General features: G+C 42.0%; 1 protein-coding gene across 11 annotated transcripts; it reads left to right on the plus strand.

Moving 5' to 3' along the window:
• The first annotated feature begins 186,278 nt into the window (after positions 1-186,278).
• Positions 186,279-817,562, plus strand: RGS6 (regulator of G protein signaling 6). 11 transcript variants are annotated; one of them, XM_063793003.1, is made up of 20 exons: positions 186,279-186,811; positions 218,697-218,800; positions 605,294-605,393; positions 708,846-708,896; positions 712,584-712,690; positions 713,945-713,996; positions 720,090-720,154; positions 724,339-724,415; positions 727,198-727,279; positions 728,950-729,024; positions 731,082-731,180; positions 732,590-732,651; positions 749,431-749,541; positions 764,407-764,532; positions 772,626-772,812; positions 790,459-790,548; positions 794,304-794,357; positions 807,552-807,618; positions 816,635-816,803; positions 816,933-817,562. In XM_063793003.1, exons 2-20 carry the CDS (start codon positions 218,717-218,719, stop codon positions 817,243-817,245), a joined length of 1,971 nt encoding a protein of 656 aa, XP_063649073.1. In that variant the 5' UTR covers positions 186,279-186,811; positions 218,697-218,716; the 3' UTR covers positions 817,246-817,562. The 11 variants fall into 11 exon arrangements, with proteins under 11 accessions (XP_063649073.1, XP_016781800.1, XP_024204541.1 ...); XM_063793004.1 differs by lacking the exon at positions 186,279-186,811 and adding an exon at positions 187,086-187,172; XM_016926311.4 differs by lacking the exons at positions 807,552-807,618; positions 816,933-817,562 and having other exon boundaries at positions 794,308-794,357; positions 816,635-816,724.
• Positions 817,563-862,282: the final 44,720 nt, after the last annotated feature.

The raw sequence follows: 862,282 nt of genomic DNA on the forward strand, positions 1-862,282 counted from the left end.
TGTTATTCTCTGAGACCAGCACATTTTTGGGCTGCATCTCCCAGCTCTCAATGTCAGATGTTGTGTGCCCAGGGAATACAAATGCCTGTTAATATTAGGCTGTGCAAAATATAATTAGAAAAGTTAATCTACTGAAAAAAAAATCAGTGCATTCCAAAGTCAAACCGAACCAATTTTTTTTTAATCTACCACGTCACTGTTCCTCTCCGGCGGCGCAGCTAATTGAGTGCTGACAGTAGAGTTTCTTCCTTTTATTTGGTTCAACAGTTCTACAGATTCCAGAGTTCTTGGACTAGCATAAGAATGGATGCCACAAAATATTCCAATTAACAAGCTAAAAAGGTCTGTTTAGACCATGATTCCTACATGGTTCGGAGGGCTTATACGTTATTTCTGTAGGGCTTGGCACATGGGTTGGGAGCCCCTGGGAGAAGGTGCTGTTGGGCCTGCATTGATGGAAGATCTTCATCCATGAGCTGACTGGGAAGGCCAGTTGCTTGCGCTCCAGATCTGGTGCCAGTGATAAGCTGGGTTAGGTTACTAACTCTTTAGGTGGGGATAAGAACGATAGTCCAAGGGCAAAGAAAACAGGCCCAGCAAACTTACACTGTTTGCCTCTAGTTAAATGTAAAATGATGATCTGAACCCAGATTTCAGTCTCACAGTACAATGTTTCAGTAACTATGAGGTGCTGTTTTCCCACAATAAACAAAGTGGATATTAAAGTGCAAGATGGCACACATGGGTCAGAAACCCAGTGAAGACTGGCCGGGTGTGAGGGCTCACACCTGTAATCCTAACATTTTGGGAGGCCAAGTCAGGAGGATTAGCTGAGCCCAAGAGTTCAAGACTAGCCTGGGCAACATAGCGAGACCTCATCTCTGCAAAAAATAAAATTAGCTGAGCATGGTGGCACATGCCTGTAGTCCCAGCTGCCTGAGGTGGGAGGATAGATTGAGCCCAGGAGGTCGAGGCTGCGGCGAGCTGGGATTGCCCTACTGCACTCCAGCATAGGCGACAGAGACCCTGTCTCAAAAAAAAAAAAAAAAGACTTGGGTAATGTTAAATATGACCTGTGTCCTGTGTGATTTTAAAAGAATAAAGATGCCACAGTAATGCTGGATACTTTTTCTATGTATGAATTTTGTCACTAATGACCCTTCCATAGGCATCATCTTTTGAGAAAAAGACATTTGACTTCAACTGGGGCTTAAATCCCATCCATTACTTATCATCTGCGTTCTTAGGAAAACTACCTAATCTCCGAGCATGGTTTCCTCATCTGGTAAAGTAGTTAACAGCCTCATGTTTTAAGAATTAAACAGAACCAGACGTGTAAAGGCAATGACTGGCAAATCGTACACACTCAATAAACATCAAGTGGCTTCCTTTGTCCTACATCTCTGATACGTTCATGCTTTTATGTTGTTTTTCTAGAACAGAGTCCTGATGTATTAACAGCAGAGGTTTTCAAATCCTTAGCAGTGAGTCTATACCCCTACTCCCCTACTCCCCAACAAGCACCAGGTCATGTCATTCCTTAAGTAGAATTGCTTAAGCGACGGAAGAGTCAGAATGAGCTCGTCCACTTTGCTTAATATTGGTCTGTGCTTTTAACCCTTTGCTATAAACAGAACAGCGACTCAAACTTGAGCTTGCCTCCGAATCACCTGGAGAGTTTGTCAAAACACAGGTCACGTGGCTGCACCCTCAGGATCAGTGATTGTGCAGGTATTAAGTAGAAAATATTTAAATTTTCTACAAGTTCCCAGGTTATGCTTTAGAAGAATAGGGTTAACAGGAGAATAGCCATAGGCACCAGCATTAAAAGAAATAGAAACTAAGGTATGAGGTATACCATGTCCAGGTAACTGAGTATTATGTTGACAAGTTAACCGTCCACAGACTACCTTGCAGAGGGAAACAGGCTTAAATTGTAACTCAAAAATTCAGTTAGATAAAAGAACTTTATTTTCCTTTTTTACTAAAATGGTGATTCAGAGCCCCCTGTGCATGAAACTTGACTATTTTAAATTCATGTGTTACCTAGATGGAGCTAGAATTTCTTTACCACCATTAATTATATGAGACTAGGTACCAGGTTAGCAAGGGTGTGACCTTGGCGCTCTCAGAGTGGATGACAACTTGGGACAGCAGAGCTGCTGAGGAAAGCAGGGCCTGGGATGGCAGGTGCAGAGCCCCAGAGCCATGCCCGCAGTGTTGTAGCCACAGGGGATGTGGGGTGAGGTGGGGTTGGCGGGGGACAGAGATGGGGAGACTTGGTTCCAGGCTGAGAATGTTAAATTCAAGTCACTGACTTTCACCACCAGCCCAGTCTATTCACTCAGTCTCCAAGATCCTATAAAACCTCAAAGTTACAAGAAAAGCACGTTTCACAACTGCCCTCATCCCTGTCCCACATGGTTCAGAAATCTTTACTTCAGGGCCCATGCTGCACAGTAGCCTGTTTTCTCTGCTGTTGTCCAAAGACAAGACAGAAGGAAGGAGTTGCGGCTCCTCTGTATCCTTTACAAAAACTGTGGCTCAAACACTCCAAGACACGGCCGTCTTTTCTGAGAAGATAATTATCACCTTGGGGTTTTCATTCCTAGTACCTGGCCCCTTCTATTGCTCCTCTCTGTGGATCCCCCTCCTCTCCTGGGCCTGCCAGCATTGTGCTCCCTTGCACCTTGTCAGATTATGCCCTTCCGGTCCTCCACCCTTTCAAATCAGACATCTCCTTCTGTCTTCCCTCTGTGTGTCTGAGTCATCACACCTGAGACCCAAGAGAGCATTCCACCTTCCCTTCTCTCATTACACCTCTCATTATACCCTTTTAGTCCCACTTGCCTTCAGTCCTGTGAACAGGCATCTCCCAAAGTTCCTTCCATTACTTACTCTAAATTAGCGCATCTTATTATGCCTCTTAATCAGCTCCTCTGCCAGGCACAGCCCCACCTTTAAACACATGCAGCTCATTTTATCCTTCCATTTGTATCTCTCATGACCCATTTTCAACCTGAATGATCTCCTAGACAAAATACCCTAAGCTCTGGGTACCTTACTCCCTATCTTTATGTAAGTGTATTCCTTCAAAGATCTCATCATGTGTTCTGTTGATGCATCTATGATTCATTTTTCTTACCCAAAGTGCCAAGTCCTTTTAAGTGGCTCGAACTCCCTATACATTAGATCTGGTAGTGCACCCCTGAATCTCTAATAAGCTCACCCAGTCATATCTCCTGTGCAAGACTGTAATTCAGCGTTTAAGAAAAGCATCACAAAATGGCTATCTGCCAATAAAATCCAACTCTTTTGCAAAAGTATAAACTGCTTGGGAGGGGATGGTTTCTCCAGTTTGCCACTGATGCTCCCACTCCATATTGCCTTAAGTGCTCCCAGCTCACTGCACACATCTAGGTAACTTGCCTGGTAAGAAGGCATTTGAGTTGACGTCCTCTGAATCCCACCACCAAAACCAAGGAAGCCATTTCCTTCCCCAAACAACACCCTCATCATAGGCCCACCCACCCTCACCTACCCTGCGTTCCTGGGAGTGAAATACATTTAAGAAGGGAGTTTTATGCCAATTCAAAGAGCAAACAATAAATTACTAATAAAGTTGCCGGGAGGTGGTCCTTTAGTCACTTGTCTTAGTGAAAAGGTAGGATGGATTTGTAAGTGACCTAGTAATTTTTTTAACGAGCTTAAGGGTATTTGAAACAGTTACTTCTCATAAGAAGCTTAAACATTGCTCTGTAATCTTAAGACAATAAATATGCTTAGCAAACTCTTTTTTTTTTTTTTTTTTTTTTTAGTTAGTACAAAGATAAACTCATCCCAATGTAGGTACATTTCAAATTAATGAGTCTATGCCTATTAAAACATGTGCCATAAATGCTGCCTAGCTTAATATAAACAATGCTAGCTGGAGTGGGAGTGAGGACTTCCTTGACAGGCACTGCCAACAAGCAATTCACTTAAAGAAAAACAAGACCTGGTGCATGTTGGAGAGCAGGGGTGTGGACTCACTGCTCACTAAGGATTTGAAAAACCGTGGTGTGAAAGACAAACTGGCGGCCGGGCATGGTGGCTCACACCTGTAATTCCAGCACTTTCGGAAACCGAGGCGGGCAGATCACAAGGTCAGGAGTTCAAGACCAGCCTGGCCAAGATGGTGAAACCCCATCTCTACTAAAAAATACCAAAAAAATTAGCTGGGCATAGTCGTGGGCACCCATAATCCGAGCTACTCAGGAGGCTGAGGCAGAGAATTGCTTGAACACGGGAGACGGAGGTTGCAGTGAGCTGAGATGGTGCCGCTGCACTCCAGCCTAGGCGACAGAGTGAGACTCCATCTCAGAAAAAAAAAAAAGAAGACAAACTGGCCTTGATCTTTGTGGCCCAAGACGCAAAATAGGGACCAGTGAATGCAAGTTATAGGAAACAGATTTTGTCTCCAAGGTAGTTGATCAATGGTGATTGGGTGGTGTCCTGAGCTTGAAGTAAAAACCAGCTTTAAGAATCACTTCGCAAAGAACCTATCTCTTCACCTTTTTTTAGTGGACACTTGCTGTCTTTAAATAAACTTAGAATCACGAATCACAGAATCAAGACAGAAAGGATCTTTAAAGTTTATTTATTCCATCTCCCAGCCCAGGTTCCAAGCTCTGCTTCACTGTCCCGCCACATGTTCAGCCACCTGTCTTTGGTTACACCAGTGATGGGGAACTCTCTACTTCCTGAGGCTGCACACTTGATCTTTCAACTTCTCTTTTAAATCCTTCCTTTTATTCAGGAGAAATCCATTTTCCTTTAGTGTTTGTATTTGAGACAGGGTCTCTCTGTGGCCCAGGCTGGAGTACAATGGTTTGATCATGGTTCACTGTGACCTTGAACTCCTGGGCTCAAGCCATCCTCCTGCCCTGGCCTCCCAAAGTGCTGAGATTACAGGTGTAAGCCACCACGCCCGACCTCCCTTTAATTTTTACAACTACTTCCAGTCCTATCACTTCAATTATACAAACAAATATGTTTCTCTTCCCAGATTATAACCACTAATTTTTTAGAAAATGTCAGGTCTTCCCAATGTTATGTCTTCCCCAGGATAAAAATTCTCTATTTCCTCTACTTTTCCTCATTTATCATGGCTTCCAGCCCCTTTTCCACCATAATATAATCATATCTAACATGTATTAAGGAGATGGTCACTTTGTGTGCATTATCCCTTTGAGTCCTCACAATAGCCCTGTGAGATGGGTGCTATTAATGTCCCCATTTTACAGAACAATCAACAGAGTCCTAGAGAGGTTAAATAATTTGTTTGCAGTAAAATAGCTGGTGAATGGCAGAGCTGGGATTCAAACACAGCCCTCTGATTCTAGAACCAATATTTAATCTGTATTTTCTCAGTCTTACTGGTCTCAAGCTATGAGTCCCCTGCATGGCCTGGTTGTGTGGAGCTTTGCCTAAGAGATCTAGATAGCAGCATCATTGGCACAGGGTTGTAAATGGGGTAGGGGTTAGGGAACAGGAAAGACAACAAAAGTGTACCTTAAGGCCAGAGGACTCAGAGGAAACAACCTCTCCTGGGAGGCTCTTAGAGGAGAGGGGCCTTTAAAATGCTTCAACATTCTCTCTTGGCCAGGAGTGGTGGCTCATGCCTGTAATCCCAGCACTTTGGGAGGCCAAGGCAGGCAGATCACTTGAGGTCAGGGGTTCGAGTCCAGCCTGGCCAACATGGTGAAACTCCATCTCTACTAAAAATATATAAATTAGCTGGGCTTGGTGGCGGACACCTGCAATCCCAGCTACTTGGGAGGCTGAAGCAGAAAACCCGGGAGCAGAGGTTGCGGTGCCAAGATAGCGCCACTGCACTCCAGCCTGGGCGACAGAAGAGACTCCATCTCAAAAAAAAAAAAAAAGAGTGCTTCAACATTCTCTCTCATTTAATATAGAGGTTCCCTCTATGAATTTCAATTCAAGGAGATAGCTTCCTGTCGAATTCCAGGCAAATCTGAAGTTAAAAGAGGCTTTGAGAAACTCAAACAGTTGTTCTCAGACTTAAGAATAAGTCTGAGTTATTGTTTTAAGCATCAGTATCACCTAGAGAAGTTGTTAAATTCCTATTTCTGGACTCCTGGCTCAGAGATTCAGTATTAATAGATCCAAGCTGGAACCATAGAGCCTTCATTTTAATAAGTGACCCTAGTATGCATGACTTGGGTGGGCAGTGAACTACTCTTCAAGGAAACTCTGTCCTAAGCTTTCCAAAGCCCTTGGCCAGCTCTTCTGAGCCAGGGAGCAGCATGTTAAGTTATGGTAGGTGAGGGTGTTGTCGGGCTTCAGATTTGTGGATGCTTTGCCACTCCTCAATAGGTGAGGAATGTCTGGCCAGAATGGCGCTTTCATGAGAGAAGGACAGAGGGACCTTTGGAGCAGTCATTTACTCAGTGGCTGATAGTTCTTAGCCTCATCCCACGCTACACCTGTGTTTGCCTTTTTTTAAACTAAGAAGCATTTGCTTAGTGGAAGCCAATTAAAATCTTTGTTTCAAAACCAACTTCTAAATATTGTATATAACACTCTTCCCTCCTTAGGACAAACTGCAACAATGATAATTTTACACTCAGGTCTAATCAGATCTCATTATTGATGTTGCTGTAATACCCTCTGCTCCTGGTTCTGTGTCATTATCCTTGAGCAGGTAGGAGGCATGGATTTCAAAGTTGGTCCCTGTTTTCAGCAATTTAAAGACAAAGAAGAGATTTCCAGTTTATACCTTGAAGCCCATCTGTCAAAAAACTGTGCCCAAGGTCCTTGCAGTCCGCTTGCTAAAGCAACAGATTAAGAGGAACAAAACAAGCCCAGATCCCAAGTGTAAACCCCAGCAAAAGCCCAGACGCCTCCTGACTGCCTGCCAAGGGTCCACAGAGAGGCATGTGGGAGTCAGTGCTCCTGGTCATGACCTCTTCCTTTAGCCAGTGTTCTGGTTATCTATAGCCACTTAAACTACTTCATAATTAGTTGCTTAAAACAAGCATGTTCTTATCTACTGTTTCACAAGTTGGGAATTTGGAGGGCTCAGCTGGGTGATTCTTCCGCTCCATATGGCATTCACTGGGGTCACTCAGAGTTATTCAGCTGGCAGCTGAGGTGGCTGGGAGAGCCCAAGGTGGCTTCACTCACAATCTTGACACCTCAGTGGGGACAGTGGGAGAGAAGGCTGGGCTCAGCTGGGCCCCTTTCCCTCTCCATGTAGTCTCAAAGCCCGCATGTGCTCTCTCTGGCAGGGTTGTTGGACTTTCAACATGGTGCTCAGGGCTCCAAGAGCCCAAAGTAGAAGTTGCCAGTCTTGCAGTGGTGTGATCTCAGCTCACCACAACCTCCGCCTCCCAGGCTCAAGCAGTTCTCCTGCCTCAGTCTCCCGAGTAGCAGGGATTACAGGCACATGCCACTATCACCTAGCTAATTTTTGTATTTTTAGTAGAGATGGGGTTTCAATATGTTGGCCAGGCTGGTCTTGAACTCCTGACCTCAAATGATCCACCTACCTCGGCCTCCCAAAGTGCTGGGATTACAGACGTGAGTCACCATGCCCAGTTAGAAGTTGCCAGCCTCCTTAAAAGCTCGGTCCAGAAATGTCAGGGTGTTGCTTCCTCATACTTTGTCAAGGACAGAGTCAAAGAAAGGGGAAATAGGCCCCCTACCTCAGGAAGGGGCTTGCAAAGAGTTCATACCACCTCTCATCTGCCACAGTCAGCCTCTCTCCTCTGTCTCCACTACAATCAACCCCATTCTCCTTTCAGACTGCTCACTCCTCTATCAGGATAACAATACCAGAATTTCCATCTAGAGTTATAAAAAACCCAGTCGAATACTAATCTCACCTGAGGGAGATTACCCCATTCCTCAGGTAATCTTGGGAACGGGGCAGGCCTTTGGAGCATCTGTGCTGGACAGTGAGGCCCTCCTGTTCCCCACTCCTCTCACTGTCCTGGTTTTCTCATTGGCTTTATCTAAGTACCATGGTTTGCCATCAGAAGAGACTGGCAGAGGAAGAGGACATCAACCTTCACCCCAGCCCCTCTTTCCACTAAGACCAAGAATCTCAGTCCAGAAACCCCATGGCAAAGGCTGACAATTGTCGCATGTTCCAAGAGGGTCTGATGCTGTGTGACCTCCAGGCTCACCTGGCTCAGTCAAGCTAAGGACCAAGAAAGAGAAGCTCTCTATGCCAGCGCTTCATTCCTAAGAATGCAAGGTTTGCTATATATTTGGGGCAGCCCTTACCACCTCCAGAAGACCATGTAAGGTCTAGCAGAAGGACAAGAGTACAAAAGGCAGTCAGGAGGCAGCTAGTGTGAGGCAGTATGAGGAAGCCCCAGCCAGCGCAGCGTGAGTCTGGGAGTCAGCTACGTTCTCGAGCTTCCTCCTCTGTAGCACCAGTGACAGCCAATTTATTACTTCTGTTGCCAGGGAAGTGATGTGCCAGGATTCACGTTTGCAAGGCCATGACACTCTCTGCCTGGTCACCTAAAGGTACTGGGAGGCAGACTGGCTGCCCTGCCTTCTGCACCCTGAGACTGGGTGTGAGCTCAGCCTTGGGAGACCTGTCAGCTTCAACCCTTCAACATCTCCCTCCTGTGCTCAGCTGCATGCCCTGCCGGCTGAGCCCAAATCCTCAACTTGACAGAGAACTGGCCATAGGGTACAGCAGGAAGTGGAATCAAGAAAAGCCCTCAGCTGGAGGGAAAAGACACAACCACAATCCATGAGCCGCAGTGAACGTCTCTCGCATCACTGTGATGCTCTAAGAAAGATGCTGTTCAGAGGGGGAAGTGACATCCCCCTCCCCTCATACTTGAATCTTCTCTACTTTCCAGCCCTGTCTAGCCAGTCTCTGCTTCCACAGCTTCTGTGCTGTCAGAGGCTGAGCCTCTCTTAATGGGGGTGACATTAACCACTGCCCCAGGTTAGGGACAGCCTCCTCTGGTCCAGCTGTGGGCCTCCCACCCCTCCCCTCCGATTGGCTGTTCTGCAGTGCGGTGGTGGGAAGGGGTCCACATGGGGTGATCAGATAGGGGCCAAGCATAGTTCTTTCCTCAAAGGCAGGGAGAGCATAATTGTCAACTCTTCTTTGAGGCAATAGGAAATACTTGCAATCATTCCAGGTAGGCAGCAAAGTACACAAAAGCATTGAGTTTTCAGTATTGTGACCACCTGAATATTCGTATCCTGCCCATATTGCACTCTGCAGTAAGGCAGCTAGCTCCAAGAGTTGCAAGGTTCTGTTACACTAAACCAAAATCTGCCTCCATCTAATTTCCACCAGATAGTAACAAAAGGTACACTTTCTGAAGCACTTCCCATGCTTCTGGCACTTTCCTGAGCACTTCGCGGCTGTCATCCTGTCCTTGAGTGGCTCTGGGAGCTCAATTGTCCCATTATCCCTTGGTTGAGGAAGCTGCAGCTCAGAAGGGCTAAGGAGATTGCTCACCCACTTGGCTGGATTTGAACACAGGTCTGTTGGATTCCAATGCCCTGGGCCAATGCAGCTCCCAGCCTATAGGGTCTGGTTCCCTTCCCCTTTCCTGAGGCTGCCCTTCCCTGTTTGGAGGTGGCTGCCTTATCCTGTCCCTCTCCCAGCCTCTTCTCCTGGACCAAGCATCTTGGGCTTCCCACTGCTGCTCCCTGCCTTGGTCTCAGTCTCCCACCCTCCTGGGCTCCTTTCAAAGACAGGCAGAAATGAGCACGGCATTCTGGCACTGGTACTGGCCCTCCAACTCTGGATCCAATATCCTTAGGATCCATGCAGCCTATGATTACCCCATTTTTTTGTCGTCCTGTCTCACATGAGCTCAGAGGCGATCCCAACACCTAAGGTGTTTTCACCTGTGGTGTTTTGGGGTTATTTCTTCTCCATTCAAAATGGAAAGGGAAGAAGACATGTATCTCAGTTAAATCTCATCTTACAGATCTGACCGACTGTTTCAGTCTGTTGAGTAGTTTGAACAATGCTGATGCTGTCATTTATCACAAAGTGTGCTGTTGGACCTAAATGTGAGTCATACGCCTCTGAGAGGACCCTGATAACAACACTGACTGGCTGAGGTCAGGCTCTGTGGCCACCACCATCCAGGATGCATCATTTTATTTATTTTGAGACAGGGTCTCACTGTCACCCAGGCTGGAGTGCAGTGGTGCTAATCTTGGCTCACTGCAGCCTTGACCTCCTGGGCTGCAGTGGATCCTCCCACCTCAGCCTCCTGAGTAGCTGGGAGGTGCTAACCACCACAACTGGCTAATGTAGAGATGGGGTTTTGCCATGTTGCCCAGGCTGGTCTCGAACTCTTGAGCTCAAGCAATCCACCCACCTCGACCTTCCAAAATGTTGGGATTATGGGCATGACCTGGCCTCAATGCATCATTTTAAACAAGCCTCCTTGGCCAGGTGTGGTAGTTCATGCCTGTAATCCCAACACTTCGGGAGGCTTGAGGAGGGTGGATTGCTTGAAGCCAGGAGTTCAAGACCAGCCTGGACAACAAAGTGAGACCCCAGTCTCTATGGGATGGGGTGAGGTGGGGGGTTGGGGGGAAGAAACAACAACTAGCAAGGTGTAGTGGCTCACACCGATAGTCCCATAGTCCCAGCTACTTGGGAGGCTGAAGGGGGAGGATCCCTTAAGCCCAGGAGGTCAAAGCTGCAGTGAGCTGTGATTGCAGCACTGTGCTAGCCTGGGCAACACAGAGAGACCCCATCTCTTGAAAACAAAACAGAACAGGCCTCCTTGAGAAGTGTCATTCCACCTGTTATGAATCCAGGCTTAATCCAAAGCCCCTAATCTCACTTCTTCCAGGTTCCCTCCTGGCCCCGCTGCCCCTCCCTGATCCGTCAGCCCCAGGCATCCTGTAGTATCCGAGTGAGATAAAGGCAGACTTTGGCTCCTCTGATAAACTTCAGCAGTGTGGATCTCTCCGCCCCACGTCATGAGTGATCAACGTTCTTCTGTGGAGACTCCTGGCGTCCAGTTGAAAGTCGTGCGGCTGAGACCTCCGCGGTGCCACAGAGAAAATAGGTGTGGGGGCTGCACGGGGCCTTGAAAACTAACCGGATATCCCCGTGGAGAACGCTGGTGGGAGACTGGGCGTTCCTCAAAGTCCCGAGTGGCACAGCTGTTAGTGCTCATCTCCAGAAACCCACAGCACCTGCCCCCACGAAATCTGTGGAGAACACGAGCAGGAGGTGCAAATAATTCTGACTCCTCGGCGGAAGAACAGGAATAAGAAAGCCTGGCCTGGCCGTGGGTTGCTGGGTGAAAAGCAGCATTGCATTCGAAATGTTAGTTCATTGCAATAAATGGGTTCAGCTCCTCTTTGGAAATATTACTATAGCACAAAGTACTTTATGAAAGCCTTTTTAAAAATCAGATATTATCAGATAGTTGGTTAAAGAGCTGATTAGCTTATCAAAATGTCTGCCTATAGACGAGGCACTTGGGGCGCTCAGCACAGAGACCCCCATACCTTTTCCTGTGTGCCCACAGAGTAAGCGTTCTGAGGGCCGAGGGGAAGAGGCGACATGCAAGTTCCCACGGAGAGGAAGAATTGTTAATGGCAAAAGAATCCCAATGGAAGGTAAATTCCCTCTGATATTACACTGTGAGTCTCTGAGAAGCAACACCAGGCTTTAATAGACAAACGCGGTATTTCCTCCTGATTATTTAATTGGCACGGGAGAGCCACGCAGGTTACGAATTTGTAAGAAAACCCCAGCGGGCCCTGTTTCTGACCCCTTGGGAGGCATTCATTTAAGAAAACTTGTATTTTCTGTGTGCCCCAACTTGCACGGGGGGCGCCAACAAGCTCTGGGAACAGATGGGATTTCAGAAGCCGGGCCTCAGCGCCAACCGCGGGCTGCTGGCTCCCTCTGCTGTCCGAGTCCTCACTTGCGTTCAAGTGAAAGAGCGCGTTTCCCGGCTGATTCTGTGCCAGGAGAAATCGTGAAGGCAAGAAGACTGGGCTCAGAGCCAGGGGCCCTCCCGGGATTTGATAGCTCCTATTTCGATTTGAGCAGGACCTGCAGCCTTGTCAGTGTCTGAGCTCATGGGTAAGGTTGGGAGTAACCATTCATTGGCCAAGTGGTACCCCCCACCCCTGGGGAGGAGGAGAACAATTTCTTTCAAGGACTTTTCTGGGTACCCGGCGTGGGGAGTAAAGAGGGAGTCTCTGGAAGCAAAAAGGATCCTGAGAGGCCTGGGCAAATGACACTGGCTTTGCTTGAACCTGGAAGGCCAGACGGAGGAAAAAGAACTTCTGTTGCTGGGCGCGGTGCCTCATGCCTGTAATCCCAGCACTTTGGAGGCCGAGGCGGGTGAATCACTTGAGGTCAGCAGTTCAAGACCAGCCTGGCCAACATGGCGAAACTCTCTCTCTACTAAAATACAAAAATTAGCCTGGCGTGGTGGTGGGCGCCTGTAATCCTAGCTACCCGGGAGGTTGAGGCAGGAGAATTGTTTGAACCCAGAAGGTGGAGGTTGCAGTGAGCCGAGATTGCGCCACTGCACTCTAGCCTGGATGACAAAGTGAGACTCCGTCTCAAAAAAAAAAAAAAAAAAAAAAAAAAAAAAAATATATATATATATATATATATATATATATATGTATTCTGTTGATGGTTCGCATTGTTTTCTGCCCAGAATCCCCACTGTCCTCTCCTCAGGCTGATGGCAAAACTTCTCCCACCCAGATGACCTCCCTCCACCAACACCTGAGAGGCCCTCAGGCGATCTGATGCGAGGCCAGGCCGCTGGGGCCTCCGGCAGGAACAGTCCGCAGAAGGAGGAAGGCAGATTGCAGAAGCGGCAGTGCTGTCCGGTAGGGAAGGCCCCGACGTCCGCCCTTCCCCAGACCGTGGGCTCCCCTCGCTTCCAGGGGTGGAGGAGAAAAGAGCTGGAGAAACGTGCCACGACTCAAACAAATTTACTTCCGTGGTGGATTCTGATTTTATTGAACAAAATGAGGTGAGAAATGTCACATTTCTTTCTTCCTGCTTCAAGTCAAATCTAATCTGGCGAGGCTGGAATACAATTCTTTTCATGACAGAGGCTCTCTCCTTCCCTCTCGGGGTCCTATCAAGGTCCCGGGGTGCGGGCAGGAGAGGCCTCTGGTTTCTGGTTGCCATTGGCTGGTTTACAGACCCCTCGTCCTCACCCCCCTGGTCCTCAATGCCCTCCTGTTGAGCCAGGGCGCGGAGGTCACTGCACAGGCTGGGCCTGCCTCCCCTGCTGAGTTCAAGCGGTTATTCCCCTGAGGCCCTGCCACATCGCTGGGACTGCTCAGAAGCTGGAGACACCAGTCCCCTTTCTCAGCGTGGGAAGCTCTCACATTCCATTCTAGTCTTCCTGCCTCCTGAGCCCAGCCCTAGGCAGGCTCATCCCAGAGAAATGGGCCCTCACAGTGCCACCCTTAAACCTGGACAAGAGGGGCACCGTGTCCCTCTTATGGGACCTGCATATCCCCAGGGGGCACAATGTGTGAAAGAATGCGTAGCACTTCTGTCACTCAGATGTGGCCCCTAGAGCTGGCACAGGGTCACCTGTAACCCTAAACAGATGCTGTCCTCAGGAACACTGTTCAGGCCTCAGAGAAATTGCCTTCCCCCCCGCCCCCCCCCCCCCGCCCTCCTTTTTTGAGAGAAAGGGTCTCACTCTGTTACCCGGGCTGGAGTGCAGTGGCACAATCACGATTCCCTGCAGCCTCGACTTCCTGGGCTCAATCGATCCTCCTGCCTCAGCCCCACAAGTAGCTGGGACTACAGGCGCGTGCTACCACACCTGGCTAATTTTTGTGTTTTTAGTAGAAATGGGGTTTCATCATGTTGGCCAAGCTGGTATTGAACTCCTGGTCTTAAGAGATCCGACTGCCTTGGCCTCCCAAAGTACTGGGATTACAGGCATGGGCCACAAAGCTTGGCCTGAAATTGCCATTCTTATCTTTCACCCTGTGTCTTCCAAACAAAAGGTGGCTGTGACAGAGCGGCTTGAAACTTTAGAGGCTCCCAGAGCGGCTTGAAAGTTTAGAGGCTCTTCTGCTCAGAAACGTGGAAAGGATTTAAGTATTAGAAGTGCCTAGGGCGGAGGGAAGACAGATTAATTCACTTGTCAAATACTTTCTTCCAGCATCAAAGCACAACAAAGCGTTGCTTCTCAATAGTGCTGAGTCCTTTCTCTTGCTTGTCTTTGTGTTCTAATTCATGGTTTCAGTTCTTTGATATTCACAACAGGTACGCATGGTGGCTGAAGGGCGCTTTGTGATATTAAACAATACGTATTCCTCTTAAATGTGTGTATGTAAAGGCTAGAGGTAACATGTTTGAAGCGAAATGTCGATTCTTTATATTGTTAACTCTATAGAAAATGACCAGTAGAATTTAAATAGTGCTATTTTTATAAAAATGTTTAAGATTTAATCTAAATTCAAAATATCAAATAAAAATTTCAGCTTTTAAAAAAGCTTGATTTACTTTGTTATTTAAATTTTGTCTTTTATTTTCATTAAAAAATCTTTTGAATTTTTTTTATTTTAAATAATAGAGGCAGGGTCTCACCATGTTGTCTAGGCTGGTCTTGAACTCCTGGACTCAAGTGATCCTCCCACCTTGGCCTCCCAAAGTGCTGGGAGTACAGATATGAGCCACCTTGCCAGGTCTGTCTTTTAATTTAAAATGTGTGGCTGGGCACAGTGACTCACACCTATAATCCCAGCACTTTGGGAGGCCCAAGTGGGTGGATCATTTGAGATCAGGAGTTCGAGACCAGCCTGGCCAACATGGTGAAACCTCATCTCTACTAAAAATACAAAAATTAGCTGGGTGTGGTGGCGCATGCCTGTAATCTCAGCTCCTTTGAAGACTGAGTTGGGAGAATCGCTTTAACCTGGGAGGTGGAGGTTGCAGTGAGCCAAGATCACGCCGCTGTACTCCAGCCTGGGTGAGAGAGCAAGACTCCATCTAAAAAAATAAAATAAAATAAAATGTGTGACTACTTGAGAGAAAAAATTTTTTGAAAACATAATTTTAATATTTAAATTTTTACGTTTATGGCAATTCATGTTTTTGATTAGTACGTTTTAAAATTATATTCATTCAGAATACAGTTGCATTGAATTTTTTTAGGTCCTGGATAATATGTGAATAAGTCAAAATAATAAAAATAGAAAATACGGCAGTGGAGCTCTGAAAATAAAAAAGATTGAAAAAAGAAAGAAAATCTTCAGAGAAATGGACTGCATGCTTTTTTTTTTTTTTTTTTTTTTTTTTGAGGCGGAGTCTCGCTTAGTCGCCCAGGCTGGAGTGCAGTGGCACGACCTCAGCTCACTGCAACCTCCACTTCCCGGGATCAAGCGATTCTCCTGCCTTAGCCTCCCGAGTAGCTGGGATTACAGGTGCCCGCCACCACGCCCAGCTATTTTTTTTTTTTTTTTTTGTATTTTTAGTAGAGACTGGGTTTCACCATGTTAGCCAGGATGATCTTGAACTCCTTACCTTGTGATCCACTCACCTCAGCCTCCCAAAGTGCTGGGATTACAGGCGTGAACCACTGCGCCCAGCTGACTGCATACATTTTTAACAAGTGGAAACACTAATAAAAGTGAGCAGGCTTGCATATCAAAAAAGCACTCACACCATTACTAAACTGACAAAGGAAGACTTGATAAACAGCCAAGGTCAAAGGTTTCAACAAAGACAAGGAAATAGGTGTGAAGGCCTGAAATAATATTATGTGTTCAATGTTTAGCTAAGTAAGTGATGTTTTTGATGATAACCACAGATTATTTACAGAATATTTACAGAAAAGAAGGAATAATCTTAAAACTTACTAGAAATAATTTTGAAATCTGATGCCAAAATGGCTGAAACAGGCTGAAAATTAAAGAAATAGTCCCTTTCCAGAATGGAGAATTCAGAACAACATTGTTAGTTATGAGTAATAAAGTGAGAAAAGAAATCATGCATATAATAGATCCAAATCAACTAGATCATTCTAGAGATAAAAGACACATTGAATCACTAACATGTATTATGTATACATCACTGAACTACCAGAAGAAAACAAGGGCATTGAAAATAGTGAAGGTATTTAATTGGCTTTACAAATATTGTAAAAAATATTTTTAAGTGAAGAACTAAAAAACATCTCAACTTTGGGTGTTGATTTAAAGCAGAGGTGTTTATATAGAGGGCTAAATAGTAAGCATTTTGGTCTTCACAAGCTGTACTGAGCCTTCAGTCTTTCTGGCTATTTCAGGCATAAAGAAGAGGTCCCAGGATAATACCAGGGTCAGCCTATTCCAGACAGAAAACTTCAGGAAATGCTGAAAAGATCACAGTATCCTTAGCCCAGGATGCTGGCGGGGTTCCTGTTCACAACGGTGCCATTCTAAGGGACTTCGGTCAACTTAGAGACCGAATCTAAATTTCTCAACATCCTGTTTACTGCCTGCCACTAAAAGAACAAATTAGACATGCCTGTGGCACATGACATTTTATAATCTCTTATTGGTGTTGCATATTTTCTTTGTGAATATTTTAATGTTTTTATTATTTAATTGAATTTCCATATCTTTTAAAAGATCCAGGCTATCTGACCAACCAAGTCGATGCTTTACATTGCAAATTTAGTATAGAATAATTTTTGGTTCTTTAATTTTTTTTTAGGTTTCTTTCTGTGGTCCAACCTACCACCCTCATATTTCCAGAAGAAGGAACATGAAAAGAAAAAGGAAAAAAGCCCTTACAATATCATACGAGTTTCTCTACCAGCACATCATGCTGGTGTCCTAAAGAAGCCAGACAGCAGAGTTAACGGGTACAAGTTTAAACGTTGTCATCGTATTTTATTCTGTGTTCAAAACCACTTTCGTGATTTCCCTAATAACACATGCAAAGTCTCCTTTGAAGTTATGGAAGAGGGGCGGTGTGTGTGTTTTCTATTTTTCTTTTTTCTAAATGTACCGATAGGCTGGCCTGGGCTGGGATTGGATAGAGAAGTTGAGAGAAAAGGCAGAAACCACCCGTCTCTTGAAGTTTGCCTGCTGGTCTCCTAGCAACTGGTTTCTTGTTTGAGGCATATTTGAGCCATATAGGGAAGACTCAGAATGCTGTAAAGGGGCACAGAATTGCTCTCCCACTGGATAATGAAGTTGTTTTTAATTACAATAATATAAACACTACATTTAAGCGCAGTGAAGGAAAGCAGGAAGTTTGCAGAATGAGCTTTTCTGAGTTACAGTATCTGCTGTTGTGACAAGAGGAGCAGGCGTGTGCCAGGGGCCACCATTGACTTCTGGCTTGCAGGAGCCTGAGTCGCTCATTCAGCTTTGTCCGTGCCCACAGGGGCCAGGCGGGCTGCAGTCACAAGGGAGTTAAACAGGCGAGACACTGGAGAGCAGAGCTGGGCCTCGAGGGAGGCCGCTGTGTGAACTTGTAGGAGGCATTTGCTCCTGGAGGTGCAAAAGCCCACGATGTGCTTGCATGGCTCTGAGAACAAGACCACAGGCATTTAGCACCTGGGTCCCTCACCTGCCTTGCCCCAGGCCCCTCTGGAGAGGACATGTCCCACCTAGAGTGGCATCTGCAGCTGAATGCTGCCATGTGAAACAGAGCCCGGTTACTGGACCACTTGGTAAAGAAACAACAGAAATCTAGATTTTTTGGGGTGGAGAGATGAACTGAAATCTCCCATTAAAAAAATATTTCAGGCCGGGGGCGGCAGCTCACACCTGTAATCCCAGCACTTCAGGAGGCCAAGGTGGGTGGATCGCCTGAGCTCAGGAGTTCGAGACCAGCCGAGCAACGTGGTGAAACCTCGTCTCTACCAAAAGCACAAAAAACTAGCTGGGTGTGGTGGTGCACACCTGTCATCCCAGCTAATTGGGAGGCTGAGGTGGGATGACTGCTTGAGCTTGGGAGGCAGAGGTTGCAGTGAGCTGAGATCATGCTACTGCACTCCAGCCTTGGTGACAAAGTGAGACCCTATCTCAAAAAAAAAAAAAAAAAAAAAATATATATATATATATTTCACTCAAACCTCATTCATTTGAGACACAAGGGCCAAAATTTGAACCACGAGTCTTTGCTTAAATCTTTTTTGTTGTTTGTTTTTTTGAGACAGGGTCTTGCTCCATCATCCAGGCTAGATAACAGTGGTGCAATCAAGGCTTGCTTCAGCTTCAACCTCCCAGGCTCAAGCCTCCCTAGCTGGGATCATAGGTATGCACCACCATGCCTGGCTAGCTAAAAAAAAAATTTCTTTTTGTAGGGATATTGTCTCCTTATGTTGCCCAGGCTGGTCTCCAACTCCTGGGCTCAAGTGATCCTCTTGCTTTGGCCTCCCAAAGTGTTGGGATTGCAGGTGTGAGCCACCGTGCCTGGCCAGCTCTTTACTTAAATCTTTTCCTAAACGGTCTGGGTAAAAACAAAAAACTTTTCCTATTCCAGTTCTAAAGCCATGAATCCCACCCCTTTCAGGCAGGTGGGTACACTTGGCATGTTCAGGGTGACAGAGGCTTTCCAGTTCTGCAGTGCAGGCAGTGAACCCTGTCCCACCAGACACAGGGGGATCCAGCTCTTGAATGCCTGTCCCCCACTGGAACACAGATTCTTAGTAGAGAACTGGGTGAGGGGAGTGGCAAAAACTGGATGATCAGGGTATGCCATCAATATTTATATAAATGAAGAATCCAGTGAGGGAAAATATAGCAAAGTGAGGGAATACAGCGTGTGTATATATTTTGGGGGTGTGCAGTGGTTTAGCCATGGGCGTAGCCAAACCTGTGAATCCAGATGCTTTTGGATAGGTCATGGAAGGCTAACTCATCCATTGAGAAAAAGTTTAAAAAGCAGATACATTACAAAGGTCATATTTTTAATGGCACCAGAGAGTTACAGAAGCTATAATACAAGGATAAATGGACTAAATTTTCAGGAAGGGATAGAACTGTCCAGAGATAAGTGGACAATGCCTACCTGTTATTTCCCCCTAGGGCATTCTCTGATTCTGGGCTGGGCTAAGGATCAGAGCTTGACTCCAGCAGAGACCACCTGCTTGGGTGGGTATGGGGTATACAGTAAAATCAGCAAAAGTCTGAGTGGTCCTGTTGGGTTGGGCTTCCCAAAGCAGGGATTTTCAGAGCCTCAAATACATGTCTAGGTTCCCCCATGAAACATTTTCTGAATTCTGAGGCTGTCTGGGGGATTAAAGAGTCAGGTAGCATGTTTTTTTTTTTTTTTTTTTTTTGAGACAAAGTCTCGCTCTGTCTCCCGGGCTGGAGTGCAGTGGCGCAATCTCAGCTCACTGCAACCTCTGCCTCCTGGGCTCAAGTGATTCTCCTTCCTCAGCCTCCTGAATAGCTGGGATTACAGGCACACACCACCATGCCTGTCTAATTTTTGTATTTTCAGTAGAGATGGGGGTTTCACCATGATGGCCAGGCTAGTCTCGAACTCTTGACCTCAGGTGATCCACCCACCTCGGCCTCCCAAAGGGCTGGGATTACAGGCATGAGCCATGGTGCCTGGTCATAAAGAGTCACATAGCAAGTTTTATTATTTTATTTTATTTTGTTTTGTTTTGAGACAGAGTCTTGCTCTGTTGCCCAGGCTAGAGTGCAGTGGCACAATCTCGGCTTACTGCAGCCTCCATCTCCCGGGTTCAAGTGATTCTCCTGCCTTAGCCTCCCGAGTAGCTGGGATTACAGGCACCCGCCACCATGCCCGGCTAATTTTTTGTATTTCTTAGTAGAGACGGGGTTTCACCATGTTGGCCAGGCTGGTCTTGAACTCCTGACCTCAAGTGACCCACCTGCCTCGGCCTCCCAAAGTACTGGGATTACAGGTGTGAGCCACTGCACCTGGCCTTGAGTCACCACACCCAGACTGCACGTTTTAAAATATAGAGTGAAATATCTTATGGTCTGGAGGTGTTTAAGAAATGAAAATGACCAGGCGGAGTTGAAATGAAAACAAAAAGGCAACAGATGAAAACTATAGGATGCTTGGTATGTTGACACAGATTCTACCAGCCCTTTTACCTAGGAGCTAATTTTGGGAGCTGCTACAGTGTAAGAATCCAGGCTTGCCCCTAAGCCAGCTGCTGGAAGACAGAGAGATTATAATATTTAGGAGAGACTAGGGTGATACCATTGAAGGCTAGATAGGCCTCAAACAGATAGTCATGCTCTGTCTCAAGAAATGTGCCAAAATTTGAATCTGTGGGAGGCTAAAAACCTAAGCTTTAAAACCCCTGAGCTGGGTGCCGTGGCTCACACCTGTAATCCCAGCACTTTGGGAGGCTGAGGGCAAGGCGGGCGGATCACCAGAGATTGGGAGTTTGAGACCAGCCTGACCAACATGGAGAAACCCCGTCTCTACTAAAAATACAAAATTAGCTGGGCGTGGTGGCGCATGCCTGTAATCCCAGCTGCTCAGGAGGCTGAGGCAGGAGAATCACTTGAACCCAGGAGGTAGAAGTTGTGGTGAGCCAAGATCGTGCCATTGCACTCCAGCCTGGGCAACAAGAGCAAAACTCTGTCTCTAAATAAATAAATAATAAAATAAAATAAAACCCCTGAAAGGCAGAACAGAATCTTTTGTAGTCTTTTAGGGCTAAGGACACAAGCACTTGCCAGGTTCTCAATTCATAACCCAGGAAGATCACATCCTAGGAACAGGGGTAAATGAGGTAGGCTGAGTCTTACCAAAACTCTTACTAAATTGTATCAAAGCCCCAGTTTAGCTTTGTCTCTCATCAGACGTGCCTAACAGAGGAAAGGAGGAAGGTAGTACTATCTGGAGCCTTTAGGTCTTTAAACAAAATGGCTGGCATAAAATAAGAAATTTCTAAACATGTAAAGAACCAGATCATGTCATAGATAACTAAGTTAAAAAAACTAGGCAATAGAAATACTCACAGATGGGAGAGAGATTGCAGTTAACAGATAAGAGCTTCTAAATAACTATGATTAATATATTCAAGAAAATAGAAAAAAGATGCACAAAATAGATGACAGAATAGATAATTTCACCAGATATTTGGAATGAACTCTATAAAAATAATAATCGAATGGATATTCTTTTTTTCCCAATTCATTTTTTTTTCGTTGGGTAGTCTCTCGAGTCAGAGTAGACGCAGAGACTCCCCAAATGGACCTTCTAAAAGTATAATATCTAAAAATAAGCATTCAGTAAATTTGTTTAATGACAGATTGTGCATGTAGTTTACTAAGTAACTAGAAGGCAGGTTGTTAGAAAATATTCAAAACAAATGTAGAGAAAAAATGGAAAAGTAAACAATAACAGCATAAGAGACGTGGGATAACTAGAGTCTCAGAGAGAGCAGGAAGGGGGAATGGATAGAAGCAATATTTAAAGAGATTATAACTGAAAGACATTAACCCACAGATTCAAAAGGCTTAGTGATCCCCAAATAAGAAAATACAAACTCGTGGAGTAGAGCCCTTCTATGCTGTTTTTAGATCTAGACTTGGAGGAATAGAAATATATTTATTTAGGGGTATCAACCACCTTTAGTTAGAAATTCTTGATAAATGTCAAGAGACTCTATTCTCACCTTTTTCCGAAGGCACTTTGTACAGTGAAACCTTCCTATTTTGCCTTGCCTTTCCCTTTATATGGAATGATTCCTTGCATCTCCCTGTTGAATCTCTTTTTATCCTTCAAGACCTATTGGCATGGGATGCTTATTTCTGCTGCTTCTGTTTGGGTAGAGGGGAGGCCACTCCTACTATATTCACTAATTAGAAATAGTATTGCAGAAACACTTCTGATCTTTCTCTCTTCCTCTTGGCTTCATCCCCTTATGGAAAAAGGCATGATTTCTTTCACTGGAGAGCTGGAGAAGTCTAACACCCCCTCCCACATTCATGCATCTCTATCAGGTGGGGCCAACATGCTCACACGTCTCCCATACATGGTCTCTCCTTCTCTCCTGTTCTTGGGCTCTATCTGTGCAAGGCAGTCCACACTCCTGCCTGCCACTGGCTGGGTAACAGTCTGCCCTGCACAGCCAGTTTCCTCTTGGCCTTCATATGTGTGTAGTTCCTTAGGTCTAGATGATGAGAGAAATGTGAGAAAGACTTCTCTTTTTTTGCCCCTTGGCCCAAGCCTTATCTTTGAATCCAGGTTCACATGCATACACTATTTTAATCTTCATTGTATTTCTTTCTTAGTTTCTTCCAAGGCAATAAGAGTGAGGTTTATGATCACTCTTAAAACCCCCATAACCGAGGTGGGCAGATCACTTGAGGTCAGAAGTTCAAGATCAGCCTGGCCAACATGGTGAAACCCCATCTCTACTAAAAATACAAAAATTTGCCAGGTGTGGTGGCACACACCTGTAGTCCTAGCTACTTGGGAGGCTGAGGCAGGAGAATCACTTGAACCCGGGAAGCAAAGGTTGCAGTGAGCTGAGATCAAGCCACTGCACTCCAGCTTGGCAGACAGAGTGAGACTCCATCTCAAAACAAACAAACAACAACAACAAAAACAACAAAACCCAATCAGACACATTTCAAAAGTTGTATCTTCTAAGGATAATGTGCTTCTCTCTTTGTGGAGCCCTTTATGATAGCACCATATTGTGGGGTAATTATTTCATAATCTAGACATCTCACCCACTGGGCTCAGGCTCCTTGAGAGCAGGGACCATGTCTTATTTTTGTTGCCTCACATCACCCAACATAGCACCCAGCACATCCTAGGTATTCAAGATTTGTTTAAGCAAGGAATTCTAGAATTGTATCACTATGTGAGAATCACTAATGTTTGCAAATTATTCTGTACTCTGTAACTGTTTTCAATATCAGGTTCATCTTTGTTAATTCAGAATAACCAGGAGTGGGCTGTTTAAAAAGTTTAACTGTTTTAAACAAGACAAGCAGTACAACTGTCTTCTCTAAATACCAATATTTTAAAATATTTTTACCTTTTTCAATGTAAAATTTCAAACATACAGAAGTATATAATTTTATGATGTGTGTATCTCTGCTCTTTGAAATAGAATATCTTGAGCATAATACAATCTTTCAAAGGACCATGACTCAGGACTGGAATTCGGTTTCTATAGAACAGAAAACCCCCACATGGCTATTGAGATATAAGTTGCCTTGCACCTGCGTTAAGTGATTGTTGTGATTTTCAAATTCAGGATTTTCTCTGTTCTCCCTTTCTTTTATCTGATACTCATCACATCTGCCAGGGGCTTACCTCCAACAACCAGTTAGCTACTTCTAGTTTTGCATTGGCTAGCAAATCAGGTAGCTAGGACTGGCATAACTATGTGTTAAAAAGGAGTAAAAAAGATTCCGAGTGAGAAACTCAGAATGGCTGAGCTTTGGAGTGTAGATCTCCCACAGCCACACTGATTGTCTACTCTGCTGGGTGAGATCCGTGTCTGTCACCCCCACACCGAGATCCCTCACAGGTGCTGGGGGCTGGGGGCTGGGGGACGTGCACAAGAGAAAGGGAAAATCCTGGCTCTGAAGGAGGTGCAATTTTGTAAAGAGGTAACAAGCTTGGGGGGCGGGGAGGAGAGACGGTGAAAAGACAGCTGTTAAAACTACTTAGGGGAGACAAATCTGATTTGTTGTGCCGTATTTATAGATGAGCTCACACTTTGAAGCAACTCTGAGTTAATTTACTTTAAACCTCTTAAATACAGTATGACAGTATAGTTTAGCACCCTGAACTGAGCAGTCAGCCTTCCTAGATTGAGGCTTTCATGTGTAAGGCTGGCTTCAAAATGAAACTAGAGTCCTCTGGGGAATCTAACACAAAAGGAATTTGGTTTATTTTTCAAAGCAACACAGTTTTTAATGGCGCTTACTGGGGAAATGAATTATTACCTTGGAAATCACTTAGATTGTTGTGGCCGATATTACGTATATACAGATGTTGACTCCACTCCCAAATGGGATCTTTATAGGCAGTTTCTGTCAACAGTGTTATACACAAAGCAGGAAAAGTAAGGGAATAATGTGTGAATCTTTATTTCTCTTTTGTATTTACATTGTAAAAGGTTTTGTTTTATATAAAATTGATGTAGTTTCCTTTAAACTTTTCTTTGTAATTTACACTTGGTAAGTGTAGCTAGGTGTGGTTTTACTGAATTGAGAGAAGTTATTCTGTTTGTCCTATGAAGGGTCACTTGCAAGTCTCTCTTAGCAAATATAAAGAAAGTTGGTCTCATTGGTCTAGAATTGAGAATAACAAGATTCTAGAGTGTTTTGGGGGGCCTAGAAAATGCTGCCTTTTCTCATGGTATGAAATGAATTGATGTACTAGTCGCTGTGATTTCCTCCCTCCCTCCTTCCCTCCCTCCTTCCTTCCCTCCCTCCTTCCTTCCCTCCTTCCTTCCTTCCCTCCCTCCCTCATTCCTTCCCTCCCTCCCTCCTTCCTTCCCTCCCTCCCTTCTTTCCTTCCTTTTCTTCCTTTTATTGTGATATAATTCACATACTATAAAATTCACCCATTTAAAAAGTATATGATTCACTGGATTGTACTATACTTACAGATATGTGCAGCCATCATCACCAGAGTAAGCTCTAAAATATTTTCATCACTTCAAAACAAACCAAGATCCCAAATCCTTTCCCTATTATCTCCTTATCCCCCTACCCCTAAGCAACCACTAATCTATTTCCTCTATAGATTTGCCTATTCTGGATAGTTCATGTAAATGGAATTTTATAATATGTAATCATGCGCAACTTAGATGGATGGTTCTGGTTGAGGGTCTCCCATGAAGTTGCGGTCAAGATGTTTTCTGGGGGGTACAGTTATCTGACGACTTACTTGGAGCTGGAGGGTTTACTTCCAAGATGGCTCACTCACATGACTTTTGGAAAAAGACCTCAGTTCCCCACCATGTGGACTGCTCTATAAGGCTACTTGAGTGTCCTCACCATATGGCAGGACATATTGTCCTGCCATAACTCTGCCCAAAGCAAGTGAATAAGAGGAAATGAATACATTTTATGACCTAGTTCAGAAGTCAGACATCATCACTTTCACCAGCATATTCTATTTCTTAGACGTAAGTCACTACACCCATACTCAAGGGGAGAGGAATAGCCTCTACTCCTTGGAGGGAGGAGGACCAAAGAATATGTGGACCTTTTTAAAAACCACTACAGCAAGCTTGCTGGACTAAAGATCAATTTTAAAGTGCCACTTCTTTATATCAGCAATGATTAACTAGAAAACAGAACAATAATAACACACTATTCACCATAGCATCAAAAAAAATGAATCTAAGAATTAACCAAGAATACCAAGTCTTCTATAAAAGATATAAAAAAGATCTGATCAGTGGAGAGAGATTCCATGTTCTAGGATGGGACAGCATCATATTATGAACATGTCATTATCTCCTCACTCCAACTATCAAAACATTTAATGGTCTGACAACGAAGATCCAATTTGAACTTTTTGAGGATTTTGTGTTAAGCTTTACGTTAAAATTTATATGAAAAAAACTCAAAGTCTAAAAATAGCTAAGAAAATTTTAATTAGTATAAAGAGGGGCACTTGTCCTGTCAAATATAAAGTACGTCACAGGGCTATAATCAAAACAAAAAAAAGTGTGATAATGGTATGAGAACAGTCAAATGGGCTGAAGGAACAGAAGAAAAAGTTCAGAAAGAAAGACCCAAATATATAATTGAGAAATTACTATAAGATAACTGGGATGCCACAAATTAACGAGGACTCATTAGTTTGTCTGATAAATGGTGCTGAGAAAAATGACCCCTACATGGTGAAAAACACAATTAGTTGCTTACCTAACATGACATAAAAATATGGATTCAAAATGGATAAAAGAGCTAAATAGGCCAAGCGTGGTGGCTCATGCCTGTAATCCCAGCACTTTGGGGAAATGAAGGGGGCGGATCACCTGAGGTCAGGAGTTTGAGACCAGCCTGGCCAACATGGTGAAACCATGTCTCTACTAAAAATACAAAAACTAGCTGGGTGTGGTGGCGGGTGCCTGTAATCCCAGCTATTCAGGAGGCTGAGGCAGGAGAATCACTTGAATCCAGGTGGCGGAGGTTGCAGTAAGCCGAGATTGCGCCATTGCACTCCAGCATGGGCAACAAGAGCAAAACTCCATCTCAAAATAAAAAGCACTAAATATAAAATATAAAGAACTAAATATTAAAAATAAATAAAAAGAACTAAATATTAAAAAGTTTAATATGAACTAAATATGAAAGGTTAAACTATGTAGGTAATAGGGAAAATATAGATAATATTGTTTTGAACTAAGCATAAACCTTAAAACAAAAATTATATTTGTTTAAATCATAATTATTTATTTTTAACAAAATAAAGCATGAACACCTTTTGATAGAATGAAAGAAGGTGTTTGCAATGTTGAAAACTGAAAAGGAGATTGAAATCTAGAACAATGGTTCTCAAACTTCAATAGGCATTTGAGGATTTTGTTATCATCCTGATCTGATTCAATGGGCCTGGAAGGGAGCCATGGATTCTACATTTCTAACAAGCTCCCAGCTGAGTAGCAAGAATTTAGAATATATAACAAACTTCCCAAATCATTAGGAAATGACAGAAACTCCAATAGAAAAATGGAGAAAGGTCATGAGCTCATGAGTTATAGACAGGAAAACTCAAAAGGCCACCAAACATATGAAAGGACGCTCAAGCTCATTGATTATCAGATACAGAAAAATTAAAACACAAGATATTATTTTACAGATATCAGAGTGTCAAAGATTAAAAAGCTTGATAATTTCAATTATTGGCATAGATTTTGGGAATACAGAAAACATTCATGAACTGCTTGTGGGAGAGTGGACTAGAATAGCCATTTTGCAGAGCAGTCCAGCACTGTTTGGCAAAAGTAAATATATTCATATCATATGTACAGCCATTCTAGACCTGGTTATATTTTCCAAAAAATTTCTCACCTGAATTCATAGGAGACATAATTATTTATAAAGATGTTTACTAGAGTATAATTTATGGTGCAAGGGTTTAGAGGCTCTCTGGAGGTCCAAAGCTGAGAAAAAATGGATAGATGTCTGCCTTAGAATATGTCCCATGCTTTTGAATCAAAAGACTTAATGTTGTTAAGATAACAATACTCATCTAATTGACCTACAAATTCAACACAATCTCTATCAAAATCCCTTTTAATTACCTTCTCTGTAGAAATTGACAAGCTAATCCTAAAATTCATATGGTGATGCAAAGGGCCGAAAATAGCCAGTTGTGTTGGACATGGGACTTTTGGCATAGTGGAATGAGGAGCTTGTAAATCTAACAGCTAATATCTTAATGATGAAACACTGAATTTTTTTTCCTAAAATGACGAAGAAAACAAGGATTTTTTCACTTCTGTTCAACATTGTCCTGAAGGTTGTATTCAGGGTAATTAGGCATGCAAAAGATGTAAATGGCATCCATACTGGAAATGAAGAAATAAACCATCTCTATTGGCAGATGACATGATCTTATATATAGAAAATCTTCAATAATCCACTTAAAAATTACTGTAACTAATAAGCAAGTTCTGCAAGGTTTCAGGATATAAGGTCAACATAAAAATAAATTGTATTTTTATGCACTTGCATTTGCCATTCCCCAAACAAAATTAAGAATACAATGCCATTTATCATAGCATCAAAAAGAATGAAATACTTCATTCTTTTGTGAGAAATAAATTTCACAAAAGGAGTATAAAACTTATACTCTATAAACCACCAACCATTGTGGAAAGAAATTAAAAGACCCAAATAAATGGAAAGACATTCCATGTTCATGGATGAGCAGATTTAATATTATTAAAATGCCCATACTCTTTAAATTGATCTACAGATTCAATGCAACCCCTATTAAAATCCCAGCTAGTTATTTTGCAGAAATTGACAAATTGATTCTAAGATTTGTATAAAAAATCAAGAGACCCAAAATACCCAAACAATCTTGAAAAAGAAGAATGAAGTTGGAAAGTCCCTGATTTTAAAACTTACTACAAAGCTATAGTAATCAGGACAATGAAGTACTGATCAAGATAGACATAGATGGCAAGAGAATATAATTGAGAGATAAACTGTCAACTTTATAGTCAATTTTGTTTTGACAAGAGTGCCAAGAAGTCAGCAGCCTTTTCAATAAAGATTAAACTGGATATTCACATGTCCAAGAAGTCAGTAGCCTTTTCAATAAAGACTAAACTAGATATTCACATGTAAAATAATAAATTAGGACCCCTGCCTCATACCATATACAAAACTCCAAATGGAATAAAGATCTGAATGGAAGAGCTAAAACTGTAAAATTCATAGAAGAAAACATAGGCATAAATCCTTGTGTCCTTGGATTAGGCAATCATTTTTCAGATATGACACCCAAAACATAAGTAACAAAAGAAAAAACAAATATATTGAACCTCAGCAAAATTCAACTTTTTTTTTTTTTTTGAGACAGTGTTTCACTCCCTCACCCAGGCTGAAATGCAGTGGTGTGATCTTGGCTCACTGCAACCTCTGCCTCCCAGGTTCAAGAGGTTCTCCTCTCTTGGCCTCCCAAGTAGCTGGAATTACAGGTGTGTGCCACCGTGCCCGGCTAATTTTTGTATTTTTAGTTATTGAAATAACTATTTTATTTTTGTATTTTGTATTTTTAGTACAGATTGGGTTTCACCATATTGGCCAGGTTGGTCTCAAACTCCTGACCTCAAATGATCTGCCCGCCTCAGCCTCCCAAAGTGTTGGGATTACAGGCATGAGCCACCACACCTAGCCTTCCCTATTCTTATTAGTAGGTAAGTCCTTTATTCTTCTGTATGAGGATTCAACATTATTCTTGGGCAGGCCCCATGCAGTTTTATATATACTGATAACTTCATAGAAGAGTCTGGCTTCTCATCTTAACTTCTTCCCCTGACTTTAGGAAGCTCAGCCAGCTACACTTCTCTCTTGCTGACCCCAGTCCTGGAAGAAAACAAGTTATTTTTAGCTTCCCTCCCTTTCTGAATGCAGTTTGGAAGTTGCCCCTTTTCTTAAACCTCCTCCCGCCTGGAACTGGTTTCTCTCTTGGCTGCTTCTCGCCAAGCCTAGACTCTCATAAGTTTTCTTTCTCTTGAGCGCTGTATCTGAGGCCAGATCCACCTTTGGATTAATTCCAAGTACCTTCTGCTTAATAATTAGCCCTTACCATCTCTGACAGACAAGGGGAAGAATCTCACATTGGTCCAACCCTGTCCCCAGATGTCTGGCTAGAGTCACATCTCCTGCCCCAGCCCAGAAGGGCTACCTTGTGCTTTCCAACACTGTTTGTTGCCCACAAATACATTTCTTACCCATTAATAATTTGCAGACTCTCTCTCACCTCTCTTACTGTTTATATGGATTTGTTCTTACCTGCAACTAGACATACATTTCTAACACCCCAGAACCAGGGAGTTACTTATCACAGCAGGCTGAAAACCCCAGATCTGTTCTTGGAGCCACCGCACCCGGCCTCTGAGTTTGCTTTGACCTTTTGGGGATGATTTACCTGGGTGACAGGAGGGAGTAGGTTGATATCAATCATTTAGATGCAAAAAACCAAACAAACCAGCACAAAACCACTGCTAACCTGAGGCACTGGAGAACTCTAATGAAAATCTCTTTAAAGAGAATTATGAAAGGCAGTGATTATCTTGCTAAGTAAAATCCCTATTTACATTGTCTTCCACAGTAGAAAAAGTTTTCTCTGAATAGGCCAACATCCTTTACATTTCATTTGGATGAAAAAACATCAGAATATATAAGATAAATGAGTAAAAATGGCTCTTCTAATTAATTTGTTCATTTGACACTGAGAATAATAGCTTCCAATACAAGTAATACTATGCGATGTCTTGAGCCTATGGAGTTAGACATTCGGTTATATGATTATCAGTGTTTATTTGCATTCCCCTTTGTGTGTTCAAATCTTAATTTTATAGATTATGTTACATTTAGAGATTTATATCATATTATTTTTAATGCAAATGTAAAGAAGCACAGTGTAATTAAGCCATGAGGGATTCTTTATGGACTGACAACAATGGATCCTGTGCTCCAGGATCACAAAGTCCTCAAGACAAATGGTGGGGCTGAGCAAGCTAAGCCCTGTTAAAGACAAGAGCTCTCAGCAGGGGGGTGGTGGCTTATGCCTGTAATCCCAGCATTTTGGGAGGCTGAGGCAGGCAGATCACTTGAGGTCAGGAGTTTGAGACCAGCCTGGCCAACATGGTGAAATGCTGTCTCTACTAAAAATACAAAAAAATTAGCCGGGCATGGTGGTGCATGCCTGTAATTCCAGCTACTCGGGAGGCTGAGGCAGGAGAATCGCTTGAACCCAGTGCTACTGTGGGGTCCTTGCTCCCAGAGCTCCCAAGATGATGGCGGGCCACTTCCAAAATGGTGGTTGGCCACTTCCAAGATGGTGGCAAGCCTTGTGTTCTCTGACCTGGGGTTCTTGGCCTCACGGATTCCAAGGAATGGAATCTTGGGCCATGCGGTGAGTGTTATAGCTCTATTAGAAGCCGTGGGTCACGGAAGAGAACCATGGAACCCGGTAACTAGTGTTCAGCTCGATTAGGATGAACCTGGGCAGTTAGCCATGCAGGAACAATGGCAAGCCTTTAGCCCTATCGGGAGCGGCAATGGGCGCCTCGCTGGATCAGGAGCACAGTGGACACCCTGCCAGATCTGGAGGGATGGAAGTCAGAGGCGGGTCTGCGGCGGCGGCAAACAGCAGTGGTGGATGGCAAGCGAAAGCTCAGCTTGAGCCATAACAAACACGGACCAGAAGAGAGTGCAGTTGCAAGATTTAATAGAGTGAAAACAGAGCTCCCATACAAAGGGAGGGGACCCAAAGAGGGTAGCCGTTGCTGGCTCGAATGCCTGGGTTTATATCCCAATCATTGTCCCTCCTGCTGTGCTCTCAGGCAATAGATGATTGGCTATTTCTTTACCTCCTGTTTTTGCCTAATTAGCTTTTTAGTGAGCTCTCTTTACTACCTGATTGGTAGGGTGTGAGCTAAGTTGCAAGCCCCGTGTTTAAAGGTGGATGCAGTCACCTTCCCAGCTAGGCTTAGGGATTCTTAGTCGGCCTAGAAAATCTAGCTAGTCCTGTCTCTCACTGGGAGGTGGAGGTTGCAGTGAGTCAAGATTGCACCACTGCAGTCTAGCCTGGGTGACAGAGTAAGGCTCCATCTCAAAAGAAAAGGACAAGAGCTCTCTTTCTACCCAAGGAAAATTTGGGGGCCATGTAGTAGCCTTGCAGCCAAATCAAACAACTTTGGATTTCTTCCTGTTCATGTCCTAAGCCTCCTAATTATTTCTCATCCCGGGAAGGAAAGGGAAATTAGATGTTCTTCTCAGGAGGAAGCTGGAGTGTGATCTTCAGCCCAAGTTAGCTGTGAGAGGGGATTCTGCGGTGATTAGAAGAAGATAGGGAAGGGCAAGGCAGCCAGGCCAACAGCCCACCCTCAGCCTGGAGGCCACCTCAGGCCTGCGGCTCAGGGAGCTGATGACCGAAGAGAAGAGGTCGAGCACTGGGTTCCTGCAAGATCGAGACGTGGCTTGGAAACAGCAGCATCTCCGGTGGAGGACAGAAAGACAGCACATGTGGGGCCAGCTTTGAACCCAGCAGCCAGGACCCCAGAGAGCACAATAAAGATGAGCTTTATTGGGTGCCTCAGAGATGGATGCAGGAAGTGAGGAGGCAGAGCAGATGCGGCTCCCTGGAGGAGGGGCTGGAGATTTGCGAGCCTGCCGGCAGCAGGGAGAAACATCCTAGTCACAATAAAAAGCAGGTGGAGAGGCCCTTGACAAAAGGGCAGTGGAGCTGTATTTTTGGATTTCCAGAAGCTCCTTTGACATGCAAGGGCAGTGGGGTGTGATTTTGATGTTGACTCGTATGTTCATTCCCAGGAACCCCTCTTTGTCCTGTCTTTTCTAAGAACATCGGCATCAGTCAGACATTTGTTCTCAGGGGAGAGATTTTGGAATACAGTACAAACGGCAAAATAAAAACCCCACCTGTTTCTTGGATTTTAAATTTCCAAACAGACTTTTACATTTCCACCTGGGAGGAAAACTGGCTTCAATACCAAAGCCAAAGTCTGCGCCATACACAGCAGGCCTGGAAGGAACCTGGTGCTGTAACTGCCATGACTCCGGCCCTAAGTTTGTTCAGGATTCTGCAGGCAGAGGAGAGCTGGGGGAAATGACAGCCCAGGTGCTGGAGTGTGGCCCTGTGTTCTCCCTCATACCCCACTTCTCTGGGGGCTGAGTCTGGGGAACAGATCCTCTTTAAGTTCAGGGATCCAGGGGGAGAAGAGACATGTACTTCTGGTCCATCTGGTACTCTGTGAGCCTCATAGATGTGATGAGAAGGCAGGCAAAGGTGAGAGGTGGCAGGGTAGGGAGGGCTTAATGCTGGCCAGCCCTGAGTCCCCTTGGCCCACAGAGGCCAGGGCAGGCAGCCAAACCTGCAGGATGTACTTGAGAAGGTACAGATGAGAAAGGAGAAAGGAAGAAACCAGACAGGCAGGCAGTTAGGGTGGGTCCTTGGCTGAGTTATTTCAAACAAAAGAACAGCCTGCAGGCACAGATAAGGGAACTTGCACAGGGGGGCTTGTCTAAGACATGCTCACAGCCGCACAGATAAGAAAGGCTACACAGGTGACTTGCCCAGACATGCCCTCAGTGGAAAATTCCATCCCCTGAGACATGTGCAGTAAGAGGAACAAAGCAATATGGAGTAACTCAAGCTAAGAGTCTGCATGAGCACTAGGAGGATGGGGTGGATCTACCAGAAATGTGTGCCTTATGCAAATAAAATACCCAGCCCTCATCAATTTCTTATAAAGCCTTTGCATTCAACTGTAAAAACAGCAACCCTCTTCCAGGTCTCTTCTTCGCAGCGGAGAAATTTCTTCTTTTGCTTTTTAAACTTTGCTCCAACCTCACTCTTGGTGTCCATGCTCCTTAACTTTCTTGGTCATGAGACAAAGAACTCTGGATACTACCTCAGGCAATGACAGACTGCTACATTGTGGTGCATTGGCAAGACTGTAATATAGACATGAGCCTTGGTGTGGGAGAGAAAGGTGGATTCACAGCTAGCAATAGAAATGGGAATGGTCAGACACCTGAAGTTGCTCTTCTGTGCAGGATTCTGAGTGTGGAGGACAAAAGATGAAAACCCTTTGGGATTGATGGTTTTCCACCTGCTTCTCCTGGAATCCGGAGTTCCAGATGTTTATTTGTTCACCTGTTTGTTAGTTGGCTTGGTTATTATTTCAATCATTCATTTCTATTGATTTCAGCACCTACTATATTTCTAGAGTTTCAATCTTCTATTTGCTACCAAGCTAGCTCTTTCTAGCTTTAAGAGATGCTCCCTTGTCTCATCCTGGTGTGAAAGGAAAATAAATCTTGGGCCCCCCAAATCACTAAGATAAAGGGAAAATTCAAGCTGGGAACCTGCCTCCCATTCTATTCAAAGTCACCCCTCTGCTCACTGAGATAAATGCGTATCTGGTTGCCTTCTTTGGAGAGGCTAATCAGAAACTCAAAAGAATGCAACTGTTTGTCTCTCATCTACCTATGACCTGGAAGCCCCCTTCCTGCTTCGAGTTGTCCCACCTTTCCAGACTGAACCAATGTTCATCTTTCATATCTTGATTGATGTTTCATGTCTCCCTAAAATGTATAAAACTAAACTGTGCTCTGACCACCTTGGGCACACATCGTCAGGACCTCCTGAGGCTGTGTCACAGGCGCGCATCCTCAACCTTGGCAAAATAAACTTTCTAAATTAACTGAGACCTGTCTCGGATATTTGGGGTTCACACTGGAAAGTGGGGATCAGGTCTGAGTGGTCCTACCCATATGCTTCCCTGTTTTTGGATAACCTGGTCATACTCACTTTCAAATGGAAAGGTGAAGATTTGAGAAATTTCAAACCATGGAAGAAGAACCTTTGTGTGGACATTTTGAAGAGAAGGGAGACATATGTTATTTCTCTTTAGAGGTTTCTACAGCTGTGAAGTTACTTATGAAAAGATGTGAAGGCACATCTAATTTTCTGAAGTCAAAGACATTTAAATTCTTACCTTTCAGACAAATGGACATTTAACTCCTTTGTGGATCTCAAGGTCACAAGGGCTCAGAGAAAAGTTCCAACTTCCTTTTAACTACGAGTTCCTTGACTTTTCTTAAGCTTCTTGGTCCTGAGCCTTTTGAGCAAATAAGGCAATGGCTGTGTCCCAAGCATATCTAAGAAATAAAGACTTCACACATGGGGACTCAGGAAGAGCCATAGAAATGTAAGCAAAGTAGCAGTTCCCTGAGGCTGTTGAGAGCTGCTTTCTTCAAGCTCCTTTTATTCTTAGGCTTCTCCAGGGGAAGGATGGGCAATAAGCAGATTTATAGACCATACCTTAGGTGGATAATCAACCTGACATTGTCAGAAAAATCTATTAACATAGCAGTACACACTGCAGACATTTCTACCTCCCACTTGTAGAATACAATACAAGGTTATTTTCTACACATTCCCAAAGAAGAGTATATCATTTTCAATATTTCTTTTCTTTTTTCTTTTTTTTTTTTTTGAGACAGAGTCTCTCTGTGTTGCCCAGGTTGGAGTGCGGTGGCTCTATCTCAGCTCACTGCAAACTCCGCCTCCTGGGTTAAAGTGATTCTTCTGCCTCAGTCTCCTGAGTAGCTGGGATTACTAGCGTGTGCCACTATGCCCAGCTAATATTTATATTTTTAGTAGAGATAGGGTTTCACCATGTTGGCCAGGCTGGTCTCGAACCCCTGACCTCAAATGATCCGCCCTCCTCGGCCTCCCAAAGTGCTGGGATTACAGGTGTGACCCACCGTGCCTGGCCTCATATTTATTTTCTTACTGTAAAGAAAAAGAGAAGTGACTGAGATATTTTGCCTGTGAAGGTGCGTGGATGTCTGGGCTAGTCACTGTAGTGGTTGGAGCAACAGTAATGAAGCCAAGGGTTTAGTCTGTCCTTAAACCTGTTAGCTTCAGTGTCTGGCCACAAATAATCCTCCTAATGTGACTTGCAAATGCCAAGCATTGGTCCTGAGAACTGGTGGAGAAGTACAGATGGCTCAGTGTGTATCTATCACCCCCAGTGGGGAAGTAATACTGAGCACATGCTGATAGCTCATTCTCGGCATGGACAAATGGCTTCCTTTCTGGTTGTGTTGAAAGTCGAAGGTTTTTCTTATTATAAAAAGATGCTCTTTAAATTAATGTTTGCTTTTGCTCTGATGTGAGAAGAGGAAAAAAAAGTGTGAATTGCAAAGACCCTTTCCAGCTGAGATGAAACAAGAAAGATAGGCGACAAGCTGAGAGGGCATCTGTGGTTTCTGTTTGGCCACAGATCCTGGGGTAGCAGAAAGACACCCTCATTCCATTACAGCGGTGATGGCGCAGATTCAGAAAGGAAATGCAGACCTCCAAGGTCATGGACTTTCTCTGAGAAGAAAAAAGAGCTAATGAAGGAAGCCACAAAGAGATGGCAAGGGAACCAAGGCAGGAATGAGTCTGTCGATAGCAATTTCCATTGGCCTTTGTTATGCGCAAGACAAAGAGGCGACATCTAAGCCTGAGTCCTTCAAGGACAATCATAAACCAACAGAGCTTTCCCAAGCTTCTGCAGTAGGTTCACAGATTAACTGGGTCAGTGTCTCATTTGCAACTCAGCTGGTGAATGATTGTGCTGCCCTTCAGACATTGTTTGACAGTTTGTTCTCTGTGCTTTGAGGAATCCATGAAGACAATTGGTAAGTTGAAGAGTGCTAATCAGAGAATAGTTAGTGTCAGCTGAGAGCCGATCTCTTGGGAAGTCAGGCAGAGCCTGAGCCTCAGCCTGAGCAGGTCCATACATTTGATTTTGGTTTGTGTGTTCAGAGGTGAAGAGGCCCAAAGTACTGACTCACACTAGTCAAACTGACAAGACACAAATGCAAAAGCCTCAGTAACAATTCACTAATTTGGAGCAAGAAACATAACAGTCGACATACTATATCAGCTAATTAGCACGTTGGCTCTCTGGAGGGATAGAAAACTGAAAATGCCTATGAAGCAAGGTAGGTAAAGAAATGAATTGAGCAGGTGTGAGGTGAAAGGGAGTTATTGGGAGTGGGCGGAACAGGGGACTTTATTCCCCTTCTAAAGTATGCAGCCAATATAATCTCCACCTAATTCTTGCTACTCAGGGTTTGATGTGGCCAGACCTTCTGATTTTTCAGAAGTTGGAGATTCAGATTTATAGGAGCCATTTCCTGATTTATAAATATTAGCAACTAATTTATAAAAGTTTTAAAAATCATTGTGTAAGACAAACCTGCCAGAACATTTCTCATTTGCAACCATGAATTACAAACAAAAGGCTGCTTTGGGAGCCAATTTCAGGACAAGGTGGGGTAGTTGGTTGACTTCAGTGGTTACTGTCATCAAACCCACAGCCTGATGCATCTGCTTCCAATACTGAAGACACATCAGACAGGAAGGGCAGAAGCCGCCTCTTCAGCAGTCGCATTTGTCTCCAACCTCCTAGCTTTCATTAAAACCACCAATCTCTCTGCTAGCACAGGTTCTTTGTTTACATTGTAGAGTTTGCTAACTAAGCCTCCACCTTTCTTTTTTTTTTTTTTTTTTTTTTTTTGAGACAGAGTCTCGCTCTGTCGCCCAGGTTGGAGTGCAGTGGCACAATCTCTGCTCACTGCAAGCTCCACCTCCCGGGTTCATGCCATTCTCCTGCCTCAGCCTCCCAAGTAGCTGGGACTACAGGCATCCGCCACCACGCCCAGCTAATTTTTTGTATTTTTAGTAGAGACGGGGTTTCACTGTGTTAGCCAGGATGGTCTCGATCTCCTGACCTCGTGATCCACCCGCCTCGGCCTCCTAAAGTGCTGGGATTACAGGCGTGAGCCACTGCACCCGGCCAAGCCTCCACCTTTCTATACATCTGCTGGGACTGCATTCTCACTCCCAAATTAAGTTTTACAAATCCTTTGCTTTTTCCTAAGGATCCTCCTAAAAACCCTGCATTGTGTCCACACAGAAACACAATCTTCTCCATTAAGGACTGATTTTTCTTGTTTAATTTCCCAAAGGTAACAATGACAATATTATAATATATTCAAGAAGTGTTTATTGAGCAGCCACATGGAACTATTTTTAATGTTGGATGTGTTAGAAAACAAGCCAGAACTCAAGGAACTTCTTTTTTTTGTTGTTTTTTTTTTTAGACAAGGTCTGGCTCTATCACCCAGTCTGGAGTGCAGTGGCGTGATCTTGGCTCGCTGCAACCTCTGCCTCCTGGGCTCAAGTGATCCTCCCACCTCAGCCTCCTGAGTAGCTGGGACTACAGGCACATACCACCACACCCAGCTAATTTTTATGTTTTCTTTTGTATAGAAATGGGGTTTCACCATGTTGCCCAGGCTGGTCTCGAACTCATGAGCTCAAGTGATCTGCCTGCCTCAGCCTCCCAAAGTACTGGGATTATAGGCATGAGCCACTGTGCTCGGCTGGAGCTTACTTTGTAATCATTGCTAACATTTATCAAGCTCTTCCAATGTGCCAGGGTCTGTGTGAAACATTTTATGTAATTATTTAATATTCAGGCCAACTCTACAAAGTCAATATTATAATGATCTTTGTTTTATGGTTAAGAAAACTGTGGTTATTCAAGATGAAGTGACCCCACCTCTGCTCTCCCAAGAGGCACCATGGTTCCCTGTCTGTCAACCTCAGTATCTAACTAGGTAGTGATGACACAGCTCCTTCCCACAGTGCTGCCGTAGGAGCAGCCTTACTGGATGGTAAGCGACTTTTTTCTGATGGAAATTCCACATATGTGTTGAAGATCTTTCAAATTTATAAGTTATTAATAATTATTGAGACGCCATTTAGTGAGTGCTTACTTTGTGCTAGCTTCCATGCTAAGTACTTTATATACTCTATCTAATGAGATCAAAGCTATCCTCAAAGCTATCATGTGAAAGAGATATTACTACCCCTTTTTAGAAGAAACTGGAGCTCAGAGAAGTCAAACTTGTCCAAGGTTACCCAAAGGGTCATTGCACATCCCTGCGGGGGAGGGACCTTGCGGTTCATGGAGTTAGGCAGTACATGGTCTATTCAGTCGGTCACACAGTTAAAACATGGTGGCTGTGAGAACTGCCCCAGGGCAAAATCAATGAGATTGGAATACAACTGAAGGGACTGATGGAGGGGAAGAAAACTGCCAAGGAAAGATTTCAGAGAAACCCCCTAAGAAGTGGGAGATGCCATCAGCATGTGGGAATAACCTCTCTGACATCATAATTTTGCCCATGGTCAACACTACCGGCTGGAAGGGCTGCCTCAGCTAATAACCAGCCACAAATACAAACCGCTGGTTGCTTCACCTGCGAGGTCATTAGAGTCTTCCTGAACTGTTTGAATTGTTCACCTTCTTTGATCTGACTGACTTGAGAATAGAATGGACTTTCCTGATTGGTATTTTGACATCGTGTGAACAAGGTGAAATAAATAATTGGTTTTCAGATTCAGAAAGTCTAGGTCAAGATAGGGCTCTTTTCTTGAACAAGATGGGGAAAGAAGAGTCAGAAAGTTATGCACATGAGGCTTTCCCTGTTTATGGTTTGTCCTATTGTCCTAGCTGGGTTTGGGGAAGGAAGCATTTTCTTAAGGTTTAAAAATAAACAAGTAAGTAGGATGTTATCAAAAGCCATAAACTAAAAGATTCCCTGGAGAACAGCCAAACAGGATTCTTATCAAGGTGGGGCAGCCTTCCTGAGCAACTTGTCAAATCAGCAGCCTGTCAGAACGGATGGCAAATGGAACAGGCAGCCTGGGAATTCTGAAATGTCAGATCTGGAAGGTGCCTTAGGGACCAGCTAGGCCACTGCCTTTGTTTTATAAATGAAGAGAAAACTTAAGGACCATAGCGATAGAGTGACTTAATCCCAGGTCACACAGCTCATGATAAAAATTAGGGTGATGGTTTCCGGAAGCTTCTGCTCTAAGCCAGAACAACATTTCTGCTATCCTTCAGGGTTATTTGGTACTAATTGGGGTTTTAAAATAAATAGTTGATTTATTAATGTTACAAATTCAGAAGCTTAGTTTTTCTCTAAACTTTTATGTTCTATATATGTCTTATATTTTTATCAAATAATCCTATTTAACCCAGTTAATACAATTCTTTTAAATCTTTTAAACATTATTTATAAAGGTAATATATCCCTTTTTATTTTAAAAGCTTTTAAAATGTCTAAACAAAGTAGCAGTTTTCCCAAGTATTTAAACACTGCTAACAAATCTAATAAATCTAACAGGATTATCAGTGACTGTCAATCTCAAATGTTTCAGTAAAGTTGTAAAATTCTCTCTCTCTCTCTCTTTCTTTTTTCCCAAGACAGGGTCTCACTCTGTTACCCAGGCTGGAGTGCTGTGGCGTGATTACAACTCACTACAGCCTCTACCTTATTGCCTTATAAGCTTCTGAGGCAACACCCTGTTGTCCCCAGACAACTGGTCCACAGGTCACATACAGCCAAACATGATGTCATCGTTCTTCCATGGAAAATCTTTTTAAAACAATGAGATTTCTGATATATATATATATATATATTTTTTTTCCTTTTTTGAGAAAGGGTCTTGCTCTGACACCCAGGCTGGAGTACAGTGACATGATCATAGCTCACTGCAGCCTCAAACTCCTGGGCTCAAGAGATCTCCTCGCCTCAGCATCCCAAACAGCTAGAACTACAGGTGTGTGCTTCCGTGCCTGGCTAATTTTAAAATATTTTTGTAGAGACAGGGTCTCACTGTGTTTCCCAGGCTGATCTCAAACTTCTGGGCTGAAGTGATCCTCTTGCCTCTGCCTCCCTAAGCACTGGGATTACAGGTGTGAACTACTGCGCCCAGCCTGATATCTGATGTATCTAAACACTTCATATGAATATGAAGTTTGGAAGGCATATTTGGATGGCCCAAAATAAAATTTATGGCTGGGCATGGTGGCTCATGCCTGTAATCCCAGCACTTCGGGAGGCCGGGGGCAGGGGCGGATCACCTGAAGTCGGGAGTTTGTGACCAGCCTGGCCAACATGGTGAAACCTGGTGAAACCCTGTCTCTACTAAAAATACAAAAATACAAAAGTTAGCTAGGTGTGGTGGCAGGCGCCTGTAACCCTAGCTACTCAGGAGGCTGAGGCAGGAGAGTCACTTGAACTCAGGAGGTGGAGGTTGCAGTGAAGATAGAGATCACGCCATTGCACTCCAGCCTGGGCATCAGAGCGAGACTCTGTCTCAAAAAAATAATAATAATGATACAAATTAAAAATTAAAAAATAAAAGTTATGTGATGTGCCTCCATATGACTCTGGAAGTTCAATTTTACTTTTGAGGTCCTTAAAGAGCTTTGCAATCACCCTTCAGAGAAGCAGAAACTCAAATATAACAGGAAGCCCAAGTGGCTTCTGGCCAGGAGTAACCTACCATACATGTACTAGGAAGCTGTGAACAAAGAAAATAAGCAATGGGGCCTGGTGCGGTGGCTCATGCCTGTAATGCCAGCACTCTGGGAGGCTGAGGCGGGCAGATCACCTGAGGTCAGGAGTTCGAGACTAGCCTGGCCAACATGGTGAAACCCCCTCTTTACTAAAAATACAAAAATCAGCTGGGCGTGGTGGCAGGCGCCTGTAGTCCCAGCTACTTGGGAGGCTGAGGTAGGAGAATCGCTTGAACCTGGGAGGTGGAGGTTGCAGTGAGCTGAGATAGCACCATTGTACACACCCTGGGTGACCAGAGCGAAACTCTGTCTCAAAACAAAACAAAATACAAAACAAAACAAAAAAGCAAGAAAATAAACAATGGTTTCAAATATGAATCCAAAATCAAAACTGACTTTGAATTGCAGGTGTTGATTTGTAACTGAGCTGCTTCTCTCATGAGTGTACCCCTGGGTGTGAGGCAGCTGGGGCTGAATGATTGAACCAGGCTTACTGAGTCTCCTGTCCAATATGGGGTTAGCCTGAATTTACTTTATATATATATGATGTGTGTATATATGTGTATATATATATGGTTATATCTTTCTAATTAAAAGAGATTAAACAGAAGATCCTTTAGGTACTTTTTCATGCAAATATTTAGCTGAACATGACAAAATTTCTGAGGGTGTATAGTAGATCTTACAAACTTTTACTGCTCTGGTAAAATCCAACCTGTAGAACCTGTAGACAGGGTTATTTTAATCCATCAGTATGGGCCTGTAAAGTGTTTTTTTTTTTTTAAAAGAAGAACCAACATTTAGGAGTGGATGGAAGACATAAATATATGGATTCTTGGTCATAGAAATATTTGACTACAGAAGCCAATGTTCCCACATAGTAACAATGATATAGGAGCTAGAAAGAAATTATTTGGGCAGGTAGTGAGGGTAAAAGAGCCCTCAGCAGAATTTCCCTTTTTAACAAAAAAGAAGCCCCCCAAATAATTTCCTTTCTGATAAAGAGCAGCCTGAAAGATGGAGCTGCAGACATAGATAAGCTGGAAGCTTGCGTGGGTGAATGTTGGCAGCTGTGCCAATAGAAAAGGGCCACCTGGGGGCGAGGTATGTTCAACATGGAGGCTCCATCTTCCCTCTTCTTTGTCACCACGTGTACAGTAAAGAAACAGGCAACATGGCATTGGCCAGGCAGAGAGCCCATCTGCATAATAAAACATTAGGGTGTGGAGTGGCCAGATTTGCATGTCCTATGCAAATGGCACACCTAGCCCTAACCAGTTTTTTGTGCCCTATGCAAATGGCACAGCTGGTCCAACCAATCTTTCATGCCCTATGTAAATCAGACACCACCTCCTCGAGCTCATCTATAAAACCCCTTGCATTCCACTGCGGAAGCAGCAACCCACTTCCCCAGGACCTCTTTCTGCTGCAGAGAGTTCTTCTCTTTCTTTCACCTATTAAACCTCTGCTCTTAACCTCACTCCTTGTATGTCCACGTCCTTGATTTCCTCAGCATGAGGCAGCAGACCTTGGGTATCACCCCAGACAAATGACATCACTTCAACAAGGCTGGTGCTGGGTGGCAGCTGCCCCACTGGACACACTCTCCAGTCCTTCCTAGTCCTTATTATTCTCTATTTTCTACCTGACATTGTAAATTGCTGCTTATCATCACACTCACCTTGTTATTTTTCTTATAGAAGCATTAAGAGAAAGTAGCATAATCCTATCAAAAATGCAAAAAGACCAAAGGGGCTGTGTATTTCAAGAAGTAAGAGAGAGCATATTTCTACGTGAAAATAAAGGCCATTCCTACGTTTTTAACACGCAGAGCTTTCTTAAACCCAGCCAGCTTCGTGCACTGACTTGGCCTCTGGGGTTCCTGTTGGCATGTGAATATGCCGTCCCTGGGTAAACTATGCTTGGGGTTAAAACCTTTCCATTGGCTTCCTGACAATAATGATTGTCAGCATGCTATAGCCTATGGCAATACTCGTGGCATAGAAGGTGAGTGAACTTTGCAAACTTCGGCAGCCACCCTTTTTAGTTTCTATTTCTTAAACTCCCTAAGGACTAGAGTCAGCCTTCCTTTGTCACGAAACTTTCAAGCCAGTTGCACTAACTCCACTTCACACAAACATAATTGTCTTCTCTGCTAGCTTTTCCTTTTCCAATCTTCCTTGAAATAATTGGGTTATTGCACTAGAAGTGTGCCTGGTGAAGAGAGACTTAAAAGCTAATAGAGATATGTAATACAGAAGACTCAGCATTCCCCTAGGAAATTACTGTGGAATATACTTGAAAGGGAAGATATTAAAACTAAGATAATGTTGAATGAGATTGAAAAGGAAACACTGTGATTGGGGAAGGGGAAAAGAAAGTAACTGGAGGGATTTCTTGATTTTAAAATTCATTCTATTAGAGTGATATTGTCAGTTTAGAGAAGGCCTTATTCTTAGCTTTTAATTAGAAGGTCAGAAGAAATGAATAGCTCAAACTTCAGTATGTGCAGAAATAGCATTATGGATCACTCATTGTAAAAGGACAAGAAAATTAAATGTTTTATTGCAGTGATGGAAATAGCGTTGAAAAATAGCACATTTTTCAGACAATGAATCTGGTCTACCTAAATTCAGAGGTTTGAGAAGAATGAAAACATTACGTGCTAGAGAGTCACTGTGATATTCTTTGCTTTTACAGGACTGCTCTCTGGAGTGGGAACCTTATATAACCAATGCAATGAATAAAAAAAAAATTGACTTCTCAGGTGTAGCCCAAAGCAATGTATTGGTGGCCCCAATCCCAGCTCCGGGCTCAACTCTGCTCTGGGGAGCTACTTTCCTGACTCTTGGATAAAATCTAGGGCAGGCCTCAAATTTTTTGGTTACTCTCAGATAAGAAAAAAAATCTGGTGATATCAAGTCACAAAATCAGTTGCATCTTAGCAGTTAGGATTAAGTAGTCAAATCTCCAACTGTGTTTAGGTAAAGGTTCTCTTCTTCCTTAGCTCAGACCTGTTCCAAGAAAAATGGTCTGTGATAATTAATTTTATGTATCAACTTGACTGGGCTAAGGGATGCCCAGCTATCTGGTAAAACATTATTTCTCAGTGTACCTGTGAGGATGTTACTGGAAGAGATTAGCATTTGAATCAGTAAACTGAGTAAAGAACACTGCCCTCACCAAGGCCAGTAGGCATCATCCAATCTTTTGAGGGCCTACATAGAACAAACAAGTAAGGGAATTTTACTCTTTTTGGAGGAGGGAAGGGAAGGGAAGGGGAGGGGAGGGGAACTTTGCTCTTTCTTTTTGAGCTGGGACATCCATCATACCCTGCTCTTGGACATTGGTGTTCTTGGGACTTTGGACTGGGACCTATACCCTTGGCTTTGCTGGTTCTCAGGCCTTTGGGCTTTGGAACTACACTGCTGGCTTTCTTGGGCCTCCAGCTTGCAGCCTGCAGATTGTGGGACTTCTTGTCCCCCATAATCACGTGAGCCAAACCCTTATAATCTATATCTGTATCTAGTGTGTGTCTATATATGTTTATAGGACATATATACCCTACACATAGGGTATATATGATATATATTAGATACATAAAGATATATAAAATTATTATAAGGTATTGGCTCATGGGATTATAAAGGCTGAGAAGTTTCATTACATATATATTTTACATATATATATATACACACACACAGTCATGTCTCACATTATGATATATTGGTCAGTGACAGTGTGTGGTACAGTGGTGGGTCCAAAAGACTATAATATGGTATTTTTACTGTACGTTTTCTATGTATAGATATACAAATACTTGCCATTGTGTTCCAGTTGCCCACAGTATTTAGTACAGTAACAGGCTGTACAGGTTTGTAGCCTAGGAGCAATAGGCTGTACTATATAGCCTGGGTGTACAGTAGGCTATACCATCTAGGTTTGTGTAAGTATAGTCTATGATGTTCGCACAATGATTAAATTGCCTGATGCATTTCTCAGAACCAACCTCATCATTAAGTGACACATGGCTGTGTGTGTGTATCTGTCTGCCTGTCTATCTATCTATCTATCTATCTATCTATCTATCTATCTATCTCTCTACCTACCTACCTACCTACCTACCTATCTACTACTGGTTCTCTTTCTCTGGAGAACTCTAACATATTACAGGAGCTAACTGAATTCTTCAAGATTCCTCAACTTAGCACTTACACTAATGCTCCCTATCCACCTTCCTCAGTGTGATAACCAAGTTTCTGACCATTTCAGGAAAAGCAGGGAAGAGAGGGGAGAGTGAAGATGTCAAGAGAGGTCTTACCTAACAAGTATGTACATGTCTAACATCAGAGCCAGGATTAGGACATAAAACTTAAGGGGCCCCCAAAACTGTAAACAAAATACATAACATTTTAATGCAAAATTTTAAAGAACTAAAATTAATGCAAAAATCCACGATGAGCAATATGTCAAAATTTTAAACAAAGACAGAATAAGTTGAAATTAATTTAAAAATTATTTTGCATTATCGCTTAGTCAAGAGAAATTTTCAAGCACAGCAATTCTCTCAATTAAAAACGAGGTAAGTGAAGAAGTTGATTTTGAAAATATTGATAAGTTTGTGTTCATTAAGGCCAGTAAATTAAAATGATAACTCTATTTGGGATATAAACAAAATATTTAAATTTAAAGTAATGTGGTTTCAATAACTTTGTAATTTTTTCATATTTTTCAACAGTGTTAATGTTCTGGAAAAAACATTAAAAACATACATTAAACATATATTACAAGCATACTTCATTTTATTGCCCTTTGCTTTATTGTGCTTTAAAGATACCATATTTTTTTTTACAAATGGAAGATTTGTGGCAACCCCGCATCAAGCAAGTCTGTTGGTGCCATTTTTCCAATAGCGTGTGGTCACTTCATGTCTTTGGGTCACATTTCGGTAATTCTTGCAATATTTCAAACTTTCAGATGATTATTATATCTGTTATGATGATCTGTGATAAGTGATCCTTGATGTTACTATTGCAATTGTTTTGGGGCTCCATGAACTGTACCCACAGAAGACCAGTGAACTTCATAAATGTGTGTGTTCTGATTGTCCCACTGACTGTTCCCCGAGATAACAACAATATTGAAATTAGGCCAGTTAATAACTCTACAGTGTCTTTTAAGAGCTCCAGAGAAAGGCAGAGTCACACATCTTTCACTCCAAATAATAAGCTAGGAGTTATTAAACTTAGTGAGAAAGGCAGGTTGAAAGCAGAGATAAGTGGAAAGCCAGGCCTCTTGCATCAGTTAGCCAAGTGGTAATCCATAGGAAAAGTTCTTGAAGGAAATTAAAAGTGCTACTCCAGCGAACACAATAAAACATCCTTACAGCTCATATGGAGGAAGTTTTAGTGGTCCAGATAGAAGATCAAATCAGCCACAACATTCCCTTAAGCCGAAGTCTCATCCAGAGTAAAGCTCTAACTCTCCTCAGTTCTATGAAACCTGAAAGAGGTGAGGAAGCTGCAGAAGAAAAGTTTGAAGCTATCAGGAGTTGGCTATGAGATTTAAGGAAAGAAGCTATCTCTATAACGTAAAAGTGCAAGGTGAAGCTGCAAATGCTGATGTTGAAGCTGCAGCAAGTTATCCAGAAGATCTAGCTGAGACCATTGATGAAGATGGCCAAGCCTAAACAACAGATTTTCAGTGTAGATGAAACAGCCTTCTATTGGAAGAAGATGCCATCCAGGACTTTCATAGCTAGAGAGGGAAGTCAATAGTGGCTTCAAATCTTCAAGGGACAGGCTGACCCTTTTTAGGGGCTAATGCAGCTGGTGACTTAAAGTTGAAGCCAATGCTCACTTACCATTCCAAAAATTCTAGGGCCCTTAAAAATTATACTAAATCTCCTCCGCCTGTGCTCTAAAAATGGAACAACAAAGCCTGGATCTGTTTACAGCAGGGCTTACTGAATATTTTAAGCCCACAATTGAAACCTACTGCACAGAAGAAAAGATTACTTTCAAAATATTACTGCTCATTGACAGCACACCTGGTCACCCAAGAGCTCTGATGAAGATGTACAAGAAGTACAAGGCATGTTGTTTTCATGCCTGCTAACACAATATCCATTCTACAGCCTATGAGTCAAAGAGTAATTTTGATTTCCAAGTCTTATTCAAGAAATACATTTTATAAGGTTAATAGCTGCCAGAGATAGTGATTCCTCTGATGGATCTGGACAAAATAAATTGAAACCCTGCTGGAAAGGATTCACCATTCTAGAAGCCATTAAGAACATTCATGATTCATAGGAGGAGGTCAAAATATCAACATTAGCAGGAGTTGGAAAGAAGTTGATTCCAACCCACATGGGTGACTTTGAGAGGCTGAAGACTTCAGTGGAGGGAGTCACTGCAAGTGTGGTGAAAATAGTAAGTGAATTAGAATTTGAAGTTGGGCCTGATGATAATGATAGTGAATTGCTGCAATCCCTCTGTCAAACTTGAATGGATAAGGAGTTGCTTCTCATGGATGAGCAAAGAAAGTGGTTTCTTGAGATGGAATCTACTCCTGGTGAAGATGCTGAGAACATTATTGAAATGACAACAAAAGATTTAGAATATTACATAAAATTAACTGATAAAGCAGCGGTAGGCTTTGAGAGAAATGACCTTAATTTTGAAAGAAGTTCTTCTGTGAGTAAAATTCTATGAAACCGTATCATATGCTACAGGGAAATCTTCTGTGAAAGGAAAAGTCAATGAATGTGGCAAATTTCACTGTCTTATTTTAAGAAATTGCCATAGCCACCCCACCCTTCGGCAACCACTACACAAATCAGTCAGCAGCCATCAGTGTTGAGGCAAGACCCTCCAACAGCAAAAATATTATGACCCACTGAAGGCTCAGATGATTTATAACATTTTTTTTAGCGTAAAGTATTTTTAAAATTAAAGTATATACATTGCTTTTTAGACATGAAGTTATTGCACACTTAGTAGACTAGTATAGTATACTAGTCTATTAAGATACTAGTATAGTATATACTTAGAACATACTGAGGCTAGTATATTACATATATACATGAATAGACTAGCATATTACAGCATACTAGTCTATTAAGTATAAACATAAACATAACTTTTACATGCACTGGGAAACCAAAAACTGTAGGTGACTTGCTTTATTGCAATATTTGCTCTATTGATGTGGCTGAAACTGAACCTGCAATCGTTTAGAGGTGTGCCTGTGTATAGGACATACATTTTTTTCTTTTGCCTCAGGTTCCATTATGGATTGGTGCAGCACTATTATTGATCCTACCTTTATTTAACATTTTGATATTTTATTCATCATGGATGTTTTTACCTTAATTTTAATTTTTAAAATATTGTGTCAAAATATTATTTATCTTGATTATTGACTTTTTTCGTATCCTCTTAAATTTTGTGCTCACCTGAACTGCTTCATCCCCTTGCTCTAATCCCAGCCATGGCTGGCACTGTGTTTGAAGATGGACGAGGTAGATGTCTAAAGTTGGCTTTCACCTGGGTAGTTCCTTTCCTGAAGGGGCATATATCCTCTTTCTACGCACTCATGATTCCTCCCTCAGCCTTTGGATAGCACATAGAACAATTCTGTCCCTCCATGCAGTCCTCAGGCACGATGTAAGCCATGCCTAAATGACTCTTATGCACTGACAACCTTCCCAGAAAGCAGGGGACTTGGTCCCATTGTTGGTAGAAGTGCAAGTGCAGGTTCATCCCAGCCATAGCTCTCCCTTGCTGCCTCCAGCTTCCTGCTTGTTAGATTTTTCAGGTCTATGCCACTGTACACCCCAGGGATTCATATCAAGCTTCTGGAGTGGTCTCTCACTGATCTTGAAGTGAAGGAAATGTAGCCCCACCTTATACCCATGGGGGAAATTCTCTCCTTTGATCTTTTATCTCTAACATCTGTCTTGGTTTCTCCAGATTCTTAGAGACTGCATGGTGGTTGGTCAGCTAAGACTTGCAAAACTTAAAAACAAGTTTTATTGCAATATAATTTGCATACAATACAACTCATCCTTTTAAAGTGTGCAGTTCAGTGATTTTTAGGATATTCTTAGCATTGTACAACCATCCCCAAATCAATTTTAGAAGATTTTTAATCAACGGAAAAAGAGATTCCATACCCATTTGCAGAAACGCCTTATTCCCCTCACTAGCACGCCCAGCCCTAGACAAGCACTAGTCTACTTTCTGTCTGTGGATTTTTCTATTCTGCATCTTCCATGTAAGTGGAATCATACAATATGAAGACTTTTATGACTGGCTTCTTATACATGACTTCTCAAGCTTCATTCATGTAGCACGAGTCAGTACCTCACTTTTTTATTGCCAAATAATATTCCATTGTATGGAGAAATTTCTATTCATATTCTTTGCCCATATTTTATGAGGTTATGTCTCTACTTACAATTGTATTTTTTTTGAGGTTTTATTTATTATTATTATTTATTATTTTTTTTTGAGATGGAGTTTCACTCTTATTGCCCAGGCTGGAGTGCAATGGTGCGATCTCCATTCACTGCAACCTCTGCCTCCTGGGTTCAAGTGATTCTCCTGGCTCAGCCTCCCAAGTAGCTGGGATTACAGGCATGTGCCACCACCCCTGGCTAATTTTTTGTATTTTTAGTAGAGATGGGGTTTCTCCATGTTGGTTAGGCTGGTCTTGAACTTCCGACCTCAGGTGATCTGTCTTCCTCGGCCTCCCAAAGTGTTGGGATTACAGGCGTGAGCCACTGCGCCTGGCCTATTACTATTTTTTTTATTTTAATAGGTTTTATTGGGGGAACAGGTGGTGTTTGATTACATGGATAAGTTCTTTAGGGGTCATTTCTGAGATTTTGGTGCACCCATCATGTGAGCAGTGTACACTGTACCCAATGTATAGTCTTTTATCCCTCACTCCCCTCCCACCCTTCCCCCGAGTCCATCAGTTCATTGTATCATTCTTACGTTTTTGTATCCTCATAGCTTAGCTCCCACTTATAAGTGAGAACATACAATGTTTGGTTTTCCATTCCTGACTTACCTCACATAGAATAATGGTCTCCAACTCCATCCAGGTTGCTGCGAATGCCATTGTTTCATTCTTTTTTTTATGGCTGAGTAGTGGTCATATATATATATATATATGTATATAAAATACACACATACATATTATATATTATATATATATATAATATATATAAAACATTTTCTTTCTCCACTCATTGAGTGATGGGCATTTAGGCTGGTTCTGTATTTTTGCAATTGTGAATTGTGCTGCTGTAAACATGTGTGTGCAAGTGTCTTTTTCATATAATGACTTCTTTTCCTCTGGTTAGATACCCAGTGGTGGGACTGCTGGATCAAATAGTAGATCTACTTTTAATTCTTTACAAAATCTCCATACTGTTTTCCATAGTGGTTGAACAAGTTTACATTCCCACCAACAGTGTAAAAGTGTTTCCTTTTCACCACTTCCACGCCAACATCTATTAGTTTTTTATTTTAAAATTATGGCCATTCTTGCAGGAGTAGGGTGGTATCACATTGCGGTTTTGATTTGCATTTCCCTGATCATTAGTGATGTTGAGCATTTTTAAAATAGGTTTGTTGGCCATTTGTGTATCTTCTTTTCAGAACTGTCTATTCATGTCCTTAGCCAACTTTTTGATGGGATTATTTGTTTTTTTCTTGCTGATTTGTTTGAGTTCTTTGTAGATTCTGGATATTGGTCCTTTGTCACAGGCATAGTTCGCAAAGATTTTCTCCCCCTCTGTGGGTTGTCTGTTTACTGATTATTTCTTTTGTGGTGCAGAAGCTCTCTAGTTTAATTAAGTCCCATCTATTTATCTTTGATTTTGTTGCATTTGCTTTTGGGTTCTTGGTCATGAATTCTTTGCCTAAGCCAAAGTCTAGAAAGGTTTTTCTGATGTTATCTTCTAGAATTTTTATTTTTTCAGGTCTTAGATTTAAGTCTTTGATCCATCTTGGTTGATTTTTGTATAAGGTAAGAGATGATGATCCAGTATTATTATTCTACATGTGGCTTGGCAGTTATCCTAGCACCATTTGTTGAATAGGTGGCCTTTCCCCACTTTATGTTTTTGCTTGCCTTGTCAAAGATCAGTTGGCTGTAAGTATTTGGCTTCATTTCTGGGTTCTCTATTCTGTTCCATTGGCCTATGTGCCTGTTTTTATACCAGTATCATGCTGTTTTGGTGACTATAGCCGTATAGTATAGTTTGAAGTTGGGTAATGTGATGCCTCTGGATTTGTTCTCTTTGCTTAGTCTTGCTTTGGCTATGTGGGCTCTTTTTCAGTCCATATGAATTTTAGGATTTTTTTTTCTAGTTCTGTGAAGAATGATGATGTTATTTTGATGGGAGTTGCATTGAATTTGTAGATTGTGTTTGGCAGTATGGTTATTTTCACAATATTGATTCTATCCATCCATGAGCATGGGATGTGTTTCCATTTGTTTGTGTCATCTATGATTTCTTTCAGCAGTGTTTTACAGTTCTTCTTGTAGAGGGCTTTCACCTACTTGGTTAGCCATATCCCTAGGTTTTGTTTGTTAGTTTTACAGCTATTGTAAAAGAGGTTGAGTTCTTGGTTTGCTTCTCAGCTTGGTCACTGTTGGTGTATAGCAGTGTTACTGATTTGTGTACATGGATTTTGTATCCTGAAACTTTGTTCCATTTGGAGCTAATTTTTGTATATGGTAAGAAGTAGGAGTCTTAATTCATTATTTTGCATGTGGATATCCAGTTGTCCCAGTATCATTTATTGAAGACTATTCTTTACTCATTAAATTGTCTTGGTACTTTTGTTTAAAATTAATTGACTGTAAATGTAATGGTTCATTTCTCAATTCTGTTCTGCTGATATATATATATATGTCTATTTTATGTCAGTAGCTTACTATCTTGATTACTGTAGTTTTATAGTGAGTTAAACAATATGGAACTGTCCAATTTGGTTCTTCTTTTTCAAGATAGTTTGGCTGTGTTGGGTCCCTTGTATTTCTATAGAAATTTTAGGATCTGCTTATCAATTTCTGTAAAGAAGCCAGCTGGGATTTTGATAGGAATTATCCATGAACATTGGATATCTTTCCATTTATTTAGATATTCTTTTAATTTCTTTTCATAATGTTTTGTAGTTTTTAGAATATAGGTTTTGTACTACTTCTGTAGAAGTTATTCCTAAGTGTTCTTTTTTGATGCTATTATAAATAGAATTGTATTCTTAATTTATTTTTGAAATGTTCAATGAAAGTGTTTAGAAATATAATTGGTTTTTGTATATTGATCTTGTATTGCAATTTTACTGAATTCATTTATTCTAATATTTTTAGTGTATCTTTTAGGGTTTTTTTTGTATACAAGATCATGCTATCTGCAAATAGAGTTTTACCTCTTCCTTTCCAATCTGGATGCCTTTTATTTCTTTTTCTTGTTTAATTGTCATGGATAAGACCTCCACTACAATGTTGAATATAAATATCAAGACAAGACATCAAGAAAATACAGTCTTTTACCCTTAAGTAAGATGTTAGCAGTTGGGTTTTCACAGATGCCATTTTTCAGGTTAAAGAAGTTTCTTTCTAATCCTAATTTGTTGAATGTGTTTATCATAAAAGGATTTGAATTTATTCAGATTTTAGTTTTGCATTTATTGAGATCATCATGTGGATTTTATTCTTATTCTATTAATATGCTATATTAATTGATTTTTGGATATTAAACTAACCTTGCTTTCCTGGGATAAATATCACTTGGTTATGGTGTATAATTTCTTATATGTGTTGCTGGATTGGTTTGATAGTATTTTATTGAGGATGTTTGTATCCATATTTATGAGTTATTGGTTTTTGGGGTTTTTTTTTTTTCCTTCTGATATGTTTGTCTCATTTTGATGTCTGGCTAGTACTGGCCTTATAGCACGAATTGGGAAGTAGTTTTTCCCCCTCTGTATTTTGGAAGAGTTTGGGAAATCTGGTATTACTTCTTTAAATGTTTAGTAAAAGTCAGTAGTAAAGACATCTGGGCCTGGGCTTTTCTTCACAGCTTTTTTTGTTATTATTCAAGTACAATGTCTTTACTCACTATATGTCTATTTAGATTTTCTATTTATTATTGAGTCAGTTTTGGTAGTTTGTGTCTTTCTAAATATTTTTCCATTTTATCTGTAGTATCTAATTTGTTGGCATATAGTTGTTCATAGTGTTCTTTTATTATTTATTTATTTAGAGACAGAGTTTTGCTCTTGTTGCCCAGGCTGGAGTGCAATGGTATGATCTTGGCTCACTGCAACCTCCACCTCCTGGATTCAAGCAATTCTCCTGCGTCAGCCTCCCAAGTAGCTGGGATTACAGGCATGCGCCACCATGCCTAGCTAATTTTTTGTATTTTTAGTAGAGATGGGTTTCTCCATATTGGTCAGGCTGGTCTCAAACTCCTGGTCAGGTGGTCTACCTGCCTCGGCCTCCCAAAGTGCTGGGATTACAGGTGTAAGCCACTATACCCAGCCTCATAGTGTTCTTTAATAATTATTTTTATTTCTGTAGGATTGGTATTAAAGTTCTCTCTTCATTCCTAGTTTTAGTAATTTGAGTCTTCTCTCTCTTTTTCTCTGCCAGTCAAGTTGAAAGTTTGAAACTTTAAAATCTTTTCAGGTAACTGACTTTTGTGTTCATTGATTTTCTCTATTGTTTTTCTACTCTCTATTTCATTTATTTCTGCTCTAATCTTTATTATATCCTTCTATTTGTTTTGCATTTAAGTTGCTTTTCTTTTTCCATCATCTTAAGGTAGATTATTGATTTTCAATTAAATATTTTTTCATTTTTAGAATGGTTTTACATTTTCATATGTTATCACATCATTTAAAAATCAATCACCTTTATTTAATTTTTTAAAAATTTGTTATTGATGCATAATATTTATACATATTTATGGAGTACATGTGATATTTTATTACATGCATAGACTGTGTAATGATCAAGTCAGAGTATCTGGGGTGCTCAAAACCTTGCACTTTTTTTTTTTTTTGCAAAATACCTCTTAATCTCATATTGAAAATGCAGCTTGTATGTGGGTGCAGGATGGCTATAAGAAAGGCATACCTATAGGCTGTAATATGAATTTTTAAAAAGCGAAGTCATTATATGACAACTTAAAGCAAAAGGAAGGTGAAAGATCTAATGCTGGGGAATTTAATGTCTACAAAAAATGGTTTGATAACTTTAGAAAGAGGTATGGCTTTAAAACAGTGTCAATATAACAGGAGAAGCAGCTTCCACTGACCAAGGTGCAGTGGATGAGTTACCAGATGCCATTAAGAAAATCATTGAGGAGAAAGTATATCTGCTTGAGCAGATTTTTAAATGTAGATGAAAGTGCCCTACTCTGGCTAAAAATGCTGTGAAGGACATTTATTAGTAAGGAAGATAAGTGAACATCAGGATTTAAGGCAGGAAGGAATAGGCTACTCAACTGTTTTGTGCAAATGCAGTTGGGTTTATGATGAGATTGCCTTTATATATAAAGCTGCCAACCCCCAAGGCTTGAAGGGAAAAGATAAACACCAGTTGGCAGGCTTTGGTTGTGCAAGAAGGACTGGGCAATTAGAACCCTTTTCCTAGATTGGCTCCATCGATTATTTGTTACTGAAGTCAGAAGGCACCTTGACAGAAAGGGACTTCCTTTTTCCCAAACACAATATCTCTAATTCAGCCTCCAGATCAAGGGGTCATAAGGACCCTTAAGGCAGATTAAACATGGTACTCTATAGAAAAGATTGTCAGTGCTATGAAATAAACCCCTATAGAGAGAACATCATACATGTTTGGAAGGATTACACCCTTGAGGATGCCATTATTGTTGTAGAAAAAGCTGTGAAAGGCATCAAGCTCAAAACAATAAATGCCTGTGGAGAAAATTGTGTCCAGATGTTATTTATGACTTCACAGGATTTATGACAGAGTCAATCAAGGAAATCATGAAAGAGATTGTGGATATATCAAAAAAAGGTGGGGTGGGTGAAGGATTTCAAGAGATAGATCTTGGGGAAATTCAGGAGCTATTTGATATTGCACCAGGAGATGACTTGACAGAGATGAGTGCTTCCAAACCAGGGCCAGATGAAGAGGAAGACATAGAAGAAGCAATGCCAGAAAACAAGCTGGGCTGGGTGTGGTTGCTCACACCTGTAATCGCAGCACTTTGGGAGGCTAAGGTGGACAAATCACCTGGGGTCAGGAGTTGAAGACCAGCCCACCCAACATGGTGAAACCCCATCTCTACTAAAAATACAAAAAATTAGCTGGGCATGGTGGCAGGTGCCTGTAGTCCCAGCTACTTGGGAGGCTGAGGCAGGAGAATCGCTTGAACCCAGGAGGTGGAGGTTGCAGAGAGCCGAGATCACGCCATTGCACTCCAGCCTGGGCCACAGAGTGAGAAATCGTCTCAAAAAAAAAAGAAAGAAAACAAAACAAGTTGATTTTACACAATCTGGTGGCAGGATTCTGATTATTCAGGACTGCTTTTGACTTCTTTTACAACACGGACTCTTCCATGAGACAGGCACCAAAACTAAAGCAAATGGTGGAAGGAAGACTGGTGTAGTATAGAAATGTTTTTAGAGAAATGAAAATGCAAAAAGACAGAAATTATGATGTATTTCCATAAAGTTATAGAGCGTGTGCCTGCTTCTCCTGCCTCCCCATCTACCTCCTCCACCTCTTCCACCTCTGCCACCCCGAGATAGCAAGACTAACCTCTCCTCCTCTTCCTCCTCCTCAGCCTACTCAACGTGAAGACGACGAGGATGAAGATCTTTAGGACACTCCATTTATACTTAATGAATGGTAAATACAGTTTCTCTTCCTTATGGTTTTCTTAATAATTTCTTTCCTCTAGCTTACTTTATTGTAAGAATACAGTGTATAACACATAGAACCTACAAAGTATGTGTTAATTGGCTGTTTATGTTATAGGTAAAGCTTCTGATCGACAGTAGGCTACTAGTAGTTAAGTTTTCAGGGAGTCAAGAGTTATACGTGGAATTTTGACTGCACGGGGGGCGGCGGAAGCCAGAGCCCCCAACCCCTGTGTTGTTCAAGGGCCCACTGTATTTGCCATATCTCCTTAGACCCCTCTTGACTGTGACAGTTTCTCAGACTTTCCTTGTTTTTTTCTTTTCTTTTTTTTTTTTTTTGAGATGTAGTCTCACTCTGTAGCCCAGGCTGGGGTGCAGTGGTGTGATCTCGGCTCACTGCAAGTTCTGCCTCCCAGGTTCACACCATTCTCCTGCCTCAGCCTCCCAAGTAGCTGAGACTACAGGTGCCTGCCACCACGCCTGGTTAATTTTTTGTATTTTTAGTAGAGACAGGGTTTCACCATGTTAGCCAGGATGGTCTCGATCTCCTGACCTCATAATCTACCCACCGGCCTTCCAAAGTGCTGGAATTACAGGTGTGAGCCACCACGCCTGGCCGAATTTCCTTGTTTTTAATGACCTCAGCAGTTTTGAGGAATACTGATCAGGTATATTGTAAGACGTCCCTCTGTTGAAACTTGCCTGATGTTTTTCTCAGTATTACAATGGTGCTGTAGGTTTTTAGGAGAAAATTCACAGAGGTAAAGTGTCATTTTTATCATATCACATTACGGATACACACTATCAACATGATTTGTGACTATAGATGTTGACCTTGATCATCTGGCTGAGGTAGGGTTTGTCAGATTTCTCCACTGTAGAGTTACTCTATTTTTTTCTTTAACCCTCTTTCCATACTGTACGTTTTGGGAGGAAGTCATGTGCAGTTCACACTTAAGTAGTATGGAGTGATGCCCCCTCCTTTAGGGTGGAGTATCTACATAATTTATTTGTAATTTTTCTGGCGGGATATGTGATTTATTAATTTATTAAATATTTTTATCAGTAGGACTCATGTATATTTCCTTTATTCTTTCTTCCTTTTAAATGCATTTATAGCTATGAAATTCTCTTTAAGCACTGCTTAGCTGCATTCCATAAGTACAAAACTAGTTGTTTTTTTGTTTTGTTTTGTTTTGAGATGGAGTCTCATTCTGTCGCCCAGACTGGAGTGCAGTGGTGCGATCTCGGCTCACTGCAACTTCCGCCTCCCGGGTTCAAGCAATTCTCCTGCCTCAGCCTCCCGAGTAGCTGGGATTACAGGCACGTGCCACCACGCCTGGCTAATTTTTGTAGTTTTAGTACAGACAGGATTTCACAATGTTGGTCAGGCTGGTCTCAAACTCCTGACCTCATGATCTGCCTACCTCAGCCTCCCAAAGTGCTGGGATTACAGGCATGAGCCACCACACCCAGTGCAAAACTAGTTTTTAACCAACTCCTGAGCAGGTCCTTTGAAATGAGTACTTGCTTGTCATGTGCTGGGGCTGATCCACAACTTAGACTGAGTGCCATTGTAACATCCTGGTACCTTTATAAGAAGATTCTTTGGCACTTTACCAATCCCACTTTAACGAGATCTGCAATAGATGTGCATTTATCTGACTTTTTTTTTGAGACCGAGTCTCGCTGGGTTAACCAGGCTGGAGTGCAGTGGCACGATCTTAGCTCAGTGCAACCTCTGCCTCCTGGGCTCAAGTGATCCTCCCACCTCAGCCTCCTGAGTGGCTAGGACTACAGTCACACATCACTATGCCTGGCTAATTTTCATACAGGCACGAGCCACCATGCTCCGTTTATTTGACATTCCTATGATATTAAACAAAGTCTCAGGGCAAGAAGTATCAGGTGGTTGTGACATAGCCAGAAGTTAGATTTCAGATGTTCATGATGGTTACTTTTAGTTTAATTTAGGCATATCCTGTGCCACTTGTATAGCCACAATGTAAGTTAAGCAGAGTAAACATGCATTCCTTCTAGATTATCTGGTTAACTTGGACAAGCATGTGTTACATGTGTGAGGAAGTGTGGAGAGAGGAGACAGGAAATGGAGGGATGGAGATTGTAAATATTTGCAATAGACAAGGCCTGGCTCATGATCAAGAGAGGAGCCCAGGCAGCAGCCCAAAGGCAAAACTCTCAGGAAGGCACATGACGTCAGGAGTATGACAGCTTGAAAATTCTTCTTGGTGCAAACCCCACAAAAGTAGGGGTTTGAAGTAGGATGTGTCCTGGCCTACTTCATTGTTTCTTGGCTTTCAAGTAAACTAAAGTTGGGCTTTGGCTCTTGGAGGACTGACTGGCCAGCACTGACTCCTAGGGGAAGCTGCTATCCACTGTGCCTTTGAGCCTCCCCAGGGGTGTGATACCAGCCATGGCTGCTCTGCCAACTTGCTATGCGACCTTGGGCAAGCTCCTTGACCTATCTGAGCCTCAGCTTCCTTATCTGGAAAACGAGACTGGACGAGACTGAGTAAATGATCTCTAGAGTCTCTTCCAGCTCTAATCCCCTATGTCAGATTTCCTGGCTGGTTTGAGCCCACTTTCCATTATAAAATGACCCCAAGAGAAACCTAGAGTGCTGTTTCTGTATAGCTGCAATATAAGCTAAGCAGAGTAAACAGATGCATTTACAGTTTTCGGTTTGGTATTTTTCCTCTTTCCTTTCCTTCTCTCCCTACCCTTGCCCATGCTATTCTTCCCTGTATTTTTTCAGAGACCAAAACCTCCCTTAATCTTTAAACTGGGATGACATTGAAAAAGACATGAGGCTTCCCATAAATACTTTAATGAAGTAGAATGACTGTTTTAGTTAGTGAAGGAAACCTCTGCAAACCAGCATGAGAAACAGTTCCTGAGGGTGTGCCTCAATTATGTTTTCATCCAGGGCATTTTCAGTGAACAAAACATAGTTCAATGAAAGAGAAGCAAAGAAAATTTATTTGTACCCATTTGCATTCTCTTCATAGGGTGATGAATAATTCTGGGAACCATGGTAAAAATTACAACAAAGAATTCTGTTGTGACTCAGTTGGCAAACATCACACTTTAGTTCTTTTCCATATGCAAAAGATCAGGGAAGTGGCCAAATACTGTTAGATTGCAAGAGTTTTGTTTGCTAAAAGCTCACTGAATTTTTCATCGATGTTCTACCTGCCCCTCCTGAAAACCACTGCAATGTCTTTTCTGCTGCATATCAGAAAATGCATTAGGGGCGTTTTCTGAACAGGGGGAGAAATAGTGTCAGAGATAGTAAAGTAGTGCAAAAGTAACCAACCTAATAGGTTTGGCAGAGGCCTAGTGTCTGCCACGTCTCAAGAATGGGAGTCTAGGCCAGGCACCGTGGCTCATGCCTGTAATCCCAGCACTTTGGGAGGCAAAGGTGGGCAGATCATTCAAGGTCGGGAGTTCAAGACCAGACTGACCAACATGGTGAAATCCCGTCTCTGCTAAAAATACAAAAAAAAATTAGCCAGGCATAGTGGCGCGTGCCCGTAGCCTCCCAGCTACTTGGGAGGCTAAGGCAGGAGAATCACTTGAACTCGGGATGCGGATGTTGCATTGAGCCAAGATCATGCCACTGCACTCCAGCCTAGGTGACAAGAGTGAGACTCCATCTCAAAAAGGGCAGTCTAGAGTGATAAGAGTACAGGATTTGGAGCCAAAGGCCAGAGGTCTCAATCTGATCCCACCTTCAGAACCTTAGCCCTTCCAACTACAGATCTACCATAGAACAACAAATGAGACTTACTTTACATGATTGTTGTGAATGTCAAAAAAAGAATTGTAAACATGCTTTGAAAACAGTAACTCATTTTGTCCACTGTCATGAAGAGGTCATGCTTCTTGGAAACAGAAATGCATTTCCAACCAACAGGATTGTTGTGAGGGAGGCTGTATCTGGGGATGGTGAGGGCTTCCGTGATTTGTTCCCCATTCTTTCCACAGGTGTCTCTTCCTGTAGCAACGTACTTGTAACCACTGAGGTGAGGCCCCAGGGGAATTGCCACAGGGGGATTTGCCCCAGGGGAATTGCTACAGGTGTGGGAACCAGCCTTGGGGACCCAGACTGGGGAGTTATTTGAGGACCTTGTGATGCACAAGTGAAGGGCTGACACACCACAGGGGCTCAGAAAATGACCACAGCCTGCCTCCAAGGACCATGTCATCCCTCCTTCCTTGCCAGAACGTGTGTTGGTCTTAGATGGATGGTTAAGCCCTTCCCTCTCTGAAGGTTCAAATAAACATCCTAAAGAACTACAGAGTCAGATTCGGAGGTCTAGGAATCACTTTTTTTAGTTAACTCATTTCCTTCTACTGTTTAAGGGTGAACATGGTCTTGTTCTTTAGGCGTCCAGAGTCCTCACTCCTCCCAGCTTTACTCCCTTCCTTCGATTTTCCATCCCCCACCCCATCCCACAGCCTTCCCTCCCTGGGAGTCTTATGCCCCTCTTAGAGATCTTCATTCCTTCTTATGGAATAAAGAAATCCTAACCTCATGTTCCTGTTATGTTGCAAACTCTGGCTCCTTGGGTTTCCATACGATGGTAATGGAGGGTTTCCTTTGCTGACTGTAAGTGGCGTGTGGTGGGTGGGGGTAGCAGAGGGGTAAATTGGCTATGGAAGGAAAAGGAAATGTGGCATGTGAAGTGGTTTCTGATTCAGTTCAGGTTAGGTGCTCTACCAGCCAAAATTGGGGTGAGTTTCCTCCTAAATTAACCTACAAGGAAACATACCTATGTGTCTCTGGGCAAAACAGATGTATGGAAAATTCTGTGTATGTATGGGGGTGGGGGCAGGTGGAGAGAGAGAGATAAAGAAGAGAAAGAGAAGAGGAGGAGGAGTAAAAGGAAGGAGAAAGGGAACAGAAGGGAAGGGAATGGGGAAAGGGATCTTAATCCCATTCCATTTTTAAGTGGAATAATTTTAAATTGTAATTTAATGCCAGGTGCCATGGCTCACACCTGTAATCCCAGCAATTTGGGAGGCCGAGGCGGGTGGATCACGAGGTCAGGAGATCGAGACCATCCTGGCCAACATGGTGAAACACCGTCTCTACTAAAATATAAGAAATTAGCCCAGTGTGGTGGCATGCACCTGTAGTCCCAGCTACTCAGGAGGCTGAGGCAGGAGAATCACTTGAACCCAGGAGGTGGAGGTTGTGGTTGCAGTGAGCCGAGATTGTGTCACTGCACTCTAGCCTGGCAACAGAGCGAGACTCCGTCTAAAAAAAAAAAAAAAAAAAATCTAATTTAAAAAATTTCAACTGAGAGCATAGATAGATGGTTGAAAGTCATTTGAAGTGTAAACTATAATATCCATATGACAATAAGAGCCATTCAGAACAAACTCAAGTACATAATAATTACAGCCATTTGGGTGTGGTCTTGAGGCTCCATAATGAATTTCCATAATGAATAGCAAAGATAGTACTATCAAATCTATAACAAGTGGATCACATATCTGATTGAATGTTTCTTTAACTCGACCAAAAGGAGTTGGCAAATCAGCACATTTTCATCCACACGTCATTTAAAAATAAAGCAAAACAAGCACAATCAAATGTCAAATTCATTAATGGCCTTTTAGTCCAATCAGAAGGTAAAGATGCAGTTGACTTTGGTCTCTCACTCAGAGTTAAGGCATGTCTTTTGAACTTGTAAAAATGCATCAGTTGAGCTTGACTGTCTCTTCCAATTAGACACATTCAGTCAGATCCATAGCATAGGGATCAACCAAGTTTTCACCTATTAAGTCTTTCTTAAAGTCTGAAAGAAGCTTCAAGCAATTTTTATTTGCTTTCCATTGTATTATTTCTAGCCCAGACAGCTTTCTTGTTATCCATAAGACTTTCTGAGACTCTTTCAAAATTTGTATAATTGATTTTGAAACATCACGGCAATAATGATTGTTCGATGATCAGTTTTATGCAAGAGACATAAATGTTTAGGCTCATTTGTGCTTCCATAACAGTAAAGCCCAGGTTTTAAATAAGCATCTAGGTACATCCTATACTTTTTAAATTGCTCATAGATTTTTACACTGATTCACCTGTTATGGTTTCGAAGACTCACCTTATTTATTTATTTATTTATTTTGAGATGGAGTCTCACTTTGTTACCCAGGCTGGAGTGTAGTGGCGTGATCTCAGCTCACTGCAACCTCTGCCTCCCGGGTTCAAGTGATTCTCCTGCCTTAGCCTCCTGAGTAGCTGGGATTACAGGTGCATGCCACCACGCCTGGCTAATTTTTGTATTTTTAGTAGAGACAGGGTTTCACCATATTGGCCAGGCTGGTCTCAAACTACTGACCTTGTGATCCATCCACCTGGGCCTCCCAAAGTGCTGGGATTACAGGAGTGAGCCACTGCGCCCGGCCAACTCACCTTAGGTACCTAAGAGGTAGTGAGCATGCATTCAGTTAGCATGAGCCGACGCTCATGTACACTTGCACACTGAGCTCAGGAGAGGCAGCAGGCGCCAAAGCCATGCCGTGGCCATATAGCTTAGTCACACCCCAATTTATTTAGCTCATTTCGCCTCAAAGGGTCTGAGTCTTGATTTTCTCAGTAAGCATCAGTGTTCTCAGCTAGTCAGTGGTAAAAATAGCATCTAACCTGTGTAAAGAACTGTGGTTTGAATACCGGCCTTTTTAGAGAAAGTTGAAAGCTTGTGCTAGCCCATATCTGTATGTGATCTCAGCTAGGAGAAGGCGCTCATTAAAATTTTCAGGCAAAGAATCAAATGGTTGTTTGTTTTTGTGGAGAAAACTTAAGACCTTGTGGCAAAAGTAAAGGCATAAATGAGTGAATGATTTCATTGTTGACCTTGATGATAAAAAGTGACTCACTAAGTTGCTTTTCACAACAACATTCTTTTCAAGACTGAAAGCTCTCAACACAAAGGCAAAAATAAATATTTTGAAATTGCATTTGATTTGATCTCAAGTAAAAAGAAGTTTGAGAGTCAGATAAAGACAGTTGATTATGGAGACCATGAGTCACTTAAAATTTTTTATCTACATCCAAAATTACATCATTGCTGGGAAAATAAGGAATAATGTTGCCAGTCATCTTTTATCATGGAAAAAGCCACTTTACCTATGTTCTCTGAGATGGTAAAAGAGCCCAAAGAGGCTCCTTCAAATCAGCATGTGACATGAGCAACTTGACCCCTTCACAAAGACACATTTGTTGAGTTTGCATCGACTGAATTTCAGTAGCCTGAAAACATTGTGTTACATTACCTTTTACATATAATTCTGGCATCTCCCCTGGGTAGTTACTGTGATATTTGTTAGACTGTTAAAACAAGAAGTTGTAGCCGTTATGTTAGTATAATCTGTGTTTATAAATATTATAACAGAAGAGAAATTGCTTCTATGGTGAATGTCTTCTAATACGTCCTCTTCATGCCCCAGCTGGCTTCAGAACCCAGAAGTCCCAGCTCTCTGTCCTGCTGAAGCAGCCCACACTTTTCACTGCTCCGTTTTCTCTGTCACTTTTCCTGTGTTTTTCAGACTTGGACAAGCAGGTCACACAGCGATCACCTCCTCCTTGCAGTAGAGTGAAAAGAGCTCTTCTTGACCCAGGAGTTCTTTGCAAAGTGCTCTCTAAAGTCATTTTTGGCCCATTGGCCCTATTCCAAGTTATATGGTAGGTACATGATAAAAGTTCCCGTTGAATGCTCTTCATTGCTATGTTTTATGGGCTTTTCCATTCTGGGTACTTGGGCTCTCAATCCAGTTTTTGAAAAGTCTTCTTTCACTGTGGCACTCTCTTTGCCTTTGCTGGTTTTGGGTGTCTGGTATTTTTGGTCTGTGACACTTTTCTTCCTGGGTTTTCAGTAGGTGGTCATTTAAATAATTTCTAGGCTTTCTGTGCTTTTCCCTCTCTTTTTCTCCTCTTTTTCTTTTTAAAAATATCTTATCTTGTAACTCTTCCTTTACATATTTTTTGAACTAGTATCAAATTTCCCTTTTCTAAAATTGAATACCTAGGCAATGGATATCCTTGGTTTTTCCCTCTCCCTGTGGAGAGTGGAGTCAGGGTAGGGATGGGGTTGAACTGTGGTTCAGTTTGTATGTTTGTCTCCTCCACAGCTCATGTTGAAACTTAATCCCCAATGTGGCAGTATTGAGAGGCAGGGCCTTTAAGGCAATTTAAATACTGAGAGCTGATTGGATCATGAGGGCTATGCCCTTATGAATGGAATGGATTAATGGGTTCATAGATTAATGGGTTATCATGGGAGTGGGACAGGTCGCTTTAAAAGAAGAAGAGCGTTCAGAGCTTGCACACTCAGCCCCCTCATTGTGTGATCCCTGTGTTGCCTCAGGACTCTGCAGAGAGTCCCCACCAGCAAGAAGGCCCTCACCAGATGCAGCCCCTCAGTCTTGGACTTCTCGTCTTTTTTTTTTTTTTTTTTAATCTTTTTTTTTTTTTTTTGAGACAGAGTCTTGCTCTGTGACTCCCAGGCTGGAGTGCAGTGGCATGATCTTGGCTCACTGCAACCTCTGCCTCCTAGGTTGGGTTCAAGAGAGTCTCCTACCTCAGCCTCCCGAGTAGCTGGGATTACAGGCATGCACCACCACACCCAGCAAATTTTTGTATTTTTAGTAGAGATGGGGTTTTACCATGTTGGCCAGGCTGGTCTCAAACTCCTGACCTCAGGTGATCTGCCCGCCTCGGCCTCCCACAGTGCTGGGATTACAGGCGTGGGCCACTGTGCCTGGCCAGACTTTTCAGTCTTTTTTTTTTTTTGAGACAGAGTCTCACTCTTGTCACCCAGGCTGGAGTGCAGTAGTGTGATCTCAGCTCACTGCAACCTCTGCCTCCTGGGTTCAAGCTATTCTCCTGCCTCAACCTCCCAAGTAGCTGGGATTACAGGTACCTGCCACCACACCTGGCTAATTCTCAATCTTAATGATGGTAAGACATATATTCCTTTTCTTTATAAATTATCAAGTTTTAGATATTCTGTTATAAGCAACAGAAAATGGATTAAGACAAATAGAACTAACATTTATTTTATAGACAATATATACTTTATATATGATTTTATTTTGTCTCACAAATGCTTATGCCTGAGATTATAATAATAGTCAGCACTTATTAAGCATTTACCACCTAACTAACGATCAGGTTTTTTGCTAAGTGACTTGTATGCACTATCTCATTTGAGTCTTATGACAATTATAGCAAGGAGACTATATTATTTTCCCCCATTTAAAATGTAAGAAAGCTGAAGTTCAGACAGGCCAAGTGACTTGCCCAAAGTCTCATAGCTAGTAAGCAGCTGAAGTGAACTTCACACCCAGTCCAAAGCTTTGGCAGCTGTGTACGTGATCACACTGTTAAAGAGTGTCCATCAATGGATGAATGGATAAAGAAAAGCAGTAGATAGTATTTTATGGAATACTATTCAACCATAAAAAGAATGAAGTCCTGTTATTTGCAGAAACTTGATGAAACTGGGGATCATTATGTTGAGTGAAATAAGCCCAACACAGACAAATACTGCATGTTCTGACTTACATGTGAGAGCTTAAAAAGTTGATCTTATGGAGGTAGGGAGTAGAATGATGGTTACCAGAGGCAAGGGGTGTATGGATGAAAGAGGGGGATAAAGATAGGTTGGTTAATGGGTACAAACATATAGTTAGATAGAAGGAATGAGTTCTAATATTTCATAGCAGAGTAGGGTGGTTATAGTTAAAAACTAAGTATTGTGTATTTCATAACAGCTAGTAGAGAGACTTGAAATGCTTCCAACTCATAGAAATGATAAATGCTGCAGGTGATGGGTATCTTAAATACCATGACTTGATCATTACACATTATTGTTACATGTGTCACACATTATTACACATTAATGTTACATTCCTTACATTCCATGCATGTAACCAACTATCACCTGTACCCCATCAATATGTACAGATACTATGTATCAGTTAAAAAAAGAAGTAAATTCCTATCTGTCCAAGATGGCCAAATAGGAACAGCTCCAGTCTGCAGCTCCCAGCATGATGCATGCAGAAGACAGGTGATTTCTGCATTTCCAACTGAGGTACCTGGTTCATCTCACTGGGACTGGTTGGACAGTGGGTGCAGCCCATGGAGGGTGAGCCGAAGCAGGGTGGGGCATTGCCTCACCTAAGAAACACAAGCAGTCAGGGGATTTCCCTTTCCTAGCCAACAGAAGACGTGACACATGGTAGCTGGAAAATTGGGACACTCCCACCCTAATACTGCACTTTTCCAACAGTCTTAGCAAACAGCACACCAGGAGATTATATCCTGCACATGGCTTGGTGGGTCCCATGCCCATGGAGCCTTGCTCACTGCTAGCACAGCAGTCCAACATCGAACTGCAAGGTGGCAGCCTGGGCTGAGGGAGGGGCATCTGCCATTGCTGAAGCTTGAGTAAGTAAACAAAGTGGCTGGGAAGCTCAAACTGGGTGGAGCCCACTACAGCTCAAGGAGGCCTGCCTGCCTCTGTAGACTCCATCTCTAGGGGCAGGGCGTAGCTGAACAAAAGGCAGCAGAAACTTCTGCAGACTTAAATGTCCCTGACAGCTCTGAAGAGAGCAGTGGTTCTCCCAGCATGGAGTTTGAGCTCTGAGAACGGACAGACTGCCTCCTCAAGTGGGTCTCTGACTCCGGTGTAGCCTAACTGGGAGACACCTGCCAGTAGGGGCTGACTGACACCTCGTACAGCCAAGTGCCCCTCTGAGATGAAGCTTCCAGAGGAAGCATCAGGCAGCCTCCGCTGGTGATACCCAGGCAAACAGGGTCTGGAGTGAACCTCCAGCAAACTCCAACAGACCTGCAGCTGAGGGTCCTGACTGTTAGAAGGAAAACTAACAAACAGAAAGGAATAGCATCAACAAAAAGGACATCAACACCAAAACCCCATCTGTAGGTCACCATCATCAAAGACCAAAGGTAGATAAAACCACAAAGATGGGGAGAAACCAGAGCAGAAAAGCTGAAAATTCTAAAAATCAGAGCACCTCTTCTTCTCCAAAGGATCGCAGCTCCTCGCCAGCAATGGAACAAAGCTGGACGGAGAATGACTTTGACGAGTTGACAGAAGTAGGCTTCAGAAGGTCGGCAATAACAAACTTCTCCGAGCTAAAGGAGGAGTTCGAACCCATCACAAGGAAGCTAAAAACCTTGAAAAAAGATTAGATGAATGGCTAACTAGAATAAACAGCATAGAGAAGACCTTAAATGACCTGATGGAGCTGAAAACCATGGTGCGAGAACTATGTGATGCATGCACAAGCTTCAGTAGCCAATTCGATCAAGTGGAAGAAAGGGTATCAGTGATTGAAGATCAAATGAATGAAATGAAGTGAGAAGAGAAGTTTAGAGAAAAAAGAGTAAAGAGAAACGAACAAAGCCTCCAAGAAATATGGGACTATGTGAAGAGACCAAATCTATGTTTGATTGGTGTACCTGAAAGTGATGGGGAGAATGGAACCAAGTTGGAAAACACTTCAGGATATTATCCTGGAGAACTTCCCCAACCTACAAGGCAGGCCAACATTCAAATTCAGGAAATACAGAGAATGCCACAAAGATACTCCTCGAGAAGAGCAACCCCAAGACACATAATTGCCAGATTCACCAAGGTTGAAATGAAGGAAAAAACGTTAAGGGAAGCCAGAGAGATAGGTCGGGTTACCCACAAAGGGAAGCCCATCAGACTAACAGCAGAAACTCTTGGCAGAAACTCTACAAGCCAGGAGAGAGTAGGGGCCTATATTCAACATTCTTAAAGAAAGGGATTTCAAACCAGAATTGCATATCCAGCCAAACTAAGCTTCATAAGTGAAGGAGAAATAAAATCCTTTATAGACAAGCAAATGCTGAGAGATTTTGTCACCACCAGGCTTGCCTTACAAGAGCCCCTGAAGGAAGCACTAAACAGAGAAATGAACAACCAGTACCAGCCACTGCAAAAACATGCCAAATTGTAAAGACCATTGATGCTAGGAAGAAACTGCATCAACTAACGAGCAAAATAACCAGCTAACATCATAATGACAGGATCAAATTCACACATGTAAATGGGCTAAATGCTCCAATTAAAAGACACAGACTGGCAAATCGGATAAAGAGTCAAGACCTATCAGTGTGCTGTATTCAGGAGACCCATCTCATGTGCAGAGACACATATAGGCTCAAAATAAAGGGATGGAGGAAGATCTACCAAGCAAATGGAAAGCAAAAAAAAAAAAAAAAAAAAAAAAAAAAAAAAGCAGGGGTTGCAATCCTAGTCTCTGATAAAACAGACTTTAAACCAACAAAGATCAAAAGAGACGAAAGAGACAAAGAAGGCCATTACATAATGGTAAAGGGATCAATTCAACAAGAAGAGCTAACTATCTTAAATATATATGTACCCAATACAGGAGCATCCAGATTCATAAGGCAAGTCCTTAGAGACCTACAAAGAGACTTAGAGTCCCACACAATAATAATGGGAGACTTTAACACCCTGCTGTCAATATTAGACACATCAATGAGACAGAAGGTTAACAAGGATATTCAGGACTTGAACTCAGCTCTGCAGCAAGAAGACCTAACAGACATCTAGAGAACTCCACACCCCAAATCAACAGAATATACATTCTTCTCAGCACCACATTGCACTTATTCCAAAATTGACCACATGGTTGGAAGTAAAGCACTCCTCAGCAAATGTAAAAGAACATAAATCACAACAAACTGTCTCTCAGACAGTGCGATCATATTAGAACTCAGGTTTAAGAAACTCACTCAGAACTGCACAACTACATGGAAACTGAACAACCTGCTCCTGAATGACTACTGGGTAAATAACGAAATGAATGCAGAAATAAAGATGTTCTTTGAAACCAATGAGAACAAAGACACAACATATCAGAATCTCTGGGACACATTTAAAGCAGTGTGTAGAGGGAAATTTATAGCACTAAATGCCCACAAGAGAAAGCAGGAAAGATCTAAAATTGACACCCTAACATCACAATTCAAAGAACTAGAGAAGCAAGAGCAAACACATTCAAAAGCTAGCAGAAGGCAAGAAATAACTAAGATCAGAGCAGAACTGAAGGAGATAGAGACACAAAAAACCCTTCAAAAAATCAATGAATCCAGGAGCTGGTTTTTTGAAACGATCAGCAAAATTGATAGACCACTAGCAAGACTAATAAAGAAGAAAAGAGAGAAGGATCAAATAGACACAATAAGAAATGATTAAGGGGATATTACCACCGATCCCACAGAAATACAAACTACCAGCAGAGAATACTATAAACACCTCTATGCAATTAAACTAGAAAGTCTAGAAGAAATAGATAAATTCCTTGACACATACATCCTCCCAAGACTAAACCAGGAAGAAGTTGAATCCCTGAATAGACCAATAACAGGCTCTGAAATTGAGGCAGTAAATACTAGCCTACCAAACAAAAAAAGTCCAGGACCAGATGGATTCACAGCCAAATTCTACCAGAGGTACAAAGAGGAGCTGGTACCATTCCTTCTGAAACTATTCCAATCAACAGAAAAAGAGGGAATCCTCCCTAACTCATTTTATGAGGCCAGCATCATCCTGAAACCAAAGCCTGGCAGAGACACAACAACAAAAAAAGAGAATTTTAGAGCAATATCCCTGATGAACATCGATGCAAAAATCCTCAATAAAATACTGGCAAACTGAATCCAGCAGCACATCAAAAAGCTTATCCACCTCGATCAAGTGGGCTTCATCCCTGGGATGCAAGGCTGGTTCAACATACGCAAATCAGTAAATGTAATCCATCACAGAAACAAAACCAAAGACAAAAACCACATGATTATCTCAATAGATGCAGAAAAGGCCTTTGACAAAATTCTACAGCCCTTCATGCTAAAAACTCTCAATAAACTAGGTATTGATGGGACATATCTCAAAATAGCAAGAGCTATTTATGACAAACCCACAGCCAATACCATACTGAATGGGCAAAAACTGGAAGCATTCCCTTTGAAAACTGGCACAAGACAGGGATGCCCTCTCTCACCACTCCTATTCAACATAGTGTTGGAAGTTCTGGCCAGGGCAATCAGGCAGGAGAAATAAATATAGGGTATTCAACAAGGAAAAGAGGAACTCAAATTGTCCCTGTTTGCAGATGACATGATTGTATATTTAGAAAACTCCATCGTCTCAGCCCCAAATCTCCTTAAGCTGATAAGCAACTTCAGCAAAGTCTCAGGATACAAAATCAATGTGCAAAAATCACAGGCATTCCTATACACCAACAACAGACAAAGAGAGAGCCAAACCATGAGTGAACTCCCATTCACAATTGCTTCAAAGAGAATAAAATACCTAGGAATCCAACTTACAAGGGATGTGAAGGACCTCTTCAAGGAGAACTACAAACCACTGCTCAATGAAATAAAAGAGGACACAAACGAATGGAAGAATATTCCATGTTCATGGATAGGAAGAATCAGTATCATGAAAATGGCCATACTGCCCAAGGTAATTTATAGATTCAATGCCATCCCCATCAAGCTACCAATGACTTTCTTCACAGAATTGGAAAAAACTTCTTTAAAGTTCATATGGAGCCAAAAAAGAGCCCACATTGCCAAGACAATCCTAAGCCAAAAGAACAAAGCTGGAGGCATCACGCTACCTGACTTCAAACTATACTGCAAGGCTACAGTAACCAAAACAGCATGGTACTCGTACCAAAACAGACATACAGACCAATGGAACAGAACAGAGCCCTCAGAAATAACACCACACATCTACAACCATCTGATCTTTGACAAACCTGACAAAAACAAGAAATGGGGAAAGGATTCCCTATTTAATAAATGGTGCTGGGAAAACTGGCTAGCTATATGTAGAAAGCTGAAAATGCATCCCTTTCTTACACCTTATACAAAAATTAATTCAAGACAGATTAAAGACTTAAATGTTACACTAAAACCATAAAAACCCTAGAAGAAAACCTAGGCAATACCATTCAGGACATAGGCTTGGGCAAGGACTTCATGTCTAAAACACCAAAAGCAATGGCAACAAAATCCAAATTGAGTAATGGGATCTAATTAAACTAAAGAGCTTCTGCACAGTAAAAGAAACTACCATCAGAGTGAACAGGCAACATACAGAATGGGAGAAAATTTCTGCAATCCACCCATCTGACAAAGGGGTAATATCCAGAATCTGCAAAGAACTTAAACAAATTTATGAGAAAAAATCAAACAACCCCATCAACAAGTGGCGAAGGATATGAACAAACACTTCTCAAAAGAAGACATTTATACAGGCAACAGACACATGAAAAAATGCTCATCATCACTGGTCATCAGAGAAATGCAAATCAAAACCACAATGAGATACCATCTCACACCAGTTAGAATGGTGATCATTAAAAAGTCAGGAAACAACAGGTGCTGGAGAAGATGTGGAGAAATAGGAAAGCTTTTACACTGTTTGTGGGAGTGTAAACTAGTTCAACCATTGTGGAAGACAGTGTGGCAATTCCTCAAGGATCTAGAACTAGAAATACCATTTGACCCAGCCATCCCATTACTGGGTATATACCCAAAGGATTATAAATCATGCTAGTATAAAGACACAGGCACAGGTATGTTTATTGTGGCACCATTCACAATAGCAAAGACTTGGAACCACCCCAAATGTCCATCAGTGATAGACTAGATTAAGCAAATGTGGCACACGTACACCATGGAATACTATGCAGCCATAAAAAAGGATGAGTTCACGTCCTTTGTAGGGACATGGATGAAGCTAGAAACCATCATTCTGAGCAAACTCTCACAAGGACAGTAAAACAAACACCGCATGTTCTCACTCACAGGTGGGAACTGAACAATGAGAACACTTGGACACACGGCAGGGAACATCACACACCTGGGCCTGTCATGGGGTGGGGGGATGGGGGAGGGATAGCATTAAGAGAAATACCTAATGTAAATGACGAGTTAATGGGTGCAGCACAGCAACATGGCACTTGTATACATATGTAACAAACCTGCATTTGTGCACATGTACCCTAGAACTTAAAGTATTAAAAAAAAAAAGAAGCAAATTAAAAAGAAAACAAAACAAAAAAAAACCTTGTCGTAGCCGGGGTTCACAACCAGATTGGCCTGGCTGTGATGTCTGGGCTCCTTCCACTATAGCATCTCTGCCTCGCTCATTATCACATGCTATTACATTCAACCCTGGGGTGTGTAATTGAATAGTCTTGTGACTAGTGGCCCATGATGGAAAGGTAATATCCCTACATTCCCTCTAAAGATGTTTAAGCCATGATATGGCTGAACAACTGTAGTCAAAAATGGGTATTAAAAAATCCCATTTTTTAATAATAATCAAATGATTATAATAATCAAATGATCTAATGTATATTGAAGTTTGAATAATTTGCAACATGTTAAATGATATTGAGAGGTTATTTCCATACCCGATGCAAAAGAATCATCAGCCCTGTTTGAGCCTGTTGATGACATTCCCTGTGGGTCATATTGCCCACATTTTTGAAATAGACAAGTGTGAACTTGTAAAGGTCTTAAATTCATTCATTTATTCCCTCATTCATTAATCCATTTGTTCAATCCATTTTATATTTATTAAGTTCCAACAATGTGCCAGCTACTATTGTAGGTTATGTGACTATAAAGACAGATGAAGCTGCTGTTTTCTCCGATTGTAGTCTGAGGTTTAAGCAGGGGCTCGTGAACTGGTCTCATGTATGTTTTTAAAAGATCACTCTGGCTGCTAGGAGGAGAATGGGGCAAGAGAGGAGGGAAGTGGACTAGTTGGGAGTATTTTATTGTATTCTAGGCAAGGAATGATGGTAGCTTGGATCATCAAGGGTGAGAGAGGTGAAAGGGATATGAGGAGGTTGGGTTCAGGATACATTTTGAAGGAAAAGCCATTTGGCTTTTGCCAATAGACTGGTTGTGGGCAGTGAGAGAGAGCTGAAGATGATTCCCAGTTTTTTGACCCAAGCAGCTGGATGAATGCAAACACCATTGTCCGTGTAGTGGAGCTGCGTGGGAACAACAGGCGTGGGAAGGAATGCAGATCAGTGTTCTGTTTTGGGGGCTTTATGTTTGAGATGTCCATCAGGCATATTCCTGTGGCCTTGTCCAGGTATGGAGGCTGGGGGGTTCTGGAGCTCAGAAAAGTTCAGGCACTCCGTGCAATCGACTACCCCACCCCAGGTCACTCACAGGTAGATCAACTGGGACCAGAGCTAAGGTTTCTGGCCTCTTTCAGCCAGCAGTGGGTTGACCGTACATCACATGGACCTGGAGGAGACACACATGGTTTCTCTAGTGTGTGCTCCCGAGAGGCACCCAATCCCCTAGTGTCCCTCCTACAGAGGAAACCCTCCAGGCAGAGGACATGGCTCCTAGGGCTCCAAGAGGCAGCCCCAGTGGCCAACTAGAAGAGGTTTTGATCTGCAGACAACCTATTAGGTTACTTAACTTCCCCACCCCCACTGCCTACGCCTGTGGTTGATAATAATAGTAAATACTTTACTTAGAACAGCCAGGCACTGTTCTAAGCACTTTAATGTATTATCTTGTTAATCTTCAGTCCCTCCCACATGGAATGCGCTGTTACTATCCCCATTTGACACTGAGGCACAGAGTGGGTATAGAACACGTGGCCGCAAGGCTGGCCTGGCCTCTGACCCGCTGGTGCCGATGGGCTTCCCTTCCTCATTCCTGCTCCTGCTGCTCCTCCGAAGCCCCTTTCCCTTCCTTGCTAAGCCTGGCACAGTGACGGGGTTTCTGCTTAGCCCTCAGGGCCTGCTTATTCTCCTCTGACACCTGTAGAGCTGAGGGAGCACCAGCCTGGCTCTCTGCTTTGGGGTCTTCAGTCAAGTGCTGTTTAGAAAAGGTGAGGCCCCCTTCTAGCTTGACCTCTGAAGCACCCTGGCAATCCCCAGAGAATTTACTGAACAAAGCCTGACAAAGGAAGGTCCAAATCATGGGAAGAGAAAGCCTCATGGTTCTTAGTACTGGGTACAGCAAGTCCCCTGGATTAGGGCAAAAGCTGCCCAACAAATCTACTTGTTTTTGCTGTGTTTGATCAAATCTTCTTTTGGGGCATTTAGTGAGGTTTAAACATTTTCTCTATATCCTTGTACACTTTTTGTTAAGCTCATTGCCAGTATCTTTATCTTTTTTTATTTTTTATTTTTTTGAGATGGAGTCTTGCTCTGTCACTGAGGCTGGAGTGTAGTGGCACCATGTCAGCTCATTGCAACCTCCATCTCCCAGGTTCAAGTGATTCTCTTGCCTCAGCCTCCTGAGTAGCTAGGATTATAGGCACATGCCACCATGCCTGGCTAATTTTTGTATTTTTAGTAGAGACGGGGTTTTGCCATGTTGGCCAGGCTGGTCTTGAACTCCTGACCTCAGGTGATCCACTCGCCTAAGCCTCCCAAAGTGCTGGGATTACAGGCATGAGCTACTGTGCCTAGCTAGTATTTTATCTTTTATGTTGCCACTTAAATATAAAAAAATTCTACAGTACCTGCTAACTGGTGGTTGTTTATGTATATGAAAACGATAGGTTTTGTATACTTACTTTGCATCCAACCAGGGTATTGAACTCTTTTTTGTAAACAGTGGATTTTCAGGGATGAAATAGATCTATCGTGTTGAGAAGAATTCATATACTCCTACTTTACTATGTGTTTTTATGAAGATTGGCTTATCAGTTTTGTCAAATGCTGTTTCAGCATCTATGAACATGATTATATGATTTTCTCTTTAGAGCTATTAAGATAAATTATGTTAATAGCTTTTCTAATATTGAATAGTCTGAGCATTCCAGGAATAAATTCCACTCTGTCATGATGTATTCATTTTATTTTTTATTTTTAAATTTTATTTATTTTTTGAGACAGAGTTTCGCTCTGTCACCCAGGCTGGAGTGCAGTGGCACAACCTCGGCTCACTGCAACCTCTGCTTCCTGGGTTCAAGTGATTCTCCTGCCTCAGCTGCCCAAGTAGCTAGGACTTCAGGTGCATGCCACAATGCCTGGCTAATTTTTGTATTTTTAGTATAGACGGGGTTTCACCATGTTGGCCAGGCTGGTCTCGAACTCCTCAAGTGACCTCAAGTGATCCACCTGCCTTGGCCTCCCAGAGTGCTGGGATTACAGGTGTGAGCCACCGTGCCCAGCCATGTCTTAGTTTTAAATGAGTTGTTGGGTTTAGAATTGATGCCCTTATATGAGACTGATTTATAGTTGGTTTGTTTTGTATACACTTAGACAGAATTTTTTTTCATTATTATGTTGGCTTTATAGAAAGAATTTGAAAAATTACCTCATTTTTTCATGCTCTGAAACAGTTTGCATTATTAGAATTCTGTTCTTTGAGAGTCTGATAGAGTTCCTCTACTTTTTGATGCTACTTTTAGGGGAGTCAATTCTCAGAATTTTCTCTTTTTCCTATGGAATAGACCTGTCTTGATTTTTCTCTTTCTTCTGAGTTAGTTTTATTGTTATATTTTTCCTAGAAAACTGTTCATTTCATTCATATTAATAAGTGTAGTTCTCTTAATTGCCTCTGTATCCATGGCTACTATCCTATAATTGGTTATTCTGTGTATACGTACTTTTGTCCTTTCTTTCCTCATTGGCTAGTTAGTGGTTTGTTGCATGTTGCATTCCCCAGGGGAGAGGACTCCGAGGGGGAGCTGAGTGTACAAATATTTATCAGGGAATGCCGCTGGAATAAACACCCGTGAAAGGGAGGGGAAGGAAGCAGGAGAGAACAGAAGGAGAAGTCTTGCTGTGATGCAGTTCCAATAAACCTCTGGTGACGTCCTGGGCAGCTCTGGAACTAGAATAGCCCATCACTGTTGTTTTCCATTAGGCTGGGATGTCCAGGCTTCTGTTCCTGCTTTGAACAGCTAGTGGAGACATCACTCCAGAAAGGGGTGCAACTTTGAATGAGGGTCTATCTGCAGCACAGCATAGGGGAGCGAAAATCAACTTCCCGCCACCCTTCTTGGTGCCTTGGCTGGGCTATGAATTAAACGAACATAAAACAGATCAACAGGAGGAAATTGTATTTAATTATGTGCACATGCTGGGGAGTCCTATAAAATATGAGACTAGAAGAAGGGTCCAATGATTGAAGCTTAGACAATATCTTGAACTACAGGATGGAGGGGGAAGCTTATACAGCATATTAGTCCATCTTGCACTGCTATAAATAAATACCTGAGACTAGGTATTTATAGAGAAAAGAAGTTTGATTTTATTGCTTTTATTTGTATTTATTTCTTCTGTTTTCTTTTGAGTCAGATGCCTAATTCATATGTTCCTTTTTCTTTCATGTTTATTTTTATAAATATTTTTAAGGTTATTTATTTTCCTCTGAATATGACTTTAGCTGTATTCCATAGGTTCTGACACATCTTGGTTATTTTTTTTCTAGAAAGTCTGCAGTTTTTGTTTGTGTTTTTTCAGACCTTAAACCTCTTAATTTGTTTAAGAGTTTTTTAAAATCTGCAGATGAAAGGAACTTTTTGTTTTCTGATTGTTACTAATTTCTAATTTTATTGCCTTTGACTAGAAAATGTTATATGTACTGTTTCTAGTGTAAACCAAAAATAAAATTCTAAGCCCCCTGATATGGTTTGATCTGTGTCCCCACTCTGTAACAACCCAATCCAGGCAGGACCAGAAATGGCCCAGATCCTTCAGGAATTAAGGTTTTGGTCACCCTACTGCGGGTACCAGTTTTCTATATTAGACTGTTCTCGCATTGCTATAAATACCTGAGACTGGGTAATTTATAAAGAAAAGAGTATTAATTGGCTGATGGTTCTGCAGGCTTTACAGGAAGTGTGGCACCAGCATCTGCTCAGCTTCTGAGGAGGCTTCAGGGAGCTTTTACTCATGGTAGGAACTGAAGCAGGAGCAGGCACTTCACATGGCAAAAGCAGGAGCAAGGGGTAGGGGAAGGTGCCACAGGCTTTTAAACGACCAGCTCTCATGAGAACTCCCTCGCTCATCACCAAGGGGATGGGCTAAGCCATTCATGAGGAATATGCTCCCATCATCCAAACTCTTCCACCAGGAGGTGGGAATTACATCTCAACATGAGATTTGGTGGGAGCACAGATCCAAACACCCAACCAACTGAATGGACCCCACCCTCTTGGATAAGGGGATCCCAAAGAAACTTCACAAATTAGTTCAGACCATGATGGGAAAGAGGTTGGCTCTGCCTCGTTATACTCTCCTCCCTTCTGGAGTTTCGGCACAACTGATTAGCACTGACATTAGAGATCATAAGACTGACAAAACAGACTCTTTGTAGCAATGAGATACCAAACTCCAACCTGACTCTGGTATAGCATCACATGACAGATAACAGGCCCTAAAGGAAATCAAAATATTTTACCCCAAAATATATTTCTTTGACATATTTTGGAATGGCCCTAAAAAGCCATCTCTTGTGGGAGAAATTTGCATTCTGTAGAGTGTCTGTCTCTTTCCCTTACTAGATCTTTTCCAGAGTCTGACACTTTTTAAAGTCTGAAAAGAGACATTTACCATCTATTCTCTCTGAAGCTTGCTATGTGGAGCCTTCGTTTACATAAAAAGAACCTTGGCTGCCACAACTCAAGCATTTCCTTCTGCTGACTTCAACTCTTTAGGCAAATCTTAACTCTTTCAACCAACTGCCAATCAGAAAAATCTTTGACTCCACTTACTTATAACCTGTACGTCCCGGTGCTTCGAGATATCCCACCTTTCCTGGCTGAATGAATGTACAACTTTACATATATTGATTTTATTGATTTATGTCTTTTCCTGTAACTTCGGTCTCCCTCAAATATATAAAACTAAGCTGTAACCTGACCACCTTGGGCTCATGTTCTCAGAACCTCTTGAGGCTTGGTTCAGAATAAACCTCTTCAGGCCGGGCGAGGTGCCACCTGTAATCCCAGCACTTTGGGAGGCAGAGGTGGGTGGATCCCTTGAGCTCAGGAGTTCAAGACAAGCCTGGCTCACATGGCGAAACCCCGTCTCTACAAAAAAATACAGAAATTAGCTGGGCTTGGTGGCATGCTCCTGTAATCCCAGCTACTCGGGAGACTGAGGTGGGAGGACCACTTGAGCCTGGGAGGTTGAGGCTGTAGTGAGCCATGATCATGCCACTGAACTTCAGCCTGGGTGACAGAATGAGGCCCTATCTCAAGAAAAAAAAAAAAAAAGAATAAATCGCTTCAAATATTTTATAGAATTTGGTTTTTTTGGGTTAACACTAGTATTTGTAATTTTTGAGGTTTCCTTTGTGGACTTAATATATGATCAATTTTTGTGAAAGTACCATAGGTGCTTGGAGAGACATATTTTTAATTTTTAGGATACACAGTTTGATGTATATTAATTCAAATGTACCTTATCAATTATTTAAGTATTCTATATCTTATTTATTCTTTGCTCCACTTAATGCTTTTTGGCTCTTATTCTAGCTTATTTTGTATTTAAGATGATGGCCTCTGCTTTTTTTGTTTGTTTGCATCTGCTTTGTATATCTTAGCACAAACTTCCATTTCCAACCTTGCTACATATATTTTTTCAGGTGTGTATTCTGATTGTTGCAAAGAGGTAGATTTTGTTTAGTGATCCAATCTGAACATCTTTTTATTTTAATAAGTAAATTAAGCCATTTATATTACTGATGTGACAGATACGTTGGGTTTAGTTCTGACATTCTAATTTATGCGATATTTTCTGTATTTAGAAAAGTCTTTTTGCCGTATTTTGTTTCTTTGCATTAGTTCTCTGTCTAGTACTTCTGACGTTCAGAAAGGTATCTATTTTTGTTTTGTTCATAAAAAATAATTCATAATTATAATTTTATTTAATACCCTTAGTCCTTTATTTATTTCAAAAATACCTACTAATTCCTTAACATGAGAAGTGATAACATTAGCATGCTTCCTTTTACTTCCCCTCCCCTTCTTCTTCTTTTTTTTTGTTTTGTTTTTTTGTTTGTTTGTTTTTTCTTTTTTTTTTTGCTCTGTTGCCCATGCTGGAGTATAGTGGCATGACCATGGCTCTCTGCAGCCTCTACCTCCCAGCTCAAGCAATCCTTCCACCTCAGCATCCCAAGTAGCAGTAGCTAGAACCATAAGCATGCACTACCATGCCCGGTTAATTTTTAAATTTTTTTGTAGAGCCAGGGTCTTGCTATGTCACCCAAGCTTTGGCGTCCCAAAGTGTTGGGAATACAGGCATGAGCCACCGCTTCTTTATCCCTTGATTTTTGTCAAGGTTCTCTTTCTTAACATTTCTTTTGAACTGTTACATATGCTTATATGTCTACCACTTGTTACATTTTAAATAATATCTTTGAGTCCCTTTTTTACAGATGAAGCCATCTGTGAACCTAATTGTCCCCCTAACTGCTTTCCCTCCTTCTCATTCTTCATTGTATAATTTTTACATTGTCAGGAATAATTACATTTAATATTCCATCCAGTAGCATTTTCTCTGACATGAGGTGTTTCATTTCAATACACAAATTTAAGACTCAGAAGTGATCCTCTGAATTTTACCTTTAAATGTTCTTCCATTTCATTCTCTTGACTTCCTCTCCTCTCCTCTCCTCTCCTCTCCTTTCTTTTTTTGACGGAGTGTTTTTTTTGCTCTTGTTGCCCAGACTGGAGTGCAATGGTGTGATCTCAGCTCACTGCAACCTCCGCCTCCCGGGTTCAAGCGATTCTCCTGCCTCAGCCTCCTGAGTAGCTGGGATTACAGGCATGCACCACCACGCCCAGCTAATTTTGTATTTTTAGTAGAGATGGGGTTTCTCCATGTTGGTCAGGCTGGTCTCGAACTCCTGACCTCAGGTGATCCACCTGCCTCGGCCTCCCAAAGTGCTAGGATTACAGGCATGAGCGACCATTCCCACCCTCTTTCTTCTTTCTTAATTTTTTTATTTTTATTTATCTCATCCTAACTCTCGTTTCTTCTTCCAATTAAAAGTATTTTGAATTTCTTCCATATGTTCTCTATGTCTATCATTGTTTTCTCTAATCCTTTTTAGTTATGCCTTTGTTTCCATTTTATCTTATTCTCTTTTAATTTTTATCTTTAGTGTCCTTATTATGATTTTTTAAACTTTTATTTAGGTTCAGGGGTCCATGTGCAGGTTTGTTATGTAGGTAAGCTCATGTCACGGGGGTTTGTTGTACAGTTTATTTCATCATGCAGGTACTAAGCCTAGTACCCAAGAGTTATTTTTGCTGATCCTCTCCCTCCTCTCACCCTCTACCCTTAAGTAGTCCCCAGTGTCTGTTGTTTCTCTTTCTGTGTCCATATGTTCTCATCATTTAGCTCCCACTTATACATGAGAACATGTGGTATTTGGTTTTCTGCTCCTGCATTAGTTTACTAAGGATAATGGCCTCCAGCTCCATCCATGTTCCTGCAAAGGACATAAACTCATTCTTTTTTATGGCTACATAGTATTCTGTGGTGTATATGTACCACATTTTCTTTATCCAGTCTAACATTGATGGGCATTTAGGTTGATTCCATGTCTTTGCTATTCTGAATACTGCTGCAATGAACATTGCATGCATGTGTCTTTATGGTAGAACGATTTATATTCCTTTGGGTATATATCCATTAACAGGATTGCTGAGTCAAATGGTAGTTCTGTTTTTAACTCTTTGAGGAATCACCACACTGCTTTCCACAATGGTTGAACTAATTTACACTCTCACCAGTAGTGCATAAGCATTCCCTTTTCTCCGCAGCTTCGCCAGCATCTGCTACATTTTGGCTTTTCACTAATAGCCATTCTGACTGGTTTAAGATGGTATCTCATTGTGGTTTTGATTTACATTTCTCTAATGATCAGTAATAATGAGCTTTTTTTTCATATGCTTGTTGGTTGTATGTATGTCTTCTTTTGAAAAGTGTCTCTTCAAGTTCTTTGCCTACTTTTTAATTGTTCTTTTTTTCTTGTAAATTTGTTTAAGTTTCTTTTAGATGCTGGATATTATTAGGCCTTTGTCAGATGCTTAGTTTGCAAATATTTTCTCCCATTCTCTAGGTTGTCTGTTTACTCTGTTGATAGTTTCTTTTGCAGTGCAGAAGATCTTAAGTTTAATTAGATGCCATTTGTCAATTTTTGCTTTTGTTGTAAAGACACTTTTGGCATCTTACTCATGAAATATTTTCCCATATCTATATCCAGAATGGTATTGCCTAGATTTTCTTCTAGGGTTTTTATAGTTTGGGGCTTTACATTTAAGTCTTTAATCCATCTTGACTTGATTTTTGTATGTGATATAAGGAAGGGGCCCAGTTTTAATCTTCTGCATATGGCTGGTCAGTTATCTCAGCACTATTTATTGAACAGGGAGTCCTTTCCCCTATTATGTTTTTCTAAAATGCCTATGTTCCCTGTGCTCCTTTCAAGTTTTGCTTTTTTCCCGCTGATATTTTCCCAGATTTCACTAGCTCAAATTTTATCTGCTCCTGAAGTCTCTTCATCTCTATTTCTTACATTTGTTCTTTTTCTTTTCTTTTTTTTTTTTTTTGAGACAGGGTCTTACTCTGTCACCCAGGTTGGAGTGCAGTGGTGTGATCTTGGTTCACTGCAGCCTCCCCATCCTGGGCTCAAGCAATTCTCCCACCTCAGCCTCCTGAGTAGCTGGGATTACAGGTGTGTACCATCACTCCCGGCTAATTTTTAATTTTTCATTTTTTGTAGAGATGGGGTTTTGCTATGTTTCTGAGGCTGGTACCGAACTTCTGGGCTCAAGTGATTCTCCTACCTCAGCCTTCTGTCCTTTTCCTTTGTAGAAGCAATTACTTCATTAGTTATTTTAATCCTTAACAAAATATTTTTCATGATTTCCATCTATTTCATGGTAACATTTTCCAATAGTGATTTTATCTTTTGGCAAGTTTTACTGCTCTTTTTCATCTATTTTTTTTCTTATGGTATCTTTGTATCAGTATTCTGTTAGTTTCTTTCTTTATTTTTATTTTATTTTATTGTTTTTGAGACAGAGTCTGGCTGTGTCGCCCAAGCTGGAGTGCAATGGTGCAATCTCGGCTCATTGCAACCTCTGCCTCCCAGGTTCAAGCGATTCTCCTGCCTCAGCCTCTCGAGTAGCTGGGACTACAGGTGCATGCCACCACGCTGGCTAATTTTTCGTATTTTTTAGTAGAGACGGGGTTTCACCATGTTGCTGGTCTCAAACTCCTGACTTCAGGTGATCTCCCCACCTCGGCCTCCCAAAGTGCTGGGATTACAGGCTTGAGCCACTGCACCTGGCTAGTTTCGTTATTATTACTTACTTTGAATGATACGCATTTTTGTGGAAGCTGTTTGCAGGAGATTCTTCTGGGGCAGAGGAGCAGGAACTTTTCAGGCTTTATAAACCAAAGGCTCTTTACTATCTGCAAATATGGCTCATCTGGGTGATTCTTTGTGTCATCCATTTCCACTGTTTCTCTGACCAAACCAGACCTGGGAGGTCATCACTAGCCTTGCTTATCCCAGTTTCTGTACAAAAATTAGCAATTATTATTGTAAAATTACAATTATTATTGTAAAATCACAATTACTATTGTAAATAAGAGATAGAGTTTTGCACTTTGGGTGAGCCCCTCCCTTGCAAGAAGAGTATTTTATGGTACTTAGATCTGACACCATTGAACTCTCTTGCAAATCTCTGTATTTCTTGTCTTTACTTTCTGCCTGTTGTTAACTGCTTTGTGGCACCTTTTAGCATATATACATACATTTTTTTAGCTTTTTTTTTTTTTTTTTTTGAGATGGGATCTCACTCTGTTGCACAGGTTGGAGTGCAGTGGCGTGATCTTGGCTCACTGCAACCTCTGCCTCCCAGGTTCGGGCAAGTCTCCTGCCTTAGCCTCCCAAGTAGCTGGGATTACAGGCGCTCGCCACCACACCTGGCTAATTTTTGTATTTTTAGTAGAGACGGGGTTTCACCATGTTGGCCAGGTTGGTCTCGAACTTCTGACCTCAGGTGACCCGCCCACCTTAGCCTCCCAAAATGCTGGGATTACAGGTGTGAGCCACCACACCTGGCCCTTTTAGCATATTTTGAAGTCTGCGAACTGTATTTATCTCCTAGTATAGCTGAAATTGAGTTTGTGGGTTTTTTTTTAATTCTTTTTATTGCTTCTGTATAATTTCCAGGAGAAGGAAAAAGATGCTGATTTGCATAACTGTGTTTATGTCAGACATTCTGAAGAATGACCTTCTTAAAATAAAAACCAGATCATGTCATTCCCAGCTTAAAATCCTTTGGTGACTTCATACTTAATATAGAATAAAATCTAAATTTCTTCCCAGTACTAATAAGTCTCGTGTGATGGTCTGTGTTTATTTCTGTTTATCTCTCCAACCATACCTTAAATCTGTCTCATGTACAACATGCTCCAGCCACACTGGCTTTCTTGGGGCCTTTAGAATATGCCTGGTTCCTGCCCACTTTAGGGTCTTTGTCCATTAAACACTACTTTTGTCCTGCCTGCTCTGGTCCCAGAATTCTTTACATTATTAGGTCCATCTCATTCTATAGGACGGATCTTAAATAACACATTTTCTGAGGTGCCTTCCCTGTCTACTCTCTCCTGGCCCTTGCTTGCTTCTTTCACAGCACTTAAAATCTATTTATCTTTCTCTTTCCCTTCTTCCCTCCTTCTCTCCCCCTTTCCTATATTTCTTTTCTTTCCTTATTACTCCCTCCCTTCCTCCCTCCCTTCCTCCCTCCCTCCTTCCCTTCTTTCTTCCTTCCCTCCTTCCTTCCCTCCCTCCTTCCCTTCTTCCTTCCTTCCTCCCTCCTTCTTTTCTTTTCTTTCTTTCTTTTTATGTTTTAGAAGTACAGTGCAGGAACAGTGATTATCTTGTTCTTCCTTGAACTTCAATACCTAACACAATGCCTGTTCATAATAGGTACTAAGAGATGTGTGTTAAAGCAATGAGTACATTATTGAATGAATAAATGAAGATCGTTTTCACACATGGGAGTCATATTTTAACAGGGAACTTGATAGGGTCTGTTGTTTACAGTGGAGAACAAATATAGGTTGGAAAAGGATCTGGAGACCCTTTCTTGGAAGGGTTGGCTATAGGAACAAGAAATATTTTGCTTTGGAAAAGGAAAAGTTTGGGGATGGATAGTAATAGCCTTCAAATATAGGAAGATTAATCTTGCAGAAAAGCATTTTCACCACGAGAATCATCTAAGGAGCTTGTTAAAAATATGGAATCCCAGCTGGGCACCATGGCTCATGACTGTAATCCCAGCACTTTGGGAGGCCAAGGTGAGTGGATCACCTGAGGTGGGGAGTTTGAGACCAGGTTGGCCAACATGGTGAAACCCTGTCTCTACTAAAATACAAAAAAAATTAGGCATGGTGGTGGGCGCCTCTAATCCCAGCTACTTGGCTACTTGAGAGGCTGAGGCAGGCGGATTGCTTGAACCCTGGAGGCAGAGGTTGCAGTGAGCCGAGATTGTGCCACTGCACTCCAGCTTGGGTGACAGAGTGAGACTCCATCTCAAAAAAACAAAAAAAAAAAAAAAAAAAAAAAAAAGAAGAAGAAAAAGGAAAAGAAAAAGGAATCCCAGGGCTTTCCTTGTATTTGATTTGCTGGGTATGATGTAGGACTAGAGAGTATTTTGTTTGTTCTGTTTTTTTAACAAGCACCCAGGTATTTTTTAAGAAAATGGTGGGAAATGCCATTTTATAAGAGGTATAGTTGTCACTGTGGGAAAAACTAGGACTCATGGGCTCAAATTATAGGGAGGCAGACTTGGACTCAACAGAAGGAGATTGTTTCAAACTAGAAGGGTCTCCAAGTGGATGAGGCTGTCTCCCTGCTTGGATTCCAGGAGAGCCCTTCAACCTTCCAGGGGCTAATCCTATAGTAAGTGAATGAGATTCATACGTAAATGACTGAAATCTTGGGTTCAAGGAAGTGCAAAGTCTTTCAAATGCTTGGGGATAGCAGTTATTGCGAGAGTGGGAAAAGGTAGCAAACAACGAGTAAACAAAACACAAAAACCACACACACATAAAAATAAGGGAACGCTGGGGAAAAGGGAAACAAAGTAGTGGGTGTAATTAAACCCTCATAACTTTACTGTGAAGCATGTTTAAAAAAAATTAAACCCTCGATGGTCTTGAAGAGCAGAGGAAATCACATTTTTAATATACTTAGAACCATGGGATAAACAACAAGATTGATGAAGTGAACTGCAGTCTCAGTTATTAACTCGATTAACTTAAAGTGCAAGGGCCTTAGCGATTAGCATGCAGAATCATCCTGCGTTTGCAAGTAAAAAATTATGAGGAAATGGACTGTGAAGCGGAGGTCTCAGGGCTGCAGGAGATGAACTGGCCAGAGCAGATTCATCGGTAGTCAGTAATGCCCCCAGCAGCTTTGAAGGGGGAGGGAAGCTTGTGGCCACTTCTGACCTCCAGGTGGCAAGTCAGATGCAAAAGGTCTGATTTGTTTCTGGATCTTGTTGCAGGCTGCTATAGCATTGGAGGCTGATTCTAGAAACTCACTCTAGACAGGCCTGAGGGGTGGTCAGAAAGTTAGGAGTGATCATTATTATTGTTTCTGAATATTTATTAAGTCCCTTATATATTATTTAATTCTCATAAAAATCCTGAAAGAAGGATTTAATCATCCCCATTGTCTATTGAAGAAACTGAGGCTCTGAGAGATTGTATAACTTGCCACCCAAAACATAGTTATTCCCTTAAGAAATGCTCACTGAGTATTTCCTAGTGGCTAACAAGTGAAAGATCTTAGATTTGAATCTTTACCTAACTCTAAACTGCATACCCTTTCTTTTAAACAAAGGATTAACTTTAATATTAACTAATATGCCATTATAAACCTGTAAGAAAATTTCCAATAATTCAAAAGAAATTGGCAAATGGCATGCATAGGCAGTTCACACAAAAAAATTTATATAATGAATGGGGTGTAAAATTTTAAAGACATCGCAGTAAAAGGAATGCAAGAAACAAGCAATGGCATATTTGTTGAGGGATATGTAAGCTAGTGTATCCTCTTTGAAGCTAAGCTTGGCAATATCTATGAGAATTTTAAATGCCCATTCTATTTGGCCCAGAAAATCTACTCACTTATGTATATATACATATATATATATGGAAATAAGGAAAGGTATATCTCTGGAGGCACTCATTTTAGTGTTGTTTGTAAGAGCAAAGGACTAGAAGCAACCCAAATGATCTTCAATTGGGGAATTATTTTAAATAAGTCATGGTAAAACATAAAATGAAAAAAAATTACAAAGCCCACATTTAATTACTGGATGAGCCCACCTCTCAAAAATGATGGGGAGAGTCAGTGATAGTCATGGCACCTTATAGAGAGATGTAAAACTTTGTATTTCTTGATCATTTGCAAATATACTATTTATCTAGAGCCTTTCAGCAACTCTGAGAAGCAGACAGAGCAGGTATTATTCCATCCTATACATAGACAAGGAGTTGTCCACTATAATGGTGAGAAATGACAGAGGCCTAGAATGCAGCTTTGGGGACTCTGCCCAGTGCTCTTCACGACACCAGCATTGGGAAAATAGGCATCTGTGGAGGGAGTGTCACCTTCCTCTGGAGAAGGGATAAGATCAAGGAATCATTGTTTAAGTTGATAGGGAGAGGGCCCCTTGGGATAGAGTGGCTTGCTCAGCTAGCAGAATAGTTTCTCTAGCTCCTGGTGGGCCTCCTCTTTCCTCCCACCTTGGGGAGCAGACAGCTCTGGGCAAAAGACACTGAACACTCTCACCACTGTTCCTGGATGACCAAAATAAAGGTAATTCTTATAGCAGATACCTCCACTGTGGTACTTGTCCCTTTGGATACTCACAGAGGCTCAAACCTGACTTTTCTATCTGAAGACCAAATAGAGAGCAGGCGAGTAAAACCGAATCAACCTTGAAGTGAGGAAGTCATGGAGATCGTCCTGCGGTTTCAGGCCTCAAAGCAAAAGAATCTCATCCTGTTTTCTTCTGTGGTAGGGTTTCAAGTCCTAGTGGCCTATTGGACTCATCTGGAAGAAGTGATATTTTAGAGCTGGTTCATATTAACTCATGAAAACCATTCTGAAATTTTCAGAAATTTTGTGAACCAATGGTTGAACCCACCATTATTAAAAAAGTATATACACGTATAATTAAATTATTTTAAAAACAAGTAATAAATACTCAAAACTCATTACTTCCTGATTATTTTATGCTTATCTATGCTCTTGAGATTATGTACTTATATCTACTGTATGTGTGTGGTGGAAACACTATCTAATGGTATACAACTGCTCATCTCTTCCCAATTCCTGTGCTCAGTGATGTCACATCGTTAACTTAAAATCGACCATGGTGGGGGTATTTACACCATGGAAATGGGCAAATTCTACAACGAAAGCCTGATTTATCATCTTCTTGATTGTCTGGGCTTAAGAAAGTTATGAAAAAATATAAATAATGCAGATTAAACTAAAAGTATGCCTTGCCTGTAACCATTACCTTGTGAATAGCACAAAAAGTTGAGAAAATATTCCTCTATTATTCAAAATCATTATTTGCTTCAGCAAAGAGTTACTCTTGTTATTGACAAGTAAAAAATTCTGACATAGTTTTACATGTTTCACTTTCATTTTTCTCACTAACACAAATGAAAATATCAACCAACAGTTACGTCCGAACTACACTCACTTATCATTTGCAGACATACTTTATGGGTATAAGAGTTTAGTAAAAATCAGTGATGGCATTCTGTGAGAATCTTTTGGCTAAACGGCATCCATAATAAAGAGTATTATATATTTTACTTTTTTTCTTTTGAGATGGAGTCTTGCTCTGTCGCACAGGCTGGGGTGCAGTGGTGCGATTTCAGCTCACTGCAACCTCCGCCTCCGGGTTCAAGCAATTCTTCTGCCTCAGCCTCCCAAGTAGCTGGGACTACAGGTTTGCACCACCATGCCTGGCTAATTTTTTTTTTTTTTGTATTTTTAGTAGATACGGGGTTTCACCATGTTGGCAAGGATAGTCTTGATCTCTTGACCTCGTGATCTGCCCGCCTTGGCCTCCCAAAATGCTGGGATTACAGGTGTGAGCCACTGCGCCTGGCCTATTTTACTTTTATATGCAAATTGTGTGCAACACATCTTTTATATCACTAGAATTTATAATAAACATATATGTATGAACATACAGATTTTTTTCTTTTGGAAAGCTAGCTATTAAACATTGCCACCACACCACTACTACCTGGGAACTTTACAAATCATTCATATCTGGATCCAACCCCCAAATTTCCTGATGTAACAATTACATCAGCCTCATGATTTTAATGTGTAGCCAAGGCTGAGAACTAGTGCTCCAGGGATTTTTCAAAACTGAATTCTAGAAATTCTAGGTTAGATTATTGGACTAAGATTGGCTTCACAGGAGATACTGATCTCCTTCCTAGGCACAGGTGGCTATGGGGAAGCTTTATCCTCTGACATGCAGCCAGGCCATTTTTGAATAGGGACGTGCATGCACCCTGCCTTCAAACAGATTCCAGCTTTCGGAGGCAAGGAGAGAAGGCTGACATAAATGAAATGTGGTAGATAACATAGAGCTTAACAAAACTCAGCTCCAGATTATGGGAAAAGGAGGAAAGTGTGAGGATAGGTTTGTCACAGGCACCAAGTTGGCAATAGTAGACCATCAAAGATCTCATTGAAGGAGGCCAGAACTAGACCAGTGCCAAACTTAACATGATTGTACTTCTAACAATTAATAAGACACATTGCACTACCTACATACTGAGTCATTTTTTTATTTTCCTGAAAAAATTACACACACACACACAACCCCATTCATGGATGCTAGAGGCAGAAATATCGATCTTTTAGAGGGAATCTCTGCCTAACTAGGTAGTTTAATCTTTCTCATAAAGAGTCTCTTATTTTTTTCCCCCTGTGTTTTTCAATTATTCTTCTTGTACACTGTATTTCTTCCTATCAATTCCTTTCTCTGATCTTAATGGCCTCTTACTCATTGAAAAAAGAGTGACTGCTATTTCTTCCCAAGTCTCCTCAGAGCCAGCTGAATGCCAAAAGTCTGGCCAATTATCCCAGATTGAGGGTCTCAGAAAGGTAGAAAACCAGAGAGAGAGGCTGCAAGGAGATATAAAGGAAAGAGAGTGGTCAAAGAGTCAGTATATGCCATGCTCTTCTAATCAAACTGGGATGTAATTCAAAGAGATCTGCCGATAGATTAAAGCCTATGAGGGATAGTTGAGAGGGTGGTAAAAATATTCCTATTCCCTCCTTCACAAATCTTATCTGCCTTGAAGTCCATCACAGGATACTGCAGGGAGACCAGTGGAAAATGCAAAGCAGCCTGGATTGTTCTATAATCATTCTCTACTTTCTATAATATATTTAGGTTGATTTCAGTTCTAGACACACTTTGGGTATTTTGAGGGGTGAGGATTAGAGCAAGAAATTGGAAAGATCTAAAACCAGAAACCCTGTAGTCCCAGCACTTTGTGAGGCTGAGGCAGGTGGATCACCTGAGGTCAGGAGTTCGAGACCAGCCTGGCCAACATGGTGAAATCCCATCTCTACTAAAAATACAAAAATTGCCAGGCACGGCGTCATGCACCTGTAGTCCCAGCTACTCAGGAGGCTGAGGCAGGACAATCGCTTGAACTGGGGAGGCAGAGGTTGCAGTGAGCTGAGATCGTACCACTGCACTCCAGCCTGGGCAACAGAATGAGACTTTGTCTCAAAAATAAATAAACAACCACCCCCCCCCAGAAACCTGTGATAGAGGCTACTACTTATTCCCCTATTCATTAATTCTCTTCTTCCTTAATGCAGCCAACATTTCTTAACTGGGCAAATCATTAGCTGGAATAAAGCTTGCTCCGCAGTTTGTTGAGACTTTTTGATGAAATTCTGACTGATAAGAAATAAGTGGGAACATTATGTGAGATTTCTAGGAAGTGTTTTTAAATGGAAGGATGCCTTCTTGATCCCTTCCTCCTCCTTGCTGGCTGAAATACAGACATAACTAGAAAGTTGAAAATGATTTTGGACCACTGAGAATGGTGAAGAGCAAGTGGAAGGAGCCAGAGTTCCAGTTCTAGGTAAGATGGAGTAGACGCACTGTACTTTGTCTCTCCCACTGAATGCTACTTTAAAACTTTCACAGAATACTTGAAACTGATATTTGAGGACTCTGAAAAGTGAATGATAGCAGGCAGGTCAGGGAAGATGAGAAGAAATTCAAAGTATCACATAATCAGTGATGACTTTACCCCCCTCTTTTACCTATCTTATCCCCCAGGCTAGACTACTCGAGGCAGCCCAAACCATAAGTGGGCAGCCAGACGTGAAAACAAGCTTTAGGAGAAGCACTCTAGTATTGGCTTGAAGAGTGAGAATGGGGATTCCTAAAGTATTGAAACTCACCCCCCATTTCTCTTCGTTTCCTCTATTCTGTTGCATCCTGACCCCAGGACAATCCTGCAATGGTAATAGCAGTAATAGGGTAGCAGAGACATGCAAACACCTAAAACTCTGAGAAAGGGGAACTTTCCTCTCAGATTGTGGGGGTGTGGTCCCAAAAGTGTAAGGTAGACCTCTGTTTTGCTTTTTCTCTCCATCTTTCCACAACTTGATCTTTGTCATAGGCTAAGTTGTGGGAAATATTCAGCAGAGTGGAATAAAAAGCCCCAGCTTTCTGGCCAGAAGACCATAAAGGGGAACCCCAGGGAAGCAGAAAGTATCAGAGATATCATGAGAGCTCCTGCTTGGGAAAGAAACCCCATAAAGCTCCTGGGTTCACCCTCAAGTTGTATGTATGTGGACCTGTCCCTAAACAGCATACCACAGACTTGAGAAGTGAACCAGTGGATAGGCCACCACCCAAGTCTCAGACTGGTCACTGGGTGGCACACATGTCAGACAGATATGAACAGTGCAGGAAAGGATTTGCAAATAGAACTGTCACTGGAATTACATCTCACAGAAAGATAGTCAGAACTTGAGGCTTAAAGCCAAAGAGGTCTATTGCCCGGCAAAACAAAAATATAAATTTTTTCCATGGGATTTACACAAGACTTGGGGTCTGATAACATAATAAGCAAAATGTCCACAATGCAATAAAAAATTATTTGGCATACTAACAATCAGGCAATACAAAAATTAGCTAGGCATGTTGGCTCATGCCTGTGGTCCCAGCTACTCGGGAGGCTGAGGTGGGAGGATCACTGGAGCCCAGGAGGTCGAAGCGGCAGTGAACTACGATCACGCCACTTCACTCAGCCTGGGGGACAGAGCAAGACCCTGTCTCAAAACAAACAAACAAACAAACAAAACCAATCAGACAAATCTCAATTTCTATCACAAAAGACAATCAACACACTAATTCAAAAATGACACAGATGTTGAAATTATCTGTCAAGAGCTTCAAAGTAGCTATTAATTCCTGGATCATATTATATGCTCCAGGAACTAAGGGAAAACATTCTTGTAACGAATGGAAAGATAGAATGTCTCAGCAAATAAATAAAAAATATATATTTTTTAAATGGACATTTTAGAACTAAAAAATATAATAACTGAAATAAAAAATTCACTGGGTGGATTTAACAGTAGACTCAAGATGACAAAGGTAAGAATCAATGAACTTGCAGATAGAGAAATAGAAGTTATTCAACATAAACTATACAGAGAAAAAAATTAACAGAGCCTCACAGCCCTGTGGGACAACAACAAAAGGTCTACCATTTGTGGTGTCAGAGTTCTAGAATATAAGAATGCAGAAAAAAAATTTGAAAATATGGTGTCTGAAAACTTCTTAAATTTGTCCACAGACATAAACTTCAGATTCAAAAAGCTCAGTTAACCTCAGACAAAATTAACCAAAGAAACCTATGTCCGAATACGTCATAATCGAACTGCTGAGAACTGAAGACAAGGGAGAAAAATCTTAAAGGCATCAAGAAAAACAGCACATTACTTATAGTGGGAAATAACTCAAATGGCCATGAATTTTTCATTAGAGAGCATGGGCACAAGGAAGAAGGGGAACAACATTGTTAAAGTGCTGAAAGAAAATAAGTGTCAACCCAAAATTGCATTTTTGGGATAAAATCAAACTTGTTTATGTGGTAGCCTCATTTTTCTACTTTTCTGGGATTGATTTTTCTAATATTTTGTTTATTTTTTTTCAATCTTTGTTCATGAGACAGATTCCCTTATAATTTTATTTTCTTGTATTTTCCCTGTCTGGTATTGATATTAAGATTATATTAGCCTTATATTCCACATAGGGGAGTGTTCTCTTTTTTTCTATACTTGACTATAGCTTGCGAAAGATTGTTTTTCTTTTCTTTTCTTTCTTTTTTTTTTTTTTTTTGCGATGGAGTCTCGCTCTGTCACCAAGGCTGGAATGCAGTGGCACGATCTCAGCTCACTGCAACCTCCGCTTCCTGGGTTCAAGCAATTCTCCTGCCTCAGCCTCCCTAGTAGCTGGGATTACAGGTGTGCACCACCATGCCTGACTAATTTTTGTATTTTTAGTAGAGATGGGGTTTCACCATGTTGGCCAGGCTGGTCTGGAACTCCTGACCTCAGATCATCTGCCCGCCTTGGCCTCCCAAAGTGTTGGGATTACAGGTGTGAGTCAACATGCCTAGCCAGTTTTTCAATTTGTATTTAAATTTATTTGGTAGAATAAATAAATATTAAAAGCTAGGAAGCCATATGGAGCTCAAGTTTTCTTTGTGGGATTTAAAAGATGGATTAAATTTCCTTAACAGTTTTAGGACATTCATATTTTTTATTTCTTCCTGAGGCAGTTTTGGTGTTATATTTTTCTAAGTAGTTACTCATCTAAATTTTCAAATGTAGTGGTACAAAGTTGTTTATAATATCCTGTTTATCTTTTAAATGACTGCATCATCTAGATTAATATTTCCCTTTTTATTCCTAATATTGTTTATTTTGCATTCTATTTCTTTTCCTAGGAATCTTTCTAGAGATTTTTCAACTTTATGAGCCTTCAAGAAATCAACTTCTGGTTTTAATTCTATACATAATTTCATCAATTTCTGGTTTATCTGTATTTTCTTTGTTCTATTGCCTTTGAAATTATTTCAATAATGTTATTATTTGGGAATCTGGCTCTATAAATAGTAGGTGACATGGAGACAGCTAAAAAATAACTCAGTTGTAGACATGCTGTGTTTGAGATTCTTAAGACTACCTAAGTACAAATGGAGATACTTTTTGAGCCTTTTCTATATGACAAGGATAATTGCAAATACTTTACATGTACTAACAGACTTAATGCTTGTGACAGCCCTGTGAGAAGTGTACCATCATTGCTGTCTTTTATAGATAAGAAACTGAGGCTCAGAGAGGTTCACTTACTTGCAGAGCTAATAGAGAAGAGAGGCAGAGTGTGAGCCTAGGTGATACAGCTCAGGAGCCCCACTCTGAAGCACCACAGCTAAATGATGACACAGTGGCTTCAAGTAAACTGCTGGATTCTGAATCTGAAATGCATATCTGATCACCATGCTTTATTACTCAAATCTTTGCAATCTTGTCATGGTTCCTAGGTTAAAAGCCAAAATTCTTTACCAGTTTTATAAAACCCTGCAAAATTTAGCTCCTGTTCACCTCCTCAGCCTCATTTTGAATTATCTTCTCTCTTGGTCTATCTCATTTGTACTGTTCATCTCTAAGATTTTCAAATATAATATGGGTTCTCCTTCTCCCTAAGCTTGAAACCCTCTTCTTTCTCTTTGCTTGGTCATCTTTTAAGTCTCAAATATTACCTCCTCCAGGAAGCCTTCTCTGATGCTCCTGCCTGGGTTAGGTGCCCCACCCCTACATGGTCATGACAATCTCTAACACTTACCACACTTGGGACTGCTGTTGTAGGTGTGTCTTCTCATCTAGCTCTAAACTTACTAAGGCCAGGGAGGTTGACAGTCATTCACAGCTGTGTTCCCATTGCCTAACAAAGGGCTTGGCACATAACAGCCCTATGATAAATATATTTAAACTGTTTATTGGCCAGGTGCCAAGGCTCATGTCTGTAATCCCCGCTCTTTGGAAGGTCAAGGCGAGAGGACAGCTTGAGCGTGGGAGTTTGAGACCAGCCTGGGCAACAGGGAGAGACCCCATCTCTAAAATACCCCCAAAACTTAGCTGGGTTTGGTGGTGTGTACCTGTAGTCCCAGCTACTCGGGAGGCTGAGGTGGGAGGGTTGCTTGAACCTAAGAAGGCTGAGGCTGCAGTGAGCTATGATAGTGCTATTACACTCTAGCCTGGACAACACAGCAAGGCCCTGTCTCTACAAAATAATAACAACAATAATAATAACAATAATTAGCCAGGCAGGGTGGCATACACCTGTGGTCCCAGCTACTCGGGAGGCTAAGATGGGAGGATCACTTGAGCCTGGGAGGTTGAGGCTGCAGTAAGCTGTGTTCATACCACTGCTTTCCAGTCTGGGCATCAGAGTGAGACCCTGTCTCAAAAAAAAAAAAAAAAGAAAAATTAAACTGGTTGCTTAAGTCCCAGAAGTAAAATTGGCATCTTTGAGCTATATCCCTCTCTCTGGGCCCATGGCCTCTGAGAATTTGGGGTGTCTTAGAAACACTTCAGATACTTTATAGAACTCATATCCAGGACTTAATTCACTGTCTGAAAATTAGGTTAGCATTCTCCTGGGACCAACCGGCAGGAGATGAGATTTCCAGAACTTTTTGCTTTATAAAACTAGAGAGGCATTTCTTCTGGTATTTTGACCTTGTAGATTCCAGTCCCATCTGGAAACTAAAAATGCAAAGTCATGTATATTTATGAGGAAAAAAAAGTAGCCAAAGCTGTTAAATTATCCTTTTTTCAGATGCTAAATAAATTTGCTCTAACCAATGGGAAGAGGACACATGGACTATTATTTAAACAAAGATTGATTTAAAGTATGAAGTAGATGCCAGCAAATTCCCTACGCCCCAAAGTACTTCCTTGGTGCTGCCTAAAATTCCACCTATAACATTTATTTTGGATAAAAACAGTTGCGTCTTTCAAAATGCAAATCTCACCAGAATTGAAGGGGACAGTGCTAAAAGAGATAACATGATGAGCTGCTTTCAGTGGTCATTTGTGTGTGTGTGTGCATGGTTTAAAATTTTCTGTGAATTCATAAATCATATCTTTCAAACTGACAGATCAGTTAAGAATGGGTTCCATGAAGAAGAAAAGAGAGAAAAAGAGAAGAAGTCACTGCCAGGATGATTCATGTTGGGAATAGGATGCCAAACCCCAGGTAAGCGGGAAACACCATGGAATGCCAGGGAGGGAGGAAGAGGGGTCTCCTGTAGGCAGGAAGGAAAGCTTAATAAAGAAATTGCATCCTGTTTACAATACTTCCAGGGACAGGTTTGTCTTTTCTTTCCATGTAGCTATGCTTGATGACCTGCACCTCTGTCCTACCTTAACCTATCCTATTAATTTGAAATAAGGGATTTTTTTTAAAAAGACAGCTTTATTGAAATAGAATGTGCATATAGCAAACTGCAGATATTTAAAGTATACAAGTAAACAAGTTAGATACCTGTGAGATGATCAACACCATTAAGATAATGAACATATCTGTCACATGCAAAAGTTCCTTTGGCCTCTGTGTCAATCCTTTCTTCTGCCCCTTCTCATCCTCTCCCCCTCGGCAACTACTAATTTGGTTTCTGTCACTATAGATTAATTTGCATTTTCTTAAATTTTATATGAACAAAATCACACTATATATATTTTTTCACTTGGCAATATTGTTTTGTATTATTATATTAACATGAATTTATAGTTCATTACTTTTTTATTGTTGAGTAGTATTCCATGGTATGAATATGGCATCATTTGTTTATTCATTCATCTGTTAATGGACATTTGGATTGTTTCCAGTTTTTGGCTACTACAAATAAAGCTGCTATGCACATTCATGTATAAATCTCTGTGTGGACATATGCTTTTAGTTCTCTTGGGTAAAAACCAACAACTAGAATGGTTGGGTCATATGGTTGGTGTATTTTAACTTTCTGAGAAATCATTTTTAGAAGTGATTGTACCATTTTACATTCCCAGGAGTGTATGAGAGTTCCAGTTTCTCTACATCTTTGCCAATGCTTGGTAAGTCCACACTTTTAAACTTTAGCCATTCTAATAAGTATATAGTGGTACCTCCTTGTTGTTTTAACTTGCATTTCCCTAATTACTGATGATGTTGAGCATCTTTTCCGTGTGCTTCTTTGCCTTTGTATACCTTCTTTGGTAAAATGCCTATTCAAATCCTTTGCCCATTTAAAAAAATTGGATAATTGGATTGTTTTCTTATTTTTGAGTTGTGAGAGTTCTTAATTTTTTCTTGATATGTCCTTTATCAAATATATGCTTTGCAAATATTTTTTCCTCAGTCTTTCAGTCGTCTTTTTATTCTCTTAACAGTGTCTTTCAAAGAGCAGAAGTTTTAAACTTTGAAGTACAATTTATCGATGTTTTCTTTTTATTGAATATGATTTTAATATAATGGTTAAGAAATCTTGTCTAACTCAAATTTTTGAAGATTTTCTGCTATGTTTACCTCTAAAAATTTTACAGTTTTAAGTTTTGTGTGCAGGTGTCTGGTCCATTTTGAGTTAATTTTTGCATATGGTGTGAGGATTGGATCTAAGTTTAATATTTTTGCTTATGGAGATCCAATTGTTCCAGCACCATTTTTTGAAAAGACTATGTTTTTTCCACTGAATTGTCTTTGCAACTATCCGAACATAGTTGTCCACATATGTGTTGGCCTATATCTGGACCCTCTATTTTGTGCCATTAGTCTATTTGTTTATCTTTATGCCAATACCATATTGTCTTGATTACTGTAGCTTTATAATAAGTCTTGGAATTAGATAGTGTAAGCCTTCCAACTGTGTCTTTTTCAAGTTGTTTTGGCTATTCTAGGTCCTTTGCATTTCCATATGAAGTTTAAAATCAGCTTGTGAATTTCTACAAGAAAAAAAAAAAAACCCTGCTGGAATTTGGATAGGAATTGCACTGAATCTATAGAACAATTTGGTGAGACCTGACATCTTAAAAATGTTTAGTCTTTCAACTCATAAACAAGTTTTTCAGATTTATTCCTAGATATTCCATATGTTTGGCACTATTATAAATGATCTTCTTTTAAAATGTAAAATTTTTGGTTTATTGTTAGTAAATAGAAATAATTTAATTTTTATTTTTCGAGACAGTCTTACTGGGTCACCCAGGCTGGAGTGCAAAGGTGCAATCGTGGCTGGAGTGTACAGGCACTTCAGGGATCCTCCCACCTCAATCTCCCGAGTAGCTGGGACCACAGGCACCTGCCATCATGCCTGGCTAATTTTTATACTTTTGGCAGAGGCAAGGTTTCACCATGTTGCCCAGGCTGGTCTTGAACTCCTGGGCTCAAGCAATCTGCCCACGTCAGTCTCCCAAAGTGCTGGGATTACAGGCTTGAGCCACTGCACCTGGCCTGATAACAATGATTAAATATCGATCTTATAGACTGAAATCTTGCTAAATGTATTTACTAATATTGGTAGATTTTTAACAGATTCCAGCAGATTGCCTACATTGAGAATCATACCAAGTGTTGTTTATAAATAAAGACAAGTTTATTTCTTTCCAATCTGGATGTCTTTTATTTCTTATTCTTCCCTTTTTGCACTGACTAGACCTTCAAATACAAGATTAATAGAAGTGATGAAAGCAGACATCCTTGTCTTATTCCAGATCTTAGGGAAAAGCATGCAGTCTTTCACCACTAAGTATGATGTAAGCTGTAGGTTTTTCTAGGTGACCTTTTTATCTAGTTGAGAAAGTTCCCTTCCTTTCCCAGTTTGTTGAGGATTTTTATTAGAAATGGATCTTGGATTTTGTCAGTGCATTTTCTGCATCTATTAAAATGATCACATGATTTTTACTTTTTAGCAAACTTTTAAAAATGTTTGTTAATAGGGTGAATTACATTAGTTGATTTTTCACTGTTTAATCAACCTTTCATTCCTAGGATAAATCCTATTTGGTCTTGATGTATTATACTTTTCATATATTGTTGGATTGTAGATTGGTCTGAATTTTTCTTTCTTTATAATATGTCTGGTTTTAGTATCAGGGTAATGATGACCTCATATAATGAGTTGAAACGTATTTCTTCTTCACTTTTCTGAAAGACTGTGTAGAATGGGTATTATTTTTTCCTGAAATATTTAGAACTCATCAATGTATCTATTTGGGGCTGAAGTTTCTTTGTGGGAAGGTTTTTAGCTACAAAATCAAGGTCTCTGATCTATTCAGTTAATCTACTTCTTCCTAAGTGAGGTTTGGTATTGGTCCATTTAATCTAAATTGTCACTTTTTTTTATTATACTTTAAGTTTTAGGGTACATGTGCACAACGTGCAGCTTAGTTACATATGTATACAATGTGCCGTGTTGGTGTGCTGCACCCATTAACTCGTTATTTAACATTAGGTGTATCTCCTAATGCTATCCCTCCCCTCTCCCCCACCCCACAACAGGCCCCGGTGTGTGATGTTCGCCTTCCTGTGTCCATGTGTTCTCATTGTTCAATTCCCACCTATGAGTGAGAACACGCGGTGTTTGGTTTTTTGTCCTTGTGATAGTTTGCTATTATATAGTTGTTCATAATATTTCCTTATTACTTGTTTAACATCTGTAGATTGTATAAGGAACTAGCCACTTTCATTCTTATTGCTAATTAACATCCTTTTCTTTCAGACTGAAGAACTCCCTTTAGCATTTCTTATAAGACAGGTCTGGTGCTGATGAAATTGCTTAGTTTTTGTTGGTTTAGGAAAGTCTTTATTTCTCCTTCGTGTTTGAAGGGTGTTTTTACTGGATATACTATTCTAGAATAACATTTTTTTTCCTCTTCAGATTTTTTTCCTTCAGTTGTTTCAGTCAGAAATGACTTTCTTAAAGTCCTTTTATGACTTTCGATGCGTCAGGCCATTCTCTCCTGGCCTATAAGGTGTCCAACTGAAAAGTCTGCTGCCGGATGTATTGCAGCTCCATTGTATGTTACTTGTTTATTTTCTCTTGCTGCTTTTAGGATCCTGTCTTTATCTTTAACCTTTGGGAGTTTGATTATTAAATGCCTTGAGGTAGTCTTCTTTGGGTTAAATCTACTTGGTGTTCTATAATCTTACCGTACTTGGATATTGATATTTTTCTCTAGGATTGGGAAGTTCTGTCATTATCCCTTTGGATAAACTTTCTACCCCTATCTCTTTTTCTGCCTCTTCTTTAAGGCCAGTAACTCTTAGATTTGTCCCCCGCCTTTTAAAAAATTTTGTTTATTTATTTATTTATATTTGTTTTTTGAGACGGAGTCTCGCTCTTGTCGCCTAGGCTGGAGTGCAGTGGCGCGATCTCGGCTCACTGCAACATCTGCCTCCCGGGTTCAAGTGATTCTCCTGCCTCAGCCTCCCAAGTAGATGGGATTACAGGCGTCTACCACCAAACCCGGCTAATTTTTGTATTTTTAGTAGAGACGGGGTTTCACCATGTTGGCCAGGTTGGTCTCGAACTCCTGACCTCAACTGATCCACCCACCTCAGACTCCCAAAGTGTTGGGATTATGGGCGTGAGCCACTGTGCCCGGCCAGATTTGCCCTTTTGAGGCTATTTTCTAGATCCCGCTTTTTATTATTTTTTCTTTTGTCTCCTCTGACTAGTCTTTTCAAGTAGCCTGTCTTTAAGCTCACTAGTTCTTTCTTCTGCTTGATCAATTCTGCTATTAAAGGACTGTGATGCATTCTTCAGTATGTTGTTTGCATATTTTTTAGCTCCAGAATTTCTGCTTACTTCTTTTGAATTATTTCAATATCTTTGTTAAATTTGTCCATTAGGATTTTGAATTCCTTCTCTGTATTACCTTGAATTTCATTGAGCTTCCTCAAAACAGCTATTTTAAATTCTCTGTGAGAGGTCACATACTTCTGTCTCTCCAGGATTGGTCACTGGTACCTTGTTTAGCTCATTTGGTGAAGTCATGTTTTACTGCATGGTCTTGATGCTTGTGAATGTTTTTCAGTATCTGGGCACTGAAGAGTTAGATATTTATTGTAGTATTCCCAGTATGAGTTTACTTGTTCTTGTCCTTCTTGGGAGGGCTTTCCAGTATTCAAAGGGACTTGGGTATTGTGATTTAAGACTGTGGTCACTGCAGCCATATCTGCCTTAGGGGCCACTCCAAGCCCAGTCATGCTGTGGCTCTTGCAGACTTGTGGAAGTACTACCTTGATGGTCTTGGGTAAGACCTGGGAGAATTACCTGGATTACCAGGCAGAAACTCTTGTTCTCTTCCCTTACTTTCCCTCAAACAAAAAGAGCCTCTCTCTTTGTTCTGAGCTGCCTGGAGCTGGGGGACAAGGGACACAAGCACCCCTGTGGTCACCACTACTAGGACTGTGCTGGGTCAGACACAAGGCCAGCATAGCCCTGGGTTTCTCCCAAGGCCCGCAGTAACTACTGCCTGGCTGCCTCAAGGCCCAAGGGTTCTTTAGTCAGTTTGTGGTGAATGCTGCCAGTCTTGAGTCTCTCCTTTCAGGGCAGTGGGCTCCCCTGTGGCCCAGGGTGGGTCTAGAAATACTATCCAGGAACCAAGGCCTGGAACAGGGGACTCTAGAAGCCTACCTGGTATTCTACCCCACTGTGGCCGAGCTGGTACCCAAGCTGTAGAACAAAGTACCCTTTACTCTTCCCTCTCTTTTCCTCGAGCAGGAGGATGCAGCTAGAAGTGTGCTGCATCACACCTGAAGTCAGCATGGCTCTGAGTGTCACCCGTGACCTGTGGTGAGTACTGCCTGGCTACCACTGCTGGTTATTCAGGGCCCAAGGGCTCTTTAGTCAGCAGGTAATGAATCCTGCTAGGACTGGGCCCTTTCCTTCAAGGCAGTGTGTTCTCTTCTGGCCCAGGGTGTGTCTAAAAATGTTGTCTGGGAGATATGGTCTGAAATGCAGGCCCTACGACTCTACTTGGTGCCCTATTCTACTGTGGCTGAGCTGTTACCCAAGTTGCAAGACAAAGTCCTTTTTATGGCCCCTTCTCCTCAAGCATGAGGAAGGAGTTTCTCCCAGTGCTGCGAGCTGAGTTGCCTGGGTTTGGGGGAAGGAGTGGCACAAGCATGCCCTTGACTTCCCCAGCTGTTGTCTCACCAGCTGGAGTTGGGGGTTAGGTGAATCAAGACTGTCTTTCCTGCCTACTTCAGTGCCTCTTTCTTTGATATACTAAAGCCAGGTACTGTGACTACTGACCTAATTTTATGAAGGTGTTTTTTGTGTGGATAGTGGTTCAATTTGGTGTTCCTATTTCGGGGATGATTGCTGGAGGCTTCTGTTCGGCCATCTTGCTCCACCTCCTCTTCTCATTCCTGATATTGTCAATTTTTACTTTTTTTTTTTTTCCTGATCAGTCTGGCTAGATGTCTATAAATTTTATTGATCTTTGCATAAAACAAGTTTTAGTTTTCCGGATTTTCTCTATTGTTTTTCTATCTTTTCACTGATTTTTGCTTTGTTATTATTTCATTTCTTCTGTTTATTTTGGGTTAATTTCCTCCTCTTTTTCTAGCTTCTTAAGGCAAAAATTGAGGTAATTGGTATAATACTTTTTTCATTTTCAAATTTAAGCATTTAAAGCTGTAAATCTCCCCCTATGTAATGCTTTTGTAGCATCCTCCAAATTTTTATATGTTGTCTTTTAATTTTTGTTCGGTTTAAAATACTTTCTAATTTTCCATTTGATTTCTTCTCTGACTCATGGATTATTTAGAAGTGTGTTACTTAATTTTCAGATAATGAGAAATTTTCCATAGATCTTGCTAATTGAATTCTACTGTGGTCAGAGATCATATATTTTACATGATTTGAATCCTTTTATTTTATGGCCTAGAATATGGTCTATCATGGTAACTTTTTCTGTGCATTTGAAAAAAAAGGTAAATTCTGCTGATGTTGGGTGGAGTGTCAATTAGGTCAAGGTGGTTATTTGTGGTGTTCAAGTATTTTCTAATTTTACTGATTTTATCTCCATTTGTTCTATTAGTTACTGAGAGAGGCTATTAAAATCTCTGATTATAGTTATGGATTTGCCTATCCTTGCAGTTCTATCAGTTTTCTTTTATTTTTTTCTTTTCTTTTTCTTTTTTTTTTTTTTTAGACAATGTCTCACTCTTTTGCTTAGGCTGGAGTGCAGTGACATGATCATGGCTCACTGCTGCCTCGATCTGGGTTCAAGTTATCCTCTCACCTCAGCCTCTCAAGTAGCTGGTACTACAGGCATGTGCCACCATACCAATAGTATTTAAAAATAATTTTTTAAGATTTAAATTTTGTACAGACAGGGTCTTACTATGTTGCCCACGCTGGCCTCAAACTCCTGGGCTCAAGCGATCCTCCTGCCTCAGCCTCTCAAAGTGTTGGGATTACAGATGTGAACCATTTGCCCAGCCTATCAGCTTTTATTACGTGTATTTTAAAGCTCTGTTATTAAATGCATAAACCTTTATTATTGTTATGTCCTCTTGATGAATTGATCCCTTCATCATTATGAAATGACCTATTTTACCACTGGTAATATACTTTGCTGTGAATATTATTGATACTAATCTAGTCACTCCAGTTTCTTTCTCTTCTTTTTTGAAGATGGAGTTTCGCTCTTGTCGCCCAGTCTGGAGTGCAATGGCGTAATCTCAGCTCACTGCAACCTCCACCTCCCAGGCTCAAGTGATTCTCCTGCCTTAGCCTCTCTAGTAGCTGGGATTAGGGGCATGCGCCACCACACCCAGCTGATTTTTGTATTATTAGTAGAGACAGGGTTTCACCGTGTTGGCCAGGCTGGTCTCAAACTCCTGACCTCAGGTGATCCACCTGCCTTGGCCTCCCAAAGTGCTGGGATTACAGGCATGAGCCACTGAACCCGGCCTCCAGCTTTTTTTTGATGAGTATAGCATGATATATCTTTTCCCATTCTTTTAACCTGTTTGTGTCTTTAAAATGAATATGTGTTTCTTACAGGTAGCAAATAGCCATATCTCACTTTTTTCATTAATCTGACAATCTCTGCCTTTGACTTCAAATTACATGTGTATTAGGATGCTTCAAGTTGTTTTACAGCTTATTTTTAAAATGTATTATTTTTTTCTGTTTCATTTGGTAGTTTCTATTATTATATCTTTTAAGTTCCCTAATCTTTTCTTCTGAAATATCGAATCTGCCATTAATTCCATCCAATTTTTAGTCATCTCAGACACTGTAGTTTTTATGTATCCAAGTTTAACTTGGGTCATTCTTATTTCTTTCATCTGTCTACCTAAGCTTTTGAACATGTATGAAATACAGTTATAATGACTATTTTTAATGGCCTTGTTGGCTAATTATAATATGAATCTTTTCTTGGTTGGTTTTGATTGATTGATTATTCTTCTCATTATGGGGGTCATATTTTCCTACTTCTTTGGATGCCTGGTAATTTTTGAATGAATGCCAGACACTGTGAATTTTACATTGTTTATTAGGTATAGGACATTTGCGTCTTCCTAGCAATATTATTGAGCTTAGTTTTGGGATACAACTAGGTAATTTGAAGCAGTTTGATCCATTCAAACTCTTTTGAGATTCTTTAGGTAGGACCTGGTCCCAAGACCCTTCTGAGTCATCTATCCAGTGCCCTGTCAATTCTGAGGTTTCCACTTTTCCAAGAATTCTTTCATTTGGTTCTTTCCCTGGCCTTGGGTAGTTTCCTTACATAAATGTGACTGATGATCAGTACATTCCTGAATTCTCAAGGCAGATCCTCTGCTGACCTCCACATTCTCTCATGCAGCTTTTAACTTTCTGGTCCTATGTCCTAACAGTTCTAACTGCCTTGGTCTCCCTCAGACTCTCAGGTCAGTCTCTTTAAATCAGGAGTCCGCTGACCTCTGCTTAGGTCCCCGCTTCCTGCATCACGCCTTGGAAGCTCTTTCAGAACCATAAGCTGAGGGCAGCTGTGGGCTCAGTCTCACTGGGATTACTGTGCTTCATTTTCTGATGTACAGTGCCTTGAATATGATTATTTCATATAATGTCTACTTTTTTATTGATTTAGGCTGGAGAGTTAAGCCAGTCCCTGTTACTTTATCTTGTATGAAAGCAGAGTCTAAGGAATTCTTTTTTAAACTGTAAAGTTAGGTAATCATGCTTACATTCTCTCTGAATTCCTAGAGAACAGACTGGTTGCAGTCAAATTTGATCAAAAGGAGGCTCCTCAAGACTTCAACTCCTTCATTATCAAACCTTGAATTTCTGAATGAGAGGAACATTTAGAGCCACAAACAGAATTCTCCACAAGGGCAGGAAAATGGTCTGTTCAAAGGGCAGTTTTGAGACTAGATTTCAGTGTTATTCTCCAGATTAAGAAGAGGGGTGACTCTTTTTTCCCCATGGAAATCCCTTCAATGATAATAATCACTATGAGAGTTTTTGAAATGTATATCCCAGTTTCTTTTTTCCATAAGATCCCAAAGCTCTTAACAAATATAGTAATCAATATGCAAACTAGGATCATAATCAAAGAGTCTTGTGTTCCAGACTAATTTCTCACCACCGCTTCTGGGCTTGCTCAGTTGCTCTGGCAGGCTAGTATCTGCCTTGTATGTGTTTTTCTTTTTTTCACCATTCCCTGTGGTTCTCTTTCTCTTTCATTATTTCTAGCTCTCTTTGAACTTCTCTTTCTCACTATATTGGAACATAAGACACGTGCATTTCACTCCTAGAATTATTACTATTCCATGAAACACTGGCTGAGTCACTTTAGCCTTTGGCTTTTAATAAAATAATAATAAGGCTGGGCACAGTGGCTCATACCTATAATCCCAGCACTTTGGGAGACCGAGGCAGGAGGATTGCTTAAGCCCAGGAACTCAAAACCAGCCCGGGTAACATGGCGAAACCCCATCTCTATAAAAAATAAAAAAAAAAAATTAGCTGGGTGTGGTGGTGCACACCTGTAGTCCCAGCTACTTGGGAGCCTGATGCTAGAGGATTGATTGAGCCCAGGAGGTTGAGGCTGCTGTGAGTTGAGATCACACCACTGCTCAACAGAATGAGATCTATCTCAAAATAATAATAATAATAATAATAATAAAGGGTTAAACTAGTTGCCACCCTTCTGCCTATCTTCTGGGAATTATGGTACTAGAAAACGAAGTAGCATGTACGAGAAGCTTTCTCAAGTTTAATAGATTTCACCTGCTTCATTCTTCCGTGTAGGCTCTCTCTTATCAAGTGCCTACAGTGGCTCAAGACTGAGCAAGGTGCCATACTGGAGACAGTTTTTGGGGTGTGCAGGGTGAAGAAAGAGCTTCCAAGGGAAAGAAGCCCCTAGGTAGTTTATAATCTTATAATTCTCTTAAGTACAGGTCACGCTTTGGACTCTTCGAAGAATGGCTGGGTCCACTGTAATTGGATAGTATTTACTACAAAGAAGGTGCTTTTATGTGTGTGTATGTTCAATTAACCTGGCATCTTTTGATTTAAACTGTAAGAATGTTTTAATATTTTTTGCCCAGTCCCATTGGTAGTCATTTTCACAGAGACAGTGACTCAGTCTGCCTCAAATGGGCCCAGGATAAACAGGTTTTGCTTAACCTTTCCATGAGCAACTTTTCACGTGTTAAAGTGTGCTAGAGTCAGATTACATGGGCTTGTGAGTCCTTTCAACATGGATAGGAAAGGAACCTCTAAGCCTCTGTTTCTTTACCTGAAACATGAGAATAGTCTTCCCCCTGCATAGAGTTAGCATGGAATTAAATGAGATGCTGCATATAAAACATTTAGTATAATTCCTGGCATGTAGTAAGCGCTCACTTATTGTCGGTTACTCTCATTATTCATCGTTCAGTAACTTACTTACTCAGTCCCTATTATGTGCAGGGTCTTTGACTTGGGTCTGAGATATTCTAATGAAAAAGCTGTCTCCTGGCCGGGCACGGTGGCTCATGCCTATAATCCCAGCACTTTGGCAGGCCGAGGTGGGCGGATTACCGGAGGTCAGGAGTTTGAGACCAGCCTGGCCAACATGGTGAAACCCCATCTCTACTAAAAACACAAAAATTAGCTGGGTGGGATGGCGGGTGCCTATAATCCTAGCTATTCAGGAGACTGAGGCAGGAGAATCGCTTGAGCCCAGGAGGCGGAGGTAGCAGTGAGAGAGGATTGCGCCACTGAACTCCAGCCTGGGCGACAGAGCAAGACTCTGTCTCAAAAAAAAAAAAAAAAAAAAAAAAAAAAAAAAAAAGAAAAAAGGAAAAGAAAAAGAAAAAACTATCTCCCTGCACTACAGTCTAAAGGAAGGGTTGGCAAACTTTTTCCATTAAGAGCCAGATGGTAAATATTTCAGACTTTGTGGGCCATATGGTCTCTCTTGCAACTGCTCAACTCTGATGTTATAGCTCAAAAGCAGTCACATACAAGACATTAACAAATGGGTATGGCTTTGTTCCAATAGTTTACAAACCCCTGTTCTAGAGGGAAGACAGATATTCAAAGAAACCATTGCAATACAGTGTGGTAAGTGGTACGATAGAGGAAGTGGGGAATGATCTAGCCTGTCACCACTCATTGTGCAGTCTTTAGACAAGCTGCATTGGCATCACCAGGGAGCCTGTGAGGAATGCAGATCCTCACACCTCATCCCAGAACTGTGGAATCAGAGTCTGCATTTAACAGACTGAATTTTTTGCCCAGTCCCATTGGTAGCCATTTTCCATATGATGCAAAAACGCTTGATAAATATAGTAATCAATACGCACACTAGGATCACAATCAAAGGGCTTAACAAAAGAAGCTCTGACAGAGGGCTACGTTATACAAGCAAGAATATCTCATTTGAAAGCTGAAGGACAAGCAGAAGATTTTGGGGCAATGTGTGGGCCAGGGGACATCTTTTAGGCAGAAAGTACAGCAAGTACAGAGATGTGGAGGTGAGGAAGAACACAGTTGAAGAACTCAAGAAATTAGAGAACCTTGCTGGCAGTAAGTTGGTAACACTACTCTAGGCTAGAAGAAATTTAAGCAACATAACAGTCAAATGCAGTGACCTGATTTTGTTTAGGTCCTGTTTTGAAGAAACCAATTATAAAAAGACATTTTTGAAACAATTGTTTTTTGTTTTTTTTTTTTGAGACAGAGTCTTGTTCTGTCACCCAGGCTGGAGTGCAATGGCACGATCTCGGCTCACTGCAACCTCTGGCTCCCAGGTTAAAGTGATTTTCCTGCCTCGGCCTCCCAAGTAGCTGGAACTACTAGCTTCCGCCACCATACCCGGCTAATTTTTGTATTTTTAGTAGAGACGGGGTTTCACCATGTTGGCCAGGCTGGTCTCGAACGCCTGACCTCAAATGATCCACCTGCCTCGGCCTCCCAAAGTGCTGGAATTACAGGCGTGAGCCACCATGCTCAGCTGAAAATTTGAATATAAAGTGAGTATTAATACCACTGATTGTGATAAAGGTTTTGTGTTTATACATAAAAAGTCTATTAGAGAGATATATGGAAGGACTTTGGGGTGAAATGGCATGATGACAGGGATTTTAAGAAATATTCACAAAAAAAGAAGGCTGACCAAAAGGAAGACATGAAGCAACTGGAGCAAAAAGTGAATAACTGTTGAATCCAAGGGTGGGTGTATTGAGTTTTTTTATATTATTCTCTCTTCTTTTGTGTACTTTTGAAAACTTTCTTAATAAAAAAGTTAAGGAAGAATGTTGGACTGCATCAAGTCTCTTGTCTCTGCTTTTATGTGAAATTCAGCTCATGATTAATCCATCCCAAGAGCTGTGTACAAAGCAATATTTTCCATCTTTGAAGACAATTTAGAAGTCCTTGACAGGAGGTCACTCTGAGCCCAGTGGATCTACGTGCATTTCCTTTTATTGGAAAGAGCAGAAGAGCAGTGGCTTCAAGGAAGTTTTACTCCATTTCTTTTTTCTTTTTGTTTTTGTTTTTTTTTTGAGACCGAGTCTTGCTCTGTCACCAGGCTGGAGTGCAGTGGTGCTATCTCGACTCACTGTAACCTCTGCCTCCCGGGTTCAACCAATTTTCCTGCCTCAGCCTCCCGAGTAGCTGGGACTACAAGCATGCGCCACCACGCCCAGCTAATTTTTTTCGTATTTTTAGTAGAGATGGGGTATCACCATGTAGACCAGGATGGTCTGAATCTCTTGACCTCATGATCCACCAGCCTCGGCTTCCCAAAGTGCTAGGATTACAGGCGTGAGCCATTTCTTAAAGCAGATGTGTCTGAGCTGGGGGATGAGGGTCTCTCATCCCAGCCCAGACCCTCATCCAGGGCCCCCGCTTCCCCTGTAGTAAAGGCGCAGCTAGGTCTGCAGCTTGCTGAACAGTGTACTGCAATGGACACGAGAAGAATGCGCACCTTTGTGCTCCTGGTTTGGAATCAAGTATATGCAGTAGTGGCCTTCGATGGTGAGGATTACAGATTTTTTTCGTGAGGAACATATATTATATCTCTGAAAGAATCAGTAATAAGGAAATTAGGACAATGAGGAGCAGATCATTTTGGACCCACTATTTACCAGCTCTGTAGCCTTGAGAAAGTTAAGAGGTCTCTTGAGGTCTCATTTCATCATCTGTAAAATTATTCAACCTACTCGATTGGGTTGCTGTGACAATTTAATGAGATAACATGTATAGTCTTGATCTCATTGCAAGCTATAAGAAGTGATACACAAATGTCAGTTGCATTTTTCCTGAGCTGGACTTCCTAGTATTCTCTCCTATTTCATAGGTGGCTTTTTAAGCTTATCTTACCTCTGAGCTTCACATTTGTTTGGTGCTGAATTAGAATTTCCGTGTGGTGGTCCCTGAATTTTACTGCTCCCCCAGCACCCTGTCTTTGTCTCTCATGCTGAAAGTAGCCTTTTAACATTTGCCTTTTAACCTGGGTCTTCCTTCTTTTTGCCTGGAATGGTTGTTTTTTTGTTTGTTTGTTTTTGAGATGGAGTCCCACTGCAACCTCTGCCTCCCGGGTTCAAGTGATTTTCCCTCCTCAGACTCCCGAGTAGTTGGGATTACAGACGCCCACCACCAGGCCCAGCTAATTTTTGAATTTTTAGTAGAGATAGGATTTCACCATGTTGACCAGGCTGATCTTGAACTCCTGATCTCAAGTGATCTGCCCGCCTTGGTCTCCCAAAGTGCTGAGACTACAGGCGTGAGCCACTACACCCAGCCTTCTGCCTGGGATGTGGATGTGATTCCCAGAAGTGCAGCTGCCATCTTGCCACCATGAGGTAACCTAAGGGTGTCAGAGCAGAAGGATAAAAGGAGCCTACGTCCTTCATGGCAGTGTGGGACTATACTAGAGCTTGACTACTCACCAAATCTCACCTTGAAAGAACACACACTTTAAAATTTAAAACTCCAATTGTCTCTAAAATAAGAAAGAAAGAAAATAGGTTCAGGTGAGGAAGTATGGCAGAATGTTGATAATGATGAATCTGGGGAATGGACATACTGGTTCACTATACTTTTTAATTCTGTGTGTGTGTGTGTTTGAAATTTTTCATGACAAAAATTTAAAAGAAAATTGAACTTCACCAAATTTCTTATCTTGATTATTATGTGAAGCTCCAGGTTCTAATCAAGCTCTTCCAAGGACAGAGGACAATGATTTCCTGTTGGCCAACTTTTCATTGGCTGCATCCCAATACCCCAGGCTTGCCTCAATATTCCTGCTGTGCTGCTGCCCCCTGCTGGCCTCTGCCATTTTGTGTGCCTGAGGATAAGCTTCCCCTCATGTCAGAGGGCTGTGAGCTCCCTCCACTGAAGAAGGTTTTTAAAGATTAGACTCTTGATTTTCGATGATGTTTAATAAATGAATATCCCTTCTATTCCCAAATTCTTAATGCCTGATTTTTAAAAAGCATGATGGGCATGTGGGGAGATACAAGAGACACAGAAGCTTCTGCCTTTGCGGTTCATTTTGTAAGAGTGAGGATTCATAAAATGTACCACCCCCCATTCTGTCTCAACTGATGCCCCATCCCTTCTTCCATTTTCATCCTTCTAATTTCTTCATTCTCTGTTTGATGGACATGTTATGGGAAATATGTTTCAGAAGTACCATCTTTTTTGTTTTTATTTAATCTTAGATTTCCTGAGTGTGATGCTGGGGAAATATTTGTAAACAAAATAACTACTTCAGATGGACCCGAAGAGAGAAAGGACTGGTACAGGTTGCTGAAGACAACCTTGACTGTGTTTTTAAGGTGTGCCCATGTCTGCTAACCCCAGGGAACTATTGAACACAACATATTTGACAGGTTTGCTGATTTCCAGAACAGCCAATAGTAGTGTAACTGAGCAGAGAAACAATGCTGTTAGAAGTGGCACGGTGAGAGTGAGATCGGCCCTTCGGTTTGCGTGGGAGCTGGGTGAAGCCTGTGACTGCTGGCTTTCCCCCGCTTCCCTGACAACCTGCATGACTCAGCAGAGGCAGCCATAATCCTGCTAGGTACACAACTCTATTGACCTTGCAACATCACCCCCATCCCCCACAGCAGCCACAGCAAGACCTGCCCAAGGAGAGTCTGAGCTCAGACATGCTTAGCCCTGCCCCGACCTGATGGGCCTTTCCTATCCACCCTGGTAGCTGAAGACAAAGGGCATATACTCTTGGGAGTTTTAAGGCCCCGCCCACTGCCATTTTCTCTCAATACTACCACAGCTGATGCTCTCTGGAAAGCGCTACCTCCTGGCAGTAGGCCAACTAGCACAAAAATAGAACATTAAACCACCAAAGCTGACAACCTCATAGAGTCCATTTCACCCCCTGCCACCTCCATGGGAACAGGTACTGGTATCCACACTGAGATACTCATAGATGTTTCACATCACAGGACTATGTGCAGACAATCCCCAGTACCAGCCCAGAGCCGGGTAGACTTGCTAGGTGGCTAGACCCAGAAGAGAGATAACAATCACTGCAGCTTGGCTCACAGGAAGCCACATCCATAGGAAAAGAGGAAGAGTACTACATCAAGGCAACACCCCACGGGACAAAAGAATCTGAACAACAGCCCTCAGCCCCAAACCTTCCCTCTGACAGAGCCTACCCAAATGAGAAGGAACCAGAAAACCAACTCTGGTAACATGACAAAAAAAGGCTCTTTAACACCCCCCAAAAATCACTCTTGCTCACCAGCAGTGGATCCAAACCAAGAAGAAGAAATCCCTGATTTACCTGAAAAACAATTCAGGATTATCAAGCTAATCAGGGACGCACCAGAGAAAGGCAAAGCCAACGCAAGGAAATACCAAAAACGACGCAAGAAGTGAAGGGAGAAATATTCAAGGAAATAGATAGCATAAAGAAAAACAACCAAAACTTCAGGAAATATTGGACACACCTATAGAAATGCAAAATGCTCTGGAAAGTCTCAGCAATAGAATTGAATAAGTAGAAAAAGAAATTCAGAGCTCGAAGACAAGGTCTTGGAATTAACCCAATCCAACAAAGACAAATAAAAACAATAAGAAAATATGAACAAAGCCTCCAAGAAGTCTGGGATTATGTTAAGGGAACAAACCTAAGAATAATCGGTGTTCCAGAGGAAGAAGAGAAATCTAAAAGTTTTGAAAACATATTTGGGGGAGAAATCGAGGAAAACTTCCCTGGCCTTGCTAGAGACCTAGACATGCAAATAAAAGAAGCACAAAGAACACCTGGGAAATTCATCACAAAACGATCATCATCTAGACATATTGTCATCAGGTTATCTAAAGTTAAGACAAAGAAAATAATTTTAAGAGCTGTGAGACAAAAACACTCAGGTAACCTATAAAGGAAACCTATCAGATTAACAGCAGATTTCCCAGCAGAAACCCTACAAAGCTAGAAGGGATTGGGGCCCTATCTTCAGCCTCCTCAAACAAAACAATTATCAGCCAAGAATTTTGTATCCAGCAAAACTAAGCATCATATATGAAGGAAAGATACAGTCTTTTTCAGACAAACAAATGCTGAGAGAATTCGCCACTACCAAGCCACCACTATAAGAACTGCTAAAAGGAGCTCTAAATCTTCAAACAAATCCTGGAAACACATACAAACAGAAACTCTTTAAAGCGTAAATCACGCAGAACCTATAAAACAAAAATGCAAGTTAAAAAGCAAAAACAAAAAAAACCAAGGTACGCAAGCAACAAATAGCACAATGAATGCAATGGTACCTCACATCTCAATACTAACATTGAATGTAAATGGCCTAAATGTTCCACTTGAAAGATACAGAACTGCAGAATGGATAAGAACTCACCAACTAACTCTCTGCTGCCTACGGGAGACTCACCTAACACATACGGACTCACATAAACTTAAAGTAAAGGGGTGGAAAAAGGTATTTCACTCAAATGGACACCAAAAGCGAGCAGGGGTAGCCATTCTTGTATCAGACAAAACAAACTCTAAAGCAACAGCAGTTAAAAGAGACAAAGAGGGACATTATATAATGGTAAATGGCCTTATCCAACAGGAAAATATCACAATCCTAAACATATGTGCACCTAACACTGGAGCTCCCAAATTTATAAAACAATTACTAATAGACCTAAGAAATGAGATAGACAGCAACACAATAATAGTGGGGGACTTCAATACTCCACTGACAGCAGTAGACAGGTTATTGAAACAGAAAGTCAACAAAGAAACAATGGTTTTAAACTATACCTTGGAACAAATAGACTTAACAGATATAAACAGAACATTTCATCCAACAACCACAGAATACACATTCTATTCAACAGTGCATGGAACTTTTTCCAAGATAGACCATATGATAGGCCATAAAATGAGTCTCAATAGATTTAAGAAAATTGAAATTATATCAAGTACTCTCTCAGACCACAGTGGAATAAAACTGGAAACCAACTCCAAAAGGAACCTTCAAAGTCATGCAAATACATGGAAGTTAAATAACCTGTTCCTGAATGAGCATTAGGTCAAAACCAAAATCCAGATGGAAATTAAAAAATCATTCAAACTGAATGACAATAATGATACAACCTATCAAAACCTCCAGGTTACAGCAAAGGTGGTGCTAAGAGGAAAAGTTCGTAGCCCTAAATGCCTACATCAAAAAGATTGAAAGAGCACAAACTCATATTCTAAGCTCACACCTCAAGGAACTAGAGAAACAAGAGCAAACCAAACCCAAACCCAGCAGACGAAAGGAAATAACCAAGAGCAGAGCAGAACTAAATGAAATTGAAACAAAAAAAAATACAAAACATAAAACAAACATGAAGCTCTTTGAAAAGTTTAATAAAATTGATAGACCATTGCAAGATTAACCAAGAAAAGAAGAGAGAAAATCCAAATAACTTCATTAAGAAATGAAACAGGAGATATTACAACTGACACCACTGAAATACAAAAGATAATTCAAGGCTACTGTGAACACCTTTATGCAGATAAACTAGAAAACCTTGAAGAGATAGATAAATTCCTGGAAAAATACAACCCTCCTAGCTTAAATCAGGAAGAATTAGATACCCTGGACAGACTGATAACAAGCAGCAAGATTGAAATGGTAATTTAAAAATTACCAACAACAAAAGAAGTCCAGGACCAAATGGATTCAGAGCAGAATTCTACCAGACATTCAAAGAAGAATTGATACCAATTCTTTAGACACTATTGTACAAGATCAAGAAAGAGGGAACCCTTTCTAATTCATTCTATGAAACCAGCATCACCCTATACCAAAACCAGGAAAAGATATAATCAAAAAAGAAAACTATGGACCGATATCCTTGATGGACAGAGACGCTAAAATTCTTAACAAAATACTAGCTAACCAAATCCAACAGCATATCAAAAAGATAATCCACCATGATCAAGTGGTTTTAATACCAGGGATGCAGGGATGGTGGTTTAACATACACAAGTCAATAAATGTGATAGACCACATAAACATAATTAAAAACCAGAATCACACGATCATCTCAGTAGATGCAGAAAAAGCATTTGACAAAATCCAGCATCCCTTTATGATTAAAACTTTCAGCAAAATCAGCATACAAGGGACATACCTAAATGTAATAAAAGCCATCTATGACAAACCCACAGCCAACATCATATTGAATGGGAAAAAGTTGAAAGCATTCCCTCTGAGAACTGGAACAAGACAAGGATACCCACTCTCACTACTCCTTTTCAACATAGTACTGGAGGTCCTAGCCAGAGCAATCAGGCAAGAGAAAGAAATAAAGGGCATCAAAATCGACAAAGAGGAAGTCAAACTGTCACTGTTTGCTGACGATATGATCCTTTACCTCGAAAATCCTAAAGACTCCTCCAGAAAGCTCCTAGAACTGATAAAAGAATTCAGCAAAGCTTTGGGATATAAGATTAATGTACACAAATCAGTAGCTCTTCTATACACCTACAGCGACCAAGCAGTGAATCAAATCAAGAACTCAACCCCTTCTACAATAGCTTCAAAAAAAAAAAATAAATAAATAAAATACTTAAGAATATACCCAACAAAGGAGGCGAAAGACCTCTACAAGGAAAACTATAAAACACTGCTGAATGAAATCATAGATGACCCATTCCATGCTCATGGATGAGTAGAATCAATATTGTGAAAATGACTATACTGACAAAAGCAATCTACATGTTCAATGAAATCCCCATCAAAATACCACCATCATTCATCACAGAAGTAGAAAAAACAATCCTAAATTTCATATGGAACTAAAAAAGAGCCCGCATAGCCAAAGCAAGACTAAGCAAAAGGAACAGATCTGGAGGCATCACACTAACTGATTTCAAACTATACTATAAGGTCATAGTCACCAAAACAGCATGGTACTGGTATAAAAATAGGCACATAGACCAATGGAACAGAATAGGGAACCTAGAAATAAACCCAAATACTTACAGCCAACTGACCTTCAACAAAGCAAACAAAAACATAAAAGTGGGGAAAGGACACCCTTTTCAGCAAATGGTGCTGGGATAATTGGCTAGCCACATGTAGAAGAATGAAACTGGATCCTCATCTCTCACCTTATACAAAAATCAACTCAAGATGGACTAAGCACTTAAATATAAGACCTGAAGCTATAAAAATGCTAGAAGATAACGTTGGAAAAACCCTTCTAGACATTGGCTTAGGCAAGGATTTTACGGTCAAGAACCCAAAAGCAAATGCAATAAAAACAAAGATAAATAGTTGGGACTTAATTAAACTAAAGAGCTTTTGCACAGCAAAAGGAACAGTTGTCAAACAGACAACAAGCATAGTAGGAGAAAATCTTCACAATCTATACATCTGACAAATGACTAATATCCAGAATCTACAACAAATTCAAACAAATCAGTAAGAAAAAATAATCCCATCAAAAAGTGGGCTAAGGACATGAATAGACAATTCTCAAAAGAAGATACACAAATGACCAACAAACATGAAAAAATGCTCAACATAACTAATGATCAGGGAAATGCAAATCAAAACCACAATGTGATACCACCTTACTTCTGCAAAATTGGCCATAATCAAAAAATAAAAAATAGTAGATGATGGCATGGATGCGGTGATCAGGGAACACTTTTACACTGGTGGTGGGAATGTAAACTAGTACAGCCTATAGAAAACAGTGTGGAGATTCCTTAAAGAACTAAAAGTAGAACTGCCATTTGATCCAGCAATCCCACTACTGGGTATCTACCCAGAGGAAAAGAAGTTATTATATGAAAAAGATACTTGCACACACATGTTTATAGCAACACAATTCACAATTGCAAAATCGTGGGACCAACTGAAATGCCCATTACTCAATGAGTGGATAAAGAAACTGTGGTATATATATATACGATGGAATACTACTCAGCCATAAAAAGGAATGAATTAATGGCATTTGCAGCGACCTGGATGAGATTGGAGACTATTTTTCTAAGTGAAGTAACTCAGGAATGGAAAACCAAACATCTTATATTCTCACTGATATGTGGGAGCTAAGCTATGAGGACGCAAAGGCATAAGAATGATATGATGGACTTTGGGGACTTGGGGGGAAGAGTGGAAGTGGGGGAAGGGGTAAAAGACTACAAATCAGATATACTGCTTGGGTGATGGGTGCACCAAAATATCACAAATCACCACTAAAGAACTTACTCGTGTAACCAAATGCCATCTGTACCCCAATAACCTATGGAAAAATAAAAAACTTAAAAAAATTCCTTATCGGGAAGATTGGTAGTCTGACCAGAAGACCCTCTCCAACATGCCAAGATTCCAGAATAAAAAGTGTCTTCCGTGCTCAGAGAGATTTTTAGGGCTGTGGAAATACTCTGTATGACTGTAGTGGTAGATACATCTCATACATTTGTCCAAACCCATAGAATGTATGACACCAAGAGTGAACCCTCATGTAAACACTACGGACTCTGGGTGATAATGATGTACCAGTGTAGGTTCATCAGTTGTAACAAATGTACCACTCTAGTGAAAAGTGTTGATAATGGGAGAGCCTATGCATGTGTAGGGGCAGGGGATATATGAAAAATCTCTGTATGTTCCTCTCAATCTTCCCATGAAACTAACTACTCTAAAAAAAAAAAAAAGCTGTATTTTGTTTTCAAGTGTCTTCTCTTCCTGGAAGCTTTCAGGAAGAATTACAGGTCATAGCTCTGTGTTGACTAGGTCTTACCTGAGTTGAGGACAAATGTGGGAGCCTTCAGCCTAGCAGATGAGATAGGACTGTCCAATGGTTGGGGCTAAAGGCTGGGTTACTATGGGTTTGCAGACACCTGGAGTTAGTATAGGATTCCAACAGTCTTTTCCCTGACCCACTTCTGTGAGCCTGGAGCGCCTCTCACATTTCCTGTCCACTGCAGCGATGGGGCTGGCCTTGGTCAGGTTGAGATCAAACTTCCCAGGCTCAAGCCGTCCTCCCACCTCAGCCTCCCAAAGTGCTGGAATTAAAGGCACAAGCCACTGCGCCTGGCCAGGAATACTATCTTAAAGCTCTTATTCAGCTGGGGTATCAGGGGACTACTAATATGCACTGTAGGGGTATTAGCTGTTATACTATTTTAAGTTGTTTTTATTTTTGGTCATATATCTTAAAATTTATACCCAGACTGGATTCATGGCAAAAGATGGGACACGTGAAGATTCCCACGTTGAAATACAACAAACTATGAAAAACATCAGAAAGAACATTCTCTAAATTCTCTTCAAGATGAGTTCATGAGATCTAAAAGTTGCAGTTACATAATAAAACTTCTTATATAGCACTTCAAAATATCTCTATGTCAACAACAACAAAAATATCTCTGATACTTCAAGAAGCTAGTGGCTGTTATGTGCAATTGCATCTCTAGTTTATTGGGTATAAAGACCACTAATACCTGTAATGTGTTCTTTGCTGGGAAGAACTGGGAGAGAGCAGCCTGAAACCCTTTTCTAATTTCATCATTTAGAAACAAACATGAACATTTCAAAAATAAACCACTCAGTTTTTTTTTTAATGGCAAAGGCAAGCATTCCAACATTAGGTCATGGAAGCAATTTTAGTCTATTTTTGCTACTGTAAAATGCAGTCAAAATTATTCTATATTAAGTGTGTCCAATCTCAAAGCACACCCACAAAACAAGATGTTAATGTTAAATGGATTGGTCAAGAAATCATGCCTTTCCTTACATAATTAAGTTAAATTAAGGAGCATGTGTTGCTTATTAAGTGGAACAAAATATTTATATTTTAAAATAATTATTAAAGATGGCATTAAAAAGTGAAATGTATTATAATCTGAAATAATACTAACCTAAAAATATTTTTAATGCAAAACTCTTTCTTTATCATGTACCACATATAAATGACATTTGATTTTTTTACATCCCCAAAGAGTGTCACGAGCTTATGTATTCCCTCCCTGTAAAAGAAGTTCAAGAGTCGTATTTAGACCTTTCAGTATGACATACCAGCCTCTCTGAGACTTAGTCCAAATTCTTTCCATTCACCAATGCACACTACCATCTGGCTAGCCCAAACTGTTGGAAGTTCCTCTAAGCATGTCCTTTACAAGTCTGGGTTTTTGCATATGCTCCTTTATGCCTGGAATGTTCTTCCATCATCTTCACTATTTTTGAACTGGAGCATTTCTTTAACGCTTGACATCAACTTCTCTCTAAGGATCTCCCTTTCTGAAAGTCAGGGAGAGCTAGATGTTACTTTCTGTGTTCCCAAACCATTCTTTTCACAATTCATTTAATTACCAGAAAGTTTTGTAACTAGTTGATTAGTTCTCTATCTCTCCTGCTAGACTACAAATTCTCTACAAATTCTCTATCTCTCCTGCTAGACTACAAATTCTCTACAAAAAATTGCCATCTTAAATGACTAAAACAAAATAAAAATGTTGATGCTTAAAAGGTGCCTTCTCAGATCTCCACAGCTTTCCTGCAGAACCTAGTCCCTAAGGGAATCTGGATAGATAGGCTGGCTTGGCTTAGAACTACCCACATGTTTCCCCTGAGCTCAGCTGCACCTACCTGATGGATAACACTCAAGTTGGTCCTCTTATCCCCACAAAAAGTAGGATTCCCTCATTACCTTTGCCAAGGGCCCGGTTGCTGGAGTTAATGAGATAAAGGCAGAAAAAAACAAAAGAGCCAGGAAATTGCCGTAAGACATTATTTCAGTGCCTCACAAGGAAAGGGACTCTTGGAGAAATGAATCCGCAGTCATGAGTACAAGAGGTGGCAATTAATTTAGCTTCAGAGAACTCCTGAGAAAAGCCGAGGGAAAGGAGCAGTTCATTCTCTGTTTCTGGGATGGGTATCAAAAGGAGTGAAAGCCTCCTTGTTTCTAAGAACTCAAGGCTGGGTGGGTCTTCTGGGCATCCTCTGTTTATATCTGAGGTGTGTCAGAGAATCTCTGATTGTGTATTCTGAAGAGGTGCTCCAAACTTTTTGGAATCCTATTTGAGCAAAACTTGAGGTCTGAGAAAGTAAAAAGATGGGTCTTCAGTGTGTACCTTCTCCTTTCTGATTGAAAGGGCAATAGCACATCCTACCAACTTTACCCTAACACTTCTCTAAAGAAAAAGATGCAGGTTCAAATTGGGTGCCCTACATGCCTTCCAAGAGAGTTTGATCATTTAATTCAGCTCCAGATGATTGGACTGAAAGCGATTTGAGCAAATGCAATTTGGTCAAACATAAGTTGGCCAGTGAGATAATTTTGGTCAAAAATGGATTTCAGTCATGGATTTTTCATTTGTTAAATCATTTTGGCTGATCACAAGGGAGGTTTTGCAATCATTAATGCATGTGTTTGGCACTTTTTGTCTCCCCTCTTTACTTTTTTCAGTGCAGTAAGTATTTTCTCTTATTCTTTTGATGTTTTAAATTTGGAATTAAATTTCAAACAATTCCAGCTCTACACTGTGTATGGTAATGAAAAATTGGAAACACCCAAAATGTTTGGCAAAAGAGAAATAGCTGAAATAACCCCATGTCCAACACTTGGTGGATTGCTGAAATAAATTACAGTATATTTCAAAGAAAATCCTCAGATATCCCCTCAAATTACCTATTTATCAAGACCTAGACCTAAGGGTTACAGACGTGTAATCTTTTTTTTTTTTTTTTTTTAAATGGAGTCTTGCTTTGTCACCCAGGCTGGAGTGAGAGGCGTGATCTCGCCTCACTGCAACCTCTGCCTCCCGGGTTCAAGTGATCCTCCTGTCTCAGCCTCCCGAGTAGCTGGAACTACAGGTCCCCACCACCATGCCCAGCTAATTTTTGTACTTTTAGTGGAGATGGGGTTTCACTATGTTGGCCAGGCTGTTCTCGAACTCCTGATCTCAAGCGATCCACCCACATTAGCCTCCCAAAGTGCTGGGATTATAGGCATGAGCCACCCACGCCCAGCCATTCTTATAGAAAAGACATATATGCACAGATAGAAAAATCTAGAAGATAAATAGCTTAATGATTGTTTCTGATGGGTAGGCCTATGGGAGTACTTTATATTAGGCTGTGCAAAAGTAATTGTGATTTTGCCTTTAAAGTAATGGCAAAAACAGACCAAGCATGCTGGCTCACACCTGTAATCCCAGCACTTTGGGAGGCCAAGGCAGCTGGATCACCTGAGGTCAGGAATTCCAGATCAGCCTGGCCAACATGGTGAAACCTCCTCTCTACTAAAAATACAAAAATTAGCCAGGCATGGTGGCATGTGCCTGTAGTCCCAGCTATTCGGGAGGCTGAGGCAGGAGAATCACTTGAACCTGAGAGGCAGAGGATGCAGTGAGCCAAGATGGTGCCACTGCACTCCAGCCTGGGCAACAGAGTGAGACTCCGTCTCAAAATAAAATAAAATAAAGTAATGGCAAAAACCACAATTACTTTTGCATGAACCTATAGTTACATTTGTTTATTTTTTTCCTTTTAACAAATACTGATTGCTTTTTTAATAGGAAAAATAATTTGGGAAACTTCTTTAATTAAACCATAAAAGAGAATGATCTGGGATTTTCGTGCTCTGTGGATGCGGTAGAGACTCCCAGTTGCCTACGTTACTATCATGTTATTTGAGGCAGCAATGCGCTCAGCCAGAGGACTGCCTTTCCCAGCCTCCCCGGTAGCTGGATGGGCTTTGGGACTGGGTTCTGACCTTAGCAGAGGGGTTATGTGGTCCTTCCAGAACATCTCCTTAAAAGGGGTGGAGTGGGCTTTTCCCAGCTTCAAGTCCTGGTGCCTGGAACTTAGATGTGATGGCTAGCAATTCCACAGAGTAGGTCAGGGATCATTGGCTAGAAATGAACTAAACAGTAAAGGAACAACCAGCAAAACTTCCTCAGGCAGACATGAAAACATTAGGAAAAACAGACAAAAGTTCATAGAGGCTGCAAAATCACCCCAAAGGGCACCAGACTTAATAATACCTTTAAAAAGTTAGTGGCCAGCTACAGTGGCTCACACCTGTAATCCTAGCACTTTAGGGGCTGGAGGTGGGAGGATCACTTGAGGCCAGAAGTTTGAGGTCAGCCTCGGCAACATAGCAAGACCATGTCTTATAAAAACATTTTAAAAGTTAGCCGGGTGTGGTGGTGTTCACATATAGTCCTTGCTACTGGGGAGGCTGAGGTGAGAGGATTGTTTGAGACCAGGACTTCGAGGCTGCGGTGAACCGTGATCATGCCACTGCACTCCAGCCTGGGTGACAGAGCGAGACTCTGTCTCTTAAAAAAAATGTGGAGATATTTATGCAACGAGATGAAGATAGGTGCCAAGTAGGAGTTGTTTTCAACATTGTTTGGAACTGATAATTCACTTTACTGCTGAAAACAAAACCACTAGTTTCCCCACATCATAAATAAAGAGAATGGCCAGCTGTTGGCATAGCAACATTCCAAAATCACTTGCTGAGAGGCAACACTTTCAGCAGGTCCCACACTAGCACCAACACCAAATCCCAGTACCCCTTGCAGCCCCTCCTAGTCTCCCATCCCATCTCACATCCAATAGAGGACTGTGAGGGGGCAAAATGGTTTTTTAAGTAGGAGAACAGTATGAAAAGCAGCTGTGTCTCACCTTGCTCTCCTCGTGGGGATGGAGAGTAACTCCAAGACAAGTGGAAGGAGCTGGGCCTGGAGAGAATCATCTGTACAACATGGGAATGTCTTCGAGAGGGGTAGGCTGGCATTTCAACTGCTGGTTGGGGCTAGAGAAAGAACCCTTGGAGAGATGATTAAGAGAGATGACCAGATAAGGAGGAGGCAAAAACCATCCCTTCACACATCTTATTCCTAGAGGTACAGAAAATAGATTTCACGTATGCTGGCCAATTCCAGGATTATGGGCCTTTTTGGGTTGATGAGGTAGGGGATGTGGGCTCACTGGGGGCCATCACCAAGGAGCAAGGAGCCAAGGCCTCCCAGGGAGGGCAGCTTAGACTACCCATAGTGGGGCCATCCTGAAGATGTGATCGCTCCTCTTAAGGGACTCCACATACCTCAGAATCAGTTTGAAAGTGAGTCTCACATCCATGAGGCCTGTTGAGACCATCATCCATCCATATCCAGATGAGAGAAAACAGAAAAGTAGTTACAACCAACCAAGGAAAGGGTCAAATGTCCGCCGGCTTGTATGGAGCCAGTGCTATCTTCCTGCTCTCTCCTCCCACCCCAACATCAGCAGGAATTTCATAGCAAGTAAGGAGGGGTGTGTCAGGGAGAGTTGACTGTGTCCCGTAATGCTCCAATCTAGTCTGGGCTTGGCAAGGGTGAGCAGGATGGGGAGCTGTGCCTTGAATTTGAAATTGAGAGGTGCCTATAAACAGGAACTGAACTTTATGGCCTAAAATGAGATGATTTTGATAACTGAAAGTGATTGAAGAGCTATGGGCTTAAACTGACATGTCTTTAAGGAATTTCACTCTTCTAGTGGGAAAAAGTATTAGACAGAGCCCAGCAGAAAGCAGGGACTGGAAAAGCAGAACCATATCATATTTACACTCCTATATGGGATTCCTCTTCATTAAACCAATTATATTTCTTTTCAAAAAATTGTCCAGTTGACCATACTGTTTTACATCAATGGTATGCTCTTTGTGAAGGCTTGATAGGACGTGTAATGAGGTGGTCACACAGTACAGATATGAAAGAAAGTTCTAGAAAGCCAGTTTATGGTACGTTTTTGTGTTAAATACCTTTAGTGAACCACTCGATTTCTCTCAATCTCACCTGTCCTTGGGACCTACGACCACTTGGGCTGCTCCAGTGGACATTTTCTCAAGGACTCCAGTCAACTTCAGAAGAGCACAATTCCATAACCCCTTGGCCTCTCGTCCTACTGCACATCTTCCACCCCCTCCCTGGGGCATTCCTAACGATGGGGAGCCACAACTCTACTGTGAGATATTCTAGGGTGCCCAGCACAGCCCCAAAGTGTGGAAGTTCATGCCCTGTGAGTGAATCTGTGACCAATAAGAGATGTCCCCTTTCTTCCAGATGTCCAGGGACAGACTGCCTTGGGATGCCATATACAGCACCCCTCTGAAGTTAAGCCTTTGAGATTAAGCAGTCAGCTGTGCTTGACACCAAGCATCCCTCCTTTTCTGCCTCACCTCTCTTTTTGCTCACTCTTACTTCCCTGGGATTGTACTCCTTAATATGGAATAACACCTAAGTCTTTGCCTCGAGCTCTGCTTCTGAGGAAGTCATGCTGGGCTGGGACAGGTATAAAAACCTGCCTTGCATTTTCAAAGTATTGCATTTTAGGTTCTATGCCAGATTCGCCTTTAAAATTGGCTTAACCTTGTGAGTGTTAGCACTGAAGATGCTAGCAGCTAGAGATGAGCAAGTAGGTTTCTTATCTGCATTATACCAACACGTGATCACTTGTCTGCCAGAAGAAAGTGAAATTAGAAAGGCTCTCAGCCCCCAGCTCCAATGTGACTACCATGACTGTGATTCCAGGGGACCTTTCCCAGGTGGAGGGAGACCATCCCTTGCCTTGCAAATGGAATTATGTTGAAATGACAGTAATTGGGGGAAACAAAATTACTCTCTGGACACTGTTGCTACAGTCACTGCTGAGACTCACACTGAACTTAACAAGCTTCCCCAACAAAGGAAAATGACTTATCCTTCAATGGGCTAAATTGAAAGTAAAATATCCATTTTGAAAGACAGAAAACCCATTATAGCTATAGAATTTCTGCCAACTAAATTAGGCAACCTTTTTTGCTGAACCCTAAAACTTGATGGCATATCAAAACTTGACACAATATAGTTGCCATGGTTTGAATATTTGTCCCCTCAAAACTTGTGTTGAAATTGAATTGCCGTTGTGACATTATTGAGAAGTGTGACCTTCAAGATGCAATTAGGCCATGAGGATCCACCCTCATGAGTGGGATTGGTGTTGTTATAAAAGGGTGAGTCTGATCACCTTTTACTCTCTTGCCCTCTCTCTTTCTGCCCTGTGATGACATAGCAAGAAATCGCTTGCTGGATGCCAGCACCTTGATATTGGACTTCTCATCCTCCAGAACTGTGAGCCAATACATTTCTATTCATTACAAATTACCCAGTCACAGGTATTCTGTTATAGCAGCACAAAATGGACTAAGACAGTAGTTTCCCAAAGGGCTAAACTGTCTAACTCCAGGCCAAGGTCTTTTGGGCATCACCCAATCAATTTCTTTTGTAATCACACAGTGACAAATCCTGTATGACAAGAAATCAAAACCATCTCTACTGAGCTTTTTCTTTCTTTTTTCTTTTTTTCATTCAATGATTAGCTCCTTTGCAACTTGGCTAAAGAAAACTGAGAATAGCCAGAATAACAATTACATGAGTCTGATTCACCTAGAAAGCAGGAGGAAAATAGAAAGGAAGAGTCTTCAGCCTTAGTTAGGCTAATTTACATTACTACCTCCTTATGAGATACCCACTGCTGTTGAGGGTGGGAAGGTGAAGAGGTGTGTGTTTTGGGGTATAGGGGGGTGTGATTTTGCATATGGCCCCTGGATACTATTTAAGGAGTTGTTGCTACAGAGGTCTGGGGAGTCTGAGAATTCATCCAGAGCTAAGAGGGTTTTAGTGGGCTTGTGCCTGCTCTGTAAGTGAGGAATGAGGCGTTTCCACAGTGATACTGGCTTGGTATCACGGGAAGCACACCAAGGCTAGGAAAAGTTCCTGGGGAAATGATTTTCCAAAGATCTGTGGTGCTCAACTACTGTCACTGTTTGATTCTGGTAGTCACCCTGGAGGCCCTGGCTCAGAACATCTGGAGGGAGGGCATTTGCAGCCAGGGATGACAACCAGGTGCATAGGGGCAGCTGCCAGGGTCTTTTCCCTCCCAGTGTGGGCCCAGGATTCCAGAACTGTCCACTGTGATCACCCAGCTGAGGACTCACTTGAAAAGTGAGCCTTATTAGGAGGCCTTGGGCCTCCCATCCCAGTCATTCTAAAAGGTGTGCAGAGGCTTGGAACTTTCTGGGGCTGGCAGAGATTGTGTACAAGTTCCCCTGGGAGGAGGAGAAAATTACATTAGTGAGGTAGGAGCATTGCAGAAATGAAATCCTCTGATTGACAGTTCAGCCAAAGCTTTCCCCAGCCCAGGGGTTCCAGCTGACTTGTGGCACAGAATGGAACAGCACAGGTAGAGCTTCTGGCGCTGAGACCCTGTTCCCATAGACTGAGCTTGTTTGGGTCTGTTCTAGGCTCTACCTGCTATTTGGGGGGTGAGGACTATTTGGTGAGTTCAGGGTAGTTTGGATGGTTGGACAAAGCAATCAAAACCGTCAAAAAATGACTAAGGAAAAGGAATAGAGGGGAAATCCCAAACCAGGGCATTTTCTCCGGAATCTTCTACTCACAAAAAATAGAGGCTAACAGAGACTATAGACATGTGCTTGATAGAAGCCAAACTGCCTCCCGAGGTTACACAAACCTCCCTATCGTTATTCCCCAAATGATTTCCATATTCTTTCCTCTTATCTCTGAGGACCTTCTCTCCTCAGAACGTACACTGTGTATTCCCAAGGTTTGGTCTTTAGCTCTTTGATCTGATTTTTTTCCCTCTTTTGAAAGCTACTTCCCAAAAAGCTGACTCCCTAAATATTACCTTGTGGATTCCCCTAAACCAGCCTCTACTCCTGACTGTAGTTTTTTCCATATGGATGCTCATGTTACCTAGGTGTCACCTGCAAGCCCAGTGCCTTGAGGTCCTCCCTGACCCCTTTGTCTCCACCCACCACATTGGCATGACCATCAGGTTCAGACTATCCCTCTTTCCTTTCCCTTTTTTTGCTGTTCCCATGTCTATTACCCTGACCAAGATCTTTGTCATCTCACACCTGAGTTATTGTGTCAAGGAATCTAGCCAACAGCATTCTTTTCCTCTCCAGCTCATTCTGTGCCCCCTACTGTCGAATGAATTTTCCTTGAGCATCTGTACTGTGTCCTGTCACCCACTTACATCTAAACCTCCAACATCGATTTCCTGGAGCACTGAATTTGAGCTCAATGTGTATGGGGGTGGAGGGGGTGGTGGAGGGGATGGTGGAGATGAGAGGCAAGGTGAGGAAGGAGCCAGGTAGGCTTCCCTGCTCCTTGACAACTTTGCAGGGAGCATGCTGTGGGCAGCCACCCAGCAGGACTCTGGCCCTGGTTTAGACAGAAGTTGATTCAATTCTAACTACAAGTGAACACAATACCACCCCAACTCCTCAGCCACCAACTCATGTTCGTCTCACTAAGAGAAGCTGAAAAATGAGCAGTTTTCTACACTTCCATCCACAGGATCAGATAAAAGAACTGATTCGGTGACTCAGGGCTTCCTTCTGCTGCTGACACTCCTACCCTCTTGCCTATGGTACACAGTTTCCAGGACTAGGTTTGCCTGATCTATGTGGCATGGCGGGACTCTGATCAGGATGGAAAGGGGGAGGGATTCCTTTTCTTCTCAGCTTAATGCAGTGCTGTCTTTTCTGCCCTTGGAACTTAACCCTGATTGAGAGGTGCTCACAAGCTGCTATGGATACTTGGGTCTCTTGTCATCCCTTTCGTGTGGAAACTCCTTAAAGAGAATGTTAAATCTAATACTTCAACTGCATAGAACTCTAAGAATGGAAGAGGGGGTATGTGTAAATAAAGACAGTCTATTCCAAAACCCAATATCAGTAAGTTTTTTTTGTGAATAATTATACTTCTTTTTATTATTATACTTTAAGTTCTAGGGTACATGTGCACAACATGCAGGTTTGTTACATATGTATACATGTGCCATGTTGGTGTGCTGCACCCATTAACTCGTCATTTACATTGGGTATATTTCCTAATGCTATCTCTCTCCCATTCCCCACCCCACGACAGGCCCCAGTGTGTGATGTTCCCCATCCTGTGTCCAAGTGTTCTCATTGTTCAATTCCCACCTATGAGTGAGAACATGCGGTGTTTGGTTTTTTGTCCTTCCAAGAGTTTGCTCAGAATGATGGTTTCCAACTTCATCCATGACCCTACAAAGGACATGAACTCAACCTTTTTTATGGCTGCATAGTATTCCATGGTGAATATGTGCCTCATTTTCTTAATCTAGTCTATCATTGATGGACATTTGGGTTGGTTCCAAGTCTTTGCTATTGTGAATAGTGCTGCAATAAACATACGTGTGCATGTGTCGTTATAGTAGCATGATTTATAATCCTTTGGGTATATATCCAGTAATGGGATGGCTGGGTCAAATGGTATTTCTAGTTCTAGATCCTTGAGGAATCGCCACACTGTCTTCCACAATGGTTGAACTAGTTTACAGTCCCACAAACAGTGTAAAAGCGTTCCTATTTCTCCACATCCTCTCCAGCACCTGTTGTTTCCTGACCTTTTAATGATCACCATTCTAACTGGTGTGAGATGGTATCTCATTGTGGTTTTGATTTGCATTTCTCTGATGACCAGTGATGACGAGCATTTTTTCATGTGTTTTTTGGCTGCATAAATGTCTTCTTTTGAGGAGTGTCTGTTCATATCCTTTGCCCACTTTTTAATGGGGTTGTTTGATTTTTTCTTGTAAATTTGTTTAAGTTCTTTGTAGATTCTGGATATTAGCCCTTTGTCAGATGGGTAGATTGCAAAAATTTTCTCCCATTCTGTATATTGCCTGTTCACTCTGATGGTAGTTTCTTTTGCTGTGCAGAAACTCTTTAGTTTAATTAGATCCCATTTCTCAATTTGGCTTTTGTTGCCATTGCTTTTGGTGTTTTAGTCATGAAGTCCTTGCCCATGCCTATGTCCTGAATGGTATTGCCTAGGTTTTCTTCTAGGGTTTTTATGGTTTTAGGCCTGACAATTAAGTCTTTAATCCATCTTGAATTAATTTTTGTTTAAGGTGTAAGGAAGGGATCCAGTTTCAGCTTTCTACATATGGCTAGCCAGTTTTCCGAGCACCATTTATTAAATAGGGAATCCTTTCCCCATTTCTTGTTTTTGTCAGGTTTGTCAAAGATCAGATTGTTGTAGATGTGTGGTATTATTTCTGAGGGCTCTGTTCTGTTCCATTGGTCTATATCTCTGTTTTGGTAACAGGACCATGCTGTTTTGGTTACTGTAGCCTTGTAGTATAGTTTGAAGTCAGGTAGTGTGATGCCTCCAGCTTTATTCTTTTTGCTTAGGAGTGTCTTGGCAATGTGGGCTCTTTTTTGGTTCCATATGAACTTTAAAGTAGTTTTTTCCAATTCTGTGAAGAAAGTCATTGGTAGCTTGATGGGGATGGCATTGAATCTATAAATTACCTTGGGGAGTATGGCCATTTTCACGATATTGATTCTTCCTATCCATGAGCATGGAATGTTCTTCCATTTGTTTGTGTCCTCTTTTATTTCATTGAGCAGCGGTTTGTAGTTCTCCTTGAAGAGGTCCTTCACATCCCTTGTAAGTTGGATTCCTAGCTATTTTATTCTCTTTGAAGCAATTGTGAATGGGAGTTCACTCATGATTTGGCTCTCTGTTTGTTTGTTGGTGGTGTATAGGAATGCTTGTGATTTTTGCACATTGATTTTGTATCCTGAGACTTTGCTGAAGTTGCTTATCAGCTTAAGGAGATTTGGGGCTGAGACAATGGGGTTTTCTAAATGTACAATCATGTCATCTGCAAACAGGGACAATTTGACTTCCTCTTTTCCTAAATGAATACCCTTTATTTCTTTCTCCTGCCTGATTGCCCTGGCTAGAACTTCCAACACTATGTTGAATAAGAGTGGTGAGAGAGGGCATCCCTGTCTTGTGCCAGTTTTCAAAGGGAATGCTTCCAGTTTTTGCCCATTCAGTATGATATTGGCTGTGGGTTTGTCATAAATAGCTCTTATTATTTTGAGATACATCCCATCAATACCTAATTTATTGAAAGTTTTTAGCATGAAGGGCTGTTGAATTTTGTTGAAGGCCTTTTCTGCATCTATTGAGATAATCATGTGGTTTTTGTCTTTGGTTCTGTTTCTGTGATGGATTACGTTTACTGATTTGCGTATGTTGAACCAACCTTGCATCCCAGGGATGAAGCCCACTTGATTGTGGTGGATAAGCTTTTTGGTGTGCTGCTGGATTCAGTTTGCCAGTATTTTTTTGAGGATTTTTGCATCGATGTTCATCAGGGATATTGGTCTAAAATTCTCTTTTTTTGTTGTCTCTCTACCAGGCTTTGGTATTAGGATGATGCTGGCCTCATAAAATGAATTAGGGAGGATTCCCTCTTTTTCTATTGATTGCAATAGTTTCAGAAGGAATGGTACCAGCTCCTCTTTGTACCTCTGGTAGAATTTGGCTGTGAATCCGTCTGGTCCTGGACTTTTTTTGGTTGGTAGGCTCTTAATTATTGCCTCAATTTCAGAGCCTGTTATTGGTCTATTCAGGGATTCAATTTCTTCCTTGTTTAATCTTGGGAGGGTGTTTGTGTATGGGAATTTATCCATTTCTTCTAGATTTTCTAGTTTAATTGCATAGAGGTGTTTATAGTATTCTCTGCTGGTAGTTTGTATTTCTGTGGGATTGGTGATGATATCCCCTTTATCATTTTTTATTGTGTCTATTTGATTCTTCTCTCTTTTCTTCTTTATTAGTCTTGCTAGCGGTCTATCAATTTTGCTGATCGTTTCAAAAAACCAGCTCCTGGATTCATTGATTTTTTGAAGGGTTTTTTGTGTCTCTATCTCCTTCAGTTCTGCTCTGATCTTAGTTATTTCTTGCCTTCTGCTAGCTTTTGAATGTGTTTGCTCTTGCTTCTCTAGTTCTTTGAATTGTGATGTTAGGGTGTCAATTTTAGATCTTTCCTGCTTTCTCTTGTGGGCATTTAGTGGTATAAATTTCCCTCTACACACTGCTTTAAATGTTTCCCAGAGATTCTTGTATGTTGTGTCTTTGTTCTCATTGGTTTCAAAGAACATCTTTATTTCTGCCTTCATTTCATTATGTACCCAGTAGTCATTCAGGAGCATGTTGTTCAGTTTCCATGTAGTTGAGCAGTTTTGAGTGAGTTTGTTAATCCTGAGTTCTAGTTTGATTGCACTGTGGTCTGAGAGACAGTTTCTTATAATTTCTGTTCTTTTTCATTTGCTGAGGAGAGCTTTACTTCCAACTATGTGGTCAATTTTGGAATAAGTGTGATGTGGTGCTAGTAAGAATGTATATTCTGTTGATTTGGGGTGGAGAGTTCTGTAGATGTCTATTAGGTCCACTTGGTGTACAGCTGAGTTCAATTCCTGGATATCCTTGTTAACTTTCTGTCTCGTTGATCTGTCTAATGTTGACAGTGGGGTGTTAAAGTCTCCCATTATTATTGTGTGGGAGTCTAAGTCTCTTTGTAGGTGTCTAAGGACTTGCTTTGTGAATCCGGATGCTCCTGTATTGGGTGCATATATATTTAGGATAGTTAGCTCTTCTTGTTGAATTGATCCCTTTACCATTATGTAATGGCCTTCTTTGTCTCTTTTGATCTTTGTTGGTTTAAAATCTGTTTTATCAGAGACTAGGATTGCAACCCCTGCTTTTTTTTTTTTTGCTTTCCATTTGCTTGGTAGATCTTCCTCCCTCCCTTTATTTTGAGCCTATGTGTGTCTCTGCACATGAGATGGGTCTCCTGAATATAGCACACTGATGGGTCTTGACTCTTTATCCGATTTGCCAGTCTGTGTCTTTTAATTGGAGCATTTAGCCCATTTACATTTAAGGTTAATATTGTTATGTGTGAATTTGATCCTGTCATTATGATGTTAGCTGGTTATTTTGCTCGTTAGTTGATGCAGTTTCTTCCTAGCCTCAGTGGTCTTTACAATTTGGCATGTTTTTGCAGTGGCTGGTACCAATTGTTCATTTTCATTTTTAGTGTTTCCTTCAGGAGCTCTTGTAAGGCAAGCCTGGTGGTGACAAAATCTCTCAGCATTTGCTTGTCTGTAAAGGATTTTATTTCTCTTTCACTTATGAAGCCTAGTTTGGCTAGATATGAAATTCTGGGTTGAAAATTCTTTTCTTTAAGAACGTTGTATATTGGCCCCCGCTCTCTTCCGCCTTGTAGAGTTTCTGCCAAGAGGTCCACTGTTAGTCTGATGGGCTTCCCTTTGTGGGTAACCTGACCTTTGTCTCTGGCTGCCCTTAATATTTTTTCCTTCATTTCAACTTTGATGAATCTGACAATTATGTGTCTTGGAGTTGCTCTTCTGGAGGAGTATCTCTGTGGCGTTCTGTGTAGTTCCTGAATTTGAATGTTGGCCTGCCTTGCTAGATTGGGGAAGTTCTCCTGGATAATATCCTGAAGAGTGTTTTCCAACTTGTTTCCATTCTCCCCGTCACTTTCAGGTACACCAATCAGACGAAGATTTGGTCTTTTCACATAGTCCCATATTTCTTGGAGGCTTTGTTTATTTCTTTTAACTCTTTTTTTCTCTAAACTTCTCTTCTCACTTCATTTCATTCATTTGATCTTCAGTCACAGATACCCTTTCTTCCAGTTGATTGAATCAACTACTGAAGCTTGTGCATGCATCATGTAGTTCTCTTGCCATGGTTTTCAGCTCCATCAGGTTATTTAAGGTCTTCTCTACACTGTTTATTCTAGTTAGCCATTCGTCTAATCTTTTTTCAAGGTTTTTAGCTTCTTTGTCATGGGTTTGAACATCCTCCTTTAGCTCGGAGAAGTTTGTTATTACCGATTGTCTCAAGCCTTCTTCTCTCAGCTCATCAAAGTCATTCTCCATCCAGCTTTGTTCCATTGCTGGCAAGAAGCTGCATTCCTTTGGAGGAGAAGAGCACTCTGATTTTTAGAATTTTCAGCTTTTCTGCTCTGGTTTCTCCCCATCTTTGTGGTTTTATCTACCTTTGGCATTTGATGATGGTGACATACAAATGGGGTTTTGGTGTGGATGTCCTTTCTGTTTGTTAGTTTTCCTTCTAACAGTCAGGACCCTCAGCTGCAGGTCTGTTGGAGTTTGCTGGAGGTCCACTCCAGACCCTGTTTGCCTGGGTTTCACCAGCAGAGGCTGCAGAACCGCAAATATTGCAGAACAGCAAATATTGCTGCCTGATAGTTCCTCTGGAAGCTTCTCAGAGGGGCACCTGGCTGTATGAGGTGTCAGTCGGCCCCTACTGGGAGATGCCTCCCAGTTAGGCTACTCAGGGGCCAGGGACCCACTTGAGGAGGCAATCTGTCTGTTCTCAGATCTCAAACTCCGTGCTGGGAGAATGCCTACTCTCTTCAAAGCTGTCAGACAGGGACGTTTAAGTCTGCAGAAGTTTCTGCTGCCTTTTATTCAGCTATGCCCTGCCACCAGAGGCGGAGTCTACAGAGGCAGGCAGGCCTCCTTTAGCTGCGGTGGGCTCCACCCAGTTCAAGCTTCCTGGCCACTTTGTTTACCCACTCAAGCCTCAGCAATGGCAGGCGCCCCTCCCCTAGCCTCACTGCTGCTGCCTTGCAGTTCAATCTCAGACTGCTGTGCTAGTGGTGAGCAAGGCTCCATGGGTGTGGGACCCTCGAAGCCAGGCACGGGATATAATCTCCTGCTGTGCTGTTTGCTAAGACTGTTGGAAAAGCGCAGTATTAGGGTGGGAGTGACCCAATTTTCCAGGTGCCGTCTGTCACAGCTTCCCTTGGCTAGGAAAGGGAATTCCCAGACCCCTTGCACTTCCCGGGTGAGGCAATGCCTTGCCCTGCTTTGGCTTATGGTCTGCAGGCTGCACCCACTGTCCTGCACCCACTGTCCAACAAGCCCCAGTGAGATGAACTTGGTACCTCAGTTGGAAATGCAGAAATCACCTGTCTCTGCATCACTCATGCTGGGAGCTGTAGACTGGAGCTGTTCCTATTTGGCCATCTTGGAACCTCTACCAGTATCAGTAAGTTTTTACAAAAATCCAGCAGTTTGTTTCATCCTTGCCATAGCTCCCTTTCTTTAGGGGTGCTGATGTACAATTAGAGTCCCACCAAACTTTTGCTTTTGTGTGTGGTTTTATGTCATTGAGTCAGACACACTGGGCAGATATGTTCATGTTTCTTGATATCTGTATCGTTCACTTCATAGTGTATTTTTTTTTCTTCCCCCCACAGCACCCTTACCTGGGTTCTCAACCATGCAATATGCTGATCCCGATGTTTACAAAAAGGGAAGAAAAACCCCAAGATTCGAAATTCTAAGCTGTAAGAACTCACCAGGAAAAAAACTCAATATGGATTTATAGAAAAAATTATTTTCATTTGTCCTCTTTGAAAGCATAAAATGAAAGTTCTTGAAGGTATAACAGTTAATTCTGAAATTTGCTGTATTTAGAAATGAAAGAAGATTTGGCTGGACATAATAGTAGCAATATAGAGAAATGGTTAAGAGCTTTAAAGACAGAACTGGCTCTACTGTGTGGCTTAAGAGAATTGACTTAACCTCTCTGAACAACTATAATATAAGCAGGATGACTCCTTATAGTGTTGTGAATATTAAATGACAGGTGCTGATATGGTTTGGCTGTGTCCCCACCCAAATCTCATCTTGAATTGTAGCTCCCGTAATTCCCATGTGTTGTGGGAGGGACCTGGTGGGAGGTAATTGACTCATGCGGGCAGGCCTTTCCCATGCTTTTCTCGTGGTAGTGAATAAGTCTCACAAGATCTGATGGTTTAATAAGGGGAAACCCATTTCACTTGGTTCTCATTCTCTCTTGTCTGCTGCCATGTAAAATGCGCCTTTCGCCTTCCACTATGATTGTGAGATCTCCCCAGCCATGTGGAACTGTGAGTATATTAAAGTTCTTTTTCTTTATAAATTACCCAGTCTTGGCTATGTCTTTATCAGCAGTGTGAGAACCGACTAATACAGTGAATTGGTACTGGTAGAGTGGGGTGCTGCTGTAAAGATACCCAAAAATGTGGAAGCGACTTTGGAACTGGGTAACAGGCAGAGGTAGGAACAGTTTGGAGGACTCAGAAGAAGACAGGAAAATGGGGGAAAGTTTGGAACTTCCTAGCAACTTGTTGAATGGCTTTGGCCAAAATACTGATAGTGATGTGGAAATAAAGTCCAGGCTGAGGTGGTCTCAGATGGAGATGAGGAACTTATTGGGAATTGGAGCAAAGGTGGCTCTTGTTATGTTTTAGCAAAGAGACTGGTGGCATTTTGCCTCTCCCCTAGAGATTTGTGGAACTTTGAACTTGAGAGAGATGATTTAGAGTATCTGGCAGCAGAAATTTCTAAGCAGCACAGCATTCAAGAGGTGACTTGGGTGCTGTTAAAGGCATTCAGTTTTATAAGGGAAGCAGAGCATAAAAGTTTGGGAAATTTGCAGCCCGACAATGCTGTAGAAAAGAAAATCCCATTTCTGAGAGAAATTCAAGCCAGCTGCAGAAATTCACATTAGTAATGAGGAGCTGAAAATTAATCCCCAAGACAATGGGGAAAATGTCTCCAGGGAATGTCAGAAGTCTTCACTGTAGCCCCTCCTATCACAGGCTCAGAGGCCTAGGAAGACAGAGTGGTTTTGTGGGCCAGGCCTAGGATCCCTCTGCTGTTGTGAAGTCTAGGAACTTGGTGCCCCTTGCCTCAGCCACTCCAACTATGGCTAAAAGGGGCCAACATAGAGCTGAGGCTGTGGCTTCAGGGGGTGTAAGCCCCAAGCCTTGGCTGCTTCCATGTGATATTGAGGCTGTGAGTGCACAGAAGTCAAGAATTGAGGTTTGGGAACCTCTGTCTTGATTTCAGAGGATGTATGGAAATGTCTGGATGTCCAGGAACAAGTTTGCTGCAAGGGCAGGGCCCTCATGGACAACCTCTGCTAGGGCTGTGTGGAAGGGAAATGTGGGGTTGGAGCCCCCACACAAAGTCCCCACTGGGGTATTGCCTGGTGGAGCTGTGAGAAAAGGTCCACTGTCCTCCAGACCCCAGAATGGTAGATCCACCAACAGCTTGCACCATGCACCTGGAAAAGCCATAGACACTCAATGCCAGCCTGTGACAGCAGCCGGGAGGGAGGGTGTACCCTGCAAAGCCACAGGGGTGGAGCAGCCCAAGACTATGGGAGCCCACCTCTTACATCAGTGTGACCTGTATGTGAGACATGGAGTCAAAAGAGATCATTCTGGAGCTTTAAGATTTGACTGCCCCACTGGATTTCAGACTTGCATGGGACCTTCAGCCCCTTCATTTTGGCCAATTTATTCCATTTGGAATGGGTGTATTTACCCAGTGCCTGTACCCCCATTGTATCTAGGAAGTAACTAACTTGCATTTGATTTTACAGGCTCATAGGCAGAAGGGACTTGCCTTGCCTTAGATCAGACTTTGGACTGTGGACTTTTGAGTTAATGCTGAAATGAATTCAGACTTTGGGGGACTGTTGGAAAAGCATGATTGGTTGTGAAATGTGAGAACATGAGATTTGGGAGGCGCTGGGGTGAAATGATATGGTTTGGCTGTGTCCCCACCCAAATCTCATCTTGAATTGTAGCTCCCATAATTACCACATGTTGTGGGAGGGACCTGGTGGGAGATAATTGAATCATGGGGGCAGTTTCCCCCATACTGTTCTCATGGTAGTGAATAAGTCCCAAGATGTCTGATGGCTTTATAAGGGGAAACCCCATTCCCTCAGTTCTCATTCTGTCTTGTCTGCCACCATGTGAGACGTGCCTTTCACCTTCCACCATGATTGTGAGGCCTCCCTAGCCATGTGGAATTGTGAGTCCATTAAAACTCTTTTTCTTTATAAATTACCCAGTCTCAGGTATGTCTTTATCAGCAGTGTGAGAATGGACTAATACAGCTGCTTAGTGTGGAGCCTGACACAATGTAGGAGACAAAAATCATAAATTCCCCAAACTAAAGGGGTATCTGACAATTGGACAGTATGTCTTTCTTTCTCTCTGTCTGTTTGTCTTTGTTCTCTTCCTCCCTCCTCCCTTCCTTCCTTTATTTTTATTGGAAGCCTATGCTCTGAAAGTTTTCTGTTATGTGTATATAAAATATGCATAACATAAAACTTACCATTTTTAACCATTAAAGTGTGCAATTCAGTAGCATTAAGTACATCTACATTGTTCCACAACCATCTCCAGCATATATCCCCAGAACTTTTACACCATCGCAGACCGAAATTCTGTACTCCTTAACTCTGTTAATTTCTCCTCTCAGCTTCTGGTAACCACTCTTCTATTTTCTGTCTCTATGAATTCACCTATTCTAGCTAACTTATATGTGTGGAATCATGTAATATCTGTCCTTTTGTGTCTGGCTTATTTCACTTAGCACAATGTCCTAAAGTTTTATCCGTGCTGTACTGTATGTCAGAATTTCATTTCTTTTTATGGCTGAATAATATTCCATTGTATGCGTATATGTGTATATCACATTTGGTTTATCCATTCATGTGTTGATGTGGGCATTTAGGTTCCTTCCACCTTTTGGCAATCATGAATAGTGCTGCTATGAACATTGGTATATGCATACCTGTTTGAGCCCCTGCTTTCTGCAAAGCACTTTTAAAATATGTGGTTCGTTAAGAAAAATTATGCAGAACTTGGAACTAGGCAAAAGACATTACTGGATGACCTTACAATGAAGTGCTAGGTGCTGTTGAATGGAACAGGTCTATCCTAATGGGAATGATCTGATTTTCTAGGGATGCTTACCTTTGTCTGAGTTGCGTTCATGACTGATAGCATTACAATGATTCTTGCCCAATAGCAATGAAAATGATTTCTGCCCAGGAGAAAAGAAAGCTAATCCAAGGTTATAATTAATTCCTTTCAGGATATTTAATACGTTTAAAAGAGTGAAAGAAAGAGAAAATCTGTTTAATGTTAATTAGGATGATTTTTGCATCTTTGTTTATATCTTGCTCTGCTTTCCAAAAAACTATATCATGTAGATGTGCTTATCCCTTCACCTACCAGATGTTTCCCCTAAATTGCCTTTCATTAGGCCAGAGCTGGTTCTGGGTCAAACAGCCAAGAAACCCTTGTTTGGGTGTTAATGACATATCCCAAAACTTCCTCCTGTGCCAGGCTTTTACCTGAGCCTTGACTTCCTAGAGAGACTGATTTCGAGTCAGTGTTTCCTTTTTCAGGGGCATTTACATTTTAAGCTTCTTAACTGTGGCCTAAGTAAACTCTGATAAAGGAATTTCAGGTTTTTTAAATCAATGTGATAACTCAGAAAATATTTATTAAGTATCTGTAATGTAGTTTTTGGTTTTTCTAAATGCTATCTTCATCCAGTTTGGGGGCCTGGCTAAAGGCCGACTAGTTCCCCTTTTTGAATAGCTGATTCAGTTCACACTGCCAGCATCTCTCAGACTCTGGACCTCTGTGCACCCACTGTAATTGCCCCAGAGCCACGTATGGGACAGTTAGGGGCAGCCCCTATGTCCTGGAGTCCACAAAATTATTCAAATTAACTAAACCACAGAAAGTCCATGAAAGCTAGCTAACCCCACCCTGATTGCTATACTAAGCTGCCTCTACAGCTCCAGCTCCAAATTACCTGTCCTTAGACAACCCTCAGTGTGGCCCTGCCTTTGTCAGAGGCATCTGAACCAGAGCGACTCCATCTTGAGTAGGGGCTGTGTACTATAAGGCTGAGACCTACTGGGCTGCATTCCCAAGAGGTTAGGCATTCTAAGTCGCAGGATGAGAGAGGAGGTTGGCACAACATACAGGTCACAAAGACCTTGCTCATAAAACATGTTGCAGTAAAGAAGCTGGCCAAAACCCACTGAAACAAAGATGGCAACAAAAGTGACCTCTAGTCGTCCTCACTGCTCATCACATGCTAATTATAATGTATTAGCATGCTAAAAGATACTCCCACCAGTGCCATGACAGTTTACAGATGCCTTGGCAATGTCAGGAAGTTACCCTATGTGGTCTAAAATGGGGAAGTATCCTAGGTTTTGAGAATTGCCCCCATCCTCCTTTCCTGGAAAACTCATGAATAATCCACCCCCTGTTTAGCATATCATCAAGAAATAACTATAAGTATCCTTAGTCCAGCAGCCCGAGCTGGTGCTCTGCCTATGGAGTAGCCATTGTTTATTCTTTTTCTTTCTTAATAACTTGCTTTCACTTTACTCTGTGGATTTGCCTCAAATTCTTTCTTGGGTGAGATCCGAGAACCCTCTCTTAGCATCTGGATTGGGACCCCTTTCCAGTAACAGCTTTCCTAGGAGTTCTGCCTTCATCTCTCCCAGTGTCGTTGTGTTGTTTCCCTATCCAAAGAGCTTTAGATCTTGTACAACACCACCTCCTGCGAGCCAGGGACTCCGCTGTGTCATGATAGAATGTGGGCAAAGGAGAGATGGTCTCTGCCCTTGAGGAGCTGACAGTCCAGCCAGAGAAATACAAATCCTTACACGAAGAGGTAAAGAAGAAAGCACAAAGTGTCTTAAGCCTCAAGAGCTTGTCAGTGGAGTGCTGAGGAGGAAGTGAGGTTATTTGGAGTTGGGGGGTATAGAGGTTTTTCTAGCTCCCAACAAAGTTTTTTGGTTAACAACCTTGATTGCTTGATTGGAATCTTCATTTCTTATGAAGAATCCTTCTCTCTCTTTAAAAGTTCAGACCTATTTTCCCTACTTCAGTTCATTTTAGAACTTTATATGTTTATTATTTTAATTTGGCGGTGGGCTGGGCGTGGAAAAGGGAGAATAGCATGAGTAAGAGGGAGAAGAGTCAAGGGTGGATTTTATAACTTGTACCTCTTTTTGCCTCGGGAAAGTGATCCTGTCTTCTAAGCCAAGACACACTTTGTTCTTCTTAGCCAGGAAAATGAGGTCTATTCCTTTTTAGTGGTAAATCTGTCAACTCTTCACCAATCCTGTTTTCCACCTTTGCATGCCCATTTGTCGTGACTAAGAGAATTGATGTCTGGATCCACAGACTTTCTTGAAATCCTAATAGAACTCATTCCCTGGGGCCAGAACTAGGCACTAGGATGCAGTAAGAGTGGGCCCTGGAGCATACAATTTAAGGAGACCCTTTCGTTCCCTGTGGTATAAGGGCAGGCACCTAAGCACCTCCTTAAATTTTTTGCCTCCTGAAATTTTGTGCCCTGAATGCCTCATTTGCCTCATGCTAGTCCTGACCTCCACCATCCCCATTTTGTGGAAACTGACAGCACTGCAAATGTAGCAGCTTTCTGTCCAATACTATCGCCATCCCTTAGTATGTCCCTCAGCTGGGCTGAGAAGGCCTTCACCCACGCTTCCTTTACCCTCTTGAACCCTGTGCATTCTTCCAACCCACCTACAGAAAGAGACAAGGGTATTTAAATTATAAACAAATTTTCATTTAATCAACACTAAAGAAAACAAACAAAACCCAAACATTTCTACTCCGTCGACACTAAAGAAAACAAACAACACTGAAGAAAACAAACAGAAACCAAACATTTCTACTCCATCGACATAGCCAAGTTAAAAACATTTTTTCCTTTCACAATTTGCCAAGCTAACTCAGGGTATAAAGACATGTGACATTAATTTCTAGCATGCCTGAGCTGGGCAGTATTACAGCCCTCTCTGGATTTGAAAAATTAAAAGTATTCTTCACTTCAACTCTTGGGAGAGCCAATTCTCAAAGGGCAGCTTGCTTTGTTTGTGGAGCTCAAGTGGTGGAGAGAGGTCAGAGCATGAAGGGAATGTCTCCTTGGTTCTCCTAGGATGTGATGAGGGCTCACTTGGGAGCTCAGGAATCACATCAAAGAGCCCCAAGAGGATCTGAGGAATAAAGATTGAGGCTGTTGGAGAGTCTAAAACATAAACAAGGGCTGCAAAATTAATAATACAGCGTTCAGTGCATTCTTTGGAACACAGGAAAGTTGGAAGGCTGTTCTTGTGGATATTAGCAATTCTTTCCAATGCTGTCTACTTTTAGAGAAGACCCTGTCCTTTGGCCTTCTCTTTCACCCATATAGTGTCTCTCTCTGTTTAATACTAGTGGAAAGCTGTTTAATACTAGTGGGATAAAATTCTTTCTTTCCTTCCTTCCTTCCTTCTTTCCTTCTTTCTTCTTTCCCTCCCTCCCACTCTCCTTCTCTTTTTTCTCTTTCTTTTTCTCCCTCCCTTCCCTCTCCTTCCCTTCCCCTCCATTCCCTTCCCTTTCCTTCTCTCCCTTGCTTCCCTTCCTTTTATTTTATTCAGAAATGCATGTAATCCCAAATCTGAATAAGGGAAATTGATCATATCATCCCTTGCTTGTCATTAGAAAACAATTAGTTCTCAGAACTTAAATTTTTGGACTGAAGTGATTAAGGTTGAGGCCTGTTGATATGATGACAGTGAATTAAGCCTAAATATTGCCTTTTTGGAACACTCCAGGTAAAGTAGCTTCATCCTTATCACACTTATCACTGTCTGAAACTCTTACTGTTTAAAAGTTGATTGTCTGTCTCTCCCATTAAAAGGTAAGCTCATTGAGAGTAGCGTCTTTGTTTTATTCCTGGCAGGATCTTCAATTAACGTCACTGTGCACATTGCACAGTAGGCAATCAATTAACATTGACTGACTGAATGAATGAATATATGAGTGAGTTGTGTTCTAATCATGAATAATCCAAGTAAGCAGTAATACAGTGTTTGAGTTTTTTCGTTTAGTAGTCTTCTGTCTAAGGTGTATTTGGATACATACACCAGGCAGAAGTTAGGCACTGAGGTTAAGGCAGTGGACAAGACCAACATAGCTCCCACCTTTGTAGCAGTTAGAGCCTAGTAGAAAATGAAAGCAATCAGCATGTAATTTTGGTGAACTGCATGTTTGCAAGGTATATCTTTAATTTGGTTGGTTTGTTTTGGAGGAAAATAATTTAGGTATAACTTGAAGGCTGCTAGGTATATCTTGACAAAGTTTTGAAAGAAATCCAGGGCTTATGGAAGGGCATATCAGTTAGAGATTGCTCTTCCTGCATATATTAATACCACCTTTTGCCAGAACATAGTCTCGGGGACACCTCAATGCAAGAGATGCTGAGAACTGTTGGCTCACACCTGTAATCCCAGCACTTTGGGAGGCCGAGGCGGGTGGATCACGAGGTCAGGAGTTTGAGACCAGCCTGGCCAACATGGTGAAACCCCATCTCTACTAAAAATACAAAAATTAGTCAGGCATGGTGGTGGGCACCTGTAATCCTAGCTACTTGGGAGGCTGAGGTGTTGAGGGAAGTCAGGGACCCCAAACGGAGGGACCGGCTGGAGCTGCAGCAGAGAAACGTAAATTGTGAAGATTTCATGGACGTTTATCAGTTCCCAAATAATACTTTTATAATTTCTTATGCCTGTCTTTACTTTAATTTCTTAATCCTGTTATCTTCGTAAGCTGAGGATGTATGTCACCTCAGGACCACTGTGATAATTGTGTTAACTGTACAAATTGATTGTAAAACATGTGTATTTGAACAATATGAAATCAGCGCACGTTGAAAAAGAACAGAATAACAGCGATTTTTAGGGAACAAGGGAAGACAACCATAAGGTCACACTGCCTGCAGGGTCAGGCAAAAAGAGCCATATTTTTCTTCTTGCAGAGAGCCTATAAGTGGATGTGCAAGTAGGAGAGATATCCCTAAATTCTTTTCCTAGCAAGGAATATTAATATTAATACCCTGGGAAAGGAATGCATTCCTGGGGGGAGTTCTATAAATGGCTGCTCTGGGAATGTCTGTTTTATGCAGTTGAGATAAGGACTGAGATACGCTCTGTTCTCCTGCAGTACCCTCAGGCTTACTAGGGTGGGGAAAAACTCCGCCCTGGTAAATTTGTGGTCAGACCAGTTCTCTGCTCTCGAACCCTGTTTTCTGTTGTTTAAGATGTTTGTCAAGACAATATGTGCACTGCTGAACATAGACCCTTATCAGTGGTTCTGTTTTTGCCCTTTGCCTTGTGATCTTTGTTGGACCCTTATCAGTAGTTCTGCTTTTGCCCTTTGTCCTGTTCCCACAGAAGCATGTGATCTTTGTTAGACCCTTACTAGTAGTTCTGCTTTTTGCCCTTTGAAGCATGTGATCTTTGTACCTACTCACTGTTCTTACACCCCCTCCCCTTTTGAAACCCTTAATAAAAACTTGCTGGTCTGAGACTCAAGCGGGCATCACGGTCCTACCGATATGTGATGTCACCCCCGGTGGCCCAGCTGTAAAATTCCTCTCTTTATACTGTCTCTCTTTATTTCTCAGCTGGCCAACACTTATGGAAAATAGAAAGAACCTACGTTGAAATATTGGGAGTCGGTTCCCCCAATACTGAGGCAGGAGAATCACTTGAAACCAGAAGGTGAAGGTTGCAGTGAGCTGAGATCGCGCCACTGCACTCCAGCCTGGGCAAAAGAGTGAAACTCCATCTCAAAAATAAAACAAAACAAACAAACAAAATACAAAAATTAGCCAGGCGTGGTCGTGGGCACCTGTAATCCCAGCTACTCGGGAGGCCAAGGCCGGAGAATTGCTTGAACCCAGGAGGTGGAGATTGAAGTGAGCCGAAACCCTGTCATTGCATGCCAGCCTGGGCAACACAGCAAAAACTCTGTCTCAAAAAAAAAAAAAAAAGAAGAAGAAGAAAAAGAGAAGGGGGACTTTATCTGCCTTGCTCCCTCCTGCTTCCTATTGATTGAAGCTCATCCCACAGGAAACAAACCTCTTTCCCCTTTCAGGTTGTGTCAGCTGGCCTGCTTGGGTTGGTCACATCCCATGCTCTGAGACTGGGTGTTTTATCTATGTCCATCAGTGGAAGAAGGGTGGCTTGGCATAGGTAGGATTTCATTCAAGAGAAAAAAAAATAGGTGGTCAAGGGAATTTGAGAAAGTACACAGCCTTCTGTCCTCATTACAGGCACATACAGACTATGATGGGAACAAGTAGGTTCAAGAGGACCTACATTGGTCTAAAGAGTCAGCTGAGCTGACTCAATATGTCTTCTCCATTTGGGTTGCTGAGGAGCTAAAAAATATATCCTTAGTGTTATTCTTAAGCATTATCACACCATTGAAAACTACAATAAAACACTGAAATGTATTGGATCCCTGAAAAGAGCATGAAGTCAGGAGTTTTTGATGTAGGGTGTCTCTTGACTATAGCATTATTGTCATCTAACACAAGCTGAGGATTGGGCATGGTTCATTGGAGATACCAAAGATGCATGATATTGTCATGGCCTTCCATTGAGAAAGAAAAATCTAAACAAATGAATAATGACACAGTGTGAGTAAGGGCCAAATGATTGATGGAGAATTCAGAGGCGGGCAGGATCTCTGTGGTCCAGGGGAGAGGAGAACATGTCATGGAGGTAGGAAGATTTGATCTGGGCCTTGAAATAAAGGTGGACTTTGGTGTGTTTGACGTAGGAGGAAGGGCGTTCTGGGTTGGGGGCAAGGCACAGACAGAGATATGATTGCGGGGAAGTACATGGTGACCAACAGCAACCGAGGAAGAAACAGTGAATATCTGCCTTTGTCTGGAGAAGAAAAGAGTGAGAAATGTAGCTATAAGGATCTTAAATTGTGAATATTCTTAAATACTGAGAAATGGAGTCTGGATTTTTTCCCTAAAGGCAATGGAGAGTCAGTGAAGGGGGATTTTAGGACTCACAGAATGGGAAACTGGAGGGTGGAGAAGGGGAGTTGGAAAAAGTCCTGTTATGGAAACTCTCCCTTAATAAGGACACTTAACTGAGTGGATCACACCAACTGCTTCGTCAGAGAGGGGATAATTGAGTTGGGGGAGAGCTTGGGGCACGCACTTTGCAGGGCGTAAGGTACAGAAAGGAAAAGCAAGAGGCTGGTGATAACTTTTCTATGTTGTTGTTTTGCCAAGTGATATGGTTTGGATCTGTGTCCCCACAAAATCTTAGGTTGTATTATAATCCTCAGTGTTGGAGGTGGGGCCTGGTGGGAGGTGATTGGATCTTGGGGGCAGGCTTCTCACGAATGGTTTAGCACCATCCCCTTGGTGCTATTCTCATGATGGTGAGTGAGTTCTCACAAGATCTAGTTGTTTAAAAGTGTGTAGCACCTCCCCTCTCTCTCTCTTTCTCGCTCCTTCTCCTGCCATATATTAGTTGGATGCCATTAAAAGTAATGGCAAAAACTGTGATTACTTGTGCACTAACCTAAGACGGTCTGCTCCTACTTTGCCTTCTGCCATGATTGGAAGCTCTCTGAGGCCTCCCCAGAAGTGGATGCCACCATTCTTTCTGTATAGCCTGCAGAACCGTGAGTCAGTTAAAACTCTTTTCTTTACAAATTGCTCAGTCTCTGGTATTTCTTTACAGCGATGTGTGAACAGACTAACACACCAAGTTTCTGCCTTGAGCAGATCAAAGATTTGGTCAGCCTGACTCATTTTGTGTCATTTTAATGCTACGTGGAAGGTAAAATCAGTGCAGGAGAGGTCCACCTGAAGAATGACAGCCGGTAGGATTAGTCTGATTTTATGGCTCTTAGATAATTTGCTGTGTGTGTGCGTGTGCATAAGACAGAGAGAGAGAGAGAGAGAGAGAGAGAGAGAAATCTTGTCTAGAGGCTGAGCTAGCATCTGCCTGTACTTCAGCTCTCCTAACCCCTCATTCTATGGCACCTGTCTTCCTGTTAGGCCAATTGTCAGATGCTTTTGATGAGCATAGACCTTTGTTCCAACCCACTCTTCCAAAGGTTATTTTTCCAGTTTATTCCATTTCTAACCATTTACCTGCTGCTAATCCTCAGCACAGTTAATTCTAGGGCTGCCTGCAGATTCTGCCATGGATGTTTTATAACTGTTACAATTTATTTTTCAAAATCATTTGGGATGTTTCCTCTGTAGTAACTTACCCTTCTTGAAAGTCTTTAGCTGCTACCCACACATCGCATGAGTCACAACAGAATTTGATTCAGAGCTACTGAAACCTTTAAGAATAAAACTATTATTAGTGAAAAGGATTTAGCTCAGGAGCAACTAAGAAGGACTCCATTCAGCTTGGGATTAAAAACAGCAGAATGCAGTACTTTTTAAATAAACATTTTCTTTTTACATCTCAAATTGACACTTTTTGAGGAAACATTTTAGTACTCAGTGGGACTTCTGGGAAAATGAAATGTGAGAAAACAGATTCGAGAGTGAAGGGGTGATTTAGTTCAGTTCTCTGTGATGTCTGGGGGACAGGGGTATTTCTCTAGATCTGTAAAGATAAGGGGTGATTTAGTTCAGTTCTCTGTGATGTCTGGGGGACAGGGGTATTTCTCTAGATCTGTAAAGATAAGGGGTGATTTAGTTCAGTTCTCTGTGATGTCTGGGGGACAGGGGTATTTCTCTAGATCTGTAAAGAAAAGGCTCCACAGTTATTAAGACTGTTTGCCAGAACCTGCCAACAGTTTCCCAGTCTTACTTTTTTAAAGCTTGCTTAATGCAGTTCATAGAATATTGTAGTTTGTAAAATTCTCACCCAGATCTCCTGTAGGTCAATGAATTGGTCCTTGTTCTAGTTAGCATTGATATAACACAATTACCCCAGGGCCAGGAATTTGGAAAGGGCTCAACTGGGTGGTTCTCACTGGGTGCCTCTCCCTTAGTTGCCGTCAGGTGTCTGCGGGAGCTACGGTCATCTGAAGGTCCCCCTGGACTGCAGAAACATGGTGGCTCATCCCATGGCTGGCAGTTGATGCTGGCTGTTGGCGAGGAGCTCAGCTGGGACTATGGACAAGGACACCTACACTTGGCCTCTCCAGCAGGGTGGTCTTAGCCACGGTGGTCCAGCAGGTGGTATCCTGATTTCTTACATGGCAACTGGCTTCTCTGAGAACAAACATCCTAACAAAACTAAATGGAAGCTAAAAGCTTCAGAAGTCACATGGATGGTGTTGGTTGAAGCAATCACAGGCCCACCCACCCTCAAGGGGAGGAGGGAGAGACCCCACATTTGATGGGAGAAGCATCAGGTGATTTGCAGCTATTAAAACAACAAAACCCAAACCGCTACAGTCCTATACAGTCAGCCTTAAGATCTCTCTGAGCACTCTCTAGGGATTCTTACAAAGTGCATGTTTAACTCTGTTAGTATCTGGATATCCACTTAGCAGACTGTCTTCTCTGGCTTCTTCCCAGCACCTCCTTGTATTTTTCCCCCTTTTCTTTCTATCTGCTTGGACAAATCACCTTAGGTGTCTCTTCCCCATTTTTAAGCACTTCCTAGCAGATTTAGCTCTAATCAGTTAACAGAGTCCTAATTTGCATGTAGAATGTCTGTCATGAAATGTTATTTTTATATTTCTTACAAAGTAGAGATTTTAATATAATAGCTCATTCTCTGAAATAGCTTTCACATGACTTCATTGCACATGAATCTCATTATAATACATACCATTTCAGTGAAGAGTCTCTGTGTTTTTCACCTTAATGGCACCTAATTGCCCTTCTCTTTCAAACAATACAATGAAATTCCTTCCCAACAAAACACTACAGGCAGTTTTTTGGAAGCAACTGTCATGGGTTGGGTCCACTTTAGAAGAGGAAATCTACTGGGAGGTGGCTCACTGCCTGAGAAATTGTATTTTGTCTAACATTTTCAAGCAATTAGCCACCAGTAGGTAGGCCTCCTAAAAACAGATCCTTCCTTGTTTTAAAAATTGGATAATTGCCCATAATCTTCAGCAAGATGGATACAGCCTTCCTACAAACACCTTAGGTTTCCCTTTCCAGGCTTCACAGGTCAGCCTCAACAGGATGCTCATATGAGCTGCTTAATAATGAATGAACTGAGACTGGCAGAATGGATGGCACCACCTCCTAATACTTGAGTAAGGATGCAAGAGTTGTTTTGTCTCCTATGAGGCAGTTGTGCAGATCAAGAGCACAGGTCACAGTATAACCTTGGTGAGCATTTCACACCGAGCTCTTCCAAGGATGTGGGCTTTGATTTACAAACTACTTAAACTGTTATCCTGAGCAAAAAGAAATGGTAAATGTAGAAGGAATAGCATGCCACTGAGACTACAATGGGGTTATTTAATAAATGATGAATCGTTTCTTAAAATTAAATACAGTTTATATAGTATAATGGATTATTAGGTAATTACAAGTGTAATGTAGTTTCTATAAAGTACAATGGCATTTTACGGCTTTTCATGGTGACTTTATGTTAATGTTTTACATGTAGTTTTGCCTTACAGGAATAGTAACGAGATAATACTCATGTGCTCTATATGTAGATGAAGAGATGGCCCAAGCCAGCTTCATGGGATGGCAGCGATCTGCCTAAGGGCGTTTATCTGTTTTAGTCTCTGTAATTTACTTTTAAAATGTTCACACTTTACAATATAGACATTGTAAAATCTTTATTAGTTGGTTTTTATCTGTACTTTAGAGGCAGTTAGTTAATATTTATGTACTCTAATCAGGAATTATACACTAAAGGGATGGCTAGGTAGCATTTGAAAGTTCTAAACAAGGTCTGTACTCCAGAGGCAAGTACGACTAGAGGGACTTCAGGATTCCCCATCTCTGACTTGCATTAGAGGATTTGATCAAGAATTTTGTCACTGATGAAATGAGGGTCTTTAAATGTGTGGATTTGCTTAAAATATTGTTTGAGTATTCTCACCTTTACATAAACAGGATATAAGGATTCTGCAGGGCCATTACCTTCTCTCTAGGATTTTGATCTCAAACTTACCCTGTGCTCAGATGCTGACTGGAGGACTTTTGTGACCTTGCTTTGGCTTGGTAGCTGAATCCTGACTCTAGAATATTACCACATTTGCTTTGTTATCAAAAGACCACCATGCTAAATAGTAGAAAGGAGAGTTTTATTGGTGATATCAGTTTGCAATCTGGGAGGAGATATTATCTGGCATGGGCTGAAGGTACCCTCTTTTCAAGGAGGGAAGGGACAGGTTGGGTTTCATGCCTCACAGAGTTTGTATTACACAGTAGGATTTTGGGGAAGAGCTGTACGTATTTACAAGGAGAGCCAAGCACATGTGCATTGGATAAATACATATTTACCATACATCACATGTTCATTTTGGGGTGGGGTTTTAGCATTAAAATCAGGGGGAATTTGGCCCTTTAAGTCAAAAAGTGAACCATAGGACGCAAAGACAATTTGCGCACAGTTGGCTGAAATTGGCATAAGGCACACAGTTGTTTATCAGAAAAGAAGGTTTGTAAGGCTGGTCCTCTGTCCAGTCAGAGTTGTGGTCTGAGTAGCAAATCAGACTTAGGAGGGGTCTGAAAGCTCCTTTTGCTAGAGAGTTTAATAAAAGTGTGTTTTTTCTTACTGCCATAGGAATTTAGAAATTTTTCATGTGAGCCAGGTCCTGGACTTTTGACCCATAGGTAATTTTGTTTCTTTAATTTTAGGGTTCATCTTAGTTGATATAGAGGCATCTGTTTTGTCCCTCCGATTGTCAGAGGCGTTCAAACCAGAGCGACTCCATTTTGAGTGAGGGCTAGGAAAATGAGGCTGAGACTTGCTGGGCTGCCTTCTCAGAAAGTCAGGCACTCCTCGCCTCTCGATGTTTACGATTAAAGGAACAAATTAATAATGGTTACTAAACTGACCCAGACTTGGGAGCATCCAGATATCCCAATATCTGGAGAACAAAGACATTCCTAATTTTGCTTTAAAGATAGTAATATCAATTCTTGCAAAGTATAGTAATTAAGAAAAGTAATTCTTTATCACAAACCCTTGTAGCAGAGCACATCTCCCCATATATACAAGGATTGCACCGAGGGTAGATGCGTGCCTCCTCTTACTTTCGGGAACACCCTACTCTGTCTATGGAGCAGCTGTCCTTTCACCACTTTACTTTCTTAATAAACTTGCCTTTGCTTTGCACTAAGGACTCGCCCTGAATTCTTTCTTGTGTGAGAGCCAAGAACTTTCTCTTGGGGTTTGCTTTGGGTCCCCTTTCCTGTGACAAGATCACAGTTTTGAGTGAACTTTTCAGGAAAGATACTATCCCAGTACCTAAAAGGACAGAAAACTAGGACTTCATTGAGTTTACAGAATAAAATATATGACTCTTTTTGTGTCTGTATTGTTAAAGTAACTTCTCAGTAGATTAATTGCAAGCATATATCAAAGGTATTTTCCTTTTTCTATTTTTTTTTGAGATAGAATTTCACTCTTGTTGCCCAGGCTGGAGTGCAATGGTGTGATCTCAGCTGGGATTACAGGCACGAGCCACCACACGCAGCTAATTTTGTATTTTTAGTAGAGACAGGGTTTCTCCATGTTGGTCAGGCTGGTCTTGAACTCCCGACCTCAGGTGATCTGCCTGCCTAGGCCTCCCAAAGTGCTGGGATTACAGGTGTGAGCCACTGCACCTAGCCCAAAGGTATTTTTCAAATTTGCTGCCAGGGAGGAGGCTTATGGGCAAACTAACTTAGATATTTCTTAATACAGATTTTTTAGGGGAATAAAAGGTAGTTAGATAATCACTATTAGACTGTTTTTTGTTTGTTTTGAGATGGAGTCTCACTCTGTCACCCAAGCAGGAGTGTAGTGGCATGATCTCGGTTCACTAAAACCTCTGATCCCTGAGTTCAAGCGATTCTCCTGCCTCAGCCTCCTGAGTAGCTGGGATTACAGGCGCCCACCACCACACCCAGCTAATTTTTTTTTATTTTTAGTAGAGACGGGGTTTCACCATGTTGGCCAGACTGGTCTCAAACTCCTGACCTCAAGTGATCTGCCCGCCTCAGACTCCCAAAGTGCTGGGATTACAGGCATGAGCCACCACACCCAGCCTCGACTGTATATTTTTTAAGAGAATGTCTAGGTAAAGATCATTAGATATCCTGGGAGACTGGTCAAAGGTTGTTAAGCAATTCCCAGTGTTGACGATCAGCTGCTTGATGTGTTAATCAGGATCCTGGTAGGGAGCAGATGGCTCACTCTTAATGGGCAATGAGAAGACAGTTGAATAAAGGGACTGCTTGTTATGCTGTGTGCAGAGTATGGGGATACTAACCAGGGATAGTGCAGTCCTTAGGGCTAGCAACAGTGGGAGCCATTAGTATTCCTTGGCCTGAAGGGCAAGAGAAGGGAGCTGGTGCTAGAACCCAAAGAACAGGGCTCCATGGCAGGCACTCTCTGCCAGGAGCTGAGTCTTGCAGTAGAGGGCTCTCACCAACCCATGGCATTTCTGCTCAGAGAGAGCCAGGAGATGCATACCCAACCTCACTGTCCTCCTACTCTTTGATTTCCAGTCTCCTGCTGGTGCTTCTAATCTGGCCAAACCCAACATAAGCTGGAAGGCCAGGGAGCCCACGGGTGCAGTCCATGCAGGCCAGCTTCCAGGTCCCGGTGGGGTGGAGAAGGGTGGGGAGTGGAGATGGAGGGGCAAATAGAAGATCCAGCACTGTAAATTTTCTAGAAAGTGTTACAGGAAAGGGGTCCAGATGCAGACCCCAAGAGAGGGTTCTTGGATCTCAAGCAAGAAATAATTCAGGTCAACTCCAGAGAGTAAAGTGAAAGCAAGTTTTTCAGGAAAGTAAAGGAATAAAAGAATGTCTACTCCATAGACAGAGCAGCCCTGAGGGCTGCTGGTTGCCCATTTTTATGGTTATTTCTTGATTATATGCTAAATAAGGGGTGGATTATTCATGCCACCCCCTTTTAAGACCATAAAGGTTAACTTCCTGATGTTGCCATGGCATTTGTAATCTGTCATGGCGCTGGTGGGAGTGTAGCAGTGAGGACGACCCGAGGCCACTCGTCACCATCTTGGTTTTGGTGGGTTTCGGCCAGCTTCTTTACCACAGGCTGTTTTATCAGCAAGGTCTTTATGACTTGTATCTTGTGCCAACCTCCTGTCTCATCCGGTGACTTAGAATGCCTTAGCTGTCTGGGAATGCAGCCCAGTAGGTCTCAGCCTCATTTTACCCAGCCCCTATTCAAGATGGAGTTGCTCTGACAAATGCCTCTGACAAAAGGACTCTTGAACTCACTGAAGTCTACCAGAAAGTAGCTTATGCAATTCTTCAGGAATGGTAATACTGAGAGGTTACTCTCCAAAGGAGCGGCTAATCAAATCAGACCACAAAATTCCACTGATTAGGGATAACTTTCTTTTCTCAGTATGTGTAGCAGAAATTGGTCTGACCTTGCTATTTTATGAGTTACCATTGGGTAGGAGGCTTATTGCTTCATCTACCTGTAAGTAGTGGCAGCTATCAGAAAGAGGCTATCTTCTTGATTCCTCATACCTGTGTAGGGTTAGATTGGCTTAGGTAAGCTTGCTACCACCTCTCTACTCAGCACCTGTTCTTCTCCCCTGTTGCACTTACTGCCATTCATAATTGCATATTTATTAGTTTGTAGGTTGGCTTATTGTCTCCCTGTCACTCTACCTAGGGGGTATAATCCACGAAGTCCAAGAGATGTGTCTCTACACTGCCTACCATAGTGCTAGGCACATAGTAGGTGGTAGATAATTGTTTATTGAATCAATGAATAAATACTCTGGCTATCTGCCAGCAAGGCAGCATTAGTGAAGTGGAGAGAGTATGGGTTCCAGAATAAGGAAAAATTAGATTTAAATCTTGGCTCTAGCAAAGACATGTGGCCTTAGCAAATTGCTTAATCTCTCCAAGCTTTGATTTCCTCCTCTGTAGTATGGGGATTATATTTACTTCCCTACTTATTAAAGTTTAAATCAGATATGCTGCCAAGTGTTGTGCAGGGCTAGGAACATGAAGACAGTTGGGAGATAGAGTGACACCTGCTGCTGGTCTCATGGTCTCATCACCCATTGTTAGATTTATTTTTTATTTTATTTTATTTATTTATTTTGAGATGGAGTCTTGCTCTGTCACCCAGGCTGGAGTGCAGTGGCACGACCTCAGCTCACCACAACCTCCACCTCCTGGGTTCAAGTGATTTTCCTGCCTTAGCCTCCTGAGTAGCTGGGATTACAGGCTTCCACCACCACGCCCAGCTAATTTTTATATTTTTAGTAGCGATGGGGTTTCACCATCTTGGCCAAGATGGTCTCGATCTCTTGTCCTCACGATCCACCTGCCTCGGCCTCCCAAAGTGCTGGGATTACAGGCGTGAGCCACCGCGCCCGGCCCCATGGATTTTGTAAAAGAATGTTTACAGCAAGGGAGGACTCCTTTCAAATGTTCAATGCTCACTTAAACATTTTTTTTTCTTGAAGGAACACCCAGGGGCTTAGAGTACAATATAAAGGCTTTATCCTTTGAGGGTTTATTTTTTATTTTAATTTTCACTGGACAAGCCTGTTTTTCTTTTTTATTTCCTTTTTTTGTTTGTTTTGGGTACAAAGTGATTTTTGCTATATGTATACATTGTGAAAATGATAAAATCAAGCTAATTAACATGTCAGTCACCTTACATACTTTTATTGTGGTGAGAACATTTAAGATCTACTCTCAGCAATTTTCAAGCATACAATATATTGTTATTAACTACAGTCACCATGCTTTACAGTAAATCTGCAGAACTTACTCATTCAGTCTAACTGAAATTTAATGCCGTTTCACTAACCTCTCCCTATCCCTGACTTCTCCTCCAACCCTCCTCTCACCCCAACCACCATCTTACTCTTTTTGAGGGTTTACTGAAATTACTTTTAATTGTTTGTTGGTCCTGGTGTTTAGTGAAATCTGGTAGAAATATATACAGCCTAGTTGAAGCCTTTAGCATCTGTAGGACAGGAAGTCCAATAGAATTATCATGTGGCTATGTACAATAGAGATGTTCCTAAAATATGTAGGTACACTTTTTTAAAAAATTATTTTGCTTTAAGTTCTGGGATACATGTGCAGAACGTGCAGGTTTGTTACATAGGTATACATGTGCTATGGTGGTTTGCTGCACCCATCAACCCATCATCCAGGTTTTAAGCCCCGCATGCATTAGGTATTTGGCCTAATGCTCTCCCTCCTTTTCCTCCCACCCCCCGACAGGCCCCGGTGTGTGATGTTCCCCTCCCTGTGTCCCTGGGTTCTCATTGTTCAACTCCCACTTAGTGAGAACATGCGGTGTTTGGTTTTCTGTTCCTGTGTTAGTTTGCTGAGGATGATGGTTTCCAGCTTCATCCATGTCCCTGCAAGGGACATGAACTCAATTCTTTTTTGTGGCTGCATAGTATCCCATGGTGTATATGTGCCACATTTTCTTTATTGTAGGTACACTTTTATAAGTTAGAATATATTTAAAATGCATTCAAAGCATTAATTCTGTGATGAACTCTCTCCTAAAGCTAAGAATAACTCCAATATTGTTTTTTAAATCCAGTTTTCTAAGTGATGCTGGTGTGGGAAAAACCAATAGGCTGGTGATATCCTATAGGCTGGCTTTCCAAATAGTAATCAATAAAGTGCATCTTCCCCTTCCCCTGATTTTTTTAAAGTGATCTTTAAAAATATTTAAAAACCACACAGGTTGACTATAGAAAAAATAAGAAATACAGGTAAGCAAAATCAACACCAAAATATAAAACCCACCCATAATTCCACTGTTCAAGAACTAGCTTGTATTTGCCACTTGCTGTGTAGCCTTTGCCACGAAAATTCTTCATTAGAGCTACTTTCTCTTCCCTGTATTATTAGCAGGGTTCCACCAATTTCAGCAAATATTTTTGTAAACTGAATCTCTTTTGCAAATTTCCCCCACTTTCCTACTTCAGCAAAACATTGTTGAGGACATGTGGTTGTCTCCCCAGTATTGACTTTACCTCTACCACAATGAGTAACAAGTATGTTGTTTAGGTACGGTACACTCAACCCCTCAGTTTTAGGGATAGGTCCTGTGTGGCATAAACAAATCCAGGTAATTTCATTTTGCCTTGCTGAAGTGATTGGTTCAACTAACCCAGGCCTAAACCAATCAATATGTGCTATTCCTTTAGCCACAAGAATTGATTCACAGGTGATCTAATCAGCTGGTAACTTGAGACTTACTAAGAATTCTGGAATACAAGATTTTCTCTTCTGGATGTAGAATGTAGAATCTGGAACTTCTATAGTTCTTTAGCCCCGCTATTACCAAACTCCAGTCTTTAACTCTCATTGGTCACCTTACAGTTTTGCCCATTCTTCTAATCAGCCTATCTAGTGAGATTTTAAGTTTAACAGTTGTATTTATGTCCAAAAATCTGTGACTGATTCTTTTCCTGTTCTTGTTTTACAACCATCTGTTCTTGTTTTAAGGATGCAGTCTCCTCTCTTTTATCTCAGAGGACATTAACTCAACTAAAATTACTTTTCTGGTTGTCCTGTTAACTATTTCTTCAGGCATATGACTCCTCTGTAGCAGAGTTTATGACCTTTCTTTTGAGGACATCTTTACGGTTGACATTCCTTGCTAGATTGTTTGCTGCCTCTGCTTACACATTCCATTTGGGAAAAGGAGAGAAGCGTCTTTGAAGTTTGTCCCTACTCTGCTTTAAAAGAGAGTCAGATATGGGCAGAATGTACAGTTCAGTAGGGTACCTCACTGGCTGCTCTTCTAGGCTTCAGGGTTTCCTAGTTTTCTGGCTACCTCAGGCTCCTGGCTGCTACCACTTCTGAATGTGGAGCACATTTTGTATAATTACTGCTTTTTTTATCACTTATATTTGGCCATGAGCTACTTGCACATGTCTTGAGATGCCATTTTCCTGTTCTATCTGACCTACTGGCTTTTGGTCTCCCAGATTCCTCTCATTTTCAGGTCCATGAAATCAATTCATCTTGTTTTTGTATGTGGCCATATATTCATTTAAAAATATTCTTCTGTAATTTTACTACTTCAGAGCAGGGAATGACTGTCATTCCCTGTGTACTTATTCTGTTATCTTGAAACTAAAACTATGACTACTCTTGGTGTATTTGTCTATGTTAGAAAACTGAAAGTTTAATGAGGGCAAGGACTATATCTTACGAATCTTTGGTTCCTTCACTTCCTCCATAACATGGATAGCACACAGAACTGTGCCTTATTAGATGCTGTGTTAGGCTGTTTTTTTGTTGCTATAAAGGAATACCTGAGACTGGGTAATTTAAAAAGAAAAGAGGTTTAGTTTGTTCATGGTTCTACAGGCTATACAGGAAGTATGGTGCTGGCATCTGCTTCTGGTGAGGGCCTCAGGAAGCTTACAATCATGGCAGAAGGCAAAGGGTGAGCAGACCTGTCATATGGTGTGAGCAGGAGCAAGCAAGAGAGGAAAGGAGAGATCCTAGACTCTTAACAACCAGATCATGTGTGAACTAACTGAGCAAGAACTCACTTATCACCAAGGGGATAGTGCTAAGCCATTCATGAGGGATCCGCCCCCATGATCCAATCACCTTCCACCAGGCTCCACCTCCAACAATGGGAATCACATTTCAACATGAGACTTGGAGAGGATGGACATCCAAATCATATCAAATGCATAATATATCTTTCTCAAAGTGAGTAAAACTGAAGAAAGTTATTTGAGCCGGTTCTATGGTCCATAGGTTTCTAAACTGATGAGTTTCCCAAATAAATTCAGGGATTAACTATCTATATCAAGAATATGAACTTTAGAGTCAGACTTCCTTGAATTCAAGTCTTGGTTCTACCACAAACCAGTTGTGTGAATATTGGCAATTACTTGGTTTCTCTTAGCTTCAGTTTTCATTTCTATAACATAAGCATTTTATACAATGCTGGTACATGGCAGGTATATAATAAATGTCTAACACAATTATTCATGTTGTTATTTTCCAATGTGTCTTATAGTTAATTTGATCAATAAATCCTTGCCCACATGTCAGTGGACATGGCTACCTATTGGTCTTTCTTCTTCCCAATTAATATATTGACTAACTAATTAACTAAGCTTTTTTAGAGACAATATACTCAGTTCAGATGCCAAACGAATGGCTCCCCATTGACATCCCAGGCCAGTCATAAGGTGAGAGTTATTTGACTCCTTCAAAGCTGTTTCCTTTGGTCAATCCCTGTTCCCACTCCCATCTCCCTGTTTTTGGGTTGGTCTTGGCCACAGAGACTGTTTATTTCTTATATGATAGCCATGTCTCCTTGCTAATAGAAATCTAATTTTGTATACTTGTTGGTCATTGGGTGCTTTAGAGGATTACATCTTGGTTAATTCCAATTTCCATGCCAATGATTGGTTTAGAAACAGGTGTATGATAAAATTCTGGCCAATAAAATGTGAAGAAAACCTTTTGCAGGACTTCTGAAAAATAGAACTTCTTTTATCAGGCAAATAAGGATGGAATATTCTGTCTTCTAGCCTTTGTAAAGATGTGATGCTTGAGATTGCAGCCATCTTTCTACAATAATGTGTCAAGCCTGAGATTAAGAGTCAACATTCTGAGGAGAAAAAACCTGGAGAAAGAACCTGGTTTTTGATGACTTTGTTGATCAGCTGAAAACCAACCTGCTTCAGAACTCTTGATCTATGGCAGATTAAATCCCTTTATTGTTTAAGTCATTTACAGTTGAGTTTTCTGTTACTTGCATTTAAAAAAATATAAGCAATTCAGCTATGAGACATGATAATCTGGGAAAACATGAGTTGCCCCACTCACTTTGTACACAAAAAAATTAACAAAGATTATTTTGGTAACTCACTATTTCCATAGTCACTTGAATGATGTCAAATCTTATTAGGCTTAAAGAAAAAGCAAAACCTTTTTTGAGCCTCGGATACCATGGGTAGCAAGCCTTGTAAAGCCTTTGGTACCTCAAAGGGGCCTTTGAGTGTCTCTTGGGACATTTTATATTTCATCAGTACAGGTTTAAAAAGTCTGAATGCTCACATATAATAGTTTTCTTTTAAAGTCTGTTTCTCAGAGAGGTGTCTGTTTGGAAACGTAAGATTCATAGAGAAAAAATTTCCTTTCTTAGAGACAGTCAAGAGGAAAACTCCGAGAACTACAACTTTTGGCAAAATGGATATAGTCAGAGAAATAGAAAGAAGAATAGAAGTTGCTTCTGGGCCATGTTATAACAAAATAAATAAAAACATAAACTTATTTGAAAGATTGTGTGGTATTTATTTAAAGGCATATCGATCCTTCACCGAGACTAAATGAGGAAGAGATGAATTGAAATCTTAATGAAACATAAAATTGGGCATTGGCAACATTGCCTGCAACCGTCATAGAGGAACAAATAATGGAGCCAGTCTGTTTACATTATTGGAATGAGCACAGGGCAGGTGATGTGTCCGGTTTCTAAACCTGGAATCAAATCTTTACTCTTTAGTTTTTGTTGGATGGTTTCCTGACTCATTGGATAAATCAGGTACATATCCAAGCCCCTTTGTTTCTATCTGCGGAAGAAATAATGACATTGGCTTAGGTATGGCAGGGTTAAGCCCAACACTCCAGGAACCTGGGATTTAGGAAGAGTTGGTCCTGTCTGTGGGGAGTAACGGCAGTGCTCCCTTTAAAACTGCAGAGGAGATTGCCTTTTGAAGGAAGCATGTGTAATTCTTATCCTCCTTTCTATGTGGCAGCCATCTGTCTAGTTACATGACCTCTTTTCCTAACCGGTTGAGGTCCTTGAGAACAAGGCTCTTCCCTTATGAATCTCATCTCCCTCTTCCTGGCACAGTACTCTGCACATGGTAAGTGTTTGATAAAAACTACTTGGCTAACTATTGAGGTCAGCCTGTTCTTCAATCCACATTTTGAAAGGTTGGGTTCCTTATTGGTGAGGCTCTGGATAAAGGTCATGGGAATTAACAGATTGTACTGCTAGTGTCTCATATCCAGTTTGCTGGGTTCAGAAAGAAGGTGGGTTTCCCACTTGAATGAGGGTGGTTCTTGAGAGAGAGGTCCTGGGGCTAGTCAGACAGTCATACCTTGAGGTAACGAGCCTGAATGGGACTGAGTGGGACGAAGAGACAGAGTAGAGGGTGGGAGGCCTGGAGCTGGAGGAACAAATTCGAGGAGGAATAGAGTTCACATGCATGCTTCTCTTGGGAGCTTTATTACCATTAGCATGATGGTATGACTTCTAAATATAGTGAGACTGTCATTGCCAATGCATATATCATACACTAAATCTTAAAATAAAGCTTTCATTTGTCCTTAGAAAAATTAGGTAAGAAAAGTAAATAGAAATTCTACTGTTGTCTCCAAGTAGCTTCTTTTGGACATCCCACTTTGGAGACTACCTGTCTACACATGAATAAATGAGATAAACACAGTCTCTGCCCTCTTGGGGGTTATAATCCACTGGGGAATATGAACAACAAAACAGGACATTTCAATAATATCATATCTATATGTAAATATAGAACCCCATGCTTATTAAAACAAGTGAATACTAACTGATAGCAACATTTTTGTATAATTAAATACACAAGAAGAATAATTATCAGCCATCGTAGTGGACAATTGTGGCTTCTGCTATCCAGCGTCTATTTCCTCTTTTTCTGGGAAGGACATCCTGATTTTTTTCTCAGGAAAACAACTCCCCTTCCCCACTGTGCTTTGAATAAATGGAGTTTGGTTTTCCCTTTACCTCCTCCCTCCCCCAAAATCTAAGGGTGGGAAGAAGATACAGATCTCAGCAAAACTGTATTTTCACCCCTGACACAGGGATTGATTTAGAAGTGGTCATGAGACCCAAGTTACTCCAATTAGAGGTAGCCCTGGCTTTTTTCTTCCCCCTAGAATAATCAGGAAAGAGGAGTTCTCTTTTCTACAGACTTGGAATAAAATAGGAAAAAGTGGAACTTCAGAAAGATACCTTCCCCACAAGGGGAGAGCCTGTGGAAAAAGAACTAATACAGAGGAAATATAACACTTAAGAAGCAAAGACAGATTGAGTTTAAATGATGTTGTTTGGGCCTCTGAGTTCCATGGAGACAAGCTCTACTGCTATACTTTCCATTTCCATGGGCCAAGAGATTCTTGATAATTTTTGCATAAGTCAGAGTTGGGTTTTCTCTCACTTTGCAACCAAAATTTGGTGCCTCATTTACTACTTTGCAGTTATTTTTGATGACTGCTAAGCTTACCTTGGTCTTGTCTAATGTTTGCATGGAACTCAACCTTCTAATAACCCGAATATTTCTTGAATTTATACTTTTCCTGATATTTGGCTTTTCCTGATATTTGGCTTTTACCCCTGGGCTTTTAACAACGATAGTGCATACTGGACTCCATTATCTTTTTTTTTTTCTACTGTGATTTAACTTTCCTAGCATAGTGTTTCCTCAGGCAACTTTGAAATCACATGAAATGCTCATAGAAAGTGCCGATTCCTGGGCCACATACCACAGGGTCTGACAGTCTGCATTTTAATAACACTCTTAGCTGGTTCTGTTATGCACGAAAATTTGAAAATCAGAGTCCTAGCACTAGATCCTCATCTGGGATTGCTTTCTGCTGTTCCTCAAGAGACCTGAAGTCACTCTCTGCCCTTGATCAGTTTCTTTTTCCATCCATGGATAGCAGATGAATGAGAAACAATAAAGAGTGCTACATGGACTTCTCATTGGTCACGTGACCCTTAGCTTTCCCATTCATTCACTTAGCTGGAAAAAATTTCCCAGATGAACGACCTTAAACCTCAGCTCTTTGCCCTTTGAAAATCTGAACTTAAATTTTCCAAGTAAGTGCATTGCATGTAGTTTTGTCTTTTTTTGCAGCTATAGTTTTTGAAAGGGACATAGAATTACTAAAAGCCCAAATCAGAAACTGAAAATGTATACTTAAACAGAACATTGCAAGATATTTAAACATTTTCCTTCTTCTCTCTGTTTCTTTTCCCTTTTTTTTGAGACGGAGTCTCACTCTGTCACTCAGGCTGGAGTGCAGTGGCGCAATCTGGGCTCACTGCAACCTCCACCTCCTGGGTTCAAGCAATTCTGTGCCTCAGCCTCCTGAGTAGCTGGGATTATAGGCACATGCCACGCTGACTGGATAATTTTTGTATTTTTAGTAGAGACAGGGTTTCACCATGTTGCCCAGGCTGGTCTCGAACTCCTGAGCTCAGGGAGTCTGCCTGCCTTGGCCTCCCAAAGTGCTAGGATACAGGCATGAGCTACTGTGTCCGGCCTCTGTTTCTATGAAAGGCAGGAGAGGCTTGAAGCTGCCTACCCCTTTCTGTAAGATGAGCCCATTTATCTTGTAGGCTTGTGTGGCAGCACCACATCTGGGTCTTTAAACAAAGATATCAAAGGATTTCCTCAAATTTGACAGGCTTGTTGATAATTGTGATACACGAGGCCGAAGGAAAAGTTATGGGATAGGCACAGAAGCCAACTTTGAGCTATAAGACTTTCCCATGACCTGTGCCCCCAAAATAGTAGCTCCCTGCTGGCAACCATCTGAAGTCTTGATCTGACCCTGCCCCAAAACATTTGGCATGTGGAAGCTGGCCCAGCTGTCACAGAGCAAGGAGATAAATACATTTCTCAGTGTTTATAGATCTCTGCGTATCCTCGCAGTAATTGCTGTTTTAAAACACCCGATAAAATTCAAGAATGTGCCAATAATAACTCTCTCAACACAGGCTGGGCTGGATTTCCAAAGCACCAGCTGCTGAATGCTGTCCCTCTAGAAAAGGTGGGCAGGGTGCTGTCTGCACAGTTGGGGGCTCTGTTCACCTCCTGGCTCCAGATCCACCTTGCCCCAAACCAAAGGACTGGTCTGATCTACTTTAGGTCAGGGGAACGGGGAAGACTGGGTGAGGAAGTGTCACAGCTCACCCTCTCTGTTAGCTTTCCTTAACCAACCTCCCTTTGCCTAGGAGGGCCCATTGCTGGTCTCACTCTGCCCTTCCTCTTCCTCAGACAGATTCTTAAAGCTTCACACAAAAACCTTTGAGTCTCTTCTCTTGACACCATTCATTCTCCCCTTGCCCTTCCTTCCCTAAATCTCCTCCATGATACAGGAGAGTGCCCAAGACTTCATCTGGACTGAAATGTTAAAATATATGTCATTTAACTTAATGAGGAAGGGTATATACAAGGTCTTCCATTTGAGTCAAGAAATTGAGAAGCAATATGGAGTTAATTTAGGCACTCGTGTCTCCAAAGATCAGGCAGAGGTCAGATCAGTTTATGCTGAAAAGCGTAATACTAATGTATTCCCCACATTTCAGGGAGATTCAGGGAAAAACTCTCCCAATTTATTATATACAGGTATTTCCCACCAAAATGACTAAGGCAAGAACAGTAAGGGATGGGAAACAAGGACATTCACGGGGCCTAGACTGAGGTAGAGAAAATGCTGTACTTAGATGTGGAAATATTTTCCTTTCTCTTGGGAAGGACCTCTGTAAGAAAAGGGAGGCTTGGGTTCACACCAAACCAGGAGATTAATTCTATTTTCTTCAACAAATATTGAACATCCCATATGTGCCAGACATGGTATTGGATGTGGAAGATACAATGATGATGAAGCAGATGTGGTTCCTGCCCTCATGAGGCTACGGTCCAGAGGGGTAATTCTATTAATCAGTTAATCATTAAATAAATCTGCAATTGCAGCAGAGATAAGTGCTGCAAAGGAGAGGCTTTTGGGCTAGGAGAGCCAATATGGGAGAGAATTTGACTTTGTCTGCAGGGTCAGGATTGCTTTCCTGAAAAAGTGATTACTGGATTGAGATCTGAATGATGAGTAAGAATTAGGTAGATAAAAGAGGGGAAGACAGAACATGAGCTGAGGCCCTGTGGGGCTGGGGCATAGAAGGAAGAAGGCACTGGTGTAAGGACCATGGGTTGGAGTAGGAAGAACCAAGGGGAGAGGGGCAAGGCTGTAGAAAGGGGAGAGGCAGGGCTGGAGAGGGTCTCGGGCACAGGTCAGGGAGGTCCTTGCATTTAGACCATGTTAAGGATTTTAGTCTTTATCATAAAAGAAATGGGGAGCCATTGATCAGTGGTGGTGGGGGGATATGTTCAGATTTATGTGGGGAGATTGTTCTTAGTTACAGTATGAGGGCCGGGGTGGGAAAGGCAGATTCAAGGTGGGAAGAGCAGGCAGGAGGGTTTTGCAGTGGCCCATGCAAGAAATGATGGCAGCTTGGGACAAGTTGGTGGCAGTGATGGGAGGAGATTTAAGAGGTGAAATCAACAGGGATTGATGTTTGTGTTCGCCTTATCACCTGGAAGCTTCCTCTAGTGTATATCTGACAGGAGCCTAAAGGTAGCATGCCCATTGGTGCACAAGAGAGCAGATCAAAGCTAAATTACGTTTATCTGAACAAATAGCACTGGTACTGGATCCCAAGGAACATTTTCCATCTCTTCTGAATCTTCAGGATGAGCAGGCACTGAAAATGAAGCACAAGGGAAGGAAGCAGGCACCCAGGTTATTTTTAGCAAACTATAGGAAATAGCCGACATTCTAATTTGAATCCTTCTCATTAAAACCCAGAGCCGATCCTCACACAGTTCTTGCTTCTAATGTCTGCAAACTTCTCTTTTTCCAGATAATTGACAATAGGCTTCCATGGAAGTCTTCTGTGCATTTCTGCAAAAATTTAGGAAACATTAGGTTTGACACCATCATCATGTTTGCCAAGGCAGCAAAAATCCCAGCCGGCAAAGCTTCTAGTATGATGAAGCGGAACAGCAAGGACAGCATGGAATGACTGATCATTTCAGAATGCCGTCTAGCGAGAGTTTCCAATGTGGGAGTTTTCCATTGTTTTGAAGCAGGAGAAATAGGGACCGGCTGCTTTGGAAGAAACATGCTGTGGTGATGTCGGTAGGATTTCCTCTTCTTTCTTTTCTATCTGACTTTCTGCTCTCGAGTGGTTCTTTGAAGATAAAATTATTTTGTAATACTTTCATTTAATAACAACAAAACTTTTTTATATTCAGTAAGTTGAAATTGTATAGAACAGTCAGTGTCTGATTTATTACTATTACTGATGTTCAGGGCACAATGAGGCCACAGGAGGGGTAGTGTCAATTCTATTGGAGAATCAGGCAAAGCTTCCTAGGGATGTACCCTTGGAGCTGAGTCTTGACTTATACGCAAGGATTAGTTGGGTAAATGGGCAGCATAGGAGGGAATGCCCTTCTAGGGAGAATAAACATGTTAGAGGAACCCCGGCCTACCAGGCCTCTGGCTTAATAAAACATGACCTGAATGATTCCATCTTGAAGTGAGTAGCGAGGCACTCATAAGGCACTTATAAGGTTAATATTTATGGTCTGAAAATAACCACATTCTAAGCTGACCATCAATTATAATTACAGAATATTTATGGCCATACAGAACATCTCCCACCAAGTCTGCAGAATGTCCAGATGTCCTAAGAATACAGCTCACTTTACTTGTGTTAATGAGTGTTAATGAGTTAATTACTGTTAATGAGTGGGCTTAGGTTGAAGGATTAATGGTCATCTATAACACCAATAGCCTCTACCTTTAAAGAGCACATCTGCATGTTCCAAGTCTAAATCTAGCCCCTTACAGTTTCTAGTAAGTAGAGGCACTAAGAAAGGATGGCGTGTTCCTCCTTCTGTTTTCTGAGGACGCCGTACTCTGTAATAGAGTAGTTTCCAATAAACTCAATTCTTTTACTGTGCTCTGTGACTTGCCTTGAATTCTTTTCTGCATGAGATCCAAGAACCTGCTCTTGGGGTCTGTATCGGGACCTCTCTTTGGGCAACAGAGTTATGAAAGTATTTGCTATGTTCAGAAAACTGGATGCAATTTAGTAGAGGTGTAATATACAGTTTGCTCTATGCGTGTATGTGTGAGAGACAGACAGAGACAGAAACACATACACCTGCACAGAGAGACAGAGAGAGAGAGAGAGAGAGAGAGAAATAAGGACAGAGGGTGTGGGGAGAGAAAAAGAGGGAGAGAGAGAGAGAGAGAGAGAGAAATAAGGACAGAAGGTGTGGGGAGAGAAAAAGAGGGAGAGACAGAGAGGGAGAGAGAGAGAGAAATAAGGACATAGAGAGAGAGAGAGGGAAAGAGAGAGACAGAGGAGAGAAAGGAGAGAGAGAGGGGGAAAGAGAGAGAGAGATTAAGATTGGACTCCAGTCTCTATTCAAGAAGGAGCTATTGAAGACTTTTAAGCAAAGGAGTGCTGTGTTCAGAGCTGCACTCTGAAAGCTCACTCAGGCACTGGGGAGAGGATAATTGGGTTGGGAGGGGATCCTGAACTACAGGCAAGGGAGACCGGTTAAAACACTTTTATAATGGTGAAGAAAACCAGAATATGTCACCCCAAAATAAGCCTCTTTGACATAAGTATATTTGAGCTAAAGGCAATTGAAAAACAGCAAGCAGACCAGGTGCGGTGGCTCATGCCTGTAATGCTACCACTTTGGGAGGCTGAGGTGGGCAGATTGCCTGAGCTCAGGAGTTTGAGACCAGCCTGGGCAACATGATGAAACACTATCTCTACTAAAATACAAAAATAATTAGCCAGTTATGGTGGCGTGCGCCTGGAATCCCAGCTACTTGGGAGGCTGAGGCAGGACAATTGCTTGAACCCAGGAGGCAGAGTTTGCAGTGAGCCGAGATTGTGCCACTGCACTCCAGCCTAGGCAACAGAGCGAGACTCTGTCTTAAAACAAAAACAAAAACAAAACAAAACAAAACAAAAAAACAGCAAGCAGAGAAGAGCTCTCTCTGTGCTTCCCCTTTGCTGCCCAAAGACAGAATATAAATTCTCCTTTACTGGAGACAGCTCCAGGAAAGAAATCTACAAACGAGCCTTGCTCTGTTAGTTAATTTTCATCTGTTTACCTTCCCATAGTTTCCTACCTTTGAAAGCCTAAGACTGCTTCTCTTTGTCCTGTCATTTCTCTACAGATTTATTGTTTTTTGTTTAAGGTACTACATAAGCCAGTGTTCTAAGTCACTGCTTTGAGTCACCTTTCATTGAAGTTTCTCTGGCATTGCTGTGCATTACACACATTAATAAACTTGCTTATTTTTTCCCTTTCTAATCTGTTTTTTGTTTCAGGGGTCTGCCCCTACTACGAACTTATGAGGGTTGAGGAGAAGTTACGTTTTTCCCCCAGCAAGTGTTCAAATGAGAAATGGTGAGGACAGCAGCATTGGGTAAAGAGAGAGGGGCAGATTTGAGAAGTATCAAGAAGGAGGTGACTTCGAGGGTGGTGAGGAATGAGAGAGTGTGGGATGTTTAGGAAGATGCCCAAATTTCCAGCTTGGGTGATGGGGTAATGGTGCTATTCTCAGAGTGGAAACTCAAGAGGAAGGATGCAATTTGGGAAAACATGAGATCCCTTTGGAACTAAATTCCTTGAGGTCTGCGTGGACAGTGACAGGGTGTGGATCAATGACACCTGAGTTTTTTTCCCAGCTCTGTTGGTATGATTTTATTTGACTTCCCTCTCTGAGTCTTGTCCTTTTTTCCATAAGGTATATTATTGCCTTTCTTGGCTTGATTTCTGATCTCATAGAGATCTGTGAAAGTGCTTTGTAAATGTCCTCACAAATGTAAATATTTATGTTTACAGGGAAGTGAAGGTGTAAAAAGCAAAGTCAACAGTACATTTAACTTATTAATAGGCAGAGTATGTGCCTTATTTGCATTGTGACAGAGCATCAGGTGGAGATCTCGCTGCAAAATGGCCAATATCACTGCCTGTCTTCTGACCACAGTGGCTTAATTCCTACAGGACTAAAGGGTAACAGTTTGCTACTCAACACCTCGATTCAAGAACCATCACACTTCTTTATTTTTTCTAAACCTTATTAAATTACTTCTTCATTCCCATTTGCCAGGATGGGCAAGACATCCATTTTTAGTCAAAATTGGGATTCCCACTGGGTCACACAAGTATTCTGTTTTTCATAGGGAAAATGAGCAGGGTTTGAAATACGGAGAAATATGTCAGAAATATTACACAGGCACCTCATCCTTGCGTGAACAGGGTAGACTAATTATCCTACCGTAGGCTTAGGCAGATCCTAACACCAGTGAATTCAGATGCAGGTCTTTGAGATTAATTGCCCATAGAACTGAGGGAAAGGTGAGCCTGGGGTACTGATTAATCTGTGCTAGTGTTTAACATCCACTCAGCAGCATTACCATCCAGACCAAAGACTCTACTTGTCAACTGAAGAATCATGAGGTTCATAAATTTGGAGTGAAGAGCTTTATTTCTTATAAAGAATTGCAGCCTGCTGGCTGGCCATCCCACAGCCTGGGAAGCATGGCCTCTGGTGGAAACCGAAAGCAGGCACTGGAGGAAGAGAAGGGTGAGACAGGAATTAATGCTGAACAGGTTGGCTAAGCATATATATTCAACAGATTTTAGGAGGAGCTATGAATATTCATGAAGGGGGCATGCATGTGTAGAAGGCAACCATGCATGTTGCTTACATCCCATATTCACTTTGGGGCGGAGACTTAACATCTAAATGCATTAAAATTAGGTTCTATCCATCAAAAGATGAAATGCAAGACACAAAGCATCCCGTAAGCAGCCTCTGTAAACCTGCCAGAACCAGTCCATGACCAGTGGTCTCTTATATTAGTCTCTTATTAGAAAGAAATGCTGGTAGGTGTTATGTCAAAGTGGCAATGAGAGAAGGAAGTCTGGCAAGACTTTCAAAAGGGCTGGTTTTTGCTGAACTCTGAGGAAAGAGTCTAATCGTGATTAGCAAGGGTGAAGTATATAATGGGGCATATCCAATGTCCTGTCCTGTCCTGGCTAGGAACTCAATTTTTAAGGTTTGTCAGGGGTCCTTTTGACCAAGAGGGGGCCTGTTCAATTGGTTGGGCTTAAGATTTTATTTTTATTTCTCACACTAAAGGATCTATTTTTGGTGACCATCGTGTTCACAATTTGCTGTAGAATCTTATTACTTACAAATGAAGAGTGTTATAGTGTCACTAGGGTGGGGAGACCCAAGATGGAAGGAAAACTCCAAAACTGAAGAAGGAGGAAGGGAGCTGGGGAGGATGGCTGATGGCTGAGTATATATGATGGAGCTCAGGTCTACTGAAAAGTATTGCTGAAACAACTACAACGGGGAAATTTCCCAAATGACCCAGATAGACCACCTGGTACCAGTTGACCAACACTCTCACCCCTTTCTCAGCCTTGTGGTCCCACCACTCCAATTGGACAGAGGACCAGTCTTCTAAACATTCTTCCTGATAAATAGCTGCAGATCCCAAGTCACTTTGGGTCAGCTTATAGAGACTGCACACAAACTGTCTTTGGTTCTACAGTTCACTTTTTTTTTTTTTTTTTTTTGAGACTGGAGTCTTGCTCTGTCGCCCAGGCTGGAGTGCAGAGGCATGATCTCGGCTCACTGCAAGCTCTGGCTCCCGGGTTCATGCCATTCTCCTGTCTCAGCCTCCTGGGTAGCTGGGACTACAGGTGCCCACCACCACACCCGGCTAATTTTTTGTATGTTTTTTAGTAGAGATGGGGTTTCACTGTGTTAGCCAGGATGGTTTCGATCCCCTGACCTCATGATCCACCTGTCTCGGCCTCCCAAAGTGCTGGGATTACAGGCGTGAGCCACCGCGCCCGGCCTACAGTTCACTTTTTTACATAAAGAGCCAGATTTCACTTCATTTTGATGCTAAAACCCCACCCTGAAGTGAACATTGAATGTATGTTACATATACATTTACCCACTACATATGCACCTGACTTCCCTCATGAACATCCATAGATATCCCCTAAACTTGCTCAATATGTGTAAGGCTGGCCCTGCAAGGCATATGTACTAGCTTCTCCCTCCCTTCTGCAGAGTCTGTACTTTCCATCTTCTCTGGAAGCTGCACTCCCCAGTCTGCGGATTGTTTCTCCTTCTGAAAATAAAGTTTTCTCCTTTCCTTCCTCTGTGGCTCTCACGGTCTTAGGTTAACAGAGGAAAGTGGGCTGGGGATTTGGCTGAGGGAACTGGCTCTCATGTCCAGTAGTCATTCGCCTCCCACATCCTCCTGCCTGGCAGAGCCAGCTCCATGAGAGAGGCTGGAAAGGCCATATACTTGCTTGAATAGAGGATGGACATGCAACCCACTCTGTTCTGGCCAATGAGACTTATGAAGGAAGTGAGCTGAGGAACTTGGAACAACTTTTTATTGCTGGAAAAAGGAGACACATGCAAGAAGAAACTCCACACCTCTCTTTCTGCTCTTTGGTCATCCGAGGATCACAGATTTGGAGTCTAATTGGATACAGAGCCTAGAAGTACTTTCCTCCCTGCTTCTTGTTAAGCAAGACAAATAAATATCCTTATTGTTTAAAAGGCTTTTAGTCATGTATTCTGCAATTTGCAGCCAAAAGCTTCCTAATTGGTAATTAAAGTGGATTATCTAATTTACCTGCTAGAACTTAACTGTTAGAACTCATGGTCATCAAAATCCAGTGGAACTGTTAGGAAGCTTTCTGCTGCAAGGAATTCAAGATCCTGACTCCAGCTGGCCCAGTACAGGGAAGTTTATTACGTGATCACAGGAAGCACAGTGTTAGGGCAGGCTTTGGGCATTACATGTGCTGTGCGCCCTGGCTTTGCTTCTCTGAGACTCTCCTGGTCCTCTCTCCCTGGAGGTGGGTTTTGTCCTTGGGCCAGCTGACTGCTAAGTTCTAGGCATCACACCCTAACAAGACCATGTCCAGTGGAAGAAGAGGCATTTTCTATTCCTGTATTTCTTTAGAGAAGTGAGGAAAACTTTTTTGGCCATGGTTCATTTCTTGTTTGCTCCTGAAAACTCAATCTCTGGCAGTGGAAATGAGGTTGCTTTGGTTGTCCTGGGTTACATTTGGAGTAGAATAAATTTGGGGAACCTACACCAATGACCAACTCCAAGTTTCACTTTTCTTATCTTTCCTTTTCCTAGAGATTTTTCATGGACCCTGGTGAGCTTGTTTTCTACCCAGAATCTCTTTAAGAACTAACGGATCTTAATTCTTTCTCATCTCCAGCTTGGCTTTAAGTCTTAACTCATTCGGGTCCCTCCTTGCTGATGAGTATTTCATTTACCAGTAATTCACGATTTACTAGTCGGTTTCCTGTAAAAGAATCAGGCCCCTTTTATTTTGGGTACGGAGTTTCACTCTTGTTGCCCAGGCTGGCAACATTCCTCCCCCGACCCCCAATGTACAAGTAGTGTTTTTTAAAAAAACACTGTGGTACCAACTTCTTTACGGGACCAAAATATAGACATGCACACTATTGTTTTTGTACCTAAAAATGCTTTACTTCTATTTGTTCTTCTGCTTGAGCTTATTTTTGTGCTCACAAAGAAAACAGGCACCACTCCCTTAAGAGTAGATATCTGTAGATTTTTAAATTGATACAGAGTGACATAAGAAATGAATGTGATGAACAGATGTGATGTTCATCTGGAGAAGACTTCAAGATTCAACTCAGGGTGGTGGCTCACACTTGTAATCCCAGCACTTTGGGAGGCCGAGGCAGACAGATCACTTGAGGTCAGGAGTTTGAGACAAGCCTGGCCAGCATGGTGAAACCCCGTGTCTAGTAAACATACAAAAAAAAAAAAATTAGCCGGGCATGGTGGCGTGTGCCTGTAGTCCCAGCTACTCAGGAGGCTGAGGCAGGAGAATCGCTTGAACCGGGAGGCAGAGGTTGCAGTGAGGCGAGATCGTGCCGCTGCACTCCAACCTGGGCGACAGAGTCAGACTCCTTGTCAAAAAAAAAAAAAAAGAAAAAGAAAGTTCAACTTGGAAGACAGTAAGTAGAGAACAGAAAGTTGTCTGTCAGGTAAACCTTTCCCCATTTGATGGGAGCCCCACCCTTTCCATTATCCCCCGCAGCTCCTTCACCTGTCTTCCTGTGTAGCAGACGAATTTTGTGCCTTGTTTCTGCTGCTTGTAGTCAGAGAGATGCCTGTGAGTTCCCTGGGTGGATTTCGAGGCTGCAATAGCAATTCTGGCCATTGTTGTATGACTACCCAGCATCCCATTCCTCCCTCCCTCCATCCCAGCAGGACCCAGTAGGGCCTAGTGTCCACTCCACTTTGTACAGCCTATGTCAGTTATGGGAGACTCTCCTCCCACCCCTAGCTTCAGGATCGGATTGTTTAAGTCAATCAGCATGTTCATTTGTGCTGAAGTGATTGGTTCAGTGTTGGTTTGTGTTATGGGCTGAATTTTGGGTCTCCCATGCTCCCTGCAAATTCATAAATTGAAGCTTCAACCCCTAGTACCTCAGAATGTGACTGTGTTTGGAGAGAGGGCCTTTAAAGAGGGAATTAAGTTAGAATGACGTTGTTAGGATGGGCCTTAATCCACTTTGACTGGTGTCCTTATAAGCAGAGGAAATGTGGACACAGAGAAACACCAGGGATGCTCACACGCAGAGGACAGACCACGGGAGGGCACAGCAAGAATGTGGCCGTCTGTAAGCCAAGGAGAGAGGCCTCAAGAGAAACCAACCTGCCCTTGATCTTGGACCTCCACCCTCCAGAACTGTAAGAAAGAAGTGTTATTTAAACCACACAGTCTGTTGTATTTTCTCATGGCAGCCCTAGCAGACTAGCCCAGCATGTGACCAAAATGGTCTAATCAGGATTCTTTTAGCTGCTGTAGCAGACATGTCCCCTCTGCTTTTGTGGTTTGTAGATGTGGAGCTGGGTGCTGCTTATGCCTTGGAAGGCAAAATAGATTGAAAACAAAACAAAAAAGTAGATGGAAAGAGCTGAATCAAACTGGGCCTGGACCTGGCTGGACCTTCCAGCTACTCAGGCCACGAAATCTCTTTAATGTTGATTAAGTTTTCATTAGCAGCAATCTAAAGGCCCCCACTGATGAAATGGCTTATGCTTTGTGTTTACAGGCTGAGGAAGAAGATGCCCTCAAGAAATTTTGGTAAACAGGTCTCTGTGCTTTATAAATCCAGGTTCTTCAAGGGAAATACTTTTTTTTGACCAAGAAAGGGAGGGAAATGAATCCTCTGTGCTTTGAGGATTGAAAAGAAAATTAGCCTGATTTCAAGCATGAATTTGCAGTGTGGATCTGCAGGCCTGGGAGACTATAATGCTTTAGGAATTCTCCAGACGCCGAGCCCGACCCCATTCAGAGATGGCACCACTGAGGCATGAGGTCTCTGAGAGGATCAGGCAATTAGGGCAAGCACCCCCGGGGTAAACTTGGCAGGGTGGCCCATGAAGGTACCTGCTGGCTTAATGAGGAGCTGGTCCGTGTCAGGGTCATCATTGTAGGGCAAAGGGTAAAGGACCAGTGGGGTTTGTTAAAATGCAGATTCCCAGAACACATGCCAAAGTCACTGCATCAGGATCCCTGGATGCATGGCCTGGGATATGCATTTCAAGAAGCTGCCCAGCTGATTCCTAGGTGAGGACCATATGACAGCCTTAGAGTGTACACAGGGTTAAATTAAGGAAATAGAATTCCCTAGCCAGGCAAGAGAATGGCTGAAAATAGGTGGTAAGCAAGCCAGGGTCAGGGATCCATGAGATTCAGAAACAGGATGCCACAGGTCATCACTTTGGGACTGCACTCATGGGTCAGGCTGCTTTAAGATCCTGGGTGATGGATTTTAAAATAGTCTATAGAGTTAATTACCACATGCTTCTGGTATTAGGACCACCTTTAGTATTGGCAATGATCTTAGATACTTCTTTTAATTCACTGGACTGTCCTGCCCGCTGTGATAGTATGGAGATGTGGGGTGACGGTATATGGGTCACCATATCAGAGCTCCCTAGACCTATGTTGGGATCGCATGGTACACATGACAGACCTCATCACAGAGGCTGCCTGGTGGAGGTCACACACCCTTTTCTGCTGCTGCTGCTGCTGCTGCTGCTGTTAAAAGTATACATAAAGCAGTTGGGTAGGGAAAAGATTTTTACCACAACAATTTACAAATAAAGCCTAAGTAATCAGAGCACGAATTAATCAGACTTCTCTGATGTCAAGCAACAGGAGGTTTGGGGAGATGGGAAGCACCTGGTTTGTCTACCCGTGACCTTGGGAGCTCTCAGGGTTGGTAGAAGTCACAGCTCAGGCTGCAGCCCTGCGTGTGGCCCACCTGCTCCCTCTGTCATCATGTCAGTCTTGACTGCTTTTTAGCTGAAAAAAACAACACAAGTCAAACAATAGCAAAAACTTTGAAAAGTCTCATTAGGAAGAACGCAGGGCTGGAACTGGGAGATGTGAGTTCTGTTCCAGGGGTCATCTTTCGGTAGTGTGTCCCTGATCATTTAATGATTCTCCCTGGGCCTATTTTCTTATCTGTAAAATAAGTAGCGGAGACTAACTGCAAATGTTACCAGCTAGGACTTCTTAGCGGTGGGGTTTTCCTGTCAATTGAAGCTTCTCGGCCGGGCGCGGTGGCTCACGCCTGAATCCCACCACTTTGGGAGGCCGAGACGGGCGCATCACGAGGTCAGGAGATCGGGACCATCCTGGCTAACACGGCGAAACCCCGTCTCTACTGAAAATACACACACACAAAAAAAATTAGCCGGGCGTAGTGGCGGGCGCCTGTAGTCCCACCTACTCGGGAGTCTGAGGCAGGAGAATGGCGTGAACCCGGGGGGCGGAGCTTTGCAGTGAGCCGAGATCGTGCCACTGCACTCCAGCCTGGGTGACAGAGCAAGACTCCAGTCTCAAAAAAAAAAAAAAAAAAAAAAAAAAGCTTCTCAAGTATAAGGCCAACTTGGAGAAACTCTTGAGCTGTATGTTTTTAAAATGGTGGTTCTTAGATTTTTCAGCTTGAGTTTATCTCATTTAAAAAACACTTCTCATAGTTAACCATCATAGTGAAATTAAAGGCTGCATTCACCATTTACAGGCTTGGTTTCACTTGCTACATTAAATCAGTTGCTAAAGCCTGATTCTGTGAAAAGATTATCCAGTGGATTCCTTCTCTTAATTTTGTTTAGTTTTAGAGACCCCTCAAAGAGAATGAAAGTGCGTAGTTTATTGGGATTGGAATTTTACTGCTGAAATTTACTTCATTAATTGAGAGGAAAGAGATGCAAACAGAGATGTAGTTTACAGCAAAATAACTTTGTGTTTCCATTTGAGTTGATACAGTAGTTTAACAAAGCTCTCCTACTTTCTCAGCATAAATATTTATATGTGTATATTTTCTTAAATCTTGATCTTTTTCCATTACGTGAAATAGTCTTCATCCCTGGTATGCAAGTCTGTTAAACAATCTATCGTCCTGAAGTTTAACCCCCTAACAATTTCCTTTGGGATTAGTTTTCAATCTTCATTTTAGTCAATTGTTCTATTTTTTACAGATAATATTATTTTACTGCCTTCTAAGATATACATTAAAAAGAAAAGCAAATATATATGGTAAGCAGGGTGTTGAGTTACAGTGATAAAGTTTTGTTTGAAACACACCTGATAGTACAAACTCTTCTTTATGGTTACAGAAAATTTTTCCTTTTTTTTTTTCCAAGAAAGTGATGCTCCCAACAAAACCATATATGATCTACCCCAGGGCTTGGGTAAACAGAAAAGAGAAAAGAGCTTACTTCCTTTGTGCTCATGTGCCCACAGGGGCTCCGGAAACTCCAAATAAGGAGTCAATTTTGTCATCCACAGCTCCCAACTTCCCCACGGCTTCTGGTAAGGACTCAGCCTCAGAGGTGGAGAAGAGCAGAGGCTGGTTCTCCCTTTGGCTTGTGCATAGTTTTCCACAGTAAGTGCCGGTGGGGGTGAGGGCAGGTCCCCCTACTCTTATTCTTTACAACAGCCTTCCTCTAACTCTAGGGTGTCTGGGGATGACCTTAGTTACCCATAAAGCTAGTTAGAGCACTGATATTTAGCTCCCAGTGACAGCATTTCTGACTTAGCAGATCTCCTCTGGGGATGAGAAAGCTGTATTTTAACCTGTATGTCAACAAGATATAGGGTGTGTGTGTGTGTGTGATGTGTATGTTAAGTCTAATGGACAGATAAATAGGAAGTTAATATTTGAAATTTCCTAGCCAGGAATGCCTATTCCAGAAGTAGTCTGAAAGTCCATAGACACTCCTCTCTAAAGCCTGCACATGTGTGTGCTGGGGGTGGGAGAAGGTTAATATATGCAGCTTCAACTATATCTCTAATCAACACCAGAGGATTTGTTAGTTAGCATAACGCACATTAGAAATAATTTTTTAAGCTGGGCGTGGTGGCTCACACCTGTAAGCCTGGCACTTTGGGAGGCCGAGGAGGGTGGATAACTTGAGGTCAGGAGTTTGAGACCAGCCTGGCCAACATGGTGAAACTCCATCTCTACTAAACATATAAAAATTAGCCAGGTATGGTTGCATGTGCCTGTAATCCCAGATACTCAGGAGTCTGAGGCAGGAGAATCATTTGAACCCAGGAGGTGGAGGTCGCAGTGATCAGAGATCACGCCACTGCATTCCAGCCTGGGTAACAGAGCAAGGCTCTGTCTCAAAAAAAAAAAAAAAAAAAGATAAAGAATTTTTTATTGTTGATATGAGTGGTGTTCAAGATATGTAGCTAGGTTAGAAATATTACACAGGCAGCTCACCCTTGCATGAACAGGGTAAACTAATCATCCTACCCTAGATTTAGGCAAATTCTAACACCTGTGAATTCAGACGCAGGTCTTTGAGATTAATTACCCATAGGACTGAGGAAAAGGTGAGCCTGGGGTACTGATTAATCTGCGCTAGTGGTTATCACACCCAAGGCAGCTCAGCAGCTTTATCATCCAGACCAAAGAATCTACTAAAGGCTCTACTTTTGGCCACCTTTGTCTTCACAATTTGCTATAGAATAATCATATCACATATAAAGGAGGAGAGTTGTGTTGTCCCCATTGTGAGGGGAGTCAAGATGGAAGGAAAACCCCACTGAACAAGTCAGCAAGGGAGCTGGTGAAGAGAGCTGATGGTTGAGTGTATATGATGGAGTCGAGGTCTACTGAAGAGAAAGAGGTAGGAAATAAAGACTGTCTGAAAAAAGAGGTCAGAATGCAGAGAAATAGAAATTAAAAAAACATTTAGAGTTAATTGAAAAGAACTTAAAACATTTCTGTGAATTCCTTCTTGCATGCGCACGTGCGCGCACACACATACACACAAAGATCAACTTGGGGCAGTTACCCTAAGAATAATAAGTATGTCTGGTTGGGGTATTTTAAATAGTAACTGCCTGCTCATGTGTATATTAAATCTAATGGAAATACTTTTGTCTTACTAGAATGCAGGTTAAATACATCAGTTTCTGGGCAATGATTTTTTAGATATGACCCCAAAAGCACAGGCAACGAAAGCAAAAATAGACAAATGGGATTGCCTCAAAGTAAAAAGCTTCTGCATAGCAAAGGAAACAATTAACAGAGTAAAGAGGCAACCTATGGAATGGGAGAAAATATTTACAATATTTGGCAAATTATCTGTTAAGGGGGTAATATCCACAATATATGTGAAACTCAATAGCAAGAAAATAACTTGATTTAAAAAAAGGGCAAAGGACCTGAGTAGGACATTTCTCAAAAGAAGACATAAAAATAGCCAACTGGTATATGAAAAAATGCTCAACATCACTAATCATCAGAGAAATGCAAACCAAAACCACAATGAGATATCATCTCATGCCTATTAGAATGGCTATCATTGAAAAGACAAAAAATAAGTGTTAGCAAGGATGTGAAGAAAGGGAATTCTTGCACTCTGTTGGTAGTAATATAAATTAGTAAAGCCATTATGAAAAAAGGGGGTTCCCCCAAAGATTAAAAAAAAGGGTTCCCCCAAAGATTAAAAATAGAACTACCATATTACTCAGCATTCCCACTACTGGATATATAACCAAAGGAAATGGAATTTGTATTTTGAAGAGATAGCTATGCTCCCATGTTTATTGCAACATCATACACAATAGCCAAGATATGGAATCAACCTACATGTCTACCGATGGATGAATAAAGAAATATACAATGGAATATTATCCAGCCCTAACAAAGGAGATCCTGTCATTTGTAACACAACGTGGACAATGTGGATGACCCTGGCAGACATTATATTAAATGAAATAAGGCAGACACAGAAAAATACCGCATGATCTCACTTATATGTGGGATCTGAAAAAGTCAAACTCAGAGAAGCAGAGAGAAGAATGGTGGTTGCCAGAGGGTGGGGAGATGGGAGAAATGGGAAGACATTGGTTAAAGGATACAAAGTTTCAGTTATGCAGATACAACGGTTTTTTAAAGCATCACTTCCTGATGCCCCAGCGGAATGCCTCATAAGACGGACTACAAAAGCGATTTTTGATAGGATGGAAGGGCCCATGGGCTTGTATCAGGATATCTGTGTCTGTGTCCATGTGTGTAGTTTAACACATAGTATATGGTTGGCAGATTCTCCCAAGCTTTTTCACCCTGTTTTGCTCTCTGTAGACACTGTCACTGCCACAGGAATTTCTCTTAGTTCTGTGGCTTTAAATCCCACCTATTTTGTATTCCTAGTCCCCATCTCTCCCAAAGCACTGAAATGAATATGCAACCTCCAACAGGTATGTCAGACCTAACAGGGTTCCAGACCAAGTGCTGTTCTCCAGCAAACATGCTCCATCTTGTTGTTCTTGACTTTGGTCAATGGCAGTATCATTTTCCCAAGTTTTTAAGGTTGGAATCATCTTTGACTCCTCTCTTCCTCTCACAATCCTCTTCTAATTCATCAACAAGTTTTATCAGCTAAATGTTATTCTGAACTCAACAGGTTCTCATTACTTTCTCCTCTATCAGTGTAACCCAAGACAAAACACCATCATCCCTCACCATACTGGATTACCTCAACAGCCACAATCCTTACTGTCTCTCCCCTGTGGCATATTCTAAACACAGCAGCTAGAATGGGAATAATGCATATGATTGTGTTAGTCTCTTGCTTAAAGACCCCGAACAGCTTTCCCTCACACCTAAAATAACACCCAAAGTCTTCATCATGGCCTATGTTAACATCTTACATAACCATAGTACATTTGTCAAAAACTAAGACATTGATACAGGTACAATACAGTTAACTAAACTATAGATTTCATTTAGATATTACTAGTTTTTCTACTAATGCCATTTTTCTGTTCCAGATTCAATCCAGGATAGTACATTGCATTTAGTTATCATATCTCCTTAGTCTCCTTCAGTCTGTGTTAGTTTCTTAGTCTTTTAAAAAATTATTATGTTCTTGACAGTTTTGAACAGTACTGGCCAGGTATTTCGTAGACTGTACCATGCTCTTTTTGTTTGTTTGCCACAGAAGTAAATGTGATGGGAAGACAAAAAACAAAAACAAAACAAAACAAAACAAAAAAAGGAAACTAGATGCTATAGTTCTCAAAACTCCATTTCAGAAAACTCATTGAAAATCTTGCTAGAGTTGAGCTTTTTGGGGTTCCTATGTGAATAAGTTCCTGATCCCAGAATCAGGACATGGCGGGACTAAGGAGAACAGGAGAGCAAGGACTAAAAGCTCAGAAGCCTTTTTCCAAAAGCCCCCAGCATATTTTTCCTTCATTTTTTATTGGTCATAATTTCATATCACGGCCACAGAAATGGAACGGCCATGATTAGCTTAGTCTAATGAAGATCCACTCTAGTGGAGGTGGGATTAGGTGTTCTCTGAGTCATGGCTTCTAGAAGGAGGATAAACCAGCAAAGAAGGTGTGAGTAGAGAATTGTCCAGGATGGGGATGGGAAAGGGAATGGGTGTGGTAGACAACAAACAGTGGCTATTACAGAGTCTATATATTCTGTGCATAGGCAAAGTATGAATGGAGCATGGCCTTCTAGGGGTAGGGCGTGTCAGAAGTATGATAGTTATCAAAAGAAGCCTGGCATGGATTAAAAAATTGTGATAGAGCTGGCATGGTGGTGTACACCTGTAATCCCAGCTACTTGGGTGGCTGAGGTGAGAGGATTGATTGAGCCCAGGAGTTTGAGTCCAGCCTGGGAAACATAGCAAGACCTCATATCTATTTTTTTTAAAGTTGTGATATATCTGTACAGGAAGCACTACTCAGCAATAAAAATGTATGAACTGCTGATACGTGCAACATCATGAGTGAATCTAAAAAGACATCATGTCAAGTAAAAGAAGCCTGACACAAAAGACTGCATACTCTAGGATTCAATTTCCATGACGATCTAGAAAAAGCAAAACCATAGCAACAGAAAACAGATCAGTAGTCACCAGGGGCCAGGGAGGAGGGAGGTGATTGGATCCAAAGGGGAATGAGGGAACTTTTGTGGGGGGGTGGGGCATTAAAATGTTCTACGGATTAAAGAGAAAACTACTCCTGGGTCTTGGGAGATGGTGCAAGATGGGACAAAGGACATTGCAGGAAACCTTCATGATCTATGCAGGGAATAGTTCTGTTGTCTTGAGATACAGGGTAATCTGCCGAGGCTTTTGTTTGGGGAAATGGCAGAAATTTCTTCCTATTATTTATTTATTATTCATTCATCCATTCATTTATGTTTTGAGACAGTGCCTTGCTATGTTGCCCAGGCTGGAGTGCAGTGGTGCAATCATGGCTCACTGGAGCCTTAGCCTCCTGGGCTCAAGTGATTCTCCCACCTCAGCCTCCCCAGTAGCTGGGACTACAGGCTTGTGCCACTATGCCCAGCTAATTTTTTAAATTTTTGTAGCGATGGGGTATTGCTATGTTGCCCAGGCTGGTATTTTTGTAATTAATTTTTTTTCCATGTTTAAGGTGTACAGCATGATGCTGTAATATGCATATGTAAAGTATCATTACTACAGTCAAGCAAATTAACATTTTCGTCACTTACCTAGTTACCTTTTTGGTGTGCTTGGTTACAGCACCTAAAATCTACTCTCTTAGCAAATTTCCAGTGCACAAGACAATATTATTAGCTATAGCCCTCATGCTGTACATTAGATTCCTAGACATACTCATCCTACATAACTGCTATTTTGTCCCCTTTGACCTACATCTTCCCATTTCCATGCCCCCCACCTGCCCTTGGTAACCCTGTTATGCTGTCTGTTTCTATGTATTTGACTTTTTAAAGATTCCACATATAAGTGAGATCATGCAATATTTTCCTTTCTATGTGTAGCTTATTTTACTTAGAATAATGTCTTTCAGTTTCATTCATGTAGTAGCAAATGACAGAATCTCCTTTTTTAAGGCTGAATAATATTCCATGTATATGGAATGTACATATCTATATATCTAAATCTACATAATAACAGTTTCTTTATCCATTCATCCACTGATGGGCACTTAAGTTGTTTCCATAACCAGAATATTGTTAACAATGCTTCAATAAACATGGCACTGCAGATATCTCTTCAGCATCACAGATTTTATTTGTTTTCAGTAGATACCCAGTAGTGGGATTGCTGGGTCGTGTGGCAGTTCTATTTTTAATTTTTAAGGGAACCTTCACACGTTTTCCATAATGGCTCTACCAGTTTACATTCCTACCAACAGTGTACCCTTTTTTCCACCTCCTTGCCAACACTTGTTATGTTTTGTCTTTTTTTATGATAGCTATTCTAATAGGCAGGAGGTGACATTCATTGTGGCTTTGGTTTGCATTTCTCTGATGATTTAATGATGTTCAACATTCTTTTCATATATGGGTTGGCCATTTTTATGTCTTTTAAAAAGATGTCTATTCAAGTTCTTTGCTCATTTTCTAATCAGATTGTTTTCTTGCTATTGAATTGAGTTCCTAATGTATTTTGAATATTAACCCCTTATTAGACATAAGGTTTGCAGATATTTCCTCCCATTCTGTAGGTTGCCTCTTCACCCTGCTGATTGTTTCCTTTGCTTTACAGAAGCCTTTTAGTTTGATGTAGTTCCACTTGTTTATTTTTGCCTTTGTTGCCTGAGCCTTTGGTATAGCATCCAACAAACTTATTGCTCAGGCCAATGTCAAGGAGCTTTCCCCCTCTGTTTTCTTCTATGAGTTTTACAGTTTCTGGTCTATGTTTAGGTCTTTAATCCATTTTGAGTTGACTTTTGTCTATAGTGTAAGATAAGGGTCCAATTTCATTCTTTTCCCTGTGGATATCCAGTTTTCCCAGTACCATTTATTTAAGAGATTCTCCTTTTCCCAATGCATTTTCTTGGTGCCTTTGTCAAAAATTAGATGACTTCATATTATACTATATTATATTATATTATATTATTAGGTTTATTTCCGGGCTTCCTCTTCTGTTCCATTGGTCTTTTTGTCTGTTTTTGTGCCAGTACCACACTGTCTTGATTACTATAGCTTACAAAATCACATAAAAATCAATTGCATTTCATTATACCAATGATGATCTATCAAAAATAAATTAATAAAACAATCCCATTTATGATAGCACCAAAAAGAATAAAATGCTTACAAATAAATTTAACCAAGGTGGTAAAAGATCTGTACATAGAAAACTATAAAGCATTGATAAAAATAAATTGAAGAAGACACAAATAAATGGAAAGATATCTCACGTTCATGATTTAGAAACATTAATACTGTCAAAATGTATATGCTACCCAAAGTGATATACAGATTCAGCACGACCACTATCAAAATTCCAATGGTATTTTTCACAGAAATAGAAAAACACAATTTAAAAACTCATACGGAAGCACAAAGATTCTAAATAGCCAAAGCAATCTTGAAGAAGAAAAGCAAAGTTGGAGGCATACTGATTTCAAATTATCTTACAAATTTCATTTCTATGTTCTTTAGAATATCAATGAAGAGGCTGGGCACAGTGGCCCATGCCTGTAATCACAGCACTTTGGGAGACTGAGGTGGGCAGAACACCTGAGGTCAGGGGTTTTAGACCAGCCTGGCCAACATGGCAAAACCCTGGCTCTACTAAAAATACAAAAATTAGCTAGATGTGGTGGTGCATGCCTGTAATCCCAGCTGCTTGGGAGGCTGAGGCAGGAGAATCGCTTGAACCCAGGAGGCAGAGGTTGCAGTGAGCCAAGATAGCGCCATTGCACTCCAGGCTGGGTGACAGAGTGAGACTCTGTCTCAGAAAAAAAAAAAAAGAAAAAAAGAGTATCAATGAAGAGTTGGAAAATACAGGACTTGTAAGAGGGTTGACAATACCATGTGAGTTGAACTCTGGTTCTTAAATACCAGCAAAAGGACTTAAATTAATTAGAATATAGTTCTCCTTAATAAAAAGGCTTTCTCTTGTTTTACAGGGTGTTATGCATTCAATTTTAGTGTCCTCAGCTTTTTGGGTTACCTGTGGTCATATATGACTAGGACTTTTGATAGGGTTTCAATGGACACATATTGACTCTATAAAGGATCCTTCTTATTGAAGTATATTCTCTGCCTATTTACCATGGTCCTAACCAAACATGCCTGTCACTGATTCTAATCAACTGTGGAAATCCCAGCATCTAGCAGGAAGGGGACAGAGTGGGATATTTTTGGTCAAGGAGACCGGTCCTCTTTTCAAGTCATATTACATGTGTACCTGCCTATTCTGTGATAATTCTGACTACAAGCTTTGGGAAGGCAGTGGATGAGAGTGTGTAGGAGATGCCTAGGTAAAGAAGCTCAGTCCAAACAATTGGCATGAACAGCAGCCCATGGTTATTTGGGGCCTGGTGTAGGTTTTTAAAAACTTGTTATTGTTGATGTAGATTTTATCCCATTTGTATTGGCTGTACATATACACATCCCTGCATTCTGATTATTAAGCATGGGACTTTGTAAATATGCATTGCACTCTGACATAACATTATTTCCAAGTCTGAAAACTTAACTATTCCAGCACTGTGATATAAACACATTCATTCTCAGACACACGGTTTTCAAAACTGTAGATCAAGTGCTAACACTGGAAACAGAAAAAATCCACTTCACCTTGCGAAGAGAAAAAAAAATCCACTTCACACTGTAATCAATTTGCTTGCCATACTGTCTCCTTGAGATGGGGATTATGCAATTAGTGGTAACAGAAATGCTGGGCATTCTATGAAGGAAGGACCCCACAGGCTGTGATTCGCAAATTCTTGTTCAAAAGTAGATGCCCCGGTTCCATCATTAGAAATCGTGACTTATCAGGTCTGAGATGAAGTTCAAGAATCCTTTTTTTTAAAACCTCAGAAATGATTACCATCTATTTAAGAAACAGATCCAATTTTGTTTATTTTTAATTTTTTAGAGACAGGATCTTACTATGTTGCCCAGGCTGGATTCAAACTCCTGGACTCAAGCAATCCTCCTGCCTCAGCTTTCTGAGTTAGCGGGGATCGTAGGTGTGTGCCACTGCACCTGGTTGTTCAAGACTCTATTGCTAAGTTTTAATAAGTACCCCAGGTGTTACTAATTCTGTGCCCTTTGAGCCATTCTCTGAAAGAACCAATTTCTAACATGTCTAATCAGGCATTTATTTTCTTTCAGGACTTAACATGAAGCAAAAGTGACCTGGAATCTTTTCTCCTTTTATTGCAAAAATGCAAAGAGTCTTTAGCTCTCAGAAAAAGACTACACTTAAGAGTGAAAATAAGAAAATGTGGGAGTTTGAGGAAAAGTATCATCAGCTGTCAAATGTCATGAATGCGCAGTCTTGGTCAATGGGCCACATGACCCAAAACTCATTATCCTCCCCAAAGCCACCACTATCAATACATGCACCAAATACATTGACACAATAGTTTTCTACCTTGGCCTGTCAATGAAGTTATTGAAACTAAATTGCCAACTCATTTCCATTCTTCTGTTCAATTTATCACCCGTTTTGAGAGCTACACCACAATCAATTCTATTACACACTTTCCTGCAACTCCTCACTTGATAATGAAGTAATCAAAAGAATCAGGGTTTTACCTATAAATATTATTTCACTTGATACTTTAGATGAATTTCAGGATCCTTGCATGCAGTGTGCCCTTAATAAGTAATTGCTGAATGAATGAACAAAGTATTGGGCTGAATCACATTATTGTATATATTCACAAAGTAATAGATCAAATCATATTTTTAGTACAGGCAGTCATGAATTGATTCTTAAAATACACCCATGGTGATCATTTTATAAAAGGGAAGACAATTTTTTTAATTTGGTAAGAACACTTATACTTTAATGTATGTTTTTTAACCTTTCATTTTGAACTAATGTTATAATAAATTACAAAAGCTACAAAAATAATTCAAAGAGCTCCCTTACCATCTTCTGAGGGTAAGTTGCAGATGTGATGCCCCTTTACCACTTCATATTTCAGTTTCTCCTTCCTAAAAACAAGAACACTCTACTACCTACCTTGAGTACAACATCAGGAAAATAACAATGATCCATTTTAATCCATTGAATCCACAGAATCCACTGATTGTGCCACAAAAGTCATTTATAGGTTTTGGATCCCATTCAAGATCACATGCTGCATTTAATTGTCTCATCTCTTTAGCATCCTTCAATCTGAAACCATCTTTACTATCATAGTCTTGACATTTTTAAAGAATACAGGCCAGTTACTTGATTTTTCTTTCAATTTGCATTTGTCTGATGTTGTATCCTAACTTACATATTTATGCATAAGAAGTGACACTACATTCTCAGCATATCATATCAGGATGCTGCACAAGGCTGATTTGTCCCATCACTGGTTTTCATTTATGTAAAATTTTACCAGTCGATTAAGATGATATCTCCCAAGTATTACAGCTGCATGTTAATAAGTATGCTGTACTTATTAATAATTAATGATGTATTAATGAACATTTTTAGAGATATGCTTTGAGACTATGTAAATATCCTGTTCCTCATCAAACTTTTACCCACCAATTTTAGCATTTATTGATGATTCTGGCCTGAATCAATTATTAAGATGGTGGTTGCCAAATGGTGGTTTTCTAATTCTATCTTTTCTTCTTCACTTATTAGTCACATTCTACTATAGAGTTCCCTTCTCTGTTTCTATCAGCATGGACTCATGGACTCTTATTTTACTCAAAGGGTTAAATTTGTCATTAACTATTTTACTCCTTAAATTGTTCAAGATTTGGCCAACAGGAACCCCTTCGAGCTGACTTCTGTATTCTTTTGGCATGTCTCCATAATTCTTTAAGTATTTTCTCATTTCCTTGCACAACAAATTATTCTAGTTTCATCCACTATACCAAGGAACCGTGGTTCCTTTCAGTGGAGGATGGTATTAAGAAACCAAGGTCTGAGTGTTAGGTGTGTTCATTGCTACTGGGGTGCCATTGCTTTTAGGCCTTCTCAGTCGACAAACCTAGGAAATATATCACCATATACACACACATATACATTTATATTTTTCTGTCTATCTATCTATAATCTCTTTGGATCCAAAATCATTTTACACCTTCATCTCCAACTTCAAGCCACATAACTAGATCTCTTGCCTTTCTGTATTGGTAATTCCCTTCTCCAGCAGTGAGATGACTGGCTCCAATTTTCTTAATGTATTTACTTCTTTGCTCAATTCCCTAGCACATAAACCAATCTCTTGGCCATGTCAGCAAAAAATGTGTCCTGTCTCTATTACATACATATATATATAAAATACCCCCCACATATATACACATACATATGAAATCAGATATTTTATGTATAAGAAACCATACTACATAGATATAGCAGGAATCCCATATAATACACAAAATGTATCAATATGAAAATACATATCTAATTCCTATAAATATCTGATTTCACATTTTTTTTAAAAAGAGAAGTACACGGTAAGGCTTCCTTCTGATGAGCCTGGAGCCTGCTGTTCATACTTCCACAGTATTATTCCTTCATGCTGTACTTGGCCCTCAAGGAGCTGCTAGCCTCAGAAATGCAGAGTTCCCACTGGGTGTGGTGGCTCAAGTCTGTAATCCCAGCACTTTGGGTGGCCAAGGCGGGTGGATCATCTGAGGTCAGGAATTTGAGACCAGCTTGGCCAACATGGTGAAACCCCATCTCTACTGAAAACACACAAAAAATTAGCTGGCAGGCACCTGTAATCCCAGCTACTTGGGAGGCTGAGGCAGGAGAATCGCTTGAACCTGGGAGGCGGAGGTTGCAGTGAGCCAAGATTGCGCCACCACACTCCAGCCTGGGCAACAAGAAGGAAACTACATCTCAAAAAAAAAAAAAAAAAAAAAAAAAAAAAAAAAAAAAAGCAGAGCTCCTCAAAGCGGAAGTTTCCCTAGTCACTACCTTTCGCTCCATGCACAGCCTATTCTTTAACTGTGACAAACAGCCACAGCCAGCTCCACAACCGGCTTGAGCCAAGTATTGAGGCTGAGGAAGGAAAGATTTTATATTTCAGCTTCAATAAACAACCGGGACATCCGTTACAATTCTATTTTCCTCACTAGGCTGGGTATGGTTTCTCTTGGGTGCAGGTTTCCCCCCACCCCCCGCCTTTCTGTAGCTCCTCTTGTGTACTAAGCCTAACATAACACACATGTCTGCTTGTGTGTTATCCCATTCGACGCGAAGGCTTCAGGGCAGAGACTGCTTCCTTTATTATCCATTTCTAATGTTAGAAGAGGGTCTAACACAGAGCAGGTGCTATTTGTCTATTGAAGGAAAGAATGAATACATCCATTAATCAATGTAGAATGGCGGGAAAAGACACAATTTGGGAAGGAGACTTTACTCTTTAACTTCTGGACCCATGTGAATGAGGAGTCCAGGTCATCCATCGTTAAAGGCATTTGGGTATTTTATTTCAAGTATTTTTCCCCTTTTCTGGTGACATACTACAATTCAGGACTAAATCTCAAATTTATTCTTGATATTGCTAGCATTGATATTGCACACAAATCCCACGGTTACCGTCCAGCACTAATGATCTTGTCCTATTTCCACCTGCAGCTTCTTGCATCTAAGTACACATCGCATTTCAAAACTCCCACGTTAAAGAAAGGCATCAGTTCAAGTTACTTTCTCATTTTCTGTCTTCGACTTTTTTCTGCTTCCCCCAAGAATATCTGAGAGTTACTTTTCTCGAAAGTTCTTTTGTAGTGTTCCAGATAGGAATCATCCTGTAATATTCCAAATGCAGCGTGTGGTGTGCATGTTGAATACATAAAAATGACGAGGTTAGGAACAATATCGCTGACGATCGCGGTGTCCCGTTTTAATTTAGAGGGCGCCAGCAACACGTCAGTGAGGGAGATTCAGAAGCCGCCGGGCACCTCACCCCGGGCCGGGAATCCCTAAGAGAACCTTGATGCCGCTGAAGTTTCCGGACCGGGCCAGTCTGGAATTGACGAAAGCAGCCTCCGCCCGGTCGAGCCAGTCTCTCGGTTTTCTCGGCGGCTTCTTGAGGATGAGGAATTTCTAGGTTTTCTCCTCCTCGGGCAAATCACGGTCTGCGCCTTCCGCGGGTCTGGGAACAGGTGAGCCGTGCGGCGGCGCCCTCGGGACGCGCTCAGGTGCCGGTCCCCGCCCGCCGGCCCCTCCCTGCAGCACGCGGTCCGGGCCCAGGTGCCGGGGCCCAGGTGGCGGCGCCCAGGTGCGCGGGGCACGGGGCTGCAGCTCCGCTCGGCATCCGACAGCGGGCGCCGCTGCAGCAGCTCGCGGGCCGCGGAGCTGAACGGCTTCGCGACTTGGGGCAGCTCCTCGCGCTCGGCCCTGCTCGGCGGCGAGAACTCCGCCTGGGCGCCGCGTTCCTACAGCCGCCGGAGCCGCCAGGCGCCGAGGGAACGGACAGACCTCCGCGCACCCTTGCCGACCGGGGCGGGCAGAGGCGGGCAAGCGGCGAACGCCTGGGAGCGCGGAGAGCCAGGCCAGCCCGGAGCGCGCCGGGGACACCCTGTGCGCCCCGCGTCCTGGCACCATGCGACCCGCCGCGCGTCCTCGCGGGCCCAGGGCTTCATTCTCCGCTCGCTGAGCCCCTGCGCTCGCCACCACGGAAACTCGGAAAGAGGAGGCGAGGCTGTGGGGAGCGGCGCGGAGACCGACTAGACTTCCCCTCCGCCCCCAAGAGGCTGCCGGTCCCCGGTTCCCTGGGCTTCTCCAGCTTTATCATGAACCTGGCGCAAGGTTGGCTTTAGGAGAAATTCTGGAGCCAGAGGGAGAGTCAAGGCAATTCTTTGGTTGCTAAGGTAATTGTAGTTGTGATAGAAAATGGGCAAGAAACAAATGGGGGAAAAACATGGTTTAAAACAGTATCCTCCCTCCCCACCCCATTAATATGTGTTGATTTCATCTCCTGGGTGTGGGTGCTTGTCCATTTCAGATGCGTGACAGGTGCCCGTGTGTGTGTGTCTGCAGTTTGGGACTGTGGAAGCACGAGCTTACATAAGTGGTTAGGCAAGCTGGCGTGTGGACTTGTGTGGGATGGGTGCAGGTCTGCATATAAATCATGTTCCTGGGTTTCTGGGTGTGAAGCGCACACCGACGGGGACGAGAGCGCAGAGGATGGCGCTTTTAGATACTTCCAGTCTTCCGATGTTGTGATCGCAGGTAGGGCAGCTTTGCCTCTAATCAGGCGTTCATTAACTTTTTCCCTGAACAAGCTCGCCCATTTGTGGTTTGGAAGAAAAGAAAGCGAGTCTCCGCGGTGAGGTGTGGAGGGCAGGGGCGGGTGGGGAGGTTTGTTGTTTGGGAACTGCGCTAGCAAAGGAAGCGGTGGCTATTCGCTTGGAGAGGATGACAAATGAACTGGTTGCGTGAGGAGTGAAGAGACCGTGTTTACAGTCACCAGCAGGCTGCGTAAAGAAGTGGCCCAGTGAGACAGGGAAAGTGACCCAGAAAATTTAATTTTGTTCAGAATGAAAGCTGCTGTATTTCATTTTTGTTTCTTAATTTGACGGAATAGGAACGTTATTTTCCTTCTCTCTCGTTGAGACCAGTGGCATTTCTATGTTACAAACTGAAGATATTTGGGGTCTCGTCGGCTTGGAATTATCAATGCTTGGGAGGTGAGTTCTGATCAATACCTTTAACAACCCCAAAGAAAAACGCAAAAATAATCGAGTTTAGGTAAAACTTCCACTAGACTTTCTTTCCAGGGAAGGTGAGAGATGGAAGAACTGGGCTTGTAAGTATCAAAATGGAGTTAGAGAATGAGCTACAAGTTTGTGTGTGTATGGTCTGTCAAAAAGTGTTAAGACTGAAAGGAAACTGTTAGGTTTAGTTAAATGTGTTGACAACACGGCTCTTACATATCAATTTTCATAGGCAAATAGGTAATTACATAGAGTGGGAACTGGGACTATGGTGGGAAACTTTCTGTAAGATGTATATTCTTTATTCTTAATTTATTACTTGTTCAATGGGTGGGACTACTCTGTGAAGGAAAGTAGAGGGCTGAGGGACATTTGGTGAGACTCTTGAGAGAGAAACCTTTGCAAGCCAAATCTCGCATGCTATAGATGATAGATTCTAAGTTCTTTGATACTGTACCACTCTTAAGCTAAATTGTCCTATAAATATGATCTCATGCACCATAAACTATATATATGTAGAGAGAGTCTATTCCCAATAACTCATCCTTTCCTGAAAGAGTCTGCAAGTTCTATAAATGTCAGCTGTTGGGAGTTATTGTGATGAAGGAGAGAGGCCACCAGTGTTTCCTTTTATATATTTATTCTGGCAGATCTTAACTTTACTTCTGATTTTCTTTAAGGAATTTCAGTTAACATTCACTGAATTTATATTGCTGAGAGTTTCAGTAAAACAAGACTAGATTTTCTTTGCAGCGATAAATTCATCTTATCAAGTGAAACATTATGACAATGCTTTTGTGGCAGAAATGTTTATTTAAATGAGTCCATTTTAATTATTTATTTATTTTTGACTTGCAGAATAAGATCTGCAACATAGATGTTTTTGAAGTAAGTAGACGTTTCTTGAGAAAGAAAAATAAATTTAGGTTACTGTGGACAATTTGCCAGTAATTTTGGATGTCTCTTTGTCTACAGGGACATAATTTTATGTGAAAGTAGAATCATTCCATTTCTTATGTCTCTCATCTTCTCCCATGCATTTTATCCCCTGAACTCCTAAGACTTTGCCAGGAATTGCTGAACATTCTGTTTTGTGCCAGGGGTTAAATATCAGGCGGATGGAATAAGGAGCTGTGTGTCACATAAACATTTTTCAAAAGGATGCTCTCAGAGATCTCAATACTGGGATTAATTTTTCCTTTAGCTTCGCAGTTAGCTTGTCTTAATTCGTGTTGCTCTGAACCTAGGAATGCATTTAACCTCTTCATTTTCAGTTTCCAGCTGGAAGGAATATATTTACCAAATTTCATCTTCTTTGTAACATATGGCATGATATAAATAATTACTATACACACACTATCCTGCTGTAAGGAAAGAAATAGAATTACAAAATAAACTTTCGTGTTGAGTGATATGGATATAATATTTCAAAAAACAATTTTAACTTTTCCCCTGATTCCAAAAGTAATATTTAGCTATTGAAACAGTTCAGGAAAATACAAAGAAAAAAATAAAGGTTATCCATAATCTGCTAGGGAGAGGGAGCCACTATTAACATATCTTTAACTGTATATTCTTCCAAATATTATTCTAGTCAATTATTTCTACCCAGTCCCCCTCCCCCACACATTTTTATAAATATAAAATATAGCTTGGAAATATAACTTGGAAATGTGTTAAAGGCTTGGGAAATTACTGCTTGTTTACAGAATGATTTTGATCAGATATTAGTTTTTACTGGTGGTCCTTATTTTCAAAGAGAGTAGTTTCTTTCTTTTTCTGCTCTTTGAAAACAAGTGTTTGCACTTTGGGCTGGTAATGCTTGCGGCTTCCTTTTGGATTTAGGGATTAAAGCGTCAGAAAAGAAGTAGAAAGGTCATTGGCCATTGTGGGTGGGAGACCTGAGTTCTGGTTGCAGTTACTCCAACTTCTCCTGTGGCCTCTGGGCCTCTGTTTCCCTAAAGGGCAAAAGGTACTTTTAGATTTAACTAATTAAGCTAATGACGTATTTATTGCTTTGACATGAGAATGATCTTTGAAGAGGGCTTATTCAAACACAGAAACACCTGGGGGTCATCCTGGGCGTCTCTGGTCTCTGATTGATTCTGTCTGAGATGGGGCCCGAGAAGGTACATATCTAACAAGTCCCTGGATGATGCTGACTCTGCTGGTTTGGTGACAGTGAAAACTAGAGGGTTAAGTGTACTAGGGTTCTCTTAGAGGGATAGAACTAATAGGATATATATATATATATATGTACATATATATCATATATACATATATGCTATATATATGCTATACATGATATATATACATATGATATATGTACATATATCATATATCTATAAAGGGGAGTTTATTAAGTATTAACTTACATGGTCCCAAGGTCCCACAATAGGCTGGCTGTAAGCTGAGGAGCAAGGAGAGCCAGTCCAAGTCTCAAAACTAAAGAAACTGGAGTCAGATGTTTGAGGGCAGGAAGCATCCAGCATGGGAGAAAGATGTAGGCTGGGAGGCTAGGCTCGTCTCTCCTTTTCATGTTTTTCTGCCTCCTTTATATTCGCTGGAAGCTGATTAGGTCATGCCCACCAGGTTAAGGGTGGATCTGCCTTCCACAGCCCACTGACACAAATGTTTAATCTCTTTTGGGCAACACCCACACAGACACACCCAGGATCAATACTCTGTATCCCTCAACGCAATCAAGGTGACACTCAGTATTAACCATCAAAAGCCCACCCCTTGTCAACTTGAACCCATACACATCTCCTGAGATCATACATCATCTTCAAATAAAGACAATAATGAGGTCAAAATTGTGCATAACATAATACAACTATCCTTCGTACAACCAGAAATGCACCAATCCCCAATGCAAATACTATTACATAAAGTTAACAATACTTACATGCTGTTGTGAAGTCAATAAATCTTATGTCACATGATAAAGGAAAAGGAAATGAAGATATTTTCTTAGTATGAGTGTATATATACACAAACATGTTTTTAACAAAAGAAGGAGGAAATACTCTTGACAATTACAGTCTGTTTCTGCAGCTGGTCACATGGTCATAGCTGGTATCGATGACTACCTCCTTCTACCCATTCAGTATTCCTTTTGCCTACAGCAAGCACCTCAGCAGGTTCTTTTCCCTGGTGGAATGACCCAAACCTTTATTCCTGAAGGGTCTGGACCATTTGTAGTCCCGCCTGGATTGGGCTGTTGTAGTTTCCTGTTGACCTTAATCACAGGGCATGGTAATACTGAGAGATGCCCTAATGGATTTCCTGTGTTCCATATGTAGTCTTTCTTACCTCTGCTGTGGAGTAGTAGACTGATTTCCTCTTGATAGTCCGGGTCAATCATGCCAGCCAACACAGTAATTTTCTTCTTAGCCTGTTGACTGAAAGGTAGGAGGATCCCAAACTGTCCAGGTGGAAATCTTAACTTCCAGTTTAATGGAATCATTGTGTTTCCTGGTGGCAGCGTTCCTCCCTCTGGAACTAAGATCTCTAGGCCAGCAGAAGGTAATGTCTTGGGAACAGGAAGTAAAAATGTTGCTAGTGGATCAGTAGGGGTGATGGTGAGTGGTGCCACTTCTGCCCCTTGATTCCTGGACCTGTGAATCCTGGCTATAGGAGAAACAGTACCATGTATTGGATGCTGATTCAGAGCATACATGGCCCTCTGGAGAACTCTGCCCCAGCCCTGCAAAGTATTGTCACCTAGTTGGCATTGTAATTGTGACTTTGAAAGGCCATTCCACCATTCTATCAATATAACTGCTTCAGGATGATGGGGAGCATGGTAAGACCAGTGAATTCCATGAGCATGAACCCACTGCCACACTTCTTTGGCCATAAAGTGAGTGCCTTGGTCAGAGACAATGCTGCATGGAATACCACGATGGTGGATAAGGCATTCCGTGAGTCCACAGATGGTAGTCTTGGCAGAAGCATTGTGTGCAGGATAGGCAAACCCATATCCGGAGTAAATGTCTGTTCCAGTGAGGACAAACCTCTGCCCTTTCCATGATGGAAGAAGTCCAATATAATCAACCTGCCACCAGGTAGCTGGCTGATCACCCTGAGGGATAGTGCCATATGGAGGGGTCAGTGTTGGTCTCTGCTGCTGGCAATTTGGGCACTCAGCAGTGATCATAGCCAGGTCAGCCTTGGTGAGTGGAAGTCCGTGTTGCTGAGCCCATGCATAACCTCCATCCCTGCCACCATGGCCACTTTGTTCATGGGCCCATTGGGTGGTGACGGGTGGCTGGGGAAAGAGGCTGAGTGGTGTCCACAGAACAGGTCATCCTATTCACCTGATTATTAAACTCCTCCTCTGCTGAGGTCACCCGTTGGTGAGCACTTACATGGGATACAGATAGCTTCACAGTTTTTGACCACTCAGAAAGGTCCATCCACATAACTTTTTCCCAAATTTCTTTGTCACCAATTTTTCAATCATGCTTCTTCCAAGTCCCTGACCATCCAGCCAAGCCATTGGCTACAGCCCATGAATTGATATATAATCGCATATTGGGCCATTTCTCCTTCCATGCAAAGTGCACAGCTAGGTGCACTGCTTGAAGTTCTGCCCACTGGGAAGATTTCCCTTCACCTCTGTCCTTCAGGGATGTCCTAGAAAGGGGCTGTAGTGCTGAAGCTGTCCACTTTTGGGTGGTGCCTGCATATCGTGCAGAACCATCTGTGAATAGGCCCTAGTCTTCTCCTCTGTCAAATGATCATAGGGAACTCCCCATTAGGCCATGGGTGCAGGCTGGGGGAGAGAAGGCAGGGTGGCAGGAGTGGAGACCATGGGCACTTGAGCCACTTCCTCATGCAACTTACTTGTGCCTTCAGGACTTGCCTGAGCCAGATCACGTATATACCACTTCCATTTGATGATGGGATGCTGCTGTGCACAACCCACTTTATGGCTAGGTGGGTCAGAAAGCACCCAGTTCATGATAGAAAGTTCAGGTTGCATGGTGACTTGATGACCCACAATCAAACGTTCAGTTTCCACCAAAGCCCAGTAATAGACCAAGAGCTGTCTCTCAAAAGGAGAGTAGTTATCTGCAGAAGATGGCAGGGCCTTGCTGCAAAGTCCTAGAGGACTCCACTGTGATTCACCTATGGGGGCCTGCCAAAGGCTCCAGACAGCATCGCTATCTGCCACTGACAACTCAAGCACCATTGGATCTGCTGGATCATATGTCCCAAGTGGCAGAGCAGCTTGCATAGCAGCCTAGACTTGTTGCAGAACCTTCTCCTGTTCTGGACCCCACTCAAAACTGGCAGCCTCTCGGGTCACTCAGTAAATGGGCCGGAGTAACACACCCAAATGAGGAATGTGTTGCCTCCAAAATCCAAATAGTCCCACTAAGTGTTGTGCCTCTTTCTTGGTTGTAGGAGGGGCCAAATGCAGCAACTTATCCTTCACCTTAGAAGGAATATCTCAACAGGCCCCACACCACTGGACCCCTAGAAATTTTACTGGGGTAGAAGGTCCCTGAATTTTAGTTGGATTTCTTATCCTCTGGCTCGCAAATGTCTCACCAATAAGTCCAGTGTGTTTGCTACCTCTTGTTCTCTGGATCCAATCAGCATAACGCCAATGTAATGGACCAGAGTGATATCTTGTGGAAGCAAAAAGCGATCAAGGTCTCTCTGAATAAGATTATGACACAAAGCCATAGAGTTGATATACCCCTGAGGTAGGACAGTAAAGGTATATTGCTAGCCTTGCCAGCTGAAGGCAAATTGCTTCTAGTGGGCCTTATGGACAGGAATGGAGAAAAAGGCATTTGCCAAGTCAATGGCTGCATACCAAGTACCAGGAGATGTGTTAATTTGCTCAAGCAATGAAACCACATCTGGTACAGCAGCTGCAATTGGCGTCACCACTTGGTTAAGCTTATGATAATCCACTATCATTCTCCAAGACGCATCTGTCTTCTGCACAGGCCAAATGGGAGAGTTAAATGGGAATGTGGTGGGAATCACCATCCCTGCGTCTTTCAAGTCCCTGTTGGTGGCACTGATCTCCTCAGTCCCTCCAGGCACATGATACTGTTTTTGATTTGCTATTTTTCTAGGCAGAGGCATCTCTAATGGCTTCCATTTGGGCTTTTCCCCCATAATAGCCGTCACCCTACTAGTCAGCCAATGTGGGGGTTCTGCCAGCTGCTAAGTATGCCTGTGCCAATTATGCATTCTGGCACTGGGGAAATGACCACAGGATAAGTCCAGGGACCCACTGGACACACTATAAGCTGGACCTGAGCTAAAACTCCATTAATTATCTGACTTCCATAAGCCCCTAGCTTAAATGGAGGACCACAATGATGTTTTGGGTCCCCTGGAATCAATGTCAGCTCAGAGTCAGTGTCTAGTAGTCCCCGAAATGTCTGATCATTTTCCTTTCCCGAGTGCAGTTACCCTGGTAAAAGACCAGAGGTCTCCTTGGGGAAGGATGAGAGAAAGATCTACTGCATAAATTTTCAGTAAGGTAGTGGGGTCCTTCCTTAAGGGGACCCAGGCTCCCCTTTGTCCAAAGGGTTCTGGGTCTGTAAACTGGCTCAAGTCTGGAAATTGATTGAGGAGCTGTGATTCTCTGTTTTTATAATTCAAATTAGTCTTTTGTCCATTCAACCTAGAAGTTTTCTGTTTGTGTAATTGAAGTAGGAATGCAGTAGGCTTCCTATCAATTTCACTTTTAGGAACACCATGATTAATTAGCCAATGCCAGAGCTCTACATGAGTCAGACTATTCTGATTGCCACTTTGCCTCTGCTGTCCATTATGGTAGTTATGCTCACCTTGCCTTTGATGGTTGAGTGCTGCCACTTGGCCCCTGCCACCTCTGGATCCAATTATTCCCATTTTGTAGTTGAGTGACTGTGGTTCCCACCATTAGATCTGACATGCAGAGAATGGCAATTACAGGGCTCTTCAAAGATGCAGGTGCTGCCCTCCGAAGTCTATTTTGCAAGGCATTGGTCAAGGGTATATCTTCTGGACCCTCCCAACTGGGATGAGTAGGTCTAAAGGGACTAATCCACTCCACCACCCCAATCTCCCTAAGCCTTTGGATTCCTTCCTCTACATTAAGCCAAGGGAGATCAGGCATTTCCAGCTCACTCACAGTGGGCTGCCTTTAAGAGCTTGTGTCTATTTTTCCACAATTTCGGCTCTTTCTCTAGGAGATAAGACTCTCACTTAGTGCAATCTTAGCAGATTTGAGGCTCAGTATCTGCTTAGGAAGCTGGGAGACAGAATCCCTGAGTTCATTATTTTCTTTCTTCACTTTGTCCATTGAACTTAGGAGCAGCCAACCAGCTTCGCTGTGTTCCTTGGTTCTCCACATATGGTCAAATGTACTATGTACAGAGTCGCTAAACTCCTTGCCTCTCACGAGCGGTGAATTAGGAGTGTCAAAGGTATTTATTTTGCATAACTCTCTAAACAGTTTCTGCCAAGGACTATCAGTGTTTTCTATACTATTAGAAGTAGAGTCCTTAGCATTTTTGGGTCTAATCATATTAAGCAGCCAACTCCAGAAACCCCAAAACCAACAAAAGAACTCCATTTTTAATATTCTGTTCGTCTAGAACCACTCCTGGTACCAAAATCTGTATTAGGGTTCTCTTAGAGGGATATAACTAATAAGATATATATGTCTTAGGGAGTTTATTAAGTATTCACTTACACAATCACAAGGTCCCACAATAGGCTATCTGTAAGCTGAGGAGCAAGGACAGCCAGTCCAAGTCCCAAAACTGAAGAACTTGGAGTCAGATGTTTGAGGGCAGGAAGTATCTAGCGTGGGAGAAAGATGTAGGCTGGGAGGCTAGGCTCGTCTCTCCTTTTCATGTTTTTCTGCCTCCTTTATATTCGCTGGAAGCTGATTAGATTGTGCCCACCAGATTAAGGGTGGATCTGCCTTCCCCAGCCCACTGACTCACATATTTAATCTCTTTTGGGCAACACCCACACAGACACACCCAGGATCAATACTCCGTATCCCTCAGTGCAATCAAGTTGACACTCAGTATTAACCATCACAGTAAGCTCCTTACAGGCCAAAATGCCTGTTTGACTTTTCACAGGCTTTCACAGTAAGCTCCTTACAGGCCAAAATGCCTGTTTGACTTTTCTTTGCATCCATCCATCCAGTGCCCCAAAATATACCTGCCAATAGGTGTTCAGTAAGCATTGGTTGAATCAATATTAGTTTTCTCTTATGGAGGAATATCTTTCTGGAGTAGTCAAGACAAAAGAATAATCATCCAGAATTTGGAAACATTAAGCCTGTAATAAGAGTTGTAATCATTCATGGACCACACTACTTCAAACTGCAAAGAAAGCAAAAATGCTTATAAGTAGGCAATTAAATTGAACATTAAACCTAATGAGTTACATTAAATAATAACTAGGAATACCTGCTTGAGATGTTACAAACCACAAGGCCTACCAAATATTTCACCGTTACTTTTCTCAGGTCTGGAAGAGGCCATTTGTTTTCTACCACATACACATATTTCAAAAAATGGAAGTTTCACTATTAATTACCCTAATTACCAAGGCAGCAGATAAAGCAAGCAATCTCCCTGCTCCCCTCTCCTCATCCCCCATCCCTCCCACCAAGAAAAAAGGCTCATTAGAACTCTACCACCATTCTATAAGATAGGTCCCAATTTTATGAATGAAGAAATGTAAAACTTTAGAGAAAGAAATTAACCTGCATAAATCCACAAAGTGAAGTAGCAGCGTCAGAAGTAAGATCCAGGCCTCCTGATACCAAAGGGTGTTGTTCTTTACCACTTCCCTCTGGTGACATTGAATGTGTATATTTGATAGCTGGGAGATTCTAGCTGGCTGAAATACCCCAGTTAGAACTTTTGATTATCCTTATGTGGCTACCTTTTATATAGAAAATATATCTTTTCCTTCTACTTAGGTGTTAGTAACATAGGGTGGTACCAAGAACCACCATTTTTATGTGTGGTAACTTCAAAAAAAGTATAAATATTTGGATATGAACAAAATAGATCCTCATTCATTAATAGCTCAGGCTATGCAAATGAATTGTCTTAGAGGCTAACTGTCTTGGCATTTCACAGTATTTGGTTAAACTATCAAAGAGAAAGCCACCTTTAAATCTGTCCATGGTGGAGTTCACTCATTCACTAGTATCTGCTTGACCCAAGAACCTATTTTCTTGCACACATGGAAGCCTGCATTCTACAAAGCCAACTGAGGTGAGGTCCCCTGCATGAATGAGAGCTGGTGGTGGCACTCCCTTGGAAATACCCCAGGCACCTGTGTTGCTCTCATGAAGACCCGGCTAGTCTGGAGCTCAGACAGAGAACTGCTATTATTTGTTCTTAAAGGAGCACAACAGGCATTTTAAAATCCTGTTAATTGTGTTTCTGAACCTTAGTTTTCTCGTCTGTGAAAGAATAATTTAAAAAATACCCTTTGAGTATGTGTGACCATGAGAATAGAGGACCCTGTATGAAGTATGGGGCATAGAAAGCACAGACACGTAAGGAGATGGGACTGTCACAGCACAGTTCCTGTTTTCTAATAATTTTTAGAGTGAGTCTGTTGAGAAATAAGTATTTCAGGATAATGGTTCCTCTTTATTTTCTGTTCCTGAGGCATTGCTGTGTTAGTCAAGCATTTGATGGACTCCCAAGTCTCTGAGAATCCTGTTCCATAGTTCTCACATTGGGATTTGAGGAGGCTTGTAGAAAGCAAGTGGCCCACACATCTAAGTGGGAGAAGGCAGCGTGGGCAAGATCTCTGTGGTAGCCAAAGATGCCTCTGTTTCCTGGAGGCGAAAGGCCATTAATCACCAGCAGGAAAAGAAGTGAAAAAGGAGACTGCTGCTGCATTGATAGGGCTTATGCCAGACACACAGAGCAAGCCCATGTTTTTTCTCTGCATCCTTGGGATTTCTTACAGTGCTTGGCACATAGTAGGAGTTTGGTAAATGTTTGCTGAGTTATTGAGTTGCAGAGTGACAGCTGTGGGTCGAGGAGGAAGGATGGGCTAGTATTGGTAGGAATTCATGGACTAGCGTGAGTGCATGGATTGGTATGAGTGTGGATGCAAGGTGCACGTGGTTATAGCCTTCATTCTTACTGCTTGCTTGATTTTGCCTGGCAAGATCCACTTCATATCCATGATATAGTGAGACTGTCATCCTAGTTTCACATTATTGTTTGTCTATTCCATTGGGCTTTGGTCGGTTGGGCTTTTTTGTTTTGTTTTATAATTTATGTTTGTAATTTTATCTCCACCTCTAGCACAAGACCAATACACATAGTAAATGCTTGATAAAAATTGGTTGCCTAAACAAAAACTTGCTCAGCCTACAAAACTATGGGTCCGTCATATGGTTGTGGGCTGATCTTACAAAACAACAATCAGCATTTGTTAAGCTTGTTGCAAATCAAAGTCCTTTAAGAGATGTTAGGTGGTATTATGCCCATTTTATAGATAAGGAAACCGAGTGGAAACGAGGTTCAGTCACTTGCCCTAAGTCAGATAGTCATTGAGGAACCAAGATTTAAACTCAGATCTTTTCTGACCCCAAAGTCCTTGTGCTGTTTTATATAGCACAAGGTGGGGAATAAACAGAGACCCTACCCTTGAGATCATTTCAGTTGTATTGGAGAGATGGTAGGAATAAATAGAAAATTAGCAATAAAAGATGTTAAATGATAGTTTAGGAAAAAATGCAGGGGATTTTGTAAGTCAGATTTGGTAGCAAATAGATGATGAAGACAGTAAGTACATTATAGTTTAGTTCAGAGACAGAGCATTTTATCATCAGATCTGGAAGAGACGGGCTTCGGGAAATAGGAATAAATTTTAAAGGTGCAAAAAGGGATAATGGCAAAGTTTTCAGATGAAAGGTATTAATAATACAGTCACGTGTCACTTAATGACCAGGATACATTTGGAGAAATGTATCATTAGGTGATTTTGTTGTTGTGTGAACACCCTAGAGTGTACTTACACAACCTAGATGGTATAGCCTACTGTACACCTAGGCCGTATGGTATAGTGCTCCTAGGCTACAAACTGTGTAGCATGTTACTGTACTGAATACTGTAGGCAATTGTAGCGCAGTGGTGTTTTGTACTTAAATATATCTAAACATGGAAAAGATACAGTAACGATATGGTGTTATAATCTCATGCGACCCCCTTCATGTATGTGGTCCATCACTGACTTGTGGTGCATGACTGTAATTGGTTATTAAAACAATTGTTTGATTTCAGAGTAAGGGCTAATATAAACTCCTCATAGTTAAAGCCATCTCAGACCACCCTAGCTAAAATAATAACTCCTGCCCCTTCTCATTGCTCTTCATTGTCTTACTTGCCCTATTTTTGATCACAGCTTTATCACCATGACATTGCATTATATGTACTTATATATTGTCTGTCTCCCTCTGCTAGAATATACATTCCATAAAAGCAGGGACTCTTTTATTTCCTGTTGTAGATTCAGCATCTGTCACAGATTCTGATTCATACTAATTGTTTAAGAAGTATTTGTGAAATGAAGGAAGGAAGAAAATGCATTTTAAATATGAGTTGCAAACTCAAACACTCAATAGACCAGTTAGGTAAAGGAAATGAGGGAAGCAAGTGAGGTTTCTTCCACAATAGTAACAAGTTGTAATTTTTACAAATCAAAAGCATGTTTTGTTTGTACATTACACAGATAGAAAGTTTTTACTCCCAGAAATACATTTATATCTATTTTTCTTGAAATATGGGGTCATCTGACTCATTGTCAAGAAAGACCTGGATACCAAATAAGATTTCCTTTTCTCTAAAAGCAGAACAGCCATCCACGTGTGATGATGAATGGCACCTGACCTTGGACCTCAGGGTTGGGGTTGCCTTAGGGACAGGTGGAGAATGTGTTTAAGCGAGAAGTATGTGCTGCTCAGAAAGCCCTGTTGTTGCCAAATTTTAATTCATTTAAAAATTATTAACCAATTTCAATTAGAAAAATATTATGTATATCTACACTGCCCAATCCAAGAGAAACACCTTTTGAGCTGGCTGTATTTTATGGTGTGACCTCTCTAGAAAAAAAAGATTACTTTAAATAACATATGCAATATATTTTCTCCTTAAACTTCTATGGAAGTGCTACAGTGTTTAGATTCCAAATCAAGCAGGAAGATGCCATTATATTATTTTGCTGACCATACATCCTAATACAAAGACTGATTCAGCAGCTGGTCAAAATAGAAAGGATGCATTCACAAAGAATAAATATATTGATCACATTTTAGATTTTTTTTTTTTTTTTTTTTTTTTTAGGTGAAGGCACTTTCATTTTCAGGATAGCAGGTAGTTTAGGGCTTGGCTGTTGGTTTCTGCCGATAGCCAGGGGTATGTGACAGGAGACAAAGTAGCCGAACTCTCTTGATCTGCATTCTTCCCAGTTGCAGAATAGGGCTGAGAAATTGTGATTGCTTTGAGGTGGTTACTGAAAGAGAGTGTGTACCTGGAAACAATCTCTGGTTTAGTCAACTATTAATGGGGTTGCAGGGGCGAGATGTTCCGTACCCCAGGTCACAGCTGGCCTGGGGTCTCTGCTGCTCCTCCCCACTCCTTGTCCCGCTGGTCCGTGTCAGACAGTGCATCTATCTTCCTACCAAGGACTCATTTCCAGATAATGATTAATTGGATATGGCTTCTGTGTTCAAGAAACTTAAAATTCTGAAGAAGGAAAACAAATGGAGAGACGGAATGTGGTAAGCAAGGCCTATATATGGAAAGTTAGGGAGAGATGACTTCCTGCTGAGAGATTTTACTGAAGAGGCTAAATAGATGAATTGGACCTTGGAGGACCTAGAGGTCTGGGGCCTGCAGAAATGGGGCCAGGGGACAGAGATGGCAAGAATGTACTTGGGGCATTTCAATGTAAACAAAAGTATACAGGTGATCAAATGCAAGGAATGTGCAAAGAATATTTAATACCCACCATACAGAGTGAGGTCCTTAAAAACCTTTCTGGCAGGAGGAGTCCGTGTTGATGAACTTAAAACTTTAGTGAAAACAAGGATAGGGGAAACCTAGGTTTAAGCAAAACTGTTCAATAAGTATTTGTCATATTTACTGAAAGTAAAATGAGGAAACAAAAGTAGATTATGAGTGACATTTTACTCACCTTATGTTGGTAAGAGCAGTGTGCCACAGTGAATTTCCAGTTACTTCTTGCTGTTTTTCAGGCTGTCAGCCCCCCTTACAGTGAAATGCTTACAGGTAGTTTTGCTTTATTACAGTTAGTGTACAATTCTCATGCACAAGGGCACTCCTCCATGCCAGGCTCACTATACAAATGTTCAATGCCTTTCAGTCAGAGAGGCTGACTGCTGACTCCTGGGTCTCCCTGTGGCTAAAGGGTAAAGTGGATAGATACATCTTGGGATAAACTTTATTTAACTTAGTTGGCATGACTGATCAGGAAGTCCTCAGATACCTCACCCCTATGCCTAGGGTATTTAGTGTCATGCCAAAGCATATGCTGCCAATTCCAGGTTTTCATTTTTTGGTTTCCTTTAAGCTTTCAAAAGCTTCCCTGCAAAAATCACTTCCGCTGCCTGCCATCTGCCTTAAAACCCCCTCCCCCACTTAAAAAAATCTGTTTCTAATCCCAAGAGTCTTTTTTGTTGTTGTTTTCGAGACAGGGTCTCACTCTGTTGCCCAGGCTGGATTGCAGTGGCGTGGTCTTGGCTCACTGCAGCCTTGACCTCCCAGACTCAAGTGATCCTCCCACCTCAGCCTCCCAAGTAGCTGGGACTACAGGCGTGTGCCACCACTCTGAGCTAATTTTGTATTTATTGTAGAGACAGGGTTTCATCATATTGCCTAGACTGGTGCGAGATTCTTATATTTTCTAATTATTCTTAAAATGACCAATTGCCTATCAAAAATGTATTTGGAAATAGGTATAAGTTGAACTTTGCTTATTGGGAATTCTTGGTTGGGGGAGTTTTCTGTAGTTGAGATTACCATGTTGTTGGGTATATGAAGATGAACAGTGACGGATAAAACTAGAAGTGCAAGTTGAGGCCAGTGTGCGAAGGAACTTGAATGCCATATAATAGTGATGATAGTGATGGGGATTTAGTCTTCTCTCTGATGCAGACTAAACAAAAAAATACCAACACCCCAACTGAACTGAAGCAAAATCCAAGTATCTCAAGCAGAAATAAATTTATCTGACCACATAATCTGAGAATTCAGGCTTAGCTGGATCCAGGGACTTAGATGACGTGGTCAGCACTCTTACTCAACACCTTGTCTTCTTGACTTCCTCCTTCTATGGCACGAGAGAAAAAGAAGATGGTCACTAATATTTCTACCCTCACATCTTTTCAACAGTCACCTCACAGGGGAGGAATCTTCTTTCTTCCAGCGTCCTTATCGCAGTCTCAGGGAAGGACTTTGGTCCTGATTAGTCACATGTCTACGATGATTCGATCTGTGTGTCTGATAATGAGGCATACTCTGGCCAGGACAGTCCACAGTGGTAACAGACACAACCTCTGGCTCCTTCATCATCCCTGCAATTATAACCCTGCCATGATGTCATTTTTTGCATCACTGTATGTGAGAGGGCTGCAATGCCACCTTGAGAACCCAATATGCTGCATCCTTCCTCCAGATCTGCATTTATTTGCACTATTCTTTTTCAAACATACAGTTCTACTGAAGTATAACATATTTACAGAAAAGTATTCAAATCATTGTTCAATAAATTTTCAAACAATAAACACATCCATGTTATCTTTCCGAGATCAAGAAAGAGAATATTACCATTCTTCCAGAAACCACCTCATGGGCCCTCCCAGTAAGTACATATTTCTTTTTTCCTATTGGTAACTACTAAGCTGATTTCCTTTCTCTCTCTGTCTCTCTCTCTCTCTCTCTCTTTTTTTTTTTTTTAAAAGAGATGAGGTCTCACTGTGTTGCCCAGGATGGCCAGGAACTCCTAGGCTCAAGCAGTCCTCCCACTTCAGCCTCTCAAGTAGCTACCACTAACCTGATTTCTAACACTGTAACTTTCTCTTTTTTGAAATAAATGAAATAAATATGAAATCATACATATATGCCTGTACACTTTCTTTCTAGATCCTTATGCACAACATTGTTTGCGAAATTCATCTATGTTGCAATGTGTAGCACTAGACTATTTTTATTACTATATAGTATTCTACTTTGTGATATTCCACAAACTATTCATCTACTGTTGAGGGACATTTGGGATATTTCCAGGTTAGACATATTATGAATAGTGCTGCTATGAATATTTTTGTATGTGTTTTGTGACACACATATGAATGTGTTTCTGTTTGATATACACACCTAAGGCTGGATTGCTGGGTCATGAGGTGTGCATATGTTCAGCTTTATTCGATCCTTACAAAGAGTTTTCTTAAGTGGCTGCACCAATTTATATTCCTATCATCAGTTCATGAGTGTTTCAGTTTCTTTATATCATTGGCAAGACTTGAGATTGTTAAATGTTTGAATTTTAGCCATTCTGGTGGGTGCGTAGTGATGTCTTATTATGGCTTCAATTTGCATTTTTCTGGTGACTGATGATGATGTGCCTTTTTAATTTTTTTTTGCCACTTTTATTTGTCTTTTGCAGTGCCTATTCAAGCTTATTGCCTATTTTTAAATTAGATTTTTAATCTTTTTCTTATTGAGTTGTAGAAATCTTTTAAAAACAAATTTTTAATACAAATACTTTTGCCTGTCATATGTATTTAAAATATCTTTTCCCAGCTCTAGTGGTTTGCCTTTTACTCTCTTTTGATGAATTGGAGATCTCGCTTTGAATATAATCTAATTTATCAGTCTCTTTCTTTATGGTTATTGTTTCCTGTGCCTACTTAAGAAATTGTTGCCTACCCTAAGGCTATGAAGCTACTCTGTTTTAATTTATAGAAGCTCTATTTTTTTTTTTTTTTTTTTTTTTTTTTTGCCTTTTAGCCTTTTATCTTTAGGTTGTAAAAATCTACCTGTGGTTGATTGTTGTTTGTGATGTGAGAAAGGCATCCATATTTGTTTTGTTTTACTTATGGATATCCAATAAACCCAGCACCACTTATTGAAAAATCTCTTCATTTCTACTACTCTGAAATGTCACCTTTGTTATCAGTCACATTTGTGGTCTGTCTCTGTGTTTTCTAGTCCATTCCATTTTTCTATTTCTCTAATATTGATAACGCACTGTCTTAATTACGTGAGCTTTATAGGAGGTCTTGATATTCAGTAGTGTGCACCCTCTAGTTTGTTCTTATTTAAGAATAACTTCTAAAGAACAAAGCTGGAGGCATCACTCTACTTGACTTCAAACTATACTACAAAGTGACAATCACCAGAACAGCATGGTATTCGTACAAAAAACAGACACATAGACCAATGGAACAGAATAGAGATCTCAGAAATAAGACTGCACATCTACAACCATCTCATCTTCCACAAACATGACAAAAACAAGCAATGGGGAAAGGATTTAATAAATGGTGCTGGGAGACATGGCTAGCTATATGCAGCAAACTGAAACTGGACCTCTTCCTTACACCTTATCCAAAGATTAACTCAAGATGGATTAAAGATGTAAAGTAAAACCAAAAACTATAAAAACCCTAGAGGAAAATCTAGGCAATACCATTCAGGACACAGGCACAGGCAAAGATTTCATGACAAAAACATCAAAAGCAATTGCAACAAAAGCAAAAATTGAGAAATGGGATATAATTAAGGAGCTTCTGCACAGCAAAAGAAACTATCATCAGAGTGAACAGGCAGCCTACAGAATGGGAGAGAATTTTTGCAACCTATCTATCTGACAAAGATCTAATATCCAGAGTCTACAAGGAACTTAAATTTATGAGCAAAAAACAACCCAATTAAAAAGTGGGCAAAGGACGTGAACAGACACTTCTCAAAAGAAGACATTTATGTGGCCAACGAACATGAAAAAAAAAGATTAACATCACTGATCATTAGAGAAATGCAAATCAAAACCACAGCGAGATACCATCTCACACCAGTCAGAATGGTGATTATTAAAAATTCAAGAAACAACATGCTGGCGAGGCTGAGGAGAGATAGAAATGCTTTTACGTTGTTGGTGGGAGTGTAAATTGGATCAACCATTGTGGAAGACAGTGTGGTGATTCCTCAAAGACCTAGAGGCAGAAATACCATTTGACCCAGCAATCCCATTACAGGGTATCAACCTAAAGGAATATAAATCATTCTGTGATAAAGATACATGCATGTGTATGTTCATTGCAGCACTTTTCATGATAGCAAATACATGGAATCAACCCAAATACCCATCAATAATAGACTGGATAAAGAAAATATGGTAATATACACCATAGACTTCTATGTGGCCATAAAAAGGAACGAGATCATGTCCTTTGCAGGGTCGTGGATGGAGCTGAAATCCATTATCCCCAGCAAACTAACGCAGGAGCAGAAAACCAAACACTGCATGTTCTCACTCATAAGTGGGAACCAAACAGTGAGAACCTGTAGAGAGAGGGAGGGGAAAAACACCTGAGGCCTGTTGGGGATGGGGGGATGGGGAGAGGGACAGCATCAGGAAAAATAGATACTACATGCTGGGCTTAATACTTAGGCGATGGGTTGATAGGTGCAGCAAACCATCATGGCACACGTTTACCTATGTAACAAACCTGCACGTCCTCCACATGTACCCCAGAACTTAACATAATATATAATTAAAAAGAATAGCTTCATTATTTCTAACCATTTGCATTACTGTATAAATATTAAAGTCATCTTCTGATGGCATTTTGATTGGGATTGCATTAAATCTCTAGCCTAAATTGGGAGTAAATTAATGTTTTTACAGTATTGGCTATTTTAATCCATTAATATGGAATATCCCTTCCTTTATTTAGATCTGTCTCTCACATCTGTCAGCATTTTTGTATCCCTCTATATTGTAAAATTATTGCACATCTTTTAAATATATATTCCTAGTATTTGAAATTATTCGATGCTATTATAAATAATACCTTTTAAAATATATCATTTTCTGATTGTTGCTGATATACAAAAAATACAATTGAGTTTTATATATTGACCTTGTATTCAATGACTTTGCTAAATTCACTGAATCCTAATAGTTCTGTGTATTAGGTTGGTGCAAAAGTAATTGCATTCATAAATTATTATGAATTTCCATGTACATAGTTAAATTACTTGTAAAAGAGTTATTACTTTTTCCTTTCTAATTATCACGACTTGTATTTGTTTTTCTTGCCTGTTGTATAGGCTAAGACCTCAAATATAATGGTGAATAGAAGTGGTGATAGTGAGCATTCTTGTCTAATTTCCAATCTCAGTGGGAAAGTTTTCCATGTTTTACTATTAAATATTATTAAATATTTCTGTAAGTGTTTTACAAATACCGTTTATCAGATCAAGCAAGCCCCCTTACATTTAAGATTGGCTAAGAGTATTTTCATGAAGAGGTGTTGAATTTGATTAAATGCCTTAAAGCCATAATTGCACAGAATAGCGGGCTCACCTCTGTACTTCCTTTTTCTCTTGGATCATGATCCCATGTGTCCTCATTGCCTTGGGAGCTCTTCTTTTTATACCATATCTACCTTTCTAGATTTTCTTGAGGGTTGGACTGTTACAAGTTAGATCATCATTGTAGGAATTGGTACTGTAAATTCAAATTGTACTATTTTTGTCTGCCATCTACATGGTATGAGTAAAACTGTAAAACCCCCGAGAACCTATTCAATTGTTATTTCTTTGATCTATATTGGTTTTGGCTGGTAAGCTTTATGAAAAGATTTTCTTTTGTTAAATTTTGCTATCTTAAGAGGAAAAGTCTACCATTGCTGCTACAAATGGAGGCATTGTGGAGTCATTGAAAGGGTGCACCTTATATTACATTTAAATGCCATGTTTTACATGTAAACATACTGATTTTACCTGTTCTTTTTTAAAAAAGAAAGAAAACAATGAAATCCCAAGGAATAAAACTGACATTCTTTAAAAAAGAAAAAGCCAATAGGAGTGCTTTTCTTCTTAGGTCCCCTGGGAACATGTCATCCTCTTCATCTCTTAGTCATCCACTTCTTGTGTATAAAAATTGGCAATGCTTCTCTGTCACTCCCACTTCTTCTCTAGCAGTGATACAATCTTTCATGCGAAATAAGAGAATCATAAAATGTTATTTCTGCAGTCCCAATAGTCAGGAGTATTAGAAACTATAATCTTGGAACCCATACTTAACAAAATATAAGCCCTCTCATGTGAGAAGAGAGGGAAGACCCAAGCTCTAAATGCTGACTCATTGCTAACCAGCAGGGTGGCATTAGAACGCAACTTGACCTTCCCAGGTCTTAGTGCCATCCTCTGAAAACCAAAGGCTTGGACTTGTTCAAGGGACAGAAAAAATTATAATGTAAAGGGCTAAATAGTAAATATTTTGAGTTCTGTGGGCCATACAGTCCCTGTTACAACAACTCAATTCTGCTGTTGTGGCAAAGAAGTGATCATAGACAATAAGTAAACAAATGGGCATTTATTTATAAAAGTGTATTTATGGACACAAACTCAAATTTCATACAATTTTCATGTGTCATAAAATACTGTTCTTTCAACTTTTTCTTCAAGCATCTAAAAATGTAAAAACAATTCTTAGCAAAGAGATCATATAAAAACAGGCAACAGGCTTAGATTTGTCCCATGGGCCCAAGTTTACCAACCTTTGAGTCAGTTAAATTGTCAAGGGCTGTTCCAGAGCTCTGTGTTAGGCATTCATATGCTAGCCTTTTAAAAAATATTTTTTTGTCCTATGAACATTATTCAAAAGGGTCTATTTTTTTCTTTTAGACCAATTATGAATAAGAAAAATACAATATGTTGTTTTTACCTTTATTCCTTCATCAGTGCTTGTTCTTTCTTTTTAGAGATCCAAGTTTCTGACCTGTATAATTTTCCTCTGCCTGAAGAACTTCTTTTTGCATTTCTTGCATAGCAGGTTTGCTGGTGATAAATTTCCTCAGTTTTTGCTTGTCTGTGAAAGTCTTTATTTTTTCTCCACTTTTGAAGGATAATTGCACTAGATGTAGAATTCTAAGTGGGCGTTTTTTTTTTTTTTTTTTTTTTTCCTTCAACATTTTAAGTATTTCACTCCACACTCTTGCTTGCATGGCTTCTGTAATTCTTATCCTCGTTCTTCTATAGGTGAGGATCTGGCTTCTTTTAAGATTTCCTCTTTGTCTTTGGTTTTCTGCAGTTTGAATATGATATACCTAGATGTAGTTTTTCTTTTTTTGGGTGTTTGTCCTGATTGGTGTTTTCTGACTTTTCTGGATCTGTGATTTATTGTATGTCATTAATTTTGGAAAGTTCTCCGTCATTATTCCTTCTAATATTTCTTCTCCTTTCTTTCTTCTCTTCTTGGAATTCTGATTACATTTATGTTACAGCTTTTTATATTGTTCTATAGTTCCTGAATATTCTGCTCTGGTTTTTTTCCTCCCTTAATTCTCTCTCTCTTTTTAGTTTGGAAATTCATGATTGACTTTCAAGCTCATGGAGTCTTTTAAAAAATTTCTTAAATTTTTAATTTTTATGGGTACATATGTGTATACTTATGGGGTACATGAGATATCTTGATACAGGTATGCAATGCATAATAACCACATCATGGAAAATGGGGTGTCCTTCCCCTCAAGCATTTCTCCTTTGTGTTACAATCCAATTACACTCTTTTAGTTATTTTAAAATGTACAATTAAGTTGTTGTTATTGACATTAGTCACCCTCTTGTGCTATCAAATGGTAGGTCTTACTCTTCTTGGCCATTTGAGTCTGCTGATGAGCCCATGGAAAGCCTTCTTCATTTGTTACAGTGTTTTTGATTTTTAGCATTTCCTTTTCAAAGGAGTTTTAAAAAAATGTTTCCTTCTCTGTGGTTTCATTACCATTTACTTTCTCCATTAGAATCCTTAACATTTTTCATCATAGTTATTTTAAATTTCCTATCTGTTAATGACACAGATAATTCCAACATCCGTGACATATCTGAGTCTGATTCTGATGATTGCTTGTCTCTTCAGAATGTGTTTTTCTTGCCTTTCAGCATGCGTTGTAATTTTTTGTTGAAAGCCAGACATGATGTGTTGGGTCATAGGAACTGAGGTAGGTAGGCACTTAGTGTGAGGTTTTACTTAATCTGGCTAGGAGTTGGGTTGTGTTTAGTGTTTGCTGAGCTGTAGGTGCTAGAGGCTTCAAATCCCCCCAAGGGTCCTTGTTTTTGTCTCCTCTCTTGACTTTGTTTCCCAAACTACTCTTCCTCAGGGACGCTGTGTCTTGGAAGTCTTTTATCTGTAATCCACTGTTACATCTGAGCCCGGTTGGTGTGGTGGTAGGGCATATGTGAGCAGTAATGTTCTATTAACCATCTAATTAAGAGCAAGGATGGAATAACTTCCCTTTGGTAAATGGTAACGTTACAGGAAAGGGGTCCCAATCCAGACCCCAAGAGAGGGTTCTTGGATCTCACGCAAGAAATAATTCGGGGCAAGTCCGTAGAGTAAACTGAAAGCAAGTTTATTAAGAAAGTAGAGGAATTAAAGAATGGCTACTCCATAGATAGAGCAGCCCTGAGGGCTTCTGGTTGCCCATTTTTATGGCTATTTCTTGATTATATGCTAAACAAGGGGTGGATTATTCTTGACTCCCCTTTTTAGGCCATATAGGGTAACTTCCTGACGTTGCCATGGCATTTATAAACTGTCATGGCGCTGGTGGGAGTGTAGCAGTGAGGACAACCAGAGGTCACTCATCACCATCTTGGTTCTGGTGGGTTTCAGCTGGCTTCTTTAGTACACCCTGCTTATCAGCAAGGTCTTTATGACCTGTATCTTATGCCGACCTCCAGTCTCATTCTGTGACTTAGAATGCTTAACTTTCTGGGAATGCAGCGCAGTAGGTCTCAGCCTCATTTTACCCAGCCCCTATTCAAGATGGAGTTGCTCTGGTTCAAATTCCTCTGACAGAAAAACTTTCCCCCATAAGAAAAAGGAAGATGGAGAACATGGTGGCTTCAGTGAGGGTGTCTGAAGACGAGGGACTTGCCTTCTGCTGGCTTCCATTTCTTCCATGAATTTTGAAGTGAGCTCATCAGCTAAGACTATGTGTTAAATATGAGCTGGGAAAAGATAGGACATAGCCATCTCAGAAAGGGAGAAACAAGCTTGGTAGGAAAACATTTTGGGTTTGGCAGGCAGTGTTGACTATTCATTTAATGTTTGTGGCCATGAATTTAATGCAGCTAGTCAGCCTGGTTGTGTGACTTCCTCTCCACCCCAAAGTGTTCATCTGTTTGGATGGGAGCTTGGGGTTGGTGGATAGTTGGGTTCCATCATTGTTGGAATTTGGTAAGGATAGTGTGACACAGAAAGGGGGTGTATTAGTGTTCCCTAGAGGGACAGAACTAATTGTGTGTGTGTGTGTGTGTGTGTGTGTGTATATATATATATTCTATTTTTATATATACAATAGTATATATAACTGTGTGTGTGTATATATATATGTAGGAGTTTATTAAGTATTAACTTACATGATCACAAGGTCCCACAAGAGGCTGTCTACAAGCTTGAGGAACAAGGAGAGCCAGTCCGAGTCTCAAAACTGAAGAACTTGGAGTCCCATGTTTGAGGGCAGGAAGCATCCAGCAAAGGAGAAAGATGTAGGCTGGGAGGCTAGGTCAGTCTCACCTTTTCATGTTTCTCTGACTGCTTTATATTTGCTGGCAGCTGATTAGATTGTGCCCACCAGATTAAGGGTGGGTCTGCCTTCCCCAGCCCACGGACTTAAATGTTAATCTCCTTTGGCAACACCCTCACAGACACACCCAGGATCAATACTTTGCATCCTTCAATCTAATCAAGTTGACACTCAGATTAACCATCACAAGGGGAGATGCAGGAGTAGAGGGTATGTGCAAGGGAGTGATTAAGAGTGAGTATAATGATGGAGCCAGTGTGAATAGTGAAGGTGAAGCGAAGGGTAGGAATGGATAGTAAAAGTGCTGTGTGTTCAATGGATTGAATGTCTAAATAAGTTTGAAGATTGTTTGCAGTGAATGCAGAGTAAGTAAGTGAGCTGAACAGAGGAAGGGTGGACAGAGTGGAGGATGCTTGTAGTGGGATTTGAGGTGATGAAAAAGTTTAGGATGCGGCCATGTGAGATAGTGACTCAGAAGGAAAAAGGTTCAGGTGAGGAAATAAGGAACTGAGAAACTGGCTTTTCTGGTAGGTCTTTGACTCTGATGTTAAAGTCACTAAAGTGGTGAAGGTGTTAGGGAAGCAGAAGAAACCCTCTGAGAGGAGGAAGCTGGAGTCTTCAGGGAATGAGAAGCCATAAGCAGGAGAGAGGTGGAAAACAGCAGTGAGGATGAGCAGAAAGTGGCAGAGCCAGATGGCCTGAGTGCCACAGAGCAGGGATTTGTGTTGGAGGGAGGGAGGGAAATCATTTGAAGCAGCAGTGGAGAGCCAGGAGGCTGCCTGCCCTACTCCCTGGTCTTCAGATATATGACATGAGGACAGAGGGCTGCAGGAGAGGAGAAGGCAAGTTTCCATTAAGGTCAAAGAAGGTTAAAGTTCAGAGAGGAGATGGAAGGACATAGTGGGCATACTATTTACAGAAATGTTCAAAGGGTGGGATGAGTCTGTGGGGAGTCGGAGGGGTTGGGGTTTCCAGAGCAGTGTGGAGTTCAGAGCCCTGGTGAGAGAGGATGACTGGGTAGACCTGGTTTTCCAGCAGAGATTGCAGTAACAGGACTCCCAGGGCCAGCATGCCCTGTTACGTGGCTATCTTTCCACTTCTCCCTCCTAGCTTAATTTTTAGAAACTTTAACAGATGGAATGCAAAATTTTTATTTTTATTTTTACTTCAGAGATCAGTCCTCACCCTGTCGCCCTGGCTGGAGTGCAGTGGTGTGATCATAGCTCACTGTAGCCTCCAACTCCTGGGCTCAAGTGATCCTCCCACATCAGCCTCCCAAGTAGTTGAGACTACAGGCAACGCACCACCATGCCTGGCTAATTTTTGTATTTTTTTGTAGAGATTGGGTCTTGCTATGTTGCCCAGGCTGGTCTTGAACTCCCAGGTTTAAGCAATCCTCATGCATGCATGTATATATGTATATATATATATATGCAGCTTTGATAATTTAATTAGTTTAGCCTGTCAGGCAGCTGTGATAGTGTAGAGAATATTGTATTTATTTGTAAGTCTTAAGGTAGGATCGGAATGGAGAAGTCAACTTCACTGAAAACTAGCAAGTAGAATGAAGGAAACACAGATTAGTTGAGGACCTACTATGTTCCAGGCTTTGTGCCAAACATCTACTTTATGTAGGTGATTTCACAAGATGGACATGTTGGAAAAACTGTGGGCATTGGAATCAGTCCTGGGTTTGAATTTCAGTTGCTTGGCTGACAAACTGTGTTACTTTGGGCAAGTTACCTGTGCTCTTCAGTCTTACTTTTCTCATCCATAGAGTGGGAATAATAACATCCACCTGTTGTGGTTGCTGTGATGAGCTGTGCAAGAAATTCTAATCAGCAGGCCAGGCTGAGAACCACTGCTGCAGAGTGATTAGCATTTGTTCCATTTTATAGGTGAAGAAACTAAGGCCCAGGGGGGCTAAATATGTTGCTTACGGCCACACAGCGCTTAAATGATATAGCCAGGATTGAAAGCCAGTTTTTTTTGACCCCAGAACCTTGTTGTATCCATTTCATTGAGTTTTTGCCTTAATACATGGGAAGCTAAAGGAGCCCCCCATTAGCATGTCTGCCCAAACATCAGGCAGCATGGGATGGGAGGAAGGGATCAAGTGAAGGGAAGGCAGGCTCCATGGAATCTAGGTCAGCGGTTTCCAAACCTGGCTGTACTTACAAATCATCTGGAAAATGGTTAATCTGTAAATCTCCAGGGACCACCCTAGGCCTATTGGATCAGAACTTCTGGAGCATGGGAACCAGGAGTATGTATATTTAGAATATCTCCCAGGTTATTCTGAGACTGCTAGCCTAGTTCCGGTCCTTGGGCAAGTTTTTGGGAACCACTGAATTCTAATCGATGTCCTAAAATGATCAAGTGATTATATCCCAGTAAAATACTGGGTGCCTTCCAGTGCCACCAAAATTGGCCTTTAGGGGTTGAGTGCTATCGCCGTACTTGAAGATCTTGGTGCATTACCTGAAACGGACACTCTGTCTTTGAGCATTTGAACTTCGAATATATAGGAAATGTCAAGTTGGCATACTCTGCTATAACAGAAAGAGTGATTTGTTATTTAGAGCTGTTGTTCTTCCTTCTTTCCCCTTGGGATTCCTGCCCACTCAGTCAGATTAGAGCTATATAAACAAGCTCGTACTACTGAGCTAGCACACATCTTGTAAATTTTTTTTCCTGAAGTGCTTAACATTGCTGATGTCAGAAAAAAAAATCCATTGGGTTTTAATGGGCTAAGGCAAACAATGAGAATTTGATATAATATGGAGGAGAGGAAATAACTTCAACAGAAATTCTTATTTGGCAGCATAAATATTCAAACTGTATTACAGTCAGGGTTTGATTGCTTCTCCTACATGGCATTTCCCTGAATAGGGTTTTGAGGGCTGGGCACTAAGAGTGGCAGGCATGATGTTTAAAGCATTTAGTTGCAAGCCATGGTAATTTCAGTGACATTGTAGGGTAATTGTAGTCGGTTCTCCTCTTAGCTCTGTGTCAGGATCACCTGAGGAGGTTGTTGGACCACTGAAGGCTTCATCTCTGATGCACGAGTCAGAACATCTGAGGGTGGGGGTTGGGGTGGGATTCTCCATTGAATCTGATGCCAGTGGCCTGGGAATTTCACTTGGCCAAACACTGGCTTAGAACAAGGTCACTGGTCAGTTTCGATATTCATTCTGTGCTGGGGCATTTCCATGACTTAGTGTCTTCCCTCTTCAAAAGCAACCCTGTGTGATGGAGGGGTTTCATCTTCCAGGCAAGGAGCTGAAAATGTAGGGTGGGAGAGCCCATTGTCAAAGGCCACATAGTAGCCTTAATGAGGCTAGAGCTGAGATGTGATTCCCAGTGTGACTTCAAAGCCCTTCCTTTTCCTATACCATCGAGGCCCTTCCTTCCTGCTCTGCTCAACATTGTTAGCTGCCGAACCCTAGGCTTTGCTTGTTTCCAGAGGGGCTGGCATTATAAAGTAAACAGCAGGCATTTATTGTAACTGCAAGTTACAGATGCAGTGTCAGTTTGGAGTAGACTTGCAGGCACAATCCTGACTTTCAAAGATTCACGAATCTGTTTGTGTCACAGGTGCTCAACTGTCCTATTATGCATAGAGCATCCCCTTCACTATATTTTCTTCCCTCACCACATATTCCTTCTTACCTAAACTGCTTATGAATTCCAGAAGTGGATTGCTGAGTCCAGGCTGGCTCATATCGATAAACCTTGGGGAAAATCTTTATGTGTGATGCTATACATGGGTCTTTGTTGATCAAGAGTCTTCTTTATTGGCCACTTTTAATGGCTTGTTATCCAGATGAATCTTCTGGAAGGAGGACACTGCATCCTGGTGGAATTTTATCAGCTCCATCATTCATTCAAACATATTTAAGTACCTTCTATGTGCCAGGTTCTGCTCTAGGTGCCAGGGAGAGAGGGGTGAACCCCAACGATAAAGTCCCTGCCTGTGAAGAACTGACTTTCTAGAGAGGAAGTCCCTGATAGACAAGTAAACAAAGTCCCGCAAATTCAGATAGTTGCGAATCCCTGTTATCTCACTCTCCACACTTGGCTGTCTCCCACTTAATCTTTCTGGGATCAGATTATCTTTGTGGCTTTTTTCTCTTGACTGTCTAGCACAGAGCTGAGCCGCTTCTGGGGCTTCAGATTTCTATGCCTGTGTGTGTGCATAGCCTTGGCTGGAATGGCAAACTTTGCCTCTCCCAGGCTTCTGCTCATCTGTCACCTCCTCCTACTCTGTGCCATCATAATTGAGCAACCACATATTACAGTGTCCTTTCTGTGAACACGTCTGTTATTCCTACCGGTCTCTGAACATTTTAAGGAGAGGATCTGTGTCTGACTTATCTGTATATCCCCAGGGCCTAGCATGGAACCTTACAAAAGTAGATGCTCAGTATATTTGTTCAAAGAATAAATGATGAGTTCCAAAGAACCTAAGGGTGGGTGGTGTGGTATAGGAATTCCGTCATAGGGAGGGATGCTGAGTCAGATAGGGGATGTTCCACCGCAGTGGTTTTGTGATTTATTCTTTGAGACATTGAGCGCTGTCATGAATAGAGGAGACGGGCTGGGATATAGGCAGTATTGACAGAGACAGGTGGCATGGAACATTCTGGTGAGAAACTTTGAAGGAAAGTTAGAAATGTGAGGTTCTGAGGGTCTAGCTCAGAGCTGGAAGGAACTCTAAGGATGCTGGATTTTATAGCCAATGCCCAACTGAGGTCCAGGGAAGCTGTGTGTCCTGGTTCTGATAGCTAGTTAGTTGCAAAGGAGCTAGGGGTGGGGTGATACCAGGACTCCTAGTTCAGAGGGCTTTCCACTATGCTGGGGCTATGGTGTGTGACAGATAACAGATTAAAGGCACAGAGAGGAGAAGGAACTTGCCTAAGATCACACAGCTAGGAAGTGGTGGAGCCTGGATTCGGACATGGATCTGTCTAATGAGAGGCATCTTGTAACCATCAAGCTGTATTGTCTCTTCTTGGAGACTGTGAAATGCAAGGTCCTAGCCCATTTTCAGTTTTCCTCTTGGGTTAGCTGTGAGTCCATATAGGAAAATAATATTAACATGCTTTCTTTCTTTTGGTATACAGTTACATGTTTTCAGAAAAATGTTCACATTCTTCAAATGTTAATATTGAAGCCCCTGGGTTGTTTACTGTGTGTATATATATGTATATATAAGTACAATGAAGAACATTCTGTTTTTCTCTACCACTAAATTTAAACCCATTTCTATTGTACTCCATTTAAAAGAAGTATTTTACATCATACTATAATGAATGAAAACCTAGTCCTTTAATTTCACAAGCCCCAGCTTTAATAGTCAATGAATTTAACTAGAAAAGCTTTACCTATGTAGGTTTCACATCCAGTTCTCTCTAACATCTGTTGACATATGGACTAGAAAGTATATTATTATTTTAGAAATGATTCTTTCTAGACACAGGAAAGCTAAATAGCTTGTCTGAGTTTCAAAACGAGTTAATAGAGGAACCAAAAATAGAAACATTTCTACTGAATACGAGGCTTACTAAAATTCTTCACACAGAGACTATCTGCATTCACTTAGTAGTTTCCAGTCTAGACTCTGGAACATCAGCCTGTTTTAACACACACAAATGCTCCTGTTGGTGGGAGGGGGTGGCTGGGCAGAGGGAGGCCGGGCAGAGGGAGGCCTGACACGTTTGTTTCTAGGTCATTTCTAACCTTGCTATTATAATACAGTTTTCTAGATAGAAGAGAATGTGCTCATTAAAGTAAGTGTTCATTTTAAAATAAAGCGACAGAAACTTAAAACGTCTCTATTACATAGATACATGAGTATATATAAATGAACTCAATTTTTGTTTTCATGCTCTGTTGTATTCTGTATTAAGGCAAAGGAGTAGGCAACTAAGTAGTTGTTTAAAAATAAAACTGTGTGTTGTTCATTTAATTTTAAAAGCCATTGGTTAGAATGGTAATCAGTGTTTCCATGTAGTACTATATTCATAGAAATCCTGATATTACAGTGTATAGAGATAATATTATAGAATGATGCTCTTTACCTCTTTATGTAATCTAATTTTAAAAAACATTGTAATTTATAAATAGCGAAGAAAGCAGGTAGTGTTATTCGAATGGGATATTTTCAGCAATTAAATTCTTAGCATAAATTACAAATTCCTCTCTCTCCCATTTTCCACCCAAATTTGTTTTTATGGAATGACCTTTGGTAGCAACTTGTTTTATAATAAAATGTTTCCTGAATTTGTATTTTGAATTGAAATGGCCTTTTCTGTCACGTATGGTATTTGTAAGAGTTTCTTTGATGAAAAGCCTCTGAATTTTGTGCAAATAACCCAGGCAGCCTCTTAGATGAGGGATAACATTTGTATAGGACTTTTATGGCTTTATACTCTTCTCTCATACTCAGCTTATTTGACCCTTACCTGCGGGGAACTTGGTGGAATTCACATTTTACTGCTGAGGACAATGTAGAGGAAGGTGCCTTGGCATGACTCAGAGCATATAGCAGGTGTTCGGTATGTTTGTTTTAAAGGGAAATTAACAAAAGAAACCCAAAAGATTCTTGTACTTGCTCAAGGTCACACAATAAATATAGTGTCATACCAAGGATTGAACTTCCTTCTTCACTCAAAACTTCCATATACTTGTTCTTATCTCACTGTTATCTTTTCAGGCTTTTCAAAAAGGCCGCATTAAATATATTTATTTTTCTTAATTGAGGTGAAATTCACATAACATAAAATTAGCCATCTTAAAGTGTATAATTCAGTGGGATTTCATGCTTTCACGGTGTTCTACAGCCATCACCTCTATCAAGGCCCCTGAAGGAGACCCTGTATCCATTAAGCAGTCACCCATTCCATCCTCCCTGCAGCTACTGGCAGCTACCAATCTGTTTCTTGTCTCTATGGATTTACCTATTCTGGATATTTCATAAAAATAGACTCCAGCAATATGTGACGTTTTGTGTCTGGCTTTTTACACTTAGCGTGTTTTCACTTAGCATGTTTTCAAGGTTCATCCACGTTGTAGTGTGTGTCAGTACTTTATTTCTTTTTATTGGTCAATGATATCCCATTGTATGGATATACACGTTTTATTTATCCATTCATGCACTGATAGACATTTGGGTTGCTTCCACCTTTTAACTATTGTGAATAGTGCTGCTATGAACATTTGTGTACAAGTATTTGATATTTGTTTTCAGTTAGTTTGTGTATGTACTTAGAAGTGGAATTGCTAGATCATATGGTAACTCTGTGTTCAACTTTTTTGAGGAAACACTAAGCTGTTTTCAACAGTGACTGTGTCATTTTACATTCCTACCAGCAATGTTTGAGGATTTTGATTTCCCTGTATCCTTGCCAAGACTTACTTGAGGTTTTTTTTTTTTTTTAATTATAATAATCTTAATGGGTATGAAGTGGTATCTCCTTGTGGTCTGGATTTTGATTTTCCTAATAAAATATTCATATTTTAATGCATAGAATTAATCAGAAAATGAGCTTTGGCAAGGTGAACTCAACAGCAAAATGATTGGCTTCAACTGTCTTCAGGAGATTATTTAAGACTGCCGTGGCTGGGTGCGGTGGCGCACGCCTGTAATCCCAGCAGTTTGGGAGGCTGAGGCTGGTGCATCACCTGACGTCAGGAGTTTGTGACCAGCCTGACCAACATAGAGAAACCCTGTCTCTACTAAAAATACAAAAATAGCTGGGTGTGGTGGCACATGCCTGTAATGCCAGCTACTCGGGAGGCTGAGGCAGGAGAATCACTTAAACCCGGGAGGCGGAGGTTTCAGAGAGCTGAGATCGCGTCATTGCACTCTAGCCTGGGCAATAAGAGCGAAACTCTGTCTCAAAAAAAACAAAAACAAAAACAAAAAAAACACTGCTGTATATTCACTCCTGGGGTGTGCGATTCTGAGCTGAAATTCAATAACATGTTGTTTGGGGATTAGAAGAATATTTGTGGATAGTAAGTAAGACTACAATCATCCCCTAACTTTAAAAAATGTATCATGTAATATCATGTTTTGTGTTCATGGCGTCTGCCAAAAGTTACTTAATTCTTTGCATTTCAAAGCCCTCTTTATATAATTCCTTCGTGACTTAATGGTTTATTCATTTATTTTTGCAGTGTGAGTGAAGACACTCAGGATGGCTCAAGGATCCGGGGATCAAAGAGCAGTGGGGGTTGCTGACCCAGAGGAGAGTTCTCCAAACATGATCGTCTACTGCAAAGTAAGGTGCCTGGTCAAGTGCCGTGCATGCTGTCCGTGTGGACTGTTGTATTCTGTGTAGGGCTGATAAAAAGACAAATGTTTTCTGCCTAAACTGCCTTACTGATAAATGCATATTTTCTTCTCACATCCTCTGGTTCTCTAGTTCTAAAATTCAAGGAAGTTCATACTTGAGCACTTGGTATTTAACACTTGAAAAATATTATGCCATTTAGTTTTCTTTAAACCCAAAGGTTGCCTAAGCAATGCAGATGGGAAGACACATTCTCCTTCAGTGGAAAGGCCTTAGTGTAAGATGTATGAACTGAAAGTTCTTCAGACTCGTAGTATGTACAAAATCTGGGCTGAATGCTGTGGGAGATACAGAGGTATATTTGTATGAGATGCTTACAGTTGGTAGGAGACATAAGATGTACACAAATAACTGTTATAGAGTCTAAATGTTAATTTCCAAAATAGATGTGTAAGTAGAGTGTTACATAATTTCAGAGGAGGAGGCCAGTTCTCCCAGCCTCAGAGGTGAGAATGGGCTTGTGGAAGAGTGGTCTTTGAACTCAGTTTTAAAATATGTGCAGGATTGCTTTATGTGGAAAGCAGAGAGGAAGAACATACCAGGCGATGAGATGTTTCAGCAAGGGCACAGAGCTAAGGAAAGTAACAGCAACCGGCACTGGTTAGCTTGGACATAGGATGCATTACAAGGAGTAAATGGAGATAGGATTTTGGGAAGAGAGGCTGGCTGGAGCCAGATGTTAGTGTTGAATTAGACAATTTAATCAAGAAAAACTTCTGTGCCAAGAGTTGCAAGATTGAGATCTCTTTGGGATTATGACTGTTGCCCCATTGTGCTGAATGGATTGTTATCAAGATAGAGCGAAGGCTCTAGGAGAGAGATTTCTGTGTCTGTGTGAAAGGTAAGGAGGGAAGGGAGAGCCACTAATCCAGCCTGTGAAATCACCTTCAGAATTAAGAGAAACTGATAAGAGGAATTAAAGTGTGGGTTAAAAATGACTTGGAAACTGAAGGAATATAGGCGGCAAGTAGAGGGTCAAAGATGACTGGGTTTTTGACGTTGGGTAAATGAAAATCATTGGTGCTATTAATTCAAATTGGGATATTTGGAAAAAGAATACATTTTAAAGAAAGAAAATGGCACATAAGTTTATTTTAGTACATGCTGAATTTGACATAATTGCTTCTTATTGTACACCTTTTTGATGTTTGCATGTTTGTGAAAATTTAAACTAACTCTCTTGTATGTTAATAAGGAAATAAGTTAATGTTCATTTCACTAACTACTTGAGTTTCTACTCAGTTCTGTGCATTCTGAGAGGCTCTGTGTATTACTTATATGGGCAATGTGGAACTAGATATTCCTGGATGATCAATATGGTGAATTTTTCTCTTTTCCTTGTGAAAATAGAGTTCTCAAATTATTCTTGCTTTGAGTGTAAGATTCTGTAATTCTTTGCTTTGCAAGAGAATGTCTAGATAACCCATCTCTAAGAATGATGCTTATTAAATTGCGGTAAAGAAAAAAATAGGTTAATGGGACTCAGCAATTAGTGAAACATACAGAATAATAGACATTGAGTCATTGTTACATTCTTAACCCACCCCCAAACTGGGAGACCCCGTGCCAGGCTGGTAGGAATGGGCTTTGGAGTGAGACTTAGGTTAAAATTCCAACTTTACCACTCTTTAGCAGTGTGACTGTAAGTTAGTTCTTTAACTTCCATGAGCCACAATTTTTTCATCTGTAAAAAGAAAAAAAAATGTGGGAGGAAGGTAATTGTGAAGATCACTTTAGATAAATCAAATGAGGCATGTTATATCCTACTTAGACCACAATGTGGTCCGTAATGAATATCTCTTTTTCTTTTCATGTTTAGGTCTTGTAGAGTCAGTGACACTTGGAGAGAAAATAAATGATAAAATCTCTAAATGTTGGTGCTGTTAATAAGTTGTCTAGAGCAAATTTATACAGTGAGTTTTTTTTAAGACACAGGAAAACAAAAATATTTTTATATTCTTCAGAGGATTGCAAATTCATGGATTATTAAAGAATAAGAAATGCAAAGGTCATGTAACCCAACCACCTTTCTACTAGAATGTTTGTATTATGTTTACATGAAAAAAAAAACTTCCTGCAGGGTTATGAGAACTTGGTTTTTACTTTTTGGTGGCAGTAAGGGGCTCTTTTCTGGTTTAATTTAGTAACTAACATGTCAATTGCTGTAGTTCTTTAGAGAAATGACAACTAGTAATGAAACTATATTTTACTTTCGTGTGACAAACTTGTGTAAAGAGTATATATATATATATGTTCATGTTTATTTGCTATATTAATTACCATAAAAGGGACATTGAATTGGTTCAGTCTGTTAGAAAGAAGACACACTTATTGCACAGTGTGAGCTCAGGCCCTGACACCATTTTAAACCTAGTTAACCTGACTGACTTAAACCATGGTTGTACTTGAACTATGGGATTTTCGTATAGTTTTCTACTCCTGATGCTGTAGGCTGCCTTTTGGCTACAACCAAGAACTTACTTGCTGTAGGACATTATCCTCAAGGTATCATCAGTAAGGGTTGGATTGTGAAGCCAATGACAATTCAAAGCATTTTCTTTGGAAGTCCTTTTGTGTAATCAATTATTCAAAGTCATAGCCATAAACCCAAACCTTTCCTTAGATACCCACGACTACAATTTACATTTAAAAAATTGTGCTTTCATTTTTGTTTTCTTTCTCTTGTTTGTTGTTGTTGTTTTTTTTCTCTTGTTGTCAGACACTTTCAGTGTGAAATTTTTGCTTGGACTGCATTGTGTTGATTCAGATGCTGACATTTAAAAAGCCAAATCTAGAGAAATGAAGCTTTTGGGTAAACTTTTGAGTAATAAGTGGATGATTATGTCCATAATGTTGTTGTGACTTTTAAATGACATTTAGGATGGTACCCTCCTGACATATGAGTAATGATGGGTGGGTTTTTAAAGCCCACACTTTTCAGAACACTCTTCATTTCCTTTTCATGTTTTCATGTCATTAACTGTGAGAAGTTGTACTTTCCCAAGGCATGACTTATTTATTGACTTGAACAGACTTTCTAATTTAGTTTTTCATCCCTCATATTCATAGTTTGGATTGGAGGTGTGTATGAAAAATGTATTGGTCACATTAAAGATCTATTTAAAAGAAAACCTTAATTATTCATGAAGACACCCAGACCTGTTAACCTTTTTTATATTCCTATATCCTTAGGATCCTGAGTTACTGAATTGCCCAGTGTAATGATGATATTTGAACCTAGCTATACATCACATCATTTAGGGTGCTTTATAAAAATGTTAATCCTCAAAGGACCCCCTCCACAAGGTATTTCTATTTAATAGGTCTGAGCTGGGTCCTAGGAATCTGAGTTTCAAGATGTTCTCAGGAAAATCTGATGCCCAACTAAGTTTGAAAAGCACTTACTTAGTCTTTTACAATATCCAGACATAGTATGTGTTGCAAAGTAATGAGAGAGTTGGTGTTTTGAATTAGATTTTTGATTTCATAATTATTTGTAGATCTCTCAAAACGTAGAAGAACCAAGCTCTTGTCATAGGGATTTTAGTAGCTTTTCCTTAGATATTTTCTAGTCTTATTTTATAGATGAAAGAACTAAAAGTATAGAGAGGGTGAGTAACTTGATTAAGGCTCCTCAGCACTTTCCCATGGAAGCCATAATGGTGTCCAGGGAGCCTGGCCACTCCAATCAGTTGCCTTTCTAGCACCCTATGCGACTACCATGTTATCAACCACAGACTACTGTTACCACATTGTTGGAGCTGAGTAGCCACGGGGCACATTAAATTAATGAAAATAATATGTGGCAGATCTTTGACTTTGATGTTTCTTCTGGGAGAGTTGACTTGGATTAATGTCTCACTTTTTTATTGATTTTTTAAAAATACTTTAAGTTCTAGGGTACATGTGCACAACGTGCAGGTTTGTTACATATGTATACATGTGCCGTGTTGGTGTGCTGCACCCATTAACTCTCATTTACATTAGGCATGTCTCCTAATGCTTTCCCTCCCCACTCCTGCCACCCCACGACAGGCCCCAGTGTGTGATGTTCCCCTTCCTGTGTCCAAGTGTTCTCATTGTTCAATTCCCACCTGTGAGTGAGAAGATGCAGTGTTTGGTTTTTTGTTCTTGCAATAGTTTGCTGAGAATGATGGTTTCCAGCTTCATCCATGTCCCTACAAAGGACATGAACTCATCCTTTTTTATGGCTGCGTAATATTCCATGGTGTATATGTGCCACATTTTCTTAATCCAGTATATCATTGATGGAATGTCTCACATTTTTAATGCTAAAGTTTCATTCTACTCATTGGTGCTTTTGCTTCTTCGGTAAAGATTTTCTAAAATGTTTACCTCTTTTATAGGTAAGATTGCTTTTGAGTAAGAGTAGGTTGCTTTCTGATTTTGTTTGGATCTTTGGTGTTAACAATGCCTCTTGACAAAGTTCTCCTAACTAGACTGGTAATTTGATTTGTTTGGGTCAGGAGGCATGGAAGACATCACACTCCGGATGTCTTCTACATCCAGAAGGATGGAGGCATGGCAGATGTCACACTCTGGATGTCTTCTACATCCGAAAGCTGGAGGCTCTGCCTGTCTGGTCCCAGCTTTGTGTGGAGAACTTCATTTTCCTGATTCTACTTCTTGTTTTGTTTTCTACCGTCTTCATTCTTTTCCTCCTTCCTTTTCAATTGTGAGATACTTCTAACACAAAAAGAATATATTCAGTGTCCATGTAAAGTAGAAAGAAGAATTAAAAAATGAATTATATGCACTCACCATTAGCTTAATAAATAAAATATAATACTTTGGCCTCATTTCCCCTTCTGTAAAGGGAGGAAATTGGTCTAAAAATGTACAAATACCTTTCTGCAATGATTTCAAAGTTCCATTCTATAACTTTTTGATCTTTCGTAAATTAGTACACTTCCCTGATATCAAAACAATGTTATGAGACTATACGCACGTTTAAAGGTCTTTTGAGCTTTTGAAGAAATATTTTAGATAGTTCTAGGTAATCTAAATTGGATTGAGATAAAGCCCAGTTAAGTCAGGCATTAGAAGAAAAAGCTTTAATTGTAATTATTTAATATTCAACAGTGGAATTTAGATGACATCTTGGTGGCAACCTGTTTCTTTGGCTTGCTAATAACATTTAAGACATTTATAAAATTATCATTTTGTAGTATTAATTATATGCTATATAGATAACAAGTGGTGTTTAAGTAGCAACACTGTACATTGCCAGTAGTATATAGTGTCATAGATGAAATAGGAGTTTTAGAGGAAGACAAAAAAGGCCAATGTTCTTGTATATCAACAGGTTAGTTGCCTAGCCTCGTCACTGATGGCTTCCTTCACCTATTCATTTCTAGTTATTGACTCCTTTTCTGCTGGAATTTGAGTCTAGCCTTTATGTTGCTCTGATACCCCAAGGTCACTCTTCCTAATGATTTAGGGCCCTTGAAGTCCTGGGCAGTAGTTGGTTTAGGCATACATCCAGAAAGTAAATGTCACACTATTTTAGTTACATTGGCTGTGGTATGCAGCAAGAAGGGAAAGATCTAGCCTGGAAGAATCCGATGCTATGGAGGAAGCTAGGGATAGAGTGTGGTTTGGAATTCATAGAGGGCAGTGGTAGAAGCCAGCACAATTGAGAGTCTGGGGACCTGCAGGTCCTGGTGACTAAGGCATGATGAGGATTAGAAACTGTCGAATCAGGAAATACGTATTGAGTGTCATTTGTGTGCCAGACACTATTAGATGCTAGGAATGCAAGATGAGAACTGAGCCCTGAATGAGCCCACAGGCCAGCTGGGGATAGATGGGGAACTAGACAATTACAGTGTTGGTAGAAGCAACTGAGGGGTATGAGAGGAGGTAGAGGGGTCATGTAGTCCATCCCAGGAGAGGGGATGATGATGTAGAAGACATCCAGAGGATTTGGCACCTGCTTCGATTCTTGAAAGATGACTAGGAATTAACCAGATGGAGGAGGAGAGAGAAGGTGTAGGAGGCAGGACTAGCACCTGTAAAAGAGCAGATTTGTGATGTCGTATACCGAGTTCAGGAGACTTTAAGTGGTTGATATGAAGCTAGGTTTCTGTGATGAAAGGTTGAGGAATAAAGCTAGATAGATGGATTAGGGCCAGATCACAAAAGACCTTATGTACCATGCCAAGGAGTTTAGACATTGTAAAAGTATCTTCCCTTTGGGCCTCCACACCCATGTTCAACTCCTTTGCATGCTGCTGTCTGCCCCAGAGGCTGAGCTGTGAGGACTACATTTACAGGGCTCCTGTGACCTCTGGGTTTCAGTTGGGTTTGGTTAGTAAAAGTCTGGAAAGAGATGGGAGGGAAGGAGAAGAGCAATGTCAGAGAATTTCTTCTCCTGGGTCTCACTCTGCAAAACCTTGCACTGGCCATATCCGTCTACTGAAGTTTGCTGATTCTCTCAAGGCAGACTACTTTCCTCTTCTGGGTCTGGACATCCTTTTTGTCTACTCATCCTTTTGGGCCTTTGCCGACTACTTTCCTCTTCTGGGTCCGGACATCCTTTTCATCTACTCATCCTTTTGGGCCTTGGGGTGGTTCCAGTTTGTATTTGTTATCTCTTGCTGTGTAACGAATTATTTCAAAACTCAATGGCTTGAAAACATTTATTATGTCACAATTTCTGTGGGTTAGTAATCCAAGTGCAGATTCCGTGAGTTCTCCAGCACAGTGTCTTTTTAAAAGGCTGTGATCAAGATGTTGACTCGGATTATGGTTTCGTCTGAAGTCTCAGCTGGGGAAAAGTCTACTCCCAAACTTACTTGTGTGACTGTTGGCTGGATTCAGTTCCTTAGGGGCTGTTGGAATGGTGGACTCAGTTCTTCATTGGCTGTTTGCCAGAGGCCATTCTTAGTTATTTATGACACGTGTCTCTCCATATTGCAGCGCATAATATGGATTTTTTTTTTTTTTTTTTTTTTTTATCAGAGTGACAACAGGCAGAGAAGGAAGATGGGTGGTAGTAGTCTTAGTGTTTTATAACCTAATTTTGGACATTTTTTTCTTTATTATACTTTAAGTTCTAGGGTACATGTGCACAACGTGCAGGTTTGTTACATAGGTATACATGTGCCATGTTGTTTTGCTGTACCCATCAACTTGTCATTTACATTAGGTATTTCTCCTAATGCTATCCCTCCCCCAGCCCAATTTTGGACATATTATCCCATCCCTTTTGATAGTAAGAAGTCACTAGGTCCACCCCTCACTCAAGGTGAGGGATTTACACAAAGATGTGAATACCAAGATCCAGAATTCAGAAAATCTTTGTGGGCCATTTTGGAAGCCATCTACCACACAGCTCTACTTCTACTAGCCAGGGGTTTCTGAGTGTTTTTTTTTTTTTTTTATAATTTCCCTGTACCCTAGAACTCCTTTAAACTTGGTCCTTTTGGAAATACATTTTCCTTAAATTGTCCTATGTATATCATCTGTTTACCAATAAGACCCTAACAAATGCAGGTATTATCCCACAAGCAAAGGGAAGCGATTGAGACTCTGCGTTTCTTGATAAGGGAATTCTTCATGAAAGGGTTTGAAGCAGGGGAGTCATTTGTTCAAAGTGGAGGATGGGATCTGAAATGGGGAAGTCAATGTGGAGAAGATTCAGTGTGGAGGTCAATGGGTGATCGATGTGGAAGGGTTCGGTGTGGAGGGAGAGTGTTGGAGAAGTGGTAGGATTGGAGGTAGGAGGACAGTTTAGAGATTGAACAGGAATCCAGGTGAGGAAAAATGATGCCCAAATCAGTGGCAGTGGTAATACAGATGGGAGGATGTGTTTGAGAGATGTTTAGGAGGTTCAGGCAACAGAATTTGGGGGCTGAGAAGACATAGGGAGAATTTGAGAATAATGAGGAGGAATGAGGAGTCTTTTCCCTAGGCTATATCTGTGATTCTCAGAAAGTCTCCTGGGATAAACTTTTGAAGCAAATAGCTGTAGAACTGGATTGCCTGCCCCACTCTTCCCTGTATGTAGATAAATTGAGAGAACCCAAGACAGAGTCTGTAAATGGACCAGGATATCTGGGTATTTGTTCTGGCTGCCCCACTCCACTAGCTCACTTATGGCCATGCATAAGTTGTTCCTACTTTTTGTTAAGTCTAGTTCTTTAATTTGTGAAGTAAGGGGTTAGCTATGCTGGGTGATCTCTAAAGCATTTTTTTAGATCTAACATTCTAGGTCTTTTGTAATCTAAAATAGAGAAACCCACATTTTATTATTTTACTACTTCATAGCCTCCTTTACTTTATTTTTAATTTTCTTTAAAAAGTGAACCGAGCCAAAACTTTAAAAACAGGTAAGTCAGAATGTTTAAAACAAATGGCTTTTGGTCTTCAGCACTTAGGGCTTGTTTTTTTTCACTCTTTTTTTTTTTTTTTAACATTAAATAAAATTCCTGGCCACATGCAGTGGCTCATGCCTGTAATCCCAGCACTTTGGAAGGCCAAGGCAGGCAGATCACCTGAGATCAGGAGTCCGAGATCAGCTTGGCCAACATGGCAAAACCCTGTCTCTACTAAAAATACAAAAATTGGCCAGGCATGGTGGCACACGCCTGTAATCCCAGCTACTTGGGAGGCTGAGGCAGGAGAATCACTTGAGCCTGGGAGGCAGAAGCTACAGTGAGCAGAGATGGTGCCACCGCACTCCAGCCTGGGTGACAGAGTGAGACTCTGTCTCAAGGACTAACTTCAGAAAGTGTTCAGGGTAACTAATTTAATTGTTCAGTCTACATTTTAAGATTCCTTTCATTAAATTTTTTGAAGCTTTTTTTATTGCCTTAGGAAAAAACTATTCTGTTTTCCTTTTCCCCCAGGATTAGACTTGCTGGAAGAAAAGCTCCCCCATCACATTATCTTGGTTGGCAGGAGACAGGCATGCAGGCAAGTCCCAGACCAGTGGTATCAGTGTCCACAGATGAAAGGGATGGTATTTTTAGTGTGGGGAATAGCTCAGTGTGGTTTCATATGATGCATTTTGATGAGTATAACTTTCTAATTTGAAAAGCCTTTGGTGTGTTTAAGTCTTCATTTAATCTTTCCAATTTCTCCCCCTCATTTCATTTCAAGGAGTCTAAGATTTTTCATTTTGGCAGGCAGTTGATCACTCTTGTTATTGACACTCCTTTGCAGTATTCTTACACTGTGGAGAACCTGAATGGCTGTAAATTCCCTATTGGCAGGATTTTGAAGAAAAAAAAATAAAAGCGAATAGATACCTGTGAAAGAAAAAATAAATACATTTTAAAATAATTGGAGGATAGAAGGATTACTTTTAAAAGTTCTGTTAGTTTGCCAGTACAGATCAAAACAGAAAATGGACACATTTTTTTGATCAGCATTCTCTATTCTAAAAACTTATTTCAATAAGGGAAAGAATATGCAAAGACATATAAATAGATATAGACATACACCCACTCCAAAAGAACAGTGATATCTTTCTGGTAAATAATATCCAAAGTTTGGAAAGAAATCAAATATCCATTGAAAGGAAACTAATTTTAGGGGGATAGGATTCACATTTGGAATGATCTCATAGTTAGTTTACTGGATTTCTGTTCTGGTCAACCTAATAATTGTCTTGAAAGTGAGATGGCTACTGACATTCTAGGATATGGTTAGGGAGAATATTCTTTATTTTTAAAACCCTACAAGATTTTTTCATTTTTTAAAATAAAATGTCTTATTTGTTAAATATGATGGTTATGTAGGTTTACTCAAAAGTGATTTTTTCCATTGCTCTTTATTATTTTCTGCATCTCTGTGCTTACAGCTGAAATAATTTTTAGTATTTTCTTTAGTGCAGGTCTGCTGAAGATAAATTCTCTCAGTTCTTGTTTGTCTAAAATATCTTTGGGCCAGGCACGTTGGCTTACGCCTGTAATCCCAGCACTTGGGAGGCCGAGGCAGGAAGATCACTTGGCCCAAGAGTTTGAGGCCAGTCTGGGTAACATAGGGAGACAACATCTCTACAAAAAGAAAGAAAGAAAATAAAAAAAAATTAGCTGTGCATGTTAGTACATGCCTGTAGTCCCAGCTACTCAGGAGGTGGAGGTGGGGGAATCACTTGAGCCTGGGAAGTCAAGGCTGCAGTGGGCCATGATTGTGCCACCACACTCTAGCCTGGGCAACAGAGTGAGGCATGGTTTCAAAGACAAAAAGAAAGTCTTTGTTTCATCTTCATTTTGTGAAGGGTGTTTTTTCTAGATTTAGAATTCTAGATTGTCGGTTATTTTATTTATCATAACTGTCATTGTCTCTTGGCTTTCATTGTTTCTGTTGGGCAGTTGGCTTAAGTTTGATTATTCCTCCTTCGAATGTAATCTGTTTTTTCCTTTGGCTGCTTTTAAGATTTATTTCACTTTGGTTTTAGCAGTTTTATTATAAGGTGTGATTTTCTTTTTAATTTATTCTCCTTAGAGCTTATGAGACTTCTTTTTATTTGATTGGTGCTTGGGGATTCTTTTTTTTTTTTTTGATGGAGTCTTGCTCTGTCACCCAGGCTGGAGTGCAATGGTGCAACCTTGGCTCACTGCAGCTGCCACCTCCTGGAATCAAGTGATTCTCCTGGCCCAACCTCCCGAGTAGCTGGGACTAGAGGTGCATGCCACCACGCCCAAATAATTTTTGTATTTTTAGTACAGTCGGGGTTTCACCATGTTGACCAGGATGGTCTCGATCTCTTGACCTCGTGATCCTCCCACCTCAGCCTCCCAAAGTGCTGGGATTATAGGCATGAGCCACCATGCCCGGCTGTGCTTGGGAATTCTTAACCATTAACTTTTCAAATATTGTTTATGCCTAGTTTTCTCATTTCTCTCTTCTTGGGATTGTGTTCATATGTTAGGACCTTTTTCCTCTAGATTTCATGTGTTTCTTATGCTCTTTTCTGTATTTTTTATTCCTTTGTCATTTTGTGCTTCAACATGGATATTTTCTACCGACTTATCCTCCAGTTCACTAATTCTCTCTTCAATATATTAGATAATCTGTGGTTAAAGTCATCCCATTGAATTTGTAACCTTAGTTATTGATTTTTTAAGTTCTAAAATTTTCATTTAATTTTCTTTTTATAGTTTCTACTTTTCTTCTAAACTTCTCTATTTTGTCATTTAATTCCTAAACATATTAATCATAATTGTTTCAAAGTCCATATCTGATACTTTAAAGTCTTTATCACTTGCTGGACTGTTTCTACTAACCTTTTCTTTCTTTTTTTTTTTTGTTGTTTTTATTTATTTATTTATTTTATTTTTTATTTTTTTTAATTATTATACTTTAAGTTTTAGGGTACATGTGCACATTGTGCAGGTTAGTTACATATGTATACATGTGCCATGCTGGTGTGCTGCACCCACTAACTCATCATCTAGCATTAGGTATATCTCCCAATGCTATCCCTCCCCCCTCCCCCCACCCCACAACAGTCCCCAGAGTGTGATGTTCCCCTTCCTGTGTCCATGTGATCTCATTGTTCAATTCCCACCTATGAGTGAGAATATGCGGTGTTTGGTGTTTTGTTCTTGCAATAGTTTACTGAGAATGATGATTTCCAATTTCATCCATGTCCCTACAAAGGGCGTGAACTCATCCTTTTTTATGGCTGCATAGTAGTCCATGGTGTATATGTGCCACATTTTCTTAATCCGGTCTATCATTGTTGGACATTTGAGTTGGTTCCAAGTCTTTGCTCTTCTGAATAATGCCGCAATAAACATACATGTGCATGTGTCTTTATAGCAGCATGATTTATAGTCCTTTGAGTATATACCCAGTAATGGGATGGCTGGGTCAAATGGTATTTCTAGTTCTAGATCCCTGAGGAATCGCCACACTGACTTCCACAATGGTTGAACTAGTTTACAGTCCCACCAACAGTGTAAAAGTGTTCCTATTTCTCCACATCCTCTCCAGCACCTGTTGTTTCCTGACTTTTTAATGATTGCCATTCTAACTGGTGTGAGATGGTATCTCATTGTGGTTTTGATTTGCATTTCTCTGATGGCCAGTGATGATGAGCATTTTTTCATGTGTTTTTTGGCTGCATAAATGTCTTCTTTTGAGAAGTGTCTGTTCATGTCCTTCGCCCACTTTTTGATGGGGTTGTTTGTTTTTTTCTTGTAAATTTGAGTTCATTGTAGATTCTGGATATTAGCCCTTTGTCAGATGAGTAGGTTGCGAAAATTTTCTCCCATTTTGTAGGTTGCCTGTTCACTCTGATGGTAGTTTCTTTTGCTGTGCAGAAGCTCTTTAGTTTAATTAGATCCCATTTGTCAATTTTGTCTTTTGATGCCATTGCTTTTGGTGTTTTAGACATGAAGTTCTTGCCCATGCCTATGTCCTGAATGGTAATGCCTAGGTTTTCTTCTAGGGTTTTTATGGTTTTAGGTCTAACGTTTAAGTCTTTAATCCATCTTGAATTGATTTTTGTATAAGGTGTAAGGAAGGGATCCAGTTTCAGCTTTCTACATATGGCTAGCCAGTTTTCCCAGCACCATTTATTAAATAGGGAATCCTTTCTCCATTGCTTGTTTTTGTCAGGTTTGTCAAAGATCAGATAGTTGTAGATATGTGGCGTTATTTCTGAGGGCTCTGTTCTGTTCCATTGATCTATATCTCTGTTTTGGTACCAGTACCATGCTGTTTTGGTTACTGTAGCCTTGTAGTATAGTTTGAAGTCAGGTAGTGTGATGCCTCCAGCTTTGTTCTTTTGGCTTTGGATTGACTTGGCAATGCGGGCTCTTTTTTGGTTCCATATGAACTTTAAAGTAGTTTTTTCCAATTCTGTGAAGAAAGGCATTGGTAGCTTGATGGGGATGGCATTGAATCTGTAAATTACCTTGGGCAGTATGGCCATTTTCACAATATTGATTCTTCCTACCCATGAGCATGGAATGTTCTTCCATTTGTTTTTATCCTCTTTTATTTTGTTGACCAGTGGTTTGTAGTTCTCCTTGAAGAGGTCCTTCACATCCCTTGTAAGTTGGATTCCTAGGTCTTTAATTCTCTTTGAAGCAATTGTGAATGGGAGTTCACTCATGATTTGGTTCTCTGTTTGTCTGTTGTTGGTGTATAAGAATGCTTGTGATTTTTGCATATTGATTTTGTATCCTGAGACTTTGCTGAAGTTGCTTATCAGCTTAAGGAGATTTTGGGATAAGACAATGGGGTTTTCTAGATATACAATCATGTCATCTGCAAACAGGGACAATTTGACTTCCTCTTTTCCTAATTGAATACCCTTTATTTCCTTCTCCTGCCTAATTGCCCTGGCCAGAACTTCCAACACTATGTTGAATAGGAGTGGTGAGAGAGGGCATCCCTGTCTTGTGCCAGTTTTCAAAGGGAATGCTTCCAGTTTTTGCCCATTCAGTATGATATTGGCTGTGGGTTTGTCATAGATAGCTCTTATTATTTTGAAATACGTCCCATCAATACCTAATTTATTGAGAGTTTTTAGCATGAAGGGTTGTTGAATTTTGTCAAAGGCCTTTTCTGCATCTTTTGAGATAATCATGTGGTTTTTGTCTTTGGTTCTGTTTATATGCTGGATTACATTTATTGATTTGCGTATATTGAACCAGCCTTGCATCCCAGGGATGAAGCCCACTTGATCATGGTGGATAAGCTTTTTGATGTGCTGCTGGATTCGGTTTGCCAGTATTTTATTGAGGATTTTTGCATCAGTGTTCATCAAGGATATTGGTCTAATATTCTCTTTTTATGTTGTGTCTCTGCCCGGCTTTGGTATCAGGATGATGCTGGCCTCATAAAATGAGTTAGGGAGGATTCCTTCTTTTTCTATTGATTGGAATAGTTTCAGAAGGAATGGTACCAGCTCCTCCTTGTACCTCTGGTAGAATTTGGCTGTGAATCCATCTGTTCCTGGACTCTTTTTGGTTGGTAAGCTATTGATTATTGCCACAATTTCAGATCCTGTTATTGGTCTATTCAGAGATTCAACTTCTTCCTGGTTTAGTCTTGGGAGAGTGTATGTGTCGAGGAATGTATCCATTTCTTCTAGATTTTCTAGTTTATTTGCGTAGAGGTGTTTGTAGTATTCTCTGATGGTAGTTTGTATTTCTGTGGGATCGGTGATGATATCCCCTTTATCATTTTTTATTGTGTCTATTTGATTCTTCTCTCTTTTTTTCTTTATTAGTCTTGCTAGCGGTCTATCAATTTTGTTGATCCTTTCAAAAAACCAGCTCCTGGATTCATTAATTTTTTGAAGGGTTTTTTGTGTCTCTATTTCCTTCATTTCTGCTCTGATTTTAGTTATTTCTTGCCTTCTGCTAGCTTTTGAATGTGTTTGCTCTTGCTTTTCTAGTTCTTTTAATTGTGATGTTAGGGTGTCAATTTTGGATCTTTCCTGCTTTCTCTTGTGGGCATTTAGTGGTATAAATTTTCCTCTACACATTGCTTTGAATGCGTCCCAGAGATTCTGGTATGTTGTGTCTTTGTTCTCATTGGTTTGAAAGAACATCTTTATTTCTGCCTTCATTTCATTATGTACCCAGTAGTCATTCAGGAGCAGGTTGTTCAGTTTCCATGTAGTTGAGTGGATTTGAGTGAGATTCTTAATCCTGAGTTCTAGTTTGATTGCACTGTGATCTGAGAGATAGTTTGTTATAATTTCTGTTTTTTTACATTTGCTGAAGAGAGCTTTACTTCCAAGTATGTGGTCAATTTTGGAATAGGTGTGATGTGCTGAAAAAAATGTATATTCCGTTGATTTGGGTTAGAGAGTTCTGTAGATGTCTATTAGGTCTGCTTGGTGCAGAGCTGAGTTCAATTCCTGGGTATCCTTGTGGACTTTCTATCTCGTTGATCTGTCTAATGTTGACAGTGGGGTGTTAAAGTCTCCCATTATTAATGTGTGGGAGTCTAAGCCTCTTTGTAGGTCACTCAGGACTTGCTTTATGAATCTGGGTGCTCCTGTATTGGGTGCATATATATTTAGGATAGTTAGCTCTTCTTGTTGAATTGATCCCTTTACCATTATGTAATGGCCTTCTTTGTCTCTTTTGATCTTTGTTGGTTTAAAGTCTGTTTTATCTGAGACTAAGATTGCAACCCCTGCCTTTTTTTGTTTTCCATTTGCTTGGTAGATCTTCCTCCATCCTTTTATTTTGAGCCTATGTGTGTCTCTGCACATGAGATGGATTTCCTGAATACAGCACACTGATGGATCTTGACTCTTTATCCAATTTGGCAGTCTGTGTCTTTTAATTGGAGCATTTAGTCCATTTACATTTAAAGTTAATATTGTTATGTGTGAATTTGATCCTGTCATTATGATGTTAGCTGGTGATTTTGCTTGTTAGTTGATGCAGTTTCTTCCTAATCTCGATGATCTTTACATTTTGGCATGATTTTGCAGCGGCTGGTACCAGTTGTTCTTTTCCATGTTTAGCACTTCCTTCAGGAGCTCTTTTAGGGCAGGCCTGGTGGTGACAAAATCTCTCAGCATTTGCTTGTCTGCAAAGTATTTTATTTCTCCTTCACTTATGAAGCTTAGTTTGGCTGGATATGAAATTCTGGGTTGAAAATTCTTTTCTTTAAGAATGTTGAATATTGGCCCCCACTCTCTTCTGGCTTGTAGGGTTTCTGCCGAGAGATCCGCTGTTAGTCTGATGGGCTTCCCTTTGAGGGTAACCCGACCTTTCTCTCTGGCTGCCCTTAACATTTTTTCCTTCATTTCAACTTTGGTGAATCTGACAATTATGTGTCTTGGAGTTGCTCTTCTCGAGGAGTATCTTTGTGGCATTCTCTGTATTTCCTGAATCTGAACGTTGGCCTGCCTTGCTAGATTGGGGAAGTTCTCCTGGATAATATCCTGCAGAGTATTTTCCAACTTGGTTCCATTCTCCCCATCACTTTCAGGTACACCAATCAGACGTAGATTTGGTCTTTTCACATAGTCCCATATTTCTTGGAGGCTTTGCTCATTTCTTTTTATTCTTTTTTCTCTAAATTTCCCTTCTTGCTTCATTTCATTCATTTCATCTTCCATTGCTGATACCCTTTCTTCCAGTTGATGGCATCGGCTCCTGAGGCTTCTGCATTCTTCACATAGTTCTCGAGCCTTGGTTTTCAGCTCCATCAGCTCCTTTAAGCACGTCTCTGTATTGGTTATTCTAGTTATACATTCTTCTAAATTTTTTTCAAAGTTTTCAACTTCTTTGCCTTTGGTTTGAATGTCCTCCTGTATCTCAGAGTAATTTGATCGTCTGAAGCCTTCTTCTCTCAACTCGTCAAAGTCATTCTCTGTCCAGCTTTGTTCCGTTGCTGGTGAGGAACGGCTTCCCTTTGGAGGAGGAGAGGCGCTCTGCTTTTTAGAGTTTCCAGTTTTTCTGTTCTGTTTTTTCCCCATCTTTGTGGTTTTATCTACTTTTGGTCTTTGATGATGGTGATGTACAGATGGGTTTTTGGTGTGGGTGTCCTTTCTGTTTGTTAGTTTTCCTTCTAACAGACAGGACCCTCAGCTGCAGGTCTGTTGGAGTACCCGGCCGTGTGAGGTGTCAGTGTGCCCCTGCTGGGGGGTGCCTCCCTGTTAGGCTGCTCGGGGGTGCCTCCCAGTTAGGCTGCTCGGGGGTCAGGGGTCAGGGACCCACTTGAGGAGGCAGTCTGCCCGTTCTCAGATCTCCAGCTGCGTGCTGGGAGAACCACTGCTCTCTTCAAAGCTGTCAGACAGGGACATTTAAGTCTGCAGAGGTTACTGCTGTCTTTTTCTTTGTCTGTGCCCTGCCCCCATAGGTGGAGCCTACAGAGGCAGGCAGGCCTCCTTGAGCTGTGGTGGGCTCCACCCAGTTCGAGCTTCCCGGCTGCTTTGTTTACCTAAGCAAGCCTGGGCAATGGCGGGCACCCCTCCCCCAGCCTCGCTGCCGCCTTGCAGTTTGATCTCAGACTGCTGTGCTAGCCATCAGCGAGACTCCGTGGGCGTAGGACCCTCCGAGCCAGGTGCGGGATATAATCTCGTGGTGCGCCGTTTTTTAAGCCCGTCAGAAAAGCGCAGTATTCGGGTGGGAGTGACCCGATTTTCCAGGTGCCCTCCGTCACCCCTTTCTTTGACTAGGAAAGGGAACTCCCTGACCCCTTGCGCTTCCCGAGTGAGGCAATGCCTCGCCCTGCTTCGGCTGACGCACGGTGTGCGCACCCACTGACCTGCGCCCAGTGTCTGGCACTCCCTAGTGAGATGAACCTGGTACCTCAGATGGAAATGCAGAAATCACCCGTCTTCTGCGTCGCTCCGGCTGGGAGCTGTAGACTGGAGCTGTTCCTATTTGGCCATCTTGGCTCCTCCCTCCTTCTGTTTATTAAGTTCTGGGCATTATACAAATAATATAGAAGACGTCATTTACGGCTCTAGGACAATGTTATGTTACTTCTGAGAGAACTTAACTATTTTTTTCTTTTATGTCAGTCAAAATAGGAATGGATTACCTTAATCAAGTCAGACACAAAGATTACTTGTAGCTGGACTTCAGTTCTTCTTAGGGCTAGATATATTTCTAGATCTCCTTTACTCTCTATAGGGAGCCCTTCTTGTTCCAACCAAAACCCTGGGTGCCCCTCCTCCTTGGAGGACTCTGAGCTCTAATTTTTGTCCTTTAAACTCTTTGACACTGCCAAAAGCTCTGTTCAGCTTCTTGATCATGCCTTTTGTTTAAGAAATTGACAGTGCTCTTGAGAAGAACAAGCAGCTCCAATTGCTGGGCTCATCTTCTTAGTTTTCTTCTTTCAGGTCATGGCCTCACAAACTCTTACTGTCTTGGTTGCTTTTCAATGCCCTCAAACATGTTTAAGAAAATGTTTTTCAGCATTTCCAGTTGCTCTCATCAGTAGGGTGTTTCTGAAACATCTAGTTAGCCATTGCCAGAAGTAGAACCCCAGAACATTGGCCTTGAGAGAAGGTGGATCCATCTTTTATAGCCTTGGTTTGCTCTTAAAATGTTTTAGAAAAGACATATCCTGAGTGTCTTAGTGGTCTAGCGTGATGGTGGTAGAGGTGAAGAAAAGTGAAACTTCCAGTATATTTAAAAAGTGGAATTAACCCGTTATTAGTTTTAGATGGAGATGAGAGAGGAGGATTCAGGGCTAATGGCCAGGATCTGGACTGGGCATCTGGATGTCCAGTCACTAGGATAAGTGGTTGGGTTAGTGACACTGGAGCCTCAAGTCACCACAGTAACAGAATGACATTCACCACAGCCTAGTTATGTAAAACTCTGGACAGAGGGAATAAATCCAGGCAAATACCTCTACATATGAAATGGACCTGAAAAGAAGCTTTACCTGGAGGAAACCTTACCTGACTCCAGAGACCTTTTTGGTTTAGAAAACAGGAAGTAGCTTGTATCTGTCAGTATGACACTTTTGAACATTTCTGTATTAGTTTGCTAAGGTGCTGTAACAAAGTCCCACAAACTATGGCTTAAGACAACAGGAATATATTCTGTCACAGTTCAGGAGGATAGAAATCTGAAATCAAGGACTGGGCAGGGCTACGCTCCATTTGAAGGCTTAGGGAAGTCCCCTTTCTTGCCTCTTCCTGGCTTTCTGTGGCTGCTGGAGATCCTTGGTGTTCCTTGGCCTGCAGCAGCATCACCCTGGTCTTCGCCTTTGTCCTACCTCACCTTCCTCATGTGCCTACCTCTGTGTTTCACATGGCCTTATAAGGACACTAGTTGTGGGATTTAGGCCTACATCCCCATACCCCCAATTGATTGTGACCTCATCTTAATGAATTACATCTCAAAGACCCTAATTTCCAAATGAACTTACATACGCAAGTCCCAGGGCTTAGGACTACAAAATATCTTTTTGACAGACACAACTCAATCCACAACAATTTCTAGTTTATCACCACGTGAAGCTTAGTGCTCTTTGCAAAGATCAAATGAACAAGTAGTGTACTTATTGAGCTGTTGCTTCTGACAAAGCACTGTGTGGGGAGTAAAAAGTAGCATGGCACACAGTCTCTGTCCTAGACAACTTTACTGTCCAACTGGGGAGACCAAGAGTGATGCAGAACTCAGGAGGAAAATAAGCTTTGGTTGGCCACCTACCATTTACCAGATACTGCAGTGGGGGCTGTACATATATTGAGCCATTTAATCATCAGAATAGCTTGCTAGGTAAGTGGTATTCACCCTATATTACAGATAAGGGAACTGAGGGTCAGAAGGAGTAAATAACTAGTATTAAGTGGTGCTATCAGAATTTGAATCTAGATTTGTTGTATTCTAAAGCCTGTGGTTTTGGGGAAGAAACTGAATTATGTTAAAAAACAACAACAACAACAACTTAAAGCTGTTAGAAATTAACCATAAGAGAGTTAGTGTGAGAGCTGGGTGTGGTGGCTTGCATCTGTAGTCCTAGCTACTGAGGAGGCTGAGATGGGAGGATCCCTTGAGCCCAGGAGTTTGAGACCAGCCCGTGCAATATAGTGAGACCCTGTCTCAAAAAAAAAAAAAAAAAAAGTTGGTGTGGACAAGGAAGGCTTATTGAGGAAGAAGAAATTTGAAGAGAAATCATCTGAACTGTATTTTTAAGAAAGGGTAGGAGTTGGCTGGTGGAAAAGAGCCAAAAACTGATTCCAGGTGATGGGAGCTACGTGAACCAAGGCAAGGGGATAGAATATATCAGATGTATTTAGGAGAAAATATATTTTATAATACTATATATAAGATACGTGCTTTATATAATTATAGCCTCATTCTTCATATGAAGACCTTGAAGCAAGAAAACAAACATTTTTAGCTCTGTGTCTCACATGGTAAGGTATTGGTAAAGCTGAGCCTTCTGCCAATGAATTTTTTTTCCATTCCTCTTCAGAAATAATCACTTTCCATTTAAAAAGTAATAATTCAATTTAGAAAGAATCAAAATATAAAGTAGAGAAAAAATCTCACATATTCCTATCATGCAAATATGACTAAAGTTAACATTTTGGTCTCTTCCTCCCAGTCCTTGAATTTGTATCAGTAGTATACATAACACATTAACCTAGAGAGTAATCATAGTGTATGTGCTATTTTGTGCTTTTCTACCATAACCTAAGCACTAATCTGTGCCATAATATGTCATCATTATCATAGTTTTATTTATTTATTTTTATTATTTTTAATTTTGAGATGGAGTCTCGTTCTGTCACCAGGCTGGAGTGCAGTGGTGTGATCTCGGCTCACTGCAACCGCTGCCTCCTAAGTTCAAGTGATTCTCCTGCCTCAGCCTCCCGAGTAGCTGGGACTACAGGCATGCGCCACCATGCCCAGCTAATTTTTGTATTTTTTTTTTTTTTTTTTTGAGACGGAGTCTCGCTCTGTCGCCCAGGCTGGAGTGCAGTGGCGCGATCTCGGCTCACTGCAAGCTCCGCCTCCCGGGTTCACGCCATTCTCCTGCCTCAGCCTCCCGAGTAGCTGGGACTACAGGCGCCCGCTACCACGCCCGGCTAATTTTTTGTATTTTTAGTAGAGACGGGGTCTCACTATGTTGGCCAGAATGGTCTCGATCTCTTGACCTCATGATCCGCCCACCTTGGCCTTCCAAAGTGCGGGGATTACAGCTGTGAGCCACCGCACCTGGCTATCATAGTTTTAAAGGTTGAATAGTATTCTAAGTAGATAATGTACCATGATTTACTTATTTAGGGTTTGTTATTAATAGCAAATTAAAAAATTCCTAGGTCAAAATGCATGACCTGTGTTACAACTCCTATTATATATATGGTTTTCTGGAAGGTCAATATTGATTTTGGCATATATAGACTGGGCTTCTCTGGGTTGTTGTAAAAGTTCTATGTCATTGAACTACAGAAAGAGGGTGAGGGGATTTCTAACAATTAGGGCCAGTGTTTTCTTCACCTCTAAACCGCATCCCCATCCTAGTGTCTGCTTGGCTTTGCAACACCATCCTTATCCTGAGAGCTTTGTTGATGCCTGGGGATATTCAGAAATTTTCGACTTGGAACCCTTCCAAGACATTTGCTATTTTATTCTCTATTTGTTTTTCTTAAGCAACTAACTAAATAAGAATAACATTTCAACCTCTTTCTACTCCCCACAGCATTTTTTCCTGCCTGCACCACCTCTGCCTACAGTTTAACCATGGGGTTGCTTCTTATATTTTAAAGCTAAATACAAAAGCACAGTTCTGAGAAGCAGCCAAGTTCTGCAGCCAAGTTTGAAGAATAAAACTTTAAAACAGCTCTTCTGTCACACACTTGAGAGGGGAGGCAGGCTTTGCTATAAATAAGTCACATTCCATTTCTATCTCATCCTTTGCAGTCCTCTTGGGTAATGCTTTTTGTATATGACTACAGTGTTCTCGAACTGCCCACTCACCCCTTTCAACCTTCCATTTTGTGCCTCACTTTATTTAAATGTTCAGTAGTTTTGGAGTTTAGGGACCCTGCATGAAAGGAGTAGACCTTTCCTTTCATTCTTCAGGCTTAGATGTAATGAGGTTCAGTGGCTAACTTATTAGAAACTATACTTTCTCTTTGTCTGTAACGTTTTCAGCAGCTGCCTGGATTAGTTTCCTATTGCTGCCATAACAAATTGCCACAAATGTAATGGCTTAAAACAAGGCCAGGCACAGTGGTGCATGCCTGTAATTCCAGCACTTTGGGAGGCTGAGATGGGCAGATTGCTTGAGCTCAGGAGTTCAAGACCAGCCTGGCCAACATGATGAGACCCCATCTCTATTAAAAAAAAAAAAAATACAAAAGTTGTCTGGGTGTGGTGGCGTGCACCTGTAATCTCAACTACTCAGGAGGCTGAAGTGGGAGGATCACCTGAGCCTGGGGAGCTCAAGGCTGCAGTGAGCCATGATCGTGCCACCGCATTGCAACCTGGGTGACAGAGTGAGACCCTGTCTCAAAAAACAAAAAACCAAGAAACCCCACAAATGCATTTTCTTATAATTCTAGAAATCAGGAGTGAAAAATGATTTGGCAGAGCTGCATGCCCTCAGGGGCTCTAGGAGAATTCATTTCCTCCCCTTTTCCAGCTTCTAGAGGCTGCCTACATTCCCTAAGTCATAGCCTCACATCAGTCCCACCTCTACTCTTGGCATCATATCTCCTTCTCCAACTCTGACCCTCCTTTCTCTCTCTTATAGGACCCCCGGTGATTACATGGAGCCCACACACATAATCCAGGGGTACCTCCCCATCTCAGAGTCCTTAACTTAGTCCCACCTGCAGAGTCTCTTTTGCCAAGTCAAATAACATATTTATAGGTTTGTGGGATTAGGGTGTGGACATCTTTGGAGGGCCACTTATTCTACTTATCACACTGTCTTAGAAAAGGAAAGGAAAATAATTTTGGAATTTTTGTCTTTTTCATAGCTAGGGAGGAGGTACGCTGAAGTTTTGTTTTTCCTTCCTGTATTTGTGATGGTTGATATGTGGCAATCTAAACTAAGTCTGGGATGTCTGTTTGTATTGGCTGAAGTTCATTGGAGGGCAGAAAAGAGGAGAGTTTCAGAGACTGGCAGTGAGGATGGGAGGGTGGCTTAAAGACCTTCACAACTTGCTCACTGGGTGCTCCTGTTAGGCCCCACAAACAAGCCCATGCCATCGAGGAGAAGTGACCAAGCAGATACATTCAAAATGAATAAAAGGAAGACCTCATTTACTGTAGTCCCATCCAGTGTGGCTTCCTTATAGGACTATTTGTCTCTAATTATTTTATTTATTTTTTATTTTTTCAGAGAGAGTCTCACTCTGTTCCCCAGGCTGGAGTGTAATGGTGTGATCTTGGCTCACTCAGCCTTGACCTCTGGGGCTTGATCCTCCCGTCTCAGCCTCCCCATAGCTGGGACTACAGGCATGCACCACCACACCTGGCTAATTTTTAAACTTTTTTGTAGAGACAGGGTCTCACTGTGCTGCCCAGGCTGGGCTTGAACTCCTGGGCTCAAGTATATCCTCCCTCTTCAGCCTCCCAACATGCTGAGATTACAGGTGTGAGCCACCACGCTTGAACTATATTTTAAAAAAATATTAATTATGATACTAAACAATACAGTGAATAAATAACCTTCTCATGACTGTCCATCTGGCATAGTAGAAGACTTTATGTGCTTTTTTCAAACAATGAGAGAAAGTGCTGGCATATCGCACTTCCCTTAGCTTGAGAGACATGTGCCAATCTGCTTGTTGACTCTGCCAAGGCCTCTCTTTCCGTCATTTTCCATGTTCTGGTCAGGAGTTGTGACATATAGTGGCTGACAAAAGGCACACAAGTGATAGTGTTGGTGGCCAATCTGCCAGGGAAGAGTCTGACCCTGGGCGCTAATGTGACTCAAGGTAGATGAGCCCTTCGAGGAGCTAGTCAAGGAAACAGATGATAAAGTCTAACTATCATTGAGCGAGCAGGGAGTGAGCATTTTCTTTCTGAAGGGAGTTATTACTGTCATTAACTTCATTGCGTTGCTGGGAAGGAGGGGTCAGTAGTTGAAACAAAAGTCTCCTATGGCTGATGACATGTTACAACTTTAGGACAGTTGTCAGCAAGCAACTTGCTGTTGGGCCTAATCTGTCCCCATGCCTTTGATCCCTTGAGCCTCAGGATGGTTTCTACATTTTGCAATGGTTGAAAAACTTTAAAAGAGAAGCCATATTTTGTGACATGTGAACATTATGTGAAATTCAAATTTCAGTATCTGTATATCAAGTTTTATTGAAACACAGCCACATCATTTGTTTATGAATTATCTATGGCTTTTTTTTTGAGCTACCACGGAGGAGTTGAGTGGTTGTGACAGAGACTGTCCGTATGACCGGTGAAGCCTAAAATATTTACTAACTGGCTTTTTACAGAGAAGTTTGCAGCTTCTGTTTTAGGAGATTTGAAAGAGACTGAAAAAGCATCGGCAAATGTCCTTGTTGGGACAATATTTCCATAGGAACCAAGACCCAGTGATTCCATGTGGTGCTGATTTATTTCCAGGAACCCATGGAGGGTCTAACTGGGGAGGGGGTATACAAGATAAATTAGAAACCAGTGCACATTCCTGTACTACAAAAAATATACAAGACCTGCCATTCACCCCTCAAATAATATGTTTCCTTTCCTGAGGGGTCACATAATTTATGCCAGTACATTATTGATGAGATTTTTGTTTGTTTTTTTTAAATAAAAAACAGGCATATTGAGCTGCTGGAAGTGTTGAGCTGGCTGTTCTGAAATATCCCACTAGGATATTCCACTTGCTGGCTGGCTACCTCCATCTCAGATGCAATGTCCAAATGGCTGTCAATTTCTGCAGGACCCACTTTGTGCCAGGCATTGGGCCAGTGCTTTGGGCACGTGAATTGCTCACACTGAGAGCACTGCTGTAAAATCATTGTTATTCCCATGCCGCATATGAAGAAAGGAGCTTACACTGGGTAAACCCGTGCCTGGGCCTCCCCTGTAAGTGGGAATCCCGAGTTGCAGGTCAGGCTGTCTCTTCTTCACAGACCATGCTCTTTCACAAGACCTGGAAGGAACAAGACAACCACCTGGGGAGCTGCTTACTTCTGATCTTTTCTCTGGGATGCCAGGGCTATCACGACCTCATAGGCAAGATACTCTAATCACTGAGTTATGGTGTTCAGTGATAATATCGACTTCCATTTTTATAATTTCTTCTAGCACTCTGCATCCTGCATGTTATATTTGTAAAAGGCCTGTGAAAAACATAAGGCAGACATATCTATTTCTGCTTTGTAAATGAGGAAACTGAAGCTCAGGGGTAAAGAGGCCTTTCTAGGCTCAATCAGCTTTTAGTGGCAGAGCCAGACCTCCTGACCTGGGGTCTGGTGCCTGTACACTACTTCCCATGGGCCAGGTCTTTGGGAATAGAGCTGCGTCACTCACACTTACCTTAGCAGAGGCTGTGATAGACTCTAAGCCATATGGTTTTTAGTTTATCCTCAGTGAACCTCAGGTCATCAACTGACCTCCAGAGACCAATTTCACGTTGTAGATGGTTTTTTTTGTTGGCATTACTTTACAACTGTGACTCTGCTGAATGCACTGTACCTTTCTCTTCCCTATTACCACATCCATTGCTTGAGTTTCAGTCCTGTCTTAGTCCATTTTGTGTTGCTATAAAGGAGTACCAGACACTGGGTATAAAGAAAAGAGGATTTATAAAGAAAAGAGGGTTATTTAGCTCACAGTTCTGCAGGTGTACAAGAAGCATGGCACCGGCATCAACATGTCAGAGAAGGTCAAAGGAGAAGTGAGTACGTGTGAAGAGACACCATACCCAAAGGGCATCCTGGCTTTACATAATGATAAACCAACCTAATCCCATCTCACCAGAGTGAGAACAGCAGCCCAGCACTAAGTCATTCAGGAGGGATCTACGCCTATAACTCAAACACCTTCCCCTAGGCCCCACCTTCTGACACCACCACAGTGGGGAGCAAATTTCAACATGAGATTTGATGGGGACAAAAAATCCCATTATCCAAACCATAGCAAGCCCCAAACCAAACCAAAAGCAGATCCCCGTTCATGGTTCCCCTTTCCACATGGTTCCAAATGAGGAAGGGCAAAATTCATGTGTTCTGCTCAGAAAAAGGTTGAAAAGTTATTGGGAAACACATCTTCCAAGGTTTGTGTCCTTTGGGACATGGGAATATGTTATTAACCAGGACAGCTGCTCACAGCTGCACAGGGATGTATTGAAACAGCTCATTTTAAGCAAATTTTAAGTAGTGGAGAGGATCATTCCTGGGCATATTTCACAAGCATTCTGTCTTGGTTTTACCCCAATCTCTGCATATTCCTTCTTAGTCTTCATTCCTGGGGCAGCTTCTTCTGCCCACCCCGTGAAACTTTGGCCCATTCTTTTCTGTATGCTGTCCAGGGGCCATCTCCTCCTCTCTGCATGCTGCGTTGAGGATCCCCAAATTGCTATCCTCTCTCCAAACTCCAAATGCCTATATCCAGCTACCAACAAGGCATCTCTGTTTGAATCTTCCTCACTTACCACAAACATAACAGGTAGAACATAGCTTATTTCTTGCCCTGCCAAAACTGTTCTCCTTCTGAGCTTCAGTGCTTGGTGTAGCATCCTCCACAGAGTTGGCATCGGAGGCAGAACCTGAACCTGATTCTCTTTGACAGGCCTCATCACTCACCACTCTACGCAATATGAAAATGACATGCCATGTGAATCCAATGCCATGTAAAAAAAGATAACATTTTCTGTTTGTCTCCCTAGGATATTGTAAATGCTTGGCACCAAGTAGGTGATAAATAAATGTGAAGGACAAACCTGTTGATTAAGCGTTCCTGAGACATATCCTTTATCTTTCTCAGATGAGATTCTCTGCCACATAGCTTATCCCTGTATTGGGTGGATTGTGTAACTCTGAGGTTCAAACATTGGGTATTGCCCCTAAACCTTGCACAGTTATTTATCTCAGAACTGTTGAGTTTGGCGGCTGTCCACATCATGTAACAATTCTGCTGTTACCTTCCTTTCCTTGTTTTCTTCCTTCCCTCTCTCCTCATCTTCCACATTCCTATCTGTGAGAGAGGATGAGAAAAAAACAGACAAGAAGACAAACCCATATTTCTCTCACCAATGAAAAATACCTTTCCGTTCTGTTTTTACCATTAAATGTGGTATTTGCCCTCTGTGTCTCAATTAAAACAGGTTATTTCCTTCTTAGTTTCTTCTTTTATATTTTTTTCTTGTTTCAGAAATGGTTCATGTTAATTGTAAAAGAAAAATTCTGAAATTATAGATAAGCCCAAAGAAATAAATAAAACATGTAACAACCCCCTGCTCAGAGAGTTGTGGTTAACTTTTGAAGTACGGACTTCCATACTTTTTTTCTAGGTACATATTTTAACAGAAATAGAGACTTACTGTACTTGCTGTTGGGAAGCTTCTTTTCACATAATAGATTGAGAATATTTTCTTGTGACAGTCAATATTCCTCTAGACCAGCAATTGGATCACTTTGTTTAAAGGGCCACATAGTAACTATTTTAAGCTTTGTGGGACTTACTGTCTCTTTCAGCTAATCAACTCTGCTGTTATAAGTGCAGAAGCATTCACAGAAAGTGTGTAAATGAATGGACATGTCTGTATTCTAATAAAACTTTATGAAAACAGGCAGTGAGCCAGATTTGGCCCATGGGTGGGGCTGTAGTTTGCCTATGCTTGTCTAGAATATCTTTTTTTTTTTTTTTTTTGAGACAGAGTGAGACAGAGTCTTACTCTGTCACCCAGGCTGGAGTGCAGTGGCGTGATCTAGGCTCACTGCAACCTCCACCTCCTGGGTTCAAGTGATTCTCCTGCCTTAGCCTCCTGAATAGCTGGGACTATAGGCCTGCGCCGCCATGCTTGGCTAATTTTTTTGTAGTTTTAGTATAGACAGAGTTTTGCCATGTTGGCCAGGCTGGTCTCGAACTCCTGACCTCAAATGATCCTCCCACCTCGGCCTCCCAAAGTGTTGGGATTACAGGCGTGAGCCACCACACTCCACTAGAATATCATTTTTAATGCCTAAATAGTGTTCTATCTTATTGATATATCATTATTTACTTAACCAGTCAGAGTTATAGCTAACGTTGTTTGAGGCCTTACTCTGTGCTTGCAACATTGCTGCGTTTGTTCTATTTGCATTCTGACTTACACCTGCCCACAGCCCTGTGTAGTGTAGGTATTATTCTTTCTATTTAACAGATGAGGGAACTCGGATAAAGAACAGGTAGGTAATTTGCCTAAAGTTAGATGGTTAGTAAATAGAAAACTCAAAATTTAAATTTGTTTGATTTTTAGAAGCCATGCTCTTAACTACTCATTATGTTTTTATGCACATTAGTAATTATTTGCTTGGATAAATTCCTAGAATTAGAATAACACATGCATTTTAAGGTTTTGATATTTGTTGTCAGGTTGATATATTTGGCCAACTTATATTTCTTGAGTGGTATATAGCAGGGCTGTGTTTCTACACCCTTGTCTATAACAAGGACTCTTTTGACGCTTTGCTACTTTAATAGGTAAAACAAGCTTCATCTTTTTTTTATCTTATGAATACTCTCTATATTTCTTCTAAGGTGAGTGTCTGATGCATGTTCTTTCTCCATTGTTCAATAAGAGCATTTGTCTTCTCTATTAATTTGTTGGAGCCTTTTATGTAAGGGACTTCTGTGGTTTTTAAGTTGATGCTACATGACGTGTTATGAACATGGCCTTTTACTTTAAGGAGATGTTGTCTTTACAATTGAAGATAATTAAACGGAAAAGTATTTAGTTTTAATGCAGCATTAATTAGACTCCTGGAATTGAAAAAATTCCCAGAAACTGTAAGGTAAGGGAGGACTTACTCCTGTTGGGGAACTTGGCCCTTTCGTTTCCATCTCTTAAGTACTAGAATTTGTGTTCTTTAATTGGAACCATTGCTTTGCTGTGGCCATGGCAACACATCTTAGCTGCCATGAACAGCACACACTTTGACAAAATATTTTTTTAGAGAGTGGCTTTTAGATGGAATTCATTTTCCAATGTATTCATGGAGTCTAGATGAATTAATGGATGGTAGACCCATACTTTTATAATAATAGTAATAATAATGAAATGAATAGTGACTATCTATTGATCCCTTACTGTATTCTAGCCACAATGCTTTATTTTATATTATTTCATCTGATCTTCATGATAATCTTATGTCGTAGATATTGTTGTTATCCTTACGTTATACATAAAGAAATTAACACAGAAGAGTTAAGTGGCTTGCTCTGGCTTATACAGATGGTAAGTAGTGGAGTTTGACCTTGACCTTAACCTTGATTTTCTACTGCCTGAGTCTTACAGGTTTATTATAGCCTTTAGGGTATATACTGAATTCAACAGTGGTAGCATGGATGGCAAATCTTGATGTCATCTAGAGTCTAAGATGACACTAGCATCAATGGGCCACAGGGAATCTGACCCAGACTTTCATAACTTGTATTATTATGAAGATTAGAGTTCTGAAGCTTACTGGATTAGAAGAGCACGAGGGGGTAGCTGCCCCAGTATATTCTAATTTCTCTTGAGGACCACCAAATTGGCAGAGTGTCTCTGATAGGGAAAAGGAAGAGTTGGAAGGCATCTTAGCCTCTAGGACAGAAGAACCATTTTTATTGGCCACCAAAGTTACCTCTACTTGCCTACAAATTTATATCCAAACTCCTTATCCTGCCAATTCAGGGTTCTACAAACTGATGCCAAACTATAGTTTAGTCTTCTATCACATGACTGCATTATACATACCCAATTATCTGGGCAAACAGACCTGATCCAAACACAGTTTGTACTTTCCTTTCCTTTCCTTTGTTTAGCCTGTTCCGTCTACTTGGGGTGTCTTTGATTTCTCCAGCCTCAGTCTCCCGCTGTTAGAATTCTGAGCCTCCCTCAATACCAAGGTTAAGTAGTACCTAACGAAGAATTTTTTATTTTTACAGACAAAAGCAGTTTCTCTCCTCCTCTTTGATTCTTATGGTTATTTATATTACTCTCAAGTCAATCATAACCTTCTTATTTGTAGGATAGTTTCTCCCTGTAAGACTTGCAGGATTCCTCGAATACAGTGCTTTTCCAAAGGTAAATGATGACATACCTTAATCTTGTTGTTAGGGGTTCTGACTCTGAGAGACATGAAACCACTGTTTAGAGTCTTGTTATGTATGAATTGTGTCCCCCTCCACCCAGTCCATATGTTGACATCCTATCCGCCTGTGTCTTTGAACGTACTTTGAAATATGATTGTTGCAGATGTAATTAGTAAAGATGAGGTCATACAAAAGTAGGGTGGACTCCTAATCCAGTTTGGCCGTCACACTGGAAATTTGGGCGTGCACCCACGGAGAACATTGTGGAAAGATTGGAGTGATGCTGTCAGAAGCCAAGGAACTACCAGAAGCTAGAAGAGAGGCCTGAACAGACCCTTCCCCAGAGCCTTCAGAGGAAGCACGGCCCTGCCAACACCTAGGTCCCAGACTTCCAGCCTCCGGAACTGTGGGACGATACATTTCTTTTGTTGAAGCCACTCAGTTTGTGGTACTTTGTTGCTGTGGCCCCAAGAAAGTACCACAAGCCCGAGGTTTTCACCGTCCTTACAGCCAGCAAGACGGGATGTTTCAGATGACCCTGTCCTATGTGGAACTGGGGGCTGAGGTGGGGTGGCCTGATAACAGAGTCACCAAAGAGCTGCCTCTCTTATCTGTACTCCTGAGTTCTCACAGCCTTCTGGGCATCTTCAGCACCAGCAACTCAGCATGTCAAAACTGAACATCTTTCCTCTCCAAACCCCTTTTCCCTCATAAGCCCATCTAAATTATGGTTACCGTGTCCCTCTCAGTCCCTCTGGAATTCTTCCCTTTTCTCATCCCCAATTTAAAAAAAAATCTGGAATTCTGTGTTCTTCTGGAAAATAAGGAAGATCTGGCAACACCAGGCCTTTGTTACTGCATGGCTATAATTGGCCAGATGGATGGGCTGCCCCTGAACATAGAGAATGTGTCCTGGGTCCTGTTTGACATCACATGCCAGACCCTGTGGGCATTGGAGCCTGGCCCCTGGCAGGGTGGAAGTGATTGCCTCTGCCTCACAGGGACATAAGTGGAAAGCTTCAGATCATTCTCTGAGTCAAGCTGCCCGGTTTATGTCCTGCTGTGTCGCTTACTGGCTGGGGGCAGCCACGGGAAGTTTCCTTAATCTCCCTGTGCTTCCGTTTCCCAGTCTGTAAATGGAGATAATAATGGTGCTCACCTCATAGGGGTGTTGAGAGAATTAAATGATTTAATGCACATCAGGAGATTGGAACCTGACACATAGCAGGTGCACCTGAAATGTTCCCTTATATTCTTATGTAGTCAAGAAAATCTTGTCACCCTTTATCTAAACTGCTTTATTATTTTTCATGACGCACGGCATATTTACTTCTTGGTTTTACTTTGCTACTCTCCATCCCCCACCAGCTTGACACACATTAAGAAAATGTGGCCATAGTTTATACACATAGATTCAGGGCTGGCCTACCAGGGAGTTTGGACAAAGCTCCCGGGATCTCACTTGGTGGAGCCCCTGGGCCTCTCCTGGCTGCCGAGTCCCCTGTGCTTTCTGCCTTCTGTGTTGTTTCGGTTCCAGTGACCAAGGGCACAGCTTGGTGACTGGCCTCCCGAGGCCTTCTGAGTCACCGGGGGATCCCTCTAATTAGGTACACTGTTGAGCATGCAGGTGTATATCCTGCAGGCAAGAAGGGCTGCTGAAATAGTAGCTTAACATGAAATCCAGGCAGCAAGTCGGGTGTTCGTTAGAAGTGTGTGTTTTTTTGTGATTTGGGACACTGACAAAGCCCAGACAAACCTCCCCACACCAATTGTTTCCCCCAGCTGTATTCCCCTTATTGGGCCACTCCTAAGCAGTGCTGATGACTTATTTAGCTAATATTTGTTGACTGAATTTTTATTAATCAATAGAGATTTGTTAAGTAAATGGAGCATTATTCAGACATGTGGCATCAGATCCATTACTAGATGTAAGTGATAAATAAAGTGGTAGGTAAGACACAGTCCTGCCTGTAAGAGATGTGCAATCTAGTCATTGAGAGAGACCCTATGAGCAACAGTGGGTGGAGCTGGGGGATTACCGGTGTTGTTTATGGGATCCCAGAGAGGAAGGACCCTGACTCAGCCTGAGGTTGGGACTGGGGGCAACTGGGGGATCATCAGACTTGTCATTATTGATCTAATGTCCCAGTAAAATTGGGCGTTTTCAGGACAGGGACTGTGACTGTCTTTTTATTGCTCTATGTCTTGTCCTAGCCCAGTGGTTGACATATAACAGACGGTCAATAAACATTTGATGAGTAAGGGAATTAAGTGACATCTAAGCTGAGAACTGAAGGATGAGGAGTCTGCCAGGAGGAAAGTGTGGGAGGTAGGGGAGGAAGGGGGTGGCGGGAGGAAGTAAAATGATGACGAAGGATGGTACAGGGAGGGAGGAGCATGTGCTCCTTGAGGGTGACAAGGACTGCAGTTCTGGGAACTGTTAGCTTGTATGGTGGGTGGCATGGAGCCATTTCAAGGTGGGGGCTTGGGCAGAGCTGAATGGTGAGAATAACATAGAGTTCTTAGTTTTTACATGATGAGGTTTGATATGCATGATCCAAGGTGCAGGAAATGGATTGGAGAGGACAGGGTGGAAGAGGAGAGGCCATTCGATGGCTACTGCAGCAATCTTGATGAGAGATGGTGGTGGCAGGACAAATTACTGACACCTGAGATGGAGAGGTGACTAGATTCAGAAGCAACTAGGGATGTAGAATTGTCAGAACCTGGCAATTAGGTGTCTGTGGGGAAGGAAGGAGAGATGTCTGAATGATGCTCAGGCCTCCAGGGGATGTGGGCACCACTTACTTGTGATAGATGAGAAGAGGAGCTGTGAGAAGGTTAAATTCACACTTGGGCATGGTGAGTTTGAGATGCCTGTGGGAAGTCCAGAGCGCAGTTGTATACAGCAGGCTTCACCTCCAGAGAGTGATCAGATTTGAGATATAGGTTTGAACACTCATTGGCATAGAGGGTCAGGGCTTCATAGCCTAGAAGGACATAGATAAAATTAAGAAGGCCTATGAACTTCAGAAATTATATTAAAATCATAATGCATGTGCACGGTTCTGAAGAGCTAGCTTTGTATCAACTTTTCAAAATGTCTGTGTCCTCAAATAGGTTAACCCTTGGTGCATATGGTTAATGAAGCCAGAAGGAGAGATGAGATTTTTCAGGCAGCAAGAAGGGAAGAGAGCCAGGGTTTGTGCTGCAGAAAATGTCAACATTTCGGGGGTGGGAGGCACTGTGCTGAGTCAGAGGCCTGGGGGTCAGAGTTCTGGGAATGAGATAAAGACTTACAGGTAGCAACAGCTTTACTGTTCATAAAGCACTTTTACATACAATGCCATTTTATCTCTCAGGAACTCAACTAGATCTTTATAATTTGGCTCTGTATCAGTTAGAGTTCAGTACAAGACACGAAAACTTGGCTATAAATTTTAAAGAAGGGATTTCCTAGAGGGAATAGGTGCTTACTATGGACCCAGAAAATCTGAGATAGGTCTCAGTTAATGTAGAAAGTGTATTTTGCCAAGGTTGAGGATGTGCACCCATGACACAGCCTCAGGAGGGCCTGACGACGTGCTCAAGCTGCTTGGAATGCAGCTTGGTTTTATACAGTTTAGGGAGACATGAGACATCAATCAATATATGTAAGAAGTACATTGGTTCGGTGTGGAAAGGTGGGACGACTGGAAGCAAAGGCAGGAAGACTCAAAGTGGAGAGGGGGCTTCCAGGTCATAGATAGGTGAGAGACAAACAGTTGCATTATTTTGAGTTTCTGATTAGCCTTTCCAAAAGAGGCAATCAGATATGCATCTATCTGAGTGAGCAGAGGGATGACTTTGACTAGAATGGGAGGCAGGCTTGCCCTAAGCAGTTCCCAGCTTGACTTTTCCCTTTCACTTAGTGACTTTGGGGGCCCAAGATATTTTCCTTTCACATTACAAAATCTCTGGAAGGGCAGCCCCGGGGAAAGATTCCCAGAACAATATAGAACTAAGGTCAGAGTACATCCCTGTAGCTGCCACCCTGGCATCGAAAAGCTGGGACTGGAAAGCCACCATGGCTGCAGCTCTTTCTCGGCCTTCATGGAGCTGAAGGAAGGATGCTGGACACTACTGTATTAAGAAATCTGTTTTCGTGACCTGCCTTGATAGCAGTGAACAGTCAAATAGAAGCCAAAGCATGGCCCTCATCTCACTTCCACCTTCTAGAACTCCTTGCTTGAGTACATTTAATTAGTGGAATCCAGTTCAGTCCTGAATCTCTAGATGCAGAGAAGTCTGGAAGATATCTTTATACCACCTCTCTTCCTAAAAGGAGCGTGAAACGGAGCTAGAGAAGGGGTCTTATTTTGTAAGGGTCAAGTTAAGAACTGTTTCAGTCTTAGTGAGCCATGTGGTCTCTCTGCAGCTTTGCCATTGAAGTGTGGAAGCAGCCAGAGACCATACAGAAATGAGTGAGCATATTGTGTTCCAATAAAACTTTATTTATAAAATCAGGCCTGGCACAGTGTTTCACGTCTGTAATCCCAGCACTTTGGGAGGCTGAGGCAGGAGTGAGCTTGATTGTGCCACAGTTCTCCAGCCTAAGCAACAGAGTGTGAGACCCTATCTCTAAAAAATAATAATGATAAAGTTAGTTAATTAAATTAAAATGAGTGATGGGGCCTAAAGGCCACAGTTTATTGACCTCTGAGGTAAGCAAATCAATTCACAATAGTTATCGTAGGTTCTTTTTTACAGATGAGGGAATTAAAACCGGAGAGAGTCAGTCGAAGTGAAAACAAGTCCTGGTTATTTAGGTTTCAAAGTTCATGTTCTCCAGGAAATCCTGATGCTCAGCCTCTCCTCTTACAAGGCTTGTGATCTAAAAGAGGAGATAAAATATGTACTTTGTTGGTGCAGACCATGGTAAATGCTCCCAGGATGGTGCAGAATGCTTTTGCATACAAGGCATTTTTGACAGGAGAAATCAGAAGTATCATGGTGAAAGTAGTTTTAGCTAGATGTTGAAGAAAGGTATAACTCTAACAGGTGGAGATGGAGAAGGGAGGAGTCAAAAGAGCTGATAGGGTTTGCTCTGTGTTCCTGCTCAAATCTCATGTCAAATCATAACCCCAATGTTGGAGGTGGGGCCTGGTGGGAGGTGGTTGGATGGTAGGGGTGGATCCTTCATGAATGGTTTAGCACTATCCCCTTGGTGCTATCCCCGCAATAGAGTTCTCATGAGATCTGGTTGTTTAAAAGTGTGTAGCACTTCCCCTCTCTCTTTCTCGTGCTCTGGACATGTGAATTGCCTAGCTCCCCCTTCGCCTTCCGCCATGATTGTAAGCTTCCTGAGGCCTCCCCAGAAGCTGAGCAGATGCTAGCATCATGCTTCCTGTACAGCCTGCAGTGCATGAGCCAATTAAACCTCTTTTTTTTTTTTTTTATAAATTACCCAGTATGGAGGTGAGGGGCGCCTCTGCCCGGCCGCCCCTACTGGGAAGTGAGGAGCCCCTCTGCCCGGCCAGCCGCCCGGTCCGGGAAGGAGGTGGGGGGGTCAGCCCCCCGCCCGGCCAGCCGCCCCATCCGGGAGGGAGGTGGGGGGGTCAGCCCCCCGCCTGGCCAGCCGCCCTGTCCGGGAGGGAGGTGGGGGGGTCGGCCCCCCGCCCGGCCAGCCGCCCCATCCGGGAGGTGAGGGGCGCCTCTGCCTGGCCGCCCCTACTGGGAAGTGAGGAGCCCCTCTGCCTGGCCAGCCGCCCCGTCTGGGAGGGAGGTGGGGGGGTCAGCCCCCCGCCCGGCCAGCCGCCCGGTCCGGGAGATGAGGGGCGCCTCTGCCCGGCCGCCCCTACTGGGAAGTGAGGAGCCCCTCTGCCCGGCCACCGCCCCGTCTGGGAGGTGTACCTGGCAGCTCATTGGGAATGGGCCATGATGACAATGGCGGTTTTGTGGAATAGAAGCGGGGGAAAGGCGGGGAAGGGATTGAGAGATCGGATGGTTGCCATGTCTGTGTAGAGGGAGGTAGACAGGGGAGACTTTTCATTTTGTTCTGTACTAGGAAAAATTCTTCTGCCTTGGGATCCTGTTGATCGGTGACCTTACCCCCAACTCTGTGCTCTCTGAAACATGTGCTGTGTCCACTCAGGGTTAAATGGATTAAGGGTGGTGCAAGATGTGCTTTGTTAAACAGATGCTTGAAGGCAGCATGCTCGTTAAGAGTCATCACCACTCCCTAATCTCAAGTACCCAGGGACACAAACACTACGGAAGGCCGCAGGGTCCTCTGCATAGGAAAACCAGAGACCTTTGTTCACTTGTTTATCTGCTGACCCTCCCTCCACTATTGTCCTATGACCCTGCCAAATCCCCCTCTGTGAGAAACACCCAAGAATGATCAATAAAAATAAATAAATTAAAAAAAAAATTACCCAGTATGAGGTATTTCTTTATAGCAGTATGAGAACTAATAGAGAATTTTTGATGGAGTCAAAAACTGCAAGGGAAGTTTAGGAAAACAGCTAGAAATGGAAACTCATCTGAACATTGTGACCTTCTATGGTGTTAGTGGAGATAAGACTGGATCAGGGAGAACCTTAGATAGTAGGATTAGGAATCTGAACTTGGAAAAGGGGAAGCACTGATAGTCTTCGATCAGGGTTGTGATACACACATTACTTCAGGAAGAATTATCTGGTTTTGTTCTAAGTCAGAATTATCTGGTTTTGTGTAAGTCAGAAGATACAGCCAGCAAGAATTCGCTCAGGCGGTTATTGTAATATCTTTACATGAGGATGCAAAGGAAGAAGTGGACATGAGTCTTGGGCCATTCATGGGACAGGGCAACTTGTAAATGTAGGTGGAATAGAAGGATGGCTTTGATGGGAAGAGAATGAAATGAATAACAATACTTGGGAAATTTGAGGAATGGGAGCTTGTTTTGTGGGTAAAATAATGGGCCCTATCTTGAATATGAGGTGCTGAGGGGCAGAAACGGAAATATGGAGTAGGCGATTGGAAATGTTGACTTCATCTTCAAGATGGGGTTGGTTGGGAGTCATCCCATACAGGTGGATAGAGAGCCAAGTAAGAGCTCAGCTCTCTGAGGGAATGTGTACAGTGGAGGATGCCGGAAGGAGAACCCAGGAGACAAAGGTATTCCAGAACTGGGAGAGGGACAAGAGATAGGAAAATGTAGTAGGCAGGGTAGTGAGAGTGGCAGGATGGATGTTGTACCAGAGGAGTCAAGTTAGGGAGCTATTTCCAGAAAAAGAAACAGCCAGGAATGTTGCACGCCACAGAAAGGTCAAGAAATACTCGAAAAACCACTGGATTTGGTGACGACATCTCAAGGTCATGGGCGACCCTGAGAGAGCTGTTTAGTGTGTGTTCTTCTCTTGAGGAGTTTCATATTGAAAGAAAAGAGGAGAGAAAATGGGAGATTGAAATTTGTGGCTTGTTTTAAAGTTGATTAATTCTTCAGTGCCAGAAGACCACAGAGAACTTGGTCTGAGAATATATCCTGATTTCTCCCCGAGACTTTTCTTAAGAAAAAGCAAGTTGAAAGAGGAACACCCTTAGTTTCGTTCTCTCTTGATTTCAGGATTCGGTTTTTGGTCAGTTGTTTGTGTCTGACTCCACTTTTGGCCCTGTCTTGGGGCCGCTCCTGGCAACCTGGGAGGTCACGCACAAGTGTGTGCAGTTGTTAAGCAACTGCTCGCAGTCGCGGTGGCCCTGCTAAATTGGGAACATGTATTCGTCCCAGTCTGAGTCTTCATTCAGTGGGAAACAATGAGTCCCTGACTTTGAAATCTCAGAGGTTACACATTTGTGGAATATGAAATCAGTGTGTTGATGATTTTTCCTACCTCATAGAATTCTTTAAAAATAACATTGGAGAATTACTATGCAATTCTGTGAAAATTTAGTTCTCTCTAGGGCCTTTTCTAGAAAAAACGTTATGCCCAAATCCCAAAAGGAACTGAGTATTTTATATCAATGCTTTCTAAGATAAATAAAAACAGAGCACACACACACATACACACACACACACACACAACACAGCAACAACAGCAAAAGTCAGCAAAACAACTCACCAAACTAACTCTAGAGTTTCAGATGGAAATGATTTTGTCAGTCCAAATTAAAGACATATTCTCTTATTGTCTTTTACACCTTGGTTTGTGGCTTCCATAATACAATCATCTGAGTCTTGTGTGGTTTGTGAAATGGATGCTAGAAGAGATAACTTGAATGAGTACTTTTCCCCTGGTGGAATTCTCTTCCTCACCTATATTTAAACAGTTGTTTTGCACCTAAAGGGCCCTAAGTTACGTTTCTCTGGAGATATTTAGAGATAAGAAGTGTTGTAAGTACTCTTTCACATTTGTACAGAACTTTAGTCTTTGAAGTGTTTAGACATCCATTAATCTTTTTTTTTTTTTTTTTTTTTTTTTTTGGAGACAGGGTCTCGCTCTGCTGCCCAGACTGGAATTCAGTAGTGCAATCTCAGCTCACTGCAACCTTTATCTCCTGGGCTCAAGTGATCCTCCCTCCTCAGCCTCCCAAGTAGCTGGCACTACAGGCCTGCACCACCACGCCTGGCTAATTTTTGTATTTTTTGTAGAGACAGGGTTTTGCCATGTCACCCAGGCTGGTTTCAAACAATCTACCCACCCTTGCCTCCAAAAGTGCTGGGATTACAGACGTGAGCCACTGTGCCCAGCATCCTTAATCTCATTCTACCTCACTTTCTGCCTATTGAGAGATAGGCACCCCAGGTATGAAGTCCAAATGCTGATAAAGAAATTGGGATTCAGAGTGACTTATTAACTAGCCCCAGATTACACAGCTTATTAGAGGCAGATTCAGGGCTAAAGGTCAGATTTTCCAGCTGCAGATTTATTCTGCTTTGAGTGGCATTTTAGACATTAGTGTTTTCTTTAATCCTTAAGCATTTCAGTGTCTAAGGTTTGTATAACATCAGGTTGGTTTCTGGTAGTACGTTGATTGTGGAGAGGGCCCAGAAGCAGAAACCACAGTCTTTACATGATAGTTACTCTTATCTGAGGTTTGGCCTTTATTGAATGGAAGTCTCTTGTTAAAGAAGGGTATGCATTGAGGCAAGAGTCTTGCCAACTTTTCAAAAAAAAAATGGGAACCCCTGGGCTCCTTGGGGATGGCTAATGACAATGATTATGGAGGAGGTTGCAAATGTGAAGTACTTTATAAATCCTGGAGGTGTGGCAGTAGACTGTGTGTTTCTGGGGAGACAGATTTTTGCATACATTATCCTCTGGACACTGCTGCCTTTGGTGCATGCTTGTTTTTATAAAAAAGCTTGTTTTGTTCCTCCTGTAGAAATGACCCCGTCATCTAGAGTCATGGTGGTTTTCTGTATGTGTGAGCTTATGCTTCAGTTACACCGAACACTCGTACTACTGCAAAATCGAATTCAGTGACATTGCCAATATCTTCGCTCTCAGTAGTCTTAAATATTCTTAGCCCTGGGAACTGGCCCAAGAAACTGCTTATTCTTTTCCCTGTATCACTTAGCATATAAATCCTGAATTACTGCTGACCGAAGATACATAAAGTACAAATCAATAAGTATTTTGTTTCTATATTTTGGGGAATGAGACAATGAGTGAAAGAGAACCCCTCAATGAGGGCTTTAAAATATTGTCATTGTTCTATGGATTAGTAGAGCTGCGGCTACTATTTTACTTACCCACTGGCCACCATGTACTCACACTGCAGTGAAAGGATTCCTGAAAACATCTTTATTAAGATATTCACATACAATACAATCCACCTGTGCAAAATTTACCATTCAACGTTTTTGGTATGTTATTACTTTGTAAAAATCATGGCCCTATGTACAACATACAACTTGCCGCTTTAATCATTCTTAATGTACGGTTCAGTGGCACTAATTATGCTCACAGTTGTGTGCAACTGTCACTGCTACCTATTTCCAAAACTTTTTCATCATCCCAAACAGAAACTCTGTACTTATTAATCAACACCTCCCTGTGAAAGAATTTTTAAACATACCTTGATTATTAGCTTTGGATGTATGTAAAACCTTTAAGGAAGATTTTGTTTAGTCTGTTTTTTTTCAGGGAAAGTTTATTTTTTAAGGGGCAGTTCCATACAGTAGATGACACAGGTTAGGTTCCTCCAGAAAGCAGCCTCTTAGAGTAGCATGTGGGACGTTGCCAGAGTCTCTCTCAGGAGCAACACTTCTAGGGGATGGGGGAAGGGATGGAGGCAGGACTGGGTAAAAGGAGAACGTGTACTGTGTTGTCATTGGAAGGCCTCACCCTACCCAGTGGAACTCTGGAACTGGCATTTCCCAAGTTGGGGCAACAGGGATGGATCTTTGTACCATATCATTCAGTCATAGGGTTCAGCCCCCAGGAAGGCGCATGAGCTTGGACAAATTCTCTCCAGCCAAGGGTCAGAGAAGGTTGACAGCTGAGAGCTAAGAGCCAGCAGCTAGGGGGTGAAATGCTCAGTCCATACTTTGCCAAACTTTGCTCTCCACTGGAATCACCTTTGCATCCTCAAAAATAACTACGCTTGATTTAATTGGTATGGGGTAAGAGACAAGTGGAATGCTTCCAAAGCTCCCCAGGAGGTTTGAATGGGCAACACAGACTGGGAATGGCTGCTTTCAGTCTTGAAGGGGAGTCAGCATAGTATACATCATCATGGGAAATGCCTGGACTTTGGATTGAAAAAAAGTTGAACTTGGCTCAACCATTTACTAACGTTGTAGTTCTTATTTATGTTCTGTTAAGATTTTGCTACTAGGCTTTAAAAAATATGAATGGGTGGTGCACCTGGGTGGCTGAGAGGGCACTTACAAATTAAAACAAAAACAGTGAACACCTCCAGAATTTGATAGAACACAAGAATGCATAATTCACAAAGAAGAAATTCAAATGCTTTTTAACATTTGAAAATATAGTCTTAATAGCAACTGAAAGAATGAAAGTTAAAACTATATTTTGCTTATTATATTAGCAAAGATGACAAATAATTGCCATTGCTCAGTAATGGTGAAGGTAGTGGCAGAAGACACTCTCAAGCTCGGCACAGTGGTTCATGCCTGTAATCCCAACATTTTGGGAGGCCAAGGTGGGTGGATTTCTTGAGCTCAGGAGTTCAAGACCAGCCTGGGCAACACGGTAAAACCCTGTCTCTACAAAAATTAGCCAGGCGTGGTGGCATACACCTGTGGTCCCAGCTACTCAGGTGGCTGAGGTGAGAGAATCACTTGACCCCCAGGAGGTGGAGCTTGCAGTGAGCTGAGATCATGCCACTGCACTCCAGCCTGGGTGACAGAGCAAGACCCTGTCTCAAAGTAAATAAATAAATAAATAAAACAAAGATAAAAGAAGGCATTCTGATCCTCTTGGTATGTCCATTGGTGTAACACGAATGGTGGACCATTTGGCCTCCATTCATGTGTCTACCAATGCAATGTAGATAAAAATTCATAAAAAGCGAATGCCTTTTGACATAACAAATCTAATTCTAGAAGTTTATCCTGAGGAAATAACAGAAGAGTATGTAAAAATGTGTGCATAAGTTGTAATTGCCTGGGTCTTGCTGGCAATTAGGAGAAGCACAAATGGTCATTAATAAAATATTGGTTAAATAAGTTCTGGTACATACCTATGTACTTCTAATGAGAGAAGCCATTAATAGTGTGAGCCTATTTTTGCATTAAAACATTTGCATTGAAAAATGACTTTGAGAAAAATATCAGATGTTAATGGTAAACAGTGTTTTCCCCCCTGAGTATAAGAATTATGGGTGAATTTTATTGTCTAACTCATATCTCTTTATAATATTTATACTTAGAAAGTATTACATGTTATTTAATTATGTGTTAATTTTATATTCATAAAGAGCATAGAGCTATTTCCAAAAATTACATATTTCCAAGATTACACACCTGCATATCTCTATCTATCTATCATCTATCTATCTATCTATCTATCTATCTATCTATCTATCTGTCTATATCTCTCTCCCTATTCATTCAGCAACCTAAAATGGAACAGCCTATAATCCAATTAGTAGTTATCCCTGGAATTTGAGGTCACGGGTGGTTTTTATTTTCTTTCTTGTGCTTATTTATACTTTACAGATTTTTATAATGAGATCATATCTCTCTTATAATGAGAAATGTTTTAAAAAAGCTTTTAATATCTCAGTGCACTTGCCTGACCTATTTTCTATCCATTCTTGCATCTATTTCATTTGAAGGGTCCTTTGGATAGCATTTCTTTCTCCATGTCTTTCTTCCTGCTGTCCTATTTAAATAATCACAATTCTGTGTTGAAATTTTTGTATGCTTTACCTAATTAGGACAAATATTCTGACTCTTGCATTTGTTATCAAGATGTACATTTTTACTTTATTCATTATTGTTTTTTTTTTCTTAAGCAAAGTTTGGCCTTTAGATGATGCATTTCCAAGCCTAGCATCCATCATCTACCATTATGCTTTTGACTCATCTATTAAATAGTAATGTGTCCTCCAAAAATATTGATGTTAAATTAAATCACTCTATATTTGTCCTTGGAAAAAGCTTTGAGGCTATAAAATTTACCAAGCAGGTAGGACATGCAAAAAGAGAAATGCATGCAAATGCTTCCTATAGGCAGGAGCTCTTCAATGTGTCTGACAAATCTCATCTATCCTTTAGGTCCTAAATTAAACATCACTTCTCTGTGATGCCCACCTTGACTTTCCCAGGGTAAGCTGGTGCTGACTTCTCCTTATGTTTATTATGCCTCTTATTAAATCTTATTTTAAGTAGTTATTGATGTCTACCAATGCGTTAGACCACCAGATAGGAAATATGGTTGCCATCCACCAACACTCTTCCAACAGTCCCTACCTCCTCATATTCAAGCCCCTGACAAATAGATGATGAGAGACGCGATCATATGTCACTTCCAAGATTAGGTTTTGAAAGACAGAAGTTTCCGTGTTGGGCTGTTTCTCTTGGCCCACTGACCTATGGAAAGCTAGCTGTTGTGACGATAGGCAATGTATGCAGAGAGGCTCATGTGGCAAGAGCTAATAAAAAATGGAAGCTGGCCACACACATGTGAGTGAGCTTTGAAGCAGATCCTCCCCCTTGTCAAGCCTTCAGGTATTACAGGCCTGGCCATCAGCTTGATTGCAAACTCATAAGCAACTCTGAGTCAAAACCGTCTGTCTAAATGGCTCCCAATTCCTGACCTTCAGAAAATACGTGAAACAATAAATTCTTGTTGTTTTCAGTTTTGAGTTTTAGGATAGTTTATTATGCATCAGTAGATAACTAATCCACATTGGTACTAGAGGTGCAGTGCTTATGTAACAAGAAACTAAAATGTGATAGGCCTTTGAACGAGGCAGTGGGCTGTGGAAAAGCTGTAAGGATTAAGGACCATGTTAGTAAAAGTGTAAAGTGCCTTGAACACACTGTCCATAGAAGTTTGGACTTTGAGGAGGCTGCCATTGAAGGCTTCAAGGAAAATGGGAGAAATCCTATTGGAAACTGGAAAACAGAGAATCTTTGTTACGTAGTGGCAAAAAAAAAAAAAAAAAAAAAGAAAGAAAGAAAAATTAACAACACTGTCACCTGCAGTAATGTAGAAAGTAGAAAATGTACCTGATAAACTGGTGATATAGTTAAGGAGATTTCTAACCAGAGTGCTGAAAGTGCTTTCTGATTTTTTTTTTTTTCCTGTTGCTTAGAGTAAAACTGCAAGAAGAGAGGAGAAACTGAAGGTAAAACTATTAAATAAAAAAGAGCCAGGACTTGCTGGTTTTAAAGATTCCCAGCCTTCCCACATGGTACATGATGCTAAAATTAAGAAATGGCATCTGAGCAAAGACCAAATTCAGGGCACTTTTAGGAAAACAAGTTCCAAACATTAAGCCAAGGATGTGACTATAAAATCTTTTCTTAACATCTCAGTAAACAAAGATAGTGTCTCAGAATACTGTTTAGTCAGAAAAACCTAAAGATACTAAGACAAGCTTGTCCAACCCTTGGCCCGCCGGCTGCATGCAACCCAGGATGGCTTTGAACGTGGCCCAACACAAATTTGTAAACTTTCTCAAAACATTATGCATGGACCTTTATTTTTATTTTTATTTTTTAGCTCATCAGCTATTGTTAGTGTATTTTATGTGCGGACCAAGACAATTCTTCTTCCTATGTGTCTCAGGGAAGCCAAAAGATTAGACACCCTTGGACGAAGGGCTTGCCTTACAGATCCTCTCTATCAACCAGTAGTGCTCCCTGGAAGCTCACAGACATTGTACCTCAGTCCAAGCTCTCAAGAAGGACCTGTTTCAAAGAGATTTGTGGGTGTGGCTTTTGTGTAGTGGAATTAAGCCTAAAGGGATTCCCAGAAGACCCATGGAGTTGAAAGGGGGTTATGCTTGAAGAAAACACCATCAGCTGGAAAGAAAAGAGACATAAAGAGTACAAAATGCAGAGAGGCCTTTGGACCACCAAGTATCAACAAATAAAAAGCAGACTGAGAAAACTAACTCCACAAGCACATGTTACCTTTCATGAAAATGAAAGGATGCCTGAGAGGGCAGACTCAAGATTTCGAAGGGTGAGACTAAAGCCATAGAGAAATATTCCTAGGCCTTAATTAGAGACCAAATCAAGGAGCTTCCATCATTTGCTTGCCTGGATTTCAGAACTACTATCCTTGCATACTTCCCATTTTCCCCTTTGTGAGTTGGAGTGTCTATGGCAGTTATCCTCTCCTTATCCTGCCCTTGCATGTTGGGTGCATGGGGCCAGATAACTTGTTTCTTTATTTGCACATGCCTCTATATCAAGAAGAACCACATTCAGGAGTTGTATGTCAGAGACTACACCCAAGAAGGCTGATTTAGATGATGAGGGTCTGGACTTGGAACTGATGGTCTGTTGGGATGAGACTTTTGGGGACAGTAGGAGGGGTGGGAGTCCTTGGGAGCCAAAGGGTGTCCTGTGTTAGGCAGCCTCCAAGATGGCTCCCTTTGATCTCCGACTCCTGGACTCACAGAGTTGTTAATCCCCTCCCCATCCCACATTGTACTAGGGTTGGCCTGTGTGACCAATCGCAAATGGCACAAGTGATGGTATGTCGCTCTCAATATTAGTTTATTAAAGACTGAAGCTTCCATTTTGGTCCTGCTCTAATCCCATGCTCTCCTGGATCCCTCACGGTGGGGAAAGCCAGCTGCCATAAGTTGAGGACATTCAGGCAGTCTGGTGGAGGCCCACATGGTGAAGCAGTTCCAGCCAATAGCCATGTGACCCTCTAGTTCCAATCAAGGCTTCAGATGATGCAGACCAGATTGACAGTTTGACTGTAACCTCTTGAGATACTATGTAGAAAAAAACTGCTGTAGGCCTTAGACTTCTGTACTTACAAAGGCTTCTTCCAAAATTGGCTTGGCTGGCATCCAGGAATTTGGATTTAGGGGAGGCCTGACACCATTTCCTAATGGATAAGAGTGGTTCACTGTGCCTAAACTGTAAACAATATTATTTATGCTGAGCACCTGCTTTCCATATGGGAGTCTTGGATTTTTATATGTGCTAGGCAGAGGGTGTGTAATGAGCAACCCTCAGTAAAAACCTTGGGCCAGGAGTGCTGGCTTACACCTGTAATCCCAGTGACTCAGGAGGCTGAGGCAGGAGGATAGCTTGAGGCCGGGAGTTCAAGAACAACCTGGGCAACAGAGCAAGATGCCATTTCTGAAAACAGAAAATTAGCCACGCTTGGTAGTGTGCACCTGTAGTCCTAGATACTCGGGAAGCTGAAGTGGGAAGATTGAGCCCAGGAAGTCAAGGCTGCAGTGAGCCATTAACTGTGCCACTGAACTCCCGCTTGGGTGACAGAGTGAGACCCCCCCCCAACCCCAAACTCTAAAAAAAACAGACAGACAAAAACATTGAGCACTAAGTCTGTGATAAGCTTCCCTGGTAGACAGCATTTTCCACTTGTCACAATACGATGCTGGAGGAATTAAGCCCATGCTGTGTGATTCCACAGCGAGAGAACTCTTGGAAACTTGCATTTGGTTCCTTGTCTGGCAAAGAGAAAAGGTGCTGATTTTGCTTTATATTCTTTTGCTATAATAAATCCTAGCTATGAATAATATTATATGAGCCCTGTGAATCCTCTTAGCCATCACTGAACCTGGGGGTGGTCTTGAGGACCTCCAACCCAGAGCTCCTGAGCTAGGAGCACCTAGATCTTCCTAGGCCCTCAGAAACCATAGGATAATAAATATTTGTTATGTTGAGGCACTGAGTTTTGGAGTAGTTTGCTTCACAGCAATAGGTAACTAATTCTGGAAGCCAGTCATTTCTCTCTTCCCAGCATTTAGTTTAGTGTCTTGGAACATAGGTGTTAAAGAAATATTTGTTGAGTGACTTGACACTATTTCTGCCTTTGAAGAATTTCATAGTCCATTTGGTTCCTTTGCTGGAGGAATCTAAATCCTGGCTTGGTATTATGAAGCAGGCTTACTCTCTTTTTCCTGTGGCCTAGAAGAATCAATCGCAGTGGCAGCAGCCTGCCTTAACGTTGTCAGGTTCTGCCATCTTCCCTGTTGAATGAGATCCATGGGTATAAGAATTAGTGTATGACCATGCCTCTTCTCTTTTACTCACTTCTTAGGTCCTTTGATATTTATTTTCTCTCCCTTCTATGTCATGGCAGTGGTAGCTATTCTTACTATTGAAATAAAAACTTCTTCCTGCTGAAAAATTAATTACCAAATGTTTCAGGGCCTTATAAGATATTAATATTTCCATATCGAGTCTTGCCTCTTACTCTATCATATGATTGCCTTGAGGAAAGTTCAGACAAATTAACTTTCCATTTTACATTGCACCCCACTTTCCCAGTTTCTGCAAACTGTCTTGAAATAGACTTTATAGAAAGATAGGAACCATTTCCACTAAAATCAGTTTAATGTAGGGAAAAAACTCAAAGTATACACTGAAAGTAGACTTCTTTGAGTCATTTACAGTTAAAAATTATTTTAATCCCAAGGTGTATTTGAGTGTGTGCACAGGTATACACATAGACCGCCCCCCACCCCATACTCATTCCTGTGGCACACTTCTTGGTAGTTGTTGGCACTGTTAAATAAAAATTACAGGAGGCCATCATTTTGGACTAAGCTGCTGCACTTGGCCCCAACAAACCACATTGAAAATCAAAATGGAGTCACTCATGCTAAAGTTCCATGTCACCTTCCAATAAATCAGGGGAAGAAGATAACAATCTAATTTTCCAAACAGGGCAGTTTCAGTCTTCAATCAGCCTGATGATGAAGTTCTCTCTGCTTTAATCCTTACAACAAAAAGTCACCTGAAGGAATGTGATGTTAACTAGATATTTTTTCTCTATTGTTCTGTTTTCCTGTTCCTGGATTACAAAGAAAGTAACTATGCAATGACCAATTGCTTTTGTTCTGTGTTTCTGCTTTCTCTAGCCCTTTTCTGCTTACAAAGCCAACCATCTCTGCCCACTCATTGCATCAGTTATTAATGGCAAAACTGCAATACTTTTGCACCAAAATATTTAATGGAATGAAGTGTTGTTCTATTCTAAAATTGCAAATAAAGCTACTTGAGCTCCTGAAAGTAAATTTGTTGTAATTTTGTCCTTTGACAGATCCTTTTCCTCCTCTTTGAGTCTCCTTCCGGTTCAGCAGATGACCTTGGTTATGAGTTTCATGAGAATCCCAGGGTGATCTAATAGAAGCTCTCTCATTTATCTTCTTTCCATCTAATTTTTTACAATTTTTATTGTTTTTTCTTGTGTCAGAGAATCATCTACCTTTGTTTCAAAGGGTTCTAGTCCTGCTTTCAATCCCATATACTTGGGCCTGATGGATCTTTCGAAAGTGAAATTCTGGCCCCATGATGGCATCATTTGAAAGCCTCCGATGACTGTTTCCCGAGGAGGGTGAACTTTCTCTCCTTACCTGCTCTTGCCTTCCTGCCTCCATTTTGCTCATGGCATTCCCTTGAATTAGGTTCTATGAGTGGAATGCAGCTTTGAAGGCAATTCCAGAGATCCAACAAAAACCCAGGAGATTGGAAGGAATTCATATTTGTCAAAAAACATGTAGCTTGAAAATATAAAAAAAAAACCAATAATGCAAATAAAACCCAATAGAGTATAACAACTATTTACATAGCATTTATATTGTATTAGGTATTATAACTGATCTACAGATGATTTAAAGTATAGAGGAGGGTGGCATAGGTTATATGAAAGTACTACACCACTTTATATTAATATAAGAGACTTGAGCATCTGCAGATTTTGGTATCCTCTGGGGGGGTACTGGAGGCAATCTTCCTGGGATACCGAGGGGTGACTGTAACTTATTTTCAGTACTTTGGTAATAGTGTATTTAACGGTCTATTGTTTCTCAGGGTTTGTGGATGATAGTCCATTAGGATCTGAAAATAAGATATTAGAAGTTCTATTTACTTTTTTTTGTTTTTCTGAAATTTTAAGTGTATATGAAGTTAAGGGAATACATGTAATTTTGAAATAATTAAATATTAATGTTTGGAAATCTGTTCAAATTTTTGGGTGGCTGGGAACACAACCAAAAAGATATGAAAACCAATAACAATTATATATCAGTAGGCATTTTATAAATAGTCTTTGATATTATTTTGGATGTAAGTGATTTGATTGACACTTCTCATTTAATTGCTTATTAGGTGGGTTTCTGTTTTGTAGAGAACATTTAAAAAAAATTTAGACAAGCAAAAGTTAATAAAATCACCTGTGATATGACCACTCAGAGGTAAGTATAATGAATGTTTTATTGTATCTTCTTTGCAGCTAGTTTTCTATACACATAGACATGATTTTCTTCTAAAAAAGGAAAGATCATGATGTATTTATAATTTGTAAAACTTTTATACCTTACTCTTTGAACTTTAAAGAATGTCATGAACATTTCCTTAGATACTAAACTCTTTCCCCATATATTTTAATGGCCTTATTATATGAACATATAAAAATAATTTATTTTGATACCTTAATTCATGTGCTGTTGGATTTTTAGGCTCTTGCAGCATTTTCCCCACTTCTCTTCTTGCTGTTATAAACAGTTCTGAAAACCAGATGCTGTTAGCCACGCCTTACATATCTGTGATGTTTCCTGACAAGACTCCTAAAAGTAGCACCTTCCTTTCATAGGTGAGGTTTTACCTCTACCTTTGTTGTCTGTCTCTAAGGCAAAGGCAATTTTGTGTAATGGTGAAGAACTCAGGATAGAATCTGAACTGTGCCTCAACCAGTTACTACTGTGTGACTCTGGGCTAGTTGTGAACCTCTCTATTCCTCATTTCCCCTCATCTGTAAACTGGGGGAAACACTAATACCAACATTGCTGGGTGGTTGTGAGCAAACAATAAACAAATAATAGATAGTGTAAGCAAACAATAAATTTTAGCAATTGTTTATAAGGTATTTCTCTTGTCAAGTAAGCCAAGTTAATCATCTAATGGCTCCTATAAAATAAAGCATAGGGCCAGGTGCAGTGGCTCATGCTTGTAATCCCAGCACTTTGGGAGGCTGACGTGGGCGGATCACCTGAGGTCAGGAGTTTGAGACCAGCCTGACCAACATGGTGAAACCCCATCTCTACTAAAAATACAAAAATTAGCCGGGTGTGGTGGTACATGCCTGTAATGCCAACTACTCGGGAGGTTGAGGCAGGAGAATCTCTTGAACCTGGGAGGTGGGGGTTGCAGTGAGCCAAGATCACGCCACTGCGCTCCAGCCTAGGTGATAGAACAAGACTCCGTCTCCAAAAAACAACAACAACAACAACAACAACAACAACCACCATAAAATAAAGCATAGTTATAGTATTCAGTAAGGTGAATGACACATTAATGACTCCATTTGATCAGTTCTTACATCCAGGAACCATGAACACAGCTATCTCAACATATGGTAGTTTATAGGGATAGTCTGTAATCTTGCAAATTTAAAAGGTAAATAGGAGTCCTTCAGTAGGCAGATTCATATATTGACCAATGAAGGAAGAATTAGTCTTGTTAGAAGAAACTTGCCATTTTGTTTGTGAACAATGTAGTTAATTTATCACAGGCTCAGTGAGGGCAAGGATGGAGCTATTTCACTTTACTATTTGTGTACAGATCCAGCTCTTGGGCCGTGGTAGGCACTCAGTGAATATTTGTGAAATACATAAATATTCATGAGCAAATATATCTATACTTTGTTGAATGTATTGCAATGTATGTTGTAAACATAATGAAGGCTTTGTGTGATGAACTGACAATTGACAATGAAATTATTGTCTGCAAAGTGGGCTGGGGCCTTTCAGGCTTTTCTCCTGATTATAGATTCAGAAATAATGCACGAGGCTGTTGCTCAAAGTGAATCCCTTACTCCGTGCTGGTCGTGTTCTTTAATTCATGTGCTGTTCCCTTGTGTGTGCTCAGTCCTTATTGCAGCTGCTGGGTCTGAGCTCACTGTGAAAATCGTGTTTCCTTTCTGCCGACCCATAGGGCTCAGTGTTTGATTAATAAGTTTCCCATCTTTCTGAGAAAAATACCTAGGTAAATCCCCCTTGGACAGCACAAGGATCTGCAGTAATTTACAACCACCGTGTGAGCCTTGTGTTGAATGACATGCTCTTTGTAAGGATATAGTGTAATTTATAATGCTGGCCCCAACGTCCACTCCTAGGGCGTTCTCAGTGCAGTGCCTTGACTCTGATATTGGATAATGTTGACAGTTAAGAGAGGAATGACTTTAGTTGCTGCTGCTGAATTAAAAAAGTCAGACACACAGTGTAAATGGATTTTGCTGTCTTCAAAGTAGTGACCTTGGGATAGATAGAACTCTTTGATGCTTCCATTGATGTTGCTATTGCCCCAAACATTTCCGGAATCCTTTAAAAATTACCTTTAAAGCATGTGGCACATTCTTGTGAATATTTTTGAGTCTAACAAATACTCATTCTTTGTATGAGGCTTTGATTTTTGGAAAGAGTGAAGAGTCACTGGCATCAAGTGCAACAACTGAGGTGGGTGATGAGGGCAGAGAGTGCTGGTTTTGTTTAGGGCAACATATGGTTTTAGAGGCCTTTTAATAATGTCATGAGACTTGTGCATTTGTTCTAAACATGATTTCCTTTTAAAATAATGTTTGAAATGATGAAATAGTTCAAGCCTACAGAACACAACATTACATGCCAGATAGGCACGTTCCCAGCATGGATGTTAAACAGATGTTAACGTGCTGTGTTTGTTTGCGTGTGTTCTTTCATCTTGCTCTCCTTCCCTGTTTTTTCTTTGAAAGACAATGTTTTAGATATTCCTAAACACCCTCCGCTTCCCTCCATACCCGTCTGCCTTCTCCCCTTTTTCCACCAATATTCATACTTCTGCCAGTGTCGCCATGCTTCATTCCCAGGTGTGCTTGTACCTTTTGAGGAAATGTTTAGAAATTTAAAGGAATTATCTTGTATGTGTCCTTCTGACATTGTCTTTGAGGTTTATCCATGTTGATTTGTTTTAACTGCTGTTTTAGTCCATTTGTGTTGCTATAAAGGAATACCCGAGACTGGGTAATTAATAAAGAAAAGAAGTTCATTTGATTCCTGGTTCTTCAGGCTGTACAGGAAGCATGGTGCCAGCATCTGCTGCTGCTGAGGGCTCCCAGCTGCTTCCACTCATGGCGGAAGGTGAGGGGAAACCAGTGTGAGCAGATCACATTTCAGGAGGTGAGGAGAGAAAGAGAGAGAAAGGGAGGTGCCAGGCTCCTTTCAACAACCAGCTCTTGAGGGAACTAGTGGAGTGAATTAACTCATTACTGCAAGGGCAGCACCAAGCCATTCATGAGGAATCCGCCATTATGGCCCAAACACCTCCCATCAGTTCCAACCTCCAACATTGGGGATCAAATTTCAACATGAGATTTGGAGAGGACAAGCAAACCAAAGTATAGCAACTGCTCCGTAGGATTCCAGTATATACGAATAAATCAAGAGTCTTCATCTGTTCACCTGAGAGAAAGTTCAGATGCTTTCACCTTTTTTGTTATTACAAATAGTGATACAGTAGTAACTGTGTGCATATCTATTTAGAAATATGTACTAGAGGTTGTCTAGAGCCAGTACTCAGAGGAAAAATGGCTAGGTTCTAGAACGTGCACATTTTTAACCTAGTGGACATTACCAAATTGCTCTCCAAAGCAGTTGTAATTATGCTTCCATTGGTGGTTTCCCCATATCCTCTTAGTTATCAGATTTTTAATTTTTGCTAATCTGATTGGCACAGAATTGTATCTCATTGTTTTAAATAGCATTTCTCTGCATTCTAGTGTGATTGAGTGTCTCTTCGGTACTCAGTGGCCGTCTGAGTTTCGTCTTTTGTGAATTGCCCATTTATATTCCTTGCTAGTCCTTCTATTGCCATTGGCCTTTTTATTAATGATTTATAAGAATCATTTATAATCTAGTATTAATTCTTTGTCAGTTTAATGGGCCCCAAATATCTTTACTAGTCTGTGGCTTATGTTTTGACTTTTTATGATGTCTCTAATTAAACAGCCGTGCTAAATTTTAATGTAATCATATTTATCCATTTCTCCTTTGTGGTTTGTACTTTTTTATGTGTTTTTAAAAAGAAATACTGCTCTATCCCAATGTCATAAGAATAATTTCCTATACATTCTTTTAAAGTTTTCAAATGTAGTGTTTCACAGACACTTAGGATTGATTTTTGTGTATATGTAACATTGGAATCCACTTTTATCTTTTTCCATATGGATGTCCAGTTGTCTCAGTTGCATGTATCAAATCTTTTCCCACTGTCATACACCACATTCCCAAACACGTGTGACTGTGTGTGGCTTCTGTTCTTTATTTTTATTTTTATTTTTTGAAACGGAGTCTCGCACTGTTCCCCAGGCTGGAGTGCAGTGGCTTGATCTCAGCTCACTGCAAGTGCTGCCTCCCGGGTTCACGCCATTCTCCTGCCTCAGCCTCCAGAGTAGCTGGGACTACAGGTGCCTGCCACCACGCCCGGCTAATTTTTTGTATTTTTAGTAGAGATGGGGTTTCACCGTGTTAGCCAGGATTGTCTCAATCTCCTGACCTCGTGATCCGCCCTCCTCGGCCTCCCAAAATGCTGGAATTACAGGCGTGAGCCACCGCGTCCGTCTGTTCTTTGTTAATGGTGTGTTTGCTTACTCCGGCTCTACCCTATTTTAATTACCTTGGTCTTATAGGTTTGGGTAGTTTAAGTTTTACTTCAGTTTTCTTTTTTGGAATTTTTTTGGCTATTCTAAGCTCATTATACTTTAAACTGTATTTCAGGAATGTGGAAGCCCTATTGGGATTTTGTTGGAATTACTCAGATGGTTTACAGATAAATCGTAAGAATTTGCTCTCTTATCCTGGGTCTTCTCATCTACAACTATGGTATAGCTATGTTTATTTAGTTCTCTTTTTAGGTCTTTCAGTAGAATTTTGTAATTTTTGCCATACTTTTCTTACATATCTTTGTTACATGTCTTTGTAAGTATCTCATTTCTTTCTTTCATTTGTTCCTTTTTTCGAGATAAGATCTCCCAGGCTGGAGTGCAGTGGTACAATCATAGCTAACTGCAGCCTCAACCCTCCTGGGCTGAAGTGACCCTTGTGTCGCAGCTTCTTTCTAAGTAGCTGTGACTACAGGTGCTCACCACCACATCCAGCTGATTAAAATTTTTTTTATCCCACATTTTTTGTTGCTGTCAATGATATCTTTTTATTGTATCTTTTCCTATTGTTGCTGGTGTATAGGAATGTTATTTTTGTATATCTTGCTGAACTCATTAATTTTCATGGTTTAGATACTCATACATTATGCAGACAGATAAAATCTTTTAATAATAATGACAGGTCTTTTCCTTTTCATGTTATGTGACATTCACTTATTTTTCTTGTCTTGATGTACTGACTTGGACTTTCATGATATCACCTGTTTTTGTTAATAAAGTTTTATTGAAACACAACCACATCCATGTTGTCTGTGGTACCATTGTATTATAACATCAGAGTTGAATAGTTGCAACAGAGACTACCTAGTTTGCAAAGCCTAAATACCTGCCTTCAGGCTGTTTACAGAAAGTTTGCCTATCTTCACAAAACAGGGTTGAACAGAGGCAGTGATAGTAACCTTTCTTGTCTCATCCCTGGCTTTAAAAGGAGAGCTTGTGCCACCAAGAATAAGTGCTGCTTCTGGGTTGGTTGATGTGTGCCTTTTATTGGGTTAAGAAAATGTCTTTTTTTTTCTTCAACTTTTATTTTAAGTTCCAGGGTACATGTGCAGGACGTGCAGGTTTGTTATATAGGTAAATGTGTGCCATGGTGGTTTGCTGCACACATCATCCTATCGCCTAGGTGTTATGCCCAGCATCCATTAGCTATTCTTCCTGATGCTACCCCACACCTCACAGGCCCCAGTATGTGTTGCTTCCTCCCATGTGTCCATGTATTCTCATTGTTCAGCTCCCACTTATAAGTGAGAAAATACAGTGTTTGGTTTTCTGTTCTTGTGTTAGTCTGCTGAGGATGACGGCTTCCAGCTCCATCCATGTCCCTGCAAAGGACATGATCTCATTCCTTTTTATGGCAGCATAATATTCCATGGTGTATATGTACCACACAAGAAAATGTCTTTCTTAGATTTGTAAGAAGTCTTTTCTTGTTTGTTTTGTTTTGTTATTTAAAAAAATCATGATTGAATGTTGAATTTTATCAAATGTAGTTTTGGCATCTGATTATTTTTTCTCTCATTTTAAACATATGCAATTATATTCTTTTGAATTTTTCTATTATTTCTAGTCCTTGGGGCTAGAATCCTCCCCTTTGATGTGCTTTTATAACTTGTGAGCTCAGTGGGTCTCATTTTTTCTGTAGGAATTGTCTGCAGCATGGATTGTGGGAATTTTGCTCTGGCATTTTCCCTGCCCATTCATTAGTCCAGGACCGATTTTTATGTGAATTTCTCAGATTGGGCATTTCCGGACCATATAGGAAGCCTAAATTTGTACCACCAAAATGTCCCAGAGGCGGTGGTCTGGAGTTTAAACTTTGCAAGGGAAGGCTTTTATTCTCCTCCCTTGGAGACAGACAGAAACATACGAGTCTCTTTGTGGTTGCAGCTCTTTGAGGGGCCTCACTCAGGGCAGCAGCCTTCTACCTCGGGCAGAGCCCACAGACTTTGCCTGTTTCTCCTCTGTGCTAGTTGAAATCTAAATGCCTACTCCCCCTGGACCAATACTTGTTTCTCTCCTTCTCCCTCACCATGATCCTGTCACTCTCTAAGGGGAGTGAATTTATGCTTGCTTCTGGTTTTAGTTGTTGCTTTGTTTCTGGCACCTGGTAATTTCTTCTTTCTTATTGCAGGTTCAGCTATGAATTTAAAAAAATATATAATATTTCCAGGTGCTTGTAGGAGGTGAGTGTGAATGTGTGTCTTCTTACCCTCTTGCTGAAATGAGAGGCTGCCCTCTAAATGAAATTTCAATATTGAAAAGATAAAACCCCAATAAAACAAAAAGCAACCCCCCAAGTCAGCTCCCTAACCATGAGCCAGGCAGCACGTGAAGTCCTTTGATATTAGCTCATGCCATTCTTATAGAAACTCTGTAACTCTTTTTAAGTGGAGAAGTTAAGAAACTGGCCCAATCCCATGTCAGGGCAGAGCCAGGCCAAAAACCCCTCTGTTTTATTGGCTGTTACCTCATTTTGCATGTCTGAACAGTAATAACAGTGGGTATCAAGTGTACCCTTCCTAAAGGTAATTACTACAAAGGTCAACACTATTTTTCATCTAACACTCCTAATATATTTTTACACATTAGTCTCACCTGGTAATTCTAAGATAGAATAATGATCATGCTTATCTGTGAGAATTAGCAATTTTTTTCATGGATTTAAGTTCAAGAAAAATCAGAAATTAGCAGTTCAGGAGTTTTCAACATTTGTAAAAAGGCAGATGGGTGCACCATTAGCACTTCCTTCTGAGTGAGGTAGATCTCCAGGGAATTAATAGGAACCCATTGTTTTCCATGTTGGCAAGATATTAGAGAAATATGTCTTACTCTCAGGTTTACTAAGACATGTTTTAAAGATATATTGTCATGCATGTGGCTTATGGAAGGCTATAGGGATGTGGATTTTTATATTCTCTCTAGATTTATTTGCCCATACTCTGAAATCAAGGCAGACGGTAAAGGTGGAGTCAGTGGTCATTCTGTTTTTTTGATTAGGGGTTTATAGATGGCTGACATTTTAATCTCAGTTAATGACTGAGGATGGACTCCAGGGTACTTCACCACAGCTCACCCTTGTTCGTGATCTAATTTAGCAGCATCTTGATTTGAATTGAAAGACAGCCCTGGGAATATTAGCTCGGCCCTTGTGAGAGCATTCTGGAATGCTGCATATTACCTGATGCTACCTGAGATGTAGGTGGTTGGGCAGTGACAGCCTCTCTGAGCCCTGACCTGTCGGGGAGAGGTTGAGAAGTGGCAAAACTTTGATTCTACCAGCTGCAAAGACCGATGTCACCATGAAGTTATATTAATGACTTTGACAAGAATTTTCTCAGTGTACAGTAGGCATATTTGCTGAACGAGCTGATTTGTAATCCCAGTATATCTGGAGTAGTCAATTATGAATTTTCTAATTAGCTTGATGTTTGGTCTCCCAGCTAAGTGAGCTCTTGTGAACTCTGCCAGAATCTGGATTTCCAAATGATCTGACAGGAGGAAAGGAAAGGATTGGGCCAAAGTGGCTGTTGCAAGTCAGTTTCTTATAAGTCAAAAATTTAATCAGACCAAGTGCCTTTCTTTTCTGTGTTCAGAAAATACCCATTCTTTGTTTCTCACAACTGTTAACCTGTCCTAGGATGAACTGGTTCTGCCTCCCTTTGCTGTTTCCTGCATTAGTACTTGGAAAATCCTGTGGCTGCATGGTCTGAGGTGTGACCTTCATGGTGGGCACGCCTTGTCTCTCTTCTCTGCCCGAAAGGAGGCCACTGTTTTCTTGTCTCTGTAACTGCTCTGTGAATTCTTCTTCTTCTTCCTGATGACTAAGTGTGACTATTCTCCAAGGTCTTTATCTTTTTGCAAGTTTTCTGAGATCTTCACCAATAAGCACGAATACTTACTGAATATGTTTTGTGTGCCAGGCACTTTTTAAAGCACTTTAATAACAATAACTAATGTTTATTAAGCATCTACTGTGTGCCGGGCACTGCTTTTGGTACAAAAGATGTGAAATAAACCACACAAAGACCATCCCTCTTGGAACCTATGTTTTATTGAGATCCAGCCAGGTGATAGAACACATCAGTAAACAAACATAGACTTCAGCAGGTGGTGACATGTGCTCTGAAGGAGAAATGGAGTCCGAGTAGAGAGTGACTATGCATGATGAACTAGTCAAGGAAAGTCTGTCTGATAAGGGGGTATTTGAGAAGAGCACTTCTCCAAGGAAGTGAAGGAGCAAGCCCAGTTTGCTTCCAATTTCTTCCTCCTTGTGTCTTGCCAACTGGGACCAAGCATGCCTGGCGTGGAACAAACTCTTTCTGTTCTCTGCTGATGGAGCCACTTTCTCCCAGAGCCCAGGCTCTAGGTCTGAACCCTGATCCTTCTCTTCACTTTTCTTTTCTAATGGCCAGACATCTTTGTCCTTCCTTTGAAATAGAAGTGACAGCAAAATCTTCTTTCCCACAGCCGTTGTGGATAGGAAGCCTCTGCCTGGCTGAGCACTTTGCTACTTTATTTCTGAATTCCTGTGCCAGCCTCCTCAATGATCTTAGCTGCTAGTCTTGCTCTTCTCACCCGTCTGTGGCCACCAAAGCACTGGAACACGTAAGCCATTGTTTGAGTGCTTACTCCATACCACACACTGGATCCTCACAAGAACTTGCTGATGCTATTACAATATGTTTTTTTTTCTTTTTTCCTTTTTCTAACTTTTTTTTTTTTTTTTTTTTAGATGGTGTTTCACTCTTGTCACCTGGGCTGGAGTGCAATGGCACGATCTCAGCTCACTGCAAGCTCTGCCTCCTAGGTTCAAGCAATTCTCCTGCCTCAGCCTCCCGAGTAGCTGGAATTACAGGCGCCTGCCACCACACCTGGCTTAATTTTTTTGTATTTTTATAGAGACGGGGTTTCACCATGTTGGCCAGGCTGGTCTCGAACTCCTGACCTCAGGTGAGCCACCCTCCTCGGCCTCCCATAGTGCTGGGGTTACAGGTGTGGGCCACTGCGCCTGGCCTTTTTTTTTTAAAGTTTTATTTAGGTTCAGGGGTACATGTGAAGGTTTGCTATGTAGGTAAGCTTATGTCATGGGGAGTTGTTGTACAGATTATTTCATCAGCCAGGTGTATTAAGCCTAGTACCCAGTAATTATTTTTTCTGCTCCTCTCCTTCTGCCACCCCCACCCTCAAGTAGATCCCAGTGTCTGCTGTTTCTTTTTGTTCATAAGTTCTTATCATTTAGCTCCCACTTATAAGAGAGAACATGCGGTATTTGGTTTTCTGTTCCTGTGTTAGTTTGCTAAGGAAAATAGCCTCCAGCTCCATCCATGTTCCCACAAAAGACATGATCTTGTTATTTTTTATGGCTGCATAGTATTTCATGATATATACGTACCACATTTTCTTTACCCAGTCTGTCATTAATGGGCATTTAGATTGACTCCATGTCTTTGCTATTGTGAAGAGTGCTGCAGTGAACATTCATGTGCATGTGTGTTTGTGGTAGAATGATTTCTATTCCTCTGGGTGTATACCCAGCAGTGGGATTGCTGGGTCGAATGATAGTTCTGCTTTTAGCTCTCTGAGGAATTGCCATACTGCTTTCCACAATGGTTGAACTAATTTGTTTTTCTTTTACAAAGTTTTTTTTCAAGACTAGTCAAGTACACTAGTGAGAAGGGAGAAAAAAGTAGAACAAGGAGTTTGATCTATAACTGACTGAACAATCAATGGAGATACCTCTTACCTTTGGACCAGTTGCTATTACAATTATTATTCCCATTTTGCAGAGAAGGAAACAGACTTTCCTATGGTCACTTGCTAATACAGGAGGTGGCTAAGCCAGGATTTGAACTCAGGTCCAATGGAATCCACAGGCTCCTCCTAGCCACCAGACCAAGCTTCACATACCCTGCTGTGGAGCACCATGGAGACCCTGGTTTGCTCTTTCACTCTTTGGCTCAGGATTCTTTCATGCTTCCTATTATCTGTGGGATAAAAGTCCAAATGTTCTGGAATAATATTTGAGATCTTTCATGCCTGGACCATACTTCACCTGTCTTCTGGTTTTGTATCTGAGCTCCCTCCTGTAACAACCTTTGCTGAACATACTCAAATGTATCATGGAGGTAAACACAGCGATGCCTACGTTTATACAGTGAGTGCTTTTTCTTTCCCTTTACCTGAACTCACTCTTTCTTCATGCCCCAGCTCAGACTCCACCTCCTCTCTTACCTTCATCTGTGTTCATCTTTACTTCCAAACTCTCCTGTCAGTTAGAAGGCGTGTCCTGCCTGTTTCATGTCATTCCTAACATCAGAGGACATAGCTCTTATAGATCTTATTACCAACTTGCCATTTCCATGAATTTCCTTAGCCCTTGATCCTAAACTATTGAGAAAGCTTACATATCCAAAATGAGTCTAACTTTTCTAAGCAATGGTCTTGGGAGATGTACATATTTCACTAGGGCTTCCTGGAGCTGGAAATATATTTGGTGGAGCTCCTTTTTCTAAATTGCCTTCCGGCTACCCAAGAAAGTCAATTTCCTTCTTTAATAGCTGTGACTCGTTTTTGGACTGATGATGGCACTATTCCAGTTCAGTCACCTATCTGAGTCATCAGTAGGGACTCCATTTAAAATTTGACTCTTTCCCTAAATTGAATCAATTCTCAAGGGATTAAAACTAGATATTCACTAGAACATTCCCCAGGAAAATTTAGAAATCAGAGTTCTGAAAATGTTTGCTCAAAATGTCAAGGGGTGAAACTGAGAGAAGGCAACTGGAACGTTTCTCTTAATCCACTGTCCCTCACTTACCTGCTTGGCAGAAAGAAGGCGGGGGAAGGAAAGCATTAGAATAAAAAGAGAAATGTTCAGAGGCAGTTTGAGTCATGAGCAAACAGCTAAAACTTCCAAAACAGAAACTGAATGACATCCTCTTCCTAATTCAAGCCTTCCTCAGGGGAAAATTGAACAGAACATTTCACTTGATAAATGGAATGAGACCTGGTCCTGGAGTATTTGGAAAGATGAATGACAGGCAGGAGGAATACAGTGGAAGGGAATGCCATTTATTTACAAATGCCTCTCCTCAGGTAAGGGAGGGGATTTCACAGAGAGAGGGAGGTGGAACCGCAGAGGGCTTGGTCCAAGTTAGAACATGAACTTACTCCTTGCTCTCATTTCTGGGGGAGAAAGCCATGTATACCTCCAGCACTCAGAAGTGCTCTCGACAATGAGCTCATTGAGATTTGCTACTCAATTAGATTCTGCTTTGTACATGTAGCACTTAGCACTGTGTCTAGCACATAAGGAGGACTCAGTAAATATTTGTTGAATGAATGAAAAATAATTGCTGCCTGGGAGAAGTTGAGAGGCTTTGTAATTCTGCCCTGTCATTTCTGGTAGTGACCACCAGGTGGTGCCTTCTTAAGAACAGGAGGAAATAAAATCACTCCAGTGAACACAGAAGGCTTGGGGTTGACTCAGAACCTTGCCCCTGTGCACACCGTCTAACAGTACATCACAATTTCTTGTTCCTAACGTTGAATGTGCACACAGGATTCAGATACGTGGCTGGCACTGACTTTCTTTACTTGAGTCAAGGTCAAGTAAGGTTTTCATCGTTGGCTGAGCTCTGGGATTTAAAACCAGTTCTATCCCAGGCCAAGTGGGTTTCTGTTGTTCCTGCTTATCCCCTGTCCTCCAGGAGAACACATGCTGCCCTTGCTTCCATATTTTCTCAGAAATTCATCCCCAGCATCACTAATGGATTCATATCCAGCTCTTGCACTCACGGGTTGAAAAACTTGGTACCCCTGTGTATTTTAAGCAGCTACCTGATGAGTACCTATGTTGAAATAGGTTTCTGTGGTCAAAATTCTCAGAAAAGTCCCACAAGATGGGCATAAATGAAGAAACTAGCTCAGCAGGCTTAGGTGGCTCTCCCAAAGTAACACAGATAAGTGAGTTGGCAGAGAGGATTCCAGCCCAGGACAGTCTGCCCTTAGGTTGTGCTGTGATCTCTATTCTGTTTTATGTGGAGTGAGTTTAATGTATCTGCATTAACGAGATCCAGGGACAAAAATATAACAAAATTCAAGGAATGTGAAGCAATGTCCTATAGAAGGAGGACAGTTCACTATCAGTGTGAGCCAACACACTCAGCTCTTGGCAGTTTTCAGACAGTTGCAAAGAAATACTTAGCCTGAGGCTTCTTCGTGCCCATAAACCTAATTAAGGGTACTAGAGATTCTGATTGGCAAGAGCTAGGGACGGAGAGGCTGAGTGAGACTATACGTGTCCCTATGTTTCTGTATATAAAGACAGAAAGAGGGAGTTTGAGAGAGCGAATGAGTTAAATCCTAAGTAGACCTGGAAAACTATCATTTTGCCAGGACTGGACTTAAGCAAAACAGCAGAGCAAAGTTCAGAGTTAAGCCAGAACTTTGCCTTGAACCTCAGGCCCATTGAGCCCTCTGCTCCAACAGGGCCAAATCAGCATCCAATACTCCCCTTCAAGTTGTATCTGTCCCGTGTCTCGGTGTTTCTGGTTTCTGTTATTTGGTAGGTCACAGTTAATTATACAGGGTTAACAAAAATAGATGAACATAATGTACTTGCCGAATAGTGTTTCTTTGGGAGAAAATGACTTAACTCACCTAAAATATCTCCAGGCATAAAAGATATTAATGTTGGGAATATCAGGAGTGATTAACCTCTGAGAGAGGTTGCAGGGAAGCAAAATTGGACAGGAAGGATAGGAGGAATGGAGATAGGGGATTTCGGGTGGGGAGAGCCTCTGAGAGTCTTTTATTTCAGACCTTACTCTGTGCCTTTCCACAGGGCCAAGTCTGATCATCCTCTTTTGATGGTCTGAATATCTTTGAGCCCTTCAGAAACTTTCAAATTAGTAATATACATGATTAATATTTTTGACACTTACATGTTAGGAACTAGACATTATTTCAGTAATCCTCAGAGGAGCCTTGAGTGGTAGATGCTATCATTCTTCCCCCTTTCTTTTAAATAATGAAATAGAGGTTTAGGAAGACCCAAAGCTAGTTGATGTCAGAGCCAAGATCCAAAGCCCATGTGTGGTTATAAAGCCATGTTCTTACCACTATATTATGCTGTAAGAATAAAGGGACAAACCTCAAAATAAAAGGTCTCACTATCAGCAACACAGCAAAAAACAATTATTCATTCAATAATGAGCAGGATGAATAAAAACAGACAAACCTCATCACATGAAGTTGAACTTCAGAGAATAGTCGAATAAAAAGTTCCCTCAAACTTAGGAGAAACCTAAGGCTATGAAACTGATTGTTTCATAGCCTTCGTAATAAGTAGCCATCAGGGGCCGGGCATGGTGGCTCACACCTGTAATCCCAGCACTTTGGGAGGCCAAGGCAGGTGAATCACCTGAGGTTAGGAGTTCGAGACTAGCCTGGCTAACATGGTGAAACCCTGTCTCTGTTAAAAATATGAAAATTAGCCGGGCATGGTGGCACATGTCTGTAATCCCAGCTACTGAGGAGGCTGAGGCAGAAGAATCGCTTGAACCCAGGAGGCAGAGGTTGCAGTGAGCTGAGATTGTGCCACTGCCCTCTAGCCTGGGTGACAGACAGAGACTCCGTCTCAAAAAGAAAAAAAAAAGTAGCCATCAGAACCCATTTAAAATGTGTTCATTTGGTCAACAACAACTTGTCTTAGTGAAAGTTGGTTTTAAAACTGGCAGAACTGACCAGTGTCAAATCCTTACTTCAGCCCATCAGGGATGGAGTTTCCAGTAAACATCTCTCTGAGTGCCAGCCAATCAAAGAATCAATTACAGCCTCAGCTGAGCACCCACGTGCTGTCAACCCACGTGTGCCTCTGAACATCTCACAACCACAGAGCTCCATGCTTTCAAAGCCCTCTAAGCCATCAGCCATCTGTCCTGCTCACAGACACTGTTTGGCCAGCATAGCTCTCTTCTGTGATGAGCAATGTATTCAGCCTTGGAGTTCTGTGTCAGATACTAAGTGGTGATCTCATTGTTATTTGAAAAAACAAGCACACATCAGTATGTAGTGTATGGCTACAGAGACAATAGCACAGGTAAGAGGTTGGGTAGGGCAGGTGCTAGGGGGGGCTACTTTGGATGGGAAGCTCAGGAGAGCCTCTTTGTGGGTGCAAGGTTTATGAAGAGACCTATATGATTTGAGAAGAGTCCAGACATTCACAGATGTAGGCCTGGGGCTTCCAAAAAGAAGGAAAGGTCTTAAGGTAGGAGAGGATGCCTGCGTGTCTGGGGAAAGAGTAGAAGAGGAGGCTGGAGAGGAAATGGGCGGAGGCTGATCCTTCAGGGCCTTGTGGGTCATGGCATGGTCAGGATTTGGGATTTTGCTTCAAGTCCAATGGGGAGGCAGGAAACCACCCAGGGAAGGACTATGTCCTCTGCTTTAAGAGAGAGAGAGAGAGAGTGTGTGTGCATGTGTGTATAATATACACTTGCACATATGTGCACATTGAAAGAAAGGGGATGGGGGCTTAGGGTCAGGAGTGCCTCTTAGAGTCTCTTACTTTATACCTTACTGTATATCTATAAATGCACATACATGCATATATACACACAAGTTTTGCAGTTAGGTTCAAAGATCCTGTAGATCTAGAAGAATGTCTATGACATTGACAATGTGAGTCAGTACACCCTCCACTGTGTGCTACCAAATCTGCCCACCCTCTTCCACTGGGAGTCCCATAAATGAAGTGGTTTTACTACCCCTGTTGTAGCCCAGTGACAGATGATCAGTGATGTCAAAAGCGTGATTCTGAAGAGGTTGGTCACTTTGTTGCAAAGCTGCTGTATCATTTCAGGTACATAGTCTGGGAGGTACAGAGTCTAGGGTCAGAGTAGAGTCTCAAGCCATTGTGCATGCCTGCCCAAGACAGAGTGGAGTTGGTCTACTCCTGAATATATTAACCATTTTTTCCCTTAGTCATTACATGTAAAGCTTCATGTCTGCATTTGTCAGTTATGATTTATCCGGATCACCTTTCTTATAGAAAGCGGTAGATGCCAACCAGAAGACTGGAATAGGCTTCCTTTTATCTCTTTTGCACAGTTGTGTCTTCGGTGAGATGACTTGACTCTCTGATGTTGAGAGTGTTTTTGTTAATTTTTGAAGCATGATCTCAGTTGGTTTAGGATATGAATGCCATACACACTCATTGTTTTCGTTTGGGGACTGCCGCTGTGCTGGGTGACTGCGTGTTTGTGCTGCTGGCCCTTGCTGACACTGATATTGGATTTACAAAGCCAACCTTGCAGTTTTGTGTGGGCATGTAAGCTGCCTTTAATTTGTGGTTGCTTTGCCCTTCTGAAAACACGAACTTCTATCTGGTTGGAAGTCATTTTCTTTTTCATCAATCTCAACTACTGAACCCATTTCTTCAGGCACATCTCCAGACTGCCTTGGATATTTCGAGGATATGTTTTGTGTGTTCACATTTGAACTGCAGCTTGGTTTGCAGACACCCTCTCCTCAGATTGGCAGCTGTTTGTGGAATTCCTGAGTACCAATTACATCCAGTAGCAGGAAATAAAAGACAAACAAGGAACTAGTAGAGCTCAAGGTATTCTTTCATCCTTCCTCCTTCTTAGCTAATACATCTTACAGTTAGCTCTGAAAGGAGAATTTATTTAAACATACTAAACACTGTGCATAGTGACTCTTACATCTTTTCTGGTAATAGCATGCTAATGCTATACTTCAAAGTGCAGTGAATAAGCCCTGTAGAGAAATATCCTCATGATATGGTTTCAAAGGACAGGCATCCTTCTGGAACATATTGTTATCTTAGGTTTTTGTTTTAAATGTCAGCACATGGAGACTTTATTCTAAGGCTGCGTCTGTGCTCCGCTAGTGAGTATGGAAGGCTTAGGTGATTCATGGTGGGAAGTTGCAGTAACTAGAGAAGACTTGGTGCTGTTTGGCTTTAGTGAAATTTTTAGAAGCTGTAGTTGAAAAACCAACACAGATTGGCCCTCTGTTTGTTGCTTTTGGTTGTCTAGGGACTGCAAAGTAAAAAATGACATTTTCTTGATGTCTTTCTGACAGTTTCTCATCTGTAGGTCAAGTCGTAATTGAAATATGACATAAATATTTGGAGTCATATAAGCAGAATCTCCATAACACATTAGGTGATTTCTAGAGTAATGCTCACTTTTATTGTTTGGGTTCCATTGATGAGTTAGGCAGGGTTATATTTTAAGAATTTTCTTACATCAGGAAGAGTCAACAGAGGATGGATAACATATTTTGAACGTGGACATTGCTTGTAAGTTGCAGGACACTTGTAAACACTATTGAGTGTCACCTATAGCAGGAACCAGTTTTTCTTTATCCCTCGTTCTGTGACAGCTACCTGGGTTCTATGTTGGAGCCCCGTAGTATAGTTTCAAATGCAATAGCCACTGCATAATCCTTGTCACCCAAAGACTGCAGATCTTGACAGAACTTGTACAACAGTGGCCTTGCTGAGTAGTGATGTACATTTCTTTTGTCATTTGGCCACATAAGAAAACTGCAGCCATCACTGTATTTTGATGCATCAGACTCTGTGTCCTCTGAGTGTGATTCAGCTGTTGGATTTCTTGGTTATGAAAGTATCTAGAGTACCTCATGTTCAGTGATGTGAACTGCTATGAAAGTTCCCTCCGTGTATTCTGCTGGATTTCTTAAGTTATATCTTCACAGAGAGGGCTTGCCTCTTATACAGTCTGCATCCAGCACCCATAAGTACTTTCCTTTGCTGCAGGAGCAGGAACTGAACCCAACTGTGGATGGAGTGGGAGTGTGTGTTCTGATTCCTGCTAATTAGCGGTAGGATGTGATAAATATGTTCCAAAGCAATGCGTGGTAGAAGTGTTCCCCTACCTGCATGTGACAAGAAGCATTTTCCTCCCTTCATTTGGATAGAGGAAGGGCTTTGGATAAGGAAAAAAAAATAAAGAAGATCTTGGACCTTAAGCTGGAGACAGGAAGGTCAAGTGCTTTATTTTTTCTGTGATGAGAACCAGCTCATTTGAGAACTGAAGGTGAATACTGACTGTCATATTTAATAAGTAGTGATGGAATTTGCATTTCTTCCTTGAGGTCAGTAGTCTGCTTTCATAGATAGAACAGGAGTTTAAATTCTGAGCAAAATATGCAATCTTTTCTCTTTCTTTGATTCTTATCCTGTCAATTATCTCGTCATTCTACAGAGGACTAAAAGGTAAAGAGTTCTAAGATCTTCGCATTGTCTGGGAAGAAGTGGAAATGTTAATATTAGTCTTTAATAAGTTATTAATGACACATATTGTAATTGTTAGGATAACTCCTAAAAGGATGGTAAAGAGCATATAACTTCCATATTAATGGTTAAAGATGTGCCAAACAATAGCAACAAAGGAGGAGGAAAATTTGAACATTGGGATAAAAGCACTGCACACAGTGTAAACACAAATATTTCAGCAATTACATTACATATAAATGGACTAAATGATGCAATTAAAAGATAAAGACATGGATGAAAAAACTTTTCAGGAGACATATTTAAAAGATAAGGAAATAAAAGTTTGAAAAAATAAAAGGATAGAAAAATATTATGCAAATACTAAAGGAAAGCAGCTGTAGGTTGGCTGGTATCAGTGTTGATCATATCATGGACATGGCTGATTATGGTATGAGTTTGTGCCTTATGTTGTAAGTATTCACAATCAGAGTTTCTTATAGTTAGAAAAAATTAGAGGATCAAATTATAAATTACTAGAAAGATTTCATAATTGTTACTGATTTCTTTTTCTGTTAGATAAAGGTGTAGGCTTTTTACTGCACCTGGAGAGGCCTTTCAGCCATGATGTGAATTATGTACCATTATGTAAGATAAGTGGAGCGTAAATGCTTTGTTCAAACAATTATAATTTAATTGGAAACTTCTTGTGTTAACAATATCATTATCTTAAAGGTGAAAGGGGTGGGAAGAATGTGGTAGAAATCAAGTTCCCTGGGGAATAGGCTTTACAGCCAAAAGTAAAGTCATTTTTTCCTGACCAGTGACTTAGCTTAAAACAGGTCAATGATATTCTTTAAATAAAGCAATATTTAATTGGATTCATTTGCAGCTGATATGGATTCTGGGGCTTGATAGCACTTACATATTAAGCTGGAAATCTAGAAATAAGAACTTTAGCAACAATTTTTTTTAGGATTTGAGATTAGTTATTAATAACACAGGATGCAAGACTCTTAGGTTGTAGTTGTGGGTAAGCATAAATATATACTGAATAGATTCAGACATTGGCCAAGTAGACTCAGTTTTTTTCAGGAGATCATGTTCATTCAAAGGGATAATTTCTTCTTTCTAAAAAACTTCTATTTTGAAAATATTAAATGATAGAATTCCCCCTGCAATTTTTTATTGTGCTTTTTAAGGAATGGTATTTTACCCATTAGTGATAATCCATGAATGCATGCTATGAATGGATACTTAGGAAACATTTCCTGCATGTCCATGGAAAGATAATTATTTTTAATATTTGTATGGACTGTTAGGCTTTTTTCTGTGAATAAGATGTTTTTAATGTAGAGGTGTACTTATAGAGTATACGATTTTTATTGTATTCTTTTAAATGGACTATTTAATATAATTGACATATTTCCCATGGAGTAAAAACACAATTTAGATGCTTGTGGTAACATAACTCCTCAAATCTTAGTGACTTAAGACAACAAAGGTTTATTACATGGATAATGTAGATCAACAGGAAACTGCTCATTGGAATTGAAGACTCCATGCTGACACTGATGGGAGGCTCCATCCATGCACAGGCACTCACAGTCACCAAAGCAGCATAGGAAAATATGGTAATACTTGCACTGGCTGTTAAAGCCTTTCTAGAAGAGAAATAACACTTGCTTATATTTCATTGACCAAAGCAAGTCATGTGGCCATGCTAACTTCAAAGAAGGTGGGCAAGCGCAATCCTGTATGTCCAGGACTGGACTATTGGGGAACAGCCTAATTGACTACTCCAGATTGCTACTGACAACACTTTTTTAAATGATTGGGATAATACTCCAATAAATGCCTATGCCATAGTTTACAGAGTTAGCCCATTTTAATGTTTGCAGTGCCAATAGTTTATTAATAATGCTGAAATGGACATTTTGGTATAGTCACCATTCCTCCACACTGCTCCTTTTCTGGGGTACTTAAACTAATCCTAGATTAAGTCTCCTGTTGTATAGTTTAATGGACTGCTGTATGTCTACTTTGTAGCACTTATTTTCTACCAACACGCTATAAATTTCATATAGAGACCACACCTTTTTTTCAGTGCTGTGTCTGCTAACCGTTACATAATAGATATTAAATAAACATTAATGAAGGAATGAATTAATTGGGGAAGTGGGAAGGGTAAATTGGTAAAACTACTATTAAGGCTTTTTCTATATGTTTCCAAATTGCTTTCCAAAAGAATTATAGCAAATTCACATGTGAGTCAGCAGTGGTTTATCAGTTTACCACCCATTGCCACCACTGGTTATTTTCCTTTGCTAAATGGAAAGTCAAAATAAATAATATCTCGATATTTTTAGCACTGTAATTGGCATATCTTTGATTATCAATAAGACTAGGTATTTTTCATACATTTGGTTTTTGTTATTGTGATAAAAACATAACAAAAGTTACCGTAGTAACCATTTTTTAAGTGTACAGTAAAATATAACTATGTGTACATTGTTGTGCCACAGATCTCTGGAAACCTCATTTTGCAAACCTGAAACTCTTTAACCATTGAACAGTAACTTGTCTTCACCCTCCTCCAACACTTGGCACCCACCATTCTACTTTTTATTTCTAAAATTTCGACTACTTAAGTATACCTCATATAACTAGACTTATGCAGTATTTTTTTTTTGTGACTGGTTAATGTTACTTAGCATAATGTTCTCAAGGTTCATCTATATTGTAGCTTATTGCCAGATTTCCTTCTTTTTAAGGCTGAATAATATTTTATTGCAGATATATATGTATATCAAAATTTAAAATCTGTTAATCCATTGACATTTAGGTTACTTCTACGAACTTGACTATTGTGAATAATGCTGTAATGTACATGGTGTGCACTTATCTCTTCATGATTCTATTTTTGATTCTTTTGAATATACAGATGCTTGACTTACAGTTACGTCCTGATAAAACCCATCATCAGTTGAAACTATCATAAGGTGAAAATGCATTCAATACAACTAACCAATTAAGCACAATAGCTTAGCCTAGCCTACCTTAAACATGCTAAGAACACTTACATTAGTCTATGGTTGGGCAAAATCTTCCAATACAAAGTCAATTTTATAGCAAAGTGTTAAAATTGTCATATAATTTGTTAAATACTGTACCAATAGTAAAAAACAAAATGGTTGCATTGGTGGGTTTTTGATGTTGTTTATCATGACAAGGTCTCTCACTCTGCCACCCAGGCTGGAATGCAGTGGTGTGATCACAGCTTGCTGCAGCCTCAATCCCCTGGGCTCAGGTAATCCTCCTACCTCAACCTCCCGAGTAGCTGGGACTACAGGCATGAGCCACCATGTCTGGCTATTTTTTTTTTATTATTTGTAGAGATGGGGTCTCACTATGTTGCCCCAGCTGGTCTGGAACTCCTGGGCTCAAGTGGTCCTCTTGCCTTAGTCTCTCAAAGTGCTGGGATTACAGGCATGAGTCAATGTGCTCGGCTGATGCTTTGGTTATTTACCCTCATGATCATGTGGCTGACTGGAAATGGTGGCTCTTTGCCACTGCCCCAAATCATAAGCAAGTATGTTACTGTATATTGCTAGCCTGGGAAAAGATCAAAATTTAAAGCATGGTTTCTGCTGAATACATATCACATTCACACCATCGTAAAGTTGAAAATAGTAAGTCAAACTGTTGTAAGTTGAGGACTGTCTGTATATCTAAGGGCAGGATTGCTGGATAATATGGCAATTCTACTTTTACTTTTTTTCAGAACTGCTGTCCTGTTTTCCACAGCAGCTGCATGGTTTTATATTCTCCCCAGCAGTGTACAAGGGTTCCAGTTTCTTCACATCTTCACCAACACTTGGTATTTTCTGTTTTGTTTTTTGTTTTTGTTTGGTTTTGATAGTGGCCAACCTAACAGGCATAAAGTGATTATGGTTTTTGATTAGCGTTTTCTTGATGTTTAGTCATGTTGAATATATTTCCATGATGCTTGTTAGCCATTTATAGTATATCTTCTTTACATAGATGTCTCTATTCTTCAAGTCCTTTGCCCAATTTTAAGATTGGTTTATTTGTTTTGTTGTGTGAAGAGAGATAATTTTACTCCAATTTGGATGCCATTTATTTATTGCCTAATTGCTTGGGTTAGGACTTCTAGTACTATGTTGACGAGAAGTGGCAGGAGTGGGCCTCTGTCTTGTTTCTGAACTTAAAGGAAAAGCTTTCAGTTTTTCACCATTAAGTTTGATGTTAGCTGTGGGATTTTCATATATGGTCTCTGTTATCTTGAGGTAATTTCTTTCTATTAATGAAATTTTTTGTGTGTTTTTGTCATGAAAGGGTATTGAATTCTTTTCAATGCTTTTTTTTTTTGGCACCAATTCAATCATGTGGTTTTTAGCCCTTATTAATGTGGTATATCACATTGATTGATTTTTGTATGTTGAGCCATCCTGTCATTCCAGGAATATATCCCACTTGGTCATGATGTATAATTACTTTAATGTGCTATTGAATTTGGTTTGCTAGTATTTTGTTACAAATGTTTGCATCAGTATTTATCAGGGATCCTTGTGGTTTTCTTGTAGTATCTTTGTCTGCTTTTGGTATCAGAGTAATGCTGGCCTCAAAAAAATGAGTTTGAAAATTTTCCATCTTTTTCAATTTTTTTGGAAGAGTTTGAGAAGAAGTGGTGCCAATTCTTCTTTAAATGTTTGATATAATTCTCCAGTGAAACCATCTGGTCCGGGGCTTTTCTATATTGGGAGGTTTTTGATTACTTACTTAGTTTCCTTTCTAGTTACCATATTCCCCTATTATCTGAGAGTTCACTTTCTGCAGTTTCAGGTACTGGCAGTCAACTGCAATCTGAAAATATTAAATGGAAAATTCCGGAAATAAACAATAAGCTTTAAATTGCATGTCATTCTGAGTAGCATGATAAAATCTCCCACTGTCCCATTTCATCCCACCCAGAACTTAAATCATCCCTTTGTCCAGCATTCCTATGTATACACTACTCCCCCATTACTGTATAGGAAAATACATGGCATATAGAGGGCTCAGTACTATTCAGGGTTTCAGGCATTCACTGGGGGCCTTGGAATGTATTCCCCATGTATAAGGGGGAACTGCTATATTGCTATGTTCAGATTGTTTATTACTTTATGATTCAGTCTTGGTAGATGGTATGTTTGTAGGAATTTATTCCTTTTAGATTATCCAATTTACTGGCATATGCTTATTCATAGCAATATATTATAATCCTTTTTATTTGGACATCAGGTATAATATCTCCTCTTTCATTTTGATTTTTGTTATTTGAATCCTCTCTATATTTAGTCTAAGGATTTATGAATACTATTGGTCTTTAAAAAAACTCAATTTTTGTTGTTTTTTTTCTATTATTTTTCTATTCTCTAATTTGTTTATTTTTACTCTAGTCTTTATTATTTCCCTCTTTCTCGCAACTTTGGGTTTAGTTTGTTTTTCTAGTTCCTTGAGGTGTAAAGTTAGGTTGTTAATTTCTTTCTTCCTTGTTAACGTAGGTATTTACTGCTATAAAATTCCTTCCTAGTATTGCTTTTGCTGCATCCTATATGTTTTGCAATGTGAATCTCAATTGATAGAGGTTTATTTAGCCAAAGTTTGAGGACATGCCCAAGAAAAACATGGGTCACAGTAGCATTTGTGCCCTGTGCTTTTCCAAAGAGCATTTTGGGAACTTCAGTATTTAAAGGGGAAATAGCAAAAATGAGGCTCTGATTAGTGCTCAGCACATCTACATTTTATTTATTTGTTTTAACTTCTTAAAATTTTACTTTTTAAATAAACATACGGTAAAATTGACGTTGTATGTGAGTACAGTTCTATGAATTTTGACACATGTATACATTTATGTAACCACTGCCATAATGAGAATACAAAACAGTTCCGTCACCCCAGAGAACTCCCTCATGTCATCCTTTTGTAGTCAATATCCCTAGTCCCACCCGTAACACTAACCTTTAGCAAGCACTACCCTGTTACCTATCACCAAAGTTTTGTCTTTTCCACAAGGTCACATAAATGAAATCCTACCGTATATAATCTTCTGAGACTGGCGTCTTTCACTCTGCATAATGCCTCGAAGACTCATCCAAGTTGTTGCATGTAAACGTAGTCTTATTATTATTATTATTATTATTATTATTATTATGGCTGAGCAGAATTCCACTGTGTGAACATAACCTGTTTTGTTTTGTTTTGTTTTTCACCCATTGTAGAGCATTTGGCTGTTTCCAGTTTTTCATAATTAAGAATTAAGCTTCTATAATCATTCTTATACAGGTTTTGGGGAACAGATATGTTTTCATATTGTAATGCTTAGGTAATTCCTAGAAGTAAGGTTGCTGAGTCAACCGGTAGATGTGCCTGTAACTTTATGAGAAACTGCCACACTGTTTGCCAGAGTATTTTCAAATTTCAGCCATTCTAATATGTGTATAGGGTATTTTATCATGATTTTAATCTACATTTTTCAAATGGCCAATGATGCTGAACATCTTTTCATGTGCTTATTTGCCGACCCTACGTCCCCTTTGGTGAAGTGTCTGTTCAGGTCTTTTGCTCATTTTAAAAATTGGACTGCTTGTTCTCTCAATATTGAGTTTTAAGAGTCCTTAATATATTCTGAGTGCAAGTATTTTGCTGGATATGTGATCTGTAAATATTTTCTCCCAGTCTGTAGTTTGCCTTTTTATTCTTTTAACACTGTCTTTCTAAAAACAAGGTTTTAATTATGATGGTGTGATTTATTTTTTCTGTTATAGATCATGATTTACCCCTTTAGTTATAAAAATTTTATAATTTTATATTTTACATTTAAATGTGTAACTTAGTTTGAGTTAATTTTGGTATAAGGTATTGAGAGGTGTAGCCAGCTGGGCTTCTGGGTCAGGTGGGGACTTGGAGAACTTTCCTGTGTCTAGCTGAAGGATTGTAAATACACCAATCAGCACTCTGTAAAAACACACCAATCAGCGCTTTGTGTCTAGCTAAAAGATTGTAAATGCACCAATCAGCACTCTGTAAAAACGTACCAATCAGTGCTTTATGTCTAGCTAAAGGATTGTAAATGCACCAATCAGCACTCTGTAAAATGGACCAATCAGCAGGACATAGATGGGGCCAAATAAGGGAATAAAAGCTGGCCACCCAAGCCAGCAGCAGCAACCTGCTCGGGTCCCTTCCATCCACACTGTGGAAGCTTTGTTCTTTCACTCTTCACAATAAATCTTGCTGCTGCTCACTCTTTGGGTCCGCACCACCTTTAAGAGCTGTAACACTCACTGCGAAGGTCTGCGGCTTCATTCTTGAAATCAGCGAGGCCGTGAACTCACCAGAAGGAAGAAACTCTGGATACATCTGAAGGAACAAACTCCGGACACACCATCTTTAAGAACTGTAACACTCACCACGAAGGTCCCAATTCTTGAAGTCAGTGAGACCAAGAACCTACCAGAAGGAACCAACTCCAGACACAGTATGAGATTTAGGTCAAGGTTCATTTTCTTGCATTTAGATGTTTGAATGCTTCAAACACCGTTTATTCAGAAGACTGTCCTTTCTCTGATGAATTGCCTCTGCAAATTTATCAAAAACTCAGTTGGTAAAACTGTAGTTGCCCATGGGTATATGCAGCAGAGCAGAACTTTCTGAAGTAATGGAAATGGGAATACACGTTACAGGGTGTGTTATGTGGGCATATGCATTTGTCAAAACATCAATTTACACACTTTAAGTCAGTGAATTTTACTGTATGTGAGTTATACTTCAATTAAAATATCAGTTGGCCATATTTCTGTAGGTTTATTTCTGGAAGTCTATTCTATGCTGTTGATCTACATGTTTATCTTTTTGCCAATACCATGCTATCTTTATTTTTTATTATTTTATTTTATTTTATTTTTGAGATTGAGGCTCGCTCTGTTGCCCAGGCTGGAGTGCAATGGTGCAATCTCAGTCACTGCAACCTCTGCCTCCCAGGTTCAAGCTATTCTCCTGCTTCAGCCTCCCAAGTAGCTGGGACTCCAGGCACATGCCACCATGCCTGGCTAATTTTTGTATTTTTAATAGAGACGAGGTTTCACCATGTTGGCCAGTCTTGTCTTGAACTCCTGGCCTCAATCGATCCGCCTGCCTCAGCCTCCCAAAGTGCTGGGATTACAGGTCTGAGCCACTCCCGGCCAACCATGCTATCTTGATCTCAATTACTATAGCTTTATAGAAACCTTGATGAAGTGGAAAAGTGTGATTCCTCCAACTCTGTTCTTTTTCAAAATTGTTTTGGCTATTCTTGTTTCTTTGCCTTTCCATATACCTTTAGAATCACCTTAGTTCTACCTACAAAAATCTTGTTGGGATTTTGATTAGGTTTGTGCTAAATTTATAGATTAATTAGGGGAAGATTCACATCTTCACAATGCTATCTTCCAATTTTGAACATAGTATGTTTTTTTCATTTATTTAGGTCCTCTTTATTTCATTAGCATTTTATAGTTTTCAGCATACCCTCTAATTGTTTACATAAATATTTATTAGATTTATATGTAAGTATTTCAGTTTTTTGGAATTGTTTTAAATATCATTTTTGGAGTTATTTTAAACAGCATTTAAAAAATATTTGGTTTCCAGCTCCTTATTGCTAACACATAAAAATATGATCCATTTTTTTACATGTACTCTGCAACTTTGCTAAATACATTCATTAGTTGTAGGAGGTGTGTATGTATGCGTATTTCTTGGGATTTTTCATGTAAACAATAATTTCATTTGTGAACAGGGACAGTTTTATTTCTTCTTTTCCAATCAGGATATCTTTATTTCTTTTCCTTGCCTGATTGCTCTGGCTTGGAATTCCAGTATGGTGTGAAATAGGAATGGAGATAGAAGTTTGCCTTGTTTTCATTCACAGGAGGAAAGCATTCAGTCTTCATCATTAGATGTGATCCTTGTTGGTTTTCCAATGATATGTCCTTTATTAGGTTGACAAAAGTCTCTTTTTGTAGCAAATCTACATTTTACATGTGAAAAGAGGGAGTAGATGAAAAAAGCAAATTACGTATTCATCTCATACTCAGTGAATCTACATTTTACTAAATAAGTTGAAGTAAACATAAAAAGAGGAAGCAGAGGAAAAGTCAATTATGCATTAATCTCGGGGTAGGTGAAGAGATAATTTCTGGTCTTGTCCTTGTCCTGTACCCGCAAAGATAAGCTGGTAGTTGACATTGTGAGGGTGGGAGTCAACAGAACTCAGTTTTAGGGCTAGTTTATAGGAGGGATATAGATCCTGAACGATTTAGGGCCTCACGTTTATACTTATTGTATCTTCCCTATGAATTGGCCCTTTTATTGTTGTATAATGTCCTTTTTTGTTTCTTCTGACAGTTTTGACTTAAAATCTATTTGTCTAATATTGGTATAGCTACCTCTGTTCTCTTTTGGTTACTATGTGCATGGAATATCTTTTTCCATTCTTTCATTTCAGCTTATGTGTGCCATTATATCTAAAGGGAATCTCTTGTATACATCAGATAGTGAGGTCTTGTTTTTTAATTCCTTCAGCCATTCTGTCTTTTGATTGAGGCATTTAATCCATTTACATTGAAGCAATTACTGATTGGGAGAGACTTTCTGTTGTCATTTTGTTAACTGTATTCTGTATATGTTGTATCTATCTATTCCTCTTTTCCTTTTTCCTTTTTATTTGCTGCCTTCTTTTGTGTTTCATTGATTTTTTTTTTTTTTGGGTGACCTGCTTTAATTCCTTTCTCATTTTCTTTTGTATGTCTTCTATAGGTATTTTCTTTGCGGTTGCTATGGAGATTACAAAAAACATCTTATAGTTGTAACAATCTATTTTAAACTGTTAACTACCTAACTTTGATCACATAAAATTCCTTTACATCCCCCGTCCTACTTTGTTACCAATCTTTCAAATTATACCTTTTTATATTGCATCTCCAATCAAGCTTTCAAACTATATCCTTTTATATTGCATATCCATTTATAGAGTTTTATAATTGTAGTTATTTTTTAAGCTTTTATCTTTTAAATTCTATACCAGAATTTAAAATGACATACAACCTACCAGTACAGTATTACAGAATTCTGTATTTGTCTATATATTGACCTTTACCAGGGAGCTTACATTTTCATATGCTTTCATATTGATATCTAGGATCCTTTCATTTGAAGGACTTCCATTAGCATTTCCTGTAAGGCAGGTCTAGTGGGGATGAACTCTCCCAGCCTTTGTTTATTTCTCCTTCATTTTTGAGTGACAGCTTTTTTGGCCATGGTATTTTGTGTTGGCTTTTTTTTTTCTTTTAGCATGTTGAGTATATTATCTCACTTCCTTCTGGCGTATAAAATTTCTGCTGAGAAATCTGCTAATAATCCTATGGAAGATTTCATGTACATGATGACTTACTTTTCTCTTGCTGTTTTTCAAGATTCTCTCTTTGTTTTTGATTTTGACAGTTTGATTATAATGTGCCTCAGTTTAGGCTCTTCAGGTTCATCCTAGTTGGAGTTTATTGACTTTCTTGAATTTAGATGTTCTTTTTCCCCCTAGATTTGGGAAGTTTTCAGTCATTATTTTCTCCTTTCTCTCACTGTTCTTTCTCAGGGACTCTCATAATGTGTATATTGATCTGCTCAATGGTGTTTCTTTGTTTCTTTTTTGGCTTTGACTAGAAAATTTCAAATGACCTATCTTCAAATTCATTGATTCTGTTTTGCTCTTGATCAAGTGTGCTGTTAAACTCCTCTGGTAAATCTTCCAATTCAGTTGTTGTATTCTTCAGCTCAAGAATTTGTTAGGTTCTTTTTAAAAATAGTTTCTATTTATATTCTCATTTTATTCATTCTTCATTTTTTGGATGGTTTATTTTTGATTGCTGGTTGTCTGTACACCCAGTTAGCTCTTTAAACTTCTTTAAGATGGTTATTTTGAATCCTTTGTCAGGTAATTTATAGATATCTGTTTTTCTGATCTGCTTTTGGAGATTTATTTTATTCCTTTGATTGAGCCATGTTCCCCTGATTCTTCATATGCATTGATTTTTGCTGGGATTTGGGCATTTGAAAAACAACTACAACGACCAGCTCTTCCAGTCTTAATGGACTGGCTTTGTGTAGGGGAAGACCTTTACCAGTCAGCCTGGCTAGGGATTCTGAGGGTCTCTGCGACCTTCTCTGGAGATGTGTCTTGTCTGGGCTTGCATGTAATTTCCCAATTAGAGAAGTTTGCTAATTTCTTTTTCAACAGTTTGTGTTCTCTTGCTCTCTCTGTGACACTCCACAGTACTATAGGTTCTCCGGTACAGCAAGAAAACATCAAGTTCTTTTGTTCTCTGCAGCCCTAGATGTCCAAAGTATACCAGTTTCCCATTAGAGTCTGTGTTAAGCAAAACAGAAACTAGTCTCTTAGGCAGCCCCCTGAAAAACTGGAACACTGGATATGCATTCACTCCTCTTTTCCTCCCAAAGGAGAAGCTCTGAGTAGGTTGTTTTCTCCCAATTCATTGAGCTGTGCCAGCCTGGGGAAAGGCTAAGGATAGCAAAATAAAATGACTTTTCCTACCTGTTTTAATTCTGCTGTTCTTCACTTTGTATTTGCCTAGGGGCACTGTGGTTTCGTAACTGGTTTCTGGAGGTCTTATAAAGGCATTTTGTACAATATATTGTTGGTAAGTCTGTGGGGGGTGGGCAGGGAATGAGATCTGGGGCATCCTATTTTGTAATCTTACTTATATCACCTCCCAGGAAGATCAAATTTCATACTTATCAGTGTATGAGAGTAGAAATGTCATTGTATTGGGGGGTCAGTAGATAAGATTCCATATCTGTTTCTATCACTAATGATAGAACTACTGCTAAATTATAAAAATGTAAAATGGTGCTAGAATAGAGATTAGAGTAACATATTTTTGAAACTTTAAAATCTGAGGGAATTTATTGCTTAACTTCTGCCTACTTTCAGGGTATTAATACTAGAGAAATTTCCTCTAATACTTTCCTTTTTCTTTTTCTTTTTTTTTTTTTTTTTGAGATAGAGTCTTATTCTGTTGCCCAGGATAGAGGGCAGTGGTGCAGTCTCAGTTTACCACAACCTCTGCCTCCCAGGTTCAAGCAATTCTCCTGCCTCAGCCTCCCGAGTAGTTGGGATTACAGGTACATGCCACCATGCCTGGCTAATTTTTTGTATTTTTAGTAGAGATGGGGTTTCACCATGTTGGCCAGGCTGGTCTCAAACTCCTGATCTCAGATGATCCTCCTGCTTCGGCCTCACAAAGTGCTGGGATTATGGGCATGAGCCACTGCACCCAGCCTCTAATACTTTTCTAATTATGAACCTGATGAATGCTTAGTAGGATATATATGTAAATCATCTGCAATTCATTCAACATGAGTAATTACTGTTAACATTTTATCGTATTTTCTTTACATTTTGTATGTATCTGTATAATGTATTCAAAATTATGTATATTTAAATGTTCTCTATACACAGATCTGTTTGCTCTCTGATCACCAGGCTTTATATAATAAACTTTTTTTTCATGTTAAACATTCACTGGTTTTTCAATATCTGCATATTTTCCTAATAATATATTGCTGTAATATACCTCATTTGACCATGTAACCATATCTCATATTTCTATTTTGGGAGGTTATTATAAATATGGGGCCATGAAAATGTTTGTAGAAATATTCTATATGCTTTTAAAATATCCTGTTTTCTTCAAGTAGATTGCTGGAGATGGAATTTCTAGGTCAAAGAAGAATGTGGACATAAATGATTTTAGAACTTTTTCTGCCTTTGCCAGTTACCTTTGAAAAAGTGTGAGAGTGTTACATTGCTTTTGTTTCTCATGAATACTATCTTTTAAAAATTTTAGCTAACTTGATAGGTAATTTTATTTGTATTTCTTTGAACATTAATTCTGCTTCTGTGGCTTGTTTATTCTTATCCCCTTTGCCCTTTTCTTTATTGTGATATTGGAAATGTCCCTTTCAATTAGTTTTTACTCTTTATTTATTAAGGGTGTTAATACTTTTTTTAGATTTGTGGTAAATATTTTCCCCTGATTTGTAGTCTGCATAGCTTTTAATTGTCTTATGTTATTGTGGGTTGAAACTTTTATTTAGTCAAATTTGTACAACTTTCTTTAGTAACTTTTTTCCTTTGCTGTTGTGCCTGCAGTCACACACCATCCAGATATTAATCACCTAGATTTTAAATTTTCTATATATATACAAATTTCTGACTATACTATATTCCTTCTCTATAAATAACCTCTTTTAACATTTTTTTGATGGGCAAATTTGCTGGCAATGAATTCCCTCAGTTTTTGTTTGTATGAAAGTCTTTATTTTTTCTTCACTTTTGAAGGATAACTTTGCTGAATATAGAAATCTATGTTGGTGGACTCCCCCCATTTAACACATTAAATATTTTTCTCCATTCTCTTCTTGCATGGTTTCTAACAAAATGTCTGCTGCAACTTTCATCCTCTATAGATAAGATGTTTCCCTCCTTTTGGCTTCTTTCAAAATTTCTTATTTGACTTTGGCTTTCAGCAGTATAAATATGATAGCCCAGGTGTAGGTATTTTTGACATTTATTCTGCTTAGTGGTGGTCCCTAAGCTTCCTAGATTGGTATTTTGGTGTCTGTCATTTATTTTGGAAAGTTCTTGGTCATTATTCCTTCAACATTTCTTTTGCTTCATTCTTTCTTCCCCTTCTGTTCAGTTACACACATGTCGCACCTTTGCAATTATTCCACAGTTCTTGGAAGGTCGCTGCTGCTGTCACTGCTGCTGCTCCTTCCTACTCCTCCTCTTCCTTGTTCCGCTTCTCCTCCTCCTCCTCTCTTTTTCTTCTCTGCCCACCTCCCACTCTGTTTTCTTCTCTCTCTTTGCATTTTTATCTGGGAGGTGTCTATTGAGCTATCTTCAAGTTCTCTGATTCTTTCTTCAGCCATGACTAGTCTCCTCATGAGCCCATCAAAAACATTCTTCACTTCTGTTTGTCTGATTTCTAGCAATTCCTTTAGATTCTCTCTTACAGTTTCCATTTCCCTGTTGACATTACCTGTCTGTTCTTGCATATTGTCTACTTATCCCATCAGTGTTCTTAACATACTGTGATAGTTAATTTTAGGTGTCAACTTGACTTTAGAAGGGATACCCAGATAGCTAGAAAAGCATTATTTTTGGGTATGTCTATGAGGGTGTTTCTGGAAGAAATTGGCATTTGAATCAGCGTACTGAATAAGAAAGATCTGCCCTGCCCCAATATTGACAGGCACCATTCAGTCAGCTGAGGTCCCAGATACAACAAAAAGGGAGAGGAGAAATGAATTCATATTCTCTTTCTCTCTCCTTCTCTCTCTTCCTTCCTCCCTCTCCCTCTCCTTTTCCCTCTCTCCCTCCCTTCTAGAGCTGAGACATTCATCTGCTTCTGATCTTGAACATCAGAACTCCAGGTTCTTGGCTGGGTGCGGTGGCTCATGCCTGTAATCCTAGCACTTTGGGAGGCCGAGGCAGGCGGATCACTTGAGGTCAGGAGTTTGAAACCAGCCTGGCCAACATGGTGAGACTCTGTGTCTACTAAAAATACAAAAAAATAAGCTGAGTGTGGTGGTGGGCGCCTGTAATCCCAGCTACTTGGGAGGCTGAGGCAGGAGAATCGCTTGAACTTGGGAGGTGGAGGTTGTAGTGAGCCGAGATCATGCCACTGCACTCCAGCCTGGGCAACATAGTAAGACTCCATCGCAAAAAACAAAAAAACCAAACTAACAAAAAAACCCAAAAAACTCCAGGTTCTACAGCCTAGGGATTCTGGGTCTTGTATCTGCAGTCCCGCAGTTTCTTAGGCCTTCAGCCTTGGACTGAGAGTTACATTGTTGGCTCTTCTGATTCTCAGGCTTTTGAGCTTGGACTGAGCCATGCTACCAGCTTCCCTGGTTCTCCAGCTTGCAGATGGCGTACTATGGGACTTCCCAGCCTCCATAATCAGATTTAATTCCCCTGATGAATCCCCTCTTGTCCATCTATTTATCCTATTGGTTCTGTTTCTCAGGAGAACCCTAATATACATATTAATCATAGTTATTTTAAATTTCCTATCCGATAAGTCCAGTATTTATCTGGTTCTGATTATTACTTTGCCTCTTCAAACTGTTTTTTCTTGCCTTTTAGCATGCCTTGTAATTTTCATTGAAAGCTGAAAATAATGGATTGGGTAATAGACCTTTAGTATAAGGTTTTATGTTAATCTAGACTAGATTAATCACAGACTACAGTTGGCCTGTGTTTAGTATTTGCTGTAGCTGTAGGTGCCAGAGGCTTCAAATTCCTCTGGCGTCATTGTTTTAGTCTCCCCTGTTGTCTTTGGGATTCCCTAAGAACTCCTCAGATCGAGTTTGCATCTTGCAGCTCTTTTAGACGTAATCTAATGTAATCTGTTATTTTACTGGTGAGGTATGGTGCTAAGGTGTAGGGAAGGGGAAACATTCTGTAATCTTAGGACTACATACCAGTTTCTTAGTGGGCTTGCATTCATGGCCTATGACCTTCACAAGTGTTTCTTAACTTTTATTTTCTTAAAGAAAAAAAAAAAGCTCCCATAATGAGATAGGAAGGCTAGAGGGGGCCAGAGTAGGAGGAATGTCCTTCCCTCAGGTGGATAAGGCTCTGGTAAAGTCTTTTTGGATTCCACTCTGGAGAGTAGGCCTTTATTTTTGAAACTCCTCTGGGCATATTTCACAATAGTTACCATTAGGGATGGAATATTTGTGTCCCCCCCCGCCCCCGCACCCCGCCAAGTTTATATGTGGAAGTCCTGACACCCAATATGAGTGTGTGTGGTAGGCTGCGTGTGGAGGTATTGGGAAATTCAGGTTCCCAAAAGTTTGGTCGTAGCGAAGTCCTCAGAGGTCTTCTTGAGTCTTTCCTTTTCTTCACCAAAGGCTCACTGACGTCATCCATCCTCCTGATGGAGGTCAAAGCATTAAAGTCATTTTTCTCCCTAGGAGTGTCTCCCCCATTGCCAAATTGCCAGGCTAGTATTAGGGAGAAATGTCCTCCCTGAATTTCATTGTTGTGGGTTTTTTTTTTTTTTAAACCTTATTATGGCTTTAATGTTGAAATTTCTGTTTTGGACTTTTTAGCATGACACATACACACACCTCTCATTTTATTTTCATTGCTTTTTAAACTCCCATGTCCAATGTCTATTTTAATCTTATGTTTGGCAGCCTGAAACATTTTATTTCTAAAATTAATTCTCTAATTATACAACATCTACATGGCTTGTAATGACATCAGTAGAGCAGAATCTAGAATCCAACTCAAGGTTTTCGTTTTGTTCTTTAAGAGTGAGTAACTTATTTTGATCAATGTAGTAAGAGGAGATTGAAAGGTACCAGTGTGTGTGAAAGTGGATAGTTGCTTCCTCTCCCCATCTCCTCTTCTTCCTCCCCCTCCTTTCCTCTTCCTCCTCCCCCAACCCTTCTTCCTTCTACTCTTCCTCCTCCTCTGCTTATTCCTTCATCTTATCTCATCTTTCACTAAAAAGAGTTATACTAGCATTAGAAGTATTCCTTAATGGCTATACTTTTCAGATATTATAACTTCAGAATTTTCTAGCCAATAACAGGATTCTAGGGCAAATGTCATGTAGGATATGGCTCTTCGAGTACCAACATGGCAAGAAATTGATTTCCTCTATTGAAGACACATTGATTTTCAGCTGTACTGAAAAACTCACGGCCTTCCAGTATCGACAAATAGTAAAAATTGACTTCACATAATAACACCTTTATTTACCTAGCCTTGTGACCCTCTGATTTTGTTAGATGATCCTATGGTGAAAGAATGCACCAGGACCAATGCTTGGACAAATAGTAAGTCTCCATTTTCTTTATAGTAGATGCTTCTACATAAAATTCCGGTTTGGGCAGTAACTTGCATAGACAGCTGTTCTTGTGACACGACATAATGCACACTGAGCACGGTGACAGCTCCAGACGATGGTCTACTCTGGAGTTTCCAACTGGACTGATAATCTACTGGATACTCTCATCTGGAATTGTCTCCTAGCTGAGTGGTTAAGCTATAGAAGCCCATGATTAAACAATGTTGTTTCTGGAAAGAATAATAGAAATGGTTATTATTAGTGAGTACTTACTGTCTGCCAGGCCCTGCACTAAGGGCTTTTTATGTGTTAGTTTTGTTTAATCCCCACAATATATCTAAGAAGTATTATCCCCCTTTTCCTGTGAGGACACTGAAGGTCCAACAGCTAATAAGTGAAGCTGGCGATATGTCCTGTTTTAGCTACTAACATCTATCAGCTTCATCATACAGACATACTTTGTCAGATTGGTTAGCCAGGCAAGTGACCACTGAGAGAATGGGGCACAGGAGAAGTAAGTGATGACTGAGAACACAGGCTGGACAAAGATCACTTTCTTATATGAGTCTGCAGTTCTTGAAATAATACCTATCAGATATGGCATTAACAGTGATTGGTAGCCTTATCCAAATGCGATATTTGACTTTTGCCTTCATATCATGGTTTGAATTTACAAACTTCATTTCTTTTTCTTTTTTTTTGAGATGGAATCTCGCTCTTGTCACCCAGGCTGGACTGCAATGGCGTGCTCAGTTCACTGCAACCTCTGCCTCCCGAGTTCAAGTGATTCTCATGCCTCAGCCTCCAGAGTAGCTGGGATTACAGGCATGTGCCACTATGCCCAGCTAATTTTTTATTTATTTATTTATTTTTTAGTAGAGACAGAGTTTCACCATGTTGGCCAGGCTGGTCTTGAACTCCTGACAAACTTCAGATGGGGGCATTGCCTTAAGTGTATGATGCCCACCATTGAGGTAGACTACCACATGGTACCTGTATGAGCATCTTATGTTTCACCAAACCAGAAATTTCCCAGGCAAAGTGAACGGAACAAGAGAGACTGTGGATTCAGACGTTTCCTATGCAGTTATACTTCTGAATGGGTAGTCACAGTGTGTTCAAGGGTAAATGATAGCTAAATTATCACCCATCTTTAAATGTTTTCACTTTAACGGGGTTACCAAATCGCTCTTTAAACTTGAATTTCTATCAAGCTTCAGAACCACAAATGTTTTCTTAGAATTTTTCCAAGATTATCTGAATCAGTGAGTCCTTTAACTCACTTCTCCAGGTATCAAAAGTCTTTTAAGTCTTTTTTCTGCCAAAGGTGAATCTATGCTAACGCCTTCTAGTACTGATTCTCCTTTCCATTTTCCCATGCACCCTACTGCTTTCTGTCTCCCTTTGCAATTCAACAGAAAGAGAAATCATGAGGCAGTATGAAATGAAGGACTTTTCTGGGCTGATTTTCATTTTGAATCAGAATGGAAATTTATGGTCATAGTGCTTTCCATGAGGTATTTAGAAGTTTCCAGTCAATCATTGCTCTTATCAGGGGTTCTTAAAGGCTTTGGGAGATACTAGGTTAGCTTTCTTACAATATAGGCTGCCCTTTGTTACAGGGACACTTTCTTTTTGCAGATTTTTTTTTTCTTAACAGAGAAAATGGAGATATGAAATTATTTCCTTAATCTCTACAATAATAAATCAAATCATAATTATTTCTATTCTATTTTTTAAACTTTTAAATTTCACTAACAGTACATAGCCATTGCAGTAATTTTTTTAAAAAATAGAGAGGAGCTTAAAAATAACAAAAACCTCTATAATCCCATCACCCAGAGATGAGTTTTGGCCCCATTCATCTCACAAGTTCTGTGCAACTATTGCATTTCATGTTGCCTATTCATATTAAGAGAATAGCATTACTTTTATTATGATGATGATTCGTAAACAATTTCCCAGAGTTAATTCCCAGACATTTAAAAATTTTGGCCATAATTGAAAGTCAGGATTTTATCTTCTCAGTTGGAAAGTAGAAGAGAAAAGTATAACAGTGAAAAAAATTTTTCTTAGGTGTGTATTTGTGTTGGATTGTTCTAATTTCAAAACAGAGAAAGTTTTGAACTCCTGCTTTCATGGTTCATTCTTAGAAATAAATAGAATTGTTTTCCCAAGAAAACCTTGGAAAACTTTCTAGTAATAGCAGGAGGAATATGGGAGTAGGAAATGGCAAGTTGAAGGATTTTAATTTGGAAACTGCCACCTTTTGGAAAACAGAAGAGCTGGTTATGGGATTGGCCCCTGGCTTTACTTGTCCTTAACATGGGCTTTGATAAGGGGGAAACAAAGTGAGGGCTTCGAGCCACAAGTCAAGGTCTTGGGAAAGCTTAGCAAAATGGTGCAAGTCTCTCGTGATATCTACCTTTATGCTTACTGCTTTCTATTGGCAAAAATCTCTCATCTTTTGCAGATGCACTGAGATCCCATCAGTAGACAGAGAAAGAACGTGGGTGAGTCAGAAGCAATCAGCCAGAAGCACACAAATGGGTGTGGACATGTCACTGCCAACAGCTCACACACAGTGGCTGGCTACTGCATTCACCCTTAGGATCTCCTAATGAGCACAGTTAACAGTAGTTGGAGCTTTGTCTCTGACATCCTCTTGCAGTCATCTGCCTTATTTGCTGATTGATTTCTGTTCTTGAAACTCTGAACAGGAAGGCTTCTGTTGACTCATCCCTGCTTTTCAGACTGGAAAGCACTTGTAATTTTATCTGCCACGTATAGTCTCTAAAAATTTATTTTGAAGATATGCTGTATCAAAAGCAATTTAAGAAAGTAGGAAGGTAGGAAATATAACAACCAAAACCAAACAAAACAGTGACACTAAATATATACATATATATAGCTGTACACTAGACTTATCCTAAACTGACCAGCTGGATGATTTTGATGCAGTAAAGACAAATTAAGAAAACTTGTCTTTACTGTCAACAAGACAGTAAACTTGTCTCTATGTCAACAAGAAAAAAGGCAATTAGAAATTCTTGGAAAAACAGAAATTTGCAAATGAAGTCCCAATTTAATATGAGGTAAACTGAAATGTGACAGAATTCTGCATAATTGATGGTATATAAGAAAAAAGAAAAAAGAATACATTGGAACTTGACGCTTACAGCTAGTATGGTGACAACGGACTATATCTCCTTTAACTGATTTAGTTTCACCATCTGGAACTGCACTGAATAAAAATATTTACCTAATTGTAATACTGAATATATTTTATTAGTTTTCATTTCTCATAATTAACCTGTATGCAAAGCATGGAAGATAAATTATATTTACTGAACAAAATGGAAATATTCTAAAACTTGATGTTGTAAATTAATGCTTATTATAGGTGATAAAATGTAAGGGGGGGATTGAGGTGGAATGGAGTACAAGAGCATATGTTTTCTTCTGTTTCATAGTGGATGGTTGAAATGGTACTCTTTAGTCTTGATACATAGAGAAGTAGAGATTTAGGAATATGATTACATGATTAAGGTAACAAATGAAAGATTATATATCTGAAGAGGACGGAGGGGAAAGGAGATGCTGTGTCTCAAAATTGTGTTCTCCTCTAGCAGGGAATCAATATACGGTTGACCCTTGAACAACACGGGTTTGAATTCAGGAGTCCTCTTATATCCCAGTCTTTTTTAAACCAAACATGAATTGAAAATACATTATTCCCAGGATGCAAAGCCTGTGTATAGGGAGGGCTGACTTTGCGCATATGCAGATTCTGCAGGTGGACTGCAGGACTTGAGTATGCCTGGATTTTGGTATATGCAACAGGTCCTGGAACCAATCCCCCAAGTGAGTATACTGAGGGGCGACTGTGGATTGTTTCACATTTGTAGAGGCATATGGGAGTTAGGCAGCCTTGTGCTTTTCATACTATGTTCTTGTTTAATTTCTGGGGTTTTTTGTTTGTATTTTTGTTATCCATGTACATCTTTTGAAACTGAAAAAATGGTGATCAGATGATTTACAAGAAACTTTGATTAACAATTATACTAGCACAACTTTGTTAAATTTCCCTAGGAGAAGACACAGCCTCAAATGCAGTGGAAAAAAAAAGCAAAATCTGCCTGCTTCCACATTGTTTTCAAGGAGAGCACTTGAACAAAATGGTACCATTTGGACAATAAATAGATGGGTACCAATTCTAGACAAACACAAGCAAAAAGAAAACAGGGCTGGCAGTATTCGCATGGGGGCAATTTCAAGACAGAAAGCATTAAGTGGACAAAAGGTGATATTTTGTAATGGTAAGGGTTAGAATCCACCAAGAATTTATACAGCCATGGTTCTTTGCGTATGGAAAATTAGCGCCGAAATTGGTAAAGGAAAAACTGTTAGGAGATAAAAGAATTAAAGAATAAGGCAAAAAATATTAGTACTTAGAAAATTATAATAGCCAATGGTATAATTTAAGGTATGAAAATAAAACAAAAGTCTGCACCTGCAAAGGAAACTTGAAAGGCAGGGCTGTTGGGGATGAGGTGTGTGTGGCAGTGAAAGGGTTACAGATAGTTTATCCTAATCGTAGGTTTTAATCACTTTCTTGTAGAAGGAAGGAAAAGTTTTATTTCTGTGACACCATCTCATTGTAAAATCCAGTAAAATTGAAAACTTTGAGATAAATGTATTATCAGGAGTTACAGCCATAACTTTTAGTATGTGAGCTATAAATTCTGTTCTTATCACTAAGTCACTGAGAACTAAGGCTGCTGATTTTCCCAACATAGTAAAACAGAGCGACCTGACCAAAAAATGAAAAACATTTTTATGGACTTTTATTCTCCTTCCTGCAACCCTAATCTCCTTCCTGCCTCTATAGATTCTAGTCTATCTAAGAAATTCTAGGTGGATGGTTTGCTTTCTCTGAGGGAAGCTAAGATTGAGGCCAAAAGGAGATCTGCTAGGTACCTGTGCAAACGTCAGGTGGGACAGTGAATAGAAAGTAGGCATGCAGGGGACCGAGAAAGATAGGCTCTGGGCATCACAAACAGCTTTTCCAGCTCTAGAGACTTGAAAAATGTCTTTGGAGTTACATCTAAGTCAGAAGAGTACATCTTGTTTATCCCCCCAGAAAGCCTCCTGGTATATACCTTTTAGTCAAATAGCATTGTGATCTTGTCACAATATATGGACAACAGATATTTTCAGTTCATTTGATACTTAACATAGAACATATTAATGTGCCATTTTATCAGAAACCTGTAAAGGAGTTTAATAATGGATAACTAGAATGAACATAAGTGGTAGCAGGTCCTTACTCTCATCCCCCCTCCCACTTTTCATAATGTACTGATTTGAAATGTTCGTGAAATCAATACAGACAAATTAACTCAGTGAGCAGCTTCTCCCCAATCTCTTGCTGCAGTGATGAGAAGCTTCGTTCTGGATCTACTTGTTTCCAGATGGTAGACAAGGCTTATTCTGACACATGGACTGAAAACAGGGCAGACCAGCAGTCGGAATCTTCCCTGCTTAGTGTCTTAATCTATAGTAAGACCTCAAAGAATTAGATTCCCTAGCATGAGGAATTTTTCTTACTGGATTTTTTAATGCCACTATATGGCAGTGATTAAATAGCAAGTTCAAGTGATTAAATCTGGTCCATCACTATACTTTTCCTTTACAATTGCTATCAGGTTTTGTAAGTAAGGAAGTGGAGGCATTTTTGTAAGTGTGTTAACTCTCAAAGCCCACAAAAGTATGTTTTTAAACTTAGGGATCAAGTTGTGTGGATCCGATTTCAGACCCCCAGAGATTCTTCCAATGTGTCTAATGTCCAGGACAGTGCACATGTTCAGAGTTTCATTGTATTTTTCTTTCTTTCTTTCTTTCTTTCTTTCTTTCTTTCTTTCTTTCTTTCTTTCTTTCTTTCTTTCTGTCTCTCTCTCTCTCTTTCCTTATTTCTTTCTTTCCCCCTCCCTCCCTCCCTTCCCTCCCTCCCTCCCTCCCTCCCTCCCTTCCTTCCTTCCTTCCTTCCTTCCCTCCCTCCCTCCCTCCCTCCCTCCCTTCGTTCCTTCCTTCCTTCCTTTCTTTTTTAGTTGGAGTCTCGCTCTGTCACCAGGCTGGAGTGCAGTGGCATGATCTTGGCTCACTGCAACCTCCACCTCCCGGGTTCGAGTGATTCTCCTGCCTCAACCTCCCGAGTAGCTGGGGCTACAGCTGCCCACCACCACGCCTGGCTAATTTTTGTATTTTTACTAGAGACGGAGTTCACCATATTGGCCAGGCTGGTCTCGATCTCTTGACCTTGTGATCTGCCCGCCTCTGCCTCCCGAAGTGCTGGGATTACAGGCATGAGCCACCGCACCCTGCCAGCAGCATGTTTTCTTTGAAGTGTTGTTCAGGGGTCTCTTGCATCAGAATGTCGTGAACTGCTTGTTGGGAATGCAGTATCCTGATCCTACCCTCCAGATTCTGATTCAGTAAGCCTGGACTGAGCCTTGGAAATCTGCATTTTATTTAGCATAATGTCCTGGGGGCTTGGGGGCTCCCCAAAGTTTGAAAACCACCGCTAAGGGCTATTATGTTTCTGCAGGCAAACCTATTTTTCTGTTTTCATTTTATGTCATACAAAGTAGGAGTTTAAGAATTTATTTTTGGTGAAACTAGAACACTGTCTTCAAATTAATAAGAGCCTTGTTGTGTAGGAGAAATATTCTCTTCAAAATCCCTCCACGAAATTGATCTCAAAAAGACTGGCTGAGTCAAATGCTAAACAGATCTGTCCTGTATCTGGCTGCCACCTGTCAAAATTGCTGACCTTACACTTATGTATTCAAATGCTTCCTGGAAGTCAAAACATATTTTCAAAAGTTTCTAGTGGAAAAGAACTAAGCCTGTCGCTTGGTTTTAAAAGGTGGAAATTGAGATAAGACAGAATGGTTGAGATTAATTTCACATCACAAGAATAGGGGTGAGAAGAGAATAGCGATTTCCATAACTTCTATCATTTATCTTTTAGGTTGAGGATACTGTGAAATAATCCTTCCCTTTCCAACCAACATGAAGATGACTGATACACCCATCATACTGAAGGATTCCTACTGTGTCAGAGATTACATTATATTAAGTCCTTACAGAAATATAAAGAGTATAACCTTCAAAAAACTGGGAATTGTTAAATTATACATTGGATTTTGGGGGCTATTGTTTGGGAGGTTTTGTTTTGTTTTGTTTTTCCTTCTTTCATAACAGTTCACTCAATTAACTATACCAGAGGCATCTTTGGCTGCAAAGGTGGAGGAATCACTGTGCTCAAAGATGACAGTTCTACACCTTGGCCTGACAGTTTTGAGATTCTTGCTTCTAAAATAAGATGGAACCTGAAAGATGGGATGATTCTAGCATACTAAGTATTTGACTTTAATTGGAATCATTGAACGTCCCTTGAATTTTTTTTCTCATTGGTATTGGATTCTGTTGTCTTTACTGATGGAAATTTCTTTTCCTTCCATTCTTGGTTCATGACAAACCACCAACTGTCCACGCATGATCTCCTTTCATTTTACTTGTATTTGAAATGAAAACCTGTGAGCGCAAGGCCTAATCTAAGAATCAGAACATTATTCTTTTATACCCCTATCTCTGTAATTCTCCTTTATCTTACTCCTTCACCTCCCCATCCCTCTGCCACCAGAGGTAACCACCATTCTGAACATTGTTTATCATTCTCTTGCTTCACCCCTACATATCTACATGTAGCCTTAAGCAATACATTGTTTCATTTTGCCTGGCTTTGAACTTTATGAAGAGGTATCATCCCTGGCTTATATGATCTCTTGAGACTTGCTTTTTTACTCAGCCTTATATTCCTAAGATTCATCCATGCTGTCATTGCTGTGTAGTATTTTTATTTGTGCTTATACTGCAGTTTTTCTATAAATGTTAGTATAGGTTATACTATGATTTATCAATACTCATGTCATTGGGCATTCAGGGTGTTTCCTGTTTTTGTATCTATGAGCAGAGCTGTTAGTAAGCATTTGTGTCTCCTGGCATGCATGTGCCGAGGTTTCCCTTGTGTATATGCTTAGAGGAAGTACAGCAACCACTGCTGTGTTGTGGTGTATGAAATCATTCAACTTTACAAAAGAATGGGAAAGCGCTTCCAGGGTCGCTATATCCATTTACACTTCCACCAGAGGTGCAGAAAAGATCCTATCAGTTCACCTCTTCACCAACTCTTTGTATTTTCAGACATCAATTTTTTTTTTTTGCCAATTTTGTGTTTATAAATCTACTGATATACTTCTTAAGTATTTTATCTATCACTTAGGAAAAAAGGTAGGAAATAGAATGTGGTTGCCTTCACATAGAGAGGCTAGAAAACAAAGTATCATGCCTGCTTAGTTTGATGGCACCCAAATTTTTCTCCCAGTTATCTCACTACTAGTAGTTGACATTCTTTTCTCACCCTCGCTAGAAATATGAAAACCTTGCCTCTGCACAGTGGAATCCCTTGGAACATTTAAAAAATGCTAATGTCTGGACCCCACCTCCAGAGACTCTGATTTCTTTGGAGCCCAGCATTGAACATAGGGATTTTTTTTTTTTTTTTAAATAAAAGCTTCCCAGGTGATTCTAATGTGCAGTCAAGGTTGAGAATCACTGCTTTAAAATACAGAAATCTTGACAAGCAAGCATAAGCTCAGGGTAGCCTGATATTGTTAATTGTTCTTTTTCTCATTTCTAAAGTACAAAGTTTGCATAATTTTGGAGAATCCTCTTGCCTCTAATTTCTAGCTCAGCAGCCTTTGAGAGTTTTTTGGTTTTTGTTTTGGTGTTTGTTGTTGGTAGAAGTAAATAGTAGAAATTCATTAAAAGTTAGTATGGGCTAGAAATTGTGCTTGACATTTATTTTTTTCTTATAACTGTGGATCTCAAATTTTAATGTGCATAAGAAACACCTGGGAAGCATTTTGTTTTGTTTTACAATGTGGATTTTGATTCAGTAAGTCTCGGCGTGAGCCCCCGGGAATCTGTGTTCTAACAAAGTGATTATGATGTAGGTGGTTCTAGAATCACCTTTGGATAAAAACTGCCTCATAATAATCCTACAGTATAAGCAGTATTCTCATTTACAGATGGGGGGATGTGAAGCCCAGAGAAGTTAAGAAGCCTGCGCCGTGTCACAGAGCTCCCTAGGGGACTAGCCTTTGCTCTGTAATCTCTCAGCCCTGCTCATAGTATGCCTCCAACAAGGCTCCCAGAATTTAGGAAAGTCTGCTTTGGAACATGTGTTATCTTCTCTATACTTACATTCTTTCTTAATCTGCCATGACTTTCTCTCCTCATCAAAAAACAGCCTTTAATCTCCTACCCAAATCCACCTCATACCTGTGAGTCTTCAGGTGTGTTACATGCTGAACATAGTCCCGTGAGAGAACTTATTAAAAATTGAGCTTGCAAAAAATCAAATGTGTTATATTTTTGTTCTTATTTCACCCTAAAACAATGACTTTAGTTGACAATCACTTTTATGCAACCTTAGTAATTATTTCTAAACTCATGTACAAGTGGATGGAAGTATTTCTGTGCACATTTAGAAAACTTATATTCATTGCGTGTTTCCCTCCCCTGCCACCCCATAGAGTGAGGACTTTACTATGAAATCTGGGCCTTTGGCCTATGTATTTTTAATCATGTTCATATTGTACTGTGTCTGCAACCATCTGTAATACAGCTGTATATGTTTACGTGAAACACAATATGCTTTTAAGTTTAATTCCATTTGTGAGCAGATGGTAGCTTGTCAAGGAAACATTTGATCATGTTTATGTCTGTATTTGGCCACAAAAACCTCATAATTACTCTCATTAATTACGTATCCTTTTCATGTTACCTGTAATAAATGCTAAGGTATCATATGTGTTGGCCTTGTGGGATATATTTTTGTATGTAAAGACAGTCCTCTTAAGAATGTTTGCGGCCTGGAGCAGTGGCTCCCACTTGTAATCCAAGCACTTTGGGAGGCCGAGGCAGGCGGATCACTTGAGGTCAGGAGTTCGAGACCAGCCTAGGCAACATGGTGAAACCCCATATCTACTAAAAATACAAAAATTAGCTGGGTGTGGTGGCAGGTGCCTGTAATCCCAGTTTCTTGGGAGGCTGAGGGAGGTGAATTGCTTGAACCTGGGAGGCAGAGGTTTCACTGAGCTAAGATTGTGCCATTGCACTCTAGCCTGAGTGACAGAGCGAGACTCTATCTAAAAAAAAAAAAAAAAAAAAGAATGTTTGCTTCTGTAAGCACATTTATGTCTACCTATTATGATGTCAAGGGTGTATTCCAGTTTGTATCTGTAGCTGCTACAAGAAGGGTGTCATGGGATCTGTGGTTACACTCTTACTCTTCCCTTCTGGGTATTTCTGAGTGTATTGGCTCCAGGAGAGCCACTGGTTCTGCTGGCTACATGCAAAGTGTATCTATCCGTCTGTTAATGTGTTTCCCATGATGATACTCGCTGCTGAGATACTTCCTAGGAAGTTTTGCTTTCCTATCACCTCCTTTAAGTGCTTTCCTTTAAGTGTTCTCATTTTAACTCATTATTAAACTAGTGGACTTGATTGCAGTGAATTTTTCTTAAATAACTTAATTGTAGGGCCTTTCGCAGGTCATTTTGTGCTCCTACTTACTGCTCAGAGGTGGTACAAAGTCAGCAGCTCAAGAGACAGACCTGCCACCCATGATCTCTCCTCCAAGTTCTCAGGATGTTCAGAAAGTTAAAATTTCACTCTGTCGAGTTTCCATCTGGCTTGGCAATCAATGCCGGATTAGCTCCAAATACGCTTTCCAAGTCTCTTGAAGGATGTGCTAGCCTCTGTTTTGAATTCTACTTCAGGATCACACCATCTCTGCATGCAATAATGACATATCTGAGTGACTGCCACTAAACCCACATGGTGGAAGTGTTTGCTTATCCTGCTATGTGATGCTGGCTGTCATATTGTCAGTTTATGAGGTGTTTTTTTTTTTTTTTTTTTTTGCTTGTCTTCTTCCATGTAAGTATTTCCAGAGCAGAGGCATTGGCTTGCAGAAGGTGTGCCTGCAATCAGTCCAGCTTCCCCAGATGTGCTGAGGCTTCAACAAGGGTTTTTAAAACTTGTGCTAGAATACTCATCTTCCAAAAAATCTTTAAGTTGATGCAATATAATAGCTGCCAATTGAGCATACATTTTGAGGTAGTTTTCTTTAATGGGAGTATATGCTCATCCACACACTCTTTCCAGTGTTAAATATTTTAAGACAGCTGGTTAGAGTTGAGGGTGCCTTTTTTTGGTCATAAAATGACGACAGAACTCTAAAATCACATGGTTATTTATCAACATTAAAAACATTCTTTTATATCCATTAATTAATTTATTCTTTATAACAGCTTCTGTGGAATAGGTATATAAAGGGTTTTTTTGTTTGTTTGTTTGTTTTTTTGTCTACTGTTATTTAAGAGTATCATAAAACCTGAGAAAGAAAAACATAATTAGTGGTCATCTAGTCTAATGCTCTCATTTTGCAGATAAATAAATTGAAGTTCAGAGAGATTAAGTCACTCACTTATGGACCTATAGCTAGTGAATGGCCCTGAAAGTGTTTCCCAGTCATGGCTGGAGGCACAACTTTGTCTGAGACCTGACTGATACTTTTGACTATGTGATGTTGTGTCAATTATCTAACACTTCTGGACCTCAGTTTCTTTACCCGTATTATGGATTATTGTGAATATTATATTAGACTACATCCAAGAATGCTATTAACCCAGTGCCTACCATCAAATAAGTAGTTAATTTATATCAGCCACTTCACAGCTGCACTTATTTTTATTCTTATTTTTTTTGAGACAGAGTCTCGCTCTGTTGCCCATGATGGAGTACAGTGGTGTGATCTTGGCTCACTGCAACCTCTACCTCCTCGGCTCAACCGATTCTTGTGCCTCAGCCTCCCAAGTAGCCGGGACTACAGGTGCCACCATGCCTGGCTAATTTTTGTATTTTTAGTAGAGACGGGGTTTTGCCATGTTAGCTAGGCTGGTCTTGAACTCCTGATCTCAAGTGATCCACCTGCCTCAGCCTCCCACAGTGCTGGGATTACAGGCGTGAGCCACCGTGCCTTCCTGCTGTGCTTATTTTCAATACTCTTTTCTCAGGGATCTTGGTAACCAGAGCAGAATGGCAGTTTTTCAGCTTTTACAATGCCTTTGTTTAGAAGTCTTGTATGTGTATATCTGCTCCATCACTTAAAAGTTCTCCTAATGCAATTTGGAAGGGTTTAATATGGAAGAAGAGCAGGGACTTTGGGATGGAGTCTAATGATAACTTGTCACATGTTCTTTTAGAAGCTGAATTAGGTAGTTTTTGCCTTACTGGTGTGCTCTCATTTAACTGTGAGGTATCCTGGCACTTCAAACAGGTACCATATGGTAACTGTTTTGTGTTTTAAGCCTGGTACTGTTTAGAACACATGCTTCAGACAGTGGTCTGTGTTTCGCTGCCACCCAGTTAAGGCATGTGTTACCTCTTGTTATGGATGGAATGCCTGTGAGCCCTAGGTTCCTATGTTGAAGCCCTAACCCCCAGTGTGATGGTATTTGGAGATGAGGCATTTGGGAGGTGGGTAAGGTTAGATTAGATCATGATGGTGGGACCCTCTTGATGGGATTCATGGCCTTATAATAAGAGGCCATGTGAACACAGAGAAAAGGTCATGTAAGGACTCGGCAGAAAGGTGGCCATCTGCAAGCCAGGAAGGGAGGCCTCCCTAGAAGCCAGACACTGCCTGATCTTGATCTTGGACTTTCCAGGCTTGAGAACTGTGTTGTTTAAGCCCCTCAGTCTGTGATATTTTGTTATGGTAGCTGGGCTTGAACAGACTGAGAGACCTCTGCTGGAGTGTGCGTTGTTCAATGATTTACTTCCTTGTTTGCCTACATTATACACTTTCACTATGTCTCCACGATGGAAGAGGCATGACTGTTCAGATGCATCGGGGTTCGTCTCTACCTACCAAGGTCCTGTGCCATGAGGGGATGTCGGGCCAGGGACTCAAACAGGAGCAGTCATCCAACTCCTTTCTATTAGGTCTTTGGTGATTTAAAATCTCATATGAATCAAGAGCTGGTAGACTGCTAATGTTCACAGGTTTTTATAGAACATTAAAGCTCTGTAATAGTTATTTTGTATGTTATATAAATAATTTCCCTGCAAGTATTTATTCATTTACTCTTCGTTTACATAATTGCTTATAATCTTTTTTTAATATATTCCTGTCCCCTGCGCCACCCCTCCCACCTTTTTTTTTTTTTTTTTTTTTTGCTGTGGTTCATATGCTTTTATGTAACCTGAGCTATAAAAGACTAGAATACTGCAGATATTCTATCTGCCATATCTGTCATTTTCTTATGATGGGTACTTAGTCTATCATATACAAATTTCTGTATAGTTACCAATGTCTTTTTAGCTATTTATTAATCTTATCTTGTTTCTTTGGCTTCTGAATCACTTTGCTGAAGTTGAAATCATCTGAGGTCAGAGCCAGTTTTTATTTAAATAGACTGAATGCAGCTAAACCTGGATTATAGCCAAGAAAGATCTTACACCAAGTGCCTACAAAATTAGAAGCATTGCCAAGGACGCATCAGCAGAGTGTTTTGCTTACTGAAGTCTTATTCTGAAATAAATTTGAGGCCCTGGCGATGGGAGCTTTTGGTTGTTATTGGTAGACCTCCTAAAAAATGTAATGTAGTTTAATTTTACTTTTAATTTTTTTAGCATGAACTTTCTCCTTCATTTCTTCTTTCCAGAGATTTTTGGGTCTATCCATTGGTTGCCATCTATGTGTTCAAACATGTGACTAGGTAGAAGAGAGGTAAACAGGAGTATATTCACCTGTTATCATGGAGAAGTTATTATTCAAGACCTGTAAGGGGAATGTGGCAGTCCTAAAGGCTGCAAATATTCTGGCAGCATTGTAGGATTGCACTTTCCCTCCTCCTCTGAAGGTGGATGGGAGCCATGTGTCTTGCTGTGGCTAATGAAATGTGAGCAAAGTGTTGCAAGCTTTAAGAGCCAGTGCATGATTCATCACGTTCCCATCCCATTGCCACAGTGTTTGTGAAAGCGAGTGTTGAGATGGACCCTTTGTTTTCTGGGTCCTTAATTGACTGTGATAAGATAAATTATTGACAACCTGTACTAGACATATATCTTCAGCAGTATCCTTTGGTTGGGATTTTGTTGGGATAAGGGTCCGTGATTTGGCATACTCAGTGTAACCTAACCTATTCTGATTCTTATAGGGAATCAGAGAAGTGTCCTTACACTCAGGGAGCTTGTGATTTAATATAGTTGAGAAGATGTGTTTGCATAATGAAGAAGGAACCAGCTGCTTAACTGTACTCTTTATTTAGCCACATTACTGAACAAGAGACAAGCTGATTATAGCATAATATTGAGATTTTGAGTATATTCCTGAGACCCTGGTTTCAACTGGAAAAGTGACTTTTTTTTCCTTGAGACTTTCAGATCACAATTGATCAAAACACCTATGCAAGGAATTAAACTTGCTACAAATAAGCCACTAGATGCATGATACCTTTAAAAAAGACCAATTATGAGTTATCTCTTATTGTTCTTTTTATATTAAAAATCTGCATGGGAAATGGAATGAGAATATTTATAACAGTACAGATTTGCTATGATGGTGTCTATTAATCAAAGTTGTTCTTTATTTTTTAGTATGTGGGGACGACACATACTCGTGGCTAATATTGGTGAAATTGCTAATTCATTCATTCCTTATTTGGTGATTCATTCCACAAACATTTATTGGGCATTTGGTATAAACCAGGCATAGCTCTCAATGCTGCTGGTACAGCAAGAAACAAGACAGAGCCTCTGACTTTGTGTCTTACATTTTAGTGAGAGAATTGGGTAATAAGCAAACAAAGAAAGGTACAGTGTGGTATCAATGATGAGAGTTATAAAGACAAAGCAGAGAAATGAGACAGACAGTGCAAGGTGTGTGATCTCACATAGAGTGGTCAGGAAAGGCTGCTTTCAGAAGGTGACATTTGAACAAGAAATTGAAGAAAGCAGGGAGAAAAGCCATGTGACTGCCCTGAGGAAGAATCCTTCAAGTGGCATAAATAGCCATTTCAAAGACCCTGAGGCAGGGATGTAGTAGGATGTTTGAAGAACAGCAAAGAGACCAGTGTGGCTGGAAGAAGGGTGAGCAAGTGGGGAGAGATGGGTGGGAGATGAAGCCAGAGATGTGGTCAAGAGCCACAGAACCAGGGCCTGCCCTGCATCTGATGAGAAGCCATTGGGATTTTGAATGTGAGAGAACCGTGACCTGCTTTATGTTGGAAACTGATGTAGTCTGTGGAGGGCAAGAGAACAAACAGACCAGCAAGGAGACTTTTGCATGAGTCCAAATGGGAGATGATGGAGTTTGGACACAGTTGGCAAGTGTGGTGGTTGTGAGATGTGTTGGGTTCAAGATATCTTTTGAAAATATTGCTATTAGGACTGTGTGATTTGTTGTGGACTTTGGCCTGAGCATCTGATTGACTGATGATGCTATTTTCTCAGACGAGGAGAATGTTCAAGATGTTGTTACCTATTTAAGAGAAGGTGGCCATTGCATATTGCATATGTGAGCCTGGACTTCAGGGGAAAGTTTAGGACTGGAGATAGGCGGTTGGTCATTCAATGGATAGGTGGATTTGAATCCATGAGATTGGATGAGATTCTTTTTTTGTTTTTGTTTTTGAGACATAGTCTTGCTCTGTCATCCAGGCTAGAGTACAGTAGCACGATCTCAACTCACTGCACCCTCTGCCACCCAGGTTCAAGCATTTGTGCCTCAGCCTCCGAGTAGCTGAGATTTACAGATGTGCACCACCACGCCCAGGTAATTTCTGTATTTTTAGCAGAGACAGGGTTTTGGCATGTTGGCCAGGCTGGTCCCGAACTTCTGGCCTCAAGTGATCTGCCCGCCTTGGCCTCCAAAGTGCTGAGATTACAAGCATGCACCACCACGCCTGGCCTGGATGAAATACTTAAGGAAAAGAGGGTACCGAGAGGAGAAAAGATGTTGAAGAACTGAATCTGGGGTGCTCCCAACAGTTAGAGGTTGAAGAGCTGAAGAGGAACCAGTAAAGGGGACCGAAAAGGAGCAGCCATTGAGGAGAGAGGACAGCCAGACAAGTGAAGTGATCCACAGCTACATGAAGACAGTGCCAAGGAGGAAGGAGAAATGAGAAATAAAAATACTACTGAAAGGTTGAGGGCCTGGGCTGAGACTGGAACACAGGATATAGCAGCATGGAGATCATGGTAACATTGACAATATCATGTCATTAGTTGGGTGGGGGCACAAGCTTGATTGAAGCTGGTTCAAGTGAGAATAAGAGATGAGGAAATAAAGATAGAATATACATTTCTTGAGAGATTTTTGCTGTGGGGTGAGAGGTAAGGGAGGATAGCTATTTAGGATGTGAAGTCAGAAAAATTTAATTTTTTAAAGATGGGAGTTATATTACACTTGAAAGCTGATCATTATTTAGTAGAGATAAAGAAATTGACAGAAGCATCTCCTTAAGTAGGCAAGAGGGGATGGGACCTAATGTAAGTGATGGGTTGGCTGCTGCATTAGCTGGAGTTAAGGCATTGCATGTTCTAGATTTGTACGGAGACATATAGGTGAATGCACACACTTATGGGAAGATGCTGTTATTATCTTCTGCTTGCCTTTGTTTTCTAAGAAATAGAATCAAGATCATCAGATGGGTGTGAGGAAGGGGTCATTTCTAGGAGTAGGAGTGTAAGTTGGCCAAGAAAGTGTAATAAAATTGCTGAGCAGAACTGAAAGCACGTTGAGATTACTATCATATCTTTAAAGCAGAATCAGCCAGTGTAGTTCTTTGTTTTTCTCTAGATTGTGTCATTTGCTGTGGTGTAGGGAGAGAATCTAAGGATTCTCTCGTAGGTAATCATGGTCATAGTTTTGCAATCTGAATAATGTGGAAGTGGAGATGGGCAGCCGTGCAGTAGGGCACTTGCAAGGGAGCAATTTTTGGGGGTGCCAAAGGCCAGGCTGGAAGAGGTGAAGGAGGAGGGAGTGATTTTTGGGTGGTGCCCTAGACCAGGCTGAAGGAGGTGAAGGAGGAGGGTGAAGACATAAAGTGGGGAACGGACCATGGAGAGGTGGTCAAGTCAATGGATCCAGAGGGCACTGATGCCAAATTGTTGAGAGGCATGAGAGGGAATGAGCTGGAAATTCCTTTGAAATAAAAAGTTGGCAGCTTTCCTCAAGCTTAATCTCAAAAGAGACATTTAAAAATTACTTACTTTTGCTGCATGGTTGGGGAAAAATGTATTTTTCAAGCATGACTTCAACTCATTTTGTACCAGGGTATTCACACTGATATTCTTGGGTAAGTCATTAAAATTAGTCAACTATTTCTGTGTCTTCACCCATAAAAGGAGACGTGTGAGAAGTGAATACTTAGTGATTGTTAGATTCCACTGAATCTCACTGCTTTGTTGCAGTTTAACGAGCAGGCTAGGATTGCAGCGCTGTCATTTTAGTTGGGCCACCAAGCCTTGAATGAGGAGATAAAACTGGAAGATAAAGTCTTAGTAGGTAGAACAAAAGAAGGTTTTGAGAGATCGTTGGATAGATGTCATCTATTTGGTTGCTAAATAATAACACACAAAGAAATCTCTCTACTGTTTATCATGTGTACTTATCTTGAGAAGCATCAGTGATTAAAAAAACAACTTTGAAAACATAAAAATGGTGAAGTGTGGCAATGGTATCATGTGGCAACGGTAAAATGTGTTTACCCATGTAAATATAATGTCACAAATGAATCTTGTCATTATATTTTGTAGTATCTTGGAGGTTACTGGCCAGAACTGTTATAATAGTCAGATTCATTTCATATTTATTTAAAATCCACGGTGTTTTCACATACATTGTGTTTTTAGGGGAAATTTTACCAGTGATTAACATATATTGTCTAGAAGCAGAGCCATCTGAATTGAAACTCAAATATAATTGCCACTTTTATTAAATATACAACTGGCAGACTTTGAAAATGTTATCTCAGCATCTAGCATTGGCTTCATTTTGGTTTCTCATTTTCCTATTTTATTTTGTTCAATTTAGCGGGGGACAGTGGGGAACAGGGTTACAAATTGCATTTTTTCCTGCATTATTGGTTTTTGTCAAGTGGTTTACAGGCCAAAGTTTGTGGATCTGCCAGAGGCTTTATCCCAAAACTATAGGCAACAGCTATTTCTTGAAATAATTTTAGATAGATTTCTACATTAATTTATGTTTTGGGGTGTATGATGCACAATCCCTTAAGTCTTAATATGACTGTTGGTTTAATATGGCAGAATTAGGATCAGGTTCACTCATTGTTTATTATAATTTACCCATGCTTGACTACCCAATAAAATGTCTTCCCTTTACAATGATCTTTTTCTATTGCCATATTCTTCTTGTCCTTAAAACAACAATAACAGATCCTCAAAAGTCATTGGGGTTAATAAAAGATGTTTCTTTATTTTCAAATCTTTAACAAAGCTTCTCCTTAACCCAGAGGGTTTTCAGAGGAGTAAAGAGTGGAAGTCATTTGTACGTGAATTGGCTTTTGAAAGTGGCCCTCATTATTAAGCCATGTCTCTGCCTGTTGATTGATGTTAACTATCTGCTTATGGTCTGAGATCAGTGTGTACTGCAAATGTTTGGGAAGATATCTTCTTTCTGTGGAGGTGAAACTTAAATATCTTCTATAAAATATGCTTAGATTTCAGAAGTACCAATTGTAGCAGTGCCTGATGTGACCACTTTATTACTGCCTTAGAAGTACTTTTGTGGTTTGACTGTGGGGAGGGAACGGGTCACTGGAGATTTTGCTATCTCTCCAGGTTTCATGCTTTGGGAATCAAAGGTAGGTAACAGTTTGGAAAAACTCTGTAGGGGCTAAAGCTTTTTCTAAAGGTTTTTACGTCTATATATAGCTCTGTATGTTACTGCTTCAAGCCCAGCAACTAGCAATTTTAGTTTCACTGAAATTGTGTTTTCTTTAAATACACAAGATAATAGAATTGTAACTGGAATTTACATGTTATATATAAAGATATATTTTATTTAATCTTGTCAGAAGGGTTTTTTTTTTTTTTTTTTTTTTTGGTGCTTTTAAGCTAATGTGGCATCTTTCTCTTTTCAAAGAGTGGCATCTCCAAGGAATAGCTCTGCCTGGAAGGTGTTTGTGGCTGTCCACTTAAAAGCTGAAATTAGGTCAGTGTTATTTTGTCTTGAGATAACAAAAATAAGACCCCAAGGGAGTAATGACTTGGGATTTCATTTAAGTACTTAATTTACAGGAAAAAAAACAGTTTCCGATACTGAATAATTATTACACTACTGAATAATTATATATTTTTTCTTCTCCTGGTGTTCTTATACTTTAGAGGCAATTTTTTTTTTTTTTTGGTAAAGATCACAAAAGGTCTGATTAGTCAAAGAATGAAAGAAATGCACTGTGGCTCCAAAGTCCCTTATCCAAAACCTCTGGGACAGATGTATTTTGGAATTTAAGATTTTTTTTGCTGAGAATGATGGTTTCCAGCTTCATCCATGTCCCTGCAAAGGACATGAACTCATTCTTTTTTATGGCTGCATAGTTTTCCATGGTGTATATGTGCCACATTTTCTTTATCCAGTCTATCATTCATGGGCATTTGGGTTGGTTCCAAGTCTTTGCTATTGTAAATAGTGCTGCAATAAACATACGTGTGCATGTGTCTTTATAGCAGCATGATTTATAATCCTTTGGGTACATAGCCAGTAATGCGTCATTTCCAGCAAACTAACACAGGAACAGAAAACCAAACACTGCATGTTCTCATTCATAAGTGGGAGTCGAGCAATGAGAACACGTGGATGCAGGGAGGGGAACATCACACACCAAGGCCTGTCGGGGAGGTGGAGGGCAAGGGGAGAGAGAGCATTAGGAAATATACCTAATGCATGCGGGGCTTAAAACCTAGATAATGGGTTGATAGGTGCAGCAAAACACCCTGGCACATGTATACCTATGTAACAAACCTGCACGTTCTGCACATGTATCCCAGAACTTAAAGTAAAATTTAAAAAAAGATTTTTTGGAGTTTAGAAAAATAATACATTTGGATTTAGCAGGGTTTAGTGCAGCACTTTTTAATCACACACACTAATATTTCTGTAGTGAAACTGAATATTCACACTGAGATAAAGACTATGAATAACTTCACATCAGTTCAGGTAAGGTTTTGCCTCCTATTAAGTCTTGATAACAAACTTTAAAAACTTAAAAAAACAAAATTAAAAAAAGTTTATTTTCAAAACTTTTGAAGTTTGCGCGTACAGCTAGATTGTAGGTCTGGCCTTGCTTTTCTTTAGATTATATTTCCCTTATTAGTCTTTTAAACACATTAAATCTATGTTTACCAACGCTGTAATATTTTGCCACCGTGAGGATGGTCTAGAGGCCAGCACCATCCACATCCCTTGGGAGCTGGCTAGACATGCAGAATCACAGGTGCTACCACAAAGCTGCTGAATCACAATCTGCATTTTGATAGAATCCCCAGGTGATTCATGCGTGCGTTAAAGATCAAGAAGCATTGCTGTAGTATTATATTGGCTTTAATTTAGATTCCAAGTCTTAAAGGGAGATGCTGATGGGGGGATACTTTAGTTGTTTAAATCCTGGGAAAGTGAGCCCAGATTACACTAATGTCATTTATTTAATTATGTATGTATGTATTTTTTTTTTTTTGAGACAAGCTCTGACGGTATCACCCAGGCTGGAGTGCAGTGGTACAATCTTGGCTCACTGCAACCTCTGCCTTATGGGTTCAAGCCATCCTCCCACCTCAGCCTCCAGAGTAGCTGGGACTACAGGCATGCACCACCACATCTAGCTAATTTTTGTATTTTTTTTTGCAGAGATGGGGTTTTGCCATGTTGGCCAGGCTGGTCTTGAACTCGTGAGCTCAGGCCATCTGTCCACCTCAGCCTCCCAAAGTGCTGAGATTACAGGCGTGAGCCACTGCATCTGGCCAAATATCAGTTCTTTTTAATTTTTTATTCAATATTTCCTCCGTCTCTCCCTCCCACTCTTCCTTTTTTTTTTTTTTTTTTTTTTTTTTGAGACAGAGTCTCACTTTGTTGTCCAGGCTGGAGTGCAGTGGCGCAATCTTGGCTCGCTGCAACCTCTGCCTCCCAGGTTCAAGCAATTCTCCGCCTCAGCCTCCTGAGTAGCTGGGATTACAGGCGCCTGCCACCACACCCGGCTAATTTTTGCATTTTTACTAGAGATGGGATTTCACCATCTTGGCTAGGCTGGTCTTGAACTCCCCACCTGTTGATATATGTGCCTTGGCCTCCCAAAGTGCTGGGATTACAGGTGAGGGCCACTGCGCCCAGCCAGTCACATATGATTTGGTTGTTTAATAGTGGTGTTTATCTACATTTATTCACACATTTGCCACATTTGTTGCTTACTACGTATTTTTGCATTTTAGACCTTCTACTTGGAATCACCTTCTTCAACTTGGATTCTTTAGACCTTCCTTAACTGAGAGTCTCTTCATGGCAAACTGTCTTGGATTTTGTCTAAAAATGTCTTTATTTTGCCCTTATTCTAAACTGTTACTAAACTATACATTTTGTTTTTTGTTGGTGTGTCTGATTTGCTGGCTGTCATTCATTGTGCTTTATTTCTCTCTCTCTCTCTCTGTCTCTCTGTGTGTGTGTGTGTAAGGGAGAGAATTTGCTAATTAGTTGATTAATTTTCCACTGTGAGCTGTTCATTTTTCTTACAGCTTTGTTATGAGGATTCTTCCAGGTCTGAGTTACAGAAGGATTCTCCTAGAAAGTATTTAAGGTTGCTTCTGCTATGTGCCTGGGTTATTACCAACTGTGACTCTTCACATTAAATTTTTGGCTTCGGGGTTTTGGGACTCTAAGAGCTGTATGAACTTGCACTGCAAACTCATATGAGTTTTCACTTATTATAGTAAATTCTCAGGTTTGATTTTTTTCTTCTTCCATCCATGGCCAAGATTTGAGACAGGCAAGTTTCCTTGCACTCCAGGAATGTAGCTTGACTTACTGTTCCTGGTGTTGGTGGTGCTGCTGCTGGAGATGAGATCCTTTTAGCCATCCTATCTTTGGCAGGCCCTGGGCTTTGTTTCACCCTGAGCTCTGAACCCTGAATCCTGTGGGCAGGGCTTCTGCTAGCCCATGTGGCTCCACTCTAAATTGATGCAGGCACTCAGCTTGTTAAAGGGAGCACTGGCTGGATTTCAGCAAGCTTCCTGTTCGTTATGGTTCTGTCTGGTAGGCCTTAAACCTAGGCTCAAGTACTCTGGAGTTAAACAAGTGGCCCAAGGCAAAAGCCAGCTTCAGTGCTTAACTTACTTAGCAGGGATTGTATGTATGTATGCATGTGTATGAATATATGTTATGTATACATATGTATGTTTTGTGCGTGTGTATTTCACCGTTGAGTGTTAATTACTCCCTTGTTACAACTCACTGATGCATTTAAATAAAACATTTAAAATATTTTATTCATCTCCTCTCATGGTTTTCAGCAAAAATGTAGGTCAGGGTAAATTACCAGATATACTGAACCAGCTGGATGTAGTAGCCTTTGATTTTTTTTAGTTTTACCACCTATGTATGTATCAATAAACAATGTATTCTTTAGTGCTTCCTTATTTTTAAACATTATGTGAATTGAATAACTTATGTAATCTTTTGCAATTTGGTTTTCCTCAACATTTCTATATGGAGTATGGTTCATTCATATTTACTTTATACCAATATATGAATTTCTTTAGCTATTCAACACAATTTAACTGTTCAGATTCCACTGTTGATGGACTTTTGGATTCTTTCCAAGTTTTGCTATTGGAGTTTTCCAGTTTTGCTGCTGAGAACACTCTCGTACATGTCTTCTGGTGCATTGTCCAGGATTTTCTCTAGAATATATTCCTGGGGGTAGAATTGATGATTCATTGGGTAAGCATGTGTTGTACCTTACTAGGTAATTACAAATGGCTTTCCAAAGTAGTTGTAACAAATTATGCTTCCACTAGCGGTACACAAGAGTTTCTGTGGCTCCATGTCCTTACCAATTCTTAGTATTGTCAGGTTTCTTAATTCTTGCCTATTAGGTGGGTGGACTTAATACTTCTTAGTTTAGTTGTTATAACTTGTTTCTTAAAATTAACATATCTATGTGCATATTCGTAGTCATACATGTTTGGTCATTTAGGTACTTATGCAATACTCTAGTAGACTCAGAATAGAAATTAGCCATGGCAACATATATATTACATTCTTCATATTGCTACATTTGAAAATAATCATAATTATTTGCAGAAATATGAACAGAATATATAGAATTAAATGTTTTCACAAAGTCTTGTATTATCTTTCATGTTTCATAGAAATCTCTGTGTTATAGGCCACATCAACTGCTTTTGCATTGTTCTGACTTACAGGAATTGCAGATTTATTGTTCTCAGTGCCGTATTTAAGTTCCTTCTCTGTAACAATCAGGTGTAATACTTGTAAATTTTTTATAACCTTAGTACAAATTTAAAAAGCAGAAATTTCTTTTGCAGCTTCCTGTGTTTCAGGCCCAGTGCTAAGCACATGGCAAGCATTGTCCCATTTAATTCTCTCCACCACGCTTCGGGCAGGTGCTGTTGTTAAGCCCCTTTCATGGAGGAGTGAACTAAAGCATGGAGAGGTTAAGGGTCTCGATCAAGGTCCCACAATCTTATTCTCAATGGACCTTCTCCTTCTCTAATCTAAAACCCTCATTTTATTTTGGGAAGTGGATGTAGGTCTGGGAAGCTTGTTTGTGTGTGTGTAGTTTTTTTTTTTTTTTTTTTTTGAGATGGAGTCTCGCTGTGTCGCCAGGCTGGAGTGCAGTGGCGCGATCTCGGCTCACTGCAACCTCTGCCTCTTGGGTTCAAGCAATTCTCCTGCCTCAGCCTTCTGAGTGCTGGGACTACAGGTGCGTGCCACCATGCCCGGCTAATTTTTTGTATTTTTAGTACAGACGGGGTATCACCGTGTTAGCCAGGATGGTGTCGATCTCCTGACCTCAGGTGATCCACCTGCCCTGGCCTCCCAAAGTGCTGGGATTACAGGTGTGAGCCACTGCGCTTGGCTGTTTGTGTTTTATATTAGGAGGCAGAGAGCACTTAGGGGAAGCAGAAGCTCTGGTCTGAGGAGGCAGTGGTTTACTTATTAGTTCACAGGCCTTTTAGGTAATCACTGGTCCTCCACTTAATTAGCAACTTAATATATGTCTTATAGATTAAGTTAATTTTAAATCAATGCTAATTTTTATGTCAAAATATATTAAGCAGCATCACATTAAAGTCAAAGGTAGTCTTGTAATTATTAGAGCAATATGGTATCGTGCTGTCATTCTCCAATGTGGCTGCACATTGGACAACCTGAGGAGCTTTAAAAAATACTGCTGTCTGGGGATCACTCCCATAAGCTCTGATTTATCTCGTCTGGGGCACCAGGAGTTTTAAAATTTCTCCAGGTGATCTAATGTGTAGCCAAGCTTGAAGATTACTCGATAGTCGTTGATTATGTGCGTGCCACATTCAGATTGGTGGGGTTCAAATCCTCCTTCTGCCACTCACTAGATGTGTGGCCTTAGGCAAGTTTTGTTAATGTTTCTTTATGTCTTCATCTGTAAAATGGGGATGAATGATAAAAATACTGTCTGCATCTCAGAGCATTATTATGAGGATTAAAGGGGTACAGTAAGTCCTTATTTAACGTTGTCTATAGGTTATTGGAAACTGCAACTTTAAGTGAAACGATGTATAACAAAACCGGTATTACCATAGGTTAATTGACATAAATGAGAGTTAAGTTCCTGCAGCATATTTTTGGTCCTAAAAGTATCATCAGACTTCTACATAAAGACCAAAACATTTCTAATGTTAAACACTGAGAGAAATGTAGGTTATACATGCATTTAAGAAAGATTAATTCAATCATTTACCCAATTATTTGACTCCAGAATAGTGGGTGGTCCGAGCCTGTCCTGGCAGCTCAGGGTGCAAGGTGGGACCAGCCAAGGACAGGACACCATCCCATCACAGGGCACACTCACGCTCATCCACACTCACACTGAGACCACTTAGACATGCCAGTTCACCTAATGGGCACAGCTTTGGGAAGTGGAGGATGTGAAGAAAATCCATGCAGATGTGGTGAGAACATGCAACCTCCACACAGACAATGGCCTTGGCTGGAATAAATTTTTTTTTCTCACCAATTTTATAATGAAACAATGTTACTGTAGGACCTGCTGTATAATATATACATATTAATAAAATGCTTGGAATAGTGACTGGCACAAAATAATCCTTTACTGTGAGCTATTTTAAGTAGACTAAGAAAAAATTATTACTATTATTGGATATTCTCTCAAAAGTATCTTGGGGGCTAAGATTTTAAATTAAATCAAATTTTGCAGAGTACTAAGCCCACTTTGGTGTTTTCTTGGCTTTGTTTAATTTTTTTTTCCCATGGTTTTATTTAAAAGTTATTTCTAATCACCCTGTCAACTTAGCAGATATCTGTTGGAATCATTTAAGGTGTTTGTTTCCAAAAGACTGCAGAAATTAAATCAAGATATTTGCAGAGGAATGACTGACAGCTTTCAGGTAGACTGGAGAAAGTGCTTCCTACCATAACGGACAGAAAAAATGGTAGTACAAGAGTCAGCATTTCTTATTTGTTTTTCTATGAGGCAGGGTCTCACTCTGCCGCTCAGACTGGAATGCAGTGGTGTGATCATAGCGCACTGCAGCCTCAAACTTCTAGACTCAAGGGATCTCCTGCCTCAGCTTCCTGAGTAGCTGGGACTGTAGGTGCTTGCCACCATACCTAGCTGATTTTTTGTAGGGGTGGGTAGAGACAGGGTCTAGCTCTGTTGCTCAGGCTGGTCTTGAACTCCTGGCCTCAAGCAATTCTCTTGCCTTGACCTCCCAAAATGTTGGGATTACAGATATGAGCCACCATGCCTGGCCAATTGAGCATTTCTTTAAACTGGAAACTAGCACCTTTATAATAATTTCACACATACCATTATTGTTGAAAATAGTCAGATTTTCAGAGGAAATCTCTATTAACCTAAGTTGTATAACCTTTTGAGGTTGTACCAGTGTAGAGCCTGTTTTTCCGAGCATCTACATGCTCAATGCTATTGTTTCAGTTATCCAGCATCACCCCACTTGTTTCTATCCTATCTCATATGCAAGAGGGTGTAAATGTTTTTGTGCATTGCTTTTACATTTTTATTTATCTCTCAAGTAGACAAGTAAGACAGTCATCAACAGAGGTTGCATTTGGAGATCATATTCTGTTTTTTCTTTAAACTATTTGATCATTTCAGAGAAACTTTATTCTCAGTTCTGGTTTGTCTTCAGCTGTCAATATCCCTGACTCCAGGCCCTTTATTTAGCTTCCATTCTTACTGATGTGGAAACATACTTTTAAATGAACTGTCTTTTAAAGGAAATATTTTAGTAAAGTGAAGGATCTTTTTGTAATGCAAATAATGTTTTGTTCAGGATTTTCTTGAGAAATCTGCCATGTTCTCTAAGCCTTTGCCTCCATACTGGATGTGGCTTTGCCTTTTTTGTTGTGTTGAAGGGCATGCACAGATATAGTTTCTGATTATTTTTCTCAGTCTGATTTCTCCAATTAGGCATATCATCATTAGAAAACTCGCCCCTTTTCCCATGGTGTTTAAAAGTAAACCAGGACTTGTGACACTATGCTACTCGGCATTTATGAAATGTAATTTAATTACTTTGTTTCCATTGTGAAGACTCGGTTTCCTTATTTCCTATATTCATTTATTTATTCATTATTGGTATACCCAACAAGATAAGTAAATATGATACAGCCTTGCATTTGACAATTTTATGGCGTGTATGTATTTATCATGCCTGAACTATGACTAGACTTAAGATGAAGATGGTACCTAAATCAAGCTCTTTTACATTTTGTCTTTCCCATAATCTAGTCTGTCTTTTCTTTCCCACAAAATAGAATGGGATACTTTTTATTATAAATATATGACATGTTCACTATAAAAGAGAGGCAGTAAAGGACCAGAGAAAATGACCTGTGATGCCACCACCTAGAAGTAATCACTCTTGTTAACATCTTGTTATTTACTTGTACAGTTTTTTTCTGTGTTCATAGGCTGACATTTTTCCTTGCAGATGTTCTCTCTCTATATTCATACAAAGCTGCAGTTGTTCAAGTCCCACCCCAGCCTCTGGAGGTCCAGGATGAATGCCTCCCTCTTTCTGTCCTGGTACCTTACGTGACCTCCGGACGGCGGTGTCAGTGTTGGAAATGGCAGGCTGCTGCGAATATGCTAAAACCTCATCAGTTGTCTCTATTCGTCTGACCAAAGTCCGTGGGAAGAGCAAGATGCTGGTGATACCCTGGAGCTCTTCTGACACGAGGCTCTGGCTAGCCTTGATGCATTCCTCAAATTCTTCCTTCCAATTCTGAAACCTTTTGTTTTCCAGACAATGAAACCCTCCCAAACTCCTACCTAGACATTGTCTCTAAGCAGTCCTGGGAGACCACATGTGACTTGACTTTTAACTATCTTTACAGCGTTTACATTTTGCTCCTTCTTTTTGTCATGCCATTACTAGAGGGAGGATGGGCCATCCAGAGCAGCGTGTGCCCTCCACAGGCACCTTAGCCTGTTCTTCACTCCGCCATGATTGAAAGAGGAGAAAATATTCTGTAGCTGTTCCTTTTCTGTTCTTGGCTTTTTCACTCTTACTGACCTTACAAGTTTTATTTTTCCATTTCTGAATCTCAATTATTTTCATTTCTCCTATTCAGTATAGTTTTTAATAGATAACATTGCATTACATGGATGTCCCTTATTTAATCAACTGTTTGGTATTTCTTTTCTGTTTTTCAAAATCTAATGAACACTCTAGTGAATATCCTTTTGTTTGGGATTTATCTCTAGAAGGAAGATTACTGGCTAAAAATATATGTACATTTAACATTCATATACATATCTATACACACTTTTTTTTGAGACAGCGTTTCACTCTGTCACCCAGACTGAAATGCAGTGGCGTGATCATTGTTCACTGCAGCCTCTACCTCCTGGGCTCAAGCAATCCTCCCACCTAAACCTCCTGAGTAGCTGGGACTATAGACACGTGCCATCATGCCAGCTGAGTTTAAAATCTCGTTTTGTAGAGACATGGTCTTACTATGTTGCCCAGGCTGGTTTCAAACTCCTTGGGCTCAAGTAATCCTCCCACCTCAGCCCAAGTATTGGGATTATAGGTGTGAACCACTGGGCCTGGCCTATGTATACATAATTAGGCTATACTGTCTATAAAATTTGGCTATCTATAGTCAAATTATTTTATATGCATATATCCAAATATACCTATAAATAGCCAAATTATACATATACAGCCAAATTATATATATATCTAAATGTTATATATATATAGCCAAATTATATAAAGCTGTATATATAGTCACATTATCCTACAGGAAATAATGTAAATGTACCAATTTACATTCCTGTAACAGGGCATTAGAATTCCCTTTTCCCAGAGCCTTGCCAACACTGGTTATTTATAACCCTTTCAAACTTTGTATGAAAGTTGTATGTATTTTAAGATAAATGAAAACTTATATTGATTTGTAATTATTTATTGGTATAATTGAACACCTTTCCATATCTTTATTGTACTAATGTGTATGAATTCCATCTTAATAGTTTTGCTAACTTGTCCATTGAGGGGTTTCCTACTATTTGTAATGGCTCTCTATATAAAAAGGATGTTAATTTTTGCCTATTTTACAGTAATAGTACAAATATTCTCTCATGTTTTCTATTAGTCTTTTAACCTTTGTTTAGTTTTTTTTCCTTCCTTCATAAATGCTAAATTTTATGTCATCATATCTTTCAGTCCTTTTCTATATTATTTCTGGCTTTGATGGCATGCATTGAAAGCCCTTTTCCACCCCAGAGTTATCAACTTGTTGGAAAATGATGTTGAAATGTCACTTTTAATATTTACTAAACACTCTTGCCTAATTTGTTCTATTTTGAAGCCCTTTAATTCTGTTTCTTTAATCTGCCTGTCTTTTTTTTGTGCCTGTTCCTTACTGTCTTGACTACTGCAGGCAACATACTTACATCTAAAGAACAAGCACACCTATTCTGCCCTTTTGCTAAACAAATTTTCAGCCTCTTTTTCAATGATTATTTTTTCAAATCAATGTTAAACATCACGTAAAGTTTCAAGAAAACCCCTAGGGGTATTAGTATTTAGAGTGCATTAAATTTTTAGCTAATTCATGGGAGAATTTGAGGTATTATATCTTCTAATTTAAGTTAGAGTACAGGAATTGTCTGTCTTTATCCCTCTAAGTACATTCAAATTCTCAAGAATAGTACCAAAATTCTCAGATCCCCCTCTACCAGTATTTTTCTCCCACTGATGGCTCTTCAACCCTAAAATGTCTTAGTGGTATGGTTTGGATCTCTGTCCCCACCAAATCTCATGTCCGATTGTGGTCCCCACTGTTGGCAGTAGGGCCTGGTGGGAGGTGATTAGATCATGGGGAGATTTCTTATGAATGGCTTAGCACCCTCCGCTTTGTGCTGTTCTCATGAGAGTGAGTTCTCATGGGATCTGGTTGTTAAAAAGTGTGTGGCACCTCCCCAAACCCCTTGCTCTTGCACCGGCCATGTAAAGTGAGGATGCTTCCCCTTTGTCTTTTGCCATAATTCTAAGTTTCCTGAGGCCTCTCCAGAAGCAGAAGCCACCATACTTCCTGTACAGCCTGCAGAACCATGAGTCAATTAAATCTTCCTTTACCAATTACCCAGTCTCAGGTATTTCTTTTCTTTTTTTCTTTTCTTTCTTTCTTTTTTTTTAAGAGACGGAGTCTTGCTCTGTCGTCCAGGCTAGAGTGCAGTGGCGCTATCTCAGCTCACTGCAACCTCTGCCTCCCAGGTTCAAGTGATTCTCCTGCCTCAGCTTCCCAAGTAGCTGGGATTACAGGCACCCATCACCACGCCTAGCTAATTTTTGTATTTTTTTTTTAGTAGAGACGGGGTTTCACTATATGTTAGTGAGGCTGGTCTTGAATTCCTGACCTCAGGTGATCCACCTGCCTTGGCCTCCCAAAGTGCTGGGATTACAGGCGTGAGCCACTGCGCCCAGCCAGGTATTTCTTTATAGCAGTGTGAGAATAGCCTAATACACCTAGCCTGATGTTACACTTAGGATCCTCTTCATTATTCTTCTGAATCCAAGCCTCCAACTTTATCTACCCATCACAGTTTTAGCTTATATTTTGATTTTATTTCTTACATCTTCCCTTATATTTATTATTTTAATATTTTGTTTCTCTTTTCTCCTTCTATACTTGTACTAGATTTATCAGAATCTGTAAATCTCTTTTAACCCTATTAATTTGTTAACTTAGTTAAATATATCTATTTTGCCAATGCTCATCTTCCTATTTTTAACAGTCATATATCAAACTGTATTTCTCAACTGATGTACCAAAATTAAAGGACACCTAGATGCCCTCCCTCAGCTAAAGTGTTTACTACTGCATCCAAACCCATGAATTCTCCCTAACTGAGAGAGGATATTTAGAGGGCCTTTGTGCCTTTTTTTCCCCCCTATTTCTTCCTTGAAAATTCTGGAGCTTTTTGAAATAATTTAGAATTTCACTTTTAAGATATTATTAAATTTTTTTCTACAGCATGCCTCTGTTTAAAGAATCAAAGCTTTTTAAACATATCACTAGTCACATATATTATCTATGTAGACTTAGCTATATTATCATATATTTATTTTTATAAAGATATTGCTCAGCACTATTCTTTTACAGTTTTATTTATCTTAACTGACAAATGAAAATTGTATATATTTATGTATACAACATGATGCTTTGATATATGTAGGCATTGTGCACTGGCTAAGGCAAGCTAATTAACACATGCCTCACCTCACAGACTTATCATTTTTTTGTGAGAACACCTAGTGAGAACACCTAGAATTCACCCACCCAGCAACTTTCAAATACATTGTTATTAACTATAGTCACCATGGTGTATAACGGATCTTTTAACTCATTCTTCATACCTCACTGAAATTTTTTGTCCTTTGCCCAACATCTCCTCTGTCCCCTTACCTCCTCTAGACTCTGGTAACCACTGTTTGAACTCTGTTCCTATGAGTTCAACTTTTTTTATTCTACATGAGTGAGATCATGTGATATTTATCTTTCTATGCCTGGTTCCTTTTTCACTTAACATTAATGTCCTCCAGGTTGACCATGTTGTCATAAATGACAGATATCCTTCTTTTTTAAGGCTGAGTAGTATTCTGTTGTATACACATACCACATTTCCTTTACCCATTTGTTTGTTTTTGAACACTTAGGTGGATTCCATACTTTGATTATTGTGACTAATGCTACAATGAACACGGGAGTGCAGGCAACTCTTCAGCACACTGATTTCAATTCCTTTGGGTATATACTCAGGGATTGGATTGCTGTATCATATGGTGGTTCTGTTTCTCATTTTTTGAAGGACCTTCAGACCATTTCCATAATAGCTGTACTAATGTGCATTTACACCAGCAGTGTACAAAGATTCCCTTTTCTCTATATCCTAGCCACACATTATCTTTCGTCTTTTTGATAACAGCCATTCAAACAGGTGTGAAGTGATATCTCATTGTGGTCTTAATTTGCATTTTCCTGATTAGTGTTGTTATTTTTTTTTCATATACCTGTTGGCCATTCATATGTCTTCTTTTGAGAAATGTCTATTGAGGTCCTTTGCCCATTTTAAAAATTGTTATTTACTTTCTTGCTATTAAGTTGTTTGCATTCCTTATACATTTTGGGTATTAATCCCTATCAGATTATGATTTGCAAATATATTCTCCCATTCTATAGATTGTCTACTTTGTTGTTTCCTTTGCTGTGCAGAAGCTTTTTAGTTTGATGTAATCCCACTTATCTATTTTTTGCTTTTGTTGCCTGTGCTTTTAGAACCTGATCAAAAAATTATTGCCCAGACCAGTGTCTTGGAGCTTTTCCCCTGTGTTTTCTTCTAGTAATTTTACAGTTTCGAATCTTAGGTTTAAGTCTTTAATCCACTTTGAGTTAGTTCTTGTATATGGTATGAGATGAGGGTCCAATTCATTTTTCTGTATGTGGATATCCAGTTTTCCCAACACCATTTATTTAAGAGACAGTCTTTTCCCCATGTGTGTTCTTGGCACCTTTGTAAAAAAATCTATTGACCATTGACTATGTGGATTTATTTCTGGGCTTTCTACCTTGTTCCATTGGCCTAAGTGTCTGTTTTTATGGCAGTACCATGCATTTTGATTACTGTAGCTTTGTAGTAGTTTTTGAAATCAGGTAGTGTGATGTCTCCACCTTTGTTCTTTTTGCTCAAGATTGCTTGGCTCTTTGGGGTCTTTTATGGTTCCATATGAATTTTAGGATTGCTTTTTCTATTTCTGTGAAAATATCATTGGAATTTTGATACAGACTTTGAATCTGTAGATTGCTTTAGGTAGTATGGACATTTTACCAATGTTAATTATTCCAATCCATGAGTACAGGATATCTTTCCATACATGTGTGTCTTCAAGTTCATTCATCACTGTCATATAGTTTTCAGTGTACAGATTTTTCAATTCCTGGTTAAATTTACCCCTAAGTACTTTATTTATTTATTTTTTTGCTATTGCGAATGGGATTGTTTTATTAATTTCTTTTACAGATAGTTTGTTGTATGTGGAAATGCTGCATCAGCACCAATTCTTACATATTTTATCTTCTTGAGATCTTTTCTGTTTACTTTTTATTTGATTGAGATGCTTTCTTAGATACCAGTATTGGTATACTTTCTTGAGTTTGTTTCTAAATTATCTTTTCCTCCTCAAATATGTATTTCTGCTGTGTGGTCTTGGATTGCAGTTCTCTTTATTCAGATGTGTGTGAACACTGTTCTATTGTTATCTGTGGTCAAGCATTGCAGACGAGAAGTCTGATGGTAGACTAATTATTTTCCCTTTTTAACTTGCTTCTCTTGTCTGAATGGAAGGCTGTAGAATTTTTCTCTTTGTCTTTGAAGAAATTTCTCTAGAATATGTCCAGATGTCTTTTTTATTTAGCCTGACTAGAATGTCTGAGCCTTTTTATGCTAAAAATGCAAGTCTATCTTCAACTCAGCAAAAACTTCAAACTGAAAACCGAAGTTTTAAAACCAGTGAAGCTTTCTTCCACTTTTAAATATTATTACCACACCTACTTCTTCTTCTCGTTATTTTTTACTTTTTTTCCCTAAAAAACGTAGAAAGTACAGAAAATAATGCGGAAAGTTCTCATTTAGCCCAAGCAGAGAGTTAAAAAGATAATCTTTTGTCATATTTGTTTTAGATCTTTTTTTAACAGTATGGTTATATTTTAAAATGCCTAGAAGACTGGAGTTAAAGTCATTCAGTTATTTCTTAATAGTACTTAGAGAGTTGCTCATGAATTGGAGGATAATGAAATATGAGACATGCCAGAGCAGGAGAAGGAAATTCTAGGGGCTATTTGGGGTCTTTTGTGGTTCCATATGAATTTTAGGATTTAAAAAAAAATTTCTGTGAAGCATGTCATTGGTATTGTGATAAAGATTAATTGCATCTTTAGATCCCTTTGGGTAGTATGGACATTTTGACAATATTCTTCTAATTTGTGAATATGGGATATCTTTTCATTTCTTGTATCTTCAATTAATTTCATCCATGTTTTATAGTTTTCATTGTAGAGTTCTTTTACCTCTTTGGTTATATTCATTCTTAGGTATTTTTTATTTGTAGCTATTGAAAAAAGATTGCTTTCTTGATTTCTTTTTCAGGTAATTCATTACTGGTGTATAGAAACACCTCTGAGTTTTGTATGTTGATTTTGTATCCTGCAACTTTACTGAATTTGTTTATTAAACTATTAGATGATAGTTTAATGATAAATGTTTAAGGTGGCGGATATACTAATTACCCTAATTTGATAATTACACAATTTATAGAAGTATTGAATCATCATGTTGTACCCCATACATATATATAGTTAGTTATTATGTGTCAATTATAAATAAATAATTATATACTACATTGGTTTTCAAAATTAAAGTAATAATTAAAATTCGCAAATGATGGAAAAAAAAAACCGGAAGTTCTTGGGGGAAATAAGCATATTTCACAGTGTCATGGAAATTGAGTCCTGAATGTCAATATTGTTTCATAAATACTTGTAACATACAATGCAATAGGGATACTACATCAGGATGCTTTTGGCTCCAAGTTACAAAAAACCCCAACTCAAATTGGCTTAAAGAGGGAAGGCATTTGCTCATCTCACACAAAAGGCTACTCAGCTTTGCCTCAGTCCAAGCCATCATGTAATCACATGGTGGGTACAGAAATTTGAGGTGTACTTACACCTGTGTACATGCCTCTAGATGTACCAGTGTCCTCAAGAATAAGAAATGCCATTTGCCTTTTGTGTTTCTTATTTAGAAGTGAGAAAATCTTTTCCAGAGTCTCCCTAGAAAACTTGCCTATAAGGTCTCAGCCACAATTCACTCATACGCTCATTCTTGTACCAACTGGTGGAAAGAAAGAATAGAATTCACGGGAATTCTATTGAATCTGACACAGATTGATCTGACATAGATCAACGGTTCCCAACCAGGTGGAGTTTTACCTCCAGAAGACATTTAGCCAAGTCTGGAAACATCTTTGTGCTCGCTGGGGTCCCCTACTACTGGTATCTAGTGGGTAGAGGCCACAGACACTGCTAAGCCTTCTACAGTGCATGGGATGTTTCCCACAATACAGAATGATCTGATTCAAATGTTAATAGTGTCAAGGTTGAGAAGCCTTAACATAGACCAGTTAGGATCTCACCCTTCAGGGCCAAGAAAAGGGCTGTTTTTCACTGAAGCACAGGGCTAAGGAGGGGCTATGTGGATGTTGTGTAGCCCACTGGGAATGCCCACTGCCATGACGTCCCTCGGATGGAGCTGGTCTTCTGAGCTGCTCAGAAAGGGAAGCTCGGATTTGTGGGTTTTAGGCTACTAAAAATTAACCAACCACATTGAATTTCATGTTTTTCTAATTCATTCCTAGTCTTCTTGCCTGTTAAACTTTCTGCTAAAGATAGTTCTAATGAATTTGAGAAGGTATTTATAAAAGAATATCTGTGAGGCTGTGTGTTGCTTGACTGGCAGCCAAAAGAAATGTTGCTTGGGGAAAATGGCACGAATTAAACATTGATTGCCCATCAGTCTTGTACTTGGGGTCTGGGGTAGTCTGGAATACAGGTAGGGAGATCATTCAAGCTTCACAGAGAGGTTCACTAGTACTTATAAATCCAAGCATTGGGAGTTGAGAATTGCCAGAAATAGTCATGTAATGATATTTCGTGTTGTATAGGTGTTTGCATTTCTTCCTTTCTAAAAACACAGTGGTTTTGGAAATAATAATATCCTAGAACAGTGGTCCTCAGCTTTTTTTGGCACTAAGGACAAGTTTTGTGGAAGACAATTTTTCCCTGGATCTTGAGGGGAGGGGAGGATGGTTTCAGGATGAAACTGTTCCCCTCGGATCATCAGGCATTAGATTCTCATAAGGAGTGGGCAACCTAGATCCCTTGCATGTGCAGTTCACAATATTGTTTGCGTTTCTATGAGAATCCAATGCCCCCACTGATCTGACAGGAGGTGAGGCTCAGGTGGTAACGCTCACTCACCCACCGCCCACCTCCTGCTATGCAGCCCAGTTCCTAACAGGCCACAGACTGGTAGCAGTATATGACCTGGAGGTTTGGGACACCTGTCCTAGAACATCCTGGATTAAGCAATTAAGGATCTCTGCAAATCCTAGCTCCATTGCTCAACTTTGAAGAGTTGTTGGACTGTTTTCAGCTTTGGGTACCTCATTTGTAAAATAAAGAAATTGAATTACAGGCACTTACAGGTCCTGCAATTCCCCTTAACTCAGATAAAAAATAGATCCCTTTCTCCCTTCAGGAGAACTCATGATTTTGGTAGCAGCTAGAGTTAGCATTTGCTCATGCTTTTATTGTGTTTAGCAATCAATGGGAAGTGCATCAGGTGAAATCTCTCAGGCCTGCATATGTCTGGTCAAAGCTCATTCATTGATTTTTTTTTTCCTGCTGAAACTTGCACATATATAAAAAACGAAGAAACTAAATTTAATTTTCACCAGCTCAGTGTATAGTATTGTGGCTGCTCATGTTCCTGAAGAGCGAGTTGTTCTCAAATAATAAACTAAGCTGTATAATCTTTAAAATATTTGACCAGGTGGGAAGCCTTTCTGTGAGGACAATGTGTTTGTGCGTTTGGTGCTTAAGCTTCAATCCCCTGGCCACACCTTGGATTTATTTGTAGGGGAAATCTGCTACGTAAGAAGACAACCACTTTGGGCAACATTATCTTCATCATCAGCATGCACGTGTGGTAATGACCTGTTATGAGCCTGACTTGGAATAACTTTCTTCCTCACAGAATGGTGGATACTCCATATGTGTAGAATTACTGAGAGTAATTATCTTTGCAACAGTAAGGCGTGAGGGTAAGAAATCAATAAAGCAGAAGGGAAAGATATTAACATTTATTGACCACTTTCTGCATGACAGCAGAAGGCGGTCAATAAATGGCATACTTTATTTTAATCGTATTAGGTGATTATTGCAGTATTATCTTAATTTATGTGTGAAGAAATTGTGGTCCAGCGAGGTTAAGTCACTTGCTCAGTGTCCCTCAGTATTAAGTGATAAAGCAGAGGTATCAACCTAGGATACCCTACAAGGTTTGGCTTCCATCTGGAAGCACTGAGTACCTGGGCCCAGATATGAGACAGGGTCCCAGCCCAGAGACTTGTTGGTTTATCATTCCTTCAGCAAACACAGCTTACTTCCAAGAGTGTAGAAATTGGGGCTGTGCTTCATAGCAAGATAATAAGCATCAGAAGGGCTGGGTGTGGTGGCTTATGCCTGTAATCCCAGCACTTTGGGAGGCCAAGGCGGTTGGATCACTTGAGGTCAGGAGTTCAAGACCAGCCTGGCCAACATGGCGAAACCTCATCTCTACTAAAAATACAAAAATTAGCTGGGTGTGGTGGTGCACACTTTTAATCCCAGCTACTTAGGAGGCTGAGGCAGGAGAATTGCTTGAACCCAGGAGGCGGAGGCTGCAGTGAGCCCAGATTGCCCCACTGTACTCCAGCCAGGGAGACAGAGTGAGACACCATCTCAAAAAAAAAAAAAAAAAAAAAAGCCATCAGAGGAGCTACAGTGATGCTGGTGAGGGAGACATTTCCTGACTCATAGCAGGTTACCTTTGTTTCCTCGTTATAATAAATGAGAAAAAGTTGCCTTCCCTGGACTTCCTCCTATTCATCTTTTTTTTTCCTCTCCTCTTCTTGCTTAGGATGCCAAGGCTGTGATATTTATTTCTGCTCTCTTCCCTTTGAGATATGCTGAAGTCATTTAAAAAAATGTCAGGAATAAAATGCACTAAATGATGACTGTCTTAGAAAAGACTCCAGTTAAGCTGTGTGCATCCAGAAATGCAACTGTGCTGACCAGTTTCTGCCTCCCTTGCCCTACTGATAACGTGATGGGAGATGAAGTCGTTTTTCAAAAGTGTTCTGGGTCCAGAGACGTTTGTTCGACACCTGTGCCCTCCATTGGTCTAAAGGCATTAGAGTTTTTCTCCCACAATATTTGTCTTTGTTATTTTGAATTTATGACACCCTGGTTGTTGGTGTTTTTCTTTGCATTCATACCTGACTCTTGACCTCCAAAAGAACCAGTACATACGTTTTACTTTAAGCTGGGCATTTTTGTAATACTATGCAACCTTGAAAATAATCGCAGTGATATTTTGCTTTTTTATAAGGCCTTCTATCCTTGTTTGCTCTTGCATCTCTCTTTCCCCTTTATGACAGTATAGCAGAACATATTTCATTCTTCCCTGAGCCCTCTGCAGAGCAATTTTGTAACTGATTTGAGCCATGTTTTTGATGGAGTATCTGCTCTCTGGACCTTTCCATCTCCTGGTTGCAACTGTGAACCACCCTGCCTCCAATAATCTACATCCAAAATGCTGAGCAGGAGATTTATGGAATTTGTTTGAAGATAGTCCCTGAACTCTCTGAAGCTAACTAGTTCCTTTGCAAGTAAGTGGCTGGAAACCTAAAGATCTTGTGAACTGGGTTCTAGAAGCATGGGATAACAAATGTAAGATTTCAGACTGGAAGTTAAAAGCGAGTTTTCCTCTTGATTCAGTTTCTAACCAGTCAGCTAAATGGTCTCTGAATAGTTGTAGCTAATGAGCACCATCCCCCAAACAGTCAATTGTCTTGACTATTAAATACTTAAATCCATGTATTTTCGCTGAAGTGTTTATTACTATGTGTTCTTAGGACCATAATTATAAAATGTTAAGTTAGGAAGACACAGAATATTTTTCTCTGAGTATTTTTGCCTCTTTCATCAGATAAGATGAAATTCATTTTTATTTTATTTTACATTATTATGATTATTATTTTGAGATGGAGTCTCACTCTGTTGCCCAGGCTGGAGTGCAGTGCCACGATCTTAGCTCACTGCAACTTCTGCCTCCTGGGTTCAAGTGATTCTCTTGCCTCAGCCTCCCAAGTAGCTAGGACTACAGGTGCACGCTACCATGCCCGGCTAATTTTTGTATTTTTAGTAGAGACAGGGTTTTGCCATATTGGCCAGGCTGGTTTTGAACTCCTTACCTCAAGTGATCTGCCCGCCTTGGCCTCCCAAAGTGCTGGAATTACAGGTATGAGCCACTGCACCTGGCCGAAATGCATATATATATATATATTTTTAATGGAATGCAATGGAATATTGTGAAGTAGTAAAACATGAATAAACTATAGATACATACAACATGGGTCAATCTTACTAATGACTGTGAGTGAAAAAGGAAGCTCTAGAGAAATACGCATATTATAGCTTGGTTATAAAGTTTGGAAACTTGCAAACTTCAACAATATACTTTTTTTTTTTTTTAAGGAAGAAAACAGACAAAATTCAGAATAGTGGTTATAGTTGGGGTGAGGTGAGCCCATGAGTAAATACTGGTAATGTTGTAATTTTTGGACTAAGTCATGGATTCGCAATTCTTCATTATATTATTAAAACTAAGTTTTAAAAGACTCACAAATGGGCCAGTGATGATAGTTTTTCCAGAATTGATAGCCATCAATTCTGATCATCCAGGATCCTTGGAAATAAATTGCATGGATGAGCTCATTCATCACAAATCTGGGGTCTTTAAAGTTTCTGCTGTTCCCAGTTCTTTGGATTCATAGCTGTGATCCTTAGAGGGCAACAGATCTCTCCCTTCTCATGGCAGAAATAAAGGTCAGATGAGAATGGGAGAGCCATCGGATAGAGACCAATGTGGAGGAGTTTGCGCTTTGGGCTGAGCAAAGAGAAGACCAGAATCTTTTGGTACCATCTCCTTCTGCATTTGAGATGAAACTTAGTCTTTTAAAATACATGCAGCCCCAGTCCTCTGTGTTGCCAGTCACCTGAGCTACCTTTGGGGGTAGGGTTTTGATTAAATGGCACGCTTTGCTCATGAGTAACCTTCGGGGCACATTTTGTTCGTAAGAAATAAATGCATCACTCATTTGAATCAGAGCTGCAAGTGCCATCTGTGATGCACTCCTCCTTCCCATTATCACACAAATGTGTTTCTGTGTGACTGGTTCCTGGATTTTGCAGGCTCTCTTGCCTTGCGCCAATTGCTGGCTGAGAGGTCTCAGCTCAGCGTTCACCACGTATCACTATATTTCTATTAATACTTCTGCTCTTCTTGGCAAAACAGAAGTGGGGCTTCATTTGAAATGATGGGCTGGGGAGAGGGGAAGGGAACCATCTCACTCATAGTTATTGACATCAAGCTACCATCATCTCTTGTTCAGATAACTATGAGATTTTTCTGCTCCCTTTATGCCCCCGCCCCACCCCTTCCCAGCCCCTTTCTGTCCTCTGCCAGAGTGATCTTGTGAAGGCTTCAATCAGACCAGATCATTCTCCTGCTTAAAAATCCCCCCGTCGTTTCCCATTGCTCTTAGAACAACATCCACGCTTTTTATCCTGCAGTAGGGGGCTCTCCATGCTCTAGCCCCTGCCTATGTTCCCCTCCTCATCATGCCTTTCTGCCCTTTGTTCACTATATTCTAGTCACCCTGGCCTTCTTTCTGCTCCTCAGTCACTCCAAGCTCATTCCCTCTGCAAGACCTTGGCATATGCCATTTCCCCTGTCAAGAACGTTCCTGCTCTAGGTCTTCGCAAAGCTTACATGTTCTCATTGTTCACCGAACAGTCTTCCCTGGCCACCCAATCTAAAGTAGTCCAGCCCCACCTCGAAGGACACTGTCTCATTGCACCTTTTATTATCTTCACTGCATTTACCATTCTCTGAAATTATTCTATTCACTTGTGTGTTTATGGCTGTCCTGATTAGAATTAATTTTCATAAAGAGAACAAGAATCTTGACTGGTTCACCCTTCAATTCCTTGTGCCCACAACAGTGACTGGCACATGGAAAGCATTCAGGGAATAAAAGCACAATGGAAAATTAAAACATACTCACTGCATGCCTGCCACCTATAGAACCAAATTAAATCACTGCCAATACGCATGGGGAAAACCTTCCCATTTTTCTGGAATAATATTACAAAGGATGGAAAATAAGTGCACATCACCTGGATGGCATTTAATAAACGCTGTGACCCAGTAGTGTACATTTCAGTGAATATTGCCAAAGGAAGTAGGCCAACATCAGGTAATCTGAGTTAACTTTCCTGTACATTGTGTATTCGTTTCCTGATGATCAAAACTGGATTAATTAGTCTACAATGTATCTTTCCTGTTAGATACGAAGATTATCTGCTCTATCCAATTTGTGTTTTCTTAGCTGAGAAATCACTGTTGAATTTTAAAAGCGGCTTGCCTGGTCCTCATTTCCTGGTCTTCTGATGGAAATGGATTATGGAAAAAAAAATATTTACTAGAGTCAGATAATTAGAACATTTTATGTATTTTGCATATGCTAATGTGTTTGAGTTCCTTTGAGGGAGAGCTGCATGGCATAAAGCAGAATGAAAAGGATGATTCAAATTTCTTCACCCAGCCTCCTTCCCTGGCCAGATTTAGCACTTCCTATATACCACCACCTCACAGCTTAGCTTGGCTGGGAGCTCCTCAGGTTTCCAAAGGACAGTCCTTCCTTCTCCCTCCCCCAATTGCCATCCCTACACCAGGGTGCCAACTCCCAAGTGGGCTGACAGGAAGGGAGATTGGAAACAGCTTTATAGTAGATTTGATGCTATTATAAGACACGTTGTAAGACATCAGGTAAATATAGCACATCAGATTTTATTAATCATAAAAATTCTTTAAAAGCCTTCAGCAGAGCCGAGATCATGCCACTGCACTCCAGCCCAGGTGACACAGCAAGACTCCATCTCAAAAAAAAAAAAAAAAAAAAGCCTTCAACAGTGGCTAAACACAAAACCAGAATCCCTTTAGATTTCTTAAAATGCCTTTGTAGTTCTTTTGTAATATGGGTCCTTGTTGGACAAAGTTAGTAATTTGTTTTTTATATCCTTTACATTAGGGGTTTTTAACCCCCAGGCCATGGACCAGTACCGGTCCCTGGCCTGTTAGGAGCCGAGTGGCACAGCCGGAGGTGGGCAGCAGTTGAGCGAGCGTTACTGCCTGAGCTCCGTCCACCTCCTGTCAGATCAGCAGCAGCATTGGATTCTCACAGGAGCGTGAACCCTATTGTGAACTGCACATGCGAGGGATCTAGGTTACCTGCTCCTTATGAGAATCTAATGCCTGATGGTCTGTCCCTGTCTCCCATCACCCCCAGAAATAAAGTTTCTATGATTACAATAAATGTAACACACTTGAATTATTCATCCCAAAATGGTCTCCCCCGACTCCCCACTATCCATGGACAAATCGTATTCCATAAAACCAGTCCCTGGTGCCAAAAAGGTTGGGGACTGCTTCTTTTAATGATCATGTTCACATACGGACAGTGAAAAGGTGGGTCTTCTTAGAGGTTAAAGGGAAAGTAGGACACTTGCCACAAAGCTCCCTTTTTGGAGAGTGCCCAGCCAGGGAGTGTTACTAGGGCCCACCTTGGCCTTGCTGATGTCTTCGGTGGTGTCCTTGAAGTCAACATGGGATTGGCGTAGGCTCCTGTTGCGGCACTCGGTGAAGGTCCTCCCTCCTGCCCAGTAGCTCTCATTTCCAGGGCCCTTATTTTCTTTTGGCCATCTGGGCATGAAGTCTTGCTCCTGGTGGGCTATCTCTGTTGCCCTATCACCTTCAGTGATTTCCACTAAATAAACCCCTCTTTTAAGCATTTAGGGGAAGAGGGAGTAGCATGAACGTTTATTGTGCAGTGGGGTGAGAAAGTCAGTACCAGTTTCAACACGCCCTCCAGCTGCCTTCCTCCAGGGAGGGGACTTCATACTGGCTGTCTCTCCACAGATCTGCAGTGCCCTTGCCATAGCTCCAACTCCTGGCCTGCTCCCACTCCCCGCTGCCTGCTGGCACATAGAGCCCTTGGGCCATTCTCTGTGTGGTATTGGCCCCTGCCTTTGCTTGTGCTCTCTGCTGTAAGCAGCTAGGCTTAGACTTCCCTAAGAGGAGTCCCGGACACCACTGAGGATGCATTTTCCCTTCCTCACGTGAAGAGAGCATTAGGTGCCCTTAGCTTTGGAGGGAGTGGAGCTTTGAAGCCTGGAGACAGGGGACCGGGACCAAATTACCCAGGCTCCCTAGATTCTGCTGAACTCATCTTTCAGTAAAGAGGCCAGAAGAGCTGAGCTCCACTTCTCTCTGGCTCCATGTTCCTGTGACTTCTGACTCATCTGAGGTTGACTTTGAGAAGGCAATCCCTTTTAAATATGTTGGAATCCATGTAGTATGACCCCATCCACTGTGGACTCTTACTCCATTTTACTTTAAAGAGAATGTAAATGGTCTGGCTGCACATCACTATGAAAGTGGCCTAAGTAAGCAGAATGGAGAAGCTGCCAGGAGAGCAGAGGTGGAGAGTGGAAGGGGCCAAGCCGGTTCTAAGTCATTTTCTGCAGGCTCCTGTCCTCAGATGTACTCACTTCATGGGAACCAAATCACATTTGACTGCTCTCCAGCTCTTAAAACAGGATAACTTGAGCCATCTGATATTTGAGAAGAATACAGCAACCCAGAAGATGTATTAATACTCTATTCTCTAATTTTCCAGAATAAGTCAGATCATTGACAAATGACATACTTGGACTGTATTACCTTCCTACAGAAAGACTTTCACTAGGTTTAGTAATTACCTATAGCTTCAGCCTTTTGTTTTGTTTTGTTTTGTTTTGTTTTTTGAGACAGAGTTTCTCTCTCTCTGCTGCCCAGGCTGGAGTGCGAAGGTGCGATCTCGGCTCACTGTAACCTCCGCCTCCTGAATTCAATCAATTCTCCTGCCTCAGCCTCCCAGGTAGCCGGGATTTACAGGTGCACACCACCACACCCAGCTAAGTTTTGTATTTTTAGTAGGTGTGGGGTTTCACCATGTTGGCCAGGCTGGTCTCAAACTCCTGACCTCAAGTGATCCACCCACTTCGGCCTCCCAAAGTGAGCTTATGTCTTTCTGAAGGATGGCTATGGGAAAAGTCCACTTGAAGGATGTTTTTGTCATTTATTTACTTACTGATTAAGATGGGGAAGTCTTGCTATGTTGCCCAGGCTGGTCTCTCGCTCTGTCATCCAGGCTGGAGTGCAGTGGCACAATCTCAGCTCACTGCAACCTCCGCCTCCCAGGTTCAAGTGATGCTCATGCCTCAGCCTCCCAAGTAGCTGGAATTACAGGCACCTGCCACCACGCCCAGCTAATTTTTGTATTTTTAGTAGAAATGGGGTTTCACCAGGTTGGCCAGGCTGGTCTCGAACTCCTGACCTCTGGTGATCCACCTGCCTCAGCCCCCCAAATTGCTGGGATTACAGGCGTGAACCATTGCACCTGGCCTCAGCTCCCTTTAGTTTTTAAAGATAGACTTCCTATCTTATAACAGTTTTAGATTTACAGAGCAGTTGCAAAGATAGTTCAAGGAGTTCCTGTATTCTCTGCATCCGGTTTCCCCTATTATTAGCACCTTAAAATAGAATAGTACATTGGTTACAATGAGCAAACCGATGTTGATAAAGTATGTCAACTAAAGTCCATACGTTTTTCATTTTTCCTAGTTTTCTTTTTCTATTCCAAGATCCCATGCCATATTACTTATAGTTGTTGGGTCTCTGGATCCTCCACAGCAATTTCTTAGACTTGCCTTGTTTCCATTATGAAACACTTCAGACATACCAAAAGTGTGTGTGTGTATGTGTATAAAGAATACCAATATAACCAGCATTCAGCCCTGGAAGCAGAACATGACCAACATGATTGAAGCCTCATGTATATCCCTCTTGATCTCTTTCTCCTTCCCTCTTCAAGGACAACCAATATCTTAAATTTGGTGCTTTTGTCCCAGGCAAGTTTCGAAACGACTATATGTAGTGTTGCTTTGCATATTTTATTTTATCGAGACAGGATCTCACTCTGTCACCCAGGCTGGAATGCAGTGGTGTGATCATGGCTCACTGCAGCCTCTACCTCCCCGGGCTCAAGTGATCCTCCTACCTCAGCCTCTTGAGTAGCTGGGACTAAAGGTGCATGCCACCACTCCCACCTAATTTTGAAAAAAATGTTCTACATATGAGGTTTCACATGTCGACCAGGGTGGTCTTGAACTCCTGGGTTCAAGTGGTCCTCCCTCCTTGGCCTCCTAAAGTGCTGGCACTACAGCAGTGAGCCACTGCCCCCAGCCTGCTTTGCACATTTTAAAACAATATAAGTATTATAAGCATTGCTCTACAGTTTGCTTTTTTCCCCCCACATAACATGTTTTAATCTGCATTGCTCTAATGTATCTAGTTTCTAAGTCAGACTCTATTGTATGAATCCCCTCTCTTGTTGATGGATATCTAGGTGTTTTCCTTTCTGTTGCTGTCATGGTCATTGCAAACAGTGCTGAACAGACACCTTTACAAGTCACCTTACGCACGTGAGCAAGCATTCTACTTGGGGAGAGGAATTTTGGGGTTTCAAATTTTATCCTTAACAAAGCAGTTTATTCATTCATTCAATAAATATTGATTGACTATGTAAAAACTGAGCCAGGTTCTAGAGGTAAACAGAACAGAAATAATCCTTCATTTATCATGAGTTTACAATCTAATTGGGAAAATGAACATTAAAGAAGTAATTAAAGATATGTATGTACTATACAGCTGTATCATAAAAATAAAGAACAATGTATTGTGTGCCATGAAAAAAAATATAAGGCTTATTAAGGGATGTTTCTTAATGTTTCTTGTATCATAAATTACCTAAAGAATTTCCGGACAGGAAAATGCTACTCTCCTACTGAATTTATGTGCTTTCTTTATCGAACAATGGAAGCAATGTAAAGCAAAGTGTTTCTTTTTTGCCTTAGCTACTAGGAGTAGCTCTCATGTAGATGCTGTGCCCAGCTGCAGTGCCTGGAACAGCCCAGCTACATTTAGTATGTTTATATTTTGGCTTTTTAAATAAATGGTTTTCATATTGTTCTATGTCTTGTTTTGCATGCTGAATCATTTTGAATGTAAATGAGGTATAGGTCTTGGAGAGAGGACAAGATATCATTGATAAGTGGTTGGTAACCCCCACTTTTCTTTTCAGAGACAAATGACCTTGCTTTTACTTGGTCTTGATGTGTTTATATAGGGATCTTACTGTATTTGCATGCTTGCTTAATTTCAATATAAATTTATGAAATTTATTATCCATCAAGAGTCAATTTGTCCTCTAAATATTTCACTTAGATGATGATTTTTTTAATCACCACCAACACTTACACAAACAGAACTCCTTAGCAATTCCATTTGGCTGTACTGCTATCTTTAGGAACATTTATCTTGCTTTAACTCCTCTCTTTTTTACAGACATTTAGTTTTCTGTGACATTGTTTACTTTCATTATACCTTAATTATGGGATTCTGATAACCATGGAGGAGTAGGAGAGACAATAAATGGGGTTTTGTGGGTGATTAAATGCTAAAGCAAAGCTGAGATCTTTGATAAGCACAACAGTTGTTTCTGCCAGTATATTCCAAAGGCAAGACTATTCTTGCAATTACACAACAAGCAAGGGGGGAGAAACACCTCCCACAAATCACTCTGATATTTTTCTTAACCACTGTGCTTTTGAAAGCCTAATGCTCTTTCATCTGATGTTTTTTTGACTGTCAGCCTGAGTAGTTGGCTCTTCCTTGGTACAAGGCTATTTAAATGACAGGTCCTTTCTCAGTGTGAATGTGTCAGCTATCTAAATGAGTGGTTGAAAATGTACCTCCGCATCAGCCATGTGGACCATGGCATGGTCTGAAGAAAATTATGTTTGAGCAGCTATGATTGAGCTCGATTTTGCAAAAGCTTACTGAGTTTTAACAAATAATTTAGCCCTGTCAAGCAGAAGTGCATTTGGCTGCAGGTAATAGAAAACTGAATCATTGGTGGTTTTAACAAGTAGGTTTTCTTTTTCTCACATGACACAGATTGGCAATACTGTCAGAGACCCAGTTTCTTTTGTGCTTTCCACTCTATTTTTTGTAGTCTTTCAGCCTTTATCGTTGGGCTTATTGTCTCAGGGTTGCAAAATGACTGGTCTGACTGCAGATTTTCTAGGAGGGAAGTGCAAAGTGGTGGTGCTGGCCACAGCTTTCCTTCTTTGTCAGGACAGCAAAAGTTTCATCGGAACTCCCCAGTGGACTTGCTCTCTTAATTCAAAATGGCTGTAACAGTGTCACGTTGGCTGCACCTGTTTCAAAGAAAGTTCAGAAAATTGGGTATTTCACAGACACATTAAGATTTCAAACAAAGACGAGAGCATTCACAAGGAACAGAGAGGGAACGTATGTGGATGGGGCAAGTAACTGCCAGTCATCAGCCTGTTATGTACTGTACACATACATAGAGTTTTGCTGTGCAGCAGCAAATATAAAAATGAATGTCATCACCATGAAAGTGGAAAACCGTATTTCAATGTCATGCAAATGCCATAATTGAAATGAAAAGATAGGAAATGCTGGTGCATTGTCTACATTAATGTATTTGGTTGTTGACTTTATTGCATAAAAAGTATCAGTGGGGACGAGATAGTTTTGCTTTGTTTCAGAAGATTTTGCTTTTGTTTTTCCCAGCTTAAAAGGGAACCTTAAAAATAATGACGAGGGCCGGGCGCAGTGGCTCACGCCTGTAATCCCAGCACTTTTGGAGGCCAAGGCAGGTGGATCACTTGAGATTAGGAGTTCAAGACCAGCCTGGCCAACATGGTGAAACCCCATCTCTACTAAAAAATACAAAAAAAATTAGCTGAGTGCGGTGGCACGCACCTGTAATCCTAGCTACTTGGGCGGCTGAGGGAGGGAGAATTGCTTGAACCTGGGAGGTGGAGGTTGCAGTGAGCTGAGATTGCACCACTGCACTCTGCACTCCAGCCTGGGTTACAGAGTGAGACTCTGTCTTAAAAAAAAAGAAAAAAGAAAAACACACAGATGTATGAAATAGAGCTTATTAATTCTATATATATTCACAGAAAATGCATACTTTTATGCCTTGATTATCTTTAGGTGATCATGGGGAACAGGAGCCCAAAGATAATTAACAACTGTGCTAAAACAACAAAACCTCAATTGGGCTACAAATGTCAATATCATGTACACAGGTGGAAAAAACTCTTCTTTGATTTCAGATTTTCCTTTTATTTCCTTGGCATCCCTGTTCTGGTTATGTCTTGCTGTGTACTCAAGACATAGGTTTTGTGGGTTGACTGAGCTCAGCCGGGTGGTTCTCACTGGGGTCTCTTATGCCCTGGCTCTTAAATGGCAGCTGGGGCTCCTACACATGGCATCTCCGTGTGGCTTAGGCTTGTCACAGTCTGGTGGCTGGGTTCTGAGGCTGAAGTTTCCAAGAGACCAGGGGGGATGCTGCAAAGCTTTTAACCTGAGCTTGCAAGTCATGAAGCATCCACTTTCCGTTGGTTGTGCTGGACAGCCCAGATGAAGGGGCAAGTTCCCAAGGACATGGATACCTAGAGGCATGGTTCATTAGGGACCAACTTTGGAGACAAACAACCACAGTCTCCTTCCTTCTCTTCCCTTGGGGATTGAAAGGGTTATCAAAAGCTGGCCAGAAAGAGAAGCAAAGGGTGAGGATACTGCTGCTGCAGCACATCTGTAGTAGGGAATGAACCCAGAATGTGAAGAGTTGCCATTCTAGTACCCTTGAGTGTCCTTTTCATGCCATTGGAAACTTGACAATAGTAATTGGGAGTGAGTTGAAATCTTCAGCTTTCTACCTTTGTATTGTCCTTTCAGAGCAAAAAGAAGTAAACATTAACTTAAAAAATGCTTTTGATATTAATAGTTACAAACAAAAAACAAAACATGCAACAATTCCAAGCTCAAATCAAAACCAACACTGAGCTTTGAGGTGCAATTTCTATTCTATGTGTGTGGCCATCTCCTCTTGTGTTAGTGGCTGAGCAGAGAATGCTCCATTCCAAAATAAATAGAATTAATTTTCTTAACAGCATCTTTCTTTGTGCCAAGAACACAGGGATACAGGAAGCACATCTGAATGTACCATTGGCAGGTTAAATCATTCTCTTTACTTTGGTCTTTGGTGGGTTTTTATGTTTGTTGCTTTTCATCTGAATGAATGGCAATAGAGCAAGTTTTAAAAATCCTTAGGGATCTCCAGAGATTCCTGTCTTGCTAAGAAACAGGAAGGCCGCAATTAGCAGAGACCAAGAATGAAGAGGTGGAGAAGGGGGCGGGTGTCTTTGTTGCTGTAAACTACTAGTTTTCACCATTCTGCGCCTTGGTCTGTGTTGCTGCTGCTACCTGGAACACCCTTCCTCCCCCTCCTCTGCCCGGAAGACTCCCACTTAGCCCAGATGCAGCCCAGCTGCTGGCTTCTGCATGCAGCCCACCTCTTCTTGCTGGACAGGGTGGCTTCTTGTCCCCCACACCCACAATTCCTGTGCCTATCACTTTGTCTCTGTATTCCTTCCTCAGATTGTAGCTCCTTAGTGGCAGGGACCAGCTCTTAGCCTGATATCATCAGCCAAGCAACGTGTAGGATGCAGAGGTTTGGCAAAACTTTAAAAGCGGGAATGTATAGTCAACTATGTCGATGTCTGGGTCATTTTTCCAATGTCTGGTAGCAATTGTGTGAGGTGGCTTATACCTCTCCTGGACCCACACATAGCAAATTCTAAAAATAACAAACTGGACCATATAAGCTTTTCCAAAAGCCCGGGGTGGGGGAGATGTTATAATATCCTGACATAGCTGTGCTGTTGTTCATTTCACCTCTGTCACCTAGAGCAACCCCCTCCATGTTTTCCAAAACCGCCCCCATCCTCGGGGTCTGGTTTGGGACCCCTGTTCTCCTGGAGGTCCTGTTTGAACCCTCTGGACCCTTCTCCCAGAGCCCTCTGGTACCTTGATGTCACAGCATTTCCTGTCATTTCATTTGCCTGGCCTCTTGGCTAAGATAATAGGCTCCTGTCCTTGCTTTTTCTCTGTCCCCTGAAAGGGGTGAAGTCGTGTGGACATGTGGCAGGTGCCACTATTGTTTATCTGCTGAACACTAGCACTCCTCGTGCCTTCATGCCATCAGGCAGGGGGCCTTTGTTCTTTTGATGGTGTGGACAGGGGCAGAGTTTAGTGGCATTGTTCTTTTTTAGCTTAATGAGCACGAACTGTCAGAGCTTGGACCAAATTTTTCTTGCAGATATATTTTGATTGACAGGCACAGGATTTTTGGAGATAATTGAAAGAGTTGCCAACATTTATCAGGAGACTGTACATAAAAATACAGAGTTCCAGTTTCCCTCAAAAATTTGGAAGTTTTGGCAAAATTGAGTCCCAATTACCAAAAATTGCTTCTAACCAAGCAGTAACTATTCCCTTCACACAGAATGAGCCTCCCTTCCCTCATTCCCTGTAAAATGATACTGCATGTTCTCCTCTTTCATTTGTGTCACCTGCCTCATTGGTGGATAAGTTGTTCTAGAAAATGTCTGTCATATGTGCTGCTGTACTGCTAAGTGCGTAGAGCCCTAGTACCCACAGGGCACACACAAACAAACCTGGTATACAAAGAACTTCTGTGCGGATTTCTTTCTTATTGTGCACGTTTTAAGAGGCATCAGTCTCTGTCCATGCATCCTTAGAATTGTATGGCTTTTTCATGATTTGATTTATTCAACAAGGATCGAATAGTCTGTTTGTATTGAGTATTTACTATATATTAGTTACTGTTTTAAGTATAAACTCATTGATCTCACAACTCTGAGATGGGTGCTTTTACTATCTCCATCTTACAGATGAGCAGCAGTTTTTTTGTTGTTTTTTGAGATGGAGTCTCTCTCTGTCACCCAGGCTGGAGTGCAGTGGTGCGATCTCGGCTCCCTGCAAGCTCTGCCTCCTGGGTTCATGCCATTTCCTGCCTCAGCCTCCCGAGTAGCTGGGACTACAGGTACCCGCCTCCATGCCCAGCTAATTTTTTATATTTTTAGTAGAGACGGGGTTTCACCGTGTTAGCCAGGATGGTCTTGATCTCCTGACCTGGTGATCTGCCTGCCTCGGCCTCCCAAAGTACTGAGATGACAGGCATGAGCCACTGCACCCTGCCTAGAAGCAGCTTTAATACCAGGTCACACAGCCAGGAAGTAGACTAGCTAATGTTTCACCTCAGGCACAGGTGGAGGGAGTCACACATCTTTAAGATTTGTTCCCAGGACAATATCATTTTCTTTAAATGTCTGTTTTGGGAGCACTTCAATGAGCTCTCAGATAGAAACACCCATTTCCAGGGAGCATTCTTACCCTAGAAAAAGCTTGGGACAGTTGTATTCAGACAGCTCTGCTGTTGACCATGTAAGGAACTCTCTGCCACTCTTCCTCGTAGCTTTGGCGGGGATTATTTGTCTTTAGACTTGTTCCTTTTTGTGAAAGTGACAGTAGTGATAGTCATTAGTAGTTAGTAGTCATAGTTACTTTTGTTGAGCACTTACAGTGCCAAATGTAGTAAGCACTTTCAAACTGTATTACTCTCCCCGTTTCTACTTGGGAAACTGAGTATTACTGTGTGAGTGATGGGGACTTCTTGAAAGATCCTAAACGTGGGAATGTCGTAATCAGGTTGCTGTTTCATGGATTTGGTTCCGAAAGCCAAGCAGAGAGTGGGTCACCAGCACAGTAGTAAGAGTCAGGAAAATTGGTTGAGACTGTTGTGTACAGGGGAGAGTTGCTTGGGGCTTGAACTAAAGGGATGGTGAAGAGAGGGGTAGGTTTGAGAGAGACTTAGAAGATAGTAATGGCAAGGCCTGGTAAAAGACGGGAGTGATTTCCAGTTTTACAGTTTGGACGGCAGCATGGATAAGAAAGAATATAAGGGGCTGGGTGCGGTGGCTCAGGCCTGTAATCCCAGCACATTGGGAGGCTTAGGTGGCCAGATCACTTGAGGTTAGGAGTTCAAGACCAGCCTGGCCAACATGGTGAAACCTCGTCTCTCCTAAATTAGCTAGGCGTGGTGGTGCACACCTGTAATCCCAGCTACTTGGGAGGCTGAGGCAGGAGAATCGCTTGAACCTGGGAGGCAGAGGTTACAGTGAGCCAAGATTGCACGACTGCACTCCAGCCTGGGCAATAGAGCAAGACTCTCAAAACCAAAAAAAGGTAGAAAGAAAGACTGTAAGAAGGCTAAGAAGGCATCGTGTGGACAGGGGAGTGAAGTGTCACAAACTGTCAGTTTGATGTACTCTGTGACTTTCAGTTGAAGATGTCACAAGATTACGACAAGGAGCTCCCAGTGTCTTCACGTAGTTTTCCCAGCTTACTCAGTAAATATTTGTTCCCTAAATGAATTCATGATTTCCATAGTTACTCAGTAAATATTTGTTTTCTAAATGAATCTATCTGTAAGCAACTCAAGTAATATCCCCTCCTACCATTTATCTTAATGTTTGAATTTCATCTCCAACCACTTAAATCATAGTCTCTGGGAGATGGGAGCTAGGCATTGACATTTAAAAATGTATGTTCGGCCAGGCACAGTGACTCATGCCTGTAATCCCAATACTTTGGGATGCCAAGGCAGGTGGATTGTTTGAGTTCAGGAGTTTAAGACCAGCCTGGGCAACATGACAAAACCCTGTCTCTACCAAAAATACAAACATTAGCTGGGCTTAGTGGCATGCATCTGTAATCCCAGCTACTTGGGAGGCTGAGGTGGGAGGGAGGATCATCTGAGCCCAGGAGGTTGAGGCTGCAGTGAGCCATGATTATGCTACTGCACTCTAACTTGGGCAGCAGAGTGAGACCCTGTCTCAAAAACAAACAAACAAAAACCTTTGTGTCCACAGATATTCTAATTTATGGCCAGGTCTGACAGCCACTGCTTCAGTTTTAATGAAACAACAGATGAAACAGGTCTACTGAGATGTTCTTTTACTCATCCATCAATTTCATTTTTGAGTGTCTACCACTGTTTTGAGCTCCATGAAACTCAAAAGTAAGCATTGATGTGTTCACCTCTGTGTTCCTAGTACCAGAACTGTGCCTGGCACAGAATAGGTGCTCAATAGATAGTTGTAGAATAAATGAATGTTTTATGATTCTGAGCACTTAGAGAATACTGTGCTCTAGTAACATACAACCATCAGTGTCTGTAGCTGTGGCAGGAGGCTTTCTGCTTCTGAGGCCTCTCTGTCTGGACTGTTGTGCTATTATCCTCTCATGTTTCTTCAAGGCAGAGGGGTTGCTGCCTGGGAAAGGTGTACACTTTGGAGAGTGAAGTCAGACTTTGCTAAGTGAACACTTGGATACGTGTTGTGCATCTCTATTCCCAAGTACCTTCTCTGCTATGGACTGAATTGTGTATCTCCAAAACTTGCATGTTGAATCTCTACCCCCAGTGTGATGTTATTTGGAAATGGGGCCTTTGGAAGATAATCAGGCTTAGATGGGTCCACAAGGCTAAGGCCCTCATAGGGGAATTACTGCTTTTAAAAGACTAGGACATTCTCTGATCCTTTGGAAGTATATTTCCTTTCCATCCTCTTCTCTATTACCTGCCTTCCACCTGCATCATTGGAGTTGGCTTCTTGGTGTTGACAAACCTTACAATACTCAGGTTGAAGACAAGAGCAGCCGAGAAGGAGCTTTTGTAGGGAGTGGTTGTCAGTGTCTGGTGCTTTAATATTTCCTTCCATTGGGATTTGGAAAAGGCAGTCCCACACAGAAAATTGTTCCAGCCGAGGAACAGCAAGTCTGTCTGTCAATCTCTGGGTGTATTGAAGACATCTCTCTGAGTATATTCCAAATGTACTCATCAGTGACGTACTGCTTCTCCAGAAGGTCCCCTTAGGAAGTTGAAAAAGATTCTAATTCCTAACACAGTAGCTCCTGCTATTTTCCTATGTATGTTTTTTTTCTCGCTTTTATCTTCTGCTTTACCAAAATACATTTACATAAACAATATTAGTATGTGTACAGAAAATATGAATAAAGAAATAAAGATTAAAAACCTTAGAAGAAATGAAAATAAAAACTTAAGAATTGGAAAAGAATTCTAAAATCTCAAGGTTGACCAAGCTGGAGGGTTTTTTTGTGCATATTTATTGCAGTTCTACCTTGTGCCAGGTTTTGGATACTTTCTTTTAATCACAGAACTTTACAAGATACGTATTATCTCAATTTTATGGATTAGAACATTTAGGCTCTGAAACTCAAGGGCATGTAGCTGCTACATGGTAGAGTCAAGATTTTAATTTAGCATGCCTAACTGTAAAGCACCTTTCCTTGGTCTAAAGGCCAGTGACAGTTCCTAATGAAAGTTTTCACACGTACACAATGAAACAAGAAAATGAAGACAGTGTAGAAGATTTTTGATAAAGCAAAATACAATTAACTTTAAGAAACCTATTCATTATTTTAAAATACCTATATTGGCTAAAGTTTGGCAATCTAACGTCAGACCCCTAATCATTATATATATTTTTTTTCTTAAAAGTCTACTCGTTCGTGAAATCACAAGTTCACACTCAGGGTTCGTGATTTAACGGTGGAACAAAACAGAATATTTAAAGTTGGGAATGTTCCAGAAAAGCTAGATTTACAAGATTGTCTTAAGGCCCCAAAGAGGAAACAAAGATTTGGCTTGCTGATCAGAGTTAAACATTGTGTACAAAATACCTTAGGAGGAATTTGAGACCTCCATTATTTCAGACTTAGGAAATAGCCCTTTCTTATCTCTCATATAATGGTACCTGTCTCTCAGGAAGCTAGGCCTCCCTTGCAGTGGTAATAGCTGGCCTGTGGAGCCCCTTCACATTGCATTACGGCAATTCCAGTGCCTCCCTTTCCCGTTAGGAATCTAAGCTTGTACTACCTTTTAAAATATCTTCAAGAGTCAATATGTGGATATCTGAGTGTCAAATCTGGCATGCACTGTATTTAAGTATCACTTAGGAAGAAAAGCAAAACCCTCAGCCCTTTGAAATGATTTTTAAATTAACGTTTTGGTGGAAAAGTCCCATTTTATCTGTGCAACTTAATACCCTTTGTGCAATTTTAGCCAACTTCTTGAAAACACAGGAGGAAAACAACAACTTTCATTATCTTTTTTGCTCTGAATAGCAGCAATCATCAAACCAACATCCACCACCTTCTTGTTCTCCTGAACTTACGTATTTTTGTATATGCAACAACTTAGGGAAAAACATAATGGCAGGAAAGAAAACCTTTTCCCCTAAGTAAGAAAAATCACAGAAAATCATTAGTGTGCTAATTAAGGAACGAAAATCAAATTGTGAAAGGTTTCTTACCCAGATTGAAATGAATAGGCCTGGGCTTGTTTCCACAGTGGAGACAGGGCTCCCGGAAGTATGCTGGAAGCATGCAAGGCCACTTGCCGCCTAGACTCAGAAATGACGCATCGTCACTTCCACCATGTTCCATTGATCAAAGAAAGCCATTCAGGCCAGCCCAGATTCAAAGGGTGGAGGAAACAGAGGTTGCCTATAAGAGAAGGATTTTGACCATTTTTACAATTTACCAAAGGAGTGACTTGGTCGAGGATATTAACTAATTTAAAGGAGTTAATGTAGGTGAAGCTCTTAGAATGCCTAGTGCATGACAATTGTTGTTTTGCTATTTATTATTATTATTATTGTATTCTCTCTAGGCGTTTCCCCCAGGAGCTTATTGAACGTCCTTTAATCTTTTGTTTTGTTTTTAAAAATGATGTGGGAGGAACAACGGTGACTTTTCAGGCCGTGGAAATGCTACATATGGGATGGTATCGTAGAGGTGTTTCTTTGGCTCCCATGGGCGCCCCCGGTTTTGCTCTCTCCCCCTCTAGGTGGCGCTGTCGGGGATCCCCAGCTGTCCCACGTTGTCTTGCTTTTCCTTTCCTCTCTGTCAAAACGAATTCTCATTCTTGATTCTTACCACTGCAGTGTTTACCAACTTTGAGTGATACATTTCCCTTTTAAAGAAAAGCAGTCTTGTGAATTTAGTTGTTGATTTATATTTTTATTATGTTACTTAAATATGTACAAACATAAAGCTATGTATAAACTAATTATGCTTGCTCATAACTTTTATGCATTTATAAAATAAAGGAAATGAAACTTGAACAGAACATATTTAAAAATTAAAACTTCAGAATTTCAAAATAGCAGCATTAACCTAACATGACAGATGATATTATTTTTACTAAAACTACATCCAGACGCAAAGCCACCGTGGCCTTTGATGCCTCAGTTCCCCCACACCTTCTCTGTTTGGACTCCTGCAAGCTCTTCGAATACAGTGTGCTGTGAAATTATTATCAAGTTGATTATAAACACAAATATGAGAACTGAAGTTACCTGACAGTGCTTGGTTATAAGATGGCTGTTTAACTTAGTGCTCTCAAATTTTAATGTGCAGGTAACTCACCAGGGATCTTGTTAAATTGCTCACTTTGGTACAGAGGGGCAGGGGTAGGGTACAGAATTCTGTGTTTTAAATAAGCTCTCAGGTTATGCCTGTTGGCTGATCTGGGAATGACACTTTGAGTACAAGGATCTGACTATGGTTCCATCATTTGTTTAGATTATTAAACACACAAATATTTAAGAATCAGTCGAAAACATGTTTCTGGATAGGTCCTTGGTCTCTAGTCTAGTCACCGCACTAAAACATACAAGCAGTTAGGTTGTTAGAGCATTATACTAGCCCTATGGGAATCAGATCCAGACACCAAACATGAAGTTGCATGTATTGAGTATCAGGCATCAGCCAGTAATATAGGGAGGGAATGATGATTGTACGAAGACCTCCCTGGACATTCCAGATGCAACTCACAGATGATGACTCCTCGACCAGTGGGACAGGTCTGATGTGGTTTTGCCTCTAATAAATCAAATCTTTCCATTTTTACCCAAGTAAAATTTTATTTATACTTTCCTTATGATCACCACTCACATTTTGCCTGGTCTTACAGTTTAAAATGTGGTACAGCTTTCTTTTTCCACGTTAATATTCTGAGGGCAAGGATCATGTTCTATTCCTTTTTGTACTTTTCATACAGCAGGCATACAGACATTTGTGGAATTGAATGTATTAGCTAGATAAATCTTGAGAGTGCCCTCTGCTATTTGCATAACCAAGTTTTTTTCTGAAAATTCCAGGAATTTTGCTCTTTCTGTTATATTTCAGACTCGTTATTTTATTTACTACTGCTGCTTTTTTTTCTTCCTAGGAAGATTCCTAAGATTTAAATGACTAAAGCTTAGTCTCTGATATTTGAACATAAACCACATTTTTATTGCTCTTGGCTGTCAGGTGCGCTTTGCTTTTAATTTTTATCTGAGAATAAATGTTGAGAAGATTAGAAACACTTATTTAGTTGATAATCTGTGTGACCAGAATTTATCCTTTCTAAATAGTTCCATAGCAGTCTTCGAGAGAGAAGTTCTGGTAGAAGAGGAGGTAGAGTAAGTTGTTCTTTAAAAAGGAAATGCAAGTTTGTAGAGAGATACCCAGGTGTGGGCTTTATGCATGAAATATTTTTCCTATGAGAAAAAGGAAAACAGTGCCTGACCTTATCAATAAACCATTGTAAGATGTCTTCAGCGTAGGTCCCAAGGACATTCCAGCTGTTCTTTTGGACTGAGAAACTCTCAGGTAGTGGTTGGGAGAAAAAGATCCAGAGATCGCAGTGGGATATTTAACAAACATATGAATCAGCTGTATAGCACATCAGAGAACAGAGAGACCAGACATAAATGCATAGTAAGGCAATATTCTCATGATATTGATAAGAACTTTTTTCTAAGTTCTGTTGATCTGTCTTTCTACCCATTCAATCATTAATTTAACATTTTATTGAGAAATTAAACACAGACTCAAACTACACAAAATAAGCATAGTTTAATGCAAAGATTCCCAAAATATGGTCTCCAGATCAGCATTGCCTTAGAAGTTGTGAAAAAAGCAAATGTTTGCACTCCAGTGGAGATTTACTAAATCAGAAACTATCGAGGTGGGGTGTTTATTTTAACAGGCCCTTCTGAAGCTTCCCATGCATGCTTAAGTTTGAGAACCAGTGGCTTAGCATGAACTAGTATGAGGTGGACACTTTGAAACCACCACCTAGCTGAAGAAATAGATCTGCCAGTCACTTCAGAAGCCCCTCCATGTGTCCCTTCCCAGCCATAATTCCTTTCTCCTTCCAAATTACCCACTCTCTTGAGTTTTCCAGTAATTACTCCCTTGCCTTTTTATAGTTGTGTCACTGAATTGCATATCCCTAGCCGCAATCATTTAGTCTTTTCCATGGATATTAACTTATCTTTCAGTCTATGCATTCCCTCGTTGTCCCCTCCTTTTCCATACAATGTATCTGATGAAGAACTTGGACTGTTAGACCTGTTGGAGGTTCCCAGAGTGGATTTTGCTGGTTGTGTACTCATGGTGCAGTGTAACATGTTCCTCTGAACTTCCTGAGTATCAGCAGCTGGATATAGGGGTTTCATCAAATCTTAGTCCTGTCCTTTTGCTAAGACTATAGGTGGGACTGCGTTTTTTGTTTTTTGTTTTTTTGTTTTTTTCCATCAGGAGGCGCAGGAAGTCTAGTTCTCACTGTATTTTGATGTTAACAGCCATAGATACTCAATACTTAGATCGATTGAGAGAAGCATAATGGTGACAGTCTGTCATTTCATTTTCATTTATTAGCTGGAAAGTCTTAGATGGAATAAATTTAGATCACTATATGGCTACCTTGTGGTAGATTTCACACTTGAAAAGCCGGTTGAATGCTCAGTTTTCCTTTTATTTACCTAATTTTCAAGATACTGAATTGCTTCCCTGTCATGTTCAGAAGGGGACCAATTAAAGAAAAAAACAAAAAAACAAACATGAGCTACTAGGTTTAAACGTAGTGGAAGAGTAATCAAACCGTAGCAAATCATCCCTGTTGAAGCTCAAATTGTCCCATTTTTGGCCAGTGGGAGCCTCTTCAACTTGGCTCTTGATTCCTTTTGATATAACTCTAGCACTATTTGATTCCTTCCTTTTTTATTACAGGCTCATCTTGTGTATTTCCTGCCCCAGACCAAGAGTCAGCCATTTCTCTGAGAATGCACCCTGCTCCCCCAGTTCTTTTTGATAGGAAAAAAATGTCAAAACCACAAACCAGATTCTCATAACTACTGACTTGATTCTTTTTTACTGAGTCTTTTCAATGGGCAAAACTGGGAAATATCCACTTCTATATCTATATAGCTTTTTCTATACCTATACATAGATGTTATATGTATTTAAATATATTTAAAGTTAAAATACCTCATGAGTTTATACTGATATTTCCAATTCAGGACTACAGGGTTTTAACTTCTTCTGTATGGCATCTATATCTTCTTTTTCCTGCCCAAACAATCTTGATTCTCAAGGACATAGAGTATGCTAGATTAGAATATGTCATAATTACTCATTTGCATGCTTCCACATTACACACACAATATTAATACTACCACCACCAATTATGATTACTAAAAAGAATTAAAACATTTTTGTGCATATGCTATTCTCATTTTTCTCTATTATTTTATAGTTATACCTAATCTGTTTTTATCAGGTAATAGTTATTAATGCTATACTCTCTTCCATTTAACCCCCGTTTAATGTTCTTAGTTTCATATATTTGATGGTCATCACCATTTTCACGTCAATGACATGACACTTGGTTGTCCAAAGCTCATTCTGTAGTAGTCGCCTTAGGAAGAAGTTATGGGAACAGAATACCTTGTGTTCTTACATGTTGAAAGAATGTTTTCTCTACTTAATGTTCATTTTTGCTTGGATATAAAATCCTTGGCTTATATTTTCTTTCATTGAGTACCCTAGATACATTAGATCATATCCTTCTGGCATAAAACCCTGTCAAATTCTAGTGATAATCCAGTTTTTATTTTTTCTTACAAGTCACATTCTCTTTTTGCAAGAAGCCCATAGAGATTTTTTTTCTTTAAAGTCTTGTCATTTTACTAGCATATGTCTTGATGCTGATAGTTATGGGTTGTTATTCTCACATAAGTAGTTTCTTTTTTTGTATCTTAGGAAAGTTTTTCTTGATTTATAGTTTTTAAAATTTGTTATGTTTTCTTGTTTTACTGTTTCTGCCTTCTTTAGAGACTCCTGTTGTCCTTATGTTGCATCTTACTTGTCTGTCTTCAAAATTTATCAATTCTTGAAGGCTTCTTATCTTTCTTAAGTTCTTCTGATTTTTTTAAAAAAATTTAATTTCCCCCTTCTACTTTTGAAGTTATTTGGTTTTATTATTCACTCTTAAGTTTCTTCTAGTTAAGCCTTTTTAAGAACATTTCTAATTCTTTTCTAAGCTCTGTCACCTTATTTCTGAACTTTTTCTAGTTCCAATTTATATTGTTCCTTCATGTCTAGCGTGTTTTCTTAGTGTCTTTTGGCAAATCTGGAAATTGTATGTTAGAATTGTGATCTGATTTTGGAGCCAGTTTTCTTGGTGTGCTTTCATTATCTGTGGAGATGTTGTTTTATTCGTTTTCCTCTTTTATCCTTAAGCAATAATGTGTGGAATTTTCTCTCCATGCTTTTCTGTTGCTCATTTTCCTCACGTTTTAGAAACAGACTTTGTTCAGATGGATTTTTCTAACTTCATAGAGCTCTGTCTTCTATTGTTTTTATGTAATGTTTTTTTAAAAACTTGCTTTGTAAATTTTTATGTTGTTTTTTCCTTTTCCACTGTTACCTGAATCTTCTCTTTTTTTTCTTTCTGTTTTGCTCAATTTTATTTTTTTCCCAGCAGTTTCTCTCCAGTGTGGTACCTTGTTTTGAGAGCAGGTGCTGGCTAATTGTGTAACTATTTGTGATTTATCCTTACCTATTTGTATCTTGATGTTTGTGAGGATACCTTGTCTCCCAGTTTTGTTGTAAATGTCCATTAATTTTTGAACATTCTGTTTGATTTCATTGCTCTGTCTTTTGACATGTAGGGATTCTAGGAGTTCCAAAAACTATGTCACTGCTACCACTGCCATCTCCTCGGGAATTCCTCAGTTTTTCAAATGATGATTTTTGAAATTTTAGAGTCTATAACTTGAGAGATATAGCATTTTTGGAGCTGGGACAAAAAAGTTTTTAACCTAATTACGGGAAGTAATGAAAAGAATTGGCTTCTAAAATGCAATGCAGAGATGCATAAATGTATTCTCTTTATCTTGCCCAATTACAGAGCAAAATAGATGACAATACAGAAATAAACATGGTCTGGAGTAGAAGTAGGTTAATCCGCATGCTTTAGACTGACTTACAGTATATACACTTTATTTCTTCATTCAGTGAATAAATTTATATAGTGCGTTACAATGGACAGATACTGTATTAGGTGCTTAAAAAATATGTTGACCCTTGCCTGTCTGGCCTACCTTGAAATGCTGTGTATAACAAAATTACACACAGAAGACCTCAGATGTGGCAAAGTGAAGTGAGAGGGAAGTGACTTTCCCAATACCACACAGTACTTTGAGAATTAGACCACAAGCCTGGATATCTGTAACTCCCAATCCAAGATTTCTTCCACCCCAATATTCAATCTCATTACTAAGTGTCAAGAAAGTAGATTTGTTACCACCAAAAAAAGAAAACTTTCTGACATTGAGTGTGTGCTGTTTTTTGAAGAATGTTGTGAATTCTCTGTTCTTAAAAAGTCAGTAGTGCAGCTTTCAGTGTAGAGTTCTTTTGTTCAGGCTTACACAACTATCACCATTCACCAGATAACTTGCTGTATTCCAGACATCATTGGCTCCTTTGTATACATATTCTTATTTAACCCTCACCACCTGGCAAAGCATTGTCCTCATCTCTAGTTTACACAGGAAGAGACTTATTTTAACTCAGAGTATGTTGTCCAAAATTACCCTGCTAATAGACTGGTGGTTCTGTGGAAACAGACACTTTCTTCTTTTATATGTAAAGTGTTCTGGGTAACAAGTAATAGACTCTCTTCTCATCACTGTGGGCACCATGGTCTGGGTGCCTCATTGGCCTCTCTAGCCCCTCCCAACACATACCCAGAAGAGAGGAGAGGAGAGAAGCATCCTAAATGCTTGACTCTCTCGGCAGAAAGTCTACTGTGTCTAATGGTCTTGTAGGAGGGAGGCAGCGACATCTCTCTCCCTGCCTTCTTCCTTTCCATTCCCCTCTCTACTAAATTAGCTCCCTGAGCATCAGAGTGTAAATCCAGTTTCTCTTTCTTACTTGTGCCAACATGGACATTCTTATGCCACTTTGTGTGTAAAATTTTTACATGAAGTCTATAACCTGTTGCTTTGGTATGTAAGGCTGTAGAATGAGCAATAACGAAAACCAGAAATGTTTGGGGGAAAGAAGTTTTTGTCTGATTTTCTATATTCATTGACCCAGACAAGTGTCACAAGGACCATGAGAGTCTGGGGAGCCTGGGACATTGCCCATGCTCTGCTAATGAAGAAACTGAACCACGCTTACATCTTTGTCTAGTCACACCTAGCAGCCTCTGACCTTGCTCTCCTTGCCTCACTCTGATCCCTCTAGAATCCATTGCACATACCAACCAACTCAGGCCCTAAAACTCTTCTTTTGTGAGGTTACTTTCCAGTCTTTAACCTATTGGCTTTTTCTCATTGTTCCTCAAATCAAATCTGAACTCCACTGTCTGCAAGACTCTCCCGTTCTTTTCCTGACCACCTTGGCTGACAGCTCTTGGAGAAGAGGGCTTAGATTGATAATAATCTGTGATCCTTTCCTTCCACCTTGCCTAGCTCTGCCAGTTCATGGAGTAACATTTTCTTTTCCACAGTTACTGTAAAAAGAAATCGATTCTTTTTAGCTAAAGTAAATGACATCCAACTCTCCTTACATGGAAAAAAGGCACTAAAGTGCTGACAGATACCATCTCAGGAATGGATGGATATTCTTGCTGTTTCTCTTCCAGGACAATCAGAAACAAATTTAACTGGTGAATGGCCATTCCATGTGGAAGGGAAGTGGTAACATAGGGCACTAGATTAACCTAGTGCACTTCTCAGTAGGATTCATGGTATTTCTATGTAATTTCCACTTACAAATTACACATCTAATAGAATCTTAAATGGGAAGACAAGGATGAGTCATATGCCCAATCCACATTTATGTCTTCAAAATACGCTTTGAACAACAAAGCCACATATACATGTTAAAAGACCTAGTAAACTTCTAGAACACTAGAAAATCCTGATTGCCAGGATCTGTTAGTCACTCCACTCCAGACAGGGTTTTGACAAAATGCCTTTTCCCAACAGAGGTTACCATCTTCACAAGAAGACCACATTTGTATATATGTGGCCAGCAGCATTCGCCAGGGTACGTACCTCAAGGAAGCTTCAAATGGCCATTCAGTGCCCACTCAAAAGGGATCCTCAGAGGAGCATTCAGACCATTTGCTTAAATCATTGTGTGCTCATTAAGGTGGGCAGATCTGCAGTCTCAACTAGAGATCTGGTAGTTAATCTGGGTCCAGGATGTTTCTTAACTAAACATGTTAAAGGAGCCGGATAGGTTGCTCTCTACTGCCAATTTATCGGTTTTACTTTTCTCCTTGGCTACAGTGCTATTTGGCTCTTTGGTTTAATCCCCTTGAGAAGCCAGAATCCATTGGCATGCAGAGCTCTGGGTCTTAGAGCAGTATGGCTCTAAAATGTACGAGGTTTATTCTGATGGTCCCTGTCACATTAGCAGATGGTGGCATTTACCATGTTGATGGGAGAGGAGTCGTGCTCTCAGCCACAGATGGCCCGGGAGGCTGTCCCAGCAGCAGCACCTCACCCTCTCCAACACATGCCATGTAGTTAGTTGTTCCCTCTCTTTGTTCCTATACCACTTACGTTTGCATTTCTTTCATGCAGTTCGTTGGTGGTGGTTATAGTCATCTGTTTTGATGTGTGCTCCCCATACTAGGCTGCTAAGGTTTTAGGGGCAGGTACCTGGCTTCTCCTCCAGGGATTAAGAGATGCAACGCTATGCTCAAGGTCACAAAGGTGCTGAGTGGCAGCAGGGTAGGATTCTAAGCCTCATTCATCAGTCTCCAAAGTTCAGGCTTTTAATTAGAAGGCCTGTCGTATCATAGAAATCACAATGGTCCTCTTAGGGCAAAATAATGGGTGTGAAATCATGGATGGTCCTAACGATAATTACAATAAGAATCGTTTATTTGTTTCTTAGAAACTGAACTAATCATTTTACAGGCATCATTTCAGTTAGTCCTCCTAATAGTCCTATGCATGAGGAATGTCATCACCATTTTCAGATGAGAAAATTGAGTGTCATAGAGGCTAAATGACTTGCCAACCAGGTCACACAGCTAGTAAGTAGCTCCAAGTCTAACCCAGATTGATGTGATTCCAAAACCCTGGTCTTGGGCATCTGACTGAGACCCCCCAACGTATGGGTGCCTTGCTTTATCTAGGCTCAGATCCTGGAGGTCATTTGTTGTTACCTTGAATATAAGAAACACACAGGGGGACAAGCAGACTCTGAAAATATAAAGTTCATTCCCCTGAATCAAATGCAGAAAACAGTTCTCTTATGGGTTGTCCCACTTTTCATTTGAACTTAGTGGGGACCACGGGAGGGGCTGTTGAAAATGACCAGCTCTTTCCTCTGCCAGGCTTCCTACACTTACACACACACACACGCATGCACGCATGCATGCACACACATGCACACACACACACACACCCCCACTTCATGCTTAGACAGTGATAAAGTGAGTAGCTGGGGCAAGCCCCCCAACATGTGGATGACTATGGTGGTGGTGATGGTAGGAATGGTGCCTTATATTAGTGTACCTTGTACGTTTACACATATTTATTTGATCTACCTCAAGGTAGGTGACCAAGTATTATCAGTCCCTTTTTCCTCATGTAGGAAGAAACTGAGTGTCAGAGTAATTGAGATGGAGCAGATTCAGACTCAGGACTCCTGTTTCCTGATGGAGTGCACTTTCTGCTAAAGTAATAGCTTTCAAACTGTGGTGGGTTGAGGAGCCCCAGAAGCCATCATAATAAGTGAGGGCCAGGGGACTCAAAGACCTACATCCTGCTTCAACTGGAGCATCTCTGCTTTTATCTGACTGGTATACAGGGTTCTGCATGTGGTTTTATTTTATAGAAGGGTCTGATGTTCTAACAGTTTGCTACTGCTATGTAACAAACCACTACCAAAAGTTAGTTAATTATTATTGCCCATGCCTGTGTGGCTTGGCAGGGCTCTGCCAGACTGCTCTGCTGCAGGTGGTGGCTGTGGGGCAGCTGGGATGGCTCTGTTCCTCAGGCCTGTCACTCTCCTTGGACGGGGGATAGATGGTGCATGTCCTGCACATCTTTCAGGCTTAGACTTGGAACTGGTATACTGTCACTTCCAAAGCAAGTCGCATGGCTGTGCCCAAAGTCAAGGGGTAGGGAAGAACATTGCTCATAATGAGGCTATGGCAAGGGAATGGACGCAGAGAGGGGTGAAGAATTGTGGACAATAATGCAATCTACAAGTCCATGAAAAAATTGTATTATCACTGCTCTGTTTAAATTAGGCTATTAAAGTCCTTCAAGACTTATTTATCCATAAAATCAAGAGGAAGTGGCTGTTGTATTGTAAAAGATAAAGGACTTCTACCCAGAGATAATCAGGTCTGAGGACTGTTGCTTCTGAATGGCTGCCAGTTTGGATTGTGGTCAGTGTTCTCATCTTTTCACAGCTTTACTCAGGTAGGGTGGATGTATAAGTGTGTGTGTCAGACACAGAGAGAGGTGCAAAATAGAAGCACGCCTCTATCAGCCTTGTCAGCTTCGATCCTTGTTTAGTCTGTGCTTTATCTTCTCCCGTCTGTCAATGATGTCCCCCACCATTTACTGCAGGCTGGTCTATAGATCCAGTCTCTCCCCCTGCCACTCTCTCTTTGTTTGTTGCCCTGGTGTCACTGCACCTCTGAGCTCTAAGTCTTTACCTTCTGAAAGCCATTCCTAGGACAATCATTAAAACCTATGGTAGTTTATAATTTCTGACCCTAGGCTGGCTAATTTGCCTTCATAAACTGTCAGATTCTGCTAAGGTCATTGAATGCTGTCATCTTTGTAATGTGGTTCAAGCAAAATGGATAAGAGACCAAACAAGGAGAAATCTCCCTAGAACACAGTATGCCAGCATTGCTCTATCTCAACAATTAAAAAATGGTGTGGGAGTTACCCAGTAGAATATTTAGTGAGGTGTATTCTATGTGGAGTTCATAAATACAAATGCAAAATATTTAATGCACAGAATCAGAGTTGCAAAATAAGATTTAATTCTAGAGGATTAGGGAGACAGAACTGACTTAAGGCTGTTTTTCCCAGTAAGCTTAATTACTTGGATGACAATCATTAAACATTGCAAGTCACGTATCCTAAGTGATCGAAGGGCTTTTCACCAAATGTCTGAGTGAGAAAGTGATTATCTTATAGAACAAACAAGTATGATAAAGGGAAACAATCAAACAAGTAATTATGATAAAGAAAAACAAGAAAAACAGCACATCCAGCCTGTTTTGTGGGAAGAATCACAGAGGCACTATGTAAGTACGGCTACTTTATCTAACAGATCGTTTACTGACTATCTGGAGTCAAAGTCAAGTTTATCTACATGCTGAAATCTATTTCCTTCTAATAAGATTTCATCCATTTGGATCTCAGTTATGTGGCAATCTTGACATGGAACATGTCTCAGAATATGGAAGGGCATGAGAAGGCACCAAATCTTCAACCCTAGTGCTCACTCAGGGTTTGATTAGAGAAGCAGAATCACAGGATTATTTTACAGGATTTCTTCTCTGGATTTGACTTACGCAGCTGTGGGCTCTAATTAAGCAGACAATGGAAAGTTGCTGTCTCTCTCTCTGATGCTGGGACCTGAGGCCAGCAGGGTAGGCAGTTGGGAAGGGAAAATGGACATGAAGCTGGGGAAGCAAAGACAAATTAGAACCCCTGGGGATAAGCTGGAATCCATCAAGATGGACTGAAACCCACATTGGTCTCTTGCTGCCTTTCAAGGAACTTCCATGATGGAGGCGACTTCCAGGAGAAGCCGACTGCCCTTCTCCATGGAACTCAGCCTGCATCTGCCCAGGAGTCAGAGGAGGTGAGGGAGGAGATCTGGGAAGGGCTGGACAGGCCCATCTGCTTCCTGCCCCCTCAGCCTGCTGGTGAGCCAGCAGATAACCCACAAAAGCCTCAACAGCCCCTGGCCCCCCATCAACTTTCAAAGGCACCAATGCAAAAGACTATAGCTACTGCTTCAGTTCCTTCTTCCAAATGTCATATGAAATGCCTCTTAGGGGTCTATACTAACCCAGAACTGTGCAGGAGAGAGAAATCTGGGAAACACAGTTCCAGCTTAGCTAGGTTGACTTGCTGTAAGTCAACCACACCTAGTCTCACTAAGCCCATTTGTCATGTGTGGCCCACTCAGACTGAAATAATCTCTGTTGGCTCCCTGTTTTATAAGGGCCAGCCTTTACCAGTTTGTCCAGCTAGAGCACTAAGTTCTTAGATGTAAACATCAGTTCTGTATTCCCTGTTAAGGATCTGCTTCCTTAATAGGAATCATTAAAGTCCTGAATTTGTAATGACACATTCAAAAGCATTATTTGAGACTAAGCAGTAATAGTGTATGGCAAGCTGGACTTACAGTCCTGTGTGATGTAGAGATACCTAAACATAAATGGACATGGATATTGTACACACATATGTGATGCAAATAATATACAAATACTGACATAGGATGATCTAGAGTTGATACCAGACAGTCCTCATCAGTGCACTGATGAAATCCTAGAAGAAAAGAGGTTTAGCCAGCAAGTTAACCCATGCTGATGAACATCTACCATATGGCAGGTAGCTTCTAGAGGTACAGGGGATACAATAGTTAATGGTACAGTGTCAGCCGTGAGGCTCTTACATTGTTTTCCATGTTTTCTCAACCATGACATCATTGGCATTTTCTGTTGGGTAATTCTCTGTTGTATGCATCTGTCCTGGGCATTTTAGGATGTTTAACAGTGTTCCTGGCCTTTGCCTACTAGATGCTGGTATTCCTCCCTCTCTTCATCCCCATCCCCGCTGCAGTTGAGATCATAAAAAATGTCATTAATCATTGCCAAGTGTCACATGGGGGCAAAATCATCCTCAGTTGAGAACCTGTGTTTCAGAAGAGACAGAAAAATACCACTGAGATACTTTCAGGTGCTAATAGGTGCTCTTAAGAATATAAAGTAGGCTGGGTGCAGTGGCTCATGCCTGTAATCCTAGCACTTTGGGAGGCCGAGGCAGGCAGATCACTTGAGGTTAGGAGTTCGAAACCAGCCTGGCCATCATGGTGAAACCCTGTCTCTACTAAAAATACAAAAATTAGCCAGGCTTCATGGTGGGCACCTGTCATCCCACCTACTTGGGAGGCTGAGGCAGGAGAATCACTTGAACCTGGGAGGCGGAGGTTGCAGTGAGCTGAGATCATGCCACTACACTCCAGCCTGGGTGATAAAGCGAGACTCCATCTCAAAAAAAAAAAAAAAAAAAAAAAAAGAGAGTTTAAAGGAGAGTGATATGGTTACATGACTACCAAGGTGGTTGAGGAAGCCCTTGCCGAGGAAGGGCCTTTGATTTGACATGCAGGCAGCCCTTCAGAGATCTGGGGACAAAATGCATCAAGCAAAATGAAGAGCCAGTGCCCAGGCCCTGGAGGGGAACAAACGTGGCATGTTGAAATAGCAAAAAGGCTGGGAGACTTGCAGCATGGGTGATATGGTTTGGGTATTTGTCCCCTCCAAATCTCATATTGAAATGTGATTCCCAACGTTGGAGGTGGGGGCTGGTGGGAGGTGTTTGGATCATGAGAGGAGATCCCTCATGAATGTCTTGGTGTCCTCCCTGAGGTCATGAGTTCACACAGCATCTGGTTGTTTAAAAGACCTGGGATCTCCCGTTCTCTCTCTTGCTCCAGCTCTCCCCATGTGATGCATTGGCTCCCCCCAACCCTTCACCTTTCACCATAATTGTAGCTTCCTGAGGCCTCAACAGAAGCAGATATTGGCACCATGCTTTGTGTACAGCCTGCAGAACTGTGAGCCAATTAAACCTCTTTTCTTTATAGATGACCCGGTCTCAGGAATTCCTTTATAGCAATGCAAAAGGACTAACACAGCAGGTGAGGAAGGGAAGAGAGGAGGGCATGGGGTAGGGAAGGACAGCCATGGCATGGGGTAGGGAAGGACAGCCACAACATGGGGGACCTTGTGCATGGGTCATGGTGCACGATCTACATTTAACTCTGGCTACTCAGGGCAGTCATGGGAGAGATGTGATCGGGGAGTGATGCAATCTGATTTATGCCTTAAAAGGACCATGCTGGCTACTGTGTGGTGGATGCACAAACAGCTCTTCCCCTTCTGCCTCCTTTGCCTTGTGACCCACAGGGACCCATGATACCCACCTGCAGCTGGCTGTTTCCATCTATTCGGAGTTGTCAACTAATAACAGACAATCTCCTCTGCCCTGTGACCCACAGGGACCCATGATACTCACCTGCAGCTAGCTCTTTCCATCTATCCAAAATTATCAACTAATAGTAGTCTCTGTGCCTACAAATGATTAAAATTGGGCTTGAAAGTATGGCACCATTATCATCAGCATTTCTTGAGCGCTGGCCACTTGTTTCTGGTGCTCGTGTGTGTACATGAACATCCTTGCTGTGAGTGCTGGGCCCCACCCTCACTGCCATTTAAAAAAAAAACAAAAAACAGGTGTCTGCAGCCTCTGGTGAACATCAACTTCTCCGTAAGGCTATAATGGGAGACACCTTCATAGATTTTGAGTTCGGCTAAAATGCCCTCCTGTCCAGTTACTACCTATAATGCTCTTTTCCCTTGGATCAGAAAGCCTTTTCTCTGTGGATTATTTCCCTCCATCTATACCCCACATTACTACCCCATGCCTTCATAAGGTTTTACTCTTTACTGGCGTTATGTCCATTTATATTTGAATTACACAAGCACGACCACTCATGCTCTTTACTCATAGAAGGGCACCGTGCCCTTCCTGGAAAAATGATTTACTTTCATATTGGATACCATTTGAATATACCCAGCTGTCTGCGTGGAAATAGAGAAGTAGACGGAATGAAGCCTCCTGCTACAGCCTAGGAGCAGAACAATAAACCCAGGTTTCCAAAATATCTTTCTGAGGTCATTACAGGGTCATAGCCCTGGACAGCACTATTCCTAAGTCATCCTGAGGCATTCTTTGTGTGACAGGCCCAATGGCATGGCAATGGATTTCATAATGAAAATAATGAAACATTGAGATAAAAAGTTAATTTCTTCCTGGAAGAGTCTATTTAATAATGCAGGAAAATGTTAAACTTTTTAGTTATACTTAATTATAAAATGCTAGAAAAATAGGAGTGGTTTTGGTGTTGAAAGAGTTATTTATCTGAGAGAACTATGAATTATCCTGAATGCTTCTCTAAAGTTTCCTTTTTCCCAAAATTTTATTATTTGGCATAATTTCAGTGGAATCTTCCAAAAGACATTAGTCCATTCTTTTGCTTCAGTGCATGTTTTTTTGGATAGATATTATCTATTTTTGTGTAATGTTGTAAGGTTTCCAGGATACGTAAAAGTTGGAGGATATATGGTTGGTGCAAAATAATTCCGTAGAGTAATGAGATTGAATTGGGGGAGGTGGTTTAAGGAATACAAATTCAGTTTGCCTAAATAGATGTAAAAAGGAAGGGAAGGAGTAACATCTGAAGCTAAGGAAGGAAACTTTTGGGCTGGAGCATGACTAGATAGGAGTCGGGTAGAGCTTTTTAACACAGTTGAAGATAGCTGTGGACGTAGATCATGGGCAAAACTGGTAATGTGAGGATTTAGGAAGCATGTTTTTAAGCTACTGTTGAGTTTCATAGGAAACCATACCCCACTGGTCATAAGAGACATTCACCAATAGTTTTCCATGGGCCTTTTGTGCTAGTGGTAGTTTTGTTGGGGGCAGGATTTACAAAAATGACCATGCATTTGAAAGGTCAATGATGAAGGTAAGTTTGAGAATGAATTTTCCATGAATGTCCTGCAAGTTTTATTCTTTCTGTGAACAGCTTGAATTTTCATTTGGTTTGAAGATTAGGAAAATAACAGTCATATATACGCACAGATCAAATTCAAGTACTGATTTTAGCCATCTATGAGCAAAGGCCATTCTTGGTGTTAGACATGAAACAAACGAGAGAGAAAGAAGGAAAGAGAGAGAGAAAGATGTGATGGACTGCCTTGGTTCTTATAATTTAGAAGTGAGACTATAAGTATATGCACAAGGAGCTCTGATGTGAAACATGGATATCATATATGTCCTAATGGAAATGCACAAATATCCTAATGGGCTTAGGAAGGTTTCTAGAAGGATAGGGATTCCAATCTGGTTTAAAAGAAAAGCCTGAAACCTTGGCAAATGAAGTCAGCAAGGATATTCCGGTAGCAGAATGAGCCTGGGCAAAGGTGAGGAGTGGAGTGTTGCCTATTTTGTTTTGTGAGGACAATAGATTCCTGTAACTGGAGCTGCGGAGGAAGTAGATGTATTGGAGATTGTCCTTGAAAGTACCCAGACTGACTCAGACAGCAATTGTGAAGTTCTTGCTGATAGATTTGTACTGTATTTTCCATGCAATGCAAGATCCATTAGAGGGATTTGAGTAGGAGATTGTCATGGAATATTTAGAGGATATAATTCAGATTTAAACCATGGAATACTTTCCTTGATACTATTAAGGAATGATAGATTCTTTGAGCTAAAAGGAGCACTAGAGATTATCTATTGAGGTAGTTTCCAAATATTGTTTTAGCACAGTGGAAACCTTCTTTCAAATGACATCTTACACAAATGCCTCAGCTACAAAACAGATAGAAGAGCAGTTCTTGTGGAATCATGATGGGAAGAGTCTTGATTTGCTGCTTTCTGTTTCTTCATTCCTGTAGCAATCCCTGAGGTACCTCTGTAGAAAGCACAAAATCATGGAACAACCTGCCGTTTTAAAGATGAGTAACTCAAAAGAAATGAAAACATATGATTATGAAACCACACATACCATAACATCACCAGCAGCCTTATTCATAATAACTGAAAAGCAGGATACCACCCAAATGTTTAACAGGAGAACAGATAAACTGCGTTGTGTTCATACAGTGGAATAGTTCTCAGATGTGCAAAGAACAACTTACTGATTCATGCAATGGCATACATGAATCTCAGAAATATTAAGTAAAAGAAGCATGACCCTTGGATTTCATTTATATGATACACAAGAACATGTAAAACGAATCTAGGGGGAAAGAAATTAGGAAGTGATGGCCTGGGTGGCGGGGAGGAGAATTGATTCAAAAGGAGCACAAGAGAACTTTCTGGGATGTTGGAAATCTTCTCTATCTTATTTTGCGGGATGGTTACATTTGTGTATTCCGTTGTCAAAACTCATCACGTGGAACACCTAAGGTGTGTATTTTATTGTATGTGAATTGTATCTTAATGAATAAAAGTTGAGTTTGAAGATTCTTGGAGGGAGATTTGCTCAGTTCCCATAGCTAGGCATGAGAAAGACTAGCAGCTAGAACTTAGGTTTACAGGATTCCTGGTCCAGCTCTTTTAACCGCATCTCTCTCCCTCAGAGTCATCCTCCTCTTCACCAACACAGCATCAAGGCTGGCTTTTCCCTCCCTGGACATCCCCTTCCCTGCTCAAACCCCACCGTGGCTGTGAAGTATTAACTTGACAACACTGTGCTCTTTGACTCAGCTTTTAAACTTTCCTCCAGTGAAACCAGAACTGGCAAACACAGCTACACTTTTCTCGTACCATGCTTTACCTGTATTGCCAACCTGCTGATAAATGGCTCCATTCCATAGCCTTGAGGGTCTTGAATAGCTTAAACATTTTATAGTTCCATGGGAATGAGACAGGGGAGAAGACACCAGTGGCTTCCGTTGTAGGCCTGTCTACACTGAAGGAATGCCAACTGCCCACACACACTTGTTGTTAGATGGCCTGGAGGCTCATCTGCACAGACGTGCAGTTTAACTCCATTAGGGATCACAGAGTACCACACACTGTGCTGTGCTCTTTGGTGTATATATGAAAAGCATCGCTAAGAGAATGGGAGAGGTGGTGAGAGTTTATTGCTGCCTTCTTTCTCATGGAAGCATTGGACAGCAGGGCAGCCCTAGTGAATTGTTGACTGCTCCATAAGAATATCTTGCTCATTTAACCTCTTCTGTACTAGGTCTTCTGCCTGGAGAGTCCTGGGCTACTCTGCCCATCCCCAGTATCCCATGTATTCATGTCAGATTCTTGCAGTCTCCTGAGGACCTTTCAAGGACTGGAACTGCATCTTCACCATCTTTGTGTTCCCAGTGTCTGCAACGGTGCCTTATTCTAGAAAAGAACATCTTAACTGGGAGCTATTTTGCCAGGACCATCATCAAAAATGTCTGAAGATGTTTTTGGTTGTCAAAACTGGGGACAGGGTGCTACTGGCATCTGGTGGATAGGGGCCAGGGTTATTGCTTATCTTCCTACAGTGTACAAGACAGTTCCCCATAACAAAAAATTACCCCACCCAAAATGTCAGTAGTGCCAAGATCGAGAAGCCCTTCTCTAGATTATACTTTATTGTGTAGAAGATAATAGATCAACCACATCCTCAAGGCTGGGACCAATGCTTTGCATTATGATGGGTGTCTTGGTTTCTTTTATTTCCACTCTTGATTCTCTAAGCATCATATTCAAACTCTGAGATGAGGTGTATCTGACTGAGTCAGGTAGCCACTGAGCAAACTGGAATAGGCCTTTCTGCAGAGTTTGAACCCAAGTCAATGTTGCCTCGACTCAAGCTCAGATACCTCATCTGATCATCAGTAGCCATAGTAATAGTAGCCCTTAGCACAGACCACTGATATCTACTGCTTAGAAGGGGTTTGTGGGGGTAGAAAATGAGGTTATATTAAGTTGACTTGCCCAAAGTCACACAGCCAGTATGTTTTAGAGCCAGATTCAAACCCAGGTTGTCTGAAGGCTCCAAAAGTCATCATTTATCACTGTATATTTTCTTCTTAGCTTTCTTGCATTTCCTTTAATGTTCCCATCTCTCCCTAGTGCAACTGATTTCCCTCACCAGGAGGTTCTCTAGGAATTTTGGTCCAGGGCTTAGATTCTTAAATAAGAGCAGGGACATCACCATGTTTGTTATACGCTGTCATTTCACCTCCTCTGTTCTGAATCAGAATGAGGCCAGCACTCTGGGTTCTAATTTATCGTTTTTTTTTTTTTTTCATTCTATATACTCCCTAAGAATCTTTTTTATGCTTAAGGTATAAGTTTAAATGTGGAAAAAAAAAACTAGATTGAAATGAAAAGCCAGACATTTCCTAGTTATATCACTAATTAACTGTTACTAGTGATAAGCTGCTTATAAATCTTTCATCATTAAGATAAGATTACCTTCTAGATCTTAACATTTATGATCACAGGGATAAGTTTTTTGTTTTGTTTTGTTTGAGACAGAGTCTCACTCTACCACCCAGGCTGGAGTGCAGTGTCACGATCTCAGCTCACTTCAACCTCTGCTTCCTGGGTTTGAGCGATTCTCATGCCTCAGCCTCCCAGGTAGCTGGGATTATAGGTATGCGCCACCACACCTGGCTAATTTTGTATTTTTTAGTAGAGACACGGTTTTGCCATGCTGGCCAGGCTGGTCTCGAATTCCTCCTGCATCACCTCCCAAAGTGCTGGGATTACAGGTGTGAGTCACAGTGTCCAGCCAGGGTAGTTCCTTTTTATTGTAACATATCCATTTTTTCTTCATTTATACCTCCAGTATCCAACAAGTTAGGATGCAGGAATTAAGAAAGAATCGTCCTAAAGTAGGAAAGGCAAGATTTGATGAAGTTGGTAGAAATCAAGAAGCACAGTTTTGTAAGCTTTGCTTGGGTGTGGATTGGGAAGCTATTTCTTATTTCTCCAAGAGTGTTTAGCTTCTCAGACAATTTCTGCCTCAGTTTCCCCATATTTTAATGGGGGGACCAAACACAGAGCATGGTCATGCATGACATGTGACCGTAATGAAAGTGTGACTAGCACATTGGAAACCTGGTGTGGCAGAAATCACACTTAGAATCAGGTCAATTAGGAGTCACCTTAGTTTTCTTATTGAAAATTATGTATAATGCTGAAAAATTAATAAGAGAGTTCCTTAAAATAACAGACTGAATTTCGAAGTTTAGGTGATAATTATTTTCCGAAGTCTGACCTGCCCAAAACCTTATATAAGCACGTTATGGAAAGCAAGAGTGGTATATCTTTACTAATAAATAAGTATTTCTCCAAACTTTGAAAAACATTCTGAAGCTTCAGGTTAAAAATATGTAAATGGAAATGCCCTCCACTCGACTGTATCACAGCTGTTCCCTGTCCCTCATTTGCTGAAGGACTGAGTACACCCCAAACTGGTCAGAGCATGATGACTTTCAGTAATGACCTAAATGACCTTAAAATATCAGTAAGTGACAGAGTATTCAAAGTCGCAGTCTATAACATTCGCTTAGAATTTCCCCTTAAGCTGCTGGCTGAAGCACTAATTAAGATCTGAAATGGAAGGTAGGTGACAGATGCTTTGTGTCCTGCAGCAGAGGCACAGAATGCGGTTCTTTCACTTACTGTTTAATAATAATAATAACAGCCATTTAATCTGTTTGCTGATACAGTCTCCTTTGCTTTATTATGTTGTTTATTTTGTGTGAGCTTTCGATATTAGTTATAAAAATGTCACTGTGTCTGCAGCTGCATTTTTCATTTTAGAAACTCCCAGAGATCTCATCAATTTAACCTGCCTTGTACAGTTCGCAGGAAACCACTACAGGCAAAGATAGGCTTAATCAAGGTTTTTTCTTAATAATGAACACAATACACAGGAAAGCAGGGCAACGAATGAGCCTTTGATTCTAGGTAAAGACTTATTATATGAAAATCTATATTTAAATTAGGGGCTTTTTGCTAGGATTCTTAATTGCACAAGACAAATCACTGTAGGATGTCTCTAAACAGCAAGTGTGTCTTAGGCATTTGAAATATAATTTAATCTTTTAACAGTTTACCCTAGATTTTAAGCCATTCATTGCTGGCGAACACAATCTAGATTCTTTAAAACAAAAATAGAAAAGCATTTGCAGTAACTGGCCATTATTATAGCTATAGAAATCAAAGGTATTTCTTGTGTAAATTTTGAATTATATATTGTTTATCTCTCCTTAATAACTTTCACTATAGAAAGAGCTCTCTTTCTTGCTCAATTTACATAAAAGTATCTGGAACAGTTCAGTGACAACAGTGTTGGAAATTAAGGACTGACTTGAGACTGAAGCTCCCTCCATAACTCCCATGCCCTTCTCCAATACTAAGTAGTATAAAGGCCAAAAGTCAGATAAACAACATAAGAGAAGGTGGCAGTGCTAGAGATGGGGATGAGGCTGTTTCATATAATGGAAGGACACCAGTTGACATTTTCCAAAGATTTTCAATTATAATCTTTTGCAAAGGTTCTCTTTTACTAGTTAACAAATATAAAAGATGCCAACTCCCACCAGACTCCAGATGCTTGTAATAGAATTAGAAGGCCCTCCAACCTTTCTTTCCAGGGGTCCTGAGGGGGAAGTCTTTGTTGGCACCCCAAGCCTGAGTCACTCCTATCACCTCAGGAAAGCATGTGTTGTGTGGCTTCAAGGATAGGCATCCTAGGAGATTTTACCACCTATCCAGGTGCCCTGGCTGGGTGAAAACTGTGCATCTTATGCTTCCTCGGTAGTGCTGTGAGAGTGCTCCACTGCCAGTTTGAGGTATCAGGTTTGGGTTTTGAGGATTGCAAGACTGCTGTGCTGTGCGTGTACTGGTGAGTTGGCTCCCTGCCTTTCCCAGCACCCCCATGCCTCCTTCTTCACATCCCCTTTCAAGTAGAACAGGGAACTGATAACCCAACCAGGCCCCTTATGCCCATCAGATAGCATGCTAATCACTGAGACAACAAGCTTTGCAGTAGAGAAAAGATTTTATTCACCAGGCAGCCAAGCAAGGAGACAGGAGAATAGATCTCAAATCTGCCTCCTCAAAGATGAGGTTTAGGAATATTTATGGAATAAAGAAGCAGTGTGGTCTATTGTGGGGGGAAAGGTGATTGGAGGTAGGGGAAAGGTGATTGGAGGTAAGGAAAAGGGAGGTAATTGGTGATCTGCACAGACATAGTCAAAATTCATGGCTCTTCATAGGATGTATGTTCATGAAATGGCATTGTTAGCACGATCTGAGGGTGGAGTTTTTGTCCTCTGATGTCAAAAGTCAACCATCAGACATTCATACAGGCCTAGTTGATGGGTTGGTGGTCTCAGCCAGTTTGAACTGGGTAAGAACTGACCTCAAGTTCCTATAAAACAATGTAAGCAACTGTTACCATGATGACCTATACATTAGAGATGTTACCTATGAGGAAGCTAGTGAGAGTTTAGATACTTTTAGGTATATAAGTTTTAAGATCAACTAGAAGTAAGCAACTAAAAGCAAGTGAGGCAGGTTAAGTTTGTCAGGCCTAATCAGGTTAGCCCTCGCTTTCAGAGTCATCTGCCCAAGTACAGTAAACAGATCCAGCTACTACTTAGATACTTTGAGAAGTTTAGGGTTGGGCTCTTTCTTCTTAGCTTTCCCCTTCATAGAGGAAAGTCCTCATTTACTTCACATGCTAACTTGTTTGCTGTTAGTAGAAATCTGCGGGAAGTTTGCCAGAGAAGGGTAGCCTTTGGGGATTGGCCAAGCAGCTAGCAGGGACCTCTGCTGTGAGTGGCCCATGCTGTCTGGGCAGCTCTGTTAGGTAAAGGAGAAAGCCATTTGGCTTGTGTAGACTGCAGCTCTGCAGGAACCTCTCCCCACCATCTCTAGCCACCACCTCCAGAGTACAGTAAATTGTAGACTTAGATTTGCTGTTTTCAGCATAGATGTCTTACACTTTCTAGAGGGTTCCCTCTGCTCACATAGAGCCGTTGGTTAAGTGGTGGTGCTCATTTTCCATGCCCTGCTGGCTAGTCCTTGGACATTGTGAGCATTTTTGTCTCCAATGCCACTGAATTCCTTAAGGCCTTTTGGGTGGGTGCTAAATATTTAGGCAACTCTTACTAAGAAAATAGAAAACACTTGAGTTCTCTGTTTTGCATGTGGCTATCTTTACATCAGGGCCTTGGAAGTGGTCAACTGTATGTAGCCAATTTAATGAGGCTGTTTTAACTGGGAGGACATTGTCACCTGGCTGGGCTTATACAGCTGAGTCAATAAGGAAAACGCAGCTTTTGTTGGCTTGCTTACCTTTTAAATCAGTAAGTAATGCACAAAATGGGTCCCTTACCACCACGACTTCCTTTAAACCTCATCCCCAACTCCACATCCCATCATCATCTCTCATCTCATCTCTCAGCTTTAGCTGATCCCATGGTGGGGAACTGGGGAGGCATGAGGTTGGGGGTATATGTGTGTATCATATATTACTTGGGAGAAAAAAAATTGTTTTAGGTTTTATTACAAAGCACCCAAGTTAAAAGAGCAGTGTTAAAATTGTCTTATCAAAATATCCCGTACCATTGCATTTTCCTGTTTAAAGAGACTGCCATAAACTCTAGGGGCTACCCAAGTGAGGAGACGAGATTATGATTAACAATCAAAGTGATGGGGAAAGTTATAAAAATAGGAAAAAAATATTTAGATATAAAGTCACTGACCTATGAAACCACCTTGCAAATGGTAGGCAAAAGAAGTAGTATTACTGAAAAAGTATGAATTGTTACCTTTACTCTGAAATTAGTATGTAAAGGAGCACTTTGTTTACTGCACTAAATCTTTGTCTCCAATTTTTAAATTATGAGATTTATATTGCCTAAGTATAGACTGAATACATTTTAATATTTAATTGTTTTTTTCTCAAACTATGGTTTGAAAAACAAGATAATTCTTAAGCTGGGTTTCATTACTTTGAAAACTAACAGTGTTTTCTAAGAGAACACATTACTGATTTAAAAATGTAAAGTAATAAAAATAGTATTCACATAAAGTTTCAGTAGGGTTTTAGCACAGAACACAATTAACCAGGGCTTAAAAAAAACCATTTAATTTTGAGGCAATTGTAGTTATTTCTCGCAGTTGCAAGAAATAACACAGAGTTCTAGTGTTAGCATTTACCCTGTTCCCTCAATGGTACTATCTTGTAAAGCTATAGTACAATATCCCAACCAGAATATTGACATTTTATAGTCAAGATACAGGACAGTTCCATTAACACAAAGATCCTCTGTTACCCCTTTATAACTACAACCCCTCATTCCCATCCCTGACCCCTGGCAACTCCTAATTTGTTCTCTGTTTCTATAACTTCTCACTTAAAGAATGCCACATAAATGGGATCATATAATATGTAACCTTTGAGATTTTTTTCCCTCAGCATAATTGCCCAAGATTCATCCAAGTTGTTGCATGTATCAAGGGCTTGTTCCTTTTTATTACTGAGTAGCGTTCTGTGGTATGGATGGACCACAGTTTAAACATTTGAATGACATCTGTGCTGTTTCCAAATTTTTGCTTATTATAAAAAAGCAAGCAGGACTTTTAAAAAACACACTTATAGAAATGCTTATGGCTGTGTCTTATTACAGAATATTTATAAGGAGAGTAAGATTAAAGAGTTAGAGTCACTTAGGATTAAAACAAATGTTATAAACTATGACAGTCCAGCTCAAAGTAGTTTGATTTCATAAATATATTCTCTTTATGGTATTTCATAAATGCCATAAATCAAAGTAGCTTGATTTCATAAATGTATTCTCTTTTGATTAAATAATCAAACTTAAGTAAATTATTGGCCAGTGTCCACAATAGAATTTGTAAATAGTTACATTGTGTTCATGTTTGCATTTCTGTTCTCAACCTGAATGACTGCTCAATATAGTACACTATATTCACTTTTATTAAGCACTGCTCTCACATCTCATTGTGTTTGTTGAACCTGGAAATGTGATAGCATTTGACTGTGTTGATTTTTTTTTTTTTTAGCTGCCAAGACGAATTGTTAGATGTTTTTAAAACATTATATACCCTTATGCCCTTGGTGTCTCTGATGAAGCAGATTCATTAAATAAACACTCGCTTATGAATAGCAGAGCCAGCACAGTCATAGAGGATGAAGTTTATAGGTTATTGATGGATGGTAGGAAATCAGTTGAAAGATGCCCGGAAACATGTGGTTATGTTGGTAGGAAGTAGAAAACGCCTGCCTGGAGTCCTTCAGATCCCACAACGTATGCGTGTGCATCTTCTCAGGCTCCGTATTAGCCCTGGTACGCACAGAGACACACAACGACCAGCCTATTAGTTGCCTGGCAGATGCCGTCAGTACTGGTCATTTTGTGAATGCTTTTAATATGATTCACAGAATGTCTGTAGTCAGTCATGTTTTAGCACTGACAGTAAAATGTCACCTCTTCAGCAGTTTTTTTAAAAAAGGTGTAAAGCCTCTTAAAAATTTTTGCTTTAAACTCCTATCGATCGTTTAGAAATCTTATTAGCTTGCTTTGGGCTTTCTTTTAGAGTTGGAGAAATTAAAATTTAGAGACCAGGTTGGGCTGAGAAAACTGCATGGAGAAGGGGAACTTGAGTTGAATCTTACTTACACCAGACAGTAGGGACACTAAAGAAGACAATACTGCTGGAAGATAAAAGTTGACAGCTTTATGAAAGAAGGAAACAAGTGAATGAGATAATTCTGCTGAGAGCTCCCAGAAAGCAAGAATTCTTTTTCATCTGTGCCCTCAGTCCCTAGTTGGAGTACAGCCCAAAGTAAGGTTCAATAAATATTTGTTTAATGAATAAACAAATGGATGAACAAACTGAAATAAGTGTTGATATTTGTTATGAAATATGCCTTTCTCAGACTGTTCCACACACCTCACCCTGGCTGTGCCAAGTTTCTATGGCTGCACAACAAACTACTCCAACACTTAGTAGCTTATAACAGCAGATGGAGGTTCACTGGCTTCCACTGGACAGTTCTCCTTGACATCTGTTCTGCAGTCAGAAGGCAACTGGGACTGAGGTTTCCGGTGGCTCCGCTTGACTACAGGGATGTTGGGCTGTCTGCTTCTCAGGGCCTCTGCTCTTTGTGTGGCTTTTCCAGCAGAGCCGCTGAACTTCTAACATAGTGTGGCTCAGGGCTTCCAAAAAGCACAAAGGGAGAAGCTTCCAGGCCTCCCAAAGGCTAAGACCTGGAACTGTCACTGTGTTGCTCCCTCTTTTAGTTAAGCAGACAAGGGGGCCAGACCAGATTCAAAGGGAGGGAAAAGAAACCCCACCTCATGATGAGGCACCACTGTTTTCCCATCGATAACTGGTATCAACCCAGCATCCTACAGCTCAATTCAGTTCTGACACTCACCATCCCGACTTAGTACAGACCCTACAGGTTAAGGGCTCAGTCCCCTTAGACTGCCCCCACTTCGGATGCCAGCTGAAAGTGGAATATGCCCAAGTTACCCACACTTCTTCCTGGCTGACTACAAATTTGGGGGTTGGGAGAACCCCCAGGTTTGGCAATTCACTAGAATGACTCACAGAACTAAGGAAAGTGCTATACTTACAATTACAGTTTATTATAAATGATACAATTGAACAACCAGCTGATAATTTATGTAGGGTGAGGGCCAGAAGGGTCTTGAGTGCAGGAACTTCTGTCCCCATGAATGGGACATATCACTGTCCTGGTACATCATATTTTCACCAACCAGAAAGTTCCTGAACCCCATTGTTCAAGAGTGAACAATGCAGGCTTCATTGCACAGGCATGATTGAGGAAATAATTGGCCATTGATGGTTAACTCAATCTCCAGTCCCTGTCATTTCCCCAGAGGTCAGGGACAAGGTTGAAAGTTCCTCTAATTATGTATCCATGTGGCTGGCACCTTCCTGGAAACTATCTAAGGGCACACCTTGAGTCACCTTGATAGCATAAAGATACAGCTCAAAGGGGTTCATTATGAACAACAAAAGATGTTCCTGTCACTCAGGAAATTCAAATGGTTTTTGAAGCTCTGTGCCTCGGGAACTAGGGACAAAGACAAAATAGATTTTGCTATTCTGTCACAGGGTTGATGACAAAGAATGTGTGGCCATCTTTAATCTATGACACTGGTCCTCTGCAGACTCAAGCAAAATAGATGAAATTTTACAAAGGACTGTTTTCCTATCATTTGCTTAGAAAATTACCCTACATGTTTATCCCACTTTCCCCTAGAGCAGGTTTCTGGAAAGCTAATGCTATGTCTTACGTATACATAAACGGATGAATGAGACAGTTTGTTGCATTGGTATGTGTGTTGGGGGGACAGGAGGGTGATGGGAGAGCCTCCTGGAATAGCGTTAGAGTTGGACACTGTTTCCCCTTGTGACTCCTTTTGCAGCTACTGCCTTGATCCCCTCTTGTGCCTGCTAGGCTCTGCCCTGGGGAAAGCTCAACTCTTCTGTTTCCCTACACTTGACCGACTGTCTCCATCGTTGCCTTGCCCATCTTGTGTTGTGTCCACCCAAACCTGACTCAGATCTGCTAGTTTTCATCTTTCACTCACGGACTATTCTCTTGAGCCAGATTCCTAGTCCCCTAACTCAATCATCTTATTCTGGCTTCTCCAGTGTTCTTTCAACCCAATCTTGCTAAAAAGCTATTTTAATGCCCGACTGTGGATTTTTGGCATCGTTATCTCGGCAGGCCTAGCTTGGAGGTTCCTCTGGGATTTCCTGCTGGAGTCTTCTTTTTAGGATTTCCCAGTCTACTTGGGATACTTAAGGAAAATTATCACCTTGTCTTAGGAAGAATCTTATTATCTCAAATCAAATATTTAAAATTGCAATGCTCCCTTATCTGGAATTTTATTTTGTAAGGGACATTTTCTGATAAGCTGCCAATGACAACCTATGATATGAAATTCTGTATGTCCCTTTGGGTTCAACAGTAACCTTTATGGGATAGTTTTGTCTCCCTGTCTCACCTCAGGTAACAGAAATTCTCAAGTGCAAAGAAACTTTTGTATCCTTCCCACATCCAGAGCTAGCTTGGAGTTTGGCCTTAGGCAACAACCAACTAACTGTGCCTTGAAGATAACTCTCTGGGGAGTTAATTAGGATAGACTGAATAATTCAAGGGGCAGTTTTGTTGAATTAAATTGGGAAGAGATTTTCGAGTGTTAAAGGTTGAAGCATTCCCTTCCTATTATTTCAGCTCTTACCTCTACTTTCTCAATATACGTTAAAGAAAAGCAAATCTGTTCAATAGATTTGAGATCATCTATTAATTTAGAATGCTTACTAGAAGCCCACCATGGGGCTAGGCTCCATGAAGTTTGAATTGTGGTTATACTGTCGGTTGTTTTTTAAAAATGTACAGCAAAATCCTAGGCGATCTTCATGAACTACTCCAGAGGCCACCATCCTAGAAATCTAAACTCAGCTCTCCTTTAAGATTAGTCATTTTCTTATCCAAACACCACAGAGCTTTTTACATAGCTTTATTACAGTGCTTCAGATATTGTCTTGTAATTATTTGTTTCTCAACCTGTCTTACCTATTGGACCTGATCAATTTAGAGGTGGGAGGCTGCTGGCTTCATTTCCTTATCCAATCATTTAAATTAAGCATCTGACAGGTACCAGGCACTATATTTGGTTCTAGTGTTCCAAAGGAAGTAGACAATCCTCATTTTGTATGTATTCTTCTTCTTCTTCTTTTTTTTTTTTTTTTAGATGGAGTCTCACTCTGTTGCCCAGGCTGGAGCGCAGTGACATGATCTCGGCTCACTGCAACCTCCACCTCCTGGGTTCAGGTGATTCTCCTTGAACTCGGCCTCCCACGTAGCTGGGACTACAGGCATACGCCACCATGCCCGGCTAGCTTTTCTATTTTTAGTAGAGACAGGGTTTCACCATGTTGGCCAGGCCAGTCTCAAACTCCTGACCTCAAGTGATCCACCCACCTTGGCCTCCCAAAGTGCTGGGATTACAGACATGAGCCACCACGCCTGGCCCCATTTTATGTACATGCTGTATGTTTGTTGCATGTGTCAATCATTTTGAAGTTGCATTTCCACTTCACACACTCTTTTTTTTTAAACGGATAATTAGGAAATTCAGCCATTTTGAAGTTACTTGACTCTGGTTATGGTTGTTTTCTAAGCTCTGTTAACACACCTGGTCAAAAGTTTGGAAGTCAGACATGTTTTGTTTGTCGTTTTTTTTTTTTTTTTCTCTGTCAGACATGGCCTGCACCATAAGCTTCTGAAAAACTCTTTGAGGCCAGAGACTTGGCTTCATTGATCTTAGTATCTTTGGCAATGTTTTGTTCATAGGGAAGATTCAGCAAAAGGACATTTGGCATCAGACTAAAGGAAATGTGTTCCATTTGATGTTTAAATCGCGGTGGTTTATTTTCAAAGCCATAGTTTTGTAGTGTTTCTTTACAACGTGATTGAATTTAAATGCACTGGGATGACTTCCTCCAAGAAGAAGGAACCTGGGGGGCCGAGAAGATGTGGCAAAAGCAGAAACATGTCCATCTCTCATTGGGTAGGGACGTCATTCATTTATTTGTTCCCGTATCATTTTGCAGATTCCTTTTCAACCTGTACACTGGCTGTCTTTCTCTCATCCCCAAGTTTCAAGATCTCTGGTGGTATTTCTTTTCCATATCCTTTACCTACCTTGCCTTGCTCCTCCACATTCCCAATTCCTTCAATTTTTTTTTTCTTTCTAATCTGCTGTTTTATGGATGTCAAGATATACTCTAGTTACTCAGCTCTTACCTTAGAATTGAGACTTCAGAGTTTCCCACTAAGTTCCCTTTGCGATACACAGGAAAGGGAACATTAAGAGGAGCACACTGAGACTTTAAGCAGGAAAATCAGTAAACGCTGACCATGCTGAACAAGTAAGTCTACTATTACTTACTGGTTTTCTCCTTCAGAGCATAAACCGGGCTTCCCTTTCCCCAGACTTGGCTACTGTCCCCTGGCTTGCAGTAACCCCTGGCTCCTCAAAACTCTATGCCTTATACATATGCCTTTCCAAGTACTCTTGCCATTTGGAGGATGGGAAGATACTATGTCAGAGAATCCCAGGATCTGATTGGATGGATATAATTGTGACTGCCTCTTCCTCCACTGTCAGGTAAGTCTCTGAATGTGCCTGGCTGCTCTGCTTTCTCTGAGTGCCTTCTGCCATGAGCCAAGCTTTTCTGTCACCATAAGCAATCCACTCATCTCTTCAAGCAGGGACACGCATCTACGTGATTGGTGGCCAGATCAAATTTCTGCCTTCTAGAAGGCATCTTTCATATCCAGTCTTTCACCCTTACCAGTAATGTTATGGTCTAGACTTCATTGACATGGTTCCTCCATGGAAGATCATAATAGTGTTTCCCAACCCAGACATAGCATCTTTCTCAACACAGAACTCTAGGCAACTGCTTTCATTGATTGGAGTTGTCATTCAAATTCAAAATGAAGCCTACTTGGCATCCCTAGCAGCTAGTCTTCTCTTGCCTAGATCATTCCTCTTCATTTATTTCTAGCCACTTGCATCAACCCCCTCGAGTTTAACCATTGTCAGTTTTGATTGGAAAACCTATTTATTGAACATCTCTGGTGATTTTTCTGCTGTACCCAGTTACCTCTGAATGTGTTGCCCGTCTCTGGAAGAAGAGGTATTCCTATATATACACCCCACATTCACTGAGGGCTTCTCTGTGGTTAGTTCATAACTCTCTTTCATATGTGGTAGCCAGTGCTCCATTCATTAGGAATGATGTTGACCATTCTTTCTTCTAAAGTCTGCACATATTCCTTCTGGAGTTGTCTGTCATGATAGTGTCACACTTCAACAATGTTGAGGCTCCTGGTAAATTCTACAGAAACATTTCCATTTTCCTTTGTTTTATGTGCAGAAATATAGTTATTAATTAGGTCCTTGGGCACAAAAATGGAGGCAGGCATGTGCCATTTAACATGTGTGTTAGGGTTCTCCAGAGAAACAGAGCTAATAGGAGAGAGAAAGAGAGATAGACAGATAAGAGGAGACTTATTATGGGAATTGGCTCATGTGATGATGAAAGCTGAGAAACTCCATAATCTGCAGTCTGCAAGCTGGAGAACCAGAAGAGCTGGTGGTTTAACTCAGTCTGAAGGCCTGAGAACCAGGGGAGTTGATGGTGTAACTAACTCCCAAGAACCAGGAGCTCCAATATCCCAGGGGAGGAGGAGGTGGATGTCCTTGCTCAAGAAGAGAGAGAGTGAATTCCCCCTTTCCCCATCTTTTTGTCATATTCACCTTTTCATTGTATTCAGGCAGGCCCTCAACAGATTGGGTGGTGTCCGCCCACATTGGTGAGGGCAGATGTACTTGACTCAGTCTACCAATTCAAATGCCAGTTTCTTCTGAATACACCCTGAAAGACTCATCCAGAAATAAAGTTTTAATAGACGTTTGGGTATCCCTTAACCCAGTTCAACTGACACATAAAATTAACCATCACAATATGCTTCACATATGTTTTTAAAATAGCTTACTTTTTTTGTCTATAAGTCTTGTACATGGGTAGTGGTTGAGTTAGTATCTTATCCCTTGAGTTTGCCAACCCCTTGGATAGGGTCAGTGTCTTGGGTTCTCTGAATGGCATTTAACACATGGTCACAAAAACCTTGGTCTGAATAACTTTATAATGATAAAGTTCAAGGTACTTTGGTGTCTTGAGGAACTCCCTGGACTGTGAGGCAGAGACTCGCTTGGCTCTAGTCCTGGTGCTGGATCTAACTGGCTGCCATTGTGGGGCTCCCCTAAAGACAAAGGAACTCAGTTTCCTCATCTGTGAAATGTGAGGATGGAATTCATCACCATGTCCCCTCCCAGCTCTAAACTTCTCTGAGTCTTGTTTTTCCCTGCTCTGTATCCTCCACTTTCTGGCATGTTTTTTATATTTACTATTATAAATGTGTCCCTATTTTATAAGTTGTTACAGCACGAGAGAGAGGTAAGGAATAGTTAACAAAATTGTATTCTGAGTAGCCTAATATTCTTTTTTTTTCCCTGCTAAACTTCTTTTTCCTCACCTTCTCCTAACATTTTTGTGGGGGTAGGTGGACTGGTGGGTGACTGTAGTGACATTGATATTCAGAGAGGAGTGAAAAATGCAAAATTGCAAGGTTAACAACAGATGGTTATATGGTGCCATTTTAGGAGTGTTATTAAAAGAACAAATCTATTTTCCTGAATAGTAGGATGTCTTAAGTGTTTAGGCTTAAATCTACTGTTGAAATAGAAAAAGAGGAGGAAGAGGAGGAGGAGAGGAGGAGGGGAAGGAGGAGGAGGGGGAGGAAAAGTCAAGGAAACACTTAGAACATTTTTGCATGATCTCAATTTTCTTCTTGTTCCAAGGTTTTTAATTTGGACAGTGGTATGTACTTCAGATTGAATGCAAGGAAATTTGTTGCACCATTTGCCTGACGGTTATCATTTTCCTTGACGAAAAGTTTTTCTGAATCTTGCTTTGCTGGAGCTACCTCTTCCCTTGCCCTGAATAACCTCACTTGCTTAAGTCATCGATGCAGTGGACTGACACCACCTTTCTCTTAAGGAATTACCCTGTTCTCTGGGTAGGTCAAATTTACACTCCCACTATCACCCAAAGAAGAGACACTCTCTATATTGATAACTAGAAAGAAGGAACTGAGACTGTGGTCCAAGGACATCTTATCTTTAGCATAGAGCGAATATGTGGTTTATGGTAGGTGTTCAACAAACTTAAAAAAAAAAAACTTGTACTAGTCTGCTCTCATGCTGCTGAATAAAGACATATCGAAGACTGGGTAATTTATAAAGGAAAGAGGTTTAATGGATTCACAGTTCCACATGGCTGGGGAGGCCTCACAGTCATGACAGAAGGCAAAAGTCACGTCTTATATGGCAGCAGGCAAGAGAGAATGAGAGCCAAGTAAAAGGAGAAACCCCTTATAAAACCGTAAGATTTCACGAGACTTACTCATTTCCATGAGAACAGTATTGGGGAAATCACTCCCCATGACTCAGTTACCTCCCACCAGGTCCCTCCCACAAGACGTGGGAATTATGAGAGCTATAATTCAAGATGAGATTTGGGTAGGGACACAGCCAAACCATATCAAAACTTAATAAAAAATAATTGAAATGTCAGGAAATAGAGAAATTTATTGAGCTTTTTTAGGGAAGTGGTCTTTGAACCTGTTTTGCTCTGCCCACTGGAGTATGCTGTCCATCAAATTATTAGTTCAGTGAATTATGGTACAAACACTCAGTTACATTAATATGACTATTTTCTTGTATGCTAATTTGAGAACCTACTCCCTGGAGATATGTTATCCCATGTAATTTCCAAGTGAAATGGAGAGAGGATGCCTTCTGTTACTTCTCATGTTTTTCATTCCAATCTTCCTCAGTGCCCCTCTCTATAATCCCAATCCTATACATTTTTAAACAAAGGAAAGCCACTCAGATCACAGTAGCTCATGGACATTGGTGAGAAACATGAGGAAATGTAGAGGATCCCCAAATTCTCACACATAAACTAAGGTGCAGCCACTGGGTGTCAAGCAAGGTTTCCTCACTGGTTTAATGACTCCAGTTTTCCACATTGACATTTGTGCTGGGAGCCTTACATGTATGATTTTGTAAAACCCTTTCTGCAGCCCTTCATGGTAGGTAACAGAATATTTAACCCTATTGTAAGAGACAGGAGAAACCAAACTGCTTTTTCTATTCTCACGCGCCATTCTACACAATTCTCCAGCAGAATCCCACTGGATGTCCTATAGTTTGGTCCGGTTCTAACACTGTCTACCTGGAGATAGCCTCAGATCTCACAGGTAAAGGGCTCAGCCCCACAAGACTGCCCTTCACTTAAAATGCCAATCGCAAGTCCCAGATTGTGGTCTGTACTTCTGAGCAACTGGCCATAAATTGGGGGTTCCCACAGGCCCTTTGTCATGTTTGATTAATTTGCTAGAGTGGCTCACAGAACTCAGGGAAATGCTTTACTTGCTACTGCCCATTTATCACAAAGGATTTTTTAAAGATACAAGTGGACAGCCAGATGAAGAGATAGATGCATAGAACATGGTTTGGAAGCATCCTGAGTGCAGGAGCTTCTGTCCCCATGGAATTGGGGAACACTACCCTTTGGGCACATGGATGACATGCATGTGTTTTTGTTCACAAACTGAGAAGCTCTCTGAACCCAGTCCTTTTGGGTTTTTATGGAGGCTTCATCACATAGGCACAATTGTTTAAATCATTTACATAAATACGATTGATCAACTCTTCCCTCTCAGATGTTGAAGGTGGGACTGAAAGTCCCAGCCCTCTAATCATATGGTTGGTTCCCCTGGCAACCAACCCCCATCCTGAGGCTATCCAGGAGCCCCCAGCCACAAGTCACCCTAATACTATACAAAAGGACGCTTATTTTGGAGATTCCAAGGGTTTTAGGAGTTGTGTGCCAGGGATGAAGACCAAATATATCTTATTATAAATCACAATATCACACCTATTATAAAGCACTACATATAAAGTTTACACTCCAAGAATAAAAGATACAAATATGGAATCTTCAAATGCCAAGGGCCTACTGGATACTGTGAATGACAATATAAGCTACATCACCTGTTATTGAAAACCAGAATGCAAGTGTAAACTTGACCAGGGAACCTGCGGAGATGGAGAAGTTTGACACCTCTCCAGCAGCATCATAGAAATGAACATCATGAGCGCATTGAGGGGAAGGGTTAATGTCTTCATCATTCTTCCTCTGGTAGAATTATATTTGCATCCTTCGTGGTGGAAACTTGATACTTCACTGTAGTGCACCTGTACCTGTTTTTTTTTTTTTTTTTTTTACTTTCTTGGAGGGAGAGTTCTTCTATCTCAGAAGATAGAAGAAATAGCTGGAAACTCTATATTCCTGTGCCCTAGCACAGGAGACCAGGGGTCTCCAACTGGTCTGTGGCCTTTTAGGAACTGGACCACACAGCAGGAGGTGAGCAGTGGGCGAGTAAGCAAAGCTTCATCTGTATTTACAGTGACTCCCCATCACTCATATTTCCACCTGAGTTCTGCCTCCTATCAGATCAGCAGCAGCATTAGATTCTCATTGGAGCACAAGCCCTGTTGTGAACTGCATATGTGAGGAATCTAGGTTGTGTGCTCCTTATGAGAATCTAATGCCTGATGATCTGTCACTGTCTCCCATCACCCCCAGATGGGACTGTCTACAGATGAGACTGTCTAGTTGCAGAAAAACAAGCTCATGGCTACCACCGATTTGATACTATGGTGAGTATGTAATGATAATAAAGCGTACAATAAATGTAATGTATTTGAATCAGCCCAAAGTCACCCCCACCGACCCACCCAGTCCATGGAAAAATTGTCTTCCATGAAACCAGTCCCTGCTGCCAAAAAAGTTGGGGACTGTTGCCCTAGCAGGTAGAGCAAGGGTACTTCACTTAGGCTTGACCAATCGAATGCCTTCATTCTGGATTTTGGATCTGGGAGAAGTCTTGCAGAGACGAAGCAACATTTGAGAAGGGTTTTAAGGCTAGTTTGAGTTTAGTGTGCTGGTGCTGGCTGCCATGCATTGAGCAGATAGTTCCTGTGGTAAGACCTGCTGCCCAAACCACCCTTGGTTTCTGCCTAGTTTTCTAACACTTCTGTCAATTCTCCATTCTTGAATAGTCTTCTAATATAGGCCTTTTCTGCTTTAGGTAGCCAGACGGAACTGTTCCTTGCAACCAGTGACTGTCTAATTCAGTCACTTAATGTTTTGTAGCTTTGTTCAGTTACTGGGCACAACCCACTTTCTGCTCAGGCGGCTTGGAGACAGCCATGGGCCATATGAATCGCTATTATTTTAACTTTCATAGTAAGAACTTGCTCCATGTGGGAAAGCATAATTATTTTGGTTTCTGAGTTTAATAAGCAGAAAGCAAAGAAGAAAAAAAATACTGTTTGCACTGAGCATTAAAATATAAGGAAGTAAAGTTGTTCATAGATAGAGTTTCAGCTAAGCACCAAAGGATTATTTATATTTTTTGCCATTTATATTTTCTGCCTAGTTCTGCCTAGGAACCAGGGAAATCCATGGCAAGGGGAAAATAAAGCATCAAAGAGGATGAAAATGTTGAATAAAGTATTAGAACCCAGAACACTTAAATCTTTAACATCCATAGTGAGAGTCCTTCACATTACTCAGGCAGGCTTTTTTTTTTTTTTCCACCTCTTGGTATTCTGTGCCTACACTTGCATGTTTAAATAACGATTTAAAAATCACATGAGAAATGATCAGGCTTTCTTTTTCCCACTTGACTCTCAGTTATTTCAATTCTTTGAGACTTGTTAAAGAAACCGTTTAGTGTTGTAAATGCCACCAAGTCATTCCCTACCTAGTAGAGATTAGAAATCCTCTCACCAATTCCAAGTTAAAAAGGTCCTGACATATTTTGATGGAATTGGCCCATGTTCTCATTTACCAGTGACCAGCTCATCTCCATGCTATGATGCTCCCCAGGAATTGTGCATGGTTTTTGTAGAAGGTGGCGAGAAGTTTCATGGGCACCAGCATCCACAACCCACTTCTTGAAAAACAAAATCAGATTTATATTTAGCTGACCACCTGGCAAGATCTCCTGTAGGAAGAGAAGGAACTATACCCCTATTACTATTTCAGCTTTTATTCACAAAGTCTTTATATTTGAAAAATGCTTTATAATCATTTTAATTAGTGGTTTCTCACCAAAGCCCTGGATGTGGTATTATTGGCACCATTTTCTGAGAAGACTGTGTGCCATTGAGATGGAATTGACACAAGATGTTAATGGGTTAGAAGCTGGTACTAGAATCAGAATGATAGGCCATAGGACTCAGCGAGCCATGCTATTTACAGTCATCTTAGAGGGCTAGGTAGGGTGGAGGGAAGGAGTTGATGACTGATTATTATAAGTGTAAAGGGCAGCAGTGACCCAAAACACCATTGCAAATGTTAACAGAGGCCTGTTACAGAGTTAAAGCTGGGTTTTCCAAAACAACACATCTGAGTAAAAGCGCCCTCGGTACATTAGCCAGTATGGAGCCAGCACCTGAGATCACACTGTGTTTGCCCCTTTCTGCAATGGCTATTGGTGCTGATTTCTTGTCTTGGCCTAAGAGTTTTCAGCTGGGCTTCTGAGCAAGCTGCATCTTGAATCTGAGGATGCGGGCAAGCCAGGCACAGAACTGTGAGGGTCCTTGCAATAGGCGGCTGGTGTTCCTGTCATTCATAAGCTTGGACTTGGTCCCCACTGTGTTTGATTTGGGAGAGGTTCTTTGACCATACAACTCTTACCGTGTAAATGTGCTACAATCCTTGTCAAGACATAGCAAACTATATTTGAACATTGTTTTACCATTTACTGTTGTGTGCATGTGGGCCATATTTTCCTAGTCAGATGGTGAGTTCTGTGAGGGCAAAGGCTGAGTCATTCTCTATTTACATTTTAAGTAGGCATTCAGAGACTTGGTTATATTCCGAGTCTGTATTATTGATCATAGCCCTCACCTGGAGTTTCTGGGGCCATTCACTGACCCAGAATCTGGTGACATTGACACAGGGAGGGAATAACATCCAGCTACAGATGGTTAACACAGGTCTTTAGTGCCCCAATCCCCATTTTGCTGACTCATCTATGCCTCAAGAACTCCAATCTTCATGCAGATTCTATTACCCTTGAGTACTCAGTTCTGTCTCTTCTGCATACCTCCGTGGAGCCTTGGATCCTGTCAGACTCTTCCTGTTGCTGAAGTTCTCAGTCCTCTCTCTCAGCCGAGTGTAATAGTGCCCCAGTGGGCACTGTAGGGACAGAACTGAGTTTCTACTTTTCTTTTAGGAGTTGATTCTCTCCGGGTAATATCTGGAGCTCTCTAAAGTTTCAGAGAGAAATACGTTCCTTATAAACCTTGTGGTTGTCATGCTGGTGACTCCTTGAGCCTGTCCTGTGCTGGACCATGAGGAAGGACACAAGGCCATCCAGACTCCTGGACTCACAGTGATTTCTTGTCCTCCCCAAAGATGCCTTTGCCTGGTGCACTCTTTAATAGCCCATCACTTCTTGCTGGCTGTGTCCCCAGCTGAGTTCCTCCAGGATATGGCATCAACTCTGAACACATCTCTGTATATTCCCTCTTAGGACCATAAGATTCATGTTAAACTTAGTGCCAGAAATAACCCTGGGTAGCCATGTTCCTTATGGTTCCTTAGATTACATTCCTAGATTACACATTTTACATTAAAAAAAAAAAAAAACCCAAAGCACCTAGAACCGTGCTGGATTCTTGATAAATGCTTGTATCCATTAAATACATATTGAAGTAACTTCTACTCCAGTGACCCCTCTCTTGATGCTTACTGTTTACCTCCTTACTTTGGGGAGCTACCCAGCCAGGACCTTCTGAGAGAGAAAAGTGGTATATTTAGTAGTCACCAGATAGTTACTGTTAACGGTGCTGAGTTTTAAAAAAAACCTGTTAATTGTACTAGCTTAAGACTAAAGTATATGTTCCTCTCCTCGTAGAGTGATGATGATGGTTTTATAAATACTGGCTGGATAGCACTGTAATTAATGGGCACACCAGCTTCTATTTTGGTAACAGTGTATTCTTATACCACATTTAAGAGGTTTCTCTTTCCTGTGGTCATAAAGCGATTAAAAAAAAAGAGAGAGGAGAGAGATGACATCCTTTTTAATAAGGCATCCCAAGCAGTCTAAGTACCTATGAATTATAAATGAAAACTTTTCAGTGATTAAAATAAATATACCAATGCAGTCCCCTTCTCTGCGTCATTGCTTCGCCAGGCCTGCATGAAAATCACTCAGAGGAAGTCCCAAGGGGCCCTGAGATCATTTGCATCTGTTCCATGTGTTTCTCTGATTTATATCAGAGTGCATCAAGGGCAGTGGCCTTCCAGCTGGTTTGGGAAGAGGGATTCTTTTATCCAGAGGAGGCATCAGCTGATGGTCAGTTAGGGCCCTGGAGTGCAGCTCCATGTAAACAACTAGCCTTTGTAGTAATGGCCATATAATATAACCTAGTCCATGTTTTGTTCCCTCAAGAACCAATTTACAACATTTAATGTTCAAGGATGGTTCCATTCCTTTCTTTGTTTACACAGGTGAGGCTTTATTTAGTAGGGGGAAGTGAAGGGCAGATGGTTTAAGGGGTTCTTAATGCTGCAGGAGAGGCCCATAAACTGAAGTATCCAAGAAAATCCATTCTAAATAAGAGGCAAACAGAGTCTCAGATGGATATAAATTAGTATTATTCTTAGGAATCCTTCCTTCCCATTTCTCAGACTTATAGCAAAGCTCTTACTGATATCAGTGGCCATTGTGCAAGTGGGTAGCAGGGAAATCACCCTCAATGACCAAATGGAAGTACATGAGGAAAAAGATGGAGAATCCTCGATAAAGAAGACAACTGGCTGGGCTCCATGGCTCACATCTATAATCCCAGCACTTTGGGAGGCTGAGGCGGGTGGATCACTTGATGTTAGGTGTTTGAGACCAGCCTGACCAACATGACAAAACCCCATCTCTACTAAAAATAAAATACGTAAATTATTCAGGCGTGGTGGTGGGCGTCTGTAATCCCAGCTGCTCGGGAGGCTGATGCAGGAGAATCGCTTGAACCCAGGAGGCAGAGGTTGCAGTGAGCCAAGATTGCACCACTGCACTCCAGCCTGGGCAACAGAGTGAGACTCCATCTCAAAAAAAAAAAAAAACAAAAAACTGTCTTTTTCTAGCCCTATTTCTTTCACCCTACACTCCATTTACCTTTTATTTGTTGTTAATTAAATAACATTAATTTTTGTTGTAGGATTATGCGTAAGAAACTATTGGCCTTTTGCTGTTTGTGCTGGAAATTAAAAGTTGTAGGGATTGTGGGCCATTGTTCTAAAATGGATCATTTTGCCAAACATGATTAATGGCTTTTGGGGTGCAGTTTATGTCAAGGCAAAATTAGTGGACACTTCAGCAAACTGGAATGTGGTTCTGAGCTAAGGGGATATTCACTTAGCCATTCCTAGACCTTTCTTCTATCAGAACATGTCTTTAAGGTTGAATATCCAACATTTTCAAACATTTTAGTCTTAAATTCTACCTTTAGAGTATTATTGATGGTCTGATTAGATAATGAAATAAATTTTCTCTCAGCAATGTGTGTAATAAAACATAATGCAGGAAAGATAGCATTTAATAAAATATTTGTTTAATGTTAATAATATTTATTACCATCAGATTACAATCAAGTTAACATCAAATTAGTAAGAGATATGTCAGTCACAGGACTTGCAGGGATGCGAGAAAAAGACCACCAGAGAAACTGAAGAAACAACTGGAATCATCTTTGAAGAATTTCAAACTCATCATTGAGACATTGGCGAGACTGGGAAAATTATTTCTGAATCTTGAAAGAATGATGCCCCAAGACCAGATCATTTAACCATTATGTGTCTGGAGAGCCATCATGCTTCCTGGTATATTTACTGTGGAAAACCCTGACTCTCAAAAATTAAAGGAAAATTACAACTGTAATAAATTGGCCTGAATTGCATGGATTCATAAGACCACTCTCTTTCCATTTCTTCCTACTTAATGTTGTTTTCACATAGTGATCACTTAACAAAGTTTGGGCATCATAACTGGCAAAAAAGCTAAAATTCTTAGTCCCTAAAGGAAAAGTTTGCAAACTTATAATTTAATGTTTTAAAACCCCTTTCCCCCGATGAACGTTACCCTGTCCCTAGGAGAAGGTTCTCTTTCGTGAGTTCATAGATCAACAGTGGAAAGATGATTGTATTTTTGAGCCTTGAGGTTCAACTTTTTCTCTTCTAAGTCTTTTATTCTGCAAGAGCCCTTTTGAATGATTTAAAATGGCATTCTCCATTTATTCGTATTTATCAAAAATCTATTTGGAGCAAGGTATTACATTTAAAGACAGAGAAGAAATGGTTCATCCACTCAGCTAATATTTATTGTGTGTACACTATGTAGCTACAAGCTGGGAACAGAGTGGAGAGCAAAAGAAGACACCATTCCTGCTCTTCTACAGTTGAGTCTGGTAGAGGAGACATTCATGATTCATTTTTTTTTTTTTTTTGAAGCGGTATAACCGCCCAGTGGGTTCACATTGCCTGCTGCCTTCACAGAGCCAATGTATCGAGACAGGGGAATTGCAGTGAAGAAAGAGTAATTCACACAGAGCCAGCTGTGCAGGAATGAGAGTTTTATTATTACTGAAATCAGTCTCCTGAAGCATTCAGGGATCAGAGTTTTTAAAGATAATTTGGCAGGTAGGGGCTCAGGAAGCGAGGAGTGATGATTGGTCAGGTTGGAGATGGAATCATAGAGGGGTCGAAGTGAGTTTTTCTTGCTGTCTATGTTCCTGGGTGGAATGGCAGAATTGGTTGAGCCACATTACTGGTCTGGGTGGTGTCAGCTGATCCATGGAGTGCAGAGTCTGCAAAATATCTCAAGAACTGATGTTAGGTTTTACAATAGTGATGTTATCCCCAGGAGCAATTTGGGGAGGTTCAGACTCTTGGAGCCAGAGGCTGCATGACCCCTAAACTGTAATTTCTAATCTTGTAGCTAATTTGTTAGTACTGCAAAGGCAGACTGGTCCCTAGGCAAGAAGGGGGTCTACGTGGGAAAGGGCTGTTAGCAATTTTGCTTCAGAGTCAAACCATGGACAGAATTCCTTCCCAAAGTTAGTTCAGCCTACGCCCAGGAATGAACAAGGGCAGCTTAAAGGATAGAAACAAGATGGAGTGGGTTAGGTCTGATTTCTTTCACCATCATAATTTCCTCAGTTAAAATTTTGTAAAGGTGGTTTCAGTGGAGCCTCACTCTGTTGCCCAGGTTGGAGCGTACTGGTTCCATCTCAGCTTACTGCAACCTCTACCTCCTGGGTTCAAGCGATTCTTGTGTCTCAGCCTCCCAAGTAGGTAGGATTACAGGCATCTGCCACCACACTGGGCTAATTTTTTTGTGGATTTTTAGTAGAGATGGGGTTTCACCATGTTGGCCAGGCTGATCTCAAACTTCTGACCTCAAGTGATCCACCTGCCTTGGCCTCCCAAAATGCTGGGATTACAGGTGTGAACCACCACGCCCAGCCATGAATCTTTAGATTACTCAAGTAAATGTAAAATTATAAGTGTGGTAAATGACAGGAGATGTATAGTAGAGGAATCTCATCTGTCTAGGGATAAAGGGCTCCCCTGTAGAAGTGATATTTAAGGGAAGATTAAAGGATTAAGAACAATTAATTTGGGAAGGGATGGTGTCTTAGTCTGTTCTCTGTTACCTGAGACTGAGTAATTTATTTTAAAAACTCAGAAATTTATTTTTTACGGTTCCAGAGGCTAAGAAGTCCAAAGTTAATGGGCTGTCACTTGGCAAGAACCTTGTTGCTCTATCATCTCATGGTGGAAGGCAGGAAAGCAAGAGAGCACACGTGCCACAGAGAGTGAGCAACAGAGGGCCAAACTCACTTTTATAACAAGCCCAGTCTTGTGATACAAACCTACTCTCACAATAATGACATCAATCCATTCATGAGGGCTCTGCCCTCATGACCTAACCACCTCTAAGTTCTACCTCTCAACACTCTTGCATTGGGGGTTAAGTTTCCAACTCATGAACTTCAGAGGACACATTCAAATCATAGCATTCTGCCTCTGGTATTCAAAATTCACATTCTTCTCACACGTAAAATATATTTATTTCATACCAATTGCTCTAAAAATCTTAACTCATTCCAACATCAGCTTAAAAGTCCAAAGTCCATAGTCTCATCTAAATCAGATATGTGTGAGACTCACGGCATGATTCACCCTGAGGCAAATTCCCCTCCAGCTGTGAGCCTGTGAAATTAAACAATTTATCTATTTTTGATACAATGGTGAGACAGGCATAGGATAGCCATTCTTATTCCAAAATGGAGAAATAGGCAAGAAAAAAAGAGTAACTAGTCCCAAGTAAGTTCAAAACCCAACAGGAAAAACAACATAAAGTCGTAAATCTGAAGAATAATCTCCACACCCTTAATATTGTCTCCCAAACATGCTTTTTTCATTCTTTACATGGCCAGGCTGAAAATTTTCAAAACTTTTACTTTCTTCTTCCCTTTTAGTTACAAATTTGTCTTTAAATAATTTCCTTCTTATTTTACTGTAAGTGGCTGAAAGAAGCCATACAGCACCTTCAACTTTGCTACTTAGGCATATGCTACTTAGCCTAGTTCATCACTCTTAAGTTCTGCCTTCCATAAAGTCCTAGGACATAGACACAATTCCACCAAGTTTGTAACTGTATCACAAGGATGGCCTTTACTCCAGTTTCCAATACATTGTTCCTCAGATCCATCTGAGACTTCATCAGGATGGCCATTACTGTCCATGTTTCTACCAACATACTGATCATGACATCTTAAGTAACCTCTAGGAAATCCCAGTTTCTCTGCAGTTCTTTTCTTCCTCTGAGTTCTCCCAGAATCACCCTTAATGCCCCATTCATGACAATCTATGCTTCTTAAAATCCTGTCCTCCAAATTCTTCCAGCCTCTACCTATTACTAAATTCCAAAGCTTCTTCCGTGTTTTCAGTTATTTGTTATTGTAATAAACCCTCTTCTCGATACCAATTTTTTGTCTTAGTTTATTTTGTGCTGTTTATAACAGAATACCAGAGACTGGGTAATTTATAAAGAAAAGAAATATATTTCTTACAGTTCTGGAGGCTGTAAGTCCAAGATCTAGGAGCCAGCATCTGGCAAGAACCTTCTTGCTGCATGATCCTGTGGCAGAAGGCAGAAGGGCAAGAGAACATGTGCACAAGAGAGAACAAAAGAGGGCCGAACTCACTTTTAAAACAAACCACTCTTGCAATAACGACATTAATCTATTCATGAGCCCTCATGACCTAATTGCCTGTTAAAGGTCCCACTTCCCAACACTGTTGCATGGGGATTAGGTTTCCAGCACATAAACTTTGGAGAACACATTCAAATCATAGCACATGGGGTACAGAATTATATTGCAGATACAGACAGCAGCTCATGCTAATGCTGTGTGGTAAGAGAAAGCACAGGGCTATTGAAAGAATGAACAAGGATAAGGGCACTGGCACCCAGAGAGCAAGGAAGAGCACAGGTGGGATGAATCCAGAGTGGGAGGTGGAGACGACCACCAGGCTATGCAGGACCTTATAACCACTTTAAAAATTTGAGAAGTCTGGGTGCGGTGGCTCATGCCTGTAATCCCAGCACTTTGGGAGGCCAAGGTGGGCAGATCACGAAGTCAGGAGATTGAGACCATCCTGGCTAACATGGTGAAACCGCATCTCTACTAAAAATACAAAAAATTAGCTGGGCATGGTGGCAGGCGTCTGTAGTCCCAGCTATTCAGGAGACTAAGGCAGGAGAATGGCATGAACCTGGGAGGCAGAGCTTGCAGTGAGCCGAGATTGCACCACTGTACTCCAGCCTGGGTGACAGAGCAAGACTCCATCTAAAAAAAAAAAAAAAAAAATTTGAGAGATAGGAGGGTCACTTGAGGCCAGGAGTTCAAGACCAGCCTGGGCAACATAGCAAGAACCCATCTCTACAAAAAAATAGAAAAAAATTATTTGGGTATGGTGATGCACACCTGTAGTCTCAGCTACTCAGGAGGCTGAGGGTGGGAAGATCACTTGTGTCCATGAGTTCGAGGCTGCAGTAAGCTGGTATTGTGCCACTGCACTCCAGCCTGGGCAACAGAGTGAGACCCTGTCTTTTAAAAAATGAGCGTTTTATTCAAAGAACAATGGAAAATCATTGATGGGTTTTAAGCAGTAAACATGAAGGGAACACATTTGTGGTTTGCAAAGATTGCTTTAGTGCCATTGGAGAGGAGTGGTAGTAAGATCATCCAGGTTGCTATTGCTCCCAGGTGAAAGATGCAATAATTCAGGTGGACCTCATGAAGAAAGAGATATGCATGAGTTCTAGAGATGTGGAAGAGGCAGAATCAATAGAACTTGGTATTGATTGAATATGGTGTGGGGGCAGGGTTATTAGCATGGCCCCTAGATTTCTAGCCTGCTGAGTAGGATGAATGGTCACACCATTCACTGAGATAGAAAGCTGAGATGAAACAAGATTTAGGAGGAAAGTTGACTTTTACTTTGGACAGGTTGAATTCAAAGTATAGTATGGTGTCATAAAGTAAGCTGTTGTTACATAGCCTAAAAATGAGTGGATTTTTAAAAGGACAAGATGGGCAGAAGTAGAGCATTCCAGTTATCTAACATTGCATAATAAACTCCCAGCAGTTATGGCTTAAAACAACATTTACTATGCTCATTAATCTGAATTTTGGCAAGGCTTGGTGGATAGCTTATCTCTGCACCACTTGGTGTCAGCTGGGGGAGCCCGAGGCTGGGGTTGGAATCATAAGACAGCTTGCTCACTCAAATGTGTGGCAGTTGATGCTGGCTGTTGGCCAAACTTGAGCAGGGGTTGTGGCTGGAGCACCTACTCGTGTCCTTTACATGTGACTGCTTAGCTTCTTCAGAGCTTGGTCTGCTGGGTTTCAAGGTGAGTGTCACAAGAATAAAGTGAGAGCCAGACAGAGACTATCACCTTTCATGACCTAGCCTCAGAAGTCATCCAGCATCACTTCCATGGCATTCTGTTCATTAGACATGGCCCAGCCATATTCAGGGTAAGAGGAATTAGAGTTCACTCTTCAATGGGGGGAGTGTTGAAGAATTTGAGAACATGTTTTAAAACCACCACATGGCGGAGCAGAGAAGAAATCAATTATCATTCCAGCTGGAAGGAACAGGTTGAAACAGGAAGGTAGAAATTATATTCAATAGAAGTGGAGTGGTTGCTGTTGGCTGGCCTGGAGCATGTATGAAGGGTTATGAACAGTGCGAAATATAGGTTAAAGGAACGTTTGGGACCAAATTATGGTGGAGCCCAAATTTCCTGAAACCCATTATTTTGAATCTGGAAACAAATTGTCAGAGAGGAATACAAATCAGATTTATTAAATAAAGATAAAAAGTAGAAGCAAACAGTGACTGGCGTGGGATAGGAATAATTCTACTTGCTGATAAAATAATTCATGCCAATTTTGGGGTGTCTAGTCTACAGATTTGGAGTCATATATCTCCAAATTTAAATTGTAGACATATTCAAATGTCTTTAGTTGGGCTTTGTACCTTATGCCAGTCAAAAACATGAGTCAAAAAAATCATGCCTGTATGGTTCCCTTCGGAGGTATCTCTCCTTTATCCTTTAGCAGATTAAGATAAGAATCTTGGTCTTTTTGATCCTGGCTGTGGCTTCAAATTTTTCCCATCTTACTATTGGGCTACCCCAAAAGGACTGCATCAGACAAGACTGGTGAGTTGAATAGTGTTCCTCCCAAATTCACGTCTACCTGGAACCTCAGAATGTTACTTTATATGGAAATAGGAACTTTGTAGATGTAATTAGTTAAGGTTCTTGAGATGAAATCATCCTGGATTTAGGGTGGGCCCTGAATCCAATTATTGTTGTCATTAAGAAATTGAGAAGGCACAGAGACAAAGCAAAGAAGCCCATGGGGAGATGCAGAAGCTGACCTTGGAGTTATGCATCTAGAACCAAGGAATGCCAGGAGCACCAGAAGCTGGAAGAGGCAAGAAAGGATTCTTCCCTAGAGCCTTCAGAGGGAGCGTGACCCTGTCAGCACCTTGATTCCAGACTTCTGGCCTCTAAAACTCTGAGAGAATAAATTTCTGTTTTAAGCCACGTAGTTTGTGGCAACTTCTTATGGCAGTCCTAGGAAATTATACACGAAGTTAGAGCCAGGCATGATGTATTAGTCCATTCTCACACTGCTATAAAAAATTACCGGAGACTGGGTAATTTGTAAAGAAAAGAGGATCCCCAGGCTCTTATGGAAAGCATGCCTGGGGAGACTTCAGGAAACTTACAATCATGGCAGAAGGTTAAGGGGAAGTAGGCACGTCTTACATAGCCCAAGCAGAAGGAAGAGAAAGAGCTGCAAGGTGCTACACACTTCTAAACAACCAGATCTCGTAAGAACTCACTCACTGCCACGAGAACAGCAAGGGGGAAATCCACCCCTACCACCCAGTCACCTCCCACCAGGCCCTCCTCCACATTGATCCAATCACCTCCTACCAGGCCCCTCTTTCAACCTTGGGGATTACAATTTGACATGAGATTTGGGTAGGGACGCAAATCCAATCCATGTCACGTGGAAAATATGGGTGTTGGTTTGCCAGATGCCAAACAGAAACAACATTTGATCTGTTGATAATTGTGTATCCTCTTTATCAGGTCTATCTTAAGGAAATCAGAGAGTAGAGCATATTTTGTTCATGGAATGGTGAGACACATATTAGCCTGAGACAGGAGCTAAGGAGAGTGAGTGGTGGGCTCCACCAAAGTGCCTTCATACAACTACACTGGTAGGTGATCAGAACAAAGGGACACGTAGAACGAAGACCCGGGTGTGTAACCCAAATGCCTAACAAAGTCCATTCAATGTATGAGGTGTTGCTGCTGTGTGCTGAAGGAGGAAACCTGGGTCTTAGTCTCTGTTATGGTAAATAGAGAAGAAATCAAGCCTTCCTACGACAATGGGGGATTTTTAATGAAGTAAAGGAGACAGAAGAAATGTCCCAAAGGAGAATGAAGTATGTCAAAAACAGATTGCGCATGTAATTACTTTCTCAGGCCTTCCTGACATTATCAGCAGGACTTGTGTTTTGATGAAAAAACTTAATTAAAACTTAATTTTTTTAAGTGGAAAATATTCAGCATGGTTACAGGAAGATTGAAATCAGGGCACTGTGTAATTTTAATTGCCTTCAAGAGATGCACTTCACGTGAAGACTAGCATGGGGGAAAAAAGCTAGAGGCACAAAGTCTGAGGGGAGTGGCCACGCTGAATCTCTAGCTGTGTGCTTGGGCGCCATTTTCCCCACTCTTACAGTTGACGGGATGGCATCTCAGGTTTCACGTGTAGGGGAGGAGAGTGGGTCTGTTCTGGAGTGTGCCGGTCAGGCCATACTTGGCATACACATTGTAGGAAGTGTCTTGATTTTTATTCTCCTAAAAAGGGTAAAAAGAGATTGAGGAGATTACATATCCCATGAGGCAGCAGTTTTTAAATGCCACTCTCTGGATCAGTTCTATCAGAACCATCTGGTTCTGATTCATTTAATCTGTTTTAGGACCTGTGCACAGTGTTTCTGTTTTAACAATAAACCTGTCCTACTCATTCTTGGAGTCAGGTGTGGGAACTACAGGTTTTTAATGGAAGAAACATGAACTTGAAAATGAGTAAATGTGGGCTACGTCCTTTACTTCCCAAGGAGATTTGGGTTGACTGCTTAGTTTCCTCCATCAAATGGGGATAATATGCTTATTTGATGGGGTTTTGTGAAAATAAAAGATAACACAGGTAAAGTGACTGACACACACAGTTAAGTGGTCTAAAAATGATAAAACTGTAGAAGAAGAGTGGGATCAGGCTGCTTGCTAAATTGGGAAGAGATAAAGTAGTGTTCTTCAGATATTTCAAGGGCAGCTGCATGAGAGAGAGAGAGAGAGAGAGAGAGTGTGTGTGTGTGTGTGTGTGTGTGTGCATGCAGCCTTTAGAGGTCAGACTCAAGTCCAGCAGGTAGAAGTTATAGGGAGATAAATTTCAATGCAACAGAAAGTGGAACTGTCTAGTGAATGGTCCAGGGATGTCATCAGTTTGCTCCAGAGGGTAGTACGTTCCAAATCACTGGAGCAATTAAAGCAGCTGCCATATTTTGAAGATGTACAGGGCTGTGGGGCAGCAACTGAATGAGACCACTTGGTTCAGCTCTGTAATAGAGTTTCTGGCTTCCTGTGGGGCTGTGGCTGACATACAGTTGTTTTGTAAACTGACAACACTTGAAGAAGGTTTTAGCAGAAAATGTTTACCAGTAAGATATGTCAGGTCAAGTACACTGTTTTAGGTATTCTTTACTGGGGACATTATTGTGACCTTCATCCCAGGCCTTTCAGAAAAGGGATGGGGCATATTTAGAAGTTATTAATGACTGAGAAGCTCCTCTGGCACTTCAGGGGAGGGAACTAGAGCTATAAAATGTCCTGTGATTGTTCTAGGACTTTCTCCTTAGTTTAGCTAACATCTGGGTCCTTGTCCCACGGCTATGAAATATTAGGCTCACAGACACTTTGAAGGGTGAGAAAAATGGAATTTATTGGGTAAAAAGGAAAAAAAGGGAAACAGGGATGCTCTGCAAAGCCAGATTCCTGCTAGTGTGCTTCCTGCCTCACAGACTGAATCCCAGGTACCACCCAGGAAGAGGAGGGGCCAGGCTCCTCCCCACTGCAAATGGCATGAACTTCCCAAGACCCCTCCCCCAGTGTGCAGGCCACTTGGAGGTTCTCTGGTGACCCCTTTATATTTGGCTGTCTCATTATGAATGGGACAGGAGTGGGAAATTATCCCACTTCAAATGTCAGTTGCTCACTGTTGGGAAACCCTATACCTCACTGAAGCCCAGATGATCTCCCTGAACCAGCCTTTGAGGGTCCTTTTTGGAGCCCTTTGGAAACCTGGTATTGGATGGGTTGGGTTACAGGGCTGCTCAGCCTGACAGCCTCGCATTATCTGGTGACCACAGAGTTTAAAGCAGAACATTGGGAAGAAGGTAGACTGGGCCATTTGCACAAAGCAGAGTGTGAAGAGTGATGGGAGATGAAGGCTGTTTGCCTGCTTTTCACTGGGGACCAGATTTGGATGGATGCTGGTCCAATATGAGTGACAAAGTTAACTTATCAGTGAGATCCCTCATTCTTCTCATCAATGAGATAGCTGGGTATTGGGGGAACCTGCCCCTAGTATTTCAATGTAGGTTCTTTCTATTTTCCATAATATCAGCTGGCTGAGAAATAAAGAGAAAGAGTACAAAGAGAGGAATTTTACAGCTGGGCTGCCGGGGGTGACATCACATATGGGTAGGACCTTGATGCCTGCCTGAGCCTTGAAACCAGCAAGTTTTTATTAAGGATTTCAAAAGGGGAGGGGGTGTACGAACAGGGAGTAGGTACAAAGACCACATGCTTCAAAGGGCAAAAGGTAGAACAAAGATCACATGCTTCTGAGGAAACAGAACAAAGGGCAAAAGGCAGAACTCCTGATAAGGGTCTGTGTTCAGTGGTGCACGTATTATCTTGATAAACATCTTAAACAACAGAAAACAGAGTTCGAGAGCAGAGAACTGGTCTGACTAAAAATTTACCAGGGTGGAGTTTCCCAATCCTAGTAAGCCTGAAGTTACTGCAGGAGACCAGGGCGTATCTCAGTCCTTATCTCAACCGCGTAGGACAGACATTCCCAGAGCGGCCATTTATAGACCTCGCCCCAGGAATGCATTCGTTTCCCAGCGTATTAATATTAATATTCCTTGCTAGGAAAATAATTTAGTGATATCTCTCCTACTTGCACAACCGTTTATAGGCTCTCGGCAAGAAGAAAAATATGTCTCTTTTTGCCTGACCCCGCAGGCAGTCAGACCTTATGGTTGTCTTCCCTTGTTCCCTAAAAGTCACTATTATTCTGTTCTTTTTCAAGGTACACTGATTTCATATTGTTCAAACACACATGTTTTACAATCAATTTGTGCAGTTAACACAATTATCACAGTGATCTTGAGGTGATGTAGCTCCTCAGCTTACGAAGATAATGAGATTAAGAGATTAAAGACAGGCATGAATTATAAAAGTATTAATTTGGGAACTGATACAAGTCCATATTAAAATGAAATCTTCACAATTTATGTTCCTCTGCTGCGTCTCCAGCCAGTCCCTCTGTTTGGGAGTAGGGGGGTCCCTGACTTCCAACAGCTGGGGACCACTTAATCAGGGTAAGGGCAGTAGTTTGTGTTCACAGTTTGATCTCCCTGCATGGTGCTAACCAGGCTGCATGGGGATCTAATGCCTGACTTTGGCCACGGCATCAGGCTCCAGCCAACTGACGTGAAAGCAAGTTTCCAAATCGTCTCTTTCTAAATAGATAAATGATACTCAGTGTTCCCTTAGCCTTCCTTATTTTTTGCAAATGCCTGTCCCCAATGGTTCTGTTGTTTGCTCTGATTGCCGTTTTCCCCAGTAAGTGGGAAAACCGCACATCTTTTCCCCATCAGTATTCCCTAATGAGGCTGGTTCCCTCAAGGGGACTTTGATGAGTTACAACAGCATGACCATGTTCCCAAGCAGCATGCTAAGAAAAACAATCCCCAGTGGTGCCCTGCAGGCACCATTTAGGAGTGGGCGGTAATGAATCCCTGAGAGAATTCGGTCCTCCGTAAGAAGGTGATCCAGAGTGAAGTAAACAATTTCACCGTTAGGTGGTTCACCCTGCAGGCCTCATTGCTGGCTTTCTGGAAAGCCAGTAAATAAGAAAGAAAAAATGTATCATTCCCTCCAGAGTGCAGGGGCCCCTGTCACCCACACAGGACTCCTGCCTGTCACTTTGAGTCACAGCTGGGCTTTCTAGAACCAGGATTCTTGTCTCTGGTTAGCTCAGGTCTCGCAGCCATGCCAAATCCAAACTGTGACATTGTCTGAACAGTAGGGCATCCTGTTCCCTGGTTTGGCTGAGCTCTGCGGAGCAGAACAGTGGCCGAGGTTAACATCAGATAATTTCCTCCACCATTCCTGAGTACCCTGAGGGCTTGTTACCTGGAATCAAAGACTTGTCAGAACTCAAGATGACCTTAAAGGCCAGCTTATTCAACCTCCCACCCAGGATATGACTTCCAGAACTAACCACCCACATTGCAGATTAGTAATATCATACATGGTTACTCAATGCAATTGTGTCATTTCAGGAGAAATGACCTGTTACCAAAGTGTCGTGAAACCCACATTAATGAGCTGGGCTGTAGTGGAGGTTTACTTTGATTTCTGACCTTAATTATTAGTGGTTTGGATTCCTTACGTTTATGGTGGATTTTCTGATTACCAATTATGATTCACTGTAAGCCATTTTTAAAAACATGACATGAAGCTCTGACCCACTTTTAACAACACAGTAGCAAATGCCAAACAATTGGCAATTTCACCTTCTAATATCAGCTGTTTGAATCATCACATCTACTGTGGTGGCTGGGGACCACTTTATCTTCATTCTCTGGCTTCAGTATTCTTTTCTGGTATTGTCATTACTGACTTAGGTGCATACCTGTACTAGGCTGGGACCTCAGCTCTATGCCAGTGAGAAAATGAGGTTCAGCTGGGAAAACGGCCTGGAGCAGTTGTTCTCCGGCTTGTCTGCAGATTAGAATCACCTGTAGACTTTTAAAAAATACACTTGGGTTCCACTCTTGGAAATTCTAATGGATCTGGGGTGCAGCCTGGGCATCTGGAATTTTACAGTCTACCTGAGTAATTCCAATGAGCAGGTGGGTGGCCTTGCAAACCGGGGTCTGAAGGGGCTGGTCAGCAAGGAGTATGGGCAAAATAGTGGTGGCTGGCTGGGCGCAGTGGCTTACGCCTGTGATCCCAGCACTTTGGGAGGCTGAGGCAGGAGGATCATGAGGTCAAGAGTTCGAGAACAGCCTGGCCAACATGGTGAAACCTTGTCTCTACTAAAGATACAAAAAATTAGCTGGGCGTGGTGGCACGGGCCTGTAATCCCAGCTACTTGGGAAGCTGAGGCAGGAGAATCACTTGAACCCAGGAGGCAGAGGTCGCAGTGAGCCAAGATCCCACTTGGCTGCCACTGCACTCCAGCCTGGGTGACAGGGTGAGACTCCATCTCAAAAAAAAAAAAAAAAAATAGTGGTGGCCAAGGGGTGTTTATAAAACAGAGTTGTGATACATGTTCATACGTTCACCTTTGAGGTCTGATTTGGTGGTAGCAGGAGTTTCAGGGGAAATGTTTACTGATCAGGTTGATGAGTGTCCAGGGACAAGATGTGGCTGCTAAGAGTTAGATTGATGGCAAAGATTGGGCAGATTGATAGTTCTCTAGCAAATAAGATGAGATCTGCTATTTCAGCAGGAAACAATCAAGTAAGGAAGTTGAACAAAAAGCTAGTGGTATGGGCCATGTCCACAAGCTGCGGTTAAAGGCAAAGGCTGCAGCCTGATTGGCGTGCCCACACTGGGCTGGGCACTGTCAGGGACAGCCAGGCTGACTCCAGAGCCTGCCTTCTGGTTGGCTTCTCCCGGCTTAAGTCTGGCCCTGCAGGAAAACCGACAGGAGTTTTCATGCCAACCAAGACTGAGACAATCAGAGACTGGCAGGTTTGGAACCAGGAGGTCTGGATGGGGAGGCTGGCTCTGAATCTGTTGTCATTATCAGGTGAGTCATTAGGACCACCTGGAAAAGTGAAGCTGTTCTTCACCTTCTCTTCTTGTGAAAGTGATTCAGTCTCCCAAACCCAGGTTGATCATACCCTTTAGGTCTAATATAGGAAGTGTTGAATTAGGTGATGTCTCTAAAGAACTCTCTGGGTTCCTTAGAGAAAAATAACATTTGAACATTGTGCCTCAGCAGGAAAGAAGATGCAATTTAAGTCCTGCACCAAGGCATTCAGGGCTCACCTCAAAGTGGATTCCTAGGAACAAGAAGCAAATGATTCCGTGGAGAGGGTTAGATGTCTGGCCAATGGAAACGGGGATGTAGTTCAGGTTTTCTAGCCCCAGAAGTTCAGAACCTTTGGGTTCCTCGGCGGACATGTCTGTTACTCACTTGAAACTAGGGAAAGTCTCTTGTGTAGGAAACCTGTTGCATATCCCTTGACTACCAGTAGCAGCAGAGGTGCTATGTGTGGCTGAAGAATTTTCCTCCTTGTTCTGAGAGATGATTTCCCAGGTTTCCTTCTCCACAATTCTGTGGGCGTGTACCGCTGTGATAAGATGTTTGTTCTCTGGCTTATAAATTACAAGATATTTTCAGGACCACTTGGGAGAAATTGGAACATTTTCCTGGAGGCAGTGGGGGAGCTGCTGGAGGTTTTCGGACAGGCAGGCCACATGCTGAGAGAGGTATTTTGGGAAAATGCACTTGGCAGTCATGTGTGGGTGAGGATAATAATATTAATACTTAACCACTGGCTTGTTGGGAAGAGTAAAGGGAACAATGTAAGTGAGTGTAAAGATGCAGGACCACCATTCCTTTGTTCATTCTTTTTTTTTTTTTTCTTTTTTTATACTTTACATTCTGGGATACATGTGCAGAACGTGCAGGTTTGTTACATAGGTATACATGTGCCATGGTGGTTTGCTGCACCCATCAACCTGCCATCTACATTAGGTATTTCTCCTAATGCTATCCCTCCCTTAGCCCTGCACTTTGTCCATTCTTTTAGTTTCTCTGAGACCTAAAGGATACCATCTTCTCCTGACCAGTGTATCAGTTTGCGAGAGTTGCCATAAAAAAATTGCACAGACTGGGTGGCTTCCACAACAGAAATATATTTTCTCATAGTTCTGTAGCTGGGAAGCCTGAGAATGAAAGGCATCGGTAGGGCTGGTCCCTCCTCAGGGCCGCGAGGGCAGGGTCTGTTCCAGGCCTTCCTCCTTGGCTTGTAGATGGTCACCCTCTTCCCTGTCTTTTCATGTCATCATCTCTGTTTGTGTCCAAATTTCTTCTTCTCGTGAGGACACCAGTCATATTGGATTAGGGCCCACCCTAATGACTGCATTTTAACTTAATTACCTCTGAAAAGATCCTGTCTCCAAAGATGGTCATATGTGAGATACTGGGGTTAGGACTTCCACATATAATTTTTTGAGGGGATACAATTCAGTTCATAACAGCCAGTCTTTTTGAAGACTTTCTCTTTTGGGGGCTTTACACTTAGGTAATTACAGGATATTTTAAGGGGTATTTCAAGACCCAGCAACCCCCTCCTCCACCCACCATCTCCCCCAAATTATGTTCGTCACCTCCTGGTACCTGTTATATCATCACTAGAATTGCTTGGTTGAATCAAGTAATGTTTCAAGATAATTTCCGTAAACATGCACTCTTTTTATGTAAGAGGGGTAATAATAGAGCCAGTGAAATACTGGATGAATTCATTTACCAAACTACGTAAAAGTACTGATATATGACAACTACTTAGGGAACCTAAGATTTGGGACATAGAGCAGCCTATTTAGAATATCCGGTATAACATTGCAGGGAATAGCAAGGGCTCTAGAGCTTTCCGCCTGGGTTGAAATCTCAGCTCCACCCCTTTCTTTCTGTGTGGCATTGGCAAGTTACTTAACCCACCTGTGATTCTTCCTTCATCTGAACAAGCAGCATAACAATAGCATTTACCTCATGATTCTTTAGAAGGTGAATGAGCTAATACCTAATATAGTGCTTAGAGTAGTGTCTTGTCTGTGGTTGGCTTTCAATAAATGTTAGCTGCTATTGTTGTTGTTAAACTATTTAACAAACTACGTAGCACATTCCTATCTGCTTTCTTCTTTGCCCTTATAACAGCCCTGTGGAGTAGAAGGAGTTAGTTACATTTTACAGATGAAGAGACTGAGGCTCTCAGACATTATGCGAACCATCTCAGGGCATATGGCAGTGTTATTCAGAACATCTATCGGTAAATAACAAGAATTCCAAAAATATAGGATTTTCCCCAAGAAGGAGGGCCAGAGTGTGGGCTACTGTGGGATGGCCTCTGGGCAGAGTGTGAGGGTAGGCGCTCCAAAGAGTAAGGCATCTGGAGAAGAGAAACAATGAAAGAGGCAAACGCTGGATGAGAAGGACCTCAAAGCAGAACTTTGCCTCTCAGCCTCTCAGTCAGTTGTGATCTGACTGACATCCAGATTGTGATCTTGTTCAGGTGGCTGAACTTTGAACCCTTCTTGGCCATTTGATGCTAAAGGCAGTCTTTGAATGTGATGTTTTCCTAGATCGTACTGGTGGAATTTAGTTGCCTCAGATTTCCCAGTCATGTGCCAGCACTGCCAAGTGATCTCCATGTGTGGGTTTTATGATGTGTTTCCAGTGCTCCACATATGGCCTGTGATTTTTTTTTCCTATGGCTCCTAATGAAACACTCAGAACACTGCACTGAATAGAAGTTTCTCCCTATTCTCCAGAGTGGGGATCCTTATTGCATCGTTAAGCATGGACACCGAAAATAAATGGGGAGAAATCTCTATTCTCTTAGTGATGAGGCACTCTTGGAGGAAGATATTATTAACATGACTACGTCTTGCCAATTTGAAACTTTGCAAATGTCTGTAAGGTTGACCAGTCTTGATAATTGCAAGATTTTAAGTTCAACTTAAGGTACTTTACAAAATTATTTTTATCATATTAAATTACAGTTCTTTACACTTGTGTCTTTTACCGATTAGATTGTGAGCTACTTTATGGGTGAGCACCAGTATCTACTTACCTTTGTACTAAATGGCTCAATATTGCCTGGAAAATAGTAGGTGCCCAATAAATAGTAAATGTTGTTTGATCAAATCATAAATGTAGATATAAGCTAAACCTCTTCCCTGGACAACTGGAAATGCCCATGTTATGTCTTAAAACGCATTGAATTCAGGTGGGAGAATAAAAATGATTTTAACAAATCCAGTGTGTTTTTTGAAGGCAGAACTACAATTACTTCTTTTTTCCCTCATAATCAAATCAACCTGTGAAATTGGAAGCCAATAAATATGTTAAAAAGTCATCAAATGTCATAGGAGAGGACTACTATTTGATTCACACGTGATCCTTGTTATTTAATTGCGTGTGGCAAGAATGAATGGAAGTGATATTAAGTGGAGAAAAACTCAGTCCCATTGGTGAGTTATTTACCTTGACCACTGTGATGGGCTGAATTGTGTTCCCCTAAAATTCCTATGTTGAAGTCCTAACCCCCAGTATCTCAGAATGTGACTGTATTTGGAGATACAGTCTTTCAAAAGGTGATTAAGTTAAAGTGAAAATGAGGCCTTTGGGATGGGTCCTAATCCAATATGGTTGTTGTCTTTACAAGAAGAAAACATTTGGCCACATGGAGAAATACAAGGGATGCACATGCATGGGGGAAAGAACATGTGAAGACATTTACAAGCCATAAAAAGAGCCCTTTCAGAGACTAACCGTGCTGACACCTTGACTTTGAACTTCCAGCGCTCCAGGACTGTGAGAAAATAAATTTCTGTTGCTTAAGTCACACAGTCTGTGGTATTTTATTATGATAGCCCTACCAAACTAATACAACCACCTACTTTTTAGAATTTGTAGAATCCAAGCACTTAAGATTACAAAAATGCATGTTCATTGTGGCACTATTCACAATAGTGAAGACTTGGAACCAATCCAAATGCACATCAATGATAGACTGGATAAAGAAAATGTGGCACATATACACCATGGAATGCTATGCAGCCATAAAAGAGGATGAGTTCGTGTCCTTTGCAGGGACTTGGATGAAGCTGGAAACCATCATTCTCAGCAAACTAACACGAGAACAGAAAACCAAACACCGCATGTTCTCACTCATAAGTTGAACAATGAGAACACATGAGCACAAGGAGGGGAACATCACATACCAGGGCCTGTTGGGGGCTGGGGGGCTACAGGAGGGATAGCATTAGAAGAAATACCTAATGTAGATGACGGGTTGATGGGTGCACCAAACCACCATGGCATGTGTATACCTATGTAAGAAACCTGCATGTTCTGCACATGTATCCCAGAACTTTAAAGTATAATAATAAAAAAAAAGCAATAAAGAGGAGGTGATGGTAATAGGTACAGACTTCTGCTTGCGTTGAGGAAATATTCTAAGTTTCACAATGGGATATGGAAGAATCTGTGCGAATCTCCTTCTGACCTCTCGTGGTACCATTTCCTCATTACTCAGTGATGACCCCAGGGCCAGTCTTGTATGAGGCGGGGTGGAATTTTCCACACAGGTGCCATGAGCTAGGGGGCTCAAAACAGACACTGTGGTGAGGTTATTATTGAAATATTCTGTTTCTATGAAGTTTCTGAACGTAATTCTGGGCCCTCTTTCTACAACCTTAGCAAGTTGCTGAACTACAGGAGTGCGGAGTAACAATGCCTTTCATGTCAATTCTGTTTACAGCCAGGCTTGCTTGCATTAAACTGAACACATCCATCAACTAGAGTGCTGGATAACAGATGAGAAAAAGCTAAGTTTGAGTTGTCTTTTATATTGTATAATGGTGCTTCTATTTTCTTTGCTTTCTTCTTGTTCTTAAGTTCTGTGGGAAACCCACGGGAAGAGGGAGTCTATCCACGGTATTTGACTTCAGATCATTTCATCTCTTCTGTTCTTCCTCTCATCTAGTCCTCTGTGTTTTTGTAATATACACAAGGGCAAGATTAATGGTAGAACAGAATTCTGCTACGAAATTTAAGTGATGTGAATTCTTTCTCAAAATTCCAAGAATGAAAACTTTGACTATGACATAGCCAATAATTTGCACTTGTTTGCATTTGACATTGCTCATTTACATTAACTAGCGTAAAATACCTAATTAGTACAGCAGAAAAAAAACTATATGAGGAAAAAAAGAAATGATTGCTCTTTTACTCACTGGAGGGAAAGGTTGGATTTATTTCAACTCTGTGTTTAGAAAAATACCTTTGCTGGGCTTCTTGGAGTGTGAGAAGAGTGGACCCTGACCCACCTCTATTCCCTGCTGGGCCATCTGGAAGGATTTTCACAACAAAGATAAGGCTAAACCACTCTGCAAAATGAAACCAGAGGAATTTCATGAGTTCTGGGGAGTAGAAAGAAGTAGGGTGAGCTCTGACAAGGATGATGGGGTTGGGCATGTGATGTCTGGAGTTGGGGCTAAGGAGGCCAGTCCAGGAGATGGTCCCTGAGGTAGGACGGGAGTGGGGCCAGGCAACTGTAAGACAGTGATGTCTCATGTTATTGAGCTTTGCTATTTCGTTACCTCTATCTGCCACACTTTCTAAAACCTTTGCATAACTACTGGGTATCTACCGAGAGGAAAAGAAGTCATTATAGGAAAAAGATACTTGCATATGCATATTTATGGCAGCACAATTCGCAATTGCAAAAATATGGAACCAGTCCAAATGCCCATCAATCAATGAGTGGATAAAGACACTGTGAGATACACATATATATATATAGACACACACACACATATATATACATATATGCATATACATATGTGTGTATATATATATGATGGAACACCACACAGCCATAAAAAGGAATGAATAATGGCATTTGCAGCAACCTAGATGGAACTGGAGACCATTATTCTAAGTGAAGTAACTCAGGAATGGAAACCCAAACATCATATGTTCTCACTCATAAGTGGGAGCTAAGCTATGAGGATGCAAAGGCATAAGAATAATACAATGGACTTCGGGGATTTGGGAGAAAGAATGGGAGGTGGGTGAGGAATAAAAGACTACAAATTGGGTTCAGTGTATACTGCTCAGGTGATGGATGCACCACGGTCTCACAAATCACCACTAAAATACTTACGTAACCAAATACCACCTGTTTCCCAAAAACCTATGGAAAAAAAAAATAATAAAAATAAAATAAAATCTTTATAAGACTACTGCACCTGTTAGAGCCTCCTTTCTGGGAAATTAAAACTCTAATTGTTTCCACATTAGCTTATGAGGTGGTTGGTAAAAGAGAATGACTACAGGAAATGCAATGCCAGTGAGGTTGATAATTCAGTGGGACCAACAAGTCACAGTCAACCAGTGATGGAGAAGGTAAACCTACTAGGAATCCACAGAAATTTTGAGGCAGGTACTGGACTCTCAAGAGTGTGTGAGATTGGTGAGGCTTTGGCCTGAGCCATTGAAAATAAATGCATAAATAGCAACACTTAGCAGACCGGAAAACATGGGGGAAAACCCAGACAAGAGACACTTGGGATTTGTCAGTAAAAAATGGAGTTGTGAGGCTGGGTGCAGTGGCTCACGCCTGTAATCCCAGTACTTTGGGAGGCTGAGGTGGGCGGATCACGAGGTCAGGCGTTCGAGACCAGCCTGGCCAACGTGGTGAAACCCCATCTCCACTAAAAATACAAAAATTAGCCAGGCGTGGTGGCACTCACCTGTAATCGCAACTACTCAGGAGGCCGAGGTAGGAGAATCACTTGAATCTGGGAGGCAATGGTTGCAGTGAGCCAAGATTGCACCACTGCACTCCAGCCTGGGCAACAGAGTGAGACTCCATCTCAAAAAAAAAAATGCAGTTGTGGAAGCTTTGAAATCCCTGCTGTGAGGTTATGGAAGGAGAATGTTTCTGTTCAAGTATGAATCTTTTTTGGGAGGGGTGGCAAGAGGAAGGTATGCAAAGGGAGTGGTGAATAAAATGAAAAGGTTCAACTTTTTGGTGGTTAGTCACCTAAGAAGGTTTTGTGGGGGAAATGATGTGTTTTAGCCAGTAAGGGGATTGTTTAACCTGCCCTCTACCAGTCTGCCGTGCCTCACCCACTTGTCTACAGCTGTCCTGTTAGTTGTAGCATTTTGTTTTCTTTTATGCAAAGGGATTTTCTTATGACAGTCAAGGAGAACCCAGGAGAGGGAAGGCATCTCTGCCTTCCAGGGACAAAGTTTCAGAACTGTACTGCTCTACAGTGGTAAAAAGACAACAAAGTCTTTGATTTGCAGGTTGCTTGCTTCACTCGCCCTGTGAAGTGGAGCTCAGTTGGAATATTTCATCCGGCCATTCTTTAGATGTTCACGGCAGCCCTGCCTGGCCAGCCGTGAGGTCGGGCAGAGAAAGGAAGCAAGGACGAGTGAGGAGGGAGAGAAAGGGACCTGGAGTTTGTTGTTGGAGATCTTCTCTGTGTCAAACATCTTAAGGGAATCACCTCATGGAATCTTTGGCACAACCCATTGATATGGGGATTATTTTCCATTTTACAATGAGGAAATGAAACCTTAGAATAACATCAAGAAGCTCAGTTAGACAACTATGAAGTGGCAGGGTACAGTTATGTGACTCAAAACCAGTGTTATTTTCAGAAGTGGGAAATGTCATGACTTTGCCCTCCCCTCCTCTCCCCTCCCCTTCTCTCTCTTCCTTTTTGTTGGCTATCTTGAGCTGAAAGGTGATAACGCTTAACTAGTGGAGGTACATTTTGAATAAACAACAACTGACTTAAATTTATAATCATAATTTTATTCTGGAGTTTTAACAAATGGTAAAACATTTAGAGTTATTTTTCAGCAGACTTGACAAAGGTGATGCCTGACTGTGCCTGCCGTCATTTTTTTCTATTTATAAAATCAGGGTAAATTTGCAAACTTCTAAAGCAGACATGGCTTCAGCAACCAGTCAGGGTGGAGGTGAGACCAGGAAGGTTGGAGCTCATGAAAGGTCCTCCTCTTCTGTCTAAGGGACACTTACTTCAGTGGTAGCTCAGCTGATACTTTGGGAATTCCAAGAAGGAGCCAGGAACCCTGCTAGGAATAGAGAAGCAAAGAATCCAGGGCTCTCACTTTGAATTGCTCACCACGTCTAGAACATGAGTCAGGCACGGACACAGAAAAGTCAGCATAATGCGTATGTGCAGTGATTATGAGATGCCCATGCAGCGTCTTTACACCAGCCAGGGATGCAAGGAAGAATCTCCAGAGAACATCTACCCAACAGGTGGATTTGCTTGTGGGGAACAGAATCTGTCAAGGAGAAACAAAGCAGTGCAGTAGTTGCATCATCATGAGGAAGGATGATGTGCAGAGTTAGTTTCCTAAGTGGCATCGCCTATAATGAGCAGTGTGTTCTCCTACCACCTTAGCTGCAAGCAGTTATGCTGTATAGCCAACATCTTTCTCCTTGCTCACAATTCAAAAGCGCATTGCTGGGATTCCTTGGGGGCTTTGCGTTTATTTGTTGTGGTCTAGTGGTTTATTCTGGCAAAATACACTGCATAGATTTTTACAGTTTGCTTTGTGCTTGGACATCTTTCCACCCAAGCAAAATGTTTACAAATGCCAGCTCGTCGTTTTCTGAAAATATTGCTGAAAAGAACAAATGTGTTGTGATGTGCCATGTGTTTGAATAGACCAGGCAACCAAACACTAAGATTGCCTCTTCCTGTCAATGTTTTTGCTCGGAATCATTCTTTATTGTGCCTGTTTCTCCAGAACTCTGTAATCCAAAATGGTCCTGTTCTCTGTGGACATGTGTTTATTCTGCAAGTTAAAACCCTTTCAAGCAATTCTTGCTGTGTTAAATATAATAATGCACTGATAAAATTCTGTCATACGTTCTAGAAAATACCTTTTTATAAAGTACTCATATTACTGAATTTACCAAAACAGCATAGGTAACAGATTCTAAGATATCTTAGAGTTAATTGATAATATGTATCTGAATATTCTAAAATTTATCTTTCCTATGCAAATCCCTTCAAACCATCCCTTCTAGTCCCATTTTTGAGACACACACACACACACACACACACACACACAGACTGACTTTGTTATTCCTTACTGGTTTTTACTGATGGTCATAGAAGTCTTTCTTCTCTGCTACTTCCATTATCTTCCTGCCTTCAAAATCTCCACTTTAGTTGCAGTTTTGTTTTACTGTATTTCTTATTTTTAAAAATATATAGGTAAGTAGAAATTGAAGAGCTCCCATTTTTTTGTTAGATTCGTGAATTCCTTTATGTAATTATGTTTCCAAAATTAATCCTGAATACAGACTAGTAAATTTATATGACAAAGAAAATTTCTATGACAAAGCAAAATTAATGCTGAATACAGACTAGAACATTTATATGACAAAGAAAATAGGGAACTATGTTGTTTCACATATTCAGGAGCTTCTGAATTCAGGAATTTTCTAGATGGAGAAGATCTCATTATATGGTGACACCAGCTAGCCAGGTGTACTACTGAGGTCTGTCTGTGTTAGACTTTAGAAATAGACCAAGGATGGAGGGAGGTTTGAGAAATCTAAGTAAGGAAGCATAGGAGACCTTCTTGTTTGAGGTCAAAGAATAATTGGAAGGAGTGGTTCCATCTCACAATTTGAAAATGCTCTAAGGAACAAAACGTACTTTTTTATAGACCTGTTGATCTCAGAAGATATAACACAGCTGGTGGAGGGTAATGATCAATCTCCAGACTACCACCATTCTATTTTCTTCTTTGTCAAACGTACTCACTGTATTGTGAGTGTTTTCACTGCCTAATTTTTCATGGCAATTTTTGAGGACTGGTAGCTGAACTAATTTAATTCTCATTCTCTCACTTGTTCACCAAATCATTTCATGTGTGTTTTTGCCAGGTACTGTTTTAAATATTGGGCACTGTTTTCGGTTCAGTAATTCAACCTATTTTAATCCCTTACTAGCTCAGTTGTAAATTTCAAATAAGTCATTTTTTTTCATACCAGTTCCCTGCTTTCGAGTCTCTGATGAGGCTACACTCAAGTATTGCCCAGGATTAGGTCCTACCTGAAAGCTCAACTGGGGAAGGATCCACATTTGAGCTTGTTTATGCAGTTGTTGGTAGGATTCAGTTCCCTTAGGACTGTTGGACTGGGGGGCCTCAGCCACTAGCTGACTGTGGGCCAGAGATCACCCTTGGTTCCTTGACAGATGGGCCTGCCCATTAGGGCAAATTGCAGCATCTAAGTCAGTAAGGGAGAGATTCTACTGGCAAGACAGAAGTCACAATTATATATAATGGAATCACTGAAGTGACATCTCATTATCTTTGTCATATTCCATTGGTTAGAAGCAAGTTACAGCACCCACCCACATACATTCAGGAGGGTGTGTATTACACAAGCACATAAACACCAAGAGATGGGATCTTTGGAGACCATCATGGACTCTTTACTCCATTCCATCTGAATATTTAATATTAATGTAGTCTGTATTTCTACATAACAGTTCTCTGAAAGGAAACTTTGCTGTGTGCCAGATAATACTTTTTGATCTTCTTATTTTACCTTTCCTTACCCCACCCATGATTATTACTATCAAAGCTTTAGGGCATAACATAGTGCTAAAATAGAACACTTACTCCAAAAATTTAATTAACAAGCAACATGAAATAAAAGGCCATTTGCATATTGTAGGCAAATAAAAACATTATCACCAGGAGAAGTGAGTCAGAATATATAAAATATAATAGCTAATATTAAATAGCTGGGGGTGAGAGTTGGAATAATGAGCAGCCTCTGTACAGAGTGCATGTCAATCAATTACTCTGGCCCTATTGGAGCACCTGCCTAGAAGTCCTTGCTGTGCCTGGTTAACCCATCAGTTGCTGAATAGTGGGGAGGTCTCTGGTGGGGATTCTGGGAAGAGGGGCTGAGCAGTAATTGCGGAGAACCCTAGGGGATCTCAGCAGTTACTGTTTACTAAGACATTTTTATTACCTAATACTCTATGGCTAAATAGTTAAAAGAATTAAAAATTCTCGAATGCTTTCAAGGTTGGAGCCAGTTCATGGGGTCAGGAGAGCTGTCTCCAGGCCTGCATTCTACTCCCCTTCTTTTTCCATCCCTGCCCCATCCTTTTCATGCAGCACCTGGTGCACACTCAGGTGACCCAGCCTACATGTCGAGGATCCACGTAAACACCCCTCAAACAGATGGTCCCCCGCAGGCCTCGGAATGTGGCAAGGTCTACCATTAGGAATGTAGGCTCAGGAAAGGCTCCTTCAGGCCCTGAGAGTGGACGTGGAATCCTGATGGTGGGGAATCCCAGGGTCCTGTGACCCAGAGCATGGTCTAGAACTGTGCTGGGCAGCACAGCAGCCACACGTTGGCTCCAGAGCACTGGTCGAGATGTTCCGTAAATGTAAAGTACACAACCAATTTCGAAGACTTAATACAAAAAATAAAGGGCATAAGGTATCTCATCAATAATTTTTATGTTGATTATGTGCTGACATGGTAGTGTTTTGGATATACTATTGGGTTAAATAAAATATATAATTAAATTAGTTCTAACTGTTTTTTTCTAATATAGCTACTAACAACTTTAAAGTTCTATGTGTAGCTTGCATTTGTGGCTCCTATAACATTTCTGTGGAACAGCGCTGCTCTAGAAGGGGGAAGTATGGCTCTGCTAGGACACATCTCCTGCTACCTTGGACCCCTTGCCCTGTGAGGAGGAGGAGCTAAAGCAGAGCCCTCTAAAGCATGGAGTCCCAGGCAGGAGCCTTTCTCGCCCCAAGGTGGTTTTGCTTTAAGGTGATGTTTATAGTCTATTTGGTCTCACTCTGTCATGGCTAAATGACTCCAAATCTCTCTCCTTTGCCTACTTCTGGGTTTTGCCCAAGGCAAGAAGATGGTCTTCCTCACCTTCCACCTGCCCACCCCCACTGCCACTGCCACCACCACCACCGCTTTTGAATCAATATAACTAGGCACAGAAAGTAAAATTGTTCTGTATTGACATGTATCTTTCAAGAAGCTGTTATTCTTTGGGTGAAACAGAATCTAATCACTAAGCAATTTTTCTACAGGGAGAGGGAGACTTTTCACTCCCCTTCCCCTTGGTTTGTAGAGTACATTCATCTTTGATAATTGATTATTCGGGTGGAGTAATGATGTAGGCTCAGGAATACGTTTTTTGATTCAAAGGGTATAAAAAGTGCTATATGTGTTAGGGGTTAATGTAAGCTCTGTGGAATTACAATACGGATGTCTTCTAAGAAGAAAATTCACTAATCGAATCTCTAGAGAAGGAGACTTTTAGAGAGTCCCTTATGACTCGCTTAAGAAATTCTTGTGGATAGTATGTGTTGCTGTATGATGGCTTTAAGAATTTATGGTGAATGCTTCAGACCATGGCTTTAGTGTTTCAACAGAAACAGTGGCTTACTTAGGGTGGTGGTGCCTCTTGCTCTTGAATAAATCTGATCTGAGCTTACAAGTAGGAAGGAGTAATGATTTAGATGTCTGAAATCTCTTTAGTTTATTGTTTCTTTTCTTATCGTGGCAGAGAGTGACTGTTAAAACTTTTTCCTCCTGGGCACGTAGCTGGCCTACATTTCCCAGCATCCCTTACAGATGGCTGTGGCCATGTGACTGAGACTGGCCAATGGGATGCTAGTGGAGGTGATATATTCTTGTCCAATCATCTACTCTTTCTCCTTTTCTTCTGCCTATGAGATGCAGAGTATAGGGGCACATGGGCACCACCTGAGAACTCTTTAGGAATGCAGAATCTTTAACCTTCTCCTAGGTGTAGGGAATCAGAATCTGCATTTTACCAAGATCCCCAGGTGATACCGATGCTCATTAACATTTGAGAAATATTGCCCTTTGAGATGACAGAGCCAGTGGGTGGAAAGATCTTGGGTCACTGCCTTGTGGCTTAGAGGAGAGCCACCCAGGAGTGTGGCTTCTTGAAGCAGCCTGTTTAGATTGGTACATAAACAGGAAGTCCAATTTTATCATGATGAGGTCACTGAGATTTTGGAGTTGTTTGTTATAGCAGTTAGTCTTCCCTGGATAATATACTCACAAAGTATTTAAACAATGCCATGTACCTACAATGTATCCCCTTCTTACCAATAAATTCTGCCAACCAAAATGATCATATTGTACCTACAATGTCCAAAATGTTTAATACAGACTGAGGTAGACCTTATAAATGGTATTAGTGAAGCCTAGTGGACAATTTTAAGAAATCACCAACATTACAAAACATTGTCACCCTATATATGCTCTGTAAATGTTCCTAGCTCCCTCACTTTTTTGTCTTTTTCTTCTTCAATGGCCTCCTTCACTTTTCGGTAGCAGCAAGATTAAGAGGTGAAAACTGCCATTACTCCAGTGAATGGGTGAGGTCACTGATTTGCACAATCCCTATGAGAGCCCAATTAAAAGAAGATACAGAGATAAGCATGTACGTTTTCATCTCTCTTAACTCCATTATCTTATTGTCATTTGGCTGTGATTTATTTAGGTCAACATTGATTTCTATAGCTTATTTAGATAGCTAGAATGATAAAAATATCTTTTTGTTATCACAAGGAGTACAATTATTTACATATTTACCTATTCATCCATTCATTCTTAGTATACAGAACAGTCCAATCAGGAACAATCTGTAGTACCTATGATAGGTACAGAAAAGCCCTTAAAGATTAGCCTCTAAGGTGTTAACAGGAGAGATTTACTGATTTATATTTTTCCCTATGGATCTGGAGATACAGGGTATTAACAAGATGGATGAGTTATTGGGGGTGCATTTGTATGTCTCAGGGTGCATGCTGTCTCTGATAATTGCTGTCTGTGTTGGATTGGGCAGAGCCAGTATCTTAAAACCTTCACTAGAATTTCCTATATTGAGACATTTAAAGTTAAGAAATCTAGGTAATTTTTGCTTATCGGTTTAAATTGTGCATAGGACTAAATTATTAAATAACCAGCATGTCTAAGCCTTACCCTTTTCTTTAATTACACACATATCCATGCATGCACACACATACATGCACACATGCTGAGGAGGAAAAAAAGCTGAAGGGATTTTGTCCGTGCATGCATGCGTACATATGCACAGACACACACAAGAGGCACATGTACACATGTATGGACCTGTGCATGAACACACAAATCCCATCAACTTCTTTTTTTCAGCCAGTCATTATAGAGAGGAATGACAGCTTTTATTTGCTGCAAAAATTCAAGTGGAAGAACGTCATATACAAGAACTACCAGCCTAGTGGTAGAGAAAAGAGGATTCTTTGAAGCTCTTTTTAGTCAGTCTGTAGTAGCAATAGTCCAGTGTTTCCCAACTTGAGGGTGCCCTCAAGGCGTTGAAAACATTAGGTACCACTGTGATCGAGGTTTTACCAAAGTTTAACTTTCCTTCACTTCTCACCTAAAATATCTTGAGGGTGATCTGTGCTCAGATTTGTTTTAAGGGTGGGGGGAATATTCACCTTCTGAAGTAAAAGAAGGAACCATTTGTCCTCTGTCTGGTTTCTGTCATGAAACTTCATAACCCAAGAGCACATCTTGACTTCAGCTTTGTTATCTTTAGTGGTAGAGGAGAAGAAACAGTAATCTGCAAAGTGTGAGTTCAATTACCCTGACCTTTCATATTGAAATCCGAATTCTTAATAAGTGTTTTATGTGCATTTTATCATTTAACCCTTACAACAACCCTATGAGATAGGTAGTGTTATTATACCACTTTGCTGAGGAGGCAGCTGAGACACAGAAATTAAGTAACTTGCCCAGCATTTCTTGGGATTCTAACCTAGGCCATCTGGCTCCAGAAGCTGAGCTCTTAACCACACTGTTCTCCTGCAGGGTCGATGAGCTTGCCATGCCTCTTGGTCATTCCCTAAGGTGTGGCATTTTGTGATTCGGGATCTGGCTAACTCATTTAAATATGGAAGTTTCACAAAGATTCAGGCTGCTCAGGGATACAAAATGGCTCATTGGCAGGGTGGGGCTTCCAAGGAAATCGATTTCATTCCTTTCCGAATGGGCTGCGCTAGTTTGCAAAAATCAAGAACTGTGATGATTTAAGATGCATCTGAACTCTTTTAGATTTCCATAGAACCTCACTCAGCAGTCCTTTTGAGATTATGTCATAGTTCTTTTGTGTAATCTAGTAATGCCTTTTAGAGGAGGAAGCCGGTGTATTTTACAAATGTTATCTTATCCTTACAACACCCTTGAAGCTCAGTAAGTGATATTAGTTACTGTTTGGGGGATTACAAAAATTAGGTTGTGGTTTTTAATGTTTATTTGTATAGCAATGAGAAGTGGTACACACACACCCATACTTATATGCATATTTGTAAACATGTGTTATGTATATTATTATATACACGTATGCATCCTCCCCCCAGCATTGATGTGTGTAATTCAGGTGGTATTTGGTTGACTCCCTCCTAATATTTTGCAACTGCCACTAATTGTGATGGTTATTGCACTTTAAAATGTTAAACTTTTAGAATATGTGAGAAGTGAGCAATTTGGCATTGGATCTAGCACTGTGTCCTCAAGTCCCTTTCATGTGCTCAGTGGATTTTTATTGAGTGCCAATTGTGTGCCAGGCAGTGGCATTACAACAGTGACCGAAACAAAGTCACTCCACTTGAGGACCTGAATGTCTAGTCAAGGAGCTAGAGAGAAAACAAATATATCCTCTGTCAGGTGGGGGTAAGCGCTTCTGATGACAAATAATGTCGGCTGAGCTATGGTGACATTTCAGCAGAGGACTGCACGAGCTCTCCCAGGCTTTTCTTGCTCTAAAGCAGTAGTTCTGAACCAGGGGTGAGTTTGCAGTAACTGGAGATATTTTTCTGCCCTACCTGGGGCAGGGCTGCTGCCAGGATTTCCCATTCAGAGTGATTTGAGAGGATCTCAGTCCACCTGTAAAGAGGAAAATACCCTCTTAGATTTGTAGGGCCACAGCCTCTTATGCTGTGCCTGGAACATACTGGCAGACACCTTTCCTGCTGGGGATTTTGCAAAATCTGGGGACGTTTTTGGTGGTCATGCTTCGGGGAAGGGTGCTGCTAGCATCTAGTGTGTGAGGCTGGGAGTGCTGCTAACATCCTGCAGTGTACAGGGCAGCTGCCCACAACAGAATGCTCTGGCTCAGAATGTCAGTAGTGCCAAAGTGGATAAACCTCTAGAACCACACTCCCCAGGGGTTCAGTAGACTTTCCCGAGTGGGCATGGAAAGGTAAACTGAACTCCCTTTCTGCACGACCCCTTTTTCTGGCCCATGAGAGCCTATGCTGTGGCCAGTCGCGGTGACAGAATGGTTTTCTGCAGGGCATCCATGCTCACGGCAGGATCAGATGCCATCTTCATGCTTTGACTTGCCAAGGACATTCACCAATAAAATGCGCGTTCAGGGAGACAGCTGTCATGACACAACACGTTTTTCCCATGACACACATTTCTTCGTCCCTCTCCAATAACCTCGACTCTTGAATGGGTGAGGGACATTTCCTCAAGAGCTGTTTATCTGGGCTTTGGGGCTGTCTTGTGAATTCTATTTAAAAATACTCAAAGTCCCTGAGATCTTTGGATCTAAATAACATACTGGAACCTTCCCGTCCCCTCCTCTCCTTGGGGCTATGGTACCAACAGAAGATGAAAGCTTTATTTCATTTTCAAAAGTATTTTATATTTCTTTATTTTGTACCCTCTTGATAATTGATCCTCAGCTGCCAGGATTTCCCATTCAGAGTGATTCGAGAGGATGCCCAGGCCACCTGTAAAGAGGACAATACACTCTTAGATGTGTAGGGCCATAGCCTCTTATGCTGTGCCTGGAACACACTGGCAGACCCCTTTCCTGCTCAGAGTATGTGGTAAGGGGGCAAGAAGCAGTATGGTGGCTTCTCCCTGGAGAAGCAGCTTCAGCCCATTGTGCTCCTGCACTCCTGTGCATTAAGGGTGAGAACACATTGGATTCTTTTTTTGAGATGGGGTTTTGCTCTTGTTGCCCAGGCTCAAGTGCAAGGCACGATCTCAGCTCACTGCAACCTCTGCCTCCCAGGTTCAAGCAGTTCTCCTGCCTCAGCCTCCTGAGTAACTGGGATTACAGGCATAGGCCACCATGCCCAGTAAATTTTGTATTTTTAGTAGAGATGGGGTTTCTCCATGTTGGTCAGGCTGGTCTCGAACTCCTGACCTCAGGTGATCTGCCCGCCTTGGCCACCCAAAGTGCTGGGATTACAGTTATGAGCCACTGCGCCCGGTGACCACATGGGATTTTAAGACATCTGATGCTGAACCAAATGCAGCTCTTGGGAGGTGGCTCTGAGCCTCCCAGCCACAAGGTAGGGGAGCTCAAGGATGTTTTAGGAGTAAGCTTGCAAGAAGGTATCAGAAAAAATTGTTTTTCTTTGAATCTCCCCAGAATACATCATGTAATTCACCTCTTGAGGGGTCCTAGAAAGACCACTTGCCATCCCAGTATCTAGCCAGTCCTGGAGTGGACCCAGTCAGAGTGCATGAACTGTGATACAAGGCCTATGTCTTGGTTTTTTTTCACCTCCTGCAAGCCAGGAGCCTCCCAACTACCCACAGATTGGAAGGGACTTGGTGCAGGGATATGGCTTCGGGTGACAACCCACCTATCAGAGCTATTCAACCACTGAACAGCATGGTTGTCAGTCTGAGGTCGCAGTGATATCAGGAGGTGGCAGTTTTGGCAGCTGACAGCCCTCACAGATGCCCTTGTGCAGAATGAACCTATCAAGCATTTTCCCTACTGGCTATGAAATGGAAAGGGAGGCAAGACATTCAATTGCTGCACAGGAAGGAAAGCAGTCAGGGTGGTTGCCTGAGCGTCCAGGTCCCAGACAGGTCTGTTCTCCATGGAATACATTAAGGGATCGATTTACCTGTCTTGGAGCTGCTTCACATTGCAGTAGAGGGACTGTGCCGAGTGTCATGCAATGGCCAGTTATCTTGCAGAACTTCTTTGTTTCCGCAATTATTAAAAGTTTTCCTGGCAGTTTTTTTGTTTTGACCAAGAGTCTTTCCTCCAAAAATCATTCTCTCCATCCTCTCAGAACCCTGGATAGTTCTCTCCTGTTTGTCGTTTGCATACCATGTACCTGGAACTCTTACGTTCTGGTTAAGTATTCTAGCATAAGAGAGAGGAAGCAAAATAAGTCAGCAGAGGATACTTTCAGCATACTGTGACTTTTAGAATTTTCAGTTAGTGATACTAACGTTTCATAGCCTGTACCAATAATCAACTTTTCTTTCCCCTGAAGACAAAGTAGCATGGTTGTGACCTATCTATACTGACTTGTTTTCTTCATGCATGCATTCAACAAATCTTAATTGAGTGCATGTTATGTTCTAGGCGTGGGGCTGGGCTGACCCTCTGGGAAATGACAAGATGAAATGAGACACATTCCTCCTTTCAAGAAAGTTTGTGTGGAATGTAGAAGATCATTCATTGGTTTAGGAGATTGTAAACTATCCTGGAACACAGTGGTTTAGGATGAAACAAAGCAGTGCACAAATGAACGCTCTAGTCAGTGAGGCTCCATTAGAGGTTCCTCAAGGGTGGGGACTGCGTTGAGTGTCAGGAGACTCCTAGGGTCAGCACAGTGCCCAGCGGCTGGTACGTGCTTTCTAAGTATCAGCTGAAATGCTAGAGCAGCACGGCCTAGTGGGGAGGGAGAGAGAAAGGGAGGAAGAGAGGGGAAGGGATTGAGGAAACTGACCTAGATTATGGGCAGTGCTGGTCCCCCACTCTCAGCCCATGTGGCTTGGGAGAATGAGCCTGTCTCTTGATGCTGTGAACTATCACCAAGAGATCCCCTACCTTGCTCCCCAAGTTCACCACCAGGCTTCTCTCCATCTCAGAGCTTATTGGAAGGACATGGAATCCTCTGGAGGGAGTTCTCCATTGAAAACAAAGACAATAAATTCCAAGTGGCAAATCTCATAGGTGGCCCTGAGTCCCTGTGGAGATTTTTCCAGTCCACCCCTTAGTTGAAGTAAGGCAAAATTTGTTTTGGGGTTTTATAACAGTGATATAAGTGCATTGCTTTGAAGCAGTTTTTGAGGGAGAGGGGAAAAGCCTGAGTTTTGGAGAACTACATTTGTGGAACCCAAGAAAGTGATACATCTTCCCTCCTCCCACCCCTCATTGGGGGAGATGACATGGGGCATACTTCCCTATGTGCTTTAGGGGGTCTCTACAGAAAGGGGGAAATGGGATTTTGCTCCTTGAGTTTGCTGAGGGTAGGACCTGCAGACTTGCTGTGGTGCCTTCAGAGCAAGAGGGAAAGAACACAGAAATAGATACCACCAAAAGGGATGAGGATTTCAGATGGCACACAGAGCCTGCTGAGGGCATAGCCATGCACCGCTGTGCTGTGCCTTTTCCTCTGACATCCCTTTGCCCACATATAGGAGACAATCCCCTTACAAAGAGCCAAGAGCAAGCCTGAAGCCTTCTGGGAGTCCAGTCGGCTTGGAAGTGAGGGAGGAAGCTGGGAAAGAGTGAGCTTAGGTCCGTGAACAGTGATGAGTTCATGAAAATATTTGAATCTACCTGAATAGAAAGATTATTTTAAACTAGGGAAGATTTATTTTAAACTGGAAGAGGCTGAAAATATAAAGTCCACTAATCTTGTCTGTCTCCATGAACTTTTACACATACGCACATGTGCACACACACGCTCGCCCATGTAATGTTCACTTAGGTCAAGATACAGACCAACCCACCACCCCAGAAGGAGCTCTTGTGCCCCTTTCCAATCTCTCCCCAAGATAACCATTATTCTGACTTCCATCAATTAATCAATTTTGCCTATTCTTTAACTTAACATAAATGAAATGATATGTGTACTTTTTTGTGTCTGACTTTATTCTCCTCAATATAACATTTATGAAGTTTATCCAAGATTTTGCATGTATCATTTTTTTAATGCTGTGTATAATTCCACAGCATGAATAAACCACAATTTGTTTATCCATTCACCTGTTGATGGAAATTTGAGTTATTTCTAATTTTTGTTTTTTTCAAATGAAACTGCCGTGAACATCTTGTGCATATCTTTTGGTGGACATAGGCACCCATGTCTCTCAGATGGATAAGATTCGAATTATAGGTTCCATAGGCCACATATAGGTAGGCCTATTTGTATCTTTATATTTGATTTGTTCTATTCTTCTGCCCATGACAAAGGTAGTAAACAGGGTGTCTTTGAGCAGGGAGGCTGAAAATGCTCTCTTGTGAGCAGGGTAAGTAGATGGCTTGTGCTGGTGCAGAAAGGCAGGATGCTGGAGAAATCCCAGGGGAAGCATGGCACCAATCCAACCAGAGACTAGGGAAGACTCATTAAGGATAACTTTTTACTACATGTAGGTCCAGGGAAAGCTGACATGGGAATAATGATTAAAAGGACTCAAGTAAAGGGGCAGAGAGGTAGATTTAAGTAATGGAAAGATTTTTGGTCTGCTTTCTAGTTTTGTCCTCTAGCACAATACAAAATAATTGGCTGTGGGTATATTACAGGATCCCTTAGATCTTATTGTCTCATTTATAAAATATAAAGGCTGTACAGGGTAGTTCCTAAATGGCCTTTGAGCTTTCATCTTCTCATAATTGCATCAATAATGGCTTAGTTGTAAATGACCAATTCTAGTAATAGGAGAAAATCGCATGGAAATTACTGAGAAAAGCCCAGTTTACTTCATGCTGTTATCTTAACATCCACAACTACATGTCGAGAGAATACGAAAATGTGTTCTTAGGCTTTTCCTTGTTCAACCAGTCTAGCCATGTGCCATTGGTCCTTCAAGGGCAGTGGCTGAGCCTCTTTTCTTCCTCCCCCACTTTTTGCTCCCTACCAGACAACCTTCTCCCATAGGTGCTAGTCTGTTTCCTCCCTGACTCGCATTCCTGCAGCCAATGCACCTGCTGGTCTGCTGGCTGTTCTTTCTCACTCACTGAAAACCAGATCTCAGGATGGACATAGGTTGGTGGACCATTTTCTTCCAGTCATTCATTCATTCACTTACAGATTAACTCCAGTTACAGTCACTGTAGCTAGCATCACATACACTAAGCTATCTCTGATACTCTTCCAGACATTGCCTAAGGCTGTGGCCACCCAGCCCCTGCCCTACTGGGTGGAGCCCACACTTGTGATATCTCAGAGTGCTTCATCCAACCAAAGAACCCAGCCTTCTGCAGGAGGGACACCCCTTTCCCCCTCAGACAGTCCTGATTCTGGCATATTACCAGAGGCCAGTCTTTCCTGATCTCCTCCTATCCTGAGACGTTCTAGGCCTCCTTGAGTTCCAGTTCGCTCTTTCAAGAGCTGCACCAAAACATCTTTACAACTTGTGTTTATTATTTGCTGAAGTTTAGCTATCTTAATAAAGAATTATACTTGTGATGAAGGCAGGGCCAGGTCAGTTTGTCTTTCTATTCTTGGTTCTTAGCTTGTTATCTGGTATATACAAAATGTTTCATGAAAATTCTTCGTATTGAAGAAAGAGAAGGGTTTTGCCAAAAGCCCTACTCAAGGCTGGGAGGTACTGACGCATTACTGACACCTAGGGATAGGCTACCTAAATTGCAGGGTCATGGACTGTGACAAAACAGAGTGTTAGTAGTGAACATCTCAGGTAATACCACATAACTTTTTAAAGGGGAAAGGTCTTCCTAATTTCTATAAATAGTTCAAACTTTCAGACTTAGAATAGTCCTGCACTTGTGGCAGTGCCCTCATAGATCCAGAAAGAACTGATGTTATCTGATCTTGGGGAAAGTCCCCGCCTTGGGTTTGTAAATATCCGTACTGACGGTTTCTAGACATTTATGCACGACGTTTTGTCATGTGGGATCCAGCACATATTTCTGACCTGGCGAAAACTAAGAATATCTCAATCATAAAAATAACCAGAAAATCATAAAACAGAAATCTGGCCCAAGATTTTCTCTGGAAAAGTAAGAAGCTGCTTTGAAAGGTGAAAATAGACCAGTGAGCCCCCGCATTGGAACAGATTATTCCAAAAATTGTGAGCAAAGGTCTTTTTCTGTATTGTGCAAGTTAATCTCCTTTGCCCCTTTTTGTGGCTGAAATGCATGCCTAATCTGCATATGAGTGCCAGCCCCAGGTGGGATGGGGCATGCTGGGATTCCTAAAATTCAGCTGGCTTGCTTGAAGAGGGCTATCAGGCTAGATTTCATGTCTCAACAATTTCTAGCCGGTCTCCCTGAGCTGGCAAGCACCGCTCAGTTTATAATAGTGCCTGGCACATGGTAGGTCCAGTGTTTATTAAACTAACAGATATTCCCAACAGGTGTGGGCAGCAGTGCTGCTAATTAGCAGTAACATAGCCGCATGGCAGGGACAGGAAAGGGGAGCCTTCTGTGTGTCCCTACTATATACAATGTATGACTCCAATCTCAAAAGAAGCAGAGAATACTCAGCCAAATATTTGCATTGATTCCTGCCAACAACATTTTTTTGTGACTTGTATGTTCCCTTCCCCACCCCCCACCCCCTGTACTGTTAACTTCATATTTGAAGGGGGTTATACTTTTAGGTTATTTGTGAATTGAGTCAGCTCATGTAACAGTGATTCTCAAAGTGTGGTCCCCAAACCAGTGGGATGGGCATCACCTGGGAACTTGTTAGAAATGCAGATTATTGGGTTCCACCCCAGACCTACTGAATCAAAAATCCTGGAGGTGGATCCAGCAATCAGTGTTATAATGAGCCTACCAGATGATTCTAATGCACATTGAAGTTTGAAAACCACCATTGTTTAAGGATCACAACAAATCCAACAGCACTGTCAGAAGAACAACTCCTTATTCTAATGGGTCAGGTGCTTTCTGTGTTGGCTGTCCTGCAGAGCATCTCTAGTGATAGTTGTATTTTTCAGGATTAGAGGTGCAAAACTAATGGGAGTTTAAGAAGGAAGTTTGAGCCTTTACTGCTGGGAAAATCACAAGCCAAGTTTATTTCTCTTCCTTTATTTGTATGGTAGCTAAAACTGCCAAGGACTACTGTGATCTGTTGAAACATCAGTGTATCACATCTCTTCTTACATCTGAGCTGGCATTTTGGGTGTAGTGCTTCAGTAGCAGATGTATTCCCAAGCAAATGAAATCTTAGCCACCAGAAATCTTGAGTTGGACTAGACAAAGGCACCTCTCCAGATAGCAGCTGTTGTTGGAATTGAATATAAGAGATGCTTAATCAATGTTTGTGTAATTGAATAGAATGGGAAATGAATGGCTCACTCCAAACTTTATACAAGGCAGATGAAGGCAACTTCGATCTTAACCTTTATGATACATAGCTTTTTGTACTACCCTTGAGAAAATCTCAGTCTCGGGTTATCATAGACTCAATTGGCTATCATGGGAAATTCTGTCTCAGTGATGCTCCACATCTATTTAATTGAGGTTTATTATCAGTTTCAAAAATGGAAAATTCACCTGACATATTTTAAATAGCCAAGATAGCCAGAGTGTATGTTGTGGTTTCAATATGTCCCCAAGAGTTCTTGTGTTAGGAGCTTGGTTGCCTTTGCAGTAGTGTTGAGACGTGGGGCCCTTGGGAGGTGATTGAATCGATGCTGTTATCATGGGAATGAGTTTGCTATCTTGGGAGTGGGGTCCTGATATAAATGATACATTTGGCTGCCATTTTCTCTTGTTTCATGTGCTTGCTTCCACCTTCCCCCTTCCACCATGGGACAATCCTGTCCAGATGCCTGTGCCATGCTCTTGGACTTCCCAGCCTCCAGAACTGTGAGAAATAAATTTCTTTATAAATTACTGAGCATTCTATTATAGCAGCACAGACTAAGACTGTGTAAGAAAGCTCCTATATTATAACTCTCTCCTTCTATTTGTATTCAGGTTTTCTCTTAATTCTGGAAAGTTTGGGCAGCAGCTGGGAATGGGAATTTATTATAAGACATCCCTTCAGTGTCTCTACAGAATTGCTTTAATAAAAGTACTTTGCTTTATTTGTCCCCATTTAATTATAATTCACATCAGAGAAAGCTATTGTTAAAATTTTTTGTTTAGTTCAGTGTGGGGAATGGGATTTTCCATCCCTTGACCTTCATGACTCAGTAAGGAGCAGATAAAATAATTTTCTTTGCTGGGTGATTATTATGCCTCAGGGACAAGTCATATTTAAGACCTGATAGTTTGATTCAAGCTCTCATAATTGCTATGCAGACAGTGTTCAAAGCCAAAGTCTTCCTGATCATAAGGTGCTGAGAGGACATTCATTTTTTGCCATCATTCAGAGCTCTGCAAGAGAGCAAATTGCTTGTTACTTAAATGTGTTACCTTTGAAGAATAAAAATCTGAATTGACACTGCTGGTATTTGAGCCTTCAGGTGTAGGGACTTGGAGCACCTATGTATACCATGGAATGTGGCTTAACAGGACTAAACTGATTCCTTCTGCATAATGTGCTGTATACTGATTTGCACTGGATGGAGTAAAACCTCTTCAACCATATTTGAAAGATTGATATTTACTCTAAAAAGCCTATACCTTGATGATATGGTAAAATAATCAGGTTCTCTATAATCTTGAATACTAGTAAGCTGTTTCTTTGCCTTCCTAATAACATGAGGGTTTTTAGTTTTTGTTTTTAACCAGCATTTGAGTACCTACTATGTGCCTAATAGAGTCAGAGTGACTCACATTAAAATTAACTGGAGTTACCAAAAATTTGTCCTTCTTACACAAATATGCAATGACAACAGAATGATTATCAGTAATAAATGTATGTGCACTTGCAGATTACTAAGTGACTGATTTACCACAAAAAAGGAAAGGAACATTACTTAGATTTGTTGCTGTCCACTCCTTGTTTTTCATTATGGTTCAGTTTGGATTTTCACCACAATTCAGACATGAAAACTATTCTTTCCATAATGAAATCAGGCGTGAGGTTTTTTTTCATTCTTTTCTTTAGAAAATGTATAGCTTAGGCCAGGCGCAGTGGCTCACGCCTGTAATCCCAGCACTTTGGGAGGCCGAGGTGGGCGGATCACGCGGTCAAGAGATCGAGACTATCCTGGCTAACACGGTGAAACCCCATCTCTACTAAAAATACAAACACATTAGCCGGGCCTGGTGGCACACGCCTGTAGTCCCAGCTACTCGGGAGGCTGAGGCAGGAGAATTGCTTGAACCCGGAAGGCGGAGGTTGCTGTGAGTCGAGATCGTGCCAAGAGAGACTCCATCTCAAAAAAAAAAAAAAAAGCAAGCAAGAAAGTAAGAAAGTATAGCTTATATTTTCTATTAACTCCAACCAAACAAAATTTAAAATGCTAGGTTGCACTCCGTAGTGCAACCCAATAGCACCATGGCTTTTTAATTCCCTGAGAGAGAGATGGTGGACAGGGTGTTCTGGGAAACTGCTGACAGTAACATCTGTCCATACCAAAAGTCAAGTGAAAACTTGGTTCACATGAGAGCAAATGAAAATATGATGTTTTAAAGAAGCTGGGAAAAAGTCAGAGAAGTGCTCCCACTATTTTAGATGAGCTCAGCAGCAAGTTTCTAATAGGTAAGAGGGAAAATCCATTGTGGGGAAATGTGCCAATGACTGTTTTTGGTTAAAGGTTTGAATGGGCACGATTTAGCAGAACTTTACAAACTGTGTCTTGAAGCGCTTTGGAAAAACATTTAGTGTTGTTGTCGTTGATGGTTTTTTTTAATACTCTCTGTTGTTCAGGTTATATGTGACTGAAAGAAAGAATGATGTAGTTTCAGTTACTTCCATGACCCACCCCGGGCTAGCACCTCCTTCAGCCACATGGTAAGGTCCCAGAAACATTTGATAGAGACCACATGAAAGTAGATGCTTACGCAGATGTGACTTTTGAAATACATTCTTCCTGGCTTTCAGCTGTGCTATTAATTGCAGGTTTAAAAGCCCTTTTTTGTTTGATCTGATAAGGTAGGCTTACTTTATGTCACCTTAAAATGAGGTTAAGCCAAGAATTGCAAGATATAAAGTATTCAATGACTACTCTCCGTTTCTGCTGGGAAAAAGACCATCTGCTTAGGTAATTGCATTGTAATACTCAAACCTGGCTGAATTGCTTCTGTCCCTGCAAACGTCTCTTCTGTCTTTTACATTCACAGTCATATATCTCTCCTGCATGTAGATCCAAGACCCAGTGTAGCCTTTTGTATAATTTGTAGGATTAATAGACTCTGGGTCTGGCCTAGTACTTATATTGTAGGTCTATAAATTATCATAATAACATAGGTATAATTGCAGGTAGAGTTTTATGTCTGGGTCTGCAGTGGTTTGATCATTCACTCACTGAGAACAATTATTAATCTTCAACTCCAAGGTAGGACACACAGTTCCAATTGGTACATAAATAGTACATACATTTACAATACAGCAGGGGGACATTGTCTTTGAAAGAACGTGAATAATACGTTAAACCTGGAAGCTGGGAGGGGGACATACAGTAAGTGGGAAAAGAGATATTGCAGAAAGTTTAAAAACAGAGAAGAAGAAAATAAAATAAATACCAAAGCAAGCACGCTGATATCTTAAATTAGGTGCAAGGAATTCTTTTTCCTTCTGTGCCTCAGAGCTGCCTCTATGTGGCCATATGTGCCTTGAGGAGGAAGGAGTATAGTAAGCTTTGGGAATGATGATGCTTCATCTTGCAGGATGTAGTTGCTTGTGTTGGCTCAACTCAGGGTAAATATTCTAGATGATTGATGTATGAAATCCTAATAGTATGCCATTTAGGAGATTGTTTACCATCAGTCTCCACATTCAAACTTTTTCTTGTGGGTTTGAATGTTCTGTAGTTTCTGTAATATTGAATTCAAAGGTTTGCTTTTGATTGGACTTTGCTAATTAAAAGCAAATTTATTGTCCCTACACCTTGCCTCTACTTAGCCCAATCTCACACACCCTGTGAGGCTTTTTTCCAGATGTTATTTCTCCTTCTTGAAGCTTCTTACAGGCAGAAACTGGACCTCATTCATCTTTTTGTCTTTTACAGTGCTCTTGCAAATATTTATTGAATAAATAAATGACATAATTTATACAGTCTGTGAGGCTTACAAATACCTTCTTTAAGCTATTAGTAAAACAAATGTACTGGCAGAAAGTGATTTCTTGTTCATATAACAGAAGTATTTTACTTTCAAACACACACACACACACACACACACACACACACACACACACACACACACAGAAAGAGGGAGAGAAAAAGAGAGAAGCCCAATGCAACAAACCACTTAAGGGAAACCATGAAAATGGTATCTTTGTTGAGAGTTAATGAGTTTATAGTTAATTTATGCTTTCCTTGGAATACATATTATACTCATTATGTACAAGTAAATTATGACTGTTTTTACACCTATCACAGATATTCCAGATCTTAAAATGCTCTGTTTGAAATAAAAGGCAGAAGGGGGGACTTGGGCATATTCCCTTATAGTTATTCTTGTGTCTCTTATGGAATAGATGCAAAAAAGTCTAATTTGCCTTTCTGTCACTTGGCAAAGTTTATTATTTGCTTAAGCACAAGAAGATAAATGTTTTATCCTACTGGCAAAAAGTATTGTTTGCACAAATGTAAAATTCTGTTAAATGTATTTATATGTATTGTCTTAGTCAGGATTCTCTAGAGGGACAGGACTAATAGGATAGATAGATGTACATATGAAAGGGAGTTTATTAAGGAGTATTGACTCACATGATCACAAGGTCAAGTCCCACAGTAGGCCATCTGCAAGCTGAGGAGCAAGGAAGCCAGTCCGAGTCCCAAAACCTCAAAAGTAGGGAAGCCAACAGTGTGCCCGAAGGCCCAAGAGCCCCTGGCAAACCACTGGTGTAAATCCAAGAGTCCAAAAGCCGAAGAACTTGGAGTCTGGTGTTCAAGGGCAGGAAGCATCCAGCGTGGGAGAAAAATAAAGACCAGAAGACTCAGCAAGTCTAGTCCTTCCATGTTCTTCTGCTTGCTTTATTCTGGCTGTGCTGGCAGTTGATTAGATGGTGCCCACCCAGATTGAGAGTGGGTCTGCCTCTCCCAGTCCACTGACTCAAATGTTAATCTCCTTTGGCAAGAACCTCAGAGACACCCCCAGTAACAATACTTTGCATTCTTCAATCTAATCAAGGTGACACTCAGTATTAACCATCACATGTATGTTTCTATTTGAGTGTTTCTGTAAATGACATGCTTTAGTTTTTGACAAGTCAAATCCTACCAAAATACCCTCATAGAAAACTCTTGATGAGAGTAATGGTTATATCCAAGTCCTCTCAATAACAAATTTATTTCAATCAATATTTAATATCACAAAATAACAGTATGACAAATGAAGGATAGAATGTGGTTAACTAGTGTAGAGTGCGAATTATTTGGACTGGATTGTGAAGTAGATGTAACTGATACTCATGGATGAACTTGCAGTAATTATAGATAATAAAAAATTACCAGCCAAGTGCTGTGGCTCATGCCTGTAATCCCAACACTTTGGGAGGCTGAGGTGAGCGGATTACTGAGCCCAGGAGTTCCAAACCAGCCTGGGCAACATGGGGAGACCCCATCTCTACAAAAAATGTAAAAAGCCAGGTGTGGTGGTGTGCACTTTTATGTAATCCCAGCTACTCAGGAGGCTGAAGTTGGAGGATTGCTTGAGCTTGAGTCAAGGCCGCAGTGAGCTCAGGCCACTGTACTTCAGCCTGGGTGACAAAGACCCTGTCTCAAAAAAAATTATAAGTCGTACATAATTTTTTCACACATCAACCACTTTCCTAACAAGTCATTGATCCTCAAAATAATCCTGTGAGTATTATTCTCTTCTTTGTAAATGGAGGAACTGAGTATCTAATAGGTGATTGCCACATCTAGGCAGCTGGCGTGGAGGGTGTTGAAGATTTGAGTCCAGTGCCTTTGACCCCAAAGCCTATGGCTGGAGATGCCTGCCAAGGCAAAACTGCCCTTACCAAAGCAGATTTTATCAGCTGATCCCATTTGTCTCTCACTAAACCGAGTCCATGAATCCTTCTCAATGTAGACAAAATCTGTCTGCTATCCTGACCTATGTTATTTCTAAGTGTATTTTGCTGGGCATTAACGCAGATGGAATACGGCCGAGTTTGCGTAAGTTCTGTATAGTACATCACCAAGCACCTTAACGGGAGCCTGCAAATTGCCCTTGAAGGAGGTAACTTTTAGCATCTGAGGCTTTGATGTGTTTATCTTCTCCAGGAATTTTGTTTTGCCTCCTTTGGGAGGGGAGACGTCTTCTGCTAAGCATCTACTTCCTTTATTTCCTACTGCACAAGAACTTCGGTCTAATTGGCCAACTTTGAGTGTGCTGAGGTGACCTATTTCTGTCTGGGATAATAAAAACATTCCAGATGACTGACGCCTTTTACTGGGGACAATTTGACCTGATTCTAACCCTCCTGCTCTGCCTGCCAAGGAAGATGATTACTACAGGCCTTAGTACCGACCTCTATTTACTTCATCTACATTTTTTTTTCATTTTCTTGCAAAAATAGCAGGCTTGTCCAAGTGCCTAGCTACTGTGGCAATAAGTGCTATTTAAATAGATGCCGATGCCGAATACATGTGTCCCAGCTTAAATGAGTCAGTGGGAGCAGTTGTGGGATCTGATTGCATAAATGCATGGGAATAATGTCTGTCTCTGGGGCAACAGAACTTCTTTTGAGCCCTTGAGAGGACCAGTTCAGTTGCAGAAAGGCTGATGGAATGATCACACACCTTCAGGTGAAAGGGTCAGTTTCTCCCTGAATGGAAAGTGTCAAAAAATGGCCATTTAGACTTTCTGCTTTGTAACTAGAGCAAATGCCTCAAGAAAGAGACAATGAACAGGAAAGCCCTCAAAAGCTTTAAAGGGCTTAGAAAATGTAAAGCCATTATTGTTGGTTATTCAAATATCCCTCTGATTCAAATAGATGCATTGATTTTTTTAAAAAATCTACAGTTGACATCAAGAAACTTGAGCCTCAGTAAATGAGCACTGCCTTATAGAATATTGCTGAATATGTCTTGAATAAGTTGAGAAAGCACTCGGCTGTGTGTAACTACTCATGTAAAATGCTATTGGCACAAAGATGACATTTTTTTCAAAGATGCCTCTATCATGTGGCTACAAGTAGATTGTGCTGATTCTATTCCCCTACAAAGCTCAGGGTCACAGGTGGTCTATTAGTAGTTGTTGGTTGTTAGCTCTGCCATAAGAAGATGGCATGGTTCCTTAGGCTAGATGCCTTCAGAGTTGGTGGTGGACTTGAGTGTCTACTTATGCGCAGAGATTTTCGGTCTTTTATTTCCATTTTGACAGTAGGCAGAGAAGCAGGGGACAGGCTTGAAATTTCAGTCAAATATCAATCCAGCATGAAGGAGGACACCCTGATTTTAAACACCCACTAATATTTCCTTGGAAAAAAGCCTAACACATCTCCGGCTCCAGCTCTTCTCTCCTCCCCTCCCTTCCCTCAGCCCCCAATTCTCTTTTCTTTTCCTGTCTTCAGAATATGTGAAATGGGGGAAATAATAAAACAGTCAATCTTCATTATTCACAGTTTCCATATTTGTGAATTCACTACTTGCTAAAATGTCTTCGTAACAGCAAAATCAATGCTCACTGTGCTTTTGTGGTTATTTGCAGACGTGTGGAACAGTGAAAAATTGGAGTTGTTCCCCATGCATGTTTCTAGTTGAAGTTAAACCAGGTGACAGCCCTTTTTGTTTCAGCCCTCATACTGTAAACAACTGTCCTTTTTGTGGTCAGCTTAGTGCCACATTTTAAAACATTTTTCTGCTTTTTTTTTTTTTTTTTTTGGTGATTTTACTATTTGAAATGGCCCAAGGATAGTGCCAGCCTACTGTCCAGTGTTCCTAAGTGCAAGAAGGCTGTGATGTGCCTTGGGAAGAAATATGAGTGTTAGATAAGCTTCATCCAGGCCTGAGTTGTAGTGCTGTTGCTGTGAGTCCAATGTTAGTGAATCAACAATATATACTCAATAAACAGTCTTTAAGTAGAAACACATGTTAAACAAAGTTATGTATTTATCAGTTGATGAAAATGTGACCAGAGGCTCACAGACACCTAGCCCTGTATCTCTCCCCAGAGCAATGCTTCAGTATTTGCTCAGAACCACCACAAGTAATGAGAACAGGCTAACCTACCCCTTGGAGTTGACGTGAGGATCTCATGAGCTAATGCCCCTAAAATGCATGGTGCCTTACAGTGTGCCCCATAGGTGCTAACTACAGCAGTTGTCATCATCATTATCATCAATTAAAATACGGGAGAAGAAAAAATTACCAATAATCCCACTATTGTACCTCAACAACTCTCTTCATTTGGGGTATTCCCTTTAGTCATTGTTTCGTTGCATTCACATTTTTGTATGACTGCATTAAAATGCGTACAATTTTGAATATGTCTTTGCTACCATTCTGTCATGTGCATCAGCCTGTGTTGCGACACAGCCTCCATTTCTGTGATCTTCTTGATGGAAAGCGGTAAAAACTTTGTTCCTGGGCTCATGTAAGAGCAGCTCTCTTCAAGCATAGGGATGACTTCATTGCTTACGACACCAATATGCCTTAAAATTCTGTGGTTAATTGTAAAAAAGAACTCTCTCTGAACAATAGAGAGAAAACTCTCACAGAGCAGAGAAATTTATTATGTGATCTTCTTCTCTCCAGAGGAAAATGGTGTGTTTTAAGTCAGAAGGTTTGGGTCATTATTCAATAGAACGAGGTGCTCGAGGGATTACAAAAGAAGAGTAACTCTAATCTTTGTGAGACTGATGGCCTAATACAGGTGTTAGCAAACATTTTCTGTACAGGCTCAGATAGTAAATGTGTTAGACCTTGTGGGCCATATGATCTCCATTGCAGCCACTCAACTCTGCCATTGTAGCCAAAACTATGGATAATATTAATGGATAATATTAAACAATTGAGTGTGGCTGTGTTCCTATAAAACCTTATTTACAAATAAGGCACAATTCCAAACAAAATAGATCTGAACACCAAAGTGGGCAGTTCATTTATTGCTTTATTCTTCCACAAAACTTCTAGTATGTTAGGCCTTGTCCTGGTTGGCAGTAACATCAGCAAGAGTAGCAAAACATTTTTCTGAAGTTTATAGTCTGAAGGGGGAGAGAGCGATCTTAATAAAATAATTGTATAAATGAATATATAATTGCATGTGTTGATAAATACTGCAAAGGAAGAAAACAGTGGGAAATAGGACTGTGTCAGATACTCAGGCACGAAGTTTAGGGAAGGGGCTGCACTTTGAGGTGGCCGCCAGACACTCATTGAAATAAGAGGGCCTTGATCATTATGCAGTAAGTGATTTTTATTAACAAGAACTTAGTCATTACATACCTAGCTGTAAGTAAATGCTAGCTCTGAAGAATAGATTTTCGGTGGTCAGTTTGGCATTCAACCAGGACCAAAAGAGAATCCCCTCATTTGCTGACTTGGGGCTGGATTTATGAGTGTCGTCACTCCCTTTGTATTCTCTTTTTTGTCTTATTGGTCTTTCTAGGCAGAAATGAATACCACATGGTTGAGACACGCATAAGATTCAGGTCCATCAGGTCTTGAGCATCTTTCTGGTAACTTAAACATAAGCCAGGATCCATATATCTAACGGCTACATGGGATATAGGGTCTCATTCATAAAAATGCATACCCATACTTCTTAATATGCCCTTGCCTGTTCCTCTTTAGTTCTCTCACCCCCTGCAAATATTCTTCCTTTTTAAACCCTCAGTTTCTTCACCAAACTTTCCCAGACAACCTATCCCCAAGGACTTTCTTTATCCCTCTTTCCCAGCCAACCTGTGTACCCCTTTTCTTCTGGAGGTGCACTGAGGACTTTTCCCTCCTGCCTGATCGTCTGGGCCTCTCTGGGCTACCCGGGCCTTGCAGCTTCATGGTTCCTCCCTGAGCCTCTCTCCCTAGGGAGGGAAGCACAAGGAACTCACTGGAGTGGGCAGTTCTATTCACACCCTGGTAAATGAAATCCTCTGCCTCATTACACTCTGCAGACAATTTCAGCATCCAGTCATGCTTATTTCTTGAAGGAAAAGGACTGTTTTTTCATCATTTGGGTCTATGACTCCACTGGGGATTAAGGAAAGAGACAACATTGTGGAATGTGTGTGTGTGTGTTGTTGGAGACAGCTTTTGCTTGGGCTGGTATCGTCTACTCCAGGATTTTCTGAAGTGACAGTGGGACAGGAAGAGGCCCATTGGTGGCTACTTAGCAACACCAAGCCCTTCACGGGCAGTGGAAAGTCACTGGGGTAATGCTCCAGACCCTCACCCTCAACAGGCTACACTTGGACAGAGACAGGGCACCCTTATGGGGCTTTCAGGGATGAGATGTGTTCATCCACAAATAAGGGAGAAGCACAGAGACTTCTACAAGTATGTAGAGGAGAATCTAGGAGATACAATGCAAGGGCTGAGAATTTGGGATATACACTTATTACTGTTGGTGTGGTCCTAGCCTTACAACAGGCTGTGCAGCCCACCAAAGCATGGATTACAGTGTTAACATGCAGAAATTCCTGATTGTACCTCTTTTCCAGCTGTTCAATCCTACATGAGTCCTTTCAAAACCCCTGTAACTTCTTACGATTAGAGATGTAGGCTGTCCCATCTAGTAAATTTGTCAAACCACTACTGGGTATCAGGTAGAAATAGAGTTCCCTCTCATCACTAGCAATATGTTTCTTTTCTCAATGGTTTGCTCTCCTTTGCTCATTTTCCATGGAAGGTCTTCATTACTCCTGTATTTTAAAAGCTATCTTGTCAATATTATTCCAAGCGAATTTCTCAGTATATTTTAAAAGGGAAAACTAATAATGTGATCCTCTTGCTTAAAACCCTTTACAGCTTCCCAAGAGTGTTAGAATTAATGGGGCTGGTACTAGCATGCAAAATTTAAGGGAATGTCAAAAAAGTCAGTAGTCAAGATAAATAATGTTTAATGCACTATTTTAAAAATGTTCTTGGCAAACTTTCGTCCACATCTGCGTTTGTAAATGAGATTTCAACTCACACTGTGCATGTGACTGAGAGGCCACTGCAGCACGGCCAGGCCTCAGTGCACTCTCTGGCCTCAACGTAACTCCCTTGACCTTCCATGTTGTATTAGTCCTTTCTCATGCTGCTAATAAAGACATACCCCAGATTGGGTAATTTATAAAGGAAAAAGGTTTAATGGACTCACAGTTCCACATGGCTGGGGAGGCCTCACAATCACGGCAGAAGATGAAGGAAGAGCAAAGGGACATCTTACATGGCAGCAGGCATGTGCAGGGGAACTGCTCTTTATAAAACCATCAGATCTCATGATCTGTGACTTAGTCACTATCACGAGAACAGCATGGGCAAGACCCGCCTCCATGATTAAATTACTTCCCACTGGTTGCCTCCCATAGCACATGGGAATTATGGGAACTACAGTTCAAAATGAGATTTGGGTGGGGACACAAGCCAAACTGTATCATGTAACCAAATATGTTAAGCTCCATCCATGCTGACTTTGGTGGTCATGTCCATCCCGGGCCTTTATATGGGTTGTCCCCTTTCTTCACATCTCTGCTGAGCTGGCCCCTGCTCATCCTTCAGAACTCGATCAAGTGCTCCTTCCCTCTTGTTGGCCACCCTGAGCCCCAAGGTGGGATCAGGCTCCTCTGCTAGGTGTCCTCAGGGTGGTGCGTGGGGGTCGTTAGTGTTTGTCCTTAGAATACCTGGCAAGCAGACATGCACGTGGGTCATTTTGTTTATTAACACCAAACTCCTCCAGTTGATTATAAGCTCCATGAGGGCAGGACTGAATTTGTCATTCTTATCGCACAGTGGCTTACATGTCAGTCATCACTGAACAGTTAATGGTCATTTGATCTGATATGCTTCTGGTATAATTTCATGATATCAGATCTGGAGACATGAAGTCATTGTTTTCCTGGTGGGGAGTGTGACACCACCATCTTGTTCACCATTTGCAGAGTTCTTTCCTGTCTTCTGGCAAGTAGATTAGGTTATATCATTATCTCTGTTTATAGCTGTCTCAAATAAATCCTTTAGAAGAGGGAGAAAGATGGTACAAAGAAAAAAGAAGCCAAGGAGGTAAGTGACTCTCAGAGATGCTAATGACTTTCCCAGGAAGGCTGTCACACAGCAAGAACTCAGATATGGGTTTTACAACTCAGAAACTCATCCTGTCCTAGGCCCCAACCTCACTCTCTCAGGAGAAGGTCGTGGAGGAGATTCCCCTCTCACTTTCCAGAAAAAGGACAAAGGGAATTAGGAATCTTTTCTTAACATTAACGCCTTGCCAATTTCTAGACCTCCCCTCCTGCTCCTCCCTTAAGACATCCTATTTGCACGTCTCTGCTCTTAGAGGCTATTGGGTTTAAGCGCCACAATAAATAAAAGGCAATAAAATAAATAAAGGCAATAAAAGATATCTCCTGATAGGATATAATTTTCTTTCTTTCGTTCACTGTCTCAGAGTTATTTTATCCTTTTCACCACGAGGGACTCAATTGGAACTGGCTCTCTTATTAGCCTTCGGGTTCAACTGGCTTCCATGGAGCCATTGTCTCCTCATAGACCTGTTCACTTGACAGACCTTCACAGAAGTTTCATCAGTATAAGGACCCAAAACACCATCTAAATGGCTTCATCCAGCCATGGCAGATGCCCTTTGCTGCTGGGTTGGTTTTTTTTCTTTCTTTCTTTCTTTTTTTTTGAGATGGAGTCTCACTCTGTCACTCAGGCTGGAGTGCAGTGGCACAATCTCAGCTCACTGCAACCTCCGCCTCCTGAGTTTCAAGTGATTCTCCTGCCTCAGCCTCCCAAGTAGCTGGGACTACAGACATGCACCACCACACCTGGCTAATTTTTGTGTTTTTAGTAGAGATGGGGTTTCGCCATGTTGGCCAGGCTGGTCTCGAACTCCTGACCTCAGGTGATCCACCTGCCTTGGCCTCCCAAAGTTCTGGGATTTCAGGTATGAGCCACTGTGCCTGGCCCTGCTGGTTTTACTTCTGCCTGAAACCCACTGGGGTAAAAGGACAGGCCTTGGAAATGTTGCATTAGTAGCAACTGCTCCCTCTAATGGGAGGACACATCCCTTCCCCATAGTCAGTGCAGGAGTCACAGAAGCTTGAGCACTACCTCAGGAATCAGCTTCCATTCATTCATTCAACCCATATTTACTGAGCCCCAGTATGTGCCGGGTACTTCTGGACCCTTGGGATATGAGGTGAACAGCTCACAGATCCCTGCCCTCCTGGAGTTTACATTCTTATGAGAGAAACGGTCAATGAATGAGTAGTCAAATAAGTTTTACTTCCAGTAATATGTGGTATGGAGAAAAAGAAATGAAGGAGAACAGAGAGAAAGTTTGGTGATGGTGGAAGGTGGCAGACAGGGTAGCCAAGGAAAGCCTTGCAAACGAGGTGACATTTGAGCAGAGACATGACATGAAGTTCTGGGAGAAAAGTTTATCAGGCAAGGTATATGGCTGGTAGAAAGCTCTGAGTCCAAGGCAAAGTGACTATCCACAATCAGCCAGAGGTCACCATGACTGGGAAGCATGGCAGGAAGTGGGACCAGGGATGCATGCAAAGGCCAAAACAGGAGGGAGTTCATGCTGCTCATATCTGTTCTGGAAGGACACTGGAGAAATGTGTGTGAAGAGGAACATGAACTGACTTATGCTTTAAAGGGACCATTCTGACCGTCATGTGCAATGAATGGAGTTGAGGGGCTAGTCAGGAGTAGGGCAGAGAGATCAGGTGAGAGGCTCCTAGAATAATCCAAGTAAAAGATGGAGGTGACTGGATTGGGGTGTTGGCAGTGGAGGTGGTGAGGAACCGTTGGTCAGATCCTCATGTATTTTGAAGGCGGAGCTCATTCACCATTGTTGCTGTACCAGTTGTGGGCTAGGAAAGAAAGCAGTGTGGGTCAAGCATCACTCATTCATTCATTGACAAATACTTGTTGAATACCTATTATGAACCTGCCCTTGTTCTGGGTGATGGCTATACCGGTAAACAGAATAGTCAAAGCTTCCTGCCCTTGTGGAACTTACACTTTATTTTATTATTTTATTTTTATTTATTTTGTTGAAACGAGGCCTTGCTCTGTTGCCCAGGCTGGAGTGCACTAATGCAATCATAGCTCACTGCAGTCTCAAGCTCCTGGGCTCAAGTGATCCTCTGGCCCCAGCCTCCCACGTAGCTGGAACTACAGGTGGTGCCACCACACCTGGCTAGTTTTTGTAGAGACAGGGTCTCACTACGTTGCCCAGGCTGATCTTGAACTCCTGGCCTCAAATGATCCTCCTACCTTGGCCTTCCAAAGTGCTGGGATTACAGGCGTGAGCTACTGTGCCCGGCCTGGTTTACATTTTAGAAAAAGAAACAGAAAATAAAGGTAAAAAAACAATAAGTGAATTATAATACATGTTCAGAAGATATTTGTTATGGTAAAAAGAAAAAAATAGAGCAGAAGAGGGACCCTGGGGCAGGGGAGCAGCTGCAATTTTAACTAGGGCAACCAAGGTGGGTGTTCTTAAAAGGTTGCCAGGTTTTGGGCCCTAAGTAGTTAGATGGAAGCTAATACTACTATTTAATGAGAGGTCTATAAAGAATACATAAATAGGCTGGGTGCAGTGGCTCACACCTGTAAATCCCAGCGCTTTGGGAGGCCGAGGCAGGCGGATCGCTTGAGGTCAGGAGTTCAAGACCAGCCTGGCCAACACAGCGAAACCCCGTCTCTGCTAAAAATACAAAAATTAGCTAGGTGTGGTGGCACACACCTGTAATCACAGTTACTCAGGAGGCTAAGGTAGGAAAATCGCTTGAGCCCAGAAGACAGAGGTTGCAGTGAGCCGAGATCGCACCACTGCACTCCGGCCTGGGCGACAGAGTGAAACTCTGTCTCAAAAAAAAAAAGAATAAAGAAATAAAAGTGGGAAGAGGAGCAGGCTGGAGGTTAGGGTGGGGTAAACAAGCTGTTGTCATACTTGAGTCCTTGAGTATTGAATTTGAGCTGTCTCTTAGTGACAATACCAAGTAGATAGTTGGATATTCAAATCTGGGGCTTAGGCAGAGGTCAGGGCTATGTATATACATTTCAAAGTATCAGAGTCTAGAAGGTCTTTAAAGCCATAAGACCAGATGAGGTCTACAAGGATGAGAGTGGAGAGAGAAAAAAGAGGGCCCAGGGCCAGGGGCTACTGGGTCCTCAGAGTAGAGAGAAGAAAAGAGGAATTAGCAAAGGAGATGCAGAAGGAATAGCCAGGAAAGTGGGAGAAAAATGAGGCGCTTGAACGAAGAGTTGAAGAGGTAGAAAGCAAGTCACAGCACTCAAAGCAGCAGGTGAGATGGTGAGTGGGTTGGGGAAGTGACTAGGAGAACTTTTTATAAGCGACCTCCTGAGCAGCAAGCGATCAAGTTACCCTGTTGTTAGCTATTTGACGGTGGTGTGTAGAGTCACAGAAAGGTGGCCTCTCCCTGTGTGCCCACGGAAACACCAGGGCTGAGCCCTTTGTGTTTGCCAGTGTTCATGTGTTCACTTAAGAATTAATATTATTCTCCAAGGCAAGGCAGTGGGTACAGATCGCAGAAGAGTCAATACCACACACAAGATTTTGAACTTAAATTTATAGGCAATGGGGATTTAGGTAAAGTTTTTCAGCAGGAGAGTGACATATGTAACCTGTTCCATGTAAATAGTTTGGGGAGCAGAAGGGAGGATGAGTTGGAGGAAGGAGAGGTGATAGGGAGGCCATTTTAGTAGTGGAGCCATGAAATGGGGGAGGCGGGGACTGAACCAAAGGAGATGCAGCGAGAATTCGAAAGCAGAGATGCGAGAGACACGGAGAAGGTGGACAGACAGCCTCTGGTACATGATTGTGGGAGGGTACAATGAGAGGAACATTGAAGACCACTCTTGGGGTTCTTCTTGTGTGACTGGGGGATAGAGCCCACTGTGGGTTTTTGCTGGGAGATGGAGAGGAGAGGCTGTCAGATTAACCAGTTTATGGATTAATTATTAAGAAACAGCAGGGACCTGGGATTACCCCTCCTCACTGATTAGTTAGCTGGTAATTAGGCAGTGGCTGAGAATGCTATCTGCCTGTCCCCCATCGGGTGGGAGGAGCAGAGCTGAGCCTCCCCACAGTTGCTGTGCTGCATGGAGTGGGGACCTAGAATAACTGCTATCACGTGACATGCCCCCTGTTCCTCCTGGAAACCCAACTCTGAAGGGGTCTTCTTGACATCCGATTTTCTCCTTCCAGAGCTCTTCTGAAGTTCTTGCCTAATGAAGAAAAAGCAAGAAAAGGGAAAATATGTGTACCACAGAATTTTCCTTCTCTCTGGTGGTGTTTTGCAAAAATGCCATGGCAACTTTCCTCTTCAAATACTTGGGATTTGTTTCTCTTGCATCTGTCAAGTGCACATCAAAGTTGAATTTTCCACTTTGGAATTACGATTTGTATTCTGCTTCTCCCATCTGGGCTTCTGTTCTCCTGAAAACTGCCTATTCTACTATGAAATGAGCATTCCCCAAGGCTGATGTAGCCGCTTCATGCTAAGTGTTGATGGGAAACCTGAAGCTGAGTTGGGCAAATGTTTTTGAAATCTGTAAATTCCCCAGAGACTTAAATTGCTTGAATTATTGAGGAACATTTTGACCTCTTGTCGGACCAATGAGAATGAAAGAAAAGATTGGTTAAATAGAAGAAATGTTCAGAATCCCCCTCAGCCCTCCAAATTCCAAATATTTTCTTTTTTCTTTCTTTTTGTTTCTTTTGAGACAGAGTCTTGCTCTGTTGCCCAGGCTGGAGTGCAGTGGCGCAATCTTGGCTCACTTCTACCTCTGTCTCCTGGGTTCAAGCCATTCTCCTGCCTCAGTCTCCTGAGTAGCTGGGATTACAGGTGCACGCCACCATGCCTGGCTGATTTTTGTATTTTTAATAGAGATGGGGTTTTACTATGTTAGCCAGGCTGGTCTCAAACTCCTGACATAAAGTGATCTGCCTGCCTTGGCCTCCCAAAGTGCTGGGATTACAGGCATGAGCCACTGCACCCGGCCAAATGTTTTCTAGTTAAGTTCAAATACCCATGCCAGAGTGCCTAGCTCACACTTCATTATAAATGTCTGCCTCAAACAGAAGTCCTGGGTCCATGTTTCCACTGTCCTGCGAGGGATACACAAGAACACTTGGCAAACGAAGAAGGGAAGGCCTGGGGCTACAGTGGGTAGGGAGTACCAGAGACCCAGGGGACAATATATGGGTTAAATGAGGACTTTATTTAATAGTATTTTTAAAAATTAAAATTGTGACAAAATTTAGGAATCAGTAATTATTTAAAAATCCAAATATTCTGCTTCTCTTGAAAAATCAGAAGACATGGCATCTCGGGGCCCAAATTTCTATTTGGCAGTTTTCAGCTGGAGGTCAGCTGGTGTCCCCCTAAACTCAAGGCATGTGGTCCCCAGTGGGTCACGCCCACCAGAATCCTCTGCTGTCTTGATAGCTCTGAGGTCCTTCAGGAATCACTGGGGAATGATGTTCTCCTAGAAGACTTTCTGGATCCTCCAGGTCCAGGTTAGATGCTAACCAATGCTCTTAAAGTAGCTATAGCAACTTTTATTAATATAGATAATATTTTATATTTTTCATATTATATAATTTTTGTTATTATATTTTAATTGCTTCCTGACTTATCTCAGTCCTCTTCAGTGTAATTTAGTCTCCATAAGACTAAGTACTTGTTGTGTTTGTTATTAATCTCCAACATCTTGGCTGGGCGCAGCGGCTCACACCTGGAATCCCAGCATTTTGAGAGGCTGAGGTGGGTGGATCCCTTGAGCTCAGGAATTTGAGACCAGCCTGGTCAACATGGCGAAACCCCATCTCTACAGAAAATAAGCTGGGTGCGATGCTGTGCACGTGTAGTCCCAGCTACTCAGGAGGCTGAAGTGGGAGGCTCACTTGAGCCTCAGAAGTCCAAGCTTCAGTGAGCCAAAATTATGCCACTGCACTCCAGCCTGGCGACAGAGCAAAACCTTCTCTAAAAATAAAAAATTAACAAATCTCCAACATCTTGCATAAGGCCCAGGCCATAAGCAGACATTCAAATAAATTAATTTACTAAATAAGGACAATAGACTAAATAATCCCTGGGGTCCATTTTAGTTGTACTATTCTATCACTCTGATGTTTCTCTTTAAAGAAGCAGATTCATGGGTTTTCTATTAGAGTAAGACACTGTATTTGTCTCTACACATACCTGAGTAAGAATGCTTTGGGTTAGATCCCTCTTTTTTGGTTCATAGAACTAGAGAAGAGAACAGATGGAAAGGACCTTGAAGTTCAGCTTCCTAATTTGCAGGTGGAGAAACAGGCTCAGAGAAGATAAGTGGACTTCCTTCGAGTCATATAGTTGTAACCCAGGTTAGGACATGTGCCTCCAGGGCAGAGTCCACCTGCCTTGGTCTCTAGTCTGAAGGAACAAATGACCAGTGTGGTAGATAAGAACAAAGTATATTCAAAGCCTATAAAAGAAAAGAGACAGAGAGAGGAAAGTGGTGCTAGCTGACAAATGTCACCTTAGTGGCAAAAACAGTAAATACCGTAGAGGTTTATAGGACAGAAATTACTTCAGAAACGTAACAAGGTTTAAGCAATCCAGTGTTTATTAGCAATGGTTCTCTGACTGGGGTGTCCAAATGCATTCTAAGGGGACTTTGAGTTCCCTTTGAAAACAGCGAATGTACAATTTCAGGGATTTTCATCATTTCTGTGAGGGAGTATGACACTTTCCTGGCCATTGAAGGGGAGAAGGGAATTGATTTGTAAATGATGTGTATACACAAAGTGAAGGCCCAGTAATGGAATGGTGATGGTTTGCAGTAGTTTGGGGCTGTGGCAATTAGTGACATTTTGTTTTTACATTATAAACAATGATGTAATTGGAGTGAAATGCCATTATCCACTGCGTCATTTTAATGCAGTCAATTGTTACTGGCTTCGTATTTAGTTTTTACACTTATGTTGGTGTCAGAATTATAGAAGAGTTGTAAGCAAAAGCACTTTGCATCTAGTTGTGTTAGTTTTGTGTACATTGAAGCAACATTGCAATGAAAGTAATCTAAAACAATGCCAACAGTCCAGGAGATTTTATCTTTCTTTTAGAAAGAGTCTATGCATTATTCAAGCTTGTTGTGAACGCTGACTTCCTATAGCACTTGCATTTAAGTTATGAGAAGTTATTGGCATGAGAGATAATTTAAGTGGCATGAGCTCATCTGCTGTCACTGCATGAATTACTTGGGAGGAACTTGGTGTGGGAGATGTGATATGCTCTCCCCTCAGTAGGTGGCTGTTCCCACAGGCAATTCTAGATTCTAAGATAATTCTGACTATTGTTTTATTGACTTTAGAACCAGATCCTTTGTAAGATGTTATGATGTACAGGGTCTAAGTGGTGGAAGGATGTGTCTTTCCTTTAATGTGATATAAGCCAGAGTTCAGCAAACTATGGCCCATGGACCAAACCCAGCCCACAGTCTGTTTTTGTTAATAAAATTGTATTGGAATTTAGGCACACTCATTTATATACAGACGGTCTGTGGCTGCTTTCACACTACAATGCCTTAGTCCAATCATTTCGATAGAGATCTTATGGCTTGCAGAGTCCAAAGTCTTTATTATCTGACAGTGCCCTAGGACCCAGGGTCTAAATATAACCATTTCTGCACTGTGCTTTCAGCTTCTGTGTATTTTATTTGTTTCTCTAAAGTAACCTAATTAATCTGTCCTATTGGGATAATTAGGGAATTCTAGATGGTTGTTGCTTTGTGGAAGATTCCGTGATTTCTCTAATAAGGGAATCTACTCTATTCTGAACATAGATTCCTACTTTCTTAAAACAGGATGCTAGAGGCTAGCAAGATGCTGTTTGATTCAGGAGCCCCACCTGCCAGAGCTGGCCTCAGGCTGCACTGTGAATGAGCCACTTGTGTTTCCACCCATCCACCCTGCTTTTCGGAACGCGCTTCCTTCATCATGTCTTTGCGTCACTGCCTTTTCACTCCATCCTGCCTCTCAGTAACATCAGTGAAGGCTCTGATATCTCACTTTTACCTCCATTTAAATTCACTTCATTTGTCCACTTCTTGCTTCTTCCAAGGGTGTTTGCACTTGAAGCTTTTTGTCCCCACTGTGTATAGGAAGCTTTGCCTTCCCTGAAAGGTTTGACCAACTCAGAGGAGTGGAGGGAGAAGGGATGAGGGGGCAGCACAGGACGGGGAGTGGTAGGGACAGGGCTGTCCCTGGAAACACACAGTCCTCCTCAGTGACTGCACGGCTCATTGCACCTCATCCCTGGGTTGCTGTACAGATCAGAGTCTACCTCACCTCAAAAGCCCCACAGTATTTGTTAAATGTCTGGGGGATTCCAGATACTTAACAAATAATCTTTCAATGTGGTCGACTTATTTAGGGAACAAACACAAAAAGACTAACACAAAAGGCATGGGAGTCAAATGCTCTTTGGGATACTTGACTGGAGAGGGCTTTCTACTTACACGTGCCTAGGGAAATAGTCAAAGGGTGAGGGGGGTTGGTATGATTTAGAGACAGTTCCTAGAAGGAGATATTTACTCCTGAATGTGCTCTGCTTAAAAAAAAAAAGAAGAAGAAGAAGAAAAGAAAAGAAATTGTGTTGGGAGTAACCACAGCCTTCTTAGCCAGCCTGAGTTGGCATTGCTCACCCTCTGAGGATTAGGTCAGCCACAGTGAGCTTTCTCAAGGAAGTGGTGCCTTGGGGAGCCCGCGATGGAAAGCAGTAGCAGATGGCTGCCGTGGGATGTATATGGTCCTGCTTTTTTAATATGTGGAGAAAAGAGTCCTGCACTCTCTTTATGTTCACATATATCAGGATTATTATATGTTAATAGCTTAATATGGCAACTAATGATTTGCCTCCTGTTTCTTATGTGTTCTGTCAGCTAACATTTATTGGGCACCTACTATATGTCAATAGAATCTGCACAGTGGCAGGTAAAGTTTTCCCTGTCTTTAAAGAGCTCAAGTCTGATAAGAATGACAACTCATGAATAATTGCAATCTAGGCTGGAGAAACTGGGGAATTCTCCCTTAGAATTATATCCCCCTCGTTGACTTCACACTAAATTCGACTTTTTAAATTCAACAGTGATTATCTAAAGCCTGAGCTGTTCAGATTGTTAAATAACAGTACTCTAAGTTAATCTACAAGAATCTTAATTAAAGAAGTGAATTTGGGTATGTTCAAATTATAACTCAGCTGAAAAACAGTTTCTCTACTATGCATTCCCCTCACCAATCCCACTTCCCAAATAAACTGACTGAGGTGGGATAAAAGGGTCCAGACTAGAGGATGGCAAACTCCAGCCCCAAGGTCAAATTACACCTGCCACCTATTTCTATAAATAGTTCTCCTGGAACACAGAAATGCCCACTCATTTACATAATGTCTATCATCTGTGGCTGCTTTCAAGCTACAAGGCAGAGGTGAGCAGCTGGGACAGAGGTTGTGTGTGGCCAGCAAAGCCTAAAATATTTACTTTTTGTATCACAGGAAAAAAAAAATTGCCAACCCTTGGTCTAGAGTAAACTGAACACCCATAAAAAGTAAAAACAACATTATTCACCACCTCTGACTGGCAAAATGACTTAAGAACCAGCACACTGGTACATTTTAATAGCAGTTAAATCTAGACACATTTGGATTTAAATTGAAATCCAATATCCTCCTCTTCATGATGAAGTATTAACATGGTTAGCTAGCTAAGAAATATTTGACCCTCACATACTTAAAATATCTCTTGTTTTGGTGTTTGTGTACACAAATTAGGGAATACAAATTATGTTCATGAAGTAAGTCATCTTCACCAACGGAAAGAAATATTCTCCAAATCGCTGAGACCATGCATCAACCCCACTGCACAGTTAGAAGAAGGGCCACATTAATTACCCGAGGATACAAAATCTCTTAGGAAGAGGAGTGGCCACAGAGAACAAGAGCATATATAGTGCATTTCAGAGAAGTTTCTCCTGCCCTCCAGATTCCCCTGTGGACCTACTCTGAGTCCATTCTGCAAGGGGGCATTTCTGCATTTGAGCAGCTCCCGTTCTTACCCATTACACATCCCTGTGTATAGGGGGCTTCAGGAAGAACTTACACAACCAATCGATGGCCTCAGTTTAATATAACATTTGAAAATATCTCGCTCTCCTGATTCTGTAGCCAAACTCAGAATCATCAAGGCCACTTCCTCTCCCAGGAGAGTAAGCAAACTTACTGCCCAGATGTCCCCCAAAGTGTCTTTGCCTTCAACTTTGCTGCAGGCTGGAAAGGCTGTTTCTCTACAAGGACTGGAGATGCAAACCCTTGGAGGGGAGGGTCCTGGGGAGGGCAGGCACGTGTTAAAAAGGGCAGTAGATGAAAGCAAATGTGGCTGCAATTGTCCACTTCTGCTTGAACAGCAAGTCTGTCCCATGCTATAACAGGGATTCTGTAGGATGGATCCTGTTTTTTGTTTTGTTTTGTTTTGTTTTTTGAGGCGGAGTCTTGCTCTGTCGCCCAGGCTGGAGTGCAGTGGCGCCATCTCTGCTCACTGCAAGCTCCGCAGGAGAATGGTTCACGCCATTCTCCTGCCTCAGCCTCCTGAGTAGCTGAGACTACAGGCGCCCGCCACCACACCTGGCTAATTTTTTGTATTTTTTAGTGGAGACAGGGTTTCACCGTGTTAGCCAGGATGGTCTCGATCTCCTGACCTCATGATCTGCCTGCCTTGGCCTCCCAAAGTGCTGGGATTATAGGCGTGAGCCACTGCACCCTGCCCCGATCCTGTTTTTTAGAGAAAGTAGATTGTTAATCCGTCACTTTATGTATTGTCTCTAAGATAACATCTATCATGTATATAGGCACAAATGCATACTGGAGTGAATTCATAAATTAATAGATGAATTAAGACCTCAGACTCTGGAGACAAGCAAAATTGAGTTTAAATCCCATCTTTGCCAGTTAATAGCTGTTAGTTATCTATCGCTGTATAACAAATTGTCCCAAATTTAGTGGCTTAAGTTATTATCTCACAGCACTGTGGGTAAAGGATCTGGGTTTGGCTTTGCTGGGTACCAAGGCTGCAGTCATCTCAAAGCTTGGCCAGGTGGGGAAGGACCTGCTTTCAAGCTCACGCATGTGGCTGTTGGCTGGCCTCAAATCCGTCATGGCTGTTGGCTGACCTCAAATCCATCATGGCTGTTGGCTAGAGACATCAGTTCCTTGCCACCTGGGCCTCTCCAAAGGGCTGCTCACAACATGTTGGCTGGCTTCCCCCAGAGAGGGGAATCTGAGAGAAAGATCCAAGATGGAAGCTACAGTGTTTTTGTTTTCACTGGGAATGTGGGCAAGGCTTTGAAAAAGATTTTTGTGTGAGTGATAAAATATATACAACATTATTTGCTATTGTAACCTTTCTTTTTTTTTTTTTTTTTTTTTTGAGACAGAGTCATGCTCTGTCACCCAGGCTGGAGTGCAGTGGTACTTCCTTGGCTCACTGCAACCTCCACCTCTCGAGTTCAAGAGATTCTTCTGCCTCAGCCTCCCAAGTAGGTGGGACTATAAGTGTGCACCACCACACCTGGCTAATTTTTTGTATTTTTAGTAGACGGGGTTTTGCCATGTTGGCCAGGCTGGTCTCAAACTCCTGACCTCCAGTGATCTGCCCACCTCGGCCACCCAAAGTGCTGGGGTTACAGGCATGAGCCACCACACCTGGCCTATTGTAACCACTTTTTGGTGTGCAATTCGGTGGCATTAAGTATATTCACTATGTTTTACAACCATCACCACTATTTATTTCTAAAACTTTTCATCACCCCAAACAGAAACTTGAAGCTACAATGTTTTTGTAACCTAATCTCAGAAGCAACATACCACCATTCTGTTATATTCTGTTTCTTGGAAGCAAGTCACCAAACATAGCCCACAATTCCAGGGGAGGGGATCTTGAAGGACAAGAAGACCAGGAGGAAGACATCCTAGAAGGCAGTCCCAGAAGCTGCCTGCCATACAGGCTATGTGACCTTAGGCAGGTAGTAACCTGCCTCAGTTTCAACCTTTGTAAAACAAGGATGATATCTTAGTCTGTTCAGGCTGCTGTAACAAAATACCATAAACTGGGTGGCTTATGGACAACAGGATTTTATGTCTCACAGTTCTAGAGGCTGGAAAGTTCAAAGGCAAGGCAGAGTCTGTCTGGTGAGGGCCTGCATCCTAACAGGTGGCACCTTCTTGCTGTGTCTTCACATGATGAAAGGGGCAAGGGGTCTCTCTCAGGCTTCTTTTTAAGGGCACTTATTTCATTCATGAGGGCTCTGTTCCCATGAGCTAATCACTTCCCAAAAGCCCTACCTCCTAATACCATCACCTTGGGGTTAGGATTTCAACATATGAATTTCGGAGGGACAGAAACATTCAGACCTAGCAGATGATTTTGCCTGCCTCATAGTGCTGTACTTATATCCAGGGGGAGCACCCCCAAGTTTCTACTCTTCAATATAAGATTAAATGGATGGCCCCAAGCCATGATGTTTGGCCACCATGGACTCCAGGCAGGGTTTTCCTGCACGGCTTCTCAGATCTTCATGGTGCTTCAGCAGAGATCACATCTTTAGATCTCTGACAGCATGAGCAGATAGAGGGCAGAGCAGAGGCAGAACTGTGGCAATACAAAATATGATTCCTACATCTTCTTCCCAGTACAATCTTTATGGGGAGCAGAGCTTCCTGTAAGGAAGGAGAAGCCTCCCCTGGACAGTGTTGAGCTCCCATGTCCTCATCGTATCTCCTCTGGGAATGGATCCACCCCTCCCTCAGTTGCTCACATTCACCACCAAGGTACTATCCTTGTACCCATTATGGTTTATTCTCTTTCTTCCATGCACATTCCCAGTATCACTTTAATGTGTCCGCCCTCTTTCCTGGTGAGCTGTCCTGTGCAGTGAATAAGAAACAGTTACTTCCCCTGGAGGGCTTGCATATGATTATGCAATGTGCAAGCAGGCTGCTTTTAAAACTATTATTTAAAATTTTTCAAAATGGTAGTATCTCTTTCCATCCTTGTCCCCTCTCACAGGTCAAACCTAAACAATTTAGGGTCTCATTCCAAACACCAGCTCATGGATGTGTTCTGAGCCATCATATATTCCAGCCATATCTTTATACTTCTGTGGTCCTGTGGAATAGTACCAATCCAGATCCTTAATTAGCTGAAAATTAATTCAGATGATTGCATATTTAAGCCAAAGAAATAAATTCATATTGTGTGCAAAGTTTTCTGGTGATGAGTATTTTGGAAGGACTGTTAAACACATTTGAAATAAAAATAGTTTACTGGCTAATGCTCAGAAAAAAACAAAAATTATTACTGATCAGTGTTTTCTAAAGTGTGTTCTGCAGACCGAAATGCTGTTTATTTGCCCACTGACCAAAATTACACTGATAATCTGTACTAATCTCATCAGGGTTGATGAGAATATGGTAAAACAGTCATGGACTGTTTTCTGCTGGGAGTATAAATTGGACATGCCTCTAGGCAAGCAATTTTGTACTATTTATCAGAATTTAAAATGTATATGCCCTTTGGCCCAGCAACTCTACTTCTAGAAGTTAATCTTAAATCATTCTTGCACATATATACAAGGGGCTTTATTGCAGTACTGTTTATAGTAAGAAAACGTTGGAAACAACTTAAATGTATGTCTATAATAGACCAGGTAAATCAATTATAATGTGCCTCTACTCTTGAATATTGTACAACAGTTAAAATAATGAGCAGGCTTGGTACAGTGGCTTATGCCTGTAATCCCAGAACTTCGGGAGGCCAAGATGGGAGGATCTTTTGAGGCCAGGAGTTCAAGACCAGCCTGGTCAACACAGTGAGACCCCCATCTCTAAAAAAATAAACAGCCCACCTGTATGTATTCACATGGAAAGATGGACATAGTATTTTGTTACCTGGAAGAAGCAAGTCCTAGAGCAATATTTTAATATAATTACTTCTGTAGGAAAAGATATATACATATGGTATTATATATATAATTTCTATGTATATGCACAATACTGTGTGTGTGTGTGTGTCACACACAGCATGTTTTCATGCTGCTAATACCTGAGACTGGGCAATTTACAAAAGAAAGAGGTTTAATTGAACTTACAGTTCCACATCACTGGGGAGGCCTCACAGTCATGGCGGGAGGAAAGGAGGAGCAAGTCACTTCTTACATGGATGGCAGCAGGCAGAAAAAGAGAGTTTGTCCAGGGAAACACCCATTTTTAAAACCATTAGGTCTCATGAGACTCATTCACTATCATGAGAACAATGCAGGAAAGACCCATCCCATAATTCAATCATCTCCCACCGGGTTCCTCCCATGACACTTGGGAATTGTAGGAGTTACAATTCAAGATGAGATTTGAGTGGGGACACAGCCAAACCATATCATATATGTATATATATAATACATGTACAACCACATAGATTTGTTTGGAAGGATACACACCAAACTGTTAATAGTGGTTATTCTTCCTCTTGAGAAAGAAATAGAATTTTCTAGAGGGTAGGAGGGTTGCTTCCTGCTTTGCTGTGTATCCTTGCATATTGTTTGAATTTTTTATAATTAGTATACATTGCTTCTGTAATTTATGAAACAATTTAAACATTATCTCTTAAACTCATAGAAATAACATATTTATTTTTAAGCAAATTAAGAAAAAGAACCATGTAATCTCTCTGCCCAAATATAATTACTATTAATCTTCCATACCTTTTTCTATAGATGTATTGTTTGTTTTTAAAAAATGTAATTTTTCCATTTAGACCATTTTGTAATCTGCTGCTTTTATTTCACAATATGGGATAAATGTGATTATTCCCTGCATATTTATGTGCCAGTAGATATTCAGTTATATTTCTAATGACTTCAATGTTATGGTTTTTAGGTATATGAGGTTACTGGAAACTAGGCATTTGAAATGGGCAAGGTAAATTCCTAGTGCAATATCCTGTTACCTGGCTTCTTGCTTTCATCTTGTTCATCCGTACATCTAGATTGTCCACCCTTTATGCCTAATCTCTGTCATTGTCTTGAATAAAATTTTCCATGGCTGCCCATTGCCCTCAAGATAAATTTCTAGTTTCCTTAGATAGATTGCAAGGCCCCTCACTTTCCAGTTCATGTTTCCTCTGGCACATCTTTGGCCAACACCTTTATCTTCAACTCCCATCAACAGCTCACCTCACCCAGGCTTATTCTCACTCTGCCTTCCGGTTTCAGCTCCAATGACTCCATTTCTGATTCAGTTACTTCTCTGTTTCTCAGAGCATCTTCCACTTCTTCCATCTCTTGTTTTTGCCACCCAATAGGCATTCTCCCTTTTCCTGACAAAACAGTTCATTGTGTGTGAGAGACTTCGGGCAAGGTTATTAAGCTGTCCACGCTTCAGGCTTATCATGATTCATCATCTATTAATAGGACAATAATAGTACTGACCTCCTGAGATTGTTAATTGGAGGAAGTGAATGAATATCTCTCAGTGGATTAGAAGTGCCTGGGGGCATAATAAGGGCTCTATGTGTTTGAGGCTGCAGTTGCTATAATTGGAATCATCTCTCTTTTACTCAGTCCACCTAGTTTGGTTGAAATTGGTTCTACCCTCTGCTCTAGGGGTTGCTAAGGTAATCAGTAAATCTCATCCTTCTAGATCCTGTGATGGGTTCAGAAGAGAACACAAAACCCGATTTGAGCCAGTGAGAGTCACTATGAAGACTTTACTTTCTGAGGGAGAGAAACTCTTTATCTCTAGGCATGTGCATAATGCATGCTAGGCTTACTGCTATTGGAGCTGAGACATTGCAGATGGAAGCCCATCAGAGCGTGGAACCAACACAGAGGGAAACACAGCTGAGCAAAGAGAGAGAAGTCCTGTCCTGGTGATACTGGGATGAGCCTTTCATGAAGCGATGCCTGACCAGCTCTTCCTCCAATTCCTCAGTCGTTTGAGCCAAAATACTTTCTTGTTGCTTAAACCACTAAGGGTTAGGTTTTCTGTCACTTACAACCCAGAGTTTCAAGAGATATATACCATGTCTTAACAACATCATACCTTAGTATAATGGTCTTTCTGTTGATCTCTCTGTTGCATGAGACCTTAAGGTCTGTGAGGACAGGCCTGGGTCCTATTTCCCTTTGTACCTCCAGCTTCCAACATAGTGCTTGACTATATTAGATGCAAGTATTTGTTGAATGAAAAAATGTCTCAGAGGCTACCTTGACTATTTCAGCATAACTTGTTCAATGCTACTGGTTTATCCAGGCCTAAAAGTCTGCTAATCATATCAGCAAAGCATAATAGGATGGGAAAAGAATTAATATTATTGAATGCCTGTCAGTAACTAGGTAATGTATATGATACTTTACATCATGTCATTTAATCAGAAAGCATAATTGCTTTCTCCCTTCCTGCTATCCCATGATAGGTCTATTACTATACTTCCAAGTCAGTAAAATAAGAATAATGAAATAAGAATATCAATGAAATAAGAACAAAAGTCAGATGTGGTAGCACACACCTGTAATCCCAGAACTTTGGGAGGCTAAGGCAGGTGGATTGCTTGAGCTCAGGAGTTCAAGATCAGCCTGGACAAAGGTGAAACCCCATTTCTACAAAAATTAGCTGGGTATGGTGGCACACGACTGTGGTCCCAGATACTTGGGAAGCTGAGGTGGGAGGATTGCTTGAGCCTAGAAGGTTAAGGCTGCAGTGAGCTATGATTGTGCCACTGCACTCCAGCCTGGGTGACAGAGTGAGACCCTATCTCAAAATATATAATATATGTGTACATTTAGTATCTAACAAGAAAAATGAAAGGCAGATAAAAAGTATACATAGTCTATCCTTTAAAAGGCAATAATCATTTGAATCTTTTGAGTTCAAAATGCTGTGTTTTATAAATTTATAAATGTGTCTATAAATTTTTCTATTTCTTCTACTTCTTCTTAGCATTGAAGTGAGCAATTTTATTAAAATCTGCCATTTTGGTAGTAAAACATTTAAATTCAAAGTCACCTTAAGTGAGTGATGTGCTTGTTACCAGCCACTTAATTAGCTGGGGGAAGTGACACAGTTGTCTACATGCAGGACAATTCCAAGGTCACTGGTGGAAACCCTCTCACCTCCCCATGCTGCCAGCTTATTGTCCCATACATGGTAACATTCAGATTTGGGACTAGATGGCCAGGAGAAAAGCACTGAGTAGCCTCACTCCAGAAGGATTTTTTGTGCTTGGCTCCCTGACTTCTCCTTTCGTTCAGGGAGCATGCAGTGGTGAGAACACCTAAATCATGATCCTTGTCCTCCATCTATAAATAATTCGTATTGTTTTAGGTTAGTTTCTCAGAGCATAACAATGAAGACTGTAGTATGGCCCGGCTCTTTCTTATGAAAGCACTCTCGATAAAACAATCTACATAAGTAGACTGACCAGTTAAATATGGTTATTAATCATTCAGTTTTATCTGCGTAATGGTCTTATCAAAACTAATTATTGCCATATTAGGTAGATATTTAGAGAGCACCCTTTTATGGACCAAACTCTTTGCAGAATACAGATACTCAGGAAGAGGATCTCTTGTCTTGAAGGAGCTGAAAATTGAGTTGAGTTATCCCAGAATCACTTTTTTCCTTTAGAGTTGGAATTTTGACAGATGGAGAAAATTATCTAATAAAGTGTTCAAAAACTTGGTTGGCCCGTGTGGGTTGAGGATTAATCTGTTAGAGCCACAGGCAGATTGAGCACACTATTCTTAGCTCAGAAGAAGCAAGTTATTCAGAGAAGGATGAGAGATGGCACATTCCCTCTAGTTCCTTTTTGCTGCTAGAGAGGTGAGCTTCCAGGGGCTCCTAGTTCAGGTTGCTTGTATTTTTTTCACCTATATTTGGTCTCCACAAGCCTTCCTTTCATCGTCAGATTTGTCCAAAATTTAACACCTGTGTGTGTCCAATCAAGGAAGGACATGATATCACATTATGAGTGTATTTAGGTGAGAAGTCTTTGAGGAAAATAATGTTTGTCATTTGAAAGAAAGAAGAGTGTTTTATTTTTGAGTCACTTCAGGTCTTTGTCCTGAAGAACAGATTCACTCTTGTTTAAACTCTGTCTCAGTGAGAATGTTTGCGGGGATGGGGGTAGCACTTCCCATTGCATCTGATCATCTAGAAAACGAGAGACTACACCTTAACAGTGCAAATCCTTTTAGAATTGATCTACCTGGTCTTCTGCTTTTTCCTTTCTCCACTCTGCTTTGTCTTTAATTCCCAGAAATGCCATCTTAAAACTCTTCTAAAACTGCTGGCTACTCTTTCCCCTGTTTTTTTCTACCAGTTTTTTTGTTTTTGTTTTTGTTTTTAAACCATCATATAAAGAGACAGCTTCCAAATGGCACTCTGTAATTGAGCAATAAACAACAAACTTTTGTCTGTATGTATCCATACTACCAGTCAAAATACTTAATAACAAAATATCAATAAAAATGGCCAATGTGACATTTTTCATCTTCTGTCAAAATCAGAACCCTTTGTTTTACCATTTGCTTTTAAATCTGGGGGGTACATAAATTACTGAGAAAATACTAAGCATATACGTCAAAGAAATTCAGACAAATATATGTGAACAGAGCAGGTCACTGACACTAATCTTGGCCAAAACCTAGAGTTATTCAGAAAAGATGTCCAGGGACAAATCTTGGAGGTTTTGAAGAATCAGAAAGATAAGAGGAAAATCTGGATACAGAGATATCACAGAAGCCAAGGAAAGTGTTTTAAAAAGGAAGACGAGGTCAACAGTGTCAGGTGCAGCTAAAATATTAAGTATAAAGAGGACTGAAAAATATATCTTGAATTTAGAGACTTGAAGGTTATTAGTGACCTTAACAAACATTGTTTTTGGGGAGTTATGCAGCTAGAAGTCAAACTGGTAGGTTGAGGAAGGAGTGGAAGCTAAGGCAGTTGAGCTGTGGGTACGGACACTTCCTTCAGATTAGCTGTAAAGACAGTAATAGAACAGTGGCTGTAGGAGGATAGGGGACTGAGGACTAGGAAATAATTTATTTTAGATGGGAGATATTTGAATAGGTTCAAAGCTTATTGGAAGGATTCAGCTGAAGACAGAAGTCCAGTAACAAGAGAGAAAATAGAATAGATGATGTTAAGTTCCCAAGATCCACAATGACCCCCAAACGTAAGAATCATCTTAGAATAGACTTGGGATACGAAGTTCAACTGCAAAAGACCCTATTTTTAGACAGCCTCCGAATTTAGGAAACCATGTCCAGCCCAGAGGAAAAAAGAAGAGGGCTGAGTTACTATTTTCTCCATGTTTGATTCTAAGGAATGTAGCATTATTTGGATATTACATCAAACCTTGGAAAATAAGGGAAGGGGCAGGCCGTGAAGATATGTGCAATTAAAATTAGAAACTAGACATGGCCAGTAAATTGATTACAAGTTAATCTAGCTTTGCCATAACCTGAGAGAGGTGATGTAGTCAGGAAGTTAGGTTTTATCTCAGGTCGGCTTTCTAAATATTGAAAGCCGTCACCAAAGAAACTAGCATAGAACCAGTACGTTACCTGGGGGAGAGCACCTAGAGCCACAGATGTTGGTGTGCCTGAGAAAGTCCAGAATTTTAAAAATAAAATTAGAATAGCTGTGACCGGCAGTACCCTCCAGACTCCTCAATTGCACACAGCTCCCTTTGTGTCCGTTTTGAGGACTCAGCACCAAGACTTCTAAGACGTGAAGCACTGGGCAATGCTTTGGGGACATGACAATGCTAATTATGCTAAATACTCATGATATGTTGTCTAATATTGATATTGATAACCTAAGCAAAGACTTACTTTAGCTAAGCTGACCTTGCTGAATTGCCTGTGTTAGCTGCCAACAATGTCAACAGAGAGGAGAGTAATGGTCAAACTGGAGGCAGATAGTGTTATGATTTATGAGGGGCCATGAAGGCAGTGTTTTTGTCCATGGGAGCTGTGATTAGATGCTATGGGTAGCTGAATACAGTTGAGATTTTTCAAAAATTGGCAGGCATGTTACTTTGGAAGTTCTCCAGTGACACATCAGAGATTTAATTCTTACAGTTTTGTATTCTTGCTTTCTGTGACATCTCTCCCCTTTGTGCTTAATCAATGTTTGTTTCCCAGTATGTGTTTGTCACTATTATTAATTTTGGAAGGTACAAGGAAATCCCCAAATCAGTAAATGCCCTCTAGGAGTGATTCTCTAGTCTTGTAGTTGGACACAAACCCACAACATAACCCCCTTTGTAGGCTCATGCAAGAGGAAAGGAATTCAGCTTAGTGAGGGAGTAGGCCCAGTTCCAAGGATGCCACTGGGTATCCTGTACATCCAGAGAGGAACAGGGCAACTTCCTGACTCTTTTACGTCACTTTCTGAAAGGAAAGGGAACGTTTCAAAGTAGGACCATGCACAGATACCTGACCACCTATCCCTTTTTAAAGTCCCACCTGTCACGTCTCTACACCAGTTGTATTGCATTACCTGGGTAAAGGAGTCAAGTGGGAAGGGGTGGAGGGTAGTCCCAAGCTAATGAGACCAGCATTCCCCTGGGTTATTTTATAGTTTATCTTATTAATCCTAGAAGCTTGACTATGAGGCCTGTGTTAAGGAGGTTTCTCCTTGGGGAAAGATAATCTTACCAACATCTTTGGGCTGTTTTCCTAATTCTTAACACTACTCCTGTATATTTCTCACTGGGAGCTATGAAATAGACAGGTTTGCCTCTCGAGACTTTCTATGAAAGCTTTTTTGATGTTACTCCTGGGAGCTTCTCAGTGGGCCAGGAAAGAGGCCCCAAAGCCACACTGTATACTAGGCTAAGTCACCACATGACGTATGTAAGATTCACAGAGGATCCTCTTGTTCACCTATGACGAGGCCAGACACAGGCCCTCCAAACTCCCTTTCTCTGTCTCATAAATGATTAGCTGAACGTTTACCCCCTGTGATCAATCTGGACAAAATACTTACTAATTTGATTTGACCGCTGTAGTGAAGCTTGTCTCCTCCTCCACAGCCTGTAAACTTTGACTCATTCCTGAAGCTAAGCAAGTGTTGGAACTGGGAACAACCCCTCCTTAATGGCCCTTCCTGAGACTCTCCATTGGCTGCAAACAAATCTTTCTTGTTCAGCTGTCACATCATCCCACGTGTGCATCCCCCACGCATCCCCCATCCTCCTTCTAGCCATGTTTATTCCTCTTCATTAAAAAAGAAGCCCTTTCAGCCTGACCATCTGGATGTTTATAGATCTTATGGTCAGAGTCTTTTCCCTATTGCAAAAATGATCCTCTCCATTTGGCGTATTCTTTAAAAGTAAAGTCTGTCCTTACCTAAGTCTAGGTTTGTTTTTATTTGACACTACTCTCTATATTTTGGTATTTAATACTGTGTACATTGAACACGATCTTTTCTTGATGACCTAGCTTCATCTTTAAGACTATTATCACATTGTGCTGCAGAGGTAGTTGTCAGTGAGGCCAATTCTGGGTGGGATATTGGCTGACCTGGCACTAATGCTGGAGCCAACTTATTTCTGGGATAGAGCAGCTACTTTTGTTTTATGCATTTTTGAGTTACATTAAACTCATTTGGATAGAGTATAATGGTGACCTTTCACTTGGCCAGAAGAAAAAAAACTACACTGTTTATTTTCTTCTTCTTATTATTTTTTTCCACTGGGGTCTCACTCTGTCACCCAGGCTGGAGAGCAGTGGGTGCAACCTCGGCTCACTGCAGCCTCTGCTTCCTGGGCTCAAGCGATCCTCCCACCTCAGCCTCTTGAGTAGCTGGGACCACAGGCACGTGCCACCATGCCCAGCTGATTTTTTGTATTTTTGATGGAGATGGAGTTTCACCATACTGACACTGTTTTAAAAATAATCCTAGAATTCGTAACTTTCTAGCGTGTGTATGTATAAATTACAATCTGTTATGTTTAGAAATTAACAAGAATCAAATAATGAAGCTAATTTTCCAAAACGTGATTGAGCTACAATGCAGGCATCTGACCATCTTATTTTTAGCCCCCAAGGCACGCAAATGTTAGAAGAAAAAGAATCTTTAAAATTGCAATTGATAGTAAAATTGCTTAATTATATGTATAATATGTGGAAGAATATGTATATACAGCCATTTATCAAAAAAGAGGTCAGGAAAGTTGGGTGCAGTGTCACACACCTGTGGTCTCAGCTACTTGGGAGGCTGAGGTAGGAGAATTGCTTGAGCTCAGGAGTTTGAGTCCAGCCTGAGCAACATAGTGAGACACTGTCTCTTAAAAAAACATGGGGAGTAGGGTAAGGAAAGAACCAGGTAAGGATAGAAGAAAACCATCCAGCCATGAGGACTTACCGAGCAATATGATATAGAAATTATTCTCATTTCTTAATATAAATAAGAAAAATGAGATTTGAAGATTTGCAATTTGCATAAATTTACCTGACTTGTAAGTGCCAGAACCAGAGTTAGAACTCTGTTAATCTATTTTCTGGTCTATGACTGTCATCAGGACACTGTGAAGCCTTTCCTTTAGTGAGTTCCAGGTAACACAGACCAGAAAACAGTCCTAATTGTATTCGTTGTTGTTCATGTCACTGTCAGACTCTACAACTTGTTGCTTCCATCACTAATTTCAATACCAGGGGCTGCTATCCACTCTTCTCTTCCTCCTTTTCTAGGAAGCCTTACTGTTCAAATGTGTAAAAACTCATTCTTGACTCCCAACCAAACAGCCAGAGACATGACCTTCATGCAGACCATCATCTCTTTGAGGCTGTGTCTGTTTCTGAGTGCTTGGAGGCTGCTGCTTTGCTGACGGGGTAGAGATAGAAAGAAAGGGACTGTTTCTCTGTTTCTCCCTGTTAGAAATGCTTGTTGCCCAGTGCCATAAAGAAATAGCACTTGAACATAAATTTAATTTCCTCAGCAAGGCCATTTTTTTTACTTTCTGCAGAAAGGGTACACTCACCAGCAGTTTTGCCATGAAAGTACACCAAACAAAAGAGGCAGGGTCATTTATAACCTGATGAGTCCACCCTACTGCTGTGTCCGGTTTCCATTGGCTGGAACGGGACCTCACATTCTGTATTTGTCCTGACTGGCTAGCACCTTAGAACTTTTTAAAAGAGGCAAAGGCAGAGGAGAACAAAGGAAGGAGGAAGTAACTTGCGGAATGCCGAGAAAGGTAAAAACACCTTCAAATAAGGAAGAGGAACAGGCTATGACCTAATGCTTGCTTGGACCAGTGTAAGCATGCCAGGGCAAATATTTAGGCTAAATTGTGGGAGCTAAGAACATAAAGTACATTGATTTCTTTATTATGGCTAGCAGATATTTAAGAATGTTAGCACAGGTCTTTGAATAATTTTTGCTTCTAAGAGAAGTTACTATTTATTCCTAATTAGATGGGGAGGAAAGTCTTTGAAGAGGAACCCCTACTTTATTTTCTATACTCCCTCACCTTCCTAGGTCGTCTGAAGGTTTCCTGAGGTTCTGGAAAACAGAAAGTATCCTAAATACTTAAATAATATTATATGCTACCAATTAATTGTCCACTCTATCATCTAAAGATCTCACGACAAACAGTATATGGAAGTATATGTTTCACCTTATTCTGTAGGTCCAAATTCTCTTTCGAGAATTATGTGGACTTCAGAGCTAGTTTGTTTCATGGAGGTAGCTAGTTTGTTTCATTGACATGCTGCATGCCTCACTTGGTAAGGCTCAGGCCTCGTCCAGAGCAGGGTATAGCCTTTGGTCTAGCCAACCTTGCTGGATGTTGTAAAGTATTTTAGCTATTGGATTATGCTTTCTATAAATGTAAAGATGTCACGGGACCTCAGGTGTATTCATGCAGGCTTTGCCATTTATCCTAGCTCCAATTAGTTACCGCAGGTACAGCAAAACAAATGTAAGGCATCGCACCAACACGAGGAATTATCAATCTTGTTACTAAGAGGACAGAGGAATCCCTACCATGTAGGGTAAATTTCTTTCTAGGCCCTTTAAATGTGAAATGTAATAAGGCAATTTAAAGATCATTTCACTAACATGTAAAGGAAAATACAAACATGTGCACATCAAATTGCAGGTCTTACAATTTTGGTTCTAAGGAAACAATAATTAACATAAGCTCAAAATGACACTTCCTGCCTGGGAACAGTTCTGGCGAAATAATGAACCTGTAGAAATAAAATTGAAGAGCTAATCAGCCTTGAACGGCGCTGAGGTATGTGTTTCTCTCTCTCTGGTTGCTGTTCAACTCTTGCTTGTCTCTCTGCTTTCCCCTATGCCTTTGATGAGACACGTAATTTTTATGTTGGGCGACAAGGTCACAGTTCTCTCAGATAATTACATAGATGAGAATATATTTGGTTTTGGAGGAAAAAAATCTACTTTACAAATGTATATATAGAAATAACTTTGACCTTTTGGTAAAGATAACCAAGTTCTTCCTCAGCAACAGAAAAACAGGCACATTCGGAGGTGTGTGTTTCATTTTATAGTGGTAGCTCCTCCTAATAAAAACATTTGTAAGGAAAAGGACAAAGTTGTTGGTTCAGGGGGCTAGCGGTAGACCCCTTCTCCTAACAGCTCAAAGATAAGGTAAATCAAAGTGCCCCCCAAGAGTTAAATGAGAGAAAACCCACATGCAGTGGATAGCATTAGCCATCTGTGGTGGGAAAGGAACAGATTGTCAATGAATGCATGGTTAAAGAGTTTGAGAACACCCAAAACTTTAATCAAGGTGATATGGGAGCAATCTCATGAAGGTAGAATGGGAGGATGGTTGCATTTAGCCATTACAACCTCATCAGTTGCATTCCCACAGGAAGACTGCCTGGATATTAAGATGATGTCATCACAGAGCTGGGATTCTCACAGTGTGGTAAGAAGACCTCTAGATGAGAATCTCCTGTAAAAATGCACATCCTAGGGCTTTACTGCATAGACACCAAAAATATTTGGAGTGGGCTCAAAGAATCTGCATTTTGTTTATCTATATTCAACTGAATTTTCTTTTTTATAGTTTTTTTCTAATTTAAAAAAAAGTAACACAATATGGGCTCATTGTAACCAGGAATGCAAATATGAGGAAAGGAAAAGTAAATCTTGGTTGAGCCTTCTTTTTCTCTTACCCTGAGGTAGCAATACTAGTAGCAATTGTTACTAGCAACAATACTGGTGAGCATGAGCATCCTTCCATGCCATTTTTCACACTTACAAACATATATACATTTTTAAGAGGTTTTATTTTTTGCTTCTCTTGTTTGTTTTTATATACTAGGTCATATTATAAAATTTGGAGATTTACTTTTCTCAAGTCATAATGCCAAACACTCCAGGTATTTTAAAAATGTATGTACATCTGTATATGTATTCACACACATTTACACATATACATACAAACACCCACATACATATGTGTGTCAGGTTGCTTGAAAATGCAGCTTAAAACCCATTTAGGGCTAAATACTGGCACAGTAGTCCAGTATCGTAAGGAAAAGTTGAAAAAAACTTTGAAGAATGACATTCTTTTAAATTCTATAGTTTTCTATGGAATGCATTATTAAGATATTCAAGTGTGTCCCACAGGTGAACATTCAGGTTGTTTTCTATTGTTGCTGCATGTGTTTTATTTCATTGCCATTACAAATGCCTTTATTTTGGGGATGATAGATGAGCAGAAATGGGATTTCCGAGTCAAAGGCTATGTTCATTTTAAATTCTATTAGTATTATAATATGACTTTCCTAAAAGCTTGAGGTAAATAACAGTTGATTATCATGATTCCACTTAGTTATGTCCTATAAAATCACCTTGAGCACTGAAGTAGCAGACACTGACTCACTGTGTTAATGTATTAATATGTTGTATCAATATATTAATATTGAATTAATATGTTGTATCAGTATATTAATTATTAACTCTGGAGGAAATACAGGGTTAGGTTTCTGCAAGCTCCTTGTCACACATTTTTCAACCCATCAATACATAACCTTGTTTTACATGTGTTTCTGTTTAAATACATCTTATTTATTTATTTATTTATTTATTTATTTGAGATGGAGTCTCTGTCTGTCACCAGGCTGTAGTGCAGTGGCACGATCTTAGCTCACTGCAACCTCTACCTCCTGGATTCAAGTGATTCTCCTGTCTCAGCCTCCCAAGTAGCTGGGACTACAGGTGCACACCACCATGCCCAGCTAATTTTTGTATTTTTAGTAGAGATGGGGTTTCACGATGTTGTCCAGGATGATCTTGATCTCTTGACCTCATGATCCACCCACCTTGGCCTTCCAAAGTGCTGGGATTACAAGCGTGAGCCACTACTCCCGGTCAGCCTATTTATTACATATTATTGATAACCTAGCATTGAACTCATGGCCAGCAATATGTCCCATGCCTGAACAATGCTTATCTAACACATGGACTTTGTCTATCAGGCACTTTACAGACTAAAGTGCCTTTACTAAAGTCTGTAAAGTGCATTATGGAGAAAGTCCATGTGTTAGATAAGGATTCAGCCCTGTGCAGAAAATGTGGCATTAAACTGACCACCAAAAGGATACTAATTTACATTATGAGGGTGAAACAAGAAAGGAGAATGTCATCTTGTTCTGCCTGGACTGGGAACATGCATGCTGGGTGACCACACTGCACGTGACCATGAATGACCACAAATGATCTCCAAAGTGCCACAAATATTGGCTTTGGGGTTACAAATACATTTGAGAGTGTAGGCAAATTTGTGAATACAGAATCCACAAATAATAAGGATTGACTGTATATTCCCACCAGCAAAGTGTTTGTCATGTTGATTATTCTTCATCTTCACTGTTTCATTTTTTTAAATATTTGTGAAATTTTAGGGGAAAACTATTTCCTCATTGCCAACTGACTAGTGAAGTTGAGCCTATTTTCTTAATTTATTACACATTTAAATGCAATCTTTGATAACTTACCTGTTCTTATATTTTGCCCTTTTTCCAACCAAGTGACTTAATTTTTTTCTCATCAATTCTTAGAAACTGTATATTAGGGATATCAATACTTTGTTATATGTTATGTAAATGCTTTTTTATTCTATTGCTTGTCTTATTTTTGTTTTGGGTATCTTTGCTATATGTTTTAATACTCAAATATATCGACCTTCCTCTTGTGATTTAAGGTCTCCTGTCTTATTGTATCTCCAAGACTACATAGAATTTCACATTTTTATTCCAATATTTTTGTTGTTACATATTTTGCATTAAAATCTTGACTCCATCCAGAATGTTTTTGTTTCTAGTGTTAGGCAGGGGTCTATGTTCATTTTTTTTCTTCCAGACGAACATTCCTCAGTTGTTCCAAATAGGAAGAGAGGAAATCAACCTCTCCGTGTTTGCAGATAGTACGATTCTCTGCCTAGAAAACCCCATTGTCTCTGCCCAAAAGCTCCCTGATGTGATACACAACTTCAGCAAAGTTTCAGGACACAAAATCAGTGAACAAAAATCAGTAGCATTCCTATATTAACAACATTCAAGCTAAGAGCAAAATCAAGAATGCAATCCCATTCATAATCGCTACAAAAAGAATAAAATATCTAGGAATACAGCTAACCAAGGAGGTGAAAGACCTTTACAATGGGAATTACAGAACACTGCTAAAAGAAATCAGAGATGACAACAAATTGAAAAACATTCCACATGAATTTTTTTTTTTTTTCCCATCTGAATTGTTCCTGGATCTACATTATCCATGCCTGGTTTCCAGGCGCTCTCAGAGATTCTGTAAACTACTTATATCCTTTATTGATCCTTTTCTACTTAGCCTGGATAAAGTAGATTATGATTTTGCAACTAGGAGTAGTAATTGGTGCTGGAAATATTTGTACCTAATGGACTGTCAAGTAAATGGGAACCTGAGGTTAGCTATTTAACATAGTTGAGTTTGAAGGCATGTGGAGCAAAACATTTCCTTAAATATTGGCTATGGTTAATTGGAGTGAAGTGCCTACTGAAGGCAACATTTTGGGAAACTCAAGTGGCTGCTTCCATATAGTATTTTAAGAAATGTGGCTGTACTGGCTACATGGAATTGTGCTAAAAATCTTAAGGAAAGAAAAATAAAACAGGCTCAAGGTTTTAAATTATTGCCTCAGTGTAGTCTCAGAAAACAAGAGAAGTTTTGACTGGCCTAAAAGAATATCGTCTTTTATAGCAACAAGGTTGATGAAGTTGAACATCAAACGTATGCTCTGGTTCTGTGACTTATTGAATTACAGGCTGCATTGAAAGATTGGCTATGTTTCTTAAGTGAAATTTAGGACATTGGGAAGAAAAGAATGGGACCCTGAGAATTAGAGTAGAGACATTTGGGAGGATTCAGATGACTCACACTCCCAACCTCCCTAAATCCTCCTTATCAGCATCAGCAGCCCTTATCCTCTGAAGGACACAAACCTGTCTGAAGACCTTAGAAAGACCTTGCCTAGCTTCTAAGAGGATGCCAGTTCCTCATCACTCACTCCTATCTTATTACCTCTGCTTATCTGTTTGAAGTCAGATCCCAGTGTGTCCCAGAGATTTAATCATAAAGTCATACCTTGGGAGAAATATATTTCTTTTACTACTGCCACTGCTATTGCAATTTTTTACATACCAAAAAATCGCAAGATTTTGCAATTTATGTCTACAAAATTTGCATAAACTTATCCATTGCTCATCCTAATTTTCTCCCTAACTAAAAGGGACATCTGTTTTTACAATTACTCTACTAGAATACTACATTTCCCAAGCTTCCTAATATCTAGGGGTGGCCGTGGGACCTAGTCAATGAGACATAAGTTTAATTGTACTGATTATTCCTAAAAAAAGTTTTGGTATCCTAAGAACTGCTCTTCCTTCTTCTGCATTCCTCCTTACTGCGTGGGCTTGGTCACAATTTCTGGAACTATAGAGGTCATCTTGCACTCATGAGGGAAAGGCCAGAAGAATTGCTAGGACTTCCAATCTGACATTTTTAAGCCCCCGAACAAGTGACGACAATCACTTTTACTTTTTTTTTTGTAATTAATGGAAGGGAAACAAACCTAATTGATACATTCAGCCAAACACAATCATCAGCAGTGATGATGCAAAAATGTAGCAAAGACATAGAAAGCACCTATTTTCCCCTTGAAAAAGTGAACATTCTTGAGTTTCACTGATTTTGCTAATTTAGATCCCATACTAACACTTTATTCAATTAGTTTGGCCAGAGAGTCCCTGTGTGCTAGTTGGCTTAGGCCAGTAGGGCCCTCCCTGGGAGCTGGGGTCAATCCCATTAACCCCACTTGTTTGCAGCTCCATGGGAAGAAGTGCTAAGAAGAAAAAAGGAGATGTTTGGATGTGAAATAGGTGAGTAACATGTCCACTTCATCCCTATTGTGAATATGTCATGAAAATTTACTACTCTTATTCCACTTTCATGGTCACTGAACAATCTGCTGGTTGGATTTGACTTCTCATGTAATTTATAAGAGGGATATGAACTAATCAACTAATACTAGCATTGTGATCTGATTGCCGATTTAGTTAATACATTTACATAGACGATTTTATGAATCAGCATCTCTGTCTGAGCTTAGTTAATGTAAGTACTCCACCCCCACCTCCAAGAGATCTGCTCTGCCTTTGATGACAAGCCAGGTCTTGAGTCTGTAAGGATGTTCAGGGCCAGATCCCAGAACAGGGAATTCTCCAGGTAAATGGCATCCTGCCCAATCACCACCTGGGGAACTGCCTTTGCTGTACTTTTTAGCTTCTCCTTGAACCCTTGAAACTGTTGTAGATGTCATGAGTGTTATTTTTCTTCATGTAAGATTTCGGCAGTAGCATGTGCCCTGTCTCCAGGAGTACCAAAGATACCATGCAGGGTGGGACAGAGCCAGTTCCCATCTTCCTGGAGTCAACATGATTCTAGAACCTTCACCACTATAGATTGTCATCACTTCGATTCCATTTAAGAGTGCTGGCGCAGATGTAACTAGAATGATACCAATTGCAGAAATGCAGGGTGAGCTTGCAAAACAAAAAGTCATTGATTCTGTAACCCATAGGCTACCAAGTGTCATGCAAAACATCTGGGGTATAGTTAACTTGCCAATATTTATTGAGTACAATAAAATGTACATCTGACTAATAGAGATGTTATTAGTAATACTCAATAGGATAAAGAGAGTTCTGGATGGGAAGATAGAAGCTACACTGCTAAGTGCTAATTTTCTTCACTATGGATGCGTCCATGAGCAAATCACTTCAATTGAATGGCCTTCAAGTTTTTCACCTCCAAAACTGAATACTGTACTCACAATAGTTAAATATTTCCTGGGCAGTTTTATTTATCTCATTAATTTACTTTAAAAGGCCTTTCTTCGTATCACAAACTCCAACTTGATTGTGGTTTCTGAGCAAATTATAACAAATTTTGTGTTTGTGGAATCCAAATTAATGAGATTTAACTGCATGCTAATTAAAACGCCTTAGAATTCTGCAAAGACTTTCCCTTCAAGAGTTCAAATTTGTTGATGAAATTTTCTCGTTAGACTTCACAATGAGTGTGGAAAACAAATGATCAGTCTATCAGCCCTAAAAAAAGAAAAACTTTAAGATATTCTTCCCAGGTTTTAATAATAAAACCTGGCAGCAATGGAACAACCTCACAAACCCGGCCTTAAGGTTATCTTGCAGGTTAACTCCCTCTCTTAAAGAGATTCTTGTAATGATTTAAAACCAAATGGTGATGTAGCATTGAGGTTCAATTAGTGGATTCCTTAGCTGGGTCTTGATCACAACTCTGATTGTCACCTCTAATAGGGCGTATTAAAATTTCCATTCATTATAGTCATTAGTCCCTGCCAGTGATAAGGTTGTGAACAAATCTGTTGGTGTTCAACTTCTAATTTGTGTGATAATTTGTGTTTATGCTTAGAACACTTATTGGTTGTGGATGGAGGGGGTGTGACCCATTTAGAAACTATTCATGTAGATAAATCTGGAAAGTTTGCCTGGAATGGCTAAGGCATGGTGATGCCACCTAGTCTAGTAATAGACAAGGGCCACTTAGAAGGTCAGATGAGTCTTATTCCAGAGTCAGGAAGAGAAGTGGTTTACCCAGAGATGCAATGGGGTTGCTTCAAATGATCCAGAAGGGGGTTTTTGCATGGAAAGAAAGGTTCCATTAGGTCAGTGTTACTCTACAAATGGGGAGAAAAGCACCTGCATCAGAATCATCTGAGAAGCTTATTATAAAGGTAAACTCTTGGGCTACACTCCAGACCTCTGGGGCTAGGGCCCAGGAATCTGTGTGGTTAGTAAGCACCCCAGATTATGCCTAGGCATGCTGAAATTGAGAACCACTGCAGGAGACACCTGAGAGCAGAGACACAGAAACAAATTAGGTATAGCAAAGACATCAAAACAATTTGTTTTGAAATGTTGAGAAACCATTCAACTTGCATTTATCATTGGGATTTTTGCCCTCAACAGCTGAAATACAATATTTAAGAGGAAGAAAGTTTCAAATTTGCAACAAGCCATAAGAAATGGGGCTTGGCAAAGTGTCTTACTCCTGTAATCCCAACACGTTGGGAGGCCAAGGTGGGCAGATTGCTTGAGCTCAGGAGTTCAAAACCAGCCTGGGCAACATGGTGAAACCCCATCTCTACAAAAAAGTGCAAAAATTAGCCAGGTGTGGTGGCATGCACACAGTCTCAGCTACTCAAGAGGTTGAGGTGGGAGGATGGCTTGAGCCCTGGAGGGAGAGGTTCTTGTGGGCAAGATGGTGCTGTTGCACTCCAGCCTGGGTGACACAGCCAGACCCTATCTCAAAAAGAAGAAGAAGAAGAAAAAGAAATGGTTTGGGTGTGGGTTGTTTTTTTTTTTTTTTTTTGTACTTTAGAGGCTTTCAGGTTTTTTCTTGCTCTGTGTGGTCTTATTTAGTTATTTCTGTTTGAGTTTGGTACATAAAATAATTTTAGTACTTCTTATTATATATACAAGAACCATGGATATGCTCAACTTTATGTCTCCTATGCCTGAAAAGTTGTGCACCAATAACTCGTAAGTTTTTTTAGGACACTGTACACTTTGTGAATCTGATGAAAGGCATGGAACTTGATTCCCACAAATGCATGTGCATCAGTATGTAAAGCATTACATTTAATCTCTGGGGACTTAGAGATCTGTGCTCTCTCTGGACTCTACATCAAGAGCCTCTGACCTGAGCCTAAACCCCCCAGCCTGCTGCTTCACAAAGTCAAGTAGCTCCACCTATGACTCAGCCATAGCAAGAAGGGAAAGGCCATGGTTTGTGTGGGAAAAATGGATGAAAGCAAAACTGAGGAATTCAGCAGTCCTCGAGGCCTCGACTCACACATTTAAATCTGTTGGAATTGCCACAAAAATATTTGTTTTCCTACAAGAATATTAGAGATTTACCCATCTTGAGTGGCAAGCCTAGATGCCCCATTCACTCATCAAGGCCTGGTGCCATATTTAGCAAAAGAGCCATAACTGAAAATTATGATGAATTTAATAGGATTATGTCTTACTAATGACATTAGGCTCCTGGGTTGGGCTTAGCCTTTATATTTATGTTTTATCACTGCAAATGAAGATGATATTCTCTGGCATATGGGTTTTGCAACCTCAGGGTTAGTCTTGTGATATGTGAAGTGGCCCTTGGCTTGTTTTGGGCCCATTATAAATTAGATTTTTAAAAAAACATTCACTGTGTTTATTTTTCATTTTATTTTTGAGACAGGGCCTCATGCTGTCACCCAGGCAAGAGTGCAGTGATGCAATCACAGCTCTCTGCAGACTCAACTTCCCTGGGCTCAGGTGATCCTCCTACCTCAGTCTCCTGGGTAACTGGGGCTACAGGCATGCATCACCATGCCTGGCTAATTTTTTTGGTATTACTTTTGTAGAAATGGGTTTTCATCATGTTGCCCAGGCTGGTCTTGAACTCCTGGGCTCAAGTGATCTGCCTGCCTCAGACTCCTAAAGTGTCAGGATTACAGGCATGAGCCACCACGCCCAGCCAAAAACCATTCGCTTTAGGAAAAAGAAAAACCAAACTTACTATAATGCCACCACCAAAGACACCTAACGTTAATAATATAGCATATATTCCTCTAGCAAAAATTCTATGCTTTTTGCAAAAATAGGATCATACTATACTTAGTGTAATCAAATCTGACTCCTTCACTTATATCTTAAATATCTATTTCAATAAGTTCCATCTATCATGTTCACTGGCTGCTAATATTCTCCAATATTTATGTATACTTTAAGGGTCAACTAATAGATGCTTCAGCTCATTCCATAAATGAGATTTTTCTAACATCTTTCTATGCTTGTAGCCATTAACATTTGGGATTTTTGCTGCTGTTATGGTTAATTTTGGAGTCTCTGAAGAAACAGGTGCTTTGTAGCATCCAGTTTTCTTGCTTAAAAGGAAATTCCTCAGAGTTTAAGGGTGTTTAGATGTAATTTTCACTTTTCACTTTGTTCTGGAAAACTAAGAATAAATAAAAATCCAAATCTATAGCCCATGTCCACCCCCTCCTTTGAAAGTAATCAACCTCAGTCTCTGAAATTTCAAAGGAAAAAACTGAAAATACCACTGAAATCATTTTTAATTAGACATTTAGCAGTTCCTAAAGCAAGTTAAAATTTGGCCTTCAAAAGCAGTATTTTTAAAGAAGGGAGCATTTTAATTGGTATGTTCTGGCTTAGCATATTTTCTCAGACATTAAAATTTTAAAATCTAGATGTCATATCAAAGTATATGAGATGAAAAATATGATTTCTTCTATCTAACTAGCTAAACTGTGGCACGTAACTGGACGTGTCTATATGGATGGATCTCTGGGAGAAAAGAAAAACTTTTCTATTAGCTATGACTTGATATATCTGGGGGGCCCAGAGCTGCCAATTTTATATCATGCATATGCTGTGTAGTATCTCCTACTCAAAGTGTGGTCCACGGACCAGTGGCATCAATATCAACTGGGAACTTGTCAGATAAATACAACCATGAATCCCAGCCCACATATCCTGAATCGGAATCTTCATTTTAACAAGATCCCCGGGTGATTCTTTTACACTTTATTGATTGATTGCTTGATTGATTGAGACAGAGTCATGCTGTGTCACCCAGGCTGGAGTGCAGTGGCGCAATCTTGGCTCACTGCAACCTCCACCTCCTGGGTTCAAGCGATTCTCCTGCCTCAGCCTCCAGGCGCATTCCACCATGCCTGGCTAATTTTTTGTATTTTTAGTAGAGATGGCTTTTTGCCATGTTATCCAGGCTGGTCTTGAACTCCTGGCATCAAGTAATCCGCCCACCTTGACCTCCCAAAGTGGAGGGATTACAGGCGTGAGCCACTGTACCCATGCATGCTGTTGAGGACACCAAACAAATCAAACCAACCAGATATATACACAACATTCATCTACTTCTCTCCACTAGATATACAACATTTCTTTCAAAGAACTTGATTCTTGCAGGTGTTTGTAAAGTGATTTAAAATATGAAGATGTTGTATGTGCATTAATATACGAATGTGTGTGTTCAATCAAATTGACATAAAGAGTTACATATAGTGAAACTTCTCACTTTATTTTGATAATGGGGGTTTGGTGAGCACCTTCATTCCTTCTTTTCATTTTAATATTGCATACTGTGCAGTTTTTAAAATTTGTTTTAGACACAAGATCTCACCGTGTTGCCCAGGCTGGACTTGAACTACTGGGCTCCAGCAATCCTCTCCCCTCAACCTCCTGAGTAGCTGGGACTCCAGGCAAGCACCACTGCACGGGGCTTGGAACATTTTCCTAATCTGGAGACATCTAAATTAAGACTACAATATTAAAATGATGAAAAAATTGAATAAAGATGTTCACCAAAACCCCTAGTGTTTTGGGCAATAATGATTTTAAGGCTTTGAGGCCCCTTCCCAATGCCAGTCATTCTACAAATTGTTCATAAGCACAGGCAAAATCGTAAGTTGTAATTTGGCCTTCAAATACAGTACTTTTAAAGAAGGGAGCATTTTAGTTGGTATGTTCTTGTTTAGCATATTTTATTAGATGTTAAAGTTTTAGAATCTAGATGTCATATTAAAGTATATGAGATAAAGAATATGATTTCTTCTGTTTAACTAGCTAAACTGTGGCATATAACTGGATGTGTCTGTATAGAGGGACCTCTAGGAGAAAAGCAAAACTTCTATTAGCTGTGGCTTGGTATGTTTGGGGGTCCCAGAGCAAGCCAGGTACTTGACTGGGGAGGGGGGAAGAGCAATTTGTGTGCCAGTAATTACAATTATAAACACATGAATGTCCTGGGATTGGAGAACCTGTTCTGTATGAGGGTACCAGGAGATCTTAACAGTGGAAGAACATTTAAACTGAATCTTGATGAATAAGTAGGATTCCCTAAGGGGAACCAGGAGGAACCAGCACCTCAGGTAACTAGAAGAATGAATATGAAAATACAAAAGTAGGCCAGGCACGGTGGCTGACACCTGTAATCCCAGCACTTTGGGAGGCCGAGGTGGGTAGATAACTTGAGGCCAGGAGTTCGAGATCAGCCTAGCCAACATGGTGAAACCCCGTATCCACTAAAAATACAAAAAAATTAGCCCTGCATTGTGGCGGGCACCTGTAGTCCTAGCTACTTGGGAGGCTGAGGCAGGAGAATTCCTTGAACCCAGGAGGTGGAGGTTGCAGTGAGCCGAGATTGCACCACTGCACTCCAGCCTGAGCAACAGAGCGAGACTCTGTCTCAAAAAAAAATAATAAAATAAAAATAAAAATACAGAAGTAGGTTACCATGTTAACAAATACGTTCATCATCTTGTTAGTAGGGACCCATTGGAGGGTTTTAATCAAGGAATGCCATTAGATTTGTATTTGAGAAAGATGATTCTGGTGGTTCAGTAGAAATAGAGCAAGGTGAGGTCAGAGGCAGGGAAATCAACTAGGAAGCCGCTGCACCATCTGAGTGATAGAAGATGAACTTGAATCGAACATTGAATGTAGCAATAGTAGTGTGGGACTAAGTTCAGAGACATGCTGGAAGTGGAGCAGGCAGGTTAGGGACTGAGCAAAGAGGTAGCGTGGGGAGACTAGAAAGACAAGAAACACTTTGAAGATTCTAGTTCGGAGCTGGGCACGGTGGCTCACGCCTGTAATCCCAGCACTTTGGGAGGCCAAGGCAGGCAGATCACCTGAGGTCAGGAGTTCAAGACCAGCCTGGCCAGCTGACCAAGATGGTAAAACTCCGTCTCTACTAAAAATATAAAAAATTAGCCAGGCGAGGCGGCAGGTGCCTGTAATCCCAGCTACTCGGGAGGCTGAGGCAGGAGAATCGCTTGAACCTGGGAAGCGGAGGTTGCAGTGAGCTGAGATTGTGCCACTGCACTCTAGCCTGGGCAACAAGAGTGCCTTGTTTCTGTCTTCCCTTCCTTGTGAAATCATTGTAGATACATTTGGGAAAACAACACAAAGAGATTCCACTGTCCCCCAATAGTAACGTCTTGCAAATCTATAGTAAAATAAACCCTTCTAAAAATTGTATGATTTATGAGCAATTTTAAATTAAAATATCAGTATACTCTCATGCTGATTTCTAACTAGTCATTTCTCTGACCTCCCACCCCTCCCCTCACCCCTTGGCCCCTACCACCCTCCCACACACATACCTCATGGCTCTCCAGACCAGGCCCTGTCCCCATGCTCCCCTGATCAAGCAGATCTTGAACCTTGTGGGGAAAATCACGTCTCTGGTGGTCACTGGATGCCTGGTGTCCATCCTGACCCTCTAAAGCTAGGGCTTCCCATTGTGGGCTGGTACCCCCTACATGAACCCTCCATGTCCTCTTGTAGGGACCCCAGCTTCATCAGTGCTCTTTACTATGTTGTTAAATATATGGCAGGTTGGGGTTTGATTCTGGCCACAGCTCTCCCCAGATAACTGACAGAGTCATTTAGGGCCTTTGTCCCACATTTCTGGGAAATTTGTTTCTATAATAGTTAGGACTTTGGTATGCTAGTGACAGATGCACAGATCAAATTAACTTAAGAAACATAAATGTACTGGCTTACTGAGTTGGAAAGTCCAGGGATAAAGCTCCCTTCGGAGATTCTGGGACTCAAATAATATGATCAAGATTCTCTCTCCCTTGCACTTTTGCTGATTTGTTGACCTCATGCTCTTCATGGTGTGGTTTATATGGCCATTGGCAGATCTGGAGATACATCCTTATATCTCAGAGTGACACATGAGGAATAAGACTCGCTTCTCCACCATCAGTGCAAAACCCTACTGGAGAAGGGCTCTGGCCTCATTTACATCCTGTGCCAATCCTGTGGGCCAATCACTTGTGCAGGGGGATGTAGTGTATTTTGGATGAATCAACCAATGACTCAGCCTGAGCTCCTTATCATCTGATAGACTTGGAATTGGGGTATCAAATTGTCTGGCTTAGTAGAACCAGATGGAAAGGGAAGAAAGAGTTTTTCAAAGGAAGAGATATTGACGGGATGGGCTAGGCAGAACAACTAATGTCCATTTTAGTTATTCCTGGATCTAGCATCTTCTCCTGTGGTGAGGAGAGAGGAATGTCACATGGCACCTATGGTTGTCTCTTGGGAGTTATGGTCAGTGTTGACAGAAGAAGGCAAGGATGGCTGTAAGCACCAAGATGTTTATATGTATGAGGTTGGAATTTAAAGGTGTTCAGAACTAATAGCCTTAATTGTCTTTGTGAAATTGAAAACAAAAGCACTTGTGAAAAGACAGGAGGGCAGGGTGGGGAGCTTAAAAAGCTAGTTGAGGGTTTGAAGGATGAGAGAGAGATCACAAGGACAGTGTAGAGGACTGCTAAGAGATATTGAGGATCCAACTAAGATAGGAAACTGTAGCACTCAGGATTCTCCAGAGACACAGTAGGATGGATATATATGCGTATGTACACACACACAGAAATTTATTTCAAGGAATTGGCTTATGCAACTGTGGGGGTTGCACATCTGAAATCTCTAGGACAGGACTGCAGGCTGGAAACTCTCAGGCAGGAGCTGATGCTGCAGTCTCGAGGCAGGATTTCTTCTTCCTCAGGGAAACCTCAATTTTGCTTTTAAGGCCTTCCAGGTGAAGAGATGAGGCCCACCTGCATGATCAAGGGTTATCTCCTTCACTGACAGTCAGCTGATTGTAGCTGCTAACCACATCAATCAAATACTTCCACAGCAACACCTAAATTAGTGTTTGGTGGGATAACTGGGTACCGTAGCCTTGCCAAGTTAACACATACATTGGAGTGTCACAGAGGCCTAAACTCTATGAGCCAGTCTGCATGACACTAGATGATCTATTTTTCCTCTTCAGTTCCACAGAGATAAATACCTAGCAAATAGAAGCCAAGAGAGTGAATTGTTAAACTGATTGATGATTGGAGGAATCTTCAGGCTGGGGTCACTGGAGTCTCAAGGGGAGATCTTGACGTTGCTGTCGAGAGAATGGTGGACAAAGTCCCTCAGGGTTGTGGCTGGACTGAGAGGTTAGTTCCCCAAGCGTAAAGTGACAAGAGCATCAACCCCACCAGTTAAAATGAATAATGCATGAATAATACTTATGTTGGACACTGAACTAAGTATCACATTAATTTTAAATTATTATCATTGTTATGATTTCATTTAATTGTCAAGGAACTGACACCACATAAAGTCAGAGTGAATTTAGTGGGAGTAAGAGGGTGAGCTAAGTGTGGTATATTGGAGTTTATTTATTTACTCAGCCACCAGTTATTTAATAAGCATTGATTATGAGCCAGGAACTGTTTTAGGTGCTAGAGATACAGTGGTAAACAGAACAGACAAAGTCTCTGCCCTCATGGGGCTTAATTCTGTTGGTGGGAGGAGGTATCTGCTAATAAGCAGACAACTTCAGCAAGGAACACTAGCCCCAGGTCCAGTGGTAAGCGTGTTATGAAGAATAGTAAAGCCAAGTTAGGCAACAGAGAGTGATGGGGCCAGACAGGGCTGGGGTAGGATGCTAGACTTATAAGAGAAACCCTTTCTGATAAAGTGACATTTAAACAGGACCCCGAAGGCATGAAGGGAGAGCTTGGGCTATGAATATATAGGGAAGAGCGTGTTCGAGAGAAAGAACATGGTGTGTGCAAAGGTGCTCAGAGGCTGGAGGGTGCTTCTCCCTGTAAGTGAGGAGGAGAGGGGTGGGGGGTGAACTGGGATAGGTTGCAACAAGGGGCCATGTTGGGTGTGGTGGGTCATTATAAGTTCTCTGGAGTTCACGCTGAGTGAGGTGGCAAGACAATGGAGAGTTTTGAACACAGAAGTGACAAGATTCTTCTCTTAGGGCCGTTTTGGAGGCTGTATGAGGCTGTATGAAGGGATACTGGGAGGACAAGGGTAGAAGAAGGACCAGTGGGAAACTGTTACAGTAATCCAGGCAAGAAGAATTTGTGGTCTGAAAGCCATGCTAGGTATTAGCATGACCAGGACTATGCCACGGGTATACATTGCTGAAGCAGCCTGCCAGCGAAGACCAAGATGGCCCAGGACCCTAGAGCAGCATGTCTGGAGGGGTCTGCTGTGTTGACATGGAACTTCTTCAAGATGGAGACAGGATGGGTAGGCGTGGGGAGAATAACTCTGACCCAGATTCTGAAGTCCTCCAGGAGAGGGAAGATGGTGGAGGAAAGCAACAACGGGGTAGAAAGAGGAGCATTAGCTGCATGCAGGCAGGTGCTTGAGGCTCCTGCCTCTGGGTCTTTGCATGCACTTCTTTCTTTTCTGAAACGTTCTCTTCCTAATATCCACGTAACTCAGTCTCTTCCTTCCCACCTCAGGTCTTTATTTAAATAGATTGGAAGACTGCTGTCAGGACATAGTTTATGTAAGAATGAAGAGAACACTCTCTTGCCTCCATCCTTATGTCACCTGGCATGGGGTGGCATGAGCAGCCACTGCCTGGAAGGTCTACTTGGAAGTGGTGTCCTCAAGGGAGAGGTGGGTCTGGCTTGAGGCTGGGAGGTGAGGGGACTCTCCTGTGAAAGGGGTAAGAATGCTGGGGACCTTATTGACCATGGGCTAGGGGTTTCAGCAGGCACCGTGGGGAGTGTCTTAAGGGAAGTCAGGAAAGGAGGGTAGAATCAATGGGGATGAAGTAATGAGAGGACCAGAGGGAACGGGTGCTGGGATGGGAGCTGAGGATGCCAGAACATGGGATTGACTGCCCTGGGAGGGCCTGGCAAGCCTGAGGCTGGCGTGCGTGCAGCCTGTACGCTTCCTGGGGCACCAAGCAGAGCATGGGTGGCCACAGGAGACGTAAGGGAGCGTTGTCTGAGGGGATGTGAGGAATGACCAGGTGCTACCCACCTACAGAGCTCTCAGGATGCTTAACTCCTGAATAAGCTGTAGCCTGGAATGGCTTGTAGACCTGAATGTAAACCAGGTGTAACTGGCAGAGAGGGAGCAGGCCCCGGAAGGTCCTTGTTCATCCTAGTCAGATCCTTCATCCTGTCCCACTTCAGGGCCCAAAGTGCTCTGATTCTAATGCCAGCCTCTTTGGCCTTGCATTTGTAGAGAAGCGAGTTCCCTATCATTGGAGGTATCTAAGCAATGAAGTGGACAGCCACTTAGAAGGAGTGTGCAGGATGGAGGCTTGGGTATTTCTTAGGGGCTGGACTTGAAGACCTTTATTTTCCACTTGGCCTGGAGCGTCTGTGAGTCCTTGTCAAATACTGCCTGGTACTTACCTCCATCGGGACACAGTGCAGGCATGGCTCAAGTGGGTAAATTGTTTATGGAATGCAAACCTCGTGGGACTTATAGATGGCTTATCAATGTGGAAACTGTATTAAAAATAAGTGGAGATCAGCACCTTCCACAGCCTCTGCATATGAAATGTCACTTACATTTAAACCCGCATCAAAGGTTCTGGGTTGATTCTTTGTATACTTGTTAGTAGTCCAATGCTTAGGACACCATTTTCGGGTAGCTGTTATTTAGTGTGTGTTTGGCAGGGCTGGTTCTATACAAACGTTCACAGTGAGCAGAGGGACAGCATGATGTCTCCTGCCATGGTTTCACAATTAGCTAGAAGAGAGAGGGTTGCAGGCTCACTGGGCCGGACCGGACACTAGAGGCTGTATTCAGTAGGTGGGGCAGTGGCATGGACCTCTCTGCCCATGATGTGGACATCCTGGCAGATGGGCTCTTTCGAGAGCAAGCCATGGCTTCAAGACCCTGGCTGTTTGTGGTGATAGGGTGAAGGACCGAATAGTTAGAGTTCTTTCTGAGTGTCTGTGGTGCAGGGAGATTCTAATCACATCATTTGGGGGTGGCGGCTGTGCTTAGGGCTGGTTAAGGGAACGAACAGGCATAGTTGTGCTATGCTTGTGAGTATGCTCACTTCCTGGAGATGGGGAAAGTCAAATTCTTAGAGTGTTGTGTGGCTTATATATTTTATTAAGCACCTGTGTTCTATGTCCGATAAGCACTTTGCATACACTGCCTTTAATTTTCCGAATCATTCCGTTTTGCTCGTTGAGGAAGGCAAGCAGTTAAGACAGGCTCATCTCTTGACATGACCCCACATAGTGACTGTACCTCAGAGGGGTAACCATTTTCTGAGAGCTAGGTCCCAACTGTGTTGGGGTCAAAATTCTGATTTGCATAACCAGAGGTGAATGAAGACCTAGGAAACTGACACATACTATCTTGACTCATAAGAGACTGATGTATAAAAACAGAAATGATGCCAGCTGCTTATTTTGTGACAAGAAAAAAAAAAAATCCTGTGAACCAGATACATATGTTCTCTCATCAGTGCATTCAATATGAAGGCAAATTTATATGAGAACATAAATTAAGATCAGAAGGTTGCTTATCAGCATGAAACAGTGTAGGCTGAGTGAGGATAGGACACCTTACTGACAGGGTTACAGAGCTGTGATCGTCTTGGCTCCAGTGCCACCCTGCCTGCTGTAGGGCTAGATGCTAAGGTTGCCTCACAGTGACAGGGACACCACCATCAGTGCCAGCCGCTCTCAGTCTCTGCTTGCAGTGCCTCTAACACTGATCATCATCAGCCCATTGGGCTGATTCATCCTTTCTTTAGACATTTTCCTATTGGACCCTCAGTAAGGTGTCATCTTCCTTTGAGAGCAAGTTTTCTCTTTGTGGTATCTTTGCATCTCACCGCTTTATTTCGTTATTTTTGTTTTGTGGCTATAAGCTCTACAGAGAAGTTGTATTGTTCCACTTCCAAATTTGTGGGAAAGGGGAAGAAAAGAGGAGAGGCACCATATTGTCAGCCTGATTTCCCACCTCAGAGAAGATATTCTTGTCCTCGTTTTACAATTGAGTCAACTAGATGGCATGGCTTTTTTTCCTAGCTCCCATTGCCATCTGACGTGGTATTTATTTAGTTGTTTGTTTATTGTCTATTTCTCCTGTTAGAATGTAAACTTGGGGACAGCAGGTCTCTGCCATATTCCTGGCACCTGGAACGGTAAGTGGCCTGAGGTAGGTGTGGGCAGGTAGGAGTATGCGTGGATTGAAGAAGGATGAGGCAGGTCCTCAATCCCAGTCTCTCCCACACCCCACCTTCAGTTTGGTGAGGTGACAGAAGGGAAGAAAATATGAGAAGATCTGAGCCAAAATGAAAATCAGACAAAAACTCAGGGCATGTTCTGGGGGTCCTTGTGTCCCTACATCGTCTTAAAGAACCAGCCTGGGACAGTGAGGACTGGAGCTGGTGACACACAAGGACCCAAGAATATGGAAGGCCTTTCTCTGGCATAACTGAAATAAACTTTAATGAACAATTTGTCCTGTTTTAAATATTTTTATAGATAATATCTGGAGCTGGACAAATCATGTATAATCTACTTCCTTTATCATTCTTATTTCAATTATATCCATCTACAGTGTCTCAGCCAAAGGGAACACCATTTACCTGGTAGCAGCCACCTGAATTTTAGGCATTGATATCTAAGAGAAAATAAGTTGCTCAATGGTTGCTCCTTTGTAACGCCAAACCTAGGACTTGACTATATGGTTCTGATACAGTCCAACAACGTGCTAGTTGATAACAGCTTGTAGATGGATATATATGTATTCTGCATATTTTGTTTGGTGAATAACCCACAACATTCTAACTCAAGTGTCCAGTACTGCTTATCAAATAAGGCTTTAACATAGAAATACATAAATTCTAGAAATTGTCTTGCATTTATTGTATTAGAAAGTGAAATTGGTTTCTTTAAATCTTTTTAAGGGCTATCAACATAATATCTTGTTCCAAATCAAATGGAGCTACTTACTACTAAAGACTTTTGTACTTTCTTCAATAATTAAAGCAAGCAAGATTTGTAGACAATGCAATTTTCATGATGCATTGAAAAATGTATTCTTACAGCAGCTGTGTTTATCACACACTTTCATTTTCTTAATATCTTAAAATTGCTTGGCAAAATGAAAGGGAAGGAGGGTGGTCAGGGATGTTTCCAACATTCTATTAGGATCATTTTCACACAAACAGAAAATCTGAAGTAATTGTTCAGTGGGTCCCCTGCACCCATCACGTACATTTTACAATTAATGTTTTCCTCTGTTTGCTTCATCACTGGCTATCCATGTATTCATCCCGCTCTTCATCTTATTTTTGGTGTATTTTAAATTAAATTGCAGAAATCAGTACACTTCAGACTAAACAGTTCAGCATGCATATTATTAACTCGAGTTCAATATTTAATATATATTTCAGGTAAAATGTGCGCACAGCAACATAAGCACATTTTAAGCTTTCCATTCATTGAGTTTTGACAAATGCATACACCTGTGTAATGCCAATCCCAAGCCGAGGTACAGACATTCTTTTTTTTTCTCCAATTTAAAAGTTTAATTAAAAAGTAAACTTTAATGTCGAAAATGCAAACTTGGGGAAGGCAGAAAGATCACACACAAGGCTGTCACTTCACACTTGGAAGGTTGCACAGCGGCCGGGCAGAGGCGCTCCTCACATCCCAGACATGCAGGGGGCCGGCAGAGGCGCTCCTCACTTCCCAGACTGGGCGGCGGCCGGGCAGAGGCGCTCCTCACATCCCAGACGGCGGAGGGGCCGGGCAGAGGCCCTCATCACTTCCCACACGGTGAGGGGGCCGGGCAGAGGCGATCCTCACTTCCCAGACAGGGCTGCGGCCAGAGAGAGGCACTCCTCACATCCCAGATGGCAGGGGGCGCCGAGCAGAGGTGCTCCTAACTTCCCACACACGGTGGCAGCTGCGCAGAGGCGCTTCTCACCTCCCAGATGGGAGGCGGCCGGGCAAAGGTGCTCCTGCTTCCTAGACGGGGCGGCGGCATTCTTACCACCCAGAATGGTGATGCTAGTGCCTCTTTCCAGTCGATTTCCACCCTACCTGCACGCAGAGGGAACCCATGTTCTGATTTTTTTCTCAGCATGGATTACTTTAGTCTTTCCTAGAACTGTATACAGTTCTAGAATCATATAGTATGTACTATTTGGGATAAGTACATGCAATACATACTACTTTGCATGAGACTTTTTCACACAGCACATTTTTGAAATTCATCTATTTTTGTTTGCATATGTCAGTAATCTGTACCCATTTTAGTGCTGAATCATATTCCTTTGTGTGAATATACCACAATTTTTTAATCTATTTACTTATCGATGGTCACCTGGGCTGTTTCCAGTTTGCAGCTATTATGAAGAAAATTGCTGCACATGTTCTTATGCAAGTCTTTTTGTAGGCATAAGCTTTCTGATTACTTTTGAAACTCCTGGAATATGTAGTCTTAGCACAGAGTCTACACACAGTAGGTACTCAATGAATGTATATATTGTCCTGGCACAAAACCCACATGACATGTTGGGTTTTACAGTACACCAGACGTTTTCTTCCTCATCTGTTCTCAGATGAGCTTCGTAACTACCTGCTGAAGAGGCAGAGGCAATCCACACAATGGAAGCTGAGACATTACATAATCGCTAATTGTTGGAGCTAAACTAGAACCCTGGTTTCCTAACTCCTAGTCCTGTACTCTCTGACTGCTTGCTATTGAGACGGGAGAGTTCCCTTGACCCCTTTGCAGGACTTGTGAAAGGGGTGTGGCCCACTTATTTGACTGCCACCATGCTCAAACCCCCTGCCTGAGAGGGAGCATGCAGGTGAGCAGGTACAGGAGCTGGGGGAATGTGGCAGGAATGAACCCCGTACTGGTACTGGTCAACAGCAGCATCCAGGGTTGTCTGCGACCTCTGGAGCCCTCGAGGGCGTGTATTACAATGCTCTTAGCAGTTACTGTCTGCAGATAGCTAAGTGTTAACCAGCTCAGTGGCGAGTCAGGGTGACAGGCCTTTACACCCTGCCCTCTGGGTACCTGGCTTCCTGTCTGGTGTCCAGGAAGGATCAGGTCACATAGGCTTGAAGGATGGTTCAAAATATGGAGATTTTGTTAAGCAGTGGGAGTGGCTCTCAGTGGAAAGGGAGCTGGAAAGGGGATGGTGCGGGAAGAAGGTGCTCTATCTCTGAAGCTTGGCCGTCTCTGAGGAGACTCTTCTCCAAAGTTGTTCTGTTTGAAGTTAAGCCGCATCTGTTTATAGTTTCGGACACTCAGTTGCTTCTCCTTTTGACGTTCAGCTGCTTGTCTCTCTGCCAGCTAAGGTCTGAGGTTTATGTGGGCACAGGAGAGGGGGAGCGGGTGGGCCAAAAAAGTAACATTTGGGTGGGAAAACAGGGATAACTCTTCTCATTTAGGGCTGTGGTTTCCAGGCTTGAGGGTGGGGCCTTTGCCAGGAAACTGCCCTCTTCTACCCAGTACTTCCCTGTCTCCTGTCTGTATCGCTATGTCAGGGCCAAACCGAAGGCATGTGTACTTTACATCCTCCCTTCCTCCCCAAGCATTGCTCTGTGCCACAGTTACGGTCTTTGAGAGTTTTGGGTCTGTACTTTGGCTCTATTTAAGCTCCTGGTCATCAGAACTTATGTATATTTTCCCCTTTTATATCATCTTGTTTTCTCAGTGTGTATATATTGGGGTGAGGGGAGGGGCAGCAGGGAGGGCCTGTAGAGGGAGTTATTGAAAAGTGACCTAAGCCAATCTGGTACTTTTGATTGGCAATCAGAGAAGTCAGCCATGAGGTTCCTGAGTCTCTCTTTCTCTGTCACTCCCAGCTGCTCTGGGATCATGAAAACCAGCCTCCAACCTGATTCTGCAACACATGAAAACTTTTATTAACAAGGAGATTCATACACCATGCCTAAAACATTCATACAACCTGTTCTGTAAACTCAAGTTGTCCCCCATCTGTGGTTTAGGCAGCCCGGTTGCTACCAGTGGAAGGTGTCCGAGTTACTGGCAGCAAGTCCATATGGATCTGCAGCAACTTCAATTCTTGCCTCCTCAGAAGAAAGAATTCAATGGAGGGGCATAAAGCAGAAAAAGAGACTGAAGTAAGTTTCAGAGCAGGAGTGAAAGTTTATTTAAAAAGGCTTTAGAACAGTAAAGAAAGGAAAAATCACTGGAAGAGACCCAAGTGAGCACCTGAAGGTCAAGAGCCCCGTTTAACGGTGATGCTAGGACTTCCTAGGATTCCCATGATTCCTCCCTTAGGGTGAGCTGCCTGCATGCACAGTGCCCTCCTTACCTTTGGGAATTGTGCACACACAGTGTGTTGAGGAAGTTGTATGCATGCCCATGCCCATCTGTGGCTTTCTTCCCTTTTCTGGTGGTGTGCCCCTGGAAGTCATACTTTGCCATTTTGTCTCTTAATGCACCTGCCCAGGAAGTTGCTTCTCCCTGGAGCCTGCGTTCGATTAACACTTTAATGTTAACAGATGTGCATCATCAGGAGATTGTCTCTCCCTGGTGCCCTTGGACTGGCTGCTGAATTATCATTTTTAGAGAGGCAGTGTGATAATTGTCAGACCATCACCTGACATTCCTAGTGGGTGGGGGAGAAGAGCCTTCTCCTGCCCCGCTCATGCCTGTCTAACTACCTGTAACACAGTGAGCACCTCTCTTGACACCAGTGATCTGATAGCAGGATCAGGAGGCTGCTTCTTGAGGACAGAGTCTTTCTGGAAGCAGTGGGACAGTGGTGTGAATGAAGTTCTGGGCCTCAGCCCTCCTCTGAAAGTGTTTGCTAGGCTGGCTAAGCCCAGCACCCTTTTCATGGAAATTTTGAGGTTTCTAGCCAACCCTCAAATCTCTCATAGCCTTCATTTGACCATTGAAAATAATTTCTAATATCCCTTTATGCTAATTAATGAACTATCTGTTGCAGATTCAGATGGGAGAGTTAGAAGCTTTTATGAGGCCACCTCTGGGAATATAAACACCATTTGGGATCTTTCAAATGCTCACTAACACCACTGTCTTGGTACTTCCTGCTTAGGGTGCTTCATATATTAACTAGTAACTGTTGAGGGTGTCCTAACATGAATCTACACACACACACACTTAAAGCTCACTATGGATGGCGGAGTGTTTCAACATAAAACCCAGGTCACACTGGGGAGGTACTGGAGTCCATGTGTCCTTCCCCTAACCCCCACCCTCTAACGGTGGCATTTCCACCAGACTCTTGAGTTTTCAGTTTGAGGGAATCCTTTGAATAAATATGATTTTCTGCCTCCACACTTAATGTGGTTAGAGCTCCAGCCTTGATCCTAATCTGCCTGATCTCCCATCCTCATTGATAGTAAACCAGTGAGTAGGCAAGTCAACTGTGAGTTAATCGGGGTGGGGGGGGATTTTTAAATGCAAGTCTGATGTTTAAATGTAGCTCTGATTATGCCTCTTGGCTATCAGAAGTGAGTTTCATTTGGATGGAGAGCCATTTTACTGAGGGCACACAGCACAGAAGCTGAGCCGCAGTGTAAAGCTTTCAAGTGACTCTTGGAGCTATTAAAGTGCCACTCATTTGGTAACTGTTGCTGTTAATTAAGTTTATAGCCCCATTATTAATTCTTGGCTCTACTATTATTAATTATGCTTCTATAAATTTATAGTAGGCAGTACCTCAGGGAATTTTTCAACTTGTATATTAAAATTAGAGATAAATAAACACTTAAGCTTCCTTCTCAATATAAGAAGAGTTTGGGGTTTTTATTTCCGGTACTAGGTAAATTTGAAAGGTATGTCATGGTCATTTTCTCTCCTTACTGAAACATTTTCTACATGGTTTGCAGCAGAAATTTCTGTAACATATTTAACAATGCGGTTTAGTATTTAAATATTTAACCCATTCACTGATAACTTGTAGTTAACTCCTACAATTAAACTTATGCCTTTGGCCAGGCGCGGTGGCTCACCCCTGTAATCCCAGCACTTTGGGAGGCCGAGGCAGGTGGATCACGAGGTCAAGAGATTGAGACCATCTTGGCCAACATGGTGAAACCGTGTCTCTACCAAAGATACAAAAAGTAGCTGGGCATGGTGGCATGCACCTGTAATCCCAGATACTCGGGAGACTGAGGCAGGAGAATTGCTTGAACCAGGGAGTCAGAGGCTGCAGTGAGCTGAGATCATGCCACTGCATTCCAGCCTGGTGACAGAGCGAGACTCTGTCTCAAAAAAAAAAAAAACAAAAAACTTATGCCTTTTATGAGAGCAAGCAGACAGAGAAGGAAAAGAAAAAAAGCCTGGCATTTTGTGTATAAAAAATCAGAACTCAAATAATGTTGGTCAAATATAGATGCAAACAAGTCCATGTGCATATTAACAACCCCTTTCACCATGTGCTTTATTTTTGAAAATACTTTAAATCCTTTTCTGTCTTCTGATCCAACTCTCCAGACAATAGTTACTAAATGGGTTCATAGGTAATTATGATGCATTTTGGTTCTTTTACCTACAGCTTGGTCTTTCTTACTCTTTTTTTAATTCCTTTTCTTCTCTCTCTCTCTCATTCTAAGAAGAAACAAAAATTGCCCATAATTCTCCAGGTTATAGAAAACATCTATTGGCATTTTGATGTAGTTCCTTTCAGATGCTTTTCCAAGCATATATCAAATAATTTAGATCACACAATGTTATGGTTTGATTTTACCCCTTAACATTTGATGTAGCAATTCTTTATTATTGGACATTTAAGTTGTTTATAATTTTTGTCCTTGCAAATAATAGATATATGATATGTTGGATAGCTCTTTAAATAAATATTTGAGAGTACCTCTAATTATCTATTTTAATGCCTAGAAATATAAATTTTTTGCCTAAAGGCATGAACATTGTTCAAGTTCTTGATACATACTGAAAAATTGCTTTCCAGGAAATGACGCCAATTTCCAGTCCACTAGAAACATTCCACAGTGTCTGTCTTACTGCGGCCATGCCATTTAATATAGCTAATACAATTATAATAATATTAACTTGCTAACTTTATAATTTTTGAATTCGGAAACTTGAATGAGATATGCTGGAACATCAAATAGTGACCTATTTTATCTCAACGTTTCATTTTGCTTTTTGGAGCCAAAAGAGTTCTTTCTCTCTCAAATTGGATTCAGTAGTTGAGGGGCTACACATTAACTGACAGTAGCCATATTAACAAGAGAAAAGACAACATTTATTTACCCATGCATGGGAGAGCTGCTCAGTAATGAGTAACCCACCGACTAGCCAGAGATAAGGGTTTATATGCCAACTTAACAAAGGTGAAGGGGGCAATTAGGGATTCAGGGGGAAGGCATGAAGGTGCTCTTGGGCTTTTCAGTGATAATAGGAATAGGAAATATGTCTTCATGGCAGCTGAATTAGGAGGAAACTGCCTTTGAGGGGAGTTAATGGCAGCTGTATTTTGGGGAGGCTCTGCTATAGTCAGATAAGGGAAGTTCAGATAAGATTTCTTTCTGCATCTCCTGCAGCTCAAATGTTTTCACCTTAAAATAACCTTTATAAAGACTCTGAGGGTCCAAGTGCATCCCCATACTTTCTATTTATTTTAACATCACAAATAAATGTGCTCAATAACAGATAAATTTTTCGTCATGAAATGTATTGAATATTAGTAATAATGGTGTTTTCTGCCGTTTTTGACAGGTAAATTACCAGTAAGGGATGACACAGGAGGAAAAAAGGAGAAAATAAAGAACTGTCACAAGGATAATTTTTATTACAGATATGAATATATTTGTTTGGAACTAACAACTATTTTTAGAAGACAAATTAGGCAGAAGTGGTCACTACTGTATGGACAAGGGTGAATAGTAGTTGTGATTTTCAAAAATTTTTTAAACATATCTCTTGATACAGTATTTTTCCAACTTCATTTCTTTTCTTTTTTTTTTTTTTTTTTTTTGAGATGGAGTCTTGCTCTGTCATCCAGGCTGGAGTGCAGTGGTGCAATCTCGGCTCACTGTAACCTCTGCCTCCCGGGTTCAAGCAATTCTCCTGCCTCAGCCTCCTGAGTAGCTGGGATTACAGGCACGCGCCACCACACCTGGCTTTTTGTATGTGTGTTTTTAATAGAGACAGGTTTTCACCATGTGGGTCAGGCTGGTCTCAAACTTCTGACCTGAAGATCCACCTGCCTCGGCCTCCCAAAGTGCTGGGATTATAGGCGTGAGCCACTGCACCCGGCCTTCCAACTTCATTTCTTTCAAGTCACAGTCATGGAACATGTTTAAAACTTCTGAGTTACACTATTTGGGATAAACAGTCATAAATATCAGAAATTGAAAATTAGATTAATTCCTCCTTATTTTGATATTCATCTAGGAAATAGTTTTTCTACAGATATTATTCTGGCAAATCTCAGTTTCTTGAATCTCAGTTCCTTGAATCTTGACTTTTGTCGCCACCCTTGATTTGAACATCCCTTGGCAGCTTTGTGGATAATACAGTGTGAGAGACATAATTGAAAAGCATGACAAGTGAGAAAATGGGTTACATACCTCAAAACAAAGGCTCATTATACATGACAATGCAGTTCATTTGGGTCTCTCCATTGCATATTTGCTACAGATATTTATTGCCTTCCAACTCTTCCCACAGCCTTTTGCTAGTCTTAAAGGCATAAATCACTTGGTGAAAGGATATTTCTATTTCAGCCAGATAAACTCTTTCCTTTTTGTTTAGATTTAATATGAAGGCAAAATGCACTGCTCTCAGTGAACAGCCTTGTTTCCTTTCGTTTAATGGGGAAGGGAACACTGAAACATTTCCTACATTCTCTAGGAAAAGCACCTTTTTTTTTTTTCTTGTCTTTATATCCCTGTATCTGTTGTCACTGATTCAGCTATTCAGTCTGGGACAAAGTGACTTTTAAGTTCTAGAGCTATGAGGAAGCTATAAAGGGAATACAGTTCACTCTGTAGAGAAATAACAGCCTGGGAGATCATGGACCAGGAATGTTACTCTCCAAAGGTTTGCTAGAGCTTTGCTTTGAATTCTATTCATCAATATTTTTGTTGGCCTGGATCAGTGACTCTAATTATCTATAGAAGATAGAAACAGCAGTTATATTTAGCAAGCTGGAAAAGTCCCTGCAGTCTACCCTCAGAACAGCTAAACATACGAGTCAACCTGAGATTCTGAATGCTCTGTTCACTCCCTGAGAGATAATGATGACTGAAGAGTGATAGCGCAGGGAACAGAGTAAAGCTAGAATGGGAGGCAAGGAAAGTTATCAGTCAGACCTCTGGGAGAAGTCCCAGCCCCAGCCCCATGCTTTTGTTTTTTATTTGTCTAACTTTTTTTTTTTTTTTTTTTTTTTGGAGATTTTCCATTTCAGGCTTTTGTTGCTTTTCTCAAATGTCAACCCTACCTACCTCTCTCTGAACGAACAGCCCACACTTTCTACTTCATCAAGAAAATTGCTACCACATGGATGATATCATAGCCCATTACTGTATGATGCTATCTATACCTTAGCCTGGGCTTCCACCATTTCTTTGTCTCCCAAGGAGAAGGGACGTGACTGCACCGGATCTTAGTGTCATCTTTTCTGCCTCCCAGTGGAGACTGTGAAGTTATTCCAAGGACAGTTGTTCCCCCTACCATAGCTGCTAGCTCCTTCCCTCATGCCAGGAGCCACTTAGTCACAGGGTAACTGAAGAGAAAAAAGAAAGAGACCTATTGCTGAGCCTAGAGCAAGCTCCCCCATACCTGCACCCCACATGTGTACCAAAAGCTTGCTTTCTCTCCCATTCCCAGGTCTTTGATGGGGACCAAGCTAAGACCATGTATGCCATTGGCCCCAGGCAATAAGAGGTTCATTGTCTGCAAAAGTCTTAAAACAATATTAAAATCAACTAAAAATTGGTCTTTTTTTTTTTTTTGAGACAAGAGTCTCACTCTATTGCCTAGGCTGGAGTGCAATGGCACGATCTCAGCTCACAGCAGCCTGCACCTCCTGGGTTCGAGTGATTCTCCTGCCTCAGCCTTCCGAGTAGCTGGGATTACAGGCACCCACCACCACACCCCACTAATTTTTGTATTTTTACTAGAGATGGGGTATCACCATGTTGGCCAGGCTAGTCTTGTTTTTATTATCACCATGTTCCAGCAATTCTAAACGATGTCAGCGTTGGGGAGGAAAAACATCTCTTCTTTCTACCTGTCTTAAGTTCATTGGCTGGGGCCCCTATAACAAAAGACAGAGTAACAAGAGAAAAGCACACACGTTTGTTGAATGCCAGTTTTATGTGGCATGGGAATCTTCACAGGGAAATGACTTTGCCGAGACCAGCTCGGTGGGGGAGACCCTAACCCAGCGGTACTAGAGGAATTAAAGATGTACACACAGAAATATAGAGGTGTGAAGTGGGAAATCAGGGGTCTCACAGCCTTCAGAGCTGAGAGCCCCAAAGAGAGATTTACCCATGTATTTATTTACAGCAATCCAGTCATTAGCATTATTTCTATAGATGTTAAATTAACTAAAAGTATCCCTTAAGGGAAAGGAAGGGATGGGCCAAATTAATTGAGCAGGAACACGCCCTTAAGACACAGATTGCTCATGCTTTTGTTTGTGGCTTAAGAATGTCTTTAAGCAGTTTTCCTCCCTGGGCAGGCCAGGTATTCCTTGCCCTCATTCCTGTAAACCCACAACCTTCCAGCTTGGGCGTTATCCTTCCAGCTTGGGCGTTATGGTCATTATGGACATGTTACATTGCTGCAGAGATTTTATTTATGGCCAGTTTTGGGGCCAGTTTATGGCCAGAGTTTGGGGGGGCTTGCTCCCAACAGACTTGAAGAAGCAGTTAAACTGGGAGTTTTTATGCTAGCTTGAGTGAAGAGTGGAGAGTCATGGAGAAATGTGTTAGGACAGAAAAAGTATGAGCCAAGGATAGTCAACTGGGAGAAACAACAAGGTCTGTATGTTCACATTCCTCTTGACATCCCTGTGTCTTTGGAGAGAAAGATGTTATTTTCCTCCAGGCATAGGGAGGGTACCTTTCACATGATCTGCTTCAGGGAAGGATCAGACAATCTTTGCTATACATGCTGTTTTCCAAATTCCTTCAACCTAAAATATTCAGTATTCCAAGTCACCATATTTTGGGGTAGTATGTCTTGAACCTTATCATCAGTGATGTAATATTCCTCCCCAGAAAATCCTTTTGTTGGTAAGTTACAAACAATTGCTATAATGATTGTTGACCCACTGGCTTCCTACAGGCAACCCAGCTATACTCAGCTGAGTGTCAGTTCATAAGGGTTGGAATCATTTGAGTTTGCTGCCTGCACAGTTTGTGTCTCTAAGCCCTGTGATACTACCTAGTCCTACATTTAAAAAGTAGGTTCAAAATAAACAATGGTAATACAACAATTCTAAGGGTAAAGTGACAGAGCTTGCCTTATTGCACTTTTGTGTGCAGATCTTTCTCTAACCTTGTGGCATTTATTCCTTTGAAAGTGTTTCTTTTATGCTCTCCTTCTCCCTTAAAATAAATACTTAAATGTAATTAAAAATTATTAATCCATTACTTTGTTTCCTTTTTTGTACTGTAATAATTTTCTAACTGACTTGAATGTACATACAAAATTTAATAAAAGACTATGTTTTATGTTTGCCATTATTTTTTGGCATTTATTACTATTATTTTAAGAATGTTATTGAAGGCTTGGCACAGTGGCTCATGCCTGTAATCCCAGCACTTTGGGAGGCCGAGGTGGGCAGACCACCCGAGGTCAGGAGTTCAAGGTCGGCCTGGCCAACCTGGCAAAACCCCATCTCTACTAAAAATACAAAACTTAGCTGGGCATGGTGGCACCTGTAGTCCCAGCTACTTGGGAGGCTGAGACAAGAGAATCGCCTGAACCTGAGAGGTGGACCTTGCAGTGAGCTGAGATCATGCCACTGCACTCCAGCCTAGGTGACGGAGCAAGACTCCATCTCAAAAAAAAAAAAATTATTGAAGACAATTTTGTTGTGTAGAGGAGGAGGGTCTTAAATGATCCTCTCTGGCTGTCAGATATGCTGGGGACTCCCTGTGTTCCTGCACACCTGCCCAGGCTCTCTCCTCTCCTTCCTCCCTCATTCCTGCACCTAGAATGTTTTCAAAAGTTATTCTAAAAGCCTAAAATAACTTCCTTGAAGACTTGCTGTGATAATTCCAGCTCTTTCTTTCTTCTCTGAATTCTTCTAACACATTGTAGTTTTCCATACAATGTAGCAAGTGATGGTATGCCAGCTTAGACTTTTTCTAATACTTTTTTTCCCAAGATAGAATGTAAGCTCCCTGAAAGTTGGGGTTAGCCTTATATTTCTTCTTTTGTGTCTCCCCAAACACAACTTTTGGAAGTATCCCATTAAAATGTATACTCTGTAGAAACCAGCTCAAATCCTTCAAAAACAGCTCTTCTACTCCTGCAAACTTCATTATCCTCTCATAACTTTATGTGATCATTTAAAATCAGGTTTTTCTAAAACTTCAGTCTGAGTGACCAAATGCAATTGCTTATCTTCAAGAAAATAGTGCTTGCTTTAGGCATTCACTCCAGAGGCACACAAGGAGAGATAGGTGAAATCAACATGAGCAGTTAATTTCTGGTTTCGCCCGTAAAATACTGATTTCTGTGGTTTGAATGTGTCCCTCGAAGTTCATGTGTTGAAAATGTAATTCCAATGCAATAGCATTGGGAGGTGGGATCTTCAAAGAGTAATTCGGTCAAGAGGGCTCTGTCCTCATAAATGGATTAATACCATTATCTTGTGAGTGGGTTAGTTATCGAGAGAGTGGGTTGCTAATGAAAAGGATGAGTTTGTTCCATTTTCCTGTTGCTCTCTTGTGGACTGTCTTATTCTTCTGCCTTTCACTGTGGGATAACACAACATAAAGACCCTCACCAGATGCCAGCCCCTCAACCTTGGACTTCCCAGCCTCTAGAACTATGAGAAATAAATCTCTGTTCTTAATTATCCAGTCTGTGGTATTCTGTTATAGCAACACAAAACAGACTAAGACAGTGACTCTACAACCCTAAAGAGGTAGTCACTGAAGAACTATTAAGCATTCTCTCAGTTGTGTCAGTGAAAGCCATCTCTATTTGTGTTCCCTATCTTAAGCCAACAGTTCTCAAAATATGATCCAGGGACTCCCAGGAGTCCTAGAGACCTTTCCAGGGGTTCTGTAAGGTCAAATTATTTTTATAACATGACCCAGACATTATTTGCCTTTTTCTCTCTCCTAAGTGTATCAAGGCATTTTCCAGATACTATATGACATGTACTATCATTATAGATTTAGCGTGGAAGCAGATATGAGAAGCCAGCTGTGGTCCATTAAGCCAGAGGGTAAAGAGATTTGCCAAGAATGTAAAAAGAATGTCTTCTCATGGAGTTTTTTGTTTGGGAAAATAGAGTAATAATTCATAAAAATTTCCTATTTATGTTAACATATGAGTTTATTGCTAATTTTAAATCAATTCATAAACACATATTTTTTAATTTTTCAGTTTTAATTTTGTATACAGCAAATAACACTCTATGTAACCCACATATACAAAAGGTCCTTGAGGCCCTCAATAAGAGTGTAAAGACCAAAAAGTTTGAGAACTTCTATCTTAGGCCAAAGCAGAGATTTTTAGAAACATATTCTTTTAATTCTTTCTTTGGTTACTTACCTCCAAATCAAAGCAATGTGCTGCAACTGAATCCAGTGGAAAAATTAATTAGCTCTATGTTAATTCTTTGGCTTTGCTATGAAAAGCCTGATCTTTGGGCCATTGACATCTGTTAGAAATTTAAACTCTTGAGCCCTGACCCAGACCTACTGAATCAGATTCTGCATTTTAGTAAGATCACTAGGTAATTTTAACCTACAGGTTGAGAGTTATGAGCACTGCTCCACTTTGCCTTTCTGAATCTGGCTGGGATCTTTTTCCAACTTTATTGACCATGTTAATTAACTCCCTCTTCCTTTGATTCTCTCCTAATAAGGCTTGCAGCTATAACTGCAGTTTATCCTGATAAAACTTATTTCTGTAGGGGGAAAAAAATAATCTCCTTCACTCTTCAAGAATTTTTAGCTGGGACTCCCTGTAACAAAAGGTAGATTAACAAGGAAAAGCAAACAAAAGCTTAATAACATGTATACTTCCTGTACACATGGGAGATAATGCAGAAAAATGAGTAAACCTCTAGAGTAGATCTAAAAAAGTTGTCTTAGTCTTCAGGCTTAAATACCATCCTTTGCTAAGACAAAAGAAAGTTATAGGGAAAGGTCTGGTTAAGAAGAGGTGGCCAGGAAAAGCATCGTAAACAAAACCAAGGTTTGTTATGCAGATTTAAGTAATGCCTTCTGCATTGATAAGAGTCTCTAGTGATTTAGACATTTTCCTCTTCCTGGTGCAGAGAGGGAGACATTCCTACCAATAGGGATGTCCTGTATAGATGTAAATTTATGTTACAAAAGGGTAACTTTTCAGTGCTTCTTCTGTATGTGCAGTTTCTCAAAATAACCAGTTCAAAATAATCCCATGCCAAAGAGGCCTATTTGGATGGGCATATTCTGGTTTCCTACAATCATATGTTGGGATGACATGTCCTGAATTCCATCACTTCCTAATGAAATCTGATAAAGGACTGACTTGTCTGACATTTATTTTCATCCTACAATGTGAATGCAATGAAGGATCAATTTGCAATTGTATTTTTTATGGCCTTTTGGATTTATGCAGTAGAGAGGTGCTAAAGCTGATGCGTTGATTCAAGTGAGGAGTGAGAGGGGTGAGAAACTGTGAAAAAAAAAGTACTATAAAGACACATGCACACGTATGTTTATTGCAGCATTATTCACAATAGCAAAGACTTGGAACCAACCCAAATGTCCAACAATGATAGACTGGATTAAGAAAATGTGGCACATATACACCATGGAATACTATACAGCCATAAAAAATGATGAGTTCATGTCCTTTGTAGGGACATGGATGAAATTGGAAAACGTCATTCTCAGTAAACTATCGCAAGAACAAAAAACCAAACACCGCATATTCTCACTCATAGGTGGGAATTGAACAGTGAGATCACATGGACACAGGAAGGGGAATATCACACTCCGGGGACTGTTGTGGGGTGGGGGGAGGGGGGAGGGATAGCACTGGGAGATATACCTAATGCTAGATGACGAGTTAGTGGGTGCAGTGCACCAGCATGGCACATGTATACATATGTAACTAACCTGCACAATGTGCACATGTACCCTAAAACTTAAACTATAATAATAAAAAAAAAAGTACCTGTGTTTTCTTCTGTTTAATGATTGTTGCACTCTCCTACAAATTCTCTTTAAGGAAATTTTCCTAGAAGCCTTCTTCCTTGAATTTGTAAGAAAGTGGCTTTTCAGTGGGTTGACCTCTTGGCTTTTACATGTAAATACACCGAAAAAAAAAAAAAACCCCAAGGGATGTAAAAACATTGAGAAGTTTCTTCAAAAAAGAAAAAAGAAGTCCATTTAGTCTGGTATAACTATGAAGTAAAATAAATCATAGTATCTGAGAAAGAAGGGGAAAATATTCAGTTGTCAAAATTAGCCTGTCTCATTTATTTGGCCTTGGAGAATAATAGTCATTGATATAGACCAGTGGGTTTCAATCTTGAATAAACAGAGGATCACCTATAAACTCAAGAAAAAGCCCATGTCTGAGATTGAATTGGAATTTGGTAGGTACTTATCTTTAAAATTTTGACAAGGTGATTATGAAACACAATGAGAATTAAGAATGTATGGTATGGTCAAATACGTGAGCAGATGGAACACAAAGTCCCTAGTCTTTAAGTGTGTGGATTCAATCATTTATTCATTTTTCTTTATCCAGGGTTAGATCCTGTAGGGGCAAAGATAATTTTCCCCTCCCCCTCTGAAGGTTCAAGTCTGCTGAAATGAACTGATGAGAGAGATTAACAGGGCAAAGGCATACAAGTTTATTAATGTGCATAAGCATGGAAGCCATACAAAAAAATGAGGCTCACAGAAAGGCCAGATAGCTGAAGCTTAAAAAGCACTCTCTTTGTAGAGGAGCCAGAGATGGTGGATGCATGAAATTGAGGGTTAGTAGTAAATGCTTTTTAAGAGAGCTTAATGGACCCAAAGAGGAAACAATAGTTTATAAATGATTCTCTTTGGAAGTTGAATTTATGGGAGGGTAAGGGGCAGAACTGCAAAGCAAACGAAGGTTGTCTTTTTATGCAGATAAAGTTTCTTGGGTAATTTCCTGAAGCGGTCCTCAGAAGGGTAGATGAAAAGTTTGTCTGGGTATGGTCAGAATTTTGCTTTCTTCTCTTCTCCAGTAGTTAATCTTTCTTGTTAATTTAATGAAATTCCTAGGGAGGGGGTTTAAGACTATTACAATTCTTTCAGAAAAAGTTTTCTTAATCAGATAGGGAAATTCCAGAGAGAGGTCCTCCCTGCACTTAGAAGCAAGGAAAACAGAAAGTTAGCAAGTCCTTGGTTCAGAGGCAATTTCTGAGGTATTCCAATTTCTTTCAATTCAAAAGTGGTCAGCATGCCAAAGCACTTTACTTTGGAGTATCACTTTTCTGAGCCACAACAGGCCTGTCCAGAGATTTGAATTAAGCAAATTAACACAGGAACAGAACAACAAATGCCACATCTTCTTATGAGTGAGAGCTAAATGTTGAAAATATGTGGACATAAAGATGGGAACAATCGACACCAGGGACTACTAGAGGGGAGGATGGAAAGGGGAGCAAGTGTTGAAAAACTACCCAATGGGTACTACGCTCACTACCTGGGCAATAGGATTATTCATTCCCCCAAACCTTAGCTTCACACAATATACCCATGTAACAGATCTGCACGTGAACCCCTTGAACCTAAAATAAAAGTTGAAAAGAAAAGAAAAATGAATAAATCCTGTTTAACACAAGAATTTCATGGCCTTATACATTTTCTAATGACTATTAGCCAAGTGGGAAGCTTGTTGAAGGTGTAGAGAAGTAAGTTCAATTCCTCATTTATTCCCTAGATGAGCTATGCCATTGGAGTGAAGACTCTGAACTAAATTAAAAAGAATGTGTTAGACTAGTTTTTGTACCATAGATAAGATGGATGCACTTGTGCTTTTTAGGTACAGGAATTCAGACCTATGGAAGATCCCTGGAGGGTTAAGGAATGCAAATCTGCATTATCTGTAAGCCAAACATGTAATATGATTCACTCATGCGTATGCCCGCCATTCTTTGTCAAATGTATGTGTGGGCTTGATTGACAGAAAAGTTTTCAAAAAATCATTTAGAAGCACCACTGAACAATGATTCCTTTTATCAGTTAGTTTAGAAATTATTAATGACCATCAACTATGTATCAATTACATGTACCCTGGGATACAGTAGTGAATCTGACAGCCCTAAATCAGGGAGACATACAGATAAACAGATGATTACCATCTAGTGAATTTAGTGCTGATCCCATTATATCTATCTGCAGTATAAATTTAGGTGTCTGTAATCCTAGAAATACTGCTTTAAAGCCAGCATGTCTGTTCCCATCTCCCTGTTAGCCTGTACAAATCTGCTCAAGTGTTAATTAGTAATCCCAGGAGAGAAGTGCTGTCATTCACAATTTTCTCAAAATTACTTCTAGAAATAGTAAACAGTGGCTCGTAACTGATGAATATGATGGTTTTAGCCAAAACATATTCTCACTCTATGTCTACTCAAAGTAGGGCAATAGTCATGATGGGGGGAGGGGTGATAGTAAAAATGCATTAACATGAAAATGTTGAAAACAATGATGCAGTCCAATTATCTCTTTATAGAGGAGGACTCTATAAAATGTTAAGAGAGATACAATGACATGTTCTAGATTCATGGTCTATTAACTCTTGATCCTAGGTTTCTCAAAGGGCTGAACTGACTCACATATACTGGGGACTCCCTCTGCTCCTCACACCTGCCCAGGAGGGTTACTTCTCAAGGTCTTGTGCCAGCCATTAGTGTTGTCCACTCAAACTGCTCAGGAAGCGTGATAAGCACGGTCAGTTGTGTCAGCATTTGCACAAAGTCAGTGACTTACAGTGCTTCCTTGTGGAGGAGTTCTCTATCCAATGGTGCCAGGCTTGGCCATGTGACTTTCTTTGGTCAATAAAATGTGAGCAGATGTGATATGACTATCCACATCCGTGCTTAGGCTGTAAGAGCCATCATGTGACTCAGCCATGCTCTTCTCTCTGACATGAGAATGGCATATTACCATAGGAAATAGTCCTTCAGCCTGTGGAGATAGGGCAAAACAGAGCCACAGCCCACCTGCCACTGGCATGTTATGTGAATAGGAAATGAAGCTTTCTTTGTAGTGTACACCCCTGTGATTGGAAGGTTATTTGTTACTGCTGCATAACTTAGTGAAAGACAACTTATATAGTAGGCCAGAGACCTGCCAACTTTTTCTTAAAGACCAGATAGTAAATATTTTAGGCTTGTGGGCCATTTACAGTCTGTGTCATAGCTACTCAATTCTATGGCAAAAGCAGCTATTGACAATATATAAACAAATAGGTATGGCTATGTGCCAATAAAACTTTATTTACAAACACAGGTCTTTGGCTTGTGGGCTGTAGTTTGCCCACCCCTGCCATAGGATTTTGCTTCCTCACCTCCTTGAAGTTGGATGTGGCCAGTGAAGTTGGGTGTGGCACTTGCTTTGCCTAGTGGAATGCAAGCTATTTAAAGAAGTGGTGTAAGTGGTGGCTACTCTGTCAGTCTGAGTCTTGAGAGATACCATTAGAGAGCTGAGCATCGGCCAACCTATGCTGGACATTCAGCATAACTAAGAAATAAACCTTATTGTTTAAAACCACTAAGATGTATGGGGTGTTTGTTACTGCAGCATATATAACTGCGCCTATCTGTACTGATACAGGTCTGTCTGGCATTACGTTTCAGGGCACCACCTCTGCTCACTGCCATCCCAGGGCACCTCACGTGGCATTCTTTGTTATTGACTTCTTTATAATGTTTGCGTTGTAGACCACGATGACAGAATTTACTTAACGATGATGTTTTGATTATCATGCAAGTGTGGGGGAGGATTGTTCTATTGAAACAGCGTGACTGCAAATATTTTACCAATAGATCAGTGAAATTCACGTGCCCTTGAACATTTTCAAAGGTATGAAATCACCTGAAATAATTTTTTAGTTCATTTGTTAGTGGCTAAAATCTGTTAATAGTTTGATTCACAAGCCTGGCCTTTGAAAAAGTAAAAATTGGGTAATGCTGCACAAGCCATGTTCTCCCTGGTGTGTAAGGGTTAATTATTGGACTCTTGCTTGATGATGACAGTGCAGGTTCATTGAAGTCATCACTTTATATCACCAGCCTGTCTGCAGCACTGTTGGGGCCACGCCTCTTGTGCGATGGTTGGCTCAGACCTGCAGCTTCCTTTGCCTTATCCCCTTTCACATTGAAGCCTCATCTGCTGCTTGACAGTGCATGCCTGAGAGTTGCTTTTCCACAGTCCCTGTTCTTCTCCTAGGTCTGGTTAATTGCTTCTCTGTTGAACAGAGAACATGTTGAACAGCAGCCTTAAATTATTGTCCAATTTTAGCCTACTGGGAACCCCTCTGCAGCTACTGTGATCACCACTGATATTTCTAGAAAGTTCCTATTCACAGGGGACTCTTTTCTCCCTTCTTTATGCTCAAGGGAGAATAAATCACAGAAGCAGCAATCCCTCCATGTGTCAAACTATCAATCCTACATGGAGCTACAAAACAAAAGGCAGTATCCCTTTGTTGCCAGAGAACATCCAGTCCCTGTACAAGTCTGTGTCTCAGGGGCTCAGGCTCATTAGCACCATAGCAGTGGCTCATGCTTTCCATACATTTTTCTCTACCAACACCTACAGTTAGTCTCAGAGTTGTTCTTTATCACGATAGGTTACAGAGCAGTGTTTTAACCATATTACCTTGACTGAGGTATGGTGAGGCCAGATGTGGATCAAGAGAAAGAAACAGGGATGGATTTTATGGTTTTGAGGCTCACAGTTCCCTGGGGAGACACAGCAGGCTGCGCTGGGCCACTCAGCGGAAGCACAGAGTGAGGCATGAGGCAGAGGGAGATGGGGGATGGTAGGGAAGCAGCTTTATTGTTGTCTCCAGGGAAAGGAAAGGGAAAGGCAGGGTATGCAGGTTTAGGATTGGCTAATTTGAAAATGTTCTTGGGGCTCTGGGGCATAGAGGCTGTCCCCGGTTGTCTCATACCTGGCCCCAGGGTGATGAGGTAGGTCCACGGTGGCCTAGGGTGCAAGAGCCACTTAAGGGAAGTGGTGGGAGTTTAAACTTGGTTGACTCCTCAAGAAGGGGAACTGACTGGCCTCTAGCTAGGGCCTCAAAACAGGGTGAAGACAGTATAGAATAAAAAATATATTACAACTAGGACAGATACCAACATACTGGGGGTTTGTACCTACCACAGTTATTCCTTACATTTATGTTTCATTTTGTCTAGTAATAGTGAAATGAATGGAGTTCTAGACTGAAGTCTCTGTTTAGGCAGACTCTGAATTTGTTTTCTCATTGGTTCCCAGAGATGGACTGAGATACCTCAGTCCTGTGGATACCTCAGGCAGGCTTAAAATGTGGCACAAATTCTCTTTAACTATTCAGTTGATACTTTTTCGTGAGGGCTTCAAAGAGGCTGATTTTCTATTGCTAAAAATTGCATACCTCTCTATGTTCAAAGAAAATACCATTTACTTTATATATGAAAGAGCATTTGCTTATTTGGAAAACTTTTATTTGCATTTCACATTTTTTATCACTTCTTACTGAATAGAAGTTTCTCACATTCTCTAGGGATTGAACTAAGTGATAACTTAGAAAGAAAGTATTGTTCAAATACCCATTTTTTGGCTTTTATGTTAGTAAAATGTTTCCCCTTTTTCTAGCTTTTCTTTGTGATTTCAGAAACGTGCAACTTCTTTGAACGCATATTAAATGTTTTTAAATTTAAATAATGAACCACTTGCTTTTGTTACAGCCCAGTGGCTCTTCTTGCCTGCTGCACAGACAGAGCCAATGCACTGAGACAGTAGTGTTGCAGCGAGAAAGATTTAATTATTGCTAGGCAGTCAAGTGACAGAATGAGAGGCATTTCTCAAATCCACTGCCCCAAGAGCTCAGAGGCTAGGGTTTTTAAGGATAATATGGCATGCAGGGGGCTAGGGAATAGGTGCTGCTGATTGGTTAAAGATGAAATCATTGAGGTCTTCATGCACTGAGTCAGTTTCTGGGTAGGAGTCACAGGACCAGTTGAGTCAGTTCCCTGGTGTGAGTCATGGGTCCAGGTAGAGTCAGTCAGTAGCCAGAATGCAAAAGTCTGAAAAATATCTCAAAGACCAATCTTAGGTTTTACAATAGTGATGTTATCTATAGGAGCAATTTGGGGGCATTACCAATCATGTGACCTCTGGCTAGATGACTCCTGAGCAGTAAGAAATTATAGAAAAGCAAGCTAGGGGACAATGGTTGGTTATCATTTAGTTACTCCTACATTTTAGCAGAATTCAGGCCCCTCCCATAATTCTAACCTTGTAGCTTTTCATTAGTTTTACAAGGGTGGTTTTCAGTCCCTAAACAAGGAGGGGGTTAGTTTTGGGAAAGGGCTATTATCATCTTTGCTTTAAAATTAAACTGTAAACTAAATTCCTCCCATAGTTAGGTTGGCCTATATCCAGAAGAGTTAGCTTGGGAGGTTAGAAGCAGAATGGAGTGAGCTATTTTGCTGACTAGCTTTCTCTCATTGTCATAATTTTTGGAAAGGTGGTCTCACTCCTAGTAAACAGTAGTATGCTATGCTTTACTCAGTTGTATAATTTCATTTGAATTCAACAAATAACTACAGACAGCTGTCAACTTAGTGATGTTGAGATTGGGACTAGGCCTGCAGTAATCCTCTGAAATATATATGTGCACCCCAAAAACATGCCATTGAGATGGGTAGACACCTGCAAGAGGAGTGCTTTTAAAACGTTTTTACATGAAGATGCTTTCTACTTCAGTGAGACTTCTGCCAGTGGTGTTAGAAGTTGCTGTGAAAACCAAGATAAGGGGCCACTGTGTTTTTGATTTGTTCTAGGGATTTAATATCCCTCATAGTTAATCACTCAGGCAATTACTGGGTTAACAATATGTCCTGAAGAAGAGTAGTTTTTGAGCCATGTTCTTTGAATCACTAAGATTCTTCAAAACTGCTTTAGAGTTTCCCATGAACATTTGGATCACATTAAAGCAGGCTCATTATTTCCATCTTCATGTCCATGTAAATGAGGTTGAGTTCTTCACTTGGTTTTCAGCTTTAGTGTTGTTAGTATATAGAAATGCACCTGATTTTTTATGTTAATTTTGTATCCTGAAGCTTCATTGCAGTCGTTTATCAGGTCTAGGAGTCTTTTGCAGGAATCTTTTGGGTTTCTCTAAGTATAAGAGCATGTCACTGGGGACCCCAAAAGTGAGGAACGTGGGAGAGAAGTGAGGGTTAAAAAATTCTCTATTGGGTACAATGTTCACTATTTATGTGATGTGTTCACTAGAAGCCCAAACCTTACCATTATGCAATATACCCATGTAACAAACCTGTACACATACTTTCTGAATCTAATATAAAATAACAAAGAAAAAAATAACAAAAAGTAGGTTCGTTAGTAAGACAATAGCTGAGGAGCCCTGAGGATTGGTCACCTTCTAGCAGAGAGAGGAAGGGCCAAGCTGATTTACAACAATCCTGATCAAAGAAGGGTGACCTGTCCAGGGCAAGTCCACAAGCCTCCCTCTCTGTGTCATGAGGCCACAGAGCACTGGAGTTCCATGAAGTCAATGGAAAAGAAGAGTTCTACTGCTTAAACAAGTTTAAAAACCACTGTTCTAGCATTGTTTATAAGAAAAGAAACTAAGAATAAAAACAATACTGAATTCAAACAGCTAATTCCTTAAGACCTGGGAACATTGTGTGTTCTTATGCAGTTATAATTTAATCCAAATACATTGGAACCACACCATAATTCAATTCTAGGTCAAGAGCAGAGTTTTGTATATAGCAGATTCATTTTGGAGCACTCTCTGGGGATTTGGTTACAGAAAAATCCAGAGGATTTATCTGGGCTGTCTTACTCATAAAACTGCACAATGGCCTAGATTTTAGAGATGACATTACAGTGAGGTCTCCTCCAGGACATGCTATGGTATACACCACTATACACCACTTAATCTTTAGAGGGCTCATTTGAATCACATTATTTATGTAGTGTGTCCACATGTTAGATTTGGCCAGATTCTCAAACTGGGGTGTCAGTTCCACGTCTAGCCCATTAATTTGTTGCCATTGTGAAGACAGTAGACTTGAATGCCTTCAGAAGGAGCATGCTGTACTGCACAAGTGCGAGGGGCCTCATTCCTAAAGTGATCACACTGTGTTTTAGGGAATTGTGCCCCTTTACAATGCTGTGACGTTGGGTGACACTCTCTAGCTTCTATAGTACCCAAGTCTGGGTTGCGTCTGAATTTGAAATCTCTACTATGAGACTGTATTGTTTGTTTTTAAAGTCGATGGAGCACTTGACTTGGAGCCAGAAGAGAAAGCTTGGGTCTTCACGCTTCTTGATTAATTATCAAGCCAGTTAATTTTCTAGAGCCTCTGTTTATTCATTTGTCAAATGGGACAAATAATGTCTGTTTCACAGGGCTTGTTGGGAAGATTATTTATACTCTGTTTTGTTATAGAGGTTTAAAGTGGACCTGTGGGTTTGTAGGAAATACAGCAAGGGAACATAAATTAAAAGTAGATGAGGGATAAAAGCGGGGAAAGGGTCTAAAATGGGGTTAACAAGTTGTACCTTTTGTGCAGATCTATATGCTTGCTAGGAATGAGCCACAAATTTGCTTCTGTGCCCTCTAGCAGCCAAGGAGAAAATGGAAACCTTATTTTCTTTAATCATGGTGTCTACGAGATTGGGAACACAGTAGGGAGTCATGAAAAATATTCCTTTTCCTAGTAACTTAACAGAGAGAGACCACCCTCAGGGGTCTGCAAAAGAGGACATTGCATGGTACAGCCTATAGTGTCTGCTACACAGAGAGGTTGCAAACTGGCAGTCCACCAGTGTCACCATTTGTTGGGATTTTTGTTTTGCTTTGTTTAGGCTTGATGTCTAAAAAGTTTGATCCAACATTTAAAAGAATCAGATTTTGCAAAAATAACATTTTTAAGTTTTCTTTCAAAATCAGATGATCAGTTAATATTGTAACTATATATCAAAATTAATTGGCACTGTGTAGCAGCTTTTTTTAAATGTAGCAATGATTTCAGGTTTGCCACAGTCTCCACCATTCCCTACTGCCTTACTTACTACATTTTATTTCCTACTTGGCATTTAGGCATCTGATTTAGTGACTCCTATTCTACAACATCCTTGTAGTAGGCTCAGCAGTACGTTTCATAAGGCTGAGAATCCCTGAGAGGATTGATTGATATGGGAAAATGCTGGTACTCTGTACAATATTGTTCTACAATAAAAATGTAGAATTAGAATATTGAAGTTACTGTTAGAACTTTGAAATCATGACTGAGGGTTTAAAAATGCTTAATGAGGGCCGGGCGTGGTGGCTCACGCCTGTAATCCCAGCACTTTGGGAGGCCGAGGCGGGTGGATCACGAGGTCAGGAGATCGACACCATCCTGGCTAACATGGTGAAACCTCGTCTCTACTAAAAATACAAAAAAAAAATTAGCCGGGCGCGGTGGCAGGCACCTGTAGTCCCAGCTACTCACGAGGCTGAGGCTGGAGAATGGCGTGAACCCGGGAGGCGGAGCTTGCAGTGAGCCGAGATCACGCCACTGCACTCCAGCCTGGGTGACAGAGTGAGACTCCGTCTCAAAAAAAAAAAAAAAAAAAGCTTAATGAACGAGAGTCTCAAATAGCTAATTAAAACAACCTCAACTTCCAAACTAATCTCCTAGCAAGTAGTTTACCCAGAGTATCCATTCCAATTGCTCTTTAATCAAATAAAAATTTCAGAATATTTTATTTAAATATTCACATAGCTATATATTTTCATCAGAAAAGAGTATCACAGGAAAGACATGTTTTAAGTATGCTTTTAACTGTATAAAGTTTGATTGTTAGGCTGTATGATCTGGTGACAGTAGTCGTTACTGTTAGAGGTGAATCCTTGTAAAGTTGTTATTTTTGTCAAGGTCCACTTTGGCTTCTAGACTTGTTGAGTTTGGTAAGATGTTTTGAGCGCTGAGTTGCTAATTTTCCAGAAATGTAATTTGCAATGAAGATGTTGGATGGGGCTTTCCCAATTATCAGAAGGAATTCTCCAAAGTTGAAAATGAGTGATAATTATCTAATATTCTAAAACATGCTGCTAGACATGGATATAGAGTGTTTAATAAAAGATGTCAAAGTTGTGTTGTGGCCACCAGCCACCATCACAGCTCTAGCCAACATTAGAGATGACTGGTGATCTAGGAGGAGATTGTGGAGGGTTATCTCAGTGAAGAGCCTCATAAAGAGTATTTGGGAATTTTCCCTCCCATTGCCATGGAGAGAAGAGATGAGTGCTCTTACCCTTTCCCCAAGCCAAGAGAGAAGAGCTCTGATCTAGAGATAGGGGTTATGGCAACCATGGGAGATTGGCATCTCACTTCCCACTTGGATGCCTGCGGAGCTCCCTCCAGGCCCATCAGAATGGAGCACAGCGATGATTTTAGGGATCTGTGAGCATATATACAGATGCTTCCAACATACAGTATTTGATAGATGCAAAGTTGCTAGAGCAGCCTGTGAAAGTGAGGCAAAGAAAAAGATGTTCAGTGGTTGACAAGCTCAACTTCCACCATTTGGCAGAGAAAGATGTGTACATTTTCGTGGGGCCAAGCAACATCAGGAAAGGTAGAGAGTTTGAGCAATTGTTGCTGGTTCCTTGTCCAGAGGTGGCCTTTTGGGTTGAGGCAACCCAGACTGTGAGAACCCTGACATGTACGTTGAAGTAGAAGATGTGTGTTTTGGGGGAGGGGCTCACAAAAGGCTGGTCAAATGGTTCTTCCACCATGCTAGGGAACTTGGAATAGAGGGTCCATGTGGGCCTCTGAAGAACCTACAAATTCACCCTGTGAAGGTCCCAGGATGTGACTGCCTGCCTTGCACAGCTGACTTTGGTAGCCAAGAGAATTGAAAACAGCACGACCTGATGTAAGAAGATGTTCCGTTTCCTCACCACTGATGTCACTTCCCTGTGTTAACCTGAGAAGAGCTACGGCACAGAGTGATGGAGGAGAGAATGAAAGCAGAGGAGGAGGGTAAAAGGAAAGGCTACAGTCCCTTCCCCACTACAGGTCATACAAAAGGAGGAGGGAAAAGCTTTGAATTGGATATGAGATTGAAGTTTTGATATGAAATTACTAGACTTTTAGTAAGTGAGTGAGTCTTAGTTTCCATAAATAAGGCTATTATAAGTGAAAGTGATGGAAAAATGATGGGGTCTTCCTGAGCTGTCCAGCTGCAGGGAATGGAGATCCACTGGAACATGTCGAAGATAATAATAATGAGAAAAAAAAAGATTCTTAAATCCCCACCATTCAATGAACCAGTTACCAAACCCACACGATACAGAGACATTGAGATTCCAATATGAATCTCTCCACAGAAGGAGGCACCTTCTCTTGCCATCTTCTGTGTATTATAACCATTTTTGGGGAGGTTTGGTGCTTCTTGTTCAAAATTGAAGTCTTGTAGCCAAAAGTCAAAATCATATTCTTCTAAAATTCACTTGAAAAATATTTCCTTTTACAGTTGAATTAAAGCAAATTACTTGGTTAATTAATGTCAAAGGTGACTCTGTTCTAGAGATAATTTCTGAGTCATGATACCTAATACTTAAAAATTATGTTTTGATTTTTATCTTTAGTCATGGTGATTTCAAATGAGGTTATTAAATCACTGTAACTCATGATTTATATAAAATATGAAGACATTAACCTACAACATCTTGGATTGCTCTTTTTTTAAATTGTATTAGTCACTAGTACCTTCTAACAGTTCCAGTTTTTGGAAGGCAGCCTCTAGTTTCCTATTCAGCCTCATCATAGCTGTTCCTTTTGGAGAGTGGTGGAGAATACAGGATTGAAGGTGACCCTCACAGCATGACAAATTGTCAAGCTGGCTCCCTCAGAAACCTTATAGGGAGTGTATTAGTCAGCTTTGGCTGTCGTAAGCAAGTACCACAGACTGGGTGGCTTAAACAGCAGAAGTTTATTTTCTCACAGTTCTGGAGGCTGGAAAGTCCAAGATCAAGGTGGAGGCCTCTCTTCCTGGTTTGCAGAATCCCACCTTCTCACTGTGTCCTCACGTGGCCTCTTTTCTGTGCACTTAAGGGAGGGAGAGAGACAGCTGTCTGGCATCTCTTCCTCTTCTTCTAAAGACACCAATGCTACCTATTAGGGCCCATCTCTTATGACCATAGTTAACTTCCCTAAAGGGCCTATCTCTACATATACTCACATTGGGGATTAAGGTTTCAACATATAAATTTGGGGGCCTGGGGAGAACACAGTTCAGTCCATAACAGAGAGGAAGAAAGAGATTCTTAAAAAGTGTTCTCTTCTGCAAGTTGACATTTCTGAAAAATATGTTTATTCTCCAAATTTAAGAGACTTTTAGAACCAATTACCTGTGAAATTTTCTTTTCCAAATGACCGAAACTCAACTCAAACTAGCTGAAGCAAAAGTGGATATTTTTTGGCTCACATAGCAGATGGCCAAGGGTCAGATATGTCAGCCACAGCTGGATCCAGGGTCCATGTCGTCAGGTCTTTGTCCTCCCCTTGAGCTCTGTGTCCCCCCATGTTGGCCCCTCCTCAGGAGGGTCCTTTTCCTGTGGTGGCATTGATTACCTGGGGCAGCTCCAGGCTGATCTGGCCCTTAGAATTTGCAGCTTTAAATGGAGAGAAACTGTCTCCCAAGAGTCAACTCTGACTGCCCCCGCCTGGGTTAGGGATACATATTAGCAGCCTGGACCCAGGGCCTATCTGGGTGGTTATGGGCTGGCATTCCCAACAGCTGGGAGAGGACCAAATGAAAGATTCCAGGCAGATCAAACTGTAAGGCATGTCCACAGTCTTCCCCTTCTAAGTTTCTGAGCTAAAACAACTTATTTGTCCTTTGTGACTTGTATAATTGTATAATTGATAGTCCAGAGAAGGTCCAAATTAGTTCATCTTTATATGTGTAAGAGATTATATCTAAAGGTCATCAGAACCTTTTTGAAAGTCAACTGATGTCATGTTGGCCTTTGCTGGTGTTTCTCTGCAGACTCTCCGGACGACCCAGCCTTGTCACCACCTGGAGATTTGGCTCCAGCCTGGCTAACCACAGGCTGTTGACATGATGGCTGTGGTCTCTCTGCACTCCTCCTCCAACCTCCCCCTTCTCTATCCTCTTATGCATACCTATTGTTGTGGTCTAAATGTATGTGTCCCCCCAAATTCATATGTTGAAGTCGTAGCCCCCAAAGTACTAGTATTAGAAAGTGGGTCTTTTGGGAGCTGATTAGGTCATGGAGGCAGGGCCCTCATGATTGGGATTAGTGCCCTTATCAAAGAGGCTTGAGAGAGGTCTCTCACCCCTTTCACCATGTGAGGACACAGAAGACACCATCTATCTGTGAACCAAGAAGTGAGCCCTCACCAGACACCAAATCTGCCAGCATCTTGATCTTGGACTTCCCAGTCTCCAGAACTGTGAGAAACGAATGTCTGTTGTTTATCAGCCACCCAGTTGGTGGTATTTTGTTATAGCAGCCCAAATGGACTAATACACCTAATGTCACCCATCTCATGTGAATGTAGGTGCTCATCTCTTGCCTGAAATTCTTGGGGTCAAGTGTGTTCTGGAACTCAGTTTCTAATTTCAGAAAGGCCATATTGTATACACACTGTTTACTGACACCCTTAGCAGAGTCTGGGACAGCACCCAGAAATCCATCTCATTAACATTTCTGCAGAGAAACACGTGAACATTCATACTACGTAGGATAAAGAAAATCAATAGTAGCCTTATATCAGTTCAGGTCAGGTTTTGTCACCAAACACATTAGGAGAAAGGTTTGTTCTCAGGGCTTTTCGTAATTTCAGAATTGTAAACAAGGTATCCCGAATTTATATTTTCTTGTATGCATTAAGTGCTACCTTTGTTGGACTCTCAGCAGCTAGGACTGGTCTCCATAAAATTTAAAACTTAAGAAACATTTTAACTTAAAGCACTTTAAGCAGCACTTTCCAAAGTTTAAAGTATGTAAGTAAATCTACGTGAGTAGATAACTATAAAGAACAAACTTTCAGCCAATATCTTCACTTTGAGTGGTTACTGGGGGGCAAAGAATTAGAAAGCCACTATATATAAAATTAAACATTTTTATTTGTTCATTTCTTTAAAGTACAACTTACTATCCGGGAGAGGAAAGTACTCTCACCAAAGAAGATTTTTACAGAGAGAAATCAGGTCAACTTGAAACTTGTTTGCAACTCTCTATTTGTAACAACCTTTGTGGGGTTTTCATAAAAGGATTTTCCAAGTCTTTTGTCTTCAAGAACGTAAATTAGAGGACACTCTTACCAGGAGTACATGCAGTTTAAGTACCCAAAAATAAGTTTGTTTACCACTTAGAATCATGGAGTTCAAGAGAATTTTCAAGTTTGCAATCCTGGGTCTCTCCCAGGGACATTGAGAGGGCAGAATCGATTCTAGTTTTGCTAATGCGCCTGCCAACTGGTGTCACCATTTCCCATCACGATATCTCAGTTATCCCATCTGTCAGCTCTAAGAGTCTTTGATGTATTTCATCATACCATGCTTTCAGGAACCTCTCGGTACCACGTTCTGGTGCTTGGCAGCTGTCGAGGATGAATTTGATGTACCTCTCCCTGATGCCTGCCAGGAGGGAGTTGGAGGAGGGGCTTAAAGGATTTTCTAGTAAATCCAAATGATCACATATGAGCTGTTATCAATGTGGGAGAATGGAATTAGGGGATAGTCTTCTCATTAGAATTGTGAAAATTCAGGATGGTGGAAATACTCAGTATGAAGATTTTCAGGTTGGCTAAGTGTATGTGAAATGTCCTAATTTGAAAAACACTTTGGATTTGATTGAATTAGTGGTGTTCAATTAGTGGGGTGTGGTGGGCATGGTGACACAGTGCTGGGCATCCTTGCATACATGAGGGATCAGAAAACCAGCAATCCAGGCAACTCTGTGGCCAATGCGGCATTTTGGGTCCAAGCCCCTTGACCCTGTGTCTCTCTCCTTGCTTCATGGGAAATCCTGCCACCTGGCTCAGACACAGGCCTGGGGGTTAAATGGAGCATGTGCTGCCAGGTACTGGTCAGTGCCCTCAAGGGTGGAGAAGACCTCTTGGGAACCACAGACAGGCTGTAGGGTTGTCGTGTTTGTCTGTTTTTAAGTGACAGGCTGCTTGATCTCATCCCATTAGTAGTGATGTTGCTAGAGGTAGAGCTTGCAACCACCCCCTTCCCATTAACTCTACCATCACCACCTGCCGCTAACTACTGACAGCTACCCAGTGGCCAGAAGGCACATAATATTCACAGAGAGCCAAAGTGGCTTGCCTGTGTCATTACAGTAGCTCTCCTTGTTAAGAGTCTCTTAACCATTTCCTTCCTTCCCACACCCCACTCTTCACACATACATGTACATCCCTACCTGAGCTAGAGCCCTGCTTCCATCCACTTTCCTGGCCTTCCCCAAGCTGCCTGTGCAAAGCCTCCCTTTTCTGCTCCCTCAGCCTCCGGTTTCTTCCTTTTTCTATACCTTTCCCCAACAATTTCAGCCTTTATTAACCTTTTCCTTCTCTAACTATCAGTCCTATTGCTTTTTTTTTGGGGGGGGGGGGCGGGAGGCAGGTGGGAAGTGTACAGCTCCTCATACTTGCTGTTCTGTTTATGTATGCTCTATAGCAAACTGTCCCCAAATCTAATGGCTTAACACAGTAAACTGTTTCCCTATCATCACTCATGCTTTTGTGGATCGGGAATTCCAGCCGGACTCAGCTGGGAAATCCTTTTGCTCTTCGCTGTATTGAAGGGGGTCGCTGGATACTTTCACTGGGCAGATGGGTGAACTGGAGGTGATTAAGATGGCTTCACATGCCTGGCGCCTTGGTGGGATGGCTGGAAGGCATGTTCAGCTGGGTGTGTCCACTGGGGCTTCCACATATGGTGGTCTCAAAGTAGTCAGACCTCTTTCAGGTAGCTGGCTTCCACAAGAGTGAGCATTTCAAGAGAAAGGAAGTGTAAGTGGCTAAGCCTCCTAAGCCTGGGCCCAGGATCCTCTCTGCTGTATTCAGTGGTTGCACAGTTATGCCGTCCTCCTAGTTTTTACCTAGCCCCCACCTCTCTCTGCGTGTTACAACAAAGTCTGCCGCCACTATTAATCTTCCACACGTGCCTCCTCCATTCTCAAATGTTCTTGAAGATTATATTGCTTTCTCCAAACCTAAACTGTCTCATAAGTTTTTGGCGCTTAAGACAAGTTTCAAGAAATAAGAATTGAAAAGTGTTGGAGGAAAGAAAGTTTCCATCTCTAACCACTTTCTCAGAAGGTCATCAGGGTTTTTGCAGCAATGTGGGGATACCTCTTCTGATCTCATAGCTTAGGGCTCTGAACTAAACTGATGGCCTTTTCTAGATTTCTTCCTAGGGGTGTCAGGTTGGAAGTGCTGAGGGCCTGCTCTTTCTCCCCAGGGCTCAGCTATGTCAAGGTTAAGACCAGGAGTGGTTCCCACAGCCAGGCTGGGTGAGGGCGAGTTTATCCTGCGGTGCAGCACCTCAGACCAGGGTCTAGCCAATGGTGGCCTGCAGGCTGACCCCAGTCCACCACCTGTGAGCAGCCACCACCACCTGTGTTTATACCACCCATGAGCTAAGCACGATTGTCATATTTTGTTTGTTTGTTTGTTTGTGAGGCAGAGTCTCGCTCTGTTGCCCAGGCTGGAATGCAGTGGTGCAATCTCAGCTCACTGCAACCTCTGCCTCACTAGTTCAAATGATTTCTGGCTAACTTTTGTATTTTTAGTAGAGATGGGGTTTCACCATGTTGGCCAGGCTGGTCTCAAACTCCTGACCTCAAGTGATCCGCCTGCCTCAGTCTCCCAAAGTGCTACGATTATAGGCATGAGCCACTGCACCCAGCCAATTTTTATATGTTTAGATGATTGGGAAATAGATTTTAAAAAGAATAATATTTCATGATACATAAAAATTATAATGACATGCAAATTTCAGTGTCCATAAATAAAGTTTCTTTGGAACACAGTCATGCTCATTCGTGTACATGGTAGCTGTGGCTGCTTTCACACTGTGAGAGCTGGGTTGAGTAGTTGTGACAGCAATTATTAGATGACCTGCAAAACCAAAAATACTTGCTATCTTGCTCTTTACAGACAAGTAACTTTTTTGCTGTTCTTGCCAAAGACCAAATGCATTTTTCAAAGCTGGATTCCAGGCTCAGAGTTACAGCAAAGAGAACAGAAAGTATAGCTCATGATTGGGTGCTGACAGGACAAGGGGGAGAGACGAAAACCATTAGGAGCATTAGCAACAAATATATTTTTTTGCCATTCCAACTCCATGGAGCAAATGGCTTCCTAAAAGCCAGCAGAGAAACTAATTACCTGAACTGGGAGAAGAATGAAAGACTCATTGTTAGAATATTCCTCACAGCTGAATCTCTTCTTTCAGCCTACTGTATTTTAGTGATTCCTAATAAAAGAAAAAAATGTATTTTTGTCCTCACAGCCAATTAATTTCTGCCCCAAAGCGTAGAATATGATTATTTCTGTCATTATTTTAGTTTCCAGAGTCATTGATGAGACAAGGAATGACACATACCTCTTAACACACTCGCACACTCACTCACACACTCGTGTGGGTACATGCATTTCCCTAGAAGATGTACTGGAAGGATCTGACTTTACTTTCAGGTGCCTTCATGTCCTCGCAATTATCCTACAAATGGTTTTTAAGATATTTCTATTGTATTTGTTGAAATTTTCCTGACATTTTGACTTGTCTAGACGATTATTCTTGCATCCAGCACGTTGTAGGAAACACTCATTTGAAATACCCCACTGTGCTTCCGGGGGAGCTCATCTTTCTGGAGCATGGCGGGTCCCTCATGAGGCCCTCTTTCGTTAACCGAAGAACAAGCTGCAGTCTGAATGTGAGTTGTTAAAGGTATGGTATTGGGAGTTTTCTGTTCTCCTGTTTTCCCGTTCTGTAATGTTTTCTTTCTTTCTTTCTTTCATTTCATTTCATTTCATTTCATTTCATTTCACTTCATAGCAACTTTTGAATGAAAACCTCCCCACAGGGTTTGACAGGCAATGAAACTTCCTCCCTTGGGAGGTGTCTCAGCCTGAGGGAAATGGAACAGCACCCCACAGAGGATTTTCCTCACTTCCTCCCTCTCTCCTTTACAAATCAACGTTAAAGAGCCTGCATGGATGTGGTTAGCACCATCTCTGCCGCATGTGACTTTTCAGTCATTTTCACCCGAAATAGGATTTCATTCACCAGTTACTATAAGCTACTCGTGCCTTCTAATGGACTTTGCAGCAGTGATTCATCCACCCTGTGCTGGGAGAGAGAAAGAGACTTTAGGTGAGAAAGAATGGTTGGGAGAGGGGAGACAGGTAGGCAGAACAGCTGTGGTGCCATCCCGCCCCATAAGACAATAATAATATTCAGTGTTAGGCACTTTATACCAAGAAATATTCCACCTGACACATTATCCTGGTTGAATCTTATGACAAATCTGCAAATAGACATTACCAAATACAGAGGGGGAGTTTTAGGTTCAGAGAGGTTAAGTGACTTGCCCAGTAACACACTGCTGGCAATTCGACCTGATCTCTCTCTTTCTTCCACCTTTTCCATTTCAGTCAGTGGCAGTGCCATCTTTCCACCTGCTCCTGTCAAATGTGTTGGTGTGATTTGATTTCTTTTCTGTTTCTCTTGTATCTTTTAATCCAGCAATAAATCCCTGCTGGCTTTACTTGTAAGATATACCCAGAATCTATTACCTCCGCCACCCCCCCCCCCACCTTGCTCCAAGCCTCCATCATCTCTCTCCTGGAGCGCTGTGATACCCTTCTTCTTGGTCATCCTGCCCCTGCCCTGACTTCCCTAAAGTTGATGCCCAACACATAGGCAGATAAACCAGATCAGACTTGTGACTGTTGTCCCATTCTTTGGGCAATCCCATTGCATTCCAGATAAAAGCGGAAGTCCTTACAGTACTGCAGTTTGCCTCCTAGCCCACGTTATCTCTGGCCTTCCTTTCTCACTTTCTCCCTCCATTCCAGCCACGTTGGCTTCCTGCTGTCTCTTGAATAGTCAGGGCTTTTGCCCATGCTACTCCCTCTGCTTGAAGCACTCTTATCCCAGGAGACTGCATGATTGAGACCCTTACCTCCTTCATGTCTTTACTGAAATGTTTTTACAGTGAAACCTACCTTACAATTTTTTTTTTTTTTTTTTTTTGAGACAGAGTCTCTCTCTGGAGTGCAGTGGCACAGTCTCGGCTCACTGCAACCTCTGCCTCCCGGGCTCAAGGGATTCTCCTGCCTCAGCCTCCCAAATAGCTGGGACTACAGGCACCCACCACCATGCCTGATTCATTTTTGCATTTTTAGTAGAGTTGGGGTTTCACCATGCTAGCCAGGCTGGTCTTGAACTCCTGACCTCTAGTGATCTGCCCACCTTGGCCTTCCCAAAGTGCTGGGATTACAGGTGTGAGCCACTGCACCCAGCCTTTGTATAGCTTTAATGCATCAAATATGGGCTTAGTTCCTCATGTAAACTATTCTCCCAGGAAATTAGAGGATAAAAAGATAAAAATAGCATATATGTCCTGCCCTCAGGAAGTTTACGTTTTGAAGGGGGGATACAACAAAAAGCTAGAATTTGTAGCAGCATACGACACATGCCAATAAAACTTGCAACTCAAGCCCTGTGCACAGAGAACCATTTGGCAGAAATTCTAGAGAGGCTTCCTGGAGGAGGTGCTAGTAGAGGAGACCTTGACAAATGGGGATGGATCTAGATCAAATTCCCCTATGCCACGTGCTCCTCTTTGCATTCAGAATGCTCTTGATTGCAAGATTTCAGCCATGTACAACTCTTCTGGCACTCAGCCATGGACTAAAATGAGGTTCATGCCCACAGTATTGGTCTGCAGAAAAGCATGAGACTGGATGACAGTCAGAACAAATGGAATCCTCTAGGGTAGGGAGAAGAGAAAGAAAGAGGAAATAAAACAGTATAATCCCAGGAACTGCCAATAGGAAAGTATGGGAGAAAGGACAACTGGCAAAGACTCTGACGTGGTGTCCAGCCTTTCAGATGTCACCTGAGGACGTTGCTACAATTAACATGCAGCCAGACACACACAGTGACTACACATTTTGGTGTGGTTGGCGGCATTAGTTGAGTCTTAAACAAAAGCAATTTCAGTTGCAAATCTTGTGCCAGGCTTTCAGAGAAAGAGAATAAATTATGCTGCTGTGACAAGCTGTTCCACTGTGGCAACAATAGTTTGGACTTCCAGTGCTGCCTGTCAACCAGGACTGAAAATACATCTTCATTTGTTGCCGGGCAGCTGGGAAGATGAGTCATTAAAGAATTTTATAATACATCAAAGGCCATGATTTTCTACCTTTCACGCAGTTACACCTTTTCCCAAGTCCTCATTCTGCCACAAAAAACTTTTGAATGCACCGAAAGTTAAGTAGAATTCCTTTTAAAATGTTCTGTTCTGTGCACATATCTCTAGGGGAAGTGCAGAAGACATGGGGCATTCCCTTTTGTCATGCATTTCAGCTCCATAAAGATTTATTGACCACCTACTATATACCAAGCATTATGTTAGTCAGTGGGGTTAAAAAGATGAGCAAATTGTGGTCTTGAAACCCATGGCTTTTGTTCAGATTATTACAGTGCAAGAGAAGCAGCATCAGCCATGTGTCTGGGAGGCCAGAGGAAGGAGAGAGTGAGGAAATATTGTACCTCATTAATATTGTTCCTCTTGTTTCACCACTGTATTAATCTGTTCTCATGCTGCCAATAAAGACATACCCAAGACTGGGTAATTTATAAAGGAAAGAGGTTTAATGGACTCTCAGTTCCACATGGCTGGGGAGGCCTCACAATCATGGCAGAAGTTGAGAGAAAAGCAAAGGGACGTCTTACATGGTGGCAGGCAAGAGAGCTTGTGCAGGGGAATTCCCATTTATAAAACCATCAGCTCTCATGAGACTTATTCGCTACCATGAGAACAGTATGGGGAAAACCACCCCCATGATTAACTTACCTCCCACTGAGTCCCTCCATGACACATGGGAATTATGGGAGCTACAATTCAAGATGAGATTGGGTGGGCACACAGCCAAACCATATCAACCACTGTAGACATGACCAAGTTCAGACTTGGTCAGTAGTCAAATGAGCCTGTGAGAGAATGGTGCCACATCTTTCCTGTAAGAGCACAGCATTTTAACCTGCGATGGATTTGTGAGCAGTCATTCCAACTCTGTATTAGTTTTCTACAGTTGCTGTAACAAATTACCACAAGCTTAATGGCTTAAAACCATGTAAATATATTATCCCACAGTTCTGAAGTCAGAAATCTGAAATAGATAGGCTAAAAGCAAGGGGTGACAGGATGCATTCCTTTCTGGAGGCTCTAGGGGAGAATCTGTTTCCTTGCCTTTTCCAGCTTCTAGAGGCCGCTGGCATTCCTTGGCTCTTTGCCCCTTCCTTTCTTCAAAGCCAGCAGCAGTAGTTGAGTCCTCCTTAACACAGCATCACTTTTTTTTTTTTTTTTTTGCCTTCTTCTTCCACTTTTAAGGACTCTGTGATGGCACTGGGGCCACCGGGATAATCGAGGATAATCTTCCTATTTTAAGAACAGCCAATTGACAACCTTAATTCTAAGCAATCTTAATTCCCTTTTGCCATGTAGCTGAACATATCCAAGTTCTGGGGATTAGGATGTGGATGTATTGGGGTGGGGAAATTATTCTTCCTACCACCAACCCTCATCCGTCTCTAAAGGCACTGATTTTTTTGATAAATCAGATAAGTACCAGAGATATGTACTCTGGGCTCAGGACTGAAGAGGGTTAGCTGGCCTTTGCCAACAGTGACTTCATATCACCATACTCAATGCAATTGAGGTGACTTAATCAAGGGGGAAAGATGGACAGCATGTTATATGGAAATAGCACTTGCCTGGTAATCAGGAGACTTGGATTTTAGCTTCTCTCCTTCAAACAGACTACTGAGTGTCAGTAGGCAAGTTGTTGAACTGCTCTGGGCCTCTGTAAAAAATCAAGGTCGTGGTTAGATGTTCTCAAATCCTCTTTCATCCTCTAGCCTTCCATGGCTCTCAATTTCTACAGGGAATGTACTGGAAATGGAGAGAGGCTAGCCTGTGGAAAATGCAGTGCCATTATTTCAGCATCAAAATCCTGAAATAAGATACAGAATGTTGTGTAATATACAACTCGGTGTCTGTGCCCTTTTATTTCTCTCTTGGGCCCAGCCCCATCATCCTGTCCTTGATCATTGTAATGCAGTGTTCACTACCAGTCTTTTCTCCCCCTGCATTGGAAATTATGCCAAAAGAGTAATGAATGAATTAGGTAAATGAATTAGATGAATTAGAGATAAAATTATGGCTCTACAGTTGAAATATCAGCTTTAAGAGAATCGACTTGGAGACCAGGTGCAATGGCTCACGCCTGTAATCCCAACACTTAGGGAGGCCAAGGCGGGTTGATCACCTGATGTCAGGAATTTGAGACCAGCCTGGCCAACATGGCAAAACCCCATCTCTACTAAAAATACAAAAAATTAGCAGGGCGTGGTGGCAGGTGCCTGTAATCCCAGCTACTTGGGAAGCTGAGGCGGGAGAATCTCTTGAACCTGGGAAGCTGAGGTTGCAGTGAGTGGAGGTTGCAGTGAGCTGAGGTCGCGCCATTGCACTCCAGCCTCGGCAACAAGGGAAAAACTCCATCTCAAAAAAAAAAAAAAAAGAAAGAAAGAAAATTGACTTGGAGATGTACGGGTTCACATATAATTGAAAGTGAGCATTCCACAGTGACTTGAGAAAGTTGATTCCGGCTTTCAAAGCTTGCATTATGGGTAAGAAACTTGAGCCTAAAAAGAACTTATATGTATGTGGGTCATTAGACAATCTCCTCCCTCACCACCTTTTTTTTTCTTTAATCAAAGAATTATACATATGCAAGTAACTGAATCACCTCTTCTTTCATTTTTTTCCCTCTTTAATCACAGCTGTGTGGAAAGTTTCCAGCTAGGCATTAAATTGGGTCAACAGCTAACACAGCATAAGTGTGGACAGCAGGGGCAATCGGTGGTATATACACAGGAAATAAACGACACTGTGCTGCTGGCATTGATAAGCTGTTGAATAGTGCAAGGGCCCTATTAAGATTTAAAGTAATAAAAGATGGGAGGAAATATGGTTACCAGCAGCTGATAAACATTCTTGCCTTATGAAGGCATTAGTTTCACTTAATGGCTTCTAGTGCCTGGAGTATAAGCTCTTGTAATTTTTCTCCCCCAGAGCAGACTGAAAGAATACCTAGGAATTGTCATCTTTGTAGTTGCTCAAGAAAGATCTTTGGGTGGCTGTGAGCAGATCTGAAAATAGTAGGTATGGCAGGTACATGGAGCTGCATCCGTTTGCAAAAGCTATCAATAAAGAAAGGTATAGAAAGGATGCCCTTGACCCCGGTATGTGCAGATAGAAGTGGAATTTCCTCCGGAATGTGCATGCAAATGTGCCTAGCTGCAAAAGAAGAGGCATTCCCTGCTCAGGTGTGTAGAGTGATTTAGAACCATTTGTTTCTGCTCAATGGTTCTCAAATGAGCAGTATTTCCTCACCAGGAAACAGTGCTAATTCCAGGCTAGGACGGTCCACAGAGATGGTGGCTGTGCCCAGATCATTCTTGGAAATCTGAGGAAGGGAGTCATTTCTTCTCATGCCACACCCAGTAAGGGGTACGTTAGATAGTCTATTTCCTCCAGGCAGATCTACAGTGACCAGGACCACGTACTAGGATAGGAGAGGTTCTGGCACTATTCATCATTGGCTCCAGAAATAGCTTTCCCCTCTGAGCTCAAAGGTAGGCTCATCCTCTGCTAGAGTCTATTAGGTCTGGTGGGATTGGAACTCAGGTGCATACCCCTGGGCTCTCCAACCACTAGTCCTGCATCCAGGGCTTGGAGTCCTGCTTTGTGCCATCAGGTCATCAGTGACATGACTAGGGCAGCTCAACCCGCACCTCTGGCATCACTGCCTTCCTCCCATGGCCCCCTAGCATGAACCCAAAGACCACAGGGCCGGTTCCCTCCTTCAGGCCCAAGGCTGGGCCTCCAAATAATGGCCTCCCAAAGATGCCCACGTTCACATGCCCAGAACCTGTGCATATGTTACCTTATGTGGCAAAAGAGACTTTGAAAATGTGAGTGAATTACAATATGGAGATTGGCCTGGGTTATCTGGGTGGACTCAAAGTAATCAATAAGAGGGTGACAGGAGGGTCAGAGTCAGAGAAGAAGTTGTAACGATAGAGGCAGGGAGCCATGAACCAAACAGTGTAGACAGCCTCTAGAGACTAGACCAAGCAAGGAAGCGGATTCTCTCCCAGGGACTTCAGAAGGACCTCACCCCTGCCAACTCATCTGAGGACTTCTGACCTCCAAAAGTATAAAATAATACATTTGTGCTGCTTTAAGTCACTGAGTTTGTGATAATTTGTTATAACAGCAGACAGAAACTAATACAGTTTATCTTATTCCTTTACTCATGATCAACTACTTTGGGGTTAACGAACAACAGTATATTTACTTCCTTCAATGAAACACTTACCTCCACCCACCAGAGTGAAAGTTTGTCACCCTGGTTCCAACAAATGCCACAAACCACTGTATGATCATCTTTGGGTAGGTCAGCTTGTCTGCTATGGTGTTTTTCTTTTATATTGCAGTTTACAAAGTGCTCATTTGTCTTGTATGATAGTTATATATGGAAGGTAGCATTACTATTTCACTTTTCTGATTTTCTAAAAAATATCTTTAATGAACACATATTAATTTTGTGATTAAATGACACAATAATTAGAAATGTTAAAAGGAGATGGCAGTTTTAGTCACTTAATAACCATAATACTAACAAATTCAGGCCACATGCTATCTCAGTGGATAGTCCCCAGAACCAAGTTAGGCTAGTTCATGAGACATTTCAGATAGCTGAAGGGACTAAGTATACACTGGAAGATTGGGTACGAAGATCAAAAGACAACTCTACAACAAAGCTTCATGGGCCATTGGTTTCACAGTAGGGGGAACTGAAATCCAGGCTACAGATTCAAAAGCTTACAACCTGGCAATTTATGTAGCATAGGGAATCAATGTCTATAGTCTTAATTACATAGAGGCTAAAGCCTCAATTATTCTATTTCTGTAGGCAGGATTCCTACATAATCTATAGCATCTATTGGCATAGAACATTCTTAGTGGCCATTCTGGGTACAAGCATCCCATTTCTCTTTCTGTCCTTCCACACACTACCAGTGTCTCTCGCTTATTTCCTCCCAACTCTAATGTTCATATGTGGGTTATTTGAGCTTCTAAGTTAATTCCTTGCCTATATGTAAGGAACATATTGGAAAATTATAACCAAAGTGTAGTATATATTGCAGAGTCTCTACTTCCCATGAGCAGCTTTGGAGGGTACCTCACAGGAGAGGGTTAGCTGGCATCTTTCCATTAGGAAGCCAGCATCAGCACAAGGGGAAACTTTCTCTCCAAGGTCTAGACCTCTCTATCCCATGAGACTTTGGGGACTGGGACTGGGTAGCAGGGCAGAATTGGGGGAAGGAGGCACTTAAGAGCTTTTTAATTTCAATATTCTAACCATTAGTGAGGGTGTGCTGCTGGGTACATGTCTGCCCATAAATAAACATGGACTGTTCATTGAAACTTGCATTTTTATGTAGAAAAGCTCATGCTACCATATCACTTTTTGCACAAAAGTTGACACATTATGAATGCTTTAAAAAAAAAATTATACCTTACTCCCGTACACTGAACATATCTTTCCTCATCTAAAACTATCCAAGCAGCCAACTTTTTTAAATTAATGGAAGGAGAGGGTCTACAGCATGTATTCTCAATGGGGGCAATGTAGCCCCCTAAGGGAGCCAAAATTGGTTCTGGGTTGGGAGTGGTGAAAAAAGTCTTTAAAAAAATAAATTGCAGAATATACATGCAGCACATAGATTGATATATATATCTGTGATATTAAAATTTCATATGGAGGTAGTTGGGAAAAAATGTCTAAAAAACCTCCTTAGGGTGATATTTGATATGGTTTTGCTGTGTCCCCACCCAAATCTCATCTTGAATTGTAGCTCCCATAATTCCCATGTGTGGTGGGAGGGACCTGGTGGGAGATAATTGAATCATGGGGGTGGTTTCCCCCATACTGTTCTCGTGGTAGTGAATAAGTCTCATGAGATCTGATGGTTTTATAAGGGATTTCTGCTTTCACTTCTCATTTTCCTTCTTGCCTATTGCCATGTAAGATATTCCTTGCTCTTCCACCATGATTGTCAGGCCTCCCCAGCCATGTAGAACTGTGAGTCAATTAAAACTCTTTTTTCTTTAATAAATTACCCAGTCTCAGGTATGTCTTTATTAGCAACATGAGAAGAGACTAATACAATATTGAAAAAAAAAAGTTGAGAAACACTGATCTATAGTAAAATTTAAATATCCAACTTCTACTATTTTTTTGGCTGTCCATTCCCAGTAGAATACAAGTTCCATGAAGGCAGGGATATTTGTCTTTTTTGTGCACTGATTTCTCCTAAGTGCCTAGAATGGTGCCTGGGATGTAGGAGGTATTCAGTCCATACATATTGAATTGAATGCATGAATGAACAACTTCCCTCAGTGTCCCAGAGTCCACTTTCTCTCAACACTGCAAGTGGTGGCAAGCTGGAAGGTTTGTGAGAAGTGCTGGAGCTGGGCTCTTCCAGGTGCATTCACAATAGTTTAAAATAGCAGGTGCATCAGAGGAGGCCTCTTTGTTCCTGGTACTATGCTCATTGATGTTTACTATGAGCCCCTTGCAGACTCAAGCATCCATTGTTTGCCTTTTAAATATCTCTACTAGCCGGGTGCGGTGGCTCACGCCTGTAATCCCAGCACTTTGGGAGGCCGAAGCGGGCGGATCATGGGGTCAGGAGATCGAGACCATCCTGGCCAACATGGTGAAACTCCCTGTCTACTAAAAATACAAAAAATGAGCTGGGAGTGGTGGCACGTGCCTGTAATCCCATCTCCTCAGGAGGCTGAGGCAGAAGAATTGCTTGAACTAGGGCATCAGAAGTTGCAGTGAGCCGAGATAGCACCATTGCATTCCAGCCTGGTGACAGAGAGTGACTCCATCTAAAAAATAAAAAAAAAAAATTTTAAACTTAAAAATCTCTACTCTCCAGGCCAGGTGCAGTGAGTGGCTCCTGCCTATAATCCTAGCACTTTGGGAGGCCGAGGCAGGCAGATTGCTTGAGTTCAGGTGTTTGAGACCAGCCTGGTCGACATGGTGAAACCCCGTCTCTACCAAAAATACAAAAATTAGCTAGACTTGGTGGTATGCGCCTGTAGTCCCAGCTATTTGGGAGGCTGAGGCAGGAGAATCTCTTGAACCCAGAAAGTGGAAGTTGCAGTGAGCCAAGATCGTGCCACTGCACTCCAGCCTGGACGACAACGAGACTATGTCTCAAAATAATAAAATAAAATAAAATAAAAATCCTCTACTGTCTACTTCCCCCACCCCTAATATCCTAGCTATGTGGCCCAAGTACTTATTTAGCCCAGTCCATGAAAGTAAAGGACAGTGGACAGTGTCCTTTGATAGGAGGGTGGGGCAGAATGGGAAAAGAAAATGGTAGGGTCTGGAGGTACAAGTGGGAGCCAGAGAGAGGGGCTTTACAGATTATTCGGGTGTTTGAAAGTTAGTTGGTGTTACCTTTAACATACAAACATGTATTATGAATCTCTGAGCATCCTTCAATGATTCCTGAATTTTCAAAACAGTTGTGTCCAAATGACACACCTTGTCCAGAAACAATTTGGTTTTGATAGAAAAAGAGGCAAAATAAAAACACTGATTTACAGGCTCGTGGTGACGGGTTTGGGGAGGCAGATGAGAAGAGAACCTAGAAAGGATGTCAAGAGCAGACTTAGCTGACCTCACTTTGCCTTGGGCTTGCTTTCCTACAGACATTGACAGTGAGAGTTGTTTTTGCTCACCACACTGGGAATATGTATTGCTTAGGAGACACATGGCAGTTAAGGCAAACAGCACATGCCAACAATATATTGCATGATTTGATGCCTGTTTTCAAGGAACTTCACTAGGAAGTGGGTGTGTGGGTTTATATAGCCACGTACATACATATACATTTATATATGTTTTATATACTTAGAAATAAATACGGAATTTGTTACAGGAACGTGGCCTTACACAATCATGGGAGCTGGTCTGCCATCTTCATTAAGCCATTCTCTGGTACAGATGCTGGAGTTTGAAGTCTGTAGGATAGGAAATCAGATGTTGTCTCAGTTGGCACCTGCTGCATAATACGGTACCATAGACTAGGTGGCTTAAACAACACACATTTATTCTCTCATACTTCCAGAGGCTGGAAGTCCAAAATTAGTGTCTTGCAGGGTTCGGTTTCTGGTGATTCCCCACTTCCTGGCTGTGGGCAGTGCCCTCTTGTTGTGTGCTCACGTGACCTCTTCTTTGTGCACATGTGGAGAGAACAGGCTCTCCAGTGTCTTCACTTATAAGGACACTCATCCTATCCAATTGAGACCCTACCTTATCATCGCTTAACCTTAATTACTTCTGTAAAGGGCGCTATCTCCAAGGACAGTTATATTGGGATTGGGGCTTTAACATAAGAATTTTGCAGGGACATGAATTGCAGTCCATGACAGATGTAAACTTTGAGAAACAGGAAAAAGCTGGAACCTACAAGCAGAAGTGGGAACCTGTGAGGTTGGACTGAAACTCAGATCAGTTCTTGCTGCCTCTGACCTTGATGTGTGTATCCTGGAGGATATGCTGGCATCTCTCATCATGGAGCTAATTGTAGGACAGGCCCAGAAATGGAAGAAGCTGGAAGAGAGTCTAGCGGAAGGTGGGGCAGCGTGGGCCCAGCTGCTGTTGCCTGCCAAAGAGGTGAGCAGCAGATAAGTGACGAGGTATGTGAGCTCACACACCCAATCCACTGTTGCACTTCTGCCGTCCAGATCCTCCATAAGAAGGTCTCTTTGGCCTACTCTGCTCAGAAATATATAAGGCAGGAGATTCTGAGAAATCTAGTTGAGTCCAGCCACGTTGACATGCTACAAAGCCACCACAGACTCTAAGGAGAAATTATGTCCAGGGTTGGGAGAAGAGAGCCATTAGCTGTACTTGGATGAACAGTTTGTGGCCTAGAAACTGATCTAGAAAGGGATCTCTGTTGATGAAAAAGGACAGTGGTGTAAATAAAGGAAGAGTGATTTGGTGATGGGGTGTTGGTTCAGAGTTAAAGACATGAGAATGACAAAGAAAGGGCAAGGGTGGCAATTGAGATAGATGCCTTTATTAAGTATAGGGTATAGAAGTGTAGAATAGAGAAGACAAAGAAAAGCAAAAGAACTGAATAGCTGGAATGTATTAATGCAGGGCATCAGGCATGTGGAGCCAGCTAAAAAGTGAGAGATCAAACAAGATTCTTAGAGCAAGAGAACATCAGTAGGAACTAGCCACATTTATTTCACGGACTCAACGATACTGAGTTTCTACTACTACACGGTACTGTGTTTGATGCACATAAAAATTATTAACATGTATTCCTGCTTATCATTATTGGAGGCAGGGGTTGTGAAGTCAGCGTGGTCCCCACCACCACGCCCCCACCCCAGGCCAAACTCTAAAGGTATTTACCTGGGTTTTCTTTTGAAAAAGGAAGAGGTCTTTTTTTTTTTTTTTTTTTTTTTTTTATGGGAGCTGAGGGCAGTGGATAAATTTGGAACCAGACAGTTGAAGTATTACCATAAGCATCAGAAAAAGTGAATAGGTTTTTAAAATAATAGGGAATAGAGATAGAAAGCAATCAACAAGGCTTGTTTTAGAATTAAAACTCTACAAAGTAAAAGATGTAGCCTGAATGACCCTTGAAATCACATGTATAATTTATAGCACCTGATTCCCTCCAAGTCATGGTACAGAAAATGTATGTCTCAGCTGTGCCATGCTGGCCAATCTGGTCTAGCCTCAGGCTTGTCACATATGAAGTGGTGATGACATATTTATATCACAGAACAATTGTGAAAAACAACGGCTAATGTAGTTACTCAACAAATGTAGTGTGCACTAACCTTATGCTAGGCACTATTCCCCGCACTAGGGACACAGAAATGAAGAGAGAAACAATGTCCTCATTCTCATGGAACTTGCAATGTAGTCAGAAGAGACATTTTATTATTTAATCTCTCACTGTCTAATATCATAGAAATCATACATTCACATTCATCCAGAGAGGTAGTTATTATTACCTTTTTCACATGCTGAAACAGAGGTTACTTGTCTGAGACCTCTTGCTATCAAGTGTTAAAGGTGAGACTGAGTCCAGGTCTTATATGACTCCATATGCGCAGCACTCTTCAAACAGCCAAATGCCTCGTCCCACAGAAAATAGAAGCCCACAGTCCTCATATACTATAAAACTTAAATAGAATACATTATCTCATGTGGACAGATGGTTATGACTTTATAAACTAGGAAATCCTATGTAGGCAGATGTTTAGTTGATGAAAAGAAGTGTAAACATGACCCTAATGAATACATGTTCTGCAAGTTATTGGTTGCTATTAATACAGAGATAGTTATGCTGTATTAACGGACAAAAAAGGCATATGTAGCAAGCTAAAAAGTGAGAAGTGAAACAAGATTCTTTTTTTTTTTTTTTTTTGGAGACATAGTCTCGCTCTGTCATCCAGGCTGGAGTGCAATGGTGCAATCTCAGCTCACTGTAGCCTCCGCCTCCCAGGTTCCAGTGATTCTCCTGCCTCAGCCTCCTGAGTAGCTGGGATTACAGGTACCTGCCACCATGCCCAGCTAATTTTTGTATTTTTAGTAGAGCTGGGGTTTCTCCATGTTGGCCAGGCTGGTCTTGAACTGCTGACCTCAGGTGATCCGCCTACCTCGGCCTCCCAAAGTGCTGGGATTACAGGAATGAGCCACCATGCCTGGCCTGAAACAATTTTCTTAAGGCAAGAGAAACCACTGGGAACTAGCCACATGTATTTCATGACTTCAAATGATACTGAGTTTCTACTACTAGAGGAATACATGCAATAGAGGAAATAAAAGGGGGTGATGGGATCGAGTGATGGAGGAGAAGATCTCTTTAGACTGGTTGGTGAGGGAAGGCCTCTGTGAGGAGACTATTGAGATATACCTGAGGAATGGGAAGGAGGCAGATCTCTGAAAATCTGGAGGAAGCCCTTTCTAGGAGAAGGAACACACAAGCAAAGGCCCTAAGGCAAGAATGAGCTTGGTGTCCTTGGGGAACAAAATGAAGATCAGAGTGGCTGGAGGTTGCTGAGCAAATGGGACCTGGTTAATTCATGCATCTGGAAAGGTAGAAAGGAGCTAGATCCTGCAAGTCCTTGTAGGCCACAGTAAGGAATCTGAATTTTGTTAATATATAAGACACAAGGTATTGGAAGACACAAAGTCATCGGAAGATTTTAAGCGAGAGTGACAGGCCATTGGTATTTTTTAAAAAATCACTGTGGCTGCTATAAAACTATCACTTATGGAGCAACTGTAGGCTTTTTGCTCTTTTTAAAGATTATTGTGCATTGGATCATTCATGGATGCCAGACTTGAAATGAACAAGATGGGGAATAATGGGGAACTTCTGGAATATCAGTAAAAATAAAGAAGCTGCTAGGATCCTGGCTACAGTGTGAACCCTTGAGTTGTGGCAGCCGTGAGAGATGGATGTGATGGCTGTGTGGTCCTGTGAGTCACTTTTCTCTATCAAATATACTTGACCTTCATGTGACCCTTTCCATCTCTTTGTGACCAAGTACCAAGTGATAAGCGTTAATTAATTTTTGGGTCACTGTGACAGATCATCAGTGTGCTACACTTTTCAGGTAACAGGTTTCCTTGAACCATTTGAAATGCCCAAATTATAAGAAATCTCTTAATATCTGACTCTAACAGAGTTGCAGTTTCCAAGTCTATAGCATCCCACTAACAGAGGGGTTGGAAGACAAGATGGAGCCACAAAGGTAGCAGTGGCAACCCGTCCACCCCTGCTTATGCTACTCCTGGTTTAAGACATGAGCCCAATTTCTCTTTAGCTGGTAGGATGACAGAAAAAGTTTTAACAGCTTTTTGAGGCATAATTGATATTAAAAAGGACACATATTTCATGTGTACATTTTGATGAGTTTGGACATATGCAATTACCTGTGAAACTATCATCACAATCCAGGGAATAAACATGCCTGTCACCTCCAGAAGTTTCCTTGTGCCCCCTTGTTATTTTTGTTTGTTTGTGTGGTAGAACACTTAACATGATATCCACCTTCTTAACAATTTTTTTAAGCTCACAATACAGTATTGTTAATTATAGGGACTGTGTTGTACAACAGATCTGTAGAACTCATTCACCTTTCATAACTGAAACCTTCTACTTGTTCAGTAATAACTCCCTATCTCTCCCTACCCCCAGCCCCTGGCAACCACGATTCTACTCTCTGCTTCTATGGTTTTGACTATTTTACAATCCTCATATAAGTGTGACCATGAAGTATTTGTCCTGCTGTGAGTGGCTTATTTCACTTAGCATAGTGTCCTCCAAGCTTATCTATATTGTCATGTATTTCAGAATTTCCTTTTTTAAGGCTGAATAATATTCCACTGTGTGTATAGACTATATTTTCTTTATTTTTTCATCCATCAATGAGACACTTAGGTTGTTTCTATATCTTGACTATTGTGAAGAATGCTGCAATGAACTTGGGAGTGCAAATATCTCTTCAAGATCCTGATTTCAGTTATTTTGGCTATATACCCAGAAGTGGGATCACTGGATCATATGATAGTGCTATTTTTAATGTTTTTAGGAATCTCTGATATGGTTTGGCTATGTCCCCACCCAAACCTCATCTTGAATTGTAGCTCCCCTAATTCCCACAAGTAGTGGGAGGGACCCAGTGGGAGATAATTGATTCATGGGGATGGTTTCCCCATACTGTTCTCATGGTAGTGAATAAATATCATGAGATCTGATAGTTTTATAAGAGGTTTTCCCTTTCCCTTGGCTCTCACTCTCTCTTGTCTGCCACCATGTAAGACATGCCTTTTGCCTTCCACCATGATTGTGAGGCACCCCACCCCCAGCCATGTGGAACTGTGTGTCCATTAAACTTCTTTTTCTTTATAAATTACCCAGTCTCAGGTGTGTCTTTATCAGCAGCATGAGAATGGACTAATACAGTAAATTGGCACTGCGAGGGTCGGGAGCTATTGTAAAGATACCTGAAAATGTAAAAGCAACTTTGAAACCAAGTAACAGGGAGAGGCTGGAAGAGTTTGGAGGGCTCAGAAGAAGACAGGAAAATGTGGGAAAGTTTGGAACTTCCTAGAGACTTGTTGAATGGCTTTGACCAAAATGCTGATAGTGATATGAAAAATGAAGTCCAGATTGAGGTGTTCTCAGATGGAGATGAGGAACTTGTTAGGAACTGGAGTAAAGGTGACTCTTACTATGTTTTAGCAAAGACACTGGTGGCATTTTGTCCCTGCCCTAGAGATTTGTGGAACTTTGAACTTGAGGGAGATGATTTAGGGTATCTGGCAGAAGAAATTGCTAAGCAGCAAACCATTCAAGATGTGAGTTTGGTGCTGTTAAAAGCATTCAGTTTTGAAAGGGAAACAGAGCATAAAAGTTCGGAAAATTTGCAGCCTGATGACGCAGTAGAAAAACCCATTTTCTGAGGAGAAATTCAAGCCGGCTGCAGAGATTTGCAAAAGTAACAAGGAACCAAATGTTAATCACCAAGGCAATGGGGAAAATGTCTCCAGGGCATGTCAGATAACTTTGCTGCAGCCCCTCCCATTACAGGCCCAGAGGCCTAGGAGGAAAAAATGGCCCCCCCACCTGCTATGTGCAGCTTAGGGACTTGGTGCCCGGCATCCTAGCCATTTTAGCCATGGCTAAAAGGGGCCAAGGTATAGCTGGGGCCATGGCTTCAGAAGGTGCAAGCCCCAAGACTTGGCAGCTTCCACGTGGGCACACAGAAGTTAAGAATTGAGTTTTGGGAACTTCTGCCTAGATTTCAGAGGATATATGGAAACTCCTGGATGTCCAGGCAGAAGCTTTCTGTAGGGGTGGGACCCTCATGGAGAACCCTCTGCTAGGGCAGTGCAGAAGGAAAATGTGGGATTGAAGCCCCCACACAGAGTCCCCACAGGGGCACTGCCTAGGGAAGTTGTCAGAAGAGGGCCACCATCTTCCAGACCCCAGAATGGTAGATCCACTAACAGCTTGTATCGTGTGCCTGGAAAAGCCACAAACACTCAAACCCAGCCCTGAAAGAAGCTGGGAGGGAGGCTGTACCCTGCAAAGCCACAAGGGTGGGGCTGCCCATAGGAACCCACCTCTTGCATCAGCGTGACCTGAATGTGAGACACAGAGTCAAAGGAGATCATTTTCAAGCTTTAAGATTTCACTGCCCTGCTGGATTTTGGACTTGGATGGGGCCTTTAGCCCCCTCATTTTGGCCAATTTCTCCCATTTGGGATGGGTATATCTATCCAGCGCCTGTACCCCCATTGTATCTAGGAAGTAACTAACTTGCTTTTGATTTTACAGGCTCATAGGCAGAAGGGACTTACCTTGTCTCAGATGAGACTTTGGACTGTCGACTTTTGAGTTAATCCTGAAATGAGTTAAGACTTTGGGGGACTATTGTGAAGGCATGATTGGCTTTGAAATGTAAGGACATGAGATTTGGGAGGGGCCGGGGGCAGAATGATATGGTTTGGCTGTGTCCCCACCCAAATCTCATCTTGAATTGTAGCTCCTGTAGTTCCCACATGTTGTGGGAAGGACCTGGTGGGAGATAATTGAATCATGGGGGCAGTTCCTCCATACTATTCTCATGGTAGTGAATAAGTCTCATGGGATCTAATGGTTTTATATGGGTTTTCTCTTTCACTTGGTTCTCATTCTCTTGTCTGCCACCATGTAAGATGTGCTTTTTGCCTTCCACCATCATCACGTGGAACTGTGAGTCCATTAAACCTCTTTTTCCTTATAAATTACCCAGTCTTGTGTATGTCTTTATCAGCAGCATGAAAATGGACTAATCCAATCTCCATACTGCTTTCCATAGCAGCTACAACATTTTACATTTTACATTTCCACTAACAGTGTACAAGGGTTCCAGTTTCTTTACATCCTTGCCAGCACTTGTCTTTTTGATAATAGTCATCCTAACAGGTGTGAGGTGATATCTCATTGTATTTTTGATGTGCATTTCTCTCATGATTGGCAATGTTGACCAACTTTTCATATACCTGTTGGCCATTTTTATGTCATTTTTGAGAAATGCCTGTTCAAGTCATTTGCCCATGTTTAAATTTGTTTATTTTCTTGCCATTGAGTTGTAGGAGTTCCTTATATCTCTTAGATATTAAACCCTTGTCAGATATGTGGTTTGTGAATATTTTATCCCATTTCATAGGCTGCCTTTTCACTCTGTTGATTGTTTCCTTTGCTGCACAGAGCTTTTTAATTTGATGTAGTCCCACTTGCCTATTTTTGCTTTTGTTGCCTATGTTTTTGGTGTCACATCCAAGAAATCATTGCAGAGACCAATATCATAAAGTTTTGCCCCATGTTTTATTCTAGGAATTTTATAGTTTCAGGTCTTACATTTAAGTCTTTAACTTACTTTGAGTTGATTTTTATATGGTATAAAGTAAGCATTCAATTTCATTCTTTTGCATATAAGTATTCATTTTTTGCAGCATAATTTATCAAGGGACTAACCTTTCTCCATTGTATATTCTTGGCACCCTTGTTGAAGATCAATTGACTGTATATGCATGAATTTATTGCTCCACTGTCTCTTCTGTTCCATTGATCTATATGTCTGTCTTTACGCCAGTAACATACTATTTTGATTACTCTAGGTTCGTTATATATTTTGAAATCAGGAAGTGTGATGCATCCATTTTTGTTCTTCTTTCTCAAGATTGCTTTGGCTTTTTGGGGTCTTTTGTGGTTCCATGAGAATTTTAGTATTTTTTTTTCTATTTCCGTAAAAAATGCCCTTGGGATTTTGATGGGGAAAGCATTGAGCCTGTAGATCACTTTGGGTAGTATAGATATTTTAGCAATATTGTCTTCTAGTCCACAAACACAGGGTATCTTTCCATTTTTTATGTTTTCTTTAATTTATTTCATTGATGTTTCCTCAGTTTCAGTGAATAATCTTAAACCTTCTTGGTTAAGTTTATCCTAGGTATTTTATTCTTTTTGCTGCTTTTGGAAATAGGACCCCTCCCCTCCCCTCCCCTCCCCTTCCCTCCCTTCTTTCACTCTGTTGCCCAGGCTGGAGTGCAGTGGCACAATCTCGGCTCACTGCAATCTCCACCTCTCAGGTTCAAGCAATTCTTCTGCCTCAGCCTCCCAAGTAGCTGGGATTATAGGCATGTGCCACCACACTTGCCTAATTTTTGTGTTTTTAGTAGAGATGGGGTTTCACCATGTTGGCCAGGCTGGTCTCAAACTCCTGACCTCAGGTGATCCACCCACCTTGGCCTCCCAAAGTGCTGGCCTCCCAGGTGCGAACTACCACACCTGGCCAGGATTGTTTTCTTAATTTCCTTTTCAGATAGTTCAGTCTTAGTACAGGGAAATGCAACTAATTTTTGTATGTTGATTTTGTTTCCTGATATTTCACTGAATTTATTTATTAGTTCTAACAGTTTTTGTGTTGAGTCTTTAGGGTTTACTGCATGTAATATCATGTCATCTGCAAACAGAGCTATTTTTACTTCTTTCTTTCCTGTTTGGATTTCTTTTTCTTGCCTAATTGCTCGGATTAGGACTTTCAGTAGTATGTTGAAAGTAAGTGGTGACAGTGGGCATCATTATCTTATTGTTGATCTTAGAAGAAAAGCTTCTATTTTTTGTTAGTATAATGTTAACTGCGGGATTGTCATATGTGACCTTTTTTATTTTTATTTATTTTTTTGAGACAGAGTCTCACTCTGTCACCCAGGCTGGAGTGCAGTGGCGTGATCTAGACTTACTGCAGCCTCCGCCTCCCCAGTTCAAGTGATTCTCCTGCCTCAGCCTCCCAAGTAGCTGGGACTACAGGCATGTGCCACCATGCCTGGCTAATTTTTTGTATTTTTAGTAGAGACGGAGTTTCACCATGTTGGCCAGGCTGGTCTCAAACTCCCGACCTCAGGTGATCTGCCCGCCTTGGCCTCCCAAAGTGTTGGGATTACAGGCATGAGCCACCACGCCCAGCCAACTTTTTTATATTGAGGTAAATTCCTTCTATACCTAGTTTGTTGAGAGTTTTATCTTGGAAGGTCAGATGCTTTCTCTGCATCTATTGAGATGATTGTGTGATTTTTGTCCTTCATTCTGTTAATGTGTATTACATCAATTGATTTGCATATGTCAAACTATCATCAGATCCCAGAAATAAATCCCACTTGGTCATGGTGTATGGTACTTTTAATGTGCTATGGAATTCTGTATTCTAGATAGGTGAGACTTTTTACATCTATGTTCATCAGGGATATTGGCCTATAGTTTTCTTTTCTTGTAGTGTCTTTGTTTGACTTTGGTGTCAAGGTAATACCGGCCTTATAAAATGAGTTTGGAAGTGCTTTCTCTCCTTCAGTTATTTTTTCAAGACTTTGGGAAGGATTGGTGTTTTAAAAAAATATTTGGTAGAATTTGCCAGTGAATCCATAATGGAAATATTGTATATAGGTAATTTAGTAAGTCAAGAATTGTCTCTCAAAAGGTACTAGAAAACTCAGTTCTTACTTTTAAGACTCTTCTAATTATCCTGGTGGAATGGCTTCTGGGATATCACCATAATACTGAAATTTACTCCATAATACTACTGAATGGAAGGGATCCAGTGCTGGAAACTTTACATTTGACCAGGTGCAGCCCTCAATACTAGGACAGTTTGGCTAGGGGGCTACCCCCACAGGTAGCAGGGAAGAAGGCTGCATTGGTTTGACTGGGATGGAAGAAGAATAAGCTAAGTAGTCTGTCAGAGTTTGCCAGGTTAAAGAGGAAAGATGATAGCACAGGCTGGAGGGAGGTCAAAGTCACATTCTGGGGAAACTAGATGTATGTTGACCAGTAGGGGCAAGCCTAGTATGGAATGGTGGGCGACAGTGAACATTGCGGGCCAATGAGATTTAGAGAATGAATTGAGGAGTGAGGCTTAGGGGAAAGAAGGCCGGGCACATTAGAAGGCTCAGAGGTCTAAGAAGCATGAGGAAGATTGTCCCCCAGAGAGCTGTCCCCTTGAAGGGGGTGCGTCGGCATGATCTTGTCATGAATTTCTCACCCTGTCAGAAACATCTTATGTAGATTTTTTAAAGGGCAACAGTTTTCCTGCTCACTCTGAGTACCTGAACCTTGATTCTAAGACTTAGGTAAGGTTCACTTGGCCTGGATGTTTATAAATGCCAGTACCAAGGGGAGTCCTTGAAATGGCATAGAAGATGGCAAAGGGCTCTGCAGAGCCACGAAACCCAAATTTAGAAATGAGAATTACAAACAATGCATATACAACATGTCTACAATAAACTAGAAAGGATGATATAGTTTCTGATAACAGTCTTTAAACTTTCCCTACCTACGAAATGGTATTAACCCTTAATCAGCAGCTCAGGAAATAGTCCAGGGTAGATCCTCATCTTTGTATTTCCTTTACTGTCTGGTTACTTTCTGAAAAGTGGTAGCTGAGGCCGTATCTCCTAACCTGCATGCTCTCCCTCTCTATTTTCTTTGTCTCCCATGTTCTTCCTACGAAGTTAGCATTCATTCATTCATTCTTATTTTCTCTCTCTCTCTCTCTCTCTCTCTCCCTCTCTCCCTCTCCCTCTCTCCCTCTCTCCCTCTCTCTCCCCCTCCCCGTTTTCCTGTGGTATTGAAAGCTTATTGTCAGGATGAGCCCCTTATTGCTTGGAACCCAATCTGTGTCAATGAATTGCCCATTTCACAGAATCACGAAAGCCACGCTGCTTCCTGAGCAACACAGCTAAGTGGCATTCCCCACCCCTGCTCTTAGCAAAAGTTCCTCAGGACATTATTGTTGAATTACTCAATGCCTATTATCATAGAACCTCATGTTCACGCTGGGAGGTAGTTACTACTACCTTTTCCAAATGCTGAAACACAGGTTACCTGCCCGATACCTCTCTGCTATCAAATGTCAAAGGTGAAATTCAGCCCAGGTCTTCTGACTCTACATCCAGCATTCTTTATAGAGCTAAATCTCTCTTCCCACAGAAGATAGAAGCCCACAGTTCTCACATACTTACAAAACTTAAATAGAGTACATTATCTCATGTGGACAGGTGGTTATGACTTTATAAACTAAGAAAATCTATTTAGGCAGATGTTTAGTCAATGACAAGAAGTGTAAACATGACCCTAATTAATGGATTTGCTGAAAGTTATTGGTCACTCCTTGTCAGAACTGTTGTTTTCCCTGTCACTTCTCAGATTGGATTAGAAAAAATTAAGCATGAAGAAAATTGGCATTTAAAATGTGTTTATTCTTCACTATCAAGACAGATAGAACTTTCCATTCAAAAGAGAATGAAAAGTTCATTTTGGCATGGTGAATCATAAATAAGAAAAACAGAATAGAGAAATCCTAGGACGATCAATCTCTCATAAAATAAAGAAATCGAGATTTTGTCGCAAAGAATTCTGCAGCACATAAAGGCGCTTAGGACTGGACTGATCTCCGAGTTCAAGCGTTACACCCAGTATGCTGCATAAACCCTATTCAGTGTTTGGGCTCATTCTCAAGAGGTTGACATCCTTCCCATTTTCATATCACCTCCCTGGTCCACCTTTTGCTAGGTCACAGGTTTTTCAGGCACTTTGCATTCTGCCCTCCCTACTCTCAAAAGACTTCCCGGCATGTTTTCGATAGCTTCACACCTAGCAGGTGGCAGTTTTTCTTCTGACCTTCTGCCAGCCCTCTTCCTTCCTCAGCTTCCTTCCGCTCCACAGCTTCCATTTAAGGTATTTTGGAAATCCCTCCAAATGGGTCCTTGGTGAGTAAACCCCTTTATTGAGTCTCGGACTTTAAGAAGTTCTTGGTTTCATGGGACCCCCTTCTTCTAGTGGACACCTTTGGGAATTGATTTCAAGAATCATCTGTTGCTGATAAGTCAGTGTGGCTTCTGTTGCTGCAGAAGCAAGGAAGAAACTGGGCATATAGTGGAAGAAAATGCGCTTAATTAGAAACTGGTCCTCATTAGGGATTCTTAAAGGAAGTGCTCAATTTGCACCTATGTTAGCAGAGCCTCACACGGATTAATTAAAAGCTGCTACTCTCACCAGCGACACCTTTCATGACTGGGTTGAATTGTTTGTAGCTGTCAACTCTGTGCCAAGGGGAACAAGGTTTGAATCTGAGTTCTTTGAAATGCAGGTTCTTTCACTCACTATGCAGAATCTAGGGATCCAGACTCTCAAGAGGCAAAGCTCTGGAAGAACAGGTGGAGTGAGTATCCCTCTGGCTTCTGCTCCCGCCAGATGATCACCATGCCTCTCAACTCTACACTCTTTTCCCTGCCTGTGCTCCAGCTCACACTCTCCACATCCCTGGGGCCAGGCTATACCTAGATCCTTCTGCTTGATCTCTCAGGCTCCAATTTTTCAACTCGTCATTCCCTAGGCTATTAACTTCAAGCCCTTAGATGGCATTCAAGCTCCTTGGTGACCTCTCTGCGTCCGTCTCCATCCCCATCTGCTTCCGTGAGCTTCATAGGCAAGCCACTCTCCATAGTTATATGTCCCTCAAATACCCTGCATCCCCGTGCCATCATTTCAACCAGACTGTCCTTTTTCTTTTCCCACCTAAGGAAATTCTATTAGTTCTTCATGGCTGGGTTCAAATCCACCTCCTTCACTCTCCAGGAAGACTACATTATTCTTTTCCTAACACTCCTGAAGTGCTTGTCCTCTACAGCATTGCTGCACATATTTTGTTCTGTTCTTTATTACACTAGTCCATATGGCTTTACTCCCTGCTGAATTTAAACTCTTCAAGGGCTTGATCTCTGTCTTATTCATCTCTGTAACCTCACAGTACCTAATCAAGTTCTTTGAACAAAGCCAGTGTTGAAAAGTGTTTGTTGAATTGAGAACAGCAAGCCAGACTTTCTGATGGGCTAGAAAGATATACCTAGAAAGATAGAGCAGAGTAGCATTTCTAAAGATGGAAAGGACAAGCCTGGCTAAAATCATGCTCAAAGAAAGGTTTTCTTTTAGGGTCCTCATCACATCACAATAGCAAATTTTTAAAAAAAGAAAGGGCCGAGCATGTCAGTATAGTTACCGAGCGTACTTGTGTACTGGGCAAAGTACTGAGCGCAATAGAAAGTTACTAAAAGAAAGAACAGATGCTTTTTCTCCTTTAGAGCTGATCCCTTTTCACAAGTAAGGCCTCAAAATGCATCCCATTATTAACCCTGAAATAGTGGGACACAAATGTCCAGATAGATATGTGCATGCCAATACGTGTTTAAAAATCTGGCGTCACATAGCACACTCCAGAGGAAGCCAAGCCTAAGAGACATGAACACAGTAACTCACCGGTAGGGAGCCGTGTGATCCAGACTGTCCTAAGCAGAAGAGGCCCCGGGTGGAGAATTCTCACACTGACAGCCGCAGAGCCTGCCTTCCCCAGTGTACTGGTTTTCCCAGGGCATCAAACATTTTATTTAATAAGCTACATGTTTGAGTCACAAGCGTAGACTTGACACCCCTGTATGGTCAGCTCCAGCTGTCGTTTGTTCTCCTCCCCTCTCTTCTGGCACAGTGGCTGGAACCTGTATCTGGTGTATCACAACGCTCCATTTCCCTGATCACACACAGCCAGAAGTGACAGTCGCTTCTCTCACTGCCAAGGACAGAGGAGACTCTGGCTGGACAGGAGAAATTCAGGTCGAACCAAGGCAAGTGAACGATGGAATTAAAAACGGCTGAGAAATCCCATAGACTTAGAATTACTCATATCTGCAGACTAGAGGGAAATGAGTTGGTCCTGATGACAAAACAACCCTTTCTTTTCTCTTGTCTGTTAAACTTCTATTTTCCCGTCAGACTGTTTTAACAGTGCCCTCTACTGGATATTTTCAAAACTACAGGGTTCTGCAGGCCTGACCTGCTCTTGTTCTCCTTGAGTAATTCTTTCTGCAAGATGAACTGAACCCAAAGTTTTCTTCACATAAGCAAGATGTTACTGATGTATAGTTTCTTAAGAGCATAAAAAGTGGACCAGCGCATCCCCTGGAAGGAGGGCCTCTTGCCCTCTTGAGAGATTTCTTTGTAAAGGTACATGAGGAATTGAAATCTCACCACCTCCTGAACTGGCCCAGAGCTGTCCTGGCATGGATGACACAGGGACCTTGACATGGGCTGATGGATTAAGAACAATGTTACATTTTCTGAACGCATCACTTTTCCAACAGCTCTTGATCTCACATGTGAGGCTCTTTCTCATCCCTGAAGGCTACTGACTTTTCCCTGGATATATTTGTATTGTGATTATTCTGCATATCTAAGAATTTCATCCCTTTCTAACCACTCCTCTGCCAAAACAGAAACCAAAAAAAGCCAAAACATCACTCTGTGCTAGTTAGTTTCTTTGACCCCTCTTAAAGAAACTCTAAACAAAAAATCTGCGTCCAGTTATATCCAAGGGGGTGTTCTTACTGGGTATTCCCGTCAGAACCTCCCATCTGTCTATTTTGGTTCATTCTTCGCCATTATCATGTAACAAGTTCAAGATAATTGTGTTTCATCTCCAATTATTATTCATAGTCCCTCTGCATGTTGAAGATTGCTGAGACAGCACAGAAAAATAGTAAAGCAACAGATGAGGTCTGTTTGCAAAAAAATGTAGAACAATTCGAGGTGCAGGATGTTCTTCAAATTGTGATGGGGTGAGGTTTTGAAAAGTTCTTTGGATGGGCTAGTGTTTGTTTTCTCTCTCCCTCTCCCTCTCTTCCCCCCTCCCCTTCCCCTTTCCCACTTCCTCTCTCCTCCTTCCTTCCTCCCCATCCATTTCTCTTAAATAGAAACAAAATTCCATGTATTCTTAGAATCCATAGGATCCATATATTCTTAGAATCCATAGGATCCAGCATTGCATTTTATTTAAAAGCAAATGCCGACCAAGTAGTCAGTAGCACCCTTTCAGCTCCAATAGTTGGTGGTATATTCTGTACTCAGCAGTAGACTCATTTCATTATTTTGGAGTATGGACCTGAAGAAAATGAATATCAGACATGGGCTAAGCCAAGGCCAGTTAATAAATATTTTAGGCTTTGCAAACCGTATAGTCTCTGTAGCAACTATTCAACTCTGCTCTTATAGCACCAAAGTAGCCACAAATAATAGTAAACAAATGGGCATGGCTCTGTTCTAGTAAACTTACTTGTGAAAACGGGACAGGCTGAATTTGGCCCACAGACCCTCGTTTGCCAATCCCTGGGCTAAGCTATTGCAGGGGTACTGCTGATGGATATGCAGGCTGTGTCCTGTGTGACAGTGCCTAGCCAAGGGGGCAAGTGGGACCTGAAATACAACCCATGCTCTGCTTCTCCACGCCTTCCACCACAAGAGGTCCTTTTTGTAATTCAGACAGAGGTACCATTTGTTCACAGGCTGTCTCCAACCACAATAAGCACCTTTCCTAATGGATTAGGGTACTTAACATGGTTTGCATAAGTGGGAGGAAGAGGGACCTGATTTTCCTGTATTAGGATAAGGGTTACCTTTGATCCCAATGGCTGTTATTGAAATGAGTAGAGCCACATGGTTCAAACATGGCTGCCTTAGCCCACATCTACAGACTGGGAGTAGGTGGTGGGAGCAATTCCAACAGAGATGTAGACTGGGAAAGTGCCCCAGGTAAGAGGAACCCCAAAGAAGGTGAGTTTATTGGTTAGGGGGCTTGTTGGATATTATTACCAAAGCCATAGTCCCTTTATGAAGTTTGTTCTGTCCAAAAATGTGATTTAGGCCACTGTATGAGTCCATTCTCACATTGCTGTAAAGAAATACCTAATGCTGGGTAATTTATAAAGAAACAAGGTTTAATTGGGCTCATGTTGCTGGAGGCTGTGCAGGAAGCATGGTGGCATCTGCTTGGCTTCTGGGGAGGCCTTGGGAAAACTTAGAATTGTGGCCGAAGGTGAAAGGAGGAGCAGCACTTCACATGGCCAGGGCAGGAGGGAGAGAGAGAGGGGAGATATCACACACTGTTAAAGAACCGGATCTCGTGAAAACTCTATCATGAGAACAGCACCAAAGGGGTGGTGCTAAACCACTCACGAAGGATCCACCCCTATGATCCAATCACCTCTTACCAGGCCCTATCTCCAACATGGGGGATTACAACTAAACATGAGATTTGGGTGGGGACACATATCCAAACCATAGCAGCCACCACTCTCCATCTTAGAATGGTAGAATAATAAAATTAGGAGGAAACTTGGTACGCTTTTTCATGCATTTTAACATCAGAACCCTTTGTTCAAATAAAATCTTATCTAGAACTCCAGTATACGCAACTGTGAAAAAGGGAGAGTGCTCTGGTGCAGCTGGAGAGGAAAGACAAGGAGTGCCCTCAGTAACCCCCTCCCCAGATCCGGCTGGCCCAGGGAGAGCTGCTGAGACTCCCCCAGGACCCAGTTTGGAGCCACTGATCTCATCACTGCATAGGAGGGAGAGAGATAGGGGAGATATGAAACAACAGAGGCAAAAAGAAATAAAATAATCTTAGGTGACAACATTTTTTACCAGGTTTTGTTGGTATAAAACACCCTTTCCTTTTCAGTTCTCCTACTTGAAAGTCTTTGGTTGCTTATATATATTTAGGATGTTTTTATATAGGGTAATATAGAATTGTAAGGCTTAGTATAATATTAATATTTGACATTCTATTGGATTTAAGCAGCCAGTGGGAAGAGAGTAAATAAAAATAACTACACAAAGGAAACTGCTATTAGCGTTTGTTACCATGTGAATGAAATAGCACATCAGCTGTGCATTTAAAGATCTGGATAGAAGTTTGTTTCAGTTATTTGTTTGTATTGAGGTACATTTACATACAGTGAAATACATAGCTTTTAAGTACACAGTTTGATCTGTGTTGACTATACTTATGTAACCCACAGCTCTACCAAAATCGACATTTCCATCATGCCGGAAAGTTCTCTTATTCCCCTTCACAATAAATCTTTCCCACCCAGAAGCAATCACAGATGTGATGTCTATCACCACACTTGGTTCTATTCCAGGACTTTGTATAAATGGAATCATACCATATGTACTCTTTTGTGTCTACTTTGTTTCACTTAGCATAATATTTTTGAGATTTATCCGTGTTGCAGCATATGACCATACCTTGTTCCTTTTTATGCCTGAGTAGTGTTCCATTGTGTGAATGAATATGCCAGTTTATCCATTCTCCTGTTGATGGACACTTGGAATGTCTAAAAGCTGCCATGAAAAGCCTTGTTCAAGGCTTTTTGTGGACATATATTCTCATTTCTCTAGGATAAATGCCTAGGAGTAGAATTGCTGAGTGATAAGAGTGATGCATATCTTTTAAGAAAAAAACTATCAGAGTTTTCACAATTATCTATTTTACACATCCATGCAATATATGAGCATTCTGATTGTTCCACATCCTTGCCAGCACTTAATATTATCAGCCTTTAAAATTTTAGCTATTCTATTTGGTGTGTTTCTCACGTAGTTTTAATTTGCATTTCTCTGTAATAATGCTGATTGCCTTTTCTGAGTACTTATTGGCTATTCACCTATCTTTTGTCAAATGCTATTCAGATGTTTGCCCTTTAAAAAATTGTGTTGTCTTTTTATTGTTAAATTGTAGGAGTTCTTTGTAAGATACAGGTCTGGGAAATATTTTCTCCCAATCTGTAGTTTGCTTATTTTATTGAGATTGTCTTTTGATAATCAGTTTTAAATTTTGAAGTTAAATTTATGGATATTTTTCTCTTATGGTTATTGCATTCTGTGTTTGAAGAAATCTTGCCTTCCTCAAAGTCACAAAGATTTATCTTATATTTTCTTCTAGAATATTTATACTTTTAAGTTATACATTTATGTCTATGATTCATCTTGAGTTAATTTTTATATGCAATATGTGGTAAGATTCAAAGTTCTTTTCTTTTTCCACATGGCTATCTAGTCATTCCAGCTCAATTTCTTGAAAAGATGTTTCTTTTTCAATTGAATTGCTTTGGTATCTTTGTTGAAATTGATTTGACCATATATATGTAGGGCTACTTTTGGGCTTTCAGTTTTATTTCATTGTTCTGTTTCTATTTTATTTCACTAAAACCACACTCTTTATTTGTATGTTTATAGTTAATCATGAAATTAGATAGAGTAAGTCCTTCAACTTTGTTCTTCTATTTCAAGAATGTTTGGGCTATTCTAGGTCCTTTGCATTTCTATATAAATTTTAGAATCAGCTTATCGATTTCTACAAAACGTCTTCAGAAATTTTAATTGAGATCTATTAAGTCATTAGATAAACTTGAAAAGAACCAACATCTTAAGAATATTGAGTTTTCTAATCCTTAAACATGGTATATATTATTTATTTAGATCTTCTTTAATTTCTCTCAACAGTATTTTGAGGTTTTCAGTATATGTCTCACATACCTTTCATTAAAATTATTCCTAAGTACTTTCTGTTTTGGGAAGCTATTTTAAATAGTATTTTAACATGTTACATTGATGAATTCTTTATGTAGAAGGTTTTTTTTTTTTTTTGAAGATTATAGAATTTTATTTATCTACCAGGTTTGCTAATTTGTTTTGGTTTATTTATATCTTTGATTAATTATAGCCTTGTAAAATATTACTTAATATTACATACTGGTCATTTCCTGTTCTGTCTTGCAGATGATTTTATAGCTGACATCAGTCAAGAACTACATTATGGTGGGATAAAATTTTAATTTACTAGAGTATTATAGTGAGGGAAGTTTTTTCTTTCTTATGGAGAGTTTTTATTATGAATGCTTTTTAAAATGCTTTTTCTCCATCTATTTAGATGGCCATTTGGTTTTTCTCCTTTTAATCTATTAATATGTTGGATTATATTGACTGATTTCAGGATGTTAAACAGCCTTTCATTCCAGGGTTAAACTTCACTTGGCCGTGATATATTATTATTATTATGTATGTATGGATACATTTGAGTTTTTAATGTTTTGCTAATGATTTTTGTGTTTGTGTTTATGAGAGATATTGTCATTGATGTTCTTTTTTTTTTTTTCCTCCGAGACAGAGTCTCGCTCTGTCACCCAGGCTGGAGTGCAATGGTGCCATCTCAGCTCACTGCAAGCTACACCTCCCGGGTTCACCCCATTCTCCTGCCTCAGCCTCCCGAGTAGCTGGGACTACAGGCACCCACCATGACATCCGGCTAATTTTTTTGTATTTTTAGTAGAGACGGGGTTTCACCGTGTTAGCCAGGATGGTCTCGATCTCCTGACCTCGTGGTCCACCCGCCTCGGCCTCCCAAAGTGCTGGGATTACAGGCGTGAGCCACTGTGCCCGGCCCTAATGTTTTTATAACTTGCTTGTTTCAGTGTCTGGGCAACACTTGCCTTTTAAATAATTGGAAATGTTCTCTCCTCTGTTTCTCAGAGAATTTGTGGAGGATTTTACTATTTTCTTTCTCAAACATTTAGTAGAATTTGCCAGGGAACCTCTCCAGGTTGGGAGAGTTCTTTGTGGGAAGTTTGTATTTATGAGTGAAATTTCTTTAATTGACACAGGGCTATTCAATTTTTCTATTTCTTCTGGGTAATTTTGTTCTTTTCAGTCTTTGAAGGAATTTGTTCATTTCCTGTAAGTTGTTAAATTTATTGGCATAAATTTTTTCATACAATTTCCATATTACCTTTTATTGTGTCTTTGTAGGTTTTTATGGTAGCATCTTTATAGAGATATAACTCACATATAACACAGTTTACCATTTGATGTATACAATCCAGTGTTTTTAAAGAGATTTAGCTATACAGCTAATTTTAGAACATTTTTATCACCCTAACAAGAAATCGTGGTGCCATACCAGTCCTTCCCACCCTATTTACCCAGCCTTAGGCTACCACTCCTCTCTTTTCAGTCTTTGTAGATTTGCCTATTCCAGACTTTTTATATAAATGAGATAATATAATATGTGGTCTTTTGAGACTGGCTTCTTTCACTTAGAATAATGTTTTTAAGGTTCACTATGCTGCTATTAACATTCATGTACAAATGTTTGTGTGAACACACATTTTTATTTCTCTTGGGAATATACCTAGGGGAAGAATTTCTGGATCGTAACGTAACTCTATATTTAAGCTTCTGAGGAACTGATGGACTGTTTCAAAATAACTGCACCATTTTAGACTTTCACCAGCAGTGCAGGAGGATTTCAATTTCTCTGCATCCTTGCTAACACTTGGTATCATCTATCTTTTTTATTACAGCCATCCTAGTGGGTGTGAAGTAGAAACTCATTTTGCTTTGGATTTGCATTTCCCTGATGGCTAATGATGTTGAGCATCTTCTCATGTGCTTGATGGCCATGTGTATGTATCTTTCTTGGGGAAATATCCATTCAGCCTTGTTATCCTTTAATGACTGTAGAATCTATAGCAATATCCCTTCTCACTTTACTGATATCAGTAATCTTCATTTCTCTCATTTTTTTCTTAATGAGTCTAAATAGGAGTTTATAAATTTTATTAGCTCTTTAAAGTGCCAACTTTTGGTTTTATCATTTTTCTCTTTTGTTTGTTAATTTTATATTTCATTTCTCCTTTTTACTACTTCATTCTTTTACTTACCCTGAGTTTAATTTGCTCCTCAGATTATTTAGATCAAGGATCTAAATTTCTACCTTAAGAAACTAGCTTTTTCTAGCATATGATCTATCCTAGTCAACATACCATGTGAACTTGAAAAGATCGATGTATTGATAGTAGCTTTTACTTTTTCTCTATCTTTTTTTTTTCTGATACTATTGATTGCTTAGAAGAACTGCTTTAACGTAGATTTCCAAACTCTATACCCATAAAACTGGAATAGGTTACACTATACCCAATTTATAGATAAAAAAATGAAACTTGAGGCTCAGAAAGGTGAAATAGATTGCTGGTCTGAAACTTACCTAGAGATGAAAGTTAGGTAGACTCCACTGCTTAGGTTGGAAGAATATGCAGACAGGAAACCAGTGGGAAGGGGACAGTACAATGTACCTGCAGACCTGATTATTCCAGTATAGCAAAAGCATTCTGTCTCAGCCTGTCACACTTTGATAAGATATATTTGGGGGAATATCATGAGTTTTTGGCTTATTTGTTAAACACCTGGATTTTTATGGTCTAACTTTAGTTGTCGACTAAGCAAAGTATTTGTTGACTAATGTGACTGAGTTGTGAAACGTCTCGAAATGGCATTTCAATTGTCAGTGAAGGGGGTGGCATAGACAGATGATTGCTTCATATCCACTCAACTGAGTCTGGCATCTCCTTGAATGCAGGCATGCGGAATGTCCATGTGCCTGGCATCTTGGCGGTGGTCAGTAAATGTTTGTCAAATGGAGCTGAAGTGTATACTGTTTCTTTGACTTCTTCTGTGAGTCAAGCACCAGATTCATCTGAGTGAAAAAATGCAATGTGGATGAGACTGTGATGTGTCCTGTACACTGAAAGAGATCTTGATCGTTACTAAATGGGTATTAAATGAGGCAGTGTGGCCATGACAGAAATATGCAAGAATAAAAGAAGTGTTGTAGTTCGCAGAACTTTAGAGGGGGAAAATATGATTTATTTATCACTTGTGGAATCTCTTGATTTGATACACTGGTGGAACATAGCATTATAGTCAAAGCAGCAGTGATAGCTTGGCTTGTGTGAAAAGAAGGTAGGATTTGTAATACCATCTGATATTCTTCTCCGAGTTTCAGATTCAGAAAGAACAGTATCAACATGTACCGAGCAGGGGAAACAATATAGGAAAGATATAAAAGAAATAAAATATGCAATCCTTGACCAATGTAAATAAATGGGAACTTTTGATTTATTTGTCATGTACTCAGATTGATGGGTTTCATAGTGAAGTAAATGTGTGTGCATCCCTGGTTCAGGAGAGAGTGTTTTGTGTATCATTCTAGACTACTCCAGACTGACATTTCAAATCAACGTATCATCAGTGAAGTATGTATTTATCGTTAGCTCTTGAAGGATTTTTTTTTTTAGTTGATAGAGTCATGTCTTAGTTTCTCAATGTGGAGAAGCTAAAACTGTGATCCTGTTTCTCATTTTCTCTCTCACCACATAGGAAACTATCCTGGTCAGAAGCTACCCCTTGGTTGTATCAGTTTGCTAGGGCTGTCACAACGAAGTACCACAAACTGAGTCACTTAAACAGAAATTTGCAATCTCAGTTCTGGAGGCCAAAAGTTCAAGACTGGGATATTGGCAGTGTTGGCTCCTACCAAGAGCTGCCAAGAAGAATCTGTGCCACACCTCTTCCTTAGCATATGTTGTTGGCTGACAAGCTTTGGCATTCCTTGGCTTGTAGAAGCATCTCTCCCACCTCTGCCCTCATCTTCATGTGGTGTTCTCCCTGTTGTATGTCTCCAAGTCCACTCACACTGGATTAGGGACCCACACTACTCCAGGACAACCTTAATTAATTACATTTGCAGAAGCCCTACTTCAAATAAGGTCACATTTTGAAGCACTGGGGGTGGGGACTTCAATATATGAATTTTGGGGGACATGATAACATGCTGCTTATAGGTGGAAAATAATTTCTACATATTTATTAATAAGGAACCTCTAAGATGAACAGATTTAGAAATGTAGTTTATCTTCAGTTTGTTCTAAGCATCTGTGTGACCTGGAATAAATTACTTCATTATCCCAACCTCAGCTTTTTCATCTGCAAAGTGGAAGAAGTGATACTTGCTCTCCTATGTTATAGAGTCGTCGTCAATTATAACAATAGCTGCTGCCATTTATTGAGTGGTAATAATAGCAGGCACTATCACAAGAGTGGACACATTTTACAGGCTAGGAAACAGTGGCACAGAGAAGTAAAGTAATTTGCCCATAGCCAATTAAGTGGCAGAGCCAAGATTCGAACCCAAGAAGAATGGCTACAGTGCCAACTCTTTCAACCAGGGAAACAGGAGAGCATCACTATATAAATTCTGTGTAAAGTGCAAGACACAATGCAAAAGTTCGTTGTCACTAAAAGGAGAACTCAGGGCAAAGTCTTGTCCTTCCCACTTCTAATTCTTTTTTTCCTACCCCAATGTTTATCAAACTTTTCCCCCTTTTAGAATACTTATTGGAAACCCATACAAAACTCATATCTCCTCTGATGTTTTTGAAATTTCAGAACCTGCATCATTATTGAAGTAAATCCAAGCAATCATAATTTGAAAATTTAGCTTTCCAAACGGCCTCAGAGGCCCCCAACACACACATACACATACACACACACACACACACACACACACACACACACACATGCACACATAACACACAGTGTGTTAACTCAGTCCTTTCTGCCTTCAGTTTCTGTGGTACAGCCATGATATGGCTTGGCTGTCCCCAGCCAGATCTCATCTTGAATTGTAGCTCCAATAATTCCCACATGTGGTGGGAGGGACCCAGTGGGAGGTAATTGAATCATGGGAGTGGATTTTTCCCATGCTGTTCTCGTGATAGTGAATAAGTCTCACAAGATCCGATGGTTTTAGAAAGGGCTGTTCCCCTGTACGTGCTCTCTTCCCTGCCGCCATGTAAGACATGCCCTTGCTCCTCCTTTGCCTTCTGCCATGATTGTGAGGCCTCCCCAGCTATGTGGAACAGTGAGTCCATTAAACCTCTTTTTATGTCTTTATTAGTGGCATGAGAACAGACTAATACAAGCCATAAAAGGCCAAGATCATCATTCCTTTACCTACATTCTTTTTTTTGTTATTTGCCCTTGCTTTTCATCATGCACCACATCATTTATGTAACTAAAAATACCAACTTCCAGGCCAGGTGTGGTGGCTCACGCTTGTAATCCCAGCACTTTGGGAGGCGGATGCGGGTGGATCACCTGAGGTCAGGAGTTCAAGACCAGCCTGGCCAACATGGTGAAACCCCATCTCTACTAAAAATACAGAAATTAGCCAGGAGTGATGGCATGTGCCTATAATCCCAGCTACTCAGGAGGCTGAGGCAGGAGAATTGCTTGAACCCAGGAGGTGGAGGTTGCAGTGAGCCGAGATTGTGCCATTGCACTCCAGTCTGGGCAAGAGTGAGACTCTGTCTCAAAGCAAAACAAAAACAAACAAACAAATGAAAAACCAGCTTCCCTTATATTCCCCCATGAGTTTCTGACTCCACTAGCTAATTCAATAAAGGCATTTTTAAGAAATATAAATCATGTTTATTCATGGTTATATGCACATGATACAAAACATTTCACAGCAAAAATGGACTCTTTTTTACCCCATCCTCAATCAACTAATTTCCTTCCCTATAAAAATCTATTATTTGTTTTGTGTTGTGTGTTTCAGCCAGAGATACTCTATGCATGATGCAAACATATTAGCATCCATATGCTACTTTCATCTAAAAAGTAGCATACTCTCCACAGTATTCTAAACCTCTTCTTTCACCTATTAAGATATCATTTCTCTATTGTAAGACTTAAAATTTAATGTAGTGCCTTTGAGCCCAAAAGTCTTGAGTTTCCCTACTTCTACCAGATATTCCCCCCAACCTTCCCAAAGAGAAAGGCTCCCTACTTACACGGTTCCTCTATCATCTGGGCCTGCTGGGCCCTACCCATTCCTCAACCTAACAGGTTTCACCTCCCGGCCAGCCCATGACATTAGTCACATCCTCCTGTAGGAACCTGAGGACACCTCTCCCCCTTGTTACTACATAGCCGGCCTCCCACAGCCCTTGTGGTTTGCTCTGCTGTGGACTGTAGCCCCTGTATGGTGAACAGTGTCCTCCTCCCCCAGGCTGCAAGTGTATGTGACTAGTAAACCACGATCTGTCTCTTTTAAGTGGTGTGGGGTGTTGTTTGTCTGACCTTCTCATATTATTTAGGGCAGAGGATCCACCTTTACCAACTGGGTGAATAGGAGGTGATTAGAACTAGTCCATATTACCGCATAGAGCAATCCTTTGCTTTTCCTAATAAGTGCACAGAACTCTATAGTATGAATAGGAACCAATTTACTTATCTTGTTCCCTGTTGGTAGACACTGGGTTTTTACTCTTTGGTTCCATAGCAATGCTCTAGTGAATTTTCTATTCCACATTTTGCATCTGAAGTCATCTTGCATCTGAAGGAGTAAATTATTACAAGTAAAGTATGGGTCAAATGCTATGCATATTAAATTTTAATAAACATTGGCCAGGCGCAGTGGCTCACACCTGTAATTCCAGCACTTTGAGAGGCCGAGGCGGGAGTGGATCACCTGAGGTCAGGAGTTTGAGACCAGCCTGACCAATATGGTAAAACCCCATCTCTATTAAAAATACAAAAATCAGCTGGGCGTGGTGGCATGTGTCTGTGGTCCCAGCTACTCGGGAGGTTGAGACAGGAGAACTGCTTGAACCCAGGAGGTAGAGGTTGCCATGAGTTGAGATCGTGAAACTGCACTCCAGGCTGGGCACAGAGCGAGATTCTGTCTCAAAAAAATAAAATAAAATAAAATAATTGATAAACATTGCCAATTGCTTTTTCATAGAATGTGTACCAATTTAGACCCCCACAGGCAGCTGGACAGTCTATTTCCCCACATCCTCATCAACCCAGGACATTACCAAACTTTCTGATCTTGGCCAAGAGGAGAGGTGAAAAATGTCAAGTCCTTGTGGTTTCAGTTTACAGTTTTACAAGAAGTGAGGGCAAGTGTCTTTTCATATGCTTACAAGTCATTTGTATTTCTGGCCTTTCTCTTATTGACTCAAGGAAGCTTTTCCTTTATTGAATAAATTACCACTTTTTCTATGATATGAAGTTGAAATATCATTTATCATTTGTCTTTGTTTATAGTAGGTTTTGCTGCCTAGATTTGTATTTTATGTTATCACATTTACCTTCTTTTGTGGATTCTAGTGTTGGGGTTACATATAGATGCATCTTCTCCAGTCTGTGTAGGAGAACCTCATTTTATTGTGCATTCTTTGTTGTGATTCACAGATATCACATTTTTTACAAATTGAAGGTTTATGGCAACTCTCCATTGAGCAAGTCTATCAGTGCCATTTTCCCAAAAGCATGTGTTTACTCCATATCTGTGTGTCATATTTTGGTAATTCTCAAAATATTTCAAACTTTTTCATTATCATTTTTTCTTTTATGGTGATCTGTGATCAGTGTTGTTTATGTTGCTATTATAATTGCTTTGGGGCACCATGAACCACACCTATATAAGATGGAGAACTTAATAAATGTTGTATGTGTACTGACTGTTCCACCAACTGGCCATTGCACATCTCTCTCCCTCTCTTCAGGCTTCTTTATTCCCTGAGACACAGCAATATTGAAATTAGACCAATTCATAACCCTACAATGGCTTCTAAGTGTTCAAGTGAAAGGAGGAGTCGTACATCTCTCACTTTAAGTTAAAAACTAGAAATGACTAAGCTTGGTGAGGAAAGCATGTCAAAAGCTGAGACAGGCCAAAAGCTAGACCTCTTGGGCAAAATAATTAGCCAAGTTGTGAATGCAAAGGAAAAGTTATTGAAGAAAATTAAAAGTGCTACTCCAGTGAAAACAGGAATGATAAGAAAGCAAAACAGCCTTATCGCTGATATGGAGAAAATTTTAAAAAGTCAATGCCTGGCTTCAAAAGACAGGCTGACTCTCTTGTTAGGGGATAGTGCAGCTGGTGAAGCCAATGCTCATTTACCATTCCAAAAATCATACAGCCTCTAAGAATGATGCTAAATCTACTCTGCCTGTGCCCTAAAAATGGAACAACGAAGCCCAGATCTGTTTATGGAAGGATTTATTGAATATTTTAAGACCACTGTTGAGACCTACTGCTCAAAAACAAAGATTCCTCTCAAAATATTGATGCTCACTGACAATGCACCTCATCACACAAGAGCCTTATGAAGATGTACAAGAATGTGTAATACAAGGCATGTTGTTTTCATGCCTGCTAACACAATATCCATTCTATAGCCCTGGAGCAAAGAGTAATTTTGATTTCCAAGTCTTATTATTTAAGAAATATACTTTGTGAGGCTATAGCTCCCATAGATAGGGATTCCTCTTGGATCTGAGCAAAGTAAATTGAAACACTCCTGGAAAGGATTAACAGTTCCAGATGCCATTAAGAACAGTTTTGATTTCTGGGAGGAGGCCAAAATTTCAACATTAACTGTAGTTTAGAAGCAATTGATTCCAACCTTCATGGATGACTTTGGAGGGGTTCAAGACTTCAGTGGAGGAAGTCACTGCAAATGAGGTGGAAATAGCAAAAGAACTAGAATTAGAAGCAGAGCCTGAAGATGTGACTGAACTGCTGTGATCTCATGATAAAATTTAAACAAATGAAAAGTTGTTCCTTATGGATGAGTAAAGAAAGTGGTTTCTTGAGATGGAATATGCTCCTGGTGAAAATGCTATGAACATTGTTGAAATGACAACAAAGTATTTAGAATATTACATAAAGTTAGTTGATAAGGCAGCAGCAGGGTTTGAGAGATTGATTCCAATTTTGAAAGAATTTTTGTGTGCATGTGGAGGTAAAATGCTACCAAACAGCATTGCAAGCTACAGAGACTTAGTTCATGAAAGGAAGAATCAGTTAATGTAGCAAACATCATTGTGGTCTTATTTTAAGAAATTGTCACAGCCACCCCAACCTTCAGCAACCATTATCCTCATCAGTCAGCAGCCATCAACATCAAGGCAAAACCTCCCACCAGCAAAAAGATTACAACTTGCTGAAGGCTCAGATGATCCTTAGCATTTTTAGCCATAAAGTATTTTAAAATAAGGTATATACATTGTTTTTTAGACATAATGCTATTGCACACTCAATCAACTACGGTATAAACATAACTTTTATATGTGCTGGGAAACCAAAAAATTCATGTGACTTGCTTTATTTTGATATTTGCTTTATTGTGGTGGTCTGAAACTGAATGCACAGTATTTCTGAGGTATGCCTATAGTTGCATTAAAAAAAATTCTCCTGATGTTATTGTCAAGATTTTAATGGCTTCACTTTTACATTTAAATATTTGATTCATCTGGAATCTATGCTGATATAAGGTATGAGATAAAGATCTATAATTTGTTTTTACAGTTGATTATTCGACAATAATTCTTTTTTCCATTAACATACAATGTCATATTTATCAAATACTGAGAGACTGTTTCTGATCTGTGTTCTGTTCCATGGATCTGTCTCTTCATGCACAAAAATGAGAATGTTTTAATTATTATATATTTAAAATGTTTTAATATTGATTATTATGTATATTTGTCTTTTCCTTATTCTTGTTTATTTTGTTTTCCAAATGAACTTTAAAATCATCTTGCCTATGACTCCATGAAAAAATTATATTGCTGTTTTTGGATTCTTGAAAATTCATATACTAAAGTAAGAAGAATTGAATCTTTAAAATGACAAATTTTCCAATCAAAGACTGTGACATGCATGTTATTTCTTTAAAGGTCTTCATGCCCTGATAGTGTTTTAGAGTTTAGTTTATATAGCTCTTCCACATGTCTCATTACATTTATTCCTAGGTATTTAAATAGTAGTCTTTTCTTCCTTTGAGACTTTCTGACTAGTGGTAATTTACAAATATTAAGGCTGCTGATTTCTAGATATGAGCTTCCCCCAGCCATCTAATTAAATGTTTTATTATTCTAATTTTCCAGGTGTACAGTGATATCATCTTTAAATATGATGATTTTGCTTCCCTTGCTTCAATTTTTGTAGTCCTTACGTCTTTCTCTTGTTTATTTTGGGTTGGCCTTCAGAACGATGCTGAGTAAAGGATAAAGGATGTCTTCATCTTATTCTTGATTTTAACAAAAATGCTTCTGTAGTTTCCCTACCGCAAATATTGAGTATCCTTGATGTTCCAGGCACCAGAATGTAGCAAATACAACTGTCCTTCAGGACTCAACTCAAATCCACCTTCTTCCAAAGCCCCCTGTGATCATCTCAAACAGAAATTGTCTTTGCCTCCTCCAAACTTCATATTTTCCTTCCCTTTACTGTCCTACTTTTTATCTTGCTTTAGAATTATCTGTATACTTGTCTTAAATAGTCCACTAAAAATCGGTATGCTCAGAGAAGGCAGGATCTTTGACAAATCATCTAGTCATCCTCAGAACTCTGCCTTGCCCACAGCAAATGCTCAACACAGTCCTGCTTAATTAATTATAAATTAGTTAGTATGAAAATTTGTTCAAATATATTTGAGCAAATACTAAGTAAGCATCTGCTCAGATAAAAATGCAGGATTCTCATACAGAGCACTTGGCCATGAGTAATAAATGTAAGTCCGGCTCTCAAAATATACATGTATTCCTATTTGGCACTAGCCAAAAGGGGGTGCAATATTTACCTTTAAATTATTATAGAGAGAATGAGATAGAAAGGAAAAAGCCAGTTGGAGCCAGAAAGCTTGGAGTCTTTGAACCTCCCTCAGTTCTCTAAATCTAGATGAAATGATATGAATCATCAAGTCATTTCATGCCTTTTACACTTCACTTTAGGATCTTTTTCTCTAAAAAGCCTCTCTCAACAGGGATAATAGGGTGAGTGGCCTTAGTATCAGTGTTTGGTTTCTTTGCGATGTGTAATTGGTTTTAGCTAGTGTGGAATGTCCTCTTGATTTTAAATTCCTATTTTTAGCTCCTCTGTATATTGTGTTATGTGTTCACTGTTGCTCCCCACACCCCTCCTTGCAAGTCTATACAGAAGCATTTCATGTGGAACCGGAGCTGTCCTAGGGAAGCCTGTCATCAAGGCTGCCCTTTGCTCTGCACCTCCCCAGCATCCTCAGAGGTCAGAGCGAGGCTGGTGTACAGGGCAGTGGATGTGAGAGCTTGAATTTCTTGCCACCTTGTTACAAGCCAAAGTAGGAAGAAAGTGTATCCAGACCAGGAAACATGATTTGTAATCGTGGTTGCAAATCTAGCACCCTAAACCTAGCACACCATTTGGCACATACTCGGCTCTTAAATGTCCATTTAATGCATGAATGACTAAGCAGATAAGTGAGTGAGTGGATACATATGTGTCTTATTGGGAGACGGCTCATGAACTGACATTCACTATGGGCTTTTCTAAGTTTTTCAGTGGGATCAATGTTGGTAGTTTGTATATTTGCACTTGGTTTAGAAAACTTTCCTTAACCTAATCCTCAGGCGATACTGTGAACTTTGGGTTGCTTACTTGATAAATATAGTTTTATTATTAATTCATGCATTTGAAATAACACATGCATTGAAATCAGCAGCAAATCCTTTTAAGCTCTGTGCTCTTTTAAATAGGTTCTTTCTCTCATGCTCAGGAAAAAATTCAGTGGAGATGATGGCAACAGACTGGTCCCTCAAATCTCTGGCCATAGCCCAAGGAGGAGAGAACCCACAACTGCAGGCCATATGTATTGCCCTGTATGATCAGTATTAAACTCAAAGTATGTCTTTGTAACTAGAGACATATTCTGGGTAGTGTGGCTGTTAGTTTGTCCCAATCTTTATTTTAAGGCACTATCCATATCTCTTTCTCTTTTCCTTTGCCCCTAACATTGATATCAACTGAGTTTTCAGGGTGCCAGCTGCCCATGTCCGCTCTTTGAGAGAGCAGCCTCTCCCCTCCTTCTGCCTCTCAATCCTTTCCTCTCCGCCAGCTCTTCTCGGCATGTTGGTCATTCATTATTGATGACCCTCCAGCACCTTCTCCACCCCGGTGTTCCCATAGCCCTGTGCACTGCTGAGCAGAGCCAGGTGCAGGATCTAGTCGGGGTCCAGGACTGCTGCTCCAAGGCCGCCAAGACTCTTTCCCTTCCTGGCTGTCAGAGAGGATGCCTGGCACTAGAGATACAGCAGCAGCGGCGTCAGCCGCTGGTCTTGAGGAGGGTTTGTTTCTCTCCTCTGTCTTCTAGGAAGCAAAAGGTTAAACTGTTCATTTTAAGAGCCTCCCTGGGTATAAAATACTGAGCTTTGTCTTTCTGGAGTGAGCCGATTCCTAGGCCCCTTGACCTTTGCTCCAACATGTCTGCTGCCCATCCCTTAAAGTGTTTTTCTTTGCTTTCTATTTAGTCAGAAGGAATGAGGCTAGTGTCTGCCGTTAGCTTAATTATTGGGGAAAAGCGTTGGAAGAAAAGAAACTGATTCTCTCCATTTTTCTAATTGTTACTTAACCAAGTCTTGACAAGATACAATTTGGTGGCTAATTTGCATGGAGTGCCCTTTCTGAAGGCAGAGGCTCTGCTTGTGGATTCTGCAGTGAAGGCTGGAGTCACACCTTGGAAATGACTGTCCACCTTCACTTTTGCACACATCACTTACACACATGGAGCTCCTTCCACCACCAGCCTCCCCTTAGCCTTCATAAGGCACAGGCTGCTGCTTTAAGGAACATTAACAATCCAGACCCTTCCAGGGACCCATGTGACTCCAGCTTCTCCCACAATAGTCAGAAATCATAATTGAGAGTTCAGAATTCATAGGTACCAGGATAATATTGGAGAAAGATAATCAGGCACCTACTTCCCAGTTCCCTGAAATTAAAACAGGTATTCATCTTGTCAGAATAAGAAAACAGGGTCCTGCTGTGTTCCAGCCACCTGGCAACCTTGTTCTTAGAATACAGAAAGGGAGGGAAGCAATGTGTGCGATCACTCTAGCTGAAGAATGTAGAGAGAAGCGAAGACCATTTTTTTAGTCCTAATTGCCTACAAGGGACAATGCACCTAAAGTTTTTCAAGCCTTGCTCAGAATCATCTCACAAAAGGAAAGGCCCTTTGCTTCACAAAATATTTTAATGAAAGCAAAACAGTGACTAAGAGCCTCATGTACTGCTGGTTCTGCCTGTTTCAAATCTTGAAAGGCCTTTAATAACCTCCATTATGTGACTATGTGATTTTTATCACACAATCTCAGATTCTTACATTTTTTAAATAACTCACCAGCAAGAACCAATGTCAGAACTAAATGCTAATAAGATTTGGCCTGGGAGAGTAACATAGTAAGATTGTTAATGTTTAATGCACTCTCATCAAAGTGGGATAATCCTACGGCTGAAGGTTAAGTGAGCCTTTTGTAAAAAAAAAAAATAATAGGGAAGAAAACATTATTGTAGCTTTTCCATTTTACTCAGTCAAATGAATTCAACATAAACTTGTTATAGCCAAGCCCAGGCTAGACATTTCCTGGTGATCTGGTAATTTCCCTTGTATTGTTCATGTGGTTTGTCTCTTTCCTCTTCCTCTTTGTTTCTAATGATGATGATGAACAGCATCTCTGCAATAGGCCACATTCTCAAAGTGCTCCATTCATTGTCACTTGAAAAGAACACTGTTGGGTTTTATTGCCATCATTGATATACAAGGATAATTTACATACAAAATTGTGGTTTGGTTTTAGAGCCATGGCAACCAGAGTATCACTTCTGATGGGAAAAGGAAGAATGGCCTTCAGTGATGGAGTAGGCAATTGCAAAGAGTTCTGCTCCCAGTTCTCTTGCTAAATCAAAAGATTGCAAGGGTCAAGATCGATTTCTTCATTTTCTTTAGGCAGCAATCTGAAGAGGCCCCAGCAGAAAACTCCAGCCTTAGGATTTCTGGTAATCGAAAAAAGAAGCAACTGTTCTTGGGTAACATGTGGTGCCCATAAAAGGGCATCAGCTCTTGGGGGCAGCCTGAGGTTACCAGGTTCACCTTTGCTCATTCTGCGCAAGGATTGCTCCCCTCAGAGTTTCTGCAGGGGAATGTGTACTCTGGTGTTCGGTATTAAAGCTTCTACATGAATTTATAGAGTTGCTTACATTGGCTGAGAAATTGTTTTTTTTTTTTTTTTTTTTTTTTTTTTGGTACTCAGCCCTAATTGTCCCTGGCAAATATTGTTCTGTAACTTTGAGATGAATGTACCCATCAAAAACTCCAGAATAAATTCTCATGCAGTTCTATTATTGCTCATCATTTTGCCAAGGAACGTTAGTAAAGAGAGCTATGAAGTGGCTAAATAAGTTGTGTTTTTTGTTTGTGTGTTTGTTTTTCCTTTTCATCGTTTCATGTCTTAGTAGGAGAAGAATCCAAGATGAAAAGGACAGGCTCTGGTTTTAGCTTTGCCACTAATTTCGTGTGTTTCCTTATGCAAGTGTCCAGATCTTCTTGAGAATTAATTTCTTTATTTGTCAAAGGGAGCTAATAATACCTGCCCTGGCCAACCTGTAACATAGTTATGCGTAGGAGTAAAATCACAGATGTGAAAGTTTGCAAAATTCTAAGACCCTTACGTAGCTCATGCGTCGACAGGAGTAATGAATTATACACCTACCGCAAAAGGTGATTGTGAGGATCCAGTGTCAAAGGGCTTAGAAGAGAGTGTGACACATAAGTAGCATTTGGGGATGGTAGCTGGAAGACCAAGCAGCAAGGGTGTTACCATCAAATCCCTTCCATAACCCCTCTCCCATATAAAGCAAAGGGGTCTAAATAGCCCCAGTGCTCACTTCAATGCTCCTCATATTCTTTGGCTTTGGAGACTTTGCTTTTTTGGAGCCCCTCATTCCTACTTTCCAGACATTTGCAGAATTCAGCTGTGCTTTCTAAGAGATTCTCTGGCATTAACACAGAATGACCTTGCAGTAGGAATGACCTTGGAGCTGCAGCGACTTGAGTTTAAATTCTAGCTCTGCCCCTTACTAGCTGGGTGTGATTGATTCCAGGTAACTGTCAGTACCTTGTGTCTCAACATCTTCAGTTGGGGATAGCGTCCTACCATCTCCCTCATAGAGGAGTTAACGAGTTGAAATGACACAGATGCTACAGTCAGGAGATGCTACATAATTTTCTGGGCCCAGTGCAAAATGAAAATTCAGGGCCCCTTGTTCAAGCATATTAAGCACTTCAAGATGGCAACAGCAGAGCATGAAACCAAGGTCTAGGCCTTCTGAGCTCAGGGTCTTGTGCAACTGCATAGGTCACATGCCCTTGAAGCCCACCCTGGCCACTGGTCCCATAGTGGCAGCTTGCCACTTAGTAGGCACTCAGTAGAGACCGCTTGCTTTTCTTTCTTCCTCTTTCTCTCTTCTTCTCTTGATAGCCTTAAATCCCTGGGAGGGGGGGGCTTGCATTTACTCTTACACTTCCTGCCACAGTTTCTCTCCTTATGATCGTTCCTTCTGCTGGTTAAATTGCCGCTTCTCTTTTGCCCCTGAAATCAGGGAGCCAAGTGATTAAGAGAAGCTAGCTTATCTACACAAGCCTCCCATCTCTATGTCTGTATTTCCCAAGTTCTTTCAAAGATAACCCAATAAAATAAAGAACTAACAGCATCATGATACATACAAAGGGGCTATGGTGTATGTGTGGCAGACTGGGGAGTAAGGATGGAGAAGGTATTTTGAGGCAAAGAAGAAAGAACAAAGGAAAACGAAGGTATTAGAAGATAAAAGCTTGCACTTCACAGAAGATATTATTTTGCTACCATGTATCTAAGCACAATTGAGGCAGATTAGTTGTAAAATCACCTCATTTACTTTTCCCAGCTTTTTTCAGCCACTTTCACTAAATAAACCAACCAAACCTTTTCTGTGCCCTTATGTCCCTTGTCTCTGAACTTCATCAACTAAATATTTGTTATGCATTATTTTATTCAGCATTCACAGTATCTGTGGGTTTGGGTATGCTACTTCTTTCTTCATTTTATAGAGAAGGAGATGATAGAGTAACCATCCATAGTTACTGTGTTCATTGGAAATGTTTTGTCTCCAAGTAGCAGAAAGCCCAACTTACAGTGTCTGTGTTCGGGGTTGGAAGTTGGGGAGAGGTTCCTCCTAACGAGATGCTTGGAGGCAGACCACCGCCTCAGGGGCTAGACAGCTCACTGACATCATGGCTCCTATCTGCTGCTCTCTTGGCTTTTCCCTCATAATCACAAGATGGCTGCTGTGGGTCCAGGCATCACAACATGGTCAAGAGAAGAAGAAATAAGGGAAGAAACAGTATCCAGCCTATTGTTTTCTTTTCTTGGGAAAGTTACACTTTCTCAGGCATCCACTGGCTTACAGACTTCTACTTATGTCTCATTGGCCAGAACTGTGGGAGTTTCTAGCTATAGAAATGGCGGAGAAGGTGAGTGTTTAGCTTTTCCCGCCTTTTTCCTGGTTGGGGGAGACAGCTCTAGAGTGAAGCACACAACAGTATATACTTTATAGTGACAGAGATAGCAAGGGGCAAAGACAGAACCTGAACCCAGGTCCTCTAATCTTGAGTTTAGAGATTTTGCCATTCTGCCACATTGCTCTTCTTTTAAAAATACTTTCAGCAGCATCCAGCTTGTCCACTTCCTGCTGAGACAAGCCAACAGGTATAACTCCAAGTTATGGAAATTTAAAACAGGAAATATGTTTATACTATGCCTTCCCTTAAGGTTCCTGAGAGAGAACTTTCTACAAGTTATGTAAAACAGAGATAATGTGGCTTATAGAAAATTTATTCCTCACATGATAAATTCTGTGCATGTGAAGTTTTGTAGAACTCACTGTAGCGCATTTAGAAACACACGACCAGAAATTGTGTGAAACATTGCTTTGGGATGGATGGTGCCCGTCTGACCTTAAGCTATCCTTCCCCCACTCTGCTGCTCTTCAAACCACAGCCAGTTTATTTTTTGGTAGAAACTATTTACGTATGAAGATCGTATTTGGATGCCTTTAGTAATTTATTAAACTCACTTTCCTAACGCAAGATCAGAGTTTAAAACATATGTAAATATCAGCCTGAGAGATTAGAAACAAAAGCCAAGAAGGAATTTCTCCACTGCAATTACCACATGCGGTTACCACGGCAGGGAAGCTGTGCTGGATAATTCAGTCCAAGGTAGAGAAATAACAGAGTCTGGAAATGTAAATATGTTTCTGTTAGAGATACTTGAAATAACGTTTACGCTGGCTTCTTCCTTTTTAGCTATGGGATATTGTGCAAGACTTTTTTGTTGTGTTTTCTTTAAATGCTCCGGGCAGTAAATTGGAAGTATATAGCACCTGCTACATGTTTAGTCAGTAGTCGAAACATTGAATAAATCATGAAATCTGTAGGTGAACTGAATAATAGCTGCCCTGGAGAGAACTATAATTCACTGTTGACAAAATAAATCCCCCTGCATTTTTCTGGGGAATCTTTTATTTTTAGCAAGAGTGTTTGATACTCCTAAGTTAATTAGTAGTTTTAACAGAGTGGAATGTTATTGAACCTACCAGTGTTGTTTAAGAGCTAATGTTTATGTGCCAGGCGCCAGATTAGGTAATTTTATAAGCATAGATCATTACATTCTCGCCCAGCCCTGTAGGGTTCCTAGCTCTGCTTTTCCAGATGAAGAGCCAAGACCCTTAGAGGTTGTAACTAGTCCAGAGCCACATGGGCTAGGAAGAAAGGAAGACCTTTCACCACTTATTTACACAAGTAAGTTCTTCCCAGGCAGTGTGGCAGACTCAGCAGATTGGCCCACTTAACTCTTGTTCCACCCCCACTCTATCTTGTCTACCTCTACCACAGAGGCCAGAAACCACAAATCCCCAGCCTCCTGTGGCTTGGCTTGGGGTAGCCCAAATACACAGTTCTGTCCAACCATGCATAGGCAGAATTCCCTGGGGAACATTTCTCTCTCCCCAAGTAAGTAAAGCTTCTTTGCCCTTTACCCTTTGTTGTTCCTTTTCTTCCTTCATGGAAAGAAGAGTCACTTTCAAGACATGCAGCAGCCACCTTCTAACAATCAGAAGGAAATACATGGTTAAGGTTGTTGAAACAAGAAGTAAAAGAAGTCAAGTTGCTTGACGATATTCTCTTTTGTCTTTTTATTTTTTTATTTTTTAAATTATACTTTAAGTTCTAGGGTACATGTGCACAATGTGCAGGTTTGTTACATATGTATACATGTGCCATGTTGGTTTGCTGCACCCATTAATTCATCATTTACATTAGGTATTTCTCCTAATGCTATCCCTCCCCCATGCACCCACCCCACAACAGGCCCCTGTGTGTGATGTTCCCCACCCTGTGTCCAAGTGTTCTCATCGTTCATTTCCCACCTATGAGTGAGAACATGCGGTGTTTGGTTTTCTGTCCTTGTGATAGTTTGCTGAGAATGATGGTTTCCAGCTTCATCCATGTCCCTACAAAGGGCATGAACTCATCCTTTTTTATGGCTGCGTAGTATTCCATGGTGTATATGTGCCACATTTTCTTAATCCAGTCTATCATTGATGGACATTTGGGTTGGTTCCATGAGCTTGATGATATTCTCAAATAGATTTCCTAGCCCTAGGCTGCCTGCCATTACATTCCTTATTACACAAGAATAATCATCTCTTATTGTATTCCAATCATTGATTGGCATTATTTTTTTTCTGCATAGCAAAATACATGGCCAAATCAGTAAACCTGAACTTCTCAAAGTGGCCATCTGGTAGCTACTAGCTTATAAACTGTTCCCTAGGTATAGAGAATTGAAAGCAGGTGAAGTGTGTGTGTGTGTGTGTGTGTGTGTATTTCACATATCACTCAGGTCAATGTTCCTTTGAAAATGGAGAATGCAACTCTATTAAAATAATAGTGTAAATTTGGTAACTTATCACTTATAGCAATTACAACAAAAGATGCAAAAGTCAGGCAGAACTGGGTTCTAATGCTGGCTGTAGCACTGGTTGGTTATGTGACCTTGAGCTCGTTAGTTAGCCTTGCATACATTTCCTCATGTACGATTGAGGATAAGAGTAGTTTTATCTCATAGAGATTTGAGGGGCATTTGGCACAGGATCAGGCACAAAGTAAGCACTCAGTGGTATTGCTGCCAATAATAATAATAATAATAATAATAATAGAATTATTTAAGACTTGCAGATTGAGGGAATTTGATGAAATATATAACAACTGAGGTTAAAGTGTTCTAATTTTCTGTCTAGATTCATCTTTTATGGTCCCTTTTTAATCTCACACCAGTGTCCTTCCAGAATTAAAAGGTCAATGATTTTACTTCCTAGAGAAGCTTCCTTAGGGGCTAATGAATGGTGAAAATGTACACGTTTGCCTCGACTCTCTATTTCCATTGTCGAAGGCCTTCGCAAATTTACCTAGTGATTCTAGCCAAGTGCTTCCTGACATTCTTAGGGGCTTGAAGGTCAATACTTGATTTGGATTTTTTGTTGTTTTTTTTTTTCCCCTCCAGCCTCCTGTGTTGTGTTGATTTGTAAAATGGCCATTGTAAATGTTAAAATGGAAAGAAAACCGAGTCTGTTATAAGCTTTGATGTAGTAAAAACAGCATGGAGCATCTTAAATTTTAAGATGTCATCAGAAAAGAAGCTCTTCCCAGTTTCCTCTTGAAAATCATTGTATTAGTCAGGGTTCTCTAGAGGGACAGAACTAATAGGACAGATATATATAGAAAGGGGAGGTTATTAAGTAGTATTAACTTACACGATTACAAGGTCCCACAATAGGCTGTCTGCAAGCTGAGGGGCAAGGAAGCCAGTCCAAGTCCCAAACAATTTTATTTGACAAAAGACAAAAACAAAAGTTATTTACAATAGTTTTTGCTCAAATAATTCAGTGGGGGCAACTGTACTTTTCCTCCAGGTTTATCTTATAACCAAACCCAAGCAGAGGCTGCCCCACCCCAACACCCCATTTTACACAGCTGGGAATGCCAACCAGAATTCAGCAGCATGGCTCCCTCACCCCTCACCACCCTCTATTGCTCAGTGTACAGTGGGGAGGGAAAGATCCCACCTCAGCCCAAGAACTTGGAGCTGAAGAACTTGGAATCTGATATTCAAGGGCAGGAAGCATCCAGCACAGTAGAAAGATGTAAGGTGGGAGGCTCAGCCAGTCTAGCCTTTTCACATTTTTCTCCCTGGTTTACATGCTGGCCATGCTGGCAGCTGATTTGATGGTGCCCACCCAGATTAAGGATGGGTCTGCCTTTCCTAGCTCACTGACTCGAACGTTAATCTCCTTTGGCCACACCCTCACAGACACACCCAAGATCAATAATTTGCACCCTCCAATCCAATCAAGTTGACACTCAGTATTAGCCCTCACAATCACAAAACAGAAAAATGAGTGAAAAGCATAAATTTTGCTTTCAAAAAGCTGGGAGATTCTATATCCATGAACCACAATATATGACGTAAGGCTGGCCAAATGCAGTGGAACGAAAGCTCAGGAAGGGCTAAGAGACAATCACTATGATCAGGTTATAGATTTTGACAAAGCAAGCAAAAAACACATCTGCAAAACTGGTACTTCAGAGCAGGCATACCCTAAAGGATGACGCCAATAATCCTTTGTTGGGAAAATGGCAAGGGTATTGCAAGACTGGAAGTAGAAAACCTCCCTGGACCCTACCTGGTACCATGTAGTAGCAAATGAAACTGAAAGGGAAATGCACAGTCATCCTGTGTGTATAGGAAGCAGTCCATTGTTGTGGCACTACGGCAGCCTGTTGGCCGAGAAGAAGCAGTGGCTAAAATAACTCATAAGCACACAACCCTTTGTAATAAGACTTAACAGTAAATCAGGTAAATTTTTACCAACTCACAACATCCTGACTCCTATCCCACAAAAATGTCCTCTAAATATCTGAATCAAGAAGTTTCCACATTCAGAGGAAAGTAACAATAAAAAGGAACCAGCACAGGATATTGTAATATGCCATACATGACACTACAAAGATATTATAATATAAAAGGAGAAAAAACTGGAAAATAGATGGTAAATGCAGAACACTCACTATAGGTGATTCCAACAGACAAATCAAAAGATAACATTACCATGATCTTGACGACTTAAAGAAACCACCAAAGAGCTCAAAACAGAAATAAAGAGGTCAGGGGTAATATGGTGACGTGAGAAGAGAAGAAACATACACTGATGTAGCTCTCCAGAGAACTGAAGGGGGAAAATATTTTTTTTTTTTTTGAGATGGAGTCTCGCTCTGTTGCCCAGGCTGGAGTGCAGTGATGTGATCTCGGCTCACTGCAACCTCCGCCTCCCGGGTTCACGCCATTCTCCTGCCTCAGCCTCCCAAGTAGCTGGGACTACAGGGGCACCCGCCACCATGCCCAGCTAATTTTTTTGTATTTTTTAGTAGAGATGGGGTTTTACTATGGTCTCAATCTCCTGACCTCGTGATCCGCCTGCCTCAGCCTCCCAAAGTTCTGGGATTACAGGCGTGAGCCACCGCACCCGGCCTGAAGGGGGAAAATCATCACAGATATGAAGATGATTTTGAAGCAGCCAAAGTAAAATAGACACTGCCGAACATAGAATAGAGGATATGAAGGGCAGGATTATCAAAGCAAACAAAACGGAAACAACAGCTTAAAAGTATTAGAAAGAAAATAGTATATTTGGGTGACGAGGAAGATCCCACAGATGCATCACAAGATATCCCTGAAGAAGAGAATTAAACAAATGAAACATAAACAAAGATATAATTCTACGTAACTTTCAATAAATAAAAGATTTGAATTTATAGATTGAAGGAGTCTACTATGTTACAGAAAATTTGCTAAAGAACAATCAATACTACTCTGTATTATAGATGTATTGATAGATCTTGGAGATAAGAATGATTTGGTCACACCAGCAGGAATATCAAGTAACCTATACAAGACCACAGTTTAAAAAAAACCTCAGGCTAACTTACTAAGCCTTCCTTACAGCAACATTCCAAGATTGCAGAGAGTAATGCCCATGAAGCCCTCAGTGAAAGAAAAAGTATGTGGCCTAAGAGTTTTATGCACAGCCAAACTGTCATTCAAACGTAAAAACAATAAATAAAACGTGTCCAACATTTAAGAACCCAGAGAAGATGATTCCCATGAGTTATTCTTTAAAAAACTATTGGCTGGGCGTGGTGGCTAACACCTGTAATCCCAACACTTTGGGAGACCGAGGCAGGGGGATCACGAGGTCGGGAGATCGAGACCATCCTGGCTAACATGGTGAAACCATATCTCTACTAAAAAAGTAAAAAATTAGCTGGGCGTGGTGGCGGGCACCTGTAGTCCCAGCTACTTGGGAGGCTAAGGCAGGAGAATGGCATGAACCCGAGAGGCAGAGCTTGCAGTGAGCAGAGATCACACCACTACACTCCAGCCTGGGCAATAGAGCAAGACTCTGTCTCAAAAAAATAAATAAAATTAAAAAACAAAAAATAAAAAACTATTAAAGACTTTAAGAGATGAATGAAGAAACCATGACAAAAGGATTTTCAGTGAACACTGAGTCTGTTTTGCTTTTAGACTGGGTCTAAATAAGTGCAGAAACTTTTGTTATAGAAAAAAAAACTATAAGCTCTGAATGTTCATAAATATTTTAACTAATATAAGGATAAAGAAGGTGGAAGGTGGTATGTAGATTCATTCATCATCTCATTTAAACAAGATAACTCAAGTATATTTAAATATACTTAGCATACTTACTAAAGTATATTAGTAAATTAATATTATATTTACTGAAGTATATTAGTAAATTAATATATTTACTAAATATACAAAGTATATTTAAATATACAAAAATAAGTATAGGAATGAACATATATGTTAGTTTGAAATATATATGTAATATATAAGGTACATGTTTAATATGTAAACATATATATTAAACCAATGTTTAGTGCCTATTAACCAAATTCAAGTGATAGAAGGAAGAGAAAATAAAGAACAATTTGTATTGCTTTTAGTGGAAAGTAAAATGTCAGTGTTTCAAGAAACAGAGAAGTTAAATAGCTAAATAAGGGTTAGTTACAAAGGCGATCACTGGAAAAATTAACCATAATACAAACCTGCCCAAATAGCACAAGGAATACTCACAAAAAGAAAATATAGACCAAAGAGTAGAAGATTTTTTTTAAAAAGCAGTAGAAACAGAAATCAAAATACTATAAAGTAAGACCAAACCTGTTTCTCATATCAACAAATAAAAGTGGGCTAAACTCACATATTAAAAAAAAAGATTCTGAAATCGAGTAATAAAGTAAAACTTAACCATATGCTATACCCCATATATACCTAAAGCAAAGTGTCTCGCAAACTTGAAAATAGAAGGATGAGCAAAGGAATATTATCAAATGCCAACAAAAAGGAAAGTAGAGGCCAATAATCTTAGAATAAAACAAGGTTGAATTTAGAAAAAAAAGCATTAAACAAGAAAAATAAAGACAATTGTGTGATAAGATGTATCATTCACACGGAAGATCTGTCATAAGTGTTTCTGTATCAATGTAGCCTGAAAAGTTAAGCAAAAACTACCAAAAAGATAAGGAAAAATAGAAAGACTTTAATTACAGGAGGCTTAACAGACAAAATAGACCCAAAAGATGACATAGATGGCCTAAATAACATAAGTAGTAAAGTTACATATATCAATCTATCCCTGAAAACTAAAAATATGTCATCCTTTTAGATGTCCATAAAACGTTTCCCAGAACTGACTATACTTTAGACCACACAGAAAACCTACATAAACTCCCCAAATCAGAAATCACACTGATATTGTCCTCTAATCACTCTGAGTCTAAAAGGAATCAATGTGAATGTATAGAATATTTAAAATTAATGATAATGATTATAACCACATTACATATCCTATGGGCTAAACTAAAGCATTTGCTCAAAAGAAAATTCGTATACGTAAGTACTTAAATTAATGAACAAAAAATAAAGGAAATCAGTGCATATGTCTTCTCCTCACGAAATTAAGTATAAGAAAAATAAAGTTAACCTCAGGAAAATATAAGGTAGCTATGATAATAAAAGCAGAAAATAGGAAAAAAGAATAAATCTTTAAGTTAGCTCTTTATGAAAAATCAATAAATCATTAGTAAACAAACCAAAATGGTTGCCAATAAATTATTTTCTAGGAAAATATAAAATTACCAGGCATGACCCAGATGGAGAGAAAACAACAATCTAAGGAAATGAATTAGTATAGAAGAAATACAGAATGTGGAGAAAAAGCAAACCTCTTGAAAGAAAACACCAGTCCCGGAATGTTTCACAGATTACTTCTACCAAACCTATAAGGAAAAAATAGGTCCAATATTATTTAAACCAAGTGAAAGCATCCAGGTTATTTTTCTGAAGCTAGCATGCATCATGCATATTCTGATAAATAGAGCACACAAAAAAGCAAACTAAGGACCAATATTGCTTATGAATATCAGTGTAAATAATCCTAATTAAAATATTAGAAAACAAATCTAAGAGCTCACAAAGACAAGAATTTACTATGTTCAAATGGGATTTAGTCTTAAAAAAGTAAGACTACTTCAAAATTCACAACTGTATTAATTTAATTCATAAAATATTGTCAAAATTAAGAATCACTTTATCATCTCCATAAATACTTGAACAGGTGTTTGATAAAATTCTCTAATCTTGATGAAAAACTCATAATAAAATGCTATTTTATTATACAGACAGAGACATACACACATACATATACCAATACATACTTAGTAACATGGTCCCAAAGCTACTGATACAACTGCTGAAGAAAGTGTCATTAATGTCGGCTACAAGGAAAGATACCTTAATCAATAGCATTAATTAACATTATTGCTCCAGAGAGCCTAGCTTGCCTAAGTAAACAAAAGAAAAAAATAAGCAGAGTAATTTTAACCAGGAGTTAAAATTATCATATATGCAGATGATATGATTATGTACTGTAAAACGCAAAGAATCACATGGAAAAAATAGTATAAACAATAAGGAAATACACTTAGGTGATTGAGTACAAAAATACTACTCCTGTTAACCTTTCCACAAACAGAAACTGGTTAGAAAATATAACTGAAGAGATCCCATTTACAATAAGAATAAATTTAACAAGAAATGTGCCCAAATTACACAAATAAAAATTTTAAATGCTACTCAGAAACATGAAAAATGACTTAAACAAATGGAAAGGCATACTCTGTTTAACATAAAGATGTCTTATCTAAATTAAGTTATACATGTAATGCAATGCAATAAAAAAAAAACAATAGAATCTACAGGGGTAGATTCTAAACTTCAAGAACAAATAAGCCCAACCCAAAAGTTTCTGACAAAGAAAATTAAGAAAGGGGGATTAGCCCTATCAAATATTAAAATGTACTGTAGTCCAGGTACCTGAGGTCAGGAGTTCGAGACCTGCCTGGCCAATAAGGTGAAACCCTGTCCCTACTAAATATACAAATATTAGCTGGGCGTGGTAGTGAGCACCTGTAATCCCAGCTACTTGGGAGGCTTAGGCAGGAGAATTGCTTGAACCTGGGAGGTGGAGGTTGCAGTGAGCCCAGCGGCGCCACTGCACTCCAGCCTGGGTGACAGAGTGAGACTCCATCTCAAAAAAAAAAAAAAAAAAAAAAAAAATCTTGTAAAACTACAGAAGTTAAAATATATATGTCTCCATATCTTTTTTTATTTTTAATTTTTATGGCCACATAGTAGGTGTATATATTTATGGGGTACTTGAGATATTTTGATACAGACATACAACATGTAATCATCACATTAGGGTAAATAGAGTATCCATCACTTCAAGCACTCATTACCTCTTTGTGTTACAAACATTCCAACTGTACTCTCTCGTTATTCTAAAATGTATTACAAATTGTCACTGACTGCAGTCACCCTGTTGTGCTATCAAATACTAGATCTTATTCATTTATATCTCTATATCCTAACAACCAGGAAGCTCTATGTAAGTGTCTAGAAATAGACCAAACTACATATGACAAATTTTTTATTTACATATCAATAAAAAAATCAGTCTATTCAAAAATGTTATTGAAACAACTGAATACCTCTTTAGAAAAAAATTAACAAGCACAAACACCATAAACAAAATCAGAAAATGATATACTGAGAAAAATCATTTACAAAGGACTATTCTTCTTTTTTTTAAATACTTTAAGTTCTAGGGTACATGTGCACAACATGCAGGTTTGTTACATATGTATACATGTGCCATGTTGGTGTGCTGCACACATTAACTCGCCATTTACATTAGGTATATCTCCTAATGCTATCCCTCCCCCTTCCCCCTACCCCACAACAGGCCCAGTGTGTGATGTTCCCCACCCTGTGTCCAAGTGTTCTCATTGTTCAGTTCCCACCTATGAGTGAGAACATGTGGTGTTTGGTTTTCTGTCCTTGCGATAGTTTGCTGAGAATGATGGTTTCCAGCTTCATCCATGTCCCTACAAAGGACATGAACTCATCCTTTTTTATGGCTGCATAGTATTCCATGGTGTATATGTGCCACATTTTCTTAATCCAGTCTATCATTGATGGACATTTGGGTTGGTTCCAAGTCTTTGCTATTGTGAATAGTGCCGCAATAAACATACGTGTGCATGTGTCTTTATAGCAGCATGATTTATAATCCTTTGGGTATATATCCAGTAATGGGATGGCTGGGTCAAATGGTATTTCTAGTTCTAGATCCTTGAGGAATTACCACACTGTCTTCCACAATAGCTGAACTAGTTTACAGCCCCACAAACAGTGTAAAAGTGTTCCTATTTCTCCACATCCTCTCCAGCACCTGTTGTTTCCTGACTTTTTAATGGTCGCCATTTTAACTGGTGTGAGATGGTATCTCATTGTGGTTTTGATTTGCATTTCTCTGATGGCCAGTGATGAGCATTTTTTCATGTGTGTTGGCTGCATAAATGTCTTCTTTCGAGAAGTATCTGTTCATATCCTTCACCCACTTTTTGATGGGTTGTTTGATTTTTTCTTGTAAATTTGTTTAAGTTCTTTGTAGATTCTGGATATTAGCCCTTTGTCAGATGGGTAGATTGCAAAAATTTTCTCCCGTTCTGTAGGTTGCCTGTTCACTCTGATGGTAGTTTCTTTTGCTGTGCAGAGAAGCTCTTTAGTTTAATTAGATCCCATTTGTCAATTTTGGCTTTTGTTGCCGTTGCTTTTGGTGTTTTAGTCATGAAGTCCTTGCCCATGCCTATGTCCTGAATGGTATTGCCTAGGTTTTCTTCTAGGGTTTTTTTGGTTTTAGGTCTTACATTTAAGTCTTTAATCCATCTTGAATTAATTTTTGTATAAGGTGTAAGGAAGGGATCCAGTTTCAGCTTTCTACATATGGCTAGCCAGTTTTCCCGGCACCATCTATTAAATAGAGAATCCTTTCCCCATTTCTTATTTTTGTCAGTTTTGACAAAGGACTATTCTTCTTAACATGTTAAAAATCTCTTGAATAAAATTAAAAAACAACCCAGTGGAAATAGATAGGGCAAATAATATAAATAGGTACTTCCCAAAAAGAAAGAAACATGATGCAAACCATTGAAAAAATGCACAGTCTCACTCACAATAAATGTATATTAAGACTACTGAGAGATGCTGATTTAAAAAAAAAAAAAAGCCTGCCAGATTTCACATTGACAAGGATCAAAAAGTTTAATCACACATTGTTGGCAACACTGTAGGGAAATAAGGTACCCTCATACATCTTTGGTGGACCCATGAATTGGTACAATGTTGATTAGGAACAAATTGCCAGTATTTATCATGCAACTTGCATGTATCTCCTGACTCAGAAATTTCACTTCTAGAAATTCCTCCTACATTACACTTGTGCAATTGTGTGTACTTGCACTTGTGTGAATGATGTATGTACATGAATATGCTTTGTCATATTGTTTGTGAGAACCAAAGATTACAAACCACCAAATGCTGGCCAATATACATTCATTACCACAAAGGTCTGGTCAATTTAGAGAAAGAAATCCTATGTCCACGAAGGATATAATCTCTAAGAAAACAAAGTGCTGACAGCATCATAGAGTATGTTACCATTATTGTAAAATGGCAATAGTAATAATTATTATATAAATGTATGCTTGTGTATGAATAAAATGCCCTGAAAGTATACTGATAGAGTGTGGATATTTGTCCCTGCGCAAATCACATGATGAAATGTAATTCCCAGTGTTGGAGGTGTTTGGGTCATGGGGGCAGACCCCTTATGTCTTGGTGCTGTCCTTGCAATAGTGAGTGAGTGCTCACAAGATCTGGTTGTTTAAGTGTGTGGTACCACACACCCCTCCTTGCTTCTGCTCCTACCACATGAAATAACTGCTACCCGTTTGCCTTCTGCCGTGACTGTAAGCTTCCTGAGGCCTCCCCAGAAGCAGATGCCAGCACTGTGCTTCCTGTACAGCCTGAAGAACCATGAACCAGTTAAACCTCTTTTCTTATAAATCTCCCAGTCTCAGGTGTTTTTTTCTTTTTTTTGAGATGGAGTCTCGCTCTGTCCCCCAGACTGGAGTGCAGTGACGTGATCTTGGTTCGGCTCACTGCAAGCTCTGCCTCCCGGGCTCACGCCATTGTCCTTCCTCAGCCTGCCGAGTCGCTGGGACTACAGGCGCCCGCCACCATGCCCGGCTAATTTTTTGTATTTTTAATAGAGATGGGGTTTCACTGTGTTAGCCAGGATGGTCTCAATCTCCTGACCTCGTGATCTGCCCGCCTCGGCCTCCCAAAGTGCTGGGATTACAGGTGTGAGCCGTTGCGTCCGGCCAGGTATTTCTTTATAGCAATGAAAGAGTGGCCTAACACGTATACATTAGAAACTGATTACAGTAGATGGCTCTTGGGAGGGGACTTAAATGGCCAGGGTTGGTGATAAAAAGTATTTTTTAATGTATCCCCTTTTTTATCTGTTAATTTTTTTATGTGTATATGTATTACCTATTCAAAAAGTTAATCAATTTTAAATTAACTTAGATCCCAATTCAAACTCCACATCTGCTACCTCCAGCTTTGTGACCTAGAGCAAACTGCAGGCCAGCTGCCTTCTCTGTGGAGCAGGGACTGTCAGAACTCCCTCATCCCAGGGTGTGATCAGAGCTACATGAGATAATCATAGGAAAGTACCTGGAAATTACATGTAATTGCTTAGTAAATGCCCTCCGCTTCTTTCCCCCCAGAATTAAAGTAAGCTGCATCTAACTATTACAACTTAATAAGGTGCATAATTGTGCTTTGCTGTGTTTTTAATTTTCTTGTCATACCTGAATGGTTTAAACATCTGGCTTCCATAAGGCATAATTAAGTAAAAGAGAGAGCAGCGTACATCACCAGTCAGGTGTACTTCTTTCCCTGTTGTAAAAGTGGTGCTTTTTATTCAGAGCCAAGTCTAGATATTCACCAGTCCTTGGCACGACTAGAAAAAGATTTGAAGGACTAAAGCTGCTAGAGCATAATTATATATTGGCTGTGGACTTGAGATGCCTGGGTTCTGTCCCTCCTGACTGTGACTTAGCAGCCATTTGTCACTGGAGATGTTTTATGACTTCTGCAGGCTTCCACAGTATCACTTGTGAAATGGGAATAACTATTTAATACCTCACAGAGGTGCTGTATTAGGTTCTCCAGAGAAACAGAATAGGATTTACGTTATATATAACAATAGGATATAGCCTAGATATATAGATATATATATATAAGGATTTATTGTGGGAATTTGTTCACGTGATTGTAGAGGCTGAGAAGTGCCACATATGCCATCTCCAAGCTAGAGAAGCAGGAAAGCCAGTGGTAAAATTCAGCATGAGTCCACAGGCCCAAGAACCAGCAGCTCTGATGTCCCAGGGCAGGAGAAAAGCTGGATGTCCCAGGTCAAGGGAAGGAGGGAATTTACCCCTCCTCCATCTTTTTGTTCTATCTGAACCCTCAATGGATTGGAAGATGCTTGCCCACACCAGTGAGGGTAATCTTTACTCAGTCTACTGATTCAAATGCTGTTCTCTTTCAGAAACACACTCAGAGTCATACCCAGAAATAATGTTTTACCAGCTATCTGGGCACCCCATAACCCAGTCAAGTTGACACATAAAATTAACCATCACAGACACTGTCTAGAAAGGATAAAGTCCATCTAGAAAAGCACCCAGTACATAATAAGCACTCAACAAATATTTTTGGAAAAGTATCAAACACTCTGTGCAAGGAGCAAGAAATGGTTCCTACTTTCACGGTCTACACAAATTAATAGGGAGATGAAACAATGGCCCAAATCACTAGATCACCAAGCCATTTAGGAGAAGAAACTGAAGTGAAGGGGGTAGGCATGACTCATAAAGAGTAATTTCCTTTCCCTCTCTAAGGCCCCACCAGTGAACTGGTGGCCACATTGACTAACTGGAGACAGGATACCAAGGAGGACAAACATCATTGTGAGGTCCCATTCTACATACCCCAAACCAACAGAGTCCTCTGGAAGGCCTGAGAGCTGTTAGGAACAAGATGAAATGGGTGTGAGATTGAAGAAGTCACAAAATGCAGACATTTTAAGCTATTCTCCCAAAATACGTTAAAAATCTTACTGAGAAAAATGTGAAATATATACAATACTCACTTGCATATACTATTTCTTATTTTATTTTATTTATTTATTTTTTGAGACAGAGTTTCACTGTTGTTGCCCAGGCTAGAGTGCAATGGCACGATCTTGGCTCACTGCAACCTCTGCCACCCTAGTTCAAGCGATTCTCCTGCTTCAGCCTCCCAAGTTGCTGGGATTACAGGTGCCCACCACCACACCTGGCTAATTTTTTTTTTATTTTTTAGTAGAGATGGGGTTTCACCATGTTGGTCAGGCTGGTCTCAAACTCTTGACCTCAGGTGATCCACCCACCTCAGCCTCCCAAAGTGCTGGGATTACAGGCGTGAGCCACTGTGCCCAACCAACACTATTTGTTATTTTAGATGTTGGGAAGTTTTCATGAAAATTCTCTTGTCCATTCTCATTTACATGCACACACATACATATGCACATGCATGAACACATGCTTCACGGCGCTTCTTATTAATCCTTATTGGGTAAAATCTTATTGAGGGACAATAAACCAGATAAAATCTCCAACCACTCCCTCGTGCCAAGTCTCTTGGGCCCCTCACACTCCAGGTGGGCAAGGCAGCATGCCAGTGGACACAGCATCACCTGCTCAGAGGGAGTGGTTGTGGAAAGCACAGAGGCAGGCGGCCTGGTGGCCAAGGTCCACACCACGTCCTCCCAGGTGGACACTGTCCTGAGGAGGCTTAAACTGGCATTGTCTGTCCAGTAAGTCCTTTTCTAAGGAAAGCAGGTATCAACTAATTAGCAACATGCAAGTGTTTTCATTTTAGGAAAAGAGAAGAACTCTGGAATTATGGGGCCTGGTAAAGGTTCATTTAAGTGTCAAGATCAAGTTGGCTAAACCCATAGTGTGGAAGCACTCTTTGCATAGGGTGGGCCAGGTGGAGCAGCTGTGTGACAGATCTTGGAGGCAGTCTAAGGGCAATGAGCACCTGGAGAACAAAGAGGGAGGGGCTGCCCACCTGAGGAGGAAGGGACATGTGCAACTGTCTCCTAGATGGGGCCCTGAGAACTGCCGGGAGACATCACAGGGCAGCCCCTCTCCCCACCTCTGGCTACACAATCTACTGCCCTTCTCTACTCAGTGAATTCTGAGGTCAAAGGCTACTGTGCCAAACTTTCAAGTGGAGTGAAGCCTCCTCCGTGGTGAACTATAAACTTGGATGGCATCATGTCCATTTTTGTGTTCTTCACGGCACCCGACAGCAGGTTCACAGTCAACGCTAGTGAGGGACCGAGATTGTAGAAGCAAATATTTCTCCAGCATCAGGGGTATTGCCTCACTAGGATCTACCATTGGGATCCCAACCCAGGATGATGGTTTGAAACCTTCCAGTCCAGTTCTCCCCCATTTGTCAGTCTTTGTCCTTGACAATTAATGCTGTAAATGCATGTACTAAATGCCCACTGAGTGTGTGTAACACACAAGCCGGTGATATCAGAGTGGCACCAGACAGGGAGCAACACTTCTGCAAAGGAGCAGGTATTCCAAGTCCTTCTCATCTTTTCTGAGCATCTGTCATTTGGGTGGACCTCACTGCACCCTTCAGCTATTAGCAGTGACTGTAAATGGAGAAGAAGTTCTCGAGAACCAGCAGCACCCTGAACACTCATTAACTGAGAAAAATTGGAGACTCAAGGAGGCCCAATACCCTCTTACTGTATACGCACCTTCCTTGTGCCAGGGAGGTCATAGGGAGGTTGAAAAATCAAGGGTTTTGCCATGTGTCTGAGTTTGATTCCTCCAAAAGGGCATTAACTTTTCATATTACCTCTGCAGAGTGGGATTTAAAATCTGTGTTAGTGACAGGATATTTCATTTCAGATCCACAGGGCCCACATTTAAAATTAATATTGCATGCTTGTCAGAATGAATTCCAAACCCTCTCACAGCAGGCCCCTTATGGGACCTAGAGAAGGAGTGGCCAATTCATTATCGTAACACTGGGATGCGGGTTCCATCCCAGCTTTCGACTGACACCTGCAGAGATTTTTTTTTTTCTGAGACATTTTAAGTTTTTGGTGTGCCCCATCTTCCCAGACAAGCTGCAAGTTTCTGTCACTCTGTGCTGTTTCCAAAGCCCAGTGGTCTGCAGGGTACCTTTGAGGGGCCTCCTCTGATCCAGTTAATCAGTTCCTCATTGACAACATAGACAGAGCATCTGGCCCAGGCCAGAGAGGGCTTTCGGCCGAGTCCCTCTGGAGGATCAGTCTGTAGAGGGATGTGACTAAGGCAGCAGATTCCCCCAGGATTCTGTTAGACACAGAGGACACAAGGTCACCTGGCCAAAAGTGGAGGTCAGGAAGACTCAAGATCTGGGTCCACCTGTTTCATTTTCCCTTAGCATCTGCCCTGGCCTGCTGTCGTAAATCATCATCACCGAGCTTAAAACCACCCTGTCGTTCAAAAAAAAAAAAACAAATGAGCTATTTGGAGTTTGAACACTTTCCTTACAGTGCGTAGCAGTTTGTTAGAGAGGTGGGCAGGCATTAGGATTTTGTTTATAACCTTGGAATAAACTAAGCCAACAGACTGTATTCTTGCAGGGTTAATGTCCCCTGCTTTACAGTATGGGAATGCCCAACGAAGTTTTTATTATAGAGGGTGGAATATGGTGCAGTATTCAGTGGAGACAATTGCCCCGGGAGTGCAGCGCAGAAAGCCACAGCTGCATCTCCACTTGGTGTCGGCCGGGAGCTGCCTCACCTGGGGCTCCAGGGTCCCTTTGAGACCGCAGTTCCATAGCCCGTGGGTACTGTGCTTGTGTCATCATCCTCTCTCTCTCTCTCTCCATTGCAGTCATTCACTCTCTCCCCCTCTTTTTCTCTGACTGCCTCCAGGCACTTTCTTTAGCACAGAGCTCCGGTGATACCTCCCACTGGCCTTGGGCACCCTTCTTCAAGGCCACTCACCCTGCATGGAGGAGAGGAAGGGAAGGAGTGGCCAATTCATTATCGTAACAAACACCCGATTTTGTTTTTCTCCGTGGACTATCCAGATGCATGCTTCTTTTACAGTTCATGTCTGCGATACTTTGTCCCTTAGAGAAAAAAAGCTGTATACAAATGTGAAATTATTCCAATTATCTAATCTCTGTTGCATTCCTCAGCCCTGCAAAGAGTTAAATGATGTGTAAAATCACCTGTTAGCCCGCATTAGACAGGGCTGTATTTACACACCCAGAGGTGGCCTGTGAATTATTTAACCGAAGGGACTCTTGGCTCAGCATCTGGCTAGACACTGTTGAGCCCAAGTTCCTTAGGAGGTGCAGCCTGTGGCCCCAGAGCTTCCTCTTGGCTGGGGAAACCATCTGACAGACATGGTGGGCTGCTGCCAGAACCAGGTCTCCTTGAGAACAACTTGAACTAAGCTCCTCCCAGCTCCAGATGGTTCACAAACTAGAGAGGAGTTTTGCAGAGTCCTGAAGGCTTTGCCAAAAAAGAGCGTTGGCAATCTTCCAGGCCAGGCGGTAGGTTTGCCTGCATGCTGTGAATGCCAGGATTATTGTTGGGGTTTTAGAGAGTCCATTTAATAACACCCCCAGTTCCCATCTGAATTTGGAACCAATGAGAGAAAAAGGGAAAGCAGTGAGATGGATGGAGATCAAAACATCACTTTTGTTACCAACTGACCTCTCAGAGAACAGGGGGACAGTGACACTGGATGTCCCAACTAGGAACCCCAGAGTAGAGACACACTTCCACGACCAGTGCTGGAAACCCATCTGCCTCATGCCAGGAGGCAGGATCTTGGGTCCCTGTACCCTGGGGCAGGGAACGGAAAGGAGTCATACCTTCTGCAAGCACCCAGCTCCTCACAGGAAGAAGCCAGGGCCAATTCTTCCACCTCTCCTTGTCTCATCTCACTTTTCAGGTGAGCTTCCTTTCTCTCCTACCAAGGAGAGGGTGGGGGCTGTGGCAAGAGATGGAGGCATCTGGGGAAAAGCCCTCCTCGGGGAAAACAGCATTCCATATATCTCCCAGGGAGATGGGACCTGCATTATATTTGGAGGAAGAAGTCATAGAGATTGCAAGAGCTGGAGAGGATTTTAGAAGCCACTGGAATCCTCTCATTTTACTGAAGGAAACAGAGGCACACGGGTGCAGTGAAACCCTCATGGTTATATAGCTAGTCAGGGGCAGGGCTGAATTTGTGTGGCAGTCTGCAGTTTAAAGCCGGTCCCTCATGGTATGGAGAACACAGCAGTGGGCATTTCACACGCATAATCTCACCACAGGGGGCCAGGCTGCCTCTTGGTCTATGGGACTCCACCCCACTGTGGGTTTCAGGGCAGGTTCCCACTCCTACCTCATCTATCCCTTCTTGGGAATGGGAGATGCTTGGAGGATGCACAGTAATTGAAAATGCTATTCATGGCAAATGATCATTTCCGGGGGAAAATGTGAATATCATGATATCAAGTCAAATAAAGCTGTTAGGTTGAGGCTTTGTCCTTGAGCTTTTTAGACTCTGAACAGGCAGTTGGGAAGGCAGTCAGCTCCTGCCTGAGTCATTGGGCAGGACAGCCAGCCCAGGGAAAGATGAGGGAAGTGGGGGACCTGCATTGGTATCTCACTGGGAGGATGCTGTGGCCTCCCCATTCGATGGAGATCCTTGTCAGGCCTGCTTTTGCAAATGCTCAGAACTCCAGGTAGCTCTCTGGCCCTCTTCTTTCTGTCCTCTCCATGCAGCTCCCACTGCTGTATTTACTCGGTTGGTACTTTCCGCTGTCAGAATCACATTTCTCCCAGCCACTCACTGTGTTGCAGAATCTGTGTATTGTCTTTTCTTCAGCTGGGGTTTTGGGCTTAAGCCCTGAAATGCTTTGTTCTGGGCCCCACTACAGCACCCATACTGTGTGCTAGAGAAAACAGGAAAGGGCCCTCACCATCACACCCATGACCTTGGGGAGGCCAGCACCTTTGTTGTCATACTTCCCAAAACCCTCCATCCCCTCACTGCCAGAGGAGCTAGCACAATCTAGATGCCCACTGGCTGAGGTTTATTTCCAGCACTGCAAGGTAACAGGTACACACATACGCACACCAGATTTCCATTCCCATTAAATCTCTGCATCCCCAGATGACCTACCTGTTGGCAAAAGCTTTTTATCTGTCAGAAGTTCTCAAGTGGAAGTTGTCTCTCTCTCTTTGCTGCACGTGTGTTACCACAAATGCGGATTGTGCCGGCCTTTCTCCATCTCACCCACAACCTCCCCTTAAACCTCCATCTCCAACACCCCCGAGTCTTCAATGCCTCAGGAGAATTCTGAAGCCAGCATATAATTGCTGTCCAGAAAGAGGCCCCGTGGGAACGGAAAGGATTTTGTGTGTGCTCACCCCTACATTTAATGGGGCCATCCTTCCCCATAAGGCTCAGTGCTGCAAAGCCAGGAGCCCACCCCCAAGGCTCATGCCAAACCCCAATTATCTGGAGGGCAACTGGCCCTGGGAGCTGGGCCAAGCACAGCCCCTCCTAGCTGCGGAAAGAGCCTTCCTATATGTCTCGTTTGACGCCTACAAAAACCTGGGGAAGCTGGCAGGGCAGGGGGTGGGGAGGTTAAGCCCATAGGGTGGACAAGCCACAGGGCTCTGCTCCCTCCCTTCCCCCTCATTTCTTCACCCCTCCCCCATGAAACCATCAATCACCTTGATGGCAGGAGGGAGGGGTGCTTGGCTGAATTGACTTGAAAACACTCAGAAACCCAAAGTGCACCCACAGAGGCACTCAGAATTCAGGGAGATGAGGGATGTCCGCCTGAAACACTTTTTTGCAGTAATGTGTTCCGTGATGGAAGTCATCTAATTCATTCATGAGGGGACTGAGACCTCAGAGGAAAGTGGTGTCCCTGAAACTAGCAAGGGTCAGAACTTGCAGAGAAGCCACTAGGAAGGCTTTCCAGATGAGACTCTCCCCCTACTCCCACTAACACTAGAGGGACTCCCCTCCCTCCAGCATCTCCCCACAGGGTCTGGCTGCCTCAGGCTTCCCTTGGCTCTGAGAGATGTCCTTCCACTCAACTGCTACCCACATGCTTCTACCTGCTGCACACACCCTTTCTATCTGCAGCCTCTGATATGGTTTGGCTGTGTCCACACCCAAATCTCATCTTGAATTGTACCTCCTATAATTCCCTTGTGTCGTGAAAGGGACCCAGTGGGAGGTAATTGAATCATGGGGGGGCAGGTCTTTCCTGTACTGTTCTCATGATAGAGAATAAGTCTTAGGAGGTCTGATGGTTTTATAAAGGGGAGTTCTTCTGCACAAGCTCTCTCTTGCCTGCCACCATGTGACTTTGCTCCTCATTCGCCTTCCTCCATGATTGTGAGGCTTCCCCAGCCATATGGAACTGTGAGTCAATTAAACCTCTTTCTTTTGTAAATTATCCAGTCTCAGGTATGTCTTTCTTAGCAGCGTGAGAACAGACTAATACAGCCCCTCCCCTAGGCTTTCCCTCCTTAGAGTTCATGTTGCAGACCACTTTTCCTTCCTTCTCTGCTACTGACTGCCCCCATCCCTGTTTGTCCAGGGTTCTCCTGTTTTCTGGGTTCCCTGATGAGAGTTAGCTCCTTTTAGGGACTAAATCGTCCTAGGGAGGACTAGATTAATAGACTACCAAGTCCCTTTCCAAACTGACTTGCATTTTAAGATGGAAAAGTGACTCCCAGGGACAGGGCATTGGCTCAACAGGTGCTTCTACAGCTTGGCCATGACAGCCTGTCTCTACATAGAAAGGGCCAAGGGCTGCAGTCTTTGCTTGGAGCTGCATTTGTAGAACAAGCACACTGTTTTTAACATGGTTTATGGTTTTGTTTAAATCAGGAGTGTCGAATCTTTTGTATTCCCTGGGCCACAATGGAAGAAGAAGAATTGTCTTGGGCCACACATAAAATATACTAACACTAACGACAGCTGATGAGCTTAATGTTTTAAGAATGTTTACAAACTTGTATTGGGCCACATGTGGCCTGTGGGCCACTGGCTGGACAAGCTCGGTTTAAATTGATAAGATATTCGGGAAGAAGATCTAATCACTCTCCTGCCAACCTCTACCCTGCTGCTAAAATGCTTTCACAGGATCTAGGCCACTGGCTTTGATAATCACCACAGCTTGTGGATGTCCTCCTAAGTCTAGTGCCAGAAGGGAACTCGGTATTCCTCAGTGTGAACTGGAAGCAGATGAAGGAACTCCACCTCTCACTCAGGTCACCATGTTTCTGTTAATGCATCCTGAGATCAAATTCACCTTTTTCTTTTGCTGCCATATTATATTACAATTTTTCAGTTGACTTAATTGCAAAGTATCTTCTATTTGGGCTACTGAGTCACTTATCTCTCAAATTGTGTGTTGTTCTAACTATATATCTATGCCATAAGTATAAGGGTTTACATTTATTCCTTACTTTGTGTCATCTTAAAACAAATGAAAGACCACTCTAATCATGCCACTTCTCACTCCTGATTCTAGAAAACAGTGTCTTTCTTGACCCTCCTAGTTTTAAATCTGGACTATGAATCTGGCATTCATTCTTATCCCCTAACATTAGACAGAGTATTGGCTTTCAGAAAGCTAAGCTTTGAAGTACTATATGTTGTGTGGCTTACTGGAGATCAGACAATATGCAAGAAGTCAAATTAGTCAGTTTGGCTCATGGAAAGCTGTCTAATTTGGAAATAATTAGGTGTCCTCTCCTGAGAGAGAGAGAGAGAGAGAGCGCGCGTAGGGAGAGGCAGTGGGGAAGAGGAAGAGAGAGAGGACAGAAAGGGAAGATGAGAGAAAATAGTTTTCATTACATGTTAAGCAGAAAGAGTTGGAAAAAAATAATTTCTATGATCTGCAAAGTCATTTCAGGAGTACATTAGCTTGCTAGGGCTGCCATAGTTAAGTATCACAAAGTGGGTGGGCTAAGTAACAGACACTTATTAACTACAGTTCTGGAGACCAGAAGTCTAAGATCAAGACAGGGTTGGTTCCTTCTCGGGGCTGCCAGGAAAGGGTCTGTTCCCAGCCTCTCTCCCTGGCCTGTAGATGACTTTGCCCCCTGTGTTTCTTCACAGTATCTTCCCTCTGTGTGTGCCTGTCTGTGTCTAAATTTCCCCTTTTTATAAGGACATCAGTCATTTTGGATTAAGATCCACACTAACAACCTCATTTTAACTCGATTACCTCTGTAAAGGCCCTATTTCCAAATGAGATCACATTCTGAGGTACTGAAAGTTAGGACTTCAATGTCTCGATTTGGAGTGGGGCACAATTCAGTCCATAACAAGGGGATTCCCAAAGAGTTGTCATAGGAATATCACCCATCAGGCAAAGCTCCTGGAAGCAGATGGAGCCACCATTAGGAAAGTTGCCCATGACACTGTGGTGCTTCTGATGTGGCTCAGCTCTGGAACTGACTCCCACCCCCATCACCCATTTCAACCTCTAACCCCCACCACCTAACCAACACCCCCTCCCCTGTAAAAGCCTTTCTTCTTAAGTCAGGGGTAAACTTTCCACATTATTATGGTCCGTGTTTCCAATGCAGTGGTTTCTCAGATCTGCATCGCTCCTCTCTACCTCCTGGTTCCCTGCAACTCCTTAACCCACAAGTAGAGGAAGGAGAAGAGAAGGACCCTATTGTTAAGAGCAGAGGTGCTGGGTTCTCCCTCTAGTTACAACCTTGCCCTCTCTCATTTCTCCTGATGACCGGGTAGGGTAGACAGCAACATCCCCATCCAAACATGAGCAGTGAGGTGACCTGGCCAGTTCGATGAGTGGTAGGCAGCACAGCCACAGGCCATCTCCCTCCTAAATGGGGCTGGGCCCAGGGGTTTTCCTAGGCCCTGCCTGACTATGCTGCAGGCTCTGCCTTAAACTTGCTCATCCTCCTGTTGCAGAAGAGCTACAGGGAGACAAGCTACAAAAACCTTTTAATCTGTATGATTAACAGAAGCAATTGGCAAATGACCCTGCTGCTCTCCCAAGGGGAATAAGGGGTTTATTTTCAGATGCTGGTATTTACCCCACTGAATTTCATTGTGCAGCCTACAGTCCATCAAATGCTTCCCAGAGTCACCCAGGGTTTCTTCTTAGATTAAAATCAGAATTAAATCAGATAGATACATGCTTTATCAAATCTCATTTTCTTGGGGATAAAAAATAAGTTTCTCTTTCAGTCTGTGATTTCAGGAACAGGAAGCAAAGAATTTGGAAGTTTAAAAACACCTTTGCCTGAGCCTGCATAGCTTATTTTTTCTCCAGGCAGATATGGGCCTCCCCTTGACAAGGTGCTACCTGTAGGCAGGAAAGTCCTGCTGCTTGTCCTGCCATGTAATGGAACTTGGGACATAAGGTGGATAAAGATAAGGCTGCTCTGAGAAGATGTATTAGTTTTCACAATGCTGATAAAGACATACCCAAGACTGGGTAATTTATAAAGAAAAAGAGGTTTAACAGACTCACAGTTCCACATGGTTGGGGAGGCCTCACAATCATGGCAGAAGGCGAAAGGCACATCTTACGTGGTGGCAGGCAAGAGAAAATGAGAGCCAAGGGAGTGAGAGCCAAGCAAAAGAGGAAACCCCTTTAAAATAATCAGATCTCATGAGACTTATTCACTACCATGAGAACAGTAGGGGGGAAACCCATGATTCAATTATCTCTCCACTAGGTCCTCCCGTAAGACGTGGGAATTAAGGGAGATATAATTCAAGATAAGATTTGGGTGGGGACACAGCCAAACCATATCAGAAGCACAGAATTAGTGCAGAGTTGGTTAATGAAATAATCATTTTCTACATAGGTAGGGGAGTTAAATGATCATATTTTCCCTTTTAAGAGTATCATATAGGAACTCTTACAAACCTATACAAACTGGGGCTTGTTACGTGAGAAGTGACGTTGGTGATACCTGCTTGGAAAGCATGGGTCTCCAATCCCAGCTGCTGTCCTCTGGGGCTTTGTCAGGGAGCTGCACAAAAGAAGGTCCATCACATGCTTCTGAAGGGAACTGTAGAAGCTTCTGTGGTTATTCATTTGCTACAGATAGAAGAAGAAATTAAAACCAATTGTGAAGGAAAGGGAAATGAACATTATTGAGGAGTGAGTAACTGTGTGGCAGGCACTGCCCTGAGAGATTTTGCCTGCATGCTCACTTAAATTTTAGAAATAGGACTAGCTTTAAAAAAATAAAAAATAAATTTGAGAAATAAACTATTATTCTTTAGAATTGATAAAAAGTAGTTCATGGATATTAGAGATATTTTGGTAAATATCACTGTAAAGCATAAAGAAAAGAATAAAAAGTACCCATTTGCTATGATCAGAATGTTGTGTCCCACCAAAATTCATATGTTGAAACCCAGCCCCCAATGTGATACTGTTAAGGGGTGGGGCCCTTGGAGGTGATTAGGTCATTAGTGTTCTACCTCCATGAATGAGATTAGATTTGAGGAAGCCTGTTTGGCTCTGCTGGCTTATCCGGACACATGGAAAGTGCCGTTTAAGAAAGCAGAACAAGCCCTCACCAGACACCGAATCTGTCAGTGACTTGATCTTGAACTTTCCAGCCTCCTGAACTGTGAGTAATAAATTTCTATTGTTTATAAGTTAGCCAGGCAAAGATATTTTGCTGATAGTAGTCCAAAAGAACTAAAGAACTAAAATGCCATTGTACCTTAGCCCATTCTGTTGAATCCTTTGGTGGCTGGATTGAAGAGCTGGGCAGTGGAGAGACCAGCCAATTTAGAAAGACTAGGGGGTACCTGGTGATGCTTCCTTCTATGTAAAGAGTGGGAAGTGGGGCAATGCAGAGGACATTTTTTGGTGCAGGAACACCATGAGGGGAAGGACTCCAAGTCTTCAGATGAGATGATGGTCTGTGGGCAGTCAGTTACAGAGCAGGAACAGCACTCTGATATCACTTGGAAAGGCACTCCTGAAAGCAGCAGAGCCTGAGCTGGTGTGTTCAGAGGCAGCATTAAAAATCAGCCGGAAAGGCATGAGACATGAAACCAAAAAAGGGATCTTTGCTGCTGGGTCTCAGGCAACACAAGGAAGAGGTTTGTCCTGGGACCCCCTGTGAGGTTCTAGGACCTCAGGTGCTGTTGGGATCAGGCAGGAATTTCCTGAAGTCAGCCTTGTGGTTGCACCTCCTCCTTTGTGGCTCTCCTGGGGACTGTTTTTCTTTTTTAGACTCATTTAAAATCCTCAAGGGGCCCCTCTGCTATAAGAAAGCACCAAGGGAAGGGCCCTGCCTTTCCAGTTTCCCAGCACCTAGCATGCAGTGAGTGCTCAAATATAATTTATATTTGGAATGAGTGATGATTCTCCCTGCTTCCCCTTTGGGACTGACCTTGATGCTCATTTCTACCTGATTTTGCTTATAAATTGTGAGGAGAGTTCTCTACACTACAATTTATCTCAGTATCCCTCCCCAACTGGTGGCTCTCATGTGCTCACTGGAGCAGTCTGGGACATCAAACATGAACAATGACATAGTGAAAGAAGAAAATGCCTGGGGAAGACAATGGCACTATCTGGAGCAGGGAGCCTGCCATCTAAGGAAATGGTAGAAAGAAGGAGGCTCCTTAGGGCAGGTTTCAAGGGGCCAGAGGAAGCCCCAAATGCATAGAATCACAGCCAGGTGCTCAGGAGGGGCAGCAGAAGCAGCCCTCAGGAGGAAGGGTAGTGGTCATTGTGCAAGGCAGTCAAGGGCCCTAGGGTGCAGGCAGGCTGGGAAGATCTCCAGAGAATGAGATGGGCCATCTGGGGGCACCACTTTGACCTGTAGACAAAGTGAAGGGAGAGGGGAGGGTCTGGTGATGACAGCCTCAGATGCAGACTCTTTAAGCCTTCTCAAGGCTTTCCAGTTTTTGCAGCTGCTGAGGAAACTTCATTCTCACCCTTCTTGTTCCATCTGAAAATGCACTTCTCTCCAGAGCTCTGGGAGACTGTGAAAGGCTCTCTCATTGCCCTGAAATACTTTTTTAAGGAATGAGTATGATCTTTTCTATTCTCTACTTCTGTCCCATGCAGAGCAGATGTAGAGGACCAGGGGTGATTCAGAGATGAGAACTGAATCTTCCCTCCAGAAAGTTATGTTCCAGAGGGAAAGAAGCAGAACTTCAGTAAAAGAGAATATGAAATTGGTCCTAAGTAGGGGTATGTGGCTCTTGTGATTGGAGCAGAGGGAGAAAGACTTGATTCAGATTCTTGCATCGCAGCCTTGGAATGGGAAAAGGGAATTAAAAATACAGAACATGGGTATTAGTTCATTCTCACACTACTATAAAGACATACCTGGGAATGTGTAATTTATAAAGAAAAGAGGTTTAATTGACTCGCAGTTCCACAGGCTGTACAGGAAGCATGGCTGGGGAGGCCTCAGGAAACTTACAGTCATAGTGGAAGGCAAAGAGGACGAAGTCATGTCTTACATATCTGCAGAAGGAGGAAAAGAGCACAAAGATGGAAGTGCTACACACTTTTAAACAACCAGATTTCATGAAAACTGACTCACTTTCATGAGAACAGCAAAGGGGAGGTCTGCCTTCATGATTCACTCACCTCCCACCAGGCCCCTCCTCTAACACTGGGGATTACAATTCAACATGAGATTTGGGTGGGGACACAGGGCCAAACCATAGTAACATGTATAATACATATGGATGCAAGTACTGGAATATCAAGTTTCCTGGAGGAAGTAGCTTTTGAGCAGGGCCTAGAAGCATGCCAAGGATTTGGATGTGTTTGTTGTGGGTGGATGAAGTCCATGACCAGCAAGCAGACTCAGGAGAGTTTTGCAGATAAGTGTGTCCAGAAGCAAAACAGGCTGGGAGGAGTGGTGGTGCTGGAAAGGTGGCAGTTGCCGAATGATGGAGGACCTTGAATTCCATAGTAGGGAATTTGGCATTTATTTTGTAGCTGTAGGAAGCCATAGCAGTTTTTCACCAAAGAGATAATTTACATCAATTATTCCAAGCCCTCAGATTCACTCCAGTTGCTAGTTCAGTTGTTTGGTTCAAGGAAGGGTAAGAAAGGAAATGAACCAGAAAGGATGAGTGATCCCAGAGTCCAGGGTGTCCTTGGGGTCAGAGGGAGGACAAGGCCTTATGTTCCCTGCTCTTTTCCAGGAGGAAGAAATTGTAGTGATATTCCAGGACACTGGATGGACTTGTTTTTCTTTGGAAACAAGGTTATTGACCTCTCTGCAGCAGTAAGAGAAAAATGATATATATGTTAGAACTTGAATATTTTTGTAGAAACTTAATATTAAAGGCCTTATGTTCAAATGTGCAGCATTTCACAGTGCTGGTTGAATTATTTGGGCTAGGTTGCCACATGGTATTCCATGTACAATTCTCCTTGGTATGCTGGGTTAAAAAATGTGGCTAGGTAAAATGTGAGATGAGAAATAAAAAAGGATCTTTGTTTTTTCATGCTTGTGATACTTAAATAGGCTACTGTGACCCAATTAAGAAGCTCCCACAGGCCAGGTGTGGTGGCTTATGTCTATAATCCCAGCACTTTGGGAGGCCGAGGCAGGCAAATCACTTGAGTTCAGGAGTTTGAGACCAGCCTGGCCATCATGGCAAAACTCCATATCTCCCAAAAATACAAAACTTAGTCGGGCATGGTGGCACACACATGTAATCCCAGCTACTTGGAAAGCTGAGGCAGGAGAATCGCTTGAACCCAGGGGGTTGCAGTGAGCCAAGATCAGGCCACTGTACTCTAGCCTGGGTGACAAAGTGAGACTGAGACTCTGTCTTAAAAAAAAAAAAAAAAAAAAAAACTACCCAGGCGTGGTGGTGGATGCCTGTAATCCCAGCTACTTGGGATGCTGAGGTGGGAGAATTGCTTGTACATGGGAGGTGAAAGTTGCAGTGAGCCGAGGTCAGGCCACTGCACTCTAGCCTGGGCAACAGAGGCTTTGTCTCAAAAAAAAAAAAAAAAAAGTTCCCAGAAATAACCTCTAAGCCACCCATCTAATTGGTCCCAGAGAGATCAAAAAAATGCAGCATTGAAAATGGCGTGGAGGCAATGACTTAGGGTTTATAGACAGGCATCTTCCCTGTCGTCATCCCTGACATCTTCCCCAAGTGGGCTACCACAGGTCCTAGGTGATGACTGGTTAGGCCATGAAGCTGTTCAGAGGGACAGAGAGCTGCAGAGTTTGGGGAAATCCACCCCCTGCTTCCCCAGAAGGAGAAGATGCATACTAATCTGTTTTGGAGACAATGCAGAATACTGATTAGCCAAATATTTGCTGGTGATGGGGATCACTGTGTGTATTCGTTTTCTATTGCTGCTATAACAAATTACCATACACTTAATGGTTTAGAACAACATAAATCCATTATCTTACAGTTCTGAAGGTCAGGAATCTGAAAAGATCTCACTGGGCTAAAATCAAGTTGCTAGCAGGACTGTGTTTCTTTCTGGAGGCTCTAAGGGATAATCTTTTTTCTTGCCTTTTCCAGCTTCCAGGAGCCGCCTGCATTCCTTGGCTTGTGGCCCCTTCCTCTATCTTCAAAATCAGTAAAGTCCCATCTATCTGACCCCTTTTCCATCATCACATCTGTCTCTAACCAACTATAGCTGGGAAAGGTCTTCTGCTTTCAAGGATTCATGTGATTCACTGAGCATACCTGGATAACCAGGGTCATCTCCCATCTTAAGATCCTTAGCCTTAATCACATCTTCAAAGTCCCTTTTGCCATATGAAGTCACATATTCACAGATTCCAGGGATTAGGACATGGATCTCTTTTGGGGGAACATTTTTCTGCCTTTTATAGTGTGTATTAAACTTTGATGCTTATGGCATGGCCCCGTTTTCTGTATCTTCTTCCACTCAGCTAAAGCCTTAGGTGAGCCGGGGCCACCCTGGCAGCTGCCCTGGCCAGCTGATGTGGTGATCCATGGAGCCAGCTCTGGTTCGTGCCAATAATCTCATTTATCCAGCAGTCTCACTTGGCCTTGAACAATTTACCGTTCCCAAATATCAGCATGTTTTTCTGTAAAGGAGTGATGGTTCCCAACAAGAAGAGGTTGACACACTCAAATTCAGGTAATTTGAGGAGATTAGAATAAAAGGATTTTAGGTCTTCCGCAGTTGCTAGAATATTTCATTGGCCAGTATCTATTGTCTTCATCTGCACTGTTGCTGGCCATCTGCAGTCAGAGATTCCTCAGTCCAGGGCCTGACCACAAGGACTTGCTCCACTTACATTGCAAAGCAAACAACAGATTCTTAAACAAGAAAGATGATGCCTTCTAAAGCTTGGCTATTCCAGCCAAGCTCAGGGGAAAGACGTTTTCCCTAAAGTATCAACAAGCCATTTGATCTCAGACTTAGAAGGTCATTCTTGTCTGCTTTTTTCTCCCGTTAAATGAAAGAAAATGAAATGTTTTCCGTAAAAGTAATTTATGAAGCACTCCATATGGCAATATTAAAACTGCAAAAGTAAGCCTCCAGGGGACAAAACAAATAATGCTGTGTCATCCGTCTGCCCTGGTACTGTCCCTGGGTAATGTCAGGCACAGAACGTTGGGGAACTGGCTCCCCACTCAACTGGTACTTGGATGCCTTTGGAGCTTTTCCTTGAACATTGTTGCTAAGGTTCATGAAATCTTCAGATTTTTGTTATGGAATCCATTCCCAGAGCAAAATGATCTTAAGTGTAAATGCTAAATTTACTGTAAATTGCAGACATCACTACCTCCAAGACCCTTTTAATATATTGAGTCCCACTGAATGCTGGAATCCAAGATAAAGTTCTTTAAGAATATAGCACTCATGTCATTCATGTATTCATTCATTCATTGATGTAGTCATTCAAGAAATATTTACTGAGTACCTATTAGGATTCAGTGGTGAGCAAACCACTCTAACGGGTGATACAAATGCAAATTAGAGCGATCGTTGATATGGAGAAAAGATAGAGGGTTTAATAAGAGCTTATAACAGGATAAGCCCTGGGACACTATGGACAGATTTTAGGTAGGGGAGTTAAATGATCATATTTTCCCTTTTAAGAGTATCATATAGGCTGCAGTGTGGGAAACAGATCAGAGAGGCTTCAGGGCCTGCCCAACCATCCTTTATGAGTGTTGTTTAACGCAAGGTCTCGTGGTAGACAGTGTTACATGGTTAACCCCATTTCCATTCTCCTCTTGCCCTGCTTCCATGTGGTATAGAGGCTGGAAAAGTTAAATACCTTCTTCCCCACCTCCTGTGCAGCTCAGTGTAGTCATGTGACCCTGCTCTGGCCTGAGACTTGAGCAGTGATCTGTTAAGGTCTTCTGGGAAGGAATATGCTTTTCCTGATAAAAGGAATGAGTGCAGCTGTTCCCCCTCCCCCTCCTTCCCACCTTTCACAGAGAAGGGATGACTAGAGCTGGGCAGCCATCAGGCAACCACAAGGGAAAGACCAAGATGTTGGTGTTCATAGAGTAGAGCCTCTGCAGCAATGTCAGCACCACGCACATATGGACTGCTTGTTATGTGGAAAATATCAGCCCCCATCTTTGGAGATTGGATTTTTTGTTGTGGTTACTTTCCATGAAAAGCATTCTAAACAGATACAGTGATTCAAACATAGGCTTAGCCGGAAACAAATTAATAGGCATTTTGATCATTGTCATAGTTAGCAGGTGGAATCCCCAAATTCCCCTTGTGCCATTGAAATTGCAGCCTTTGAATGGGATGATAAAAGAGGGAAGGAAAGAAGAAGGGAGCCATGATGGTTTTCTTCCACAGGCCTATGGTGGCATTCCTCAGTGTTTCACTGCCAACCTCCTTGGAACCCATGCTTAGCTTAGCTTCAGCCTCCAACACAGCCTTAACTGTAAGCCTAGTTCCCTGAGTCACTCTGAAATGTATTAGTCCATGAGGAAGGAGAACAGATTCTGTCTTCTACCTGTTTTCATAACTGTAGAAATGAACACAGTGCATGGCACTTGGTAGGTGCTCAGTGAATGTCCACTAAGCCAGTACGTACACACAAATACATGCAAAAGTTGAAAATCGCAATGCATTGTGTCTTTAAAAATAAAAAAGAGAAATAGCCTGATCTTTTGGAACACATATGGGGCAGAGCCTGCTCAATGAAGCATGCACATTTTGGATTAAGAAATATGATTATCATTTGTCAGCTCTGATTTCTGCCTCTGGGCTGATAAGATGGTGTCCGAGGAGTCATTTGCACTCCTTCACAGACACCAAAACAGAAGGGGTCTTTGCTGAAAGGTAGACTCTGTCGTGACAGTCATTAGTAGCTAGAAACAGGCAACTGATTGCAAAGTCAAGATGAAGTGCTTCAGTAAAAAGAACCTTCATGCTTGAGGCATACTCTTTGCGTCTTTGTTGAAGTTGTGGTAGATTTTTTTAAAAAACAATCACAATATAGTTTGCTATACTTTAAGTTTTTAACATCTCCACTGGGGAAAAATTGAAGGAGCTAAGTAAATTAGCTCATTGGATCATGAATTTATAGAAAAAAATTAATATTGCCCTTTGTCGTTTCTGTTAGGAGTGTCACAGGTCAAAGCAGAGACAAGAGGCATGGAGAAGGAGCAGTGTGAGGGCCTCTCCGGGTCATTTCTCTGTCTGGCTTCTGATGCTATCTGCCCAACACAGTTTCTGAAAACATCAGAAACTCCCCAGTTTTGCCCAACATGCTTCCCCTACCTTGCACCTCTTAGTGCCGAGACATGTTCTGTGAGAATCCGCCTGGTAAGACAGACAACATGGAGAGGAAGATCTCAGAGACCTGGCTTCCTTTCCTGCCCTTCCCTCGCAGACAGAGTTTTACTTTGTGAAGTCTCCAGTTTCAGAATGAGAAACCTCAGTTTAGCAACCAGGCCTATCACTGTAGGGATGAGAAAAGTGAAGTCCAGATAGGTGAAGCAACTTGTCCCAGGTCAACACAGCATGTCAGAGAAGCTGAGGCCAGCCAGTCTCCTGGGTTCTCCACCATGTTCTTCCTACTGCCCCTCTGCGGCTTCCATTTATAAAGAGAGGATTGCTTCTCCTCACTCCTCTCGCACACTCTTGGGGCTATTTCAGTGAATTGTGTCTACCTTTTTATATTTCCCATTTAAAAGAAAACCCACTCTATGGCATAATGGTTTCCAGTGTCCTGCTGTTTGGAAGAATGTTTTACCTGCCTGTCAGTGCTGAGCTTTGAGCTCCTTGAAGAAGGACATTCCCGTGGCTGTGGCCCATCCAGGCAGAACCAGCCTAGCTGGCCAAGTGGTTTCTCTGCATCGTTTGGCTGTCAGATAAGGGCCACCTGCTTATTGATTGGCACAGTGACGCTTAAGTCCAAACATCCTCCCTAATGACACAGAACTTCATATTAAAGGATGTCAGGGAATTGATTTTGCTCTTCTTTAGGAACAAAAGATGTCAGAAGTTAGAAGGAACTGAACAGTCAGGAAAACGTAAGTCTCTATACCTTCCCATCACCCCATCCCCGACCCACAAGCCGTGATCGGCCAGTGGAAGATAAATCTAACCAATCCCATGGGACAAAGGGAGAGAGCCCTGCACAGCAAGACAGCAGCAGTCATTGGGCAGAAATAAATCATGAGATGGTTGAGAATCTGATTATCTGGATCAATTTCTCTGCATCCTCCTCTGCCCTTTTAGGCCTGTGCTAAACTTTCCCTTCGATGCAAATGGTATTAAGTGCCTTGTGTCTGAAAAGGTTGTTGGCAGGCTTTGGTTGAGAACACAAAGATGAATCTTTGTTCTCTTGTCTATAAAATGGGGATATAATAATCTACCTCCTGTGAGAATTCAATAATTTTATAAGATAAAGCTCTTAGAGCAGTGCCTGGCCCAGAGTGGATACTCAACTAATGTTAACTAAGAAAACGAAAATGAAAATCCAGGAATAGTCTCTGCCTGCAAAATGTTTTGAATGCAAGGAGGGAGATGAGACGCTGTGTATATATGCCTCTGTTCTGTATTTTTAATCAACTACTAAGGCCATAGAGAACAAAGAGTTACCCCTTTTTAAGGTAAAATAAATTATACTCATTGTCCAGCAAGGAAGAAATGAATTGAAAATCCTAGAGGCAGAAAAGTGCAGAGTTTGGAGACTACCAGGTGGCACTGAGACTAAAAGCTTTATTTGCCATGTTCAGCTCAAGATTTAATGGGTTGTATAGTGTAAGGGGCTAACTCCAGGCTCTGCTGGAACTCACTCTGGGATCCACAGCAAACAAAGCACTAACCTTGGCATATGGCGCTGCGAGAAGTTTCCTAGGATCAGCCAGGCTCTGGGCCACTCACTGGGTTCATGCCTCTGAACATTACCTTCCAGGAGCTGCCCCCATTGCTGAACCTAATACGCTACTCAGAGAAGTTTTGTAACCAAGGTTTTCTAAAAGTCTGAGAAATAGAAGATGAACTTTAGATTTGATAAACAGGGGCTGTACATTGGAGTCAGGTAGAGGTGAGTAGGAACCCTGGCCTTGCCACTTACTAGCTGTTTGACCTTGGATAAATTGCTTAACCTTTCTAAGCCTCAATTTCAATGTCTTTATTAAATAACTTTTATGACCGGGAAATCAATTAAATAATTTATTTAAAATACTTAGGGCAGTATTGATCATGAAATAGATGTTCTGAAAATACTTATAATGATTTTGATCAGTTCCTGAGAGCCCACTTGTAATTTTCATTGGGTCTGTACTCTTGGGACTTCTCCAGAAACCATGACAAGGAATTTTAGAGAGTATTACCCGATATTGTAGTGGACTGTGCTCAAGAATCAAATACAACAATGTCAAAAATTTGTCTGACACAACAAAGAAATGGACTACCTGAAACAGTATATATAGTCCCTAAGAGTTTTAAAATAGATGGTGGATGGTAATAAATTGAATGTCTGCGTTCTTAGAAAGGGTGATTCAGAGATACCCCAATTCTAAGAGTCACTGACACTGAATGTCAAGTATTTTTTGTGGCTTCAGAAATTTCTGATAAATGCATTTTTTCAGAGCCTTGTTGTATCATAACTTTGCTGTAGAGCAAACCACTTCAAACTTAGTGATCTATAAAAATAAACATTTATGGCCGGGCGCGGTGGCTCACGCCTGTAATCCCAGCACTTTGGGAGGCCGAGGTGGGCAGATCACAAGGTCAGGAGATTGAGACCATCCTGGCTAACATGGTGAAACCCTGTCTCTACTAAAAATACAAAAAAATTATCCAGGCGTGGTGGCAGGCGCCTGTAGTCCCCAGCTACTCGGGAAGCTGAGGCAGGAGAATGGCATGAACCTGGGAGGTGGAGCTTGCAGTGAGCCGAGATCACGCCACTGCACTCCAGCCTGGGCGAAGAGTGAGACTCCGTCTCAAAAAATATATATAAAATAAAAAATAAATAAACTTTTATTGCTTGCTCATGAGTCTGTAGGCCAGCTGAGGTTTGGCTGATCTAGCAATGGGTTCGGTACCATTTGCTCCAGATGTCTCTCATCTTCCTTGAAATAACAACTATCTGAGGCATGTTCTTCTCATGGTAAGAGGGCAAGAGAAGGGAGTAACTACAGCCATGCAGGTACATAGCAAGTCCCTGTTCATATCACACTCAATAGCACCCCAGTAGCCAGGCAAATCATATGGCCAAACCCAAAAGGGAAAAGGTAGACGCTGCTCACTATGGGGCCAAGGCAAGTATTCAGGTGTATATTAATACCATGGGGGAGTCAGGAACTGGGGGGCAATAATTCCTTCTTCCACACCTGTGATGTTGCAGACTATTGCTGGAGTGTAGTCTTCTTTCTGTTAGTTGAGGGGATTGTTTTTTTGATCTAGCTGTAACCCCTGATGAGTGATATACCTCTTAGTAAATTGTGGGCCAACATAAGGAGATAGGACCTCTTTAGTAAATGAGCCTTCTAAGATTCAGTCGTGTGGCGAAATAACTAAACTGAGTGGAGGACAAAGAAGTCACAGAACCAATCCTTCAAATCCAGCCCGCAGCAGCAGAGGTGTAAACAATTACTATCTAATGTCCACTCAGGGGTCTACCTGAATTGAATTGTTGGTTTCCTTCCAATTCTCAATGATTTTCTGGCCATTTTCATAGAAACCATCAATGTAACTGATACTTCTGGTTTCAAATAATATGCTAGATCAAAAGCATAAATTACCTTGAAAATGTGACCATTTTTCTAGCTCTCCTTGGCGATCAATAAATAATACTCAAATTGCTCTAAATTGTTGGATTGAGTTTAGGAGACAAAGGCCAGCAGTAACTGAGATGATTAACATGAATTGGGATAAAACTCCCTCTTCAGTTTTCATCTAACAGAATGCAGGTCTTCAGAGAATGACTGTCTTTTCTAGCATAACACTCATCTACCTCCTGAAGGGCTGGGAGCTTAGAATTCTTTCTCACTCTCAGTACTTCTTAGAGAAACCCAGAAGAGTCCAGTGAGAATGGTTTCCCTGTTTGGCTGATCTTCTGGGAGGCAGAATGGCTCAGGGGTTAGATGCCATTCTGGGATCTATGGCTGGATTCAAACTTGGCTGCACACCTGGGTAGCTGTGTGACCCTGCGAAAGTTACAAAGGTTGCTTAACCTCTGCAGTTGTCCCTGATGTTGATCACAGATCTTCAGTTCCCCTTTCCTCCTGGCACCCAGAGGATTGAGTCCCTGGCTCCTTTGTGGTTGGGTGGTGCTATGTGACCAGTTCTGGCCAAGGATTGTGAGCAAACATGCTCTATGTAACTTCTGGATTACACTATTTAATACCCAGTGAGAAACTCTCCAGAATTCTCTCTTGTCCCCCTGGCACATTGACCAGCAACATGCAAGGTGATGTAACTCCAATGAGTAGGGTTCCCTTGTTGACCTACACTAGACATGTAGCATGACGGAGAAATAACCTTTGTGCTAAGCCACTGACATTTGGGGGGTTATTTGCTGCCATAACTTAATCCACCCTACCCTGATTGATGCACCTCACTAAATCTTTGTTTCTTTATATGAAAAAATGGAGATAATAGTAGAATCTATTTCATCAAGTAATTATGAGGACTAAACAGGATAATGTGTGTATAATACTTAGAATAGTACCTAGCACATAATAAATTTTTAATATATTTTAGCTATTTATGATGATGATGATGATGTTATGCCGTGCTCTAACTTTGCCTCTAACAAGTTATCTATTTCTATCAAACAAGTTATTAGTCATGTGTCTTCAAGAAAATCACTTATCATCAAGTTGCAATCATAGTATGTTAGAATAAATGAGCTGTAAGACTAATTTCTAGCCTTATGATGTGAGCCTCTATTAAGAACTCACTCAGAGACTCCATCCTGGTGTTTCAAAGATATTTCTATTGGTTAGGAAAATAAAACGTGATACTACTAAACATTATTTTCTCCCCTTCAGTTGCTCTCCCTTCCCCAAACAAAAAGATGTATCCTTATTACAGAATTCTTTCTGTATCCTGTTCTGAAGATTTCTGCTCAGGAAATTACTCTGGCTCGTAAATTATTAGCTACAAATTGGTTTTCCGGTTTAGGCACCTACACCCTCATCAGTCCATCCCCATTCTCTGTTCTGTTTTCACCAGTAGGATGTCAGCAGTCCACTATGATCTTTTTTCCTGATAGCATGGTCTTACCAAAAGGAGAAGTTCCTGTCCTTGACCACCTTAGTCCAGGCTAAAATAGCTATCCACACACCACCACCCATGACCACTGAGACCTGTTTTCCAACTTCTTCAGATCAGAGCTTTCCATATCTGGTTTTTCTGTCATGTTACTCTAGATGTATCCTTCTCTAGTCCCAAAGGTAGCCCTGTCTGCAATTCCCAATAGCAGCATGTTAATCTATGTTAACATATTATATTGAACCATAAGAAATTGCCTTTGTGGAAGGGGTGGGGGTTGAATATAGAAATTTCATATGGTTCAACCTATATGTAAACCCAATTTGGAAAAGAAGGAGACTGTGATCACATACCCATTAAATTACATGTTGGATCCCATCAAGAATCCTAATGTATTTCTTCCTCCATACCTTGTTGAACTGGGATCTTGTTCCAGGACATGACTTATGCTCTATGTATAACCTTCAGACCTCCCTATACCCAGCACTTGGTAGATAGCAGATACTGATGCTGTATTTATTGACCAACTAGATGGGAGCTTTTTGTGATATATATTGTTGACATCCATGTTTACACATTTGGGCTGTTTAAAAAGGTACCATTTATAATTACATTATGGGAGAAAATAACACTTCTTTTCTTTAACCTCTTTCAGATTGAAGACATCATTACAAAGATGCAAGATGACAAGACAGGGGGTGTGCCCATCAGAACAGTCAAGAGCTTTCTCTCCAAAATCCCCAGTGTCGTCACAGGTAACACCCTCCTTGCAAGGTGTTGGTAACAGTCAGAACTACCAAAGAGTTATAAGTCTAGATTGCGGCCTGAGGGGTGTCTGAAGATCTGTGAATAGTAAAAATGAAACATTCAGTGTGTTTCTTGACTCAGGTCCCATCCTAGTCTTAGTTTCCAGGAAGAAGCTACTTGTTGCCCATCATTAAGAATGACCTTACCATGACCAGCCCTTCAAGTGCATGTAGATTGAGGCCGCTGGGAATAAATAAACCCATTAATAAAGTGGCCCATCAGCAACTTTGCCTGTGGGATACACACAAGCACAGAAATATTAAAGAAATTAAGTTTAAACAGGTTTTTAAGAAAGTGTTATATTCAAATTCTACAAAATGCTTTTATTTTCAGTTTTTTAACTCAGTGTACTTGACCTCCTGAAAGAGAGGTTTTAAACTATTTTTCTTCATTCCTTTTATTGTGCTTTGTGTGCTCATCTTTTTTTAAAAATATTTTATTGTGAAATATATTAAAACACATGGGTAGTTCAAAAATAATAAAACACAGTACATGTACCTACCATCCTGCCTTATAAAGAACGTTATTATCAATATCTTAGAGCCCCCTTGGGTACCTACTGTATTGCATCCACTTCCCTAAACACTATCTGCTTGTATACTAATCAATTCATTGTTTTTCTTCATAGTTTTACTACCTAGGTATGTATCTTTTGCTATCCAAACAAGTAACCAAATAAATTAAGATAACATTTTAGATGATTCTCTTAATCTGCCTATATGCTTTTCAAAATTCAGGAACCAAAGGACTTAGTTTTCACTATATACCTTTTAGAATGGCTAAAAATAAAAATATTGACGGTACCAAGTGGTGGTGAGCATGTGAAGCAACTGGAACTCGCACATATTGGTGATATGAATGGAAAATTATGCAGCCACTTTGGGAACTAGTTTGGCAGTTTCTTACACAGTTAAACAATGCTTACCATATGAACCAGCAATCCCACTCCTGGGTATTCACCCAAGAGCAATGAAAACTTGTGTTTATACAAAAACTTGTATGTAATGGTTTATAGCAACTTTTTTTTGAAGTATACTGAAGAATATAGCAACTTTATTCATCATCTCCAAAGACTGGAAACAACCCAAATGTCCTTCAGTGAACGGGTAAATGGATAAACAAACTGTAGTCTCTCCACACTCAGCAACAAAAACCAGGGAACTATTGATACTGGTAGCAACTTGGATTAATCTCTAGGTCATTTTTCTGAGTGAAAGAAGCAGTCTCAAAGGTTACATGCTATGTGATTTCAGGTATACAGCATTGTATACATCACAAAACCGTAGTGATAAAGATTAGATCAGTGGTTTCCAGCAACTGGCATTTGCAGGGCGAGTGTGACTGCAAAAGACAACAGGAGGGAGTTTTATGAGATGATGATGATGAACAGATGAACAGTTCTGTATACCGATTGTGGTGATGGTAACATGACTCTAAACATAGGCCAAAATTCATGGAACAGGCCAGGCATGATGGCTCATGCCTGTAATCCCAGCACTTTAGGAGGCTGAGGTAGGGGGATCACCTGAGGTCAGGGGGTTGAGACCACCTTGGCCAACATGGCAAAACCCCATCTTTACTAAACAATACAAAAATTAGCCGGGCGTAGTGGTGCGTGCCTGTAGTCCCAGCTACTTGGGAGACTGAGGCAGGAGAATCACTTGAACCTGGGAGGTAGAAGTTGCAGTGAGCTGAGATCGTGCCACTGCACTCCAGCCTGGGTAACAGAGTGAGACTCTGTCTCAACAACAACAACAACAACAAAATTCATGGAACAGCACACACAAACACGCACACACAGGGTCAATATTACTGTATATTAACTTAAAAAATAAGTAGACCCAGTTGAAGTAAGTATCCCAGCTCATTATTGAGACTGTCACTGTTTGAACTCAGGTACTGTCTTACTCAGCTCAGGCTGCTAGAACAAAGCACCCTACACTGGGTGGCTTATAAAGAACAGAAATTCATGTCTCACAGTTCTGGAGGCTGGAAGTCTGAGATCAGGTACCATCATAGGTTCTGGTAAGAGCCCATTCCAGGTTGTAGACTGCTGACTTCTTCTTGTATCCTTGTTTGGTGGAAAGAAAGCTAGATAGGGGGCCGGGTGCCATGACTCATGCCTATAATCCCAGCACTTTGGGAAGCTGAGGTGGGTGGATCACCTGAGGTCAGGAGTTTGAGAGCAGCCTGGCCAACATGGCAAAACCCTGTCTCTACTAAAAATACAACAACAACAACAAAATAGCTGGGTGTGGTGGCACGTGCTTGTAGTCCCAGCTGCTTGGGAGGCTGAGGCAGGAAAATCACTTGAACTGTGGAGGTTGCAGTGAGCAGAGGTCACGCCACTGCACTCCAGCATGGGCGACAGAGTGAGACTCCATCTCAAAAAAAAAGTAAGCTGAATAGCTCTCTGGCCTCTCTGTAAAGGGTAATAATTCCATTTGTGAGGGGCCCTCCTTCATAAACTCCCCCAAAGGACTCCTAATGCCATCATGTTGGGGATTAGATTTCAACATATGAATTTGGAGGAGACACATTCAGTCCAAAATAGAGCCCAGATAGATTAGGGTAATGAAGGATACTTGTATTGTTAGTGTTCTCTAATTTTAAAATTTACGTAAATGAAATTTTACTATATATATTATTCATGTAAAATATATAGTATAATATAGACTATGTATGTAATTTTACTATATTGTTTTTCACATTCCTGGATTTTGTTCAATGATGTTTAAGATGTTTGTATCTATTTCACGGGCCACACTGATCTGTTGTTTTTCTTACCATTGTTGCTGGTTTGGGTATCAAATTTATGCTAGCCTCATAAATGAGCCATGAAGTATCTCTCTTTTCTTGATATCCTGCTTTTCTTTGGAAAATAATTGTCCCTTTAATCCAGGTTTTAAGTATGTAATTTCAATTATTTTTTATTTTTAAAATTTCCTCTGGTTCTTTTTTTTTTTTTAGACGGAGTCTTGCTCTTGTCACCCAGGCTGGAGTGCAGTGGCATGATCTCAGCTCACTGAAACCCCCACCTCCTGGGTTCAAGCAATTCTCCTGTCTCCGCCTCCTGAGTAGCTGGGATTACAGGCATCCGCCACCACACCTGGCTAATTTTTTGTATTTTTAGTAGAGACAGGGTTTCACCATGTTGCCCAGGCTGGTCTCGAACTCTTGACCTTAGGTGATCCGCCCACCTTGGCCTCCCAAAGTACTCTGGTTCTTTTTACAATATACTTGGTCATTCATTTTTTAAAATTTATTCATTTAGATATTTATTGAGTGTTCACTATTTTCTAAGCATTGTTAAGGACTTGAGATTCAGAAGTAAATGAAACAGATAAAAAGTTCTACCCTCATGGAATTTATATTCTAGTAGAGGAGGAAATAAGTAAGGAAAACTTACAGAATTTTAGATTGTGATAAAGGCCAAGGAGAAAAATAAAATACACAAAAGGATGGGAAGTGTTGGAGTGTTGCAGCTTTGGAATAGGTGCTCAAGAAAGAGCTCCTCAAGAAGATGACATTTGAGTAAAGACGGAAAGGAGATGAGGGATTGAATCATATGGATATTGAGGGAAAGAGCATGCCAGACAGCCAGAGCTCAGTGCCCAAGGCAGGAGAGTTCCTGGAACATTGAATATCTGTGAGGAGGAGCCAGGGCAGCTATAGTAGAGTCAAGAAAATAAGGAGAGTGGGGATGAAGCCACTTGAGAATGGTGAGCTTGATCACTTAGCCTCTTATCACTGCAGGATTTTGCACATGGCCTGACATGCTCTGACTTACCTTTCAATGAGATCACTCTATTATATTCAGAATTCCCTGGGGGATTGAGGGGTTAGTTGCCAGATAGGAGGCTATTATTAAAATGGTGCCTCAGACTAGGTGATATGGTTTCACTCTGTGTCCCTACCCAAATCGCATCTCAAATTATAATCCCCACATGGCAAGGGAGGGACCTGGTGGTAGGTGATTAGCTCATGGGGAAGGTTCTCCCATGCTGTTCTCATAATAGCGAGTGAGTTCTCACAAGATCTGATGGTTTAAAAGTGTGGCACTTCCCCTTGCTCTCTCTCTCTCCTGCCGCCATGTAAGACATGCCTTTTTTCCCCTTTACCTTCTGCCAGGATTGTAAGTTTCCTGAGGCCTCCGCAGCCATGTAATTAACTGTGAGTCAATTAAGCTTCCTTCCTTTCTAAATTACCCAGTCTCAGATCGTTCTTTATAACAGTGTGAAAATGGACTAATACACTAAGCTATCAGCCCTGGAGATGTGTGAAGTAGTCAGATTCGGATTCAAGTCTGAAGGTAGATGATATGGTTTGGCCAAGTCCCCACCCAAATCTAATCTTGAATTATATAATAGTTCCCATAATTCCCACATATCATGGAAGGGACCCGGTGGGAGGTAATTGAATCATGGGGGCAGTTACCTCTATGCTGTTCTCATGATAGTGAGTGAGTTCTAATGAGATCTGATGATTTCATAAGGGGCTTTCCCCTGTCTTTGCTCTGCACTTCTCCTTGCTGCTTCCATGTGAAGACAATGTATTTGCTTCACTTTCTGCCATGATTGTAAGTTTCCTCAGCCATGCTGAACTGTGAGTCAATTAAACATCTGTCCTTTATAAATTACCCAATCTTGGGTATGTCTTTATTAGCAGCATGAGAATGGACTAATACCATAAATTGTTACTAGGTAGTGGGGCACTGCTGTAAAGATACTTGAAAATGTGGAAGCAGCCAGGCGCGGTGGCTCATGCCTGTAATCCCAGCACTTTGGGAGGCCATGGCAGATGGATCATTTGAGGTCGGGAGTTCAAGACCAGCCTGGCCAACATGGTGAAGCCCTGTCTCTACTAAAAGTACAAAAATTAGCTCAGTGGTAGTGGCACGCACCTGTAATCCCAGCTACTTGGGAGGCTGAGGCAGGAGAATCACTTGAGCCCAGGCAGCAGAGGTTGTGGTGAGCTGAGATCACACCACTGCATTCCAGTCTGTGAGACCCTGTCTCAGAAAAAAAAAAAATAGAAAATATGGAAGTGACTTTGGAACATGGGTGACAGGCAGAGGAAGGAACAGTTTGAAGGGCTCAGAAGAAGACAAGAATATGGGGGAAAGTTTGGAACTTCCTAGAGACTTGGAGGGCTTAGAAGACAGGAAGATGTGGGAAAGTTTAGAACTTCCTAGAGACCTGTTGAATGACTTTGACCAAAATACTGATAGTGATATGGACAATAAAGTCCAGGCTGAGGTAGTCTCAGATGGAGATGAGAAACTTGTTAGGAACTGGAGCAAAGATAACCCTCGTTATGCTGTAGCAAAGTCAGGTGGCATTTTGGCCCTGCCCTAGAGATTTGTGAAACTTTGAACTTGAGAGAGATGATTTAGGATATCTGGCAGAAAGACATTTCTAAGTGCAGAGTGTTCAAGAGGTGACATTTGACATCTCTGGACACAAGAGAGCATAAAAGTTTGGAAAATTTGCAGCCTGACGAACCAGTAGAAAAGAAAAACCCATTTTCTGGGGAGAAATTCAAGCTGGCTGCAGAAATTTGCATAAGTAAGCAGGAACCAAATGTTCATTGCCAAGACAGTGGGGAAAATGTCTCCAGGGCATGTCACAGACCTTCAAGGCAGCACCTCCCACCACAGGCCCAGAGGCCTAAGAGGAAAAAATGTTTATTTTTCCTCTTAGGTCCAGGGCCCCACTGCTGTGTGCAGCCTAGGGACTTAGTGCCCTGTGTCCCAGCTGCTCCAGCTATAGTTAAAAGGGGTCAAGGTACAGCTCGGGCCATGGCTTCAGAGGGTGCAAGCCTCCAGCCTTGGCAGCTTCCACATGGTGTTTGTCTTCTGGGTGGTGGGCAGAAGACAAGAACTGAGGTTTGGGAACCTCCATCTTGATTTCAAAGGATGTATAGAAACACCTGGATGTCCAGGCAGAGGTGTGCTGCAGGGGCAGAGCCCTCATGGAGAGCCTCTGCTAGAACAGTGCAGAAGGGAAATGTGGGGTTGGAGCCCCCACACAGAGTCCCCACTGGGGCACTGCCTAGAGGAGCTGTAAGAAGAGGGCCACTGTCCTCCAGACCCCAGAATGGTAGGTCCACCCCCAGCTTGCACTGTGCAACTGGAAAAGCTGCAGACACTAAACACCAGCTGTGCAAGCAGCCAGGAAGGAGGCTGTACCCTGCAAAGCTACAGGGTCAGAGCTGCCCAAGATAGTGGGAGCCCACCTCTTGCATCAGCATAACATGGATGTGAGACATGAAGTAAAAGGAGATTATTTCATAACTTTAAGATTTAATTAGTGACCTGTTGGATTTCAGACTTGCATGGGGCCTGTAGCCCCTTTGTTTTGGTGAATTTCTCCCATTTAGAACAGGTATATTTACCCAATGCCTGTACCCACATTGCATTTAGGAAGTAACTAGCTTGCTTTTGATTTTACACGCTCATAGGTGGAAGGGACTTGCTTTGTCTCAGATGAGATTTTGGACTTGGACTTTTGGGTTAATGCTGGAATGAATTAAGATTTTGGGGGACTGTTGGGAAGGCATCATTGTGTTTTGAAATGTGAGGATATGAGATTTGGGAGGGGCTGGGGTAGAATGATATGGTTTGGACATGTCCCCACCCAAATCTCATCTTGAATTGTAATTCCCATAGTCCCCATGAGTCTTGAGAAGGATGCAGTGGGAGGTAATTGAATCACGGGTTGGTTACCTCCATGCTTTCCTCATGATAGTGAGTGAGTTCTCATGAGATCTGATAGTTTTATAAGGGGCTTTTCCTCTACCTCACTCTTCACATCTCCTTGCTGCTGCCATGTGAAGAAGGATGTGTTTGCTTTCCTTTCCGCCATGATTGTAAGTTTCCTGAGGCCTTTCCAGCCATGCTGTACTGTCTGTCAATTAAACCTCTTTTCTTTATTTCCCAGTTTCATGTATGTCTTTATTAGCAGCGTGAGAACAGACTAATAGAGTAGAACAGATATTATTAGCGGATAGATCAGATATGGAATGTGAGAGGAAAAAAAGGAATTAGCCATGATCCACACTTTTTGGCTTCAGCAACTGGAAAAATGGAGTTGCTATTAATTTCAATGAGGAATACTATGATAGGGGTGCCAGGGGTTGGGGTGGGGGGCAGTTGTTAGCTGAAGGGTAAGAAATCAAAACACAAATTTTAGGTCAAGTTTTAGCGACCTATTAGACATTCAGTTGGAGATGACAAGTAAGTATTCCAGTATGTGGATTTGGATTTTAAGGGAGTGTCTGTGCTGGGTTCATAAGCCATCAGCATGTAGACAGTATTTAGAGCCATAGGAATAATGAGGTCACCAAGGGAGTGAGTGTAGATAGAACACACAGTCCAATTCCTAAAACACAGGGTACTCCAATCTATAGATGTGAGGGAGAGAATAAGAAAACAGCAAAAGAAATAGAACAAGTGGCTGGAGACAAGGAGGAAAAATCAAGAGGATATAATTTCTTGGACACCAATTTTTCTAGAAAGTGTTTTAAGGAAGAGTAGAGTGACCTACTATAGCTGTGCTGAGAAGCTAAGGGCTGAGAATTGATCGTTGCCTTTAGCAACGCTGAATTCATTGCTGACCTTGGTAAGTGCACATTCTGTGAAACATTGGGAGCAAAAATCTTATTGGGTGTGTTCCAACCTGAGATGAGGAGAGTGATTCGAGGTGCGAAGACAGTTAATCTTGGAAGGAGTTTCCCTTGTAAAATGAAGAAATGCAGTCATATCTAGAGGGGTACGTTAGGTCAGAACAGGTAGATTTTTAATTTAATAAAAAGATAATATGTTTGTATTATAGAAATGACTCAGTGGGGGTGGGGGAGATGATGTAGGAGAATGGGAAAACTTCAAGGAGTTATATCAAAGAATAGGTAAGAGAGGATTGAATTTAACATGCATATTGGTGAGTAGTTTCCGCTAGAAACACATACAATTTATTCATAGAAAGAAGAAAGGAGGCGGCCGGGCACAGTGGCTCATGCCTCTAATCCCAGCACTTTGGGAGGCTGAGGTAGGCAGATCACAAGGTCAGGAAATCAAGACCATCCTGGCTAACACGGTGAAACCCCGTCTCTACTAAAAATACAAAAAAATTAGCTTGGTGTGGTGGCAGGCACCTGTAGTCCCAGCTACTCGGGAAGCTGAGGCAGGAGAATGGCATGAACCCAGGAGGCAGAGCTTGCAGTGAGCCAAGATCACGCCACTGCACTCCAGCCTGGGCGACAGAGTGAGACTCTGTCTCAAACAAACAAACAAAACAAAACAAAAAAAGAAGAAAGGAGGCATAATAGATGCACAGAGGTACAAATAAGTGGGCAGATGTGATGGGAGGTGGTGGAAGCTTATAGATCTTCTCATTGTCTCTATGTTCCTAGTAATCTGGAAACGAAAAATGGTAGAGATTTTGCAAGTTCAAGGAGAGATCATAAGTTATAAATTAGTCAACTAGGAAAGTAGAGATTGACTGGACTAGGGAAGTAGAACTTTGATTGTGACTGATATGGTTTGGCTCTGTGTCCCCACTCTGATTTCATCTCAAATTGTAATCCCCATAATCCGCACATGTCGAGGGAGACACCTGGTAAGAGGTGATTGGATCATGGGGGTGGTTTCCTCCATGCTATTCTCATGATAGTGAGCAAGCTCTCACGAGGTCTGATGGTTTTTATAAGTGTTTGACAGTGTTTCTTCTTCACAGACTCTCTTGCCTGCTGCCATTTAAGACATGCCTGCTTCCCTTTTCGCCATGATTGTAAGTTTCCTGAGGTCTCCCTAGCCATACGGAACTGTGATTCAATCAAACCTCTTTTTTTTTTTTCATAAATTACCCAGTCTTGGGTATATCTTTATAGCAGTGTGAGAATGTACTAATACAGTGACCTTCTTAGGATGATTAATATTTTTGAATTTAAAGACAGATAATTTTTTCCCCATCCACATTTAGCTCTGTGGATTTGGGCATGCCTCAGGTAGAAAGTGGACTTAATTGATGTTATAGCAAGTTTGAGGGTATAATAGATCAAGACAGAGGCACAGTAACTAAAATGATTGGCCGTTACATTTAATTGAGTAAGGATGAAAACAAGAACATGAGATGGATGAGGAACCATGAAGAGTAGTAATTACAACAAATTGTAAGTCAAGTGGCAAAGAAATTTTGGAGTTTTCAGAGGCAAGAGTAAGAGAGCTGAAAATATAGTAGATGGTGATTAGATGGTGGCATGTTTGAAATTGAGATTCTGGAAAGATTGTGATTATTGGCAGGGACAATAATATAAGGTATAACCATAGGAACAAGGGATTGAAATGGGATAAAGTGTAAGATTTTTGGAGGAGAGGAGGTTAAGGAACTGAGAGGCCATGATACTGGAAGACTGAGCTGTGTGAATATTGAAATCACTACTGGGGGAGTGTTAGAGAAGGTGGTTGTGAGTTAAAATCTTTATGGAATGAGAAGCAAAGGACCAGGGATCAGCAGATGACTTTCACAATAAGAGGTACAGGTGGTTTAATCAGATGGTATGGGAGTCAAAGCTGAGTGTGTTTTAGAGAAGAGGGAGGGGATGAAGGTGATCTGAAAGCAGCAGTTAGTAGCAGGACAGTCACTTATCTACCTGTAAACCCCATGGTATATAAAGTGTGGGAGGGAAAATAGCCACCACCTAAGAGGGCTGCAGGGAAGCAGGACCACTGGGGAAGAATGAGAAGATGCAAGGAATATTAACTGATTTTATTTATGATTCATCGTGAGTCCAAGAGGGCGAGTGGAAGGGTTTCAGGAGGAGATGGTGAGTTTATGACTTGAGTAATAAATGCCTGCTGTTGCTATGTGCCAGGCTCTAGAGTAGTCACAGATGATATAAAGATGAACAAAGACTTGACCCCTGCTCTTAAAAAGCTATTAATCTAGTGAGAGAAACAGACGCAGGTAGATCAATGATTTATATGAGCTATGTGCCGTAATAGAAGAATGGACAAAATGCCGTTTGAGTCCAGGAGAGAGAATCATGATTTTTATTGGGTATGTCTAGAATATTTCTCTGAGAAGGTATATCAGTTATCTATTTCTGTATAACAAACCCACAAACTATAATTGCTTACAACTACAGTGATTTATTGTTTCTTATGATTATGATTCCATGAACCGGCAATCTGGGCAGTTCTGCTGGTCTCAGCCATGAGGCCATAGTCATCTGATGGCTCATCTGAGGCTGGAGGGTCTACAGTGGCCTCACTCATTTGTTTGGCCTTGGTGCTTACTCTTAAACTCTTAACTGGGGTCTCAGTTCTTCTCCATGTCACCTTGTATCTGCCAATAGGTTAGATTGGGCTTCTTCACAGCCTCTTGGTCTTAGGGTTCCAAGCAGGACAGGATAAAAACTGCAAGACCTCTTAGGGCCTAGGCTCCAGAACTCATACAATGTCAAGTGAGCCACGTCACGTTCTTCAAGGCAAATCACAAGGCAAAGTCTGGATTGAAGAGGATGGAGAAACCAACTCCACCTCCTGGTGTAGGAGTGGCAACATCATGTTGACATTGGGAGACACGATTCATTGGAGGGCATTACCATAACAATCTACCACAGACAATAATTTAGAACCAGACCTTAAATATAAGTGGAAACCCAGGAAAAGTCATTCCACGTAGAGAAAATAGAATTTTCATAGCCTCAAATACATGACAAACATGCCAGGTTTCAGTAAGTATAAGCTTGTTTGTGTGGTTGGAGTTTAAAACACATTTATGTGTGTATGTGTTTGAGAAGAGGAGCATATTGGCAGAACAGCCACAGGAATGAAAAGGATACAAGAATTACACCTAATAATATATTATAAAGGAAAGCTGACTTGTAGACTTTGTTCCAAAGGTGGGGCTACTTTTATCTCAAAGGTAACCCATCTACCCTGCTCAGATGGACTGCCGTCAGAGGTTTTAAATATGAGGGAAATCACATCCATGAAGTGGATGGAAGTTTAAGCAGGAAGAAATGAGGAGTGTGGAGACTAGTTATGGAGTCTAGATGAGGGAATGTATGTGAGAAATAAGGCCATATTAACGACAACCACAGCATCAACTGAAACCATGGCTGTACAGCCATGCATCATTAAATACTTATAAAAACCCCATGAGATAGAAACCATTATTATCTCTACCAAGTAATGGAGGAAACTGCTAATCCAAGAGTAACTTTTCCAAGGTCACACCGCTAGTAAATAGCAGGATCTGTTCCTCTGGGCCACCCGTGTAAGGATGGTAGCAGTAGGGTTCAAAAGATCAGAGGAAACAGTAGAAGGTATGATTGACACAACCTGCTGACTTGAAATAGAGCAGAGGGTAACTCATCCAAAATGGATACACCTTAATATCATGGATTGAATACGTTAATTTAACTTTTTCTCTTCTGAAACCCCACAAAAATTATAGTAAAAGATTTTTTATTTTAAAAGCATGATCTAAAAGTTGGAGGCCTCTATTACAGTGATCTACCATGGGAAATAAACATCCTTAAAAATCTTGAAAAGATAGTCCAGTACAAACGGCAGTCAGTGCCTCACTCTCAAGATGTGCAGATGTGTGAAAGAGTCATGGAGAATAGTCTTCCAACACAGGAGACAATAGCAACAAAACTCAAGAATCTGAAAAACAAATGGATGAGTGGTAACTGACAATAGCCCTGAAACAATCTAACCATCACTTGTCAGTGGACAAAGCTAAAAAACAAAAAAAAAAAACAAACAAAAAAAAACAACTCTATATTTATATGATGGAGTTCTCAATGGGCTCAGAAACTGGTAACATCAGCAGACTTTTCTATCTAGTTAGAATACATTTTGCCAACACTCTCACCTACTTAACTACTGCACAGACCAATCACTAGTTAGTGTCTATTGTTTAGCAATATCAGATCCTGCACTTGGCCAGCACAGCTCAGGCTGGTGTTGAGGTGGTTCCTAAGACCAGTCAAGCCCCAGGACAGAAGACAAATCTCATGCTTACCTCTAGTTGCTGGCACTAGAGTAGAGAATTACATAGAGAAAAAATCCAGGTCACTGAGACCCATGGGTACCAAACTTAAAGTGGAAACGCATTAATACATGGCCACCCTGTTACTGTGGCAAGAGAAGCTGTATCTACATGGGACAGTAATCAGCCCACACTTCAGCCTTTCCACCAGCTCAGCAGCCTCCATCAGACTTTCTAGCCATTTGAGAAATAGCCAGTTTCCCATCACAAACCAGCAGATACCAGCAGATACTCTAACATTGGAGCTTCCATTTCAACAGCAACCGCTGGGGGAATAACTTTTTCTCTTCTGTATTGGGACCCCAGTTCTTTAATAAAAATTGAAAGTAAAGATGAAAGAATAATGGACATTATAAGGCTGGTTAATCAGCAGTGTCTTTATTTCTTGCACTGCTACATAACGTACTGTCCATACCTACATGTGACTTTGCTAAATAAACAGCAAGTGATTTCAATGGAAGAAGGCAAGAAGATAGAGACCAATGGCACGATGAAGACAGTCTGCTGGTGAAAGCTTCTTTCCAAAGATGATATTGATGAGGAACGCATGAGCATGTCCCAGTGCATCCAAGACTCTGTCACTCTCAGAAGCTCTGGGAAGCTGCTTGTCACCACTTTCTCAGCAACACAGTGAAAGTCAGAGAATAATGTTGATAAAAAGTAGTATCTTGCTGCAAGGCCCATCTCTACGCTGTCAAGTTACCACATTGAGTTGAAAATTTTGCCAACATATCCAGATCATCCCAAAGGCAAAAAGAGAAGCAACTGTTAATGACCTACACCAAATAAATCAACAAACACATAGCAATATGCGGATGTGTACCTTTGTAGTGGATCAAATGAGCCTGGACAAGAAACTCTAAATGGAAAGTTTTAGAGCATAAAGAGAACATTCTAGAAAAAGAATGTACTTGCCAAAAAAGTCAAAACTGAGATAAAGGAAAAATTGTAGACCTGGGGAATATGAATTTGGAAAAATAATTTATGGGTACTGAGGATAGAGATAACAGGGGAGGTATGGTTATAAGCAGAGCAGAAAATTGATATGCAGTTTTCCAGAATTCACAGGTGACATAGAAGGGAACCATTGTACCAAGTGATACAAAAAGATCAGAGTTGAAGAGATGTGATTTCATCCACGAGTCCCTTTAAAGCAGGCTTTGTGGTGTGTTTGTTTACAACCTTCCTAAGGTGTCGATGTCTACCAGTTGGAACAGTGACACAAGAGATGGTAGGCATTTCTTGACCTTCCATCTCACAAATTAAATTTGTTTGGTGAATTCCTGAAGGATCCATACAGAGCCTGGACTGAAAGCACCTGTTTCGATCTTATGTGCTGAAAGCAAAACCTTTTCTCATCAAATGTTTCTCTTCTTTGTCTTTCTGGCTTTCATATGTGTGATCTAACTTCATTGGTTACATCTTTATTAATAATAAATAATAAAAATGTTAATAAATTTAAATAAATACATTGAATAAAAATAACCTATATTCATCTAACCTGTTTTGGGTAAAGGAGGTTCCTATACCCAAGGTAAGGACTTGAGGAAGTTATGGGTTTGGGAGAGAAGACACAAGATCAGTCTTGATTATGCTAAGCTTGAGGTTTTTTGAAGGGTTATTCGGGTAGCACTGTTTAGGAGAAGCTTGGAAGTGAGGAGCCAAAGTCCTGGAGAACATTTTATGTAAGAGATATGTATGGATTTGGGAGTCATCAGAGTCTGAGTGACCCGGGACTCCAGGGTCATGACTGGGAACTACAATTTTCACATCTTCTTCTATAAGCCATGTATTAGTCTATCTGCTACCCAGCCTTGAGATAACATGCTCACCCACCCCACATCTTCTATGATTTTGAGTTTGAAATTTGCCCACCAATATGTAAGGGAAATTATCTTCCCTGCTCAGATCAGGACAAACTCATAGGTGAATTCACAGGTATTGCTGGGATGAAGAGGGAGAAGGAATGCCTGTTGGTTCACCTGTGGGTTTGAAATGTTGGGATTGGGAAGGTTGGCCCAGGGAGTAAATGCACTGAGTTAGGGGATAGATATGTTTGGGAGAAGGCCAAACACAGGAGATAACCATTAGAATATAATCTCTCTCTTAGAAAGTGAAAAATTAAGAGCTGTAAGGGGTGAGGTTTAGCAAATAAATATTTCTGAGCAAAAATAGAGAATTGGAGAGAGAAGGAAATACGGAAGAAAGAAGAACCCAACATCAGATCAAAGTCCAAGGCTCATTGGCTTTTTGCAGGGGAAGTCACATACAAACCATCTCATCTTCCAGAAGCTTAAGATTTCTGAGCAAGGTGCCCACAGAAAGGGTAGTTCAGAGCCACCCTACCAGTCCCTTTTCAGGACCACAGACCAACCTCCTCAGACCCTCTTTGAATAGTAAGTAGGTAACAAAGATGATCACTGGAGCCAAGATGGTGAGTCTTCGGAGTTTCCAACCTCAGCGTGCCAGCTCTATCCATGCCCCACCTGCCCTGCAGGTGATAGACATATCCTGGGCAGAATGCCTGCCAGCCCCAGGAAAGCAGCCAGATTGTGCAGCTTTGCCCAGCTGTCATAGACAGTCGTTCCAGGATAATTCTCCATCACCTGAATGTCATGAAGAATTTTCCAGGGACTTTGGAGATTTATTTCTTCCAGACCACCCTCAGAAACACAAATTCCTAGCATGTAAGAGCCATAAGATACATCTAGTCTCACTTATTCTTGCAGTCAGGAAGATTGAGTACCAGAGACATGATGTAATGTCCTCAAAAATCACAGTTAAGGACAGAACCAAGACTGGAATCTGGATTCCTCACTACCATTGCAAACTGTTCCCATGATCTCATGCACAAAATTATAGACTCTTGGATTGCAGCAGTTTCTTAAAGGTGTTTGATGCATTCTCCCTGAACATGAGAATCACTTGTGTAACTTGTTAAAAATAGATTTCCAGGACATCCCCATGGGTCTGGACTCAGGATCCTCTATTTTCAGCAGCTTCTCATATTTATCTCCTACAGCCTGTATGAATTTGGGAATGTGTAAGACCCCTACAGAGTGCTCTCTAGCCTCTGTTTTAACAATCTGCAATGATGGATGTCATCTCTCCTTCCATCTTTGGACAACTTTGACCTTGAGAAACTCTTTTTTTTGTAATAAACCTACCAGCCTCCTCTTGCTTCACTGCATTAGTCCCAATTCTACCTCTGTATCACAAAGAATAGAGGAATGGATTTGATTAAAATTATGCCCACCTAGCTCTTCCTTATGAAATTTTCTTGCACAAATAATTTTCAGAAAATATCCAAGGTATATACATGCATTTTTATTTTACTTAACACATTTTTTTATGAATACATTTCTGTCTTTTCATTATCCACAAATTTATTTTTAATAGCTTTATGTTTACCTAAACATTTAAAAGTATTTTTCTTACAGCTTCTTGGCAATACAGTTTGGAGTCTAGGCTCCAAACAGCCTATGTGACCTGGGTTGGTCACTGCGTGACCTTGAGCTAGTCACCAACCTCTTTGGGCCTTAGTTTTCTCATCTGTTAATTGATAGGTTTGGATTAAATGATATTTGTAGTCCATTCTGACTCTGATCTTCTGAGATTCTTCACAGGATATGTATAAAGGCCTGTCTGAAGTTAATTCTTTTCACTTTTTCTCACGATGTTCTAACTGAATCTACCTCTGAGTTAATTTAGGCCACCAGTTTTGTCTTAAGATGTGTGTCTCAGTCTGTCTTCTGCTGTTGTAACAGAATGCCACAGACTGGGCAAAGAAGAGAGAAATGTATTTCTCACAGTTCTAGGGTCTGGGAAGTCCAAAAGCATGGTGCCAGCATCTAATGAGGGATATCCCATGGCAGTAGGCAGAAAATGGAAGGTGGAAGCATGTGTGTGAACTGGGGATGAGGGGTGCGAACTCAGCCTTTTTATTGGGAACCCACTCCTTGGATAGCTAACCCACTCCTAGGATAACTGCATTAATTCATTCTGTAGTTAATGCTTCTCACTTTTTCTCAAGATGTTCTAACTGAATCTACCTCATGGCACCCTCATGATCTAGTCATTCATTAATGATCCCATCTCTTAATATTGTTACTGTGGTAATTAAATTTCAAGATGAGTTTTGGAGGGGACATCCAAACCATTGCACTGTGGTACTTCCAGATTAGAAAACCAAAGAACAAGAAACAGCCTCTGTTTTAATAACTTGCGATGATGGATGGCATCATCACTCATTCCATCTTTGGACAACTTTGACCTTTAGAAACTTTTTGTATAATGAACTTCCCTGCCTCCCTCTTGCTTCAATTCATTCATCCCAATTCTATCTCTTTCTCACAAATAGAGAAATAGATTTCCCAAATTAGTAATTCCCTGAGAATTGCCCAAAGTTAATCAGTATTCTTAGTCTTTGTTACTCTTCTTCTGCTTCTGTATCACTGGAAGGAAGAACTTTAAAAATGCCTCAAAATAGAGATAATTTGTTGGATGCATGTAGAGGGCTGAATAATGGCCCCCCAAAATATCAGCTTCTAGTTCTTTACATCTGTAAACATTTGTTGGTAAAGGGTCTTTGAAGGTATGGTTACATTAAGTATCTTGATATGGGTAGGTTATTCTAGATCAGGGTGTCTAATCTTTTGACTTCCCTGGGCCACACTGGAAGAAGAATTCTCTTGGGCCACGCATAAAATGCACTAACACTAAAGATAGCTGATGAGCTAGAAAAAAAAATCACACACACACACACAAAAATCTCATAATGTTTTAAGAAAATTGACTAATTTGTGTTAGGCTACATTCAAAGCCATCCTGAGCCACATGTGGCCCATGGGCCATGGGTTGGACAAGCTTGTCCTAGATTATCTGGGTGTGCCCTAAATACAATGACATGTATCCTTACAAATGAGAGTCTGAGGAAAATTTAGTATAGAAAGAAGAGGAGAAGGCCATATGGCCTCAGAGGCAGAGATTAGAGTGATGTGGCCAGAAGCCAAGGATGCCAGCAGCCACCAGAAGATTCCTTAGCACCTCCAGAGCAAGTATGGCCCTGCCAACACCTTGATTATGGCCTGGTGAAACCAACTGTGGACTTCTGGCCTCCAGAACTGTGAGATAATAAATTTCTCTTGTTTTAAGCCACAAAGTTTGTGGTGATTTGTTGCAGCAGCCATAGAAAACTAATACAGTGCCAAAATTACACTAAAAACATTATAGTTTAAAGTAAATGACACAATGATTTTTTTTAGAAAAATTGAGATTCGTTAACTGAAAAAAGAAACAAGCAAAAGTTTAGTTTTCTTCCAGTTTTATTTGAAAAAATATAGATTATAATATTAATTTTGAAAGCAAATTATACTAACATGAACTTATGTAGTAGAATTATTTAATAAGCATTCAGCTTAAATTGCTTAATAAAGTTATAAATTGTATTTGTCCAGGTCTAATGTAGTTTAAAATATCTTTTGGATATCATAACTAATCATATTATTTCCACGTTTGTGATGGAATTAAATCAATTAGTTATAAAATAAAATTTATTCTTAATTAGTATGCCCGAATTTATACATACATAAAATAATTTCTTCAAATATTCACTTCGAAAAGTGGTATATTTATTTCAGTAATGCTTCCATTGCTTTGATTTTTTCAGATTTTTTTCTCCAGTAAGAGCTTTTAGAACTTGTTTAAATATCCTCAACAGAAGCAAAGCCATGAATTCATAACCATGTATACATTTATATAATCAAAATTGATTTGGAGATTCTGCTTTGGAGAATGGTAGACTAGCCTACTCAGACCAACTGTCTTAATGAGAACAATTACAAAATCTGGTAAAAAAAAAAAATTCACTTGATGTCACTGGAGAGTTAACAAGAGAATAAAGAGTTACTGGGCCAAGATTCATGCTAACATAAACATCCATAGATATGATGGTGGCCTTGGGTGCTGTTTTTGCCCTGGGGACATTTGGTAATCCAAGAGAGCACCTGTCAGACGATGCCTTTATTAAGGCCCATGGACGTTATCCCCTATGCCATAGGGGTTGTGGATTTGCTAGTTTAAAGAAAACACATGCAAAGATGAGAGCTTATTTACCTGACTCTGGTATTGACTATTAGGTTTTACCATGGTCAGCAGCTGTGGGCTGTGTCGGGTTTGGGTCAGGGAGATGAACAAGGAGGCTACATCTTAACCGCACAGGGAGGGGACGTTTTAACAAGGCCAAAGGTGATGAGGTACATCAGGGTTAACATGTGTTAGGCCTAAAAATGGATGTCAAGGCAGCAACTATATTAAACAAATTTATGATGGGCAGTGATTACTGTTTACCTCTAAGGGGCAGGGAGTATATTGTGATTGGGACAGTACCTGCAAGAGACTACCAGAGTGTTGAAAAAAAATTTTTTTAACATCAATCATGGTAACATGATTAAAATAATGTAAACTGTTCCCACAGTATTTCTTCTTAGCACTTTTCTGTTTGTATAATATTTCACAATAAAAATAGCTTTCCTTTTCCTTTTTCCTTTTGTTTTACAAAAAGTAATTGGAAGTCAGTTTGGTGAGTAAAGTCTGTAATTAAAGAGGGAAATGCCAATTGTGGTTTAAATAAGGTGTGACTCTGGGTAAATGAAGTCAGTTTTCTTGTTGTCCTTAAAAGCTGTTTCATAAGTTTATTTCCAAAGAGGATTTCCAAAAACATTTGTAGCACAGCCAATACTGATGGAAAGAAGGGTGTGGCTTTTTTAGGGCCACCTCTGAAAATGACAATGCTTAATTAAATATTGATTATGCTGTGGTTGCCTTAACAAATGTAACTTCACTGTAACATGTTTTATTTAAATGTATGAATTTTTCTCCTTATGGGATTCACTTTAGTAACAACCTCTTAAAATCCTGTCAACTTATAACCGTGAAAGCAAAGGCATATCTCTGATGTTCCTGGCCTTTGTGTCATTAAAATCTTACTCTAAATGTCACATTAATTCATCTTTTCAACATTTTTCCTTGTTTGATTTTTTTCTCCTGGAAGAAAAAATGCTAAGTGGAATGGAGGAAGGAAAAGACAGGTAGTTTATTAAAAGTCAAAATATACCATACAAACCCCTAATTGTACTCTAAAATTTCTTTTTAAACGTTTCTATTAAAAAAATTCTGGGCCGGGCATGGTGGCTCATGCCTATAATCCCAACACTTTTGGAGGCCAAGGCGGGCGGATCACCTGAGGTTGGGTGTTCGAGACCAGCCTGACTAACATGGAGAAACCCCGTCTCTACTAAAGATACAAAATTAGCTGGGCATGGTGGCGCATGCCTGTAATCCTAGCTGCTCAGGAGGCTGAAGCAGGAGAATTGCTTGAACCTGGGAGGCTGAAGCAGGAGAATTGCTTGAACCTGGGAGGCAGAGGTTGCAGTGAGCCGAGATCGCACCATTGCACTCCAGCCTGGGCAACAAGAGTGAAACTCCATCTCAAAAGAAATTAATTAAATAAAACATTCTGTTTCCAGTAAGATAAAATTTGAGAAGAGAATGAAATCCAGATGTAGTGTAGCTGACCCGGGATCACTGACTCCTTTTTAGAGAAGGAACTGGGAAACTGCAGTGGACATCATGCTCTGGAGCAACAATGACTATGGATTTCACTGCATCATCGGTCGCAGCACCGAATTCTATACACTAAAATCGCTGGATGAGATGCTGGTGGGAAGACCCTAACAAAATCATGTTTCTGACAGAAAGTCTGTACACATTATGAGCAAGGAGAACATTAGTTTTCAGCTTAGCTCCTTGTGCAGTTGAATTTGCTACTCTGTTCTGAAGACATTGGTGCCAGATAAAAGCTTTAAACACAAAACGTTGTTACTGACATGTTAAAATAATTATGCCATGTATTATATATACAAAAATTTAAAAGCTAAATTGAGAAGTTATTGTTGTATCATTTATATAGGCTTTGTTCTCCTTAAACACGTTGACTTTAATAAGGCATGTTTTGTACAAATAAAGTCTAATTCTACCATCAGTTGCAGCCACAGGAAATTTGAAGTCATTTTTATATAAAATTTGAATTCCAACACTTAATGCAGGTTCTGTGACACCATTTTCTAGATCCAAGAAGGAAATCATTGGCTCAGGATTTTCTACAGCAATCTATCCTGTATGTTCCTCAGATAATATGCCCCTAGAATATTATTTTTTATGAGAATTAATGACAGAAACATTTGAGCTTATCATTGATGACATTTGTTGACTATCAAAATTGTCTAAAACCTCCCACATTTATCCAGGTATAAAAGTAAACTTCTAGGTTGGGCGTAGGGTAGGTTGGGAGTCAAAAGAGGACACTCTATAGAGTCACAGTTCATAGGTTTTCCTAAAGAACACTTTCTAAATCTAAATTTTTCCTCCCACCCAGCCAAATGAGGAGGGCTCCAGGGAAATCACTGGTGATGATTAGGGGTCCTACAAGAAGCAGGGTGTTAACCTTCTCACTGATTGGATTCTTGCTGAGCTGTTGAACCCATAGCTCATCCTTGCTTCTGCTGCCAGAGAGGAAAATATGGAAAAGTTCATGGGCCATTTGCCAGGTCCCTCTTAGAGTTTGTGGATGTATATGAACTGAGACTCTTGAGGCTAAGAGGCTGCATGGGGCAGCCCACACCAAAAGGCAAATAGGGCACATATTGTAGTGTGATGCTTAAGGAGAAATATATGGAGCACTGGCCTCCCCACCCCCAGGATCCCTGTGACTCTTGGAGGGTCAAGGGAGCATCATCATGGAGACAGAAGACAGAGAAAGAGAGGAAAAGAGGAAGCCGAGCCCACCCTTTTCCTTTCTAGGTCCTCTAGACAAAGCTGTGAAGGGAAAAAAAATAGAAGATAAAATGGGATTTAAATTTTAAACTGGACTAAATTGCAAGTGACCAGAAAGCTAAAGGGTCTGCTCAAGATGTCATAAGGGAAAAGTAAAATTATTTCCCATTGGTACCTCATTGAGTTCATATTGTTCAAGAAACTGGATATAATACCTAGTGACAAAGAGACTAGGACTTCTGTTTTGTTCTTGTCATACAGCCAAATATTGTTCTGGTCACACAGCCATAACAATACCCATTGGGGCAGAACACTGAACTGGTAAGAAAGTAAGGGAAATTTTTAGAGGCCTTAAAATAGAAAGTGAGAATTCAGGAAAGTAGACTCATCTTAGATTAGCCTTTTCTCAGAGGACATCTGTCCATCCTGGGTAGTCTAGGGCATGAATTTTAAAAGCCTATGTATATGAGTATCAAGTAAAAAATTGAGTAGGGTGGCAGTCAGTTCAGAGACTCCTGAAGAGCAATACGATTATTAGATGAGTAGGGGGAAAAGGCTTTAGAGAAGGAGATGACGGAAATAATTGTTTTGTCTTTGGCTATTAACAGGTGAAAGACAGGAGAAAAAGTCTCCCTAGAAAATTCCTAATTCCAAATTCTAAGTCTGTTCTTGTTGGTGTGTCTCACTAAACCCCATGTGGCCCAAAAATTCAAGCAAAAATTTAAACTTTCTTTTTTTTTTTCTTTTATTATTATACTTTAAGTTTTAGGGTACATGTGCACATTGTGCAGGTTAGTTACATATGTATACATGTGCCATGCTGGTGCGCTGCACCCACTAACTCATCATCTAGCATTAGGTATATCTCCCAAAGCTATCCCTCCCCCCTCCCCCCACCCCACAACAGTCCCCAGAGTGTGATGTTCCCCTTCCTGTGTCCATGTGATCTCATTGTTCAATTCCCACCTATGAGTGAGAATATGCGGTGTTTGGTTTTTTGCTCTTGCGATAGTTTACTGAGAATGATGATTTCCAATTTCATCCATGTCCCTACAAAGGACATGAACTCATCCTTTTTTATGGCTGCATAGTATTCCATGGTGTATATGTGCCACATTTTCTTAATCCAGTCTATCATTGTTGGACATTTGGGTTGGTTCCAAGTCTTTGCTATTGTGAATAGTGCCGCAGTAAACATACGTGTGCATGTGTCTTTATAGCAGCATGATTTATAGTCCTTTGGGTATATACCCAGTAATGGGATGGCTGGGTCAAATGGTATTTCTAGTTCTACATCCCTGAGGAATCGCCACACCAACTTCCACAATGGTTGAACTAGTTTACAGTCCCACCAACAGTGTAAAAGTGTTCCTATTTCTCCACATCCTCTCCAGCACCTGTTGTTTCCTGACTTTTTAATGATTGCCATTCTAACTGGTGTGAGATGGTATCTCATTGTGGTTTTGATTTGCATTTCTCTGATGGCCAGTGATGATGAGCATTTTTTCATGTGTTTTTTGGCTGCATAAATGTCTTCTTTTGAGAAGTGTCTGTTCATGTCCTTTGCCCACTTTTTGATGGGGTGGTTTGTTTTTTTCTTGTAAATTTGTTTAAGTTCATTGTAGATTCTGGATATTAGCCCTTTGTCAGATGAGTAGGTTGTGAAAATTTTCTCCCATTTTGTAGGTTGCCTGTTCACTCTGATGGTAGTTTCTTTTGCTGTACAGAAGCTCTTTAGTTTAATTAGACCCGATTTGTCAATTTTGGGTTTTGTTGCCATTGCTTTTGGTGTTTTAGACATGAAGTCCTTGCCCATGCCTATGTCCTGAATGGTATTGCCTAGGTTTTCTTCTAGGGTTTTTATGGTTTTAGGTCTAACGTTTTTTTCCCCCACTCAGTAAATATTTAATGATGAAAAAACGCAAGTTTTATAATACAAATATATAAAATTATGAAAACAATTTTTATAACAATCATGTGATAGTCTTTAAAAGACTACAGAAAGTTTAAAATATAATTTTGTAATTATAGATATACTTATAAACAATGAAGTTTTATAAAATTAATCATTTGATATTTTTAAAAAGGCTATCCAAAGGAATTTAAAATCAGAGAATGTTGTTGAAACTGAACACCAACTGTATCTACATTTATTTCTTTTTTTTAAATACTTTAAGTTCTAGGGTACATGTGCACAACATGCAGGTTTGTTACATATGCATACATGTGCCATGTTGGTGTGCTGCACCCATTAACTCGTCATTTATATTAGGTATTTCACCTAATGCTATCCCTCCCCCCTCCCCCCACCCCACGACAGGCCCTGGTGTGGGATGTTCCCCTTCCTGTGTCCAAGTGTTCTCATTGTTCAATTCCCACCTATGAGTGAGAACATGCGGTGTTTGGTTTTTTGTCCCTGCGATAGTTTGCTGAGAATGATGGTTTCCAGCTTCATCCATGTCCCTACAAGGGATGGCACTATTCACAATAGCAAAGAGTTGGAGCCAACCCAAATGTCCATCAATTATAGACTGGATTAAGAAAATGTGGCACATATACACCATGGAATACTATGCAGCCATAAAAACTTTAAACTTTCTCTATTTCAGTACTGCCCCCAGCTACCAGGAAGAAGCAAACACATCTCCTCTCTGGAGAAGCACACATTAAATACAGAACAAAAAAAATTCCAGATAAAAACAAAAGTCACTGGAAACATAAGAAAACAAAACAACATAAGGATAAGTCAGCAAAGAGCACAAATGGCAGAATCCAACACATAAAGATTGCAGACATTTTAATTATATTCAGATTATAGAATAATTATTAGATCATATGAAATTGCCATTTTTATAGGTCAAAGCTGGTAACTATCTGCAGTTCCATATGCTTAACATAATGTTTTTAAAGAAATAAGAGAGTATTGGAAGTATGTTGAAGAAAAGAGGATTAAGGATTCTCAAAAAGGACTAGAAGCTTTGATAAGTAGCCAAATGGAATCTCTGCAAATGAAAAATATAATTGAAATTAGAGACTTAATAGAAACATTAAACAGCAGATATGACACAGCTAAACAAAGAGTTGATAAACTAGAAGATAAAGCAGATAAAAGTACTCAGAATGTATCACGGAAAGGCAGAAACATAAATAATATGAAAGAGAGGTTAAAAGACTTGAAGAAGAGAGTGATAAATTCTAACATCTAATCAAATTTTGAGAAGTAAATAACAGAGAAAATGGGAAGAGCAATTCTTCTCCATTGTCTTTATTATTTCCTTCCAAATATAAAGATCTAATAGTTGACAGTTTTTCAGAGTGGATTAAAAGCATCGGGTTCCAAAAGCCAAAAAAATTCCAAGCAGGATAAAATGAAAACAAATCTATATCTAGCTACATTGATGTCAAATTTCAGAACACTAAACACAAAAAGAATCTTCAAAATGACTACAGAGGGCCAGCCAAGCAGACTTCGCCTGTGTTCCAAGCCTGAGAAACAGCACCATGGGCCACCCCTGGCAGACATGTCCCTAGGCTGGCTGAGCAGCTGTGCACCCATGTCCTGGGCCTGAGAAAGAGCCCCACAGACTGCTCCTGGCAGGCATGCCCCCAGGCCAGCTGAGAAACCATGTGCCCCTAGACAGAGTAACAGCTCTGTGGTCCCAACCCCAGTGAGCCAGACCCCAAGAAAGCTGACCCACTGTGTGCAGACATATGCCTCCAATCTGAGCAACAGCTCAGCAAGCCCACCTCTGGAAAAGTTGCACCACTACCACCACAAACTGTCTAAGCCTAGGCCACTGAGACATTCATAAATGTCGCTAGTATGGATTACAGCTTAAGAAACTACTGGAGACTATACTACTGTGTCTACCCAGAAGCAAAGCCAATGCACTGCAGTGAGCCCACACCCCAACACCCACATAAATGAATAAATCTTTTCCTATTAAACCTACTCCATAAAATTGGAAGAGGTGACTGTTTCATCAGATGTGTAGAAATCAATGTAGGGACACAATAAACATGAAAAAGCAAGGAAACAGACCTCCAAAGGAACACAATAATTCCCTAGTAATAAACCCCAATCATAAGGAAATAAATGAAATGACAGAAAAAGAATTCAAAATAATAATTCTAAACAAATTCAGTGAAATATAAGAAAATATATTCAATGAAATCATGAAAACAATAATTCATTATTTTAATGAGAAATTCAACAGAGATAGATATCATTTAAAATGAACCAAATTCTACGGCTGAAGAACTCAGTGAGTGAAATAAAAAATACAATTGAGAACTTCAACACCAGACTAGACCAAGCAGAAGAATTTGTTCTTACTTGAAGACAGGTATTTTGAAATAATACAGGCAAACAAATAGATGAAATTAAATAAATAATAAAAAGGAATTAAGTCAAAGGATTTATGGGATATCATTAAGTGAACAAATATTTGCATTGTGGACATTCTGGAAGAAGAGAAGGGAAAATGTGCAGAAAACATATTTAATGAAATAATATGTGAAAACTTTCCAAGTCTTGGGAGAAAGATCCAGGAAGCTCAAAGAACCCCAAATAGATATAATCCCCACAGGTCCTCTCTGAGGCACATTTTAGTCAAATTGTCGAAAGTCAAAGACAAACAGCAAAAGAAAAGCTTCAAGTCACATATAAGGTAATCTCCATCAGATTGATAGCAGATTTCTCATCAGAAACTATGTAGGCCAGGAAAGAATAGAATGATAAAGTCAAAGTAGTGAAAGAAAAAAAAAATAAAACTTGCCATTCAATATTATGCCCAGCAAAGCCATTCTTTAGAAATGAAGGAGAAATAAAATTTTTCGCAGACAAGCAAAAATTAAGAAAATTCATCACCACTAGACCAACCTTACAAGAAACGCTTAAAAGAGTCTTACATCTAGAAGTGAAAAGACAATAACCACTGTCATGAAAGCATGCAGAACTATAAAACTTATTGATGGAGCCAATACACAAAGGAGAAAGAAAAAGGAATCAGACCATATCACTACAGAAAAACACCCAACTGCAAAAATAAGAGAGGAAGTAAGGAACAAAGGATATACAAAACAAGTTAAAAAAAATCGATAGGATGATAAAAGTCCTCACCTATCAATAATAACCTTGAATGTAAATAGATTAAAATCTCCATTTAGATATAGACTGACTGAACAGATTAAAAATACAAGATACAATATACAGCCCACAAGAAACTCATCTCACCTATAAAGACACAAATAGACTGAAAGTGAAGTGATGGAAAAAGATACTCCATGCAAACAGAAACCAAAAGCAAGCAGAGCAGCTGTACTTATATCAGACAAAACACACTTCAAGACAAAAGCTACAAAAAGAGACAAGGGCATTATATGATGACGAAGAGATTAATTCAGCAAGAGAATATAACAATTGTAAACATATGCACTTAACACTAGGGCACCTAGATATATAAAGCAAATATTATTAGATCTAAAGGGAGAGATAGACTACAATACAATAATAGTTGGGGACTTTAACACCCCACTCTCAGCCTTCGACAGATCATCTACACAGAAAATCAACAAAGAAACATCAGATTTAAACTGCACTATAGACCAAATAATATGAACCTAACGACATTTACAGAATATTTCACCCAATAGCTGCAGAATATGCATTTTTTTTCATCAGCACGTGGAACATTCTCCAGGCTTGACCATATATTAGGACACAAAACAAATCTCAAAAAGCTTTTCAAAATCAAAATTATGGCCAGGCATGGTGTAATCCCAGCACTTTGGGAAGACAATGCAGGAGGATTGTTTGAGCCCGAGTTTGAGACCAGCCTGGACAACATACTGAGGCTTTGTCTCTACAAAAGATTAAAAAATTAACCGCCCGTGCTGCTGCACACCTGTGGTCCCAGCTACTCAGGTGGCTGAGGTGGGAGGATCTCTTGAGCCCAAGAGGGTTGCAGTAAGGATGCAGTGAGCCATGATCATGCCTCTGCACTCCATCCTGGGCAATAGAGTGAGACTCTATCTCCAAAAAAAAATTGAAATTTTATCAAGTATTTAATCTGACCACAATGGAATAAAACTGGGTATCAGTAACAAGAGGAACATTTGAAACTATACAAATACACAAAAATTAACCTGCTCCTGAGTGACCAATGAGTGAAGGAAAAAATTTAAAGTGAAATTTAAAAATTCCTTGAAACAAATGTAAATAGAAGCACAACATACCAAAACGTACGGGACACAGCAAAAGCTATATTACAGGCAAGTTTATAGCAATAAATTCCTAGGTTGAAAAACTAAAAAGATTTCAAATCATCAACTTGAGATGCATCTCCAGAAACTAGAAAACTGAGAACAAACCAATCCAAAGTTAGTAGGAAAGAAATGATAAAGATCAGAGCAGAAATGAACAATATTGAAACTGAAGGAAAAAATACAAAAGATCAATGAAATAGAAAGTTGGTTTTTGAAAAGATAAACAAAATTTTAAAAACCTTCAGCTACACAATGAAAAAAAGAGAAGACCCAAATAAATCAGAAATGAAAAAGGAAACATCACAACGAATACCACAGAAATAACAAAGGATCGTTAGAGACTATAATGAACAACTCTATGCCAGTAAATTTAAAAACCTAGAGGAAATAAATTCCTGAACACATACAACCTATCAAGATTGAACCAAGAAGAAATAGAAAACCTGAATAGGTCAATAACAAGTAATAAGATTAAATCAGTAATAAAAAGTTTCCCAAAAAAGAAAAGCCCAGAATTGGATGGCTTCACTGCTGAAATCTACCAAACCCTTGAAGAAAATTAATGCTAATTTTTCTTAAACTATTCCAAAAATTTGAAGTAGAGGAAATTTTTCCTAACTCATTCTGTGAGACCAGTGTAACTAACTAGATAAGGATACAACCAAAAAATGAAAAAGGCTATACAAGTTAATATCCTTAATGAACATAGACACAAACATCCTCAACAAAATACAAACCAAATCCAACAACACATCAAAAAGATAATACACCATGATCAAGTAGGATTTATCTCATGAATGCAAGGATGATTCAACATATGCAAATCAATAAATATAATACATCACATCAATAGAATGAAACACAAAAGTTATGTGATTTTCTCCAAAGATGCAGAAAAAGCATTCAATACAATTCAACATCCCATCATGATAAAAACTCTCAATTAAGATGGTATAGAAGGAAAGTACCTTAACATAATAAAGGCCACATATGATATGATAAACCCACAGCTAACATGGTACTGAATGGGGAAATCTTAAAAGCTTTTTCACTAAGAACTGGAAAAAGACAAGGATGCCCACTCTTACCATTCTTATTCAACATAGTAATGGAAGCCCTAGCCAGAGCAATTGGCAAAAAAATAAATAAAGGGCATCCAAATTGGAAAGAAGGAAATCAAATTGTCTCTGTTTGCAGACACATGAACTTATATGTAGAAAAACCTAAAGGCTATATCAAAAAACTCTTAGAACTGATAAGTGAATTCAGTAAAGTTGCAGGTTACAAAATCAACATACAAAGATCAGTAGTGTTTCTGTACTTGAACAATGAACTAATGAAAAAGAAATCAAAAAGGCAATCCTACTTACAATAGCTACATTTAAAAAAAACCTAGGAATAAACTTAACCACAGAAATGAAAGACCTTTGTAAGGAAAACTACAAAACACTGATGAAAGAAGTTGAAGAGGATACAAATGGAAAGACATCTCATGCTCATGGATAAGAAGAATTAACATTGTTAAAATGACCATACTACCCAAAACAAACTATGGATTCAATGCAATCTCTACCAAAATAATAATGATATTCTTCACAGAAATAGAAAGAATCATAAAAATGTACATGGAACCACAAAAGACCATGAATAGCCAAGGCAATCCTCAGCAAAAAGAACATAGTTAGAGGTATCACACTGCTAGACTTCAAAATATACTACAAAGCTGTAGTAACCAAAACAGCATGGTACTGTTATAAGAATAGACACAGAGACCAATAGAGCAGAAGAGAACCCAGAAATTAATCCACATATCTATAGCCAACTGATTTTTGACAAAGATGTGAAGAACACTCACTGAGGCAAAACAAAACAAAACAGTATCTTAAATAAATGGTCCCGAAAAAATCAGATATCCATATACAGAAGAATGAAACTAGACGCTCATCTCTCATCCTATACTAAAGCCAACTCAAAATGGATCAAAGACCTAAATGCAAAATCTGAAAATATAAAACTAGTACAAGAAAACATAGGAGAAATGTTTCAGGACATTGGCCTGGGAAAAGATTTTATGAATAAGACCCCACTGGCACAGACTACAAAAGCAAAAATAAACAAATGGGATTATATCAAACTAAAAAGCTTCTGTACAGTAAAGGAAACAAGAATGAGAAGACAACTTGCAGAATGAGAGAAAATATATTCAAACTTTTCATCTGATAGGAGGTCAATATCCAGAATATGCAAGGAACTCAAATATCTCGACAGCAAAAAAAAAATGAACAATCCAATTTTAAAATGGGCAAATAATCTAAACAGGCATTTCTCAAAAGAAGACATACAAGTGACCAAAAAATACATGAAACAAGTGTTCAACATCATGAATCATCAGGGAAATGCCAATCAAAACCACAATGAGGTATCATTTTACCCCAGTCAGGATGGCTATTATCGTAAAGACAAAAATAACAAATGCTGGCAAGAATGCAGAGAAAAGGGAACTTATGCACTGTTGATGGGGATGTAAACTAGTAGAGCCACTATGGAGAACAGTATGGAGGTTCCTCAAAACACTAAAAATAGAACTACTATAGCATCCAGCAATTCCATTACTGGACATTTATGCAAAGGGAAGGAAATCAGTATATCAAAGGGACATCTACACCCCCATGCTTATTGCAGCACTATTATATAGCCAAGATATGGAATCAACCTAGGGTGTCCAACAATAGATGGATGAACAAAGAAAATGTGGTATTAATATATAGGTATATGTGACGGAATACTATTAGGCTAAGGAAAAGAATAAAATCCTGTCATTTGTGGCAACATGGATGGAACTGGAGGATATTATGCTAAGTGAAATAAGGCAGATACCACATGTTGTCACTCATATGTGGAAGCTAAAAAATATTGATCTCATAGAAGTAGAAAGTAGAGCAGAGGATACTAGAGGTTGAGAAGGGTAGAGAGGGGGAGAGACTTGTTAAAGGATACAAAATTACAGATAGGAGTAAGTTCTAGTGTTCTATAGCACTGTAGAATAACTCTAATTAGCAATAATATATAGTTTCAAATAGCTAGATGGAGAATATTGAATGTTTTCAACACAAAAAAAGATAAATGTTTGAGATGATAGACTATGCTAATTACTCCGATCTGATCACTATGCATTATATGTATCAAAACATCACTATGTACCCCATAAATATGTACAATTTGTACATCAATTTTTTAAATAAAACAACTAGAAATAAAAGACAGATTGCCTATCAAAAATTGACTGGCAGATAGCTTCTATGTAAAAATGGATGCTACAAGGCAGTAGAAGACCATCTTTCATGTGTTCTGATAAAATAACAATTAGAATTCTACCTGTAATGAAACTATCTTTCAACAAGAGCAAAATTATCATGCAAAAGAAGTGAAAGGAATGTATCACTACCCTATCTTTACCAAAGAAATGTCTACAAAATATATTTGAGGAAGAAGAAAAATTATCTCAGGATGAAAGTTTGAGATATCAAAAGGAATGATAAATACTGTGGTAAGTGGGGCTTAATCTAAACAATCATGGACTGTATAAAGAAAAAGCAATAACATCCACTATGAGGAGTTAATAAAAACCCAAATGACTTCTAACTACTGGAAAATAAGAGCATGCAAATTGGGAAAGGATATAAACGTCCTCTATTGTGTGGAAAAATGGTAAAGCTACTTAGTAGTTTTAGACTGGTAAGAACACTCACTGGAGCAAAAAAACAGTGTCTTAAAATAAATGTTGCTGGGAAAACTGGATATCCAGATGCAGAAGAATGGCTTCTTAAAAAGCCATTCTTCTGCATAGCTTTTTAAGTTGAAATTAATTAAAGTCATGTAGAATATTAAAATTTAGTCACCTGTATTAATAAAATTTAAAACTTATGCTCATCAAAAGATCTATTAAAGTAAAAAGAAGCCACAATTGGAAGAAGATATTTGCAGCACACACCAACAAAGCATTAGAATCATGAATATATAAAAGACTTCTAAAAATTGAGAAAACAACAAACAATGCCATAGAAAAATGAGCAAAACCATGAACAAACATTTCATAGAAGAGAAAATATACATGACCAATAAACATACAACAGTTGCTCAATGTCATTAATAATCATGAAAATGCAAATTAATTAAAACTACAGTGAGATATCATTTTAATTCACTAAACTGGAAAAAGTCAAGGACTCTGACCATGCCAGGTATGCACAAGTGTGTGGAACAAAGGGAATGCTAATCTAATGCTGGTGGAAGTGTGCATTCGCAAACCACATTGGAAAACGTTGTGGTGATGCCTATTGAAGTTGAACTCTTACATATTTATGACTTGGCATCTCCACTCCAAGGAATATATTATAGACTAGAGAAACAATTGTGCAAGTGATTGAAGACACTCATCTTAGCAGCATTGTTCATAGCGGCAAAATTCTGGAATAATCCAGGCATGGCATTTGGCTCTAGAATGGAAAGAGAAAGCACATTATAGTCATATGGTAGAATAATACAAATGAATTAGCTATAGGCTTTAACGAGGATACAATTCAAAAACAATATTCATGAGAATAAGCACAGGATATCTCATGATCCCAATTATATAAAGTTTAAAATCAGGCAAAAGTAAGCATTGTATTATTTAGTGATTCATGCATATTTGGTTAAATGGTAAAAATACATACTTGGAAAGGAGGACTAACTTTTGTGGGGAAAGTAGACAACAAGAAATGTTTAGGCATGGAGGTACTCGGTATCAATCTCAAAGTATACTCATAATGTTTCCTTCTTTTTACTGGGTGGTGGGTACCTGTATTATTTTAGAATACATCTTTATACTTTTACATATATGCTTATGTTGCATTTTGCAATTAAAATTTTTTCAAGAGTTTACAGTTATATAAACATATATACTATGTTTACAGCCATGAAAAAATTGTACATATATATATATACACACACTAGTATGTGTGTGGATGGGAGAGGGAGAAAGAAAGATTGATTTTAAAGGAATATAAAATAAAGGTGTATCACGAGGTGGGACTAAATGAACACATTTACTTGCAGAAGATGAATTTGACTTTACTGTGCTTTTTTGGATTGTGCTGACTCATAAATCTAACTGGGCTTTTAGTAGACAGGAGACGATTGAACATTATTCCATCTTATGTATTTTCAAACAGACTATATTATTTTGGATGTTGTGTGTCTCACCCACACTGTCAAGATTCTGTAAACCTGCAACGTGATCCATTTGGCTGCGCTCTAGTTATTATCCAATTATCATCCATTCTGCTTATTAACAGGCATAAACAGACAGTATTTCTGCATGGAGCTGATACCCTCCATTATGGGTCACCGGTCCAGTTCTTAAGTAGGATTGTGAAAGAAAAAAGCGGAGAACTTCATCTTCAGTACTAATTTCTCTCACTTAATTCCTTCTGTTTTACTCTTTCTCAAGAATGGGCATTTATCCTCTACTGGTGAAGAAAGGGCAGGGTTGTAGGAGCCATCTACGGTAAATGCAGGCTTTCAAAGGGTGGGGGAAGGACGGTAGAGATTTTAAACGTAATAATAAAACTGAACAAAATTTGATCTGCTGTATGTTATCACTATGCAATTCTAAACAGTGTTGGCATGAAAATATTCCTCCCCTAGAAATTATTTTGTTGATCTAAGAGTACTGAATTGCTACAGTTACTTTTGCATTGTAATAATATATCTGTAAGCTTCAAATCAGCATATTATATTCTACATGGACGTTAACTCAGAGAACCAAGAGTTGCACAGGGACTGCCAGCACACTCAGTGACACACACACGTTTTGATCGTATAATAAGTGCCTAACAGGGTGGAACTGGGCACAGGGCATGTCTCAGACCTGTATGGTACTTTTAAAAAAATAAAATAAACACTGGGGCATGGTGATGGAAAAGATGAAAAAACAGAATGTAAGTTATTTCAATGTTGTCACTCTGTGTGGCCACTTGGAGTTTATATTTGCATTTTACTGTTGCATTTGAAAATTGTTAAAGTGAAAGTGACAAGTGCAAGACACACTCTTTTTGTTTGGTAAATGTACATTTCAGTCCACACATGAGAATAGTTATTGGATGTTAGAAGTATCTTTTTAAATGAAATGTATGTTTTTTCCTATCTTTTGGTTTTAAAAGTGAAAGAAAAAGAAATTTTAGAAAATTTAACCTTATGTTACTTACTAGTATAATTTAGTGGTTGCCTAAATTGTACTGTTTGCATACGTTTCAGTTTTATTAAAGATCACTTATTGGCTGTTGTCAGTAAAGAGAGGATGTTAAAAATGATGTGTTCTGAGTGTCAAATCCATAGGTGTACTCTGCCCACATAGGTGGGCAGATCCTCTTTTCCGATCAGCTCCCCGAGTGTCAGTAGGAAATCTAAACAGCTAAGGACCAAGCACAGGAGGAGATATAACCAATGGACTTTTAACGGTTTGCACAGTTTACATATTTTTTTATTTTTATTTTTTATTTTTTGAGACAGAGTCTCACTCTGTCACCCAGGCTGGAGTGCAATGGTGCAATCTTGTCTCACTGCAATCTCTGCCTCCCGGATTCAAGTAATTCTCCTGCCTCAGCCTCCTGACTAGCTGGGATTACAGGCTTCCGCCACCACACCCAGCTAATTTTTGTATTTTTTAGTAGAGACGGGGTTTCACCATCTTGGCCAGGCTGGTCTCGAACTCCTGACCTCCTGATCCACCCATCTCAGCCTCCCAAAGTGCTGGGATTACAGGCGTGAGCCATGGTGCCTGGCTGGTTTGCATATTTGTAACGGTGTCTTTAGCACCTGCACATCATCTTTCCTAAACTTGGTCTGCTTGAGAACACACCTTGCTTGCCATGTCGTTTATAGGATAATTTTCCATGAATGGAATTATTTGAATCTCAAAGATTTTGTCAAAAAATATATTCAAAGCTTGGGTATAATAGACATTACACCTGAAATTACATCCTTTGCGGTTATCTCAATGTACTTTAAAATGTTTAGACATTATGCTAAAAATATGTTAAAAGGGGGCATCATTTTTTCAATTTCTCTTAGGGATCACACAAGGAAGAAAAGTTTTTCAAGACTGCTGATGTAAAATAGTGTTATCAGACAGTGTGCACATTTGGAGGGATTGTTGGTAGCCAAGTCTCCTTGGTGTTTCTTGTGAAAGAATTCTTGAGAAAGAAATATCAGGCAATTGGGGTATATTCCTTAAACATATAGTAGGGAATGGGGCTGGTGAATCAGTTCTGAATGCCTGTTTTCTTCTTTAAAATTCCAGCCAATGATATGAAGCCCAGGTATGTGGGGGCCTTTTGATGACAGTGAGGGTGAGACTAAGGAAGCTGACCTGCCCTGCCCAGGGACACAAGGCTGGCTAGCAACAGAGCCAGGACATTAGTCAGTGTGTCTGGCTCTGAAGCCCCCATGGGGGACACTGTCTCCCATCTCCTTTCTCCTGTGTTTAGCCTTGACTTTCACCTTCGATGTCATGCCAGACAAAGAGTTGCTATGGGGCAAGTGGGAAAGGCAAAACTTTTTCTGAACTGCTCTTTAATTTGTCAATATAGCCCAAATCTAGTTTCAATCTGGTACACTTTTAGTCATGAACGAGGGTGGAAGAAAGCTAATATCACATGTTGACCTTTCATTTTGCCACCAAGAAGCTCTCCTTGAATATTCTGAAGGAGAACACGTTCTTGCTGGGGGTTGGATAAACCTTAAAAATTTCAGGCTCCTGAATGAGCATTACCCCTCATCACAGACTTGTCCCTGGGGCTTTCTTAGGCATGGGCAGGATGTGGATTGAAGGAAGAAACCCAGTGTCGTGGGCAGCAAAGGTTGCATGTCTTCCGTGTCTAGTCCTAACACTGACTTGGAGCCCATTCCTCATCATTGTATCTTACTTTCTCCCATCTGAAAATATTTACAAAATCATGTTTGATGTCAAAATAGTAAATATTATTTGGGGGGCCGGGTGTGGTGGCTCACATCTGTAATCCTAGAAATTTGGGAGGCTGAGGCGGGCAGACTGCCAGAGCTCAGGAGTTCGAGACCAGCCTGGACAACACGGTGAAACCCTCTCTCTACTAAAATACAAAAAATTAGCCAGGCATGGTTTTGCATGCTTGTAGTCCCAGTTACTCAGGAGGCTGAGGCAGGGGAATCACTTAAACCCTGAAGGCGGATGTTGCAGTGAGCCAAGATTGTGCCACTGCACTCCAGCCTGAGTGACAGAGTGAGACTCCATCTCAAAATAATAATAATAATATTTGGGGGATTTTCCCAGAGCATTTGGGAAGCATTTGTACACAAATGAGTCTGTGAGCAAAGGGCCAAGGCAAGGGGCAGGAGCTCAGATGCAGGCATGTTGATGGGGCTCAAATCCAGAGCCCCATGATCCCTATCCCATGCTCCACTGCACCATCCTATTATCCTATTTTGCATTTTATTTTTACATTCCTATAAATAAAAAGTGCAATCAAATAACTTGAAATATGGTATTGCTTTTGTGCTTAAAAATAATCTCAGAAATACAGCAAACATGCCATTCACTTGAAATTCTAAAAAAGGGCAAAACTATGTTGACAGAAAACAGATCAATGATTTCCTGGTGTGCTGGGGGTAGCAGTGGGTAGGAAGAGAATTAGCTGTGAAAGGGCACTTGGAAACTTTTTCAGGTGAGAGAACTGCTGTATCCTGATGGTGAGGGTGGTTTACACAGCTGTATACGGTTACCAACACTCATCAAACTGTGTGCTTAAAACACTGACTATGCAATACCTTTATGCTTATGTCTTTTTATAATTTAAATAGGGAGAAAAAATATGTATTTTGTAATATACATATTAATACACATTATAAGATATATATAAATATCAATAAATAATACCTTATTTGGAAATAGGGTTTTTGCAGATGTATATAATTAGGCCCACCCTAAATCCAATGGCTGGTTTCCTTATAAAAAAGGGAGAGGGGGCTGGGCGCGGTGGCTCACGCGCCTAATCCCAGCACTTTGGGAGGCCAAGGTGGGCGGATCACCAGGTCAGGAGATGGAGACCATCCTGGCTAACACAGCAAAACCCCATCTCTACTAAAAATACAAAAAATTAGCCAGGTATGGTGGCGGGCGCCTGTAGTCCCAGCTACTCGGGAGGCTGAGGCAGGAGAATGGCATGAACCCAGGAGGCAGAACTTGCAGTGAGCCGAGATCGCACCACTGGACTCCAGCCTGGGTGACAGAGCAAGACTCTGTCTCAAAAAAAAAAAAAAAAAAAAAAAAAAAAGGAGAGGAATATTTGAGATACACAGACACAGAGGTATATATTGTACATTTTACAAAGAAAAAAATGTACATATATATGTATACCTATATATGTATGACATCCCTTTCTATTCTGTCTTCCACAAATGTGAGTATAAGTCTTCACAGTGGGAAGTAGGAATGATCAGAGATGGAGTATTAGTTTGCCAGCACTGCCGTAACGAGGTCCCACAGACCAGATGGTTTAAACAACAGGAATTTATTATCTCACAGTTCTGGAGGCTCAAAATCCAAGATCATGGTGGGGGCAGGGTTGGTTTCTTCGGAGACTTCTCTCCTTGGCTTGTAGATGGCCGCCTTCTCACTGAGTCTCCACATCCTCTTCCTTCTGTGTGTGTCTGCATCCAAACTTCCTCTTCTTGTGGGGACACCAGTCATACTGGATTCAGGCATGCCCTGATGACCTCATTTTAACTTATTTTCTTCTTTGAGGACCCTATCTCTAAATCCAGTCACATTCTGAGGTACATGGGATTAGGACTCCACATATGAATTTTTGGGGGGACACAATTCCACCCATAACAGATGGAGAATAGTGCTTGAGGTCTTTACTAATTTACTCACCTTGGCTCTATTTGAGGTTTTCTGCCAGGAGCAGGTATTTTATAATTTAAAGTATACATATGGGAAAACACACACACATACACATATATATATACACATATACACATATATATACACATATATGTGTGCATATTTCAAACAAGGCAGAGATCATCTGTGACCCAAATATGTGCTGATGAGATCAACGGACTGTGCTACTTATTGGTCCATAACGTATCACTTGTAACCTATATCTATGACCTTCCATGTCAGTGCAATAACTAATACAGCCATCATACACAGCTGTGCAACAGTTAACATTTTATTCTTCTGTGACTGAACTTCTGTTTCGAGTCCCCCTTTTCTCAGAGTTGCATCTCAGTTGGTGGGGCTGGGGGTGTCTGTGGTCTCAGGCAGGGAAGGCAGGCAGCTCTTCTGGACCTGGCCAGAGTACATGGTCATTTCTCCAGGATGGTCTCCCTTAGACAGTCTCATTCCCTACCTGGCCACTCACATGTGTTATTGCTGCACCCTCTGTCCTGACCCTCAGGCCTCTTAAGTTTGACTCTGAAGCCGCACTCTCTGGGTTTGAATCCCAGCTCTACTCACTATGGGCTCTGTACCTTGGCCACTTCACTTCACTTCTTTGTGCTTTGATTACCTCATCTATAAATTAGAGCTATTCATAATAGTATCTACTTCATGTGGCTGTTGGGAGGATTAAATGAGTTAGTATATGAAAACATTTGAAAGCGTGTCTGCCCCATAGTAAAAGCTGTATACTGTAAGTGATTCCCATTATTATTAGTAGTAGTAGTATTGTTACTGTGATGTCATATGCCTCATTGGTGTTTTATTTTGGGGAGCACATAAAGTACTCCATTTGCCTCTCTTAGCTGCGAGAGAGAAATTCTCCTGGGTTGTCTTGGGCCCATGTGCTGGACCCATATTTCTGCTCCTGCATCATGCTGGGAATACAGATTGTGGAGCTGGGGTGCAGGGAGGTGTATGACTTTGCCAGCTTCCTATATTTCCCTTGAGAAGTGGAGCGGTGCTAATTGTCTCTGTCCCGGATGTTCTATCAACTGTGTGGTCCCATACCAACCCCTCAGGGGTGTCTGCCCAACCCCCACCCCAGCTTTCTTTCCTTCTTTACTTAGCATCTACTCCTCAGGAGACTGCTTTGCCCAGTATGCCCTAAGATAATAAATGACCTTCTGAGAGTCAAATGCTAGGACTCATTCTTGGTCTGTTTGTCCTCACCCGGCTGCTCCCTTGGGGGAAGGCCAGGACACACACTGGGTGAGAAGCGTGGTGGAGGAAAATTATCTGAGTTAATTTATCAAAATACATTATTCCCCAGTGACACTAGGGAAACCTTACAAAGGCCCCGCCAGCATCAAAGAGCAAGGTTCTGTTTCCCATGTTCTGTTACCCGATCCCCAGGGCCTGAAACACAGTCCAGGGAATATTTGGAAACTAATCGTCATGAGTGGTAGCATCCTAAGCAGTACCATTGTTTACCTCCTAAGATCCCCCAATAATTGTGGTTGGCTATTTGTTTTCTAGTCATTTAGACACACACACAAAAATTGTTTTTCAAATGAGAAGGGGAATCCACAACAAAAAACTGTGGCTAGCTTATTTTCGAGTTTGAATGCTTTGTGTAAATTAATAAAGTTGAAGTCTATCCCATGTGTATAAAAATCTTGGAGTTATGTTCATTAATGAGTCTATTGAATTAGTTTTCATAAATTCTTCTGATTCAATTGCATATTCTTAAATTAACAACAAAAGTCCAACTTGTATCATTAAAGACTCAAAACAGATGGTGGGAACAGTAAAGTGTAGGAAAGTGGGAAAAATCCTTAAAAAATAAACGGTTCTTTAAAATAAATGAATACCAAATAAAACAGAAAAGTATAAAGAGCCATAGTTCTTTTTTTTTTTTTTTTTTTTTTTTTTTTAACTGAGACAGAGTCTCGCTCTGTCACCCAGGATGGAGTGCAGTGGTGCGATCTTAGCTCACTGCAACCTCCGCTTCCCGGGTTGAAGCGATTTTCCTGTCTCAGCCTCCTGAGTAGCTGGGATTACAGGTGCATGCCACCACGCCCAGTTAATTTTTGTATTTTTAGTAGAGACGGGGTTTTGCCATGTTGGCCAGGCTGGTCTTGAACTCCTGACCTCAGGTGATCTGCCCACCTCGGCCTCCCAAAGTGCTGGGATTACAGGCATGAGCCACTGCACCCGGCCGGGAGCCATAGTTCTTGGTGGAAAGCAAAGCTTTTCACATCAGCTAGTGTAGTGTCTGAAAAAGTCCTCATTATAGATGGGACAAAAAGATTTAGTGGGAAGAAGAAAGAGAACATTGAGACAGTTATGAAAAATTTTAATTGTAAATTTTAATTCTCATGTGAAATGAAAATTTTGGGATACTTTCACACACACACACACACACACACACACACACACACACAAATGTTATCCTCAGATTAAAATATTTATGTGGGAAATGTTTAGAGGTAAAATGTTTAGAGGGGAAAAAACCACTTACCATGATTGCTGCCAGAAAGGGTAAACCTTAGAATCATAATATTGCAGAATTTAATGATCCTTTGTGAGCTTCTGGTTCAACACTCGTTTTACAAGCAAAGAAATGGAGGCTCAGAGAGATTGGTTAGGTGAGCCCTGCAAGGACTCATGGCTAAATAGTGGTGAAATCAGAAGCTAAAGCCAGGTTTTCTGGCTTTTATTCCAGGACTGAGATGTAGTGACCTGACTCTCGTAAGTTTCTGGCTTCTTCCTTTTGGAGCCACAGATAAGCACCAGTCTAGAACCTTCCACTCAGACTTCATGCTCCAGGGTTGTGACCAGAGCTTACGAGGGTGTTGTCCTGGGCTGGAAGCAGAGACTGTGAAACTCAAATATACTTAGGCAAATGCAAGCATATGAATAAATCACCGAAATCAGGACAAACAGCTTTTCTTAGATAAATTGCCCTTGGAAAGAAAGGTGAAAACTAAGCCATAATGCATGAATGTGTTAATTGTTTTTCTCTTCTACAGACACTAATTTATTCTGAAGGGAATGCTTCATTTCCAAATTCTCCTTCTACTTTAAAGAAATTCAAACTTCAAGAAAAAAAATTCAACACCATATTGTGATTGCTTCAATAGTTAAGAATTTCGGCTGTCACGACTGAAAAAAATCATTAGCAAAAACTGGCCGTGGAAAAGGGAAGTCTGTCTAGTTCATGACAAGCATCCATCATCGTATGTGAGTTAGTAATTTCTCACCTCTCATTTGAGAAAGGCAAGGTACCTGTGTGCCATTGGGGTGGGCTTTCCCCGCAGTGACAGATCCGGATAGATCACCAGCCTGGCTAAGCTCCAAGCCTTAAATTCCTTTACTTCTCACCCCTGGGCCATTTCCGCCACTTTTCCTCCATCTCCTTTATCCATTTAACATCTGTTACATATATATATATACACACACACTTTAAGTTCTAGGGTACACATGCACAACGTGCTGGTTTGTTACATAGGTTTATATGTGCCATGTTGGTTTGCTGCACCCATCAACTCGTCATTTACATTAGTTATTTCTCTTAATACTATCTCTCCCCTAGGCCTCCACCCCCTGACAGGCCCTGGTGTGTGATGTTCCCCTCTCTGTGTCCTTCTGTTCTCATTGTTCAACTCCCACTTATGAGTGAGAACATGCGGTGTTTCGTTTTCTGTCCTTGTGATAGTTTGCTGAGAATGATAGTTTCCAGCTTCATCCATGTCCCTGCAAAGGGAATGAACTCATCCTTTTTTATGGCTGCATAGTATTCCATGGTGTATATGTGCCACATTTTCTTTATCCAGTCTATTATTGACGTTTAACATCTTTTATTTATTTTTATGTTTTACTTTTTGAGACAGGGTCTCTGTCACCCAGACTGGAGTACAGTGGTGCAATCTCAGCTCACTGTAGCCTCTGTCTCCTAGGTTCAAGTGATTCTTGTGCCTCAGCCTCTCCAGAGGAGACTTTGACAAATATATATATATACACATACATACACAAATATATATATATTTGTCACAAGGATTTGACCTTATGCAATTATGTTTGCTGGTTAAGCAGCCTCTGTAAGGCTGTTGTCTTTACATCTGACCATGAGATGTTGGAGCTTGAAGTCCAAGAGGCGGGTGGTCAGCAGAGGAAGATGGATATGAAGTCGGGAGAGCAGGGATGGGCTGGGACCCACAGGCACACACAGAACCCATGAAGACCCACCGGAACTCAGGTCAGTTATCGCTGCCTCTCTGGGTGCTATAGTTGTCCTACAGGATATGCTGGCTCCCATCATCACAGACATACACACGCGCCTGGCCCAAGAGTCACAGAAGCTGAAGGAAAATTCAGGGAAGGTAGAGCAGTTGTGACTTGGCTACTGCCCCACCCAGCAACATGAGCCACAGATAAAACAGGTGTGAGCTACAGAATGGCTGCCGCTTCCCTGCCTCCTCTGAATCTCACATGTAAGCATCTCTTGTGGCCCACTCTAACAAGAAACATTCAGGAAAGGAGATCTGGGGGAGGGGGAGCCTCTCCAAGCTGACACTTTGCAAGCCACCCAGTCTACAATGTGGAGAATGGTTGCAAAGCCTTCCACACTTCTTCCTGCCAATCCTCACCCTGGTCTCCAGGGTCAAGTGTGCACTTTCTGGGGATGCAGCCTCTCCACCCCACACACAAGTTGTACCGGGAAAAACTGAGATTTCCAGCAGGCAGAGATTGAGAAGCAGCAGCTAATAACATTACAAGGCCATTTGGCAGCAGCGCAAACCTTCACCATTACAATTAGAGCAAGTGGAGGTAAAAGAGACTCTCTTAATGGCCAAATCAAATAAAAAGTGACAGGCTTCTGAAGATTATGTTGAACCCTACATGGCATGTTAATGAAACAAAGGGTCAGATACCATTTCATCTGTGGCTTATCTGCTTAGATAGAAGGGATGTTTTTCTGCCTAGTCCTACCTGAGTATTTCCAAGCCACCCCTATGCATGAAGATCTGACACATTTTTGTCCGCACTTTTCTCAGAGTGTTGGGGAACCAGGACTGAGCCAGCAGCGAAATATTCTGTGATGTAAGGTGGAATTTAGAGTAAAGGTATTTTGGTGATCAAGCAGCTCAATGGTCCTTAACCTTGACTGTAACCTTGACTGAATCACATGCAAAGCTTTATAGCCTTTCTGATGTCCAAGCTGCCCAGAGATTTTTAGGGTGCACCCAAGGCGTCACCAGTTAGTAACGCATCCCAGGTGATTCCAAGGTACAACCAGAGTCTAGAACCAGGGATCTAGTCTAATCCTTTTTTCAGATAATGAAGCTAAGTCATAGAGAAGTTAGGTGTGTTGGCCAGTAGTAAATACAAACAGTAGAACCCAAGTCTCCCAACTCTTAAACTTATCACCTTCCACTATATGCCCTGCCATATCTGCTATTGAGAAGAGTGAGAAACACACATTAAAACTGCATACTCTACTGTGTTCCAAGAATGGGATGACTTTGAAATGCATGCTATTTGTAGAATATAGGTAGTGAGACTGATGCCTGGTCATTCGCCTACAGCCTTAACACCTCCTGGAAGTCTGATTCTTTCAGTTTACCTTGCCCATAGTGTGAGACAGAGAAGGAAAATAGACAAGTCTTAGAATGCATTGTTCAGTGGAATGCATTTTGGAATGATCCTACAAATTACAGGAAAGCTTTAATCGTCAATAATTAGGTGTCTTAAAAATGGAGTTGTCTTCTGGCATATGCTGACATTATCAGTCCAAGATAGACTTGAGCCAGGAGCCTCTGTGACAGTATGCTTTAGAAAGAGTGAGAGAGGGAGCATGTGTAAGCTAAGAAAACCTTTGTAAATAAGCAAAGTCTTATTCAACCTACAGTCTGTCCTCAGAGCTATCATTTATCAGGGGAACCCACCCCCGATAATTCAACGTGAGTCCTTTTCTATTTTCCGTAAGGGTAGGCCGGTCTGAGAAATAAAGGGAAAGAGTACAAAGAGATAAAATTTTAAAGCTGGGTATCCGGGGGAGACATCACATGTCGGCAGGTTCTGTGATGCCCCCTAAGCCACAAAACCAGCAGGTTTTTACTAGTGATTTTCAAAAGGGGAGGGAGTGTACAAATAGGGTGTGGGTCACAGAGATCACATGCTTCACAAGGTAATAAAATATGACAAGGCAAATGGAGGCAGGGCCAGATCACAGGCCCGGGGCGAAATTAAAATTGCTAATGAAGTTTCAGGCACGCTTTGTCATTGATAACATCTTATCAACCGTAAAAGACAGACATTCCTAGAGCGGCCATTTTAGAGACCTCCCACTGAGAATGCACTCTCTTTCTCAGGGATGTTCCTTGCTGAGAAAAAGAATTCAGCAATATTTCTCCTATTTGCTCTTGAAAGAAGAGAAAGATGGCTCTGTTCCGCCTGGCTCTCAGGCTGCCAGACCTAATGGTTATCTCCCTTGTTCCTTGAACATTGCTGTTATCCTGTTCTTTTTTCAAGGTTCCCAGATTTCCTATTGTTTAAACAATTTGTGCAGTTAACGCAATCATTACAGGGTCCTGAGGCGACATACATCCTCAGCTTACGAAGATGACAGGATTAAGAGATTAAAGTAAAGACAGGCATAAGAAATCACAAGAATATTGATTGGGGAAGTGATAAGTGTCCATGAAATCTTCACAGTTTATGTTCAGAGATTGCAGTAAAGACAGGCATAAGAAATTATAAAAGTATTGATTTGGGGAACTAATTAGCGTCCATGAAATCTTCACAATTTATGTTCTTCTGCCATGGCTTCAACCAGTCCCTCCGTTTGGGGTCCCTGACTTCCTGCAACAATAATTATTTATTTTAAAAGAAACAAAATCAAATTATTAGACATTTCAATCTGTGGTAGTAACATGATATTCCGGCATCTACTTTCATTATCACCTTTATTAAAATAAATTTAAAGAAAAATGGCAGTATGTTTCTGTGAAGACCACGAGTGCTCATTTTAAAGGACTCAAGAGTTGCAGAAAAGTAAAAAGAAAAGAGTAAAATCATTTTCTAAATCTCACCTTCCAGAAATAACGATGTTGAGCATTAAGTGGACATCATTTCATACTCTTTCAAAGATTATGTAGGCATATATATGTGTGTGTATATACATATATATGGATACATCCTTATGAGAGAGAAGTTGGCTGGCTAGATAGACACACTATAAAAATGGAATCATACTCTAATGCCATTTTTAATTTAAAAAATACATATTCAGATCCACTGTACTTATATACAGAAGTAAATGAAACTAACATGAGAGGAATTCTGACCCTCATATAATTTTTTCTTACTATCCAACATAATGATTTTTTTTTATTATACTTTAAGTTTTAGGGTACATGTGCACAACATGCAGGTTTGTTACATATGTATACATGTGCCATGTTGGTGTGCTGCACCCATTAACTCGTCATTTAACATTAGGTATATCTCCTAATGCTATCCCTCCCCTTCCCCCTACCCCACAACAGGCCCTGGTGTGTGATGTTCCCCGTCCTGTGTCCATGTGTTCTCATTGTTCAATTCCCACCTATGAGTGAGAACATGTGGTGTTTGGTTTTTTTTCCTTGCGACAGTTTGCTGAGAATGATGGTTTCCAGCTTCATCCATGTCCCTACAAAGGACATGAACTCATCGTTTTTTATGGCTGCATAGTATTCCATGGTGTATATGTGCCACATTTTCTTAATCCAGTCTATCATTGTTGGACATTTGGGTTGGTTCCAAGTCTTTGCTATTGTGAATAGTGCCGCAATAAACATACGTGAGCATATGTCTTTATAGCAGCATGATTTATAATCCTTTGGGTATATGGGATGGCTGGGTCAAATGGTATTTCCAGTTCTAGATCCCTGAGGAATCGCCACACCAACTTCCACAATGGTTGAACTAGTTTACAGTCCCACCAACAGTGTAAAAGTGTTCCTATTTCTCCACATCCTCTCCAGCACCTGTTGTTTCCTGACTTTTTAATGATTGCCATTCTAACTGGTGTGAGATGGTATCTCATTGTGGTTTTGATTTGCATTTCTCTGATGGCCAGTGATGATGAGCATTTTTCCCATGTGTTTTTTGGCTGCATAAATGTCTTCTTTTGAGAAGTGTCTGTTCATATCCTTCACCTGCTTTTTGATGGGGTTGTTTGTTTTTTTCTTGTAAATTAGTTGGAGTTCATTGTAGATTCTGGATATTAGCCCTAGCCCTTTGTCAGATGAGTAGGTTGCAAAAATTTTCTCTCATTCTGTAGGTTGCCTGTTCACTCTGATGGTGGTTTCTTTTGCTGTTCAGAAGCTCTTGAGTTTAATTAGATCCCATTTGTCAATTTTGGCTTTTGTTGCCATTGCTTTTGGTGTTTTAGACATGAAGTCCTTGCCCACGCCTATGTCCTGAATGGTATTGCCTAGGTTTTCTTCTAGGGTTTTTATGGTTTTAGGTCTAACATGTAAGTCTTTAATCCATCTTGAATTAATTTTTGTATAAGGTGTAAGGGAGGGATCCAGTTTCAGCTTTCTACATATGGCTAGCCAGTTTTCCCAGCACCATTTATTAAATAGGGAATCCTTTCCCCATTTCTTCTTTTTGTCAGGTTTGTCAAAGATCAGATAGTTGTAGATGTGCGGCATTATTTCTAAGGGCTCTGTTCTTTTCCATTGGTCTATATCTCTGTTTTGGTACCAGTACCATGCTGTTTTGGTTACTGTAGCCTTGTAGTATAGTTTGAAGTCAGGTAGCATGATGCCTCCAGCTTTGTTCTTTTGGCTTAGGATTGACTTGGCAATGCAGGCTCTTTTTTTGGTTCCATATGAACCTTAAAGTAGTTTTTTCCAATTCTGTGAAGAAAGTCATTGGTAGCTTGATGGGGATGGCATTGAATCTATAAATTACCTTGGGCATAAATTACCTTGGCCATTTTCACGATATCGATTCTTCCTAGCCTTGAGCATGGAATGTTCTTCCATTTGTATCCTCTTTTATTTCATTGAGTAGTGGTTTGTAGTTCTCCTTGAAGAGGTCCTTCACATCCCTTGTCAGTTGGATTCCTAGGTATTTTATTCTCTTTGAAGCAATTGTGAATGGGAGTTCACTCGTGATTTGGCTCTCTGTTTGTTATTGGTGTATAAGAGTGCTTGTGATTTTTGCACATTGATTTTGTATCCTGAGACTTTGCTGAAGTTGCTTATCAGCTTAAGGAGATTTTGGGCTGAGATAATGGGGTTTTCTAGATATACAATTATGTCGTCTGCAAACAGGGACAATTTGACTTCCTCTTTTCCTAATTGAATACCCTTTATTTCCTTCTCCTGCCTGATTGCCCTGGCCAGAACTTCCAACACTATGTTGAATAGGAGTGGTGAGAGAGGGCATCCCTGTCTTGTGCCCGTTTCCAAAGGGAATGCTTCCAGTTTTTGTCCATTCAGTATGATATTGGCTGTGGGTTTGTCATAGATAGCTCTTATTATTTTGAGATACGTCCCATCAATACCTAATTTATTGAGAGTTTTTAGTATGAAGCGTTGTTGAATTTTGTCAAAGGCCTTTTCTGCATCTTTTGAGATAATCATGTGGTTTTTGTCTTTGGTTCTGTTTATATGCTGGATTACGTTTACTGATTTTCGTATGTTGAACCAGCCTTGCATCCCAGGGATGAAGCCCACTTGATCATGGTGGATAAGCTTTTTGATGTGCTGCTGGATTCGGTTTGCCAGTATTTTACTGAGAATTTTTGCATCAGTGTTCATCAAGGATATTGGTCTAATATTCTCTTTTTATGTGGTGTCTCTGCCAGGCTTTGGTATCAGGATGATGCTGGCCTCATAAAATGAGTTAGGGAGGATTCCTTCTTTTTCTATTGATTGGAATAGTTTCAGAAGGAATGGTACCAGCTCCTCCTTGTACCTCTGGTAGAATTCGGCTGTGAATCCATCTGGTCCTGGACTTTTTTTGGTTGGTAAGCTATTAATTATTGCCTCAATTTGAGAGCCTGTTATTGGTCTATTCAGAGATTCAACTTCTTCCTGGTTTAGTCTTGGGAGAGTGTATGTGTTGAGGAATTTATCCATTTCTTCTTGATTTTCTAGTTTATTTGCATAGAGGTGTTTATAGTATTCTCTGATGGTAGTTTGTATTTCTGTGGGATCAGTGGTGATATCCCCTTTATCATTTTTTATTACATCTATTTGATTCTTCTCTCTTTTCTTCTTTATTAGTCTTGGTAGCAGTCTATCAATTTTGTTGATCTTTTCAAAAAACCAGCTCCTGGATTCATTGATTTTTTTGAAGAGTTTTTTGTGTCTCTATTTCCTTCAGTTCTGTTCTGATCTTAGTCATTTCTTGCCTTCTGCTAGCTTTTGAATGTGTTCACTCTTGCTTCTCTAGTTCTTTTAATTGTGATGTTAGGGTGTCAGTTTTAGATCTTTCCTGCTTTCTCTTGTGGGCATTTAGTGCTATAAATTTCCCTCTACACACTGCTTTGAATGTGTCCCAGAGATTGTGGTATGTTGTGTCTTTGTTCTTGTTGGTTTCAAAAAACATCTTTATTTCTGCCTTCATTTTGTTATGTACCCAGTAGTCATTCAGGAGCAGGTTGTTCAGTTTCCATGTAGTTGAGCGGTTTTGAGTGAATTTCTTAATCCTGAGTTCTAGTTTGATTGCACTGTGGTGTGAGAGACAGTTTGTTATAATTTCTGTTCTTTTACATTTGCTGAGGAGTGCTTTACTTCCAACTATGTGGTCAATTTTGGAATAGGTGTGGTGTGGTGCTGAAAAGAATGTATATTCTGTTGATTTGGGGTGGAGAGTTCTGTAGATGTCTATTAGGTCCGCTTGGTGCAGACCTGAGTTCAGTTCCTGGATATCCTTGTTAACTTTCTATCTCGTTGATCTGTCTAATGTTGACAGTGGGGTGTTAAAGTCTCCCATTATTATTGTGTGGGAGTCTAAGTCTCTTTGTAGGTCACTAAGGGCTTGCTTTATGAATCTGGGTGCTCCTGTATTGGGTGCATATATATTTAGGATAGTTAGTTCTTCTTGTTGTATTGATCCCCTTTACCATTATGTAATGGCCTTCTTTGTCTCTTTTGATCTTTGTTGATTTAAAGTCTGTTTTATCAGAGACTAGGATTGCAACACCTGCCTTTTTTTGTTTTCCATTTGCTTGGTAGATCTTCCTCCATCCTTTTATTTTGAGCCTATGTGTGTCTCTGCACGTGAGATGGGTTTCCTGAATACAGCACACTGATGGGTCTTGACTCTATCCAATTTGCCAGTCTGTGTCTTTTAATTGGAGCATTTAGCCCATTTACATTTAAGGTTAGTATTGTTATGTGTGAATTTGATCCTGTCCTTATGATGTTAGCTGGTTATTTTGCTCGTTAGTTGATGCAGTTTCTTCCTAGCATCAATGGTCTTTACAATTTGGCATGTTTTTGCAGTGGCTGGTACCAGTTGTTCCTTTCCATGTTTAGTGCTTCCTTCAGGAGCTCTTTTAGGGCAGGCCTGGTGGTGACAAAATCTCTCAGCATTTGCTTGTCTGTAAAGTATTTTATTTCTCCTTCACTTATGAAGCTTAGTTTGAAATGAATGAAATGAAGCATGAAGAGAAGTTTAGAGAAAAAAGAATAAAAAGAAACAAACAAAGCCCCCAAGAAATATGGGACTATGTGAAAAGCCCAAATCTACATCTAATTGGTGTACCTGAAAGTGACGGGGAGAATGGAACCAAGTTGGAAAACTCTCTGCAGGATATTATCCAAGAGAACTTCCCCAATCTAGCAAGGCAGGCCAACATTCAAATTCAGGCAATACAGAGAATGCCACAAAGATACTCCTCGAGAAGAGCAACTCCAAGACACATCATTGTCTGATTCACCGAAGTTGAAATGAAGGAAAAAATGTTAAGGCAGCCAGAGAGAAAGGTCTGGTTACCCACAAAGGGAAGCACATCAGACTAACAGCTGATCTCTTGGCAGAAACTCTCTAAGCCAGAAGAGAGTGGGGGCCAATATTCAACATTCTTAAAGAAAAGAATTTTCAACATACTGATTTTTTACAGATGCCTTATCAAAAGAGATTATAAAAGCTACTGGAATTGTAATACTTTTATTAATTAATGGCTCACTTTTATATAGTATCAGTGAACTTTGAGCAATGAAAGAAGATGATTTTAATGCTTCCTTCATTTCTCTATCACCCACCTCCTGATTTTTATAGATCATTATCATTCATTCATTCAACCAGTGTTTATTTAGAGAATACTTTGTGTAAGGCACCTTCAAGGTGCTGGGCCTAGAGCTATAAGCTATCGATGGAACAGACAAGATGCTCACACATAATGGGACTTGCATTTTAATAGAAAGAAAAAATAAATCACTATTTTGACATTGCGCTGATTCTGTTCACTAACCATAAGCCTCATAATTGTTCAGTATTGTTTCTATATTTGAATTCTTTCTATGCATATACATAAGTAGAAGTCTGGCAGACTAGAGAGATAGCCAGACTCACTTTTATAAAAATGGGATGATACTATAAATTCACTTCCGTCGCTGACAGCCCATCCTCCACCTACCTTCTTATCTCTGATCCTCCCTAGCAGCCCTATCCAGGTTTCCCTGGTTAGAAGGAGAAGCTCGGTCTTTTCCAGATTCACAGGGAAAGGTTCCCAAGCAGGAGGAGTGAGGAGGAGCCAGGCGGCAGGGCCAGGTCAGGCCAAGCCTTTCTCCACTGCTTCTCTGCAGAATTTCCTTGGCTGCTGGTTTTGGAAGTGTGTGACATTAGGTTATGTCCATTTCCTTGGTTGGTGGCTGCTGATAAAAATTTTGACTGGTTTCACTATTTTGATGCTATAAGTCTTCATTTTTTTTTAGGCATTGCTAAGTTAGATAAATCTTATGTTCAGTCTTTTCTATCTTATCTTTACCCCAAGTCTACCTCCTTAAAATACTTTTATGAGCACAAATCCCTGATGTAAAATCAAGCCATAATGTGTTTCCTGGAGTAGGGGCGGACAAATATGTTAACTAAATTCTTTTTGCGTGCTTCATGTTGGATCAATTCTTAAGGAATAATTTTGACTGAGCCTCTTTTAAGCTTTTCCAGGCCTGGCTTGTTTTCCTGAAAAGCTTCAAAGCAGAGAGGAGAATCTTTGTCAATTAGCTGGTTGAGTGGTTCACAAGCCTCACTGTTGTGACACACTCCATCATTTGTGAGGGCATCACAGCCATTTTGTTAATAGAAATACAGAGCCAAAAGTCAAACATGGTTTTATATGTGTGAGATGTTGCCCGAGGGAAAGGGCAAAGAATGAGAAGAGCTGGACTGGGCAACTCTCATGTGACCCCAGGTCCCTTTCAAACTTGAGTTTCTCTAGCAAGTTTGGGATTTCCAAATGTTTCTACTGAGAAAAAAAAAAAAAAGGAAACATGTGCAATTAAATTAGAAAACTACACAGCTCTTACTGAAGAGCTGAAATTTTAAAAAGATGCTTAAAATAAAGCAAGGAAGATAAGGAGAAAGAAACATAAAGCATCCAAACCTGAAAGAATAACATTCAGATAGGCTAACACTCAGAAAAGATTGGAGTCTTGCCAAACATCCTGAGGTCAGCCGCCACCACAGCAAAAAGACCGTTTGATTTTGAGTGACAAGAAAGATGATGTGATCTCAGAGGAAACAGATGGCTCACTAAAGATATTTGAGGATATTTTAATAAAAAGAAGATTTTAAAAGGTGTGAGTAGGATACAGGGAAAGTGAGAAAAGATGGAGCAAGTTGGAACCTGATGGGAGTAATCTGGGGGGAAGGAACCCATAGCAGAAGTGGTGGCTCTCAGTGGTGGAGCCCAGCCAACCCGTGGGATCGGGCAGGAAGGGAGCTGACCCACTGTCTGCTCCACTACCTCCTGGTGCTGCCTCTCCTTGGCTGAACCCAGCCAGAAGGCAAAGAGAGACCCATTGGTCCATTCCGTCCAAGATCTCTCTCAGGGCTCAGAGCAGCGTACAGAAAGGTAGTGTTTCTGGAGGAACAAATAGAAGATATCCAGCAGTAAGGGCAAGGAGGCACAGAAGTACTTCCTGCTTCAGGGGGTTGAGTGGCTATGGTAGTTGATGTTGAGAAGGCAGATGAAGTAAAAGCAACTTCGCATATATCTTTCCTATCAAAGACAATGGTCTAACTGGAAAGAAAACAGTAAACAGGGTTGTGACTAAAAACTGGGCAAATGATCTAAACAGACATTTCTCAAAAGAAAACATACAAATGGCCAAGAGGTATATGAAAAAAATGTTCAACATCACCATCATCAGGGAAATGCAAATAAAAACCACAGTGAGATATTATCTCACCCCAGTTAGAACGGCTATGATCAAAAAGACAAAAAATAACAAATGCTGACAAGGATGCAAAAAAACCCCACTTATACTGTGTTGGTAGGAACGTAAGTTAGTACAGCCACTATGGAGAATAGTATGGCGGTTCCTCCAAAAAACTAAAATAGAACTACCATACAACCCAGCAATCCTACTACTAGGTTTCTGTATTGTTTTGTTTTATATTTTTTGTTTTTTGGGGTTTTTTTTGCTTTTTTTTTTGAGAAGGAGTCTTGCTCTGTTGCCTAGTCTAGAGTGCAATGGCATGATCTTGGCTCACTGCAACCTCCATCTCCTGGGTTCAAGTGATTCTCCTGCCTCAGCCTCCCAAGTAGTGGGGATTGCAGGTGTGTGCCACCACACCCAGCTAATCTTTTTAGTTGAGATGGGGTTTCGCCATGTTAGCCAGGCTAGTCTTGAACCCCTGATCTCAAGTCATCTGCCCACCTTGGCCTCCCAAAGTGCTAGGATTACAGATAAGAGCTACCATGCCCAGCCCCATTACTAGGCATTTATCCAAAGGAAAGGAAACCAGCATATCAGAGGAATACCTGCACCCCATGTTTATCACAGCACTATTCACAATCGCTAAGATATGGAATCAACCTAAGTGTCCATCGACAGATGAATGGATAAAGAAAGTGTGGTATATTTATACAATGGAATACTATTCAGCCATTTAAAAATAAAACTCTGTCATTCATGGCAACATGGATGAGCCTGGAGGACATTACGTTAAGTGAAGTAACCCAGGCACAGAAAGACAAATACCATATGATCTCATTCACATACAGAAGCTGAAAAACAGTTGATCTCATAGAAGTAGAGAGTATAATTGTAGTTCTTAGAAACTGAGAAGGGTAGGAGGGGAGGAGATGGAGAGGTTGGTTCAAGGATACAAAATTATAGCCAGATCAGAGGAATATGTTCTAGTGTTCTATAGCACTGTTGGGTGACTACAGTTAAAAATTTTTGTATATTTTCAAATAGCTAGAATAGAAGATTTTGAATGTTCCCAACGTAAAGAAACGAAAACTCTTTGAGGTGATGGATGTGTTAACTACCGTGATTTATCATTACACATTGTATCTATCAAAATACCACTCTATACCCTATAAAGATGTATAATTATTATGTTCAATTAAAAATAATGTAAGGAATAAACAATATTGAAAGCAAAAGAAAAAATCCCAAAGTGGTCAAGACAATAAGCCAATACTTAACTCCTTTAAGCCCATCTGCAGGCCTAAATGAATCTTACCTGAGAGTGCTGAAAGAAAATTATGTTTAATTTCCAGGAAGGGTCAAAAGAGTACATTATTGAACCTGTAATAAAGTTACTGAAATTAAAAGGAATGTTAAAGATCTCAGGTTTCTTCATTTCAGGAAGCTATTTGATGGAGCCTCTCAAAGTTTGGTTGGTAATGAATATGCTGGAGAAACACCGGCCATACAAGAAGGTTTCCCTGACCTGGGATGGACTGTCATGGACAGTGTTTATTAGTGATGCTCGCATGGCATGAGGAGGAAAGGGCACAGGACCCTTCTTTTTGACCCACTCCTATTCAAGTTTCTATGAAGGTCTTGAATGAAGATAGGAGGTGTAGGTCAAAGTCGTGGTTATGACTGTTTCAAAGTCAGAAAGGAGAATCGGTTCTGTGGATCTTACAAGCTCCTTTAAGATGCCTCAGGCTATGAAGCTGTGGGAGAGCTGGAAATTCTGGATGGATGGGTTAATATTTCCTGAAGCTTGAGGGAAGGTGTTTGCTGAAGTTTGTCCAATGTGCTCTGTATGAAGCCAGAACCCAATGTCCCATCTGCCTTGTTCCAGCGCTGCCTCGGATTCCAGATCCTGAGAACCACCCTTTACCCCAGGGAAACCCCTGATGCCACCTTCTCTGCTGCCAGCCATTATGTGGTGTGAACTGTCCCCAGGATGCAAGTCTCTGCCAGCAGCCCTGCATGCTTCAAGACTCTCTGTGTGGCCCCACAGGGCAAGCACAACAAAGAGGTCAAATGACAGAATTTCAAAAGATTTCAACTGATGAACCAAATTAAAGGACATGTTAGGTATTGGAATTTTCCAATTTACAGAGCTAGTTTGTCCTAGCATTGGCCAGAATGAAGGCTGAAAGAGTGGCAGGGCTGCCACCATGGTTACTGCAGCAGGTGGAATTCGAGTGCCTGAATTGAGGGAAGTGGGGGTCCTCCTGCATCCCGAGATAGCGAGAGCACCTCAGAAGTGCTGGCTTAGGTGGTGGCACCCACTGTAAGAGAACGATGACAAATCTCAGTTTCTCCCTAGGAGAGTGCCCAGCAGGGTGATGAGCCAGGAAGATCTGTCAGGATGAAGAGTAGTGAGAGGAAGGGGGAACCCTGGAGAAGAGAAGAACTTAAAGGGATTCACAAGAAGTTGAGGAGGGCAGAGCTGAATGAGACAAGGTTGCAGGGAAACAGACTTTTTAAGATCCGTGTAAGGGAAAAAAAAAATCCTTGACAATCAGAATTGTTTCAAAACACAGTCAGCAGCTTCTTGAGACTGGGTCGCTGTACTAAGAATGTAAAGGGGGAGCTGGGTGGCACCAGCAAAGTGGCAGGAATGTGTCTCTGCAGGGTCTTTGCTGCCTTCCGAATCCACTCCTTTGTGATCCTGTAATTTGTGAGAGAGCCTGGAGGGTAGCATGGAAAAGAGAGAGGAGAGGACCTCACAGCAGTATTTCCATCTTGCCGCCTAACAATTGCCTAGGCAGTCTCCTCTCAGCAGGGAAGCAAACTGGTCACCAAATAATAATAATTATCCCCCTACATTTCCTTAATTATTTAAACTTCTGAAAGGACATCAAACACAGCAAAGAGTCAATGACTTGCTTTCAGAAGTGATTCAGACTGTAGCTCCACCCCTAACAGTGTCACCTTGAGCAGTCACATATGCCTTAACATCCTTCTTTCTAAAGCAGTTCCATCTACCCAGGTTGATTGTTGAGCGTTTAGACATGATGACATATATAATCTTTATATATGTATATATACAAGTATATGTTTATGGATAAATTTTGACTGCCTCTAACCCATGTGGCCTTGTGTCATCACACATAAGTTCATTGAAGCTCCCAACAACCAGACTTTTGGGGAAGTACAAACCTCCCCATTAGCACTAGGTCTCCTTGCCTGCCCCTCTGCTGGAAGAATCCCTGGCAGGGGCCTTCTTTGGTGATGGGATTGAATTTTCTATTTCCTGAAATGTAATCAGCTTTCAGTTGCAATGGTGGTCACCCTCTTGTGCCTTCTTTTAAAGATTGGAATGCTGTATTGGTTTCTCAGGGCTGCTGTGGTCTTCATAGAAGATGACCCGCGTATTTCCAAGGTTTCCTCCAGGATTGCTGGGGCTGTCTGCGTCCAGATGTTAAGGTTACTGTAGACAATAAATGGGAGAGGGTGATGGAAGGAGGATGTTTAGAGAAAATTATCCAGTCACCTGGAGGAAAGGCTCTTAGCTACAAAAGAGGAAATAAGGGCCAGGCACAGTGGTTCATGCCTGTAATCCCAGCACTTTGGGAGGCTGAGGCAGGCGGATCATGAGGTCAGGAGATCAAGACCATCCTGGCCAACATAGTGAAACCCATCTCTACTAAAAATACAAAAATCAGCCGGGCGCAGTGGCACACGCCTGTAGTCCCAGCTACTTGGGAGGCTGAGGCAGGAGAATTGCTTGAACCCGGGAGGCAGAGGTTGCAGTGAGATGAGATCGTGCCACTGCACTGCAGCCTGGTGACAGAGCGAGACTCCATCTCAAAAAAAAAAAAATAATAAGAAACTGCTATTTAGCAAAACATCAAATAAGCAGTTTGTTGCTTATGTCTGAACACTTCTGTGAAAACTGAGGCAAAGGCAGTCGTGTGTAGGTTCTGGTGACCAGGAACTGGAGCTGCACAGAGGTGTAGAGGCTCCCAAAGCTCGTCAATTGTTTATGAAGGGAGTAAAGGCTGGAAGTCAGGGGGTGGGTGTCAATTTCTGCCACTAGCTACCAGATTTCTCCTAAAGATGGGAAAGCTCCCTTTATAGAGCTGGAGTGCAATTTTGTGTTTTCTTTGTGTTTGGCAATGTCTGTTATTGACTTGCAATAGATATGCAACAGTATAGGTATGTTCATCTTAGTATTTTGGGGACAAAACTCCCAAACCAGCCACCACACAAAGGTATTTACAGGTACCAGTAGGCACCTTTGGACTCAGAGGGAAGTCGGCCTCCTTAAAGCTGTATTCAGTAAGGACAATGAAGGGTAGGCATGGCTGCAGCTTGGGTTGTGCCCACCATGTGGATATCCAGCCATGATCTCAATAGTCAGGTTGGTCCACATTGTCCAGATATCTCCATGTAACATTAACTCAGAGTTTATGAAAATAACCAGTGAGAATAACCAAAGCCACATTGGGTAATGAAAACTGTATGTACAATTTTCTTTAGTTACATTGATGTTGTTACATACTGTTCATAATTAATTACATTGGTTTGTAATGTATCATGTCCTATTGTATTGTAGGTTCTAATACCAAGACCCTAGGTGTTCCTCTCTTAAAAGCTGGTGACCACCTTTAACTCATGTGGTAAAAGAATGATAGTTCTGGGAGGATCTGCATTCTCTCTGTCCATGCAGCATTGCCCCACACTGCCTGTGCTGAGCTGCATGACCCTCATAGCTACATCATAGTCTTTGCTTGTAGGCTTGTCGTTTGGAGAACCGTCTTGGAGTCTTTATTGGTTGATGTCAATGGAAAGCTCTGCTTCCCTCTGGATGTCCTATGGTATTGCTGTTCCTAATGTCTTTCTAATAGTGCTACGTGTCTGTATGTGTGTATAAAGAGATTTATGTAAAGAATTGGCTCATGTGATTACGGAGGCTGAGGAACCCCAAGATCTGAATTTGCCACTAAGTACTCAGATATTTGGTCAAACATGATTGTGAGCGCTGTTGAGTTCTGTATTTTTTAACTGCCATGTAATCCCCTCAAGGTCTGTGTTATTCTAGACAGTAAACCGGGAGAGGCTTCTAAAGCCCCCTCTGTCAGGAAATGTTACTTTAGAATCTGACCTTGTGTGAAACACAGATGACAGGACCGTTCTAGTGCAGTGACATTAAAATCCTCCCCCAGTAATTGAAGTGCAAGGGAAATAGCTCATTGCTATTATGGCTGGATCATCTCATGGCCTCTCAACAGATCAAGAGCACCGTTACTACTGTTGCTTTCTTGACTTGTGTTTTACTTTTATTGTAACATTTGCTGCAGTCTGTGTTAAATAGGGAGGTAGACCCAACTATGAGAAGGAGCCCTATATTGGAAACTGTATAGCCAACTATGAAACCTCCAGGCTTACTTTGCTTTCTCATTACAGGCGGCCTTCCCCTCTGCTCCACTGGAGAGAGCTAGAGTAATTGGCTCTTGCTTTATATGAAGGATATGCTCCCAAAAAAGTTGTATTTAAATCAAGTTTTAACAAATCTACTCATGCTTGTTTATCCACTTATAACACTTACTATTTAAAGGAAATGATAAAGAGTCCTTTTCTGTTGTTACAGCGTAGTTGGCAAAGCTGTATCTTCTGAAGACTGACTTGCACTCAGCAGTTTTAGATCAACTCGAGTCTGTTTATACTAAGATCCACAGACCCCTGGTGGTTCTCAGATGACTTGCAAATTATACTAGTTTTTCCAATTGTGTGTTTTTTGATGATAACTTAAAAATTTTTTATGATAATCTTTTCAATGTTTAGTATAATAATGTACAGATAAACCCTAGATGATCACCTTATAACTGAGTGCTGTCATGAGATTTCAGTGCCTTTGTTCTCAGTCCTGTAGGTAACCAAGACATCATCTAAAATCACATCACTTGACTTTAAATGTTTGCAAGACATATCTGACTGTCATTGGGTTGATAAAATCTGTCTTGTCCTCATTTTGTGCTGTGTGGGACTCTATCATCAGGTACAAAAGCAAAACTCCTTTGCCATGAGCGTTCACAGTTGAATGACTTTTTTATAGACCAAGAGTTTAGTTTCTTAGAGTAGATATTGAATCAATTTGGCATCATGGAAATGGCATAGTACATTAGAGGCACATACTATGTTAAGTGTCACAATCTAATGATAAAGAACAGAAAAGGACATATTAGATAATCGGTGCATTTCTGTTAAAGTCATGGCAAGCTTATTGAACTAGTTTTATAGCAATTTGGCAGGATAAAAATGATGGGAGGATGGAGTCATCATAGGGCGCCTGCCCTGTAGCGTGGACACCTGGGACACCTTGCTGGATGATGTCTTCTTTGGGTTCCATCTTAATACATGACAACTGGGAATAATTCTGTAGCAGAAAGTAGAGTGTAAAATACAAAATGACTCTTATTCTGATGAATGAAAGTTTTTAAGCCATATATGTCGGAGTACACTTGAATTACTTCTGTAAAAACTAGCACATTATATAAAAATCATAATAAAAACAGAGATTCCAGTGAGGAGTCCCTCTTGTTCAGAGTCAAAAGATTCAAGTCAACAAAAATGGAACCTGTAAGTTAGTCTTTTTGCCACTGTTAAAAGAAAAACACTGGACACAATACTTTTAACAGAGTTTATGTGAGCATTAGAGGATTCATGAATCGGGCAGCACCCAGAACCAGAAAAGGTTCAGAGACCTCTACCCAGCAGCATGGGTAGTGAGCTTTAATAGGCAGAACGTGGAAGTAAGACAAAGAAAACATATTTGATTTGTTAGAGTAGAAAGTCCCTAGTTAGAGGTTAGTTGGAGGTTTCTGATGGTAACTTCTCTAGTTTCATTTTACTGTTCACATTGGGCTTTGGTTTGCTTACCTAGGAACTTAAAGTGCTGGGAATGCTTTGGCTTAATGACCTCCCAATTAAAAATTTTTTAACATCACTTTTATTTGTGATCTACAAAGTGGCAACTGCCTATTTTTTTTTAATTTTATTATTATTATACTTTAAGTTTTAGGGTACATGTGCACAATGTGCAGGTTTGTTACATATGTATACATGGCCATGTTGGTGTGCTGTACCCATTAACTCATCATTTAGCATTAGGTATATCTCTCAGTGCTATCCCTCCCCTCTCCCCCAACCCCACAACAGTCCTCGGTGTGTGATGTTCCCCTTCCTGTGTCCATGTGTTCTCATTGTTCAATTCCCACCTGTGAGTGAGAACATGCAGTGTTTGGTTTTTTGTTCTTGCAATAGTTTGCTGAGAATGATGGTTTCCAGCTTCATCCATGTCCCTACAAAGCACATGAACTCATCCTTTTTTATGGCTGCATAGTATTCCATGTTGTATATGTGCCACATTTTCTTAATCCAGTCTATCATTGTTGGACATTTGGGTTGGTTCCAAGTCTTTGCTATTGTGAATAGTGCCGCAATAAACATACATGTGCATGTGTCTTTATAGCAGCATGATTTATAATCCTTTGAGTATATACCCAGTAATGGGATGGCTGGGTCAAATGGTATTTCTAGTTCTACATCCCTGAGGAATCGCCACACCAACTTGAACAATGGTTGAACTAGTTTACAGTCCCACCAACAGTGTAAAAGTGTTCCTATTTCTCCACATCCTCTCCAGCACCTGTGGTTTCCTGACTTTTTAATGATTGCCATTCTAACTGGTGTGGGATGGTATCTCATTGTGGTTTTGATTTGCATTTCTCTGATGGCCAGTGATGATGAGCATTTTTTCATGTGTTCTTTGGCTGCATAAATGTCTTCTTTTGAGGAGTGTCTGTTCATATCCTTTGCCCACTTGTTGATGGGGTTGTTTGTTTTTTTCTTGTAAATTTGTTGGAGTTCATTGTAGAATCTGGATATTAGCCCTTTGTCAGATGAGTAGGTTGCAAAAATTTTCTCCCATTTTGTAGGTTGCCTGTTCACTATGATGGTAGTTTCCTTTGCTGTGCAGAAGCTCTTGAGTTTAATTAGATCCCATTTGTCAATTTTGGCTTTTGTTGCCATTGCTTTTGGTGTTTTAGACATGAAGTCCTTGCCCACGCCTATGTCCTGAATGGTATTGCCTAGGTTTTCTTCTAGGGTTTTTATGGTTTTAGGTCTAACATGTAAGTCTTTAATCCATCTTGAATTAATTTTTGTATAAGGTGTAAAGGAGGGATCCAGTTTCAGCTTTCTACATATGGCTAGCCAGTTTTCCCAACACCATTTATTAAATAGGGAATCCTTTCCCCATTTCTTCTTTTTGTCAGGTTTGTCAAAGATCAGATAGTTGTAGATATGCAGCATTATTTCTGAGGGCTCTGTTCTGTTCCGTTGGTCTATATCTCTGTTTTGGTACCAGTACCATGCTGTTTTGGTTACTGTAGCCTTGTAGTATAGTTTGAAGTCAGGTAGCGTGATGCCTCCAGCTTTGTTCTTTTGGCTTAGGATTGACTTGGTAATGTGGGCTCTTTTTTGGATGAACTTTAAAGTAGTTTTTTCCAATTCTGTGAAGAAAGTCATTGGTAGCTTGATGGGGATGGCATTGAATCTATAAATCACCTTGGGCAGTATGGCCATTTTCACGATATTGATTCTTCCTACCTATGAGCATGGAATGTTCTTGCATTTGTTTGTATCCTCTTTTATTTCATTGAGTAGTGGTTTGTAGTTCTCCTTGAAGAGGTCATTCATATCCCTTGTCAGTTGGATTCCTAGGTATTTTATTCTCTTTGAAGCAATTGTGAATGGGAGTTCACTCATGATTTGGCTCTCTGTTTGTCTGTTATTGGTGTATAAGAATGCTTGTGATTTTTGCACATTGATTTTGTATCCTGAGACTTTGCTGAAGTTGCTTATCAGCTTAAGGAGATTTGGAGCGGAGATGATGGGGTTTTCTAGATATACAATCATGTCATCTGCAAACAGGGACAATTTGACTTTCTCTTTTCCTAATTGAATACCCTTTATTTCCTTCTCCTGCCTGATTGCCCTGGCCAGAACTTCCAACACTATGTTGAATAGGAGTGGTGAGAGAGGGCATCCCTGTCTTGTGCCAGTTTTCAAAGGTAATGCTTCCAGTTTTTGTCCATTCAGTATGATATTGGCTGTGGGTTTGTCATAGATAGCTCTTATTATTTTGAGATACATCCCATCAATACCTAATTTATTGAAAGTTTTTAGCATGAAGCGTTGTTGAATTTTGTCAAAGGCCTTTTCTGCATCTATTGAGATAATCATGTGGTTTTTGTCTTTGGTTCTGTTTATATGCTGGATTACATTTATTGATTTTCGTATGTTGAACCAGCCTTGCATCCCAGTGATGAAGCCCACCTGATCATGGTGGATAAGCTTTTTGATGTGTTGCTGGATTTGGTTTGCCAGTATTTTCTTGAGAATTTTTGCATCAGTGTTCATCAAGGATATTGGTCTAAAATTCTCTTTTTTGGTTGTGTCTCTGCCAGGCTTTGGTATCAGGATGACGCTGGCCTCATAAAATGAGTTAGGGAGGATTCCCTCTTTTTCTATTGACTGGAATAGTTTCAGAAGGAATGGTACCAGCTCCTCCTTGTACCTCTGGTAGAATTCGGCTGTGAATCCATCTGGTCCTGGACTTTTTTTGGTTGGTAAGCTATTAATTATTGCCTCAATTTGAGAGCCTGTTATTGGTCTATTCAGAGATTCAACTTCTTCCTGGTTTAGTCTTGGGAGGGTGCATGTGTCCAGGAATTTATCCATTTCTTCTAGAGTTTCTATTTATTTGCATAGAGGCGGTTATAGTATTCTCTGATGGTAGTTTGTATTTCTGTGGGATCAGTGGTGATATCCCCTTTGTCATTTTTTATTGCGTCTATTTGATTCTTCTCTCTTTTCTTCTTTATTAGTCTTGGTAGCAGTCTATCAATTTTGTTGATCTTTTCAAAAAACCAGCTCCTGGATTCATTGATTTTTTTGAAGGGTTTTTTGTGTCTCTATCTCCTTCAGTTCTCCTCTGATCTTAGTTTTTTCTTGCCTTCTGCTAGCTTTTGAATGTGTTTGCTCTTGCTTCTCTAGTTCTTTTAATTGTGATGTTAGGGTGTCAATTTTAGACCTTTCCTGCTTTCTCTTGTGGGCATTTAGTGCTATAAATTTCCCTCTACACACTGCTTTGAATGTGTCCCAGAGATTCTGATATGTTGTGTCTTTGTTCTCGTTGGTTTCAAAGAACATCTTTATGTCTGCCTTCATTTCGTTATGTACCCAGTAGTCATTCAGGAGCAGGTTGTTCGGTTTCCATGTAGTTGAGCAGTTTTGAGTGAGTTTCTTAATCCTGAGTTCTAGTTTGATTGCACTATGGTCTGAGAGACAGTTTGTTATAATTTCTATTCTTTTACATTTGCTGAGGAGTGCTTTACTTCCAACTATGTGGTCAATTTTGAAATAGGTGTGGTGTGGTGCTGAAAAGAATGTATATTCTGTTGATTTGGGGTGGAGAGTTCTGTAGATGTCTATTAGGTCCACTTGGTGCAGATCTGAGTTCAATTCCTGGATATCCTTGTTAACTTTCTATCTCGTTGATCTGTCTAATGTTGACAGTGGGGTGTTAAAGTCTCCCGTTATTATTGTGTGGGAGTCTAAGTCTCTTTGTAGGTCACTAAGGGCTTGCTTTATGAATCTGGGTGCTCCTGTATTGGGTGCATATATATTTAGGATAGTTAGTTCTTCTTGTTGAATTGATCCCTTTAGCATTATGTAATAGCCTTCTTTGTCTCTTTTGATCTTTGTTGGTTTAAAGTCTGTTTTATCAGAGACTAGGATTGCAACACCTGCCTTTTTTTGTTTTCCATTTGCTTGGTAGATCTTCCTCCATCCCTTTATTTTGAGTCTATGTGTGTCTCTGCACGTGAGATGGGTTTCCTGAATACAGCACACTGCTGGGTCTTGACTCTATCCAGTTTGCCAGTCTGTGTCTTTTAACTGGAGCATTTAGCCTATTTACATTTAAGGTTAATATTGTTATGTGTGAATTTGATCCTGTTATTATGATGTTAGCTGGTTGTTTTGCTCATTGGTTGATGCAGTTTCTTCGTAGCCTTGATGGTCTTTACAATTTGGCATGTTTTTGCAGTGGCTGGTACTGCGGTTGTTCCTTTCCATGTTTAGTGCTTCCTTCAGGAGCTCTTTTAGGGCAGGCCTGGTGGTGACAAAATCTCTCAGCATTTGCTTGTCTGTAAAGTATTTTATTTCTCCTTCATTTATGAAGCTTAGTTTGGCTGGATATGAAATACTGGGTTGAAAATTCTTTTCTTTAAGAATGTTGAATATTGGTCCCTACTCTCTTCTGGCTTGTAGAGTTTCTGCTGAGAGATCAGCTGTTAGTCTGATGGGCTTTCCTTTGTGGCTAACCCGACCTTTCTCTCTGGCTGCTCTTAACATTTTTTCCTTCATTTCAACTTTGGTGAATCTGACAATTATGTGTCTTGGAGTTGCTCTTCTCAAGGAGTATCTTTGTGGCGTTCTCTGTATTTCCTGAATTTGAATGTTGGCCTGCCTTGCTAGATTGTGGAAGTTCTCCTGGATAATATCCTGCAGAGTGTTTTCTAACTTGGTTCCATTCTCCCCGTCACTTTCAGGTACACCAATCAGACGTAGATTTGGGCTTTTCACATACTCCCGTATTTCTTGGAGACTTTGTTTGTTTCTTTTTATTCTTTTTTCTCTAAACTTCTCTTCTCACTTCATTTCATTCATTCCGTCTTTCATTGATGATACCCTTTCTTCCAGTTGATCGCATTGACTACTGAGGCTTGTGCATTCGTCACATAGTTCTTGTGCCGTGATTTTCAGCTCCATCAGGTCCTTTAAGGACTTCTTTGCATTGGTTATTCTAGTTAGTCATTCTTTTAATTTTTTTTCAAGGTTTTTAACTTCTTTGCCATTGGTTCGAACTTCCTCCTTTAGTTCGTAGTTTGATCTTCTGAAGCCTCCTTCTCTCAACTCATCAAAGTCATTCTCCGTCCACCTGTGTTCCGTTGCTGGTGAGGAGCTGCATTCCTTTGTAGGAGGAGAGGTGCTCTGATTTTTAGAGTTTCCATTTTTTCTGCTCTTTTTTTTCCCCATCTTTGTGGTTTTGTCTACCTTTGGTCTTTGATGATGGTGATGTTTTTGGTGTGGATGTCCTTTCTGTTTGTTAGTTTTTCTTCTATCAGTCAGGACCCTCAGCTGCAGTTCTGTTGGAGTTTGCTGGAGGTCCACTCCAGAACCTGTTTACCTGGGTATCAGCAGTGGTGGCTGCAGAACAGCAGATATTGGTGAACCGCAAGTGCTGCTGCCTGATCGTTCCTCTGGAAGTTTTGTCTCAGGGGAGTACCTGGTTGTGTGAGGTGTCAGTCTGCCCCTACTGGGGGGGTGCCTCCCAGTTAGGCTACTCGAGGGGTCAGGGACCCACTTGAGGAGGCAGTCTGCCCATTCTCAGATCTCAAGCTGCGTGCTGAGAGAACCACTGCTTTCTTCAAAGCTGTCAGACAGGGACATTTAAGTCTGCAGAGGTTACTGCTGCCTTTTGTTAGTCTGTACCCTGCCCCCAGAGGTGGAGCCTGCAGAGGCAGGCAGGCCTCCTTGAGCTGTGGTGGGTTCCACCCAGTTTGAGCTTCCTGGCCACTTTGTTTACCTCCTAAAGCCTGGGCAGTGGTGGGTGCCCCTCCTCCAGCCTCACTGCCACCTTGCAGTTTGATCTCAGACTGCTGTGCTAGCAATGAGCGAAGCTCCGTGGGCATAGGACTCTCCAAGCCAGGTGCAGGATATAATCTCCTGGTGTGCTGTTTGTTAAGCCGGTTGGAAAAGGGCAGTATTAGGGTGGAAGTGACCCAATTTTCTGGGTTCCGTCTGTCACCCCTTTCTTTGACTAGGAAGGGAATTTCCTGACCCCTTGCGCTTCCTGGATGAGGCGATGCCTCGCCCTGCTTTGGCTCACTCACGGTGCGCTGCACCCACTGTCCTGCACCCACTGTCCAGCACTACCCAGTGAGATGAACCTGGTACCTCAGTTGGAAATGCACAAATCACCCATCTTTTGCGTTGGTCATGCTGGGAGCTGTAGACTGGAGCTGTTCCTATTCGGCCATCTTGGTTCCACCCCCCCGGCAACTGCCTATTGTTTTACCTGACATGTACAACATTGGCCATTAGTGTTACCAAAGCAACATCCATCACAAGAATTAATGCTTCTTGATTTGAATTTTACTCCTCTCTGTCTCTGTTTATGTGCATTCATTTGATTGTACACTTGTATAAGAACTAAAAGCATAAAAAGTTTATTCCTACATCTGGCACGGCTCACGTCTGTAATCCCAGCACTTCGGGAGGCCAAGGCGGGCAGATCATGAGGTCAGGAGTTCAAGACCAGCCTGACCAACGTGGTGAAACCCCAACTCTACTAAAAATACAGAAATTAGCCGGGTGGGGTGTTGCGTGCCTGTAATCCCAGCTTCTCAGGAGGCTGAGGCAAGAGAATTGCTTGAACCCAGGAGGCGGAGGTTGCAGTGAGCCAAGATCGCACCACTGCACCCCAGCCTGGGTGACAGAATGAGACTCTGTCTCAAAAAAAAAAAAAAAAAAAAAAAGTTTATTCCTAGTTTTACATTTGTAGCATTGAAATTAAAAGAATCTAAATAAATAACAGAGCATTGTGAGAATTTGTTGTTTAACAGAGCTCTATATGCATTACACAATTTCGAGGAACATTGATCTGAATGTTCCTATCCCTCATGGACCTTGAGCCCTGGCAAAAGATAATAAAGATGGGTCTCCTTTTCTCCTTGTCCCCTGCTCTCAGCTCTGAATGAGAAAACTTTTGCAAATATGCCAGTACTTTATATTAAGCCTAAAACTTAGAAAGTATCAGATTTGTAAGTTGACTGTATTAACTTTAATTTCTCAAAGTGTTCTCAGTTAATTAGGTTAACCTAAAACTAAAACTATAAAGTGATTCCTCCCCTACCAAGAAAAAAAAAAATAAGCTGAAGTCCTCTGTTTAGAGTTTCAGGCCTTTGGGCTGGACTCCACAACCCTTCTCAGGAAGTAGCAGTAGACACCTGACCTTAGGCTGTAGTGCTAATATAACCTGTGTCAGTAGCTGCCCATTGCAAACAAGGAAATGATCCCCTGAAGTCAAATTCAAGAAGGAACAAGAACCTGTCTCTTTGAGCTCTCTAAAGAGTGTGGTTAAGAGTATGAGCATTGACAACAGACTGCCTAGGTTCAGATACCACCTCTGATGCCAGTTATGTGATTTTGGGCCAGTTTCTTAATCTCTCAATGTCTCAACAACATGAGTCTAATAATAGCATATATACCCCTATAACCATGGCATGAGGATTAGACAGGTTGATTGGTGTGTATAAAACACTTGGAACAGGGCCTGGCACAGGGTATGCCTTAGTAGATGTTAGCACTGCATCACGACTGCTACTATGATTACCGTCCCTGTCACTGTTGCTGCTGCCACCACAGGCAGGTCAGTGGAACGTCACCCTTCAGGGATTTATCAGCGTCACTCCCTAAGCATGCCACCTGCATGAAGGGCAGACATGGAATTGTGCCGCCAGCATTCTGGTTTCTTCAACGCTCCCTGCCAGCTGAGCTGTGTGAAAAGCACTCAGCTATGAAAAAATGAGAAAGATTGATTGAAATGTTGGTGAGGTCATTGTCAAATATTCTCTGTCAACTGAATGACTGCAAATAGGGAGATGACTGCCTCCCCCCAAGTCAGCCTAGGAGGGTTCAGTCCTTCATTTATTCATTCACACATCACCCCTTCACTGTGCCAGCCAGCCATGACAATTAAGTGCATTTGGGAGGAGGTGGCAGCTGAGCTGGAAAGGGGGTTTGGCATTATGCCGGGAAGGTGTAAAAAGCCAGGCTGAAGATTTGGGCCTTCTTATTTTTCCTCCAGACAATGGGCAGCTGGATTTGGAGACAAGAAACCTTCGTAGACCCTCTGGCACTCTCTATTGACAGATCACTGCTAGGAGGCAGCGTGACTCGGAGAACCGCATGGGCTCCACCACCAGCTCCGGGTTTGACTCCCAGTTCCACACTCATTAGCCAGATGACCTTGGGCTCATTACTTAGCAAGCCTGCACTTCTGTTTCCTCACCTACAAAATATGCATAAAATAGCAGTACATACCTCACGGAGGTGTTCTGGGGCTTAAATGAGTTCATCTGTGCAAACATTTAGACGAAGTGCTTGACATAATCAGAGCTATGTAGGTGCTGTTAATTCTTCTTTGCCCCACTGGTCCCCAGGTCCCATATCTGTAACAAGAAGCAACTGGACCACATAATTTCACATCCTTTTATACCCAAGTTTTTGATCAAGAGAGCTCAGGCTGTACTTTAAGCTTAATGTGACAGTGATTTATAGTATAGCTTGGGGGCGATCTGAACACTTGGGGGCAGAAAAACAAGTTAGGCTCTCCCCATTTCCATCATTCTTCCACCTTTCCTCCATCTGCCTGTCCCCACCTGGACATACATGCCAAAAGCCACGGCCCATTTTACTAGATCTAGGTAGTATGGGAAAAGACCATGAAGCAGACACATCATCTGTACTGCCAGTGTCTCTCTTCAAAATAAACTTTTTTTTTTTTTTTTTTTTGAGCCTGAATCTCACTCTGTTGCCCAGGTTGGAGTACAATGGCATGATCTCAACTCACTGCAACCTCCACCTCCCGGGTTCAAGCAATTCTCCTGCCTCAGCTTCCCAAGTAGCTGGGATAACAGGCACCTGCCACTACAGCCGGCTAATTTTTGTATTTTTAGTAGAGATGGGGTTTCACCATGCTAGCCAGACTGGTCTCGAACTCCTGACCTCAGGCAATCCACTTACCTTGGCCTCCCAAAGTGCTGGGATTACAGGCATGAGCCACCGCGCCCGGCCCGCTTCAAAATAAACTTCTTTACCAGGAAATAGGATTAAGAGGAGGTAGAAGGAAATTAGAGTAGGATCAGAAAGATAGAAAAAGGAGTTTTCTCTGAAACAGTACGACAGCCAGATATAGGCTGAGCAGGCCCAATGATGGATAGAGAGGCACATCCACTGCTGAGCTCCAACCAGGAGAGAGAATGTCTCGAAACTCCTTGCATGGAAGGCGCCTGGAAATGTATTTATTCTCCTGTTGTTTATTCTCAGCTCTCTTCATTCCTTTTTCTTTCTTCTGTCCTTGAATCACAGCAGATAAAAAGACAAATCTGCTGAGAGGATGCATGTCACAAGTGGTCAGATGAATTACAGCCATAGCACCATATAGATAAGAGGCAAGCCTGGCGCCTGGGCAGGTCTGAGAGGGGCCAGGAGGACACACACCATATCAAATTGTGCAATTTAGCAAATGGCTGGTGGCAGACTGAAATGATAGTGAGTTAATCTGTTTTCCATGCACTAAAGGCTTTTGCCAAACTAAGATTTGCTGTGAAGACCCAAAGCTGGAGCCCACCCAGGGAGCGGGCTGCCTTGGATGCGTTTCCCAGCCTTCTACAGTGGATGCCAGTAAAACTAACTAGAGACATGAATGGGCACCAGGATAAACACAAGGGGATATTTTGTTCTTACCATTAGAGAAGGATACTGCTAACTGGCAAGAAGTCCCGTGGTTGTTATCTTTTGATTAGTAGTAGTAAAAATACTATTTAAAGCTAGTAGCATTTTTTGAGAGCTTGCTTTACGCTGGGTACTTTTTCAAGTGTCTTACAAGTATTCGCTCATTTTATCTGCACGGCAGCTGTATGAAGAGAATACTGTCATTATCTTCACTGCATAGGTGAGCAGTGGAGGCACAGAGAAGTTCAGCAACTTGTCCAAGCTCTCATAGCTGGGAAGTGGCAGAGCCAGGCTTTGAACTCAGGCAGTCTGACTCAGAGTCCAAGAGTGCCGGCCTGAATTGTAGGAGAGAGACAGTGCGGGTATACCAGGAACCAAATCCTGTCGGCTGAACATCAGTGTTTAAGTCGAGCCCAGATGCTCTGCACAAAATACAATGTGTCCGTGCACATGTGACTGTTAATCAGCCATTTCCTTGGTTCCTGCTTTGTGCTGGCCACTGAGCTGGACCCTGTGGGATGGATAAATCAATGTCAGTCATGCCCCTGGAGACCTGGCTGTTGCAAAAAGGCTCCTGAAATCATCATAACCCAAAAGAGAAAAGGGCAGGTGCTGAAGAGAAGTGTAGGTAAAGAGCAGCAAAATCATAAAGGAGGGGAGACTCTTTGCCTCTGTGGTATCAGGGAATGCTTCTCAGAGCGGGTGGCTTTTGCCCTGAGACTTGAAGTAGGAATTTAAAAACATAGAAATGCAGTGGAACGGGAAGAAGGACATTCTAGGTGGAGAGAAGTAGAGCAAAATGGTCCAATCTGCCCCCCTAAGGATGTGAGACAGAGAAGTGGATGGGAAGGCCAGGAAGGCTGTCGCCATGTGGGCCGAACACGGGGAGGGAGGTGTTTGTCAGAATCAGAATGGACTCAGAGGGAAGCTGAGCTAAAAGCTTCAATTTACAGATGAAAGAAGAAAGAATTTGGATATGTGACTCACTCAGTGTACCAAGTTCGTGGCAGAAGTAAGTCTCAAACCCCAGGCTTGCCTCCAATTTTCTTTGCACTGCTCTCCTGGCACAAACGTGTGGCTAACAAGGGTCTCACAATGCCAGGAGGGTGTTACGTTTTTATAACCTGTTCTATTTGAGGGTCTCCAAAATTACATATTTGAAGTTAATATTAGCCAGATGCTAACTGTCCGCAGGCAAGCATAAGCACCCACTTTACATTGGGAGAAGCTAGAGATTTGGGAATCAGGATTTGCTGCAGATACTTTGAGGAATCTAGGCCTCTAATCCACAGTCTCCTAAATTCTGGAACTTCTGGCTTAATTACACTTTTTAATAACCAGTCATCATTGCTGCATAATTTGTGAGGTCTGGTATAGTATGATTCCTGTTCCCTTCAGCTAACCCTGCCCCCACCCCCATCCTTTAATAAACCTAAAACTTTTCTTTCCTGTGAATTCATTTTTTTCCCTTTTATCTTTTGGACCTTTGCAATTAACATATTAATTATTTAATTCATATTACCTGAAGATCCAAGAACACTTTTAAACTCATGAAAAACCTTCACTAGTAATTTAGCTGCTACCAAGGTATCCCTGAGCCCTCATTATTTGCCTCTGGAAAATGCCGTAAACGACATCTAACAGGCTTCAGCTCTGTACCTCTACAAATAAGAAATTAAGCAGTATTCAGAACGCCAATGATTATTAATTTAAAAGAAATAAAAAATCAATATCGCATTCCTGTAACCTGGCAGTTTTTCTTAACTGAAGGCAGTTGCCTGCAGAAGCCTTGTGGCTTTCCAGAGCAACAGCGCCGCTTCGTGGTGATAATGTGAACTGCACCCCAGGCGTGATCGAAAATAAGGCAGAAAGGAATGCCGGCCTCGAGCAAGGACACCTGTTCATGCCCAGATCACTTCTGCATTCAGCCAACAGACTGTTTCTCCCAAAAGATGGATGCAGCTAGATTTTTTTTTTTTTTGTACCGATAATCTGTCTGAAAACTTGGAGAGGATCTCTTTTCCCCTGTGAAGTCAGGAAAATGACAGCAAGCAGCATGGACTGGTTCGAATAATTTTCACCAGAAATGTGGGGTGAGGGGAAGGGATGGGACTGGAGTCAGAGCAGTGATCTGGCGGGATGGGGTGATGAGCCATATGGAGATGAGGTGTGGCGCCACGGGCTGGGAGGCAGGGATTATAGAGTGAGGGTGGGGTAGGATCTTCCTGGTCATCAAAACTATGAGAAATGTAATTATTTACATTTTAAACTAAGCCAAAGACTGTATTGAAATGTCTTACACCCAGAACAGAGAAGTGGTATCACCAGAGTTCAGAATTCCCAGCTCTAACGTGATGCCTTTGGGGACTGCCTCCCCACCCCAGGCTGACCTAACACACCCCTTTGAGAAAAGAGGATTTAGTTTCTCCTGACTGTGAATTGAATATGTGGATGTGCCCCTCCAGGAGCTTCTAAAATCACCTCTGCTTTGACCTTGAGGGCCCGTGCTAGAGGGGAGACAGCACCGGCTTAGAAACCCCACGGCTGGGCTCTAGTCCCAGCATCAGTGGAGCACCAAGGGGAGAAAGTGTTCATCACTGATGTATTTTATGATATGTATATTGTTCCTGGGCAGTTGCACCCCTTATCGCCTGCACCCTGTGTACAGCTCCCCATTCCTCCTCCCTTGGAGGCCACTGTGCTATGTAACTTGCCGTGGGCTGCAAGAAAGACTGGGCTCCCGTTTCCTCTTCTGAAAGGCAGGAATCATGCTCCCCGCTGACCTCACAGAATCATTCCATAGATTAAATGGCGATATGGCTTGTCTGTGTTCACACTCAAATCCACATGTTGTGGGAGGGACCTGGTGGGTGGTAACTGAGTCATGCGGGCAGGTCTTTCCCATGCTGTTCTTGTGATACAGAACAAACCTCATGAGATATGATGGTATCATAATGGGGGGAGGTTCCCCTGCACAAGCTCTCCCTTTGCCTGCTGCCATCTATGTAAGACATGACTTGCACCTCCTTGCCTTCTGCCATGATTGTGAGGCCTCCCCAGCCACGTGGAACTGTAAGTCCATTAAACCTCTTTCTTTTGTAAATTGCCCAGTCTTAGGTATGTCTTTATCAGCAGCATGAAAATGGACTAATACAAATGGGATGTAAAAATAAAATTCTTATATACTTAGAACGGCAATATGAGCTTTACATCTGAGTTATGCTATAATATCAATCAACATATATAATAATATAAAGTAGTATATTTATTATAAGTTATAATAACAGAGTGAGATAGCTTAGTAATTTCTTGTTAGTATCTGCAATCTTGGGGAAAACAGATCTAGAGAAATAAGTCCAAACTGGAGCTGCAGAGTCAAGTGGGCGAGAGAAAGAAGTCTCGCTTTTTTTGTTTTCCAGGAAAGCTCAGGTCCAGTTCAGCAGGCCAGCCCAAGAGACTGGGAGAGCCCTATGTACTCAGGAGAGCAGCCTCACCCCTCATCCTTGTCCAAGATTGGGGAGTGGGTGCCCACAGCTTGTGTGTGTCCCCATGAGAGTGGGTGTCATTATGAGGAGCATCAAAGGGCCAAGCACACTGGTGACAGATGTGGGGGAATTTGCCATTCTGAAGGCAGAGGAGGTCAAACACAAGTGGACTCGCTTATTAAGCCCAGAAAGAGAACTGGGAGAGGAGGGCCAAGTGAGGATGGAGGCGGAGATCCGGGGCCCATCTGCAAGTCAAGGAGCACCGAGGATGCTCAGCAGCAGAGCCAGGAGAGGGCATGGAGCGGACTCGCTTGCAGAGCCTGTAGAAAGAACCAACTCTGCCGACACTTTGATTTTTAACTTCTGGCCTTCAGAACTGGGAGAGAATAAATTTCCATTGTTTTAACCCACAAAGGAAGAAAAAGACTATCAAGAGTAGAAGGGCCTGACAGGTGGCCACACGGCAGGCGAGTCAGAGAGTTGAGTCACGTGGGAGGTAGTTTAGAAAAGGATTTGTGAAGAGGGCCATCCCCTAGCAGCGTGTTGAATATAGTGAGGAATATGAGATGGAAAAGAATCTTTTTAGAGAACATGGGTGCCAGACATAGCCACAGATAAAGTCGTGAAATAGACAGAAATTTGTCCCATTTATGGAGACTGTGGTTTTCCACCCATATGTCCCCCCACCCCATGTCATGTTTACCTGGCCCTCAGGCTCACGCTGATGGCCCTGGGCTCCTTTTTTCCCCTCAAAAGCTGATGTCTGGTCTCTAATTATAAGATACAAGATGAGATGGAAATAATTGTTAACAATGTATTCATTCAACAATGGATTGGGTAAAAAAAAATGTGGTACACATACACCATGGAATACTACACAGCCATGAAAAGGATAAAGTCGTGTTCTTCGCAGCAACGGGAATGGAGCTGGAGGCCATTATCCTAAGCATATTAAAGCAGAGGCACAAAACTCAATACTATGTGTTCTCACTTATAAGTGGGAGCTAAGCATTGGGTCCTCATGGACACGAAGATAATAGTAACTGACACTGAAGACTACTAGAGGGGGTAGGGTGGGAGGGGGACGAGGGGTGAAAAACTACCAGCAGGTCCTTTGCTCAGTACTTGAGTGACGGGATCATTTGTCTATCAGACCTCAGCGACATGCAATTTATACATATAACAAACCTGCACATGTACCCCCGAGCCTAAAATAAAAGTCAAAAAATATATATTCATTCCCAAATCATTTACTACATACAAATCGTTAAGTCAGGATCCCTGCTCTGACACTAGGGATTTTAGAAGTGTTGAAAGCTTCATTCTCATCCAGTCATTCATTCAGTGCCTGGCTGGGGTTGTAATAAGCAAAAGCAAACCCATCCCTCTCCACATGTAGCTTCCAGTCTCGTGGTGGCATTTCCTCAGAGGATGAAGCCATCCAGGTAGCATAGCAGGCATGAGGTGGTTCCAGTAAATGGAGGTGGGACAGTCTCCTTGGGCTGCCACCCTGCTTGGGGCTATTCCTGGTAGGGCCTGGAGCTCTGCCTAGAGAAGCCCACATGCCCTCTCCTGGAGTCACAAGGGCGGGCCAAGTATTCTGTCCTATTCCAGTCTTTGCTAGAATGTGTCAAGTGCTGTGGGCTTGAGTCCTTGGCAATTTTTGCATGGGACTTAGTTTGGGGGTAAGTTTTCTGGAAACTTGAAATGTTTCACTTAAAAAGAAAAATGCAGGATTCAAAGAAGTAAAGTGTAACAAATAAATAGAGGCTTTTTTAGTTCCGGGGTCAGCAAACTGAGGGCATTGTAGCTGTTCTGGAATTAATGCGTGTCCGGGCAAGGGTCAGTAATTCTGAGATGCCGTTCTGTTGCTTTCAGGCCTTTTTTGGTGAAAACTCTTAAAGGAGGTGTAATTCTTCCGTTGCTGGGAGTCTTTGTTTCAGAGGGGTTGTAAAAAAATATTCCCAGAGGAGAAATCATATCTGTATTAACTTCCTAATGAAATGAAAAATTATATCATTGCTGATTATTCCTCCTTCGCTGATATGGAAAAAAATACTATTAATACTTTTTAGTGTGATTTTAATCCTTGGCATTCACGGATATTTGCATTAGTATTTTCTGGACATCATCTTGTTTATATGGATTTTATTCATTGTAAAATGCCATCAGATCCAGGAATCTGAGTTCTGGGGGGGGGCAATGCTATGATCTCTGCCCAGAACCAAAACTTTCCCTGTGCAGATGGTCTTTCAATAGAGTGGAATGTGTTTGGGGTTTCTGCATATTTCAGTTTACAAACCCTTCAGTGATGGTTGTCTTCATCCTGAGTTTGGCTCCATGCTTCAGAAGATGCAACAGTGCTGAGAACGGTGCCTGACATGCAGGAAACATTCAGTAAGTGTTTGCTGAATGAATGAATACATTAATTCAACAACAGCTAATGAAAGCACATCCCTTAAAAAGTCTCGGCAATATTGCGAGCATAATACCAAAGGCAGAAGCCATAAAAGAAAGAATTGATGGATTGGAAGGGGAAAATCTTTTTTTTTTTTTTTTTTTTTTTTTTTTTTTGAGACAGAGTCTCACTGTGTCACCCAGGCTAGAGTGTAGTGGTACAATCTTGACTCACTGCAACCTCCACCTCCCGAGTTCAGGCAGTTCTCATGCCTCAGCCTCCCAAGTAGCTGGGACTACAGATACACATTGCCACACCCAGCTAATTTTTGTAATTTTAGTAGAGATGGGGTTTCACCATGTTGCCCAGGCTGGTCTCAAATTCCTGACCTCAAATGACCCACCCACCTCGGCCTCCCAAAGTGCTGGGATTATAGGCGTGAGCCACCGCAGCCGGCCAGAAGGGGAAAATCTTATAACATGAATTTCAGATAAACTGTTACATCCTTAATACTTAACGAATTCCTGTTAATCAGTATACAAATATTAGTACCCAAATAGAATAAATACTGATGGCCAATAAATGTACTAGAAACATTTGAATCTCACTTATAAAAACATAGTTATTTTCCTAAATGGGGTATCATTTTTTCCCAATCAGATTGGCAAAAATAAACAAGAATACAAATCCAGCCTAGCACATGTATGTACTTTCAAAGGGAGGATAATTTGGTTCAACATGTTTTGAAAGCTGGTTGTATGGTATGTTTCGAAACCTTGAAAATGACCCAGAAATTTCCCTTCTAGAGATTTATCTTAAGGAAATTATAGGAGGCATAAAAAGTTTCACCTGCTTATTGCTTTGTGGCTTATCATTGCAAAAAGAAAATGGAAAACTACTTCTTCAGCTAAAGGAAGTGATACGCTATCGTACTAGAATATTAAAAATGAAGAGGGTAGGGAAAAGAGAAAGAGAATCTAAGCGGTAAAATTGTTTGACCTTTATTTTCTTCTTTTTGCTTAGCTATATTTTCTAAAGTTTTTGTTAAAATAAACTCTTTTAACAAAAAAATTCTAAAAACTCATAGCTGCTTAGATGATAATATAATTATAATATTTATGTTAATTTTTGTTGTGAACGTATGTTTATGTTGAACTTACTAAGTGATCTAACCTATATTAGTAAGTTCTTTTCATAAGCCTCTGAGTTAATGTATATTAAGCCCTTACCATAATTCTTAGAGTTAAGCAGAGCAGGTGGCGTTATTCTTCCATGACCGCACTGAGACTCAGAAAGGTTACATGACTTATTCAATATCACATAATTAATAAAGAGTAAGACTGGCCACAAAGTCCAGGATGCCACACCCGTAGCTGAGTGCTTCTTCCTCTATCATAGAAACAAAAATCTGAATGACCATTAGACCGTTGTTGGCCTGCAAAGGTGTAGAGCAAACTATTTTATGGTATTGAGAGCACTTATCTTGGCATTACTCCATCTGATTGTTTGTGTCAAGTAGGAAAGATACATTTATTATTCCCATTTTGTAGATGGAGAAGCTGAGGCTCAGAGAGGTTGAGTGACATTCCCAAGGTTGTACACAGTAAGTGGTAAAGTTAGGATTTAAACACTTTTAGTCCGAATCCCTTGCTCTGTCTACTTCAGTTTGGCGTAATAAATTCTTAACTTCCTTAACAGTTTGTCCCATCATATCCTAAAGTTTTATGATTTGATGAAGTCTCTCTTAAGCTCCTTTTCCACATGGGTGGCATGGGTTAGCAAGATTTTGAGGGCTGATCTTGTGTGACAGATTGTATTTCCAAAGATGTCTGGAATAATATCTTGTGTCCCACATACTGTTGTGGAACTATCACCTCTCCATCCCAAAAGGTGGAACAGAAGCAACACTATGAAACTGCCAAGCCTAAATCATAAACATTCAACGCACTTCTGCCTTGCTCTCTTGGGATGTTTGTGCTTAGAATCCAGCTGCCATGCTGTGAGGAAGCCCAAGCAACTCTGTGGAAAGGACCACATGGAAAGAAACAGAAGTGCCCAGCTCACATCCCTGGCTGAGCTCCTGGCCATCAGCCTAATTTGCCGGCCATGTGAGTCATCTTGAAAGTACCGTAGGTTCAAGGTTTACTTTCTGAGGTTTCAGTTATCCATGGTCAACCGTGGCCCAAAAATAGGTGAATATAGCACAATAAGATATTGTAAGAGAGAGACTATATAACTTTTATTTACATAACTTTTATTACAGTATATTGCTATGATTTTTCTCTTATTAGTTGTTGTTAATCTCTTATGACTAAGTTATAAATAAAACTTTATCATAGGTATGTATGTATAGAAAAAACATAGTATATGTAGGATTCAGTACTATCCGCTGTTGTAGGTATCCACTGGGAGTCTTGGAACATATCCCTTGTGGATAAACAGAGACTACTGTAGATCCTCCTGCTCCTAATTAGCCTACCCTAACTGATGTTGCATTGAGCAAAGTGAGGTGAGCCGACCAACCTCTGCCCAAATTGCAGATTTCTGTGTAAGATAAGTGATTATTCTGTTGGGGGTAGTTTGTTATACTCATTTTCCCTCCTAACCCCAAATTAGGTGGCAGGGATGGAGGAGTCTTGCTTATCATCTCTCTATTTTTGTTAACTCCTCCTCGTTCAGGGTAGACTTTGGCACCTGGATCACAACCTTATTCTCCACCCCAAACCTGCCATTATCCTTGGTGACACCATTATCCATGAAGGGGACCCATTTGATATGTTAGCTTCTCAGTTCCCTGTCTTCTACCCCAAAGTCCTTCAAATTCAAACTATCTTACTCTTTTTGTTTTAAAATTGCTTGGAGTAGTAGAGAGGACTCTAGTGGAATATACAAGCCAAAATAATCAGGAATTTTTACATGAGAGAAAGGAGGAATGTCGTGAAGGGCATCAAAAAGCAAGAAAGATGCTCATTTTCCCTTCCAACCCCAATTTAGGTGGCAGAGGTGGGAGCAGGTGAAAAGAACAAAGGGCACTGGAAAAGACCACCTGGAAGTCAGTGAAGACCAAGCGGTAAAGGGATCCTTAGCTTAGGCAAAGGCTAGATGGGGACTTATCTCACCAATGGAGCCAGAGAACAGATGTTCCAGATGTGTGTGTGGAAGTGGGAAGAGGACTGATTAAGGAAAGAAGAAGTTCAAACAATATAGAGATGAGACAGAGAAATAACAGGATTCCAGAGGCACTTGGATTTTACTCACCAAGGATGAGGGGGAATTAGTTGGTCTCAACATTTCTAACGGCAAAGTTACAGGTCATCTAATACATATTTATGTATTAGTTGGATCAGAGGATGGATGGATGGATGAGTGGGCGGGTGGATGGTAGATGGCAGTGGATGAACAGATGAATGAATGGACGGATGTGAGGATTTCTCTGTGGGAGATTCAGTTCGCCCAGGAGTGTTGGTGTTTCTGAGAGAGCCCTAGCAGCATTTGTTATCTCCTAGGCTCTCTCTGAATGTTCGAAGCAGTGAGTGGCAAAGAGGAGGCTCAGCCCTCTCTGGATTGATCTGTTACTGGGGTGTACAGGCATTCAGTGCAGAGTTCTCTTCATCAATGGTCAAATAACTTCTGTTACCCACTTGTGATGGCTCCTGTAGCCTCTGGTTCGACTCCATGTAACAACTGAAGAGCAGCCTTGCTGCAACAGATAGGAAGCAGGTCTTATCTCTGATTTGAGAATAGAAGGCCCAGTGGGCACAACCTGTAGCACTTTCAATCATGTAGAAATATAGATAGTGATGCTGTTGGTAAAAAGGAATCCACCCTTTCCAAACTTTTTCCTAAGTCAGTGGTTGTCAACTGGATGAGGTCTTGTTCAAGCACAAGTGTCTGGACCCCTCCTCTAGAAGGAGTGATTCTGCAAGGCTGAGCAAGCCTGAGAATGTGCATTTCTCACCTGTAATCCTAGCACTTTGGGAGGCCAAGGCGGGTGGATTGTCTGAGCTCAGGAGTTCAAGACCAGCCTAGGCAACATGGTGAAACCCTGTCTCTACTAAAATACAAACAATTTTCCAGGTGTAGTGGCACACACTTATAGTCCCAGCTACTCAGGAGGCTGAGGCACAAGAATTGCTTGAACCCAGGAGGCAGAGGTTGTAGTGAGCCAAGATCATGCCACTGCACTCGAGCCTGGGTGGTAGAGCAAGACTCTGTCTCAGATAAAAAAAGGAATGTGCATTTCTAATAAATTCCCAAGTGATATTGATACTGCTCTAGGACCACACTTTGGGAATCACTTCCATCCTGTATGGCTAGGTTTAAATGAGGCGTTCTTAACTTCATATGTGGCAGGGTGAGTGGATGTTGAGGGCCCCAGGTATATTCTTGAAAAGCAAAAAGAAGTCAGTGATCAGTTAATTCATTCTAGTCTCCTGCTGAGACTGTTGTCTGGCTTATGAAGGCCAGGATTTTTGCCACCTGAGGCATTTGGAGAAGTCTATGAAGGAGAGTAGAGGAGAGGTTGGGGACAACAGAATGAAGCCAGCCAGAAAAAGAGACTGGGCATAGGGGGAATGGGAATTTGAGGAGAAACATATCATTCATCAGAACTTAAATCTGCATTTTTAGAGAAGATATTACAATGTGCTTACGTGGCCTCCAGATGTGCACAGGTGCCATAGGATAGAAGTAGCCCAGGGAAGCCTTGTCATAGATGGGCTACATAAATAGGAAGGCTTGCAACAGTGTTAAAAGACAGCTGATATGATTAGGCTTTGTGTCCCCACCCAAATCTCATCTTGGCTTATAATCCCTGTAATCCCGTTGTGACAAGGGAGAGACCAGGAGGTAACTGAATCATGGGAGCGGTTTCCTCCATGCTGTTCTCATGATAGTGAGTTCTCATGAGATCTGATGGTTTTACAAAGGGCTCTTCCCCACTTTGCTCAGCACTTCTCCTTCCTGCCGCCTTGTGAAGAAGGTACCTTGCTTCTCTTTCACCTTCTGCCACGATTGTAAGTTTCCTGAGGCCTCCGCAGCCATGCTGAACTGTGAGTCAATTAAACCTTTTTCCTTTATAAATTAACCAGTCTCTGGCAGTTCTTTACAGCAGTATGAAAATGGACTAATACAACACCCTCCTTGCAACCTGGAGAAAATGCAAAGTACATATAGCTCTCAAACTTCAGGAAGGGGATCCATATATGCAGACAGCCATTCTTTAAAATAACCTTTCCATTCTCCCATCCACTTCGCTCACACGTGATAGATAGTCTGTATTATCTCTTCTCTAACATCTCCACCCAAAACTAAACAAAACATTAAAACCCTCCAGTCATTATTTAACTTGCCTCTTTCTTCACCTCACTTCCAGTTTCTCCCCGATTCACATTCAAAAAAGCCCAAGAATGTTATGGCTGATCAAGGACTCTCCTTTGAGGGTGGGAAGAAACTGCAGGGGTCAGGCCAGAGTTCTCTTCTGCAGACAGAGGAGGGGGAAAGACAGGAAATAAGCATGCACAACGTTCACCTTTGTTGGCTGCACAACAGCTTGGGATGTGCACCCAGCCCTAGGTCTCCAGCTGAGATGTCCTCAGTTGTACTCAGCAAAATTGCCACCTTTTCTGAGTTATGAAACCCTTCTCTCCTAGAGCCCCAGTATGTTCCTGGCACCTGCAGGCTTTTGGGTTTTGGTTTTGGGGTTTTTTTCTGTGTGTTGTTGTTGTTGTTGTGTTTCTTCACCAGGGCATGAGTAGACAGATCCTATGCAGGCACTTTCTTTGTGATCTTCAGGATCATTTGTTTTATCTTGCCTCCCAAATGCTGATCACCCATGGGCATGCTTCTTGAGGGTTGCAACCATGGCTTTAAAACCCAGAACAGCTGGTGTCTGTGGTCTACAGGGCCCAGAAAATATTATTTAATCCAGAAAACATTCCTTTGTTCTGCTCTGCTTCATTCAGACCTCTCCTGGGTCTTTTCCTTCCCCTGCTGGCTATCGATTTCCATCCAACTGAAGGGGTGAAGTTCAGAAGCCCAGGAGACAGCCTGAATAATGGGTATGCAAGTGTTGCATCACGCATGCAGCAAACATTTATTAAGCATGTATACTATACAGGGCTGCAAAAGTCCATATGTACTAGGATCTTACAGTACAGTTGGAAACAACAAGGAATCTGGGTATGAGGATTCTTTAGGTGGACCAGATGCCTGCTCTGTGTAGCAGCAGAACTCTTCAATATGGACTGTAACCACCTGCTCCAAAATCACCCTGGGGAATTGTGAAAAAAAATGCAGACTTCAAGGCTCATCCTATACTTGATGAGATAGGGCCCTGAAATCTGCTATCTTAACAAGCACCCAGTTGGTTTGGCTCTTCATTTTTCTTTTTGAGACAGAGTCTCATTCCGTTGTCCAGGCTGGAATGCAGTGGTGCGATCTTGGCTCACTGCAACCTCTGCCTCCTATATTCAAGTGATTCTCATGCCTCAGCCTCCCAAGTAGCTGGGATTACATGCATGCGCCACCACACTTTATTTTGTTTTATTTATTTTATTTTATTTTATTTTATTTTAGTAGACACGGGATTTCACCATGTTTCCCAGGCTGGTCTCATCTCTTGGCCTCAAGTGAAGTGCCCGCCTCAGGGACATATATTGTATGGTACTGTAGAGTGCTTTATACTTATCTTTCTCCTAACCAGATGTTAGCTCTTAGAATCTCATCCTCCTACTTTCCAAGGTCCCTGCACCCATCACCAGGCCCCCAAGGGATATGGACAGGGAGAGCCCTCTGGCCAAATTCTCGCTGGATCTCCCAGTGGCCGTTCAGCTTGGACCGCCTTTTCTCCTCTTATTCCAGTGATAGTCCAGGATATCTTTTTGCCTTTTTTCCCTTAAGACTTCCCTGGTCTTGGTATTTGGGATTTTCTCATTTTGAATCTGGGGGTGAAGAGGGGAATTTAGGGGATATTGGTCACTTGTCTTCTGTGTCCAAATGTGAGTGTCTTGCTTTGGATTAGGAAACCCCTAACTAATGAATGTTGTTAAGGGCTAAGACCACTCCAACAGTAGAAGCTAGAAATCTTAGATACTACCTTGCCCATCTCTGGGTGCAGCCAGGACATTGAATGTGATTCAGGCTCTGCTGATTAGATGTGTCCCTATTAGACATTGACATAGACCCCAGGAGCCAGGGTTATAAGGGACAGGAGTCCTTTGTCCTCTTGCAAGGGTAATTTCCTCCTCAGAACCAGTCCTGGGCTATGTTGATGGGCGTGGCCCAGTTGCCTTGTACCAAGTCAGTTTTCTAGTCCTGACTAGAAATTGTTAGTTCTGGCAGCTACCAATTCTACATGATCCAGAAAAGTGAGGGATATCGTTTAAGGAGGGAGGGAGACAGCCTCTGCCTTGGTGTCTCACCTTCCAGGAGTAAAGACATGTCCCAAGTAATGGGTAGCTCCATGCACAAGAGAAGAGACAGTGGAGAAGATAAGACATGCAAGAGGAAGGATCATGGAAGAGAGACCCAGAACATTTGCTTAACCAGATCTATTTATAAGTTTTAGTCCTTAATCAGAAAGCAATGTATCTTTCTTAGTACAGTAACCTCATAATGCATTCCTGAGGAGCCCAGTTAGTCCTTGCCCCTGTCCATCCCACCTCCTTCAGGCGGTAGAACAGAAGAAGGGTCTTCATCTCACCCCAGCTAAAGCATCTCTGCTTCCAGAAAGTGTGGATGAGTGGGAGCCATAAACCTGGGAAATAAGCCACATGCTACCCTTTTGGTTGTTGTTTATTTTAACAAAATTCTATGACCCCAGGACCATGTTTCTAAGAGTAGCCACTTGAAGCAGAAGGAAATATTTAGTCAAATTCTACAATCACAACCAAATACAGTCTAATGGCAGCCAGCAGACACTGTGGAAAGAGAGGGTCACACGCCATTCTAATGCGGGGAGTAAGGATGATGAAGAATCAGTCATAGGTCCCTGTTGTAGCTCCGTCTGGGGAGTGGAACTCATAGGGTATAAGTGATTATTTCCTATTCATTTCCTTAGCCCTGAACCGTCCAATGACCACACACAACTTGACTGGCAAGAGGTGTTTAGACTGTTGAGACACGGTCAGAAATGATTGATGGTTTCATGTGATGCAAAGAATTTCCCATACTCCACCTGTTTTCTGGATCACCTGTCCCCAGAAATTGCCTGAAAACAAATCACAGGTTGAAACTAGAAATAACTTCCCTCTCCTAGGCGGCTTGGAGACTGGCCACCCTGTTTCTTGGTGTGGTAAGAATGTTCCAGACACAAGGAGGGGAGCAACACACACTGGGGCCTGTCGGGGGGTGGGGTATGGGGAGGGAGAGCATTAGGAAAAATAACTAATGCATGCTGGGCTTAATACCTAGGTGATGGGTTGATAGGTGCAGCAAACCACCGTGGCACACATTTACCTAAGTAACGAACCTGCACATCCTGCACATGTTACCCCAGAACTTAAAATGAAAATAAAAATTAAAAAAAAAAAAGAATAATCCAGAAAGTCAAGAAAAGCCTAACTAAAAAACTCTTTTTAGGCAAGAGAGCATCGTAAGTAGGATGTAGAGGAAGCTCCCCTGCTTAAAACCTGTTAATGGTCTTCTGTAGTTTTCAAGTTCTAGCTCCTCTTGCCTCCACGACTCAACTCCCCAGCCCTCCTTCCGAGTGTACAAGATGACTCACCCTAAGTACTGAGTCCAGAGCCAAACTCTCGGTTTGCATCCCAGCTCTTTGCCACTTACTACAGACCATGTGACCTTGGGCAAGTCACCTAACCTCTCTCTGCCTCACTTTCTTAATCTGAAAAGGGGGGGATGATGACCACCCGTTTCATCAGGTTGCTGTGCATACAAATGGGCGAATATGTGTAAACTGCTGAGAACAGTGCCTAGCAAATAGTAAGCCCTATGTAAATGTTTGCTGATGTTGTGTTCCACGATTCCGTGGCTTTGAAGATGCTGCTCTCTCATCCTGCAATGCCACCTTACCTTACCTAGCAAATTCCAACGTGTCCGTTAACATTCAGCTCAAGGCTGGGCACAGTGACTGACATCTGTCATCCCCAAACTTTGGGAAACTGAGGCAGGAGGATCTCTTGAGCCCAGGAGTTTGAGATCAGCCTGGGCAAGGTAGCAAGCTCTCATCTCCACAAAAAAATTAAAAAATTATCCAGAGGTGGTGGCATGCACCTATAGTCTCAGCTACTCCAAACACTGAGGCAGGAGGATCGCTTGACACCAGGAATTTGAGGCTACGGTGAGCTCTGCTCTCACCTCTGCACTACAGCCTGGGTGACAGAGCGAGACCCTGTCTCTAAAACGTTTTAATTTTTAATATTTTAAAAAAATGTTTTTAATGTATCTCAAGCCCTACCTCCTGCAGCAAAGTGTTCTGGGCACCCAGGTCTGATGTAGGGCCTTGTCCATGCTTCCTGAAAATATATCTTCTGTAGCATTCAATGCACTGGAATGCCTACGTTAGCTGAAAGTTACTGATCACAATTGCGGTGGCCTGGAGGATTGGTGAGCCCAGCTGTAAAGTTTAGAGGCTTGCTATCTTGCCCAGGCTGATCTCAACAAGTAAACATTAGTTTATTCATTTGTCTTCTCCCTGGTTTCAAGCCCCTGGAGTGTAGGGCCACATCTTACTTGGCGTTGTATCCAGCAGTCAACATAGTCCTAGAATATAGAAGGCCCTCATGTTGAATGAATAGTGAAACCCTCCTGAAATACATTAAATTCATATGTTTATTTACTCACTCATTCTCTTCCTTTGTTCAAAAAACATCTCTTGAGCCTCCGTGATGTAAACCAGGTGCTTTTTTACCAGCAGCTTCTCTCTGATGATCTATCTGCAATCTGTGTCAGTCCTCACATTTAACTAGGACAAAAAGAGAACATAGATTCTTAGTAGCTTTGCTCATGACCTGACTTTAACAAGAAAAATTTTAGAGACCAAAAGTCTGACTGATAGCTGAGTGAGTTCTTTCTTTCAAACTCAAAGCCCTGTTTGAGCCTCTAAACTTCACAGCTGGGCTTGCAAATCCTCCAGGCCACCGCATTTGTGATCAGTATCTTTCAGCTAACATAGGCATTCCAGAAAATGTTCTGCCCTAAACGTAATTGGAATCCTTTTTGAATCAGTTGCCACAGTACTTGTGAAGTTTTTTATGCTAACTTCTTAGGTATATTTCCTCAAGATGGATTCAAGATGTGGCCAGTTCTCTTGTGAGAAGAATACATTTCTGTTGTCCTAAGTGTAGAGACCCTCTAGTTCATGTAATAGCCCTGCAAAGCAATCTGCTATTACCAGCCCCAGCATCCGTTTCTCCTTCCTTCCTTAGTAATAAAACCCCACTTTGGCTGAGCACCTTGTTGCCCAGAATTAAACACTGTTTTACCAGCTTCCCTGATGGGTGTGATCAGGTTACTAAGATCTGGCCAAAGATGTGTGTATGAGTTTTCTATGCTGCTGCAAATTACTACAAACTTAGTGGCTTAAAACAACACACATTTATCTTATAGGTCTGGAGGCCAGAAATCTGAAATGGATCTTAGAGACTAAAATCCAGGTATTGGCAACAGAACTGTATTCCTCCTGGAAGTTATTGCTTTTTCTAGCTTCTCGAGGTCACCTGCATTTCTTGTCTCGTGGCCCTTTCCTCTGTCTTCAAAGCCAGCAGCTCTCTGGCATGTTTGTGCTTCTCATTCTCATTCTCTCTCTCTCTCCCCCCTCCTCTGCTGTGTTATCACATCTCCTCTCTCTGATCCTTCTACCTCTCTTTCGTAAGAACCCTTTTGATTAGATAGAACCCACATGGATAATCTCTCTATCTTGAGGTCCTTAATCACATCTGTAAAGTCCCTTTTGCCATGTAAGGTATCATATTCACAGTTCTGGGGATCAGGACATGGACATCGGGGGGACATTATTCTATCGTCATGTATAAGTAGAGTAAGTAAGTAGAGTATGGCATTTTCAGAAATGTGCTCAAAGGGAGGTGTCTCAACTGGGAAGGACCCTCTTTGACCCTTCTGCCTTTCCTTTCTAAAGCTGAGATATGATGGCTGATGCTTTAGCAGCCATTGTGAACCATGAGGTGGCCTTGTGGATGGAAGTCAAGCACTAGGATGGTGGAAGAGAAACATTAAGACATAAATTCCTGATGACGCCATGGAGCCACCTTTTACCAAATACACTTCTATCTTGTTTAAGCTACTGCTATCTTATTTGTTTTTTGTTTTTCTGGAACATACAGCTGGACCTAATCTCAGTCCCTTAAAACTATACATGACTCTCTTCTTAATAAACTGCAAGGCTGGTTCTCTCAGCCTACTACCCTGCCTAAGGAACAGACAGGTAGTAAGCATGGATATGACCATTGCTCAGAAAATGTGTTCCAAAAACAGACAGTATGTTTATCATTTATTGATCAGTTCAGCCTCTGGCTCTGCCTATACACTGAGCCATACAACCTCAATATTAATCTGGGCTGTTAACATTCTTCCAGAGCTTTGATCATGGTCTACATCTTACTCCCCGGAGAATCAGGTGGGCAGAAATGGGCTACTGACCTATCAATTTCTAGTCCTGATTAGCTCAAAATGTGGTCATTTCCTCTTAACATAAATGTATTTAACAACCTGAAATAGCAAATAGCAAGGTAACTTTCCACTGACCTGTCTTACTATTAATATCAGAAGTCAGAGGTGGACCTAAAAAGTAACCAAACAATCAAAACCAGTGTCTGTAAGGAAAACCAGCATCGTTATTAGTGACACCAAGATTCAAGTCATTGATTTAGCAACACTCCTTAGTGTATTCATCAGATGTTTATTGGAAATCTATGGTGTGGCCTCTGCAGTGAGTCAGAGTGCAGAGTTGAAGAGATGAGGGTCCCTCACCTTAAGAACCCTCACTGCATTAATGGAGAGACAGACCAAGAAATGCCTTTGTGGTTTCAAGAAGTGCCTTTGTTCTGTTTCATTTTTTTATTGTCAACAATCATGGCCAGGCATGGTGGCTCATGCCTGTAATCCCAGCACTTTGGGAGGCCAAGGTGGGGGGAATCACCTGAGGTCAGGAGTTCCAGACCAGCTTGGCCATCATGGTGAAACCTCGTCTTTACTAAAAATACAAAAAAAAAAAAAAAAAATTAGCCAGGCATGGTGGCGGGTGCCTGTAATCCCATCTACTCGGGAGGCTGAGACCGGAGAATCGCTTGAACCCAGGAGGCGGGGGTTGCAGTGAGCCGAGATCATGCCACTGCACTCCAGCCTGGACTACAGAGTGAGACTCCATCTCAAAAAAAAAAAAAAAAAAAGGAAAAAAAAATCACAACCTAGATTCTGTAAGCACTTACAGCAGCTATCCTTTGCTGGGGTTTCCTCATTCAGCTCTCTCCTCATTCATTATCTGGGTCCTATTGTATTCCCTTTATTAGTTTTAGCAATGTTTAAAATTATTTGCTGCTTCAAATCTAATCCATTTTGCAGGTAACCAGCACCTGGGGGCAGGGGTAGTGATGAGAAAACAGGGCTAAAAGGAATAAATTCACGATGAGTTTTATATTTACGCCATCCTTTTCCCATTCACAGGGTTTTCCCATTTGGGAACATTCTTAGTGTGTTCTCTGAACAGAAGACCGTTTCTCTTGGTCTGGAGTTGATCGATCTGAGAGGAAGATGGCACATTAGAAAGATGCCTGGCTCTGATGACATTCCACCCCGCAGTCTTCCAGCACACTGGGATCTGGGGCTTGAAGTCACTTGTCTGGCTGTGTGACTGTATCCACTTGGAAGCAGCGTCCCCTACTCCTAAGTTGCACAAGATACTTCAGGGAGTCTGCTGTGATTTAGTGATAGACAAGTCAGAAAACAAGTTTAAACTTGTTATTAATCAGAAGAGAACACAGACATTTTTAGCTGTCTGTCTGACTTGGTCATAGGGCAGAGCCATCAGATGCCATCAGTGGTGGTCGGTGTAGATTTTTTTGTGAATCAAGACAGGAGTAGGAAAAAGGGGGGTAGAAATAACAGACAGGTTCCAGGAGGGCCTGGTGGAGGGTTCAGCTGTTGGAGCTCATTTTTCTTGCTTTTTCCCGAGAGAGGGGAATGGACTGCCATTGTCACAGGTTAAGTCACAGAAGAGTGAAGCTCAGGTGACAGGAGACATTCCAAATTGAGAACAGACATGCCAGGGGTCCCTGTTGCCACCTTCTCACAAGCCAAGGCCTTGGTTCCGAGCCCCTCTTCTCTCTCTGCATTTTCTCCTTGGGTGACCTCATCCAGCCTCGCTGCCTGAAGTGCATTCCTACACACCAGTGACTCTCAAATACTATCTCCAGCCAGCTCTCTCCCCACAAATCCAGATTCAACAGCCGCTCCATGTCCCTACTCAGATGGCTCCTACAGACCTCAGGCGAAACATGGCTAGCACGCAAGCCCAGGTGTCCTCCCCACCCTGTTTTCTCATCTCAGTTGATGTAAGCTCCACTGTGCACCCAACTAGTTAAGCTAGAAACCTGGAGTCACTCGGGACTCCTCTTTTCCTCATGGGCAAGCCCCATCCATCAGAGAGGACCAGGAGCCTTGCCTCCAAACCCATTTGCTTCTCTTGATTTCACCATATCTCCTGTGCCCAACCAGCCTTCCATTTCTCTAACCCAGTGGACACCGTTCCAAACTGGTCTCCTTGCTTCTACTCCTGTCCCTTTACAATCCATTCTGCACTCAGCAGCTAACATCTTTTAAAAACATAAACTGGACCCCTTCCCACTTGAAGCCTTCCAGGACTTTCTATTTCTTTTAAAACCTGACACGGCCCCTGCCTTCCTGGTCTTCTCTCCACTGTGTTCTGTGTGGCCAACCTCCAGGCATACGAGCCTGCCTCTTGCCCTCTGGATGGATCAAGGTTGCTTCCTGCCTTGGAGATTTGGCCTTGGCTGTTCCTCTGATGGGGAGGCTATTCCTCCAAAGAGTCACACGACCATCTCCTTCTTGTCCCTCAGTTCTTTATTCTCAATGAATGAAGTTTATTGCACTCCCCTCCCCAATCTCAGTGGTCCCCAGTGATCCTCTCTCCCACCTCCCATTCTAGCTTCATTATTGCACTGTTTTTCCTTGGTTTCATGCCCTTTGCTTGTTCATTGACTCCTCTATTACAGAGTAAGCTTAGAGAGGGCAGGGACCACATCCGTTTCTGTCTCATTCCCCACTTCAGCACAGAGAATGATATGGGGCACAGTAGGAGCTTGATAAATGCTTTAGTGAATGCATAAAGTAAGAAACCATGAGGTGACCCAAACCTTGGTTTCTTCAGCTACAAAATGGGCACATGGGTGCAAAGGCTCAGGTGTATTGTAAGGGTGAAATGAGAGGTGATGCATGTGAGGCCTTTGTGAGCTCTAGATCTCCTTGTAGATGCAAAGTATCAGTGTAGATTGCAGTAACCAGGACATCAGAAAAAAACCCTGCTCTTTGGAAGCAAAGTGTGCCAAATAACAAAGCTTAGCTCTACAAGGCTATCGCTAAGCCTATGCAATAAATATTTTCTCTTCTCCACATCTGAGCTGGACATTCTCCACTTGTCCCTACAGAGCCACTCTCCACCCTTCTTACCTGCCTCTGTGCCTCATGGGCTGTCACTACAGCTGCCTCAGTAAGCTCCCTTGCCCTCTGGGTACAATGGCTTCAACTGATGGGTGACACCAACAGGAGATCAGAGGGGAGGAGAGGGAGACCACGTAACTTATTCCCTGGCAGACCTTCATCAGAGAGTAGCTGTGTTCTGCTGAAGGCTGTGGCTCCTGAATGTCCACCTTCTCCTAGAAAGACCACATCCTGTGGGTTCCTGTAACTGTTCCTCCTTGCTACCCCATTCGACCTGAGGTTGGAAACTTCCTTAGTTGTTGCTCTAGCCGCAGGCTGCTCCACAATCCCTAACCCACCCAAACCTTTGTCTAAAGCACCTTCCTTACACCCTCCCCAGCTGTGGCGTTTCGGGGCCCTGTTAGCATCCACGTGATGCTGCTTTCTACAAATGTGTCTATTTGTGCTGACAGCACTTGCGCTTTGCTTTCTTCCCTTTCTTATCCTACCTGATATCCCAGCCTTCTGCCCCTCAGCTACAAGACCACTCCATAACCATAGAGGACCAAAATCACCTAGGAGCTTGAGAAGAAAATGTATTTGACATCTTGAAAATAATGCAGTTTGCTCAGGGGATTTATTTCTCCCTCCCCTGGGCTCTGCGCTCAGACCCTCTTTGCTTCTGTCCAACTACTGCAAGCAGGCAGTTAAGATTATTTCTAGCAAATGGACTCAGAGAAGCTGAGCATATGAATGATGTTGAAATTTGACCTACACTTCTTTTTTTTTTTTTTTTTTTTGAGATGGAGTCTCGCTCTGTTGCCCAGGTTGGAGTGCAGTGGCATGATCTCGGCTCACTGCAGTCTGCCTCCCGGGTTCAAGCGATTCTCCTGCCTCAGCCTCCCGTGTAGCTGGGATTACAGGTACATGCCACCACGCCTGGCTAATTTTTGTATTTTTAGTATAGACGGGGTTTCACCATGTTGGCCAGGCTGGTCTCAAACTCCTGACCTCAGGTGATCTGCCTGCCTCGGCCTCCCAAAGTGCTGGGATTATAAACGTGAACCACCGCGCCTGGTGAGCTATGCTTATTACTTAGATTTCTAGCAGATAACATATAGTTATTTCCTAAAACTTTGTTCTTAACCTGAGCTGTTTTTGTCATTTTTCAGGGTTTTAGGGGGTGGGAACATATTACAGGAGCTATTAGGTGCATGAGTGTGAGTTGCGGGCATATGTGAGGGTTGTGTGTCTTGCGTCTATGCACATGTGCAGGTGTGTAAGTGGGTGTGAATATGTGTGAGCATTGCATGCATGCATGAGTTGTATGTGTTGCATCTGTGCGTGTGTGCAGGTGGGTATGAGTTAGTGTGAGTGTTGCCTGCATGCGAGTTGGGTGTCTGTTGCATCTATGCATGTGTGCAGGTATGTATGACTGTGTGAGTGTGTGCAGGTACAGCTTCTGTATTAATAAGAGACGGGCAATCACTGTGCACTGATATTGAGGGGTAGGGATTAGAGGGCACCTTGTCTATTTGGGAGGTGAAGGAGGGCTGGAATGAGAGGCTGAAGGGGTACAGAAGAGGAAGGCAGACCCCTGCAGGCCTCAGGGACCTAGCCTCCCTCCCTTCGGTGTCCCTTCCTCTCCCTGCCGGAACCAGAAAAAGTGTGGAGGTCTGAATTACAGTCTCTAAAATCTCTCCTCAGTCTCACATGACTGGCTTCAGTTTTCTCACCAGTCCTCCAAAGCCAGGCCTTGACCCCTTATCTAAACGTCCAAACAAAAAAAATGGAATTAGGGATCTTAGAAGGAAAGAGTGGGGCAGGAAATGCACCACCAGGGCAGTGCAGCTTGGTCACTGCCAGCTCCCCTCATGGGCAGAGGGCTGGCCTCTTGCAGCTGACCAGGCACTGAGCGCCATCCCAGGGCCCTCGCCAGCCCTCAGCAGGGCCAGGACACACAAGCCTTTGACTTCCTCCTGTCACTGCTGCTGCCATTCCTGTTTTGTGGTCATCACTCCTTCCCTGTCCTCAGACTGCCCAGCACTCAAGGATGTCCTGTGGTGGCATCAGAGCAGAGGGCCCTGAAGAGGAGTGAGTTGGGTGTTTTTTGCCGCGCCCAAAGCAGCTGGCTGTCCCCTGAAAGATGGCAAGTGGGGAATGATGATGGTGCACCATCGTTCTGCACACCAAGCCCTTCTGGATAGGAGGCCCCCAGCAGTGGAGGGATGGGGGCTGCCAACTGGCATTGCCCAGAGGCCCAGCTCCTGGTCACATAGACTGACCTAGCAGTGCACCAGCTACCCGAGGCAGCCTGCAGGAAAGGTTCACTCATAGCGATGCTGGAATGCCATGAGGCCCAGCCATGAGGTTGAGAACTGGAATGGAGGGAAATGTTTGCATCCTGATGCTGGGAAACAGGAGATCAGTCCTCACCAACGCTGAGATGATTTCCCTCTGGTTCTTAAGCTTGGTTCTCTTTCTGCTTGACGCTTGAATCTCTGGTGTCTGGCAGAGAGTCTGGTGTCTGGCATAGTGCTTTGTATATAGGTCATGCCAGAGCATGCTGGTGACTTTGCCCTTCTAGGACTCTTTTCCATTTCATAGGGACTTGCTGTGAAACCCCGTTTGACCTGAATATAAATGTTAGATGTCATGGAGTCCTGTTAGCATGGTGAGCTGCAGGCTGTTCTGCATGAGTCCTCCTTGAGCCTGCATCCAATACCCACTGCTCAATCAGTCTCTTCTCACTGTTTCCCATTGATCCCAAGTGTGTCCTCTGTGAGCCTTTTCTTGACACTGGGTCACCCAGAATTACTCCCCTGTCTGTGTCCCCATAGCACCCCACAAATAGTTCAATCATAGCCCTTGTAACATTCTGGTGCACCAGTTTAAGGACAGAGCCCTGTCTTATTCATCATTGCGGGTGGATGAATAAAAATGTTCAAGTCGTAATAATGGCAATGACAACAATGATAAACTCACCACTTACTGACCATTGGCTGTGTGCCACAGGACATAGGACTGAACATCTTACAGGTGTTATCCTCACGTCCACTCTCTCAGACTGCACATCTATCATATTCTACAGAAACTGAAGGATAGAAGGTCACAGAGCTGGTGGAAGGGGAGCCTGGATTCATACCCAAGGTCACAGAGCTGGTGGGAGGGGAGCCTGGATTCATACCCAAGCCGTGTGCCTCCTGGCCACTCCTATGGGTGAAGGAAAGCAAAAGGCTTAGCTGTAGCTGGGATGGAGAAAGAGGAATCTCAGGCTTCTCGTGATATTTTGCCTCAAGAACTGGAAATTGATCTGGGAGTAGATCCCACACTGAGGGAGAAGCCCCCAGACCAAGAAAGGTTGGGCTCATCTATTTGAATGAAAACAGAGAAGCTTGGAAGACCCAAGGTAGGGCAATTCCTGAACCGTCCAGGGCTAGAAAACCTGTAGCAAAGGCCTGGGAAGATGGGGCAGAAAGCCTAAATTATAACTTAGGAATCTCCACCAGGAGATCAGCTCCAAGACAGCTTCTGGTTTCGGCAGATGGAAGGGATACTTGATGGAAAAGGAGGGAGGGTAAGTGTCAGAGACTGCGCTAAATGTCTTTACCTACATTTCCTCATTTCAAACTCTCACAGAACAGAGTCTGAGGTAGATTCTAGGGCTGGCCCAATTTTGCAGATGGGTAAACTGAGGTTCAGAGCACTATACCCGTGAGATCTTTGCTCAAGAACTTGTATGTCCCAGACCATGCTTGAAACCTGGTTTACTCACACACCCTGCTGTGCAGACCTCCTCTGTTCCAAGGTGGTGGCAGACTTCAGTGTGCTTTGCAGACTTTCAATCTCAGCACATGCTGTGGAAGTGCTAGCAGTGTTGCTGTGCTAACCCTGTGGTTAGGCTGATCACAGTCCTGGTGAGTAACTATGGCCTGCAGCCCTGGCATCTGAAAGATGACCCCTTGCCTCTCCTGCTGTCCTCAAGAAAGCCTTAGCCCCCTAGATTATTTTCAATATAAAATGTTCATAAACTACTTTTCAGATTCAAATTTGCACAAATGAAGTGACCGTTAGACACCACTGGAAGGTAATAAAACCCCCAAGCCTGCCAGCCATCAGGTCCCTCCCAGCCATCCCAGAAATATGCTCAGCTGCCCTCGAAACATCTGTCATGCTCTCTGGTGGGTGCTACTGGGCACCTGACATTAGATCACTTCTCTCCCAAAGCTGCAGCTCTGCTTATTCGATTCTTATTTCTGCCTTTGGATTGAGTGGAAGGCAGTCATCAGTGACAGCCACCCTCGGGGAACAGAAACGATGTCCACAGTGGCAACGATCCTCCGTCTTCCTGCACTGAGGCCTAATCAATGTAGCCCATACCCAGCCTCCATTTAATAAGCTGATTGTTGAGCTAAATCCCGCACACTCTCCCCTTGCCCTGGACGCTTTTGATTGACAAAACTAATCTCTCCTCCACCCCCACGTCTGCTGCTGCCCGCATCCTCTTGCAAATCATGTACTCGGCTGCTGACAATTAGATATAAGACTTGGGATTCGGACGTGGGAGGGTTATGAGGTTATGAATCAATTGTGGGGGCTCAGGTGAGATAACAAACCAGGGGAACCCATTTCAGACACCTCGCCACAGCCCTCAGAGCCTCCTGGTTGATTTATGAGTTGGTAATAACCTCGCTGGGTCTCCTGGCCCCTATTATTTTTCATAATGCACAGGGAAGTTTTAAATATCAGAGAATGGGGAAGTGCACAGTCTGAGTTGGAGGGAGGTGAGGGGGGATGGGGCTTGGGGGAGAACAGTGGCCAAGGGCTTCCCCGCAGCTGATTGTCTCTCCTGCCCTATCTCCCCAGGCCTTCGCTGCAGGTCTTCTAGTCCTGGACGGTTCAGGAATTGCTTTATCTTGGCTGTTTCAAGCTTCTCTGTTTCATTCAAATAGATGAGCCCATCCTTTCTCGGTCTGGGGACTTCTCCCTGAGCGTGGGATCTACTCCCAGATCAGTTTCCAGTTCTTGAGGCAAAATATCAGGAGAAACCTGAGATTCCTCCTTCTCCATCCCAGCTACAGCTAAGTCCTTCGCTTTCCTTCTGTGGGTCACCATGGGGTGCCGTTGTCATATACCCATGGAGGCCAGCAAGCTGATTTGGCCAACCTGGGAGAAGACCCCAGGTTGATGACCCCTGGTTTAGGAGTGCATATGGCAAGATGCTTGAGGGATCACTGGGCCCAAAATCGTATTTGCTGTGTCTGGATGTAATGCCTCCCATCTGTTCAAGACCCACCTGTTCAACCCTGGGGAGAAGACCCCAGGTTGGTGACCCCTGGTTTAGGACCGCATATGGCAGGATGCTTGAGGGATCACTGGGCCCAAAATCGTATTTGCTGTGTCTGGATGTAATGCCTCCCACCTGTTCAAGACCACGTCAGAATGACTCAGAGACCTGCCTGTTAAGAAGGGAAAATTATCCGCTGGACAAAAGCCAGTCAAAAAGCAGGCTCACCCTGCAGTCTGGAAGCCAGTTGAGCAGTGAGGACAGGCCAAAAAGGTGGGAGGGGGCCAGTGAGTGTCTCTCAGCCTGGAGGTAAAGAGCTGAAGACTTTACCTTTCCTTCTGCCTGCTGTCCTCTTCCCAGTGACAGCCAGTTTTTAATAAGGAAAAGGAGGAGGCTTTGAATTGCTACCTAATATTTGTTTAAGTAGTAATTTGTTGAGATTTCTCTGTTTTGTTTGTTTGTTTTTTTTTTTTTTTGAGACATAGTCTCATGCTGTCCCCCAGGCTGGAGTGTAGTGGTGCAGTCGGCTTACTACAACCTCCGCCTCCCAGGTTCAAGCACTTCTCCTGCCTTAGTCATCCAAGTAGCTGGGACTACAGGCACCTGCCACCATGCCCAGCTAATTTTTGTATTTTTAGTAAAGACAGGGTTTCACCATGTTGGCCAGGCTGGTCTCGAACTCCTGACCTCAGGCAATCCACCTGCCTTGGCCTCCCAAAGTGCTGGGATTACAGGCAAAAAGATGTGATTTTTTTTTTTTTTAACAGTATCAGTGGGTGAAAGACCCCGAACCTTTCCTCTAAAGCAGTGTTTGTAAACTGCCTATATGATGTCTGGTACTAGATTGTGATGATGTTTTCAAGGGCCACAAAACAATTGAGGAAAAATTTAAAACATACTGAATATACATGTGTGGGTGTTTATGTATTATGATGTGTATTTGAATACAACTATCAACGAATAAGCATTCATTAGACCCCAACTCTGTACCAGATGTTTGTTTACTCCATGCCAGGGATAGAACTAACAGGGTCCCTGCTCTCTTGGAGCTACAGTTTAGTGGGCGTTATGGGTTGAATTATGTTCTCTCAAAAATGCATATATTGAAGTTCTAAACACTAGAACTCCAAAATGTGACCTTATTTGGAAATAGAGTCATTGCAGATGTAATTAGTTAAGGTGAGATAATTAGGGTGGGCCCTAATCTGGTATGACTGGTAGTCTTATTAAAGGGAAATTTGGGCCAGTCATCGTGGTTCACACCTGTAATCCCAGCACTTTGGGAGGCCGAGGCAGGAGGATCGCTTCAGCCCAGAAGTTAGAGACCGGCCTGAGTAACATAAGGAGACCCTGTCTCTACAAAAAATTTAAAAATTAGCCAGCATGGTGGTACATGCCTGTGGTCCCAGCCACTTGGGAAGATCGGGAGAGGCCTGGGACAGATTCTCCCTCACAGCCCTCAGGAAGAACCAACCCGTTCGACACCTGGATCTTAGCTGTCTGGCCTCCAGAACCATAGACAATAAATTGCTGTTGTCTAAGCCACCCAGTTTGTGATACCTTGTCATGGAAGTCATAGCAAACTAATATAGAAGAGGAAACAGACATCGATCAAATAATTACATTGTGGCTAATTCCAAACTGAGATAAATGCTTCAAGGAGAAAGAACCTTGTTCTCTTGACGTTGAAAGCCAAAGGACCTTGAGCCAGTTTGGAGGGCAATGAAGGCCTTCCCGAGGGAGTTAGGGCTGAAGGATGTGTCAGAGTCAGCTAGAGCTGTGTTCCCCAGCCTTTTTGGCACCAGGGACCAGTTTCATGGAAGACAGTTTTTCCACGGACCAGGGTTTTGGGGGATGGTTTCAGGATGATTCAAGTGCATTACATTTATTGTGCACTTTATTTCTATTATTACATTATAACATATAAGGAAATAATTATACAACTCACCACAATGTAGAATTAGTGGGAGCCCTGAGCTTGTTTTCCTAGACAGTCGCACCTGGGGGTGATGGGAAACAGGAACAGATCATCAGGCATTAGATTCTCATAAGGAGCGTGCAACCTACCTGGCATGCACAGTTCACAATAGGGTTCACGCTCCTGTGAGAATCTAATGCCACTGCTGATCTGACAGGAGGCAGAGCTCAGGCAGTAATGTGAGTGATGGGGAGGGGCTGTAAATACAGATGAAGCTTCACTTGCTCACCCGCCACTCACCTCCTGTTGTGAGGCCTGGTTCCTAACAGGCCAGGGACCATTACCTGTTGGGAGGCTGAGGACCCCTGAGCTAGAGGAAGAGGTGGGAGGAGGAAGGGAAGGCACGACAGGCCCAGGGAGTAGCAGATGCAAAGATCCTGTGGTGCAATGGAGACTGTTGCATTCTGGGAAGGGAAAGGCAGTCCCAAGGCAGGAGAGGTGGGGGAAGAAGAAGAGGGTGTTGGGATGGATGCAACCAGAGCACCCCAAACCAGAAAGATGTTTACTCCATTACCTTCAACTGAATTACAGTGGGGTGAGGGCACCTATTTTGCTTTCTGCCCTCACTTCTGGGAAATGCGCATCCTGGATCACAGAAAAGCTGCTGGGCAGAGGTCCCAGTCTCTCAGTGAGGCCTCACCAGACTAGTAGAGTTGTCCAGCCACAATGCCCTCCTCATTTCCCCTTCTGTCCAACAAGCTGTCTATCGGAAGATCCCAGCCTAAAAGCACCAGAAGACATTTTGAGTTTCTCTAAGGCCTAAAATTTAAAAGCTGATAAGTAACACAAGGATTCCAAGTTACTGCTGTCTCTCCCAGCCACGCAGATGACTGGGTTAGACACTTGGCTGGTATGAGGTCCCTGAAACATGGACTCTGTGAGTAGCCAATGTGTATTAATATTAATGCTTATGATATGTCAGGCACTCTGCATGGGTTCATTACCCCTCACAGTCAAGATGATGGGTCCCATTATTACTGTCCTGTTTTCTTTATTTTTGAGACGGAGTTTCGCTCTTGTTTCCCAGGCCGCAGTGCAGTGGCGCGATCTCAGCTCACTACAACCTCCACCTCGCAGGTTGAAGCAATTCTGCCTGCCTCAGCCTCCCAAGTAGCTGGGATTACAAGTGCCCGCCACCACACCAAGCTAATTTTTGTGTTTTTAGTAGAGTCAGGGTTTCACCATGTTGGCCAGGCTGGTCTCAAAATCATGACCTCAGGTGATCCACCCACCTCGGCCTCCCAGTGTACTGTTCTCTTTTCATGTGAGGAAATAAACGCACAGGGCCAGCAGATGACTTGCTAACAACCAAATCATTTCAGCAAAACCATGAACCAGGCATTGTGAAGAGAGTTTTGTACACCTGGCCTTATTCTTAACTAGACAGCACTTCACCCTAGTTGACGTATGAAGAAATGGAGATCAGGGCAGGTGGTGGGTAAGGGACCTGCCCAGGTTCCCACCGTTTGTAAGTGATGTACCATGAGTTGCTCTCAAGTGTGTCTGACTTTATAAATGCTGTACCTTATCATTTCCTATGCTTGGTAAGCAAGTGAGTGTGAAATTTGCCACGGTTTTCCTTGGAAAAACTCAAGCCCATTGACCAAACAATACTACTTGAAAATGACACTGAACTTTTTCATCACTGTGTTTCTCCACATGTGTTCCCTTCCGTCTTACTGCCAGCTACTCATTGTGCTCACCCTCCAAAGCCCAGTTTAACATTTCCTCTTAGTTAAGCTTTCTCTGCTAGCTGATCATTGCATTTTTTTTCAACTAAGGCATAAAAGAAAAAAAAAAAAAGACGGTAAAGATTGCCCTACTTAGAATATCCTTCCATTCATTTGCAAAATGGAGATAATAATATGCTATTTACAACATAGGGTTAGTATAGCAGGATTATTCCAGAGCCTGGAATATAGAAAGTACTCAGTAAATTATTAGTTCAACAGCTAATAATAGTACCAATTATTATTATCACTAAATTAATGCCTCTGTTTCAGGAAAAAAACTGAATACATACAGAATATCGGTTTTCTAATTGTTTTTTCTTTATACTACTTGGAAAGTTATACAGAGTTAAGAGACACAGAATAGTATAGTGGAAATAATATTTGGCATGAAATTGCCTGGATTCCAACCTTGGCTCTACATCAGTAGTAGCCTGTGGTCTTGAGCCTCTCTGGGCCTAATCTTTAAAATGGATATAATAATTATCATATTGGACACAATTATTGTCAAGATGACATACGATAACAGGGTCAAGTGCCCAGCTCTGGCCTGGTACACCATGGGCACTCAGGAAATGTCACTCCGCCTTCATAAGCATTGGCCTGTGCATGACATCTATGTGATAAGGTGGCCTGAAGCTGTCCTCCCCACCCAGAGGTGCAGCAGAGGCCTGGCAGGAATGTGAAAATCCAATGGATCAAGTCATAACCTTGACTGAAGAGTATGGTGAGTTCACTCATGGCAGGAACCATCTGATCATTCATACGGCTCCAGAAACATTTTACTCAAAAGAAAGTGTCTTTCCCCAACAGTCAAGGTTGATAAGTAGTTTATGAATTGCTTCATTTATCAGTACTATGATGTACTGTATAATCCACCAGGTTTCAAGTTACTGGAAAGTTGCAGGTGATGGGAACCAGTCTTTTTATCAACTTTGCATAATCTGATCTGGGCTCGGATTGATAGAATGCTTTGGGAAGAATCAGGGGAGTGTTTCATACTAGGATCTCCTGCGGTTCTGATGCGTTAATGGGTGGAAGGTATCCCTGTCAAATGCTACAATTTTGGAGGAGCTTAAAACACCTGAAGACAAAGCCCTAAATTTTATGAGTGTCTGCCTGAAACCAGAAACAGAAACCCCTTACAGCTTACTCAATAGAGTTAATTCAGCATGGAAAGGCACCAGGAAAAGATCACTGCGTCCTACTCCCACCAAGTAAACAAGCTAACAAACACAGAGGAGAGGTGCAGGTTGTCACCCTTCGGCCAGGACTCTGGGTGGACAGCCCTGTCAGAGTCTATAAAGGGTCGCTCTGAGGCTCCAGGAGTGGCAGATGGCCAGAGAGTGGCCAATTGGAGGCACACTATTGAGCCTCAGGATTGAGCCTCCCACTGTTTACCCCTCAGGAAAAAGAGAGCTTTGAGTCTCCTGGCCCTTTCCCCAGAGAGCAGGAAATGGCCAGGGCTTGAGGATAGCCAGAGGCCGTCCAAAGTTACCCATACCATCTCCACTTTGGCCTCAGAGGCCAGCTCTTTCTTCTCTCTGTGCTTTTTAAAATAAAAACTTATTTTTCTAGTGTAAAAGTATTATATGAATGTTCTATGAACTTCAAATAATACAGAAATGTAAAGAATAGAAATTTCCCATTATTTGATGCCTCCCGCTCCCCAAAATAACCTAAAGTTAACAATTTAAATATATATCCAGAATTTTTCCTGGCCATATTTATATATATCTATACATATATAATTAATAGAACATAAATATTTTACAGTAACCCTGTTCTCAAGATGCTTTTCCACTATACATGCTTAATAAATATTTATTGCATGAATGAGCCATAATTTATTTATTCAATCCTCTATTAGAGGCCTTTGGTTTGTTCCCAGTCATCTAATAAACATGATTTTAGATATAAAAGACATAATTGAAATACATATAACACATACAGAAACATAACCCATAACTGCATATCATAAATATATCCTTAAATATACTAATAAAACACGCATGCAATGGAGAGGTGTTTTGAGTGCCCTCTGGTGTATTTCCTGGATATCCCTGGAATATATATTGATAAATCAGCCTCAAAAAGAATGCTTTCAGACAGTGTTTTAGGATCTGTGGGAATAAAGGGTGGCCATCCTGCATTTGTTATGTTGTTTCAACATAGCATTTGTTATGTTGTTTTATTAACTTTAAGTCCTTGGCAAAGCAGCTTGACTAAGATAAGATCCAGAAACCAGTCGTGGTAACAAGGCAACAATTAATTTTAGATAGAACAGAAAAGGAATCCGCTTCAAATTCTCTTTAGAACAGGAAGGAAAGGGTGATCGTGGGTTAGCAGGAAGGAAGGAAAGAGGCAAGAAAGGAAAGTGAAAAAAGAATGGAAATGCTTTCTCCTGCTGGTGATTTGGATGTTTGGACTACTCTTGTCAGATGCTACAGCGTAATCACTGTAAATGTTTTAAAGGACGCGATATTATGACAGATTTCCCTTTCTGACTTGTTCCTGGGGCTGCACACACAATGATTTACTCCCTGCCACGGGCTGGAGGCTTGGCCACTCCTGGGTTGGTCCAAGGAAGCCTGGAATACCCAATGCCTGTGAGAGTGAGCACGTCCCCCTGTCTCTAGTTGTTGTTGCTTGTGCTGAAATGGAGTCTACCAAGCATTGCCATGGCATGGAAGGGATGGTGGCGGAGTAGATGCCACTGCAGATCGAGTGCAGTGTCCCAGGCAGCCAGGGGCAGCCGCTCAGCCCTTGCCTGGACCTGAGGACTGTTGCATCAGCCCCCAGATGAGATAGCAGCTGTCATGGTGGCTGAACCAGGGAAAAGAAACTCCACTCTGTGGTCTCCATGGGGCTAGGGAAAAAAGGAAATGGGTTTTTGTGATTTTCCCTTCTTTAGAAACAAAAGTGCTTAAATGTGATTCTCTCGCCCTGTAAATGCAAACCACGGCCTGGTGGACTGGGGAGAACAATTAGGCCAAAGGCTGAGCACAGGAAGCCAAAAGTGGGTGGAAACCCAGACAACGGTGCTGAGCCGGGGGTTGGGGTGGTAGGGGGAGCGGATATGATAGCAAGGAAGGAGTTTCAATGTGAATGAATACTAATTAGTGACATGGATATTAATGATGACAGTAATTAACAAGGGAAAGGAAGGGCTGTCATTGTCCCAGGGTGAGTAATCAATCTTGGCAGGTGATAAATAATGGTTCAGCAAGCTCAGCAGAAAGATAATCCGCAGGCCTGGGGGAGAGCTCAGCTAATGCAGGAAACCTCACAGTTTCTAGGCAACCCACAGAAAAGAACTATTTTTTTTTCTTTTTTGAGACAGCGTCTCACTCTGTGGCCAGGCTGGAGTGTAGTGGCGCGATCTCGGCTCACTGCAACCTCCACCTCCCGTGTTCAAGCAATTCCCCTGCCTGAGCCTCCCGAGTAGCTGGGACTCAGGCACGTGGCACCACGCCTGGCTAATGTTTTGTATTTTAATAGAGACAGGGTTTCACCATGTTGGCCAGGATGGTCTCAAACTCCTGACCTCGTGATCCGCCCTCCTCAGTCTCCCAAAGTGCTGGGATTATAGGCATGAGCCACTGTGCCTGGCCAGAACTATTTTTCTTTTGAGGAAAAAACAGATTAGAGTATCTCTCCCACCCCCAGCTCGGGACTACAGTTCTTATTTGATTTCTGCTTTGTTCTTCATTTCCTGGGACAAATGTTAAACTTGTATAACTTGGAGGAAAGGGACACACAGGCACATGTACACACACACATATTCATTCTCTCTCTCTCTCTCCAAGAATACGAATGAATAGGAGTGTTTTTGATCTAAAGTTTGACTCACAGATGCCGTCCAGGAGTAGCAAGAGTGAGGAGAAGCCTAGAAGTGCTGCCTTTGAGGTTGGCGCGGGGAAACTGCAAAATTGCAAGGCTGTGTCGGCAAAACTGGGGCACACAGGAGGATGAGGATGGCCCTGGGGGTCCCACTGTGCAGGGTTACTTCACCTGCCATGGACCCAGAGAGAAACAAAATGTCTAGGCTTTCTGTCCTGTACCAGTCCCACTTCTGGCCACCAGTCACATATCTAAGAAAACTGATTTCTGGGAAGAGGGCAATCCTCATGAAGCCCCTCTGCTGGATCCCCAGGCCTTCAGCCAGGAATCCAGCCCAGGAGAGTTCTTGGCACATCCCCTCCCTCTCACCAAAGCCTCAGACCCACGGTAGGACTCTGATATCTAAAATGTCTCCCCTTGCAGGCTGTGTTCCATCAAACAATTTGGAGGTGACAAAGCCACACCTTCAATGGTCTGCACTGGTTTAAAGTGAGATCTTTGGGTGGCAAAGGTAGATTGACCAGAAATTCAGAACCTTCCAGAAAACTGAACTCCTCTACTGCCATGTACACAGTGCTGCTCTCAGAACATTGTTTGCGGGTCGCATTTTCAAAGAGAGGCAGACAGAAGGGAACATACTCAGAGGATTGGGAATATATGGTGAGGAACTCCAGGCCACACCCTGCAAGGAAGCAGCTGAGGGACCCAGGCCTGTTGCACTTGGAGGGAGGACGTCGCTGGTATGCCGCAGGGCTGTCTGAATAGCTGAAGGGCTGTCGCACAGAGTGGTTAGGTTGGGGTTTGTTTTTCTATCATCAAATGGCAAAACTGAGGCCAAAGGGAGGGAGTCAGAGAGGGCCAAGTTTCTGTTCAGATAAATCAAGGCTGATTTAACTGGGTCAGGCTGGGTAGGTGGGAGTTTGTGAGTTTCCAGGTACTAGGGATTCTAAACACAGGTTACAGCACCTCTCGTCCAGGGTGTTGTGAATGGGACATGTATTGGCTAGGGTTGGAGTAGACAAGCTTTAAAAGTTTCTTCAGACTCTTAAGATTTATATTCGTTAAGGTAATACTAGATACCAAAACAGCTAAGTCCCAAATTTCAGGGGCTTAACACAACAAAGTTCAGTCCTCAATCAAGTCAGAGCCCCACATGGGCATAATGTCCATGGTTGGAACCATGGCTCCCTCCCTATTGTGGCTCTGCATTCCCCCAGGTCTTTGGAGTCCCCCACATCCAGCCAGTAGATGGGATTGAAAGGGGCAGAGCTAAGGAGAGCCATGTAGGAGGTTATGGTCCAGGTCTGGAAGTGGCATATGCCATTTCTACCCATATTCTATTGGCAGAACTCAGTCCATATCTAAGTGCAGGGGAGTCTGGAAATGTAATCTAGCTATGGCACAGTGAGGAGAGGAAAGAGGTCTTGGTGAATACATAGACGTTTCTGCCACAAATGCAGGGACACGTTCATTCAGGATAGGCCTGTGCCGGAAGAGATGAGAGTTTTGCAAGAACCTATGAGGTCACCTGTGTTGGTCAGCCCTTGTAATTGATGGTAGGGAGCTGATGAGGCCTCCTTCTTCAAGAAATGGTCTGGGGGCCAGGCATGATAAAGCTTCACCTAGCACGTCTCGGGGAAGTCCTCTATAGACACTTCCTAGAAACATGAATATAAGCTCATCCTGCATCATCAGAAGTGAGTGTTTTTTGGACAAGAATGGAATTGTAACTATGGAAGTGTACTGAAGAATGGAAAGAGTTGGTTAGGACAAAAAAAAGTGCCCATATTATCCTGCTCTACAGTGTGGACTGTTTGGAATTAGGATTCTCTTAGGTAAACATGTTTCTTCTGCCACAGTGTTAAACACCCAGGAGGTCTTCAGCTGAAATTGCTTTATCGTTGCAGGTACTGACATTGTGCAGTGGCTTATGAAGAACCTTTCCATTGAGGACCCAGGTACTTGACCTTTGACCCCACCCTTATCTCCCCTGGTATCAGTAAACATCCCATAACCAAGTTCCAAACTAGATTCCCCTGCCCTCCTGAGAACTGGTCTTGTAAATGTGAATTCCAAGACGTGGAATCACTCTATTTACAAATAAAATTAATTTATTTTCTCCACTGAATATTTGTCTTTAAATTTAAATCATGCTTTGAGGAAATGAGCAACTATTTAGAATGCCAAAGAGCCCAATAGAATAATGTGTGAAATGAGTTGAATTCTCGTTAGCTGCAGCAATTAAAGATAAGTTGTAGCACTGTCACTGAACAGCCTTCTAGAGCCAGCTCTTAAAATTAGATTGCCTGATCCACAATTAAGATGTTTAATTATTTGCTAAGACTCCCTCTGTTTTCTGCTTCTGCAAGAAGTGAAGGAATGATTTTTTTTCAACTTTAATTGCTCATTTCAATTAGGAAGACCTTACCAGGAAAACAACAACAAAACCCTGGCCAATAAAACAATTTCCCAGTCTGTCCTCCCACCAGAAAATAGGCAGTAAAATTTATTTTCACAGCGTAATTAGGAAATGGGGGGGTGTTCCAGAAAAATAAAAATTCAAGATAAGTAAAGCTTATTCCCATGTGCTGTCAGTTAATACTTTTCTGAATGTATTACATACTCCTTTGCCTTGATTAACTGAGTATTCTTGATGCCTGAAGGTCACATTTATAAAGATCCACTAATACACTCTGATGTTCTTAATGGACATTGGCGTGATTAGACTTACCTGCCCCAAATTAAATGGCCCTGAACCACAATGCTTTTTGAAGATTTTTTTCAAGTGCCCATTCTGCATCCGTGACCTTCAGCTGTGATTCCCTGCTGGAATCGGTGTGTCAGCTTGGCACTCCTGTATTTTAACCCAACATTTCTAATCTGTTGACTGCAAAACAATACAGTTTCTATGCAGTTTAATTATATACAGTTGTTAGAACTCTGAGTGCCAGAAAAGCAGATCATTCATAGAAGTGGCCCGAGTCTTTTCACCCCCTTGATTAGTGGCTACTCTCACAACTAGTGAAAATTCTTAATTCTAGTCAAGTTCTTGATTCACAGGGAAAAAACTATAAATGCTAACCCTTTGTAAAGGATAGAACCCAAAGCAACTCACTATGTGTTGTCCCTGATGCAGCCTGTACTTCTGAGTGTCCGCTTGGAAAGCCTGGACTGGATCAGCATCTACCTGTTTAGTTACATTTATCTAAAGTCAGTATTTCTTGTGATTATAATGCTAAACTAAGGAACGTGTTTCCTCATGGCCACCTTTTCTCTTCCAAGAGCACTGGTTTCTTTGCCTCCTAAAATAATCGTTGTATTTCTGACATATATTTTATTATTACTATTATGAGAACCCTAAATTGGCGAGCAGTATGTGAGAATGAGCTTCAGGAATCCTCCAGCCCTGGCGTGAGAAGCTTCTGTGAAGGGTCCTGAATGATGAGAGTTATTTCTATGAAAATCTGTTATACTCTGATGCCCTTGGGAAGACATCATGGTATAGGGGCCTGTTTGGGCTTCTGAGAAGTGGCTGAGGAGAAGCTAAGAACAATTTGTCAGCTGGGAATAGTCTAAGGGGGGAGATGAGGCAAACCAAGGCCTTGGGAAACAGTCAGATCCAGCATCTGCCCCTCTCTCCTTTCTTTTTCCCATCAGTCAATTTCCTGTGGTTATTTTTTGGTTTTTGAGGCAAGGTCTCACTCTGTCACCCAGGCTAGAGTGCAGTGGCACGAGCATAGCTCACTGCAGCCTTGACCCCCCTGGCCCAAGCTATCTTCCACCTCAGTCTCCCGAGTAGCTGGGACTACAGGCTCTTAGCACCACACCCAGCTAATTTTTTGTTTTATTTTTTGTAGAGATGGGGATCTCACTGTGTTATCCAGGCTGGTCTTGAACTCCTGACCTCAAACAATTCTTCTGCTTTGGCCTCCCACAATGCTTGGATTACAGGTGTGAGACACTGCACCTGGCCCCATTGGCCAATGTCTAAGCAAAAACATTTTTGCTCAGGGAATGAAGTTAGAGTCTTAGCTCCAAGACTGGTGGCATGAAAGTCACCATCCTACAGGATTTTGTTCTTTCTTCTCTGGGGAAGGAGCAAAAGCTGATGATGAAACTTCTGTTCTAGCTGGACTCATGGTTCTTGAAGCATGTAGACTTTAAAAAGCAAACCGGCCAGACATGGTAGCTCATGCCTGTAATCCCAGCTCTTTGGGAGGCTCAGCTGGGAGGATTGCTTGAGCCCAGGAATTCAAGACCAGCCTGAGCAAGATGGCAAAACCCTACCTCTACCAAAAAAAATAAAAAAAAAAAAATTAGACAGACATGGTGGCATGTGCCTGTGTTTCCAGCTACTTGGGAGGCTGGGGCAGAAGTATCACTTGAGCCCAGGGGTTCAAGTCTGCAATGAGCTGTGATCATGCCACTGCACTCCAGCCTGGGTGACAAGAGTCAGACCTGTCTCTAAAAAAAAAAAAAAAAAATAGCAAATTGGTCATCACTAAGCAAGTAAAATAAAACTCTATTCATTCCAATTCCACAAGTTACATGTATGTTTCTTTCAAAGGAGAATAGGTGGTTCTTAATACGCAAAACATTGTATTGTATTCAACTTCTTGAAAAGTTTGCAAGTAAAGCCAAAACAAACTACTTTAAAAAGTCAGAGCTCGTGAAATTAATAATTGCTAGAGGCTCCCTGAGCACATTAACAATTTCCATGTCCAAAAATTAGTTTTAACCTGTAACAGTACTTTTGGATTTGTGAAAGATTGTGTGTGGTAGAAGCATTGAGGTTTGTTATTTTTTCTTAGCTCTGCTCAGGATAAATCTAAATTCTTAACTTTTTTTTTTTTAATTGAGACAGGGTCTCGCTATGTTGCTCAGGCTGGTCTCAAACTCCTGAGCTCAAGCGATCCGCCTGCCTCTGGATTACAGGCGTGAGCCACCATGCCCGACCTATATTCTCAACTTTCTATGTGCATCTATTTATGGCTGGTGCTAAAGGAACGAAGGAACAGATTGATTGTGGCAAAAATATAAGTATTTCTATCAGGTTAGCCTCTCTCTGTCACTGCCCACTTCAGTGTCCTTCCTCTAATTTTCAAAGGAAGTGAGGTTTTCCTCTCTGTCCATAAGAGAAGGGTGACACCCTTCTCATTCCTGATGGGACTGTCATATTGGGGAACGCACTGGGAGTCCTACGTCTCTATGGGCAGTGAGGCTGCATTCTTACTGCTGGGGATGATGAAACTGGTATGAATCAGAGCTGCCCGCACTTATGGAGTATTTGACCTGTACCAGACAATCACTTCATGTGAAATATCTCACTTAGTTAAATACAGGTTCTTCTATGCCAGAACTTATGCCCTTGACCCTGAAGCCAGACTTTCTTCTGAAGGTCAGGGTGAGGAGGGGTTAAGCCATGTCGGACTCTCAGAGGTGGGATTCAGACAAGTCCCTGACACATAGTTTCCCTTTCCAGCCATTGGCATCTCCCCTCCTCACCCCCACACTGAGCAAGGGCAATTGTATCATCAACACAGACATCTGGGGGTGATGACAGCTGACTTCTGGTCTCCCAGCTTAATTTTCAGCCAAATAACCTGCTTTCTAATTCCTTCTCTCTCTATGCACTGTTCTTACAGTTGAAGCAATACACTTGGGGAGCCTTATCGCTGCCCAGGGCTACATCTTTCCAATCTCAGACCACGTTCTCACCATGAAGGATGATGGCACCTTTTATCGTTTCCAGGTAAGCCTGCTGGCTCCTCCTCCTGAAGAACCTTTTCTTCACAACATCATCTGATCTTAGGTTAGAACTACAAAGAAAACCTAGGGATATCTGAGGGAGTAGCCCTCACTCCTCATCAGCACTGGGAAAGCCAAGAGAACTTTTCTCTGGGCCACTGGGTGACCCACTTAGAGAATAGTAAAAGGCTGTCATTGAGAGCCTACCATGCCCTGGGCACTGCCTTAGTCCCTTGGGCTGCTACAACAAAATACCTAAACTGGTTATCTTATAAACAAACAAACAAAAAATTTACTTCTCATGGTTGTGGAGGCTGGCAAGTCCAAGACCAAGGTGCCAGCAGATTCGGTGTCTGGTGAGGGCCTGCTCTCTGGCTCATAGATGGCACCTTCTAGCTATATCCCCACATGGGAGACAGGACCTGGGGCTTATATCAGACCTCTTTTATAAAGGCACTAATCTCATCTGTGAGGGCTTCAAAGGCCCCACCTCCCAATACCATCACCTTGGGGATTAGGATTTCAACATGTGAATTTGAGGAGGATGCAGACATTCAGACCATGGTAGACACTTTGTACAGATTTCCTCATTTATTCTGAAGAGCACACTTTAGGGGGTAAATAGTACCCATTTTACAGAGGAGAAAACTGAAGTGCTCAAAGAATTAAAGTGTCATTTAGTAAATCCAGGAACAGCCTTCATCTGAACCTAAGTGAGCCTGATAGCACAGACCTTGATCTTTCTACCATCTCATGTTGCCTTCTCGGAGTGAAGTTTCTATTTGCGACCTAATCACCCTCCCCACCCATTTCACACTCCTTCTCCCAGATCCTTCCGTAGAGGGAATGAGGGCAGAGGATATGGGCTTGAATCAAGGTCTAACCAAAGGGTTTGGGAGAAGAGTTCTTCAGACTAGGTTAAAGGGAGGAAAGGAACATGGGCTTAGGTTCCCAGTAAGTTATGCCAGCCTGACTTTTGTACTTAGACTTCTGTTGTCTCAGGATAAGAATATATTGCCCTGTGAACAAAACTTATCATTTTTGCATTTGCTTTGCTTACTTACATTTTGCTTCTCAATGCCTAGGTTAAAATGTTGACTCACCTTAGCTGAATTAGAGAAGAGGAGAGAATTGTGGGGTAGCATCAGCAAGAAGGAGGTGGGGGAGAGCCTGCCATCAGGGAGGCTCCTCCCTGGGTGTGGGAGGGAAGCACAGGCATGGCGCGCCTCTGAGCACTAACACCCATGCTCCTTTGCAGGCTCCGTACTTCTGGCCTTCGAACTGCTGGGAACCTGAAAACACTGACTATGGTGAGAACTGAAGCCACTGGGAACTCTCAACTTCAACACTGTGTGTCACTTCTGGGGGTGCAGAAGACAAATGCTTGGTGTGGGCCATGGTGGTACATGGGGAGGAGGGTCCTTTCTGCTTAGTCCTTTCTCATATTGTTGCTATATAACAAATCTCCTGTTCCACATAACAGAGGAAGGCCCAGCTTACTGAAAGATGTAGTCCTTGGAGGGGAAGCAGGAGAGGGAAGAAAAATCTTATCAAGGGTGGTCAGTATGTTCATCTTGGGGCCATGGAGAACCAGGATCCCACAGCAACACTATGGGATGGTGACTTTTAATTGTTCTTTCCAGGGATAGGGCTTCAGGGAGGGCTGGATCAAGGGGCTACCTCCTCCTGGCCCTTTCTGTTCTCATAGACGTGTCAAAACTTACTAAGAACCTTTTGGTGTTCTTGACAGTTGCAATTTAGAAAAGAGACAGAGACCAGGGAGGAGTATACAGAAGTCACTCTGGACTAGGAAAATAGAGTGGGTGAAGTTGAGAGTTCTGTCTCTCTAGACAGGGACCTACAAGACTTCTGCCAGATATTCTCAGTGGAGATTATTTAATATTCCTATATGCCAATTCTCTGAAGAAGTTTTATTATCGCTATGCTTAAGAGAAAGAACCTGAGGCCCAGAGGGGCCACACCCTCACACTACCACATTGTCTGAATGCTCCCTTGATTATAAGCCTCATGAGGGCAGAGGCTGGTCCAGCTTATGCATTCTCATATCTCCAGGGCATAGCCTATGTCTGAGGCAGAATTAGTGCTCAGTAAATATCCACTGACAGTTCTGGTTCTTTATTGAAGGTGATCAACAGACACTCACTAGAGGGAGCAGAACTTGAACTCAGATCTGAGCGGCTCCAAAACCCATATTTCTTTCACGGTCCCATGTGTGACATGCCTGAAGGTTGTAGCTGCAGCACTGCCCCTTTGCATGCATCCTTGCTGCTGACTCAGCTGCTGTGGCAGTCTGATCTGTGGCTCTCCTTGGGACTGGGACACTCAATGAGACCTGCAGCTTCTTTGCAGAATTGTTTAAGACAAGAAGGCAGATGCAGCTGCGGTGAGTGGGAGGGAGATGTGCAGCTGGGTGGTGATCAGGGGAGCCTGTCTGGGAGACCCCTGGGATAAGATACAACCTTGGAGTCACACGTTTGAGCAAGAGGAAACCAACAACAGGGAGCCAAGCTGAGGCTGGAATACAAGCGAGTTGTACCTACTAAGGCTGGAGTTGTTCCATGGTCAAGTGTGGAGGACGTCAGTCATGCAGAAGGGCAGGCTCTGGGGCTGTCTGCTTGCTATCCACAGGCACCACTGTGGGCCCTCTGACACTGTGCTGCACCCTAACCAATGTGATAAGTGGATCCAGGAAGGCTTCCGACTGCAAGTGAGAGCTGCATTTGACCGCTCATAAAACTAGTGCTTCTGGGGCTGAAAAGACTGCTCATGAAAGCCCAACTCGGAATTTGAATAATTATAGCTCAGTTCCATGCAGCAACGTGTGCCCTTGTGAATGTGAAAACCAGTATTTTTCCAGGCAGTGGAGAGGGTGGGAGGATGGTAAGACCAGATACCTGGGCCCAAGTAAGATTAAAATATTTACTTCCATAAAGCTTAGGGCATCTTATGCTGCATACTAAAGGGCATCATCTCCCTGTTCTACAGGTGTTCTTCATTTTATAATTTTAATTGTGCATCATGAACAGGGAGAGAAATAATAGTTTGTTTCAGGCTCTCATTAAACAAAAATTATTTTAAATTCCTGTGCCTCAATTTATGGCAAATCAGAGGGAGAAATCAAGGTTCAGGATGCACAAGTGTTCACCAGGGACCAGGCATGGTGGTGCATACCTGTAATCCCAGTGACTCGGGAGGCTGAGATGGGAGGATCACTTGAGCCCAGGAGTTCAAAGCTGCAGTGAGCTATGATTGTGCCACTGCCCTCCAGCCTGGGTGATAGAGGAAGACCCTGTCTCTAAAACAAAGAAAAACCAGTACTCCCCAGGGTTTCCAAAGCAGTTTAGTTAGAAAATCAGGATGTATTTATGAAGAGAGAATCCAGCACAATGAGCCCCCAGGATCAACCCGTTCCACTAGCTGGGTGATCTTGGCAAATTACTTAACCTCTCTGTGCCTCAGAGACCTCATATTAAAATTAGAGTAGTAATGGCACTTGTCTCCTAGTGTTTTGTTAGGATTAAATGAAATGCATGTAAGGTTCTCTGAGTTAATACGGGGTGGTTGTTGGTATCACTACTGGGGTGGGGTCGGTATTATTGCCACTGGGATGTTGGTTGATATTATTATGACTGAGGTGACCGTCTCACCAGGAAGCATGTGAAACTGAAGCTAAGAATTCAATATAGTATGATTTGGACTGATGAAGTACCAGAAACTTTCATTCAATCGACAAACGTTTACTGGTCCCTACTCTGTCAAATTCTATGTCGGAGATTTGAATAAGTCACAGCCTTTCCCCCGAAGCATTCCAGGCTGGGAGAGGCAGCATGATGCAGGGAAGAAAGGCATGGTGAGGATCTGGCTTGAGTATTCAAAGGTTTTATGTGATGAATGACTGAGAAGGCTGAATAGCTTGGGAGGGGCAGGTTTATAAAAAGGCCTTGGCAGTCAAGTAGAGACATTTAGAATGGATTCAGCAGTTTGGGGAAGCTATTGTGGGTCCCCAACAATGAACACACTTTCCCAAGTTTTTTCCCTACTTGGGAAAAAATTGGTTCATCTATAAGATGGGGGTAATAACAGAACCCACCTAGTAGGGTTATTATGAGGATTAAGTAAGTGGACTGTGGAAGATTAAGTAAGGGCTGTGACTTAGTCAAATAGTTCCTGATATTCAGTGGGCTCAATGGAAGCAGTAGCTGCTACGATGGTGATTTTTCCAGCACCTAAAATGGTACTTGGCCTATAGGAGACACTCAGTACATTTTTGAATGAGTGACTGAATTAGTAAATGGATCGGTGAATGTCACAGAGGAAACTCTGCACTGGTCCTCGATTCTAATTCCATCTCCATCACTAACTAGCCCTTGGGTCCATCACTTCATTTCTCTGGGCCTTTAGTTTCCCCATCTGTAAATGAGGGGCCTGTACTTGATGGTTGCCAAGGTTACCTCCAGTCTAAAATTCTTTGGTTCTAAAAAGTCATCAGAAAGTATGAGGAAAATAGAGAAATAAGTGAGTTATAGGTTCCCTAGTTTAGGAGATTGAGGTACATAATGATGTTGCTAGTAAAGGCAGAAAGTAAAGAAAGGGGTCAGTTTCTTCAGTACATTGAAATTCGATAAGCTCAATATTTTTTAAGAAATTTAATTGCACATATAGTACATGAATGTGTTCCCTTTATACAATTTTTAAATATGTCCCAGTTTTGTGTGGTGACACATGGTGAACTTGAGATGGCAGTGGATTTATCTGAGTGAGATGTGAGATATAGGTAAGGGTGGAATGCCAGATGTAAGGACAAGGAAATAGAAATTTTTCGGTAAGAAATTAAATATCCAAGAGAAACCAATATCTGAGCTTAAGACAGTTCTTCCAGATGCCCTCTTGTAGGGCTGGCTATTGTCACCAGTAGTCACTAGAGTCGGTTGGAAGTTAGAGCAAGCCCTGGTGAGGGCACTCTGGGATGCAGACAAGCCCCAGGGAGTTCTGTGCCAAGAACAGCCACATCCCACCTTCCTCTTTGTGGTGAAAAGATTCCTTGTGTGACTTTAGGCACAGGGACATTAGTTAGTAGCATGTGACCCTGTGACTCATGGCCATCAGGAGTGGCCCCAGCTCTGCATTCCATGCATGATACCTCACTTCACAACCCCGCTGTCCCATTTTGACCCCGCTGTCCCATTTGGACATTTCTTGGGATGACTCTGCCTGCGTAAAACCCATAGTCAAATCCAGGTTAGCCTTTTCTGAGTTTTACATTTGGCCAATGCAAAATCCTGTCCAGGGCAGCATTGTCAAAGCAGCTGCCACCTCCACTGACCTGCACTGCTCAAAGGTAATCATGACCTGGCCCAGTCGAGCTGGTGACATGTCAAGCTTCCTGCCTGAGGTTGTCCCTAATTCTGCCAGGGGTCCAAGAGACTGAAGGAGGTACTTTGTGATAGATCGGACACCCCTTTATCAGACACAGTGAAGCACTATAGCTGCTTGGTTCATTGGAAAAGTTGGTAAGTAGAAAAGCATTTTTAAAACGACATATGCACACCTTAAGCACCTCATGTAAAGGTAAGATATACAAAGGAACACTCATTTGACAGCCTTGTGAGGTAGGACCAAAGTGTTCTCTTTGATAATGAGCTGAATAATTTTAGTTTCTTAAATCAACCACACTCAAAATAAACTACCCTGTTTTGGTGTCTTTAAAGTGCATCAAGAATGTAAAGACATTTTTGTAGTCTTTTGTATATTGGCCCCTCCTAGATTTTTATTATTTTTCTTACTTTTTTCCTGTTATCTCACCTCTATCAAATTCACCAGCAATTGCCTTAGCTGACTCTCCTTCATTAAATTGTTCCAAACCATTCAATTGAGTTTTCATAGAAGCAACACTCTCTCTCTCTTTTCACATTAATTTCATTGAGACGTGTAATATTTAGTGAACTTGTGTGATTAAAATAACAGATGTGCCTGATATAAGCAGATTTGGGAACAACCACAACTGATTCTTATGAGCACACAATTCGCCGGGTGGAAGCAGAAGTGTGGGCATGCCAGAGGGTAGGCTGCTAGCTTCCAGGCTCCAAAATGTCATAGGTATCAGTAAATTTTTCAGAACAAATGAAGGAAGTTGGTTGATCCAGCAAAGAGTTGACTAGAGATCTCTTAGTAAAGAGATCTTGTTGTCCAACAACAAAATGATCACAGGTTCTCTCTGGCCCTCCCTCTTGATCATTCTGTTGTTCATTTATTTATGCCATTCATCTACTGTTTTCCCTGGATTGTTCCACTTGGCTCTGGAGAAGGAGGAAGACATTGAAGAAGGAAAGGTAGGGAGAAGAAGTGATGATGAAGGCCATGTTTGAGGAAGAAACAGGGAAACCAGGGGCCAAGAACCTTTCCTTAGCCTGAGTTGAGAGACCTAAATTGTCTTCCCTTTCCATAGCCTTTTTACTGCACCTGGCAAGACAGGCTATGGTGCTAGCAACAGGGATGAAAGCTGAGCAGGACATAGCCTCTGCCCTTAAAGAGACTTCAGCCTAGAGCAGGGGACAGTCTAGTAAATACAGGATTTCAGTGCAATGGAATTTAGTTCCATGGTCAAGGACATGTAGATGCTGTCTGAAACACCAACTTGGGTCTTCAAAGATTAGTGAGAGGTTGCCAGATAGAGGGAAGGAGAGAAGAGAGAAAGACTTTCCTCAAAAAGGACACATATGCAAAAGAATGAAGCTGAAAAGAGTTTGGTGGCCTCACAGTGCCTGCATGAGGGAGAAGAAGTTGATGAGATAAGCAGTGAGCAGATCATAAAGAACCATATTTGCCACCCTAACGAGCCCAACCTTACTTCTGAGGCCATTGAGGACTCAAGGCAGAGCTTTTAGGCACTGGAGTAATGTGGTCATGTTTGTGAAATATCACTCTGAGTGTAGGATGTTCAGGGTGAAGCAGAGTGAGGAGGAAGAAGGGGAGTTGTCAGGATTGGAATATGGAGGAGTCCTCATTTGATCATGACTACGAAAGGATTTATAGAGGTCAGGGGTCATGAGGTCCACTTAGGAAACATATTTTTCCCAGGACAGTGCTGGGCACATAGCAAGGGTGGGTGGGCGGGCTGTCTGGATGGATGGATGGATGGATGGATGGATGGATGGATGGATGGATGGATGAATGGGTGGATGGGTAGATGGATGGATGGATGGATGGATGGGTGGGTGGATGGGTGGATGGATGGATGGATGGATGGATGGATGGATGGGTGGGTGGATGGGTGGATGGATGGATGGGTGAATGGGTGAATGGATGGACAGATGGATGGATGGGCTTATAATTCCATTGTGCTGCTGGTTTTGTACATGTTGTCATTTCCTTTCTTCCCTCAGCCATCTATCTCTGTAAGAGGACAATGCAAAATAAAGCAAGGCTGGAACTGGCAGATTATGAAGCAGTAAGTATGATTATTTTCCAGGATAGATATGAGAAGAGAGTAAAATCATATCTGCAGCTCCATCTAAGTTTATTTTTTTTTCTTTTGTCCCCCTTTCGTCCCTTTCAGACAGTGGAAGGGAAGTATCTTCTATTTCTCCTCCTTTGTTCTCAGCTCCTCTGACCATCACAATAAGATGGTATTTTTACATAAATAACTCTTAAAACTCAACAATAAAAAAATAAGCAACTCAACTTAAAAATAGGCAAATGACTTAACAGATATTTTACCAAAGAGGACACAAGGATGATAAATAAACCCATGAAAAGATGTCCAATATTATTAGCCATTTAGGAAATGCAGATTAAATCCATGGTGAGATACCATTACATACCTATTAGAATGGCCAAAATAAAAAATACTGATGATACCAAGTGATGGTGAGGAAGTAGAACAACTGGAACTCTCCGCTTTGCTAGTGGTAATGCAAAATGGTACAGCCACTCTAGAAAATAGCTTGGCAGTTTCTTATAAAGTTAAATATACACTTACCGTATAACCAAGCAATCCCACTTGTATATACATACCCTAGAGAAATCAGAACTCATGTTCACACAAACACCTATAAACTAATGTTCATACAAGCTTAATCTGTGATAACCAAAAGCTGAAAACAACCCAAATGCACTTTAACAGTTGAATGGTTAAACTAACTGTGGTACATCCATACAATAGAATACTACTATGCAGTAAAAAGGAATGAACCACTTGAATGAGTACCAAGAACATTATGTTGGGTGAAAGAAACCAATCTCAGGCCAGCCATTCCATTTATAGGACATTCTTTAAAAGATAAAACTATCATGATGAAAAGCAGATCAATGATTGCTAGCGGTTATGGATGGGGTAGGGAATTTTTGGAAGGTGATGGAACTGTTCTGTATCCTGATCATGGTGGTGGTTGTATGAATCTATACATGTGTTAAAATTTACAGAATTGTACAGAAGGAAAAAAGTCAAATTTACTACATAATAACATTTTAAATTAAAATTTTAAATTGCACCTTTATACCCACTCTCCTGTGCTTAGTAACAGAGGCAGAATCTGAGGGTAAAATTCAATTCAGTAAATAAGACAAGATGTATGTCACATGAGGTATCTACTTCCCAGCTTTCTTACCTTCCTCCTCTATCTTTCTTCATAAGATGAGACTTCTTGCAAAAATTAGAGGCCCCACCACCAAACTTGGGTCCATTCCCATTTGACAGAGCCCAGAAACCAAAGCACTTGAAAACTCATAGATCATTTAATTTTTTTTTTAACTTTTGGTTGCAAAATTTTTCCCCCAAACTGAACTTTACATGGGTCACAGAGAATGGGAGAAACTGGCTAAACTTTCTTATACCTTCTACTTCCCTCTCCCTATATGTCTTCCAAAGGATGTGCTGCTGAGCCATGAATGACTGAAGGGCCAGCAGCTATGGAAGGAGGGGCAACATTAAGGGCGGCAGAGAATCCTTCCCTGGATAGTCCAGCATTAACAGCATCTTCAGACCCACCCACCTCCAAAGCCCTTCCTGCTTTTACTGCCTCAGTCTTTCAAAACAAGTGTGAGGCCCCACTCTGCCAGGCCTTACCTCTCCTAGGTTCATGTTCCCAAGCCTACCAAGCCTACCAAGCCTACCAAGCCAGCTGGGCCATCGCTCCCCTCTCTACAGCCCAAGTGTGAATGCACATGCCATTGGGGAGCAGGACGTGTGCATGGTCCTTCACCTCTTTGATCCCACTGGCATTGTGGACCTGTGAATGGGGTGCAGGGGACCAGAAGAGGAAGAAGCAGTGCAGCAGTTTTTCCAGAGCCCTCGGGACCTGGCTAGAGTTTGCATTATCAGATGATCATATGTTGGAATATTATGATCTCCCCAGATAAACCTTGGCCTGGTTGTTCTGTGGCTCTGGACATCCTGGGAGCCCAGTCATGCCCCTGTCTGCCCCAATGCCCAGCAATCACAGCACCCCTCCTTCAAAAGACTGCTGTTGTACTCTTTGTGCGCCCAGTGCAAGTAGCTTTGACATGATGACATTACCTCCTTAACACAACCTTGAGGAAAGGCCCAGACAGTAGAAGCCTGGGGCCCCTCCCTCCTGTGTGTCTCTTCCCCATATTTTCAATGTTTTAGAAAAAGGTCCCATACAGAAATCAGACAGCATCAACTCCTGCTGTATTTGATTCAATTTCTCTTCTCTTGTCCCTTAATGTTCTGCTCTGGTATTTGTAAAGAATATGGCATTGAGGCCACGTATGGTGGCTCATGCCTGTAATCCCCAAGGCGGGCAGATCATGAGGTCAGGAGATCGAGACCATCCAGGCTAACATGCTTAAACCCGTCTCTACTAAAAATACAAAAAAATAGCCAGGCCTAGTGGCACACGCCTGTAGATCCAGCTACTCAGGAGGCTGAGGCAGGAAAATCCCTTGAACCTGGGAGGCGGAGGTTGTGAGTCAAGATCGTGCCACTGCACTCCAGCCTGGGCAACAGAGCAAGACTCCGTCTCAAAAAAAAAAAAAAAAAAAAAAAAGAATATGGCATTGAGATGTGCTCTCAGGTTGAAGTTCTGCACAAAAATGATTCAAAACCAAAAAAGCATTTTGCTTCCAAAATGCAATAATTTTTTAATGAATTTTCTGATTACATATTCTTTTTACAAAACCAAAAATTCAAACAGCAAAGAAAGGAGAGAATATAACCTGTGACTCCCCCCCACCTAAGTTTTTTCTATGCATACATTTTTTTCTTTACAAAACTATATCAGACTCATAACATAAACATTCTTGTGGCAGCTGCTTCTCTTTCCCCAGTCATTATACTGTAGGTATCTCGGGGTCCTTACCATGTCAGTAACTATAATCTACGTTATTGTGTTTAATGGCTGCCTAGAATTCTATGCTATGACTGTGTCACAGTTGATTGACATTTAGGCATTGCCAGTTTTGCTTCCTATGAGCAGTGGAAGAGTCAAAAAGACAGTTTTTAGAAGTACTTGCACACCAAGCCTGGGTGATAACTGTGAGCTCATGTGTGGTACTCTCCCACTGAAGCTCTTTTATATTAATAATCCATTAATGAGGGTAATCAATTCGTGTTGGCATGAGCTCTATGAAAATACATAGCATGATATGGGCTCCAGCCTTGCATTCATCAGAATTAGGAGGATCATTAGGGCGCCTGTCAAACTCCCCTCCTTGCCGCCCATCCTCATGTTCCATTAGGTAACTCTACAGACTTAGAGAAAATACTTTTCTTTTTCTCTAACGGCAGCCCTCAATGACTTTTCTTTCTGTTTTGGGCTTTTTCTTTCATGAACATCACAAACGTAGACACTCCGTTTGGGGCACTTTTTTTTTTTTTTTTTTTTTTTGAAACAGAGTTTCATTCTTGTTGCCCAGGCTGCAGTGCAGTGGCAGGATCTCGGCTCACTGCAACCTCCCCACCTCCCGGGTTCAAGCGACTCTCCTCCCTCAGTCTCCCAAATAGTTGGGATTACAGGCACCTGCCACCATGCCCAGCTAATTTCTGTAATTTTAGTAGAGATGGGGTTTCACCCTGTTGACCAGGCTGGTCTGGAACTCCTGACCTCAGGTGACCCACCCACCTCGGTCTCCCAAAATGCTGCGATTACAGGTGTGAGTTACCACACTCAGCCTCGGCCACTTTGAATCCTGACATTAGAAAAAGCATGAAAGCCAGGTCCCTTTGGTTCTCCTTTCCTGTGTCCTTCCCAGCTCCCCACTGGAAGAGGAGTCCTGAGAAATCCAGCCTTTGGTTTTGCTCCTGGAGATACCAGCAGGTGGCAAAGACTCGTTAATTCCCCAATAGCCACAGACAATTTTCCCTATTTTCAGCAACCTTTGAAACAAGTGCTGTGTGAGTTGCCTTCTTGTAAAACACATATGAAGATAGCAATCAGGTGAACCATAGAGACTTCAGACTTAATGGGTGTGTAAATGAATATTAATAGTTCAGCTCTGTACAGCAGAGTCTGGTGCAAAGTCAAATTGGATACATGTCCAGGGGATTTAAAGCAGGTCTTGCTATTTTGTTGGAAGTAACCAAAATTGATGGATGCCTTATAATAAGCATAGGTGTCGATGTGCTAATTTACGATGATTAATGCCTTCTTGTTGATTTTCATTTCTCATTAGGAAAACTTAGCAAGACTCCAGAGGGCCTTTGCAAGGAAGTGGGAATTCATCTTTATGCAAGCAGAAGCACAAGTCAAGTAGGTGAACTTGATAGAGACCTTTTCAGAGAGGAAAAGACTCTGGAATTTGGAAATGGTGTGAAGGTGGGATTGTCAAAGTGAAGTTTCCAGATGGCGTTAGTATTTCTATTAGGGCCTGAGAGCAACTGAGTAGAAATTAAGGTCAGGATGGATAAGTTTCGTCTTCATAACCAATGTTACTCTAAAACAATTTCAGAAATGTATGTTTCAGCAGACAAGGGAGATCCTCCCAAAGGTAGAACTCTGGTTATAAGAAGGTGTACCTATTTCCCCAAGAGATTTCCAGTTATTTTCTGTGTTCAAAGGCTGAAATCCCATTTTACCCGTTGGACTGGAGATTTTGTCTTCATGGGAAAACAGGTTGGAGTTTTAGGAAGAACAACAAGTAGCCCCTGTCTTCTTTTCCCTGACAGGGGTGGAGTTTAGAACCAACAGAAAAAGAAGGCACAGAAGTCAGACAGTTGGAGTCCAAAATATCAGATTATTACATTAATTAAAAGCAAGAGTAAGGCTGGGCATGGTGGCTCATGCCTGTAATCCCAGCACTTTGTGAGACCGAGGGGGTGTGGATCACCTGAGGTCAGGAGTTCGAGACCAACCTGACTAACATGGTGAAACCCTGTCTCTACTAAAAATACAAAATTAGCTGGGCATAGTGGTACATGCCTGTAATCCCAGCTACTCAGGAGGCTGAGGCAGGAGAATTGCTTGAACCCGGGAAGTGGAGGTTGCAGTGAGCTGAGATCATGACATTGCACTCCAGCCTGGGCAACAAGAGCAAAACTCCATCTCAAAAAAAAAAAAAACAAGATTATAGGGCATGACATTGGATATGTGGCCCCAGGTGCAAATTATACCTGCCCTTCCTGTACAGACGTGTGTATCTATAGGCCTCCTCTCCCCAGCATCTCCACCCCACCCCACCAGGGCAGAGGTGACTCCTGTAAGTTTTCTGCATGCAGAGAGCAGCTATCCTGAGCACAGGCTGACCCAGATGGGGGCCCAGAGAGGGAGAGTCTGAACTTCCTCAATTTCTTCTTTCAAGTCTACCAATTAGTTAAGTCATTTTTCCTCCACAAAGGACAAGAGATGAAAGGAAGAAAAAAGTTGGAAGGGTTTTTCCCAGGTTTTTTTCTCCTGGATACATAGTGGACATTTCTTCCTCTCTAAGGAAACATGAGGAATGGGTACTCTGTGTTCCCCACCCCACAAACATGGTTGTCAACCAGATCCATTTAATTCTGGGAAACAGAATGATTGGATCTGGATCTCCCCTGTCCTTCCCAGGGATGATGTCTAGGTTAGCCAGGATGGTTAGTTAACAGGAGAAGTGGGACAGGAGCAGGAAAGGGATGCTAAGCTGGGAGAATGGGACTATGTTTCCTCTGGGTACCACCTGCATGTGAGCAGCCACTTAGTCTTCAGAGCAACATTCCTGGGCGGTGTTGCAGCCCATGGCCTGGAGCCGGGTCTCAGGCTGTGTGGGTGTAGACTCATCACAGCTATGGTCACAGTTGGAAGTGACCTGAGGCCATCTGGTCCAGTGGCCTGTACACTGCCATTGCTGTGAACCTCCCCCCACAGTCTCTGCCTTTCTCCTGTCCATGATGCCAGCCACCTCCTGACCACCCAGCAGCCCCCCGGGGATAGGCGGGTACCAGGCACTGGGTGCCCCCGAAGAGGTGCAGGTGGGAGAGTAGGTAGGATGGAGGCTGGGATTCAACTGGACTAAGGCAGAATTATGCCTGTGTACTCAGAAGCCACTGGAAAGCAAAGAGGAACGCTAATTTGTTCTTCCAGAATCAAACAGCATCACAAGTTATAAACAGAGGGGAAATTGTTACTTCATAAATACATGGTATTTCTCGATTAACTTTTTTGATTAACTCTGTGATTACATTATAATTGTGGGCCACCTAAGTACACAGTAATTATCACAAAAATCACAGGGTGATTATGGGTTTATTTCAGTCCAGTAAAGTAAAGCGTTCCCAAGAGAGCCGAGACCTAGGAGTTACACGGCAATTAATCTGAGTTGCTTTTTACTTGAAATAAAATGAAGTAATACATGCTTTTTTAAGAAAAAAAAAGAAAAAGAAAGAAAAAGAAAAAACCTCTTATCTGTGCTGCAGATCAGAACAAGAATCTGTCTTTGTCACCTGCAATTTCCCTCTTGCAATTTGTGCCTCCCCCAGCTGAGGCCAGTGATATTTGCCTCCTGGATCTTGTCTCATTCTAGGGCCATTATTCTGCCTTTAGAAAGCCAGATGGTGTAAGTGACTTATAAAACACATAATTGCAGCATTTTAAAGACATTTATTTCTACTGATTCTAAATCTAAAGCAAACTTTCAAATTTGAACATGGAACACTGGCAAGATGGTGGTTACATTCCATCTTATAATTTGTATATGCAGTATCCTTTTTGATAAGGGGGCATATCAATGGATAATTCAGTTTTTAATAATCCAAATCTTAATACTTCAGATGAACAGCTGCATTCTTATTCTTCCCTTAGGCCACCATGTTCATTACACATGTATGGCAATCTGTAATCTAGCCTAAAACAAGTTCTCTTACCATGTGTGGAATTCCTGAGGTTTTCGGGGGGGGAATTATACACCCCTATTTCACAGCTCTGCAGAGAGCAGGCACCATGCAGGTACCAATGGCCTTGTGTTCACTTAGCCCCTAGAAACAGGAGCAAACGCTGGAGCAGGTGTCAGAAGGGAAAACAGAATACAGAGCTGCTTATTTCCTTCCTCTCTTTACTCTTTCAGGATTGACCGGAAAAAAGACAAGACAGAAAGGAAAATTTTGGATAGTCAAGAACGAGCCTTTTGGGATGTCCACAGGCCTGTGGTGAGAAAGCGCTACTCAATTCTCTAGATTTTTTTTTCTTAATTGTTCATTTTTATCTCTATAAAGAAAAGACCGTCTTTAGCCACCAGGTGTCTCATTCTTAAGAAAATCGCTCAGCTTTGTGGAACTGGTTTCGCCATTCATTTATATAATCTCAGTAAATTTTCTGGAATATATGTAAGTTCCACCTTTTAAAAATTATTCATTCGGCCGGGCACGGCGGCTCACGCCTGTAATCCCAGCGCTTTGGGAGGCCGAGGTGGGTGGATCACGAGGTCAGTCGATCAAGACCATCCTGGCTAACACGGTGAAACCCCGTCGCTACTAAAAATACAAAAAAATTCGCCGGGCGTGGTGGCAGGCACCTGTAGTCCCAGCGACTCGGGAGGCTGAGGCAGGAGAATGGTGTGAACCCGGGAGGCGGAGCTTGCAGTGAGCCGAGAGCGCACCACTGCACTCCAGCCTGGGCAACAGAGCGAGACTCCATCTCTGGGGAAAAAAAAATTATTCATTCCTGAAAATATGGAATTGCAAATGGAGAAGCTATGGGAATTCCACCAAAAGACCTTTGTGTCCCAAAGGTTTACATTCCCCAAATTAACAATTTCCATTTCCACTGCTATTCAACTCTGAATCTTCAACTATTCTCTGTCGAATACAATTAATTCTTGTTATCCATGGCAGTTATGTTCTATAAAGTCTTTGCAAACACTGAATTAGCGCACATTGAAGCATCACTCCCGTGGGAACTACCAAGCTAGGTCCCTGTGAGCCTGTGGCCACAACATTTTTATCAGCTGATCGATACATAACCTTTTAAATGTGTTTCTGTGTAAAGACACCTTATGTAATATATATCATTGATTCATTAACATTAAACTCATGGCCAACAGCACTGTTGCTCATGCCTGCATGTTTATTTCCTCCTAAGGCACATCAGAGAACGGTGAACAGCACTTCAGCACTGTCCTTGGGGCCATTTTAAACAGCAAAATCACCAACAAAAAGTACAAAAATGCAGAAAAGTTGGCACTAAATTAGCCCTAAATAGAAGGGTCTGAAACAAAAAGGCAGGCTGTCACCTTGTTCAATTTCAGTGGGAAACACACATATCAGGCTACTCAAGGTACAACTACTGAGTAAGGAGTTATAAATGAAATTTAGCAAGCAGGCAAATTCACAAATGCAAAATTTGTAAATAATGAGGTTTGACTGTATTTCTGATTTCATGTTATTAAAACAAATCTTGCATTTTCCTCATGAAATGGAACTAAAAAATAAATTATTGGTCTTCTTAAAATTTGATTAAAAGCAAAAAATAAATAAATAGCTACTCATCCTGATATCGTGGAGTCTTTTTCAAACGGTTAAGTATGTAAAAAAAATTTTTAAGGACTGTGTCTGAGGCAATCTTGCCACTTAAATAGCTAATTTGCTCTTAGAAACTGTACAGTATACCCTCTACATATCATCCTTAGATTATGAGGTAAGCTTTTCTAGATCGTATGGGAACTCCACAGAGGAATGCATATTATGGCAAAATGGAAAAAAAAATCATGCATTGTCTGTAATGGAAAAAGATAAAGATTGGTCCTGATGGTGTGACATGGGCTAAATTGGAAGTGTAATTTTCACGTAGTAATTTATATGATGTGTTTTTTTTTTCTCAGCCAGGCTGTGTGAACACAACAGAAATGGATATCCGAAAATGTCGACGTTTGAAGAATCCACAAAAGGTTAAAAAGGTTCGCTAGTTTAGCTGAGTTAAAAATTCCAGATGTGAATAGCCCTTCCAGTTCTAGTACTATTCAAATAGTAATTTGCTACTTGTAATTCTACCACCTTTTGTCATTTGAAACCATAACCATTTCACAAATATTGATTGAGCAGCTGATGCATGCTTGGCGCTGTGCTCGTGCTAGGATACAGTGGCAGGTCCTCATGGAGCCCACAGCCTGGCAGGAGTAAAACAAGCCAACAGGCAACAGGGCCATGAATGCTGTGTTAGGAGAGGTACAGGACAGTTGAGGAGCCCAGGAGGGGCAGCTAAGCCAGACCTGGAGTGGGTGGGGGTGGGGGGCTTCCCAAGGGCTTCCTGAAAGAGGGTCAGGTGTTCTGAAGGGTAAGTTGCAGTTGTCCTGGGGAGGTGGCAGGGAGGGGAGGAAACAAAAGGAGCAAGAAGTGGCAAAGCTCACAGGTGAAAGCAAGCTTTATACTTAGAAGCAAATAAAAGTCTTTTTTATGGGTTTTTTTTTTTTTTTTTTTTTTTTGGATAGAGCTGGATCACCCAAACTCAAACCACCATCTTGTCCAACTGTGAATGACCCAATGGTCACTTGTGTTTCACTTTACTCAAAGGAGTAGTGGTCACAGCATACCCGAGGGTGCCATGCTCAGACTCCCCCACGATTCGTATGTCCCACCCTCTCCACAGCACCAGGGACAATAGTGCAGGACAGCATGACCAGACTCCGTAATATTAATTTCCAAAGAGTGGGCCAGGTACGGTGGCTCACACTTGTAATCCCAACACTTGGGAGGCCGAGGCGGGCGGATCACCTGAGGTCGGGAGTTCAAGACCACCTTGACCAACATGGAGAAACCCCGTCTCTATTAAAAATACAAAATTAGCTGGGCACAGTGGTGCATACCTGTAATCCCAGCTTCTTGGGAGGCTGAGGCAGGAGAATCGCTTGAACCCAGGAGGCAGAGGTTGCAGTGAGCGGAGATCGCGCCATTGTACTCCAGCCTGGGCAACAAGAGCGAGACTCCATCTCAAAAAAAAACTCCAAAGAGTGGAGATGTGTCCCCAAACATTCCTATGTCTTGTGATGACCAATTAGCTTTCTCTCATGTATGCATTAAAAAAAAAAAACATACACGCGCACACACACACACACACACACACACACACTAGACATGGCGTATGTATATAAACTTCTTTAATCTACTTACATATTTTGTTCGTCACTGACTTAACAATATCCACTGTATTATATTTTAAAATGTTAGTCCTAAAATGTCCTCATTTCATCTTCAAGAGCCCCATAATTCTAACATTACAGAATTTCATGGAGTCACATCCACCTTTTCTGAGCCCTTCTGCATTTTGATGATTTTGACTACACATTGCATGCCCTTCAGTGTTTCATTTCTTTCCCATTGCAAAGATTGTGTTTAGTCTTTCCGTAATACGAGGAACAGCTTTAAATGTAGCTATAGCTACAGGCATGTGGAAAAACTTAGGCCAGAAAACTGTTTAACTTGAAAGGGAAACCCTGAAATGTTGCCATCCCAGTTTTGTACCAGATGGGAATCTGCTGACCAACGGAAATGTAGAGGGGATCTTTTGTGCATACTCTTCGGCAGTGACTCTTGAACTTTCTTTATTCAGAATCATTTGGGGCATTTGATAAAAGTGCAGATTTCCAAACCCACCCACAAAGATTCTGATGCAGTAAGTCCAGGGGGCGAGGGGATACTCAGCAACGTGTCTTTTCCAAGCACACCCAGGTGATTCTTTGCAGATGGTCTATGGACCATATTTGGAGAAACACTGAGATACAAGGAGGCTATTTTCAGCCCAATAAAAGATAGGATTTGGGTTATAGTGGTACCCCAAAGATGAGATGACATGCCTTAAGAGGCAGCATTCTCATCATTGAAGAAATAAAAGCAGAGACCAATCTCTTATTGTCATGAGGGGATTCACAAAATTGGATGAGTCATTGGACTAGCTGACCCCTAAGCCACCCTCCAACTCTGTGGGTGGATGATCCTCTGTGCTTGCTTCTTCTCCTAGTCCGTGTATGGCGTGACTGAAGAGTCCCAGGCACAGAGCCCGGTGCATGTACTCAGCCAACCAATCAGGAAAACAACAAAAGAGGACATCCGGAAACAGGTGAATGAATTGACAGCTTGCACTCTCAGGAGGAGACGTGGCCAGTTTAAAAACCCTTTCAAATGTTCAACTCTGAAGATTGAGCAAGCTTTGAGTTCCTGGAAACCACAGTGGAACCCAGCTGTGGGTGATTGAACCTTTAAGTGCTGTGTGTGAACAAGCCACGGAAGCTTGAGAGAAAGAATTCTCTACCCAGTTCCTCCAGCAGTTATTAGAAAAGGGCGTAAATGAGTCATCCCGTGCCTTGGGGTAACTGCTGTAGTGGGGTTTCCCACAGTCCGCTGTGGGAGCTGGAGGAAGGAGGGGTCTCATGTCACACAGTCCTTATAATTGGAATGCACCAGCTCAGGATGGTCTACTTTATTGCTGTGATTTGAAAGGAAAGTTTAAGAATAAAAAAAGCTCTACTCCCAATGCCATTTCAGCATTACTTGGTTGAATGTTATTTTCTTTCATGATGAGCAGCCCAGGTCAACAGACAATGGCTAATTATATTACTTCCTTCTGATATTTACTGGTAACAAAGCAACCTACTGTTTATATTATGCCTTGCTGGTTCCTAGAGGGCAAAACCCAAAGGAGTAAACTTTGAGGTGCTTGCCCTTGAAAAGTTTATTATCTGATGGGTAAGAGGTAATGGATACATGAAAAAAAAAAAGCTATTTGGCGGGGCTCGGGGCTCGGTGGCCCACACCTGTAATCCCAGCACAGGTGGATCATCTGAGGTAGGGAGTTTGAGACCAGGCTGACCAATATGATGAAACCCCATCTCTACTAAAAATAGAAAAAAGTTAGCCGGGCTTGGTGGCGTGTGACTATAATCTCAGCTACTCGGGAGGCTGAGACAGGAGAATCACTTGAACCTGAGAAGTGGAGGTTGCAGTGAGCTGAGATCATGCCGCTGCACTCCAGCCTAGGCAACAGAATGAGACTCTGTCTCAAAAAAAAAAAAGAAAGAAAAAAAATAACACACAGAAAAAAAGCTATTTGATGATTCCAGTCAAGCATGCCAAGGACATGGGTGTGACGTGCGTGTGAAAGGTGGGCAGACGAGGGGTCACTGGGGATTGTTCAAAACAGGTATTTATGGTGCACATTTCACCTGTCCATGCTGTTGCTAAGCTATGTAGAAAATACATTGCCTTTAAATTTTGGAAAGCAAGACTTAAATCACACCACAGTATAGGAGGAGATGAGACAAAGGCTAAATTGTAGAATATGAATCTTGTATGATAGGGATGTCCAGAGGCACAAGTAAGTTGCTGGAGGGCAGAGCTGAGGGAGTTGGAGATGTCTGGCCAGAGGAGGTATTTGGATCTTGGTGGAAATGCAGGATTTGGGTTTGTGGAGCGAGGGGAAAAAAAATAATTTTAGTTTGGTCTTAACATCTGTGTTCTCTATTTTCCCAGATAACATTTTTGAATGCACAGATCGACAGACATTGTTTGAAAATGTCCAAAGTGGCTGAAAGGTATGTTTTCCTTCAATAATATTACTACTTTCTTCTAATTTAACAGGGAAGAAATGTTACAGGGTTATGGTTAACGAATGGGTTCAACGCCAAGAGTTAGACTGTAGTTATTCCTTAGACTGGGGTGCAGAAAAACCCACAGGCTCCATGTGAGTATAACTAAGATAACAGACCTCCCTTGAGTGATGTCAAGAAATGTTCCGTTGCTGAGGCTTTACAGGGGGTGGCCACAGGACCTTGTCAATCAAGGAAGAATGTCCTTTAAAGCTACATAATGCACCTTTGCCTTCAGCCTCTGGATTAATTCAAATGGAAATTGCTCCCCTTTCAGCTATAAAATGCCCAGATTCACTTTATAGGGGAAAAGAAATTATGTGTGTCCTTTGAGGTGCTGGCTGCATAGACAGGAGGGGACTGGATCATCGGGAAGTGTTCCGCCTCCACACGCCATCAACCACTGAACTGCATCGAATCAGCTGTAAAGAAAATATTTGGCCCCTCCAGCCTGGCTTCCACGCGGTGTGTGTGCTTCAGTCTGCACCAGTAGCTAGTTCCACTCCGTTAACTCATGGGAGACTCAATGTTATCAACTAAATGGTCTGTTTTTTTAACTCTTCCATGAAGATGGGAGACCACATGGGGAATCTATATGGAATAAATCTAACCAGGCAGCTCAGTAGTGAACATTTATTCATTCATATGCTACCGTTAAAGCAATGACCAATTGCTTAAGGAATCAAGAGCTTACGTTGGGTCTTGGTATTTATTGGATGTCAGATAAACCGAGTCTTTTAAGCCCAGCTCCTACAGGGGGCTGGCTGTGAGAGCCCTCTATAAGCCTGTAAGCCTTTCTCTGCTGGCCCCTGGGTTGATTCACATCTTTTTTCTAGATAAATTACAACAAATGGAAGGTATAAAAACTCCAACCCCAAACAAAGAGTCTGATTGAATACCCTACCTTCAGGGGCTAAGGACATCCCTGGACTTGGGCTCACGTCTTTATTCCAGGGTTTCTCGATTGTGGCACTAGTGACATTCTGAGCCAGATAATTCCTTGTTGTGTTCTTAATGTCCTATGAATTATAGGATAGTTAGCAGCATTCCTGACCTCTCCCCATTAGAGGCCAGTAGTCCCCCACCACCACAGCTGTGAGAACCAAAAATGTCTCCAGACATTGCCAAATGTCCCCTGGGTGGGGTGAAAGTCACTCCCATTGAGAATGACTGACACTCCTGCTTTTTCTATGCAAATGTGCTGGAAAGTTGCCCTGGCTGGAGCTCAGCTTACACTGAGGTACTGATCACTCTGGAGTCGCTGTTTCAGCTAGCTGTGTAGGCTGCAGAATCACCTCATACCTCCTCTCTCATCATGTGTGGCTTCTGGCCAGAGTACCAGGCTCTGAAAATGCTTTTTAGGTCTCACTGTGGTTCCTTTGCCCCAGAAAGGTGGCTGTGAGTGAAACAGCAGCATGGCCTCAACTCTCTTGGTGTCATCCATGGCCTGTGAGGAACCACGAGCTTCTTTCTCTGTGAACTAGGGACAGAAATGGCTGTCCTAGTATACTTTGAGGGTCGGTGTGCTAGCAATGCTCATGTCTGGCCTTGGAAGGTGGAAGGGCTCTTTAGGGTTTGCAATTTAGAAGAGCGTATATATGGGAGCATCTGTTTCTTTGGATCTATTTGCTCAGGTCCAGTGGTTCTAAGTACCGTAATCCAGGTGAGGGAGGGGGTTAAAAAATGGAAATTCCCAAGCCTCAGCCCTAGGGATTCAGATTCAGTGGTTCCAGGGTTGAGCCAAGAAATCCACATTCTGGATAATTTTCAAGTGGACTGATCTGGTCTTTCAGGATCCGGTGAAGCCATTGCCTGCTACTCAGGCTGACCTGAGAGCTCACATCCAATTTGTTATATCTTTGGGATGCAGAGAAAGAGCCTGAACCTGTCAGCATGAGGTAGGCAGACTCCAGGGCAGGTGTGCAGAGAGTCCAAGGAATGGAGGAAACCAAGGTGGAGGCGGGGAGCCCGGCCCATCCTATTGTTTGTTTGTTTCCTTGCTGTCAGGGAGGGGCCCCACCTGGTACCACCTAATTATGCTTGAGAGGCTGCTCATATTGAAGGATTATTCCAACTGGCTACTCCTCGGTGCCCAGCTAGAAGCTTTCATGAGTCTCTGCCCGGCAGAGGCTGGATTTTATTCCCAGCAGCAATAACTGGCAACTTTTCAATGTGACACGAGGGTTTTTCATTAGAGCCACAAGGAAACCCCCAGATAAGGAGGAGGAGGGAAAGGAGATGCGTGTTAGCTGGAGATAAAGCAGCTGGAAGCCGGGCCTGTCAGTGGCTCTGTGAAGATGGGGCCAGGGAGGAGGTGCTGGCAGCTGGTGAGAAGCTGCCAAAGATGCAGGCTGAGCTCTCTCAGGTGGGCACGCACATCCACATCCACATCCCCATCCTGATCTGGCTTCCCTGGGCCTGCTCCAGGTGATAAGTGGCAATTCCATATCCCCCAGGAAACTGCATCCCCCAGGAAAGGTCTTCATCATTTTTCACCCAGTTCTGTGAGAACTAATAGTGAGGAGAGGCAGGAGGGCTGGGGACAGCGAGGCTGGGCTCTGGGATGTCTACAGTCAGGGTTGGACTAAAGGGTGCATCCAGACCAGCAGGGAGGGACAAAGGGAACTTTGCAAACTAAAGGGGCAGAACAGACAGTTTAGGGGATGGGTCTGAAACCAACCATCGAGGTTTGAAACCTACTCCTGCCATTTCCTGTTTTCTAACTGATGAAGCCAGTGGCTTCTTCTCTCGGTGCCTGTTTTCAACTCTTTAGAGGGGAGATAGTAGTTGTATTTAAATTATAGGATTAATGAGTTCATGCATGGCAAAAGCATGGTCCAGTCCTTGGGACTCAGTCTGCACACTAGGAATGTGAGTAATAATTATTTTCCAGCATGACACTTACTTGTGCTTCGGAAGAGAGCAGAATTCAAGGCCATGAGACAGAATGAACTGGATATATGGTGCTTAAAGGAGCAAACAAAGGGCAGGCCAAGGAGGGAGGCTGCTAATGCAATTCTTTCCTGCACCCTCTGTCTCCCCTCAGTCTCCCACACAGAGATCTCTGCAGGCTGCCCAAGGCTGACCTTGCACTGCATGTCTCCTTCCACTGCCTCACACGCCATCACTAATCTGGGGCTTTGGGGGAGAAAAGACTTGCTCTTCTGCACAGAATTTCTCAGATCATCCCAGTTCCAAATATTCTGTCCATTGTCTTCCTGAGTGCTTAAGTGTCCCCAAAATGCCAGCATCATGGCAACCAAACTGCATTTCCTAGGCTGCCTTTTGCACCTGGAAGCAACACAAAAGGCTTTCTGAGCTGTTACCCAATTTTTGTTGCAGAATGTATTGTCTCTGCACACACACACATGAGTGTCTCAGATAAATGACACTTAACACCCTAAGCTTTTTATTTTAACTTTTTTTTTTTTTTTTTGAGACAGAGTCTTGCTTTGTTGCCCAGGCTGGAGTGCAGTGGTGCAATCTCGGCTCACTGCAAGCTCCGCCTCCCGGGTTCACACCATTCTCCTGCCTCAGCCTCCTCAGTAGCTGGGATTACAGGCACCTGCCACCAAGCCCAGCTAATTTTTTTGTATTTTTTAGTAGAGACATGGTTTCACCATGTTAGTCAGGATGGTCTCGATCTCCTGACGTCGTGATCCGCCCGCCTCGGCCTCCCAAAGTGCTGGGATTACAGGCATAAGCCACCGCTCCCGGCCTATTTTAACTATTTTTTAATGGCAGTGTTTCTTAAATATGGTTCATCCACTTTACTTCCTAACAAAAGGACACTACATTTCAGTTAATTTTGCTAGATGACTCAGAGTCAGTAGTCTTCTATTATGCTTTAAAACTGTCAGTGGTCAGGATCTTATAAGGTGCCCTGCTTCCCCTTCCCTAAATGGCCCCAGATAATAATATTCTTTGAATTCCTGTTTCTGCCTTTTAGTTGTCTGTCTGTCTGCTTTCTCTACTAACCCTCCCCCCCCAACCCAACCCCTGCTTTCCAATCTGTAGCATACCATGTGTATCAGTTAGCTGTCACTGAGTAACAAAACACCCCAAAACTCAGTGGCTTAAAAAATAGGCTTTTACTATTGCTCACATGTCTATGTGCCACCTGGCTCCACTGGTCTCAGCCATGTTTCTCTATGTGGCTGTGGGTTGGCGAGGCAGCTCTGCTGATCTTGGCTGGGCTCTCTCACATGTTTGGCTTCTGCTGGTTTAGGATGGCCTCAGCTGGGACAGTTGAGCACTCCTTAATATGGTCTCTCACCCTCCAGCAGACTAGTTTGACCTTTTCCACATGGGGATAGTGGGATTCCAAGAGAGAGAACAGAAGCATGCAAAACTCTTGCAGATTAGAACTGGCATTCTGTCACTTCTGTTACCTTTTATTGGCTAAAACAAGTCACTACGCTGGACTAGATTCAAGGGCAGAAGAAATAGACTCCTTTTTTGAAACTGAACTACCACACCAGGAAATCAAATAACCAAATTGATTAGCTTTGATCCTAAAGCAAGTGTGAAAAGTCTTTTTTGTGAGGTGTGTTGTTCCCAATAACAATGAACCTTGAGGCATGGTGTTTATTTCATCTGTAGACTATGCAGAGGCTCTTATGCTCACTTACCTCATTTGTGTTCTCTGGATACTTGAAGTTGCCAGATAAACAAGGTCTTACTCTTCTTTGCAAGCGTCCCCAAGGGAGTCCCTTTTTTTATTCATCTAAGCCTTATAGCACTTGACAAACCAACTTTGAGAAGCAACACTCCATGCATTTTAGTCCCAAACTGTCTAGTCTCCATGTTTGGCTGCGATTCCCCAGAGACTTCTCCCCACCCATAGCGAGCTTACACCACAATCACTGCAGCTATCCCAGTGCACTGCTGCACACAGAGGGATCAAAATGTTTCATTCCGTACCTGCATCTGTACTTGGCTCATCCTCACCCTATTACTGGGAGCCATTCGTGTGTCACAGCTGACTGCTGAATTGATTTTTTTTAGCATCATCTTGCTTGCCTGTATCTGAGATTGCCGCTGCTCCCTGAAATTGGATGCTGGTTCTTCCTCCACCTCCTGACCCTCAGTGATCATGAAATGTAATTAATGAAATGAGATAAGACAGCAAGGGACTGGATACCCTAAGGGTCTATTAAAAACCTGCTAGGGTGATAGAGGTTTGTGAACTTAATGTCTAATTATAGTTTCAGGGAGGAAAAAAGAGGGTCACAGAAGTCATTACAACTTTGCTTTTATGGGATTCCAGAAACCATGGGGTCTTTGCTCCTCCTTTCTCCTAGCCTGTTCTAGGTGACAGAAAAAAAAAAAGACCGGAGGTATCATTACAGCCAGGGTGACCGTATCTAGACCAAGATCTGGAATCTGTAGCATGTGGAAAAGAAGGGGCCTCCATACCTGGCCTGGTGTAAGCTCTTCTTCCTGCAGGGCTGAATTCACCTTCATGCTCCTTCACTCATCCCAAGTTTCTCTATTGAATGTGTTTTCTCTGGGTGACTTGCAATTAAGGATTTCTCTTTTTATATTTTCCCTACTTCCCACCTTCTCCAAGTGAAAAAAAAAAAGCTAGATTAATTAATTAATTGCTAGGAATCAAACTTTCTTCTTTCCTCTCCGCAGTGCTGCTCTGCTTCTCATTTTCCTTTCTAATCAGATCCTTCCTGTCCTGGTTCCCTGTTGTGCATCACAGTTCAGAAACTGCATGTAGCAGAGCGAGGCGTGCCAGCATGCTCTCCTCTTCACCCTCTTTCATATTCCGATTCCAGGTCTTCTCATGTAGAGGCTCTGATTTCATAATGAATGCTTTAGTGCATTTGTACTGTATTTCTAAAGTAGGACCAATGGTCGTATCCCATAATGCTTTAGATTCCAGGCCTCGTTTTTGTTGGATTTTGTTTGTTTGTTTGTTTGTTTTCCTGGATAGTAGTTTCCCATAGCTGCAGGCCATACTTCACTGTCCCTTTTTCCTGGAGCCTAGCCATGTCAATATCGCTTCATCTTCTTCCCACCTGCTCCATATATGTGTCCTTAGCTCTAGGGATTCCTCCTAGGCATTGCTTAACTCAGGATGGACAGCATTTCTTCTTCCTCCAACTTGTCATAGTTTCGTGTGGTTTTTTTTTGGTGGGGGGAGGTCACATCTATACAATTTGTAGCAAAATTATAAGTCTTTTGTTAAGAGAGAAAGGATAAAATCTAAAACTTTTATTTTTGTCATATTTTCTCAAGTGGTTGGACTGTATGTTTACTAAATTCTCTTTCATTATTTCCTTCCCCTCCAAGTTTATCAAAGGTAGACCCTAATTAGCAATCTAAATTGGGAAGGTTTTGCATTAATAACTGTCCTCCTACCAGGATTGGTTACTATTGTTAGAAGCTGTGACTTTGCTGTTAGCTCAGCTCTAACAACTCTCTGAGATCCAGAGAGCTGTTTGCTATTTAATGGCATAGTAGGCTCTGAATAATGGCTACTAAATGACTGACCACAGAGTGTACCCCTGGTAGCCATCTGGTAGATTTTTTTTTTTTTTTTTTTTTTTTTTTGCCATTACTAAAGGTTCATGGGGCAGGAGTATGTGAACAAATAGCCAGTTCCACATTTCCACTCAAGACCCAGTTCAAAGCCCACAACAATGGTGGGTAGCACATTTGCTAAAGGTTCACAGATCAGCATCTTCTAGTGATGTGAAAATTTGTCATTTGAAAATAACAAAAGCATATACCAATCAGGAGTCAGGGATAAAGGGACAAGAATGCTAAAATTGCTCATTGAGAAATATTGTTCCTAATGGACTTCTGAATTTCCTATATTTATTTTATTTCTTCCATCTCATCCCAATTCTGCTTTTCTGCCACTCACACCCAGCGGTTGGAGGACCATTGCTGCTGTGTACTGTTATATGCTGGACATCCTACAAAGCTCTTTACATACCTCTATTTTCTTCTCCCTTTTTGCTTCTCCTCTCCTACCTCTAGTCTTTCTGTGGTCATTGGTATTGACTTTGGACTGAAATGGTACTGTGCGTTGGCCATTGCTGCCTCCTTCATTGGCCTGCCTGGCCTTCTCATTGTCTTGTGTGTCCCAAGCAGACTCTGTTCATCTTGTAATCTGTACACTACCAGGAAGCACATGTTCTGAAAGAGACAACCTCTCTGGCTAGTTCTACAAAGGGCTGCCTTGATGAACTTGCCTTCACACTCCCATCACCTTCATTCCCTTTTCAACTGTATTGGTTTGATTCCAAGCAATAAAACCCCAGCTTGAACCTGGTTCTGCAAAATAGAAGCATACCTTGGCTCCCAGAATACAAGAAGGGGCTGTAGAATTGAACCCTGGGAAAGGCAGCAATGCTACTGAGCTCAGGAAAAGCTGGAGCCAGGGCCTTCAGTGCCTCCAAGACCCATTCTTCCTCTCTGGTCCTGCCCACTTTCCATGCTGACCTTATTCTCTTTCATGACAGACATGTGTTAGGAAACATGACACCACCAGCCCTTGAACTTTGTGACTATACAACTTTGATATGGTTTGGCTGTATCCCCACCCAAATCTCATCTTGAATTGTAGTTCCCATAATCCCCACACGTGATGGGAGGGACCCAGTGGGAGGTAATTGAATCATGCTGGTGTTTTCCCCCATGCTATGCTCATGATAGTAAGTTCTCATGAGACCTGATGGCTTTATAAAGGGCTTCCCCCTTCATTCAGTTCTCATTCTCCTTCCTGTCACCATGTGAAGAAGGACATGTTTGCCTCCCCTTCCCCCATGATTGTAAGTTTCCTAGGCCTCCCCAGCCATGAACCATGAGTCAATTAAACCTCTTTCCTTTATAAATTAGCCAGTCTTGGGTATTTCTTCATAGCAGCAGGAGAATGGACTAATACAAGCTTCTACTGCTGAAGCTGGGGAAAGAAGATATGAACCTCACTTGTGTCAGGTATCTGTTCCTGGACAATCAACCATGGCCAGGAGCAGGGCTTATAAATAAATACATGGCAGCTCCTGAAGTAGCCTTGTGTACATGTCAGAGTACAATTCTCAGGAGACAAGCAGAAGTGAGCAGAAACCCATAGAGGCCCTCTATGCCTGCTCACCCATTTTGGAGTACTCACCATCCAGAATCCCTATTTGCTTCACTCAGATTCCCAAGAGACCCAGCATAAGGGTCAACCCTTGTACATTCACTGTATTCCTAGGCAGCACTTCTGTCTCCATTTGGATCTCCTTTCATGCCTAAGAAATGGTGCTGGACAGCCTAGGCACAAACCCAAAAGCCTTTTAACTCTCTGCATTAAGCTTAGATCTTATCCTATGTGGCCAACCTTCATTTCTTTCCTGTGTCCCACCTTGGAAGCTCTAGCTACCAGGCATAAGGCACCTCCAGCCCAGACTAAAGAGACAGGAGAGCAAGGAAAAGGTAAGGAATCCTTGCTTTCATTTCTTGTGCTGTTTCTGCACAGTCTGATGATGTTGAGAAGCATAAGGGAAGAGGAGCTCGCCTTCCCTCTCTGCCCAGCGTGGGGTGTTCTTTCACCTCCTCTCAGTCTTTGGCTACCCCAGCTGTGAAGTTAACCCTCTCTGCTACTCTCTCTGGGAAGGATCACCCTCCCCTCCCACCAAGAAGCGGGGAGAGCAGTTGAGGCAGCAGACTGCTAAATGCCCAGGTCACCCATGGGAAACTCCAAGATGCACTTTGCTGTCTCCTGTCTTTTCCATGCAATGATGATGGCAAATAGGACAAATGAGGGTGCATAGATTCATGAACACTGGGTTTATTTGCGTGGGTTGTGATAGTGGCAGCAAAATAAAACATGGCGGTGCCATTATGCACCTTTTATCTACTGCCACACTCTCCTCCAGGTGACTTTATTTTCTACATAGATAAATATAGTAAGAAATACATAATAATACATTTATTTTTTCACATAAATTGCTGTCAAACTACACCTGTGGTAGGCAGAATAATGATCTCTCAAAGATGTCCGTGTTCTAATCCCCAGAACCTGTGAATAGGTTATGTTACATGGCAAGGAGAATTCAGGTTGCAGGTGGACTTAAGGTTGCTAATCAGTTCACCTTAAAATAGAGAGATTATCCTGGATTGCCCAGATGGGCCCAGCATAATCACAGGTTCCCGGAAATGTGGAAGAGAGAGGCAGAAGAGTCGGTGTCAGAGTGATGCAGCATGAGAAAACCATAGCTGGCTTTGCAGATGGAAGGGGGCCATGAGCCAAGGAATGCAGGGAGCCTCTAGAAGCTGGAAAAAGGCAAGCAAATGAATTCTTCCCTAGAGCCTCCAGAAGGAACATCGCCCTGCTGACACCTTGATTTTAGCTCAGTGAGACCCATTTCAGACTTCTGACTCTTAGAATTATAAGACAATACATTTGTATTGTTTTCAGCTGCTAAATATGAGATAATCTGTTCCAGCAGCCCTTAGAAACAAATATAAAACCCCAGTCTCTCCCCTTCTGGTAGAATCTGAAGACCAAATTGTTCGTCCTCTTTGTCTTTAATATACCAGCATCTCCAAGCACCCTGCTGACTAGGAGTGCCTCTTATAGCCCCAATACATGTATGTCTCATTCTGATGATTCAATACTTCCTTTTCCCATCAATAAAATACAACATTCAAAATATGTATGCCCATGTAATTTTACTGTTTCCTTTACAAAGCCTCTGACTTTATTTATGTAACTTAACAAAATAGATTTCCCTCTTCTAATACAATAAATTTCCCTTCCGACCAGTACCACTCATCTCTGACACTGGCCAGCAGATTAGTTGCTCGTAATGACTTTGGCTTTGTTGCCTGGTTCAGGTTGTCAGGACTTTCTGTGTTCCTTCTCCACGTGTTCCTCTATAGCATGTCTTGATGCCTCTTGCCTAGACCTTTTTTAGAGAAGGCATGACATGGCACAAGCTCCCAGGAACAATTTCATTCATGCTTAATGCCTGTTGCAAAGTCATATTTTTTGCTCTTATGTTGGGTGGTCACAAAAATCTCACCTTGGGATCTCAACCACATTCTCCTAAACCAACATCACCATGAGCTCTCACCACCTCTCTTCCACCCACTTCTCTAATGATATTCCAGGATTTTTCTTAAAGAGATCTGGCTATGAGCCTGTATTTCATTACAGCTTAAATAATCATATTATTTCCCATTTCGTTAGTTGCTCTCTGGACTTTTAAGATTCTACTGCCTTAGGCTGGTCAGCGGACAGCTGCCTTCATTGCCATGCATATGGTAATAGGCAGCTGGAGCCTGCAGGCTCCTCTTGGGACCAGGTGCTGGCTAAATTCTCACCACAGCCTCTCCTGAGCCTTCCCTATTGTCCCCTCAGCCCAGCACTCACTCAGGGCTCCATATGGGGACTTGTCCACAGGACCTGACCTGGCTGGTTGGACCCCACTTCCCAGGTTGGAGATGTGACCACATCGAGGATCTGCTAGAACACATTTGGGGAGGGGTCTGATAAAAACCCCAGCCTGTCTCATTGAAATCTAAGGAAGCAAGAGGGAGGAGGGGAGGACATTTCATTTTTCAATCCCTATGTTCTACTTCAGGGAAATCTATTTCTGGTCGTAAAAAAAATTCCCCAATAACATAATTAATTAAAAGAGGTCCTACCTTTTGCCTTGAGCTGCCAAGTGGATGTCTTTTATTTGAGATTCAAAGCTAACTAAGGCTGAGATTATTGGAATGGCCAGGGCAGATGTCCTGGGAGGACAAAGGGGGCCCCCCCGGCTGTTTGCTCATCTCAGATTTTGAGAATGCCATGGATGCTCAAATGCCTCATAATTGGGAGAACCCCCCAATATGTCATCGTGACTCAGATCCTCTGGGGCACCTCAGTACAACTCGTCACCCCCTGAACAGGATTTCGGTTTTCTGCTGCTGTCTTGTCTTTGTGCTGATCTGAGCAAAGGAGACAGCCCAGTGTTCTCTCTGTATCTCCACATCCAGCTTGCTCTCTCACATTCCCTGTAGTGGGTTGAATAGTGGAGCCCCAAAAGATAGGTCCTAGGCCTTACCTGTGAAACCTGTGAATGTGACCTCCTTTGGGAAGAGTCTTTGCAGATGTAATTCAGTTAAGGATATCTACATAAATCATTATGGATTATCCAGAGACTCCAAATCCAATGACAAGTGTCCTTATAAGACAAAAAAGAGAGCAGATGACAGAGGCACAGAAGAAAGCCATGTGAAGACAAAGACAGAGATGAAAGTGATGCAGCCACAAGCCAAGGCATGCCTGGAGCCACCAGAAACTGGAAGGAAAAGAAAGGAAAGGAAAGGAGAGGCAAGGCGAGGTGAGACAAGGTGAGGCGAGGTGAAATTACCCCCTAGAACCTTCGGAGGGAGCATGGCCCTGCCAACACCTTGATATCAGACTTCTAGCCTCCAAAACTGAGTATAAACTTCTGTTGTTTTAACCATTTGTGGTCATTTGTTATTGCAGCCCTAGAAAACTAACATATTCCTCAACATGCAATGCCATTTCTTTTATAAAGAATTCAATTAGCCCAAGTAGCTAAGAAGTGGCTTCCAGGTGCAGCACCAACTTGCAGCCTGATCCTTCCTGCCATAGTGCTTTCTTACAGCTCCCTTGCCCACGTTCATTCTGCCTGAGATGTCGTAAAGCTCTTGATATGGTTTGCCTGTGTCCCCACCCAGATCTCATCTTGAATTCCCACGTGTTGTGAGAGGGACCCAGTGAGAGGTAATTGAATCATGGGGCAGGTCATTCCTGTGCTGTTCCCATGATAGTGAATAAGTCTCATGAGATCTGATGGCTTTAAAAATGGGAGTTTCCCTGCACAAGCTCTCTCTCTTTGCCTACTGCCATCCATGTAAGACATGACTTGCTCCTCCTTGCCTCCCACCATGATTGTGAGGCCTCCCCAGCTACATGGAACTGTAAGTCCATTAAACTTCTTTCTCTTATAAATTGCCCAGTCTCAGGTATGTCTTTATCAGCAGCATGAAAACAAACTAATACAGCTCTTATTGGTGAAGCCTGGCCCCAGGGAAGATGCATACCTTGCAGGAGATTTATAGGACAGAGGATGTGCCTCTAGTGTGCCCATGGTTTCGCTTGTCTATTTTATATTTGTAGAGGATTGTCAAGATTCTTTGGAGATGCTTTCCCATTTTCTATCACAATGGTCCTGAGTGCTCAACAAGGCTGTTATATAACATGATGAACTTGACAAAGATCGGTTAAATGACTCAACCAAGAATTCAAACTAAGGCTTTTCAACTGGGACCACTGCTTCTTCTACCCCACGGGTCATGATAAACACCTGGGACAGCGAGGAGGCTCTGAGGTGTCCGAAAATTTACATCCATCTTCAAAACCAAAATTACCAGGGGCTCTTTCATTTTGATATGATGAATAAAACATCTTGTGTCCTGAATGTTTCAGAAAATTGAGGAATGAGATATGGTTCTCTCAAACTTGGATGTGCATATGAATCACCTGGGGGATCCTATTAAAATGCAGATTCTGACTCAGGAGGCCTGGGCGGGGACCTGAGATCCTGCATTGCTAACAGGCTCCCAGGTGATGCCAGTGCAGCTGGTTCATGGATCACACTTCCAGTAGCATGAGATGGCACCTCTGACTAATTTCTCTGCCTGTTCAGCATTAAGCTAATTGGCCATTATTGCCCTTTGCAATTCAGTAGTAGGAATTGTGGCTCTGACTTTGCTGTTGTGGGAGAAGATGCTGACACACAAGCTGGCAGTGCTTAAGGAAAAATTTTATTGTGGATCGATAACCATAAAAATATTCATACCTTTTGGTCAAATAATTCTGCTTATGGATATGCATTCTAAACAACCCAGAAGATGAAAAAAAAAAATCTGTGTGAACAACGGTGTTCTACCACAGCACTATGTATATTAAAAAAGAAAAAATCTGTGTCTAATAAAAAGGAAACGATTAAGTAAATTGTAATAAAGTCACTCAATGCAACCAAGACAATATTGTAGACATATGTTCATCTTCTCCCTTTCCTCAAATGCAACATGTCACTAAAGGAACAAAAATGGCATGAACTCACAAGGTTAACAAACTATTAATAATTTCAACACATTTGTCCAAGATACAAAGTTTATGTAATTGGGGAACATAACCACAGGCCCCTATGTCTGTATTTGTTATTTTTAATTTTTTTAATTGGTCAGCGAGTACAAGGTATCAAAGTAAAATCTTACAATTTTTATACATTTCTGTATGCCTGAAATATTTCAAAATTTAATAAAAAAGAAAGTGCATAGGGACAGAGTAAAGAACATTCTAACCTACATGTTGGGGGCAGAAGTAATGTGACAAAGTGAGCCAGTTTTCGCAACAAAGCCTGGCCTTGGCTCTTGAAGGCACTAGGGACCATGGAAAGCAGGAATGAGGCATGGGGCTAACAGCAGAGGAATGGTCAAGTCTGTCACAGGAGACTTTGCACCCCTAGATCTCCTGCCCTACTAGGAAACAATCCTTCCCACCTACCACCACTGCAGGAGATGGGCAGTTTTTTCTTGAGAGAAATTGAGCCACATACGCTCAGAACTCAGACACATCAGATCTCATAAGAGACCACCTGAAAATAAGAGAATTAATGGAAGCTCTATGCACTGAACTGTGGGGCCTGTAGGGATGGGAAGTGTGATACCTTTCCTCATCTACCATAAGGATTACGGCCAACACTGCTATAACAAAAGAGGTTAACAAGAGAAAAGCATAAATGCATTTATTTCATCAGTTTCACATGACACAGAAGCCTTCAGAAATGAAGACTCAAAGACCCAGGGAAAAGTGTATTTGTGCTTAGGTTCCATGAAGAATGGGAAGCCTTGTAGAAATGTGATTGGACAAAAGGGTGTGATCTACTGGTAACAGACTGAGGGGAGGAAACCCAGCAAGGCCTGTCTGTTCAGATTCTTCTTAGTGTCTCTGAGTAGCATTCCTACCTCCCAGGTAGGACCTCTCTGGAATGAGGGTTTTCAAGGGAGAAGGGAGCGAGTGACCTTTCTAGGTTTTGTGGCTTGCTTTGCAGGAGAGGCATTCTAGTTTCTATGACCCACTTTGGGGAAAAAGAATTCTTGTTTCTATGACTTACGTCAGGGGAGAAAAAGGGATGGGAGACGGGGGCAGGAGAGCAGGTGAAAGCCTTGGCTTCTGAGGCCCTTCCATTCTCCTTTAGTTCAAAGTACTCAGCATGCCAACATACTATACTTTAGAGTATCATGTTCTGAGCCCCAACAGACCCTCGGCCCCTCCCCGACCCTGCTCTCAGGCCTCCAGGAGCCAGACATATATACCCACAGGCAAGAGACTGTCAAAGTACAACCTGTGGGCCAAACCATACTCCATTCTGTTTTTGCAAATAAAGTTTTATTAGAACACAGTCACACGCATTCATTTGCAAGCTGTCTATGGCTGCTTTTATGCCACAGCAGTAGAGCTGAGTAGTGGCAACAGACACCATCTGGCCCACAAAGCCTAAAATATTTACTATCTAGGCCCTGCAGAAAAGGCTTGCCAATGCCTGCCCTAGGGAAAAATAGACGCCCCAGAGGAAAGACTCCAGATCCCTCATTTGGAGCTCCCATTAAAATACTGGTAAACTTCCCTATGACAATGAAGCCCATCAGTGACAAGCCCCATCCACACGCCCACTGAGCCGCCAAGCAGGTTTCAGTACAAATGGATGTCCAAAGATTTTCCAGACACTCAAGGAAGGCTCAGCGTGAAAGAGTATAATCAAAATAAACTGACAGAAAAAAGGAACTTGGAAGAACCAAAATAATTCAACAACTGGAAGAAACTTACAATAAAAGTGTAGAACTCATATTATCTGAGAAATGAGAAGATATTTCATCCATAAAACAAGAACTAGACACTATGATAACCAAAAGTGAACTCTGAAACTTAGAAAGTAATGGCTCAAAATTAAAAAATAAATAAATAGTTAAAAGAGAGTTTAACAAAAAGACAAGGAGATGAAAAATGGGAGGGAAAATAAACAATTCAGGATGTCCAATATTGAACTGGAAAAAAATATAGGACAAGCAAACAAAGGAAACAAAGGGTATAAAATTAGTGATGAATACTATAAAATTCCTGATAATTATTTTCTTATCTATCGCACACTGTGCCCAGCATAGTAAATAACAACAACCAGCAAGGGCCATCATGAAATTTCAGAACACTCTAGCAATAAAGAGATGATTCTAAGTTGACAGAGAGAAAAGAAACTGAACCAAAGAACGAGAATCAAAATGGATCCAGGCTTCTCAATAGTAACACTGCATACCAGAAAAAAAAACATAGAGTGATGCCTACAAATTTCTAAAGGAAAGAGATTTTTCACCTAGTGTTCTATGTCTAGCACTATCAGTCAAGTATGGAGATAAAAGCATTTTTAGACTTGCAAGGATTCTCATGCATCCTGTATTAGGAAACTACTAAAGGATGTGCTTCAACACAATCAGGGAGTAAAAGCAAGAGATAGACATGGAATCCAGGAAACATGGGCTTTTCAACACAGAAGTGAAGGAAGTCCCAAAGAGATCATTTTCCATCAAGTCTATAGAGCAAATGATCCAGTTTCGAGCAAGAAGACTAAAGACTTCAGGAAAGAGGATCTCTGGGAAACAAGAGGACAGAACTGCTCAATTATTTGATGTGTTTAAGGTATAAAAAAATGATTGCTAGATGTTTTACAGGTTTGTTAAAACACTTGCTTGGAAAAAGTAGTATGATATTTAGCTGAACAGCAAACAATTTTTATCTAGTTTAATAATGTTACACTGACCATTGATTTAACAAAAATTGTTACACAAATCTATTTGGAGGATCATGTAAGAAAAGGTGGGAGTTGAGGACTGGTGAATAGAAAGATAAATTCTTGTCTAAAATTAAAAAATCAGGAATAGATATAAAAGCATATAATTTAGAAATATATAGGTAACTTTTAGAAAAAACATAAGGTGGAAAGTAGATGCCTCTCTGAGAAGGGATGGGAGGAAAAAATAATTGCTTTTGCTTTTTTAGTATATATAATCATTTGGTACTATTTTATTTTTCTAACTATTCACATACATTTTGATAAGAATAAAAATTAGTCTAAAATAAATTATATCAATCTATAAGATCAACATATCTATTAGATCATAATTATAACTAGAAAAGTTGCTTTTTTGGAAAAAAATGCAAATGTTTACTCCTTGTGGTCTGCTGGTATTTAAAAGTCTTTATCATAAGAAAGTCCTTCCGTTGGGAATGCTGAGCTGGCAGTCTGGTGGAGCTGTAGTGTCTTTTGTGTGTTCCAGATGCCTCGAGAATCAGTCTTTGTGGGAGGGTGGAACACAAACAGTTTTGACCAGTGTATTAGTATCAGTAAGGCTAGCATAACCAGGGAGAGATGCACCAAGGTTCAGGTAAAGAATCAAGTGAGGAAAAGATATATAAAATGCATGTATATATCATGGCTGCAACAGTGCAAAAATGGTATGTTCATAATGAGAAGGAAATAAGGACAAATGAAAACAGTTTGATGTGTCAGAAGTGGGAGCGGAAATACATTGTTTCCTTTAATTTAGAATTATGTGAAGACTGCTATAATGTTTGTGTAAAACAGAATAAAGGGGTTTTCTAAGGAAATCAGTGGCATTCTTTGCTCTGCCTCCCTCCTGCAGTTTAATTGCCTACACGGAACAATATGTGGAATATGACCCTTTGATAACACCAGCTGAGCCATCCAACCCTTGGATCAGCGATGACGTTGCTTTGTGGGACATAGAGATGAGGTAAAAAATGTTTTAAGGTTTGGGAGTGGGATGAATGTAGACAGAAATCCATGAGATCATGAGATTACCTTATATTCTATCTTAATTTGACATTTGTTATCGCTAGAACAGAAACCCCTCAAGTAGCCTCCCAGCTGAGTTCTACTTACAGTTTCTACCTCCTTATAGCTTTGATTTGTGCATGGATCCTTTGTGGCTTCCCTCTGACCCTTTGGATACCATGATAACTGAGACAGTCCCTCACCATTCCCTAGTTCTGATTGCTGGAAGAAAAGAATCTGTTGTTCCAATTTTTTTTCCTGTTAGACAGCAACAATAATGATAATAGCTGGCACGTATTCTGCATTGGCCACATCCTGCAGTAAGTGTCTCTCACTGAATCCCCTCGACAGGTAAACATTACTATTCTCACCACTCAGCAGTTATGGAAACTGAGGCACAGAGGAGTTAATGAACTTGCCCAAGGTCATACTGCTAGTACGGCAGAGTTAGGACTAGAACTCAGGCAGAGGGCTCCAGAACCATGATTTCATCACTCTGTTCTTCTGGAGTAACTGCCAGCAGCGATTCCAGCCAGTTTCTCCTTCCCTGTGAGGGAAGCCACTGTGTTTACTTAAGAGGGGAGGAACCAAAGCCCAGAGGGACTTGGACCACTTTCAGAATTACAGAAGGAAACACACAGACAAAGCTAGTGTGGTGTGCCTTCACACCCCCTGCACCTTGGCTGGATGAATTTTTATTTCCCTTTTCATGTCTCTATCACTCTCATATTGTCTTTCACTTTTGCCCCTTTTCTGGCTGCTTTTCCTGAAATGGAAAAAATCTTATAAAAATAATAAAAGTCGCAGATGCTCATTCTAAAAAGTTCAAATTATCCAGATGTGCGTAAAGAAGAAAATGCTCTCTTCCTCCAACCCGATTTCACCTTCCAGAAAGAACCTTTGTTTATAGTCTAATGCTGTGGTTCCCAGAGTGGATCAGAGCACCCTGAGCACTGTGGGGAGCTCACAGAGTTACCACTGGATAGTCCAAATTTTTTATGGAAACACAGCCATGGTTGACACATGGCAGATACTGCATAAACTACTAGCTTAAGATGGTTCAGTTTCAACATTAGAGCACGTTACATCCCTTATGATGATACGCATCTTTGCAAATCTGGCTTTTCGGAGCAGTCACTATGATAAAAAGCAAGAACTGCACAAAAATTAACATGGAATAAGAAATAGGGACGGTAAGTTCCAACCTAATTCCAAAATTTAAGAAAATGCGTAGTGCCCAGTAGGTGCATATTGTAGTTATTTAAGAATGAAAACAAAATTTTCAATTTATGTGTCTTTCAAACAGCTACTAAGTTGTTAGGATACAAATACATATTAAGTTGATTGGTCCTAGCCATAATAAATGACACTGTTAAGTATTTCTTTTGGCCCAGGGGCACTGTGAAAAACTTACTGAGACGCTAAGGGTACCATGAGCTCAGCAAATTTGGGAACATCTGATTTAGTGTCTATTACTTTGGATTTTTATGCACATATAACATTCTATCCTTTTGTATAATTGGGTTCAATATATATACCCACATATGTACATACATATATATATAGTCCAATAATTTTTAAATTAACAATAGGTCGTGGCAGTCTTTCCATGTAAACACATATAGATCCACCTTACTCTTTTTAATAGCTACATAGTATCCCCTGGCACCGGTGAAGTAAGATTTATTTTACCAGTACCTGGATCATAAATGTTTAGCTTATGTCCTCCTTTTTTGCCACCATAAACAATGATTCCGGGAACATCTTTCTACACAAGTTCAATTATTTCATCAGTATAAATTTTCCAGGAGTAGAATTCGTAGAAATGGTATGCATATGTTAATTTTAGTTCATAGGTCCAGATTCCTCTTGAGCAAAACTGTAACACATCTTTTTCATTCCCTTAGCTTAAAAGTGCCCATTTCCCCACATTCTTACCATCCCAAGCATCATCAATCATTTTGTCTTTGCAAATCCAAAAGGTTAAAATAATTCTCATTTTACTGTTTTGTTTCCTTGTTAATATACTTGAGAATCTTTTCACATGTTTATTAGACAGATTCTAGCAATACGTTTTGCTTTGGATATTTGGATATAAAACAGTCACGTTTACTTGAATCATATATTTTATCTTTTTCCTGATATATTTCTGAATCTCATTCTTTGTTCTTGTTTCTTTGTTTCTTTTTCTCTTCCCTGACTTTTACTTTATTAATGTTATATTAACTTTGTAAAAACCCTAGTTTCTATTCTAGTTGTATTAACTTTTAAATGTTTTAATTAAAAACATCATCGATTTAAACAAACAAGAGTGAAGTATATAAAATAGTGAAGTTACCTTTGCCTCCCTTAAATCTCATTCTTCTCAGAGGTATGTTAACTTGATATATTTTAAACCAACATTTTTGAACTTGTATTTCTATGAACATTTAAAGAATAACTAGTATATAGTATGTATCTTCTTTCTAATATTTCTGATGAGCCCTAGGTAGTTCCTTCTAAGTCAAGAACTTAACTCTTTCTTTAACTCAGGATTTTTTTTCTCTTTTTTAAAAATTATTGCTGCTTTTTTTCCATTCTATCCTCACTTTTCAGGAAATCCTTTTTTAAGAAGTCTGGGCCTCTGGGATGGAGTTGCTACATCTTTTATATTTTCTCTATTATAATTTCCATCTTTTAGTCTTTTTATTCTATATTCAAAGGATACAATTTCCTGAATTGCTCTTCAGAATCACTGCTTTGATTTTCACTGGTGTCCATTCTGTGATTTTATATTTTAGAGAGTTTTTCTTTTCCCACTGAGTGTTGGGAGAGTAGTTGATAATCAAGCTTTTCATTTCCAAGACTTCTTAATACTTCTTGGACTGTTCTTTTCTTAGTAGCCTGCTCTGTTCTATTGGTGTTTATCATGTTACTCCCCCTGGAGATGTGATATAGATTTTTTTCATAGTTTATATTTTTTCCATATTTTCATATCTCCTCTCTATTTCTGCCACTTAGTTTTATTCGGGGTTATTCATTAGAGAATCATCATTTCTGCTCATTGTTTCATTCATTCCTCTGGTCACTGCTCAGAGCAGATCATTCTTTTTGTATGCCCAGCTATTTGGAAGACTGCTCATTTTTATAAATGAAGGTCTTAGCTTTCAATCCTGCCATACATTAGAACCACCTGGAAGTTTCTAAAAAATACTAATGCCTGGTCCTCACACACAGCCAATTAATTCAGAATTTCTCACAATTGAACCTTGTTTTTTAATCTCCCCACATTTTTTTTTTAATCTCCCTTTTTAAATCAGGGAGATTTAAAAAGTCTAATGTGCAGCCATGGCCTAGGACTCTATCAGTAGCTGGTGAGGGTGCTCTCAGTGATGGTATGGGCCAATGGTTCTAAGCCATGCTGTGCATCAGAATCACCTGGGCTCCTCTTTAAAAATACACGCATACTGGGGTGGCTCTGGGCGTCTGCATCTTGAGCAAGCACCCCAGGCATTCTGAGGCACACGACAGTTTAAGAAGTCCTGGTTTGGTTCACGGAGTTCCCCCGCAGGCTTTCCCCTGAGCAGTTCACACAGGAGCAGGGCTGCACCTGAATGTATGAATGGATGGGCATAGATCAATTGCCAAGGTTCCCCTCTGGGTCCCGGGTATGTGGTCCAAGAACAGATTAAAAGATTGGGCCCTCTCTTACAGTGAGACAGGTGGCAATGGGAGTCTTGGGGAGGTAGACCCCCACCCTTCCTAGTGTGACATCCCTGCAGCCAAGTGTTCTACTCTGTGGGTCAAGCCCTGATGGAGTTTCTGATGTCTTTCTATTTCCTCGCCAAGGTACTCCCCAACAAGTTGACTCTTCTCCCTCCACTAATGGGTCTTAGGGGAACCCACTTGGATCTGCGAAAGCCAATGAGAGGTGGGGAGAAAGCTAATGTGTCTTTAAAATCTCCCTGGTTCCCAAGATGTTTTTTCTCTGTGTGTGTGCTGTGCTGGCAGGAACACAATCCTCTGGCCTTACTGTCCATATGAGAAGCTGGCCGGGAAACAGCCCCCTTAACTTAGCAAACCCTTTTGGCCATGTGGAACCTGATCCATGTTCCTGAGTTGCTTCCATATGCCCCTTGTCTGATGCCACCCGCTGCCTCCACTTCCAATCCTGCTGCTCAGAGTTCGGGGTTTTCCAAGGCTTCTGTTGGGGACACTCAGCTATTTTCTTCTCTGATGCCTCCACTGGAATCGTAGGCTGCTGTCAATCAGATATGTCACAAGTTCAGTCTATGTGCTTCGTGCCTTCCTGAAATTTCTCAAAGCTCTCATCTGCTGATAGGAAATTTCTTTGCCTCTACATACTGTGTTTAGTTTTTTTGGGTTTTTTTGTTTGTTTGTTTGTTTGTTTGTTTGTTTTACTTAACTGAGCTCTGGGCTTTTGCCTGTTCCCTCCTCGTTGGCCACTTGTCCCCCAGATCCTCACATGGCTGGCTTCACTTCTCATTCAAGTCTCACTCAGCACTGGTGTCCCTTCCTCAGAAGGGCTTTCTGTGACCACCAATCTAGAGTGGCCACCTCATCCCTCCAGCTGTTCTATACACATCCTCCTCCTGGTTCCCTTTCTAAATAGAATGATTTCAGCGCCTAGGCCTATCTGGCATACAGTGGGCACCGTGTGGGCTGGAGGGAGGATGGATGAATAAGTCATTCTTTATTTGATCGTTTCATTGGTATTTGGGAAAGGAGGAGAGGCAAATGTGTGAACCTAATTCACAATGATAAAATGAACTTCCTCTTTTGTTCTTGAAAGTCAGCAAAGAAGTATGTAATCATTTAGGAAAATGGGGTCGCATGGCCTATTGGTTTATTCCAACCTATTCAGCACTTTTTCCCCAAGGAGGTGCTACCTGCCCCCTACTACTCATGCCCTGGTTCTACTCCTGTTGTTCTAGCTTCGACTCTGAACTTCATGCCTAATCTAGGATGGCTACAGTGTTCTGTCCACTTACAGGCAGAATCAAGTGTTCAGATACAAGTGAAAACGAAGCCCTGTTTCTTCTCCCAACAGACTACTCCTACCCACTTAGTTGCTGGCAGTGATGTTAGGAAAAAGCAGGGTGGAATCAGTGTCAACATCACACTCCAGCCAAGGGATGGTTTCTGTCCACAAAACGAAGGCTGAAGATGACCAATAAAATAATTGAGTCACTTTCTCTCGGTTTCAGTTTAATTCAATACATTTATATAGTAGTCAACTATGTGCTGTGTTCTGAACAAGAAGGGCTCTCAAGATAACAAATGTAGCAAGGTAAATAAAACATGCTATCTTACCATCTGGCACCAGAACTCCTCCTTGCTTGGCAAAGGACATCAAGCCACTTGGGGCAGAAGGTAAGGCCCTAAGGGCAGAAGGGTTGGCAGAGACTGAAACAACAAAGGGAGAGGGTTGTGCTGTCCTGCTGAGAAAACGAGACAAATGTATTCTCTGTTCCTGAGAGGGGAGAACTAAGGGCAGGGGAAAGCAGGGGAGGGAGAGAAGCCAGAGGCCAACAAAAACTAAGTCTCTGTGCAAGGCCAGGGAAATGCCTAGCGTTGAGGTGACCAGGGACTTTTCAAAAGCAGGAATGTCTAGTATGTGGTTTTTTTAATAGTAGGCTGCCAGGAGGTGCGATATGTACCCATTTTTCAAGACCCTCAAATTCCTGTAAGGCCCCCAGCCTCCCAAACGCTTCATGAGAGGAGGGGTTTGGTGGGTGTGGGTGAAGGTTTGTGGGAAAGGAGAGACAGTGAGAACGCAGGGCTCCCTTAGGAATTCATGCCAGTCTCAGGTGGGCTTTGGACTTCACTGGGCTGGGTGAAGGGGTCCAGGCAGGCTCGTTATGATTTCCAGGGCCCAGGATGTCAAATTCTGCAAGGTGGAGAATATACTGTGTCTGCTGTGGGGAGGTTACAGACAGCCAAATGGAGGATGGCCATAGCAGCTGAATAGAATCACGGACAAGATGACATAGGATATACAATAAATAGCAGAAAATTGTGCTTTAATTCTTTCTCCTTCTCAGACAAGCTATTCGATCTGGAAGTCCAAGGATAAGAAAGTTATATTCAGAGGGGAAAAAAGGCAACTGTTTTAAAGGATGGGCAAACTACACCTCAAGTTTATGCAACATAGTGAGCTGTGATCGCACCACTCCACTCCCGCCTGGGTGACAGAACAAGACCCCTAAAGAAAAAGAGTAAATTCTGAGAAATAAAGTTTAATTAAAGAAAATAGTGATCGCCAGGGCTTCTCATTGAGGAGAAGTCAGTCAAAAGTTGCCAGATGACGTAATTCTTTATGTCATCTGAAAACCACCAGGAGAGTGTCCCAGGGATACGTATGTAAAGTATTTCTGGTGGTGCCACTAACTAGATGCTGGAGTCTAATGAAACCTGGTGTTGTCAGCAGAATGTGGTTTGTGATTTGCTCTCTCCGCATGACTTCAGTTTAGCTCTCCCTCTCTGCTGGGTATCAGGCACATGAGCAAAGAGCTACAAGGAACCTGGCTTGTCCAGCTTGGCCATAGGCATTCACTCCCAGCCAACCTGACCTGCTGAGAGGCAGAGATCATCCCTGAGCTGCCCATGCACAGCGAGTTTGACAGAACTATTAATCCGGAATATTAGTCAAGCTCCTTTCTTATGGTGGTGGATCTCCAAATATGGCCCCATTGGTGCCTTCCCTCTTTACATCAAGTAGGACACCAAGACCAAGACCAGATGAAAAGAGAGGGAGCACCTTTTTCCCTCTCTCAATCTATTTGAGAACCAGTAATCCAGAACCCCTGTGGTGGCTTCCACCTTGGTCATTTGAAATATTTGCTCTTGAGACATTCCTTCTTGGAATCCATCTGCCATGCTTGGAGAAGCCCAAGCCGTTGGAGAGGCCATGTGCAGACAGTCTGGTCAGTAGCCTCTGCTGAGCTCCTGGTCAGCAACTAGCATCAGCTGTTAGGTGATGAGCCCTCCTGGATGCACAGCCCAGTCAAATCTCCAAATGACCCCACCTCCAGCTGCCATCCAACTACAACCATGTGATCCCCAAGTGAGAACCACCCAGTGGAGCCTAGTCAACCCATAGGAGAGTGAAAGAGACTAATAAATGGCTTTTTTAAGCCCCTGGATTTTAGGATGGTTTGTTACACAGCGTAAAGAACTGGGCCAGGCGCGGTGACTTATGCCTGTAATCCCAGCACTTTGGGAGGCCAAGGCAAGCGGATCACAAGGTCAGGAGTTTGAGACCAGCCTGGCCAACATGGTGAAACCCCGTCTCTACTAAAAATACAAAAATTAGCTGGGCATGGTGGCAGGCAGCTGTAATCCCAGGTACTCGGGAGCCTGAGGCAGGAGAATAGTTTGAACCTGGGAGGCGGAGGTTGCAGTGAGCTGAGATCGTGCCATTGCACTCCAGCCTGAGCGACAGGGTGAGACTCCATCTCAAGAAAAGAAAAGAAAAGAAAAGGAAAAGAAGTAACTGGACCACTCTTCATTGGAGTATTCAGGACCCTCAGGTTGTTCTTGAGGTATTAAATAAAATTATGATTGTTTCTTTAGTAGCCTTGGCTCTGAGATGGGGACATTGGATTATTTTCTTTTTAAGGAACTGCCTTATTTCGTAATTTTTCTAATAACTTGTCTTAGTCTGTTCAGGCTGCTACAGCAAAAATGCCATATACTATGTGGCTTAAAAACAATATAAATTTTTTTTTCACAGTTCTGGAGGCTGGGAAGTTCAAGGTCGAGATGCCACAGATTGGGTGTCTGGTGAGGGCCTCCTTCCTGGTTCATAAATGTCTGGGTCCTCACATGGCAGAAAGGCAAGAGAGCTCTGGGGTGTCCTTTTATAAGGACACTAATCCCACTCCACATGACCTAATTACCTCCCAAAGGCTTCACCTCCCAAAACCATCACATTGGGGGTCAGGATTTCAACATATAAATTTGAAGGGGAACACAGACATTCAGTCCACAACATTCTACCTCAAGATCCCCAGAATTTATGTCCTCTTGCATGCAAAATACATTCATTCCATCTCAGTAGTCCCCGAAGTCTTAACTTGTCCTGGCATCAATTCTGAAGTCCAAAGTCTTATCTGAATATCATCTAAATCAGATATGAATGAGATTAAAGATACCATTTATCCTGAGGCAAATTCTTCTCCAGCTGTGAACTTGTGAAACCAAACAAGTTATGTGCTTCCAAACTACAATGGTGAGAGAGGTATAGGATAGACATTTTCATTCAAAAAGAGAGAGAGAGAGAGAAATAGGAAAGAAGAAATGGGTAATGGGTTCTAAGTAAGTCCAAAATGCAACAGGGCAAAAAACATTAAACCTTAAGGCTCTAGGAATAATTCTCTTTGGCTCAATGCTCTGTCTTTTAGACCCACTGGGGCAGCAGCCCCACCTCCATAGCTCTCCTGGGCTGGAGTCATACACCCATGGCTTTCCTGGGCTGATGCTCTTGTCTTCCAGGCCCATTTGGGTGGCAGCATCATCCCCACAGCTTGGTGGGATGGCCCTACAGCAGCTTTCTCCTGGGGTCCCTATGGCTTTCCCAGGCTGGGGTTCCTCACCTGCAGCTCTTCTGGGCAGCCAAGTCCACCATGGCTCTGCTGGGTGCAGCCCATATTGCAGCTTTCTGTGGGGACCCCATCCCAAGTCACTGGGCAGGAGCATCCTGATCTACCTAAATTGAAGAGATGAGTTGATCCTTTAAAACTGTTCTGCTCTCCTACTACATGTCCCTTGAACTCTGGGCCTATGGTGCAAGTGGCAGACCTGATGAACTCTGAATTGCTTTTGAGTAATTCTTCCATTGTCTTGAAGAATAGTTCCTGGATTCTGTTAAGATGACTCATCCATACTAATATACTTATCAAACAGTCACTTGGCCACACTATTAGTGGTCTCATTTTTTGCATATGAATAGACAAAGAATTTTTCAGATCTTCAGGTTCTGGTTTCTTTTTGTGCTTAACAATTCTGTCTTTAAGTCACGTTTTACTACAGGTAGTCAGGAAGAGCCAACCTGCACCTTCAACACATTGCTTAGAAATTTCCTCAGCTAAATATTTAATTTTGTTGCTTGCAAGTTTTACCTTTCACAGAATACTAGAACCAAATAAAATTCAGCCAAATTCTTTGCCACTTTATAACAAGGATCAACTTTTCTCCAGTTTCTGGTGATATATGTCTCATTTATGTCTAAAACTCATCAGAATGGCCTTTACCATCTATATTTCTACCAGTATTCTGTTCAGGATTATTTAGGTATTATCTAGGAAGATTGAGGCTTTCTTTATAGCTCTCCTCTTTACTTTCTGAGCCCTCGCCAGAATATCCTTTAAAGGCCTGGTTACAGCAGTTTAGGTTCCTCTCCCCTCCCTTCCTCTCCCCTCCCCTCCTCTCCCCTCCCTTCCTCTCCCCTTCCCTCTCCTTTCCTTTCAAGATGGAGTCTCACTGTGTCACCCAGGCTGGAGTGCAGTGTCGGGATCTCAGCTCACTGCAACCTCCGCCTCCTGGGTTCAAGCAATTCTCCTACCTGAGCCTCCCGAGTAGCTGGGAATTACAGGTGCCCACCACCACGCCCAGCTAATTTTTTTTTTTTTTTTTTTGTATTTTTAGTAGAGACGGAGTTTTGCCATGTTGTTCAGGCTGGTCTCAAACTCCTGACCTTGTGATCCGCCTGCATTGGCCTCACAAAGTGCTGGGATTACAGGCGTGAGCCACTGTACCCAGCCAATTTAGGCTTTTGCTAACATATATCTCAAGACCCTTCCAGCTTCTATTCATTACACTGTAAGCCACGTTCACATTTTTAGTTGTTCATTACAGCAGCTTCCCACTCACAGTACGAACTTCTGTCTTAGTCTGTTAGGACTGCTGTTACAAAAATATTATAGACTGTATGGCTTATAAACAACAGAAATTTATTTCTCACAGTTCTGGAGCTAGGAAGTCCAAGATCAGAGTGCTGGCAAATTCAATATCTGGTAAGGATCTGCTTTCTAGTTCATAGATGGCTGTCTTCCTGCTGTGTCTTCACATGACAGAAGGGAAAGGGAGCTCTCTCTGGTCTCTTATAGAGTACTAATCCCACTCCTGACCTAATCACCTCCCAAGTATCCTGCCTCCTAATACGATCACATTGTGGATCAAGATTTCAATGTATTAATTTGGAGAGGGACACAAACATTTAGTCCTTAACATAATTCTTAAGTGTTTTGAAGATAGCTTGTATATTCCCCAAGTCTTAGTTTAGATATTGATTGAGGCAAATGTAGTAGAAGGCAAGGTAACAGAGTGGAAAAAAAGAATAGGCTTTGGAGACAGGCAGTCCTGGGATCCAGGTCCTGGCTGCCACCTACCAGCTGTGTGACCTTGGACAATCTGACCTCTTTTGAACTCTGGATGTTTAAATACAATGTCAGCCTCCCTGGCTTATATTAAGATTTAAATAGGGCACTGTAAGGAAAGCTCCTTACACCATGCCTAGCACTATGAAGCTCCTGCAGAAATGAGCATTGATATAGACAATTGCTTCCTTTGAATCTGGCTTTCTTGTCCTCAGTTTGGTAACTTTCCTCCATCTCTAGCTGGGGAATCAGCAGAAATGAAAGACAGATACCCTTGGAGAGCTTTGCTATGTGTTGGTTTGGGCTGTCCAGTGGGAGGCAGGAACTTGGTAAGAATGACGAGGCACAGAGGACAAATAAGAGTTAGAAAAAGGCATCCAGCTGGCGATTAGAAAACACTGTCGCGATAAGGACACTTCACCCACATCACTATACACATTTCTAAACTGATTTCATTTTAGTGCTGAACACTTGCCATGTGAAAAGTCCTATGCTCAATACAAAGACACATGAAATATGGTCCCTGACCTCAAAGAGCTGAAAAAAATAGCTGGAAAGACAATGACATAAACTCTTGAAAATCCAAATGCTGACATAAAACTCTACTAGAGAATATGTCCCAAGGAAATATCGCTACACAATGGATGTAAAGAGACTGTGCTTCTGTGGATTGTTTGCTTGAATTTGGCTGAGGGACAGTTATTGTACCACTCACCTGGAGATGGATGTTGAAAGATATTTTAATTTGCAGAATTATTTTATAACCATAAGAGACCATTCAGTGGTAACAACATGTTCAAGTCTTTTCTTAAACCTTAAAGCGGATGATATTGGGAATACTGAAGTGATACAGAAGAGATATGTATAGGGAAGATGTATCTAGGAAGCTTTTAATAGAACAGACTCCCAGTAGTGAAATCGTACTAGGAAAATAAGGAAGAAATGTGGATCATCCAGTTGTAGAAATACAATTGTGAATAATGGATAGTTGAGGGAAGCCAAGTATACATGGTTACATTGTATCGACTAAAAATTCATGTCTTTCCCAGAACCTCAGAATCTGACTTATTTGGAAATAGAGTTGTTGCAGATGCAGTTAGTTAAGATGAGGTCGTACTTGAATAGGGTGGGCCCCTAATCCAATATGACTAATGACTTTATAAGAAGAGAAAGCAGGCTGGGCACAGTGGCTCACGCCCGTAATCCCAGCACTTTGGGAGGCCGAGGCGGGTGGATCACAAGGTCAGGAGATCGAGACCATCCTGGCTAACACGGTGAAACCCTGTCTCTACTAAAAAAAAAAAAAAAAAAAAAAAAAATTAGCTGGCCATGGTGGCGGGTGCCTGTAGTCCCAGCTACTCGGGAGGCTGAGGCAGGAGAATGGCGTGAACCCAGGAGGCGGAGCCTGCAGTGAGCCGAGATCACCCCACTGCACTCCAGCCTGGACAACAGAGTGAGACTCCATCTCAAACAAAAAGAGGAGAGAAAGCAGAGACACAGACACTTACAGAGCAAACACCATGTGGAGACACAGAAACACAGGAAGAGAGAGTGCAGTGATGCATCTGCAAGCTGAAGAATGCCAACATCAGAAGTTAAGGAAAAGTCATGGACCTGGTTCTCCCCTAAAGCTGTCCAATAGAGCATGGCCCTGTCAACACCTTGATTTTGGACTTCCAGGCTCCAGAACTGTGAGAGAATAAATTTCTGCTGTTTTAAGCCACCCAGTTTGTTAGTCCTTTGTTATGGCAATCCTAAGAAGCTAATACACCAGGGTATCCTGTCTCTCTAGACCCATTTATTTCTGCTGAACTGTGACCTTGCAATTTTCCACATACCCCCACCTTCTGTCCTAAGCATCCCTCTGATTCTACATCTACAGTGACACCCCAAGATTTCTGGCCCACTCCAAAAATTGCCCTTCTCCCACTCTTGCCACCACCAAGGAATCTGGTGGAATGAATGTAGACTCACCACTTGGGTACCAGAAAGGGGTGACACTGGTGGTGGGTGTGCATCCATGAGGCAGTCACTACAAAGTCTGAGTGAATTTCTACAGCTGCTAATATGGGCACAGCCCTCATTCGAGTACAGCTGCCACTAGTACCATCCCTGGAGAGCCCTGAATCCTCCTCTGGTAAAGAGTAAATGGTTGGGTCCATCCTTGGTCATAGCATGACCTTGGCAGAAAGAGACAATGTCCTGCAGTCTCTGGGGCTTAAATTTACTGCCAGCCTCAACCCCAGGGGAATGCTTCCACAAACAGTATTTTTGGTTCCCTTGAAAGTTATTGAGTTTGATTAGGTCTGTGGCTTGCGTTTGAGAGAATCCAGGATTTGTCTTCATGTCTTGTTGTGAAAGGCCTAGCCTGGTACTTTGGAAGAGGTGTTTCATGGAGTCTCCCATTGTTTGACCTGATGGGGTTAGTCTACCACCATGACCCTATTGAACTATGCCTGGAAATGCAGAGTTGCAAGCCAGAGGCTCCCTGACCTCCAAGCTCATGATCTATTGGTCATCATCATTGTAATTAGAAGATACTGCTGTTGCTGATTATGTGTGTTGGTGAAGAAGTAGTTGGGTTTGGATGCGGTATGTCTAGAGCTGCATACCAATATAGTAGCCACTAGCCACATGTAGCTATTTAAATTTAAATTTGAATCATTTAAAATTAAATGAATTTTAAAATTCAGTTCATCAGTCACACTAGCCAGTTTTCAACAGCCCAATAGCCACATGGGGCTAGTGGCTGCCATATTGGAGAGCACGGTTATGGAATATTTTCATCATTGCAGGAAATTATACTGGACAGCGCCAGTCTACAGTTATTTGCTTTCCCAAGCTTTCTCCGCACACAAGCTCTTTTTTTTTTTTTTTTTTTTTACTAAGTGGAATTTTCCAAGTATTGAGAATATGTCAACTCCATAATAAGAGGAAACATGATTTAATCTCTTACTGTCTGTTGGAAATAATAAAATATATGCATGTATTTTTTAAAAGAGGAAAAATGAGTATTGCTAGACCAATGTTTCCCAATTTGTAATGTGGACATAAATCACCTAGGGTTCTTGTTGAACTGTAGGTTCTGATTTAGCAGGTGCAGGTGGGGCCTATGGTTCTTCTTCTGGTTCACAGACCACACCTTGAATAGGGAAGAGTTGTAGCATGTGACTTGTGAGTTAGGACCTTATCACTGTTTAAAGGGCCAAGGACATAAATACAGCAAGTGAACTTTAAATGGAAAGACAGAAGCTGAAGGAAATACTCTTATCGCCCAACACCAGAAGAATTAGACCAATGCCCATTCTTTAGTCTGAATGTGAGACAGCATAGCAAAGATGAGCTATGCAGCATGGCAGAATTAAGAACTGGGGCCGGGTGCAGTGGCTCACACCTGTAATCCCAGCACTTTGGGAGGCTGAGGCGGGTGGATCACGAGGTCAGGAGATTGAGACCATCCTGGCTGACATGGTGAAACCCTGTCTCTACTAAAAATACAAAAAATTTAGCCAGACGTGGTGGTACGCACCTGTAGTCCCCGCTATTCGGGAGGCTGAGGCAGGAGAATTGCTTGAACCCGGCGGGCAGAGGTTGCAGTGAGCCACAATCACGCCACTGCACTCCAGCCTGGGCGGCAAAGTGAGACTCCATCTCAAGAAAAAAAAAAAAAAAAAAGACCTGGTGCCCTCTGGAGCCTTGCTGTCTAGATTTGATTCTTGACTTCATTACTTCCTAGCTGTGTATTCTTAGGCAAACTACCATGAGACCTCACTTTCCCTATCTGGAAAATGGGAATCATACTAGTACATTTTTCACAGAGCAGTTGTGAGGACTCAGTGGGTTAACAGATGTAAAATGCTTGAGACGGTGTCTAGCACACGGTAAGCACTGTGCATGGTTGTTAAATCAATAAGTGCATGTAACATTCTGCTTCTAACAAGAGAATATGCTTTACTCTGGATGTGTCAATACATTTCTGACCAGTTGTACATCACTTGGCTTGAAACAGGACCATAATTTCTCCCCTGAGGATTGAGGAAGGGGTGGGAGGTGGAGGATAGTGTGTTTTGATGAAAGATTGGGTCCATGAAGCATCCTGGGTTATAGTACTAGTGAAAAAATTAGAGTCAAAAGTTGAGTCCATAATTGATAGGAATGGTCCAGGGAGCTTAATCAATGGCATGGTAGACAGCAGCCATTTGAAGGGCATGCCGGCAACCATCACTTAACATGCCTCCTTAAAGAAACTGTTCATCATTGGTTACTGTTGGTGTACCAAAGTCTGCATTTGGAATTTGTGCAGCTTTTGTAGAATCTGCCCCTTAAATATGAGATGTTTCCCTTTGGTGAGTGACTGCAAAACAGACTTGAGTCACTGAAGAGAATATGACACGAGCTTTTCTCTGGTATTGATCTTCTTTAAACCTTCTTCCTTCACCCCAAAGCAAAGAGCCCAGCCAACAGCGAGTAAAAAGATGGGGCTTCTCTTTCGATGAGATATTGAAGGACCAGGTGGGGCGGGACCAGTTTCTACGATTCCTGGAGTCCGAATTCAGTTCAGAAAACCTCAGGTAAATCTCTCAAAGTTTGAGCTGTGTGCGGAATGTGTGTGAAGAAAATTGCATAATCGATCTCTCCATCTCTCTCTCTCAATGAAACGTTATCAGGGTTCGAATTCAAATGCCAGCTAATCTGGCTGAGGTTGAAATGGAGAAGAACAAATTAAAATATGTAACTCTGTCACCACCATAATAGCACCTACTAACACCAGCATGTTTCAGTTCAAGTCTATATGACCTTCGTGCGACTAATTGGAAATAAGTCTTCAATAATAATTAGTCAAACGGATTTGACAACATCATTCATTAAGTACAGCCATAGAACCAGGGAGCTTCAGAGTGGAGAGGCATCTCAGAGGCTGTCTCCTCAAAACTTCCCAGTCTGGGGTCCTGAATATCTGAGAAGCTAAATGGAAGAGGGAGGAGTCAGTGGGCTCATTTCAGAATTTCAAAGAGCAAAGTAAATATCACTCAGTAACTGGTGATGTAACTGTAGCAGCTACGTAACAGTAGCAGCTAATAAAAACATGCTTTTTTCTTTTAGAACGACTTCTGTCGACTCCAAATAGTGGTTACTCTGATCATCTGACGCCAGTGAGAACACCTGATTGTTCCTATTGGTCTATAACTAATACTTGATGAGGGAAATGTATTAATAATTACTATTTAATAGGAGAAAAAAATAAGATATTCAAAACCTCAGGTCCAATATGAGAGGAAGAAAAGGGGGTGAATTGAAAGGAAAAGTCTCCTTGGTTATGAAAAATTTGGGAACTTGTTTATTTAGACTTTTATGGTATTAGATGAAGAATCAGAAATCTGCAGAAAATGTGACTTATCTGAGACTTATCTAGTGATCTTAGCAAACTGGTGACTTTTTAATGGGTAAGATGGAATCTCTCTCTTTCTTTTTTCTTTGTACCAGATTTTGGTTTATATAGTAGAGTAACACCTATCTTCCAGTGCTGTTTTCTTTAAAGATGTCTTAATAATGTTTCAATATTGTATTACTTTAAAAACTCAGAGCATGTGCTGCGGGCAAAGGACTGCCCCTCCAAAGTTAATGTGCAACATCCATGCACTTATTTGAAGTTGAGACCATCGGTCCCATACGTCAATCAAGTGCTATTTATGCTACACCTGTGCTGTATCAAGCCCTGTGAGAGTCTGCTGAGAGATGCCAGTCAAGATGTGTGATCTTTGCCTGTAACGACCTTGTAGGTCCTTGAGGAAAAAACACAAGAAATGATTAAATCATTGAATGTCTATAAATGAGTGTAAACTCTAAGAACCATTTCGAAAGCATTTAAAGGAGAAGAATCAAAGCTGAAGTAGTTAAATCATAAGCTGGACTTTGAAGAATACACAGGATAATAGTAGACGAAGAAGGAGGAGAGAGAATATTCCAAGCTGGAGGACCAAATGAGGAAAGAGGTGGCCGTGGGACTCTCCCACTCCATAAGGTCCTGAGAGGACACATAGATGCCGACTAGCTGTATGGAGCGTGCTGTTCTAGGCATCCACGTGTCTGTTATAAACCAGACAAGGTTGAGTATCTTATTTTGGGTTATTATACAAGAGCCTTTCCTTGTGCTGAAGCATGATTCCAAACACATCTCAGAGCTTCATTTCAATGCCTAATGAAGTATTTGTAACAGAAGGCTTGACTTCTAATACTCTTCACTAGGGTGGTGCTCAGACTAGCCTCCCGGTATAGGAAGGAAGGCTCTCTGTGGCCAGCTTGATGGACCCGGGTGGCCTCTCTGTGTAGCCAGCTTAGTCCCAGTTTCCACTCCCTCCATGGTCCCTATGAGCCACCCCTGGGAGTCCTTCTCATCTTCCCTTCTTACCTGTTCCCCTTGTGTCTCCAAGATGGAGCGGTATAGAGGCCCCCTTTACCTAACTACCTCTAAGCCCGTAAGTAGCCTCAGGACCCTCTGCTGCCTGCACTCTTGCAGAGAGCTTGAAGAATGACCCAGAGTTTGGTCATTGTGAGGGTCCCAGGAGCATCCACTGGCTCAGCTGCCACCTTGCCTGGTCAGAGCATTCATTCTAGAAAGTCCCGAGTGTAGCCAGAACCACATATCAGTTCAGACTAGTTTCACAAATAATGCATCACACTTAAAGCCCAGAGTGCACCAAGGAGTGTGTCCCTGGCAGGTGTTCAGTGCTTCTTCCTGCCATCACCTCCTGTGCCTCTGCCAGCTCCTTTCCCCATGCCAAGAGGGCTACATTTAATCTTGGGTGAAAGCATGCATGTGAGCATGTGTTCATGTGCCAGAGCCTAAGCCACACCCCCAGAATGCAGAAATCCAGACTTCAGAGGGTCACCCCTGCTCCATGACAGGAAAGGAAATAGAATAGCAGGGAGGAAAAGGATAGCCAAGGGCCTCTAAAATCCTCTCTGGATGCCCAAATTCCATTTTTATGATATTCAGCATAACTGGATACATGGTGGGTGAGAGAGAAGCTCGGTCGTAAATCACATAACTATAGGACTCTTCAGTCACCCATCACAGGGCAGCCTTTTCCCCATTCCATTGTGTTCATCCCTTCAGCTGCAGATATCATCTTAGCACCAAACGTGGCACAGGGCTGGCGGATTTAGAGCTGACTGAGTAAATATCAGGGTGGCCAGGCATGGCTGTACAGATGCACCTCCACTGTGGCTCATGCCATGGAGGCCCCTGGGAGTTGTGCAATATGGCACAACTTGAGGATCCTGCCAACCTGTCATGTTGGCCGTGCTGGAGTCGTCCCTTCTCCGCAGGATTGGTGAGGGGCCCAGGCCACTGGCATTGGAGCATGGCAGGAAAAAGCCTGACCAGAACTCACCTGAGTAAATTACAAAGTGCTTCTCCACTTCCTCTGTCCTCCTGTGCTCCCTCTCATCTCTCCAGTGAAAGGGCTGCTTAGATCATAACATTCTTGCACAACCCACGGGGTGCCAGTTAAGTAGCCAAGTGGCTGAATTTCTATCAGAGCTTCAGAATGCGGAATGGAGGAGCCCCAGAGTGTCACCCTGGATCCTTTAAGGAACAATTTCTATGATGACGTAATAGAAGTTGACATCCCCTTTGATCAGTGTCTTCTGGGTGGGTCTGTGAGATGAGGGTGGGGGCATCATCTCTGTGGACTGGGTGGGGTATGACCAGCAGCGCATTTTGCTGAAGCTGTGAGCTCTCTGTGGCAGGGTCTACCTCTTTTTCTCCTTTTCTGACCCACCTGAGCTGGGTGCAGGCTCCCTTTGCACCGAGTGGACCCACAGACAGCTGTTTCTTGAGTGCCTTGGGAATGCTCATGGCTTCTGTCCACAAGGCAGGGGCCTCACAGCTCTGATGCAGGGAGCTCCGCTCAGTTTCTTGGCCTCATCCTTCTTCCTGCTTTGTGCATTTTCCCAGAATAATGACAGTCACTCCTTCCCATCTTTGCTCCCTCTCCCACATCTCCCCTACACAAATCTTTGTCCTCCCTGGCTTGACACCCTCTGCTGCACAGCAGAGAATGAGTTAAAAATCAAAACCCACAGCAAAGAGTGTCCCCCGTACATTTTTTATGAGCTGTAACATCTCCTGAGAGAAGGTAGTTGTTCTTCTAACCTGCAGATTGATGATCCGAGTTCCACACAGTGTCGGCTGAAGGGAGAAGCAATTAAAAGAGAACACAGTGGGGCGCCAGGTTCATCTCGAGAGCTCTTGTCTCTGGCAGTTGCCCTGAGTCCAAGGAAGACCTCAGAAGGTTCACTAGGCCCAGCAGGATCCACCACTTACCAAACCCATGATTAATAGGAACAGAGGTGACTCCCACGACACCACAACCATCTGCAGTGTTTCAGTCACTGCCCAGTGAACAGAACTCGGCTTCAGTGGTGCTGGGGGTGGTTACTAACGTAGGCACCCCAGAATTTTAGCCCCACCGGGAACTAAACCAAGTTTAAGCCCTGCTGCCTACGTCTCTGGTTGACCAGCAGAGGGCATAGAAACACTTTCTTCTCTCCCGGAGTTTGCTTTTTCTCTGGGAGCGAACCAAAAGCTGTATTTTCTAACCCATGAAAATTCTAGTTTATGAAAAGATATGTAAACTGGTGACTGAGGGCCTGCCCAGACCTCCTGGTAGGATGGAGAATGATCAAGGGCCAAATGGTTTGTCTTACCCAGCCAGCCTTGAGAAAATCCTCTTCCTTGAAAGCCTCTAGGGAGAAAGGAGGCTCCCACTGGGGCAGCCCCTGGATGGTCCTCCAGTCCTGTTCTCCACTGCTTCGCCCCAGTGGTATCTGAGCCCAGGCTGCCTCGCTCCAAAAGCTAGTTTCCCCGCCAGCATTTCTAAGTCATGAACACGGATCAAATGCCCGCACAGGGGCTGCCTCCCTACTGCAGCTATGACAATTGGCAGAGACCAGGGGCAGGTCAGGACAGGTGGTCTCCCAGATATTAGTCCTTGTGGCCTGCCAGTCACAACGGCCCTTCTGCTGCAAGCCATGGAGGCTTAGTGCAGGATGGATGGATTTGATGCAGCTGCTGGCATTTCACTCCCTGCCGCTGCCCTTGGGGAGGAGCGGTACCTGCAGGTTTTTTATAAGAGCAGAAGCTTCCAAAGCTTCAAGGGGCTTCCCATGGGCAGCAGATGTGCAGAGAGGAGCTGCTGTGGCTCTCTGCAGCGGGGAATGTGGCCTGGGCTCTGAGTTCCCAGCTCAGGCCTGTGGGGCTCGAAGATGGCCAACACTAACCAAAGCCTGTTCTGAATTTCAAATTGACACAAAGGTTCCTCAAAACCAGTGATGGTGAACACATACGGGATGTCAGGATGCTGCTGTGACAGCAGGTTTGCTGTTGCCTGAGAGAGACAAGGCAGGTCAACTCCAAGGCAGACAGAAGGCCGGGGAGAGTCCCCAGTGTGTGCAGGGAGAGAAAACTGCTGTCTAGGGAATGTTACCCCATACCCTCCCCCTCTCCCTTCTTGCCCTTTCCCCCTCCTTCCCTCCCTTTCTCTCCCCTCCCCTTCCTCTTCCTCCAGCATGCCTGTTGTTTTCACTTGTACTTAAAAAAATTCTTGGTTTTATGTGACAAAGAAAACCTTTTTATTTTTACATAAAAGTTTATTAAATTTGATTCCGCGGCCTGGTGCAATGGCTCACGCCTGTCATCCCAGCACTTTGGGAGGCCAAGGCAGGCGGATCACTTGAGGCCAGGAGTTCAAGACCAGCCTGGCCAACATGGTGAAACCCCATCTCTGCTAAAAATGCAAAAATTAGCTGAGCATGGTGACATGCCCCTGTAATTCCAGCTACTCAGGAGGCTGAGGCAGGAGAATAGCTTGAACCTGAGAGGCGGAGGTTGCAGTGAGCCGAGATGTAGCCACTGCACTCCAGTTTGGGTGACAGATCATGACCTTGTCTCGAAAAAATTGATTATGAAATTTGTATTTCCATCAGCTCCGGTCATCTCTATATCCAGCTGAGTGATGTACATTTTCATGTGGCACCCAAATCATCCTGCAAAAAGGACCCTGAGCCCTCAGGAACTGCAGGGAGCCTGCAGAGCTCCCAGGGTCCTCAGGGCCTTCCCACAGGGGCTCTGCAGCTCCTCCTCAGTGCTGACAGAGGTGACAGAAAGTGACCTCCCATGTGGCATTGATTGAGGGGGCAGGAAATCACCCAGGTGTCATCCATTTGTGTGAGAAGTTGCAGGGGCCCAGGGGGCGTGGGAAGACGCTGACCCAGAAGGTTGCTTCCAGCCAGGGATTCAGCCCAGACGGCCTCCCTATGTGAACCTGGTTCTCCTGTCTGCCTAGCATGGGGCTGAGGAAGCCTCACTGACTTCGTCTCTGGACATTTGACCCCTTCTGGTCCTTGGAAAAGCCAACACTGGCTTCTTCCTTTAGAGCCAGGTTCCCCGCATCTTTCACCTACTGGTCAGACATGGCCTTCCAGGCAGAGAAAGCCTTGTAGGTACTCTCACCAGCAGATGGCCATTTTCACTTGGCAAGCCTCCCGGCCACTTCCTTCTTTTCACAGCAGACCTGAGAGAGTGGACAGAGAGCCCTACAGAACCTAGGGCAGGCCTGGGAGATGGAGGAGACCCATGCCCCAGCTCAAGAGTCAAGGGCCCACCTGAACAATGAGGCAGGGGAACAGCTCCTTTCAAGCCCTTCCTTCCCCACCCTCTCTGGACTCTGGATAAAGGAACATGACTGCTTTCCTCTCACCCAGAAGCCAGAAGGACCTGAGCACCCAGGACTTGTGGCTGTCAGAGAGCTGTGGAAGGGCAGGGGACACCAGATGGCAGCAGCAAGAGCTGGGCGGCAGCATCTGCCCAGGCCACCTGCGGAGAGAAGGCTGGAATCCGAGGGATCACACTGGGCCAGCATTGAGCCTGTGGCCACCACACTGACCCCTCCTCAGCTCCCCCTCACAGGACCTGAAAGCATTTCTGAGTTAAGTCTGCATAGGAAGTTTTCCAGAGCCATGCCGCATATCCCTCCATCCACCCAGTGCCCATTTTACAGATGAAGAGAGAGGCACCCAGAGAGGTACACCAAGGCAAGATATGGCATAGACAGGATGAGGGCAGAGCCAGCTTCCTGATCTGATGGAAGTCATGAAGCCTTCTCTGCCTTACGCTTGGCTCTGCAGGGTCGCTGAGAGGTCCCTTTAAGGAGATCATCAGAATCCTAAATGGCAAAAAATGGCAAATCAGGGGAAGAGTTGGAGCCCAGCATTTGGGGACACACACACAAAGACACAGACACACAAACACACACACACACAGTCGTCTTGCCTTGCAGAAATTGGGTTGCATTACTCCAGTCTGCCACTGAGTGGCACCTTTGGGCCATGCACTTGGCTCCAAAGACATTTCTCTGAACAGCAACAGAAAAACATGTTTAACCCTAAAAAAAAAAAAAAAAGAAACAAGTACATCTTACTTTGGATGAAATTTGATGACAGATTGAATGCACTGTCTGCACTTTCCACCACGTCATGTTTCAGCTTCGCTTGTCCCTCCCTTTCTGTTGACTAGACTACCTGTGATTCCCACTGCTCTCGGAACCAGCACAGGACCTACTCTCTTACTCACTGATGGGGGAGCTGGCCTGTCCATGCACAGGGCAAAGGATATGACACCCAGACCTGGATCCTGCTGCAAGGCTGCCTTGGGAACCATCCTTAAGACCCGGTAGCTGTTGTCCAAGCTTTGGCTCTGGCTGCTGCTGCTCTCAGCAGAAAAGAGCTCACTGCTCCCATGCGGATGCTGAGGGATTAAACAGAGGCAAATACGGAAGTGAGCAGATTTTTCTCTCTTGCTCTCTGCAGAAGGAGAACCATTCTGCAGAGAAGTTTTCAATGTATGCCTCTTCAGCATTGCTCCAGATGCGTCCGTCTTCACTCTGAAACCCATATATTGAGCACCTACTATTTGCCAAGCACCGTGCTGAGCACTGATGTGAATTGGCTCAGTTTCTCCATCTATAATAGGAATGGCTGGTTCATTCTTACACAGATAGTCTTTATGATTCCAGGACCCTGCCTGCTTCTGAGATCTCTCCTCCATTTTGATGCCATCAATTGATCCCAACTAGATTTGACAAAGGGACTCACACTGTCTGCATGGTGGCATGTATGTAGCACTGGGGTTCTCAACCAGGAATGAGTTCATCTCCCAGGGGACATTGGGCAATGTTTGGAAACATTTTTAGTTGTCATAACTTGGGAAGGGGGGTTGCTATTGGCAACTAGTGGGTAGAGGCCAAGGTTGCTGCTAAACATCCTACATTTCACAGAATAGCCTCAACAACAAAGAATTATCCAGCCTGAAGTGGCAATAGTGCTGAGGTTGAGAAACCTTCATGTAGAAGGAGAGAAATCCCGTTCTGATAACGAGAAGCACATTGATCTTTTAATATGCAATTCTTTTCTGTTCTGCACCATAGGAACACCTTTGATGTTTTCACAATCTCCATGGTCTTTGCAGCTCATGTAGTGGCATCAGGGCAGGCTGAGAGATGCAGCAGAATGGGTTTCATGGGACATCAGCTCTGGGGCCATCTCAGGCAACATCCCGATGCTGAGCCCCCTGGAACTGACTGTGTTTCTGCTCCCACTTCAGGTTCTGGCTGGCTGTCCAAGATCTTAAGAAACAACCCCTACAGGATGTGGCCAAGAGGGTAGAAGAAATCTGGCAAGAGTTTCTGGCTCCAGGGGCTCCAAGTGCAATCAACCTGGATTCTCACAGCTATGAGATAACCAGTCAAAATGTCAAAGATGGAGGGAGATATACATTTGAAGACGCCCAGGTTTGCTTATCTACTCAAGTGGTTGTCATAAGGTGTTCATTTGTCCCCTTCATTGCCTGACCTATTAACACAAGTTCAAGGCATTGTGGGTAGTTAAAATTTCAGATTTGGTTATTTTTAAGTTCATCAGTGGAAACCATTTCAGATAGGTGCACAGCAAAATCCCAGGATCGTTTTCCTAGATGGGTTATGTATTACATAGAAACCAAAATGTGCAGTTATATGCTTTATTTGTTCCAGGAAAGCCTCAAAGTGTTTTACAAAATCTGAAGGCTTGTAATAAGTCAGTGATAGAATCTGGAAACCAGAACACAGCATTGGGGAAGTGGGTGTAGTGAGTTAGCAGGGCCATGAGTCAAACCCACATCTGTCTACCTCTGAAGCCCACACTGATAACCACCTCTCTACACTGCTTCCGCCGTGATCTCCAGCTCTGCAGTGAATATTTTTTAAGCACATCTATATTCCAGGCTCTGCGCTATGTGATAAGATACCACAAAGAACAGGCAAAACCCCTGTTCTCACGGAGGTTGAGTGGGAGACAGACAAGTAAATGGGCAACTTCAACAGTGTGAAAAGTGCCCCAAATGGGTGAACCCTAGGTTAAAGCAAGCCTGCAGGAGGGACTCCCAACCCTGTAGGACACAATTAAGATGCTCACAGATGCTAGTGATGCTGGCTAAAGAAACAGGAACCACCCTAACCAGCAGACTAAATTTTGACGGCTGGGAGGTGCCATTTCTAAAAATAAGCGTTGGGTTGGTTTCTTACTTCCTGGCCCCTAATTTCTATTTCCTGTCACCATCCCACACCCAGTGACAGGGCTTCAGATTTTGCTTATCTCCTTGACCCCACTTACTTCTCTCACCTCTGGGGCCCCCAGTAGAGAATTTGGGTAGTTTGCCCCTTGCAGACATTATTATCTGATTTAGGAAACTCAGTGTAGCTGCACCAATGCAAATAATGGCATGAGAACAGTGTCCCTTATCATCCAGAATTGCCTTGTCATTTGCTCAGAACTTCAAGATGGAAACACCTACCAACCTCAACACCATAACTATCTACTTCTCTCCCCCTGGTCACGAGCTCCATCAAATGCCTGTGCCAATCACGAAATCATGACTCCTTCATATACCCCTTGCAGCTTCAAAGCAGAATGTTTGAGTCATGAGAGCTCTTTGCTGAGATATTTTTGCTTATGTGTATGTACGTATGCTTTCAAGCACCATATTGACATGGCCAGAGAGGAGAGTGACAGGGGAGTTCCGTGGGGGTTCCCTGCATGAACGAGCTGAAGCTCAAACTCCAATATTTATGAAACACAAGAAGAGAGATACTGGTCAGACCCTTGATGCATCTAGCACAGTATTAACACTCCAAGCATGACATCAGGAGGGATTTATTTTAATTTTTTATTATGAAAACTTTTAACACTTGGAAAAGTGGAAACAGCAAAACAGCAAACATTTATAGACCCTCATCCAGCCTCAAAAATCATCAGTACACGTCTGATCTTGCTTTATCTCTAGCCCCATCTACTTTTTCACCTGCCACCAGGTTACTTTACAACAAATCCAAGATGTTGCATCATTTCATCTGTAAACTTAGATATGTATCTCTAAAAAAAAAGATCCTTTTGTTTTAACATTGCCACAATATCCTTTATCTCCCTCCCCTCCTCACATCCCCTTGCAATTTATTTGATGAAGGATTTAGATCCTTTGTCCTGTACAGAGTTCCAAGCTCTGGATTTTTCTGATTGCAGCCCTGTGATGCTATTTAGCATGTTCTTCTATCATCTCTCTTTCCTATAAATTAGTTTTTTAAGATATTTAATCAGATTTAGGTTTGATTTTTATGGACAAAACTACTTCATGGATTGTGTGGTGCTCTCCTATCAGAAGGCACATGTCTAGCCACCTCTCTTTTTGACCTTTTTGCAGATATTGATGTCTATCGCTTATATCCATTAGTTAATTAGAGGTTACAAAACAACAATGTACTAATTTTATTCTTTCTTCACTTATTAGCTGGAATACTTTCATAAAGAGAAACTTCCCTCCACCACTATGGTATTAACTAGCAGTACAATTCACATAAGAAAAGCAGGATAAATATTTGATTCTCTCCCTTCATTTGCCAGTTTTCAAAATGAGTGGTTTACTATTATCTTCCTATGGTAAACATTAGGGTCTATTTTGGTTTTACTATCTTTGTAAACTCATGAGTTTAAACATATATGCTATGTTTTAATCCATTTTGCTGATTATTTTTATTGATGCTTGGATTGGGCCATCTCTGGCCAGTTGGCTCTTTCTGACACAGCCCTAAGAGTGATCTTTGACATCATCCAAATAGCAGGGAAGCTAAGATATTCCAGTCTTTGCCCTTACCCAGAATAAGCTGTTTCTCCAAGGATCCCTGATTCCTCTTAGTGAGAAATGGTATTTAGAGACTAAAATCTAGGCACTTAGAGTGTTTCATTGTTCCTGGATTGTTTATCATTTCCAGCCCTTTTCAGTCGACAGAGCTAGGAAATGTGTTGCTGTTTATAATAAAAATACATCCTGAGTTCATACTGATACTTTTAATTCAAATTCTGACCTACAGGGGATTTTATTTAACCGCTTGTTTCTTACACCTGTGCCTCTTTTCTCTACGCTGACAATCCTGACTTTCAAGGGCACTGGATGATAGCATAATTACTCATTTGCGTTATACTACACAGAGCAGCCTCTAAACCACAATGCTAAAAATACAGCAACAGTATGATTATCGCCTGGTTCTTTAATTGTTGCATAGTATTCCGTTGTGTGGAGGCACCATAGTTTAGTCAACCAGTCCTCTCTTCTTGGACATTTATGTTGTCTCTACTTCAAGAAAGTTTTGATGGAAGAAGTGGGGAAGTCAGCCTAACGAAGGTTACATATTGACAAGTATCTCAATATCCAACCTACAGTGCTCTACCATTTTCCAAGTACTTCTAAATACATTCTATCTAATTTCCACAGCAATCTAGACTAGACATGAGGATGTCTTAAGCATCCCCATCTTCTTCATTATCTGCTAGGATTAGTCTCCCATGAATTCAAATAAAACACTCTTCCTAAGCCAATCCCTATTTTCAGCCCAATTTCCTATTGCTTCTGAAGTGTATTTCCACCATAAATATACAAAGTGTTCCTTTCTAGCAGAGTGACCTTGGACAAGTTGCTTAAATTCCCTGAGTCTTCCTTTCCTCATCTGTAGAACAGGGATACAATGGAGCCTACGCATAGGGGTGGAATGGGGACCAGGTGAAAGGAAGCATGTCAACCACTAACGATGTCTGGCCCACAATAAGACAGAGTAAATACTACCATCTTATTTTTCTAATGTCACTAATATTCTCTTTTTAAGCTGTAGTGTTTAATGTATTTGGTAAAAATTTTTAAATAATTTCACATAACCTTAGCACCCAGAGATAACCCCTATTTTGGTGTATTTTCTTCCTTGATTTATGTGTGTAGCTACGTGTAAGGTCTGCTCAGGCTGCTACCACAAAAGAGCACACACTGGGTGGCTTAAACTACAGAAATTTATCACAGTTCTCGAGACTGACAAATCCAAAATTAAGGTGTCAGCAGATTTGGTTGCTGGTGAGGGCTCTCTTCCTGGCTTGCAGGTGGCCGCCTTCTTGCTGTGTCCTTATAACTCTGGTCTCTCTTCCTCTTCTTATAAGAACACTAATCCCGTCATAAGGGCCTCTCTCATGACCTCATTTGAACCTAATTACCTCTCAAAAGACCCACCTCCAAGTACCACCACACTGAGGATCAGGGCTTCAACAATATGAAATTTAGGGAGACACAACATTCATTCCACAACAGGGCGATTTTGCAAATAGCGTGATCCTGTAACCTGCCTTTTACCTAAAACAGGGGTCAGTTAAAAAACTAAACTTTTCCTAAAAAGAGCCAGATAGTAGACATTGCAGGCTTTGTGAGTCATGTGGTCTATGTCACAACTATTCGATTCTGCATACAAAAGCAGCTACAATGCAACAACATAGCAATGTAAACAACATAAATGAGGACCTATGGCTGTGTTTATTTATGAACAGTGAAATCCAATTTCATATAATTTTTCACAAAATACAATTCTTCTTTTAGTTTTTTTCAGCCACTTAAAAACATAAAAACTGTTCTTCGCTCATGGGATGTAAAGATCTAGATCACAGGTCTGTATCTGTAGATTTGAATCACAGGCTGTAGTTTGTGACCCTGTGCTAAATAAAATCTAGCACATGGTCATGAAAATTATTGAAATGCTTCAAGAAATCCAGAAAGCTACAGGATAGAGGATTGGACATAAAGGATCTTCAGTTTTAGGGGGAGAGTAAGTTAGAGGAGACTTTGTTTTGACGCAGCCATGGCAACACAGCAATCTGAATTGTGAATGTTTCTACATGAGGATTGAGTGTTACGGAGCAGAGGTCAGCAGGTGCCAAGAGACTCACACTGCCTTACCTTCCTGGATAGCACTGGCTGCCTGCCCCAGCAAAGTAGGTGCAGTTCAGAAGTTCCCAGGTATAAAAAGGAGGTTAAAATCCTTAGCAACCCATGACCAGCCAGGAGTTGCATTCAGATGTCCTCGCTTGCTGGCCAAGATTCTGCTCAGACCACACTGTCCCTGGATTGTTAGTGCTGAGGGCTTGGTGGTCGCACTGAGACCTGGAGAAGTTCTAGTCCCTAGAGAAAGGCCAAGAGTCTGGGAGTTCCTTCTAGAATTATCCATTTAAGTTCTTTAAACTTTCTCTTCTCAGTTTGCCTCTCTGTTAAATGGGGATGTTAACACCTCAGCCCATGGGGCTCAGGGGCTCTGGGCGGCTTCCTCATCTGGTCATGATGGTTCTCATAAACCCCCTGCGGTGGTCATATGCTTTAATATTAGTGCTCAGTAGCCTGAGAGAAAGTACAGCCAGATTTATGGATTCACTGGAAGCAGGGACTGGGGGTGGGGTGCAGCCTCTCTCCAATGGGTTTTGTTTCTTATTTGACCACACGCATTGTTAGAGCCAAGTTAATTGCCTGTATTTGCTTCCTGTGGAAATATTTCACAAGACACCCTGTTATCGTGGGCCCAGCATTTGTACTTGTGTTTTGCTGATCCGTTTAGCTTTTTTGAAAATTTTGGGCCAAGACCAAATCTTCCATAAAGGTCTGTGGGCTGTGACCATAGTCCTCAGCTGTTTGCTGTGTTGTTCCAATTTCATAGATTTAGCCTTGTGAGGGGAGAAAAATATATAGGCCATGATTATTTTTTTTTAAGGACTCAGTTCTTTATGCTATGGATTGAATTCTCTGTTCCCAACCATGGGGCCTTAAAGGACCTGCATTGTCACCTGCTTGCTATGTGGTCTGAGGCAAGGGCCTTGACCTTTTGTGCCTTAGTTTCCTCATCTGGGTGATGGGGGTGATGTCTTCTTTACAGCCCGCTAAGGATTTCAGAGAAATCAGATGAGCTAATAGTCCTGAAAAATCTTTGAAAAAGTAAAAAGTGCTATATATTTGTAAGTGTGAACTCACAAAAATTAATGACTTTAGTACTCTCTGGGGTTTCGTAATTCTAAGCTGGATCCAAAAGAAATTCTCTCAAAATATCTGCCCTTAGACGGGAAAAAATGCCAGAAAAGGATGTAAGAACTGAATTTTCAGGTCCTGGAGTGCATCCTAAGGAATTTGAGCTTCTCATCCTGAAGACAGTAGCAAAGCATTGCAGGCTTTTACCTGGAAGATGGTGAATCCCATGGTGATGGGCATAGTAGGCTGGAGCCAAGAGAGAGTTCTGAACCCTGGGGCATGTCATATAAAGCTCTGCTGGCAGTTGTTGGTGGAGAGAATTAAACCACAGGAAGTATTGAGAACCTTCAGCTTCCTTGTAGGGCATTTGCCTCTTTCCAAAGCCTTCACAGGCTCTAGAAGAGATAGAAATCAAATGCCAGCACAGTGGCTGCTTGGCTTCCATTTTAAGTCTCAGAGTACCAAGGATGTTCCAAGGACTATCTCCCTGGATCCATTCAATCATTTGTCCATCTGCCCATCCACCCATGTCATGAACATCCATTCTCCCATTCAAGTTGGGAAACCTTGACCCGTGCGGCATAATATTCTGTGCAGAGGGAAATAACATGAGAAATAGGAGGCCCAGAGGGCTTTTTTTTTTTTTGCCATCAGGCAGAGCTTATCTAAAAGCACATCATTTTCAAACAAAACAAACCAGACCTAAGAAAGCACTTCATTGAGATAGGATTGGAAATCTGTCCTTTAAGTGGACTGATAGTGGAATAGGACAAGCCAGTCCAGCCCCATTGGCTTTGATCCTTGCAGTTCCCCACCTCACCTTCCTACTCGTCCCAGCCCCACTGCTTTCCTGACCTGTGGTACCTGCTAAGATGCCCCACCCTGCCCTGTACCTGGAGTGTCTGGGCCTTCCAGACCTCTGGATTTGAAAGTTATTTCATGGGAGCAGAAATTTGGTCTTCTTTACCTTTTATAAGTTCCTGCATCACAAAGGTAATGCTGAATGCTGAATGTCAGCTAAATGCTGACAATTCATTCCAGAATTATAACATTTTCAGCTGTGCCTATCAAAGAAGCGGGGGACAATTTGTCCCTTAGCTTTCAATTTTGGAGAGACAACCTTGGGGAGTACACCTAGTAGATAGTCAAGAAAAGCAGGTTAAATTAAATTCCTACAATGTGCCGATTCAGCAAAACTTGGAATACCCACTAAGTGTCAGATGTTCTAGGCGCTGTGAATATACAAATGCATAAGGAGGTTCCTTTCCTTAAGCGGCCCTGGGTCTGACTTACCACAGCTCTGCTTGGCCTTGATGAACTCACAAAAGGATCAAAGAGCATGCTCAAGGCCAGAATGAGGTCTGCGTGATAAAAGAGCTGAGAAAGATACCGTCAAGTCCACATCCGCCATGAGCAGACAAGAAGCCTCTAGCAAAACGTTTATATTATTACCTAAGTGTAGATGTTTAAATGCAACTTGATTAAGGAATGCAAGGTTTCTACCATTTGCTTTGTTTAAAAGCCAAAGCCCAGTAGAGTATGATTTTAGGTTTGCCCAGATTATTCAGAAGTAGAAGTCTTCCCAGCTGTTCATCTTTGCTCCAGTGGTGGAGGTGGCGGCATTGCGTGCCAGTATCACAAGACCACACCAAGTTTCCTAGTATTAATCCTCTATTGGAAGGCATTTCCTGGTAGACTCTCATGCCAGACATATTTTAATAAGGAATTCTGTGACACTGCTTGCTCTGGGGGTTGCTCATTTTATCCTGTAGGTGGTTTTATTTTTGGGAGATGAACAGCAGAGGGAGGGATGCATTTTGCAGAGAATAAATCAGTCATTTGTGATCCAGTTCTGTTTATTACCACACAGACTAGTAGTTCCTGACAGCTACTGAGAGAAGACGTCAAAGAGTTCAATTCCAAAATTTCTTGGTTGCTACGTCTAAGCATAGATTCCTTATACCAAACCCCATGACCTCCTTGAGGAGGAAAAGGAAAATACTTTTCTTCTTTTTTTTTTTTTTTTGAGAAGGAATCTTGCTCTGTCGCCCAGGCTGGTGTGTGGTGGCACAATCTCAGCTCACTGCAAGCTCTGCCTCCTGGGTTCACGCCATTCTCTTGCCTCAGCCTCCTGAGTAGCTGGGACTACAGGTACCTGCCACCACGCCCAGCTAATTTTTTGTTTTTTTTTAGTAGAGTCAGGGTTTCACCATATTAGCCAGGATGGTCTCAATCTCCTGACCTCATGATCTGCCCGCCTTGGCCTCCCAGAGTGCTGGGATTACAGGCATGAGCCACTGCGCCTGGCCAGGAAAACACTTTTCTAAGTTAATATCCCTGGTATTTGGGTAGGTAAAAGACAATATGCAAAGCTGTCTTTGAAGCTACACTTTTCTAAGAGTAGGGATTGAACAGCATGAAAATACTGTGCCCTTTGGCCACTTAAATTAAATCTGTTTTTATAGATGCTTTGCAGAGTAAAGGCAAAGGATCATTTACTCTCACATCCTCTTATGACCTGGAATGATGCCGTATGTGGAAACACAGGGCTCCCATGTCCTACTTAGGGGGCTAAGGAAATCCAAAGGGGGCACTTCCCATTTTAGATCCACATGATCCCAGGTTGTTCATCCAAAGATACATCCAGAAGGAGCAACAGCTTCCTGTCTTTCACTTGTGTGGATGTCCATATTGTTGCGGTATCTTTTCTGTTGCCTCTTCTATGTTTGTTAAGCAGATACTGATTTGTGATCCACTTCAAGTCCTCACCACTGTGCTGTCCTGCAAGAACCGTGCTGAAGAAAAGCTCATTTTCCCTAGGCTTCAGCTAACCATGCCTAAGGTCTGAGGACCTTTGGTCAAACATATTCAAGTCTCTTGAAAGGTGAGACTCAAGGATACAGACTTATGACTTCCTAAGGGCCCATCAGCCCTCAACGCTTTACCAGGTTGGGACCTTGTTTCCAAAGATGTTCATAGCTCCCTTCAAGTATAGATGGCAAGTTGTGCATGGACTGCCTGTTAAGTGAGAAACCAGAGCCTGGGCCATCCCTGGTGTCTTGGCCATTACCATTGCTAACAGCAGTGATAGTGAATAGTACCCAAAAGGGAATTGTAAGCAGTGGCCACACCTTCTACTAGGATGACTCAGATTTAGGACTCAAGAGGAGGCTCCTAACTTTCCTGCAACCACACATGGAGGGATTTTGTTTCAGCCAACCAGTACTGACTCCCCTTGGGACCCAAGTAAAGGACAATGAAAAGCAGCACATCAATGTGAGAAGAGCATGAGCTTTGGGGTCACAGAGCTCTGGGTTCAAATCCTGGTTCCATACTTACCTTGGGTAAGCCACTTGACCTGTTAGAGTTTCAGTATCCTCATTTGTAAAATGGGGGTGTTTAAACCTAAGCACTGCTTCAGAGCAAACATCACCAACAATTAAAATAATACAGCTAGACTCTGCTCCCAAATCCTCTTTGCTTCTTTCTCCAGAATCTCTCTCATCCCACAAATCATCCCTTGCAAGGACAGTCATAGCATGAAATTATTATTGCCACTTGACATGTATAATCATTTTTGTAGTGCTTCCACTTCTACTTCCACATTTGATTGTGTGATGGACAGGACTAGAAAGGTGAGCTTTTGGCTCCCAGTCCAGTTCCTTCTCCATCACCCCACACAGCAACACCACATTCTGTCCACACAGCCTCATTTTCCTTCAAGAGACTACATGGGACCCAAAAGGTCCCAAAGTCTGGATGTGATTCTAGGCAGCTTAGGTATGGAGGGCAGAGATGAGGCACACACACCTACAAAAAGAAAAATAGGATACTTGAAAATCACAAGAAGAGCTCTTGGCCGCTGTGCAATGCTCCAGCTGAGTGGTTCTCCACTCCAGGAGGACGTTCTGAAGCTGGGAAATGAGATCTGTGCTGTCTTAGGGGCCCACAGCACAGGGGAGGACATAAGGGTCTTCTTGAGGAGTTCAGCTGCATGCTTGTGGCCCAGGGCCCCAGTCATTTGTCTGATTAGCTTCCCCACCTCTTGAGAGAGTCACTGTGTTTTGTCTAAAAAGAAAGGAGATTTCCAAATGAGGACTCTCTGAGCAAAATATTGATTTTCAGCAGGTGTGGTTTTGAGACAGTTTGTACTGCATGCTCTCTCCAGCTCTCACTGTGCCTCGGACTCTATTGATTCTAGTTGGTTTTGATCCTGCCTTAGCATTCCAGGAAAGCAGAGCTCTCCTAGCCCAAGAAGAGAAAATGAAGGTGGAGTGGCTCATCGGGGTAACATCCCTCCACTACAGCCATCAACCACTCCAGGGATATGATGCCTCCTACTGCTGAGGACTCTGGCTAAGACACTGGTGTGATTTAGAGCCCTAGAGCATTGGTTTATCATCATATAGAGAACCACCCTCATCTTCTTTGGAGGAGGTGCCTCTCCACTGCATCCCAAGGTGGGAGTGACCTCTGGTAGTTCTGCTTGTTCATAGTCAGCTTAGTCATCTCTGTTGTAGAAAGAGAAAGAGAGAGAGGGCAAGAAAGAGAAAGAGGGAGGGAGAGAGGGAGGAAGTGGGAAAGGAGGGAAGAAGATAAGGCAAGACAAAATAAGACAAAGCAAGAAAGAGAGAGAGCACGCGGGCCAGCACGCTTTTTCTCCATCCCCTTAGGAATTTACTCTCAGCAGGGGCTTGGCTTGGCTGGTTTTGCCAGTGACTCCCTTGCACTTTGCAGATTCTGAATATACATTTCCCTTAAGACTAGTTGTCTGCAGAATAGGGGAAACAAACCAGCACCCCCATAAATCAGCAGAGGTCACTGCCAAGAGCTTTGTACACTTGCTGTCCCTGGCAGTGATAAATTCATTGCATTTGGGAAATGGCCAAAGACCCTGAGTCCAATCTTAATTCTCATTCCCAGAAAAATCTCAGTTTTCTGTTCACCCACCCCCGTTTACTGTCTTTGTGTTTCCTAGACAAAGCTGGCAAGGAGGAAAGAACACAGTTCCATAACTGGATCATCAAAGGCTGCATTTCGTTGCTTGGGGGAGGAGTTGCAGGGCAGGAAAGAATCACAGATCCCTAGGCTGTGGAAAAGAGAGGCCCAGGCCAGAGGGAGGCTGAAGCCATGGGGTCTGCATGGGGTGTGAGAGATCCGCAGAGGTTCTCAGATTCTGTTTTTCTCAGACCTGCACCTTGGATCTGCTATTACTGCTGTGGTCGGTTGTTCCCTTGAAGGGTGGTTCAGGCTGTTATAATGGTGGTCAAGGGCTAGCAATGGGATTGGTGTGGTGAGACCACCTCATGGGACTCATGCTCCAGTAGGTTGTGTTCTTATTCTCTTATCTTTCTCCCCACACCATCCTCACCTTGGTATCTGGCTTTGGAGTTGGCCATATGACATGGAGAAGATGAGAGTGGTGTCCAAACTGCTCCTCTGACCCACATGGGCCTCCTGAGAGTGGACAACCTCTCTCTGCTGCCCTTTCCTCCTTGCCCCTTGATTGTCTTTCTCCTCTGATTGATCAGACTGTGAAGCTGCAAGACCAGACCCCCCCTCCCTGCAATCCCACAGAATTAGGAGACATATTTCTGTCTCTCTACACAGATCTTTCCACTTTGATGAGAATCTTTCTGGTTGAGAGACCACCATTCCCCACTTGTAGCAGGATAGGTCATCCCCAGGTATACACATTCATACCCTGTGCCTGTACTTCATCTCTGCAGCCCTTAGCTGAATTGGCTAAATGCGTCTCTGTGCAAAGTCTATCTTGCCTAGTTGGATCTAAGCTTTATGACATTAGAGGCCAATTTGTCTTATTCAGGCTGTTATCTCAGCGTCTGACACAGTGCCCTGGCACCTAGTAAATGCTCAATAACTATTTGCTGAATATTATTTTGATTCAGTGTTTAGACATCTGCTTTATCCTGCTCTATTTTGATTGACAAGTTCTTTCTCTTCATGAACCAGGCTTTTCCCTTCTACAATGAGTCTATAAGAATTAGCTAGATCAGAGGGGAATTTGGTGCTGAGCCAGAAGAGCTGTCTAGGGGAGGTTTCCTCACTTCTCATGGGGCAGCAGAGGGGTATTGTGAGATATTGAGAAGTCAGAACAAGAAGCAGGGAACTGTTGCTTTGGAGAAGGGTCTGGAGAGGTTCCAGGCACTAGGATAGGCTTTTCCAGATGACTCAGGAGCCACCTGGCTCTGTCAGCCAGAAAGAAGTGATGCCTGACACAAGGAGACAGTGTGTCATTTTTACTCTGGACTAACATTTGTACCTAAGCTTTAAATGTTAAAATAATTTGGCCGGGTATGGTGGCTCATGGCTGTAATCCCAGCACTTTGGGAGGCCGAGGCGGGTGAATCACTTGAGGCCAGGGGTTTGAGACCAGTCTGGCCAACATGGTGAAACACTGTCTCTACTAAAAAATATATAAAAATTAGCCAGGCGTGGTGGTGCATGCTTGTAATCCCAGCTACTTGGGAGGCTGAGGCAGGAGGATTGCTTGAACCCGTGAGGTGGAGGTTGCAGTGAGCCAAGATCACACCACTGCACTCCAGCCTGGGCAACAGAGCGAAGACTCCATCTCAAAAAGAAAATGTTAGAACAATTTAAAGAGACAACAAATGAAAGCAAAGACCAATGATACCCCTCAGCCTGGGCTCTAAGACCATTAGGGATGGCTGAGCCAACATATTCATGCTCCTCTGAGCTGAGTGTAATCCTCATTCTCCTTCTGTGCAGAGAGCAGGAATTTGATGCAGTCATAAACCCAAGCAAGTATGGAGCCAGTAAACTTGCTGAACATTAAATTCCAACCGGCATTTCAGTGAACATGTATATTCAACTAACATCTGACCCTGTGCTAGACAGTATGCATCTGTAAAAGATAAACACATACTGTTCCTCAAGGCACTTAAACAAGAGTGAGCTGGATTTTTGTCTGAAATTTTCAGAAAAACACTTAGTGAAGTATGTTCACACTGTTTGTTAAATCAGAATACGTCTGGACTATCCAAGTAGTCTCAGAACCAGGCCACTATTGGAGGCTGGGCGTGGTGGCTCATGCCTGTAATCCCAGCACTTTGGGAGGCTGAAACAGGTGGATCACTTGAGGCCAGGAGTTCGAGACCAGCCTGGCCAACATGGGGAAACCCCGTATCCACTAAAAATAAAAAAAATCAGCTGGGTGTGGTGGTGCATGCCTGTAGTCCCAGCTACTCATGAGGCTGAGGCACGAGAATCACTTGAACCCGGGAGGCAGAAGTTGCAGTGAACTGAGGTCACACCACTGCACTGCAGCCTGAGTGACAGCGAGACTTTATCTCAAAAAAAAAAAAAAAAAAAAAAAAGAACCAAGTCAGTATTTAATTTCATTTGAGTCCTTCCAGTGGGTTTATTCCCATTAGTAGGGTAACTCCCCTGCTTTTGTAAATATGAGGGTATCTCAGGAAGAATAAGTCCCAAAACAAGATTCTTTGGGTTCCAACCAAAGATGAAACCAAGAGGGCCTCACATGTGACCAAGACATTTTCTGCTTTCTACTTTCACTTTCTTTTTGTTTATTTTTTAAATTGAGATGTAAAAGTTGTATGTATTTATGGTATATAGCATGCAATTTTGATATATGTATACATTGCGGAATAGATAAATCAAGCCACTTAACATATGCATGGCCTCATATACTTATTGTTTATAGTGAGAACACTTAAAATCTACTCTCAGCAATTTTCAGGTATATAATATATTGTTTTTAACTGCAGTCTGTAGTCACCGTAATGTTCAAGAGACCTCTTGAACTTATTCTTCCTCTCTAATTATGTGGTGTCCTTTGACCAATGTCTTCCCAGTCCTTCCCACTCCCCACAGCCCCTGGTAGAACGGCCATTCTGCTCTCTGCTTCTGTGAGTGTGATTGTCTTAGATTCCATGTACAGGCACATCTCGTTTTATTGCACTTCCCTGTATTATGCCTTATAGATTCTGTGTTTTTTACAAATTGAAGGTTTGTGGCAACCCTGCATCAAGCAAGTCTATCAGCACCATTTTTCCAATAGCATGTGCTTACTTTGTGTCTGTGTCACAGTTTGGTAATTCTTGCAACATTAAGCTTTTTTATTATGATTATATTTTTATGGTGATCTGTGATTGGTGATCTTTGATGTTACTATTGTAATTGCTCTGGGGGTGCCCAACTGCACCCGTAAAAGACAATGAACTTAATACATGTTGTGTGTGTTTGTTTTCTGACTCCTCTACCAAATCAGCCATTCCCCCATCTCTTTCCCTCTCCTTGGGCCTCTCTACTCCCTGAAATGACAATTATATTGAAATTAGGCCAATTAATAACTCTGCAGTGGTCTCTAAGTGTTCAGGCAAAAGGAACAGTCGCACGTCTCTAACTTTAAATCAAAAACTAGAAATGATTAAGCTTAGTGAGGAAGGTAGGTTGAAAGCCAAGATAGGCTGAAAGCTAGGCCTCTTATGCCAAACAGCCTAGGTGTGAATACAAAGAAAAGTTTATTGAAGATTGAACATGCTACTCCAGTGAACACACAAAAGATAAGAAAGCAAAACAACCTTATTGCTGATATGGAGACAGTTTTAGTGGTCTGAATAGAAGATCAAATCAGACACAACATTCCCTTAAGCCAAAGCCTAATCCAGAGCAAGGACCTACCTTGCTTCAATTCTATGAAGGCTGAAAGAGGTGAGGAAGCTGCAGAAGAAAAGTTTGAAGCTAACAGAGATTGGTTCATGTGGTTTACAAAAAGAAACCAAGTCCATAACATAAAAGTGCAAAGTGAAACAGCAAGTGCTGATATAGAAGCTGCAGCAAGTTATCCAGAAGATCTAGCTAAGATCATTGATGAAGGTGGCTACAGTAAACAACAGATTTGCAGTGTAGATTAAACAGCCTTATATTGGAAGAAGATAAATCTAGGGTCTTCATAGCTAGAGAAGAGAAGTCCATGCCTGGCTTCAAAGCTTCAAAGGACAGGCTGACTCTCTTGCTAGGGCTAATGCAGCTGGTGACTATAAGTCGATGCCAATGCTCATTTACTATTCTGAAAATCCTAGGGCCTTTAAGAATGATGCTAAATATATTCTGCCTGTGTTCTGTAAATGGACCAACAAAGTCTGGATGGCAGCACATCTGTTTGCGGCATGGTTTACTGAATACTTTAAGGCCACTGTTGAGACCTACTGTTGCGGAAAAAAATATTTCTTTGCAAATATTGCTGTTCATTGACAATGCACCAAGCCATCCAAGAGCTCTGATGGAGATGTACAAGGAGATTAATGTTGTTTTCATGACTGCTAACACAACATCCATTCTGTAGCCTATGGATCAAGAAGTAATTTCAACTTTTCAAGTCCTATTATTTAAGAAATACATTTCATAAAGCTATAGCTGTCACAGACAGTGATTCCTCTGATGGATTTGGGCAAAGTAAATCAAAACCCTTCTAGAAAGGAGTCACCCTTCTGGTGGATGCCATTAAGAACATTTGTGTTTCGTGGAAAGAAGTAAAAATATCAACATTAATGGGAGTTTGGAAGAAGTTGATTCCAGCCCTCATGGATGACTTTGAGAAGTTCAAGATCCTAGTGAAGAAAGTAACTGCAGATGTGGTGGAAATAGCAAGAGAACTAGAATTAGAAATAGAGCTTGAAGATATGACTGAATTGCTACAACTTCATAATAAAACTTTAATGAATGAGGAGTTGCTTCCTATGGAAGAGTAAAGAAAGTGGTTTCTTGAGATGGAATCTACTCCTAATGAAGATGTTGCAAACATTGTTGAGAAGACAACAAAGAATTTAGAATATTACATCAACTTAGTTGATAAAGCAGCAGCAGGATTTGACAGGATTGACTGCAATTTTGAAAGTTCTACTGTAGGTAAAATGCTATCAAACACCATCACATGCTACAGAGAAATCTGTTGCGAAAGGAAGAGTCAATTGATGCAACAAACTTCATTGTCTTATTTTAAGAAATTGCCACAGTCACCTCAGCCTTCAGCAGTCACCACCCTAATCAGTCAGTATCCAACAATATCAAGACAAGACCCTCCCCCAGCAAAAGGATTATGACTCACCAAAGGCTCAGATGATCCTTAGCATTTTAACAATAAAGTATTTTTTAATTAAGGTATGTACCTTATTTTTTCAGACATAATGTTATTGCACACATCATTGACTATATATAGTGTAAACATAACTTTTATGTGTACTGGGAAACGAAATATTTCTTATGACTTGCTTTATTGTGGTGGCCTGGAACCAAACCCACAATACCTCCAAGGTCTCCCTACATAAGTGAAGACAAGTGGTATTTTGTCTTTCTGTACCTGACTTATTTCACTTAACCTAATGTTCTCCAGGTTTGTTCATGTTATCACAAATGACAGGATTTCCTTCTTTGTTAAGGCCAAATAGTATTCCATTATGCCTATATACTGCATTTCCTTTACCCATTTATCTATTCATTGATGGACTCATAGGTTGACTCCATATCTTGGCTACTGTGCTCTCCCTTTCTTTTGTGCTGGGTAAGGAGTGAGTCTTGGTGAATCCTTGTCATTGCTCTGTCTTTTTCTGGCCAGGCATCTCTAAAATGTGTCCCCCAGCTGATGGGAGGTCTGTGCCTCCTCCTTCCATCCCTTCCCTGGAAAGAGCACCAAGGAAGAGGTCCTTAATGACCAGTCCTGCCTCTCAGCTGAGCACTCTCCTCCTCCCTGACCAGCTCTCCATCCCCCTCACCACTAGGGCCTTTGTCTGGCTTCATGAGACGAACAATGAGCATACATGGGGGAAGATGCTTCCTCCACCAGGACAGCCATTAACTAACAAGCCCGCCCTCCCCAGTGAAGGCCAACCTCCCTCCTAACACATTCTCTCTCGGAACACCCAAGCTTTCCTGTGCGGCTGAGCTGAATTCCACTTCAATGGATAAATAATCTTGCCCACTGACAAGTCCTCTTTTCTAATGGACCAGGATTTTCCTACCCTTGATGAGGACAGATCTGTTTGGAAGGGACCACAAGATTCTAGGAATTGGGTGGAAATCAGGGGTGAAATTATTTGCCAAGGCCAGAATGTATAACAAATGCCCCTGGGAGCCGAGGAAAAGAGGCGGCACCTTGCTGCAATACCTGCCCCTCCTGGGTGTTAGTTACATGTCCTGTGATGTGGTTGCCAAGAACTCCTTCCCGGACAAGGTGGTGGCCCTGAAATGCAAAAACTGACCCAATTGCATTATTGCCGGTTTTTTTAAATTAAACTTTTTATTTTGAGATACGTATTGATTCTGATGCAGTTATAAGAAATACTGTGCTGTTTACCCAGTTTGCCCCAATGGCAACATCTTGCAAAACTATAGTACCATATCACAGCCATGATATTGACATGGCTACAATCCCCTGATTTTATTCATATTTCCCAGTTTTACTTGTGCCCCGTGTATGTATGTGTGCATTTAGTTCTATACAACTTTATCACGTGTTAAGATGTGTCAGAATACAGAACCATTCTGTCACCACAAAGATCCTTCCTGTTGCCTTTTATAACCACACCTCCCTTGCTCCCTCTACTTCCTCATCTCTAACCCCAGGAACCACTAATCTGTTCTTTGTCTCTATAATTTGTCATTTCAAGAATGTTATGTAAATGAAATAATATAGTTTATAATCTGGAGCTTGGCTTTTTTACTCATCCTAATTCCCTTGAGATTCATCCAAGTTGTTGTTGGGTGTAGGAACAGTTTGTTCCTCCTCATTGCCATGTCTGGTTTTAATCATTAAGCACCCCAACATGGCACCCAAGCCCAATTACAAATCCTTCAGGACATGATCCTCAGGGAACTTTTATTCTAAGAGAGCCCATTTGTTTTGTTTGGTGCTTCTGAGTTTGGGGGTGTGGGGATGGAACATGTTGCAAGTTTTTCTAGGTACATGCAAACATACCTAGGTTCCTTCATCTCCTTCCCCAAAACAGTGATCAATTGGATTGTAATATTCTTTAGCACTGGTTGACAGCCCTTCCTTGTGTCTCCTTGTCACCTTCCTCCCCAGGAGCACATCTACAAGCTGATGAAGAGTGACAGCTATGCCCGCTTCCTCCGGTCAAATGCTTACCAGGATTTGCTGCTGGCCAAGAAGAAGGTATCTTTGGGAAGGGCAGGCTTGCTCTTAGCACTGTTGACTCTTGCCTGCTGCTTGCTGCTGGTTTGAAATGAGAATATCATCCCTTGGGTTTTATTTATTTCCTACTTTCTTCTTTCCCTTCTCTATCTGCTCCCATTCTAATGGAAAACAGTTAGGATTGTCACCACCCCAGCCCCACTGCAAGGTCCAGGATGGGGCATCCTACCTCCACATCCCTACTGCCTCTCTCTGCATGTTCTGCCCATGGTGGGGGTGGGTACGTAGGGTGACAAAAGACTAAGGCCACAGTGGCTCAGCATAGGAGTGCAGGGCTGGCAGTAACACCAGCAAAACCCTTAGGACACTGGAGAGAGCCCCTCACTGCAAAGTCCAGCCCCTTCACCTCAGACTTCTCTCCCTGACCAGCCCAGAGAGGAGTATGAGGCCAGGGTTGGGGCAGCTCTCTCACTGGTCAGAAAGCCTTGTCAGTTTCAAGAGCACAATCAGGTACCTAAAGTCATCCTGGGGTTTCTCCCTCCTTGACACCCCCTTCCTCTCCCGCACCTGCCCCACGGTGTTGCCTTTCTCTCTTAACCAAGAAGTAACTGCACCCAGCTCCTTCCTCCTCCTCCTTAGAACTCAGCCATGGTTCCTTGCAGCCCATGGAGTCATGGATTTGAGATGCAGGGGCCCTCAGCATGCAGGTGAGGGGTGACAGAAGCAGGAATAAATTCAGCTAGATTCCTGGGAAGAGAGGAGGAAGAGTAGGCAGGAGAATAGGGTCCAGGAAGGGAATGGAAGGCAAGAGAGAGGGCTCCTGGTTTCAGTACACCTGCCCACCCTCTGTGCTTTTCAGCTCTGATCTGAGGCCCATGTGTGGTTAAGTGTGGCTCAACTTGCACCAAACCCTATGACTTCTGTGCCATGGCACTTAGGGAGCACACGCATCCCTTTCTCCTCCCTCCTGGACTCCCAGCCCCAGGCCCTAAGCACGTGGTTGCCCATCACATGCTCTCCGTTGGGCTGCCTCTCAGCCACGCAAGCCTTCTCTCTGTGTGCTGTCACCCTCATGTGCCAGGATCCTGTCTGCGTATCTGGTTGGGACCACACAACTCCAGAGTCCTGGAGAGCATTTATACCCTGCTCTCCTGCCCTTGTGTAGCCCTGGAAAGAGGCCATAGAGTCTGAGAAAGGAAAGAGGACTTCTGGGGTATCCCAATTGTCAGCAGCTCTCTGGGTTTCCTGCATCCCTCCCCACAGGTGTGGCTACTGTGATGGGCAGTGTGGAGCCTGGCCTCCTGTCGATTCCCCTGCTGGAGGATGCCAATGGAGGGGCTCCTTTGGAGGAGGCCGACACCCTCATACATGGCTCTAATGCCCATTTTTTCTAAGAACTAGAGGAAAGAAAAATTATAGGAACTTTTGATAACTCCAGCCCAGATCTCATGGATGAAGGTCAAAGTAAGTTTTTCTTATTTTCTGTGGCTCAAGACCCCTGATCTGATCACAGTTTGGTGACTTTCTAAGGCTCTGGTAGTTTAACCAGTCTAGGCCTGTCTACACACCTAGAAGAAGAGAAGCTAGAGGCCATTCATTCTCCTTGTGGGTTTGAACACAAAGGAAAAATGCACCCCAAACCAGGCTGAGACCCCTGTGGCTGCATATCCTCCCTTCCAAGAAGAAAACCTCTCAGAGGAGGTCACTTGAGTGAGGAAGGAACTGGCAACCTGCCTGGGAAAAGTTCCTTAGAATTATCCTCCCAGCTCCCGCAGTAAGGGATGTTCTTGAGACAGACAGCCCTTGCAGATACCAACAACGTCTCAATACTGAGGAGTTGTTTCCCAAAACAGTGACAAAACCTGCTTTCTCCTTCTGTTTCTTCCTGAGAGTCTCCAGGTATGGATCTGATTTGTAACTCGGCACTTTCAGGTAGGCCTAGAGTATTCTTCTGATTTCAGGGACAGGTTCACCGTATCCAGGTCATAAAAGGTATGTGAGATTCACAACCTCCAGCAGAGAGAGGGAATATGAATCAGCCTCACTTTTCTGCTGAGAACTGACCTGGACGGAGTCTTGAGGCACAGCCTTCTGATCCTTCATCCCTAATTCAGCCTCTTTTCTAATATTTTCCAAATAAATGATAGTCACACTGAAGAATCAGGTTCTCAGGGGGTAGGTGAGCTGGGTCCTGAGGGCTACTCTAGGAAACTTCAGTACCAATGATGATGGTTTTCCAGGGCAGCTCAATGGCCAGTGCAAGGCAGAGGAGCCAAGTGAGCCAGACCAACGGCCACCCTCTGTGAGCCAGAGGATAAGAATAACAGGCCGACAATGCCAGCTGCAGGGCCCAGGACTGGCCTGACTTGAGCCAAGTGTATGCCACCCAGGCTGGCCACAGGGTTCAAGCTGAGTCCTGCCATCCCCAGAATAGAGACTTGGTATGGTACCCGGGGCCAAGCATGAGTCCTTCAGTTCCTAGTACAAGAAGAAAGGCCAGCCCAACTCTGTGGTGTTATGTCGTTTGTGTTGTATTTTCCTTCTGCAACCTCATATCTGTCTTCTGGCAGCCAGCTGAGCTGACAAGGGGCCTGGCTGCCAAGGTAGCCCCCCAACTTCATCCACACAGGCGGCTGCCTTTGGCCTGTCCCCTCTGCTTTCAGCACAGTCCGCAGACCCACAGACCTCAGGCTGCCTCTTTAGCTCCCTCATTTCAGTTATTTGCTGGGTGTATGTTTGTGTCTATGTGAGTGTGTGCACTCTCCGAACTTCTCAGCCTCGGGCTCAGGACCCTGGAACGGGATCCAGGATACACTAGCAGGTATTTGAGCGGTCATTCTACTCTCCCGGAACCCCTGCAGGTAGGAAATGTGGGGTGAAAGGAAAGTCAGGAGCACCCCACACCTCTCTTCCTCCTGTAGTAGAGGGAGGCTAGGCCTGGAAGGACATTCAAGGGCTTTGCCTCTCCTCGCTCCTGTTCTGGGAACCCCAGCTAAGAGTTCCCCACAATGGTTTCTGAGCTTCCTCTAGCCTGTCGTACGTACATCTTGGCAGGTGTTATGTCACCTTTTGGATACTGAGAAAACACACAATCCCCATGTTATTGTCTTCTGAGACCCAAGACCCTTTGTCCATGGCAAAGGCTATGAGTAGACCCTCCTTGCTCTAAGGACACAGAACGAGGGTCACTAGGAAGTCACTGAAGTTAGCAAACTTTCTGGCTGCCTCTGGGCAGGGGAATCTCAAGAGAGAAAACAGTCCTAAGGCAGACTCATGGATGAGTAGATAACTTTGCTTCCCCGGCAGCCCCTTCCTGACGTCCCTCCCACACCCTGCTGGCTCTCAGAGCCAGTCTGTTCTGTGTCAGGACTTGGGGGGCCCCCAGGGCCCCAACCACCAGGACTCCTGCCTGTGGGCACGGCAGGTTGAAAGCAGCAAGCAAGCTGCTCAAACCCACCGACTGTGATCCTGTGCAAAGTCATGATGGTTCTGATCCAAGCCCCGCAAGCACCATTCATGGCCCCCGGAGAAGCAAAGCCCCCTCTCTGCTCCCTGCTCCAAGGAGGCGGCACCATTTCTCGTGGGCTTCTGTCTTCTGTCTCTCCCGTTGACTCTTCCAACAGCTCTGGCTGCTTCTCTTTTCCCATTTTTCGCCCCATTTTGCTTTGGTTTTTGTTATTCTTTAGCTGCAGCTGCTGCTGTTTGGGAACCACGTATAAGCTGAAGATTTTTTTTTTCTGTATTTTTCTCCCTACCCTTTTTTTTTTTCCCTAAAGCCAGAAAGTGAGCAAGGTCGTAGAACTTCCCTAGAAAAGTTCACTCGCAGTGTGGTAAGTTCAGTTGGTTTTCTTCCCTCAGCTTTTCTTCTGGTTTTGGTTTTTTCTTTCTTCTTCTTTTTTTTTTTTTTTCCCTTTGGTTGTTGTTTCCTTTGGGGTGGGAGGGAGTCCAGTGCTTTCTCCCTCGACTCAGCCCTTTTCTTTTGCGAGTGTCTGCAGCTTCTCTTCTAGGGATGAAAATGCAAAAAAGAGCAAGCGGCTCCCTCTGCAGAAGGTGCACCCTTGATCGCCCAGCCTCAGGCCTGGGCATTTGATCATCTGTTCAGGGCTTTGAGGAGGAGGGACCCTGCTGCCCTCGGGGCTGTGCGGTTTGTGCATCTTCTGCAGCAGCTCAGGGAGAAGCCATCGAACTATACCGTGAAATAAATTGGCTCAGAACCATAGCTCATCGAAAAAAAAAAAAAGCCAAAATTTCCCTCTGTGAACCCTGGCAGTCACGCCGGTGTGGGTCGCGAGCTAATGTTGCTGTGTAGGCGGCTTTTGCTGTGTGCAGAAAGCGGCCGTGCTGCATGGGTCCTGGCGATGTGGCCTAGCTGGCGTGTGTGTTAGTCGCCTCTGCATGAGTCCCTTCCAGCCCCCATCAGCCTCATGTGCACAGTGTGATAGGGAGAGGAGGGAAGTAGCTGAATCCCTGCGGTGTCCTGGGTACTCCCCGGGGGCAAGGTCCTACCGGCCTCCTCAGGCCTTGATTCTAACAGGCTGGGTAAAGATGGGCTTCAGATTCCTACCGGTTCATGGTACGCCCCAGCTAGAGAGGTAGAGCTCCCCACAGTGGCACATAAAGACAGCCGTGGCAACAGGTGGGAGTGGGGGAGTCCGTGGCTGTTCCCTGGGGTGCATGGCTGAGACTCTCTACCATGGTTTGTAGAACAACACAGGCCAATCTCCTCTTTCCATGCTGGTCGGCCCAAGATTTGAACATTGAGCTCAGTGCACAAGAAATGCTCAATCCCGCTCAATCATGGGGCCCATCCTGTACCATGAACATCAAACCAGAGGGAACCAGGGAGCAGGGGTCCCATGCAGGGAGCTGGCCACATTCCCTTCCCAAAGGGTGGCAGCCCATTGATATTGACTTGCCTTTGTTCCACCTCTGTTGAGGAGGAAAATCCTTGTAAAACCTGACTACTGTGTGACTGGTATACGTATTTCATCCTTTTAAGAAAAAGTCTAAGGCTCCTGGGTTGAAAGCAGCCTAGTCATTTACGTGTCATAGCTAGATGCATTTTAAGTGCATTTAAACATTATCTTGAATTTGCTACATGTAAACCTCAAATAACTCTAGTAGGTGGCAATTAATTAAACATCGGTATCCATCCCTTCCCTTCCTCGGTCTTCCCTCTCTGTGGCCTTTCCTCTTGAGAAATCAGAATGTGCAGAACACAAGGCCTGCGGGTGCCTGGTCTATCTTCATGGCTGCTTTGCCATGGCCATGTGGCTCCGCACACCAAGAAGCTGCCACGGGCTGTCAGAGTCAAGGCTTCTGGGACTTCCTTCACTCCATGATGGCCTGAGAGAAGGTAGTGGGAGCCCATCGCTCTCTGTTTGTCTCTTTTGAGGACTGGCTACTGTGTGGGTAGAGGATGGTTAGGGATTTTGCTGACAAGCCAAGGGTGCCTGTGTAAGCAGAGCCTTGACAGCCCCTGGAAGCTCTTCAGGGTGACTGTGCAGGCCACGGGTGTGAGAGGGGAAGCCTGGTACTTGGACACAACGTCCAGACATTTTTCAGGCTGTTTTTCAAGAGAAGTGAGTATCAAGAAAGGCAAGAATGGTCTCGCGAAGCTCTGTGAGGAGCATTTATTGATTTCCTTTCATCCCAGAAGTGGTGTTGGCTTGGGGGTTCTCCCAAGGTCTGTTAGCAAAGCATTTGGAACAAGAAAGCACCAAGACACCCCTAAGTGTCTGAAGTGCACACATGGGAGAGCTTCCAGAGGGAGTTTCAGAGTGAGCTGAAGGAGAAAAGTATCCTAAGCTCCTGAGGGTGTGGATAAAAGGCCCAAACTATTAAAAAAAAAAAACAAAAAAAAAAAAAACCTAAATTCCTAAATTCCCTGCTATTTTATGAACATTATGAACAAGAAACTCTAACAGGTGATGCATTCAGAATTTGGGGTTCCAGTGGTGGAGATGGATTGCCATCCATCCATGCTCCTCCTGCTCTTGGGGTGACACCATAGCCCCACAAGATGTGGCTAAGTTTGGGGAATATGACCCATGTGTTGGCTCTCAGATTACTTAAGATTGGAACCCAGGAATCTGGTCTCCACAGCCCAGTGGTCTCATCAAACAGAACTAACTGATCAACCAATATGCCTTGCAATTTGATAGCCATTCTCTGACTATCATATGCCTAAAGTATTTGATTTCTCTAAGAGAAGATCTACGTGAATGTTTTATCTGCTATATACTGCAAGCTATAAAACTAAATGAAGGGCCCGTTCAATAGCATTCCTGTGTTGCTGGGAAAGATGTGTAAGAACATGACCCATGTCATGAGGCTAATAATGGAACTAGGGGAGTTAAGCTGGGCAGCTCAGGGACCAAAGACGTGAGGCCAATTACCATTTAGGATTAATTGATGGCAAAAACAAATAATGCTGATCCAGGTGATTGGATAACTCATTCAGCTGGAGGCTTGTCAAGACTGAATCTGAATTCAGAATTTCTCCCCAGAACATGCCAATGTCCTTTCTTTTCTTGGTAGAAGAGAAACACTTGGAAAAAACAAATTGTTCTTTCCAAGTCTTATGTTGTGCCATGACATAGAGGGATTATCTGTTAAGACCACATATGCCCCCTTTTCCATGAGATCCTAAGGAGACATTTAATATGGTTCATGGAAGCTTTTAGGGCCATGTTAGTTTGGGTGACGAAGGGGCCTGGTACTCCCCAGTCAATAGAGGAAGTGCTGTGTGAGCTTCTCTTTCCAATGCAAGCTTCATTCCAGGTTACTCAGGACTTGGATATACAAAGCAAATGTCTGGGGACGCTGGGCCAAGCATCCTGTCATTTTGCAGACTGAAACCACAAACCCTGCTTATTTGATAAGGCCCAGGTTCTGAACTAAACATGACTGAAGTCCACGACAGGGTGCAACTAGCCTACCATGTACGTTCATCCAAAATGGAAAACAAGACTCCTTCTGGTGGGCCCAGCCTCACAGATGCCCAGCTGACCAGGCAAAACACAGGCTGGGTTTCAGCCCCTATTGATCCTCAGCTGCCCTTGTGCAGTGAATAACCCACGCCACTGTACATGGCCACCCTTGTCCGAGGAGCCTGTTTCAGAAAGAGCTGTAACACATAGCAGCTTCTCCAGGGCCCCCAATACATGGCCTCAGGTCATGTGATTTGGAGCCTGTCTCTGCCTAATCCTGCTCATGGGGAAGCTTCCTTTCACAGTGGCTGTAACGTATGAAAACCACAGTAGGAGAAATCTGGCTAGTCACTGTGGGTTGCCTTTGCTTCACCTTCCAGCTGTTCTTCAGATTCTTTGGTGGGAAGTCTCAGGCATTACTGACCAGGGAGAGGAGGTGCCTTCTCTCACTGAAGACTTTCCTGTTGCTTGGCGATGTCCAGCCTGCCACTCTCTGCTATCTTCCTGGTTTTGCAGTTGACAGAGGACAATAGGAGCATGAAGGTGGCCAGAGCTGAAATGCTCACCCTCCCAATGCTTCTTGAGATAGAGTCTCACTCTCCCAGCCTGGAGTGCAGTGGCACAATCTTGGCTCACTGCAACCTCTGCCTCCTAGGTTCAAGCGATTCTTCTGCCTCAGCCTCCCGAGTAGCTGGGATTACAGGCACACGCCCCCACACCCGGCTAATTTTTGTACTTTTAGTAGAGATGGGGTTTCACCATATTGGCCAGGCTGTTCTCAAACTCCTGACCTCAAGTGATCCACCTGCCTCCCAAAGTGCTGGGATTACAGGCATGAGCCACCACACCCCGCCCTCTGCTCTCTCTTAAGTGTGCTTGTTGCTTCAGCTTCCACAGAGTCTACCACAGTGGGGTGGGGGCCTCACCAAAGAGGGCCTGGCTCTGACATAGAGGACCAGGAGCATGTGTGGGAGGGAGAGGGGGCAAGAGGAAACGGGGCCAAGCCACAGCAGCAGCTCCCTTGTTGAGATACTGGCTGAAGCCATCTGGTGAGAGCTCCAATCTGGGGAGGAGAAGCTGGAGAAAGTCCTTTGCTCCTCTGTCCAGTTCCACAGAAAAAGCCGCAGAGGGTGATAGCACTGAAGTTAGGAGAAAATGGCAGCCCCGAGTGAGGCTGGTGTCAGCCTCCCTGGGTACCTTTGGAGGCTCAGTTGAAACCTTACCTGCCCTCTTGAGAGCTTCATCAGCTCCAGCCTTGGGCTCCAAAGATAGAAAATGGGGTTGCTGGTGCCAGAGCAAGCACTGCAGGCCACGGAGGAGAAGGGAGAGGAGGACCAGGCGTTCATCCACCTCCTAAGAGAGCATCGAAGTTTAGCTTTGCCAAGGTGCTCCTTGGAATTGCGGCAGGAAGGGCCGGAAGCTGCAGAAGGCTTGGCATGTGATGGGTGGCATCTCTGCGACAGGCTTTCCTGTCCTGCCTGCCAAGGAATGCAGCAGGCAAGTCAGATGGGGAGCGGGAAGCTCTGGGAGCCAGCTGCCACTCAGCCTCCCTCGCCCCCTCCTTCCCTCCCCCTGTTCCTTCCCCTGCCAAAAGCCAAGGAAGAGCTAATGAGAGCCAAGAAGTCAACAGCTCACTCATCCCCCTCCAGGCAGCTCTGCAGAGAGAAACTCCCAGCTCCAGGCCCAGGTGCTGACCGGAAGTGGAGGGCTGAGGCTCTCCGCAGGGGAGGGAGCAGGCAGACAATCAGGGCAGTCAGCCAACCGGCAGAAGCAGCTCCTGCCCCCAGGAAGGCGGTGTTGTTTTCCCCTCCTCCTCAAGGTTTCATGGGGAACAGCCTTGCACCCTGGTGGAATGAGTTCCCAAATACCTAGACTCAGCAGAATCCCCAGAGGGCTTTGACCTCAGTTGAAATGATCTTTCCGTGCCACTGGCAAGGGCCAATTGGCTAAAAATCTTTCCAAAGGGTTAGTTTTTATTGCAAACGGTCCTTGGACTCCTTTGGGACCACTGGGTCACAAACATTAGTGCCAGCCTCTCCCATCTCAGAGCACTGAGATCCAGCTGCAGTGAAACCCTGGCCCTGGCTGGAGCTGGAGGGAGACTTCCATCAAAGTGTTTGGGAAGGAAAGCAGGGAAACCTGCCTCTCTGGAGCAGCAAGTGCATGTCCTGGGACTCTGAGACACCTCAGCAGCCCTCCTGCAGACTGGCTCCTGCTTCCAGCCTCAGCTTGCTAGCTATGTGACCTCAAGCAAATCACTAGCCCTCTCTGAGCCCTGGTTTTCTCCTCTGAAATGACTTGGACTAGGTCATCTCGATGGTCCCTTCCAGCTAGCGGTGTTCTGCAGGTCTGTGCGTCCCTCTGTCCTGAGATTTCTGAGTTATATAACTCATTCCTTAGAATGGGAGAGGAGCTGTCTTCTTGCCCAGTTAGTTACCTGATTCAGAAGTGCCTGCCAGCCTGTGAGGCTGGGAAATAAACTGTGGATAGACTTGAGTTGGGTGTATTTACAAAGCCTGGACGTGCACTGGCAGGAGAACTGAGTGCCCCAGGCTCCCCACACCTGCACCACAGGCCCTGCTCAGTTGTTCAGGGTTCACTCGTCCACGGTGAGTCGCCGGAGGGTCAGGGAGGACTCACAGAGAACAGGGTGAGTGCCCTACACCCTTCAGCTTGCCAGTTCTGCAGTCCCCACCCTTCCGGTCTGGATGCCCAGCTGTGTGTGTGTGTGTGTGTCAGGTGGGGTCAGCTGGGCAGAAAGGTGGACACCAGGGTCGGTGTTGCCACATCACTGCATGCACTGTGGGGTCCCAGGGGCCCTATGGGTATAGGAAGGAATGAAATGTGAGCACTTGGGAATCTCAGCACACTCTGCTGCTCACCTGCTACCAGGCTTTCTGGTTCCCCAGGGAACCCTGGGCCAGCTTGTTGCTGTCCTCTTTTAGCGATGGGAAATAAGAGTATGAGAGACAGTGTTATCCTGTTTACAATCAGTGGTGAAGTCCGTGGTTAAGACCAGGTTACAACTCCTCTATGCTTCGCTTTTTATCTTGACTCTGTGTGAAATTAGGAAAAGCATATTTACTGTTATAGTTTTGTAGCTGGAAAATGAAAATATAAAAGTCTATTTTTTATAAGCTACAAAATGTAAAACAACAGACTCAGTATGGCTGGTGGGTACAGAGAAGACAAAGTGGCTCCTCACGGGGTTGACAGGAGTCTCGAGACTTTTATCAAAAAAGGCCAGAAGTTGGTTGTCATTTTTGAGACACTGGGCCCTAGACCCTGACGTTTCCGTTGGAAGAAGGAACCCCCAGCTGTTCCCGCTGATGGTTCAACCTGTCCGCCAAAAGCAGCCAAAATGCTCTCCCCACGGAGTGCCCACTTGGAGAAAAACCCCACTGGTGACTCACCTTCTGGACATGTGGGGCAATCAGGGCCCGGTGGAGGCAGCTGCTCCTGGCTTTCCCTGGTGGGCCCTCCCTCGACCCCCGCCCAGGCCCTCTCCTGCCTTCCCCAGACCCCAATGTGCCAAGCAGTCAAGTGAAAATCAAATCCTCTGAGGCAGAAAGACACAGCTGTGTGTTTACAGCCACTGATTCAGATCCAAATCGCGTACCCTGCCAGTCTCTAGCAAGGCAGGCTGGGGGCAAAGTGTGTGTATGCCAAGCAGGGATCTATTTCGGGAGGTGACCTGCAGGCCTTCGCCATGACAGTGCCTTCCTCCCACCCACTCTCAGGAAAGGCGCTCTCACTTTACAAGCGGCTGAGGGGGTTGTGGGGTCTCGGCATGCTTGTCACTTGTGCAGTCAGACCCCAGTGCCATCCTCGTGCAGCCACATGGGAACTGTGTGGGCTCCCACCTGCCTAGTAAGAAGGCAGAGAGTGAAGGGGAGTGCAGGGCCCCCCACAGGATAAACAGCGGGAAGGCCGACCACTCAGAAGACAGGATGCCCGCCTCTGCCTAGGACAGAGCCTGCCTCAGTCCTGTCCGGGGAGCAGCAGCACCGCAGCAGAAGGGGCCAGAGAAAGAGCATCCAATGGCAGGAGTCTGGCAAGGCGACAGCACTGCCAATGTCACGGTCAAGGAGAGGAGACCCAACTCTGCCTGTGGTCCAGACTGGAAAGTTCGAAGAGAAGTCAGAGAGCTTCAAGTCTGAGGACCTCAAAGGCTAAGAAGTAAGACCCCCCCCACCAACCCATGGAAGTCCCCCCAAAATGAGCTCCCGGTGGAAACAACAGGGGATGCTTCCCCCTTTTAAAATAGTGAATGAGTGTCCCTGGTTTGAGTTGAGTTAGGAAAGCATGACATTTTGGAAGGAGGCCAGGATACCTGTCCATAGGTAGGAATAGCCTGTAAGATGTTGCCCTCCTGCAGTGTGGCTAAATGGGACACTGCCGGGGGCGGGACTCAGAGCAGTGGGATTTTTAGTTTTGTCATGTTTGCCCAAAGGTGGATGAGAGAAAGACCCTTGGGTGTTTGCTTAGTGGCTTCCCAATGGGTGGGAAGGTGAGACGGGGTTGGAAGCATGGAGCCACCCCAGCAGTGGCAGGGCCCACAGGGCAGCGGTTCCTCCATGCCCCCTAATCATGGCCACATTGTATCAGCCTGAGCATGAGCAACAGCACCATGGCCACATATGGGAATGGGCCTCATTGGTGTAATATTTGGCAGATTCTCTCCACACCCCCCCGTGGCGGTCTGGCTTACTGTTAGAAGGGTAACCTTAAAAAATACATTTCCCACTCCAGAAAATACTCATATGTGGCCTGTTAGCAGCACAATAAGGGTGAAAGCAATGTCCTTTCCTGCCTCCCTCCCCCTGCTCACCTCCACTTCCCTGTTTGCCCCTATGTAGGTGAAGTGAGTATATTCAGCGTCTTCATGGCAGGGGAGAGGGTGTATTAATCCGTCTATGTCCACTGGAAAGGCAGTCTCTGAGTGGGCCACAAGGGTTCAGCCATGGCCCATCCAATAACCTTTTTGATGACTTGGATGAAGAGACCAACATTCCAACCACATTCAAAGATCCAGACCTCCAAAGTGTGGCTCATTTGGTAGATAATGGAATTATATTTGGAAAACATTTCCTGCAGCTGGGATGATGGGTCAAAAACAGATAGCATTTTACCAGATCATATTTGTGTGTGTGTGTTTTTAAAATTCAGTTTCCCAACTACAGGATGGCATTTGTAGCCTTTCCTAAAAATCAAGTTTAAAAAAAAATAAATCTCTTGGGTTGTAATTGACGATAAGCTTAGTGTAAGCAAATGCAGAATGCAGCTGCTTTCCAAAGGGCAACTTTAGGCTATATAACAAAAGTGGGAAAGGAAAAGTGTTCCATTGCTTTTTGTTGCTCTAAGCAATATTAAGTCTTGGTTCTAAGCCCCCACATTATCAGGAACTTTAACATCTAGAGACAATTCAGAGAGAAGAGCTAGAGAGAGAAAGTGACCCTGGAAGCCACGTCGGAAGAGGCTGGAGTAAAAATGTCTAGCCCCCCCTAGCAGACTTGATGGCCACCGTGAGCTCTTTGCATTTGTCTTCAAGAGTGGACACTTCCGGGTTGCTCCAGAGAGCAAGGCTAGAACAAATGGCTAGAAGATAGATAGAAGATACTAAAAATATTCTAACAATAACAAAATATTCCAACAATGGACTATGTCCCCTCAAAGGGCAACGAGCTCCATGTCTAGCCGTTTAGAAGCTGAATGGCCAAGGATAGTGCAGAGTAGGTTTCTACACCGGATCCCATGATCTTTTGCAACTGGAATTCTATGCTGCCCCAAATACTTGTTAAATGGATCCGACTGCATTTCATTCTGTGGTTTATAAATAAGTCCTGGAAAAGGAGAATGAATTATAAGGAGGGAGTTTGCTGAGATTGGAGGAGAGGGATCTGAAAGACTCAAGACTAGACTCTGCCTTGAGGGAGAAAAAGCCACAAGATGACACACTCAAAGCAAGGGAAACCATCAGGAAGTGGAATTACTGCCCTTCACATGTCATCCTTGCCTTTTTTTCTGTTTCCCTTTTTTTTTTTTTTTTTTTTGGCATTTGCTGCCACAGCAGCTGAGCTCTGGGCAACAGGGCTCTCTCCCGAATGTCTGAAAGGAGGTCAGCAAGTGGAGGACACAGGCGCCCACTGGCACAGGGCATTGGCAACCATCGTGCAGTGAGCCCCAGCACAGCCAGGGTGGCCATGTGCGTGGGGCGTCCTGGCCCAAGGTTGAAGAAAACTCATCCTGTCATAGTTCCCATCCGGAAAGGGTGTTTTGTTGAAAGCAAAAAGGATCATAAAGTCATTTGCCTTTTACCCAATGCCAGTTCCAGATTCCAGGTAAATGAGCTAACATCAAAAACACCTCAGCCGGCTGGGCGTGGTGGCTCACATCTGTAATCCCAGCACTTTGGGAGGCCGAGACAGGCAGATCACCTGAGGTCAGGCGTTCGAGACCAGCCTGGTCAACGTGGTGAAACCCCGTCTCTACTAAAAATACAAAAATGAGCCAGGTGTGGTGGCACATGCCTATAATCCCAGCTACTCGGGAGGCTGAGGCAGGAGAATCACTAGAACAAGGGAGGCGGAGGTTGCAGTGAGCCAAGCTTGCACCACCTCACTCCAGCCTGGGCGACAGAGCAAAACTCCGTCCCCATCCCACAAAAAACCCCACTTCAGCCTGGCCAGGAGCAGGGCACACCCCCAGAGACCTCGGACTGAGGAGAAACTATGCCCCCACCCTGGCTTCCCTCCTCTAGGGCCCTGCCAGGGGGGACTTGTCCTCAGCCCAGCTCAGGGAAAGGGAAGGGTTCCCATGTCACATTCTTTCCAGCTGTCCTAAGAACCACCCCGATTGCCGATGACACTCCCTCCTCTCTTGGGCTTCACCAGGGCTGCTTTCAACTCATCGTGGGATTGTGTAATTATGGTGATTACAGCTTGTGACTTTTTTCCTCTCTTCATCTTTTGCTTTCAAATTCTTTGAGGCCTCTCATTAAACATGGCGATCCCGGTAAAGTCAGCAAAGTTTTAATAAGACACTTTTTACAGCTAAAGAAAGCCCAGTCAGGGTTGATTGCTACTACGTTCTCTCAGATATTCCATTAAAACTCTATCAGGCGCAGTTGGTGCCTAGGTATAAGAGGTGGGAGAGAGGGAAGGCAGGGAGGCAGAGGGCACCTGTACTTAGTGACAGGGCTGGAGAACCATTCCACACCATGCCCCTGGCTTTTTTTGTTTGCACCAAGCACCAAGTACATCTGAGCCCCCGTGCCTAATAGGAAAAGACAGACTGTCAAGCAAGGACCGAAAGCCTGGCCTTAACATCATAGCACATTACACTGGGAAATGGAGATGGAGCATCCAAGACAACACTTAACCCAACCTTGTAATCTGCAGCAAAAGTGGTGGGGGAATTCTGATACGTGCTCTGTCCTGGTTAATACTAGAAGGTTCTGAGGCATCCATAATTCTAAATAATTAAAGGAGTCAATCACTAGCCTTTGTGAGTCATCACAATCCGGTGGTTTTACACCTGATGGAGGTTTCCTTGGTAATGATTCAGCTTCACATCTCATTCTTGGCTAATCTTTAATCATAGCTTGCTTGCTTGCTTTTTGTTGTTGTTTTGGTTTGGTTTTTGGGGGGGTGTTTTTTTTGAGACAGAGCCTCGCTTTGTTGCCTAGGCTGGAGTGCAGTGGCGCAATCTCAGCTCACCGCAACCTCCACCTCCCAGGTTTAAGCGATTCTCCTGCCTCAGCCTCCTGAGTAGTTGGGATTACAGGCCTGCACCACCACACTCAACTAATTTTTGTACTCTTAGTAGAGACGGAGTTTCACCATGTCGGCCAGGCTGGTCTCGAACTCCTGGCCTCAAGTGATCTGCACACCTCGGCCTCCCAAAGTGCTGGAGTTACAAGTGTGAGCCACCGTGCCCAGCTCATAGCTTTCTTGAATAGTTATCATAGCTGTAGGACATCATGAGAAGGACCATCAAGGAGTGTGGCTTGTGTGTGTGAGCCCCGTGACCCACCCTTCAGCAGGCTCATCCAGGTTCCCCTCATTTCTATATTCCCTGGAGACTACACAGATGCCCACACAGTGAAGTGCATCTTGCTCCAGCAGGACTGTGTTTGTGAGAGGTCCCTGATTGGCTGCTCGTGGCTGACAGTCCCATACCAACCAGACTGCCTTTTACCCTGCAGGTAGCCAGTTACCTCACTACCTGTGTCTCAAAAGAGCAAGGAGCTGGACTGTGACTGAGCAGCACCAACCACCTGGAGTTAAATGTCAAAAACGTGGCAGGGACATTTCCCCCAACTGCATTCCCATCCACTACTGAAGGTGGCCTGCTCGTGTGACCCGTTGAGAACAACGTCCCTTTAGTACCCACCAAAATGCGGAGAAGTAAGCTAAGTTCGAGACAGGCAACCCCAGCTGAATCCCTTTTTCTCCACCTGATATTATATGACCCTGGGCAAGTCACTTGCATGTCTGACGGGTACAACAAAGCCCACTGCACAGGGTAGATGTTGGCATTCAATGAGGATGTGATCACAAGAGCTGCCATTTATTGGGAGCTCACACTCACAGTGTTGGACTGTGTCATGCTGGCTTTGCCTGGGATGGACTTTGGTTCTACTTCAGCTCCATCACTTAGTTGTTTGAATTGCACAGCTTCTCTAAGCCTCAGTTTCCTCATCCATAAAAGGGAGATAAGAGTAAATAAGTAGGAATAAAATGCATAACGTCCTTAGCACACTGTGTGCAGTGCGTGTGCTTAACAGGTGTAGCTCTTAGAATCAGTTTCATCATTATGATATTATTTGCAGCTCATACTTAGCTCTGCGCTTATTACCTTATTTAATTTCCAACAATATTCTGCAAGATAGGCATCATTATATACATCTTGTGGTTGAGGGTGGGTACGTGGGTATCTCCTATATGACAGTCTGCACAAGGTGCATGTATTACAGAGATCAGCTCATGGTAACTACTCAATAAATGGCAGCTATTATTGTTGGCTTATTTTTAAAGTCAACTCAGAGAGTTAGTTTTTCTGTATTTCCTGGAAATGAAGGGACTGTGGTGCCCAGCAGGCCAGCTTCTGTTCTATGGTCGATTTCCTGGGGCCCCTAAGCACTTCCCGGGAAGCTGTGGGAACTGGGGGGCTTGTCAGCCTGTAAGGTGCTGGGAGGTGGGGAGGGCCACCAGGCAAATGGTGCACGTGTTGTGGGGATCTGGCATTTGGCCCCCTACTGAGTTGAAGGACTCGAAGGTGCCTCCTGCTACCAGACACAGATAAGGAATGGGTCTACCCAAGATAAGAAGATGAAATCCACTCCTCCAAATGTAGCCCTCCATGTGACAGAAACACTCACCTCTCAGCTGTCTGCTTGCCTGGAGCCACCCTGAGCAATGCAACCTCAACAAGTCCAGTTGCTCCGTCAGTCCAATAAACAGAGGTTTCTCTTTTTTAACCACTTATTCCAAAGCGAGGTAGTGGAGGAGTCAGAAGCACGTGGCAGGGGATGCTTTGAAATTCCTTGATAAACCGGACCCCTGGGGTGGGCACTCCTACTGCCTGTAGTACCGACAGAAACAGAAGTGGAGAAGTTATTTATTTCCAATGAGGTCAATAAATGCCTTTTTCATGGGGGAGAATTCCATTTTTATATATGTATTTTAAGGTGAATGCTTTAAGTTTGCAGTATTTGTCAGAATGGCATCTTAGGAGCTGATAGAAAACTCTACAGCCAAACAAGCGATTGCCTGTGCACCTTGCATGAGATGCTTCTGTAAGTGCCTGTGGTCTAAACATGCACATGAACGCATGCACTGGTGTATGCACATGTGCACAGGTGTATACACAGGTGCATGTGCCGCCTGCCTGATGTTCGCCTCTGTGTTCAGTGTATGGTGTGCATATAACCATAAGCTGCAAACCTGCAAGTATCTCTGCTGCATGGATTGCATGCCCTCTGCAGCTGCGTGTGTGTCTGGGCAGGGGCTCCTCTAAAGCCACAGGTCTTCACAGTTTCAGCTGGATAAGTTATTCTTCACTTCCCTTCCTAAAAACACAATTGCCTAGTGCTGCTGGCGCAGAGTCAGAATGGCCGCTGCATTTCACCCCCGAGGTGGCTTCCTTCCAGCAGTGGGTGAGTGATCCCGGCGTTCGCACACTCTCTAATCTGTGGAATCCTTCTGCACAGAAGGTGTTCCAAAATCCAAAAGAGATGATCTGTTTGTCCATGGAATCGTCTCTGCCCACCACTCCTGTTCTCATGCCCTGGTTCCAGGGACAGTCGGCAGCACCCATTTCTTGGTGTCTCTCTTTTTTCTGCCCATTTTTTGTACCCATAGATTTTCTCTCCTAAGAAACAAGGAGCTGAGGGGTCCAGAAATGATGCTGAGATGAGTCCCTTGTCCCAGAGGCAATGTGCAGATAACATCCTTAGATATTGACCCAGTAACTCTCCTCTCCTAGTCCCATTCCCTAGCAGAACAGGGAATACCCACTACCTTTGAAGATGCTTCTAAATCCAATAACAGCATCCTTAGGCTTCATTTCCTGGTGAAAGCTTCCATAACTCTTCCTCTGTGGGCCCTGGGCCAAATCCTGCAGGAAACATAGCAATCTCACATTTCTACACACTACACCATCAGGGGAGAAAAAAGCTGGGAAACCGCCCATCCTCTGTCCCATGGGGACCAAAAGCATCTCAGCAGCACGTGAAAAGAGCCTGTAGGGAAATAAGGTTCTCTGTAGCTAAGAGTTCCGATGACCTAAGTTTCTGTCCAGGTATCTCCTGAAAACGCTGCTTAGTCTGTTCCCTGCTGTACTTCTTCAGGTTAGGAATCCATGTCTGATAAGTGCCTGCTAAATTGCATTCCTGATAGTGAGGAAGAAAGAAATGAGCCGGCCCTCTTTGCATATGCATCCAAATGGGCATGGACATTCACTGAATTGTTATGCTTTTGTGGGGGATGAGAGGCCAGCAATTCTAGGCTCCGCCTTTTCAGCTGGCTAAACCAAGGACCCCAAGAAATGTACGTGTTTTGGGTGAATACATTCGCAAGAGATAAGTGTCCTTAGGAGGATGGAGTCAGAGTCCTCATAGGTCCTCAGGAGAATCACATACTGCCAACCAAATAACTTTCTCTTGCCACTTTGTCCACAATATCAAGTAACTAAATTCCAGCTTCACTGTCTCCCGTAGTCATAGTCAAGGGTTACTTGAATTTCCTAGTTGGAAAAAAGTAGCATCAACTTGTTGCCAATAGCAACACAGCCATGTCCCTGTTTCCTAGAGCCTTTTGGTCTTTGCCTAATTTGGAGTGAACCAGAGCTTAGATGCCAGAGTCCATTTGGGAAGGAGGAGGAGAAGAGGAACAGGCGGGCATTAAGTGGGTCACAGGAAGGCATGCCACCGAGGGGCTTTACAGGCAGAATGCCACCCTCATTCCACTCCTGAAGCCACCAAGAATTTCCTGCAAGCTGAGAGAAGAAAGAGCAACAGGGTTGTTCCATCAGATGAGAAGAGGGAGAGAAGAGAGAGCTGGTGTGAAAAGGGGGCATTTCCACCACACAGGGATGCAGAGTAGCAGGGAAAATGGAGATGCACAACTTGGACGTGAGACTGGGGAGTCTGGACCTGGCATTCTGCCACTCATGTAGGGCTCAGCTGCTGAGTCCTTGTCTCTCCCACCATCCCTACCCAGCTCCGGATTTGTCCCTGCACAGCTGGGGGGCCATGGAGAAAGGTCCCCCATCACTCAGCAAAACTGACAGGCAGAAGTAAGTGATGAGCATGGTGAGGCCAGGGTCAGAGATGCCAGGAACACCAGCAGGGAGGGCTTCCTCCACCTGGCTGGGCACCCCGAATTATTAGGCACTTGGCCTAGAACGATTTAAAGTGGGGTTGGTTTTCATTAGAGTAAGGCCACCCTGCCTGCCCCACCTTAGAAAGGGAAACATCACACCTGCTCCTGTCCTCCCTGGGGCATTTGCCATGTGTGTTCCTAGAGGCATCAGCATCAGTAACACAGGGCCACAAACAGAATGGTGGGTTCACCCAGCCTGTCCAGCAGCTACCACCTGAAATCTACATGCACCAAGCCATGGTGACCTGCACCCCAGCTCAATGCAGTAACCAAAAGCCCCTTTTGCCAGGCTTGTCAGCCAGCAGATGGCACCTCCTTTCTCTCAGGATTTCCAAATGGGATGAGGGGAAGCGCCTTCGCAGCATAGAACCTGCCTGAGATAAGCTCAAGCGTGCTCAAGAACTTAAGTTCTTTTCTCAGGGAAGTTGAGAAAATCACCCTGCATTGCCCAGAGAGGTTGCCCAGTACGGGTGGGCACAGGGGACTCCTTCATCCCTGAGTGTTTCCATCTGCCTCCTTCCTTGAGAGTGACAGCTATGTGCAAAGTAAGAGGGACATGGGTCGTGAAGGCCGACCAACTCAGCTTTGCCACTGACTAGCCATGCACTCCCAGGCAAGCTACTCAAACTCTGTTTGAGTCTGTTTCCTTGTTCGTTTAGTGGAGTTTATAGAAATGCCTAACTGGCAAGCATGTTGTGGACATAAGTAAGTAAGTGCGGGTGCTTGTAAAATGCCTCGCATGCTTGACACACAATAGTTGCTCAATGGTCCATCAGCAGGTGGCTGTTTGTTAGTAACTGTCCTCACAGCTACCTGTGTTCCTAGTGGGGGACCATTCCCACCATGCCACTGTCAAGGCCTGGGTGATTTGAAGAACAAGGCACTGGAGGAGAGAGGGTCCATGAGCTACCCGTGCCATTCCATCAAATAGGCCCATGGGAGATCAGGGGATAGGTGGGTCCTTTTACATTTAATCCAGATAGGAGAACTGGCAACTCTTCTTTTGTAGATTCAAAAACTTTAAAATATTTTAAAGCACTGGTAGTTGCCAATTATATTAGTCCATTTTCACATTGCTATAAAGAAATACCTGAGACTGGGTAATTTCTAATGAAAAGAGGTTTAATTGACTCACAGTTCCACATGGCTGGGGAAGCCTCAGGAAACTTACAATCATGGTGGAAAGGGAAGCAGTCTTACTTGGCAGCAGGCAAGAGAGAGCGAGTGTGTATTAACACAAAACCATCGGCTCTCATGAGAACTCACTCCCTATCACGAGAACAGCATGGGGGAAACCACCCCCATGATCCAATCACCTCCCACTAGTTCCCGCTCTCAACACATGGGGATTATAGGGATTACAATTCGAAGTGAGATTTGGGTTCAGACCCAGAGCCAAACCATATCACCAATACAGGATAGAGTAAGGTGTCTGAGCCTACTAGTGGTCCCAGTGACATTCTGTGGGAATTGCTTTCAGAAGACGTGACTGCTGGGTACCTCCTCCATCCCCAGTGTTTACCAGGCAGAGCCTGAGTGTTTATACCACACACAGCCTGAGTCTTTATACCACTGTACATGAGAAGGTAGGGGTCGGGGGGGCGGGGGAGTGCTGTTGCAAGAAAAAAAATCCATTAGGTTTATTTTGATCAAATTTCTTATTTTTTAAACAGGTTCAGTTTTAAGTATTCATGAATGTACCATTTATTAATTCTTTAATCAGTGAATGTCTCTTTTTTGATTAATTCACTTTTCATCTATCCCTTGACTTTTTTTAAAAAATTGGGGTATTGTTTTATGTTTGTGATATAGCTTCCTATTTAAAAGGGGTCAAATAAAAAAATATTTTAAAACCATATAAAATGCCCTTAAGCCCCTGAGAGAGTTGAGGAAGGTTGCCAAGGCCCTACAAGTAACACAGACCCCAGGAATGGGTCAGCCACAGGCTCCCGCCCCTCCTCACTGCGGAAGGGTGAGAAAGACAGGAATGGCCTCTCTTCCTTCCCATGCTGCTCTGACCTACCTCTGTTGTGGAGGAACCATAACGGGTTCCATAGCCCAGTTTTTCCATTTCATATGCCCCACCTTGTTTCACAGAGTTAATAGAGGGTGATAAGAAATAGAGAATTTAAAAAGTGTTTTGAAATTATTCTAGGATAAGTGTGGATTTTCCCACCATCCCCTGCCAGCGTTTCTCAGACATCTCAGACTGCACTCTCTCCCCCCAGTTTTAGACATCATTGAGGAAGAAGATGCCACGGAATTCTTTGCATTCCCTTTTAAAATCATTTCTTTTGCTTTGCTCAGTGGAGAAGGAGCACCAGGGGCAACGACCTTCCGGGAGTCACCCGATGAAGTCAGGCAGGCCTTTGGCTTCTCCCATCCTGCTGAACCCAAGCCAGGATCCCCTACCTTTCCACCTGGCTCTTGGGCTCCTGACCCTTATCCTCAGCAAGCCTCCCCCAACCCCACCCCAGGCCTCTAATTCCACACATATACATCCTTTATGAACTTGAGCACCATCTATTCAAAGGTGACCTTCAGGCTCCTTGAGAGCACGACTCATCTCTGGGGCCTCCACTTCTTGCCTGCTAAGTTGCATGGTGAGCTGTATTCAACAAAACACGATTTTTCATGAGCAGGGATGAAAAATGCCTGTGTGTCACACCAAAGGGATCCGTTTGCATCAATGGAGGCTAGAAATAGTGTTCCACATTAGTTCTGTTGCAAGTTCGAATTCCCCAACAGAGGAATCCAGGTTCCTCCTGTACTGGAGGGGGAAGCATTGAATTTCTCCAAACCCAGGGATGGGCCCAGCAACTGAAGAAGGGTAAGGAGTGGGAAATTCCAAGGCATAGATGTCATAGCTGGGACTTTTTTTTGTCCTAATTTTTTTTTTCTTTTGAGATATAATTATGCACGGTAAAATGAACAGACCTGAAGTACATGGCTCAATGAATTTGACAAGTGTATGCACCCGTGTAACGTATACCCCATCACCCTAGAAGGCTCCTTCATGTCCCTTTCCAATCAATTTCATCCTTCTCCCCCAGGGGCAACCGTGGTTGACTTCTTTCCCCCATAATAGCCTGGATTTTGATTTGGCAGACTTGAGATCTGTAACTTTGGTCTTAGTTCATCTGAGCAGATCAGCAAAAGAATCTCATCAGAAGCTCAGATGTCTTTACTCTCTTAGCATTGAAAAAGATCCTCCCTGAGCCGCTAGTGCTTGGCTCTGCTGTCCCCCAGTATGCCCCAATCTGACCCCCAGGGCTACTCTCTGAGCCACAGCCCTCCTCCCAGCCAAAGAAAGAGTTTAGCATCAGTCTCCCAGGTAAGTAAGTGGCAAAAGCTCTTGGTAACCCAGATAGTGCATGCTTTGTTGATTAATATGTGGAAGTGCAATGCACAGAGCCACAGCATGTCAAGCAGCATGTTGATTTTTCTCACTGCACAAAAGGGGGCTATTCCTTTTGTGTGTTTCCTTTCAGAAACAAAGGATTCCATGACCACCTTCTTCCAGGCTCCTAGCCATCAAGATGGCCACAGAGCTGAAATGATTAATCAGAGCGGAGGGTGGGAATTGAATGTGTGGGTGTTAGTGAACCCAGCACTGAGCCCATGGTCCATGAAATTGAAGGATCCCAAATTCTATTGGATTACACTTTGCCAAATGTCTCAAAGGTGAAAAGCACTTTGTCGGTATGCAAAGCTTTGGTGTCTCTGGAATGTACCTTCTGCAGCTCAGTTCTTAATCACTGTATATTTTTTCACTTGGACAAAGGCTGCCTGCTAATAGCATTTTCAACCATCCTCAGCTGCTTCGCTCAGCTACGCCAAGGCCTCGGGCTGAGCTGGCTGCGGTTTCCTGGCACCATGATCCATTCCCAACTGACCAACACTGAGGAACATTACACATTCACACCCTGAAAAAAACCTGCTTCCTCTGTAACTATGCAAATGCCAGACACAGGCAGGCAGAATTACCATTCCCCTTCTGAAGTGGTTCCTTCAGGATCATCCAAACTGGAGACAGAGATGAGAGTAAAGAGACGGGGTAGTGCCCTGGAGGGTACAGGCAGGAGCTCCCCTCTCTCTGGGCACAGCGGATTCCTCGGGAGCTTCCTGCAAGCCTATAGGGGCATGCACTTTGGGGCAGCTCATCTCTGAACACAGGTAGCCTCTACTATCAGATTTCACTTTGATCACTGAAAACTACAGGAGTCTCAGCTCTTCAGAAGGGAAGCAGCTGCTGAGCAAGTGTGATTGCAGTATTTCTTCCCCAAAGCCCCGGGCCAGGCATCTAGCCATGCCTGCATCCTGCATGATTAACCGCCTTCCAGTCTGAGCCTGCCCTCACTCACGCGGGAGGTCACTGGGTAGCGAGTAGATTGCAGCTGGGCTGAGCTGCTTCTCAAGCCGACCTGAACCCTCATGACCTCCATCTTTAGCAGCAAGCTGGCATTTGGTAAATGCGCGAAAGCAGGAGTGGGGAGAGGGAGACAAAAATGCCAAGCAGCACCGCCTGGGTTGCTGAGAGGTTGGGAACAATCCCAAGGGTGGCCCCTAAGCTGGTCAGCTGCACCATCCTACCCTGAAATCCTGGGAAATAAAAGCAGTCGGGGGAAGCGAGGAGCGGGCAGTGACAGGCTGGCCACAGGTCCTTGGAGTCAGAGCGGTGAGGCTGAGCTCCAGGATTTAGTCAGGAAGAGATTAATTAGCACCTTCAAGCCCAGCCCAGCCCAGCCCATTCTGTAGAAAGGGGAAGGGTTGAGGGTATGGAAGCCTCAGGGCCAAATTCACCTAAAACAAATAGACACATAATCCTCCAGAAATAGAATCTCCAACCTCCCTCAACCCACAGTCCCCTCTCCAGCCAAAATAACCTTGTTAATAGGAATGAGGCTGCAGTGAAGGTTTGGGCAACTGGTAACCCTCACCTCCTTTGTCTCTGGGCTTTGAATGTACACATTGGCAACAGACTCTTATTCAGAAGCTTGAGTGATTTTTTTTTCCCATCCACCAGCTAAATGAGAGCCCCAAACGCTGTGGATAGCAAACTCAGAACATATATATTTGGGTACATAATGTGTGATTTGTGGCCCTGGTGAAGGAGGGATGGGAGGAGGAGGAGGACCTGATACTGGTGTGTGGTGGTTATCACAGCAATAAGTGGCACCTAAAAGGAAAGCAAACTTCCTTTGTGCCTTTCATAGGACAGGGATGGACATGGGTAACCGGGGGTAGGGGAGGTTTGTAAGAGCTCTCACACAAGGAGGCCCCTAGACTCAGCAGCCCCGTGTTTCCCCAGCAAGGATGCCCCACACCCCCATGTTTCCTGCCTTCAGGCCTGCCCCAGGAAGGCACATTCCCGAGTGACAAATGCCTCACACTCTATGTAAGAAAGGGCACTCAAGGAGAGTCACCGCTGGGTGTGTGCCACAGAACCCGGGGCTGGGGGGAGCCCTTGAAGGTCAGCCTCTGCCTTCTAAGAGCTATTGTTGTACCTAACCTGGTCTAGACAAAGGAGTAGTCATTCTTAGTGATTTTTCAAAGACTGACACCATAACCCTCTTGGATTTTTTAAAAATCTGATTAAAAACTCCTTAGCCAAGTATAAATGTATCCTGCTGCAGGCTAAGTTTAGTGCACTTGAAGATTCAGATAAGGTGGCTGATGGGGTGATTTTGTGGACGTGCGTGTGTGTGTGTTTTTAAGATGGGGAGAAAAAAATGAAAAGTTTTGTCTCACTAGTGAAAACGGGGAGTGAAAGCAATGGGGAGGAAAAAGGTCAAGGAGAGGTAGGGAAAGGCAGACTTTCTGACAGCTCCTGAGGGCAATTTCATTTTTGGTCAAACTCCCATCTATAGCACCAGAATTCTCAAAGTCAGGCTGGCCATGCCTCTCCGTGGAGATCTAAGCCAGATGCCACATTGTCCTGTATCCAGCAAATCCACAGCCCGTGTTGTTTATTAGATAAACCCGTTATCCATCAATTCATCAATCAGCAGGTTTATTGAGGACCCTACCAGGCTTCACAAACCTGATCAATTTTTTAAATTACATCTAGCTTACACGCAGCCAAGCCCAGTAAACAAGACGAGCCCTCACACCCCACTTGGAAATGAACATGAGGAATCGCTGGCCCTTGCAATCTCACGGCCAAACACTGCAGCCCATGCTGACGAGCTATCACGTGCTGCCCTTCACAGATGGCGGTGGTGTCGCTGACCCACTGTCAATAATATGGGTTTGGAGTGCTTTCCCAGACACAGTGATCAATCTGCCTGGGTCTAGCCATACTGTCCTCTAAAGCCCTGTGCAATGATGCGGATTTCTAAAGAGGGTGAGCTGGAGAACGGGCACACACTATGTAAGGGCAATAAGCAAAGCGACGGAGCCTCGCTCGTACCCCTCACCCTCCTCCTGGTGCCCAGTCGCAACTCCCCTCCTAGATCAGGGGCTTCTCCGCCATCTCTCCAGGGCACATGCACAACGGGACTCTCCTGGCACCTCTATGGCTGATGCACCAGGCCTCATGATCCAGTTCACTGTTTTAGTTTTTGAGAAGAACTGCCACATGGGTTATAGTTGAAGGGCTTGTAGGCTTTCCTGGTATGGGGTCATCAAACTCTGCCTCTGGGTGCCACAGATGGGAAGCCAAGAACATAGGAGACAGCAGGAGTGCACTGCCCTGGGGCCTACAGTGGCTCTGAGCCCCAGCAAATGCCCCCTACTTTCATGGTCCCAGAACTGGTCATCAAGAGGACTCAAGGTCTTTGTGTCTACCCTGCATTCCAAACAGGACTCTGCCTTCTTAAGACTAGTTCATTCATTAGCTTCTGATCAGCCAGATCCTTAGCCACCCTCTATTTGAGTCAAGCCCCCGTCCCTGATCTCAGTACACCCCAAGTCCACCTTTTCCTCCCCCACGTGAACAAAATCAATTTCAGGGCAGCCCACCGGCATTAAAAATTGCTCTACCTAAAGGTTTAAATACCTGGTTTTTGGTAAGTAAAATTCCCATACCACAAAAAGAGTACCAACAACACACCCTCATAAGGGGACCCTCCAGGACTCCCTGAACCTTCCCTGGAGCCCTGGTTTCTCCAGCTGTCCAAAGTTAAGGCTCCCATATACCTAGAGATCAAATATCAAGATGGTCAGTTGGGTTGGTTGGTCGTTTGGCCTACATGGCTCATGCAACAATTAATTCACCTGTCTGGCTCTCTGTCTCTGTCCCTCTGTGTGTGCGCCTGTGCGTGCCTCTCTGTCGCTGTCTCTCTGCAGGGAAAGTCGCTGGCGGGCAAGCGCCTCACGGGCCTGATGCAGTCCTCCTGACCGTTCCTACCGCAGGTCCAGGGCCTGGGCCCGCGGACCCCACAGGCAGGCGGCGGCGCTCCACATCTGCGGACAGAGTTTCCTTACGAGGAGACTTGGTCACTGTGAAGGAGAAAGAGTGAGGGCAATGAAGGGCGATGGTGGGGAGACTCGGTGGGTGAATGGGGAGACCAGAAAGAAAGAGTCCACAGAGCCTGGGCTGGGCCCGGTGGAGGCTCCTGTTTACAGCCCTCTCTTCTTTGTACAGTTGTATTCCAACACTCCACTCGCTAAGAGGCCCTGATCCCAGCTCATTCAGGGGAGAACACGTCGTGGGGTTCCTGTCACGACTATCACTTGAGATTATATTATTATCCTCACTCCCTCGCTGTCTGGAGAGGGTCACACCTTCTGGCAAATTCAAGAGGCATGAGTGGACCGAGAGCACATCCAGTATTTGCATCACCTCCCTGGCACCTCCCATAGTTACAGCCACTACATCCCCACCGCCGCCTGTCATCCCTCACGTCTCTGTGGCCACCTGGGTGTCACCGCCAGCACCAGGCACTGCTTTCACGTAAAATGTCCAAATCACATCTTCAGCAAGAAAGCAACCTCACGGATTGCCCCGCCTCAAGGTCTTTCCACCCTCTTTGAGATCAACGTTCGGAGAGGTCCCCGCCAGCCCGGTGGCTGCCCTCAGGTCCCGTCACATGTCTCAAGGGTCCAGCGTTCGAGGAAGCACTGTTGTAGATGACAGAGCTTTTTGTTTCACAGCTGCGGGGATTCTGCTGACCATCTTTTAGAAAATTATTTCATAATTTATTCTGGCTTTGCCCCCTTGCTCCTTGGTTTATTCCCTCATGTTTTACTCAAAATAAACATGGCCATGAACTCAGGGGCCATTGGGATTCTCCCCTCTGGCAGCCCCAGGTGGGAGCTGGGAGGGTCCCCAGCCCAGGAGGTGGCTGGATTGCAGGGCTGGCAGCCCCCACGTGGTGGCATCCTGACAGGCATGGTGAGACCCTTGCTGGGTCAGGTCTCCTTTGTGTGTGAAGCTGGGGCAGAGTATGCTACGAAGGGACCAGGCCAGGCCACAGGGCTCTCCTCCCAGTCTTTATCTGAAGGCCCAGCCAAAGCACCCCTCTAAACCGGTCACCTAGGGGAAATGCAAAAACCTGCAAAAGATCCACCTGTATTCCCTCTGTGTGTGTGTCAAAATGACCATTTGCCAACCTGGCTGTGAGGTAATGTATGTAAAGCACCGAGTCAGGTGCCTGATACGCAGTAGGTGCTTAGCAAACGGTAGCTAATACTATCACCATTGTCATTGTTATTGTGACACCCATGAGCCCACAGACAGAGCTGTATTAAGTAACCTGTTTTTGAATCCAGACATTCACTCCCCCACTTGCTATGACTATCCTCCTTTGATCTATTTTTGGTCATAGGTAAAAAAAAAATCTCTCTTGGGAGCATATAAACAAAAAACATAGAAGCAATAAAGCGATCGCTGGTATTTCTTTTCTCATGCAGCCAAATTCACCAGCTGGTGACCAAAGGCTCAGATGCTTGCTTATTTGCAGACCCGGCCTCCTGGGTGCTCCCCAGTGACCCATCTTTCCACCCCACCACCTCCAAGTCCTGTCTATGTCTGCTTCCACACAGCCCTGTCCCCAGGGCACCAGCCTTCTGTCCCTCACAGCAGTGCCATCACGGGCATTAGGAGTCTTCGTTATGTTGTATCCTTGTGAGTTCTTGACTACCATGCCCAAGTTTCCCCCACTGGCAATGGTTCCTCTCTTGGAGGTACAGTGGAAACCAGAGAGATGACAGATGTTGAGTCCTCAGTGCCTCAGAGGCAGCAATTCTTGCTGGACACCTGCACATGCTCAGCACAGAGGCTGGTACTTTGGAGGCACTAACCACTTGATGAGTAAATCAATGGCATAAAGCCCCATTCCAAGTTATGGGGTCTTTTGACAGGCCCCTTTCATCCTCTTTCTCTTTGTATAAACCTCATGTTTCAGAACAAAATTACAGTCTAAGTTCATTTGCCCCCAGCCTTGCCCAAGGATCCCCAGGCTGTGCTGACCCCTAGGCATAGGGCAAAGGGTGTTCCCAAGCAGCAGGCACCTCAGTGCCCTCAGTTATCCAGGGCAAGGGGCCTGGCTGCCCCCTGCTCCTCCCCATGATGCAGGGGCTTTCTAAGCCAGGCTGCAGACAGGGCAGGGTTGGCTTCTTGGCCATTCCCTCTGTGCCCCCTTCTCCTTCTGACTGGTCTCACCCTGGAGATCCCCAGAGGATCTGACCAGAGCCAGGTGGACTGTGGCCCTGAGATGGAGCTGGCTGCAGGCTTACAAGCACCTCTGGGGACATCCAGAGGGGAGGGTCAGTAAGCACAACGGAGCTAGGGAGACTTCAGATGGACTCAAACCCAGAGCAATAACACTCTCACACCACCCCACAGCTAAGGCACCCATGTTCCCCAGTAGATCAAGCCAGAAGCTTTGCAAGAAGGGAGTAGAACGAGGCTGCCTATCCAAGGTCCATCTACCACGCAGAACTTGGTCATGCAAGTACATTTGGAAAATCTGGTCTTGGCCCGTCCCCCATTGGCCTGGTCTACACAGCCAAAAATTCAGACTAGATTAGATGTTTGCAGGCAATTCTGTAGCAAAGCAAATTCCCCTACCCCGTCCTTCCCCCTAGAAGCTGCCTTAGCCTCCTTGACTGGGTGTGGTCTCTGGGCCTAGGACTCCTCCCTATGAGGAAAAGTGCTCTCCAGCCACATCTTGGCAGCCCCACAACCACAGCATCAGGGCAGCTGCAGCAAGTGACCACCCACCCGTCGGGTTAGATACACAAGGCACTGGCATCTGATTAAAATAACCTTTCCCTACATGGGAAGAGGAAAGCTTGTAGGCTGGCACATATAAACGTCCAGCCGCAGCCAGATGGCCTGAACTAAGCAGCAGGAACTCTCTGGGCTGGGGAGGAGCCTCCTGCCCTTCTAGAAAGTGACGCGTCAGCATTGTTCTCCTGGGAAGGTGTTGCTATACCCCAGGAACAAAGCAGGGCCCAACTGCCAGTGCAGTCAGCTGGGCCTGCGCTCCAGGCTCACCACCGCTAAGTGGTCAGGTACCGGGCCAGCATCCTAGGAGGGACCTCTTGCGACTGAGTTGCAGCTTGGACTAGCTGAACACATGGGGACATGCTCCAGGGGCTTCTTCCCCGGCAGGATTCCTGGAATTTCAAACTACCTCACCAACAGGATGCTGAACCAGGAGCCTGCCACCCAACTGGCCCCCTTGGTGATTGTGGAAGGTGATGTTTTTCCTAAAATGCATCCCTCCTGTTCTGCTCCATATACATGTGCTTCAAAAACCACCACCAGGAAAGCCTTCCCAGAAGAGGGAAAGGATTAAGGGCTCTCTTCCTTTGGGCCCTGCAGAATGTATTGGAGGGAGGTGTTGCTGCAAGGTCCAGGAGCTGGGAAACTCTGGGCTCGGGGGAAGATAATGCACCACCAGCCTCAAAAAGGAGCTGCCCAAGTTGAATATGTAGCAAAGACCATGGGATAAGTTGAATAGTGGCCAGATGAATCACTAATAACTCACCATGGGACCCTCTGAAGAGAGGCCTGTGCTTGTGTAACCATAGCAACAGCAGATGCCAGCAACCTACTCATTAGTACCACCCAGTGATAAGGCATCCCCTGGGCTAGACCCAGGGGCCATAAAGTAGCAAAGTAGCAAATGTAGCAATAAAGGGCCCGGGTCTATACGGGGACAGGGTCCAAATGACCAGGACTTGGCCCTCTCCCCAGCCCCGATGAGGGCTCAGAGCCAGCTGCTGTCAGCTGTCTGGGGAGGGAAGGCCCTGCTCCATACCAGGGGTCCCTGTTCTATACTCTAAGCCCACTCACCGCATGATCACGGACTCATCGGAATGGCCTCCTCTTAGTGCATGTGGTTCTCTTTAGTTTATTTTTCTGGAATTTGGGGATTGGACCCCAGAACCAAACATGCTGGTACAGTCTAAAAATAAATGACTTGAACCCACTTCAATCCAGCTAACTCTGTGTGGCTCCTTGGTTTGGGGGTTCGTTGGGCAGGATGTACCTCTAGAAAAATCGACCACCCCTCCCCACACCCCACCCTTCCCCATTATCACACACACACACACACACACACATCTGTTTCCTTCTCACTCCCAACCAGGCTGCCAGGCAGCACAGAAAAACCAGATCTCTGGGGCATTGGACTCATCCTGGTAGGTAGAGACAGTGGTGTCACCATAAGGCTGAAGTCCCTGACTCTGCCAGGGTCTCCTTGGCTGGGGGGTTCTCCAGACCCCATTGTCTGTACTCAGGTGCAAAACCCTGTGGCTGCTCTGACACCCTCTTGAATAAGATCCCAGGGTCAAAGTCTGCTGCATACAGACGGTGCTTCTTACATGGAGTCTCGGTTTCCTGAGCGACAGACAGTTGCACTTCCCACTAACGCCAAAGCAGCTGGACTCTGAGAGCCTGAGCATCAGGCTGACAAGAGGAGGACGAGCGCAAGGTAAAAAGGCAGTGCTATTGTACTGCAATCCCTCTATTAATGAGAAAGCCAACACCTAGCTGCATACTTCAGTGGCAGAAATTTTGCTCCTAAAGGTAGAAATGATTTCAGAGGCATGAAAATGGGACTCCAGTCACAGCTAGAAGGGAACCAACTCATCTTTCAATCCCTGGGCCACCCCCTTGTGCAGGATTTTCTGCCCCACAGAGTTAAGATCAAGTCACATCTGCCTCAGGTCCATAACATGTCCCACCTCACGTCCTGGTCCATCCCCAAAAGAGCCTGTCCTCTTTGACCATGGCCACCACCTCCAGGGAACCCAAGCTGCGCCTGCCTTCTCAGCTGGACCATCTGGCTTAGTTCCAGAATCTTTGCTTATCGGGCTGTTGCTGTGCATGCACTCTAGCCTGACCGCCACGAGCAGGGCTCTGCTTTCAGGTCCAGAATCAAGATGGAGATTTGAGGCTACCAGTTATAACACAAAAAGCTGTGCCGGTCCAAGAATGAGAGCCATCCTGACAGCTGCCTCTCTCCCTACACCCTTCTGGGGACCTGTGGCATAACAGGCATGAAGCTGTCCTCTCCTTTGCTGCCAGCCTCCAATTGTTCATTGATCCCAGCCTCTGAGGAACCACCAGGGCCTCTGATGAGTGTCTCTGATCCTAGAACTTTTCCTGGGATGTGGCAACCTCCAAACCCAAGTAGTTCTCTGAGAGGCATATCCCCTCCTGGGCCCACAGAGCTCTGTCCAGCAGGCTCTCCCTCCGCCACCCTTCCTTCGCAGAAACACCCATATGAACCCCTGACCCCCGTCGTGGGACTTCCGACACCTGCAGCTGGGCCCGTTCCCTGTACACAGCCCTTCAGCGCCCACAATGGGGGTTACTGGATCTGCCCCAGACCCCATACACAGAGGAGCAGGGCCCCCTGGCCAAAAAGAGGCTGTGGAATCTGGCTTATTTTAAAGGGGCCTGGGGTGTCGGGTGTAGCCACGTGAGCTCCATCTGTCACAGAGCTCTCTGGTACACTCTTCCTCGCTTAAAGTGTGGGCTCGGTTCTCCTCCTCAGAGCCCCGAGGTGTCCTGGCCAGGTCTGGCTTATTTCAGCAGACAAAACGAAGTAACAGCCCCTGAGTGCAGAGCCCCAGAGCCACCCTCATTCTGAGCCTTAGTGTCCTCATTTGTGAAACAAGAATGAGAATTTCAAAATCTTCGGGTGGCTGTGAATTAATCTAGAGGGCTTAGCCTGGGCCTGACACATGGTAAATGTTCACAAAATGGGTGCTGGTGTTAGCTGGAGCCATGTCTGAGATAGGCATTGAAAGGCGGTGAAGGGAGGGTATGTTTGCAAATCCCTGCCAGACGGACAACTTCCCTGGCAGCCTGGCCCCTGAGAGCTGCCCTTCCCGCCAGCCTCGAGGCTGTAGGCTTTGTTTGCCTGTGTGGGCAGCGGCCTCTCTCTGCCTCTGACAAGCCCCTGGCTCCCTTCTTCCCAGTGAGGACCTGGTTCCCTGTGTGTCACTTGGGTGGCCTCCATCAATAACCCTGCATTAGGCCTGAGAAACAGCAGAGTGGCGGGCCGGAGGCGCCCTCCCCAGACCCCACATGGAAAATGGAAACAGTGCAGATTCCCGCTGCCCATCTAGATCCCCGTTTGTCTGACGGACCTCATGGCTACTTCCGTGAGATTTGGACTCTGAGCTCCTGTTCCAAAATACTCAATTTCAGGCCAGTGACTCTGCCCTCTGACCTAGGACAAGGACCTGCCTCTGTCCTCTGAGAACGCCTGGCGTCCAAGGGAACACGTGGACCTCCACGGGAGGGGCAGCCTCGTTCCTACAATTTCCAACCAAGAAAATAAAGCCTGGTTCTTCTCTTTCTCCCATTACATCACAGGATGGCTCTGGGTTGGGAAGGGGTAGGAGGGATCAGGGAGCGGACGTTTAAAAAATGAGACAAGTCCCTGGATATCTCTTCCTGTGGCCCTTGCCTGTGATCGCACCCTCAGTAGAGAACAGTGAATATTAACACAGGGAGGAACCTGTGAGATTCTCTGGGGTGGGTGTGTGTGTGTGTGTGTGTGTGTGTGTGTGTGTGTGACTTTTAGTTTGTTTATTAAGCTATAATTTACCTACATTAAAATTCACCATTTTATATTACAACACTGTTATCAGTTTTGACAAACATATACAATGATATAACCCCCACTGAAAATCAAAATAGGGAATAATTTCATACCCCAAAACGTTCCTGTGCCCCTTTATAGTTAATTCCTTCCCCCTACCCGTCTGTTCCTGGAAGCTGCTGGTTTGTTTTCTGACCCTGTAGTTTTGCCTTTTTTAGAAAGCCACATACAAGCCAGGCACAGTGGCTCACACCTGTAATCCCCGCGCTTTGGGAGGCCAAGGTGGGTGGGTCACCTGAGGTCAGGAGTTTGAGGCCAGCCTGGTCAACATGGTGAAACCCCATCTCTACCAAAAATACAAAAATTAGCTGGGCATGGTGGCAGGCACCTGTAATCCCAGCTACCCAGAAGGCTGAGGCACAAGAATCACTGGAACCCAGGAGGTGGAGGTTACAGTGAGCTGAGATCACACAATTGCTGGCTGGGCGACAGAGTGAGACTTGTCAAGGAAGGAAGGAAGGAAGGCAGGGAGGGAGGGAGGGAGGGAGGGAACGAACGAACAAGGAGTTATACACTATGTGACCTTAGCCTGTCTTCCCTTGCTTAGCTCAGTGCACACTGTTGCATGTCTAGGTAGCACATTGCTCAGCCTTTTGTTCTATCCATAAAGAAACTGAGGCCTATAGTGGGAAGAGCAGAGAGAGTTGGAGGAGCAGAGCTTAGCGTCTAGGTCATGACCACCACCCAGCCCCCCAGGCTGGTGGGACATACTTCTTCACTAAAAAGTCACCTTTTTAACCCCTCAAAATCTGTGAGCCCGTTTGAGAAAGCATATGATCATAGAACCCACACATTGAAGAGAATGTATGCTTTCTTCATCTAATAGAAGCTACTTAGAGTCAGCCCTCTGTATCCACAGTTTCCATGGATTCAACAACCATGGATGAAAAATATTTTTAAAAATTAAAAAATAACAACAGTAAAAATACAAATTAAAAAACAATATAGCATTAAAATGATTTACACAGCATTTACATTGTATTAAGTATAAGCAATCTAGAGATAATGTAAAGTATATAGGAGGATGTGCTTTGGTTACAGACAAATACTACACCATTTTATAAAAGGGACTTGAGCCTCCTCAGATTTTGGTATCCGTGGGAAAAGGGGACAGTCCTGGAACCAACCCCCTAATGAATATTGAGGGACAACTGTACTAGGAAACAAAGGGAAGTAATGGTACTTATCAGAGTGGGAAATGGAACTATAAAGGGGCACAAAGGGGTGATGGAATTATTCTCTGTCTTGATTTTTGGTAGTGGTTACATGATAGTATAAGCAATAGTGGATATCAGAGTGAGGCGTTATCTATTCAGTTAGTAGGCAGTGCTTGGTGCAACTCCAGGTTGACCAGCTCCTACCAATAACTCTGGAGTTCTCCCATGCCTTCTCCAAATAGATTAGCACAGATTTAGAAAAGTGATAAAAGCTAACTGTAAACACAGTGCTGGAACAGACCCCAGGGACATGGGGATCCAGGGTAGAGTGAGATAGCCATGAAAACCAGGTCAACTGGAGGAGATGACCCAGGGGTCCCCTCAGCAAGAGATCTAAATATTCACAAGTTCCAAATAATTGGAGTTTTGCTAAGCAGCATTATGAACTCATGAATTTAAATATATTAAATATATTTTGATCCATTGCATTTATTGTCCTTATTGATGTCCAAAGTGTCCCATCTTTGGCCAGTGAGAACCTGAGTCTTTAGACATGACCTTGATAATCTTTGGGAATTTCATTGCTATCTGGTATGACAGCATAATCCAGACATGTCTTGTACATTTCCTCTCCCATACCTAAGTTTCAAGTAAGTGAAAGTCTATGAATGCTTAGCTATAAAATTAGAGGGTCCTGTGATGGACTTTTCCTATGTAAACTGAATCCCCCATGCCTCCAGATTATTAGAATTGAAAATTCCTTTAACAATCAACCAACCCAGAGCCTTCATTCTACAGAATGGGAAACAGAGGCCCAGAAACATCAAGTGACTTACATAAGGTTATACAGGCTTATGGCAGGGCAAGGATTAAAGACTAGGGTCCCTGACTCCTGGTCTTATGCTTACCATGGCCTTTACTCTCCTTGAAATGTCCTTAGCCCATCTAGTCAGATACTTCCACTGACGCCACGCCCAGCCTTGCTGTGTGTGCTGAAAGGTGGGCATAAAAAGTAGAAATATCCTGATTTCAAAACTCATGACAAGGCTACGGTAATCAAGACAGGACAGTACTGGTAAGAGGAGAGACATATAGATAGATGGAAAAGAATTGAGAGTCTAGAAATAAACCCATGCGTTTATAGCCAACTGATTTTTAACAAGAGTGTCAAAACAATTCAATAGGGGAAAGAATCATCTTTTCAACAAACGGTGCTGGAATAACTAAATGAAACAGAAGTAGAAAAATGAAATTTGATTCCCTACCTCACACCTTATACAAAAGTTAACTGAAAATGGATAGAAGAGCTAATACTATCACACTGTTAGAAGAAAACATAGAAGTAAATCTTCATGATCTTGGATTGGGCAATGGTTTCTTAGGTAGAACACTAAAAATGAAAACAACAAAAGAAAAAAATAGATAAATTGAACTTTAACAAAATTTTTAAACTGTTGTGGCTCAAAGAACACCATCAATAAAGTGAAAAGATATCCCAGATTGGGAGAAAATATCTGGCTATCAAGGTATTTATATTTAGAATATATATAGAACTTGTAAAATTCAGTAATAAGACAAATAAATAATGCAATTAAATGCTGGGTGAAGGATCTGTACAGATTATTTCTCTAAGGAAGCTACACAAATAGCCAACAAGCACAGGAAAGGATGCTGAACATCATTAGCCACGAGAGAAATGCAAATAAATTCCATGATGAGATACCACTTCACAACCGCTGGGATGGCTATAATAAAAAAGGCAGATTTTAACAAGTGTCAGAATGTAGAGTTCTGGAATATAAAATGGTGGTAATGTAAAATGCTGCAGCCACTTTGGAAAACAGTCTGAAATTTCCTCAAAAGCTTAAAAATAGAGTTACTCTATGACCCAGCAATTCCATTCATAGGTATATACCCAGGAGAAATAAAGACATACAGCCATACAAAAATTTGAACACAAGTGTTCATAGCAGCATTATTCATAATAACCAAAAAATGGAAACAATTCAAATGTCTGTCAACTGGTAAATGGGTTAAACAAAATGTGACATATTCATACCATGGAATATTATTTGGCAATAAAAAGGAATGAAGTATGGATACACATCACAACATGGATGAAACCTGAAAACATTATGCTAAGTGAAAGAAGCCAGTCACAAAAGACTATAGATTGTATGACTCCATTTACAAAGAATGTCCAGAATAGGCAAATTGATAGAGACAGAAAGTAGATTAGTTGTTGCCTAGAGACAACAACTCTCTAGGAGATTGGTGGGGTGGAAATGAAAAATCACTGCTGATGGGTATGGAGTTTCTTTGAGGAGTGATGAAAATGTTCTACAATTTATTGTAGTGATGTGGAGATTGTGCAAAACTCTGTGGATATACTTAAAATCATTGACTTATATACTTTAAACAAATAAATTGTATGGTATGTGAATTACATTTCAGTAAAGCTGCTAAAAACAAAAACAGAAAAAAAGAAAGAGAAGGTAAGAGGGAAGGAGGGAGGGAGGGAAACAGGAAAGGAGAGGGGGAAGAGAGAAAGAAAAAGAGAGGGAGGGAAGGAGAGAGAAAAAAAGAGCTAGCTACAGATCAGGAAGAATCCAAGCCTGTTTTTCGAAGTCGCCAAGAGAACAGGGCTGGTCCCTAAAGAAAGTGAATGAAGGCAGCCACAAAGGACTTTGAATCCTGCCTAGTGCCAAAGACAGGATCAGGAGATGCCAGGTCATCCCAGAGCGAGTGGTCCATTTCAGCTGTCTCTGCCCACTCTGGAGATTAAAGCCCTTGAGCCCTTCCTTATAGGAAAAAAAGAATTTAATTAGGTAGATTATTGGTCAGCAGCATAAGAGAGCTATTCACACACCCACTTTGTGTCCAATAGAAGCCTTGTTTCCTAAAGCTTTAAGCCCCAGGGACACTTGACCTCTAAGAAGAAACACCCTGGATGGAGAGTGGGAAGACTTGGGTTCACCACTAGTAGTGTGGCCTTAGGCAGCTGGTAACCCAGTTTATCTGGGGCAAATGTCTTAACAGAAAGAGTCCCAGGCCCCACATCTAGAGATTGCAAATCAGGAAGTTTGAGAAGGACCCCAGGAATCTACATTTTTAACAAGTAATTCTAGGTGATTCTGACCCACAGGCAGATGGGAACCACTGAACCAGATGCCCCTGTGTTTCCTTTGAGCTTGAGAACACTAGGATTCCGGGAAGGGGGTCAAATTGAAGTCCAGAATAGATAAATATCTCCTATTCACTTCTCCAACCAAAGATACCCACTTCTATCTACCCCAGTCTGTGAGCTGTGGCCTGACTGCGGCCAGAATTTCTCTAAGCCAGCTCCAACCCCTTCTGCTGGCTTTCTGCTTGCCACCCTCACAAAGCTGTTCTGCAGCAACCAATCCTGGGTTCTCTTCCCGGGAGGGAGGCCCTCACTTAGGGGTTAAGAAAGCTGCATATACACACACATGCACGTGCACGTGCACACACACGCACGACTGTGAGCTGATCTATTGAGTGAAATGCTCCTATTCATGCAAGACTTTGCCAAGGTGAACTCACTGAGCCCTCAGATAAATGCATCAAGCCAGAAACAAAGGGAAAACATTGGGAGCAAACCAAAAGATAAATTACAAATTGGATTAGTGGATCTTCCTCTCGCTCTACTACGGAAGCATGCTATTAGCTATCCAGACATGCCCAGTGGTTTGGAATACCCACACACACATACAACATCCACAATGCCCCTGCCTGGTCAGGCACAAAGCAGAGGTGACCTTGACACTTCTCACTCCTAAGCCTTTAGCACTCAGACTCATGGCTGCTCTCAGGATTCTGAGCTTTGGGCAGGAAAAAACAAACTTTCTCTTTGGCTCTCTCCCAGGGTGCCAGCTGGTGAGCCCACAGAACTTCTGCCAGTTCACTCACACAGTGTTCTGTGACTTTCCCCAGTCCCTGCTGCCTCCTCCCGCCCCCTCCACGGCCCAGCCTCATGTTATGGTAGAATAGGAGTGACCACCCCAGCAACTGGCATTGCAAAGAGGAAGGCAGGAGTGTGTCTCCTCCCAGAAAAAAAGATAGTTAGGAGTGAGGCCGGGCTGCCCTGATAATGACCCAGGGGGAAGATCTGATGGAAGGTATATCTGAGGACATTTAAGTCTATGAGCGCTTATTGAGATTGGCCACGTGGCAGGTGTTATGCCACCTACTAAGCTCAGAGAGTTGAGTGAAAGTGGTTCTTGTCCTCAAAGACCACACCTTCTAGTAGAAGATACAGATACGTAACCAACCTACTGTGATGCGAGTAAGAGGGGCATAGGAACAAATAGAATGCACATGGCAAAGGGAAACTCATTTGCCCTAGGAGGAAGTGGGGAAGGAAGTAGCATGAAAAGCCCCCACCTGCTGAGGGTGCAGTGGGTGGACTCCATGAGCAGAGTGTGCAGTGTGGGGGACTGGAGTGGGCACAGAGACTGAGAAAGGCCAGACCTAGATACCAATGACAGGTCATGATGGTGCAAACCAGGTTAGGGCCTAGCAGTGAGGGTGCAGAGAGGGAAAGATTTGTGCGATGCTACAGTAGGATGGAAAGCCCCTGGTGACTCAATGAATATGGGGGTTGGAAAGGGAGAGGTGGGTGTTGAGGATTTCAAAGGATTCAAATCAGGGTGGAGAAACTGTGTGGAGCCAGTAGATACCAGAGCTGCTTCCAAAGAGGGTGAGGATAGAGCTGGCAGCCTAGGAGTGAGTTATCTGGAAATACAGGCTGTAAGGTAGGTAAATGGTAGGAGGCAGCATTCAGAGTTTATTGTTTCAGAGGTAGAGCAATTGTGAAGTATCTGGGGTGTGCCATGGGATAGCTGGACTGGAGAGGCATACAAGGGTCATGATGGAGAAGGTGAGGGCCCTGGCAACCAGGCATTGTGTAGGTCATCAGGGAACATTGAGGTTACTCAGAATGACAGCAGAAGGTGGAATGGAGGAAGAGCCTCGAAGCTGGGGACGGGTGCCCTTGTCCTGAGGGAATATGGAAATGTGACCTGTAGGTCCATAGGTGAGGGCATTGAGGGTGAGGAGAGGATAGGACAACCAATGTTCCTTCAGAAGGAGATGGGCTCTTGGACAGAGTTCATAGGTTGGTAGCCTGAAGGCAGCAAGGACAGGAAAAGGATGGGCATGCTTCCAGCTCCGTCCAGATTGCCTGCAGAAGGACATCTGGAAGAAACCTTTCTCCACCACCTCCATCAGTTCTGCAAATAATGTATTATATATTTCAAAATAGCTAAAAGAGAAGGTTTTGAATACTCCCACCACAAAGAAATGATACATGTTTCAGGTGATGAGTTTGCAGATTACTCTGATTTGATCATTACACAATGTATATGGGTGTCAAAACATCCATAATGTGCACCATAAATATGTGCAATTATGTGTCCATTTAAAATAAAATAAATATATTTTAAAAGCAGTTCCATTTTCAAGCCAGCCTATCTGAGCCCCAGATCGACTTGTTTTTGGCTCCCTGTCCTCGTTCTGGCCTGGCATCCCGCCCATCCTTCCTAAACTGCTCCAAGAATGTCTTCTCAGATGGCCAGAGCCAGAGGCTCCCGTTCCTGTCTTCAGTGGCTATCTTGTAGAACTGCCTCACAAGCAAGACAATCTGAGGCTGCAGCCATTTGGTTTTTCAGTCATTAGACCCTTCCATAGATTCTAGGTGAACTGCCTCACACCAAATTCGAGTCTCCTTGAATACAATTGAGGAAAGCTCTCTTGTCACATTTTACTTTCCTTTCCTTGAAAGTACAAATTTTATTCTCCCAGTTTTTCTATATAGGATATTTCCTCCAGGTCCTATAAAACCAGTTTAGACATGTCTCTGTTTGGCCATGTAACGGGGGGGATATATTATACCCACATATGGAGTTCCCAACAACAAAACAAGATTGTATTTTTCTCCTCCCAAAAAGTACATACAGAGTCTTCATTGAGTAACATTATCCTAACTGTAGTAGAAATAAAATAAATGATGATAATATGTAGCAAAGGGATCCAGGTTTCCAACACAATGATGTCATTCCTTTCATATACTATTGGCAGCAGACAGATTGCAACACATCTGTAATCTCATAGAATGCTTTCAACACCTTGAAACATAAACCCTTTTCTCTGTTCATTTTAGCTATTTGGAACAGAATTATTTGCAAAAACATCATCAAAATGATTATCTGTTACAATATTGTTTTGTGATAACAGACATGTGATACTTGTTCTTTGAGCCATGCTGTGGTCCCATGATGCAGACAGATTTGGGGAGCTAAAATCTGGCTGTCTTCTTCCTCACTGTCAATCAAGGCTTCTCAGCATGATGGATCCAACTGCCCCTTTCCAGTCCCTCAGTGCTTCTAAACTGCTGCCCACTATATCTTGGCAAGAATTGATGATTCTCAGAGAAGATCCAAAATATTAGTAATATTAATTTACACCAAATTCTGCATCTGGGCTCCAGTTTGACAGTTTAATGCTCTGAGATGCCTTGTGCCTTTCAGGTGAAGTAAACACATGGGCTTTGTAGAAGTATTTGCCTCTGCTCAGAGAACTCCTTCCTTTTATTTCTGGAACATCAGTGCAATCTGTATAGTGAGGCTGCAGGAAGAGGGCCCCAGGCACCTGAAGCTGCACCCCATTTTAGCTACTAAAGTCATCTTCATGCATATCTGCACTGAAGTTCCCAACGGGGGGCTGTAACAGGCAGGTATATTATTTGCCAACAACAATGGAGCCTGAATTGCCTTCATTATAATCAGTAAGTCCTGAGTGATACAATGTTACCAATCATTTCTCTTGCCCAGAATTCTCTATTCATAGCCATATGTAATTCATATCTATATGAAGATTTTCTGAGAAAAGAAGTTGAAAGTTTGAAATGTGATCTGCTAAGGATGGCCCACTATGGCTGAATTCCAGTCATCAGAGCAAAGAAGAAACAGAGCATTCTCTCGTTTAAACATAGCCAGGGTTCCGCATTCCTGCAGCATTCACCAGCTTAGTGCTGACCATTTACTCTTTCTCTCCCACCTTTTCTACCACTATATTGGGTCCTTTTTACCCCACCTCTGAAAAACACCCATCTTGAGTCCAGTTCCAGTTCTTACCATCCCGCCCGGGGAATAGCTGAAATGTCACCAGGGAAACATCAAGACACATCTAATTTAAAGGAAGCTGGATTAAGTTTTGTCCAGGTACATAATGAAAATGTCCCTAGTGCTCCAGGTCCACATGCTGCTGGAAGCTCTGCCTACCTATCAGGCAACTCAAGACTGCATGGTGACTTCCGTGTCCTAAGTCCTTGGAAGGAGTCCAGCACAGCCCTCACAGGAGAAAGCCACTTCTTCATGCCATTGAGCTGCTATCTCCACATCTGAGGGACACAGGAGGAGCAAGATGAGTGGTGCTCTAACCTGAGCCTTCGGCCCCAGTAACAGATGGGCTTGTTGCTTTCAAAACCCAGAATACATCTCGCTTTAAACAGAAAAGGAAGTCAGAAGTAAGACTCCTAGCATGAGCTACCTTGAGGCAGAGTGCAGAGGCTGCATGAGTGGCTGGGGAATTGGTCCAGGATAAAAAGCCTTTCCTCTCCCTCCTTGATCGCTAAATGCTCCAGCCCTTAGAGTAAGTGGCTGAAATGAACTGACCTTCCCTGATGCCTGGATTCTCTCTCTTTAACCAAGAATGCAAACAGCCCAATCTACCTGCTCTGACCATTAGAACTTAGATTTCCTCATTTGAAAGATGCTTCTTTTACTAATTTTAGGAAAGGAATGCTCTTAGACTTTTTCTTTGGCTTTGAAGAAACTTCATTATTTTCTGGGACATGTTCACATCCTCCTCCTTCCATAGGACATGCCTCCCTTGATGGCACCCCCTGGGTCCCACCTCCTCACGTAAGAGCCTAGGAGGCAACCTCTAACCCTCCCTCTCCTTCAGCCTCTCTGCCCCACCTGCCATCAAATCCTGTGAAATCTGTGTTCACTCTATCCCTTCCTACTTCCTCTTAGCTGAGGTCCAGAACTTGACCTTCACTATTTGCAATAACATCCCTGTCCCCAGTCAAAACTTCCAGCACTAGAAAAATATATCTGTTTCCTGCTTAAAAACATCTCAGTGGCTCCCTATTCCCATCGAAATTCACTCAGTGCAATTTGACAAACATGAATTGGGCACCGATGATGTGTCAGGCACTGGGGTAGTGTTGGGATGCAAAGGTAAATGAGGCATAGTCTGAGCCCTTCAAGAGTTCACAATGAGACCCGCACACAGGGGGGTATGGCTTCCTAGGAAAAGTGCCAAAGTAAAAGGAACTATAAAAGCATTTTGGAATTCTGGGGGCCAAGAATACTACAGAATACTGGTGATATTTGAGCTAAGGCTTAATGGGTGAGTAGGCATTTGTCAAATGGACACTGATGAAAGGGATGTTGAGGGGTCTTTCAGGGAAAGGAAGTGGCTTGGGCGAAGCTGTAACATTATGTTCATCTATGGCATTTGGGGAATAAGCAAGTGGGGTGGTATGAGAGCCTGGAGAATGGGACCCAAGATGAGATCAAGCCTGCAATCCTTAGGAAAAAGTATCAACCTATGTATCAACCACCTGCGTCAGCCTATGCTCCTGTCTCACCTCTAGCTACTCCTTCTACTCTACTCCAGTCCCAAAGTCAGTCAGTCAGTCTGTCTCTGTCTGTCTCTCTCTCTTTTCTCCATGCCTCAGATCTAACTGACTGGGTACTTGATCAATGGCCTATCCTAAGGAGAAGGGATGACTTCAGTGTGACCACCACAAGGAATCAGAGGAGAACAAAGCCAGGTCTTCCATGACCACCACCTGGAAGCCCCTGAATAGTTCAGGGCCTCTAAATGGGTAATCATTGTCCCTGGCCATCACTGTCATGTGCCACACGTACCATCTTTAGTAAAAGACCATCTAAATCAGGCCAGAGCACAGCACTCTATCTTGGCTGCTGCACCAGACAAAAAGCCAATCAGCCAAATAATAAAGCTTATCAGAATGCATCCCTCTTCCATGGCTCTATCAAGGGGCTATGGAAGAACAGGAAGGGGAGGAAATGTCCAGTCCTATTGTCATGAGACACTAAAGGGAAGGCTGTGGACCTGTCATCAGGGGCATCTCTCTTGGAGTGAGGCATTCCACAGCCCAGGGATAATGACATCTAGTGAAAATGCCCAGCCCCTCTGAGCACCCTGGGGACTCATCCCTTAGAACGCTGGCTGCTCAACACTCACCAATTTTAAATAGGAAACTAGGAATGGACAGCAAAGGGTGTTGGCCCTGATCACAAGGTAATTCATAATCTCACCAGGTAACAGTAGATGAGGCCCAGGAATAGCAACAAGTAAACATGGCAGCATATAATAAGGTGCCCACCTGGAGGCCACTGAAGTAACTAAGATCTTCAGACAGTAAATGTCATGTAAGTGTGGACTGAAGCCATCAGGAAAGGGTTCAAAGAATAGGTGGATGGGGCACGAATTGAATCATAGAGATTGGGTGAGATCTGGACAACAGGAAAGAGGGACAAAGTGCAACCCAGGGGGAACAATATCAGCTTATCAGCTAAGGCACAAATGAGGACACCTAGCCTCTTAAATTGGAAGACACCTTGATGTTCATCCATCCAGATTCTTAGCTACTGCAAAAATCCTTTCAGCACCTTGACCATCCAACCTTTTAATTCAGTGCTGTAAGAGTAAGAGGCACTAATTAATGGAGGGACTGTATGACAGACGCAAATTCCTCTCTGTGCTGCTTCTCCTGGTAGTGACACCTTTCTCCAAGTTGCCAGCATCCTAAATCTTAAAATGTCCTGCCTTGTGACTCAGAGGACACCACTTCCCTAGACCCTGTATCTCAGCAAAAATGCCCCCCCCCCCACCCAGGGCCACAGCTTTGCCCTGCAGGAGAGAAGCAATCAGCTCCCATCCTTGGCATCCATATTCATGGAGAATTGTTCTTGCTCTGACCTGTAGCCCTGAGTGGGAACTGAGGCTGATGGTCCCCAGAAGTGCACTTTAGAAATTAGCCCACAGCCATCTGCCTTTCCTCCAAGTAACTCAGGCCCTGGGAGGAATGCACAGCTGTTTTCACTGCAGTCACAGAGAAGCATGAGATAGGGCAAGGAGAAAGGGAGGTGACACCTTTCAGAGCCAAGGCTGCTCCCAAGAATGTTTGAAGGTTATTAGTATGGTTGTAATCAGGCTATTAGCCAAATGCAGGTGGAGAATGAAGTGGCTTTGAAATTGCTTTTCAGAGAAAACAGAGCCTGTCTTGGTGTACTATGCATATGATCTCTTTCAAGCAGCTCTTCAGCTTCCTACATGGCCAAGATAGGACTCAGGTCTCCAGCTAACCACAGTCAGAACTATTCACTTACCTGGGCCTCAGGAGTGAGCAGGGTCTGCCAGGAAAAGCCCTGCCTTCAACGTGCTCTGCCTGCCTTATGGGAGCAAGAACAAGGCATGAGCCACCTTCTCATATTGAGTCAGGGTCCAGAGTCCCTGCAAAAGTGGTTGGCTCAGGAACCCTTCTCTTTAGTTCACAGGCAAGTAGCCTCATTCTGCACCCCAGGGTTTGAAGTGTCCAGTGCCCAGTGCCACATGTGACCATCCCATCCCTTTCAGCCTGTCCAAGGGGAATCAATAGCAGTCTCATGTCTAGGGGCAGCCTCTTGAGGAGAGAGGGATCCTCAGAGTTCCCAGTAGATGAAGCCCCCTGCCCAGCTCCTTCTAGGCCACTTAGTGGGTCCAGGCCTTCTTCTTTAGAGGCTATAGGAAGAGGAAAGTATGTTTCTACGTGCTGCTGCTTGGGGTTCCTTGACTTAGTTCATGGCACGCCATCTATCCATACCTCCAGGGCTCATTTTTTCCCTCATCTGCCTCCATATCCAATCATTTGCAAATTCTATTTTTATATCTTTCAGGCCAACTACATTCCTCCTTCCCCACTGCCACTCAAGTTGATTCCAGCTCCCACCACGACAGCTCAGCAGGGCCTTCTGCATGCAATCCAGCCCTCTTCAATCTATTTTCCACACTGCAGCCAGAATCATCAGAAATTTCAGGTCTGATCCTGTAATGCCTCTGATCAATCCTTCAGTAGCTCTTGTTGCCCTTAGGATGTGTGTCCAAATGCCTCTCTGATCCCTTGCACATGCGTGAACCTAGCTGCAGCCATACTGAAACTACCCCTGGTGTCCCAGTGATTCTTCTGCTCTCACTAGCAGCCTATGCACATGCTGCCACCTTTGCCTAGAATACTTTCCCTTCTCCACCTACAAGACCAAATCCTATTCTTCCTCCAGAACTTGACCCCAAGAGCCTTCTCTCTCTAGAAACCTTCTCTGATTCCTGTTTCCTCCAAACTTGGGATAAGTGTCTGTCTTAGTCTGTTTTGTGTTGCTATAACAGAATACATGGGGCTGCATAATTAACCAATAAAAGAGTTTTATTTAGCTCATGGTTCTGCAGGCTGGGAAGTTCAAGGGCATAGCCCTGGCTTCTGGTGGGAGCTTTCCTGCTGATCACAACATGGCAGATCAAAGGGGAAATGGACACGTATGAAGACACAAAACCCAGAGGTATTTTGGCTTTATATCGACCTACTTTCATGGGAACTAATTTGTTTCCCAGGGAAAACAATCCAGTCTTGCAGAGGGAGAACCCACTACCAGGAGAAAGTGCCAAGCCATTCATGAAGGATCTGCCCCCAAGACCTAAACACCTACCACAGGTCCTACCTCCCAATGCCACCATATTGGGGATCAAATTTCAACATGAGCTTCAGTGGAAACAAACCATACGCAAAGCACAGCAGGGTCCCCTTCATGAGCTATTACAGTGTATTAATCCGTAATACCTATCTCCCCCACCTGCTTGTGGGCTCCTACAGGGCAAGGATGCTGTTGTAGTCAACTTTATATCCCCTGTATCTATTATAACGTGAAACAATAACCATTTCAAAAGTATTGAATGATTAAATTCATGGAAAAAAATGGAAAAGGCTGTAAATTACCCAGTGGGGCAATAGCTTGAGGTGAGCATAACTGAGGATTTGAATGGCAGAGTCACACATACAAAATAGATGGCAAAATCACATATGAAAACCAAACATGCAAAACTGAGACATGTTTTCAAATGGAGTACCTGTAGCTCAGGGTTTCCCTTACAGTTTTGGCTGGTGTGTTCCACCCAGACCCATACAATCAAATGTGTTGACTCTTGGTTCTGTGAGTCTTATCACCGACCCAAAGAACATCTGTTCATCAGCATGTAGTGTAGCATGACTAGGTATTGGATGAATGACATGGCTATGATGCAATGACTAGGGGAATAATCACACCCTCCACCCTGTCTGGTTCATCATGGTGTGATGATTGATTTTACGTGTCAACTTGACTGGATTAAGGGAAACCCAGAAAGCTGATTAATCATTATTTCTGGGTATGTCTGTGGGGGTGGTTCCTAAAGAGATTGGCATTTGAATCAGTGGACTGAGTAAAAAAAAAAAAAAAAAAAAAAAAAAATTGCCCTTACTTTTTATGGGGAGATACTGTCTAATCAGCTGAAGGCCCAGGTACAAAAAAAGGGCAGAGGAAGGGCAAATTCATTCTCTACTGAACTGGGACACTCTTCTCCTTTCAACATCAGAACTCCAGGATCTCCAGCATTCAGACTCTGAGACTTGCACCAGCAGTCCCCTGGGTCTCAGGCCATCAGCCTCAAACTGAGAGTAACACCACCAGCCCTCCTGCTTCTCAGGCCTTTGGACTTGAATACAGCCATGCTACTAGGTTCCCTTGTTCTCCAGCTCTCAGAAAACCTGTCATGGGACTCCTTGGCCTCCATAATGGTATAAGCCAATTCCCCTAATAAATCCTCTCTCATATATCTATATCTAGATCTGGATCGATGATAGCTAGCTAGATAGCTGGATAGATAGATGATAGACGGATGACAGATCCTATTGGTTCTGTTTCTCTGGAGAATCTTGACTAGCACACATAGGAACATTGCTGTGTCAATATGTGCTTTGGGCTGGAGCAAAATAATCTTTGACACATTTGTCCACTCTCCCAGAGTGTTGATCTCAGAGTGGATCAATGGGAGTGATGCAAGAACACAGTCTTCTGAGCTGGTGTTTGCTGGTTCCATGAAGAAGAGAAGGGAGACTGATTAAATCACAACCAAGTCACAAAGTGGAAATTGCTTCCCTCTGGCTCAGCCTTCTTCTTGGGCCAGCTTTTCTGCCAATCCTTCTTGATGCCCCAGGCCTCACCGGGTCTCTTTTATAAGCTGGCAGATGTGTTCAATGCAATGCTGGCAAAATGTCATACAGGTGGCCACCCATATGGTGCCAGTTTGGATCTGACTCCTGGAAAAAATTCTGGAAGCCCACTCAGCCATTGAGGACACCCGCCGGCTTCCTGCATTGGGTCCAGAGCTGTCTGCTCATGGGGACACAGGTGGGAAGCAGGTGTTTCACATAAATGGACCACCCTCTGCTAATCACCACCAATCAAGCCAGTGGTGCAGGAGAAAACAAAATGAGAAAGAATCATCATCCAAGAGGTGAAATGAACTGGTGGCCAAGGAAGCAGGGGGTGCATCTGGATTTCCATAACATAAATGGTCATATTTCAGGCAAGCTTTTCTTTAGAACAAGCCAGAAACTCAGAGACAGGAAATATGGGTGTCAGATTTCATTCCAGTGGGTACACTGTCTGGGGTGTTCAATTTAATAAATTCAATCTAATAAAGACCCACAATAGCCAAATCACAGATTCACTTAGCCAGTCATTCAATGTATATTGAACACCCATGTGCCAGGCATCACTCTGGGAGCTGGGGACAGACAGAATGGTGAACAATTTTCACAAGACCTCCCTTTTTACAGATTTATATTTCAGTCAGGGGAAGACAGAGAGATAAACACATAGGAAAATGTCAGGTAGTAATAAGTGCTATGCAGAAAAGTAAAAATGGGTGATGTGATAGGGACTGGATGGCTACTTTAGATTGGGTGGTCAAGGAAGTCCTCTCCGGAAAGCTGACATTTGAAGCTGAATGACAATCTGAATGACAAGGAGGGACCAGCTAACCATGCAGGGGTTGGGAGAAGAGCCAGTGAAAAGGCCCAAGGTGAGACAGGTTGATGCTCAAAGGCAGTTGGGGATGGCAGCATCCTGACAGAGGGTGATCCTACAGAGAGTAAAGCACCAGCCTCTGCCATGGGATGAAGGCATCACCACCTGCAGCTGAGAGAGACTGGGGAAGGCAGGGATTGACAGTGACTAGCTCAACAATATTTACCATTAGGATGCTTAGAATTATCAGAAGGATTCACACCAGGACTATGCTTAATATTGGATCATGGAGTCAGGTAGGGAACGCCAGGTTTTTGGAAGTTGGGGGGATTGAGTCAAGGCTAAAAATGAAGCAGGCAAGTAGAAGAGAGGCTGGAGCTGAGCTGTGTCTGGAGGATTGCATTGAACCAAGCTCAGGGTGAGCAGGGCTAGAGGCCATAATAACCCAATGGACCAGAAACCCAAGATGCAGTCAGGAGCTAGATGCAAAGAAAAAGACCAAGAGACCCAAGCATTGTGTCTTCTTCATTTCCAAAAAAAAATGATATATGCTTCTGATTGGAATAAAGGCCAATTTAAGACAACCAACCTGAGAATACTAACGACTCCCAAATCTATACTTTCAGTCTACACATTTCTCTTGAACTTTAGTCTCAACTCTCTGAAAGTCTCAGGAAGTCCAAACTCAACTTTTCTAAAGTTGAACTCACAATCTCCCTCCCATTCACTCCAAATTACCTCCTCTTTCTCTATTCCACAAATCAGTGAATGACAACACCATCTACAGACTTCTCAAGCCAGGAGGATAGACATTGCAGGCATGAGTTTCCGGAGGAGCAGACTCTGAGATGGATATTAACATAATGAGGTGTATTAGAAAGAGCTCTTCAGATCCCACCTGTGGAAGGGAAGGGAAAAAAGCAGGTTGGAAAGAAGAGGAAGTTGAGCTGCAACAAAGTCTCAACCAAGGCCTCATCCAAGCCCTCTGGGAGATTTGAAGCAGGGATGGCCCTTCAAAGTTGTCTTGAGTTGGGTTGAGGAGTCTGGAAAATAGCTTTCACACCCAAATGTTGACCAGTCATTGGATGTGGGCTGTCAAGGAAGGCAGTGTGATCTTCGACAAGATGGCTGTCTTCAGCCAAGGGCAATTCTCCCAGGAGCTAGAGGAATAAGTCCTTTGGTCTTGAAGAGTTCTGGGTAGCACATCAAAGCCTCCACTCAATCATCCTTAACTTCTTTTTCCTTTGTATCATCCTCATTATCGCATGAGGGATGAGTGCTGAGGGGCTACCTTCTATACACTTCTCCTATCCATCCTGTTCTCTCCTTCCAATATTGCCACTGGTTCAGGTCTCAAAACTTCTCACCTGGACAGAGTCTTCAATCTGCTCTCTCTGGTCCTCTCCAGTCTATACTCCATATGACTGTCAGAATTATCTTTTGAAGACACAATCTGAACATAGTACTCTACTGTTTAAAACTCTTCCTTGGCTGTCTTCAGAATAAAATCTGAATTCTCCTCTAGATAAAATCTGAATTTCAGATCACAGAATTACAGATCCTTCATGGCCTGGCTCCCACTGACTCCTCTGTCCTGATCTATCCCCATTCCTATCTCTGGACTCAGCGTTTTTGCAGAGCTTATTGTTCCCTGATTGCTATGGCTTGGATATGGTCTGTTTGGCCTCACCAAGTCTCATGTTGAAATTTGATCCCCAGTGTTGGTGGAGGTGTGGCATGGTGGCCAGTGTTTGGGTTGTAGGAGTGAAGCCCTTATCAATGGCTTGTTACCATTCCCACAGGTTTGAGTGAGCTCTCACTCTTAGTTCTTGAGAAAACTGGTTGCTGAAAAATGCTTGGTGCCTCCTCCTCTCACTCTCTTGCTTCCTCTCCTTCCCCTTCCACCATGGGTGGAAGCAGCCTCAAGTTCTTGCCAGAAGCAGATGCTGGTGTCATGCTTCTTGTACAGCCCACAGAACCACAGGCCAAATAAACCTCTTTTCTTTATAAATTATCCAGCTTCAGGGATTTCTTTATAGCAACACGAATGGACTAAGATACTGATCCTTTCAACACAGGGCCCTTTGGTCAGAAAGGCCCCTTTAATCTCCACCCTCTCTGACCTTTCGTGCAGAGCTTACTCTCTCCTGGAACAATATACCCAACACAACCCATCCCTACTTCATCCCGAAACATCTTGGTCTCCAGCATCTCAAATGGCCTGCTGCCTTGTCTACCTTACCCATGAGACAGCAAGATTCTTGAGAACAGAGACAGTATCTTATTCTTTTTAATATTCCTAAATACTACTTTGCAGGGCCTGGTGCATAATAGCTGCTCAGTAAATATTTGATGAATCAATCAGTCAACCAACGAGAATAACAGGCATTAGTAATATTACCTGAATATTTAACACTAAAACAAGATACTCTCATGAACCCATCTACTGAATAGGAACATAATCCCCACAAAGAATGGACAGATTGAATCATCATACCAGGGCAACAGCCCCCAGAGTGTGTTAGGACTGTGTCCAGCCATAACAGCCTTTTGTCTCCAAGCATGGTTTTCACCTATACTTTGGGTCAGCCATGTCTCTGTGTTTCTGGTAGCTGATGGGACATGTCCATGAATGCCCACGATGGTTCATCTAACTCATGCCAAGCCCCTCTAGCCTGCCTTCCTGGACTTGAAGACTGAGAACTGAAAACCACATCCATTTCCAGCCCCCACATGACTTACTGTCCACCAAGCAGACACATCCATAAGAGAACTGGAATATGGGGCTGAGTAGTGTGAGATGGCAGCCATATATGGGGAGATCAGAACTGGTAACTGAGGTGTTTTGTTGCTGGGGGAAGCTGTGACAGTTCTATCACCTCGCCCCTTGTTTCAGAGACAATGAGGTGGGTCCAGGGGGTCGCAGCAGTGGGTTTCTGCTCTAATAGTCATTGGGCATTTCTCCTGGCCCATTTCCTGATGCAGGTAAAATCCACCCCATAACTTATAATAAATTCCTTTATCCTTAAACTGGCAAATAATTAATATACCCACTTACAAGGAGACCTGAAGAGTCTCCTTGGAAAGGGTCCAACCTCAGGGGTAGTAGGAGTCAGATGTGATGAACTTAAGCCAGCAGCAAAGCCTCCATGATCAGCAGGAAAATTCTGCCCCTCAGATTCACCCCCTGGCCCAGCCCACATGAGTCCTATCCAAATCTCATTCAGAACAGAACTGTCGGTAAAGTACAAAGAACTGTCTACTAACACTACGTAAAACCTTGGGGCACAACCCGCCCTGCTTGGCCACCCTGAGGCCCTGCTTGGCCACAGAGAAAGATGGATTCTACTCCACTTTGCTTCACAAATCCTGCAGCTTTGACATCCCAAAAGCTTCCAACAACAGGGAGACATCATCGGCCAGTAAGAGATGGTAGTGCTTGACCAGATGTCTTGGGGAGGCTCCAGAACCTGGGAGCCTCTAGCTAGAGCAGTGGCTGCACCAGAAAGAGGCGGCCCTTTTGGGGAACTCTGGTACAATTCTCCCTAGGGATTCCCAGGAATATCTGGGCACGGAAACATGTTAGGGTATAGATAAAAGACACTACCTAGGGACCCCCATAATATTGGGACGAGCTCTCATCTGGAAGCCTTTGTGAGATAGCCCCCGGGGGTTCCCAGAAATACTTGGGAAGACTTGTTTGTGAGCTCACCTGTGGGAGTCCTTGGGGACTATCATAAATATTGTAAAAGGGTCTTTCATTTGTGAACATATCTGAGACACACCCTAGAGATTCCCAGAAAGACCTGGGAGGGACTGTCACTCCTGAGCTCGTGAGAGACGCCTCTGAGGACTCCCACCTCCACATGCAGGGACTCGTTGTAAGAGTATGAGCTTAAAATATTGGGGGGCCCTTTGCAGGAATTAGATGTTCTGCATCATCAATTTGAGGCAAATTCTAGTGAAAGCTGAGGATTATAATTCTTGTGACCTTTATTTGCCCATGGACCTGGGGCATTTATACACTTGTATTAATGCCTGAGAGCCTCACCCCTTCCCCCTTCTGAGTAATGAGCATTATTTAGGTCTGGCAATTCTTTTGTTGAGGTTGCTATCAAAATTTGCTGGCCTGGAGCCATTTTGACCCTGTCTGGTGACCTCGCATGTCACTGTTATGCTCCATTAGGTAACAAAGTTACAGTTGAACTTTCAGAAGGCAAGTTTCTGTTCTTTCTTTCGGGGTACTCCCTCTTTGTTACCCCCTTGTGATTTACAGAAAGAAATGGGAACTTCCACAAACTGGTTGCCCTGGGTGAAGAAAGGAGTGTGCAGGAGAGATGGATGGTTGTGTGCAGGGCCCCTGGGTGTCCCAGGTGCCCCGTCAAGCCAGCATCCCCTCTCTCTGATTGGCTGCCAGCACCCCCCCACCTCTGTTCCAACACCAAACACTTCTGCAGCTCCTTCGAAGAGTTGGGAAGCTTGCCTCAGAAATCCATTTGAGAACAAAAGACATGAATAAACCATTCATAGAAGAGGAAAAATAAATGACGGCTGAACACTTGGAAGGATGTCTAACTACACTAATAATTTAAGAAATACAGTTTAAAACCAACTGCCATTTCCACCCATTAAATCAGTGTTTAAAAAAAATTAAATAAAGATATCCAGAGCTAGCAGTTGGAGTGGAAAGTGAGGTTCTCACCTGCTGCTGGGGGCACTTAAAATTGCTGCAAACTTCGGCTGGGCACCATGGCTCATGCCTGTAATCCCAACACTTTGGGAGGCCAAGGCAGGTATATCACTTGAGCCCAGGAGTTCGAGACCAGCCTGGCCAACATGGTGAAAACCCGTCTCTACAAAAAATACAAATATTAGCTGAGCATGGTGGTGCACACCTGTAATCCCAGCTACTCAGGAGGCTGAGGCAGGAGAATCACTTGAACCCAGGAGGCAGAGGTTGCAGTGAGCTGAGATAGCACCACTGCACTCCAACCTGGATGACAGAATGAGACGCTGTCTCAAAAGAAAAAAAAATTGATGTAAATTTCTTGGGAAGCAATATGTCACTATATATATATCAAAAGCCTTTAAAATGTTCTGCCCTTTGACCTTGTTACTCTGCTTCTGGGAATCTATCCTAAGGAACAAATCAGATTTTTGTGAAAGGATATGCATTATTAGAGCAATCACAAAAATGGAAACATTAATGTCCAAAAAAGATAAAACTATTAAATAATGATACATCTATATGCTATAATGTTAACAAACTCTAAATATCATGTTTCCAAACAAAGTCACTACACAGAGAATTGCTTACCATGCAGTATTGGATGGGGGAAACACAGGGTTCAAAAACACACAAAGGGACTATCTGACTAAAGACTCAACTCCAAAATATAAAACAATCTTACAACTAAATAAGAGGATAACCTAATTAAAAAGTGGCAAAAGATTTGAACAGGCACTTCTAAAAAGAAGATATACAAATGGCCAGTAACACATGAAAAGATGCTCAACATTAGTAGTCATCAGAGAAATGCAAATTAAACCAATGGGATCCCACTACACATCCACTAGAATGTCTAAAATTAAAAAGGCCAACAATACAAAGCGTTGCAAAGATGTGGAGCAACTAGAACTCTCATTAATTGCTGGTGGGAGTTTAAAGTAGCCCAATGACTTTGGAGAAGAGTTTGGTAAGTTCTCATAACGTGAAACATCCTCTTACCACATAACCCAGAATCCCATCCTAGGTATTTAACCAAGAAATTAAAATATATGTTCACAAAAAATGCTTGAATATGAATAGGCATCACAGCTTTATTCATAATAGCCTCAAATTTGCAACAACCCAAATGTTCACCAACAGGTGAATGAATAAACAAATTGTGGCTCGTTCATATAATGGGATGTTACTCAGCAATAAAAGAACAATACAACAACCTAGAAGAATCTCAAAAACATTACACTGAGGAAAAAAAAGCCAGACATAAAGACGTACCCATAAGTTCCCTTTATATGAAATTCTGGAACAGACAAAAATAGTAGTCACCTGGGGCTAGGTGAAGAAGGGGTTGCAAGGGTCAAAATAGCTGTAGAGTTGATAGAACAAGATTAAAAAGATAAATGCTTGTTGCTTGCAGCAAAAAGTAACCAATAAAGGAATTATAACCATTTGCGAGGCGGGGAGAGGAGCCTATAATGAGAGCAGGAAGTCTAGCGGATAAGGTCCAACACTGATAAGCAGGAAATGGTGGTAAACCCATGTCAGGTGGAAAATACAGAAAGACATAACCACCAGAAGAAAAGACCAGAAGGGCTAGAAGCAGCTGTCTCTGAGGATCAGGACTGGGGAAGGGAGAGAGGAGGCAACAGGATTGCTTTTCATCCTAACCCCTCTGTTATTTTTATTAGCTATACCATTTTTATTTACTATGTGCACATATTATTTTACCAAACATTAAAAAAATACATTTAAAACAACTGTGCGTGGTGTATGGGTACCAGTATTGTAAAACATATACAAATAAATTCATACAAAAAAAGACTTGAAGGAAATACAGTCATTGTCTGGGAGAAAGTTTTATAATGCTATTTTGCCCCTTCTTTATACTCATCCTTTTTTCCAAATTTCCTGCAATGGGCATGCATTATTTTTATAAACACGAAAACCCATTATATAAAGAAGCAAAATTATGTTAAGAAATACATTTTAAATGATATCTGAAATGAAGTGAAGGAAACAAAATTGAATATAAAAGTAAATTCAATTATGTGAAACAACATACATGAAACTAGAGACATTTAAGAAAATATTAACAATAATTATCCCGGAGGTGGAATTATGGCTGATTTTTTTTATCTTATCTTTCCTTTTTTCTAATTTTTTTCCATAATAACTATGATTAAACCAGGTTTGGCTGGAGAACTAAATTTGATCTCTCTATTGGCTTCAGACCAAAGTAATAATGTAATGTCTCCACGTGGTACCAGGCACCTAGAAAGCCCTCCACGAACACTTGTGGCATTAAGGGAACTGAACGTAAATGAGGTTTACTGGTGACTGCTTCTAATTGAGCCCGTTCAGCTTCAGTCACTCAATCACAGCATTTACCTGGTGCCTACTGTGTCCAGTGACCTGCACAAGAGACTGTGTGGGTGTTGGAAGCAGAGGATGCAGGTACTCTCACCTTGTTGTGTGGCAGAGCAGTTCGCAGAAGAGAATAAACATCCACACATAAAAACAGATGGAAAACATGCCCAGAGACAACAAATGGATACATCTAGCCTGAAGGGTTGGGTATCCTGTCCTGGCTAGCCTCACCGTGGACATCCTTGGTGGAATCAAGATGGCAGCCCCTTCTCTCTACTCCCTCTTCTCCCATCTCCTCAATAGCCACTACCCCTTCTGTCATGCTAAAACCAACAGAGGCCCTGGAAAGTCAGTTCAGTTCATCTCTAGTCCCAGGAGGGGAGAGTCATCCAAAATGTCCAAGACAAAGATGAATAGCAACAAACACCTGGGATTTTTTACCATTTGACCACACTTAACTCCAGGAGGGCTGGGCTTCATCAGTGATTCCATGGGAACAAAGAAGCCAATAAGGAGGAGAAAGGGAAAGAGCACCCTGAGATCCTCTGAAAATGCTAAGGGAAGTCTGAGAAATCACCAGTGTGTTCTCTGGCCACAAGGGTCCATCTCTCCACCATTTGGACAACAGGCAGAGGGAGAAGTCACAAAATTTTCTGATGGTCCAGCCAAATTCACTGGTTCCCAAGAAACTCTCAACAAGAAATACATGGCATGCACATGGGTGCATGCTATGGTCTGTATTTCAAGCATTAGAACATTCCATGGCTGTTCCTATCTCCACCTGCAATTCCATTAAGACCAAAGGAAGTGTAACAAGGTGTTAAGCTGAAGGTTTGCCTGAGAAACCATGACACAATAGACATGCCATTCCAATGTGCCAGATGATGCATATTTTCAAGGAAAGAGCTAAAAACTTATTACAGAACTCAAGCTTCTCACCCACACCTACATTGAGGGTATAAAATGGTCTGGCTTTTCAAGATTAAGGGAGAAGATTTGTGAAGAAAATTTATTTGGAAAAAAATTATTGATGTGCTGTGGGCCTCACCCTTTCCAAGAGGGAGAGAGAGAGGTACCTGTCCCTCATCTCAAATCTTGTGAAAGGGACTTCAAGGAGACCACTCAGAAAGCCTGGTACATGTCTGCTATGATGGATGGACACAGTGGACTGGCAGGGAGAGATAAGTTGCCTGGCTGCTCCCACTGTGGAAGAAAGATGTTTCTGCAGCCTTAGGACTGCAGACTCTCAGAATGTGGCTGACCTACAAACTCTCAGAATGTGGCTGGGCAGGGATGCCTGAGAGTGTCCCTTGGACCAGTTGTAAGCCAATGGTACAGGGAGGGCAGATGTGTCACAGTGGGCCCTGTCCAAGAGGGGCCACTTTGAGGGGTGAGCAATCCTCAGCAAAGAAAAGCTGAGATGATTTCCAGTTCCTAGGAGTTGTGGGCATGCTGGAGGAGTGGCCATCCTTGACAAGGAAGCTGCAGGAGAGGGCAGAAGGAAGGACTCCTAAGGACCCACAACCATGCCCAAGAAAGAATATCAGTTGCCCAGAGGCCATCTTTCCATGCTGCCATTCAAGTAAGGCTTCAGATCTGTGCATCTTAGCTGAACATCCGCTCTGAGCAGAACTATTCATAACTTTGACTCTAAGATTATTTAGACTGATGTTTGCCAAACAAACCTGATCATACGATAGCAAGAAATGCAGCTTTCTATGCCTCGTTGCTAAAGATTCTGGTCGTCTATGTTTTTTTGTTTTTTGTTTTGTTTTTTTGAGATAGAGTCTTGCTCTGTTGCCCAGGCTGGAGTACAGCAGTGCGATCACGGCTCACTGCAACCTCTGCCTCCAGGTTCAAGCAATTCTCCTGCCTCAGCCTCCTGAGTAGCTGAGGTTACAGGCACATGCCACGATGCCCAGCTAATTTTTCTGTATTTTTAGCAGAGATGGGGTTTCACCATATTGGCCAGGCTGGTCTTGAACTCCTGTCCTCAAGTGATCTGTCCGCCCCAGCCTCCCAAAGCGCTGGGATTACAGGCGTGAGCCACCGTGCCCAACAGAAGTCTGTGTTTTTATATCCACTGTATAACTCTTATGATCTGCTATATCTAGAAGACAGAAATCCAATCTAGTGTTTCCCAAACATCTCCAGTGATTTCTTTAAAAAAACAAAAAATTATTGGGCCACCCCACCTCTTCTTAGAATGTCCAGAAGCTGATATGTTCAGGAAGCTGAACCGCCCAGGTGATACTTTTCAACAGCAAAGTGTAGTTCATTTGGTGCACCCCCTCATCCTGTGAGGGGAAACTGAGGGTCATCAGAGGGGTGGGGGTGTGGGGGCGATTTTCCTAAAGCCTCACAATGGGTTGGTGGTGGCAGTGGGACCAGAACCAAGATCTCTTAACTCCCAGGACAGTCATTTCTATCTCCCCGCAAGCCCCAAAAGATAGTGTGGGCTTATGAAACATCTTTTAATCTTCATAATAGGCAAGTCTTTTATGAGGTAAGTATTTTTGACCCTTACTTTACAGAGGAGCCCAGAGCAGGTAAAGGGCTTCTCCAGGGTCCAACAACTCAAACATAGTGGAGCAAAGATTCAAAGCAGAGCCCTCCTGCCCCACGCTCGCCTTCCACTGCCTCCTCCACCACAGGACCTCTCCCAGTTCCCAGCAGGCGGCCTCATAGAACTCGAACTCACCTGTGGGGAAGCTCGTCCATTTTCCTTTAGTCGTAGACTGCAAAGGAAATAAAAAGCCTAGGTTAAAGTGTTCCCTGGGGCAAACTCCTGCACAAATCTTTAGCTAGCTGATTGCTTCCCCCAGCCTTCTAGAAAGATCTTAACAAGTTCTATTTATAGTTGACCTAGAGAGCACCAATTCTCTCCTTCTTTGGGCTCCTGCACCCCTATCATTAGGCTATCACCACTCATACTCTGACTGTGGGCAGAGTGGTAACTGAAAAACTTTTTGCTGGTTACCCGAAAGCCTTGATAACATCGCACCATCTTTCATTGGCTGTGCAAAGAGAAAACCACTTCCTCGCTCTCCTCAACTGCTCGCATATTTAAAAGTTAATTGCCAAACCTCAGTTGTGTTGAATTAATTGCCTCTTCAGCTGACCTCTCTTCCTTTTATTCATGGCGGGAACAAGCAAATGTAACCAGAGTCATCCCGTGCAGAAAAAGTTGCTTTCTCGAGTGAGGGACGCCTCGCAGTATGGACACCATCACAGGGTGACTTGTGAAGGCCACTGCCTTGGACTCAGTCTCTGCCCACACATTTTCCTTTTCATCCTGAAGGCCTAAATTCTTCTAATGTGTCCAGGCCCAGTCCTGTAGCTAGTGGTCATGCTTGAAAGTCATCCAGAAATAGTGCCTGAGTTGCCCTTAACAGCCATATTTTCATAGTCTTTGCTAAGCATGGTGTCTCCCATAAATGATTCATGGGGGACTCTAAGTGCATTTTATTTTCTAATAACCATCTCTCTCTGCCAGTTCATTATAGATGAACTAAGATACGGAAGAGTGGTAAACCCTTATGAAAGATTACCCGCTGTGTGCCCAAAATGACCACCCTGACCTTAGCAATATTAATCCCTGGCCCGATTTTGCTGAATGTGTCATATGCATCCTCAGGTCACTGGAACTAAATACACTGGTTCAGTGTATTTTTCTATCAATATTAAGCAACCCGTATGTGTGGTTTAATCATGAACGTGAATCTTTGTATCCTGGAACTCAAAGGTAAGATGAACTGTCCAAAGATCATCTCATCCACACCCTGCCTCTCCAAAGGCACTGACTAAATCATTCCCAGCAAATTCCTGCAACCTCTTAAACAAACAAACAAACAAACAAAAAGCTTAGCCCCAGGAATACAATGCCAAACCTTTTTCTGTAATCTATGTTGGTGCTTAGCAGGTTTTATGAAGGTCCTCACGGTGTTGTGATGGATTTCCTCCCTTTTCTTTAGGGTGAACAGAGAACAGCCCACCAAGTGAATAAGGCTGATTCACCATCAGTAAATCATGAGATGGTGCCTGTGTTTACACTTCTACTCTCCACCAAGGATCTGTTTATTTAATTGATGGCCTCTGCCTTCTTTAAAGGTTACTCTGGTATTTAGCATGGTGTTGAGAGAGCCTGAGAAGTGATAAATTATACTTACGTTTACCCTTTTCCACACCACCATCATACGGTTGCAAACCCCTATGGCCTAGACTCCGCCCATTCGCGCTGCTTAAATCACTTACCTCCACGGAAAGCCACAGGTGCCCCCACTCATTGCCAAACTCCTGATTCTGATAGGGCTTGAGCTCTTTAAAACATTCATGTGAGGAGCACTTGAAGGAACCAGGGTTGTACAGCCTAAGAAGACACTCAGGGGAACAGAATACCAGTGTTCTGATTTGCTTGGAATAACCCTGTAGTCATTTTTCTATTGCTGCAGCAACAAATGTAGTGGCTTAAAACAACACAAGTTTATTATCTTTCGGTTCTGAGGTTCCGAAGCCCCTAAAGTCAAGGTATCAGGAGGGCTGCATTCCTTTCGGGCTCTAGGGAAAATCCACTTTCTTGCCTTTTCCATTTTCTAGAAGCTGCCCACATTTCTTGGCTTGTCACTCCCTTCCATCTCCAAAGTCAGGTCTTTCTCACATCCCATTACCCTGATACTGACTCTTCTGCCTCCTTCTTCCATCATTTAGGAGCCCTTGTGATTATGTTGGACCCACCTGTATAATCCAGGTTAATCTTCCTATCTTAAAGTCAGCTGATTTAGCAACCTTAGTTCCATCTGCAACCTTAATTGCCCCCTCATCATGAAACATCACACGTTCTGAGGATTAGGACATGAACATTTTTGAGGGGCCATGACTACAGCCCCTAATTGGTAGAGTTAGGGCCGGCAGACAGGAGTTACTGAAAGCCCAATTTCAGTCGAGCAAAAAAAGTTTAGGAAATGAAGAACTTGTTAATAGAGCTGCCCAGAGGAAGAATTGACTGCCTTTGAAGATACTTAATCCCTAATTCTTAGAGGGTTTCAGGCACAGGTCAAAGAGCCACTTCATCATAACTAAGTGGTTACTACATGCCAAACACTCTGATAAGCACTCATCGTATCTTACATCTTCAGCTTCATGAGAGTCCTGTTAAACAGAAGTTATTATTTTACAGAGGATAAACAGGATGCTCAGAGAGGCTCAGGTGAGATTCCCAGCTCTGCCTGGTATTAGCTGTATGAACTGAGACAAGTTACTTAACCTCACCAGTCCTCAGGTTCCTTATCTGTAAAATGGGTAGAATAATGAAACCCATCTCAAGAGATAGAGGCCAGGCGCGGTGGCTCACCCCTGTAATCCCAACACTTTGGGATGCCAAAGTAGGTAGATAACTGGAGGTCAGGAGTTCGAGACCAGCCTGGCCAACATGGTGAAACCCCTTCTCTACTAAAAATACAAAAATTAGCTGGATGTGGTGGCGTGTACCTGTAATCCCAGGTACTCAGGAGGCTGAGGCAGGAGAATCACTTGAACCCAGGAGGTGGAGGTTGCAGTGAGCCAAGATCGTGCCACTGCACTCCAGCCTGAGTGACAAACTGAGACTCCATCTCAAAAAAAAAAAAAAGAGAGAGAGATAGTTGTGAGGATTAAATGTGATAATAATAGCATCAAATGCATTTGTTTTTGAATATTATATGAAATATGTTTAGCATGGCATCTGGCTCGTTGTAAAGGCTCAGTAGCTCTCACTGTAATTCAGCCTAGTAGGGTGTAGTGGACTCCTTGGGCATTTGCCCAGCACCTGGAAACCCCCAGGAGCCAGGGCTGTGGGCCTCAGGCAGCCACGTTTCTCCTACGTGTCCCTGACCTCTCAGCCATGACTGGTTGGACCAGAAATGAATCTTTTCATTCAAGCTGAAGTAATAGATGTTTTGTCCCTGTAATTTGGAATCAGGCTCCTGACAGACATTTTTAAATTGACACATAATAATTGTCCATATTTATGGGTTATATAGTGAAGCTTTGATACCTGCGATGTACAGTGATTAGATCAGGGTAATCCATCATCTCAAACATTTATCATTTCTTTGTGCTGGGCCCTGACGGACATTGGACTCAGTCTTTGTGTGTTATTTTTCCTGGACTTGGGTGCCGTGGGACATTCATTTTTCACTATGTGCACCGAGGAGCAGAGAAAAATCAGCCCCCAGAGAGAGAGGATGGAGGCGGTTGCCCAGAAAGGAGCTGAGAAGAGAGATGGAGGGAGCCGGCAGCTCTCCACACCCTCCTTTCCTCCCCTCCTGAACCCACCCCATTCCCACTCAAGGGTGTTGAGACACCCTGTGCCCTCCTAAAATGGCCCACTTTCAATTTCGTGGCCTTGAGTGGGTGTCTGTTATTTACAACAAAAATCCCCAGTGCACAGGTGTTCACAAACATTTGCAGACCAACGGAGCTGGAAGGGACCGGCAACCTCTCTCTTCTTTTGCCCCTCAGGGGCATTGTGGGGAGAAGTTAGGGGGCTCTTCCAGATAACACTGAACCATGACAGGCCAGGGCCAGCACCTAGAACCTCCTGGCTGCCGGAGTTGAGCTCTGCCCTCCACCCCTGGCTGTCTCTAAATCTGATTCTTCAGCTCTATTTCCAAGAGTTTGAGAGGTTGACATGACTGAAAGGGGGAGTGGAATTGGGGACTAGGAAGGGTCCCAGGGTCTTGGAAAGATTTCAAAGGAATTTTGTCATTGAGAGACCAAAAAGCCCATTCAAGAGGCTAATTTTGATGCAAGATCTGGAGCTCTTCCAGCAGCACCTGGATCTGCCTGAATGATGCAGGGAGAGAGAAGCCAGGCATCCATTTGCATATATGCAAACAAGGCCTTCCACAGCTGTCCAGAAGCCACCTCTGCTCAAAGCGCCCCACTCGGCGGCTGGGGACCGCTTTCATCTGTCTGCGCAGCCTCGGAAGACAGAGAGACAGGCTTGCCACAGCTTCCCACCAAGCTGACAAGGGCACAGGAGTCATCCCAACACCCAAGGGCTGGAGGAGCAAAGAGCTTACACCTCCCCAAAGCTCTGGCAGGAGCAGGCAGCCAGATCTGTGGTCCAGGGTTCTCTTTGGGAGGTCTTCTCTGTGCTATGCCAGCAGGAGAGCCACCACCCTTCTAGGGGGCTTTCTATGTCTCCCTATTCCTGGCCCATTCCTTCTCCCCTTCTAGGACTTCGGGCTCCTCTTTCCTTAGACTGAACCCATTCTGGGGAGAAGGAAGAGACCGGGCAATTGGTCTGGGCACTGGGAGACCCAGTGCAGCCACAGGATTCTCTATTACCCTAAACAGGCTTGGTCTGGGCACTGGGAGACCCGGCGCAGCCACGGGATTCTCTATTACCCTAAACAGGCTTGGTCTGGGCACTGGGAGACCTGGCGCAGCCACGGGATTCTCTATTACCCTAAACAGGCTTGGTCTGGGCACTGGGAGACCCGGCGCAGCCATGGGATTCTCTATTACCCTAAGCAAGCCTCCACCTCAGTTCTCCTCTCCCATAAAATTCAGGGGAGGGGAAAGGAGGGCTAGAATTCATACTTTTAGCCAAGAAACTCTTTCCCCAACAAAATTTTAGACGGAACACTACTCAGTAAAAGTGGTGCTGCTCTGGTGGGAACAGCACTGGGTGGGTGTCATCAGCCCCTTGCCCCATCCCGTTCATCCCATGGTGCCCCTGAGGCTCATCACAGCACATTTTGAAAACCACTGAGCTTACTGACTCCTAAGGTTCCTTCCTGCTGCCAGAGTCTGCAATTTCTTTCTTTCTTTTCTTTTCTTTTTTTTTTTTTTTTTTTCTTTTTTGAGACAGAGTCTTGCTTTGTTGCCCAGGCTGGAGTGCACTGGGGCAATCTTGGCTCACTGCAAGCTCCGCCTCCCGAGTTCACACCATTCTCCTGCCTCAACCTCCCGAGTAGCTGGGACTACAGGCGCCTGCCACCATGCCTGGCTAATTTTTTTTTTTTTTTTTTTTTTTTTTTGTATTTTTAGTAGAGACGGGGTTTTACCATGTTAGCCAGAATGGTCTCGATCTCCTGACCTCATGATCCGCCCATCTCAGCCTCCCAAAGTGCTGGGATTACAAGCATGAGCCACCGCGCCCGGCCAGAGTCTGCAATTTCAAAACCAGTCACAGCCCCTGATGAGAGCAGGGAGCAGGGAGATAGTGGGGCTGAGGAGGAACTGATAAGATTTTAGTGGCAAGCCCTGAGACCAGCCTCCGAGTCCTGTGGCCTAACACAGGCCTCGGGTTCATGTTCCTGGAACGGCTCTCAGGAAAATTCTGGCAGAAGCCTCAGCTTCCATCCACACCTGTCCTGGCCCCAAGGCCTCAGGGGGACTTCCAGAGCCAGGAGAGCTCCCCTCTGAGGGCAGGGAGGGAGGGCCTGCCCCTCCAGTGGGCCCTGGGCCTCCCTCTCTGCCTGTGTTGTCATTGTGTCATTGTGTGTTTCTCCTTCCCTGTCCTTCCCCTCTCCCTCCTTCTCCTCCTTTCTTTCCCCTGCCACACATACACACACAGAGAGACTCAACTTGTTACTGCCTTCACTCTCTCCCCCTCTGCCCAGCCCAGCCCCGTGGACCCTGGGAAAGTACACGAACAATACCTGGGGAAGGGGATCAGGTATCCTGGCCGGGCACTGGCCTCTACAAAACACACAGATGGCTGCTCCCCAGGTGATTCTGGGCTTTCCTTTCTTGCCCTCCTCCCTCCCTCCCTCCCTCCTCTCTGTCCCCAGCGCTAGGCCAGCTCCCAGCACCCCTACTTCCCTGACGAACATCCTTCTCCTTCCATTTGCCCAGGATGGCAGTGAACTAGCCTGGGACACAGGAAGTCACGCCCCCTCTCTAGGCCTCAGTTTCCTCTTCTGGAAAATGAAGGGTTGCACTGATAAGAGGCATTTAAGCTTTGGGGGTGTCATAGATCCCTTTGAGAATCTGAAGGAAGCCAGGCAGACACACACACACACGCACAATTTTACAGACAAATTCAAGGAGCCCTGAAGCCCAGCCATGGTCTAGAGAAAGGCTACCCAGGGATCTTGTCCATGTTCATATTCTCAGTCTGGACCCCTGCCGGGCTCCTCCACACCATACCAGCTGCACTTCCTCATTCCCTGGGCCAGAGACACCAAGGGAGTCACAGGAGGGCCAGCCAGGCCAAGCGGCCACCAGCACTGGCCATCCCAGCTTCCCAGCCTCTCCCCTGCCGCATCCCCACCACCAGCAGAGGGTCCCTACTCCCCGCACAGCTCCCCGCACCTCCCACTTGACTGTGGCCCTCCCCTGGCTGCTGCAGCTGCGGGAAAGAGGCAAAGATGAAGTGGGGGAAGGAAAGGAGGAGGAGGAGGAGCAGGGAGAGGAAGAGGAGGAGGAGGGGGGAGAGGAGGAGGAGGAGGGGGAGGAGGAAGAGGAGGAGAAGGGGGAAGAGGAGGAGGAGGGGGAGGAGGAGGAGGGGGAGGAGGAGGAAGAAGGGGAGGAAAGGGAATAGGTCGCTCAGTAGACGAGGTACAGACCAAAGGGGCTGCAGCCTCTAGCCCTTCATCCTAACCCGAAAGGGGGCTCAGCCAGTCCCAGGAGGTATGGTCTACAGAGCACTCACTCACACACCCTTAGCATCAACCTTGGCCCAGCCTGGCCAGCCTCCCACCATCATAGCCAGCAGCAGGATCTAAGCGACAGAGCCTGCTCTGAAAGCCAGGGACCTCCTTCACCACCCCCACCCCCGAATCTAACCCACTCAGCACAGCTCCCAACCCTCCCCTGCTCAGGACCCTTCGTGGTGCCCCTGTCACTTCCAGCAGAAACTGCTGCGTCTCCCACTCAAGGTGCTCCAGGTCGGACCTCAGCCCCAGGCACTCCTGCCTCTTCTTCTAAAACTTTCCTGAGGAAATAAGTTCTGCTGTTCTATTGCACAGGAGGGTGACTATAGTTAACAATAACGTATTGTGTATTTCTAAAGAGCTAGAGGAGAAGATTTTGAATGTTCTTAGCACAAAGAAATGATAAATGTTTGAGGTGATGCATTTGCTAATTATCCATGTCAGTCATTACACAACACATACAGGTATCAAAACATCACACTGTATCCCGTAAATATGTACAATTATTGTGTGTCAATTAAAAATAAAATAAAACTCTCCTCCATACTGGCCAGCCTGGACTACTAGCCACATTTTCTTGTCTCCACATAGGTGCCTGACATAATCTCTTTCTTCCTCCCCGCCAACAACCTAAGGTTCAAATTAGCTCAAATGCCACCTCCTCTCTGAAACCTTCCTAGCTCTCTCTCCAGTTGGAAGCACCCTCCCCTCTGAACTCTCATAGCACAGTGTCTGGGGGCGCTTGTGGCCTTTGCCACATTCTCCTCAATTTCCACAGGTAAACTTCATAATCCGAGATGATACTGCTATTACTGGGAGCCTGTTGTGTACCAGATACGGGGCCAAGGGCTTTACCCGCATTGCCTCGTTGAATCTTCCCACAAAGGCAAGATAGAAGATGGCTATAATTCTCTCCATTAAGAGAAAAGGAAAAACAGACAAAGCCACATTTCTCTGACTCCCAAGCCAGGGTACTTTCCTCTGCCCTGTTCTGCCACCTAAGTTTCTTGAGGAAACTTACGTCTTAAGGGTAGGAACTTGTTAACCTTTTATTCTAGGATCAAGTTTTTGTTGCCATATCAGTGATTACATGGTCGACGAGAGGATGGTAGGAGAAGGATGAGAGAGGAAGAACCATACATGCTAGGTACTATACACATGTGACTGTGTTTAATCCTCACGGCAACCCTACAAAGTAGGTGTCATTCTCCCCATTTCTCAGATGAGGAAATGGAGGCTCATGGAGGTTATGTAACATGGCCGCCACAGGTCATCCAGCCTGTGAGTGGCATTGCCAGCCTTCTCTCAAGGGTTCTCAGGCCCCAAAGCCACCCTCCACCGGCCGACTCACAGTGTGCACCGAGGCAAGGGTGAGCTCTCCTGGTGCCTCTCTCCAGTTGGCGAACGGATCACCGAAGGTTAGAACCCAGTGACTTTTGTAATTAAAAGTATTTTCTTTCCTGACTTCCATTATGTAATTGGAAATGTATTCCCAAGGGCAATAATTTTGGCCTCAAGACATAATTAAAAGCATACAGGAGTGCAATGTATATTTTTAAACGGCATAACTAGAGGAAAGCTAATGATTTTATGGCACAACTGAAGGATCACCCCAGAAGCTGCGTTCCATTCCCCTCCAAAGCTAGATCCACGTTGAGAAAGGCAGTCCTTGATTCTAGTCCCTTAAAATCAAAGGATATCAGAACAAGGATCACTGAGGAAGACAAAGAAAAAGAAAAAAGAAAAAAATCAAAAAAGAAACTAAACAAAGTCAAAGGATATTTATAAACCACCAGTTTTAAGCCCTGGGCTTTTAGGTATTGTTTATAAATAGTTTTAATCTGTGAATGCCTGTTTAGGGACTAAATCTAATAATGTATTTTTTTCAGGGCCCTTTATGAGCTCTTTAAGAAGAAAGTTGGCCATTTTGCCCCAGAGAAACATGGAGATCATTTTCATAATTTATTATTTCTTTAAGTGCATAGTGGATTTCCTTTAAGAGGAACACAGGGTGGCCCACTTAGAATAAATCATGATTAATAATGCAGCAAGACTTGAAGGATTTGGGTTTTAAGTGGGCTGTAGTAACCCAACAACAGATGGGTAAAGGCCTAGGGGCCCAGTCCATTCTTAGCCAACAGAACTGCCTTCCTCCCACAGGCGCCAGGGGAGGAGATCTGCTTCTGATTCTGCCAGGGCCATGCCCCAGAGGGAGAAATATCCATGCCTATGAGGCAAACTGTGCTCCACTCCCCACACCACTGGATTTCCTCTTATCCACTCAGTCACCCATTCACACACTCAATCATTCATTCAAGGACCCCTGTATTCATCCACCCATTCTGTTGTTGAATATGATCCAGGCAGTTGGCATTCAACAGTGAACAAGACACAGTGCGTGCCCTCAAAGAGCTAGTCTGATCAGGGAGGCTCTCAAGAAAGCTGACAACGAGCAGGGAGCGTCAGGTGCTATATGACAGGGATAGGTAAAACATAGAGGTTGGAGCCTCAGAAATGTTTGTAGGTGGAGAGCGAGTATGTATGCAAGAGAGCTATATGACAGGGATAGGTAAAACATAGAGGTTGGAGCCTCAGAAATGTTTGTAGGTGGAGAGCGAGTATGTATGCAAGAGAGCTCCTGCTTGGGTGGTTGGGGTGGCATTCTGGAGATTACAGATAAGAGATCTCCATTCAACCACATTGACAAAAGCAAAAAGATAAGGTTAGAGTGGTTCGTTGTGGGAAATGAGGGAGTGCCTTGTGGGAAATGAGGAATGTAAGAAAACACATAAAAAGGAATCAGACAGAAGTTTAAGGAGTTATCTTTCTGGACACTGCATAGAGGATGGGAGAGAGAGTAATAGTATAGTTTAACAGGATCCAAGAGAGTATAGTTTAACAGGATCCAAGCCCACACATCAAACAAAGTGGAAGACTAGTTGCTGGAAGATCTCAGGCTCTTTTCTCACAGGTTAAAGACTCTGAGCCCCCGACATTGGCTCTTAGCTTCAGAAAACGGCCCTCTGTGTGTCATGTGGCAACTAGGCTCCATGGAAGAGTTTGCCCTAGATCTGGGGTACAGCCTGGGTCGCAGTGTTTAAGACACAGGTCCCAACCTCAGCCCAGCATCCCTAGAATAAACGGAGGCGGTTTTGTTCAAATTGCCCTCTCCACTTGGAAAGCCCATCCCCAATCCCAAATCACTGCTGTCAAAGTTTTATACATTCTTCAAGGTTCTGCTCCAATGCACCTCCTCATGAAGCCCTTCTACAGATGATCTCCCTTCCTGTGTGCCTATGGGACCACATATCTGTGGTTCCATCCTGAGTTAAAGGCAACAATGTACATGCTATACCTCTCAGTTGGCCGGTTGCTTCCACTGGGAAGTTCTAAAGTTGCTGTCAAGTTTTATCCTCCAAGTCTGTAGCCACATGAGACGGTGAGTTGTGTCCATCAAAATGGCTTGGATGACCGCTCTGAACATGCACCTCTGTGGACACAGATGACCCAGGGGTTTGAGGAGCAGAAAGGGGAGAGAATAAGAGGGTCCGGGCGCTGGTACGACCCTCCTTAGCTCCTCCCAGCCCCCAGGGAGGCTCTCTGGAATTGTGTTTTCCCTCTCTGTTTTGGGTTGAGCCTGTGTTTAGTCCCTGGCGGGGATGGCATTATTTTCCTCAAGGTTTCAAGGGGGTTGGAGAGCGTTTCATATTTCTCTGTTTGGCAAATAGTCAGTCCCCTGCCTCCCCTCCCAGGAATCAGGAATCCCAGAAATTAAAGCCAGAGGGACTCAGGTTTCTTTCTGAGCGGGGCCACTGCAACAGATGCCAGTTGGGCCCAGGAAATAGCCAGGAGGTGGGGAGCACCAGGTCTTGGGTTTTCTGGGAGGCAAGGGAGGGTACAGCCATGGATAAAATGCCGTGGCACTGTAGAGGGCAGGTTTGGGCTCCCTGTCTGGAGCAGAATAATCTTTCTTTCAAAGCTGAGTTGGAGTGAGCAAGGACCAGCGGCAGCCATTCCACTCCATGCTGTGGGCACATTTCTCTCTGGGTAAAGGGGAGACAGAGCTTTCCATGCTGGAGAAGGGGATGGGAAGGAGCAAATCCCAGCGAAGGGAAGCAGGCCCAGCCCAGATGCCAGCAGAGAGGGAGCAGGAGCAGGAGGAGGGGATGGGAATGAGCCAGGCTTCAGCACAGAGGCTTGGAGATGGCAGGCAGGCGCTTGCACGCAGAGGAGAGCTGACACCTGGATCTCAGCTTGCTTCCCCCGGAGAACACTTTAATGAGGCTCACAGCTGTAATATCACAGAACGAGCATTAACAATGCTAATTACCTGAAGTTTAGCCCGAACATTCCTAACCCACCCACCTTGGGGACACACTGTTGTTCTGGCCCTGCTAAAAGCGCTGATGGTTCAAAACACGGGCTGAGGCTTACGACACAGATGTGACAGCAGAACACCAAGACAGGCCGGGCTGGGGGCAGGTAGAGTAGTGTGTGCTGCAGGCTGCAGGGATGCCCAGGAATGGACAGAGTGGACCCTCCTGGTCATGATACCAATGTCCCTCTGCTCTTCTTAAGAGTAACCCAAGGAAGAAGCCCCAAGTGGAGATCAGACCCCCTTGGCAAAATCCGGGAATGGGCTACATCCGTTTGTGCATGGCAGAGGGTCATGGGACCGAGGTGACCTCCCATCATCACTCTGCACAACCTCAGAGGACACCCCTGTGCCCTTCCCACCATCTAGCCCCAAAGATGGTTTCAAACTGTTGCGTGTTTTTTGAAGCAGCAGAACCACCAATAGAAGACACAGATCAAATCGGAGCTGTGCTGGTCACTGGTTTGAGTTGAAAGTTGGGGGTCAAGGCTCAAGGACTTTCCTTCCACCCTTGTCCCCCGAGACCTCTGGGCATCCCCAAATCACTCCCAGAATCCTAGGCCTCTGCAAAGTCTGCTTGGGAAACCACTATTCTAGAACAATATAAACCTCTGGCCTCATCGTGTCTGGCATTAAACCATGCCATTCCAAGGCACTGCATGGAAACACACTTTGCCAGACACCCCAGAAGGCCCCTGACTCAGGCCAACTCTGGGGGCTGGAAGACAGGCATGATCATTTGGTGCATGTACACCTCGATCTGCATGGCCCCTTCCCCAAACCCGCTAAGTCTAGGGCTGATTTTATAGAAACTCATGCCTGTATCTATAAAATCAAATGTCACCCAGCCAGATAAGACAAGATCTAGAACTTCTGATTCCTCTCTCAGTAGCCTTTCTGCCAACCCAGGGAGGGGAAACCATATTATATCTCTATCGCAACCCCACCCCTCAGACTCCCACTACTGCCGGGTGTTGAGCCACTCATCAACATCTTATCCCACTGGTCCCTTCTTCCTAGGTCTCGCCACCTCACTCCACCACCATTCCAAGCCTTTTCCTCTCCCCAAGGAAAAAGCAGAGGAAGGCCGTTCTGCTCTGTGTTTGCTTGAACATAACTTGGATCCTTCCACTTTTCCCCGCTGATAGTTTGGATGTGTGTTCCCACCAAATTCCGTGTTGAAATGTGATCCCCAGTGTTGGAGGTGGGGCCTAGTGGGAAGTGTTTGGGTCACGGGGTCGGATCCCTCATGAATAGCTTTGTGCCCTCCCAGCGGTAGGTAATGACTGAGTTCTTGTTCTATTGGTTCACACTAGAACTGATTGTTAAAAAGAGTCTAGGACCTCCCTCTCTCTGTCTCACTCCTTCCCTCACCATGTGACACACCTGCTCCTCCTCAATTGAAAGCTTCCTGAGGTCCTTACAAGAAGCAGATGTTGGTGCCATGCTTCTTGTATAGCCTGCAGAGCCATGACCCAAATAATCCTCTTTTCTTTACAAATTACCCATCCTCAGGCATATCCTTTAGTAACACAAAATGGACTAACACCCCCTCCCTCCTCCATCCCTCTGACTCAGGGCAATGTCAGTTTCTGGGCTGCATTATAATAGTTAACTTTCTCAGGTCCAACAGAACATGGCACATCTACTGCCTTCTCAAAAGCCCTCTGTCAGAAATTGATGGGATAAAATGTCTTCGTCTGTTTGGGCTCCTATAATAAAGTGCCATAGACTGTGTGGCTTATCAACAATAAGCCAAATTTATTTCTCACAATTCTGGAGACTGGAAAGTCCAAGATCAAGGTGCCAGCAGATTCGGTGTCCAGCAAGGGCCTGCCTCCTCATGGACAGCCACCTTCTCACTCCAACTTCACATGGTGAAGGGGCAAGGGGTCTGTCTTGGGCTTCCTTTATAAGGGCACTAATGCCATGCATGTGGACTCTGCCCCCCATGACATAATCACCTCCCAAAGTCCCTGCTTCTAATACCATCACCCTGAGGGTGGAGATTTCAACATATGGATTTTGGGGGACATAACATTCATACCATAGCAGACTAGGATGCAATGCCGGGTTCCCTGGGGTTAAAGCAGAAACGTGCACAGCTCTCTGTGCAGATGAAAGGCCTGAATGTGGGTGTCTGTGTAATCGTCTGCTGCCTGGATTTTGTTATATGAGCCTAAGTCCCCCTGATTGCTGAAATTAGCAGTTCAGCATTGCAGGTCCAGCTGTCACTTGAAACTGCTTTGGGTGAAGGCCTGGCCTTTCCCCTCTGGTCCCTGAATGCGAACATCTCTCCCACTGCAGAGATGGCTCAACAACCTGCTCAGTGGCCCATGTCCGCAGCAACCATCAATGGCTTCTCTGCTGAAATAACGGCCCCACATTATGCTTAGAAAAGCAGAGGCTGAAGGCGCATGGATGACTCATTAAAGAACAGT

The sequence above is a fragment of the Pan troglodytes genome, chromosome 15 (assembly GCF_028858775.2).
Source record: "Pan troglodytes isolate AG18354 chromosome 15, NHGRI_mPanTro3-v2.0_pri, whole genome shotgun sequence".
Lineage (NCBI taxonomy): Eukaryota > Metazoa > Chordata > Mammalia > Primates > Hominidae > Pan > Pan troglodytes.

Bases quoted from the DNA above. Each gene is read 5' to 3' on its own strand.
- RGS6 (XM_063793003.1), top strand. From the start codon at position 218,717: ATGGCTCAAGGATCCGGGGATCAAAGAGCAGTGGGGGTTGCTGACCCA. The intron at 720,155-724,338 runs GTAAGTATGATT...ATTTCTCATTAG, and splicing joins AACTGGCAGATTATGAAGCA to GAAAACTTAGCAAGACTCCA. The intron at 749,542-764,406 runs GTAAAAAATGTT...TTCACCCCAAAG, and splicing joins TTGTGGGACATAGAGATGAG to CAAAGAGCCCAGCCAACAGC.